Here is a 1,107,372-nt window from a genome sequence, read left to right as displayed (position 1 = left end):
ATGTTAAGCTGGTTTGTGTAAGATAATTATGTAGGTAGGCAGGAATAAGAAAAAATATAAAACAAGGTGGGTAAATGTTCATTTTATTTCACTAAATAAAAACACAGTCTAAACACAACTTTTTCCTCATTTGACTATAAGCAAAGAACATGATTATTAACATATAGAAAAAATAATCACAACGCATATTCGATTAGGTAAACACCTTATGTATCTATCTCTCAAAAACAGAATACAAAAGCAATAAGGCAACTAGAGCTAAATTTCCAGAAAATCATCATAAACATCATATAACAGTGTAGGTATCCAATGAAAGTTATTGCGACACGTAATTACGAACAGAAAAATAACAAGGCATTTGTGTGAATGAATAAGTAAGTAATATAATAACTAAATTGAAAAAAAAAGGTGATCAAATAGGTTGAAATAATCTAGAAACAGCTGATGGAGCAGCTGAAGGTTCTGACCTGATTTCCCGTCTATAGAATCGTGAAAAAGTATTTCCTGTTCTCCAGTTGCCGCGGGCCAAAATGTCATCTAGTGGAAAATTAAGTAGCCAGTCTTTGGACGCGACCGCCGACCGTGTACTGCCTGCAGATGCTTCGATCCCGGCGTTCTTCATGAGACTCTTCACCCAATTTGCGATAACTGTACGCGAAGCGGCTCTGGGCTCTCCACGAACTGTCAAAAATAAATTATTTATTTTACATGTGTCTCTTCTCGATTGCGACAACCTTAATAAAGTTTTAACCCAATAGACCGGACTAAGTGCGTTATTGTCAGGATGACTTAGTAAGCGCCAGCCTGACTGCCTATACTCAAAACAATCAGTTTTAGATCCATAAAGGGGCCAAAATATTATGTAATCATTAACAATAGAACAATAATTTGGATCTATCGACAATAATGTCAGATCATGTACCCTTCGACCAGAACAAAGAAGAAGAATGCATGCAGTTCTCTGTGAACATACATAAAGCGTATTTTCTAGACTAAAGTTATTTGCCAGCCAAGAAGATAACCTATCTACATCCCAAATAGGAGGTTTGGGTTGTTTAGGTTTTTGAATAGAAATTGCTTTGAGTATTCGTGAAACCATTGGGTGTGAACTTAAATTGGTTGAACTATTCGGATCACAAAGAGTAGCTACAACGGACTTATGAAGCAAAATACTGTTGTACGATAGATTTTCTTTTTGGCATAGGTCGGATAAAAACCTAGCTAAGCCCGATCCCGTGGGACGTCGAAATGGTACCTCATTATTCTTAGCCCAATTACACCACCTTTTCCAAGCTGGCAAATAAGTCTTTTTTGTGGAATTTCGCCAACTAGACAAAAGAAGTTTAACTTGATCAGGATTCCAGCCTTTCAAAGCCTGATCCCACCCCCACATTTCCATATTTCTAAGGTCAGCTCTTGTACCCTGGGGGGAGGACGGTGGGTCCTTGTGTCTATCAAAACTTTCTGCAGGTTGCGGACTGTGAACTGGGGGGCCACTGTCCGTTTCCTCAAGTCGGGGCGCCAAAATGCTTTTTCCCAACGGGGCACCACTAACAGAAAGAACCCTGTCGAGTTGTTCAGATGAGCTAGAACTTTGGGGATAAGAAAGGGGGGTGGGAACACCCACGCCAGACTGTAATGCCATTGTCTCGAGAACGCATCGACAAACAAAGCCTTGTGATCCGTCGCGTCTAGGGACACGTATTCGGGCACAACATGGGCACGATGGGATGCAAATAGATCTATAGTCGGCACTCCCAACTTCATGAAGACCTTCTCGGTCAAGTCTGGAAGCAAGTGCCACTCGGGGTGATGAGGATGCGAATCGCGAGATAGGTGGTCTGCTTCTATATTGTACCTGCCCGGGAGGTGGTGCAGTGAAAGATGAATATTGTGTTTTGTCAAAATGTGGTAGATTTGGTAAGTCAACCTCATTAATGGTTTCGAGCGGGTTCCTCCCTGATTGCGGAGGTAGGAGAGCGCAGTCCTGTTGTCCGACTGAATTGATACAGAGGTTTTCGCGAGAAGATGACAGTGTTCCTGGAGCACTTTTAGAATGGCCAGCATCTCTCTCTGATTCGAGTGGAGCTTTAGCTCTTGTGGACTCCACTGGCCGCTTAATCTTTTGTTGTCCAATTGAGCTCCCCACCCCGAACCTGAAGCATCTGTCGATAGGTAGTGCTCGACTGCCGGGGGATGCAAGATCGAATTCTTTGAATAGTGTTTTAGCCACCACTTTATGTTCAACATTGCATTCTCGGATATTGGGAAGCATGTGAGCGGGTCTTTGTTCAATAGGGTATGGCAGTGCTCGAGCAACTCCCTGAAATGAAGTCGCCCATGTGGGACTACCAGACTCGCAAAGTTGAGACTTCCTATTAGACTTTGTAATTCCCTTAAATTGCACTTTTTTCGGGTCAATACCCGAATGAGCTTTTGCTTTACAGAACTTTGCTTTTGATATGGTAAGGTCTTTGTGTTTGTGAACGTGTCCCATATTATCCCCAAGTACTGTATACGATTTTGGGGTTCTAGGATTGACTTCTTGTGATTTATTTGCCAGCCTAAGGATTCTAGTAAATGAATTGCCGTTCTTACCTGTGATTGAAGGACTATTCGATCCTGATTGGCCAGCAGGAAATCGTCCAGATAAATCAAGGCTCGAATGCCCCGACTCCTCAGCGTTTGCGTGACCCAGTTGGTGAAGGTTGCAAAGATCTTTGGTGCCGAAGCTAGACCAAAAGGCAAGCATGTCATCTGCAAGAGCTCGTTGTTGTATATTAGCCGCAGGAATGGCCTGTGACTGGGCGCAATCGGCAGGTGGAAATACGCGTTCGAGAGGTCTATTTTTACTAACCAATCGTTGGGTTGTAAAAAAGTGGGTATTCTGTGGTGGTTGATTAACCTGAACTTGCTGAGATAGACATACTCGTTTAGATTTTTCAAATTGAAAATAGGACGGTAGGTACCGTCGTCCTTTGTTATAAGGAACATGTTGGAAATGAAACTGGGCGACAGTTGTGCACTTTCCAGTATTCGCATATCCTTCATTTCTTGAATATGTGCCTCCATCTCCTCTGAGTAGCGTGTTTGCATGCTTGTTTCCATGTTTGGCATGTAAAGAGGGGGTTTCTTGTAAAAGGGTATGCGGTACCCTTCTGAAATAATTTTTAAAATTGTGGAAGGAGCATTTAAGTTTTTCCAAGCGCAATAAAAGTTTTGAAGCCGCCCAGCTTGAAAGGTTAAGTCAGTTTTTTCGGCCAGTTTGAGCCCTACGGCAAGGGCCCTGCTTGGTATCTCTAATGGTAGTGTTATGCGTCCCTGGGGCTCTTGCCCGAAAATTAGGCCCTGGCGCGGGAAACCTGATAAAATTGGGTAAAAACGATTGGCCGGGAAAAGGGTACATGCCTTGCGAAGGCATAAAATTATAAAACGGCGCTCCATGTCCTGGGGCCATATTGCGAATCCCCGTAGGAGCCGAGTAGTTTAGTATACCTTGCGCAGGTAACTTGCCCGATTTGGGTACTTTCTGACCAGCTTGCGCAGCTGAATATGATTTAGAACCACTGTTCTGCGATTTAACAGGCCAAAACACCTTATTTACACCTCCATATTTTTCTATAACTAAAGACAATGTTTCAGGTTTAAAAAGATTTTCGCAAGTTGGCGGTATTTTACGAATGCTCGTTCTTACGAACTTATCTTTAACCGACCGCAATATTGCGTCTCGGCGTTGCTGAACCAAATCAGCCCTATGGCCACACGCCATTTGTAAAACATCATTAGAAATTTTTTGGAAATCCCCTTGTGAGAAAATCTCCGTAATCTTTGACTCCACAGAGTTTATATCTACCAGGTCAGAGGTTCTGAGCCATGTAAGTAGCACTTTAAAACCATCCTCTGCTGCTTTATGCTGTTTTAACAAACCTTGTGTGATGGCAGCAAATCCCTTTTCTGTAAGTGACAGGTTAGAGAATCTATCGTACGGTTTGAGCTCATCATTGCAATCGAGATCTGTAAACCCGGGGGTAGAACAATATTTTTTCTGCACATCAGAGTAACGTACGTCTGACCAAGAATCAGAGTCGAAATGTTGAATAGAGTTCAATAAATCCAAACTTGCAGAATCAGATTTAAGAACCGCGGGTTCTTTTAAAACCGTGTTTACCGAAATAGTAAAATCACGTGGGGATTGTGAAGGTCCATCTTCATATAATTCTCCACTTACATTAAGAGACACGTCACTTTCATTACCGTCATTATTTTGATTTTGACCAACAAATTGCGACAAAAAGTTTTGAATACCACTTACTTGTTGCGCCAGTGAATTAATAACAGTATTAGAGTCATCTAGGCGACGACGCTTACCGTATCTTTTTGTTTTAGAGGAAACCCTTTTCCTACCAGCATCTGCAACTGCCTCTGGCGCCGCCCTGGACGGGCTTGTTTCCGACTTCGAACTGGAGGAGGATGAGCTATCACTATCCATCTAGCAAGAAAAAACACCAAATCAAAAATCTTTAGGGACAAAATAGCTGTTATTACTTTTTTTTTTTTTTTTTTTCGAACGGAAAACCGTTAGGAATAATTGTTAAATTATTAGAATATGAAGTTAACAGCACTCACCTCGGAGTTCTTTTACGACCTTTCAGTGCGAAAAACAAATCGCCAATGAAGCTCCTGAACTCTCAACACTCTCGAGTACACTGCCAGGTGGAGGGGAGAGAGAGAGAGACAAAGGGATGCGTAACAGGGACTGATATATATATGACCAATCAGGGGAAAACAGTGTTGCCACTCTCAAATAATATAGGCTTCGAATAGCGGTACAGTTGTTTAATGTGTGGCTTTTTGGAGGGAAACGGGAACGGGACAGTTGCTTTCTTCATTGAGTAATCTAAATAATTAATACGAAGTGGTGTTTTGTGGTTAATGATCGCATTAAGTTAGTCGGAAGACATTCGCGAGTGTTATTATATTGGAGTATTCAATAAACAAAGTGTATCTGCCTATTTTCGCTTCGTGTCAGGAAGCCGCTTCATAACTCAAAAGTTTATGCGGACTTTTGAGTTAATTCGTTTGGGGTTCGGAGTAGGAGTCTACTCCGAGGGTGGGGGCTTAGGTTTCATCATCATCACCTTTCATCATTTCATTAATCATCAAGAAAAAAAATACGTCAGACATGGCTGTATGGGCATAGTTCCCTTTGCCTTACCCTTCGGGGAAAACCAAAAAAAAAAAATTTCAAATTGTGTTTTTTTTGTAAATATTGCATGTTACACATGTGTCCATTATTAATATTAAAAAACGCAATGAATTTATAACCTCAAATTCGTGACGGATATGTTGATTTCAGAAAAATATAAATGAATTGTGCTAAAAAGAGATAATTAAATATGACAAAGCCTCGCCCTTGTGGTTGCAAAGGATGCAGAACTTGTTTGATTTGTGAAACACAATACGGTGCCGATAAAATAAAGCTACAATTAGAACTAGATAAATCTAAAGGTTATGTTTACTGCCCACTTTGTAATAAAGCTTATAAAGGTTGGGATATAGACTTAAACAAACAGCATCCTAACCATGAAGGAGATTCTATTGACTATCCCGGAGTGTACATACTACTAGATTTCTTGTCTGAAGAGGAGGAAGAAATTTTTATGAAAAACATTGATGATATGCCGTGGGATATTTCTCAAAGTGGTCGGCGCAAGCAAAACTTCGGCCCAAAAACAAATTTTAAAAAGAAGAAAGTAGTTTCAGGCAAGTTTGACGGTTTTCCCGCGTTTTCTAAGTTTATACAAAACAGATTTGATAATGTTCCCTTATTAAAAGATTATCAGGTGATAGAACAATGTTCCTTGGAATATGACCCGAGCAAGGGGGCATCTATAGACCCTCATATAGATGACTGCTGGATTTGGGGCGAGAGAATTGTCACAGTTAATTGCTTATCTGACTCTGTGCTGACTATGACACCGTTTGATGGTAGTCTTTCGAAATACAATCTCTTTTGTGCTGAACAGTATCCTCCTGTTGTCAACTCTGATGGAACTGTCAATACCCATGAAACTCTTAATTGTGTAAATGGTAGAATGACCATAGAAGCCACACAACCAGTGAACAAAATGGATGTTATTGTTAGGATACCCATGCCAAGGTAAGAATTGTTGTTTACCACAAAATACATTAATACATATTCGAACACAAAAATATAAATGTATAATGAAATATAATGTATGTATTTGAATGTCTCGAAGACTTGCTCCAGGATGGCAGCAAGACTTGACCATATTTTTTTATATGTAGTTGGTAAAATAACAATAAATAGCTAGATCCTCTACCAACTGTGTTTTTTTGTAACCCACAGAAGAATTGGTTGGACCAATTCGGATACATACATTATATTTAATTATACATTTATATTTTTGTGTTTGAATATGTATTGAACATTACTTAAAACTTTAAATATTATTTTATATGACCAAGCAAGGGGGCATCTATCTGTTTGTTTTCAGGCCAGGATTTATTATTTTTAATATTATTAAACTTACAAATAATTTTATGTAGTTTAACAATATATTGATTTACGTTTTCAGACGGTCCCTCCTAGTGATCTACGGAGAGCCAAGATACCATTGGGAACACTGTGTGCTCAGAGAAGACATTACATCTCGCCGAGTATGCATAGCATATAGAGAATTCACTCCACCTTACTTACAGGGTGGAGAATATGAAAAAATTGGAGATGATGTCAGAGAAAAAGCTATGCTGTTTTGGGATCACAAAACTAAGTTTGAGGATCATGAGAGACGCATAGAAGACAACTGAAGTGAGCCAGTGTTTTTTTTTTGTATATTTATTTATACTCAATACATTATATTGTAGATTTTATACACTTATTCATTTCTTAGTTCAGAAAAACTTAAAACATAATTAAGTTGTAATATTTTATTCCATATGTCAGTGACTTAATGTACATATTTATGAATGTTATGATCAATTTTTTTGTCTGTGAATTCTGTGATAGGTATGATAAGTAACTTTAATTCCTTTCCTATCAATAAATCTAAAAACATGTAAGAGGTGTATCTTTTATAGTTTCTGAATTAGTCATTAATTTATCTGCTAGGTGGAGGTACATTACCTTGTAGCATTACCTTGTGTTACCTCCTTCAATTGTGTATGAGTATTATACTAGTTACTGCATGGTATCAGTATGAATTCTAGAATATTCAATTAATAGTAGATATACCATTAAAATTGCAGCTTCGGTGTTGTTTTTATAGATAGGTAAGCAATTACGTCGTTTTGCTAATTGCAATGTAAGTTTTGTATTACAATGTAAGGCTAACAGAAGGCTAGGAGGAATGAGGATTCATACATACGTACATACATAAACTCACGCCTATTTCCCACCGGGGTAAGCAGAGACTTTAGTCTATTCCATTTACTTCAATCCTGACACACTTCTCTTGCTTCATTCACATTCATCTGACGATTCATAGGTCGTAATAAATCTCCCATTTTTATATATTTTTTATTTTTTTAACAATATGATAACATCTACAATAAACATACTTAGACAACATTAATATTCTTATTCTAAAATACTTCACTGCTCTTCTGCACACATATGTGATAGGAATATGACACTAGTATAAAACATTGGATGTTCACGCAATTTGAAACGAATAAATTGATTATGATTAAAATAGAACGCACGGGCACAGACAAGACGGCGATGCGGCGTGAGAAAATCAAATATTTCTAGTTAGTTACTCCATCCAATCCGAGCCCCTCAAATGACGGATCCGTCAAGTGGCCGTTAATCTATTTGCTCGTTGAACAGATATCTCATAGTAATTTTCTACTGTCCGGCATTTTCGGTCTCGGATCACATGTAGTGTGAAAACGCCCTTAGTATGGGATACCACCAACGCGTCAATACTCTATTAACTAAATACGTATACTAAAGCGCTGTTCCCGCACTCCCGATTTCCTTATAAATATGTTTTATGGCTGTTTCTTTTTTTAGGCAACGCTAGAGTCAGGTTTGCTAATATAGACAGAGTTGCCCTTCCCATCGGCCTGGCGAGCGAGGATCATCTGTTCCTTGACCTTCCAGTGCTGAAGCGCCTTCTCGCTTTTCATCTTGCGTATGCAGCGCGCCAGTAGGAGTGCGAATGTTATGCCCAGTATCTGGAATATTGTAATTGGACATTATATCGATTAACTTGACTTGGTTTCATCTCGTAAAACGAAGACTCAGTGGCCATATGGAACTTCTCAGGATCTTGGTAGATCCAGCCAGATTGCGACTATAAACATAGCCTAGAATATTCCAGATGGAGTATTGTAATTCGACATTATATCGATTTACTTGACTTGGTTAGGTTTTGTAAAAAGAAGACCCAGTAGCCATTGGAACAGTCCAGGATCTAAGTAGATCCAGGCAGAGGGCGACCATAAACACACAACACCTCCCTATCTTATATCCTCCAAAACATACACGAATAAAGACACGCGAAGCAGTCATAAAACATTGGCATTTTGGACAATTATGTTGACCAGAGCATTACTCAGTCCGTGATCCGAACCCTCCCACAGGAGTATCCTCCAGCCACGATGCAGCAGTGTGATAACATGAGGAGCACCAGCTCTCATCTCGCCGAAATATTGTGGGAAGAAGCTAAGCAGAAAAGCAGTGATCCTATAAGTCAATGGATTAATCTCCAAACATACCTGAATAAACATGACAGACACGCCAAGCACTCCTAAAACACTGGCGTTCTGGACAATCAAGTTGACCAGAGCATCTCTGCATCCCGTGGTCCGAACCCTGCCACATAAGTGTTCTCCAGGCGTGATGCAGCAGGACGCTGGTAACGTGATGGTCACCAGCTCACCATCGATATCCCTGGTGGTCACCACTGTAGACTGGTTGGCCGTGAACTCCATGTCCCGGTAGTCGATTAGCGAGGTACTGCCGCAGCAGTTTAACTGGAATATTTAAGTGGAGTTTAAATGGAGTTAGACCAACGTGGTAGATGGTCAGCCGTATAGCCGCCGATTAGGTACGAGTGCACTTACCGAAACCTGCAGTCGATCGATTTCGTCCTGAATTTCAGGATCACCGTACGACCGAATGGGGATGTTGATGTATTTCATGATCAGGTCCGCGTCGGTCGTAAACGCCAGGATTACCACCACCAGCTTGAAGATCAGGAGCACCGATAGGATTAAAGCATACTGAAATAAAAAAAAAGTATCTATGCAGTAGGTACATATACTACATATAGAGACTTATTTATGTAGTACGTTGAAGCTACATAACATCACGCCTGTATCCCCAAAGGGGTAGGCAGAAGTGTATAGTACACTCACTCCTCGCCAGCTATGTCTAAGTCCCATGTAATAAATAGGTGGCGAGCTTATTGCCATCAACCGGACATACATACATACATAAACAGCCTATAGTATACGTCACACTGCTGGGCACAGGCCTCCCCTCTATCAGCCGGAGGGGGCATACTCCACCACGCTGCTCCACTGCGGGTTGGTGGAGACAACAACCGGACATAAATCTTGGAAACCACGTGACATTAATTATGTATGATCCCAACATGAATTCAGACTCATAAACTCGAATTCAGTGTTGTCGAGCCCGAAACGGGATTTGAACCTGTGACACTAAGATGTAAGCCACGCGTTCTCCGAACTGGGCTATCACGGTTTCCAGCTTCAGGTCTGAAGATTCATTCACGCGTGTTAACTGCTAGGATGGGCAGAGTTATAAGTACAGAAAAGCAGTTTTGTTTAAAAATCGTATCTCGGGTTTGACGATAATGGGTCCCAGGAATGATAACTCTATTTGTGTCTGAATAGTGGTAAACTATTCTTAACCTATCTTGACGTAAACAAACCTTCGTTCTATCTGGGACCTCCAGATCGTGAGCCCAGTGGTCAACCACGGAATCACGAAGGCCGCAATATTATATCTTAATATTAGCATATTAAACATCAGTGTTATGTTAGACGGAATGTACTTACATAATATATGCTGTTTATATTATGTTATGTGTATATTGGCAAGCTTACCATATTAACCAAACAAGTGCTCTGCTTGAGGGTTCCGAAGAAGCCAAATGACGTGACAACCAACAGGCCCAACCCTAGAAGAACGCTGAGGACTGACGGCGTGAAGAATCTCCCACTCTTGGCACTCTCGTAGAAGTAGTTGAAGCTGTGATAATGCGAGTAGACGGAGATACCCAGGACTATCATCAGGCCGGCTATTATCTGCGAAAAAGGTTGGTGTCAATAACTACAGGTACATACATACATAACCTCACGCCCATAATCACTGATGGGGAGAGCAGAGCCACAAGTTCATCATAGCGTAACTTGCAGCCACTTTTTTTCGAGGTCGAGCTCTGACCTGGTCAGCGCGTGGAAAACGCAAAAGGGGGCAGCCCAGAGACCTGGCGACGCTCGGTTGCGAGTTAAAAAGTCAGCATGTCATGGGACCAAGCTACAGAGACTACAAAAGATCGCGAGGAGTGGAAATCTTGTGCGAGCCCCACATCCCTGGGGATAATAGGATTAGAAGAAGAAGAAGAGAGACTCTTTGATATGCCTTTTTGTACATTGGCGTTGGATGTCATTAACCTGGTACTTGTCCGAACAAATAGGGATCTCTGAGGGACCCACCCGGAACATAATGTAAGACGACATGCCTGAAGGTGGGCACGAACCTCGGCTCAGGTTTTCATCTCAGAGGATTATGTTTAATAGAAATATACACCAAAAACGTCCGGAAATTCATAATGTATTTGGGTACGATTTTAATTGTGTGGAAATCCGATATAAATATAACTTAAGCGTAGTTCTAGTCCTCTTTTTCTAGTTGTCATACTGATTTGTAATGGCTGGCATTACAGGCCGATCACCTTATTGTCCAAAAAGTAAAAAGATCCGTGCTTCGGAAGGCACGTTAAGCCGTTGGTCCCGGTTATTACTTACTGATGTAAGTACGTAGTCGTTACATGAGTCATGTCAGGGGCCTATGGCGACTCAGTAATAACCCTGACACCAGGTTTGATGGGGTTGGTAATTCACCTCACAATCCACACGATAGAGGAGGATGGCTGGCATACCCTCCAAGGAAGGCACTGCTTACATAGGTATCAGCTGTTAGTAAACACGGCGCCACCGATTGCGCAACAAAAGACACTTTGTTCTATACGCATAAAAACCAAAATGTACTTACTATAAACATCGTAGTAATTGTGAGCAGAAGAAATCTTATAGATTTCAAATTATACTCCGCTTCAGACTTCGAAAAATTCATTTTCTGCCTGCTTTGGAAATTGTTTTCCATCTTGAAACACTAACACGAATTAAACTCTAAAATGATAATGGTTAGATAGGTATTCATTCACTGATAACTTCGCGGTGAATCTGATAAGCAAGGAAGTATCGACATGTAGGTACGTACGTATCTAGTTATATTCATGCAAAACATACATTGTAGTTTACAGCATAGAGTGACGTGTGGCTGTTATTTTATGGTAGATTTTTAAACCGAGCGTTTTTTTTTTTTGCTTTTTGGAAGGCATTTGCATGGGTAGGACTTTGCAGGTTGATTAACCTGATGCGGAAAAGTAAGCTGATCCCATGCTTCGGAAGGCATAAGCTGTTGGTCCCGGTTATTTGCCGTAAAAACATCTCCACTAACCCGCAGTAGAGTTGATTTAGCTCCGGTTGCGGTTGTTTGAGGGGACGTGTGTGCCTAACAATGGGACTTATGACGTATTAGGCTGTTTAATGTTATTATAACCTTAAGATTTCTATAAACTCATTCCTATCGCGGTAAGTAGATGGTATACAACCTTCACTTGTTATCGATGTCATAAGACAGATTATGATGAAATGTAAAGTAATGGGCGGTTTTTAACTGTAGGCTATATACAAGATAAAAAACAAGATTTACACATTTGAGATCTCTTTCAGATCCAGCCAATACCTACATACTTAAACTCACGCATATTCCCACCGGGGTAAGCAGAGCGGGAGGAACGGGGCAGCGGGGTAATTCCATTCTTGCTTGTAAAAAAAGGTTACAAATGGGAAAGTACGCATTTTATTCCGTTCCTTTTGTTTGTTCTTTTTTTAAAGTGACTTATTCTTATTCTCTAAAGAAACTTGTGTAAGTATAATACACGTGTGTACGTGTGCATATAGTATTAACTACTTACCGGTTTGGTCTTTCTTGGAACGTTAGTGTACCTACATACATAAACAGCCTATATACGTCCCACTGCTGGGCACAGGCCTCCACTCAATCAACCGAGTCAATCTCAATCTCGTCCTTCGGAAAGCTCGTTATCCTGTCCCGGCTATTAGCCGTAAAACAGCTCCACCAACCCGCAGTTGAGCAGCGTGGTAGAGTATGCTCCATACACTCTGCTGTTGATTGAAGGGAGTCGCTCCATCTTAGGCCTCGTCAATGCCTTCGAGCAAGTCTGGGGCTAAGAGCAAACCCACCAAAGGTAAAAAAGTATACCTAGTAAAATTACCTAATGAGTTTTCTATTTTTCATCGTTCTGGGCGTCATAACTAGTCATAATTTACTTATCTAATCACATCCATATATGCTACTAGTTAAAACACATAATAACGGGTTCTTACCGCGGTTAAAGTAGGAATATGAGACTCCCGTTTCTCATCAGTCATCCCGTGATCATGGCACTTGCAACAGTGTCGAAATATCGGGAGTCTCATATTCCTACTTTAACCGCGGTAAGAACCCGTTATTATGTGTTTTAATTATGATAATAACCGCGTAAATTTAAAACAATGTATGCTACTAGTGCAATAACACCACAACAAAATATACCTATTATTATTTATCGACCAACCCGCAGTGGAGCAGCGTGGTGGAGTATGCTCCATACCACCTCCGGTTGATTGAGGGGAGGCCTGTGCCCAGCAGTGGGACGTATATAGGCAGTTTATGATTATTTATCGTAATTCGTACGTCAATGCCTAAGGTACTTGCCATGAGGTACTTGTGCTATGAGGTACTTTCCAGGCTACTTTCTCCAAAAATAATATAGATGGCGCTGTCGAGATTTAACGTGATAATTTCTCATTCCTCTAGTACATAATTATACAAAGATACAATAAATAATTGTTGCTTGAAAGGATCACATTATGTACGTATAGAATTATGTTGCTACCTATATTGCTTCCCTTTATTTTGATCAGAATAATAATGGGTGGAAAATATAATTGTGCCGGGGTGTAATAAAAAGGGTCATCATTTATACCCAATAATAAAAGATGCACATGACTGTAAGTTATCTATGAAATTAGAAGGTTAAACGAAGGAAACTTTACAGCGCCATCTGTATTGTATATGAGGAACGTTGCCGGGAAAGTCCTGTTATCAACAAAATATACGGAGCTACCGAAATCGAACCAAAACGTAGATACCTATTTTTGCAATGAAGTCATTCTACCTAGTCGCCTTATCGGCTTATAGATAACTTATCGTTATCTGGTTATTCATGCATAGAATATTTTCAACATATTTTCAACCTACCTTGCTTACCGCTTAGCTTAACCTGTATATATAAATCAACAACATGTTTAATGACAATAAATGATTTGGTATTGGTCATTATGCGTATTGTTAGTTTTGCTAATGCGTCATTATGCGTTTTGGACGTTTTGCGTGTATGTCTAAACTCGAATTTTCCGTTAGTCATTATACGTATACGTCTTTTCACGTACGCGTCATTTTGCGTTTTAGTAGAAATGCTAATAGGTCAATATGCGAATGTGTCATATTGCGAAAAAAACCATTGTATTATTGGTCATTGTGCGTCAAAAGGATCTAAACTATGTCTCTACGCTGAGGATCTTTATAAAAAGCAACTATAAAAATAAGTATTTTATCAATCTTTTCTTATTGTAGATTTGCCGCAAATGGCATTAACCAACCACTTGACCGAAGTTTCATATCAATCAAACACATACAGGATGTTTGTGACGTCGTAACGAAAACTTTGATTCACACCATGTTTCTGAGTAGTTATCAAGTGGAATGTTCCGTCGCGAAAGTATGGAACTGAAAATAATAAAAAAAAACACTAAAATTTTCAATTCCACTTGATATCAACTCGGAATCATGGTCTGAATTATCCCCCTCAGTATTCGTTACGTTGTCACTAACCAGGTATAGGTACTTTAAAAACTATTTTAATATAATTATTTATAATATACCTACTCATTCGTCACATACCTAGGTACCTCTTAATCGAAACCCATTTCTCGGGTAGGTATGTGGGTTTCCTTATAAAACGTTTTAAAGCATCTTGTAGGTATCATTCGTCCAAGAACAATTGATTACGAAATAAAACCACACCTTTTTTATACTTTTTATTACAGGTAAGTAATGACCTTATAAATATAAATACATACATATTATATGCATTGAATAACTAGTTTTATATACAAAATACATTTTTAGAACTAGAAATATTATCGATATTTTTAAAGAATGCTGCGATATAATTTTTGCGAATATACCATCATAGTTGCCATTTCTTTTCGATTTGTTTTAACATTGTAGAATTTATAAATAAATATATTTTGATAAAATTAAAACGAGTACGTATTTAAAAAAAAAAAGGATGTAAAACAATGGAACAATTACAAATACAGATAAATTCATAAACATTTTTTTTGTGTTGAATGATTTTTTGTACCACTTCTCACTGTAGCTGATTGCTCTTTAACTCTAATTAATAGGGTATGGTAAGGTTCGCTCGACTGTCGGTTTATGAACACGCCAATAGTGATGTGATCCAGCCGATTTCGGCTACGGCGACTGCTTCAAAATAGAGTTTATGAGCAGGACACTAAATAAGCATGCATATCTGTACCCTTAGGATTGTAGAACATAACTAAACTATTATATTAACAAGTATTTAATGTTCCATACTTAAAAATAAATGTCTTAGTCTGTGTTTATATATAATGACTCATTTAGTACATGTACGGAGTACAGTCATTACGGCATGTCGTATAAACAGGAAAAACTTACAGCAATGAGTTGGTCTTCGATTAAACCTTCAGACTAGTAGACTCATTATACGACCACAAATGAATATATTGCTACAAAAATAATATAGTTTTTAATGTTATTATTTAGGCCACAGTGGTGCTGATTCCTGCAGACATCATCTAATTTTATTATACTCGCTCCTTGTTCGAGACGGTTTTCAATGTAGTCTACGTCTTATGCTCCAGGATCGTCACAATTTTCAAAGCTTCGTTTCCCGCTTTCTGAACGCACCTGTCAACTAATGTCATTATGTTAGCATGTTTCATGGACAACTCTGTCACCTGTAGAGACTTTAGAGCGGAATATTAAAATTGTAGGGAGGGAGTCCCCATCTCGAACAAGGAGCTTCGTATAATTAAGATAGAACTTCTCATATAGGTAAGTTCGTTTAATCTCATAATTATAAGCTATATCTGTCACTTTTTTATCCGCCGAAAAGGAAAGAAGGGTAGGTAACCCCGTTAGGTGAAGTTATGTTCACAGCAAACCTAATTTTAATAAGTACCTACAAAACCTTTAAAAATATTGATAACATTGGTGATCTCACTTTTTATACTTAGTACATTTAATTAATTTAAGTTTATCTATCTTGACAGCATGTTTCTCATAATTAAAACACATAATAACGGGTTCTTACCGCGTTTAAAAATAGGGATATGAGACTCCCGATATTTCGACACTGTTGCAAGTGCCATGATCACGGGATGACTGATGAGATTGGAGTGGAGTAGGTAGATCCATAATTTTCAACGGGCAGACATATACACTCTTTCTTTAATATCGGGAGTCTCATATCTCTATTTTAAACGCGGTAAGAACCCGTTATTATGTGTTTTAATTATGATAATATACGCGTAAACTTAAAACATGTTTCTCATGTCTGTCCAAAATAAAACTGACGTAAAAGTTCCTGCTGAAAAGAAACCCAAGTGACGCTTGCTTGTTGCACACAGAACTAGAAATTGAGCCGCCGATGGGCGCGAAATTTTATCTTAAAGCGTTTATTACATTTGCCAATCCATCCTGCTCAAAGGTCAAGGTCGCGGGCGCGGTGACCAAGATCGTGTAATCTAATAGTAAATTGCGTAACCATGGTAACCTGACAGGGCAGCAGTAACAGTCAGTACTATCCAGAAGCGGAGAATAAGAGTCCTAGTACGGCTTTGAAATAGACTACTCTGGGCGCCATCCCACTCTCGTCAGACAGGGTACTGCGGGGCGGAAGGCAAGAGGGATTTAAAACAAACAATAATACTACGTAATTTTCTATGAAATTGCTGTTTCATACCAATCCCACGCAGCCTGCTTGTCCTGCTTTTCCGCCTATGTGTACATCAAGCTTTGATTTACTCATCGTGAAGAAAAATATTAGTCATAAGGGTAATAAGAGTTCCTTCACAGGCCGAGCGTTTGTTTTTCTTCTCTACAGGCACTTTTTTTTTATAACCAAATAGTCTTTATTTACTAAATACCTTAAAGTATGTTTAACGCACCTATCAAAAAAAATCTAGTCGTTTTAAAGGACTGGCAATGGCTTTAACATTGAGCCTCTTTAAGCGGTGGTCTGACCGTGGAACGGGACGTAAATGACGGGAGCCGCCTTCTCATTCTCAGGGTTCAAGGAGGTGTATGCGTTGATCATACGCTCCTGGATCTCCCACTTCCTGCGCGCGCGCTCCGACTTGGCCTTCCTGATAGAACTGGCCAGGGAGAACGAAAACACGATGCCGATAACCTGAAAAATTAACACAGGTAAGGTTTTTTAAAGTACTTGCAATTAAAGCACATAATAACGGGTTCTTATCGCGTTTAAATGGGGATATGAGACTTGCAGTTAAACGTTAATATAGTATGGGGAACTGTCAAAAATGACATCTGATGTGAGAAATTGGCAGTTATCCTCAGGATTAACAATCTTGTGGCCAAGTATGTTGCGTTGCAGTCCCAGAAGAGTACTACGAAAAGAGCCGAACCTGGATGAAAGCGATGGTCATAGCTCCGGCGCCAATGAGGCCAGCGCTCTGGTAGACGATGTAGATGACTCTAGGGAGGCACCCCTTGGCGTACAGCTTGGTGCACTCCTCCACAGCCAGCTCGCTGACGAACTGGGTCTCCGCGCAGCAGGAGTTGGGGACGGTGATGTTGTTAATGCTGATGCCCGTAATGCCGTTCGGGTGGCTCACGTCCCTCCAGTCTTCGTACTGGTCCACCCCGCAACAGTTCAGCTGGAATGGTACAAGTATAAGATGACACCAGTGCCCTGTTTATCAAAACTTACAAGCCCTGTACCTATTACAAGAATTTTCTTGTAAAAATTTTCATTATTAAGTACAAGAATTTGTTCATCAAATCTACACATGTAAATTACAAGTTACAAGTGTCAATATTTAAAAGTATATTTTACAATCCCTGAACTTTTTCGGCACAGTGCCGTGTTAATCAAAACTTACAAGTCTACATGTTCACAAGCTACAAGTTACTCACAAGTACGTGTAAATTACGTTTATAAAAAAAGTAGGAGGGACGCGTCGTCTGAGAGGATAATATTTGAAATAATTAATCGACCTTAGTAATCTGAATGACGCAAATAACCATGAAAACCTACATAAGATTACTTTCTAACTTGATAGGACTTCGTAACAAAAGTTCATGCAATCATCATCATCATCATCAGCCCATTAACGTCCCCACTGCTGGAGCACGGGCCTTCCCTATGGATGGATCGGGCCTTAAACCATCACGCGGGCCCAGTGTGGATTGATGGTTATTAACGACTGCTAATGCAGCCGGGACCAACGGCTTAACGTGCCTTCCGAAGCACGGAGGAGCTAAAGATGAAAACTTTTTTTTTTGTGGTCACCCATCCTATGACCGGCCTTTGCGAAAGTTGCTTTACTTCAACAATCGCAGGCCGAGCGCGTTAACCGCTGCGCCACCGAGCTCCTCAAACAAAAGTTCATGCAAGTTATCTTCTATTTACTTGTGGCTCTGCTCACCCCATTAGGAATTACATTGTGTTATGGGTACATTTTGCGCAGTAGACAAATAAGTAAAGCGTTTTCCGATATGATATCGTTATCGTTATCCATCAATACATATATGTATGACTGGCTATATTGATCTAAGTACACAAATCACATAATGTAACATCAGGTATCCCATAAGGGGCAGGTTAGTATATATACACCTACTTTTGCCAGCTATGTTTAAGTCACTTGTACGAGTCTATTGCCATTAACCGGGCACATAATCTTGGAAATCACATGGTAAAACCATCTGTGACCCAAACATGTAGTCGAATTACCTAAGTAGTTTAGGACCCGAGCACATATTCAAATCCGGGACACTACTATCACGAAAGTAAGTAGGCACCTAGTTAGGTACTTAAGTAAGTACCTAGATAATACGAAGAAATAAGAAATACGTGACTACAATAAAATCATGATAATATTACATTGAAACACTTATCTACAAATAAAATTGTTCCTACTTAATTTTTTTTTCTTTGTGGCTAAAGAAAGCCTGTTTATCTATACAAAGTATTATAGATTGATAAAAAAAATATCAACATTGTGCTAGATTGCAGGACTGTACCAAATCGTGTTTTTATAACTGATTCTTTTTCATTAAGAGATGACAATTTACTTAAATAAAGAACAAACATCGAATGACAAGAACAAAACGCGAGGAAGATGATGACGACGTTAAGAATCTTACCCTGCTCTGGATGAAGTCAAAGGCGGCTTCAATCTCGGGCTTCTCATAGTAGTAAGGCAGGGCAGTCCTCAGATTCTCATCCAGGATATCTTCGACCTGGGCCCGTAACACGTACGCGGTCACAGCGGCTGCTAACTCCAGCACCAGCACCAATGTCAGGATCACTGCAAACTGAAGAGAAAAGGGTTAAACTTGCAAATCGTCGCCTCATAGTAAAACTCGTCAATGCCATTTTTTTCAACAAAATCTCGATTTCTTTTAATTAAATTCAATTCCATGTAATAATTGAGTCCATATTTTTTTACCAGTGTTGAAACTAGGGGGCAACTCAAAGAAACCTGGCGACGCTCGGTGGGCCGAGAGTTGGAAACCCTCGGCATGCCATGGGAGCAAGCTACAGAAGCTGCATAAGATCGCGAGGAGCGGAAATTTGTTATTATAGCCCTACATCCCAATTAAAGAATTTGAGGAAGAAGAGAAACTAGCAAGGTTTTGTTAACAAAAATCACATCAAAAAAGGAGCTTAGGTACGTGGTTCTCCCTGTCAGGCAACGAAATATCTAGTAGTCCCTTAAGGCAAATTACGCTGGGACGGATAAACTCGTCCGCGGCAATTCTTCTACTTCTCTAGAATGGCTTATGATTGTGAGATCAATGACCACATCAACCCTGGTGTCAAGCTTGCTATTGAGTCTCCAGAAGCCCTGACATGGCCTGACAAATATGGCAGACACAGAAGAAGAGTAAGGCTTCATCTTATCGGTTGTGAGAAGCTGCAGTAGTTTTAGGCGGATGAGACGTTCGTTACGTAAAAATTGACGATTCAAAGGTGGAATTATCTATTTACGAAGTCTGAACAAAATAGTACGAATGTCTTCCGATAATCCAAAATAAAGCAATTGAAAAACGATATTCATTGCTAGTTTTAGAAAAAGGGGTGGATAAACTAAACCAGATACTTACAATATTAACCAAGCAGGTGCTCTCCTTTAGTGCGCCGACGCAGCCGAAGAGCGACACGAACAACATGATGATCCCGATGACGATGATGAAGGTTGCAGGCGAGAAGAACTTGTCGTCCAGGAACAGGGAGACATCGTAGTAGATGGCGTAGATCGTCGTGCCCACGGATATGATCAGTGCTGACGTCAGCTGGGGATAATATAGGTCGAGTTTAAACTTCATGCACTAAGACCCGTGAAAAGCACAATTGGAAACCCTGTTATCGGTTTTTACCCTACCTAAGACCTTCCATAAACTTATTCCGCTCAGGCATTTCTACCTGGGGACCACCAAACGTACGGCGGGCTATCACGCATGCCTGGTTGAGATACCCAAAATTCGCACCAAGCAAATTCGCTTCATCTTTTGTAATGCGTACGGCCAACGAGTGAAATGCACTTCTGCCATCGGTGTTCCCTTTTAAAACTTGTGTTCCTTCAAGGCAATGGCGGCAATAGCAAAATATTTAGGTGGTTCGAGACCTCAAAGTGGCACCCCTCAGCCCCTTAAAATACATTTTTTTTCCAGTAGTTTGCGGCCACCGAAATTTACCTAATTAAATCTATTAAAAATTTTGTTTACAGCCATCCAGTGAGTTTTATGTGGCCGCAATCTATCCCGATGTAGTTAGCGGCCAGGGTGGACCAGTCTTGGTGGCACACCTAGCACCAACTTAGAGCCGCCACTGCTTTAAGGCAAGACTGAATAGGCACCTTCTGGGTGAACTCGTTGCACCGTTGGCACTTTGGTAACTTCCTTATAAGGAGGAATGGCATTAAGAACAAACACATTTGATTTAAAAGAAAGTGGTGCAAATGAAATCCCACACTCCAAGGATCCACGCCTCTCTTGCCAGTCACAATACGATAGTTATGTCAACTTTATAAATGTTGGCAGGATTGAGGAAGTGTACTACGAATTGACCGCAGCTTCTAGCAGTATCTGCTTAGTAAGGAGGTGTCACCACTTACACGTTTCACAGGGATATCGTGTGCCCTTGAGATGAGGCATACGATCTATTTATTTGGGCGACACACCGGATACTATCCATCGCCCTTAATATCCTATCCATATTGTCTTCTGCCGAAATGTGGCGATAGGCTTTACGAGAGCGAGTATATTTTGTTTTTCTGTAATAAATCGAATGTTATCCTAATACAGCGGCGTCGTGTATTGATTTTACAATAATGCGAAGCCATTTCCGGATTAAAGGTATTACGATTAATGTGAATCCAATTTGCATAGTGTATGTTGGTATACCTACGGTATGCTAAACTTATAACGTTCTATGTAAGTCGCTATAGGGAATAATAATATGGTTCACAATTGTCTAGCACATAAATTCTTTTAATGAAGGCCTTTCCAGGCTACGTTCCACAAAAACAATATAGATGGCGCTGTAAAGATGGTTCTTTGTTTAACTTTCTAATTTTATGGATAACAGACATATTTTGCAACTTTCAGACACAAGGGCATAACACATCTTCCATCCATTATTCTTCTGATCACAATAAAGAGAAGCAAATTAGGCAGCAACATAACTCTATACATCGTACGTACGTACGTAAACAGCCTATATACGTCCCACTGCTGGGCACAGGCCTCCCCTCAATCAACCGGAGGGGGTATGGAGCATACTCCACCACGCTGCTCCAATCCGGGTTGGTGGAGGCGTTTTTTACGGCTAATAGCCGGGACCAACGGCTTAACGTGCCCTCCGAAGCACGGAATCATCTTACTTTTTCGGACAATCAGGTGATTCAAGCCTGAAAAGTCCTTACCAAACAAAGGACAGTCTCACAAAGTGATTTCGACAATGTCCCCATCGGGAATCGAACCCGGACCTCCAGATCGTGAGCCTTACGCTCTAACCACTAGACCACGGAGGCTGTTAACTCTATACATAATGTGATCGAAATATCAAGCAACAATTATTTTTATATATACTTCTGCTGTTATTTATTTATTTATTTTATTTTACAATGTAGTTTTGAATAATTTATCTAACCGAGTAATGAGTAGGTAAATGGGCAATAATTATCACGTTTTTGTACAGCGCCATAGTAGCGTAGCGCGTTTTTTTGCCCGTGCTACTCAAATTCAAATTCAAAAATATCTTTATTCAGTAGGTAACATAGTTACACTTTGAATCGTCAATTTTTACATAACGAACGTCTCATCCGCCTAAAACTACTGCAGCTTCTCACAACCTGTATAGCCGGGGAAAAGAAGCTGCAAGAAAAACGTCGGCACAGGGCCCTAGACGTTTTTCGTACTACCAGTAGTACCACGGGCAAATTTTTCTTCCCCTGGAAAGTAGTCTGGGAAAATCCCTAATTAATTTCATTCCGGAAAAAAATTGAGACCACGAATTTTCATCCGGATTGTAACTATCCTATTACGAGGTGTTTCAGAAAGGCGTTTTATTGTGGCTTGTATTTTATTACCTATTATGTAAACTCATCGCGTACATCACATGTGTCAAACCACTGTCAATCATTTTTGTTTTACCGTGATTTATTGTAAGTAGTTTAGCCTCAAACGTACTTTGCCGGAAGTATGTATAAACGGTAACGACACGTGCAAAGTACGTGAAACTACGTCTAAAACACGTGATAGGTTGAACAAAGGTATTTACTAAGTAAGTTGTTTTAACTGCCGTGTCAATTGATGGCAATCCATAAGGCTATATTTACTTACCCACCCGCTATTTTAGCAGTGAACCGCTACACGTAAAATCAATACTTTTTTTTGACGTAACTTATTGTAGATTTGCCGCAGATGCCATTAACAAAGGGGGAGCGCTGAAGGCTCTCACCCGGTACAACGTTTAAGACAACAGGCCTGAGGGTGCCCAGTTGGGCGCGAACCTCGGCTCAGGGCGTCGTCTGAGAGAAAAAATATTTGAAAGAATTAATCGACCCTAGAGGGTCGATAGCGATAAACGCTGATTAAGGGAAATCATGACCACGCCGGCGGGATCGGTATCGGGGTAGTAAAAAATCAATACTAATCTTTATAAAAAGGTATAGTAGGTTTGTGAGTTTATATTCTTTGTAACAGTATAAATAACAAAAAAAAAACCACAGAGTGCACTTGCAACAGCAAGTGTAGTGTGGTATGCAAAAGGAGGTCAGAACTTGCTAGATACATATTAATGAAGAACACTAAATACAGGGTGTTAGTGACATCGTAACGAATACTGAGGGGAATGCTTCAGCACAAGATTCTGAGTTAATATCAAGTAGAGACTTGCTTCCTATGTACGTAATGTAATATGTATTTACTTATAAGGATTTATACTACAAAAGTTCATTGTTCCTAAATAGAAGCGATCGAGAATCAAACCGGGCACTTTGGATATAAGCTGCTTTTATATAAGCTCAAGTCATACAGATACTGCGGGAAATGCGGTCCAAAATTAAAAAATTGGAAAGACGTGGCCAGAAAACCTTCCAGCACAGGGCCCTAGTCCTACTGTTTCATGCTTTCCTTTCTTTTCTTTCTTTTAAATCCAATTTCTATTACATAATTTATAGACTTCGGTAGTACTGTAGTTCAGTCCGGTAGCGAACATGAGGCCTGTGCCCAGCAGTGGGACGTATATAGGCAGATTATGTGTTTATGTAGCGAACATAAGGGAAGCGAATGCGTTTCGTGGTCTTAGCGAGAATCTATACAAAGTCTATACGGTGCGCTCTCGTTTCAGGAGCCTTGATATCGCATACCATCCCTTGGCCAACATTCAGTAACAGCCTTAGTCCATCTGGGGTCTGTTTAATAAAACTTACAATTGTAAATTACAATGACAATTTGATGTACATTGCGGAGTGTATGATCACGAATATTTTGCAGTTTCATATTAGCTACGCAATGAACATCAAATTGTCGTTGTAATTTACAATTGTGAGTTTTATTAAACAGGCCCCTGTTGTCTTCCCGTCTTTTCAAGTATCCTGCCCATCTCCACGTAAGCCTAGCGATTCGTATACCTACGGTCACGAGTACTAATATGTGTTCACTTTAAAACCACGTCACATTAACTTTTTTGACAAATTAAACCGTAAGTCTCATTAAATGTCAAATATGATAGTGCGACAGGGTTCTAAAGTGGGTACATGATATTGCTCATGACTGTACATGTTTGAGTTTAGTGCGTTGCCGAATTTCGTTTGGTATACGATCTACGAGGGGCCTGTTTCATAAAACTTACAATTGTAAATTACAACGACAATTTGGTGTTTATTACGTAGCTCATATGAAACTGCAAAATATTCGTGATCGCACACTCCGCAATGTACATCAAATTGTCATTGTAATTTACAATTGTAAGTTTTATTAAACAGGCCCCAGGTGGACGCCTAACATGGCGCGCTTCATAGCCCGTTGTGCCACTCTAATTTTATAAATGTGCTCGCATATTTGTCTCGCTTGAGCGCTATTTAAAATCGCAAATAGTATCTTCCGCGTACACCTGTGTGGTTCGAGCCTTAGTTATATTATAATAGCCGTAGCATTGCTTGTACTCGTTGGAGGGTGAAAAATCAATAATATTGATAAACCGCTCGCCGCAACACTGACCTTGCTTTGAATCGTTTAGTTTATTCAACAACTATGACTATATCAACTATAATAACATGCATTATCTTCTTCTTCTATCGTGTGGGTTGTGAGGTTTCTATTGTAAGATCTTACTGTTTTTTTTCTTCTTCTTATTTGTTTTTTGCTTGATTTTTGTGTGTGCAGTTTTGCAAAATAAACATTTCTCTCTCTCTCTCTCTCTCTCTCTCTCTGAATTACCAACCCCATCAACTATGGTGTCAGGGTTACTATTAAGCAGCCAAAGGCGCCAAAGGCTCGTGTAACGACTACTTACTTATATCAGTAAGTAGTAACCGGGACCAACGGCTTAACGTGCCTTCCGAAGCACGGATCATCTTACTTTTTGGACAATCAGGTGATCAGCCTGTAATGTCCTAACCAAATTAGGGAACACAAAGTGTTTTTGTGATTTTTCCCCACCGGGATTCGAACCCGGGACCTCCGGATCGTGAGCTTAACGCTCAGCCACTGGACCACGGAGGCCGTTACTACATGCATTATTATTACATAATATTCGCGCCCGATATCCCTAATGGGGTGGCAAGGTCACAATTAATTAGAAGACAACTTCTGTCGTGTCGGTTGTGAGACGGACGATCCATCTCAGAAAACCTGGTGTCAGGGTTATTAGTCAACCTCGAGAAGCCCTGACATGGCTCACGTACTTACATGAGTAACTAGTAACCGGAACCAACGGCTTAACGTGCCTTCCAAAGCACATAATCGTCTTATTTTTCGGAGATTTTTTTTTTTACATGTTATTTTTCATATAGGTATAGATATATCTATCAAAAAAGCACATGTGAAACATAACTGGCGAGGAATGGGAGTATATACTACTACTGTATTATACATCTCTGCCTACCCCTTTGGGAAAACAGGCGTGATGCTATGTAATATGTGTTATTACACAAAACCGCATAACACGCAGCCTCTCGTACTAGTTTATACGAAGAACCAATGTAAATACTTCAACGTTTATTGAACAAATGACTTATGAAACTAAATTACAAAGTACAATGTCCAAACAAATAAGTGTTCCTCAGATAGTAGCATGACTCATTTGGTACAGTTTGTTTTTACTTACTATTAGCATGTAATAAGGAATAATACTACGTATAGAGCGGCAACTCTCCGCTCCCCACCTGCGGATGAGCTAGGTTTACCTCACCCCCCTTCGAACACAGTTTAGTCCTGGGTCTAGACTTAATTCGTATGGCGTTAGACGTCACACACACAGATGCGTCTGTACGATAATGTCAATGTGTATTGTCTGTGTAAAACAAGGTTGTTTGTATGAAGTGTCCGGGGTGTGCTTAGGGTTAGGAACTTTGCTGCTCTACCAGAACCAGAATGAATAAAGCAGGCCGTACCAAATGAGTCATGTAACCTGAGTATGTTACTATTTTAGCTGCTCACGTGTTTAGTTTACTTGTTATTACAAATATTAAGCTCTCTTTACACAGATGCCCGCAATTGTTGCGAGCGGGGGAGCTATTTTATGGCAACGCAGTGAAATTCTGTGTGAACGCGTGAGAATCATCAAGTCATAAACAAGTCTTAGAATAAAGAGAAAAACCGCTTTATGCTTCAGATTGCAGTTTAGAAAAACCAAACTACAGGATTGTAAATTACAAAATAGGTATCTCCGGGCATATAGTGACTTATTGTAGATTTGCCGCAGATGGCATTAACTACTTGGCCGGAAAATTTAATGCCGCGATATGCGGCAAATATACAATAAGACACGTAAAAAAAATCATAAGCATCTATTTGATATAACCTACCACTGCATGAGACCGCCATGGTCATAATAATAAGGATAAAACGTTGTTATTCCGAAAAGTAACTAACTTTTTCCTCTTATATGTATTTCCCCCTTTATATCCTTTATACACGTGGGTATCCAGTATCCACGCTGATGCATATTTCAATTTCCATCCACACTATGCGACCACTGTACAGTATCTACATCATATCTATCTATACTATAATAAATCTGTAGAGAGGTCAATTCTGTACATTAAATATATTTTCAAAATAACTATCAGGGGGTGATTAGTGATCGATACTGATGCCAAAAATGCAATCAGTAAAATTTTTGTCTGTCTGTCTGTCTGTCTGTCTGTCTGTCTGTCTGTCTGTCTGTATGTTCCTTATAGAAACAAAAACTACTGGACGGATTTTAATGAAACTTGGTACAATTATTCTTCATACTCCTGGGCAGGTAATAGTATACTTTTCATCACGCTACAATCAATAGGAGCAGAGTAGTGAAGGGAAATTTTGGGAAAACGGGAGAAGTTACTCTATTTTTTAAGCTTCCGTCGCGTGAGCAGCCTTAATGGTTAAAGTTACATAGAAATCATGTATGACGGAAATATCTTCTAAATATGTAATCTAAATATATAAAAGGAGAAACTGACTGACTGACATATCAAAGCACAGCCTAAACGGCTAAACGTAGGCACTTGAAATTTGGAAGAGACGTAGCTTAGGTACCGTAGAGGTGCACTAAGAAAGGAATTCCCGGAAATTCCACGGGAACGGGAATTAGCGGGAAAATCCTTTTGTATGAAAAATCTAAAACACTCAAATTAGACGTTTGAAATTTGGCATGCAGGTACCTTAGGTACCGTAGAGGTGCACTAAGAAAGGAATTCCCGAAATTCCCACGGGAACGGGAATTAGCGGGAAAATCCTTTTGTATGAAAAATCTAAAACACTCAAATTAGACGTTTGAAATTTGGCATGCAGGTACCTTAGGTACCGTAGAGGTGCACTAAGAAAGGAATTCCCGGAAATCCCACGGGAACGGGAATTAGCGGGAAAATCCTTTTGTATGAAAAATCTAAACCACTCAAGTTAGACGTTTGAAATTTGACATGCAGGTACCTTAGGTACCGTAGAGGTGCCAAAGAAAGGAATTCCTGAAATTCCCACGGAAACGGGAATTAGCGGGAAAATCCTTTTGTATGAAAAATCTAAAACACTCAAATTAGACGTTTGAAATTTGGCATGCAGGTACCTTAGGTACCGTAGAGGTGCACTAAGAAAGAAATTCTCGAAATTCCCACGGGAACGGGAATTAGCGGGAAAATTCTTTTGTATGGAAAATCTAAACCACTCAAGTTAGACGTTTGAAATTTGGCATGCAGGTACCTTAGGTACCGTAGAGGTGCACTAAGAAAGGAATTCCCGAAATTCCCACGGGAACGGGAATTAGCGGGAAAATCCTTTTGTATGAGAAATCTAAAACACTCAAATTAGACGTTTGAAATTTGGCATGCAGGTACCTTAGGTACCTTAGAGGTGCACTAAGAAAAGAATTCTCGAAATTCCCACGGGAACGGGAATTAGCGGGAAAATCCTTTTGTATGAAAAATCTAAACCATTCAAGTTAGACGTTTGAAATTTGACATGCAGGTACCTTAGTAAACTTAAATTGCAAAATTCCTACGGGAACGGGTGTTAGCGGGAAAAAACATTTGTATAAAAAAATCTAATCTAATCTAAACTTCTAAATATATAAAAGGAGAAACTGACTGACTGACATATCAACGCACAGACTAAACGGCTAAACGTAGGCACTTGAAATTTGGAAGAGACCGCGTAGCTTAGGTACCGTAAAGGTGCACTAAGAAAGGAATTCCCGGAAATCCCATGGGAACGGGAATTAGCGGGGAAATCCTTTTGTATGAAAAATCTAAACCACTCAAGTTAGACGTTTGAAATTTGGCATGCAGGTACCTTAGTAAACTTAAAGCTTAGTTGCAACAAGGTATTGCAAAATTCCCACGGGAACGGGAGTTAGCGGGAAAAAACATTTGTATGAAAAAATCTAAACCGCGTAAGATACGAGTAGATGTTTTTAATCTAGCATGCATGCATACCTAAGTTTAGTTATGGCTGTATTTTGAAAAATGGGAGTTAGCGGGGAAAAAATGTCGTATGAAAAAATCTAAACTGCATTGACATACACTCCCACACACACAAAGATCTCTCTTTTATAACACGCTACGCGGACGAAGTCGCGGGCAAAAGCTAGTGCATCATATTATTATCAAATCTTTTAAGGGGCAATGTATACATTTTTACAATAAGATTCCCATTGACATTCAGAATTTGCCTTTCAACTGTTTTAAGACAGTAGTTAAACAAATCTTTACAAAAAAGGTTATTATAAAGTTAGTGATTATTTAGAAGATATGAATGCACGGTATTAACTGTCTGAGAACTGATATTAGGCAGCTAAATTACTCAATTGTATACCAATATTTTATGTTTATTTTTATTTTTTATAAAGAACGTCTAGGGCCCTGTGCCGAGGTTATTCTTGCAGCTTCTTTTGCCCGGCTATACAGGAATACAGGTTATGTAAAAATTGACGATTCAAAGTGTAACTATGTTACCTACTGAATAAAGATATTTTTGAATTTTGAATTTGAATTTTGCATCTTAAGACTGGTTAAGCTGCAAGTTGCCTTGAAATACTTGTGACTCTGCCCATCCCATTACGGATTTGGGTGGTGAGTTAACAGTATATTCTTCTCCTGTAGACCCCTGTCTCAGTCAAGTTGCAAACGAATACGAAAATCGACAGTGACAGTGATAAAAATGTATGAGATTCACATGTTACTTCATGTCAGTCCAATACATTTTTATGTGACCTTCAGAATGACTGGTCACTCTTATTCTGTCGGAGTATTTTAAGTTAAAATGATGCTCAATCATTCCTTCCCACTTAATGCCGCTTAGTGCCAATCACCAGACATTTGCTTCCAACGTATTTTAGAAATAAAATAACATTTAAAGGTGACTCGTTGTCGGGACCACTAGGCGTGGGAGCCGTGATAACCCAGTTGGCCTAAACCAATGATTATCGAATTTTCAAATTCATATTTGGATCATAAAGGATTATCACGTGCTTAGCGGTGAAGGAAAACATCGTGAGGAAACCCACATTCTCTTGAAATGCATTTTCGGAGATATGTGACCTAATCTGTATTGGGCTGGTCTTCCCTTCGCGGGTTGGAAGTTCAGACAGGCAATCGCTTCTGTAAAAAACCGGACCTGTCAAATCTTCAGGTTAGGTAAGCGGACCCTGTGGTAAACGGGATAATGCTAGGGAGATGATGAGAATAGGAGTGACAGGCCACCATTTTTATGACTGTCATTGTCGCTTTTCGAAATCGTTTGCAAGTTGGCTAACCTCCCTGTTCGTACATCGCATGCCTGCGCAGTGCCTAAAAATATTTCCACATCGTCATACGTATCAACTGCATTGCGACTACTTACCTTCGACAAACTACATAATAAAAGTACGTACCTATTCGAGTAGTTCCAGAGAATTGGCTCATTTGATACCAAACAATGCGATACCAGCTTATCTTACACTGTGAGTACAGACATTACTTTACCACTTGATCCTCTGATACTGTGGCAGGGAAAAAACCGGTCAAGTACGATTTCGAGGTGTACACCAATGGTTCCGTACCTACCTAACATTAGAAAGAAAGTAGAATATTTGAAAGAATTACTGCCTATATGGCTAGAGTAATAGGATCGTCGGGATCGTATATTACGTCCTTCGGACGCCGATACTTTTCAATATTAATTAGAAACGACTTGTTCATGATTATATCACAATAACATGAACATTTTACAAAAGTCTCAATAAGCAATAGGAATTCGAACTGTCAAAGTACATAAGCTAGTGTTGTTACGTTCATTTGCATAGTAATGTATCAGTCGATATTAGGGTAAACGATATACATTAACTAGAACGCAGGCATACCCCTGACATTCCATAAAAATGTGATTCTTACCGTGAGCCTTTACAGGAGTAAGGATAGCGGCTTACAGCTATGTAAACGAGACTCCCAGAGGATGTCACATCTGCTTTCTCGCTCACTTGCTTTAAAAGCAGACTCAAACGATGGCCTATCGAGCTCACATTCTACTCTTATGACGAGTTTGTTACTTTAAAAAATATAATTTATAAGTAATTACCTAAGTATATTATATTTTTTGTTAATACTAAATAAGAATTACTGTAATATGTATAATAGGTATATGTTACCTATTACTACGAAACTTTATTGGTAACAAATGTGTTACGTGTAATAATTCTTACCAAAAAATGATTATGATTACGATAAGACCCAGAGGGGGTGAGGTAAATCTAGCTCTGATACGAATTGGTGCGGGGCGTAGAGTTACCGTTCTATACGCAGTATTGTTCTTTATTCTATGACACAAGTTGACGTAATGCAAACAAAAAATATGAATAGATATTCATATTTTTTGTTTTTTTTATTATTTATTATTCAGTTTGAAAAAGACAATGCCCTTGTACAGAAAACGTTAACTAAGTCTGTTTGTAAACTGTTATTCAAGCATATTTTTTAATTTTTATTACTCACTATTTTGGAATTTTATCTTTACAAAATATAGATAAGGGGAGAATGACTGTCAAAATCGCGTAAAGATTCCTTTATCTTTAATTACCATTTCGGTCATCGTCAATCTAAGAAACACGCTCTTGTCATTGCAGCATTTTCCATGCTACTTTTTAGGGAAAAATAGGGCAGTGGTTTCCCTCTTGCCTTCCGCCCCGCAGTACTCTGTCTGACGCAAGTGGGATGGCGCCCAGAGTAGTCTATTTACAAAACCATACTAGGACTCCTGTCTTCCGCCTCTGAATAGTACTGACAGTTACTGATGCCCTCCGTCAGGTTCCAGGTTACAGTCCCTGTGACTTGCTCCTTCCGTCCTGCATTGTCGTACCGATGGCTCCCATCCATACCATTACCATTTCGGTACGGAACCCAAATATTTTGAGCGTTCAGGAAAAGTATTAGTTTATGGTGCTAATTTTAGATGTATGACCACTTGTGTTTTATTATGTTGAAGGACATGTAGGTTTTGTGATTAGGTAATTATTTCTTCGGGATATTATAGGTGGCCTTAATGCTTATTTAATAGTTTTATATTACGCTACGTAGTTACTATGCTCGTTGACAGTAAATATCTGTACATTTCAAACGATTTCAGATTTCAAGATGCTCCCTCTTGAAATTAAATTGCCTATAAATACAATTAGTACAAGTGCGAAAACAAGTACTGCAATATGGAACACAATTATTTAAGTGCTGGTTAAACTTGCGTTCGCGGTTGTACTTTTAATATCCGAGACTTAAAGGTATCGGATGACGCAAAAGCCAATATTTCACCATAAAATCGGAATAACAAAACACTGTTAGAAGTAAACTCACCACAAATATAGCCGTAACACAAAGCAGCATGTACTTTATGCACCGCATACCCACTTCCAGATTATTCTGGGTCATTTTGAACACTGAACTATTCAAGTCACTGTACTGAACTGAACAAGGAGTTAGAGCGATTTTCAGTACTCCTTATCAGTAGGTTGATAACATATCAGGTGGTTGACGCGCGAACACTCGGCGCTTCTAACAACGACTGTTTCAATTTCAATGCCATGAAAAACACGCTCGGTTTTCCTCAGTTACTTAATTAGCGTTTGAAACTCAGCGCTAAATGCCAACAAGGCGTCATCTTTATGTAACTACGGCTTTAAACTACTTGGATATTTAATATTTTATAATCAAATTATCCATTTTGAAACTACCTTTTGAACGCCGTGACCTTGAAATGAGGTTGTAGGTATAACAGGTGGAAAGCTAGTTATCGACCCGCATTAAATATGAACCATGATTTACGTGGTTGTACTAAGTCTATTTTAGTAGAAAAATACAAGAAATATTCGAGTAAGTAGATTCTTTTCGTTTACTAAACAAGGACGGCTAAAATAAAACAATAAAGTTGAGAAGAATGAGTATATTACCATAAAGCGCCTGTCAGTCCAGTGAAAAATAAAATGTACGTAAATAAAAAACTCGCTTCTGTAAAATATACGCGGATTGTCATCATCATCATCATCTCCCTAGCATTATCCAGTTTTTTACAGGGTCCGCTACCTAACCTGAAGATTTGACAGGTACGGTTTTTTACAGAAGCGACTGCCTGTTTGACCTTCCAACCCGCGAAGGTTGGGTCACATACCTCCGAAAATGCGTTTCTCGGGATTTCCTCACGATGTTTTCCTTCACCGCTGAGCACGTGATAATCAGTTGTGATCCAAACATGAATTCGAAAACAAATTCGACAATCATTGGTTTAGGCGTGTGCTGGATTCGAACCTGCGACCTCAAAGTGAGATGCAAGCGTTCTACCAACTGGGCTTCCACGGCATATTTTACGTGTCACGGATTGTAATGGAACTAATAATCCTCGTGCCATGGCCGGGACCTCTTTGATTCTTTCGTAGAACGGACTCTACATTAAGTACATATTGATGGCGGTTTTATTAGGTCGTATTGTACCGATATTAAACGTCATTCATAACCATTGCTATTAAAATATCATCAGTTACTTACTAACTACATAGAATCCTACACCATTCTTCACATCTGTCTTTTTACTAGCTAAGCGAATGATACTTGATGAAGCGGCTTCTTATTTCTTAGAGAAATGCAGATCATGGGAGTAAAACTCTTTAGGACCCCGATACCGACCCCGCCGGCGTGGTCGACGATTTCCCTCATTCAGCGCTTATCGCTATCGACCCACTAGGGTCGATTAATTCTTTCAAATATTTTTCCTCTCAGACGACGCCCTGAGCCGAGGTTCGCGCCCAACTGGGCACCCTCAGGCCTGTTGTCTTAAACGTTGTACCGGGTGAGAGCCTTCAGCGCTCCCCATTTGTCCGGCCAAGTAGTTAATGCCATCTGCGGCAAATGTACAATAAGTCACGTCAAAAAAAAAAAAGGGAGTAAAACCATACATATATACACAAATAAGCGCCTATTTTCTACCGGGAAAAGCAGGGACTATGGAATTCCATTTGCGTTGATCCTGACACACTTCTCTTGCTTCCTCCACATTCATTAATCATTTCATGCACGCCGTCAGAGTAGGACGTTCTAAACCCTTTCTAACGACATCCTCTACAATTTGGTCAATCTACAATAAGGTGTACAGTCATGAGCAATATCATATATCCACTTTAGAACCCTGTCGCACTATCATATTTGACCTTTAAGGACACTTAATGTTTAATTTGTCAAAAAGTTAATGTGACATGGTTTCAAAGTTTAAACATATTAGTACTCGTGACCGTAAGAGTCCAGTTTCTTACAAAGTAATAAATTAACTGGTCGCACTTAAGACCTCCTGGTTACATGTCGTTTCTGTAATAGACAAAAAACACCTACAAAAACGTGAAATTTTATAATTACGACATCTAATGGTTCATAATTTCAAGACTGTTTACAAATAATTCGCTGGGCTCAGTGACTGCACTTTTGCTCTTTGATTGTACGTCGAAGAAAATTGAGATTAGCCTGAAAATACAGGCATTCATGACATATCGTATCGATTCACTACTCGTCGTACTTCGTCTTGATCAAAATCCACTTCACCGGTTTATGACAATGACCATGGATTGTGCTGATTACTGGCAGGTACCTACGAAGCTACTACGAAATTGCTAGTAATTTTCTGCTTCGACAACTCTGCGTGTACCTGGCTTTGTTGTAGGCAGTAAGTAATTAGTTTTTTTATTCCTTTTCGAGAACAGTGTTTAGGTTCATTCAATTTTTTTTTGTAACAAGTATTTCAGATTAAAAAAAAACTTGTTGCATCTAACAAATTTTCAACACAGCATACAGACACACTAACTCCTACTAACGCTTAGAAGCGGCGTCCGTGGTCCAGTTTTGCGCGTTGGGCTTACGATCCGGAGGTCCCGGGTTTCGAATCCCGGTGGGGACATATCACAAAAATCACTTTGTGATTCCTAGTTTGGTTAGGACATTACAGGCTGATCATCTGATTGTCCGAAAGTAAGATGATCTGTGCTTGGAAAGGCACGTTAAGCCGTTGGTCCCGGTTACTGCTTACTGATGTAAGTAAGTAGTCGTTACATGAGCCTTGCCAGGGGCCTTTGGCGGCGCAATAAAAACCCTGACACCAGGGCTTGACGAGGTTGGTAATTCACCACACAAACCACAGGAAAGAAGATCGGTTTAGAATAAAAAAATACCTAATAATATGCTATAGGAGAGGGCAGATTTTGGTACAATTCACCAGAAGATTGAATTGTCCAGTTTCGAAGTAGATTTTTTTTTGACGTGACTTATTGTAGATTTGCCGCGGATGGCTTTAACTACTTGACCGGAAAAGTAAGTAGTTACAATCAAAGAGCAAAAGGGCAGTCAGTGAACCCAGCTAATTATTTGTAAACAGTGGTGAAATTATAAACCATTAGTTGTCATAATTATAAAATTTACGTTTTTGTAGGTATTTTAGATTTATTACAAAAACGACATGTAACCAGGAGGTCTAAATGCAACCAGTTAATTTATTACATTGCAAGAAACTGATTGGACTTGTGCACCTTATCGTACCTTCGGTCCTTTCTTTCTAACGTGAGTTATTGTTGATTTGCTGCATATGATAATCACTACTTGGCCGGAGGTAGGTCCTATCGATCTTAGAATTTCGTATAGAAAACGGCTGAACATTGTCTTTTGATTTTTTCTAGGTCTGCTCACCCCATTAGGGATCGTGATCGTTATTTATGTATAGGTACATTATGTTTAAAAATAAAGGAACACGTTTATCTTAAAAATATTTATTCCATAACGTAACAACCATAAATTATTTAATTTAAAACAAAATATTCGTATATTTGACAATAAGTGTTATGTGCAGTTATATTAATGTGCCATAGACTAGATATATTGTAGTTACATTATTGGTATAGGTACCTAACAGGTATTTAGAAACTATTGACTTTTATCATGCCTTTATCAATCAATAACGTAGGTTTTCACTAACACAGTTGGCTCGTAGCGGCGACGGCGCGGCTATGCGACTTACCAAGATCACGCTGGTCTAACAGAAAGCTCGGTGGCGCTTAGCTACCTAGTTCATCATGCGATGGACTTATCATACTAATTCAATCATCAATCAATCAATCTAACCCAATTTGAGAATTATTTTGTATAGAATTGTAATAAATAATTGTCATTGCAATGTTATACAGGCTGTTAGTGACATCGTAACAAATACTCAGAGGAATGATTCAGACCATGATTTTGAGTTATCAAGTGGAATTTTTCGTCGCAAAAATCATGATAAGTATATTTTTTCGTTTTATTAAATTATTTTCAATTCAATACTTTTGCGATGGAAAATTCCACTCGATATTAACTCAGAATAATGAGCTAAGTCAGCCCCCTCAGTATTCGTTACGATGTCACTTACACCCCTTACCAGTACGTACAGGTAGCCATACAAATAGGTATGGGTGTTAGTGACATCGTAACGAATACTGAGGGGGATGATTCAGACCATGATTCTGAGTTAATATATCTTTATATATGATCCGGAGCGGGGGTCGCCACCACGATCTCGCAGACGTCGCCCTAGTTCTTTAACGAACTTTTTAGCTTCCTCGCACCATGGTCCACCCTTCTCCACCGCAAAAGGGACAAACGAATATTGCTGCTGCAAGTCAGCGTACTTAATAAAGTGAAAGTTAGTAATAAGTTAGTTAGTTTATTAAGTGTGTTTATAATATAAAGTGAAATTTTCCGTCGCAAAATTCATGATATTCCTTTTTCGTTTTTTTAAATTAATTCCACACGATATCAACTCAGAATCATGGTCCGAATCATCCCTCAAAGTTTTCGTTACGATGTCACTAACACCCTGTATATATATTGCAATAAATAATTCAACAAAGATAATAATAGTCGCAAGCTTATTTTATATAGGTATGTCGTAATAAAAAGATTATCAATAGTATTCTAAATGTCCTCTTAACTCTTTTATAATATAAGTAAGTACCTTTAAAATATTTTATTATTTCCAATTGCTTCACATATACATATATTAAGTATCAACGTGTAAGCCACGACATTAATATACTTTAGGATTTTTATTAGAATTTTAAACATTGTTGACATTGTATAATTAAAACATGACATAATCATATTTTTATTATAATGTTAATCTATTGAATATTTAAGCATTGTCGCCTTGGGACCCTACCTGTAGACAATGTTTTTGTAAACTTTAGAAATAAATGAATTTGAATTTGAATTTGAATTAATTAAAATGGCAATAAATTACTTTTTTAGTTGTTGGCAACTTTCCTTCTTATTTTGCATCGAGTCATTAGTTTAAGCTATGTGCTAAGTTAATCCTAGTTAAATGCAGGTTACGGAATATAGGTGTCTTCTCGTGACTTCTTTGCTATCCAAACCGCCCCACCTACTGCTAAAGCCTGAAAATTTAAAAATAAAATATTTAGTCGACATAATGGCCCCGATTCTTGCAGACACATCCTAATTTTGAAGTTATACCTGTTACTTTCTTATCCGCCGAAAAGGAAAGGGACGGATGATTGACAACTGTTCATTTTAAAATGAATGTTGTACCTAGATTGAAATTAGTCTATTGTGAGGTTTTGGTAACAAAAATCTATTTTTGGCGTAACTTATTAAATATTAAATACTACTGGCATTAAATACTACTTAGAAAAAGTAGTAGACCTTTTCTTTTTTTCTACTTTTGGTACTTGGCCGAATGGAGAAAAATGTTTATACCTGTACAAGAACCACAAACACCCCAGCCGCACCTATCGACCCAGCATGACTCCTGGCCCAAGCGCCGAACGCGGGCCCGCACCCGAGGTTGACGGCAACCGTGGTGTTGCACGTGGCAGTGTTCACTGTGCCCGGCACCTGCCTGCAGCAGGACATCGGCACCCCCGTGGTGGCAGTAGTGCCCAGGGGAACCAGCCAGTCGCTCGCGTTGTCCACGCCGCAGCAGTCGAACTGGGGATGTTACACTTAACATAAAAAAACATAAAACATAAGCTCGCGACTATACAGGGTGTTAGTGACATCGTAACGAAGAAAAAAATGGAACGTCTATTTGATTGTACTAAAAACGATGGTGGGTGTTTTTCTTGTCGCAAATGTTTAATTAAGATTTTGAAATTTTACTGTGCCGCAATGTAAGTTGAACAACGCGCAACAGACGCTAAACCTGTGCTAATAATGTGTGGAAGATGTGTTGTGCCTGGGTGTAATAATAACTAAAAACAATGATAAAAGGTGCACTGTTTGTTATCCATGAAATTAGGTGGTTAAACGAAGGGAAATCTGTACAGCGCCATCTGTATTCTCATATGGGAAACGTCGACTGGAAAGTCAGTCATTCTAGTGTAACTATGTGTGGAAAGGACAACATCTACCAGATTCGCCATTATCAAATTAAAAAATATAAATGAATCCTTACGTCTCTCTGCACTTTGTCCCACATGGTGGTGACTTCCAGGCTCTTGTTGACCCCGTACAGCTCCATGGTGCTCCGCAGCTGGTCGTGGATGAGGACCACGGTGTTGCCCTTCAGCGCGTACCCTGCTATGCAAGCTGACAGTTGGAATACGAAGACTAAGATCATTGCTCCGGCGAACTGGAAAAAAAAACAATAATGTATGTAACACATAAACAACATAAACAGCCTATATACGTCCCACTGCTGGGCACAGGCCTCCCCTCAATCAACCGGGTGTATGGAGCATAATTCCACCACGCTGCTGCGGGTTGGTGAAGGTGTTTTAGCTAATAGCCCGGACCAACGTCTTAACGTGCCCTCCGAAACACGGAATCATCTTACTTTTTCAGACAACACATCTAATAAAATGGTTGGTAAAACACCATTAATTCATCATGTATAGGTGTACATACAGCATTCAAATAAGTGTGTATAAACTACTAATAGCTTATATCATTAAACTATCTATATGCTATATCCATCTAGACAGCATTATAATACCTAAATAAAACTTATCCGTTTTGGAAAAAAATACAAAGAGGAATAAGATCGTAACATTTGAAATCGCACGGGTTTCGAACCCTTGACTCCTATCGCGTTGCCGGAGTGCGTATGTTACTCATAATATTACATGTCAAAATCAAATCTAAAATGTGTTTATTATCAGAAACAACACAAAAAGAAAGAAGGCATATTTTTGAGGTAGGGTACAATATAAGTTTTACAAAATGATCAGAGGTTTTCAAACCAGGCGGACTGTATCTTGGGAAACCGTGGACAATACAACATACGTGGGATACAAGTAAGTTTGCCGCAAAATTTGCCAAACAAAAATAATAAACACAGGAATCTTAAAATATAAATATAAAATTGAATAAGAATAAGTTACATCATGTGTTGGTGCGTCTGTGTTTTGTTTTTTGCCTTTGATGGGTTTGCTCTTGGCCTCAGACTTGCCCGAAGGCATTGACGAGACCTAAGATGGAGCGAGCTCGCCCAGAAGGCGCCTGTTCACTCTGGCCTTGAAAGCACCCGGGTTATTTGCATTCGGAAATACAGAAGACGGCAAAGAATTCCACTCCCTAGCAGCGCGCATAATGAAGGACGATGCGAAGCGCTTTGTGCGAATAAGTAGTTGGTATATCCACCAAATAGGGATAGAACCCGGCCGTACGTCTGGAAGTCCGAAGATAAAAGGGGATGGTGGAATGAGCTCGTGTAGATCGCGAACACACACCCCGAAATGCATGTGTTACATGTGCTACCAACTACACAGTCGTTACATTTAGTTTGCCATCGACACGATAAGAAGAAGAAGAGAAAAGCGCGAATCACATAATCTGTGCCCGGGAATCTAACCTATTTACTGGTTTAAATCAATGAATAGGTTGCCTTTACATCCTGTATCATACCTAATTCAAATAATTTATCAATGTAGAAAGTGATAATAATTGAAAAACGCTTTATTGATAACTTCAATAATAAATACTTAGAACTGATATAAGTGGATTAAATTTTATGTTCTACATTTGTTTTTCAACATAGGTAGGTGTTTTATTAATTAAAATAATAATAAAAAAAATAAAAATATTTTATTTCAGACTAATATTGTCCATACGATGTTAGTAGTTACACAAACTTAGTATCTATGTTAGTGAGTAAATAAGACAATCAAACAAGTTTAGGCCCCTTTACCGATTTACGCGCTTATGAACATGTAAGTCGGTAAAGCGACGTAGAACAGCCGAGTCCATCCTCTCGGCAATCATCCTCAGGACTCCGTTATCGCTCCCCCGCATTCGCAACAACACCGAAGCAGTCTTTTTGCGCATGATTGTATAATGGTAAGGTGATGTGTACAAACGCGTCACGCCGGCCGGCGCCGGCGCCGCAACGAAAGTGAACGCAGCGCGGGCATACAAATAAATGAGAAACTTTCCATGCTACGTTTCCCAAAAACAATGTAGATGGCACTGTGAAGATTTTCTTTCCTTTAACCCAAGTTTAACCTAGTAATTTCATGGATACAACAGATATTGGGTACTTATAGATGATGACCCTTTTTATTACACCCAGGCACAATTACACCTTCCATCCATTATTATTCTGATCAAAATAATGAGAAGAAATATAGGTAGCAACATAATTCTATATATGATGTGATCCAAATATCAAGCAACAAGTATTTTTATAAATGCTTCTGCCATTACATTGTACTTTGGAATAATTATGTACCCGAGTAATGAGAAAATAGGTAAAAAATTATCACGATAAAGCCGGATAGAGCCATGTGTCTTCTTCTTCGGCCTCCGCGGTCCAGTGGCTGAGCGTTAGGCTCACGATCCGGAGGTCCTGGATTCGAATCTCGGTGGGGAAATCCCACAAATAATAATTTGTGATCCCTAGTTTCGTTAGGACATTACAGGCTGATCACCTGATTGTCCGAAAGTAAGATGATCCGTACTTCGAAAGGCACGCGTTAAGCCGTTGGTACCGCTGTAAGAAAGTAGTCGTTTCATGAGTCATGTCAATAGCCTTTGGCGGCTCAATAGTAACCTTGACACCAAAAACGACCACGACGACGAGGTGGATTACCAACCTGATCAACCCACACGAGAGAAGAGAAGAAGAACCATCCGTATTATTTTCTGTTGAACGTAGCCTGGAAAATCCCTCATTCGTTTTTTTTTGTTTGGCGTGATTTAGGTATCGTAGATTTATTGCTGAGGGCAAAATCCCGGTAAGTACATTTAAGACAATAGACCTAAAAGTGTCCCAGTTGGGCGCGTATCTCGTCTGACTACATACGTGAATTTATGTGTATATTAAGAAGAAAGGCAAGAGGGAAACCACTGCCCTATTTTTCCCTAAAAAAGTAGCATGGAAAATGTTGCACCGACAAGAGCGTGGCTCTTAAATTGATGGTGGTGGTGGTATATCGTAATAAAAGTCATTCACATCGATTTATAAAACATACTCAGGACATTCTAACCCTGTATTAATCTGGTATTTATTACTAGTTGAACGGAATTAGAATATGGTGTCTAATGCCGGCGCGCGCGCAGCCGCCGTGCCCTACTTCACTACGTCACCAACAAAATGTCAGTTCACAAACAGAGGCACATTAATTATGTTAATGTAACGCGGCGATCGTTCTTAGAAAATAGAACTGTGTCAAAGTTTGAGCAACAATGAAATCTTACGAGTTTAACTGTGATACTATGAATTTACAGGGTGTTAGTGACATCGTATAGAATACTGAAGGGGATGATTCTGAGTTGATAAAAAGTGGAATTTCCTCTCGGAAAATTCATGAATTTTTTGTGTTTTTTTTTATTATTTTCACTTCCATACTGTTGCGACGAAAAATTCCGCTTGATATCAACTCAGAATCATGGTCTGAATCACCCATCAAAGATTTTGTTACGATGTCACTAACACCCTGTGTAACCACTGGTTTTCTATTGGCAAACCCGAAAGACGTAATACATATACAATTCTGACGACCCGAAAACACTAGCTATAGAGGCCGCCGATTAGCTCCCGACAACACATAGTGTAGGACTCCGATGCCGACCACGACGGCGTGCTCGACGATTTGAGTCGGTTATTCTTGCAAACATTATCCTCTCAGGCGACGCCCTGAGCAGAGATTCGCGCCGAACTACTAGCACGCTCTGTCCTGTTGTTTTCAATTTTGTAGCCCTCAGCGCTCTCCATTTGTCTGGCCAAGTAGTTTAATACCATCTGAGGCAAACCTACAATAAGTCACGGCAGAAAACAAGGCCTAACTATAAGAAACTTGATTTCCTATTACGTTTTCCTTTGCCAATATGTACTACAACACAACAGTAAGTAATCATTCTACGCCACAATCTCAGTAACTAACTTTATAAGGTCAAGCTACTGCTAAACACTGACTCACCCTCTTATCGCTTCCATAAAAACCATCTGATTATCATCCATACGCAATCGACGTGAAACTGCCGACCAAAGAGAATATAATCACTACGTTCTACCGACTTACCGCCATATTCATCTGGTAGCTCTCCATGAAGGCTCCGTAGAAACCTGCCAGGGCGATGAGGAAGATGATGATGCCAGTCGCGATGCAGAAGGCAGGCAAGGAGAAGAATCTCTCAGACAAGAACTCATGGTAGACATTATACGCCCGCTGCACGGAACTGCCGACCGCCAGAATAATAATCCCAGTGATCTGCAACATATCACCGCGTAAACATTATTAAACACTTGTGTAAACCAACACACTACACTACACAACACTTCACCAAACACTCACTTACCAAGAACAGAAAATTTATAAACACTAAAGTGTATTTCACGGTGGTAAATATCTTTTGCCACATTTTGCCTTCGCAATGTGAATTGTAATCGCGCTGCGCCGGCTGCCGCGTGACAATGAGACCTACTCAACTATAGTTTTAGTCGGATATTTTTATCACTATAGTAGGTAAGGTAATCTTGATAAGGAAAACAAGCGGATTTATCTCACCACCTGCTTTTCCAACATTGAACACGTCAACGATTTTAGTCATAAAACTGTAACTTGTTTTAAGTTTTTTTTTTACTTCTATCGTTTTGGTTCACTCACTGAAGCTAAATACCGTTTTATAATGTTGCCTGTACGTGGAAAGATAATGTTATCGGCTTTTTTATGTAGATGAATAGGTAATAAATACGTTTTATCGCGGTTGTATAGGTGGATATGTTAACGAAGGAGGCGTCTGCGATTTTACACAGCCTGCAGTATATGATCGACGTACAGTAATTCATGCATCAGACAAAGATCTATTAATACCGCAGCTATTTTGGAATTTGATTTTAATTACGTTGTAACTCGCTCGTGTTGTAGACGTGTAAACGTAGAGGCGACAAACGTAAATGAGAACCTGTTTTCGGAATAATTTAAGTAAGTAAAGTGGAATGTATTTTTTTACTAATCTTCAGATCGTCACATGTTTTTCCTCCAATTTACATACTCGACAGCGTCTGTCTGTACTATTATTAGGTACTTGATATTATGTTAAATAATGCGTTACTTACTGGTTTCTTTCGTAACATCCATGCCCCCACAGAATACAAGGAAAATAGGAGAAAAAAATGAAAAAAGAATAAGTCTTAAATCTCATCGTATGAATTATGTGTCTGGACCGCTCTGGGCCATTAATACCCATAATAAAAGCAATAGAAATGCCTAATACAAAAGTAGATAAAGTCTTTAGACTTCACAAGTAGGTAAGTAACAAGAATAATCAACAAAAAAGTACATTTTAATAAATATATTGAATGAAACACTCTCATTAGGTTATTTAGCTTTATTTAGGATTCCAATTCAACTTCTTGATACTTTGCCCTGTAAGCCATCCAGGCAGCCAGAGCAGTCAACGGGACCTGAAAAATTAGGTTTAGCATCAATAGAAGTAAGTTTAACCGGGACGTACGTAGTAGGGAATGCAATCCCGACTCGAGATCGCAAATTCGAGATCCCGCGGGATTGGAAATGTCAATCCCGCGAGATTCCGAAATTTTCGGGATCACGTCTAGTTTATATTAAAAATCTAAAGTTAGTATGGCTGAAAACGATGAAAACTGCTTGTTTGTGATAGTGAGGTTAAATAAAAAAAAATATTTATTCTTTAATTTAATTTAAATTTAATTTAATTCTTTGAAAATGAGCATACTCAAAATAAAAAGTATCTCCACTGCTGCGCAGGTGGATGAAGCTCCATACCGACTGACAGACTGACTGACAGGACTGATTTGTGCATTATTTTATTTATTTATTTTTTTAGTTACTAACATTAGAGAGTAAGAAAATTGTTACTAACAAACTATGGACAAATGTCTGAAAATAAAATAGATAATAATAATAAGGTGTCACACCACATTTAGATTAAACTGTCTTAAGGGGCCTCTAAGTGTTGGCTTCGGCCCCACGCACGCCTTCCAAAAGTCCGGGCCTCCATAGGCCCGAGATATGAAAAAGACATACAATAATAATAATAACTCAAGGAGATTCGCCCAATCCCGTCAATCTCAAATGGGATCTCGTCATATTATGCTTCAGGATCGAAAAATTTTACGAGATCTTGTGAGATCGGGATTGTATTCCCTAGTACATAGGTATTACAAGCTCACGACAACATTGCCACTTGGGTTTAGGCACTCGGTGAAACATGGGTAGAGAGAAGGTAGTATTTAGTCTATCTACACGTTTCACCGGGCGAGCCTTATTAGACGCCAACTTGTACCTTGTATCAATAAAAAAACCAAACAGTGAGTAGGTATTTGGCAGGCAACCAAAACTAAATTGAATTATCAAATAACGATTGAACTTTGCTTGGCTGTCAAATACTTATTTATGCGTTTGCGTTTTGAAGGGAAACCAGAGTTAAAATACTTACCTATTTACATGTTCTTTATTTTTTATCAGCAACGCGGGTACAGTCATTAGTAATATCATGTACCCACTTTTTTTTTTTGACTTATTGTAGATTTGCCGCAGATGGCATTAACTACTTGGCCGGACAAATGGGGAGCGCTGAAGGCTCTCACCCGGTACAACGTTTAAGACAACAGGCCTGAGGGTGCCCAGTTGGGCGCGAACCTCGGTGTACCCACTTTAGAACCCTGTCACACTATCATATTTTAACATTTAATAAGACTTACGGTTTAATTTGTCAAAAAAGTTAATGTGACATGGTATCAAAGTGTACAATTTTACGGTGACATATACATATTAATAAAGAGTGTTGGTGACATCTTCGTAACGAATACTTAGGGGGCTGATTAAGACCATGCTTCCGAGTTAATATCAAGTGGAATTCCCCCAAAGTTTTCTGTATAGAGCATAGTAAAAAATAACATTGAGTAAGAATCCAAAAATGGACGGGATTTCTTTAAAAAATCCAGTGGCTTTTTATGAATTTTATACCCGATTTACTACCATCACAAGATGAATGTCCACAGTAAATAAGTATAATACCTAGAACCTGTTAGGCCACCCAGACTAGACAAACACGTTTATCGTCCCTGGCCTTTGCAAGTCTTTAATTTGTGGAATTGCGAAGACTATCATAGTTCGCATTAATCCAATTAACCACCTACGTTTGGTATTAATTACAATATGTTATATCACTTTCTTAGAAGTCTTAGTTTAAGACCAGTAGTACTAGCCTCATCAACCCTGGTGTCAGGGATACTATTGAGCCGCCAAAGGCCCCTGACATGGCTACGACTACTCCCCCTCAGCGCTCACCATTTTCCCGGCCTAGTAGAATGCCGTTTACGGAAAATCTACTATAAGTTACGTGAAAAAAAGGTCATTTGTACAAAGTATTCACTACGGACCTGAAGACTGGTAGCGACAACAGCGGAGACAGCGATGACGAACGCGTAGTAATTGAGTTCGTCGCCGAGTGCGCTGGCGCAGCCCAGCGTGTGCGCATTGGTGACGGTACAGGTGAAGTTGCCCACTTGTCCGTAGTCGATGTGACAGCAACTCACCGGGATCCGGTCGGACTGGAAGTCGAAGCGATTTCTCGCGCCACAGCACTCGAACTAAAACAAAATACATAAGTAAGTACATAATTATATGCATATATAAAGCCCAATGCCGAGCACCGGCTCAGGCGACAGAAAATTCCACTTGATATAAACTCAGAATCATGGTCTGAATCATCCCTCAAAGTTTTCATTACGATGTCACTAGCACCCTGTATATGCATATACGACCCACTGCTACAGGCTTTCCCTCAAGTCGGATGAGAGCTCTCAGCGTTCCCCATTTGTCCAGCCATGTAGTTATTACAAACGAACTGCAAGTTGTGAACGGCAGAGGCTACTTCAGTCGTCACCACCTGTCGACGGCTGCCGTCGACGCGATTACTCCCCCGACAAGAGCAGCGCAGCTCTTAAATAAAGAGAGGTTATGTGTATTTATGTATTTGTGCGTATATATGTATATTTTTATTTACGTTAGTGTAGTAGTATTTGTATTATAAGTGTATTTTATTTATGTTAGTAGGATTACGAGTATATCTCTATTTTGCTATTTTTTATTACTTTTTTTTCTTTTTATTGTATTGCACTATCCCGCGTAAACTTTTTTCACCCCAAGGTTTAGCAATAAGGCCGCCTATGGTGCTTGTTTTTATTCTTTTTATTATTTTAGGTTTTTGTGCAATAATGAACCGACAACGTTTTCTTGCCACTGGTTGTCTGGAAGAAATTTCTGCTTAGCAATAAGGCCGCCAGATTGTACTGTATCTTTCGTCAATGTGTGTAAAACTAGTTTTGTATGTTGTGTGCAATGAAGTATATATGTATTGTATTAATTCCGATTGCCGAAACTATGACCTGGATGCACCGGGGAGGATGGATTGGCTAGTCCAATAACCGGTTCAGAACCACTTGCCTCTCTGTGCAGATCGTCCCACATCCTGGCGACTTCTATGCGGGTGCTGTACTGTTGCAGGCTGCCCAGCATTGTACTCTGTATCTCGGAGGCCGAGTTGCCTTCCAGCCGGTAAGCCACAGTCACCATCGATATCTCAAACACCAGCACCACTAGCAGCATCACCACATACTGTAATGTAGAAAATACAATCATCACCATCTCCCTAGCATTACGCCGTCTTTTACAGAGTCCGCTTACCTAACCTGAACATTTGACATGTCCGGTTTTTACAGAAGCGACTGCCTGTCTGACCTTCCAACCCGCAAAGGGGAAACCCAGCCCAATACAGGTTAGGTCACACACCTGGGTGAATTTCAACAAGTCTCATTTTTTTATCATTTCGGTGAGATTTTTTATTTTAATACTTTTCTTCACATATTTGACGACAAATAAAACTTTAACCTATTTTGAATTATGTGCGTGAGTGGGCATCAAATACGATCGAAACTTACTGAGATATTTAAAATTGAATTTTTATGAGTCCACTGAAATGATAAGTACCCACTGAAATGATATAAATATACACCGAAATGATATAAATGTACACTGAAATGATAATGAGTCCACTGAAATGAAATTAACCCACGGAAATGATACAGTCAAGAAAAATTGTGCTGCTTAGCTAGGGTTCCGTACAAAGTGAAGTTCGATTTATACATAAATAGCCTATATACGTCCCACTGCTGGGCACAGGCCTACTCTCAATTAACCGGGGGTTATGGAGCATACTCCATCACGCTGCTCCACTGCGGGTTGGTGGAGATCGATTTATACATTCTTAGATAAATAGTTAAATACTTGCTAAATAAAAAATAGTTTAATACTATTTACTAATAAGTAGTAATAGATTGTTGTTCGTTTCTTTCATCCAGCAATAAAAAATGCATTTAGTTGTTGTCAATATGTGGAGCCGTGGTAGCTAATGGGTGGGTGGTAAGGTAATTCATGTTTAGATCAGAAATGATTGTCACATGCTCAGCGGTGAAGAAAAACATCGTGAGGAAACCCACATTCCCGAAAATTCCATTTTCGGAGGTATGTGACCTAATGTGTATTGGGCTGGTTTCCCCTTCGTGGGTTGGAAGGTGAGACAGGCAGTCGCTTCTGTAAAATACTGGACCTGTCAAATCTTCAAGTTAGGTAAGCGGACCCTGTGAAAAATCGGTATAATGCTAGGGGGATGATGCTTATTGTCAATATGTCTTTTTTGTGGCTATTGTCATTGCTTCTTTATTACTTACCTACATTTTTTTTAAATAATATAGGTTCACGTAGATCACACTTACCTAGCAAATGCCTATTCACCCTAGTCTTGAAGTCTCCTAGATTATAACGAGTTGGAAGTTATACCCATACCCAAGAGCTCGAGATGGTTGGTAATTCACTCCGGAAAGTCCCAGTCAGGAGGAAAGGACTCCGTTTTGCGGTGAACAGACACGCCTGGGTCATGGAAGCGTTGAGTCCAACCTACTTGTTGTCACCCCAGTCTGAGACGGACTTAAGGGGCAGTTTCACACGATTCACAAGATCCTCTCCGAGGGCACTATCATCTCTGGTGGTATCTCTCCGTCACTGTGCTATCGTCTGCATGCCTAAAGATACCGGGCATAATCAGCAGATCATTGATAGAAAAAACGTGGCGGAGAGAACAGATCCCTGAGGGAGTCCGGCATTAATAGCATGTAGATCAGACAAGCACCCATCAACTACTACCCGAATCAATCTATCCCTATCTATCCAATTACATAGGCTAGAATGGATCCTGAATATATCAAGGGACATAACAAGATCCTCGCCTTGATTCTAGATTACCTCACTCCATAAGCGTGTAGCATACACAAGAAGAACATCAGTTGACCTATCTCTGAGTAAATTGTTGGCTTCAAGGTACGCCAGGAGGCGGTTGTTCAGGATTAGCGGCGGTTGTACCGAGATGGGGCGGTAGTTAGCAGGGTTGGTACGAGTGCCTTTTTTGGGCATAAACTGCACATTGGCAAGGTTCCATGGTTTCGGGAATTGTCCTGAACCCAGAGAGAGCAGGTAAAGGCGTGTCAGAAGGAGACTATTCAGGTGCACAGTTCGGCAGTACTGGCTGGGATATCATCAGGACTACTGACCTTATTCACGTCTAGAGTGCGAAGCATTTTTATACGGCAGAAGTTTGCTTCGACCAATTTGACTAGCGGCTAAAAAGTTTTACTACCAGCTCAGTCAGTTTGGCATCAATTTGGCCAATATTGTCGAAACGTGCCTTGCGCATTGTCTTCTTGCAAGACTTTGCAGCGGTATTCAGGGAATTTTTCAGAGCCCGCATGTTAGGAGGCATATTAGAGCTTCTGCACTAGCATACTCCGCGATGTACCATGAGCGAGCGTTATCGTCAGATGATATGTCAGAAAATGGGATAGAGTATTCCATTGCCTGACAACTAATATGGCATCTCCGCAGCTCATCGAGTCTTCTGAAGAAAAGCAAACCTCACGCCAAGGATAGGATGCGAAGAAGTGCCGCATCTCATCCCAATCTGCTAGCGTGTGTCACCATATTTGCCTCGATCCTCTGGGGCTAGAATCAGGTGGGGAAAGACACATATCTCACCAGACAATGGTCGGATGTTCCCAAGGGGGAAGTCACTGATAGAGATTGATATTGGTCCGGATCAGTTATCAGCAAAAGGTCCAAGCAGTTGGCGCTATAGTTAGCAACGTCAGGTATCTTTGTAACGCAATTCACCAGATGTGAGAGATTTTGCCACACATGGCAAAAGCTTGCGCCTCTTTGCCAGCATGGTTGGTCTTCTGGAATGGGAACAACCACTCTTGCTGGTGGGCGTTGGAGTCCCGGAGAAGAACAAGTTGCGCTGAGAGATACCTCCGCCGTGCCAATTCTACTGTCCTACTGAGGTAGGTGAATAACCTGCTTGTCTCAGAGTTACCGCTGTGCGATCGGTAGACACTGGTGTAAACTATTTTATCCAGGCCAGTGTCCACCAGGATCTAAAGAATGGATAAGTCTGGGTATTCAAGGTTACCGAGAAAAGCAGAAAGAGGAGTTTGATAGAAGGTTATATGACGTTTTCCAATCACCCAAAATGGTTTTGGAAAACCATGAGATCATCTCGAGGAAAAATAAAATAGCTCCACAGAACTGTTAAAAAGGCCCTTAAATCAATACCTAATTCGAAACTAAAATTTAACACACGGATCTCTAAAACTTAACGGTTTTATCATTTCAGTGTTACTTATCATTCCCATGGACTGTTATTGGCATTTCAGTCCACCGAATCCACCGGAATGATAACACCGAGATGATAAAAAACAGGTTATTTTTGTATAAACCGTGAATTTAAATAACTATCGAAAAATCGACACTTCTCAAACAAAACAGTACTTGCAGCCGATTTAACACATCAATATGAAATAAATTGAACTAATCTAACACGAGTTATAATGGCTACCGAAATGATTTTTTACTGATTTTTTTTTGTCCCCCTATCACCGAAATGATAAATTTCTTTTTTTGGCGGGAAACCATTACACGCTGTGACGGGTATGTTCACGTCTAGCGGTCGAGCCGAACCAATGCGAGGTGTTGGCAGGTAAGGAGGTGTCATAGACGCAATGTTGACGGAGTTATTCTACCAAAACTTACTGTCCTCTGAAATGATAACTTTTTTTCGGACAAAATTTAACTGCCTGTCAAATGTATGAGAAGGAAGGTAAACAGACAGAAATAGTTTTTGTTGTTAGATTATTTAATAATTTAACAAAATTCTATCAATTTAAATCCCAATAATAGAAAATAATTGTAGAGCAAGACATTTTATAAGCGATAATGGGTTACGGACAAGCTACCGAAATGATAAAATGACACTTTAAAAATTTTTTTCAGCGTGTTACAGTTGCTGAAACTGAATGATTTTTTTGCCAAGGTAGAGGACTACTTACTTTACCCAGAAAAAATATTCAAAATCATTTAGCAGAACTTTGCACTACCGTTCTCAGCCAAGACAACTTTTTTTTTCGCTTTTGCAATTCACCCACCTCCGAAAATGCATTTCTCGGGAATGTGAGTTTCCTCACGATGTTTTCCTTTACCGCTGATTACGTGATAATTATGATCCAAACATAAATTCGAAAACAAATTCGACAATCATTGGTTTAGGCGTGTGCTGGATTCGAACCTGCGACCTCAAAGTGACAGGCAAGCGTTCTACCAACTGGGCTACCACGGCTTGTAGAAAACACGATCGCCGTCAGTAATAGTAGTCACCTTGGCATCCGCTGTCCAGTGGTTGAAAGTTAGGCTCACGATCCGAAGATCTTCGGTTCGATTCCCAGTGGGCACATGTCTAACAAAAAAAAACACTCTTGTATCTTGGTCTGAAACCACCTGATTTACTGAAAATAAGATGATTCCATGCTTTGGAGGGCATGTTCAGCAGTAATCGGTCCCGGCTAATAGTTACTTGAGCCTGAATAATTGAAACTAGCAATAGCGCTACCAAATACTTTGCGTTCATATTTTATGAGGCGTTGCACATAAACAATTAAACATAGCATAAGGCTTGTATCCCCGAATTGGTGGGCAGAAGTGTATAGTACATACACTCACTCCTCACCAGCTATTTTGAATAACTTTAAATTGTTCTAATGATTACTAATGAATACCTACTGACATAGTTAACTCGACCATTACTTATAAATATAGACGGCGATACGGCTTGCCACCTGTCACGTTGGTCTTACAGAAAGCTCGGTGAGATGCTTTTTTTTTTGCCGCAGATGGCATTAACTACTTATCCGGACAAATGGAGAGCGCTGAGGGCTCTCACCCGGTTCAAAATTTAAGACAACAGGCCTGAGGGTGCCCAGTTGGGCGCGAACCTCGGCTCAAGGCGTCGTGTGAGAGGAAGAATATTTGAAAGAATTAATCGACCCTAGTGGATCGATAGCGATAAGCGCTGAATGAGGGAAATCGTCGACCACGCCGGCGGGGTTGGTATCGGGGTTCTGAAGTGTTTGGTATCGCGAGCTGATTGGCCGCCTCTATTGCTGTAGTAATCAGGATCGTATATTACGTCCTTCAGACGCCGATACTTTTCAGTACCGTCCTTGAGCGGGATGTATTTGGAAGCCGCAAATACTAGGGGATTTAAGTGGTGCGGATCAGAATCGAAACGGTGACGGTACTTAGTTCATCTTGCGATAGGCTAGCCCAAGTGTACTTATTTTATGTTAATACTGACCCCAGCAATGAAGTAGAATTGTTCTGATATAGCTCCATAGAAGCCCAGAACAGACGTGACGAGTATGATGACGCCGGTGGCAATGACGAAACTTGGCAATGTGAAGAATTTATTGGTGATCAGACCCTCAAAACTTGAGTAGGTTACTAGAGCTACTATCCCGACGATCAGCAAGAGTACACCGGTTATCTGAAAATTCAAATACATACATACAAACACCTGGGAACGTCACACGTGTTTAGACGCCTACATTGACTAACATAAGTACATAAATATTGTGCAATTTCAACAATATTACATATACAGGGTGTTAGTGACATCGTAACAAAAACTTTGAGGGGTGATTGAGGCCATGATCCTGAGATGATATCAAGTGGAATTTTCCGTCGCAAAAGTATGGAATTGAAAATAATTAAAAAAAAAACACAAAAATTTTCAGGAATATTCAGACTGAAAATTCCACTTGATATCAACTCAGAATCATGGTCTGAACCATCCCCCTCAGTATTCGTTACGGTGTCACTAACACCCATACCTACTTGTATGGCTACCGTATATACTTGTGTGGGGTGTAAGTGACATCGTAACGAATACTGAGGGGGATGATTCAGCTGATTATTCTGAGTTAATATCAAGTAGAATTTTCCTTCGCAAAAGTATAGAATAGAAAATAATTTAAAAAAAAAATAAAAAAAAACATGAATTTTGCGACGAAAAATTCCACTTGATATTAACTCAGAATCATGGTCTGAATCATCCCCCTGAGTATTCGTTACGATGTTACTAGCACCCTGTATACATACGGGACATATAGATAATGTCCTTCTTTTTTGAAGTCAGTTAACAACTAAGTAGGTACAATACATCATCCGGTTTTTCAAAAGGTCCGCTTATTTAACCTGAAGATTTGACAGGTGCGGTTTTTTATAGACGCGACCTGTCTGACCCGCGAAGGGAAAACCAGCCTAATACACGTTAGGTCACATACCTCCGAAACTCATTTAAAAGATTTCTAAGTAAGTAGAATAATTATACATAATTAATTTTAAATATGTAGGTGCTGTTATAGGCTGATAGTTCCGCTACATATATATTTCTTAATAATTCATTTCTGTCACAATTGCTCTGTGTACGTCCAAAGTGAAATTGGGCGCCAGTTGATAATATGTAATTAAATAAAAATAAATTAATGTAAAACACAAGCAATAAGTACTCAAAATATTAGGTAAGCGTTTTTATGTTCCTTTGTTTTCTTTTCAACGTTATGTGAACAGATACAGACTGTAACTGTGAACAGAACTGTGACATATACTGTAAAAATTGAAAAAACAAGTCTAAATTCAAGATTGTATAAATCACGAGATTACTTAAGATCATATCAAAATTCACTTCCTGAACGCCTACGTACGTACCTACCTACCTGTTTATTACTTTATTATAGTTATGTTCTTTTACACAGATAAACAGTTCCACGACGGATAAAATCTAGTTTTCAAGATGTATCTCGCTAAGAAAAATGCGGAGTACCTTACCAAAAATATACTATTAATCCCAGTTAAAGTGTACTTAACAGATTTTAAAAACTTAGGCACAGGCACTTTCATATTATACTTCATTTTTGTAACACTAAAATCTTGTCGATGTACTGAAGTAGATAAGTAAACTGACTGTATTTTAAGATGATGTATTTATCAATCATTCTCTTATCTTGAATTATCCATCTAATCTATCTACTTGTTAGAGTAGATACTTATACTATAGATATATATCTTTAGAATAAACTGTTGTCGTATTGAGCTGTTCTAGTGCAACTATTGATTCCTTATGTAGGTATACTTTCATAATAGGTATAATGATGAGTGAACGTTACAATGAAATTAAGTTTCATTTTTGAAAAACCAAAATACACTAGTAAAATATTTTTATTAATTCCGAATTATCTAAACAGGCGCTAAACGAATATAAGACATCATAAGCTGGCACCGAGCTTTCTGTAAGACCCTAGTAAGACCAAGTTGATAGGGGGTGGGTGAGTACCTAGTATTTTGTTTTTTTTTTTACGAGGCCTGAGGGTGGACAGTTGGGCGCTAACCACGCCTCAGGGCGTCCTTTGAGAGTTAATTGACCCTAGTGAGTCGATAGCGATAAGCGCTGAATGGGGAAACCGTCGACCACGCTGAGGGGTCGATATCGGAGTATAATGGTCGAACTCATTGATACAAGTCCGGTAGGTACCGGGGTTCAAACGGGCGGCGGCGCTCCCCGTTTGAGAAGCAAGCTGGTAAACCACAGGACCACAGTGACTATAAGTACGATTATAAATAGGTATACTTGAAAATGTTTACTGTGATCGTCTTCTGACATATTAAAAATTTGAAGGCGAATTCTCTCGGGGTGGTGAAGGGACTTTATTGTTCAGAAGCTATGTATTGTATCTCCAACTATTAAATACAACTATGCATACACAACAGTACGTTATCATCTGTTTATCCCAAAAAGGTCGTATTGTGGAGACGTTTTCAGTGAAAAGGGTGGATTGCAAGACATCGGAAGTCAATGTTCTAGTAGAATCTATTGTCTTTTATTACCATCGTAATTAGATATCTAAGTTGTAATTTGATATTTGCAAAAACAAAAAATCAAGGAAATTTTAGCAGTGACACTAAGGACATTGACTTCCGGTGCACGGTAATTAAATCTATCGTATTGTTGAAAACTTGTTTTTCCATTACAACTTTTAATAAATATAAGATTAATTAAAATTTACTTGTAGTACGTAAATCATTAATTACAATACGTACGATATTACGCATAATTAAATAAAAAAATATTTTTGTATGCAAAAATCCACTAATTGGAGTCATTTCTGTAAAATGGCAACACTAAATTGTCAATCAATGTGTAATTGGTAGATTTGCCGACATTAAGCGCGGCAACACAGGCATTTGCTGTTTGACGGACGAGCGTGTCGCGATTGTTTTATTTATCGCAAAACAATATTTTGGCGGTAAGCACTTGTTTCCCTTAAGTGTTTATTTTAAAATTGCGTTTAACTGCATCTAACAGTGGTGTCTGAAGTAATTTTTAAGACAAATTAAGAAACCGCGACGCACCTGTGTTAACAACGCAAAATCGATGTTTACCACGGCTCGCATTCACCTTTGTGTTCATAGGGGATTTACAGTGTTGTTTTGTTGCAGATTCAAAAATTTTCCTTGGAAACCAGTGTAAAAAACCTTCAAAATGGCTCTCGGCGGTGGAATGTCATGTGTGAAGTACCTTCTCTTCTGTTTCAACCTTTTGTTTGCGGTAAGTTTTATATTTTTCTTCAGTTTATTTTTTTCGACTGTAATGGCCTTTTATAACATTTCTTTTGTGCTTTAGACCAAAGTTTAAAGGTACTATTCATAAAGACAACAACATCCTTATTTTTTTATCAGAAAGCAAACATTTTAAACAAAATTATTATTCTTACTGCCTACCTTCAACTTTGTTTAGTCTATTACTATTACCCGACCACTATTCCTTCGATATGCATTGACGTCCTCAATAACTGAGTGATACCTATGATTGCACAACATATTTGCAACTGTTGTTGGTTATATGGCTTGTACCTAACTAATAATAATGGGTAATTATGTGCCTACATGCTTATTATGATTTCTTATTTTCTTTATAAATTAGACAGAAATAGAGAAACTGAAAAAGGAGTAAAATAAAAAAGTATTTAGGCATGGTGTGATTCCATTTTCAAACACATTCAATAGGTAGTAATTTCCTTCTGTGATAGAGACCTTCCTGCTGTCTTAAATAGCATAATTAGTAGACAAATTTACTGAAGAATGAATCATGCATCAGTGTAGTTTGTCTCTTTGTGATTCATTGAAATAGGTACCTCTTCAAGTACTAAGTAGTAAAGTACTTGAGACATTACTTAATTATGAATTAGACGATTAGGTATACCTACCTACACCTACCGACTTTTATGAGTTACCTAATCAATTTAATGAAGATACTTACCTTACACTTTTTTTTTAATTCCAATTTCAAAAATTAGGTAGGCATACACAGTTCAAGTAAATACCTAACTATAATCCAATGTTGGTATAACATAGAATAGGTATTTAGGTATGTAAATATGTTATTTCAATTTCAGCTTTGAGATGAAGGTGATTGACTTAATTAATGTATGCATGCTGGTGTATGTAGGTAGATTGTTGTATGACCTTCACTTTCAGTAGAAAATCTGTCAGTAATCACACAGCTGATTTTGTGACTGACAACTTTGTAATGAAATTAATGAAAGGTATTGAAATTTATTATTGGTATAGGTATCTAGGCAGATACTTCTTCCTCTTACATAATAGTATACACTACTACTGAACTAGTTAGGGCAGAAAAATATTAAAAAAAGACTGACAATTCTAAAATTTTAATGTACAGCAAATTACTTTATTACTATATTTATTTACTGCAATAGAGGGTAGAGTAGGTTTCTAAATAAGTTTTTAAATAACAGCAAAGTAAAACAATGTAGGTTCTAGTAGGTTCAAGAACTGGTTGGGGGTGTAAAAAAGCCACAGAGCAGCAATTTATCTAGAAAGCAATATTGCAATTTGACATTTCACATATAAAAGTAAGTTTGTGCACAATGCCAACAAATTTCAAATAGCAATATTGCTTTTTTATGTGAATTGCTTCAATGTGACCCTTTAACCCCCCTTTTTTTACTTTCTAACTGTAAACATTTCTTGACATTTGCATACAGTTCTCGCTATTGCTGTGTGGCAAATAAAGTGGCTAAAACAGTTGTTTTTAAACCTTATTTTACAAAAAATGAGATATTTCCATACTATGTTCACCAAAAACAATATAGATGGCGTTGTACAGCTTTAACATGATAATTACCTATTTTCTCATTACTGCGGTACATCATTATTCCAAAATACAATGTAATGGCAGAAGCATAATATAAAAATAATTGTTGCTTGATATTTGGATTACATTACGTATGGAATTATGTTGCTACCTATATTGCTTCTCTCTTTATTTTGATTAGAATTATGGGTGGAATAGATGCGTTTTTTCTTTTTTTTTTTTTTTGACGTGACTTATTGTAGATTTGCCGCAGATGGCATTAACTACTTGGCCGGACAAATGGGGAGCGCTGAAGGCTCTCACCCGGTACAACGTTTAAGACGGAATAGATGCAATTGTGCCTGGGTATAATAAAAATGGTCATCATTTATACCCAAAAAGAAAGATAAAAGATGCATATGTCAGTTATCCAGGAAATTAAAAGGTTAAACAAAGCAAAATTTGTAAATCTGTACAGTGTACATACATACATAAACTCACGCCCGTAATCCCTAATGGGATGGGCAGAGCCACAAGTAATCAAAGACAACTTGCAGCCACTGTTGGTACGATGTCGTAAGCTGGATATGGTGAACCTTATGGTGATAAGGGATCAGCCTGTCGCCCATAACATTAGTCCATCATGCTTGAGGACACAAACCATCTGTCGGTTTTTACGACATGCTCGGGAAGACAAGCGACTGAACGTATTCTGTTTTTTATTTGCTCCCAGAACAGCATAGAAGCAACTGTACAGTGTATATATTGTTTTTGAGGAATGAAGCCTGGAGAGTCCCTCATTAACAAATTCTCATATCTGCGTCATTACTCATTACATTACATATCTATGACTGCTATGTATACAATGTTTTTGTTATAGTTTATTCCATGACATTATAGAAACAATTACTCGATGTGAAATCATAACTACCTATTGTAAGTTTGAACGAAATACCTAAACATATCGAAGTAATAGTGTTACCATCGACACGAAATACTATCGATAATTTGGCGACAATGAGGGACTTTCCAATCGACGTTCCCCAAACACACGATAGATGGCGTTGTTAAGTGTTTTCTACGTTTAAACTTCTAATTTCATGGATAACAGACATATCCATATGGGTTCGCAGAATCTTTCTGAACCCTAGTTTACTTACGTCATTGCAGGCTGATCACATGGATTAACTTGAGAATAGGTAATTATCATGAAGATAACCGAAATTGACGCGGATGAGTAATATTATAAATACTCGTATCACTGACCCGTGGTGGCCCAGTTGGAATAATGCTTGTCTCTCAATGTGAGCTTGCAAGTTCGAATCGCAACACGGGCCTAAACCATTGACTTTCGAATTCACGTTTGGATCATAAATGATTATCACGTGCTCAGCGGTGAAGGAAAACATCGTGAGGAAACCCACATTTTCGAAAATGCGTTTCAAAGGCATGAGACACGGATTAGAAGAAAGATTCTATTTCGATTTTCGAGGTATGTGACCTCATCTGTCTACCCTTCGGGTTGGATGGTCAGACAGGCAGTCGCTTCTGTAAAAAAAAACCGGACCTGTCGAATCTTCAGGTTAGGTAAACGGACCCTGTACAAATTGGATAACGCTATGGAGACTATGACTTGTATTTTTATTAACGATAATGTCTTCCACAACAGATCACGGGCCTGATCATCCTGATCGTGGGCATCAAGGCCGAAGTGAAGGCTCACCCGTACATCGACCTGACGGATGAAGCGTTCTACACGTCCGCGCCCATGGTGCTGATCATCATCGGCGTGATCGTCTTCATCGTCGCCTTCTTCGGCTGCTGCGGCGCTGTTAAGGAGAACCACTGCATGATCGTCACGGTGAGTCGCCATTATTTTTTCTGTGACTGTCTTTTGTTACTGAAGCTTTCACATCGTTGAACGGCGCTTGATACAAAAATGCGGCGAAACTTGACGTTTGTTTAGCTATACATTCGTACACAGCGGTATATACATTCAATAAAATCGTGTCAAATTAAGAAAGTACGCATCATCTGATTATATTACGTACCTATATTAGCGCGTGGTGCTTCGTAACGCGGTCGGGTTATACTGCGAGAATTAAAATATTTATTCTATGATAAGCATAATATCATTACTTATTAGAAATATGTTCCATCCTTCTTTTTTCGCTTCTATTTTTGCAAGTTTTTACCACGCACTTCCCCGTGTTGCCAGTCGGGCGCCTAATCGCGCACTGAGGTAAAGTACTGTCAACGTCACTATATTAACAGTAACTCTGTGTCCCACTTTTTGAGCGCTGATGTTAAATCTACGGTAGTAGTAAATCTGTGTTTGACATGTTTAGCATTAACTTTGGATAGAACGGTCTCATTTTATAAGATACGTTACTATGACGTAAATTACGTGACAGTCTTCTATGAAATCCTTACTAATATTATAAATGCGAAGGTAACTCTTGTCTGTTACCTCTCCACGCTTGAGCCGCCTAACCGATTTAGATGAAATTTGGTAAAGACATAGTTTGAGACTTAAGTACGAACATAGAGTAGCTTTAGAACAGAGTTTTCTTATTTGGATTGAAACTAACTTGTCTGTGAGGTTTTGTTGGATAATATCAGAATGTGATTTTGGACAAATGCGCTTACTTGGTGTTTACTACAAGACAACGATATATAGTCGTCCTTGTCTTCTCCGACAACGGCGATCTGAGGTTCCCCTATAGCGGTTATTACATTACCCTGTCCACCGGGCTAGATGCGTCAAGGTCACGGGTTTGCCGATCAGATCGTGTAGTCTAATAGCAATCGGCGGGGCGTAACCATGGTAACCACGATCTCGAGCGAGTTGGTGGGGAGTAACCATGGTAACCATCCTTGGCGCAACTAGCCCGATGGCCAGGGTAATGTAATAACCGCCTATCGTGGGCTCGCTCGAATGTGGCTAGTGTATGAGCCACAGGTTGTAGCCCATATATTTTAAAGTTAGGTAATTCGAAGTTAGTTTTCGAGTTCACAGAAGTTAAGAAAGTAAACAAACGTATTGTCGCTATGAAGTTTTATTGCACACTAATCATAGTTAATTTACAATATCGAGTGGCGCCTAAATGTAGGTCGCCGCCTCAGCATAAAGTTATAACGTGTCCTGTACAAATCCGAATGATTTGAAAATTGATCACATTGGATAAAAAAGCTGTCCTTCCTATTTATAATGTGTAATTAGAGGAGGTTTTGGGACGATTACGTCTGTGGCATTTTTCGTCCAGAAAATTGATAGTCAAGTTATCGACATAGGCTGTTTAGTGTTTACTACACTACATTCTCATTCAATAAAGACGACCGCCGACCTTCCTCCGACATTTGATCGCAATCGTCGACTGATAACATCAACAGACGATTACTAGCCTACAGCGCTAACACCCATATTCGGTCGTCTCGCCGCAACTGAGCATTTTGGTATTTTAAACGGACATTTACGTCCTCGACTTGAGGACTTTATTCACTGGAGTCGAGCTCGAGTTGTTTGGAAAGGGTAAAAGTAGCGATTTTGAATAAAAAGAAAAGCGCTTTTAATTTAAATAAACTTTATTTTATCGAATATTTATGATGTATCTTTCCATTACAGTGTCCGCTTATCGAATTGCCTAAGCATTATTAATGCGCACGAGTTATTTTTAGTAGTATTTAGATCGTAGTAGGTGCTTAGGGAACTAAAAATAAATCTTTAATTGAAACAGTAATCGATAGTCCGCCGAAGGCCTGTGTTGCTCTATGTTAAAAATGATAACAACTGAAATATGTTACTCAATTTATATATTTTGTAATACTTTTTTGTAGCTTTAGTTAGGTACTAACGGCCTCCGGGCTCCAGTGGTTGAGCGTTGGGCTCACGATCCTGAGGTCCCGGGTTCGAATACCTGTGGGGACATATCACAAAAATCACTATGTGATCCCTAGTTTGGTTAGGACATTACAGACTGATTATCTGATTGTCCAAAAAGTAAGATGTTCCGTGCTTCGGAAGGCACGTTAAGCCTTTGGTCCCGGTTACGTTGTTAAGTAGTCGTTACATGAGCCATGTCAGGGGCCTTTGGCGGCTCAGTAATAACCCTGACACCAGGTTGATGAAGTTGGTAATTCACCTCACAACCCACACGATAGAAGAAGGTACTAAAATAGTGCATTTAGTTTTTGTTTAATTTTTGTGTTGTTACTGTGAGTACGGAACGACTGACAGATGAACGGAAGAGGAATACAAGTTGTGCCTACCCCACTTAGAGTAGGATAAAGGCAGAAGGATGATGATGATGTTAAGGTAACATAATATATTTCGATCGGCTATACTTCTGTGAAAATTTATTATCTTACAATCAAAAACCTCACCCTGTAAGGTCGCAGGTGCGAATCCATCACGAGCCCAAACCTATGTCTTTCGAAATCGTTTTTCGAATTCATGTTTGGATCATACATGATTATAACGTGCTCATCGGTGAAGGAAAACACCGTAAGATAACCCACATACCCAAGAAATGCGTTTCGGTGATATGTGATCTAACCTGTCTTGGGCTGGTTTTCCCTTCGCGGGTTGGAAGGTTGTAAAAAACCGGTCAAATCTTCAGGTTAACGTTAGGGAGATGATGATGATGAGAATCAATCGTCAGAGAATCGAACTTGGAAACAAATATACACGGTGTTAGTGACAACGTAACGAATACTGAAGGGGATGATTCAGACCATCTGAGTTAAAATCAAGTGGAATTTTCCGTCGCAAAATTCATGTTTTTTATTATTTTATTAATTATTTTCAATTCTATCCTTTTGTGATCGAAAATTCCACTTGATATTAACTCAGAATAATGAGCTAAATGAGCCCCCTCAGTATTCGTTACCATGTCACTTACATCCCGTACAAGTACATACAGGTAGCCATACAAGTAGGTATCGGTGTTAGTGACAACGTAACGAAAACTTTGAGGGTTAATTCAGACCATGATTCTGAGTTGATATCAAGTGGAATTTCTCGTCGGAAAATTCATTTTTTTTTTGTATTTTTTATAATTAATTTCAATTCCATACTTTTGACTCAAAATCATGGCCTGAATCATCCCTCAAAGTTTTCGTTACGATGTCACTAACACCCTGTATAATAAATACAATACAATATACAAAAATTATGTTGGTGTTCCAAGTCGAATTTAGTGGGTTTGAGCCCGAGGCTGGAATCAAACCCGTGACAATACAATGTACGTCACGAACGCGTTCTCCGAAAGAATTTATTTACCCAACACTCTGCTTATCAACTTGCACTTTATTATTTATAACTATATCAGCTGTCTGTTGACTTGTTTATTGAACTTATATGTAAGGTTATTCATGAACGCAATATAATAATTACGCAAAAACATGGGTTATGTTTTACTTTTTTTTAGATTCTAAAGTTCTGAATAAGAAAATATACATACGTACATAAACTCACGCCTATTTCACACCGGGGTAAGCAGAGACTATGTAACTTCGAACAATTAGAAAAAGAAAAGCAGCCTACTACCTACGACTTACTATTAAAGAGTTTTTACAACAGGAACATTTCCACTCTGGGAACATTCCCGGGAACGGAACATCATTGACCCTGATTTATTTTGGAGTAAGGATAAGCAATAAAAAATAAGTACTGTAAGTAGCATTGAACACTGTATTGCATTAACAGTCATATTTAGGACCTGTTTAGGAAAGTGGTTACTATGTTAGGTCAATTACAGTAGAATAATGTCAAGATTAATTTGTGACCTGAAGCGACCTTTATTTACTCAGTAAAGAGTGAGGTCCATTTATTTATTTAGGATGTCCACCACCACTATACCATATTATTATTTTGTTTCTGTGACGTCATTCTGAAGTTTTTCTTATATTGTACTGTTGTTGAGTCGTCTAATGGGAGGTAATAAATAAATAATTTCTTTCTTTCAAATTACCTTCCAATACCTGTGGCGTGAATTGGATGAATTATTTTTGAAATCGGTGTCAAACATATCATATTTGACCTTATTGTTATCGGACATGATGTTATTATAATTAGTCATATTCATTATACAAATTTTTGTGATGCATATGACCGTCATATCAAAAGGAAAATAAAATTGGTTTTAATCTAACTGGCGTATTTTTAAATCAAAGTATTTTTTATTTTTTCATTATAATGAACATTGAAAGTCAAACAAGTGAATTCATATACACTCTACTGTAAGACGGAATAAAAAAATAAACATGTTTTGATTATAGATATGCAAGAAATAAGATTCATACATACATAACATCACGCCAATTTCCTAGTTGGGTTTGGCAGAGACTACGAAATTCCATTTACCACGATCGAGATCCTGACACACCACTTTCAAAGATTTAAGAAAAAAATATACGAATAAAATACCTACCGAATTATTATTATTTATTTATTTATAAAGGTACATACAACATTACAGTGTAACCCAATGCGCCGTATAACGAGAAAACAATATAAAAAATAATACAAAAAAATAAATAAGACTAAAATAAAAATAACATGAAAACAAAAAAAAAAAAAATTAGAAAAAAATCAAACAGTAAATCATTACTAAATCTTTTCGCAAAAAGCCAAACACTCTCTCCATACACTCCACCAATGATAGTTTTTCGGCAACTTTTCACCTCGCACGCTTTACACAAAGGGGTTCGTCGAACTATAATGAGTTTTAAAACAGTGTAGGTACGTTAGACAAACAAACGTGATACGATTCGAAATGTGTTTCGAAAACTAAAAATATCAGCTACACGAAATATTTCTTTCCAAAGCCCGCCATTCTTTAAAGTCGTTGTAACATAAACTATTTTATTTGTGGAAAGAACTGTCACCGCTGTGGAGATATAAAAGCATTGTATTTTATTTTATTATAAACAAGAACTCTGTTCTAAGTTCTTTTTTAAGAGTGTGACGATTATACATCAATTATGTAACATAACATAAACAGCCTATATACATCCCAGTACTAGGCACAGGCCTCCTCTCAATCAACCGGAGGGGGTATAGATAGAGCATACTCCACGACGCTGCTCTGCTGCGGGTTGGTGGAGATGTTCTTACGCCTAATAGCTAGGACCAACAGCATAACGTGCCCTCTGAAGCACGGAATCATCTTACTTTCTCGGACTATCAGCTGAGTCAAGCCTGCAATGTCCATACCAAACAAAGAACAGTCTCACAAAGTACTTTCGACAATGTCCCCATTGTGAATCGAACCCAGACCTCCAGATTGTGAACCTAACGCTATAACCACTAGACCACGGTGGCTGTTCAATGGTTTATCGTAGAGAAATTCAAGGCATGTCGCAAATCTTCCATCATTCTATCTATCTACTCAGCCTGTATCCACCCACTGCTGGGTATAGGCCTCCTCTCTTTTACGCCATCCTTTCAATCATTAAATAAATAGAACGACAGAACGTTTGCTTGACATTCGATATTTACTAATTATTAAACAAAAGATAACAGAAGCATGACCTTAATTAATACACAAAAACAGATCAAGACACAAGAACAGGTCATGAGTTTCACAATATACTTAATATCCCCTCATTTATCGCTTACGGCTATCGACCCACTAGAGTCGATTAATTTTATCAAATGTAACTCTCAGACGACACCCTGAGCAGAGGTTCGCGCCCTTCTGGGCACCCTTGGGCAAGTTGTTTTAAATTTTGTACCGGGTGAGAGCCCTCATTCCATTCGTCCGGCGAAATCAAGGAGGCCCGTCTTGCTCTATGAGGAAATCTACAATAAGTCACGTAAACAAAAAAAAATATTTAATGTTTAAAAAAAAAACCTCTGTCGTGCGGAGCAGCGTAGTGGAGCATGCTCCAGATCCGGTTGATTGAAGAAAGACTAGTGCCCAGCAGTGAAAAGTATATACGTTATTTTTGTTTATGTAATGCTGTTGTGTAGGGTGTGGTCAATGACCGATCTTAACATTCCTGGCAGGGTTGAAACACACATACATACATCAGAACCTACGCCGATTCCCCACCGGGGTAAACAGAGACTGGAATTTTCAGGGTTGAAAAACACTTTTTATTAAATGAATGTAGCGAGGGACAAACTCTCTGTGCAATCGATAAGGTTAACTGCATACGACACATCGGACGTCGAACTCAAACAGCAGACTTTGTTTTGAATTACAAGTTTTCGTAGCTAAACATTTTCATGTAAGTGAATCCTATCATATTGCTTCTGTACTCAGTATTATTAGAGAAAAATAAAATATTATGTATTTATCTTAAGCGCAGTTTTCATTTGGCTAGTTTTGAACTAATCAAATCAGTTACTTTTACTAAACGTCAAAACACGAAATTACTATGGAATTTGTATGAAAGAGCACACTGTGACGTCATAGAAAAACGTAATAAAATGTCGGGCTTGTTATTACTTTCTTCTTGATTAAAGTTCATAAATAAGTTAAATAGAAAAAAGGAAATGTTTTTCATTAGTTTTGGATTTGTCTTTAATACACGACCCAGTTGGCTCACCCATTATAGACGGCGATACGGCCTATCATATCCTATAACCTATCACGTTAGTCTAACGAAAAGCTCGATGAAGTGTGAGTACTTAGTTCATCTTGCGATAGATGTACCTGTTATAACATATGTTGCCTGTTGTTGTTACTAAAAAACTGCATCTACAAGAGTTAGTTCACCTTGGTCGTTTATTTATATTGGACGGAAATTCGTTTGTCACAGAATTTGCGTTCTAATATTTTATACAAGCTGTCCACTTATGCCACCATTCTTAAAAATATTATTTTCAAAAGAATCCGTTTACTGCGAAATGGTTTTTTTTATGAAATTTTATTACCATAAAAGATTTTATTACGTTCGTGCCGAACGGACCTTTTGAAACTACACTTTGACAAACGGTTAGACCACACCCCTGAAACTTCATACAAAAGCCTCGTTTTACACCGAACTACACACTGATGTTATCGTACGCGCGTATCTGTGTGTGTGACGTCTGCGCCAAACGATTAAAGACTATAGGCGTATACAGAAAGAATGCTGGAAACTTATAAGCGCTTACCAGCGCTTGACAGCGCTGGTGACCCGCGATATGCACTGAACGGTGCCGACAACTTGTCTTATAAGTTTCCAGCTTTCTTTCTGTATACACCCTAAAGCAAGACCGAGAAGGGAGTGAGGCAAACCTAGCTCGGCCGCTGGTGGGGAGCGGAGAGTTGCCGTTCTATACGTAGTAAGATTCCTTATTCTATGCGTAGACCAAAGTGGATTAACTCGTCTACAATACTATAGGAAAAATAAGTACGATTTCATTCGTCTTGTACGACTGTATTCCCAATCGGTGTAGTCAGAGCTCCATACATCGCATATAAAGTGAATCTTTGTTATTTATATGACGTCATTCATATTGTATTGGTGTAAATAAATGACAATACACAATAGCTCCAACTAGGACTTCCTGTGTCGTGCGTGTTTGACACGAAAACACAGCTAGAACAAATATCTTTGTTTAAAATACATAGAACTACAAGTTATCAGATAACAACTTGCAGTCATTACTGTTCTTGCGTGTCGTACAGTAGATATTATGAGCTGTTAAATTCTGTCAAACTGCTTTAGTAACAAGCTCACGAGTATATTAACAATCGAGCCAGTCAGAAGTATGTCAATCGCAAAATGAACTGTCAATTTCCTACAAATTGCTAATTTAATAAGTTGCACTTAAATTTCGATGTCTACACCATTTTACAAGTCGACTTTTATGTAAATCTGATAAAATTACTATAAAATATTTGTAGGATCTTATTATTCTCACTCCGAAAATAAGGAGTTGGCGGTTGGCGACGCTACTGTTGTGCACATCCAATGTGCCCTTGCTCGGAACGTTCCCAAAGTGGCATGTTCCTGTTGTAAAAACTCTTTAATAATAAGAACACTGGCTGCTTTTCTTTTACAAATTGTTCTTTTTTGTGCCTTGGTGTTTTCTGCCAAAAGGTTAGGTATTAAAGCTGTTTTGACATAAGTTTTGTGCCTTTTACACTGCCGGGAACGTTCTCAAAGCGGCTTAGATGATTTCTGCTACCATTAGTACGCTACTTTACCGCGTAATGCGACCGAGACAGTCTTTGCGCGGTTTCCCCTTCTTCTTAGCGGCCTACGGCACTAAAGTAAGACCAAGAGGGGGTGAGGTAAATCCAGCTCGGCGCCCGATAGGAATTGGCGCGGGGCGGAGGATTACAGTTCCGTAATTATTCTTTATTCTACGCTTCGAACTAGTCCTAGTCTGTAGCCATAACTAACCCCATCGCCGTCCAAAAAAAAAACAAAAAAGCATCGATATGTGTGGTCAAAACAATCTATTCACATGTTAAAACGTATACTGTCTTAAAAAAGCGATAGAAATGAATGCCCTTTAGGGATTAAGAATAGAGGATTTCTTTGTCCCATTGTGGATAGACCCTCAGTATCAACTTACGGCACGAACAAGGGGTGACTGACACGATGTCACGTCTGCGCCGTGTTTACCAACCTTCATCCATACAGTATTGTATGGCTTCCAACACGTAATCAGATTTGACTAACAAAATTACTATATAAACAACGTATTACTTTTCTCTGGATGTGAAACGTGGACCCTGACACATAAAGACAAAGAGAGACTCGAAGCCTTTGAAATGTGGTGTTGGAGGAGGATGGAAAGAATAAGTTGGTCTGAAAGAGTAACTAATGAGGAAGTGATAGTAAGAGTAAAGAAAAAGAGGCAAATATTGAGAGTTATTGAGGACTGAATACTGAGGGGGACATTAGGTACATTATTTATAATTTTATTCTATACATTATAACTGATACTTAACCTTGGTACTCAACGTATGAAATGACCGATAACGCATGCGTTGTATACGTGTATCGGACCACAGTTATACCCCTATTATTTGTAAAGTATTTGAAACGTATCTACCAGTCATAACTTCCTCTTATGTATGACTCCCCGCAACAAACGGAGGGTGCCAAATACACCACTACCAGTCATAGTCACCCTTCACTATTAGAGGGGTGCGACGGAAACTCACTTCATAAGTCCTCGAAACTAATGGAAAAAGAAAAATCACGAAATTTTATCTACTACGTATAGAACGGTAACTCTTCGCCCCGTACGAATTTGTATCGGACGACGACCTTACCCCCTTTGAGTCTTATCCACTACATAGTATAAAACAAAGTCGCTTTTTCTGTCCCTATATCCCTATGTACGCTTAAATCTTTAAAACTACCCAACGGATTTTGATGCGGTTATTTTTAATAGATAGAGCGATTCAAGAGGAAGGTTTATATTATATGTATAATAACATCCATTAAATACGTAGTGTAGAAATACTGTTATTTTTAAGGTTTTTAATGTGATGTCGTAAATAATTTCATATTTCCTCAGCATTGCACCCGGGGCGGGTCGCTAGTTATAACATAAATAAATATTATTAAGAAAAGATAAATAAATTAAATATTATCATTAAAATACTATTAATACTAGTGATGTGTGTATTCCTGGGAAAGTAGTAATGTTCCCGTTGTAAAAACTCTTTAATAGTAAGGACACTGGCTACTTTTCTTTTTCTAATTGTTCTTTCTTGTTAGATTCTAAAGTTCTGAATATAGATATCACTTTTCTGAATAAATAAAGGTTACGATGTGCTGTGGGAATGTTCCCAAAGTGAGCACGTCCCCGCTGTAAAGACTCTTCAACAGTAAGGGCAAATTGTTCTTTCTTGTTCTCTGGTCTTATCTGCCTAAAGGTTAAGATAAAGCTCTTTTGACATAAGCAAGTGACATAAGTTGCGCATTTTTACCGCCGGAAACGGATTAATGCGTGCTTATCATTGTATTCTTCAAAGAAACAAAGAACAAATGTGGACAGAAGACATTCCAGTAGTTGAGAAATAACCCGGTCAATCTGCCGTGGGCAATTGACAGTTGAACTTTTCTCGACGACCTCTGACTCCGACGGTGCTCATATTCACTAAATGGACATTTCCTCTCCCCGGCTAATAACTCGTAGATTGCCCGCTAGATTGACGAGTAGGAATCCTTAGACATGCTACATGACAGTGTTTGTATACGTAAGCTCACGTCTTTAATCGCCACGGGGGTAGGCAGAGATATGTCAAACCTGCAGGCAGGTATTTGGGTTTGAATCGTACTATAAAATAAATAACCTCGCTAGATAAACGACTAGCAGGGTTAACATGCGCAACGATAGATTCCATACATTTTGATGAAATCGATAAGTTTATTTTCCCCTAACATGCGTGCCACGTGATTTTGTTCGTATTTTGACAGAAAGACATGACTTATTTGCGTTCACATATTCGACAAAACGACAGCCTCCGTGGTCTAGTGGTTAGAGCGTTAGGCTCACGACTGACGACTGAAGGTCTGGGTTCGATTCCCGATGGGGACATGGTCGAAATCACTTTGTGAGACTGTCCTTTGTTTGGTAAGGACTTTTCAGGCTTGAATCACCTGATTGTCCGAAAAAGTAAGATGATTCCGTGCTTCGGAGGGCACGTTAAGCCGTTGGTCCCGGCTATTAGCCGTAAAAACACCTCCACCAACCCGCAGTGGAGCAGCGTGGTGGAGTATGCTCCATACCCCCCTCCGGTTGATTGAAGGGAGGCCTGTGCCCAGCAGTGGGACGTATATAGGCAGTTTATGAATAACGGGTTCTTACCGCGTTTAATATAGGGATAGGAGTCTCATATCCCGCAAACTTAAAATCGCGTAAACTTAAAATACGTTGCACATGTTAGCCCTATAGGAGTCCCTAGACAGGCTAAATGATGTTTTATGCTAAACAATAATATTTGTATACAGATATAGACTCACACCCGTGATCCCCACTGGGCCAGGTAGGTGTACTATAAGGAAATCTTGCAAAGTAATAAATTAACTGGTTGCACTTAAGACCTCCTGGTTACATGTCGTTTCTGTAATGGACCAAAAACACCTACAAAAATATTTTTATAATTATGACGACTAATGGTTCATAATTTCACCACTGTTTACAAATAATTCGCTTGGCTCAGTGACTGCACTTTTGCTCTTTGATTGTACATCATCGCCATAAAACTTAATGAGCGCCTTTTTGAAAATTCACATTCTGTCGTATACATACATACATAAACTCACGCCTATTTCCCACCGGGGTAAGCAGAGACTATAGAATTCCATTTGCTTCGATCCTGACACACTTCTCTTGCTTTCTCCACATTCATCAATCGCTTCATACACGCACGCACATTCTGTCCTGACTTTCGTAAATTTCGATTTCTTCTAAAAATTGAGACCATTTTTTACCTGGATTCATGGTATAAGAAGACCAGGTATGTTCAATCCTGTGACAAGCCGCCATTGCTAACCCATTGATGACGAAAGTGTTACCATTCAATTGGTATCTCCAACATTCCAAGGACGTCAATTTTATTATTGAAAATTAAGTGAATTACCGACTAATGTATTTGTCACATATATAAAAATTATTAAAACTGCCTGGATTGAAAGTAGATTGTGTTTTGCGAGGCTTTGTAAAAAAAATCACATCCGAATAAAGTTCCATCCTTTCGCATTATCGACGTCTAAAAATCAAGTTTATTTGCGGTAAAATCTCTATCGTTCTCATTTACTTTACGATACTACCAAACACGAGCCATGACAACTTGTTAAATGGCCAACAATGCTTGTTACACTTGAAGCTGATTCACCACACCAGTGATTCAACCATTTGGATGTATCAGAACAATGGAAGGTCGAGTTGCATAACCAAAACGATCCGTAGTTGGTAATTACACCCTGCTGGCACGGATATTGGGATTGTACCTGGGTCGTTCTTCTTTTTTATCGACAATAAAAAGACATTTTCTCGATTTATCGGATTTAACATCTTTAAAATTATAACGGCAAGAAATATTTTAAAACATCATATAAAGATGTGTCTGTAGAGGACTATTTAGTGGTTCTCTTTATCTTGGTAACATACTTTTCTTTGCAGGCGCATTCCAAAAAATATTGTGACAGAGTGGCCCTTTTCATCGGAGACAGCATTTCAATTTACCACTCTGTCACATAATTTTGTGAAAAACGATCAAGCTACGTTAATAACTAATTGAGGAACCGATTAGTATTTTGCTTGTATTTTGAGTATAATAAGATAACTACATTTTTGGACAATCAAAACATGAAATAAAATTCTAAAACATAACTTATCAGAAGCAGAACGAAGGACAGATCATTGTCGATAAACAAGAAGAACAACCCACCTACGCTATTTTTACGGATAATCTACGGACGGACGGTGATGCTTACAAAAAATAAAGGCTTTACATCGGACCCGATGCTTCGGGATCGAGCAATGTAATAAATAATAGAGAGGACATGAATCGACATGAAACAGAAGATAGAAATGCATGGGAATAACCGCCTGGGAACCAATATGAAGGAATCAAATTACTGAAACTGTATTGAATATTATTTTTTGTTTTTTAAGAACGTCTTAGAGCTCTCTGCCAAGGTTTTTCTTGAACTTTTTTTATCTACATATAGCCGATGAAAAGCCGAAGAGGGAGTAGCTACATATTATTATGATTTTAAAATCTGATAAATACTTAATGATTAACATGTGATGCTCCCTGGCCGGACCACTATTCACTACCCAATTTCTAATTAAATCAATAAAATCTACGTAATCTCTACCTTCACTGTTTTACACGAGAAATAAATAGTACATCAAAGCGTTAAGGTGCTGATAGACTTGAGCATTCACTTGTAATGAGCATTTGTGTGAATGTTACAATACGAGAACATTTTAGCGAGCATTCTATCGAGCGTTCTTGTTCATGAAAACGTTCATAGCAATGTTTGGCTCTATGCTTGGCTCGGCTCGTTGTTCAAATCGACAAATATAAAAACGGCGAATGCTCGAATGTTCTGTTACAAGTGAATGCTCAAGTATCAGAACCTTAAAAGAAAATAAATATTACAAGGGGGTGCATTTTAGTATTAGCCAGGGAGTATTTCTCTTCAGCCACGCCATCGTAAGACTCAAGTATGTAATCAAGCAATAAGTACATTATCCATGCAGTGAGAAGATACCAACCTGACCAACCAACGCCTTATTCTTCTATCGTGTGAGCTGTGAGGTGAATAACCAACCTCATCAACCATGATGTCAGGGGTATTACTGAGCCGCCAAAGACCCCTCACATGGCTCATGTAACGATTACTTACATCAAAATCCAAAAATACCTTTTATTCAGTAGGTAACATAGTTATACTTTGAATAGTCAATTTTTACATAACGAACGTCTTATCCGCCTAAAATTACTGCAGCTTCTCACAACATGTATAGTCATCATTAAGTAGTAACCGGAACCAGCGGCTTAACGTGCCTACCGAAGCACGGATCATCTATCATATTAGCCTGGCGCACATTTACTTAAGGGTTCAAAGCATTTCAGGCGTTCGCGAAAAGATCCCCTTACGTCATCTAGTGTGAAATACGCATAAACATGAACGTCATGTCCAATCAACTTTAGTGGTATAATGGCCGAAATACACATAAACGTGTAACGATTACTCACTTACATCAGTAGATAAGTAGTAACCGGGTCCAAAGCTCGGATCATTTTATTTTCGGACAATCAGATGATCAGCCTGTAATGTCCAAACTAAACTAAGGATCGCCTTATTATAATCTGTTATAGATTTAGATACCCGGCTAGAATGAGAACAAGTATCGATATATCTCTAAAAATAAATGAGTAATATCTGCCGTCGTTCCACTTTCCGTGCAAACAAGTGGAGTGTTTGTGAAATACTGGAATAATATCAAAACAAAGAGTTATCTCACAGCCATGCAGAAAAAACAAATGAGTCAGTTCGTTCTGTTATCTAGAATGTAAATGGAACGTAGATTCACTCAGCTCTAGTCGTAATGGCTGTAGATAAAGGGTAAAAGCTTTTGTTTGATAAAATTATGTAGCTATATACCAGCAACTTTGTTTAGGAGTCGTGTGGGATATATCGAGGGTAGTATAAAAACATATACTTTAACAGACATGTATCTCATGTTTGCTGTAGCCATTGGGGTAGGCAGAACGTCGTAAGAAGGCGCAAAATGAATACAATAAACCACAGTACATACTAATGAAATACGAAATATTTTCTATTTTTACCTGGTTAAACCTAGCGAGGATGTTAGTGACAACGAAAACTTTGATGGGTGATTCAGACCATAATTCTGAGTTGATATTAATTTTCCTTCGCAAGAGTAAACTGAATATAATTTTAAAAATACTCGAAAATATATCTTAAACTCTAAAAAGTATATACTATATATCCCTGCCTACGCCTTCGGAGATACAGCGTGATGTTATGTTATGTGTATTATGTCACATAAAGAACTTATGACTCATTCCCGGACAACGGATGGCAATGGTCACAACTGAGTCGTGTACTAGGTTCAAGATAAATTATGAAATTCTAATTACTAAATAAAGACAGGTCTAAAACTGACACAAAACATTTTCTTTTTTCTATTTAACTTATTTATGAATTACAATAAAAAAAAGTAATAATGAGTCTGTAATTTTGTTACGTTTTTCTATGACGTCATAGTTTGCTTTTTTATACAAATTCCATAGTAATTTCGTGTTTTGACGTTTAGTAAGTGTAACGGATTTGACTAGTTGGATACTAGCCTACTTTGTGGACAGAAGAGGCACAACACAACACGTACTTAGAACATACTCGTACATTAGAACGACACGGTTCGCACATTAGGAACTTTCATCTTAAAGAACATCGTCTTTTGTAAGAAACTAACGACGATCTACTACTCTTCTATCGTTCTTTCGTAGCTTTATCCAAGATAATTATAACGACACTAGTCCTATTAAACAGAAACATACCTCTTAATTAATAAAGCTAAAGGATATAAACTCACATAAATATTTTCCTGGAATAAGGTTTTGCTTTTGTAAGCAATTGGATAGTTAAAAACAAATTATGAAATTCTGTTTACTAAATGAAGACAGATCTAAAGGTGACCAAAAACGTTTTATTTTTTCTATTTAACCTATTTATGAATTTTAATAAAGAAAAATGTAATAATAAGTAGGACATTTTGTCACGTTTTTCTATGAAGTCACAGGTTGCTTTTTCATTCAATTCTATAGTCATTTCGTGTTGTGACGTTTAGTAAAAAGTAACTGATTTGACTAGTTGGAAACTACCCTATTCTCCGTAGTTACTAAGGTAGATTGAATAATAGTGCCGTCCTACTCTTACGACGAGTGCAAGACAGAGATAAAGCTAATTTTAGTTAAGGTGTCTACAACACCAATGTTACTAACTTATCGCAATAACAGGATAACTAAAGCTAGTAATATTTTCCTGCAGCTAATAACATTAAATAACCTATAATACGTCCCATTGCTGGGCACAGGCTTTACCATCAACTGGAGGGAATGTGCAACATACTTCACCCCGCTGCTCCAGTGAGAGTTGGCGGTGTTTGGGCCAATTGCTGTGACCAATATTTTATTTCTAATTCCTAGAACTTCTAGAACGAATTCGAATTGTTAATAGATAATGAAATGTCTGTCTAATCATAAAGACGGCCAATCAGCTCGCAACAACAAACACTTCATGACCCTGATCCTAACCCCGCCGGCGTGGTCGACAATTTCCCTCATTCCCACTGGAGTCGATTAACTAGTTCAAATATAACCTTCAGACGCCATACACCTGACCACGCACCCAACTAGCCACCCTCAGGTCTGTTGTCTTAAATTTTGTAGCCCTCTACACTTCCCATTTGTCCGGCCAAGTAGTTAATGTGTTTTGCGGCAAATCTACAATAAGTTACGTCAAAAAAAGGATAAATAAAAAGAAAAATAATGAATCTTCTGTTGCAGTTCTCAGCGTTCCTGCTGATCATCTTCGTGGCGGAGTTAGCTGTGGGCATCGCAGGCTACCTGAAGCGGGACGACCTAGAAGCGTCGGTGGTGCGCCACCTCAACGAGACCATCTCCAAGTACCCCACCGACAAGGACGTCCAGAATACCTTCGACATTCTGCAGACTGACGTGAGTACTATGCGCATTCATCAATATTATTTGCTATCGATAAGGAAGACCCTATCAAAGTATGCACGTCTAGAAGGATGCGCGTCTAGTCCGGCGGATATTAATAGAACTATATGACAAGCAAATGACGGCCTCCGTGGTTCAGTGGTTAGAGCGTTAGGCTCTCGACCCGGAGGACCCGCGTTCTATTCCCGATGGGGATATTGTTAAAATCTCTTTGTGAGACTATCCTTTGTTTCGCTTGAATCACCAGTCAGAGGTACATCAATCGCAAGATGAACTAAGTGCCTACACCTCACCGAGCTTTGTGTTTCTTTAAAAACTACTACAAATATTAATACTGTACTTGCGCTTACTTATCTAAAATGCGCCTCGTGACGTTGTAGTTAGAACATTAGTAAGACTGCACTTGTGACGCACATGTTACGTATATCTACTTGTGTTGAATGCTCTATAAAAGCGTAAACTGTAAGGAAGAGTGATATAATGCAGTTCTATTCAAGTGTCATTCAAGACACCATATCTAAGCTGTTTTTACTTCTCCATCGATTACATTTTGTCTGAGATATGAAACATGCAACCACTTTGTTTTTGTCATAAGTTCAGTTAGATACTAAGTATGCTAGACGTGCTGTAATCCAGTGGATTTAATGGATGTTTGAAGAGTTATAAAATTTGGTAACTACTGCTTAAATGTCAAGCTGTGTTATTCAGTAACTTTCCAATATTATAATCTGTGTCATTGTTGTTAACAAGCGCACGCCACGCTCCACGGATTCTGCAAGGTCAAACGCGTTACTAGAACCATTGCAATAAAATTATTTTAATTCCACGCAACCATGTTACACTTCACAATACAATGACTTGACTTAAAATTTCACCCAACTTCTCACAATCTGGGAATTTCAAAGCGTTAACACGTTTCTTTGGGTCTTGATGCTTTTAAAAGCAAGCTCTAATATAGAGCGTCTGTGTTAGAAGTTCGCGGCCTCTTGATTTTGTCCAGGTTCTTGGTAACGATGTCGTGCAGCACGCAGTAGCGGTTCCGCACCTCACACATGGTCAGCCACAGCGAGAGGTACTGCTTCTCGTCCAGCTCGCGCACCGCCCGCCGGTAGTCCTCGATGTGAGGATACTTCGCCACTTTCGACACTATCTTCGCCCGCGTCACGAAATAATCCGAAATCTGTTCAAGAAATTCCTCCGCCTTCGTCTCTGACTCCTGTATCTCCTTCAACGTTCTGCCCTGTATCGACACGCCGAAGTTGTTGCCGTCCTCGATCTTCGGTATCAAGTAGGAGATCCACATCTTGAGCAGGTTGGAGTCCTCCACCAGCTGCCGGATGTGCGGCTTGATGGTGCGGATCATGTCGCTGAGAGACTTGTTGCAGGGCGCAGGCCCGTTCGGCAAAGTGTACACCTTGGGCCACTCCACGTTGGCCGTCGCGAGCGACACCTCCAGCCGTCGTCGCTTCGCCCGCGGCTCATCGTACATCGACACAGGACGCGGCACCGGAATGTTCACGTCCTGGTGTATCTCGCCCAACTTTATATTCTGGAAATTCAACTTCCCCAAAACGTCGTTCAGCATAACAATTTTTACTGGAAAATCTTTCAACAGTAACGTCTCCGCCTTAGTTTTCAAAGAGTCTTTATAAACTTTGACCGCAGCTTCTGTCATAATTCCTGGATACTTATAAATAAGTAGAATTTTATAAAAATATGTATACAAATTATTACTTTGTGTATGATCTTTGTGCGTGTAAAATTAAAACAAAATACAACTGACAATTTTGTCCACCATATTTCTCAACGAATTTCCATAGACAGGTATTCACGTGTCTTTAATATCTTTGGTGTTATATTTGCGTTCTCCTTTGTTTGCGTACTCACTAGGGAGCTCGGCCAATGGCATCATTTTCCCGCCACCCCGTGATAAATGGGGTGCGGGTGGAGAAAGCCACAAGAGATCAGAAGACAACTTTTAGCCACTTTTGTTACTAAAACGTCTAAAACAATCGTTATTCCATTTCAGTTGAACTGCTGCGGCATCAACAACGCCTCGGACTGGCCCAACAACAACATCCCGTACCCCGCGTCCTGCTGCACTGGCCACGAGATCACCACGGGCGGAGTGCCGGTGGCCTGCAACACCAACGAGCCTACCTTCCACCACGACGCTTGCTTGCCGAAGCTGGTCAACTTCTTGAAAGACATCGCGCTGTGGCTCGGAGGCGTCGGCTTGGGCATTGCTATTGTTCAGGTTAGTCTCTGCTATAGACGTAAGGCCGGTTTAAAACCAATTAAAACGAAAAAAATCGTTTAAAACCGGTATAGCATGGTTTATTATACCGACGTTGTAATCTTGAAGTCAACGTTATCTTGACGTTGTCTCTTTCATGCGTAAGTAAAAAGGACGGTAATGTACTCTTGTAATGTAGTGTATGTAATATAATTGATAAGTATGGTTTAGTATATTTATAAACCGAAATACGTCAGATGACCAATGTTAAAAGGACATATTCACTTGATGCGGCATCTTGCGAGGGATAAAATTCAAAAATATCTTTTTTCAGTAGGTAACATAGTTACACTTTGAATCGTCAATTTTTACATAACGAACGTCTCATCCGCCTATAACTACTGCAGCTTCTCACAACCTGTATAGCCGGGGAAAAGAAGCTGCAAGAAAAACCTCGGCACAGGGCCCTAGACGTTCTTTAAAAAAATAAAAATAAACATAAAATATTGGTATACAATTGAGTAATTTAGCTGCCTAATATCAGTTCTCAGACAGTTAATCCCATGCTTTTTTATATAGCTATATCGGTTTAAATGATTCTCAACACAATTTAACTAGTGAATGGTGTTATTTTTTCCTTATTTCAGTTGCTGGGTGTGATATTCGCCTGCTGCCTGGCTCGCTCCATCCGCAGTCAGTACGAGACCGTCTAAGAGGATCCGAGCACTCCCCCTCTTACCTAACTGCGGGTTTCAACACTCCATATCTATTCACCATTGTGATAAGTTCTTATAAGTTTACAGTATCCATACATAATTTATTTTTGTACTAGAATTTATTTTCGTTACAACAGATTTATGTTTTATAGTACTTTGTAAAGGTTACAACGACGTATCTTCTGGTAAAATACGTCTTTTTATTTTATAAGTTTATAAATCATAATAGAACAATTAAGTAGTAGTACAATTGTAATTTGTTTGATATTACACTTAGACCAAGGTCTAAGATATTACGTTGAATTTCCATTTCGAATAAATATCATTAAGTGTGGTGCAGTTAGGTGTGCTTTTAATGTACTATCATGTCTATATTATATTGTCTTTTGAGTGGGAAGTATCAAGTGACTAGCACAATGCACTATCTCCTTGAATCTGTCGACTTTCCAAAGGGTTCCCTGGCCTGCGTGTGCTCAGCGTAGAAGACTGATTTTTCGAATAGAAGACGTAACGGTAAATGCCAAATTCTATCTTCTTTCTTACCTTTATATTGTACTTTTACGTAATGATTGGAATTTCCCTATATATTAGTCTTCGTGTTTCATGTTAGTCAAACTAGATGTGCACATATGTAACGAAGTTTTTAATTAGATGTATTCTTCAACTTGGTACACAACAACTGAATAAATATGTCAGTTTGAACAGTGTCTCTAGACATCCACGTCGCCGTACGTTGTTGATTGTTTGAATGCATCTAATTAAATACTAGATCAGTGTAACGTTTTAAAGACAATTTAGCGATGTATAATTATTATTAGTTTATAATAAAGTCCCTATTATCTTACTTACAACGGTAGTTTCAATCAAAGGATCGTCAATGAAACAGCAATTGATGTCCTGGTTCCACACAATTTTATTTTCCTATGTATACCATGATATAAATTGTAACAAAGGATGATTATCATAAGGGGTCAGAGTTCGTGAACATCGAGTTTGTTTGAGGAACATCAGTCGCGTTAATACAGGCTTGTCTGCAAGCAACACATTTCGAGTCATAGTATAAAATAATTAGAAAATCACATTGACAAAATATATGCAGTCCCAAATACATTTTAGTATTCATCTTTCTACAGTATGTCGCTAGCATTTGAATCTCACAGCACCAGTTACACCAGAAATGACATCACCGTTCAGTTCGTTAAGTGATGATTCTCATTACGGCTATCACCAAAACATTCACATACGCGCGACATACACTTCGCTAAAATATTACACTGCTAAAGTCCTATTCAACTAGGGTTAAGACATACATTATACATTACAGTAAAATAACTTATATCTATTAACTGTTTACATTCTAAACGGAATATTAAAGTTGGAGTAATTTCAGAGTGAGCGAGGGCCGAGGTGCTCGGATTTGGCACGAGCGAGCGAGCGCGGAGCCCGCAGGAACTATGACGCACGCGGCGCGGGGCGCGCGCGCTGGTGATATGTCTACTCAACAAACCTCTATCCCAACTGTTTGCATCGATAAACAATTGTCAATCACGTGACAAAACTTGACCGTATACAAGCTACACTAATACCGACACGGCCGTATTGTGAGCCTTCCCGCGACTTCCTTATAAAAATAAATAATTTTACATAGGTACACCCGACGCAAATAGCCTACAACATATTGAGTGTTTAAATTACCATAAGCACACATTTCCTAAGGCTGAACTTATTGCACATATAGAATGTGAATAAAATAACTTGCCAACGGAAATCATTGCTAAATTAAAAATAAGACTACCTAACAAAACAGCGCAAGTAAAAAAATCTTATTTAATAGTACAAATTCTTACTAATTTCATTCACTCATAAGGTCTAAATTGTTTGCTATAGTTTTGCTATAAATGCCACATCTTTCATGCGGAGACTGCACTGGTGAAACTTACAGAGAAGTCAGTGCCTTTAAAATTCTTGGTCTTATCCTTACCACATCACAGCCTACAGTTCTGAACCGGATGCCACTTGCCTTGCCAGCAATCTGCGAGCTTGTCGCTCATCAACTCCCAATATCCAAGCAACTCCTTGTAATTTTGGATAAAATTGAGCTCTTATTACAAATAATCACATAAGTTCCTCTTTCCGAGTGAATCATTTGAACAGTAGAGCTTGAAGTGAAGTTGGGAAATTTCCTTACAGTTAGAAATGGTACTGATGCAAGGTATCTAGTAATTCGGAAGGTTATTGAATACTTTATATATTAGTAACTTTGAAAAATGGTAATTATCGAATGTAAATGTCACTATGAGCATAGGATTTTTAAACTTATCTCATATTTATACATAATCGTTTTATAAGCAGTCAACATCTACGGCCAATAATAAGGGAGACTGAATTTCCAAGTAAACCAACCTAAATTGTACCCTGAAATCAAAAACATATTTGCTAGACAATGCGATTTATTCCAAAAATTATATCATAAATAGATGTCGCATTAGTCGTGACATGTATACTAAATAGTAACAGTTCAAGTGTTGAGATCATCGCACTTATTGCGGCAAAATTGACTCAATTCACTGGTTACACCTACATACTGCCAGTTCTGTTTACATGGTGTGTAAACTGAATTAGTCCATCACATTTTACAATCAAGATTGTCATCACCAATTCCTAAAATACATATTGTGTACTGGTAGCTTTACGCGAACAGTATATAACACCAAATATTAATAACTAAAAATAATATTTCTTACTGACTCAGTTTTCATACCACGAAACAACTAAAACATCAACAGAAGTCCATCAATTGATAACTAACTAAAACTCCCGTCCCATACCATCGTCATCTCAAGCGTGTTTACATCACATTAATTGCAACTAAATATTAATAAGCCATATAAACTATGTATGTGCACACCTTGCGACATAACATGTTCATACTTCATTACAGTGAGATAACTAGGACAACATCCATAAGCTATTATGTAGAAAGATATTATGTTGAATCACTCAATTTGTACTTGTCTACAAATCTAAACTCTGGCAGTGTCATCGCTATTTGGAAACACGTGATACAGGGGTCAGAGTAAGTCCTTAGCTAGTAGGAAGTATTTATCACTATTTAATTTAAAATTCTACTGTAATGAAGCAACATTTATGATGCAGAATGTGCACGACGGATACCTCGATAATATTGTAAGCTTATATTTACGTGAACAGGATGGATTTAGAACAGAATGGTACTGAGTATGATAGTTTATGTTGTTCCTTAGCAGTGAGCGGTGCGCGGGCGGACAGGGCAATCATGTCGCGTAGCGCTTGGTCCAGAGGCGCGCGATGCGGTCGTGCTCCTCTCTGTTCTGGAGGTACTGTGTCGCGATGCTGCCCACCAGGGGATCCGCTGGAAACACACAACAACATCATTAATAAAGGTCGATTGTATCTATCCTACCTTCAGAAGCGCCCTATTCCTAGGGAAAGCGCGCTAGTGACCTATTCAACCTATTTAACATTAATTATCATTAATTAAAGTTAACTGCTTTATTATTTTTACTGACACTGTCTTTTCCACCCTGCATGTTTCCCAGGATAGGCAGAGCCACCAATCATCTTTTCACAAAAAGTTACCTACCTATCTTTAATTAGATACCTTTTGTCTTCCTGTTGTTAATGATCTTCACGCATTTTCTTTACAATACAAATATACATTATTGCACACAAGATACAAAACAAGTTTTACACATATGGACGAAAAATACAGTACAATCTGGGGGTATTATTGCTAAGTAGCAACAAGCAGCTTTTTTCTGTGTAGTGTGACATTTTGTCTTAAATAAAAATCCATTAATTGATAATATCCTTTCTAAACAAATACAATGGATTATCTATATCTATGGTTATCCAACTTTTTTAACTAGGGGCCTCTTTCATTTCTTTTTTACTAGCAGGGACCAGAGAAAGGTTCAAACATAGATAAGAAAATTTAAGACAAAGTTATTGTGGTCAAACCACTAACCAGCTACATAGAGTCACTGACACAAAGGTCAGAAAACATATAATTACTGAGTCTTGTTCAGTTACCCACGCACCGCGCCCGCTTATATTGTATGACGCATTCGTTTAAAATGTGAAATTTTTCAGCCACACATAAGTTCTTAACTATATTCCCGATTGGGGTACTCCCAGTATATTAACTGTGCGATGAACCAAGTAATCACGCCAAATGAAGCTCGAATTGTTTTGCAGACTACTTCTTAACCCCACAGACCACTATTGATCCTCGGACACTCTTTAAAAACCTATATGGAGGAGAGAATCTATATATAGAAGCATGTAACCTGTTACTACATGGTGTGATGCATGGTATAAGAAGAGGGTGTGATGCAGGTACGCTCAAAAGTGACAGCTAACATTTCAAGGTTAACCCAGCTGACATCATCCCACCAAGTGTTGCCATTTCGTAAAAAATAAATTACCCACGACTAATGTTTTTATATTTACTTTACAGGAATTTTTTAACTTTTAGTAAACAATTTACTCACAGTTTTAATGCTTTCAAGAAATAGCAATAAAATATATTAGTCAGTAATTCACCTAACTTTCAATAATAAAATTTACATCCTTGGAATATTGGAGATACCAATTTAATGGTAACACAATGACATCACTTATGTCATCAAAGGGCTAGCAGTGGTGGTTTGTCATAAGATTGAGCATACCTGGGTTTTTTATACTATGGTGTGAAGTATTCAATGCAAGTGTGCAATTGTGTTATATTATTTTTACTAACCTGGATTGCAATCAGTCAACAAGGAACATATTGATAGTAGGACCTTAGATATTGTCAGTGCCGGTGACCAGTTGTCTTTCAGTATGTCTAGACAAATCACGCCCTGGCTGTTGATGTTACAGTGGTATATCCTAGTTCGGAATGTCACCTGTAAAGATAATAACATTTATTTGTTTGTGTCTCAGTTTTTGGATGCAAAAGTTATTTATGATTAAAATGTTACATGTGTTATGTATACTGATGTAAGTATATAGTCATTACATGAGCCTACTTGGGCCTTTGGCGGCTCAATAACAACCCTGACACCAGGGTTGATGTCAGGTAATCCACCTCAATCCACACAATAAGACCAAAATTGAAATGTTCAGAGAAATTTTTCAATTGTGATGTTATGGTTAAATAAAAGCTAATTTTATTGTAAATTATGAAAATAGGGTTATTTAATAGTTTTACTATGTATGCTTGCTACTCCTTTTTACTGCTTGGTACTTTAATACTTTTAAGAATCATGTGATTGATTGTGATTAGGTAATATAGGTAACATATTTACAGTGTGTGCCATTTTGTTTTCAATACATTTCAAAATTGTGTCATATAGGTACATAAAAATAAAAGTATTAACAATTACCTTAGGAGGTTTAAATGGATATTCTGGTGAGAAATGAATGTCCAGGAAGAACACTCCACCTTCATACACTGAGCCGGGAGGCCCGAGGATCGTTGACACCCACTCATACAAGTTGTCCCCTTTCGGCCCGGCACTGCAGTTGGGTGGTGGGTCCAGTGTAATCTCTGCCAGCTCTTTCTGAATCCTCTTAGCCGAAGTACCAAGTGCCTTCGACATTTTGGGGTTTGGTTTGTTCTCCTTAGATTCCGGCTTGTTGTCAGCTACTGCACCGCTCGATCCCGCACCGCCTCGTCCACGTCCTGTACCTCCTGACGAACCAGATGCACCGGACATTATCTAAAAGCACCACACAACTCATTCCGCTACAAAACATAGCTAGTGGTTAAAAAGCTTCTTGTGAAATGAAGTGTGAATGAAGCTTTATTATTTTTAACATATCTATTTGCATGCTTGATTGCCTCCCATGATCATGTCTAATGAACCGTGAGGTATAATATATGCAGGTGTTCTGTGAGGTATCATGTCTAAAAATAAAAATTTTGCAGCCACAGAATGTAAAGAATGAGCAAACAAACTCCAAGTGCAATGACATGACACAGATCAATATACTCCACACACAATGTGTATCTCTATTATGTAAACTTGCAACAATTTATAACAATCCAAAAAAAACAATTATTACTTTTAGTTTCATTTAGAACTAGACAACGAAAATGTTTTTTTGCAAACAAGAACACTAGATCACAAGAACAAAGACATCACTAAACACTCTGCAAAAACAGATATATCGAAGCCTAAAATACCACAAAATATAGGGGAATTTATTCAACATTTGCCAGACAAAACTAATTCAAAACAAATATGAGGAAATGCAAAGAAATAATGATTTATTTGTACCTTACGAATAACTGTCGGCCATCTTGTGGGCTGGCGTTATCCGATAATTTACAATTTTTTTATTTCCCAGCGATCGAACCCCAGAAAACGATGGCTCCTGATACACAATAAGAGGAAAGAAAAGATGTAGTCCAGAACTTAGCCCAATTCTGCACTACGTTATGAATGAATCTCGGTGCTAGGTGCTCCACACTGGAAAGCGCAAAGGCAGCCAGTTACTTTCCCATGAGTTCACACCAATGCTATTTGTGGCAGTTTGATTTGTAAGTAGTATGTAAATATTACCTTTTTGGAAATATAAACGTTTCTATTGCTGGTAGTCCTTGGAATATTTATTCACAGCTTCAATCCACTAGCACATTTTCTCCAATATTGTTCATCGCCCTCACCAACACAAACATCCACTGAAACCCACAGAATGCACACAGACTCACGATGAAAAGACTTTACTTATGTTGCAAAATTTTATATGAAGTACAATTTGATTACTTACAGATTAATGAAATTAAACTATACTAAAGGAAGCATAAGTGAAAATCGATCTACTTTACATAAAAATATAGAAATTCACTACACACGCACAACACAACCGCTAGCCGACATGTTTTAAAAAAAAACTTAGTAATTTATCATTGCTATCATATACACCAAAAATTCTACCAATAATTTTTTAACTAAGAATATTGTTTAAATATGAAAAATGATTATCTTTTTATTCAGGTCACGCATGTATCAAATGAATCTTTGTTTAAATTAATAAACATAGGTATTAAGTACAAAAATTTTAAATCCAATTTTCATGAAACACAGCTAAAAAACATACCATAGATCCTTTATTTAATCACAACTCTACCTAGATAAAAAAAAAGATCTATGGTTAATAATTTTGACATTCATGGAAACTGAAATTACAGCAATTTTTATTTGTTAATTGTTTATTTATTTACGAATTAAAAAGCAACAAAAATGGGTAAACGACAGCACCAGAAGGACAAAATGTATTTATATTTGTATATTATTATAATTTCGTTCTTTTTCATGTTTTGTTTCTGTATTGTTTCAACACAAAAATATTTTGTTGGTGTTCAGGTACTTAACGTACACAGAGTGGACTACCCTATACGGCGGTAAGAGGTCTGGTACTGCAGTGGAAGAAGACACTTCATTTAAACGGCTGCCGTTTGACCACTGCTGCTTGTGCCTTCAACCCTTTGATGACCCTTACATGGATGCAGATGGAAACATATTCGAGCTACAGGCTATTCTAGAATTCTTAAAGAAATTCAAAGTTAATCCTGTCACTGGAAAGGTTGGTAGATGTCTTAGGGTAGCTAGGGCAAGTTTTTTGTGGGTGCAATGCCAGCAGACAGAGTTTGTATGCTGTTTTAATTCTATCAATATAATAATACATATCAGTAGAAGGCTTTCTATCATATGCCATATCAAACTAGAAAAATCTATCTTGTGTTTACAGAAGTTTGATGTAAAGTCGCTTGTTAAGCTCAACTTTTTCAAGAACGCTCAAGATGACTACCACTGCCCGGTACTATTCAAACCGTTCACCAAAAACTCTCACATTGTGGCCATTCGGACAACTGGCAATGTCTTCTCCCATGAGGCTGTGGAGCAGCTCAATATCAAGGGAAAGAACTACAAAGATCTGGTCAATGATACTCCGTTCAACAGGAGTGACATCATTACTATACAAGACCCAAATAATTTGGCCAAACATAATATCTCAACTTTCCATCATATTAAAAATAATTTGAGAGTTGAGACAGAAGGTAAGTTGTTATATATTTTTTATTTTTTTTAGCTATGTTAGCCCTGTTGGAAGAATGCTTCCAACCTAAGGGTATAAATCTATGATTTTCGAAATTGTTTTTCAAATTCATGTTTGGATCATAAAGCATTGTGAGGAAACCCACATAGGTACCTGAGAAATCATTTTGTAGGTATGTGACCTAACCTGTAATGGTTTCCCTTTCATGGGATGGAAGGTCAGAAGGTTAGCAGACCTGGTTTTACCATATTCACATAGATCAAAACTGTACTGTGTCTCATAGGAATAAAAATCTCTAAGTAACATGCTGTAGTGTTGTAGTATTGATCATTTGTTATGTAAAGTAATGGTTTCTTTATGATTAAATGCTGTAAACTATGAGGCTGGCATGACCACCAATTACATTGAAAAAAGAAACATATTCAAGTATCCTCCAGTGTGAAATGTGAGATAAAATATTTGCAGAGGAAATAGCTTTGAGGAAGGACCCCCATGCCAGACTCAAGACAGTCTCTGCTGAAACGAAGGACATCCTACAAGAATTGGAGAGAGAATACAAGGCACCAGAAGCTAAAGAAACTAAGAAAGAGGTAATGAACTTAGTAGTAAAAGGAATAGTTAGTAGTAACTCCTTGCACCAGCTCCAGAGCGATCTGTTTGTGAGTGAGTGGATATATGTGTGTTGTGAGTGTCTGAAGTTTTGCGAGATGATGAATGTTGTGTGAAATATGTTTTGATATTGTTAACTCTTTGTTTAAATATACATAGTTAAGTTACCTAATTTGTACATAATGTTTCTCAAGTCTGCATATATTATTATGTTTCACGGCGCATTCGCGCTTCTGCACTGTAATGTCGTGAAATGTAAAAAAAATCTCCTATGGAGATGATGTAGAGAAGATTATTTTTCTGTGAGTTATGTCAGTAAACGTTTTTCCTCTGGGTTATATCTGCAATCAGTAAACATCCATTTGTGTTATCATTACGAGCAGTTGAGCTGAAAGATGTGAAGACTAATAAGAAGGAAATGTTAGTTAGGTGGTGAAGCAGATGAAGGATTTTGATGCTGTTGTTTAAGAGGTTTTCGGTAGGGCTAGCAAAGGAAGACCTGGAAGGACATACATTGTCAAATTTATAATAAAAAAAAATAGAATAAAAAAAAATAAAAAAAAAATTAAAAAAAAAATGATAATGTTTTTAGAAAAGGTTTAGTATGATCTATTCAGAACTGGAGTGCGTGTATGAAATGATTGACGAATGTAGTGGAACAAGAGAAATGTGTCAGAATGGAATTCCATAGTCTGCTTATCCCTGTGCCGGAAATAGGTGCGGTACAGTGCTTGTAGTCCCAATTTTTATTTATGTATTAGCCAAATATCAAATACATTATAATATTTTTTGTTGTATAAAAGATTAACTTTCATTAGTTGGCAGTAACATTTAGTTATTTGGGTGCCCATGTCCTTGCATACATACATAAATAAAAATATTTAAAAAAATAACCATTGACGCAAATGGAATTCTTCAGGGTGTTAGTGATACCATACCAAATATTGAGAGGGATGGTTAAGCTCATGATTCTTACTTAATATAAGTGGATTTTAAAGTCGCAAAAGTATGGAACACTAACATCCATAGTCTGTGCTTAAATTCTCGCGGGAAATAGACGTGCTATCAGACAGTACATGTTTGATTGTATTTAATTTGACACAGGTTGCCGATAAATTCAATGCAGCACATTACTCCACTGGTATGGTGGCTGCCAGTTTCACGTCCACAGCTATGGTGCCAGAAACTGTACACGAAGCAGCCATCATTTGTGAAGATGAAGTCAAATATGACAGAGTTAAGAAAAAAGGTATGTCTTCTTTTCTGGAATTGTAAAAATGAAACAAAAAAGCGTTAAAATTAAATCAAAGCACTATTTTACGACAAAGCTATTAAAACACACAACCACAAGAATTCGGTTCTTCTGCCGCTTACGCCAGTATAAAACAATAATCTCACGACTGTATCCCAATTGGGGTAGTCAGAGGCACGTTCATTGCAAGAGAAACTAAGTTCCCACACCTCACCAAGCTTTCTGTTAGGTGGTGAGCCGTATCGCCGTCTATAATGGTCGAGCCAAATGTGTTAGTGAAAACTGAACTTAAGATAAATTGATAACTCATTGATGCAAGTCCAGTACCGGGATTCGGACCAGTGCTCCGCGTTAAAAAATATTTAAAAAAAGAATGTTATTGGTATGTAATATTGTTATGTGAAACCGTTTTCTAACCGTTTTTCCCGAGTTAAATATTTTTACAGCTCTAATTTTTTTTTACAAATACTATTTTCCTCAGGATATGTGAGAATGATAACGAATTATGGGCCGCTGAATTTCGAGCTGTATTGTGACGTCACTCCGAAGGCCTGCGACAACTTCATCAAGCACTGCCACAACGGATACTATGTCGGCACCAAATTTCATAGATCTATACGCAACTTTATGGTATGTATCTCCACACACAACTCACTCATTCAAATGAAGTCCCCCTGGACAAACTGGTGCATACATTTTCGGGGAAAACATACACACATACATACATAAACTCACGCCCGTAATCCCTAATGGGGTGGGCTGAGCCACAAGTAATCAAAGACAACTTGCAGCCACTGTTGATACGTTGTCGTAAGCTGGATATGATAAACCTTATAGTGATAAGGGATCGGCCTATCGCCCATAAAAAAAAAACATTGTTTTTCGGGGAAAACATTAAAGATTTTAAACCAAGAGGTCATTTTGAGGTCGCAATTCGAATCCAGCACGGGCCTAAACCAACGATAGCCGAATTTGTTTTCGAATTCATGTTTGGATCATAAATGAATGTCACGTGCTCAGCGATGAAGGAAAACATCGCGAGGAAACCCACGTTCCCGAGAAATGCATTTTCGGAGGTATGTAGCCTAACCTGTATTGGGCTGGTTTTCCCTTCGCGGGTTGGAAGGTCAGACGGGCAGTCGCTTCTGTAAAAAACTGGACCTGTCAAATCTTCAGGTTAGGTAAGTGGACCCTGTGAAAAACGGGATAATGGTAGTGAGATGGAAGGCGAATTTAGTGGTCTAGAGCCCGTGACACTATTATGTAAGCCACGCATTCTCTGAATAGGGTTATCAGGCATTCATTCCTTTCTTTCTAGTATATGTTTATATGTCCTAGATACAAGGTGGAGATCCGACAGGAACCGGTCTCGGTGGGGAGTCGATATGGAAGAAGCCTTTCGAGGACGAGGTTAGACCGAACCTGCACCACACCGGCAGAGGAGTACTGGCTATGGCCAACTCTGGACCTAATACTAATGGCTCACAGTTGTAAGTTATAACATTTTATTTCATTTTACATTTCACTTCGAGTCTCGAGCTAGCTAGTGTTCCCACCTCTAAAATTTGGAAAACATGACAAGACGCGTGAAAACCCCGGATTTTAGAGTCCGAAAGCCAGACATGTCAACAAGATCTTTTAAACATATTCAGTAATAAAAACAGTTGAAAATGTCATAAATCACCTTTTTTATTAATTCATTATTTTAAGAAAACAGAATCATATTACAATTTGTTACAAATTGTTTATATAAATAGCTTTTTGAATTCTTGAAATAAGAAAACAAAACCTTATTAAAATATTAAACAAAAACATATAAATATACTTGGTTGTGATAGTTTATTCGTCTCGGTTGATCGTGGTGTGCGTGCGAGCATAGTGCGTGTCTCGCGGGCGGCCCAATTACTTTTTTAACCCCGGTTTACAAATGAAACCTTCCCCGGACGCTCCCTGGATACCCTCTAAACTAGGACAAATCCGAGGAAACCCGGACGGATGGCAACCCTAGAGCTAGCTATCAGATATTTAACACATAACCACATTATTAATTATCATTTATACCTACATTCATTGCAAGATGAACTGAGTACCCACGCTTCACCAAGCTTTCTATTAGACCAGCATATACCTACGTAACTTTTTGTTCCAGTTACGTAACATTCCGCTCTTGCAAGCAGTTGGACGGTAAGCACACGATCTTCGGCAAGCTAGTTGGAGGGCTAGACACACTGAATGTCATGGAACAAATAGAAGTAGACAATAAAGACAGGCCCGTACACGACATTATCATTGAAGCCACACAGGTGTTTGTGGATCCCTTCGCCGAGGCAGAGGAACAGGTATAAAATGTCTGGTATTGAATGTGTTCCTCTTGTTTATTAAATAACTTGTAATGTATACCCTCATTGGTTTTTAAAAGATGTGTTGCTGTTGCAGTTTCTTGTCATTTCTTCTCCTCAGCCATAACACCTTGCGAAATGACGTAAATTCAAAAATGTTATATTGACCTTTAACAAGTTTATCCATGATAATTACGTTGAATAAATTATTCTGATTTCTATAGTTCTGTTTAAGAGTATTTAGTAGACTCAGCAGAGAATGCAATGTGTTTACCAGTTTTTTTCTTTCTTTAACGTGTCTTGTAGATTTGCCGTAAATGGCTCTCACCTGGTACAAATTTAAGACAACAGGCCTGTTGGGCGCGAACCTCGGCTCAGGACGTTATCAGAGAGCATAATAATTGAAAGAACTAATCGACCCTAATAGGTGGATAGCGATAAGCGCAGGGGAAATAGTCAACCACGTCGGCGGGGTCGGTGTTCTGAAGTGTTTGTTGTCGCGAGCTGATTGGCAGCCTCTATGGTGTGTTTTCCGGTGCTCGCGACTAGCAGTTTTCCACAATAAGCCTATTGGCACACCATGGACACTCCATAGAAAATATCGCATTCTTACCGTGTACCGACTACCGTCTAACGTGTAAGAAAGAGGTAGACAGAGAGTCCACGCGCTCCCTCTTATTCCTTAGCCACAAAGAAGAACAGCCATATAAGGAGAAAGAAGGGTTGAGGTCGGCGCCCGATACGAATTGGTACGGGGGGGAGAATTACCGTTCATAGATACTATTCTTTATTCAATGCCAATAGCCCAATATAACTGATAATTTGAGTAAGAACAAAAGTGGAATATTTTTTTGATTTGCCATGATAGATTTTGTATTTTAATATCCACAAAATAATTACTTATAACCAAAATGGAGTCAAATATATAACAAGTATGACAACATAATTTAGTTAATGATGAAGATAGATTAAAATCAATTACATTTAATTTAATACACTAATTAACTGTATTTTTTATGTCAATAGTTGGTCATAGAAAGAGCAGAAGAATTGAAGAGGAAAGCAGAGGAAGAAGGACCAGGGGTGAAGCCTAAGAAGAGCAAACAACCCCTCAAGGTGTTCAGACAAGGAGTGGGAAAGTACCTAGACTTGCAAGAGGCGTCTACTGCTAGCAAACCTGCCAAACCTGATGAAACCGTTGCTAAAAAAGCGAAGAAGGATAAGAAGTATAACTTCGGTAGCTTTGACTCATGGTAGCATGATAAAAAAAGCCGTAGAGCCATAGCATAGCACTCGCATACCGCGCGTGGTGCGATAAAGATCCAATAGTATTGGTTTATTTATCGCGCCGCGCATGCTACGCTACATTACCAGCTAAATGTATTATAATAAGATTAATAAGTGTAAATAAAACATAGTATTCAATTTGCCCTGATTTATTTAAACCTTCTAGAATACTGATATAATATTCATGATTAGTGATTGCAGATACAATTGATTAAAATGTGATATACAAACTATGATTCGTGCTACTAGATTATTATTTTGAAATAATGTATTTGGCATATGTCTTAAAACTAATTGTTAATGTTGATTAGGTTGATTAAGTACATTATTATTAAAAAGGTTTCTGAATGCATTATGAATGCGTCATGCAATATTAGCATCAATACGAACAGACTGTCATGTCTGCATCATATAAATATTTAAATATACATTAATATTTCATTATTAACAGACCTTTTCATTACTGTCTTAAATCTAACAATAATCAACACACAAGACAATGTATGTTCGGATGCGTTTAACAGACTCTGGCAAAACAAATGCCATAAAAATCTTACAATAACAATAATCTAACATAAAAATTAACTACCTATCTTAAATTTGCCTTTTAACTGGCTTGGAAATATTTAATTGTAATTTTGACGTCGCCGGCCAGTCCTCTGCTTGTCAAATCTCATTTCCATCTCTTCCAATACTTTTGGAGTGTATCGCACCACCAGCTTCACCGACCCAACAGCTTGTTTCAGCAGGTCGACAGCTTTCTCGTGATTTTCTCCCTCCACAGACACACCATTTACTGAGAGCAGCTGATCGCCTCTCTTGAGACCACCGTGGCGGTCTGCCACGCCTCCTGGGATGATCCTGGATATATAAATGGGAGAATTCTGTTCCTTCCCGCCCATCACGTTGAATCCCAGGCCCTCCTCGGTCTTAGGTAGCTCGACGACGCGGGGATGTGCGTGGCCTTCCGCCGCGGCGAATGCTGCCACCGTGGCCTTTGCCGTGGCCGACGCCCTTATATCTGCGGATCCTTGGATATCCACTGTCTCGTATACATGCTCGTATACCTCTCGCACAGCGTTTAAAAAGTCGCTCTGCAATACCTTCTGCAGTGCTGCAAGCTTCGTAGCAGGTACTTCACCACTTTGCTGGAGTTTCTCCAGCAATTCTATAACTCTTTTTATGTCTCTGGCTAAAGTTAACTGCTCGCCTGTACTACTCATCTTGCCTACCTACTATAAAGTTAAAATCATTGAAAAGAAAGAAGGGCGTTTTATTATAAACACGATATTACTCAAACGAAACTCGTCTCGGGATTAGATCAATACTTTGAAAGTGCGTTCATAACACGTTTCATAAGTTAGTAAAGCTGCCAAAATAAATATTTTTCGCGATAAACCTCCTCAAATAAAGTTTTTTATTATTGCCTGTACAGTAATAGATAACAATGTAATTTGTGTAGTATTACTAAAGTAATAATACTTTTCAAGCCACTAAAATTATACGAGAATACAAAAATACATCTTAAAAGTTAACATTTAACATTTTGATCGAATCTCCGTGACTTATATTTTCGATGTGTTGGTACCACGTATGTTGTGTTTCTTTGACAGCTTTTTGCTTCATATTGTAATAACAGAAAGAAACAACAATATACGCATTTTTTTAACTTTACTGCATTCAACCTAAATAACAGTATATTGAATCAATGAAAATAAAATACAACAGTCAGATGTTTGTCAAAATTTGACATATCGGCAGTGGTGACAACATTGTAAATTTTACCATATTTGGTTTAGGATTTCTTATTTTCCTGCAGCTATAATCCAAGTATTTTACAGCTTATTTCAGTATTAAGTGGTTAAACAATAGTGGTACTTGTTCAGTTAAAGTGTAGTTATTCTATTGTATTGAAAATAAGCGGTTTGATCCTGTATCTACAGAGAAATCACAATGGATGACTTGGGTAAGTGCTAATTTCATTGCTGATATCATAACCTGTTTTACTTGCTCTGAATTGCAGTGACGTGTTTTTAAGACATTCTCGAACATTTATAAAGATCAGGACCGGGTGGGATGTATATTTTTATAAAATTCTTAGCTATATGATGCTAAATAGTAAACCAGTGGTAGAATGTTGTTTATATGCAGACTTTTTGATGTTATCAGCTGCCATATCCTGTGCCGCTCTTATTCATCAAATTTGATGTTTACATTGACCTTTATGTATAATTAAACAAGTACTTATATTACCTTGTATTTTGGGAAAGACATTATGTTTTACTGTCAACAAGGTTTAATGCTAATCAGTTTTGAATCTTAATGCAATACTATAAGAAAGAGTCTTGTATTTGTTGAACTTGAATAGGTGTGTATTTTTGGCAAGTGTATGTTTTACACACACATCCATTGAGAATTTTGATTATTTATTTATAGTACATTTTTAAATATAATAATTTAATACAAAGAAGATTAGAGGGTAGAGGAAATATTTCCTTTAAGATAGTAAAGCCCCGTTGCCTTAAATCCAGAACCTATTGTTTAACTATAATATCTGGAAATCCAGCCCTTACAAGGTTAAAACAAAATTACATGACTTCACTCTTCATTAAAGAATATGGATGTCAAATTTCAAATGATTTTTTACTATTACATCTGCGGGGCTTAAAAAGGCCACTTTGGGGCAATTAATCTGAAACAGAATATTGCTATTTGACATTTGTTGACATTGCACACCTACTTTTATATTTATTTATTTTCATAGGATAATAATAAACAATTATACATGATATGTTAACAATAGGTGTAGCATATTTTCACATAAGTACATGTACAATCAATCACATTATCCACATATTAATAAATTGTATATGCGCTAATGTCAAATGAATATAGTATTTTATATAAATTGCTTCAATTTGGCCTTTTTAGGCCCCCTACAGATTCAATTGATTTAGAATATGTACGAAAATATTCTAATTCTGTTAGAGAAATAATTATTTAGCCAAGCATGAATTCATACTGAGATGTGATTGAGAATTATCTCTTAAGCCTAGCAGCATGGTCACTTTTTGAGTCAAAACTCATTACATACATAAGATCACGCCTATTTCCCGTTGGGGTAGGCAGAGACAATGGAATTCCACTTACTACAATCCTGACACACCACTCAATGCAAAGCTAAATAAATAAGATTTAAAAAACCCACATTCATATGTCAGCCCTTAAGATACTGCATTATTAATACCATGGAGAATTTTTAATACTAAACTTTATGGATAGACATACACACATAAACTCACGCCTATTTCCCACTAGGGTAAGCAGAGACTGTGGAATTCCATTTGCGTCGATCCTGACACACTTCCTCCACATTCATCAATCGTTTCATACACGCTCGTCGGTTCAGAGTAGATCTTACTGAACCTTTTCTAAGGACATTTCCAATTTGGTCATTGTACGTCCGTCTAGGTCTTCCTCTGCCAGCCCTACCACGAACCTTGTGATGGATAGTCATACTCTCCTAATACGCCTTTATATGACGCCACTACTAAAATCTCAATAGCACTAAACATTTTTTTCTTTTTGTCAAACTGCCAAAACATTTTACAAAGGTCAAGTTGGTAAGTATATTTCTTATGTCTAAGTTGACTCGCCCTGCGGAAGGAATAACAAGGGATATTATAACATTAATACCATTAACAAGCCACTTTACGCCAATGCGTAACTCAGCGCATTAGGGGGCCAGGGAGTGAGCGGGTCGCGGGGCGGAACGATTAGCGGGTATCTAGTACTAGCACGCAATATCCTTGAGCAATTCGCATTCTTGACATCACATAGAATAGAATAGAATAGAAATCATTTATTTTAGATATAAGTATTGGTATAACAGTAGGAGTGAACATAGTAATTACAAACTTATTTCTAAAAAAGGATGTCAGCTCAGCAATATGTTGTGACACTCCGACATGGAGGGAGTGCCACAACGCCGATTTTCAGCTGTGCCCCAAAAAAAAAACACTAAAAAATAACATCACTTTACTTTTGATTTCACGTTTCTTTTTTATACTTTAGCTTGCGTCACATTACGCTGAAGTAAACGCGGGATTTTGAACAGAAAATTAATTTAAATAACATCCCATACTTTAATAACCCTTCTGGTGCAGTCAAGTAAAAATGTCCAAATCTTAAAGGCAGTTGCTATGTCGCTGCCACACTTGTCGTTGAAGCGCAATCGTGTACAGAATATCAATTTAAAAATCTCACTGCAAAATATTCGTTGCAGAACATACACTGTTTCTTTTTCCCTAACTAGCGGATTTAGCTTCGTACATACGAACATACGTAATCGTCTTCCTAGCATTATCCCGTTTTCTCAGGGTCCGCTTTCAGGTCCGATTTTTTACAGAATTATTATTTTATTATTTATTTATTTATTAAATCTTAATACTAAAAATACAATTATCAATGCCCTGCAAAACAGTTTGTCTGCAGGAAAGAGTCTCTACTAATAATATGAACTTATATCTAATAGTCAATTAATAACATAAGTTAACTAGGAATAATAAGTTAGCTAGGACACGAGTCTAGAAGGTGTCACGAGTTTAGAAGCGACTGCCTGTCTGATCTTCCAACCCGCGAAGGAAAAGCAGCCCAATACAGGCATACGAACATACGCACCGCATGTAAACACTATTTATAATGAAAATGTTGTTTCCTTTAATGACGGCGTACGTGACCGTGTGTTTACTTTCCATTGGCACTATTTGGCATTGGCACTTAACTCGTAAACACACGGATTATTTTTGTTAATTTTGTTACATTTTCTAGAGTATTCTGCAGAGGATAATGTGTTTATCCGTGCATAAACGTACACGTACCTAGAGCACTAGCTGTCAATAATTTCGAGTATATCGTAAGTTGCAACCACACAGTAGTGGTATTAACCCATATCACATATTAATAATATAATAATATTAGTGGGTGTCGTACGGCTGATGATGATGACATCGTAAAAGGTGACTGAATAATTATGTTCTCTCCAACTCGATAGTCTTCGCATCACCATATCGTCACTGAAAAGGCAAAATCACATAAGCACCAAAATGCCATTTCAAGAATTCGTTTTTTTTTATCAAAACTTTTTACCCATTTATCCTATTTAGATGACGTCAACGTAAGATTACATTGTTTTTCATTTTCTATGTATACATGTGACCTATAACATGGACTGCTATTTTAGGATTTAAGCGCTTAAGTAATTTTGCCTTTCCAGTGATATGGTTTAATACCACTACTGTGTGCTGCAAATTACGTTTCGGTGGCTGGTGGTGGCTCTGTCCACCGCAAACAGACAAAAATTGTGTATAGAGATAGAGTCACCACTATACACACCTTTTGCCTGTTTGTCCTTCTGTAGAAATATAGATATGCGCACCTGCCGGTTCTCTGGCCACAACGCCTCCGCCCTATGGCTCCCTGGTGTCGGAGTGATTAATGACCCCTGGCGGATCACCCGTCGTCCCCACCTTGCTATCATATCAGCTATGGTTAGGAAATGCATATACATGGCCTATATACGCACTGAGGTATTCCTTTATTGACTTCTGCTTTGTGAAACTTGGATACGAACCCAATTTCCGATGGTGACATTTAATATATGCGCTAGGTCTTTAATAGCGACAAAGTTGTGCTGAAAACAAAAAACATGAAACATCCTAGGCATTTCTTCATGACTTTTATTATTTACTTTTGCACATTAAAACTAGTTTCAGTTGACGAAACCAAGAGTATGAATTCTACCAAGAAAATTATGCGACTTAACCTAATATTTCGACAATGGCAAGGCAGCAAAGCGTTGAAATAGGACTTATGCACATAAAATACTATACTAGATATCGCCACATAACAGCATCATAAGTCACCGAGTTTCACAACTCGGGCCTTTCACAGAGCGACAGGAATGCAAAACGAGGAACGATTTACCGAAGCTGTCAGTGTCTATAAGCGTTCCTCTCCGACATTGACCACTCACATACATTCTGCCATGATCGATAAACAGAACAGACAGACGGTAAAATAAAAGCCTGTAGCTATCGGATCATAAATGATTATCACGTGCTCAGCGGTGTCGGAAAACATGGTGAGGAAACCCACATTCCCGAGAAATGCATTTTCAAAGGTATGTGACCTAATCTGTATTGAGCTGGTTTTCCCTTCAAGAGTTGGAAGGTCAGACAGACAGTCGCTTCTGTAAAAAACCGAACCTGTCAAATCTTCAGGTTGGGTAAGTGGACCTTGTGAGAAACGGGATAATGCTAAGGGGATGATGAACTATAGAGATACTGTTTATGAGAGAGGGGGCGCAAAAGAAGATGGAAATACGATCTGGATGTTTTTTATAGGGACTTGCATAACATCGACCTGAAAATGCCGATTATTCTAGCCATAGAGGCAGTCAATCAGCTCGCGACACCAAACACTTCAGGACCCCGATACCGACCCCGCCGGCGTGGTCGACGATTTCCCTCAATCAGCGCTTATCACTATATCGACCCACTAGGGTCGACTAATTCTTTCAAATATTTTTCCTCTCAGACGACACCCTGATCCGAAGTTCGCACCCAACCGGGCACCCTCAGGCCTGTTGTCTTAAATGTTCTACCACGTGAGAGCCTTCAGCGCTCCCCATTTTTCCGACCAAGTATTTAATGCCATCTGCAGCAAATCTACAATAAGTTACGTCAAAAAAAGGCCTGAAAATCTCAACGTGTATTAACGGTGTTGGTGTCACAATTATAACTTACCTTAAATCATAGAATAGGGATACTACATGTAGAACGGCAACTCTCCGCTCCCCGCCAGCGGCTGAGCTTTACCTCATCGCCCCTCGGTCTTACTTTAGTCGTCAATCGTATGGCTTCAAGCACACAGATGTGCGTGTACGATGACGTCAATGTGTAGTGTCTGTGTAAAATCCAAATCCCATACATAATAACATAAACAGCCTATATACGCCCTACTGCTGGACACAGGCCTCCCCTCAATCAACCGGAGGGGGTATGGAGCATACTCTACCACGCTGCTCCACTACGGGTTGGTGGAGGCGTTTTTACGGCTAATAGCCGGGACCAACGGCTTAACGTGCCCTCCGAAGCACGGAATCATCTTACTTTTTCGGACAATCAGGTGATTCAAGCCTGAAAAGTCCTTACCAAACAAAGGACAGTCTCACAAAGTGATTTCGACAATGTCCCCGTCGGGAATCGAACCCGGACCTCCAGATCGTGAGCCTAACGCTCTAACCACTAGATCACGGAGATTGTGAAATCCAAATCCCATTTGTAACTATTGTGTCTAGAAAACCGGGCCTTACGAGGTTAAGCCACATTCTCACTTGTTATCAGGGGAACCTATTCGCAGTAAAAAATAAAACATTTTTTTTTTCTGAAACTATCAGTGCCTCTGTCTGACAGTGGCCAGTCACATACCTTCTGTCTTGAGGGATCTCATGGATTAGATTGATGTGGGGAGATCGAGTGTTATGTATTTTTAGATGTTGTTAGTAGCCGGTGTTTGAGTGAGGTGCTCTTGATATTGTCGATTTATAAATATTAAATTCTGCTTTTTTCGAGGAAGACCGCGTAAGAGATTGTGTGACGACTTCAATGCTTATCGGAGGGATTGGCCCGAGATCGCTGACAGTCGAGAGGAGTAGAAAAATCAAGGGGAGGCCTCTGCCCAGCAGTGGGATCGGATAGGCTAAATAAGATAAGAAGAGAAATTCTGCTATAAACAGGAAAATACAAAACAAAAGAGAAATAGAATGAGTACATTTTTTTTTTTTGACATGACTTATTGTAGATTTGCCGCAGATGGCATTAACTACTTGGCCGGACAAATGGGGAGCGCTGAAGGCTCTCACCCGGTGTTGATGAGTACAGTAGGCGGCCTTATTGCTCAGTAGCAATCTCTTCCAGACAGGGGGGGGTGGGTTTCTTATAGGCTATGTATCTTTTCCAATTGAAGAATAGAGATGCTGGGTCGTACAGTCATGAGCAATATCATGCACTTTAGAACCCTGTCGCACTATCATATTTGACAGATAAAAGTTAATGTGACATGGTTTCAAAGTTTACTCGTGGCCGTACATTCTGCTAGGCATTATTTTTATATATAATAGGTAAAAGTTTTGTACGTAATTATTATTTCACCCCTTTTATATACCTCATTATAAAAAAAATGCTCTTTCATTTTTCCATACATGCTAGGAAGTTTTATAGATTCCGATGTCCTAAATATAATAATAACCTCCATCTTTTTAAGTCGGTTTATTATAATGTGAATTTGAGATCAAACAAGATAGCAGTTCATTCAGAAGTAATCGCCAATTTTGCATCCAAAACGGATCTTTAAAACTTTATTGGACATAAAACACGAGTCGATAACTTTTTTACTGTACATATTTGAATTTTAAATACTACGAGTTTATTGGAATGTGCGCGGTTTAATGGTACCTATATTCGCACATACATTAGTAAGGATCAAAACATTCAATACATTTACATAGGTAAACTAGCTATTGCGCACGGCTTCCCTCGCGTTTAATTCGGGGTAACACGGTTCCCCTTTCCTAATGTAAACAATTTAATTTAAAAAAGAATTCACCCCCTTTTTTAGCTTTCTACCCTGAAAATTGCGGGTTGCTATATATAAACTTGCACCCCCATTTTAGGGGTGTGGGGGGGGGGGGAGGGGGGTGAAAGAGACAAAAACTAGCCTACGTCACTATCCAGCCCTTCAACTCGCCGTGAAAGACGGACAAACAAACAGACACAGACAGATCTACAGGTGACAAAAATAATTATATTTTTTCTATTTAAACTTATTATTATTATTAATAGCCCTCAATGTCCCACTGTAGGGCAAAGGCCTCTCTTCCCTTCTTCCACTCCTATTTAACTTATTTATGAATTTTAATAAAGTACACTGTAATACACACACACACACACACACACACACACACACACACACTGTAACCGACAGAGGGATTGCGTCCTCTAACATAATGGACTAATGTTATGAGCGATAGGCTGATCCCTTATCACCATAAGGTTCATCATATCCATCTTAGAACTTCGTATCAACAGTGGCTGCAAGTTGTCTTTGATTACTTGTGGCTCTGCCCACCCCATTTGGGATTACGGGCGTGAGTTTATGTATGTACACTGTAATAAGTTCGACATTTTGCCACGTTTTACAATTTGCTTTTTCATACAAATTCCATAGTAATTTCGTAACTGATTTGACTAGTTGGAAGCTAGCCTATTCACGCTACCTTTATACCACACACATCCCGGGTTCTTTCCTCTACACACACGCCTTTCTTCCAATAAAGTTCGACTGTAGACATATGTATCTAAACTAACCCACGTTTTAATACCATTAAGGACACATTCCACGACGAATTATTACGAAATTATGAGGTTTTAACCTCTTAGCCGCATGGTATCACGGTGCATTATCGCATTTAGAACCGTCCGCGTCCACGCGGCTCTAAATTAATTAGCTTAATTATACAGGATGGGACAAGAATGACGTAACGTCACGTAACGGACACACCTAGTGTGGTGGTAATGGGTAACTAACTGGTATATGGTCCCTATGGGGTGTTTTGGGGACTCTTTATACGTTTTGAACTTCGAACTTTCTGAGGCCATGTAAAGTTGTCCTTCTCTTCTATCGTGTGGGTTGTGAGGTGAATTCTCCGCCAAAGGCCCCTGACATGGCTCATGTAACGACTACTTATCTGCTCTGCAAATTTTTCATAATTGTAAATTTAACTGTTTAATATCTGGAGGTGGAGTCCTGGTGTCCTATATGACACGTTTTACCTAGTTCAGGCACCAGCCTCTTCTCAAAAATTGTATACACAAACCAAATGTCTTTTGTTATGGATTCTTTTTTGTAGAGGAAATAAACTTTTTACTTACTTACTTACTTACATCAGTAAATAGTAGCCGGGATCAACGGGCTTAACGTGCCTTCCCAAGCTCGGATCATCTTACTTTTTGGACAATCAGGTGATTCAGGTTTGTTGTCCTGTTTTGCTATGTTACAGGACTTGACACCGATAGCTTAGTGGGCTAAGTAAGTAGTCGTTACATGAGCCATGTCAGGTGCCTTTGGCGGGTCAATAATAACCCTTACGCTAGGATTGATGAGGTTGACCATCCACCTCACAACCCACACGATAGAAGAAGATTCTTTATCTATGGTCCAATGCTTGAACCTACCTGCAATGAAGTCGCCTGATAAAGTACCTACGCAGCATAATATTCTTGTAGATGAAAACGCCTGTCTTCCAATATAATGAGATAAGTATAATTAAGTGCAACCCTATTTGAACAATTTCTATTTTTGGAATGTCCGTCTCTACAACTGTAATTCAGCTAAATATAACACTGGGATTGATGAAACATTCTCCGAATAAACCGAGGCCGTTCCAGGGCTCATTACACATTGTTACGGTCTTATGGTGACGTCATGACGTCATGGCGTCATGGTCTACTTTCGCCTGGAGTTGCGTCGCGATTACGCGCCCTGACATCTGTCAGTCGGACGCAAACGCCCGTAGGCGGAACGGTACGCGGGAATAAAAAAAAACTATTAAAAAAACTATAGAGTCAAAAAGTTAAATTACCGCGTTATTTTGGGATACGTTTATATTTTTTTCTACTCCTCTACTTTAATCTGGCATTTAAATAACCAAAAAGTCTAATATAAGTACATACATAATTAAACTCTTTGAAAAAGTGTACGCTCTATGGCCTATAAAAGCATTGTTTACAAAGTGTAACTGTACTATAATGTCGCCAAAAAAGCATTGTTATTGTTTTTTTTTTTTGACCTGGAAACTGGCACCTTTACTTTGTTTGGTGCCATAGATATACTATAAAAAAAAAGTATACATTTGCCGCCATTTTCCCGCGCGTTGGAAAATAAATTTATAAATAAAATTTTTCTTTGTATAATTTTTGTTTCATTTAAAATTACGTCGTCGTAGAAAAAGTATTGTATGCAACGTTGTATAACTAGGTCAAAAAATGCTCGTGGCGTCTCTTATTGCGATGTTCGCCAAGGCTCACATCGCAACTCACGCCACTCGCATTTTTTGACCCTTCTTATACAACTGTTGCATAAAATACTATAAACTGACTCTGTAAACGTTTTCAAAATTGGCTGTATGTTTAACATTGGATTTTAAAAAAGCAATAGATAAAGGTACAGTGAATAAAAAAAATAGATGTATCTCCTATACTTAAAGGTTGCCTGGAAGAGATTGCTACTTAGCAATAAGGCCGCCTATTGTACTAATTCTATTTCTCTTTTGTTTTGTATTTTGTTTTTTCCTGTTTGTGCAATAAAGTATTTGTTATGTTATGTTAATAGATGAATTATGTATACAAATTAATCTTTCTTTTAAAATCCTGACTAACCAGTATTCGGTAATTTAATGTACAAATATAGTAGTAGAGGCTGTATGTAATAAAAATATTGTTTCCTGTAAAACAAAAGAAGTGAGTAAGTAAACAGGTCGTGTGTTAGCCGCGCAAATATTCTGGTTACTTTACAGCCTTTTGCGTAAAACGAAGTGGCAGCATGTGAAGAACACAGTCAAATAAGAAATACTGTAAAAGTGTTTACAAAAAAATAACAAAGCTAACACTACATGACTATTACGTTTTCAATAACGAAACACACGCGTTAAACAAATATTATTCAAGTCAAATAGAAATATTTGTATACAATGTTTTGTAAACTATCTACGAGTGTGTAGGTTAACTAAATTCGTAGACATGTTAAACAAATTTAGGATAATTCAAATCTCTTAAAATGACAGCATCTATATAAGAGAACTTGTAAATGTTCCATGATAATAAAAAGTGATAAAAATATCTTCATTCAGTAGGTAAAATAGTACACTTTTAATCGTCAATTTTTACGTGACGAACGTCTCATCCGCATAAAACTACTGCAGCTTCTCACAACCTGTATAGCCGGGGAAAAAAGTTGCACTAAAAACCTCGACACTCGGAACGTCTAGTGCCACTAGACGTTAAACCTAAAATGTTGTTGTACAATTTAATTTGGCTGCCTAATATAAGTTCCCAGACAGTTAATCCCGTGCATTCATATCTTCTAAATAATCACTACCCTTATAACATAACTTCTTCACAAAGTTTCTGTTTAAATACTGTCTTAAAACTGTTGAAATGTAAATGGTTAACAGCATATCCCTTTTACATTTGTTAACGAAGGATTAGGGTGCATTACAAACGTGTCCTTTACCCCTCAAGTGTTACTATCAAACCAAAACCCATAACAAAAGCTACAAATTTGGCGTATTGTAATTTCTCTAAATAGAATAGAATAGAAATAGTTTATTATAAAAAAAACAAGACAATAACATCATATCAAATTCAAATCATCTCCTTATAGTGAGTACCTAAACGCCTCTTTGAAATATTTAAATCGGATGTGATTTTTTAAAATTAAACCTCGCAATGGACAGGCTAGTTTCAATCCAGGTAAAAAATGTGGTTTAAATTTTAACTCCAATTGAAATTAATTCAAACAAATCGAGGTGTTCTTGAAGAAAATCACGTGAATGTGATTTTTCAAAAAGGTACACGTTATTTTCGCCATAAAACGATGAAATGTCAATAATCTGTCAATAAATAAATAAATAAAGTTTAAAGAGGGACTATCCAGGCTACGTTCCTCAAAATCAATATAGATGGCGCTGTACAGAGTTTCTTCGTTTAATCTTCTAATTTCATGGATAACAGACATATGCATCTTTCATCCTTGTTTTTGGGTATAAATGATGACCCCTTTTTATTACACCCAGGCAAAATTTCACCTTCCGCCCATTATTATATTGATCATAATAAAGAGAAGCGATTTAGGTAACAACATAATTCTATACATAATGTGATCCAAATATTAACCAACAATTATTATTTTTATTTCGCAAAGGCCGGCCACAGGATGGGTGACCACAAAAAAAAAATGTTTTCATATCGAGCTCCTCCGTGCTTCGGAAGGCACGTTAAGCCATTGGTCCCGGCTGCATTAGCAGTCGTTAATAACCACCAATCCGCACTGGGCCCGCGTGGTGGTTTAAGGCCCGATCTCCCTATCCATCCATAGGGAAGGCCCGTGCCCCAGCAGTGGGGACGTTAATGGGCTGGTGATGATGATTATTTTTATGTTTCTGCCATTGCATTGTATTTTGGAATAATTATGTACCCGAGTAAATAGGTAGTTATCACGTTATAACTATAAATTAAAAAAAAAACCCCGATCAGATAAAAAGTACGCTAACAGCAGACAAGCTCAATGGTTCCAGAACACATTAGTATTTCAAATGTCAGGTCCCACATATGCTTGCAAGCAAACTGAGCGTGTAACGTTCCTATCACACCTAACAAACGACCTGATGACTTTGAAGACCTGAACCGATTTGCACCAGACATAGCTAAGAACACTCGACTGATATACTTTCAAACAAAAAAAAACCGCATTAAAATCGGATCATTCGTCTGGGAGCTACGATGCCATAGACAGACACATTCACACACACACACAGACACGTCAAACTTATAACACGTCGTTTTTGCGTCGGGGGTTAAAAACTAAACGCTATCTACTTATATTAGGCGGGCCTGGCAAATATTTAAATTAAATTTTGTTTTGTCACTACTAACATAGTTTTTAAGTTTTTGTAATACTAACAAATATGGGCATCTGTCTGAAATAAAATTATTATTTTTTTTTTTATATTGTTTTTGGTGAACGTCGGCTGGAAAGTCCCTGAGTAAAATATTTTGAAATGTTGTTGTGGTAGTAAACACGTGATGTTCGATGTATTGATGTAGTGTTCAGTTTCACCCTTGGCAGGCGGGTTGGTTGGTGTTGGCGGACGTTCAAACTAGAGTACAGTCTAGACATTTTGAGACCAAATTCAATGGCAGGTCAAGGGATTTATTCTCAGTGAAGCTGAAATTAGAACATATTTAATTTCTGGGTATTTTTATTTGGTCGTATTGTAAACATAGAAAATGCCTATAACATAGCAATACTTAATTGTTTTATTAATACTCAATTAATTAATTTAACAGCCTCCGTGGTCTAGTGGTTAGAGCGTTAAGCTCACGATCTGGAGGTCCGGGTTCGATTCCCGATGGGGACATTGTCGAAATCACTTTGTGGGACTGTCCTTTGTTTGGTAAGAACTTTTCAGGCTTGAATCACCTGATTGTCCGAAAAAGTAAGATGATTCTGTGCTTCGGAGGGCATGTTAAGCCGTTGGTCTCGGCTATTAGCCGTAGAAACACCTCCACCAACCCGCAGTGGAGCAGCTTGGTGGAGTATGCTCCATACCCCCTCCGGTTGATTGAGGGGAGGCCTGTGACCAGCAGTGGGACGTATACTGGTTATGTTATGTTATTATGTACTCAATTATTAATTGCATTCCGTGTAGTACATACACATTCCACATGCATGTGTATCATGTGTCAGCATCACGCCTGTATCCTTAAAGGTGTAGACAGAGGTGTATAGTATGTATTTACTTATTTTTACTTACTTACTATTTACACTCACTCCTCGCCAGTTACGTTTAAGTTCCATGTAATAGGGGGGGGGGGGGGGGGGGGGGTATTACATATGGCTTCTTGTGTGTTGCGTATTTTTAATTTAATACACAGAAAGCGGGTGTTCGAATCCCGGTGGGGAAATATTACAAAAATTTATTTGTAATCCCTAGTTTGGTTAGGACATTACAGGCTGATCACCTGATTGTCCGAAAGTAAGATGATCCGTGCTTCGGAAGGCACGTTAAGCCGTTGGTCCCGGTTACTACTTACTGATGTAAGTAAGTAGTCGTTACGTGAATCATGTCAGGGGCTTTTGGCGGCTCAATAGTAACCCTGACACCAGGGTTGATGAGGTTGGTGATCCACCTCACAGCCCACACGAGAGATGAAAACAAAGCCATACTAGTGTACAAACAAATAAAAACATCGTCCGGATAGGACAACTCTCGTTCTCATACCAAAACTGGAGATAGTGAAACCTCTAGTTTCTAAAAAGGTCGGAAAAACAGTTTCCTCTTGATTTGCATGTGATTTGAATACGGCAAGTTTTCTCAAGAAATTAGTATGCTGGTCAGTTATCGTGTCTATCTTTATCTCACTACTTAGGTTACTAAACCTATCTTTGTATACGATACATAAATATTGTACATTCGTAGAGTACTCGTAGAGATATCACAAAAATCAACCCGTGGTTTGGTTAGGACTTAGGACATTCCAGGCTGATCACCGGATTGTCCGAAAGTAAGACGATCCGTGCTTCGTAAGGCTCGTTGACCCATTGGTCCCGGTTACTACTTACTGATGTAATTATGTAGTACTTTGGCGGCTCAATAATAATCCCGAAGTGTTGATGAGGTTGGTAATCCAACTCACAACCCACACGATAGAAGAAGAAGTCTAGTCTTAAATAGTCCGAATAAATTGAACACTAAATTAATAAGTTTTCCCTCATCATCACTAATTTAAGAGCCACGCTTTTGTCGGTGTAGCATCCTCCATGCTATTTTTTAGGGAAAAATAGAGCAGTGGTTTCCCTCTTCCGCCCCGCAGTACTCTGTCTGACGCGAGTGGGATGGCGCTCAGAGTAGTCTATTTCAAAGCCGAACTAGGACTCCTGTCCTCCATTTCCAGGTTACAGTCCCTGTGACACACCTCTTCCGTCCTGCATTGCCGTACCAATGGCTCCCATCTCCGCCTCCGCAACCGTTGAGGTCTTCACCCTAAGGTTTTCCCTAGTTCACGCTAATTAATTAGTTATGTATACTTCAGTCGTTTGCATTTAATAACAAGCGCAGCCGATCTTTTAATTCAACTTTCTACTGCAGCGAACGTGTAATTTTTAATTTTCCGCTTAATAACAAGCCTCGTTCACATCGACTTCTACCACTGAATTCGACTTTGTAAGTTTGAATTCATATTTGATATCTGAGATATTTGATATCACTTGGTTTCCAGGATTTGCCTCTCCCTGGAGACGTATGCTATGTAGTGTATGTTATGTTTGTCACTGATACTACTAGGTAGTCTAGCAGATATGCTGTTGATGATCTTCTATCGCGTGGGTTGTGAGGTGGACTGCAAACCTCATCAACCCTGGTGTCAGGGTTATTATTGAGCCGCCAAAGGCCCCTGACATGTGTTATGTAACGTCTACTTACAGCATTAAGTAGTAACCGGGACCAACGGCTTGACGTGCCTACCGAAGGACGGATCATCGGCTGTTGTTGATGATGACGATATTAGCCTCGCGCACATTTACTTAAGGGTTCAAAGCATTTCAGGCCTTCGTGATAAGATTCCCTTGCGCCAGTGGATTCTAACCTTTTTAATGTCACACCCCTGTGAACAAGTATGGAAATTGAGTTTACCCCTAATTTAAAACAATTAAAACCACACAAATTCGAACGAATATATGTTTATTATGTAAGTAAGAAAATGCACGTTTAGGTAACTAGTAAAGTAATATATAAATCTTGGAGTTAATTAGTGTGAAGATTGAAATTGCTTTGCATTCGCAAATTTGACAATATTAGGTTCGGTTTCACTCAACGCGCATGTCCTGTCATGATCAACATTCAGACGGTTTCTGGATTTTGTTTTTAATGTAACAAGAGTTATAATACTATTTCGTGCCATCCCGTGTTACCCCCCTAGAATCTTCGTTTTACCCCTGAGGGGGTAATTACCCCCAGGTTAGGAACCACTGCCTTACGTCATCTAGTGTGAAATACGCATAAACATGAACGGCATGTCCAATCCCCTTTAGTGGTATAATGGCCGTGTGCAAGTGGGCTATGTTAGCTCGGCCAACTCAAATATTGACTTCCTTATTAGAGCCCGGGCCTGAACAATGAACAGTTAGGTACATCGTAAAATGCTAAACGGACATTTGTAAAACGCAATTTGTCGTTTTAATGATCGTTCAATGTTTTTTGAGCGATAACATTGCGAAGGTTCCGTGCTTTCGTTCCATTTTACGCTTTTCACCCCTGTTGACATGTATAACATATACAAATGATTGTCTCTACATATTGATTTCCTACCGGGGTAAGCAGGGGCTATGGAATTCCATTTGCTTCGATCCTGACATACTTCTCTTGCTTCCTCCATACTCATCAATCGTTTCATGCACGCACACCGGTTCAGAATACATCTGTACTCTATCTGACGCAAGTGGAATGGCGTGCAGAGTAGTCTAGCCATAGGTGTTAGTATGACAGAAAACTTAATACCTAGTATTAGCCTAATAATTTATAAGTAAGAGCTGGGTTTCGATATATGAGCTTTTGTCCAGTGCTCAAATATGGACTCTGGGCACAGGTTGCTACAATACTATTTTGTGTGACGTGTCCGAGATGATAACCAGCACTCTTTTGGCACACACTAGGATGAAACCCAAAACAAAGTTAATTAAAAGCTTTATCGTTCATTGAACCTATAGTGTCAACAAAACAGTTTAAAAAACTACGCAGTCCCTTAGATTTGGTATTACTTTCCACAACATTTCAGTTTCAAGAAGTTCTTATGACAGTATATTTAAGTGCAATTAGTGATTCGCAGAATCACATCTCTCCGCGCAGTCGTAACTGAATCCATTAGGGCTAACATGCGCAATGGCATAAAATTTTGACATTTCGGTCATTTTATCGATTCTGACGATATATTATGTCGTTTTGTCGATAACATGGCACACTAAAAAATTATGTTGTTCTGTTAAAATACCACAACGTGATAAATTACAGGATTACAGTCTTTTAGCTCAAACTGACGTGGATTTGACAAAGGACTCAAAACGAAAAGTATGCATGTTGTCAAATACAAAAACATTTTTTTTACAAAATGACTACATCGGTTCTTCGACGTGATGAACTTTTATCGTGACAATAATTTTATCTATCGTGACACGCATGTTAGGGAAAATTTATCGACTCGATCGATAATTTTATCTCGTTGCGCGTGTTAGCTCTGCAGGTTTACTCAAACTTTGCTGGACGTGGGAACATAGTCGTAAAGCTTAAAGGTGTTAACTGAACCTCCACGAAGTCTCCACAAACGCCTTTTCAAGAAAACAGGACATTCACTTAGTCCTACGAAACTACGAGTGTTTAACACGCTTTGACAGAAATACGGTTTATGATTCCTATAAAGTAAACCAATAAGGGCATAGGACACGAAACACACCTCTATTTAAACCAAGCTTCCGCACAAAATACGATAAACACAAATTCAGTAGCGATTCCAGTGAAGGGTTCGTTAAATGAGGTTCTTGAGAAACGCCGAACAGATCAAAGTGCGAGCTAGTTGTCATCTAATGACTATCGTAAACTTGAGAAGAATGTGATGGAGTGAGAATGATGGACCGGAAGCCGCCGTCAGGGGACTCACGCGCATCGCCGGATATGCCGGAATTTGGCGGGAACCAACAACAAAATTAGAATTTAGAATTTACCGCTAGAGAATGCGTGATTGATGCCCATTCGAATATCTTCCGTCAACTCGAGCTCGAGAATCTCGAGAATCCCATTTCAAGAATGATTGCTTCATTGTGGGATTGTATGTAAGCCCGCAGATTTATTGATATTCGGTTTTGTTTGGAGTACTTTAAACTATAAAGTAGATAGAGTTAGTGAAGCAGGAAGTTTTGAAAGTTAGCCCTTTACATTTGTAGGTATTGACATAATATTCTTGTGCACAAGTACTCTGAGAAAATCAGCTAAGTTAAAATTTTGAAATTGCTGTTAAAACGAAAGTTATTTGAAGAGCTTATTGTTAAAACGTATGGGCTTCGGCGTTCCTTTCTTCAATAAATCCGCTACTGCTGACGGAACAATTGTTGTATTTTGACGAATGCACTTGATTTGTGACTGCGTATAAATAATCCCCCAGCCGGTGTGCTGGAGTGCCTCTGCCGGTGCGGCGTGCGCCGGCGCCGGTTACGTGAGCGACTCTACGCCGCGTTAGTTGTGACTGGGCCGCGTTGACGAATACTCTACTCGCAGCGCGCGCGACCTCGCCCTCGTGACATTGCCTTATCACTTATCACCTTATCAGCAACTTTATCCGCACCAATAAAAATAACGATATGTCCACCAACGCCGACCAAACTGCCGTTCTATAGTGAAGAAAACTAGTGCCGCGTCCTTGAAATTTTCAAGTGTTGAAAACTTTACCCGAATGCACTTGCATGTGATTGACTGACTGTGATTGCAATACTTATGCATTTACGCGGCGCGTGGGCCGCTGTTTACTCTGCTACGGTGTAGGCTGTGATTATGGTGCGCTGTGCCTAGTGTCGGCTCCGTGGGTGTTTTATTTCTAAAAAACAGCTTCACGATTGGCCGAAGATGGATCGGACAATGTATGGCAAGGTGCTGCCAGGCACTTATTATCCATTCCGCTGCGCTATGAAGGAGAACGGAATATCGCCCGGCTGTGAGTATTATTTATTTTGTATTTATTTTCATCTAAGTTACACATCAATCGATCGGATAAATCTTCTTTATCGTGAGGTGTGCCCTCGTGTGTTTGTTTACAATCATAATGTACGGTAACAGTGCGTGCGTTAGTTACAAATGATTGCGTCTACGAAGTACTTGAACCATCCGGTTCATTTATTTTTATAAGGTGCGTCCGAGTGCAGTGCTTCCGATGTGCTCTTACAGTGGCTTTGATAGCGTGTTTATTTACTACAATATTGTCGGGAGTGTTAGTTTTATGAAAGGTACCCTCCTTTGTGTCTGGTGATGGTTGCCAGCTCGTTATTTTTGGAGTGTTTAGCCGACTGTTGTGTGATGTGTCAACACGTTTAAATTCGGTTTTCACGGGTCTGTCCCGAATAGATCTTCTTACAAATCATTAGACTGCACCAGTTACAGGACGTTGCCGGGTGAGGTCAGTGGTAATTGTTCAATAGGAGGTTAATTTGGTTCCATTAGCATCGGTTAGTAGTTTTTGCGGTTCTCTTCTGTTTCTTTCATGACGTCCGATTCTATTCCTGGAAGGCCTCGTGGGTGGGACCTAATAATATTCGGACTTTTACTGTCCCATTAACTGGTTTTATAGTCCATCTGAAGGAGCATTGCTGTAAACTGTTACTAAAATATTTACATTCTTTAATTCTACGGAGGTTTTACAAACTTTTCCGTGAATTTTGGTGGCCAAATTGTCGAGGTTTTGTTGTCCTGATTCATCATTACTGCTACATCCGTGAGGGGTATTTATTAATCCTTTCCAATGCTAATGCCGTTCAGGTTGGGTTAGGTCTAGGTTTGAGTAATGAATATGGATGTGTTATATCTAGCCTTCAATGCAAATCACGCGCCCGCGTCCCGTGGGTAGGAGCCAGTTCTACAGGGCTCCTAGCCTTTGCTAGTTATCCGACGCAATTCCACCTACAGGCCCTTAGCAAGGCTATTATAACCTAACTACTAAATATCTATACAGGTATTGATAACCGCTACCTTGTACGCAATAAGTTATGCATATGCATGGACATTTTGAACAGGTGCTTCAATGTGTTTGAATATTCCTGCCTGTACACCTAAAACATGAACTTGTGTCAATGTTTAGTAATTTTGTTGAAACGAACAATTTATCGATATCTTTAATCACAAATGATACTCGACAAGTATTTTGAGTATAGACGATAACAGCGATCACGTAATCAATCGCCAACACAACATAAATAACATATTCAAATCATTGCTACTTTGTAAAATCAACATTACGGATGTAAATAGCAGTGTTAAGACGATATATGAAGAGTGATATAATCTCATTTGATGCATTGTCGCCTTGACATACTCTGGTTCGCAAAACGACAGGAAACTCAAAGTTCACATGGATCTGTAAACCAGTTTCCATTGAGCTGGGTTTTATTAAAAGCCGACCTTTCCGAGGTCTTGTGATGTCACCACACATGGTGGTAGAGAGAATTCTTAATTCTTGTCAACTTGCAGACAAGGTCGGCTTTGATGTTCCTGATTGTTTGGGTTCTTGCTACGTTGGTTCTTGGTAAATACGGGGTGAAATTGAACGGATGTTTGATAGATGTAGATGATGTAGTTTGAATGTGGATTAAAGATTGAGGTTTTCTTAGCGCCTATGTCTTTTACGACACTGGTTCCTATATTGCGATCAATGTAAAGTACAGTTACTTGTACATTGTTAGGTCTTCTATTCGCACGCTCTTTTTCTACTTAAGGTTTCTATTAATCGATTTTCACTTATCACGTTGGTCTTACAGAAATCTTGGTGAGGTGTGGGTACTTAGTTCATCTTGCGATGGATGTACCTCTCACTACCACATTGGGATATACCTAGCTGTGAGATTATTTTATGTGTTGTTGTGTTGATTTTGCGTTTACTAAATCAAATCCATCGTTATGCCTAGTTTAGCGCTATTTACTACTAAATGGCGTTGTGCGATTATTTTGTAGTATCTAATTGTTGCTAATTAATTCCCAAGGCCGCAGTATAACATAATACAATGATCGCATTGGACATACTCGTGGTATGATGTGATCTATGTTGTGAAATACGTATGCTACGTTAGTTGGTACTGCGGTTGATTATGCAACAGCGCATGCAGAGGTACCAGTCGATTTATGGATAAATCTATACATATTTATATACAAATACATGGAATCGGTAATTCCGAATTGCTTGAGAAAAACAAAATGTAGTTCGAAGAAGACTTAATACATATAGTTAGTTACATTTAGTATAGTGACAAATATCAAACATTTAAATATTAACACAGAAAATGTATCTACTTTCCTGATAAGCTTTATAAAAGTTCTGTCTATTTATTTGATAGACATAGAATTAACAATGTACTGTAGGTGTTAACCTACTTGGTGCCCAATAGCGCAAGATCATGTCTGATTTATAATATTATATAACCTATATACTTACTTAGACGGTATTCCTTTGGAAATCCCAGCACCAGTAGGTAAGTGAGTAAACGTACGTTGGTGCCTACGTACGTATATTAGAAATAAATGAATTTAAACATATATGACATAAATATTCATACACATGCCTGCATAAGGGTCAAGAAGACCCAAATCGGAATCCTCATTAAAATGCCAATATTTATGATAATCATAGCCATTATAAATGAGCTTACTAAAATTGGATTTAGTGTGGCAACTTGTTGATAGATACTCAGTTCTATGACTGTTAAATTAATTTTATTTTTTCCGATGATTATTGATTGACTTTATGCTAACCAAAGATTGATGAAGTTATGAATGAATGTTTGGAAGCTACATTTACATCACCTTCACCTACCTAATACATTTTATCAAGCTGAAAACTGAGCATTTAATCGGATACATTTAACATCTATGTCGCATTAACTTATTTGACAAATTGAATTAGAAGTCTCAGTGAATGACAAATATATCTATTAACAAGACAGGGTTCCAAACTGTAGATACGTTATCGTTTACGTTATTGTATGATAGCTGTAGCGTCCTCTAATAATAAATCTTTTCTTTTCTTTTCTTTTCTTTTCTTTTCTTTTCTTTTCTTTTCTTTTCTTTTCTTTTCTTTTCTTTTCTTTTCTTTTCTTTTCTTTTCTTTTCTTTTCTTTTCTTTTCTTTTCTTTTCTTTTCTTTTCTTTTCTTTTCTTTTCTTTTCTTTTCTTTTCTTTTCTTTTCTTTTCTTTTCTTTTCTTTTCTTTTCTTTTCTTTTCTTTTCTTTTCTTTTCTTTTCTTTTTTTTCTTTTCTTTTCTTTTCTTTTACTTTCTTTTCTTTTCTTTCTTTTTCTATCTTAGAAGCTGTGTTTACAAGTTTCTTTTCTACTTGCGTTGTCACCGGCCCTATTAACCTACATGCGTGAATTATGTACGTGCATTGTACCTACGTAATAAATGATCCTTATTAAGTTAACATGATCAATTGAAATGTCATTGTAACTCTGAGTAATTTTCTTGTACCGCAATCATTGAAACATAATTATTATTATTGCCTCGCTCTATTTATTATTTAATAACTATTTATTAGTCAGTTATATCAATTATACTTAGTTTATTTTTAACTTAATATTCCGCTAAAACGTTAACAAAAACAGTTTTATATATGAGTAATAAGTTCGTCAACAGTATGACTTATACTATACCTACAGGGTGCCCCAAAGGTTGACGTTTACCTAAAAGCAAGATAGAGGGACTTATTGGAGAATTGTGCTAGTAATTATTTACAGTTTCGGAGATATGTACCATTTCCTAGCTTTTTCAAGATTTTCTGCCTTACTTCAGAAATCATTCATTGTTTTACAACAATCTGCACATAGAGCGGATTACCAAAGCGGTATATACCTAAGGCGAAAATTACATAATAATAATATAAATTTGTTTGCGTAGATAAGTCATACTTCTTCTTCTATCGTGTGGATTACCAACCTCATCAACCCTAGTGTCAAGTTTACTATTAAGCCGCCAAAGCCTCTGACATGACTCATGTAACGACTACGTACTTACATCAGTTAGTATAAACCGGGTCCAACGGCTTAACGTGCCTTCCGAAGCACGGATCGTCTTACTTTCGGACAATCAGGTGATCAGCTTGTAATGTCCTTACCAAACTAGGGATCACAAAGTGATTTTTGTGATGTCCCCACCGGGATTCGAACCCGGGCCCTCCGGATCGTGAGCCCAACGCTCACCCACTGGACCACGGCCACGGCCGTGATAAGTCGTAGATCAGATACAATTCACAGGTGGTAATGTAGAATTAAGTAAGGTTTATCTAACCTGCAAGCGGGCGGCGTGCAAATAATCTGTGCCCAGTAGTGGGACGTATATAGGCTGTTTATGTGTGTGTGTGTGTGTAAGTAACATTACACCTTTGGGCCACCCTGTATATTAATCACGAGAAAAGGTCGTATTCGTATGTGACTCACTGTGCCAGGAAGGTCAGAATAGAGCCTTAAATCGCCTTCTCCATTTAAGGAGTCACTTTAACCGCAGATAACTGTCTTATGGACCAACTGTGAACTGTCAATTTGCATCACCTTGGTACCATGAGCCTTGCGATATTTATAGTGCACGTGTGATTTGAAAGTTTCGTTTGCCTTTTGAATTTGTCGATTAAACATTGTTGGCTGTAGATTAGAGATGGTAGGAGTGTTAACGATGGGCTCCTTGGAACGATCTCTTTGGTATTTATATTATTCTTTTGTGATATGACATTTTATTATCTTTATCATTTTCTTTTTTTATTTTTTATTTTTATATGAAACTAACCTAATAAGGTTTTTGAATGAAAGATAAATAAATGATTTTGACATAAAATAAAAACATCGACTATAAACTTGTATTTTAACCCCTAGAATAGTTAAGGCTTCTGTCGGGTAAGCATTTTTCAGATTAAGCCATTGAAGAATTTAAAGGGTTTTTGTAAATTTTCTCCGTAATATACCCACAAGGTTAGTCTTTTTCTTTGCGAGTCGGTGGCGATCGATGCTATGTTTTTGCTGACCAATAGTTGGCGCTTACGGCATTGTCAGTGGCTTCGTGAAGATCTTTAATAGTGTAGGTGTTAGGTCATTTAGGACAGCACAAAAGGTGAGCCATAGTTTGTGGTGATACTCCACACTCGCACTCATTGCAACCATCATCCAGGTATCGACCAGCAGAGATTATCCAAGGTTAGTTGTCCAATAATAACATCGAAACATAAATAGTTTTATACTTATTCACTTTAATATGATTCATTCCGCTCCATTCATAAATCACTGATACAAGTACCTATTTACGTTCATGAATTACATTGGAGCTTGCGCATGATTCGATTCTGTATACATTTTCGAATGTAATTATTTTATTTTACAATCAAAGCAAAACTTTTGTAGCATTATGTCATTATTGTTTTGACATATTTTTTGTGACAAAAACAAGTCCATTTATTATTATTTTTTTTTAGTCGAAATGTAGTGAAGTAGGTATGTGACCATATGGCTCAGCGTACGCAGTCGACGATGCGTCATTCTTTATTCATAACATAACCAAAACATGGGATCTAGGTCATTTTTTGCCACCTCGCATCTTGCTGGTACCTTTTGAATATTCATCGCTGTTGTCACATAACATAAACTCACGCCCGTAATCCCTAATGGGGTGGGCAGAGCCACAAGTATTCAAAGACAACTTGCAGCCATAAAAGAAAAAATCAAAATCAAATAATCAAATTGATAAAAGGAGCATGCAATAGAAAATGAGAATTAAGGACCCCCCCTTTAGTTGATTGAGGGGGGGGGGGATGTTCTCAACACTATTTACGTTGTTTTCAAGGCTTTGAAATGAGAAAATCCTTTAGTTTCGACTTTATACAAAGTCTTAACTCGATCGTAACGTATTAACTCGTAGCCAGGATAAAAATACTTTTTTAGGAATTAGTATTTCTCTATAATTTATCTACTATGTCGATAAGTCAACTTATGATAGCCAAACAAGATCTGATCTGTACCACACAACATAACATCAGATAAATCAACCAACCTCAACATTCAAATAAAATTAACAAAACATGCCTCATAAAAGATCAAGGAACTCCAAATTAATTGGCGTTGCCTTAATTTATTGCCTTGCTAACAGACGGGTATAGTCTAAGAGCTGTGGCTCACAATGCGGCTATTTAGGTATTAATTAGAACATCTCTACCGGTAGTGAACCTAGCAAACCAGTAACCGCAACATGGAGCTCGCATATCGCGTCGCGCGCGACATTTGAGCCAAAATTAGTTTGTCTAATAGCTTCGGAAGGACATTTAGCCGTTGGTCCCGGTTACTATTTACTGGTATAAGTAAGTACTCGTTACGTGAGCCATGTCAGGTGACTTTGTCGGCTCAATAATAACCCTGACATCAGGGTTGATGAGGTTGGTAATCCACCTCACAACTGACACAATAGAAGATAGTCAATAGCATTAGTTCATTTATCGCGTGCGATTTTTGAACGAATATGATTGGTGTAACTGTCAGTACTATTCAGAGGCGGAGGACAGGAGTCCTAGTACGGCTTTGAAATAGACTACTCTGGGCGCCATTCGACTCGCGTCAGACAGAGTACTGCGGGGCGGAAGACAAGAGGGAAACCATTTTTCCCTAAAAAGTAGCATGGAGAATGCTACACCGACAAGAGCGTGGCTCTTAAATTAGTGATTTGATGATGATTGGTTTAGCTCTATCGCATATCCAAAAGAACTGGTTTATTTACCTACCTGACGTATTACATACGATTTTAGAGTTTATAGAATATTGGTTTATATATCGCCTAGTGAAGAAACTTGGTTCAGTTATCGTGTCGCGGGTGGTGCCATGCTGCGGCTATATAGCTATAATGCTTTATTTTCGGTATTGAGATTCCGCATTCATGTTGTCTTGATTGCTACAATAAGATTGAAAGCAATCTGCTCCGTCAAATAGCGGATTTGTGATTGGTTTGTGGCACTTTCCCGTGCTATTTATTAGAATCTATTAATAAATGTTGGAATTATCTGATAAGACGCTTCTGGCTCTTTTTTCGCTGCTTCGTAATTTGGTTTTTAAGAATTCACTCTGGGTTATACTTTCGTCACACCCTCCCACACACTTCGACACTTCATACAAAACACCTCGTTTACACAGACACTACACATTGACGTTATCGTACACTCGCATCTGTCTGTGTGATGTCTGACGACCATACGATTGAAGACTACGGCTCATTTGTACTGTTGCTAAATGTTTTATAAATGTGTGTATGTTTTGTTTCTGTGCTATTGCACAGAAACTCAAATCAAATATAATATACTTCCTATAATATAATCTTCAAATCAAATATACTTTATTAAGTATATTTGATTTGAAGACTGAAGGGTGGGGGGGAGGTAAACCTAGCTCAGCCGCTGGTGGGGAGCGGAGAGTTGCCGTTCTATACGTAGTATTATTCCTTATTCTATGTTTTCGTCTCAAATGGCACTAATCCGTGCGTGCGAACTGTGTCTCGCTCGCACTAACGCGTCAGGTGGCACACGGTAAGGATGACATTTTAATGTGGGGAGTCTGGGGTGTAGTAAAGTGTCCCACTGCTGGGAAAAGACTTCCCGCATACTTTTCCATGCGTCTCTGTCTCGAGCTACCTCTAAGGCACCTAATACCTTGCTATATTTATTGAATATTTTCAGTTTGATCATATTCTCTCTCTCTTTATTTAAGAGCTGCGCTCTTGTCGGTGGAGTAATCGCCATTGCTCCATAGATAGGGCGTGTAGAACGGTGGTTGCCCCAATCGCCTTCCGTTCCGCAGTACACTGACCAATTTCTCAATCGGTGATGTTTCCAGCTAGAGTCCTTCTAGAATCCATTTCTTCGGTCTCCAACCAGTACTGATACCGCTGCTGCCCAGCATTAGGGGTGCGCTTTTGAAATAGCGGCGCCTACTCGCTACGTCACAAGATCGTCGTAGAACCTAAGTAGCATTTTATAGGTTAGCCCGTCCCAGTGAGCACAACATTGCTTGATTACCATTTACATGTTCTACATGACGTTCTGTATAAGCTTACACGGTCTACACAAGTACACATGTCGGTAATAGTGGATATATATTTTCAATATCGCAACTTGTTCATGTTTAATTGGGAACCCCAGCAACCTTGTTTCCTATAGTAAACTGTGCAGTTACAGCCCTCTCCATTAAATGGAACACACATACATAAACTCGTAAATGGAACGTAGCCACCTAATGAGATGGCCCGAGCCACAACTTGTCTGGATACAAAGTTGCAGGAGCCTTGGAATTTGTGGTTTAAAATAAAATATAATATATGGCAGATAGTTTACCAATCCTGGTTATAAGTTGTAATACATATTGGTCAAACTTTCAACGTGTTCAAGAGATCACCAAATAAGCAGCATGGTACATATTTGCATAAAACGATGTTTGTTTTTAGAATACTTACAATCAAGTACATAAACAACCTATATACGTCCCACTGCTGGGTACAGGCCTCCCCTCAATCAACCGGAGGGGATTACTATCAAGTATTATGTGGCAATACATGTCAATTGTCATTGTCCTAAAACGTGGTCTAGAAAATGTCACTAATTGGTCCTTATCTGACTGTTTCTCATTATAAAATTAATCATATTTACTTTTGTGCAGAATTCCGCCGTGCGTGCGAGTAAGAAATACAGACTCTTTAAAACGGTATAGATAGATTTAAGTGGCCCCTATCGGAGGGAGCGGTGAGTGTCCCTTCTATAAGTGTAGGAATTATTGTGTATTCTATGTCAAAGTAAACGAAGCCAAAAGACGTCAAAAGAGTATTAAAAGACATTTTTCTAATAGAATACACAATAATACCTACACTTATACAGTGTGTAGTTTTTCGAACCCCACATATGGGGGTGTTTTCTCGATGAAATTACTCGTAGAATCCCTTAAAGTTTGTCGGGTCCGAAAAACTACACACTGTGGAAAGGACACTCCGCTCCCTCCGATTAAGGAGTCTGTCTCGGCGTAAGGCGGAACACGATAAGAGGAAGATTTTTGCATGGAATGTCTATTCTGTGACTTTAATAAAGATTAGAACCGTGGCTTTATGTTTGTATGATATTTCATGGAAGTATTTTGGAAGTAGATTGCAAAATTGAATTCCGTTTATATCGCGACCTGTTGTAATCTTTTGTTTGTTTCTTCAACATAAATACAAGAAAAACTAGGTCGGTCAATGGCATCCGATGTCTCCTGTTCGATTAATTGTCGCATATTGGATCTTTGCCAGATAATTTGAATTTGTCGTGTTTTTACAACCACGAATGCTAGCGGAAAATGGTTGCAAGTCGAGTTCAAGGCAATTATTTTGCGGAATCTATGTTGCTTGTCGGTAATGTTTTGGTTACAAGTGAGATTTGAATTTTGGAAACAGTCCTGGGGGGTTAAAAGGGGGTTGCCACATTGAAGCAATTCAAATAGCAATATTGCTAACCAATGTCAAATAGCAATATTACTTCTCTAAATGAAACCCACTGGGGATTAAAAAGGAAACATTGAAACAATTCATCTAAAAAATAATATTGCACTAAGTGCTCAATGTCAACTTTAAATATTACTTTCGCGTCCAAGTTTTCTATGGCTGATTCCTGGTAGTGGTTGCCTGGAAGAGATTGCTTCAGAGTAATAAAGTATATTCGATTTGATGAGTCCTGAGCAAAATGACGCAAGTTTTCACATGACTTTTAAAGTATTCAGACATTTACCTTTACAAATAAATGGTATAATTAATATTAATAAATAGGTACATATTATACAAACACATAACAAGTTTTCCAACTTGTCAGCGCTAATTTCATTTTAAACCATCCTAAAAACCTAATCATCCGATCCAAACGGTTGTTAAACCGTCATTTCAAACCCTAACATAAATAGCAACATCGTCTGAAAGTAAATACGTATGTTGACTTGTGTACAAGATACATTCCTGTTCTTTACAGCTTAGGTCCCCAACCTCGTGTCATAAACTTTTATAGTTGAAGAGTCAAGAGTGGTTTTTGCACTGTATAGAAAGTCTGGGAACGTTTACACAATATCTAAGTTTTTATCGCCGTATCGTGTTTGTAAACAATTTGTATGATCGCAGTAAGAGAAAACATATGAAAGCTTATAGACAATGGATGAATATATCCAATAATTTCTTTGATTTCCTTTTTGTTTTCAATTGGTTTCTCTTTTATTGCTTCCTTTCTTTTGTTTTGTTTAGTTCCTCGTGTGGGTAGGGTCGGTTCTGGCAAAGCAAAGGTGATTTTGCCGTTCCTTATGTGATTGCTATAGGGTTGCCAAAAACCTTCTATTCAAATCCATTGAGTTTTGACCGTTTACTCTAGCTAACACCGCGTAGCTTACCATGATATGCTATAGTGTTCAGAGCTGGTATCATCGGTTCTACTAATGGCCTTTTTTGTCCAGTGGTTGAGCGTTGGGTTCACGATATTTGAATCCCGGTAGGGGTGTCACAAAAAATCAATTTGTTATCCCTTATTTGATTAGGAAATTGCAGCCTGATCCTTCGATTGTCCGAAGGCCTGGATCATCCTATCCGTGTTTCAGAGGGCACGGTTAGCAGTTGGGCTCGGCTACTATTTAAGTTAAGTGAACCATGAACCATGTCTATGGCCGTTGAGGGCTTTATAGCTACCCTGACACTAACGTTAATCATCTCGTCATTGATCTCAGTTTTGATGGGATGATAGGTTGGTAGGTATATCTATTTATCACACGGGGTCCGGAAGACACGTTAAGCTGTTCGTCCCGGCTACTATTTACTTATGTTATGTAAGTACTCAGTCGTTACGTGAGCCTTGTTAAAGGCCTTTTCTATAATAACTCTAACACCAGGGTTGGTAAGGTCAGGCCTTGACTATACAACCGATACGAGGAGAAAGGAACAAGGGGTAATTGATGTGATTTGTCGCCTTCTGGTGACGTCTACTGCAGCTAAGGTATTTCTTTGAACACTTGTTCTCCTCAGGAACGTAATAAACAAAATTGACTGAACATAGGTAAGTTATGCGGTCGAGGTGTTGTGCAATGACGTTGCAATGTGTTTGCTTGGAATAAAATAGGGAAATTATTTGCTTTGCAGTGACCGTATAATTACTATGCTCAGGCTGGGGTCAGTTTACACATACATACATAAACTCACGCCTATTTCTGTCTTGCTTCCTCCACATTCATCAATCGTTTCATACACGCTCGCCGGTTCTGATAGTAATAAACTCCTTCTAAGGACATCTCCAATTTGATCAATGTACGTCCATCTAGGTTGGTAGAGACCAACGATTCTAACAACCTTCACCTTCTATGCCGCTTTCCAGTTTAGAATATTTTCATGATAGACCATGTCACCATAAAGTTCATCATATCCATCTCAGGACTTCGAATCAACAGTGGCTACAAGTTCTTTTTGAGTACTTTTTGAGTTTACGGATGGGAGTTTTATGTTTGTATGTATACATAACATAAACACATAAACAGCCTATATACGTCCCAATGCTGGGCACAGGCCTTCCCTCAATTAACCGGAGGGGGTATGGAGCATACTCCACCACGCTGCTCCACTGTACTGCACTGTGCTGTACTGTTTGTATGTATAATTTCAACGAATGTCTGGCTTGTCCTAGACTTTTTGCACTGCTAAGCAACGCAGCAGAGCAACTCAGCAGTCAAAGCCTTTAAACTTTGCGGGATCGTACTATTCTTACTAAGTATTCCATTATAACGGCTTATACAAATGGTTGCCAAATGGGTGTCAATCCTTTCAAGGGATTAGCATCCGGTTCATTATTCCACATCACGTATCTATTGATAAGCTGGAGGTGTATCTATTTATCTATCGGTATAGTAATTACGTATTGTTTGTTATTGATTAGATCCTAATTTTGTATTGTTTCTTTTTATTAGTCTTTCATAGTATATTATCTACTTAGCTTAGGTTTATAAATTGGATTGATTTGGCGTTTATTTGAGAAGTTATCATCAACGTACTCCTACATATTAGTTTGTACTTCATCAATAGATCTTGATTGAAGGTCTGTGTTCAGTAAAGGGCCTGATTTAAGTTTAATGTATAAGTGTCTTCTTTGAGTGTCCATCATTTATAAATATTTTGCTGTGAGTACTATAAGGTTTTTAATTGTTAATGTTCCTAAATCAAATTAAAAATTTGTGAACAAATTAAAAAATGTGTTTTGTTGAACCAAATTCGGAAGTGTTTATTTTTTTTTTTTGATGAGAAATATATTATTGATTAGGACACCGTAGTCTTTATTTCCATTTGTTTTTGTATGTTGCATTTCCTGTGAGTGCCATAAAGTATTTGTTATGTTATGTTTCTTCTTGTAGCTCGTGAAATCTGATAAGTTCTACGTACGTATTTGTCTCATTCAGCTGCAAGTAATAAGTAGACAGTAATACCTCATCCTTGACCTATTTTTCCACCCTCTCTGACATCACTACTATTCATTTCTTCCCTTACAAATCAAACAGCATTTATCCATTACGCAAACTCCATCACAGACTACCAACCAGAGCCGTATTTATAACCTAAAGGTGAAGTTTACGAATATGTTATTGAGCTTTTTGAAAAATCACATTTGGATTTGATATTTGTTAATAAAACCTCGCTAAAAGCTAGTTTCAATATTTAATAAATAAGCATGTGGGCGCTACTCGTCATCAAACTTCATAAGTTTGGCGGGGGATGATTTGTAAATCTACCGTTTAAATTTTTCATTTACATAAATTAAAAAAAAATATCTAGTTAAATGTTAATGATCGCAATTTTACAAAACCTTGATTCCGATTTGGGAAAAATAAGATCAGACTGTGATTGTCAAAAAGGCGCTACGTGGTTTTTGAAAAGAAATATCTACTGTTTTAGTTTCTGATATAAAACTTAATTGTTCTATTCTTCCAAAATCATTTAAGAGTTATAAACCCTGACTTAGATCTTGCACTTAATCCATAGCATTTGCAAACTTATCCTCTAATCAGAATGGACAATTGTAACGATCACTCCACGACCTCGGCGGCCCAAGGTCGATGGCAACCATACTATGTCATGTTTCAGCTGAATAGACAGGCTAATCCTTGTGTTGACAACCTCGCATTAGAGGCGTTCGCTTTCGTTTTTCGCGAAAGTAATGGCTGTTAATGGTGATAAATGTGTGTTAATATTCATTCGTTTATTAGGAAAGGAAATGTGACATCGGGATCACAATGTGTGTGTGTATATATCAGGTTCGAAGCAAATGGAATTCCATAGTCTGCTTACTCCGGGGGGAAATAGGTGTGAGTTTATGTATGTATTTATGAAATGTGATATGTATCAGTGGATTTGTAGTTTTATTTACGAACCTATAAGTACGAAATCAATAATTAAAGCTACTATAAATTATAAAAGTCTCAGAAGTAGAATCTTTCATAACTCAAAATTCTAGTCTGTTAGTCGATGTGTTTTGCCTTGAATCATCGAATTTTTCATGTCTATTTCTACTTTTTAATGATAATTAATGGTGGGAGTGGAATTCTCTACCGTCTTCTGTATTTCCGAATGCACATAACCCGGGTGCTTTCAAGGCCAGAATGAACAGGCACATTCTGGGCGAGCTCGCTTCATCTTAGGCCTCGTCAATGCTAGCGGGCAAGCAAAAAAAATACAATCTACGGAGCCCATGCCTACCTATCCACTTCTGAGTACCGGGGAAAGATAAACTTTCACACGTCATTTTTCATTATTTCCGAATTTGAATTCATATTTGGATCGTAGTAATTCGTCACGTGGTTTCCAGAAGTTGTGCCCGGTTAATGGCAATAACCTCGCCTCCTGTTACACAGGACTTCAACATAGATGCAAGGAGTGAGTGTAATATGCTATACACCTCTGCCTACCCTTTTGGTTGTGAGAAGCTGCAGTAGTTTTAGGCGGATGAGACGTTCGGTCGTTATTCAAAGTGTAACTATATTACTTACTGAATAAAGATATTTTTGAATTTGAATTTGGGGATATAGGCGTTATTCTGTCTTTTTTTGTGTTATGTTACCATTTTCTCCCAATGTGAGTTTTCTGAACCACTTACATTCCAGCTGCCACCACGAGACCCGCCATCATAATGGCTGGTGGTCTCATAACAGGCTGGTCACTAATTGCTTTACTTTATTTATACCAAGTACCATAAAATAAATTATCTAAAGCCGGTTTCCTGATTGTCTAACGAAATGTTTCTATTTCTTTCACGAGAGAAATTAGTGTCGCGGTAATCCGGTGAACGGCCTCATTAAGACTGCCTGTCAACCCAAATCGATTACATCACCCCTTTATTTCTGTGTGTCTTCTTAAATACCACAGATGTTGAGTGAATAGACAATATAGGGTCTGATTTTTGCCCGAAACACATCCCACTTCTTCTATCGTGTGGGTTGTGAGGTGGATTACCGACCTCATCAACCCTGGTGTCAGGGTTATTATTGAGCCGCCAAAGGCCCCTGACATGGCTCATGTAACGACTACTAACTTACATCAGTAAGTAGTAACCGGGACCACCGAATTAACGTGCCTTTCTAAGCACGGAACGTTTTACTTTCAGACAATCAGGTAATGTCCTAACCAAGCAAGGGATCACAAAGTGATTTTTGTGATATGTCCCCACCGGGATTCGGAACCCGGGACCTCCGGATTGTGAGCTCAACGCTCAACCACTGGACCACAGAGACCGGTCGTACTAATCAGTGTCCTACGGCCATTTAAGACTAAAGTAAGACCCAAAGGGGGTGAGGTCGGCGCCCGATACGAATTGGTACTAACATGATTCACCATTCGGTTCATCATATCTATCCTAGGACTTCGTAATGAAACTCCGGCCAAATAGTTAATGCCATTTGAAGTAAACCTTGAGGAGCTCGGTGGCGCAGCGGTAAACGCGCTTGGTCTGCGATTGTTGAAGTTAAGCAACTTTGGCAAAGGCCGGTCATAGGATGGGTGACCACAAAAAAAAAGTTTTCATCTCGAGCTCCTCCGTGCTTCGGAAGGCACGTTAAGCCGTTGGTCCCGGCTGCATTAGCAGTCGTTAATAACCACCAATCCGCACTGGGCCCGCGTGATGGTTTAAGGCCCGATCTCCCTATCCATCCATAGGGAAGGCCCGTGCCCCAGCAGTGGGGACGTTAATGGGCTGATGATGATGATGAAGTAAACCTACAAAGTCACATCAAAAAACATTACAAGTGCCTGCAAAAAGAAGTCTTCTGGCACTTTTTGTAACCTTTGAACACCTAACTTGTCAATCTTGCGAGTTCTACTACCTGCGTGTATCCTGGCCATAGGGCCAGGGTATAGTCTATTCAGGGTATTCTACAATTGGTCTAGTCAAGAAAAAAGGTAAAGCGTGGGTATTCTATTGACTTTTATATCTGTGTTCCAGTCCCACTTACGCGTATTATTAGATTTGTAAAAAGCACCATCTATCATTTTACACGAAGACGCCTCAGTTCATATTTTCCACCACAACATTTTATACGGCTGAATCACTTGTTTGTTCAGGAAATATGTGAAGGGCCATCAATTACTTAATTTTGTTGAGGACTTTTATATTTTTATTCCTGTTCGTTATTATTACGTAAAGTTGTGCTGTTTTATATATTTTATTATCTAATTTTATTATACTGTTTCATATGCTTACATAAAGATAATATGCAGTACCTATATTATATAGTAAACAGTGTTTTAATTGTATTTTTGTACTTCGATTTTCTTTCAATAATCTCTCTCTAGCCTCATTTATTTATATTACAGCGCCATCTATAATCGCAGCAGTAAATTAACGCGGAAAAACCTTGAGCGCTTTTCGTGCGAGCTTTGTCTGAACATTTCACTTCTCTAACAACTAAGTTCGTGAAGCGGCCACTAGATGGCGCGTGTTGAACTTTGAGCTTTTCATTCATGATTTTTACGAACTAAAGTTAGACGAGGAATCATATTTTTTATAGTTGTTTTCTGCTATAAAACATATAGTTTCGCCTAGATTGTGTATTCTGTCATTATTTTTTTTCTACTTTTTTTTACTGCTCTGTCATTCCCATGTTATCGATCGCGTTATCAGTGCACGGCGTGACGTCACGGGTGCATTAACCGCTGCAGCGGCAGCTCGCGTCGGGTTCCCCCGCCCCTCCCCCGGGAAATTGTTCAGTCTAATGTCACTCCGGTACCCTGACCTTTTGCTCTGTGTCTACTGTTTTTTGGCAACTGTACAGTGAGAGTGCAATGGTACCTAAAATAATTTAAATTAATTGCTGAATTCTGCCGTGGAAATGCATTTCGTTCCGAGTTCGCAGTCGTCAGGTGAGTTTCCAAAATATTACGCCGAATTATCGTAATCTGTGTTTAGATTTCCAGTTTTCGAGACGATTCGTTCAGGTTTAGATTGTTTGGGTACTGGCGTTGTGTTATTGTTTATACCTGGTTATTTTAGATCGCGAAGTCGGGTTTGTTTTAGAAATTCACCTATGTTGATATTTGCCAAAAATCTCACGGCTTTTATATTACATGGCCGCTGGCAGCTATGTACTACTGGCACGTGATACAGTGTTGTTTTCTACAAGTTGCACTTGTAATCTTGTTAATTACTTAGTGTGCTAATATAAATCTTAACAAGACAATGTGTCCTTTCTAACTTGATGGACAATTGTTATGGGCGATAGGCTGATCCCTTGTCACCATAAGTTTCATCATATCCAGCTTAGGACTTCATATCAACAGTGGCTGCATGTTGTCTTTGATTACTTGCGGCTCTGCCCACTCGATTAGGGATTACGGGCGTAAGTTTATGTATGTATCTATACGTAGCAAGCATAAATCTTGTGTGATGTTTTTTTATTTTTACGTTACCGTCCAATAAACTCAACCTCCTAAGTTATGAATAACCAAAGTATCAAGAAAATAAAAACAAGCATATACCAATCAACGTATTCCAGCAACCTTTAGTTTAATTGTTGCTTGAGGATCACGTAGATAATTTAATTTCGACAGCCAAAAACATCTGCACTAGTAATCTAATATAGTACTTTCCTGCAGGGCAATAGAATGTACACTTGTTCTCCCAATGTGAGCCATCTCAGATACCAGTAGCAATACTAATACAAAACATATGGCTGCAAACTTTCTGGAAGTCAGTGCTGTGCCGATTCCCGATGGATCACCCACGTTCGATGTTATTTCAATTTATATCCGAATTTTTGAATTTTTAATATTCGAAGTCGGTTTAAAGTGACACTTGTATCCGAATTTTCAAAATTCGCGTTCTAAAGTTGAACGTGGTAGCAGAACTCTGATGTGTGTGTCGCAGCCGGATTTAAAGGTGAAATGTCTGGTAAGTTCGTGTTAGTAGTAACTACATCCGTAAACTCACGCCTATGTAGTTCCAAATAGGGCAGGCTATCACTGGCCACATGACAAGTCGTAGATCTTAAAATATGGTCACCTTGGTATATCTTTTGTTTCTTCTAGTCCTTGGGGCCTTAGCTAAGGCCCCTAAACGTCTTAAATACACTTTTGGTATTTGTGCCATAGAATAAGGAGAGCCGTGGTAGCCCAGTTGGTAGAACGCTTGCCTCTCACTTTGAGGCCGCAGGTTCGAAACCAGCACAGGCCTAAAACAATGATTGTCGATTTTGTTTTCGAATTCATGTTTGGATCATAAATGATTACAACGTGCTCAGCGATGACAGAAAACGTCGTGAGGAAATCCATATTCCCGAGAAATGCATATTCGGAGGTATGTGCCTTAACATGTATTGGGCTGGTTTTCCCTTCGCGGCATGGAAGGTCAGACAGCCAGTCGCTTCTGTAAAAAACCGGACCTGTCAAATCTTCCGGTTAGGTAAGCAGACCATGTGAGAAACAGGATAATGCTAGGGGGATGATGATGAATAAGGAAGTCTCCATCAAAGCTTTAAATGATTTAGTTGATCATTTTAGAAGAAATATACCTAATTAGTATTAGAGAATACCAACCCGCAGTGGAGCAGCGTGGTGGAGTATGCTCCATACCCCCTCCGGTTGATTGAGGGGAGGCCTGTGCCCAGCAGTGGGACGTATATAGGCAGTTTATGAGTATTAGAGAATAGGATATACTTCTTCATGCTAAGCACAGATACGAAATGCCAATAGCATTATATCATGTTACGAGACTATTTCCATAGTTACCTATTTGGATTTTATTACTGGGTCGAGGAATGTTATGGTGGACTGGACCTTGGGTTTACGAGCTTCCAATGCCCATATAGCCGTCAACCATGTCATAAACCTATTTTATATTTCCATGGTTCGTTGTGCTGTGTGTAAGGAACTTTTGGGCTGGGTGAACTGAAAAAAACGGAGCATGCGTTCAGCTTCTTGAACATAAAAACATCATCATCTCCCTAGCATCATCCCGTTTTTCCTGCCTTCTCCAAGTTGCACGCGGTTGCGAAAAGCGACAGATGAGATTCATAATGTCAATCCTATTCATATTATTTGATTACTCTGTCGCGCGTGTTGTGTCTGAGAGTCTGAGTGTAGATTCGTTATTCTTCTTCTTCTTCTTATCGTGTGGGTTTTGAGGTGGAATACCAACGTTCAACCCTGGTGTCAGGGTTATTATTGAGCCGCCAAAGGCCCCTGGCATGACTCATATAACGACTACATACTTAAATCAGTAAATAGTAACCGGGACAACGGCTTAACGTGCCTTCCGAAGCACGGATCATCTTATTTTCGGACAATCAGGTGATCAGCCTGTAATGTCCTAACCAAACTAGGGATCACAAAGTGATTTTTGTGTCCCCACCGGGATTCTAACCCGGGGCCTCCGAATTGTGAGCCCAACGCTCAACCACTGGACCACGGAGGCCGATTCTTTATTTAAAGCCAGCCATAGAACACGCTTCCAAACAAGGGCATTTGAAAGTTCACATACATACATAAATTCACACCGATATCCTTACTTGGGTAGATAAATTCTCCTTTCACACCAAACACGACGGTTGGAAGTGATCTCGGGAATTCCCGTTTTGTTATACTTCAATACTATGTTTCTCTGTGTTCATACCACAGAACGGATAGCGTGGATTTAAAGTATGGTTCATATCATGGTATAAGAAAACCAGGTATGCTCAATCCTATGACAAGTCGCCATTGCTAGCCCATTGATGACGTAAGTGTTACCATTCAGTGTATTCCAACATTCCAAGGACGTAAATTTTATTATTGAATATTAAGTGAATTACTGACTAATATATTTAATTACTATTATTCGTCAAATATATAAAAATCATCAAAATTCTACGTAAATCTTTTACTAAGTTCATTATTTCCTTGCAAAGTAAATTAAAAACATAGGTTGTGGGTAATTTATTTTTTACGAAATGGCAACGCAGGGTCCGATGACGTCAGCTGGGCTAACCTTAAAATGCTAACTGTCAGTTTTGAGCATACCTGGTCTTCTTATACCATGGTTCATTTCTTCATATCATACCGTACAGCCACAAAATACCATGCAAAATACAGCTGCTTTTTGTACTAATTTGTATTTTAAGACAGTATGTTTTTCTTTTTTTTTTATAATAGACAACCTACCTATATTACACATACCTTCTGAATATCGCCTTATGCGGATAACCTCAAAAGCACCTTTTTAAAAAATTGCATTCTAGTGTGACTTAAGTTGCAACAGTCTCGCTAGTTTTGATCGACGATCCATTCGAGGAAAGAAATTTGCGTTACGTGTCGAAGTTTTGTTGCGCATGCGCCGTTTTTACTCTTACTTACAATACGACGATATTATATACTCTGCAAAATGATTCCTTTGTAGATTTCTGCTATAGCTAAGTACACGCAATCGTAAATAAAACAGTAGATACTAAGTAAATTCTAAGCTGATTTTGCACTCCCACAATATACTTAGCACAAAAACTTCACATGTTTGTATGTATTGAATAAATCAACACCCTTTTACTGATAATTAGGGTGAGTAAACAACCTAAAGTTATCCATAATTCTCGACCTAAACATACGGTTGTCGAGCGGTGAAATGCGATGTGAACAGTGGCGTATCTAGGTAACCAGAGATATAGTGGGGTGGAGCCCTGGGGCCAAAGGCTCAGGGCCAACTAATAAAATCACTACTATTCGCACAAAGCGCTTCGCATCGTCCATTATGCGCACTGCTAAGGAGTGGAATTCTTTGCCGTCTTCTGTATTTTCGAATGCATATAATATAACCCTGGTGCTTTCAAGGCCAGAGTGAGGCACCTTCTAGGCGAGCTCGCTCCATCTCGTCGTCAATGCCTTCGGGCAAGTCTGGGGCCAAGAGCTAACCCAAGGTAAAAAAAACTTTTTTTTATTATTTATTATTACCTATTACTTTTTTCTGAAGCATTTTGCAATACGAGCAGCCAGCAAGTTCCTAAAGATCTTTAACTTCCCATGCATAATCCAGAATCCCTGTTCTGTTGTTGTTGTGTTGTTGTTGATGTTGTGTTGTTGTGGAATCTCTGGTCATTACCTTTTTACGTCTAAACCGCTGAATCCTGGGTGGGGTATGATGATAGGTTTTGTTTTAAGAAAGGAGATAAGCTACAAAAACATATACTTTACACGTAATGAGCAGTATCATGTACCCACTTTGGTGTGGTAATGTTAAACCGTGTATATTGTTATAGGTAACCTGTATCTGACTAGATAGCCTAGTATTCAATGTCATATTCTATTTTGTCAACTACTCTCCAAGCAACTTGTGTTTCTAACCTAACAATGATAATGGAACGCTTTAAAGGCAAAAAAGACTGGAAATACGTATTATTATTGCGTATGGCAGAAAAAATAAAATATCCTGCGTGGACCATATATCCAGCTTAAGATCCTCTAGCCAAGTCTCTGCCGCATCCGTCACACAATGCAACTCGGCTATGCCACCTGGGAACCGGTGTAGAGGGCACTCTTTTACTATGTGAGATAGTGTTTGATCCGGGTGACCACATTCACAGTAATACGGAAATACGTGAAGAAAAGTCACGTGAAGTAAATGCCTGATTAAAGTTAAATTGCGCGATGTAGATTTTTTCGAAATTTAGTAATAAAAACGTAGAGAAGAGCGTTGAGACCACGAGAGATAAGCTGAATGAGATGCAGGCAGAGCATCCACAATGATTTAATATTTCCACATAGATGTGAATGTGTATGTGTGAATGTGTGTGGGTTCTAAAGAACCCTGTCGCATTAACACATTTGACATTTAGTGAGACTTACAATTTAATTCTTAAAAAAAGTTAATGTGACATGGTACCAAAGAAGGTACTTGCTTAGGTTCCTAAAATACAAATACCATCACTATTAGGTCAAATAGATTAATGAAATGCAGTCCCGAGTCCAGGCTTAGGCAGGTAGGTACCATATTTGACGCCTAGGATGGCAAGCACACGTCGAACAAATGGGAAGCGCTGAGGACTTACCCGGAGGGCCACGTACAGCCCTGGGTGTAAAGTACTAGTAATCGCAATGTCAGCTCGTCAAGACCACTGTCCCTCCAAATACGGCGGCGCGTAGGCATCTTGAGAAAAAGCCAATCATTAGGCGCGACGCCCGCGGCGGCTTTCCTCTGCGCGCGCATCGAGGTGACCCTAAGCAATAATATGCCTGTTATTATTACTTGTTTTCCAATGTACTAGTTTTGGAAGTGTTTATTGATGATAAAATATAGCGTTTGTAACTATTATACACCCACGAACGAAAGTGCCATGTAGGTTGGTTAAAAAAGATGATGGTGGCGATGAGGCGATGCTGTCGCGCGTTTTGTAAACGCCACTGACGCGCTTTAGTCGCATTTGCAATGCGTTACAGTAACGCTAACAACGCGCTACAGAATCGCGACTGTATCGATGCAAACGCGCGACCGTGTCCATCTTGCAACTGTAGCAATCGCAGGCATTTTTGTGCCGTTAATGAACTTGTTTGCATCGCGACGGTATCGTGATTATGGGGATGCGAACACACAGCTAGCGACTGCATCGCGAGTGTATCGATACGATCGCGCGACAGTGCAAAAAGTTGCTGTGGGCGAGGGGCCTAACACTGTGTATTTTTACTTGATTTTTACGAACACCTTTAACGCCTCTCTTCCGTAGGTAGTAATATGACAGAGGAAAAGTAATGATCTCCCTAATTGTTTTCTAGACAATAAGATTCCCACGTGTGTGTGGTCAGCTTGATGACGTTTGAAACTATCATTAATTCGTATCAAACAAAAAAGCGAATGAACTTTGAACTCTATATTCATTGTTAGAGTCACGAAGACAATCTTTTGTTGATTGCATGATTTGAATTAATATTATAGTCATACATACTGTTAGAAAAGAATCGATCGACCTAATATCGACTGATACATCACTATGCTAATAAACACCACAACACTAGCTTACGTACTTTGACAGATCTAATTGTTACCGCGCATTTGAGACGATTGTAAAATGTTATCTTATTTAAGTAAGATGATCCGTGCTTCGGAAGGCACTTTAAGCCATTAGTCCCGGTTATTACTTACTGATGTAAGAACGTAGTCTTAACACGAGTCATGTCAGGGGCCTATGGCGGCTCAGTAATAATCCTGACACCAGGGGTGATGGGGTTGGTAATCCACCTCACAATCCACACAATAGAAGAAGAAATATAATCACTAATTGTACTGAAGTGGTTGTTCTGTTTAATAATACATACATAACTCACGCCTATTTCCCAACAAGCTATAATTTGAGTGTTTAATATAAAAAAAACAAGTAGGTATCCCTCGTCATACTAGAAAAAGTGTCGCTAAAACGTGCGCAAACAGATCGCCGGTAGTTGGTAAATTTAAAATGTGTGTCTATTAATGTATGTATTTGTAATGTATGTATGAAGGGTCAAATGTCCCTACACTTGTATTGGACTAGGGATTTTGTTGATTTTCCATTCGTGTTGAAACGTCAGACTGGCAGTCGCTTCTGTAAAAAACCGGACTTGTCAAATCTTCAGATTAGGTAAGCGGACCCCGAGAAAAACGGAATAACGCAGAGAGATAGATATGGAACGGACAAGATATGCTAAAAGCACAACTTCTTACATTAAACTTAGCTGTTTAAACTTAACATCGTACTTGGTTAAACTAATGAATAAACAATTATCAGCTACTTACCCATAATTATCCACTAGCCACCCTGCAGGGGGCTCGGTGAGGCGTGATATCACAGCGCTGGCATTAAGGTCTAGTCAATTTGTTCACCGACACTGCTAATTGGGAAAAAAACTGATACGCACACGGTGTTCTTAAAAAATGCTAAGTGTAATAATGATCGGTGTATTACGGGTTCCGTATGGGATTTATTATTTCCTGCGAAGTAGGGTCACGAGCATTAATATGTATACACTTTGGTACCATGTCACATTAACTTTTTTGACAAATTGAACCGTAAGTCTCACTAAATGACAAATATATTAGTGCGACAGAGTCGTAAAGTGGATACATTATATTGCTCATGACTGTACTAGCGTAGAAAAACTTCTATGACTTCTTCTATAACTTCTTCTTTTTTCTGACTTATTGTAGGTTTGAGCTGTGGTAGCCCAGTTAGAAGAACGTTTGCTTCTCACTGGGATTCTCACCTATGATTTTCGAATTTGTTTTTAAATTTACATTTGGAACATAAATGATTATCACCTGCTCAGCGAGGAAGAAAAACAACGTCAAGAAACCTACATTCCAAAGATATGTGGTATTCCCTTCGCGGGTTAGGTCAGGCAAGCAGTCGCTTCTGTAAAAAACGGGGACTGCGAAATCTTCAGTTTAAATAAGCGGACCTGGTGGATACGGGATAACGTTAGGGAGATGATGATTGTAGGTTTGCCTTGATTACCTGCTTGGTCGGAATTTGCTTGATCTCAGACGACGCCCTGAGCCGAGGTTCGCGCCCAACTGGGCACCCTCAGGCCTGTTGTCTTAAACGTTGTACCGGGTGAGAGCCTTCAGCGCTGCCCATTTGTCCGGCCAAGTAGTTAATGCCATCTGCGGCAAATCTACAATAAGTCACGTCAAAAAAAAAAAAGGAATTTGCTTGAGTGGTAGTAAAAAGAACATGTATATTATAACATCGATACCTACTAAGTGTGGTGGCTAAAACTACCTATTTCTCTCATCAGGTGCCGCTACTGTTGATTGTCCTTAAATTTTGACTCTTTTGTTAGATTTTTTTTGTTTTTTATCAAAGACAACTTGCAGCCACTGTTGATACGAAGTCTTAACAATCCTCATATCCATCTTGGGACCTTATCATATAATATGTTATGTTGTTATGGTGTCAAGGGACCAGCCTATCACCCGTAACAGTTGTCCGTCGTGTTAGACAGGTTGGGAGAAGCTGCAGTAGTTTTAGGCGGACGAGACGTTCGTTATGTAAAAATTGAGAATAAATATATTTATGAATTGAATTTGAATTGGAAAGGACACAATCCCTCCATCGGAATTTCCATTTTGCCCAGGAAGACAAGGCCGCTGAACGTGTTTTGTTTTTCATGCGCTTCCAGTCCAGCGCAGAAGCTTCTCGATAAAAATATGAATTTTGCGCAAGTACCACTGAACCCTAAGCACCCTCACGAAGCGACTGTTGACGGATTCAAGCTGTTTCATTATCGTTTTTTAATAAAAATGGATCCTTGATCACTATCGGGCCGATGGAAAGCCGATGAAACAAATATGGCGTCTTATTAACATGCCTATCTCTCAGATCTAGTGATGTACCTAAACTCGAAGGTGGTATTCCCTAATGAGCGTTCAAGTACTAACACATAAAGGTATTAAGTGCAATTTGTAAACGGTATTCGACCATTTGCCTAGTATGTTATCGAGAAGATTGTGATCAGATCGATCTTTATCTTTGAAGGATTTAACATAACATAACAAATACTTTATTGCACAAACAGGAAAAAACAAAATACAAAACAAAAGAGAAATAGAATTACTACAATAGGCGGCCTTATTGCTAAGTAGCAATCTCTACTCGATTTATTCAGTTCTAATACCAAAAACTAATACCATTTGGTATTAGTTTATTTTCGAATTTATTTTCCATTCCCAACGAGTACCACGTTTTTTTTTTTTTTTAAATCTATTACTAACGAATACCAAAATGTTAGTGTTTGTACACTTAGCTTCACAAAGTTTTATTTTATTTTCACCCCAATACCAAGGATTTATAATACATATCCTGAAGCTGAACAGAATTTATTTATTAGATGTAAGATAGGTAAAATTGAGCTCTAGTTTATATTATTCTCATTTTTTTTATTTGATCTTTTTATACTTAATTCATTATTTTTCGTCAGCTTTATCGTCGTGCAGTGATGTGCGCTTCCCAAGAATCTTCCCAAAGGAATGTTCCCGTTGTAAAAACTCTTTAATAGTAAGAACGCTGGATGCTTTTGTTTTTCAAATTGTTCTTGTTGTACAGTCATGAGCAATATCATGTACCCACTTTAGGACTCTGTCGCACTAACATATCTGACATTTAGTGAGACTTACAGTTCAATTTGTCAAAAAAAATAATGTGACATGGTACCAAAGTGTAACATATTAATGCCCGTGACCGTACTCTGTTATTGTCTGACTAAAGGTTAGGTAATAAAGCTGTTTTACGCCATTTTCCTGCCGGGAACATTACCATAGTGGGAACATTCTCGCAAACGGCACATCAATACAATACAAAAACTCTTTATTGCAATTAACATACATACATACATAAACAGCCTATATACGTCCCACTGCTGGGCACAGGCCTCCCCTCAATCAACCGGAGGGGGTATGGAGCATACTCCACCACGCTGCTCCACTGCGGGTTGGTGGAGGTGTTTTTACGGCTAATAGCCGGGACCAACGGCTTAACGTGCCCTCCGAAGCACGGAATCATCTTACTTTTTCGGACAATCAGGTGATTCAAGCCTGAAAAGTCCTTACCAAACAAAGGACAGTCTCACAAAGTGATTTCGACAATGTCCCCATCGGGAATCGAACCCGGACCTCCAGATCGTGAGCCTAACGCTCTAACCACTAGACCACGGAGGCTGTTGCAACTAAAACACATTAAAAATAGGTTGGTATTATAAATAAAAAAAAATTTAATCACATCACTGATCGTCAGCACTGTTTCGCCAGCTTATTTCTTCATCTTCTTACAATTTAAACTTTAAGTACGTATCTCGTTGCCTTAATGACTTAATTTAGCATTGTGTATGATAAACCTAATTCTGTTTTAAACTATCAACATCCGGGACCAAAATGTATAATGGCTGTAATTATCTTTTTAAATAAGATAAATTTATTTATAACAACAAAAAAGGTCAATACAATTTCACAATACAATATATAACATAATCAAATTAATAACTACACTAAAATACGTCAAAACACATATAAACACAAATAAAGTAAACCATCATCATCATCATCATCAGCCCATTAACGTCCCCACTGCTTGGGCACGAGCCTTCCCTATGGATGGATAGGGAGATCGGGCCTTAAACCATCACGCGGGCCCAATGCGGATTGATGGTTATTAACGACTGCTAATGCAGCCGGGACCAACGGCTTAACGTGCCTTCCGAAGCACGGAGGAGCTCGAGATGAAAACTTTTTTTTGTGGTCACCCATCCTATGACCGGCCTTTGCGAAAGTTGCTTAACTTCAACAATCGCAGACCAAGCGCGTTAACCGCTGCGCTACCGAGCTCCTCAAGTAAACCATATCAGGCGTCAAAAAGCCCTCCAGAAAGCGAGCCCTGCCCGAACGTACTCACCCTCAGGCCTGTTGTCTTAAACGTTGTAACGGGTGAGAGCCTTCAGCGCTCCCCATTTGTCCGGCCAAGTAGTTAATGCCATCTGCAGCAAATCTACAATAAGTCACGTCAAAAAAAAAAATGCCGGAACGTGCCCATTATTCCATTATTTATATTACCTCTTTTAAAATTATATTTCATTAAAAAGATCATAGAAGGAAAGCTAGAAGGAAAGAGAGGAAGGGGAAGACCAAGAAGAGCTTACATGGAACAGATTAAAGAAAAGGTTAACGTCGTGTCTTATAGGGAAGTCAAGGAATTGGCCTTTGATAGACTGGAATGGAAAATGCTACACCGACAAGAGCGTGGCTCTTAAATTGATGATGATGAAATTATATTTGTTTCAATTGTTAGACCTGAGTGATTTTTATTGAATCTTCAGCGACATATACAATGCAACTACGTATAGTGATCACTGTTCTTCGTCAAGAGGTTTACACAAAATATAATTTAAAAAAAAACCGACTTGAAGTCGGCCTGTCAAATAAAAAGTGATAAATAATATTGGTGAATACAATGTTAAAATCTAGTTTCTGAAGTCATGCCCGGGAAGACAAGCATCTGAACATGTATGTATGTATGTATGTGTGTTATTTGCTCCCAGTCCAGCATTGAAGCTAAGTTTGCGAAGTAAACTAGCTTATTTTGTAACTTAGATATTATATCAGTATTCAGCCCAGCCGAGCCGTGATAGACCAGTTGGTAGAAAGCATGCCTAAACCAATGATTGTCCAATTTGTTTTCGAATTAATATTTGGATCATAAATGATTATCACGTGCTCAGCGGTGACGGAAAACATCGTGAGGAAGCCCACATTCCCGAGAAATGCATTTTCGGAGGTATGTGACCTAACCTGTATTGGGCTGGTTTTCCCTTCACGGGTTGGAAGGTCAGACAGGCAGTCGCTTCTGTAAAAAACCGGACCTTATTTTCGGAATAATATCAGTATTCACTGTTCATATTTTTCTTTGCGTAACTAGCATCCGTCATTCTATTCCAATTACGACCGTCCTACGTTCCGAACGAAACTCAAAGAAACCCCGAAATTAGCTGCAGATAAACCTGTACTTTTTTATAATAATTAAGGCGCCGATAGCGCCCTCATTACAGAGCATGGGAACAGAGCCAGTTCGACGCAATGTGGTCTGGCCAACCCACAACTGTGAGTTGCCTTATCATATTACGCTGATTGAAATGTTCTATTCGAAAGAATCTGGCTTAGAGATAATGTTTCTACTGCTATTGATGTGACATGACAACGGGATTAAACAAGTAATTGGTCACGGAGACACTTCGGTAGTCTGATAAAGATAATTCTTCGCGGTAGCCGACATCAAGTCAGGTTTGAGTTGTTATTTGTTGATAAGTAATCTATGTTATTTGAGTTTGATGGGCTTCGCTAGATGACAAATTGGTATGTGGTTAAAGCTTATCAATTTATAAGATCGAAGACATTGATTTACCACTACCGTAGATACAGCGCTTGATACAAAAACGCGGCGAAAACTTGGCGCTTGTTTAGCTATACATTCGTACACAGCGGTATATACACCATAAAATCGTGTCAAATTAAGAAAGTACGGCGGAATAGACTGGTAACTACTGGTAGTTGGTTGCATGTTAAGATAATTTTTGCTTTAAGCTATTACAATTTGTAACATTATAATATGTAACTGTTTGTTATCCCAAAAAAAAAAAACTACTTCGGTTAGAATTCATATCGACCACATCACATCCTCCACTAACCCGCAGTGGAACAGCGTGGTGGAGTATGCTCCATACCCCCTCCGGTTGATTGAGGGGAGGCCTGTGCCCAGCAGTGGGACGTATATAGGCAGTTTATGATATGACATCACATCTGTCTGATCCAATCAAAACGGGAAATATGACATTTTTGTCAACTTAATCAAACCAGTATGTTTTGTCGCACTCCGATGACATAGAATTTTCTGTTAATCATAAACTCATCATAAGCCCACGACTATATCCCAATTGTGCCAGGGGCAGTGATGTGGCGTTCCTGGGAATGTTCCCACTTTGGGAACGTTCCCGGAAGTAAAATAGCGCAAAACTTATGTAAAAAGAGCTTTATTACCTAACCTTTAGGCAGATGAGACCAGGATACAAAAGCAGCCAGTGTTGTTACTATTAAAGAGTTTTTACAACGGCTCTCGACTTTGGGAAAATTCCCGATAATGCCATATCACTAGTCAAGGGTATATCCATCGCAAAACACCCACGTTTCACCGAGCGTTCTGTTAAGACTAGCGTGATAGGTGAAAACAGTGGTGGTAATTTCTGTTAAATTTTGTCATTTGCAATAGGTTTTTCATCTTATTATTTTTACTGGTATTTTTAGTGTTAAATAAAGTCATAGATGAATAGAATTCAATAGCCGTGTAAAGCTTTTAATTATCCAGCGGAGCCGAAGGTTGGGCCAATCGTAGCCATTAGTGCACGACAGCTGATATGGTATAAATTGTGGACGTCCTCCATTCATTGTCTCCAACATATCGCTTGACAAGTAATTTATAGTCAATTGTTTAGACTTCTATGGGAATACCACGATCTTAACCTAAGGTTACCTCAAATTGGTCAAGTTAACGTGAGTCACCGTCTAAATGTGTGATTATTTTGAAGGTGTCGTTGCTCTGAATAAGTTGCAAGCATATATATACGTATATACCATTTCTTAGTTCATCAAATGCAAGGGACAAAGAGTGTAATTTTATAGTCGCCATAGAAATTATTTAAAAAAAAGTAAATAAGAACTTTTGGAAGAACTATCCTAAATCAGTGTTTACTTTCGAAGTTGTATTACGCCGATATTAAAAGCGTCTCATGTCAAATGAACTAAGTTGAATAATAGGCTAGTTTCCAACTAGTCAAATCAGTCACTTTTTACTAAACGTCAAAAGTCAAAACACGAAATTACTATGGAATTTGTATGAAAAAGCACACTGTGACGTCATAGAAAAACGGATTTATAAATGTTGGATTTATTGTTACGTTTTTTTTGATTAAAATTCATAAATAAGTTAAATAGTTAAAAGAAAATGTTTTTCGTTAGTTTTAGATATGTCTTTATTTAATCAGAATTTCATAATTTATCTAGAACCCAATTGAAATCGAAATATTAAAATTCTAAATTTAAAAATACTGTTGAAATATTATTTTTCAATCCTAAAAAAAATTTAAAATTATATTTATAAAATATTCTAAATTTAAAAATTTAGAATTTAAAAATAATATTGTTTCGTTTTCTAATATCTGGCTCACCTTTATCTTACCTAGCTAATACTTATCGTTCGATGAAATGTTTCTAATGTTTGACCAAACCCCAGAAAAAATGTTAATAGAATTTTATGGGCTTATGCTTTTAAGAATTTTACAGCTTTTTAATTTAGGTACGTTATCTATTGTGTACTAAGTGTATTAAGTGAGTAGATAATTTGTAAATGCAATTAAAAAGGTTGTAGGAGATAATTTGAGTAGTTTCTTTTTATATAATTTTGTATCTAGAGGTAGTCTAGAGGTAACAATATCAGTAATCTTAAAGCTATTATTGATCTTTTACCATTCGAGTTTACTTCTGCTTGAATCTAAAAATTATTTGCTAATAATTTATCCTTTTTTGCTCAAACAGATAAATCACATCTTGACATCTTGGTCTACTCTGAGCCCTATAATTTGCGTGTCCAACGAATGGCTCCTAACAAGCTTCCAAATACAGAGTCGCCCACAAGCGTCCAACCCGGAAGATAATCTAATTAAGTGTATAATAATAATAAATATTATTACAAAAAGCACTGGTCAGAAATGGTGTAATGATAATAAATATTATTATAAAAAATAAAAACCACATCATAAATAGTCCGTATATAATGTTCTACCGCTACGCTTAGCTGACCACGAGGCAACGGCCAACGACCATCGGGTAATTCGGATTTGTTACAGTTCGTTCTGCGCCATCTTCATTATGTGAACGCTTCTGGTTCGATGTAACGAGGGACTTTTAGAATAGAATAGAATAGAAATTGTTTATTATAAAAGGACGCCACACACAAAGACAAGACAATAACATCACTTATTTTTTTACAAAACAAGTACAAAAAGCATAGAAGGATGTTCATTACAATGATCATAAGGTGGTGGTGGACGTCCTGAGATAAAAGGGCCTCACTCAGCACAAGTCGCGGCGTGAACCACGACGCTGGTATTATGTGGACCCTGTTGGGTGAGGCACGAACGTCGTGTTACATAAATATATGTTAATATTCGTACATAGATTAAATATTACCAAATTACTTAAAATAGAATGTAGGTGTACATATAATATATTTTATATATTTATCACAAAAACGTATACATAAATACTTAATGTTAGTATTATAATAGTAATTAATGCAAGCGGATATAGTACTTTTCAGGCTACGTTCACCAAAAACAATATAGATGGCGCTGTACAGCTTTAACGTGATAATTGCCTATTTTCTCATTACTCGGGTATATAATTATTCCAAAATACAATGTAATGGCAGAAGCATATTAAAGTAATTGTTGCTTGATGTTTGGATCACAATATGTATAGAATTATCTTACTACCTATATTGCTTCTCTTTATTTTGATCAGAATAATAATGGGTGGAAGATGTAATTGTGCCTGGGTAATAAAAAGGGTCATCATTTATACCCAAAAGTAAAGATAAGAAAAGCGCAATATAATATACCTATTATTATGTCTGTTATTCATGAAATTAGAGGGTTAATACGATTTGTACAGTGCCATCTATATTGTTTTTGAGGAAAGTAGTCTGGAAAGTCCCTCATTCGATTGGCAGTGCCACTGTAAAGTCTATTGCACCATATAGTTGAAGTATGATTAGTGCGGTTGATTTCAATCAAGTTCATGAGGTCGACGTCTTCCCAACTAAAAAGAAATACGAAAACTACCTATCTATTATCCAAGTAGAAGTCTTAGTTGTTCCTTTACCTTGATACTCAGCGGTAATGTGGAAATTAATAACCGGCGAAAGCGCATAGCTCATCCACTTGACAGTTTGATGACAGTATGAACCGCCGAGATAGCAGATAAATACATCGGGAAGGGAAGTAGCGAGGCAGCGGCAACATTCCGTGGATGGCGGTCCGTGTCCCGCATTCCGGTGGCTTCCGAGAACGAGCGGATCCGCCGTGTTCCACGTCCGCGACCTTCCCGGGACACTAGTTACAACTAAAAGCCGATACGTTTATCGCCCACGCCCCCATTAGGCTGTAACTCTGCACAATGAGTCGAAGATCATTAGAAGCCGTCCCACAGATGGTGCGGTCTGCCGCCGCGGCAGTCAGTCGCAACGACGACACCAGCGGCGACGCTGCTCGCGCGCTAACCCTCCTCAGCCTCGCTTTCGGCACGCGTTCACAATCTAGTAAAATCCAGTGAGTGTCCGTGTTGAATCGATTGGAAACGGTCGCCGTGTGACAAGTGCGCGACGGATCCGGCGATTTGACTTCGTTAGCGTTTGTGCTGGGTGTCGGCTGGTTGACTGACTGTCCCTTTGATCGTGCAGTAATTAGAGCGTGCGCTCAAAAATAACTGGCACTGCAAATTGCACCCACTCGCGATGCGCACGCGACGTCAACAAACGTTATCGTGGACGTAACGACTTATTGTTGTGTATACGCGTGCTACCCGCCCGCTGTCTTCCACGCACGCGCACATGCTATTGTATTATAGTGTCATTGCCTCTATATTCTGGGAGATATTACGATTAAGTGAATTCGTGAAATTGACGAATGCTTCAAAGTTAACTTAAGAGCCGTACATTATTTACTTGTAGTTTCAAGAAATCAACTGCGATATATTACTTAGGTATATCCTCGTGTTCCATACGTTTGTCCTTTTAAGTGACATTGCCGGAGTTAAAAATGTAATTTATGATATGCATTGAAATATCAGCGGATGGCTGTAGCCTTCTGACGTAGAATGTTTAGTTTTTGTTACTAAACTTGACATCTGTCCGCATTGTTAGGAACGATTCGGGGCCTTTGTATCGACATGATGACGAAACTCCGGCGTCAAAATGTCAACAGTCAATCAAAAGAACATGAAGCCATCCCATCGCGCGCCGCAACACACCGTGTTAATTGCCTATAAATAAAACAAGGTTCACATTAACCATTGTCCGAAGACCCCTGGTAGTACCGCATCGGGAGGATTTGGTAGAAGATAATTAGGAGCCAAAGGGATCAGCTGAAAGTGGTTGTTTGATTAGCCATCCGAATTGCGTACAGGGTTTGATAGTTTCCGGGATTGTGATACACGGTCGTCATTAAATACCGAACCGAATCAAACCGAATTAAACCGTCGTAGCTAAGTTGGAAGAACGCTTGACTGTCACTGTGACGTCGCAGGTTCGAATCCCGGTACGCGCCTCAACCAATGACTTTCGAAATTGTTTTCGAATTCATTTTTGAATCATAATTTGTTATCACTCGCTTGGCGGTGAAGAAAAAATCTTGAGAAAATATACATAAATCCCGAGAAATGCGTTTCAGGGGCATGTGTCCTAAATTCCTAACCTATATTGGCGTGGTTTTGCCTTCGCGCGTTGGAAGGACAGATAGGTAGTTGCTTCTATAAAAACCGGACTTGTCAAATCTTCAGGTTAGGTAAGCGGACCACGTGAAAAACGGGATAACGCTAGTTAGATGATAATGTACTACTACTTCCATTGATCCTATATTTAAAATAACGGTCGCATATTCAAAAAAGGAACGTTCTATTTTTTTTTAATGATTCTGTTTGTCCAATAACGCAGCCATGTTACTGATTTTACATATTAGCATACCATAGCATCGTGATTCAAACCAAAATTACCTACCAGGATTTCATGAAATATTCATATTTCGAATCACTAGTTCGCCATAGATTTACGTCGTTACATATCAAAGAGCGTCCTCCGTATGGTGTGAAATTTTGACGTGGCCTGTCAGTTCTGCTCGTAATCATGTCCTATACCTATTGATGGGTTTGTCTATGCATTATTCATCAAGGTTACATAACACATAACGCATCACGACTATATCCCAATTGCGGTAGTCGGAGGTACAGTCATAAGAAATATAATGTACCCACTTTAGGACTCTGTCGCACTAACATATTTGACATTTAGTGAGACTTACAGTTCAATTTGTCAAAAAAGTTAATGTGACATGGTACCAAAGTGTATACATATTAATGCTCGTGACCGTACATCCATCGCAAGATGAACTAAGTACCCGCACGTCACGGAGCTTCCTGTTAAACCAACGGACAGACCAGACAGGAAAAGAAAAAGTTAGGTTTCATGCTGCTTATCATGCCATATCGTAATCAACTTCTCTCGTGTGGCTTGTGCACTAGTGATATCAATGACCAACATCATCATCAGGGTTATTCAGCTGTTCAAAGTCCCTATGGTCTTAAGTAACGTCTACGTAAAGTCATGAGCAATATAATGTACCCACTTTAGGACTCTGTCGCACTAACATATTTGACATTTAGTGAGACTTACAGTCCAATTTGTCTAAAAAGTTAATGTGACAAGGTACCAAAGTGTATACATATTAATGCTCGTGGCCGTACTTACTTAAGTAAGTAGTGGCCGGGACCGTCTGCTCAACGTTCCCTCCGAAGCACGTAATCATCTTTCAGACAATAAGGTGATTTCAGACTGTAATGCAAGACATTAGATTAGCACCAGGACCACACCAGGAACAGTTTCACAAAGTGATTTTTTATTTAACATGCCCCACCGGGAATCGAACCTGGGACCTCCGGATCGTGAGCCCACTGTTCTACCGCTGGGCGGTTATCAACAAAACAGTTATGTTACTTAGTTTAAACTTCAGTAGTCACTCTGTTATGTATCAAAGTTTTATCAAATATGTATGTTTTTGAGTCTATAATTTACGTTGTAGTAGATACATAGATAAACTGATGTATAATATGTTTACAGGTATCAGGCATTTGCAATAGGTAGGTAATATCAATAAATCACTCGTCGACACTAGATATGAGCACACATAAATAGGCTAACCTACCTACCTAGTCTAATGAGATACTTTTTACGAAACGTCAAAACGAAAGTTTTCTTTGGAGTTTGTGTGGACATACTGTCCTGTGACGTCATCAATAAAAGCGGTCAAACGTCGCACTCATTGTTATTTAATTCAAAAATAAAATTCGAAAATAAGTCGAAAAGTAAAATGAGATTGATTTTTAATCATCTTAGCATTTTATAATTTATCTTTGACCCGGTCAAATAAATTAATTTCAATGTCCAGGAACTAAGTCATACATACATTCATAAATCACAAAATTCGTCATGCTGTCACAAGTGTCTTAGACATGATGTGAAGATGGATTATGTTATGTATCTTTTAAATAAGAGTTCTTTTTACAATGTGATGATGTGGGCGGCGATCGGATTATGCCATTGGAATTGAAATCTATGAATTATATTACGGTACCGTTAAATAATGAATTACTTTGTTTATGACTCATATTACTAGGAATCGATTTTAAAGCATTGTGTAAGAAATGCATTCTATTATTACGAGCGCAAATATTATTTTTCTCCATCTAGGGCACATTCGTTATCCTTGTTAAGATTATAGATAAATAAAAGAACAGAGATTTATTTACTGTAATATGTACTTAAACGTTTTTTACATACATACATAAGCAGCCTAATACGTGCCACTGCTGGGCACAGGCCTCCCCGCAATCAACCGGAGGTGGTATGGAGCATATTCCACCACACTGCTCCACTGTAGGTTGGTGGAGGCATTTTTACGGCTAATAGCCGGGACGTCTTAACGTGCCCTCCGAAGCACGGAATCAACTTATTTCTTCAGACAATCAGGTGATTCAAGCCTGAAAAGTCCAGTCAGTAGTGACTTATAAATTAAAATTACAATTAATTAAAACACAACACAACATTTGTGTTTTGTTATACAGAATCTCTATCTATACATTGTAATAGCTCTATTAATTTGATCTAAAACAGCTGTATACCTAATATAGTATGTGCCGTTAATGTGATTTCTATCAGTCGATAAAACTGCGAATTATGTAATTAAAAAAAACCCTTCCTTAATTGGTTAATCGACTACCAAAATCAGTAGTCGACCTATGAAGAGTTTCCAACCAGATGTTTAAGTTATGGCAAAACTAACTGGCGTTACCATATCGGAAATTTATTAAAGACATATTTAAATACTTGAGTACCTCTTTTTACTTGAAGTAAAGTAAGCAAGAGATTTAGTGAGAGAAAAGATCTAAATCTGAATTCGTCTATCTGTAGGTATATATAAGTTATTTATTTGTTTGTTTCTTTATGATTTTTAAATTAAATGATCTTATAATTAAAGGGTTTAAAATAGACACATTGAGCATATTATCATTTTACAAATCAATACTGCCGTTTGACATTTGCATAGCATTAAGTAGTCATGTCAAACAAGTGTCAAATTTCAATATTGATTTTTTAGATGAAAACTCAATATGGCCTTTTTAGGCCCCCTGATTGAGAGATAAAAAATACTAATCGATAAGTAAATTAAACATGCTAAAAGTTGACTTTATCAATCATTTAAAATCGATGTCACAGCGGAGGTACGATAATAACTACGATTGAAAATATAAAATGAATGATACGCACGTGAACGTAAATTCTTACATCACAAACATATAAACTTAGTTCGCGTTTTATGTTATTTAGTTAAGTTTCGCGTCACAGCGCGACCTTCGGCTGTGCCCCGCCCACGCCCACTGCTGGGCGCCGCCCACGACTCGCTAAGAACAATGTGGTATAAAACTCAGATAAGATTTATATTATAACTAAACGGTAGTCTCAGTTGATCGATTGGGTCTTTATTTATAACATCATCGAACGAGCTGACGTTTGAAAGTATTAGGATATAGTTATTGTTTGAAAAGCTTTAAAATTCTAGAATTAGGATCTTTGGAATTCTTCGTAGTTTCGCCGTAAGATGGGGGCCTTGGTAATATTGTATCTAACTGGTAGTCTTACACGAGGCCAGACCACTACCAGAATGAGCAACCCCGACCCAATTTTTTGATGCTGGGTTTATTATCAAAGCAAGATTTTGAATCGTAATATTTAGATTATACGAGTCATGAATTTTACCTACTCTTTAACTCATAAATATTATCTTTAAACACGTTACTCTTCTACTGTTATCTTTTCGCCAATATCCGTCACAACGAATCTTAAGAAAATAAACACGAATTTCATCGCCGAATATCTTTTACCCTCTGCGTCCCTAACATTATTCTTTGTTTACGTAATTAACGGCTTATAATAACGGTGTTTGGCCCACATGGATGGTGATTTTATACTCGTTAACGTCTATACATCTCGAACAGACGCGTATACGTAATTAAGATTTAAGAATGCTCTCGAAATAAGATACGTTTTTTGTATGAAACGTTGTGTTGCGGTTCGTTGGTCTTGTGTGACGAATGCGAGACAATAGAGACCTTCCGCGCTCATTATCAAGTCGTCAAATTTCACCGAATACAATTCGAAAGCGTTTTGTTTCTCGCGACCACAAACCTGTTGATTACGTTTGTCGTGCACGTGAGTACGTACGTGTCAGTGCGCCGCCCGCCCGCCCACGCACGCACGCGTCTTATATAACTCGCAGGTGGCGGCCCTGCATTTTTTACAATATTTTTAGACTCTCCCTTCTAATGGAGTAAGGAGGTTAATGAAGTTTCGCGATTGTGAAACAGCGGCGGAAGTCCACCTGCCGGGAATAGCGCGTCGCGACGGCCAGTGCGACCGCGCTATCACCCGACGTCGCGCGCAGATAAACGATCTCGTTTGCAAAAATAACCAGTCTTCCCCCAGCCGCGGTGCAGCCACGACTGCCCGCTATTTCATCCGGCACCGGCTTATATACACCCTGGTAGAGGGATGGCGTCCGTGCGCACGCGCTCCGCATCCCCTAAGTCGGTCTCGTTCTCCCCTGTGCTCGAGCGCAAGTACAGCGCGGACCGCGGCCCGGCCCAGCCTCCCGAGCTGAAGTCCACGGACTGGAGGAAATACTTTACCGATTTCAGTGCTTACCTCGGTGAGTATAGACTATAGAAACATAGAGTACGAATGAGGAGTTGCAGTAGAGAATGAGTCAGCTGCTTTTATTGTCCGGCCTTGTGCTATATCGGTGGCGTGTTAGTGGAGCGATCGGGACCGCGCGCCGTAAACAAACCTTGCGCAATCGCTATTGGTTCTGATGGTCTCTGTTCGATTTGGTTGATATACCTATCTACTTGAAGCGCTTGAGTGGCGACGTCTGTGGCACTTATGACGTCACTGTGGATACATAATATCTTTCCAAGTAGCTTTCAATTAGCATGTAAAACTAGGCATGCAATGTATTATGCGAATAAAAAACGTAGAAGACGTTCAGCTACTTGTCTTCCCGGGCATTTTGTAAAATCCAACAGATGTATTGTGCTACTAACATAATGGACTAACGTTACGGGCGATAGGCTGATTCGTCGCTATAGGGTTGATAATATCCATGTTAAGACTTCGTATCAACAGTGGCTCTGCTCACCCAGGGATTGCGCTCGTTTGTTTGTTTTGTTCTGCAAGCCTGTCTACCTAAATAATCCTATAATTCTTCTTCTTATCGTGTGGATTGTGAGGTGGAATACCAGCCTCATCAACCCTGGTGTCAGGGTTATGATTGAGCCGCCAAAGGCCCCTGACATGGCTGATGTAACGATTACTCACTTACATCAGTAAATAGTAACCGGGACCAACGGCTTAACGTGCCTTCCGAAGCACGGAATATATCCTATGATGACAAATAGCTAAACTTATGTGTCTGTTTTTCATACCTATCAATATTTTTCCGTATCTCACTAAGTTGGAGGCCAATTGCCATTGTATTCGGCTGCTTAACACGTTCTCTGCCGCGTAGGTCATCGGTGACCTCAACTGAACTAGATCGAGACGCCGCGTAGGGCATCAGTGACCTCACGGTAGGACTAAGTTTGAAACTGATTTGTGAGCCGTAGGCCATGTTTACTGAACATTTCTCTATAGCAGGTGACCGGAATGGCGCTGTAGACCAGTCCTTTAGTATGGTATTTGAGTAATCGTAAAGATGAAAATTATATGGGTGAAATTGCAAAGCAATTAGGAAAAAACAAATGCATCCATTATAAATCATGTTTATTTGTATTAATTATTACACAGTTCGCTACTAAATTATTAAAAAAACAAACTACAAATAACGGTGAGATTTATTGAAGCATTGTAAGCAATAATATACTGTACCAGGACAGTTCTTACAGTATGTAACTACTTTTTTAGTTTTATTCCGAGCGACTTTTGACCCATGTATTTTAACATTTTCTTTGTAGCAACCGACGCAGAAACGTCTCAATTTAGCAACAGGTCCATCTTTTTTCAGCAATTCATGTTTCAATCTCTTAGGTGTGGGGTGACCGGAGGCGTGCACTACACGGCGCCTGCATAACGGATATTCACTTATAAGTATTACAGCGCCGCGTAGGTCAATTATGACCTCGCAACTTTTTTTTTAAATATCTATGGAATCCAGTGTCGAATCAAAACACTTCATATATATATATGTATATATTGATCTAGCGCTTATATTTCCACCAAAAAGTTTTTTTGTCTTTTTTATTTTTTATACTACCGGCAGAGAACGTGTTAATGTTGTTTCCCAAATGTTTGGACAACTGAAATTGAACACAGTATGTGGCTGGTGTATCGTTTGACCAACAGTGTCAGTTCACAGATAACCTTGCTCTGTGTGTTACCGCAAGACCTCTGCTTAGATACCCTTTGCTATATTTACAAATATTACATATCACAATAACATTGCTAATTTTAGTGCGATATTTTATCAAACTAAACATGTAAATTAAAAAAAATATATCATTATCACATTCATTTTATCGAAATTAACAAGTATTTTACATGTAATTTGGTGATCTTTATAACTTCTGTGCGTAATGGATAAAATATACTGAGTAGAGTTGTTTTCAAACAATTCGCCTCCTCGAAGTATAATATCAATGTTTACTTTTGACATAAAGGTATATTGCATACCTAGTTATCGTAATTACATTCCTCATATTTTTATATTTTTGCACTTTTTTTATATAATTAGTAGATTAATGTTCCACCATGGCTCTGTGGCCAACGATATAGATTACTACTGTATTTACCTTAAGAACACACTCCACACGTCACACAACACATTACATTCACTCACATACCATCATTTATGCTGTGTATTCTGCAAAAAAGCGTTCTTTACTGAATTTTCTGGCTTTACAAGAAGGCAGTCTATACTCTTCCAGTGCAAAGTTATCACCTTTTTATTAATTATTAATTTTGATAATGGTTGACCTAAATACTTTAAAGGATATCGACTCGTTAACTAAAGACTGTCATTCTGTAGTTTATCCAGAACTTTGTAGCCAATTTCTTACTGATAAATACAATTTTAAAATTTTAACATTTAATATTAGAAGTTTAAATGGTAATCTTAACGATTTTCTTGTAGTTTTTAATCGCTTGAATATTGGGCTTGATGTTTTAATCATGACTGAATGTTGGTTAAATGAGCATTCAATTATCCCTCAAATAAATGGATACACTTCTTATAGAACGATTAAGTTTATTAACAAAGCTGGTGGAGTTGTTGCCTACATAAGGAACTCTATTAATGCCCAGGTCTCGGAACCTGAATTTAATGATGCCAACTGTCTAAAGGTATCTATTGGAAATATATGTACTGTATTTGGTATATATAGGTCTCCATCTTTTGATGATCCCACTAGATTTTTGATGTCCCTAGAGCTGTTGAAATATTCTCTTAGTAATATGAATTGCATTATAATAGCAGGAGACATAAATTTAAATATTTTGGAAGACAATATCAAAACATCACAATACCTTTGCCTTTGTGCTGAACTAGGTTTAGAGAGTGTGATAAATATACCAACTCGTGGTGACTCTTGTTTAGATCACATTTTAGTATACAAAGGATTTGAAACGTCAGGGATTGTGTGTCAAAGCAGTATTACTGACCATAGTTTAGTAATAGCTGGAATTAACACAAATCTACCAAAATACAATTGTAATAAAAGGTTGGTGAAAAAAATGGACATTGAAAAAATTTGCACTGAACTTGCAAATATCGACTGGTCTTCTGTAACAGAAACAAGTTCATTAGTAGAAGCTGAGGAAACTTTTACATCAATTCTCACTAATATTATTGAAAACAATTCAAACCAAATTAAAATTTCTCGATCAAAGTACACGATACAGCCTTGGATGACACCAGGTCTTATTAAATGTTCAAAACATAGAGATAAACTACATGCCGAAACTAAACAGAATAAAAACGATGTTATTGCAAAGAGGGTGTACACTCGTTACCGCAATTATTATAAATCTTTACTACGCAATTTAAAAGAAAAGCACGATGCTGGAATATTAGAAGAACATAAGAATAACCCAAAGAAATTGTGGAAGAGCATTAAAGACATAACATATACACAGCGCTTAGCAAACCAACCCTCGGAGCTTCTAAACATCAAAGATACTGCTCAAGAGTCTCTGAATGCTTGCGGCAAATATTTTTCCACCGTAGGACAAAAATTAGCTGATGATATATTAAACAGAATCGGTGAGTCAGAAGAATCTCTTGCAGCTAGGGTATCATCACCTTCTCTTTCACCATCTGTATCTCTATTCCTCCGACCAACCAGTGAAACCGAAATAGATCTTATTATAACAAATCTCAAACTTGACAGTGCTCCAGGACTGGATGGAGTCACACATCATTTATTAAAATTAATCAAACCTCACATACTACAACCCCTAAGTCACATATGTAACCTAAGTCTATCCGAAGGGTTATTTCCTGAAAAATGGAAGCAAGCAGCAGTTATCCCTATACATAAAGGAGGTGATAAAGCCACTCCTTCTAACTACCGACCAATTTCGCTCATAAATGCTTTCGCTAAAATAATTGAGAAAATAGTTAGCAAACGTTTAGTAGGATTCATAGAGCATCATCAACTGATATCAGGGAGGCAGTTTGGATTTCGTCAAGGAAAGTCTACGGAGGATGCAGTTTCCCTCCTCACCAGCATTGTATCTAAACATCTAGACAGCGGTAAAGCCTGTGGAGGAATCTTTCTAGACCTCGCAAAGGCTTTCGATACTGTTTCTATTCCAATCCTGTTAAGAAAGCTAGACTTGCTGGGTGTAAGAGGATCTGCACTGGAATGGTTTAAGAGTTACCTAACCGGACGAACCCAGATAGTTAAAGTAGATAGTAGATATAGTGAACCTTATCCTGTAAAATTTGGAGTCCCACAGGGTAGTATATTAGGGCCTACATTGTTTCTCCTCTATATTAATGACATTTTCGCGCATAAGCCGTTGAATGCTGACATAATATGTTATGCTGATGACACTGTATTAATTTTTGATGAAGTTTCATGGGATAAGGTATTTCAAAATATGGAAGCCGGTATCTCTGTGGTGGCTGGTTGGTTACAAAATAACTTACTTACACTAAATGCATCTAAAAGTAAATTTTTATGTTTTCATAAAACTAAAGCCTCAAAGCCAAAAATCACACCTGATATAAAAGTTCATCTATGTAAGGCTCATCTGATAAACAGGACATCCAAATGCAGTTGCAATAGTATAAACAGAACGACCAATATCAAATACCTTGGTGTAGTTATGGACGAAAAGCTCACTTTTTGCGACCACATAGCAAAAACTTCCGATAGAGTCCGAAGACTTATTTATATTATGCGTCGCCTGAGGTCAGCTGCACCCAAGAAACTTCTCTTTACTGTGTATACTGCTCTTTGTGAGTCTATAATAACGTATTGTATACCAGTTTGGGGCGGGTCAGCGAATTCTGAACTACTCCATCTAGAAAGAGCCCAGCGCTCTATATTAAAAGTTATGCTTAGAAAGCGTTTCATGTTCCCCACTAACTTATTATACAAGGAATGTAAAGTTTTAAATGTTCGGCAATTATTTATTTTAAGGGCGTTGTCAATGACTCATAAGAGTATTATCAGATCTAATGAGTACACTGTCCTACTTGAAAAAAGGAGATTTAATATCCCTCTACCTATAGTCAGTACTAGTTTTGCCAGGCGTTTTCCTAATTTTCTACATCCGTACCTATACAATAAGATTAATAAAATTTGCTCTATTTGTAAATTGAAAACTAATCAAGCGCAAGAAACATTAAAGAAATGGCTATTATCTCTAAGCTATGAGGAGACGGAAGATCTTTTAAGGATCACAGCATAAATACTCTTAAATAACACTCTGTCTTACATACCTACATTACACCCGCAGACACGCATACACGCACACACGCACTTGTTAGATTTCAAAAATAAATGTGTTATTAAGATTACAAAGAAAAGCGAGCTTTCAATACGTAATAACTTTATTTAAAGGTAGATATATGGATTACCTGTAATCTTATTGGAAAATATGTAAGAAGGAGATGAAAAGTAAGTTCAATATAAATATGGTTGTAATATAATAGTTACAAACAACTACCAATCATGTAATTACGACATAGCCATGTAATAAATATTAAATAGCATATAAAAGATATTCGTATCCAAATAGATTTCCAATTTAAGGAACTACTAAAATTGTGGGTATTCATATATCAAAGAACTAATTCATTTGTAGGTATGAACCACCGTTTAATAAACCAATTCAATAACATGTGCTAGGTATAGAAAGTAGAATAAATTCATGTTTACGAATATTAAACATATTCGTAGATACATTGACAAAATAATAAAAATATTGTATTATCATTTAAGCATTATTTTATTACGAATTTACCGCCAGTTCGGAAGGTGTTATGGCTGTGTAGAAGAACGGCAAGAAACTCCACAGCAACACATCTTTTAAAGCACATAGTTACATTTTACAAAGCATATATGAAATATATATAAATATATTATAAGTAACTCGAAACACACATTTATGTACAGCAAGCTATAGCAATTCAATATAAAGAATACTTATCTTCTGTAATCTGGCTGCGGCACCGATCACTCCCAGACTGAGACTGAGGTAATCGGCGCCATGCTACGCCTTATAAAACCTTTACCCCACACTGCTAGCAAAATTCTATCACGTCATTATAGACCAATCAGAATCGCTCCAAGAGTAATGGCAACATTACAAAATAAGGAATAAATTGTCCTAATATATTAAAGTTAAACATCATCAAAAAGTACATAAATTATTGTAAAAAGAATAATACATTTTATATTTCAGTATTTTTAAAACGTTACATTAAAAGAACGGAAATTCGTAGCGTGTTGACATTCATATGACATTAGAGTGTTCGGATACATGTTTAGCATATTTAATTGAAAGTATCAACCAAAAACCTTATGAAATAATTTCCTACGCTATCACGGCCATACTGACAAGTACTTCGTCCCGAAGTAAATAGGATAGGATTTAAATATTAAATATACTTATTAATAGGGTGCCCAAAATAACTACTCCTAGTTAAAAAAAAATATGAATCTCATTCTTAACTTGCTGGAATAAACTGAAATATTTATTGTAACTTCCGACCAATATAATCTCTAAAATCTGTAAAAGTAATCTTCTAATAGTAATCTGCCACAAATTATCTGTCATAAATAATCAGTCAACTGTAATCAGTCAAAAGTCATGGGTCATGTATCTCACCCCTATAGTGTCATTCTAACACCTCTCCTACGCATAGTGTCATTCTAACACTTTCTGCGCCTATAGTGTCATTCTAACACCTCTCCTACGCATAGTGTCATTCTAACACTTTCTGCGCCTATAGTGTCATTCTAACACATATCCTACAGCTATAGTGTCATTCTAACACATATCCTACACCTATAGTGTCATTCTAACACTTATCCTACGCCTATGGTGTCATTCTAACACATATCCTACACCTATAGTGGCATTCTAACACACAAGAATATTGTAAAGAAAGATAATCATAGTAGCATTTCCTTTACAAATGCGTTGTAAAAGCAATGATGAAAAAATAGTAAAAATATATAATAATGTAAACGAATAGAATTATTCAAACTTGATTAAAAATATTGTAAAAATATGTAATAATGAAAACAAATAGAATTATTCAAACTTGATTAAAAAATAGTAAAAATATGTAATAATGAAAACAAATAGAATTATTCAAACTTGATTAAAAAATTGAAAAAAATATATAATAATGAAAGCAAATAGAATTATTCAAACTTGATTAAAAAATTGTAAAAAATATGTATATAATAATGAAAACAAATAGAATTTTTAAAACTTGATTTAAACGTAAAAAAAAATTATTCAGACTGATTCAAAATGGCATTTTCAACAACAGCATTTTCTTCAATCCATTCGCCTGGCCAGTATCTCAATTTTTTTTTGGCAATAGTCAAATTCCTCAAATTTCCTATTCCTCTAAGTAAGAACCGATCGTTAGGAAGTATTGTTGTGATTTCATAAGGTCCCTTAAATTTCACACTTAACTTTTCATTACGCCTGTGATCTTGATTACAGTAAACTATATTGCCAACTTCAAAGTTTTGATTGTTTCGTCTAAATTGATCAAATCGAGGCTTAAATTTTCTGCAACCCTAAGTAATCGTTCCTGAGCTACTTGTCGTTCAGATAACACATCAACATTTTGTTCAGTTGCGTCAATATCTCTTAAACGAGCCTGAACACACGGAATATTACCATCAACACCGATTAATAAGCGAAGCGGAGTGAACCCTGTCGATTTTTGAACAGTTGTATTTATTGTTTGTTGGACTTTAAATAAACCGTTTGGCCAGTCTGACTCACCATTACAGGCTGGATCAAAGGGCGGCAACGCGACATCATCATCATGGCGACTATTAGATGACACAGCATCTCGAATCGCCTTGAGCAGTCCTTTAAGCATCTCCATATCCATCCATTACAGGCTGAATCAAAGGGCGGCAACGCGACATCATCATCATGGCGACTATTAGATGACACAGCATCTCGAATCGCCTTGAGCAGTCCTTCAAGCATCTCCATATCCATCCTGAAATTGGTATAGGGCGAGGATTAATATTTGTTTAACGTATCCCACTTCTGATGTTAGATTTCAAAAATAAATGTGTTATTAAGATTACAAAGAAAAGCGAGCTTTCAATACGTAATAACTTTATTTAAAGGTAGATATATGGATTACCTGTAATCTTATTGGAAAATATGTAAGAAGGAGATGAAAAGTAAGTTCAATATAAATATGGTTGTAATATAATAGTTACAAACAACTACCAATCATGTAATTACGACATAGCCATGTAATAAATATTAAATAGCATATAAAAGATATTCGTATCCAAATAGATTTCCAATTTAAGGAACTACTAAAATTGTGGGTATTCATATATCAAAGAACTAATTCATTTGTAGGTATGAACCACCGTTTAATAAACCAATTCAATAACATGTGCTAGGTATAGAAAGTAGAATAAATTCATGTTTACGAATATTAAACATATTCGTAGATACATTGACAAAATAATAAAAATATTGTATTATCATTTAAGCATTATTTTATTACGAATTTACCGCCAGTTCGGAAGGTGTTATGGCTGTGTAGAAGAACGGCAAGAAACTCCACAGCAACACATCTTTTAAAGCACATAGTTACATTTTACAAAGCATATATGAAATATATATAAATATATTATAAGTAACTCGAAACACACATTTATGTACAGCAAGCTATAGCAATTCAATATAAAGAATACTTATCTTCTGTAATCTGGCTGCGGCACCGATCACTCCCAGACTGAGACTGAGGTAATCGGCGCCATGCTACGCCTTATAAAACCTTTACCCCACACTGCTAGCAAAATTCTATCACGTCATTATAGACCAATCAGAATCGCTCCAAGAGTAATGGCAACATTACAAAATAAGGAATAAATTGTCCTAATATATTAAAGTTAAACATCATCAAAAAGTACATAAATTATTGTAAAAAGAATAATACATTTTATATTTCAGTATTTTTAAAACGTTACATTAAAAGAACGGAAATTCGTAGCGTGTTGACATTCATATGACATTAGAGTGTTCGGATACATGTTTAGCATATTTAATTGAAAGTATCAACCAAAAACCTTATGAAATAATTTCCTACGCTATCACACTCATACACACACACTCACACACACATACACACACAGTCACTCATACCCTTTATTACACATAAACATAATACATATATTTAAATATACACTCACAGACATACATACAAATAAGATTCTTCTTTTTAACAATGATCTCATTTATTTTAAAGTCAAATATTATTGTTTGTTAGTGTAGTTGTTCAAATGTAACTATTAACAACTTATTTAGTGTATTATTATTATATTTTTTTTTTCTTTATAATGTTTTAGCAGAGTATAAGATAGTATGTTCTAACTATAATGGTAACGTTTGAACGTGACTTCTGCGATACGGGCTTTAGCCTAGTGCAGGAGTTACAGCTAATCTTGTATGAATGTTTAATAACAGTTAAAATATTATGTACCAATACTTTGTCTGAAGATGATTGTTTGTAAATAGTTATAAGTACTTAATGTTTTTTTTTTTCTGAATAAATTTTTATTATTATTATTATTACTTGCTGTTCTATTGCTCTGTTGAAATGAACAGGCGTTTACGGTCAAAGTTGTTTCATGTCATTCTGATTTTTTATGATATAGCTAATGATAATAATGAATGAAGAATAATAATTGTATTCTGTTTAATCTAATATTTGTATATTGGAACAAAATTGACATTATTCTATTATTTGTCTTGTAAAATACATACTATATTTTTGTAATAAGTGGAATTCCGCGGTCTCTGCTTATTATAGTTATTATCTAGTTGTTTTAAGTAAACATTTTTGTATTTCTTTCATTTTTTGCGATTAAATTGATTATTATAATATATTATTATTATGTACATAAGCGTATGTACATTAAATGCAAAATAAAACTAGGGTAAGGTATTATAAATATTAATTTTCCCTTAACGTATCTTACAAGGAAAACTACGTATAGTATTGGCCTACTTTAGTAACCTTTATGTAAAGCGCAGAAACTTAGTGCCTGTGTTTACTGCTGTGAATTCAAAATAGAACTGCTTACAATACAATACACTGCTGCACACACAGGACTTTATATCCACCTAGATCTTTATTGGAGATGTTCTTAGAAAAGGTTTAGTACGATCTACTCTGAACCGGCGTGCGTGTATGAAACGATTGATGAATGTAGAGGAAGCAAGAGAAGTGTGTCAGGATCGAAGCAAATGGAATTCCATAGTCTCTGATTACCCCGGTGTGAAATAGGCGTGAGTTTAAGTATGTATAGTGATTTTTATTTATGGTAAAAGTAGCAATGTCATCTGCTTGTTTAATTTTGGTAATTCTCTCATTTAAGGATTGAGCGACTACGATAAGACAATGCTGCTAGATTTTCAATCAGTTTTCTTTTATCATTACCAGCCCATTAACGTCCCCACTGCTGGGGCACGGGCCTTCCCTGTGGATGGATAGGGAGATTGGGCCTTAAACCACCATGCGGGGCCAGTGCGGATTGGTGGTTATTAACGACTGATAATGCAGCCGGGACCAACGGCTTAACGTTCCGAAGCACGGAGGAGCTCGAGATGAAAACTTTTTTTTGGTGGTCACCCATCCTATGACCAGCCTTTTTTGCGAAAGTTGCTTTACTTCAACAATCGCAGACCGAGCGCGTTAACCGCTGCGCCACCGATCTCCTAAAGCGAGCTTTCTTTTATATTAAGTAGCGTTAAAGCCTTGGATTTTTTTTCTTTGTACAGCCCGATAAATAGTGTTTTATCTTAAGTAGTCTTCTTTGTTATATTGAAATCCATTACGAGACTTTTTTCGTTTTAAATATCTTCATGTAATATCTGATAAAAATGTCCTAGTCTTCATATTTCCCTTTAGTGTTTGAGCGCCATTTGCCAACTACATATTATCTGTTATTTTGGTGCATAATTATTAGGATTTGAGTAATAAATAATGTCTTCAGACGATGCGATAAATTGTGCTTTTAATTTAACTATAAAATAAAAAAAATATATAAGTACCTGAAAATGGTTTGATTCTAGACACAAAAGCACCATGAACTTAGATTTTTAGGTAACCGTTTTTGAGACGACATTTGCATATAAGTATATATAGTTATACATATAATAATTACTTGTTTAATAGTATCATCAATTATTATGTCAGACGCTAAACATGGTTAACTATAAAACAGGTCTGACGCATGGTAAAAAAACTAAAATATTTCAAGAAACAGAACGTCAAACTATTAATAATTCTATTTTTAATTAACTAAAGCATTTTCAAGGCTACAGTTCTGAACACCACACTGTATCTTCTTTCAACTCTACCTATATTGGCAAATACAGGGTGTTAGTGACATCATCGTAACGAAACCTTTGAAGGATGATTCAGACAGTGTTTCTGAGTTGATATCAAGTGGAATTCAAGTCGAATTTCCGTCGGAATATTCATTATTTTTTGTGTCACATACATACATAAACTCACGCCCGTAATCCCTAATGGGGTGGGCAGAGCCACAAGTAATCAAAGACAACTTGCAGCCACTGTTGATGTTGTTTGTGTCATTTTAATTTATTTTCAATTCTATACTTTTACTTATTTAACACACTGTAAATTGGCAAATATATGTTATGTTATTTTTTATTGACAAAGTGACTAGTATTTTGGAATGTAGCGTAAATGTTTCGACATTCATGTATTGATAGAATCTTCTTTATCAAAGTATAATTATTATTCTACTAGAATATTAATCAAGCCGTTCGAAATAATCAATGTTCTTCCCCTTTCAATGACGATTTATAGCATTCATGTTTACTATAGTAAGTAAAGTTGCCTGGAAGAAATTTATATTTAGGAATAAGGCCGCCGATTGTGCTTCTCTTGTGATTTTTGTAATTCATTTTAATGTTGTGTCTATACTTATATACATAAACTACGCCCATTTCCCACCGGGGTAGGCAGAGACTACGGAATTCCATTTGCTTCGATCCTGACACATTTCTCTTGCTTCCTCCTCATTCATCAATCGTTTCATACACGCACGCCGGTTCAGAGTAGATCGTACTGAACCTTTTCTAAGGACATCTCTAATTTGGTCAATGTACGTCCTTCTAGGTCTTCCTCTGCCAGCCCTGCCACCAACCTTCGCTTCATATACTGCTTTCGTAATCCTATTATCCTTCATCTGCTCTCGTGTCCAAACCAACTTAACATTCCCTTCTCAATCTTAGTCACTACGTTGTGTTTATATGTGCAATAAAGCGTTTTTGTATTGTATTTTATTGCAAGTAACATTCGTAGCTTTACTGTTTGCTTCTCAGTCCCTATTGGTAAATAAAATACACTTAATTACCCGCATTTTTTCCACCCATAAGTACCTATATCTTTGTCAAGTTAGATGCAAGTCTTTCAAAATAAAATAAGTGTAAGAGCGAAGAGGCAAATTCCGTGGTGACTACGTCATCAAGTGACGCCTCAAGACTTTATCGAAGCGGCGTCAGCGCAACGTGTGTTCATTAGCGCAAGCATTTACAGCGCTAGATATATATTAAAGGAAATAATTGATAAACTAGACGGTTAGTGAAGGATATGTTAATTCGTTGTCTATTTCGAGATGAGACAATATATTCAACTGCTACAAATATTTATGAAATAGAATAGAATAGAAATTGTTTGTTGTAAAAGGACGCCACACACAAAGAAAGACATTAACATTAGTAAAAATATTCACAAAATAAATAAATTCAAACAATAAAACAAAAAAGAATTTAATTTATCATATTTGGCAGGCGTTTTTCTAAACAAAGATATATTTTGTACGTCAAAACAGGTGCATATTTCTCTCTAGGTGTGTAATGTAATTAAATAATATTCAATTTTGAATGTATGCGGATTCGGTCCTTTTTGCTGCGCTAAACAATGCAATGCTACAAACTCGCTCAACCGGAAAATCCGTCAAAGCGAATCTAATACCTATGTACATATTCTTATGATGTAACTTCCCGTCTGTGTGACAATGTGTCCATAGATAGACATAGCAATTATTGAGGATATTGATAGTCTTGTGAGTATTGTGTTTACGCTGTAGTCAGCAGCTGCACTATGGGTGTGGATAAATGTTTATGTGAACAATGTGTTAGGCTGTGCGCGATTTTTGCGGTCTGCGCGCCCGAGGTGAATCAGTACAGTATTAGTCCATAAGAGAGTCGCCCGCGCGTTCGAACCCAATAAGAAATTTAAATTTAGAAACCCTTTTGCCCTTGACTTTTTTTATTTACTTTATATGGCGATTCTCATCGCGTCGCGGTCGCCAGTTTCTTGTGAACCTTTCTAAGTGATACACAGTGGTGCAAAATGTCTAATCGTGGGTCTAACTATCATTATACAGTGAACGATGATATATATGGGAAAATATTAAAAAGCCATAATAATTTAAAGCCGCAAACTCAGTACGCTGAAGTGTATGAAGCTGTGGAAGGACTAGGTAAATATATTTCTGATGTACTTTTTAAACTTTTGACCTTAAAGACAATGACCTTAATACAGACAGATGGAGCCAACTTTTTCTATCAACGTCTTATTGTAGACATAAGACAGACACATTAAATTTTATTAGCAGTCACCTATAAGAGACGCTTTGTTCTCAGATAATGTGCTAGTTATCTTATTTGAGAGTCTATTAACGTATATTGACCGATAAGAATTTTATAATTATATTATAAAAAAAAATCTCAAATATCTTTTAAAAAAAGTAAATTTTGGTACGTTACCTGAAGGAAGCGGATTATCGAATGGCATTGAACCCCGAAAGCAAACTAGTTTTTGGCAAACACGTCGTCAAGGACTCGAGGAAAGACCACACTAAATATGCGCATACGCGTACTAAAGTTATACTTTAAAGTTCTGAATAAATTCCAATTACGATATCGTGGTCGATGGTAATAAATCTCTGGTAAAAAAGAATTAAGTTACTATCTTATTCATGTAGATGGCACATGATATCCTTTGATATTTGAATTGCAATCGTGATGAATGAATTGAGCAATGACCTAAACCAAATAACTAAATCACATGTCTTAAATTACGTTCATTTTGGTATTAGTAGGTATGCTGCTCAATGTGACTTCTTACTTATCTTAAAACATGATCTGTTTCGAGATTTTTCTATCGTTTGTAGGGCTAACCGTCCTAGTGCGCCTACACTAGCGGCCGATTTGACACAAAAAAGTACAGCAATTCGCTCCATCAATATACTTTTAACGGCCCCTGTGGTCCAGTGGTTGAGCGTTGGACTCACCATCCGCAGGCCCCGGGTTCTAATCCCGGTGGGGAGATATCACAACACATTGTGATCCCCAGTTTGGTTAGGACATTACAGGCTGATCACTTGACTGTCCGAAAGGAAGATGATCCGTGCTTCGGAAGGCACGTTAAGCCGTTGGTCCCGGTTACTATGAACACACACACACACACACACACACACACACACACACACACACACGCACGCACGCACACACACACATACAAGCATTTATAGATTTGATATTTTCTTTTTAAAAAATATTTTATGATTTAGTCTAACAATCTAAAAAAAAAAAATTTTTTATATTTTGTTATTTTTTCTTGACCATGACTTTTTGGGGGTGGAGGCCTGGAGTCCTAAAACACAGGGTATCCTAGTTTAGGCTCCAGCCTCTACAAATATTGTATTTTTGTATTTATTTATGTATCCATGTGTTATATTATTTGTAGAGGAAATAAAGATTTTACTTACTTACTTACTTACTGATGTATGTGCACAGAGTATCGTATTTAGTTTCAGTAACGCTCTCACTGTGCATGTGTTCTTGGAATATATAGTGTTAGTATTCCTTTAAACTGTTATCTTGCCTCAGTTCCGTGAAGTTTGACTCCCTGTAATGAATCTTGGAGGTTACAGTTCTCTTATTTAAGTACTTATATTTAACTGACTCCATCAAATATACTTTGTACAGTCATGAGCAATATGATGTACCCACTTTAGGACTCTGTCGCACTAACATATTTGGATCCGCCCATGGATGTGTTCGAAGAGCTACCCAATATTGCTTTTTTTTAAGTGAATCGTTTCAATGTGGTCTTTTTACCCCCCTGTACGGTCACGAGCAATAAGATGCACTTTGGTACCATGTCACATTAACTTTTTTGACAAATTGAACTGTAAGTCTCACTAAATGTCAAATATGTTAGTGCGACAGAGTCCTAAAGTGGGTACATTATATTGCTCATGACTGTACAGTTTCGTTCGAAGTGACACAGTTCGCGGCAAATGATTGAAATCAATTACAAGATCGCTATTTACTGCATCCATGATGTCATCAAAACGTTCTTGTTTATTTAGTGTAATTGAAGTAAATACACTTTAATTACTTGAGAGGACAGACGGTTGTGCCTGTTAGGTATTCACGTTTTAATTTTCGAATGTTTTTCCCTGCATTGTTCGAGAAACTACAGGAAAAATGTAACTTGCACTTACCGAAAGTTTAGTTTAGACTTATCCACAGTAATAATTATAAATTCTACCGCAACCGCCAGCCCAATTGTCTTATAAAGTTAAACATAAGGTAAACTCACGACTTCTTCTATCGTGATGGTTGTGAGGTGGATTAACAACCTCATCAACCCTGGTGTCAGGGTTATTATTGAGCCGCCAAAGGCCCCTGACATGGCTCATGTAACGATTACTCACTTGTATCGGTAAGTAGTACATAACCAACGGCATAACATGCCTTCCGAAACACGGATCATCTTACATTCGGACAATCAAGTGATCAGCCTGTAATGTCCTAACCAAACTAGGGATCACAAACTAGGGGTCCCCACCGGGATTTGAACTCTGGACCTCCGAATCGTGAGCCCAACGCTCAAAAATTACAGGCTGATCACCTGATTGTCCAAAAAGTAAGATGATCCGTGCTTCGGAAGGCATGTTAAGCCGTTGGTTATCTACTACTTACTGATACAAGTGATTATTCGTTACAGTCATGTCATGTCAGTGGCCTATGGCGGCTCAGTAATAACTCTAACACCAGGGTTGATGGGGTTGGTAATCCACCTCACAATCCACACGATAGAATAAGAATACAGTTAAACTTATACTATAATTACGTTTAGTAATAGTAGCTAGCTATTACTAAACGTAAGGAGGTCGGTGGCGCAGCGGTAAACGCGCTCGGTCTGCGATTGTTGAAGTTTTCATCTCAAGCTCCTCCGTGCTTCGGAAGGCACGTTAAGCCGTTGGTCCCGGCTGCATTAGCAGTCGTTAATAACCATCAATCCGCACTGGGCCCGCGTGATGGTTTAAGACCCGATCTCCCTATCCATCCATAGGGAAGGCCCGTGCCCCAGCAGCGGGGACGTTAATGGGCTGGTGATGAATAGTAGCTATATGAACACAGGAAAACTTCCGAATCGCGGAAATAATCCACACTTGTTTAGCGAGTTTGAAAAACAAACAATGTTCAAACGTTAATCCATTCGCAATGCTAAGAATAAACATCCTCTTACTGTTTCGACTCTAACCAAATAAACCTCGTTGTTCCAGATGCCTTGCTCGCTGATCTTCAGAACTCTATCAACCCTGGCGCCAGGGTCGGTAGCCCAGGAAGAACTAGTTCTCCCGGTGGTAGAACTAGTTCCCCAGGGAGAACTGGATCTCCCCTCGGCAGAGGCACCTCCCCTGGTCGCCTGAGCTCCCCGGGAGGGAGCCTCAGTTCTCCGACGTCCACTGGCTACGGCTCCATCAATGGATCGAGGAATATCAGTTCAGATTATAATAAACCTGGATCGGTGAGTTCAATTATCTATACTAATGTTATAAATGGGAAAGTGTATGTGTGTGTCTGTCCGTTTGTTTTGTCTGTCTTTCAGTGCAAATCGGAGCGACTAATTGTCGTGTTTTTTTAAGTGGCGATAGTTGAACGGATACAGAGTGGCATAGACTGCTTTTTGCCTCTTTCTAACCCCCCACTACCCAAAAATAGGGGGTGGAAGTTTGTATGTAACGTTCCGGAATTTTTAAGGAAGAAAACTAATTTGTTTGCGGACTATTTGTGACTAACAAAACAATCGTGCATCCTTTTTTTTTAAATCTGCCCCAACTACTTCATAGAGGGGTGAAATTTTAATGGGACTTTTCGCAGTTTTTAAGGTAGAAAACTAAAAATTGGTAAATTAGGAAAGGGGAACCGTGTTACCCCTAGTTTAACGCGAGCGAAGCCGCGGGCAAAAGGTATGCTATATTTATGAATTTAATGCATGCTCAGCGGTGAAGGAAAACATCGTGAGAAAACCCATATTCCCGAGAAATGCATTTTTCGCAGATATGTGATCTAACCTGTATTAAACTGGTTGGAAGGTCAGACAGGCAGTCGCTACTGTAAAAAAAAAACCAAAAAAAAAGTCAAATCTTCAGGTTAGGTAAACGGACCCTGTGAAAAACGGGATAATGCTAAGGAGATGATGATGTCGCGTCACAGCTTCATTGTCCTTATTCCATGAACTGCATATCCTTATTACACTCGCGATTGATCTGATTTATATCTCATTGGACTAACATCCTCGCTTCCTCCACCCACGTCGTCTCGACTTGTCATTACTGCAAATTTGTCTTTCAAGCATTGCTAGACGTTGTAACATAACATAAGCTCGCTACCTCCTACCGGCCTCCGTGGTCCAGTGGTTGAGCGTTGGGCTCATGATCCGGTGGTCCCGGGTTTGAATCCCGGTGGGGACATATCACAAAAATCACTTTGTGATCCCTAGTTTGGTTAGAACATTACAGGCTGATCACGTGATTGTCCAAAAAGTAAGATGATCCGTGCTTCGGAAGGCACGCTAAGCCGTTGGTCCCGGTTACTACTTACTGATGTAAGTAAGTAGTCGTTACATGAGCCATGTCAGGGGCCTTTGGCGGCTCAATAATAACCCTGACACCAGGGTTGATGAAGTTGGTAGTTCACCTTACAACCCACACTATATCCCAATTTGGCATAGGTACATCCATCGCAATTTGAACTAAGTACCCATACCTCACCGAACTTTCTGTTACATAAAACACAAAAGACACTTCTTACAAAAACACCTCGTTTTACACAGATACTACACATTGACGTTATCGTACACGCGCATCAGTGTGTGTTACGTCAGACGCCCATACAATTGAAGACTAAAGTAGGTCCGAGGGGGTGAGGTAAACCTAGCTCAGCCGCTGGTCGGGAGCGGGGAGTTGCCGTTCTATACGTAGTATACATAACATAAATATCTTATATACGTCCCACTGCTAGGCACAGACCTCTTCTCAAATCAACCTGGGGTATATGGGCTAGGTCAATACGCCCCATTTTTTCGGCCAAGTAGTTAAAGCTGTTTACGGCCAATCTACAATAAGTAAACAACAAAGTAGACATTTTAGTTATTGTTTTTGATTTCTAAGAAATACTTAATTGCTATATCTCATTAATTAATTATCAGATATAGTAGGCAGAAATATCTAAACGTGTTGTTCATCAAATTAAACTATCGCACAAAGATAAACTTACCGTTATTTTACCAGCGATAATAAGTATAAGCCGACACAGTAGACTCAAGTAATATAATAATTAGATATGGACGCAATCCTCATACATTATGCCATTTGTTGTAGTTATATTGTTTATGGTAAACTTGCCGTGTAGTTAATACAGGGTGTTAGTGGCATCGTAACGAAAACTTTGAGGGATGATTCAGACCATGATGCTGAGTTGAAATCAAATGGAATTTTTCGTAGTTATATGTTTGCAGGAGTACATAGTAGTAAAAGAGAGCGGGGTTGAAACGGCGGCAGCGGTTCTCATACAAAATACGTGTTAGGCCTTTCCATCTCTCAGACGACGCCCTGAGCCGAGGTTCGCGCCCAACTGGGCACCCTCAGGCCTGTTGTCTTAAACGTTGTAACGGGTGAGAGCCTTCAGCGCTCCCCATTTGTCCGGCCAAGTAGTTAATGCCATCTACGGCAAATCTACAATAAGTCACGTCAAAAAAAAAGCCTTCCATCCTCTTTCTTCTATTCTGTGCTACTATCTAATTGATTAGGATCTTTCATAATCGCTTCTAATAAAACATTTATATAAAGTACATGAAGCTACATTGCTATGCATAATCGTAGCGTCATCCAAGCCTAGCCTTATTTATCAATGGCTGTGCTAACAATACCAAGTGTAAACAGCGATGTCTCTACGCTGAGCAGGCGCATACGCACATCTAAGTACGTGACATTAATGAATATTCAATTATAACTACGATGAATCTCGTGTTCTTCGAAATTGAAGTTAATATTATTAGTCATTTAGTTTATTTATTTATTAATATTCAAATTGATGTTTCTCTATTTTTAAAACGTATAAAATCGCTACGTAAGCAATACTAATCCTCGATTATAATATATAAAAGATTACTTTGAATTATTAGACATAATAATTTAAATTTAGCTTGTATAATGTATGTTTTATAAGTACATAAGCTTAGTTTGATGCATTTACTTTATGTTTATGTTATCAACATTTGTTTATATTTGAGCAACCTTGATAAATTAATTCCCCTTATCTGTTATGTTCTTATTAAAATAGCTACCTATTTATGAACCTACTATGTATTACGTTACGACACACTAGAAGAACTGAGTATAGACAAAAATCTAAGTAAGAGCGATCTAATCTAATCTAGCCTACAAGATCCCACTGCTGGGCAAAGGCCTCCCCTTCCTCTTTCCATTTTTCGCGGTCCTGTGCGTACTCCGGCCAGTCCCTCCGGCAAGCGTCCAAGTCGTCACGCCACCTCTAGTAAAAACGTTAAGTAACGTCAAGTAAGAACGTTTTTTTTTATTTTTATTTTTATATTCTTTTTTTTTATTTTTATTTTTTGGCGTCATGCGACTTGCATATTTGCCATTAATGTAGATTTGAATGTAGAGGAAAGTGAGAACGTTACATTATTTATATTACCCCGATGGGGACCAGTGACTTGCCAAGGACCTGTCCAATATTCAGGTTAGATAAGCGGACTCTGTGACAAAAGGGATTACACTAGGGAGATAATGGTGCTGATTCCAGTACGCTCCATCTAATTTTATTTCAAGTTATACCTGTCATTTTCTCATCCGCCGAAAAGAAACGGGACGGATAATCGACAGGCATAAACTTTATGGAACACACGTAAATTTTTCGCAGAAAGTTAAATAACCCTCCCAAAACTTCAAATTGGCCAATAACCCGACAGAATTAGGTTGTGAACACACGTCAAACGGGTTGCATATCAGTGAGATGCCTATTTTATTCGCCCGGGTTAATCATTTATTTTAAAATTACCAATTGTCAATCATCCGTCCTTTTAATCATCATCCTTTCCTTTTTGGCGGATAACAAAATTATAGGTATAATTTAAAAAAAATAATAATAGGAGGGTCTCCAGGGGCCACTATTCGTATAGTTACGAGTAGTTACCACCTGTACATAAAATTATCAAGAAGATATTAAAATTCGTAACTTTCTCTTTAGTCGCAGATCATATTCTCATATCGCGTGCGTTTTCAACTTTATCGCAGTTTGTTTTGTCTGAGCTGAGAGTTATTTTTGTACTCAGAGATGAACTGTGAATCTGTTGTTTCCTAATGCAATGTGTGTCATCTCGTCGGCCTCAACAATGTCGAATGGTATGAGATTTTCCTCCTAACTAACATATAACAGAGGCAGTTTCCAGGCTACGTTCAAAACAATATAAATGGCGCTGTAAACATTTCTCTTCGTCCTTCTAATTTCATGAATAACAGACATAATGGCCCCGATTCCTGCAGACACCGCCTAATTTTATTTTAAGTTATATCCGTCATTTTCATATCCGTCGAAAAGGAAAGGGACGGATGATTCACAGCTCTTAATTTTAGGAAGAATGAGTAAATGAATGAATAACCCGGGCGAATCAAAAGGTACGTCGCTGGTATGCAATCCGTTTGACGTGCTGTCTACTTAACTGTGTCGGGTTATTGGCGGATGTAAAATTTTTAGACGGTTGGTTTAGATTTGTGCTTAAAATTGTCGTGTGTTCCATAAATTGTATGCTTGTCGATTACCCGTCCCTTTCCTTTTCGGCGGATAAGAAAATGACAGATATAACTTAAAATAAAATTAGATGGTGTTTACAGGAATTAGCACCATCATGCATATTTTATACCCCCTCCGGTTGATTGAGGGGAGGCCTGTGCCCAGCAGTGGGACGTATATAGGCAGTTTATGTTATGCATATTTTATCTTTGTTTTTGGGTATAAATTATGTCCCTTTTTATTACACTCAGGCACAATTACATCTTCCACCCATTATTATTCTAATCAAAATAAAGAGAAGCAATATAAGTAGCAACATAATTCTATACATATCTGATCCAAATACGAGTATCTAGCAACAATTATTTTTATATAATGCTTCTGCCATTACATTGTATTTTGGAATAATTATGTACCCGAGAAATGAGAAAATTGGTAATTACCACTTTAAAGCTGTAATACGACATAGCCTGGAATGTCCCTCTTTGGAGTCGATGAGGGAAGGTTGAATCATGCAGTTTTGTTAGGTAGTGGAGCTGAGGCAAATTTGGTCAAGGTCTATTCATCTTCAATTTATAATTTACTTCCAGTATGTGCTGATTTGGCCTTGGCCTTCCTTCCTAGAATAAAAATATGTTTTATGTATCATACATTTTTCTTTACGAATTGTCATAATAAGTACGGGTAGGTACCTCCTATGGCATATACCTTTTATTATAAAATAGGCTTGTGTCTGTCCGCAATCACATCTGATGGTAAGTGAAAATGTGGTCTTAGGTGGTACACGCTTACCTAGTAAGTGCCTATACACTATCTATTTTTAAAATAAAATCATATAGGAACCAAATTCCTTTTCGATTCTTGAAAGTCAAAACTATTTTCGCATTGTCATGTCTGTTATTGATTTCTGTTCATTGAAAATAATTTAACCCTTCTTGGCTTTTCGCCTCTTCGGCTATGAATTCTGTTATGTCTTCACATAGTCGGTATGTATTATTTTACTACTTATAATGTTGGTTTACTTCCTCTTGCTTATGGTGTTAGCATTATAAAGTCTCCCGCGCTGGCACAGAAGGAAATAATTGTTATCAAATGTTTCTATTTATTGTCTAACTAGTTGAATTTTATTATTACAAACCATATTTTCCATGTCAATGTAGGTTTTCTCTTTTTTTATTTCTCCTTTCTTGTCCTCCCTTTGGATGTGGAGGAAGCAAGAGAAGTGTGTCAGGATCGAAGCAAATTGAATTCCATAGTCTCTGCTTACCCCGGTGGGAAATAGGCGTGAGTTTATGTATGTATGTACTTTGTTTATATAATAGACCTCACTGTCTAGTTCTATATGGTTAAACTAAAATTGTAGCTCTACTAGGCCATATTACGCCGCCGCATCAAAATTTTCCTTTATATTTGTCTGTATTTTGAAAAGATTTTATAAAAAAAAATCTTACGGTCTAACAGTTACACAAGTATAAAGCAGCGCCATCTAGTTTCAGTATTCAATTACACTGTCCCTACCACTACACTATGTGGTTTTCATAGGAACTACTCGTTGGAATATGTCCAAGGAAATATTATGATTTTCACACAGATGGCGCTTGACGTCGTACTTAGTTTAGATACTAGCTAGTACTTTGCTAAGTTCATACTGCTAGTTGCTAGTAATAAAATGAAGACACTATCGAAAGACGAGTGTTTACGAGGTGTTTTTCAGTAACAGCTCGTCATATTTTTGAGCCATGGGCATCTGAGCCGATTAAATGCCTATAAGTATAGAATTCGTGACGACTCACACATACCCGACAGAAAAATTGGCTCCCTAGTCATTTTATTACATTTACGAAATTAATAGATAGAAAATTAAAGGCGTAATACCTACTTTAAATGCGCATGATCTATAGACAAGATAAAAATTGATTGCAAAAGTTTCCATGTTTCTGTAAAATTCAATCGAGTTGGTATTCTAAGTTTAAAAACAACAATTTTGTAAAAATAAACTTTGAAGAACAAAATTATTTTTATAGATTACTTACACACACGGTAGCTAATGTGTTTACCCACTGCCAGAGTTTAGCATGCGCTTAATATTGAAGCTTGGCGGTTTATTTACATAAGGCTACAACTCAAATAGACCTGCGTAAATTGAGCTAGATACGCTGCTTATGTCTGACTCACCAACATATACCTACCATCGGTTTTAGACTCTACCTACTAACTGTCTTAGTGAATAACGTAAACTAAGTACATATTTTGTACATTAGAGAGAGAGAGAGAGAGAGAGAGAGAAAACGTTTATTCAAACAAACAGCACACAAAATGAAAACACTTATAAGCTATAGACATATACACAAAAGAAAAAAAATTAACAAAAAAAAACCAACTTCAAACGCAAAACTAAAAAGCAATAAATAAATTTACTTCGCACAAAGTAATAAGTACGTATCTTCAATTAGTTAATTAATTTTATAATCCTGAAGTCGGTGCCGAACAAAAAAAGAATTATCAAAATCGGTTCATATACGACGAAATAATGCCCGAACAAACATAAAAAAAATATACGGTCGAATTGAGAACCTCCTCCTTTTTTGAAGTCGGTAAAAAGAAGTAAAATTAATGACAAAATTGTTGTGTGAGATAGTGTGCATTTATTTGAGAAGGTAAAGCGACTCAGCATATGTTTGAGTCAAAGGAAAATACTGCTGTAATAAGTACATTAATTAGTAGGTATATTATTATTCGTGTTGGTCTATGACAATAAAAGCAACTTAAAATGTACAGTCATGAGCAATATAATGTACCCACTTTAGGACTCTGTCGCACTAACATATTTGACATTTAGTGAGACTTACAGTTCAATTTGTCAAAAAAGTGAATGTGACATGGTACCAAAGTGTATACATATTAATGCTCGTGACCGTACAGTACTCGTCTGTAACCGTTAATGGCCTTTGAAGGGTTTATACGTTATAAATTGTATTTACGTGATTATCTGTATTAGGGATAGGCTCTACCCCGCGACTCGTTTGACCGTGATTTTTTTCCTGGTTTGATTTATATTGCAAATATTGATCAAGCTTCTAATGAGTAACAAGTTTTCATTTGAATCCGTTCAGATGTTTATGCGTGAAGCGCAAACAAACGCAGAGAAGCGACAGTTTTACTAGGAATATTATGTAGATATCTCACTCTCAGATTTCCTACTCTGGAATACTCTTGGTTTTATCCAAGAAGAATCCGCAGGTAAAGCTCCGGCAAGGTAGGCAACAGTCATTATTATTGTTTAGATAAAATGATAGATATTGATGACTGTATACTAAAATGATCATTATACAGTACATCGTGCCGTATTTGGAACACAATATTTATCTAATAGGCTTGTTGACTTTAATCCGCGCCACGAATTTTGACCAATAGCCATACGACCTCTATCTACTTAGATAGCATCCGCTATGTCTATTAGTTGAAACCCTCGATATAATAGTTTTTTTTCCTTGAATAGCTTCGCATTAGCATTTAGCCAATCATCAAAGTTAGGGAAACTTGGATATAAAATTAGCGCAAAGGACACGGAAAAGGATTAGTTTGGGAATAGGGTAGTTTCTAAGTAGTCAAATCACAAAACACGAAATTACTATGGAATTTGTATGGAAAAAGCAACCTGTGACGTCATAGAAAAGCGTGACAAAATGTCGCACTTATTATTACATTTTTGAAAAATAAAACGTTTTTTGTCACCAAGATCTGTCTTTATTTAGTAAACAGAATTTCATAATTTGTTTTTGACCTAGGAAACTAGCCATTTCCCGCGGCGCGCGGCGTAAGTGCCGTGCAGAGCCTGCTGGTGTCCTCTTTTTTTTTCTGCCTCACCGGACGTGATTACTATCTGTTAATCAATTAGTTTACTACCGCAACAGTAAACTTCATCCGCGACTATGATTTATGATACGAAACAAGTCATGTTTACAATTTCATATTTATCACTTTTCACGGCTGAGTGCGTGCCAGAAGCAATGTTTCCCTATTTACTCGAGGTCTCGGTTATTATTGTCAATTCTACATGGTGCCGTCTTCAAGGTGATGACAGGTGACCTTCAAGCCGTTCCGCCTTTTTTTTCATTGCTAGTTAAAATCGTTAATAATTAGCACGTGCTCAGCGGTGAAGGAAAACATCGTGAGGAAACCCATATTCCCGAGAAACGCATTTTCGGAGGTGACCTAACCTGTATTGGGCTGGTTTTCCCTTCGCGGGTTGGAAGATCAATCAGGCAGTCGCTTCTGTATAAAACCGAACCTTTCAAATCTTCAGGTTAGGTAAGCGGACTCTGTGAAAAACGCGATAATGCTAGGGAGTTGATGATGATGTTAGTTAAAATCGTTTGCCCTATCTACTAACCATTATTTATACACGTGTGTATCTATTATTAAGTTCCATGTGACCAACGTCACTTGCACTCAAGGATACAACGAACACCTTACATCTTTTATTCATATTGTAATTTGTTCCACCCTATGGTCTGAGGAAAATGAAATAGAAACAGCATGATTTGTCAAGCGTTCGAAAAAAAAGCTTTCTCAAATAATGTTCTGTACTAGTTGCTCTCATTTCTCTTTTCTTGTGTCAAAGAAACACAAACTGGCGCACCTCTTATTCATATACAGGGAGTTAGTGACATCGTAACGAATACTGAGGGGGATGATTCAGACCATGATTCTGAGTTAATTTCAAGTGAATTTTTCCGTCGGATTTTGTTTTGTTTTTTTTTTTAAATTATTTTATTTCTATAATTTTGCGACAGAAAATTCTACTTGTTATCAACTCAGAATCATGGTCCGAATCAGCCCTCAAAGTTTTCGTTACGATGTCACTAATATCCTGTAACTATACGCTAAAATCGCGCTCTAAAAAGTATGAAACAAGAAAATATGTCTTCGAAATTCTTCCGAAGAGTGATGTTTGGGTTTTAGAACATCAGTTTATCTCCTTTAGAATACGCCATATTCAATGACGTAAATCCAAATCTGGTTAATAAATAGGCACACGTGAAGGAACTTCTCGTACCCCTGAGGGTACGGTACACATACCATCTTAATAATAGCAGCATATTTGTAATGATTCAACTCAACCTCAATAAACCAACCTCAATATCCTTTGTCCACAGCCAACATACCAAAACACAAGCTCGTTAAATGAGAAGATAATCCCAGTCAAATACTCGAGCAGCACCGCCGGCTATGGTGGCCACACGCCCAATTACAACACGGGACAGCCCGGCTACGGGCGGACGACAGGTGGACGAGGAAACCTCTCCGAGTTGGACACCCTACTCGACGACCTCAGCAACGCAAGATATGGCAACTATGCCGACAAGTCTTTCAATGATCGAACTGGTAAGCATTGATTCCACTTTTGAACTAGTGTATTATGTCTTGCCAGATCTTAGAATTGATAATTTCATTATGTGTTCGACCATTTCATGATATGGTCATAATTCATGAAATAAACAATTTAAGTTGACCATAACGTTGAAACGTCAACGTTTAATGATATTTCAATTAACGTTTGGCCATATCATTGTAGGTGGTGTCCATGCTATCAGATTCTGGATTTGACGCAAAAATATATAAATAACTTACCTTGTCGCGAAGTTATCTGAAAACCTGTTGGGCTGGGTTTCCCTTTGGGTTGCAAAGTCAAATAGTAATAAAAAATCGGACCTGTCGTATCTTCAGGTTAGGTAAACGGACTATGTCAAAACGGGTCAACGCAATGGAGATAATGACTCAATAGCGAAGATTTGCGAAACCGAAAGTATGAAACCTGCTTAAAAATATTATGTAGCGGCTACATCTTCATCTCAACTGCGTAGTTCCAGTATCCGGTAACCGTATACATTATAAACTCAGTATTATGATAAACAACATATTGCCTTGCAACTATAGCAAACAAAACTAGTTAGTGTTGGCACGCAGCGTTTCCGACCCGCAGAAATAGATCACAGTGTCATGAACCGAACGAATCGTGCGCAATATTGCAATTTAAAAAAAATAGTAATAAAACTATATGCTGCGTACGCTGATGGGGATTCAGGCACAATGTTATGTTATTTTATGTTTTAAAAGAAGTAGTAATAGTTATTTTATATTGTACAAAACATAACATAAACAACCTACATACGTAATTAAAACACATAATAACGGGTTCTTACCGCGTTTAAAGCAGGGATATGAGACTCCCGATATTTCGACACTGTTGCAAGTGCCATGGTCACGGGATGCCTGATAATCACTATCGGGAGTCTCATATCCCTGCTTTAAACGCGGTAAGAACCCGATATGTGTTTTAATTATGATAATAATCGCGTAAACTTAAAACAATGTATAACCTACATACGTCCCACTGCTGGGCACAGGCCTCCCCTTAATAAATCGGAAAAATCGTACGTATTATTCCTTATTCTATGCTATAAGCAAAAGAAAATTTAATAGTTAACTGCGTAGCTTTTGAATATCAGACAAATTAGACAAAATCCTTGTTTATATCTTACTCGTTTAGCTTCCTCGGTCAGATGTGGGTACGGTCACGAGTACTAGGTAATATGTATTCACTTTGAAACCATGTCACATTAACTTTTTTGACAAATTAAACCGCAAGTCTCACTAAATATCAAATATGATAGTGCGACAGGGTTCTAAAGTGGGTACATCATATTGCTCATGACTGTACATAGTTCATTTTGCGATGGATGTACCTCTGACTACCCCAATTTGGATATAGTCGGGAGCTTATGTTATTTGTAAGCTATTAACCTTACTTTGTAAATCCTGAGAAAGTTTTGCTTTCTGTCTTGTATTTTTGTCATAACATAGTAGGTATATATTTCCCATCCGAGTAAGCAGAGATTATGGAATTCCATTTGCTTCGATCCTGACACGCTTCTCTTGTTTGCTCTTACGTATACATCGATCGTTTCATACACTCACGTCGGTACAGAGTAGATCGTACTGAGCGGTTAAAATGGCCACATCGAAGCAATTCATCTAAGAAAGCGATATTGCTATTGGACATTTGTTTGCATTGCGCACTTACTTTTATATGCGCAAATGTCAAATTGCAACATTGCTTTCTTAGATGAATTGCTTTGATGTGGTTATTTTAACCCATCAAAGACATCTCCAATTTGGTCAATGTACGTCCTTATAGATCTTCCTCTGCCAGCACTACCACCAACCACATAACATAGTAGGTGTAATTTCATTTGAATTTCAACCAATCTAAAATCGCTTTAGATATTTCTTTTAACACCTATCATCCGCTGTCGTTGTTTAAAACCGCCTGTTTCCCAATATTTCCCTACACTCAGTGAAATATAGTTATTTTATATAATAAACTAGTCAATATCATCATCTACGCACACAAATAGTATATAAACATGTCTTTCGATGTATATTTGTAACCCAGCTACCTTATCATACAGGGTGTTAGTGACATCGTAACGTATACTGAGGAGGATGAGTCAGACCGTGTTTCTGAGTCTATATAAAGTAGAATTTCCCGTCGGAAAATTCATGATATGTTTGTGTTTTTTTTTTAATTATTTTCAGTTGCCTTCTTTTGCGACTTAGAATCATGGTCTGAATCGTCCTCCAAAGTTTTCGTTACGATTTCACTAACAGCCTTCGACGAGTATTTCTAGTTGTCATTTCTTCTCCTCAGCCATAACACCTTGCGAAATGACGTAGATTCAATAATGTTAATTTGACCTTCAACAAGTTTATCCATAATAATTACGTTGATTCTGATTCTGTTTTCAAAATTGAGTACCAGAAATTCTTGACTTTGAACCGTCATGCGATACTAAATACTTAATAACATTGTATTTCATATAAATTTTACTGCAGTTACTAAAATTTTCGACATTGATCGTGAATATAGAATGTAGTGGTATTAAAATAAAACGGAGCGTAAACTAAAACAGTTTACAACTATTTTACTGGCTACGATGGCTAAAGCGAGGCCACATATTAAGAGAAGTATATTTATTTTATTATTTAAAATGTTAATATAATCAGCTTCACATCATCAGCCCATTAACGTCCCCACTGCTGGGACACGGGCCTTCCCTATGGATGGATAGGGAGATCGGGCCTGAAACCATCACGCGGGCCCAGTGCGGATTCATGGTTATTAACGACTGCTAATGCAGCCGGGACCAACGGCTTAACGTGCCTTCCGAAGCACGGAGGAGCTCGAGATGATTTTTTTTTTGTGGTCACCCATCCTATGACCGGCCTTTGCGAAAGTTGCTTAACTACAACAATCGCAGACCGAGCGCGTTTACCTCGTTTAGCTTACTCGTCACTAATTTAAGAGCCACGCTCTTGTCGGTGTAGCATTCTCCATGCCACTTTTTAGGGAAAAATAAGGCAGTGGTTTCCCTTGTAAAAATAAAAAATAGAGAAGCAAGCTGGTGTACCACAGGACCACAGTGACCTAAATAAGTAAGGCCAACCAGACGAGATAAAAAACGTAAACAAGCGGACCGTTACTGAGTTACATTGCGATAGCCAGGGATTATTACCTCTGTCCTTATCACTCTTACGCGCAGTTAGTTATGGCGTCAGTTGGTCAACGACAGCTGTCGTTGTGTGTTTCGTGGTACAGGAAAGCAGTCAGTACTGCAACTGTCAACATTTGGTCCGCCATTTTATGAACAAGTTCATTTCTATTGGGATTGCGTTCGAAGTGATACATATTTTATCGTCTCCGTATTTACTTAGTTTTTTGTTGTTATTATTCCGTTTCTGTTAGTTTTATTTTGATTTTTGCTGTTATTGTGTGTAGTTGTTGATTTAAACACAGTATTGACAACATGATTGATAGTTTTATCATAAACACAGCTAACTCGGACTCTTCCGATGAATCATCTTTGTCTAGTACAGACGACAGCATTAAAATTAGAACTTTATGATAATTTATTGAAATAAAAAAATATTGAACCCATGATACTTTGTTTACATTCTTAATCTCGTCTGGTTGGCCTTACTTTAGTAAGTTGTAATCCAGAACAGAAGATGTTGATTTATTATCAACGCGTATGACACACCTCATACGTTATGCTGTACAACTTTTGGCATGTATGAGTTTCTATAAATCATTTCGATTTCACTACCATTATGACTCCACTAATGACTGCTACCTAATAGGTGCTTGGCATTACTCTTAGGTAGTTGCTGATAGTGTCCATCTACGGGCCTAGCACGCTATGCAAGCGTACGGTCACGAGCATTAATATGTATACATTTTGGTACCATGTCACTTTAACTTTTTCGACAAATTGAACTGTAAGTCTCACTAAATGTCAAATATGTTAGTGCGACAGAGTCCTAAAGTGGGTACATTGTATTGCTCATGACTACTTACCTACTTGGTACACGTGACTACTGACTGAGACATCTGCGATTTTTTCAAGATGTCGCAATCCAAAGGAAATATCTTATTATTATATATTTCTTACAGAAGAGCCAGGAAAAAGAAAAAACAGACACCTATTGTCATTAGAAATGCGTAAATTGATATTTTTTAACATCATTTATGTGACACACTTATCATATTCAAGTCGCATTTTACAACTTTGTGTAGCTCAAAGCTTATGTTGTCTTATGTTTAGGTAAAATGGCAACCCTAGTTGTTGTGTGGCAACCCTATATGTCCATTACCATCTCTCACGTAATACTAACTACGTAAAGTTTCCTATAGTAGGTGGTAGGTACTATGGTCTTTCTCTATGCACTTGGCAAGATCCTTGGCTCCACCTGCTTCCGTCGCCACACCGGCGTCACGCTCACCACTTGGCCACAGGCCTAATTAGTGTAAACTCTATATTTTACACCTCGACTCGCCCGATGATAGCTTGATAGCAAGGTCTTCAAATGTTTTGAGATGTTTATGTTTTATACTTTTACTCTTGAATAAAGATGTGTTAATGTAAGGTTGGACGAGATTATTTCTAATTCTGTAAATAGTAGATCTGTTTGGATTATTTACACGATGTGACATATTATTTTAAGCGTAAAAAAGAGTGAAGCCATCATTTACATTTACAAATCGCCTTCTTATAATTAAAACGACGTAAGCGCCAATTTGAAAAATCACATTCTGATGTGTTTTGACATAACACGAAAATCACTTTGTGATCCCTAGTTTGGTTAGGGCATTACAGGCTGATCACCTGATTGTCCAAAAGTAAGATGATCCGTGCTTAGGAAGGCACGTTAAGCCGTTGCGTTGGTCCCGATGACTACTTACTGATGCAAGTTAGTAGTCGTTACATGAGCCATGTCAGGGGCCTTTGGCGGCTCAATAGTAACCCTGACACCAGGGTTGATGCGGTTGGTAATCCACCTCACAACCCACACGATAAGAAGAAGAAGATTCTTTATTTATGGTCCAATGCTTGAACCTACCTACAATGAAGCAGCTACCTAGATGAAAGCGCCTGTCTTCCAATCTACTACTTCTATCATAATCAGATAGAAGAAGTTTCGAATGTAACTTTTCAAAATGGCGCTAAAGTGGTTTCACAATAAAGCGATGAAATGAAGTTCTAATAATAAGTTCGGCGTCTTCTCTTCAAGAGTCGATTCTGATAAAGTTATGATAATGATCTAAATTCCAATATGTACCTATTGGTTGAATTAAAAACACAGATGATACGGAAATGAGTAATAACACAAAATCAATAAACGATTCTGAATATGAAATATTAGGTATTTTGGTAATTTTGAAGGCAAAAAAAACACGTTTTTACAACATAACTAAGCTCATGACAATAACCCAATTGGGGTAGCCGGAGGTACATCCATTGTAAGCTACCTACCACCGCACCGATACCTCACCAATGTGATAGGTGGTGAGCCGTAACGCCGTATATAATGGTCAAACCAACTGTTGAAAACTGCACTTAAGATACATAAATAACTCATTGGAAGAAGTAATAGCAAGCAACGTCTGTTTCGCTTTGTTCGTCTTGGCGGGGGCACTACCCCCAGATATCAAGTTAGATTGGCCGAAGTTCGCATAGAATTGACAAGAGTGGAAGGGTCAGGATTCTTTGCTTAACGTTGGGATCGCATAAGTTAGATAAGACGATAAAACAAGTTGATTTCAACCAAGCATGTCCTTGTTTCAGATGGGTACGCGCGCACCAACGGCGCCACGAGCCCAGCTTCCTCGCGCCCGACTGTGGACTCCTTGCTCGACCAGCTCAGCACCGACGTACCCAATGGGTGAGCTCACATTACACATCCCATCAAAAAAAAAATCGAAACACTTCCCAGTTTTAACTCAGCAATTAATTTTTAAATTTGAATTTGGAACATTTACATTAAGTATTAGAAAATTTGTAATACCCAATCTAAAATTATTTTTTTAATATAATATGTATCCATTCTATAAAAAATCGTCCTTGTGATGTGTCGCTTTACGCCGTGCGTGCGTACAAGTCACGAAATAGGAGAAAGATTTTGGAAGGGCCTTCTTCTTCTTCAGGTGCCATCAGCTCTGAAAATTTGTCCTTATCTCCCGCGAGGCGGAACAGTTCGACCGCACTCGTGAACCCGATCCACTCCCTGATGTTACGCAACCAGGACTTCCTCCTCCGACCCACTTTTCTTTTTCCTGCGACTTTGCCCATCATTATAAGTTGCAGCAGCTGGTACCTTTCGTGTCTTAGCACATGCCCTAAATATGCAACTTTTCTCTTTTTGACGGTCTGCAAAAGTTCGCGTTTTGGAAGGACCACGTGAGCGCAATACGCATATTTTTTTTTTCGAATATCGACGAATCATGCGAGAAGATCCCTTCTTATCACAGGAAAGCTGAAAACCTTATTATGATCGGCTATTTATCAAAAAAATACTTGAGTAACATAAAGGCTATGCAATATCTTATTATATTATTGCGTATGGCAGACAAAAATAAAATATCCTGCGTGGATCATATATATACAGCTGAAGCTCCCCTAACCAAGTCTCTGCCGCATCCGTCACACAATGCAGCTCGGCTATGCCACCTGGGAACCGGTGCAGAGGGCACTCGTTCGGATCACTATGTGAGATATGGTTTGATCCGGGAGACCACATTCACAGAATGGCGACTCTTTTAAGCGCCATAGTATCTTATGAAAAGAAATGATAAAATTGCAGCCTATCACATAAAATATACATTGCCGCCGAGAAGTAGTAGAGCTGTCGTAGTTATCTGTTTGCAGGAGTAGTAGTAAAAGAGAGTGGGATCGATCCGGCGACAGCGGTTCTCATACAAAATGAGCGTTTGGGCCTTTCCAACCTCTTTCTTCTATTCCGTGGTGCAAGCCAATAAATACTCCGTAGCTTCTTAACACAGCGCGCGCAGTAGTGAGGCACCTAAGTTCCCGAAAAGTCGCAATTATTACGGTTCGAATGCAATTGCATAAACCTTCGCCATTCATTTACAAACAATTGACAAATTTAGCTACACTCAGGTGCTACAGCTGTCATAAAATCCAAACCCATAAATAATTTTACAGGTATAATTTAACTCCAGTTTACCAACCAATGCGCCGTCCGTACTGCGCACTTAGCGAACATAACAACAGATTTAATAGTTCACTTTATAGGCGACAATATCGTAAAGTTGGTCTAAGCGTAGCGATATGGGAAATGAAGAATTTACGGACTGTTACTGACGAAGTTTTAATGTGGTTACGGTGTTGTAGATCCGTGGTAGTCCAGTTGGTAGAACGCTTGCCTCTCACTTTGAGGTCGCAGGTTCGAATCCAGCACAGGCCTAAACCAATGATTGTCGAATTTGTTTTCGAATTCATGTTTGGATCATAAATGATTATCACGTGCTCAGCGGTGAAGGAAAACGTCGTGAGGAAGCCCACATTCCGAGAAAGGTATGTGACCTAACCTGTATTGGGCTGGTTTTCCCTTCGCGGGTTGGAAGATCAGTCGCTTCTGTAAAAAACCGGACCTGTCAAATCTTCAGGTTAGGTAAGCGGATTACGTGAACACTGAATAACGCTAGGGAGAATGTGTATCTATTATGATGCCTTTATTTTTTAGTTTTAAAACTCACGTCAAGTACAGGTGATTATTACATTTGTTTACTAGTTTTACCTATATTAATAACTTTCTTTTTTATTCTAACCTTAAGTATTTACGTATACATCTTTGCGATAATATTTGTCTATGTACACTCTAATTCTATTAAAATAATTTGGTATATATTATAATGTATATTTTTGAATTGAATTTGAATATATACACCATTAACACATGTTTATGGAATACGATGTTCGTGCGTCACCTAACAGGGTCCACATAATACCAGCGTCGTGGTTCACGCCGCGACTTGTGCTGAGTGAGGCCCTTTTATCTCAGGACGTCCACCACCACCTCATGGTCATTTCGACAAACATCCGTCTTGCTTTTTTGTAATTGTTTTAATGGAAATTTGATATGATGTTGTTGACTTTTTTGTGTGTGGCGTCCTTTTATAATAAACTTTTTCTATTCTATTCTATTCTATAGGTGAAAAAATTAAAGTGACAGTATTTGTAAATTAGTAAACAAGTAGGTAATTTATTATTCAGTAACGACCACGTTCTAACACTTACTAAAATGATAGATACCACTTAGAACGTCAACATGCAATATTAATTATGTACAGTCATGAGCAATATAATGTACCCACTTTAGGACTCTGTCGCACTTACATATTTGACATTTAGTGAGACTTACAGTTCAATTTGTCAAAAAAGTTAATGAGACATGGTACCAAAGTGTATACATATTAATGCTCATGACCGTACCTATCAGTGATATGACCAATAGGTAACATACTTACACTTTGAATCGTCAATTTTTACATAACTAACGTCTCATCCGCCTAAAACTACTGCAGCGCCTAAACTATCTGCAGCAAAACCTCGATACGTTACAATTAATTTCAGTCCAGGTAAAATTGAGACTACAAATTACTGTACCCATCCCAATAGCGACTACAGGGCGTGACTATCTATCTGATTGACTTGTAGAATACTGTTATATGAACAAGGGGTCCATAAAAATCATGAGCGAGATCGTCCGTGTATCGGCGAGCGCTGGGCCGTGTGAAATGGCGTATTTCTAGCCACCCCGCAAATAGACGCCGCGTCACTATGCATTGGTTTTGTTCTAATAATCGACTATAGCTACTGTGCCAATGAACAACTAGAACTGTGGACTTTACTGCGAATATTTTTTCTCTACTCGTCTATAATAAACAAAAAAATCATATTTAAAACACATAATACCGGGTTCTTACCGCGTTTTTATCAGGGATATCAAACTCGTCCCGTGATCACGGCATTTGCAACATTGTTGAAATACCGGGAGTCTCATATCCCTGATAACAACGCGGTAAGAACCCGGTATTATGTGTTTTAATTATGATTATAACCGCGTAAACCTCAAACAATGTATAAAAAGTAATTCGCTTTGCGTAGTAGATTACAGAATACAGGATACTATAGTGCTGGCCCTACGCAAATAAATAAAGTAAATAATTGAATATAGTGCCGATTTAAATTAGTTTGCCAGTAGTTTACCAGTTCCAAAACTAGCTGTATCTCTTTTTTGCAGTTGTCGTAAGTAAAGGACAGCGCTATTTCTAAAACGATCAACCTAAATTAAAAAATAAGTATTGCGTTTGCCAGATTCAGTACCACTGTTATATAATTTTAAAAAACAAGATGACTATGAGTGGAATAGAATATCTTATTTTTTTGAGATGATGATTGTTTTTTTGGGATTCTGATAGGGCTCTAGCTAGAACATCACCGATTGAGAAATTGGTCGGTGTGCTGCGGAACGGAAGGCGATTGGGGCAACCACCGTTCTACACGCCCTATCTATGGAGTAATGAAGGCGATTACTCCACCGACAAGAGCGCAGCTCTTAAATAAAGAGAGAGAGAAATTGCTTTTATTTTTTGGAAAATCTTGACAAACTTATGCTTTTAAAAATATTATAAATTAATATAGTTTACTTACCGAATAACTTTTTCTAAAACTTTTTTTTTGACATATCTGCATTTGGCTCTCATCTCGACATGTGCCGCGTTTAGTGATGGGCAGGGAAAGAAAAAATTGGGTGGGAAAGAAAAAATATCGGGAAAATATGGGAAAATAAAATAAACACCCGAAAAATTCCCGAATCATGGGAAAATATTTTTTATTTAATTATTTTTAATCTTATTATTATTTGTATGTCGTTTCCATGTCTCTGGTCGGGTCTGTCATGGAGTCCCGGACTTTTGGAAGGCGTGCGTGGGGCCGAAGCCAACACGTAGAGGCCCCTTAAGACAATTTACTCAAAATGTGTTGTGACACCAACCGGCGATTATCCCTGTATGCACTTTGGGAGTGCACCCAAAGACAATCCCTGGTTCGTGTAGGACTATTGCAGATTATGGGAACAAAAGGAACTGGGCTATTGGGTTGGGGGTTAGTGAACCTATATACTGGGGCTATGGGGGACTATGACGCCTGCTCGACCAATGTTAATAACAGAGATACATTGGGCAGGCGGTGACTCGTCACTCACTGGTTGGGCCACCTATCTAGCCGACGCGACTGGACGGCAAGACAGCAACATGGTTGTGAGCATCTCAGGGTGTCAAGAGGTGTACACCGCTTTCTGCGAGGCGGTTTACCCGCCTTACCAACTCGCGACTTATGCATCTTTCACTTCCACCCTGCGAGCGTATAGCTCTAACGCCCCACTCTGGCTGGCCAATGAAGGCAAGCCAGAGGTGAGAGTCCTGCGGCCCCCGCTAAGGTCCACTCCGGCTAGCCAGTACTGTCACCATCTTTGTTGCTCTTCTTTAGACTCTCTCTAGTAGTGCAATGTCCTTCCGATAGTAAAGTCTCCATATTTGAAACCCATGTTCTAACAGCGGTCTGACGTAAGTAAGTTTTGTAAAGCCTAAGGAACAATTCCGTATCTATATGATAAAAAGCTTTTCTAATTATGTATAAAAGGGAGTTATCCTTCTTAGTGATTCCAATAATGTGTTCGTTCCACTTTAGATTATGTGTTATCGTTATGCCAAGGTCCTTTTGTTTTTTAACACGCTCGAGAGGTTTTGAGTCAGTGGTGTAACTCAACGTGGGGTGGTTACTGCCAACATGCAACACAGTGCATTTGTCTACGTTTAATGTGATTAGCCAATCTCGGGTCCAAGCAATTACTCTATCAAGATCATCTTGGATTATATTATGGCTAATAAGTGGATTCCCCGTTATTTTCGTGTCATCTGCAAAGAGTGATATATCAGACATGATACCATGTTTAAGATATGTAAGGTAGTTACTGAATAAAATAGGTCCTAACACCGATCCCTGCGGCACACCGCTGAGGACTTTTCTGGGAACAGAGTATGATTCTCCGATGCGCACAGAGAATGTGCGATTTGACAGGAAGTCTTCAATCCACTTCACGACATTGCCTCTGATTCCAAAGGGCTCTAATTTAGCAATCAATGGTGTGACAGGAACTCGATCAAAAGCTTTTTCATAGTCCAAGTAAATAATATCTGTAGGTATTCGTGCCTCCCAATTTCTTGCACAAAACCATGTTGCTCCTCGATGATGACATTCTCTCGTGCCAAAAGCATCCTATATAAAATCGAACATTCCATTCAAAATATATTACAAAGGAGATCATCGGCTTTCCATACTTTGGCCGGCCCAAATTTGAAAGTGCCGGTCAGAGAAAAAAAATGTGTCAAACCTTTCGAGTAGATTGTTCTGAACATTTTTTACTATGACACCAGACGTGTATGACCATTAGTTTGGCTTTAATTGGATTTTAAAAATCTCGACTTTTCATACATTTGTAAAAAATAATATTATTATGTCCGTTGGGAAAAAAAGGTATAAGTACAGGCGTATTACAAAGGACCGTTAGAACATTTATTAGTATGGCGCCAAACTTCTATGACCATTATTTGGACTTTCAGTTTTGGTTAATATGTTAAAATGCCGGCCATCGAAAAAAATACGTCGAATCTGTCTAATAGTTGCTTCTAAATATTTTTTAATAACACCAAACATCTATGACCATTATTTTGACATTATTTTTGGAATTTACGTTTTAGTTTAAATATGAAAAATGCCGACCAGCAAAAATATCATGTTGAGAGTATCGAGTAGATGTCTGTTAACATTTTTTTTTATAGCGCCAAACTTGTATGACCATTAGTTTGGCTTTTAGTGTATTTTAAAAATTTTGTTTCTTATTTATTTTGTATGAAAATAAAGTGCTTTGGGTAAAAAATGCGGTACGGCGGATTACAAAGGACCTTTAGAACATTTAATAATCTGGCGCAAAACATTTTTGACCGTTATCTTGACTTTTTATTCGTCTCTCTTTCCGTTTTGGTTCAAATGGGAAAATGTCAGCCAGCGAAACAAAATAAGTCAAATCTTTTGGTAAACGACTTGAACGACGTATTTTTACTATACTACCAAATGACGACTTTGGCTTTTATTGGACTTTTTAAAAAAACTTTTTTTTATACATTTTAACAATGACAACAAGTAGAGCTTTCCCAATGGCTAGTTATTAGTCAGATAAATACTTTGTGTTTTTGTTTTGTGTGTTGTTAGGTGAACTTCTATATTAATACTATCTGATTTTAGATATGACGTTGGCTGTAGTTTTTGCATTCGACTCAACGTTACGGCCTAAGTTTAGGTTGAATTATGGTATTGATTCACCTTGACCGTAAATGGTTACCACCCTCCAAAGATAAGCTTGCCATCTAGTGACGAAACTCGTATATTGGCATGACGTCTGAAGTATCTGTTAGGGAAAACAGGAGTCGGGTAGTTGTACTTTGCAAGTATGCCTATCACAATATCCTGGTGCTACTCGGCCGATAACATAGTAGGTACCTCTATCACCCCACTGTTTATTCCTTGTATACACTTTTCTTTAAAAAACGTAGTTTCTTAAGCGTGTATCACCATCAGGTAAGGTAGTGGTCAAACGCAAACCTATTTTTCAAAAGACGACCACCATATTACGCCTTTAGCAAGATAGTTCCATTATCACTAGATAAAACTTTTTTTTGATTTTTGGAAAATCGAATTAAGTTCAAAATATTGGTCATAGTCGTTTAATGCCATAGTAATAAACATTCTGACGATCCTTTAAATAACGCGCCTGTTATATTTTATTTTTATACAAAATGAATCAAAAATCAAGTTTTTTTTAAATCCAACAAAAGCCAAACTAATTAATGGTCATACACGTTTTTGTCATAGTGAATAATGTTTACAGGTATCTTCTCGATAGCTTTCACATGTGTTTTTTGCTGACCGGCACTTTTCACACAGAAACTATAACGTAAAGTCCAACAAAAGTCAAAATAATGGTCATAGACGTTTGGTGCCCTAATAATAAATGGTCAAATGGATAAGTTCTAACGGGATATACAAATATTGTTTCATGGCCGGCACTTTACATTTTCACCAAAAATGTATGAAAAATACAGTTTTTTAAAATCGAATAAAACCGAAGATATTGACCCTACAGCTTTGGTGCCATAGTAATAAATGCTCATATGGATAAGATCTAACGGAATATAGCAAAATTATTTTTTGGCCGGCACTTTGACTTCTGGGCGGAAATCCGATGATCTCTTTTAAGTTTTTTAAGAGTTCATACGACACTACGACAGAAGATAAATTGGGCATAAGTAGGCATACATTATATTTAAACGGTCTTTGTTAGAAATCCTTACTTTTAATACAAATATATGGGATAAAAAATATTTTCCCTTGAAATGGGAATTTTTCGGGTTTTTTCCCTCAGAATTGGGAAATTTCCCAAATCGCGGGAATTTTCCGGGTAAGAACCCAACACTAGCCGCGTTCAATTAGTTTAAAACATGTTTATTGTGAATCTAGTTGGCCTATTTATCGCACTATTAGTCTTTGTCAGACTTACTGACTTTGCGACCCATTACACTCATGTTCAAACGAAATTGTTAAGTTTTTAGCTAAAATTAATAGGCTACTTGATAACCTAGTCAAACGAAATACTTTCTACGAAACGCCTAAACGCAAGTTTTCTTTGGAATTTGTATGGAAGAACTCTGTGACGTCATCAACAATAGCGGTCAAACGTCGTATTCGTTACTTGATTCATAAATAAAATTCGAAAATAAGTCGATAAGATTGTTTTTTAAACATCTTAGACTGGATTCTATTTGTAGATTAGAATTTTATAATTTATCTTTGACTCAGTCAAATACCCAATTTTTTTTACATGAAATTATGTACCGGTTACTACGATTCACTCTGAATCGGCGGCGTGCATGTATAAAACAATTGATGAATGTGGAGGAAGCAAGAGAAGTGTGTCAGGATCGAAATAAATAAAATTATACAGTCTCTGCTTACCCCAGTGTGAAATAGGCGTGAAGTGAATACATACATAAGTATGTATTGTGTGTTTAGAACTAGTTAGAAATTAATACGTTTCCGCCTTTTTTTTGACTTACGTGACTTATTGTAGATTTGCCGCAAATGGCATTAACTACTTGGCCGGACAAATGGGGAGCGCTGAGAGCTCTCACCCGACACGTTTCCTTCAAAACCCAACTAATGATACCGTTTATAAGATTTAAAACAACAACCACAAAAGCGGACATTCAATCATCAACCGAACTGTTGATTTACGATTTCCTTTGCCCCAAATTCAACGGTATTCTGTCCAATTTTTCTTGCAATTTTTCGTGTAATAAAGTGTGTAGAGTAATAATAGCTGTAGTGTTCAATCTGCTCGTGTTGATAGCCGTATGCTGTGTTACGTCAGCGTATCGTATAAAAAAGTTAATATTTTGCGCACGGTGTAACTTTTACGATATTATCGATCACAATTTACGATGTAATTTGATCTTTTGTTATACATACATAAACTCAAGCCTATTTCCCACCAGGGTAAGCAGAGACTATGGAATTCCATTTGCTTCGATCCTGACACACTTGTCTTGCTTCCTCCACATTCATCAATCGTTTCATACACGCACGCAGGTTCAAGAGTATATTTTGTTAAATGATCTTTTTTGGGAGATGTCTAAAGTTCTCTTCTATCGTGTGGGTTGTGAGGATATGCTTATGCGTATGCGTTTTATCATTGTTTTTGGGTATAAATGATGACCCTTTTTAATACACTAAGGTACAATTACAATTTCTATGTTAAATAAAGAGAAGCAATATAGGTAGCAACATCATTCTATACATAATGTGATCCAAATATCAAGCAACTATTAGTTTTATATATGCTTCTGCCATTACATTACATTTTTGAATAATTATGTACCCCAGCAATGACAAAATAGGTAATTATCACTTTAAAAGTGAACAACGCCATCTATCGTGTGTTTGGGGAACGGCGATTGGAAAGTCAATCATAGGGAAAATAGTCGTTAGCTTATCTGAACAAAATACCAGTTTCAATTGTCAGATGTCGAAAATTCGATTAATAAAGAAAACTCAGGGCTCTTCAATACATACATACATAAACATAAACAGCCTATAAACGTCCCACTGCTGGGCACAAGCCTCCCCTCAATCAACCTGAGGGGGTATGGAGCATACTCCACCACGCTGCTCCAATGCGGGTTGGTGGAGGTGTTCAATACAATACAAATATACTTTATTGCACACAACGTACAAAACAAGTTTTACACAAAACATACACGAAATATACAGTACAATCTGGCGGCCTTATTGCTAAGCAGCAATTTCTTCCAGGCAACCAGTTGTCTGCTGTTCAACAAATTGTCGGACAATAATTAGTATTGAAGTTCACAAATCTCTAACACCTGTCCTGTTTATCTGACAGATATGTCAGCTGCATTATTTACTGGAGCGCATTCGCAGCAGACACACAAATTAATAACAAACATACCCAAAGATTTATCGCCCACAAATTTTCGTTCCAAATTGACTTGTTTAGGAAGTCGAAATCTATTGCGTTTTTGATTTATATGGCATTGAATGATTGTCGACGAATTGCATTGGCCGTGCTCCGTTGGATGTCGCCACTTATATGCTCTGCTTGCCACTAATTGGTCACGTGAGTGTAAAATGAATGGTTTCCCAGGGACTTGGCAAGCCAAGGGACATTAGTATTTAGTTTTAGATTATCTTCCAATTTTCCTTTAGTTTAGGGTTAGGGAAACTACACGGAATGTTTTAAGAATTTTGAGGATGAATAGCATAATAATAGAATGAAATATTTCAGTTAAAGTGGTTCTTAAAAGAAGGATAAGCACCAACAGTCTGTGTTAGTTAGTCACAGATTGTCATTCGATTATTTATTTTAATAGTTTAAGTGGTTGCATAAAATTACGTAGAATGTATTATGTTTCGGAGGTATGTCACCTGCATTGGGCTGGTTTTCCCGTCGCGGGTTGGAAGGTCAAAAAGGCTGGTACTTCGATAAGAAATCGGGGACCTGTTTAATCTTCAGGTTAGCTAAGCGGACTCTGTAAAAACGGGCATGAAGATTTAATTTGTTTAGCATGTTAACGATATACCGTAATAATGTTTACATCATTCGTTCTTATTTTGGTTATTTTTTGCATTATTTTTTAAATTATGTCTACATTTTTTTTATTCGATCGGAAACGTAATCCTAATACACAATTAGGTATCGCCGCGGAAAAAAATGCCATCGAAAATATGTAAAAAATAAAAATAAAACACACTTTCACTAATAATAAAAATTACGTAAAAAAAAACAAACTTTGAAGTATCACCCAAGTATATGAAAATAACGAAAATAATAATAGATTGTACTTTTCTCCACCAGCCGCGCATCAGTATCGCCAGTACCACCATCATCAGGCGGCACTTTACCACGGCCGGGTACTAAGCACGTGACGGTGACAGTCCAGGAGACGGTGGTGGAGCCGGCGCAGGCGCAGCCTCCCGCCACCACCGCCGTCGCACGCCACCATCATCACGCCTCCAACGCCACGAAGGAGCTCGATGATCTGATGGCCACGCTTTCTGACTTTAAGGTATTTTTTTTCTTCCTACTCTAAAGTGTTCCAATGTTTACATTCATCCAAGAAGTGCCCATTCTGTGACTGACTTCACCCACCTGGAAGCATTTTACCAGACCGATACTGAAGTCATTTACGTTTCCAGAATTCCTTGCCAAATATTAGGATGTTTACATTCTACTTCAAATGATCATGTCAAGACTGCAAAGAAGCTATGGAAGAAATGCCGATAGTTTTGATTGAAGACGCAACTGCGTTTCAGCAAATATACCAAGAGGTTCTTAAGCTAATAATTGAGAGATGATCTCCAAAATCTTAAGTCTTCGAGGCACCCTTATACTTTGAATGTTAGTTACTGCAGACTATTTTAGAAATGTGCAGGGCATACGCAAATACATTGTCCATCTTGCTTTCTATACTAATGACGCGTCAGCTATAAATCTTTGGTGTTAGACTGGGCAGTCTAGGCTTAATATTTCACAAACCTTGTTTCCTCGAAGATTTCTCAGAAATGGAACGCATTTAGTGAATTTAGGTCGCAGTTTCAAGGAGCAGTGATATAGCAGTCAGCTTGGAAGTCTTTATGATGGATAATATAAAGTAGAACGTTACAAGTGAAGTCAAAGCATGACAGCTTGCAGCTGGTCCGCAGATTGTTTACAGCGTCTGCGTACAGGCAACATATGACCACGTTACGCCACGTAACAAAAGCAAGGGCACAACAACTTGCCAAAATCACAACGATGATAAAATCGAGAAATCAACGTCTTCCACCTATGTTTACATTCCACGACCTATTTTAACCCAATTTTCATTCACAAGCCAGTACTTGCAAAATAAACTTTCGTATTTATAATCGCCGGTTGGTGTTCCTGCTCGATTTTACGAGTGGTGGATGCCGTAGTATCATAAGCAGCAGGCGTGAGTCACGCGCCCTAAGGTCCAGTATCGGCGGGCGGTTACAGTCACGGCCATCTCAACATCGGCACACTGCACTAAGCTTTTCCGTTTATTAAAATATTTACAACTCTCCTTTCTTGGTCCACGTCTATTTCCAGCCGCAGCGCAGGCGTCACTCCAGCGCTAGTGTCGTCTCGCTCGCACCCGTTGAAAGTCTCATATCTAAAGATAGTCCCGAGCGTTACATCACAACCGTGGAGGGGCCGCGAGCTTATAATATTAGAGTACATAGTCAAACATTTCACTCGGACCGCACTCGCTCCAGCACGCCACGACCGCGCGGTTACCTTCTGTACGTCTCCACGCGCGATCTTACACTTGGACTTTTTTAAAGTCCTAGTTGAAGACTTCGCCTGTTGATAGTTTTTGCGCTGCTACCGAAAGGGAATCTTTTCTCCTTTCAGCAGCAGTTCAGGTATTTCATATATTTCTTTTCCTACAGGTTAGCGGCACAGGAGGTGAGGGTGGAACACACGTGTACCGGGAGAAGCGCGCGTGGCAGGAGCACTACCGCAGCAGCCCGCGGCAACCGGAATCCGCCTCTCTCGAGCATATGCTCGGATCTCTCCGAGCAGACATGAGCCGCCAAGGAGTACAGACCCCCCAGAAGGGTTGCTGCAATGCCTGCGAGAAGCCCATCGTTGGACAGGTGCAGAACATTCACCGCTACAGAACTACAACTTGGATTTCTCAAAATGGATTTTATGGAAACAGTGAAAACCAAGTTTTGTTTCAAAGTGTTCTTAAAGTGACCTGAACTGTGATTGACGGGTTCTTCTGTGCAGGTGATCACCGCGTTGGGCAGGACGTGGCACCCGGAGCACTTCACGTGCGCACACTGCAACCAGGAGCTGGGCACGAGGAACTTCTTCGAGCGAGATGGCCGGCCGTACTGCGAGCCTGACTACCACAACCTGTTCTCGCCACGTTGTGCTTATTGCAACGGCCCCATTCTCGATGTTAGTGCTGGAAATTACTGGGATTTACCAAAATTTTATTGGATTTTCGTGATCAAAGTTTTCATGATGCTGAAGTAACCTTTTCTTCCAGAAATGCGTGACAGCGCTCGAGAAAACCTGGCATACAGAGCACTTCTTCTGCGCTCAATGCGGCCAGCAGTTCGGCGAAGATGGCTTCCACGAGCGGGATGGCAAGCCGTACTGCCGCAACGACTACTTCGACATGTTCGCGCCAAAGTGCGGGGGCTGCAACAAACCCATCATGGAGAATTACATCTCCGCGCTCAACACCCAGTGGCATCCCGACTGCTTCGTCTGCAAGGTCAGTATTCGGTCCTCCCGACACAGGTCCCCCGTAGCAGGCCAAGCAACCCGGTCAACGTCAAAGGTTTGATTTGATGCACCTTCGCAGAAAACCATACTCGAAAGAGCCAAGCACTTGTGCCAGGTTAAGTATATAAACACGACCGTTATACATTCAAATCCACAGCATTTTGGATGTACAAGGGTCCAATTTCTAATTGGATGTTTCAATCGCAGGACTGCTCAATGCCGGTTAAAGGCAAATCTTTCTATGCCATGGAAGGGAAGCCGGTATGCCCCAAATGCGTCGGAGTCGACGAGGATGAATAAAGGATGACCAGCGACCCAACAAACGGATGCCCTCTCCCTTTCTTTTACAGCTATGCTCGCAACGGCAAGATGTATGGAATGAATGCTAAACACAACACACTACACATATAACATTCAGTTCGGGACACAACAACTATCTAGGATAGCCTATTCGATAGGGAATGTAATGTAATATATTTTTGTAATATTATTGTAATGATAAGATTTTTAAAATAAAGAGAACAAGAATAAAAAAAAAACAATAACAAAACAAAAACAATTATAAACTGGAAACTGATGAGAGGTGGTCGGAGCGGGTGGCGCATGCGCTGCTCGCGGCCCGCTGCCGGTGTCAAGGCTGCGTGCACGCACGTGGCAATGACCTTTTATCAATCCATTGTTTTGTTACGGAAGGACGTGTATTAAAAAACGTAACGGAATAGTAAATGGGGTCAAGTTCTGGACAGATAGCAGATAGGGTTTCCCGAGACGGAGGCGCGGTATAAATAGCGCTGTGACGTCACAGCGTCTGCGCGGACGCAGCCACACCGGCTGCTGTAAATCAGGCCGCTTTGTTTATGGGCCATCCGATCAAACGCTATTTTTGACGCAATTTGCTATTTTTGTACCGTCGTCGACCGGTAAATAAAGCGGGCTGTTAATTGAGAAAGATTCGTGAATTGGTAAAAAAATGATTCCAAAATTAGCCTCATAAAGAAATAGACTTATAAGAAGATATTTCTGGCTTATCTTGACACGTGTTATAGGAGATTTCTTCATTCTGTTTATAATAAAGTGAGACTTGATCTTGACCCAAGTTCCAATTGGAAATCGTCTGTAACACTAAATCGCAGCTAACGTCTCATAACACGAGTGACCTATTTTACAACGTTGTGTGTTCGCTGCCAGAGTATATGTTTTATAAGGGTCATCTACACAAAGCAAGAAAAGCTAAAATCCCAACAGTTCCTTTATAAAAAAATATTTAAAAAAATTTAAGTTTATAACGGAATTGTCGTGAATTTTGTTTGTATAAGGGATTTTCCAGGCTAGGTTCCCGAAAAATAATATAGATGACGCTGTACAGATATCGTTTCGCCCTCGAATTTCCTGCATAACAGACATAAGCAACTTTTATCTTGATGATGGCCCTTGTTACATCCAGGCACAACACAACACATCTTCCACCCATATTTATTCTGATCCAAATATAAAAGAATAATTATTTTTATATATGCCTTTGCCAAATCAAATCAAATCAAAATCTTTATTTGTGAATACAGGTATACAGAAGGTGTTACATAAAGTTATTATAATGTCTGTATTCAGCCTGTTTGTAGGCATACAAATAGTGGCTTATTATTTAAATACTTAATATGTCAATTTAAAGCTAAAGATACATGTATATTATATAAGATTATTATCCGTTAGGTATTCATGGATGTTATAATAGGCTTTATTTGTCAATAGTGCATGTAACTCGTTCTTAAAATTTTCCAGATCTAAACATGTCATATGTTCAGGCAATTTATTGAAGATCTTACATTACATTATACTTTTGAATAATTATGTAGGTACCCAATCAATGAGAAAATAGGTAATTTTCAAGTTAATTCTGAACAGCGCCAGCGCAATATTGTTTTTGGAGAAAGTAGGCTGGAAATTCCCTCATTGGTTTTATCAGTTACCTGTTTTGGCACTGAAACAGTTTTATTATCGGTTTTGTTTTTTTGTCAAAGTCAAATTCACACAAAAAGTCTTAATAAGAGACATGGCATAAGTTCCCATAACTATTTCGTCAATACAGGCACAGTACACAGGTTTCGTTGGTACAGGCTCCCCTACTACTATTTCATGGGACTTAAACATAGCTGGCGAGGAGTGGATGTGTTATTATACTATACATCTCTGCCAACCCCTTCGAGGATACAGGCGTGATGCTATGCTGAGTTTACGAGCAATGGTATAAGAAAAGCAGGTATGCTCAAAACTGACAGCTAGCATTTCAAGGTTAGCCCAGCTGACGTCATCACACACTACGGTGCCATTTTGTAAAAAATAAATTACCCACGTCCAATGTTTTTTTTAATTTGCTTTGCAAGGAAATTTTGTACTTTTATAAAAGATTTACCTACCGTTTTTAATAATAGTAATTAAATACAATAGTCAGTGGTGCTAATTCCTGTAAATACACAATAATAATTATTATCATTTTTTTTCTAATTTTATTTTTATACCTATCTACCTGTCATTTTCTTATCCGCCGAAAAGGAAAGGGACGGGTAATCGACAAGCATAAAATTTATGGAACACACGTCAATTTTAAGCACAAATCTAAAACAACCGTCTAAAAATTTTACCTTGGTTAATAACCCGACAGAATTAAGTTGACAGAACACGTCAAACGGTTTGCATACCAGCGAGATATATTTTTGATTCGCCCGGGTTATTCATTGATTTACTCATTCTTCCTAAAATTAAGAGCTGTCAATCATCCGTCCCTTTCCTTTTCAGCGAATAAGAAAATGACAGGTATAACAAAGTAAAATCAGGAGGTGTCTGCAAGAATCGGGGCCAATAACGAACTTAATTTTCAATAATAAAAATTACGTCCTTGGAATGTTGGAGATACCAATTGATTGGTAACACTTCCTTCATCAATGGGCTAGCAATGGCGGCTTATCATAGGATTGAGCATACCTGGTCTTCTTATACCATGGCTACGAGTACGTATTATTATTGTTTTGTTCGTTATTTGTCGCGCACTGTCGTCATCAAACAAACGTTTGCGAAACACCTGAACACTTTATCATGAACATCACGTGTAGGTAAACATGCGCGTTAAAACCCACGACGGGAAGCGGGCGCTAAGCTGTAAAAATGAAATGTAATATGTATATTCGTAATATAATATTTCACCGAAGACACGGCAGCAATTATTTTGATAAACAGCTGGTAGGTGGCGCGAAGCCAACTACACGATACAAAGGGTACCTACTACAGTCTTACATGAAACTTTAAAAATAACAGTTACGTCAATTTGACGGGTGTTTACGCTTTCATGGTTTTACCAAAATTAAGAATACTGTGGAAACAGCTACTAGAGCACTACCCATTATGGCTAGATAACCTTTATATAATAAAATAAAAAGTAGGCTTTATCAAATCAATGTCCGGGTCAGAATTGTTTCTTTGTGGATTTACCTGAGCATGATATAATTATCAGGTTCTTTGTAATAAACGTGGATAATAAAAGTATGAAAATCAAATTAAGTTAGTGTCAGGGTTAGTGATGGGCAGGGAAAGAAAAAATTGGGTGGGAAAGAAAAAATATCGGGAAAATATGGGAAAATAAAATAAACACCCGAAAAATTCCCGAATCATGGGAAAATATTTTTTATTTAATTATTTTTAATCTTATTATTATTTGTATGTCGTTTCCATGTCTCGGGTCGGGTCTGTCATGGAGTCCCGGACTTTTGGAAGGCGTGCGTGGGGCCGAAGCCAACACGTAGAGGCCCCTTAAGACAATTTACTCTAAATGTGTTGTGACACCAACCGGCGATTATCCCTGTATGCACTTTGGGAGTGCACCCAAAGACAATCCCTGGTTCGTGTAGGACTATTGCAGATTATGGGAACAAAAGGAACTGGGCTATTGGGTTGGGGGTTAGTGAACCTATATACTGGGGCTACTGCGCCTGCTCGACCAATGTTAATAACAGAGATACATTGGGCAGGCGGTGACTCGTCACTCATTGGTTGGGCCACCTATCTAGCCGACGCGACTGGACGGCAAGACAGCAACATGGTTGTGAACATCTCAGGGTGTCAAGAGGTGAACACCGCTTTCTGCAAGGCGGTTTACCCGCCTTACCAACTCGCGACTTATGCATCTTTCACTTCCACCCTGCGAGCGTATAGCTCTAACGCCCCACTCTGGCTGGCCAATGAAGGCAAGCCAGAGGTGAGAGTCCTGCGGCCCCCGCCAAGGTCCACTCCGGCCAGCCAGTACTGTCACCATCTTTGTTGCTCTTCTTTGGACTCTCTCTAGTAGTGCAATGTCCTTCCGATAGTAAAGTCTCCATATTTGAAACCCATGTTCTAACAGCGGTCTGACGTAAGTAAGTTTTGTAAAGCCTAAGAAACAATTCCGTATCTATATGATAAAAAGCTTTTCTAATTATGTATAAAAGGGAGTTATCCTTCTTAGTGATTCCAATAATGTGTTCGTCCCACTTTAGATTATGTGTTATCGTTATGCCAAGGTCCTTTTGTTATTTAACACACTCGAGAGGTTTTGAGTCAATGGTGTAACTCAACGTGGGGTGGTTACTGCCAACATGCAACACAGTGCATTTGTCTGCGTTTAATGTGATTAGCCAATCTCGGGTCCAAGCAATTACTCTATCAAGATCATCTTGGATTATATTATGGCTAATAAGTGGATTCCCCGTTATTTTCGTGTCATCTGCAAAGAGTGATATATCAGACATGATACCATGTTTAAGATATGTAAGGTAGATACTGAATAAAATAGGTCCTAACACCGATCCCTGCGGCACACCGCTGAGGACTTTTCTGGGAACAGAGTATGATTCTCCGATGCGCACAGAGAATGTGCGATTTGACAGGAAGTCTTCAATCCACTTCACGACATTGCCTCTGATTCCAAAGGGCTCTAATTTAGCAATCAATGGTGTGACAGGAACTCGATCAAAAGCTTTTTCATAGTCCAAGTAAATAATATCTGTAGGTATTCGTGCTTCCCAATTTCTTGCACAAAACCATATTGCTCCTCGATGATGACATTCTCTCGTGCCAAAAGCATCCTATATATCCTATAATATGTAGATATCTTTGCATGGAATTATTAAAATCGAACATTCCATTCAAAATATATTACAAAGGAGATCATCGGCTTTCCATACTTTGGCCGGCCCAAATTTGAAAGTGCCGGTCAGAGAAAAAAAATGTGTCAAACCTTTTGAGTAGATTGTTCTGAACATTTTTTACTATGACACCAGACGTGTATGACCATTAGTTTGGCTTTAATTGGATTTTAAAAATCTCGACTTTTCATACATTTTGTAAAAAATAATATTATGTCCGTTGGGAAAAAAAGGTATACAGGCGTATTACAAAGGACCGTTAGAACATTTATTAGTATGGCGCCAAACTTCTATGACCATTATTTGGACTTTCAGTTTTGGTTAATATGTTAAAATGCCGGCCATCGAAAAAAATACGTCGAATCTGTCTAATAGTTGCTTCTCAATATTTTTAATAACACTAAACATCTATGACCATTATTTTGACATTATTTTTGGAATTTACGTTTTAGTTTAAATATGAAAAATGCCGTCCAGCAAAAATATCATGTTGAGAGTATCGAGTAGATGTCTGTTAACACTTTTTTCTATAGCACCAAACTTGTATGACCATTAGTTTGGCTTTTAGTGTATTTTAAAAATTTTGTTTCTTATTTATTTTGTATGAAAATAAAGTGCTTTGGGTAAAAAATGCGGTACGGCGGATTACAAAGGACCTTTAGAACATTTAATAATCTGGCGCAAAACATTTTTGACCGTTATCTTGACTTTTTATTCGTCTCTCTTTCCGTTTTGGTTCAAATGGGAAAATGTCAGCCAGCGAAACAAAATAAGTCAAATCTTTTGGTAAACGACTTGAACGACGTATTTTTACTATACTACCAAATGTCGACTTTGGCTTTTATTGGACTTTTTTAAAAACTTTTTTTTATACATTTTAACAATGACAACAAGCAGAGCTTTCCCAATGGCTAGTTATTAGACAGATAAATACTTTGTGTTTTTGTTTTGTGTGTTGTTAGGTGAACTTCTATATTAATACTATCTGATTTTAGATATGACGTTGGCTGTAGTTTTTGCATTCGACTCAACGTTACGGCCTAAGTTTAGGTTGAATTATGGTATTGATTCACCTTGACCGTAAATGGTTACCACCCTCCAAAGATAAGCTTGCCATCTAGTAACGAAACTCGTATATTGGCATGACGTCTGAAGTATCTGTTAGGGAAAACAGGAGTCGGGTAGTTGTACTTTGCAAGTATGCCTATCACAATATCCTGGTGCTACTCGGCCGATAACATAGTAGGTACCTCTATCACCCCACTGTTTATTCCTTGTATACACTTTTCTTTAAAAAAGTAGTTTCTTAAGCGTGTATCACCATCAGGTAAGGTAGTGGTCAAACGCAAACCTATTTTTCAAAAGACGACCACCATATTACGCCATTAGCAAGATAGTTCCATTATCACTAGATAAAACTTTTTTTTTATTTTTGGAAAATCGAACTAAGTTCAAAATATTGGTCATAGTCGTTTAATGCCATAGTAATAAACATTCTGACGATCCTGTAAATAACGCGCCTGTTATATTTTATTTATATACAAAATGAATCAAAAATCAAGTTTTTTTTAAATCCAACAAAAGCCAAACTAATTAATGGTCATACACGTTTTTGTCATAGTGAATAATGTTTACAGGTATCTTCTCGATAGCTTTGACATGTGTTTTTTGCTGACCGGCACTTTTCACACAGAAACTATAACGTAAAGTCCAACAAAAGTCAAAATAATGGTCATAGACGTTTGGTGCCCTAATAATAAATGGTCAAATGGATAAGTTCTAACGGGATATACAAATATTGTTTCATGGCCGGCACTTTACATTTTCACCAAAAATGTATGAAAAATACAGTTTTTACAACCGAAGATATTGACCCTACAGCTTTGGTGCCATAGTAATAAATGCTCATATGGATAAGATCTAACGGAATATAGCAAAATTATTTTTTGGCCGGCACTTTGACTTCTGGGCCGAAATCCGATGATCTCTTTTAAGTTTTTTAAGAGTTCATACGACACTACGACAGAAGATAAATTGGGCATAAGTAGGCATACATTATATTTAAATGGTCTTTGTTGGAAATCCTTACTTTTAATACAAATATATGCGATAAAAAATATTTTCCCTTGAAATGGGAATTTTTCGGGTTTTTTCCCTCAGAATTGGGAAAATTCCCAAATCGCGGGAATTTTCCGGGTAAGAACCCAACACTAGTCAGGGTTATTATTGAGCCGTCAACGGCCCCTGACATGGCCCACGCAACGATTACTCACTTACATCAGTAAGTAGTATCCGGGACCAACGGCTTAGCGTGCCTTCCGAAGCACTACTACTTTCGGACAATCAGGTGATGAGCCTGTAATGTCCTAACCAAATCACAAAGTGATTTTTGTGATATATCTCCACCGGGATTCGAACCCGGGGCCTCCGGATCGTGAGCCCAACGCTCAGCCACTGGACCACAGAGGCCGTTATTTATTTTATCTTAATGAAATATAATCAATAATTGTACTGAACTGTTCGTTCTGTTTAATACTTGTTACAGTTACATCACACGCTCACTTGCCTACCCTCAATAGCATCTTAAATGCGAAGCTCATGTATGTTCTCTTCATATCTCATAGCGTCCCCTTTTGTCTTACGCTCTATAGACGCTATGACGTTATCTTCTTCTTTGCGAGTCGATGGCGATCGATACTAAATTTTTGCTGACCAATAAATTTGGGCCAACAGTCACCAACTGTCAGGATGCTTAAGGAGTATAATAATATTAATGCTGGAATTGATGTGGACATATTTCATGACAAGTTACACAGTTTCAGGTCTAAAATTATTCGACACTTTTTGAGTTAATATTTTAAGTCTACCACCAAAGTTTATTTGTATGTTTTGATTTAGTTTAGTTTCATTAAGTTTAATTACCTTTCTGCTAATTAGTTTATAATTATATTAGTTTATGTAAATTAGTTTATACATTGTGAGTGCTATGTACACCGTTATTGTTACACATATCAGTCAGAATACCTAGTTAAGTTATGGAATAAGCTCAATATGTGTGATGTGGTTGTACTTTTTTAAATAAATAAATAAATAAATAATTGGCCACGCTTACGGCATTGTCAGTGGCTTCGTAAAGGTCTTTAACAGTGCAGGTGTTAGGGCACTTAGGACAGCACAAAAGGTGAGCCAAAGTTTGTGGTGATACTCCACACTCGCAATCATCGCAACCATCAACCAGATAATCGAATAATCTAAGCATAGGCTTTGTGGACCTTGTTTTTTAGGGTTCCGAACCTCAAAAGATAAAACGGAACCCTTATAGGATCACTTTCTTGTCCGTCCGTCTGTCTGTCAATCCCTTTTTTAATCACGAATCCGTGTTATTGAGGAGATTTTCGTCCTTTAACATCGAAGTAAGATAGAATCTCGACTTTCAACAAGCGTTTTATAAAAAATATTGATCAATCAATAAATATATATTAGATATTATAGATCATCAGAGGACGTTTACTGAAAGTCAAAATTTTATTTTAGTTTCAATATCTACACTACATTTTGATGGTTGATCAATCAACCGCACACGTGGTCATTCGCACAAGTGTTTTCAAAACGTTACTCAATCTGTTACAGGAATGCCGCGAGCCATTCCACGGCGGGTCGTTCTTCGAGCACGAGGGCCAGCCGTACTGTGAGACCCACTACCACGGCAAGCGAGGCTCCCTCTGCGCCGGCTGCCACAAACCCATCGCCGGCCGGTGTATCACAGCCATGTTCCGCAAGTTCCACCCGGAGCACTTCGTCTGCGCCTTCTGCCTCCGACAACTCAACAAAGGCACCTTCAAGGAACAAAACGACAAGCCCTATTGCCACACTTGCTTCGACAAACTCTTCGGTTAGGCGGCCATTACACGCTTACAGTCAGCCAATTGTATCAGTCATGCTCATGCATCGAACGAATCAGTGTCTGATGGAGTTTCAGCATCTTTTTAGATGGAATAATTTTCGTCAATCATAGTCTTGACTGTGGCAAAACTGACAGCAAAACCTTCCGAGTGAACTTTTTTAGAAGAAGTTCATTATTATGTAACTAGATGGCGCTGATCAAATTTGTGATTCGTAAAGTGAGCGATAGATAGCGCTATTAAGGATAACTAAATTGACCATAATGCAATACAATACTGCCGTCTAGAAAATCATACACTTCTCATCAAAAAAATCGAAACACCTTGCAAGTTTACGTTTTGTCAGGATTATCAGAAAAATGTGTACATTTAGGAATAAATGTTAAATGTCGTTTAATAGTGAGTAATATGAGCTTATCAAATCTTAATGTTAATGTTCTAAATTTAAATGAATTTTTCATAGCTTTCGTATTTTGTTAAATGAGTCATTTTTATTCCGTATGGAGTATAAAGGAAATGGATAAAACAACACACGTAAATGAAAAAAAAAGCTAAAAAACGTTTATTTAATAACTTGTATTCCCTCCCCGAGCTCTAATTACTGCTTCCATACGGTTCTTCATCGATCGGATGAGAGTCACGATCACATGCTGTGGTATATTGTCCCATTCCTCTTGGATTGCATCTTGCAGCTGGCTAAGTGTTTCTGGGGCAGGATCTCTTGCTCGAATTCGTCTCTTTAATTCATCCCACAGATGTTCAATGGGATTCATGTCCGGGCTTCTTGCTGGCCATTCCATAATAGAGATATCGACTTCGTTAAGATAATCTCGTACGACGCCCGCGGTGTGAGCCCTAGCATTGTCGTGCATGAATATGAAGCCGTTGCCAATAAAATGTGCATAGGGCATCACATGAGGCTCGAGACACTCTTCGGCGTACCGATGACAGTTAAGTGCAGGCAGACGTGGTCCAGACACGAAAGCAAGCTCTGTCTTACCGTCGGCGCTGATTCCTCCCCAAACCGTCCACGAACCGTCACCATAGCTGACCTTTTCTTCAATGCAGCATTGTGCATAGCGTTCTCCGTCTCTTCTGTAGACCTTGTTCCTTCCGTCGTTACCATACAGCATAATTTTACACTCATCAGAAAAGAGAACTTTGCTCCACTGTAGGTATGACCAATTTAGGTGCTCACGTGCAAAGTTAAGGCGCGCTCTTCGATGGTCTGCAGTTAATTTCGGCCCATTTGCTGGCTTATGCGGTACCAGTCCACGATCCTTCAACCTTCTTCTAATTGTAGAGTCACTTACAGCCACCCTTCGTACAACACGAAGCCGCTGCTGCAGTTGAAAAGCGTTAAGGCGTCGATTTCTTAAAGAAGTTGTTACAATAAATCGATCATCTCGCTCAGAAGTGACCCGATTCCTGCCAGATCCTGAACGGCGCGTGAACAAACCAGTCTCCCGATAACGTTTATAGACTCTATGAACAGATGACAGGCTTAGATGCAGTCTTGCAGCCACAACACGCTGACTAAGGCCAGAATCCAGCAATGCCACAACTTGGGCGGCTTCTGTGGGCGAAGTATCCATACGTTTTAGAAAAAAAACCTTTTTTCAGACGTCCCAAAGTCACAGTATTGAAATAAAAAACAAAAAGTTTAAGGATAGGCGCCAATTTTTAGTTTTTAAACGCTAAATGTACTCCAACCCTAAACACACATTTGTCTCAAAACAGTGATTCATTTCGTTTATAAGATAAACAAATGAAATTCTAATTTTGAATTTAGAATTTTCGCTTATTACTGTAATGGCCAAACTGCCAGCTATACATTTATGTATTTTTTTTCATCGTATGAATTCTTTTTTGTGTTAAATTCGGACAGAAACAGTGAAAACGGAAGTGTTTCGATTTTTTTGATGAGAAGTGTATAAAAGGTAGAGGATAAAATATATAGAAACTCTCCCAAAAGATTGTAATGGTAGATAATACTTTTCCCTTATAAAACGCCTGTCTTCCTTTCTTTTATGATTTGCTCTCGAACTTTTTGTGCCAGATAGAAAGAAATACGAAGACGGCAAAGTAACAGACGTCTAAACTGGAAGTCGTGTTATTTCATAAGTGTATGCTGACTATTAAGCAATATCCGACTGAATGGTCAATTGGTCATCTATATGTATTGTATACCTTTGTAATTATTATACAACTTTTTCTGCAAAAAATATGTAAGAAATAAGTTTAATAGAATTATTTCAAGTTATCACAACACATGTCTTCGTTACTAAAGCCATTATTAGAAAACACTCCATTTTCTAATTCTTTCGAATCGATTTCTCGCGCAAGGCCGTACATTTCTAGTTAATTATGAAAGACATAATTACTAACGTGTGTGGAACGGCGAAGTTATACTTATATTGTTTTGAAATTGTTCTATCTTATCTTTTAATACTAAGTTGTGCATGAGATAAGTAGGAAGACAATCAGACGATAAGCAGATTTCCGATTATAATTAATTAAATCAACGTAAAATACGATGTTTTGTACAAATTAATGGATCGAAAGTTATTATGATGAAACGATAGACCTTAAATATAAGCGTGTAAGGAGTATTTTGGTGATCTTTTACATAGAGTAGTTATTAAAAACTCTGTTTTCTCTGAAAAGGTACACAGACTGTTGTTCTCAAAAGAACGCAGAGATTTCCTTTTCACAGGGAAACAGCGAGTTGAGACTAACTGGTAATAATTCATTTTACTCTAGCTAGACCTTAGATGTCGATAGATTCGATAACGTCTAACTTGTGTATGTGATGTAAACTAATTCATAAGTTTTTGTACTAAAATTGTTCTACAATTAGATAGCATAAAATTGATCTGTGAGATGTGCAATTAATTCGTCGAAAATGTTACAAATCGGTCTATGATGTAGAGTATAATATTGTTAGAAATTTTTGAAATTAATACCTTAGTTGTAAGACTAAAGTGCGCGACGATTTTTTATATTCTTGTGCATTTTTATGTTACGCTTGTTCATAATCAATTGACTCAATCTACAGGTTAAGTTGTCGTATCTTCCATTAGCGTAAAGTGCTGTACAGTTATTTGCTACGTTGTTTATCGATTATGTATATTTTAGTGTTTCAATTACGTTATCGCATTGTTAACGAGTGCCAAACGCTTATCAGGCAGTTACGGTCGCTGTTGATTATAACCATTTACTTGTAAACTAATAGTCGTGAAGGATATCGGATGTATTAGTATGACTTTGAATATGTTTGTATTTGTACAGCTGGACCGCAAACAGCATTTGGTGCTGTATGTCGATAGTTAATCGATATGTTATCATTATTCTGGCAATCTACTTTGAAAACTATCGATTGCTATATTCACAGAATTAGTTGATAATTATTAATACTGTTTATCCAGTAATTTACCAACTTATCGACAACTAAGTGCAACACTAGCTGTCCCCATATTTCCCCGCTTCAGTTAGCTAATCAGCTTGGTAACACAGACGAGTGTGGGTTACATTAACCGCGCGTTACAGTTCTTCGTAGCCATAGTTATTTATGTAATCTAAGAAACATGATTTTATTGAATCTGTAATATTTTAACAAATATATTTAATGTTTTTCTATAAACGACTTTCCTTTTTTTAGTGCAGTTGAATGTGATTTTGTGTATTGGCAAACCTAATAAAGAAATAGAATGAAACCACAAAATATGCACATAACACTATTTATTTACGGCACTAGTTTGTACATCCCCTACACTTACAACTAAATTAAAAAAGGAAATTACACAACAATATATTATTATTATATATTAATTTGTCATTTAAGCTTATAAATAAACTTGACTCAATAACTTAAATCTACATAATTGTTTAGCTTACAAACTAGTCAGTCTTTGGTGGGAATGTCGCAGAACGACGCCCTGACCTAGGCCAGGCCAGGGAATAACTCTGAGAATGATTCGCACCAAAAATCTGACAGGTCCATAGATTCTGGCTCGCTGAGCGGCGAGGCCAACGACTCGTAGCCAAGGTCGGAGCTGAGGGTGTGCGCGGGAGACACGCCGAGAAGGTTCTCCTCCACCGACTTGGGAGACAGGCTCATGGGTGACAATAAGTTCATGTCGCACTCCAGAGTGACTCCGGATCCGCTGTCCATGAGCGTGCCGAAGTCCGTCTCCACCTTGATCGGCGTCACCTCCTCCACCACCTGGTCCTCGCAATCGACCTCTATCGTGACGCAGTCGTTGGTGTCGTCGTAACTCGCGAAGAACATATCGCCTTTGTCATTTCCATTTTCTTCTTTAATTTGTACTGTGTCTTGTGTGACGAGTATGTCGGGCGTGTAGGGATGCGCATACGAGTGCTGTGACAGTATCCTGTGCACGTCGTGCTTTAGGTCTACGACTGCACCTTCACTGGATTCCAGGTGCTCTGTTGCGGGCCCCACCACTTGAGCTCCTTGAGGGCACTCTCCAGTCTTCCCGACTGAGACCTGCAACAAATCAAAGAAAGTTGTTAAAATTTAATCAAGGTTTCTTTTAAAATTCCGTCATGTCTATGCGTCATCATTAAGATGTAGGTGTTTACGTCAGATCATGAAGCCATATCTTTCGAGATGAAACAACCATTTTAAAGTGTTGACCTTTGCTTTAAGGTGACTCATAGCCGTGGCTCCACTACAATTCAGAGACAATGTGAAGTAAAAGTACACAAACATTGCATCAGCCGCGGCGCGCGCCGGCGCGTGTCCCGCCCGCGCGTGGCGTCATGGGATTTCCTGTTTCACAACAAAACACCACCTACCATGTACCTGCTGCTGGGAGGTTTTCTGGCCACGTCTTTCCCTCAGCGTTACAGATTCCGATGTGGTAGTAGTTTTACAGCTAGTTACATAATATGTAATTTAATTATGTCTGACGTTCAAAAAGCGCTAACTTTGTAAGCCAATTTTGAAAAATAAATATTTTTTTGAATTTTTGACCTACTTATTGTCTCATTTTGATTGTATCAGGCCTATCATTGTAATCATAATGAGATCATTAGGAACTTTATACATTGAAGTGATCATGAAATTACCTATAAATCTAATGCAACATTATTAAAATTTAACTTACATCTTGAGCCTCTCCTGTAGAACTTGCATCAATTTCTTGGAGGAGGGAGTCTGCAAGTTGATGGAGGGTATCGAGGTACTCTTCAGAATCGAGATGTGCGAGGAGGTCTGCGATAGGAGACACATCGCCAGCAGCAGGCGCGCCGCGCGGAGCGCCGCCGGGGGCCCTTCCTTCTGCTGAGGAGTGGACTCTGCCGGTCCGGGGGCCCCCGCGACGTCCCGCGCCGCCGCCGCGCTGCGTAGCGCCGCGTTCTCGCTCACCAGCCTCTCGTTCAACGCCTTCAGGCTGGCCACCTCGCTCATCAACTTGTCGTTCCTGTCCATCAACTGCTTGATGTTGCCCTCCATCTCGTCCATTCTCGCCTTCTTCCGGTCTCGAGATGTCTGTGCCGCCACACGGTTCTTCAATTTCCTGAGAGGAAATTACGGTGTTAGAATAGTAGTAAAAGAAGGAAATAGGTAAAAAATATTAATGCAAGAAAACACCTCTCTTTGTTGCTAAAGGAAAATCATATGCTGATGTAATACAAGGAAATACACAGTAATAATTTATTATTTTTGAATATAATAAACTGGTACAAACTATTCCAAATTCCAAGCATAAAGTATCAGAAAAATCTATGCACCAGCAGTCAGGTCATTTAAAACTTGTCAGTAACAGATGTTACTCATAAAACCAACATTGATAGATCCGCGATCCCGTTACAATGGTTACTTGACACGCAATCAACTAGTGCACTTACTTTCTTTGCATCTTCTCTTCCCAAGAGAGGTGGTCGAGGCGCCGCTTCCTCGAGGGATGCGGCGCCACGTCCACCACCCCTTTAGATTCTACATCGTCCATCGCCAGGTAGTTGTTAGGCACCGTGATGATTATAGGAGCGCTCATCTTCATTGCTTGATATTGATAACAAACTTCAACTTAAACAAACAACACTCCACACCACTTTTCAACTGTTCTAAAGTCTTGACGATGACATGCTATCTCTGCTTAGAGATCTCGTGAACATTAGCGCACTTTTCTAAGATGATCCAAGTTCGCTCGCGGATAATAACTTGCGTCGTTCATTTCGGTCGAGCTCACGTCAAGTTGTGGTATTGCAGTTTCTCGAAAACTCGTATGTGGATGCATGCGATTGGTCGGACGATTATCAGTGGGCGGGTTGTTTGCTTATCAGAATTGGATTTCAGACAAAGATGGGAAATCCACTATCCAATACGAATGAAAGAGAGCGAAGGACAGATATCAAACAAATGAGAATAGGAATAGCGATAACATGAGTAAGAGTGAGAAAGAATTAGGCTCTTAGTAAGTGTGAGTGAGATAAACCATATTGTAAGTAGAAATTCCGTTCCGTTCCGATTACCGAGGCATTTGACGCTGCTGCGAGAAATGGAACGTAACATAGAAAAAAAATACTGTCAATGTCAAAGTCAAATCTATCTGGTCAAATCGGAAAGCGGCCATTGTTTTTGTTGGTTATATTTTTTCCCAGTGTTTCCTTTATAAGCGAACAATATTTAGAAAATATAAATTTTCAGTTCCAAAATGGCTTCAACAAGTCAAGATTCGCAGTCTACGATTGCGCAAAAAACATGGGTAATGGCAAACAATATTGAAAATGTGTCTAGCGTGGATGAAATCTATCGTTATGATAAAAAACAACAACAAGATATCCTTGCAGCCAAACCCTGGGAGAAAGAGTAAGTGTCAGCTATCCACATATATAAAGTTTTTAGTTACAATCTACCTTCCCTTTACATATAACATTACAGCGCGAGTAAATGGAGGGTAGAGGGTAATCTATAAGTGGCAGGATTTGAGTTTTACCCTGATTTGCACTCTGTTGTGATTTTCCACTTTTTGCAAAGTTATTTGTTCAATAGCTAAAAAAATGTTTATCTTTCAGTCCACACTTCTTCAAAGACATAAAAATCTCTGCTTTAGCATTATTGAAGATGGTTATGCATGCTCGTTCTGGAGGCACATTGGAAGTTATGGGACTGCTGTTAGGTAAGTGATTCTTATTTAATTTTATTTTTAAATTAAGACTAGAGAAGCTGGCACTTGTTTTTCTTTAACCATCCTTCATCTCTTCTTAATATAGTTAGGAATAAGGATGCCGTTTGTACTGCACTCCTTTTTGTGTATATTTAATTGTGTTTATTCCATCAGGTAAGGTGGATGCAAACACAATGATTGTGATGGACTCATTTGCTCTGCCAGTGGAGGGTACTGAGACCAGAGTCAACGCTCAAGCTCAAGCCTATGAGTACATGACTGCTTATATTGAAGCTGCAAAACAAGTGAGGACTATTCAGCTTTACCTTCAAATTATGAATAATCAAAGTCTGAGATAAATTTGAAACTTAAACCACCTTACAAATAAAAAATAAAGCAGGGATGAATGTGGGTTTAAATATTTGACAGCCAAGCAAAATTGAATCCAATTTACATACAATTTGACTAAACTTTGCTTGGGTTTTTACGTTCAACCCCGGTTTATTTTTTATTTGTAAGGTGGTAAGATATTATTAATTTATCTACTTTTTCTAGGTTTGTTTATTTGTCGCTGGTTTGTTGATGACATGACTTATTGGTTTCCTGCATATGGCAGTAACTAGTTGATGGACAAATGGCTCCTCATTTGAGTTCCCCATGTCAGCATGCCCTCCGGGGCAAAATTGTTTACCGTTATTCACATTCTGTCTCTAAATACAGCAACATTCACACTATATTTGTATTGTGATCACTGTTCTAATGTCTAACTACGACTATGCAGGTTGGCCGCCATGAGAATGCCATTGGTTGGTACCACAGTCACCCAGGCTACGGTTGCTGGTTGTCTGGCATTGATGTCTCCACACAAATGCTCAACCAGAACTTCCAGGAGCCATTCGTAGCCATCGTCATCGACCCCGTCAGAACTATCTCTGCTGGAAAAGTTTGTCTTGGAGCTTTTAGAACTTACCCTAAGGTGTGTATAGACATTATTTTGTGATTTTTGTACTTGTAGCAACAAGTTTTATTTTTAAAATGTTTCAGTTAATTAATGTAGAAACATTTATATATTTTGAGATTATAGAGGTCAACTTGTTTCCTGCACCTTGCTGATTGTTTCTCTAAATTCAATTCCTTGTTTTTACAACAGCCTTTAATTTATTTATTTTTTAAATTTTCCAGGGCTACAAACCAGCCAATGAGGAGCCTTCAGAGTATCAGACTATTCCCCTCAACAAGATAGAAGATTTCGGTGTCCATTGCAAACAGTACTACTCCCTAGAAGTGTCATATTTCAAGTCCTCACTAGACCGTAGACTGCTGGACTCACTGTGGAACAAATACTGGGTGAACACTCTTAGCAGCTCCAGTCTCATCACCAATGCCGATTACACTACTGGGCAGATATTTGACTTGTCCGATAAGTTGGAACAAAGTGAAGTGTGCTTAGGTGAGTTCTATTATTCTGATTTATTTGAAGTTTCTGGCTGATTCTTTTCAGTATGAGCCATGGCAGTGCCTCATTTTCTTCTGACTTAAAATAGCAATTGCTTTTGAGAAAGAGTCTGTTAGTGAGTTTTGAGTGAGAGATCACTCAGGACAGACAAGGATGGGAAAAGAAGGAAAGGAAGCTTTTGCGGAGCAGTGAGGCACTTAAAGCTAGAAATATGCTTTGTTTTGTAACCTTCTTTAAATTAAATCTGATAATAATTGTTCAGGCCGCGGCGGCTTTATCGTGGCAGGCGCCGATCCGCACGAGAAGCGGACTGAAGACAAACTCGGCAAGGCGACCAAAGATGCGTGTAAGACTACCATCGAGGTGATCCACGGCCTGATGGCGCAGATGATCAAAGACAGGCTGTTCAACAGTGTCAGCGGCCGCCCTGCCCCCGCCACGCCCATGATAGAGTAACTTTAATGTAAATATCTTGCTTCTTATAACTGTATTGTACTGTATTCTCTTATATAAGGTAATTAAATTGATACAAATAATGTAAAACTCCAGTTCGGTTTTCTTTTTCAAATCTATTGCGGGAATCACTACTCTACTTTATTAAAAAAAAAATATATAAAATCAAATTTATATTTTGTATAATTTATATTTAGTAAAAAATATTGTCCACTATTATCATCGTGAATTTTCATAACATGTTGTAATGTTTTATGTTGTGGGGTCATAGAAATATTGACAGGCAGAAAGAAAACAAAATATTTGATTATATAAACATTCTCAAATATTTATTAACCAATTTACATAAATCATTATGTACATCTTTCACATAGCTTTACACAAAATCATAACATCTCACGTCGTGGAGGGCCTTCTATTTAATCAGATACATATTAGAGTAAAATAAGCACCAAATTACGATATATTTGCCAAGCTCTCTTTACATAATGGAAAGAAAAAATATATACTCCATGATTACGCGAGCGGACTAAACTAACAGGTCGTGCTGCTACCGTCGTGGTTCACATCGTTAGGAATCTAATTTATACGACTACATAGTTCAATAATGCGGGTGGTTAGTGAATAAAACCTAAAATATAAATAGGACGAAAATAAAAGTAAAACTAAGTGCCTAAGTGTTAAAATATCCCAAAACATCAAAATCGGGAGTAAAAATGTTAGCATATTTATTTATATCTATTATTTCATTTTTAGAGACGTGTAATTCTTACTTATATACATTTTAGTCGAATATAAAATCCTCGAAGGCTTATGATAAAGGAACGGGACTAATTAACATAATAAATACCGCCTAGCACTGAACGAAGCGAGTAAGGAATCTCGTACACAAATAACTACTCTTAACACAAAATGCAATGGGAATAATGTTCTACGACCAAACTAGATTTACATCGCAAAAATAGACTATACTTTAATAAATAAAATACTTGATGTGGGCAGGAGCACAGCTCGATCCTTGCGGTCGACAACGTAATTTTAATATATAATACGATATACTTTATTTTCTCTTTGTAAAGGGATTTAATTATTATTGAAAGATTGTGTTAACTACAGAAACAAAAATGAAGACAACAGATAAATAGACTTTATTTCAAATTCAATAGAAATCGACCTCACACTCCAGCCCTTCTTCAAAAGTTGACTAAATTTTTACACCAAACTCCGAAGGAAATCTAGAGCTCCATTTATCACACGTAATAATTATAATAGTGATTTCCATATATTTATATTTTATTAAGTACACATTCCATACAACCCTTAACATCTCTCTATACATCGTTATGTTACAGTCCTCAATCTCAACCAAAACTGCGGTGTGATTGAAAGGTGATATTGTCACTTTAGGAAGCGTATCCAGAATTACTTAAACTGATGTCATTTTACTACGTGAAAAACGATTGTTAATAGGCGTAATGTAGGTAAAAAAATTATAGGAAGGTATAAAATGACACCTTTTTGTATGAAATAAGAACCTTATGTTAGTTATTTTCTAACGCAGGGATTTTCTGTTTGAATTTAACGGAATTAAATCGATATAGCAGTGTCTAACAGAGGCCCCAATGTTTTCAGACCTAAGGGTAGTCTATGCACTTACCTATAGTGGAATGTTAACAAATCTCACGCAGTACAAGTTGTAAAGCCACGAATATAATTTTTAGTTCTAGTGGCTTACGTAAATGAGCAAAAAAGGAAGTGAAGTACATAGGCTTATAATTATTAAGATAAAACTAAATTTAACCTATGGAGATGAACAAAATGTATTGACGTTTTTCTTAGAATATTCGTAGATCAGTAACAGTCAGACTATAGCGAGAAACCAAAGCTTCCGTCTTACAACAACAAAGACAGTTTACAAAATCTTACAATTCATAGTACAAGTAGAAAAAGTAATACAACATTGAATTTCCACTCTGCCAAGGAAACAAAGATGTTTATGCAGGAAAATTTCCAGAGCGAAATGAAAAATGAAATGAGTGAATATTTATATATGTTTATCGTAAATAAAACAGTTTACAGTTAGATGAACTTGACTAATTTCTTAGTTTTTCAGTAGTTTGGTGTCCCTGCGTGGTAGAGAACTGACCAATTATATATATTATAAGTTCAGGATTCAAACTAATGCAGGAATAACAAACTTCTGTGGGGTTATTGTCTTGTATTGGAAATAGACACGTAGCTTCGTGAATTACTCGATTAACTAACATTCTATTAAGATCAACACTGCTGGCACAACGGGACGTCCTGCGGCTTTTAAGATTCATACATTTTATACTCACGGAGTACACCAAGACGAAGACCAATCTCTTGAAAGTGCAGCCGCTGAAGTCGCGTCACTACAGAAAGTCCCATGCTTTGTGGTGTACGAGCCGACTAGCAGACACGCCTTCATGCGGGGCGTATCGCCGTTACCGCGGTAGACAGCCACCGTGCACCACCGATACACCACATAGTATGTCGACATAGTTGATTTTTATGCAAAAACTCACGCCTATTTCCCACCGGGGTAAGCAGAGACTAAAGAATTCCATTTGCTTCGATCCTAACACACTTCTCTTGCTTCCTCCACATTCATCAATCGCTTCATACACGCACGCCGGTTCAGAGTAGATCGTGTTAAACTTTTTCTAAGGACATCTCCAATTTGGTCAATGTAACTTACAAATGTAAGTCCTTCTAGGTCTTCCTCTGCCAGCCCTACCATCAACTTTCGCTTTATATACAGCTGTTGCAATTCTATATTGTATTTTGATTTTTATAATGTTAAATATAGACGGGCCTTTGTTACCTGACATAAATAAGTTAAATGAGACATTTAGTTAGATATAATGATAAAAAAATATACGGTCGAATTGAGAACCTCCTCCTTTTTTGAAGTCGGTAAAAAGATCGAAAAGTTCTAAAACCGACGCGTTAATCTTGACTCTTGTCAAGTTTTTCTGAAGAATTGTTAAATTTTTCGCTTCCCTTACAGACAATAACCCCATGTACAGTCATGAGCAATATAATGTACCCACTTTAGGACTCTGTCGCACTAACATATTTGACATTTAGTGAGACTTACAGTTCAATTTGTCAAAAAAGTTAATGTGACATGGTACCAAAGTGTATACATATTAATGCTCGTGCTCGTGACGGTACATACTCAACTTATACATATCAGTGTGTTCCGGTAGTGTCAGTGTCAGCCAGTGGTGGCTGGTCGTGATGAGTGAGTGACTACAGCGAGCCGCCGGGCGGGCTGGCCCCGCGTCAGTTGAATAGGTCGGCGGGGAAGCTGTTCACCTCCGCTTGTTCCAGGACTGGATTGCCGTCGATATTGTACGACACTCGTATCCTCAGTCGCAGCGGCGTCTGAATACGGAAACGTCAATGAATATATATCAGGCCGAGTCCATAGATCTGCTCGACTATCGTGTGGATTACTAACCTCAGCTACTCTGGTGTCAGGGTTATTATTGAGGCTTGTAACGACTACGTATTTACATCAGTTAGTAGTAACCGGGACTAACAGCTTAACGTGCCGTCCGAAGCACGGATCAACTTACTTTCGGACAATCAGGTGATCAGCCGGTAATGTGCTAACCAAACCAAGAATCACGAGGTGGCTTTTGTGATATGTCCCCACCGGAATTCGAACCGGGGGTGGTGTCACTAATACCCATACCTACTTATATCTACCTGTAAGTACTTATATGGGATGTAAGTGACATCGTAACGAATACTGAGAGGGATGATTCAGCTGATTATTTTGAGTCAATATCAAGTAGAATTTTCCATCGCAAAAGTATAGAATTGAAAATAATTAAAAAAACTAAAAAACATGATTTTTTTTCGACGGAAAATTCCACTTGATATTAACTCAGAATCATGGTCTGAATCATCCCCCTCAGTATTCGTTACGATGTCACTAACACCCTGTATTTATTTATTCTATGATTCAAGGTTCTGCAACAAACGTTTCGTAGACAGAAACAATCGCAACTTTCGAAGTTCTATGAAGCGCGCAAGGAGCACTCCTTGGAGGAGGATTTCTTATTCGAATTCGTACTAAAACACACCCAAAGAGCGATCGGCTTAGGTCAGTGGCAGAGTTATAAATTCTCAAAACAAGCAAGTGTGCTACTCACCTTGGATGGGTTGGTGATCTTGAGAACTTGCGTGATCTCTGTCTGCGGGGACAGCACCGTGCCCGACGGAGACATCATGTCCAACTGGAACGTCTGCGAATAATTTTACTTATAAAAAACTTGGTCTAGAAGCGAAGAATCGTTAGGAATAAAATTTTCCCCCAATATACTCGACCAAATAATTTAAGACCTCGCAACTCTACAAAAAAACACCACAGAAAAGTCCCTTCCCATTTAAAATTTGTAGACTCCGGCCCTCACTCTATGTCCGTTAGAATATACAATAAATTACCTAAATTCATAACTGAAATAGCATTCTATAGGCTGCAGGAGTTTTTTAACGAATCTTTTAGCTACTAATTATTGTAAATGTTACTATTTTTTTTAACCTTAATCTTTATTATTTTTATTCTTGGTTTTTTATTTTCATTGTTTATAATTTTAAGTTGTTATTGTAGTGCCCTCACAGGGTTCCTGTTTGTACTTTCTTCTACTTTTAAGAGCTCTGTAAAAACATCAGAAATGCAATAAATATCTTATCTTATAATAAAAAGATAGAGCGCGTTTGAACGCATATAAATGTAAATTTTCCCGGTCATATCGTAAAATAAATGTCATACATAACATAAGTTCGCGACTATATCCCAATTGGGTTAGTCAGAGGTACATTTATCGCACGATAAACTAAGTACCGACATCTTACAATGAGATAGGTGGTGAGCCGTATCGCCGTCTATCATGAATCATGATCTATTTTATTAGGACGACGTGTCCATTTAAGGATTTCGTATAGTTGTCTATGAATATATAGTCGCCTGGGACTAAAAAGGCTACAAGGAAGCTATTCATCTAAATAAGAACACGCAAAAATGTGGAATTGCAATATTGCTTGCGTAAGTGCGCAATGTCAACTAATGTCAAAAAGGTGAATAGCTTTAATGTGGCCTGATTGTGTCTGTATCAGTTCATCAGTATCTAGGCGGCAAGTCGTAAGGTATGTGAAAGCGTGCGCAGACCCTGGGCACGGCGGCCTGGAACAGGAAGTCGTGCAGCGTGTGCGCGAGCGTGCGCGCGCGCATGGTGAGCGTGGCGGTGCGGCCGCCGCGCGCCGCCTGCAGCACCACGCGCACGCCGCCGCGCTCCAGCGCCGTCAGCGGGGGGATGTCGCCGGCCGCTGGGGGTACTAACAATATGCATGACATAACAGCATCACCATCACATCAGCTGTGTCCAGTATACAGGGTGTTAGGGACATCGTAACGAATACTGAGAGGGTGATTCAGACTATGATTCCGAGTTAATATCAAGTGGAATTTAGTTACGATGTCACTAACACCCTGTATCCTCCCAATCCTCGCCAGTTAAGTTTAGGACGAGCCTATTGCCATCAACCGAGCACGAATCCTGGAAACTATGTGATATCAATAGGCTAGTTCCCAACCAGTCAAATCAGTTATTTTTTACTAAACGTCAAAATACGAAATTACCATGGAATTTGTATGAAAAAGCACACTGTGACGTCATGAAAACACGTGATAAAATGTCGGACTTATTATTACGTTTTCTTTGATTAGAGTTCATAAATAAGTTTAATAGAAAAAAGAGAATGTTTTCTGCCAATTTTACATCTGTCTTTATTTAATAATAAGAGTTTCATAATTACCAATGATTACCGAATTTGTTTTCGACTTCATGTTTGGATCATAAATGATTATCACGTGCTCAGCGGTGTAGGAAAACATCGTGAAAAAATCCACATTCCCGAGACATAATTTTTCGGAGGTATGTGACCTAACATCCTCTAACCTAACCTGTACTGGGCTGGTTTTCCCTTCGCGGGTTGGCAAGTCAAGACAGACAGTCGTTTCTGTGTAAAACCAGACCTATCCAATCTTCAGGTTAGGTTAGCGGACCATGTGAAAAACGGGATAATGCTAGCGGAATGATGATGATGTTTGACCTGGGACTACCCAACCTACGATCCAAACACGAATTCAAATGTCGAATATGCATGTTACTTTTTACACTTTTTGGAGGTTTTGGCCTGGTTGCAGAAACTTTATCCATCCAGTAACTAGGATAGCAATTCTTCTATCGTGTGGTTGTGAGGTGGATGATCAACCTCATCAAGCCTGATGTCAGAGTTATTATTGACCCGCCAAAGGCCCCTGCCGTGACTCAAGTAACGACTACGTAGTTACATCAGTAAGTTGTAACCGGGACCATCGGCAACAGGATAACAATTGTGACGCGATAAATGGCTGTAAAATACGGACTCCATGTTCATATTTTGTATCGACAAGTGGACGAGTTATAAGTACCAGGCGAGGTCTGCGTGTCCTGGGCGAGTGGCGCGGCGAACAGTCCGTCGAGCAGCGCGGCGGGCGGCGCGTTGTTGTTCACCACGCTGGCCGGCACCACCGGGGTGGACAACTCCAGACCGCTCAGCAGATCCAGGATGTCCTGTGTAATGGGAGCAAACATATTTATCTAGTAGTAATCGATAGATTGTGCACAAGATGGTGGTCGAGAACATACCGACAGGACCATCGTATGACGACGAACTTATGACAAGTAGTTTTCTTTTGTCCTAAATTAGAAATAGAACTCGAACTTTGAACGGGGGGTAAAATGGCCACATCGAATTTGTTTGCATTGCGCACTTACTTTTATATGCGCAAATGTCAAATTGCAATATTGCTTTCTTAGATGAATTGCTTCGATGTGGCCATTTTAGCCCCCCAGAAAGCTATATACGTATACGTAGCTATATACGTTATTATTAAGTAACGTTCAATTCCATTTTCTAATTAAGATAATTTTCTCTTTGTGAGCAGTGAATGCACCAACCCGCAGTGGAGCAGCGTGGTGGAGTATGCTCCATACCCCCCTCCGGTTGATTGAGGGGAGGCCTGTGCCCAGCAGTGGGACGTATATAGGCAGTTTATGAGCAGTGAATGCTATAAAAACAACAAAAGCACTGTATCTGTCTTGCAATAATAGTAAGTTAAGGACGGCAATATTTTTAGTGCTGTCATAGAATAAAGAGTAGAACGGCAACTCCGCACCCCACCAGCGGCTGAGCTAGGTTTACCTCACCCCCTCTCGGTCTTACTTTAGTCTTCAATCGTATGGGCGTCAGACGTCATACACACTGTTGCGCGTGTACGATAACGTCAATGTGTAGTGTCTGTGTAAAAGGAGGTGTTTTGAATGAAGTGTCCGGTGTGTAGTGGTGTCAAACTAAAATAGCGTGGTCGTGCTTACGTTGCTGGAGGTGTTGTTGTTGGCGGGCGCGGGCGGGGCGGGCGCGGGCGCGGGGTGCACGTCCCCGTTGGTCAGCGAGTCCGACCCGATGATCAGGTCCAGGAGCGCGTCCTGCAATAGAATACACATGTATTACTACGCCAGCTTTTAGTTAAATTCAGGATAAAAACACCCATTTCCTAATGTACCAAAATTTTGCTTCCTACCTTCAAAATTACGAAAATCTTTATATAAAGTTTCACCCCCTCTTTGAAGGGGATGGGGGCACATTTCCACAATGACGTGACTTTTTGCAGATTTGCCGCAAATCGCCTTAACTACTTGGCTGGACAAATGGGGAGTGTAGAGGGCGCTCACTCGGTACAAAAGTTAAGACAACAGGCCTGAGGCCCAGTTGGGCACGAAGCTAGGCTCAGGGCGTCGTCTGATAGGATTATATTTGAATTAAATGAAAGCGATAAACGCTGAATGAGGGAAAATTTCGACGACACCGGCGCGGTCGGTATCGGGGTCCAGAAGAGTTTATTGCCGGGAGCTGATTGGCCACCTCTATGGCTAGAATAATCAGATCGTCAGGATCGTATATCACGTCCTCGGGCAATTATTATACTATTGTATTATGTTTACTTATTATGACATATTACAAAAATCACTTTGTGATCCCTAGTTTGGTCCGGACATTACAGTACTACGTACGTACTGATGTAAGTGCGTAATCGTTGTCACTTTCATGGGAGCCTCAGGGGCCTTTGGCAGCTCAATAATAACCCTGACACCAGCGGGCTTAGCACCGTAAGCGTGCGACTCTTTCCCGCCTTGACATACGTCGCACGTCACTCTCTCACAGTACTGCACAGAAAGAGACAGATGATCTCTGTCGCGGCGAGAAACAGTCGCGTGCTTACGGTGCTAAGCCCGCGGGGTTGATGAGGTTGGTAATGCTGTGAGGTGGCAGTACCTGGTGGTGGTGGTCGTGCGCGGCGTCCGCGGGCGCGTCGGGCTCGGGCTCGGCGTCGTGAGCGGCGGCGCCGGCGGGCGGCTCCATGGGCGGCATGCGCTCCAGCAGCGCCGGCCGCAGGTGCGCGTAGTTCCTGGCGACGGACACACGTTACCCTCAATCGCCGACACACACACTATGTCTCAGTGGTAAACTTCACTGACCTAACTTTCATTGTTAAACAATAATACACAGGGTGTTATTGACACCGTAACGAAAACTTTGAGGGATGATTCAGACCATGATTCGGAGTTGATATCATGAATGAATGATATCAAATCATGAATTTTGCGACGAAAAATTCCACTTGATATTAACCCTGAATCATGGTCTGAATCATCCCCCTGAGTATTCGTTACGATGTCACTAACACCCTGTATAGTTTTCATATTTTTTTGTGTCTGGTAACTTTTTTATCCACCAACCCGCAGTGGAGCAGTTTGGCGGAGTATGCTCCTTACCCCCTCCGATTGATTGAGGTGAGGCCTGTGCTCAGCAGTATAACAAATATAGACTGTATATGTTTCGTTTTATTTTTTATCGGAAAGACAGGGCAATGACTTTCATATGGTCCGTAAAAAAATATAAAAGTCCGCATTACCTATAAAGCTGGGAGAGCTCGACGCCTCTCTGCTGCAGCTCGATGTGGATGTGAGACCCGAACGTGTCGATGATCACCCGGATTTTGCTGGAATACATGAAACGCACTCGTTATATATACGTGGTAGGTAACAGGTAGTAATAGCATAGGATAAGGAATAATATTACGTATAGAACGGCAACTTTCCGCTCCCTTGAGCTAGGTTTACCTGAACCGGTTGTCAGACGCCTTTGGCGGGTCAATAGTAACCCTGACAACAGGGTTGATGGGGTTGGTAATCCACCTCACAACCCACACGATAGAAGAAGACAACATATTACACGTACAATTTTACCTTCAATATAATATGACCAATTATTGCTGTAGATATGCGGCCATATTACGATTAACAAATTAAGATTTACATAATGGACACACGAATTGAATACAGAGCACTAAGAGTAGTATTATAACTATAACACGATACATAAAAATATTTAACAAAAATAAAACTTCTAGGTTTGGAGAAAGTATCAACATGGGTGTGTGTGTGTGTATGTATGTATGTTTATGTGTGAGAAGGATGTGTGCGTGTGCGTATGTTTATGTGTGAGAGGGGTGTGCGTGTGTGTGTGTGTGTTTATGTGTGAGAAGGGTGTGTGTGTGTGTGTGTTGTTATGTTATGTAACGTAAGGAAGCTACTCACTCCTGACTGGGCTGCGTGGTGAACCTGGTGGACAGTTTCGCAAGCGACAGCAGCAGGTACTCCTTAGTGGTGATGGACAACTGCGTCGACCACAACAACTTCTGGTACATGTCTATGACGTACTCCTCCGAAGGCTGCGTGAAGTCGTCTGAAACGTACGAGTCCTCTGTAACATATGGTGGGGGTTAGTATAAGGTGGTGGGGGGGTGTGCCGATACCAATTGTGCTTATGAGGTTGTTGATGTGTTGGTATCGACGTCTCTGAACACGAAAAGAGCTTCTATTTTCTTAGTGCCCCTCGGCAATAGGCTAGTTCCCAACTAGTCAAATCAGTTACTTTTTACTAAACGTCAAAATACGAAATTACTACGGAATTTCTATGAAAAGCACACTGTGGCGTCATAGAAACACTATGCAAGTTACTTTTTGAAGGTTTTGGCCTAGTTGCAGAAACTTTATCTATCCAGTAACTGCAGGATAGCAATTGTGACGCGATAAATAGTACGGATTCCATGTTCGTATTTTGTATTGACGAGTGGTAGAAAAACGTGTTAAAATTTCTGACCTATTATTACGGTTTTCTTGATTGAAATTCATAAATAAGTAAAATGGAAAAGAGAAAATGTTTTAGATCTGTCTTTATTTAGTAATCATAATTTCATAATTTATCTTGAACTAGACACGACACAATTATCGCATCCTCGAATACAAACTATAGAATTATTTTTATTGTGGCCGTGATAGCAGAGTTGGTAGAACGCTTGACTCGACAAACTTCTTACAGCGAAGTTGTTGAATCCCGGCCTAAACTAATCATCATGTCTGTATCATAAAATGATTATCGCGTGCCCAGTGGTCAAGGAAAACATCGCTAGGGAGATGAGGAATAAATCTATTTTCGTTTGCGAGTGTTCAAAGACGTCAGTCTGTTGACAATGTTAACCACCGCTTCCCGCACCATTCCTTGATTGATTGTTCGTTAATGCCTTCTAAAACAATTAGATTTTTAGCGTGCTATGTGCTAGTGTACTTTGAATATACTGTACAATCAAAGAGCAAAAGTGCAGTCAATGAGCCCAGAGTATTATTTGTAAACAGTGGTGAAATTATGAACCATTAGTTATAAAATTAATGTTTTTGTAGCTGTTTTTGTAACGACATGTAACCAGGAGGTTTTTAAGTGCAACCAGTTAATTACCAGTTAATACTTTGCAAGAAACTGACTGGATCTTTGCACCTTATCGTACAATAGGTAAGAGGACAACTTAGTCAAATGAGATACTTTTTACGAAACACCACACAATGCACTTTTATGGAATTTGTACAGAAACATACATGACGACATCAAGTGTAACTAACTGTACTGTAGACGACAGGTCGACATGGCAATTCTCTAGTGACGTGACGTTTTCAATATCGATATATTTTTATTATGTATGTAACAAAATGTGAATAAAATAATACCACGTTTTCATTTAAGTTAATATTTATTCATCTGAATATCTAACGTATCGCTACAAAAACTTAAAGAATCTTCGTCACTGGTATCTCCGACTTTTATAATAAAATCTTCCATTTCATTTTCCATTCCCATGTCTTTTTGAGAGTGAATTATTGGTTTTCTTGAGAGTGAATTATTGGTTTTTTTTGCTTGAACACGCGACGAAAATGCAACCGTAGCTATTTTTAAAACACAATAGTAATAAATTGTATGTGAGCGAGATTGTAATCGATAAACGCGGTCGATACGGACTCGTGCGACACTAAGACTAAGACGCCGCGGGGACTGCGCGGGTGCGCGGGGCGACCCCGCCTCCGCGGCTCACCTCATGCCCCGATTGCCATGTCGACCTGTCGTCAACAGTACTATGTACATTAATATTACTATTTTGTTAATAACTCGATTTAGATTACAATAATTGTGCTTTATGCCGTGAACTTTTATTTGTTTGTGGTAATATACTGCATGCATTGTGACTATATCTTTATAATGAAGAACAATGTGGGTGCAGTTTACACCATCATCATCAAAAACTTAAGAGCCACGCTCTTGACGGTGTAGCAATCTTCGACTCTTTATAAGACACGACCTTCCCCCTTTCTTTAATTTGTCCCATGTAAGTTCTTGGTTTTCCCCTTACTCTCTTTCCTTCTATTTTCCCTTCTATGATGTCTTTAATAAATTGGTTTTGTGTCTTATTATGTGATGAATCATCTAACCCTTTGAATATATAAAAAAAAACTAGTACTACTTACCGATACCATCCTCGTCGACCATAGATATATTGCTGCTAGCCTCCGACACCAGCAGATCTCCGTATTCACCAATCGTCCATGCTGCCACCTATAACATTACCGTTCATTTCTTCAGCTACGATAAATTGCGTCACTGTTTATAAAATAAAACATATTTAATTCAAACTTTCATCCATACACATGTGTTAGTAAAAGACTCTTAAACTTTGTTAGTATGATATCAAACAATTATTATTATTTTTTTCTCATTTAACAAATGTTGTAAAAAGCTTATTGTCTGTCACTTCCATCTTAGTATTCACTTTTATTGGCTTTGGTTATTAGCGACATCTATTAGGCTTTTTGGTTATTTCATTAAATTTTTAAATATCGTTGACATTTCTCAATGTATATAATACTTACATACATGCATGCTTACATAAGTATATAACTATATTGTCTGTTACTAAATATTATAAAGCATTATCCCCATGTCTGAACGCAATCAAAATTAACTGTTTTCACCATTGGATGAAGTGATTCAAGAGGAAGGTTTTAGTGTGTGGTTGTGTGTATGTTTAGTGCAGTATTTTGTTTAGTGTTCAACAGGGTTAACATGCGAACGTGATAAAATTATAGATCGATTTAACAAATTTGGTCGAAATCGATGTTTGATTTTTTTCCCTAATATGCGTGGCACGTGCTTTTTTGTTCGTATTTTAACAGAACGACATGGCTTATTTCGTTTCACATATTAGCACCAATCGACAAAATGACAAGTATATCGTCAGAATCGATAAAATTACCGTGACAAAACTTTATCACGTTGCGCATGAGCCCTACATGTGTCGCGAAAAATGAAGGGAGATAAAGAGCGAAATAACGTAAAGTAACGGTGACGGACTTGATTTTTATTGACGTGTCTTATTGTCGAGTTTTTTTTTGTGATTTGCCGCCGATGGCATTACCTACTTAGCCGGACAAATGGGGAGCGCTGAAGGCTCTCACCCGGAGTGACGGAGTTGAACCGCGTAGCTCTGTGCTCTGTACCGCGTATAACTCACGTGCTTTTTGTGTTAATTGGTTGAAATATGATGATGATTGTGTTGTGTGTGTGTGTCAGAAATTTGTCAGAAAATAAATTTAAAGTTCACGTGAAGCTTACTTTATGTAAAAAAGCTTCTTATAAGATTAATGACTACCTAAATGATAAAAATGTCTGGTATTGAATGTGTTCCTCTAGTCATTAAATAACTTGTAATGTATACCCTCATTGGTTTTTAAAAGATGTGTTGCTGTTGCAGTTTCTTGTCATTTCTTCTTTTCAGCCATAATACCTTACGAAATGACGTAAATTCAAAAATGTTACATTGACCTTCAACAAGTTTATCCATGATAATTACGTTGAATAAATGATTCTGATTTGTGTTACCTGCACTAGCGGCTGCTTCTCAGTGGCGTCGCCGCAGACGGCGCAGTGCTCGAGCGCGGACCACAGCCGCATGGCCGCGTACGCTTGCCGCTCCGCAGGCGCCGCCGACACTATCTGGATGGTGCTCGATACTGTGTCGTCGCGGAGGTAGTTGCCCGCCTAAGAAACGATACAGTTGGATTCATTATCATACACTACTTCGTTCATTTTTTAATTTTGAAATTGTATATTTTTTTGTGTTTTTCTTGTTATTTATAGTCTTATTTTTTTTTCATTCATTGTTTATTTTTGTTGTATTAGTTTTTTATATTGTTTTCTCGCTATACAACGCATTAGGTTACACTGTAATACCGCCCTGTAGTTCCGGGCGCAAGAATAGGGCTACGGTACCCCCTGCCTGTCGTAAGAGGCGACTGAAAGGGGACACTGGGGATCGTGAGTGGTAAGGGCGGGGGCCCGAACCACTCAACACACGATCTCCGGGATGGACGGCAATGCGATATGGCCTCGCATCGCCGTAAAACTGGGATGGCGTAGGGGTGGGGATCTACCCCGGGACGCGCTTTAGTGAAAGCAAGTGCGAGGGGAGCACCGGTGCGTTCAACAGAGATCCCGGAGCTCCCCGACATGCACAGCAGAGGGCCATCGGAGGGGTTTTAGTCGGTAGGAGTCCGACATAACCTCGTCGCTCCCCCGGGTGGCGAGGTATCCATGAGGATTTCCCCTTCGTTACAAAAAAAAAAAGGTTACACTGTAATAAAAAATAAATCATGTTGCTCGAATTGGTACCAATGTAATATTATTCTATGATATTACCTTCAGGAAGACACGGAACAGCGTGTCGAGGTGCCACTTGCTGGAGGGCGCGTATCTCTCCGCGGCCAGGACCATGGCGCTGGAACAGTGTGCCTTGAACTCGGCGTCGGAACGTTCTAGAAACACTAAGAGTTCCTTCATCATACTACGGATGTTGCTGCTGTTAACTAACGCGAAGGATAACTCCATCGCTCGTCTCCGGATTGACACGTCCGGGTCCTGAAAGGGACAGATGTGAAGTTAGTATCGAGGTTAAGATGCAGGAATAGCAGAGAATTGAGGGATATCGGCCAAAGTTTCCTTGCTGAATGCATTCCCGGTAGTAAAACGGCGAAAAGCATATGGCAAAACAGCTTTAATACCTTACCTTTAAGCAGATAAAACGAGAGTACAAGAAAGTGTAATTTGAACAAGAAAAGCAGCCTGTGCCCTGACTATTAAAGAGTTTTACGACGGGAATATTCCCGGGACCGACACATCACTGGTTGGCACCAACCGCTTAACAGCGGTTGTAAGCGACTTACAGTAAATATAAATAAGGAAACTAGCAAAGGATCGTGTCCCATTCAATTACTTGATCAAAGCCGCGTGGACTTTTAATTAGTGTTGGGGATCGACGCCTTTTCATATTTATTAATCCCGACAGGAAGAAGACGGATTGCCATTTTTATTTAATAGGCGCTAAGTTGACATTGTTCCTCCCCCCGCAACCCCTTTCACTTGTACTTTCACATTTCACTGAATTCAGTGAAGACGTTGATTTTATACTCCGATTTTACATTTTATTTCTAATACTTCCTGAAGTCGTAATTCCTCAAGAACAATTAGTGATCTGTCATTTTTAAAACTATGCAACGTTATCACTATACAATATATTGAGTAAAATTATTTATAATTATAATAAGTAAAACATATTCATAACATTAAAAAACCATGGTATAAACAAAACTAGGTATGCTCAATCCTATTAAAAGTGGCCATTGCTAACCGTTTGATGACGTAGCGTTACCACTGTGTTACCATTAAATTGATATATCTCCAACATTCCAAGGACGTAAATTATATTATTGAAAATTACTTGTCACATATATAAATATCATTAAAAGTGTAAGAAAATCTTTTACTAAAAGTTCAAAATTGCCTTAATTAAAGTAAATTAAAACCGTTGGTCGTGGGTAATTTATTTTTTATAAACTGGCAACGGCGCGGCGTCAGCTGGGCTAACATTGAAATGTTAGCTGTCACTTTTGAGCAAACCTGGTTTTTCATACCATGAAAATAAAAATATTACCTTCAAACACTCCAGAATAGTAGTCCTATGCCTTTGCACAGCAGACGTATCGACGTGCACAGTCCTAAGCAGAGTATTCAGGGCGACGTAACGGATATTCTTGTCATTATTCAGGAGGAACCGTCCTAGAATATTGACAGCGAGTACTCTGAGACTGGACTCCGATTTTATGTCCATGATGGATAAGACTGTCTCGTATAAGATGGTGTTGCCGACGTTCTTGGATGTTTCAGTGTTGGTGGCGACCTGGGCGAGGATGTCGTTCATCGCTTCCGACGCTTCGGCGTCGTTTTTGCCGAGTATCCGGAGTAGACGGAGGATTTTCACCTGAAATTTTCTTTTGTTTTAGTGGTGGTGTAAAGGTGGGAGCTGTTTCGGAGACAAAATTTTGAGCTTCAATTGAACTTCGCGAAGCATATTGTGGATATCTGTTACTTTACTGTAAAACTTAGGCATTTAAATCTACCTATAACTGATAATTCTGTGGTTACAACAGAAAAGGCTCCAAAGCAAAGATATACAAATATAATGCAGACTTTGAAAGGTCCATGCGACATTCTGTGTTTACTAGAATTTATTCAACAGTGATGACTTCCATGTAATATGAAATTTTGCTTTCAAAACTTCGTTTATATGCAAAACTGCCTATAGTCAAAATTCTATTTTTATTTTTTTAGTCTAATTCCTGATGTAACTTTTATTTTATTTAATGTTTTATTATATAAGCTGTTGGTGTACCTTTTTTATAAATAAATAAATTCTGAAGCAAAAGTAAATTACCTGAAGGAATGGATCCGACACCCCGCTGACGTCATGCTCGGGCGAGTAGCCGGCGAGAATGAGGTTCTTCAGTATCCTCACGAGGTTCGGCACGATCTACAACCAAACGGCGCATTACAACCACCAACATACACCGCACCATGCCCGTGGAATGCCAATGCACATCGACACATTACAACTTACAAAGCGGAAAAGAAAAGACTTTACAATCTCACTATATAATACTTCAGGCTTTGGACTAAATACTTTCGCATGACGCAGCCAATGATCTGATGACTTTACACGGACAACTTTACACTTTACAACAGCGACTAACAATGGGCATTTTGGAAAATAAAATAAAAAAGAACTTTATACACAAGAACATTCTTTGTAAATTAGTCACTCGTTGTGCTGAGTCAACTCGTGATTTAACTCAGTAAGTGAAAAGAACTGAAGAGTTCGACTAGAGGACTATCTACCCTGTTTTGAAATAGAGTCGTGATCTCCAAGTGAGATATACTGAAAGTGCGGTCCTCACACCAATTATTCTAACTACACTGATGATTCAACTGGATTTTTAGAGAATTTTGCCCCAAACATGTTATCGAAAGCTTTACAACGGATTTATAACTACAAAATGGCCCCGATTCCTGCAGACGCCTCCTAATTTAATTCTAAGATATACCCGTCATTTTCTTATCCGCCGAAAAGGAAAGGGACGGATGATTAACAAGTGTTAATTTTAAAATGAATGAATACCCCGAGCGAATAAAATAGGCATCTCGCTCATATGCAATCCTTTGACGTGTGCTGTCAACTTAATTCTTTTTTAAATTTCTGCATAAAATTGACGTGTGTTCTATAAATTTTATGCCAATCGATTACCCGATTCCTTTTCGGCGGATAAGAAAATGATAGGTATAATTTAAAATAACCTAAGATGGCGTGTACCTGAATCTACACCACTGCCTCTTTAAAGGCCTTTAAATTTTAAACCTCTGCTACTGGCTCACAGTCAAGCAAAGCCGTTGGTAATACATGCTCCTTCCGGATGATGGTAGGAAGGTTTATATCTATTAATAAGACAGGCTGTTTATAGTACAAACGCAAAACGGTAATATTTTCACAACTACACTCATACATTCCTTGTGTTTTGTATGAGTTTGTATGAGTTGTAAGGCTTTCGAAGAACAGCGTGTACAAATACAGTAATGTATCAACACAATACATTCATGCTCAATGCTCGGTCTGGCGACATTGTCTGTATTACGTCAATTAAACAACAATTTAATATTCTCGAACAAACGTCACTGTAAAAGTGACTATTAGGTATTAAGTAATACCATTGAAATTGGCAATTCTTTACCATTGTTATGTACTGTAATAAATATAATTTATATTTCTGTAAAGTACTTTGTTTGTCAAGAGTAAAATAGTAAAATACATTATGTAGATGCCACTGTAAGCTCGGTGAAGTGTGGGTACTTTCATCTTGTGATGAATGTACCTCTGACTACCCCAATTAGAATATAGTCGTGAGCTTATGTTAATTATATAACACAACATTTCTAAATGCCAATATCTATAATAATCTTCTTTCAGAAGTATTGAAAAGAGATACTAAAGATTTTAGAGATTAGTATGGTGATAAATTAGTGAGTAAAATAGTATTTAGTACAATGTCATCAGACGGTAGATAAAGTGCGGGTTCAGCGGTGAACATTACCTCGCGCTGCCCGCTCTCCTACAGGACAACACAAATATAACATTAGTCTGTGGACGTCTGTTTACTTATATATTTATAATATAATATACCTGTCTTAATATAATGGGGTTTCCTAGGTCAAACATAAATTGTGAAATTCTGATAACTAAATAGGTGAAAATTATAAAAAAAATATACGGTCGAATTGAAAACCTCCTCCTTTTTTAAGTCGATAAAAAGAAACAGAACTGTGATAAAATACATGTGCGTGTAGAATAAACGGTACGTCAAAGTAAGGAACAAAAACTCTAAATATGAAAATGGACTTTAAACTATAGTATTGTTAGAGTAAAAAAAGTCTGAAATTATTCTAAGTTATAATTAGAGTTTTTTTTTATGGATAAGTCAATGAACTTTGCTTTGCATAAACGAAACAGAGTAGCGATAAGAAACCACAATATCCGTAAAACTATTTTTTTCTGTTATGAATTGTCTATGTAAAAAAAAAACTTTATAAAAATGAGATTTTATTGTGTCAATGTGGCATGTTTATCTTTGTTTTAAAGCTATCTGTGTATGATATATGATAAGTGTACAATCTATGAAGAATCTTCGTAGAACAGGCTTGGTGTGCATATTTTTTTTGCAAACAGTGTTAATAAATTAGTGTGATTTTCCTTTATCGTTTATAGTTGTCGCATTGGGTCCCGTTCTATGAAGACTGGCTACTGTACTGTACTAAAAGCAGGGCCGGACTGAGACCCGAAACCGACCCGGGTATTTGAGACACCAGGAAACCATGTGACCCCGTGTGGGTTCCACCATGGTATGAGAAAACCAGCTATGCTCTATGCTATGAAAAGCCACCATTTTCTAGCAGTTTGATGACGTAAGTATTACCATTAAATTGGTATCTGATCTCCAACATTCCAAGGACTTAAAATTTAGCGAATTACTAACGTACTTAATTACTGTCACTTGTCGCGTGTATATTTTTTTTATATTAGTAAATTAAAAATATTAGTCGTGGATAATGTATTTTTTTTTTTACAAAATGCCAACCGAGGGTGAGATGACGTCAGCGCGGCTAACCTTGAAATGTTGGCTGTCAGTTTTGTGCATACCTGGTTTTGTTATACCATGGGTTCTACCACCGCTGGTGACGGTTGCACCTTTTTTTTTTTTGACGTGACTTATTGTAGATTTGCCGCAGATGGCATTAACTACTTGGCCGGAACGGTTGCACCACATGCGGGACTGCTCTATAGGCAGTCCGGGCCTGACTAGAAGTGAGACTTGAAGGCGTGTGACACTATTTACAACGTGTTTCCATATCTTAGTGCTCGTATGTGATCACATTAAATATAGCAATCAATTATTGTAAGGCAGATTTGGTGTGATTGCGATAGTTATTGTTCATTGCTACTACTCATTTTTTTGGTGTCATTGTCGATTTTTAGTTATTGGAAAATCATGAGACAACTTGTACGACATAATTATTGACGAAAAAAACAAATTTGTACCTATGTGGTACCTATTAATGACCCCGCCGGCGTGGTCGACGATTTCCCTCAATCAGCGCTTATCGCTATAGACGCAATAGGGTCGATTAATTCTTTTAAATATGTTTCCTCTCAGACGATTGATTTGATTTGATTTGACGACGCCCTGAGCCGATGTTCGCGCCCAACTGGGCACCCTCAGGCCTGTTGTCTTAAACGTTGTACCGGGTGAGAGATCTGTCCGGCCAAGTAGTTAATGCCATCTGCGGCAAATGCAATAAGTCACGTCAGTGAAAGAAACAAGAAAAAACGGTACCTATTAACAGTGTATGTACGAAATTATAAATTCTAAGCAAAATATATACTTGTGTAAATATATAAATGTATACTTGCTAGTCTGTCGTACACGGTACGACAATTTCACATGAAATCAAAACCAGTTCGGTCAGTCGAGGTGTAACGACCGATCAGTCGGCGATAGCACCAGTTATCGACAACCATTTTATATTAATAACTGTACAGTCATGAGCAATATAATGTACCCACTTTAGGACTCTGTCGCACTAACCATATTTGACATTTAGTGAGACTTACAGTTCAATTTTCCAAAAAAGTTAATGTGACATGGTACCAATAATGCTCGTGACCGTACACAACATGGCTTTAGCCATCATCCCCCTAGCGTTATCTACCGTTTTCACAGGATCCGTGTACCTAACGGGTTTTTTTACAGAAGCGACAGCCTGTCTGACTTTCCAACCCGCGACGGTAAAACCAGCCCAATACAGGTTAGGTCACATACCTCCGAAACGCATTTTTCGGGAACGTAGGTTTCCTCACATAGTGATAATCATTTATGATCCAAACATGAATTTGAAATATTAAAGAGTATCTATGACATTTATTCACGTTGTTATAAAATTTTAAATAATACTGGTGTGGGTACTTAGTCCATCTTGCGATGGATGTACCTCTGACTACCCCAATTGAGATATACTCGTGAGCTTATGTTTATTTATTTACTTATTTATTAACACAAATTACATATACATTACAGGCAGTCCCAATTCGACTATGTAATGCAATTATAAAATTAGTACCTAACTAAAGATTTTAATAACTAACTCCGTGAATTCCGTCAACGAACACGTAAATAGGTCAATGTCAGTACACTGCCGAGAAATATCGTTGGTGGTCCTAAGTGCGTACGCTACTGGAGCGTATCTGCTGATGTTGGTGCGCGCGGTGGGCAACACGAACATGCGCGGGGGCCGCCTGGTTTTGCGACTTTAATGACATTTATATGCTTCTATAAGAGCAAATACCAAAATATAAAAACCTGCCACTTAAGTTTGCATTAACAGTTGGCATTAACTACTTGGCCGGCAAATGGAAAGCGCTGTGGGCTGTGCATAGGGGGTTTTAAAATGTAATAGCGGTCTTAAGTAAAAAAAAAAAACTAATCCCAATAGACGTTAAGGAGCTAAAGCAATTTGATAATATAATATTTACAAGATGTAATTATGGTGTGTAATGGTCAATTTCGTGGTCAATTTGTATCACTAGGTATTGCGATGAGTCACCGGTTTACCTTCAGAAATTAAAATATGATGAAATATCGTGCAAGTTAGGTTTATATAGGTACGAAATGATTCGTGTTTGTGTGTACGTAGATAACCTTTTATTTTCAATACCTAGTATTGATATTCATATGTTTATTACTTTATTTTTAAATATAGAATACTCCACAGTATTCTATATTTAAAAATATAGAATGTGAATGTGTGGTGAACGTTAATTTACAGAAAATTTATTTTAAATATAGCTAACTATAAAATAATGATGTAACTGGTTTTTCTTTTTAATCGAAACAGGTTTAATTTTCTACGCACGGTAATTTCCATAATGACAAGTCGTCATTACGATCATTATAATAAACAGTACCATAATGATAGTGTAGTTATAAGATAAATATTTCTTCATGATTGTAAAACTTAAACTAAACGATCGATCAAGCTTAAAAACTATGTGCAAATCATATTGTCTGACGCACGGCGCTTATATTTACGAAAAGAATCAAAATTATACCTCATTAGCTACTTGACAGTTGGTTGGTACTCCACCCACCACCCACACGATAGAAGAAGACTTGACAGTTGTAACAATAAAATATGAAATATGCCGCATATGGTAGTTTATCATTTAACGATAATTATCCAATAGTATTTTTTATCAAGATATTTTTTTAATATTTTTTTTTTTTTTTAAATAAGAATGCGATTTTTTATCTGTGTATAACAAGACCCCAAACACAGGCGGCCATGATTCAGCTTCGTGTGACGTCACATTTAACAAAAAAACAAAGACTATCTGTCAGGTTTAAAGTTACTTTCTTTGTTCATTGAAATGAGGCGTCACTGAGTAAAATGTCACGTGATCAACCGTTTTCGCGCGAAATTTTAAATTTATGAAGAAAAATATGTTTTTTCTATTAATAATAATAATAAAAAAGTTTATTTAGGTAAAACCTACGCAGAGCATTGCTATTACATAAAGCTATTTCGAGAAAATAAAATATTTTAAGAGGTATAAAATAAGCGCTCGTAATTTTGAAAATACTTATCCGGAAACTGTCAACTAGCCAATTATCTATTGGCCGCCATAAATCGACAACGATATCATAACAATTTATTTTATCAATAGGGAGTTCGTGTAACTTTACTTCTATCTTGACAGACAGTATGATTGCCTAAAATGTAATTCATTACCATCATCAAATAACCAAAATTGTAGGGAAAGCTATAACGATTAGGTCTCAAAACAGTCTCGAAACTGATTAGCTTGTTAATCTTGTTATATGATGAAGTTAGGTTAGCCAAGTTGCCAACGACTATGACAATCGACGGTTTTTTTAAGTTTCTTTTTTAACTTTTTGGCCGAAACCATCGATAGTGACAGTAATAAAAATGTATAGGATTGACATATGGTGTTATGTCAATCTCATATAGACATATGTTCGCTAAGGCCTCTAGACCCAGCAGTGAGACATATAGACTGTTAGTTCTAAAGTCTTACCTTCTTGAAGTGGTTCAGGGTATCTGGGCTGTTCTCACACATCTCCGTGATGAGCGTCACACCCGTGATGAGCACACCTGTGGATGTTTACACTTATAAATACTCTGCTCGGTGCTTCTAATAAAGAACTAGCGACCCGCCCCGGCTTCGCTCGGGTGCAATGCCGAGGAAAAAATGAAATTATTTACGACATCACATTAAACACCTCAAAAATGACAGTATGTCTCCACGATTTAATGGATGTTATTATACATATAAACCTTCCTCTTGAATTCCTTCACTCTATCTATTAAAAAAAACCGCATCAAAATCCGTTGCGTAGTTTTAAAGATTTAAGCGTACATAGGGATAGAAAAAGCGACTTTGTTTTATACTAACTCCCCGCTCCGCACCAATTCGTATCGGGCGCAGACCTCACCCCCTCTGGGTCTTACTTTAGTCTTAAATGGCCGTAAGCCACTAAGGAGTAAGGCGTGCGCCTTCTAGTGACGTAATGTTCCCACTTTGGGAACGTACCCGGCAGTAAAGACACGAAAAACTTATGTAAAAAGAGCTTCATAATTTAGAGACCTTTAGGTAGATAAGACCAAAGTACAAGAAAGAACAATTTAAAAAAGGAAAGGCCACTGTTCTAACTATTAAAGAGTATTTACAACGGGAACAGCCTCCGTGGTCTAGTGGTTAGAGCGTTAGGCTCACGATCTGGAGGTCCGGGTTCGATTCCCGATGAGGACATGGTCGAAATCACTTCGTGAGACTGTCCTTTGTTTGGTAAGGACTTTCAGGTTTCAATCACCAGATTGTCCGAAAAAGTAAGATGATTCCGTGCTTCGGAGGGCACGTTAAGCCGTTGGTCCCGGCTATTAGCCGTAAAAACACCTCCACCAACCCGCATTGAAGCAGCGTGGTGGAGTATGCTCCATACCCCCTCCGGTTGATTGAGGGGAGGCCTGTGCCCAGCAGTGGGACGTATATAGGCAGTTTATGACAACGGCAACATTCAGACTTTAGGAATATTCTTGGAAACGGCACATAAGCGTTCGTATCATTACGAACACAATACAAATGCACACCACCGGCGCTCCCATGTAAGTCCGGCATCTTTTCCAGTACGTCGAGGGACCAATATGGTGGGGGACAGTATGGGTGAGAGATACAATTTTTTTATGTTAATCAATTACAACTGCGAGGTTGGCATATGTAATAGTGTCTTGGCCTCCCCTACTTCGGACGACGCTAAGGCACTTTATAAGTTATATAAGGTAGCGGAGAAACGTAGGTTAAACCTATAATATTGTAAGAACTATGAGGGTGGCATATTCTGTATAGATAAAACCCTGTATAAAAAAAAAGAAAAAAAAAGACAGTATGGGGGACTATGGTTTTACGTAGTATATTAATTTATAACTGACGTTCATCAAAATTCCTCTAAAATCGACTCACCATGATTCTTCTCGGTCAACAAGCTTCTGGTGGCAGGCAGGAACATCTCCATCAAATCTGGAACTCGCCTGATGATCCTGAAGGCGCACAGAGCAGCCTTCTTCTTGATATACGCGTTGGGCGACTTGATCAACCGTTCTACTTCCGAGGCCAGGTCGCGCGCCATCTCTGGAGAGGCTATGGCTCCCAGCGTGCATAGTGCGAGGCCCACGACGAACTGGGTGTTGCTGTTTAAGTCACTGTGGACGAAGAAGTAGGTTAATATTGGAGTATAAGAATTTGAAATTTTAAGAAATAAGGCTGTTATTTTTTTATTTGTTTATCTCAGGTAATAATGTTTCTATGCTGTTCTGGGAGCAAATAAAAAACATAGAACACGTTCAGCTGCTTGTCTTCCCGGGCATGTCGTAAAAACCGACAGAGGGATTGCGTCCTCTAACATAATGGACTAATGTTATGGGCGATAGGCTGATCCCTTATCACCATAAGGTTCATCATATCCATCTTAGGACTTCGTATCAACAGTGGCTGCAAGTTGTCTTTGATTACTTGTGGCTCTGCCCACCCATTTGGGATTACGGGCGTGAGTTTATGTATGTATGTATGTATGTCAGGTAATAATAATCCATAAAAATAATCAATAATAATATGAGGCAATGCTGCAGACCTGTTCGGCATCTTGCCTCGACGTGACGCATTGGAGGTGTTTTATTTATATGTGTTTGTTATTTATCCAATAAATCTGTTTTTAATTTTTGAATATTTATTATATTAATATTCAAAATCATAAAATTATTAATTAAATAAATAGGTAGATATATTTTTTTTTAAATTGTACATTTATTTGGTGTAGTCCGCGCGTGCTATACACAGTGGTTGATATACTCGCAGTCTAGCTTAGGAAGTCGAGTTAGGAAAGAGATCTTACGCAGATTGACGAACTTTTTCTTGTAAAAAAGATAAAACTTCTATTTACTCAAGTAGCGGCTCTGTAATAACCCTGACACCAGGGTTGATGAGGTCAGTAGATTTCAAAACTCACACAAAAGAAGAAAGAAACTACTACTTTATTGTATTACAAACGTTAACGTAACGTAAACGTTATGTCACAAACAGGAGTATAATCATTCGTAAGGGACGTATTTTGCGTAAAATGCTATGTCAGTGTGGAAATGGGTTAACTATTTGTTCCATCATCTTTAAGTCGACGTATTTAGATAGATTCCTCGCAATTAATTGGATCGAATTGCAAGACATATTTACAAATTAACGAAAGAAGAAAGTTAGAAACGTTTATTATATAGGGACACCACAGTAACAAATATAAAACAAAAAACTTACAATCAAAACACGTAATAAAAACATTACACAAAAGCGTAGTTCCGTGCTTCGGAAGGCAGGTTAAGCTGTTGGTCCCGGTTACTACTTACTGATGTAAGTAAGTAGTCGTTACATGAGCCATGTCAGGGGCTTTTGGCGGCTCACAGCCCACACGATAGAAGAAGACAAAAGAGTGCAAATAAATAGACAATAAACATTAAATCATTTCGAAACGTACACGTTTTCTTGCCTTACAAAGATCGACTTGACTTTTAAAACGCCATATTATCCTTTTAATTAGCAAACATTATCCCGCCTTAACAAAACTACAAGTTCCCCACACAAAAGGGCCAATAAAGTTCACGAACTCATTACGTCCCGGGTGACATTTAGCTCAGACGTGGCGCCTTCACTGCCTATTGTTGTTGGGCCATAAAAATCGACCAGCCGATCAATTTGTAGACGCCCAAGAGTAATGGTTTAAACATAATAGCGAGACTGACAGAACCATCGCACTCATGGTGATTTAATACGTAATTAAAAATAGAAAATAAATCAAAAAGAAAAATGAGATTGATTTTAGATCATCTTAGGGTGGTATTAATAAACTAATCTCAGCTTCAATCAATCAATCAATAATACTTTATTGCACAACGACATATACAAAGGACATAAACATACGAATAAAAACATAATTACAATAGGCGGCCTTATTGCTAAATAGCAATTTCTGCCAGGCAACTTTAGGGTGAAAGAAGTTAATGCATTGGAGCACGGGCTGGTGCAATAAACATATAATGACACGAACAAAAATAAAAAGAAAAAATAAGAAAATAGTAATAATAATAGTATTTTATGCAACAGTTGTATAAGAAGGGTCAAAAAATGCGAGTGGCGTGAGTTGCGATGTGAGCCTTGGCGAACATCGCAATAAGAGACGCCACGAGCATTTTTTGACCTAGTTATACAACGTTGCATACAATACTTTTTCTACGACGACGTAATTTTAAACGAAACACAAAAATTTTCCAATTTATTTTCCAACGCGCGGGAAAATGGCGGCAAATGTATACTTTTTTTTAAAAGTATATCTATGGCACCAAACAAAGTAAAGGTGCCAGTTTCCAGGTCAAAAAAAAAAACAACAACAATGCTTTTTTGGCGACATTATAGTACAGTTACACTTTGTAAACAATGCTTTTATAGGCCATAGAGCGTACACTTTTTCAAAGAGTTTAATTATGTATGTACTTATATTAGACTTTTTGGTTATTTAAATGCCAGATTAAAGTAGAGGAGTAGAAAAAATAATAAATAATACATTCAGCTTCGAGACTGCCCTCAAGATCATGTCAATGTGACAGTTCTTATATAGAAACAGAGACTTGAGCATGATCTTGAGGGCAGTCTCAGCTGAGATTAGTTTATTAATACCACCCTTAAGACTGGCTTCTATTTCTAATTTATCTTTGACCCAGTGACATACCATATTGGGAAAACCTTTCCTAATTAATTACATAAATCCCAATTAGCGATAAACTCGCGTATGCTTTACATAAAGCATACATATAAACAGTCTATATACGCCCCACTGCTGGGCACAGGCCTTCTCTTCAACCAACCGGGGAGGGGGTATGGAGCATACACCCCCACGCTGCTCCACTGCGGATTTTCTACACTATTCTAAAAGCTGATAAAGCCTTGATGGGTTAAGAATTCCAAAAATCGCTCTTACAAACATCAGTTCAAAGTCTATTAACATTTTAACACGCGAAAATACTGGGAATGAGTCACTTTGACCGCATTATGTATTATATACTGCAACGTATTAGCTGGAGGTAAATAAACTAATGTTAATTGTTTTTTTTTTCCTGACAAGGTCACAGCGATAGTATCTACGCGGCCAACGCTCTAAAATACAGTTGTGTTGCTAAAATCTACCACAATAGAACTATATAGGTTGTTAGTAACATCGTAACGAAAACTTTGAGGGATGATTCAGACCATGATTCTCAGTTGATATCAAGTGGGTTGTGAGGCGGATTACCAACCTCATCAACCCTGGGTTATTATTGAGCCAACGGCTTAACGTGCCTTCCGAAGGACGGATCGTCTTACTTTGGAACAATCAGGTTATCAGCCTGTAATGTCCTAACCAAACTAGGGATCACAAAAATTTTGTAATTTGTCCCAACCGGGATTCGAACCCGGGGCCTGCGGATCGTGAGCGCAACGCTCAAACCACTGGATCACGGAGGCCGTTAAACGTCTCGCATCTAAGTTCATCGATAAGGAATGAGAAAATATATCGATTCTGAGACATTACCACGTAATCAGTGTGAAATATGGGCGCCCTGAGCCTAGTAACACGATAGCCTTGGCCCGGAGACGTTGAGAATGAGGTCGAAGGTCCAACTGTATGTTGGCAAAACAATAGCGCCCTCACACACTCACAGGCATAAGTAGGCAATGATATTACGTATGCACTCATTTATATATCGACCGACATTTAGTTAAGATTTTATCTTAAGCACACAGCGGTGCTAATTCCTCCAGTCACCATCTAATTTTATTTAAAGTTATACCTGTCATTTTCTTATCCCACGAAATGGAAAGAGACAGATGATTGACAGCTGTTAATTTTAAAAAGAATGAGTGAAGGAATGTATAACGCGGGCAAATCAAATATCTATTTTCGTGTTCCAAGAGTGAATTCGCCAAAATAGCAATGAGTGTGATCTGTTATACTTAAGTAAATCGTATATTGTACTAGTAAAAAATAATTAATGATTAATTTTAAATATGTATAAATAAGTCCCCAACTCTGTCGCATTAGGTTAGCCTGTAAAGATCCCACCACCCGCCACTGTTCTACACGCCCTATCTATGGAGTATTGAAGGCGATTATTCCACCGACAAGAGCGCAAGCTCTTAAATAAAGAGAGAGAGAGAGAGATAAAGATAGTTGTTGTGAGTGAAATAAATAAATAAATTGGTATACCGCTGTGACTGACTGTAATTGAGCTAGCTCTTAATCTTTATTTTATTGTCTGTAACTTTGCATGTGCAGAGTGTAGCTTGTATGTTGTCCATAATAATAAATTATTTATTATTATTTATTTTAAACTTATACAAACTTATAAACTAAAAACAATAAATAAATAAATTATTATTTTCCGTTCAGTTACTTTTGCGATGGAAAATTCCACTTCAAATCAACTCAGAATCATGGTCTAAATCATCCCTCAAACTTTACGTTACGATGTCACTAAAACCCTGTATTACGTTCACTGAAGCAAAACTTAGAATGTATTTTACCGCTTATCTTCCCAAGTTTGTTGTATCTACTAATGAGATTACATTGTCATGGCATGTGTATCAAAGATGTTGAGGTGATAATCGGTCACTAAACCGTATATTATGTATAGATACGTAGATTATATTGTGCATTAGGATTAACACAACAAGAATAGACAAGTGAATATACCCGCGATTATTTATAAATATAAGAAAAATATGTTTTCCGAGAAAAACTTTATAAACTGTGTTTACATTTATCCACACACCGGACATTTCATACAATAATTGTATTGCGACAGTTCGAGCGTGCTACTCTTTACTACTTAGCGACTTACAGGCATAAGACTAAAGTAAGACCCAGAGGGACTGAAGTTGGCGCTCGATTCAAATTCGTGCATAGTGTACAGTTAGTACAAGACAACCAGCCAGGTTTGCATGACAAATGCGCGGTCGAAGGCCTCGATATAATTCGCGTACTGCGCGCGGCGCGGTTACCTTGCAGAGCCTAAAGGTATGCTCAAAGTGACAGCTAACATTTCAAGGTTAGCCCAGCTGACGTCATCCCACCCTGCGTTGCCATTTCGTAAAAAATAAATTACCCACGACCAATGTTTTTATATTTATTGTGCAAGGAAATTTTGGACTTTTAGTAAAAGATTTACTTACAGTTTTAATATTTTTTATTTATGTGACAAGTAATAGTAATTAAATACATTAGTCAGTAATTCGATTAAAATTTTCAATAATAAAATTTACGTCCTGCGAATGTTGGAGATACCAATTTAATGGTAACACTTACGTCATCAATGGACTAGCAATGGCGGCTTGTTATAGGATTGAGCATACCTGGTCTTAATATACTTGATTTAGTTAAGTGTTTCCTTAAAGTCAAATTATTATTGCATTATAATTGTAGATTTACACATAAGTGCCTACTTGCGTAAACGTCGTTGATTTCAATATAGCTTGACAACGTTAACAAGAAATGCAAACAATACGACAATTTGACACACGCGTCACCTCGCACATTGATAGAATAGGTAAATGGCCACTTTAGGTATTTACCTAAAGTGGCCATTTACCTATAATTAGTTTGCTATTATTAGTAAACTTGTGAGAAGGAAAAGCTTATTTATTACCCAAAAGTTAGCTCAGTTAGGGCTCCAAACCACTGAATTCGAGTTTATGACTTTGAATTCATATTTGGATCTTAGATAACTGATATCACGTGGTTTCCAGGATGTGTGCCCGGTTTATGGCAATAGATTCGCCCCATGTTACCCCATGTTGCCCCAGGGACTTAAACACAGTGACGATAAGTGGAGATATACTAAACACTTATGCCTACTCCTTCGGGGACACACTAGTTATGCTATCCAAGAGCTGTCATCTAGAATTAGGTTAAGTTAGGATCCGGTCGAATAGAAACCAATATCTATTCGCACGAAGCCTACTCTACTATGCTAGATAGCAAGATAACACCATAGCACGAAACTGGAGTCAATGACACGTACGCTAGTTAGCTCAAATTGCCGCGCGATAAACCGCCACATAGCGGACGATTATCAGGTAATTTATGCCAGCCTGCGAGCTCGCTTCCTACGGCTAGTAGGTTTTTAAAAAAGTTTTACAGCCGAATTTATGTTGTACTTTTAATCCAGCCTTTTCTTTGTCACTATGCAGGGTAAAGTAAAGCGAATATATAAGTGTGCAATGCGTCCATTTCCTCATGCGGTATTGACAAAATGACCGTTAATAAAATGTTGAATGCTTCGTTGGGATAAAAATCCCAGAAAATATTGTTAACAATAAAATTTAATTCTATTTATAATGGTGCTGATTCCTGTACAGTCATGCGCAATATAATCTACCCACTTTACCCACTGTCGCACTAACATATTTGACATTTAGTGAGACTTACAGTTCAATTTGTCAAAAAAGTTAATGTGATATGGTACCAAAGTGTGACCGTACGCACCCATCTAATTTTATTATACCTGTCATTTTCTTATCCGCTGAAAAAGGTCTTCAACCCACACACTATTATAATATTAGATCAGAATACGATTAAAATATATCAATCTATTACGGGCCTCCGTGGTCCAGTGGTTGAGCGTTGGTCTCACGATCCGGATGTCCCGGGTTCGAATCCCGAATTTTGGGACATATCACAAAAATCACTTTGTGGTCCCTAGTTTGGTTAGGACATTACAGGCTGATCACCTGATTGTCCAAAAAGTAAGATGATCCGTGCTTCGGAAGGCACATTAAGCCGTTGGTCCCGGTTACTACATACTGATGTAAGTAAGTAGTCGTTACATGAGCCATGTCAGGGGCCTTTGGCGGCTCAATAATAACCCTGACACAAGGGTTGATGAGGTTGGTAAATTCACCTGACAACCCACACGATAGAAGAAGAATCTATTACAAACACTTACTTCTTCAAGCTGTTGGTGATGAGTAGATGGACGTCCTGCCGCTCGTCTAGAAGCAGCATGGCGCCGAGGTAGCCGACCCGCTTGTCCGTGAACCGCGGGCTGGCGATCAGTTTCAGGCACTCCAATTGGCCGAAGTGAGCCGGGTACCCCAGCATGTGGATGTAGAGAAGCTTGGCGATGTTTCGACATCTGTTAGAGAGAGAGAGGGTGAGTTAGAAGAAGTCATACGTCTCACACACAGATCATAGAGACAAAGGAGATATGTTCGCAGGTATGATAATATCATAATTATGTTACTCGAGTCCTCATGTCGACGTACGAAGCGGCCGCACCAAGATTTCTGGACCGCTACATCGATTTACCCGCCGTACATTGCGTAGTGACACAAACGCTGTTTGTTGTAGCGCGATACCAAAGAAGCAGTGAACGATGAGGAATTACAAAAAGATCGTTGCCTCGTGTAATATGCTAGTTTTGTGCATATTTCGGTCCCACGAAATACGTTCCGGTATCTCTCTATAATAAGACTCTGTGGTCTTACTATTCACATGCCGCTTGTTTACATTGAGCAATCTGGAGAAGTGTCGAGGACTTTGTGGTCAATGGTCCCCCCCCCCCTGAATTTGCATGGCGGATGAAGAGCCTGTTTTCACATTTGTCTATCAATTTGTCTATTTTGGAAATAGTTGGACATACTCTTCCACGCTCCGTCACAGTTGATGGAGGGGAGGCCTTTGCCCAGCAATGGGACGTACATAGACTATTTATATTGTTTCATGTAAGAGTTGTGTATTGTTGCGTAAAGGTAAAATGTTGAGGAAGATAAAACGCATGATTCATTGCCCGTACCTACGTACACTACACAATATACTGTCTTGTTAAAATATAAGGAAAAATGAAAAAATTAACATTTTAAAAGACGCATACAACAAACGGACAAAGTCGTATTGTTTGGAAACATTTGGGCAAAATTGGTCTTTTTACCTACTTATATTGGTTATACAAGAACTTATTAGTGGGGTTATGTACCGATATAGACAGATGATACATTTCAGACACTTTTACCTACTAGAATCCGAAAATAGATAGAAACTTATTTAAAAATCCAATAAATGTGTTGTCTTTGACGTGCCCTGACGCAAAATCTATACTTACATTATAAACAGGGAAAGTGTGTGTGTATCCGTTTGTTTTTCCGTGTTTCACGGCAAAACGGAGCGACGAATTGATTTGGTTTTTAGTGGATATAGTTGAGGAGATGGAGAGTGGCATAGATTTTTGTCTCTTTCTATTTTATGATCCAAATATGAATTCCAAAACAATTTCGACACACATTGGTTTAGGCATGTGCTGGGATTCGAACTTGCGACCTTGAAGTGAGAGGCAAGCGTTCTACCAACTGGGTTACCACGGCTCCAAAAAACACACAATTTAAAAATAACTACAAACGATCATTGATTTTACTTTTTCCTTAGAAAGGATTTTTACTCCGATTTTGAGTGTAACAAAGATACTTAAATGCAAATGACAGAAAATGTAAGCGACAAAATGTCGTCATAAGCAATATTATTTACCAGTTAGGCTGCGGTTTTGTCGCGGTTTGTTGCAACCTTCAAACACCGCGAATGCCTCGATAATGTTAATACCAGATTGTTCTCTTATCAGATATCCGTCGTATTATTGTGATTTATACTTAAAATAATGTGGTAAATGGAAAAAGCTAGACTAGGCTGTCAAATTGGATATTGGAACCTGCAATTACCCCCATATTAAAGTATTTCATAAGTGCGCCTGATTCGATTCAACCATACAGTTTTAACGCATGCGTTTTCAATCTGGAGCGGAATGGGAAGTCTTACTGAGCGTCGCTATTTACGACTTGCTACCAAAGAACCGACCACGAGTTCCTGATTTGCCAATATTGTGAACGGAATTGTGTATAGAACACCAAATTGGTACATCGCAAGTTGATATGGAGCTAATAAAGTAAATGAACCAAGTACCCACGCTTCACCGCGCTATCTGTTAGGCCAACATGATAGCTGGTGAGCCGTATCACCGCCTATAATGGTCGACCTCATCAACCTCATCAACTGTTGACCCTCAACTGTTGAGCTGTTGAACCTATGTTGATGAGGTCGGTATTTCACCTCACAACCCACACGATAGAAGAAGAAGATGGTCGACCCATCTATGTTAGTAAAAACTGCACTAAACTGCAGATAAATTAATAACTCATTATTATTATTATAAGGCTTGATGAGGTTGGTCATCTCACAACCCACACGAGAGAAGAATAACTCATTGGTGCTAGTCTGGTATCGAGGTTCGAACCGGCACTCCCCGTTTGAGAAGGAAGCCGGTGAACCACAGCTACTAATCATCATCACCAGCTCATTAACGTTCCCACTGCTGGGGCACGGGCTTTCCCTATGGATGGACAGGGAGATCGGGCCTTAAACCACCACGCGGGCCCAGTGCGGATTGGTGGGTATTAACGACTGCTAATGCAGCCGGCACCAACGGCTTAACGTGCCTTCCGAAGCACGGAGGAGCTCGAGATGAAAACTTTTTTTTGTGGTCACCCATCCTATGACCGGCCTTTGCGAAAGTTGCTTAACTTCAACAATCGCAGACCGAGCGCTTTACCGCTGCGCCACCGAGCTCCTGAGCTACTAATACTTTTGTTTTTTAAGAACATAGCAAGAAATTCTCCGTCAAATTCTGCTCCAGTGGACGCCCATCTCAGGGCTCATTCGGCGTAAATGTCAGCAGCAACCAACTCACCTCCAAACACTATCCTCTTCTCTGAAGGTGGAGCGTATATAGGCGCATTCCTTGTTGACGACACTGCGCTCTTCGGCGGCCGTCCGGGCGGCTCGGATCTGCCGGATCAGGTCCCGGAGACGGGTCGGCGTGGGCATCCGCACTGAAACCGGCGCAACTGTTACGGACGACACACACACACAGAAAGCGTTCATCAGTGCATTTGTATTGTGCTGGACTTAGAAACTAAGTTATTAAAAGTGTATAACACCACATAAAAAGCATGCACGCAAAAAGCTCGGTGAAGTGTGGGTACATAGCTCATCTTGCGATGGATGTACCTCTGAGTACCCCAATTGGGTTATAGTCGTGAGTTTATGTAACACCAGGTAATTTAAGGGCTTTTGGAATAAAGTAGAAAGAAGAGTTTACACGGAGCTCATAGAAGTGAAGGCATGTGTTCTAAAGAAGTCAAAGAATTATATTTAGAATTCGGTCATGTACTAGGTTCAAGATAAATTATTAAATTCTGATTACTAAATAAAGACAGATCTAAAACTAACGAAAAACGTTTTCTTTATTCTATTTAACTTATTTATGAATTTTAATCAAGAAAACGTAATAAAGTCCGACATTTTATCACGTTTTGCTTTTGCACAGTGTGCTTTTTCGTACAAATTCCATAGTAATTTCGTGTTTTGACGTTTAGTAAAAAGTAACTGATTTCACTAGTTGGAAACTAGCCTATTTGGATATAGATAGATGGAGGCAAAGAAGAAATTAAGAGCAGTAAGGGAATAACATGCTGTGTACAAGCAACATCCACTTGCTAGAGCAGTGGTTCCCAAAGTTGTCTGGGCCACAATCCCTCTAATATAAGTTTACATACTCGGGACCCACCTCTTAAGTAATTTAACCGTTATCAATATATGAATAAAGGACTTTTTTACCGGCCGTTGGCTCGGTAGGTTGGTGTCCACTCCATATTCGCTCGCTACCCATTGGTGGGCCGCGATTCATAGTTTGGGAAACACTGCTCTAGACTTTACCAAACATTATGTAGTATTATACGCTTTTTGAATGATATTGTTAGAACTTCTATGAAGCGTTGATAAATAGACATTAGTGTGATAGATTATTTATTAGTGTACACATAGGAAAGCACACCTAAAAAGGATAAAAACTCTATCAGCAATGCATCCATTGAAGTTACAACAATACCTGGTTAATTCGAAGTTAGAACTACTGCTAAAACAGTTAGACATTTGCCTGTTATAATAAATACGCAGAACGAAAATATTACGAAATTAAAAATAAAAACACTAACTGAATTCAATCACTGAACTGAACTTAAAACTGAATGCAAATAATACAATGTGAAACTGTTGCTTTTTAGTTACATTATCGCTAATATGACGTTTCCAACATGTTTGATATACTCAGTTAAATGATAAATTGTATCTACATACATAACATAAACAGCTTATGTATATGTCCCACTGCTGGGCACCGGCCTCTCCTCAATCAACCGGAGGGGGTATGGAGCATACTCCACCACCCTGCTCCACCGCGGGTTGGTGAAGGTGTTTTTATGGCTAATAATAGCCGGGACTAACGGCTTTATGTAATTGACCAAAGTATTTATCGTATCAAAACAATAACAATTGGTTTCATATCTTTTTCTTGCAGCTTCTTTTCCCTGGCTATACAAGTTCTGAGAAGAATTTTAGTTTTTTATAAAATCTCAATTTATTAAAGCTTTCACTCAAATAGTTATAAAAGCTGAATTCTGTTTAGTATCATTTTATAGCTTTATTAGTCATTAAACGAAAAGCTGTCTATAATAGTTGTTTATAATTTGTTAGTGACAACTTTAAAAATCAAGTATATAAAATAGTAAATAGTGACTCTAGATGCACACAAGACATAATAGCCAGAATTGCAATAGCCAAACAAGCATTTAACAGGAAAAAATATATTTTGAAAACCAAAAACATATCATTAAAAATAAGGAAACGCTTTATTAAATCATATATTTGGAGCATTGCACTCTATGGAAGTGAAACGTGGACTATGACACAGAGAGACAGAGAGAGGTTGGAAGCGTTTGAGATGTGGTGTTGGCGAAGGATGGAGGGTATAAGCTGGACTGAAATGGTGTCAAATGAAAAAGTGCTGGAAATAGTTGAAGAAAAGAGAACCATATTGAAGACTATAGAGAACCGGAGAGGAAATATGATTGGCCACCTGATACGACACGATTCATTTATAACAAACATTATAGAAGGAAAAATTGAAGGGAAGAGAGGAAGGGGTAGACCTAGGATAACATTTATGAAACAAATAAAAGAGAAGGTGCAGGTCGTGTCGTATCGGGAGGTGAAGGTTTTGGCGGGAAGAAGAGAGGAATGGCGGTTACTCCACCGACAAGAGCGCAGCTCTTAAATAGAGAGAGAGAGATAAAATAAGTAGAAGCTACATCACAAATGGCTAATTACATTATGCCTTAATGCAGTGAATATTTTCAAATAAATTTTTACTTACTGTTACTACCTACCTATTCAACTAATGGTGCTGATTCCAGTAACCAAAATCTAATTTTATTTTAAATTATACCTATCATTGTCTTATCCGCTGAATATTGCCAAATAACCTGACAGAATTAAGTTGACAACACATGTCAAATAGGTCCCATATCAGTGAGTTGGATGCCTATTTGATTCGCCCGGGTTATACATTCATTTCTTTTAAAATTAACAGCTGTGCATCATCCGTCCGTTTCTTTTCGGTGGATAAGAAAATGATGGGTATAACTTAAAATAAAATTAGGAGATGACTGCAGGAATCAAGGCCATTGGTTATATACCTATATTGTATGCATTATTTAATATTACCATCTAAATGTGACTTTTATGTTACTCACCTCTTTCTATGGCCTCATTTACCACTTGCTTTATTGTGGCAATATTGAACGCCGGGTTAAACCTGAAACAAATACATTGAATGAGTTTGTTTCCAAGATATTTACTAGATTTCGGTGATAAAAACAATTTAGATTAGCTACAGAGTTTACCCCATAAAGCAAGTAACTATTTCTATTGATTTCGCATGTTATGATGTCTTAATAATGTGTACATTTATAATATTGTTGACAATGACCACAATATCCAAATCAACAGGAACCTCTGGACCTCCTGATCTCGATGAGACCTCCTGTTAATCATACAGAGAGGGGAGAATATGGAGTATTGATGTTGACATATTGGGACAATCATAATCTATCTAAGGACAGGTTATTGTCACTTAATAGATAATACCTAATAAATGTATTGAGAACAAAGATGCATAAACTCTTTTTTCAGAATGCTATTTGATTCTTTAGATATCACCTTCAACATATCTTTATCTATCTATATCTGTATCTATATATTTATCTCTCTCTGACCCATCTCAATGTCAAAGGCATGCAAATTACAAGTTGCGAGCCACTGATCAGACTCGATAACAGATTTAATGTCATTGTGCTCAATTAGGATCCATTACTCAATTTATATTATCAATGTAACTAGCATACTGATAGCATTCTAGTTTTGACCTAGTATATCCATGTATACACAAGGCTGTAGGTGGCATAAATCTGTTCTTTACAGTATAGTAAAATATTATACATCAATGTTTACAGATGTCATTGCATGGACTTTCATTATAGATATTATTATATTATATATTAATCATACAGCACACAAAGACATGATTGCTGTATTGTGTACACAATTGAGAATGGCTATGGTTCATATGTATAAATGGTCACTCAACTAATCAGCTAATAGTTAAAACAGCACAACAAACATATTTATGTGGCTACATGTCCCACAAACAGGTATACAAGTATCCGTCAAACAATGACATGCTAACTCAGAATGTGGAGTACACTATGAGTTATATTGTGTTTCATTTCCTTTGCTTTATTTTAAATGAATAGGACAGAGGTAGCGCCTTGTTAGCTATAACAATAGGTACCCACACAACTATGTACAGCATCTACAATCCCCGCCTTCAGGTGATTCTTTGATACAATCAAATGAAAGAATCCAGGATTTACTCTTTATTTACATAATGATACACAAGTTTCCATTATAATGAATGTAAATAAATGACGTAGCTTCACTCTCATACTGAATAAGTAAGTATAATATTCTTTAGTTGCAAATATTGAATCATTGGGGATAGTAAACAGAAACAATGTTTGACAACTGATGACACCAAAACTGATATTTATAAAGAAATAAATCGGGTAGGTACTAAAACTACACTACAAGCCACATGTCATACGTCAATAACATGTATGTGTAAGCAAATTCTTGGATATATTGTAGAGGGGTCACCTATAACCTAATTTTAGGATAATATGGAGAAAATTACCCGGATTCGGAGCCGTTCATCCTGTTCGTTTGTGTATACTCTCAACCGTGCTATCTAACACAACCAGATCCTCAGCGCAGACGTCAGGCACCAGGCAACCGCTTTGATGGACACAGGTGCAACTTATGACAAGGGGGCGAAAACCACACAAATAAACACTTGATTCCAAAGTTACCACTTCAACACTCAACAATCATAACGAAACAAACTAAAGGAATAATTTACAAGTATTTAGTCAGGCTAAACTCATTTTATCTCGTGACAAACCATATAAATGCAAGAGAAATCGCATGCCACCTTTGACTAATTTCTGTCATATTTTCACCTCAAATTGAACTAAAACATGATACTTCTGGAATACATTGTTCACTGGTGTATCACAGAAAATAACTTCCAGTAGATTTTTTCACAGTTTTTCCAAAGAAATAACACGGCAGCCGCCAGCTGACATTTCCCTTTGCGTTACAAGAAATTCAACATGGCCGACATGACTCGCATGACGTTTGCTCATTTTAGAAACAAATCAATCCTTTATAATTGAAATCTCAGTTTATATGTAATCTATATAATTGTATAGCAATATTTATATACAAATTGTATTGTAATGAATATTATTTTATATTAAAGTTTGTTAAAATGAAGGCAAGAATATAAAGTATTTGTTATGACTCCCGAAAAGTGACAACTTGTTGGTAAATGAATTTCTGAACGGATGCGACGTGGAAAAGTTTGGAAAATAGATAAAAAAGCCTACATTATTTTTTATTACAAAATTGCGTACTCTACATAGGCACAAAATACATAATTTAATGCCTCTTGCTTCTTCTTTCGTGTTGAATACGATGCTATCACAAATATAAATTTTATACTTGCCGTAACCGTTTATTACGATTTCACCTACCTTCTATTTTGTTCCGGCGGCAGGACACTCCAATCCACTTCATACATCGGATATGCCATCTTGAGGGGCTCGAAATAAACAAACAGAAACTATAAACTTCGTTCTGAGCACATTTCACAATCATCCACAGACCACGACAGTGCAAACGGTACTGTTATCAAAATGCTTTATCAGGTGCAGGCAGGTACTCCTCAAATATCCAGCAATTACGTATCTCTTATCAAAGGTATCACTTATCACTAAAAAAAGGACAGCAACACAGACATTTCTAGTACGTTTTATTTTATTGATACAGTATGTACAAAACAATGAGCGAGTCACATCATTATCTTAATAGGAATACTCATTATTATTCATCGCTGTCGCCTGCGCCGCGTGAATACGCGCGTGCTAACTGGCGTCTATATGCTGTCTTCTTGGTTGCGCGCGGGCCGATCTATACTGTTCCGCTTTATGCAATCCACTAGCCACCGGATGCCTTCGTCCACACCATCACTGTAATTAAACAAACGTTAATGTTACTTAAAAGTCGGTTGACAATAGGTATATTTAATGTATTTTTTATGACACCACATCACATGTTCCTTATCTAAAGATGCCAAATAAACTTGTGTACAATCCTTCACAGAACACGTAAGTGTGACTGAACGTGAAATACAAAATACCTTTAACATGCAAGTGTTATTCGTATATTATTACGCGTTAAAAATACATGAAATATTTATTTTATCTTCTCCAAATATTTTAAAATTCCATTGGAATAATAATATGTTCCTCTATGTTTTTTATTTTAGGACTTGAGTGATTGATTGTACACCTTATCGTTGTTGACTTAAACACGTCTATAAATATGCAAGTTTACTGTTGAACAATTTTATGAACACTAACTGGCATGCACTTAATAGGGTAGGCACCTAAACAATGGCGTAATAAATATTATATTCATTGTTCACACATGCATAATTTTAGATGCATGCAGAATACAATGTAGATGAGAAAAGAGTAGCATGACAGACAAAGATCGGATAAAAATGACGACTTTTTGTATCAACAAAACATCGTAATGAATAATAAGGAATGGGGGGGGGATGAATCAGACCATGATTCTGAGTCGATATCAAGTGGAATGTCCTATCGGAAAAGACATAAAAATTATAGTGTTTTTTTTATTATTATTCTCAGTTCTATACTTTTGCGACGGAATACTCCAGATATCAACTCAGAATCATGGTCTGAATCATCCCCCTTAGTATTCGTTACGACGTCACTAACATCCTGTAGATTTTTTTGATTTTATATTATTTAGGGTTTTGCAGCCTACCAAGATCGAATGCACCGTTCGTTTTAAATACGTAAATAAATACGCTTACAACCATTATAAGTTGCGCCTGCTTCGTACATGCGTCTATAGAACTGAGAGCTCAGATTAGGTTGGCGATAAAGGTAATAAGCCTGAGGTAGCCTATACTTGGTTAGTCTAGTTGTAAGTTTTCGCTTTTTTTTTCTATTCTGTGGGTTGTGAAATCGTTATTATTGAGCCACCATAAGCCCCAGACATGGCTCATGTAACGACTACGTACTTACTACAGTAAGTAGTAGCGGGAACCAAGTTAACGTGCCTTCCGAAGCACGGAATCATCTTATTTTTCGGACAATCAGGTGATGTCAGACTATGTCCTAACCAAACTGCGGACAATTACGTGTCACCACCGGGAATTAGCCCAGAACCTCCGAATCCTGTGCCTAACGCTAAGCCACTAGACCACAAAGGTCGTTGTAATGAGATAATGAGACATCGCCAGAATTAATTTATGGAAGCGATGTAATAACTGAACAGCGTCTGTGGTATGGTGATTAGAGTGCTGGGCTCACGATCTGGAGGTCCGGGTTCGAATCCCGATGGGGAAATTGTCGAAATCAGGCTTAAATCACCTGATTGTCCGAAAAAGTGATGATTCTATGCTTCGGAAAGCAAGTTAAGCCTTTGGTCCGGGCTATTAGCTGTGAAAACACCTCCACCTACCCACGGTGGGGCAGCGTGGTGGAGTATGCTCCATACCCCCTCCGGTTGTTTGAGGAGAGGAGGCCCATTTGCTTGGACGATAAAAGTGCAGGTAAATTAATAGTCCATATGAATTCCATCGTTTCGCAACTGTTAACTTTAATTTAGTTAATATTCATGTTAGATTATTTATTTATTTACTTTTTTTTTAATTCTAAAGTTTTGCGACGATAAATTCCACTTGATATTAACTCAGAATTATGTCCTGAATCATCCCCCTCAGTATTCGTTTATATGTTCTGGGGGGTTAAAAGGCCACATTGAAGCAATTCGTCTAAGAAAGCAATATTGTAATTTGACATTTGCGCATATAAAAGTAAGTGTGCAATGCAAACAAGTGTCAAATAGCAATATTGCTTTCTTAGACGGATTGCTTAGATGTGGCTTTTTTTACCCCTCTGGTTGACCAATACTTTGCCTAAGTGATAGGTACGCGAAAGCACCGATGAGGGTGTTCAAAAATCAAAAAATAGAAAAAGAATTAAAATAAATACTTAATTAGAATGACCACAGGACAGTGATAGCTTAGTATAACTTAGTGGGACATATCAGGAAAACATGCTATCTGGCAGTTGTCATTTGAATAAAGTCATATTTAATGAGGTGTAAACTGGCCAAGCAGTCAATGCCATCTGAGGTTAGCCTGCCAGACCAGCACATTTTCCTGGTATATCCCTGCCACAGTAAGCTATCGCTGTCCTGCAGTTATTTCGATCAAGTTATATTTATAGCATTTTTTTTTTCTAATTTTTGATGAGGCTTTGAATACCCTGAGTGGTCACATAAATAACAAATGTTGTAAACAGTGATTGGCTAAGGTAGTGCCATTTGCCAGATTTGTCTTAATATGGATATGCCTCCCAAATCTTGAATCTTGAGACATAATATTATTCTTATTTTTATTATTAATTAAACATTTAATTTTAGTTTGTGAATTATTTTAATAATTTATATGTTATGTATGTGTGTTGTTTTTTTGTTTATAATGTTGTACATACATACATACATAAACTCACGCCTATTTCCCACTGGGGTAAGCAGAGACTATAGAATTCCATTTGCTTCGATCCTGACACACTATAATGTTGTATCATGCTTTTATTTATGTATTGTTGTCTTTACTGTTTGTTTGGATCAATAAACTTTGCTTGTAGGTCTATACTTATGATATCTCAAACATTTTACTTTTATTTAATACAAGAAGAAGACAATATTATAATGTAACACAATCTCGAAAATTTCGTCGTCATATCCATAATAACCACAACATTCAGGGCTACTGACCCCAAATGGCACTACCAATCTTGATCATTGGTTATAAAGTTAAAATTACCCTGTAAGAGCGGATGTCGCCATCAGCATGATGTCTCTGGCCCCGATGAGGTGTGCGTTCTGGTTAAATATGGGTTTGACAGTGTGCACGCCCATGCAGTCTGGAATGTCTTGTTTATTCGCCAGCACCAGTAGTGGGACTCCAGACAGGTGTTCCGATGCTATCATTCTGTCTGAAACATATTTTTGCAATATTATAAGTCATTTTTTGAAAAATGAACAATGTGCAGTGGAAATCAGTCTGCTATATGCCTTCCATGGGACTTAGACAGCTGGCGAGGACTTTGCCAACCCCTTGGGTAAAGAGACTTAATGCTAAATTTATATTATACAAAATATGTAAATTATTACTTCATAAAGGGGTGGTCAGCCACAACTTGCAGTCACTTTTAAAACAAATTAAAACAATACACATTTAAATACACATCTCTACTCACCAAAAGTCTCTTTTGATTCTGATACTCTTTCTCTGTCTGAAGAATCTACTATGTAGATCACTGCATGACATTCAGCATAGTACTGTAATAAGAATAAATCCATAATTAACAAGGGTCTCAATGCAAACAAGTTTTACAAATACAAATATACTTTATTGCATCAAAATAAAAGCAAATATTTACAAAAGACTCTTAACTAGACAATTGGCAGCCTTATCGTTTAAAGCAATTTCTTCCAGACAACCATAAGGCGAGGAAATAAAGTAAAAATTAAAAGACTAAGTACAATTTTCTAATAAATACATAAAATACCATTTTTACCAAAGTCTTTAATTAATACTACACTTAAAATTGTTTCATTTACAACTTTTACATTTTAATATTGGTGGTAAGAATGAGAAAGTATAGGTAACTGCTACAAAAAAATATATATGTTCTTTTCTTCTATCTTGCCAAATTGCTGAATCTACACTGTATAATAAACATTATCTCAACTTTAGGCTGTCCCACTAATTATTAAAAAGAGTTCTTTTAATATGGTCCAGTGCTCTTGCAAATTAATTTTGGAGGAAACAAAAAAGTATAAAAAAATATTTACTTTATCCCACAGCGACTGCAGCTCCTGCTGTCCACCTAGATCCCAAAAGTTGAGTCTGACTCCATCGACGTCTATTTTCCCTATGTTTAGTCCAACCGTTGTTGTTATTCTACTAGGGTTCATAGCCTTGTACTTCTTCGTAAATTTAGTCTTAGTAGCTTCCAGATACGTCTAAAAGCAAAAATATTATTTATAAACAAAGGCCACGTAGTAAACCTAAATTTTAATGTAAAAACACATCACAACTTTTACCGTTTTCCCAGCATTGTCCAGCCCTAAAATTAATACACAGTACTCGTCTTTCTGCACTACATATTTGTAAAAACCGTGTAGTAAAGTATACATGTTTAAGGCATTGTATAAAACTTTATTTTAGAGTAATAAAACATCAAACTGCTGTATTGTGATTGCCTTGTATTCTACTTGTATTGCACGAAAGAAACGTCAAATTAACTCGTCTGACTGACAAACTGACATACATGTCACCTCTTTGTGTCACCTCGACATTATTTTTTTTAATTTTGCTTTTCGTATTTTTTGACGGGATTTCACATATATTTTGATGACTTATTGTTATTGATCTTAAATATGTTTACTTTCTTTATTATGTATTAAGTGAGAGTATTATTACTATATTACTGTTTTTAAGAGGGTTCAAGCAAAATAATTGTTCTTGAACGACTCTGGGACATAGAACAATATTATACTGGCGACCATGAGAGACCATGGAGAGACCGCACGGTGGCGGAAGTTCTCTATGCACGGTGGTCTCGATCTTGAAAAATGGAGATTTGGTAATGAAACTTCTTGGTAAACAATATAATTATTATTTTGTGTAATAACTGTCAATTCATAAGGCGATTTTTTAGATTTCACATTGTGAAGCAAGGAATATACTACTCTGTAACCGAGTGTGAAGTGCATTATATTGTATCTAAACAATAAAAAAATGGGTCCTAAAAGGCCTTCTAAAGATATACAAGTTGAAATGGAAAGTACTGCTGTGGAAGGAGAAGAATTGGGTGACCTTCCGTACCGGAGTATTGGCATGTACATGCAATTGTTGGGCGAGACTCCACCTCCTACGGAATGGAACCTTTTTATTCTATTCGATGGACATGTGGTGTTTGAAACAAAATGGCACCACGAGGAAGAGCTGGAAATTGATAGTTTACCGCTAATAGATTTACTTGACCCTGCTTATCAATCTCTAGTGTTGGATAGGCCGCTGATATTCCTACTGCGGTCTCATGGAGGAAAATCTTCAAAAGATCCTGATCCTTTGACACACGTTGATAACCGTGCCGGAGCAGCTCTTGATTTATTGCCTTTGTTGATCGGCACGGACGAGGTCGTTTGTAAGCTACGGTTGCTGGCACCCACTGGCGAGGAAACAGGTCATAAAATCAAGGTTCGGGTCACAGCTACGGGACCTCGGCCAGATACTGGACTAATGCCACTAGTGATCACGATGATATCAGCACATTGTTTGCCTGTTACTAAAGACGGCACGGTTTATATTGCAGCACTGGGGCTAGACGGGTTACTGGAGCACGTTTCATTACAATTCAATATGTCCCTCAGCACTGTTACGGCGAAGAAAGCCCTGTGGGCTGCTGCTAGCACGGCCCCGCTCATGATTCGCACGGGCTATCCTGCTATGAGACTGGATAGATACATACCTCCAGATTTAGAACCACAGGATACAAATTTATGTAATTCAGTGTACTGGCATGCCGTAAGAAGAATATTTGTAGATCCCGATGTGCTCCGGCAGAGGCTAGCATCGCCCTTCCTTATTGAAATCGCCGGAGTTCCGAGATTTGGGAAGGTAGACGTTCGTGGACGTTATATGGGCCATATTGACGCAGGTGCCTTATTAGAACCGTTGCAGTTTTCACTTACAACATGCGGAAAATTAACCTTTTTTGCGGAAACTGAATATCCTGAACATATGGGGCCTTTGTTAGAACTTCCTCCCGCCAGTGCTAAAAGTAGCGCTCGACAGCCGCTTGTTTTAACAGACATTCATGGACACTATCCATATATTGTTGTCAAATTCGATATACCAGAGATATTGTCAGAAAAGAGAAAACTTGGAACACTGTTTGACGTTATGGGGTTTCCCGAACCCGACGTTCGCATGCCTTTAGAAGAGTTGTATATCGAGCCACCGCCAGAGGATCCTTCAGTTGATGTGAGAAAAATACGTGTTGAAGAGGGTGCTTTGGCAGTCCATAAAGAATTAAGTACCTTGGCGTGTAGAGGAGCAGTGTCGATGAACCAGGGCATAAAACGTACAGCAGCCAATAAACTACTGACTCGTGTGAGAACTATGTTGAAGCAGTTTCCGCCGGGCGAGTGCTCGTACCTAGAGTGGCAGGACACAGTGACGGCCCAGCACGCGGCGTGCCGGCGCGCCGTCACCGCCTCCTTCAGGCCGCAGCCGCCGCCCGAGAAACCCACCAACCCCTACGCTGCCCCGCGAGCAGAGGCCGCCGGCGACACCAGGGTCGCTACCAGGCATATCGAACATAATTTGCGAGTCGCTGAAAAACACCCGAGAATGCTACTTGCTAAAATATTAAAATGTTTAGAAGCTAGAAACGACGGTGAAGCAAAAACCTACTTGCTCAGAGCGTTGAAGTCTCAGTGTCTAAATAAATATTTGTTGTGGATGTACGGGGCGCTAGAATTTGATAAAGGAGAGGAGGCCTGTGATGCTGCTAAGGCTGCATTTCGCATCGCCGTGAAGGGTGTATACTCTAACGGCACAGCGGGAGCTATCGGCTGGGGCGCGGTGCATACAGTGTGCCACATCGATGAAGACTACTATCGTGCTTTTATAGCGATGAGGAGAGTGAGGAAATCGCACGAGCTGAAGAAAGAGTGGAAGTTGTATTATCAGCGTTGGGTCGAAACTAGTGGCCAAGAGGAAATTTATTGGAGGCCAAAAGTGATAAACCAACAGAATCCTCTCATTGTTGTTGCCGCATTTTTTCTTTGCTTACGTTGTTATAAATTCAGCGAAAAAATTTTACAGTGCTTGGAAAGGGGATGTGCTACCAGAGGATCTCGTTTTGATGTAAAAACGATACTCACGGAAGATATTTACTATTTGCGTGCCGCGTCACTTTTATTAAGACGTCAAACTTTAGAGGCTTTAGAAATGACCGAACAAGGAATAAGAAGGTTCGGGCCGTCCCCTATGATGTCGCAGATGCGAACTACTTGTTTGATGGCTGTCCGGGGCTGGGACGAAGATTGTGCGGTTGCATTGAGCGAGTCTGAGAGCGCCGGTTCCAAACTATGTCCACGAATACTGATGGAGGCGGCAATTAGAGGGATGAAGGTGGATCCTGAGGAGGCGCTGCAGAGAGCTGCGCGTGCTCACAAGATTGCTCCTTCAGGGTATACAGCTTTGGTGATTGCACGTATTTATGCTAGGAAGGGCGAGTTTAGTTTGGCGGAGCGCTGGGCGGCGGGGGCGGTGAAGATGGAGCCACTGTTAGCTGATGGGTGGGCGGTGCTGGCATTGCTGGCGATGGGCGACAGAAACGTAGACAAGGCACGCACCATGCTGCGCACGGCGCACCAAGCGGGCCCCATCAGCGAAGTCATAGAGAAACAACTCAAGAGAATCAAGAAAATAGTCAAAGTCGACTCTTTAGCGGACTCCATGCTCAAAAACTTATGTTTCTGTGAATATCTTTCCGGTGATGATTCTAAATGATCATAATTTATTTATATTTCATGTTAGTATTATTTATTTATTTCATACTATTTCTAGTGTAGCATCTGCTGCTGGTTAACCTGTTACGATATTTTAAATGTTATTAAAATTGAATTTACGATGATTTTCCGTTTATTCTATGCGTTCCAAAGAATGAAGCAACTTCAACGAATTGGATACGTTTATCCAATTCGTTGAAGTGGCTCATCGGGGTAACTATTAGATTCTGATAGTGCTTTTCTTATTTAAGGCTAATCCTATTTAACGCAAATTGTAGGAAAAAAAATAATTATAAGCAGATAGGTATACCTACTGTCCTTTTACATTCTTTATCGCATTATTTAAATCTCTAGGGCCTTGATACTTACGAATCTTTCACTTTAACATACTTTGAAGTGAAAGTACCGGAGAATGTTCGTGTAGCGATGAGGAAATTGGTACCAAGAGACTGACGACGTACACCTCAAAAATAGAAATGTCACAGAGTTATTATTAGGCCTAGAGTTACGCTTCCCAGAGTAACGTTACAGATAGGTAGTTACCGCGACTACCAGCAGAAAGTAGGTTAGATTACAACGCCAACACACTCGCCATCCATCGCGCTTATCGTTTGATAAACTGATAACGCCAACAACATAGCACATGAATCATTTTCTTGAAAACATTCTACCTACTTATCTTCAAAATCATCAAAAGTATAGACGCGCCTTTCTTGTTTTAAACAAATCGCCGAGATAGGTTCGCCGATAACCCGGCTGGATGATAAATGCTGAATGTTTAATTCGTGGTGTGACTAGTGAGTTTGTGCCCGTGAGTCGCTGGCTGCGCCTGCGTTGTGCGTTGCATCACTCGCGGGTTGGGTTGCCGAGCGCCGCGCGCGCGACGTACACAACACTGTGCGAACCGGGCTCTTTGTTTTGAGACGAGTTTCGAGCAAAATTCCTCACAATAACATGTGAAACAGCCACAATGGCCCTCTCAACTAATTGTTGGAAGTACCTCGTCCTTACCTTCAACGTCTTATTCGCAGTGAGTATTTATCACAAACTTTTCTTATAGTTTTTGTCAACACAAGTCTATACCCACTTTCTTTGCAAGAAGTTTCCCGTTACTTTACACGGCTCTAGATATTCGGTTGTCATAACAACATTGTTATTAAAACAGTAAGAATCAAAATATGTTCCTTTTATCTCAAGAATTAGTCACTTAATAGAACATTTCGTAGAAAACTAGTTAGATGAGATGATGACACACATTTAATTCATCAGTTAACCAGAATAGAAGGAGAGCATTGTACGCACGAATTAGCTGAACGAAGACAAATTAAATTAATCACGATTAACACAATCAAGGCGCCACCTGCAATGGTAAATCTACAAAGTTATTGTGCAGCGCTGTAGCGGCGCTAGGAGCGAACGATTTGCTGAAATGTAATGTCAAACTGCTTAATGTCAGATTAGTTCTGAAATTCGCCACCCGCAGAATAAAGTAATGTCGCCACGTAAATAGTAGAGATGTCGCTAGAGTTGACTGAGAAATCCGATGTGATTTTAATTTGGCCGGATTATAGTGATAAAGTGTTTCTGTGTTCTGTCAACAGATGTCAGCAGTGGTACTGTTTGGGCTGAGCGGGTTCCTGATATACAGACTGTTCATCTATCGTCATTTCCTCGGAGTGGGGGTACAGTACCCTGCTGTACTGCTGCTTATGATGGCAATTATCACATGCTCCGTTGCCTGGATTGGATGGAGGACCGCCAAGTCCATGCACCAGATACATGTTATAGTGGTAGGCAGCATTCTATACTTTTGGATTTTTTAAGAAGAAGGGATGTGTAGTCATAAGCTCTATATCAATCTATCCCGATTGGAGTAGTCAGCGGTAAAACACTAGCGGCGGCGGTAACTTACTTTAGAAAATACAAAATACTGTATTTGCCTTCACTGACCACAAACCCTGTATATTTTCTAGTTTATCTGCGTGTGGTATTCTGTAATAAATAAATATACTTACCACCAGCCCGGTGGTCGGATGACATTGTGAGGTACGCCGGAAAGCAATGGATGAGACTTGCACAGGACCGGAAAGGATGGCGTGAAAAAGAGGAGGCCTATACCCAGTAGTGGGTGGACACAGGCTGAGTAGATAGAATAGTTAGACCATATTATCAATGCCGCGTTTTTTACCAATTTTGTTCATTTCACCTTTCAGACCGGCGTCCTGATAGCGCTGGTGGTGGTGATAGAGTTCGCAGTGTTCGTGTGGGCTATGGTGGAGTGGGACAACATCGAGATTGACGTCAAGACCACAATGACGTCGTACTTCATGGAAACCAACGTCAATAAGCAGCCTAATTCTGCTGATGCTGTCAGATGGGACAGGCTGCATGTTAGAGTGAGTTTAGAAAGTTTTTTACGTTCCTGGGTGCTTAATGGAGTTTTTGATACTAAGACATCATCCCCTCTTGGGATCATGTTACTTTATAAAGTAACACTCAAAACTATGGTTTTAAATGGCCACCGGCGTGAACATAATGCTTTACCACCGGACCACGGAGGCCGTGGCAGACTCTGTATTTACTTGTATATTTAAAAAAAAAATACAAGCCTCCTAGAGTCACTATTAACCTATACCGCTATTATTCTCCAGTTCGAATGCTGCGGCGTGACCGGCCCGAGCGATTACAGCTCATCAGGCCACATGCCGTTCTCATGCTGCGGCCAGGGTCCATTGGACTCCCTGCACAAACCGTACACTGCTGACTGCGCCACGCTGTATCAGCGAGGCTGTGCTAACCAGCTGCATCAGTACGCTCGCCAACAGCTGCTATGGGTGGCCTTGACTGCCCTCGCTGCTTCCATGCTGCAGGTAAAACACATAATACTAGGTTCTTACCGCGCTAAATCAGGGATATGGGACTCTCGATATTTTAACGCTGTTGCAAGTGCCATAACACAAAAAAAATATAAAAAAAATATCGTTGAAATATCGAGAGAAAGATCTCATATAAAAACCCGGTGTTATGTATTTTAATTATGATATTCAACGCGTTAATCTCAAACACATATGTAATGCTGTCCTCACTGTTTCCACGTATCATATGTGTGAACGTGGGACATATCACTAACGTGGCCACACGTTACCTGTGTCTGTGTCACGTTGGGGACATGTCAAATAAAAAAAAATTAAAACCATGTACTTATAAAATATTTATACTGTCATAGGTACTATAAACAAATAGACGCACAAATTTAATATGATAGGTATACAGTATAAGTTCGTTCACTCAAATTAAGATGTTATGGTTGTTCAAATAAAGAGCTATATCGGTAGGACAATTTAGTTTATTTATTTATTTCTGAACAATTTTTACATTGTGTCGAAAATTATACAAAAAAAAAAAAAAATAACAATATATCCGTACTTACTTAATAAAATAATATGAACGAGAACAGTAAAAAAAAAATAATAATAAAAACAATTAAATAAAGTTAATAAAGTCACAAAAGCGTACTATGTGAATAAAATTTATGACAAAAATTATTACCTAATTTCATTATGGCTACATGATATCAACAGCACTGATTAAAAACTACAAGAAAATACGAAAAGTACGCGACTAAAAGTGCCTATAATTTAAAAGTTATAACAAGAAGACTTAAATCGCATGCATCGTTTATTTATCATTCAAATATTCATCAATGGTATAATAGCGCTTATTAAGCAAATCGTACATGTGCAATGTCGTCATTACGCCCATTGCGACTAAAAACGATCTTGACACGTCAACGCTTAGACCCGCTTTTTTTACAGAGATTGATACCTAATTTATTTGCCTATATACAGGGTCAATTATAAAATCCTACGATAGTAATTTCTAACACTTTAAATCATGCTATCCCGCCCATGGTAGTCTATCTCACCTGAATAGAAAAAAATATGTTACTGTTACTGTAAATTACTGGTGCGCTATTGGCGCTAAAGTAACAAAAAGATTCCCTTTGCCTATCCTACGGACGAAATAACGAAAAAAAGCAATAAAAATCTTAATTTAGCAAATGGCTTAAAAACCTTTTATTACTAGTTCCGCTGCCAGCCAATCACTTAATTGAGTCGTGTACTAGATTCAAGATAAATTATGAAATTCTGATTAAGTACTAAATAAAGACAGATCTAAAACTGACGAAAATATTTTTTTTCTATTTATAGTATTTTATGCAACAGTTGTATAAGAAGGGTCAAAAAATGCGAGTGGCGTGAGTTGCGATGTGAGCCTTGGCGAACATCGCAATAAGAGACGCCACGAGCATTTTTTGACCTAGTTATACAACGTTGCATACAATACTTTTTCTACGACGACGTAATTTTAAATGAAACAAAAATTATACAAAGAAAAATTTTATTTATAAAAATTATTTTCCAACGCGCGGGAAAATGGCGGCAAATGTATACTTTTTTTTTATAGTATATCTATGGCACCAAACAAAGTAAAGGTGCCAGTTTCCAGGTCAAAAAAAAAACAACAACAATGCTTTTTTGGCGACATTATAGTACAGTTACACTTTGTAAACAATGCTTTTATAGGCCATAGAGCGTACACTTTTTCAAAGAGTTTAATTATGTATGTACTTATATTAGACTTTTTGGTTATTTAAATGCCAGATTAAAGTAGAGGAGTAGAAAAACTTATTTATGAATCAAGAAAAAAGTAATAAACGACTTTTTATCACGTTTTTCTATTACGTCACAGGTGTTTTTTCATTCAAATTCCATAGTAATTTCGTGTTTTGTCGTTTAGTAAGAAGTACTAGTTGGATACTAGCCTATTCTTTTGGTGAACTTAAATCACTAGGAAGTTTGGTTTTTAGAATTTAATTTCTTAGGTACAGTACCTACTGTTCTATTACTTAAATAGTTACCTAATTCCCCTAAGCTAAGAATGCACAGACGAGACGCGCCAAAAAGCGTCTAATTAATTAGTATTTCCCATATATTTCCAATATAACGTGTCAACAAGGTAACCCCATGGCTCACGGCGACAGGCGACCTTTGCTTCGTTAACAATACATCATTAGACGAGCTGAATATTAATTGTCAACCTCGGCATAAATACGATGCGGCACCATATTTGACATTATTAATTAATTCATTAATATGATAATCTCGCCTCTATTGTAGGTACCTATTGTGTTTTTGCAGTAGGTTATAATTTATAAAAAATAAATATAAAAGATTTTGAATAATGAGGATGTATAGCAAAATAGTAAATACATACTCATATTAAGTAAGTAAATACTGGCGCGTGGTAGGCGTGCCAACAAAAAAAAAAGTTTTTTTTTCATAATGAGCAAATGGCTGATAGAAACATATTTTTGAGGTTCCAGTTGCCAGTACTCGATGGTATAAACCCGAATTAAGCATGTAAGGAGGTAGGTTATTCTCATTTAAGCTCTTCCGACTTTAGGTACCATTTAAAAGCATGAAAGGTTCTTTATAATGCAATTTGCCGGATTTCTACGAAAATAATTTTCCAAGTTCCGTCGGTTCTATTTTGGGCGCGAAACGATCGTTCATCGCTGAAAACATCGCTGTGGGTGATTGGACTCATTTGGCTGAAGTGTAAACATTACTACGTGGTCGCTGATTGCCAATATCTAGCGATGTAAAATGAGTTTAATGGCGAATCCTTTTAGGATAAATCCACATTTTAAACAGCCTATTTAGTTACTGTGATCCTGTGGTTGTGGTGTGGTTGAGGAGCTCGGTGGCGCAGCGGTAAACGCGCTCGGTCTGCGATTGTTGAAGTTAAGGAACTTTCGCAATGACCGGTCATAGGATGGGTGACCACAAAAAAAAGTTGTCATCTCGAGCTCCTCCGTGCTTCGGAAGGCACGTTAAGCCGTTGGTCCCGGCTGCATTAGCAGTCGTTAATAACCATCAATCCGCACTAGGCCCGCGTGATGGTTTAAGGCCCGTTCTCCCTATCCATCCATAGGGAAGGCTCGTGCCCCAGCAGTGGGGACGTTAATGGGCTGATGATGATCCTGTGATTGACTGGCTTGCTTCTCGTAAGCGCCGGTTCGAACCCAGACTTGATGATTTATTTTAAGTGCAGTTTTCACACTGCTGGCTCAATCATTATAGACGGCGATACGGCTCACCTATCACGTTAGTCTTACAGAAAGGTCGGTGAGGTGTGTGTACTTAGTTCATCTTGCGATGGAGCACATTCCACGTTGCTGCTCCAATGCAGGTTGTTAGAGGTGTTTGGACTAGTAGCACAACTCGGACACTTCATACAAAACACCTCGTTTTACACAAACAATACACATTTACTTTATCGTATACGCGTATTATGTGTGTGTGACGTCAGACACAATACTATGTCCGAGGGGGGTGAGGTAAACCTAGCTCAGCCGCTGGTGGGGAGCGGAGAGTTACCGTTCTAACGTAGTATTATTCCTTATTCTATGCTAGTGGCCCGAGTAAACGTAAAATTATATTTACCACGTCGCGGGCAGAGCGTCAAGTAAGAGAGTGTAAAATCATTTCAAATTGACACATGAATTTTCCCGTACATTTTTTCTCCATAAATTTTTCACACCTTTCTCTCCACTATAGACGACGATTTATCACACCTATTACGTTGGTCTAACAGAAAGCTCGGCGAGGTGTGGGTACTTTGGAATGTACCTCTGACTACCCCAATTGGCATATAGTCGTGAGCTTATGTTAAAACACATACCTACAATCTCAGTTACAATTACAGTATTCAGTATTGTCGTTAGGCACGTTAAGCCGTTGGTCCCGGTTACTACTTACTGATGTAAGTATGTAATCGTTGTTACATGAGCCATGTCACGGGCCTTTAGCGGCTCAGTAATAACCCTGACACCTGGGTTAATAAGGCTGGTATTCCAGCTCACAACCCACACGATAAGAAGATGTCGTCAGTATTCTACGAACTGTCATGAGCTGATTAACTGACCTTAAACAAATTCGCAAGAAATATTGAGCGAATAGTCGTAAGTAGTTGTAGAATCACAGTGACCTTCCCCGTGGTGGCGTGACCTGACCTTAGTGCGCCCCAGTTACCGTCGAGCTAGAAACCTGACTGTAACCTAGAATAGTGGACAATTGGCAGGTAAAACTAACATCTTTCTGAAAAGTACCGACGTGACTACTACTATAACATAACAAAACAAATACTTTATTTCACAAACAGGAAAAAACAAAATACACAATAAAAGAGAAATAGAATGAGTACAATAGGCGGCTTTATTGCTAACTAGTAATCTCTTCCAGGCAACCAACTACCAGGCTATTAACTTTTTTTGTTAAACAAAATATAAGTACTTAGGTCCATTGATAAATTCCTTTTAGGTAGGTAGCTATCTCTCTAAAGCTCAACCAGCTACTAAATAATATGCAGTCTCCACATAGACACTTCATTGTTCCGGCAATGGTTGCATAACGGCTAAAAACCGGTTACAGTTAGAAATAAAAAAAAAGTTCCAAACATCTGACAGCTGGTAGGTAATGCAAACAGAATACCGAGTTGCGCAATGAAGCGAGCGGCTCAGCTGAGCCCACGCACCATAATGGACGGAGAGATTCTACACTTCCACATTCAAATTCTTTGACACTTTTAGGGTTAAGACATAAAGACAGTTTTATCTGTGTACGGTCACGAGTAGTAATATGCATACACTTTGAAACCATGTCACATTAACTTTTTTGACAAATTAACACGTAAGTCTCATTAAATGTCACATATGAGAATGCGACAGGGTTCTAAAGTGGGTACATAAATCGTGTCGTGCAGAGTCCTGTTTGTCTTAAAACACGAATACCAAAATGGGTGCAAGTTTTTATATAACGTGTTTTGGCTATTACAATCCTACGCTATTTCACACGCCTAGACGATCGTAGGCGTCAATCAGTGAAAGTTATTGTTTATTTGTATTTCTAAGGCGCCCGCGCCGTTCAAGTGCTTGCTGCATTCTAAAATGGCGATAGATTTCTTTTGTGTGAAGTAATTTACGAGCCAGTAATACAATAAAGACGACCGTACATTTCAAGTGGGAATCAAGAAATTTAAATTGGCTTGATATTTGAATTACATTATGCATTATGTTGCTACCTATATTGCTTCTCTTTATTGTGATTAGAATAATAATGGATGTATCAGAATCAGAATAATTTATTCAATGTAATTATCATGGATAAACTAGTTGAAGGTGAATGTAACATTTTTGAATTTACGTCATTTCGCAAGGTGTTATGGCTGAAGAGAAGAAATGACAAGAAACTGCAACAGCAACACATCTTTTAAATCAATCGATGGAAGATATAATCGTTGCTGGGTGTAATAAAAAGGTTTAACATTTATACCATTGATAAAAGATGCATATTATGTCTGTTACTCATGAAATTAGAAGGTTAAACTTAAATCTGTACAGCGCCATCTTCAACTTGAACTTTATGGTTGTACGGCAACCGGTCGTCATAGAGTAGAGACAACCATTACTGCCAATGTCAAGCACAGGAACCACATTTATCCATAGAGAATGTCCATATAAGTGCGCCCAAAAGTATCACTATTTCCTGAAACAGGGACAACACAACACCACATCAGCGCCATCTATATTGATTTTGAGACACGTAATCTGGAAAGTCTCACATTGCACGATTGTAATAACTAGTGCTGTCACGCACATGCATTGTTTGAACTTATCGAGAAATGTTATCGATACTCGACACGCCAAAGTTTCTCAGAACGCGAGATAACCTATAAGTAATACCTAATAATAAGCGTGATTATAAAGAGAAAACATAATTGTCATTTAGGTAAGTATATTAGAAGATTTAGAGAGCACGACGCCTGCTTCCCAAAGGGGTAGGCAGAGGTGTATAATATACATAATATAATACAATATACCCACTCCTCGCCAGCTATATAAATAAACAGAATGCACTTACTAATTTTGTCCGCGCCCAAAGCAAATATTTCCGGCAAGTTTACTAGACGTTTCGGGCAAATTAATTCGCGTCACGACACCAAAAAATAAATCAAACTAAATGATCTGCCCTCCTAAATTAAATTACATCAAATCAATTTGCTGCGTTTTCCTTGTTGTTTGTTGTTTTTCCTTTAGTTGCATTATATTTGGAAGCATTTCAGCATTGTTATAAAACATTACTGTTTCTGGGACAGAATATAGGTAACCTATAATATGAGTAATGTAGTCAGTACCTAACTTGTTGAATTATTAATTGAAACCTAAAAAAAATAAAAAATAAGTGGTTCAATGTTGTCTTTGATTTTGAGCACTGCCCACTATATTATACATCATGTCATGTAATGTGCATTAAATAAAAAAATATACCTCTACCAAGTTGATATAAATTACGACGACGCAATTTATGTTTTAAAAAATGCACCCTTTTCCTTTCTTAAACTTTTATCGATACCAAAACCTTTGATGCACGTCCCATTTCTGCCATATTATTTACGGCACTTCAGCTTGAGTATTTGACCTAAAAACGAATGTCTCTCGTATGTAAACAGTGCGTTGTGTTCACGTATCAATAGTCCTTTGTATGCTTAAAATAGGTGGAGTTGATAAATCTTTATTATTCATTGTTTTCTTAATACAAACAAAATGAAACCTAAGCTTGTAACAAGTAGGTAGCAATATGTAATACTTACCTACACACCAGTTTTGGGTAAGTACCTACCATTAATTATCACTTCTTTATATTTTATTTAATTATGAATAGTGAATTTCCGTTTTACAAAATAATACTGGTTTCCTAGGGGCAATATTTTTTAAAAGCCTTTAAAAGCAAAAATAATAAGTTTCTTACTTTTTAAAATGCATTTATTTAATGGTACTTATGGATTTTTTCTTCGGTTTTAATAGTGGCCTGTATACAATTTTGTACGTAAAAAGTTTTTAAATCTTAACTATACCCCCCCCCCCCCCCCCCCGACTAGGCCACATCTTATGGCCATTTTAACCCCCCAGTAAGTAGGTAGGTGTTTATTTAAATATAGTTAAGATTTAAAAACTTTTTACGCACATCTATATGGCCATTTTAACCCCCCCTGGTTTTTTATTTCTTTCTGGTCGTAGAGCACCACACCTACTTTGCATGCTCCTGTCGGGGAAAATTTAACAAAAAAAAATGTTTCTGGCAAATCAAAAAAAAAGTCAAATCATATGGGGGCCTTTATTTTTTGGGGACAAAGTTCTCGTTATAGTTATTAATATTTTTTTCCTCGTGGTTTTATCTTAACAAAATTTGGAATTTCACCTTGAATGTAACATAATTACGAGTTGGTATTCGTGTAGGATTCGCGCGGATGTATCAAGACGTTTTCCGAGGTCGTTCGCATCGCATAGTGGCTTGTGAGGTCACGCGCACCTTACGTAATATTTAAATTGACATCATTCTATTGTTGTTATACATAAACTAACGTTTGTATAAATCTAGATTTAGATAAGAAAAACTTTATAATTCTACTTAATCTGATGCATAATTGCACACTACTACATTACCTACATGACTGTTGTTATATTAATAACAGGATATAAATTACGTTAGGTGTTGTTATTTTCCTGTTAGTATTTGTAAAATAATTTCTAGATTATTAAATTGTTCTAAACAGTTTATCAGAGAAGTCGAAAGAGATCACGCAAAAAGTTTTTAAACTTTTGCAAAACTTTTTGTTTAACTTTTTGTTTTTTCACGTAAAACCGAATAACAAAAGTTGTTCTCATCCTTAGGACTCGTTCTAACCAAAATATAATATTGAAACAATATTTATATTTAATAGTGTAACTAATGATGGGTATGCAGATAAGAAGGCCGCTTCCTAGAATGGTATAAAATTATTGGAAATGACCTCCGCTCTCCAAAATTTGCTCCCACATCAAACAAACGCGTGTGATTATACTCAAATCATATATAGAGTAAACTTCCGTTACTGTAATCTATCAATTGATATTTATAGCTAATAATTGATATTATAATAAAAAACAACTTTTAGCTAGAAGTGTTATTTTTCGTTAATAATAAGTACTAAGAAATATTTTTGAAACACTTAAAAACTTTTTACTTACTTAAATGAATTTTTCATACTGAACATACTGGCCGTTTATGTCAAAAAAAAATATGCAAAAGCCTTAAATCGAATTAAAAATAAAGCTCATTTTTATTTCTTTAATATTATACGGCTATTTCAGGAAATTTTTGAACGAATGTTGCCAGTGATAATGATTTATGAAAAGGTAATTCGAAAAGAGATCCTATAGATAGAGAACTGAATCGTAAACTTATTTCTAAACGCAAAAAACTTTCTGCGCAAATATGACATAATACCTACCTACTTGTGATACCTAATGAGTTATAGTTCTGATAAATGGACTTAAACATGTTAATCATATTATAATTTTAACACCAATGAACAATCGTTTTATGAACAGATAGGTATTTACTCGAATAATCGATACTGACTAGATATTCAAGTTTTTTTGACTCGGTCCCTGAATTAATAAATTAGACTTTCTAAATTGTATCGGGTTTTGGGTTAAATTTTCAGACTGTATGGCGTAAAATATTTGCTTCTCAGAAATGGAAAAAAACATTTTAATTTGCCTTGTAAAAAAATACGTTTTATTTTTGTATTGCGCGAGAAGGCAAAAGCGCTAATGGCCGTAAAGCCATTGTGTAACAAAAATATACCGAATTACATTTCTCCAATTTTTTTTATTAAATAATCGTTTTCATTTCGTGTGACCGTGAACAACAATTGAGCAAGTGCTGTTTAAATAGAGCGATAAAATGCCACAACGGTAGCAGGTACAAATTGAGAGCAATCTTGCACACTGTTCTGAAGTGTAATTTGCCGTAATCGCCGTAATCAAATAATGACTTGATTCCAAACGGGTAAACGTCAAAAGATAGCTTTTACCCGATGGCATTTTGAAGGTATTCGTTTTTAATAATAAGTATAGTTTTTGATTTATGAAAATATTTAAATTAAAAAATGATTCTGCTGTATTTACTTCTATAAGTACATAAATTCACATCTATTCTCATTGGGGTTGACAGTGCTCACGGAACTTACCTACGATCCTTAAAATCCAGTCTTATCAAAATCTTCATACAGCAAATAGAATTCCTTAGTCTCTGCTTACCCCGGTGGGAAATAGGCGTAAGTCTTTGTATGTATAACTTAACTACTTACTAAGATAATAGAGCCCTTGATGCTCCAAAGAATTAATGTTCTAGGTCAAAGACAGTAAGGTCAAAAGTAAATACTTCCTGGCGTCAGATATGACATTGACAGAGGCCAGGGAACATCGTGACGTGACGTGGCTGACGATCTCTTGGTTTCCGATATCATACACACACATACATACGTAAACTCACGCCTATTTCCCACCGGGGTAAGCAGAGACTACAGAATTCCATTTGCTTCGATCCTGACATCTCCAGTTTGGTCAATGTAAGTCCGTCTAGGTCTTCCTCTGCCAGCCGTACTATCAACACACAATAAGTAGAATTTCCTGTCGGAAACTCATGACAATTTTAGTCTTTTTTTAAATTAATTTCAGTTCTATACTTTTTTAGTTAATGCCATCTGCGGCAAATCTACAATAAGTCACGTCAAAATTGCTGCACCGACAAGAGCGTGGCTCTTAAATAAGTGACGATCTGGTTCATACACAGTGAACGTGTTAAAGCTCCGAAATTAAATAAGGATAATAAAAACACGAACATATTTCACCTAAACATATTCAATTCCCATCTGAAAGAATTTGACGAGTTGTTTATTTAAAGTGTTCAATTTAAACACCTCACAGTCACAGGGGGAATTGAGCGGATTAACCGCAAGGCGAGCCGGGTGATGTAACTAGCGTAATTGGAGCGAGGTTCGTGGTGGTTTGCTTAGCACTACTGAAGAACGACTGTTTGATACAAAGTTGCTTTAGAAGATATAAGAAATACATAACTTAGTACCGTCAATTGTACAAGTCAAATAAAAGGTACCCTGCTACGTACAGAAGGGACAATCTTCGCCCCGCCCCGATACGAGATTGATTTACCTCACCCCCTGTTGGTTCGCTTTAGTCGAGCCGTAAGACGGTAAGGAATAAGGCAATATGACTCCTGCATGGGTTAGGCGTCACGAGGTTTTTAGCTACGTACAAAGGCTCACGCAAAGGATCCTTAATGTGGTTGATAGACCAATAAGTAATGAATAAGAAAGATGAAGACAAAATAACATAGATTACTTAGTATTTCATACTTTGGTTCCGAATAATACGTAAACACAAAAAAGTCAGCTAATACCCAAAATAACCTACAAAAACCGTTGCATAACGTTCCTGATTTTTAATCTACCAGCACAACTAGGGAACAATGCAATCCCGACTCGAAAACACAAATTCGAGATCCCGCGGGATTGGAAATATAAATCCCGCGAGATCTCGATATCTTCGGGATCTCGCCTAGTTCGTAAAAAAATGTAAAGTTAGAATGGCTGAATACGATGAAAACTGCTTGTTTATGATAGTGAGATAAATTAAAACAAAATATTATTTGAAAGTAAACAAAAACCTTTATTCTTCAATATTACTAACTAAATAATTAAGTTTTCTTTGGAAATCAGCGTAATCAAAACAAACTATAACTCAAGGAGAATCTCCCAATCCCGCCAATCTCGAATCTCGTTATATTATGCTTCGAGATTGATCCTGAAAAATTAGACATGTCCCCACCGGGATTGGAACACGGGACCTCCAGATTGTGAGCCCAACGCTCAACTACTGAACCACAGAGACCGTCACGGAGGCCTACTATTTTTTAATGTCTGTAGAAGTTTCATACAAACTTTTCCAGCCCTTTTCATCCCTTTAGGAGTTGAATTTTGCAAAATCCCGTCTTAGTGAGCACCTACGTCCTAAAAGGAACACCTATTCAAAATTTGAGAGTCCTAGCACTTGTAGTCTCTGAGATATTGCGATGAGTAAGTCAGTCAGTGATGAGTGAGTAGGTAATGAGTGAGTGTCGAGACCTGGAGACCTATAACACAGGGTATCCTAGTTTAGGCTCCAACCTATACCAATATTATTAATGTTCATGTTTTAAAATTATTGTAAATTAGTATAAGAACAATATTATTTGTAGAGGAAATAAATATTTTACTTACTTTACTTACTAAGTCAGTTTTATACCTTTCGCTTTTACATGTGTAAGATATGTATATAGATAGACCTCGTCATATCTCGTAGGAGCACATACTGTACACAAGGTTATCAACATCTGACGCAGAGTAATGCAAATAAGTATTATATAATCAAGTCATATAGTAAGAAATATAAGTTTTACATTTGCGAAATTACGCCAAAATGAATCATACATAAGTTGTTCTTATTACTTATTGGTTGTCAATATATATCGTGTTCATAGTTTATAGATACTTACCTAATATAATTTTTGCAGTCATAATGTAATGAAAAAACTATTTCATTTTCGCTTCGCTTCTGTGCTGTTCTGGCCGCGAATGAAAACAGAACACGTTCAGTTGCTTGTCTTTCCGATCATGTCCAAAAATGGACAGGTTGTAAACGTAACATAAAGATCATGTCAGATGGATTGTCTACTTCCTAACACGATGAGCAATAGTGTAGTTTCCAACTAGTCAAATCAGTTACTTTTTACTAAACACGAAATTACAATGGAGTTTGTATGAAAAATAAACCTATGACGGCACAGAAAAAAGAGACAAAAAGTCGAACTTATTATTACATTTTTCATTTTTTAAATTTAGAAATAAGTCAAATAGAAAAAAGAAAGCGTTTTTTGTCACCTTTAGATCTGTCTTTATTTAGTAATCAGAATTTCATAATATATCTTTGACATAGGAAACTACCCAGTTGTACCTCTATCTAACTTACCTCACCCCCTCTGGGTCATTTTTCTTAACCTAGGAAGCTACCCAATTCTCTGGGCGACAGGTCTGCTACCGTAACCGTCAGTATGTGCAGGGAGAAAAAATGGCAACCAACACTATCTACAACATGAAGTCACCAAAAATGCTTCAATTTAATCGTTAGGCGTTACTTAACAGTGATATCATCATCAAAAATTCTCAAAATATTCGTAGACAGAATTATTTATATCCCTACCTGCCCCCGCGGTACGGTTATCCGCGCGCCCTGCGTTTTATATCGAGGGATTCGACCAATAGCAGTACGATTTTTATCCAGTAGGGCTAACATGCGCAGCGTGATGAAATTTTGTCACAGTAATTTTATTGATTCCAAAGATATAATTATGTCGTTTTGTGCTAATATGTGAACCCAAATAAGTCAGGTCATTCTGTCTAAATACGAACAAAATCACGTGACACGCAAGTTAGAAAAAAAAAACAAACTTATAGATTTTGACATTTATTGAATCGATCGATAATTTTATCACGTTGAGCATGTTAGCCCTCTGCGTCTATCGATCGAACCCTCGATATAAGTCATGTCGCGCGCGTCGCGGAACCCGTGCCATGGGGGCTGGATCATCATATGACATTGAGGAATAAATGGTTAATGCGAAAATTGCCTGCGAGGCGTGGAACAGAGGATGTGCTGTAACGGAGAATGTGGTCTCTGTCTAACATATGTGAAGCGAGAGAGATAGCTTGATTGATCGAGATTTGTGATTAGGATGATGCATTTGTAGCTAAGAGTGTATTACGAGTGAGCTTGTAAACTATATACCTACCGTGATACGTATGTTACAGTCCTGAGGAATATAATGTACGCACTTTAGGACTCTGTCGCACTAACATATTTGACATTTAGTGAGACTTACAGTTCAATTTGTCTAAAAAGTTAATGTGACATAGTACCAAAGTGTATACATATTAATGCTCGTGACCGTACATGACCTAACCTAACCTGTAATTACAGCGGTTGTCCGTTCGAGTTGAAAGGTCAGATTGGCAGTCGCTTCTGCAAATAGCTGGACAATTACTTCAGTTGAATTAACTGTAGGTATTGCTAGATATCATCACACATCATGACGTCCAAGCCGTGTCCGGCGAAAGCGACTCCTAAATGTCTATCCCAGGTCGTTGTTATGATAGGTTCTAATGTGGTTTAATAGATAGAGTGATTCAAGGGGAAGGTTTATAAGTATAATAACATACATTAAATAGTGGAGAAATTCTGTTATTTTGAGGTTTTTAATGTGATGTCGTAAATAATTTCATTTTTTTTCCTCAGCATTGCACCCGAGCGAAGCCTGGGCGGGTCGCTAGTTGTATATAAATAAAATTATCGTGATTTATTTCACACCAAACAGCGTCTCTATTATGTTGTTCTTATGAATATAATGTTACAATAACATTTTCACAAAATTCAACTAAAGTTAGATAATATTTATAAAGTGTCAATTGCGTTTTCAATATTTCCTCAACTCCAATTTAAAATAAATGTTTTAAAATCAATGCTTAGAGAATTAATTAGCTTCCCACCTTCTAACATACATAAATAAACTCACGCCCATTTCCCACCGGGGTAAGCAGAGACTATGGAATTCCATTTGTTTAGATCCTGACATACTTCTCTGGCTTCCTCCACATCCATCACCTAACCCACCTTCTAAGTAGGTATTTAATAAAGGCTCCATGATGTGGCTCATGTAACGACTACGTTCCTACTTACATTAGTAAGTAGTAACCTGGGCTAATAGCTTCACATGCCTACCGAAGCACGTATCATCTTACTTTCGGACAGTCGTGTGATCAGCCTGCAATGTCCTTATCAAACCAGGGCTTACAAAGTGACTTTTGTGATACGTCCCCACCGGGATTCGAACCCGGGACCTCCGGATCTTGTGCCCAACGCTGCTATTAAAACTAATATAGAAGTTTCATCATCAGACTTTGTCAGTCCTTTCTTACCCTCTTAGGGGTTGAATTTCGCAAAATCCCGTCTTAGTGTGCTCACTAAGACGGGATTTTGCGCAACAACAGCTTTAGGGCATTACAGGTTCCTTTTAGGACGTAGGTGCTCCTAGTAAGTAGGACGTAGGTGCTCCTAGTAAGTAGGAAGTAGGTGCTCCTACGTCCTAAAAGGAACCTGTAATGCCCTAAAGCTGTTACACACTGCTAAAAACAATAAATTTGAAATTACATAATTATTATAAACCCAACACGAGTATTGGCACTGTCAGGCCTGTTGTCTTAAACGTTGTACCGGGTGAGAGCCTTCAGCGCTCCCCATTTGTCCGGCCAAGTAGTTAATGCCATCTGCGACAAATCAACAATAAGTCACGTCAAAACAATCCAATCCAGATCGAAATTGATTGAAAAAAAATCGGAAGTTTCGTTGAAGAAAATCACATCAGAATGTGGTTTTGCAAATAGGCGCTTATGTGTTTTTCAATGTAAGGCGACGGAGGAAGCCAAGGAGGAGGACGGAGGCGCAGGAGGTGTAGTAGCTTGTGAGTTTGTGAGACGAGGAAGTAATCTGGAGAGCTGAGTCACGCATTCAAACACAAACAATGAGCGCTTTGGATTCAATTGTCCGCGCGTGCTGCTCGTACTTAAGGCTCTGGCAGACAAGCGGGTTCTGAGCATAAAATATGCGTTGGCTATCATGTAGATCACACGTTTGGAATCAAAAAGAGAATCTTCGTTTTTGTTTGCGACTTCTATCAAAATAATACCCTCATGATTTCCTTTTTGTTTTTATAGCTTTTTTTTTTGACGTGACTTATTGTAGATTTGCCGCAGATGACATTAACTACTTGGCAGGACAAATGGAGAGCGCTGAAGGCTCTCACCCGGTACAACGTTTAAGACAACAGGCCTGAGGGTGCCCAGTTGGGCGCGAACTTCGGCTCAGGGCGTCGTCTGAGAAGAAAAATATTTGAAAGAATTAATCGACCCTAGTGGGTCGATAGCGATAAGCGCTGAATGAGGGAGTGTTTTTATAGCAAATTCACGGGTAATTGCTGTATTAGGGTAACTAGTAACGTTTGAGTCACAATTTTTCAAGCATTTCCCTTTGTAATATTTAGATTAATTCAAATTTGACAAACCGTTTCGTTTTATAATATGGTAAGCACATTACGTAGACAGTTATATACTTGCGTAGGTAAATGAAGCGGATGTCATCGTTATCGAGGTGACAGAAAGACAAATTGTTAGAAAAATGTCATGTTTCCAACCCACAGCCTATTATTATTTATTTACATTATAGATGTAGTAGGTAACCTACATCGAGAGATCGATATTCTGTGAATACATCCACCGCGGACTATCTAGGGAGTATTATCGTGATTTTTAATCAAATGAAATTGGCCCCGATTCCTGCAGGACCTCCTAATTTTACTTTAAGTTATACCTGTCATTTTCTTATCCGCCGAAAAGGAAAGGGACGGATGATTGACAGCTCTTAATTTTAGGAAGAATGAGTAAATTAATGAATAACCCGGGTGAATCAAAAGGTATCTCCTGGTATGCAAACCGTTTGACGTGTGCTGTGAACATAATTCTGACGGGTTATTGGCCAATGTAAATATTTTTAGACGGTTGTTTTAGATTTGTGCTTAAAATTGACGCGTGTTCCATAAATTTTATGCTTGTCGATTACCCGTCCCTTTCCTTTTAGGCGGATAATAAAATGACAGATATAACTTAAAATAAAATTACATGGTGTTTACAGGAATTAGCACCACTACCTACTTAAGTACTTACATCTATTTTATGTATGTGTACCATTTCTTTATTATGATTTATTATAGTTACAATGTTAATAAAATATATAACAGTCAAATCAACAACACACAACACAGCCACATTTCCGACGACCCGATTACTCTAGCCATAGAGGCAGCCAATCAGCTCGCGACACCAAACACTTCAGGACCCCGATACCGACCCCGCCGGCGTGGTCGACGATTTCCCTCATTCAGCGCTTATCGCTATCGACCCACTAGGGTCGATTAATTCTTTCAAATATTTTTCCTCTCAGACGACGCCCTGAGCCGAGGTTCGCGCCCAACTGGGCACCCTCAGGCCTGTTGTCTTAAACGTTGTACCGGGTGAGAGCCTTCAGCGCTCCCCATTTGTCCGGCCAAGTAGTTAATGCCATCTGCGGCAAATCTACAATAAGTCACGTCAAAAAAAAAAAAAAAAAAAAAAAAAAAAAAAAAAAAAAAAAAAAAACACAGCCACACACACACACACAGTCTAGTGTAACAGTCTATTTTATTATTTAAATCTACACAATAGAACAGAGAAAGAAACATACAAAAGAAAACAGACAGTATAGGTGAGCTTATCTCCAAGAAAGAGATCCATTTTTTTTTTGTTTTGGTTTTCCCCGAAGGGTAAGGCAAAGGGAACTATGCCCATGGGTGAATTTCAACAAGTCTCATTTTTTTATCATTTCGGTGAGATTTTTTATTTTAATACTTTTCTTCACATATTTGACGACAAATAAAACTTTAACCTATTTTGAATTATGTGCGTGAGTGGGCATCAAATACGATCGAAACTTACTGAGATATTTAAAATTGATTTTTTATGAGTCCACTGAAATGATAAGTACCCACTGAAATGATATAAATGTACACCGAAATGATATAAATGTACACTGAAATGATAATGAGTCCACTGAAATGAAATTAACCCACCGAAATGATACAGTCAAGAAAAATTGTGCTGCTTAGCTAGGGTTCCGTACAAAGTGAAGTTCGATTTATACATAAATAGCCTATATACGTCCCACTGCTGGGCACAGGCCTACTCTCAATTAACCGGGAGGGGGGGGGGGATGGGTATGGAGCATACTCCATCACGCTGCTCCACTGCGGGTTGGTGGAGATCGATTTATACATTCTTAGATAAATAGTTCAATACTTGCTAAATAAAAAATAGTTTAATACTATTTACTAATAGTAATAGATTGTTGTTCGTTTCTTTCATCGTACAATAAAAACGCACCCCCCGTGGAAAAACGCAGTAAGTGGACTAGCGACATTTTTTTTTATTGCACCATTCAATTCAGCGTACACGAATACACCTTCTCACAAATTTTCATTAAGATATCAGTAAAAATGAAGAAATTATTACAAAAACAATGAAATTGTGCAACATTGATAAAAATATTTTTCCCCCATAATAAGAAAGTAAGTATAAATACGTGATTTTTTTTTGGTATTTTCCCATATAGTAAAGTCATAATAACACTTACTTCGATTTTACACGAAAGTTTTTTAGGATGGTCGAGTCGTAAGTAAACGTACTGACATGTTTCACGACATTATACGACACGACAGTGGTTGTACGTCTAGTTACTTCGTTATTCCACGAATGTTTTAGCGTTACTATTTGTTGTAACTCCAGCTACTTGCCTATTCTGCGAATCTTTTAGTGTCACGGTTTGGTGTAAATATAATCACGTAGTTTTTTCCAAGCAAGGTTTGATATTACTATTACGTTATTTCATTTATCTTCATTTTTCGATGATATATTTTACACTATACTCTTCGTAAATATGAATACAACTCTTTTAAAGACAATAATTTGAATCATTTGTCGTGTTATTCTAATTACCTGCAAATATAGACTACTTATTAATGTCCTAAGTAAATATACTTACTTATCACTAGCGTAAATCCCTATGTTTTATTTGGTTACTGTACTTACGCCGTGCCAGCGGCGGCGGGCTGCACACTCAAAGAGAGGTATTAGAAAGATATTAGAGAGGTATTACATCTATCCACCAATTTTTCGTCAATCTCGACTTTTAATTCAACCAAAAATCGACCCTATTATTATTGCACTGTGATCGTTATTTGTAGAGTGAAAGCTGATTGTCTATTTGTGATCGTAGTTTTACCAAGGTATTCCGTCAGTCAGCATACGGCCCTACAAATAACGATCGCATTGTAGTAATAATAAGGTCGATTTTTGTTAGAATAAAAAGTCATGATTGACGAATGTTGGATAGATGTAATAATTATCTCTCTATTTAATTTGTTCATGGTGGCTACTCGAAGCGTGCATATCTTTGTGTGGAAGTAAAAAACCCAAGGATTATACGTATGCTCAACTTGGACAAAATCGAAGATGGTGAGTTATTTACTTATAAATAGACTAGCAGATTTTAGGTACCTATTACCTTACCTACTTAGTACATTACTATTTATTAGACTATTAATATTATAAATATTTTGTTTTGTAAGGTTTACACAGAAGCAGATCCTACCTACCTACCTACCCTACCTACCTACCTACCTGACGACCTACTTGACGTAAGTTGGTTTGGTTAATGCGTGATGATGATTGCACTGCTCTGTACTAATTATTAAAGTAAACTAAGCATGCCTATGTGCCTATTCGGTGCTTTTAATCTATAAACTAACTACCTATTTAAATTGGGGTGTGCCGTTTTTGTACATTCGCTATCACCTGGTATATGAATAAAATAAAGATATTTGAACAAAAAACTGTTACGTGATGAACTGTAGTATTTCGTCTTGGTTGTGAATTATCTACCTAGGTATATAAGTCAACTTTTGCAAAAACACCCTTGATTTTGTTGTTATTTGTGCGCTTGAGTTTGATATACATTTTATTATTAACGCATTGGTACTAACCTTCTATTTAATACCTAAATAACGATAAAATATCTAGGTTTGTGTCTAATTTTTAGGGTGATTTGGTAATGGGTCCTTTTTATTGCTTAACGTCTATTATGTACCTACCTACAAACAATGTATTTAAACCATTATGTTACAATTAACAGATTCCACTAATACTGCAACCCAATCCAGTACAACCCAGTGGAAGAATGACCAGAAATGCAAAAATATTTCAAGAAACTATGGGATATCTTCTCGTCGTAGTCAACATGAGACACATTCTCTTGAAGGTTCGTATGTACCTATCCGTATCCTACTAAAGTTCTTCTCTCGTGTGGGTTGAGACAATAATTGACTGACCTCATCAACCCTGGTATCAGGGTTACTACTGAGCCGCTATAGGTCCATGACATGCCTCATGTAACGACGACATACCTGCATACTTAATTAAGCCGCAACCGACTGCCTAACGTGCCCTCCGACGCACAGATCATCTTACTTTTGGGCAAAAAAAAAATAATATTAGTACCATTTCTGATTTACGACTTGGCCGGGAAGCTAAGCAGCTGAAAACGTTCCATGTTTTGTATGCCGAAATATCCTTTCAGTATTTGTATTCTAGATTGATATAGGTATTTACCTACTAACCTGGAAGCGGCGCGTGGTAAAGTTTCTCTGAAATAGTCAGTGCCTGTGTATTTATGGTATAATTATTCTGTCATTTTCCTCTTATCATAACAACCACAGATATATTTTTAATTTGCTTAATGTAGTTTTTTCTAGAGTTATCTCCTATGCAAACCAACTGGCTTTTATGGGGTTTTAGCCAAGTTGCAAACGATTAAGTACGTAAAACGACAGTGACAGACCTTATGTCAATCACATACATTTTTATCACTCACACTGTCGCTTTTCGGATACGTTGGAAAATTTGGCTCATCTCTAAGCTTACTATAATAGGTATTAATGGTTGTTTTTCTTTTTAGTAATTTATTAACATACTTAATAGTTTTTTATATTTTGTCATTTGCAGGTTCTACCGAAAAGCAAAATGTTCAAGAAAACACTTAATGACTAACTGTAATAACTGAAAATGAAGGTTTTTCTAATAAAGGCAAGTGCCATACCGTATTAATATATTTTGTGATTATGCATGTATTAATTAATAAACGTTTTAAAATTAAAAGTTGGATTTTAATTACAAATACGTAAGAAATAACTCCCTGAAAACTAAAAACCCATGCGGGTCAAACGGCTTTCGGCACAGCTAGTAAATAAATATTTTTTTTTTAATACAAATTAGAATAAACACTTAATTTAACACTGATTTTATTTGTTTCAATATACAGGGTGGCCCAAAAGTTCACGTTCAAAATGAAAAATTTGATAGAGGGGCTCATTAGCTACCAGAAACACCCCCGTGTATGTTCAGCGATTATTTACGGTTTAGGAGATATGACCCATTTTACACCTTTTTCTTGATTTTCTATCTTACTTCAGAAATCATCATTTTGTCGCTATCCCTTTCTTAATAATTCTATTTTTTCTTTCTAATTTCTAATTATTTTGCTTCATAACTATGCCTAAGTATGTGTATCGCTAGGTGAAAAAATAAAAACAATCGAATGAAAGATAAAAAAGTCATTGGAAGTTGGAAGTCAAAGTGAGAATTCGTCTAAAATTGTTACAGTTGTAAGTCTTCGACGAAGAATAATAAACACATGAGATTTTCATGAACCCTGAAAGTGTTTTTAAAAACTGCTCCATTTAATAGGCTTTTAGACACATCCAAAAAAGTACCCTTAATAGGGGCATAAAACTAAGTAATTAGCCCTCAAAGATTGCAAGACAGACAAGATTTTATTTTAGTATCTCATAGTATGAATCACCAACAATGTTTAGGGATAACTTTTTCCTTCATTACAATATGAATACCAAAAGTGACTGCAAGTTTTGTCTTCAAACTGTTGCTATGTCTACCCTGTTAGCGATTATGAGCGTGATTTTTTTTATTGAAAATGTGTCTTTGAGCACAAAGGTAGTTAAAGGTTGTTAAAGAACAACGTTAGAAAGAAGCAGCTACCTACATTGTATGAGAATGTAAATTTTTCCTTCAAATCTGTCTATCTTGCAATCTTTGAGGTCTAATTATTTAGTTTATTGCTTCTATTAAAGGTACTTTTTTTGGATGTGTCTAAAAGGCTATTAAATGGAGCAGTTTTTTAGAGATACCTACTTTCAGCGTCCATGCCAATCTCATGTGTTAATTATTCTTCGGCGAAGTTTTAACAACTGTGACAATTTTGGTCCAATTCTCACTTTGACTTCCAATAACTTTTTTTTTGTCTTTGATTTGACTGTTTTTATTTTTTTACCTAGCGGTATATATCTTTAGACATAGTTGTGAAGTAAAATAAAATAATTATTAAGAACGGGATAGCGACAAAATGATTATTTCTGAAGTAAGGTAGAAAATCTAGAAAAAGGTACAAAATAGGTCATATCTCCTAAACTATAAATAATGGCTGAACATACATGGGAGTGTTTCTAGTAGCTAATGAGCCACTCTATCTAATTTTTCATTTTGAACTTGAAGTTCTGGGCTACCCTGTATAATGTATGAGCATACATACTTCTACATTCTAGACTAACCCCTGCAACAAACAAGTATTTAAAGATACATACAATTATTTTGAGATATTTCCTTATTAAAAAAGCAATTTATATAGTTACACTATCAAAGATCATTTACTTTCACGTGGAACAAATAGGTTTCTCAACTTACGCAAAACATTTTGTTAAAATTTTTCGTGTAAGAACGAAGTAACTAATACTTACAACATCCGAGTAAGATGAAATCGGAAGGTGAACAACGTTGTAGGTAAAGTTACAACTGTCAATGTTGTTTGCACTACGTAATAATAAAGCAGTGTCTGTACTTACAACGGAACGTTTGATTATAGTTTCGTGGAATATCTACGCAACCGTGTTTTTTTAATTTTTTTTCAAATATACACAATTAATTAAAAATTAATAAATGTGGGTCAATCCGGGCTACTTTTTGCTATTATTTTCTCTTTGAAGGTTATTTCCAGGACTTATAACTAATTAGTAGGACAGTTTTTTTTAGCTCCTGAAAAGTTGATAAAATCAACTTACTGCGTTTTTCCACGAAGGGTGCGAAAAATGCATTTAGTTGTTGTCAATATGTGGAGCCGTGGTAGCCTAGTTGGTAGAACGCTTACCTCTCACTTTGAGGTTGCAGGTTCGAGTCCAGCACAGGCCTAAACCAGTGATTGTCGAATTTATTTTCAAATTCATGTTTAGATCAGAAATGATTGTTTTACAAACAATGGAGGTTACCGAGATGGGGCGGTAGTTAGCAGGGTTGGTACGAGTGCCTTTTTTGGGCATACACTGTACATTGGCAAGGTTCCATGGTTTCGGGAATTGTCCTGAACCCAGAGAGAGCAGGTAGAGGCGTGTCAGTAGGAGACTATTCAGGTGCACAGTTCCGCAGTACTATTGCTGGGATGTCATCAGGACTACTGACCTTATTCACGTCTAGAATGCTAAGCATTTTTATACGGCAAAAGTTTGCTTCGACCGATTTGACTAGCGGCTAAAAGGTTTTACTACCAGCTCAGTCAGTTTGGCATCAATTTGGCCAATATTGTCGAAACGTGCCCTGCGCATTGTCTTCTTGCAAGACTTTGCAGCGGTATTCAGGGAATTTTTCAGAGCCCGGATGTTAGGAGCTAACTTCAGCCCACATCCGGTATTCGGATTGATTAGAGCTTCTGCACTAGCATACTCCGCGATGTACCATGAGCGAGCCTTATCGTCAGATGATATGTCAGAAAATGGGATAGAGTATTCCATTGCCTGACAACTAATATGGCATCTCCACAGCTCGTCGAGTCTTCTAAAGAAAAGCAAACCTCACGCCAAGGATAGGATGCGAAGAAGTGCCGCATCTCATCCCAATCTGCTAGCGTGTGTCACCATATTTGCCTCGATCCTCTGGGGCTAGAATCAGGTGGGAAATAGACAGACACATATCTCACCAGACAATGGTCGGATGTTCCCAAGGGGGAAGTCACTGATAGAGATTGATATTGGTCCGGATCAGTTATCAGCAAAAGGTCCAAGCAGTTGACGCTATAGTTAGCAACGTCAGGTATCTTTGTAACGCAATTCACCAGATGTGAGAGATTTTGCCACACATGGCAAAAGCCTGTGCCTCTTTGCCAGCATGGTTGGTCTTCTGGAATGGGAACAACCACTCTTGCTGGTGGGCGTTGGAGTCCCGGAGAAGAACAAGTTGCGCTGAGAGATACCTCCGCCGTGCCAACTCCACTGTCCTACTGAGGTAGGTGAATAACCTGGTTGTCTCAGAGTTACCGCTGTGCGATCGGTAGACACTGGTGTAAACTATTTTATCCGGGCCAGTGTCCACCAGGACCTAAAGAATGGATAAGTCTGGGTATTCAAGGTTACCGAGAAAAGCAGAAAGAGGAGTTTGATAGAAGGTTATATGACGTTTTCCAATCACCCAAAATGGTTTTGGAAAACCATGAGATCATCTCGAGAAAAAATAAAATAGCTCCACAGAACTGTTAAAAAGGCCCTTAAAACAATACCTAATTCGAAACTAAAATTTAACACACGGATCTCTAAAACTTAATGGTTTTATCATTTCAGTGTTACTTATCATTCCCATGGACTGTTATTGGCATTTCAGTCCACCGAATCCACCGGAATGATAACACCGAGATGATAAAAAACAGGTTATTTTTGTATAAACTGTGAATTTAAATAACTATCGAAAAATCGACACTTCTCAAACAAAACAGTACTTGCAGCCGATTTAACACATCAATATGAAATAAATTGAACTAATCTAACACGAGTTATAATGGCTACCGAAATGATTTTTTACTGATTTTTTTTTGTCCCCCTATCACCGAAATGATAAATTTCTTTTTTTGGCGGGAAACCATTACACGCTGTGACGGGTATGTTCACGTCTAGCGGTCGAGCCGAACCAATGCGAGGTGTTGGCAGGTAAGGAGGTGTCATAGACGCAATGTTGACGGAGTTATTCTACCAAAACTTACTGTCCTCTGAAATGATAACTTTTTTTCGGACAAAATTTAACTGCCTGTCAAATGTATGAGAAGGAAGGTAAACAGACAGAAATAGTTTTTGTTGTTAGATTATTTAATAATTTAACGAAATTCTATCAATTTAAATCCCAATAATAGAAAATAATTGTAGAGCAAGACATTTTATAAGCGATAATGGGTTACGGACAAGCTACCGAAATGATAAAATGACACTTTAAAAATTTTTTTCAGCGTGTTACAGTTGCTGAAACTGAATGATTTTTTTTGCCAAGGTAGAGGACTACTTACTTTACCCAGAAAAAATATTCAAAATCATTTAGCAGAACTTTGCACTACCGTTCTCAGCCAAGACAAGTTTTTTTTTCACTTTTGCAATTCACCCCCATACAGCCATGTCTTACGTATTATTTATCTTGATGATTAATGAAATGATGAAAGGTGATGATGATGAAACCTAAGCCCCCACCCTCGGAGTAGACTCCTACTCCGAACCCCGAACGAATTCACTCAAAAGTCCGCATAAACTTTCGAGTTATGAAGCGACTTCCTGGCACGAAGCGAAAATAGGATACACTTTGTTTATTGAATACTCCGATATAATAACACTCGCGAATGTCTTCCGACTAACTTAATGCGATCGTTAACCACAAAACACCACTTCGTATTAATTATTTAGATTAAGTATTCAATGAAGAAAGCAACTGTCCCGTTCCCGTTTCCCGCCAAAAAGCCCAAAGAGATCCATTTATTGCACATTAACATACGTTATTGTTAAGTTTTGGGCTATAAAATAGTTTTTATTTGACGTGATTGTCAAATCACAAAGATACAGTAGAATCGGGCGGGGTTATTGCCCTAAAGCATTCTTCCAGGCAAGCTCTACCAGAAATCAACTATAAATAAAATTGGATGCGGGATTTTCTAGTCCTTGAAAACATATTCCTTCCATTAAAACAGAAAAATGGATTGAATTTTCTTTTGTCTGCCTTGTCCACAAACATCTTTGTTACTGTAGTCTAGTTATTACACGTCGCATACGAAAACAAAGCAATTTTCGTAGAACACTGTCGCAATCAATCTTGTAGGAGTACAACAAAGGTATGCTAATTTTATGTCTCGACTAACTCGTATGTACGTTCATATCACATTGTTCATACATACAATTCAGTTTAGTACAGGGATGAAGAACCTTTTAACATTTAAGTTGTGCTTTATTGCATTTCAGTTGGCGAAATCCAATGAAAAATTTATATTTTTTATTTGACTTATATTTGGCGTTTACTAATTAACCGGAGAAATCGATCCTCGCAGTAGGCTCTCACCCGACAGAACATTTATGAACCTTTGAAATCGATCATCATCATCAATTTAAGAGCCACGCTCTTGTCGGTGCAGCATTTTCCATGCTACTTTTTTAGGGAAAAATAGGGCAGTGGTTTCCCTCTTGCCTTCCGCCCAACCTAAAATTTGTTTCTATAATTATATTACCCCCCCTGGTTGATTGAGGGGAGGCCTGTGCCAGTGGGACGTATATAAGCTGTTTATGTTATGTTCTCTAATTCTATTATAAGTATCTGTTATCTTAAAATTCTAATACAAAAAGATAAGAGAAAGAAAATGAAAAACGACCCTTAAAAACTTCATCATTAATATTTGAAATGGTTATTTTATTATTTTTTTGTTACGATCTATATATTTATGTTACGTCTACAAACATACACCTGAGTAGTACAGAGGGGTTAAAATGGCCACATCGAAGCAATTCATCTAAGAATCATCAACATAGCATCTGAGAATTGCTTTTATGTGGCCTATTTAACCCCCATGTTAGGTATATACTTATATTATGAAGGTTTACAACCACTGACCTTACGCATACGCGGGACAAAGGGCGTTTATATCACTTTTCGTATGAGGAAACTGGAATCTGTCACTCAAACACTGTACTTTATAGTCTTTGAGGAATAAAATAATTAAAAATATAATTCTAAGCGTATGAAAGTGAAATTATGTTAGCTTCTTAATACAATAGAGATGCTGATATGTATATTAATGAATAAACAAGAATTCAGGGTTGTTACACCGAACGTCCTCCGTGGTCCAGTGGTTGAGTTCCATGAAAATAAAAATACTTAACTAAGGGTGGTATTAATAAACTAATCTCAGTTTCGAGACTGCCCTCAAGATCATGTCAAAGTGACAATTCTCATATAAAAACAGGGACTTGAGCATGATCTTGAGGGCAGTCTCAGCTGAGATTCGTTTATTAATACCACCCTTATATACAGTCTCTGTGCTCCCGTGGTACACAGGCTTGCTTCTCAAACGGGGAGCGCCGGTTCGAACCCTGGTAGCGGACTTGCACCAATGAGTTGTTAATTTAAGTGCAGTTTTCACTAGCACGATTGGCTCGACCGTTACAGACGGCGATACGGCTCACCACCTACCACGTTGATCTAACAGAAAGCTCGGTGAGGTGTGGGTACTAAGTTCATCTTGCGATGGACGTACCTTAACTGCCTAATGGCATCCATTCGTGAGTTTGTAGCAGAGTACAAACTCTGCACATTCTTTCTGACCGTCAGTCATTTTAAATTTCGAATTTCTCGTTCCATTCCGCATTTCCTTTCATTTTCCGCTGACTCATTGCATCCCCGACCTTCATAAGAACAACATATATTATTCTGCTTAGCTCTGGCCATGCCCTTTAATTTTGGATTTGGAAGCATCGTTATAATTTGTTTGTGAAGTTTTGTTAATAAAGTGGATATTCCTTTTGAATTTAAAACGTATTTTTACCAATCAATAATCATCCCACTACTCTGCCGGCACGTCAGGACTCCATCGCCACCCACCGTACCACAAGCTTATGTAGGTACTTATATAACAATACAGACAACAGTGTGAATACACCTACTCAATATTGGCATCATCAAAACAAGACACATCCAAATAGCTTCAGTCATGAGGCCATTTCTTTTTATACTCATGACATGCTTTACATACTCAATTTGAGCTAGATCGTGATTCACTTTTCAGGTCTTACGCATATTGACGGACATTCTCAATAAAGCTAGTAATACTCTGACATAGTCTGTAATTGTAGTTTCCTAGGTCAAAAAATATGGTTACTAAATAATAGAACTAAAGGCGACAAAAAGCGTTTTTCTATTTAACTTATAAGCTATGAATTCAGGCCATGCCAGGAGCCTTTGGCGGCTCAATAGTAACCCTGACACCAGGGTTGATGTGGTTGGTAATTTACCTCACAACCCACACAACAGAAGAAGATTTATGAATTTTAATAAAGAAAAACCCTACACCCTTAAGGTCGTTGTAGGGACCCGTACAGTTCCTATCCGTTACCTAGGCGTACGCATAGCGGATTCAGTTTAAAATGTAAAATAATTTAGTGTTTTTCTCATTTACCATTATATCTGAGGCTTCATTTTATGTTTGCCACAAGAGGTAAAATGATAATGTATTTTCTTTAAATGATTTATTAAATATACAATTATATTTATGAAATCTGATTACTAAATAAAGACAGCTCTAAAATTAACGAAGAACATTTTTTCTTTTCTATTTAACTTATTTATGAAAAAAATTGATTTGATTTGATTTTGATTTGAATTTTAAAAACTTTTTAAAAAATTTTAAAAACGTTTGTCTACGACGTCACAGTGTGGTTTTTCATGGAAATTTCATAGAAATATCGTGTTATGACATTTAGGCTTGCTAGGCGACAGGTGCACTTTCAACTCGCTCTGAGATTTTTATATAAATTATCGTGATTGTGTTGTTATTCTGTCCTATCCGTGTATGTTGATGAACAATAGAGGATACCCATCATAGTTCGGACTTTTATTTATAAAAGGAGGCCCATCTCCTCCTCAAGTACCTGATTTGACTAGTTGGAAATTACCCTATTAATTTCGGAAAAAATGATACCGACAGAGGGATTGTGTCCTCTAACATGATGGACTAATGTTATGGGCGATAGGCTGATCCCTTATCACCATAAGGTTCATCATATCCAGCTTACGACATCGTATCAACAGTGGCTGCAAGTTGTCTTTGATTACTTGTGGCTCTGCCCACCCCACTAGGGATTACGGGCGTGAGTTTATGTATGTATGTATGAGACAAAAATTCATTCATTAATTCCCATATAAAAGTACCATTCGAGGACATTTCATGATTATGAAATAAACAGGCGTCGAATAAATAATAATTAGCATTTACCTTATTCTCGCATATTCTGTATAGAAAAAAACCCTCTATAAAATTATAGAATAAAAAAAAGACTGATGCATTCAGAACCTCAAAGTTCTGTCATGGTCCACACAAGGACACGCGTATTCTTACCACCTACCTACCTAAGGCATAGAATGTCTATCTATAACAGAATACCCAGGTAACTTTGATGCGCTTGCGTCGCGTGCTCGCGTTTGTTATAATGACGTCATGATGTCATATAGCGCATGAAGAACGCGAATTGTCGTAAACACGATGATGTCATGCGCGGATTTGGACGTAAACTGTTTTGTCGCAATTTAGGTCAATCATAATATTTGACTTGTGATTATCAAAGTGATAATGGGATTGTTCTACCCAGACAGAGATGTGGTCTCTGTCTTATCACACTTTTTGTCACTCTATCACTCAGACACCGCAGATGCTACGCAAAGACCTCATTACTTCTACTATTTACCTACCTATTAAACCTACTACTACCCACCTACCTACCTACCTACTTATTAAACTTAAAATATTATAATGAATGACCCTTAATAAGTAATAAATAATTCAGAGAACGTTAAAAATACATAAAGTTACTCAAGTAGTTTCAATTGTTAACTGCTATTTGACCCTTAATATGGCGTGACGTGGCGTGCTTAGAGGACCTTAGTACTCTAAGCGTTCCCTTGACCAGTCTCGATAACCGTTTGACATTTTTGTCGTAAATGGAATGGAAATAGGTAAAACATACATAAGTACATAAACTCACGCCTATTTTCCACCGGGGTAGTAGAGGTTATGGAATTATATTTGCTTCGATCCTGACACACTTCTCTTGATTCCTCCACATTCATCAGTCGTTTCATATACGCACGTCAGTTCAGGCAATAAATAAGTAAAATACATAATACCGGGTCCTCCCCGCGGTATTATCAGGGATATGAGACTCCAGTTATTTCAACACTGTTGCAGGTACCACGATCACGGGACGATTGATGATCAGATGGTACCGAACATTCCGACATCAAATGTAGAAACAAGCGGCAAAGAAAAAATAGTTTTTTTCACCTTACGCTCATGTGATGGTGAAACGGCCACATATCCTGAGAATTTGGTTTATCTGGTATAATCCAAACCAGAGTTATTAGGGTTCAAAAAAACGACGAAACGAAGTGTCCCTGCCCTTGCGCTTTGCTTCGCCAGTCGATGTCCTGAGCCGAGAATCGCGCCCGAGGACCCTCAGGCCTGTCGTCCTAAATTTTGTACCGGGTGATAACCCTCAGTTCTCGCTCAGTTTTCATTTGTCTGGCCAAGTAATGCTATCTAAGGCAAACCTAGGCTACAGTAAAGTACGACATTCAGGGGAATTATTATTATTGCGTATGGCAGACAAAAATAAAATATCCTGCGTGGATCAAATATTCAGCTTAAGCTCCCTTAACCAAGTCTCTGCTGCATCCGTCACATAATGCAGCTCGGCTATACCACCAACCCTGGGCAACGGCTTAGCCGGCTAAACGTTCTCGACTGAAATGGCTCACCGGACTGTTCCTTGCGAATCTCCCGGTGCTTTATCCTGCGATTACATCATGGATCCCCAAAACAGTCCTTTTCAGGGGAATACAATTCGCTTACGTATGCTCTATGACTAACAAAAAGTAGGTATTACACTACGTATACGGTACGAATGAGTATTACCAGTGGCCAGCCAAAGACAGACTCACAGACACCCCGATCTGGCGATGACGATGACTATTGATGACCGATGACGCCATTGTATTGTGATGAAACGAAAGACAGCGCATATGCAACTTCAAGGAAATAAACAGTTTTCCTTATAAAAATCTTTATAATCGTACTATAACTTTGGAATGAATAATACATCTGTCATAATTCTCAGCCAGGGACCTTAGCCAAGTTGCAAACGATTACAAATAAACGACAGTGTAATCGAATAAAAATGTATGGGATTGACATGTCATATTACGTGAATCTCATACATCATACTCGTATTATATGATTTTGTGTATGGATGTGAAATAGGTATATTGAATGTTCGACGTAGGTATCTATTAACATGAAAGAATGAAACATTTTTGTAAACATGCGTTCAGGTAAGCTGAACGCACGAAACGGGAAAGAAAATTTTGTCTAAAGTGTAGAGTTTGTGAACTTATTGTTTGTGTATAGGGCGTGTAGAGCTTCTCTACCAGGGGGGTTAAAAAGGCCACATCACAACAATTCCTCTGAAAAAGCAATATTGCTATTTTGACATTTGTTTGCATTGCGCATTTACATTTATATTCGCAAATGTCAAATTGCAATATTGCTTTTTTAGATGAATTGCTTCGATGTGGCCTTTTAAACCCCCCCCCCCCCCCCCCCCTGATAACTTTTTGACATTACGATCGATATGATCTCGTCTTGGCTACGTTTTACATGAAAATGTTTGTGTTGGGATAGTTATACAGAACAACCTTGAGTGATTCAGCGAAAGAAATCAAGTAGGGGAATTACCTTATACTGTTTTTTAAAGTCCCTTTGCTCTGTGATAAATCATCTTACCGCATTATAAAGCGCTTTATAAACGCCATTCTGTAGTGATAACCTCGTAAGAGTTTTTTGAACGTATACTTGCAATTAAAAAAAAAGAAAATAAAAATTTAATTGTAGAAGGAAAGAGAGGAAGGGGAAGACCAAGAAGAGCTTACATGGAACAGATTAAAGAAAAGGCTAACGTCGTGTCTTATAGGGAAGTCAAGGAATTGGCCTTTGATAGACTGGAATGGAAAATGCTACACCGACAAGAGCGTGGCTCTTAAATTGATGATGATGACTTGCAATTAGGGATGCCATCTCTAAAATTTGGAAAACATGACAAGACGCGTGAAAACCCCGGATTTTAGAGTTCGAAAGCCGGACAAGTCAACAAGATCTTACGGGCGAGAATATATATAGTTGTTTTCTATGGCTTTTTTGACTTTGTCAGTCTGTCCGCCCAACCTCTAGCCAAAGGCAGGAAAGCGGTGGTTTCGCTATCGTTATCATACCGGTATAAAAAAAAAATACGGTAGGTATCGACTCGGCGATCGACGGACCAATAAGAAATTGGTTCTGTAAATGTAATTCATACCGGTAGCTTGACCTTAACCGCTTTCAAGCCCTGTCCATAACATGAACATCACATACGTGTAAAGGTTTATATTAATTCCTAGTACATACTATTATCTAGATGACCTTATATTGTTTACTAAGCAGTGAGTCAACTCACAAACAATAAGATTACACCACCACCGCCGTATTGAGGTACTGTGGTGAAATTATAAGTTATGGTGGCCGTGTCACCACATACTAATTTAATTGATAAATGACCTTTTGTTTTAGAGAAATATATGGATTGCAGATTAAACGGCTAGAGATTTTTGGACGTGACTTATTGTAGATTAGTGACTTATTTATAAGGCAGAACTACTTGGCTGGACTAATGGGGAGTGCTGAATGCTCTCACCTGGTAAGTAGTATTAAACAGAAAGACTAGTTCAGGATAATTATTGATTATATTTCAATAGATTATTATTATGCGCGGTAAGTATTAGATCTGTCAAAGTACGTAAGCTAGTGTTGTGACGTTTATTGACACAGTGACGTATCAGTCGATATTAGATTGAACGATTCTTTTTTATTTTATTTATTATGGACAAACTTACAAGGTACACGCACATGCAAAGTTTTCTATCTAACAGTAGTCTACAACTTCTTACGTTATTGAATAACTACAATACATAGTCTCGTATAAAAAGCAAATACCTCGTACAAAAATGTTTTTTTTTTTACGTAATATTAACATAATATAACATCACGCCTGTATCCCCGAAGGGATAGGCAGAGGTGTATAGTATTATTTATATTCATTAATTATATTACTCTTCGCTACAAATCCTGGAAATCACGTGATATCAATTATTTATATGATTCATACGTGAATGCAAACTCATAAAGTCGAATTTAGTGGTTTAGAGCTTGAGCACGGATCCAAACCTGAACCCCTGACACTATCATGTACAGTCATGAGCAATATAATGTACCCACTTTAGGACTCTGTCGCACTAACATATTTGACATTTAGTGAGACTTACAGTTCAATTTGTCAAAAAAGTTAATGTAACATGGTACCAAAGTGTATACATATTAATACTCGTGACCGTAAGTCACGCGTTCTTCGAATAGACCTATCATGGATTCAATAATTTTACACACAATCTGTTCAAACGTTCCAATAGGCTACTCGACAACCTAGTCAAATGAGATACTTTTTACGAAACGTCAAAACGAAAATTTTCTTTGGTGTTTGTATGGAAATACTGTCCCGTGACGTGATCAATAAAAGCGGTCAAACGTCGTACTCATTGTTACTTAATTCATAAATAAAATTCGAAAATAGGTCGGAAAGAAAAATGAGATTGATTTTTGATCATCTTAGACTGGCTTCTATAATTTCTAGATTAGTATTTTATAATTTATCTTTGACCCAGTCAAATACCCTATTGTAGGGAGGATATAACAGCATAACATATATTCTCTGTGGATTTTTTGGCTGGCTAATTTATGAGGAGTAGTAATACAAAAACAGTAATTGGGTGTTAAAAAGGCCACATCGAAGCAATTCGTCTAAAGCAATAGCAATATTGCTTTTTGAGATGATTTGCATTGATGTGGCATTTTTAACTCCGTAGATGAGTGATCTCATCAAAACAACGTACAGTCTTCTTATCAGTGACCCCTTATAAACTTTCTGATCTCATTATTATTATTACGTTTTTTTTATCTTCTTATGGAATACCAGCTTCTTCAACCCTGGTGTTAGAGTTATCATTGAGCCGCGAAAGGCTCCTGATATAGCTCATGTAACGACTACATACTTACATCAGTAAGTAGTAACCGGGACCAAAGGCTCAACGTGCCTTCCGAAGCACGGATCATCTTGCATTCGGACAATTAGGTGATCAGCCTATAATGTCCTAACCAAACTAGGGATCACAAAGTGATTTTGTGATATGTCCCCACCGGGATTCGAACCCGGGGTCTCCGGATCATGAGCCCAACGTTCAACGACTGGACCACGGAGGCCATTTTTTTTAATGTTTATCTCATATCTCATCAACACTTCTTTACAAACAAGTCAGAGAACTACAAAGACAAAGAGCTGACTGATTCACTAATTACACGGGTCTAATCTAATTACTGAAGTGAATCACTTCGCCGGACGTCTCTCGGTTCAGTCTTTTGTAGTCATGTGAAATATAAATAACCGGTTATTTACATCATTTAAGATTTATCAACGGCTATTTTAATATACAAAGTGTTAGTGACATCGTAACGAAAACTTTGAGAGATGATTCAGACCATGATTCTGAGTTCATATCAAGTGGAATTAAAAAAAACACTAACATTTTTATGAATTAACAATTTATACCTACGTGTATGTACTTTTATGAGATGTAAGTGACATCGTAACGAATACTGAGAGGGATGATTCAGCTGATTATTCTGAGTTAATATCAAGTGGAATTTTCCATCGCAAAAGTATAGAATCGAAAATTATTTAAAAAAACTAAAAAATAATAATGAATTTTGCGACGGAAAATTCCACTTGATATTAACTCAGAATCATGGTCTGAATCATCCCCCTCGGTATTCGTTACGATGTCACTAACACCCTGTATACTTTGAACCGGCGTGCGTGTATGAAACGATTGATGAATGTGGAGGAAGCAGGAAAAGTATGCAATATCAGGATTGAAGTAAATGGATATCCATAGTCTGCTTACTCCGGTGGGAAATGCGTGAGTTTATGTATGTATGTAGGTATTGTAGCAAATTTGCGTCGGGACTACTGTTGACAAACTATCGTTTTTTTATTGTAGATAGTTGACCTTGATAATCATTTATACTATTGATAGTATCGCTACTGTCCTATGTATAGTAGCGACCCGCCCCGGCTTCGCTCGAGTGCAATGCTGAGGAAAAAAATAAATTATTTACGACATCACATTAATAACCTCAAAAATAACAGTTATTCTCCACTATTTAATGGATGTTATTATACATTTAAACCTTCCTCTTAAATCACTCTATCTATTACAAAAAAAACGCATCAAAATCCGTTACGTAGTTTCAAAGATTTAAGCATACATAGGGATATAGGGACAGAAAAAGCGACTTTGTTTTATACTATGTAGGGATTAATGATTTTCAAGGTCATCTATAGTCAAACTACGATACTTGGGCAACAGTTATCCTGACAGTGATCATTTAGATCAATAATATCGTTACAAAGCAATACTATCGATGTTCGATATCGATTGTTCTTGCATTAGGTAATCAGAAGCATATCGATACTATCGAACTATCGATAGCGTATCGATACCGTTTTCTATCGAAAGACAACAGTAGTCGGGATTTATATCGCGGTTTGTAAACAATTTTGGAGGAAGGAAATGCATTTTGCTGTTCAATGCTAATTGGTACCTATAATGTATTTTAACGGCTTATATCGTACTGATATCGTCATTTGCAAAGGAAAAAAACATCATGAGGAAAGTAACAATTGAGGAAATCACGTGTCGAGGAATGTGTTTCTGAAGGTATATATGACCTAACCTGGGATGGGCTTTTCCCTTTTGGTTGAAATGTATTTTTTTTACAAGACTTGTTGTAGATTTCTAAGACAACAGGCCTGAGGGCACCCGGTTTGAGGTGGAGAGTCAGATTGCAGTCGTTTCTACTGTAAAAACCCACTATCAATAACAAATCAAAATCAAATCAAAATCAAATCTTAATCAAATTACTTAGGTTAGGTTAGCGTCTTTCGTGCAAAACGAGAAAAATGTATGGGTTATAAGTAAATGTAATAGGAATAAGTAGGTACCTAGTAATATACGATACTGATCCATAGACATGCTAATCAGCTCACTTTAAATCCCCTCCTCACCAGTGCGTTTGAAATTATAACCCAATATTATAGCCCATTTGTAGGTACTGTTGTTAAATGTTTTAAAAATGTTTGTATGTTTTGGTTGTGTGCAATTCAGTATATATTATTTGATTTGATTTTCCTGATCACAAAAATCCAAGATACTTAGGTATGGCACATAACTTAGGCACTTGAAACCTTAAGTACTTACTTCAAAATAATCCGAACTATTTAAGTTACAGTCTCTATGGAGCCGTCGGCCATTTTGTTATTTCAAATGTGGAACATTGGAACGCGGTGTTTGGGCGTACCGCACTCGCTATTCGGTGTCCAGTTACTGTTGTGCTTTGTTATATTTTGTAACCGAAACGTATTGTTTCCGAAACTAAAATATAACGAACCCTTTATTCACAACTTTAAACAATCTTTTAACATAGCTAACCATTATGGAGGATATCTTCGCCATATAGTGAAGACAAACAAAGCGACTTTATCAAAAATTCAACAGTCTGACGTAATTTTCTTTAACAAACCTCGGATTTCTTTCAATTAACACTTCTTAATTATATAAATGATAATTATTGGAAAAGTTTCTGTAACAATATTTGCATGCTATTGTTGATAGCTGATAAGGAGGGACTTTTATGAGCATCCATCTATTAATGTACCCTTTTCAAAAGCAAATAAAGAGTATTTCTATTTCTATTTCTATTTCTAACCTCATGATGGGTTGATGAGGTTGGTATTCCACCTCACAACCCACACGAGAAGAACACTTTTGTAACTAGCGTGTCAATTGCCAGATTTTGTTAATAAGAATCACATTCACAAATACCGGGTATTTACCGCATTATAATCAGGGATATGAGACTCCCGATATTTCAACACTGTTACAAGTGCCATGATCACGGGATGTCTGATGACCTTGGAGAAACCTCAAACAATGTATTCCTGATGACTTACTTACGTTTGTCCACAGAGCACGGGTATCTTCTGCACTTTCTTCCTGTCGCACGCCATCAAGGAGAAGCGACGAGCGTCCGTCCGTTCTACCCTCAGGGAGTCCACCTTCGCAGCACCAGACGACTCCCTGCTGGCCGCCCCAACGGCCCCCGCCCCCACCCTGCCCAAGTATTAGTAGATTTAGTTAGGAGCCATAAGTAAAGAAAAATTTAAAGTATGATTGAAAGAAAGACATAATTTCTTAGTCTTCGACAAAGATGGTCAAGATACCAGACAAGTGTGGTATCGCAACCAATGATGAGCCGTTCACGGGAATGTTCCCAGAGCGGGAATATTCCTGTTGTAAAAACTCTTTTATAGTAAGGACACTGGGTACTTTTCTTATTCAAATTGTTCTTTGTTCGACAGTCATGAGCAATGTACCCACTTTAGGACTCTGTCGCACTAACATATTTGACATTTAGTGAGACTTACAGTTCAATTTGTCAAAAAAGTTAATGTGACATGGTCCCAAAGTGTATACATATTAATGCTCGTTACCGTACAGTCATGAGAAATATCATGTACCCAGTTTAGAACCCTGTCACACTATCATATTTGACGTTTAATGAGACTTACGGTTTAATTTGTCAAAAAAGTTAATGTGACATGGTCCCAAAGTGTTTACATATTAGTACTCGTAACCGTACTCTGCCTAAAGATTAGGTTTTTTTTTACATAACTTTTGGGTCTTTTTACTGCCGGGAATATTCCCAAAGTAGAAATGTTCCCGGGAAAGACACATCACTGATCGTAATGCGGATATGTTGTCGCCCAATGATTAACTTTTCGAACGCCGGAACGCAGATCTCAACCAGACACAATGTAAAGTCTATTGTGTCTGGAATCTCGGCAGATGAGAGTTTAAGGCTAGCAACACCAAAATTATAAAGTCTAGATAAGTACGTAAAGACGAACACGAAATCTGACTGAAATTATACGTACTTATAACGTATTGTAAGTCGTTTGGGCCTAATTTTAGAATTAGTTCCGAAAGTGCCTTTGGAATTTCAAGACTTTTTAAGTACCTAGTACACGAAAAATGTGAAATACATTAAAATAATGAGTTTACCACATATTAGTTCCTGTACTGCAGAGAACATACTTTAATTTAAACCTGGCCCATTTTCCAAGAGCGATACAGTTGCCAAAATAGGACCTAGCTACTTACTAATGTATAATAGTCTGAATCTTTTATATTGAACGTTTTTCAAAAAAAAAATTAAATTTAGAACTTTTTATATTTCAAAATAAAAATTGGGTACATTTTAAGGTTACATGCTGAATCTTAAAAGTATAAAGATTATTTGCATGCAACATAATACTGTTGAGTTCGTTTCACTCAGTTATCTAATGAGTGTAGGTATTTATCTACTGTAAAGTGGCGCCTGAGTAGGTTTTTTATATAGTTGTCATTTTTGACCGTTATTTTATTGATACTGATACCTGTACCTTTAAATGAAAAATATTTGAGAAGTTTTATAAGAATTAATGCCGCGTTGATGCCTAGTTTGATGCATACAGAGCCAGGAAAGAGTTGCAGTTTCATCATAGAATAAAAAACAATACTGCGTATAGAACGGTAACTCCATCCCGTGCCAATTCCAATTCAAATTCAAACATATCTTTATTTAGTAGGTAACATAGTTACACTTTGAATCGTCATTTTTTCATGTCTCGTCCGCCTAAAACTACTACAGCTTCTCACCTGTATAGCCGGAGAAAAGAAGCTGCAAGAAAAACCTCGGCAAAGGGCCCTAGATATAACATAACATAAATAGCCTATATACGTCCCACTGCTGGGCACAGGCCTCCTCTCAATCAACCGGAGAGGGTATGGAGCATACTCCACCACGCTGCTCCACTGCGGGTTGGTGGAGGTGTTTTTACGGCTAATAGCCGGGATCAACGGCTTAACGTGCCCTCCGAAGCACGGAATCAACTTACTTTTTCGGACAATCAGGTGATTCAAGCCTGAAAAGTCCTTACCAAACAAAGGACAGTCTCACAAAGTGATTTCGACAATGTCCCCATCGGGAATCGAACCCGATAACCCGAGATACCCGAACCCGAGATATTCTTTAAAAAAAAAAATATCGGGCCCCGAGTTAGATTTACCTCACCGCCGTGGGTCTTACTTTAGTCTAAATGCCCGTAAGCCGTTATGGAGTAAGGGGGAGCGGGGACTGCCTGTCTCGCTCACACTTACGCGGTAAGGTGGCAGACGGTAAGAATAAGCATGAGATTTTTGTATGAAGTGTCCGGTGTGGCATCGTGCAAAATCCCGCGCCCCCTCATCCCGTTTTCCCAGCTGTCTGTCCAGCAAGCATTAATCATGGTTTTTTTTCAACTTGCCAAGACTTTCTAATAGCAGATAAAGACATTTAAACCCCTATAAACGTACGAGATCGTTTCAATAACAGTGCACAAGCCAGCTCCGTTACACTCAGTGCTTTTGATTGCACGTTATCAAGTTTTCCCACAATACAATTATGCGAGGGTTTTTCTAAGACCAATGATGAATCATGAAGACATGAGGCAAGAACAAGTTGTTAATGATTCAGGTTTTTGTTTGAACTGACGTTGTTGGCGTCATGTAGTGATAATGAGTAGGTATGTAGTGACCAATAGTGTTGAGTTTTTCGTCATTTTAATTATTCGCCGTAAACTCACGCGCATGAGCCACAGTTCGAAATCTAAATTATAAATATCGTAAATATCTGCGGTGTTAAAAAGGTCACATTGTAGTAATCTATTTTTTATTTTATTTTTAACTTGTTTATCCTCTTTGGGAAAGGCAAAGGCAAAACCGTGCAGCCATCAACATCTAAAAACCAATATTACTATTTGATATTTGTTGAGATTGCGCACTTACTTTTATATGTATCTACTAATCCGCAAAAGTCAAATTACAATATTGCGTTTTTAGATTAATTATTTGGCGTTCATCGTCTGAATAATGATTTAATATTTAATTAATTTACGTATTTCCTCGCTTCTTTACTAGAGCATTTTTTTAATTTCTTTATTTTAATTTTATACTTATGTTGCATTTTTATTATTGGTACTTAGTTGTCACAAAACCGCAAACTATTTAAATCTAGAATTTAATTAGGTAATTTATAAGTAATTTAGTTTTAAAAAATAGGTTGTGTTGGAGTGATTGTTACAATTTGTGTTGTGATTTTGTATTAAGATGTGAAACCTATATTTTATAGCGAATATTTAAATGCAAGTAGCTATTTTTAAACTTTTTTACCAATAAAGACCCCTTTTCATAAATTAAAAATGTGTTTTTATTTATACTTACAACGGCTTAACGTGCCCTCCGAAGCACGGAATCATTTTATTTTTTCAGACAATTAGGTGAAGCCTGTAAAGTGATTACCACACAAAGCACAGTTTCACAAGGTGATTTCGACAATGATCCCCATCGGGAATCGAACCCGGACCTCCAGATCGTGAGTCTAACGCTTTAACGCTTTAACCACTAAACCACAGAGGCTGTCTGAGCCGTTGGTCCCGGCTATTAGCCGTTAAAACACGTCCACCAACCCTCAGTGGAGCAGCATGGCGGAGTATGCTCCATACCCCCCCCCAGGTTGAAGAGGGAGGCCTGTGTTCAGCAGTGGGACGTATATAGGCTGTTTATGTTTTTATTTATTACAAAGGTCACGAGGTAGTTTGGGGTACATTCATCGCAAGATGAAGTAGGTACATAAGTAGTAAGTAAGCACACCTCACCGAGATTTCTGTTAGACCAACGTAGTAGGTGCTCAGCCGTTTCGTCGTTTATAATGTCAAATGTTATCTTAATGTGTTGGTAAAAACATTTTATTTTTTCTATTTAACTTATTTATGAATTTTAATGATGAAATATGTAATAATAAGTGCGACATTTTGTCACGTTTTTTATGACGTCATAGGTTTCTTTTTCATACAAATTCCATAGTAATTTCGTGTTTTGACGTTTAGTAAAAAGTAACTGATTTGGCTAGTTGGAAATTACCCTATTGATTGATGTGTTGGTATGGTATGTTTTCTCCAATCATTAATACACTTTTCACGAAGCCAGGGATGTAAAACAGCTAAACATGTTCACTGTGCAATGTTATTTTTTGATAAACACATTGGAATTTATGTACACTATGGCAAGCAAAGATGTGCTCCACATATGGGACATACACGTACGAGTTTCAAATTTAATGCCTCATATGTGGTTCATAGGTACTTCTTTTAGGACCCTATCTTATTTAACAAAACCAGGTGAGGTACCGTTTATACACATTACACAATATGGAAATAAATGCTTTTTCTTTCTTTCTTTCTTACATTTTGTTGGTCGCGCCATCAGTCCTATAGGCCTAAGTCCTATGAGGGCCCTAACTCAAGACTTAAATTATATCAGACTAAATACCTACGTAGTTTGGCGTCTCACTATCGTTCGACTGTGACAATTTACTGTCTAAGCAAAAAGTCTCCTTGAATCTTGAATGCATCGGAAACGCTGATTTTCCAGTGATTTTCCGCCTTCTCTGTTGAGAGGCCCGGAAGATATTAACAAATTAGATTTTACCTCAGGATGACTGTCTTACGGCAACATGGTTATGGCCTAGGCAAAACATCCGTTCGACGGGAATTAAAATGATTAAATTGTAGAAAGATAAAAGATGCATTATTCTGTTATCCATGAAATGAGAAGGTTAAACGAAGGAAAATCCACTAATGTATTTTTAATGTGATTTAAGTGCAATAAAGAGTTTTTGTATTGTATTGTTTGAAAATCTGTACAGCGCCATCTATATTGTTTTTGCGGAACGTAGCCTGGAAAGAGCCTCATTACCGAGACTTCTGTGAAATTTTAAAAAGAAATCAGAAGCAGAAGTCATTGACAAGCAGTTTATTTGTTCGGAGTACAACCCGGCCACAAAGGGCAGACCATTGCTGCATTGGAAAGTGGCCAACCAGTCGTCAGTGGTAGTGCCACGTCATAGTACACGTATAGCAGTAGGTACACTACTTAGCACCTTCTCTTCTTCTTATCGTCTGGGTTGTGAGGTGGAATACCAGCCTCATCAACCCTGGTGTCAGGGTTATGATTGAGCCACCAAACGCCCCTGACATGGCTCATGTAACGATTACTCACTTACACCAGGAAATAGTAACCGGGACCAACGGCTTAACGTGCCTTCCGAAGCACGGATCATCTTACTTTCGCACAATCAGGTGATCAGCCTGTAATGTCCTAACCAAACGAGGGATCACAAAGTAATTTTTGTGATATGTCCCCACCGGGATTCGACCCCGGGGCCTCCGGATCGTGAGTCCAAAAAAGCAATACTGAATTGGTTTGCCTCCGAGGGCATTAACTACTTGCCCAGACAAACGGAAAACGCTGAGGGCTTTCAACCTGCAACAGTACGTTAGAGAATCGCACTGCAGTACCAACAATATCTTAGGTATACCTAAGATTAGGTATACCTAATCCGTGCGAATTGCCAAGATCTGGGTTCGATAACCGGTCAAGTCAATTTAACTACTTAATTTCTGGAATGATCTTTCTCTCTCTCTAAAAATTTTCAGGATTTTTTTCTTGTGGTAGATCATGAATGAGAGGACGCCTGTGCCCCAGTAGCCTATGCCTATGCCTATGTAGTTAACCGTTTAGATCATGCTTGCGTAATGCATACCCAAACGGTTGTGTAGATGTCCCTACTGTTTTTTCTATACTATGACGAACTCCGAACCACATTGAACTTTCTCCCATCCCACTGCGAAACTGGTTATTCTTCGTGTGACGTCACGTACCTACGTATTAGTTTATTTTTATCTTGAGTTCGTTTTGTTTAGTATGCGTTTGACCACAGTGTCACGTCTAGTACAGCGTAAGGCCATACATAAAATCCATACAAAATTATAAATGCGAAAGTAACTACTTTGTCTGTTCCAAACTCGGCGAAATGCGGGTACTTAAGTACTTAGTTCTTCATGCAATAGCGTGTTTGTAGTAGCTTATGTAACTAGTACAGAATAAGAGTAGAATTTCCTAGGTCAAAGATAAATTCTGATTAGGTACTAATCAACAACAGATCTAAAGCTGACAAAAGACGCTTCCTTTCTCTATTTAACTTAAGTATTTATGAATTTTAATAAAGAAAAATGTAATAATAATTGCTACATTTTGTCAGGTTGCTTTTTCATACGAATTCCACAGTAATTTCGTGTTTTGACGTTTAGTAAAAAGTAACTGATTTGACTAGTTGGAAACTACCCTATTGCTTCGACATCTTGTCCCGATTGCAGGGCTTCCTCAGACGAATTTAATCTACATTCTACATACTAATCAAATCAAAATTATTCGTCCCCAATATCTATTTTTCTTTTTTGTTTTGGTTTTCCCCGAAGGCAAAGGGAACTATGCCCATACAGCCATGTCTTACGTATTTTTTTTCTTGATGATTAATGAAATGACGAAAGGTGATGATGATGAAACCTAAGCCCCCACCCTCGGAGTAGACTCCTACTCCGAACCCTAAACGAATTAACTCAAAAGTCCGCATAAACTTTCGAGTTATGAAGAGGCTTCTTGGCACGAAGCGAAAATAGGCAGATACGCTTTGTTTATTGAATATTCCGATATACTTAATAACACTCGCGAATGTCTTCCGACTAACTTAATGCGATCATTAACCACAAAACACCACTTCGTATAAATTATTTAGATTATTGTCCTGACCATGGTATAAGGGAACCAGGTATGCTACTATGCTCATTGGTTTTTCCCGAAGGGTAAGGCAAAGGGAACTATGCCCATACAGCCATGTCTTACTTTTTTTTTCTTGATGATTATTGAAATGATGAAAAGTGATGACGATGATTCATGAAACCTAAGTCCCCACCCTCGGAGCAGACTCCTACTCCGAACCCCAAACGAATTAATAACTCAAAAGTCCGCATAAATTTTCGAGTTATGAAGCGGCTTGTTGGCACGAAGCGAAAATACATAGATACACTATTCCGATATAATAACACTGTCGCGAATGTTTTCCGACTAACTTAATGAGATCATTAACCCCAAACACCACTTCGTATTAATTATTTATTTAATTTTAAGAAAAATCACGTCCGAATGTAATTTTTGAAATAGGCGCGTGCATGGTTTTCTTTATAAGGTAAAGTGTTATGCTTACTTTTTAAAAACCTGAGTGGTTGCTAAGCACACCAAGATACCATGCTTTCTCTTCAACCAATGTACTTACTGGGCAGGTTGACCAACCATGGTCAGGTCTCACCGAGACCACTTTTTGCTAATCGAAAGCGAAATGTTCCATAGTTACTTAATAGGTACTGCATTCTTAGAATTGAAGGGCTACTTTCAAAATATACCTACCTAACTATGTAGTTACTTGAAGTTTTAGGTTGTTTGTCCATAATATTATATAACACACGTCCAACATTTTTTTTGTGTGACGGATACAGTGAGGGATGAATGACAGCATCGAGTCAAACCATATCCTGGTTTTTACGATGCTGGTAGCATAAGAAAAGACCGCCGATTGCTAAAAACATAAAGGTAAACAAAAAGAATTAAGAATAGGTATTTTTAACATTTTTAAAAGGTCTTTTAATGTTGCACTTATTAAGATAATATTATTGTCAACTAACTGTAAGCATCAATTGATTGTTGTAGGGTGGGTCCTTCGTCATGGAAATAAACCTACTTAGTTAGGTACCTATAAATCTTGTATTTTACCTATTAGGTACCTATTGTTTCTCTATTTTACAAGTACCGATACCTAGCTACCTAATAGGTACATACTATTTATCTTCTGTGACCTATCTACGCTACGGAAGGTTACCATAGGTAGGTTATATGTAAGAATGAGTAGGTAGGTAGGTAAATTTCATATACCTAAAAAACTACCTACCTACCTATATGAGGTAAAATCTCATTCAAAACAAAACAACGAAAGACGTTCGTAATATGAAAATCCACAGACACTCATCGAAAAGTCCTACAAGATGAAACGTCTCGGCGTCAGATGCAAGCGAGCGAGAGAGAGAACGGTTTGTATGTTTAATCACTGCGAGGGAGAAAGGGACAGAGCAAAGGTGAATCATGCACGATTCAAGCATCAGGGGCGAGGGGGGCCATCGCCGCCGCCATCGCGATTTGCGATCCTGCGTTCATTTTATTCAGTCGCGTTTGATACCTTGCAATCGGTAGGCCGTGTCGCTCCGCCCTTCAAGTAAACAAGTTAAATCCGTGAGTGGAATAACTCGTGAAGTTCTGTGTGTGACTTGAAGTGCATACAAAATGGGGTGTGGTTCGAGTTTTGTGAAATATGTGCTGTTCTTCTTCAACCTGGTGGTCGCGGTGAGTTGAACTGCTATTGGAACCGGTTTGGTTTTGTTCCGGTGGCTGTGCTGTGCGTGTCCAAGAAAAGAACCCATGGTTTGCCCTTCGGTGGCCGCGCGGTTATAAAAAGTTCAAATCGGTCAGCCAGAGCGAGACTATTTAAATTTTCTCGGGAATAACGGATGGCATTCCAGCATGCTCACATTATTTTCAAAGTTATCTATAGATTTTATGTATTTTCTCTTATAAAATATTTAAGGATCAGAAGTGACCGCGAGGTATTTGGCGTGGTGTAAACAAAGAATAGGTTAGGTAGGTATTTACTACGACCTAGATACAAACGCTTTTTAGGTAGGTACAATTCTTAATTCCTAAACTTCTGTAATATAATCCTCCGCCCCTCCCTCTCATCTAAAGCCTACATTCATTTATTTCTTCTACTTATTTATTACGAAATACGTTCGAGCTTTTAAGTGCGAGTTATTCGTCAACTCGTCCCATATGCCTACGGCCCATTTGGGACGAGTTGCAGAAAATCAAAATAAACAAAAATTTCATTCTGCAACTCGGCCCACGTTAGTATCGACATGATAAAATGTACAATCAGAAGCAAAAGTGTAAGGATAGAAATAATAAACAACTATGTGTTTGTTACAAATTATTTAATCATACCGATTTGTCACTGAATGAACATAATAATAAAAAATTACAAAAGTAATAATTATAAAGCAATAAACAGTTAAAAAAGATTTTCATCACAGAGTTTACACCATTTAAACACACAGTAATCAAATTCAAATCAAAGTCCAAAATTCGAAGCCAGAGTCACAGATTTCACAAAGGGATCGGAGTCCAAATTCAAAGCAACGGTAATATTTTTGAAGATGTTCCACAGGCACTGAATAACGTAGCACTTCACTTTTCCTGTCGGGAAGTAGAAAGCATACTAACCCTGTTTTTAAATCAATCATATCTATGTAATATTCCCTCTCCAAGAGCGGCACGTGCAAAGATAAGAGAAGGATCAACAAAGTAATTTTATTACTTTATTGTCTATAAAACATCACTGGACAACAAAAAAACAAAAAAATATTTTGCGGTCTCATTTTTCTATTCATAGGCCACCTGCATCATTTACTTCAAAAGCAAGCGCCACAACCATTGTTTGTTTTCGGCAAGTAACCAAAAGCCATAAATATCTATTGTATTCACTTGTGCCTTTGATAAAATTTGTCCATACGTCGGTAAAATGAAACAATGAACTATTTTCGCAGAAAATCTTTAAATCTTTAAATTTTATAATATTAATATAATCAAAACAATGTTGATAAAAAAATTTTAAGAAGACAACAGTTTAAAGGAATACATTTTATATTAACACTTGTCTTGCTGACAGTACTCAACGTTGATAAGGTTTAAAGTTCCACACAGAAAATAAATGGGACGAGTTGCACAATAAAAATGACATTTTTTTCTGTTTTCTTCAACTCGTCCCAAATGGGCCGTAGGCATATGGGACGAGTTGACGAATAACTCTTAAGTGCGACCGAGACAGAAATAAGCGTCTGTTGTCGTAATCCAGACTAGAATAAGTAGGGTAAACGGTACATATATCGACAATTTGACACATTTCATCATTTGTAAGTAGATGGTATAGGAATTATAGATAAATACCTACCTAGCTTGTTTTATACGTAATGTACCTAGATAGGTAGGTAAGTGGATTAGGTACCTGACAAAAGCTTCGTTTTTTTTTCTTCAGCGTCACTCCTACCTACTTAATCGATATAACAATTAATATCTCGTTAATCAGTCAACGGTACCAGTTGTTACGAAATCACTAAGTAATTTCCATTCCGATTAGAAACGAAATAAAAAAAACTAAACTAGAAGTCTGTCTGCAATTTTTTTTGAACGGTTTTTAGGTACCTAGGTGGGTAATAGGAATTTCTTATTATTGTGTACCTACCTACATAAATTATATAAGTAGGTACCTACCTATAACATTTAATTACAGTTTTATAATTAATTTATGCACTTTGCTATGGAGGTAGAATGAAGTCATTACTTTATCTGGTGATGATGACTCAATTGCAAAAGTGATCATGGCTTGGAAAATCCAAGTGTTTAAAAGGCGTGTGTAGGTATTATGTGCCCCTTACTACATACCTAGGTATTGTTATTACGTAAGACTAGGGGTTCGTTTTTCCAGGAATTCCCGGAAATATCTCGAAAAAACCGGGATTTCCGGATCGGATCTTGAGAATGCAAGCCTACGTAGAACTGAACCAGATAATAAATTGATTAAACGTATCATGAACTCACGTCTGTTAAATACCAAAGGTTATCAAATCATATAGGTAGGTACCTACCTAGGTAACTTATAGGTACTTTAATGCACACATATGTAAGACCAACCCAAGTCTTATATTTAAATACCTAGGGTAGTTATAAATATTATCATATCACACAGGCAGGAAGTGAAAATCTGCAATTGCGCCTGATTACGACTTGACAAAGGTCGTGCGCATGATTTCTTATTTAATTTCTGTAGTCATCAGCTCAAACGAACCACATCGGGGGCGAGTGAAATTGATATGACCTCATTTGATAATGGTTTCTATTACCCTTGATGATAAGTGAATAGAACATAGAAGTCAAGAAGGGAGAGCTTGAATGATATGATCAGCAACAGTTTTTAGAACAGCAGCAAGGACTTTCTGAAGAAATCTTCACGTGATTGGTTGACTGGGTTAAAATTGAAACATATAATGGAGCATATTTTAAATTCTTCCTGTGCTGAACATTGGTACTTACCCTTTTTAAGTGCAGAAAACTTCTCAAACCACAAGAGAACAATACTTGCGTTTCGGTTGTACTTTAGGGGTAACAAATTTAGCACTTTAACTAATTAAGGGCCAACTAACCTCGCGTGGTGATTATTTCTGAGGTATCATTCCCTAAGGGTATAGGTACGTATTTTACTCGCCGAAGTAACAGGCGTGTCACTAATTCGCTATTCAAGCAAAATACCTGTTCTGCCTCATTGACTCTGCACCTAAAACTGGTTTCGAGAGTCGCTCGAGTTTGCGAAGCTGTTTAGATAAAACCTTAGCGGGCATAAAGTTCGTGGGCTTACCAAGAATTTGTATTGGGTAACTTCGTTTGCACAAGTGTTGACTGTTTGCAAATAATTTCAAGATTACCGTCTGTTATGAAGCTATCGATGGCGTATTGTATACTTTTCTTTCAAAGAAACACGTTATTCCATTTTATCCAACTGACCTGTGGCCATATAGCATTATAATATATTTTAATACCAAGTTTTGCTATAGGTTATCTTGCCTCGGCCTGCCGTTATATTGAAAATTTACAGCACAGAATGGAAAGAAACGCTTACGTGTCTCTTGTTTATTTTCGAACGAGTATTTTTTTTATTGACAGAAAATGTAATATGGACTAGAATGGACAGTCCGAAACAAAAACATCAGTATTCCACAAAGTAGGTCGAAGCTTGCGTGACAAAAGTTCCATTTGTTCGGCCCCCCTCCAGCAACAGGTGCATTGAATAATTAATGAATCACTGTGTCGTACATCCGGACAGTTATGAGGAACCTTAGCTTTGTGGTCATACATGGTCTGTTACTCTGATGTCTGATATCACTTGAGGAATTTGACCAAGACCTGTAAGTCGTGTCATGTTACTTGTAGCGATAACATCACGCAGTACCTACTGTCTTGACGTATCGTTTGCAGAATGATTCGTGAGCACAGCGGATATTTGTTTTCCAACGGATGTTCTCATTCCTTTTTATTTCTTAGAAGTTTGAGTATCGCATTGTTGCCTTATCAGGAAGTAAAGCAATCTAACATTACCTTTATAGCTGGCCGTTCATTATAGTGCACATTATGGCGTGTTTGTTCTGAACAAACGCTAGCTAGACCATAAACTACAAGGTCGAAGTTGGTAACAACTAACAATACCATTTAACTGGACTATCATTCGTCACATATGCGAAATAATACGTTTATATTTGTGATGTCCTCTGCTGTATCCGTCGATAGCAACGGTTAGGTGATGTCATCTTCAAAAACACTCGTTGCGTAAACAAAATGGCTCTTGGAACATTGATGGATACAAAGTTGACCATTTGAGTTAGGTATTCGAAAGATATAAGCGTGAGATAGGCCCATCACAATTCACTTTACGATGATGATAGTGAACACGTTAATTGCAGATCAGCCATAAAAGTTGGCGAGTCAAGGCTGATGGACGTAGTAATTGAACTTCAACTACAATAACTAAGATTTTAGTAACATTTTTACACGAATAAATAAAAGGAATTATTAGACGCAAGTAAGGGAAACGCAGTATTCTTTATTCCATGACTTAGGGGAATCAAAATCGCAGATGCGTCTGTACATGACAATAGGTTATTTGATAACGTAGGTACCTACTAAGAATAAGATAAATTTATTTGGAGTTTTGTGTCATCATCGATAAAATCTCACAAAATGTCGCAATTAAAATTATAAAATAAATCAAAAGGAAAAATGACATTTGAACCTGCATTCTATATGTATGGATTAGCATTCTATAATTTATCTTTGATCTAGTCAAACACTTTTAGGATGTCATGAAACATAAGCCAAATAAGGCTATTTATCTTACAAAACTTTGGCGAATATACAATCTTGCTAGGTCGTTCCGGCGGGATAAGTTTTATAAGATCGGATCGTGGCGAAGTGGGTCAAGGGAAAATCCTTAATGCTGAAGGAAAACAGCTCGGAGACGTGAGGTTATTCCAAGGTTAGAGGAATTTTCCGGGCCTTTATCCTTGTAACACTCTTAAAAGGACAGGTCACTTAGTACGCTATGAATAAGCTTGATCATAATGACGTCATAGCGCAAGCATGTATTGCAAATACTCAGAATTCCACTTCTGCGTTACAAGCAGGAAGTTATCGTTCCATTGAATGTTGAAGAATGCCACTTAAAAAGCCATCTTAGGCATATAGCCATTGAGTTGAATCAGAAAACTGTACGCCTTGAGATTTTGTTGTGCACGTGATCTCGCCTTAGGAATTACAATCTCAGCGGAAGACTGTCACGTTTTGTGCAGTTTGTCGCAGTAGGTATAGGGTAGGTTAGGCATGGCTTTGTCGTAGAGACAAGACACGCTCGTAATTCCTATCAAGCTGGGCAAAGCTTCAGTTATCAGAAGAATACCTACATTTGGTATTCAAATCTTAAGATGGACATGATGAACCTTGAACCAGAGAACACTAATAATCACGACTTTTACATACATACCAGGGCGGCGGTGGCTAAATTGAAATGGTTCGTTTAAAAAAGCAATATTGCAATTTGACATTTGTGCTTATAAAAGTAAGTGCGCAATGTGAAGAAATGCCAAATAGCAGTACAACTTTTGATACGATGAATGTGACCTGTTAGACCCCTAGAATGTATTCTTTTTTTCTTTCCAGAAAAACAGAAAAGTAACAAGATCGCTCAAACGAATAGACACTCTTTGGATACCTTTATTTTCATAAGTGTAGATTCTCAAAAATACAGATATGGTACAGTTGTATTTAACACACTTAACAAATTACATATACCTATGTAATAGTATTAAACAGAACGACCAATTCAGTACAATTACTTTATATTTTAATAGGTATAGAAAACATTTTACAATAGCTTCAATATGCGGTACGAATTAGATCTGTCAATGTACAGAAGCCAGTGTTGCGACGTTCTTTAGCATAGTGATATATCAGTCAAGATTAGGCCCATCGATTTTCTAACAATAGAGTACGTAAGATTCCTTAGTAAACAGCGTCGAGGATCGAAATTGGCATGACGCCGGTCTGGTCACGGCTCTGTAGCTCAATATACGAATATCCTGAGCCAGGAATGACATCATCTATTGGTCTCAGACGCCAAACTGGCGCCGATAATACTTAACATGCTTGTTCGAGATTGTAGACGCCATAGATCGTTTTATAGTCGACGTTAACTTGTAGGTGATTATGAATGATATACAAAATAAAAGTTTCGTACCGTAAGGACATACATAATCATACTTTCTAATATCTGTGTGTTGAGTAGTCTAGTCTAAACTGAAGAAATTGCACGCAGTTCAATATTACATTGCTGAAGAGATTTCTGAAGCGACGCTTAAAACCTTGATTGACAAATCAAAACTTCCGGGTTCGATACCCTGTTGAGATTTCTTTTTGCATAATAACTAACTCGTTGAAACTCTTTGCCGGGTCTATTTCTCTAACTCCCTGCAGTGGAGTAACGTGTTTTGTTTATTTGATTCAAGCCAAGAAATGGAATGTAGGTTATTTCAATTGTAACCAGGGGTATTTCATAAAACTTAATTCGATGTACATGGCGGTGTGTGTGCTTAGAAATATTTTGCAGCTTTATATTAGTTACGCAATGAACACCATATTGTCGTTATAACTAATTTACAATTGTAAGCTTTATGAATCAGGCCCAAGTTTTCCCGGCCAAGTATTAAACTCCGGAAGAGGGATTGTATCATTTCTTACGTGATAGATGATAGGCTGACCCTTTGGCCACCATAAGGTGCAACATATCCATCTAAGGATTTCGAAGAACAGTGGCTGCAAGTTGTCTTTGATTACTTCGGATCACGGGCGTAACTTTGTGATATATGTAACCAGGTTGTAAACGATAGTTGTATTGAATTCGGTTTGTTTCAAATCGGTCTCGAAAATACCGGTTTATGGAAACCGGTTTGGCATGAGACGGCTTCGCAAATAGCCGTTGATGCAACATTTTTGTAACTCGAAGTGTTTCGCGGACGTTGCACATTTGGACTTCGCTAATTCGTTTGCGTTTCACCTCGTTTTGTTATTTCGGTATCTTATTAGCAATCGGGTGTGCTTAGCTTACGCAACATATTAACTAATACATAAATAAACTATCCTTGAAAGTGGACACAAGTTGTTACTACCATAGAGTGACATAATCTTTCGCCTCTTAAGCTGCATACTTCTAATGCGAAAGAATATCTCTCGTCTCTTTCGCACTAGGTGATGTACTATGGGTACCTATATTACGATTTACAGGGTATAGTTTACCTTGCAACCGCTTGCTCTTACAATATGAATCCCACAAAGCAGCGATAGTTTACCAGTTTTAAATAATTAAAATGAAATATATTCTGTGCGTGGTATTTAGGTTGCAAACAGCTGTTACATTTCACCGAGTATCACCAAATTCTACCTTTTCAGGCATACACACAGATTATAAAAAAACAATAACAAATAATATCTATTTTACGAACATTCTACACACTTAATACATGCTTTCAATTATACACTTAAAATCTGTTATTTGTATTCTAAATATTATTTTACGTTGTAAAAGAAAATGTATTATCAACGCCACGATCTAAGCACCCTTCGAAGTCTTATTCCAGCGTTTTCTTTCCTCATCATATGTATTCGTACATAGCCCAAACAAACGTACGTAATAAACATTCCTTAGTACCTAAATGAAGTCACCAGAAGTCGAAGGGACGCCCGTCTGGCGCCAACATGGCACCCCAAATATTTTCCATTCGCTTGACCGAATTCTGTGCAAACAGCTACTTGTAATGTATTGCCTTTGCCGATCGTCTGCTACTTTGTTGGTGTTGCCATTAATTTGGATCAAATCGATAACTAGTACGCGTAAATTTGTGTTTACTACATATCCTACACAGCCTTTTTGGGGTATTCATGATGTACCTAATATGGAGGAATTCTAGCAAATTGCAGGATGCACCACACCCAACTTTCCGCTGTGCTCTGACTCGCACTGCTAGAATATTTTACAATAGGAGTTGAATTATGTTGTAACTACGAAGCAATCCAAGCCAAATAAAAAAACCGAGGATTTTTTTTACAGGGAAAACAGAGATCTTCCTTTTTTAAAGTCGTTAAAAAATATATTACCTTCAAGTTTGATACGATACCACAAACAAATATATTTATGCTGCAGTCGTAGAATTCAACTAAGGGATCGCTAACTTATGTAATACGAAGAGGCTTCGATCATCGAAGGGAGCAGGACATATATTCCAAATAAAGTAATCTGTAAAAAAACTAAATCCTGTTTTATTTATTACAATTCGAATACGAAAAGTATAACATCTATGTGACAAATTACTGGCCAAATATGGCTGGCTGGTATGTGGCAAATTAATGTAAAAAAATAATAATTTATCGCAACCTCCGTTCATCCCAAAAAGGCTTATAGGCGTGAGTTTATTCAATAATATCTGATGGAAAAATGAAACGAAGCATATTCGTGACACAGTACAAACACGTTTCAAAGTGTGTTCTATCTCTATACCGCCCTTGCAGCACGGCAATAGGCGGCGACACGAATTATATTAGAATAGAATAGAAATAGTTTGTTATAAAACGACGCCACACACAAAAACAACAAGACAATAATATCATTTAAAATTTTCACGAAACAATTTCAAAAAAAGCAAAACGGATATTCGGGGAAATTATCATAAACTCCACCAGGTGGACGTACTGAGATAAAAGGACCTCACTCAGCACAAGTCGCGGCGTGAACCACGACGCTGGTATTATGTGGACCCAGTTGGGTGAGGCACGAACATCGTGTTCCATAAATATTCGTTAATAGACGTAGATGATATAATACCAAATTACTTAAATAGAATTAGAGTGAGTATTATATCGAGGTCTTCGACTAACAGCCGTACGACGTTTATCCATGTAGTTAGCATTTATTGGTTGAAATTGAAACCCTCGATATAAATCGCGCCGCGCGCGGTGTGGTTGTCGTGCAGAGCCTGCTGGACAGTCTTTGATATCGACAAATATATTGTCGTGTTGAATAGTAATATCAGTCGTAAAGGTGTACGCACGTGATAAGTTTGTAATTAGATTAGCTTCCGGCTCTTTTCACCGGCAACTCAATAGAATAAGTAAATTATCATGCGATATGGTTGTTTCTATGCAGGACTGATTGAAAAATACAACGCGTTCAGATTGGTATCTTTTATGACACGACTATATCCCAATTAGGGTAGTCAGAGGTTCAATCGCACGGTGAAATAAGTGCCCACGCCTCATCGAGTTTTCTGTAAGACCAACGTGATAGGTGGTGAGCCGTATTGCCGTCGAGCCGACTATATTAGTGAAAACGTGTCATAAAACAGAGGGATTATCCTATCTACAATATTGGATGAATGATCGGCTGATCACCTGTAACCATACGTCTCATCATATCCATCTTAGGACTTCGTATCAAAATTGCCTGTATTTTGTCATCTTTTTACTCGTGGCTCTGCCCACCAAAGTAGGGATTGCGGGTGTGTGAGATTAATGTATGAGGAAAGAAAATCCTCTCTCTTCTTTCCTTTCCAATTTTTTTTTAAATCTTTGTTTTTTTGCAACTCTCAGCAGTTATCTAGGTACACAAATATAAAATTCCTCTCGTGTTCTGGGAAGCTTCCAAACCGAACGGATTTATAAATAACAAGTTTTTCATCTAGACTAAAAATTTTGTCATTGAATAAGCACTCTTATACGTAATATTAAACAAGGTCTAGGTCTATATGAAACAGCATAAAAAACTACCTAACTTAAAACTCGAAATAATAAAATATTAAGTACAATCCAATGTCAAGGATGTTACGCCAAGAATTCCATTGTTTATGTTTTTGCTGAACAATTGTTACTATAGTGGGAACGGAATGGTAGATCCGTGGTTCCGTACTATCCCCTCCCTTGCCCTTCCCCTCCATTGTCAGAGGTCGTTGCCCTCGCTTATGCAAGAGGGACACCTGGGCTTAGCCGGGTAATGTCCCGGTTATTTTCAATCTGTTTTGAGTTCTGTCACTCTGGTGATAAGCGTGAAATTAACGTCTAACTTTGATGGATTGTTTGAACTTGGTTGGGTTAATAAATCATTCTACAGTTCTGTCTACACTAGTTTTTATTTAACTAAGCCGGAAAGATTCAATTCTTACAAAAATATAAGTATTAATAATATATTCAAAACACCTACCCGCAGAATATTAGTCAAAATACGTATTTTCAAACTGATTAAACACATGTTTGTATCATATGTAGATATGTGTCCGGTTAATTGCAATAGGATCACCCCGTATTACATAGGGTTTAGACCAAGCTGGCGAGGAGTGGATATGTCTACTCTACACCTCTGCCGACCCATTCGGAAATACAGGCGCGATGCTATGCTATCAAACACATGGCGATCACCTCTAGGCTAAAAATATTTCATCATCTAAGAGGCACGCCCGTGTCGGTGTAGCGTTCTCCATTCTTGTCTATCAAAGGCCAATTCTTTGACATCCTTGCGAGTATATAAGACATGACGTTCGCCTTCTCTTTTTGTTCCATGTAAGCTCTTCTTGGTCTTCCCCTTCCTCGCTTTCCTTCTATCTTTACTTCTATGATGTTCGTTATAAATACGTCGTGTCTTATAAAATTATTTACGTTACGATATTCGGTTGATTGAGGGGAGGCTTGTGCCCAGTAGTGGGACGTGTATAGGCTGTTTATGTAACTATGTTTATGTAGGATATTCTTAAAACGTGCTACAATAACATATTTTCTTCTTAAACTATGACTCATATTCTGAAGGTTAATACTATACGTTCCTATATTATACGTCTGCAAAATAACAAGCGTTAACAATTTCTCAGTAATCGAATTAGCCTTTCATACAATCAATGGTACAGTGAACTTTGTTAAATGTAATCGTGTTTTAGTGAACGTAGAACGTGCCAAAATAATTTGTTTATCATTCACCTCGGAAGCTTCCCAGATTTCCAGATACAATTTGAATTCAAACAATACAATACTTAGTTCTAAATTCGAAATTTAATAATTTTATTTATGAACTTAAATAATTAATTAGCAATCGTTTGAATTCGGAAATGCGATGACGAGAAATACGATATTTGACTACGCTCGAACCTAGAAAGTATGTCTAATTTTTACGTGAGTTATTTAGATTCGACTACTATAATATTTCGAGGAATAAAGTTGTGTATGTAAACAGGCTATACAGAGTGCTAGTGACATCTTACCGAATACTGAGGGGGATGATTGAGACCATGATTTTGAGTTGCTATGAAGTAGAATTTCGTGTACGAAAATGAATGAAAATTTCAGTGTTTTTTTTAATTATTTTCATTTCCATACTTTTGCAACGGAAAATTTCACTTGATATCAACTCAGAATCATGGTCTGAATCATCGCTCAAAGTTTTCGTTACGATGTCACTATCACCCTGTATTAGGCTTTTTATCTTGATATTTTATATGGGCCGTGGCCTCATCACCTGGTTCATCATATCCATCTTAGGAGTTTGTATCAACTATCTACAAGTTGTCTTCTTGCTTGCGGCTCTGCCCACTCCATTAGTGATGACGGGCGTGAATTTAGGTACTTGCGTATGGATGGTATTTTGAGGTGTAGATGTCAATTAAGAGTCTGGAGTTCGTTGATGCCTGTTAGCGGGGTGAGCTTCATTAACGGAGTGATAAGTGCAGAGATCATTAACAGAGGTTGGTGACCGTTCGTACCTTCAATTTACAACTTTACACAACTGTAAATCAATATAGCTCACGCTTATGTTATATCTATCCTATAAAGCTCAACAGCACGAAATTATCTATTGACACTTACCTTTACCATACGCAACTCATTATTTTTCTTCCTCATATTGAAAACAAATAACAAAATCAAATTAAATATACTTTATTGCAAAGAACTAAAATTTCAACAATCAGACATAACACATGAATACAGTACAAGCCAACATAACAAATGAATATTAGGCATCCATAGTAATATTATAAATAATACTATACTGTAAAAAACCGGACCTGTCAAGTCTTCAGGTTAGGTAAGCGGACCCTGTGAAAAACGGGATAATGCGATGGTTGATGAGTATTCATCATCATCTCCCCAGCATTGTACCTATAATATTAATAATATTACAAATTCGAAAGTAACTCTGTATATTCTGTCTGTTACTGTTTACGCCTAAACCGCAAAACCGATTTAAATGAAATTTATGGCGATAATTTGAGATCCAGAAAAGAATATTAGATAGTTTTTTTATTGTTTATTTAAATATTTTAGCGTGTTTGACGACGATCTAATGCAGCGATGTGGTGTAAGGTGGAGCACTCAAATAGTCTTATTCACTCTTGCCTTGAAAACCCCGAAAAATGTATTATTCTCGAAATCATCCTTGAAGGGGACGAAAAAGGGGTGCAAAAGAAACCTATGTCGCGGGCGGAAACCTAAGTTAAGTATAAAAATAAGTGCAAAACAGATTGTTGTGAATTAACTCCTTCACGCCCGTAATCCTGTAGTAGAGTGGACAGAACCATTCTTATTCACTTAAATTGAGGAAAACATCTTTTAACGTCACGGTTTTTAATTGCAATTACTATTATGTTGACGATAAAACAAACCTTGTTGTGAAGTAGGTAACATAATGATAATGACTTTTTAATTATTTTGACGGTGTTTATCAATTCGGTGATTATGGATTGGGCGGTTTCTCTCGCTTACGAAACTTTAAAATATTGTGTACTCTTTGAAGTATGTAAAAACCAATAATCTTCTATCGTGTGGGTTAGCTTAGCAACCCTGGTGTCGGGGTTATTATTGAACTGCCAAAGGCCCTAACGTGATTCATGTAACGACTACATACTTACATCCGTAAGCAGTAACCTGGACCAACGGTTTAACGTGTAATTACGGATCATCTTACTTTCAGACAATCGGGTGATCAGCCGGTAATGTCCTAACTAAACTACGGATCACAAAGTCTTTTCTGTGATATGCCCCACCGGGATTCGAACCTGGGATCTCCAGATGTTGAGGACATTTCGCAACCACTGGACCACGGAGGTCGTTAAAAAAATACCTGCAATAAAAAGCATAATTTGGCTCCGACCACAAGTGAAAAAGTTGTCATTTGATACTTTATCAGCAAACCACATTACGACACAACCACCCAGTCTTAACTCGGCCTTTTTAAAACTGTTACGTCACTGTTACGCAACATGCGCAGGATTACTCAGCTGCCTACACGCATTACAGTACCTACATCATTGTAACATACTAGCTTAAGACCCGCCGCTTTGACTGCGGGTTGGTGGGTTGGTGCTTTGCTCTGGTTGATTAATGGGAGGCCTATGCGCAGCAGTGGGACGTATATACATATAGGCTGTTGTTGATAATTTAACTATTTTCTTATATATTTTCTATGTTGCAAGCTTCTACATTTCTGTTTTAACTTTTAACGCAAAGCTACTCGTCGTAAACTTAGAGACAGACACATAAAACTATGGAGTCGGTCTGAAAATAAATGATTTTTATTTTATTATAAAAATAAAACAGGGGAAGTCACATGGACTATAACCTGGAACCTGACAGAGGGCAGCAGTAACGGTCAGTACTATTCACGGAGGACAGGAGTCCTAGTACGGCTTTGAAATAGACTAATTTGGGTGCCATCCCACTCGCGTCAGACAGAGTACTGCGGGGCGGAAGGCAAGAGGGAAACCACTGCCCTATTTTCCTAAAAAGTAGTATGGAGAGGATTGCTACACCGACAAGAGCGTGGCTCTTAAATTAGTGATGATAAAAACAAAACTTTAATTAATTCAATCTACCCAAGAAAAGTATGGACATACATTTCTGCATTTTTGTTTTATCCTACAAAAAACTACATGGATTGGCTGTGCAATGCTTGTAGTAGATCATTGTGTGCGTAGCCTTATCACCATGAATAATTTACACCTTCAAAAGAAGCGTTTAGTGTTGCGATAAAAAAAGAGGTCGGTGACTGGTACGTTTGCATGGGTGATGAGGCGTGAAGAACAAACACACAAATACACGTCCGTAATCCCTTATGGGGTGGGCAGAGCAGACCCTCAAGTAATCAGAAGAAAACTTGCAGCCACTATTGATTATGGAGCCTTATGATCTGTACGGTGATATGTGATCGATCAGCCCATCGCTAATACAACAAGTTCCTGATGAAACTGGAAAGCACAATCCCTCTGTCGGTTTTCACGACATACCCAGGAAGATTTTTTTAAATAGTACAGGCTCGCGTTTGACCACAATCTCACCTGATGGTGACCATGTGAGCTAGAGTGGATTACGCTTACCTAGCAATTACCTATTCACTCTAGCCTTGAAGACTCCCAGATTATAACGAGTTGGAAAAACAGACGACGGCAGACATCTCCAATCCTTTGCTGTTCGCATCAAAAAGGATTGGTGGTATATCCACAACAATAATAAGAATAAGATAAAGCATTTGAGCTGAAATATGAAAATATAATTAAAATATTGTCAACCGAAAATGCTTGGATGCACATTTCTGCTTTTACATCTTTAAAAACGTCAAAAAATTAAGTTCCGACTTATTGTTGAAAAAACCACCATTGAATTCGAGTTTATGACTTTGAATTCATGTTAGGATCATAGCTAATTGATATCACGTGGTTTCCAGGGTCGCCCGCTAAACGCTATATATACCTACCTCCTACACGAGGAGTGGTTGTATATACTATACACCTTTGCCTACCGCTTAGGGAATACAGGCGTGATGGTGTTATGTTAGAGATACATCGGAACATGCTATGTGCAGACATGTCGGGGTCAGTTTGTCCGTTGTTCTCTTAATTAGTGATGATTGTCCGTAATTTGACCAATTAGCGGCTTGAGGTGAAGCACTTTATAGTCTGATAACATTATCATAGAATAAGGAGTGTATAGAACGGCAACTCTCCGCTCCCCACCAGCGGCTGGGCTAGGTTTGCCTCACCCCTCGGTCTTACTTTAGTCTTCAATCGTATGGCTGCAAACGTCACACACACAGATGCACGTGTACGATAACGTCAATGTGTAGTGTCTGTATAAAACGAGGTGTTTTCTATGAAGTGTCCGGGGTGAAGGGGGGGACATTAGCTATCCGTCAAATGAAGATAAGAATGGCTCCTTCAATTGGTTTACGAATTTCTTTGTCAATTAACAGAGAAAACAGAGAGAAATGCAAAAGTAGAGAGAGAGAGAGAGAGAAAACGTTTATTCAAACAAACAAAATGGAACAAACAAACAAACAAATTCAAACAAACAAAAAGTACAAAATGGAACCTGTGAAATGTGACTTCATAGTGTCCCTGGTTCGAATCCCGGCTTGGATTCTAAACCATAGAATTTGAGTGACTTTATGAGTTTGGATTCATGTTTGGATCATAGATACTTGATTTGTGCCGTGTTAGTGGCAAAGGGCTCGCCCCCTATTACGAGGGATTTAAACATAGCTGGCGACGAGTGGGTGTACTAGACATCTGCCTACCCCTAATGGGATACAGGCGTGAAGCTATTTTGATCGACTGCAAAAAAGGATATATTCAATCCGACGCGTTTAATTCTATTTTGGATTTGGGTTCCTAAACGTTAGAATGACAAGAGCTTTATTTTTTTTGTTTTTTACGATATGCTTGCGAGCGTTGTTTCTTTGTCAGTCCAGCAGAAAACTAGCAATATCTCCAATTGAAAATCTCGTCTATAACGATAGGTATGAAGTATAAAATAGATTGTCTGCCAGTGCATGTCTGGCTGTTGGCGTTACATTCGTTTTGCTGAAGTTCTATAATGCGTCTAGACGACAGGATCGCAGACGTCTAGGGATCCTATCTGGGGGGTTAAAATGGCCACATCTAAGAAAGCAATATTGCTATTTGACATTTGTTTGCATTGCGCACTTACTTATACATATATGCGCAAATCGTCCCTTAGCTTACAACACCGCTTAAGTCATTTTTACCAACTTTACAGGAGACGAAATAAAATATCTTATTTAAAATATCTGTAGATTTTTTTATTGCTACTTAATACATACTCTACTTAGCGGTTAATAAATAATTATTTATACTTATTTTGACGATTTACTTTATTTTAACCTTTATTTTCTTCATCCAATGGCATTAATATGTAAAAACCGCCAATTTTCGACTTGAGCGGTGTTGTAAGCTAAGGGACGAAATGTCAAATTGCAATTGCTTTCTTAGATGAATTGCTTCGATGTGGCCATTTTAACCCCCCTGAGCTCAGTACGGCTAACATGCGCAACGCGATATTCAAATTCAAATTCAAAAATATCTTTATTCAGTAGGTAACATAGTTACACTTTGAATCGTCAATTTTTACATAACGAACGTCTCATCCGCCTAAAACTACTGCAGCTTCTCACAACCTGTATAGCCGGGGAAAAGAAGCTGCAAGAAAAACCTCGGCACAGGGCCCTAGACGTTCTTTTAAAAAAAATAAAAATAAACATAAAATATTGATATACAATTGAGTAATTTAGCTGCCTAATATCAGTTCTCAGACAGTTAATCCCATGCATTCATATCTTCTAAATAATCACTAACTTTATAATAACCTTTTTTGTAAAGTTTTTGTTTAACTACTTTCTTAAAGCAGTTGAAAGGCAAATTCTGAATGTCAATGGGAATCTTATTGTAAAAACGTATACATTGCCCCTTAAAAGATAAAATTTTGTCACGGTAATTTTATCGATTCTGACGATATAATTTTGTCGATTGGTGCTAATATGTAAACCCAAATAAGTCATGTCGTTCTGACAAAATAAAAAAAAAAAAAATTTAAAAACCCCTGACTGAAAAAAAGTACTCAATTATTATGACAAAAGGTTAAAAATGTTAAATCCTATAAAAAGCAAAAAAATCACTTATCCCACATATGCTTGCAAGCAAACTGAGCGTGTAACATTCCTATCACATTTAACAAACGACCTGATGACCTTGAAGACCTGAACCGATTTCCACCAAACATAGCTAAAAACACTCTCGAATGATATACCTTTCAAACAAAAAAAAAACCGCATTAAAATCGGATCATCCGTTTGGGAGCTATGATGCCACAAACAGACACATACACATTTACACAGACACGTCAAACTTATAACACCCCGTCGCTTTGCGTCGGGGGTTCACAAACAGAATCACGTGACACGCATGTTAGGGAAAAAACAAACTTATCGATTTCGACAAAATTTATTAAATCGATCGATAATTTTATCACGTTGCGCATGTTAGCCCTGCTGATTGTTTACAGCTCCCATGTTGCATGTGGTCAAGTTATCATGAAACATGTTTCATGTGACAATAAACACGCTTCAGTCTGTAATAATCAACTGTTTTAAGACAGTAGTTAAACAAAAACTTTACAAAAAAGGTTATTATAAAGTTAGTGATTATTTAGAAGATATGAATGCATGGGATTAACTGTCTGAGAACTGATATTAGGCAGCTAAATTACTCAATTGTATACCAATATTTTATGTTTATTTTTATTTTTTTAAAGAACGTCTAGGGCCCTGTGCCGAGGTTTTTCTTGCAGCTTCTTTTCCCCGGCTATACAGGTTGTGAGAAGCTGCAGTAGTTTTAGGCGGATGAGACGTTCGTTATGTAAAAATTGACGATTGAAAGTGTAACTATGTTATCTACTGAATAAAGATATTTTTGAATTTTGAATATAACGACAATTAATTTGTTAATCTTTAACTATCTCCGCTGTTTATTCAACTTATGTTACGCTAGACAGTGATAAAATATCGCAAAACAAACTTGTAGTTACTGTAGAAACACACTTGTCAACTCCTTGTTCTACGTATAAGTAATCACTGTTTTATTATATATTATAATAAAATTAAATCAGCGGTTTTATTCTCTCGTGTGAGCGAGGTTGTGAGTTAAATGACAGACCTCATCAAACCTATTGTCAGGGTTACTATTGTGCCGCCAAAGGCCCCTGACATGGCTCATGTATCGACTAGATACTTACATCAGGAAATAATAACCGGGACCAATGGTTTAACGTGCCTTCCGAAGCACGGAATCATTTTATATTTCGGTCAATCAGGTAATTTTAGCCTTCACCTGACCAAACCAAAGACAGTCTCACAAAGATTTTTTTGTGTTTTGTAAAATGTAGACCAATTGTTTAATGCTGACTGTACCATTTTTATTGCAAATAAATGAATTATGACGTGTCCCCGCCAGGAACCGAACCCAGGACTTCATGTTAGTGAGCGCACAGTGAACCACTGGACCACGGAGGCCGTTATTGTAGTAAAACGAGGGCATAGTTTTTATGTTAATAATCCGTCCTCTTAATAACTAACATAAACTTACAATTTGTCATGCGTTTAACAAATAGACAACCAATCTTTGTAAAAAAAGTGATCGCGGCGCATCTTGTCACAAGACGGCGTGTAACGACACTGTGCCACGTCTTTTTTTTTTGACGACAACAGGCCTGAGGGTGCCCAGTTGCGCGCGAACCTCGGCTCAGGGCGTCGTCTGAGAGGAAGAATATTGAAAGGATTAATCGACCCTAGTGGGTCGATAGCCATAAGCGCTGAATGAGGGAAATCGTCGACCGCGCCGGCGGGGTCGGTATCGGGGTTCTGAAGTGTTTGGTGTCGCGAGCTGATTGGCTGCCTCTATGGCTAGAGTAATCGGGTCGTCGGGATCGTATATTACGTCCTTCGGACGCCGATACTTGTCAGTACTGTACAACTGATACAGCACTTTATTTTAATTAGAGCCATAATATCTTAATTAGAGGGAACGAACGTATACGTTTTTATTTACAACACGGTTAGGAGACTTTTGTAGAAATTTTAGCGAACGTAAATCTGTTTTTTTGTAGGATGCCAGTGTGAATATCACGTAACATCTAGTATCACGTAATAAAGCTGTAAATATGACCATCGGGTCTGGTTATAAATTGTCGCTCCCTATGCGATACCAGCGTATCATATAACCGTCTGGGAAGGTCAAATGTGTGCTATCGTATAGAACGTTCAGTGAATTAGGTCCATACAGACAGACGTTAACCGCCAGATAATCGCCCAACATGTCAAAGGTCGAGGTTTACGGTGAATGCCACTGGTTTTTACGATGTTTTCTGGCCAACACCTTAACTATAACTACACATAGTTTACAAAAGTGATCCCTAGTTTTGTTAAGACTTGCAGGCTTCCAATCATTCTGATTGTCTGGAGATGCTCCATACCCTTTCCGGTTGATTGACGGAACTTATAATAGGCTGTTTATGTTATCTGTGGTACGATAAGGCGCGAAAGTCCAATCAGTTTCTTGCAAAGTAATAAATTAATTGGTTGCACTTAAAGACCTCCTGGTTACATGTCGTTTCTGTAATAGACCCAAAATACTTACAAAAACATGAATTTTATAATTATGACAACTAATGCTTCATAATTTCACCACTGTTTACAAATAATTCACTAGGCTCAGTGAATGCACTTTTGCTCTTTGATTGTACATGTTTCTTACAAGTACAACCATACCAATATGTTTCAATTTTGTCACTAAAAGTTGAAATTACGAGGTAAATAGTTTTTTTTTCGCTGACCTCTTGAACAAAACGCGGTCGCTGTTATTCTTATAACGAGGAAAAATAATATATTACGTAACTAGTTTTTTTTTTAATTCTGTACTCCATGAAGTTGCGCTAAAAGTAGATGCTATTTATAAGCACATGAAGGAAAATCGCCTTCGTTATTGTGCTATGGGACAATAAAATGCATTGCAATCGTTAATTATTAGTTGGTAATTTGAATATTACTTATTTACTTAATTCATAGAAATCAACACCTTTCGTTAAACATTGCAAGAGAAAGCCAAGCCAACATGGTAGTTTCCAACTAGTGAAATAGTTTACATTTTACTGAACGTCAAATCACGAAATTACTATGGAATTTGTATGAAAAAGCAACCTGTGACGTCATAGAAAAATCGTGACAAAATGTCGCACTTATTATTACAGTTTTCTTTATTAAAATTCATAAATAAGTTAAATAGAAAAAAAAAAAGAAAACGTTTTTGTCACCTTTAGATCTGTTTTTATTTAGTAATCAAAATTTCAGAATTCATCTTTGACCTTGGAAACTACCCAATTATAGTACCTAGTAGGCAATAATTCGTGTAAAATAATATAAACAGTATTATACATAACTGGCTAAGAGTGTGTGTAGATACTATACAATACACTTCTCCTCACCCTTTCGGGATGCAGGCGTGAATCTATGACATGTTATTAAATAGTATTGCTTTAATAAAAAGGGACGCAATTAGATCATTCACTAATAAAATAGTGCGCTCCAATTACTTTAATAACGGTATCGATCCTGACCTTTGGATCTTGATACTTGATAATGACATTCCAGAATTCCAGCTATACTCGTTGAAACGTGTTTTACCATTATGCACTTTTTGACAAAGTTCTTTGTTTACAACAGAGCGAAAGCGAAGCGGGAATAATGCCTGACCTCAATAGCCAGCCATCTGCTTAGTTACGCAATACTTAGGACCACATCTGCACGCTATGGGCAATGACCATAGTAAAACGAGTACAGTGGGTAAACTCTAAACGAGCGTCAAGGGTACAGTGTATGAACGCTCAGACAAATCGTCGCCGACGTCGCTAACTGCCGCTACTGAATTTTTTTGGCGAATCTGATTTGCACTCTTTGTTATTGTCAATAAGACATAAATTATTCTACCAAAAAAGGCAGATGCGTTAGTTTGCAAAGTCACCTACGAATGTGATTCAATCTTCGCAGCAGTCTAGTCGTTTTTTTTTTTCAGTATTCGAGCTAGGCATCTCTCCAGACAGAAGTTGCCTTTGGGCTAGCTTTACACTAGATTGTTTTTGTAAATTTTTGTGGGAGGCGATGTATGTACGACACCCAATACAGGGTGTTAGTGACATCGTAACGAAAACTTTGAGGGATGATTCTGATCATACCATGTGGAATTTTCCGTCGCAAAATTCATTCACATGCTGTAAAAGTATACTCACTTTGAGCATGCGCACTTTGCAACTCCAAATTCAAGTCTCATGATCATACCATTATCTGTTTATCTACCTACGTAATCCCAAACTCTAGCGTGTAGTATATGAAGTGTATCAACTGTTCTCCACACACTACGCCATGGGCGTGGCACTTGCGCTCGCGCACCCAGTTATTCTTGTAAACGCACTCGCCTCCGTTTCACTGCGGTCTGCATCGCTCCGTCGTAAACGAGTACTTACCTCCATTTCCTTATTAAGCGAGCAATGTCTGTAAGGCGGGAACGAGATAGATAAACCAAAGCAAGGGTCGACTAATAGCCCCTTTATACAGTGACTGGCATTTATGTTACTAAGTAACAACGAAAGCGAGGTGTAAATGAATGTCACGCAACATAAGTTTCGTTAGTAACACTAGAGACATTTTAAACGTTGTAAAGCTAAGAATAGGTCGTGTCGGCACCTGGCTTCTCTTTTGAAATGTGCGTCTTTTTAAAACTCGTTTGATGAATTAAGAATCGAGGGTTAAGAACTACTTCTTCATCATCATCACAAAAAGAGCCACGTTCTTGTCGGTGTAGCATTCTCCATTCTTGTCTATCAAAGACCAATTCCTTCATCTTATAAGACACGACGTTCGCCTTCTTTTTAATCTGTTCCATGTAAGTTCTTCTTGGACATGACGAATTGATTAAAAACATCATAGAAGGGAAGCTACAAGGAAAGAGAGGAAGGGGAAGACCAAGAGCTTACTTCTTCATAACCTACGTATTTTATATTATTATATATTATAAAAAACTTGTTTTGATATAGGTATACACACTCACAACCGAATTACCTAATCGGATAGGTATAAAGTAAATTATGCAGCAAAAAACAGTTGCTCTTTTGGGTTTTACCGAACAATATTACTCGTTTTTTAAACACAATAGTTACCACAACAGAGATTAGATTTCTATAAAGAATAAGTTTTCCTGGTTATTCACGATTTATTTTAGTTAGGGTTATTATTGAGCCGCCATTGCTCCTGACTGATGAAACGACAACGTACAGTCATGAGCAATATCATGTACAGTACACACTTTAGAACCCTGTCGCACTATCATATTTAACATTTAATGAGACTTACGGTTTAATTCGTCAAAAAAGTTAATGTGACATGGTTTCAAAGTGTATACATATTAGTACTCGTGACCGTACTAACCATAAAAATATGTTTCTCGTTTTCCCCGTAGACTTTGTTTATTCAACCGAATTCGTGTATATCCAATTTGAGTATCCTTTTACCATTTAGCAGTCTTTCAGCTGAAAGCGCCAATAGACGAGGTAAACAAGTAGTTGAAACAAGAATAGAAACAACCTGTTGACACCAATTTCGCTTGCGGTTTATTTCTGCTCCGGAAATGTTGAATGTCTAGTGGTTAGAACCCTTCTGATCTTTAGGTTTTTAATTTGTTTTTATTTTCGTCATTTAATGGGCTGGATACATTTGTTCCATGTTTAAAATTTGAATGGGTTTAGTATTTATAGCTAAGATGTGTGCTTATTTAATAACTGACAGCTGCCATGTTATTTAAAAATATTTTCGAGCTTTTTGCAGTCGGTCGATGTCATTGACTGCTTCATTTGAATCGCAACAGGAAATCGATCAATCGATCTAAGATTTTAACATTGTTTATAGAGATTGGTTTCTTTTCACTTCGTTTCTATCCGATTTCCAGAATTTATTCGGCAGATAACTTCAGAAATTGCTTCAGAGCAATAAGGCTGCCCATTTGTATGCAATAAAGTATATTTGATAAGTACTGCTAGGAGATAGGCTATATGATGAAAGTTCGCGGCTTCTGAACAGTTTCGGGTCGACCAATAGCCGTAAGACAGCAATCGCCGCGTCTTATTTGTCGAAACGCGTAGTATATGTCGCGCCTCGCGGAATAGAGCACAACCCATATAGCCTCCGCAAGCCCTTTAACCTTATGTATACTTCAAATTTCGTACTAAACATGTCCGTTTCTTCCTCAGTTGTTCGGCCTCCTGGTGGTCGGTATCGGCGTGGCCGTGTTGCTCAAATGGACGGTGATCACCTCGGAACTGCAGAAGCAAGGTCACCTGTCCGTGGCTCCCTGGCTGTTCATCATCATCGGCTCCATCATGTTCGTCATCGCGTTCTTTGGCTGCTGCGGAGCTATCAGGGAAAGCCATTGCATGGTTGTCACGGTATGTTAAACTTGAATACTTTTTTGATCATTAGCTTACGACTCACGACTATCCCAAATGGCGCAGTCAGTCCATCCATCGCAAGATGAACTATGTACCCTCACCGAAAGTCGTAAGCTTTTGACAAATGTGTATTTAATTACCTATTTTATACGTATTTATATGTTAAGTTATTTAGCGTATGGAGCTGCTAACCTGAGATAAATAAAATAAAACAGAATGTCATAGGGTACAAAAACCTTTTAGCAGTCTTTAGTAGTAATTCTTAATTACATCTCTGCTTTAGTTCAGACTTCAGGCCTTTAAGATAAATGTGTACTAAAATAGTACCCTAAAGTATATCAAAGGAAGTGGGCCTGGGTAATGCTGTGAATTTGATAGGATTATTTCAAACACATTGCACATAATTGTCCACAAATATAAATGATTTGTGACATAGGTGGGACGTAGAGACTGAGCGGCTCCAAAGAACGAACCACAGAAGATAAGGTTGCATCATAGAATAAGGAATAATACTACGTATTGAACGGCAAACTCTCCGCTGTCCACCAGCGTCTGAGCTAGGTTTACCTCACCCCCCCCCCCCCCTCGAACATAGTTTAGACTTGAATCGCATGGCGTTAGACGTCACACACACAGATGCGCGTGTACGATAACGCCAATGTGTGGTGTCTGTGTAAAACGAGTTTGTATGAAGTGTCCGGGGTGTGGTTGCATTAAATTGATATACTTATAAAAAAAGTCTAGTATCCCGCGTCAACAGTGAAGAATACATCAATAAAGTACCTAGTTCTGAATTCAAATTCTGATACAATATAAATCTAATAATCGATGAACATGGAACATGGAAATCAGTATTCGTTTGTTTTCGGAAAACATTTTTTTTTATTGCCAAGGGACATTTGAAAATAGAAAAGCAATTTTACCTCGGCTCTGACTGAACACGCATTGAAGAAAAGGACTGGAAATATTTTCGTTGTTCACTACGCGTAGGAGGGTAAAGCGGTCCCGGCTGGTGACACAAATCGGTAGTCATTAAACCAATTTAGAAGACTCGAGCTCATAAATCTTCACTAACACATAGGCTGGTTAGAGGCGTCGTAATATGTGTTTCATACATCCTCTGTGATTAGTTAAAGGTTCTAATAATGCATTGTAAATGTTCTGCCGTTAGCCCTATTCACATGTCCGGTCAAGCTCGGAGGCAAATTTACAATTACTCACGTCAAAAAAGTAAATCTTTACTTATTTTCCATAAATACATAAACTCACGCCTATTTTCCACCGGAGTAAGCAAAGACAAAATTCCATTAAATTTGCTTCGATTTGTACTTATTTCCCAATTCTATGAAAAAATAAATCGTTATAATCTGGGAGTTTTCAAGGCTAGAGTGAATAGGCATTTGATACGTAAGCGTGATCTACCCTAGACTCTACGAGATTGTGGTCAAACGCGAGCCTATGTTATTAAAAAAAAGTTTCAATGGAATGAAATGGAATTAAAAAGAATCAATGGAGCAAAATATGCGCTTGATCAATACGACGCAGTTCGTCGTTAAAACAGACGCAAGCCTTGTACACTGGTTTACTATTGATTTTTTTTTGATCAGATAAGTGCCCATACGACGGATCGACTTCTGCAAAAAGTTGCTCGCCAACTTGATCATTAGTTGGCTCATTGATAATGACGACAACAAAAACTTCAAGGTTGAACACAAAACATTTCAATAGAACACACAAAGGCTAAGATAAACAATAAAATGAACATTTAAAACTTTAGGAGGGGCTCGATAACAGGTTTAGAAGCTGTGTTACTATGGAATTCGTTCGTGGAAGTCCAATTGTTAGCACGACAAAAGCCAAACACGACCAGTGATGTGTCGTGCCCGGGAATGTTCCTCATCATCACCAGCCCATGAAATGAAATGAAATGAAATGAAATTTATTGTCATAAATGTGGTAAGTATATCGATGGAAATAAAGCTTATAGCGCTCAGCACATTTAGTCATGTTGTGACATACAATAATAACTACTAAAAAATATTACAAAAACACTTATCTATATAAAAAAAAGAAAGAAAAGAAAAGAAAAAAAACCTATTTATAAACTGAAAAACTCACTTATGCTATAAAACTGCTCCCCTTTAACCACTTTTTGAGTTGGGATCTAAACTTTAGATGGGGTAGCTCTTTAATATAGGACGGAATGGCGTTATATGTTCTCACACACATAGAATGACAATTTTTATAATAAACTGTAGTTCTAGGAGTAAACTCTTGTCACTACTGCACGGGCCTTCCCTATGGATGGATAGGGAAATCGGGCCTTAAACCACCACGCGGGCCCAGTGCGGATTGATGGTTATTAACGACTGCTAATGCAGCCGAGACCAACGGCTTAACGTGCCTTCCGAAGCACGGAGCAGCTCGAGATGAAAACTTTTTTTTTGTGGTCACCCATCCTGTGACCGGCCTTTGCGAAAGTTGCTTAACTTCAACAATCGCAGACCAAGCGCGTTTACCGCTGCGCCACCGAGCTCCTAAAGTGGGAATATTCCTGTTGTAAAAACTCAGACAAAGGACACTGGGTAATTTCTTTTTCAAAGTGTTCTTTCTTGTACTTTGATTTTGGTGCTCATTCCTGTAGACACTATCTAATTTTATTTTAACTTATACCTGTCATTTTCTTATCCGCCGAAAAGGAAAGGGATGGGTAATCGATAGGCATAAAATTTATGGAACACACGTCAATTTTAGGCAGGAATGTTAAAAACCCTCCCAATTTTTTATATTCGCCGATAACCCGACAGAATTAAGTTGACACACGACAGACGGATTGCATACCAGCGAGATGTCTATTTTATTCGCCCGGGTTGTTCATTCATTTTAAAATTAACGGTTGTCAATTATCCATCCCTTTCCTATTCGGCGGATAAGAATCGGCATAACTTAAATAATGTGTCTGCAGGAATCGGGGCCTTTATCTGCCTAAAGGTTAGGTAATACACTACACTTACTTCAAAATTGTGGAATATGGAAGTAACACGGGATATTTTAAATGTCTTTACTCCTTTTATTGTACACACACCTTATATTAAAACAAAATCCTCTCACGGTCACCCGACCGTCATCGCACCAAAGACTCCTCCTTTACTTTTTAAAACTGCCTTACGTCATTTTACATAACTTTTGCTCCTTTTTTTACCGGGAACAATCTCTAAATGGGAATATTCTCGGGAACGGCACATCATTGGATACGACTCTCAAAACGCTTTCATCCGACTCGCGCGCACCTCACGCTCCGCAAACGTGTTTGTGAAACCAATTCGTTCGCTTCCTGCGCGAAACTGTGAGTTTCTCCTTTACGGACGTTTGAAAGTTAATGTACAATGGATGCTAGATACATTATTCAACTTTGTCCCTCGCTTTTCTTAAGAATCCCTGAATGAAACGGGACTATTTGGATGGCCTATTTCGGTCTTTCCTTTTTTATACTTTACTGTAGTGTTTTTTTTATTTAGGGGCTTTTAACAATCAATTTTTTATGTTATGGCTGCCCCATCGATCAAGACTGTGTAGAACTGAAAGAAAAAATCATATTTAGTAGTGCTGTTGGGAAACCATAGTGGAAAACCATAACCTGTGGTCGCGATCCTCAGAAGTGAGGGAACGACGAAGAAAAAGTTGGGAATGAAAGCAGTCAAATATGATTCTCAGCTCGTAGGCTCTGATAAAAGGCACTCCAAGATACCTATCACTACTCTGACTCCTAACTTTTAGTTGTTCAAATGAATACTGCCTAATGTCGTCTTAGAATAACGAACGACGTACAGAAGGGTAACTCCCTGCCCCGCACCAAATTGCATCGGGCACTGACCCCACTTCACCGCCTCTGGGGCAATTCAATGGACCCGATCTGGATCAGGAGACCACGATTTCACCATACATTTTATACCTGCACCTGACGCATCAGGTCCGTTGGACCGGGTACTGTAATAATCTATTTTTTTGACGTGACTTTTTGTAGACTTGCCGCGGATGGCATTAACTACTTGACTGGACAAATGGGGAGCGCTGAGGGCTCTCACCCGGTACAAAATTTAAGACAACATTTCTGAGGGGAAACTGTAGTAAGCTCTTTAATCAGCCGCTAAGGAGTAAGAGAGAGACCGCTTTGATTTTGTCTCGCTCGCTCGGAGGTGTCGTCTAGCGCAGTGTAGATAGATATAAACGTTTCCTGTGCTTATCTTTTACTAATTATCCCGGTTCGCTTACCCAAACCGAAGAAATTGACATCAGTTTTAAGTAGTAGTCGATACATGAGCCATGTCAGGGGCCTTAGGCGGCTCAATAGTAACCCTGACACCAGGGTTGATGAGGTTGGTACTCCGCCTCACAACCCATACGATAGAAGAAGAAGTAGCAATTAATTCCCTTCTTGTCAAGTTTATCGGTATTACCGACAAGAATGTTATAGGTAATTTAATTATGTTCGATCGTATACCTACTTTCATAGTTTTTTCAGAAAATTCTGTTATTTAAACAGTCCGTGTTAAAATCGATAGTATAAATGTCAACAATAAAATTGAATTCCAATATCGATTCGGTTATTGTAGAAGCTACCTCGTGCAGACTTCGTTTTTAATTTTATTTGTACTACTATAGAAGTAATATTATGTATTTTTTGATTGTACTGAATTCAATAGGCACTTAATTTTCTTTAGTTACGGATCATAGTGCGTGTATAACATTTAAGCAATGTACATTGTTTTCATTGTTTATAAGTAGTTAAATGTGAAAAAAAAAGTATTTTTTTTAAAGAAAAAAAAAACATTTAAGAAAAACGAGAAAAGCACTCACGACTTCAATTTAATTAATTGTTTTATGTTCCTTCATGTTTGTACCAAGATTTGCGAGGCCAATGCTCTTTTTAAAACTCATATTTTTTTTTGCTAATAAGACCCCTAGTTCTATTATTAAATTTTATAATTATTAATAATTATTGCTTACCGCCTGTGTCTCGGTCTGTGTGGATTTAGGTTATCGCGCGCGACATGATTATTCCACCATTAAATAATATAAAAACTATCCTACGTTCTTTCCTAAAGTCTAATCTATTTCTGTACCGACATTAAAATCGGTTTAGGAGTTTTGGCGTGAAAGCTTAAAGACAGACAGAGTTACATTCGCATTCATAATATTACTAGGGATTGTCCCGAGTTTAACGTTACTGATTACTAGTAAGGGAGCGATATTAAAATAAAATTATATATGTAACCCATAAAATAAGCTGACGACTATATCCCAAATAGACTCAGAGGTACATCAATCGCAAGATGAACTAAGTACCCACATCCCAACGAGCTTTCTGTTAGACCAACGTGAAAGCTGGTTAACCGTATTACCGTCTATTAAAAGAAAGCATCTAGTCTAATCTAGCCTACAAGATCCCACTGCTGGGCAAAGGCCTCCCCTTCGTCTTTCCATTTTTCTCGGTCCTGTGCGTACTCCGGCCAGTCCCTTCGGCTAGCATCCAAGTCGACACGCCATTTCTTTCGATGTCTACCTCGACGCCTGTACCCGTCATGAGGCACCCAATGCGTGACGATCCGTCTCCGCTCAGGGTGCAAAAAAGCATATAAAGTTAAAAAAAGTAATTTAAGTTAGTGTTTTTAAGGTTAATTAAGCTAACAAATCAATAATAACCCTGACACCAGGGTTGATGAAGTTGGTTATCCACCTCACAACCCACACGATAGAAGAAGTTAACAAATTCCGTTTTCTCCAACAGTACGCGATTTTCCTGCTGGTGATCATCATTGTGCAAGTCATCCTGGCGGTACTGATGTTCACATACGCCGACACCATTCAAGACGCGTTGGTGAAATCGGTCAATGGCATCTTCGACCAGCGCCAGGCCCCTAGCGACGCCGAACGCAAGGCCGCTGATGGACTCTTCAACAACATCCAGCAACAGGTAACATACAGGGTGTTAGTGATACCGTAACGAATACTGAGGGGGATGATTCAGACCATGATTCTGAGTTAATATCAAGTGGAATTTTCCGTCGCAAAATTCATGAGTTTTTAGTTTTGTTTTTTAATTATTTTCAATTCCATACTTTTGCGATGGAAAATTCCACTTGATGTCCTCAGGGGTCCCCAATCTTTTTCAACCTGCGGCGCAGTTACAAGCTTAGTATTTTGTAACGGCCCTGCTCTAGCTAAGTTGTTAGGTTAGGTTACTTTGAGAGAGTTAGGAAAACCCGCGCGACGATGGTAGGTACCTAAATGTAAAATCACGGTCGAAAAACAGTGACACGACGCTATATTATTTACCGATGCGAGCGCTCAAATAGGTACCCGCGAATATTTGTGGTCCTTACTTTCTGCGGCGCACCAGGGCGCCGCGCGCCGCGGCGCACACTTTAGGAACCCTTGTGCTAAACTGAGAATCCCCTGTAATTTCTAGCTGGAATGCTGCGGCAAGAACGGTCCGAGCGACTACGGCTTCAACATTGTGAACCTTCCGCCGTCCTGCTGCACGCACGGCTCCAGCGTGGTGGACAACGTGCTCGGAGGCACGTGCAGCCTCGCCAGCGCCAACAATGTGGGCTGCGCGCAGAAGACCGCTGACCTCTACCAGAAGTGGAACAAGACCATCGCTGGCGTCGCTATTGGCGTCGCTTGTATTGAGGTGAGGTTTTTTGACGTGATTTGGCACTACGTGGTCGGACATATGGGGTGCGTTGAGGGCTCTCATCCGGTGCACAATTTAAGACATGCCTGGCCGGTGTGAACATCGGCTCAGGGCGTTTTCTGAAGGTTAGTTGATACATGGGAGGATATCGACTTCCATTGCGGCGACAGATTAGCCAACTTTTGCGGCCCTCGCGCATACATAAACTCACCCGCACTTCTCAACGCACCGGAGGAAGGTAGATTGATACGTAATTCGCAGCCACTTCTGATACGAAATCCTGTGATAGATCCTGTCGGTATTAACGACATGCGCGAGAAAACAAACAGCTGAATGCGTTCCATGTTTTATGCTACCAGTTCAGTAATACCTTAAGAAGGATACTTCGAGAAGGTGACAACCAACTATGCAATTTTAAAATAGTATGACAATCATTACGTCATCAAATGTTAAATGTTTTTTATGTCTTTTTTCCACATTTCAGGTGGTCGGAGCCCTGTTCGCGCTGTGCCTCGCCAATTCCATAAGAAACATGGACAGAAGGTCTCGCTACTAATATTTTGTACATTAAAACTGGTACCTATGAACACATATTTTTTGGTTCTTTGCCTTTGAGCGGGCTACGTCCACTGCATGGCTGAATATTTATTTTTGTGGGTCTGTGGCGCTTCGACTTCGCTTGATACGACAATTTTCATAAAAAAACAAAAAAATATATTTTTTTTGGTCTTTTAAAAGCAGAATCATATATGATTGAAAACGTTACATTTTCAATCATATTGATTAACTTTAGACATTATAAAAGGCATACTCGTGTGACTAAGTTAATGAGACACTTTCCAGGCTAAGTTCGCCAAAAATTATAGATGGCGGCGTCGACCAGATTTAACGTAATAATTATCTATTTTCTCATTGTTCGGTTACATAATTATTAAAAAAAAAAACAACGCTGAGGCATATATAAAAATAATTGTTGCTCGATATTTGGATCTGATGTGTATAGAATTATGATGCAACCTACATTGCTTCTCTTTGTTTTGATCAGAATAATAATGAGTGGAAGTTGTGTAATGCCTGGGTGTATTACAAGGGTCATCATTTATACCTAAAAGCAAAGATAAAAGATGAAATTAGAAGTTTAAACGAAGGCAAATTTCTACAGCGCCATCTATATATTTTTTTGAAGAACGAAGCTTGGAAAGTCCTGCATTATAACTTTAAAAAAAATATTCGCGAAACGATTGATCGAAGATTATTCAGTTACTGAAATATCAAGTGAGGTTTGAATTCCATTACATTTTGTATGCATACTAATAATAAATATAGCAAACGTTTTGATAATAATATTTTACACAAGAGTTATGGCAATTAGCAGACATGATATGATATGGCATTGAAAACGACAATGCTATAAAAAGATAAAATTATTTGCGTATCCTGTTACCAACAAAACATATAAAGGTCATTTTAATGATAATAATATTTTTTTAAGTATTTTATTTGCTATCAAAAGCCCGAAACTTCGCGTGGGTAACTTTTAAAACAAATTTACTAAGTAAATTCGCACGTCCATTATTCGAACGAATTGTTATACCATAAGATTAATTATAGATACAGCTACGGCAGCGAGTATATTTCCGAATTTAGTTCTAAGATTCGCTTATGCGAATCAGATTAAAATGGAACTAAATTCACTATAAAGTGAAAACCTCTAAAGCGCTTTTAAAAAGATTATCATATGCTGGCTCAGAATAGGGAAGACTTTGCGGTGGTCACCGACGCCCGATAGGACATGGCAGTTTTAGAAGAAGATCATGTGCTCAGTGGTGAAGGAAAACATCGTGAGGAAACCCACATTCCCGAGAAATGCATTTTCAGAGGTATGTGACCTAACCTGTACTGGGTTGGTTGTCCCTTCGCGCAGTCGCTTCTGTAAAAAACCGGACCTGTCAAATCTTCAGGTTAGGTAGGTAGGCGGACCGTGTGAAAAACGGGATAATGCTAGGGAGATGATGATTGTCGTAATCGTTGCGACCTTGCTAAGCTAGTACGTCCCTTTTATAGCTGTCAAAGTAAAAAAGAAACCGGTATGTATGTATTCTATGGCACTATATAAAGCATACATCGTCTGCTTACATTCAGTATGTATTAGTGATAAATGCTTATGTCTGGGTGAAGCTTACATAACACGTTCGCGCGGCTAACATAGTTATTAAGTTATTTATCTTATTAACAATATTCGGGTTAGCAACAGTCAACAACGAAATCAAGAATAAAAAAGATTTTATAATACCCAATGTAAAACTGAAGCCGCAGATTTAAAAATAAATCCCCTATTCCCAGTAGTCTTACCGAGTAGTCTTACCAGTTGAACTACTGGGAAAAGCGAAGTCTTACTATTTAGTAAGTCTTTTGGGAAGGAAATTCCCAGTAGTTCAACTGGTAAGACTGCTGGGAATAGGGGAAATGATTAGTATTTTTTTCCGACTATAAAGTCGCCTTTATTTTTTATTTTAATTATGTCCAGGCAAAGACTACGCTATACATTCATTTTTGCCTATTGAATACGATTTTTGAATACGACAAATGTTTATCCAGTAGCTTTTGGCAAAAAACCCAAAGTAACAAAATAATTTTAGTTATTTCGTTGTTGACTAAAGGTACTAAAAAAAGGTAATGTGGTGATATGTAGATGAAATGAATAGCCTTAAAATTCGAATATGGAATTGATGTAATGATGTAGGGGATACCACAGACCTCGTATAACAAATAGACGACCAATCTCTGTAAAAAGTTACGGCGTGTAACGACACTGGCCCCGATTCCTGCAGACACGTCCTAATTTTATTTTAAGTTATACCCGTCATTTTCTTATCCGCCGAAAAGGAAAGGGACGGATGATAGTCAACAAGTTAAGTTTTAAAACGAATGAATAACCCGGGCGAATAAAATAGGCATCTCGCTGGTATGCAATCCGCTTGAAGTGCTGTCTACTTTATTCTGTCGGGTTATTGGCCGATGTAAAATTTTTAGATGGTTGTTGGATGGTTTGGTTGGTTGGTTAGATTTTTGCTTAAAATTGACATGTGTTCCATAAATTTTATGCCTGTCGATTATCCGTCCCTTTCTTTTTCAGCGAATAAGAAAATGACAGGTATAACTTAAAATAAAATTAGATGGCGTCTATAGGAATTAGCACCACTGTACAATCAATATTGCACGTTATCTGAACAACCGTAGCATCTTAATTTAAGGGAACGTAATTCTCTCTACATACATACACATACACACATACATAAACTCACGCCCGTAATCCCTAATGGGGTGGGCAGAGCCACAAGTAATCAAAGACAACTTACAGCCACTGTTGATACGATGTCGTAAGCTGGATATGATGAACCTTATGGTGATAAGGGATCAGCCTATCGCCCATAACATTAGTCCATCATGTTAGAGGACACAATCCCTTTGTCGGTTTTTACGACATGCCCGGGAAGATAAGCAGCTGAACGTTTTCTATGTTTTTTTTTGCTCCCAGAACAGCATAGATGCTCTCTCTACATAACTTAACGGTTCGGATGCTTTGTTTAGAAAAACCTTAGGGAATGTGAGTCTATTTGCTTATAGGATGTCAGTGGGATATACGAATTGTTTTTGTTGTAAATTTTCTTGACACATTCCGAGTACTATGACACTTGACATTTTACATTCTTTTAAGTTAACGCGGTAATTATCATAATTAAAAAACATAATAACGGGTTCTTACCGCGTTTAAAATAGGGATATGAGACTCCCGATATTTCCCCCTTAGGATGGAGCGCGAAGCCGAAGTGGTCGTTCGAAGAACTATTTGTATAGTAGTATAATGAAAACGCCCTAATGTGATATTAAAACAAAAACTCGGCTCAATTTGCAACAAAAACATATTCGTGTCTCTTAATATTAAATATGAATGTATGTTAATTATTTGTATTTATTGTGTATTCTAACTTGAGTGTTTAGATGTCTACTATTGTATTTAACACTACCTATCGAAATTAATAACTACATTCTACAGTATATGAATCTCATATTTTGATATAAATGTCTTTAATTGTGATAAGGTATATATGAATTACTTAAAATTATTCTTGTAGAAATTATATTAAATAAGTCTTATGTAACTTTTTGATGTCACATTTTTTAATATATGAATCTAAATATTCTTGATTTGTAATCGTATTTTTCAAAAGTACTTCTCAATTATATTTTAATAATGTTATAAAATTTAAAAGCACAAAGAATGTAGTTGCCTTTAAAAAAACTAAGACGTAGGGAGACGCCTGACAAAAAGTTAATACGATCAAAATTTGTGCCAAAACGGAACGAATGCTCATTCGTTAGTTGAAGGCATTTTATTTTGTTATACAATACGAGTAGTTTATCTAAATATAGCACCTGTTACTACTAAAAGTTTGCTATTTATGCCAATAAAGGGAGTGTGTAACAAATGTTGTTTTCTTGCACTTTCTTTATAGTTAGTTTATTTGATTTTTGTGTACATTTATAGAGTTAAAAAATATCTCACAATGTTAAAACAAATTACGGAAAACTTTTAACGTGTGTTCATTTTCATATTCATGTCATGTCGACCGGTAAACAAATAATAATTCATATAAACACCATGTTTTTGTAAATCTAGTAAAGTCATAGCATGTACAGACATTTAGGTAAGTCATTTTCTTGTAAATAAAAATACTAACGCATGAAATATCGGAACAAAAAAAAATGTACAGTAGTGCTGTAAATCAAACATATCGATTTACATTCAAATTGAATGGCATAATAACTGATTAATTTTGTTTTTGTTGTTGTATTTATCATTTCTATGGTACCAGTGTTTTTATTATTTATTAGTAAATAAGTCTGATGCATGATGACTCTTGTAATTATTTCTTTTCAACAATATTAGGAAGGGATAGACAAAAAGGAAAAATTGCTTAATTATTTTGGGACTAGAAAAGTGAATAAAAATATTGACTGAATTTTCTGATATTGCAGGTACGCCTAAACGAAGACATCACGAAAATAACATTCGAATGAGAAGCAGAGTATAATCGACGAAACACCACACTTTATATATGTACAAGTTAAATTAAGGTAGTTTGGTCTAGTATAAGCCCCCACCTTTGAGTAATAAGTTCAATTGTTTAAAAAATATACAACGATATTAATGAAAAATCTCAAATATCTACTTCTCAACATTCTTTTTGTTTAAGTAGTTTCCATGAGATCAATATTAGGATTATGGTGACAGCTCTGCGATGGTCTTGTGTAAACTAGCCTATGTGTATGTATGAAAACATGTTTTTAAAGCCACGATCGCCTTAATAGATAGGTATCAAATGAAGTACCTTTTATTATTAACCTCAGATAAAGTGTTATTTTACTTTTGTTAACTTAGGTATGTCTATAAGGTATCAACCGCCGTTGAAACTAACGATAGATATCAAAAGACGAACTGTACCATAATTTTACTTTTTAGTACATGATTTCAGTTTTAGTTATAAAACATTTTTTTAATGATAATTTCAAATCTGTATTGTTAAGTTAGTTAAGCGACTGTTTGTAATGTTACGAAACGGTAGAAATTATATAAAAAGTATTTTCTTAATTCAATGTTGTAATGGTTGTACGTCCATTTTACAATTTATATTATTAGAAGTGTTAAAATTATACGCATTTCTTTAAGATGTGATCTATTGCCTGTGTTTCAATGTTCAGTATGTAAATAGCAACTATCTCGGGAGCAAATGTCTGTTTATTGTATTTTGAATCTCTTGTGCATTTCAGATTGATCTGCTTTTGTGGATGATATACAAATTGTATGGCGATAAATAAATTTTCTACTATAAAAAATGTGTTTTTATTTTTTAATTTACTTAAGTAACCTGTCCATTGTCTAATCCTATGTTATATATAGTTGTATCAGGCTTGTAAGGATCTGGCTACCCCGATGGGAAATAGCCGTGATCTTACGTATGTATGTATGTATGTTATGCCAGTTGCCCTGTCTCTCCCACTAGGTGGGAGTCAGTAAGTTAATATTGAATGTCGAATTACTAAATCTCATCGATGGCTCGAGTCTCGTTCCTTCCGAGGGTCCGCAGAAGTCCGTGTTGCTCTATGGCTCCGAGCATCTAGTATAGTGTGAAAGAAAATCCTATATTTTCATTGTGTACAGCCCGTTATAATTTGGCCTGGTTTTCTAGTTACTAATTAAACAGCATTGCATTTTATTTGAATAGGATTACGTGTCTTTACAAGATTTTTACGTGAAAGAAAAGTAATCGTACATAAAAATTATAATCCATTCGCAATGAATTCCCATAAGATTCCTACCATGTTCCTACCTAGAGCCAGTAGCAACACTAATTATATTTTAAAATAGCAACACTAAAGGTACGGTTTTTATGTCACGATTTATAAGCTTAAAAGTAAATGGACAAGGAACCACTTATTTTATGAAACGTATGCTATCTCATTCTTTGCTAACGCAAGTGTACCGAATGTGTAAAATAAATTGCTTGTTTTGACGTTAGTTGCTGACTCGATTTTTGACATTTGTTGACATTTTGCTTTCAGACAGCAATTTTTTATCAATAGAGCGAAATGTGTGGACGGTCGTAAACGCACGTCGGCCTTTTTCTCTAGACCCCGATGTAAATTTTACTTTCACTTAATGTGAATCATAGTCAGTATACTAAATGTGTTGTGATATCATTCCGCGGACTCCGGATTTCATTTCGTAAAGCTAATGCCATGGCTAAGGTCGTATTCGAGATGGCATACAAAAATTACTGTGTTGTGTTTATAATTTTCGCCTTAGCGATAGTTCAAGCGGTTGGTTACGACACGGAATTATACGAAACAAAGCCTTGCGACAGCAATGTGTGTTTTGAGGCGCTCCACGGAGCCCTGGGCGACTGCTCGTGTAATGTTGACACTATCGACTACTTCAACAATGTCAAAATATTCCCCCGAATCCAGAGTCTTGTAAGCAAAGATTATTTCCGTTTCTACAAGGTCAATTTGAAGAAGGAATGTCCCTTTTGGGCTGATGATAGCAGATGTGCGATGAAGTACTGTCATATTAAGACATGCTCCAAGGAGAGTGTGCCAGGCATCGCCAATGGGTATGAAAATGACCATATTGATGAGTCTCCTGTTGAAAAGTATACTAAAGAGGGTCAATCTGGATGCAGTAAAGACCCTGACCATGATCCCCAGTTGGGATATTTGAATATGACCATCAGTGCAGCTAGCCAGTATGAGATTGCCAAATGGAAAGCTCATGATGATGCACTGGAAAACTTCTGTGAATGTGATGACAGAGATGCTGATGCTGAGTATGTAGACCTGTCTCTAAACCCTGAACGTTACACTGGCTACAAGGGTCCATCAGCCCATAGGATCTGGAGGAGCATTTATCAGGAGAACTGCTTCCGTCCTAAACTGAATCCATATGAGTCTTTTCCTTATGTCTTAAGTTCAGATTTGAGTAACATGTGTCTTGAAAAAAGGGTGTTCTACAGGGCTGTCTCTGGCTTGCATACAAGTATTAATATTCATTTGTGTTCCAAATACTTACTGTCTGAGAAATCAGTAGGATTTGCTGCCCCTCCTGACGGGGTGTGGGGCCCGAACCTAGAGGAGTTTCAGCGAAGATTTGATCCTTCACAAACAATGGGTGAAAGTCCTAATTGGCTAAAAAACCTGTACTTTGTATACTTATTGGAAATGAGAGCATTGATGAAAGCTGGACCTTACTTGGAAAAGGAGGAGTATTACACTGGGAACCCTACTGAGGATGAGGAGACTCGACAAGCAGTCCAAAATATGCTGAGTGTCATATACACCTTCCCAGATCATTTTAATGAATCATCAATGTTCAATGGAGGTATACACTCTGTTACTTTAAAGAATGAGTTCCGTGAGCACTTTTGGAATATATCCCGAATTATGGACTGTGTTGGCTGCGATAAATGCAAGCTTTGGGGCAAGCTGCAGACGCAAGGGCTGGGTACAGCTTTGAAGATATTGTTTTCTGGTCGGTGGGACAGTCCCGGGGACCCAGAACAGGGGAGGTTGCCTCTGAGACACAAAGCACAACGACTGCAGAGAACTGAGATAGTTGCGTTATTCAATGCCTTTGCCCGGCTATCAAATAGCATTAGGGAGCTGGAAAACTTCAGAATTATGCTCAGGTGAGAACCATTTTCCATTGCTTTTTCGGTTTTGGGGCTTTTTGGTTTTATTGGATAGTTTTTGCTTGACTGGATTCTGCACACATTAATGTAGCTTTAGCTAAGCCTATACTAATCAGTTAATTCTTTTAATCAGAACACATGTGTGGTTGTTCAAGGTTGTATGTTATTACATTGAGGTTCAAATAGGTGAGAAGACTCCAAAAGATAATTAAATTCTTAATTAACGGTGGTGTTAAACAGTCTGCCCTCAAGATCATGTCAATCTGAGAGTTTTTATATAAAAACAGGGACTTGAGCATGATCTTGAGGGCAGTCTCAGCTGAGATTAGTTTATTAATACCTCCCATAATATATGGAACCCTATTTGAATTCTCTGTAAGTTCTACAACTCCTTCATTGTTTGTGGTGATGTATTAGTAAAAATAAAAGATGACTGACAGAAACAAAAGAATTGGCAAAGTATTGAATATTTAAAATATAATGTTTTGCCATGGCTAATTGTAACATGCTCATTCTTATGCCTGACTATAAGCTGGAATGTTACTGAAATAATGTGACCAGCACATAGAATGGACACATTCTAGTGAATGCATTCCAGTACATGTATATTTTAATAATATGAATTATGGCATTACCTATGTCTTTTCATATACCTATCTACAGAAATAGAGAAAGTTTTTTTTAAGTGAAAGTGTTTTGTTGTCATCTTTTAACACTAGCACAATGCACAGGTGTTGCTTGAAATAATTTTCGTTTTTGCTTTTTATTGCGTAACATTCTTCTTTCTATCTAGACACGTCACCCTTAAAACTCTGTCTAAATCGAGAGTTATTTTACGTCATGTTACGTCACTACTTTGCATACTGTTATTGAAATGTTGTGGGCGTCGTTTTTCACTCTAGTGTCAATAGTTCGACAAATAGAGCATTTCATAAAGTCAAATCGGAAGGAAGGTAAAGTTGCGTTATTTTTCAAATTGTTTACATCTGTGTACAGTATAAAAGTCACGTAGGAAGCGTGGTCGTGAGTCAGACACCAGACACTTATCTCAGCCATGCGTGAAGTCAAACACCGACGTGGACCTTCTAACCAATAGCGTGGGTACAACAAAATTATATTTACATAATCGATGAAACTGGTTATTGATCATTTGAAATTTAATTCATGAACTGATATCGGACGCAGATAAAGCATCATCGGAAATACTAAGTGCATAAATAATGTTTTTATTTGGAGTTTCCCAGAGATAGCGAAGTGCCTGTTTTATTAACGCAATAGATAAGTTTTATTATGATTATGACGTAAAGTTCATTAAAGATAAGAACGTGGAATAGTATCACGTAGTACCGGTGTCAGAGAAGAATGGAGGGCTTTAGGTCATAAGTAGATCTACATTCATTGTTTGTCACACGCACAGCATGGACTTCTTGTTTTGATATCAAACAATGGTATGGTTAGACGTATTACACTTAAGAATTCATCCATCACTGCCCTGCACATCACTGTGTAAATATATTGTTTCAATGGGACGAAAGGTCTTACGTATTAGTAAGATTTCTATAGTTAAGAACATTGGGTATATTATCTTTTGTAGATATATTGTGTCCTTTGAATGGTGGGAGTGACGGGTATTTCAACATTAATCGTCAAACATGAAATGCCGCAGTCCGGTAATTTGGTTTGTATTGTTGGGCACATTGCTTAGATCACGTTTGCACTTAGCATGACCGCAGTAGATATGTAGTCTGCACCTGCGGTTTGAATCACGTAAGTTTCGAGTGACGCAATACCATTTGACTGCAAAACCTGTTTCTACTTAAATCTACTCTCTGGAGTCAAAATTTATGCTATTATTTCTTAAAACCAGGGGCCTTAGCTAAGTGGCAAACGATTGAACTCAGAACGGTATGTCGGAAAACCTTTTATCGATATAATAGATTTCCGAAAGTTCTATTCGTCGATATCATTCATGGTTGACCGTCAGCATTGTTTGCCGACTGCACGGTTTGCCAAAATAATTATTGACCGTTAGTACCATGGGCCTATTTACTATTCGCCGAGGGTATAGTTTGCCGAAAATTTGATTTGACGAATACTTTCGTCGATTATATAATTTTGTTTGAATAAGTGATATCGATAAAAGGTTGTCCGACATACCGTTCTGAGTTCCAAACGATTACGCAAAATGACAGTGACAGGGGTAAAAGTATATGGAATTAACATGTCAATCCCATATTTTTTATCACTGTCGCTTTTCGCAGTTGACGGGGTGAGAGCCCTCAGCGCTCCCCATTTGTCCGGCCAAGTAGTTATAGCCATTTGCGGCAAATCTACAATAAGTCGTGCAAAAAGGAAAAACTTTTCGCAATCGTTTGCAAGTAACTCTCTGTGCGCTGTTTATTGCAGCAATATCAGTTAGTATTTTTTTTTACGTTTTCGATTTACTTGCAGACATATTTCAGTTGTATTTTCAACTGAATATATTCCAAAATTAAGAAAACACTCGAATCGCTTCGCATGGCCCTGTCACTCCCAATCATTTTCAGAAGACAAAAGGTAGTAATGAACTCAATATTTCTATACAGCTCACAAACAGAGTCAAATTCGAGGGATAACTTTTTCGGGGGCGCCCAAAGCAACCTTCAGGCCAGGACGAAAAAGGAACACTGTTCATCAGGGGGCACCAAGCCGAGAATATGGAGTTAACTGCAGTAAAATAGTTAAATAATTGGCGTGAACTGAAATTCCTTGTGATTCACATATCAGTCTTGCTGATAACATGGTGAAACTGCGTGCACGCGCCGTTAAGCGAATAATCCACACTATAATACTACATAATACAAGTAACTTATGTTATAAGATTATACAATACAATATTCGTATTTGTTGTAATCAGTATGTTGATTGGTTGCCTTTTAACGGTTGAAATGATTTATGTCCATCACGAGCATTCGACTAAAACTCAGACCCAAAACGATAATTCGAATTACATTATCGGAAACAGACTTTTACGTTGTAGTATTGATTAAATTGTAATCAACAACAAAATATTTCCTGTCATTTCCTAATTCATAACATAGCATCGCGCCTGCATTCCCGAAGGGGTAGGCAGAGGTGTATAATACACCCACTCCTCGCCAGATATTTATTTATTTATTTATTGAGTACAACTACATCATATATACAAAACATTCACAAGTAATACAATTACTAAAATTAAGACTTATATACGACAATTACAGTGTACATAGCATCTACAAATTAGTAATAAAATTAACACAGCAGTCTCTACTTATTTAAATGTTTAAGTCACACGTAATAGGGGGTGAGGTAGGGGGGGGGGGGGGGCTTAATTGGGCACAAATCCTGGAAACCACGTGATGTCAATTATCTTTGACCCAAACATAAATTCATAAAGTCGATCTCAGTGGTTTAGAGCTCGAATCGGGATTGGAACCACCATGTAAGTTTGTGACACTACCATGTAAGTTTCGCCTTCTCCGAACCGGGTTATTAGGTGTTCAATTTATTCAGAAAACTCTCTACGGAATAATTATATTAAAATGCTCATTAAGAGATTATCTAGATAGATTTGGGACGTAGAGACAAAGTGTTGTTTGCACGTTTTAGTCTGCCTAGTTTATAGCAGACTGTAGCATAGTGTTGCCCATCAATATTATATCGATAGTTTAGAAACACCAATAGTATCGATGGCTATAGATAACGTAAATGATTTTCAAGGTCAACTATCGATAGTCTTGGCAACAATGCCGTAGAAGGTCTGAAATAAAATTATACGCTCCAAGTGGGCCGTTGCAATTCATTATGCCCACTTTTCCTTATTTACCAATCTAAACACATGGCAACACTGCGACTGCGTGTCCGTTACAATTCATACTTTTTATTCCGCTTTTCCTTATTTACCAATCTAACATGGCAACACTGACTGATACAGCTCCATATCTGTACGCAAAATGTATTTAGTGTGGATTTTTCGGTTAACGACAATTTTGATTGAGATTTCTTTACAATTTGTTGAAGGAATTCGTTGAAACCATCACAAGACTTAATGAAATCCAGTGAACTGTTGAGCTTAATGTGTTTTGTGCAAGGATGAGCTAAACATTGTTTTTTTTTTTATTAGAAAGATTTATATGAATTCGTCCAAAAGCAATATTGCTATTTGACATTTGTGTTCATTGCGCACTTATTTTTATATGCGTGTTGTCTCGTGGTATCGATGACCTGTCCGAGAGTGTACCGATATCTCAGATATCTCAAGTTCTTTTATAAATGTTTTTTATTTTTTTTAAACCTTACTTTTTTCAAGAAAATAAGCTAGCGTAATTAAAACACATAATACCGGGTTCTTACCGCGTTTATCAGGGATATGACACTCCCGATATTTCAACACTGTTGCAACTGCCATGATTACGGGACGTTAATTATGATAATAACCGCGTAAACCTCAAACAAAATAAGCTACCGTCTAGGAACTGCTTTTTGAACTTTTACCAGCAGAGTATTAATTTCCAGGACCTCCACTCTTCTGGAACCTAACTGATCAGATTCTTTAACCAACTTGTAAACTATTGCATTGAATACAGAAATTAGTGTTGTTAGCCAAAACAGGCAGTTTATTCCAGATTTTGATGACAATAGAAAGATACAGTTGTGTAAATGTTTGCTTAGGCGAAGCAGCGACGGATGCCGGTAGTGTGGGGACCATGACGATCTCAATATTGTTGTTAAACTGATCAATGTTTTGCTCTTCCTTGTAGTTTCTCTACAACACTATTGTTACAGGTACCGATCTAGCATAAACTATCACGAACTAATTTGTATTATACTACTTCAGGGCCGATAGCGACAGCGACTGCGTTATTCATGTACGGCGCATGAGTTCATTGATTTCCGATGATCCTACAGGCCTTTGTGTATGATGGAGTATTTTCAATATTACCTAAACCGTTATTTAGTACGCTGTATTTAAGAAGACTGTGTCAAATGAGATCGTGCCCTGTAATAAACTCAGTAGAATAAGGCTAGCGAATTTTAAGGTTTATTGTACAATGGCTGGTACCTGTTAGTTTGCGCGGAATTTTATTTTCATGCTGAATTTGAAAAGCAATTACTATATTAAAAAAAAACAATTAGTAAATAGAAATTGAGAAAATTGCCCGATATTTTTTATTGTTAGTGTTACTAACGTTGATAAAATTTTACTACCTACGAGAATTAATTTGAACTTCAATTTGACGGCATTCTTACTCTTAGCTTATTCGCGCGCAAACTAAAACCATAATTGCATTATAGATGTTTAGCACTAATATCGTGTTATAATTATGTACATAAACATAATAAACATAAAATAGCCTATATACGTCCCACTGCTGGGCACAGGCCTTCTCTCAATCAACCGGAGAGGGTAATTATGTACAATAATAATAAAATTACACTTAACATTTTGATTTTAGAAGCAATTGTTAGATATCGTTATTGAATTTAAGTTTTAGACTTAAAATTGTGTATTTGTTGTGTAAATTCATTAATTTTACGTTTTTTGATTGCCTTGATTGGTCATTGTGTTCTTTACGAACTGTATCTGTGGTCAGAATTAATATTACAGTTTTTCATACACTATGCAGGTCGTAAATGCTTAAGAAATTACTATTTCTAAGTCAATATTGTCCAGGGGTTTTGTTTTTGAACAGCTCGCTTACAACTCACGTGCGAAGGTATATATCCCTCTTATCTTGCAAATGACAAGTTCTGATATAGTACATGAAATGGATATATATTTTCGAACGTGGTATGGCTGGTATTGGATTATTAATTCTAAGTTAACTCCTGAGCGAACTGAATACTTTGGTAATCCTCTTATACAAGATGTATATATGTTTTATATAAACTTGTTTTCTAGTATTTTTGTATATTGTGAATATGTGGATGATTTTGTTCTATGTTCTTTCACTTGCCTTATATGTCGCCGGCGTTTCGGTCACAATTCTTATAAATATTTAAAACGTCAAGCAGTATTTTAAAGTGAGATGTACCGTTTCCGCGAACGTTCCCAAAATAGGAATGTTTCTCTTGTAAAAACTCTAGGCTTTTCTTTTTCAAATTGTTCATTTTTGTACTGTGATCTTATCTGCCTAAAGGTTAGGTAATGATTTTTTTTACATATATTTTGCGCCTTTTTTACTGCCGGGAAAGTGCCCAGAACCGGCACTTCACTGCGTATCGTGTCTTCTGTAACGACATTTGACCCGACTCACGACTCAACTTTCTAGTCAACTCCCGATCATGAACGAAGTGCAATAGTTCTTGAATTTTTATTGTATATTTTGTTATGTTTTAAATATATACTCTTTCCCAATTTATACATCGATGCAATTATGTCCATTAGTGCTCGTCGCAAGGTTATTAAAACGTTCCGTACTGGCGGTAGTCCAAAGCAAAATCATCCAAATGTATTTTTGGTTTATTGGCAATTTGGCAAGTCTTGGTGGTACTAGAAGTTAAACGGTTTTAAATATTGTGCGTATCTTACTTGCCTATGTTGGTACTACGAAATTAATTCTTTAAGTATTTCTCTTATGCCCAGCCATGGTATAAGAAAACCAGGTATGTTCAAAAGTCACAGCTAACATTTCAATGTTAGCCTAGCTGACGTCATTCCACCCTGCGTTGCTATTTCGTAAAAAAAATAATTCCCACGACCAATGTTTTTATATTTACTTTGCAAGGAAATTTTGAACTTTTAGTAAACGATTTACTTACAATTTTAATGATTTTTATATATGTGACAAGTAATAGTAATTTTTGTCATCATCAAGTAACATTAGTCAGTAAGTCGATTAATTTTCAATAATAAAATATACGTACTTGGAATGTTGGAGATACCTATTTAATGGTAACACAGTGGTAACACTTACGTCATCAAAGAGCTAGCAATGGCGGCTTGTCATAGGATTGAGCATACCTGGTTTTCTTATACCATGTGCCCAGCCAGCTATTTCATAAATCCTATCTTATGTTTTAGCCATACTGTTACCCTTATCCTCTACCCTAACGTAGCATGATTATCATGACAGCCGGATGGAGAATATAGTACATCGCCTAGCGCGAAAGGGAGGAGAGATATTATGTTACTTTCGCACTAACGGTATATAGCTAAATACGAAAGAGACGAGAGAAATGTCACTGTAATCATGTTTCCCGATTAACTTTAACATTGATGGTATGCAATTTCAATTCCAGCGATTAGTTATTTGATGACCAAGGCTCTGGGGGGTTAAACAAATGTCAAATAGCAGAATAGAATTGCTGCGATGTGGCCTTTTTAACCGCCCTGATCAGATAAAAACTTATATCACACACTAATTACAACATAACAGCCAAACGTCCATAATACCTATTCGTGTAAAGGTTTGCTTGTAATTTTCGGTCCAGTTACTTTTAATGATTTGCATAAGGTTTAAATTAAGGACTAATAATAAATCTTAATTTATCTAGGGTTTTCTTAAATTGTCTTTAGTGTATTTATTTGTAAAATTTAATGTTAAGGCTTAATATATTTTATTTATTGGCATAATTATAATGTGTGCTCAAGAATTTAGGTCACAAAACCAATGTACACTACAGATTAATATAATATTTAATATCAAGTATTACTATATATTAGTTCGTATTTATTCCAGATTTTCTCACTTTAAGGAAATAATTCCAAAAGCATCCAAGTATTATTTATTACGATTTTTATTATTGTGCAATACATTCAATCATGCCGTGGTAGCCCAGTTGGTAGAAAGCTTGCCTCTCATTTTGTGGTCACAGGTTCGAATCCAACACAGGCCTAAACCAATGATTGTCGAATTTGTTTTCGAGTTCATGTTTGGATCATAAATGATTATCACGTGCTCAGCGGTGAAGGAAAACATCGCGAGGAAACCCACATTTTCGAGAAATGCATTTTCGGAGGTATGTGACCTAACCTGTATTGAGATGGTTTTCCCTTCGCGGGTTGAAAGGTCAGACGGGATAATGCTAGAGATGATGATGAAATTCAATCATGTTATTAAATATTCTTTATTATGCAAATTTAGCTTCCTCTCAATCTGTTATTTATAATTTTCTGGCTAAAAGTACAATAATAGTTAGATTGGATACTAGTATATTATTTTATGACGCTATGTTGTTATTAATTAGCAAGCTAGTTAGTTAGTAGGTGTTTGTTGCTGTTTGCAGTTGAAGGAAAATTATGATAAATTAACCATCTTGATAATACATTATTTTAGGTACTTTCGCATTCTATTAGAAGTAGTTATACACACATACAGTCATGAGCAATATAATGTACCCACTTTAGGCCTCTGTCGCACTAACATATTTGACATTTAGTAAGACTTACAGTTTAATTTGTCAAAAAAGTTAGTGTGACATGGTACCGAAGTGTATACGTATACATATTATTGCTCGTGACCGTACATGGGTACATGACGACTCTTCGTCAGAAGACATATTGCAGCCACTCTGGGCATTGGCAGCAGTAGTCTTAGATTTACAATACATTTTACACTTTTTAAAAATGGGGGAATATAAAAATCATTTTTGCCATAATGTCCACAAGTTCAAATGCGAACAGCAGTAAATTAAATCAAGTCGACTTCCACATTCAATTTTCCCGTATCAATAGGTCATAAGTTGTTATCGTGAAACGCAATAAATACAGTTTGATGGTTTTTGGATTGAAACTTAATGGTTACTGACGTTTTATAACTATTTTAAAATAACATTGTTTACGACCTGTGAGATTTCAACGAGAATTACTTATACTAAAAAAAGAAATAAATTAAGCTCTATATAAATATGTAGTGCGGCTAGATTAACATTTTGAGGAACGATAAAATTATTAAAATATTGTCTGTGATTTTTTTAAGGTCTAGGTGACGATCATGACAAAATTTATTTATTTTTTAATTTTAAATAAATGTTTTATCTGTATATTTGTGTGTTTTATTACTTTGAAAGGAGGAGGGTAGTGTGTTGTGTGATGTTTGATGCTTGATATGAATACTTAACAACTGTCGCTACTAACGTTGCGTGTTTTTGATAACTAGAAATGTAGATGGATCGTGTCTATTATACAGAGAAATATACTGAAGGATTTAATATATTAACTTAAACAGACATAAAATAGTCTATTAAGTATAGTTTGATTAACTTGACAGAAACACGAAAAGATATTTCAAATAAGTTACTTTTTACTAATACGTGTTACTGATACGTCAAAACACGAAATTACTGTGGAACTTGTATGAAAGGAGACCCTGTGACGTCACAGAAAAACGTGATAAAATTACACACTTATTACATTTTTATTTATTAAAATTCATAAATAAGTTAAATAGCAAAATGGAAATGTTTTTTGTTACCTTTAGACCTGTCTTTATGTAGTAATCAGAATTTCATAATTAATCTTTGACCTAGGAAACTACCCAATTATGTTGGTACGTAAACAATAGGCATAATATAGGGTGAATAGGCATTTTCTGGGTAAGCTCGTTCCAACGTCGATCTCTTCTTCTTGTGGAAGAATGAAGTCAAGAGCAAACCCATCTTAATTAAAAAAAAAAAAACAGTCACGTAGTAACTATAATATACCTCTAAACACGTGGCCCGACTTCCCATCGGGCATAGTATAAGAAAACCAGGTACGCTCAAAACTGACAGCTAGCATTTCAAGGTTAGCCCAGCTGACGTCATACTACCCTGCGTTGCCATTTCGTAAAAAATAAATTACCCACGTCCAATGTTTTTAAATTACTTTGCAAGGAAATTTTGTACTTTTAGTAAAAGATTAACGTACAGTTTTAATGATTTTTGTTTATGTGACAAATAATATGCCGTGCCGAGGTTTTTTTGGCAGCTTCTTTTCCTTGGCTGTATAAGTTGCGAGAGGCTGCAGTAGTTTTAGGCGGATGAGGCGTTCGTTATGTCAAAATTGATGATTCGAAGTGTTAAGTTAACACTGTTAACTATGTTACCTACTGAATAAAGATATTTTTTAAATTTAATTTAAATCTATACGTATGCATATAAGTGATCGCCTTCACAAATGGACTCAAAACTTGAACCGAAAAGTGAGAATTTAATTTTCAACCAATATCTGCTGAAATTCGATTGGTAACAACATTGTAGCCATGGCTTTCGTTCTTCATTCTTTCTTTAAAATGAGGCCTCTGCCACGGGTGTAGCCTACAGACCCTAAATGCGGCGGTGTGTAGGTTAGGTATACATACACTGCATACTTCTATAGGTTGCAGGTATTGAAATATTACTCCTACGTACATGCGAGTGACAGTAAACACATAGGAACTAGAATCAAGACCCTACACATTAGGTAAAGAATCCTGTCGCTTTAAAATATTTGACATTTAGCGAAACGTCGATGGTTACAAACAGCGATACAGCTCACCGCCTATCACGTTGTTCTAATAGAAGTCTCACTGACGAGTGAGTACTCAGTTCATCTTGCGATGGATGTACTGACTAGCCCAATATGAGACGTTGGGTTCTATTTGACAAATAAGTTATAGCGACATGATGGTACTATAGTTTTGGCAGGGTTGCCAACCCGACAACTTGTTTTCTCGTACTGAAACAAAAACCGTTGTGTTATAAAATGTTGCCTGCGATAGAAAAACGCATTATAAAACTCTTTCAAACTCGTACATAATTGTACGAGGTTGATCGTGCCCTAGTACAGTCATGAGCAATATAATGTACCCACTTTAGGACTCTGTCGCACTAAAATATTTGACATTTAGTGAGACTTACAGTTCAATTTGTCAAAAAAGTTTATGTGACATGGTACCAAAGTGTATACATATTAATGCTCGTGACGGTACCTCGTAAGAGACCTCAGATTTTGAGAAATCTCGTACAGTTGGCAACCCTGTTTTGGTGACGTTTCTAGCGTTTTCGACACGATCTTCATCTTCAAATATGTAGGTAGGTTTATTTAATGCTACTAAGTCCATTTAATTTTCAGGTCCCATGGAGATACCGACGCGTACCCAACATGTACTAAGAGTGTTACGTGATGAATTAGAACATGAAAATATTTGACAATACAATTATGGTGTAGCTTTAGTGTTTTGGTATTTTCGCAATAAAGTTGAATTTTACATGTACAATACCAGTTCATTTATTTAAATTCAGACTATTTAGCCTTGGATATTTGTTTCGCTGTATAATTAAAGACAAAGGCAACTCGTTTCATGCCTCTATGTCATTGCATAAAAACAATTCAGTTTTCCTTATCTGCGAGACTAATGATGCTAAGTATATTTTCTAGTAATTAGGTTTTATAAAAGTTATAATACAACATCACGCCCGTATCCCCAAAGGAGTAGGCAGAGGTGTATAAGTAGTACGTTCACTTCTCGCCAGCTATAAGTCCCATGTGGGGAGACCATTGCCATTAACCGGGCAGAAATCCTGGAAACGGGAATTCAAACTTTCCAACAGCCGTTCCCCAAAAACACGATAGATGGCGTTGTTTTGCCTTCTATCGTAACTCTTTCTTCGTTTAAACTTCTAATTTCATGGATAACAGACATATGCATCTTTTATCTTTGTTTTTGGGTATAAATGATGACCCTTTTTATTACAACAAGGTACAATTACAACTTCCATCCATTATTATTCTGATAAAAATAAAGAGAAGCAATATGGGTAGCAACTTCATTCTATACCTACATTCTGTACAAAATGTGATCAAATATCAAGCAACAATTTTTTTTACATATGATTTAACCATTATATACTCACAGACACATTATATACGACCACCATATTGTATTTTGGAATAATTAGTTACCCGAGCAATAAGTAAATAGGTAATTGTCACGTTAAAACTGAACAACGCCATCTATCGTGTTTTTGGGGAACGCCGATTGGAAAGTCCTACTTACAGACCAGCAAAGGTCTGGCCTGGAGGGTACCGCCCCAATATCACATACCGTGAACATGGAAAAAACACAGTAAGTATTGGAAAATAGTATTTTATGTCCTCTCTAACATAATCTAGCTGGTAATAGAGAATTGGAAAGAAAGAGAAGCGTAGGGCCCAAAAGAGGGTAAGTAGAGTACGATCTAATGGTATAGAACCTGAGCGTATAGAGGTGTAACATGTTTGGTATGTAAGGTCCCTGTCCATCTTGTACAACAGGGGTACAAGAAAAAAAAAACATAGGTAATCTAGCTACATTTATAAAAAGATTGAAACATCTCTGAAGATTGTTTTATAAGGATTAAAAAAAAATTAAATACGAAAATAAAAAATAAATTAAAAATAAATGTTATTTTACAGTGGGTATTAAGAGTGCGTTTTAAAAGGTATTATTATAATGTTCCAAATTCAAATTTAATATTGAGTTTATCTCGTATTTTGTTGAATACTGGAAGCGTTTCGTTTCGTATTTTTGATGAGATGTTGTTGTGGGCGATGGGTAGAGAACCTGCTATTCTAAGGTTAATCATACCTACCAACCACTTTAGGGCCCGTATTAATAGATCGATCTCAAACGTCATCTTAAGTGCGTCTCAGCTGAGATTGACTTGAGACGTGAGCAACGTCTTAAGTCTGTCACTAATTAATAAACATGACTTAAGCTCAACTCAGCTGAGATTGATCTCAAGTAGCAGTTGGAGACGAACTCATGTTTTTTTTTTAATTTCTTGGCTTAGTTACCAAACTTTCAAGTCCATTTCAATGAGTTGCGCGTGAATAGATGACTTTTTTGTTATTATTTTTAACCAACAAAACGCAGATGTAAGTTACCTACGGAAGCTAAACGCAACTGTCATTATTTGACAGGCCAGACCGATTTGTTTGAATATTTGAATTTTGTAAAATGGATAAGCGCCAGAAATTTACTTTTTCCTCTGCCGAAAAACAATTATTATTATCAATATTAAAAAAACATAGCCATATAATAGAAAATAAGCAGACGGACGGGGCCACACTTCGTATAAAAAATGAGTCGTGGAACTCCGTAACCCGGGAATTCAATGCAAGCCCGCTTACTACGCAACACGTAAGTTCCCAATTTATTTTGGTCATGAACACAGCTATATGATCTAGTAAATGATTGCAATTGAAAGCTGTGAAAATCATCTAACAGTAGTATGCTTTATCAATTTTAAATATACAAGGAATTTTCAACATATGATAATTTATTATTAATACTTTTAGGTCAAGCATCAGCAACTCCGCAAGCTGTGGCAAAACCTCAAGCAGCGTCAAAGGGATGCCTTGACCAAAGAAAGGTATAATAATAAATAAACTTGTCCCTTTTTTCTATCTTTTAATTTAATAGAAAAATACATGTATTTTCTTTCTTCCAAAGGCAACATCGGTTCGCCACAGGAGGAGGTCCTGCCACAGAGGACGCTGACATCGACCCCGATATCAGCCAAATTACATCGGCATTAATTGTTGGTCTGGATGATGTAATCGACAGTGACACCCTAGAATTAGGTACAGTTTGCAATATTTATATTATATACTGTAATGTTGATTCTATTCTTTTGAAATAGTAGTGATATAATTAATATTTAAATAAATACAAACTTTATTCTTTGCAGAGTATTCAACACAGCTTGATTTAACGGACTCCGACCCAGACAAGACCCAGACCCAGACAACCAAAATCCGACCACCGACTCCACCGCATCCACCCCAGACACCGACTCCATCACAATCACTCCAGACACCAACACTACCAGAATCACTCCATATACCGACTCCATCACAATCACTCCAGACACCAACACTACCAGAATCACTCCATACACCGACTCCATCACAATCACTCCAGACACCAACACTACCAGAATCACTCCATACACAGACTCCATCACAATCACTCCAGACACCGACTCCACCACAAGTATCACAACCGCTCCAGGCTCCAAACAGATCTTCTGCTACCATTCGTGGATCAATAGACGTTCTGCGTATGGAGTTTGAAGACAGACGAAGACGGAGTAATGAGCTACATGAGATGCAGAAAGCACTGCTGGCGGAGCAAATTAGGGAAGCTCGAGCCAAAGCAGAGTTGGCTGAATTTATTTTAAAAAAACAGAAATCAGGTGACATTTGAGATCGAAAAAATTCAAAAATTCCTAGTTGTAAATAAGAAGCTGAAGTTGTTGATTTTTTTAATAATAAGTATTTTTCAATAATTTTCTTTTCAATGTATCATTTTTTCTTATTATTTTATGTATATTTGTACGCCTGCATGCAGGCCGAACACATCACAGCATTGTTATTTGAATTATTTTGCCACCTTTTTTGTATTCTGTGTTCTCGCAAATAAATTGATTTGATTTGAAGTTGTTGGGAGGAGGCCTGTGCCCAGCAGTGGGACGTATATAGGCTATTTATGTTAAGTATGTAAATAAGAATTAAAGTATACATTTCTCAATAAATATCTTTTATTTATAAGTCTACTATTATAATAATTACTAATATTATAATATTTTCTCTAAAAAATTATGTAAAATAATTTGCAATAATAGAATTCCTGAGAACGAAACCAGATTCTGTATTCTGTAATTCATTAATGGGGTCTGCATTTCCTTCCTCTAGTGTAGGTGTAGACTCGGTCTCTTCTATATCATCGTTCAAGTGAATAGAGAGGTTGTGGAGCACTGCACAAGCCACTATTATATTGCTCACTGTAGTCAGCTTGTTTCCCATGCCTCTTTGTAGACATGGGAATCGTCTTTTCCAGATCCCAAATGTTCTTTCTACAATATTACGAGTTTTAATTTGTGCTCTATTGTAGCGTACTGTTGGCGCATCTTCAGGAGCTGGTCTTACAGGGGTTAACATAAATGTTAATGAGGGATAGCCATTGTCACCCACTAGTCTGCCATTCAATAAGTTTTGCCTGTATTTTGTGTACACTGAAGACATTTGGAAAATCCTTGAATCATGCATGCTGCCAGCCCATCTAGCTACAATGTCCAAAAATTCCATTCTTGGGCCAACTACTGCCTGTAAATTAATGTTTTTTTAGTCATCAAGTTAGAATGCATAATAAACGTTCCACAAGTACTTACATACCTGAACATTAATAGAAAAGTAAGATTTTCTATTACGATACACCTCATGATGTTGGCATTTTGGAGTGGACACTATCTTTATATGGGTGCAATCGATAGCGCCATCTATTCCTGGTAGACCAGGCCAGCGCCCATGTCTCCCCATTTCTTGGAATAGTTCCCTGTTTGCCATAGCTTCAGCTCCTTGCGGAAACTTGACATATTGCCGGATGAGTTTGGCCAGGAGTTTTGATACTTTGGTTATTATATTTGACGCGGTTGATTGCGATATTAATAATAAATCGCCGCATACAGTCTGAAATAACAAATACTTGTAGTATACGGATTAGGTATATTTATTTCACATATTATTATAACATTGACATGATTACAAATTACTGACCTGAAATGAGGAAGTGGCGTAAAATCTTAAAGTTAGCAGGACAGCTATTTCGGGAGCAATCGGTAGGCCTCTATTATCTGGTTTTTGTAGATAGTTTTGTATGAGAGACACAATAAAGAACACAGATTCTTGTTGAAACCTGTATTTTTTCTTAAAATCACGGTCTTCGAATGGATTACTCGTATCTCTGATATACCGCTTAGGCAAACGATTCCGCGTAGGCCAAAATATATCGTCGTAATATTGGATATCAGCAATAACTTCGTTTATCGACATGCTCGACACACTGTTTTTTGCGTTGAAACTGCTACTCAAGTCGTGCTCGAGCCGCACTTGACTTTGACAGCTCAAAATACGCACTTGAGCTTCGTCTTGAGTGCCGAGTTTGGTTTATTAATATGAACGTTTTTGACAACTCTCAGCTGAGAGCGAGTGTGACATTAGTGAGTCAAGTCCAATTTATTAATAAGAACAGATACTTGAGATCAATCTTGAGTTGACACTCGGAACTTGAGATTGGTTTATTAATACGGGCCTAAGAGGAGCTCGGTGGCGCAGCAGTAAACGCGCTCGGTCTGCGATTGTTGAAGTTAAGCAACTTTCGCAAAGGCCGGTCATGGGATGGGTGACCACAAAAAAGTTTTCATCTCGAGCTCCTGCGTGCTTCGGAAGGCACGTTAAGCCGTTGGTCCCGGCTGCATTAGCAGTCGTTAATAACCACCAATCCGCACTGGGCCCGCGTGATGGTTTAAGGCCCGATCTCCCTATACATCCATAGGGAAGGCCCGTGCCCCAGCAGTGGGGACGGTAATGGGCTGATGATGATGTTATATAATCCGCGGCATATAAGTTCCCGACTCGGGCTTTAAACCACGGAATAGAAGAAAGAATGATAAGGCCCTAACGCGCATGTACGTGAACCGCTGTCGCCGGTTCAACCCCCTGAAGGACTTAATATACGATCCCGCCCGACGGCCCGATTACCCTAGCCATAGAGGCAGCCAATCAGCTCGCGACACCAAACACTTCAGGACCCCGGTACCGACCCCGCCGGCGTGGTCGACGATTTCCCTCAATCAGCGCTTATCGCTATCGACCCACTAATATGATTTTTCCGACGTTCGCGCCCAACTGGGCACCCTCAGGCCTGTTGTCTTAAACGTTGTACCGGATGAGAGACTTCAGCGCTCCCTATTTGTCCACCCAAGTAAAAAAATGGTTCAACCCCACTCTCTTTTACCACTAATTACTCCTGCAAACAGATAACTACGACAGCTCTACTGCTTCTCAAATTCCATATCCACTTTACTAGCAATGTACAATGTACATTTTATGTGATAGGCTGCAATTTTATCAGTACTTTTTGACAATTGCCAATCACACTAAGGTTTTTAGCTTTCCTTTGATAAGGAGGGATCTCATTGCATGATAGTCGATGTTTCACTTTTCTGCAGGTTATAATGCATAACATACATAAACATAAACAGCCTATATACGTCCCACTGCTGGGCACAGGCCTCCCCTCAATCAGCCGGAGGGGGTATGGAGCATACTCCACCACGCTGCTCCAATGGGGGTTGGTGGAGGTGTTTTTACGGCTAATAGCCGGGACCAACGGCTTATAATGCATAAGACGACCTTTTAATATACCTACTATCGCGGAGCTCCGTTGGTATTATTTGCTCATACTTGTATGGCGCGCGTTTTGCGCTCACTTGGCTCTTCCAACCTTTTTCTTCTATTCCGTGCCCTAAACCACTGAATTTGACTTGAGTTTAAATTCATTTTTAAATTCAATTCATCATAGATAATTGAAATCACTTGGTTTCCAGGATTTGTGCCCTGTTAATGGCATTGGGCTCCCCCCTATTACATGGGACTTAAATATAGCTGGCCTACCTCTTCGGTGATATAAGGATGCTGTGTTAGATATGACCGACCCCATCAACCTTGGCTGTGACCCTGGTGTCAGGGTTATTATTGAGCAACCAAAGCCCCCCCCAGCTCATGATATAATATCCATCTACAATATCAAGTGTGGCTGAAAACCAATCTTCTGATATGATCGGTTCTGCCCACCCTAATAGGCATTAAAAGCGTGAATTATATCTACCGTTAATGGCAGCGTGCACTACAATCATTTTTGTAATTAAACTCGCTTTATGAAAGCTGGAATCGATTAGAAATTAATGTTCCTGTAAAGGTCAGTCATAGTAGGTAGGTATTTGCTAGCTATAGGCGATAGGTACCTAAAAAGTGTCTGATGTACTTACAGATAATCCTATTATGGCTACCTAGGACACAATGGTGGCGCCACCACACACCACAGTCGCGCCACGCGTAGGCATATAACTGATTACTAACTTACTACTTTGGAAAATGCTACACCGACAAGAGCGTGGCTCTTAAATTAGTGATGATGAACTTACTACTCTTACTTGGAGTAAGCCCTCGCGGCACGTTAATCGCGCCGCATCCGACGCAATATGTCGAGGGCTTTTGACCAATAGGCGCACAACGTTTATCCACGTAGATAGCATTCCTTGCGTCTATTAGTCGAAACCCTCGATATAATTTACGCCGCGCGCGGCGGGGTTGCCGTGCAGAGGTCTACGTATTTTGAATAGCTCATTGTAGAATCGTGCGCGACGAATAATTACTAGGTATTTCCATCCAGTCTAGAACCAATTTTCCATTGTAACATGTGATTTGAACTCATTAGTATTATCTGTGTAAGTACCTATGTGTATATTTAAAAGACACAACTAGAGTTTACATAGATAAGCATACGCGGTCATTATAATGGAAGGAGAGGTTAAAAACATTTATTTTATGGATGTTTTGTGCAGAGCACTAAAAGTTATGGCTGATAGAAATGACAAGATACGGTTCTGAGCCAAAAAATAAACTGTTTATCATCCCGGATATAACATAGAAATAGTCAACGGATGTCGTGCAGTTATTTATTTACTTGCGCAGGCGCTTTTAAGTTTGTTGCTGGTGAGTGTCTTGTTCAGAATTTTGATGTAAGTAAGTATGCTACCTACCTTGTGTCAATTTACATTCAAATGGTTCTATCGGTTTAGGTTAACAGAGTGTTGGTGAGAAAACATTTGAGGTGGTGAGGAAATCGACGAAACTTTTCGAGAAAAGGTAAGCAGCGCCCTGCCCTTGCGCTTGGCTTTGCTCGTCTTGGAGGCAGATGAGCCAATTCTACCCGTTACGCGACAAATATACTACTTAATTCTGTTAATAATTCTCAATTATCGTGTCGCGCGTCATAATACGGGGGTTTTATTGTTGTTGGTTGTCAAGCCTAAATGTTCAGTTACACTACATGATTTATTTTGTCGAGGTAAAGGGTAAGAAGAGAATTTTATTGGCGTGCGAATCAGTTAGGTAAATGGCGGCGGCGTTACAAGAAGAGAAGGAATCTAAAAGAATGAATATTTAATGAACATCCAAATGAACGAATAAAATACACACAAAAACAAGACAATAAAATCACTTAAAATCTTCACAAAACAATTACAAAATAGGACAGAGGATGTTCATTGGAATGATCATAAGGTGGTGGTGGACGTCCTGAAATAGAAGGGCCTTACACAGCACAAGTCGCGGCGTGAACCACGCTGGTATTATGACTGTGTACAGTCTGTCTGGTTGCCAACAGTACCCGTATCACATTATACGGTGTACATTAACCATGAAGGCAAATCTGGCGTGGCCCCTATTCTATTCGAGATAACAGATTTGTGAATAGCATCCAGTGAATACCTCCCAACAGGATATTTATTGTAGTTGCCCGTAGTAACGGAAATATCTACAGCTGTTGATAGTCAATGACCTCATTAGTCAGGGTACCTACGGACTTAGGTACTTCAGATACGTCACACTCCAGACCAGAATAATAGAATAAATAAATAAAATAAAATTTCATTTTACAGTTTAGTAGGTACACGTTGCATAAAATCTAGTTGACCCGAGCCGCCTTGTAGGCTAAGAAAGTCCGTGTCAGGAGTCTCGGCTATAGATGTGAGGCCGGTTTAAAACCATTTAAACCAATCCGTTTAAAACGAAAAAAAAACCGTTTAAAACCGAAACCATTTATTTCGGTTTAAAGCGGCTGCTGTTGACGAAGATGTTTTTCTTAATTATAACTACATTTTCATGATTTCACCTTATTTTTGATTATGATTGTGTAAAGAATTTTTGAATGTTCAGAAGACTAAACTAAACATTAATGTTAGGAATTTAACGCTTCGTAGTTACTTACTAAGTTACATGTGAGTGTTTAGACTTTAGTTTTTCTTTTTTATTTTAGAATAAAGAATAACATTACGTATGGAACGGTAACACTCCGCCCCGCGCTAATTCGTATCGGGGGCCGACTTCACCCCCTCTGGGTTTTACTTTAGTTATAGGCCGTAAGCTAAGGAGTAAGGGGAGCGCTCGCAGTGCCTGTCCCGCGCGCGCATGCGCGTTACGCGACACGCAGTAAGAATGATATTTTTGTATGCATTTTCCGGGGTGTGCCAGAAAAAAAGTAAAAATTTATTTCTTAGCAGTCTTTCACACTAGCGTTTTTGCTCAGCGTTGCTCTTCGGGCGGACACAAACTCAACCTAATTTTAGTTTGACACATCCTTACTTAGTGCCGTCCTTCACTAACAATGCGTACTAGAAAGAGATAGAGCTAGTTTTAGTCCTGACAAATTAAGTAGGGGGTTGCTCTAATCGACACCATACTTTTAGAGGTATAATTCGCTGGTAAAACTCCTTCAATATTGGTGTAAAATGGTCAACGTACAGAAAGATTGGTAAGATATTGTATTATAATCCAGCTTAAATCGAGGAATAAGAAACGCTCCACCTACCTTTATGCCCCACAATGCTCCTGGACAGCTGATCAGCTCCACAAACTTAACAGCTCTACAGTTTTAAAGACAGTCACAAAGTCAAACAGTCACAGAGTTCACAATATTAGCACAGCACTACATAAGATGACCGTCGACGGTACGTAACGATCACTCACGCCAAAAGACGAACGATGCGCAAAAGAAAGTCAAGACGTTTGTCCTCGTACGCGGCCGGCAATGAACTGGCCGTCATACTGCAAGTGACGGTAGTTTGACAAAAAAATCGTGGAGAATTTTCGTCTAACCCACGAATATAAATAAGGCCAGCGAGTGTACCTACTTCTGCTTCTTTTTTTAAATGAAGGACTTTCCAGGTTATATTCCTTAAAAAAATATAGATGGAGCAGTCCAGACTTGCCTTGGTTTAACCTTCTAATTTCATGGATTATAGATATATGCAACTTTTATCTTTGTTTTTGGATACAAATCATGACCCTTGTTATTCCACATACTTAGGCATTTTCTACCCATTGTTATTGTGATCAAAATAAAGAGAAGCAATATAGGTAGCAACATAAGTGATTCTATACATAATCCTACATAATCTAATCCAAATATCAAGCAACAATTATTTTTATATTAAGTATGTCGCTGTCATTACTATTCGTCAATAGTAGTCGGTTATTGGCCAATATATACATTTGGGATGGTATTTAAAATTCGTCTCTAAAATTGACGTGTGTTCCATAAATTTTATGCCTGTCGATTATCTGTCCCTTTCCTTTTCGGCGGATAAGAAAATGACAGGTATAACTTAAAATAAAAGTAGATGGTGTCTATAGGAATCTGCACCATTGGGTCTTAAATTATCAGAAATTCAGGGACAAGGATTATAATTGAAACAAAGATGTATTTGGGAACGGAATCGTTTATTGAACCCATCTGTAATAGTAGATAAGTAAATTATATTGATACTCTACACGTTTGTACTGTTCAAAGTACCTACCTACCGCAATACTCTATCTTAGGTTACACGTACTAACAAATGCACCCAATTATCCATGAATTCATTTCATTCTCATTATTTTATTCCAATTGTGCTCCAAAATTTGGTAGTTACAAATCACAGTACCTTTTGGATACTACGAATATTTATAATGAATACAATATTTTATTTTTTTATTTTATGAGAAACAATAACATGCCAATTTGACTTTTTATTATAAATATTACGTACTTAATTTAAACACGAGAGTTCGGTGAAGGATGGACATGTGTGTAGTTCTTAAAACTGTTGAATTAAAGGCGTTCCATTTTTATTGGAAATTACGACCATTTAGTTTTCCTCTCTTAGATAAGTATGATACTAATACGTATGGAACGGCAACTCTCCGCTCCCCACCAGCGGCTGAGCTAGGTTTTACCTCACCCCCTTCGGTATTACTTTAGTCTTGTACGATAACGCCAATGTGCAGTGTCTGTGTAATTTGTATGAAGTCTCCGGGGTGTACCTAAACTCACGAATATAATATCCATAATAAACAATACTAAAAAGTGTAGTGTCTATGTAAAACGAGGTGTTTTGTATGAAATGTCTGGGGTCTGCTACTTATTAGCATATAATATTGATGTTATCGTACACGCGCATCTGTGTGTGTGACGTCTGACGCCATAAGATTCAAGTCTAAACTATGTTCGAGGGGGGGTGAGGTAAACCTAGCTCAGACGCTGGTGGGGAGCGGAGAGTTGCCGTTCTATACGTAGTATTATTCCTTATTTTATGCTATTAGGTAATATTGATAAATAGAGAAAATGTTTAAGTCGTAACCTCCAATAGCAACTCGATTTGTTCCGGATACGTCGTCTGCTTAATTGTTCGTGTTCCTAATTCGTTCCCAATTTCAGTTCCGTTGTAACTCCTAACTCGACGTGCTACAGTCATCATGATACCACGAGAACCACGTGAACGGATGTGATGTTACTTAACGAAACCTCTCAATAGACAACCCAACAACCCAGTTAATAGCCAGAAAACTCGGGACATGTTACATTCAAACGCATTTAGGCGATCAGATTGCAATGTCCTAACCAAACTGGGGATTTTTTTTGTGACGTGACTTATTGTAGATTTGCCACAGATGGCATTAACTACTTGGCCGGAAAAATAAACTGGGGATCACAAAGTGACCTACCCATTAGGATTCAAGACCATCAGATCAGGCCCAACGCTTAGGTACCCATTGAACCGCGGAGGCCGGTTTATGCTAGTAAATATATCTAAGAGATATTTTTCTGTAATACTTATTATTATTATTTGAAAATTGTGAGGTCCGGACTGAAATGTAATACCTATGCAGGAACATGAATATACTTAATAGGTACAGTTTAGGAAGTTTCCAATAAGTATGACGAATCGGAAACACAAACTAATTAGAAAAATAATCCGGAACAAATCGTCAGAACGACGGGTAATACAATTTAAAGCAGATGTTACACATTTAAAATTAAATTGTAACTGGTTTTCCATATCACCGTGCGCTTGCGCTTGGTAACTCGAAAGTCTTAAATCAATCACATGAAAGCTGGACGTGCTTTCCAGCAGAAACTAGGAAAACTTTAATCTAATTTAAGACAGGAGGGAAATTGTAGAGGCTGATATCCGCACCAACAAGAGCGCAGCTCTTAAATAAAGAGAGAAAGAGAGAGATATATATCCGCACTCGGAAATGGCGGGGGATTGGCCATGTTCTTAGAAGACCTGTGGGACACCCGTCCCGATGGGCTCTGACCTGGTGTGCGAGTGGAAAACGCAAAAGAGATCAGCTCAAAGAGACCTGGCGCTCGGTTGACCGGGAAATAAAAACTCGGCATGCCATGGGAGCAAGCTACAGAGTCTGTAATAGATCAGAGTAGAAATCTGTTACTCGAGCCCTACATTCCAACAGAGGAATGAAAAGATGTGGATACAAGGATTAGAAGAAGAGAGATAATAGAGGAAGAAAGGATATCCCCATTTAAACGCGGTAAGAACCCGTTATTATGTGTTTTAATTATGATAATAACCGCGTAAACTTAAAACAGTGGAATGAAAAGATGTGGATACAAGGAATAGAAGAAGAGAGATAATAGAGGAAGAAATAGTCGAAACAGTTATCTGTGTATACTTACTACTGTATACACAGATTGACGAATGATGTCGAATTCGTTTTCGAATTTAAATGGATCATAAATTATTATGACGTGCTCAGCGGTGAACGAATACATCGTGAGGAAACCCATATTGCCGAGAAATGAACTTTCAAAAATGAATCAATACATATTCTGTTCTTTCTTCTCTTGTTTCTTTTTTTGAAATGAAACTTCAGTTTCGTTAAGCGAACACTGTGAAAATGGGATAAATGCTAGAGATAATGCTATAGTAAACAACTGAATCTACGTAGTTATTCCAATTTTTGAGTTACCAAACGCACTAATATTGGGGACGTTTTTTACATATTCCAAAATATTGTAGCTAATTAGTAGATTACACTAAGTTAATATTTTAGACATCGATCGATTCGTCTCGTTATAATCATTAATTACAAGTATAAATCTTCCTTTTATTGTCTTCAATCTCATTCAAGCGAAGCCGGGGTAAAGTAAAACATTGATGTATTTCTTTCATTAGGTCGTTTTGAGTTTGTATTTGTGTCATAATTGTTTTCTTTTCATACAATTTATTGTGTACAATAATTTAAGGTAGTAAACAATTGTTCCAATGTTTTAGGATTAAAAATATTGTAAAGTTTCTTACATAAGACTTTTACAATACAATACAATACAAATACACTTTATTGCACCAAAACCCGTATTATCCGTATTTTAAGATGTTAACTCAAACTTTCCGTGACTCCGTTCTCAGTTCCTAAGGAAGACCCCGAACTCAGCTCTAAATCGGTATTCTTAGACAGCGCTTTAACCTTATCTCGAGTAAAAGGAACGCGATAAGATCCAAGCTTTTGAAATGTGGTGTTGGAGAAAGCTGCTACGCATTCCTTGGACAGCCATGAGAACCAACGTCTCCATTCTCAATGAGATCAAACGTCAAACATCTGCTTACCACATGCCAGGAGAGAGTCTTGAGTTTCTTTGGACACATAATGCGATCGCCATTGCACTGTTCACAGAAGTACATTATTCTAGGCCTGATTGAGGGTAAGCGTGCCAGATGACGAGCGCCGATCAGATGGGTGGACCAGGATAAGCAGGTAGCAGGGGGCCCAATACAAAGAGCTGCACATATGGCACGGGACCGAACCCAGTGGAGGAAGATCACATACAATCACGATCCTCAGCAGTGAGGGAACGACAAGAAAGATGATATTCTCGACTCCAGTGAGTAGTCTTTAAGTTGAGCACGTAAATGTCAATACCAAAATGCTCAGCTGAGGCCGAGTCGAGAGGAGGAAGTTTTGAGTTAACAACTTAGAATACGGGTGTTTGAATTGGAAGGCCAGACGCGCACTACGAGTTTTTCGCCGCGCGGCAGAAAAAGCAGCGGCATAATGTCGCACTGTAATTCTATACCAAATAGTTTTAAATTGTATTGCGCGCACTTGACGGCAGAGCCGCCGCAGCGGCGCAGTTTTCTCGTAGTGCGCGCCTGGCCTAAAGTCTATGAACAGTGTGCCTTTCTTTCAGAAAACGCTGCTTAATTCAGGCTACTCATATGAGTAGCACTTCTACTCATATAAGTACCATCAAAGACCGAAAATCAAAACGACCATAATTTTTAACAAAGTGTAGTGTCAACGAGTGGTGGCTGAGTGAATTCACTTTGGTTCCGCAATAAACTAAGCTTTAATACAATACAATAAAAATACTAAGAAACGCCAAGAAGCGTGGTTCAAAACCGACCAACCTTATACACAGTTCTATAGCAAAGTATATGGACAGGATATAAATGATCTCAAGTATTTATTTGAGTAGCAAGCATTTAAAATAAACAGGTAAGTAGGTACTTCCTTACCTATAGGATAATTATCAACTTTTTCAATACGCTTGAATCGGCGTTCTATGTGTGTGGAAAATTCGATTTTAAAGAAGTAATAGTTTGTTTTGTTAATGTGACATATTGAGTCCTCTCTCGCTCTTGTGTCCTGTGTGTCAAAGTCAGAAGTTCAAATTCGTACAACTTCGTGTTTTACCTCGGCATACGAATTGGTGCGGGGCGAAGAGGGTCCGTTCTATACGTAGTATTATTCCTTATTATAATGTGGTAGCATGCATCTATTTACATTACACATGTCATCACGCCTCCATAACAGAAGGTCATGAGTACATCACGGGGTAGTTAGAGTTACATCCAACGCAAGATGAACTTTTCTAAGCACACACACTTCACCGAGCTTTCTTGATTTGTGACTTATTGTAGATTTGCCGCAAATGGCATTTGGCCGAATGGCTGGACAAATGGGGAGCGCTGAGGGACACAATTTAAGACAACAGGCCTGAAAGTGCCCAGTTGGGCGCGAACCTCGACTCAGGGCGCCGTCTGAGAGGGTAACTTATCTATATTTGAAACAGTTATAAAGTGAAGTTACAGTGTAAATGCTTGTTACTCTAATAAATAAGCAAACATACAATTAGGTCCGTTAACATTAGGAAACAATACAATTCATGATATGTGCCTAAGTATACCACAAATGATCGACAATAAGCAAATAATACAAATCAATAAATAGCATTCAGTGACATCGCATTATATATACACTTAACATACTTTAGTACCCTTCATTTAATGGATTTTATATTGGTTATCAATTGTTACAGTGACTATGTTTACATTTAGTTACTAGTTCAATACGTCGTAGTCAATATTTACATAAGTACCTATGTATTACGATTAAGTAGGCTACGATCGTGAAACAACGCATTCTCTGTCTCTATCACTCTGTGTTACAGTGCGAATGATAGAAAGAGAGGCGATACAACCGTCCTATGAGAACACAAAAACTTTAACACCCTATACCCAACAATGCTTCGATCGGTTTGAAAGGAATCAATTTAAATGTATATGAAAATAAGTGGGCCTTACAGTATATACAAAAATATCACATTATTTCGAGGCCGCAGCTTTCATTACTTAGTCAATACTTATTTCCTTTTACCTAAGTTGTCGGTTAGAAGCGTAAGCTACACATTGAGAAGTTACCGTGTTCAGCTGGTCTTACACGTCTGCGAAAATCTTAACCAACTCGATATACACTGCTGTCATAGTTATACGACATCTCCTTGAACTCTTGTGCGATCAAGCAATGTATATTAAGTGATTAATTTTCGGACACATGTACGATCGCTTTTAGTATTAACACTATTGCCGTCGAAGCCATCACGTTCGCTGCAAGCTGTCGCAAATCACGTGTGATATTCCAGATTACGCAAGATATTGACGAGGAAATGTCACGAGCAAATCCAATTTATAACTAGAAAACGAATCCCTGACCAATTTATACAAATTAGCACATCAATGCCACGTCTTATCCACTTCTTCCTATATCTACTAATGGAACTCTAGGAAGCTAACATTAGGTGCTTTGTCATAAGTTTAAGAGTGAAAAGACTACGTCACCTACTGGATCTAATAGAAAGAGGCTTCCTCAAGCTGTCTAAATGTTAATAAAGCTGCAGCCTTGGGTCGTGCAGCCATCCTCCATACAACGCTACATAAGGCCCCCGTCCCGACGTCCGCTCACACGCTGTTTTCATAATTTCCAATCTGTTTTTCTCATTTCATCCACATCATTCCAAAAAAAAAACACAAAAACAGCGTAGAGAGTAACGGAACGAACACACCCTAAAATAAAACTATTAAATTTTGGCTTACCGTCAATTTACAGGCTACGCGAAAGCGAGACAACACTATCGATAACCAGTCAGTAATCGTCACTCCACTATCACGAAATAGAAAAATATATAATTTGGGGACGTGGTTTATTGCTAGTTTATACAGTCTTTGGTGGCGTCGGGGGAGGAGCCGCCGGAGAGGTCGTCGAGGAAGTCGAAGGTGGCGACGGCGGCGCGCTCGGTGTCGCCGTAGCGCACGAAGAACCCGTCGCGGCCGAGGATGGAGGGGCGGCGCGCGCGCGGCCAGCGCAGCACGCCCAGCCCGCGGCTGCGCAGCGCCGCCGCTGCGGCATCAACCACCTCGTTACCTCTCTACAAGCGAGCGCCCTCTGCGCAGACAAGTGCGTGAGCGCCCGCCACCACACCCGTCTGACGTCACGCTCGCGACTCAAGCACTCACGCGCATGGCGCGCCTAGACGCACCGCTCAAATTCTAGCTTTTTAAATTGTTATTAAAGCTTCATCTTTCAGGTTTTCTTTAATTGATAGGTACGTTGGTCGAATTATTGATTCTGATTTTAATAAACCTTTTTTTAAAAACAAATGTATTGTCTTGAAAGTTGAGCGGTGAGTCGTAATGAGGTCTACTCGAAATGGGGCGAGGGAGTGAGATGGTGCGAGTGAGTGAGAGCGGAAACGAGTGACGTGGCTGACGTGTGACAAAGACAGACAACATGACATGACAGGAAAATCCAAGCTTGACAAGTTACTACAGAATGTTCATTCATTGCATTATTTTTTTAGGGTTTAAAGTCTTAATATAATGTGTAGTAATTTTCCAAACTTTTGCGCAAAATGTCGATCAAGGAATCTAAATTCAAGGAAATAATAACTTCGGGTTATTATTCAGTGACATAAATACCCCTTCAACATTTAGCGCTTACAACGAACAGAGAAAGCAACCAAATGAAAATGAAAGTAATCTTATGAAAACATGTATTTTTCTGAAATTTTACAATTCCTTATAAACAAAACAGCAAAAATAAATTAAACAAAAGTTACACATTTCACAAAGCGTACACCAAGATGCAAATTTCACAAAAATACACAATGAAACAAGAAGGAGATACATCGAAATGAACGCTATTCCATGATTCCTTAACCTATTGTAAAGAATACAGCATAATTATGTACCTAATTGGCTAATAATATAATTATTTTTAAACATCAACTGGGATCAAGTAAGTTACATAAAATAATTTATAACCATTTCAAGAATAGTGATAATGAAATTCACACTCATTTACATGTGCTGTATTCTTGAAATATGTCCACACGTTCACAAAACTTAGGGTATCATAGTAACCACTTATGTCCTGCGGTATGACATCCGCCGAGGACTTCGACCAATAGCCGTACGATGTCTATCTAAATAGACAATTTTCGCTGCATCGTTAGGTCGAAGCCCTCGATACAATTCGCGACGCGGATGTCGTGCAGACCCCGCTGGCGGGTTAAAAGGCACATTGAAACAATTCTCCTCTAAGTAATATTGGTTTTCACATTTGCGCATATAAAAGTAAGTGCGCAATGTCAACAAAAGCAATATTGCTTTGATGTGGCCTTTTAACCCCCCCCCCCTGAAGGACAAGTAATTCTAATATCAATGGATTTATTAAATATATTGTGAATGTGTGGGTACTATTTTACTTAACATGAAGTATCTAACAGTTATTTAATATTCTGTTGACTGGATAATTATGGTTAAATGGCAACATCGAAGCAATTCATCTAAAAAGCAATGGTAAGTGCGCCATGTCACCAAATGTCAAATAGCAATATTGCTTTTTTAGGTGAAATGTTTCGATGTGGCCTTTTTAATTCCCCTCGGCACAATTGACATGCCAAACCAAGTCAACGTCAACTTGTGAGATCGAAGTTGAAAGACCCAAAAAAGTTCTCTTAAAAAATTCTATCTTCGATTTACTTCTATCCACAGTTCTTCACAGATTTAAAATTTTAAGAAACTAAAAATTCACCGATTGATGTCTTATTCATGTCAAACGTCATCGGAAATACTCTGTCTGTTCCATCATTTACTGATCATTGGTCATTGACCTCACGATCCATTTATGAGAGAAAAGACCATTTACCATCTTTGACAGATACGTATTTTTTGTGAAATTGTAGTGTCTGATAGTAGTAAACTCCTATCGGCAAAATAAGTCTTGGATTCGCTATAAGATACTAAAATCGAACTGGAGCAGCGAGGTGGAGAATGTTCCATATTAATTCCGTATGATTGAGGGGAGGCATGTGCCTAGCAGCAGGACGTATATACGCTGCTTACGTTTTCATGTAAGTGATGAAACATTATCCTTCAAAATTCAAAAGCCCTTTAAATTCAAACTCCTCTAAGGTCTTTCAACTTAGGTCACAGCTCATAAATTTACCGGTCTTCTGCCGCCGCGAACGGTGTAGGCGATGTAGGCGAGAGTATGGGGGCGGAGCCTCCGCTGGCGAAGACCCACAGGATGACGGGGACGAGTCTGATGACGCCAACATCACGTCCAGGAGGTTCGCCCTCGCCTGTAACGAAGAGCCCTGGGGTTTGATCAGATTGAAGTAACTACAGGCAAGTCTGCATATATGGTAGAATTTTGAGCTTTTTTGGAACATTGCAACCTCATTCCGGTGGCGCAATTTTTCGTGTTTTTTTTTAAGTGTTAGTTATAAGTAAGAGCCTCGAAGATAAAAAATTCCGCCAACTAAATTACGAACAGGCTCTTTCAAAGCTTTAACCAAAAAAATATAGCTTAGTTTATAGAGCCTATTGGATTCTATAATATATTGCATAATAGAGATTCCCTTTTCTTCGTGCCCAAGTTATGAAGCTTCTTTATTCTTTTAATAATTACACAAAAGTCTCCTCCCTACTTTTCACACCTAGGTCCCTACTATACACATCTTTTTCCTTTTTATAAAACATAGACAGTGATTAATAGGTAATTTAATTACCTTAGGATCGCTGAAGTCAATGTCTTTTTCAACGTGCACCCAGCCCGTAGGCGCCCATAGCGCGCCATCTTTGTGAGGATGTGTCTTATCGACTTCTTTCCCATCCGTCGTCGTCGCCGCACCTTCGCTTTGGCGGATCATCCTGTAATTATACATTGACATGTGATCATTTTGTTCAATAGAATATTAAATAAGTAGTTGTGATTCCAAGGATATACCTGTTAAGTTCTTCAATAACATCTTTGGATGTAGCGGCCTCATGGAAACTTAACGTGTGTTCCTGTTTGACAATGATGGGTTCTGGCGCCGACGTCGACTGCACCGCCCCCGGGCGATTCCTCTCAGCCACCGGGATCTTCGATCTGTTCCTACTCGGCGACGACGGTGGCCTTTTTCCGCCCATCAGCATCGGTATGCGACTCTTCTCATGCCTCCTAACCGGAGTCGCCTCATTCTTATTACTTACTATCACAGTTTCAGCAGTAGAAGTGCTCGTCGTGTTAGATTCAGTCATTTGAGGGGAGTTCGTCTCTGGTGACGAGGTCTCCTCCTCTTCTGGGACGGTAACTAAAGCTCCCGTGCTTCTCCTACAAGCACTCAACACCTCATCCACGAGGGACAGTTCAGTCTCACCGCTGGTGAACGGGAAGCTCGACGATTTCGACAAACAAGTATCAATCTCAGCTATCTCGCTTATTGCCACTTGTTTGTTTATAATTATATTGACTGTGTTCTCTTTCAGAGCAGAATTGTTTTCTAGGCTTCGACTAGATTCAATATCACACGGCCTCTCTTCTTTCGTTTGAGCTAACGGCTGATCGTCGAGATCTGTCAAATGACTCATGTCGATGCTCTTATTTATTTCATTCTTTCTCTGCACTTTGAGTAGATGATGATCATCTAAGTCATTTTCTGCGTTATTTCGTGCAAATTCGTCATAGTAATCTTCAGATTCAGCGTAAGGATCTTCTCTTTCGATAAATCTTGGCGTGGATCTTGGCTCAGATACAGAATCGCTGTATTGAATTCTCAGTTGTTCTGGATGGACGACATCACAAGAATCGTTTTCAGAGAAACTGCCAAAAGAGTCCGGCCTTTGCCTATCTTCGGACACTTCACTACGTGGACCAACGGAATCATCATCGAAATCTGCAGAAGCGTACGGAGGTGGTAGCTCTCTTATTTCTGATACTGGTCGCGATGAATGCGAGTCTGACTCCTCTCTGTCACGACAGTATTTTTGTTGCTCTGCAATAAAGTTCAAAACGTTTTGTAACGCTTGCTCCCGATCCTGAAGAGCCATTGCTTGAACGTCATGTATTCGTAGGTGATTGCTTGCATCTTGGGACGGTACACCCCTTGAAGAATTAGAGGCTAAGCTTTTTGTGCTTTCATATTTGACAAGGCGGTAGAAATCTCGAGTGAAATCAACACCCACGTTTCCACAATCACCATCCTCACTTAGTGCAGTACTGGACCTCTTGTCCGGCACATCTGAAGCATCTGACCACGATCCGCCAGGAGAATGAGTGCCTGTGCAGTCCCATCGTTTTTCCGAGGTAATTGGGTCATCTCCTATTCTACATTCGTCGATTTCAATAGTCGCAAAACCACAATCATTCCATAAACAATCACCAACATCTTCTTCTAACTCTAATGCGTCGTCTTCTCTAATACTGGGTAACGTTGATAATGATATTTGTCCCGGCGTCGTTATTTCAGCGAAGGGTGATTGTCGGTCTCTGAGATCTTCACAGGAGAGCGATAAACTCCAGTCTTCCAGTTCTGCTCTATCGTATTCTAAATCTGCAAGATCTCGATGTCTTTGTTGTAAAGCTGATCTGGCATCATCTAGTTCGAGCCAGTGTTGGACGTAATCAGCGTCATACTGTGAGCCATCAGCTCGGTCATCTGCTGTACTCCCCCATGAGACTCGCTCGGAACTCGTCGTTGATGCTATAGCTGGCCTTCTGAGTGGCCTCTCTGGCGCTGGTTTCAGATCCAATACTAATACACCTGAACTCGGCGTGGGGGTGTCAAGACAGCTTGTGGGGCAAGTTGTGCCAGCTAGGAACTTGAGACAGAGATGTGAATCGGAGAAGCTCCTCACGACATGTTGGAAAGGCAAGACTGGCCGAGATGGCGGGTAGCTACCCCTGACTCCTGCGAATGCTACTCCAATAGGGAAGTATATGTAATCCGCGTCTGATGTTAGGAGTCTGGCATGCCGTCTTTCTCTCGGATTGATGGAGACGATGGTTTGGTTGTCTGTTTCGTCGGAGGCCTCGTTGAGGTCGGGCAAGGCTCTGTCGGCGGCGTGGTCGCTCTGTCGAGAAGCATCTGCTTGGACGTCACTTGACATTGTGGAGTAACCCTCGTCTTTCGCCCCGCTTTCAGGAGATTCTGCACCAGCTTCCCCCACTTCGCCGCTTTCTTCTTCTGTCACTTTTTCTTCGCTTGTTCCTGGAATACAGAGATATTCATAACCAGTTAGATTATTTTAGAAAAATAGGTAGAGATTTTTAACTTTGTATTTCAAGATTCTTACCTCTAACAGGGTCAGGCTGCGGCATGCTGAGACTCAAGGTGGCGGGGCGCGTGGGCGGCGCCCACAACGTCGGGTCCACCGCTGATAGTGCACGAGCCAGGTTTGCTGGGGTCACTTCCAAACCCTGAAAACATATTTGTTTATCATTTAGAGATAGCGACTTGATCGTGATCGGATTCTATTCTAGTACTCTAAATAAAATATTGGGAGGAGTATTGCTCGTTCTTTCAAAAATGTATTGCTCTGAATGTTTCGTTTCAAATTTTTGTAATTAGAAAATCTATTAGCTAAGTAAGTAATCTAATATTTAAACGATAGATAAATAAGCTCTTTCTATATTATGTTCAACATTTGTTTATTCTATGAAGACATTCGTTCTCTACGGTACTGACAAGAATAAAGCCTCTTACACATTCTACAGTTATTCTCCATGTCGTCTATAAGAACGACGTTTACATACAATCAAAGAGCAAAAGTTCAGTCACGGAGCCCAGCGAATTATTTGTAAACAGTGGTGAAATTATGAACCATTACATGTTACATACATACATAAACGGCCTATATACGTCCCACTGCTGGGCACAGGCCTCCTCTCAATCAACCGGAGAGGATATGGAGCATACTCCACCACGCTGCTCCACTGCGGGTTGGTGGAGGTGTTTTTACGGCTAATAGCCGGGACCAACGGCTTAACGTGCCCTCCGAAGCACGGAATCAACTTACTTTTTCGGACAATCAGGTGATTCAAGCCTGAAAAGTCCTTACCAAACAAAGGACAGTCTCAAAAAGTGATTTCGACAATGTCCCCATCGGGAATCGAACCCGGACCTCCAGATCGTGAGCCTAACGCTCTTACCACTAGACCACGGAGGCTGTTCATTACATGTGTAATTACATGTTATAATTATAAAATTTATTTTTTGTAGATGTTTTAGGTCTATTACTGAAACGTCATGTAACCAGGAGGTCTTAAATGCAACCAGTTAATTTATAACTTTGCAAGAAACTGACTCGACTTTTGCAGTTTCGTACCTTCAACTCAGTCCAGATATCAGATAATATCTGGTGTCTCCGCTTGTCGTCGTGGCTGAGCGGGTGTGGCTGTGGTGCAGGGTGCGCGGGCGGCGGCGAGTCCCGGAACGAGACTAGCGAGCCGCACGACCCCACGTCCACTAGGTGCACTGGAAATTATGATCCGGATGCTTAGTTCCGTTCTGAATTAATTATAATTAATAAAAAATAGAAAAATAGTTCAAAAACAAAAAAATATGGCCTGGAAGAAATTGCTGCTTAGCTGACTAAGCTAAGTTAAATCCCACGCATTTATTTTACTTCTAAATAATATATTATAGGTGCAATAAAGTGTCATTGTATTAATTTACTTTGAGACCTATTAAGTTAAAATGTCTATCTAAAACAAAAAGTTTAAATGGACGCCACGAATGATGAGATTGGTCATTCGTCTTATATGTATTTAAGTAATGAAGTATTATAATTATGTTTGTATCACATACAGTTTGTAAGTTTGTACTTACTCCCATGACATGCCGAGTTTTTAATTCTCGGTCAACCGAGTGTCGCCAGGTTTCTTTGAGCCACCCACCTTTGCGTTCATCACGCGCACAAAACCATCCATGCTTACACTTATTTTTTTATAAGTAAGCAAATGTAATACCTTGTAGATCCCTGGGCGTGTGCGGCGTGTGTGGCGTGTGTGGCGTGTGCGGCGTGGCGGGCGAGGGCCGCGGCTGCGGGCGCAGCTGTCGCACCAACAGGGCGCTCAGCGCGCGGTTCTGCGCCTCCAGCTCGCGGACGCGGGCGCGTGCGCAACCCAGCTCTTCGCGCACGCTCTGTAAGAGGAGGGGGACATTTATTTCATTACATTACATTAGATGACCAAAAGAATCGTTCAGAATTGATTGTGAACAACATTTCTATGTCAAATCGGATAATTAAGAGAATCTCATTTTTTTACTTAAGTATTGTAGATTTGCTGCAGATGGCATTAATTACTTGGTCGGATATATGGGGAACGCTGAGGGGTCTCACCCGGTAGAGAACCTTATTAATATCAATGTGGGTGACAGTGGGTGTTAGCAATCAGACGACTCGACTGACAAACTAAAAGTCATGAATAGTTTCAAGCCATTCAAAAATACCGTATTGATATACGGTCGGGGTATTTTTGAATGGCTCGCCTTCAACTCACGTTCTAAAATAAATATACAGGGTTATTAAAATCAGAGCTGAGTATTTTCCGTAATAGCAACATTTACAATTACGTCTAAAATCTAAACGCAAGATTCATCAAATTACAACTGAAAATGCTCCCCTAGTCAGATGTCTTCGAAATAAACGCGTATATTTTAATTATGCTTCATTAGTTAAATTAAATTCAAGTAGAAGAAGTAATTGACGGGTGTAATCACGAGGGGAGATCCCAGATAGGATGGCAACATCGAAAGTGTTACCAACTTCAAGATACCAAGTCAATTTCAGTGTTGCTAACTTTTAACACCCGAGATACGACCAAAACAGGCAAGTTTGTTTATTAAAATACCCAACTTGACTGAATTAATTTTAAAGTAAATTTTAGGGTAAATAAAATTAATTAAGTCGGTTATGATTTTAAAGGATTTTCGAGTAACATTAAGTAAACGAAGCATAGAAGTTTGGTATTAAATTATGAGGATGTTAAGTAGAAGAGCGAGTCTTTAGACTAAGGTTCGTTGAGTTCATGAAAAGAAAAATGAGTCACAGTTTAAAACGTCGACCATATTAAAAAGGATCACACAGTTCTTATTATAATAGGCTAGTTTCCAACTAGTCAAATCAGCTACTTTTTACTAAACGTCAAAACACGAAATTACTATGGAATTTGCATGAAAAAGCTACCTGAGACGTCATAGAAAAACATGACAAAATGTCGCACTTATTATTAAATTTTTCTGTATTAAAATTCACAAATGAGTTAAATAGAAAAAAGGAAACGTTTTTTGACATCTTTAGATCTGTCTTTATTTAGTAATCAGAATTTCATAATTTATCTTTGACCTGGGAAACTACCCAATTTGTGGAAAGAACACAATCGTTCAATCAGTTTTTACTACATGGGAAAATAAGCAGCTGAACCTGTTAATTGTTTTTATTCGCTCCCAATAGCCGGCCTCTGTGGTCGAGCGTTGGGCTCACGCTCTTAAGGTCCTAGGTTCGATACCCAGTGAGGACACGTCTTATAAAAAACACTTTTTGAGTACAAAAAGGTCACGTTGATGCTTCAATTCATCTAAAAAGCAAAGAGTGATGTGCGCTATGTCAACAATGTCAAATAGCAATATTGCATTTTAAGATGAATTGCTTTAACAAAAGTGTTTCACAAAAGTGTGTGCAGCTAAAAAGAGCTGCTAGACCCATGTGACAAATATGAGCATTTGGAACCTCGAGGCGCGCGCTACGCACACGCGTAGCTATCGCGAAAGCTGCTTTTATTTACGAATTAAGTAACAATGAGTACGACCTTTGACCGCTTTTATTGATGACGTCACAGGACAGTATTTCCATACAAACTCCAAAGAAAACTTTCGTTTTGACGTTTCGTAAAAAGTATCTCATTTGACTAGGTCGTCAAGTAGCCTATTACCCTCATCTTCACATCCACGCGATCGATGTTAATCCCCTTTACACCGATATTACATAAGCAAAGTAAATAACATGATATGACGTCAACAGGAGGAATTATCTCTGAGGGTAATTAGAGATATCTTACCTACATTTGGGAGCGTCTTTCAAAGGATTATTGGGTTATGTTAATTTCCGTAAGAGGACATGCGTAGGAGGTAATGTATCATGTTTGATGGTAATTAAGCTGATTAATCTACTTTAGTTCTATATGAGTTTGTGAGTATGAAGTCTGACGATATGTTTCAGTCTGCAATCAGATATTAAAGACATATTTGTCATTTGAGTCGTGGTAGCTCAGTTGGAAGAACGCTTGACTCTCATTATGAGGTCGCAAGTTTGAATCCCAGCACGGGTCGATTTTATAAATGATTATCACGTGCTCAGCGGTGACGGAAAACATCCTGAGGAAATCCACATTCCGAAATTCGTTTCGAACGTATATGACCTAAGCTGTATTGGGCTTGCTTTCCCTTCGCGGGTTGGAAAGTCAGACAGGCAGTCGCTTCTGTAAAAAACTGGACCTGTCAAATCTTCAGGTTGAGTAAGCGGACCCTGTGAGAAACGGGATAACGCTAAGGGAGATGATGATTTGTCATTTCACTATTCCGAAGTCAGAAGAATAAAAATCTATTCAGTTTCATGTCCCTATTTCTTGTTTTCCTCGAACAATACAACGACATTGTAAAGATATTAACAGAGTTATGGACCGAGAAAATCACATTAAGGCGACAGTTTAAGTTACATTCACAAGTTTTCAATCACAAAACCTCTCATCTTACCCAAAACAATTTAACAAACAATAACATTTCACGACACGGGCATCTGACGCCATCTTTATTTGAAAACTTCGCGCCAAAACCAAAACAACATGGCGGACTGGATTTAAACACAAACGGTCGCATTATCGGCCAGATTAGGCCCAGATTATAGTGGACCAGGACTCTGTGGAAATTATTACGGTGGGGCTAAGGCCAAAGTGTCCCATTTCGGAGGATTTATGTGCGAATGTAGCACCGCGTAATCCGCGGCCACGGGACCCCGGCTATAATTATGAGAAAACAATTTCTGGGATGCATCTTAATGCCGCCACCAGATTAGGAGACACGTAATTTTGGATTTAAATGCAACATTTGGAAATTATACCTTTTTTAATTATTAGATTTGTATTTTTTTTATCAAAAAATTGTTTTAAAGTATTTTTTTTAAATTGTGTTAAAGTAAACACATGGTTATATTAGATCGATTGAAAGCCTGTATAATACTCAGGAATTAGTAAGCGTGTTTTATATTTAACCACATTATAATACATTTATATCGAACTACCTAAACAACTTCCTAGACAAACGAATTAGGTATCGACGATGGATAATGTAGGTATATTTTCATTTTTTAGATGGCTAACTTATATGGATATACCCTTATCTTAAAATAGATTCCTTACAGAGATGTCAGTTGGCTCAACGATATTTACCTACTGCAAGAGCCGCGCATGCACGACTTGCTGCGCGACATCGTCCAGTCGCCGCTTCTGCTCACCACGCAGATGGTTGTACTGTCACCTCACGCCCGCACAACTTGCGACATCGTCGGGTCGCCGCTTTTGCTCATCACGCAGACACTCACATTGTCACTTAACGCTGTCTTATGCTTACCTTCTGAGAGAGCAGCGCGCGCACAACTTGCTGCGCGACATCGTCCAGTCGCCGCTTCTGCTCACCACGCAGATGGGTCGTACTGTCACCTCACGCTCGCACAACTTGCGACATCGTCGGGTCGCCGATTTTACTCATCACGCGGACGGTCATATTGTCACTTAACGCTGTCTTATGCTTACCTTCTGAGAGAGCAGCGCGCGCACAACTTGCTGAGCGACATCGTCGAGTCGACGTTCCTGCTCGCCGCCCAGCCCGGCCGACAGCGCCGACAACTGACCACGCAGACGGTCGTTCTCCGCGCTCAGGGTCGTCAGCTGGCTTTGGTAGTGCGCTGCTGAAGCCTGAGGACAAAGAGAAGATAAAGTTAAATTTATATTAAGTTATTTAAAGTACAAAAGAGACAAAACATATTACTGATGGTACAAAAGGCCTTGCACCGCCTCAACATCGTGGTTTGTCAGATCGGTCGTTTGTTTTTTTCTGTATATTATTGTGTTAGTAACATCGTATCGAATACTATAGGGGAATGATTCAGACCATAATTCTGAGTAAATATCAAGTGAAATTTTCCGTCACAAAATTCAAGTTTTTTTACATTACTTTTAATTATATACTTTTGCGATTAATAATTCCACTTGATATTAACTCAGAATAATGAGCTGAATCATCCCCCTTAGTATTCGTTACGATGTCGCTTACACCTGTATATTATTGCTGCGATAAGTAAGAAATTATTTTTTTGAGTGCACATTAATAAATACCTACTTATTACAGTGCCCAATATAAAAGTATGTTAGCAAAGGACTAATAGTTATTATACCTTATTGTTATTTTAAAAAAGTCAGGTAAAGTAATATACAAGGCGAAGACAAACATGCTTTCTTTCCCTAATTATACTGCCAGCTGTTTTAAAAGAAATTAAAATGGTTTCAACCGTATTTTTCCGCCCAAAAATTCCTTTGTTCGTGCTTATCTATCACCGTGTTTTCACAGAGTCACTCATCAGCTCGTGACGTAGACACTCCTTCATAGCCGGTTTCGTTACAAAAACCCTTAAAAAAGGCCCATCATTCGCACTCTTAATTACACGACCACCCACATTCAGTCCAAAAAATAAACACACCAATATAATTTGAACTCTGACGACCCTCTTGACATTAATAACTAACGTACTTCCATATTCATAGTCGGAGGTCTTTTCAAATTTGATTCGAATCAAAACGACAAACTTATATTTGCTGCTATGATTTCCGCTTGTCTTCTGTGGTTTTTAGAATTGGGACATTTGGTGAGTGCAAATGTAAAGTTTGCAGTGGAGGTTTTCATTAGTCATCAAGTGAGGGCGTGTACAAAGCGTCGGTGTGTTTGTCTGTATGTCTGAAACAACACGAGCTTGATACGGCGTCAAAGGGGTGACGTATCAATGGACTGGGTGACTGCGTTTAATATAGACGTTGCTTTTACAACTGGATGGCGACGGGTGCTAGATACTTCATAGGTTTGTGTCTCTAGGTATGTTTTTTGTTCAGGATTTGATTCAAAATTATTGTTTTACGTTTACGCGGTCATTATCATAATCAAAACACATAGTAACGGGTTCTTACCGCGTTTAAAGTAGGGATATGAGACTCCCGATATTTCGACACTGTTGCAAGTGCCATAGTGTGTAATATCAAGTCTCATATCCCCACTTTAAACGCGGTAAGAACCCGTTATTATGTGTTTTAATTGGGAAAATTGTTTTCTAGTATACGGAACACAGTTCAGTAACATAACAGATTAGTTCAGTTCATCGTAGTAACATAGTTCTTAACACGTTCACTGTGTATAAACCACATATGGGTCAAATTTGAAACTCATACTTGCATACCCCATATGTGGGGCACATTTTTTCTTGCCATGGTGTGTCTGTGTCCATAAATTCCAATGTGTTTATAGAAAAATAACATTGGATGTACACACACGCACATTGCACGTTTACGTTGGTTGATATCAAATTTTCAGTTACACATTGAATGTGTTAAGTCATTGTTTTACTAACAAAATGAACCCTAAATTCATCTACTAAAACATCTTTATTTACATTATTTATTTTTATATTATAATATAAAGAAGAATGAATAAAAGCTCACAAATAAAAGGTTGGTACCTAGTTTTAAAGATGCTGATTGATTTTTGTTGGTTGTAATTTACATTCTCACTTTTGTAATTTGTTTTTCTTTTTTATGTACGATAAGGTGCAAAAGTACAATCAGTTGCTTGCAGCGTAATAAATTAACTGGTTGCATTTAAGACCTCCTGGTTACATGTCGTTTCTGTAATAGGTAGACCAAAAACACCTACAAAAACATAAATTTGTCGTAACAGTGGGGGTCGGTCGCGTAACATCATCATCAGAATGGAGGGTGGGCGTTAGAAGAGTGGGCGTTAGAAGACAATAATGGCCGTCATCAGTATCACAATCATTTTATTTACTTCCACATAGTTTTTGTATCACGATTAAATAAAGTCACAGCATAAGGTACACACTCACGGCAACGTCACGGTATTCGTAACGGTTACACAGTCTCTCGTTATCTAGCGCGCATAAGGACGTTAGCGCGAAGGGGCTACTCGCCCTCTACTTGCCCTCCACCACCCATGGTTCCTATATTCGGACCGAATCATCGGGACACGTGCTCTTTTCCGATCACACTTTCTTGACGTCCCTACAAGTTATAGGTGAGCGACTATAGCACTCCACTTTCCGATCGTAATTATTCGACACGTCCGTTCATGACGAAGGTTCGCGGCAGACTGCCCGACTAGAACGGCAGTGCAGTACACGTCCGCTCGACACGACGACTCTGTAGTGACTCTCCGACTTCACGCAGCTCTGGCCGTACGCCACCTTTCGTCGGAGCGTTGCAACTTCATAACGGAAGTGATGTAACTTCATTTTATTTTCCGATTTGATCAATTTCTCTTCTTAATTCATAACTAACGCCGACACGGCCATCCTGCGTGACACACGTCCTCGTGTGTTAATCTGAAACAATATACCACAGCACAGTATCCAAGTTCGCTCGGTCATTCCTGACCTGACATGAGACTCTATAAAGGACTCGTCCGAGCTCTATTTGTGACTCTACATGAGCTCTACTTGTGACTCTACATGAGCTCTACTTGTGACTCTACATGAGCTCTACTTGTGACTCTACATGAGCTCTACTTGTGACTCTACATGAGCTCTACTTGTGACTCTACATGAGCTCTACATGAGACTTCAGTACACATATCCATCAAGTGGATTTCCCGTGTGCATCACCACACAGAGTAAACAATTTGAAAGAATGCCTCAATCAACATCAACAACAACAATGATCAAAGAAACAAAAAATATCTTAGACTGTTCATTCTACACACACATACACGGGCACATAAATACTCGGTGATAAGTCAACATTGGCAACCATTTGCCACTTTCATGACAGACCACCATTGGTCAACTCAACAAGGTAATCATATACCACTAAAACCAGGTCCCCATGGACCTAAACAATCACCACACCTCCAGTCGCACACCGCGCCCTGAACAGCCTCTAACGGGACTGCAGTTACGACTACGCTGGAGCCACAGTTTGGCAACCATTTGCCACTTTCATAACAGACCATCATTGGTCATTTCCACAAGGTAATCATATACCACTAAAACCAGGTCCCCATGGACCTACACACTCACCACACCTCCAGTCGCACACCGCGCCCTGAACAGCCTCTAACGGGACTGCAGTTACGACTACGCTGGAAATGCAGCACAACAACAAAAGAGAAAATAACAATACCAAAGTATGTGTGCCGTGTAACATCTTATTCACTCTCTAAATCAGTAACATTTAACTCAGAAGGCAATTCGCTTCGAGGCATTTTTTCAAGTCTATTTCACTTAATCATAATCCAAATTATTTTACTTCGCAATGTTTACTTCACTTCATTGCGATTTCCAATTTAACTAAAGTGAACAAAAGAGAACTTTCTGCACTATATTCGTTTGTATCCTATAAAAACTTCCCACCTTTCAAATCAGGTAAAACAAATACGACTCACCAGGACTTATAAGAATTTCCAATAAAAGATCAACCACTGGTCTTGTGACATGGTTTAGGTCTTCAACAGCGCCAGTGCAGCAAGTCCGGCTGGTATACAACGCGCTGCCATAATGTCGTCACTTTACACGGCTACAGCTCAAGCCGCACCACTTACATCGCCGCTAGCAATCCACCAGTTGCCGAACCACGTGGCAAGTTATGACATGAAACAAAAGAATTCACTGTATTATCGTATTCCATGACTTTCTTTCAATCGGTTTAAAAAGATTACAAATAAAGAATATTGAATATTGAAACATTTGATGAATGACGGTAGATTACAAAACACGTTATTTAACGAGACTCAATTATCATGTCATGATTAATTTCTTTTTGCTTGGAGTGAGAAAATACAACTTTAACCACGCAGGTTAAGCGTGTCTAAACTGATTCGAAATATTTTTAGACCAAAATACAAAGATTTGACGATGATGAAAACAGATTGGAAAACGCGGTTATGATTGACACGGATTGACACAATATGTCTCGTCAATTTTCTTTTTAAACAAAGGGAAATAGTAATTTCCAAGTTAATTTTAAATCAATTTCCTCATTATTAGAAACGAAAATTCACATAGCAATGAAGTCAATAACAATAAGGTTCCAGTATGAAAACGACTCACCGTAATAACAGTTTCCAAGTCGAGGTACCATAATTTCCAAACACGACTGCACACATTATGGAAATATTGTGATGTTCACGCCATCATATCTTACGGCATGTAGTGATGCCGATCATTAACAAGGTCCAGGTCACTTCAAAGTCAGGTCCATCTCCAAATTCAGGCATGACACTACATCTTCATCACGTGGTCACACGAATGTGATAATCATCATAATCTTCTTCTGATTGTGATAATCGAAACTTGCATTGTCTTGTTGTGAACGTCGCATCACGTTGTCTTCACCCAAGTCCACTAATCCCGCTTCTGATGTCGTAACAGTGGGGGTCGGTCGCGTAACATCATCATCAGAATGGAGGGTGGGCGTTAGAAGAGTGGGCGTTAGAAGACAATAATGGCCGTCATCAGTATCACAATCATTTTATTTACTTCCACATAGTTTTTGTATCACGATTAAATAAAGTCACAGCATAAGGTACACACTCACGGCAACGTCACGGTATTCGTAACGGTTACACAGTCTCTCGTTATCTAGCGCGCATAAGGACGTTAGCGCGAAGGGGCTACTCGCCCTCTACTTGCCCTCCACCACCCATGGTTCCTATATTCGGACCGAATCATCGGGACACGTGCTCTTTTCCGATCACACTTTCTTGACGTCCCTACAAGTTATAGGTGAGCGACTATAGCACTCCACTTTCCGATCGTAATTATTCGACACGTCCGTTCATGACGAAGGTTCGCGGCAGACTGCCCGACTAGAACGGCAGTGCAGTACACGTCCGCTCGACACGACGACTCTGTAGTGACTCTCCGACTTCACGCAGCTCTGGCCGTACGCCACCTTTCGTCGGAGCGTTGCAACTTCATAACGGAAGTGATGTAACTTCATTTTATTTTCCGATTTGATCAATTTCTCTTCTTAATTCATAACTAACGCCGACAAATTTTATAATTATGACAACTAATGGTTCATAATTTCACCACTGTTTACAAATAATTCGCTGGGCTCACGGCACTTTTGCTCTTTGATTGTACTTTCTATATACTTATTCTGAACCCTGGCCTTTTTGGTGAACTGCGGCACCCATATACCTTTATGTTTTCCAACTAAATATTAATGTTAATGTGTGGATATTTTAATCTTGTAAATGTATATGTGTGTCGTAGATTTTACCTAAATAAACTTTTTTATTATTATATTATTATTATTAAGATGATTCCGTGCTTCGGAGGGCACGTTAAGCCGTTGGTCCCGGCTATTAGCCTTAAAAACCTTTACCAACCCGCATTGGAGCAGGGTGGTGGAGAATGCTCCATACCCCCTACGGTTGATTGAGGGGAGACCTGTGCCCAGCAGTGGGACGTATATAGGCTGTTTATGTTATGTATGTATTATTATTATATATTCTTTATTGTTTATTGTTTATAGTTTTATATTGTTCATTGTTTGTATAGTATATACTATATAGTTTCGGAGCATAATGCAGCACGCTGCTCCACTGTGAGTACTAAGTACATAAATAGTAATTACCTTAACTTGTACCGTAGCAATTTTAAAATAATTCAGTCGCTCTCTTATATACCACAATATATTTTAGACTTTGGACAATAACTATAACGGTTGTGAAATTCCCCAATGTTTTAATACTATTTTACTAATGTATTTTTTCAAAAAGTTTAAAGATAGTTCAGGTTTTAAGCTTTCATGGGATTTTCTCAACTTTGTGTGTTGTTTGAAATATTTACTTGACATTTAGATGTTTATGTTCTGATTGTGGCGAAAGAGGTTCTGTCTTGTGAGTATTCGTTGTTGTTTTTGTTTAAATTCGCCTTATATAAGGCAGGCAAAGATCTAAGCACCATGCAGCCTAGACTTTAGTAATTTAATTTTGGAAATTCACGATCAAAATAGGCCTAAGCCTTGTGTGTTTTTATCATAGAGTACGTATCAACGACCTCTGTGGTCCAGTGGTTGAGTGGTGTCAGTGCGGTAATTTGCTGTCGAGTTAATTTAGAAAATTTAATTTATATTCGGAATTCACAGATGTTCACGGAACCAGGTAATTAAACTCGGCGAATTGGTTTTCCATCAAACAACGGAAATGCGCTGCCATTTAATTTAGTTTCATATTTTAGTGCCACTTCTAGTTATAAATACAAAGTTATTTAGATTTATAATTACGTAAAAAATAGTAGATTTATAATTATGTACACACAGGACCGCGAAAAATGGAAAGAGGAAGAGGAGGCCTTAGAGGCCTAGATTAGATTCGATTAGATAATTACGTAAAAACTTACTATTTTTTACGTAATTATAAATCTAAATAACTTTGTATTTATAGCTAGAAATGGTATTAAAATATGAAACTGAATTTAAATGGCAGCGCATTGAAAATAGTTTTTTACGTAGATAATTATAAATCTAAATAACTTTGAATTTGGAGAAAAATTGGATATGTTTAGTACGATCTACTCTGAACTGGCGTGTTGTATGAAAGGATTGAATAATGAGGAGGAAGCGAGAGAAGTGTGTCAGGATCGAAGCAAATGGAATTCCATAGTTCCTGCTTACCCCTGACAGAAATAGGCGTGAGTTTATGTATGTATCTATGAAATAACATTATAAAAGTCAAAGTGATTTTATCTGTATCTGTGTTTTGAAACACCAATTAGAATTGCGAATAGATAGAACGATCACTTAGCACGTCGGTCTAACAGAAAGCTTAGGTGAAGCATAGATACTCGGTTCATCTTGTGATGTTCCCACGATGTACCTCTCACAAGCCCTAGGGATATATCTACATATAGTTATCAGCTTGTGTTATGTTAGATCGAAATTGTTGACGCATATCGTTGATAACGGAAAACTAGCTAGAAAGCTGAAGTCGCGGAGTAGCTAGAACCAAACCAGACAAGGATATAATTTAAACCAAAATGCGTTAGTGTTTACATTCATCATCATCGTTAATTTAAGAGCCCCGCTCTTGTCGACGTAGCATTCTCCATGCTACTTTTTTAGGGAAAAATAGGGCAGTGGTTTCCCTCTTGCCTTCCGCTCGCAGTATTCTAACGCGAAAGGGATGGCGCCCAGAGTAGTCTATTTCAAAGCTGTACAAGGACTCCTGACCTCCGCTTCTGAATAGTACTGACAGTTACTGCTGCCCTTTACACTATTTACTTACTTAATTTAAAATAAAAATAAAAGTACCTATTGAAACCTCACCCGGACGAAGTCTGCAATAAAAACGGAAAATGAAAAACCGCACACGTACAAGCCCTTGCAAAATAATGGGTAAACTAATAAAAAACTCTTTTATTAGTCATATCGGTGGCCGCTCGGCGCGTTTTGTAATTTGCATAACTACCCACATTATGTTTACGACGACAAGCCTCAACACATAGTAACATTTACTAAGTTTATGTATAAATCACAATCACGACCCCTTGCACAGGCCAATGATTTGTCAAACGTCAAAATCATACAGTGAGTCATTTTGTTTTTTCTGTTATTGTTATTAAAGTTGCCTATTTGTTACCACAATAGGGTGCAATTTAAAGCTATTTACCGGACTAGGGTTCATTTCAAAGTTTTTTTACTCATATTTTCAATGAATAACAGACGTTTTTTAATACGCATCAAGGCATATATTGGAATGACAAGTAATATTGCATAATATAACTTGTGAAGAGACTTTGATCTTAAGATCTGAAGGTTTTGTGTGGTATTTCTTTTAGGCATATACAATATCGCCTATCGAGATGGACAGAGATATAAGTAATCACCGAGAAAACTCGTATCCACTTCTAATATTATTTTGTTCTAAGATGGACGCATGTCATGGTATAAGAAAACCAGGTATGTTTAAAAGTGACAACTAACATTTCAAGGTTAGATCAGCTGACGTCATCCCACCCTGCATTGCCATTTCGTAAAAAATAAATTACCCACGAAGAATATTGTTATAATTGCAAGAAAATTTTGAACTTTTAGTAAAATATTTACTTACAGTTTTAATGATTTTTATATATGTGACAAGTAATAGTAATTAAATGCATTAGTCAGTAATTCACTTAAAGTTCAATAATAAAAATTACGTCCATGGAATGTTGGAGATACCAATTTAATAGTACAACAGTGGTAACACTTACGTCATCAAAGGTCTAGCAATGGTGGCTTGTCATAGGATTGAGCATACCTGATTTTCAACCGCATGGTGACAGAGGCCTAATCGTGAATCCTATCAGTGTGCAAGTGTGATTGATTGAAACTGTGAAATCCTGTAAATTCATTGATATTGTAGCCAATCACGGAATAGTACTCTATCTGTCAAGAGAGAAACTGAGTAACACGAGTACACCCGGTTATCCCATCGGTTAAATAAATATTCATAGTTCATAATTCAGGAATTCCAATGAACCAATTAATAAATAAACCACAACCAAGTAACAAGCAGATCATCTGACTAACAACAGTATTATTTTTTCCAAAACTTGCCCTATCAGAAGATTAATGATAGTTAATTCAAAAAGCACTAGATTGTTCTTGTTCGGCATGAAGCGTGAACAGCGCCCTTTCACAACGATTACACTTGCGTCCATAACTGGAATTAACCCGGTGTGCCATTAATCACGGCCGGCAGTGTACGTCATTACCTTTGTTCGGTCACGCGTCAGCTTTGGGGTGATGGGCGCACGCAGATTTTTGGAATTTCACAACGAAAATACATTTGTTGAAAATATTTTACAGGCAGACAGTTGAATTGTTTCAGTGCTGCGTATTTTATTATCTGTGCGACTAGATCTGAGTTCCCCAGGGTACATTTTATGTTGTGGGACTTAAAAATACCTGGCAAGGTGTCGGTGTATATTTATTATTCCACCTCATGTTATGTTTTGTAATTTTTGTTAGCTAAGGAATATAAATGATTATAAAAGAAAGTTCAAACAAATCTCGACTAGAATCTAGGCAACGAAGGTTGTACAAGAGAAATGGTGGCAATTTAAAAAATCTGTAGCTGAAAACATAAGTATACACTTCCCAAGTGGAGTTGATAATATTATTCTTTTCCGTAACATCTAGTATCAACTATACTTGGGCAGTGTATACTTGACGTAGTGCAGTTGGCTCAACCGTAGATAGCGATACGGCTCAACACGAGTCACTTTGTAGAAGGCTCGGTGAAGCGTGGGTACTCAGTTCATCTAGATGAACCTCTGATTAGCCCAATTGGTTGTATGATCTGTAGTTAGATATATTATTATTATTATTATTTATTTAATTTTAAGATAACATAGATCCAATTGGTTAGTAACATGAATAAAACTTAAAAGATAATGTTAGTAGCGTAGGTGGTAGTATATATAACGGCCTCCGTGGTCCAGTGGTCCAGTGCTCACGATCCGGAGGTCCTGGGTTCGAATCCCGTTAGGGACGTATCACAAAAATCACTTTGTGATCCCTAGTCTGGTTAGGACATTACTGGCTGATCACCTGATTGTCCGAAAGTAAGACGATCCATGCATCGGAAGGCACGTTAAGCCGTTGGTCCCGGTTACTACTTACTGATTTAAGTGCGTAGTCGTTACATGAGTCATGTTAGGGGCCTTTGGCGGCTCAATAGTAACCCTGACACAAGGGTTGATAAGGTTGGTAATCCAACTCACACGATAGAAGAAGATAGTTATATCATTTTATACCGTGAAGTGATTTATAACGAGCATATTCCATCTCTATGAAACAAAGACTAGACACTTGATATTCAGACGCTAATCAATATTACGATACTAATGAATACATCCCTCTCGACTCGACATCATTATATCAGTTCGACGTGCCATCCAATTTGGTCGGATTAAGACATCCAATCGCAGTTATTACAGGCGATAGACGGGAATATAATTAATATGTTATTAGATGCTCTTTATGTGTGTGTACATTTTGTAAGTAAATGTTGAAAGGAACATGATAATGAGATACTATTGGTCATGGTATTATAAATTATTTAATATTAATATTCGCACGCTGTATGGTTGAGTGATGGACTTTTATTGATATAATGGCCCTGATTCCTGCAGACACCGCCTAATTTTATTTTAAGTTATATCCGTCATTTTCATATCCGTCGAAAAGGAAAGGGACGGATGATTCACAGCTCTTAATTTTAGGAAGAATGAGTAAATGAATGAATAACCCGGGCGAATCAAAAGGTACGTCTGGTATGCAATCCGTTTGACGTGCTGTCTACTTAACTGTGTCGGGTTATTGACGGACGTAAAATTTTTAGACGGTTGGTTTAGATTTGTGCTTAAAATTGACGTGTGTTCCATAAATTTTATGCTTGTCGATTACCCGTCCCTTTTCTTTTCGGCGGATAAGAAAATGACAGATATAACTTAAAATAAAATTAGATGGTATTTACAGGAATTAGCACCAATGTATATTTAAGATATTTTGTACCACTGTAGAGCGAATAAATTTCATTTCATTTCATTGGTATAAGAAGACTGGAGAGGTTAAAAAGGCTACATCGAAGCAATTCATCTAAGAAATCAATGTTGCTGTTTGACATTTGTTTGTATTGCGCACTTACTTTCATATGCGCAAATGACGAATTGCAGTATGCATTTTTAGATGAATTGCTTCGATGTGGCTTTATTAACCCTCTGGTATGCTCAATCCTATGACAAGCCGCCATTGCTAGCCCTTTGATGACGTAAGTGTTACCACTGTGTTACCATTTAATTAGTATCTCCAACATTTAAAGGACGTAAATGTTATTATTGAAAATTAAATTAATTACTGACTAATGTATTTAATTACTATTACTCGTCACATAATATAGGTATAAAAATCATTAAAACTGTAAGTAAATCTTTTACTAACAGTTTAAAATTTCCTTGCAAAGTAAATATAAAAAAATTGGTCCTGGGTAATTTATTTTTCATAAAATGGCAACGCTGTCAGCTGATCTAACCTTGAAATGTTAGCTGTCACGTTTGAGCATACCAGGGGCCTGTTTAATAAAACTTACAATTGTAAATTACAATGACAATTTGATGTACATTGCGGAGTGTGTGATCACGAATATTTTGCAGTTTCATATTAGCTACGCAATAAACATCAAATTGTCGTTGTAATTTACAATTGTAAGTTTTATTAAACAGGCCCCTGGTTTTCTTATACCATGCTATTGGTTATAATATCCACTACAAATAGGTAGACTGCATTATCTTAAACGGCTTATTACACTACACACACACACACACACAAAAAATAACATACTTACGTAATATATCGGGCAACATAACAAAAATAAATGGATGTACCTCCGACTACCCCATTTGGGATATAGTCGTGAGCTTACGTCATGTGTCAATTCATCGGGCCCGATTCCTGATGTTAATGTTCAAATATTTAAAATGTAAAGAGATCAAACGAAAATATGAAACTTCCTAGGTCAAAGATAAAATACGAAATTCTGATTACTAAATAAAGACAGATCTAAAGGTGACAAAAATGTTTTAGTTTTTCTATTTAACGTATTTATGTATGTATTTTAATAATGGCAAATGTAATAATGAGTGCGAAATTTTTACACGTTATTCTATGACGTCACAGGATGCTTTCATACAAATTCCATAGTAATTTCGTGTTTTGACGTTTAGTACAAATTAACTGATTTGACTAGTTGGAAACTACCCTAGGAGTTTATAACAGACAGAGATGGTGGAAAGAGCGGGGGAGGCCTTTGCCCTGCAGTGGGACATATATTATGTACTTATAGTATAGTAAGTAAGATGATCCGTGCTTCGGAAGGCACGTTAAGCCGTTGGTCCCGGTTACTATTTACTGATGTAAATACGTAGTCGTTACAAGAGTCATGTCAGGGGCCTTTGATGGCGGCTCAATAATAACCCTGACACCAGGGTTGCTGAGGTTGGTAATCCACTTCACAATGCACGCGATAGAAGAAGAAGTAGAGTATAGTATCGGAGTCTAGAAATCGGAAAAACGTCGTTTGCGCAGGATATACATAAGGTACAATATAAGGTAGGTAAACACATACAAAGGATAGAGTAATTATCGCTCAGGCGCGTCTAACGAGACCGCTGTTTAATTTTCAAAACTTTGTAAAACTTTTCCCTTCGCAAACTTCTAAACTATTCCAGACAAAAAGGGAAGTAGTTACTGTATACAAGTTTGAAAACGGCCTCCGTGGACCAGTGTCTGAACTTTGGGCTCCCGATCCGGAGGTCCCGGGTTCGAATCCCGGTGGGGATTAATCATAAAAATCACGAGTCCTGGTTTGTTTAGGCCATTGCGGGCTGATCGCCCTATTGTCCGAAAGCAAGATGAGCTGTGCTTCGGAACTTACTTTCTACTTACTGATGTAAGTACGTAGTCGTTACATGAGCCATGTCAGGAGCCTTTGGCGGCTCAATAATAACCCTGATACCAAGGTTGATGAGATTGGTAATCCACCTCACAACCCACACGATAGAAGAAGAAGTATGACATAGTCTAGGGATGTATCTATGATATTTCGTAGGTCGGTAATTGGTTTCGTTATACAACTATGCGGGTGTTCCCGGCGTGGTAATACAATTATGAAGACCCGGATCCCCCAGCCGGAATGCTCTTTGGTAGGTATTAGTTTGTTAGCAACAGGGATGTTATGGATATGAAATTTCGGATACGGATTTAAGAACGATTGTTATACCGGATATGGTTACGGATACGGATAATAAATTGTTTCGGATTATCCGTTAGTTTCGGATATAATTTTTTTAAGGAATTTCAAACGTAAAATACAAATAGGTAAAGTGGTTTCATTTACAACGACAAGTTATATAATATGACGACAAGAGAAGAAAAAAACAAACAATGTGCTCGGCTTGTGTAGAACCTGCGACCTCAAAGTGAGGCAAGCGTTCTACCAGCTTGGCTACCACGGCTCACCAAATAGTCGAATGAAGTCAATAAAACATTTTCACCTTTGATTTGTGAGTGGATTTGTGAATGAAACTGATATGTTGAATTCATCATTGGCCTTATACATCTGTTTCAGACGATTAATGACGTCATTGCCTCGAAGAAATGCACTTTCTTTCATGGCTGTGCAAGCCAATCCTAGAGCGGCAAACTTTACCGCACACTCTGCAGGAGAAGTCTCCAACTGGTGGATATATGTTGAATTATAGTAATACATATATAGGATGTTAGTGACATGGTAACGAATGCTAAGGGGGATCACACAGACCATGTTTTTTTTTTTGATGTGACTTATTGTAGATTTGCCGCAGATAGCCGGACAAGATTCAGACCATGATTCTTAGTTAATATCTAGTGGAATTTTCCGTCGTAAAATTCATGACTTTTTTTAGTGTTTGTAAATTATTGTCAATTTATTTATTTATTTATTTATGGCATACATAACTAAAATTAATAATAATTTTTAATTCTTTTCTATTGAGAGAGAAAATTCACAAACCCATACCTACTTGTATGGCTACCTGTATGTACTTGTACAGGGTGTAAGTGAAATTGTAACGATTACTGACAGGGATGATTCGAGTGGAATTTCCTCATGGAAAATTCATGAACATTTAAGTGTTTTTTAAGATTATTTTCACGGACGGAAAATTCTACTTAAAAACTACTCAGAATCAAAGTCTAAATCACCCTCAAAGTTTTCGTTATGATGCCACTAACATCCTGTATACATCGATAGGTTGAATATGGTTGAATACAATGAATCGTTTGTCCGTTCATTGGAGCGTGTAGATTGACGTATTACGCAATAGTTATCAATAGTCATCATGTCAACTTTGAAAGAAGTAGAGCATGTGAAATGTTTGTTTGGATTGTGAAAGAAATATGCACTTAGCAGTTCAGATATTAAAGTTTAAATAACAGGCATACACACTTCAAATTATGTTATTAATTGATTGATGTACTATTGATTAATCTCGTATTAATTCGATAATTTTGCTATAGGGCTATCAGTTACATACACGAGAGAAAGAAGTCCCGAATTATTGTGACTATCAATTAGTTCCATTAAAATTCCGTAGACTTCTTTCGTGGCGTCGATTGTTATTTTAAACCCAGTTTATCTATAGTCTGTTTTTTTTTTAATAACACTGTATTTACAATGAATACATGCAGTTATTGCTCAAAAAAGCTTAAGGCCTACCCACACACACGCGCCCTAAATAACCGTTTACAAATAACATAACCGAATAACGGGCAAACACAATTAGCGCTCGGTGTAAATTTGACATGCGCGGGACGTAGTCTGGGGTCGGTATGGATAACGCGATGCACCCTAGCTATGACCGATGCACTAGGCATGGGCCTGTTTGTCGATGATTTTAATGTTTTGTCTAGAAGCCGCAAGGTGTGAGGTAAAACTATTCTTTGAAAAATCGTCCATAGCCATCGTCCATCCATAATAGTTTTTTTTATTTATTATCTATGCAGACATATATAATATATACAAACACACATAAACAAAAAAGTACAAACCAGAAAGGTGTGTACGTACACCTAAGGAATTGTTATATTATCTAATTTACAAATTATTTTATAATTTATTTATTATTAAGCCGTTGGTCTCGGCTATTGGCCGTTTAATCACCTCCACCAACCCGCAGTGAAGCAGCGTTGTGGAGTATGCTCCATACCCCCTCCGGTATATTGAGGGGAGGCCTGTGCCCAGCAGTGGGACGTATATAGGCTGTTTATGTTATGTATTTATTATTCTTTTATTTTAGTTGACTGTTCGTTGTCGACCAGACAAAGACAAAAGTGTTTACCAGCTTTCAAACAGGAGTCAAAATGGTTTTTATGAGCTTGAGAGCTCATAAGAGCTCAAATACTCGTACAATATAAATTCGTATTCTTCGTGCATAGAAAATTTGTTGTGACTACAAATTCTACTTCCTTTCATTTCTTACGTACTCATTAAGTAACTGTGCCTATCTTTCGGATATTATTTCTTTCGCTTATGAAAAGTCAGACTTTCAAAATTATTGTATTTAATTTAGCAGGTACCTACCTATTTCTTATTTTTTGTAATTTAACCATGTCTTAGTGAGACTCTGATCCTGCAGTCAAATTGCTTATGTAATTTTGCAGGACGTTGCATCTACACCAGCGATATTTAAGGCCTTAATAATATAAAAACCGCTAATAAATATATATGTCAGATGGTAAAAAAAAATATATAAGCACCTAATAAAAAGTAGTGCAATTATAATAATATAATAATAATAATAAATTGATTTATTTTATAAAATAGATTTGTACAATTTAGGTTTACAATTTGGGTTTACACAATACATGATTGCACAAATTAATTGTTAAACCCTGAGTCCCAAACTAAGCTTAAGCCTGTATCTTGGGAAGTGTCTTACATCAGCTAAAATAATTGAGACCTACTAGCGTCTAGCAGCAATATCATCTGGCAAACAGCGATTAAAAACCCTCGACTATCGATTCCTCGTCTCTACCTGCCCTTCTAACTGCGCCCTTGCACTTTGGAAGGGTGAAGCTGAATTATTGTCCAAGGGGCGCGGGGAGGCTTTTAAAACGGGAAACCCCAGCCATTGTGCATAGCCGATTTCCCGTTGCCCGTCGCGATGTCCTAACCGCGTCTGTGTGAGTGGGGGCTAAGCGACGAGATTTGCATGCTAACGGGATTAAGTTTTGAGTGTGGAAATTATGGTTGGTAATGGTGTGGACAAATTTGATGTTTTTTAAGGATGAAGTAACTTTAACTGCTTGTACGTTTATCAAGCAGGCCTTCTAGGTAAGCGTACGGTGAATAATCTACGGACAAATCAGTCTTCAAACTTCTTCTCGAAGGTTCTATGTTATAAATTAGACTTATTATTTATGGAAGTACTCATTCTACTACGAGGAATCATCTTAGAGAAAAGACTTTTATTGTGCTTTAAAAAATACAAGCATTATGAATAAAAAAATCTAATGAGGAAGTGCTAGTAAGAGTAAAGGAAAAGAGGCAAATATTGAGAGTTATTGAGAACAGAAGAGACAAGATGATTGGACACTTAATAAGACACGACGTATTTATTAAAAACATCATAGAAGGGAAGCTACAAGGAAAGAGAGGAAGGGGAAGACCAAGAAGAGCTTACATGGAACGGATTAAAGAGAAGGCGAACGTCGTGTCTTATAAGGAGGTGAAGGAATTCGTCTTTGATAGACAAGAATGGAGAATGCTACACCGACAAGAGCGTGGCTCTTAAATTAGTGATGATGATAAAATTTTTAATGTTTCAAATTTAATTAAAGTTATATTTTATTGTACTTTTCGGAGTGTTTGTGATACTATTTTTATGAGAAGTAGATATATTTACTTATTCCTTATATACGTACATCTCATTTGAAAAACAGCCAAAGATACTTTTTTCGCCCACATTTTTCGCCTTAGACCAAACTCAAAAATTTTCAAACATGGCCCCCGTTGTAGTGTGCGTGATTGTATCGTTGCTAGCTTTTATTACAGCTGTAAGTATTTTTCGTATTGTTGTCAGGTAGGGTAGTTAAAGGGCTCCGTAGGGTAGTAGGTTCGATGCTCTTTCGTGGAAATATTACTCGCTCCGTGAACACTAAGTAGGAAGCAGCCGGCGAAATTAGACCTTTCAAGGGTTTAAATCAGGGTTTTTTGTGTGTTTTTAAGGGTTGGGTTTAGTGTTGGTGTGTCCTTTGGTTCCTATACAAAGGGTAGACTGGCTGTTTTTCACAAGCATTAAATGCAAAAGCGAGAATGATGTTTTGATAATCACACCTTTACTTACAATGTCATCATCATCTCCCTAGCATTATCCCCTTTTTCACAGGGTCCGCTTACCTAACTTGAAGATTTGACAGGTCCAGTTTTTTTTACAAAAGCGACTGCCTATCTCAAATCATCATATATATAAACTACTAGTAATTTTGTAATTTTAATTTTATTGTATTTTAATTTTTATTTTGGTTTTAATTTTGATTTTAATTTAACTTAATTTTATTTATTTATTTATTATTTTTTTAAGTGTGTAATTAATTAATGTAATATGGACCATCATGTCTGAAATAAATGATTTTTGATTTGATTTTTGATTTGATATTCATTCATAAACTGCCTATATACGTCCCACTGCTGGGCACAGGCCTCCCCTCAATCAACCGGAGGGGGTGTGAAGCATACTCCACCACGCTGCTCCACTGCGGGTTGGTGGAGTCTCAAATCACATACCTCCAAATGTGGGTTTTCCTTCATCACTGAGCACGTGATATTCATTTATGATCCAAACATGAATTCGAAAACAAATTCGACAATCATTGGTTTAGGTCTGTGCTGGATTCGAACCTGCGACCTCAAAGTGAGAGGCAAGCATTCTACCAACTGGGCTATCACGGCTTAGTCACATTTATTTCAGTAAAATTTGCAATTATCTCATTTCTAGACGCAACAAAAGCGACTAGACTAAACGTTGACACAGCAGGTCGACTTTATCTATTAGTCTTCAGACGTAACATGAAACTTTCAAGTTGGGAATCTTTTTAAACTGTCGGCTGTATGCGAGCAAAGAAAGTTGTCTAGAAGAAACTACGGGGCTGATAGTTTGCCTGGTTTTACCTTTTTTTGCTTTTGAAATCCGCTGTGGTACTTTAGGGTTATTTATTTATTTTATAACCCTATAGGTCCTATAGGTCCCGAGTAGAACCTAGGTCCCTTTTGTGTTGTGCACACCGGGAATCGAACCCGCGACTCGTGCCGTAGCATTAAGTCGTAGTAGAGAGTAGTAGAAGTAGCAGTTCTTTTGCTTCTTTAACTTTTTTATGTTTTTTGTCTAGCCTATCGAGTCCTACTACTGAGCAAAGGAGTTCTTTCTCACTTCTTCTCTTCCACAGTTCCTTATTCAGGCAAATGTCTTGTCAGACCCCTTCAATACATTCAGATCGTCTTTCCATTTTCTCCTGCGTTTTTGTTAACATAACATAAGCTCACGACTATATCCCAATTGGGGTAGTCAGAGGTACATCCATCAGAAATCAGAAATCAGAATCATTTATTCAACGTAATTATCATGGATAAACTTGTTGAAGGTCAATGTAACATTTTTGAATTTACGTCATTTCGCACCAAAAAAGATGAATTTAATTTACTTAATCTAGAATTTTGAATAGCAATTTTATGTTTATTTCTTGTATTGTAAGTATGCCTTTCACAGTTTCTCGGAAGGAGAGATAAGTTTTTACGTACATACATAATGTTTTCATATATATATTGACTTGCGACCGTCAGTATATTTATTTCTTTAAACAGCTCCCTCAAAGAGTCCCGACAACGCAGCTTATAAATAGCGCGAACTGCTCTTTTTTGAATGATGAAAATAGTTTCTACATCAGCGGCTCGACCCCACAGCAAAATACCGTAAGACATTATGCTGTGGAAGTAGCTGAAGTAGACAAGTCTAGCAGTGGGTACATCTGTGAGTTGTCGGATCCTTCTGACGGCATATGCTGCTGAACTTAGCTTGCCCGCTAGTGATACAATATGTGGGCCCCATTGAAGTTTTGAATCTACAGTAATTCCTAAGAAAACTGTGTGTTCAACAAAATCTAGTTTCTCGTCGTTAATTTTAATGTTATTATTTACTTTCTTTACGTTTGGTAGAACAAATTTAATACACTTCGTTTTCTTAGCATTTAGAACTAGGTTATTTACTGTAAACCAACTTAGAACCTGCGACACAGCGCTGTTTGCTTCGTCAAATTCCTCTAACTTTCTGTCGATTTTAAATATAAGAGAAGTGTCATCCGCGAACAGCACAATGTCAGCTTGGTTCTGTACTACATAAGGTAAATCATTTATGTACACTAAAAAAAGAAACGGACCCAAAATGGATCCTTGAGGAACTCCCATTTGAACATGAGAGCCCGAAGAAGTTGTACTATTGATTTGTACCTTTTGTATCCTACCACCTAGATATGAATTTAACAAACTGAGAGCTCCATTATTTAGTCCATAGTGCCTCAATTTCAAAAGCAAGGTCTCGTGATCCACGCAGTCGAACGCCTTAGACAAGTCACAGAATACTCCTACGGCATTCTGCGACTTCTCCCAAGCATCGAAAATGTGTCGAACAAATGTCACACTCGCGTCTGTTGTAGACCGACCCTTAGTAAAACCAAACTGCTGGCTGTGGAGTAAGTTATTTAAATTAAAATGACATAGCAGTTGGTCGAGAATAATTTTCTCGAAAATTTTACTAAGTACTGGTAGAATAGAAACCGGTCTATAATTCGTGGGGTCTGATTTTGTGCCCGATTTAAAAAGAGGTATAACTTTACTGATTTTCATTAAATTTGGAAAAGTGCCATTTTCAACACTCATATTAAAAATGTAAGCTAGATATGGTGCTAAGATATCAATAACAGAGCTCATCAATTTGACAGACAATCCCCATAAATCTTTCGAGGTTTTAAGTTTCAGCTGTTTGAATACTTTAACAATACTACTCGGATCAACGCGTTTAAAATCAAATAATTCAGTGCAAGCAGTAACATTACTTTTTAATAATATATCAGCTTGAACAGGAGAGGACCTGAGAGATTCTGTAGTTTTTACAGGGATGTTCGTGAAGAATTTATCAAAAACTTCAGCTACATCTTTATCTTGTTTTACTAACCCAGTGCCCGATTCTATATTGTATTCTAATTCACGCGGTTTAGAAGCCTTTGTTTCACTATTTATTACTTGCCAAACTGCCTTTATTTTATTATCCGCGGTCTTTATTTTACTACTAATATGCATCTGTTTGGCTGTATAACACACTCTTCGAAATATTTTAGAATAATTTTTGACGTAGCTTTTGAAACTATCAGCGTGTGTATACGTTTTTATATACCAGCGTATATTTATAATTATAATTTACAATTATATATTATTTATCAGCGTGTGTATACGTTTTTATATACGTTCATCGCAAGATGAACTAAGTACCCACACTTCACCGAGATTTCTATTAGACTAAGGATAGAGGAGCTCGGTGGTACAGCGTTCAACGCGCTCGGTCTGCGATTGTTGAAGTTAAGCAACTTTCGCAAAGGCCGGTCATAGGATGGGTGACCACAAAAAAAAAAGTTTTCATCTCGAGCTCCTCCGTGCTTCGGAAGGCACGTTAAGCCGTTGGTCCCGGCTGCATTAGCAGTCGTTAATAACCATCAATCCGCACTGGGCCCGCGTGATGGTTTAAGGCCCGATCTCCCTATCCATCCATAGGGAAGGCCCGTGCCCCAGTAGTGGGGACGTTGATGGGCTGATGATGATGAAGGATAGGTGAGCCGAATCGCCGTCTGTAATGGTTATGGTAATGGTTACATAAACTCACGCTTATTTCCCACCGGGGTAAGCAGAGACTATGGAATTCCATTTATTTCGATCCTGACTCACTTATCTTGCTTCAGAAATATCCTATTTTTTTTTAAATAAATTACCAGCAGTCAATCTTCTTTCCCTTTCGCTTTTGGTGGATAAGAAAATAAAATTAGCAGAGCCAGGAATGAGAATAGATAGTTATTGTCATCATAATCATACACACATAAAACCACATAGCATGTCACGACTATTTGCCAATAGGGTAGTTAAGGTACACCTAATACCAACGTAAAATCTCCACCTAAAACTCTCAAAACCGAAACCTTTCATTCCCAATATAACAAACGGGCACAAACAAGCGATTATTCTCCATTCTCCTCTGGTCCCCGGTTCGATGCCCGGCTGGGCTGTTCGGTCATTTGCCGACATTAAACACCGTTTACGATGAGGGGGACATCCGATCATTTTTGGATTATGCCTGCCTGCGTAGATAGAGGTATTAATTGTGAAAGCTGCGGCCACCAGGGTAACTTGACCTCTTGGAGATGATAGGGAAACGTGGTAAGTGGTATTGACCAATTAAGTCTCCTTCTTTCGTGCGCGTTATGAGGTGAATTACCAACCTCATTAGCCCTGGTATATTATGTGGTGGGTTAATATTGAGCCGCCAAAGGCCCCTGACATGACCCATATAACGACTACGTAACATATATCAGTAAGTAGTAACCGGGACCAACGGCTTGATGTGCCTTCCGAAGCACGGAACTACCTTACTTATATTACTACAACTATTTACTTAATTAACAATCTTAACATTTTCCTCAAAAGTTGTCATTCATAACCGTAAATAAAAATAGTCGTTAGTAGGTAAGTAAGTATGTGTGAAATCAAAATATTCTTATTACAAGTTCTCGCTACCCACCCTGTAAAAGATTAGGCATGTGTGAGTTAAGTATGTATTTTTTTCTAACGGATACCTAACTAATGCATGGTTAAAATTAATTGATGAATCCAAGACCACTATGTCGCTATTTAATTGAATCAAAATTATTTATAACTTACACTTTAATTTTCATATTTCTGATTCAAAAATACTTATTATAATTTCTATTTAAGTAGTAGACTATTTTTCGATATTTTTTATGGTCGATTTGTGATGCGTAAAAGCGACTGTTCTAAACCAAGAAAAAAAAAATAAGCACAACAACACATCGTTCTTCATCTGTCCATCTCTAACGGTACTTATATTGTGTTGTGAGCAATAATAGGCTAATTTACAACCTAGTCAAATGAGATACTTTTTACGAAACGTCAAAATGAAAGTTTTCTTTGGAATTTGTTTGAAAATACTGTCCTGTGACGTCATGAATAAAAGCGGTCAAACGTCGTACTCATTGTTACTTAATTCATAAATAAAATTCGAAAATAAGTCGAAAAGTAAAATGAGCTTGATTTTTGATCATCTCAGATTGGCTTCTGTTTCTAGATTAGCATTTTATAATTTATCTTTGACCCGTTCAAATACCTTATTGCAACTGAATTGAAGAAACGTCACTCCAATTGCCAAGTCCTTCCAAAGTACATCATCTACCCTCCAAGGATCATACTACCCTGGTGGCGCGGTGGTTCTTTGAGGGTTTAAGTCCAAAGAGGGGTCGCAGTGTTTTTGCGTAATTAGTGGACGGGGTCCGGCTATAAGCGGGGTTTTGGTACTTGTGTGCTAACTGGTACATAGACTGAGGTACTTATATTAATCAAGTAAGTAAGTGATAAGTTTAGGGCGACCTCTAAAGAATATTTGTATACCTAGTAAACTATTTTTAAAGGGTCGATTACGTGATTAAATGTTAAATAAAACAATTGAAATTCAAATTCAAAAATATCTTTATTCAGTAGGTAACATAGTTACACTTTGAATCGTCAATTTTATATAACGAACGTCTCATCCGACTAAAACTACTGCAGCTTCTCACAACCTGTATAGCCGGGGAAAAGAAGCTGCAAGAAAAACCTCGGCACAGGGACCTAGACGTTCTTTAAAATAAATAAAAATAAACATAATATATTGGTATACAATTGAGTAATTTAGCTGCCTAATATCAGTTCTCAGACAGTTAATCCCATGCATTCATATCTTCTAAATAATACTACCTTTATAATAACCTTTTTTGTAAAGTTTTTGTTTAACTATTGTCTTAAAACAATTGGGTCGTGTACTAGGTTCAAGATAAATTATGAAATTCTGATTACTAAATATTTTTTTGAACATAAAGAAAAAGACTTGTGGTGTTGTGGCTTAACATAACATAAGCTCACGACTTATCCCAATTAGGGTAGTCAGAGGCACATACACGCACACACACACACACACACACACACACAAACACGCGCGCGCGCACGCACACATACACATACACTTACAAGCATTTATAGATTTGATATTTTCTTTTTAAGAAATATTTTATGATTTAGTCTAACAATTTAAAAAAAAAACTTTATTTTTTTATATTTTGTTATTTTTTCTTGACCATGACTTTTTGGGGGTGGAGGCCTGGAGTCCTAAAACACAGGGTATCCTAGTTTAGGCTCCAGCCTCTACAAATATTGTATTTTTGTATGTATTTATGTATCCATGTGTTTTATTATTTGTAGAGGAAATAAAGATTTTACTTTACTTTACATCCATCGCAAGATGAACTAAGTAAAAACAGCTCACCGAACTTTCTGTTAGACTAACGTGATAACTGGTGAGCATATGGTGGCTAAACATTTTAATATTAAATTCGTATTTCGATTTACGAGAACTTTTAACAACAGAATTTAAGTCTTTAACATAATGTAATGTTAGGTAGAATATTCGAGAGTATAATAAAACTCTTGAAGACGACTGACGTCACAAGACGAGAAGATATTAAAAGTGGGGCCCACACAATAGAGATCCCGGGAAGGTATCATGAATACTTTTACAAGTCAGTCAAAAACGTGCATCTGCGTATTTTAAAGTGAGGTTCCGTAGAGATATTACTTGTATCTATTTCTTTTCTTCTTCTATTGTGTGGGTTGTGGGTGGAGTACCAACCTCATCAACCCTAGTGTCCTGACACTACTGGGCCTTTGGCGGCTCACTAACTGGGACCAACGCTTTAACGTGCCTTCTGAAGCACGGATCATCTTACTTTCGGACAATCAGGTGATCAAACTAGGGACTAAACTAGGGATCAAACTAGGGGAAACTAGGGATTTTTGTGGTATGTCCCCACCGGGGATCGAACCCAGGACCTATCTATTAAACATAACAGACTTGATGTGGGAGATTTTAGGACTTCGTATTGTAGGAGGATATATTTGGCTTCTGGGTACTTGTGGCTTCCCATCCTATCAACCGGAGGGGGTATGGAGCATACTCCACCACGCTGCTCCAATGCGGGTTGGTTGGTTGAGTCTTTCAGCTTCGTATTAAAATTAAAAATCATACGGTGCAGTATGAAAATACCGATTTATGGTACCCGCATAACTGACAACTAGAACCATGGCATCCACAGACCAAGGAACCCTGAAGAGTGTGCGGAAATGGAAAAATCAAAATTCGCGTCCTCCATTCAGATTTCAGATTTGCTGATAAGTATGACAGTGGGGGAGGCACAATGAGTGACTGTCCGAGGGTACAAGTACATGATATACAAGCAGTACAGTCATGAGCAACATAATGTACCCACTTTAAGACTCTGCCGTACTAACACATTTGACATTTAGTGAGACTTACAGTTCAATTTGTCAAAAAAGTTAATGTGACATGGTACCAAAGTGTATACATATTAATGCTCGTGACCGTACCTCAGCTACGTAGGTTAGGTTATGTATCAATTTGGAAAAAAGTTACGTATTTCTAAAATAACGTCTAATATGTACTTAAGGTAAAAAAAGATATTTGTTGAGAACTTAAGATGTCTGTTTGGCCGAGAGTTGATGAATGTAATTAATTACTTACACAATGTGATCAAGGTGTGAGGTGTGGGTACATAGTAACACATGTAACAGAGTAGTAATAGCAAGCATTCTTTTTTATTCAAGGAATACATTTCATACATTTTTCGCCATAACTATAAGGGCTTGTTTTACGATTTTCTGATGACTAAGTGTTAGTGTGCGTATTATATTATCTGCCTCGGATATCGTCGGTTATCAACAAATTGTAAAACCATTTTTCACTTATAAATAGCTCTTTAGCAATTTTTCAGCTTTCCTCCTAATATTTTCCAAGACTAAGACGTATTTCAGAGTCAAGTATAATTTCCCTGTTGTGAAACAAACATGCTATCATACTGCTTCAGCAAATATACTATGATACATACTTGTACCTGCTGAATATTTCACTGTTACTTTTAGGTGATATTTGCTTCCGTAAGCAGGCTGTTTACATTCTATCGCGGGCCGGGGAAGTATATTTGATGGTCTGAAGTTTTACCTTGTTGAGTGTAGTAATTGAATTTTATGTCAATGGAAAACGCTTGATTTTCGCGTGGACACTTGTTGGTTGTACACTTGTTTATTTATTTTAATATCTTGTTTCATAAACTAAATTTCGAATCTAAGATTAAGTTTTATTTGGCATGTACACAAAAGGACTAACTAGCTAATTGCCGTACTTGTTTTCTATTCGAGTTTCATTAGTAAATTAAAAGTGCTACTCACACAAAGAGCTTACTATAGCGTTAAGGAGTTCATTGATGAATGAATAGTAAAGTTTTTCATAATTCATATTAACTACTTATTGTTATTTTAATTTATTTGTATGGATACACAAAATATTTTGAATTAAGTATAGAATTGAAATTGTTTATTAGGAAATGATAATGACGTTCAACTAAAATTAATGTCAATGATGTATGATAAATACAAATAAATATATGAATATGAACATAAATCAAATCAAAACAAATTATTTATGAAACAAAAAATGTCTCTTAAATTGATTTTTCAATGTTTTGCCAAATATTTACCTCTATCACAAATAGGTATCACGGATTCACGGTGCCTACGATGAATCACTTTGAAACCAATAGTAACGGACGGACAAACATGCAAACGTCAACAGGAAGTGAAGTAGACCCTTCGCAACAACAATAAAGGGCTGAAACTTAGTCATATAGGCCCCTACTGCCAGGGACAGACAAAGACCTAACGCTTAATGAAATATTTTGAATATTTCCGTTTGATTCCAAACGGTCGGCCACCAGAATATTCCGACCTAAGAAACAATAGGCAAATACATTAGAGCAAGGCTCCGTGAACATTGGTTTTGTAAAATGATACGCAAGTACTCTGTGAATTTTTAATTCAACAGCTTACAGAATATTTGGGCAGCAATTTGCGACTTAATATTGTATGAGCAACGAAGGTTTTTCGCTGAAACTTTTTTATGAGTTTCTTCAATAGCGAATTTTAGGGATAAAAAAAGTTTGCCACAGAATAGGGTGCTGCGGGAAGGATGATTTAATTGTTTTCCTTATTCTGTCGCCGTCATCTGAATTTGGTGTGGGCTTTAAGACGTTTGTCTTCAGACAACTTTAAAAGTTCTTGCTTCAAATGAAATAACTGTGAAGATATTAAACTTAAACTGGAAGAAACTTAAATACTACTTAGATAGTTTTTACGTATACAATAGGCGGATCATCTTACTTCTTGCACAATCAGGTAAAATCAGTCTGTATAATGTCCAAACCAAACTAGGGATCACAAAGTGATTTTTGTGATATGTCCCCACCGGGATTCGAACCCGGGACCTCCGGATCGTGAGCCCAACGCTTAACCACTGGACCACGGAGGCCGTTAACCAAAATTAAAAGATATCGATCAATTAATTTTAATCCGCGTAAAAATTGAGACCAGAATTTTTTTACCAGGTTTGAAACTAGCATGTCTATTGCAAGGTTTTGTTAACGCTAAAGGCGCTGACATGGTTTCCAATATAATCTCTTAAGGTCGAGATTTCTAGACGCAACAGTAAAACAATAGGGTTTGCATTATAGAAGGATATTTGGTCTTATGGCAACGATATACGTTTTCTAGAATTAATTCTTTCAAATATTCTTCCTCTCAGACGACGCCCTGAGCCGAGGTTCGCGCCCAACTGGGCACCCTCATACCTGTTGTCTTAAATTTTGTACCGGGTGGGAGCCCTCAGCGCTTTCCATTGTCCAGCCAAGTAGTTAATGCCATCTGCGGCAAATCTACAATAAGTCACGTCAAAAAAAAAGTTTTCAGTTGTATGGCTGGTACTGACCTCCAGGGCGGAAGACAAGGAAGCCTTCTCCTGCTTCAAGGTCTCCACGCGGGTCTTGTACTGCAGCAGCGACCGGACTGTCTCCTCCATCCTGAAACAAGGAGATATCATACATAAATACTACTTTCGTTAAGTACATTAATATTAGTGTAAGATCTAGAAGGACGTACATTGACCAAATTGGAGATGTCCTTAGAAAAGGTTAAGACAATCAACTCTAAACCGACGTGCGTGTATGAAACGATTGATGAATGTGAAGGAAGCAAGAGAAGTGTGTCAGGATCGAAGCAAATGGAAGTCTATAGCCTCTGCTCACCCCGGTGGGAATAGGCGTGAGTTTATTCATGTATGTATTAATATTAATATATTCCGCTGCTAAAGTGGAGGTCAGATCTAGGAGTCAATAAAATACTAGTTGCAGTCAGACTTGGTATTGAAGAGTTAGTGACATCGTTACGTAAACTTTGGGGGATGATTCGGACCACGATGCCGAGTTGATATCAAGTGGAATCTCCTGTCGGAAAATTCATGAAAATGTAAGTTTTCTTTTTTAAATATTTCCAGCCCCATATTGTGATTTAAAAAAAAATACAAATTATTCAATTTAAATCGAACATGTGTATGAGAATACGTTTACGTACGTGCGAATATTTGCGTCCCATATTGTTCGACGCAGCAAATCTCAAGGTTTAAATATATATTTCCGACAAGAATAACATCTACCATCGTTTATGCAATCAAGTAGACTAGAGGTTCTGATTTTGTTTCGTTATACCCGACCACGGAGGGTATATATTTCAATATGTATATTATTGAAGTAACTAGAATTTTGGCACACCAACAGTGGCTGCGAGTCATAACTCCATCCATATATTGTCCATAGACAAGTAGCGAAAGACGATTTGTCACAATCACTTTTTTAAAATTCACTTTGCTCTCAAATTATCTATTTCCGAGACCTCCCAAGAGCGTCTCCGTCGCGTAATAAACTTGTGGATGCACCACTTCATCCGCGTCGTTCATCATAACTTGGACATACCCGCCTCCTAGCTCTAATGTAAGTTGAGCCATCAGTTAGCCGCTAGTGAAGCGTGCACTGAATGCACATGAATTCCAGGACACTCTCAGGCAATTTCAGGTGATTTTGTAAATTATTTTCGAGGGATTGTTACAAGTTTCACTTTTTAAGCTATTAGACGCTAGACAGGTATTCATTTTTCGGAGTGGAAAATAACAGGTTCTCTATCGATTGGCTTTTTCGTTGTTAATCCCTATTATGTATCATTTAGGCACAAAAAACTTGGGTGATAGTAAAGCCGACAGTCGAAATTCAAATGTTCTATCTAGAAACAAAATGTCGCTATTTGACATTTCCGAACGTTGCGCATTTAATTTTATATGCGTAAATGTCAAATTGCAATATTGCTTTTTAGGTTATTTGCTTCAAATTGGCCTTTTAGACCCCACAGCATGTGTTAATTATTACAGCCTTTATTATGTACAAGTGTCATAAAATAAGCAAATAAATACTATTGGTTCATTTAAAAGTATCCTACACATAACACCCCGCGTTCTGTTGAAATCGTAGCTCTATTCATAGACATAAACACATGTAAGTAATTGCCCATCGTGGAACATAAATACATACAAACCACCCCTCGTAATTTGAGGGGCGCATACTTAGCCTGACAAAAAACAGAAGGTTTTTTATCATACAAAAGTTTATTCGCATTTTTTAAAACATTTCATTAAATATAAGCTCTACCTTACATAGTATATTCTGCTACTCAAGGATTAAAGCGCGGGATTCATCAACTTTAAATCATAAAGCCGACTTTTATTTTTCGTAGTCAATCCTAAGACAAAGGCAAGGGCATTGTAGTATGGTGCCATTATTCCTCTGACTCCGACAAACAAAGGCATCTTCAGCGCACTTCATTACGCGATGGATCAAACTCACCAACTGAGTAATCTCTGGAAGGATATTTGCATACTCTGTGCTCGGGGTTGCCATCTTAAGAAAATACATTTATTAATGTCACCTGGAGGCAGTACGGCGGTGACATCTTTGCTTATTTTTTTTAATAGATTATAACGGCAGTGAAATTTTGCCCATAAACAACAGCCGTATCTACTGGCACTCACTACATTAGAACAAAAATTACACTTTTATTAGGTATGTCCTGGTATGTCCATATGTCGCCGTGCTGTCGTTTTTTAACGAAACAGCTACTGTCATAACAGCGCCGGAATGTGTTAAAGTTTAAAATAATTGCCGATACAAAAATGCAAAACATATATAAGAATACAAAACCACATGACATGCCAGAAAATACAAGATAATGAATGATACTAGGTATTTTAGGTCTCTGAACCCAAAAAAAAAGTAAATACGTAGGTACCTGAAAAATCTATAACTCGCAAAATAATTCTCATTTTGTCAACCCTGCTATTGTTAGAATAAGACGGGACTGTCATTCATCAGGCTAGAAAGAGACAACCGAAGGAAACGCACTCGACGCCTTCGCCACTTCATTAGCGCGCGACTTTCCATTCGCGGCTTTTGGCGCGCTACCTGTCATTTGACAGTTCATTCATATTTCGAAGCTTCGTTTAGAAGTTCTAAATATGACTTGTTTTGACTTCGTTCCAATTCCAAATATGATTGGCAGTGACGGGTTCTAATTTCTAAACGTTTTAAATATGCTTTTCTTGTTAAATGCTAATGAGTGACTTTCGAGGCTACGTTTACCAAAAACAATATAGATGACATTGTACAGCTTTAACGTGATAATTACCTATTTTCTCATTTACTCGGGTACGTTCCAATTCAAAATACAATGTAATAGAAAAAAACATTATGAAAATAATAATTGTTACTTGATATTTGGATCATTGATGATGTATAGAATTATATTGCTACCTATATTGCTTCTCTTTATTTTGATCAGAATAATAATGGGTGGAAAATGTAATTGTGCCTCGGTGTAATAAAAAGGGTCATCATTTTTACCCAAAAACAAAGATAAATTCGGGGTTCGATGGACTGTCAATTTTAATTGACAAGCTTAATTTAACGACTGTTATATAAACAGTAAAACATTGACCAATCAAAATTGTATAATTATGTAGAATCAAATTGGGGTAATTAAGTTACCTAGCTAAAACTCGATACATTCTAAATGCCCCGGAAAATTAATCAAGCGGAGTACTTGTAATTTTAATTCTTAATTTACCAGGGTTGTATCGTGTTTTGCACAAGAGACTGCACCAGCTTAAAAGATAATTCTTAGGAAACCCAGTAGCGAATCATTTCTCCCTCTTTTAATTATTAAAACGCCGAGATTATGGTATTAGAGACGTAATGGGATATTTGAGTGCTCTAAATATTAAGTAAATGTTTTCCTCAATAATAACAAAAATCCACCCTTAACCGTAAGACAACTTTGTGGTATAACTGTGGATACGCAGATAATTTCAGTTGAATAAGAATTATGTCTTAAAGAAAGTTGTGGGTAGCGTATAAAAACATTTATTTATCACGAATGGATTTTTATAATTCATAATTATTTACTTACTTTTTCGGTTCTATTTTTTTATATTCTATGCATCCCATTGGTAAAAAAAAACTTTATAATTTGGAGGATGAACAGAGCACACTCCACCATACTGTTTCACTACAGGTTGATGTCGAAATATGAAGCGCCGAGACAATTTAGAAAAAAAAAAAACTATCACACTATAGTCATCAGCGTTTCCCATTTGTCCGGCCAAGTAGTTAATGCCATTTGTGGCAAATCCACAATAAGCTTTGTCAAAAAAAGAATCAAAACAAAAAACATTGATACAGTTTTAACCAGAAATGTGTAAAGACTCAATTCCCGGGGTCAGCGGCCATGTTGTCCCCGGAACATTGGCACCTCCTGATTGATAGCACTCCATCGATCACCTGCCCAGCCCGGGGAAACGATGAAGACAGTTTTGGAAGTTATTCGCTACCTGTGTATTGATCGTGTGATGTAGCATTTTGATGTAAACATAGTGCTAGGGCTCAGAGTCTTTTTATTCGCTAATCGAGGAAGACAGAATAAAGAAAAAAGTTTTTTTTTTATTATTAGAAAACATTATTAGAGTCTAGGCTGTGTCACATTGTCCTCTAATTTGAGAAAATGTTTTTTTTGACGTGACTTATTGTAGATTTGCCGCAAATGGCATTAACTAGTTGGCATGAAAAGAAATGAAAATACTACTACTTACTTTGAGTCTAGGCTAGTAAAATATTTTTGTCTCAAAAATCTAAATTAAACTGGACTGTTGAAGAATAGAAGCAGTAAGTGACATCTGAAGCAAATATTAAAAAATGTATTTTTTAATATTTTTTTATGTTGTACTTCGCACGGGCTTGTTTAGGTTAGGTAAGCGAATCCCGTAAAAACTACGAGAAAGCATAGAGTTTTCGGTTTAGTTTGGATAATAAACTGAACAACACGCAAACCAATGAATTTCGAATTTGTTATCGAATTTATGTTTGGATTTATTACTTATTATCATGTGCTCAGCGGTCAAGGAGAACATCGTGACCAAAGCCACTTATTCGAGATAGTGTTTTCCTATGTGACCTAACCTGTAATTGGACTGGTTTCCCTTCGGGTTGGGTGGGCAGACTGGCAGTCGCTTCTGTAAAAACCGGACCTGTCAAATCTTCAGGTTAGGTAAGCGGACCCCTCGAAAATGGAGTAACGCTGGGGAGTTGATATTGATAAGCAGAATTATAGACTAGATGGCACAATCCAAGTTAGATATCTCAGTTTCCAACCAAAACTGTGATTTTCGCGATTATGTTTAGCACTTGAAATAAAACATTACCTGAGCAGGTAATTTTCAGTTGAGAGTAAACCGTATTTTGAGCAAATTCGTCTCTATCATACGGCTAGGCAGCATTTCGCAAACATGGAATCTTTATAAACGGCCGAACGGGTTCATTCTTTGAAAAGAACGAATGAATGGAACTTTTTCAATAACTCTGAATAGAGTTGGCACGGAACGTTACACAGACATTTTTTATTATTCGTTTTTTCAATATTCAGCCCGATTCAACTTTTGATTAGAATACAGATATTCCAATTGAATATGAAAAGATTTTAATATTCCGAATTCGAAATTTTAATTTCTAAACGAAATGAAGAATAAGTATTTTTTTATCTTTTTCAATCAATTTAGATTTGGAATACTGATTATGGCCAAAGATTCAACAATAAACTTGGATTGATAATAATTTGACTTTAGAATAAGTAAATTAAAAACCAACGACTTTCTTTACTGGATAGCCGAAAAAGGTTTCGAAAAATATGCAATCAAAAAATTACCGGGCCGTAAACAACAAATTAACTCGCATTAATATCTCCGAAAAACCGGGTGGAATTTCGCGAATTTCCCGGGTGGAAAATCAAGGAATCGGGTTGGTGATTGCTGGGGTCGATCACCCGAACTTTCGTCCGGTAGTATTACTGTATAATTTAATGTTTTGTTTTTTCCTAGGGAGTTGTGCGGGTATGTTTTTTTACTGCGCGCAGTCACGGCAAGCTATCGACCGCGCCCGGTGCTACTTTTGTTTCTATTTTGATGTATAGGCCAAATTAGATTAGCTTGTTTTGGGCGCGTTGCATTTGCATTAAGCCTGGTCAGTCATTGTTGTTTGGACAGGTGGAAATGTTTCAGTATATTTTACGTTCTAACGTAGCTAGCCCGATAAGTAAATGTTTTAAGCTAGGAACGAATAGAAGAAAAGAGAATGTTCATGCCTGTATTATCGCGAACTCATACGGTCGTGAATTCACTTTAGTACTACGTCACATTAACTTTTTTGGCAAATTGAATTGTACGTCTAGTTAAATGTCAAATATGTTGAGTCAACGAGACTTCGATTTCTGTCAATTAATTAAAATCAAGGTTTTGTTAACAAAAATCATATCCAAATGTATTGTTTCAAAAACGCGCTTAGGTGGTTTTCACTATTACACGACGATATGTTTGCATTTATGGTTTTGAACCATAGGCTATTTGAGAACTTATTCAAATGTGATACTTTTCTCGAAACGTCAAAACTAAAATTATCTATGGATTTTTTATGGAAATACAGGCCTGTGACGTCATTAGTAAAAGCAGTAAAAGTCGTACTTATTTTTATTTAATTCATAACTAAATTTCGAAAAAAAGTTGAAAAGAAACATGACATTGATTTTTAATCATGTTGCCAGGCTTCTAAATAGAATTCGAATTTCAAATTCGAATCTTGAAATATAGAGTTGCATTTTAAAATTTAATATTCGACCCAGTCAAATACCCTATTATGCGATTCAGGTAATACTGGTAATATTTATTATGCTAACAGGTGTCCTGGCTAGATCCATATAAGACCTAGCTTAAGCTATCGATAGCACTATGACAAACGATTTTGCTTATAGAAGCTAATCATATCACGATCAGATTCAATCCGCATTAGCTTAAGCCGGGATGCAGGTGCATATTGGTTACAGTCAAGCCGGTTCGCAACAAGCCGAGGTTTAGGGTTGGCTTGGTCTCACGTATGGTTAATTTCGTGCAAGTGAAAAGCTGTTAGCGGGTGTCTGAAAAAACATCTATTGAATTTGTATGCGAAGAACATTATAAAAATAAAAAAAAATATTTCCACAAAAAGCCATTTTACAACAATTTTAAATTACAGTTGATGGTAGGGCTGGCAGAGGAAGACCCTTACATTGACCAAATTGGAGATGTCCTTAGAAAAGGTTTAGTACGATCTACTCTGAACTGACGTGCGTGTATGAAGTGATTGATGAATGTGGCGGAAGCAAGAGAAGTGTGTCAGGATCGAAGCAAATGGAATTCTATAGTCTCTGCTTACCCCGGTGGGAAATAGGCGTGAGTTTATGTATGTATGCATGTCTAAAATACAAAATAAGTAAGGTACATCATCATCACTAATTTAAGAGCCACGCTCTTGTCGATGTAGCATTCTCCATGCTACTTTTAACACGTTAACAGTCCGGTGTACCGTATGTGGCACACGGGGAGCGGTTCCGCCGAGTTCGTGTACCCTATGAGGTACACGAGACCAGTGCAGCTTTATGGGCTGTCAAATCACGGACTCGTAAAATTTGTTGATATTTTCATAAAGGACTTGTAGCCAAAGACCTTATAAATAGAAAAAGTCAAAAACATGTCACATTGAATAACAAACGAAAGCCAAAAAATATAATATCTCATTTGGACATATGGCATGTTTTGAAACGCTTGTATGGGGACTGTTAACGTGTTAAGGGAAAATTAGGGCAGCGATTTCCCTCTTGCCTTCCGCCTAAGTAAGGTACAAATTCCAAAAAAAAAAGTTTCAGCTGATGTACTCAAACCTGTAGTACTATTGGCGTCAGCTACCATCTTAGTGTGTACAATCATTCATAAATACACACAACAACATTTCCACTGCCATATACTGATATACTGTCCGAGTGACGTCATCAATAAAAACGGTCAACCATCACACTCATTGTTACTTAATCCGTAATTAAAATTCGAAAATAAGTCAAAAAGAAAATTCTAATTGATTTTTGTCCATCTTAGACTGCTTTCTATTTCTTGATAAGCATTTTATAATTTTATATCTTTGAACTAGTGATATACCATTTAAAAATGTTGTATTTTTTGCTTGTTATATTGGAGTTTTTTTAATAATAAAATGTTAACCTAACCCTAAAAACAACATTTTTAAATATAAAGATTTGAGTGCGTTTGACCACGATTCAGCCTGGTTTCAAGCAGCAATGTGGTCGAACCTAACCCTAAAAACATCATTTTTTAAAAATAAAAGATTTGACTGCGTTTGACCACGATCCCGCCTGGTTATAAGCAGCGATGTGGTCGAAGGTGGAGCACGCAAACGCAAGTAGTGCCTATTCACTCTTGCCTTGAAAATCCAGAAATCCCTCTCCTAACTCAGACAGCAGATAATGTATGGACACAGGTTTTAATAGAGAAGATTTACGATGCTCATCTGGGCAAGGGGTGAGCGCGCCTGTAATTTGTCGCCGGCCAGTGTTGCTAGCGGGAATAAATAAAAATAGCCATTCTATTTGTTTAGTGAATAACCCTGTCGGGCTTTAGAGGGGTCTAATATGACAAATAAAATGATGATATATATTTTTAAGAGTTAAAATTTTCGCAGACATTTTTGGTACCTATCAATAGGATATTTTGTGTTTAATAACTACCTTAAATATATTAAGCATACGTGGCCGCTTCCGTGGTCTAATGGTTGGATGTTGTGCTCACGATTCGGAGGTCCCGGGTTCGAATCCCGGTGGGGACAAATCACAAAAATCACATTGTGATCCTCTAATTTGGGTAGGACAATTCAGGCTGATCACCTGATTGTCCAAAAATAAGATGATCCGTGCTTCGGAAGGCACGTTAAGCCATTGGTGCCGGTAGGTACGTAGACGTTACATGATTCACGTCAGGGGCCTTTGGCGGCTCAATAATAACCCTGTCACCAGGGTTGATGAAGTTGGTAATCCACCTCACAATCCACACGATAGAAGAAAATTAAGTATATGTGGTTGTTCAAGGTTGTGTTTTAGATTTTGTGGAAACAATGACAAATAATCATTCTTCTTCTCTCGTGTGGGTTGTGAGGTCATTGACCTACCTCATCAGCAGTTAGGGTTTATTTATTTATTTATAAAGTACAACCACATTACATACATAAAAAACCATTTTTATATTTAGAAGTTTACGGTATTGTGACTAATGTATAGATAGATAGATAGATAGATAAAATACTTTATTGAGCACAATGGACACAAAATACAGAGATAAGGACAACATAATATATACAGAAAAGCACAAAAAACAAACAAGCAAGCATAATGACAATTACGGCGTACATAATTTTATACAATTAAAGGTTACTAGCATTGCATAATAAATTGCATAACAGAGTGCCCTTACTTTGAATGTTATAAGCACAATGCTTCTTTTGTCATACCCAGAGTTACTTCAAAAAAATATCTTGTCGTCTTCTCTGTCAAGCCCAAAAGACTAATTATATAATTTGTATATAAATATTTACAAAACCATATTTTTTATAACTGCATAAGCAAACTTTTTCAAACATCCGGAATCAAAAATAGAGGTCTTTTTTACTTTTTTTCACAGATAATAAACTGAGCCAAGTAAACGGTGGCTTTTTAATCATATTTCGACACCGTCCAATCAGCGTTCGCCGGCGAACATCGTAAAGGAGCTAATAAATTCGCTGCTTATAAAAAACAGGATAATATATCACGCGCCTGAAATGCCTATAAACACCTCCGCGGTGTATTATTTTATACTCTGTGCTATACCTTGTTAGGTAGAGTCGAGAAGATCGATATCAAACGTAGCTAATGCAATGCTTTTCATCTTAAGCATTGATAAGTGTACTTCTTCTTCTATCGTGTGGGTTGTGAGGTGGAGTACCAACCTCATCAACCCTGGTGTCAGGGTTACTATTGAGCCGCCAAAGGCCCCTGACATGGCTCATGTAACGACTACTTACTTACATCAGTAAGTAGTAACCGGGACCAACGGCTTCACCTGCCTTCCGAAGCATGGATCATCTTACTTTCGGACAATCAGGTGATCAGCCTGTAATGTCCTAACCAAACTAGGGACCACAAAGTATTTTTTGTGATATGTCCCCACCGGAAATCGAACCGAGGACCTCCGGATCATGAGCCCAACGGTCAACCACTGGACCACGGAGGTCGTTGAAAGTACTGTTCATTTTACGATTTGCTAAAGCCCTTATTACACTACCCAATCTACCAGGCTTCGGATAATCATTTATGACCAAACATGAATTCGAAAACAAATTCGACAATATCGTTGGTTTAGGCCTGGGGGGTTAAAATGGCCACATCGAAGCAATTCATCTAAGAAAGCAATATTGCAATTTGACATTTGCGCATATAAAAGTAAGTGCGCAAAGCAAACAACTGTCAAATAGCATAGAATTGCTTCGATGTGGCCATTTTAACTCCCCTGTACTGGATTCGAACCTGCGACCTCAAAGTGAGAAACAAGCGTTCTATCAACTGGGCTACCACGGCTCTCAATCTGATCATTATTATCCAGACTATATACCTAATCATGTTCTACCAACAAAACCTTCCATCATTTACACGTCTCTAAGCAACGACCGACGGCGCAGTATAGTACAGGAGTCGATACATTTTTAATGACATTAGCGAAGTAGGCCGGAGCGCACCTGTGCTCGGACTATGTCGTTTAGAATGTTCGACAGAGTAACGTCGTTACTTAGCACAGCATATTGTATTTTGTAGGGGATTTAGTAAGCCGTGTGGTAGCTCAGTTAGTAGAACGCTTGCCTCTCACTTTGAGGTCGCAGGATCGAATCCAGCACAGGCCTAAACCAAAGATTGCCGAATCTGTCTTAAAATGATTATAACGTGCTCAGCGGTGAAGGAAAATATCGTGAGGAAACCCACATTCCCGAGAAATGCATTTTCGGAGGTATGTGACCTAACTTGTGTTGGGCTGGTTTTCCCTTCGCGGGTTGGAAGGTCAGAAAGGCAGTCGCTTCTGTACAAAACCGGACCTGTCAAATCTTCAGATTAGGTAAGCGGACCCTGTGAAAAACTGGATAATTTCGAAAAATATTGGTGTGAGCACGTGCTGGATTTAAACTTGCGACCTATCAGTTGAATCCACAACAATCCCTTATCACTATTTCTTATCCTAACATAACAGTGATACCCGATGGAGACATTGACAAAATCACTTTGTGAGACTGTCCTTTGTTTGTCATGGACTTTGCAGGCTTGAATCACTTGATCGTCCGAAAAAGTAAGGTGATTCCGTGCTTCCGGGGGCACGTTAAGTTGGTTCCGACTGTTAGTCGTATAAAAACCTCCACCAACCTCCAATGGAGCAGCGTGGTAGAGAATGCTCTACACCGCCTTCCCCCTTCCGGTTGATTGAGGGGACGCCTGTGCCCAGCAGTGGGACATATATAGGCTGTTTATGATTCAAGTTATTTCTTAAAGCCTACAAGCTGGTCACGAGAAGGCTCTTTTATTATACTTCTCAGGGTCGTACCATTGCATCCCGAGGTCTGAAAAGAAAACCAAGTCAAGGCCACACGAGTTTTTAACGGTCGAGACCTTGAGGGCTAAAGGTCAGTTATGTAACCTCGTACGAGGTATCTAGGCATTGAGGGTAATGAATGTGTGGCGTGTTCGTAGATTATATGAAAGGGGTTTAATAGTCTACATGAAAACAGTTCATCAAAAGCAATTATTGCTGTTTGACATTTGTTGCATAAACTTTTTAAATGTGCAAGCAGACTACAATTAGTAGAAAAAACTCATCCCACATGTGTATCTAAATTTATAACAAATTACCTGATGAATTTAAATATTGACTGCAATATTGCCTCTTTATAAGTTTAGAACCGCATTAATGACGTGGCTACCCGATAAATGTTTTTATAGTGTAAAGGAATTTATGAATCTTAAAACACACTAAAGGAGAATGGGCGAATCTGGTCCAAGAACCTCCACTGATGAGACTTATATGTACTTAATGAAAGCTTATGCTTTCCATATGAATCTGGCAAAGTTTTATCAGATTCTGTCCCGGGGTTCTTTTTTTACGGCCATGTTTGTCCTGGCTAAAAATGTGATAAAATACAGTGGTAGCTAAAATCGGCTCAAGATTTGTTGCTGGATAACTAAGTCTACATAAATAAGTATGTATCATATTGTATATCATTTTAAAGAGGATCTTTTCCAGTTTGAACATTTGAATCTTGTGTGTTAGTGAGACTATGATATTGCTACTGTAACTGCTAGTATATTGTACCTAAATTTATACACAATAATATCTTATCATATCTAAATCTTATCTCACTTAGACTGCCCTCAAGATCATGCTCAAGTCCCTGTTTTTATATAAGAACTGTCACGTTGACATGATCTTGAGGGCAGTCTCGAAGATTAGTTTACTTTTATATACGCTTATGTCAAATTGCAATATTGCATTGGGCTTTACTTGGCTGGGCAAATGGGAAGCGCTGAGGGCTCTTATCCGGTACAAAATCTAAGAGAGCAGACATGGTGTAGCGAACTTCGGCTCAGAGCGTCGTTTAGCATTTTTTCTACTAACCATAACAATTTGAAGGGGATAAAACTAAAAATGTAATAGTATGAAACACTTATCCGTTACGTCAGTACCCGCGTCGAGTCAGCAGCGTGGAGGATGGTGAGGGCAAACTCCACTGCACTGGGTGTGTGGGGTAAGCGGGGGCGGATGGGAAATGTATCTTTATTGACAAATAGCCAGAATCTAACATAACAGAGCATCACGTCTGCACCCAAAGAAGTCTGTAGAAGTGTGTCAGGATCGAAGAAAATGGAATTCGACTGTATCTATTTACCCCGGTGGGAAATAGGCGTGAGATTGTGTATGTATGCACGTTTGCGTACCCGAAGTAGGCAGATAGACGTGTATAGTATACAAATCCACCTCGCCAGATATGAAAATTCAGTCCCATCAATTTATGTTCCATCTAATAAATAGGGGGCGAGATATCTTGGAAATCAAGTAAAACATCAGAATCAGAATCAAATCAGCTTCGGAAGGCACGTTAAGCCGTTGGTCCCGGTTACTATTTACTTACTGATGTAAGTGAGTAATCGTTACATGAGCCATGTCAGGGGCCGTTGGCGGCTTAATAATAACCCTAACACCAGGGTTGATGTAGTTGGTAATTCGCCTCACAACCCACACGATAGAAGAAGAATTTATTTATCTATGATCCAAACATTAATGTACACTCATAAAGTCTTATTCAGTGGTTTAATTCAAATTCAAATTCAGCCACCAGGATAGATGACCATAGCTTTCATTTCGGACTCTTCATTGCTTCGAAGGGCACGTTAATTCATCGATCCTGATGATAATAACCGCCAAGATGCTTGACGACTATTAAAATGAATGATGCGCCAAATACCTCCACTATTACAGTTTTAAAAGACATCAATTTGAACTCTCATACTTCTTAAACCTTAGACCACAGCCTAAAAAAAGAGCATACCCCACATTGGCAAGCACATGGCGTTAAAAGCGTCCTTAGAAGCGAGCCCTCTCACCCGACTATTGTTCCACGGCTTTTACGGCTCCGCTTTAAAACTATAAAATGGCTTAAGCTACTTTTTAAAAGTTTTACACAAAGTTTTGAAGGTTCATTCCACTGTAATTTACCTATGACGATTCATCATCATCACAAAATTTAAGAGCCACGCTCTTGTCGGTGTAGCGTTCTCTATTCTTGTCTATCAAACTCCAATTCTTTCACCTCCTTATAAGACACGACGTTCGCCTTCTCTTTAATCTGTTCCATGTAAGCTCTTCTTGGTCTTCCCCTTCCTCTGTTTCCTTGTAGCTTCCCTTCTATGATGTTTTTAATAAATTCGTCGTGTCTTATTAAGTGTCCAATCATCTTGCCTCTTCTGTTCTCAATAACTCTCAATATTTGCCTCTTTTCCCTTACTAGCACTTTCTCATTAGTAACCCTTTTAGTCCAACTTATTCTTTCCATCCTCCTCCAACACCACATTTCAAAAGTCTCGAGTCTCTCTCTGTCTTTCTGAGTCAGCGTCCATGTTTCAAATCCATAGACGATTCATTGCACTATTATTATTGTGAGCCGTTGGTCCCGGTTACTACTTACTGATGTAAGTATGTAGTCGTTACATGAGTCATGTCAGGGGCCTATGGCGGCTCAATACCGCCTCATCAACCCTGACACCAAGGTTGATGAGGCTGGTATTCCACCTCACAAGTATTGCTTTTTTAGATGAATTGTTACGATGTGGCCTTTTTAAACCCCCTGTGATTCATTCGGTCAAATATATAAAAGAAATAATAATTGGTAAGTACACTGGAACGAAAGTATAAATAAATATATAAAAAGTTTATAGACTTATACTTAACAACTAACCCGTTCAAGTATAACTTCTTTTATACAAGATCGAATAAAACGAACGTTTATCTCCAACTTGAAGCCTTTATCTAGACTTGCCAAGGAGCTCAACCAAGTGAGAAGTCCAACTAATACAGACACCTGACATTTCCACTTGTCTTCATATTTTCAATAGTTCTTTTAAAGAGGCATTCAACGTAGAGGTCTAGACAAGCTGGTAGATATTTTACTGTTCAATTAAAAGGGGTACAATGACGGTTTATACCCACGTCTGGGATGGATTATTCAGTAATTGCTTTGGAAAATATTTCAGGCGTTAATGTGTTTTTGTTTACTTAAAAAGTATAGACTTCAGGTAAAACTTACGCTGGCAAATCCGATCATTGTGTTTATACTAATACCAACCTTCAAAGGCCCTTGACATAGCTCATGAAACTATTAGTTATTACTGTTTTTTTTTTGACGTGACTTATTGTAGATTTGCCGCGGATGGCATTAACTACTTGGCCTGACAAATGGCTCTCACCCGGTACAACGTTTAAGACAACAGGCCTGAGGGTGCCCAGTTGGGCGCGTATCTCGGCTCAGGGCGTCGTCTGAGAGGAAGAATATTTGAAAGGATTAATCGACCCTAGCGGGTCGATAGCGATAAGCGCTGAATGAGGGAAAGTTATTACAGTAGTACTAGCTGGGACATACGGATAGTATAAGAGTAACAATTCTACTTATATGTCCCCGCCCCGGACCAATTCGTATAGGGCGCGCACCTCACCCCCTCTGGGTCTTACTTTGGTCTTAAATGACCATAAGCCGCTAAGTAGTAAGAGGACGAGCAATGTCTCGCTCGCACTTACGCTAATAGAATAGTTTCCAGCTAGTCATATCAGTTACATTTTACTAAACGTCAAAACACGAAATTACTACGGAATTTGTATGTAAAAGCACACTGTGGCGTCATAGAAAAATATAAATAATCGGACTTTTAAAATAAAAATAAAAATATGGGACTTATATAATTTTTTTCTCCATTCAATAAATAAATTCTATTGAAAAAAGAAAATGTTTTTTGTTAGTTTTATTTTCAAATTTAATTTAAATTTAAGATCTGTATTTATTTTCAAATTAACTTATATATTACTTATAATTCATTTATAAATTAATAAATATTTTTATTCAATAGGTAACATAGTTACACTTTGAATCGTTAATTTTTACATAACGAACGTCTCATCCGCGTAAAACTACTGCAGCTGAAAACTATTTAGAAATCAGAATTTCATAATTTATCTTTGACTTGGGATACTACGCAATGAGATTTTTGTACGGAGTGCCTATTAAAACACGTTACAATAGCCAAAACTAAAATTAATAGCTAAAACATCAATCACAAACTTACCGAACAGTAACGGAATCCTACCTGAAGCGATTAGTTCCATCTGCTCTCCTACCGGTAGTAACTAATGTCCGAAATACCCAGAATAGCCGGAATAGCGCAAATAGTCGAAATAGCCACTATTAGTCCGGTAATGGCTCCTGTAATAGTCGGCGAAATAGCCGATCTATGAAATCGTGGCTAATTTCGCCGGATCTGATGGAAATCCCGATTGGTGTCATAATTTTCTTGGTAATGACTTTTGGAATATATAGTTAATTATGTAGGTATAATAACATAATAATTGGTAGATGGTGCAATTCTAATGATATATTGTGGCACTCCCTCAATGTCGGAGTGTCACAATATCTTGCTGAGCTGACGTCCCTTTTTAGAGATAAGGTTTAAACCTTATTTTGTTCACTATTCTATTCTATGTACCTACCTACTTATTCCTAAAATAAATGATTTTCTTTCTTCTTTCTTTCTTTCTATTACATAATGAATGACACAGTACGGAAATAGGGGTTAATTTTATTTTCTTACGATATTTTTTCTATTGTGATGTACCAACATATGGGACTCAATATTATAATAATCTGATAAAAATAGATTAAGACTCGTTTTTTTTTCATATTTTCTATACATAGAATAAATAAGTGCGTAAGTAGTAGTATCTCTTATTTATGTATTTGTACACAATAGAACAGAGAAAGAATCATACAAAGAAAACAGACAGTACAGGTAAGCTTATCTCCAAGAAATATATTTCTATCAGCTGACCTACGTGACAAGGACACATGAAGTGCTCTTCTTCTTCTAATGCTATTATACTCTGCTCTGATGTATGACTTGAACAACAGATTAAGTAAGTAGTACAAAATAACGAAATATTTGAATTTTAAATCATTACCGAATCGAAGTTTTCTCTATTTATCTAAACGTAACATTTAATGCTAAAATACTCAATTTTCCGGTATTGATAAATTCTAAAATAGCACCTAAACACAAGGTTGCACTAAGCACTGGCCCCGAATCCTGCAGACACCTCCTAATTTTATTTTAGTTTATACCTGTCATGTTCTTATCCGCCGAAAAGGAAAGGAACGGATGTTTGAAAATTGTTAATTTTAAGAAGTATGAGTAAATGAATGAATAACCCGTTAAATAGGTATCTCGCTGGTATGCAAACCTTTGACGTGTATGTTAGACTGTCAACTTAATTATGTCCGGTTATTGGCCAATGTAATTTTTATAGGGTTGTTTTATATTTGTGTTTAAAATTAGCGAATGTTCCATAAATTTTATGCTTGTCGATTACCCGTCCCTTTCCTTTTTGGCGGATAAGAAAATACCAGGTATAACTCAATACAAAATTAGATGGCGTCTGCAGGAATTAGCACCATTATCCGGGTAAGTATAAACATTTAGTGCTGAAATACCCGGGTCTATATCCGGCAAGGCATACCCAGGGCCGAGATATTTCCATAAACGCCTGTGAGTTATGGCCTCTCGAGCTAAGGTCAGCTGATTTATATTCCCCGATTCAATATACTGAAGGCTAGGAAATGAAACGTTCTGTTTATAAACGAAACTGATAGGTCTATCTCTTTCTGTAATGTTTCACTTAATGGAGAGCTTAGAGAGAGTGACAGGGATGTAATAAGTTACATACATATACCTGTTAGTGACATTGTAACGAATACTAAAGGGGATACAGACCATGATTCTGAGTTAATATAAGGTGCAATTTTCCGCCGTAAAATTAATGTTTTTTTTTAGTTTGTTTAAGTTATTTTCCATGCGATACTTTTGCGATGGAAAATTCCATTTGATATCAACTCAGAATCATCCCTCAAAGTTTTCGTTACGATGTCACTAACTCCCTATATAAACTAACATCATCCTATTTACCACCGGGGTAGCAGATACCACAGATCATATAATAGACTAGTTCCCAACTAGTCAAATCAGTTACTGGTTACTAAACGTCAAAACACGAAATTAATATGGAATTTGTATGAAAAAACACACTGTGACGTCATAGAAAAACGTGATAAAAGTCGGACTCATTGTTACGCTTTTCTTGATTAAAATACATAAATAAGTTAAATAGAAAATAAAATGTTTTTCGTTAGTTTTAGATCTGTCTTTATTTAGTAATCAGAAGTAATTAGAAACTTAAAACTCGCTTTTCGATTCGTGACCACAAATGTCATCGGAATAAACATTTGAATCAAAAGGTTTATTTCTTTTATAAATAAAGGCAATTTCTTTTTATTAGCACGCATTACGAAGGCATTATTAGCGATTAGAGCGACCTTGTCACGAAAAACTTATAAACAGATGTAAATACCCCCTAATTACAATATGTGTGGTCAGGCAATCGTGTTGACGTATTAACTGTATTAGCTTCTAGAAACGGCCTCTGTGGTCCAGTGGTTGAGCATTAGGCCTAAGATGCGTAGATCCCGCGCTCGAACCTCGCGAAAACATATCACAAAAATCACTTTATGATCCCTAGATTGATTAGAACATTACAGGCTAATCACACGATTGTCCGAAATAAGATGATCCGGTCAGATCATGATAAGCACATGGTCCCAGTTACTACTTACTGATGTGAGTACGTAGTCGTTTGGTTTTTATAAAACTTTATAGTATTAAAAATAACTTAAAAACTTTTAAATTATTCTTAAAAACTTTAAAGTAATTTTAAAAACTTTTAAGTTATTTTTAATTATGGCATATATTTTCAAGGAAAGTAATAACTATTGCTTTTACAATTTCCATTATTTCACCCAGATTTCTAATTACATAGAAATAAAGCTTTGAAACGTGTAATCTCAAAGGCGCGATTAGGAGCAGGGTAACAGAAATAAGCAGGTAAGCACACGTACGTAGTATGACGCCGTAATCGTTGTTGGAGTGTTTTGGAGTGCTGGAGTGAACTTTGATCGTTTGGAGTTTAATTCTTCGTTTTGTCTCGCCTTTGTAACGACATCATTGCGCCGTGCGCGACTTATTAAATTTTGGGACCTGTGCTAGGGACGGATTAAGGGAATATGTAGAATTAATGAGCAAAAAATCTGGTGTATGCCATAACTAATTAATTATACATCATGCATAACACATAACATCATCTCTGACGTGTATAGTATATAACCCAATCCTCGCCAGCTAAGTTTAGTAATATGAGTCGAGCGTGTTGCCAACCACGCACAATGAACTTGTAACTTGAAGCAGATTATGATGTACCATTCGGTGACAGAATAGAAATTACTTAGTAGTTAGTAGACATCAGCAGGCCTAATACGCTATATAAGCGCGACGCGATTCGACGCGTTGAAAAATAAGGTCCATGGTACACGCGATACGATTTCTCAAGATATTATCGTTGTATATTGCCAAGAAAAGGAAAAAAAAACAGATACCTATTTTCATAAACGACGAATGAATTGATAGTTTTTAAAACAATTTGTGTGAATTTGTGTGACATATTTTTCATATTCAATTGCGAGCAAGTCGATGCGTGAAGGAACCTGTACCTTATCACTCAAATTTGACATCCCGCGCTTTGACATTTACTCGTTCTACTGTTTTTTTAATCTCAGCCCAACACGGAACCTTTTTTGCCATACAAAATGTCTAAATTCATACCTGTCCCTCATGTCGCGTCGACGCCTAATATGTTTTATTGCCGAGTTATTAGAAGGAATTAAAATAAAGACGCCATCTTGGAAAGTTCTAGAAGGATTTTACTAATGCACCTTAATAAGACGCTGGAGTTTTACTAAATTCCGGTTAAAAGGACTTTGACTAAATTCCGGTTACAGGGAGTTTCACTAAATGCCGGTTAAAAAGTTTTAGCTACATTTGCCTTCTAAATTTGTCTCTTAGAGAATGTACATGTGCATATATGATGATAATGAGTGAAGCGATTAACTCTTAATTGAAGGCTTGCTGTTTGACGATCTCATTATCTTGCTATTGGGAAAGAAAGAGGGTGTTTTATGTAAATGACTTTGTAAATTAAATCATTAGTAGGAGTATTGCACGTGCGTACATTAGGATAAGATTTAAAGAGGGTATTGCTCTTGAGACGCTAGTAAGATTTTTTTTGATTTGTCTTATTGTGGACCTGTTGCGTCTTACCTCTGTTTGATGATCATTTCTACCGTAAAAGGCATTCACTACTTGGCCGGATAAATGTACAACTCTTATGTTGGTCAACATCTTTTGTACAGTATTACCAGTACATTAGTTAAGCTATTACTTTATTGTATTGTAAATATTAAGAGAAAATAATATATATTTGATTTAACTAAATACAATGTTAATAAAATATATAACATAGTCAAATTAAAAAACCTACACTACAATACGTCAAAATACACACACACACATAAAATCCATATCAGGAAACCGAACCCCGCCCGATAGATTATTTGAATAGAGTTTTAGTTTTTTTTTTTAAACAAGGTCATTTTAAAAAGTAAAGTTGTGCTTTTGTTGTAATGAGACGTTACACACAGATGTTTTTGTTTTTTTTTTCTACACAAATAAGGGTGCTTACTTCAATGGGGGACTTTCTAGGCCACGTTCCCCAAAAATAATATAGATGGCGTTGTACAGATTTAACGCGATAACTACCTATTTTCTCATTACTCGGGTACATAATTATTCAGAAATACAATGCAATGGCAGAAGCATGTATAAAAATATCTCGCTACCTATATTGCTATGGGTGGAAGTTGTAATTGTGCCTGGGTGTAATAAAAAGGGTCATCATTTATACCCAAAAACAACGATAAAAGATGCATATATGTCTGTTATCTATAAAATTAGAAGGTTAAACGAAGGAAAATCTTTATTTATTATCTTTATTATTTTATTTTTATTTTTTTTTCTTTTGGCAGCGCCATCTATATTGTTTTTGAGGAACGTTGCCAGGAAAGTACCTCATTGAAAAAAAAACTGAAAATTCTGTGTATTTTATATAAAAAGAAAACCATAAAATGTCTGCAGTATTATATTATATTTATCTATAAATTTTCTTAAAGGCTGTATAAGAGAGTGAGCGGAAGTAGCGGCGACGCCGGAAACGAGTCGTCAGGACGTGACGTCAGCCGCCACGGCGCCGTAGATAGCAGCTTCTTAATTTGTTTACTTTTTCTTATTTATTTGGTACGTAAATATAAACAACAACAACAAAACACGACAAGACCAACAAGACAAACCAACAACAACGACAAGAGCCTGGCTCTTAAATTGATGATGATGAAATATAAACATCACATGATTATGTCATAAATTAAGTCTATAAATTATGTAATACAAACTGGATTTAAAAAAAAAGAAAGGAAAGGAAAACATGAAACAGTAGGACTAGGGCCCTGTGCTGGGAGGTTTTCTGGCCACGTCTTTCCCTCAGTGTTACAGATTCCGATGTGGTAGTAGTTTTACAGCTAGTTACATAATATGTAATTTAATTTTTTGACGTTCAAAAAGCGCTAACTTTGTAAGCCAATTTTGAAAAATAAATATTTTTTGAATTTTGAATGATATAAACTCACGACGATATCCTAATTGGCGTGTTATCAAGTGAAATTTTCCGTAGCAAAAGTATGGAACTGAAACATATAAAAAAAACCCACTAAAATTTCCATGAATTTTCCGACAGGATATTCTCCTTGATATCAACTCAGAATCATGGTCTGAATCATCCCCCTCGGTATTTGTTACGGTGTCAATAATACCATACTCACTTATATGGCTACCATAGAAGAATGATTCTGCTCATTATTCTGAGTTAATATCAAGTGGAAGTTTCCCTCGCAAAAGTATAGAATTGAAAATAATTAAAAAAAAAACCATGAAATTTGCGTCGAAAAATTCAACTTGATATCAACTCAGAATCATGGTTTGAACCATACCCCTTAATATTCCAAACGATGTGACTAATATCCTATAGTATTATGCACCAATGTGGTGAGCGGTATCGCCATCTAAAATGACTAAGATATCTGAAAAATATATTACAAATGGCAGCTGAAAATGTTGATGTAAGATGGTTAGAAGCACTTCGTCTCCAATTAAGGCACTCGACTTAAGTCATAGTAATTAGATCTTAGTTCGTCAACATCTTCATAATGCGCCGGAACAAGCCATTAGACGTCATTTATGAAAATTACCCCCTCCCCATCCCCTTCAGGTGTCTTCTGAAAACCTCTTTAAAGTGTTCTTGCCACTGTAAGCGATAAAATCGTGCGATCCGCTACTAGCTCGCTTTGAAAAAATGAATTCTTTAATTTTTGTTAGTGACATCGTAACGAAAACTTTGAGGGATGATTCAGGCCATGATTCTGAGTTGATATCAAGTGGAATTTTCCGTCGCAAAAGTATGGAACGGAAAATAATTAAAAAAATATACACATACATACATAAACTCACGCCCGTATTCCCCGAAGGGGTGGACAGAACTACAAATAATCAAGAAATTATTTGCAGCCACTTTTGATACATAGTTCTAAGGTGGATAATGATAACCCGTATGATGATAGGGGATCGCCTATCGCTCTTACAGATGATCCATCATGTTCGACAGGTAATTAAAAAAAAAACATGAATTTTGCGACGGAAAATTCCACTTGATATTAACTCAGAATCATGGTCTGAATCACCCCCCTTAGTATTCGTTACGATGTCATTAACATCCTGTATAGTAGATAGCTTTTCTTTATGTGACCTATTGTCTATTTGCTAAAGATGATATTAACTATTTGGCCGGACAAATGGGGAGCGCTGAGCTCTCACCCTCTACAAAATTTAAGACAACAGGCCTGAGGGTGACCAGTTGGGGTGAATCTCAGCTCAGGCCATGGTAGAGGGAATCGGCCTCTGATGGGCCGATAGCGAGAAGCGCTGAATGAGGGAAAATGTCGACCACGTCGGCGGAGTCAGTATAAGGGTTTCTAAACACCTACGTTGCCTGACTTTTGTTTACAATCAAACAATAACACGTTGTATATTTCGTAACAGATGAATAAAAGGAGCTGCATATAATATCTAGGGTCAATGGAATATACTTTATTTTTTTAATATCTTTCAAACGAATCAGTCGTTATTAAAAAATAACGGATTCAGTTTCACACTCAGAATTATCAGGAATATGGTTCTCGCCTCTCTTTATTCGCAGACACTGGAAGAACTTCCCTTAGTCTGCCCCCTCCCTGTGACGTCATTTATCATCACCTGAACGATGCGTCTACAATCTACATTGGATGCTGTGAAAGTTTTGATTGATGTCATTCTAAAAACCAAGCTGTGCATGTGTGCGTCAAGCTAGCGGCCTCAAAAAAAAAATGGGCACGAAAAAATAATTTGACCATACCAAAAAATAGTACTCTTATTGAAAAAAATAGTACCTGTTGTAAAAAAATTAGTACCATCACGGTTCTGGATTTATAGCCATGTTTTATTGCACTTGCTAGCTTGACGGTGAGCGAAATTTGGCGAGAGTTAACGACAAGGTCTTTCGCTTTGATTTAAACGCCAAAAAATAGTACCGAAATAGTACTCACCCCCTGCAAAATACCGAAATGAGTACTTCAACGGTTCCAAAGTTATAAAGGCAGTTCTTTGATCCCGCTAGCTTGACGTTTTGAAAATACCTATTATCTGGGGAACGCTTGCATACTTCAGTATGTAACTAATGTCAATAAACTCGTATGAAATATTACTTCCTACCATCATAATTTTGATCCGATTCTCTTTGTAGAAATATGACAAAAAGTCATTATAACCTATGTCATACATTTATCAAGACAGGTACAGTCGCGAACAAAATTAACACATGCTCAAGAAGAATGTTGTCAGATTTTAGTACTTTTTCCCCATTTTTGGGTAAAAATTGGTGAAGTGCCAGGGTTGTCAGATGAAAGTAATATCATTGTTGAAACTCTTTGAGTTATTCTACAAATACTGCAAATTGTTTATTAACAAACACTTCGATCCGTAACAAATTGAACATGAAGGTATAAATTATAAAATAAAACAGCAGATTAAAAATGTATTATGATGTATTAAAATCACAGATTGTTTTCAATAAGAACTAGACCCATGCAGCCATTTTTTATTAAAATTATTGCATATGGGTGTATGCAATAGCAATTTTTTGTAATAGCAACACTCTGAAGTGCAAAGAAATGGTAGGGTAGACCTTCAAAATGGCAATACTGGCAATGGCAATACTTACAAATAAATTGTGAGGTTATGTAATTGTCTACGTGACTGTATCAACAACAAATGTATGGTATAGGTTATGATGATTTTTTAACATATTTCTACAAAGGGAATCGGATCAAAATTATGATGTTAGGAAGTACTATTTCATACGAGTTTATTGACATTAGTTACATACTGAAGTATGCAAGCGTTCCCCAGATAATAGGTATTTTCAAAACGTCAAGCTAGCGGGATCAAAGAACTGCCTTTATAACTTTGGAACCGTTGAAGTACTCATTTCGGTATTTTGCAGGGGGTGAGTACTATTTCGGTACTATTTCGGTACTATTTTTTGGCGTTTAAATCAAAGCGAAAGACCTTGTCGTTAACTCTCGCCAAATTTCGCTCACCGTCAAGCTAGCAAGTGCAATAAAACATGGCTATAAATCCAGAACCGTGACGGTACTAATTTTTTTACAACAGGTACTATTTTTTTCAATGAGAGTACTATTTTTTGGTATGGTCAAATTATTTTTTCGTGCCCATTTTTTTTTTGAGGCCGCTAGCTTGACGCACACGCTGTGCATAGCTGTGCTCAGTACGTATGTAGATAGCGAGGTACGTAGGGAGCCTCTGAAGTTTGAATATGTATTAAGTATATGTTATAAAATAACACATTTGTTTTTGTTTTATATTCTTTTTAAAGGATTAAAAGAAATAAAGATAAAGAGAAAAACATTTAAAAGATTGGTCGAGTCGTAAAGAAAGCACACAAAACCAATTCGATTATCAACAATTTCTAGAATTCTAATTTCTAAAAGAAGATCTTTTCGGCATTCACTACCGCTTCAGAATAGCATACCAAACGTTAAATAACAAATACATTATTTCACACATAGGTAACACAGAATTACAACACAAAAGAGAATTCGAGACAGAACAATAGGCGACTTTATTGCTAAGAAGTGATTTCTTCCAGGCAACCTTTGGATTGTGTTTTTCTTTTACTGGGTAGTTACTACTGTTGCTACTGGTAGGCTGTATTATATGAAATACTTTTTTTTGAGCGTTAGGCTCACGTTCCGGAGGTCCAGGTTCGATTCCCGATGGGGACATTGTCGAAATCACTTTGTGAGACTATCCTTTGTTTGTTGAGGACTTTTCGGGCTTGAATCACCTGATTGTCTGAAAAAGTAAGATGATTGCGTGCTTTTGAGGGCAGCCTATATACGTCCCACTGCTGGGCACAGGCCTCCCCTCAATCAACCGGAAGGGGTATGGAGCATACTCCACCACGCTGCTCCACTGTGGGTTGGTGGAGGTGTTTTTTCTGCTAATAGCCGGGACCAACGGCTTAATTTTAATTAAAATACTGACTAAAACAGAAAAATTATATGACATACTCATTTTTATCTATTGAAATATTTTTCCGTCATTGTTTTTCTGTAACAAAGACATCTCCGATATTACTTGATATTTCATCTTCATTTTTGTCCACTTCTGAAATAAAAATAAGAATATCCATTGTCACCGCACAATAGATGAGGTCAAAAGGCTTCTCGGGTATAGGCTTTCAGGAAATATTGTTCGCTGCTCAAGAGGTCAACAAGTGGCGCTTGTGGGCGTAAAAATGATAAAATCATTGTTATCTTTTTTGTTGAGGTCATAAAAAAGAAAAGAAGGAATGTTTTTCTCGAGACAAAAATACAATCAAAGATACTTAGATGTTTATTTAAAAAAAACTATATTTTTGAAATAAATATAATGGAATATCTGTATACAAACTAAGAACCTCATTTAAATGTGGGTTAATAGAATCGTAGTGGCGTAGTAAAGTGCTACGAGTTCGTAGCGTTTTGCTACGCTTGTAGGCATCATACGAACGTCATCAATTTAATTTATTTACAGGGAGGTTAAAATGGCCACATCGAAGCAATTCAACTAAGAAAGCAATATTGCAATTTGACATTTGCGCATATAAAAGTAAGTGCGCAAATGCCCCCCCTATTGTACTAATTCTATTTCTCTTTTGTTTTGTTTTTTGTTTTTTCCTGTTTGTGCAATAAAGTATTTGTTATGTTATGTTATGTGCGCAATGCAAACAACTGTCAAATAGAAATATTGTTTTCTTAGATGAATTGCTACGATGTGGCCATTTTAACCCCCCTGTATTGTTATTTTGTTATTGGTGTCGATTCTATATGGCAACTTTTATACGTTCTAAAACTACCTCCATCTCTGTTTTGCATCCGTCGTCAGTGAAGGATGGCGCTACTTTTAGATTTGTCAGACTAAAATTGATTTATTAAAATGTATTTAGGGAAAAGTAATTCCAGCAAAAAAAAAAAAAACAAAAATAGCATACGTATGTGGCACGTTTTTTTCTTTAACAATTTCACTAAGTAGTTATAATTTATAAAATAATCGAAGAGGTCGATTTTTGTAATCAAAATATTGCATTTCACTAGATACAGAAAACATACATAGTTGAGTAACAAAGCAATCGCCCTGTCACAAAAAAAAAGAATTCTCGATTCATCTTCCATGATAAGTGTATCATACATTCCGCCCCTAGGCTTGGCAATATATCAGCCCATCATCTGCCAATCAGCAATAACAGATCATTAGGTATCCACCTGCCGCTTCACAGATAATATATCACTCACTCCAATATGGCGGCGGATGTCGGAAGATTTGAGAAGTGAGAGGTGGTATGGTCTTCAAATGTATTGTCTTCTAAGCGACGCTTGGGAAACAATTTACTTCTGTTACGAATAACTCTGTTTTGTTCTGTCTATTATGTAGCAGAACTATAACTATTTTTATAAAATATAACTTTGTTTTACAACTATTTCATAAGAGTGGAAAAATTGATATTGCAATCGTCTGAAAAAAATAAACGCCATAAGGGTTCCTTTTTCACCATTTCTAACTTACATTACGGTAATAAAATATGACAATTCCGGGAAATAATCTCTCGTATATTGTTGTCAACAGTTGTTCTTGATATTTTTTTACTTTACTTGAATTTTTTTTTAGAGTAAGTATTTATAATTGGGACGTGTGCTAGGTTCAAGATAAATTATGAAATTCTGATTACTAAATAAAAACAGATCTAAAACTAACGAAAAACTTTTTCTTATTTCTATTTAACTTATTTATGAATTTTAATCGAGAAAAACGTATTAATAAGTCCGATATTTTATCACGTTTTTCTATGACGAATAAGCACACTTGCTTAGTAATTTTGTGTTTTGACGTTTAGTAATAAGTAACTGATTTCACTAGTAGGAACTAGCCTATTTATAAAAAAAACAAAGAGTTCTAAACATAACTGTCTTTGTCATCAAAATAAAACTACCATATCAAAAATTCCCACATTCAGTGCCACAACCATACGTTCCCTGTGCAACGCGCACAATTGTGTAACCCCAAGACAGGTGAGACGTATATTTCAGAGGCAATAAATTATTTTGACGCGCTACTTTCGTCAGGCGCATAAACGCGTAAAATGCGCCTTAATTTGCGTCAAAATGCTGACAGGTTCTGCTTGGTAATAACCTATTTTAGTTCATGTAAGTATTATAGGAAAATAATGTAATGAAGGTTTAAAACCATTTTATTTTTTAATTCAAACAAATAAAGAAGACTGTGATACAACGGCTTGCTTCTCGAGCGACCAGACGTGCGCCAATGAGTTACAAATTTATCTTAAGTGCAGTGGTGGTCCAGTGGTTGAGCGTCTTGCTCACAATCCGGAGGTCCCGGGTTCGATTCCCGGTGGGGACATATCACAAAAATTACTTTGTAGTCCCTAGTTTGGTTAGGACATTACTGGCTGATCAGCAGATTGTCCGAAAGTAAGATGATCCGTGCTTCGGAAGGCACGTTAAGCCGTTAATCCCGGTTACTACTTACTGATGTAAGTACGTAGTCGTTACATGAGCCATGTCAGGGGCTTTTGGCGGCACAATAGTAACCTTGGTACCAGGGTTGATTAGGTTGGTACTCCACCTCACAACCCACACGATTGAAGAGAAGTGCAGCTTTCACTAACAAAGTTGGCTCGACCATTATAGACGCTGAAACGGTCCGCCAACTATCACGTTGGTTTAACAGTAACCTCGGTTAGGTGTGGGTATTTGGTTCATGTTGCGATGGATGTAACTCTGACTACCCCATTTGAAATATAATCGAGAGACTATGTTATGTCGTGCTGTTCTATTTAAATATATACAAAACTAGTTTGGTTAGGTAAGCGTGATCCACTCTAGACCACATCGGTACTTACCATCAGGTGAGATTGTGGGTAAACGCCAGCTTATGTTATTAAAAAAAAGTAAACAATCACAATAAAGACTTTTGTACATCAATCATGAATACAAACCCTGTAGACAATTCCTTTGTTCTCATTTCAAGAAACATCTGTGCTCGAAAACACTTCGTATCACAAAGGTACAGAGATGGTATTACAACACCAACGGCAACTGTTCGCTAGCAAAATATGGAAAAGATGACGTCACGGCTTAAACGTTTTGATGACGTCATAAACTTTGTCGTTATCAGTGCCCTATATATAAATCAACAGCTTCCATGATTTTTGCGAATGTCTGATCTACGTGTTTGATGGTAAAGGGTATTTTTGCCTGGAAAGGTTTGGGCGCAAATATAAAACGGGTTGAAACGTTGAAAGCCCACAGTTGTAAAATGTTTTATATGGGAATCACGACGGTGCGATGCATTAAGCTACGTATGCAAATTTAACAGCAATCTGTTACACGAATTTGGGAACATTAGCTACAAAAAGTTTGTATTCATTTAAATTTATGCTGAAAAAGGGTCAAATTGCTGAGTTTTTAAAGGCTCTGTAAATTACGAGGTAGGAACCGCCGTATGACCTTTTTTTTAAAAAAGGCTAGAATCTGAAATGCTCTAGGTTTTTAATTTATTACATTGCAAGAAACTGATTGGACTTTTGCACCTTATCGTACGCCTAACTACCCCAATTAGGATATAGACGTGAGCTTGTTATGTTAACATAACTCTCCTTTTTTCTACGCCGCGATTGGGTAAAAAGGATTACTTTCTACCTACACATAACCTCCAGAAGCGTTGGGTGTCCGTTGAGCAATAAATACAGTCACGAGCAATATAATGTACCCACTTTAGGACTCTGTCGCACTAACATATTTGACATTTAGTGAGACTTACAGTTCAATTTGTCAATAAAGTTAATGTGACATGGTACCAAAGTGTAAACATTTAATGCTCGTGTCCGTACATTATTTTCCTAAACTATGCATTATTCCATACAGTTCCATACAACGCAGTTTCCCTATAGGTTCCATACCTGGTAATGATGAGTGTATTTTCCTCCATACTTTATGCGGACATAAATCCGTGTCGTTTTCACGCCAGTAGCGAGCAGCGCCTTTCATAGCGTCTATTGATACACTGAGATTTATTGCTAGAGGAATTTGAATTATTAAGTAATGAGGTGTTTTACTTATTTATTTTTGTTTTTATTTATATTTTTTACACCTTAAACAAAACTGTTACTTTTTTCAAATCTTACAGTTAAAATATCAATTTTACAAATAAATAATAAAAATATTAAAAAACACAGCACAATAAAAAAATTCAAAATATATAATATTCAACGAATGGTCGTATTAACTATTTTAATCGACCTTAGTAAAATCGCTAATGTTTCGTTTTACTTAGTAAATATACCTACATTTAATACCAGATTTACTTAGAATGGCATTGAAATCGTAAACGTTTTAACGACCGCTGCAATTATGTTACACGGTTAAAATGTCTTGGCCCCTTTTTGGGCGCCAATTTCACCCGTTATATTTAGCTCGAATTGTAATATAAAAAAGCCTCTTTTTGTAAATTGGTTAATAACTATTAAAACTATATGATATTTTACTGTGTTTGCCCTAATTAGCTCAACAGAACACCGCTTTCACAGGAGCCACACCTCAATATTTATGTAAAAGCTTTATGAGTCAATCCCATGCGTTTCGTTTGATGTTATTATGCGTTCCGTTTTTATGTCGCTCAGTCGTCACGAATAAACTATTCTGGCGATCGCAGCGTGTGCCGTAAAACGGAACGTAGCCATACTTGGCGGCGCATTGAATTTTACGATAACATAAGTTACTTATATAAGCATTTGCTCATCCTTTTTCAGGGTTGAGGTATGCTTGTAAATGGGTTTTAGATAAAATGGTTTTTGGAGAGTATTTTGGTTTTTGATATTATATTTGTACATACATACATACATAAACTCACGCCTATTTCCCACCGGGGTAAGCAGAGACTATAGAATTCCATTTGCTTCGATCCTGACACACTTCTCTTGCCTCCTCCACACTCATCAATCGCTTCATACACGCACGCCGGTTCAGAGTAGATCGTATTGAACCTTTTCTAAGGACATCTCCAATTTGATCATCGTAAGTCCTTCTCGGTCTTCCTCTGCCAGCCCTACCATCAACTTTATTTTTGTAGTTTGACTTTATTCTTGAATTTACTAAACTAGAAGCATACCTATAATAAGTAATAATACTACGTATAAAACGGCAACTCTCCACTCCCCATCAGCGTCTAAGCTAGGTTTACCTTACCCCCTTCGAACATAGTCTTCAGACGTCACACACACAATTGCACGTGTTGATAATGTCAATGTGTAGGGTCTGTGTAAAACGAGGTTATTTTTATGAAGTGTCCAGGGTGTGCTAGAAGTCTAAAACCAATAATAATATATTACTACATAATATGTATATACATGTGCATGTGTTTGTACATGTGTATATTTTACTTTTTTCTATCTCAGTAATTTACTTAGTTTTTATTTATAATCTAGGAAAACGCAACAATAAGGTCGATAAGTTATCATTTGTTCTCTATTATAAAGTCCATTGTAATTTCTTGTTTCAACGTTTAATAAAAAGTAGTTTTCTTGACTGATTTGACTAAATGGAAACTACCCAATTGCCGCTAAATATTTTAGAACTTTAACGGACTTAGCTGTACTTATTAAAAAAAAAAAAATTCGACATGACGCCTACCAGCCCTGTTCGAGTGAGTATAAATATCGTGATCGCCTCTATAAAATATTCCCTATCCGTCAAAGTTCAAAGCGCGATTAACTCATAAACCGCGTTACGGTGGCGTTTCTTCCAGGCAAATTACGAGCCTTGTTTAGGGCCGATCGACACGCCAACCGACGTCATTTTCGTATTATTTTTATTTAAAGATAAGTTTAGGCGAACGTCATTTCTTATAAGGAAGTGAAGGAATTGAACTTTGATAGACAAGATTGGAGAAAGCTACACTGACAAGAGCGTGGCTCTTAAATTAGTGATGTGATGAAAGATAAGTTTGCGTTTGACCGCAATCTCTCATGATTATACATATGAACTATAAGCAGCTGATGCATTTTATCATTCTTCTTTACTCCTAGTCCAGCTAAAAGATCCCGGAGCAAACCCTGACAGCGTGGTCGACGATAACACTCATTCTCTTTTCGCTATCGGCCTGTTAGAGTCGATCAATTCTTGCTAATATCTTTTCAGACGATGACGCTCTGACCAGGCCTAATTGGGCACAGTCAGGCCCGTTATCTTCATTTGTCCGGCCAAGTAGTTAGCCAGCTATGAAGTTCACTTCTCTGCTAAGAAAACATAATGTTAATATCGTCCCAGTTTCGCACGAAGGAAGAGACAAATCGTAAGAGATAAGGTATCAAAGTCGTGTAAAAATGTGCGCGCCGAGCATTCTAATTAGGGTTGTACATCACTCGAGATGAGAACGAGACTGTTGGTGGTAACTAGTATTTTTATATTTATTTATTTAACTGATCATCATGTCCGGTTTTTTATAGAAGCAACTGCCTGTCTGACCTTCCAACTCGCGAAGGGAATACCAGGTTAGGTCACATACCGTCGAAAATGCATTTCTCGGGAATGTGGGTTTTCACAATGTGAATTACAAACTGTTGAGCGGATTTGAAAAGATTATTTTTTGTTCTAACCGCGTAACCCAGGAAAAGTACCAAAGCGACTAGGTCACTTTCAATACGTATATCTTACAGAAAGGCGAAGTGATTACTAACGCGAAGGTAGCAATGAACGCCGCACAGTCCCCAGTCGCAACGCCCGTCACACGAAGTGCAAGAGTCACAATCGGATCCGGTGTACTAAGGGTTCTTGGGTTCTATGATAATCACCTAGAGATAGGCAAGCTATGTAGAAGCCTGGGATGTGAGTACAATGACACAAATGTTTGGAATCTTATTAGAATCTAATACAATGTCGATACCGCGTTCTAATAGATTACTAACGTCATCTATTGGTGTGCCGCGCGTACTACTTTATTTGACATATTATTATCTGGTTATTTTCTTCCTAAAGTATGAAATAACACCTAGTATCTTCTAGTATACAACCATAACATCTCTAGCGGCAACTGCGACTTTATAGTCTCGGCTATAATTAATTTATGTAGTTAGAGAGCTTACGCTGAAGTTCACTCCTCTCCAAGTCGGTACATTGACAGATTTCATTATCCTATACTAATGTGGTTAAAGAAATAATTACCTTCTTCTATCGTTTTAAGCCGCCAAAAGCCCCTGACGTAACTCAAGTAACGACTACGTACTTACATCAGTATGTAGAAACCGGGACCAACGGCTTAACGTGCCTTCCGAAGCACGGATCATCTTACTTTTGGACAATCAGGTGATCAGCCTATAATGTCCTAACCAAACTAGGTGGAATACCAGCCTCATCAACCCACACGATAAGAAGATATTTTTGCGAATATTCAAAAAGAACTTACATAAGTTGGGGACATACTTGCTTTTTCAATTCTTCCCAAAGACCGTTAAGTTCCGAATCTATTCGCTTTTTAATTAATCCGTCAAGTCATCTACATAGAATGAAAATTAAAAAAAAAATGCCACCCTACTACTAATAAGGGTTTCTAACCCTTCGTCTCGAAAATTGATCGGAATCAAATAAAAAAAATCTGATTAATTTAAAACCATCCCTTGTGAGGAGTCTGAAGAATGTTAGAGATTTAATAAAAAAAAAATCGTAGTAAGATTGGTGCAGTTAAAGAGGAAACGAGAAAAGGAGCATTTCCTGTAGTAAATGAAAAATTGGTATCTTTGAAAGCGTAATTTGCTTCTACTAGGAATAATTTGAATCGTTTGTCTGTCTGTATAAAACTATTTGGCTTTATCTTTTGACACATAACATACGAGTAGCATAACGCCTGTATCTACGGTACATATATAAACATAAGTTCCATATAATAGAATGCGATTCATTTATAACAAACATCAAAGAAGGAAAAATTTAAGGGAAGAGAGGAAGGGGTAGACCTAGGAGAACATTTATGAATTAAATAAAAGAAAAGGTGCATGCAGGTCGTGTCGTATCGGGAGGTGAAGGGGTTTTGGCGGGAAGCAGAGAGGTATGGCGATTACTCCACCGACAAGAGCGCAGCTCTTAAATAAAGAGAGAGAGTAATAGAGGGGAAACATACTGAAATTAAGCGGGCACAGATCCTTTGATTGATGGGTTTCACGTGACATCAATTATGTATGATTCTTACATGAATGAGGATAAAAACTACAAGCTCAAATGTAGGTGGCAGCGTTGTTGAGTGTTCCCATATTTTGACAGTTCTCCATACTGTCCAGCTAAAATTCTGGAGTGATAAATTGCTATAAAATGTGGAGCAACGTGGAGTGAATCCCGTCTGAAGGATGGGTTAAACGAAAAAGAAAAGCAGCCAATTGGAAAAAGGATTGATTGAAAATAAGTTTTTTCTTCTTTTCGATGTTTAGGGAATAAATATAAGACTATGGTTTTGCAGTTAAAAACTATGCAAAGGGTTTTTTTTGTCTTAAAAAAAAAATAGTGTAAAATATAACCTAAACAATATACTCAAGTAGTATGAAGAAGTGTCATCATTTAAGAACACTCAACAGTAGCGACATCTGATGGGCGAAATAGGCAGTTTTTATCTTTATTCAAACTCATACAAAACGACGACTATTTAAAATAATAATGCGCGCCATGAAAGAAGTTGACGGATTTTATTGAAACTAATTGACAAGTCAATAATCCTATGCAGAATCTGCGACACTAGCGCCTTGGCCACGGGACTTCTTCGGTGACAGGGGCTGTATTTGAAACCTTGTTTATCTTTTAGTCTTCGTTGTAATCTAGAGGGTACCAATACAAAATCACTTGAAGTCTAGCTAATCAAATTAACTAACTGTTCATAGCGACAAACCACATTACCCCGTCTAATTCTCCACCCTTTGCCTACTCTGAAACCTTACCCTAAAACTTACCCCTCACAAGACACCTTACCACAGGCTTCTCTAATTAAATATTTCAACTGATTAACTACATAAAAGTGTACAGGACTCCTTTAAGGTCCTCGGGGGCAGAATTATTTTTAATTTCGTCAAACCAAGGGCCAAGATTTGCGACTGACGGGTAAAGGGGTGAAAAAAAAAAGATAATGGGCCTCAAAGGGGAGAAATGGATGTTCTCTGGGAGTATTACCTTAAATATTAATCGGTTTTGTCATTACCCGGGCAATTTCCTGATGTTAACTCCAGGTTTTGCTTTGGACTATTAATTTTGGCCATTGTACAAGTATAATGAACCGTTTGAAGTGTATTCAGTATTTTGTTCCATTGAGCAATTTATTTACGTTTATGTAGAAGATATTTTTCTTTTTAAATACCTAAATCATCATCATAATCAACAGCCTATATACGTCCCACTGCTGGGCACAGGCCTCCCCTCAATCAACCGGAGGGGGTATGGAGCATACTCCACCACGCTGCTCCAATGCGGGTTGGTGGAGGTGTTTTTACGGCTAATAGCCGGGACCAACGGCTTAACGTGCCCTCCGAAGCACGGAATCATCTTACTTTTTCGGACAATCAGGTGATTCAAGCCTGAAAAGTCCTTACCAAACAAAGGACAGTCTCAGAAAGTGATTTCGACAATGTCCCCATCGGGAATCGAACCCGGACCTCCAGATCGTGAGCCTAACGCTCTAACCACTAGACCACGGAGGCTGTCCCACTAGACCACGGAGGCTGTCACCTAAATAGCAGTCTAGTTTTATATTTCTATGGGTTAATTTTTAAATAAGCGGATTTATACACATATATTTTATTGCACCAAAATAAAAATAAATAATACAGAAGACTCTTAAATAGGTACATGGAAAATGTCGGCCTTATCGCTTAAAGCGATTTCTTCAAGACAACTATAAGAATTTATCCTTAGAATAGAAACTTTTTTATGAAAACATTCAAATTTGAGATACTGTCTTTTATTTTATCTGTCTAATGAGCAATTGACCCTTATTTTAAAAGTTTTAGTTACCTTACCACGTTAACACACACATGTTATAAATTTGATAAATCATGTATAAGGAAGTGCATAGTACTTCAAAAGAAAACTCGAATGACTTTTCTCTAAAATGCGTCCAATGTTTGGATATATAAAAATAAACCCTCTCTTTTGTTTAAAAGTTCGAAAACAAAAACAAAAACGGGACAATGGCGGACAAAACAATAGGAACATTTCATAGTAAACATTCGGGCTTTTGTTGGCATTCTGCGAATTTTCTCCGCAAGTCCCGAAGGCCCAAGTTTAATTACAAGACTTCTACGTAACAACTGTAGTATAGAAGTAGAACGACGCTGTCTCCGTTTCATCTCACTTGTTGTCTTGAAGTGAACTTGTTTCAATTGTTTTAGGCTTCACTCACAACACAAATTGTACAATTTTGAAGTTTCGAGTTGATTAAACAGTTTCCTGATGCTGGTATTTATTCCTGTTTTAAATTTCTTTTCAAAAACTAAATACTTAAGTTTCGTGTAAATTAACAAGTAATTTTACCATATAAGTTCAAACTAAAACTCAAAAATATCTTTATTCAATTGGTAATATTGTTACACTTTGTATTTTTTGTTGAATGTCTGATCCGCGAAAAATACTGCAGCTTCTCAACTTGTAGGTATAGCCGAGGAAAAGTAGCTGCAAGAAATCGGCATAGAGTCCCTACGTTCATGAAATAATGTTACAATACAATTTCAATTATGCCTAATTATTGTTTCCTAGACAGTTATTCCTAAGCGTTCCTGTATTCTTTTGTTTGGCACATAGTCATTAACTATATTCAGTCTCTTCTTATCGTGTGGGTTGTGAGGTGGAATACCAATCTCGTCAACCCTGGTGACAGGGTCATTACTTAGCCGCCAAAGGCCCCTGACATGGCTCATGTAACGACTACATACTTACATCAGTGAGTAGTAACCGGGACCAACGGCTTAACGTGACTTCCGAAGCACGGATCATCTTACTTTCGGACAATCAGGTGATCAGCCTGTAATGTCCTAACCAAACTAGGGATCACAAAGTGATTTTTGTGATTTGTCCCCACCGGGATTCGAACCCGGGGGAACAAATCACTGGGGGCTCTAGGGGACTATATTTAGTGATATTAAACAAAGTACGTAAGTACATCCAAATGGTATCCGACCAATTAGTGAATGCCATTTGCGGAAAATCTACAAAAAGTCACATCAACTGTTTGAAGCCTTACTTGGAGAGAGGAACTCTCCAACTTATTACAAAAAGTTCCTAGCCAAAGTGTTTGAGCAATTAAATCATTATACCTATACTACCTTCTAAGGTTTGCTCAACCTGGGAGCGAAATGAGGTAACATTTCCGGGGCGTCTTGAAGTCATTACTACAAGGTACTACTAGGGAGCGAGGGGGGAGATAATTTCTTACAGCCTATTCTACGGGGGGTGAGGGGGAAGCAGGGGAGAGAGGGCGTTTAATCATGGCTACGGACGCCGATAAATCCGCTCGTCAGGCGTTCTGGTATTAAATTATTTTATATAGGCGATAAACTATGGAGAATATTAGGCCTAGTAAGGGTTTTGTTTTGTTTTAGAGTAAGGTTGGATATTAAGTTCATGTGTGCCGAGAAGTTTGGGTGAGTTGACGGGTGTAAATGAAACTTTTCAAATCAAATTTGAAATCAGAATCAGAAATCAATCGGTTTTTTTCGTGGTTCTATTTTAAGTCACATCAAAAAAGGGAGACTTCTTTTATTTACTTATATATAGTGAAGAAGAGAGGAATGGCGATTACTCCACCGACAAGAGTCAAGAGAAATAAAGAGAGATATAGTCTATAGTCTTCACGCTCTTGTCGGTGTAGCATCCTCCATGTTACTTTTTAGAGAAAAGTAGAGCTGTGGTTTCCCCTTGCCTTCTACTTTTTAGTGACGATAATATTTGTCTTAACACTTTCAAGGATAGAACGTCTAATGACGTTCCGATGCCAAGGTGTCATACTGTCTATTATGAACCATCAATGTCCCATGGTCTCTGCCCGTGAAAGGGTTAAACACATCACACGATCATTTCGACTGGACACCATCTTTGTTTTCTTTTTAAATGTAATTTTGTTTAGTTTTTATTATGTTTTTTTTTAATCTACGTTGTGACTGTGTTTGGCATCCTCTTATAATACTTTAATAGTTTTTCTTCTTTTCTTGAATACAATCATTATCCTTTTTTACTAGTTCGCGTTAGACCGGTACTTAATCTTACCTCAATTGTGAATATAGTGTTATGTTTCCAGCAAATGTCGTCAGCATTTTTCACCAACATACCTGAAACAACACAAGGGAACCCTTAAATAATGTACAACTAGCGACCCGCCCCGGCTTCGCTCGGGTGCAATGACGAGGAAAAAATGAAATTATTTACGACATCACATTAAAAACCTCAAAAATAACAGTATTTCTTTACTATTTAATGGATGTTATTATACATATAAACCTTCCTCTTGAATCACTCTATCTATTAAAAAAACCGCATCAAAATACGTAGCGTAGTTTTAAAGATTAAGGCATACATAGGGATATATGGACAGAAAAAGCGACTTTGTTTTATACTATGTAGTGATAAGGTGCAAAAGTAAAATCAGTTTCTTGTAAAGTAATAAATTAACTGGTTCCACTTAAGACCTGGTTACATGTCGTTTCTGTAATAGACCAAATAGGTGTATTTGGTCTATTACGTAAATTTTATTATTATGAAAACTAATGGTTCAGAATTACACCACTGTTTACGAATAAATAATTCGCTGGGCTCAGTGAATTAACTTTTGCTCTCTGATTGTACATAAGTAGTTAATGTCATATGCGCTAATCTGCGACAAGTCAAGTTTAAAAAGAATAATATTCATTTTACACCAGAAAATCTTTCTCAATTATTTTGCTGGCAAAACTTTCTGCCGTTGGTTGTCTGGCAAAATTGCTGCAAAGAAATAAAGACGCATTTTGTATGGCACTGATTTTGTGGATATATAATTCTTTTACGTGCAATAAAGAATGTTTGCTTTGATTTGTTGGTTTAAAAAAGCTCGGTGAGGTGTGGGTACTTAGTTTATCTTGCGATGGATGAACCTGTGAGATTGTGTATATAATGCTATGTGATTAGATTAGACAATTTTCAATAAAATCTCGGCCATTCCACTCCGTTTTACCCAAAGTCGGTTCAAAGATTTTAATTTCCTGCCGTGATCGTAAGGCGACTTTGAATACGAAATTATTCCTGCAATGAAAGGAGCCAGCAGCTAATCAATATTACAATAACTTTTGCAGGTGATAGCTGAAGCTGAAAGGAATCTGGGGAAATTAATTTTCAGCTCACTGAGTATTCATTGGGATTGGGTTTAGACATTATTAGGCACTTTCGTAAAGGGTACATATACGGATTTTGATTTCACAAAATAGGAATCTACATGTGACCGAACCTGTATTGTCCTGACCTGTATTTTTGGAAGGTCAGACAGGCGCAGTCGCTTCTATAAAAAAAAACCAGACCTGTCAAATCTTCAGGTTAGGTAATCGGACCCTATGAGAAACGGGATAATGCTAGGGAGATGAGGTTCAGAGGCCTTTAGTGGCCTTTAGAAACCATGATACTACGGGTGCTAAGATCGGTTATTGATCACAACCTAAAGAAAAATTGAAAAGAAAAGAAAGAAAATATTTATTCGGCATACTTAACACTAATTAACAAAAAAAAAAAAAATATACATAGTGCCGAAACGGCTTCAGCTCAGCAAATGTCACGGCCTAGCTGTAGCAAGACTATGACGCTGATTGCGCCTTTGTACATCATAAATATTGTAATTTTTTTTTCCAACAAAACGTAATTGTTCTTTGTTGACCGTTATTTATTTGCGAACACTCAGAAATCTAATTTACTTCTTCCACTTCTATTTGCTTTCCAAGTTAAATCACCCGACAATACAATATATTTCAAATTAAGTCGGTAACGCTGACCTATTCATTACACGAGACGAAAAAAGCGCACATTTCCCCAAAGTCTAATTTAACGAACCATTTCATCCATTTAAACTTAATAAAGTATCGGAAAGCATCCTTATTAAATTTTGGAAGATGCAGCTTTTTATGTCGGGAAAAATTACCATCCCTTACTTAGGAACGCCTCATGGGAAAATAATTTGCTCGAACCAACTTTCCCGGCTTAAATTCAGTTTATTTTGCCATTAAGCTGTTTGACGAGATATAAATTTTGAATTTTGGCTTTAATATTTATATTCTTGTTTAATGCTTAAGATGATTTTGATTTGCTTGCGATGGTCCAAGGTTTTGGGATGGTGATAAAACCAACTTTGCCTGTATTGGGCTAGTTTTCCCTTCGCGGGTCGGAAGGTCAGACAGGCAGTCGCTTCTTTAAATAACCGGACCTATCAGACCGTCAGATTAGGTAAGCGGATCCTGTGAAAACCGAGATAATGCTAGGGAGATGGTGAATAGCGATTGTTCCATTATTATTTATCACATCAGGAATTCGTATACAAAAGTGGGGACAAGTTGATGTCTGTGGGATTAAAAAGGCCACATTAGGTAACGCTGCGTCAGCAGATGGCGTTACTTCTGCAGTTTTCGTATTTTTTTCCATTTATTCGTTTAGTGTTGAGTTCTGACCCAGTGAAATGTTAGGTGGCGAAATCTTACATACATTATATTTAAGTTAAGCTACAATTTTGAAGTATTTACTGCAGATATCATATTAAAACATTGCATCAAAAGTTGGTGTCATTTCAATTTGTGTACAAACACGAAGCTGTCACACACACATGCGAACTAGGTTAGCTATTAAAAGAGATGCATAATTTGAAGTCTGCTTCTAACTTCTAAATGGCGCATTTGGTAAAGCAGTCGCCGCCATTCTTAAGTTTCACGGTTCAAACCCAAGTGCATGTTTTAATTGTTTTTACTTTTTGTATTTATTTTTTTTACAATTGAATTTGGCGAACCCGTCTATTTGTTACGGAATTTTCAAAAAGTATCACTTTTACCAATAATATTATAATTATACAATAATGTACTTTGCACTAAAGTACCTTCCGTAATTTCCGTATTTTTTATTTTGTAAAATTCTAACAGGCATTAATCGCATCAGTGAACATGCGGCTAACTAAAAAACTACTGAACGGATTTTCATACGGTTTTCACCAATGAGTAGAGTGATTCATGGGCGTGCTTTAGGGTATATAATTTATACAAGTATTTTTTTTTTTGTATAAAATGGTTCAAAAATGATGATGAATGTCAAACATAATTATCGTTACAAATATAGCCGACTTGGAGCTTTCGGCGAAAACGCTGCCTGAGCCCATTGAGATATAACAAAACAACGTATGGTTGAATTGTTCCTTTTTTGTAGGTCTACCGAAAAGTCCACAATATGTCATAATAATTATATTGTGTATAAAGAATTGTGTATATGTATTGTATGATTTTACAAATAACGATCACAGTACAGTAATAATAAGGTAGATTTTTCCTAAATTGCGTCGGTTCAAACTTTGACGCATCGCGTTTGAAAGATGTAATAGCGCTTCAGGACGTCCCGCAAGCACGGCGCTGATGTCGCAGTATCCGCATATAATTATTATGACTTGTCATTTAGTTCCAATAAAATCCGCGGGACTTCATACGTATGTCAGTGACAGCTGGTGATAGCATGCGGGACACTTAGCAGCTAATCGAATTCTATGTTGTTTTCGCGCCCAGTCCAGACGACTTGCATTGCATTTCTGGACTTATATTTACGCGTGGTGTTTATTGTTAGGTTAGTTAGTTCAGGTTAGGACGTCTTTTTTTAACGAGGACGTTAAAAAAAGACGAGGCTGAGACGTATTGAAGTAGTATTTCCATATATACGCGGCCTGAAACGGGCTGTTTCGGGGACCTGAACTGGTTGCTGTCGAACTTATTATCACATTTTCTTGATTAAAATTCATAAATAAGTCAAATAGAAAAAAGAAAAAAGATTTTCGTTAGTTTTAGATCTGTCATGATGTCTGTGATGTTTGTTTATTATACATAAGAATTTCAAAATTTATCTTATTTTTTTTCCCAAAGGGCAAGGCAAAGGGAACTATGCCCATACAGCCATGTCTTGTGTTTTTTTTTCTTGATGATGATTAATAAAATGATGAAACCTAAGCCCCCACCATCGGAGCAGACTCCTACTCCGAACCCCAAACGAAGTAAGCGGCTTGTTGGCGCAAAGCGAAAATAGATAGGTACACTTTGTTTATTGAATATTCCGATTTAATAATACTATCGGGAATGTTTTCCGACTAACTTAATGTGATCATTAACCGCAAAACACCACTTCGTATTGATTATTTAGATTATTCAATGAAGAAAGCAACCTTCCCGTTCCCGGTCCCACCAAAAAGTCCGCGGCAAAGAGAATATAAATAAGTCTGTATGTTGGATGGAAAAACAATTCATTATAAATGACTACTATTTAGGCCGGCAAATGCAACAACTTTTTTTTTGATTTGGTTTTCCCCGAAGGGTAAGGCAAAGGGAACTATGCCCATACAGCCGTATCATTTTATGTATTGATTTTTATTATAATATATGTCCTCTTTTAAAACACGGTACTTACCCATTATTTAAAAATGTTTAAATAATATGCGTTAAAACAAAAATATTTTTCCAATATTCCTTTTCTCAGATTGTAGTATTTTTAGTTTTTTATTTATTCATACAAAATCTCTTTATAAATTGTCACTGACATTCTATTACACTTGTCAAGTAGTCAAAGCCTTTAGAGAAAAAAAAAAACTATCACGCACACAAACTAACATTGACACCACTACACGCTCAGCAAATACACTGTAATCTGCACCACTACAAATGTAGAATTGATCAAAATTGAGGGTCTGAAATATGGTACTTCTCGTATTCGGACCCTAAATTTTTGTTAGTTTGCGAAAATAATACACCAAAATATTACTATTTATCGGTTTTATAACAATATTCCTCTATCCGTTTTCCTGTAGCACTGCATCAACTTTTGTATGGAAAACGAATCACCTTAAAAAAGCAATATTGCAATTTGACATTTGTGCATATAAAAGTAAGTGCGCAATGCAAACAAATGACAAATAGCAATATTTCTTTCTTAGATGAATTGCTTCGATGTTGCTTTTTAACCCTCTAGGTTACCTGTGGCTCTGGTTACCCAATTGGGGATTACGGGAACGTGTTGATGTATGTACGTATGTGTTGTAGTTTATGATTAATTAGTTTACAGTAAGTAGTTAAATAACATGAACAGCCTCCGTGGTCTAGTGGTTAGAGCGTTAGGCTCATGATCTGGAGGTCCGGGTTCGATTCCCGATGGGGACATTGTCGAAATCACTTTGTGAGACTGTCCTTTGTTTGGTAAGGACTTTTCAGGCTTGAATAACCTGATTGTCCGAAAAAGTAAGATGATTCCGTGCTTCGGAGGGCACGTTAAGCCGTTGGTCCCGGCTTTTAGCCGTAAAAACACCTCCACCAACCCGCATTGGAGCAGCGTAGTGGAGTATGCTCCATACCCCCTCCGGCTGATTGAGAGGAGGCCTGTGCCCAGCAGTGGGACGTATATAGGCAGTTTATGTTTTATGTTAAGTAGTTAAATACTGTTACTAGCCTACCAGGTTTAAAGTACAGTCCGAGCCACAAAAGAAGTCCACTTGAATAGGATTAATTGACTATTCATAATAATTTTATGCACCTTTTGTAGCGTGGTTTTATATTTTTTTGTTTGGCAGGCACGTTAAGCTGTTGGTCCCGGTTACTACTTACTAATGCAAGTAAGTAGTCGTTACATGAGCCATGTTGGTAATCCACCTCACAACCCACACGATAGAAGAAGAAGTTTGTCATGCTTTAACTTGTACCATATTATTCAGACCCCTACAGATTAGCGACTTATTTAGCTCTCTATCAATATTCAAGGCCTGTTTAGACAAACTTCTTCGGCTTAGATTCTTTAAGCCGTCGCGTCGGCTTTGGAACTATATCGGCTTTAAGAAAGTTTTTAAGTACTTATTGACATTATGCTTAATGAATGCTTAATGGGACGGATTAGTTGTGGAAGATTTGGGTAAATTATAATATTAGTAAATATTTATGGTTTATTGAATTTCGAAATAAACTGAAATATTACAACTAAATTCATTTATAATAAGAATAGTAAAAACCGATCTAAAATTGTTTCTATTTTCTCTGTTCGTAAAAAGCAGAGGGATTTAAAAGTGTTTCTTTTTTTTAAATAAAATTGAAATAATAATTATGTTTTAGTAATTGTGTTTTTTCGTGTTGTTGTGTTTATTTGGTCGTCGGAAAATTCCACTTGATATCAACTCAGAATCATGGGCTGATGATTCACTAACACCCTCTATAAAGAAAGAAAAATATTTATAAATGGCTAAAAACTTGGTAAAATCATACTAATTGCGTCAATTTTATTTTAATTTATTACATTACTCTCACAATAAGAATTTCGGTTCTTTTTTATTAATAGACAAATTAAAACAAGTTTTTACTCTGTGAATTTTGGTGGGGAAAAGATATATCTATTACTTCCATAATCATATGATACTTTTTCCTTGGTATGAAAGTCACGTGGTAATTATAATTAATTCGCGTCGTGGGGTTGGGTAATGGTTGGTAATGGTGACAGACAGACACACGAAAGGGTTGACTAATTACATTATAAACGTCACTCCCGCTGATCACATAATTTCGTATTTTGCTTTTATATTTATTATATAACAGCCCGACTGAATTAAGTTGACAGCACGCGTCAAACGGATTGCATATGAGGGAGACGCCTATTTTATTCGCCCGGGTTATCAGTTGTCAATCATCTGTCCCTTTCCTTTTCGGCGGATAAGAAAATGAGAGGTATAACTTAGGAAAATTAGGAGATGTCTGCAGGAATCAGGGCCATTGTCGGAGCAAATTGCTGGAGGTAAGTACTTTATTATGTCAAGACCGCCATCATTACATGAATCATGTCTTTGGGGGCTCAAAAAGTTTCAGTTTGGTCATCCACCTCGCAACCCACACAATAGAAGAAGAGGATCAGTCAACTAGGGAATCTCGAAGAAGTGAAAATATTTTTTATAGCGTTCACAATTTACATTAATAAAAAAAAAACAATTTTACATTAATAAAAATACAGAAAACTATATTATGACCAATTACTCTAGATATGTGGCGGTCCCTGCACTATGCTCAGCTTGTATCGCAAGAGCCAGAGTACGATTTCCTATGTTAGGATTTACAAAATGGACACACTGACAGAGCACTTTGAAAAATTATAACTGCTTATATCAAAAGACACAATAATGAAACATAATAAAAATATTTAAAATTAACAAAAATAAAACTTCTAGGTATGGAGTAATATATGTGTGTATGTGTGTGTGTGTGCGCGTGTGTGTGTGTGTACGTACAAGTAGCTCTAGAAATTAAAATCAGTATTGAACACTGTGCGATGTGACTGTTACAGTAATAAATTGGTATAAAATGTTGATTGCATCCATTGTGAGGCGAAGGGATTGCGCCTGCGTCTACTACGCTTAGATCTCGTTAGTTCGCGTCAAATCCGATCGGAATGGATCAGAGGGGGATGTAATAGTATTACGTTTACTATTGCATAAATAAAAAATAGATTTTTATTTTTAGTTTTTACTCTTTTAGTGTACAGTCATGAGCAATATAATGTACCCACTTTAGGACTCTGTCGCACTAACATATTTGACATTTAGTGAGACTTACAGTTCAATTTGTCTAAATTATACTTATTTGTATACACTACTACTTACTTGTATAAATATTATTATTTTAGTATTATTATTATTGTTCTAGTTAAATAATAATAATTGTTATGTCTTATATGTGTTTGTTTCAGTCGAATTGGTTTTTACTGTAATGGCTGAATGTAAAACTCTAAAAATAAAATAAATAAATATAGAATAAGATCGTTAAAAGTAGGGATCGAGGATTGGCTGTATATACTGTACACCTCAGATTATCCCTTTAGGGATACAGGCTATATTAATCGGGGGTTATATTAAATTATAAGATAACCTTCATATTTTGTATATTATAAAAATCTACCTTAAAATTCATTTTTCTGGAAGGGATACACGTGAATAGGCTTAAAATTTCAAAGCGATTTCAAAAAGTTCCTTTTAAACGTCCCCTAACAATTTAGGGTCCCCTAAGCTTTATATCATGTTAGGCCGCTAATTATGCACCATATTTGCGATCTCAAGGGAGTTTAGAAAGCAAATAGCAATGGTCGTCCTCTCAAGAGCTAATTTCAATTAGGGAAACGTAAATATTGAGTGAGTATTTGGAATTTCGGCCCACGTTTTGATCTGTTGAGTTTCACATAATCTATATATTATTTACTTAAAAGCAAGAGGTCACTGACTGACACACTCATTACGAAACCTCAGAAATACAGTTCAGAAACTACTAGTGCTAGGGTTCCTTTTAGAACGTGGGTGCTCGGGTGTTAGATCGCAGAAGGTCGGGATTTTGCAAAATTCAACCCCTGAGGGGATCAATTTTAAATAAGAACAAAAAAAATATTAGTAGTATGTCGTTAGTAGTGTGTTTTCGCCTGTGCATGTCCTGAGTTTAGGTTGTTGTGCAATAAATAATTATTCATTGATTAGTAAGAACTTAAAAAAGAAATATTTTAAAATGGGAACACGTTATTATTTACCTAAATAATGTAATTGTTTCAAGGTTCAATCGACGAAAAACGATTTTGCGCAATTTTTAGAAAACGCTGGTATAAGGTAAAAAAATATATATGTAGGAAAGTGAGAATGCTATGTAATGATAATGAATGGGAATTTGATTGTCTATGGTGTGAAAGGAGGATGGTTAATGAATGGGACGTAAGGCAGTTTTTAAAAAGTAAGAGAGGGGAGTATTTGGTGCGATGTCGGTCGGGTGACAGGATTTTGTTATAAAAAATAAGGAGTGTGTAAAATAAAAGGAGTGAAATATATCCTGTGTTATTTCTATATCCCACATATATGTTCAGTCGCCTCTCACTTTCAGGTCAAATCCAGCACGGGCCTAAACTAATGATTGTCGAATTTGTTTTCGAATTCACGTTTGGACCATAAATGATTATCACGCGCTCTGCGGTGAAGAAAACATTGTAAGGAAGCCCACATTCCCGAGAAATGCATTTTCAAAGGTATGTGACCTAACCTGTATTGGGCTGGTTTTCCCTTCGCGGGTTGGGAGGTCAGATAGGCAGTCGCTTCTGTGAGAAACCGGACCTGTAAAAACTTCAGGTTAGGTAAGCGGGTCCTGTGAAAAATGGGATAATGCTAGTGAGATGATGAGGGTAAAAAGAAAAATATATATTTAGGCGCTATAGCGTCTTTTGTTATAACAAGAGATCGATAAGCGTAGGTAGTTATAATAATGCCTTTACGTAAGTACGTACAACATAACTCACTACACAGGCTTACAAGGGTCATGCAAACACTGCTACATAATAATCCTCTGAGAAGTAATACAGGCAAACATCGAGTCCAAATTAAATGGAATCTGTGTACATAGGACTACCCCACGGACAGACTGCCTTTTATTTCGGAGATCTGATTTTCCGTTTGATACTCCATTACGCTTTTGATTTGGTAATGTTGAATGTATTTGGAAAAGCTCCGGAGGACCGTTTACGGTATTTTAGGTGGGGCGGAAGAGTTCTGTTTATAATGGGAACGAGCAATGTCTCCTGATAAACGGCGCCTAACATAACATGAAGAGAATTCCAATACCATCCCACAATTCCATTAGAATAGTATATCTCATAATCGCCCCTTAGGATTACGGGCATGAGGTCAGTAAAATAGTGTATTTTAACAATGAATTGAATGATTTTTTTATTCTTTCAAAGAACGTCTAGGGCCCTGTGCCGAGGTTTTTCTTGCAGCTTCTTTTCCCCGGCTATACAGGTTGTGAGACGCTGCAGTAGTTTTAGGCGGGACGTTCGTTATGTAAAAATTGACGATTCAAAGTGTAACTATGTTACCTACTGAATGAAGATATTTTTAAATTTGAATTTGAATGGAAGCAGAGCTATTAAGAAATTATCTCTTCATATAAGCATACATAAACATATAAACATAAACAGCCTGTTTACATTTAACTGCTGGGCACAGACTCGCAATTAATCGGAGAGGGTATGGAGCATACTCTACCACGCTGCTTCACTGGAGGTGTTTCTACGGCTAATAGCCGGGACCAACGGCTTACCGTGCCCTCCGAACCACGGAATCATCTTAGTTTTTCGGACAATCAAACAAAAGACAGTCTCCAGTGATATCGACGATGTCCTCATCGGGTTTCGAACCCGGACTTCCAGATCGTGAGCGTAACGCTCTAACCACTAGACAACGGGAGCTGTTCATATAAGCATATTTACGTTATTATAGGGAGATTGTCCGCATTTCTCAGACACATTCCGTAGTACCGTGATTCCGGACGTTATGCTACGGTCCGGGTTTCCGAAACTATTCCCAAATTACTGTTTTATATCCTTCGCACAACTTTTTGGGTTTGGGTGAAAGGTTTTTGGAACTTGAGGATTGGAAGACTTTAATATGGAAAATAGTTGTTTTAGTTTCATTGAGTTTAGATAACATTTATAAAGTTTTAGTGGAATATGATATATATACATAAAACCATCATGTCATCATGATGATCATGATGATGATGATGATGACATAAAACCACGCCTATTTCCATGTAATATTGGCAACGTGGTGGAGTATACATACCCCACTCCGGTTAATTGAAGGGATGCCTGTGCCGAGCAGTGGGACGTATATAGGCTGTTTATGTTAAGTTTATGTAGAGACGAGCCTATTGCTCTTAATCCAAACATGAATTCAAAGTCATAAAGTCGAATTGAGTGATTCAGAGCCTGAGCCAGGATTCGACCCTTGACACTGCGATATAGACACGCGTTCTGCGAACAGGGTTATGACGGATTTAACATTTTTCCTCTATTATTGCTACCGCATATTTATTTTTATAATCTTCTTTTGTGAAACATAAACTCACCAGCAGATACGATATAATTAATACACGGCTAAGATATAAGAAAATACATCACAAATGGCACAAAGTATTCTTCTATCGTGTGGGTTGTAAGGTGTATTAGCAACCTCATCAACCTTGGTGTCAGGGTTATTATTGAGCTGCCAAAGGCCTCTGACATGGCTCATGTAACAATTACATCAAAAGTAGTAACCGGGACCAACGGCTTATCGTGCCTTCCGAAGCGACAAACAGGTGACCAGCCTGTAATATCCTAATCAAACTAGGGATCACAAAGTGATTTTTGTGATATGTCCCCACCGGGATCCGAACCCAGGACCTGTAGATTGTGAGCCAAAAGCTCAACCACTAGACGACAGAGGACATTACAAAATATTCAGGCTTGTAATACAAAGTAAGTATACAATACATACAAAGCTAGCAAACATAAACAATGAGCCAATATGATATCCGCAAACAGATCTAGTTAACCAAACAAAGGCCCAAAGAAATGTTTGCACCGGGAACCGAACTGCTACCGGCCATTGTTCTTCCAATGTTTTTAATTACGATTCCATGTCAATATGAAGACCCATACTGTACCTTTTATATTTTTTTTAAATGGCATTTTAATTACTTTTGTGAATTATTATTTGATGTACACCGAGGTAAACAGAGGGTATGGTATCCTATTGTGTCAATATGACACACTTCTCTTGCTTCCTCCTCGTTCATCATTAAGTATTTGATGCAGAAAATTAAAATTATTATATGAAATACAGTGACTAGGCTCGCCTTCGTCTGCATTTGATTTATATCATTATTGTCTTCTGAGATAATTGGGTCGTGTAACAGGTTCAAGATAAATTTAAAAAAATGTAATTACTAAATAAAGACAGATCTAAAACTAACGAAAAACATTTTCTTTTTTCTGGTTAACTTACTTACGAATTTTAATCAAGAAAAAAGAAAAAACGTAATAATGCGTCGGACATTTTATCACGTTTTCCTATTACGTCACATTGTGCTTTTCATACAAATTCCATAGTTATTTCGTGTTTTGACGTTAAGTAAAAAGTAACTAATTTGACAAGTTGGAAACCAGCCTATTAAAAAACTACCTACAACATGATCACCCATCCAAAAACATACCTAATCACCAAATGCTTAAGTTGTTAATCGTTTTTAATCGACTATCATAGAATTTCCTCGTTTAATACCAACACTAGAGCAGTATTTGCCCACGTGTGCAGGATATTACCTCGTGTTGCCTGGAGGCGGTTACTGCCCGCACAACGTGACTACGTTTTTGCTCTCATTGATAGTGTCGTAATTAGTTCTTGTAACGGTTTAGAGAGGAAGAGGAAAACCAAGAAGAGCTTACATGGAACAGATTAAAGAAAAGGTTAACGTCGTGTCTTATAGGGAAGTCAAGGAATTGGCCTTTGATAGACTGGAATGGAAAATGCTGCAACGACAAGAGCGTGGCTCTTAAATTGATGATCATGAATGGTTTAGATGGTATTTATTGCAGCGTTTTTGCAAATATCTATATATATATATTATATATTACGTACTATAATATTCCACTCCATCAACCCGCAGTGGAGCAGCGTGGTGGAGTATGCTCCATACCCCCTACGGTTGATTGAGGGGAGGCCTGTGCCCAGCAGTGGGACGTATATAGGCAGTTTATGTTTATGTTATGTATACTATAATATTATGTATCATTCCCCTAGTTAAGTTTACATATTAGTGTTACCTTTCTACACAAATATGTAATAATTGTTTCCAAAAACATGTACGACGGAAATCCAAGTTACAAGTTTTCCACTTAGTTTGGAAGTCAGTGGACCATGCTTTGTACCATGTTCCAGTTAAAAATAAGCTCAACGTACTAAACATTTTGATTTCTATAATTTTAATAGTACGGTTACATGCAAACGAAGTCGCGAGTAACAGCTACTTTATAACTATCAATTTAGTTTTATTTGTGTTATTAAATGTCCTGTAAATGTATGTGCCAATGTTCACTAAAAAAAACTAAAACACATCTAAACGTAAAGGGTACTTGTAGTCTAATCGTAGCAGGTGGACCGTAGCAAGCGTAGCAATCGTAGACGTATGCTACGATCAACCATACCTTATTATTATGATACTTTAATACCTATGATGTAGCAGCACGGTGGAGTATGCTTCATATGCTTGCTTGCTTACATATGATTATAATTATTATGCAATCTATATTATACTGTTCTGGGAGCAAATCAAAACAAAGAACACATGCAGCTGCTTGTCTTCCCGGGCATGTCGTACAATCCGACAGAGGGGTTGTGTTTCTCTAACATGATGGACATTAACGACGATAGGTTGATCCCTTGTCACCATAAGGTTCATCATTTCCATCTTAGGGCTTCGTATTAAGCTGCAAGTTGTCTTTGATCACTTGTGGCTTATGCAAGTTCATACAAAAAGTTGAAAGTGTTACATAAAGTAATTCCCGGGAATTCCGCGCCAATATTATGAAGCAGTAAACAAGTTCTTCATAATACGGATTAGGACAAAATTGCGTTGACGTTCGGGCCGACGATATTTTTTTAATTTTCTCAAACAAGATTTCGGGCAAAGGGATTCGATTACGCTGCCAGCGTCTTGGCATGTTATTAAATTTGTTCTGAAGAGCACAGTAGGGGGCGCGAGCTATGCACTTGTTTTTGGGGGTATTTTAAATTACGGGTTTAAAGGTCTACACACACAGGCTGTTCTGGGAGGGTCCTATTTTTACTACTTGTCAGATGGCATTAACTACTTGGCTGAATAAGTGAGGAGCGCTAAGGGCTCTCACACTAGGAGTGTTCCGGGAAGCAAAGTTTGTATAAATAGAAAATATTTTTTTTTATTTATTGTTAATTATAAGTTGGGATTAAAACATTAATAATGGGTACGAAAATTCGAATTAATTAATGGTTTTGATCTCAAAGAAATATTTCAAGCCAGCGTATTATGGTCATTGTGGCATCTGATACAAAAAACTTTGAATATTCATATCTTTCTTTTGTACTCTAAACTGAAGAAGAAGAACTGAGTAGAAGTGTGTCAGGATCGAAGCAAATGGAATTTTATAGTCTCTGCTTACCCCGGTGGGAAATAGGCGTGAGTTTATGTATGTATGTACTCTAAACTGGCGTGCGTGTATCGATAGATGAATATGGAGAAAGCCGAAGTATGTCGAAAATCGAAGCAAACGGAATTCTTATTTCCGGCCAAGTAGTTAATGCCATCTGCGGCAAGTCTACAATAAGTAACGTCAAAAAAAAAAAACGGAATTCTATAGTCTCTGCTTACGCCGGTGGGAAATATGTGTGTAATTATTTTCTCAATTTGGTCAGTATAAGGTTATATTGTATTGGGCTGGTTTCCCTTCGCGGCTTGTAAGTTCAGACAGGCTGTTAAAAAACAGGACCTGTCAAATCTTCAGGTTAGGTAAACGGACGGAGATGTGTGGTTACTATAAGGTTGTACTGATCATATCTTCATCTGCCAGTCTTTTTATATTTTTATATTTCATATTATAAGAATAATAATATTATATAAACTCCAGTAGAATACTTACATTTCCGTAAATTTCAAACCACCATTCGTAGAAAAAGAATCATTGTTTAAAAAAACCAAAATACATTTCCGAGTTTGAAACTTTTAACGATGAAACAGTGACGTCACAAAGAAACAGTGAACCTACAAAGCAGTTACAATCGTCGCTCCTTAACAAAGAACATTAATTTCTTCCTCCCTTTGTAAAGAATTTCTTTTTTAATTCTTCCCTCTTCGACTTTATGAAATAAGTTATTTCTATAACGAGATTACGTTTCATGAGCACGAAATTGGAGGATAACGAATACGGCTGTCGGGCTGCGGTGTCGCTACTATGGATTTGGGGATCCGCAAAAAAATACAAACCCCCAACTGTCATTTACGTCTTCCTTTAACTATTTGAAGGAATATTCAAAATACCTACATATACAACATAAATTCAACTTTAGAACAATAAATTATGTGGTTTTTTTTCTCCGATATTAAAGAGAAAATAACATAAATTATGTAAACTGAACAATTTTAAACGTAAAGTGCCTAGATTTATTTTTTTTCTCTCTCTCTCTCTCTCTCTCTCTCTCTCTCTATTTAAGAGCTGCGCTCTTATCGGTGGAGTAATCGCCATTCCTCTCTTCCCAAATCCATCACCTCCTGATACGACACAACCTGCACCTTCTCCTTTATTTGTTTCATAAATGTTCTCCTAGGTCTACCCCTTCCTCTCTTCCCTTCAATTTTTCCTTCTATAATTTTTGTTATAAATAAAATGGTGTCGTATCAGGTGGCCAACCATATTTCCTCTCCGGTTCTCTATAGTCTTCAATATGGTTCTCATTAACTTACTTATTTTAAAATTTGTAAATTACTATTGGCACGGAGTGGATACCTCTTGGACGCAGAGGCAGAAGCAGACCCAGGAAGCGATGGAGAGACGACCTGGACGCGTTTCAGACGGATTGGAGAGAGATCAGGACAGGCAGAAATGGAAGCTCAGAGGGGAGGCCTTTGCCCAGCAGTGGGACAATCCAGGCTAACTAAACAAAAATACTATTTAGTAATAAGGTCGCTGATTGTACTTGTTCTGTCTTCTATATATTTGACATATTTATCATTTTGCAATAAACTGTTTTGTATTTGTATTTTATGTTTGTCATCCAATCTTCCCTCAACACTCCCCATTTGTCAAGCCAAGTAGTTAATGTAAAACACGTAAAATAATTCAAAAAAGTCAATATGCTGTACTTACAAAAATTGCAATAAAAATAATTTTTATACGGAACTTTTGCGCTTATAATCTACTTTCTTTGACGTTATTACATCAAATGTATTTTTTTCTTTGAGGATTGTTTTAAATTCCCAAATAGGGAAGCTACTTAACGTTTCATATTTGTTTGTGAAGATATTAAGATTAGATTGATCTTGACAAAAAACAAATAAAATAAGGGGAGTTGTTGGCTTCATTTTAATATTGTTACTTTCTAACAATGTTTTCAAAGTCAAAATTTGATACCTACTTCGACGGAAAGTATTATATTATTTAATTAGGATTTATTTTATTAGAATTTTGTCTTTTCAGGTGCTGGTGGGGAGCGGAGAGTTGCCTTTCTATAAATAAATAAATAAAAAATAAAAATAATGTTTATTTCTCTCACTAGCTTAGAACTTGAGTACAATATCCAATGAATACGGGTACAAAATTAAAAAAGCAGGCGAGAGACTGGTGTCTGTGATAGGCGTGAGCCTGTGTTACAGATCACCAGGCCCCAACCTTCGGACATTACGGAATAGATAATATGCTTATACAGCGAGCTAATACTTTAAACGAGAAAGAACATTTTATACAAAAAAAATAAAATAGAAAAGAAGAAAAAATAAAATAAAATATAAGCTAATTATGTGGTGAATGTGTATGAGGTTTTATGTGAGTGTGTGAACATGTAAGTATGTGTGTGAGTGTGTAGCCCTACGATCAATGTCTTATAGTACTCTATAAGTAGTAATATTCCTTATTCCATGCTACTCCGTAACTAACACAGGCACCCTAACACAAAACACATTCCCCAGATTTCGGCAGCTTATTTTCAATTCGGTCGCCGTCAGATGTAAATTCGAACCCCGACCCTTCACTGCATTATTGCTCATATTCACTAAACTTCGCAATTTGCCTAAACTATTCGTATAAATCCGTCTAATACGATATTCTATATATTTATACAATCATGATACATATACTCGAATTATAATTTCCAAAATGGATCATCTTGGGCGGGGATAAAGTTGAGTTTGAATGTGAAGAGGTGTTAGGCCTGTACGCGTCTGACCCTGGAGGCAGACGGATTATCATATCACATGAATATTTTATAAGACCGTCTGATTCAATTACTCTGTGGTGTTGGCCAGATATTACGAGACTTAGTCTTTCACAGTTGCTGTAATTTAACTGTAACTCGATTATATTCAGACGAGACTGTTGTGGGCAATAATATGGTCTGGATGATACACATAATATGAAATGAAGACACTGATGACGGGGTTGCGGAAGGTTGGAGTTAATATACCTCTATTAGTAACATACGATGTAGTAATACGACTTATATCTCTCTCTTTATTTAAGAGTTGCGCTCTTGTCGGTGGAGTAATCGCCGTTCCTCTCTTCTTCCCGCCAAATCCTTCACCTCCTGATACGACACGACCTGCACCTTTTCTTTTATTAGACCAAACACGACAAGACTTATATACAATACAAAAACTCTTTATTGCATTTAAGTCATATTAAAAATACATCACATATTGTAATTAGATAGGTAGTAGGCGGCAGTCTTAGTTACTTCTTCTTCTTCATTGTGAGGTGAATGACATAACTCCTCAAATCGGCCTCAGCTGAGCAATTTGGAATTTTAAGTTGACATTTACATCCTCGACTTGAGGAATTGACTCACTGGAGTTATAATAAGAAAATAATGACATCATGCTTTACTGGAGTAAAATATGGTTGAGGCGCCGACTATGAATACCGATTTAACATTTTCAAGTCAAATTTTAAAATATCTTTATTCAGTAGGTGACATAGTTACACTTTGAATCGTCAATTTTTACATAACGAACCGCCTCAACCGCCTATAACTACTGCAGCTTCTCACAACCTGTATACTTGTATAGCCGGGGAAAAGAAGCTGAAAGAAAAACCTCGGCACAGGGCCCAAGACAAGCCTACACTAAACCTACCATTTCTACAAGGACAGAACGTCTACGGATGTTCCGATTCCAATGTGTCATACTACCTTTTATGAACCATCAATGACCGATGGTTTCTGTTCGTGAAAGGGTATAGCCTGAGATCGAGGAAGACCTGGAGGACGGGGTCGAGAGAGTTAACATCTTAGAATACGAGTGTCAGAGTCTTAAGTCTTAGCTATTCCATAAACCTTCCCTGCCCTAATTCCGTCAACCTACTTACGTGGAATCATTGTCTCCCAACATTATCTGACTGCAACAGTACTACCACTGTGACCCATTACCATTTCGACAATGTCGGGGTTCGTACTCGCTGTATATGTAGGCTTAGGTGACTGTGTGGTCTAAGGCACGGATAAAACAGGCGTGAGGAGGAAAAAAAATGAGGTAACATAGAGAGGGGAGGTAACGTTTATAAAATATCTTGAAAGTAACTGCGTGCGTGCGTGAGTGCGTGCGTGCGTGCGTGCGTGCGTGCGTGTGTGTGTGTGTGTGTGTGTGTGTGTGTGTGTGTGTGTGTGTGTGTTTTGGGTGTTTTGACTCTTCCTTTTTGATGCGAACAGCAAAGGACGAACTGTCTGCCGTCGTCTGTTTTTCCAACTCGTTATAATCTGGGAGTCTTCAAGGCTATGGACTACATCGTCACTTACCATCAGGTGAGATTATGGTCATTTTATTAAAATGTCTTCTTCGTCTTTTTCTACCAACCACAGCCACTATGGTGTCAGGGTTATTATTGAGCTGCCAAAGGCCCCGCTCCGCTCATGTAACGATTACTTACTTACATTAGTAAGTAGTAACCAGTAGCAACGGCTTAACGTGTTTTCCGAAGCACGGATCTTATATTCGGACAATCAAGTGATCAGCCTGTAATGTCCTAACCAAATTGGAGATCACAAAGTGATTTTTTTGTGTATATCCCCTCCAGGATTCGAACCCGAGAATTCCGGATTGTTAGTAGCCAACTAGCCAAGTAGTTTACAGCTCTCAATTTCAAATATAGCGGGAACTGTCAATTTCATGTCATAATCAAATATTCGCCACTTCCGCAGCTCATAACTTGCCCCACACGGCCGAAGCGAGCGAAGCGGCGCGCAGTAAATCAGAGCGCGGAAGAGCGCGACCTTCCGTTTTATTATGTTTATTCATGAAATGGCTCATCTAGCGAGAGCGAATCTTTGTTTACCCGCACTGTATAAAATGCCAGTGTAACGTAAACAATTGCCGATTGGGAGTCTCTACATGTGTGCCTACATTCATGCGATTGCGGTAAACTCCAGCGCGTTATAGGAAATTTAATTGCGTTTTTCGTCTCATTTTAACACAGGAAAGCAGATAGGGTCTACATTTTGCTTTTGATTTACACTAATAATCTTCTTAAATGGAAAATCAGCCGCGGCTAGTATTTTGCTGATCTAAATGGTGAGCCGTAATGGGAGTGAGCCCTGGTAGTCCATTTGGAGAAAGCTTGAAACCTGAAGTCGCAGGTTTGAATCCCATCACAGGTCTAAACGCATGATTCGAACTTGTTTCGGAATTCATGTTTTGATTATAAATAAAATTATTATTATGTGATCAAAGGTAAAGGAAAACATTGTGAGAAAACTCACATTCTCGACAAATGCGTTTCAGTAGTACATGACTTAACCTGTATTGGGCTGGTTTTCCCTTCGCGGGATGGAAGGTCAGACAGGCAGTCGCTTCTGTAAAAAACCGAACCTGTCAAATCTTCAGGTTAGGTAAGCGGACCCTATGAAAACGGGATAACGGTAGGGAAATATATAAATTCCAAATGTAATGGATATAGGTAGAGATAATAAATAAAGTAGTGCTTACTCTTTGAAATATTTATATTATTTATTTCGCGGTATTAAATCCGGCCAAGTAGTAAAAGTCATTTGCGACAAATCTACAATAAGTCACGTCAAAAAAGGGGCAAGTATTACATTCTAGAAAGCACGCCTCTTTCACCACTGTTCTGAATGTTTCATTAAAATGTGTCAAGTTCCAAAGCCCTTTTGCCCAAAGTGTCGACGCAAAAAAAAAACGAAAATTTAAAAGACTCGCCGCTTAAAAATGTATGCGTGTACTTAACCTATTTTCCCGAGTTGCGTTCGCGCTTGTAAGTAAAAAGTGCTCGTTTTGGTCGCTATAGAAGTATAGAGTCGACGAAAAATGCTTATGCAAAGTGTTATTATTTTTTTTTTCGTGGAGAGGCTGCGGCATTAGTGGGCGGATGTGAGTCGGCGGCTTTAGGCGCGGTCCGAGTGTTGGCGGTTTGTTACCAGCTTACAGTACTAGGTACAGTCATGAGCAATATCATGTACCCACTTTAGAACCCTATCGCACTATCATATTTTACATTTAATGAGACTTACGGTTTAATTTATCAAAAAAAAAAATAAGAAATTTCGTAATTGTTTACGAAACAGAGTGACTACATAGCGACCTGTCAATGCAGGCATTTCAATCTACAGGTATTTTCGTACACCATATCTCTGTCGGTTTTACAACTTGCCCGGGAAAATCTTTAATATGTTGCTTAAAAGACACTAGTTCCATAGGACTGGCTTCTAGCAAAGAGTGTTGAGATTGATAAATCCATATGCTCCTCATCCGACTGATGAAATGAAGGAACAGACCTGCTTAAGGTCCTCGGACCGATTGCAAGTGGTGACAAAATAAGAAAAATAAATACTTTGATCTTACTTCGGACAATCTGGTGATCAGCCAGTGATATCTTAACCAAACTAATTTTTGTGATTCAGAGTCATTACGTCCCCACCGGGAATCGAACCCGGGACCTCCGGACCGTGAGCCCAACGCTCAACCACTGGACCACGGAGGACACACACGCACGGTGATAAGTAAGTAGTCGTTACATGAGCCATGTCAAGGGCCTTTGGCGGCTCAATAGTAACTCTGACACAAGGGTTGATGAGGTTGGTACTCCACCTCATAACCCACACGATAGAAGAAGAAGAATACTTTGATATGTATTAATTCATGTCAAATTGCAGTATTGCTTCTTTGATGAATTGGTCTTTTAGACCTCCTGTTTATATTCTTTTCAAGTCCAGGAAATATATTTAGGTAAGTGTTTTATGATAACATAAGATAGCATCACGCTTTAAATCAATGATCAAAAATTCTAATTCATACAGTCGAAGCCGGTGGTTCATAGCCTGAGTCGAGATTCGAACCCATCTTCATCATTTATGTCAGTAACTCAAATTCAACCAATCGCCAGCAAACGAGCCTCACATCTACCGGAAGTGTGTTGAGCGGCATTAGGCGGATTGAGCGGAAATGGGTCAGGGCAGGATTTGTGCAGCGGTTATTGCTGACTGATTTAAATATAACCAGATGAAAGGATGACGACACAGACTCAACTGTATGGAAACAGTAGACGAAAAAAAAATAACGAATTTGTTTGAGGACGAAAATGCGGATGTTCAAAGCTGTCAATTAAAAAATATGTTTTTCAAAATGGCGTAATAACCAATAGGGTCGCCCTCTAAATGGGACTCAAACATAGCTGGTGAGGAGTTTTATTGATATATGATATTCGTCTAGTTGTCTTTTGACAATTGTGGCTGTGCCCGCTCTAGGATGAAGTGATTTAAGTAAGTCTATAGCATATATATATTTGATATGAAAACCGCTTTCAGATAATGAAATTCACATTTCAAAACCAATGAAAGCAAATGATTTCCCCGACCGTAGCATTTCATAACATTTCATTTAATATCAGTAGGTTTCAATGAAACCCCATCATAAATTCATTGAACAAAACAAAATTATTAGCATCGCTTCCTATCAACAACAAGTGATAAATCTTCCTTTTGTACCTCTAATGAATATTCATTCCGTAACGAAAATATTGTTTTTTGTTTTCCGAATTTTGTTGTTTTACAATACAATGTTGAATTCAAATTCTGAATTTCGAATCGTTTGTAATTCTAAATTTCGAATTTCGAATATCTGTTGTTCTTTTAGAATAATGGGAATGATATAATAATAGGGATTATCGTGAATAACGATGGTGATCTAAATTGCGCGATGTTCTCTTATTTAATTTTGAAGAGAAGGTGGTCTATTTCAAAGAATGGTTCGCATTACTATGATTAATCATTAATTTTGTGTTGTTTAACAGGCAAGAATGGAATAATAATTCATATTAAACAACGTGCTTAGGGTTCCGTAGCCTAACGGCAAAAAACGGAACCCTTATAGATTCGTCATGTTTGTCCGTCCGTCTGTATGTCCGTCCGTCCGTATGTCACAGCCACTTTTCTCCGAAACTATAATAGCTATACTGTTGAAACTTGATAAATATGTGTATTCTGTGAACCGCATTAAGATTTTTTTTAAATTCTAATTTTAATCAATAAGTAAATAAAACAATACAAAAACTAAGTATAAAACGTCATATATATTCATTACAATAACTTCTCTTCAACGATATGAAGAGATTACAATAACAACTTTTTGGGTTCTTACAAAATGACGTATCTATAAAAAACCTATGTTTTCAAAGACTTAATCTATAAACAAACAATCGAAACCAATTTAGGGGTCCGTATCGGATGAATCTTACAGTGGAAACCTTGAATCCTTTAGTTTGAATCCTTAAGTTGAATCCCTCAGTTTGCAATCAAAAGAATCGGGTAAAGAAGCGGCGATGGGCCCTTAGCCCTCGTTGGTAGTTCCAAAGGCTTTTTCACTGACCCTTTGTCTATTATAGGGCTTGGCCAAATAGGTTATTTAACCAGTGGGTAAATTGGTATTTTCCGTATCAACTTGGTGATAGTGGTTGAAAACTTGTAGATCGACATTGAGCAATAAATATTTACTAAAAAGATACTTTTTAAAGAAAAAGTATTTGCTTGAGTGATGTATGATTAGGCTTAAAGTTAGGTTATGACGTAATATTGGAAAAGTAAAAGTATTGTTACTGAATACTGAATATTGCACCTACTGGCAACAACAAGGAACTCACGAAATACCCTAAAAATGTAATAATAATTTAAAATCAAATAACATAAAAACTACATACTCAAATAAAATTGTGAACTGACAATAATTTAAAATTGGAGCGAATGAAATTCCAAACGTCAATCGATAATTAAAAAAATAAAACGCGGCAATGGCAAGCCCTACGATACAGCCAATGCCTCGGGCGGCGGGGATGCCGAAAGGCGAATGGCGAATGGCGACAATTTACGACAGGCTGACGACGTCTAATTCTGGACGCTCTCATTAAATGCGACTAAACGCGCACCTATATTCACTTAGAGCGCCGATTTTTTACCCTCTACTTCTTTTTCTGCGTTTTCCTTATATTTATGACATCTCTCCCTTTCTTTCGTGTTCCAGTTTGGTCTTTATGTTCGGAGCCGGCAGTTTTTTGGATTTGTTGTAATGGAATGCGTAATAGGCAGTTTGGAGGAGAATGGTCGGATTCCGGCGCTTTGAGTTTGAGTTTGTAGAAGTAGTTTATATCTATAAATGATGACCAGCAAACCTAGCACGCTATGTAAACGCGACGCGACACGAATCGCGATAAAATAAGGACCTTGGTACACGCGACTACCGGGATAACCGCGATTGGTCCAAAATGTCGCAGTCAAAAAAAAAAAAAACTTTAATATTGTATATTGCTTTTAGAAGATTTTTGTAAGAAATGAGGAAATTGATAGTTTTTAACATCATTTGTGTGACACACTTATCATATTCAAGTCGCGAGCAAGTCGATGCGTGAACGAGGCACCTTGACTCGTCTGTCAAATTTGACAACTCGCGCTTTGACATTTACTCGCTCTAATCTCGCCGATAGCGTGATAGGCCTGCTGTAAATCATTTCGTCATACTTTTAGATAAAATGCCGAGGTTTTCCTTACAGCTTCTTTAAGACGGATGAGACGTTCGTTATGTAAACAAATACGATTCAAAGTACTATTTTGAGAACTACGTTAGCTACTGAATAAAGATATTTTTGAATTTTAATTTGAACATGTAGATAAGTACTATAGTTTGTTGTGTTAAGACTTAGCTCCCATATTGCTTCGGTAAACGAGGCATAGAAGACTGTATATTATGGGTTTTAGTCTTATCTAACGCCATGGCCTAATTATATCGTAAGAATTGAGGGTAGGTAAATTTATATATACCTACGTGTAGAACATTTTAACGCCACCCACCTAGCCTGACCTATACAAACGCATAAACCTTTATGTGGCTCATTAAGTACCCAATGATTATTAAATAAAATCGCTTTTTAATCTATTTCTGACCTATATACAAAATACGATATATTCATTACACTGTGACTCGTAGACTGTGACTCATAAAAACGAAATATAAAGGACGCGATACTCTTTTATAATGCAAGTAATAGTTAACGCCTGTGAGCCCTTAATGGGGTGAGCAGAGGCACGAGTACCCACAATATAACTTGGATAATGAACCGTATTGTTAGAGAGGACCCAATCGCTTTTTTATTTTTACATACATATAAAAACTCACACCTTCAAGCCACGTGGGCAGACTCACAAGTAATCAGAAGACACCCTGCGTCCACTATTGATACGAAGCCCTAAGATGGATATCAACTTTATGGTGACAAGGGATCAGCCTATCGCCCATAACATTAGTCAAATCAAATCAAATCAAATATACTTTATTGCACAGAACTAAATTTCAATAATCAGACATAACACATGAATACAGTACAATTTGGGCGGCCTCCATCATGTTAGAAAGGACACCTTCTATCGAATTTTACGACATGCCTGGGAATACTAAATAATAAAATAAAAATATATAATTAAAAGTGAAAAATATTTGTAAAAAAAGTAAAATTGTTTGGTTGTTGATTGATTGATTGTTGAAATTGTAATACTTTTTTAAAAAACAATCAATTAAAAAAAAGAATGAAAATTGTTTAGTTGTTGTTGATTGATTGATTGAATTGATTGTTGAAATTGTATTCTTTTTTTTATAATCAGTCAATATTTATGTGTTTTTTAGGTACTTAAATTTTTATACTTTAAAAAAAAAAGAAATATATACGGCGTTAAGTCGTCGCTGATATCGCGAAACTGATTTGCATCTTTTTCAATTGTCAATAAGACACAAATCACTTTAGCAAAAAGAAAAAAAACAGATACGTTAGTTAGCAAAGTCAGTCACGAAGCTAATAGCCTCCGTGGTCTAGTGGTTAGAGCGTTAGGCTCACGATCTGGAGGTCCGGGTTCGATTCCCGATGGGGACATTGTCGAAATCACTTTGTGAGACTGTCCTTTGTTTGGTAAGGACTTTTCAGGCTTGAATCACCTGATTGTCCGAAAAAGTAAGATGATTCCGTGCTTCGGAGAGCACGTTAAGCCGTTGGTCCCGGCTATTAGCCGTAAAAACACCTCCACCAACCCGCATTGGAGCAGCGTGGTGGAGTATGCTCCGTACCCCCTAAGGGGAGGCCTGTGCCCAGCAGTGGGACGTATATAGGCCGTTTATGTATGTTTATGTGGAATATTTAGCTGGTGGTTTTATTAAAGTTGTATGTTTTTTTTTTCGCTCCCAATACGGCATAGAATCAACTCTTTTAACACGAGCAATAACCAACGAAAACACGACACAAAACAACGTTTGCTCTCTCTATAAACTTAACACTCTCACGATCATTCGGTAGATAAATTTCTAAATTAAATTCCTTCGTTCAAGCGATACTGTTCCATGTGGGTTGGGCAATATGATACAGTTTGTATTGTAGACTGGGTGAGCAGGCGCGCCTTAAAATAATGCTCCAAAACTGTGGGTCGTTGGGACCCAACTGGGTCAGATAGTGGTGACATTTTTCTGGGTCACCACTGAATTTCAGTGAGTGTTATTCTTACAAATGAACTGTGATCTTTCAGTTGCGTAACGAGCCAGTTCAGGGCGATTTATGGCCTTATCTTTAAGTAGCCGATGATGGATTGGCCGTTTTAAGGAGTTTCTGGAGTAACGGGTTTTATTTTGTCTTTTAATTTCTCTTTAGTAATTTTGCTATACATTGTATAATATGTTACTACCTATAGTAATAATGTTTTGTTGTCTGGGATATACTAGTAAATAAAGTTAGAGGATTCGTTTTTTTTTTAAGAAAAAAGGATTGTATGACCCTTCCTACAATCCCTAGAAAGGACAAAAGTTACAAGTTACTGATCCCGGAACGGTAGAATATTGGACAGCATATTTTTTTTAGATTTTGTGGCATTTCTTCATGATTTAGTTGAGATAACGAAAACGTATTTATAATTTAGAATAAAAAAGTATTTATGCTTTTTATTACATCTGGCGACATTATCTATTCGGCTAGAAACAAAATATTATAACCGTCTTAGTATTTATATACTTCCCTTTTTTCTAGCTGTTCACTATATGGCCGGATATTTCCTACAAATCCCTATCATGTACCACGAATTCATAACCACAGGTGAACACCGCACAATCTGCAATTGGATATGAATGCACATTCCTAACGACGTAATCTTAGCTAACATATAGGAAGATTCCGTTTAAGATTAGCTTAATATCGTCTTGGAATGTAACCAAAGTGTATAATCGGAGTACTAGGCGAACATAACGGTAAGAGAACTATACGTGATTCCGAGTTTCGGATGCAGGATAATTGTAGCAATAAGCTTTGTAGTAAACACAGACATTCCACATGGCTGTTTCAGCGTTAGTTGTATCTTCTTGTCCTCTGTAACTAGCACTATAGGTAAATTGGATTCCTTTTTTAGGGACAGAATTGTAGTGTTCTGTACTTCGATGCTAAAGACCGGTTCGCACTTCGGTACCGGACTGGCAGCAATGAGTTATTACTAACACGGTTGGCTCCACCATTAAAGATGGCGATATGGCTATCACGTTGACCACCTATCACGTTGGTCTAACAGAAAGCTCGGTGAGTTCATCTTGTGATGGATGATTCTCTGACTACCCTAATTAGGATATAGTCGTGAACTAATGTTATGATGTATTTTTTTAGGAATATTAATAATTAAGTACAATTTAGGTACATTTTATTGATATATAGGTTCGCGCTCAACTGGGCACCCTCAGGCCTGTTGTCTTAAATTTTGTACAGGGTGAGAGTCAGCGCTCCCCATTTGTCCGGCCAAATAGTTAATAAATACCATTTGTGACAAATCTACAATATGGTCACGTAAAAAAAATACTGGTATACATTAAAGTACATCTGCCATTTTGACTATGATGTTGTTTTTTTACTAATTTGTAAATAATAACGTAACGTAGACCAATCAAAGTACCAGGACATTATAAAGGCTGCAGAGCTATACACCGAGCACGATTCTAGAGTTTAACTGGAAACTAATAAGTAGCTAGTGTAAAGAGCCTTTGCCAGTTAAGTTTGTGGTCGGATTGTCTTGAACTGCATAGTTTAAGTTAGATTGCAGTGCTTGCGGCGACCAATCCACTTGAATGCGGATTTTTGTAAAGTGAATTTGTCTTAATTTTTTAATTTTCACATTCTTATTGTCGGTTGAATATGGCTAATATCTATCTATCTACAGATTAAGCCAAGTACTAAACTTTTTTTTACATGTATATTTAATTTTGACATTCGTGCCTCACCCAACAGGGTCCACATAATACCAGCGTCGTGGTTCACGCCGCGACTTGTGCTGAGTGAGGTCCTTTTATCTCAGGACGTCCACCACCACTTTATGATCATTTCGACAAACACCCGCTTTGTTTTTTTGTAATTGTTTCGTGAAAATGTTAAGTGATGTTATTGCCTTGTTTTTGTGTGTGGCGTCCTTTTATAGTTTTTTTTGACGTGACTTATTGTAGATTTGCCGCAGACGGCATTAACTACTTGGCCGGACAAATGGGAAGCGCTGAAGGCTCTCACCCGGTACAACGTTAAAGACAACAGGCCTGAGGGTGCCCAGTTGGGCGCGAACCTCAGCTCAGGGCGTCGTCTGAGAGGAAAAATATTTGAAAGAATTAATCGACCCTAGTGGGTTTATAATAAACAATTTCTACTCTAATCTATTTTATTTTTGAAAAGTTGAATCGAATTCTTTGTTCTTCAAAGCAATCCATTCTGATCGGGATGGTCACATTAATTAGAAGTTATTTGGCAAACAGACACGTTACAGTCTTTGTTATACGAACAATAATTCAAAAGATAATCCGTTGATTCGAAGCCACAACATTTCAAACTAATACTTGACTCGAGTCTAAGAGGCGAGTCTACAGTCTAGTCGAGTCTTTGAGCTAAGTTTGATAAGTTTGTGGTCGCGGAGAATGAACCAGAGTCGAGCGTTGAATAATACTGGCAATTCAAGAGACACTTTTATTACTTGTTCACTTTTGCATTTATACAACCTTCGCTTTATATACCGCTTTATTTCCTAAACTTCTGCTAAAGTTGTCAGTACCTAACAGTAGTGCCAACTATTTAAAAAAAAACAACGTCAGGGTGTCGCCCCGCAGTTGCGCTACTGTCCTTTGCATTCCAAGTTCTAAACTTCTCAGTCCGCATCGAAGTTAAATTGTTGCGCAACCAGTCACCAGCACTCTGAGGAATTCGCTTACAGACGTTTTAATCCTACTAGGCTAAGCCCGGGGACGAACACAGGCTATAGTAGTTTATGGGCTTTGGTTTACGAAGTAATATGTACCCACATACAGTGGAACATAGCTATTTGGATAAGGATTGAGAAAACAGGATGTTTTGATTTGAAACGGATCAGATAAACACCTACAATAGGAATACGTACATACATACATAAACTCACACCAGTAATCTGATGCTATGATGAACCTTATTTAGAAGAACATTAGTCCATCATGTTAAAAAGGACACAATCCATTGTTTTAAGTTTACGCGGTTATTATCATAATTAAAACACATAATAACGGGTTCTTACCGAGTTTAAAGTAGGGATATGAGACTCCCGATATTTCGACACTGTTGCAAGTGCCATGATCACGGGATGATGACGACGGACGACGTGTTTTAATTAGGACACAATACCTGTGTCGGTTTTTACGACATGACCGGGAAGACAAGCCGCTGAACGTGTTCTATGTTTTTTATTTACTCCCAGAACAGCATAGGAGAAACATAGGAATACGTAGTGTTAGATAGAACAGAATCGATCGACCTAATCTGGACTGATACATCACTATAATGAACGTCACAACACTGGCTTGTGTGCTTTGACAGATCTAATTAAAATTTATGCCGCGCATTGCAGCTATTGTAAAATTGTATCTAAGTACATGGAATTAAAAACACTAATTGTGCTGATGTAGTCAGCCTGTGTAAAATAGTAGGTACGCGTGATTTTTTACGCGTGAATAGTCTTCAATATTTTGTAACTAAACTAGCGGCATGCAATATTGCTTTTCTATATGAATTACTGCAATTTAGACTCATTACGTAGTGGTAGAAATTAAGGCTCAATAATGTAAATAAAGACAGAACAAAAAAGATCAATAGCAAACCAATAGCAAATACAAAAAACCAATTGGATGCCGCGATTCAAGATCCGAACTTTCTTAATAGCGATTCAGTATGCACATAAATTTGTCTGTCCCGCAAAAGTTCCGCCATAGTGGGGGAATGGAGTGGGGGGGACAAAGCTTTAAGACGTCGAAGAAATGATGTTACAGTTTCTTTGAAATATTTGACGGCTGATACAAAATTGATTGCAACTTTACGCCGTGTATAGGCTGCCGCCTCAACTTTCACGCCAAGAAACCTGGGTTCGATTCTCGGGCATATGGGAACTTTTTGATTATTAATTTGGACTCAGGTGTTTCTTGCAGTTTTTCTGGTGGAGCACCGTGGTGGAGAACGTTTCGTGCCTCCATCCGATCGATGAACCAGACGTGTCACATGGTTGAGAGCTCTAACCGCTCTCCATATGCGCTTAAATAACGCTTTTTAGAGCGTACTCTACCTCGCTCTACACGTGCAGCCTGTGGGCGAACTTCACTCAGAAAGCATACAGCGCCATCCGCGTCCAGTTCAACAACGCTTTTAGGGTGTTATTGCGGCTGCCTTCTGTAGCGCCTCGGGCATGTTTGCTGAAGCTCGCGTCGACTGCTTTTATACGACTATGAGGAAGCGATGCACGTCCCTGGTGCGCAGGGTGCGGGGCAGCAGCAACCCCGCCCTCTCGATGATAGGTGCGCGAACCGACTGCCCGTATCTACGTAGATGCTGTGACTTGCATGTCATAGCATCTAATATTAGATAAGGCTACTAACATCTAGAATAAGTTTAATAACACATATGAGACATGTTTCGTGAATTAAATAAAATTATTATTATTATGATATGTCCGGCTAAGTAGTGCCCGAAAATCTACAACAACTTACGTGAAAAAAAAAAAGATAATTCGTTTCACGAATATTATGTTATCCCTTGTTATCCTGATGCTACAAAGCTGTATTACTTTAGGATAAACCGTCTCAATTATACATCTATAAAAACAACCCTAATAAAAGGGCGTTTAGAATAATTTCAGCAATGAAAAACCACATAGCGTTTGGGGTCAAATTAAGGTATTTCAACGGCAACCGATAGTGCTAACTGCGGCTTTGGCCATTACCGTAACGAATAGTGCGGTGAAAGCAAAACGGTAAAAACCGAAATTCTACGATTGTTTGGCACGGCACTATTGGCATTTTTACAGCTCAAAGTTCACAGTTCGGTAACGCTACCAAGGTATAATTTACAGGAATTATTATTACTGTTTTACTGCCGAATAGTAATGGGGGTAATAATAATGAGACTGTTAAAGGGTTCTGTTGAGTTGAAGAGCTGGTGTAGGACTTTGAAAATTAGAATATATGTATATATAAATACACAAAAAAAGTAATTTAAGTAAATTTTACAAACACAAAAAATTACGTATTCTTAAACTTAACATTACAAATAATTAAAACTAAACTACTAAAACTAAAAAGAAACAAAGTTCCAGTTATGTACTTTTGTTTCTTTTTAGTTTTTTGTTTCTTGTAGTATGTACATAGTTATATAATATATTATATGTTGCTGCGAGGTCTACTACGTGATCGTAGTAAGTTAGTTGTTTTGCACCTAAATTGAACCTGTATTATTTAACATCATCTTCATCACTAATTTAAGAGCCATGCTCTTGTCGGTGTAGCATTCTCTATGCTATTTTTAGGGTAGTGGTTTAAGTACAGTCATGAGCAATATAATGTACCCACTTTAGGACTCTGTCGCACTAACATATTTGACATTTAGTGAGACTTACAGTTCAATTTGTCAAAAAAGTTAATGTGACATGGTACCAAAGTGTATACATATTAATGCTCGTGACCGAACTCTGTCTGACGCAAGTGGGATGACGCCCAGAGTAGTTAACATATTTTATAGCTAATATAATGTATACACCCTCTCTTCGTCAGATATGTTTAAGTCCCAAGTAATAGGGGGCGAGCCTATTGCCATTAATCGGGCAAAAATCCTGGATACCACGTGATATCAACTTAGGTATTAAAACACTTACTAATTTAAAACTAGGCATATTATTGCATAATTCAAAATAAATAAATAAATAATAAAACAAGTAATAAAATCTATTCAACAGAACTAATAGGCTAGTTTCCAACTAGTCAAATCAGTTACTTTTTCTAAACGTCAAAACACGAATTTACTATGGAGTTTCTATGAAAAAAGCACACTGTGACGTCATAGAAAAACGTGATAAAATGTCGGACTTATTATTACGTTTTTCTTGATTCAAATTTGTAAATAAGTTAAATAGAAAAAAAAAATCGTTTATTCATTAGTTTTAGAACAGTCTTTATTTAGGAATCAGAATTTCATAATTTATTTTAAATGACCCAATTGAGACCCGTCTGATATACCTATATCAGACGGGGACTCAACTTTTCAGTACCTACCTAACGGGACTAATACGGAACTCAACAAAAAGTATAATATATAATCTCGACAGTCCAGCTACAAAACGACGACAATTTCAGTAACAGTTTGAAGTACGTACTCGATATTTCCCTCAAAGGCATTCAAGAAACATTTCAAGTCGTAAGAAAATAGCTTTTTATGGCGCCAAACTTCACTGCAGCGTATCGAGTGTCATTTCAACTTTATACTTTTTAAATTCCATTTGGAAATCGAATTCCAACACGCGGGAAAAAGTTACTATAGGAATATTTTAAAAATGAAACATGGAACAGGAATATTCTAAATCTGAAAGGCGGAAAGTTGAAAAATAGAATTTAGTCTTTCTTAGTTTTCATTTTTATACCTACTATTACTTAGTTTGGATTCTCTATAGAATGTTTTGTGTTCCAATGATGGTGGCTGTGCATCGTGGTTTATTTTAAAAATAAAGTAAATTTAACTATTACTTACAAAATTTCCGTGCAAATTGTATTTTACTAACAACAATCATACCATTTTGAGTAAGTATTCAAAATGTAAAATTTAGAGCGGGCAACAACAAGAAATATTTAGCATAATATTCAAAATTTGAAATTCGCGAAATTATTTTCGCATTTGGAATTTGCGAAGGGTCGTTCGGAAACCGGCACCGGAAACAGGCGGGGCGGCCATTGTCTTCCGGAAACGAATGGCGCGTGAGGGTTGGCAGCACTGACCGAACGGAAATAGCGCGGGACGTGTCCCGCAGGTAAGTGATTTTCTGTCACTTTAGTTTCCATTCAGCCTTTCTGTGGATGGGTGCATTGTGCGGTGACGCGAAGGCACGTAGTGATATTGAGGAATATTAATATTAGGGTTGCTTCTATGTTGGAATACAGACGCGAACAAAGATATAGAATGCATTTAGCTGCTTCTTCTCAGGCAAATCGTAAAAACTGATCGAGGAATTGTTTTCTTTCTAGTATGATGGATATACCTTTCGACCTTTCACCATATGCTTCATATCCAGTGATGTGCCGATCCTGGGAATGCTTCCACTTTTCGTTCACACGAACGTTCCCGGCATTAAAAAGGCGCAAAACTTTTGTAAAAATAGCTTTATTACCTAACCTTTAGGCAGATAAGACCAGAGTACAAGAAGGAACAATTTGAAATTACTATTAAAGACTTCTTTACAACGGAACAACACTGATCATCATATCCATCTTAAGATTATCTGTGTTTTACAATTGTTTTTCATTTAATATCTTCCTTAACACTTTAATTTACGCTTGAAGCTTTAACAATGATTCCAACTCCAAATGACTCTTTTATAAATCCTAATCACTTTTTTTTACTATCGAACTTGGAGTAATTAGAGTAAATTGGTGTAGAGTAGGAGCATGTTGGGTAATAAAATACTTTCTTCATCAAGTAAATGGCGGGTGATTCGCGTTACGGTGCATTTTTTTTCCAAGTCACTGTGGACACGGATGTGTGGTCGTAAATGTGGTGTAATTTTGATACTATGAGGAGGGTAGTTTACACGCGAGTTATGTGGCTGAAGTTGGTAGTTTTGGATTTTTTTTCTGGTGTTCATTAAGAATTGTTATTTGATTTATACTTTATTGCACTTAAAACTAGTTACAACACAAACATGAAATGGACGTTTACAAGGGAGGACTTATCTCTAAGAGAGATCTCTTCCAGCAAGCCTCTGTAAATATATATAATATACTTAGACTAAGAATATTCTATAATTATATTTGCGGTAATCTAATCCCTTGTCATCGTAAAGTTCATCATATTATCATTTTTTGTCTGTGACTACTTGCGGCTCTGACTGTCCCATTAAGTATTACTAGTAACGGCCTCTGTGGTCCAGTGGTTGAGCACAAAAATTACTTTGTGATCCCTAGTTTGGTGATGTAAGTGAGTAGTCGTTACATACGCCATGTCAGGGGCCTTTGGCGGCTCAATAATAACTCTGACACCAGAGTTGCTGAGGTTGGTAATCCACCTCATAACCGTAGATTCAAAGACGAAATAATAAAGAAATGACGTAGATTAAAAAATGTTATATTTACGTTTATCCATGATATTTATTTGAATGAATAATTGTAGATAATGTTTGCAAACTTGTGCAACTTAGTATACTTATTCCAACTCTGCATGAAATCCGCAAAATTTGTCATAATATCCTCTGCAACTCGAGCTTGAAACTCTAACATGAGGAGCAATCCACAAACGGTAACGCTTCCATTTTTCCCCACGACCACTTTAGCCCCCTGCCCCTGCGCTTGCTATCTGCTAGTCCAGCGTGCCCCATTACCCCCGCGTGTAGATAATGGTCCCCTCCCCCCCAGATAGATGGGATGTCAGCACCAAGCTTCTTATAAACCTATATCTTTGGTTATGAGTGCTAAATGGTCCGTTAAACCTGATAGGGCTAAGGTTCAGCGAAAGTTGAAGATGTGACTTGCATTTGCGTTTTTAAGTTTTAATACGGGAACATTTTTTTCCGGCGGCAAACTTCTTGCCGATTATGGTTTTTTTTTAATAATATAATCTTGCGTTTGACCACAATCTCACCTGATGGTAAGTGACCATGTGGTCTAAGATGGTGGTTGCTTCTAATCTTGTCCGCGTAATTTTTTTTTTGCACTGCGATCTGCCATCGACTTGAAAGTCTTTATCAGATAGTTTGTGGTTGTATTTATTTATTTAGAGGGTGCAGTCCAGTAACTGCTATCCTCAAGGCTATGTTTGTCAATCCATAAAAATATTTTGTAGTTAGAGTGAAAAATTACACTTTAGTAAGTTTCTTTACTTGACGCTGAAAGCGTGGAATATAAGCTTACTTACCTTAAAAAAATGTGTTCTATAAAGACTTATAAACTCAAAATACTACTGACCAACTTACCCTGACAAAACCTATAAAAACGGCAACTGTATCACAGCATAACAACTCGAAATAACACCATGAAATACAAGTAACCTATTGCACCTTGGCACGCAAATGAACTAATCATTTTAGCGTTGTTTCCTACAGGCATATAACGCCTGTATTAGCATAGATACGCTTCTATAATACCCACGCGTACACAAAATGCAACTAAGCCTGCAATTATAGCCCGAATTAATTAACTGTTCTATTTTGGTACTTACATGTGTAAAATGTGAATTTTGGTACATGTGTAAAATGTGAATTAGGATGCGTGTGTAAAATGTGAAATTGTGGCTGTAAAGTTATGTTTTGGTCGGTAAACTAATGGTAATTGGACTGGGTGGAAATTCTATGATAGGTCGGTGGTGGTGAATGGCTATTGGGCTGTGCAAAAGGTGCGTTACAGTCCAATGCTAAATGATTTACAATTCTATGGTTTATAATAACGTGTCTGTATTTTGATGCACGGTTCTTGGTGGATTAGCTATGAACGTGTCAGTGTTAGGATCTTGTTCCTTAACAATCACTAACATACTATAACAATAGTATTTTTGGTATGATTCAAATTGATGAATAAAAATAATAAATTACTCAATTCATGGCAAAGGAAAAATACTAGATTATTTTCCAATAAATACCATTGCTGTTATAAAGCCCACACTCGAACTAGTCGTATTCCACAGAAACAGGCACACTGGCAGAATGACATAATTCGCAGTTGCCAATAAAACGCAGCGCATAAACAAAAATTGGCCAATAAAGACATTGACAGCACCGTTGGCGCCAAACGCGCGGAATGGCGATAGTGGAATGGCTTTCCCGCCACTTTAAGAGTTTTGTCTTTTGATAAAATGGTAAATAAATATTTACATTAAATTACCGATATGTTAAGTTTTTGAAATACACCTCATTTCGTGCATTTAAGGTACTTTTATTTTATATGAACATAATGTTTAACTTCAATTATTTTATATTTGGATTCTATTTTGCTTGGCTGTCAAACACTGAAACATATGTTTACCGCTTGTTTATTGTTGATGGGTAAGACCGGCATAATTTAGCTGACCTTATATATATTTTTCTCACATGATGGCTTGTTTGCTCTGATAGAAGATTTGTTACCTGAAACAAAATGAACACTCATTAAATAAATGTACAGGTTTAAATGGAAAACTTAAAATATTAGTGTACAAAGTCTCAGCGGCGTACTTGATACGTAACACTTTAAATGTCGAAGGTCCATTCTTCGCATAAAGCGGCAAGATGGTTTTCCAATAACAGAAGTATTACGTCGTTCTGGCATATTCGGAATAGAAGCTCTCATCATAAAACATCACCTACGATGGTGCGGTCACGTCATGCGAATGGATGACAGAAAGGTTTTCTATTTCGAGGTGTCTAGAAGGAACTGTAAACAAGGTGGACAATACCTGCGGTACAAAGACGTACTCAAGCGCAACCATGTGGCTTTCAACATGCCAACTGATAGTTGGGATGAGTGTGTCTGAACCTGGAATAGCGCGTGATATAGTCCTCGAAAATCTTAGTCCAAGACGCCTAATACGGAAAACTCAACGGAAACCTTCCTACAATTACACGGTAAACTCGGCTGGCCAGCTTGATTGTATGCCATGTGACCAGATCTTCAATTCGAAGTTCGGTTCCGCTAGCCACGTCAAAATCTACCACAACAACGACTTGGGATAGACACAAATAGAAGTCACCATCAACGGATACGGCTTGGGTGACATGATGACACGCACACTCCCGGTCTTCCCAATCGTAATTTTTAGCTGTGTGAACCGCCCAACCAGGACCTGCCCATACTTATTTTGATATGTTGAAGTGATGAGGGCACAAGGTTTCATACAAAATTGCGATGACTGAAATGTTAGCATTATTTCTTTTTTGTTTTGGAAAAACGTTTTAAGTCCTTTCAAAAGAAAATGATAGTTGTTTTATACGACAAAAAAATTAAAAAAATGTAGCATAAATAGCTGAAGTCAAATTCTATGAATATTTTCGGTAAAGGCAAAACAGTTCAAGTGCCAATTTTACTTTTAAACTGTTGAAGGCAAAACGGTTGAAGCGACAATATTTATAAAATCTGGATTAAAGCAAAAAGATTTAAGCGCCAAATCTATTTTCGTTTCGTCTAAGGACAAATGATTTAACCGACTTATCTATAACAAAACACTGTCAGGGAAAACGCTTTAACAGACTTCGAATCATGAAAATGAAAAGACATAACAGCTTATGTGACCGACTCATATCCCGGAATACGACTGATATGCCACCCGCCCAGAACTTTGTGCATTTTTTTGTCGGTTAAAACACGGGTTTTTAAAAATGTACCCAAAGTGCTAATTGGTTGAAGCGCCAAAAAGTAGCTTCGATTGATCTGAAACCAAGATCAGTCGACGCGGAAAAAATCGCTGATTCCGAATATATATATAAGTCAATTTCGCCCAAAATGTCGCTTAAACCCATTTGCCTTTCAACCCTCGATATATATATTTATTTTATTCTTTTTTGTTTTTTTTTCTTTATTGTACTCAGTAAGTACCTATAGAAATTGTACACAGGCGAAGGCAGGTGGGACAACTAGTTAAGTATAATGTAATTTGGAAACTAAGGCCTGCACATTTTAAATGTACAACAAACCTACATATGTATACAAAAATGCCCATAAAAGAATATGATCTTCAAAAAGTATATTATCTACTAAGTATACTAATAAAAACAACAATTTATTCCCAAACAATCCCTATATCTTCGTCACAACATAACAACACAATAATTGTCTTCTGACAAACACTTTTAACGAGTCAATGCCCGGAGCTATTTACAAAAAATCTTGAGAAAAAACAGGAATAACAGCCACGGGCCATATAATATTACATTTATCTAATTCCCATAATATGCGTTACATGTCAAAGTTTTAGATACCCGGGTTTTAAGGGCGTTTTCCCGGTTGTAACCCGGTTTTGCTTAGTCGGTTGCTTCGTATCTACAGTTTGCCTCAGGCAGTGGAATATTTGGAAATTTCGACTGCTCTCTTGTCGCGAGGGAGTGATATATTCGTGAGTGTATGGAAATTCTCGTTGGCACTTTTAGTACCTATGAGAAGACAAAAAGTGTAATTACCTAGGTATTTACATACATACATAAACTCACGCATATTTTTCACCGGGATACAGAGACTATAGAATTCAATTTTCTTCGATCCTGACACACTTCTCTTGCTTCCCCCACATTCATCAATGGTTTCATACACGCACGCCGATTCAGAGTAGATCGTACTGAAACTTTTCTAAAGACATCTGCAATTGGGACAATGTACGTACGTGCTTCTACGTATTTCTGTTTTTTAAAACGTTTAAGGCAGTTAATTGAACTTTATCTATAAGCATTATTGACGACAGAAGATGCCAACAAATCAAAATTCTTCCGCATCGTACTCGCTGTTAGAATTTTCAGTTTTATATTGATTTATTTATAATCAGTATCGCAACAGACCTCGTCGTTGAATTCAGTTTTGATAATTTTAAAAATTCCGATGGAAACAAAAAAAACGACCGTATCTGTTCTGAAATAATGATTATAATAGTGAAATATCTGAGAGCGCTTACGACGCAGATGAATTTTGTTTTGCTTTCAGCTTTAGTACCTACTTCTGTTCCAATAGTTGCTGTGTCTGTCTTTTGTATAGGAAACAAAATATATAGGTTACCTAACGAAATATCAGGCAATTCCTTTTGCTATGTAAATCCCATACATGTTCTTCTCTGTTCTACTGCCGTTAACGAATGCTAATACATTTCGGATAGGCCCTCTATGTATCATGTGTGTAACGTAAACTTTTACCTTAAATCTACCTTCACGCTATCTCCCTTGGGCGAGACAGGACAGAGTTGTAGCATTAATGTCTGGATACGTTTACTTTTATACAGCTGGTTAGGAGAAGCGCGCCTTTAAGACATGACAATGACTGGCTGAAAAACTTGAAGCAAAGAAGTCTTCGTCGTACTTTACCACCTCCTGAGGAGTTACGTTTTGTGTGCGAACGATGTCGCATGAAATGTTGCGCTGCTATAGGGCTCTATAGTCATCGGCGGCGCTGCCTTCCGGCCAAGTAGTTAATGCCATCTGCGGCAAATCTACAATAAGTCAAGTCATAAAACATACATACATAAATAGCCTATATACGTCCCACTGCTGGGCACAGGCCTCCTCTCAATCAACCGGAGAGGGTATGGAGCATACTCCACCACGCTGCTCCACTGCGGGTTGGTGGAGGTGTTTTTACGGCTAATAGCCGAGACCAACGGCTTAACGTGCCCTCCGAAGCACGGAATCAACTTACTTTTTCGGACAATCAGGTGATTCAAGCCTGAAAAAGTCCTTACCAAACAAAGGACAGTCTCACAAAGTGATTTCGACAATGTCCCCATCGGGAATCGAACGCGGACCTCCAGATCGTGAGCCTAACGCTCTTACAACTAGACCACGGAGGCTGTTAGTCAAGTCAAAAAAAAGAAAAAAAGGCCACGCTGCGGGAACCCGTAGACTCACAAGTGCTGCAACAATCATCTACTATAGATGCTGTGGCCAATGATGATTTACTTTCATACTCCACTATCACATATCACGGGATGACTGATGAGATTGGAGTGGAGTAGGTAGATCCATAATTTCTCCACTCCAATCTCATCAGTCATCCCGTGATCATGGCACTTGCAACAGTGTCGAAATATCGGGAATCTCATATCCCTATTTTAAACGCGGTAAGAACCCGTTATTATGTGTTTTAATTATGATAATGACCGCGTAAACTTAAAACAATGTATCATACCAACTTGATCATATCATTGGGTCTCGTAAAAACAAAGATTCTGAATTAAGTATATCGTCACCATCATTATGGCCCATCATCTATCCAGCTTTGGATAGTCGCATGTCTTACGCCCTTTGCATCGAATCGCAGCCTGCATGTCTTCATATGTCATTGACCCATCGTCTTGGGGATCTAAGTATACAGGTTCATATAAAACAGATACGTCATTATCTATAATACTGAAAGACGAGCAATCACTTATAAGTCTTGCATTATTACGAATCCTTCAAACTCAAGATAAAGCCTCAAATAATAAACGTATAAGATATTCATGTCTAACCATCTGCCAACATTCAGACGTTGAAAAACTCCATTGTAACAAACTTCCACTTATTCTTAAATTGCTAGAGGAACTGCAACCTTATTTGTTAGACAATAAGGAGGAGCGTATAAGATTTTAAAGGAGGTCTTTTTTGCTACCCCATCTTGTCTTTTACATGAAATTCTTAACGTTCCGCTAGACAGAGCCTTTTAGTGAATAACTCGTGAAATGTACTTGACGGATGCGTATTTTAATATTAAAATTGTTTTCTTCTACTTTTGTGATATTCTGTGATGTGAGGTCAATGACTTCGTCAGTCTCAGAATGTTATGGTTTGTTATAGAGTTCACTATCAGTGCATTTTTATTATTAATGCTATAAATCTGTTTAAATGTTACTAAAAACATAATTTGTATTGGGCTGGTTTTCCCTTCGCGGGTTGGAAGGTTAAACAAGCAGTCGCTTCTGTAAAAAACTGGATATGTCAAATCTTCAGGTTAGGTAAACGGTCTTTTTCAACGGTGGTGTGAAAAACTGGATAATGCTAGGAAGATGATGAATGTTACTGATAAAATTTGGACCATATTAAATGGTCCTATTTAAATGTGGTAGCTTGTAATTGGCCTTTACTTTGTAATATTGTGTGAATTAAGCTGTAAGCTCCCCAAACAAAATAAAATAAAAATAAAATAAATAAAATAAATTGAGCACAATCGTATTTAGGTTACTTACCTACTTACCCGTAATTGAGACTATTAATTGTCTCATATTTTACACATTTGGGTTTTTTAAACCAATAATGGATGGTTCTTTCATTCTCTTTTTAAAGCTGCATTGCATTGTGAAAAAATGAAAACTTATTCTAGACAATTCTGACTAAATAAAGAATGCAACAAACATGTGAAACATGCACATTACTCAGTATAGACAGACAACAGACTAAGTAGGGAAATTAGCTAATTTTTCAGACAAACCCCTGTTTTTCTGAAACGTTCTGGAACAGACCGAGACCGCAGACCGTAGTGGGACAGACAGAGGGCAGAATAATTAATGTCGCGAGTGGAGCCGGGGGAAGTAACGAACTGTGCTATGTCATAGTCGCTGCGTACATACATACATACATACATAAACTCACGCCTATTTCCCACCGGGGTAAGCAGACTATACAATTCAATTTGCTTCGATCCTGACACACTTCTCTTGCTTCCTCCACATTCATCAATCGCTTCATACACGCACGCCGCTTCAGAGTAGATCGTATTAAACCTTTTCTAAGGACATCTCCAATTTGGTCAATGTAAGTCCTTCTCGGTCTTCCTCTGCCAGCCCTACCTTTATATACCGCTTTTGCAATTCTATTATCATTCATCCGCTCTACGTGTCCAAACCAACCTAACATTCGCTCATGTTGAGTCGCTGCGTTTAGTCCTAAATTAAAGTTCTAGTGGTTAGTATATTGCATCGTTTCTCATTTAATCGATTACGGACACCCTAGATAACCTTAATATCGATTTGCTAATTGATAGTACCTTTCTATACGTTGTATTATTCTTTATTCTGTCTCAGCTAAAATCGCACAAATGGGAAAAGCTGTTACAAAAAGGCCCATTTCAATCATCCCTTAGCTCACACGAATTAAACTTAGACAATGGTATTATAAGAGAAGTGTACCGTAAACATTTCATTTGTCTACCCTTAACAGATTTATCCGGATAAGCGGAGTTCCAGCTATATGTGAAAAAGAGATAATTAGATCCCTTCCATTTAACAAGTCCTTTCAATTTTATTTTCAAACTGAATAGGGCTAATTTGGACAGCATTTCCTCGGTATAAAAGGTCAAATTTTTTATGAAAATATGAAGCGAGTTTTGTGAATTTCATTTCATTATGATTCTTGTTTGTAAATGTTGTTAGGAGAGAAAATGTATGTGAGTTATCAAATTAGACTGCATGAATCGTCTTTTTTGTATTTCGAACGTTAGACTAGTTATAACATTTTTTGTTCTATAATTCACACGTGTATTTTGTAAATAATGTAATAGTAATATTGATATTCTTAATTTGAAAAATAAAGTGAAATGGTAGTAATTGTTTGCAGGATTGAAGTACTTAAACAAAAATAAAATAAAATCTTGTCTTTGAAAAATACTACAATAGGTACTCCTCATCAAAAAAATTAAACACTTCGCGGTTATGTTTCGTAAGGATTGTCCGATAAATATTAAATATGAGTAAAATTAAAAATAAATGTCATTTTACAGTGAATACATTTTTTTTTAATTCTCAATGTTCCAAATTTAAATTTATTTGAACTTATGTTTTGTTCAACAAAAATTCGAATTTATTTTCAATTTATTAATCAGAAAATATGTATTATACAAAGTCAACATTTAATTATATTTCAGTTTAGATATAATAATAATACTGCACTTAATATTTTACAACGCCATTCGTTTTTCAAATTAAAAACGTCAATATAATAGGTAGATATATTATATGTCTCTGATGTTCCTACATTCATAATAAACTTTTCTTTTGCCGCGCTTTTTCATCTCCCTTAGACAAAACTCCTTGTAACCCCACACTATTTTAAGTCCCTTCACCCTTATCCTCTCCACGTTATTGTTTTCCAAAAACCCAAAGGTCCATCTAGCCACTTTAATGACTCCTGCCTTAACTCTTAAGAGGCTTCAAGACAATCCTCTATCTGAGATCATCCGTACATTAAGTACAGGCATGTTAAGCGTTTCACGGGGCATCTGAAAGGAAAAGGGAGGGTATTTAAGGTTTATAGAGGGGAAAAATTGATGTAAGCTTTTAGAATGTTGTTCTGGACGCGTATGTTGAGAGGTCAATGCACTTTGCTTAACGTCTTAATGTATATTTTGGTAAGTACTAAGAGTGTAAATAAAAGTATGCTTTTCTTAAGTAGTTTTTCGGCGAGGTGTGGGTGAGTTCACCTTGCGATGGATGTAACTCTGACTACCCCTTTGGGATATAATCATAAGCTTGTGTTTATGTTTTTTTTTTGTAAATATTAATATAATAATACGTCACAAATACAAACTTAAAAACTAGTCATTAAATAACCCGCCCCTCACTGTTCACAACACTAGCCGCATTACCGCGCTGAATGGCAATGGCCAGCCTTTGGACCAGGAACGAGCGGGAGCGGGAGTCACCTGATTGTTCTTAAGTACTTATTTGGTTTTCATTAGATACTTACTTACATAAAGCTTTTTTTGTATCCAAACCGCACAAATACTACAATTATACCTACTTTTTTACGGTAATACTAACACCACAAAAATCTACGTATCTACAGTATTCACAACTACATAACACAATAGTATTAATTATCTGGAACATACAATGAATTTTGTGTACTAACTTCATAGTCTGGGATCAGCCTTGGAATTGAATTAGGCAGATTTTGGCATGAACATGGAATAAAGAAAGAGATTCGAATTTCCTTGGCTTGTTTACCATTGTACATCTGCCAAGAATGAGAAGTTTGGCCAAGTTTTTAAATCGTGTACAGTTCTTAAACTGTACGATCAAATGTCGGGTCTTGCTTCGAAAGTTTTATTTAAATAAATGGGAATGCGGAAATAAACGGGTTGAATATTTGTGTCGTTTTGTTTTTGAAAATAGAACGTAACAAAAAATAAAATTGAAATTGAATTAATTTTAAAAACTTAATTCTAAAAAAACTCCAGCAGTGGATTCAATTCAAATAGAAATAGCAATTTTTTAAACTTTATTAAAACATTTTTAGTACGTAGATTCAAATATTTGTGATGGGTTATAATTACGATGTTACTTTTTAATTATTAGTATTAGACAGAACGACTGATTCAGTACAATTAGTGATTATATTTCAATATAGATAACATTTTACAATAGCTTCAAAGCGCTATATGAATTAGATCTGTCAAAGTACGGAAGCCAATGCTGTGACGTTTATTAGCATAGTGATGTAGGTATCAGTCGAGATTAAGTAGATCGATTATTTTCTATCTAACATACATTACTTTTGTCACAATAGCTTCGTGAATATCCGCTTCCAAATTGGCCACATCATCTGAGTATGTGAAAACGACTATTATCTCTAGAGTAATACAGTGGATGTGTATTTCCAAAATGTGCTCTACAATGTAGGTATTCTGTACATAAAACACCCTAAGAACCTACAGACAGGCTTTATGTATCGGCCTCTTCCATATGTACCTACAAACTAAGAAGATCACACTAAGACGAACGAAGATGCGGTCAGACCTCACCCGTTCTCGAAAGCTCTTCACATCGGCCACTGAACCAAGACCCCTGAATTCCTTCCAACACTCCTTGTAATTAACCTGCTGATAACACTAGGGGAGGTCACACCAAACTGGGCAAGACTGTAAGACATGACCACTTGAGAGAGGCTTATTTGAGTCTAGATGAAAAGACCAATTTAGTGAGATCCCTGTTTTGGTAAGCTTTAAGAGCTAGCGCGTGAGTTTCTATGTTGGTTATTCTGAGTCTTTAGTCTAATTTATTGAGACCTGTGTTTTGTAGAAGGGTGGGTTATAACAGGGGTCGTGATTTCTGGTTGTGGTGTAATGGATTGTAGTCAATAAATAAGTAGCATTAGCATTATGCCTGAATGATGGCGGAGATTCATTTGAGCCGATTTTGGTGGAATTTTGGTTGAATCTGAGTGCTGTGATTAATTAGTCATGTTTGTGTAGGGCTTGTGTTAATTAAAACAAATTTCCTTGGCGATACTGAATGAGGCGGTTGTCTTGGTCTTAATCACGTCTTAATAGAAATGGGAGTAGGCAAGAGGACAACCTAGTCAAATGAGATACTTTTTACGAAACGTCAAAACGATACATTTCTCTGGAATTTGTACAGAAATTCACACGTTCTTATGACGTCAACGATAAACACGGTAATATTCTTAATTCAAATTCATAAATCAGTAAAAAGAAAAATGAGATCATAGATTATCTTTTGTTTGTAAATAAGCATTTTATAATATATTTTTATTTTATCTTTGACACATTACATTTTATATTTTATTTCTCCTTCAATTCATATTATATACCCATGTTCTGAAGATAGAAATAAAGATAGTATTTCTTCTTTTTTTTCTCTGTTTTTCATCGGAATTCGCTTGCATTCATGTTGTTTTTTACTCGTATGAGGTATGGGTGTTACGAAAGCCGACGAAACTCCAGAATCACGTGAAACTCCAATGTATTCATGGCCGAGAGCATGGACAATATGAACATCACGCACTCTCCCCTTCTGGTCAGGAAATGAATTAATTCGCGCAGCACATGGATTTATACGACACGCTCAATTTATTGCTCTTTTTCCAATCTCGTCCTGTCTGTGATGCGACGGACTAAGTTTTAGGGGATGGGCTGAGAAATCGGAAATCAGAATCATTTATTCAACGTACTTAAACGTCATTTAGATAAATACCGAAAAAAAACCGTGTTAATATATAGATATATATTATCATGGATAAACTTGTTGAAGGTCAATTTAACATTTTTGAATCTACGTCTTTTCGCAAGGTGTTATGGCTGAGGAGAAGAAATGCCGAGAAACTGCAACAGCAACATATATTTTAAATCAATGTCATCATCACCCAGGTAGCACAAAATTGCTGCATAAGCGCTGAACAAGTGCTGGTTAAGAATATCAATGCTGTATGACGGTATTTAAATTGGCTGTATTAAAGCTGAAAAAGCGCTTTTTCAGCCAAAAAGGGCCCCAAATTAACCAGCCTTTGGTATTATAATGGCTGAAAATAGGCTGTGGTTTACGTTAATAAAGGCTTAATTAAAGCTGCAATAAACACTTTCGAAACGTTTCATTCTGTTTAAGATTACCATATCCAGCGCTTGCGCAGCTTTTCACGTACCCGGTATCCAATTGAAACGTTTTTTCAGCTTTCCATATAAAAATATTTAATATTTTTAAATTTTTAACGACAGAAGAATAAGTTTCTATTCAACAGCGACAGGGCATCCATTTTTAATTAAAATATTACTGCTTCGAGTTACGGTAACTTGAACCAGTGATTATTATAATAAGTTCAGATTGCGAGTGCAACTTTATCGTGTAGTATATACTAATTTATGACTAATAATTGATGCGCCCTTAGAATTATTTAATTATATTGAAAGAAATGTGTAGATAAGTTTTCGAGTGAAAAAGCTTTTGGTAAAATTTTACTTGTAATCATATATAATACCCTTTTATGAACGTACTTTAAGTTGAAACATAGTTATTATGTGAAATAAATGTGTAGTTTTGAAGAATTTAGGATTTAAAATTTGATACAAACTGTACTTTTGAGGTTAGTTATGGCGTCCATAAGGTTTCAGCTTAAGTCGTTGAAAAAATATCTTGTGATTCTATTTGCTGAAAAGAATACCAATAATCAGCCACAGGCTGCTTATGTTCTGCATAAGATACTTTCAATTACACTTTTAGTTTTTACAAGGTTTTGGGGTACGCAGTTCTAATGACTAATGAGGTATATCGTATTTCAGCAACTACTTTATGCAGCATATTAGGGCTCCTTTGGCAAATAATAAAAACCGTTAAACCGGTATTATCTATCTATATATATATGTATATATGTATAATCCTTTGTCCTGAATGGCGGATCACAGCCCAAACCTGAGTCATCAAGAACAACAAGTTCCATAAGGGTTTGCCGGAATGTGATAGTTTTTATAAAAGTACGCATAAATGACACTACGTTTCTACAAGAATTATAAGCCACTTATAAAATTACACTAAACAGCTTTGCAATCCAAGCTGTTAAAATATACGACTCGATACACTTTTACAGCTTCAGGAGTAATTAAATTATACTTTAACGTATTTTAAGCAGCTGCAGGCTGTTTAAAGTATTTATTTTACAGCTTTAACCAGAAGTCTGTTTATTGGTTTCAAAATAGACCACAAATAGTGTAAAAGCTTGATAAAAGATGCCTTCACCAGCTTTAAGCGTTAGAACACCACTGGGCCGTACCGTTAACCAGCTGCCGTTATAAAAGAATATTTTTCAGCCATTCAACAGCAAAAAACGTTATAAAACACTAACTATGAACTCGTATGCAGTCCACAGCTTAATTACGTATTTTAGATGTATCTTTTACCAACCATTGATTAACTAACTTATTTCACAGTTTCATAACAGCCTATGGAAGCTAAAAAAACCATTAAACATCTTATATAACACTTTTACACTTAAATAAGAGGCAGGTTCGACATTTAATCAGCCAGTGTGCTACCTGGGCATCTCAGGCCTTTACATCTTTATCAGATGATTCAAACAGCGTTTCTGTGGCAGCTTTTAAAATGGCTGTAAAGTCCAATGCTAGAGCGACAGTAGTTTCTGTGGCCGCACGACTGGCATTGTAGTTGAGGGTTAAATCAATGTAGGTATACATTAAAAGTCATTTATAACTAGAGAGACCTTTTCTTTGGTTCTTTTTAAAATAATAATTAATTAAATGTTCCTAGAGTTGCGATTTAGTCGTGAGCGACAAAAGCTATGTATACATGGATGAGTTAATTTTATACCCGTTTTTCAATGTCGTCGAAAGTGTTTTTTGTCTGTGCGTCAGTGAACATGTTGCGTTTTTTTTTGTATGCGCAGCTATTCGATTCGATTCAATACCTTGCGTTGGATATTTTCGTTTGTTTTTGGAAACGCTATGCGAATGTTGTTTGAAATTTTGTTTCTAGTTTTGGTGGCAGAATATTCTTTTTATTCAACTGCAAGGGAGGGTTACTCTCTTTCTAATGTTTTATCGATTGCATTTTGATTTCGTCTGCGTAGCTGTATCGCGTTTAGCAGTCCAATTCTTTCATGAAAAGTATCTGTTTGTCCCTGGGTTTCAGTCTATGTCATCTCCTAAGCGTTATCTCGCTTTAACAGAGCTCACTTACGTAACCTGAAGATTTGACAGGTCCGGTTTTTTATAGAAGCGACAGGCAGGCATGTCTGACCTACCAACCCGCGAAACAAAAACCAGCTAAATAAAGGTACCTCCGAAATATACCTCTGAAAGGCGCGGAATGTATGGATGGTTTCAGTTTATACACCATAGTAAATTTCATTGAAGTCTGTCCAACGCTTAAGAGTCGTAAGGTCCTATGTCCTTTTAAAATCCGAATATTAATGTTTACGTATTGTGTCTGGAAAGCTGGGCCTTACGAGGTTATGGCGGATACACATTGCGAGATTCATGCAGCGCACGCCGTAAAGTCGCGTCGCACGCTTTTTTATGCTTTACATGTGTTTAGGACATATCTACTATTAAACAGATGACCAGTTCAGTACAACAAGTTAATATATTTCAATCATCATCATCATCATCAGTCCATTAACGTAACGGCACAGGCTTTCCCTATGGATGGATAGGGAGATCGGGAGATCGGGCCTTAACCCATCACGCGGGTCCAGTGCGGATTGATGGTTATTAACGACTGCTAATGCAGCCGGGACCAACGGCTTAACGTGCCTTCCGAAGCACGGAGGAGCTCGAGATGAAAACTTTTTTTTTGTGGTCACCCATCCTATGACCGGCCTTTGCGAAAGTTGCTTAACTTCAACAATCGCAGACCGAGCGCATTTAAGCGACCGACCATTTGGCTGTATACCGAAAATCTCGTGTATTTCTCAACCTTGGCACTGGCTGAATTGTCAAAAATGACAGAAGCCATACTTCAAAAATGGAATTGAATTGAATAGTGATGTATCAGTCTATATTAGGTCGATCGATTCTTTTATATTAACACTACACATAAGTATTGTTACTCTGTCTTATATTAAGTGTTCTGCTAAAGTTTATCTCGTACAAAACTAGATACTTACAGTCTTACATATTTCATCATAAATTTGCATCTAACAGAAATAACTCCGTAACAAGCGTAACATGACCAACTTAAAATACTTGAATATAACGAGCAGACATAGCCATGATAAACGTACGGACGTACTAATGTAAGTACTAATTAACTGTTTACGCTACATGCTTGCTAATTGCTCTGTCGGGCGAGCGCGGTCGGGGCGCAGCGCTTGTATGTATGTAGGGTTGTGTCGGTTGAGTTTCATGATATTTTGAGAGTATTCTGTTGTAGTGAATTTTAGTCGGATGGTAATTTAGTTTTAGTAAACCTATGATTTTCGAAAACGTTTTTCGAATTCATATTTGGATCTGAAATAAAACTCTATTAATACACACGTCAGGATAAGTTTAATTGTAATAAAGTAAGTACATTGAAAAAAGACAGGCTAAATATGTATAATTTATAAGCATTAAGAATAAGGTTATAAGTATTTCACGATAAACCAAACTGTAGTAAAATTATTGGGTTCATAAAGTATTTACATAGCATAGTAACTTAAATAATTCGGCGACAAGGGGTCTTCCAGGCAAGTTATCTGATTGACGTCCCAGCCAAGAATGGCGAAGCTCAGCCGTTATTTCTGCCGCGTCGTCGTAGACCTCTAGTGGTGGTTTTGCGAACTATTTGTTCGACCAATCAGCAAACAACGGGATAGACTAGTGCCGTACTTCAGTGTTGCTAATTTAAAATGACGACAACAGATCATGAATGATTATCAAGTACACAGTGGTGAAGGGAAACATCGTGAAACCCACATATCCGTGGAATGCGTTTCGGAGGTATGTCATCTAACCTGTATTGGGCTGGTTTTTCACTTCGCGGGTTGGAAGGTGATCAACCGAATATTTGAAAAAAAAAAGGCGAAAAACTATTTATGAAAAAATAACTTTATTACCTGACCTTTAGGCAGATAAGACCAGAGTACAAGAAATAAAAATTTGACAAAAGAAAAGCAGCCAGTGTCCTTACTATTAAAAAGTTTTTACAACAAGAACATTCCCACTTTGGGAACTTTCCCGGGAATGGCACATCATTGTTCGCATGTATAATGTTACGAGTACTATGGATTTCATTATCAATTCCTTTTGCAATTAACCCACAATTTGCGAACCCTAATTGTAATATTAGCTCGTGTTTCATACAAATTATTCCTACTGTGGATCACTTCACGCAATGCAATACAAAACCACCCAAAATATAACATTCATAAGGTTTACATTACCTTAACATTATACGTAATAGTATGTCGACTATAGTCCCATCAGTTTTCATTGCAGAGCATGGAAACTGTCGCGCAACAGCTCGTAGACATTCCTCGACGATGACATGTTTGAATAAGTACCTACTTGAGGTCTTAAAATAACTTTTGATAATAACAACTAAAGTAAAGTAATAAGTAAACTAAGAATTTTAGTTATAATGAAAACCATCCAATGGTTTGACCATCTTAATTTATAAAATAAAAAAGTAAACGTTACCTATATAATTTATGTATTAATTGATTCAGTAGCTTTTTTGTGCGTGCAGAACTCACTCTACTGCACGTTGCTTACTAGTCAAGACTCAACACTTTGTTTTGTAACTAATTATCCTAGTTCTATTTGTGAGACCTTTGTTTGATTCTGAGGTTATTCCAGTTTATAATTTGTTTTTGATAACTTAACTTAAAAATAACATGTGTAATAACACAAATTCCAGCCTTGAAGTTAAGGAAAAAGACAGCTGATTTGACTGAATGTTAGTATGTGTCCTTATTATTACGGTTGTCACGTCGACTAAGATACCCAGTCTAATTTGGTTTCCGTGCTCTGTGTTTTCCATTACCAACCTGCGGCAGTTATTTTTAAATTAGCATGGAATGTGGTTTAAAAATAGAACGTTTAATTTATCCAGCTTTTTCTAGATTTTGCCCTTAATCATTAAAAAAATCGGAAATTCTTACCGTTGAAACCGAAATCCACGCGGACGAAGTCGCGGGCGGCCGCTAGTAAAATTATATAGTGCACCATTGTCTTGTCAATTACAAAGGTAGCTTAACAATGATCGTTGGCCAGATTGCTCTGTTTCTCAGATTTGCCCATCAGTCCTACAAAGCCTGATTTACGAGGAAACCAACTTTATAGTCCGTCTAAACGAGCCCAATAAAAAGTTGTGCTATAAACGGTAGCCGGCCAGGCAAGAAAGAACCCTGACATCACCTGATCAGTAGACCTAATTCAGTCAGAATTCCGTAGTTTCTGTCTAGCATCTTAACGGTAAATAGTCCATCTTAAGTATGTACCTATGTAAAGTAAATTTCGCTTAAAATTGTCGATAATTTCATGACAAAATAGGTACAAGTGGAAGAGTGAATGAAGCGAAAGTGAAGTCAGGATTTTAGTGAGTGGAATCCCGTGGTCTCTGAAAACCACAACGGGAAATAGGCGTGTTTTTATGTATGAAATATGTGTATTTTATCTATCTATCTGTCTATTTTATTAGCATCACAGATTTGTAAAGCTTCACAAGCTTCAGTGGAACCCAAATTGTCCAAGGTTCAGCAAATTTGGTCGCAAAGAACGACAAGTGAACCGTTCTAGCGTATACTTTTATTGGCCCACTGATATACATATTATTGCCAAGTCCTGAATTTAACTGGGTCGGAGGTGGAGGAAATATGGCCGACGTTCAATTTTTGTGCTACAAGGAAAGGGTTTTTGGAAAAAAATACGGGGAAAATGTCGTGTCATCAAGGAAGACTGCTTTTTTCTGACGATATAAGCTAAAATGTAATGTAATATATGCATATAAGTATGCCTCATTGCTTTTCTTTTTTAATTGACAATTTTTGAGTCTGATGTTTCTGATAAACAATTTCTTTCTTTGTCATCATATCCCTAGCATTATCTCGTTTTTCACAAGGTTCGTTTACCTGAAGATTTGACAGCGAAGCGACTGCGAAATGACAAGAAACTGCAACAGCAACAACACATCTTTTAAATCAATGTATGTACACATTACAAGTTATTTAATAGCTAGAGAAACACATTTAATACCAGCCATTTTTATCATTTAGGTAATCATTTATCGTATATTATGCTTTTTTACATAAAGTAAGCTTCAGATGAGCCTAAAAATTTATTTCCTGAAAAATTCAAAATAGTGTCCCGGTATTTTATTGTAAAAACGTATACATAACCTTAAGAAAGATGAATTTAATTTACTTGTTATGTGATAATACTTATTGTTATAAAGAAATATTAAAAAACCGGACGGTTCCTCAAAAATATTATTTATGATTTCATATCTTCTTAACTTTATTCTCCTCGAATTGGAGCGAAGTCTTGGTGTCGTAGCAATGGAATATTGTCACCAACCAACCTGAAAATACCTACTGGTAGGTTCTCTAGTAGGGAAGCAATCCCGCTGGAGATGCCTGAACGTTGAGGAAATTGCGATGTCTGCAGGGAAGTAAGGTCAAACGAACAATTACAAAAACTATATTAGATTTTGGTAAATATAATATATAAAGTGTGTTACTGACATTGTAACGAAAACCTTGAGGAATGATTCAGATATCAAGTGGAATTTTCCGTCGCAAAAATATGGAACGGAAAATAATTTAAAAAACACTAAATATTTTATGAATTTTCCCACGGAGTACGTGTGACTTACATTGTAGTGTAAAGGGTTTGAATCCGGCTCGGTCTTTAAATCAATGAATAAGTTTGAATTCATGTTTGGACCATAGATAATTAATATCACATTGTTTCTGGATTTGTGCCCGGTTAATGGCTCGCTCCTTATTGCATGTGACTTAATTAAAGCTGGCGAGAAGAATATTATAAATAAATTAAGTATTTGATAAAAAAAAAACTACTTTTTTTGTGAACGGTACATGAAGCAACACGTTATCGGCACGCGCGACTCGTCAGGTTTCCATAACTGGGAAGAAATGACGCGAAAACTTTCCATTATATTCCAAATTCCATTCCCGATCCCAGACAAAATACTTATGTAGTTCTTGCTCTCAAGACGTATGTCTCTACATAATAGTATAAGTTTCACCGGGTGGGAGATCTTAGAGCTCCCTGTTTAACCGGCCAAGAAAGGAAGGCCATCCCAGTCTAATTTACAATTTGTCACTCTGAAAAAAAGAAGTTTCAAACACTACATTTAAAAGTTCATACATTATGTATGTATGTATTATGTAATATCTAAGTTCTACTGTTGGTAGTGTGTTTTTTTAAATTTCCAACTTGTTAGTAGGAATTTTTCGACAGGAAATTCCACTTGATTGCAACTCAGAATTATGGTCTGAATCATCCCCCTCGGTATTCGTTACGAAGTCACTAACACCCTGTATGCTTTTGCCATATTATATTTTTGAACGATTATGTATAGTCATGAGCAATATAATGTACCCACTTTAGGACTCTGCCGCACTAACATATTTGACATTTAGTGAGACTTACAGTTCAAATTGTCAAAAAAGTTAATGTGACGTGGTACCAAAGTGTATACGTATACATATTAATGCTCGTGACCGTACCTAAGTAAAATTATAACGTTATCACGTTTTGTAAAATGGAAAGTCCCGCATTCAAAAATTGTATTTGTTGGTTAAAAATACAGAAAAGAATATCTCTGTTTGAATAACAACCTCATTAAACCGCTTAACCCGCATAAAATAATTTCACGGGACAATACTAACTCCCCCTTACAGTCCCCTTTGCTCTGCCTACCCTTTTACAAAAATCCGTAATCCCGAGCCAGTGACAAAGTTACGGACCAGCTAGTCCGTGCCGTAAATCTGAGGTCCTATCTGCCACAGATAAGAAATCCGAATGGGCCCGCATTGTGGTCTCGCCAGCCAGTGTTTCAGGCTTTGTGCCAGTGCTGATATGAGAGAAAGAAAAAAAGGTAAGAAAATGTTATTCGAAAAAAGAATTTAATAGGTATTCATCCGTTATAAAGGTATATTAATTTAGTGGAATAGGGTCGTACACTAAGTTCAAGTTAAATTATGAAATTCTGTTTACTAAATAAAGACTAAATAAAGATGTAAAACTAATGAAAAAATTTTTATTTTTTCTATTTAAGTTATTTATGAATTATATTCAAGACAAACGTAATAATGTCCGACATTTTATCATGTTTTTTATGACGTCACAGTGTGACCAAATTGGAGATGTCCTTAGAAAAGGTTTAATACGATTTACGCTGAACCGGAGTGCGTGTATGAAGCGATTGATGAATGTGGAGGAAGCAAGAGAAGTGTGTCAGGTTCGAAGCAAATGTAATTCTATAGTCTCTGCTTACCCCGGTGGGAAATAGGCGTTACTTTATGTATGTATGTATGTGTATTCCATAGTAAGATCGTGTTTTCACGTTTAGTAAAAAGTAACTGATTTGATTACTTAGTTGGAAACTAGCCTATTCGTGATAGTCCTGTTCGGAGCGTGACTTATAATATCAGAACCCGTGATTTACCTACGTCGCGGTGTCCCGGGTTCGAATCCCGGTACGGGCTTGATTTTGATTTTATGAATTTGGATTCATGTTTGTATCATTTATTGGTATTGTTATATTTCCTAGGTATCTAACAGCAATCTCTTATGAAAAACGCTCATATTTCCCTCCTTCGCAATATTCCGTAATCGAGCTAACCTATACCCGATAAACGGAGCGATCACAGGGCTCCCGTGGGGGCCGAGGCGCTCCATAGGGCTCCGCTGGCTTCCATAATCTCCCCATCGCCCTCAGGTCGTTAACTAACCGAGCGGGATTTGTTCTTAACAAATTATATGAAGCTTCGTTAGAGCTATGATTGGGTTTCATAGAAGTGCTGTCGGATTAATATTTTTAATAGCCTGAGTTTGGTTTTTAGGAGCTCAGTGGCGCAGCGGTAAACGCGCTCGGTCTGCGATTGTTGAAGTTAAGCAACTTTCGCAAAGGCTGGTCATAGGATGGGAGACCACAAAAAAAAAGTTTTCGTCTCGAGGTCCTCCGTGCTTCGGAAGGCACGTTAAGCCGTTGGTCCCGGCTGCATTAGCAGTCGTTAATAACCACCAATCCGCACTGGGCTCGCGTGGTGGTTTAAGGCCCGATCTCCCTGTTCCATCCATAGGAAAGGCCCGTGCCCCAGCAGTGGGGACGTTAATGGGCTGGTGATGATGGTGGTGGTTTTTACATGGTTACGTTAGACTAGGTGTTGATATAATTCCTCGGTTGTTTCCACTTAATTATTATAGGTACGTAGAGTCGTGTGATTTATCTTAGCATGCCACAGCCTATATGGCTAGCAACACGCCTGGTGCCACAGAGTAAATACAACGAGCATGTTTACTGAGAGGCGGTCAGGATTTGTGCATTTGTGTGTACTGCTGCGGTTTGGGAGAACCTGTGTTGCTGTGACACACGGGCGAGTAGAATGGCGAATCAAAAACATCATAGAAGGAAAGAGAGGAAGGGGAAGACCAAGAAGAGCTTACATGGAACAGATTAAAGAAAAGGTTAACGTCGTGTCTTATAGGGAAGTCAAGGAATTGGCTGACTGGAATGGAAAATGCTGCACCGACAAAAGCGTGGCTCTTAATTTGATGATGATGATGATGAGGATGGCGAATATATGGTGAAGATTCCAATACACACCGTCTAATTTTAAGTTATACCTCTCACTTTCTTATTCGAAAAGGAAAAAAAGAGACAGGTAATCAATAGGCATAAAATTTATGGAACACACGTCAATTCTAGGCAGAAGTTTCAGAGGGTTGTTTCTCTCCGGCCAATAACCTAACAGAATTAAGTTGACAGCACGCGTCAAACGGGTTGCATATAAGCGAGATGCTTATTTGATTCGCTTGGGTTATTCATTTTAAAATGAACAGCTGTCAAGCATCCATCTTTGTTTTGACAGGCGGTCGTTAAATCTTCAGGTTAGGAAATAATGATGGCATAAGGTCACATGTCAATTCCGTACATTTTTATCACTGTCACTTACTTATTTGCAACTTGGCGAAGGCACCAGCGCATATTATATTAAAATCCAGTTTACTGAACTGAGAGACAGTGTGTATGGCAAATGACAGTCAATATTTATCAGTGGGGATACCGACGCACCGCAGCCGTGTAGACGCAACATGTGTAGACATTTAGCATAGGCACTTCTAATACATACTCCACATAAAGCATAGGTACACAAGAGATTGATCTTTGCTATACTTAAGTGATAAACATCATCATCTCCCTAGCATTATCCCGTTTTTCACAGGGTTTTTAGGGAATCATCTGCCAGTCTGACCTTCCAATACAGGTTAGGACACATAACCTTCGAAAATGCATCGGGAATGTGAATGTAGCATCTCGGGAATGTAGGTTTCCGCGCGACGTTTTCCTTCACCGTCGAGCACTTTATAATCATTTATGATCCAAACATGAATTCGAAACTAAATTCGACAATCATTGGTTTAGGCCTGTGCTAGTTTCGTTTATGTGCTGGAGGCCTTAAAAACAACGCTTAAATCTCACTGCGAGGTTGTAGGTTTGAATCCCAGCACGGGCCTAAACCAATGACTTTCAAATTAATGTTGGGCCCATAAAAATGTTTATCACGTGCCGAAGGAGTAGAGATGAAGGAATAGAGAAAAACAGAGATGTATAGTAACAGGACGCGAGTAGACGGGCACAAATCCTGGAAACTATCTATGATGCAAACAAGAAAAAGCAGGGCCCGCAGGATACCTTATGCTGAGCGAGGTCCTTTTATTCCGGACGCCACCGCTGATTTAGGATTATTTTTGTGATTTTGGTTTGTTTTTCTTTTTGTTTTGGATTTTTTTTCTGTGTATTGATTTACGTGTGGTTTCTGTCCTGTATTGAATGTACTGTACCTGTCTGTCTGTGTCTGTGGTGTCCGGAAGTAATAAATGTTTCTTTCTTTCAAAAAAAGTGAAAATACAGAATTTACTCACCAAATTTATCCCCTATACCTCTCGGACATTAATTACTCTTACAAAGCACTCGGCGAGTTCTATACCTCACACAATCACACTATCACATCATCTGATAATCAAACATGACGCGACAGCCCTCACAATAGACCGTCAATTCACGTCATCAATTAATCAAGGGATGTCTGCAAATATACCAAACGTGTTTACACGTCGAATGCACATGTATCATTGATGATTTTGATGTTGATCGCATTGTCTCGTTGATGAGGATTCTACATATAATCATCGGAGATGGAATTGAGCCAAAATGGGCACCTTAAGGCCAAGCGCGCACTACGAGTTTTTCGCCGCGCGGTAGAAAAGCGGCATAATGTCACGGTGTCAATAATGTCAGCGGTGTAAGTCACGTTAAAAATACAAATAAACTTTATTGCGCCAAAATAAAAATAAATAATTACAAGAGACTCTTAACTAGGCACATGGCGAATGGCGTCCTTATCGCGTAAAGAGATTTGTTCCAAACAACCATAACTAAAAAAATTTCACCACTGTTTACAAATAATTCGCTAGGCTCAGTGGCTGAACTTTTGCTCTTTGATTGTACATGGGTGATAGCTCTCTTTTGAGATGTTAGTTAAACAGTACCTTTCCGGTAAAGTCTTGGATAAATAATACTGTACTTACGTATAATATTCTAATGAATATGTACAGTAGATGTATACTGTAGACACAACTTCAAATTCAGCTCGTTGACAACTTACCTGGAACAAAAAGTAAGATTCATTAGAAATCTTCTAATTAAACGACTATTACATTACTTCTTTTCAATCATGTGGATTATGAGGTGAACGACCAACCGCATCAGCCATGGTGTCAAGGTTATTAACCCGTCAAAGTTATATACAAACTTACATCAATAAGTAATAACCGGGACCAAAGGCTTAATTTTCTTTCGTGAGCGATTTTATTGAATATTTAAAAATATTATTTTGAATTAATTTATGTTTTAATTTATTTTGAGTTTTGTTTATTTGTTTTAGTTTTATTTAATTTTATTTTTGTTTTTATTTCATAATTTTGTTCTGTAACTGTTTTGTTTATGGTGTTACTCAGTTATTATTTTCCGTTTCTATTAATAAAACTGTAAAAATATTTAAAAAATATTACAAAATGATAACAAGAAAAGAAAACGAGGGATAGGGAATGTCTCTGTTGAACAATTTACAAAGATTTGCATTTTCAATTCAACTCTTTACAGTTAAAAGAATTCCTTTAGAATTTGCTACTCTTTTGTTTCTCTCGTCGATTTTAAAACTCTATCTCCGGTTTACGCGAGTTTTGAATGGATTTAAATTCTGTTTTTTTTTATATTTATCAGAGAGATAGCAAATCGCGCTTGATGAACATTTGATGTTGCAATTTATTCTAAAAAAGAAATTAACATGATACGGTTTGGCTTTGAAATAAGCTGGGTATCTAAATAATTTTCATCACCTGATTGTCCGAAAAAGTAAGATAATTCCGTGCTTCGGAGAGCACGTTAACCACTTGGTCCCGGATATTGGCCGTAAAAAACACCTCCACCAACCTCCGAGTATGCTCCATACCCCCTCCGGTTGATTGAGAGGGGAGGTGTGTGCCTAGCAGTGGGACGTATATAGGCTGTTCATGTAATGTTATCTAAATAATTTTAGATATTAAACCCCGTGCAGCATAAAAATTGAGTCAACTGTGTAAGTAAATTCATAACTCAATGAGTTTAGTCCGGTACTAGGGTTTGAACCAACGCACCCCATTTGAGAAGCAAGCCCGTGGCACACACAGATACCACCCCCCTCGACAAAAGTCACATGCAAAAGACCGGGCTAGGTAGACAGCTAGACGCAATTTTCTTCTATTACCGATAAACACTCAAGTCTAGAAAATCCACAGCCAGTTTTATGGTGCAGACAGACACAGATTTGCCGGCTTACTGAGATAGGAAAGCAATCGTCTACATAATATTTCCGAATGGTCACTCAATAAAAATAAAGCTCTCTAACATTCGGCTAAACGCGAGACAGTAGACTCCACTAGACCCAGAGATCAAAATTGCAGACAGATTCTAGTTGTGTTTGGCTTTTGATTTTCTTTCTTTTCTTATGATTGCATGTGTAGAGCCCTGTGTAGCCCAGTTGGTAGAACGCTTGCCTCTCACTTAGAGGTCGCAGGTTCGAATCCAGCACAGACCTAAACCAATGATTGTCGAATTTGTTTTCGAATTCATGTTTGGATCATAAATGTTTATCACGTGTTCAGCGGTGAAAGAAAACATCGTTAGGAAACCCATATTCACGAGAAATGCATTTCAATGATTGGACGAGTAAAGCGTTTCACCACATCCATCAAGAGTCAAAAGTAGAATATAATACTTCTCTTTACCAAAAGACAAACTTCTCAGCGTCATGAAACGTAACGGTTGGAAACAGTGAAACAAAGTAAAATCGCTATTAAAGTGTCTCGGATTACAAACACAGTATTATTGTTAATGTAGAAGATTACTTACACATCAAAATTAGTCTTTTTTCACCCAAAAACTATCTTTAAACCCAACCGCTGAGCAAGGACGAACGAAAGCAAAACAGTGAAATAAAGTAAAATCGCTTTTAAAGTGTCTCGGATTACAAACACAGTATTATTGTTAATGTAGATTATACATTAAAATTACAGTATATTTTAACCAAAAACCTCCTATCTTTAAACCCAAGCGCTGAGCTGAACGAAAGCAAAACCTCTTAACAGGTCCAATACGAAGTCTGAGCCAAACACATGTGTTTACCGGGATCGTGAGAGCGGACGTAATCGATTGAAGCTTCAATCCTGAGCTCTCTGTCTGTCCGCGCTACCCGCAAGCAACAGTTTCTGACGGACTGAGCAGGGCTTTAAGACCGGCGTGTAGTATTCCGCATCAATGATTGCGTTTCATACATCTGATTGGCCTTATGGCGTTCTAGCTTAGTTACCGAATTACGATAGTTGGACTATTCATAAGATAATATCATCTATGGTTTGGCGGCGAGGATGTGCTGCCGTCAAGGGATGTTTTCGGGGTAACGAAATGAGCATAGTACTATATTATTATTTATATATTATTAGTACTATTATTTATAGATTGAACACACAACTCAACCACTCACAAACGCTTCCTTTTCCGGAGCACGTTTAAAAATAAAAAATAATATACGAACAGGTGATACCTGTTAAATCAGTGTGTGTTGTCAACTGTGTACAAGAGGTGACCCTCCTGTACTATGTGCCTCTTGTGCTATGACTAGCGCGCGCAATTGTTTTGACTTCTCAAATATCACCAATTGAACTATAAAATACATAACGCAAAACGCAAATATAAACGGCAAAAGTGCTGTGTAAAGAGAGTGCAGTGCAATTTTTGCAATTCGCTCTTGTTGGACAAGTTACCAAGGAGAAACAACCAGCGACCTAAAACTTAAAATTCTAAGTAAAATTAGATCTTAAAATAAAATTAGATGGCGTCTGCAGGAATTAGCAGCAATGTATAATTTAGCATCATCGATAAACTGATCATTCTTAGAAGGACTAAGAAACACTTTTAAGGCAACTAACTCGCCAATGTTGTAGCCATTCATGGGCAGACTTTTCACCACAGCACGAACGCTTCAGATAAGGGCCGTTCAATGTTTCGCACAAAGCTGCCAGCTGCAAGTGGTCAAATGGTGTTGCTGAAACTCTCGTCTTCTACCGAGTAAGAACATAACTGTAATAACAAGGGTTAACATTTATACCCAAACACAATGATAAAAGATGCATATTATGGTGCTAATTCCTGTAAACACCATCTAATTTTATTTTAAGTTATATCTGTCATTTTCGTATCCGTCGAAAAGGAAAGGGACGGGTAATCGACAAGCATTAAATTTATGGAACACACGTCAATTGTAAGCACAAATCTAAAACAACCGTCTAAAAATTTTACATTGGCCAATAACCCGACAGAATTAAGTTGACAGCACATGTCAAACGGTTCGCATACCAGCCAGATACTTTTTTGATTCGCCCGGGTTATTCATTCATTTACTCATTTTTCCTAAAATTAAGACCTGTCGATCATCCGTCCCTTTCCTTTTCGGTGGATAAGAAAATGACAGATATAACTTAAAGTAAAATTAGGAGGTGTCTGCAGGAATCGGGGCCTATGTCTGTTGTCCATGAAATTAGAAGGTCAAACGAAGGGAAAAATGTAAAGCGTCATCTGTTTTTTTTACGTCGTCTGGAAAGTCCCTCATTGGTGATTAGTCGTGAACTTATGTTATGTTGGATCCTTACAAAATTACAATTATCTCACGCGTAACAATCCGGTTCCCACAGATTTCAAACCATGTCACCGCATTTCAACATTCGCTAATTGACAAAAGCTGTCGATGCATCGATTGGCCTGACATCCGCGTTTATTCAAAGGCTAATGGTTATCGTATTCATATCCCATCTATCATGTGCGATCATATTGTTTACGGCAGCGGTTCCCAACCCGTGGTTCGCGGACCACCACAGTCGGTCACAAATGTGTGTGCGGCGGGGTGAAAACCACCAACCATAAAGCATGGTCACAAATAAAATGTCTAAAAATCTATCACTGTCAGCTTCAACATACTTATCCATCTTATAACGAATATCAGGAGTGGTTGGTTATCTCAGGTTATCATATGCATAAATGTCTTATGGCTCTGTTCAGCCCATTAATGTTCATCATCATCTCCCTAGCATTATCCCGTTTTTGCATTGGTCCGCTTACCTAACCTGAAGATTTGACAAGTCCGGTTTTTTACAGAAGCAACTGCCTGTCTGACCTTCCAACCCGCGAAGGGAAACCAGCCCAATACAGGTTAGGTCACATACCTTCGGAAATGAATTTCTCGAGGGAAGTGGGTTTCTTTACGATGTTAACCCCATTCATGTTATTTTATCTAATGTGACAATATGCGTAAGTTTAATATTTGACTATGATGACAAGAATTAAGTTGAGTTTATTTCAAAAAGGGGTTTCTCGACCAAACAATGGCTCCGAGGCGCGAGGGGGCCCTGGTCAAAAAATATTGAGAACCACTGGTATGAGGGTGGATGCTGTATCGGTTTGCTGGGTGATTAAATTATCGGCTTGAACAGCTGGTGTCATGTTTAAACTATGGGTTATCGGTTAATAAATAATACTTTTTGCACAATGAGAGTGTGGAAATTGTACTAAATATCATTTTCAACTTTCGGCCTTACAAATAAACCTGGTGTAACTTTTTATACCAAGCATAAACTAAGAATAAATAATCCCTCAAATCTAAACAAAAGGTTATATGGGTTTACTTACGATGTTTTCCTTCACTGCTGAGCACGTGATAATCATTTATGGTCCAAATATGAATTCGAAAACAATTCGATATTCATTGGTTTATGCCTGTGCTGGATTCGAAACAGCGACGTCAAAGTGAGAGGCAAGCGTTCTACCAACAGGGTTACCTACCACGGCGCTTGTTATATACTTATATGAAAAGGTACTTCACAAAAGTTTGTATCTATACAAAATCCAATCTATATGTACATGACATGACAAGCTACCAAAAACAATTCGCGCTCAGAGCGTGTCATTTAAAAACAATAGGCGCCGGCGTCGACGGCGCTGACATTTGTCAAACAATGTGTGACCGGAGGCGACCGGTCTTCCATTTATTACTCTGTGTCGTGGCTACAGCGAATATCAGACGGAGTTTTTGGTAGGAGATTGGTTTTAAAACCGGGAAAATGTTGTCAAGCCCTGTCTTCTTCCATCGTGTGGGTTGTGAGGTGGATTACCAACCTCATCCACTCTGGCGTCAGGGTCATTACTGAGCCGCCAAACGCCCCTGACATGACTCATGTAACGACTACGTACTTAAATCGGTAAGTAGTAACCGGGACCAACGGCTTAATATGCCTTTCGAAGTATCATCTTACTTTCGAACAATCAGGTGATCAGCCTGCAATATCCTAACCAAACTAGGGATCACAAAGTAATTTTTGTGATATTTCTCCACAGGGATTCAAACCCGGGACCTCCGGATCGTCCTATTATATTATACGATACATCGGTCGCAAAGAGCTTTTTCTTACGTAATTTGTTGTAGATTTGCCACAAACGGCATGACATTAACTACCTACTTGGCCGGACAAATGGGGAACTGTTATATATTAAATTACAGGGTAATCATATAAAATAAAAACTGCATACTCAATTCCTATTGCATTGACGTCAATGCAATAGGACTCCGGAACCATCAAGTTTCATTTCAATGGGAAATCGTTAGTTCGGGTTTGGAATTCGGATAGCAACTACGTTTTGTGTAATTCTAATACATTTTCTTTAAATAAATCTTTTTAGCGTAAATAAAATTGTTTTTTAAAAAGCATCACCTGACCCACCCCGTAATAGTGGTGTCAGAAGTGGGATACCAGTGAATTTTTGCCGTTTCTTCGTCGATTCCTGGTATTCCATAACGCGTTCGCGTAAACGAATCTCATAAAAATTGTGTGGAACATTGGTGATGTGTCTGTGAAATTACAAACTTATAAACTAACACGCTATTCCTGTCCGCTCGTCGTCGCCAACCCGACTCCGGAGTGACTTCCAAGTTCTCAAGTTATTTTCGTCACTTCGTCAAACTCCTCAAAATCTTCTAACTCACCGTCGAATTAATAAGTACGGTTAAACGGCGACAGTCTACCTTCCCCGCATCAGCTCGCCGATACTCGCCGTCTATCTGGAGGTCTAACCACGACAGTAAGCCTTACTTCGAGAAGCCTGCTGGTGGACCACCGAGACTGCATCCTGGGGTCAACAACAAAACTGTCAGAGTAAGCCTGCCAGTCGATCGCCGTCATATATTTTTCCTGCCGCTGCGCTGCCGCCGCCGTCACCTCGCTGCCGCTTTCCTGCACGTATCCTGATTTCGCTGGAAATGAAGATTTACAACGTGGTGTTCGCGCTGGTGTTAATGTGAGTAAAATATTTGATTCACTGTAATTGCTTCGCCACTCTCTTTTAATTAATCTTAACATTCTAAATTTTATATCACTTAGTCGATTCCTAAATATCTCCTATTATATTACCTGTCTTAATAATCCAAAATCTAAAATAATAATCTAACCCTAATACTTACCTAAATCCTATTTACATACTTACGTACTTACTTACCTCTTATAATGGCGGAAAGCAAACCTCCATCAACTCCTTCAGCTTCGAAGAAGGTTCCTGAAATTTTCATATCTGAACCTTGTCCTCTTCAGGTTCTCTGTAATTTCATTAATCCATATAAGGGTGATCGAGAAACCCTAACCGCATTTCTGACAAATTGTCAAAATGCTCTTGATCTGGCTTCACCTTGCCAGAAAATAATATTATTAAAATATATTATAGCTAAATTAGAAGGCAAAGCACAGGTAGCATGTTCTAACAAAGTGTTTGAAACATTTGACGAATTAAAGTTATTCTTAAACCAAAACTTTGGAGAAAGGAAGCATTATAATCATCTGTTGTTAGATCTTCAATCATGTAAACAACAATTTAATGAAACTGTTGCACAATTCGCTTTGCGTATCGAAAGCTGCTTAACATCCTTGCAATCGGAGATACACAATTCAGCTTCCCTAAAAAAGGAGCTCGTCGGTCGACTCGCTATGACCGAAGACCTTGCCTTGTTTACGTTCAATTTAGGATTATCACCACGATTGAGCACAATCGTTCGATGCCGAGAACCGAGGTCATTGAACGATGCCATCAACATAGCTCTCGAAGAAGAGAAGCTTGAAAACCTCGTGTACAAGGTTAATCGTAACAAGCAAGCTCATTCTCATTCGGAAGGTATCTCCAAACCAAAACGCAACTTTCAAAATTCTATATCATCGCAACAAAATTCGATATCACAAAAAAATTGTAGATATTGTAAAAAACCGGGCCATGATATTTCGGAATGTTTTAAACGAAAACATAATAATTCCAAACGAAATTCTAATTATCAAAACAACAATCCCACGGCTCCTATAAATCATGTTGCGGACGAAGCGCAATCGGAGCCGGAGTCGTATAACAACTCGGATGGCCCGTGCGAACTATGTGATAACGATAATTTAAACTAGTAAACAGAATTACGGACACGTGTCGACGTAATTCTGCTCGTTTAGACACAAAAGTAAATGCTAAATCCTCTCGTGTCACTGCTTCCTTAAGTTATGCTAAAGCCTGTGCTCAAAACTCTCCAAAGAGAGTCACTGTATCCAAGAGCCAATCTAATTCAAAATCTCTATCTCAACCCTCTCGTACGAGAGACTCTGTATCGTTGAGTCGCAATAAAAATATTGCACCCCTTAAACCTCAACCCTCTCATACGAGAGACTCTGTATCGTTGAGTCGCAATAAAAATATTGCACCCCTTAAATCTCAACCCTCTCATACGAGAGACTCTGTATCGTTGAGTCGCAATAAAAATATTGCACCCCTTAAACCTCAACCCTCTCATACGAGAGACTCTGTATCGTTGAGTCGCAATAAAAATATTGCACCCCTTAAATCTCAACCCTCTCATATTACGAGAGACACTGTTTCGTTGAGTCGCAATAAAAATATTGCACCCCTTAAATCTCAACCCTCTCATATTACGAGAGACACTGTTTCGTTGAGTCGCAATAAAAATATTGCATCCCTTAAATCTCAACCCTCTCATATTACGAGAGACACTGTTTCGTTGAGTCGCAATAAAAATATTGCATCCCTTAAATCTCAACCCTCTCATATTACGAGAGACACTGTTTCGTTGAGTCAAAATAGTCATCCATTGCTAAATCCTGAAAACCCTCAAAATAGTGAAGGTCCTGTAAGTTCTATCTCTACTTCGTCGGAAAACAATACTATATATAAAGTAAACACAATTTCACATAAAATTTCATTACCGCATATATTATTAAAAACAAATTATGCGGAACACCCTTTATGTTTCTTAATCGACACCGGTTCAACCGTCAGCATAGCTAAACTAGCAAACTTTACGAATAAACCTTCACTATCCAACGAAAAAATTAAATTAAAGGGACTTAGCGATGATGACTCATATTGTGAAACCTTAGGGTCATTCCAAATCAATTTCAATTGCATTACGTCATCCGAAAATCCTTCCACTATAACTTTCGATTTCAAGTTTCATGCTATTAGTGACAATGTTCAATTAAATTACGATGGCATATTAGGCAACGACTTTCTTAAAACTTTAGATGTCGATATTAGATATTCTCGCAACTGTTTGTATATGCGAGGTCATTCTCTACCAATCCGCTTCAATCGGCCCACATATGCCATTCCTCCGCGATCAGAAGCCATAATCGAATGCTCAATTTCTAATGATCTAAAGGAGTACGAAAATCTTAAAGAAAGTTTAGTCCTTGACCATTTTATTTCGGACGGCGTATATATTGCAAATTGTATCGTTCTTCTCAAGCCCAATGGTCGAGTTAACTTATCTGTTCTAAATACTACTGAATCAGAGATCATCATTCGAGATTACCGCGTGAATCTCACTCCATATGATAAGCAGTCTTCAACACAAATATCATCTCAAGATGATTTTAAAGACATTTACAATGTCCACGTTTTACATTCCGATAGGAATCAACAAGTCCTCGATCTTATACGAGCAAATCATCTTAATAACGAGGAATCCAAATGTCTACTTGAATGTTGTTCTCAGTACACAGATATCTTTCATCTGGAGGGAGAACCATTATCTTTCACTAGTGCACTGGAACATTCAATCAATACAAAGGACTCTGCTCCTGTCCATGTAAAATCCTATCGTTTTCCCGAATGCCATAAGGATGAAGTTGAAGGCCAAATCAAAACAATGTTAGAACAAAATATCATTCGTCCTTCAATGTCACCTTGGAGTGCTCCAGTTTGGGTAGTCCCTAAAAAGAAGGACGCGTCAGGGAAACAAAAGTGGAGGATAGTCATTGACTATCGGAAGCTTAATGACGCAACCGTTACCGAGATCTATCCACTTCCGTTAATAACGGACATCCTCGATCAATTAGGTCACTCCAAGTATTTTACGACACTTGATCTCGTCAGCGGCTTCCATCAAATAAAACTTAAAAAGGAAGACGCTGAGAAAACCGGCTTCACCGTCATCACAAATGGCACTTCAGGACATTATGAATTCACCCGTATGCCCTTCGGGCTGAAAAATGCCCCTTCAACATTTCAAAGATTGATGAACACTGTTCTAACAGGGCTCCAGGGTTTACATTGTTATATTTATCTCGATGACTGCATAATCTATTCTCATGATCTCGATTCACACATTCAAAAACTAAAACTCGTGTTCGACCGACTTCGTCAATTTAATTTAAAACTACAGCCAGATAAATGCGAATTCTTACGTCGCGAGGTCGCTTATCTAGGCCATATAATCACGGATAAAGGTGTATCACCTAATCCCGATAAAATCAAGGCAGTCACAGACTTCCCTATTCCAAGGAATGCCAAAGACATTAAATCTTTTCTTGGCCTCGTTGGTTACTACCGACGATTTATCGAGAACTTCTCCAAAATCACCAAACCCTTAACTTCCCTTCTTAAAAAGGACGCAGAATTTAAATGGTCATACGACCAACAACAATCTTTCGATATTCTAAAAAATAAACTAACATCTGCGCCCCTCCTCCAATATCCGAATTTTAACGAACCATTTATTCTCACTACCGACGCTTCCAACTACGCTGTCGGAGCCGTGTTATCGCAAGGCGACATAGGTAAGGATAAACCCATTGCCTATGCGTCTCGAACACTCAACAAGGCCGAAGGTAATTACTCCACAATAGAAAAGGAGCTTCTAGCTATCCTTTTCGGCGTGAAGACTTTCCGACCTTACTTATATGGTCGAAAATTTAAAATCGTCACCGATCATAGGCCACTTGTATGGCTTTTTAATGTCAAGGACCCTGGTTCTAGATTAATAAGGTGGCGCCTAAAATTGGAGGAGTACGACTACGAAATAATTTATAAACAAGGGAAACTTAATTGTAATGCAGACGCTTTATCTCGTTGCCCTGTCAACGCTCTAAATGATTTTGGAGATCCCGATTCAACTCGTAATCCTTCTAATTCTAATTCTAATTCTACTAATTCATCACCTCGCGTGTCCGATGACCCGAGTCCTTCTATTTCCGAAACTTATGAACAATTCTTACAAATAAACCGTCAGCCAGACGTATCTTATAATACAATCATTGAAGAACACAATCAATCTCTACTTAAAGCTAAGTGTAAACTGATAGCTTATCCAACGTCAATTGACTTAGATGAATCTGTCCCATACTGTACAGAAATCATCAATTCCTCCACAAGCGAACCAAATATCCGAGACATCGATCGTGTACTTAACACTTATTATTCCACAAGTAATGATAAACATGTCTTTACTCATCTATTCATTCGTCTCAATCACTATGACGAAATGTCTTATAAGGATATATTCAATGTCTTACGCGAATACAGAGATATGATCAAATACTGGTATTTGGAGGAAAAGGAATTCGCAATCTCAGATTTTTCCGATCCTTTTAACAAAATAGTTTACACTAAAATTTACAACATTCTATCTTTTCTATTCCATGATACGGGAATCAAAGTAAATATCTATCGAAATTCAATACTATATCCTACTCCTAGTGAAGTCAAAAACATTTTAAAAGAAAATCACGATTCTGTCTCAGCCGGACACCCCGGCGTATCTCGCATGTTTGATCGAATCAAATCTCAATACAGGTGGAAAAACATGCGCCAAGATATTGATGATTATGTAAAAAATTGTCGCTCGTGTCAAATAAATAAGCTTTTGCGCCAAGTGAATCGTGCGCCGATGATAATAACATCGACTGCCACAAGGCCTAACGAAAAGGTCTTCCTAGATTTAGTCGGTCCTCTTCCTGAAACTCATGAACATAAGTTCAAATTCATTCTTACACTGCAAGACGACCTGACTAAATATTCACAGGCTTATCCATTGCAAACATGCTCGGCCGAGGAAACGGCCAGATTATTCGTTCGGTATATATCTCACATAGGTATTCCCAAAATGATAGTCACAGATCAGGGAACTAACTTTTGCTCTGATGTATTTAAGCAATTAGAAAAGTTGTTCGGTATAAAGCATATATATGCATCTCCTTATCACCCTCAAACATGTGGTGCTCTAGAGAGGAGCCACTCGACTCTTAAAGAGTATTTAAGATCTTACATTGGAGAAAACCAGCATACGTGGAATCTGTATTTACCTACCGCTATGATTGCGTATAACACAAACGTCCATAGCACCACAGGATTCTCGCCTATGGAACTTTTGCTGGGTTTTAAACCTTATATCCCGAGTAGTATTGACTCGCTAGATAATAATACATATACCGACTACATCAGAGCCCTTAATTATCGCTTATGTTACAGCCGACAAAAAGCTAAAGAAAACATTATATCTTCAAAAGAACGCTCAAAAAACTATTATGATTCACGTACTAAACCTACAACTTATAAAATTGGCGATATGGTATACGTTAAATGCCATCACAAACAAAATAAAGCCTTATCACCGGTGTGGAAAGGTCCTTTTCAAATCATTAAGCTAAATGGACACCACACCGTTACATTACTTATAAATAGAAAACATGTACGTCATCACTATGACGAAATAAAACTCGCAGCTGATCAAACGTTATCACCGTAACATAACGCGCGTCTCTATCTATTCCAGGGCCGCACCACCGGTTATTTGTGAATTCGTTTCACAAATCCGAGATAGTCCTGGACTTTTCTTCGACAAACTTCTAGATGTCAAATTCACTAACGGCGAATGGAATGTCGTTACGTATTTAGATATAAGTCATATTAAACCTAATTTAGATAAAGCGGAGTTCTTATTCGAAAGAGTAAATTTATTTTGCAATTCGTTTTCATCGTCAAAGCTAAAAACAGACTGTACTAACTCTCTGTCTGCTTTACATAATCAACATATAACTAATGTCAATAAATTTTCTTCTATATCATACTTACTTGTCGATGAACAACCCCGACGTCAAAAACGAGGTCTCATTGATTTTGGGGGCTCCATCCTAAAAACCTTTTTCGGCACTTTAGACAATGAAGATGCGATTAAATTCACTGACGCAATTGAACAGGTACAGACAGACGAAAAACAGTTGTCTTACCTGATGAAAGACAATATACATGTAATTAAGTCAACTATTTCAAATTTTAATAACTCTATGTCTAAGGTCAATGAAAACGAACAAAATTTACTTAAGAATATGGACACCGTGAATAATATGCTAAATAAGATTAGTAACTCTAACGATAAGCTAGAAATAAAATCTCAATTAAGTTCTTTATTCAATTCTTTAGAAGCTATAATTTTAACATTATCTTTCGATATAGATGATGTAAATAATGCTATCCTTTTTGCAAAGCTAAATATATTACATCCTACTGTGCTTAGCCCTTATCAATTGTATAACGAGTTAGATAAGCATAGGAATGCTCTTCCTAAAAACCATGAGTTGGCAGTATCACTAACTCTACAAAACATTCATCAGCTATTAGACATTTCTAAACTCGTTTGTTATTATCACCTTAACAGAATAGTTATGTTAATCAAGATACCGCTCGTCTTACCTCAAACCTATAATCTATTTAATATAATCCCTTTACCCGTTCCTTACGACGTTTCAAAACCAGATACTTTTGTACTTATTGCACCTACAAGTTCTTATGTAGCAATTACAGCTGATCATATGTTTTATTCACCGATAAAAGATATTGAGAAGTGTAAAGTGATCAGTGGCAAGTGTTACGTGTGCGTGTTAACGAACGTATATTCGACAATTGCGAATCCTACGTGTGAAACAACCTTAATCACCGAAGTAGTACAAAATTTACCCGATTCTTGTGAAGTTAAATTGTTACATGGACATGTAGATATTTTTCATAAGATAAGTAATAATAGGTGGCTCTTTGCCCAATCCGAACCAGGCAAATGCCATATCACTTGTAAGAACAACCCTATCAGTTACGATGAAATTTTGTTTTCTATTGGTATTTTAAAATTGCCAAAAAACTGTAAAGCTTTTTACAAAACTTTACAATTTGATCCTATTACTGAAAACTACATTTCCAATGTAACAAACTCAATTTCTGACTTTAACATAATACTCGATGATTGTTGTGAAAGGACTAAACTGAACAAAACATTGTCAAAATTACCTTATAATAAGCTTATAAATATTGATAACTTAGATTCACTGTTACATGCTAGTGTGCATTTAGATTACCTGGAAAAGGAATTAAATAGTATCGAAAGTCCAACTCATATGCAAAAGTATGGCATTCATTATATATCGTTAAGCTATGTCCTAGGAATAATATTTTTGTTATATTTACTTTATAGATGTAGAAAACGTCTGTGTCGAAATAATCCTTCCACATGCTTAGTCCAGATATTTAACCAATGTCACAATAAAAAGAGTTCTAACAAACCAGTAGCACAGACCGTAGTGATGTCAAATGTGCAGGAATCTTTCTCAGACACGGAAGATGAGATAAGGACACCAGTCAAAAGGAATATAATCCTTGCATCTCAAAAACACTCACCTTAACTTCAAATTCATACTTATTATTTTCGTCGATAAGAACTTATTATTAATATAGTAATTTTTAATATAATGTAACCGAAATCCAAGTTCGATCTGATTTTAATCTCACATCATTTTAAGGGTGATGTTCGATCTTATTCGGGGGGTTGTTATATATTAAATTACAGGGTAATCATATAAAATAAAAACTGCATACTCAATTCCTATTGCATTGACGTCAATGCAATAGGACTCCGGAACCATCAAGTTTCATTTCAATGGGAAATCGTTAGTTCGGGTTTGGAATTCGGATAGCAACTACGTTTTGTGTAATTCTAATACATTTTCTTTAAATAAATCTTTTTAGCGTAAATAAAATTGTTTTTTAAAAAGCATCACCTGACCCACCCCGTAATAGAACGCTGAGGGTTCTCACTCGGTATAAAATGGCCGCAAAGCATCGGGATAGATAGGTGTAATAATTATATCGGGAGGGCGTCGCCCCGCCTCCACCAATCCGCATTGGAGCAGCGTGGTGGAGTATGCTCCATACCCCCTCCGGTTGATTGAGGAGAGGCCTGTGCCCAGCAGTGGGACGTATATAGGCTGTTTATGTATGTATGGCGTCGCCCCGATTTCACCATACACTTAATATACCCGAGAAATCGCGGCCTAAGAATCGCCTAATGTTATAAAGTCTTAACACACATAACGTTTTCCCGATTATAGGGCCTTTAGTCAACTGTTAAAGTCTTCCAACTATGCGACTTAAGCTTTCTTTATATTGCATTTATCTAACCACAGATTCTATTTTGTTGCGAAGAATCATCATTCTAAAATCAATTAAAGAAGCGTAGATTAATGAATAATAAACAAGACAATGAAAGAAATATCAGCGCAATAGCCATGCTGACATTTTGTCGATCGGGCTGCAAGTGGTGACGGCGAGTGGCGCCGAATTTACGAGCTAGCTTATCGATGTTCCGAGGGACCATGAGTTTCGATGTTAGTGGATAAGTCTGCCGGAAAATGAGAGCTAAATTATATAAGTAAAGAACAATACCAGATTGGAACGTCGTGAATTTCGGTAGCATTTTCCTATGTAATACACATGTATTTTCCTATGTAATACACATGTATTTTCCTATGTAATACACATGTATAACATACATATGTTAAAATAGTTTGGTCACATTAATTATTATTGTAACATACTTAATTTGTGTACTGATTCATAGACTGTACGTCTTCGATACTTGATTTCCGTAAAAATATATGTAGAGTATAATAAACGGGTTTCAAAAACTAAAATAGTCTAAAGTGAAAAACGTAAAAGCTGTCACTGAAAAGTAAGAAAAAAAATAACGGTGTTCCAGATGGGGTAAATGAAAAAATATTTTGATCAGTTATTCTTTTCATTTTACAGCTATCATGTTGATTAAAAAATATCTTGAATAATGCATTGATTAATGGTTTATTATTAAAAATCAGTTAATTTAGGAGCTACGGTGACTAAACTACTTTTGGATTTGCCGTTTTCTAGTAAAAAATCCGAAATTCTTGGGATCTCGTCTAGTTCATAAAGTTAAGATGGCTGAAAAGGATGAAAACTGCTATGCTGCGATGATGTGATAGTAAGGTTAATTAAAACAAAATATTTCTTGAAAGAAAACAAAAACCTTTATTCTTCAATATTACTAACTAAATAATTAAGTTTTGGAAATTAGCATAATCAAAACAAAAAATATAACTCAAGGAGATTCGCCCAATCCCCTCAATCTCGATTGGGATCTCGTCATTTATGCTTCGGGATTGATCCTGAAAAATTAGACGAGATTTCGCGAGATCGCGAGGATTGCATTGCCTAATTACGAGGTAATATTTCTCACGTGAGTGGGAATATTTGCAGTCAAAGAAAGCGATTTATAACCAATAAACATCTAGCCTAGAAAATCCGTCTAAAAAGAACATGGGGACCCTAGCGTAACCGTTCGTAATTCGCCGATTCCAATTTTACGGCGCACGCATTGGGCGCCGATGAATAAAGCTTCAGTTTTATTCCAAGTAATGGAATCCAGCCGTTTCCAAAGATTCCAAGTTACTTAGCATTTTGTAAGCCTTTCCAAGGTTCCAATTTTGTAAGAAGATGAGGAAAATGCCGGCTCGGGCCTTGTTTTAAAAGGGTTTGATGGAAATTGGTTCATTTAGTTTTTGTTATACTCGATAAGAATGTTTGTAAAGATATCTCGAGGCTCTTCATCAGTGAGCTGAGTTCTGTGTAGTTATTAAAAACTCACGCTCTCCTTAAGTTATCCTTAATGGGGTGGGCAGAGCCACAAGTAAAAAGAAAGCTACTGTTGATACGAAGTTCTAAGATCTACATGACAGGGGTATTAATATGTATCAGTCATGAATGTCATTGCAAACAAAGATATATAAACAAGAAAGAAATTAAAACATCACTCAATAAATAACTTGATACCGCAAGGTCACATAAATGCCTCGACTGTCGACTTGCAGGAAATTATGATACTTGTATCTCTTTTTTTCTCCCTCATATCATATCCTGCATCTCTTTCTCGCCAATGGAAGTGAGCGAGGGAAAAATTGTGTTTATGGTTATTGGGAGGAGGAAAATATCTTGAGACGTTTTTTATGCTGAGCCAGTAGGGTGGATGGCGGTAGATGTCCTTTGAGTCTTCAAGTTGAGTGTTATTTGCTAGCTGTGGCGTATGAGGTAGTTAATTAAAGTATCGGAGATAGTTTATTGCAGAGAAAAACATAAAAAAAAGTACCATGTAATACTGAAAGCAAATACAACTTCTATCGAATCGTACGCGCTGTCAGAAGTTTCAGTTTCGTATGCAATTTTAATATTTATTTATTTAATTATTTAAGATACACCATCGGTATATGAAATTGATATAATACTCTTAATATTTTTCCTATAAAATTATAGGAAATTGAATTATATAATACTCTTAATCACTATCATAGAATATAGAAGGTCGATGTTTGTTTTGTTAATTTGAAAAATTGTAATGACGTCATCAAAAGAGTGTCACACTTGATGGCATCAGAATTTTTCAAATAATAGTCGACCTTCTCTTTTCTGTAATGGTTCTATATAAGACTGAAAATTTTGACAGCGCGTGCGATGCTAAAGAGTTTTGGTCTGCTTTCCACACGTTACAAATACGAAAACTTCAAAAATACGAATACTACGAAGGTCGACTTCTGTACGCGATATTTGACATGACTTATGTGCTCTGTAATAATAGATAATTTCATACAAAACTAAAAATTTTGACATCGCGTACGATTCGGAATCCTGATAGGCTTTTAGCTTAAGGTATGGTAATTTTGAGACGTGATTTCGCTGGGAGTTTGTTCAAAATCCCAAGAATCAAAGTAGTGATTACGATGCCTCTTATTTATGCATACCTATTTGTTTTTTTCCTATCTGTCCAAATGTCAATGGTAACTTTAATTTAAGATTTTTCTTTGAAAATATCCCTCTAATGTGTAAGTTATTAAGTTGTAAATTATCTATGCAATAAGGTATTTATTAATTAATTGCTTTTTTGATCTACATTTTTGGCTCATAATTTATTATAAAAGTTTTGACTACAGAATTCAGTTTTAATAACAAATTAACAGCATTACCCATGTGTCTGGCCTGCCATTGAAGTTTAAAATTTAAATACTATCGAAAAATAATGAATACGTTAATCTCAAAGGAATAATCCGATATTATCGGACAAAGGGATGCGAGAGGGCAATATACGATCGACCACAATTGTACATTAATGTTATTCATAAGCACGCCTCGCTGACACGGAGTTTGTTGGCTTCACACTTAAAAAGCTTTGTTCGTATTTTGTTAATACGCAGCCTCATTATTATGGACTGTGTTTTAGTAAATATCAGTGAAATAATCTAACACATTTTTATGAAATAAAACTAATGTTGTTGTCGATGTTCTGTTAGGTACCTACTTTAGTTATTAAATAACGAATAATAAAATAAAAAAAAAGCTCAAAATAAAACAGTTCACAAATACCATCCCACCTTTTCCAAAATTAAAATTCTCCCAAATAAAATATACTTACGTAATTTTAGCAGATTCGGAAGGTAGAAGCAAAAGCTGACATAATAATTATCTCGGCGGGCCGAGGTGGCCCATTTTCGCAGTTTCTTTGCGAGGTCACGTGCCCACGATTATGTAGTCGAAATTTTTGCAAATACCTGCAAAACTGGTGATAACGAGACGCCTTTTTGGGACTTTTTGTTTGTTCAGGGATCTGTTTTAGTTTGATTTTGGAAGAGGTCTATTACCTATTATTCTTCTTCTATCGTGTGGGTTGTGAGGTGGATTACCAACCCCATAGAGCCGCCAAAGGCCCCTGACACGGCTTATGTAACGACTACTTACTTACATCAGTAAGTAGTAACCGGGACCAACAGCTTAACATGCCTTCCGAAGCACGCATCATTTTACTTTTGGACAATTAGATGATCAGCCTGTAATGTCCTAACCAAACTAGGGATCACAAAGTGATTTTCGTGATGTGTCCCCACCGGGATTCGATCCCGGGACCTCCGGATCATGAGCCCAACGCTCAACTACTGGACCACGGAGGCCGTTAAAGGTCGTTCGCCGGCCGGCCGTTGCAGATAGCGCCATACGTGTTGCCAAGTTTTGGGCCGATACTATTTAGTTTGCCATCGACACGATAAGGAGGAGTAACTTTTTTTAGCTAGGACTCTAGCACTCCTAATGGGAAATGAGCGTAATCTTATGGACGTATGTATATATCAGTGTGTTTGTACTGTTAACATAAACATTGCCTATATACACGCAGCCTCACGTGGCTTCGTCTAATGACAGAAATGATAACAGTGGCCTACTTACGCCCACGTGTGCAGGATTGTGGTGTAAAATTCAAGAGGTAGCGTCTAAATAAATGTAGAGTAAATAAATAGTAATAAATGGTATTGAAAACAAGCAGAAAGGGAATTGGTTGAGTATTTTCTTTTAGAAAACATCGTTGATAATGTTAAACAGGACGACCAGTTCAGTACTATTAGCGATTATATTTCAATAAAGATAACATTTCACAATCGTCTCAATGCGCGGTAACAATCAAATCTGTCAAAGTACGTAAGCTAGTGTTGTGACGTTCATTAGCATAGTGACGTATCAGTCGATATTAGGTCGAACTAAATTTTCTATCTAACAATAATGAGCACGAAAATGGGTGAGCGAGCAGACTATCAAGCCGAAACTATGAATAAATAAATAGAAAACCTGGGGCCTCTTTCATAAAACTTACAATTGTAAATTACAACGACAATTTGGTTCATTACGTAGCTAATATGAAACTGCAAAATATTTGTGATCACAAACTCCGCAATGTACATCAAATTGTCATTGTAATTTACAATTGTAAGTTTTATTAAACAGACCCCTGGTTGTCAACAAAACCTTTTCCAACAAAACGGTGAAGAACCAAGATGACAACTATATTAGCATTAAAGATTTTTTTTCGATGTAACTTAAGGTTGATTTGCCTCGGATAGCATTTACTACGTGGCCAGTTTGTCTGGCTTCAATCATGACGAAGACAATAAGAATTTAATAAAACTCCTTCAGCTCATGAATTGCGACAGTAGTAGCGAATGCGATGGTAATGAAGGCGGCTGATACGATCCCGCTACGCACCGTTACGACGCTGAGAAGTCACTCAGATTAAGATATCATACTTTACACACATGAGCTTTTAAAGAAATGAAGTGTGTACCAAGAACAGACGAAACTTGATGAAGAAAAATTTTGATGAAATACACATTTTTTTTTTTAATAAAACCTCTTTTATCTATGTATATAGCTGCTCTCAGGTGTGGAGGTGTTCGTCCTAATCAAAAAAATCTGTTGAATAATGTTATAATTTTCATAAACAATGTTAACTCTCCAACTCTTCACAGCAGAATACCGCAACCGAACAAAATTCCCGCCACAGTCTTTCAAAAAGGCGGGAAAACGGTCCCGTTTGAAAAAGAAGAAATCAAAAGTAAAAACAAATGAAATTATATGCCAGTGTCAAATTAGAAATAATAAAGTTGTGCACGTTAGGCTAGATAAGAAGAAAGTTGTGACACAGATTCACGACTTTATTCGGTCTGTTATTAATTACATAATATATAATCATAAAATAGACATAACGATCCCTAACACTTATAAAACGTACTTCTACATTGTAATAGAAAATAAACCTACATATAGAAATACCAAGAGCTCAAAACACTAAACAGACAGCTCCAACCATTATAGAGTTACATTTTGATAGATCAAACCAGCTTGTAAAGGTAAAGGAAATATGCAAAATCCTCCGATGGGATCCTGTGAAGCAAAAGAGGGATTAAGTCCTCCTCTCTTCTTTTCAAGTGCATGATAGCGAAAAGATGGAATCTTTATTTGGGGAGACCTGTCGATCAGAAAATAAGATCTTTCAGCTCAGTCAGTAAAGTTATTTAATTTTATCATCACTAATTTAAGAACCAGCCGCGCTTTTGTAAGTGTAGCTTTCTCCATGCTACTTTTAAGTACACGCTTGCCTGCTTTTATTACTTTGATATAATTGTTTACATTTAGTATATTTTGACTAATAATATTAGGCTGCTGGGCTCCAAACCATTCACTTTGAATTCATTTTTAGATCATAGATAATTGATATTACGTGGTTTCCAGGATTTGTGCCTGGTTTATGACAATAGGTCCATTGTACTTATGTTTTTATTCGTATGTTTATGTCCTTTGTATATGTCGTTGTGCAATAAAGTATTATTGATTGATTGATTGAATTTTCAAAATAAAATGAGTGTTATTATTTCATAAAATATGGCAATATTTTACAGAATCGTCCTAATTGAAATTTTGAATCAGAATCATTTATTCAACTTAATACATGGGGTAAGCAGAGACTATAGAATTCCATTTGCTTCGATCCTGACATACTTCTTTTGCTTCCTCCACATTCATCAATCGTTTCATACACGCACGCCGGTTCAGAGTAGATCTTACTGAACCTTCCAATCATGGATAAACTTGTTAGGTCACTCTACAGTCTACGTCATTTCGCAAGGCGTTATTGCTGCGAAGAAGATATTAGAAGAAACTGCAACAGCAACACATCTTTTAAATCATAGGTGGTGATATAGAAGTGGAGGAGCTCGGTGGCGCAGCGGTAAACGCGCTCGGTCTGCGATTGTTGAAGTTAAGCAACTTTCGCGGCCGGTCATAGGATGGGTGACCACAAAAAAAAAGTTTTCATCTCGAGCTCCTCCGTGCTTCGGAAGGCACGTTAAGCCGTTGGTCCCGGCTGCATTAGCAATCGTTAATAACCACCAATCCGCACTGGGCCCGCGTGGTGGTTTAAGGCCCGATCTCCCTATCCATCCATAGGGAAGGCCCGTGCCCCAGCAGTGGGGACGTTAATGGGCTGGTGATGATGATGATATAGAAGTACCTTGTCTGTACGCATGAACCTACATTCACCTGTGCAGATATTAGCCACCCATAGATACCACCAGAATACATGGACATTGATTACCTCCGGTCAACATTCACTGTCGCTGACTGTACCTAGATGAAATCTGATCGTCTCCAGTAATTACTGTATGTGACGTCACTAAGGCTGTTAGTTATCAGGTAACTAAATGGAGTGTATGGTAATAGTTGTCTTCGGGTTATAGATAGACGTACGGTGATTCAGTTTTGTGTAGGAGGCTTCGCCCAGTAGTGCGAGAAATTCGGGCTGGGCAATTGGGCCGTGTATTATTAGGTCCAAGATAAATTATGACTAAAATTAATATTTATTATTATTAATTATGACTTCATAAGTTTGGCGGGGATGATCTGTAAATCTACCGTTTAAGTTTTTCATTTAAATAAATTAAAAAAAAAATGAAATTCTGATTTCTAAATAAAGACAGATCTAAAACTAACGAAAAACATTTTCTTTTTTTTAATTAACTTATTTATTGAATCAAGAAAAACAATAATAAGTTCGATATTTTATCACGTTTCTCTATGACGTCATAGAGTGCTTTTTCATACAAATTTTATAGTAATTTCGTGAGCAATTGATTTGACTAGTCCTTTTTACTAAACTTCAAAACACCAAAATTACTACCTATGGAATTAGTATGAAAAAGCTTGTGACCTCATAGAAAAAATCATAAAATGTCCGACTTATTGCGTTTATCTTTATTAAAATTCATAAATAAGTTAAATAGAAAAAAAAAATGTTTTCAATCAGAATTTCATAATCTTGAACCTAGTACATGACCCAATTACCAATAAGCTTATAAAAGACAAATGCTGCTATTCAAAAATAGCGCAACGTAGGTAACTTAATACAAAAACATACTTAATATATCGTTCATACTACGTATTTACCATTACCGTTTAATCAAAAGCTACCCGCTTAATGAATATCAACACGAATAACAAATTCAATCACTTCAGCAACTCGTGTTAAACACACCCTGAGGGCTCAGGAAACAATACACAATATACAACGCGTCAGATTATGTATCGAAGCCTATGTCCTGTCGACAGTGTTATCGCCCAGTGGTGCGTACACGCAAACACAGGGACGTATCAATTAATAACCCGAGTAGCGGCACGAAGAGCGGTTCGTAAATACGCTTCCGATTCCATTGTTTGATGTTTGGATGGTTTTATTATGCATACCTGTTTGTGAAGTTGTGTAAGGTAAATGTGTAATGAATCTAGATTTTGGACAAATAATATTTATGAAAAAAGATTTCTAGCTTTGTAAAAGACGTGACATTTGTCGAAATAAACACATTTTTTATAAGGTAGCTATTGTAACGTAGAAGTGAAAAATATTTTATAAAATATTTATTAACGGGAATTAAAACCGACTTTACAAATTAAAATAATAATTTTGCATCACCTTTTCAATGTTCATAATGTCACATCCAGTAGCCCTGTACATAATATTTTGAACGAACCTTTCTGCACTAAAAATCGGATCATATTTTCTTATCCATTTATCGCAAACTCCTTCCCCGTCGTTGTGGAGCCAGGCTGAATAAATCACGTTGCTTTTGCCATAAAACATAAAACACACTACTTCTCAAGTTTATCCATTACATAGTTATAACAATCTCGAGTTTTTCTCGCTACTCTTGTGGGGTATATTATTGTTTGTTTTGGGAAAGTATTTTGATGTTTTTGTGGGAAAGTTTTTAAGTAGATATTTAGGTTAGGTTTTATAATGTAACAAAATACAAGTCCCTATGCGGGTAGACACAAACTTAACCGATCTTTAGTTTGACAGCTCTTTTTTCTTTAAAAAAAAAAGAGTACAACCGCATCACACATATTGAGCTTATTCCACAACTTAACTAGGTATTCTGACTGATATGTGTAACAATATCGGTGTACATACAATAAACTAATTTACAAATTCACAAACAGCTCTTACACAGTTGTCGTCCTTCACTTCAAATACATACAAGAAAGAGATGCAACTAGTTTTAGACCTGTCAATTTAAATTACAATTAAGAAGGTGGTCGCCCAAATCCACACGAATGTGAAACTAATTACTAGATCAATAGTGTGAAGATTAGTTTAACGGGCAGGTTTATAAAAGAAACACACTTGAAAAATTGTTTGCTTATAAAATTATTTTTGACATCCGAATACAGTCTGAAATCTACCTATTTTGATATTCCAAAGAAGCATTACATAGTTGTATGTACATTTGAAGTTTTTTTCTGACATCCACCGCAATAAGCGCAAGAGATTTTAAACCGACTTCCTGTTTTCCGAGAAACTTCAACCTAATGTGGATTTAGTGGTAAAAATAAAGCGGGTAGATGGAGAAATATTAATTCGCCCGGTTCTGGTTGTGACAGCAAAGATTTCGGTATAAACACGGTATAAATCTGGGGTGGGGGGACATTAAAAATAAATAAGAGGATAAGGGAGGCAAAGAAATATGTTTATTCAGCTTTTAGTGTCGTTTACTATCTGCCGATGACAGTTCCGAAGTAACAGCAACTGGGACTTTGGGCATGTTCCGGTTCATTTGCAAGGCTGAATGAATTTTGAAGATGACAATAATGATAATTAGAATCAAGATTTACTATATCTTTGCGTTTGTTTACTTGGCTGCTAGTACACCAGATTAGTTCAATATTTCTACATAAATACGCGACCAAATAAAACCATTTTGAAATGTTCCTCAAAAACGGCTCCCGCCTAGGGTTGTCTTATGGCCGGGAAATGCGGTATTTTTAGGCCAATAATTTTAGATTACAGACTCGAATATCTGCTAGTTTTTTTTTCACAATGTTACGACTTCACGACGGCTAAGAGCTTGAGTCTAAAGTGCAAAAGGCTCTAGCTACCTCCATTGATGACCAGTCCATACACTTTATTACAATTTGCCTTAATGTTTATTGTCTATTTATTTATTTGTATTCACTTGTGTACTAAATTGCTTTTTACGCATTTTAATTGTGTTATTCTATTGTTTTATATTTGTTTCTTTGGTGTATGTAATAATAAACGTTTCTTTCTTTGTTTCTTTCTTTACCTACCGATTGATTTTTATTTCAGCTTCGCTGAAATTTGGGTATCAATTGTGTACCTAATCCAAGAAATCTTTAAGGGCACTATTCGCTAAGGTACTGCGGTCATCGTTGGCAAACTTAATTAAGTACTTTAACATACTTATACAAGATTTCAACGATCAATTATTTCAAGATGTCAACGATACCTCGTCAATGGTTTACTGTACGAAGCTGATGGACAACAAGAGTATATATCTAGTCTAATATAATCTAGCCTACAAGATCCCACTGCTGGACAAAGGCCTTCCCTTCCTCTTTCTAGTTTTCGCGGTCCTGTGCGTACTCCGGCCAAGAGTATAACAAAGCAGAAAATGTTAAGCTTGTATCTGTATGTGGTAACCCTAGCGTCACATCTCCCTTATAACCAATATTTGCATGTAGATGGCGCCACTCTGGCTCACTTCACGCCGCCATAACCGAAACTCGGCTAAACTGATTTAAATTTTCACCATCACAATGACTTTTAAAATAGCTTCGGTAAGTCCTTTCGCTACTATAGCCGTTTAAAGTTTTGTTTGTTGGCAGCTTTCTGTAAGCAAAAGGAATATTATAGTGATTTTTATATGCGGCTTTCGTTGTAATTGCTAAAGAAGAATTATTTAAACGCCAGGTACTTTTTTATGCTCTAAACTCCCTCCGGTTAGTTGGGCGTCTATAGAATGTGTATCTGTTACTGTATCTTTGTCTGTTCCTCTTTACCTGATACTACTACTTCATCTGTTTCTCTTTTTTAGTTCATTTTTTCCCCTCATCATCATCAACAGTGGCTGCAAGTTGTCTTTGATTACTTGTGGCTCTGCCCACCCCATTAGGGATTACGGGCGTGAGTTTATGTATGTATGTATGTGTTTTTCCCCTCTTAAAAGTAGCCTGTCCTGTTCTGACAGCGTGTATGCTTTCAATATTTATTATTATATACTCTCTCCAGTGCACAAAAAACTATTAAATAAATATAAAAGTACAAGAAACATTATAAAGGATCTCGTTAACAAATCGCAAGTAGTTATACCCAAGACACGGATTAACAGCTCGCTCGCTTGAAGTAGATATCTCACGAGACAGTCTGTAAGCTTCCCAGCGCTTGCTTTAATAAAGCGATTTTGAAATCTTTACGCTGGAGAGTGTCTTTCGAAGGATTTTGTAAAAGAGCTTTACGAAGTACTAATAGTACTTGAGTATCTTATATCTACGTCATTTGAGGGCTTAGTAGTTAGTAGCATTTGCTAATACAAATTAGTTGAGTATAAATTTGTAGATTACACGTATCAAAGTAATTTTAGGTTACACCAGAAGTGTTACACAATTTTTATTTCTTATTTGAAATGGTTCGTTCGTTCGAAAATTAAATCAGACATTTCTGATTTACATCAATCCATTACAACTACCACAACATTTATTAATTCTTAATATAAAAAGTGTCGAACTTTCTGACGTCATTCCTTAACATCCAATAATAAAACGCTCAAAATGATTTCAAGAAAAAGCCACTTAAAAATCTTGCTTCCGCAATGTGTCGACGTAGCAAAATCCGGCAAGTCCATATTTTCGCAATATGTCAAACAGAACATTTCCCGGTTTGGTAGTCGGTCTAGAGGCGTATTTCCATCAAATATTTATTTTTCCCGTCTGTAATGGGCACATTAATCTTACGGCGAGAGTTGCTCGAGCGGTGTTTGACATTACGCCTCCTTGCCTGCCTTGCAGGATTACTGTTTTTCTACTTATTTGGATTTTTAGAATGGTTTTGTTTAGCTAGACATTATGATGCCATCATAAAGTCGACGTGTTTTATCAAAAATTACTTACCACAGCAGCTTATGTTTAGGTATTTGTTTTCACCGTGAACTTGAACTTTTTCTTACCTGTAACAAAGATAAAGTAAAATTAGCGCATCTAAAATTGTAGATATTTCATACAATTCTACTTAAGTGTAACCATTTTTGATTAAATTCGTTTTATAATTCACTCTTACCGATATTCCAAAATTGACTTTACAAGTACACGAATAAGGGTCTATTTCAGTCATCATCCTCACTAAATTAAGATTCACGCTCTTGTCGGTGTAGCATTATCTCCATGCTACTTTTTAGGGATAAAATAGGGCAGTGGTTTCCTTGCCTTTCGTCCACCTATTTGAACGGTATTCGCTGATAATTGACTGATAACCTGATATTAGTCATTTTATCTGACGGATAAGTTCTTGATAGTTATTAGCAAGTATATTGAAACAGTAGGCTCACTTTTTATCAACTTCAACTTTATAGTTGTATGGCAACCGGTCGTCATAGAGGTTTTTTTTTTGGTTAAATTTGTCCCGAGAAGGAGCAGGCAAAGGAACATAGCCATACAGCCTGATCAAATGAAATTCTTCTTCATGTGATTTCTTGAATGTTTTCTGTCTTCGAAGAGATAGCCATTACTGCCAATGTCACACTCTTTATCAATCTCGTAAAGAAGATTCTAAGTAAAGTCACATTGACGGGAAACAATGAATTGTTCTCCACGTGTCGATATACGCAGTGTTAACACGGGGTCACAGTGTTGCCAATGTCCACATGTGTAAATCACAGATATCGCGGCACACGGTGCGTTTGCGACGATTTATTGGACCAATGGAGTGTGAGGGGGCATAAACTTGCAATCACTTATCGAATTTATTGACTTTTAAAGTACATTTGTTTACTTCCTTTTTTTACTTACCTACCTACAGTGTCTATAAAAGAGAGAAAAAAAACTTAGGTTCTGCTTGTAAATTAAAAAAAAAAACATTATAATATTTTCAGCTACATTATATACCGGAATTAGTCAAAGCCAATTCATCGACATGAATTCGACTTGACAGAAAAAATAGCCATATAAAAGTAAAAAGCCAAAGCATTTACTCAACAAACACCCTTTTAAAAAGTAACGGCATTGCGAGTTCGCCAATCAGAGCGTCGCGTCATTCAAATTGTTCTGGCGTTCGAAACTTAAAATCGGCTGTCAAAGGCAACTAGCGCTAACTGGTAGTAACTAGTTAAACCTTGTTAAAACCGGCCGGGTATGTCGGATGTCCGGATCTTGTTTGGACAAGGTAGAATAAGGTTGGTGATTCAGGTGTCCGGTTTTACCCTTCTAATTGTTAATTTTACCTACACTAATTCTCGTTTTGCTTATATTTAATGTATATAGGTAATTTCTGCGATAAGAAGAAATCCTCTAGACATCGTGTCTTCATAAGACCTCGTTTTTCAGTCACAACAGGTAAACGTAGAGGCCCTCGTTTTGTGGTCTCGCCAGCCAGTGTTTTCGGCTTTAAGCCAGTGATATGAGAAAAAAATAAGTAAGCAAATGTAGTTTGAAAAACGATTTTATAAACCAGCCGTTATAAAGGCATATATCTAGTGAATCCGAGATAGTTTTGTTCATATAGCCCTAGGTTCAAATCCTGTCTCCGACTCTAAACAACTGGATTTGACTTTATGAGTTTGATAATTATTGATATCACGTGGTGGCCAGGATATGTGTCAAGTTAATGACAATAGACTCGCCCTGGCTGGCGATACCTCTGCGTACCCCTTCTAGAACACGCTACGGTATGCAAATTTTTTGTTATCGATTTTTATCTCTTTTCATCCTCCTAAGAATTCACAGCCTTATAATGATTCTTAAAGGCTTTCAGTCCTCACAAAATCCTCAACGACAACATACAGCATGTAACAAAGGAACAGCCTCCCTTTCAAATCATGGTCCCATGTATTCATTAACCTTTACAATCTCCCACACAAGTATACTTACATGACTCTCAGCTCCTTATCTTAGTACAGTCACCCTCTGTGTGGGAGGAGACATGGGAGTCGGCTTAATTGAAGGCAAAAGCTATGTGGAGCGCTGTACGTGCTATCGGTTTTTGGTATTGATTTTCGTGTGGTAAAGACCAATTAAATATTTGGGTTTCTAGTTCAGATAATGTCAGTTGAATTATTTGGTAAGGCATTAAAAAAACACAATGTTGTACACAGATGTTTTGTCATTGTAGACGGTGATACGGCTCACCACCTACCACGTTGGTCTAATAGAAAGCTCGGTGACGCGTAGGTACTTAGTTCATCTTGCGAAGGGTCCCACTGCTGGGCACAGGCCTCGTCTCAATCAACCGGAGGAAGTAGGGAGCATATTACTCCACGCTGCTCTACTGCGGGTTGGTAAAGGTGTTTTTACGGCTAATAGCCGTGACCAACGGCTTAACGTGCCCTGCGAAGCAAGAAATCATCTTACTTTTTTGGATAACTATCCAAAGGACAGTCTCACAAAGCGATTTCGACAACGTCCCCATCGGGTACCGAACTTGGACCTCCAGATCGTGAGCCTAACGCTCTAACCACTAGACCACGAAAGCTGTTTGGCCAAGGTAAAACAATGGTCAAGCGATCATGTTCAGAGTCGCCATATTTCATCCGGGGTAAAATAGTAGCTTATTATCGAAACACCCAACACTTACGGGCGAAACACTTCAAATTTGATTTATGATGGTAAGAGCGGAGAATTGAGGAATTTCTGGAAAATGATTTTGGTAAGAAATAAATATTACTTATGTTTTATCAAAGAAAAGTTTTGATAACGTAGAATACGTACAGCTACAATACAATACAACACAACGCAACGCAACACAACACAACACATCACAACACAACACATCACAACACAACACAATACAACACAATACAATACAATACAATACAATACAAATACACTTTACAACGCTACTTACAACCACACACACGCACTCACTCTATTATCAACGTCTTCCGTGGTTCAGGGGTTGACAGTTGGGCTCAAGATCCGGCGGTTCCGGATTCGAATTCCGGTCGGACCAGATTACAAAAATCACTTTCTGCTCCCTAGTTTGATTAGGACATTACATTACTTTCCTTTAGTAATAATCCAAGACCGAACCAGACTCATTTCACACTAATTGACTTCGAAAAGCTTAAGACGTTGTTGTTAATACGTTCTTTGCTGTCCAAATATACGGAAAATAGGAAGGAAGATAGTCCAAGAACTACTTTGTTTGGAAAGCCCGCATAATAAGCGTGATAAGATACCTGAAAAATTTAAAAACGGACGTAATAAAATAATGACTTGTAAATTACGCGAATAGCTAATTAAGTACTAATAGTTATTATACAACAGAATAGAACAGCCTCCGTGGTCTAGTGGTTAGAGCGTTTGGCCCACGATCTGGAGGTCCGGGTTCGATTTCCGATGGGGACATTGTCGAAATCACTTTGTGAGACTGTCCTTTGTTTGGTAAGGACTTTTCAGGCTTGAATCACCTGATTGTCCAAAAAAGTAAGATGATTCCGTGCTTCGGAGGGCACGTTAAGCCGTTGGTCCCGGCTATTAGCCGTAAAAAACACCTCCACCAACCCGCAGTGGAGCAGCGTGGTGGAGTATGCTCCATACCCCCTCCGGTTGATTGTGGGGAGGCCTGTGCCCAGCAGTGGGACGTATATAGGCAGTTTATGAGTTTATTATAGACCGTCGTGATCGTCGTGGAGATCATAGATCAGAGATAAATAATGACAATGTATGATAAATACAAATAAATATATGAATATGAATATATGAATATGAATATCCTTGGGGGAGGCCTATACCCAGCAGTGGGCGTCGTTACGGCTGATGATGATGATGAGTTTATTATAGTATTAGTGAATTTTTGAACTTGTAATATTTGCATGCTAGTAATAATTAGCAGGATAGAGATTCTGTGATTCTTACTACACCGACATGAGCGTGGCTCTTAAATTGATGATGATGAGAGATTCTGTAACACTGACTTATACCATATTTGTGACTCTGTACCATAAGTACTTATACTTAAGAAGTTATTTGTACTCGAGTCGTATTTGGCACTAAAGTTTCCTATTCTTAGAAGTAGGTATTTTGCTATCTTCTAGATTTGACTTTTTATAGGGTTGTTTTAGATTTGCGCCTAAAATTGACGAATGTTCCATAAATTTTATGCATGTCGATGACCTATCCCTTTCCTTTTCGGCGGATAAGAAAATGACAGGTATAACTTAAAATAAAAGTAGATGGTGTGTACAGGAATCAGCACCAATAATAATGTAATGTCATGTAGTTATTTATAATAATAGTGTATGTAAGAATGTATGTATGTGTGTAATGTAAAAATATATCAAAAATCTCCATAAGTAAAAGTCACGAGAATAAAGAATAATTACAAAACAGATTGGCACCGACAGTTACTTTGTACCTATCACCATTTGTCTCACCACTGTAACAGTGGACGTGCTAAATAGGAAAGAGATAGATATTTACCATCTAATCTTTATATTGATAGTTGTCGTCTAGACGACCTAAGTGCAGGCTAGACGATATTGACATGTACATCAGACGAGATTTTATCGCGATTTAATGATGGAAAAATGGCGAGGAATGTAAATTGGTTCTTTATGAGTTCTTTTTCTAAGTTGCTTGTGATGTCTAATGAAATGTGCAGGTACAGTCACCTCTAAAAATATATATTTATTAGACACATACAAAAATATATTAAAAAATACATAAAAAATAATATATGTATCACAGAACCCTGTCGCATAATATATTTAAATAGTGAGACTTGGCTTCAACTTGGCTTTAATTATACTTGGCTTCGATTTTACAAATATTTTTTTTGTTGTTGATTTCACCCTAGCTAGTAGCTACGCTAGACGTGTTTAGGTACAATTTCAAACAGCTTTTATTTTTTTTGCACTCGGATATTTTAGAAGTTGTTACTGTTTGCTTCTATGCTGTTCTGGGAGCATATAAAAAACATAGAACACGTTCAGCTGCTTCTCTTCCCGGGCATGTCGTAAAAACCGACAGAGGGATTGTGTCCTCTAACATGATGGACTAATTTTATGGGCGATAGGTTGATCCCTTATCACCAAAAGGTTCATCATATCCATCTTTGGACTTCGTATCAACAGTGGCTGCAAGTTGTCTTTGATTACTTGTGGCTCTGCCCACCCCATTAGGGATTACGGGCGTGAGTTTATGTATGTATGTATGTATATTTTTAAACGAAATTAAAAACAAACAAAATAAAAACGGCTTTGTACTGCTGTATAAAAATGCTTTAGAATGCAATTTAACTTGTTTTGTAAATACTTCTAATAACTTTATGAGCTTCACGTAACTTCATACTGACAGCACATTACATTTTCATGCCTCCAATTACTTGTAATGGAGGACAAATTTGTTATTCAAATACCGAACGATTCCCAAATTTTCACGTCGTCGCAATGAATAACAAATAACAAAAGGATGATGTATCGTCAGTGTGAGCACACCCTTATTTGAACTGCTGTTATTAAAGTCGTCACGCGACGGTGTGAGGGGGCCCTTATGAGCGAAGATTAAGAATAATGGTCTTTTTAGTCATTTCGTAATTTAGAATTTTAGTTAAAACAAAGTGTAATTGGATAGGCTATTTATGTAACGAGACTAATGAAAGTGCTGTGGTGTGTATTTATTTATGTTTTCTATTTAGCAACGTCAAAAGATCCAGAAGTGTAGGTACCTAAAGACAGTGATCAACTGTTGGATAGGCTATTCATGTAATGCGACTAATTAATGTGCTGTGGTGTGTATGTCTTTATATTTTCTATTTAGCAACGCCAAAAGTACCAGGAGTGTACCTAGTCTAAGTCATTGCTCTACTGCAAGTTGTTGAAATCTTTAACTTGTCAGAAGCTTAAGCACTACTGGCAGTCGACACTAGCCAGTTGGGGCAGTTATAACATAACGTCATAACATTCCAGGCAACCATTAAGTATAGGAGATATTTTATATTACATAATATAGCGGGATGGTGCAGCATAGGAAGACTTGTACATACAAAAATAATTATACAAATACAGATACACTAACAACATAAACATTACATTAGATGTTTAACGGTTTAACGTGCCCTTTGACCCACGGAATCTTCTTTCCGGACAATCAGATGATGATGCCTTTGCCCACCTTAGAATAAGTTTATCCTGTAAATGTTTTGTGTATTTGTGTGCAATAAAGTGTTTTTATTATTATTATTATTATGATTCAAGCCCTCAAAGTCCTAACCATACAAAGAACAGTCTCACAAAGTGCCTCCCCAAACCCGGGCCTCCAGATCGTGAACCTAACGTTCAACCCCTAGATCACGGAGATAAATTACACATATCTAAACTAAACATAAACTTAAGTTTCCAAAAAACATAACCTTACAGCGCTGCAAACCAAAACCAGTAGATCAAGTCGCTTGAATCAACTGTCTTATTTATCTATATACCACCTACCGAAATATAATAATGTGTATGACATGAGGAAGTGGGAATACTCACTACAAGATATTCTAAATAAATTGTCTACCGGGCTACACACAGACTTGTGTGTAGGAACTAAACAATCGCTTAAAGAAGTATTATCTTGGCGCATGTTAAACTGTGTAGTACTTATCTACTAACGAAGTGTAGCGAGTTAAGCGCATTCATTCGCTCTTCGCATAAACCTTTACGAGTTTTGTATGTTTAAAAGGGCGTCTTATTTTAAAAAAATAATTGTTTTTCTGATATTGAATAAAAAAAATAAAAATGTGTTTCTGTTTTTTTACGTAACCTAATCGAACACAAAATATGTGCGCAAATACCGACTTTATAATATCACCTGTAATCTCATTGTCAAATCGGCAATCTTTCACCGATTCCGTCAACCATACTATCCACTTTTCAAAGATAAAGGTGACATGCCTTCATATACAGTCTGGTCACGTGTTTTAGAGATTACTTCGCGCGCTCGGGTGCGTTCGGCGGTTCCGAGCACGCACGAACGGTAGCCATTTTAATTTGGAACTGTCGAAAACTTATGTTGGCGGGTTAGTGAATGTTAGCGAATGATGTCGGGTCTGTTTGAGCGTTATTCTTTGCCTAGTTTTCGGGTGTATAAACATAATAAGTTTTCGGGTATGAATCCTTTCTTATTAATCCATTGTTAGGACTTATTTATTGAATGTCATCTTTAATCATTTGCGATTATAATTGAGTTTATTTTTCTTTTCAACTGTTTGTTACTATGTAACAGAATCAGAATTTAGAGTTCACGTGGTTTTAAAAACTTGGTTAAGAGTGGTTCTACTTGTCAAAGCGCGTTGTGAGAGGAAATGTTAGTTTGTATAACGTAAATAAAAAACGCATCTATATCGCATTACTTTTATTACCTGTCATATTTTTTTCCCACTTGTTGATCAGGGGGGTTAAAATGGACACATCGAAGCAATTCATCAAAAAAGCAATATTGTTATTTGAAAGTTGTTTGCCTTGCACACTTACTTTTATATGCGCAAATGTCAAATTGCAATATTGCTTTCTTAGATGAATTGCTTCGATGTGGCCATTTTAACCCCCCAGATATAAGATATACAAGCAATATTACGTGTACAGTTTGTTTTGTTTTACAAACCACAATATAAAATCTCACAGGAAGATTATACGACTGCAAGCTACAGTAATCTTCTTCTATCGTGTGAGTTATGAGGTGAATGATCAACCTCATCGCCCCTGGTATCAGGGTTATTATTGAGCTGCCAAAGGCCCCTGCCATGCGTCACCAATAATAATAAACAATCATACTTATAATCACACTGCACCTTCTCAGGTTTTACTAATCACAAAGGACAAAGCTTCTCAACGAATAGTATAATATCTTCTACACACACTCGTACCTATTAATCACGGAACTCCATTTAAAAAAAAAAACGTGTTCCTTCAGCATTAATTACCACACCTAATTTAGATCGCATTTCGATTCAAAAGTTAATGTTTTTCGACAATGGGGGTAGTTCCCATAAATGTTTTGATGTGATAAATGTCTTGGTAGGGGAACTATCATGCTAATGAACTGGATGGACGGACTTCAAGCCTCGTTTATATGTAGCTAGTTGATAGGCGAGCAACTTGACCAAATGTAAACACGACTGTGATGTGTAAGTTTCTGATAGTAAAGGATTAGGTATGCTAATTTGTTGGTGAATTTGCAGAACTTTAGTAAAACTTACATACGGTCACGAGCATTAATATGTATACACTTTGGTACCGTGTCACATTAACTTTTTTGACAAATTGAACTGTAAGTCTCACTAAGTGTCAAGAATATACTTTATTGCACTTAACAACTAGTTACATCACAAACAAGAAATGGACGTTTACAAGGGTGGACTTATCTCTAAGAGAGATCTCTATAAAAAATATGAAATATGTTAGAGCGACAGAGTCCTAAATTGGGTACATTATATTGCTCATGACTGTACACATAAAGACTGTATACCTAGTATATAACTCTTTACTAATATTATAAATGCGAAAGTGTATGTGTGTCTGTCTGTTTGTCCGCCTTTCACGGCAAAACGGAGCGACGAATTGACGTGATTTTTTAAGTGGAGATAGTTGAAGGGATGGAGAGTGACAAAGACTGCTTTTTGTCTCTTTCTAACTCCCCACTTCCCTAAAATGGGAGGTGGAAGTTTGTATGGAGCATTCCGCAATTTTCAAGGTAGAAAGCTAAAAATTGGTAAGCGGACTATTTGTGACTCACAAAAAAAATCGTGCATCATTTTTTTTTAGAAATCTGCCTCCAACCCTTTTGAAGAGGGGGTGAAATTTTATATGGGACTTTTCGTAGTTTTCATGGTAGGAACCTAAAAAAATAGAACATAGAAGGGGGAACCGTGTTACTCCGATTTTAACGCGAGTGACGCCGCGGGCGAAAGCTAGTATTACATAATTACTTCTAGTAAATATTTTACAGCTATTTTCTTTAATTAAACTCGTTTAATTTACTCTATGTAACTAACAATAGGGGGTGGAAGGCAAGAGGGCAATCACTGCCCTATTTTTCTCTAAAAAGTACCGACAAGAGCGTGGTTCTTAAATTAGTGGATGATCTAACAATACAATACAATAGAAAAACTCTTTATTGTACACAAAAAAAAAACATTACATGAACAGTTACAAACAACTATGTGGTGCGTGGTACAAATAGCGGCCTTATTGCTGAGGTAGCAATTTCTTCCAGGCAACTTTTAAACCTAACTGGTTACTGTAAAGTGAAAGCGACGTTAAAGTCAGAAGTTGGCAACATTTAGCCAGACTAGCCGTCAGTCAGACCCAACTAACAAGGCAACTCTGCAAATTGCTCCACCGGGATTGCTAAGCGAATTTCACTCTAATTGTGTTCGCTAGAGCGTGCACTGTCGCCTGCATTGTGTGCAGTCGCATGCATTTTGTTGGGGCTTAGAATCGAGACGGGTTTTTGATGAAAATATTTAAATTTTTGTTCAAAATTTTCGTGTTTGGATATATGGGTTTTGGGGATTGAAATTCGTAAAACTATTTTGTAGATGTAAATTAAAATTCTTATCCTACATAATATTTATTTTATGTATGTGTTCCGTTACTTTATATTGCCATTAAATAAATAAAATGTGCACGAAAAGAGTTTCAATCACAATTTGATCTCCTCCGCCTAAAAAACAACGATCAATTCCTATAAACAACAAAAAAAACAATTCCTCTAAGTAATTCAAAATTCAAATTGCGAACGCGTAAAACAAAACAAAGGCGGTAACCCACAACGCCGTATCGGAAACTCGAGAAGGAAACTTTCCTCACGGCACGACCGCATGGTTATGCGATTTTAGCTTAAGTTAGCAAGTATTAGACGAAATTAAAAGTTACGAAACCATAATAAGATAAGGTTAATGACTATTTAAGTAGATTCTAAATTCTAGAAGATAGAAATGCATGTGAATAACCACCGAATATTTGGCAGCCAAATTACAGAAATTATATACGTATAATTATCTTATCTTTTTTTTTTAAAAAAAACGTCTACGGCCCCTTCTTTTCCTCGGCTACAGAGAAGCTGCAGTAGTTTTAGGCGGATGAGACGTCCCACAAAAAATATATTTGCGTAAAAATTGGTGATTAAAAGTGAAACTAAGTATGTTACCTAATGAATAAAGATATAGCTCAACTGGTAAGACTACTCGCTAAAACTGGGAACCCTAGATATATTTGAGTTTGTTATAAGTATTAGGCCCTTGGTCTTGGTTCCATACAAGACCATTAACCCGGCCCCAGGGGGGACAGAGTCATCTTCTCTGCCCTCCACTGGGGCAATTCCTGTTCGGCGCGTCCTTGCCGCGGGGGTGGGCGCCTCTTACTTCAGTAGGCCGGAGTAAGATGGTGGCTGAGTTCGAATAGGGACCCAGACCTACGGGGTATAACGTAGAACCCTTGCCCAGGGATACGGGTGAAGACCTCAACGGCTGCAGAGGCGGAGATGGGAGCCATCGGTACGGCAATGCAGGACGGAAGGGGCATGTCACAGGGACTGTAACCTGGAACCTGACAGAGGGCAGCAGTAACTGTCAGTACTATTCAGAGGCAGAGGACAGGAGTCCTAGTATGGCTTTGTAATAGTCTACTCTGGGCGCCATCCCACTCGCGTCAGACAGAGTACTGCGGGGCGGAAGGCAAGAGGGAAACCACTGCCCTATTTTTCCCTAAAAAAGTAGCATGGAGAGTATAATACAGAAATGCTGCACCGACAAGAGCGTGGCTCTTAAATTGATGATGATGATAAGTATTAGAAAAAGTGATAGACACATTTCGGCAATTAGTAAAATGTCGCTAAGTACTTATTTCTAGGTTATCATCCACTCTGTACTCAAATCGTAACAGCGTGAGGAGACTAGAGGAGCCCGCATTTTTCGTCTCGTTTCCTTTCGGTGCCTCGGAAGCCTCGCCTCGGTGCGTCGCCTCGCATTCAAGTCACGTGGCGCGACTGCTCTGATTTCCGCAAAGTAAATAACACTCCACCAAACAGCCACTTACAGACAGATTTCAATTGTTTATGTTAGGACAACGATGCTCGCTTGGCGAGGTGTAAAATTGGGCGTCGTGTGCAAATAGAAAGTTTATGGATGAATAGATGTTACCTTCGTCTACTTGTGTAAGTATTTAAATACTACTTTGTGGGTTTGGAAACATTAATATCTTACTTTTTATGTTGAGGAACTTTCCAGGCTACGTTCCCTAAAAGAAATGTAGATGGCGCTGAAATATAGTCTAACACGGCACGCTTATTGAAATAGAATAATGGTTTTAAATGATTAATAAAAATCATTACAATGTAAATATAATTTAAGGGTTTTCAAGGCAAGACATTGCATTGTACATTAATTTCTTTGACATTATTTTGTTAATAACGGCCTTCGTGGTTCAGTGGTTGAGCGTTGGGCTCACGATCTGGAGGTCCTGGGTTCGATTCCCGGTGGGGACATATCACAAAAATTACTTTGTGGTCCCTAGTTTGGTTAGGACGTAACAGGCTGATCACCTGTTTGTCCGAAAGTAAGACGATCCGTGCTTCGGAAGGCACGTTAAGCCGTTGGTCCCGGTTACTACTTACTGGTGTAAGTACGTAATCGTTATATGAGTCATGTCAGGGGCCTTTGGCGGCTCATTAGTAACCCTGACACCAGGGTTGATGAGGTTGGTAATTCACCTCACAACCCACACGATAGAAGAAGAAGAAGATTTTGTTAATTATGACTTTCATTGTAATAATTATTGTAATTATTTATGATTATCTCATTTCTTGTAAGTTTTTACATGTCATGCACTTGGTGGATCATGAGATCCTTATACATAAAATTGTGACCATCCTGTAACAACCATGTATCCAAGCAAATAAAAATTATTCTATTCTATTCTATTCTAAGAGTGAATAGGATAGAATAGAATACTATAGGATAGAATAGTACTGAAAGTTGGCGCTATTTGAGTTTGCGTGCTCTATCTTAGACCACATCGCTGCTTAAGACCACACTAGATCGTGGTCAAACGCACTCAAATTTGAATGACATGTTAAAAAAAATAGAGTCACGTTTTATTTGTGTGACAAGCGGCAAAAGGTGTGTTGCTATTTGCTTGATAAGTCACAAGAGATCCTGCAGCAAAACGTAACATCTGTTAAGATTTTGTGGCCAATGATGAAGAGGTAGTAAATAAAAAATACTAAACAAACTGATTTACTCACTGAGTGAAACACTATAATCATCATACAAGCTTTACTACGTTGTACAAACATATAGCATCTTCAGTTTTGTCGAGAAAAGCTATATGACAAAAATTCATGAAACACGATGAAAATTCAAATCCAGGTTTTGATGAAACCTTTGGGAAATTTAGTATGTACTATAAATAAGAATAAAAAACCCTGTTCATCATCTTTCTTTACAAAATCTTCAACAATGTCTCAAACCAAACTTTGAAAGTATTATGTACTTAAAACTATTACTTTTATGAAAGTACTAAAAGTTGGTCCGAGAGTCGCGCACAACTGTGTTCATAATTGAACTGTTTCATTCAATTTGTAAAATTGTTCTCAACTACATTTTACGTTTCACTATAATCGTTTTAAATTTCACCGCAAGTCATTTCAGAAGTCTTATTTTTCTTCTCAAGTTTTTGGATAAAGTTTATTTTATTTCTATGAGAAAATTAAATAAGTTTTGTACTTACATTTTGCAGATAATAATATAAAATAATATTTCTTCTCTTTTTATTAATTAATGAATTACTTTCAAAGAAAAATATTATTTTTCAATTTTATCTGTGGTTACTTATTATTGAAAATCTTATGAACGTTCGAAATTCAAAGTGGTACAGCTGTTTATGTATAATAATAATAATATTATGTTATTACGTAGAGTATTGATATTGATAGTAATTTTTTACCTATGCATTTATTTATTTATTTTTTCTGCACTTTATATACTTATTTTCTACTACTCCACGATAATTGCGTTTCCATATTTAAAAACCTAAAATAATTGAACATCCATTTTTAATGTCACTGTCAATCAAAACTTCACTAAATAGCACCTAACAACTCCCAGCTTCAAACCTAGCGAATCAATATTTCAAGCCGAAATTCAAATTTCAAGCCTTCCTGTTAACAAGACCTCAAGCCAATTATTTCTTCCGAATCTCTAAGGGTTAATAATAATGAGGTACAAGCACCTACCTTCTAATACGAAAAGCAAACATTTGTTCAAATTCTGCGGGGTAACCAGCTAACTTCGACCTCTGCTTTCAGCTTCTAATAGAGGCTTTAAAGGTCTACGTTTTGCACATGAACCAAATAATTTAGACCCTTGACGGTTATTTTCTGTAATGAATAGAAAGGTCTAAGTACATTGGTTAGTTAGTAAAGGTGCGTTTCTGTCTAGTCGGCTCATTGTCGCTTGCGCAAATACAAAGATTTGTTTTAGGGGAGTCTTGTAATTGTTGTCTTTAAAGTAAGTAGACGAGAATTTGAGACGATCAGAAATTGGAATCAATTTTGGAGTTTGATTCATTCAAATCCGTTATTGTTTCAATGAAAACACACTCTTGAAAATGACAATTTTTACAAAAACAGTTGGCTTGTTCCGTTGTCGACGGCGTTATGGCTCACCCAACACTTATCGCGTTGGTGTGACAGAAAGCTCAGTGAGGCTTAGTTCGTCTTGCGATGGATGTACTTACATTTCAAAGAATGTGTCTATCTATTGTCGGTAAATAAGCAAAATGATCAAGAGTACCCTCTGGATTAATTGAAAATATATTCTGAACTGCTGTAGCAAGGCACTAGTACGAATCTGGTAAATGAAAATGAAACGCACTGCTATCAGGGTGGTTTAAACCCGACATCACAGCCATTCATCCATTATGGTATAGAATTATGTTGCTACCAATATTGCTTCTCTTTATTTTGATCAGAATAATAATGGGTGGAAGATGTAATTGTGTCTGTGTGTAATAAAAAGGGACATCATTTATACCCAAAAACAAAGATGAAAGATGAACAACGAAGAAAAAACTGTACAGCGCCGTCTATATTGATTTTGAGGAACTCACCCTAGAAAGATCATTGGCCGGATTTTAATGCCATCTATAATAAAAAAGAAGGAAGGGTAGGACTATATTTTAAAACTTGGTATTATGTTTTCTCGTCGCTTTGTACACCCAGCCGGGTCTGCCTGACAACTGCGCCGCTCGGCAAATTATATTGAGCGCTTCGACCAATAAACGATACGAATGCTATCTACGTAGATGGACGTCAAACGGCTATTGGTCGAAAGCCTCGATATAATTCGTGCCGCGCGCGGCGCGGTCACCGTGCGGTGCCGACGTACAGGTCAAGATGTGAAGAAGAAGCGAAAGTGGTGTGTCAGGATAGTATGAAGTGGAATTCCGAAGTCTCTGTTTACGCCATCGCTTGAATAGGCATGAATGCATCTACTAATAATTCACAGGCAATAAAACTGCTGGACCAAAAATGAAAACGTTCCTAGCAATCGAGTCGTTGGTTAATGAAACCGTATATCTTTCTGGGCGTAATTCAATTATACGGACCAATCACACTGGGCCACTATAACAGGTGCATTTTATACAGCCGCCAAAGGAACCCTAACGTCGCTTACATGTGGTCCAAGGGATAGGAGATGTGCCAATACTGGCCCCGATTCCTGCAGACACCTCCTAATTTTATATTAAGTTATACCCGTCATTTTCTTATCCGCCGAAAAGGAAAGGGACGGATTTAGGCCTATCGATTGGGTAATCGACAGGCATAAATTTTATGGAACACACTTCAATTTTAATCTTTCGAACGCCGGAACGCGGATCTCGACCAGACACAATGTAAAATCTATTGTGTCTGGTATCTCGGCATATGAGAGGTTAAGCAGATATCCAAAACAACCGTCTAAAAATTTTACATCGGCCAATAACCCGACAGAGTTAAGTATACAGCACGTCAACAAGCACGGCTTGCATACCAGCGAGATGCCTATTTTATTCGCCCGGGTAATTATAATGGATAAGACAATGACAGGTATAAATTAAAATAAAACAAGATGGCGTCTGCAGGAATTAGCGCCATTGGATGATTATTGAAATTCTAATAATGATATTTAAAGTTTTTCCACCTTAATGCGAAACGAACATATATACGTACATACATAAGTTCACGTGTAATAAAAAAAAATAAGCATTTTAATTTTACATGATGTAAAAAAAACATGAAGTATAAAACTGAATTATTTATCAATGGAATAGTAAAATTTTGTATGGAAAAATTTAAACTATTCTTAATTCTACATTCAAAAAGATTTTTTATTGGCTTGGATTCTCTCACTGCCGGGCAAAGGCCTCTCTTCCGAGCTTCCACTTTTCCCTGTCAAGAGCAGAGTCTTCAAACTCCTCTACATAACCAACTCAGTTCCCATCCGCTGCCCGCTCTCGCTCCCTCCTGTCCCATAGCCCACCCTTGGACATAAATCCTGGGACCCTCCAGACTTCACCACCACCATTAACACGCCAGAGTTAGATTTTATGCCGCCGAGAATAGAGCAAACAAACATGGAATCCGGTAACCAACATCTTTGCTTCATTTTTGGTGTCGACTTTTAGACTTGCTTTCATGATATGAAGAAATTCACATTATTTTTTCTTCCCAGTAGTTAGCCGTTTGCGGAAAATCTACACTTCGAAAAGTAGTTCTTTTTTTATTTCCAAATAACTACGTTATAAAAAGTTAAATTATATTTTTTTGTATGTCAAACAGTTCAGTATAGGTATGCAGGATAGATCATACCGATTTTGTAAAATTTCTACTTAGGGCCATATCTCGTTCCCTACGGCATTGTGCCGAGACGGTTGTTGCAGCTTTAAAAACTATTAGTAATTAGCCATTCGCGTATTTACAAGTCATTATTTTAGTGTGTCCGTTTTTTAAATTTTTCTTTATTCAGTAGGTAACATAGTTACACTTTGAATCGTCAATTTTTACATAACGAACGTCTCATCCGCCTAAAACTACTGCAGCTTCTTACAACCCGTATAGCCGGGGAAAAGTAGCTGCACAGGTTATGCGGACTTTCCAAATACTATGTAGTTCTTGGACAGTAGTTCCTTGCCAGTTCGTGTGGTAGCCATGTCGTAGGATTAATATCAGCTGCCATCTTAAACAAATGTCCATGCTTCTTTATATATTTAAATACTTTTAATATCTACGTATATACGAGACTATACAGGAGACATTATGCATGAAGTTTCCATATCTCGGGCCTGTGGAGTCCCGGACTTTTGGAAGGCTTGCGTGGGGCCGAAGCCAACACGTAGAGGCCCCTTAAGACAGTTTAATCCAAATGTTATTATTTTTATTATGTTAAAAACCGTTAACTGACTCCCCTCTTCCATAGCCCCACAGCAGTAGTTCCACAAAATCACTGTACATAAAAAAAAAAACAAAACATGCGTCGCAACGCTGTGGCCCTGACTCGAGGACACCTGATGCTGGATTTATAGATGGGGCCCCATGATTAAGGGCCTTAGGGACCCAGTTGACTGTAGATGTCGCGTTTTAATTTGCAATAAACAAAAGAGCGGGGTTACCGTCGATTTGAATGAATATGGATGGTAGTAAGAACATTTGTATGTAAAACTATTAATGTCCAAATGTTTGTTGTTGTACTTGTAACACAAACATAAACAGTGTATAAACGTCCCACATCAGTGGGACGTCATCAGTCGTCCATCAGGTTACAGGCGTCCCGTCAATAAAACGGAGGTGATGTGGAGTATGCTCCACCACGCTGGATCACTGCGGGTTGGTAAAGGACTGATATCAAGGATCTTTGTTGTTATAGAACTCACTCGTGTTTTGGAAAACTCACAAAGAGAAAATAGAAAGAGAGACTTGAACTTGCAGCTCTTAGAAAGCCGGAACGAGCGAGCGAGAGTGTTAACCATCAAATGATATAGATCGAAAATATCGCATGGAAATTACGTAGGTAACTACCGAAATGCTCATCAAAAGCGGGAAGGTTATCTCTGTAAGGTCTTTTCACGGAAATCGAGAGGTCCAAAGAAGTATTAAAGCACAAGAAAAGAGATAAATAACAGCTATTAAAAACGATCAATATCACGACAAGACAATACCTTAGTTCTTTAAACTTCAAGCCGTAAGTTGTATGCCGAGAAATCCAATATAACGAACTGGTAAGCCGGGCTGTTTGTTCAGTTAAAGATATTTCAGCTTGGAATGAACGAAACATTTGCACAATAGGCCATAAAATGTCATCAAAGAGTGCAATCTCTGGATATAAAATATAGTGTTTATGTACTGTTCCTAAGATCGCCTCGGGTGATAATATTACATTATGATACAAGGGAATTAAGCTAGTCATTTCAGCCCGAGCAGTACGCGAGGCCTAATGAAGCTGAGAGTGTATTGAACTAATGACCGATACTCCCGCATTTAATACGTCGTTTTTCAACACATTTGGAACAAATCAAATCTAAAAGCGGTACATTAACAGCTACTTTGCGAAGTAATGTGTTGCAAAATGCATTATGATATTTAGCTTTAACTTATGAGGTTTGACTTTACAATGTAATGCTATTACTGGTACTGAAACTTAATGTCAGGTAAAGTCAACTTACGCGTAAGAGAACTGTCAGTATTTTTTTTGTTATATTTCTATTTAGTCAAGTTGACAGTGATACTGTTAAAATATATGGAATTGCCGTGTCAACTTATGTCACCAAATGTTTTTATCGGTGTCACTGTCGCTTTTTGAAATCGTTTGCTACATGGCTAACCCTTCTGGATTTGATCTAAAAATCATTAAGTATGTATTATTTACATAATTTGATTTGTAAATAAATATATAGGGTCTAAGTACCTAACATCGTAACCAAAACTTTAAGAGAAGATTCAGGTCAGGATTCTGAGTTGATATCAAGTGGAATGTTCTATCGCAAAAGTATAGAATTGAATTTTGCGACGCAAAATTCCACTATAACTCACTAACTTTATTGACTCAGAATCAAGGTCTGAATCATCTCCCTCAGTATTCGTAGCGAATATACAAACCACACTCAATTTCCAAGATGAAGGTACAAAATTAATAACATTAAATGTAAAATATTTCCACCTCATATTAGAAAAGGCATCCCTGTTAGCACAACCTTTGGTAGCAGAAAGACACGCGTAAACAGCAATATTTATGCTAAGGGTTCACCTCTTGGTACGATAACCCTAATCTGTGTACCTTGTACCTTGCCTGAACAAACGGAGGCTATCGTTCAGGAATTGGCTGCATTGTGCTCTTTGTTACCATCGTCTAGGACGCTATTAACGTCTAAGGGTTATTGCCCTTTGGACTCGGTTTTTGGCGGTAGCCGGGATGAATTTAAACTCGCGACGCGTCGATAGGGTTAGGAGTTGATTCTTTAGAGTACCCATCAAGGCGGACCCAAGTTTTCTGTCTTACAAGGGCCAAATTTTAGACATGAAGATTTTGACCAGCTAAATCTATGTGATAATCTGGTCCAGGGAAAGGATATTGACTTTTTTATTTTTATTGCCTCTAGGTATATAGCTAAGGTCTGAACGAAAACCACGCCGCGCGGCGCGTATTATATTGAGCGCTTCGACCAATCGCTGTTTGACGTCCATCTCTGTGAAACCATGAATGAATAATTATTTTACGTAGGTGTTATTTGAATCAATTACGAAATTCTGCGGAACCGTAAGTAACGAAGGGTATACAGTCCACCCTGTAGAGGGGCAGGCTTATTTATTTTGTACATCACACGTTTAAGCCTTTGAAATTCCTTTGAAGAAGTATCATTTAAATGGAAATGTAATACGTTTGGATCCTTATGTTTAGTTTGGAACTGTTTCGTTTTTACCTGGTTTATTATACGACAGTACTATTCAGAGGCGCAGGACAGAAGTCCTAGTAAGGCTTTGAAATAGACTACTCTGGGCGCCATCCCACTCGCGTCAGACAGAGTACTGCGGGGCGAAAGGCGAGAGGGAAACCACTGCCCTATTTTTCTTTAAAAAAGTAGCCTGGAGAATGCTACACCGACAACATCGTGGCTCTTAAATGTGTGATGTCCTTAGCAAAAAGAACAGTCTTTTAAAGTGATTTCGACAATGTCGCCATCGGGAATCGAACCCGCACCTCCAGATCGTGACCCCAACGCTCGAACCACTAAACCACGAAGGCTGTTTAACCCTAGTACACATCTTACGAAATCCCTGATAAATTGTCAACAAAGTATTATTTCAGTACCGACATCTCGTGTCCCATAACTTTAAAGCCTTCAATATTTGAACAGTGGATTCCTGCCCAAATAATTACCCAAATTAAAGGGAGAGACTTTTACGCACGCGTAAATAATAGATGAGGCAACTTACCAGGTATAAAGTCGGGAAGATATGCATAGACGAGCGGGAAAATAACCGCAGCGGACAAAGAAATTATACCTATGTTTTTTAAGTCTTCTATCGTGTAGGTTGTGAGGTGAATTACCAACCTCATCAATCCCGGTGTTAGGGTTATTATTGAACCGCCAAAGGCCCCGACAAGGCTCATGTAACGACTACTTACTTACGTCAGTAAGTAGTAACCGGGGCCAAAGGCATAACGTGCCTTCCGAAGCATGGATCATCTTAGTTTTGGACAATCATTTGATCAGCCTACTACCAATACTTACGCTAATTTGTTTCAGCGAAAGAGTAGTCAAACAAACATATTTGATCTGACTTGTATCTTTTTGCAGACATTGGGTATTCACTGCTTGTCTAAATAACAAAAAAATTATCAAAATATTTCGGTTTATTTTCAGGCGTATCTGTTGGATATTTAAAGCGTGTATTTAAACGCGTGGTTATTAACCGCTCGGCTATCCAACCCGCTACTTTAAGTCAGGTATAAGACGGAAGCTCATCCCTTACTTATTCATACGCCCGAGGTTGTAAACTGTATGGGGCGAGGGATATGTTTACTTGCATTAAGGTGTCTTATATTTGCTGCCATTAATAAGGACGTAAATTATGGAATAATAGCTCAGACGTGACTTTGATAACGGGGGAATAGAACTGCTAATTAGTAGAATTGTTAATATAAGTTTTATGTAGCTTAAGAAGAGATAAGAAAAGTAAAGAGATTTAAATACTACTTCTTTTTCAATTATCCTGTGTAAATTAGGATTTTCTAATCTTCAACGGCATTAGAAAGACTCATTTTAGTATAAATATCTTAATTTGTACTACATTTCTCATCTCACGACGATATTAGCACGGTTTTATCAGTTTTTTGACGCTTCTTTTTGATTTGCAAATTATCATCAATCACATAAAACAAATCAAGTTATATATCGCCCACTAGATCGCGACTAGCAGGCCTGGTAGAGGAAGTCCTAGAAGGAGGTAAATTGACCAAATTGGAGATGTTCTTAGAAAAGGTTTAATACGATCTACTCTGAACCGGCGTGCGTGTATGAAGCGATTGATGAATGTGGAGGAAGCAAGAGAAGTGTGTCAGGATCGAAGCAAATGGAATTCCATAGTCTCTGCTTACCTTCGTGGGAAATAGGCGTGAGTTTATGTATGTATATATATGTAGATCCCGGCTATACATTTTTCTCTTCCATCAATTTCAGACCCCTAAAAATATCACTTCCGTAGTAGGTATCTAAATAAATTGCATCTTCCTAAATGCGTTACGGTAAAACAGAGGGGCTTCCGGCTAATCTGCATACGATAATCGCGGGGAGAGCCGGCACGACATCTGTCTCGCATCTGCATAAGTTTGGATTTCGCCCAATTTGAACGCAGCCTTTTGAATTTATATCCTTTAGTTTTATACACAGGATGGTTTAGATTTTTTTTAGAGATTATTTATAAAAATGCACGGTTTGCGTATGAAACTAAACGTATTGCTTTATCAGTTACCAAGTGTGCATACCACGAATTATATGTGCTGATGAATGTATGAACCTATGAAATGAAATGAAATTTATTGCAGTAAATGTGGTCATACATAGTGATGGAAGTAAATGTTATGGTTCAGCACATTCAGTCATATTCTGACATACAATAGGTAATTATTATATTATTAACCTAATCTTACTCTAATCCTATTCTTAATCTAATCTATTGTGGCTTCAATCAATCAATTAATAATTCTTCATTGCACAAGGCTTCCTATTTCTCGTATTTGAGTTTTATAATATTATGTACTTATGTTTATCCTGTTCAATATTTGTTTTTATTATAACTTATTTTCTTGACATCGTCTAATGTTATGATAATACTTAAGTTCATTATATATTATAAATGACAATGGGCACTTTTGTATGAAACTTGGTCCAAGAACCTCCACTGATGAGACTTATATGTAATGAAAGCTTATGCTTTTCCTATGATTCTGGCAAAGTTCTATCAGATTCTGTCCCGGGGTTCTTTTTTTACGGCCATGTTTGTCCTGGCTAAAAATGTGATAAAATACAGTGGGAGCTAAAATCGACTCAAGATTTGTTGCTGGATAACTAAGTCTACATAAATAATTATGTATCATATTGCATATCATTTTAAAGAGAATCTTTTCCAGAATCCAAAACATAAAAAAAAAAACAAAAAAAGTCTTTATGTAAGCGAATTATAGTCAATTTATATCTGCAGCGCCTTTGTTTCTCAGTAGCTAAGTTCAAGTGTCATGCCTTTTACCCCTTCCAAAAGTATCTTACCGATTTTTTTTTATATTGCTTCCGGAATTTGATCTGAGTGATAATAACAAGAAAAATAAATCGACACCTCTCCGATAGAGACCGCCTAAGCTATTGCCTATTGCAAGAAATCGTCATCATTAGCAAGTCATTACGGTATTGCATATAAGCTTATCAGCAACTTGGAACTTGGTCCAAGAACCTCCACTGGTGAGACTTGCATGTAGCTTATACTTGTCCTATGATTCTGGCAAAGTTCTATCAAACTCTGTCCTAGGGTTTTTTTACGGCCATGTTTGTCCTGAGTGTACAGTAGTGGACTGCAAAATCACCTCAGGATTTGTTGTCGAAAAACTATTTAACTAAGTCTATATACATAATTATATATCATAATGTATATCAATTTTAAAGGGGAAGGTTATCAGAATTTTCAGAATTTCCGTCCTGCCGCATTCTAATCATGTTACGTCTGTTGGATTATAATGACTAGCCTTTGAGTACGTTATCTTGCAATAGGTCCATAGCTTACGCGGCCTCTATCGGAATGGTATCTATTTTATTTCTTGTTGTTGTCACTTGTCAGGTTAAGAATGCAATATCAGAAGAAGGAAAAAAATGATTGGTCTCCTTTGGAAAGGTTGGAAGGCGCGAAACTCGTACGTAGCTGCTGAGAAAAATGGTGCTACGGACGTGAGTTGGCTAAAAGTCGTTTACATAATGCATTTTTTTTATTTGTGTTTCTGATTCTGATAACCTTCCCCTTTAAAATTGATATACATTATGATATATAATTATGTAAGTATATAGACTTAGTTAAATAGTTTTTCGACAACAAATCCTGAGGTGATTTTGCAGTCCACTACTGTACACTCAGGACAAACATGGCCGTAAAAAAACCCTAGGACAGAGTTTGATAGAACTTTGCCAGAATCATAGGACAAGTATAAGCTATCATTACATGCAAGTCTCACCAGTGGAGGTTCTTGGACCAAGTTCCAAGTTGCTGATAAGCTTATATGCAGTACCGTAATGACTTGCTAATGATGACGATTTCTTGCAATATGCAATAGCTTAGGCGGTCTCTATCGGAGAGATGTCTATTTATTTTTCTTGTTATTATCACTCAGATCAAATTCAGGAAGCAACATAAAAAAAATCGGTAAGATACTTTTGGAAGGGGTAAAAGGCATGAAACTTGAACTTAGCTACCGAGAAACAATGGCGCTGCAGATGTAAATTGACTATAATTCGCTTACATAAAGACTTTTTTGTTTTTTTTTTATGTTTCGGATTCTGGAAAAGATCCTCTTTAAAATAATATGCAATATGATACATAATTATTTATGTAGACTTAGTTATCCAGCAACAAATCTTGAGCCGATTTTAGCTCCCACTGTATTTTATCACATTTTTAGCCAGGACAAACATGGCCGTAAAAAAAGAACCCCGGGACAGAATCTGATAGAACTTTGCCAGATTCATAGGGAAAGCATAAGCTTTCATTACATATAAGTTTCATCAGTGGAGGTTCTTGGACCAGATTCGCCCATTCTCCTTTATCAAGTAGGTATATTAATTTTGTGACGAATTCTGGCGTGTCTGTTCGAATTACAAGTCGTCGTTCGTCATAATTTGTATTTAAGTACATGTAAGTATTTGCGTACGTTCTTTATTTGATTTTTTGTAACTGGATTTTTAAATCTTCTTTTTGGTGTAACAATTCAAATCGCTGCTTGTGACTCTCCAAAACAGTTGAGATTTAAACCATCCTGTACGGAAGGGTCCCCTATTATTATGAGTTTTCCCAATTTCCCCTCAGGTCGGGGGATGCGTTTAGTGACTAAACAAGGGAAGGGTGCGAAACGAGGTGCATGCTGCAATTTGAACGAGGCACAGTTTTCATTTAAATTTACAGTTTTTGTTACTGTTCCGTGTTTTTTTTTTTATTTTTCTTACGTACGTTGTAAATCCGATTCCGATCCGATCCATCCGATTTTGCTGTTGATTTAGAGTATAGAATTTTCGTCATGTTATCTGTGAGTTAAAACTTTTTATAAAGTTGTTTAAAGTATTTCGAAAATTAAATTAATTTAAAAATAAAGGTGGCGTTGCAATAGAGTACAGTTGAAGTAATAAAGCATGGTTTGGTCCTGATGATTTTGTGCTGTCCTAAGTGCCCTAACACCTGCACTATTAAAGACCTTTACGAAGCCACTGATAATGCCGTAAGCGTGGCCAATTATTGGTCAGCAAAAATTTAGTATCGATCGCCATCGACTCGCAAAGAAGAAGAAGAAATAAAGCATCACGCCTGATTCCCCGAAGGAGAAGGCAGAGGTATATACCTCATACATATGTAACACATCCATTCGTCGCCAGCTATATTTAAGTCCCGTATAACAGGGAGCGAGCGTATTACCGTTAACGGGAAAGATGAGACGCGAAGTCTCATATATAAAGAAACTATTTGATGATGACGTAATTTATTTCCCAAAAAAAAAAAAAAACATATGGGTTGATAATGCATTAAATGAATAATCCTTTCTTATGTATTTTATCTGTATTTTAAATTTTAATACAAATTATATTTGTATAATTTAGTTATCTACTAAACGATTACGTTGTCTTAAATTGCAAATGTTGTGTGCACCTATAATTGGCTTATGTAACAGTCTAATTCCTGATGTAACTTTTATTTTATTTAATGTTTTATTATATAAGCTGTTGGTGTACCTTTTTATACATAAACAAATAAATAATCCTGACGCACTGTCGACTAATCAACATTGAAGAATATGGATGGACTTGTTTAAGTAGCAATATAATCTTGAATTGAAGTGGTGGACGATGTTTATGAAATTTGGCATGACAATATCCCACAACATTTAAAAAAAAACATCATAGAAGGGAAGCTACAGGGAAAGAGAGGAAGGGGAAGACCAAGAAGAGCTTACGTGCAACAGATTAAAGAGAAGGTGAATGTCGTGTCTTATAAGGAAGTGAAAGAATTGGCCATGATAGACAAGAATGGAGAATGCTACACCGACAAGATCGTGGCTTTTAAATTAGTGATGATGTTTCTTTTCTATCCAACAATAGCATGGTTCTAACAGCCTTGTACAGTAAGAGGTTCCCAACGGCTGAAAACTTTCAGTTTCACAGCACCTGAAGAGTCTAGACTTGTGACAGTGCTGCTGTAAAACTTTTTAAGTGCTCGTTATTTGCGACGTAAACTTAAGGAGACGTGGTACGTTTGGCAGAATGCGCATTATTGCGAGAAAACTGCATTATTGCTGTTTTCCTTTGCGTCTCTGCAAGTTTTTTCGTTTAATAATTACGTTGACTTCTGGAGGGGCTTGTGATTGGAGTTGTCCTGTGATAACTATTGTGGAATTAGCCACTTTTAAAGATTCACGTGCAAGGTAATTGTTTTTACATTATTTAACATTTAGTGACGTATCACCCGTTACAAATAGTTTACTATTGTGAAATTGTGTACTTAAGGGTTATTAACGGCCTCCGCGGTCCAGTGGTTGAGCGTTGTGCTCACGGTCCGGGTCCCGGGTTCGAATCCCGGTGGGGACAAATCACAAAAATCACTTTGTGATCCCTAGTTTGGTTAGGAAATTACAGGCTGATCACCTGATTGTCCAAAAAGTAAAAAGATCCGTGCTTCGGAAGGCACGTTAAGCCGTTGGTCCCGGTTATTACTTACTGATGTAAGTACGTAGTCGTTTCATGAGTCATGAACCCTGACACCAGGGTTGATGGGGTTGGTGATTCGCCTCACAATCCACACGATAGAAGAAGAAGAAGGGTAATTTAAAAAAATGTGCGTGTGCCGCGTGCTTTCGTGTGTGAAGTGTGTCAGGATCGAAGCAAATGGAATTCCATAGTCCCAGCTCAGCTCAGCTTACCCTGGGAAATAGGCGTGAGTTTATGTATGTATGTCTAAAAAACAAACTTAACAATGAGGTAAGATTAGGTTGTGTTGGATTTATTTAAATAAATACTACACAACCTAATAATGTACGATCGAGACGCACTATCACTCTTGTTTACTCTGTGCTAGGAGTCAGACATTGTGGCTTCCTTGTGAATATTAATTTAGTAGGATTATACGAACATATTCGCCCTTAATACTAAATCGTTGTTTTCTTTTGGCCCATATCCAATAGGTTGGATATAGAGGAAGCAAAACCGCTGGAAGTGGAGAGCAGGAGAAGCCTACATACAGAAGTGGAGCAATCTTCTTCTTCTTCTTATCGTGTGGGTTGTGAGGTGGAATACCAGCCTCATCAACCCTTGTGTCAGGGTTACTATTGAGCCGCCAAAGGCCCCTGACATGGCTCATATTACGACCACTTACCTACATCAGTAAGTAGTAACCGGGACCAACGGCTTAACGTGCCTTCCGAAGCACGGATCATCTTACTTTCGGACAATCAGGTGATCAGCCTGTAATGTCCTAACCAAACTAGGGATCACAAAGTGATTTTTGTGATATGTCCCCACCGGGATTCGAACCCGGGGCCTCCGGAACGTGAGTCCAACGCTCAACCACTGGACCACAGAGGCTGTTAAGTGGAGCAATGACAAGCCACAATGATGATGATGCCGAAAATGCTCTCTTAAAAAAAACGAAAATGTTCTCGATGCCGAGTGGGCTGAAAAAATCTGAATGCCATCGAAACGACAAGAAGAATAAAAAGAAATGGCGGATCTGTAAAATGGTCTTCTTCTTATCGTGTGGGTTGTGAGGCGGAAAACCAGCCTCATCAACCCTGGTGTCAAGGTAAAAATGGTGGTGTAAAATGGTGTCTTAAGTTGTTAAAGCTGTTCAAATCTATCGCCTTATGTTTGTAGAGGAAATACGTCATATTCTTAAAAAAAAACCATTGTTTTAGTTTACCGTAAGAACTCACCACATCCTTGGTATACTTCAATAATTTGATATTTACCTGCGAACAAAAAAAAAAGAAATTAATAGGTAAGTACATTAAAATATAAAAAAAGAATAATCATGTAGGTAATTGACAGATTAACAACCAGCCTATCGCCATTATGGTCTTTATTTTTTTTGATTTATTTTAGATTTGCCGCAGATGGCATTAACTATTTGGCCGGAACCATTATGGTCAATGCCCTAAGGCAATTAACCATTTGCCCTAATAATGCCCTAAATGCCTGCATTTGAATACACTCATCATCATCATCATGTTCCGAGGGTCCACTTACCTAACCTGAAGAATTAACAGGTCCGGTTTTTTACGGACGCGAATGCCTGTCTGACCCGGTGGTAACATACCTCCGATGTCTTTTGTGTGGGTTTCCTCACGATGTTTTCTTTCGTCGCTGAACACGTGATTATCATTTAAACTCCAAAATGACAATTGAAAAAAGAAAGCCCAAAATCATTCGTTTGGGTCTGCGACCTGCGCCTGCGCCTGCGACTTCACAGTGCTACCATGGTTCTTCCACTAATTGCACATTATTAGGTATTTTGTGTGTATACTATTTATATATCTCTTTCTCTTTATTTAAGAGCTGCGCTCTTGTCGGTGGAGTAATCGCCATTACTCCATAGATAGGGCGTGTAGAACGGTGCCCCAATCGCCTTCCGTTCAGAGAGAGAGAGAGAGAGAGAGAGAGAGAGGTATATTTTATATACATGTGTATGTATGTTATATATTTATTTGCATGTATTGATTGGTAAGTTGTACTTATAGTTTGTACCAGCAATCTTTTAATTTCAATTTATTAAATGTTTCCCTCCCCTTATGGTTGTCTGGAAGACATCGCTTCAAGCGATAAGGCCGCCATTTGCCATCTTTTAATTTCAATTTATTAAATGTTTCCCTCCCCTTATGGTTGTCTGGAAGACATCGCTTCAAGCGATAAGGCCGCCATTTGCCATGTACCTAGTTAAGAGTATTTTTGTAATTATTTCTTTTTATTTTGGTGCAATAAAGTATATTTGTATTTGCACTGATTGTACGTAAAAAGAACGTGATCTTTCGGTAGGTTCAGGACATCCCTACAACGATTATCAGCATAGAACCATACGCAAATTATCTAACTGACGATAAATACAGGAATGAACGACAATTTTCAAAATTACTTATCAATTATTCTTTAAGGCCGCACTTAAGTGGTCCGATTATCCTGGTGATTCCGATAATTCTCATGACAGGAAACGGACTATGGCAAGGGATGGACGACAATAAGCGTTAAAGTGGGCAATTGCCTCCACGGGTGGTCTTATGGTCTCATTGAGGGAATATTGTCAACGGACGAGTGTGAAGGGACCTTAACTACGGAAGTCGGTTGATTATTTGGTTAGTGTGAAAGTGCTTGAACGATAATTGAAATTGTGTTTTTTCTACACTCTCTGTGTGATGGACTGGGAAAGTAGAGAACGGAATAGAGGGGGTATGCGGTCAATGAACTTTGTTTTGTTTATGCATGGCAATTTGATATCGCAGAACTTGGATAGGCTAAGAAAGTACCTTTTTAATTTTTTGTACTTTACTAACCAAGACCAACTTTTATCACACTGGAAATTCATTGTACATTCTCACAAGCCACACGAGAGAACACTAAAAATAATAATTTGGAAAAAGGCTAATATACTGCTCAATTTCGTAATTTTCTGCACCCATTCATATATTACAAGGTAAATAAAATTTGTTGTAATTCTAAATGTAAAATCCTTCAGGCACTCGCATTGCTAAAGAATTGGCTACAGTCCTTAACCTATGAAGAAACAGAGGAGGTTCTAAAAATTGTTACGTGAATAATACAGATAACTCACACTCACACACACACACACTCACATACACATATCCCCACTTACCCTCACTCACTCACAGACTTACTTCATCACATGTTTACTTATTCCTTTACATTTCTATTATGATCTCATAATTAATTAGCGATCTCTTAATTGTAAGCCTTTGTTATTCGTAATTGTAGTTTTGTTTAACATTTAAATTTTATTTTTTCAACATTTCTAGTTACTTTCGTTCTAAGTAGAGTCTTACAGAGTGTATTTTATCTTTTGTTACCTTTTTTTTAGTATATTTTGTTCATTTCAAGTTAGTTTTAACGTTTTCATTAGTTCTCCATTTTTTGTCCTAAACGGAGACTTAGATGTACTGTTGTTAATAAACGAATCGAACATGATTCTTACGATACAGGCTTTGCTTAGTGTAAGAATCATAGATATTGCCTCTGAAAAACGTAAACTCAGTAAAAATTGTAAACTTACACTAAAAATGTAATGCTGATTTTGTAAAAATTTTACCTTTTTTTTCTGAATAAATAAATATTAAATATTATTATTATTTGCACTTTTCAAGACTCTTTACTGCAGTTCTAAAAAAATGTGATTCGAATTTTAAACATTCCAATTCCAGAATTTCCTTTTTTGAAATTATCGAAATGTATAAAACAGCTAAAACCTTATAATTCGCTTCGGGTTCTGCGGGTTATAGTCGTCGCGTCGTTGTCAAATGTAAATCTGCGGGCCTTCTTTTGCAGGGGTGCTGAATTCTGAAATATTACCGTAATAAACAGCAATACGGTGCGGGGAGCAGTTGAGCACACCTGACGCGTTTGGTCACTGAAGGGATGTGAATTAGTAGGGGACGTGCTTATTCATGGGGATGAACCTTTACTTTTTTGATAATCGGTTGGACTTATAAGTTGATACCTATTGATTTGTGTTAATCTTGGTACGTACTTACTAACCTTTTATGATTCTCGCCCGATTCAAAAAGACCCAATCCTTTGTAATATTGTGCGATATATGTAAGTAAGTAGGTAATGTTTTTTTGAGATTAAAATGTTGACTTTAAATATTTGTCTGTTTGTTAGCTTTTTATTTCACTATTTTTATATAAATCAAACAATATCAAATGCATCACTACATACATAGTAAATGCAGTGTAGTCATATCAACATATTACGATAAATATTTCTGATATATCTTTACCAGCCTTTACTTAAAATGAAACAAATTGACAAAATTTTCTCAAAAAAAAAAATGGCGGATGTACCCAGTATTTCTAGGGAAAAGTAATAGCTCACAATCACACCTGACGGGGCTCTATTACTGGTTTAATTTAGCGCCCCTGCTTGATTAATTCCACTGTTAATCAAACGGGCTGCACTCGAAATGAAAATAAAAAAAAAGAATAAAGTACTTCACAAGGACGAGGAAAGGAAAATTGTCGGTGTTGATTTATAAAAGTCTGACGCGATTTTCGAACAAAATAATTATATTTATTACGTGCAATAAAAATATCTAATCAAAATTAAAAAAAAAAGAATACATCTGTAAATGTTTTCTTGCAGAAAATAGGGCTATATTTTTTGTATTACGAACACAACACAGACTTTTTGCTGTCACAACTTCAACGACGAATAAGAATAAAAAATAAAGTTCTATTTTCAAATTCAAAAGAAACAGAAACTGAAAGAACGAATGTAAAAGTTGGTACCTAACTATAGGTACATATCTGAAACTAGGGACCGTAACAACGATAAAATTAAAAACAAAAAAAACCCTAACGAAAGAGCGTTTAATTTTCCAATTAAAATCTGAAATACTCCGAACGGAACGCTTAATTGGATCAAAGTTTTTCAAAAAAGTCTTTTGTAAATATCGCCTCGGGCGGAATTATGCAATATAACGCATCCCCTGTATGAAGTTCGTATGAGTTTTGCAATTATGGCGCTGGCGGCGTTTCGATGAATGTTTTCCTCAATGTACTACATATTGAATGGGCTCGTTTGCGTGATGGATTAAAAAAAGTTGGTTTTGTTTACTCTATGGTTTTGTGAATATTAAAAGATGTCAACGGGCAGTGAAGGTTCTGTTTATGTATCTATGTCCGACATAGAATACTCGAAAAGTTTCTGTAGGTACTTACTTGAAAATTATATTACTATAATTATTATTATACCTAATAATCCGATCGACGCCATACTACAGTCAAAAATCCAGGTATTTCTACAAAAATAAATAGCGATATTCACATGTAATATTTTTTTACATACTCACGCATATTTTTCCCCGGGGTAAGCAGTGATTATGGAATTCCATTTGCTTCGATACTGTCATTCCTCTCTTGCATCATCTGTTTTGAAATAAGTATACTTAAGTATATATTTTTTAGAACATAATCGTGAGCTTAGTATGTGCGGTTATGTTGTGATTTTGTTTTTTTCTTCGCCTTATGTTACACGACAAGAAATGGCATTCGCAAACAAATACTTACCATAAAATCCGAACTAAGTATTCAAAATTAAGCGTCCCATACAAATTACGTTTAAAATGTCGTTTCAACATCCCAAAATTAATTACTCCACCTACGCATTGCCTTTCATAGCAACAATAAAAGGGGACTGTTTAAATTTAATTGCAGTTCCTCAGGTTTTAAGGATCGCAAAAGCTGTAAAAGCTGCAACTTCGGCCGGAAGCGAGGCGATTAATTCTGAAATTTGCATCACAATTGCATTAAAAGGAGTTGCTTGCGGCACCGAGCCTGCACTGTATTCTGCCACTTCCGAGTTTACTATTCGGCGGTAATAAAGAGACATCGTTTTTGGATTTAAATAGGCGTCTAGAGAGGTAATTTTTGTTTTTTTTTTTATTGCTTAAATGATACTGGTCGATGGAGATCGGTAAGTGCGAGTACTTAGCACAAAAATCTCACTGCAAAATTACTTAATGCACTTTGCTTTTGTTTTACTTTATATCATAATATTACTGAAGAGAACCCTGCGCCAAGGATTGTGCTTTAAGGTTAACTGAATTAATTTTATGAGCTCGAAAGACGATTCCATCTACGGACAACGAGGCCTGAATAGGCATTTGCTAGGTAAGCGTGATTCACCCTAGACCACATCGTCACTTAACATCAGGTAAGATTGTGGTTAAACGCGAGCCTATATTATTAAAAAAAGACGATGTTAAATTATACAAATAAAGTATAATTGATAAGAAAATAATTAAACCAATTGTTAACAAAAACATAATTTACATACATCAGTGGATTTTATACCCTATGTTCACGCCAAAAACCACTGCCGGTAAAAAGAAAAATAAACCTCTAACTAAATCAATATTTTCTAACGGCCCAAACGCATGTTCATTCAAATTTCGAATCCCCTTTTGTGACAAATTACGACCCCATGCAGTTTTTAAGCCGGAGGCAGTTTGCGCTAACAAATTCGGTTTCCGTCGATACCCGTTTGTGGTCGAATGTGACCGCTAATGTGCAGTTTATAAACGTTACGTTGAGTTACAGTATTGTGTGGTTTTATTTGATCAGACTCGAGAATGGATGGCCACGCATTTATGTCAAAGTTTACGTCAGTTAACAAATATGCGCGAAGACCATTGGTACTTAAATGATCATAAATGTTTTTATGTCATCTGATGGTAAGTTTTGATGCGGTTAAAGGCCTCAGCCAAGAGACGCTTGGGTTTGTCTGAAAGTTGATGAGGTAATAAAAAATTACCGGATCGATAGTAACTATAAAATCTACAACAAATTACAAAAACTCTGAGAAACTTATTATATTGTCGATTATGTCGTAATTCAAAGTAAAAAGAACAAGAGTACTCAAATCCAGCGAGTCCTTGATAAGAGTGAAGGAAGAGAAGGTGGTGTCAGGGCCCTAGTAAGTGGAATTCCGTGATCTCTGCCCATCCCAACGGGAAATTGGCGTGCTCTTGTGTGTGTATGTAATATTATCATTTGGACCGTATAAACTTCAACAGCATCTAAAGTCTCGTTAGTATAAATCTCTTAAACACAACATTTCTCCCGGAGGTGATTTAAGCAAGATTTTTCGGTTTATTACAGTTCGTTCGTCTAACAGGAAGCTCGGTGAGGTGTGGGTACATAGTTCTCTTACGACCCGATTACTCTAGCCATAGAGGCGGCCAATCAGCTCGCGACAACAAACACTTCAAAACTCCGATAACGATTCCACCGGCGTGGTCGACGATTTCCCTCATTCAGCGCTTATCGCTATCGACACACTAGGGCCGATTGTTTTTTTTGAAATATTTACCTCTCAGACGACGTCCTGAGCCGAGGTTCGCTCCCAACTGGGCACCCTCAGGCCTTAAAATAAATTTTGTACCGAGTGAGAGCTCTCAGCGCTCCCTATTTGTCCGGCCAAGTAGTCAATGCCATTTGCGGCAAATATACAATAAGTCACGTCAAAAATAATATTTATGATTTAATGTCTCCTCAACTTTATTCTCCTCGCATTGGAGCGAAGTCTTGGTGTCTTAGCAATGGAATATTGTCACCAACCAACCTGAAAATATTTACTGGTAGGTTCTCTAGTAGGGAAGCATAACATAAATAGCCTATATACGTCCCACTGCTGGGCATAGGCCTCCTCTCATTCAACCGGAGGGGGTATGGAGCATACTCCACCACGCTGCTCCACTGAGGGCAGTGGAGCAATTTTTACGGCTAATAGCCGGGACTCACGGCTTAACGTGCCCTCCAAAGCAGGGAATCAACTTATTTTTTCAGACAATCAGATGATTCAAGCCTGTAAAGTCGTTGCCATACATAGGACAGTCTCACAAAGTGATTTCAACAATGTCTCCATCGGGAATCGAACCCGGACCTCTAGATCGTGAGCCTAACGCTCTAACTACTAGGCCACAGACGCTGTAGTAGGGGAGCAATTTTGAGTTTATGTTACGTGTTGTTATGTTATTAGAGTTCATTGAGTTTAGCGAGATCTAATGTATGTATTATGTTGCGTATGATACTCAGCAGTGAAACACGCTTACATGGTTTGATTTATGTTATATGCTGAAGAATCTCCCGCCCTCTACCGTATTTACCACATCCAATCTCATAACTTCTAAGACTACCCTCAACACAGTGATTGTCTCACTCTAATTGAGTTAGCACTACAAATGATTGCTCTAGCCTCCGTACAGACAGACGCTAAACTAGTTAGTTTGTCCTTGTCTCCGTACTAATTTCATAACACCCGCATGCTTGTAACCAGAACACTACTGCAATTTACTATGCGGTTATTATTCGTCAACCAAGGTTTTACGTTGTTTAGTCTAGGACGTAAAACTGCTTGTCGTCCTGTGAATGTGAGTTTTTGATACTTGTATCATTATTATAGTCTTATCTTGTGTCAGTGGAATAATAATAGAATAGGCTAGTTTTCCAATTAGTCAAATCAGTTACTTTTTACTGAACGTCAAAACATGAAAAACTGTCGCACTTATTATTACTTTTTTTTATTATACATGAATTTGTTTATATACATATACATTGTTTATATACATGAATATATATATATTCATGTATTTAAACAGCCTATATACGTCCCACTGCTGGGCACAGGCCTCCCCTCAATCAACCGGAGGGGGTATGGAGCATACTCCACCACGCTGCTCCAATGCGGGGTTTTCTTTATTAAAATTCATAAATAAGTTAAATAGCAAAAAAAAGACAACGTTTTTCATCATCTTTATTCTCTCTCTCTTTGTTTAAGACCTGCGCTCTTGTCGGTGGAGTAATCGCCTTCAAAACTCCATAGATAGGGCGTGTAGAACGGTGGTTGCCCCTATCGCGTTCCGTCCGTATAAGTAATCAGATTTTGAATTTTGAATTTAAATTTTACCTAGGAAACTACCCAATTGCCGATATACATAATTGTTTGTAATCTAAGATACCGGCTCCGCCTAGTTTAGGAACCTCTGTTCATTTACAAAACCTAATATAAATACATACAACCTAAAGAAATAAGCATTTCAGGTACTGCAATATTCAGCATAGTAACAATGCGAAGCTCTTACAAATTTTAATGTTTTTAGAGGAATTAAAAAGCGTTGCAAATGTTGAAATTACGTCAACTTATTTTGCGCTGTGCAACTGTCGTATGAACCGTTATACTCATCATCATCATCATCAGCCGTATGACTCCCACTGCTGGGCATAGGCCTCCCCCAAGGATCTCCACGACGATCGGTCCTGCGCTGCCCGCATCCAGCGGCTTCCCGCGACCTTCACCAGATCGTCGGTCCACCTTGTAGCGGGCCTACCCACTGAGCGTCGTCCGACACGTGGTCGCCACTCCAGAACCTTTCCGCCCCATCGGCCATCGGACCGTTATACTATAGTTGCTTTTTACGACAAAACGCTGTCATTTCGCAGCGTTTCTTGCTGAATACACATTGCAGGCTTTTAAAAGTATTTTTACAACGGACAAATACACGGTGAAATTAATGTTTGGTGTAGCTAGACATTTAATTAGACTTGTCGCGGTGTCTGCTTTGTGCCACGCTACAAATGGAGGAAAAAGAGAACCTGCCAGAGTAGCTTGTTCTGTGAAAATTTAATATAATTTTCGTAATAAATATAGCGGACAACGATGTTTCAGCGGGGAAGAATCCAGTATTTTTAAAATGGAACACGAAAAATATAATGTACTTAGTAAAATATTTCGTAGATATAGATTTCATGAAATAAAAGTAAGTTGAATATCGTAAAAGCATTAAGTTTACTTAGATAATAAACATAAACAGCTTATATTACATCCCACTGCTGGGCACAGGCCTCCCCTCAATCAACTAGAGGAGGTATGGAGCATACTCCACCACGCTGCTCTAATGCGGGTTGGTGGAGGTGTCTTTACGGCTAATAGCCGGGACCAACGGCTTAACGTGCCCTCCGAAGCACGGAATCATCTTACATTTTTGTATAAGATAATAATCTAAGAAAAGATAAATCTTTCAGTAAGTACTTTTTTGCACGCCATACATTTGGTGGAGGCCTATAAAATTATTTTGACCATCTTGTGACAACCATGTATCCAAGCAAATAAAATATTATATTCTTACCTAACTAAGAAGATTGTTATTATAATTTCTAATTAGTAAGTGGGTACTAAACGTTATAACAATAGAACCAGAAGTATCCAGTACTAGACTTATATCTGCAAAGTGTTGCTGATTCAAGTAAAGTTTAACATTTACCGTCTGTCTATAGTCTGATCAAATAGTTTTGACCCGTCATCCAAGCGTTGTACCAAAGTTGCTTGACACGAAACTCTCTGTACTGACACCACGAAACTAATATCGGGCATCAAGGAAACACCTGGGTGCCTCGTTTATTAACAAACCGCTGCAGCATTTGCAATCCCAATAACGTCTTGTCATTCACGCGGTTTTTGACGCCATCTTGCGCCGCCATCTTGCCACCGCCATTTTGAAACGCTTGACATGAGATTAACGCGCGCTATTAATTGGGATGTTATACCTTCCTTCACTACCGGCTTGTAGTTTTCATATCATTACAGATATTTGTTGCTGGATATTTATTAATGTTTGATGTTGTAAAACATAAAATTATTTTGTCGATACAAATAGATGGTTGCTTATGTTTTCCATATTAAATTTACTTTAAGAGTTGTTTAATGGTTCAGTGACTACTTTAATGGTCTTATAAGATGACTGACTTGTTTTAAAAATAGAATACTTAAAGAAAACAACCAATGTTGAACGAAAATAAAGCATAATAATTATAAGTACCTACACCAGAAGTACAGCTTCCGGGGATTACAAGGACTTCTTAAGTACCTACCTCCAGAGTGAAATAAAAATAATTTGCCAACTAGAAAAGGTTCTTTGAATACAAAAAGGAGGCGGCATATATCAAGTGGCCCTCACAAATGAAATAGCTCGGGGACAATTTCTCAAGACAGACAGGACTCTCAGAGGGACATTCGAGTTGGGAGGCCCTCCTTACTGTAATCTTGGCGATTATTAAAATCATATATCTTGGCACAAACAGGGGTATGCACCCTGATTTCTTGAGGGCCGAGGGTGCATTCTGAAGGATACCGAATTGGTTTATGCATGGATGCTGTATTGTCTATTTATCAGGAAGACAGATGGCTGAAACATGAGCTATTACGATGGTTGCTGTACGCACATAGCAAAGTTGTGTTTGGATATCCAAATAATACTTTTTATAGTGTATAGCATCATAACATAAGTTCTCGACTAGATATATTTCAATTGGGGTAGTCAGAGGTACTTACATCAATTGCAAGATGAACTAAGTACCCACACCTCATCGAGTTTTTTGTTAGACCAACGTGATAGGTGGTGAGCCGTATCTCCGTGTATAATGGTCGAGCCAACTGTGTTTTGGAATTAAGATAATTTTAGTAACTCATTGGTGCAAGTCCGAAACCGTGGTTTGAAACTTTTTATGTAATATATTCCAAAGAAGATATAAGTATATAAGGAAAACAAAAAGTTTTGAAATTAGACTCGATGAACCGTTTATCGTAGGTTATTTTTTAAGTTTTTTTCCATATCTGTTGTCATCAAAAAGATCACTATCTTTTTTCACACTATCACCTACCTTTCATGAACAACAGCACCCTTTTATGAACGAAACAAAAAGCCATAATAGCTAGGTAAACAGTGCCTACGTACAGGTGAAACTGAACATCAGATGAACAAGAGTGTCACATCATAGAATAAAGAAAACAGTCGGTCGAGGTCGGGAGTAAAGACAAAATATAGAATTCGTTCAGCAGCTTGTCGCAGACATTAGCTTAAAAGTTTAACATGTAGGCAATGGGCAGGTAACGCGTTAGCATATGGCTTATAATATACAGATATTATGGGATTTCAGTGCTAAAGACAGCTTTAACACTGAAATTCCATAAACCTGGCCTTAACTTTCTTTCAAGTAGTTAATACATAGGTGTGCGTTGAAATTGCGTGCGCTATAGGAAACATAATTTTAAATATGTACCTACTGTTATATTTTTACTATGGCACGCAGAAATCGAGACGAAGGCGCGTAGGGCAATATTATTCTTAGCGCCTTTCATTCCTTCACTCTCATGTCACTCCCGCCATTATCATTCACTCTCCATTCATTCAACGTTCATTCACCATTTATTCCAGAATAGAGCTACGGGTGCTGTTATGAATTTGCGCTGAATTTCAATTTCATTCAAAATGCAACGAATGAATTGTTATGGTGGAGGTTTATTTAATTGAAGGTAATAATAAATGATAATGTTTTGGGTTTTACATTCGGAATCATAATGGTTGATTGAAATATTGTTGGTTTCGATAAGTGACTTCGTACTATCTATCTTCATGCAAAACAAATTAATGTTTAACGAGTATAAATTAAAAACATATACTTGAAAGACACTTTGGATACGTCCTAAGATAGATATGATGATTATGGTGACAAGGGAAGCCTATCGCCCATAACAACTGTCCATCGAGTTCATCTTGTAATAGATATGCCTCTGACTATCCCAATGTTTTATTTTATTTTGAGTTTTGTTTATTTGTTTTATTTTTATTTTTTTTTTGTTTGACATTTTTGTTCTGTAAGTAACTGTTTTGTTTATGGAGTAAATAAAGTTTTTATAAGTGAAAAAAAATAGGATATAGTAGTGAGCTAATGACTGTGTCATCGTGTTCGAAAGGACACAATCCTTTTTAGATTTTACGAAATGCCTGGGAAGGCAAACAGCTTGTCTGTATGTATCATTCTCCTATGCACACAGAAGTGTATTCACCCCTACAATACGTGATCCGTGCACATTGCATTGAAAGTGAAGATACTCCGTGATATATGACCATCCCCTGCGTTGCTCATCCCAAGCACGTTCGCAACCTCACCACGGTTATTGTTATGTCATGAAATCGATCTTCAGCTGTTTTTCTGTTTTATTTTTTGTAAAGTTCTACCTAAGGTTTGATGCTGGTTGACCTTCAAGATTCTGTTAAGGCTCTAATATCTGGTGCGACAGTGATTGAGCTACCAACACTATCGTCGCCTTAAAGAGAAAACCACAGAAGCGTCTTTTAAAAACATAATACACTGACATGACGTCATAATTTGACTCAATGTAGCGTTTTAAATCCCCCAAATGTCAACGAACATTGTGATAGTGGCGCAACTTGTACCGAATCAAAAATGTATTTATTTCATACACACATACATACATAAACTCACGCCCGTAATCCCTAATGGGGTGGGCAGAGCCACAAGTAATCAAAGACAACTTGCAGCCACTGTTGATACGAATTCCAAAGATGGATATGATGAACCTTATGGTGATAAGGGATCAGCCTATCGCCCATAACATTAGTCCATCATGTTAGAGGACACAATCCCTCTGTCGGTTTTTACGACATGCCCGGGAAGAGAAGCAGCTGAACGTGTTTGTGTTTTTTGTATTTATTTCATAGAGCTGATAACAACCCCCTTCCACACAACAGAACAGCCTCCGTGTTCTAGTGGTTAGATCTGGAGGTCCGGGTTCGATTCCCGATGGGGACATTGTCGAACATTGTGAGACTGTCCTTTGTTTGGAAAGGACATTACAGGCTTGAATCACCTGATTGTCTGAAAAAATAAGTTGGTTCCGTGCTTCGGAGGGCACGTTAAGGCGTTGGTCACGGCTATTAGCCGTAAAAATACTCTATTACAGTTATTAGAGTATGCTCCATACCCTCTCCGGCTGATTGAGGGCAGGCCTGTGCCCAGCAGTGGGACGTATATATAGGCTATTTATGTTTTATGTTGTGTTTATGTTAGAGCTGTAGTAGTTAGCTGTAGTATGTAGGAGCTCGGTGGCGCAGCGGTAAACGCGCTCGGTCTGCGATTGTTGAAATTAAGCAACTTTCGCAAAGGCCGGTCATAGGATGGGTGACCACAATAAAAAGTTTTCATCTCGAGCTCCTCCGTACTTCGGAAGGCACGTTAAGCCGTTGGTCCCGGCTACATTAGCAGTCGTTAATAACCATCAATCCGCACTGGGCCCGCGTGATGGTTTAAGGCCCGATCTCCCTATCCATCCATAGGGAAGGCCCCAGCTGTGGGGACATTAATGGGCTGATGATGATGATGTTAGAGCTGATAAATCAAGAGCGGATATACTGATCAGCGTAGGTAAGTGACCAGGAAGAAAATTGGAATGCAGTTGCGAAGTATATTTCTGACAAAATATTAACACTTAATATTCATAGGAAGCGTAGCCGGGTGCCAACCGTTCGTGATACAGATGGGATTTCCCAGAATATCCACTACACCAGTTGGATCAACCTTATTTTACTACGGATTAAATCTCGAAAATAAACTAGTCAAATCCCGGAGTTTCCAGCAATTTCTAAATCGAGCGAACTGTATTTATTTCACTGGTTTTGAGAATAACCGGTATTAAAATCGTGAAATATTTGTAATAAAATTTAATTCATATATTATATTATTATGTCGTAATTTAGTTTTATCTAAATTGATTATTTACAGAACTCGTAAAAGAGATTTTAGTAAGAAGTAAAAGGAAAAGGAAGCATAATTTTTTTATAATAGATATATACAATAAAAAATATGTTTTGTATTGTATAGGAACATTTTGTAAATGTTTATAAAAATAAATTCTATTTTTTACAAAAATAGATATATACGTACTTGTCTGGCCAGTCGACTTTTTGATCACTTCTTCTTCTATCGTGTGGGTTGTGAGGCGGATTATCAACCTCATCAACACTGGTGTCAGGGTTACTATTGAGCCGCCAAAGGGCTGTGACATGCCTCATGTGTCGACTACTTACTTACATCAGTAAGTAGTAACCGGGACCAACGGCTTAACGTGCCTTCCGAAGCACGGATCATCTTACTTTCGGACAATCAGGTGATCAGCCTGTAATGTCAATGACTATCTATGTATCTACCAAACAACTTAGTACATCATTTTCTTTGCAGTCTTTTAATTTTAAAACCATCTTATCGATGAATGAATCTCCAAACAAAATCCTTGGAGTCAAACGTCTCTGGCACCAATAAAGCTTGTACAGTTAATCCCTAAGGTTTGTCGGCGAAAGGTATTAGTTCGGAAGCGAGCACAGATATTACTTAGGTGGTGTGGGGATCCTGCGGAGACGCAAAGCCTGTGGATTCTATGAGCTTATTTGCTTCAGTGTTGGTGGTATATTCGGCACGGTCTAGCATGGTCAACTTATGCATAATCTGGTATAGAAACAAGCTAGAACTAGATAGATACTATAGTAAGTATTCGCTCAAGAATAATCCTGACACCAGGGTTACTGAGATTGATCAACGATCTCACAATCTACATGGTAGAAGAAGAATAAGAAGATTTGATAGCTAAAGCTAGATTGATAAGGGAATGTTAAAATGATTTGGACGTAGAGCAGATGAAGGATGATATGATTATGAAAGAGGTATGTAAAGCGAAGGTTGGTAAGCTGGCAGAGTGAGATCTAGAAGGACGCATAATGACCGAATTGGAGATGTCCATAAAAAAAAAATGTACGATGCGAGCGCGTGTATGAAATGATTGATGAATGTGGCGGAAGCAAAAGAAGTGTCAGGATCGAAGCAAATGGAAATAGGCGTGAGGTCATATATGTAGAAACCATCTTAAATTGTGTTATGATTCGCCTAAGTTTTGTCATAGAAGATAAAAGGTAGTATTTAAGGTCGTTTACGATATTTGTTGATGTTAAGTTTGTAACGTTTTAATTTAGCCAGTATAACCATATCTAAACACATCAAAGATGTAATAAGTAAGCAAACATCTCTTTCTTCCAGATCGAAGATACAACAATAAAAATGTGTCTGCTATAAAACAAAACAAAAACATTTAACAAGGAAAGAAGTTTTATGTAAAACACTAAACAAGACCTAAAGATAAGTACAGATAATCGGGTTTAGTATAAAACACAACAATGTATGCAACATCCGAGCTCTCATTAAGTCTAGATCGAAACTAGTTTCCAAAACCGTAACTAACAAAGTTGCCGCGAGTTTTTTATGCAAACAGCTTTCAATCTAGAACCAAATTTGTTTTTTATGCGAAACTAAATGTTTTAAATTCAAACCCTGATCACAGTGTATGCAAATTCTTCTACTTCTCCCAGGCAGCTGTAAAATAGGGGATGTTTTATAGCTGCAGTTGTTTACGCTATGTCCTTTGTTATACCTAGTACCGTTTCTCGTCGAATACTTAGTTTACAGAATAGTTGATTTATTTGCTGAAATAAGAAGATTCATTTTCGAATCAACATTGAATCCCTGTAAAAAGCGAATTTACGAGTGGATTTCGTGTGAAATAGCAAAAATAAATCTGAGACATCGAAAACATACACAATCTTATATTTTCCCAAGATTTGTATAGAAGTTTTCTATTCAAAGATAATGTGATTTTTTTGGAGACGTCTTGCTTACTTGGCCGGACAAATAGGATTCGATGAAGGCTTCCTCCCAGTATTATTTTAAGACACCATGTTTAAAGGTGGGAGGAAGAGAGATTGTCTAGATGGAGGTGATCCGAAACCAGGCATCCAGAGATTAATTAAATGTTTATAATTATTATCCCAGTCTAAAAATAGCCGAAAATCAGTCATCAATAAAGCTTTATTTATATAACATACAACGGACGTTACTAACGGTCAAAACAGATCCAATAGATGGCCTTATTCCTAAGCAGCAATTACTGTCAGGCATCCTTTAGGGTGAAAAAGCACAATGTATTGAAGCGTGGGATGGTAGAATGCAAAGTAAATCTTAGCGGTCATTCAACGTGCTTTAATATTATAATATAATAAATTACACCAACTGATAATTATCTAAACAATCTATCTCGTAAGAATACACATGACGGAACATACATTCCATTCCTAAGAGCTAATTGCAACATGTTACTACAAACAGAGAAATGAGAGTGCCACTGTACAGATGAATGACAACTTTACAATTGCCATTGACAAACTTAAGCTACAAATACCTGAGTCTTTATTACAAAGGTATAAGTTAGGAAATGACACTGAAAATGGTTAGATGGAAGATAATAGTAGAATGGTAGACCGTTGTGACGACAACTTTACATTTGCCATCGGCGCACCCAATCTGCAAACTGAAAGGTCTAAAACAAAGGGAATAAAGTACAGAATGAGATGGTAGGATATTTGGAGAGATGCAAGCGGAATGATGGAGACATGTGACAAAGATGAGGGGTTGCGCGTTCCGTTTAATTTTCATTGACGTGAGCGTGCGAGGGCGTTTATAGTATACTATACGGTGTATTTTGATAAACAGCACGAAATTTGTAACTGGCATAACATTTACTTATAAATAACGTATCTATTGACCAGTGATCGAGATCGAATAACATTTTGGGTCAATAACCCTGAATGTTGTGATGAATATGGATAATAATATGACCACGAGATTTTCGAGATAGCTAAATTGCTAAATTGCGATACATTACAATTACATCTTCTTCTCGTATTAAGTAAAAATAAACTATTTTGAGGTTTGTGATATCATAAATACAATCTTACTGATATCAGTAATAATAATAATAAAATAATAAAAATAATATTATCAATGTGAAAATTTATTAAACAAAACTACACAAATAAATAAATTAAAAACGTGATAATGCAATATCAACAAAAAAAACACAAATAGGAGTGTATGTACATGTTACAATGTATGATAATTTGTATGTTACAAATAATTATTTATTTATTTATTTATTTACTTATATCTAATAGTACAAACACATCACCATTACAGGCAAACCCAATGCGATGATGGAAAAACAAGGTTCCTTTGAGAAACCAAATAAACATTAATATAAAATTAACAAAAATGAATAAAAAATATATGACAGAAAATAACAACTTTACAAACAATATTAATAAAAAAAATACAATTAACTATTATTTAAAATTATTTAAAGTAGAATTAAGAAAGGTCAAAGTGGTACGGTCTAAAATCTTAATAACAGCAGTAATTCCACCATTATAAAATTAATTAAAATAATCCACAAAATAACGAGATTCAAGATTTGGGAGGATTATCAATGTTAAGACAAATCTGAAAACCATTGGGCATGCTTCATAAATCGATAACAAGAAAATAATTCTGGAGGTATATCATTTCTTTTTCTTTACTTAAGAAAAACAACTTTACTAAAAAAGATTTACAGCTGTAAATGCAACATGCTGTCGATCATCTTTACCCTGCCCCTCGCCTTCTACGAGACATGTCGCAGGTGCATAGATATTGATGTCCCGTGATATCTTTGTCATGTGAACAGCATTATTGTATGCATAGGTTCATAATTTTGTTTTGGTAAAGTGTTTCTTCCTAATTTTATATTTTTCGTTACCGAGAATATTCTTAATCTATAATTAAGCAAGCGTGCAAGCAAGCAGCTTGCATTTTGATGGACAAGGTGTTATGTACTAAAAGGTTTACTTTAAGTTACCTCAAACACTTTTTTTACTAAACAACGTTTTCTCGAAATCAATAAGTTTGTCATTTTCTCTAACATGCGTGTCACGCTCGATTAAATTGCCGTCTCGATAAACGTTTATCACGTCGAGAAACGGATGTAGATAGCAATTTTGTGAAACAAAAATATTTTTGTATTTGGCAATATGCATGCTTTTCGTGTTAAATCCTTTGTTAAATTCAAGTCAATTTAAGCTAAAAGAGAGCAATCCAAGCTTATTTTTGTCATTTAAATATAAGTGACAGTATGAACATATTCCTCCACCAACCCGCAGTGGAGCAGCGTGGTGGAGTATGCTCCATACCCCCTCCGGTTGATTGAGGGGAGGCCTGTGCCCAGCAGTGGGACGTATAGAGGCAGTTTAAGATGAACATATTGACGTAGATATATCAAAAGTCCATAGAATCTGATATTGATATGGTGTCATGTTGGCGTTCATCGACAACATATCACACTAATCACAGTATTTTGATAGAACGACATGACTTTTTGGTTAGCACTAATCGACAAAACGACATTATTATATCGTCAAAATCGATAAAATGACCGTAGCAAAATTTTATCACGTTGCGCATGGTATAATGGTATAATTGTCCGCTGCATATTATTTTTTAAAAAACGAATTTAATAAAAACATCATAGAAGGGAAGATACAAAGAAAGAGAGGAAGACCAAGAAGAGCTTATATAACAGATTCAGAATCAGAATCAGAATCATTTATTCAACGTAATTATCATGGATAAACTTGTTGAAGGTCAATGTAACATTTTTGAATTTACGTCATTTCGCAAGGTGTTATGGCTGAGGAGAAGAAATGACAAGAAACTGCAACAGCAACACATCTTTTAAATCAATGAGGGTACATTACAAGTTATTTAATAACTAGAGGAACACATTCAATACCAGACATTTTTATCATTTAGGTAATCATTAATCTTATAATAGGCTTTTTTACATAAAGTAAGCTTCACGTGTGCTTTAAATTTGTTCTCTGACAAATTTAAAATATTATCTGGTATTTTATTGTAAAAACGTATACATACCCCCAAAAAAGATGAATTTAATTTACTTAATCTAGAATTTTGAACAACAATTTTATTTTTATTCCTTGTATTGTAAGTATGCCTTTCACAGTTTCTCGGAAGGAGAGATACATTTTTACGCACATACATAATGTTTTCATAAATATATTGACTTGCGTGAAAGAGGGAGTCGTGTCTTATAAGGAAGTAAAAGAATTGGCATTTGATAGACAATAATGGAGAATGCTACACCGACAAGAGCGTGGCTCTTAAATAAGTGATCTTATTTTTATATAATTTTCTATCTATATACCGATGGTGAATCTTAAAATAGATAAATGATAAGATGAAAAAAGCAAACAAAGGAGTGACAAAACCCATGACAAATAACTGCAGCAGTCCAGCTGGACAGACAGAGTAGATTCAACATTGAAAACGCAAGCTGCATGCTGCAATAGGCTGCATAATAAACAAAATCCCCAAGGTTCTGCATACAATTTCAAACCACCTTCTATCGATTATTTCACCATCCCAGCACCCACCATACCATCACGTTATCGTGGCGAGCATTCTTGCCTATAACACCACGGTTTATTATTTATAAGTTTTATGACCAAGGGCGGGAAGGGAAGATGCCATAAATAGACGTGGATTAGGTCGGGAACGCTATGAAGTTCATGGTTAGGTTAGGGTTTTTTGTTTTTGTTTTGCTGTATTCTTTGGTAAAGTAGATATTATAATAACAGGGAACGACTGCATTATATCTGTAAGTACAATTAAATTTCATTATCAATTATGTGCAGACTGAGACATAATTCAGGCTCTTTTTAATCTGTATAATAGGGTTCGCACCAACGGGGTTAAAAATAAACTATAAAATGCTAATCTAAAAGAAAGAGAATGCTGGAAGAAACGGAGGGAGGTCTTTGCCCAGCAGAAGGACACCTCAAACTAGACAAGATATGATATTATATATATAAAATGCTAATCTAGAAATAGAAAACAGTCTAAGATCACGGAATAGAAGAAAGGGGTTCAAAAGGCCCTAACCCGCATTTTGTATGAGAACCGCTGTCGCCGGTTCAACCTTACTCTCTTGTAAACAGATAACTACTTTACCGCTTTTCAAATTCCATAGCGCAATCACTACTTTTTGTAAAATACTGCATACAAAATATCTCGTGAAGAACTAAGTACCCACACCAAACCGAGCTATATTACTGACTGCATTTATTACCTAAGTAATATACCTAGCTAACTCCCAAGTTCAGGGTGCACAAACTATCCGATTCCACTCGATATCGAGACAAATCGATTCTCGATTAGCTCTTATGAATATTGATGTTGAACGTGAATCGGGTACATGTGGTCGCACGTGCGATGTAACTCGATTCCTCTCGATTTTATCAGGGAAATATATCGCCACAGATTTTGGGGAATAGGTATATCTATTGTTGAAACGGATCTTTAGTGCTTGAACTTATTTACGAGACCTAAAATATTGCGTGTGTCTGCTGAGAGTTGTAAAGTAGTGTAGGTACTTGATGCTAGTTATGGTATAATAAAACAAGGTATGCTAAATCATATGAAAAGCCAGCATTGCTAGCCGTTTGGAGAAGTAAGTGTTACGTGAGTGTTACCATTAAATTAGTATCTTCAACGTTCCAAGGACTCAAATTTTATTATTGAAAATTAATCGAATTCCTGATTAACATACATACATACATAAACTCACGCCCGTAATCCCAACTGGGGTGGGCAGAGCCACAAGTAATCAAAGACAACTTGCAGCCACTGTTGATACGAAGTCCTAAGATGGATATGATGAACCTTATGGTGATAAGGGATCAGCCTATCGCCCATAACATTAGTCCATCATGTTAGAGGACGCAATCCCTCTGTCGGTTTTTACGACATGCCCGGGAAGACAAGCAGCTGAACGTGTTCTATGTTTTTTATTTGCTCCCAGAACAGCATAGAAGCAATCCTGATTAACGCACTTAATTATACTATCACTTGACACATATAAAAAGCTATAAGTAAATCTTTTACTAAAATATCAAAATGGCCCTGCAAAGTAGAGCATAAGCAGCTTTTATTTTAATATACCATAATGTATGCTATAACACGGCTTGAAATGCAAAGAATTGTCAGAAGACGCTTTCAAAAATTCTTTTGACGTCATCAGAAGAAATGTCACTCGGATGTTTGCCGAATGCACCCGGATAAGTGGGCCAAAATGCTTATACAATGGGTGTCTTCATGTGTGTCTACATGGATAGACGTCGCAGCAGAGTCAGGCCTAAAAGAAGACGAAAAGACGGTATGAATACCTTTCAAGGGGACTGGAAAGACATCTGTCTGGATAAGGAACTGTAGAAAAGGAGAGGGGAGGTCTTTGCTCAGGAGTGGAACATGATAGGCAAAGAGAATAAAAATGACACTTACAATATTTCAAATTAACGAAACAAAAATCGGGAATCTAAGTTCTGAAATAGTGATTATAATTTCATATAAAACTGAAAATTTTGACAGCGCATACGATGCAGTAGAATTTTGATCTGTTTCCACCATTAATTACCTACACATAATTAAACCGAAAAAGGCACTACAGAAATAGCTTAATAGCCAATGCCAACACACACCATCTAAATCAAATTGTACTAAAATGGAATATTCTAAAACACATGTTAACCATCATATCCCACCATAAAACTGGGAGGGGCGGTCTTAAGTGGAAATTTAATGTACTGATCATCATAATTATAAATCATTTGCTTATTATCTTTATGAATATGGATGTTCTGGCCAATTAAATCGTGGCTTGAGTTTAGGAATAGCTCGGAATCCATCCAATTTTATTTTAAGTTATACCTGACATTTTCTTATCCGCCAGCTACTAACACATTTGGCTCGAACATTATAGACGACGATACGGCTCGCCTATCACGTTAGCCTAACAGAAAGCTCGGTGAAGCGCGGGTACTTAGTTCACCTTGTGATGGATGTACCTTTGACTACCCCAATTAGTCGTAAACTTATATTATGCTATGTTTTCTTATCCGCCCATAAGGAAAGAGACGGATGATTGACAGCTGTTAAAATTACTGAGTCGTCATCTCCTTAGCGTTACCCCGTTTTTCACAGGGTCCGCTTACCTAACCTGAAAATTTAACAGGTCCGGTTTTTTGCAGAAGCAAATGCCTGTCTGAGCGTTTAAACCGTGAAAAATAAAGACTGAATGAATACCCCAAAACCAAAGAACTTAATATTTAAAACAGACTGTATTTTATGAACAGTGAAGTAGAAAGTACTTATTTATTTTAATAAACACTTGTGTTATTTAACCAGCTGTGCCGGGGGCGCCACGGTCGCACTTGAGTAAAAATAATAAGACATCCGATGCACCCCTTCGTACCCTACTTTGGAATTTAATACTATGAAGTGTGAAGATGTTTGATTTTTAATAAAGATATTTTTATTGGTAGCTTTATTACACACTCGTGCTTAGGGAAATTCGCAATGAAAATGTTAAATCGAAAAAGTTTGACTCGACCAGCTCATGTCAAGACAAGCTAAGGACTTCGACCAGCTCATGTCAAGCCGGGACGAGCTTTAGAGCATGATACCACCACTCTCACTCTGTGTCCTCGTCCTCATGAAATTTTCGATCTGTTCTGTCGCTCTGACTACCCCGAATAGGATTACGGACGTGGGTCTGTTTGTCTGTCATAAACCCCGTATATTTCCAAATTTAATGAATACGCGCTAAAATTGAGAATGTCATTGAAACTCGATATGTTAACATAACGACACCTCCCCTCCAAGTCGCGGTGTGGTATTCTGTAATTGTCTGTGTTATTTGTAACGAGACACTAAGGACTCCCCTTGTTATTTTTCTTGACTAAAATAATTTCCATGTCATCATCAGCCGTATGACGCCCACTGCTGGGCATAGGCCTCCCCCAAGGATCTCCACGACGATCGGTCCTGCGCTGCCCGCATCCAGCGGCTTCCCGCGACCTTCACCAGATCGTCGGTCCACCTTGTAGCGGGCCTACCCACTGAGCGTCGTCCGACACGTGGTCGCCACTCCAGAACCTTTCCGCCCCATCGGCCATCGGTTCTCCTCGCTATGTGTCCTGCCCACTGCCACTTCAGCTTTGCAATTCTCCGAGCTATGTCGGTGACTTTAGTTCTCCTGCGGATCTCCTCATTTCTGATTCGATCCAGCAGGGAAATACCGAGCATAGCTCTCTCCATTGCCCGCTGAGCGACACCGAGCCTCCTCACGAGACCCATAGTAAGCGGCCACGTCTCACTGCCGTAGGTCATCACTGGCAACACGCACTGGTCAAAGACTTTCGTCTTGAGACACTGAGGTATTCTGGACGAGAAGATATTCCGCAGCTTCCCGAACGCTGCCCATCCGAGTTGGATCCGACGAGAGATCTCTTTCTCGAAGTTGGACTTACCTAACTGGATTATTTGTCCTAGGTAAATGTACTGGTCTACAACTTCGAGTGTAACGTTCCCAACCTGAACTGGAGTGGGTGCGACATGGTCGTTGGACATAATTTTTGTCTTTGCCATGTTCATGCTAAGACCCACTCGTTGGGATGCGTTACTGAGATGCTCGAGCATGGTGTTCAGGTCTTCCAGGGTCTCAGCCAGTAGGACTATATCATCGGCAAATCGAAGGTGCGTCAGGTACTCGCCGTTGATGTTGATGCCAAATCCTTTCCAGTCCAGAAGCTTAAAAATATCCTCCAATGCAGCAGTGAACAGTTTCGGAGAGATGACATCTCCCTGTCTCACTCCTCGCTGCAGTTGGATCGGATTAGAGCTCTGGTTCTGTACTCGAACTGACATAGTGGCATTTTGGTAGAGGTCCCTTAGCACTTCGATGTACCTATGGTCCACTTGGCACCTCTGAAGAGACTGCAACACAGCCCAGGTCTCGATCGAATCAAAGGCTTTCTCATAGTCCACAAACGCCAAGCAAAGTGGCAAATTATACTCTTCGGTCTTCTGTATAACCTGCCGCAGCGTATGGATGTGGTCTATGGTGCTAAAGCCTTTTCGGAAACCGGCTTGTTCGGGAGGCTGGAAGTCGTCAAACCTGCAAGCGAGACGATTCGTAATGACCCTCGAAAACAACTTGTAGACATGGCTCAGAAGCGAGATAGGTCTGTAGTTCTTCAGTAGGGCTTTATCCCCTTTCTTGAAGAACAAGATCACCTCGCTTCCGCTCCATGCCCTCGGCGTTTTGCCCTGAAATATGACGGAATTGAAGAGCCTCTGGAGGACTTTAAGTATTGGCGTTCCGCCCGCTCTCAGAAGTTCTGCTGTGATTCCGTCATCTCCTGCCGCTTTGTTGTTTTTGAGTTGTTTGAGGGCCATCCTAATCTCGTACAGGCTGACGTCCGGGATATCCTCAGTGTAGTGTCGGGTAAGCTTGGCTCGAGGGTCTCGAGCCATGCTTTCGCCTGATGTTTTCGTGGAATATAGCTGTCTATAGAAACTCTCAATCTCTCTCAGGATTTCGGGAGTCGACGAAATGATTCTGCCGTCCTCAGTTTTCAGTCTCGCTAGTTGACTTTGCCCAATAGACAGATCTTTTGCGAACACCTTGGAGCCCTTGTTCCGCTCTATAGCCTCTTTAATACGTTTAGTATTAAATTGGCGAAGGTCGCTCGTCAAAGACTTCGAGATCTGTCTATTAAGTTGTCTATAACGTACGACATCCGCTGAGTCCTGCAGCCTCATTTCGTGTCTCTTATCCATGAGTTCGAGTGTGTGTGCGGAGAGTTTCTGCGTTTTGGTACGGCGGGTTCTAAAGTGTTTAGAACCTACCGTACGGACAGCATCCACCATCAGGTCGTTTATATCGTCCACGTCTGCGCAGTTCTCAAGGTACTCGAAGCGGTTTTGAAGCTCGAGCTGAAAGCGCTCGGGGTTTTGGATCTGGGCTGGCGCCGGTCGGAGCGTGGATTTTATCAGTCGCGATCTTTCTAGCTTGATATTGATATTCAATGTGCCTCTTACCATGCGGTGATCGCTTCCCGTCTTAACGGCATTGATCACAGAGACATCATTGAATATGTGCTTTTTCGTCGACATGATAAAATCGATCTCATTTTTATACCTGCCATTGGGACTTATCCAGGTCCATTTGCGGGTCGCGGGCTTCCTGAAGAAGGAGTTCATCATATAGAGGTTCTCCTTCTCCATAAAGTCCGCAAGCATCCCGCCTCTGGTGTTCCGGACCCCAAATCCAAATTGCCCCACTCTCAGCTCGTCACCGCAACGTTTCCCCAACTGTGCATTAAAGTCCCCCATCACAATCGTGTAGTGGCTTTTATGGCTATGCATGGCTTTAGAAATCTCCTCATACATAGTCTCCACTTCGTCATCATGGTGTCCCGAGGTCGGAGCGTATACCTGGATGACAGTCAGCGAATATCGCGATGATATTCTGAGTACCAGGTACGCTACCCTGCTCGAAACACTACCGATGGTCAACACGTTGTTGACTAGGGACTTGTGGACGATAAACCCGACACCACCCATGGACAGTTGTTCGCCCTCCCGGAAGTACAGCAAGTTACCGGAGCCCAGAGTTATCGTGTCCTCGCCCTTTCTTCGGACTTCAGACAACCCGATGACATCCCAGTGTAACCTGCTGATAGATTCTTCCAACTCGGTAAGCTTCTCGTCGGTCCTCAGTGTGCACGTGTTGTATGTTGCCAGGTACAGTCGTCGTTGGTGGTAGCCGAATCCAGCCCGGAGATTCTTCGCACCCCCTGCCCCGCCGTTACCGTAGCCGCTACCGTAGCCACGGACAACGGGGCTGCCGGGGACTGGGGGCCGTTTTTTATGTGTTGAGGTCATATTGGGGGGGGTTTGGACCATAAGCCCACCGCGCTGGTCCAGTGCGTGTTGGTGGGTCGCCAGAGCCTCTTTCGTTGAATAGCAGGATGTACCGCGTGCAGGCGAGGTTGGCTTGGGCTCCGAAAGGTGTCGTTTAGAGCCCCTTACATTCCAATTTCCATGTAATACTAAACTTTTAACGATCGATGTGTACTTATAAACTTGAGCTGGGGTGTTGAAGAATATAGAAGAGATGGCTATTTTTGAAGCTGAGGTAGATCTTTGGGTATTTAATACGTTAACGAATCGACATATCTGAGGACACTGGGTATCAACTGTCGAATGAGAATAAAAACTAGAAGCTCAAATCATGAGTGACGTCAGGGGCCTTTGGCGGCTCTATAATAAGCCTGACACCAGGGTTGATGAGGTTGGTAATCCACCAAGCCAAATGTAAATTTTAATAGTTCTCCATACTGCCCAGCTAAAATTGGTGATAAATTGCTATAAAATGTGGAGCACCGTGTAGTGTATCTTACCGGGTGAGAGCCTTCAGCGCTCCCCATTTGTCCGGCCAAGTAGTTAATGCCATCTGCGGCAAATCTACAATAAGTCACGTCAAAAAAAAAAAAAAAAAAAAAAGTGTAGTGTATCCCGTCTGAAGGATGAGTTACGAAAAAACAAAAGTCATCAGTTTTGTGTGATTGAAAATAATCTCTTCTGTTTCATATGAGTTGTGAAATCTGAGACTGACCTGGATTAGCCAATCCTGGTGGACATGGATGGGTTATTATCGAGACTCTTGCAACGACTACTTACTTAATTCGGCAAGTAGCCGGGACGAAATGGCTTCGGTTTAATTTATTCAATAGAACATAATATATTTTTTTTGTTTAATTTTATTTACATAACATGTTTTGCCAAAGACAACTCACAGCTTTGTTTTAGATTTGCCGCAACTGGCATTAACTACATGGCCGGACAAATGGGGAACGCTGTGGGCTCTCACTCGGTTAAACTGGTAGCATAGCGAAAAATTGCTACTAATTGGGTATGACTTTAGACAAGGTAGGTATTGAATTCCATAATCTCTGCTTACCACGGTGGGAAAAAGGCCAGATTTTTTGTAAGTGTGCTATCCTATTTTGACCACACAAATCTACCAGAAACACCAAGCGTTGATGCTCAGTTTATCTTGCGATGGATGTACGACTGTGCCACTGACTTCTTCAATTGGAATATGTTAGAATACCAAGAACTATACCTTCAAACTATACACCTTCTCAATTACACGAGCACAACGCACTTTCCTTTAATAAATCGATGCCGGTACGCCACCCACATACAAATTGCTCGCCCTTCTTCACACCCGGGAATCGAACTCGGGCCTACCGCACTCAGGCGACGTGACTCGAGTGCAAAGAGAGTTTGACGTAAGATTGCATAAGTTAGTAGTTTAAACTGCGTTTGGGGGAGGAACTGAATCTATGACCTTCGGTCGGCTCGGAATCTTGGATGTTACATTATCTTTGTGACAAGTTTTGGTGAGTATTTCAATGTTCTTATCTTTTTCGGGTTAATAATTTCTATTAAAACTGCGTATCTTTGCAAAATTAACTTACTCAGTAGTGAAGGAATAGATTGTGAGGAGACCCACATTTCTTAGAAATATATTCCCGAGGTATGTATTGCGCTGGTTTTCTCTTCTGTCAGGCAGTCGCTAATATACGTATTTATATCCGGATCTGTCAAATCGATGACAAAAATGCTAGAGAGATGTACTGCAAAACATCACGAAAAAATAATTTTAATGCGATTGATAATACTGAATTTAATATAAAAAAATGTAGACCCTTACCAAAAACAAAAATTGTGAGTTGATGGTTTTTGTTTTAGTGGTTCAAGTTGTATTTGATTATTTTTATTCCAAAAAAATACATAGACATACCTTTCCAACGGCAGGAAGTATTTCTGTCGATCTGAATATTTCATCCACGAACCCTTTTCACTCAACATACTAAAAACCTTTCACAAAAAAAATGTCTACCTAAACAGTATCAGTATTTTTTAGACCGCAATAATCGCTTTATCTCACCCCAAATACTTTGACGAATTGAATTTGTTTTTCTACTTTTCCTGCCCTCAAAACATGAACTCGATAAAACCTCCGACCCTCAGGCTCCAGATGCGAACATTCCCACAGGCTTGTGATTGACACTGGATCCATTTGAAGCCTCATGGTCCAACGGACAAATGCTCGCATTATTTTCCTATCATCGAAATCAAATTCCAGACGCTGAAAGATTAGAGTCTTTCAGCAAATCTGGAAATTCAGAAAGTATTGTCATTTAGCGTTGAGCTGACTCGTAATACGAATATTCTACCCAATAAATAGCCAATAGCCGAAAAAAAATCCGATTTCAATTCAACCCGGGCAAATTGGGTCAAATCCATAACGGTCTCGGGGCCGTAAATCCCAAAGTTCGTATTTCGAACAAAGTTACGGCCCATCGACCAATCGGACGCGCGCTTATCGCCATCCAATGACACCGGCCCGATTACACCGGTAACGTAAATTCTAAATTCGAAGCTAACTTCGTTAATTACCGAAGTGGTGCGATATCATGCGACGATCGCCAAGTTCCGCTTCTAATTCCAAAGATCAAATGCTGATTAATTTTGAAATTGGAATTTGAAGGCAGGCGTGAAATTCTAATGTACATCAAAAAAGTACAAAATATCAACCGTTAACCATGTATTGTGTCAATTCAGTCCTTATTCACGACATTCACGTATAAGCAGATAAGGAATACTGAATAAACCAACCGCCTAATGGAGCGTTGATATCAGAGTATCATTACACATTACGCGGTGGTTAAACCGATTGTAGTTCGCGATTTTAACGGTTCATTAATTTAAATGCCGCCATAACTGTCCGTTGTCGATGCGGCATTGATACGTAAATTTGAAATTGGAATGGCTTCATTTATTTACGCGGTGGAGGAAGCTTCTGACGATACTGATTACACGACTTGTTATTTCGATTTAACGAACCTAATATGCGAATGCCGATGCAATTTGAACCGGTATTCGAATTCCGATGTCCGATTGTTTGTAAAGGGCAATATTTTAAATTGGTCTCGTCTGTTTCGGTTTTATTAATAACGTCACTTGTTCGTCCACAATCTCGTTATTGCTGTATTGCAAATTTGTTTTCAGTTTTGAAACTATTCGATACAAAGCGATGTTTGCCTTGAACGTAATTTTGTTGCAGAATTTTAGTTGAAGTTTGTTTTAGATTGTGGGCGTGTTGTAATTAGTTCTTTGTTTGTTCATAAGCGATGCAGTATTTTAGACAACATCTATTATCAAAGTAAAACATACAGTCGAGAAGTTTAAGGATTTGTATAATAGCGTAGAAGAGGATAAATTCTGTTGTATCTAGGTTTTAATCATAATTAATAATCTTGATGGAAACACAATAACCGATGTAATGCAAAAAGAAAATAGGTAAAGGTAAATAGGTCTTTTAAAGTATACTCGAACACGAGTCCATTAACTAAGGATGTCTTGTCCATTCCCTCAAGGACACTTCTGTATCACTACTACTGCTATCATCGACATCATCATCATCTTGTAAAAGCGACTCACCTGACAATCTCCCGCTGCGCCGCGTGCAGTTTGCTGGCGAGCCGTGCGGCGTCGGCCTCGGCTGCGCGCGCACGCGCCTCCCAATCCCCGCGCGCGCGCCGCTCGCGCTCCGCATCGCTGCGAGCAGCTCCCTCGCGCTGTAGACAAGACAATTATTATGCTTTATTTGCTAAAAACGTACAGAAAAATTAGTATCACTACATGAACTTCGTTAACCTCATGTAGAATGGTTTTGACTAACGTTTTGATGACTCTCTGGAAGTAACCAATGTCACAATGTTTTATTGCATATCTATCACAAAACTTTTATTTTGTTATTTTTCAGTCTATATCCCATTCAGATTATTCAATTTAGAAAATTTTACATGACGTGGTGCTCCAACAAAGAATCCAAACTTCGACAGCTTCACAACTTCACAGGGTTTCACATCGTCAAGAGCGGATATTACAAAAGACTAGACGAATAGCGTTACATACGTCTCAACTCCAAATAAGCCGTCCTCTAAAGGACAAAGACATATTCATGCAATTTAAATTGAATCAAAGTAGTTTCAAATAAATCTCTTTGCCAATTTGAAAACTTGGGAAGAAATTGGTCTTGCAGCTGCTATCAAACTCTATAGTCTGCTCATTTATCTTCCGAGCAACGACGAAGAACTAAACTAAGCGAGGAAAGCTGTCAATGAACGCAAAGAGCCTTCTGAAATGCTTTGTAACTAAGTTCTACAGAAACTGCAGTAACAATTTCCTTATACTTGCAGCTAAAACAGCTTTTTAAAAGTGAAAAAGAACGAGCAAAGAAAACCAAAAAGTAAGCTTCCGCTACTCGTAGAATGCCAGTGATAAGGAATTGCAATGAATGTTCAATATTTTCCGTGGTTAGTGTTTAATTACACTTAAAGGTATTTTAGAATCGTTTCAAGTTTGATTCGTATTGAATCTTTGATCTTTATATTAATTTTCTTTGGTTCAAATTTTACTTTTGAAAAGTGCTTGTATTGTCTATCATTAAAATATTTACATGAGTTATGGATAATTTTGAGGGTCCGTACCTAAAAGACAAAAATAATACCTTAAATTTTTAGTGTTTTATACCCATATCGTACCCTAATACGCGAAGTAAAAGCAATAACACTGGCCCCAGCATACCTCCCTCTGGAACTATCGAAGCGTTTTCCCATAAGATTAGTCCAGGCATTATCTGTAGAGGACTGGGGGGTTGGAACTGACGTGCTTTATCGTAACATCGGATAAAAATCCAATTTCACGTCCAATGCGACGTCACATGCGTCGACATGGTGGATCAGAGTCTGTCGCTAGCATATGTTGCGTCTACAGACTTGGAAATTGCTTGTAAAAGAAAATGTTCAAAGACTGTTTGTACTTATGTTGTGGAGTTATGAGACTTGGCTTTAAGATTGTGGGCTCCAGTGTGGGAAAAAAGTAATTATTTCCTGTACTTACGTACTCTAAAGAATTTCTAGTTAGCTCTATGTAGAATTAAAGTATATTGTTAACTAGTTACAGGCAAAACATACTTTCGATGAAGAGTGAAGAGAAAAAAACCTCTCGTGGTACCTATTCGAATTGTTACAAAAATAAATTGCCTAAGTAAACGCGAGTATGAACCACAAACGCTATTTTCAAGTTACCTAAAGAAAGTTAGTTTAGCAAAGATCTTATCATTGCCTTCCGGGGTTCAAGTTACAAGCTTAAATACACACCCAAATTTTAGTTTCAAAACGTACACACACCTTGCTATCTAGAAAATCTTTAAAATTTCGCTGCTCTGGTTTGAATATCATTTTAAACAGTCTTATTTCAAGAACACTTAAAAAAAAATAGGAGAAAGAGGTTGTAGGCTATTTTCAGTTTGAAATTTTTTATGTTAGTTTTTAATTATTTTTAACCCCCGACGCAAAAACGTCGGGGTGTTATAAGTTTGACGTGTCTGTGTAAATGTGTATGTGTCTGTCTGTGGCATTGTAAGTCTCAAACGGATAATCCGATTTTATTACGGTTTTTTTATGTTTGAAAGGTATATCAGTTGAGAGACCTTTACGAAGCCACTGATAATGCCGTAAGCGTGGCCAATTATTGGTCAGCAAAAATTTAGTATCGATCGCCATCGACTCGCAAAGAAGAAGAAGTTGAGAGTGTTCTTAGCTATGTTTGGTGGAAATCGGTTCAGGTCTTCAAGGTCATCAGGTCGTTTGTTAAGTGTGATAGGAATGTTACTTGCTTGCAAACATATGTGGGATAAGTTATTTTTTTGCTTTTTATAGGGTTTAGCATTTTTAACCTTTTGTCATAATAATTGAGTACTTTTTTTGGTCGGAGGTTTTTTTTAAATTTTTAATTTAATTTTTCTCCGTAATGAATTATCATTCCAAAAGCCCGATGTGGAGTTTTAAAGGCTTAACAAATTTCCAGCTTTCCTTTCACGCTTCAACGATCAAAGACCGCTTTAGAATCTTTCGAAACGCTTCCTTTTATAAACCATTGTAAGGTTCCTGCCACCTTATCGCTTGCATCTCAAGCCACCGTCTCCTGAGTTTGTTCCTAGCTTAAGTTTGATGAAGTTTTAATTGAAAATTAGTCGTGGCCGTATCTTACCGGCTTCAGTTCATTTGGCCAGGCAGGCCGGTAAATGAAGTAAATTTCCGACTTACCGTAAGCCTTCAAAGTTTGGTAACTTCCGTGTTTCCTGATGTGAGTCAACGTGAACAGTAAATAGACTTAAAAATAAGTGGATGTGCTTCAGATACAAAAGAGATGTGTTCAAGTATATTTTTTTTTGCATAAGTACATGCTAGGTTTTCTAAGCACCTAACCTAGTTTTGGCATGGGCTTCAAGTCTCCATTAATCATTGACTATTTTTAATTCATATACACGGCACGCAGGATATGGCTGAATGTCGATAGCTCAAGATCGTCGGAAGTGGAAAAACATGGAAGAGGCCTACGTCCAAAATTGGATATGAATTTAGGCTGATATACATAAATAGATAAATTGCACAGTCATATTACAAAGAGAATTATGTAAATTTAGACACAATTATCATGCGCAATTAATTCCACAGATTCAACTAAAAAGCATGTAGTTGTTACATTGGTCATGTCAGGAGCCTAAGGCCGCTCAATAATTACCCTGGCACCAAAGTTGATGAGGTTGGTAATTCACCTTACAATAAACAAAAACAACCCTAGACTATACAATAACACTGCGTGTCTTAGCTGTAATTGTATAAATGCCATTTGAGACGTAATACAACTGACCAGTCCAAAAAAGTTCAAATCCAATTAAATCCATTTACATTCAAAGAATCCTCAACAACATATTTTTAACTTGTCTTCAATAATTGAAGCTTCACAATTTACAACATGTATTAGAAGGCATATTTTATGCGTACACGCATGTTTACAGAAATCAACGCTAACGCAGTTTGCTTCCCGCGCGGGTTATTTTGAGCCATATTCCAGTCACATTTACCGTGGAATCAGTTCAGGAATAGTCCAACTTGCATTAAACAGCCTCTCAAATGTTATGCGTTGGAGTGTTCACTTGTGTCGTACGAAGCTTGAGTTATTGCTGTGTAATTTCGTGGGTAATTTGATGATTGCTTGAATAAAGAAAGATAAAATAAAATAATGTTAAGAATACGTGCTTGTTCCTTTTACACGTAAAATATAAATTATGAAAAATGTGTCTTTGTTTTGTGGGGGGTCAAAAGGCCATATTAATTAATTAATTCAAAAAGCAATATTGCTATTTGACATTAATTGTTGACATTGCGCATTTAATTTTATGTGCGCAAATGTCAAATTGCAATTGCAGTTTTAACTTTGATTTTGATGAAACAATACAAATGAACTGAACAGTATGCTATGAGAAAACCAACTCACCTTGCACTTAGAATGGTTCACAAAAACTAATTTTAAATAATTAAGACATTAAATCTTCCATGCAAGTTCAAATGGACGTTCCATTCTAATTTTAAAAGTGAATAAAAAAGTAAAAAAGGCAAAGGAAACGGTTGGCTTCGGTTATTTTCGTCAATTTCCGCCCGCGGCACCTAGCAGATTATCTGTGACGGGTCTCAACTGAAAATGTGAGAACGAACACATTTCAGGATTGTAGCAGCGGTAGTGGCATATATTGAATGGATTTATATGACAAAAGTTTGTAAATTCGAGTAAAAAAATCTAATTAGTTTATTTAAGTAGTTCTTGATGATAAAAGAGAAAATTTAAGTAGGTCCACCATATAAAGCATGCCATCACATCGAATATCTTTCAACCATAAGTAATCTAGGAGTAATATTTTGTCCTGTTAATATTAGACGTACCTAATACAGATATAAAATCCAATTCTAACGATGTCTATTTCATTATGATAATAATTATGTAAACGCTGTACAACTTGAGTAAACTTCAAAGCAAAATGAAGCTCTCGTTTTATTAAGTGAAGGAAAAACTGCTCAAGATTTTCTATTTTCGTTTATTTTTTTTTACAAACATTATTTTCACTCTGGCAACCCCAAACGTCAAAACTATAAGGGAGGGACCGCACCGCTTACACCTGTCATCTTGTCAGCTGTCAAGTTGACAGCGCGCGTAACATGTGACGCCCCCTTAAGCTAACTTTGGTGTTTGCACTTTGTAAGTACATACTTGTTTAGCACCTCTGTCGTTGCAGATTTGTTAGTAAAAGCTTTTTGGTGGCTTGGGGATTTAAGAAAACATACCAAAGGAATCTGTCATAGTGTATTTAAAAAAAAATAGGCAAGGATAAAATAGCTACATTACATTATTGAAGTGATTAGGATCGAACTTGGGCCGTGATTTGCTAAGAACACCGTCATGGGTATTTTCATGGTCTATGTATGATCTGTCAAATGGTCCGTGTCTTAGATAATTTCACTACTGGATATGACAAATTCTTGAAGAATTGCCGATATCTGTACATATATTTGCTCTGAAGAAGCGACAATTCACATCTAAAAACCGTGTCGCTGCCAAAAACTTTAACCGCGATTTCTTCGTGAAACATCTCAATTTGGCGCGGAAGTTAGTAATTTAAAGCTCGTTTCTGACTGCGATCAATCAACGGCAGCCTGCGACAGTCGTAACGACTCGCCAATGTACAGCTATACAGTTAACCCAGTTCTCAACTTTATCACTTTGAAATAGGAGAGAAAAGTCGACGTAGAGAAGTAGTATGTTCGGAATGAGGAAGCCGAAGTCAGCTTTCTTTGAGAAAATCCTTGGAAACTGTCGACCTTGTTTTTTTTAACGAAATCTTGGTTTTGTTTATGCTGTTATTTTTGTTAGAAGGAAAGTAGAACTACAGTAATTTGTTCGTATATAAATTAAATGTTTTCAATAATGCTATGTATCTCTGTGGTTGTCGTCACTGTAGTGTGTTGATATTGCTATCCTTGTCTCGGGCGCATACGTCATCTAAATACAGAGCAAGACAAACTGTGAGTCAATGCAGGACGGTCTGCCTGTACAGAGTGATGGTGTGTTGGCAAGCTAAATAATGGCACCATACAAAAGGTGTACTCTATAGTCACCTTCATAGAAAAATAAATAAAAAAGCTTGCAGGGACTTGTAAGGATGCACTATAACCCTTTTACATATTTCACAAACGTATTTATGTGGTTTAAGGGGTTTTGAATGACTTGGGTAGGTGTGAAAACAATAAGTAACGCCATAAGTGTACAGATTTAATACAAAAGTAAAGTGGCGAACAACGATAAATGTAAGTAATTATCATGGAAGATTTTTTCAAATCGCAGAAAGAAGCTCATCTGATTCGAAAACGTAGAAACATTTCGACCTTAATCACTTGAGTAACTTCAAAAATAATAATACTAACGTTTTTAAATTAAGACGGGAAAAATAAGTATGAAAAATACTCGCCAAGGGCGTGTCGAACAGGTTCTGTAAATATAATGAAACTTTAGCAGATAGAAGTTAATTTGTACTTTGATATTTTGAGTTTTTTATTATCTCCTGTTCATCCATATTCATCTATCCATGCGTATAGGCTACCACTGTACTATCTATTTATTTTTATATATTTTTTTCTATTATAAAACTATTCCCTCGTCTATATCTATTCTATTCATCTTCTACATGTACACAATATAATATACTTTGTTGAAAATAATTAAGAACATCTAGTATTTTGTGATCACATTTATAACTCGTATTGAATGTACCAATTAGAAGAATTATAATTCAAAAATTATTATTTGAATTTCAAAAACTCCAGACAAACACGAACGTAGGTAACCGCGATTAAATTTCAAATTTATTTTCACACTTTTGTCCAAGGAACTCTAAATAAGACGTTAAAAATAAAGTCGAGACGTCAGCGGGTGCCTGCTGAGCGACATTGATGGATTGCGTCTTCTGTTATGAAATGAAACACTCCATTTTTTAATGTACAAAAATATCAAGAGAAATGGTCCTAAACTGTATTCTTCACGGACATATCTTCATTTAGTTCTTTTATGAGAATCGTGAATGTTTTAGAAACAAAATTAATAACTTCAAAATAATTAATTATGTTGAAAACAACTTAGACAATAACACATTACGATTGTTGTTGGGCAGGTTAAAAAGTTCTTTATGTTTAACCACCTCATCTGAATGACATCAGAGACTTCTTGATCATTTTCCGAAGATAGAATATAATTAATTATAGTCACTTACTGTGATCGCACCTAACTGAAAATATTTAGATTATAAAAAGAAAATAAATGGCGGCCTTATCGCCTTGGCAGGAATATTAGTATATGTTTTTGGTACCAAAAATACAGTTCTCTTTTGAATAATCTCAATAAAGTGCTCGAAGCAAAGCAAAGATCTCCTCGTGATCAAGATACGACACATCAACGGCGACAAACCAGACATCAAAAACTTACCTCTCAACCAAAACTAAACCTTAAGAACTCCCCTAAACTTCTGTGTAAGACCCTATAAGTTCTTAATTCGTCTCCAAACATCCTTTATTGACAGCCTGTTAGCTTTGCACAGCTAGGTATAAGCCAAGGGTGGGAGGGACTCGCAAATAACTACTGTTGTCAAATATTGACCCTATTTTGCAAATCAGTGCGTAAAGTTTGCCCGCTACTGCATGTTGGTTCTACTGTTTTGCATTGCAAGTAGGCATAAAGTTAATATTGATTTGGTGCCAATATTAAATTTATTGGTGTGTTTAGTCAAATATAACCTATACAACAGAACATCTATGTGCGACTTTGCTCTTAAATTAAAGATATAAATGTCGTTTGTAGTTAAGTATACTAATATGAAAGGTGAATGAAATAGCGAAGACAAATGTATTTATTGCAAAATATATATTAAGGTACTTATATAGACCTTTGAAGAGAGTTTTGCTGAAGATGTTGCTATTAAAACTGTAAATAGTAGCACTACTTATAAATTTTGAACATATGTTCTATTGAACGAATATATTTTGTATATTATCAATGTTCCAATTCAAAAATGACAGACAGAAAACTCTGAAACCTTTTGAATAGAAACTACTTTCAACACAGAGATAAACAGCGCATCTTTTCAACGTACAGTCGCCCCCAAAAACGGGGCCACCTTGTAATATATCATTTCCCAGGCTCAACCCCTTGGTCTATGGCGATAACGTCACTGACAAAACAATGACTGGCGATTGGTCGAAACGATGCCACGTGGCGGCCACGCGTCGACTCTTTTGCCAGCAAATTAGGTGGAGGGAACATTTTACTAAAAATTCGCACCCAATTTTACTTTTCGGATAGGGAAGGACTTTATTCGCGCACAGTGTACTTTAGGATTAGCCGTAATTATGAAGGATGTTTGAGTAGGCTTTTGTGATGTAAGAGATTTAGTAGTAGATTAGCTTGTACTAAATGAAGTCGACGACATTTTAGGCATATCTTAAAAAGCTTTCAGACGTATGCTATAATGTTTTTGGAAATGAAAATGAAAAAATAAAAAACAAAAGACACCATGTCAAGTTAATAATAATCGCACCTTATAAAATAACTTGTTAAAAAAATATTTTAGACAAAAAATGCAAGTTCAAAGTAGATGCTAATACTTTAATAGAAATAAATTCCTTACAGGAATCAATCAATGCAGAATCCAAATTATACCTCCATGTTTAATCCTGGCCACCCTAAAAAGTGAGTCATAGGCGCACCCTCTAAAAAGATCCCACTATACCTCTGAATTTCAACCTTATCGTGTCTTCCTCAGGGTCGCATTCTAGGACCCTTACCGTAAAGTAGTGATCAGTAGTTTCATAATTCTCTTTATTATAGTGATTTCAGATTCCCCATAAGGATTATTGGTATAAATAATTCAATAAACAATTATGTCGGTCCTGTACAAAAACGTATAATCTCCTTTACTTTAATCCAATATAGACAGGAATTCGTGTGGACGTAAGGATCTGAAGCCATAACAATCTAAGGATAATATTATAAGTTTGGTTGGAAGTGGATTGAAGACTAAAATGGAACAAGTGAAAAAAGAAACAGAATTTTCACCTACATCATTTAGTTGTAACTATATTTAGATTATATAAGAAATTAAGATGACCAAATCTAAGTTAACAGAAAGATATGTAAGTAAATAGTTTGGATTTTTATCAGCAGCTGATAAAATATTATCTAATTAAATAGCGTCAATGTGAAACAAATTATTTTTGCTTAATCTGCGCGTCATTATTAAGTTGCATCTTTTACAACCTCCATCACAAGTTAACTTATTTCGCTATCAAAATTTGAAATAAAACTCAATTATGACGGATATTCTAACTATACCAAACCTTCCAAATGTAATTTAACACCGGGAAGTCTTTGAATTTGGGTCGGTTCTCCTAATTCGTAACGGATCCGGCCTTACGGAACGGACGACGGGGCTTGTACCAATTCATCCGGACGAACGAACTGGACGGTCCTTGATTGAATTGACGACGGACTAATTATGGTATCGTAGGATCGGAAACTGCTGGTGGCTACGAACGCATTTGGCAGTAACAGCAACAAAGACGGAGATGAACATTGTTCGTATTTCTGTTGTGACGCTAAATAAGAATTTGCACGTTACGACAATATGCTGGATGTTGACGTGTGTGTTATTTTACTTATCTTCATGCAAAGCAAAGAAAGTCATGTACAACAAATATTGTTATATAGAATAAGTATTAGTGGTATTCGTTCAAAGTCCCTTGTTATGTTTATTATTAGCAGTATGTTTAAAAGAAGAGTATATTTTGCGACGTCTTTCTAGTAAGACTGGTTCGTAGGGTCTCGATTCTTTTTTAAATCACTTTCTGAGACTACCTTTGTTAGGTAAGGACTCTGCAGGTTTGAATTACTTGATATTCCGAAAAAAATAAAATTATTCCGTGAGGGCACGTTATTTTTTTTTTATTTTTTTTTTATTTATGTTATGACGTTGGTTCCGGCTTCTAGCTGTAAAAACCCCAACCCCCAGTGTAACAGCGTGGTAGAGTATGCTCCATGCCCCTTCCCGTTGCAGTGGGACGTATATAGGCTGTTTATGTTAAGGAATTCTTTCATAAGATATTTTAGCTAGAAGCCCACGCTAAGTGCTCATACATCTCTCACATCACTAATTTAAGAGCCGCGCTCTTATCTCCATTCTTGTCTATCAATGGCCAATTCTATCGCTTCCTTATAAGACACGACGTTCACTTTATCTTTAATCTGTTCCATGTAAGCTCTTCTTGGTCTTTCCCTTCCTCCTTCGTAGTAGCTTTCCTTCTATGATGTTGTTTATTAAATTCGACATGTCTTGTCAAAGAGTTCTACACAACTAAGTGCAGCACTGCTATTACACCACTAAACCCTTTGATAACCAAAAGCAAGTTAACATAACAGACAATAGCACAGCGTGTCCGTCCGAAGATAATGGACGTTGGCATTGGGTTTCACTTTATAGCTCAAAGCCTTGTAACTTACTCCATCTGCATAGAGGTAAGACGGTCAGGTCTATAACACCGTGTCCGTACTTCAATTACGCGTTCCATTGGTGATATCAAATCCAATGAGATATACACTGTTGCCTAACAACAGAACACACAAAATTACAACACATGAACATAGTACATATGGGGTCTTGTAGCTCTAAAGTGACTTCTACTAATATAAAAGCAATATTTCAGTTTGATTTGCGCATATAAAAGTAAGTGCGCTATGTCAACAAAATGTCACCATTAATAAATGTACTATTATAGACGGAGATACGGTTTAACTATCACGTTGTTCTAACAGAAAGCTCGGTGAGGCGTGAGTACTGAATTCATCTGAATTGTAGCGTTGACAGCGACTGCCCGAACGGCGAGTCTGTTTACGGCGAGTGGCTTGACGTAAAATGTAAGTATATAATAAAAAAATATATAATAGTAGCTTTGTATCACATATTTAATTCCATAAAATTACTGCATTTATAAAATAGCCTGGAATGTTTCCAAAAATATTATGAAACGAAAATGAACCAAAAATGCAATTATTTTAATGGAAAATATTGTAAGTATGAAGCGTGATTAAAATTGTGTTTTGAATTGCGTGATGAAAATAAATACAATACAAAAAGTGTAAGAGAGAAAAGACTGATACAACCTAAAACAAGTAATTATTATGGAGAAAGAATGTCGTCATATTTAGTGCCAAAAATATTTAATAAAATAAGCTTGTTAAGACAAAATAATAAGTTAAGTAAAAATCTGTTAAAATTAAAACTAAGAAGTGTATTGCTCGATAGCTGTAAGTAATATATTATTTGTATTAACAATTACTGTCGGTAGGTAAATTAAGATATAAACATATGAGCGCTACTCGCCATCAAACTTCATAAGTTTGGCGGGGATGATCTGTAAATCTACCGTTTAAGTTTTTCATTTAAATAAATTAAAAAAAAAAATGGTACATGCAGATGACAGACAAGATGTCAAGCCACTTGCCGTAAACAGACTCGCCGTAACGGGAATCGCCGTTCGGGGAGTCGTTGTCAACGCAACAATTCATTCATCTGGCGATGGATGCACTACCCAATACCTTTTGTTATGTCATCAAATATCAAATAGCAATATTGCTTTTTCAGATGAATTGCTTCAACGAGAGCTTTTAACCCCTGTAAATCATTTCAGTTCTAGACGAGACTCCATTCGAAGGAGGAGGTCAGAGAGGTTACAAAGGCCACATCAAAGCAATTCACCTAAAAAAGCAATTATGCTGTTTGACATTTGTTTGTATTGCGTACTTACTCTTACATGCGCAAATGTCCAATTGCAATATTGCTGTTTTAGATGAAGTGCTTCGATTTGCCTTTACTAACCCCTCTTTTCACTAAACTAAAACGATAGGTCTTCCTAAAACAAAAACAGAGATTATATCTCTTTTTCGTTCTTATTTATTTCGATGTTGTCAATGCAGTACAACACAAAACAATTTGTTCTAACTCACCACTAAGCACCAGTGTCCTATTTTTCCCTAAAAAGTAGCATGGAAATGCTGCACCGACAATAGCGTGGCTCTTAAATTGATGAAGCAACACTCGCGTACAAACATACAAACACGGTCGACTTTTATATGTGCAAATGACAAATAGCAATATTGCTTTTTTAGATGAATTCCTTCGATGTGGCCTTTTTAACCCCCCAGATCTTGAAAGAATTTTCATAAATTTAATACCGATAACGAATACAATAACTTGAAAGCAGAATAACAAAGTGAAGTTACCGTAAGACCTTTTCGGAAAAAGGGAGATCCATTTACAAAAATTCAAAAATACTTTGGTAAACCAACAAATGAAGGTAAAATACAGAGCAAAGTATCAATTAGATTAACCAAACAGAAGCATTGTCTCTGCGTACCGTCTCGTTAAAAACGGGCATCGAACCGTGAACTTCTTGTTTAAGCCACTTCGAGAGAAACTTTAGCTACTGTACCGTTCGCAAAAAGATTGTCTTTTGAGGAGGGACTGTAGAAAAAAATACGCTCTATGGTTTTATAATAATAATTGCGTTTTAAAAGCATTTTTAATTTATCACAACATTGAGGTCCAGTGGTTCACCGGCTCGCTTTTCAAATGGAAGTACGGGTTCGATCCCCGGTAAGCAACTTTTTTTGACTTGACTAAGGCATCTATGTGAGCTACCTGTTAATGTATGAGTGAGTCATAATCAAGGTGAAAAAAAAAATGTATCCAGTAGCGGTAAAGGTCTGAGATTTCGATACGTTTGTGCGTTGGGACTAAGTTTCATATCTTTACTTCTTCTTCTTCTTATCGTGTGTCAGGTCCTGGTGACATGGCTCATGTAACGAGTACATACTTACAGTCAGTAAGTAATAACCAGGACCAACGTGCCTTCCGAAGCACGGATCATCTTACTTTCGGACACTTAGGTGATCAGCCTGTAATGTCCTAACCAAACTAGTGATAACGAAGTGATTTTTGTGATATGTCCCCACCGGGATTCGAACCCGGGGCGTCCGGATCATGAGCCCAACGCTCAACTACTGGACCAGGGAGACCGTTATATATCTTTACTAGAAAAAAATAACGTCTTTGAACGTTCTGCGTTATAACTGACATTTTATTTTGCAGTACTCAACTACTGATTTCTAACTATGAACGCTGCTTGTACGTGAACGTGTTAACAATACCATCCGTTTATACAATAACGACATTTGCCAAACAATGCCAAATGTACCCCTATTTGCGTCATTATACAGAATCATCGTAAACCAAAACATGGAAACTGCATTATGCACCGCTGTAACCGTCAAAATACTATCATTTCTGTATTGCAATCCGTACCCCAGGGATTATAACCCCAGAAGTAGAGACTTAGTAAATAGTGTTGCTTAGTTCCCCTTCAAATGTATTGAAGACACGGAATAGACGAAAGAGTGGAAAGGCCTAACGCGAATTTTGTATGAGAACCCCTGTCGCCGGTTTAATCCCACTCTCTTTTTTTTGCAAACAGATAACTACGATAGCTCTACTGCTTCCCAAATTCCATAGCCACTTTACCTGAAATGTATATTTTATGTGATAGGCTGCAATTTTATCATTACGTTTTGCAAGATACTGCATATAGAAGTATTTTGTTGATAAATAGCCGATCATACTTAGGTTTTTAGCTTTCCTGTGATAAGGAGGAATCTCCTTGCATGATAGGTCACCCGGTTGTTCGAAATATAAGTTAAGAAGTAAAGTAAGAAGGACTATTTACTTGAGCCATGTCAGGGGCCTTTGATGGTTCATAAGTAACCCTGTCACCAGGGTTGATGAGGTTGGTCATTGACTTCACAACTCATACGAGAGAAGAATTTATCAAGTGTAACGTTGTCTGTACGGTGACGAGTACTAATATATATACACTTTGAAACCATGTCACATTAACTTTTTTGACAAATTAAACCGTCATCATCATCATCATCATCAGCCCATTAACGTCCCCACTGCAGGGGCACGGGCCTTCCCTATGGATAGATAGGGAGATCGGGCCTTAAACCACCACGCGGGCCCAGTGCGGATTGGTGGTTACTAACGACTGTTAATGCAGCCGGGACCAACAGCTTAACGTGCCTTCCGAAGCACGGAGGAGCTCGAGATGAAAACTTCTTTTTTGTGGTCACCCATCCTATGACCGGCCTTTGCGAAAGTTGCTTAACTTCAACAATCGCAGACCGAGCGCGTTTACCGCTGCGCCACCGAGCTCCTCAATTAAACCGTAAGTCTCATTAAATGTCAAATATGATAGTGCGACAGAGTTATAAAGTGGATACATGATATTGCTCAAGACTGTACAACTTGACTCTACTGGATAAAAAATACGGGTGAATAATTATTGTCTAAAGATGCCTCAGTGTTAGTCATTAAGTTTACTTTTGTCTATTTCCACCAAAAATCTCATCTCGACTCGCTTGCGATACGCCTTAATCCTCCAGCAATCTTACAAGAGGATTAAGTCAAGCACTGACGAATAAATAACTTGGGTTCTTTTGCTGTTTTAAGCCGGAGTACGGAGCAATTCATTTAAAAACGTAATGTTGCTTTGTAATTTGTGAACATTACGCAATTATTTTTTAATGCGCAAACATCAAAAATGCAATATTGCTTCGTTAATTGATAAATTGCTTCAATATGGCCGCTTTTTAACCCCCGTGGGTCAACTGCATACTTTTTCCTGGTCGACCAACCATTGTCGCGCGGTATATTTCAATAGATAAATACTTAAAGTAGTAATACTAGTACTCACCATAAAATACATCTAAACTAAGCTTTTTTAGCAACCCTTCCACGTTATTCACATAAATCTTCACGCCATCGTGACAGCAGGGTGGCCAGCGATCTAAATACAACACGGCCATAAAGCTGTCACGTATATATCTATGTGACGTATGGACAGAAAGGTTTTTGTTTCAGTATATTTTTTGCAGTGCTGTATCAATTTGTTCGTCATAGCTTTTTATGTGAATTTTGTCTTTCCTGGGATGGCATTTTCCCTACTTAGCCAGAGTACACCGTATTCGCAATTTAAAACACATCCATTAAAAATCTTAAAAGGAAAATATAAAACAAGTACCAACGAAATGGAAAACCGAAAAAGGGACAATTTCAAGCATTTGGAAAGGTTTGTTTGAAGAAAGATATTTCTTTGCATTATTTATTACAACAGCCGTTTAATAAAATAAAAGAAAAAAATATTTTCTCCGTTTTCCGCAGTATTAAGTAATATTTGAATATACAAACATGTTTTTGGACTCAAATCCTGAAAGCGTGTTTATGTTTGGCAACGAAAAACGATCTGCTTTTATTTAAAATGTTTTTCTCTTTTCGTTATTAAAAACATATTTTCCTGAATTGTTTTCCGGAAGCTTTGACATTCGACAAACAAGGTTTTTAATAAAAAGCAAAGTGATTTGCTTCGAAAGGGGGCTGATTAAATAATTTTCACGTAAACAGTTCAAACTCGACAGTTGTCGAGTATTGCTTTCCACTACCCTCTATTTGTGGTTTGGTACAAGTTATAGGAGCAGTAATTCACGAAGCAATGCGATTGTAAAGTAGAAGTGACCGTTTAGTTTTGTTTCGCCATTGAACTCGTTTCTGATGCAAATTACATGCCGCAAGATGATCCGTGTTACGTTAAGCCGCTGATGCAAGTTACTACATACATACATAAACTCACGCCCGTAATCCCTAATGCGGTGGGCAGAGACACAAGTAATCAAAGACAACTTGCAACCACTGTTGATATGATATAAACACGCACACACACAGGTTACTTCCTGATGTAAGTAAGTAGTTGTTAAATGAGCTATGTCAGGGGCCTTTGGCTCAATACCGGATGAGAGCCTTCAGCGCTCCCCATTTGTCCGGCGAAGTAGTTAATGCCATCTGCGGCAAATCTACAAATAGTCACGTCAAAAAAAAAAAATTGCTCAATAATAAGCGGACACCATGGTTGATGGGGTTGGTAATCTACCTCATAACCCACACAATAGAATATTATACATACTTAAAAGGTTTAATTCTAGAGGTATAATGTTGTAAGAGATCGGACGACTACCAAAAGACATATAAAACCTGAACCAACTTCGATGTGTAACATCTATTTATAACTCACACCACACAAAACAGCACCCCACATAAACAAGGGGTGGATTTGCAGAATTAAATAAAAAAAAAATGCACCTTACTGGACATCGAAGTGGCATCAAATCTATTGGATTTTTGGGATACAGCATTTTTCCTAATAGCGTTCGAAGGAATTGTCATAAAGGAGGGGAAGTGACGATCAAAGACTAAACCATAATAAAAATGGCGACTTTTTGCGTCTGATTCGATTGAGATGGAGACAATATGACGTAAGTGACATAGTCTGTTGTGTTGGATTTCGCATTTTTTGTGGAAATGGTCTTATACAGGGTGTATGTGACATCGTAACGAAAACTGAGGGGAATGATTTAGACCATGATTCTGCGTTAATATCAAGTGGAACTTTCCTGAAAATTTTAGAGTTTTTAAAATTATTTTCAGTTCCATACTCTTGCGATGGAAAATTCCACTTGATATTAACTCACAATAATAAGCTGATATCAACTCAGAATTATTGTCTGATGATTCCTCAAAGCTTTCGTAATGACGTCACTAACACACTATATAGTATTAGGAGGTATTTTTTTTAAGAAATTGATTCGTTTGGCTTGAATTATGTACTTTGGGTTAGAAGAGGATGATATCTGAAATAGATGAAATCGTACGCAAGCTTATAGACAATAAATTACAAATTGGTGTAAATAATAATGATTGGTATAAAATATAAATGCGAAAGTATGTCTACCTGTCTGTTGCCTTTTTGGCTTATAATTATTGCCCCTTAGAGGGACGAAAAGGGGATGGAAAAATGTCATAAAAATAAGCGTCAGATTTTTTTCAACAACCTGAAATTATACATTGTTTTAAGTTTACGCGGTTATTATCATAATTAAAGCACATAATAACGAGTCTCATATCCCCATTTAAACGCGGTAAGAATCCGTTATTATGTGCTTTAACCTGAAATTATACTTTTATAATATATAGTGTTCGTTATTTTACTTTTATTCAGCATGGTACTTAACTACTGTTATCTCTCCCAACACACCAGTACGTAGAAGTAATAAATCTAACTCAAATAAATCGATATTTGCAATGTGCAGTCAAAAGCCACCCTTCGCTTTAACTGGACTAGTGAAATGCAATTCATTCACTAATACATGATGCATGGGTACCTTTATATCGACGGTAGTTTCAGTATATATTAGCGGATTACATTGGAAACTTGGAAATAGGTAATGAATAAATGATATTGGTAGGTATCTATACTATTTTTTTATTATGAAAAGTTTCTAGAGATGGTAAGTCATACTTGCTTCTAAATAGTCTTTACTAATGAAGAAAGTGGGTGACTGACATCTTCAGTGCACGACCCAAACCGTTGTTGGCATACATACATAAGACCACGCCTATTTCCCGTTGGGGTAGGCAGAGACCACGGAATTTCACTTACTATGATCCTAAAATTAAAAAAAAATATATTTTTTATATTATATGTATTTTCTAAGTCGCGGATAATAGCTATAGGCAGGTAATTGCAGCACTGGGATCAAAAGGCCACAATAGTACAATATTACTAAGTTGAGAATGCGAAACATTTATTACATAAATTCTTTCCTTCATGTTTACCAATTCACAAAAACATTTCCTACACTATACTAATGAACGAAAAAAAAAACAACAGCCCTAATCCGCGAGTGACGTCACTGACGCTCCGTGACATATTATTGGACGCGCGACGCTTTGATCTACCCGCCACGTCTACTATTACCAATTAGAAACAGCGTACGCTAACGCAGGGCTGTCAGTCAATGTGGAATTAAATATTTATAAAACTGCTCTTTATGGACAGACATAACATTGTCTTTTGGTGTTATTGGAAAAGTGATAATGTTACCATAGATGTATATCAATGTTATGCAAACTGAATACGATGGATTACAATGTTATGTTATAACGAGTATGTTTAGTTCATAATAGTTTTGTATTGTCAACCGACTGCTACTATAACATTATTAAACATAGCTCTCTTTTACATTACAAAGACTTTGAAAAACTATTTTGATGTTATTTTTTTAAAATATCAAGATGTTTTTGTTATATATCATCATAACATTCTGCAACATTGACATTTTTTTTGATCAATTATAATCCTTTGTTGTGAATGTGAATACAGAATGCCTATTCTGTATTTACTACTTGGCTGGAAATGATAAATCGAGACTTAAATGATACCTGCTAACACTATTCGTCCCGAAGTTAATCAAATTAGACAGAATTTAAAACAAACAAAAAGAAAACAAATTTCAATAACATATTCACCGCAACATTATCAAGTTACATCCAGAAATAAACACGTCACTACACATCCCAAGTTTAAAACTCCTGAAAGACACGTTTAAAAGTTGTAACTTTTTAAATCGAGAATCGGTAGAATAATCCCGAGCAGTAATCGTGTAATCGAATATCGCAGTTGGACGGATATTGAATTCTGCCGCTCTCTTGGCGGAAGTCGTCGCGGCCATTCCTTTGGAGTGTGGTGCTAGTGTAAGCGAATTTTCGTAAATAAATATTTTCTTTTTTTTTTCGGATTGACGGCATATTATGTCATATTATGTGCCCAGCATTTTGCCAATCCGACAGTTTTTCCTCTGTTTTGGTGTCAGGCCACGCAGAAACAAAAGGCGTACGCATATAGTTTATGCCGCACACAAACATTTGTCGCGAGTTCTTTTGCTATAAACTAGACAGGCATTTTTGACAGTCTTGCCCGTTCTAGTTTCTCAAGAGATTCCGGTTACTCGCACGCAGTGGGGCCACACCCCACTCCATCGGCAGGTCCTGGCGGCGCCACGGTTTTTATCTTGTTTATGTTGTAACTCGGTAGATTGAGTAAACAAACTATTCCTCCAACCGACTTCTACTTAGTAGAACATATTTGCTGATACACGAAACTTTCAGTTTTGTTTTGGATATAAACAACGACGAGTTATCTTTGTTTTATTCAGTTGTTTTGTTTCTGAAGACTGACATTTTTAGATAGTAATGCTATTTAAGGTATTTAGTGCACACTATTAGGCACAAGTTATATTATCGGGCAAAATCTTGGGTTGTAGATGCATGGGAAGGCCGATGTTGACAGGATTTGGTCAGCGTCAAGAAGTGGACGAAGGTGGCGACGATCGAAGAGTCATGGCATGGCCAGGGACAGGAACACATTCCTTGAGGTGATCGTCAACCTCCAGTAATGGAAAGCCACGACAAGAAGAAAAAGAATGATATTAATTTATCATCTTAACACAGCGAGAAGAGTTCAAGTTCAGATTAGGGCATTACAACAGTACTATCATAGAATTCTTGGTGAGGACATATTACAAGAATCACTTTGAAATCCCTGGTTTCGTCAGGACATTGCAAGCTGATTGCCCGATTCTCCGAAAGTAAGATGATCCGTCTTTGGAAGGCACGTTTAGCCGTTCCTCCCAATACTACTTACTGATGTAAGTACGTAGTCGTTACATAAGTCATGTCAGGGGCCATTGGCAGCTCAATAATAACCTTGACACCAGAGTTGATGAGGTTGGTAATCCACACGATAGAAGATCACAAATGTCCTAGCCAAACAAAGGACAGCCTCACAAAGTGATTTTCGACAGTGTCCCCATCGGGCATCGAACCCGGACCTCCAGATTGCGAGCCCAATGCTAACCATAAGGCCACGTAGGCTGTTAAGTGTGTGTTGGTAAGCTTGAAAATAATGACAAATTAGGTTATAACCGAATTTAAAATTACATTACAGATTCGCGCGATACGTCAAGACCACGTGCCTGATGATGATAAATGATCTTTCTCATGACGTATATGCTATTATGACGCATGATACATCTGCCATCGAAACATCTGATGGCTGATGACGTACCAATTTCGGTAAGTGTTTGATTAGTGATAAATGGTTGCGTCAAACGTCACGATAGGTTTGTTGGGGTAGTAACAATATAACAATCGATATAGGGACAGGGCGACTGTTATTTGTGCAAATATTCAGAGGGTATTGTTAGAAAAATATATTTCACAGATGTTATAAAACTCGCAACTTTAATAATAATAATAAAAACACTTTATTGCACACAAATTCACAAAACATTTACAGGATAAACTTATTCTAAGGTGGGCAAAGGCGGCCTTGTGAGACAGTCCTTTGTTTGGTAAGGACGTTCCAGGCTTGAATCACCTGATTGTCCGAAATGTAAGATGATTCCGTGCTTCGGACTTACTTAAGTAAATAGTAGCCGACACCGACTGCTTACTTCGGACAATCCAGTGATCAGCCTGAAAGGTCCTAACCGAATAGGGATCTCAAAGCCATTTTCGTGATATTTCCCCACTTTGTGAGCAGGACAAAGGACAGCCTGCAATAGGCTGATGTTACCTGATGGTCCGAAAAATACGATGATTCCGTGCTTCTGATGGCTTGTTGAACCGTTAATCCCGGCTACAACTACTTTTAATTACATGCATGATCCTTGTGAGGGGTCTTTGAGCTGAATCTGACTCCAGGGTGGCTGAGGTTGATAAGCGATTAACACAGTAGAAGATAGGACATACATACATACATACATAAACTCACGCCCATAATCCCAAATGGGGTGGGCAGAGCCACAAGTAATCAAAGACAACTTGCAGCCACTGTTGATACGAAGTCCATAAGATCGAACATAATGAGTCGAAGATAGGACATAATGTATTATTTGTAATTTATTTTATATTAGGTACATAAAAACAATTATTCATAAAATGCTGTTTATTGAATTGCATCATTTTTTGTGTAGGTATATTTAAATTGTTCTATGATCAATAAATAATATTTGATTTTGATTTGATTTATTTAGTTAGAAAGCCATTTACGGCTTTTTATTTAAAAAACAAAAAGCTGAGTGAAGTGTTATCGATGACTGACTATTCCATTAATTTTAAATATTATAGTCGTGATCTTAAGTTTGTTATTTTAAAAACAAGTTCGATCAACTCTTTGCTACGGTTGGGAAAATTGCGCAATTTCGTCCGCATAATATGCACCGACTTCGTAAATAAAGTATTAGAAACTCTGGCATTGGGCCAACTACGTCCAATGGACTAAGCCAGGCTTGCATTTTTAATCTGTGGGGCCAAACTGTGTTGCCAGTTCAAATAAACAAACATTACTTCAAGGACTGTGTTATTATGTTAATGTTGCGGGCGGTTCAAGGGTGCACGTGAAATATGAAATACGGTTTTTGTTTTTCTTGGATAACACAAGTGATTTAAAAGTGATTTGATATTTTATCAAGGTAGGCAGTGAAAGAAGATGGCAGAAATAAAACATGACGTTCGTCAAAAAATTCGGCGATTAGAATTTTACAAACATGCACACTTAATCCCTAATGGAGTGGGCAGAGCCATAAGTAATCAAAGACAAACTAAAGAAGAAGAAGCTTGAGAAGTGATGATGATGAAGTCGTGATTTTAAGCGTGAAGCAATTTCCAGTCGCCATAATTCCTTGTCACTACTTATAGTGACAAGGAATTATGGCGACTACTTATAATGACAAGGAATTATGGCGACTGGAAATTGCTCTTCTCACGGAAAGACAGGGTCACCCAAAAAAGGATCGAGCTGGGTAGACTCACGCGCCTGGCGCTCTGCTAAAATAGAAGCGCTTCCGATGTTTGGGGTTTGTTTGGGGTATATGCACCATAAACCTGCAGGCTCGGCACGCGCGGCGCCATCCTATCGAGGGTAGCATTTGCCTTGTACCTAGTTAGGAGTCTTTTGTAAATATTTCCTTTTATGTTATCTCAAAAATCACTTTGTGATCCCTAGTTTGGTTAGGACATTGCTGGCTGATCACCTGATTGTCCGAAAGTAAGATGATCCGTGCTTCGGAAGGCACGTTAAGCCGTTGGTCCCGGTTACTACTTACTGATGTAAGTTAGTAGTCGTTACATGAGTCATGTCAGAGACCTATGACGGCTTAATAATAACCATGACACCGTTGGAAGAAGATAAATATGTTTCATAATATGAACGTACGTTGCAGGTACATTGCTTTCGTATATATAACATAACAAAACATAAATAGCCTATATACGTCCCACTGCTGGGCACAAGCCTCCCCTCAATTAACCGGAGGAGGTATGGAGCATACTCCACCACGCTGCTCCAATGCGGGTTGGTCGTATATATAAGATATTCATATTTGCAACAGTATATGCGCCATTATTACCCACACCAATAACAGACTACGAGCGCATTGTGTCTTAGTTATAAGTATTTTTATAAAAACAGCCATCTTTTCCCCGGCTGCAAAGGCGTCAAGAACATTCACTGCAAGTAGCATAGAAGTGTTCCCAGCTGCAGCCTTAATTCACCCATTACGTCATAATTCAGTTAGTTGGCAACACCGTCGCCAGGCGCTAATCGGGTTGCCATGCTTAACGACAAAAATGGCCGAGGGAAATTATGAGTTACGGCCTCCTTGTTTTACTTAGAGCCACGTGTTTGGCTTGTGAAAGTGAAATGGATTCCTTTTCGTAAAAAATGCTTGTCTATCTATTTCTCTCGTGCGGGTTGTGGGATAAATGACCGACTTCATGAAACCTGGTATCGGGGTTACTTCTTCTTCTTTGCGAGTCGATGGCGATCGAAACTAAATTTTTGCTGACCAATAATTGGCCACGCTTACGGCATTGTCAGTGACTTCGTAAAGGTCTTTAATAGTGCAGGTGTTAGGGCACTTAGGACAGCACAAAAGGTGAGCCATAGTTTGGGGGTTACTATTGAGCCACCATAGGCTCCTGACATGGGTCATGGTAACGACTACATTCATGGTCCAGTGGTTGAGCGTTACGACCCAGTGGTCTCGGGTTCGAATCTCGATGGGGAGATATCACAAAAATCACTTTGTGATCACTAGTTTGGTAAGGACATTACAGGCTGATCACCTGATTGTCCGAAAGTAAGACGATCCGTGCTTCGGAAGGCACGTTAAGCCGTTGGTCCCGGTTAAAACACTGTGATGTAAGTACGTAGTCGTTACATGAGTCATGTCAGGGGCCTTTGGCAGCTCAATAGTAACCCTGACACCAGGGTTGATGAGGTTGGTAATCCACCTCACAACCCACACGAGACAAGATAGGAATTACTTTGGTAAATGGTAGCGATCAGCCTGCAATGTTCTAACCTAACCTAACTAGAGATCATAATTTGAATTAATTGCGATTGTTACGCAGTGTCCGATGTTTAAGATTACTTGAACGTCAAATTGTCCAAAGTAAACAAAAGGAAATTCGATACATATAAAAGTAAGTGCCCAATGCACACAAATGTCAAATAGCAATATTGCTTTCTTTTATTTATTGAATTGCTTCGTTATGGCTGTTTTAAGCCCCCTGTTCTGTGATAGTGATTATAATTCAATTAAATTTTTGAAGTATGGCTTCTTTAATTTTTGACAATTCTTCCAGTGTCAAGGTGATTATGATTTCGTACGAAACTGAGAATTCTGACAGCGCTCACAATTACAAACAACACACATAACACAAGCTCGAGCCTATGTCCCAATTGGATAAGTCAGAGGTACATCGATCGCAAGATGAACTAAGTACAAACCTCACCGGGCTTTCTGTTGGACTACCACCTAGTAGGCCGTATCGCCGTCTATAACGGCCGAGCCAACTGTGTTAGTGAAAACAATACAATTCGCGTACAATTCGGAGGATTCTATATTTGCTTCCAGCGACAGACATAAAGAACCTATTATAAAGGCTTCAATTTATGTAATAACTAGCGAAAAAAGAAATTATTCCGACAAATAAAGCTGATTTACAAGATGTTTGCCACAAATATGCGATTCAAGTTAATGGCGTGTGTATCAGCAAAGCGGAAGGACTTGCAATAAAATCTGGATTTATTCCTCTTAGGGATATTGTCATAACGCTTTCAGAATATATCGCTGCAGTAATTGTCAGTTTCGGTGGTGGGAAAAGCGGAAAATGTTACGTGGAAAAAATACGTAGATATGTTATTAAAACGTCTGCACGGTGCGTAGTTCTAAAATACGTGTAGACAAAGCTGATTTCAACAACTAATCATGATCTCAAGCGTTATCCCGTTTCTCATAGAGTCCGCTTACTTTGCTTTTTAATTGCTGTTTAGCAATAAGGCCGCCTATTGTACTTATGTTTTATTCGTATGTTTATGTCCTTTGTATATGTTGTTGTGCAATAAAGTATTATTGATTGATTGATTGATTGATTGGTTTACCTGAAGATTTGACAGGTTCGGAGGTTTCACTGTAGCATAGACCTACATACATAAACTCACGCCTATTTCCCACCGGGGTAAGCAGAGACTATAGAATTATATTTGCTTCCAGAGGTACAGTCAAAGAGCAAAAGTACAGTCACTGAGCCCAGCGAATTATTTGTAAACAGTGGTGAAATTATGAATCATTAGTTGTCATAAGTATAAAATGTATGTTTTTGTAGCTGTTTTTGGTCTATTACAGAAACGACATGTAACCAGGAGGTCTTAAGTGCAAGCAGTTAATATATTACTTATTTTGCGCCTTACCGTACATCCATCGCAAGATGAACACATTCTATTTTTTCTTTACACCTAGTCCACAGATAATATTATATGCTTAAAAGACAAGACGTGTGAATTTACGTTTATCTTTTAAGCATATTCCTCATATCCAGAGATTAAAAAGATTTGTGTACATAATTACATAATAATATATAATAAGCAAGCACAACACAATGGCATCTAACTACACATTTACACACAAAGTTCCTTTTAATTTTAAGTAAATAAAAGATACTAACATGATTTACACCGGAGACTCTTGTCTTGTTCAATTTAGATAGGTTGGTGCCCATCCGTAGCCATCAATGACCTTCAGTCTTAACTACATACACATAAGAGTTCAAAATACTCCTTCGAAAAGTTCCAAATTGGCACAAGAAACACGGTAAAAAAAGTTCCTTTCCTTTTACACTATCACTATAATTGTCTTTCCTTACTTTTTATCTTTGAACACAGTCTTTTAAGTCTTTTTTTAAGAGCCACTCGTTACGTAAGTCAGTTATTGGAAGAGCTGAAACCAAAACGATGCTTTTTTAATAATTATTTCAATTATTTAAATTAATGCAATTTATTATTAAAATTTGTAAATAAATAAAAACAAAAGTAAATATAGATCGAGGCGCACCCAAAATATATAATATTTTTTTAAATATTAAACATTAATAATTAATAGATTTTTTATTAAAGTTATGTCCATAACTCTACCTACGCGGAGTTTTTTTACGACATAAATCGGCCTATTTAACACCGTATTACTGCAGATATCCATATTTTTTGGAATAACCATCAACATAAAATACATTTTATAAATCAACCTAAAGTGCCTATCAGACATCCCACACACACAGCACCAACCACAACGAATAAATTTATTGAAAAAGATTAAAAGAAATGACTTCAAAAAGCGTGTCCGGGCCGCATCGAAGTTTATTTACGGATTGAGATTACGAAATGGTCTTAAAAAGGGCAAAACGCACCATAATGGTACCATCTTACTTCATTCATTTCGCCTACGGAGTGGGCAGAGAGCGTGGGAGCACTAGTTTTACAGTCAGCTTCGAAAGCGTGCGAAAGCAAGCAGCTTTTGTGTGAAGTATGCTTTTAGGCCAGTTTCCAACTAGTCAAATCAGTTACTTTTTACTAAACGTCATAACACGAAAAAAGCACACTGTGTCATAGAGAAACGTGATAAAATGTTTGACTTATTATTACGTTTTTATTTATTAAAATAAGTTAAAAAATTCATAAATAAGTTAAATAGAAAAAATAAAATGTTTTTCGTTAGTTTTAGATATGTCTTTAATTAGAAATCAGAATTTCATATTTTTTTAACCTAGTACACGACTCAATTGTTCTTTCAGTAAGAATATATCTATTTCTCTTTTGTTTTGTATTTTGTTTTTTCCTGTTTGTGCAATAAAGTATATGTTATGTTATGTATTGTGTTCCAGTTCGCGGCGCGGTAGCCGCCTCTTACTTCAGTAGACCGGAGTGCTATGGCGGCCGAATTCGCCTAGGGACTCAGACTTAAAAGGGTATAACGCAGGACCCTTGCCCAGGGATACTGGTGAAGACCTCAACGGTTGTAGAGGCGGCGATGGGAGCCATCGTTACGGTAATACAAGACGGAAGGGGCAAGTTACAGGGGCTGTAACCTGGAAACTGACAGAGGACAGCAGTAACTATCAGTACTATTCGGAGGCGGAAAACAGGAGTTCTAGTACGGCTTTGCAATAGACTAGTGGGCGCCATCCCTCTCGCGTCAGACAGAGTAATGCGGGGCGGAAGGCAAGAGGGAAACCACTGTTCTATTTTTCCATAAAAAAAGCCTGGCACTTGAATTAGTGAGTGATGTATTGTGCAGGTATTTAGATATATTATACAATAATAACGTAACTTACTTAAATATGGGTCCTCTGTCTCCATTTTATTACTTGTTATATGTTATTTTAGTGGGCTCAGGGGCTCATTTCATTAATTTAAAATGACTTATATTACGGATCGTTGGTAAAACTAGTTATTTTATTTCTTTACTCTGTTTACTTTTAATTAATACGCCGTTGAGATATTTTTTCGTAGAAGTCTTTAAGTATAATAATCTTTTCTTTTGACCAAACAAATTTCGATGTTTCACCTTCTCCATTTTCATTCATACTCTCTTGTTGTGACTGGGATCTAGGACCTTCCATCTTATAATACCTATCTTAAGACTCATGAAATGAGGCTTTTCATAATGAAATAAAACGTTTGTGTACTGAACTGTACAATGAATCAGTGCAATCTTGAATGGTATCGTTCTCACTTCCAGCAGTAAGGGCTACAGATTTGTAAGTGCGACACTAAATGCCAATATATTTTAAACACCTACGTTTATTGCATGTCTGCACTTTCATATTTTGGTGTTGATAATACAAAATCTGTGAATTATCGAGAATTTAATTTTGTTATTTTGTGACTAAATATGTTTATTAATTTAATTTGGTGTTTTGTTTATTAAGATATTATTCTAAATAAAAATAGCCGTTATTTTAAACAACACGATTTAATTTGTTTAATAAGTAAATTTAATAATTTTCACCGCGGATTTTTAAGTTCTTCTTTGAATTTATAATTAATTTATTCTATTTTACGATAAATGATTTTGTTTTAAAAATGAAGTCTAAAATAATATACAAAATAATTGTTAAATTTATATCCCTAAACACAAATTCTACACTATTACTTACTATAGTTATCTGTATGTAATCTATGGGGTTCCGTTGTCGTGTAAAACCAATGACTCACGGTTTGCCGTAGTGCATACCAAATAAGTGTACCATTTAGACAATTTATTGCCAATAAAATACATTTTATTTTTTTGTGAATTAAATAAAATTGACTAAAAACTTTTATGTCTTAATAAGTACCTTTTTGATGGAAGTTAGATTATTATGAAAAAGTAGTATTTTGAATGTCTAATTTGTGTGTGATAATTAGTGATAAAGCTAAAACTGTTTATTGTCAAAAGCAAGTAATATTATTTTTTACAGTTGTTTATTTTTTTGATAATATTTAATATATTACGTCGATATTTCTTTAAGAAGAATCAATTATCTTTTAGTTTTGTATATTAATTTATTATTAACTTTATTTTATTATGTACTTGAAAGCAGAGAAAAGAAACGTGCGCATGATTTTTGTTTTGCTTTATATTTAGAACTAAATGCCATGCAAATGTAAGTAAAGTGTATGAGTAAGGGCATTCACTATGCAATGTGGCGATCGATATGAGTTAGTTTTAAATATGCCAAACGAAGGGTTGTGGCCCTCCGCAAACAGATACCCGCTCTGATATACGATGTAGAGTAGTTTAGAGAAACAGAGGCAATATTAAAAAAAGTCTGCTTTTCAAAATTGAAGAAAATGTACTAATATTTTTTAAATCTGCTTTTAATCACAATCTCATCTTATCGTAACTAACGATGTAATACAATCAGGTGCAACACGATTTTCGTATAGATCTTAGTAATTAACTGCATAAATTATTTTGTCATAAATAAATATAATTTTGAATAAAATCCTCAAAATTTGTTTTTATAATGCTGTGTTTTTAATACATAACAAAGGCAAAGTTCAGCCTGAATTTGCTAAACATAAAACTAATATGAGTTGTTGAGAAAATATTATCAATTATTGAACTTAAATATATCTTTATTCTTATAAATGATTGCAAATAGGGAAATTAAAAATGAAATATAATTACCAACTGCGGCATAATAGCAATATTATACGATCGTAATTGAATTTAGAACGTTATTGAAGTATTCATTAATTAATGTGAATGAGTGAGTATGAAAGCTGTTCATTACTCTATATTCGATTTAATTATCATTCGGAATCATGCATACATGTGGGTGGCCAGCGACATGGACATTTGCGCGAATAATTAAATCAAAACGAAAACAATTATAATAGTAAATAAAACATGAATTCGAAAATGAAAATAAATTCATAAAATTCACCTTGAAAAACTGATACAAAATAATTTTTACTCCTTTCACGGTCCTTCAGCGAGAAAAACACACGCGATTTTATAGAAAAGAAAAACACGTTTTTAAGACTAGTTCATTTCACATATTATATAATAATGACACTTTTTAAAACGTCGATCAAAACATGCCGTCTATTTGTAAACACGAGAGTTCATCAACCTTTGCGTCACAGTCTATAGTCAAGGTCACTTTTTTGCAATCACTTTAGAAAAATGGTAGAAAACGTTCGAATTTTGAATTATTTTGTATATTATTTTTAAATACAAAGCGTTCCACACACGATCCAACCAGCGCTGTTCCTGCGGCGTGCGACCAAACGCACGACCGATCCGTTCGCGGTCCGACCCCTTACTGAGGACTTCGGGTCTCTCCGGCCCGCTCCCTCAGTGAGAGGGCGCAACTTATTTGGCCTCTTTGTTGTGTCCCTAAGAGGGGTAAATTATTACGGTTTTGCGATAACATAATAGAATGGTGCACTAAATAATCGAAAGGATAACGCTTTTTACTGCCCCCGTTTAAATATTGAATTTTCGCGCCTAATACTTTATGGAGGTCCAAAAATATTTGCGACTCGCTTTAATACGTGTTGGGCTTCGTTACGTTATCTTTGGGCACGTGCGATGCATAAAATTTGGAAATCGGCCGTGATTTACCTACATGGAAACCAATATATTTCGTATTTTTACGGGACTTCGCGTTTCTGTAAGTAAATAAAACTGTCACTCATTAATTACAAATGAAAATGAAATAAATGTACCAGTAATAATACATTTTCCAAAATAATAAAAGTATTCTTCTTCTATCGTGTGGGTTGTGAGGTGGATGACAAACCTTATCAACCATAAAAGCATTAAATGAATCTGTTTAGCTGCTTGTCTTCCCGGGTATGTCTGGGTAAATCTGACAAAGGAATTGTAATTGTATTTTAATAACGTGATGGTCAATTGTTATGGGTAACAAGTGATCCCTTGTCATCATAAGGTTTATCATAATCTATTTGAGGACTTCGCATCAACAATCGCTGCAAGTTGTGTTTTGATTACTTGTGCTTCTGCCTACCCCATTTGGGTTTTCGGGCGTGAGTTTATGTTTGTATGTGAATGTAATGAAACTGAATGAAAATAAAGCTATTCATACACGTCCTTTTATGTATTATTATGGATGAAATGATTTTGGACTCTACGGACTTGACTTACCTTACTTCAACTTTTGTTGCAGATATATATAACACACCTATTTCCCACCGGGGTAAGCAGAGACTATGGAATTCCGTTTGCTTCTACCCCGGACACTTCTCTTGCTTCCTCTATATTCAGCAATTGTTTCACATATGCACGCCAGTTCAGAGTAGATCGTATTGAAAACCTTTTCTAAGGACATCTCCAAACTGGTCAATGTACGTCCATGTTGATGATGATTGATGAGTGAGAGAAGTGTGTCAGGATCGAAGCAAATGGAATTCCATAGTCTCTGCTTACCCCGGTGGGAAATACGCAACGACGATTCAAATATTTTTTTAACTTACCAACTTTTAAATTAACTGCATGACATACCTGGCGACAAAAGAAAAAAACTATTAATAATATGCACTTTGTAGGCTAGTTCCCAACTAGTCAAATCAGTTACTTTTTACTAAACGTCAAAACACGCGAAATTACTATGGAATTTGTATAAAAAAGCAACATGTGACGTCATAAAAAAACGTAACAAAATGTCGCACTTATTATTACATTTTTCTTTATCTTCTCCTATCGTGTGGGTTATGAGGTGGAGTACCAACCTTTGAGCCGCCAAAGGCCGATGACATGGCTCATATAACGACTACTTACTTACATCAGTAAGTAGTAACTGGGACCAACGGCTTAACGTGTTTTGTGCCTTTTATTTTTCTTTATTAAAATTCAGAAATAAGTTAAAGGGAAAAAGAGAACTTTTTGTCACCTATAGATCTATTTTATTTAGTGCTCAGAGTTTCGTAATTTATCCTTAACCTAGGAAATTACCCTCCCGAATAGCACATACTACTTGGCTGGAGACCCATCTCATTACACAATGTAATGAATGAAGAGATGCATACATAAACAAAATAATAAAACTAGGTAAGCGAAGCATGTGTGAAAATAAAAAGACCAAACCGAAATAGATGGGACTGAATTTAAGCGTGGGACCCCCGCATAGTATGGTCGGCAACGTTACATTGCCAAACACAAACTTACAGACAACACTAATATACGTAATAGCCTAACAGGGCTGGCAAAGCCCAGGGTGTTAAAACACAACTTGAAGCCTAAATGGCATACTTCGTAAGTATTAATGTTCTAAAATAAGTAATACTGTGTCGCACATAATATTAAAAGACGGGCGATTGTTTTAAAACTGATCAATCTAATTATTTTGGATTTCGGATGATTCCAAACATAATAATCAAAAGATCATTCGTCATTCGAATGGAAATTAACCGTTTGAATAATAATTCGATATTCGAATATTTATTAATCGAAAACAATTCAAAATACCTAAAAAAAATTTCACAGAATTGTGTGAAATAATATTATTTATTCTTTTTTTTTTTATTTTATTAAAAAAATATGCAATACTGTAATGGCGGATTTTGAGGTAGGTATTCTTAATTTAAAATGTGAACTACTTTAGTTGCTAGCTGTACAAACTATAAACATGTCTCCATTGTCTGTCTGAACACATGTGGTGATTTGTCTACTTAATGATTGGGACATTTCCTTTTAAAATTTCTCTTTAGTAATGAGGTTAAAGAGAGTAAAATGTACGTCGCATCGTTCTGTGTATAATAAATAAGTGTATGTTTATTGTTGACGAGTTTCGGAGGTGTGTGAATTTTAGGGGGTTAGCCGGTTTGTGTACTGCGGAACGGAAGGCGATTGGGGCAACCACCGTTCTACACGCCCTATCTATGGAGTAATGGCAATTACTCCACCGACAAGAGCGCAGCTCTTAAATAAAGAGAGAGAGAGCCAATTAGGGATTACGAGCGTAAATAGAAGCAAAATTTATGAAACCTTTTTAACTAAAAAACCGTCCTTCGAAACGCACGTAAAGCCGTTGGTCTCGGTTATTACTTATTAATGTAAGTAAGTAGTCGTTACATGAGCCATGTCAGGGACTTTTGTCGATCAATATAACCCTGAAACCAGGTTTGATAAGGTTGGTAATCCACTCACACGCTGGAAGAACCAAAAAAAAGGAAACACAAAATGGACCAGTTACAAATTAGCACCTAGTTAGCCCATCGACTTCGATCCGGACACATTACGCTAAATAGTTTCGGATTTTTGATGAGATCTTTGCCCATTGTCGGTCATGCCAAGATGCTATATAAATATTTAAAAATGTGTTAGACCGATTACCTAGGTTAGACCGATGAGGGTGGTCAATTTTCGAAACAACCCTCCTTGTTAACACTCTTAAGGACAGAACGTCTAATGACGTTCCGACCCCAAGGTGTCATATTACCTATTATGAACCATCAATGACCCATGATCTCTGTCCATGAAAGGGTTAAATAAAGATTAAAAAAAACACAAACTCAACATAAAGTCAGCTGCAATTTAACTGCAGCATCTAATCTAATCTAGCCTACAAGACCCCACTGCTGGGCAAAGGCCTCTCCTTCCTCTTTCCATTTTTCGCAGTGCTGTGCGTACTCCGGCCAGTCCCTCCGGCAAGCGTCCAAGTCGACAACTGCATATGCATTGTAAAATAGTTAGCTTTCTAAATTTAACTCCCCTTGTCGCTCGACGTAACCTTGAAACAGCGACCCCTAGCTTATATGCTCACATTGATAAAATGTAATTAACGTTATAAATAATTGGCAATAAGTACGCTATTGTAGTGCAAAATGTTTGACCGTAGCGTGGGAAATCGATACATACATACACATACAAAAACTCACTATTTCTTTCTTTCTTTAGTAAGCAGATACTATGGAATTCACACACACAGACACTTTCCTTGCTTCCTCCACATTGCAAGCCGGTTCAGAGTAGATCGTACTAAACCGTTTCTAACGAAGGATGATACGTCAAAACTGTATATTTAAAGTTGTATTAATAGAATAAATTATTTTAAAAATATCTTAGATAACAGACATCTTAGATCTCATGATATCAGGTCAAAAAAAGCCGGTGAAAAAAAAAACATTATTTCCGTAGAATATAAGTCACAAATTTATGTTAAGTAAGTGCAGTTTTTACAAACACATGTGGCTCGACCATTATAGACGGCGATACGGTTCACCACCTATCACGTTGGACTAATAGAAAGGTCGGTGAGGTGTGGGTACTTAGTTCATCTTGCGTTGAATGGTAACTACCCGTGTAAGTATGTTACCTACTGAATAAAGATATTTTTGAAATTGGAATATGACATAGAGCGTATTTTTTTAAATTAAATCGAGACTGCTTTTTTTCTTCAGGAACCTACGGTCTCATACATAGAGTTCTATCTAGTACATTGCGTCAACACGAACGTACCGAAATTGCGTCAACACGAACGTACCGAAAGCAACATCGCGTCAAATTGCTCCGTGTATTTAATTCAATAATTGTGGTTTAAAGTTACCAATCTGTAAATAAAACTATATCATTCTAAAGCTTACATTACAAGGATTGCAGTGGTGTAATTAGTTTGTGGTAATTCAACAATTCAAGTGAGTAATATCGAAAAACATACCTAAAATTTACTAACAATTCGCGGCGGCGCGAGCGCGACGTTGCCACTCTGCACCGCTCGCTCACTTACCTACCTCTTGCTCGGACTTGTGTGTACGACTTCTCAGCGCTTTTATAGCTGTAAAATTGGGACTTTGCTCTGGACGATTAGCGCTTTATTTTTGATTATATTGCAAAACCCACCGAAAATTAACCCGATACAATGCCACCAAAAAAAAGTAAATGTGCAGGATGTTTGAAATTTATTACAATAGAGTCCCTCGAATGCATGATTTGCAAAAAGAAATATGATATTGACTGTGCAAAAATAAGTGTGCAACGTTTTAACAGCTTCTATGCACCTGACCAGAATAGAAGGTATAATTGGAAATGTTCTAAATGCAATTGCAAGGCTTCCGATACCGATAATCTAAAAACTCCGAAACAACCTACTACTTCTCGTGATGAAGCAAGCAGTGGTACCTCAACTGAAACCAGGGGCGCCTCGCCAAACTATATGGGCGGAGAAGCATGTGAATATTCCTCGCCAGGACCTCATGCTACTGGTACAACGAGTCCTGCACCCGCTAACTACTTAACAGAAGGAAGACTTCGAATAATACTATCTGAATTAGTAACGGGACAATTGAAATCGCTACATGACCAAATAAATGAGATGCGTGATTCCATGATATTCTTTAACGAAAAGTACGAAATATTAAAGACAACTCTCGATGAAAAAACAACAATGATAAATGACCTTCAACGCGACAATGATAAATTGAAGACCACAGTCACAGATTTATCTAACCGCGTAAACCTAATGGAGCAGAATATGAGAGAGAGTAACCTGGAAATTAATGGGATCCCTGAGCATAAAACGGAGAATTTATCAAAGACTATTGAACAACTCGCAAATGTTGTTAAGGCACCAATCACCACAGAAGACATTTTACATGTAACTCGCGTTGCGAAGCTGAACAAAGAAAACGATAAACCCCGATCTATAGTTGCCAAGCTACGTACCCCGCGCCACCGAGATGAAGTTCTTGCAGCGGTTACTAAGTATAACAAGGATCATCCTAATGAGAAGCTTGCGTCGCACCATATCGGTATAAGTGGAGTGCGCAGACCAATTTACGTCAGTGAACATCTATCACCCGCCAACAAATCCCTACATGCGGCTGCGCGGCAAAAGGCAAAAGAACTCAGCTACAAATTCACGTGGGTGCGCAACGGACGAATCTTTGTTCGAAAGGACGAATCCAGTGAATTTCTCTTTATCCGCAATAAGGATTGTCTGCGTTTAATTTGTTAAGTTTTGTATTCTAATTAAGTTAGCGATATGGTGTATTGTTGTAACATTCGATATATATTACCAAAATGTAAGAGGTATTAGAACTAAAACGAATGATTTACTAAAAAATATCCTACTTACCGACTATAAAATCATAGTTCTCACGGAAACATGGTTAAATGCAAATATTGCTGATAGTGAATTTATAGACTCTAGGTATAAAGTATATAGACGAGATCGAGTCTGTTCAAAGAATACCAAACTGGATGGTGGCGGTGTATTAATTGCTGTATCCCGAGAATTGCTTTCATCACGTGTCGAAATCTGGGAATCGGAATGCGAGGACTTATGGGTAAACATAAAAATGCGGATTGCAGGCCAACAAAGAAATATTTCCATTTGCGCTGTGTATTTACCGTCACCTGCCAGACTGGAGACTCAACAAACTTTCTTAGACAATGTAGATAGAGTGATGAACCATACGGAAACTGTTGTAATCTTAGGTGATTTTAATCTTCAGTTTATAAAATGGACGCGTGTAAGTGACAAACCTTACTTGATACCATCAAATTACGAAGGTAAGGCACTGGGATACTCATTTGTGGATTTTATTACTTTAAATAATTTGTCTCAAGCAAACCATATTCTCAATGACGAGGATAGGATTCTTGATTTAGTTTTATGCAATACAGATAATTGTTACGTTTCGGAACCCCTTGACTTGTTAACCAAATTAGATATTCGCCACCCTCAGATATTATTCACAATACCATTTTCGCAAGATACAAGAAATCTTGTGTTAAACAAACGAACAGACTACAATTTTTATAAAGCTGATTATGATTCAATTATAACTAAGCTTAATAGTTTGAATTGGCAAGAGATGTTTAACGAATATAAAGACGTTAATGAAATGGTTTTAAAGTTTTATGACATACTAAGAAAAATAATAGAAGAATTTGTTCCTAAACGCATAACTAGGTCCATAAAATATCCTAATTGGTTCAGTAACAATTTAATAAAACTATTGAAAGAGAAAGATCGAATTAGAAAGAGATATCGTAAGTTTCGTAACCCTCGAGACAAAATCGAATACGACTTGCTTCGCGATCGGTGTCATAAACTATATGAAACTTGTGGAAGGCAGTATAAACATAGAATTGAATCTAGTATATGTACTAACCCTAAATTATTCTTCAGATATGTAAAAGACAAACGTAAAGGTCTTTCATCACTTCCCGCTGTGATGAAAATGGATGATACCGTTGCTTCTACGGGAGGTGAAATTGCTAATCTTTTCGCGTCACAATTTTCTTCAGTTTTCGTTACTATGAATATTAATATTTCGGACACTAATAATATTTCAAGTCTAGATAACATAAATAAAGTAAAAATATTAGAAAGTGAAGTTAATAAGGCTATTAAAGATATTAACATACAAAAAGGTTCTGGGCCGGATAATTTACCTCCTTTGTTTATTAAACGCTGTGGACCTGCAATAACACTCCCCTTGACGATTATATTTAACAGTTCCCTTAGCAGTGGTATCTTTCCAGAAGAATGGAAAAAAGCAAGAATAGTGCCGGTGTATAAGAAAGGTGATTTATCAGACGTTAAAAATTACCGACCCATTTCAATTTTATCATGTCTTTCTAAATTATTTGAAACCCTCATATATCCGCACCTATATATACAAGTTAGAAGTGAGTTATCAATGTACCAACATGGCTTTATAAAGGGCCGTTCAGTTGACACAAATCTGGTCTCGCTAATATCTACACTGTCACACGAAGTAGATAAAGGTCACCAGGTTGACACAATATATACCGACCTCAGTAGTGCATTTGATAGAGTGAGTCACTCAGCTTTACTGATTAAACTCAAAAGATTTGGAATCAATGGTTCACTACTAGACTGGTTTGGCTCATATCTGTCAGACAGGCCACAGGTAGTTGCAGTTGCTGGCTATGAATCACGAACCTACTTAGCTCAATCTGGAGTGCCACAGGGTTCTCATCTGGGACCTGTTCTCTTTTTAATTTTTATAAATGACATAATTAACGTAATACACCATAGCAAAGTCTCTCTGTTTGCCGACGACCTCAAAATTTATAAAACGATAAATAATTTAGATGATATTCAACTTTTACAATCTGACCTGAATAATATCAAAGTCTGGTGCGATACTAATGGTATGAGACTAAACGCGCAAAAATGTTTTCATATAAGTTTCACCAAGAAATACTTGCCTATTAGATCTAGCTACTTATTGAATGGCACCGTGCTAACCGAAGTGAATGAAATGAAAGACCTGGGAGTTACTTTGGATAGGAAACTTAAATTTACCAATCATATTGATACGATAGTCAAAAAAGCCGCACGTATGTTAGGTTTTATAAAACGGAATTCACGTGGGTTCAGAAAATTTCAAACGCGGTTGATTTTATATAATAGTTTAGTGCGCTGTCAGCTAGAATTTGCCTCTGTAGCTTGGAATCCCGTTTACAGTGATCCATCTCAAAGAATTGAGACAATCCAGCGTGCTTTTACAAGACATTTAGCCTACGTATCGCCTAACATACCAAATAATCTAACATATTATCAAAGACTAAATTTATTTAAAATCACCACCTTAAAAAATCGCCGCACAATTGCAGACCTTATATTTTTACACAAAATTTTAAATAATAAATTGAAATGTACTGAACTTGTTAACGCTATCAACATAACTGTCCCCTATAGATATCCCCGACATCCCGTTACAAAAACGTTCACATTACCACGATGTAGAACTAACTTAGGATTACATCAACCCTTATCCAGAGCATGTGCATCCTATAACGATTTGAACGCGAAATCTCTTCAACTAGATATATTTTCTGATTCACAGCGAGCTCTGAAGAGCAAACTGACAAGACACTATCTCCATCAAAAATTTGTTAAATTAGTATAGTTTATTTGTTTTTTGTACCATCTAGTGCAATAATATCATATATTAGTGTTATTAATAGTGAGATTTTAGCTGTTGAGAAGTTAGTCTCAACAGACTAGATGTTGTTTTCTTTTTATGGTGAATGTTGTGTTCACTTGTAATAGGCTTACACATAAGTACTGTTTTACTTTGTTTAATTATGTTCTAACTAAATGTTATAATGTGCATAGCTGTAAGTGATCCATAAATAAATAAATAAATAAATACATTTATACCATAAATTCAACTCCACGTGATATTGGTTTTCTTATAAAATTCTACCTACTAGGTACATTTTACATTTATTGGTCAGTCTTCAAAGTGTTAAAAAGTACTTTTCGTCGCGTCGAATTGAAAATTCCGCACCTTACCGCAGTCGCACTTTGCTTTTAGTGTGGCAACACTTACGTGTTTCAAAATACGCTCCGTTGAATTGACTAATAGAGACGTAAAATTCCATTACACATAACTATGTATACAGGGCTTTAGTGACATCGCAACGAATACTCAGAGGGATGATTCAGACCATGATTCTGAGTTAATATCAAGTGGAATTTTCCGTCGCAAAATTCATGTTATTTTTTTAGTTTTTTTTTTAATTATTTTCAATTCTGTACTTTTGCGATGGAAAATTCCTCCACTTGATATTAACTCAGAATAATCAGCTGAATCATCCCTCTCAGTATTCGTTACGATGTCACTTACACCCCATACAAGTACATACAGTAGCCATACAAGTAGGTATGGGTGTAAGTGACACTGTAACGAATACTGAAGGGGATTATTCAGACCATGATTCTGAGTCGATATCAAGTGGAATTTCCTGTCGGAGAAGTCATGAAAATTTTAGAGCTTATTTAAATTATTTTCCGTTCCATACTTTTGCGACGGAAAATTCCACTTGATATCAACTCAGTATTATGGCCTGAATCATCCCTCAAAGTTTTCGTTACGATGTCACTAACACCCTGTATATACAATACAATACAAAAATATTTATTCAAAAGACACGGTATAACAATGCTTATTACACTGCGATATCCACACTAGGCATGCCTGTGTCGTGGGTATCACTTCAGAAAAACTGTTTACTAGGACTATACCTGTCACAGAACTACATACAAATAAATAAACGAAAAGAATAAACAAGAGAGAAAAAAAAACTAAAAACTAAACTAAATAAATCGTAGACACAAAACTAGAACAAAAAATTGTGTGTGTGTGTGTATTTGAGTGTGCGTGTGTTTTGCGCACAGCAAAACAGCATTTATATAAAATGTTTAGAGGGTAGGCAGTGCCAAAAATCGTAAAAAAACCATTTGCAGTTCGCTTTTCTTGGCATTAAAATAAGCTTAAGAGGAGCTCGGTGGCGCAGCGGTTAACGCGCTCGGTCTGCGATTGTTGAAGTAAAGCAACTTTCGCAAAGGCCGGTCATAGGATGGGTGACCACAAAAAAAAGTTTTCATCTCGAGCTCCTCCGTGTTTCGGAAGGCACGTTAAGCCGTTGGTCCCGGCTGCATTAGCAGTCGTTAATAACCATCAATCCGCACTGGGCCCGCGTGATGGTTTAAGGCCCGATCTCCCTATCCATCCATAGGGAAGGCCCGTGCCCCAGCAGTGGGGGCGTTAATGGGCTGATGATGAAGATAAGCTTACCTGTACTTACTATCTGTTTTCTTTGTATGTTCCTTGTGTCTGTTTTATTGTGTACAAATAAATAAATAAGAGAAAAAACCGCGTACGAAGTTAGACTCGCGTACGAAGTGTTCCGTACTGTTAACTAGGTAAACAACTGTAGGTACACAAATTTCGTATTGTAACCTTTTTGATCATCATAGAAGGGAAGCTACAAGGAAAGAGAGGAAGGGGAAGACCAAGAAGAGCTTACATGGAATAGATTAAAGAGAAGGCGAACGTCGTGTGTTATAAGGAAGTGAAGGCATACTGCCATTATTGATATACAGCAAAAGAGCTCCCATGAGCTTCCCTTAAATATTTATTTTGTTTTTAGTATTTCTTCTTATAGCAGGGGCAACAGAAATACATAATTTGGGAAAATTTCAACTGTCTAGTTATGGCGATTCTTGAGATAGTAACCTAGGTCACATCACTAATTTAAGAGCCACGCTCTTGTCGGTGTAGCATTTTCCATGCTACTTTTAGGCCAGTGGTTTCCCTCTTACCTTCCGCCCTTAGGGCCTTTCCATCTTCTTTTTTCTATTCCGTGGTAAAGACTCAGACTCTATACTCTATATCTCTAAAAATAGTATAAAAAATATGTCTATAAACAAATAAATTACAAAGAACTTATTTCCAATGAAAATCCAGTTCTAATTACAAAAGTTTGTATAATTAAATAAATTCGCAAAATTGTTACTCTATAAACAACCCTAAGGGAATAATAATAAGTTTGTAGCGAATTACTGTATTAGTCTAGACCGAGGGACGTGGGTTCAAGGTTATGTCGGACAACGCAAGGGGAATTTAAATTAACACTGATGGCCGTTTTCTGATTCAATCGATAATGCACTGGCTTGTTCCCACTTCTTCTATCGTGTGGGTTGTGAGGTGGAGTACCAACCACATCAACCCTGGTGTGGTTACTATTGAGCCGTCAAAAGCCCCTGACATGGCTCATATAACGACTACTTACTTACATCAGTAAGTAGTAACCGAGACCAACGGCTTAACGTACCTTCCGAAGCACGGATCATCTTACTTTCGGACAATCTTTGTGATCTCTAGTTTGGTTAGAACATTACTGTATGATCACCCCATTATTCAAAAGTAAAATGATCCGTGCTTCGGACGGGACGGTAAGCAGTCGGTCCTGGTTTCTATCGACTTTAGTACATAACTTTGTAGTCGTTACATGACCTAGGACCTTTAGCGGCTCAATAGTAACCCTAAGACCAGGGTTGACAAGGTCGGTTATTTATCTTCATAACCCACAAGAAAAAAAAAAGTTCTTTCTCTACCACTTCATCCAACTGGGAGTCAACCCGGATCGTTTATTTATTTATTTATAAAATACAGCCACATCACATACATTAATTACGTATATGTAAATTGTGTATAAATAAATAAATAAATTAAAACATTATTACATTTAGAAGGTTACGGTATTGTGACTAATATATATGACAATTACGGCGTACATAACTTATACAATTAAGGGCAAGTATTTAAAAATAAAGTGAAATTTAAATTACACAGCAAATTTAAAATTAGAACTTTAAAAATATTAGGTAATTATAAGTATAAGCAAATATAATTAATTAACGTCTATTGAGCTTTATATAAAAAGAAAGCCAAAAAAGCTAGAAGGAAAGAGAGGAAGGGGAAGACCAAGAAGAGCTTACATGGAACAGATTAAAGAGAAGGTTAACGTCGTGTCTTATAGGGAAGTCAAGGAATTGGCCTTTGATAGACTGGAATGGAAAATGCTACACCGACAAGAGCGTGGCTCTTAAATTGATGATTATGAAGCTTTATATAATCTAGAATTTTTCTCATAATATATGTATATATTCAGCGGATCATGGAAAACATCCTCCTTATACCCTTACTATCCTGTGGTATGATGGCCAAATCTATCTGTTGGTATACCACAAAGTCCCAGGGTCCATTAATTAAGCCGACCAGGAATCGAACCTTCTAGCTTGGTGGTTGGCCTATTTCCTACCCATTACACTCTATTACAAATTGCTAAACAAAAAAAAACCCAAGAAAATCCTCGGTACATTTCTCGTTTGTACATTCCTCGAATTTTCCCTTCATCTGCAGGCGGGCAGTAAGTCAGCAGTTTGACGGATCGGCCAGTTTACTGCCGGCAGTAATGAGCCTGGTAATCGCTGGTTTTATCTTGCAGTCACTGCCTTGATGGATGCCTGCCTCTAGTCGGAGGTATACAAGCAGTTTGGTAGCTAGAGAGAAGTAATCTGGAAAGATGCTTATCACCAGAAGACTGGTTCTGGCCAATTTTAATATCTTCTTCTATAGTGTGGGTTGTGCGGTGTATTGCCAATCTCATCAGCCCTGTTGTCAGGGTAATTATTGAGCCGCCAAAGTCCCCTGACATGGCTCATGTAACAACTACATACGTACATTGGTAAGTAGTAACCGGGACCAACGGCTTAACGTGCCTTCCGAAGCACGGATCATTTTACTTTTTGGACAATTAGGTGATCAGCCTGTGATGTCCTAACCAAAGTAGGCATTTACAAACTAGACATTTTAGAGTAGTATTAGTAATATTTTCCATTCCAGTCTATCAAAGGCCAATTCCTACACCGACAAGAGCGTGGCTCTTAAATTGATGATGATGATGATGATTAGTAATATGGGGGTTGGGATGATCACCTGTAACCAAACGTTACATCATATCTCTTTTACGAATTAAGAGTGGCTAAAAGTTTGGTTTTGACATACAAAGCTCACTACTACTTAGCCGGATATCAGAGTTACGCCACTGGTTGTATATCGTTTGCTCTGTTCTAGTTTCATAATAATATGTTTGCCAGTTACTATAGTTGGTTGTGGTTTATTATAGTTGTACATAGTTGTACAACTTTCTTGTACGTATGTGATAAGATTTTGTTAGAAGCTGTGAAGGATAATGAGACTGAGCTGTTTCGGATTATTTATTTTATTGTAAGCAGCTTACGACAGCCTCCGTGGTCTAGTGGTTAGAGCGTTAGGCTCACGATCTGGAGGTCCGGGTTCGATTCCCGATGGGGACATTGTCGAAATCACTTTGTGAGACTGTCCTTTGTTTGGTAAGGACTTTTCAGCTTTAATCACCTGTGTGTGTGTGGGACGTATATCCTCTAAGACCGAGATTTCCAGACACAATAGTAAAACAATGGGGTTTGGATTTATAAAGAACATTCGATCGTAGGAGGATAAAGGCTGTTTATGTAAGCAGCTTACATCCTCATTTACCAATAAATACATTCTATGTGATTTTTGAGAGTAGATTGCTATCTATTCGGGCGTACCTAACTGAATTAACCGACTTTAAAAAAGAAGGAGGATATTTTAGTGGTGTAATTTATCGTAAATTTCTTCAGGTACATGTTAAGTAAAATATGTGGCTTGGCCGTTTTGCTACCATATGAGCGTAAGGTGAAAAAAACTATTTTATGCCGTCACCATGCGCAACTTTAGTGACTGTTCATTGCCATTCTGTTATTACAGTTCTTGTAGGAACGAAACACACAAGCTCCATAACCTAACATGTAGAATTTGTAAACATTGGGTATAGTATCAGGGTCTGGGTGCAGGTTATTTTTTCTTGCCTTTTGCTGTAGAAACGTTGGGCCCATGGGGTCAAGAAGCACGACAGTTTTTAAAGACAATTTCTGCTCGCCTCATCGAGGCAACTTCCGACCCTAGAGCAGGCAGTTATTTTGCCCAAAGGGTCAGTTTGGCGGTGCAGAGGGGCAACGTGGCCAGTATTCTGGGGACTTTGCCTCGATGTGGTGAGCTGGAGGACATTTTGTTTTTATTTATAGCTTTTTATCCCTTTTTTATGTTTTGTTTTTAATAATATGTGTGTTGTTACAATTGTAGTTGGATGGAATGTACTTGTTTATGTATTTTTATTTAATAAATAATTATATTTGGGTATATATATAGTTAGCCCGTGTAGAGTTAGAAGCTTGGCTCTACATGAGATCTGATACTTTTTGACATTATGTTTGATATGATCTCGTCATATTTTACATGAAAATGTTTTTATATTGGGATTAATCTAACACTGAGCTTCTCGGACATAGCTTGGAGAATTGCAAAGCTGAAGTGGTAGTGGGCAGGACACATAGCGAGGAGGACCGATGGCCGCTGGGGCGGAAATGTTCTAGAATGGCGACCACTTGTCGGACGACGCTCAGTGGGTAGGCTCGCTACAAGGTGGACCGACGATCTGGTGAAGGACGCGGGAAGCCGCTGGATGCGGGCAGCGCAGGACCGATCGTCGTGGAGAACCTTGGGGGAGGCCTATGCCCAGCAGTGGGCGTCATACGGCTGATGATGATGATACCACAAATCTTTTACTAACTATAAGAAACCCGTCAGTATGACAAGACAACGGGAACAGTACAAAATGTGAACAAATACATCTCGCCATACATCGGGTTTAATTAAACGCCGGCAGTCAAGAGGGTTCAATTTACACTGTCACTTCACTCGAGATGGCATGTCACTGAGGAGAGGAATACTACGAGATCTCGATACGACGTGTGTGAGTTACGAGTGAGATTCTTAAAAGAATATTCAAATTCAAATACAATAATTTTATTCAGTAGGTAACATAGTTACACTTTGAATCGTATTTTTTACATAACAAACGTCTTATACGCCTAAAACTACTACTGCTGTATAGTAGGGGAAAAGAAGCTGCAAGAAAAATCTCGGCACAGGGCCCCAGAAGTTCTTTAAAAAACAGATAAAATATTGTTATACAATTTAGTAATTTGGCTGTCTAATATCAGTGCTTAGTATCAACACATTTTATCTATTTACATACTCTTAGAAATATCAGAATCGATCAGCCTAATCTCGACTGATGCATCACTATGCTAATGAACGTCACAACACTAGCTTACGTACTTTGACAGAACTAATTCTTACCGCGTATTTAAGCTATTGTGACATTTTATCCTTATTTGTTAGACCAACGTGATAGTTGATGGGCCGTATCGCCATCTATAATGGTCGAGTCAACTGAGTTAGTGAAAACTGCACTTAAGATAAATTAATAATTGACAATCATTGGTGCAAGTCCGGTACCGGAGTTCGAACCGGTGCTTCCCGTTTGAGAAGCAAGCTGGTGAACCACAAGACCAGAGTCATCATCCCCCTAGCATTATTCCGTTTTTCACAGAGTCCGCTTACCTAACCTGAAGGCTTGACAGGTCCGGTTTTTTACAGAAGCGACTGCCTGTCTGACCTTCTAACCCGAGAAGGTCAAGATACCTCCGAAAACGAATTTTTCGGGAATGTGGGTTTCCTCACGATAATCATTTATGATCCAAACACCACAGTGACTAATGAAAATGAATAAAAAGTGAGAATCCAGTGGTAACGCTCCACTTTCAGAGGTTTCAAATATCTGTCCCGGATGACACGCCGTATGTTTGTCTTGAGCTTCCTAGAAGGTACCCTTATAGAACCAAGTGGAAGTTACTACATTTACTTATTTTGTCAAGTTTAGTCGTACCGCAAGCGTAGTCGTTGGGCGGAAGGCAAGAGGGAAACCACTGCCCTATTTTTCCCTAAAAACGCAGCATGGAAATGCTCACCGACAAGAGCGTGGCTCTTAAATTGATGATAAAAATAGCATCAGTAGTGGAAAAAATCTGATCTCAAAATCTTTAAATAGATTCCGAACACAGGTTGGCAGAAGGAAAGAACCTATCTAGGTGGGGTTTTGTGAACGGAGCGGACCTGAGTTGCGAGTGTGGTGTCTCCACAGATGATGGTTCACCTGATGTCCTGCCCCACGTGCCTTGACACCTGTACGCGTGAGAGACTTATGGATGGTACCGAAAATACCATGCGGATGGCACACCGCTACTGGACTGAAAAAAACTGGATATCATCGAAACGACGAGAAGAGAAAATGGAACTATTTTACAAGTAATTCAGTATCTTGTCTGTTTTTGAATTACTTAAGTCTTAGGGGCCTATCTTAATAGGACATTTGGCACTCCATGATGGCGCTACCAATATGCACGAGAACCACACCGCGGGCTTCGACCAATAAACGCAACGAATGCTATCTACATAGACAGACATTGAACGGCTATTGGCTGAAGACCTCGTGCCGCGAGGAAAGTTGTTGTGTTGATTGCGCAAGGAACCTGTTAAAATGTCAAAAGATGTTTTTTTTAAAGTCAATTCAAATATACCTTATTGCAAACAGAATATACAAATATTTATAAAACAAAATAAATAAGAACAGCACAAATAGGCGACCTTATTGCACATATATTTTTTTAGTATCAGTCTAACAAATAAAGTAAAACACATAAAATCAATGGCTCTACGTTTCTGGAAACCAGATCCCTTTATTCCGGCGGACCACGAATTGAAAGCTCCAAACAACGTTAGCACAATGAAATCACGTAACAAAACCGCTAAGTAACAACACGTAAAACAATTTGAGCACTTCGTGCATTTCGTGCGCACCAGCACGAAGTCCGGCCATTTTCGGTTCGTGGTGCGATAGTTTTCAAACTCAGAGACGTATCTAGTTATACTGTACGGGTTGTAAATATAAAAGTTCTATTCGTGCAACTAGGGATCTTCACAAATTGCCGTAAATTGACTAAGATAATTAAACGGAGGCTTTGACTGCCGTTAAAAAACTTTTATTAACATTTCCATCGATATAGGTCGCAATTAATTTACTTACCAACTGCAAATAAGCTTATATTCGCAAGAATATAATGTATATTTTGCCGTTGAAAATATGATGTCTCCATGCATAGACATAGGTCGCGATTAGTTTTCCAACTGCAAATAAGTTTGGATTGCGTTGATTTAGAAGCATCATTTTTGACAGTTTCAAGAGACCCTAGACATAAAAATAAAAATGAAAAGATGGAAATTTAAATGTAAATTTAGATGTAAATTTATTACATACCTCCACGCGTTTCCTAGAAAAAAGGTTTTGACAGACAGACAGACGGACGGACAACAAAGTGATGGTATAAAGGTCTGGTTTGACCTCCGTGGTCCACTGTTTGAGCGTTAGGCTCAAGATCCACAGGTCCCGGGTTCGAATCCCGGCGGGGACGCACCACAAAAATTACTTTGTGATCCCTAGTTTGGTTAGGACATTACAGGCTGATCACCCGATTGTCTGAAAGTAAGATGATCCGAGCTTCGGAAGGCACATTAAGCCGTTGGTGCCGGTTACTACTTACTAATATAAGTACGTAGTCGTTACATGAGCCATGCCAGGGGCCTTTGGCGGCTTAATAATAACCCTGACACCAAGGTTTATAAAGTTGGTAAATAGAAGAAGAAGAGAATGGTTCCGTTTTTCTTTTTGAAGTTTGGAACCCTAAAAACTATTATCGACCCTCATGTACCTTGAGACGTCTCTGTATACTCTCTGCACCTCTGCTAACAACGTTATCCGATTGACAAGATCTATTGTGTTATTTTAAACACAGTTACACAAAACATCATGATGAAAACTACATTCATCGTCTCTCTAGCTTTGTCCCGTTTTAACGGGATCCGCTTACTGACTGACATTATCAGTGCAACACACAGGCCGCTGGGTTTAAAAACTTGAAATTTTGTATTATGGTGGCTTTAACAATGTCCCCACATAGCCCACACACTCCCACAGCACCCACAAACCCACACTCACATAGCTGATAAATGCGTTTCGGAGGTAGGTGAGGTAACTTATATTGTGCTGGTTTTCCCTTAGCGAGTTGGAATGACAGACAGGCAGTCGCTTCTGTAAAATCGGACCTGTCAAATCTCCAGGTTAGGTAGGTCAGGTAAGTGGACCCTGTGAAAACGGGATAAGGCTAGCGTTATCCCTATGCCTAGGGAAATGATGGTTGCGTAGACAAACACTAAGAAGAGGATTTTTGCAAATCAATTCCGCGAAAAACAGCTACATAGTTACATTATTAAAGCCTATAATTGAATCATCATCACCAGCCCATTAACGTCCCCACTGCTGGGGCACGGGCCTTCCCTATGGATGGATAGGGAGATCAGGCCTTAAACCACCACGCGGGCCCAGTACGGATTGGTGGTTACTAACGACTGCTAATGCAGCCAGGACCAACGGCTTAACTTGCCTTCCGAAGCACGGATGAGCTGGAGATAAAAACTTTTTTTTGTGGTCACTCATCCTATGACCGGCCTTTCCGAAAGTTGCTTAACTAATAAGTTGCTTATAATTGAATATCTACTAATATTTTTTCCTCTTTTCAATGTCGTGAAGCAGTTGTTTGTCGCTATAACTAATATTTTGTTGTGTTTTGTTTTGTTTGGTTTTTAGGTTTTGGCGAGAAGAAGAGAGGAATGGCGGTTACTCCACCGACAAAAGCGCAGCTCTTAAATAGAGAGAGATTTTGTCATATCGTGTACATTATTGTGAATCTTAGACTTTCTGTGTGTTGTTTATTGTCTGTTTGTATACTTCCTTCTATCGTGTGGGTTGTGAGGTGGATAACCAACCTCATCAACCCTGGTGTTAGGATTATTATTGAGCCACTAAACGCTCCTGACATGGCTCATGTAACAATTACGTACTTAATATTGTATCAGTGAGTAGTAAACCTTATAAATAACAAAATAAAGATGTTCAAAGTCAATAAAGTCATAACAAAAGCCATTTTATACATCTAGACTAGATATTAACAAAGAACAATTCATTAGAAGTATGTCTGCAATTAAGTCTAGACGCAGCCTACAGCCTAGAGCATATAAGGTGCATAAACCCCTCCCCCCATTATGCTAGGCAGACGGGCAACGTCCTTCCTTTCATCATGCTATACTTCATACAACCTGCACTATAATGAACTGGGAAAAGAAAACCTATTGATCATTTTAATCTATATACATATAACTGCGAAAGGTCACTGACTGACTCACTTACTCATCACGATATCTCAGGAACTACAAGTGCTAGGAGTTTAAAATTTTGCATGGGAATTCCTTTTAGGATATAGGTGCTCACTAAGAATTTTTGAAAAGTTTCAATGGCTTTTGCGAAATTCCATCCAAAGGGGATAAAAGGGGTGGAAAAGTTGTGAGCAGTGGCCCAGTTGGAAGAACGCTTGACTCTCATTATGAGGTCGTAGGTTCGAATCCTACCACGGGCCTAAACTAATGATTTTTAAGAATTTGTTTAAAAAATTGTGTTTGGATTATAAATTATTATCATGTGATGCGGTGAAAGAAAACATCGTGAGGAAACCCACATTCCCGAGAAATGAGTTTCGAAGGTATGTGAGGTATTCCCTTCGCGGGTTTAACGGTCAGACAGGCAGTCGCTTCTGTAAAAACTGGACCTCAAATCGGACGGCTAGGTAAGCGGACCCTGTGAGAAATGGGAAAACGCTAGGAAGATGATGAAGGAGGGTACAAAAACTAAAAAATAACCAAAATTGTTCAGTTACTTGTCTATCGGTGAACTATAATGCCTAAGTTTCAAAGAGGGACTTTCCAAGCTACTATATAGATTTTGTCTTTGTTTTTAGGTATAAATGATGACCCTTTTTATAACACCCAGACACAATTACATCTTCCACCCATTATTATTCTGATTAGAATAAAGAGAAGCAATATAGGTAGCAATGTAATTCTACATCATCATCATCAGCCGTACGACGCCCACTGCTGAGCATACGCCTCCCCCAAGGATCTTCACGACGATCGGTCGATCGATCGATATTTGCTTCTCCTCAGCCATAACACCTTGCGAAATGACGTAAATCAAAAATGTTACATTGACCTTCAACAAGTTTATCCATGATAATTACGTTGAATAAATGATTCTGATTTCTGATTACTACGTTGTATTTTGGAAAAATGATGTACCAGAGTAATGAGAAAACAGATAATTACCACGTTAAACAGTGGCGGATTTACAAATTTGCCGCCAGTAGGCTATTCAATTTTTGCCGCCCCTACTGACCTCTAAAATTCAATACGCTAGTTTAGTTCACAACCAAATTAATTACATTTATTCTGTTAATAAAATTGCAACTTTCGGATTTGTATTCTATCGTCCTCATTACATCGGTTTTTCCCCGTTATTAATATGATTGTGAAGTAAGGGGTAGTTGTGTCAGTTTCTAGATTTTTTTACAGCAGTTGATTTAGTGAAGTGTATACTGCTGAGCTAAAACAGCAGCATGTAAGTACTAATTATCATAATTTATGTCGTCCAAACCGTATCCGGCGACGGTGACTCCTGAATATCTATCCTGGATCGATGTTGTGGTGGGTTCTGATGTGGCTGGCGAAACCCAACTTCGACTTGAAGATCCGGCATACGGCACACAATAAAGCTGGCCTGACGAATTGAGTGTGTGGGTTTTGGTCGAGTCTTCCACATTAAAATTTGGCGCTTTGCGTCGAGATCTTGTAAACACTTCTTTTCAAATAAACGCTCTTGTGAACGGCGCGGCGTCATTCCGGTCTAAGACAAACACAATCCACCCAACTAACTGTTGGTATCTCACATGCCACGAGATTGCGCTTAAGCACGTCTTTGTAACGCAATTCCACTAGAGAGCTCGGAATAGAAAACTGCTTTCGGTAATCTGCTGTCATCCATTCGCAAGACGTAACCGCACCATCTCAGTCGATGCTTTATGATGAGCGCTTCTATCCCGGATAGACCAGCACGACGCAAAACTTCTGTGTTAAGGCCGTTTATACACTCGTTCACAGTGTCGTGCATGAGTTGATTGCCGATGCAGCTTGGATGTCAGGTAAACTGAGAACCGTGTTTATGTATGATGACCATAAGAGTCGTCCATTCTCATACCGGCTACGAAAGATGTCCCAGCACGAGTCGTAATTGTCAGCGCTGATATTCAAATGCTGTACGAGCTTTTCTGGTTCACCTCTCAGTTTAGATTTCAGTAGCTGCACTTTTTACGACTTCGTTAGCATATAAAAATCGCAAAAAGACACCCACTTGTTATAGTTTCCGTTAAACTCGGGTAAGTATATCAATTTTAGGCGTTGTTTTCTGGCGATTAGTGTCTCGACGTTAATTTTAGAAGCCGATTTTCAAAAGCACTTAAGTTAATTCTTGTCCTTAGATGAACTTGCCGTTTAGTTATCTTTCATTTGGACATCAGTTGTAGGGCGTGGTGACATGAGAGATATAGATAGTTTTTCCTTGAACATCTTCTGTCGTGTTTTGTCGTATAAAGCTACCGTTTTCTTGAATGACGTAGTCCATGTCAGGCGTCACGAGTGGTGCAAGTTTCCCGTGATTCATGCTAAACTCAGCCCAGTGAGCCGCCAAAGCCTCTAGACGTTTTTCTAGATAACTGAAATTCTTCCGTTGAACAGTAAACCTTGGCGTAGTTAGAGGTGATTTGCTTGATGTTATCGTAGTTCACCTTCTGTTTCTCGAGGAGTTGATCTATGTTAGTTGCCATCGTGGTGTCAGTTGTTAAAGCTTTGCTGGAAGAAGAACGTGCTAGTTACACAGTGATATGTGCGCTTTCTCAATGCAGTTGGTGAGACCCGCTTGCGGCAGGCCAAAAGCACCGATTCGCTATCACAGTCACTAACACAACATTTCACTATAGTAGCTCGAAGGACCAAACGTTATAAGGGCCAATGCTGGGTTCCGGCTTCAGCGCTCCACCTTCAGTTGTAGTTGTAGGATTTGATCGTTAACTCAAAGATTCGTTTAAGTAGGTTTATTTCTTTATTTGCGCTCGTGGCTAGTACGTATCGTTTACGTTGAGTGACCGTTTCACCAGCGGCGTAGCGTGGGTGTCGGTCGTCCTGGGCGGAAGACAATTTTGCCGCCCTCTTATTTAGATATTTCAATTTACAAATGACCACAGATTTTTTGTTTTAAATTTAATGATGTCTATATTCGTTACGCGCGTTTATTAAAATATGCAAAATTAAATGTATATTTTTCAATTTTTCTGAGAGATTTTCTTAATATTTTTTCCGTAAGAACCTTGTACAGATTATTATTAGAAAACTACAGAAAAAAACATTGCTAAATCGGTCAAGCCGTTTCTATGTTATGTCGTGACAACGGAAAACGGGTTTCATTTTTATATACGGGTTTTTTTTGGGTTGATGAGGTTGGTAATCCACCTCACAACCCACACGATAGAAGAAGATTTTTATATAGATTATAAATTGTGAAATTTTGCCGCCCCCTAAAAACCCGCCCGGGGCGGGCCGCCCCTGCCGCCTCCACTACGCTACGCCGCCGCTGCGTTTCACACTAATAATAATCGAGTGCACAGCGCTACCAAAAGCAGGGCGTAATGTTAGCAAAATATGTTGGGTTGAAGCCCGTACAGACGTATGAATGTACACTGTCCATATACTAAAATATTAAAATTCTTGTCACTTGTTTCTTTATGTACTTACTTATATAATAAGTAATGTCTTTTTTATTTCTGTAAGACAAAAAAAAATTTTGGGCCAAATTTGCCGCCCCCTAAAATCTGCCGCCCTAGGCTTCAGCCTACTCAGCCTACTGGTAAATCCGCCACTGACGTTAAAACAAAACAACGCCATCTATGTGGGATATTGAAATAACACGGGATATTTTAAATATATTTACTCCTTATATTTTAACAAAATCCTCCAACCCGACCGACATTGCACCATCGACTCGCCTTTCTTACTTTTTAAAACTGCCTTACGTCCCATTCATTAACCATCCTCCTTTCATACCATAAACAATCAAATCCCCATTCATTATTCTTCCATAGTATTCTCACTTTCCTACATCTACTTATACGGTCGCTGTTGTAAACAATACGTAGGTAAAGTTTTCGCAAACATTGTAGTTTGTGTATGCCTCCGATGTTAATATTTATTTATTATTATACCGTTTCGGTCTTTTTTGTTTTTAATAATATTTTTTCTATTTATTTTATTATTATTTTTTATATGTTATTGCACTAAGTAATTGTGAGTGGATCATAGCGCCGAGACAAACCCGTGAGGGGTTTAGCGGTGTTATTTTATTCTTTTTTGTTAATTTTTCGTTGTATTCAATAATTAAAAAAAAATATATTGTTTTTTGTGAAAGTAGTTAGGAAAATCCCTCTTTATTTTTATAATAATCCTAGTGAAAATAAATTGTTTCCAATATACTGACGACAAAATGATTCAGTGCTGTAGCTGTAGGTATGTTTATGTATTGAACGAAACTATGTAGACAAATAGTGAAGAATTTTTATAGTGCTATCAAAATCGGTGCTTAGGACGATTTATACTTCAGTCAGAAAATATTACTTGCTGTTTATTGCGAATATCTAGACTCTGGTTTTATTAGACCTTAAAGGATTTTACTGTTTATTAATATTTGTGAAAAGCAAAGTATTTGTAAGAACGTAGAGCCAGGTAGAGATATTCCCTTTTGAATCAAACTAAGTTAGAACCAACTTACCACCCCAAACCTGTATTGGGGTGGATTTCCCTTCGCGGGTTGGAAAGTCAGACAGGCAGTCGCTTCTGTAAAACACCGGACCTGTCAAATTTTCAGGTTAGGTAAGCGGACTTTGTGAAAAACGGGATAATGCTAGGGAGATGATGCCGATGATGATGATGATGATGCTTTCCCCTTGCGACTTTGTCTGCGTGGCCTTCAGTTACCCCGCGAAGCGCGTTTTTCGATACCCTTTTCATCCATCCCCTTAGGGGGCGATTTGTAAATAAAAAGTCCTATATTCTTTCCTAGGTCTCAAACTATCTTATAACTAATTTCATCCAAATCAGTTTAGCGCTTTGAACTTGGTAAGACAGAGACAAAAAAAAAACAAATAAATAAAAAAAAATATTTTAATAAATATTTTTTTTCCTTTCTTTCTTTCTTACAAAGAACTTTTTAATTCGTAATTATTAATAGGGATAGTTCTACTTCCGGCCAAATATTAATACCATCTGCGGCAAATCTACAATAAGTGACGTCAAAAAAAAAAAAGGATAGTTCTATACTAAATTATGCTATTTAATTACTTATCATTGAACTTATCACAAAAGCGCTTACGTGGTTTTCACTAAGCAAGGCGACATAACGCATCTAAACGCAAGTGGAAAGCAACTTATCTTTTTTCAAATGTAACTAAACGCAATCTTCCCTACTTGTACTTTGAGCCAGACAGAACAGACAGTTATTCCACTACTTAGAATACTTCCTAACAACATATCCTAGACATCTCATTCACAAATAGCCCAACCTTGCAATAGAAACGGCACTATGATATGGTAGCATTGCCTCTTTGCTTGTTTAAAACGACAATTGGCTGGCGAGAGCGTCTTGAGTGCGCTTCTTGATTTCAACATGACATGTTATTTGATATTGTCTCTGTTTATTGCTTCAGATAGATAGGATCGTCTGTGAAACGTCTGTAAAGCTGTAATGGGACTGTAAGTGACGGAAGAGACGTATTGCGAAGCTTAAGGCGTCGCGGAAAAAATAGATAGAGTTCTTCTTCTTCTTTGCGAGTCGATGGCGATCGATACTAAATTTTTGCAGACCAATAATTGGCCACACTTACGGCATTGTCAGTGGCTTCGTAAAGGTCTTTAATAGTGCAGGTGTTAGCGCACTTAGGACAGCACAAAAGGTGAGCCATTTCCCTGCATAGGGTCTTTTGTTTGGTCCCGATGAGTTAGAGTTTATAGTTGCGTATTAGGGGTACTTTTTGAGTGCCAATCAAAAATGGTTGGTGGTGGTGAAAAAATTGATTATTTATCATCTTCTTCTTTGCTTATTCCTAGTTTAAATTGGGCCGGCTCTTATAATTTGATGGCGCCAAGACAGTATGTCCTGGGTAGTCGGGTCGGGTGGGTAGACTACGATAACCATTAGCTTGGACATTAAAAAACATTACAAAGCATTAAATTGATTATTAATGCACGGGAAAAAATTATTTCCGAGTTATATATTTTTTACAAATAGTTTCCGTTTGACCACATTCTCACGCGATGGTAACGATGTAGCCTAAAGGTGGTACATATCGTCACAGAAAAGGCAAAATTACGTAAGCGCCAAAATGCAATTTCAAGTCAAAGCAGTTTAAAGTATTTTTGCGATTTTTTATCATAACTTTTTACCCATCTATCCAATTTAGATGACGTGAACGTACATTACATTGTTTTTCATTCTCTATATCTAGCAATACATATTATAATATGGACTGCTATTTTAGGATATATTGGCGTTTATGTAATTTTGCCTTTCCAGTGACGATATGTATTTACTAAAGGATTGTAATAAGGGGAAAAAGTAAACGCGGGGGGAGGGGTCTCTAATAAAGCCACATTGAAATACTTAACGCAAATGTCAAATTGCTATATTGCTTTGATGTGGCCTTTTGAGATCCTCTTATCTAAACAAAGAATATCGATCGAAGTTTGGGCCAATCTCCTAACTTGCGAAAATAAAAGAAGTCTTCCTGTTAAAATATTCATGGGACAATAAGTGGTGTTAGTAAATGCTGTTTAATGGCTCGAGAGGAACATTAAGTATTTTTACTATGGCTATATAAGCCTTCGCTATCTGTTTTATTCGATCGGAAACAGAATTGCTTTTTCAATGGCCTAACCTAATTTTCCTTTTAATGTTATGAATGTAAAACATCGGGGAAGTCATAAAGTAAACAGGATCGGCTATTTTTAGATCAGCAAGAGTTTAAGTAGGAAATAAAATCCTAGAATATTTTATACACCTCTGTCCAACCTTTTGGGGATACAGGCGTGATGAGGCTATCATATGACCCCCCGCTGGGCACAGGTTGAGTCATGGGTGGCCACCGATATATTACAGCAACATATAACTGCTACAATATATTACGTAATACTTTTATCTCTAAAGTAAGATGTGTCGCTGTTTTACTGAAGTATACTTTCGTACGTATTTACTTATACAGACAAAGAATAATCAAAAACATGAGTAGAAATTCGCAAACGCGGTTCCATAATGAAAGGTTAGTGAAAATAATATTTATAAGCTCGGATATTACCTCCTAATTCTTCATACTACTTTTATCAGCTCATAAAATTCTGGTTCTCCCAATTTATCTGAGACGCGGAATCGTTTTATCGCACGCAACCGCAAAGGGCCTGTTCTGAAAAATGATTCACATCATCTACGTACATTATTTTTCGCTTTTGTTTACACTATCCCTTCTTCGCTTTTTTCATAATTTATGTGGACATTTTTAACCTTTGACAAGGAGGAGAATGGTCGTTTTGAGCCGGGATGGGTAGTAATGGAAATTTTATGGCGGTTTTTTATACAGTTTCTTCGTTGTTGGAAGGTGAACGGTTGAATGGAAGCCTGAATGTGTAAGTAGGTGGCGAAAATGAGATGTATTGTTGATGGTATAACATAAAACATCAACGTTTGAATAAGGGTTTTGGGTGGTGTCACATACTACTCAACCAGTCATATACTAAAGAGAACTTCGCGAAGAAATATATTGATAATTAATTTATCGAAATCAGTGGTTGAAATACAAATACTTATAGCTTTGTATTTCAACAAAATATTTATAAACTTTTTATTAACTATAATTAAACAGAACGACCAGTTCAGTGCAATCAGTGATTATATTTCAATAAAATATCATTTTACAATCGTCTCAATGCGCGGTAACAATTATATCTGTCAAAGTACGTAAGCTAGTGTTGTGACCTTCATTAGCATAGTGATGTACCTATCGGTCGATATTAGGTCGATCGATTCTTTTCTATCTAACAGTAGGTATGTTCTGTGTGTTTATTTCTGTATAATTGTACTTCATCTTCTTCTATCGTGAGGGTTGTGAGGTAAATTACCAACCCCATAAACCCTGGTCATTATTGAGCCGCCAAAGGACCCTGACATGGCTCATGTAACGACTACTACATACATCAGTAAGTAATAACCGGGACCAACCGCTACTGAACCACTGATGAGCGACTGTTCACCACTGAAGATTGTCTAGAGACAGATTCTTGAATGAATGTAGCATACTCCGTCATTGCGGTGTAGTCGCTTTTGGGCTAAGAGCCAACACTGTTCCCAAACTTTTCAACGGCTTAAAGGCATTCAAAGACTGCTGACTTGCACCAAGTCGAGATCGATAGCTCTGCGTCAGTGAATGATATCAAACGCTTACGTTGAGTAGGTAATCTAATCATGGAACCTGTTTGTTTTATCATAAGTGACAATCCACGCGTTGCAGAATCTCCTTGGGTATTTCCTCCTTTTTTGACCTAACTCATTGCAGAGTTGGATGGCATTAAATACTTGGTCGGACAAATGGAATAGTTTCGGCGTCTGGAGATAGGTCACTTAATTATGAGTTCAACAAGCTTTAGTTTAAGTACCTTGGTATAGATAATTTTTGATGCGACTTTTTTATCTGGATTTAAGTAAGTAGTCGTTACATGAGCCATGTTAGGGGCCTTTGGCGGCTCAGTAGTAACCCTGACACCAGGGTTGACGGGGTTGGTAATCCACCTCACAACCCACACGATAGAAGAAGATGTTTATAAATAGATTGCAGTATAACCAGTCAGAGCCCCTCCACTAAACAGTCCCTACACCTCAACTAATCGATACAACACTTCTACTTAAGCAATTTGTGTATTCAGAACCCATATCTCCAAAACTGATTGACAAGTGAAAGGTTGCTATTGGCAACTATGCTCGGCTCATTTGCTAGGTATTTCATTACCTCTGTCTGGCGCAGAATCTCTTGACGAAGGCCCGACCCGAAACTGGGCAAGTTACCCTACCACGTTAAGGAACAAAATTCAACCGTATTCCAAAGCGAGTAGGGTAAATGTGCCAGTTGTCGACTTTTACTGCGTAAATTTGAAACTTGTACTCCTGATTCGGAGTTCAATCGCGCGAATTTCAGTCATACGGGTTATATTATAAGGGATGTGGTAAGTGAGATGGTAAGTTTGCAGGCTTGAGAAGATATCAGGTAGTGTTTACGTTAAAACGTTTGGGGTATGTTCCCGATATGACCTCTATTAAACTGGCGTTTAAATTCAAAGTGTAGATTAATGGGTGAGTTTTAGTTTATGACGTTTTAAACGAAGGCCGCGAAGCTGTCACTTTGCTTATCTTTATTATGGCAACACTGTATTATGAATTTATGATGGTAAGTGGGCAAATATTTGATACGTAGTCATTTATGTCCAATCTGGTGTTATCCGTGTAGTTTATTTATGTAATTCGTTAGAAGTTCGTTCATTTGTTATTATTCACATTTTGATAAGTTCAGCCATTCAACGATTACGTAGAACACGTAGAAAGTGTAATTAATGATGTTGTAATTAGTAACTACCAAATTTGTTTACGAAATAATTATAATTACCCGCCTCAGTAAGTTATGTATTTATATAATCGTCTTAATTCTTGGAAACACCATCTCATTTTCTCATCCGCCAAAAAAGAAAGGAACGGATGATTGAATTAATGAATAATCTGGGCTAATCAGAGAGGCAACTCAGTGATATGCAACCCATTTGGATGTTATGTCATCTTAATTCTGTTGGGTGATTGGCCAATGTAAAATTTTGAGAGGGCTGTTTTTTATGCCAAAAATTGATGTGTGTGTTTGTTCCATACATTTTATACCTGTCGATTACGCGTTCCTTCTTTTTCAGCTTTTTAAAAGAATCAATACCAATGTATATATACCAGTATGTATACGAAGTAGGGAATACAATCCCGATCTCGCGGGATCCCGACCGGGATCAATCCCGAAGCATAATATGACGAGATCTCATTCGACATTGACGTGAGTTATATTTTTTGTTTTGATTAGGCTGATTTCCAAAGAAAACTTAATTCCTTAGTAATATTGAAGAATAAAGGTTATTTTTTTCTTTCAAAAAATATTTTGTTTTAATTAACCTTACTATCATCACAAAGAAGCAGTTTTCATCGTTTTCAGCCATCCTAACTTTACATATTTTTATGAACTAGACGAGATCCCGAAAATTTTCGGGATCTCGCGGGATTGATATTTCATATTCCATGGGATCTTGAATTTGCGATCTCGAGTCGGGATTGCATTCCCTAATACGAAGTCTATGAAGAAAAAATCACATAATAACAACCCCCAAACACATTCCCATCCTCATATATTATTCTCTATTACAAGGCTACAATCTTTTCACACATGACATGCTTCTTTCAAATCAGTAGGTACATGACGTCGGAGGTAATCAGTTGGAAACTATTTCTATTCAGACGCTTCAAATTTTACACAAAAAAACGTCCAGGGAAGGCTTTCGGGCCCTGACCAGTTAACACAGACCTCTGGCACTCTATGAAGGATCTCTTCAAAGTATTAGGATTTAAGGTACAGAGGGGAGGTGAAAAGGTCAGGTTATGATGGTTTGCGACACAACGGTGCCCATTCAACCATTCTTTCCACGTGATTTGACATGTCATTGGCAAGTCTACGTATGGATAAGTTGGAAAAAATAGACAAAATAGAAGATTGATTCTGAATTATGAATGTTATTTTCCTTATTATGGTTCGATGTTGTAAGATATTGAACTCACAAAGAGAAAATTAAATTAAAAAAAATCTGACTCAGACGGGACTTGAACCCGCAGTTCTTGGTTACATAGACAGGAAGAGGACCCGGTGGTGTAATGGTTAACACGCTTGTTCCGGCTTGACAAATTTGCAAGAGCTGCCGGTCCCATCCGAGTCAGTTTCTTTTTTTCGATTTAATTTTCTCTTTGTGAGTTTCTTCCTTAACCACGGGTGAATGCTATAAAAAGAAAAAAACTTTTAACTTTTGACTAGTGAGAAACTATTAGAGTGAATACCATAGTATATCGCTTCTGATATACTTACTTTTAATGTAAATAGCGGCGGAAGGCAAGAAGGAACCCACTGTGGGTTTCCTCACAATGTTTTCCTTCAACGCTGAGCACAATACAAATACACTTTATTGCACCAAAATAAAATAAAAAAATACAAAAAAGACTCTTAACTAATTACAAAAAGTAGTAGTCATAATCATTTACGTATATGATCCAAACATGAATTCGAAACAAATTCGCCAATAAATTGGTTTAGGCCTGTGCTGGATTCGAACCTGCGACCTCGAACTGCGAGGCAAGCAAGTTCTATCAACTGGGCTACCACGGCTGTGATGTGAATGTAAATAACGAACATAATTAATTTCTTCTGCAATTGGCAAACTCTAGAATTTCCTGAACATTCTAGAATGATTATTTCAAGACCGTGGTAGCGGCGAACGGAACCGGTCTAGACTGTTATCATACACCGTCTGAGGATAAATTTCACAGCAATATGTCTGCTCTGGAGGAAATTGATCAGTAAGAGTACCCAATACTACACTATACAGAGTGTAAGTGACATCGTAACGAAAACATTGAGGGATCATTCAGACTACGATTGAGTTGATCAAAAGTAAAGAATTGAAAATAATTTAAAAAACTGAAAACAAAAAAAAACATGAATTTTGCGACGGAAAACCACTTGATATTAACTCAGAATCATGTTCTGAATCATCCCGCTCAGTATTTGTTACGGTGTCACTAAAACCCATACTTACTACTATGGCCACCTGTATATGTACTTGCACGGGGTGTTAGTGATATCGTAACGATTACTGAGAGGGATGATTCAGCTCATTATTCTGAGTTAATTATCAAGTGGAATTTTCTATCGAAAAAGTATAGAATTGAAAATAATTAAAAAAAAAAACTAAAAAAGTAGAGAGAATTTTGCGACGGACAATTCCACTTAATATTAAGTCATGGTCTGAACCATCCCCCGTAGTATACGTTATGATGTCACTCTTCTTCTTCTATCGTGTGGATTGTGAGGTGAATGACCAACCCCATCAACCCCATTGCGGACCCACCATACCACTAGCCCTACCCCTGGTAGTAGGGTGGGTCCCAAACCATACCACCATCATGCCATCAAGTAATAGTGTTGTTATTAAAAATTAAAACATTATTAAAACAAAAGTTTTGACAGGGTTAGGGTTATTACAGGGTTATTACTGAGCCGCCAAAGGCCCCTGACATGACTCATGTAACGACTACGTACTTACATCAGTAAGTAATAACCGGCACCAACGGCTTAACGTGCCTTCCGAAGCACGGATCATCTTACTTTTTGGACAATCAGGTGATCAGCCTGTAATGTCCTAACCAAACTAGGGATCAAAAAGTGATTTTTGTGATTTGTCCCCACCGGGATTCGAACCCGGGACCTCCGGATCGTGAGCACAACGCTCAACCACTGAACTATGGAGGCCGTTGATGTCACTGACACCCTGTATACATAGATAGGCAGGGCTTAGAGGTGAACTAAATAAATAAATAAATTATTGTAGCATAAAGCGGCGACCACAATGGATCTTACAGGTTACAGTGATATAGTGCATAATAATATTAAATACCTAAATAAACTGACCATAAATTAAAAAAAAATAAAATAAACGAAATCATCATTAACTTAGCTAAACTAAAACAATTTCAAAGTAACTTCTTATAACTTTTTATAAAAAAAAAAAAACATTTTTGCACGGTACCTATTTATCTCAAAAGTGATAACTTTACGGAAACAATTTCTTTTTCAACGTCAAACGTATACCAATTCAATTTATCACACCTCTTTTATTACAGTTTTCTTTCTCATCTAAACTACTACTAGGGAGTGGAATTCTCTGCCGTCTTCTGTATTTACGAATGCATATACCCGGGTGCTTTCAAAGCCAGAGTGAACAGGCACCTTCTGGGCGAGCTCGCTCCATCTTAGGCCTCGTCAATGCCTTCGGGCAAGTCTGGGGTCAAGAGCAAAGTCATCAAAGGTAAAAAAACAAGTAGTAGGTACCTCAAATCGACGTCAACATCTATATCATACCACATAGAGGTAAAGTAATGCGATAAAAACATAAATCTGTCAGTTTCAGAAGTGCTGATTCACGCTAATAAATTTTAGGAAACTGAATGACACCCCTCTATTGGCACGTTCAACGGAGCAATAGGAATATTGAGGGGATCACAAATTTGAGATAAACCCCTGTCCCTTAAGGTGGCACCATCGATTATTGAGTGTGTATTCGTTTAGTCAGCGTCTGTGATTTTCTGTTTTAATACAATAGGATGTGGATAAGCTGGTTGTGATCATATTTCCGGAATTCGATTCCGACTATCCTTCTTCTATCGTGTGAGTTGTGAGGTGGATTACCAACCTCATCAACTCTAGTTTTAGGGTTATTATTGAGTTGTCAAATGCCCCTGACGTGACGTACATCAAGTAAGTAGTATCCGGGACCAACGGCTTACCGTGCCTTCCGAAGCACGGATCATCTTACTTCTGGACGATCAGGTGATTCAAGCCTGTAAAGTCCTTACCAAACAAAGGACAGTCTCACAAAGTGATCACACACTCACGCACACAGTGGATGAGAACAGAAATCATATTTGTCTTATATGACACTAATAGTACTTAATTTGTAGCTATCGACTCGGCGGTCATGAACCTATGTTTAGGTACCTAAATAATAAAAAATGGGTCATTTGACTCGGCCTTGTTGGTTGTGTTATCAATAAAAGATAAAACTACAATCATTATAAATATTTATATTTAATAGTCCTAATTGGCTTCTTAGTATACAAAACTGTAAACAATACTTATTATATACGAATACAAACAGATTTTGTTATCCGATTTAACAATTCTATGGCATTGGATGCTTCTTCAAAAATTTCTAAAGATTTTGCATTTAAATTGGCACACATGTCTATTAAGTGTGGCTTGAAGTTTAAGAATTTAATTTTGACATCTTTTTTATGTACATCTTGTACCACTGACATTAAGTTAGATGCTACAGTAGTGTCCATACTTCTTAGATTTGTGCCATCAACTACTATAAGAGTATTAGTGTCAGCATCATTAGACGCTTTTAAAATTGCTCGCCGAACATGTTCAGCTGCGCAATAAGATACAGAATCAGACAACATTATTACTATCACGTCACCTTTATCGCTTTTAACTAAATCAGCATCAACCTTAGGTCTTGACGTTGTGAACAACAACATAGCAGCTTCCACAGCGATTCCTGTTACAATACCATATTCTAAACCTAAATATAAACAAATACCTATAGTTATAACTATTACTACTAATTCTTTTTTACTGTCCTTCCATAACCTTCCGAAAATAGTGTAATTTATCATTGAAAACATAGCTGTGATTATCAGGCCGGCTAATGTTGCTTTTGGTATAAAATAGAATGTTGATGTTAACAAACTTAGAGCCAAAATAATAAGCAAACCAGTGACTATACCTCCAGCTGTGGTTTGTACACCTGATGCATGATTCAAAGCAGTTCGAGTGAATGAGCCTGTTACAGGCATGCTACTTGCAAAGGAGCCAATGATATTACAAAAACCTAGGGCAATCATTTCTTGTGTCGCGTCAACAATCACTCCTCCAGCAAACGCTTTCGCTATCGCAACAGATTCTAAAATAGCAACTAATGGGAGCACTACTGATTGTAGTCCTAATACAGACAACATATCATTAAATGTGTACGTTTCATTTCCTACAACAGTAGTAAAAGGTGGAGGTTTGATTGTAGGCAAACCGCTGCCAATTTCACCAATCAATGTCAATGGCTCGCTGTCTAAATTTAATTTTAGAATGTAAGCAATAATTATGCCTATTATCACTACCACGGCATTACGAGCTAGAGAGACGAACCATCTTAACTGTTTCAATAACCCATCAGTACGACCGCAACCTTTCCCAAGCCGTTGCAGTAGAAATAGTACAATGATGGTACTGAAACCTAGAAAAGAGTCCCACAATTTAGCAGTCTTTATGTTCACAACGAAATTTGTAATAGATTCAGCGAAATAATTTCCTGATGATCCAGCAAGTCCAAGTAAAGACTTCAGTTGAGCGGATGCAATTTGAAGAGCTGCTGCTGTTGTGAATCCCGTGATAACAGGTTGGGATATGAATTCCAGTAAAAATCCAAGGTGAAGAATGCCCATGGCCAGTGCGACTACGCCAGATAGGAATGCAGCTAGAACGGCGAAATCTGATGAATATCCTGACACGTACTTCGCTGTAAGAGCTGACATAATAGCTGTAGGTCCAACTGTTACATCTTTACAACTTCCGAAGATCAAATAGATGAATCCTCCCATGAGACCAGCGTATAGTCCATACTCAGGGGACAAACCAGCAACAACAGCATATGCAATTCCTTGTGGTATGGCTGTAAGTCCAACCGTTACACCAGCTATTATATCTTGGATCAAAAACGTGAAGTTGTATTTCGGCAGCCATTGCACTATTGGAAGTCTCTTCTTCACTGTTTTGACACTGCAAGTACTTCGAGTGCACTTTTTTATTTTTTTCCAAACAGTATCGTGATCACTCACTTGATTTGCAATATTCATTTTTGTATGCAATAACTACACTGTGTCAATTAAGTTCCGAAATGAATACGTTGTTTTTAATGATTTACGACATCCTTGTAGACGTCAGTATAGAAAGACAGATGTGTAGTGACTGGCTCAAACCTCTCACGAAACCTATTATAAGTAAGCACGTGATTTAAGAGTTATCTTCTAACGTTATCGATACAAGTAGTAAATGTCAAGATTTTATGAATGTTGTGTAAGGCCCGTTAAGTCACGTTGAAACCATTACCTACTAAACAAAACATTAATAATGTAAACGTACTGGCTAGTATTTGTTTTTGTATTGACAACACCGTTAATATTGTTACAAAATATAAACAACTTTAATATTAAGTATTTTACTGTATTTTAAATAAAAAAAGATATAATTTGCTTAAACATGCGCTGTTATGCTATCTGGGACTTTAGACTATTTTAAAATATAAAGATTGGTGAATATAAAAAAATGAAAACTGAAAACCTTATTCTTAAAGTACAGTTCATCTAGTACATAAACTCGTTGATATAATTATAAACATTGTTATCTCACTCAGTCAATTTATTCAGATCAATCAAATTCTTATCGTCTACCCTTTGTCTCTTATTGTGAATCAAATCTGAATAACGTAATCCACAGTTCAATCCATTTTTATCACTTAAAGATTTTTTATCATTGAAACTTGTCACTATTATAAAACTAATCTTACACAATCTTACAATACGTTTTACTTAGAGAATATAAAACTTATAGTTGTGTTTTTGAAATACATTCAATTGATAACGTCAGGTCTGTTGTAGGTATTAATTTATTAAATAATTCTTCTGAATCTAAAACTGCTACAAATTTATCTTTAAATTCAAACCCTATATCTAAACACATGCTCTTTAAATTATGGTTAAAATTTGAAAATAAAATATTACAATGTTTCTTTTCTAGATCTTTACACACTGACGTTATTTGATCTGCTACAGTGTAGTCCATTCTCTTGAGATGAGTTCCTTCAAGGACAAGTAGTGAATTATTAGATGCAAAATTGGAGGCTCGCAAAATTACACGCCTCACATGATCACCTGCACAATAAGATAACGAGCCTGATAATTGCACTACTATCACATCTCCCTTTGGACATCGAACCGTCGTCACTTCAACTGAAGGTTTAGAATTGCTGTATAAAAGCATTAAAGCTTGAGTCAAAACACCAGCTACTATGCCAAATTCCAAACCTGACCACAAACAGACAATCATAGTCACTAACACAACAAATAATTCTGCTTTACTCTTACGCCATAATTTGCCGAATATTGTAAAGTTCATCATTGAATACATTGCGGTCATTATCATACCTGCTAAAGTTGCTTTAGGTATAAAATAAAATGTAGAAGTCAATAAACTTAAAGCTAAAATAATGAGGCACCCAGTAACTGTGCCTCCAGCCGTGGTCTGTGCGCCTGAGGCACGATTTAATGCACCTCTAGAGAATGAACTAGTAATTGGCATACTACATGTAAATGAACCAACTATATTACAAAGACCTAGAGCAATCATTTCTTGTGAAGCATCTATAGGTGCCCCGCCAGAGAAAGCACTAGCAATAGCTACTAATTCAAGTATAGATACAACTGGAATTGTAAGAGAATGCGGTCCCAATGTTTGTAACATGTCCACAAACGTGTAGGTTTCATTACCTACAACGGTAGTAAAAGGAGGTATTTTAATGTTAGGTAAACCACTTTTGATCTCACCTATTACTGTCAAAGGTTCGCCAACGTCGGTCACTTTTAAAATAAAAGCTAAAATTAAACCCACTATCACAACTACCGCATTTCTTGATAATGAGATGTACCAACGAATTTGGTTGAATAAAGATTCACATTTAGCACGCCCTCCGCCGATTTTCTGCATCATAATGAGTATAAAAATAGTAAATAAACCAAGGACAGCGTCCCAAATATTGGAGGTGGATACATAAATAACAAAACTTTTCATAGATTCCGCAAAATAGTTTCCTGATGGTCCGCTGTGACCCAATAAGGTCTTTATCTGCGAAGATATAATTTGCAGAGCTGCAGCGTTTGTGAATCCGACGATCACAGGCTTTGATATGTATTGCACTAGAAATCCAAGATGAAGCAATCCCATGGTCAGTTCTATTATGCCGGCCAAGAAAGCTGCTAGCACTGCAAAGTCAGAGTTGTATCCTGATATATATCTTGCGACTAAAGCAGATATTATAGCTGTAGGGCCGATCGATACATCCTTGCAGCCACCGAAGATCATATAGACGAGACCTCCCGTCAGTCCAGCGTAAAGTCCATATTCTGGTGGAAGACCTGCAACGGTAGCGTAGGCCATGCCTTGTGGTATTGCTGTTAGTCCAACTGTTACTCCAGCTATCAAATCCTGCATTAAAGTGGCAAATGTGTAAGTCGGAAGCCATTGCAATATTGGTAGGCGTTTCTTCAAAGTTTTGGTGCTACACATTTTTTGCACGAATTTCTTCATTTTCCCAACGTTTTTCTGTACTGTGCCAGGGTCATCAAATCTAGTTGTCATTGTTCTTGTTAGATGTTTTGGTGCGATAGATTTGCGCGACGATTCATGTTACACTGATGTTGTATGTTATAGAAACAAGTGGTCAAATCTAGACAATGTTTATCTTCTAATCATGGATAGATAGAGATAAATCTGTTTGAAATTTGATTTGTCTGTTTGTCTTGGCGGTTCGTGATTAGATTTGTAGATATTACACATTTTCCTCGTACTTATTGTATTTTCCTTATATTTGACACATTTAGATTACTGACACATTTAAATTGATTTAGATTTGACTGTTTGACAGGTTTGTCAAAGAGACACTAGATGAAGCCACTGACGACGACTACATATATTTCTTTTGCATCTCCATTATCATCTGATCTTATCGGATAATAACCCTCATCATGTGATTGTCCGTCCAGCTCTTTTTCATTACAATGTCATTGTTTTTAAAATGTTTTGTTTTTGTTCTTTTACACGAGATAATCAAACCATGATCATTCACGTGTTTTGCTAGAATATACACTGTATTTGTTTGACTGTAAAAACTTTTACTGTTGGTTTCATTCCGGAGTTTGTGCTTATTATTACACATGTGTGTTTATTATTTATTATATACTTGCTAATAAAATTATTATACCAATCAATATTACAAATTCTTCTTCCACTTATCTTTTATCGATACTTATTTAAGTATTATCTACTTATGAAACTCTATGCCACTTCGGTTTTTCTTCTGATATCGATTTGAATGACAATCGATATACTCAAACGATAATGTCAGATACAATTAACATCGTTCTAAATTAAAATATGACTTAGGATAGTAAACTCAATTTTATAACGATCAATTCGCGGACGATAATGATGATAGTAAAGTACATTTATAAAAAAAAAAATAACCTACCGCTAATGTGTTGTTTATTGTCCATAATAAAATAAAAAAATGAAAAAGATTACATTAATTATTTCGATTTACAAAATAATGATTATAATATTAAGTTCAAGATGATTTAAGATCGATCATGCGTCATTCCAAGAATTGTGTCCATTTTAGGACTATAATACAGATTAATAATGCAAGGTGTCTCATCTGTAGTCATACTACTTGCCTCATGCTGAACACATTCTTCCGAATCATACTCAACGTGGTCAGTATTTTCAATTTTGAACAGGATTATTAAAATTATAACTACTATCACAGAATAGTTAAGATCGACTTTTGTGTTTCTACCCAGTGTCTTGTGTTTGACAGAATTCAACTCACCAAAATTTTCTAATTTTTGTTTTTGTTTTTAAATGTTCTTTATTTCATCATTAGTACAACTTAATTTGATAACATGACACTGTCTTGTTAGCAAAAATCTTAAATAATTAACAACGTTTGTCAGGCTAATAACACCTATTAAAACTATGAATGTTATGAATACATTTACGAAGTTGTGGTTTTCTTAATTTAAGGAAGACAAATTGAGGGATTTGCTAACATAAACATTTCAGATAATGTTTATACATACTAATGTTAAACTTAAATGTAACAGAATCTAACATACGATCTAACATGGTGTAACTTTATAAAGGATCAAATTAATTTAAATTACTTAAATTGAATTTTTCAAGTAAAACAGGTAAGACCCTACCTGTTCTGTAATAGAGATAATAATTGTATACAAAAGTGAATATGCTGACAGCACGTGCTATTCGGAAGAACCTTTACCATGAGTTATGTCATTTTTATTTTCTTAACCCTAAACCTTCCTTCGATTTTTTTGTACAATAAAAACCTTCAACATGGTACTTTTAATTCACGACATGCCTCGCAATAAGTCGTGATGGTATCGACATTTCAGCTCGAGCGATAGTGCGGGTTTGAGTCCGGGCTGTGCAAGATAAGCGTGATGGAGGGGAGCGTGGCCACGCATATGGCTGTAGCATTAGAGGGAGGGACATAGGGAAGAGGGACTTGAGCTATAGTCACCTATAGTTTGTATGAGTATTAGTTAGATGTCAAAAAATTGGTAATATTTTTAGGCTAGTTTAGTAACACGCACTTAAAATTACCACACATGTCCGATATTTTGATATTGGGTTAGACAGAGCCACAAGTTATCAGAGAATTAACTATTTATTCTATGGTGTTAGTTCGTGAAGATTAATATCAAACTATGGTCGTAATCATAATCTTTTAGTCGCTTTTCTGATATGACTCTTGTTTTGTCGTAACTTATTAAATGAGCCTCGGATGAGTTTTTACCGACTTCAACAAAGGAGGAGGGAGGAGGCAATTCGACCGTATATTTTTCTTTTTTTTTTCTTTTTTTATGTTTGTTCGGGCATAACTTCGTCGTATATGAACCGATTTTGATAATTCTTTTTTTGTTCGAAAGGAGATATACCCAAGGGGGTCCCATGTCAAGGAAGTCAGGATCTGACGATGGAAGACCAGAGAAATCGAGGGGAATTTTCTATATTTATGTACTTTAACTGCTTGGCCGGATGGAATAGGTAGCAATGAACGAATCATTCTACGTAACAGTTCTTTATTATGACAGTAACAACAGTGTCATTAAGATCATTCACAGTTCATTCCCCCAAAAATTAAACTGCGTTCACTTTGTTTTAATGGTGATTGATCACTGTAATTATCACTTTATTGACTCTTAAAGACCCTTGCTGTTAAAAACTGTTTTCAAATAGGGTCGCTGACGGGACTATGATTTATTAGGATTTTAAAGTTTTAAAACATATTTTGTTTCTAATATGCATGTGGCCGAATGAATGATAGGTAAGTTGAGATGATTGTGTGAAAAGTAGACGAGTGACATGGGTAGTACAGAAGATATAGAGTATAGAAGGAATGCATAGACAAATGATAGATTGAGTGAAGGAGTGTGAATGAGTGAGAAGGGAAGGAGAGGGAGAGAGATAGACGACGGCGGACGATAGGCAATGGTGGTGTAAATTGTTGTACTGGGAGAAAATAATAAAAATCCCACATGGATTAAAAACTGAAGCCCGACAAACTGTTATCCGACAAGATTTTACTTCGGCAATACGAAAATCCGACACTTTTTCATTCCGACAATACATAATTACGACATGTCTTAACATGGATACTACTCTACTCCGACAAAAGGTTTTTCCGACATGACTTTACTGATATCCAGCTTACGACATCGTATCAACAGTGGCTGCAAGTTGTCTTTGATTACTTGTGGCTCTGCCCACCCCATTAGGGATTACGGGCGTGAGTTTATGTATGTATGTACTTTACTGAGAAACGATGCGAATACGATGACATTCTACCTCGACAGTAATGCTTCACTGACATGAAACTATTTCGACATACTCTAATCAGACATAATTCACTACGACAGTATCGTAGATCGACGTGTACTTAGCCACTGAGGTCCTGTGTGTCACGGCTTGCACTTAACAACCTCCGTGGTCTAGTGGTTAGAGCATTAGGCTCGCGATCTGGAGGTCCGGGTTCGATTCCCGATGGGGACATTGTCGAAATCACTTTGTGAGACTGTCCTTTGTTTGGTAAGGACTTTTCAGGCTTGAATCACCTGATTGTCCGAAAAAGTAAGATGATTCCGTGTTTCGGAGGGCACGTTAAGCCGTTGGTCCCGGCTATTAGCCGTAAAAACACCTCCACCAACCCGCAGTGGAGCAGCGTGGTGGAGTATGCTCCATACCCCCTCCGGTTGATTGAGGGGAGGCCTGTGCCCAGCAATGGGACGGATATAGGCTGTTTATGTAAGTAAAGTTTTCACTAACACAGTTGGCTCGACCTTTATAGACGGCGATACGGTTCACCACCTATCACGTTGGTCTAACAAAAAGCTCTATGAAACGTGGGTAAACAGTTCATCTTGCTATGGATGTACCTCAGACTACACCAATTACCTAACGTTACAAGCAATCTTTATAATTAAGTGTTTAAAGGTGCCTAGGGTCTGTTAGTTCCTGCCAAATCTTGTACCGGTTGAGAGCCGTCAGCGATCCCTATTTGTCCGGCCAAGTAGCTAATCCATACGAAAAAACTCTACCTACAATTAATTGTCATGTAAAACCGTCATTTTTGAGGCTAAGCGACAACAAATACATTGATTTATTATTTCCCGATAAATATTAATTTTATGAAATCAAAGTGATCAATTTTGTACAATTATTTTCTATTGGCCCGTCGATATGAATCGACACGAAACCGTAATCAAATTGTCATTTCGTTTTTTAATATTATAATTACTTTTAATAGACAAATAAATATTGTGTACTTAATGAATAAAATTTTATTTTATTAACATCTTTTAATTTTTATTGTTCTTATTTACGTCATTTAACGAATCATGTATTCTTTATAATACGACTTCCAACTACCCCGTAAGGGATTAAAGGCGTGCATATACGTATCTGTGAAATCAGAACACCCCTTAATAATTCTTCTCATAATAAATAAATCATGGACGATTAAATATCTGTTCGTTCGAAAACGATTCTGAGTTAACCCTTCGCTAGCCGGGGGGGCTCTAAGACCCTTGGCTAAAACTTTGTCTTATTTGATATATAGTGGTATTAATAGCTATTCAGAATTAAATCTCATGTTGGATCTATTGTGGTACTTGTTGAAAGTTTTGGTACAATGGAGTGACAAACACGGGCTTAGGACGGGTTTAGAGTTCTCTCCGGTTTGATTCCAATTTATGTTTTGTTGAAATGTAATAAGGGACTTGGCAGGCTACGTTCAACAAAAACAATACAGATGGCGTTGTACAGCTTCAACTTGATAATTACCTATTTTCTCATTACTCCAGAATACAATGTAACGACAGAAGCATATTTTTATATAAAACTAATTGTTGTTTGATATTTGGATCACATTATGTATAGAATTATGTTGCTACCTATATTGCTTCTCTTTATTAACCCCTGACGCAAAAACGACGGGTGTTATAAGTTTGACGTGTCTGTGTAAATGTGTATGTGTCTGTCTGTGGCATTGTAGCTCCCAAACGGATGATCCGATTTTAATGCGGTTTTTTTATTTGAAAGGTATATCAGTCGAGAGTGTTCTTAGCTATATTTGGTGGAAATCGGTTCAGGTCTTCAAGGTCGTCAGGTCGTTTGTCAAGTGTGATAGGAATGTTACAAGCTCAGTTTGCTTGCAAGCATATGTGGGATAAGTTATTTTTTGCGTTTTATAGGGTTTAGCATTTTTAACCTTTTGTTATGACAAAAATATGAGTTTTTTGGTCGGCGGTTTATTAAATTTTTAATATATTTTTTTTAATCAGTATAATAATGGACGGAACATGTAATTGTGCTTAGGTGTAATAAAAAGGGTCATCATTTATACCCAAAAACAATGATAAAAAAATCATATATGTCTGTTATCCATGAAATTAGAAGGTGAAACGAAGGAAAATCTGTACAGCGCCATCTATATTGTTTTTGGGGAACGTAGCCTGGAAAGTCCCGCATTAGGTTAGATGTGGTTTAATCCTTTGTTTTATTGGTTAAAGCGATAGGCATAGTGCAATTGCAAGCGAGGAGAACCGATGGCCGCTGGGGCGGAAGGGTTCTGGAATGGCGACCACGTGCCGGACGACGCTCAGTGGGTAGGCCCGCTACAAGGTGGACCGACGATCTGGTGAAGGTCGCGGGAAGCCGTTGGATGCGGGCAGCGCGGGACCGATCGTCGTGGAGATCCTTGGGGGAGGCCTATGCCCAGCAGTGGGCGTCGTACGGCTGATGATGATGATGATGATGAGTGCAATTGCTAATAGGTGTGACAGCCCTCTGATATTGGACCTCATAAAGCGTGTCAAATCCCCTCTAGTTATAAGGTACGAACATAAGTTAAGTGAATTGTACTAACAAATAAATGGATCTGTGTTGTCTTTAATAAATAAATAAATAATTATTATTATAGTCACAATGGTGCTAATTCCTGTAAATACCATCTAATTTTATTTTAAGTTACATCTGTCATCTTCTTATCCGCCGAAAAGGAAAGGGACGGGTAATCGACAAGCATAAAATTTATGGAACACACGTCAATTTTAAGCACAAATCTAAAACAGCCGTCTAAAAATTTTACATCAGTCAATAACCCGACACAGTTAAATAGACAGCACGTCAAACGGATTGCATACCAGGGACGTACCTTTTTGATTCGCCCGGGTTACTCATTCACAAATAACATGATTATTATATAGAAGTTATATACTATTTTGATGAATTCTATCTCTCTTACCCTTTTGATGAAGTTAGGAGATTTTGTATCTTCTCTGTAAATGTTTTCTTTTACCTGTAAATAAAAAGAATGCTATTAAAAAGTGTTATTACCAAAACACTTAAATAAAAAAGTTTCAAAATGTTTTGCGCTAAGCTGTCTTCTACAATATAAAAAGTCAAAGTAAGTATAGATAAATAACCATGTAGGTCTAACAGAAAGTTTGGTAAGGCGTCGCGAGTTAGTTCATATTACGGTCACGAGTACTAATATGTATACACTTTAAAACCATGTCACATTAGCTTTTTTGACAAATTAAACCATCAGTCGCATTCAATGTCAAATATGATAGTGCGACAGGATTCTAAAGTGGGTACATGATATTGCTCATGACTGTACCTTTGACTACCCTATTGGGACATAGTCGTGAGCTTATGTTAATGTATAGATAAATATATATCAATATATCAATAAATATATCAGAATTTGCCTTTCAACTGTTTTAAGACAGTAGTTAAACTTTACAAAAAAGGTTATTATAAAGTTAGTGATTATTTAGAAGATATGAATGCATGGGATTATCTGTGTGAGAACTGATATTAGGCAGCTAAATTACTCAATTGTATCAATATTTTATGTTTATCTTATTTTTTTAAAGAACGTCTAGGGCCCTATGCCGAAGTTTTTCTTGCAGCTTCTTTTCCCCGGCTATACAGGTTGTGAGAAGCTGCAGTAGTTTTAAGCGGATGAGTCGTTCGTTATGTAAAATTGACGATTCAAAGTGTAACTATGTTACCTATTGAATAAAGATATTTTTCAATTTGAATTATTATTATGTATATTTCTTTGCTTTTTTATTATTATTTTAGCATTTTCATTTTTTTTGTAAACTATTATGATATAATGAAGCAGCAAGTACGAAGCAAAAGTGGTATCTAATATATATTTTTTTCATAATGTTTACGTTTACATTTCTCTTGTTCTATCAAAATAGCTTAACCATCATATTCGAGGAAGTTTACCACGTAATATCTCATGTTCGACTCATTAACCCATCGGTAACAGAACTAATTCGTGGGCAATAACGCGAAGGATTAATATGTTCGGTCCTAATAATACCGTCAGAAGCAGTAGCTTGGACTAAAAACATACCATCATGCCTGTATCCCCAAAGGGGTAGGCAGTGGTTTCTCATATATCACTACAATACAATGTAATACACAAACTATTTATTGCACTCAAAATAAATATTAAAAATAGAGAAAAAAAAATGGAATTTTAGTATTGTATTGTAATTGTAATCAGATAGTACAACAGGCGGCCTCATTGCTAAGGTAGCAATAATTATACACCATTCCTCGAAAACTATAAGTCCAGTATCGGACTGTGAACCACTGAATTTGACTTTATAAGTTTGAATTTAAGTACATTTATAATTCACGTTCGGATCATAGATAATTATATCACGTGGTTTTCAGTACTTGCATGGGACTCAGTGTACACATTATATACCTTGACCTCTGGCTCTGGCTGAGGAGCTCGGTGGCGCAGCGGTAAACGCGCTCGGTCTGCGATTGTTGAAGTTAAGCAACTTTCGCAAAGGCCGGTCATAGGATGGGTTACCAAAAAAAAAAGTTTTCATCTCGAGCTCCTCCGTGCTTTGGAAGGCACGTTAAGCCGTTGGTCCCGGCTGCATTAGCAGTCGTTAATAACCACCAATCCGCACTGGGCCCGCGTGGTGGTTTAAGGGCCGATCTCCCTATCCATCCATAGGGAAGGCCCGTGCCCCAGCAGTGGGGACGTTAATGGGCTGGTGATGATGATGATGACCTCTGGCTACCCCTTCGGAAATACAAGCGTGATGTTATGTTATCAATTTAAGTAACATTTTGAGTTGCTGACGCATTCTGTAATGTCTGGGATCGCCGGTGTGCAATCAACTGGAACCACCCTACAGGCGACGGGTTAACGGATATCGTACCACCACTACAGATGTACGCAACGCTCGTATAACTGCAAGGTTCGTAGAATCCTTTATATAGCTAAATTATAAAAGTATAAAGTGTAAGTTCAGGAGCATAATGTGTAAATGGTATTAATTTAATTTAATTAAGTACATTGACTAACCACTAGAGGGAAACCACTGCCCTATTTTTCCCTAAAAAGTAGCATGGAGAGTATTCGGAAAATACTACACCGACAAGAGCGTGGCTCTTAAATTGATGATGATGACATTGACTAAATTGGAGAAGTCCTTAGAAAAGGTTCACTGCGATCAACTCTGAATCGGCGTGCGTGTACGAAACGATTGATGAATGTGGAGGAAACAAGAGAAGTGTGTCAGGATCGAAGCAAATGGAATTCCGTAATCTCTGCTTACCTCGGTGGGAAAATAATACGCGTGATTTTATGTATGTATGTATGTTGTAAGGACGTTAAAATAATGGAAATTTATTGATTCTTGAAAAATAACAATACGTCACAAATACAAACTTAAAAAGTAGTCATTAAATAACCCGCCCCTCACTATTCCCGGAACAAAGGTGCCCACAACACTAGCCGCATTACCGCGCTGAATGGAAATGGCAATGTTGTAAGTAAAAAATATGTTATTCCTACGCCAATACTGGCAAAGCGTACTATGATAAAACACTGGCTTGTGGCAGTATCTTGTGTGTACACATGAAAGTTGAATTGAGAATATGAAATTCCCGCAAATTATACGAAACAGATTCTGACGGTTTGCGAGCTTATTGTAAAATCTTATTGCGAAAATATAATTCAGCAAATTAAAAAAGCTTTTACTTTTATTGAAAAGTTGATGTATTCTCTACGCTTCTAGATTTCCGGCTGTTCCGACAAACGCTGACCGTATGACATAATCGCACTCACGGCGCGTTATCGTAAAACCGTTATCTATCGTAAAATATAAAAATCCTCATAAACTCTCCCCGTGACTGGAACGGAACAGATTTTTACCATGAAGTATAGAAAACGCTCGGAATTTTGTACTAGATTTGGTCCAGGGTAAAAAAAATACAGTTTTTTGCCTTTTTTGTATATCTACGGCATGGGAAGCTGAAACACACACTAACTGTTTTGTTTATGGTGTAAATAAAGTTTCTTACTGCAGTTTATACCCGTTCCTGTTGCACAGTCCAGCATCCAAGTTTCTCATGGCTGATTCCCGGTAGTGGTAGCCTGGAAGAAATTGCTTCAAAGCAATAACGCCGCCCACTTGTGCTGTTGCTGAATGTTTTAAAAATGTTTGCATGTTTTGTATAATAAAATATATCTAGAGGAAAACCTAGCACACCCACTAGCGGAGAGTTGCCGTTCTATACGTATTATTATTCCTTATGATAGTTCATTGATGAATAAATAGTGAAGTGTTCTGATCTAATTCATATTAAATACATAAATAGCCTATACACGTCCCACTGCTGGGCACAGGCCTCCCCTCAATCAACTGGAAGTGTCATATTAAATATTAACTACTTATTGTTACATAAAATCTTGAATTAAGTAATATAATTTAAATTGTTTATTATAAAATAATAATGATGTTCAACTAAAATTAATGTTAATAATGTATGATAAATACAAATGAAAGAGAAGGTAAGAAGGTGCAGGTCGTGTCGTATCGAGAGGTGAAGGTTTTGGCGGGAAGAAGAGAGGTATGGTGGTTACTCCACCGACAAGAGCGCAGCTCTTAAATAGAGAGAGAGAAATACAAATGAATATATGAATATAACAGCCTCCGTAGTCTAGTGGTTAGAGCGTTAGGCTCACGATCTGGAGGTCCGGGTTCGATTCCCGATGGGGACATGGTCGAAATCACTTTGTGAGACTGTCCTTTGTTTGGTAAGGACTTTTCAGGCTTGAATCACCTGATTGTCTGAAAAAGTAAGATGATTCCGTGCTTCGGAGGCCACGTTAAGCCGCTGGTCCCGGCTATTAGCCGTAAAATCACCTCCACCAACCCGCAGTGGAGCAGCGTGGTGGAGTATGCTCCATACCCCCTCCGGTTGATTGAGGGGAGGCCTGTGCCCAGCAGTGGGACGTACATAGGCAGTTTATGATTATATATGAATATAGAAGTGTTAGATTTGACAAGGAGACGACATACAGACGTAACTAAAAGCAGATTCAAAATTCAACACGTTATATTGCATAAAAGAGCACTTCCAGCATCTCAATTGTATTCCTTACCCTCTCATTTTATAGCTATACCTACCACATAACTTGACTCGCAAAATCGAACTGCATACCTGTCTTTACGACTACCGTTAAATTTAACATCTGAACGTTTCGCTAGGATTTTATCACGGGTGATGTTATTATGAAAATTTTAATTAAAAGTACCGGCTTTTATGACCCGGAGAAACGCTGGAATGATTATTAAAGTAAGTATGTTTATTTTACGGGTTGAAATGTTTTTGCGTAATTGAATATGAAACTTAAGAATATTGATGGCAAAACTCAATTAAGTAATACATTTATAATGAAATCATAAAATGAGTTATTAATTTATCTTAAGTGGGGTTTTTACTGCTACAGTTGTCTCGGTCATTATAGACGGCAATACGGCTCACCACCTATCACGTTGGTCTAACATGAACCCTGCTCCTTAAACTAGGTTAGCCTGTATCTTAAGGAGCAGTGATCGGTGCATGCGAGATAACAGTACAGTACCAGTGTTATAACAGCTTGTTCGGATTTAAAATACATACTTAATATTAGTGTTTATATTTGTTAGAGTGTATGTGTGTGTGTGTTTGTGTGTGTGAGTGTGAGTGTGTGTGTTTGTGGGGTGAATGGTGTGAGTGTGTATGGAAACATCAGGAACAAACTAAAAATAAAAAAGTAAGTAAGTAAAGTTGTCAGGGTTATTAATAAGTTCAATATAAATAATAACCCTGACTGAGGTTGGTCATTCACCTCACAAACCACACGATAGAAGAGGTATTCCACTTCATCTTCTTTCTTTTACTTCTTTTGTCGTGTGGGTAGTGAGGCTGGCTTGCTTCGGAAGGCACGTTAACCCGCGCTACTATCACAAACGTCTGCATGACAGACACTGAATTGGAGATTGAATTTATTTTACTACTGTTATTCTAATCTTTCACATTACTATTATTGACTAATTACTACTTTGTTGACGTTGCTTTGTTTAATATTAATATTTTATAAATGTGTTTCCAATTTATTTTAATGTATTTTGTTATTATTGATATTTTTTATTTGCATCTAAATAGACATTTTGTGCTAAATATTTGTATACCGATCAGGACATGTTGAAACTCAAAATATAAATTGTAAGATCATTGTTATGTTACACATGTTTCACAAATAAATGATTATGATTACTAATCCGCTCTGCAGCAGCTAAGCTACACTCCTTAGCACATTGGCGAAAAGTCGCCAGTATGTCGATATTCTACAGACTGCACTTCGGGGAGTGTGCCTGCGATCTACACGAGCTCATTCCACCATCCCCCTTTTATCTTCGGACTTCCAGACGTACGGCCGGGTTCCATCCCTATTTGGTGGTTATTCCAACTATTCGCACAAAGCGCTTCGCATCGTCCTTCATTATACGCACTGCTAAGGAGTGGAATTCTCTGCCGTCTTCTGTACTTCCGAATACATATAACCCGGGCGCTTTCAAGGCCAGAGTAAACAGGCACCTTCTGGGCGAGCTCGCTCCATCTTAGGCCTCGTTAATGCCTTCGGGTAAGTCTGGGGCCAAGGGAAAAACTATCAAAAGTAAACAAAAAGAATACTTTTTGGAATATGCTCCATACCCATTCCGGTTGATTGAGGGGAAGCCTGTGCCTACTTTTTATGTTTTTATATATCCAAGAAAGTTCTCTATACCGAATCATGACATTCCGAATACACACATACCAGCAACACTACGCCGCGCTGTAGTAATGCAAAAATTCACACACTATTAAACCTGTGTTGAAAAGTTGAATCAATCATGCGGGATCTGCAGCCGACACGCAGGCGGATTGAAACCGAAATATTGTTGAAGTTAAACACACTATACACATATAATATAATAATATGTTACAATAAAAATAATGGAATAATACAGGTTGTAAGTGACATCGTAACAAATACTGAGGGGGATGATTGATTCTGAGTCTGAGTTAATATCTGGATTTGTACTTGGCTGGATTAATAACGCGCGCTAAAGGCTCTCATCCAGTAAAACGTTTCTTACTCCTGAGGATGTCCGATCCGAAGACAATTTGCTACTTGTTAGCGCCGAATGTAAGCAACACTGCCTCCCCCTACCAGTGGATGTCAGCGCCCCGCGCTTACAACGCTCTCTCCACCGCGCCACACCGAACCGTGACAACGTCCCCAACCTAGAATCTAATTTAAATTTAACTACAACCTTTTGTAATTCAAATAATTGAACAATTAAACGACTTCATACAAGTAAATAAACATTTTATTGAATTTCTCACATGAACCATCAACCAGCGCGTTTACTACTGATAAAATGGACATTCATCATACTATGGTCAGTCATTTTAAGAGGACTCTGTCTACCTCACTAGCGTTTATAGGCATGATGAATATTATGCCTATCACTAAGTAATAGACAAAACATGTGTTCCAGCTTCCAAATTTAAAATAATATTCACGGAAAAACAACTGAATAATTGCAAGTGAAAAAATTAAAATTCTTTTCAATAAATCATTCCAAGTTTATCACTGTGCGACTGTGCGGTTGCCAAAATAACAGGCCAACCCATGGGGCAAGACTAGTGTTATGCGGAACACTATAAAATGAGATATGTATGTCCAACTGTGAGTTGTTGTTTGGAAGGGAACCAAGATAGGAAGCATTTTTATTTGTCAGTCTTATCTTCATAATAAAGAAAACGGCGGCGCTGAGCTGCCTCACAATCCGAAGGTCCCGGATTCGAATTCCAGTGGAGACATACCACGAAAGTCACTTTGTGATCCCTAGTTTGGTTATTACAGGCTGATCACCTGATTGCTCGAATGTAAGCTGATCCGTGCTTCAGAAAGCACGTTAACCCGTAGGTCCCGGTTAGTACTTACTGATGTAAGTATGTAGTCGTTACATGAGCCATGTCAGGGGGATTTGGCAACTCAATAATGACCCTGACACCAGAGTTGATGAGGTTGGTAATCCACCTCACAACCCATACGATAAAATAACGCTTTTTAGAGCGTACTGTACTTCGCTCTACACGTGCAGCCTGTGGGCGAATTTCACTCAGAAAGCATACAACGCTATTCGCGTCCAGTTCAACAACGCTTTTAGGGTGTTATTGCGGCTGCCTCGCTTCTGTAGCGCCTCGGGCATGTTCGCTGAAGCTCGCGTCGACTGCTTTTATACGACTATGAGGAAGCGATGCACGTCTCTGGTGCGCAGGGTGCGGGGCAGCGGCAACCCCGCCCTCTCGATGATAGGTGCCCGACTCGACTGCCCGTATCTGCGTAGATGCTGTGACTTGCATGTCATAGCATCTAATATTAGATAAAGCTACTAACATCTAGAATAAGTTTACTAACACATATGACACATGTTTCGTGAAATAAATAAATTATTATTATTTTATTATACGATAGAAGATAAAAAGGAAAGACCGTATGTCGTGAAAGATGTACATAAATGATGAAATGTGAAAAGCAACATCTTTTTTCGGCTTTTCTTTTCCCCAGTTCCTCTGGGGTCGGACCTCCTCATACTTTGGCGTCAAGTTGTTCTATCCTGGGTTGTCTATTTTGTTATGTTTTTTACATATAAAAAGTTAACATAATATCCTAAGATATCCTAATGTTTCATACGCACAGTGCAGGACTACTAACACGCATACAGTCAGTCAGTGTACTATCAACAGGCATTGGATGCCATACGAATAAAACAAAAAATAAAATAAAATAGAAAACATGCGAAATTTCACAATCCTCTCTCTACCAACAGAATATCACTGTATTCTCACTCTTTTGGTTTCACAGTCACAGATACAAGATCTTTACATTATACCTTAGTGTAAACTAGACCTTAAAAATATTCTTGATACTTTTTTCAACTTTTGCCTACTATATCCATTGAGGCCACACACAATAGCACATCCATCGTGAAATTAATTCCATCGCCAGAACGACTGTACTCCGTAGTAGCCTTGACTTTGCCAAAAATCGGCGTCTAGACGACCAAACGACCTCTACTCATGTATAAATTATTTAAATTCCAGAATATTTAGCAAAAATACGACCAGCGTATGAAAAAGAACTTGTTACGACGAAAAATCTGACGTCGACATTCAGTTTGCTACAATAGAAATGAAATGATTTATTATGGTGCGCAGCTTGACGACGCAACGTCGATGCGACGGCAGCGGTCAGCAGACTGTCAGGTTTTTTACAGAAGCGAATGCCTGTCTGACCTTCCAACCCGCGAAGGGAAAACCAGTACAGGTTACGTTAGGTCACATATCTCTGAAAATGCATTTCTCGGGAACGTGGGCTTCCTCACGATACTTTCCTTCACCGCTGAGCACGTAATAATCATTTATGATCCAAAAATGAATTCGAAAACAAATTCGACAACGGCCTGTGCTGGATTTGAGCCTGCGATCTAAAAGTGAGAGGCAAGTGATGGGGTTGATTTCTACCAACTGGGCTACCACGGGTCTTATCAAAATTAAACAGTAACAGATTTAATATCAAATACTAAAGCTCGAACAACATTTACGACAAACAAAATAATGTGAGCATCTATCGTAACACTATCACAGTTTCCACCACACGCTTCACTAAATCACAACCCCTCTGTTTCGGTGTGGCCAGATAAAAATAACTGCCTTCACGTAGATATATTTCAACTTTTACAAATAATAATAAAATTGTTTTGAACATAAAATTAGGCTTGAAAAATAGACTAACTTTTATTCGAAGTAAGTAATCTTGTAAACTGATGCGTCAGAAGACAATGAGAATCAAAACTGCCTCTTTCTCCCGTCAGGTGTCGCTACTGTTGAGTGTTCTTAAATTTTGACAGTTCCCCATACTATTTGAGTAAACAAATCTATTGTTTTTGTTAGATTTTTATTCAATAATAAGGAATTTGTATGAAAAAGCATATTCTGACGTCATAGAAAAACGTGATAAAATGTCGGAATTATTATTATGTTTTTCTTATTTAAAACTAATAAATAAGTTAAATAGAAAAAAGAAAATGTTTTTCGACAGTTTTAGATCTGACTTTATTTAGTAATCAGAATTTCATATTTTATATAGAACCTAGTACACGGACCAATTATACCGTAAATTGTGCTTTTTTTTAAAATAGGTATTATTTATATTATAGGTATATATTTCTCTAATTTTATCATAGCTGAATCACTTATATAATTATATTGTGTCGTCAGCTTTAGAAATTAAAGTAACATTTTGCACTACAAATCATAACATTTCCAACACACCCCTACTTGTAACATACAAGACATCAAACGAATTCCGGAATAGCAGAATGTCACCCTTGTGGGTGTCACACGGATAAAGCAGGCGACGCCGCGTGGAGCGCTTGTATCGGCGACATGTCAATCAATGTTTCCGTTCAAGTATTGAATGAGAATGCAGGGGATTTGGATGCGGTAGTTGCTACGCTGCTACGTTTCGTAGCTGTTTGGATCTTGCTACGAGGTTTGGGAGCTGGGTCCAGTTTTAGTGATGACTGTATTTTTTTAGTGATGACCTAAGCACACCTTCAAATATCGACTCTACCTTGTTACCCGTCTGCGGCGAATTTAAAAGGAGGGTTAATTTAGTTAAGTTCGTATATATATTTTTCGATACGTATTATTAAGTTTAAGAATATTCAGTGGAATTAGCTTGAAGTAAACTATTTCATTATTTTTGTCAGATGTTTACTAAATTATTTTTCGAAATAATAAAGATAAAATTCGATAATAATATCTCTAGTGTAGTTTATATATTTAATACTTTTTTATTGACAAACATTTTCTAATCAACTGAGGTGTGCGTCAAGCTAGCGGCCTCAAAAAAAAAATGGGCACGAAAAAATAATTTGACCATACCAAAAAATAGTACTCTTAGTGAAAAAAATAGTACCTGTTGTAAAAAAAATAGTACCATCACGGTTCTGGATTTATAGCCATGTTTCCGTCAAGCTAGCAAGTGCAATTGCTAGCGTCAAGCTAGCGGCCTCAAAAAAAAAATGGGCACGAAAAAATAATTTGACCATACCAAAAAATAGTACTCTTAGTGAAAAAAATAGTACCTGTTGTAAAAAAAATAGTACCATCACGGTTCTGGATTTATAGCCATGTTTCCGTCAAGCTAGCAAGTGCAATAAAACATGGCTATAAATCCAGAACCGTGATGGTACTAATTTTTTTACAACAGGTACTATTTTTTTCACTAAGAGTACTATTTTTTGGTATGGTCAAATTATTTTTTCGTGCCCATTTTTTTTTTGAGGCCGCTAGCTTGACGCACACTCAAATGAGTGACAAGTAGAGATGCTGCAAATTGATTAGATCATGAAAATGAGTATGTCTGTCTTTTAACTCCTGCCAAAATCCTGTCAAATTTTAAAATAATTAAAGTATAATATTGACTGAAATTCATTAAACGTTGACGTTTCATCGATATAGTTAACTTAAGTTGACAATAAAACATGACCATTACATGAAATTATCAATTCTTAGATCTGGCCACGACATATATACATAATTCTACTCACTAACTCGCAATGTTTGTATGTAACTTTTTAAGTTACAAGTTCCAAAACAAAACACCTATTCTATTTACTACGTTTAGTAACTCAATGGCCATAATTTTCCCGCCGAACCGGCGCCGATACGGGAAAATTGTGAAGGTTTCGTAGGCTTTTCTGTTTGCTGTGTCGTTTTCGATTAACTTCGCCAAACAATACAATACATGAGCTTTGAAGGCTTCAGCTTTTGTGTTAATCTCGAATAGAGAGGTAGTTTTCAAAACGGATATTATTTTTATACATAGCTAGGAAACTAGGGAGTAGGAAAAGCACTTACGTACTTTTGTATATATGTATTTAAGACCTCGCCGATTTCACTGTCAAATAAATCATGTTTTCCGTAACGAAATATTAAATGCTAACTGTTGGATAAGTTGTGGATAGCCACTCGGTTACCAGGAAAGTTAGCGTTCTTTTTTAATTTCATATCTATTCTTGGTTTTCTGTTTTCAGTGTATTAAATTAAAAAAGAAATGTATTTATTTAATTGTATTATTATATTTAATTTATTTCATTATAATTTAATTTATTATTATTGTAATTGATATGGACACTGTCCGGAATAAAGAATTTTTATGTTTTATTTATTTTTATTTATTTATTGTGTATAATTTTTTGTTGCTGTTGTAGTGTCCTTACAGGGTTCCTCTTTGTACTTTCCTCTACTTTTAAGACTTCTGTAAAAACATCAGGAATGCAATAAATATCTTATCTTAAAATATACTGAAAATATTATTTTACAAGCCGCCACAAACTGACGTTCGCAAATATTGTTTTTTTGTGCCAGACAATTGAAAGCCAGACGCGTTGGCGACGGCCCATTGCCAAGGCTATTACCACGTATTACGCACGATATACTTGTCTCTTTCGCACCTACGTAATGAGTGGGAAGAATGAAAGGGGTGAAGGTCGGACGAAAGTGTTCGTGGACGCTTCTCTGGTATATTGGAAGTAGTACTTACCAATAATTTCCTAGACTCTTCATAGACTACTAGTAAAATTAGTTCATTAATTAGTTCTTTCTGTCGTTCAAGATTAGGTCATCTCCCTAGCGCTATCCCGTTTTCACAGTGTCCACTTACCTAACCTTAAGATTAGGCTCGTTTCCAACTAGTCAAATCAGTTACTTACGAAATGAATATAGAATTTCTATCAAAAAACACGCTGACGTCATAAAAAAATGTGATAAAATGTGGGACATATTATTAAGTTTTTTCTTAATTAATATTCATACATAAGGCAATAAAAAAAAATGTTTTTCATTAGTTTTAGATCCCTCTTTATTTAGTAATCAGAAGTGTTTAGTGTCTTTGTTTAGTAGTAAGTAGTCGTTAGATGAGTTATGTCAGGGGCCTTTGGCAGCTCAATAGTAACCCTGACTCCAATACCAACCCACACGAGAGAAGAAGTAATCAGAATTTTATAATTTATCTTGAACCTAGCACACTACTCATTTGATAAGTTCACCTTTTCCAGAAGCGACTGATGCTAAGGTAGCTTTTCTACCAGACAACCTTTAGGTTTTCATTGCTGGATTTAAAAAAAAATAGTGCGGTCACGAGTACTAATATGTAAACACTTTGAAACCATGTCACATTAACTTTTTTAACAAATTAAACCGCAAGTCTCATTATATTTCAAATGTGATAGTGTGACAGGGTTTTAAAGTGGGTACATTACATTGGTCATGACTGTACTTTGTTTTCTCATTCTTCTACCACTTCTAATGATTGGAGGATCAACTCATCTTGATATCCCATATGGAAAAGCATTTCTTTTAGTTTGTGAGATATGTTCAAAGACTTTTTTATAAATCAATGGATTTGTGAGTTATCTACATCTCTCTCACACTTACGTAATGAGAAGGAGAGAACGAGGTGAAGGTCAGACGAAAGCGTTTGTTGTGATGAGACTGACAGACACGTGACAGTTGTTTACGTTACGTCGTCTTGGGAATTTTCCTCTGTATTTCGAAGACTAATTCATTATAGAATTTTGAACATATATAATCTTTACTGGAATGAAGTGTGAACTGAATGAACTTAAAAAGGAAACGAGACATTTTCTATTAGGACAGTCAGGCCTTTATTGGTCCCTAGTTTGGTTAGGACATTACAGACTGATCACCTAATTGTCCGAAAGAAAGATGATCCGTGCTTCGGAAGGCACGTTAAGCCGTTCAATCTAAACAATTTTCCAGACTTTACCAACCATCCATTATAGTGTAACAAAAGCACACACAAGATATTTCATACAAAACGCCCCCAAAGACTTTTTGATCATTTGCCAAGACAGTGGAATGAACTTAACAGTCTGACCTTGGTATTAACGATAAGTTTTACCAGATGATGTATCGCTGTGACCAGACTTTCAGGCGCCGACGGTCCACTTTCGCTTATGAAGCTTATAAAAGTAAAAGTCAATGTTCTAGACAACAACATAGTAAAGATGTCCAAATTGAATTGTAGGTCCACTTTTCAAGCGGGGAGCACCAGTTCGAATCCCGGTACCGGACTTGCAACAATGAGTTATTAATTTATCTTAAGTGCAGTGTTCTCTAGTACAGCTGGACCATTATAAACGATGATTTGACTCATCACCTATCACATTGGTCTAACAGAAAGCTCGTTGAAGTGTGAGTACCTAGTTCATCTTGCGATGAATGTACGTCTGACTACAGCACTTCGGATAATTATAGTCGTGAGCATAATATGTTATGTAATAAATGGTTTACAAGTACTGCTGAAAAGTATTTTTTGGTTAATTTAAAATATATTATTTATTAAAAATATATGAATATATGCTAGCTAAATTAATGACAGCAATTTAATTTAAGCGTTCGGTATTAAGCACCTAATTATACAGTACTTAATAATAATATAATAACATTTAATGTTAAATAGCAACTAATTTGAATATAACTAAGTTGTTTAATTTAAAATATATTATTTACTAAAAATATATGTATATATGCTTACTAAATTAATTAAAGCAATTTAATTTAAGCGTTCGGTATTAAGCACCTAATTATACAGTACTTAATAATAATATAATAACATTTAAAGCAACTAATTTGAATATAAAGTATTGTGTTGGAATTGCCTTTATTGCTAGTCCTTCCTGGGTAAGAAATTTCCGTTTCCTGTAGCAAGCTGAAAATATCTTAACTTCGTTTTTTCCTTTGCCTACAATAGAAGCATCTGACGACATTCTATTCACATATACATACATATACATATATATTAGGTATCTTTTTTACATACATACAAACAGCCTATATACGTCCCACTGCTGGGCACAGGCCTCCCCTCAATCAACCGGAGGGGGTACATACTCCACCACGCTGCTCCAATGCAGGTAGGTGGAGGTGTTTTTACGGCTAATAGCCGGGACCAACGGCTTAACGTGCCCTCCGAAGCACGGAATCATCTTACTTTTTCGGAGAATGAGGTGATTCAAGCCTCAAAAGTCCTTACCAAACAAAGGACAGTCTCACAAAGTGATTTCGATAATGTCCCCATCGGGAATCGAACCCGGACCTCCAGATCGTGAGCCTAACGCTCTAACCACTAGATCACGGAGGCTCTTTTTTAATAATAACAATATGTATAAGGTCCCAAATTCCGGAGGCAAACATCACAGAATCAGAATCATTTATTCAACGTCATCATAGATAAACTTGTTGCAGGTCAATTAACCATTTTTGAATCTACGGTATTTCGCAAGGTGTTATGGCTGAGGAGAAGAAATGACAAGAAACTGCAACAGCAACACATCTAAGCTATTAAATCAATATAGGTATACATCACAAGATATTTAATAACTAGAGAAACTCAATGAATCACAGACATGTTAGGTCACTTGATGGATTAAGTACTTTATTTTTTATAAAATATTCAATTTCATAATATTTTAATTATGTTATGCTACAAAATTATTGATCTGGTAGTAGGCCAATGCACAGAACACATAATGATATACATTATAATACCTATATGAAGCCATGACACAAAACGTCCTCCGTGGTGTAGTAGTTAGAGAGTTGAGCTCACAACCTGGAGGGCCAGGTTCAATTCCCGATGGGGATATTGGTTGAAATCACTTTGTGAGACTGTCCTTTATTTGGCTAGAACGTTTTAGGCGGACTTGATTGTCCGAAAGTAAGATGATGTTTTGTAAAATCAATATCGATACAAACCTTTATGCGGACTAACCTCTCTTTGTTACCATCTAACAAAACAGTGTATATTTTACCGACCTCACCCGGCTATGACGTGTGGGCGTCATATCCGGCCGATGAAAAATGGCGTCGGCTGCATTTCCTGTGCAAGTGGGTGCACTGATAATGGGTTTACCTTGCGTTTTATGGCGTTTCGCTATTTTATGGCGTTTTGCGACGCATTGTTTTTCGCTTTATGCCATTAGCTGACGGCTTTCGAGGATTACGTAATCACTTTTCATGCGTTTTTCGGCTGAAAGGGTTTTCCAGGGTAATGTAATTAAAGAGGCTTTTCGGCAGTTTTTGTGGAGGTAGAGAAGAGCTTTTGTGAATGTGAACTTTATTATATTCAAAGGAGATGAATGAAGAACCAGGATACCACATATATACATACATGAACTGACGCCTATTTCCCACCGGGGTAAGCAGAGACTATGGAGTTACCTTCGATCCTGACACACTTCTCTTGCTTCCTCCACATTCATCAATCGTTTCACACACGCACGCCGGTTCAGAGTAGATCGTACTAAACATATAGATACAGAAAGGCACAACAGGCGGCCTTAATGCTCATGCAGCAATGTCTCCCAGGCAACATTGAAAATAAAACAAACAATCAAACAAAAAAAATAATTTCTAGCAACCATTGAAATTCCATTTCCAAACATTTTACAGACTAAATAATATTTAAACCTAAAAAATGTTAGCCACGTCCCCAAACGTGTATGACCAAATGTGCCCCTCATGTCAATCATAAGTACAAATAAAGTACTAATTAAACGAAGCCCTTGTACTGAACAGCCTCTTTCTGATGAGGGTCAGGCGGACGAGGGGATGATAATTATCATGTTTTATCTGTGATAGGTATACGGCGCGCGTGTATGTAGCAATCGATGAAAGGAGGAATCCTATAGGAAAATGATTCCGTTTTCTATATTTTTAATATTAGGCTGCTTGGCGCCTTGTTGATGTCTCTTGTTCTAACTTCTATCTGCGCGCGCACTGCTAACCAGAGATACGGATACGTGGGAAATCTACTATTACCGCTTTCGTTTCGCATACCTATATTTATTTACTTACAATTGTGTAATTTCCTAGGTCAAAGATAAATTCTTAAATTCTGATTACTAGATAAAGACAGATCTAAAGGTGTCAAAAAACGTTTTCTTTTTTCTATTTAACTTATTTTTGAATTTTAATAAAGAGAAAGTCATAATCGCGATATTTTGTCACGTTTTCCTGTGACGTCCTATAGGTTGCTTTATCATACAAATTTCATAGTAATTTCGTGTTTTGACGCTTAGTAAAAAGTAACTGATTTGACTAGTTAGAACTCCCCTACTGTTTTTCTTTTTCTCACTAGTACGTTCACGAGCATTAATATGTATACACTTTGGTACCATGTCACGTTAACTTTTTTGACAAATTGAACTGTAAGTATCACTAAATGTCAAACATGTTAGTGCGACAAGGTCCTAAAGTGGGTGCATTATTTTGTTCATGACTGTAGCTTAAAAAACGTTGTATGGCTGTAACGACCAACGTAACTCACTTGTGTCACATCATAATGTAGGTTAAGTACTTTTGTATTTTTTCTGTAAAAACCAAAACAATACAACATGATGTTACCACAACAAAAACTTATTGAAACACATCACCCGAAACTTTGCTCTAATTTCGCCGCGATTTCGAACCCATGACCATTCATTCTACGACCAACCACCCCAAGTTAATAGATGCCCGCCGCGGCGGCGCCGCTTGTAATCTCGCGAGTGCTGTGACTTATCGACATAGGACCTCCTCCATCAATCCTACTCATGTCGAAACATGTATTTATTTATTGTGGGGACAAGCATTATTTATTTATTTATATAAAGTAATAATAAAAAGTACTGCCACATGTGTGTGTGTGTGTGCGTGTGCGTGTGTGTGTGTGTGTGTGTGTGTGTGTGTGTGTGTTTGTGCATGTGCTTTAATTACTGCCAAATGGTTTACATTAAGCATTTACTTATCGCATATCTCTAAACTTAAAATTATAAAAAGGTTTGATGTACAGTCATGAACAATATCATGTACTCTCTTTAGAACCCTGTCGCACTATGATATTTGATATTTAATGAGACTTACGGTTTAATTTGTCAAAAAAGTTAATGTGACATGGTTTCAAAGTGTATACATATTAGTACTCATGACCGTACCTCACAGTAAAGCTCTATCTATAAGTTTAAGTGTTAAACTTTGTAACGATCAAGATTTTATAATGAAATACATACATAAACTCATGCCTATTTCCCATCGGGGTAAGCAGAGACTATGGAATTCCATTTGCTTCGATCCTGGCACACTTCTCTTGCAAATAATTAAATATTAATATGATAATATCTGAGGAGTAGTAACATAGCTGGTGAAGAGTGGGTGTATATAAGAACACCTCTTTCTATGTCTTCGGGGATACGGGCGTGGTGCTGTGTGTGTGACAAGTAGCCCTGGATGTTTTGGTCAGTTTGTTTTTTATATGTTGCGAGCCCACATTTTGGTACCATGTCACATTAACTTTTTTGACAAATTGAACTGTAAGTCTCGCTGAATGTCAAATATGTTAGTGCGACAGAGTCCCAAAGTGGGTACATTATATTGCTCATGACTGTACGCAACTTATTACCATAGAATAAGGAATAGAACTAGGCCAACCCTTAGTTAGCAGTTTAGTATTAAGTGAATTTTATTATAATGTAATTGATGATTCAATAAACAACCATCTTGGACTACACACGTATTTTGATTTATCTATATTTCCTACATCATAACATATTAATACTACGTATAGACCGGCAACTCTCCGCTCCCCACCAGCTTCTGAGCTAGGTATACCTCACGCCCCTCGAACATAGTTTAGACTTGAATCGTGAAGGCAGCGCGCGGACCGTTGTTTTTTTTTTTATCAGTTTAGTTTAATGTTCGAATTTTGAAATTGGACGTCGAACTTCTTCCGTCAGATTCGAATAATTGATCTCATAGTAATTGGCCGCGCTGACTCGCCTGCACGGCGCCTATAAATATGTATTGTTCATGATGATTATTCATCAAAACATGCTAATAATTTGCAAAAAAATTAATCCTAGGCTATGCTTAATATAAAAATAATGTGAATGCAATTGCTTAGTTCAGTGTTTTTTATGTCAAGTATAAAGCCAAATTATTTATATTGTGAACCTTCATTGTTCAAAATTTCTCGTTTGTGATTTGTGCGGTAAATAAATAAATTTTAAGTTTACGCGGTTATTAACATAATTAAAACACATAATAACGGGTTCTTACCGCGTTTAAAGCAGGGATATGAGGGTTCAGATGGTTCCGAACATTCCGACATCAAACACATAAACAAGCGGCAAAGAAAGAGTGTAGACAGATATGTCTGCCCGTAGAAAATTATGGATCTACCTTCTCCACTCCAATCTCATCAGTCATCCCGCGATCATGGCACTTGCAACAGTGTCGAAATATCGGGAGTTTCATATTTCTGCTTTAAACGCGGTAAAAACCCGTTATTATGTGTTTCAAATATTAAGTGATTATAATAAAGGCATTTTTCGTAAGTAGTACGTTACCTACCTAAATAATGACGGTTAAATTAGATATTGTAATTGGCAGCCCTCAGACGTCACACACACAATATTATATGGAATATTTATGGAGTCAATAAATCTAATTTTATTTGAAATCGTACAGTAAATATCTGTTATTAAGAACATGAAAAAGCAACCTAAAAACACCCTTTAGCAATTGGCGCCTTGAAGTCGTGGATGGCAGCAATTTTTTATGCACCCCATGCACATCGCAGCTTGATCCACATTACCCCATGCTATGAAGGGGAGGCGGGGGATGTTGGTCGGAAAATTGGAAGTCAATTTTCTATAAAGTTGGAACACTGGCGCATTGAATTTGAGCGAAGAGTGTATTGAGAGATACTTTGTTGCTTTTTAAAATAAGAAAATAAAATTAACTTTTCTTTTTTCCTTTGTTTATAAAAAGCAACTGACTATTAGTTATTAGTATATCTTAAGTGCAGTTTTCACTAACGCAGTTGGCTCGACCTTTATACTTAGACGGCGATACGGCTCACCACTTAACACGTTGGTCTAACAGGTAGCTCGGTGAGGTGTGGACACTTACTTCATCTTACGATGGTTGTACCTCTGAATTCAAATTCAAATTTAAATTCAAAAATATCTTTATTCAGTAGGTAACATAGTTACACTTTGAATCGTCAATTTTACATAACGAACGTCTCATCCGCCTTAAACTACTGAAGCTTCTCACAACCTGTATAGCCGGGGAAAAGAAGCTGCAAGAAAAACCTCGGCACAGAGCCCTAGACGTTCTTTAAAAAATAACATAAAATATTGGTATACAATTGAGTAATTTAGCTGCCTAATATCAGTTCTCAGACAGTTAATCCCATGCATTCATATCTTCTAAATAATCACAGACTACCCCTTATGTTATTATAACACCGACAGAGGGATTGTGTCCTCTAACATGATGGACTAATGTTATGGGCGATAGGCTGATCCCTTATCACCATAAGGTTCATCATATCCAGCTTACGACATCGTATCAACAGTGGAGTGTCTTTGATTACTTGTGGCTCTGCCCACCCCATTAGGGATTACGGGCGTAAGTGTATGTATGTTTTTATAACATCCATCGTGACAAAATCATACGCAATTCCCACATAAGTAAAATTAATCTGTTGAATGGCTAAAAGCCTCATTCGTTCACAAAGGACGCCATCTTAATTCACACAGGCCGGATTTCCGTTGTGACCGGAACCGGCTACGGCTGTTGAGGCCCTGCGTGGGCCCAACATGAGTCCAAAATGTTTCCGCATGCATTTGCATGTATTGTGCAGGGGTGAAATATGCATGCATGGTGGTTGCTTTCAATTTGTCCTTCGTGAGTGAATGTTGTTATGGTAATATTAGTAATTCAATGGGGTTTTATTAGGAGGAATTCTATGCGGGTTCGATGGGATAAAGGATGAAGGTAGTTTTGAATTTAAGATCAATAGTCCAGAATCTGGAAGCACGGAAGTGCCCCGTTTCGGTACCATCACATGAGCGTAAGGTGAAAATAACTATTTTATGCCGTCACCAACTTTATTCACTGTTCATTGCCATTCTGTTATTATAGTTCTTGCCGAGTGCGTGCGCCTGCGTTTTGCGGGAACGTCTGCGCACCTTAATATATCCTGCGTACCTGACCGCTTCATCATCATCATCTTGTAGAAGCGAAACGGACAAGTTTTACACGGACATTTATCATAGAGTTTGTAAACATTGGGTTTGTATATAGTCAGCCCGTGTAGAGTTAGAAGCTTGGCTCTACATCAGATGTGATAACTTTTTGACATTGTGATCGATATGATCTCGATTTGGCACATTTTACATGAAAATTTTTTTGTTGGGATAGAATATAACATAAAACAAAAGCTCTTTAATAGAGATTTATCGAGTAAAACAATAGTTTGGAAATAGTACCAAAGAAGTAAGCAAAAACCATGGAATTCCATTTGTGATTCTGACACACTTCTCTTGCTTCCTACACATTCATCAATCGTTTCATACACGTACACCGGTATGAAGTATTCCTTACGAAGTCACTTACACCCCGTATTTATGGACATTAAAAGACAGGTTTTTTTTAATTTGAAACTTACAAGTTGAAGACTTCCAACTTTCTCTTCTAAATAACATACCTGAAACAAAAAGAGTTATCAATTACTAAAATGTTGCCATTGCTGTAATTTATCAAAAGATTTTAACAAAACTGTATCGGCGCACTAAAGTTGTAACGCACTAAAATTTATGTTTTGTATTATGGCAACACCGCAATTTTTCTTCCTTCTACCCTTTTAACATCAAAAAGACACAAAACTTCAATAATAGCAATTGAATGGAAGAAATTTCTATTTAGCAATAAGGCCGCCGATTGTACTTCTCTTGTCACATGTGTAATTGTATTTAGTGTTGTGTTTATATGTGCAATAAGTAAAGCGTTTTTGTATTGTATTGTAACATCATGGCGAACGGTTTTTTTTTCCTTTTGTTAAATTATTCAATTAAAAATATTACAGTCCCTTTCTAAATTCGTGTTTTTATTTTCATTTATAATCAGAGACGCACAGTAACTCAAACCGCTTTTTAATTTATGCGTGTGCGGGCTTAACTGCGTAAGTGCAAGCAAGACAAACAGTCTTCGCGTGTTCTCCCTTACTCCTTAGTGACTATTTAGACTAATGTAACATCAGAGGGGGTGAGGTAAATCAAACTCGGCGCCGGTTATGAATCGGTGCGGGGCGGAGCGTTACCGTCCTATACGTAGTACAGACATGAGCAACATAATATACCCACTTTAGGACTCTGTCGCACTAACATATTTGACATTTAGTGAGACTTGCAGTTCAATTTGTCAAAAAAGTTAATGTGACATGGTACCAAAGTGTATACATATTAATGCTCGTGACCGTACGTAGTGTTTTTTTTATTCTATGACTAGGTATGATAGATACATGTTAATGGTAGCAGTCTGTGATCATCAATTCCTCAGCCATGTTATCTCTCACGGTTCATTACTCATCGCACACCTTGCGTAGTCGACGCGTTATACGTATCAATTATAATTATCTCTAATGATTAACCGACCTCCTTCTTTCAGGGATGCATCAATATAAAGATGTACTAGGTTTCTTTATATTTTATTTTTTCGCTTTTTTACTCACGCTTATTTCCGATGGGTGTAAACAGACACTATGTTTTTTTTTTTTAATTATTTAGCTTTCGCGACATGGCCATCAGCTTAAAAAGAAACATTAGTAACAAACTCATAATCAATGCATTACAGACACTATGACATTCCATTTGCTTAAATCCTAACATACTTCTCCTGCATCTTTAAAATTTTTGCTTTTTTATTAGGTATAATAAAAAAAACTTGTTTTTTAATTTGTTGCGGCTCAAGGACCATTTGCCGAAAAGAAAAAAAAAACTAAGTTTGTCTGCTTTTGTGGACTACTCAATAATTAATAAAATTTTTCGTAAGTTGTTAAATATATACCAAATGTATCCATTTCGAGATATTGCTGAAGAAAATCAAATTTCAAAAAGGCGCTTAAGTGGTATTCAATATAGTACTTAGGTACTCAGTAGGTATTTACTAAGTTTTCATAGTGAATTCAAGTTCCCTCCTGTCTCGTTCTGAGACAATATGAAAATAACAAAGAATGAAAATTAATTAAAGACAAAATGAAACAGCAACTCATTTTAGCACCAGTGTGAATTAAGTGAAAGTTTGTTGGTGTAACTACGAATAGTACGAAAATTCTAAATTTCAGACGGCGTTGCAAATGAGTTTCAGAGCGCCCCTTTGACTGGCTGTCTATGTAACTGGCTTTAGGAGAATTTTATGTAAAAAAAAGATATTTCAAACTTTCGAACAGGAATGGAAGCCGCTTTTGACTTTAAAATGTACGCTCTCGTGTAAGTAGGTTGGAGATCTTTATGTTTTAAAATGTAATTCCATTTTTGAAAATGTATTTTAAATATTTTTTATCGTTTTTGTCGAGCCGCCAAATTCCCTTGACATAGAGCTCAACGACTACTACTATTACATCAGTAAATACTAACTGTAACCAACTGCTTAACGAGCCTAACGGATAATCTTTTTACCAGCCTGTAATATCCTAACCAAATTAGGGATACCAAAGTAATTTATGTAATATGTGATACACCGGGATTTGAAGCCGAGACCTCCGGATTATGAGCCCATCGCACAACCACTGGACGGCCGTTAATGATACAAGTAAGTTTCTCGTGCTAATAATTTCAACTACGGGTTTAAAAAATCCACATTAAAACAAATCATCTAAAAATGCAATATTGCAATTTGACATTTGCGCATATAAAAGTACGCGCAATATGAATGAAAGTTAAATAGCAATATTGCTTTTCAGGTGAATTGTTTCAATGTAGTCAATTTAACTCCTCTCTTTAAAATTCCACCATTTTCAAACTTTAACGACAAGTATTTTGTTTCAAATAGGGGTACCTAGAGACGTCCCCTAGCCCGCACCAGCTAGACAACTAGTCACAACTTGCACATTAACTGTAGGAATGGCTCTCAAATACTTTGATGCTTTGTGAATTGAACTCTATGGTTCTGCGAATTGAAGCCTGGGTCTCTGTGAATTAAAGTCTGGGGCTGTTTTGTTAACGAGTCTGTGAAAGTTGTTGCTACTTTTAGTATTATACACAAGCGGCCACTCGCGACTTCGTCTGCATATATATATCTTTATAAAGCCCATGTATTATTATGAGGAAGGGGTAGACCTAGGTGAACATTTATGAAACAAATAAAAGAGAAGGTGCATGTCGTGTCGTATCGGGAAGTGAAGGTTTTGGTGGGAAGAAGAGAGGAATGGCGATTACTCCACCGACAAGAGCGCAGCTCTTAAATAGAGAGAGGTATTATTATGATGTATAAACTATACTAATGTAACAGGTCTTCAAAATCTGTCCAGCGGTTTTTGTGTGAAAGAGAAATAAACGTCCACCACACATTTTGGTAAACTGTCGCATTTATAATATGTAGTAGTAGGATTTACATTTAAAACGTTTTAATAAATATTGTTTTTAACTGTAAAACCTATACCTCTACATTAAACGCAAACCTATATGTATAATTATTTATTTAAACCTATATTATTATTTAATATTTTTTTTGTTTTTATGGCCTCTCGCACGTGGTTAGGGAAACTCACAAAAAACCTGGTCATCATCCCGCTAGCATTATCCCGTTTTTCACAGGGTCCGCTAACCTAACCTAAAGATTTGACAAGTCCAGTTTTTTTATAAAAGCGACTGCCTTCCAACCCGCGAAGGGAAAACCAGCCCAATGCAGGTTAGGTCACACCTCCGAAAATGCATTTCTAGGGAATGTGAGTTTCCTCACGATGTTTTTGTAGTGAAAACCGGGTAAGCGTCTATTCTTCTTCTTCTTCTATCATGTGGATTGTGAGGTGAATTAATATAATAAGAGGGTAAGCGTCTATTTGTAGTGTCTATTTAAAAAATAACATCCTAAAATCGTCGATTTCTTTCAATTAATTTCATTATGGGTAAAAATTGAGACCGCTAATTTTTACTTACCTTGAAACGAGTTTGTTTATTGCGGAGTTTAGATAACAAAAATCTTATTACTGATTTTCATGGACTAGTTTCTACATATTATTATGGTGACAAAAACCGTGAATCAGACCCCATAGCTGCGTATATCAAGCATAACCATTTATTAAGTTATTTAATCCCTTGCCTACGAAGGGCGTGCCCTGAATCACGCTTCTTGGAAGTCGCACCCTTAAATATTATCATGGTTTGAAGTTCTGGGAACGACGTAATGGTTAGTGGTCGAGTGAATTTTTCGGTGAACATAAAGTAATGTTGGCATTTTTTCTATAAAAATAAGTGATCATAAACACATGACACATTATTTTTTTGACACGTGACTTATTGTAAATTTGTCGCAGATGGCATTAACTACTTGGCCGGACAAATAAAAAGACCCGGTACAACGTTAAGACAATAGGCCTGAGGGTGCCCATTTGGGCTCGAATCTCGGCTCAGGGCGTCGTCTGAGAGGAAAAATATTTGAAAGAATTAATCGACCCTAGTGGGTCGATAGCGATAAGCGTTGATAGAGGGAAATATGACACGAGTGTTATATAAAATGTAAAAGAGTGTGTACGGCTACCAGAAGTTTTAGGGTGCGAAAGAAACGACCTTAGGTACTTATTCGGCTGTGTACTCATCCAGCACATTTTCAATGTAAATAACATAGTTTTTGCAACAACATCGGGTTGCCAAGCAGCTGAACACATTCTGCCTATTCTTTAATCACAGTCTGGCAGAAAATAAAAAAAAATAATTGTTTTTGAAACACCAAAATCCAGTTAAGCCACCGTTAAGCTAAAAGTAATAACATGTCCAGTGTGTGTGTATGACACTTCATTTAACGAGTTGAAAGTTCATGCAGTTGGTGCAAGTTGTTGAATTATGTCCGTGGTTTCACACGAGATGGCGCTACAGAGTTTTCTCATTAGCACACTGTGGTCAAAGAAGAAAATGTAATGCATATTTCTCTTCAAAAAAAACAAAACACTTCCGAATTTTCGCTCAACAAAATACGAGTTTATTTAAATTTTAAATTTGAATTTGGAACAATAAATATTAAGAATTAAAAACGTTATAATACTGACTGTAAAACAACAACACTCAAAAGAATTTAAATTTAAAATTTGAATTTGGAACATTAAATATTAAAAATTAAAAACGTTTTAATACTGACTGTAAAATAAAAATATTTTTTTTATTCTAAATAACTCATATTTAATATTTTTGTGATAATCCTTACGAAACATTTTGCGAGGTGTTTATGTTTGATGAGAAGTGTGGGTATATTTTGCTGCATTTTGGTGGGACGTAAAACGCAAACCCATCAGATATTAAGGCACAATACTATGTTATCTTATTAAACAAATTCTTACATTTAAAATGTAATAAGTACATAGAGAGATACCCACAAACAAAGGTCTCCCAGGATACGAAGCGAGACAACTAGACAAATGTCTGGTCGGGACAACTGTTGTTTGTCCGCTTTCATATTCAAATAGAAAATGTCCCGGATAAAATGCTAGGGGATTTGCTGGAACTTTCGAGAACTTTTTAGGTGTTGACGTGGAAAGCGTTGGTGTAAAGCGTAAACGCTGGATTTGTTGTAGAAGGACTTTTACGATTTTTATCTGTTTTGGGTTGTCGTGCTACGAGCTACGCTTGCTACGGCGTAGCAAACCTGTGCAAAGGCTTTGTTATTTGACTAACATTTTATTTTAAAACAAATACTTCTCGGACTGCTTGTTTTACTGACAGTAACGAAAATAAACTTCGGAGTAAAATGTGCTTATTGTTAGATCTTTTTAAATAATTATTTTATAAATGATGTCCTTTATAAAATAAAATAAAACAGTGAACGTGTATAAGTATTAACCAGCCAAATACAACGAATTATTTTATTTCATTCATTTTTTTATGGTAAGTAAGGCTTAAAATTAAAAAAAACTACACAAACTTATAAAATCTGCAATAGGTTATTATACCTTTTTGGAGACACAAGCTACCAAAACGCAATATTAGCAAAAACTTTCGCTTCACACTTTAAAACGTTCAGACATAATTCAGGCATGAATAAATAATTGGAAAATAAATTAATGCGTGTTGCCGCTTGTTAACGAGTTTCGGAGTCATTGTTTATTAACAATACACAGCGCGATTACAGCAAGGTGTGGGGTTGGGTCAGAGAACTAGCGGAGAGCGGAAGCGGCAGCGGCTTTTATAGCTAAGTCACTTGGTCATGAAGTTCTCTGTCTTTCTGAAGATTAAGACCTAGTATCAAGCTCTACAGACAAAGTAACAAAAACTAACATAATTCATAAGCGAGCTTTCTCAAGATATGACGCAATTCTCGCAATATCCCGTTTCTTCACAGGTATCGCTTACCTAACCTAAAAATTTGACAGCTCCGGTTTTTAACAAAAACGACTGCCTCTGTATGATCCAACCCGCGAAGGGAAATCCAGCCCTATACAGGTTAACTCACATACCACCTAAATACATTTCTCAGTAATGTGGGTTTCCCTTCACCGCTGAGCATGTTACAATTATTTATGATCTAAACATGACTCCGAAAATAAATTCGAAAATCATTGCTACAAGGCCCGTGCTGAGATTCGAACCTGCGACCTCAAAGTGAGAGTCTAGCGTTCTTCCAACCACACCTCGTATATATCTATTTAGCTAGTCGAATAGGCGCCCAGTAGGCACAGCACGGTAACCGCGCCGCGCGCGGCGCGAATTATATCAAGGGCTTCGACCAATAGCCGTTTGACGTCCTAGATAGCATAGATAGCATTTGTATCGTTTATTGGTTGTCATGCAGACCCGGCTTGACCCGGAAATCGATTCAAACAAACCATCGCACCCAAAGTTCCGCTTTCGCACACCTTTCTTCCGCTACCTTCTAACTTCACGGCCATACTCCACCACAGTGAGGGGTGACGTAGTGAATAAAACATTCACCGGTTACAGGTGACAGGGAAATTGAGCTTTGATGTGGTAAGCGACGAAAATTGCAACTGTCGTACGTATTTAGTTATAGTATATTTTGTATGATTGGTGGGTAAACAATTAATTTAACAGTTACTGTGAAGGGTGGGGGGATAGATAAATTGGAGTGTATTCGTTATTGGTTTGAAATTAATTTCAGGAATGTTCCTCTAGATTAAGTGAATACCACTGAGATTCGATATAATTTAGGTTTTTTCTGGAACTGAGAAATAACCCAATTATTAGGTCTTGGGTTCGAATCCCGGCGGGGACAAATCACGAAATTCGCTGTGATCCCTAGTTTAGTTACGTCATTACACAGGTTAATCACCTGATTGTCCGAAAGTAAGATCATCCGTGCTTCGGATGATGGCACGCTAAGACGTTGGTTACTACTTATTGCTGTAAGTACGTAATCGTTACATGACACCAGGGTTGATGGGATTGGTAATCCACCTCACAACCCAAACGATAGAAGAAGAAGGCGGGATATTAATCATATATGATCCAAACATGGATTCCAAGTCATAAAGTCGAATTCAGTGGTTTAGATCTGGATCCAGGATTCGATACAACATTGTAAGTCAGATGTTCTCTGAATAGGGCTCCCGCGGATTTTTGCTTTAGAAATAACATTACTCGCGTTTGTTTACGGATATTTCCAGATAGTTCGTACATACATACATTAAATCACGCTTATTTCATTTTGGGGTAGGCAGAGACCACGGGATTCCACTTATTACGATCCTTACATACTTCATCAGAAATCCTTACTCTCACTAGGGGGCAGGTTAGGATTTTAATAGGGGCCCTCACGGGGCATTGCAGACTCAATAAGCACCTACACAGAATGGAGCTGACCGAGTCTCCTTTATGCAGATTCTGCTTAGGGGAAGATGAGACGCCACTACATCTTATGTGCAGCTGTGAGGCTCTCATACATAGTAGAAGCCGTACACTTAAGGCCCACATAATGGACCCGCAGGAAGTCATGGAACTTTCTTCCAAAAAGACGTTGGATCTCTTCGAACGGATCGGTGTAGAGGATTTTTAAATGTAGGGATTTAGGTCACAATAGATCTGACAAGGTCGCAGTGGTCTCGCGGGCTGTATTCAGTCCGGCCCTCACAATTCTCAAATAATAATAATAATAATATAATGCACCCTCGCTGATTAAGAGCACTCTTGGCCAGACCCTTGTTTAAAAATCCTGGATCTGATCGCGGCAGTTCATACATCATATGACGCAAGTCTGAAAGTGGGTCACTATTCCCAAACTGACAAACTTACTCAGATCGAGCCAGCCAGGCTGACGCCTGTAACGTCACGATGTTATTCTGAACCAACTAGGTTATGGGAAAAACTATTTTTCGAATCTGGATAGGACGTAAAAAAACACTCACATTTTGTTTTTATTTAGCTGTGTTATAGACGTGTCGAATCAAATTCGCGTTGAAAGGTTTTCTTTAGCACGACAGTCGGGGATGACTAAGAGCTCATTATATGGTACATCATCATCACCCTAGCATTATCTCATTTTTCACAGGGTCCGCTTACTTAACCTGAAGATTTGACAGATCCGGTTTTTTACAGAAACGACTGCCTGTCTGACCTACCAACCGGGAAAGTCAACCCAATATACGTATAGGTTAGGTTACATACCTACGAAAATGCATTCCTCGGGAATGTGGGTTTCCTCCCGATGTTTTCATTTTCATGAGCACGTGATAATCATTTATGATCTAAATATGAATACCAAAACAAATCGATAATCATTGGTTTAGGCCTGTGCTGGATTAGCCTTAAACTGAGAGGCAAGCGTTCTACCAACTGGGATACCACGGTTGATTATATGGTACAAAATTCTTTAAGGAGTTTTTGTATTGTTATGTACAAGTATATTTTTAGACTGCCTATTTCTCTATTATTATATAGAAAAACCTGCGTAGATCATATAGTCTAGTTTAAGCTCCCTCAACCAAGTCTCTGCCGTATCCGTCACATAATGCAGCTCGGCTATACCACCTGGGAACTGGTGTAGAGGGCACTCGTTCTCTATAAAGAAGAGTCGCCATTCTGTGAATGTGGTCACCCGGATCAAACCCTATCTCACTATTTCTCTGATTTTCTTCTTTCATTTCATATTAATATTATACTTAGAGAGGAGAGGACCTCGGTGGCGCAGCGGTAAACGCGCTCGGCCTGCGATTGTTGAAATAAGCAACTTTCGCAAAGGCCGGTCATAGGATGGGTGACCACAAAAAAGTTTTCATCTCGAGCTCCTCCGTGCTTCGGAAGGCACGTTAAGCCGTTGGTCCCGGCTGCATTAGCAGTCGTTAATAACCACCAATCCGCACTGGGCCCGCGTGGTGGTTTAAGGCCCGATCTCCCTATCCATCCATAGGGAAGGCCCGTGCCCCAGCAGTGGGGACGTTAATGGGCTGGTGATGATGATTATACTTAGAATAGCTTGCAGAAGCGTAGCGAATCACGCAAATGCAGTCTTATTGCAGTCGCAGTAAGTGTAAATTTATTTTCATACTTTTCACCTGTCGAATCTATTAACCATCAAGCATTGGATTTGAAACCTTATTATTTAGGTAACAGGATAACTTTTTGCTAAGCTTGAACTTCATGTCTTGTACGAACTTCCCATTAATGGAGGACTGAATGCAGTTTTATGGGAGTTTTGTAAAGCAGTTGCACCTTTGCTAGCTACACAAGCCATGTGTGATTTTTTGGGTTATTCTGTAATATTCAATAAACGTACAATGTCCATTCAACACCATCTTAGCCTAAGTGTCTTATCGCACCGAGACACTTTTTGTTGGCAATTTCACACAACTGCATGTACAATAAGGTGCAAAAGTCCAATCAGTTTCTTGCAAAGTAATAAATTAACTGGTTGCACTTAAGACCGCCTGGTTACATGTCGTTTCTGTGATAGACCAAAGACACCTACAAAAACATAATTTTATAATTATGACAACTGTGGAGCAGCGTGGTAAGGTATGCTCCATACCCCCTCCGGTTGATTGAGGGGAGGCCTGTGCCCAGCAGTGGGACGTATATAGGCAGTTTATGTTTATGTTATGTTATGACAACTAATGCTTCATAATTTCACCACTGTTTACAAATAATTCGCTGGGCTCAGTGAGTGCACTTTTGATCTTTGATTGTACATCATAGTGTCCTTGCGAACTACGATTAGGACTTATGTAAGTTAGTAACGTATAAAAGTCTCAATCAGCAATTTTCAAAGAGACAAAAGATTCTATGATACTTTGGCGGCGACACGAACGATACTGAGTTGACTCTGAAATTCACCGTAAAACAACATACTTAGCTTTGTCGTAGTCTGGTCGACAAATGGCTCAGAGGGGTTGTAGAGAGCGTGTGAGGGAGGGGAGACCTAAGCGATTCTTTTAGAAGACAGGTCTAAAGGTCACAAAAAACATTTTCTTTTTCTATTAAACTTTATTTATTTTATGAATTTTAATAAGGAAAAATGTAATATTAAGTGCGACATACTGTCACATTTTTCTATGACATCACAAATTACTTTTTCATACAAAATCCAAAGTAATTTCGTGTTTTGACGTTAAGTAAAAAGTTATTGATTTTACTAGTTGGAAACTACCCTATTACGTCGGATAAATGATTCTGATTTCTTAGTGTCTGTGTCAAACGAGGTTTTTTGTATGTAGTGTAGTGTGATAAAGCAAAGCGCTATATAGCTGCTCACTCATGGCTACCAGTGGAACAAACATCTCAGGGAGGTAGAAAATGGCTTACACCGCAAGATTAGCAGTGCCGTCAAAATGTATGAGCCGGAGCCAATTTCCATACATTCAGTATGCAGTCGAATCACGTCGTTAGTAGCTGGTTTAAGATGTTACTACGTCTCACTTTGAACTTGTGTGTACTTCTCAATCTGAATGCAAATGTTTTCTGTCTGAATGTTCAGAATGTGCTCAAGAATTTGTCGTCTCGATAAAAAAATAAGTAGCCAGCCTCCAGGGTCTAATGGGTAGAGCTTTTGGCTCACGATCTAAAGATCCAGCTTCGATCATCTTTGTTTGGCTGGGATATTGCAGGCTGATTCATTTGATTATCCAAAAAGGTAAAATGATTCCGTGATTCGGAAGACATGTTAAGCCGTTGTTCCAATCCGCACTTGCAGCGTGATGCAGTATGCTCCAAACCCCTTCCGGTTAATTTCCGCAACATTCAAGCATTAAACACACATCTTTTAATTTTTTACTTACTACAAGTTTTAAACTTCAAGCGGGCGCGCGTAGTCGAATCGACCGCGCTTAGTACATTTTCGTTCATATTATTATTATTATCTATTAAATTTATTTGTCACTTTTAGTAGCCTGTCGCTATGTCATTGGGAGTAAAACAAAGAATAAACCGTGTCTCGGGGCGCTCCCACCACTCCACAGATCGCAATTGTTTTAGTCCCGGTGCAGACAGATGCGGTGGAAATCCAAGCACTTTTCGAATTATTATACATAGCGGGATCCTTGAAGACATCACACGCCAATTTTAATTAGGTTACTAATTTTTTTTTTTCATAATTTTAATTACTTTTTTTGACAAATTATACTTTAAGGACAATGATAATATATGTAAGTACAAATAAATAAATAACTAGTGCTTTATTTCCTTTATACATCCCAAACGTCTTTTCGGTTACGCGCGCCCGCTCCCGTTACAAAAGACCACACGCCCGCTTGAAGGTTAATTAAACTCACGGCATGCTAAAATGGCCGTTCGTTCCGTCGATAAAGTTATAAATATTATTTAATATGAAACATGGTGAACACAATAAAGTACATCTTTGTGCTCCCTTAAACTAGTTATTAATTAATACGAAACTTGATAAGCGGAACAAACGTCAAAAATGTTAATAAAATATTTTATTATTTATTTATTTATTTTGAGGAAGAATTACGGCCATATACATTTTCTAAAATAATAACCAGACAATAACTAAAGGCTAATTAAAAAAATAATAATAATAAAAAAAAATATAAAGTATTTTATCTATCTATCTATCTAATTACAAGTCTCCACCTAATAGTGGCTAAGTTATTTACCCTTTTACAATCATAAAAATCAAGAATTAAGTAAAGTAGGTTAAAGCAGGTTAAGTAAGGTAGGTACAAACTATATGTCATCATCATCAACGCTAGTTGTCCCGTTTTTCACAGGGTCCGCTTACCTAATCTGAAGATTTGACAGGTTAACAAAATGTATCTCCTCTCATATCGTGTGGGTTGTGAGGTGGATCACCAACCTCATCAACTCTGGTGTCAGGGCTGACACCTTGGTGTCAGGGTGTCAGCCGTTGGTCCCGATTACTACTTACTGATGTAAGTACGTAGTCGTTACTTGAGTCAATTCAGGGGCCTTTGGCGGTTTAACAAAATGTATGTAACAACGAATTACTTTCGTAACCCGATTATCAAGCAACGAAATAACATTCTACTTAGCGTAGTAAAATGTGCACAAAACGTAGAGTTACATATTTCAGGAGCTAATTCACCATTATTAGAATATGTAAGAGCTTCTGTGTAACCACAAAATGTGCCGTTTAAAACGCTGCTTCGGGTTTGGTGCAAAATATAAAACATCGGCGATAATCATAAGTATCTTTTCAGGTATCACAGCCTAAACTTTAACTTCTACACTCACGAGTATATTAACAACTGTGAAGGGCCCACGTTGGAAGCCAATTGTGAAGGGAGGTTTGACGACACATATGTATGTAATCTTCTTATTAGAATCAAATTGTCGATACCGCGTTCTAATAGACTACTAACGCCATCTATTGGCATGTCGCACGAACTATTTTACATAGTTGTGTTAAAGTCCTCCCCCCACCCTTCAGTTTCTGAAAGTCGTCCCGACGAAGAAACTGCAGAATCTAATTTATATTGTTGTGTTACACTACATAACAATTTATAATACACGTATAATTGTTATAATAAATGAATACATAACATAACATGAACAGCCTATATACGTCCCACTGCTGGGCACAGGCCTCCCCTCAATCAACCGGAGGGGGTATGGAACATACTCCACCACGCTGCTGCCAATGCGGGTTGGTGGAGGTGTTTTTTACGGCTAATAGCCGGGACCAACGGCTTAGTGCCCTCTGAAGCACGGATTCATCTTACTTTTTCGGACAATCAGGTGATTCAAGCCTGAAAAGTCCTTACGAAACAAAGGACAGTCTTACAAAGTGATTTCGACAATGTCCCCATCGGGAATCGAACCCGGCCCTCCAGTTCGTGAGCCTAACGCTCAAACCACTAGACCACGTAGGGTGTTAAAAACGCACCGCTTCCGCTTCTAACTCGGCCGCAAAAATAAAATTTACGCAAAATTAAATTCTCGCCATAGCCCGGGACATTAAAATTATATAACGGATATCATTTCGGAACATTCTCGTGTGGTTGAGCCGATTCCGGGTTTGAATCCGGTTTTCCACCGGACTATTTTAGTATTTCAGGCATTTCATAAGGTGGAAAATTGTATTTAAATTGTAGGGTGGTCACGTGACCCATGACCCCAGTTTTAGGTCAGACAGGCAGTCGCTTCTGTAAAAAAAACCAAATCTTCAGCTTAGGTAAGCGAACCCTGTGAAAAACGGGATAATGCTAGGGAAATGATGATAATCAGAAAAAAAAATACGTACAGTATCTATTAAAAAAAAGTGAAGGAATGGAGAATGCTACACCGACTACAAGAGCGTGGCTCTTAAATTAGTGAGGATGATGATGTATTGTCATTATCCAATCAAGCTATGTAGTGATTTTACGACCAAGTAAATTTGTGTCGAAGTCAATATAAGTAGAATCAAGGTGATATTATATATTATCTAGTCGTTTTGCGATAATGCCTTTAATGTAGATTATCATATTGCTATCTAGACTACCTGAGACCAACAGGCCTCTTAAGGTAGTTCTTAACTTTTCGGTCACCGTGACCAAAAACAAAATGATTGTACCAACTTGTCTTCTGTATCTCTAAATCCCGTAGTTACTATTAATCCCTATAGGTACCAAACAATGCAGACCCCAGGGTGACCGCCCAGGTCACTTGTCATTCAGTTGACAGGGGTCATTTTGTGTCATTGTTTGCACCTGCGCTTCATAGCCACCGCTAGTATTACAGGTGGCATGATGGTATAAATTAATTTTGGGATTAAGTACCTACGCGGTTTTTGGAGCGGTAAGATGGCGCATTTAGTACGATAGTCTTTTTAAAACATAACAAAAAACATCATGCATTTTCGGAGGTATGTGTGAGGGAAGCTCAGGTTTATTTATTTATTTCAAAATGCCTTTAATGTAGATTATCATATTGCTATCTAGACTACCTGAGACCAACAGGCCTCTTAAGGTAGTTCTTAACTTTTCGGTCACCGTGACCAAAAACAAAATGATTGTACCAACTTGTCTTCTGTATCTCTAAATCCCGTAGTTACTATTAATCCCTATAGGTACCAAACAATGCAGACCCCAGGGTGACCGCCCAGGTCACTTGTCATTCAGTTGACAGGGGTCATTTTGTGTCATTGTTTGCACCTGCGCTTCATAGCCACCGCTAGTATTACAGGTGGCATGATGGTATAAATTAATTTTGGGATTAAGTACCTACGCGGTTTTTGGAGCGGTAAGATGGCGCATTTAGTACGATAGTCTTTTTAAAACATAACAAAAAACATCATGCATTTTCGGAGGTATGTGTGAGGGAAGCTCAGGTTTATTTATTTATTTCAAAATCCAAAAATTCAAGAATATTTATTTTTCAAAATTGGCTTACAAAGTTAGCGCTTTTTGAACGTCAAAAAATTAAATTACATATTATGTAACTAGCTGTAAAACTACTACCACATCGGAATCTGTAACGCTGAGGGAAAGACGTGGCCAGAAAACCTCCCAGCACAGGGCCCTAGTCCTACTGTTTCATGTTTTCCTTTCTTTTCTTTTTTTTTAAATCCAGTTTGTATTACAAAATTTACAGACTTAAATACAATGGTATTCCAATTACAGTCGCTGGAAGGAAATTGAAAAATAAAGAGTTTATGTGACTTTATCACAGAAACAGTGTTTTATGAGCTCCCTGCCCACATACGCAGCACCTGATCACGAGTTGACGCGAAAGCCAGCCATCGCTCCCTTCGCACATTTATGAGGGAACCGCGTACACGAACATTTCGACGCGAGCATGCACCACTTATATAAAGAGAGATTTTGTCTATCTTCACTCCTTTTATTTTCTCGTTTTAACAGTTAATATTTATTTTTATCTTAAGAATGTTTTCAAACAAAATTATTAACTATTTATTTAGAATATTTTTTTCACTACTACTAATTCAAGCTATTCAAAAGCGTCATTTTACACCACCAGAATCACCCTAAACGCTCGATCGGTCAACGCACCTCACACTCCTCAGATCTCCCTCGATTTGACTGGAGCCACATTTTATGTCACATTTGCATCATAAAAACCTTGTTATGCCAATATTATTATAATTTTGGGGCATTTATGCTGAACGTACGGTGGGCCAAAATTGGCCAAAATGACGTTGGGGCAAAAATTTAAACTTCTCTCGTAGGTTGTGAGGGCAATGGCCGACCTCATCAACCGTGATCAAACCAAGACTATGCTGGACACTCTGAACGAGGAGCACCAGACATGACGCATGTAACGACTACTCACTTACAATCAGTAAGTAGTAACCGGGACGGGACCACCGCTTAACGTGCCTTCTGAAGCAAGGATTATCTCACTTTCGGACAATCAGGTGATCAGCCTGCAATGTCCTAATCAAACTAGGGATCACAAAATGTTTTTTGTGATATGTCCCCTATGATTTTTGTGATATGTTCGAACCCGGGACCTCCGGGACCGCTGGACCACGCACCTGAAACTTATACCACGTCCGTCCACAGTCTTTGGAACTTGATCATATATAGCATCACGCCTTTATCCCCGAAGAGGTAGGCAGAGGTGCATTTAGTGTAAACAGCCACTCCTCGCCAGCTATTTTTACCGACTTCAAAAAAGGAGAAAGTTCCCAATTCGACCGTATATTTTTTTAAATACTAAACTTGATTAACGTCAACATTCGAACATAATGAAACCACTTACTTAACTAACCCCTTATCACCTGCACAACAAAATACCTTAACAAACATTAATTAGCACGCCAATGCATGTACAATGACGAGTCTATGATTAAACTGGTGGGTCATGTGACACCCCTTAATTTAGGCAGTACCATCGACAGGGGAGCCTTAACTGAATAAAAGATACACGCGCATGACCCGGCTTAACCTGGTTCGACGCCACAGAGCAAGGAAGCTAATTATACTCGGCCGAGATAGAGGCGGCAGTCAAAATAGTTACAGGTGAAATTTTAAAAATGCCTTTGCTATTCTACACCTGTTTAGTGGCGCATTTTTATAACGATGAAGCAACACCGTTTAGTTATTTTTTATTGTTTTAGAAAACAAATGGTCTATAAACCCTTATTAGTAATTATATAGCGAATGCTTGAGAGAAACGGTCTTTTTCAAAAGGTACAGTAAATTATTAATAAAGGTTGAATTCACGATTGGTAAATCAGAAATAGGTTTTGTGGAATTTGTGAGAGATAATTTATGGTTGGTGCTTGGTATTTAATGTCTTGTAGTAGTTTAGATAATAAAGGAAGTACCTACTGATATTTGCCATGTCTAGTAGCGGTAGAACGAGTTGCTATTCCATGATCTGTGGTTGAGTTTGAAGCCATCATAATATGTATGTGTGCATAGGTATGAGTATTTATGGATAATAGAATATATAATGGCAGGTAAGCTAAGGTGTGTCGGAAGGATTTGTTTTTAATATTAAAAGGCGGCAATGATGGAGTTGTGATGTTGGGAGAAGAGTTAACGATTAATGTGATTTTATAATGTTATCTAACAGAAATAAAATGGAATATAATCTATATCCTCCCTTACATAATACAGGGTGTTAGTGACATCGTAACGAATACTGAGGGGGATGATTCGGACAATGATTCTGAGTTAATATCAAGTGGAATTTTCTGTCGCAAAATATTTTTTTTTTTTTAGTTTTTTTACATGATTTTCAATTCTATACTTTTGCGATGGAAAATTCCACTTGATATTAACTCAGAATAATGAGCTGAGTCATCCCTCTCAGTATTCATTACGATGTCACTAACACCCCGGTCAAGTATACTGGTTGCCATACTACTGCTGTACCAACAATTAAGTCATCCAATTTACCGACCCATTCTTATACAATATCATGCGGATTTACTCCTGAAAAATGTGCACCACCGAAATAATTCCGAGTGCCGCCATATTCGTCCTTTCATAAAATTAATTAGCAGATTTAGCGGCGTATGACAAACGTATGTAGGCTGTTTATTGCGAAGCTGATGTACGTTATTTCGCTTTCTCTTGTGGGGTGACATAGTGTAGAAATATGAGTAGGCCTAGACAAACTTGTAATATTGTGATAGTGGAATGTTAGTTGAGGAGCTCGGTGGCGCAGCGGTAAACGTGCTCGGTCTGCGATTGTTGAAGTTAAGCAACTTTCGCCAAGGCCGGTCATAAGATGGGTGACCACAAAAAAAGTTTTCATCTCGAGCTCCTTCGTGCTACGGAAGGCACGTTAAGCCGTTGGTCCCGGCTGCATTAGCAGTCGTTAATAACCATCAATCCGCACTGGGCCCGATGATGGTTTAAGGCCCGATCTCCCTATCCATCCATAGGGAAGGCCCGTGCCCCAGCAGTGGGGACGTTAATGGGCTGATGATGATGAATGTTAGTCTGTTTTTTATGTTGTGACTGAGATGTCCAGAATTATAATTATTGGCATGTTTTAATTTAGAATTTTTAATATTATTAACTAATTATTATTTCTATGTTAATAAATATTGTACGCCTGAAAAGGTGAACTTTAGAGAATGTCATACTATTAGCATCAGGCTTGCTATTTGTTTACCTATAGGTATTATATGATCTGTGCCTATAGTTATACATTAAATGCATTTTAGTTGATTTAAAAATGATATCTATACATTGTTTTAAGTTTACGCGGTTATTATCATAATTAAAACACATAATATCGGGAGTCTCATATCCCCATTTAAACGCGGTAAGAACCCGTTATTATGTGTTTTAAATGATATCTATGAGTAATAAAATATGTACTTACTGTTCTAATCAAGGTTTTATAATCTTTAATAAAGGCGAATTATAACAACTTTAACGTGATAAGCTCACGTAAATGTTGAAATATTTAACATAAGCTATCTTACAATGCGACACGAACTCCATCGCAAAATGAACTAATTATCCACAGCTCACCAGGTTACTGAAATATTTATTACAATGAAATTGATACAATCAATTGAATTGAAAGACCAAAATAAATAAAAAGTTGGGTTGGTTTACAAAACAGACCAAAAAAATAGTAACATTGTGCTAAAGTGTAGTTATGTATATAATATATTCAAATTATCTTGTTATATTGAGTGCGCTTCTGTTATGTTTTGTTATACTAATTATATTTTAGGCTGTGACAATGCGTTGTGACGTTAGGGACCAAACGACGGCATTTGTATCTGACAATTAATTACAGAGATAACACACGTTATTTTGTTTTCAAAATAAATAGAAGGTACGAAAGTAGTCTAGGTGCTAATCGTATCTCCAGCGTAGAATAAGATATAATACTACGTATAGAACGGCAACTCTCCGCACCCCACCTGCGGCTGAGCTAGGTTTACCTCACCCCCCTCGGTCTTACTTTAGTCTTCAGTCGTACGGGCGGCAATCCTCACACACACAGATGTGCGTGTACGATAACGTCAATGTGTAGTTTCTGAGTAAAACGAGGTGTTTTGTATGAAGTGTCCGGGGTGTATCTTCAGTCAAGTGGTTTCACGTGAGAATGGCAAATTCTTCTATTCTAATGATAGTGAGTGATAAAAAAATAAACATTATCCTCATATTGACGTGTATAGAAGGCGTGATATCCTATTGTGAAAATGTTGAGATTTTCTTATCAGGTAACTATTTGTTATCTTTAAAATAGTTTGACACTTATCGTAGTTGTCATCTGTTTCATGTCTTGACAGACCAATAGACAAATGGATATAATTTAGGTATTCGTAATACAAAACAGCCTCCGTGGTCTAGTGGTTAGAGCCTTAGGCTCAAGATCTGGAGGTCCGGGTGCGATTCTCGATGGGGACATAGTCGAAATCACTTTATGAGACCGTCCTTTGTTTGGTAAGGACTTTTCAGGTTTGAATCACCTGATTATCCGAAAAAGTAAGATGATTCCGTGCTGCAGAGGGAACGTTAAGCCGTTGGTACCGGCTGTTAGCCGTAAAAACACCTCCACCAACACGCATTGGAGCAGCGTGGTGAAGTATGCTACATATCCGATCCGGTTGATTGAGGGGAGGCCTGTGCCCAGTAGTGGGACGTATATAGGCTGTTTATGTATCCGTAATAAGTATTTATCGAGGCATAACGACAAGCATATCCCGGAGAACACAGTATCAAGTCTGCAGCCTCGAAGGGGGTTGAGGTTTTTTTGACGTGACGTATTGTAGACTTTCCGGATAGAGGAAGAAGATGGCGCATTTAGTACGATAGACTTTAAAAAAAAAAACAAAATACCATGCATTTTCGGAGGTATGTGTGAGGATGTTGAGGAGACCAGTGGCGCAGCGGTAAACGCGCTCGGTCTGCGATTGTAGAAGTTAAGCAACTTTCGCAAAGGCCGGTCATAGGATGGGTGACCACAAAAAAAAGTTTTCATCTCGAGCTCCTCCGTGCTTCGGAAGGCACGTTAAGCCGTTGGTCCCGGCTGCATTAGCAGTCGTTAATAACCATCAATCCGCACTGGGTCCGCGTGGTGGTTTAAGGCCCGATCTCCCTATCCATCCATAGGGAACGCCCGTGCCCCAGCAGTGGGGACGTTAATGGGCTGATGATGATGAGGCAGAACGACAAGCATATCCTGGAGAACAAAGTATCACGTCTGTAGCCTCGAAGGGGATTGAGGTTTTATTTTTGACGTGACTGTAGACTTTCCGGATAGATTGGGAGCGGTGAGGGCTCTCACCCGGTAAAAAATTAAAACAACTGGCCTGAGGGTGCCCAGTTGAGCCCAAACCTCGACTGAGAGGATTATATTTGAAAGATTTAATCGACCCTAGTTGCCACTAGGCCATCGTATCCAATAGCGATAAGAGCTGAATGAAGGTAGAAGTGTAGAATACAGGGTGTTAGTTACATCGTAACCAAAACTTTGAGGGATGATTCAGACCATGATTCTGAGTTGATATCAAGTAGAATTTTCCGTCGCAAAAGTATGTAACTGAAAATATTTTAAAAACTCTCTAAAATTTCCATGAATTTTTCGAAAGGAAATTCCACTTGATATCAACTCAGAATCATGGTCTGAATCATCCCTCTCAGTATTGTACGTACTTGTAAGCCGTGTAAGTGATATCGTAACGAATACTGAAGAGGGTGATGTAGCTCATTATTCTGAGCTAATATCAAGTGGAATTTACATCGCAAAACTGTAGAATTGAAAATAATTTAAAGAATACTATCTCATGATTCTCTCTTTTATCTGTCTCATTATTTTCGGTATGTTTGCTACACCTATATCACCATTCACTTTTGTACTAAAAACTTGTAATACTTGCCTTCAGAAAATGTACATATTTGCTTATTCAAAACTACATAAACCCCGGTACAAAGGACGACAATGACCAAAATTGCTAAGAATTTCGTCGCAGAGAACGAAACAAAAGTAAAGGTATTAAAGTGTAGAGTTGTAAACCCAGGATCGTTTGCACTTTCAAATGCAAATGAATGCACCGTCGCATTCAGTTTACCTGCATTTCGTACTTAACGCTTCTTCTGAATAGAGTGCTTATTTACAGTCGTCTAAAGACAGGTGTTTAAGCACAAAAGAAGAGAATTATAAGTAAGTACTTCGTTGTGTCGATCATATACAGGGTTAACACCCTGTCTCATGGTCCATGGACCATGATTCTGAAACGATATAAAGTGGAATTCCCGTCAGAAAATTCATGATTTTTTTTTTCAATGGAATTGCGACTTTTGCGACAGAAAATTCCACTTGATAACTGCTCAGAATCATAGTCTGAATCATCCCTCAAAGTTTTCGTTCATCACTAAACCCTGTATATAGATAGGGTAGGACTAAGGGGTGTAGCTTAAGACGGCGATCACAATAAACCTTACAGATAACGACTTGTAATACAGTGCATGAAATAGAGGCAGCTTAAAAAAGTAGGTTCCAATAATTAAATTGAAATATTTTACGCTACAAATCGTAGTTAATGTTCGCAATGAATGTATCCTAATTAATACTTCCTTTTACTTCTGCATTCAAAGCAAAAGTTCTTCATTTAAGCGAGTTCAAAATACCAAAACACCTTTAGAGACGGTATTACACAAGACCAACTTCCTTTGACTGTAGGTTTAGACTTTATTCTGAAGACGGAAGCGTGATTTTAGATGATTTTGGGCGCAAATGGTCTATGAGGAAGGGTTGGGCGAAATATTAGATGTGTCCCGTCATTTGAAATCAAAACATTACCGAGTTTGATGCGGGGGTACAGAAGTTGGTCAGAGTGGGGAAAGGGTATGTGACATTTTAGAATAGAATATATTTGTGGTAATCAGGGCGTCAAAACGTAAGTTTTCTTTGGAGTTTGTATGGAAATACTGTCCTGTGACATGATCAATAAAAACAATCAAACGTCGTACTCATCGTTACTAAATTTGTAATTTAAATTCGAAAAAGATCCGATAAGTCAAATGAGATTGATTTTTGATCATCATAGACTGGCTTCTATTTCTAAACAAGCATTTTATAATTTATCTTTGACCCAGACAAATACCCTATTCTCGCCACTTCATTCGACACTCCCATAATGATAGATACTATTCGCCTTCACTTTCCACCATATTTTCACCTTTTTACATAATACTGTCATTTTTTTAATCTTTATTTAAGAGCTTAGTCACAAACAGAAACTATGTCGCTCTATAAGGCAACAAAAATGAGTACTAAAAACAAATTACATTACTTATCTTAAGTTTACGTCTATATTGACCAATTTATAAAGTGCTTTGGCCTTTTTCGATAATGGGTTTGCCAAAGAAATGTTACATCCTCCAATATATCTTAAATCATCAAAAGTATTGTACAAATTGAACCTCGCGGATTCATTTCGAGTACACTCCATACATAATATTGTCATTTACCAAGTTCTTCAATTTAACGTATAAGAAATACTGAAGTCATGCCAAAGTGTTAGCGAAGCATAATTACGAGGTAAATGAGCGTGACCGGCTCTGTGCTCTCCGAAGCACAGGTTACTGCTGGCGATATAGCGGCGAGGTAACGGCGATTTTATATTTAAAACGTCAGTCAAATTATGACAGTTCTAAAAAAACGATGTTTGTCAATTTACTAGGTCATTAATTTATGGTGTAGGTTTCAAAATGGCCCTTTAATGATATATTTTATAAAAATAATAAATAAATAAATAAAAATAAAATGAAAACTTACCTCACCAGGGAACTTAGCCAAGTCGCCATAATCGTTTACAAATTGGCTAACCCTATCAATATGTTACCGGCAACCAAAATGGCTACTTGACAGTTGTAGCAATAAAATATGAAATTATATCGAATATGACTGTTTATCATTCAACGATAATTATGCAATATTTTATTTATTTTGAAGTCATTATTAAATATTTTATTTTTTTCAAAATAAGAATGCGATTTTTTATCTGTGTTTAACAAGACCCGAAACACGGGCGGCCATGATTGAGCCCCGTGTGACGTCACATTTCACAAAATAAATAAAAGCTATCTATCAGGTTGCAAATACCGTTTGTCAGTTTCTTTGTTTGTTGAAATGTGACGTCACTGGGCGAAATGTCACGTGACCAACCGTTTCCGAGCGAAATTTTAATGAAGAAAAGTAAGTTGTTTCTAGTATAAAAAGCTTTTTCGAGAAAATAAAACATTTAAAGCGGTATAAAATAATATAAGCGTTTTTAATTTTTAAACTACTTATCTGAAAACTGGAGTGAGTTTATGAATGTTTGTATGTTGAGATAACTCACTTCTCGCTCACAGTCGAACACGCATTTCGAGGAAGGAAGGACCCCTTCCATTCCATTTATTGTCCAACATAAATTAAAGACATTTCTGAGGTATAAGAAACACAAGAAGTTTTCGGCTTTGATATTGAAATGAAATTGAAATTAACTTGAGGGCGTGGATATAATATTTTGTTTTCATTTACAGATACGTTTTGAGACGTCTTAGTAAATGTTAACGGCCTCCGTGGTGCAGTGGTTGAGCATTGGGCTCACGATCCGAAGGTCCCGGGTTCGAATCCCGATGGGAATATCACAAAAATCACTTTGTGATCCCTAGTTTGGTTAGGACATTACAGGCTGATCACCTGATAGTCCAAAAAAGTAAGATGATTCGTGATTCGGATGGTACGTTAAGCCGTTTATACAAGCAAAGGACTATTAGGTAAACTGTAGAACATTATAGACATGATGTATACGGTCCTAAATGTATTGCGTCTATGAAAGCACATCCTGAAACTAATGGCGGCCATTTTTCACACTGATTATTGGTACCTCCGACCATACGTCAACTGTAAGGGGATCACGGTGTGTTAGTAAAGTTATTACTATATTTTTATACTACCCTCTTCTATATACAGGGTGTTAGTGACGTCGTAACGAATACTGAGGGGGATGATTCAGACCATGATTGTTAGTTAATATCAAGTGGAATTTTTCATCGCAAAATTCATGTTTTTTTTTTAATTATTTTTATAAATATATTGTTTTTACTTTCATTTATGAAAAGACAAATAAACCCATACTAATATATTATAAATGGGAAAATGTGTGTCTTTCTGTTTGTTTTTTGTCTCTTTCTAAGCCCCACATACCTAAAATGGGGGGGGTGGAAGTTTATATGGAGCATTCCGCAATTTTCCAGGTGGTTAGCTAAAAATTGGTATGTGGAATATGTAAAAATAAAGTGCTTCTTTTTTGGAAATCTGCCCCCAACCTCTTTAAAGAGGGGGTGAAATTTTAAATGAAACTTTTCGCAGTTTCCATAGTAGTAAGCTAAAACTGGTACATAAGGAAGGTAGAACTGTGTTACCGTGAATTTAACGCGAGTGCAGCCGCGGGGAAAAACTAGTTATGCATATTCCGTTAGCATATATCTAAGTAGGCATCAGCAGTCCTACTACTGGGAGTTTAAAGACCGCATATTACATATGTATGTAATATGTGTGTATGTTATGTACATGCATATTACATGTACATGTCTACTTCCCAAAAAATAATATGTAAGTAAATATGGCTCTCGTGGTCTCTGCCTTGCCCAATGGGAATTAGGCGTGATCTTATGTATATATGTACAGTCATGAGCAATATAATGTGACTTTAGGACTCTGTCGCACTAACATATTTGACATTTAGTGAGACATTGGTATATATGCATGCGCCGCCTCGCCGCCGTACCGATCAGCTGTACGCAGTAATAAACTAGCCTACTATTCAAACGGTCGTTTCATTCTAATACATAACAATTGACGACGAGGTGTTAAACGAATACCCACATTATTAAAGTAAAAGATGGCTTATGTCGGATTATTGCCTATTTTCGATTATAAAACATGTGAATGGGCGTTGTTTAAAGGCCGTTTAACGCAGTATTTAAAAGTGAATAACGTGAATGAAGAAAATAAGTGCGCGATCTTGATAACACACTTGTCCGATGACTCGTATAGGTTGGTGCGTAACCTTGCCTACCCAGATTCTGTGGATGAATATACTTATAAAAAGCTAGTCTTATTACTCGACAATCACTTCAAGCCCAAGAAGTGTACGTACGCGGATAGGGCGAAATTCTATGGAGCATCTAGGCATCCAGGCGAAAATCTAGGAGACTGGGCGGCACGACTTCGTGGTCTAGCAAGCTACTGCGAATTTGGATCTGCTCTGGATACGGTTTTGACCGATCGATTCATCCTCGGCTTGGGGCCAGGTCCCGAACGTGACAAGCTCTTTGAGCAAGGTCCTTCCATTCTCAAGATTGGGCAGGCATTAGAGATGGCAGAGCAGGCCGCCAGCGCGAGGGAGGCGAAGACGATGGTACTACCTAAGTTGGATTACAAAGAGGAGCCCATCTATCGAGCGTCGATGGGAACTGGTGGTGGGCGCGGCCTGAGCGCAGGCCAGGCGGGCGGCGGAACACACGCGCCACTTCGCGACCAGCGCACCGCTACTGGGGAGGGCTCACGATGTGCCGTATGCGGTTTGAAGAACCACTCGTCCAAGAATTGCCGATACAAAAACTATAAATGTCAAAATTGTGGTGTAAAGGGCCACTTAAAAAAGGTTTGCGGAAACAAAAATTCACGCGTTAATAACATAACGTGTGATGAACAAAGTGAAAGTGAGAATGAGGTTTTGTGTTGCCAGGAATGTCAAAATTTCAATTTAAGGTACGTTACGAATAAACCTTTAGAACTTAATCTTGTACTGGGAAAACGTGATATTACGATGGAGTTAGACTCGGGGTCGGGTACGTCAGTAATTTCAGAGCAGATGTATAGGGAATTATTTTCAGACTATAAGTTACAGTATTGTAACATTAGGATGTGTTTGTACAACGGACATAAAATCTCTCCGGAAGGGTATTTTAATATTGAGGCCACATTTAACAAGCAAAGTAAGAGGTTAAAAATCTTCGTCGTTAAAAATGGAGGCCCACCACTTCTTGGCCGCGATTTTATGTCCGCGTTTAATTTGGTCTTAACAACTAAAATAAATAGCATAAGTGATGTACATGATACTATAGATACATTATTGGAACAATATTCTGAATTGTGGTCTGACGAACTTGGCACATTTAATAGTTTTAAAATTAAATTACAGTTAAAAGAGGATGCTTATCCAAAGTTTTACAAGCCACGTAATGTACCTTTTGCTTTAAAAGATAAAGTGACAGCGGAATTGGATAGACTGGTAGGATTAGGTATATTGGTCCCAGTTAATCACTCTGATTATGCAACACCGATAGTTCCAGTTCTCAAAGAAAATGGGAAGGTAAGAATCGCTGGAGATTACTCAATTACACTAAATAAAGATTTAGTTATAGATAAATACCCCCTACCGAGGATCGAAGAAGTTTTTGCAAAACTTGGGGGCGGAAAATATTTTACTAAAATTGACTTAAAGAATGCGTACAATCAGTTTGTATTGGATGACTCATCACAAGATCTGACAACTATAAACACAATGAAGGGACTGTTCAAGTATACTCGTTTAGTATACGGTCTAGCTAACGCGCCAGCAATCTTTCAAAAATCAATGGAAACTATTTTAGCGGGACTCGAGGGTGTTAGTTGTTGGTTAGACGATATTTGCATTACAGGACCTGATGATGTTACCCATATGTCTCGGTTACGTGAAGTTTTACGCAGGTTGAGTGGGGCCGGATTACGGTTACGAAAGGAAAAATGCGAATTTTTCAAGAAAAGTGTAACTTATCTCGGTTACGTAATCGACGAAGCAGGGCTACATACTTGTCCCGACAAGGTAAGGGCTATTATCGACGCGCCGGAGCCAACAAACGTAACGGAGATAAAAAGATTTGTCGGTGTAGTTAATTACTACAGGAATTTCATTCCAAACGCGTCGGTTATAATGAGTCCGTTGTATGACTTACTTCGCGCCGACGTTAATTGGGAGTGGGGTGAGCGCCAGCGGAGCGCGGTGGCGGCCGTGAAGCGCGAGTTGTCATCGGAGCGCGTGCTGACTCATTTCACGCCGGGCGCGCAGCTGGTGCTGGAAGTGGATGCGGGGCCGGCCGGCCTCGGCGCAGTACTCTCGCAGCAGGCACCTGACGGTATCTTGCGTCCGCTGGCATTCGCGTCCAGGTCGTTGACGGCGAGCGAACGAAATTATAGCCAGATCCATAAAGAAGCCACGGCCGTTATATTTGGCGTTAAACGCTTTCATCAATATTTATTTGGAGTGCAAACACCTTTTATACTAAAAACAGATCATAGGCCATTGTTGACTATTTTCGGGAAAAAGAACGGAATTTCTGTAACTGCCGCTTTACGTTTACAAAGATACGCAATTATTCTTTCTGCGTATAATTATACGGTTCAATATATAACCAGTAAAAACAACGTGATTGCAGATTATTTTTCCAGAGCGCCGCTGCCGTCAATGGACAACGAGAGCGAACGAGATAGTGGTCATTCTTTTCTTTTCCTTGACGCAAATATTAAACCAGTTTCCTATGACGACATAAAACAGGCTACCGCTAGCGATAAGGTGTTATGTACGGTGATTAAATATATGAGTCACGGTTGGCCGCGCAAAATAAGTTGCGCTTCAATAAAATCTTACTATCATTGTAAATTAGATTTAGAATTTCATGAGGGTTGTTTGTTTAGAGGGCATAGGGTGGTAATCCCGGAAATTTTCAGGGAGCGTATGTTAGAGGAGTTGCACTCGGCACATTTTGGCATCGTTAAGACCAAAAGCGCGGCACGCGGACGTATGTGGTGGCCGGGCATCGACGGCGACATCGAGCGCTGGGTGGCATCGTGCGGCGCCTGCGCAGCCTTGCGGGCCGCGCCGCCTCGCGCTTCCCCCGCGCCCTGGCCGCGCCCGCCGCGCGCATGGTACCGACTGCATATTGATTACCTATCTATTGGGTCGAGCGTATACCTAATCATTATCGATGCTTATAGCAAATGGTTAGAATGTCTGTATATGGATCGAGGCACGAGTACGCAAGCTTTAATTACACAACTAAAAAAAGTATTCTCAAGTTTTGGTATACCAATTCAAATTGTCTCAGATAATGACATTAAAATTTGTTCCTCCGAATTCCATGAATTTTGTTCCAATAATGGTATACAATATTTAAACTCGCCAATCTATCACCCATCGAGCAACGGCCAAGCAGAAAATTCAGTAAAAACGTGTAAGAAAATGATCAAATGCATTATGTCGGGTGATAATTGTAATACTATTTCACAACAGAAACGAGACGAACTTTTACTGGGTTTCCTGTTTGATTATAGGAATAACGTCCATTGCACCACTGGCTGTACACCGGCTAAATTAATGTTTGGGAGGGATTTGAGATCCCGATTAGATTTAATTTTACCGATTAAAATAAATAAAACAGGTGTGCAGCAGGGGGAGCAAGGGACGAGTGATAGGTGCTTTGATGTTGGTGACGTTGTATGGGCAAAATGGTTTGTGGCAAGAAAGGGTAACTGGTCTAAGGGTAAGATTGTAAAAAAAATAGGCAATCGAATGTATGAAATATATTTCATTGATCATAATGTTATCAAAGTAAGGCATATAGACCAAATAATTAGAAAGGCTGAAATGGTGGATAATAGCTTGAACAAAACAAGACCAAGCACTTCTTTGAGCCAGCCGCCTATGTCAACACCGTCAATGTCAACCACTACGACCTCAGAGGTGTCACAACCTATCATTGCCGAAAATGAGGGTCAAGTGTCTGAGGACCAAAGAAACGCGAGAGAGGTTTTTGAGGATGCGGTAGAAGATACAGTAGAGGATGACTGCAATGAGGTATTATCAAATAATCCAGGAAGTTTGCGGGAGGCTACGCCTGTCGTTGCTTCACGTGACGTACAACCAATTACTGACAGTGTCGGGACACCCAAACGTTTTTTAAGGCCAAGAAATGTTATAGACTATAAGAAATACTTTTAATTTGCATTAGTGTAATGTATCTAAACTGTTGTCGACAGGTTTACAAATTAATGCGGGAGGAATGGTATATATGCATGCGCCGCCTCGCCGCCGTACCGATCAGCTGTACGCAGTAATAAACTAGCCTACTATTCAAACGGTCGTTTCATTCTAATACATAACAGACATACAGTTAAATTGGTCAAAAAAGTTAATGTGACATGGTACCAAAGTATATACAAATAATGCTCGTGACCTTATGTGAGGAGCTCGGTGGCGCAGCGGTAAACGCGCTCGGTCTACGATTGTTGAAGTTAAGCAACTTTCGCAAAGGCCGGTCATAGGATGGGTGACCACAAAAAAAAGTTTTCATCTCGAGCTCCTCCGTGCTTCGGAAGGCACGTTAAGCCGTTGGTCCCGGCTGCATTAGCAGTCGTTAATAACCATCAATCCGCACTGGGCCCGCGTGATGGTTTAAGGCCCGATCTCCCTATCCATCCATAGGGAAGGCCCGTGCCCCAGCAGTGGGGACGTTAATGGGCTGATGATAATGATGACCTTATGTAAATTTTAAATAGTCAAACACAATACGTGGCTGTTTCTATATTCTATTTATTTATCTTATCATAAACTAGACATATTTTGTCATACATTTTTGCATTGAAAATCATAACAAGATCTTATCATAGTCTCAAAAATCAATTTTCAAGAGCCACTCCAAACAGTGATTTCTTTGCGATAAGGATAACAAATAACTATGCACGAGTACTTTTCTAGAATTAGAAGTACTGAGATTGAGGTGCGTTTTTTTATGAAGATAAAAACTAGAAGCTAAAAAGTACGCAGCATTGTTGAGTGTCTCGACAGTTCTCCATACTGTCAAGCTAACATTCGTGAGAAAATACTATAAAATGTAGAGCTTAACGTGCCTTCCGAAGCACGGATTTGCTTACTTTTTGGACAATCAGGTGATCAGCCTGTAATGTCCTAACCAAACTAGGGATCACACTGTGATTTTTGTGATATGTCTCCACCGGGATTCGAACCCGGGATCTGCGGGTCATGAGCCCAACGCTCAACCACTGGACTACGGAGGCCGTCCGCGTAAGTGCAAGCGAGACAGATAGTCCGCGTGCGCTGCCCGTTACTCCTTAGTAGCTTACAGCCTTTAAACTAAAGTAAGACCCAGAGGGGGTGAGGTAAATCTAGCTTGGCGCTCTATACGAATTGGTGCGGGGCAGAGAATTACTATTGAACACGCAGTCCGTTACTTTTTTATTAAAGTAGTTACTTACAATGTAGGTATTATTATGTCGCGAAAATTGTGCGTGTTTACTACTTATATGTAGGTATATTTACTATTAATTTTCTTTTATATTTATTTATTTTTTATTCATGTAGGTTTTTTTGTAGGTGTTTTTTTTATTTTTTTTGTAGGTAACTTTATGCTGCTTGAAAACAAGAAATAAACACTTTTTTTATATTTAGAAATATAAACACACTTCTTTTCTATTGTGTGTATGTCTAAAACCCTCTTTCCTCCTTTCAACTTCAATTCTCGTTTTTTTTCTCGAAACAGCATAAAAATTGTATTTATTAAATGCTGAGAGCGTCCACAGCTAGAATTCCATATTCAAGGCGTACATTGCTGGTTGCAGACTGTTTATGATGTCGTCCATTACTGCACTTTTGTTTTTTATGCGTAAATAACTTTTGAGTGCATTTTGTTGGGTAAAGGGTGAAGTTCGCTTTTCGCACGACCTAGTAGTTTTACCTGCACAACAAACGTAATGTAGCATCTTGCTGTATACCCGAAAGGATAGGAGCCTGTTGTACTACCAATTTAATTGTAAGTAATACTAATGTAATGTGATTTAAGTGCAATAAAGAGTTATTGTATTGTATTGTATAGGAGGTGTATAGCACAGCTACTCCTAGCCAGTTATGTTTAAGTCCCATGTGATAGTGGCCGAGCCTATTGCACAAACTCCGTAAAAAACACCATTAATCCCCAAATAGCAGACCAGTTAGAAAAACCGCGTCTTCTCAGAACTCCAGCGAACAGGTGGCGACATACCACACTTGACTGTTGTACAAGTTACAGCTTAGAACCACTTTGATGCGGGCCGAAAATAGGACGGTGACGGTACTCTGTTGCGGTTTGGGATGTCTTGGGTTTGTAATTAAGGACTGAATCATCCGGGAACAATCTCGGTTTGTTTTTTGGAGGTGGTCAAGCGTTTGAGAATAATCTACAAGTGGAATATTAGTATGTAGTACTAAGTAGGTAAATGAACTATTTTCTTAATGTCCATCGGGAATCATCGTATTTCCAAACACACACGAATGCTAGTTTCCATGTTCATCAATAGGTTACTTTACGACCTAGTCAAATGAGATACTTTTTACGAAACGTCAAAACGAAAGTTTTTTTGGAGTTGAATGGAATCACTGTCCTGTTACGTCATCAATAATAGCTGTCAAACGTCGTACTCAAATTTATTTAATTCATAAATTAAATTCGGAAATAAATCGAAAAGTAAAATGAGATTGATTTTTGATTTGACTGGCTTCTATTTCTAGATTAGCATTTTATAATCTATATTTTCCCGAGTCCTTAACCTTACCAATATTAATGTTACCTTACGATGTTACCTATTAGATTTATCGTGTATCAGAATTTGAATTTAGAATTAAGTCCTTCATTGTTGAATTGTTTACGCGGGAAACAAAAAAAAACGCGGGGAAAAAACAACATTAGGGTCGTGTAATAGTCATAAGTCATAAACTGCCTATATACGTCCCCCTGCTGGGCACAGGCCTCCCCTCAATCAACCGGAGGGGGTATGGAGCATACTCCACCACGCTGCTCCACTGCGGGTTGGTGGAGGTGTTTTTTACGGCTAATAGCCGGGACCAACGGCTTAACGTGCCCTCCGAAGCACGGAATCATCTTACTTTTTCGGACAATCAGGTGATTCAAGCCTGAAAAGTCCTTACCAAACAAGGGACAGTCTCACAAAGTGATTTCGACAACTTAACCTTACCAATATTAATGTTACCCTACGATGTTACCTATTAGATTTATCGTGTATCAGAATTTGAATTTAGAATTAAGTCCTTCATTGTTGAATTGTTTACGCGGGAAACAAAAAAAAACGCGGGGAAAAAACAACATTTGGGTCGTGTAATAGGTTCAAAATAATTTATGAAATTCTGATTTCTAAATAAAGACACGAAAAAGTAATGAAAATCATTTTCTTTTTTCTATTTAACTTAGTTATGAATTTTAATCAAGATAAACGTAATAATAAGTCCGAAATTTTGTCACGCTTTTCTATGACGTCACAGTGTGCTTTTTCATACAAATTCCATAGTAATTACGTGATTTGACGTTTAGTAAAAAGTAACTGATTTGACTAGATGTACATAATTCCATGTACATAATTCTGAATTCAAATTCTGATACACGATCATAGAATAAGGCATAATACTACGAACGACAACTCATTTTGACCTTGCTCAATAATTTAGTTTTGTTCCATAGTATGATTACTTTTGTAAGTTTTTAAAACCATTACAGAAGCGAAGCGATAAGGCCGCCATTTGCCATTTACTTAGTTAAGAGTCTTTTTGTAATTATTTCTTTTTATTTTGGTGCAATAAAGTGCATTTGTATTGTATTGTTGACAATTAGCTTTTTTTTTTCAAAAACTTATGAATCCTAACGTTAGCCTGTAATCAATTCAGTTTAACGTAAATACCATAATAGTACCAATTAGTTACATTTCGAGAGATGTCGTCGGTAATACAAATAAGAAACAATTACAAGATATAGACGCGAACGTGTTCAAGATAACAACTGACAAGGGACTCCTACGCACTGCCCCAAGCAAACGGTGCGGTAACCGCCGCGGTTTTCTTAGGTAAGTAAGTCATCATCATTAATTTAAGAGCCACGCTCTTGTCGGTGTAGCATTCTCGGTGCTACTTTTTTAGGGAAAAATTAGGCAGTGGTTTCCCTCTTGCCTTCCGCCTTGCAGTACTCTGTCTGACGCGAGGGGGATGGCGCCCAGAGTAGTCATTTCAGAGCCGTACTAGGACTCCTGTTCTCCGACTTTGAATAGTACTGACAGTTACTGCCAAGTAAGTTTCAAAATGGTTTTTTTTAAGTGACTTATCTTAGATTTGCCTCGCGGACTGTCTGTCTCGCTTGCCGGTACGAATGAGATTTTTGTATTCAATTCAAATTAAAAAATATCTTTATTCAGTAGGTAACTATGTTACACTTTGAATCGTCAATTTTTACATAACGAACATCTCATCCGTCTAAAACTACTGCAGCTTCTCACAACTTGTATAGCCGGGGAAGAAAAACCTCGGCACAGGGCCCTAGACGTTCTTTAAAAAAAAGTATAGTGTCCGGGATGTAGTATTACTATAATTTTCATTTCTCAAACTAACCGTTCAGTGATGAATCAACCGAATGAACTAGCAAATATCAAGCAAAATTACTTACCCAATATGCATGCAATCATATCTACACATTCAACGCCAAACGCTTACCTGAAACAAAGAAGATTTTCTATTATCTACATTTATAAACAATACCTGTACCGTATATAAATCTAACGCGAATCTAACATGGCCATATGCTTCTATCCTTTTCTGTCATTCTAAACCGCCATTAGCTAGAGCGAGAGAGAAGTCTGGCGCGCGCAATTATGATTATATCTTTCAAAAAGTATACGTCGTCAAAAACACCCTCAAATAATGTTAGCCTAGGCCCTTGCATAGGTGCAAGAATTTACATAGTGAGCAAACTAAATACCATATGAACGCAATAGCACGCTGCAGCACGGAACAAAAGCGGTTTAGTTGCCAGATGTGATTAAACCCCATAGAATTTTGAACATCAGCGCTCAAAAAGTGAGACGCAAAGTCACTGTCAATATAGCAACGTTGACAGTACTTTACCTCAGTGCGCGATTAGGCGCCGAACTGACAACACGGGGAAGTGTGTGGTAAAAACTTGCAAAAATTGAAGGATGGAACTTCATATTTCTAATAATTAATGATAGTATAAACATTTTAATTTTCGCAGTAAAACTCACCAAAATTATTATTTTTGGTAAGTACTCCCGGTCAATTTGAGTTGCAGTATAAAGCACTACGCGCTAATATACGTAATAAGACGATGCGTTCTTTCTTAACCCTTTCACGGACAGATACCATGGGTCATTGATGGTTCATAATAGGTAGTATAATATCTTGGTATCGGAACGTCTGTAGACGTTCCGTCCTTTAAAGTGTTAATTTGATACGATTTTATTGAAAGTATATACCGCTGTGTACGAATGTATAGCTAAACAAGCACCAAGATTTCGCCGCATTTTTGTATCAAACGCTGTATCTACGGTAGTGGTAAATCAATGTTCAACTCTTATAAGACGACATGATTTAAAAATATCAAAACTAAAAACCGCTGCGTCACTCCGGCCAAGTGCGTGACCCAAACAGAAGGGCAGACGGCTATAAAGATCCTTGTCTCCGTAATAAGGGGGTCGGGTCATCATGTGTAATTGAATACCCCAAGTTTGATTAGTCCGGATACGTCACGGACGCTGCTCACTTGATGTGTGTTTAGTCACGTCTTAGTTTTTAGGAATTAGGACCATTTTAATTTGTCACACTGCATATTTGTTTTTAATATCATTTTCCTGACAATTTTATTTTTCCACATTGACGTGAACGAGGCATGGAGGCAATAAGAGATCAAATTAATATTTTAATTTGTATCTGTTCTGAGTTTGAATTTAATTGACATTCAAAAAATTAACACATTGTATTTGTTGTTCAGCACGCCAAATATTTCGCAATAAGTCCAGAGTAAAAATACAAATTACGAATAAGCAACTCGTTATTACAAAACATTCTGTAATATGACATAAAAACATAGTGATTAACGAACGCAGGTGTGTCGTCTCAGATCAAAACAAATCGGACGCTGCAAATATTTAGTTGAGGAATTACTGGATCTCATCCAACTTTATTGCATTTCTCAACCATTCACACAAAATTCTACTTTACCCTCTCTTAAACACAAGTGAAACCTCTCTAATAAACTATAACACTTACGATCTTTTAAAATCAAATAGTATTGAAGCAATAAATATCCAAAATTGACATCTAAATTCAACGCCGCAAGACACAAATGTACTTTCACGAAATGGAACACTTGTTCCTTTTTTCTCGTCGCCAAACAAGTAACGCAAAGCATCCGGCTCGAAGGACCAGTTAATTGCAACGGGCTCACGCATTCCCGCGCGCGCATCGCTTTGGGCACTGCGCACGCGCTCGGCTTCGCGGTTAATTAGCAACGAGATTGATTCATTAGTCAGTTTCCTTGCCGATTTGTTATGTGTTCCATCAAAGATGGCGGTGAAAGGACGAAGGATGTAAATTGTTGGTTTTAATTGTTAGTTATGAGTGCTGTTTGTCAAAGAACGGTTGATTGGACAAATAATGAGGCATGCAATAAAGCTTGAAGACACCTTGTATCTTCAAAGTGAAAGTCTGGACGCGGTTGGGAATGATCAACAAAGTTTAATAATTTTCAATGCACTTATTGAATGGGTAGGCGACTGTTGATCTTTTTTTAGCAGGGACAATTTTAAGTAAAGAACAGAGAGACTGAATAACCACAATTGCATTATGATTCATTCGTACATAAACTCAGGCCCGGAATACATGATGGGGTAGGTAGAACCACACTTTTGATATAAGTCTTAATGATAATGAAAACCGAAGGATGATCAGCCTATCTCAATACATCGCATATTACAATGCTTTCTTCTTCGTGTTCGTAAGGAAACAATTCAATATCGGTTTGTAAGACACGTCATAGCGACAGAACGCGATCTTTATTAAAAATCAAATTCGAAAAATATTTTGATTCAGTCGGTGAAATAGTTACACTTTGAAACGTAATTCTTTGCATAACTACTGCAGCTTTTCACAACCTGTATAGCCGGGGAAAAAAAGCTGCAAGAAAAACCTCGGCATAGGGCCGTAGACGTTTTTCTTCGTCTTCAACCCAGCATATTTAATCAATTTCTCATTAGAAATATCTACAATCCAAAACTGTATTGTCACGTCCTCCACTGCCAAATCTTCTACACCTCTATGCGCCATTCTTTCGCGCCACATTCCGAGGTCGCGTCCGGCATGACAAACATGTTAATGTCTAGGACATCTATAAACCGACTTCCAATCATTTGTTTTTCATTGCTCGTTGTAAACAATGCAACGCCGACAGTGTTCGCTGCAGACGATGCTTGGAACTTTAATTACATTAGTTCATTCTATGCCGGTATTTTATCGGCTAGAGATTGTATATAGATATGTGTCCATATTGCAAGTCAGAAGTGATAAACATTGAAGTTGTTAATATTATCATATTCCATTAAACACACAGACACAACCAGTGCTATGCCGTCCTCGGGAAAATTCCCAAAGTAGAAATGTTTTTTTTTGTAAACTCATTAATTAAGGACACTGGCTGATTTATTTTTCAAATTATTTTTTGTTGTACTCTGATCCTATCTGCCTTAACGGCCTCTGTGGTCCAGTGGTTGAGCGTTGGGCTCACGATCCGGAGGTCCCGAGTTTGAATCCCGGTGGGGATATATCACAAAAATCACTTTGTGATCCCTAGTTTGGTTAGGACATTACAGACTGATCACCTGATTGTCCGAAAGTAAGATGATCCGTGCTTCGGAATTTCGCTTAAGTAAGCAATTGTTACATGAGCCATGTCAGGCGCCTTTGGCGGCTAAATAATAACTCTGACACCAGGGTTGCTGAGATTGGTAATCCACCTCACAACCCACACGATAGAAGAAGAAGAAGATCTGCCTTAAGGCTAGGTAATAAAACTCATTTTAAATACATTTTGCGCCTTTTTAGTCCCGGGAGTGGCACAGCACACCCATGGACACAACCAGCGTAATGAGAACTTTAGGCTCTTCCTTCAAAATTGACTACTACAGCTCTATTCTAGTAATCAATTAACAGATTATGTCTTCACGTGGCATGCTAGCTGCGCTTCTAGGAACTCATAATAACTTAATCTGTTCCCACACTAAGCAACACAACCACACACCTCAAAATTCCACACACATAATCTCTGTACGTTGAATCTGTAACAACTCAAGTTTCAGGCGTTCGTGCAAATGGGTGGAAATTTAAACTTTGCCTCATATATCGTCTGGAACATTTCCCTGGTATATGTTGTACGAGACGTGCCGCGAAATATGTTCTGAATCAGTTTGGCAGCTTTACAAATCCGCTGGTGTCTGCCGATTTTTTTCGACTTAATTTTTCTCTTTGTGAGTTTCCCTAAGCACGGGTAAGTACTATAAAAACATAAATTATTTAAAAGTAGCTAAGGTGTCATCTTTACGATAAGTGCAAATCTACATGTAACTGTAGGATTGTCGATCTAAGGTAATATTAGAAAGTACTCAATATTCTAGATAGATGGCGCCGGTTTCGCATGGACAGGAGGTGGACCAGGTGGTGTAATGGTTAACACGCTCGCCCCGGCTTGGCAAGAGCTGCGGGTTAAAGTCCCATCCGAGACAGATTTTTTTCAATTTAACTTTTCTCTTTGTATGTAAGGAGGTGAGCTAGTAAGGGAAGTGGAAATGGGATACAGGAACAGGAAAAGATGCGGTTTCTTGGCCAATGGTTTTCAGAGTCACATATACAATATTCAAATTAGAGAAAATGAAAAAATCCTTCAGCGACGCGCACCACGTCGACCTTCACTCCTCTTCTGTCCTTTTCTCTGTTCAACCGAATACGTCTTCCCTCATATATTTTCTCTTTCACACACATATCTTGCATCTCTGTCTCACGTACCTGTCTCTCTTACTCGTTCATCTTATATTATCTTACTCTTTTACCTACACTTTCATACACCCCACATTAATTAGATAATGTTAGTGTTACGTTACCAGCCCAGTCTAGTTACTTCCTAGAGGCTACTAAACTGCTAATATATTCATAGTATTTGTACTTCAATACTTGAGAGCAAAGAGGTAGTTGCCTGGAGTTATGTTCCGCCTCTGTGGAGGTGAATATTTTGCTGGTGCCAATAAATAAATCATGAACCTTCAATGCTAAATGGCGTGTTTATTAGCGTCACAAATAGGAGAACTAAGAGATCGACTTAAAAGTATTCTTCAGTATAGACTAGGGCCAATAGACTGGTGTGTGAGATGTTCAGAAAATGCGTGATTTTCATCCTAGTGTCTATATTTTATTTTGCATAACTTGTGCACAGCCTCCGTGGTCTAGTGGTAAGAGCGTTAAGCTCACGATCTGGAGGCAAGGGTTCCATTCCCGATGGAGACATTTTCAAAATCACTTTGTGAGACTGTCCTTTGTTTAGTAAGGACTTGTCTGAAAAAATAAGATAATTCTTTGCTTCGGAAGGTACGTTAAACCGTTGGTTCCGGCTATTAGCCGTAAAAAAGCAGTGAGCAGCGTGGTGGAGTATGTTCCATACCCCCTCCGGTTGATTGAGGGGAGGCATAGGCCCAGCATTGGGACGTATATAGGCTGTTTATGTAAGTGTCAAGATCGTATTAGATGGTAATAGGGTAGTACAGGGGCCTGTTTTATAAAACTTACAATTGTAAATTACAATGACAATTTGATGTACATTGCGGAGTACGTGATCACAGTGATCACAAATATTTTGCAATTTCAAATTAGCTACGTAATGAACACCAAATTGTCGTTGTAATTTACAATTGTAATTTTTATGAAACAGGCCCCAGATCTTTGCATTGAATGAAATAAATTGAAACAGAGAGAGAGAGGTTTTGTTGAAGAAGAGCTCATTTAAATGTGGAACGAGGTGTTCAATATGTATGCGATTTTTGTGTAGATTAGTATTAATCAGTTTCCTTCCCGTCTGCCTTAGTAGATAGTTTGAAGACGCCGAGATGAAGTTCAGAGCGACTTGTCACGTCCGTCGGCAAACAGTCGCCGGACGTTTGCTGTCCGTCTGTGTTTGAACTTCTGCTTATACTGTGACCAGAGGCTGTATACCCCGCCTGCAGTGTTTAGAGATATACCAAATACCAACTCAGATCAACATATGGACAACATCTTGTGAAAGCATACCTTGTACAGAAAGGTACGATGGAAAGCATTCCAGGAGCTAAACTCTGTTTTAAATTCACTCCCAGCATAGCAGCTTAGTAAATACATAATATAACGGCCTCCGCGGTCCAGTGGTTGAGCGTTGGGCTCACGATCCGGAGGTCCTGGGTTCGAATCCCGGTGGGGACATATCACAAAAATCACTTTATGATCCCTAGTTTGGTTAGGACATTACATGCTGATCACCTGATTGTTCGAAAGTAAGACGATTCGTGTTTCGGAACGCACGTTAAGCATGAGCCATGACAGAGGCCTTAAGCGGCTCAATAGTAACCCTGACACCAGGGTTGATGAGGTTGGTAATCCACCTCACAACCCACACGATAGAAGAAGAAAAATACATAACTTATAACGCCTATTTCCTGTTGTAATAGACAGAGACCACGGAATTCCACTTACTACGATTCTGACACCCCATTTCAATACAAAAGAGCAGAAAAAAGAAGAAGAAAAGTGAACGTTGCATATCAGTCGTAGCTTCTGCGTGAACGCTGTTATACATCGCCATGTGTTTGTTTTCGCCACACGACACGCCGCTGAATGTATCCCCACAAGACGTCGCGTCTAAAACGACGCCTAATTATAACGCAAAAATCAATAACCCGACAAAAGAAAGACCCAACAATGTACAGACAAATCACCCCCTCATTATACACATAGAATGCCAATCAATTCACAAATCAAAGAGACCCATTAAACGCAGACGGGCCCAAAGGAATAAGCCCAGACGAACGGTCCATAATCGAGGTAACTTCACAAACAATGAAAAATCCCAATCGATAAATTTTACGTAGCCAAAGAATTCTGGAGAGTAAATATACATACAATTCAGAAATCAGAATCATTTATTCAACGTAATTATCATGGATAAACTTGTAGAAGGTCAATGTAACATTTTTGAATTTACGTCATTTCGCAAGGTGTTATGGCTGAGGAGAAGAAATGTCAAGAAACTGCAACAGCAACACATCTTTTAAATCAATGAGGGTATACATTACAAGTTATTTAATAACCAGAGGAACACATTCAATACCAGACATTTTTATCATTTAGTAAGTAATCATTAATCTTATAATAAGCTTTTTACATAAAGTAAGCTTCACGTGAGCTTTAAATTTATTTTGTGACAAATTTAAAATGTTATCGGGTATTTCATTGTAAAAACGTATACATAACCCCAAAAAAGATGAATTTAATTTACTTAAAGTCATATCTGATGTCATAGAGGAATTATCGGAAAGGCTAGAGACCGCTGTAGTTTATTTATGAGGTTAAATCAGCTTGACCGCTGGTGGCGGGGGGTGTTACCATTCTATACGTATAGCTGTACTCCTTATTCTATATCAGAGGTACTTCCACCGCGATACAGACTAAAAATGAAGTGAAGGTGTCAGGAGGAACTCCCCACTCCCCAGGCCACGTTTCCAAAAAAATACAGATTAAAAAAGATTAAGAAATACAGAGAAAGTTTAACCTTCTAATTTCATGTCTTCTAACAGACATATGCAGCTGTTATCTTTGATCTTGTGTATAAATGATGACCCTTTTACACTCAGGCGTAACACATCTTCCATTATTATTCTGATCAAAATAAAGAGAAGCAATATAGTTAACAAGCAATACAATTGTATACATATCTGATCCAAATATCAAGCAACAATTATTTTATAAATGCCTCTGCAATTATATTATATTTTTGAATAATTGTGTACCCGAGCCATGGAAAATAGGTAATTCTCCCGTTACAGAATACAGTGTCATCATTTTTTTTTTGGGACGTGGTCTAGAAAGTTCCTTAGTGTAATTAAATTATTACCATTTCCAACAATAGAAGGGTAGTCAAATGATAACAAAGATGCTAAAAATAAACTTAGTCTAACCGTCTAGACCTCTAAATCAACTCTTACCCAATTCCATCCCAAAACGACACACCTTTTTCACTTTTTTTAACACTTTACCTACCGAAGCTTTCATTTCCAATTTGAGTAGCCATCCAACGATGATACCGTAAAAGATTAACAAAAACTTCCAATAACAGTTTGCAAGTATTCCCTTTATTGGTACGGTACCGCGCGTGCTTGCCCAAGCAAAAAATGTATTTCGCTGAATTTTACAAATACGCCGATAATTAAAGTCTATAGGGAGATCTCATAGAGTAACGTGGAAGAGGAGTAGATATGCAAAAAGGTAGAAACTGATAACACTTTTTACCTACTTTACGTGAAAAATTCATACAAATATAAACTCACGTTCGTAATCTTTAAACGGGTGGGCAGAGCCACAAGTAAGTAATGAATAAAAAAGTGTCGTTTTAAATGAATTGCTATCGCTATTGAATAACTCAATAGCCTATTATTCTGTCATTGTCTAACGACAAAACTCAAAGTGTTAACCAATTTCATAACCAGTTGTATTTTAGTAGCAGCATTCGTCGTCGTAAGACCAAGAAGAGCTTACATGGAACAGATTAAAGAAAAGGTTAACGTCGTGTCTTATAGGGAAGTCAAGGAATTGGCCTTTGGTAGATTGGAATGGAAAATGCTACACCGACAAGAGCGTGGCTTTAAAATTATTCGTAAGATGATTCGTCATCTTACGGCTGCTTACCCCGAAAAGGAGACGGGTGAGAGTCACATTTGTCTGTTTCTGTATTTTCATTTGCATGTTGGTACCTATGGATATGCTGTAAGTAAACAACCGGTTTGTAATTTATCAGTAATTAGATCCACACGAAACAGTTTACCGACAGACTATTTATCTCTATCTAAGAATTCAAGAGGAAGAAGATGCCTTGCAGCAGTAGAATCTTGTAGGCGAGATTAGATTAGCTGGTTTCAATTACAGACACAAAAACATGCCGTAAACAGTCTATCTATCGCAGTAAAAACATTATATTCACAATATGATCATAACATGGCAACAGTCTAGTAATATGATCATTAAACTAGATTAAGTTTAGTGAAATGATTATAAAGCTATGTACGTTATAAAACTAGATTAAGTTTAGTGAAATAATTATAAAATTATGTCGCAGTGGCTGTTCAATCTACTCACACAGAGGGGTTTGGGGCTACGCTGCCACACCGCTGGGTTCAATTCGTAATGAACATAGGCAGATACAAACTTTTGAAATCAATATCCTGTCCATTCCAAAATAAATGAAAGTGATCTATCTTTGAAATGGAATTTCATAGTGTATTTAAGGCGGAGAATTCGACATAAGTTCCGGAGAGGGTTTAATTAATAGAAGCCAAATATTGACTAGTGTTGGATTGTTAAGGGCAAGACCGTTGGTTTAATTTTGACCGTCTTTTATTCGTATTTAAATCTATTGTTGTATCCGTTAGTATTGGGTGAGAGCCCTCAGCAGTCCCCACCCTAGTATTATCCCGTTCTTCCCGGGGTCCGCTTACCTAACCTGAAGATTTGACAGGTCCGATTTTTTACAGAAGGGACTGCATGTCTGAACTTTCAACTCGTGAAAGGAAAACCAGCCCAATACAGACAAGGTTTGTCCAGCCAAGTAGTCAATGCTATCTGCGACAAAATAACAATAAGACACGAAAAAAAAACTTAGTATCAGAAGATACTAGAATACATACGGACCAAGAAGTTTGTTATTAATTAATGTTCTCGGTTGATCATTCACAATAAATATAATTAATCTCCTTACTACTTCAACAACGGCGTTGTTGAGATGTGTGTACTTAAGTTTTTTATTTGTTTTTTTTTACGTCACTGTTTTGATTTGTCGCCAATGGCTGCTTGGCGAGATATAATTATTTTTGTAGCCTGATATTACCTACTCAGTCATACTCCCGTAGGGTCAGTACCTTAAATAGAGTCAGAGAAAAATAGTTACAAAGAGAATAGATCCAGAAATGTTAACCTAGAGCTTTTACCGCATTACAAGTGACAAACGTGTTAACCACTGTACCATCGCATTCTTTACGACCAGTCATCATCAGCCCATTAACGTCCCCACTGCTGGGGCACGGGCCTTCCTTATGGATGGATAGGGAGATCGGGCCTTAAACCATCACGCGGGCCCAGTGCGGATTGGTGGTTATTAACGACTGCTAATGCAGCCAGGACCAACGGCTTAACGTGCCTTCATGAAAACTTTTTGTTTGTGGTCACCCATCCTATGACCGGCCTTTGCGAAAGTAGCTTTACTTCAACAATCGCAGACCGAGCGCGTTAACAACCGCTGCGCCACCGAGCTCCTCGACGACGACCAGTAACCAACAATATTATTAATAAAACAGCTGAAAATCAGCGTTACACGTCCCCTTAACCCCCCTCCGCCCAGGTACCCACGGAAGCCCAACACCGTATTGTTCATCGCGTCAATGTAATTGCTCCAATCGAAGAGGTAATATTTAACGTTGACGTAAGGATTACCAACCCTTGAGATTGGAGGGAAGGAAACGAAAAACTCAATCAGGTTCCTTTGTTTTGTAGGCATAGACAACGAAAGACAATTACTTATAGACATCGCACGCACTTTTGAAAGATTTTTTTTTTGTGTTATTCTCCCATAATCCTCGATTGACCTGTAGAATTATGCAATAGGCGAACTTCATAACGATACATATCGGTGTTCGTAATTTGTATAATCAATTTGTGATTTGTGTGTAAGGTTCATCATATCCATCTTTGGAATTCGTATCAACAGTGGCTGCAAGTTGTCTTTGATTACTTGTGGCTCTACCCACCCCATTAGGGATTACGGGCGTGAGTTTATGTATGTATGTGTAATTTGTGAAGTTTTCACATAACAATTTTGTCTTAAACTTACCTTAATCAATTTGTTCTGCAGCTTGGTGACTGCCATCCTCTCTCTTTGTGTCTTCCTCTTCTCTTCTTCAAGCTGGTCTTCCAACTGCTTGATGCGTTTCTCCAGCAGTTCCTGAAACAACGGATAATTTAGTTCATTATTGCTTTGAATTCGTAAAACCGAATCATCATCTCCCTAGCATTATCCCGTTTTTCACAAGGTCCTCTTACCTAACCTGAAGATTTGACAGGTCCGGTTTTTATACTGCCTGTCTGACCTTCTTACCCGCGAAGGGAAAACCAGCCCAATACAGGTTAGGCCACATACCCCCGAAAATGAATTTCTCGGAAATGTGTGTTTCCTTACGATGTTTTAATAAACATTTCTGATAATCATTTATGATCATTCGAAAACAAATTCGACAATCAAGGTTTAGGCCCGTGCCTGCGACCCAACCTGCGACCTCAAAGTGAGAGGCAAGCGTTCTACCAATTGGGCTACTAAGTACGTAAAACCGAATATCCTTTTAAAATCCAAACTCCAATGTTTAGCTATTGTGTCTGGAAATCACGGCTTTAGGAGTGTAACGATAGGAATACAGACCCCTCCAGTCAATTTCGTCTTGCTTAAATTTAACAACATGACATAACATCGCACCTGTAACCCCGAAGGGGTAGGCAGGCTTAAATACGTGCTGTAAATCAAGAATCTCTGTTTCGGTATTCAGGGGCCTATTACACTTCTGAATTATTTATTTCATTTTTGTCTGACCGCTAAGCTCTCAACCCTATCGATTTACAAGTCTAAATACCTATCCATCAATTTAAAATCGTTCTAAAAGTGTCCTTTGCCAATAATCACTGAGCTTAATACGAAGTGTAAGAAACACAATAAAAACAAAAGAAAAGCGGCAACTCCGACCATTTCGCGCGTAAACGTCCTGAAGCGGCCATTAAAGACGCCATTTTGTTTTTTTAATTATTTTTTCCCGCCGGCCGTAAGTCAAGGGAATTTCCCCGATTTCCAGTTAAAATTAACGTCCTGACTATAATTAGGAGTTTGAAAGACCATTTTCCCTGGGTTTAATGTCTTTCTTACGTTTGCGAGTCAATCCATTGTTTTCTCGCCTATTTTGAACCGACTTCAAAAAAGGAGGAAGTCTCCAATACCGTTGTATTTCTTTAACAATTGTGATGGCAACACATTTGTTTTAGTACTTACCTAAGTTAGTCTGTAGGTAAATGGATTGCCCGAAAATAAGATTGTGTTTGTGTGCTTCGGAAGGCATGTTAAGCTTCCGATCGTTCTGGCTATTTCTTATACTGAAGTGAATATGTAGTCGGTACGTGATTCTTGTCAGGGGAAGTGAGAGCTCTCAGCGCTCCCCATTAGTCCGGCCAAGTAGTATTTAAGGCAAATAAGTCAAAAATTGGCCTACGTGGCTAAATATTGTCCCTTACAACATAAAATAAGTTCACGACTATGTCTCAATTGGGGTAATCCCAGTGACATATCCATCGCAAGAGAACTAACCCGAGCTTTCTGTTAGACCTACGTGATATGTGATGCCAATCAAATCAAATCAATATACTTTATTGCACACAAACAAAACATACAAACATTTATAAAACACAGAGCAACAGCACAAATGGGCTGCCTTATGCTCTGAAGCAATTTCTTCCTGGCAACTACTATCAGAAATCAGTCACAAAAAAAAACTTGGATGCGGGACCAACCGGATTTTCTAACAATCTTTCAAACTAAGCACTTCTACTGAAATATAAGTAGGTAGTACAATAAATTAAAACGTTTTCAGCAAACAACTCTTCTATTTAACTTGTCTAAGTTAACAGCGAGGAAATGGCGCGATCGAGCACAAAGCTAACCGGATGTGACGTCGTTTATCCAGTGTCATTAGCCGGAAGTACCCCCGTTCGTATTTCAAATTCCACGTAGGGTCCGTCTGCATAGTATATCTTGTTTGACATTGCTTTTTGTGATGTACCTACTAGAATGTTCGAGATTTTATCAACTTGAAGTTTCCATGTTATATGTTATTAGGAAGAATTATTTTCCATTTATTTTATTATTTAACAAGAGCATACGGCTTAAATCCTATCACGTTGGTCTTAACAGAAACCTCGGTGAGGTCTGGGTACTTAGTTCATCTTGCGATGAATGTACCTCTGACTCCAATTGGGATTTAATCCTGAGCCTATGTTGTGTATCATTATAATTTCAGACGTCGTGGTAGTCTTCCAAAGAGATGGCGCGACGACTTGGAAGCTTCCCGGAGGGACTGGCCGGAGTACGCACAGGATCGCGGAAAATGAAAAGAGGAAAGGGAGGCCTTCGCCCAGCAGTGGGACTTTGTAGGTATAAGATTAGATTTCAATTTGTTCGAACCAACTGTGTTAGGTAGTAAAACCTGAACTTAAGATAAAATAAAATAAAGAAAGATTTGGTAAGATAAAGGTTGGTGGTAGGGCTGGCAGAGGAAGACCTAGAAGGACTAAATTGGAGATGTCTTAGGAAACGTTCAATACGATCTACTCTGAACCGGCATGCGTATGTGGAACGATTGATGAATGTGGAGGAAGCAAGAGAAGTATGTCATGATCGAAACAGGAATTCCATAGTCTCTGCTTACCTTAGTGGGAAATAGGCGTGAGTTTATGTATGTATGAAAGATAAAATATTAATAACAACCCATAGGTGCACGTCGGGTACCTAACAGGGTGTGAATTGGCGTTCCTTCTGTTAGAAGCAAGCCGGTGACACACAGGACCATATTTACAGTAAAGGGAGTGAGAAAAGAGAACTCTACACTTTATTAGGTATATATGTACATTATAATACATATACCTACTGACCTACCTTATACTACTAAACTGTAGCTAATAATATATTATATAATATATAGTGACCCCGTAACGAATACTGGGGGGGAGGATTCAGACTATGATTCTGAGTTGATATCAAGTGTTTCCTGTCGGAAAATTCATAAAACTTTTAGTGTTTATTTTTTTAGGTCCATACTTTTGCGACGGACAATAGCACTTGATATCAACTCAGAATCATGGTCTGAATCATCCCTCAAAGTATTCGTTACGATGTCACTATCACCCTGTATAATAACTAATAACAATTCCTAATTGAGAAAAGTTTTTAAACACTGCAAGAGTTTTTCTTACATGATAAATAGACTGTAAGTGATGTAGATTTTGTTGTTATTAATAGTTTTTTAAGATTTTCACAGTTATTTTTAGATTAAGTTTGTTTAATGTTAAGTAGTTATTATTATTATTATTTTTGTATTTCTGGCCTAATGCAGTTTCTTGATATTTTTGTTTATTTTTGCTATACCCTCCCGGGTCCATATGTGGTAATATAATATTTATAACAACTGTTTACCATATGGTGTGCAATAAATACTTTGACTTTGACAATAATATTACCAGAATGGATTATAAATTCAAAATATAATGGTCTTTGTAATAAACTCATTATCTTTGGATCACTTATTAACCTTATTTCCTTTGTTTAAAGTAAAAGTATAGCAACGGTTACTTTAACAAAGCCATTATCTGGCATCACATAAATAATACTAAAAATATTACAAAAGCAAATACTTCCGCACCAACGGGTCATTACCAAAGGGAGTGCGCAGGAAACTTTGAAAATTATAAAACAAAAAATATTATAAGCAAAATTAAAGCTTACTGCTTTCATATTAAAAGTGATAGATGATCATTTGTAAGTAAGAAAGAGGACAATGAAAGTGCGTTTGATTTTGGGATTGAACAAAGAATAAAGTATGTTAGCGTAAGGATGGCAATACCGGAAAAAAAATATGGAGACCAATACAAATTCACTTCAATCCAGCTTAAATAAATGATTTAAGTTATAAATTATTTAAGCTCAGCTAAGCTAAACGACAAGGGATTTTTCGTACAAAAGTTGATAAAATCTTCACTAAAATGTCAATCTGATTTTCAACATCTGTTGAACAGCAAGTCTGCAATTTAGTTTTTAATTTTAACGCCATGATTCGAGTCCTAAAGACACAATACTCCTTTTTACTCGGGCTTAGCACCGTAAGCACGCGACTCTTTCTCGCCGCGACAGAGATCATCTGTCTCTTTCTGTGCAGTACTGTGAGAGAGTGACGGGTGACGTATGTCGGGGCGAGAAAGAGTCGCGCGCTTACGGTGCTAAGCCCGCATAGCTAATATTTTCATAATCGTATTCCGAATATAAATGAATGCAAAATATTCACGCACAAATCAAAACAAAACAATAATAAAATAAGTACTTAATTCTATATTCAAATTCTGATACACGATAAATCTAATAATTGATGAACATGAAAGTTGACATTTTGTATTTCGAATTAAGAAAATAAGAACGCTGAATAAAATTCAGCAATTTTTATTCCTTTTTTAAAAATTCGGAATTCGAAATCCTTATCGCTCTCCCACTGAATACTATGACTCCTCTACCACTACATACTCTCTAGAGAACCCATGGCGCCTACAATCCCATGCATTACATAGATATAAATAACCCCTGGAATGAGGGGGTGAAATCTTTCGGAATGATCGCCAAATTAATGGGTGTCGTCATAGCACGTTCATACCAGATACGTTTAGCATTGACGACGTTGTATTGTCATATTTTGGGGAAACCATCCGTGGCTTTATAGCTTTGGGGCGCTTTAGTTTAGTTTTAAAAAGGAATAAATATATTATCTGAGCCGCCAAAGGCCCCTGACAGGGTTCATGTAACAACTACTTACTTACATGACCAGGACCACCGGCTTAACGTGCCTTCCGAAACACGGATCATTTTACTTACTAGGGACCACAAAGTAATTTTTGTGATATGTCCCCAGCGGGAATCGAACCCGGGACCTCCGAATCGCGAGCCCAACGCTCAACCACTCAAGTCAATAGTAGGTAGTGAACTATACTCCTCAGATGTTATCGGTGTGAGTGATTCTGTCGTCATTTGTTACGCCCTTCGGCGCCCTGTCTCACTAACGACTGACAGGTCGGTGGGGTGACGTCATACATACTACATACATAAACTCACGCCTATTTCCCACCGGGGTAAGCAGAAACTATATAATTCCATTTGCTTCGAACCTGACACACTTCCCTTGCTTCGTCCACATTAATCAATCGCTTTATACACGCACGCCGGTTCAGAGTAGATCGTACTAAACCTTTTCTAAGGACATCTTCAATTTGGTCAATGTACTTACATAGACCACCTTCTCGGTCTTTCTCTGACAGCCCTACCATGTCACGTCATAGAAATCTAAAATACCGGCGATCTATTTGTTTTGGTCAAAGGATAAACAAGAATGACCCTGTATGCGGGCGAAAGAGGATTCGTCGAATATTAACGATTGGGAATATTATATTGATAACACCTAGGTTTCATCATCTCCCTAGCATTATCCCGTTAGAATCATGCCCTAGAATCATCCCCCTTAGTATTCGTTACGATGATTAAAATCTGCACATTGACCTAGGTCTGCCAACCATTGTCCAATGTCTCAAATTAGCGTCAAAACGTTTTTTCAATTCTGCTCCGCACCACCCAAAACCTCTGAAAAGTATCGGCACGCGTCCGAAGGACGTAATTACGATCCCGACGATCCGATTACTCTAGCAATAGATGCAGCTAATCAGCTCACGATACCAAACACTTCAGGACCCCGATACCGACCCCGCCGGCGTCGCTAGGGTCGATTAATTCTGTCAAATACTTTTCCTCTCAGACGACGCCCTGAGCCGAGGTTCGCGCCCAACTGGGCACCCTCAGGCCTTTTGTCTTAAACGTTGTACCGGGTGAGAGCCTTCAGCTTAGTTAATGCCATCTGCGGCAAATCTACAATAAGTCACGTCAAAAAAAAAGTTACGATGATAAACATCAATAGCTATAAATATATACGCCCCACTTCTGGCCACAAGACTCGCCTCTATCAACCAGAGGGGGTATGGAACACTCTACACCACGCAAAATAAAAAATAATATCCATCAGCCAAGAAACCAAAACCTGTCACCAACTCTATTAAACTTAAGTTGAAAACACGCCTATCCAATTAGAGCGCAGTAAATTAGTTTTAATTTTAATTTAACTTTCTTTCGGTGGAAATAAATTGCAACCGCAAGCTAAGCGATTCTCGAGTGAAGAAAAAGTGTGAAAATAGAATGAAAAAGAAGTGGAAATGAAAATAAAAGTGTGCAAAACCTAGCTCGGGTCTGTTAAACGTAAGAAGAAATATGCAATCGACTTTCTGCATGGATTCAAAGCTTGCTAATGTGAAAAGTATAGACTCACTGACTTGCGAAACGGTTTTTCCTGACTAAAAGCTTTTTATTAAGTAAATTTCTTTGCAATTGCTAATTAGACTTTTTAGGTGGACTATAAGTAAAAGGAAACACACACACACGAGGGCCTAAACCAATGATTGTCGAATCTGTTTTCGAATTCATGTTTAAGTAGATCATAAATGTCACATTCCCGGAGGTATGTGACTTAACCTGTATTGTGCTGGTTTTCCCTTCGCGGGTTGGAAGGTCAGACAGACAGTCGCTTCTGTGAAAAACCGGACCTGTCAAATCTTTCAGGTTAGGTAAGCGGACCCTGTGAAAAACGGGGTAATGCTAGGGAGCTGAAGATGACAATGAGTAAAAGGAATATACTTAGAATACTTTTTGATGGTCCTAATCTAATGGAGAAAAAAAGCGCCTTTTGGAAAAAGAACAATCCGGGTAAAAATTGAAACCACTTTTTTTTACCTGCAGGGCTAACATGCGCAACGTGTTTCAAGTTTACGCGGTTATTATCATAATTAAAGCACATAATAACGGGTTCTTACCGTGTTTAAATGGAGACACAACACACACACAACACGCACCACACATGCCCGCATGGCACTTGCAACAGTGTCGAAATATCGGGAGTCTCATATCCCCATTTAATCGCGGTAAGAACCCGTTATTATGTGCTTTAATTATGCACAACGTGATAAAATTATCGACCGATCAATACATTTTATCGAAAACGACAACTTTGTCTTTTTCCTTAACATGCGTGCCACGTAATTTTGATCGTATTTTGACAGAACATGACTTATTTGGGTTCACACATTAACACCAATCGACAAAACGACCAAGGAAAAATATATTTTTATAATAACAAGCCTTGTGAAGATGTGATGAAAACTACCTATACATCGTACTAATACTATACATATATCGTACCAATATCTCTTGCTAAATATCTTGATCTCCTGGGCTGATGAAGTGGCCCTACACGTTAGATTAACCATTGTCCGGTAATGATGGATGAAAGAGGGCGGTGGAGTATGTGGTAGGTAAGTTAGGGGAGCAAGCGTTAGCGGGGGTAGGTAAAGTTAAAGTTGGTTTTGTAACGCATACGAATGTGTTGACCAATAAATGTAAGTATGCGTAGAAATAAGGAATAATACTACGTAAATAAATAAAATAAATTAATAAAAATAAAAAAATATTATTCCGGACAGTGTCCATGCCCATATCAATTACAGTAACAATCAATTAAATAAATTAAATATAATACAATTAAATAAATACAATTATTTTTTTATTTAATACAATTGATCACACACACAATGCAAACACACTTGTTCACCGGCCCCTTACACAATATAAGTAAAGAACGGGAACTCTCCGCTCCCCACCAGCGGCTGAGTTAAGTTTACCTCACCCCGGTCTTACTTTAGTCTTCAATCGTATGGGCGTCACGCGTCACACAAACAGATGCCTGTTGATGTCTGTGTAAAACGAGGTTTTTGTATGAAGTATCCGAAGAGTGGTGAACAACCAAATACCAACAGTGTTATTATTTATATTTTCTCATACCTTATGCAGGGCAGTATACGTTTAGCGTATGGAGATTTGATACAAAGCCCTCAGTGTTCTACTTTCGTCCGGTCATAGAATTTATATAGACGACAGAATAAGGAATAATTACTAAGTACGTACAGAACGGCAACTCTACGCTCCCCACCAGCGGCTCAGCTAGATTTACCTTACCTATCTAAATTGGTTCGTGTTTACTAAGTTCCTAAATTATGACAAAATATTCACTTTAAACTGTTAGCAATGTGTGTCCTGATTTTAAATACATTTATAAGATCTCATGCATTTAGTACAGCAGAGTAGAACAGAGTAGTTTATTAGAATCCAAAATACCGTTAGTCGGCCGTTTATTCGGTTAGCGTATTTTTTTCTGTAATGTTATAAACTATTCGGCCTACTACTACTAATTTGCTTATGCCTTATCCCACACTAGTTGTAAGGTATCCCGGGTCCTGTTTAATTCGTCCGGGTTAATCTCGCGTCATTGTCCGGGCCGAGTCGAGTGCGGTCGCACCACTTCTGGGCTTTGTCAACAAATTCATACCACTCTGGGATGTTTTAATTTAATACGTCTGGATAGCACTGGGGTATGTCCAGGACTTTTAATTAAAAATTTGGATTTGATGAAGATTGATGGGGTCTGATTTGTTTTTTGATTGCCAGGGTTATCTTTAGTGAAGTTAGTTAAAAAGATCCTGTCCTATACGTTAATAGGGGCCTTAGTCAAGTTACAATGTATGGAATTAACGACCCTATGTCAATCCCATGCATGATTTTATCACTGTCACTCTGGATTGTTATTATCATGTGCAACTTGGGTTAGACCCCAGTTTATATAAAGGAGCCACGACTTTAGGTACTTATCTATCCCAGCGCGCCTTCAAAAGAGAATTTGTCTTTTCTGAATTTAATTTAAAGATAATGGCTCCCATTTCCTGCACACCTCTTAATTTTATTTTAAGTTATACTCGTCATTTACTTAGGTATCCGCCGAAAAGGAAAGGAGCTGGATATTGACAACAGCTGATTTTAAAATGATAGAATAACCATTTGTACCTGATTTTGTAATTGATTTTGGACTATAGTAAGTAAATACAGTACAAAGTACCAAAGTAATCATTACCTTACTATCTAACTTTGCTGAAAATTCCCTTCAACGTCATAAAACTCTATAACTGTTTACCCGTCAGCTTTTAAGACGTACCCACATCAAGAAGGACATTAATTGATACCTCAGAAAATAATTAGGGAGAAGCACAATGGAATGAGACAAATGGATGCCTAGACAATGGGGACGGCTCGATACAATTGTACAATAGACATTTGTGGGGTACGGTGACAACCAAGGGATGGCGTACATACTTGATGTACACGGCAGTTAGTATTTAAGGCATACCCCGGAGGCGTCCGTGGTCCAGTGGGTGAGCGTTGTGCTCACGATCCGGAGGTCCCGGGTTCGAATCCCGGTGGGGACAAATCACAAAAATCACTTTGTGATCCCTATTTGGTTAGGACATTACAGGCTGATCACCTGATTGTACAAAAAAGTAAAAAGATCACGTTAAGCCGTTCGTCCCGGTTATTACTTACTGATGTAAGTACGTAGTCGTTACATGAGTCATGTCAGGGGCCTAAGGCGGCTCAGTCATAACTCTGACACCAGGGTTGATGGGGTTGGTAATTCACCTCACAATCCACACGACAGAAGAATACACCGGACACTTCATACAAACAACCTTGTTTCACACAGACACCACACATTGACATTATCAACACGCGCGACTGTGTGTGTGATGTTTGAGGGCTGACAATTATAATATCTAATTTTTCCGTCATTATTTACTAAGGTAGTAAAATAGTAAGTACTAACACGCTTTTATAATAATCAGTAATATGCTAAAATACACTTCTCATCAAAAAAATCGAAACACTTCCGTTTTCATTGTTTCTGTCCGAATTTAACACAAAAAAGAATTCATACGATGAAAAAAAATACATAAATGTATAGCTGGCAGTTTGGCCATTACAGTAATAAGCGAAAATTCTAAATTCAAAATTAGAATTTCATTTGTTTATCTTATAAACGAAATGAATCACTGTTTTGAGACAAATGTGTGTTTAGGGTTGGAGTACATTTAGCGTTTAAAAACTAAAAATTATTTCAATACTGTGACTTTGGGACGTCTGAAAAAAGGTTTTTTTTCTAAAACGTATGGATACTTCGCCCACAGAAGCCGCCCAAGTTGTGGCATTGCTGGATTCTGGCCTTAGTCAGCGTGTTGTGGCTGCAAGACTGCATCTAAGCCTGTCATCTGTTCATAGAGTCTATAAACGTTATCGGGAGACTGGTTTGTTCACGCGCCGTTCAGGATCTGGCTGGAATCGGGTCACTTCTGAGCGAGATGATCGATTTATTGTAACAACTTCTTTAAGAAATCGACGCCTTAACGCTTTTCAACTGCAGCAGCGGCTTCGTGTTGTACGAAGGGTGGCTGTAAGTGACTCTACAATTAGAAGAAGGTTGAAGGATCGTGGACTGGTACCGCATAAGCCAGCAAATGGGCCGAAATTAACTGCAGACCATCGAAGAGCGCGCCTTAACTTTGCACGTGAGCACCTAAATTGGTCATACCTACAGTGGAGCAAAGTTCTCTTTTCTGATGAGTGTAAAATTATGCTGTATGGTAACGACGGAAGGAACAAGGTCTACAGAAGAGACGGAGAACGCTATGCACAATGCTGCATTGAAGAAAAGGTCAGCTATGGTGGCGGTTCGTGGACGGTTTGGGGAGGAATCAGCGCCGACGGTAAGACAGAGCTTGCTTTCGTGTCTGGGCCACGTCTGCCTGCACTAAACTGTCATCGGTACGTCGAAGAGTGTCTCGAGCCTCATGTGATGCCCTATGCACATTTTATTGGCAACGGCTTCATATTCATGCACGACAATGCTAGGGCTCACACCGCGGGCGTCGTACGAGATTATCTTAACGAAGTCGATATCTCTATTATGGAATGGCCAGCAAGAAGCCCCGACATGAATCCCATTGAACATCTGTGGGATGAATTAAAGAGACGAATTCGAGCAAGAGATCCTGCCCCAGAAACACTTAGCCAGCTGCAAGATGCAATCCAAGAGGAATGGGACAATATACCACAGCATGTGATCGTGACTCTCATCCGATCGATGAAGAACCGTATGGAAGCAGTAATTAGAGCTCGGGGAGGGAATACAAGTTATTAAATAAACGTTTTTTAGCTTTTTTTTTCATTTACGTGTGTTGTTTTATCCATTTCCTTTATACTCCATACGGAATAAAAATGACTCATTTAACAAAATACGAAACCTATGAAAAATTCATTTAAATTTAGAACATTAACATTAAGATTTGATAAGCTCATATTACTCACTATTAAACGACATTTAACATTTATTCCTAAATGTACACATTTTTCTGATAATCCTGACAAAACGTAAACTTGCAAGGTGTTTCGATTTTTTTGATGAGAAGTGTATAATGTGCTTAAACTTTATACTGGGTGAGAGCTCTCAGCACACCTCCTTTGACCGACCAGATAGTTAATGCCATTTGAAGCAAACCTACAGGAAATTTCTTCAAAAAAAGATAGAATTTTTGAATATTTACACCATAATATAACTTCACGAATTTAGGTAATAAATTCTCGTCGTATAACCTTAATTTGTCTTATATTATTTAATTTACTTTATATAATTTTGTTGTAAAAGTACAAGTCTTACCCAATAGAACCGAGATTATGATGACCTATTCGAAATGGTGGACTCTTAATTTACTTACTTACCTATTTGTGGGTAACTTTTCACCATGTCGTTTCGATTGTCCTAAACACTTCATCAATCTTAACAAGGGGAAATTATCTTGACCGATAATGACAAATGAACGTAATTTTAAAACACAAATTCGAACTACACTTAAAAATATACTTACATAAACGACAAAAGCACTGAATTCGCACAATTATTATTTTTTAAAAACTATGCGCGCGACGCAGTGGCGCCTGAGGCTGGCGCCGGCCGATTCGGAAAGAAACTGACATCTGATGCGTTTTATTTGTATGAAGTTGACGCAAGACGATAGTGCGTTTTGTTGCCATTTTTTATTTATTTATTGCATATTATTTAAAAATGTTAACAGGAATAGTTAAGTTGTTATTTAATCCGCAACCCGGTTCATCCTATCCACATTTTATACAGCACAATTAGATCTTTAGTACAATTAAAATGTAATTAGGTTTAGATAAGTTTTTTCTCGGTTTTCTGTTTTTTTTTTTAGGTTTTATATATTTTTTAATAACTCCTCATCATAAACACTGGTTTTAAACATCGCAAAGGCTCTGTTTGTCCAACTATGTACAATCACGGAATGAAGCGATTCTTTCGTTGACATCTCGAGAGGGCAGGAATTTATCGACTTGGTGAAAAATGATACAAACCCACCCTCCGGCCGAGGACAATGTTTACGAATACCAAACGACCACCGAATCCGAATAAAGAGGTTTCTTTTGCATTTGAAAAATGTGTAGAAGTTAGTTTTTCAATCATAAGGAACTACTTATGATCTATGCCGAAGGAGTATCTATACCATTTTATTAAATATGGCTTCATTGAATGATAGCTGTTGAAATACAATAAGTACAATCAAAGAGCTAAGGCTCAGTCGCTGAACCTAGCGAATTATTTGTAAACAGTGGTGAAATTATGAAACATTAGTTGTCGTAATTATAAAATGTATGTTTTTGTAGGTGTTTTTGGTATATTACAGAAACGACATGTAACCAGGAGGTCTTCAGTGCAACCATTTAATTTATTACTTTGCAAGAAACAATTTGGACTTTGGCAGCTTATCGTACATTTTCCTGTTTTACTTATGTCTCTTTCACACTATATTGTAAATTACATCATCATCATCAATTTAAGAGCCACGCTCTTGTCGGTGCAGCATTTTCCATGTTACTTTTTAGGGAAAAATAGGGCAGTGGTTACCCTCTTGCCTTCCGCCCCGTAGTACTCTAAAAAAATAAATAACTCACACACATACTATATGTCACTACATTTTTAATACTTGTTTAGTCTGCTCCTCTTAAAGTATTAAATGTCTGTGGTACAATACCTTCCTGTCTTGTTTTCATTCTCATAAAGCTACAATATCACGCATTTACATAATTTTGCTTATCACGCTCAGAATTTTTATGGCATACATTCATAGTGACGTAACTAGATGTCATATTGATTCAACGAATTGATTGATTGGTTAATATGTTTTGTTTAATTCTAACGAATTATTCCTTATTTGAAAGATATTTTTTAAATATTCTTCGTCTATTTTAAATAGTTGGTGATTTAGCCTCAGAATAATAATTTTAATTCAAATTTAGAATTTACTTTCATAAACAATTCGAAACGGGAACGAAGTGGCTATTTGAAAAAGCTATTTAGGTTTTTTTCTTTTTAATTTTGAATGTTGGTCAGTATTTTTCCTAGCTCTGACTTTACACTTTCCTAAACATCCCTTTGTCCCTTTCCCATTCGGCCTCGGTGACAGGCCCTGATTGATTGAGATCTCATTCAACCCTTTCAGGAGACCTCTTGAAAAGAAATAAACAAGCCCCTTAATGCCTTTTTCATGTAAATAGAGGTAAATCTACGTTCTAATGTGCCCGAGTCTAGTATGCGTCTAGTTTTCACTAACACAGTTGGCTCGACCATTGTAGATGGCGATACAAATTCAAATTCAAATTCAAAAATATCTTTATTCAGTAGGTAACATAGTTACACTTTGAATCGTCAATTTTTACATAGCGAACGTCTCATCCGCCTTAAACTACTGCAGCTTCTCACAACCTGCTACAGTTCACTACCTATCACGTTGCTGTAACAAAGAGCACGGTGCAGTGCGGGTACTTAGTTCATCTTGCGATGGATGTACCTCTGACTATCCCAATTGGGATATAGTCTTAAGCTTATATCATCATCATCAATTTGTCGGTGCAGCATTTTTCATGCTACTTTTTTTAGGGGAAAACAGGGCAGTGGTTTCCCTCTTGCCTTCCGCCCCGCAGTACTCTGTCTGGCGCAAGTAGGATGCCTTATATACATATTACTAGCTTTTGCCCGCGACTTCGTCCGCGTGGCGTGTTATAAAAGAGAGATCTTTGTGTGTGTGGGAGAAAGGTTAAAAAATGCTTAAAGTGCCTACGTTTAGCCGTTTAGGCTGTGCGTTGATATGTCAGTCAGTCAGTTTCTTCTTTTATACATTTATTTAATAAGAAGATGTAAATACGCCCAGAGCCAAAGTTCGCGTCCAACTGGGCACCTGTTGTCTTAAATTTTGTACCGGGAGATAGCCTCAGCGCACCTCTAGTACCACTAGAGTTCCTGGATGGATGTAACACTGACTGACCCTAGGGAATATACCTAGTCGTGTGTAGTCATGGTCACAGAACATATATTACTAACTTTTTTTTGACGTGACTTATTGTAGATTTGCCGTAGATGGCATTAACTACTCGGCCGGACGTAGTACTAACCAACATAGTCGTGAGCTTAACATAAATATAATATTAAAAACAGCCTAAAATATGTCCCGCTCCTAGGCACAGGCCTCCCCTCAATCAACCGGAGGGGGTATGGAGCATACTCCACCACGCTGTTCCACTGCGAGGGGAGGCCTGTGCCCAGCAGTGGGACGTATTAGGCTGTTAATGTTATGTTTGTATGTACAATAAAAACTAGTAATACCAAAGAGCACTGTTTAGAAAGCACCAAACAATAAGAATACGCGTTGTACGTTGTAGTAACAGGTAAGTGCAGCTATTACCTCCACCCCCATACAACCACAGCGTGATGGAGCACCATTACTCAGCTCACCACACCTGGGTACAAGACTGATTACGCCTTATATCTGTGTGTACACTACTTTATTTCACAAGGTGATTTTTATACAGCGCGTTAAAGTTCAGCGTATTGAAAGCCCTCAGCGTTCGGCATTTGTCCGCCCAAGTAGTGAACGCCATATGCGGCAAATCTAGAATAAGTCACGTCAAAAATAAAGCGTGTTTTAAGTTCCTTTTCCAGCAGGCACCTCCTAATTTTATTTTAAACACGGAGTTTCTAATGTAGAGAGATGCCGGGGGAGCGTAGTGGGACCGAAATATGCACAAAACGATAATGTTACATGAAGCAACGATCGTATTATAAAACTTTCTACGTCATTCATTGCTTCTTTTCCCCGGCTATACAGGTTGTGAGAAGCTGCAGTAGTTTAAGGCGGATGAGACGTTCGCTATGTAAAAATTGACGATTCAAAGTGTAACTATGTTACCTACTGAATAAAGATATTTTTGAATTTGAATTTGTTATTGCGCAACGCAATGGCGGGTAAATCCATGTTGAAAAAGGCCGTATTGAAACAAACGATCTACAAAAGGCCAAATTGCAATATGACATTTGCGTAAGTATATAAAAGTATGTGCGCATTGTCACAAAATTATAGAAAAAAATGTCTTTTACATTAATGAGGGACTTTCAGGCTATATTCCCTAAAAATAATACAGATGACGTTGTCCAGATTTAAATCGAATCAAATCAAATATACTTTATTGCACAGAACTAAATATTTAACATGATAGTTACCTATTTTCTCGTTACTCGAGTATTAATCAAAAATATAATGTAATGGCAGAAGCATAATATTACATAAAAATAGCTTGATATATATAGTATCCTGATATTTGGATTAGATAATGTATAGAATTATGTTGCTACCTAAACTACCTATATTGCGTCTCTTTATTTTGATCAGAATAATAATGGGTGGAAGATGTTTTGTGCCTGGAAATGGCCTTTTTATCCCTCCAGATAGATGCAGTTACGAGGGGAGGTCAAAAAGTTCGCGGAATGAGGGGGAAGGGGGTCGAAATTAAACACGAAACTATTTTTCCTTTTCAATATATTCTCCCTTAACCTTAACACATTTTCCGGATCTATCAAATAATTTGTTTATTCCATCATAAAAAAAAGATTTCTCTTTGCTGTCAAAATAGGCCGAAATTGCAGACTTGACTTCTTCATCATCGCCAAATTTTCGTCCACGCAGTTCCTTTTTCATTTTTGGGAACAAATAATAATCGCTGGGGGCCAAGTCTGGACTGTAAGGCGGGTGGTTTAATTTTTCGAACCCGCATCGGTGAATGGCAGCCGTCGCAACATGGCACGTGTGGACGGGTGCGTTGTCGTGCAAAAGGAGCACACCTCTTGACAGCTTTCCTCTTCTTTTTTCCTTGATAGCCTCTTTCAATCTATCCAGTAAAGAAGCGTAGTAATGTCCCGTTATAGTCACACCACGATCTTTATAATCAATCAGCAAAATACCTTCTGTATCCCAAAAAATAGTGGCCATGATCTTTCCGGCCGATTGTGACACCTTAAACTTCTTTGGAGGAGGTGAGCCTTTTTTATGCCACTGCGTCGACTCTTGCTTCGACTCAGGTTCATAGTGGTGAACCCAGGTTTCATCTCCAGTAACAATCCGGGCCATAACTTCTTCCTTATTCTCTCCACAGAGCTCTAAAAACTGGCGAGAACACTCGACACGCTCGCTTTTTTGAAGTGGCGTGAGCATTCTTGGAACCCATCTTGCGCTGACCTTAGTCATCCCAAGATGTTGATGTAGGATATTTAAAATACTTGTTTCGGATACACCGACCATTGCTGCAAGCTGCTTCTTCTTCAAGCGGGTATCTTCTAATACAAGTTTCTCTACTTTTTCGATGATTTCCGGTGTGGTGGCCTCAATGGGCCGTCCGGAGCGGGGGTCATCTTCAATCGACTCTCTTCCTTGCTTGAAAAGACTATGCCACTTGTAAACCATGGTTTTACCAGGGGCAGAGTCCGCGTAAACTGTTAACAGCTCTTGAAAAATCGTCTGAGCGGATTTTCCTTGCTTGGTGAGGAACTTAATGACGGCGCGGTGTTCAATTTTCTCCATATTCGCTGAGTTCTTCCCGATTCACTTGTTTGCTGGTCGATAGTTCAAACGTTAATGACCCGATTTGCTTCAAACTTGGTACATATACTGTTAATGAGGTGTGCAACTAGCGGCTACCTGTACGAGCAAACCAACCCCCTCCAACCCCTCCATTCCGCGAACTTTTTGACCTCCCCTCGTAGCGATCTCGTAAAACTGTCAAGCAACCAGTTAGTGGCAATGACACCAATTTGGTCTAAATGATACTTATGCCAACCATAGCGGTTTTAGTGATGTATGTTGGGGTCTTAGCACTCCTAACACGAATGACAAAAGTACGAATTTCCTTTCCTCTGGTTAATAGAGGATGAAGTTGATTATGTTGTCTAAAATACTAGATGTTATAAATAGGCTTCGATGCCATCGTGCGAAAGCGAATAGCCTCACTGGTGCGGCGGGTGCGGGGCAGCGGCAGCGTCCTCCTGAATAGCATTACGGATAGGGTTGACTGCCCTATAGTTAGGCACTGGATGAAGGCACTAATAATGCCTGATTCTGGTGCCTATGATAAATAATGATAGTGTGTTATATATAGGTGTTGTACTACTAACATAGAATTAAGTTTCATTGTTACTAACACTTTAATATTTAATATTTTTTCTACTCCTCTACTTTAATCTGGCATTTAAATAACCAAAAAGTCTAATATAAGTACATACATAATTAAACTCTTTGAAAAAGTGTACGCTCTATGGCCTATAAAAGCATTGTTTACAAAGTGTAACTGTACTATAATGTCGCCAAAAAAGCATTGTTGTTGTTTTTTTTTTGACCTGGAAACTGGCACCTTTACTTTGTTTGGTGCCATAGATATACTATAAAAAAAAGTATACATTTGCCGCCATTTTCCCGCGCGTTGGAAAATATTTTTTATAAATAAAATTTTTCTTTGTATAATTTTTGTTTCATTTAAAATTACGTCGTCGTAGAAAAAGTATTGTATGCAACGTTGTATAACTAGGTCAAAAAATGCTCGTGGCGTCTCTTATTGCGATGTTCGCCAAGGCTCACATCGCAACTCACGCCACTCGCATTTTTTGACCCTTCTTATACAACTGTTGCATAAAATACTATAATATGATTGTTAACTAACCTAGTAAGTAAGTGCATTGTTACTAAAAAATTATGGATGTATACGTATTATCCGAAATAAATTGTTTTGAATTGAATTGAAAAAAAATGAAAAAACAAAATTCAAAAGCCACCTGCAGATCAATTTAGATTCCAGACTTATTCCAGATTCCAGAGTAAATAAACTAGTATGGAAATCGAACCACCTTAATACAGAACATCTTTTTTTTTACATCAGTAAATAGTAACCGGGGCTAACGGCTTGACGTGCCTTCCGTAGCACAGATCATCTTACTTTCGGACAATTGGGTGATGACCTGTAATATCCTAACCAAACTAGGGATCGGGAAGAGATTTTTGTGAACACTGCGATTTGAACCCGAGACTTCCCGATCATGAGCTCAACGCTCAACCGCTGAACCACGCGCCACAAAAACCGTTATCAGTATAATAATATACGGTATAGTTAAAATTACATTCTCAGAAAAAGCAAAAAAAAATAACGAACATAACAGGGGGACATAAAATGAAATTGTCAAGGTTCAGGTTGCAAGAAAAGGTTGTAAGAAATTGTTATATAGCAATAGGGGCAAGTTTTAGATCTGTCTTTATTTAGTAATTGTATTTAGTAATTTACACAACCCAATTTTCTAACACTCACCTTAATACATCCACCATTATTGTACTTATAATTTGAATAATTATAATTATTATACATATCACTCGAACACAATACGTAACTTTCACAAAACACACATTATCATATACAAAAACTACAAAAACATCCTAATTCCCTAAACATTAGTAAATTGTTTTTACGTTAGAGAATGTTATAGGTACTGTAGAATAATTTGAATGAATAACAATAATAGTTATTGCAATAAAACGATACGCCAGCGACAAGTTTTCAAAACGCACTGTGTAGCCGATGTGAGTTCATTATTCAACGCAGATCAGTTTACAAAACAGAGACCACCTTGACATAATAAACCTATTCATAAAGATAGAGCACTTATTATTAAACGTGATCCTAGAAATAGGTGATACTATTTCTTTTTTTTTGTAATAATGGTCCTAACTCTCTTTGACACCATCTAATTTTATTTTAGGTCATACCTTTCATTTTCTTATCCGCCAAAAAAAAGGACAAATGATTGAAAGCTGTTAATTTTAAAATGAATGAGTGAATCAAATAGATATCTCACTGGTACGCAATCCGTTTGACGTGTGCTGTCAACTTAATTCTGTCGGGTTATTGCCAAATGTAAAATTTTAGAGGGTTGTTGTAGATTTCTGCCTAAATTTGACGTGTGTTACTAAAAAAAATATACCTGTCGATTACCCGTCTCTTTCTTTTTCGGCGGATAAGAAAATGACAGGTATAACTTAAATAAAATTAGATAGTGCCTACAGGAATTAGCACCATCATTAAACGGTATATTATTCAATACAATACAAAACTCTTTATCGCACTTATATCAAACAAACATTATTCCGTGGCTTTTTACCTTTCGTTTTACGATGAATCTTTATCATTGGGAATTGTTTTACAATAAAAAAACGACTATTTTAAGGCGATACTAAACTTTTGCAAATGCCGAAACACCATGTTTTTTTGTATATTTTATCTTCAATTCTACTTAATTAAATTGAATTTCTCACTAACATGTGTCATTTATTTATTTATTTATTTATTTCCTTTATTCAGGTAGTCAACAGCTTACAATTATAAATGAGGTGTTATTCAAAGTATATAACGCTTATCAATTTGTTTAAAGCTATACTCACTCAAATTCATTGTTTCCTTAAATCCAAAGCACAGCACAATAAGTATAACAACAATACAATGTTGTTGTATCGAGAAAATTCAATGAAACATAACTATAAACTAATATTTTCAAGTTTCTGTTTTTGTGGTTATTTTACTCATAGCTCACATAAAATGTTTCGCCATGTCACAACAATGTAACAAAATTTTCCTTAGTTTAATACCGTTGAAAATATTTAACGAATTGTAACAAATTCTAACATAAAGACAATGTTCAACCTTTTTAAACAATATGTAACAGCAGTGGAGCAGTACCATAAAAATATTTCAGCAGCACATTGCAGTCTCGTTCATTCTTTACTCTGCATTAATTTAAACGATACTCGCACAACGTCCGTTGATTCTATACAATCAAAGAGAGCTTGTTGAATTCTCTGTTGATGAATATTACTCTGTGTGCGTTAGACTCTAGTTATATTGTGTGTAATACGAATAGTTATTGTTACATTGGAGTCAGGAGAGAGTTAAACAAGTGATGTATGAGGAAAGACGAAAGAAGGCTTTCTGAGCAAGAGTGAAGACGTCTTTCCTCCAGGCATGGCTTTGGATTTATTTATTTTAGTTTTTTTATTCTCCTTATACTTATGTATTGTATATATTATAAGTTATTGTATAAGTTATGTATTTATATGTATATATTTATGGATATATATTGTATTGCACCATCCCGCACTCCAATATATAAAGTTCATTACTGTAGGTAATCTATTTTGTCAAAACGGCTATTATAGAAGAGCCGTGGTATCCCAGTTGGTAGAACGCTTTACTCTCACTTTGAGGTCGCAGGTTCGATATTGCATAGGTCTACACCAATGATTTTGAAATTTGTTTTGGAATTCATGTTTGGATCATAAATGATTATCACGTGCTCAGCGGTGAAGGAAAACATCCTGAGGAAACCCACATTCCCGAGAAATGCATTTTGGAGGTATGTGTCCTAACCTATATTGGACTGGTTTTCCTTTCGCGGGTAGGAGTGTCAGACAGGAAGTTGCTTCTGTGAAACACCAGCAAGCGGACTCTGTAAAAAACGAGATGACGCTAGGAAGATGATGATGAAAACGGCCATCATGGATAGTTTAAGACGGCAAATTATTTTCTGATACTACCATAATGTTCCAAGGTCGTATCTTTACATGTTTGGTTATGCTCCAAGATAATTCTATAGCAAACTACCCCGTAATAACAGCACTTCCAACACTATATTACGAAAGCCAAAAAACTAGCCGTTGGCTTCCCGCCAATACAAGGCTGTAGTAATTAATTCATGTGCCAACAGATGGCGTTATGCAGGTGGCGCCACTATATCACTACCAATATGAAAGTCAGTTACGTTCGAATTTATAACCTAGCAAGTCAACTCCGGTTGGTAGATATTTTGTAGATAACTCTACTAGGTTAGATTTGCTTGTGTTTCTCCATCAACCATAATACATGTACGGAATAACAGTTAATAGACCATATATGTAATACCCGTAATTCCTATGAGGGTAGACAGAGCCACAAATCATAATCTGTAATGTATTGGGTTGATTACTTGCGGAGGTGTCAAATAAATAGACTTCACTCAGCGTAAGCCGCAGCGCCAGCCATTTACACGAAATAATAAAAGTTTTCATTTTGTTTCAGAACATACCTACCTAAGTTGATTACAAAAATGCAACTTTTTGCAACCTACGCAACAAGCCAATGAAAAATATAGACCAAGTGCTTCTAGTTTTACATGGATTAAACAAATCAGACAGCCTTTGAGTTTAAAAAAATCAAAAAAAAACTTTCAAACAAAAAATTGGCCATTCTTCAGGTTTGGCAACCAAACGCACTTATCCTAAGTACTTCTCCCTACGAACTCAATTTGGGTAATGGAAAAACAAATTTGGCAAATGGGAGCCCTTTGATGGTTGCCTTTGTGATACATTTGTCTGGTCATAGATACTGCGAAGATGCAATTAGACAGGACTTTGCAAAAGCTAAAATAGCTTTGATCCAAATTACCAACAACATTTGAGGGGGGGATCGTGAAAAGTTTTTAATTACTTACTTAGGTATATCCCCTTAATCCTGAACAACAAAAAAGTTATATCCAGTAAAATAAATTAAAATTTTAACTTCTTTTTGTCTTTCGTTTTCATGTGTTTTAGGTTATATATTCTTTTTAAGTTTAAGCAAATATTTTTTTGTAAAAAATTAGTCGGCAATTGTTTGTTTAAGTAACCTAATAATAAATAAACAAATTTTATCTTCCGATTAGTATTGCCTGACCTGACAACGTAATAAATATTTTTAATCAATATCAAATGAATTTATACCAAACTCTCGTAAGTGATTTATCATAACAATTCATATTTATTCATGCAATCTTTATCTGATTCCAACTGGCTGTATTTTATCAATTACATTGACATGCATTGTTCCATTGCACATTATTGGAGGCTGTTCTCTATAGATACATAAAGTTACGACTGTATTCCTACCGGTGTAGACAGAATCACAAGACATCAATTAGGACACTATCTCACAAGGACACTTTGGATAACAAAATGTATACATACATGTAGTTTCCTACATGTCTAAAAGTTGGAAGGGTAATGAATGAGAATTTGATTGTTTATGGTATGAAAGGAGGATGGTTAATGAATAGAACGTAAGGCAGTTTTAAAAAGTAAGAAAGGCGAGTCGATGGTGTAATGTCGGTCAGGTTAGAGGATTTTGTTCAAATATAAGTAGTAAAGATATTTAAAATATCCCGTGTTATTTCTATATCCCACATACATGTATGTAGTTATATAAAAAAATGGTCACCATCTCCTCACAAACCACCTTATGGTGGTGTCACCATGGTGTCCTAATGAATTTTGGCCCATAGATTATTGTAACAAAATAGGTAAGTAATTCCTAAAATTTTAAAAAGAACAGAGTTTTACGATTCAAAAGATTTTTTGATTGAAGATAACTCCTGCTGCTCTTGATAGCTCTTGTGTGTATGTAATATTGTATTGTATTTTAACTAAATTGTATAATAATATTTTATTTTTATTTTTTTATGAAAAAGAACGTCTAGGGCGCTGTGCAGAGGTTTTTCTTGCAGCTTCTTTTCTCCGGTTATACAGGTTGTGAGAAGCTGCAGTAGTTTTAGGCGGATGAGACGTTCGTTATGTAAAAAATGACGATACATAGTGTAACTATGTTACCTACTGAATAAAGATATTTTTGAATTTGAATTTGACCTCAAGCCTCGGTACAAGACATTTACTTTGCTTAATTTTTATCATTACAATCGCCAGTTGCAAGGCTAACTAATAATATCATCAAAAAGCTACGATTCAAATTTCTGTTCATAAATTAATATCTATTTTTACTACGCCTATGAACAAAATGCGGCGCCTCTGGCAAATGGCTATAAAAACGGGCATCCAAGCCAAAAAAAGCTAAATTAAAAAAGTGCGTGATGACAAAGTGCGCATGCATCGGGCCAGGCAATCTGTTAAATGACAGTTGTCTGCGTGATTGATTGCGTTTGCATGTAAAATGCGGCGAAAATCTATCAATATATTGTGACAGAAAAGGGGGAGTACAGTTTATGGGCTTTAACGGACCTTTCCTTTCACAAATAACATCTCTTTGATAACCTTTGCATTGATTATGATTCCCGGTACATAATTATTCATCAATGCCCGAAAGGGCAATTTAAAAAATTAACTTTTAACGAACTTCTTATTTCACTTTTTTTCTATAATCGATGATATCTAGTAACATGAGATTTAATTCATCTGAAGTGCAGTTTTCAGTAACACAGTTGGCTCGACTCGGTGACGTATGGGCACACAGTTCATCTCGGGGTGGATGTACCTCTGACTACCCCAGTCGAGATATAGTCGTCTTCTTCTATCGTGTGGTCTGTGAGGTAGTTTACCAACCCCATCAACATCAGGGTTACTATTGAGCCGCCAAAGGCCCCTGACTGATCAGCCTTTAATGTCCTAATCAAACTAGGGTTCACAAAGTAATTTTTGTGATATGTCCCCACCGAGATTCGAACCCGGGACCTCCGCATCTTGAGCCCAATACTCAACCACTGGATCACGGAAGCCGTTGGAGTTTGCATACCACGGTGGAGTTTGCACCGTAACTATCTTTTTATTTTAGTTACCTACCGATTTAATTCACACAAATAATTGTCACCCTACCATTTCACTCTCAATCGACTAATACAACATGAACTCTGCACTCACTCCGCCCCCTTCGAATCACGAAGCACATTACTTGTTACCAATATCACTATAAAATGGACATGAGTTCCTCGTAAAAAATATTCATAGAACAATTTGCATCATTGATGAGAAGTGATCAAGTTTTATTTTGTTTTGTTTATGAAGGTTATGTGTGTGAAAGGTGTGATACTGAGATGACGACTGACAGAGATGGATAGAAGAGGAAAACATGTTTTACCGACCCCACTTAGATTGGGGTAAGGGCAGAAAGATGATGATGTTTATGTTATTAGAACGGGGGATCACATGAAATCACAGCACACGGAAATTAGGCGTCAAAGGTCGCAAAGGCCGGTCATAGGATGGGTGACCACAAAAAATAAAGTTTTCATCTCGAGCTCTTCCGTGCTTCGGAAGGCACGTTAAGCCGTTGGTCCCGGCTGCATTAGCAGTCGTTAATAACCATCAATCCGCACTAGGCCCGCGTGATGGTTAAGGCCCGATCTCCCTATCCACCCATAGGGAAGGCCCGTGCCCCAGCAGTGGGGACGTTAATGGGCTGGTGATGAATTTTGTAACTAATAGTTCTCTACTGGACTGCCAGTAAAGAGACCCAAAGAATATTTCAAGCTTCATAACAATCAACTTCTATTGATCATCATCAATTTAAGAGCCACGCTCTTGTCGGTGCAGCATTTTCCATGCTACTTTTTAGGGAAAAATAGGGCAGTGGTTTCCCTCTTGCCTTCCACCCCGTTGTACTCTGTCTGACGCAAGTGGGATGTCGCCCAGAGTTGTCTATTACAAAGCCATACTAGGACAGGAGTCCTCCGCCTCCTTCCAACTTCTATTATCAAGTATAAAAGAAACATAAAAGAAAGAGATAGTTCCTAACATTCCGACAACAAATGTAAAAACAAGTGGCAAAGAAAAACGAGAGACAGGTTTGCCCTTAGAAACTTATGGATCTACCTACTCCACTCCAATTACATCAGCAATTTCATGATCATGGCACTTGCAACAGTGTTGAAATATCGAAAGTGTCATCTGGTATTGTGTTTAAATTAAGAAGAAAGAAAACTTTATTTAAACACATAACACCCATTAGGGTAATGTCGTTTGGAATCTTTGACATATTGTGCATTATCATCATCTCCCTAGCATTATTCCGTTATTCACAGGGTCCGCTCACCTCACAACACACACACAGACACACACACACACACACACATATTACACATTACATAACAAACATAAACAGCCTATACAGGGTGTTAGTGACTTCGTAACGAAAACTTTGAGGGATGATTGAGACCATGATTCTGAGATGATATCAAGTGGAATTTTCCGTCGCAAAAGTATGGAACAGAAAATAACTTAAAAAAAAACAAAAATTTTCTTGAATTTTCCGACTGAAAATTCCACTTGATATCAACTCAGAATCACGGTCTGAATCATCCCCCTCAGTATTCGTTACGGTGTCACTAACACCCATACCTACTTGTATGACTACAGTATGTACTTGTGCGGGGTGTAAGTGACATCGTAACGAATACTGAGGGGGATGATTCAGCTGATTATTCTGAGTTTATATCAAGTGGAATTTTTCATCGCAAAAGTAAAGAATTGAAAATAATTTAAAAAAACTAAAAAAAAACCATGAATTTTGCGACGGAAAATTCCACTTAATATCAACTCAGAATCATGGTCTGAATCATCCCCCTCAGTATTCGTTACGATGTCACTAACACCCTATATACGTCCCATGGCTGGGCACAGGCCTCCCCTCAATCAACCGGACGGGGTATGGAGCATACTCCACCACGCTGCTCCAATGCGGGTTGGTGGAGGTGTTTTTACGGCTAATAGCCGGGACCAACGGCTTAACGTGCCCTCAGAAGCACGGAATCATCTTACTTTTTCGGTCAGTCGGGTGAGTCAAGCCTGAAAAGTCCTTACCAAATAAAGGACAGTCTCACAAAGTGATTTCGACAATGTCCCCATCGGGAATCGAACCCGGACCTCCAGATTGTGAGCCTACCGCTCTTACCACTAGACCATAGAGGCTGTATATGTGTGTGTGTGTGTGTGTGTGTATATATATTACACATTATGAATTATAAAATGGATAAAACAAGAATACCACGCAGGATACTTTTACAATTCCAACGCCGTGAAAGTCCAACACATAGCGATAGAACGTGCATTCGAAACCAAAAATTTCGCAAATGGCTTCTCTGCCCAGGTGCTTCAAGAATGTCTCGGACATACCGACCGCCAGACAGTATTATTAGACAGCCAGCTCCTATCGCAGACTATCCTGTAATCCACAGTCTAGCTTAGGTCCTACGCAACCTAGCTTTGAAATTAACGCCTTTAATTCCGATCGCTCTCAAGACTAAGGTCTGATTCTGTTTCCCTTGTATTTAATTTTAAAGAAAGTTTTGATTTATTCATTGTAACGTGATTCAATATTCCTTATTAGCATACTATAAAATTATTAGCATAATATAATTCTTCTTCTATCGTGTGGGTTGTGAGGTGAATTACCAATCTCATCAACCCTGGTGTCAGGGTTATTATTGAGCCGCCAAAGGCCCCTGATATGGCTCATGTAACGACTACTAACAAACATCAGTAAATAGTAACCGGGACCAACGGCTTAACGTGCCTTCCGAAGCACAGATCTTACTTTTTGGACAATCAGGTGATCAGCCTGTAATGTCCTAACCAAACTAGGGATCGCAAAGTGATTTTTTGTGATATGTCCCCACCAGGATTCGAACCCGCGACCTCCAGATCGTGAACACAACGCTCAACCACTAGACCACGGAGGCCGTTAATGGCTAAAGGATACCTTATCAAAGTAAATTTTGAGGTTTTTAAAAGTAGATTTATAGTAGAAGGGAAGGCTATTGCCAGTAAATTTTGAGGTTTTTAAAAGTAGATTTATAGTAGAAGGGAAGGCTATTGCCATTAATCAGGCACAAATCCTGGAAACCAGGTGATATCTATATCCCTTTGTTCCAAACTTTCAGTGGTTTAGATCCCGAAACGAGATTTGAACCTGTGACACTGCGATGTAAGTCACGCGATCTCCGGACTGACCAATTCAGATTCAAACTCAATAACTCTCAATAACCTCTGGTTAGTAACAACAGAGCTCTAAACACGCCCAATGTACAATACCAATGAATACAAATACCATCTCCACGGTACATTAAGACAATATGGAGTAGTATAGGGGCGCAAAATAATATATGCCCCACTTAAGCTAATGTCTATGGGACAGACAAGCTCCACCGGTTTAATGGGGTATCGTTATTACCAGCATTATGGCGGAATATGTGGAATTGGTAGCGGTATTGGGTTTGGGATGAATTTGTTACAAGGTTTGCGAGTGCTGGTTGGCATTGGGCCAACATTGGTGGGAAGTCTGCTAATAAATTAGTGAGATAAATAAATAAGTAAATTACAATAATTACTGCGCTCGTAGGGCGCTTCCAACTAGGCAGCCAAAGGCCTGTTGGTGTTGTCGTCAATGGTTGGTCCGGCTGAAAGCCTTCAGCGCTCCCCATTTGTCTGGCCAAGAACTTAATTTGATTTGATTTGTTATTTATATTTTTAATGAATGAGATTTGAGGCAAACCTACAACTTACTGACATTCTGACCACAGGAAGCAGATGGAGGAGGCATAGTCAAGGAGAGACAAAAGACCGGCGACGACGGTGTGGTGTCCCACTCCAGAAAGGGGAGAAAGGAAGTCCAGGGGACAGAACGAGAATTTGTAGGATGTCAAGAAGTGTGGGTGGGAAAAAGCCCCGAGCAAGCACCACTCACATCACCCGTGATTAGGTCCTTAGGTCCGAATGACAGAGTGGTAGGACCATGGGAAGTTGGTGGGTTATGACCACTGGAAATAACTGGTTAAAACCTAAAGCCGCTAACGAAACTTGTGGCTACCACTTCAAAGGATGTTTTAAAGTTCTAACGCAGAATACACTTTTAAAATCAGTTCTCTTTGTTTAATTGTCTTCAGAAGTCGATCTTGCGAATTTAAGATAATATTATGATAAAACAGTCTTATCTAAAATCTACAATAATCAATGGATCTAGAACAAATCCTATTCATAAAACTTAAACCTCAAACGAACCTTAGGACAATAGTCTCCTTGGATACGAATGTCACTTCTGACAAGACATTTGGTAATCAAAACACGAAGCCGATACACGATTTGGTCGCTAAATTCAAATGCAAGGGCACAATAGGGAGGATCCAAAATCTCATGTTAAACCTAACGAAGACCGGTCATACATCATGAACCTCGCGTCATACATAATCTGGAAGATGGAGGACCATTACCAGGTGGTTTTTCTAGTGGTGGTAATGCTGTTTGTCTTCTTCGTGATCCTCGACGCAAAGGAGAGGAGCTTCAGGGTCGATCAGGCAGAGGAGCTGGTGAAGTCAATCAACGAAACGGAATCGAAGAAAAGCTGCAAAGCATTCGTAGACGAGGTGAAATCTATAGAGACTCAAGGGAAGTTGTTGAAATCGGAATAAAAATTTGGTTTGATGTCTTCGTTTTATTTGTTATATTTCTCCAGATTTATTATTAGTCTATTTTACTGGCTTTTACATTAATAATGATGGTGATGTTTTGAATTATTCAAAAAAATCTAGAAATCCATGATAGGTCTTGTGGAAATCTATGATAGGTCTTGTGGAAATCTATGATAGGTCTTGTGGAAATCCATGATAGGTCTTGTAGAAATCTATGATAGGCCCTGTGGAAATCCATGATAGCCTTGTTCGGAAAACGCGTAAATTACATCGTAATGTCACAGGTTGAAATCCTAGCTCGGACTTTAAACCACTGAATTTAACTATAAGAGTTTGAATTAAAGTATAGCTGTCATACTATACACCTCTGCCTACCCCTTTGGGGATATAGGCGTGGTGCTACGTTGTATTTAAGTATTTGTAATTATTTGTGATAGATGAATACGTTCAGTAAGAATTAACAACTTTGGCTTGAAATATAAATAAAACATATTATAAGATATTAATTTCCTTAAATAGGCATGTCGTAAAAACCAATCAAGGGATTGTATCCTTTCAAACATTATAGTAAGAGTTTTATATTTGCAATGTGCTGATCATCTTTCACTAATAATCAATTTTCATCATAGGATTTAGTATGAAAAGTGGCTGCAAGTTGAAAGCGTGAATTTGAGGATATAGAAAATTTGTATTAGTACGGTCACAAGCATTAATATGTATACACTTTGGTACCATGTCACATTAATTTTTTTGACAAATTGAACTGTAAGTCTCACTAAATGTCAAATATGTTAGTGCGACAGAGTCATAAAGTGGGTACATTATATTGCTCATGAATGTACTCTTCTCTTCTGAAATAATTACTTACTTATTCCTCTCACACCCTTTCCAATACTGAAAGTGTACAGAATCTAGTCTAGACCATTAATATTAATAAAGGATTCTTTGATCCTGTAGAAATCTGCAGATGTACCCGTATAATGGGAAACCGATTTGCATGGCTAATGTATAACACCAGTATATTATAGGAAACTTTCTTCTTCTCTCGTGTGGGTTGTGAGGTGAATGACCAACCTCATCAACCTTGGTGTCAAGGCTAACTATTAATCCGCCAAAGAATCACTGTCCATTGTCATAATGATTTGCAACTTGGCTATACGGCCCTAGGACATTTTTTTTTAATTTTGACGTGACTTATTGTAGATTTGCCGCAGATGGCATTAACTACTTGGCCGGACAAATGGGGAGCGCTGAATGCTCTCACCCGGTACAATATTTAAGACAACAGGCCTGAGGGTGCCCAGTTGGGCGCGAACCTCGGCTCAGGGCGTCGTCTGAGAGGGAAAATAATTGAAAAAATTAATCGACCCTAGTGGGTCGATAGCGATAAGCGCTGATTGAGGGAAATCGTCGACTACGCCGGCGGGGTCGGTATCGGGGTCCTGAAGTGTTTGGTGTCGCGAGCTGATTGGCTGCCTCTATGGCTAGAGTAATCGGGTCATCGGGATCGTACATTACGTCCTTTGGACGCCGATACTTTTTAGTACCGTCGTCCTAGGACAGATGCCTACCACCCCTAAAAACACTCCACTGAGAATTCCCCAATTTTCAGACCATTTCCCAATTTACATTTGAGCGCCAGAGAACTTAAAATCTAGGAATTTATGAGACTTGAACCCCATCTTTCAGGACTGTGGTAATTAATTCACTTAACGCTCACCATCTAATTTGCATTGAATTTCAAGACCAGTTTATACACGATTCAGTGTTTTGAAAATGTATGTGCACTATAATAGTTTCCCGATATTTTGTAAGACTGTATTTTCCGACGAGCTTTTGCCTCGTCTAACTATTTAATTATAACAATAACTTCATTTTGGTTAAACGTCAAAAAGTGGATTTATAGAAATTCGACTATATTGCATACGTTTTAAGGGTTACTGTGCACTCGCAAGTACTTCATGTCATTATACATTTTCTAAGTTCACGTCACTTGAGAACCGTTTCGTTTCACCCGTGAATTTATTCTTACATACATAGGCTTTTTGGCGGGAAACGGGAACGGGACAGTTGCTTTCTTCATTGAATAGTCTAAATAATTAATACGAAGTGGTGTTTTGTGGTTAATGATCGCATTAAGTTAGTCGGAAGACATTTGCGAGTGTTATTATATCGGAGTATTCAATAAACAAAGTGTATCTGCCTATTTTCGCTTCGTGGCAAGAAGCCGCTTCATAACTCGAAAGTTTATGCAGACTTTTGAGTTAATTCGTTTGGGGTTCGGAGTAGGAGTCTACTCCGAGGGTGGGGGCTTAGGTTCCATCATCATCACCTTTCATCAATCATCAAAAAAAAATACGTAATACATGGCTGTATGGGCATAGTTCCCTTTGCCTTACCCTTCGGGGAAAACCAAAACAAAAAAAAATCTTACATACATACATCAACTCACACCTATTCCCCACCGGGGTAAGCTGACTATGGAATTCCATGTGTTTCGATCCTAACATGCTTCTCTTGCTTTCTCCACATTCATCAGTCATTTCATACGCGCACGCGGGTTCAGAGTAGATCGTACTGAGCCTTTTCTAAGGACATCTCCAATTTGGTCAATGTACGTCCTTCTATGTCTTCCTCTGCCAGCCCTACCACCAACCTTCGCTTTATATCCTATTATCCTTCATCCGTTCTATGTGTCCAAACCAACTTATATCGTCTTCTTTCTTCTTTTGAATTCATTCTTTATTTATACAAATTATTTAAAGGTCCGGATTTGGATTTATGGATTTTTTGAATAAGTTAACGAAAAAAAATCTGATATAATTCAAGAAGACAAAACAATGTAATTTATATTAGAAATAAGTTGTGCCTTTTGTCTCTCCTCATGTTTCTGTGTTATCCTGTGTACAGTAAATTAATAAATAAATAAAAGTGAAGTATTAAGTAATTTCTATACCTCCTCGTTTCACACCACACCAAACATGGAAAGAAAAAAATAATTTTCCCGCCTTTCCATTCTATGTCAAAAATTTACACACAGATGTATAAGGAAACCGATTTGACGAGATTTTCTTCCGAAACAATCATTGGTTTTCCCTTGAGCCTATTTATAGATTACTGGAAAGATGTAGTAAGTAAAGAAGGCTTTACTTGATCAAAACCTCCCCCGTCGCAAAGAGGACGAAGATGAAGGTTTTCAAAAACAATTTAGAGATGACTAAAGACGCATTAAGGTGTATGAAAGCAATTACTGTTCACCCTCCATGGATCATGTGGGATGACGGGGTGTAAGTGGTTTGAGGTGGGGTGAGAGGGAGTGAAATAATATATTTTTATAAAAAAAAATACTTTTCTCATAATGGTTATTAGTTTGAGAATTGATTAGAGAGTGCGCCTGGCATTTTTTCAATATAGTTTCTACGTAACACTCTAAGTCTATGGTTTGTACTATATCGAATACGAAATTTGATCCATTCTCAGCTCATTGCTGATAATTATCCGCATTACATCATCAAGGACACAATATAAAAAGGACAAATATCGAGTATGCGGTGTGAATTATTTCGTGGCTATTCAAATAATTGTTATCGTGAATACTTACCTAATCTTCAAAAGACAAACAAGAAGTATATTATAGAATTTATATTTCGTCAAATTGATTCAGATTCAGATGCATATAACACGTAAGTTCACGGCTATATTCCCGATCGGCCTAGTCAGAGGTACATCCATAGATCAGATTCACAAAACGGGAAAATATTTATAAGGGGCAAACTCACAATTTCAAAACATCTTACAGTACAAATTTTACGGGTTAAAACTTTCTGGAAACCAGTTAAAAGTTTCTGAATTTTGACAAGGGTTGTTGTACTAAAGTTTCTTTTTTTGTTAGAATTGAATAAAGGATGAAACCGAGGACTGAGAAAAAAGGTAATAATTGTTATACTTTTTTACTAAAAGTATTTTTGTTTTTATATAAAAAATGTGCGTATGTTTTTTATTACTTTATTTACACTTACTGATATTTTAGGAAGACTTTAATTAGATGCTTGTAACATAATTACGTAAATTATCTAAGTATCTACTTTTTGTTACCTTTACAACCATTTTTCTTTTTATTGTAAAATAAACAAATAGAGGTACGTACAGTACAGTGCGATAAATGCGTTACGAATCTTATTAATTTCTGTATTTTTAAACTACTGTTACTGTTATTTTGCTATATCTGCAGTAGTTTTATGTTATTGTTCCTTTTGGTGAGATAAAATAATTTTATACTATTGTGACTGCATACAGCGCCACCTACCTTGTCACCGTCAAACTTCTCGGCCGGCTCGTCATAGATACGGGCTTCGCGCTTCTCTCTGCTGCCACGGCGCTGCAGTAGCGGCGTCTGTGGTGGCGAGGCCAACGCCAAACTGTTCCGCGCACTCCCTGGCGGCGACTTTATGAACTCAATCTTTCCTCCTTCAACACAAATGTTCGGCGTCAGCGGATACGGCGAGTTGACCACATTTGTATTCGCTAGATGGTTGTAATGATTCTCCTCTATAGGCAAAGTTTTCGGTTTGTTTTTCTTACGAAAACTAGAATCATATGCCACGACTTGCGTTTTCTCTTCCGGGTGGACCTGACGGACCTTCCCGGGCGGTCTGTCAGGAGGTTCCGGGGAGACACTGCCGTCTGTCTCAGGACTCTCATTTCTTTCGTTGTTTGATACCCTGTAACAAATAAAAAAAAAACATATTATTATTTCAAGTCTACAATATACTCAGAATAACCCTCCGAACAAACGGTAGGAGCAACTGCAAAAAGTTCAACCGTTACTCGCTAGATGGCGATGACGTCGCATTTATGCATTAGAAATTCAGTTTTTAATGCAAATGGTACCTTAATACTGAAGTTTTTTAAAGTATAACATTAGAGTCTAATTTCTAATTTTATTATCTATCATTGTTTCAAAGACACAAACATAATCCCAACATAAACTTAGCCTGTAGATTGCAAAAACCTACAACGCGCTATTGACATTTTCTTGTCGCTCTCTATATATACGTTCAGCGAATGACTGTAACTTGGAAGTGTATTCTTTAGTGTGATGCCACTACTGTTCATAGATCGCTAGCTCTAGTTAGAGGGTCTCATACAGCACGTGACGTCACGCGCTCGTTGTCAGGCTACGCACCTTGTAATGTGCGCTGCAGACGATCGCCCGCGCGGTTGCGACGGACTCGCGGCGCACATTCCTTGGGCGGCCTTTCCTGAACCTTACGCGGTTTTGTTAACTCGTTAGCTTAGCTCCGGTTAAATTGTCAGCACTTCTATACCATGGCGGCGAGAACACTCGATTGCCAGTTTTTTGAAATTAGAACAGTCATGAGTACAAACTTTTGTACCTACTTTTGTTTTATTAAATGTGGTGTCATTTAATTAAGTTACCTTATTAATTAATGTAGGTAAGAAAAAAAAGAAGATAACGTAGGTGTAAGATGACGAGAAGGTAACATTACCATGCTCTCCAAAGCACGAAAATACACTAAATCTTATAAGTTGAAAAGTAAACTGTTAAAATAATGGAAACGAAGGTGATATTTTTCGTTAGTACCTATAGGTACCTACTAGGTAGTTAGATCATCAGCAGATAAGATCAGTGTAAAAAAGGACAATTTGAAAAAATCAGTGAGTGTCCTTTATTAAAGAGTTTTTTACAACGGGAACATTCACTTGCTTCTTTTCCTTTTCAACTTGTTCTTCCTTGAACAGTCATGACTAATATCATGTACCCAGTTTAGAACCCTGTCACACTATCATATATTTTGACATTTAACGAGACTTACGGTTTAATGTATCAAAAAAGTTAATGTGACATGGTATCAAAGTGCATACATATTAGAACCTACTCGTGACATTACTCAGGTCTTATCTGCATTAAGGTTAGGTAGCGCATTGCCTCATTAAGTAAATTAATTACTACGGGAATAGCATTCACACAATATGAAATTTACCATTTTATAAAATGAGTACCTAATTAAAACGCAAGTCCCTGATGCACTCCCAAGGGCTTCAAAATTAATATGAATTTAGTAAAAATGGCGCCTTCTGTCCTTGAAATATCATTAACTTAATAACGCAAAAATATTCTTATACCTACCTACCCTACCCTGGGGAATTGTCTTTATGTTACTTCAATTATTACGTGCGTACCTACCTACTGTTACTGGCAACACAAGTTTAAAATTAGACAATTAAGAATATTTATATAATTATATAATTATGAGTTAATAAATCATGTTTTTCAGGCTTGGAAGGAGTCCAAAGATGCTATTGGTGTCTTTTGCGACCTTTCCAAAGCCTTCGATTGCGTTTGTCATGATATCTTGATCGCGAAACTTCGTCACTATGGAATAACTGATAATGCCATCGCTCTTTTGGAGTCGTACCTTAGTGGCCGCGTTCAGAGGGTTGATGTGCATGGCTCCAGATCGTGTGGATCTAACGTCACTATAGGCGTCCCGCAGGGCTCAATTCTAGGTCCATTTCTATTCCTAGTTTACATAAACGACCTACCTAGTCTTGTAAAACATGAGGAGGTGCTGTTTGCAGATGATACCTCCTTACTTTTTAAAGTAAAGAGACGACAAGATTCCTTTGACGATGTAAACAACGCCATTTCAGAGGTAGTGGATTGGTTTACTGTAAACAACCTGCTACTTAATGAAAATAAAACAAAATATGTTTATTTTACGTTATCGAATGTTAGTAGGCCGCTCGATTCTATTATTGTAAAAAATAAGGAATTGGACCTCACGGATACTGCTGTATTTTTGGGAATTACTTTGGATGCTAAGTTGCAATGGAGTCCTCATATTGATAAGTTGTCCAAAAGGCTCAGCTCAGCAGCATTCGCGGTCAAAAAAATTCGTTTAATAACCGATGTAGAAACCGCGCGATTAGTTTATTTTGCCTACTTCCACAGTCTAATGTCGTACGGCATCTTGCTGTGGGGTCATGCTGCAGATATGAACAGCATTTTTGTTCTGCAAAAGCGAGCCATTCGGGCGATTTACAAATTGGGACCCAAGATGTCACTTAGAAATAAATTTAAAGAAATTAATATTTTAACTTTGGCATCACAATATATCTATGAAAACTTAATATATGTAAAAAAACATATAGGATTATTTGCAAAAAATAGCGATCGGCACATTGTTAATACCAGGAATAAAAATAAACTTGCTTTACAAGTCAGTCGATTACATAAGATTACTAAATCTTTTAAGGGGCAATGTATACGTTTTTACAATAAGATTCCCATTGACATTCAGAATTTGCCTTTCAACTGTTTTAAGACAGTAGTTAAACAAAAACTTTACAAAAAAGGTTATTATAAAGTTAGTGATTATTTAGAAGATATGAATGCATGGGATTAACTGTCTGAGAACTGATATTAGGCAGCTAAATTACTCAATTGTATACCAATATTTTATGTTTATTTTATTTTTTTAAAGAACGTCTAGGGCCCTGTGCCGAGGTTTTTCTTGCAGCTTCTTTTCCCCGGCTATACAGGTTGTGAGAAGCTGCAGTAGTTTTAGGCGGATAAGACGTTCGTTATGTAAAATTGACGAATCAAAGTGTAACTATGTTACCTACTGAATAAAGATATTTTTGAATTTGAATTTGAATTTGAATATGGCAATATTATACCAAACTTGAATGGCCGACGCATCCCGCGAAAGTGTAATTTTGTGTTTATAATTTAAATAAATAAATAACTAGTGACAAAGAACAAACTGGTGTTTACACTTGAAGTTCCGGACAAGTACCTAGTTAATGCTATCTGCGGGAAATCTACAATAAGTCACGTCAAAAAAAAAACACTTGAAGTAAGAACCCTCGACCTCTCACCATCTACTACACCATACAGTCCACAAAAGAAGATCCGAATACCTACTTAACTAAATAGGAACCGTGACCGACTACTTAACACTTAGCACATACCTGCCTACTAGATACCAACTTACATAATACCTTAATCAAGTCACCAACATCAAGGATCCGAAAAACCTCAGTTTGCTTGTTACCTTATTTGAGTGCTATAAAATAGCAATAGCCCTTATTTGTATGTTGTATGTTTCAATCTGACTACTAAACAGGTGTGTTTTAAATAATAAGCACATACCTAGGTATTTTTCTTTATTGAGAACACAACAACAGCTAGCAACCAAGGCATGGGGTTCGTGACCTCCATGTGGCGACAGGTTGGGTCATAAAATAATATTAAAAATATTCAAATAAGTAATGTAATATTTAAGACATAATTTAATATTTAAAATATTCAAATTAAGTAAAAAAAAACATGACAAAGTAAATTAATTATACTTAAAACTGTTTTCTAACATGTGTAAGTAAGTTATCTAACCTACGACAACACCAAAAGCCTAAACTTGACACCTACCGCAACCACAAAAAAGCTAGTCACATATAAATATTACGTGTTTTTCTAGCTATAAAAACATTAAGTATCCAGTAGCTATAAAGTCCTAATCTCTTGTTAATCTTGGCTACCAATGTTATCGTGCTTATCATCGTGTTTCCTTCACAAAAACGCGTAAAACCTCTTCACGATATCACTGGTAAGTACTTTAAGGATACGTGCTTTTTCACTATTATTCTTTTTATTAGTAGGTATATACATTTGTGTTTGGGCACGTTAAGCCTTTAGTCCGGGCTATTAGCCGTAAAAAAAATACCTCCACGAAACCGCAGTGGTGCGTCGTGGAGTGGGATACCCCCTCCGGTTGATTGAGGGGAGGCCTGTGCCCAGCAGTGGGATGTACGGTCACGAGCATTAATATGTATACACTTTGATACCATGCCACATTAACATTTTTGAAAATTGAACTGTAAGTCTCACTAAATGTCAAATATGTTAGTGCGACAGAGTCTTAGTGTGTACATTATATTGCTCATGACTGTATATAGGCTGTTTATGTTTGTATACATTTGTGATAGCACTGTTCCGAGAATTAAGTTTATAATCAGGCTCGGACTCTTAACAACTGAATTCGACTTTATGAGTTTAAAGAGATCGTAGATAGTTTATATAAGTAACGTGTTTTCCAAGATTTTTGCCCGATTAGTGGGAATAACCTCGTTCCCTATCACATTGGATTGAAACAGTTGGCGAGGATTGGGTATATATAGGCACTATCTTTACCCCTACGGCTATACAAGCGTCATGCAATGTTAAATGTTGTAAAATCTAGCGCTTAATGAGACTGAGAAGGACTTACATTGACCAAATTGGAGATGTCCTTAGAAAAGGTTTAATACGATCTACTCTGAACCGGCGTGAGTGTATGAAGCTATTGATGAATGTGGAGGAAGCAAGAGAAGTGTGTCAGGATCGAAGCAAATGGAATTCTATAGTCTCTGCTTACCCCGGTGGGAAATAGGCGTGAGTTTATGTATGTGTATGTTAATAATGAGCATGTTTGTGTATGTGTATGTGTATGTGGGGCCTATAGCGGCTCAACACACCTTGACACTAGGGTTGATGGGGTTGGTAATTCACCTCACAATCCACACGATAGAAGAAGAATAATGAGTGCCTAAAACACGCGCGGTGACATCATTTAAACACTTAATAACCCAGTTACTCCTGAAACTATTTATGGTCTCCGGATTTCGTAATTTTTCAATATGTGTTTTATTGTGGTGCCAAAGTCTTCGGAAAAATAGTGAATAAAATCTATCTCTTCTGGGAAAGCGGGAAAATCATGGCCGTTTAAACGCCCAGTAGGAATATCCACTACTAACATACACAAGGAAATATAGCTGTATTAAAATACAATTTAAGCTTTCTTGCGCACTTTTATTTGCAACATAAACATTTTAACTGTAATATGATAATATTTCTACTATTCGGCAGTGTGATGTGTAAGAAAACATGCTTTGGGGTGCAGAGAAACAGTACATTTTTTACAAAAATAATTAGTTTTTTTCTTGCATACAGCACACCTCAGCTGATTTTCTTTATATTCCACCAGATGCGCTCCATTCTGTCATAACGGGACGTTTCACGGTAGTTTCTTGACGTTGGACGTGGACCACGCTTTTCCGTTTTTTGATACGTCACCAGAGTTCTCCAGTAAGCTTCTTGCTACCGCCCTGCGATAAGTCAGATGATAATATTCGCCACTATCAGCCTTGTACAACTGCCAAGCATTGTGAACAGCCATGTCGAGGCAATGACACAGCAATGGAAAATACCATTTTCCCCCCTGATGCTGGTCCTATATTTTGGTCAGCTCAATCTCGATTTTTTGCCCCTCTAGGAATCTATGTGCATTGTGACGATTCCTTCACTGATATTTTTGATTACGTGGCACTGTCACGGCTATAAGAGGTGTATCACATTCGGTAGGTGCAGTGACATTTGATATAGTCTGTTCCGGGGGATCCGCAGCTTCATCAATAGATACAATGCCTGTACATCTTCTTTTGGCTATCGTAGACAAAGGCAATTCATGTTCAATGTCAAAAGATTCGTCGTCTGAATAGATCAGGTCCGCTTGAGCTTTCAGCTGAGAACCTGAAAAACCCAACAATTTGAATCAATATATAAAAACTAATAAATAACTGTGTAATGGTAATAAATGTATTATGAACAAATGTATAACTATTTCGCTTACTAGCTTACCTAGAAGATTATGCCAAGTTACAACTTCTTCGCCTCCAGAATCCTCATCAGTTACATCAGCGTTCGCATTTTCAGGTGGTAAAATAGCTACGCCACTTGGTAATTGATCGTTATCGTCAATACACTCCAGCTCTTCGATAATTTCAATCAATCTCAACGGTTTCATATAGCGCGGCCTGAAAAACATAACAGACGTTGATTCTCCTACTGGGCGTTTAAACGACCATAAACTTTCAAGATCAAAATTGATATAAAAAACTCTTGTAAGATACTTTATTTTCCATTTCTTGACTAATATGTACTTACGTCTCAATAAAGCTATAAGTAATAAACAATAATATCTCGAAAAACTAATAAAAACTTACCTCTTAGAAGCCATATTTCGAAATATTTTATTAACTGTCACTTAAAACCGCAAAATTAATTGAAAATAGGCACACAAATAGCATTAACAAGTTACTGTCATGAAGTTTAATTAACACTAAGGAGAATAACGCAGAGATAACTAGGGTAGAAAACATTAATTCTACAAATAATCGAGGGTAGATTTGATAAGTATTGGCGGGCGTTTAAAAGGCCAGTAGGGGAATCTGGGATAAACACAAAGGGCTGCGACTGTTTAACTGGCAATTAAACAAAAATATTGTCCAAGGATTAGTGTCCCCGCAGGATGCGTTTGTTCAGGATTAACTTGTTCTGACATCCGTAAGCCTTTCTTATACGCTGTGATGAGCGGAGCGGAGAACTTTATATATTACAATTTCCGTAACACATATTGTGATGGGGTAAAACCATAATTTACCAGAAGACTTGGTGGAAGATTTCCGGCTAAGTAGTTAATGCCATCTGCGGCAAATCCACAATAAATCACGTCAAAAAAAGGTGGAAAATTGCTTGATAATAACTCTTTGTGACCATATTAAAAAGTGCACAGATTTGTGCAAATCCAAACTTTCGATTTTGTGCATATAACGTTCATAACTACGCAGTACTGCGGGGCGGAAGGCAAGAGGGAAACCACTGCCCTATATTCCCCTAAAAAGGAGCACGGACAATGCTACATCGACAAGGGCGTGGCTTTTAAATTAGTGATGAACGTTCATAAATGGCAACATTCTGCTGCACTAACTCTTTGGTTTGTCCACCCAGAGATGTGACTTTGTCAATGCCAATCTGTCACACAATAGGTATAAAGGTAGGTATAGGTATAACACAAGTGGATAATTATTTTTATCCAATTCAACATGAAAAACAACAAAAGATTAATTTACTGGACACTGAAACCCTGAGTTTTATTATACCTGTCACAGATAAAACGGATTACATAAAGAATACTGTATGCTCCACTGCTAGACCCTCATGGAAAAGTATGGTGTAGACAATTTATCATCACCACTAATTTAAGAGCCACGCTCTTGTCGGTGTAGCATGATTGCTACTTTTTTAGGGAAAAATAGGGCAGTGGTTTCCCTCTTGCCTTCCGCCCCGCAGTACTCTGTCTGACGCAAGTGCTATGGCGCCCAGAGTAGTAGAATTTATAAAAGACAGTTTTTTAATTTGTCCAGGAACCGCCAGGTTGGTTGTCAACCTTCATGCCATTATAACTACCTCAGAGATCGACAAACGCATAAGCAAGATAATTCCGCTATCGCTTATCACCATAAATATCTCCTGAATTATAACGCCTGCGCAGGGTTGTTATGTTACAGTCCTGTCTACACATTTTATGATAACAATAAATATTTTATTCGACATCTTCTGTAATATGATAGTACCACGTTTAATATTATTGTAATGAAATGTTATATCAGGAGTCGCGAGATGGTATCTTTTTCAGGTTTATATTTGAAGTTTATTGCTGTTAAATAAAATGACGTTTCGACGATAAGCTTTGTGGCTTCTTTGGAAGGACGAGACATTGAATTATACTCACTTCTTTATCATCTATCAGACAATTGGCTACTTGACAGCTGTAACAATAACATATGAAATATGTCGGATATGGTAGTTTATCATTTGGAGATAATTATCCAATAGATTATTTTTATTAAGATCATTTTCTAATATTTTATTTTTACAAAATAAGAATGCTGTTTTTTTCTCTTCTTCTTCTTCTATCGCGTGGGTTGCGAGGTGCAATTATTACCAACTCCATCAACCCTGGTGTCAGGGTTATTACTGAGCCGCCATAGACTCCTGACGCGACTCATGTAACGACTACGTACTTACATCTGGAAGCAATAACCGGGACCAACTGCTTAACGTGCCTTCCGAAGCACGGATCTTTTTACTTTTTGGACAATCAGGTGATCAGCCTGTAATGTCCTAAGCACACTAGGGATCACCAAGTGATTTTTGTGATATGTCCGGGATTCAAGACCGGGACTTCCGGATCGTGAGCACAACGCTCAACCACTGGACCACGGAAACCGTTATCGTCTATGAAATTAGAAGGTTAAAAAAGCAACATCGTACAGCGCCATCTGTATTTTTGGAAAGAAAGAAAAAAGGTATTAGGTATGCCACGCGTTCTTCGAACAAAACTTCTACGGATTCACTCTCCAAATGAAGACGAGGCACAAGCGAAATTAAATCAGTTTCCATTACTATTTTAATTGGGGAAAGTCCGCGGTTACACACAGGAGAAGCGGCAGTGGAACAGCGTGTAATTATTTTGTACGTAATTAATAATAATAAGTGTAAGTATCGTGTTGATGAAATGATAATTTTTATGGGTGTATCTGCTAATTGGCGCTGCTAAGTTTTAGAAACAATTACATACAACTTTAATTAGATAGGTTATTGACCTCGTATAACAAAATAGACAATCAATCTGTGTAAAATGTCCGCGGCGCATCTTGTTAATATACGATCCCGACGATCCGATTACTCTAGCCATAGAGGCAACCAATCAGCTCGCGACACCAAACACATCAGGACCCCGATAGCGACCCCGCCGACGTGGTCGACGATTTCCCTCAATCAGCGCTTATCGCTAGCTTATTTTTGCTCAGTAGCAATAATGGCAACAGGCTGGTAGTAGGTATTGAATTTGTGTACGCTTTGGTACCTACTATGTCACATGATGATTTTTGACAAATTGCGCTGTAAGTCTCACTAAATGTCAAATATGTTAGTGCGACAGAGTACTAAAGTTGGTACATTTTATTGCTCATGACTGTACCTACCGTTGTTTATCCAGTCAATGGTACGAAACCATTCATGCGCGAGTCCAAATTTCATTTATTTTATAAATTATTAAATTAAAATTAAAATTTATTTATATAAAAATTAAAAGTAATTATTTATTAAATTGCACTTGACTGGTTTTATTTTAGGTATTGATCGCCAGACTATCAATCCGCACTGGGCCCGCGTGATGGTTTAAGGCTCGATCTTATCCATCCATAGGGAAGGCCCGTGCCCCAGCAGTGGGGACGTTAATGGGCTGATGATGATGATTGATCGCCAAAGTACCACCCCAGTGAGTAAGTATATTCCCAATTCGCATTTGCGAAATTTTCTTGGATACATCCAATAGCACAGCTAACTGTGTTTGGCAATAACAAATGTTCAGGACCTCTGCGATACAGGGTTTCCCTAGTGATACATGTTTAAGTTTTTTGATAAATAAACATATTCTATTCTATTCTATACTGTGCTCGTTATATTAAACACCCACATTGTTAAACTTAATGTAACCCATTAGTTTTATTCCCTTTATCTTTAAACACGAGTTAAACGTAGGTTTATTTGCATATCTTTTGTTGTGTGGTTTTACCTTCTACAATAGGTATAACTATAGAGAGCCATGGTAGCCCAATTGGTAGAAAGCTTGCCTGTTTTTGAGGTCGCAGGTTCGAATCCAACACAGGCCTAAACCAATACGATGATCCGTGCTTCGGTTCGAATCCCGGTGGGGACAACTCACAAAAATCACTTACAACGATCCCTAGTTTAGTTAGGACATTACAGGCTGATCACCTGATTGTCCAAAAAGTAAAAGGAGCCGTGCTTCGGAAGGCACGTTAAGCCGTTGGTCCCGGTTACTATTTACTGATGTTAGTAAGTAGTCGTTACATGAGTCATGTCAGGGGCCTTTGGCGGCTCAGTAATAACCCTGACACTAGGGTTGATGAGGTTGGTATTCCACCTCACAATCCACACGATAAGAAGGGAGACCAATGATTATCGAATTTGTTTTCGAATTCATGTTTGGATCACAAATTATTATCACGTGCTCAGCGGTGAAGAAAAACATCGTGAGGAATTGGGACAGAACATACTGTGGCTTGGCGGAAAAATGCTTCAACCCAAATCACCTCACAAACGCCGGTAGGGACATGTCACAAAAACAATACCTACTTGAGTTAGAACATTACAAGTTGATCACCCGATTGTCCAAAAGTAAGATGATCTGTGCATCCGGAAGACACATTAAGCCGTTGGACCCGATAACCACGTATTTATTGATGTAAATACGTAGTCGTTATATGACCCATGTCAGGGGCCGGCTCAAGGTCATCCATCTCACAACCCAGACGATAGAAGAAGAATTTTCTCCTTAATATTAAAGAAAAAGCGGAAGTGAAGTACCAGTATTTTAAGTAGTGTTAAGTGCAGTGTCAAGTGCAGTGCTAAGCGCAGTGTTAGTGCAGTCGTGAAATGAAGTAAAGTGACGGTAACGGGGTTTATACCACGTTGCCCTTTGCGGAAGCTGTACTGTGTGTATAGTGAATAAATTCGTTTCTTGGTGAATTTCCTTCCAATTCCGAAACCAAGTCCCGTAATACCATTTTGACGTTTGTCCCGCTCATAAAGTTTTGTATTAATTAACGACTACGTTAAATGATAAAATACCTGTACTTTATTGTGTTAAAACTGTTTTCCTAAATTAACCCGAATGGGAATCATTAGTTTGATGGCACACTACAGAGGGCGTTAGGGAGCATTTCACTGTTCTGACGTTCTTAATAACGTGTTTAAGCTAATTAGCCAATGTATTCTTCCGTGAACCCGTCATCTGGAACGCGGAACCCATCCTCATCATCATCTCCGGAAGCCACCGTCCCGAGCCACTCAATTTGCAGCTTTGATGTCACTGTCCACCACTTTATCCGTCATCCGTGTAGCCGCTAGGCATTGCCACTACTTATAGTGTGAACTTGAGATTTAAGTATGTTTATTTTTGTGCAAGATAGGCAAGCACTTGACTACGAGCTCACCTAAGTAACTGATGATGTAGTCGACGTTAGGGCATGCTTACCTAGTAAGTGCCAATTCAGTCTTGCCTTCAAGAGGCCCAGATTGTACTTAACGGGAAACAGATTCGCGGGCCGAGAAAAAGAGTAATTTGCGCAAGCGACTTGAATGCGTTAGCCTAATAAAGAATGGGTATGAAACGATTGATGAACGTGGAAGCAAGAGAAGTATGTCAGGATCGAAGCGAATGGAATTCCATAGTCTCTGCTTACCCCGGTAGGAAATAGGCGTGAATTTATGTATGTATGTAGATTGTTATAATTGTTTGCAACTAAGATCCCTTTTCATTCTATATTTAAATTCCGTCTATAAATGACGTGATTCTTAAATTTTCAGGCAAATGACCGAAGGGATGCGAAGTCTATTAATATTTGGCATGTATTTAACGAGGCGACAAATTAATTGGATTTAGGGATGTAAAAATAATGAAAGCAGGTAGCAAAAATAATAGGTTGGCAGCAACGGTGAAGAGTAATTTTTAGTAGAAAGTGGCGGCAAAAAAATCAGTTATAAGCTTTGTTTTAATTTAAACTGGCATCGATTTATTGTTGTGGCAACTGAATTTATTGTTAAGCCAACGCCTTGACGGCGACTAAAAAATAGAAAATAGGCTCTCTTAAATTATACATTGGGGTTGTAAATATAGTTAACCTAGGTGAGAAAAAAATATGAACAAGGTTATAAAAAATATACTTTGAGCGACATTTTATGAGCTCTAAATAAAGCAAATATTGGCATGCAAAAAATATTATTGGTTTATAATAATACTTGATAATACTTGTATCTTAAGTTTTTTCTGCCGAATTTCATTAAACAGAAAACTTTTCGACTATTTTCGTTTCGGTTTTTTTCACTTCGCTGAAATCACGTTTGCCTAAGTTTCGTTTGACTTAATAACAATTCGTTCTTTTCGTTACTCCGACGTTTCATTTGTGGGAAAAACTATTTTCCGAAGTTAGGGTTGGCCGAAATACATTTTGTCCCAAATATCGTCACTGGAAAGGCAAAATTACGTAAGCGCCAAAAGGCCATTTCGAGAAGAAGCCGTTTAAAGTTTCATTTTTTCGTTTTTTTATCATAACTTTTTACCCAATTATCCAATTTAGATGATGTCAAAGTAAGGTTACATTGTTTTTTAATTTTCTATGTCCAGCAATACATATAATAACTGTTGGATTGCTATTTTAGGATATAGTGGCGCTTACGTAAAAATGACTTCAGTTTACAGTAAAGCAAATTTACTTAACCGCCATCTGGTTAAAATATTATTTGGAAGCAAAATTACTTACAGCTCTTACGACAATGCATACGAGAACGACAATATGTCTTTAAATATAATAATACTGTAATGTTAGCGGAGTAAAAGTTACTGTAACGACTTTTACACATCTGCTCTCATTATGTAAATATTGCCTACAAAGTGGTCGATTATATTGTATTGACATCGGAATTAAAGGTCAGTTCACCAAAAATTCTTTAAAGTAAGTTTTTGTAATATCTTACATGGGTAAAAAGACGTAAGAGACAAATAATTATTCTTAATACCTCTTTAAACTACTTATTACTTCAATTGATTTATAAAAATGGCTATTAAAATACTGAAGTGCCAGAAATAAAGTTTCATAAAATATAAATAATAGCGTACAACCCGTTATCTGTTTGTAAAAGTTTCTTTTTAACACTTTCAAAGACAGAACGTATACGGACGTTCCGATTCCAAGGTGCCATACTACCTATTATGAACCACCAATGACCCATGGTCTCTGTCCGTGAAAGGGTTAAACGGTTTTATTTAGCTAAACCCGTACGGTATATTTGTATCAAAATTAGATATTGCAATTTAAGTACCTTCCTGTTGTCAGATTGATCTGAAATTTGGTACGCACCTTTAATTCCGATGTCAATACAATATAATAATAGTATTTTATGCAACAGTTGTATAAGAAGGGTCAAAAAATGCGAGTGGCGTGAGTTGCGATGTGAGCCTTGGCGAACATCGCAATAAGAGACGCCACGAGCATTTTTTGACCTAGTTATACAACGTTGCATACAATACTTTTTCTACGACGACGTAATTTTAAATGAAACAAAAATTATACAAAGAAAAATTTTATTTATAAAAATGAAGATGTAAATTTTGAATGGTATTGTGTGATATGGTAATATTGGGTACATTGGTAGGTTTTACTGCAGTGTTGATATTATATTTTATACTTTTTAGTGTTTTGAAACGAAACACAAAAATTTTCCAATTTATTTTCCAACGCGCGGGAAAATGGCGGCAAATGTATACTTTTTTTTTATAGTATATCTTTGGCACCAAACAAAGTAAAGGTGCCAGTTTCCAGGTCAAAAAAAAAAAACAACAACAATGCTTTTTTGGCGACATTATAGTACAGTTACACTTTGTAAACAATGCTTTTATAGGCCATAGAGCGTACACTTTTTCAAAGAGTTTAATTATGTATGTACTTATATTAGACTTTTTGGTTATTTAAATGCCAGATTAAAGTAGAGGAGTAGAAAAAATCAATAACATTATAAATCTAAGATGGCAGCCGGTACATAATGGGGGATTACATATTTTTCCACAACCCCGTCAATATGGGTATCAAAGATAGGACTACACTAGTAGAATACTGTCATTATGTCAAAATTTCAAATCCAAGATGGACGATATTACAAAATGACTGAAAGAAGCATGTTGCCCTTAATTTTGTCATTGTCATCCACCGTCCATAATATGCAGGGCAGCACAGTGGATCGCTGGGTGGGGTCGCTCCGCGAAGCCTGTGAAATCCCCAGGAGGCTTCTGAGCTTCTGGAAGGAGATAGGTTGGCTTACGTAGTCAACAATTACACGCATAATGGGCCACCTTAGAGTCTAAATGCAGAAAACAGAGCCCACTAACATAACATAACATATGCAGGGCAGCACAGTCGACCATGCAGTAGTATATTTGGGCTCAAAATTGTTTGAATTAGGACAAGCATACGTGGCTCTAAGTCGAGTCAAGTCTCTGGAAGCGTCAAGTCTTTTTAATTCCTCAATAATTCCCCTTATTGTTTTTAAGAGTATTTACCACGAAGTTTAATACACTTTTCCATTCGCTCGAACCAGGTATTATTTAACATTTATTCCACTCCAAAGTAGAAGTGTTCAAAATGGCTGACTTGAAAGCGTTGGCCGCTTCTTCACCGCACTGGAACCTTTGACCGCGAAGAGTTTCTTTTTTAATTTTAGGAAATGTAAAGAAATCATTGGAGCTTAGGTCAGGACTGTATGGAGGATGGTCAAGAATTTTTACGTTTTCCTGCTTCAAATAATCGTTTGACGAGCGGTGTGTGAGCTTGCGTTGTCATGGTGCAGCATCCTGCACTCCTGCGCATCATCATGCGTCGCTTTGGGTTAGATTTTCGAAGTTCGGCGATGACTTGTGGTAAACAAATTGTGGTATACCAATCTGCATTAACCGTCCTACGATCTTCAAGTGCAATTGTCGCAACATGACCGATTTTCTCCACGAAGGTAGCCACCATCTTCTTTGAAGTGCTTCGAGGGCGAACAACTTTAGTCGGCTTTGACTCGTTTTGGAAGACCCAAACTGTGGATTGTTGTTTGGAATCAGGATAATAGCATAAATCCAAGATTCGTCACCACTGATGATATCGTACACGTGATTTGACTCTCCTCGGTTGAACCTCTGAAGAGTTTTCTTACACCATCTGACGCGGGCTACCTTATGATCGTCAGAAAATGCGGGATGCAACGGCAAACTAGTTTTCTCACACCAAGTGCCTCATTCAATATCGTTTAAATGGTTGTCCCTGAAATGCCTAATAACGCCTTCTCGGTATGTCACATAACGATTTTTGAGGATTAGTTGTCTCACAGCAACGATATTATCTTCAGTGAAGGCGGATATCCACGCTCGAATTCTAAATACCAGCGTTCGATGACTCGCAGACATGGCACTTCATCGTGGAATAGAGATTTTAACTGTTTGAAACGCTGAAGTCGCAGTAGGCCTCTTCGAAAGTTATAGAAAATTTTTCTTTGTAAGATTCATTTTCGGACATGATCTGACAGATTCAAACCAACGCTGTGACTAAACAATTGCATTAATCCTAATGCTTTCAATTGTTTTGATATTCGAAATTCCAACAAATTTGAATTTAGAGTTCTCAATTCAAAATTGGCGCTAAATATGCAAACGACAGAACTTAAAAAGTATAACAAAGTCGATTTTTCTGTCCCTATATCCCTATGTACGCTTAAATCTTTAAAATTGCGCAACAGATTTTGATGCAATTTTTTTTAGTAGGTAGAGTGATTCAAGAGGAAAGTTTATAGGTATGTATAATAACATCTAATAAATAGTGTAGAAATACTGTTATTTTTGAGGATTTTAATGTGATGTCGTAAATAATTTCATTTTTCCTCAGCATTGCATCCGAGCGAAGCCGGGTCGCTAATAAATTATAAAATCAATTCTAAAATAGTTTTACTTTTAGATCTATTGTTAAAAAATAACTTCCTGGGAAACTTACTGCTAGCCCACAAACTTGCTTAATAACAGCATAAAAATGCGAAGGCAAATTTACGTACACGCCTTACTTATTCTAAATACTGTAAGTCAAAATTACTTATTCGCCATTCACTGCATAAACATGCTAAGACATTTTTTTCTTATACGCCTTACTTATTTTAAAAGCTGTAAATAAAAATGACTTATACATAGTCTATTTTTTATTTTTAGTAGTCCAAAATTACTAATAAAATGATACTTTTCAAACTATAGAATGCCAAATTTACTTAAAGTTAATATGTAGTTATTATATAGGACCACAATATTACTTATACACCAGTCACGAAAAAAACACCAAAATCTTGTCGTTTAAGAAACTGGAATTGAAAAAAGTCAACTATTTTCAAATTTACGTAAGCGCCAAAAAAGTGCTCATATCGCAATGCTACCCAGACAGATCGACGCAGAATGAAACGCTGATTCCGAATATATAAAAAACCCAAAATACCTATTTTGGCGCTTACGTAATTTTGCCTTTCCAGTGACGATATCATGATGCCGAACATTCATTACACTACTGTTAATAAACCTTCAAAATCTGTGACCTTAAAACACACACACAACTAACCAAAATATGTCAAATAGATCATATAGGGAATGAAAAAACTTCAAAAGAGACTTCGGCTAATAGTAAAAATTGTTTTCAAAAATTGTGAAAATATTACAAGTAAACAATAACAGGCAATCGTATCATCTCGTGATAACCGCCCGCCGCTTGTCATTGGCTAATAACGCCCTACATCACCCTCCGCACCGCGGCCCGCACTCTGCTAAGCGTGCGCGCTTGGCGCCGTTTTCATTAAATTTTGATTCCCAAACAAAAATATTAGAATCCTAATACTTAATTACAGTACCCGTTTTATTTTTTTAGGTGCTTGCAAATCGCAGCCCGAAAGTGTATTTTTATATGGAAGCCTATATTTGCCAATAAAATATTTTTAATTCTCCTGTCTTAATATTAGTCGCCAAGTCATTATTTATAATACCTCACCTATAATTTCATTGGCCCTGTTAAATATTTTTGCTACCTTAAAGTAGCAGCCATTATTGAGTTTTTATAAATCCTTGCATTTCGAAGCTCATCTAATATAATTGTCGCAATAATATTTAATCGCTGCCAAGTAATTATTTGTAACAAAACAATTAGTCGCCCTTTAAGTTTTTAGTCGCCGCGAAAATAATATGCCTTAATATTTTTATTTTAACGATCGATTGGAAAATAATCTTTGTCAGAATCGACACCAATAATATCAACATCATTCAAATTCAAATTCAAAAATATCTTTATTCAGTAGGTAACATAGTTACACTTTGAATCGTCAATTTTACATAACGAACGTCTCATCCGCCTAAAACTACTGCAGCTTCTCACAACCTGTATTATCATTACACCTATCCTATCGCTTCTTACAAAATATAAACACGCGATTATATCCCAATTGGGCTAGTCAGAGGTACACCGAGCTTTCCGTTAGACCAACATGATAGGTGGTGAGCCCTATCGCTTCTTAACACATAAAACTAAAATTACATATAAAATTCTAAAAATCTATTGAACGTGATTTTATCCTAATTTCACAAGTATAGTAGTCAAACCAAACGAGCCAAAAAGAAATAAACACTTCGGAGCTTCGAGTGACGAAAATATTACCATGAAATCAAACCTAATTCGACTACCTATCCCTTCAAACACCACATCTATTCCTTCTCTCTAAGACTTACTTTGCTTTGTATAAAATAAAAACATGGGCCGCATTAAGGGCCGAAGTGGAACGCTTCCTTCCCGTTCCAGAGACGTATTTAGAAATAGACTAAATAAAGTTACAGACAAACAAATGTCTGCTGATGATCTCTTAACAATAAGTTATTTAGTTATTTGGTAATAGAGCGCTTTATCGAGCGTTTTGTTTATGTTATGTTTCTTTTTATGTGTCAATGAGAATATGGTAGAAGCGTTGAATTTTTTTATATCTGGGCATTATTTGGACTTATGATTTCTTTTTATCGAATAAATGTTCTTAATTTTGTAGCAACTATCGGAACATGATACACATAGGACAGTCACGACCAATATTATGTACGTATTTTAGAACCCCGTCCCAGTTAAATTAGCAATTTTGTAATTTTAGTTTTGAGTCTGATGTTTTTGTATTGTTTCGAGTATTGTGTGTGTCGTCTTTTATAATAATTTTTTTTTCTTTAAATAAAACAAAGTAATGGTATTAAAATGAAATAGAACAAATCTTAAAAATGAAAAAAGGTAAAGGAAATTCTAATCAAAACATTTTAGTTAAAGCACAACCTAGCGCGTTGGTATAGCAGAAAGCTCAACGTGCAGGTACTTACTTCATCTTGCGATAGATGTAGGTACTTCTGACTACCCCAATTGGGATATAATCGTGAACTTATGTCATGTTATGCAATTTTAGATAATTGGGCCGTGTACTAGGTTTAAGATAAATTATGAAATTCTGATTAGTAAATAAGGACAGATGTAAAACTAACGAAAAATGTTTTCTTTTTTCTATTTAACTTATTCATGAATTTTAATAATGAAAGAGAAATAATAAGTCCAAAATGTTATCACGTTTTTCTACGACGTCACAGGTTGCTTTTTCATACAAATTCCATAGTAATTTCGTGTTTTGACGTTTAGTAAAAAGTAACTGATTTGGCTAGTTGGAAACTAGCCTAATAGGTGAACGATCTCCATTATTCAAATTCAAATTCAAAAATATCTTTATTCAGTAGGTAACAAAGTTACACTTTGAATCGTCAATTTTTACATAACGAACGTCTCATCCGCCTAAAACTACTGCAGCTTCTCACAACCTGTATAGCCGGGGAAAAGAAGCTGCAAGAAAAACCTCGGCACAGGGCCCTAGACGTTCTTTAAAAAAATAAAAATAAACATAAAATATTGGTATACAATTGAGTAATTTAGCTGCCTAATATCAGACACCGATATTTGCGAGACATCCTGTATATCTCCGATCACTTGCACTACTTTGTAACTGCCTAACCAGTTACCTCAGCCGATCATACTAAGAATGGCACTTGTCGACACTTACGGTCATTGGTAATGACAATCATTACCATCATTACGTCATTACGTCACTCCCGCAAGGGTGCGATCCAGGAGCCTAATGATTATAGGAGGTATTTTTAGCGCCTACCTACCTATAATGGGATGATGTCTACTCGGGCTAGGGGTTTATGAGTTACAGTCTTATTTTAGCGGCAACATTGCATTTTAAATTTGGATTCTATGCAGCTTAAGTGTGTAGGCACCCTAGTCTAGTTGAAATCTGTTACCTAGATGGCGTACAGTCATGAGCAATATAATGTACCCCAGGACTGTCGCACTAACATATTTGACATTTAGTGAGACTTACAGTTCAATTTGTCAAAAAAGTTAATGTGTCATGGTACCAAAGTACATACATGTTAATGCTCGTGACCGTACGTACGTTTAGTGGATTCAGTGTAAAACGTAAATGAATAGGTCCTTTTCTCAGTTATCATTCTTTCTGAGGCTTCATTTTATTTGTGCCACAAATAAAAAATAAAACAATAATATATTTTCTTTAAATTATTAATTAATTATATCTTCCCATAATACAAAAGTATTTGCTTAAGTTACAAATACGTGTTACGTGTATTTTATGTTATAAATATAAATAATTTTTACAATTTTTTTTAATGTGTAGTTTCTAACATAATAAGTAATAAAAAAATAATTATATAAGAATAACCAAAAATATAGAATAAGAATAATCTAATAGTCTAAGAAATATAAAGAAGATTTAAATAGCAAGTTTTCAATGGCTTCTTGACACAAAATAACCCCGCAAATTTTTCGTTACTTTGTCACTAACAACTTGTATTGTATTGAACTTTATTGTTGGCGGCTCGTGATGGTAATAAAAACAAAATATGAAAAGCACAGAGAGAAGCCAAAACAGAAGACAAACATAATCTTCCCGTTCTTTAAAGGGTCCGTTCACCTAACCTGAAGAATTGACAGGTCCGGTTTTTTACAGAAACGACTGCCTGTCTGACCTTCCATCCCGGGAAAGGAAAACCAGCCCAATACAGGTTAGGTCACCTCGTGATTTTTTCCTTCGCCGCTGAGCACGTGATAATAATTTATGATCCAAACATGGATTCGAAAACAAATTCGCCAATCATTGACAATCATTAAAAACAAATAATAAGTAAGTCTGAGGTAAGGGAGTAGTCGTTACATGAGCCATGTTAGGGGCCTTTAGCGGCTCAGTAATAACCCTGACACCAGCGTTGATGAGGTTGGTATTCCACCTCACTACCCACACGATAAGAAGATTGAAATCAAAAGACAAGCAAACGTATAAAAATTAAGACGGAACTGTCATTCCCTGACAGGCCGGAGACCGAACAGTCTTCAATATAATTTAAATGTAACCTACCGACTATTTTTTTTTATTAATAATTTTTTCTTCGGTACCTTGACGTTGGCAGAATCATCGTTTCTAAACGATGTAGCCATAAATTTTTAAAAAGTGAAGTGAAGACAAGCCGAAGTCAAATCTTCATTGAATAATCTAAATAATTAATACGAAGTGGTGTTTTGTGGTTAATGTTTGCATTGAGTTAGTCGGAAAACATTCGCGACAGTGTTATTATATCGGAATATTCAATAAACAAAGTGTATCTATCTATTTTCGTGCCAACAAGCCGCTTCATAACTCGAAAGTTTATGCGGACTTTTGAGTTAATTCGTTTGGGGTTCGGAGTCTGCGCCGAGGGTGGGGTGGCTTAGGTTTCGTCATTCATCGTCATCACCTTTCTTCATTTCATTAATCATCAAGAAAATAAAATCGTAAGACATGGTTGCCTTACCCTTCGGGGAAAACCAAAAAAAAAACCAATCGCTGCCCTATTAAAGAGTCTGCGACAGAGGTTTTTATGTATATTATACAGTGGTGACTGACCCAGCAGCACAAAGAGTGCTAGCTATGGTCTTTGCAGCATAAGAGCATCTTGCATAACACTTATCAGAAACTCACATCATTCATCTGATCCGATATAAAGCGCATCAAAATCCAAGTGAGTACGTAATTTTCGATTCATGACGCGTAGGGTCTTAGAGTCACGAACCTGTCAGAAGGGATACAATGGGCATTTCGTACCTTAGGGTCATTTGGCTGTAACTGTATGCGCATTTTCGAGTATTGTTCGACTTGGTTTGCGTAATATTTATGTACTAAGGCGGGCATGGAGAATATAATGATTGGTGGAGGTTGGATCTAACATCCAACCTCCACCAACCCGCATTGGAGCAGCGTGGTGGAGTATGCTCTTATGAACGGAAGCCTGTGCCCGGCAGTGGGATGTACACATTATAGTCTTCTATCGTATGGGTTGTGATGAAGAGTACCAACCTCATCAACCCTGGTGTCAGGGTTATTATTGAGCCGCCAAAGGCCCCTGACATGGCTCATGTAACGACTACTCACTTACATCAGTAAGTAGTAACCGGGACCAACGGCTTAACGTGCCTTCCGAAGCACGGATCATCTTACTTTCGGACAATCAGGTGATCAGCCTGTAATGTCCTAACCAAACTAGGGACCACAAAGTAATTTTTGTGATATGTCCCCACCGGGAATCGAACCAGGGACCTCCGGATCGTGAGCCCAACGCTTAACCACTGGACCACGGAGATCGTTAATCTACCTACCTTCTGATACCTTCCGATTACAATTTAGTAACAAGTTTTGTTACAAATAGCACTAAACAATCTAAATAGATATTAAATTTAGATCTAAGTGATTTACAATAATTCATTGAAATCTAAATCACAAATAGCGCTATAAATTCAGCACTCAACGAAACAAAGCCGCCGAGTTCTGTCTAATTATAAATCAGGATTCAAGACGCGATTCATAAGATCTAGGTTATGCTATTTTAGACCTGCTAGACCTAGGTTTAAGTGGTACCAATTAAGCTGGTCGCATATCGGGAGCTTCCGCTTGTAACTTGTGGTCGATCATTGATCTTACAACTCACTCTTCGTGATTCACTCACACGAAGAGTGAGTTGTAAGATCAATGATCGAACACAAGGGTTACTACAAAGCCGCCATGGCTTGTACTTCATCATCATCTCCCTAGCATTATCCCGTTTTTCACAGGGTCTGCTTACCTAACCCGAAGATTTGACAAGTCCGGTTGTTTACAGAAGCGACTGCCTGCCTGACCTTCCAACCCGCGAAGGGAAAACCAACGCAATGCAGGTTAGATCACATACCTCCTCAAAATGCATTTCTCGGGAATTCCTCACGAGTTTTTCCTTCACCGCTGAGCACATGATAATAATTTATGACACAGACGTGAATTCGAAAACAAATTCGACAAAAATTGGTTTAGGCCTGTGCTGGATTCGAACCTGCGACATAAAAGTGAGAGGCAAGCGTTCTAACAACTCCTTACATCTTCATCTCATAACAAGCACAGGATATGGTTAACCGCTAAATTATTTTACCATGAGTTAATCATTACTGGACCATTTCCGCCGGCCATCTTGCGACTCAGTTATAAATTATAGATAAAGGATAGACTAGACACACGCTTGATTTATAACAGTATATGCAGAAAAGTGTCCGGTCTGTTAATTATTGCTCTTTGGTGCAAAAGGCTTAGGCAATTTTAATCATTTTGTAAGATTTATTTATCTCTTTTAGATCGTTTTAGATGATTTAATTTTATAACATGACATTAATAGTCTGAGGAGCTCGGTGGCGCAGCGGTTAACGCGCTCGGTCTGCGATTGTTGTTGAAGTTAAGCAACTTTCGCAAAGGCCGGTCATAGGATGGGTGACCACAAAAAAAAGTTTTCATCTCGAGCTCCTCCGTGCTTCGGAAGGCACGTTAAGCCGTTGGTCCCGGCTGCATTAGCAGTCGTTAATAACCATCAATCCGCACTGGGCCCGCGTGATGGTTTAAGGTCCGATCTCCCTATCCATCCATAGGGAAGGCCCGTGCCCCTGCAGTGGGGACGGTAATGGGCTGATGATGAATGATGATGAATAGTCTAAATACATCCTACTGTTGGGCACTGTGTCTCTGTTATATTTAGAAAGATATTTTTTTATTTTTTATAGCATTTACAACTTGTGTTTTTAGAAATAATTAATAATATGCATTGCTTTTCTTATAGATGATAATTATAATCATTGTATAAAATACATTAAAACAATAACGTACGTTAGGTACATTAAACGTTGGTCTAACAGTAAGCTCTAGTTTAGTTTAATGAAGTTTAATTACCTTTCTGCTACTGTTGAATTTGTAAATTAGTTTATTGATTGCGAATGCTATGTACACCGTTATTGTTACACATATCAGTCAGAATAGTACCTAGTTAAGTTGTGGAATAAGCTCAATAATATGTGTGATATGGTTGTACTCTTTTTTTTAAAAAAAAAGCTCGGTGAGGTGTGGGTACTAAGTTCATCTTGCGATGGATACCTCTGACTATCCCAATTGGGATATAGTCGTAAGCTTAAGTTCTGTAATTAAATAGCAAATTAGAACCAAGCAATGTAATAAACACAAGCGAAGTCAAAGCAGCAAGTTAGTTACTTATGCGTACGCGCACGGTGCAGAGACATTCTTAATTTACATAATTATGCGCAAAATGTCCTGTCTGTTTATCTGGCGGTGATTATTGGGTATAAACAGAAACCCGTTAAAACTGGTTTAGTTATTAACTATTTTTAGATTTATCTTTTTATAACTTCGATGGTAGAAAGAGCCTGGGACGGGGAACAAGGAATAAGGAATAACTACGTATAGAAACGCCAACTCTCCGCTCCCCACCAGCGGCTGAGCTAGGTTCATGTTCATAGGTTCATTTCCGGAGGTATGTGACCTAACTTATATTAGGCTGGTTATCCCTTCGCGGGTTGGAAGGTCAGGCAGTCGCTTCTATAAAAAACCGGACCTGTCAAATCTTCAGATCAGGTAAGCGGACCCTGTGAAAAACGAGATAATGCTAAGGAGATGATGATCTATGTTTATTGTTTCTGGTGTAAGTGGTAGATTGGAAGAGGAAGGCCTAGGCGTATACCGCACACATATTTGGCATTAACACTTGGCCGGACAAATGTGCGCTTACCCTGTCAAACATGATGAACTAAAACATAAGGTAAAAAACACTATTAACTCTTAATTATACAGTTCATCATGAATACCAAGACAAGAGAAGAGAGTGGCTCAATTGCAACCCTGACACCAGGGTTCATGAGGTCGTCATGATCTCACAGACCACAGGTGAGAACAAGAGTGTCTTTATGGGCATTATCGGTCCCAATCAATATGTTACTTGCATGATTATACAGGGTGTTAGTGACATCAGAAATCAGAATCATTTATTCAACGTAATTATCATAGATAAACTTGTTGAAGGTCAATGTAACATTATTGAATTTACGTCATTTCGCAAGGTGTTATGGCTGAGGAGAAGAAATGACAAGAAACTGCAACAGCAACACGTCTTTTAAAAACCAATGAGGATATACATTAAAAGTTATTTAATAACTAGAGGAACATATTCAATACCAGACATTTTTATCATTTAGGTAGTCATTAATCTTATAATAAGCTTTTTTACATAAAGTAAGCTTCACATGAGCTTTAAATTTATTTTCTGACAAATTTAAAATATTATCTGGTATTTTATTATAAAAACGTATACATAACCCCAAAAAGGATGAATTTAATTTACTTAATCTAGAATTTTGAATAGCAATTTTATGTTTATTTCTTGTATTGTAAGTAGGCCTTTCACAGTTTCTCGGAAGGAGAGATACATTTTTACGTACATACATAATGTTTTCATATACAGGGTGGCCCAGAAGTTCAGGTTCAAAATGAAAAATTAGAAAGAGGGGCTCATTAGCTACCAGAAACACCCCCATGTATGTTCAGCAATTATTTACGGTTTAGGAGATATGACCCATTTTGTACCTTTTTCTAGATTTTCTACCTTACTTCAGAAATAATCATTTTGTCGCTATCCCTTTCTTAATAATTAATTTATTTTACTTCACAACTATGCCTAAGTCTGTGTAGCGCTCAATCAATTATAAATCAAAGTGAAATCAAAGATAAAAAAAAAGTTATCGGAAGTCAAAGTGAGAATTCGACCAAAATTGTTACAGTTGTTAAAACTTCGCCGAAGAATAATAAACACATGAGATTGTCATAGACACTGAAAGTATTTCTAAAAAACTGCTCCATTTAATAGGCTTTTAGAAACATTAAAAAAAAGTACCCTTAATACGGGCAAAAAACTAAGTAATTAGCCCTCAAAGATTGCAAGACAGACAGATTTGAAGGAAAATTTGACATTCTCATACAATGTAACTGCTACACTCTAACGTTGTTAAAGGTGCTCAAAGACACATTTTCAATTAAAAGTAAATAAAAATCACGCTTATAATCGCTAACAGGGTAGACATAGCAACAATCCGAAGACAAAACTTGCAGTCACTTTTGGTATTCGTATTTTAATGAAGGTACATAGATTTCAAGGAAAAAGTTATCCCCAAACACTGTTGGTGATTCATAGTATCCAATAGTATGAATCACCAACAGTGTCTGTCTTGAAAATGTGTCTTTGAGCACCTTTAACAACGTTAGAAAGTAGCAGCTACATTGTATGAGAATGTAGTAGTAGTACTACATTGTAACTCAAACAACATCGTATACTTTTTCTACCGTAAAGTAAATCAGTTAACATTGAGTGCCAATCACGAGGTATCAACCAATCAGATGCCAGTCTGCGCGGCTGCGCACTGCGCCGCGAACTATGCCGGTTGATTACGCGCAGCTATGCAGTTCAACGCACGCTGGCATGGAGACTGACGGGAATTTCAAGATTAAATTCAATTTATTTCAGAAAAGAAGAAGTCATATTTTAAATCAAGCACTATTTTTGATTTCAAAAATACTATTTGGTTTACTTACAATTTTTTTAGAAAATTGTTTCTTTCGTTACCTGGAACAAAATGAATGAATAAATTGAGTTAATTGAACAAAAATTTACAAGGAACTCTACAGTACACAGCCCCATCGCTAATAATGTAGCACAAACTAAATAAATAGATTATATATCTAGTTATTATAGATAGATAGACTAATACTTATGACATACTTGATGATGACATACTTTTGACAAATTTTGTAGCATCCTCCAGCTACATACGAAAGAAAATAAACATAACCATCCTCGTACGTTCACCTGCAGCTATCTCTCAGCAATTGGATGAAAAGGTGTGCGATGATACTCGTGAAATTGGTTGAATAAACACCTACGCTGGCTGAATAAGCATATAGTTAATTTAGGGTTAACGGACAGCCCACTTTGTAGAGGCTGTCTGGATTCAGAAGAAACTGCCCCCCATGTAATCCTGAAATGCACGGGAGTGTCAGCACAACGTGTAAAAATCCTCAAAGGAATGGGGTCGCTCCGCGAAGCTTATGAAAACCTCAAGAGGCTTCTGAACTTCTGGAAGGAGTTAGGTTGGCTCACGTAGTAGACTCTAAGATAATGGGCCATCTTAGAGTCTAAATGCGGAAAACAGAGCCCACTTACTAACTAACTAAACACCTACGCTGAACTAGTGAACCTATGATTTGGTAGTTAAGGTATCAAAATACCAAAACACATGATAGTATAAAATTATATTTGTTTTTATTTGAGGTATGGAAACTCATAAGAGCTGCGGGTTCAAATCCCGAAATTGAAGCAAAATGTAACAACCACCACAAAGAACAAAAAGATTTTAAAAATAGTACATCCTTAGAAGCGCTAAGTAATAAAATATCAACCTACATCGACTAATTGCACGTGCACAGCTATGCAAGCAGTTCAACGCACGCGCAGCCGAGGTGAATGGTGTTATTTTTATTAATCACCATTTAGTTCTTCACGGTAATCGTATCGGCGCCGGAGTTCCGCGATAGATACCGCAATTACATCCACTCTTGAGTTTGAGAGGGTTATTTGTAGGAGCTCAGAATTTCTTTTCTTATCACGCCGATTGCATTTGTTTTGAGATAAGCGAAGTTTAGATAATGTTAATAAACAATTTGGACTACTGTGTGTGTTTTAATACATAAGTGCTATGAAAAAAAAATATATATTTACTTATTATAAAAAGACGCCACACAGTTACATTATAAAAACATCCGACAACATCACCTTACAAAATGACAATCCAAAAGACAATGACGATGGTCGAAATAATCAAATGACGGTCCTTGAGGACATTGTCCTTGGAGATTTATTGATAAATGGACCTCACTCAGTACCTATAAGCCGCGTCGTGAGCCACGACCATGATATTCTGTGGGCCCAACCGAGTATATGCACCTTTAGTGGTCTCCAAAATTTTACCCACTTCAAAATTGGATTGAACGGAGACATTGGATGACCAATCGAAACTAATTTTAAAAGCCTCCTGAACGTCTTGGCTTTAGCTTCACAAATACAGATTTTAGGTATCAGCACGGTTTTAAAGTTGTTTTTGTAGTAACAATTATTTAAACAGAATACTCACGGATGCCCACTAGGTGAAAAAAGTATTAAAAAACATGATGCAGAAATAATGCAAAATTTTCTCATTACCGCAAACCGATTGCTAGACCACCCCAAAGAAACTCACGGTGGTCCGGATTGCAAATTACAATATCCAATGACTTTTAAAATTAAAGGAAATTGCGCGGCCATATTTTAAAATCCGAGAGTAAGCGAGCATTGAAATAAAAGAACGTGAGAAATATTGCACAATGATTTATGTGAAGGCAAAGAAAAGGAAAGAACGAACTCAATTATGACGATCAGGATGATAATTTGCTTGAAGTAGTATTTAGCATGAAGGGTGATGAAGATGAGACAATACGAATGGAATTTGATAAAATTACGAAGTCAAATAATTACAAGACAAAGTAGCCAAGAAAATAACAGCTATAATTACAACATCCAACATAAGATAACTGGCTAGGGGCTCCAGTCCAGGCTGATCCAACAACAAGACAATAACACACAACAACACACATGAATATTACAACACATTGATCATTATTTAGATGTTCAATAATAATAACTAAAACGATAGAAGACACGATACTAATATTGTAATAATTCTAAAAGAGGATATCAATTTATATAACATTATTAAAGCATTTACTATTAGTCCATACTAATACTTCATCCAAGGAAAGCTCAAACTGATGCGAAAATTGAAATTATTCTCTCTTTCATAATGTAAATCACAAAGGCAAAAACATATAGCAGCTTTTGAAATATAACTCTTAAAAAGAAAAAAAAAAGAAACATCAGTTCCTACCTAACTCAGAAAGAAATTCTTCTTCTTCTATCGTGTAGATTGTCAGGTGAATTACCAACCCCATCAACCCTGGTGTCAGGGTTATTACTGAGCCGCCATAGGTCCCTGACATGACTCATGTAACGACGACGTACTTACATCAGTAAGTAATAACCGGGACCAACGGCTTAACGGCCTTCCGAAGCATGGTTCTTTTTACTTTTTAGACAATCAGGTGATCAGCCTGTAATGTCCTAACCAAACTGGGGATCACAAAGTGATTTTTGTGATTTGTCCCCACCGGGATTTGAACCCGGGACCTCCGGATCGTGAGCACAACGCTCAACCACTGGACCACGGAGGCCGTTACGAAAGAAAAGAAAAATAAAGAAATTATTTATTACAAAAGGACGCCACACACAATGACATCAGACTTAAAACTTACAAAAAATTACATCGGAGTAATTTAAAAAAGCCTTAAAAATAATTAGGTAGTCACTTATCTATCAGCAACATGGACAATATTATCACACACGTATAGAAGTAATATTTTTCCCACTCAACCTGTGAACACGGAACCAGAAAGATATAATAAGACCGCGGTCGGCCCCTGACCTACACGCGGTTCACGCAACTTTCCGTAGATGGGTGCGCGCGCGCAGGTTCCTTAGCCAATGTTATATAAACTAAAACTCAGATGTGACAGGTTTGTGACATGAAATTTTATTGGTGAGATTAAAGTCGATGATTTAGTACTATAGTTTCGTTTATGTATATATTGTTGTATCAATACCATTTTTTCATTTTTTTTACTGTATCTAGGTTACGACTGTTTTAACTAAGCGCAGCTCAATTGTTGGTTAAGAACTCTTAAAAAAATCACAAGCTAAGTAAATCATGAACTCTGTAATGAGATGTTTTCAGATTATTATGTCAAATGTCCTCTGAGAGGCACCACCAAATTAGGCACATTCTCTCCAACCTATATCTTGATCTGTGTCCACACTAACAGTCAAGCAGTCTGATGTGTATTGTGTAAACTGTTTTCATTTCGCATTCGACCGGTGCATCTTGATGCAAGTGTTTATATAACTGCAGGTGCATTTGGATGTCTTGACACTTGATTGTATAATGACTCCGTTTCCGTAATAGAGTTGGTACAGTTACTCTAAAATATTTCTCTGATATCTATGGTTTCTTTCTTTTACTTATTTGAGACACTTTTGATTTAAGTAGGTAATTTGATAAAATGTTCAAGCGTTTATAATTGAGTGGAATACAACCAGCCAGGAATATATACTTACGCCTATTTACCACCGGGGTAAGCAGAGTCACTGACTTACGTCTCCTGCATCCTCTTTTTTCTCTTATTTTATTTTTTTATGATTATTTTATTTATTTCGGAAATTTACAGCGTCTTAATAGTATTAATAAAACTAAAGTATATAAATTGGAAGGCCATTATAAAATTCCACATACAATTATAAATGTAAACAGTTTTAGCAAAGAACGGAAGTTGCGCCGTATATCGATGACTAGATTGCATTTTCTCTTGTTTCATACATGAACCTTTTCTAAAGATATCTCTAATTTGGTTACGTCCTTCTAGATCTTCCTCTGCCATCTCTACCACCAATCTTCACTTTTTTATATACTGCTGTTATCCTATTATTCTTCATCTGCTCTACGTGTCCAAACCAACTTAACATTTCCTTCTCAATCTTAGTCACTATTTCGTCTTTTACACCACATCTCTGTCACACTGTTTCTCAATGAGAATAAAAATAATCAGGTATGAAAATAATTAGACCAAAACCACAGACTAAGCTAACTTAGTTACAAAGTAACGAATTATTTGTAGACCAATGACTAAACAATAGTTCTGCGAAAAGGGGACTAGGTACAAATTTAGTTCAGTGCACCTATTATGCTGATTGAGAAACACATCCACCAACCCGCAGTGGAGCAGCGTGGTGGTGTATGCTCCGTCCCCCCAACTGGACACCCTCAGGCCTGTTGTCTTAAACGTTGTACCGGGTGAGAGCCTTCAGCGCTCCCCATTTGTCCGGCCAAGTAGTTAATGCCATCTGCGGCAAATCTACACAAAAAAAAGCCCCGTCCCCCTCCGGTTGATTAAGAGGAGGTCTGTGCCCAGCAGTGGGACGTGACAAGATGCACCGGTCGAATGCTGTTTATGTATTTACGTAAAAATAACTTAAGTTGTGTTGTGTTATGCATGTTCCTGTAGGTTCCTTATTTGTTTTACAACTGCAATCAAGGCTATCGAATTTACACTCAGAAATTCATTTAAAGAATCTCCGATTACACAGATAACGCGACTCAGAAGTAATTACAAGCGGTAAAACCGACTCATTAGGCCTGATGTCGGCTTTAAAAGGTTATTTATTTTTTAAAGATTACATTTTTCAAATAACCTTTTTTAAAGGCCTCGCGAAAGACGCGCGGAATCTCGACATCGTCTCGAAAACTTTCGAGCAAGCAATTTAAATAATTTAATGCTGCAACGGCCTCTGTGGTTCAGTGGTTGAGCGTTGGTCTCACGATCCGGAGGCCCCGGGGTCGTGTCCCGGTGGGGACATATCACAAAAATCACTTTTTGATCCCTAGTTTGGTTAGGACATTACACAGCCTGTAATCATCTGATTGTCCGACAGTAAAATTATCAGTGCTTCAGAAGGCACGTTAAGCTATTGGTCCCGGTTAATACGTGCTGATGTAAGTATGTAGTCATTACATGAGCCATATCAGGGGCCTTTGGCGGCTCAATAATAACCCTGACACCAGGGTTAATAAGGTTAGTAATCCACCTCATAACCTACACGATAAGAAGAACACGAGCCGTGGTAGCCCAGTTGGTAGAACGCTTGCCTCTCACTTTGAGGTCGCATGTTCGAATCCATGTTGCAGTTGTTTTGAATCGCATGTTGACTTAAAAAAATAATCCCGAAAATCCCGGGATTCATTAAATGTAATCCCGAAAATTCCGGGATCCCGGGTTCGAGTTCTCTAACCGAGACCGATAACCGTCTAATCGCAAGTCGCGAGTACATGTTCGTCCAATGTGCAACCAACCCTTTGCCGATAAAAACGCCATTACCAACGCACAATTTATCTTTCCGCGAGAAATTGTGATAAAAACCGAACACGCATGCGGGAACGTTGTTGTTTTGCACCTTTCAACCTCTCACTGGTTAGATATGATGTAAACACGTTTGTAGATTAGTTAGACGTGCTATAGGCTTTTTATGTGTGTATGTGCTGAGTATCCTCTTGTAAGTATATTTAAGAGCCACGTCGGTGTAGCATTTTCCATTCCAGTCTATCAAAGGCCAATTCCTTGACACGTTAACCTTTTCTTTAATCTGTTCCATGTAAACTCTTCTTGGTCTTCCCCTTCATCTCTTTCCTTCTATGATGTTTTTAATAAATTCGTCGTGTCTTATTAGGTGTCCAATCATCTTGCCTCGTCTGTCCTCAATAATTCTCAGTATTTGTCTCTTTTCCCTTACTCTTACTAGCACTTCCTCATTCTTTCATTTTTTGTATATTTGTCGATAAAACACACCATACAAGATGTGTTGGAATGCAGAAATACGTATATATTTGTTAACGTGACTTATTGTAGACTTCGAAAGAGATGGCGTGACGACTTGGACGCTTGTTGGAGGGACTGGTCGGAGTACGCACAGGACCGCGAAAAATGGAAAGAGGAAGGGGAGGCTTTTGCCCAGCAGTGGGATCTTCTAGGCTAGATTAGATTCGATTATTGTAGATTTGCCGCAAATGGCAATAACTGCTTGGCCGGACAAATGGGGCTCCCCATTTGTCGGACAAATGTATAGCTATACAAGCGCCAAGTTTTCGCCGCATTTTTGTATCAAGCGCTGTATCTATGGTAGTGGTAAATCAATGCGCGAAAGGCATAAATAAATAAAAATCGAAAACAAACATTCATAAAAACTGAAGCAAGTAATAATAGTTATTTAAAGTCATGTAAGATCCGTCCGATGTGAGCGTTACAGTGTAAAAATATCAAAATTCTGTCTAAAAATAATTTGGAACGCATTTGCTTCCCGCGACAACGAACTGAGAAAAATGACAGTCTATCTCATGCTTTCACTGGAGAAGACTTTATAGACACATGATAAATGTTTTTACTTTACAAATGTACGGGAATAAACGCTTAAAAAGAGAATATACCACAAGTTTTTTTGTATTAAATGCCTACTTGCTTACATTAATTTTGAGGCTAGCTTGCTTAGGCCTTGAGGAAAACGCATTGGGTCACAAAATAAAATATATACATTGTTGATAGGAAAATAATATAGGTTTTTTTTTAAATTTTGATGTGTTTGCTCTTGGCCCCAGACTTGCCTGAAGGCATTGACGAAGCCTAAGATGGAGCTCGCCCAGAAGGTGTTCACTCTGGCCTTGAAAGCACCCGGGTTATATGCATTCGGAAAAACAGAAGATGGAAGGGAATTCCACTCCCTTCCACAGATATATTTATTCATGAGTATTAAGGTTAGTTTATCTATGATAAAAATAATAATAATATCGATTACCGCTACACTTTTCTTCTTATCGTGTGGGTTGTGAGGTGGAATACCAACCTCATCAACCCTGGTGTCAGGATTATTACTGAGCCGCCAAAGGCCCCCGACATGGCTCATGTAACGACTACATACTTACATCAGTAAGTAGTAACCGGGACCAACGGCTTAACGTGCCTTCCGAAGCACGGATCGTCTTACTTTCGGACAATCAGGTGATCAGCCTATAATGTCCTAACCAAACTAGGGATCACAATTGATTTTTGTGATATGTCCCCACCGGGATTCGAACCCGGGGCCTCCGGATCGTGAGCCCAACGCTCAACCACTGGACCACGGAGGCCGCTATTGTCACGCCATCTATTGTTGCTGAGCAAGTGTCCCAACACTCTTAATTAGGTTAGGTTATCCATATCGTGGAGCTCGGTGGCGCAGCGGTAAACGCGCTCGGTCTGCGATTGTTGAAGTTAAGCAACTTTCGCAAAGGCCGGTCATAGGATGGGTGACCACAAAAAAAAAAGTTTTCATCTCGAGCTCTTCCGTGCTTCGGAAGGCACGTTAAGCCGTTGGTCCCGGCTGCATTAGCAGTCGTTAATAACCACCAATCCGCACTGGGCCCGCGTGGTGGTTTAAGGCCCGATCTCCCTATCCATCCATAGGGAAGGCCCGTGCCCCAGCAGTGGGGACGTTAATGGGCTGGTGATGATGATGATCCATATCATGACCAATGATGTGCGGTTTCCGAGAATGTTCCCAAAGTTGGAATGTTGAAACTTTTTAATGTTAAGGACACTGGCTGCTTTTTTCAACTTGTTCTTTCTTGTACTCTGATCTTATTTGCTTAAAAGTTAGGTAATATAGGTCTTTTTACATGACTTTTGCGTCTTTTTACTGCCGGGAACGTTCCCAAAGTGGGAGGGACATTCCCGAGAACGGCACATCACTGTTAATTTGAAAAAAAAAAAAAAACATACCTAAATTGCGATAAAACTTAGTAAAGTAATTTGAAGAAAAAAAGACGTTTAAAATGGGATATGTTTATTTTTTTTCCCATTCATTCTGACATCATACAATTGCACAACCTCCCTTTGAAAAGATCTGTAAAAAATAAGCAGTGAAGACTAGACAACAATATTATCGTTAATCTTCGAGATGCGCTTGCGCCGAACGCGTCACACTTCACAGGCGTCACTCGATAGTATCGCAAAGGTACTTGAATGCTTGCATTGTGTTTGGAATACTTTATTAAAAGGTCTGCAGTATTTAACTGCGGCCAAATAATGAAAGCAATTTTCAATAAATAAAGAAAAAATAGAGCAGTGGTTTCCCTCTTGCCTTCCGTCTATTTTCCCTAAAAAAGTAGCATGGAGAATGCTACACCGACAAGAGCGTGGCTCATAAATTGATGATGATGATGAAAGAAAAAATGCAGAATTTATTTATTAGATTAGAACTGTAAGGAAAAATCCCGCCATATCCCGTTTGATTTTGTAAGATTTGACAGATCCGGTCTTATACAGAAACACCGCCTATCTGACCTTCCAACCTGAAGGAAAAACCAGCGCAATACAGTTTAGGTCACTTACCTCCCAAACGCATATCTCACTGCTGCAGCGAAAATTATAATAGGTACACTTCTCATCAAAAAAATCGAAACACTTCCGTTTTCATTGTTTCTGTCCGAATTTAACACAAAAAAGAATTCATACGATGAAAAAAAATACATAAATGTATAGCTGGCAGTTTGGCCATTACAGTAATAAGCGAAAATTCTAAATTCAAAATTAGAATTTCATTTGTTTATCTTATAAACGAAATGAATCACTGTTTTGAGACAAATGTGTGTTTAGGGTTGGAGTACATTTAGCGTTTAAAAACTAAAAATTGGCGCCTATCCTTAAACTTTTTGTTTTTTATTTCAATACTGTGACTTTGGGACGTCTGAAAAAAGGTTTTTTTCTAAAACGTATGGATACTTCGCCCACAGAAGCCGCCCAAGTTGTGGCATTGCTGGATTCTGGCCTTAGTCAGCGTGTTGTGGCTGCAAGACTGCATCTAAGCCTGTCATCTGTTCATAGAGTCTATAAACGTTATCGGGAGACTGGTTTGTTCACGCGCCGTTCAGGATCTGGCAGGAATCGGGTCACTTCTGAGCGAGATGATCGATTTATTGTAACAACTTCTTTAAGAAATCGACGCCTTAACGCTTTTCAACTGCAGCAGCGGCTTCGTGTTGTACGAAGGGTGGCTGTAAGTGACTCTACAATTAGAAGAAGGTTGAAGGATCGTGGACTGGTACCGCATAAGCCAGCAAATGGGCCGAAATTAACTGCAGACCATCGAAGAGCGCGCCTTAACTTTGCACGTGAGCACCTAAATTGGCCATACCTACCTACAGAACCGCCACCATAGCTGACCTTTTCTTCAATGCAGCATTGTGCATAGCGTTCTCCGTCTCTTCTGTAGACCTTGTTCCTTCCGTCGTTACCATACAGCATAATTTTACACTCATCAGAAAAGAGAACTTTGCTCCACTGTAGGTATGACCAATTTAGGTGCTCACGTGCAAAGTTAAGGCGCGCTCTTCGATGGTCTGCAGTTAATTTCGGCCCATTTGCTGGCTTATGCGGTACCAGTCCACGATCCTTCAACCTTCTTCTAATTGTAGAGTCACTTACAGCCACCCTTCGTACAACACGAAGCCGCTGCTGCAGTTGAAAAGCGTTAAGGCGTCGATTTCTTAAAGAAGTTGTTACAATAAATCGATCATCTCGCTCAGAAGTGACCCGATTCCTGCCAGATCCTGAACGGCGCGTGAACAAACCAGTCTCCCGATAACGTTTATAGACTCTATGAACAGATGACAGGCTTAGATGCAGTCTTGCAGCCACAACACGCTGACTAAGGCCAGAATCCAGCAATGCCACAACTTGGGCGGCTTCTGTGGGCGAAGTATCCATACGTTTTAGAAAAAAAACCTTTTTTCAGACGTCCCAAAGTCACAGTATTGAAATAAAAAACAAAAAGTTTAAGGATAGGCGCCAATTTTTAGTTTTTAAACGCTAAATGTACTCCAACCCTAAACACACATTTGTCTCAAAACAGTGATTCATTTCGTTTATAAGATAAACAAATGAAATTCTAATTTTGAATTTAGAATTTTCGCTTATTACTGTAATGGCCAAACTGCCAGCTATACATTTATGTATTTTTTTTCATCGTATGAATTCTTTTTTGTGTTAAATTCGGACAGAAACAATGAAAACGGAAGTGTTTCGATTTTTTTGATGAGAAGTGTATATATTTTTGTTTTTAAAAAACGTCTAGAGCCCTGTGCTGAGGCTTTTCTTGCAGCTTCTTTTCCCCGGCTATACAGGTTGTGAGAAGCTGACGATTCAAAGTGTAACTATGTTATCTACTGAATAAAGATATTTTTGACTTTGAATTTTAATGAATCAATCTTTATCCGAAAATCATTGGTATCCGTTAGTAATCATTGTTTTGGTAACAATTTGTCTATAGATAAAAAATATTAACTGCAAACTAGCCTTTAACAACTATTACCTTCCTTGTCTTTGTGTATTTTATTTAGTCATTTTGTATTCTGTTCAAGTAGTTTTTGGTATCTCTCTTCTTTTTTCTTTCTTCTCTTATTGTTAGTGTTCGTGACATCGTAACGAAAACATAGAGGGATGATTCAGACCTTGATTCGAGCAGGGGAATTTTCCATTCGAAAAGTATAGAATTGAAACTAATTAAAAAACAAAAAGAAACATGAATTTTGCGACAGAAAATTCCACTTGATGTTAACTCAGAATCATGGTCTGAAACATCCTCCTCAGTATTCGTTATGATATCACTAACACCCTGTATCTAAAGGTTAACACTCGTTAATTGTGTTAGATCTGTCAGTCACAACAGAACCGGATCTGTCCATGTATTACAGATCAATTAACTGTCGTAAAATTCCCGTTGTTTATAAACAAGAAAGCAGGAAATGTGATTGGATTCACGTGTCGATATATCTTCCCTATGCAAGCAAAGGTACAATTCTACATACATACATGAATTCACGGCTATTTCCCACCAGGGTTAGCAGAGACAATGGAAAAAAACGGACAAACCTCATATTTTACCTAACGAGTAGAAGCTTGACTCTATATGAGATCTGATAACTTTTTGTCAATGCGATTGATATGATCTTGTTTTGGCAACCTTTGACATGAAACTGTTTTTGAAGGGATCAATCTAAAAAGCCATTTAATGACCTTGCACACTTACTTTCATATGCGCAAATGTCAAATTACAATTGGCTACTTGACAGTTTTCGTATAAGTATTTTAAAAATAACAAACGCTTATTTTATACCTCTTAAAATATTTTATTTACTCGAAAAAGCTTTATATTATTGAAAAAAAACGTATTTTTCCTCATCAATTTAAAATTTCGCGCGTAAACGGTTGATCACGTGACATTTTGCCCAGTGACGTCACATTTTAATAAACTGAAACTGTCAAACAGTATAACTTGAAACTTGACAGATGTTTGTTCATTTTGTGAAATGTGACGTAACAATCAATCATGGCCGTCCGTGTTTCGAGTCTTGTTAAACAGATAAAAAATCGCATTCTTATTTTGTAAATAAAAAATATTTAAAAATGGTCTTAATAAAAAAAACTATTAGATAATTATTATTAAATGATAAACTAGTTAATTGTTACAACAGTCAAGTAGCCAATTTTGCTTGAAAAATGTGTTCTTTTAGACCCCCAGCTGATTCAGCCTGCAAACAAAAGACTTTCTCACATGTTCTTATACTCATATTGACATTTTGTGTTCACGTCCTAAAGTGGATCGTAATAACTGTCATGGCGGCTTTCCTCGTGACTTTATGACTGCCTACTCCGATAAAGGTTACGTGCCTGTTCGTAAAAGCTATATTGTTTGTATTTTTTTCTTCTCATGACAAACTTTCAATCAGAACACGCAAATCGTGGCGCGTATACCTCGTCCGCATAGGAATCGCTTAATCTTTCCGACTGCGCACGTTTCGATAAAAAATACGACCATATTTTGCCAATTCGAAATGTCGACTGGCGTAAAGATGGAGTCGTAGATTTAACTCGTGCCATTTCGAAAGGCCAAAGCGGATTTATTGGAAAGTACGATAAGAAGTTTGACTTTGTTTTTTTCTGTTCTTATTTTTACAAATATAAAGACACTCATAACCATGTTCCGTTTCCGGGAATGTGCCGTAAGTAGAACGTTCCCGAGAGGACTAAAGCACAAAATTAAGTTAAAAAGATCTTTATTACATAACCTTTAAGCAGATAAGACCAGAGTACGGTCACGAGCATTAATATGTACCTATACACATTGGTACCATGTCACATTAACTTTTTTGACAAATTAAACCGTAAGTCTCATTGAATGTCAAATATGATAGTGCGACAGGGTTCTAAAGTGGGTACATGATATTGCTCATGACTGTACAAAAAAGAAAAAAATGAAAAAGTAAAGCTGCCAGTGTCTTTCTTATTGAAGAGTTTTTACAACGGGAACATTCCCACTTTGGGAACATTCCCGGGAACGTCGTATCCACTACTCATCACCCGTAATCCATTCTTCTCCCGTGCAGGAGATAAATGACCGACCTCATCAGCCCTGGTGTCAGGGTTACTGTTGAACCGCCAAAAGCCCCTGACATGGCTCATGTAACGACTACACACTTACATAAATAAATAGTAGCCGGGACCAACTATTCCACGTGCTCTCCGACGGATTATAATAATTTTGGACAATTGGGTGATCAGCCTGCAATATCCTAACCCAAACTAAGCATCACAGTGTTTTATGTGATATGTCCCCAGCGGGTTTCGAACCCGGGACCTCGAAATCTTGAGGCCATCGGTGAACCACTGGAGTAGTAATCGGAAACCAACTTGAAGTTCTTTAAAATAGATAATTATAAATCGTATTGAAAAAAAATAAACCTATTTTCCTCTATCTACAGTACCTTTCGTAAATCGTATTGAAAAAAAATAAACCTATTTTCCTCTATCTACAGTACCTTTGAACACCATGTTTCTATGTCCCATTTTGACAACATTTTGAGTGTTACGTGACAGCAGTAAAGATAAATGATAACATTGTAAATAATGCTGGCGCCAACAGTATCACCCTCGACCTATATGGTAACTTAGTAACTGGCTTGTGATAATAGTAAGTTTGTGGTACCAGAGGCACTTTATACACGGAGATTTACACTCATTCTTACCGTGTGCGAACGAGACAGACTGTCTGTGCGATCCCTCTTACTCCTTAGCTTACGGCAATTTACGACTAAAACTTTTTTTTTACTTGACTTATTGTAGATTTGCCGCAGATGACATTAACTACTTGGCCGGACAAATGGGGAGAGCTGAGGGCTCTCACCCGGTACAAAATTTAAGACAACAGGTTCATAGCGATAAGCGCTGAATGAGGGAAATCGTCGACTACGCCAGCGGGGTTGGTATCGGTGTTCTGAAGTGTTTGGTGACGCGAGCTGATTGGCCGCCTCTATGGCTAGAGTAATCGGGTCGTCGGGATCGTAAATTACGTCTTCATAAGACCAAAACACACACCGGACACTTCGTTTTAACTACACAGACAAAACCCAGGGGGGGTGAGGTAGGAGCCCGATACAAATGGGTGTAAATACTCCCAAGTATTATAACGTAGTGATCTCACTAGCATTATCCCGTTTTCACAGGGTCCACTTACCTAACCTGAAGATTTGACAGGTCCAGTTTTTTACAGAAGCGACTGCCTGTCTGAACCCGCGAAGGGAAATCCGTCACATATGAAAATGCATTTCTCGGGAATGTGGGTTGCCTCACGATGTTTTCCTTTACCGCTGAGCTGGTGATCATTTATGATCCAAACATAAATTCGATAATAAATTCGACAATCATTGGTTTATTGGTTGGAGTATTATTACGTCATCATCATCAGCCCATTAACGTCCCCACTGCTGGGGCACGAGCCTTCCCTATAGATGGATAGGGAGATCGGGCCTTAAACCATCACGCGGCTCCAGTGCGGATTGATAGTTATTAACGACTGCTAATGCAGCTGGGACCAACGGCTTAACGTGCCTTCCGAAGCACGGAGGAGCTCGAGATGAAAACATTTTTTTTGTGGTCACCCATCCTATGACCGGCCTTTGCGAAAGTTGCTTAACTTCAACAATCGCAGACCGAGCGCGTTTACCGCTGCGCCACCGAGCTCCTCATTATTACTCATATTATTACGTAGTTAAGTGTTCTTTTTTATTCTATGTTCTAAAGTAAGTCCGTATACAGAAAAACAATAAAGAAACCGTTTGTCAATTTTCACTAACGTCAACCTACCGCAGCGGCGTTAGGCAAAACATCTTCATAATGCATGTCACTTCACTCCACAGTAAAATGGCTTCTGAATTTTAATTAGGTTTAAAAATGTTGTTTGTACTCAGTCAGCGTTACTTCAGATTATTCACTGTAATTGTTTTACTAGTCTAGACTAGTTTTCTAAACGTTTGTATTTCATTCTTGGCATCTTCGGAAAGTCGTCTAAGGAATTAACATGTATCTCAGTTATTAATTTCTTCGTTACATTCTTTATTAAAAGTTTTCTTCGTAATTATGAGTGATGTATCGCTGTTCAGCCTCGATACAGATTAGGTACCAAAATAATACACACTCTGGAAACATTTTTCAACTCAGATATCATCATTCTCTCAGAAGCTTAGATAATATAGATTCAAGCAATTGATTAAATTATTATTTTTCTAGGTCAATGAAGATCGGTTTTCGCAATAGGTAACTTTAAGTTTTTTTTTAATCCTTATAAGCCAGCCGAAGAAACTCAGCACGTCTACAGACGCGGTCTCATATTATGCGCGTGCTCAAGGGTCGACGTCGCGACAGGTCAAGTGCGCTCCGTACAGGCAATCCAGGACGTTGAGAATGCGTCACTGGATGTATAGGTAATGAATGAGTGTATTTTTTTCTTAGCCTAAATTGTTTGTTTTTTACCTTTGAAGTTTGAGTTTTTTTTTCTTCCTGTCCGGAGCGTTATTTTTTTCATTCGCCATTCGCTAACTCAGTGCTTTAACTTTTATTTAAATATATTTTTTTTAATAACGCGTACCCGTAGTCGACACCTCTTGATAAATCCCTAAGTCACCATCGTCATTTTCTATCAGGTGAGAATGCGAGAATATTTCTTGGCGGTCACCACTCATCCTGACGTCAGGATGGCCGGTCACCTTCAAATGTTATTTTATATCTAAAATAAGTTGGAAGCAAATGTCTGGTGACAGGGACTAAGGGGCACTAATAGGAAAGCAATAATTGAGCACCATTTCAACTTAAAAAATGCCGAATTATCGGCCATTGTGACGCTCGCAATATTCCTGTACAAAAAGAGGTACTTACCTACCAACACACAGCAACTAATATCTGTCATTGGTCAAAAAGCACCCGTTATCAACCGAGCGTCGTTGGTCTGTTACCGCCTTTATAACATAGGATTTTGCCCGCACCAACAAAAGCGGTTGTTATTAATTTTAGAGTTCTTGTTTCAATTTTCATTCCACACTTTAACCGTTTCTTAGCTATCACAGATATATTATAATTAGATGCGTTATCTAGTAATTCTCTTTATATCCGTGTAGTCTCTATTGTCACAAACTCTTGCTTTTATTTCCTTCCAGTGAAGTCTGCACGCATCTATTAGCAGCAGTAACTTTGTTATTTTAACGAACGCGTTGATGCAAAACAGTTATGCTAATCTCATGTTGTACTGAAAATGTTGTTTACAGAAAATGCGAAGGTATACATAACTAGTCAAGACCGCGGTTTCCCTCGCGTTGAATTGAATTTACATAGGTACTTACTTAATATATAGACAAATTATTATGTTCAACCCCAATGTTGCCCCGATACCGACCCCACCGGCGAGGTCGACGATTTCCCTCATGCAGCACTAATCGCTTTCGGCCCCTAGGGCCGATTAATTCTTTCAAATATGATCCTCTCAAACAACGCTCTGAGCCGAGGATCGCGCCCAACTGGGCACCCGCAGACCTGTTGTCTTAAATTTTGTACCGAGTGAGAAACCTCAGCGCTCCCTGTTTGTCCGGCCAAGTAGTTAAAAAGCCATATGTGGGAATTGTAAAATAAGTCGGCTGAAAATACCCGAAGGCCATATTGGCCAAAAAAAAATTGAAAATAGATTTTCCTCGGAGAAGACCTCCGCATAATGCAGTCCAGTACCGGAGAACGAACCGGCGCTCGCCATTTGAAAAACTAGCTGGTGAACCAGGGGACTACAGTGGCTTATTTAATTATATTCCTAATTTCTACTATAATAAACCGCACCCAGTATATGCAGATAGAATAATCAGGACTTTACTACCTATTAGCACACACCAGACACTTCATACAAAACACCTCGTTTTACACAGACCCTACACATTGACGTTATTGTATACGCGCATCGTGTGTGTTTGTCGTCTGACGCTATACGATTGAAGACTAATGTAAGACCGAACGGGGTGAGCGGGGTGAGGTAAACCTAGCTCAGCCGCTAGTGGGGAGCGGAGAGTTGCCGTTCTATACGTAGTATTATTCCTTAAAATTCCTTATTCTATGCTATTAGGTTACAAGAAAGGGTAGACTATGGAATAGTGTTGTAACTTCAAATATCTATAGTTTACATAATCCGGTTATTACTTACCATTAGAGTCGTTAAGCATAATTTAAAGATTATAAAATTTCAATTATCATAAATTGAACTAGGCCACTTTACAAGACTTAAAATCGTAACGCCTACGTATTAAAACTAATCTGTAGCCAAAGGGCACGTAAGTGGCCATGATTTATCTATAATGGTTCCGTAGAAAAATGATTTTCTTTTTCGGTTTATTTAGTAGCTTAAATTTGGATTGCACTCTTATTTTATGTCATAAATACATAACATCAAGCCTATTTCCCGTTGGATTAGGCAGAGGCCACGGAATACCACCTACTACGATCATGACCACCACCTTCACTATACTTATATAAGTATAAGTATAACAAAATATAAATGAAAATTAGTCCAATCCAAAGCGGTAAGTGGAGCTAAAGATTTTATCGCAAAATTGTAATGCACCTATTAGTTAAATGGTCATAACCATATCGCCATAACTTATCTCATGCATAATTCAAGCAAACGTATCAATTTTACGACTTGTACAATGATAAAAGCTACCTGACCGATTACCTACAAACTACAAATCGCCTTCAAATTGCGGGTAGTAATAAATCTGAAGCCGATACACCGTTAGTCATACATTTTAATTAATTAGCCGAGCCCGCTATACACCTGTCGATCTTTTGACTTTCAATCAAACTTGAATGACAGGAAGAAACACAATGGTACATTTGAGATTGTAGAGATGCGTCGATTAGTCGACTATGCGACTAGTCGGAAGACGTAGGTGTTTACTCAGTACTGTAAAACGGGGTTACATTGATTAATTTTGAAATTAAAGTTGAAATGACTGTTTAAATATTACATTAACAATTGTGAAAAAAAAATCAGTAATAGCGACTTATGTAACTGATTTATTTTGTTGAGGGAAAAAATAAAAAAACCTTTTTAAAATTACGCCGTTTTACGGTATTCACAGAGTGGTTAAACGTTAGTCTCACATGCTGGAGGCCCCGGATTCGAATACTCGATAGGGAAATAATCACAAAAATTACTTTACAAAAATTACTTTGTGATTTCTAGTTTGGTTAAGACTTTTAGGGTAATCACAGTAAGGCAATCTTTGCCTCGGAGAGCACGTTAAGCAGTTCGGTCGCTATTTACGTAAAAGGAATCCCCACGATTTAAGTCAACCGATGAAAATAGATAACTTCCAAAAATGTTGAGTATAATTTCTAAACAATGTCACTTATTTCTTTCTTTGTTGTTGTTTTGGTATGATGGTCACTACACCATACGTATAGACATTTTTATTTTTTTATTTATATCGATTTGTTTCTATATCCGACTAACCGACTATCGATGCAACCCTATTAAGAAGCAACCCTAACAAAAACTGAATTCCGTAACCAACGCAGGTTTAAAACAAAAACTTCGTATGAAACGACTTAAAAGCAGCAATGGGCGTGCATTTTTGAAAAGGAACGCTTGTAAAAAGTGTAATTTGCTTTTGGATTGCATCTTGCGGGTTTCGTATAAAAAATAATGTTTTCTTTTAATAAGTGTAATAAGTTACAAGGCTAGTTCTATGATATGTTTTGTAAATGATAGATAATATATAAAGGTGAATGGTCAATACCTTTACCATGAAATTGTCATCAAAAAATCTGTGCTCTTTTTAAAGGTAATAAAGTTACAGATAAAACAAATTTTATTTAATTGTACGAATGTAGGTAAAAATATATCTGGGAAACATCAGTCGAAATATTTGATAAGATAAATTAATTGTAATATATTAAACTACATTGTGATATTTTCATGTCATATAAAAGAGCTTTAAAATAAATAATACTTAACTACTATTTTTATTGTTATAGTTATACTACAATCTTTAAATACAGCAATGATTACCTGCAATTGACTGCACATTACCTACCTTGATTTTAATAAAGAGATAACGTAATTTATATTACTCTAACCTTCAAGAAAGCTACGCTAGCACAGTTATGATTGCAAACCCAGGTAGATAGACATCGTCTAGATACCGCAACTCGCCCCGGATTTTTTATCCCGACAAGGAACCCTAACAAAAGCTCCGTTAAGCATGCACCGGCGCACGAGCCCGCGGCAGCTGCGCGCTGATTGGCGGGTTTTTATTCCAAATTCGAAATAAATCGAACGTCTGACGGTTGGCACTCGACGGTAGTCAATAAAGGTCCTGTCAAACACCTGCTGTTTGGCGATGTTTCCTGTTCATTGGTTTTGTTTAAGTTTTTAAGTGTAATTTTCGAAATACCTTAACGCTATTTAAATAAATGGTGTTTAAACTTTAAAGAAATTAAATATTTCGCTGCGCACGTTATTAGCTTTTTTGTTGTTGAAAGCGGTGTTCGGCTTTTTCTTACCTTGTTGGTCCCAAAGAAGTACCTAATAATAATAGTTGTGAGTTGTTTTAAAAACTTGCTATTTGCGGTGGTTGTAAAAAAATAATCCAAGCCTAGAACTATGAAGTTTTTGAAGTCCTTCGACATATATTAAATATAAATACTGGGTGTTTTTGACATCGTAACGAAAATTTTGAGGCACGATTTGATATCAAGTGAAATTTTCCGTCGCGAAGTATGCAACTGAAAATAATTTTAAAAAACAAAAAAATTCGTGTATCCGACATGAAATTCCACTTAAATCAACTCAGAATCATGGTCTGAATCATCCCCCTCGGTATTCTTTACGTCACTAACACCTTATATCTTCTGTGTATTCAGTTTGTGCCCACATACTCCTTAACATAAGATTCTCTTCTGAATAGTAACCCTGACACCAGGGTTGTTGAAGTCGGTCACCGAACTCACAACCGACATGAAAGAAAAGGAGGAACGTATTACCTATCTCATTACGAAGTTATTTAAAGTGAAACTAATGAACAATTCAAAACAAAGGTCTTTAGAAAGTCCGGCCAGAAAGCCTTAAGTTTTAAGGTCCATAGCTGGAAAATACCAGTGGTTCAAACAATGCACAAGAGGCGATACATCTTAGTTCCTATCCATTGTCTTAATAAGTTTGACCCTAGGGTCAACTTCGGGCACTAATGACCTTAGACTGCAAGGACCATTGCGAGCGTGTGTTCTGCCTAGGTTGTTGATTAATATGGCTTAAGGCCATTAGTATAAAGAGCCATAAATTCACTTATGTCTTGGTAAATAAATTCTTCTAATATACGATCCCGACGACCCGATTACTCTAACCATAGAGGCGACCAATCAGCTCGCGACACCAAATATTTCAGAACCCAGATACCGACCCCGCCCGCGTGGTCGACGATTTCCCTTATTCAGCACTTATCGCTATCGAACCACTAGGGTAGATTCTTACTGATGTAAGTATGTAGTCTTCTGATGGCGGGGGCCTTTGGCGGCTCAATAATAACCCTGACACCAGGGTTGATGAGGTCGATATTCCACCTCGCAACCCACACGATAAGAAGAAGAACGCAAACTTAAATCTTTAATAAACAAAAATGCGTTTAGCTATTTAACCGTGAAAATATGGACAGATGGACAGACAAATAGTTATTTCTGTCATCGTCGAATTGATACATTTGTCAGCCATATTTGTTTAGTAATAATGCTGCAAGACATGTATGTAGTTTATACTTATATAAACTCACGCCTATTTCCCACCGGGGTAGGCAGAGACTATGGAATTCCCTTTGCTTCGATCCTGACACACTTCTCTTACTTCCTCCACATACCTCAATCGCTTCATACACGCACGCCACCGGTTCAGAGTAGATCGTACTAAACCTTTCCTAAGGACATCTCCAAAAACGACAAACTCCTCCCATTAAATACCTCTCGAGTTATTTATTTACGTGACTTATCGTATATTTGCCGCAGATGGCATTAACTACTTGACCGGACAAATGGGGAGCGCTGAAGGCTCTTACCCGGTACAACGTTTAAGATAACAGGCCTGAGGGTGTCCAGTTAGGCGCGAACGTCGGCTCAGGGCGTCGTCTGAGAGGAAGAATATTTGAAAGGATTAATCGAGCCTAGTGGGTCGATAGCGATAAGCGCTGATTGAGGGAAATCGTCGACCACGCCGGCGGGGTCGGTATCGGGGTCCTGAAGTGTTTGGTGTCGCGAACATTATACATATTATGGAATAATTGATTCTACAAATGAAAAAAAACCGTTGTCATGTCTCTAGCCCTGTTAAAACAACAATGAATGTATCTGTGTTTCCATCTATGTGCCCTGTTGATTTCATACGAGCATTATACCATTCAATGTTACCATGCAGGTTGTTCTGTCTAGCCCTATTGTATAAATATTGTACTGTTTTGTTATTGTAGTTCATTGATAATATAATATTTCATGCACTAATTATGTTATTCACCAGATTTTTTTTTCTTTTATGATGTCTCCGTCCACACACACGGCCTCCGTGGTCTAGTGGTTAGACCGTTAGGCTCACGATCTGGAGGTCCGGGTTCGATTCCCGATGGGGACATTGTCGATATCACTTTGTTTAAATCACCTGATTGTCTGAAAAATAAGTTGATTCCGTGCTTCGGAGGGCACGGTTAAGCCGTTGAGCCCGACTATTAGCCGTAAAAATACCTCCACCTACCTACAACCCGCAGAGGAGCAGCCTGGTGGAGTATGTTCCATTCCCCCTCCGGTTGATTGAGAGGAGGCCTGTGCCCAGCAGTGGGACGTATATGGGCTATTTATGTTTATGTATGTTTTTAATGTGACTTGTTGTAGAATTGCCGTATATTAACTACTTGGCCGGAACCATTACATTAGTTAAAATGGCCACATCGAAGCAATTCATCTAAAAAAAAAACAATATTGCAATTTCACATTTGCGCTTATAAAAGTAAGTGTGCAATGCAAACAAATGTCAAATAGAAATATTGCTTTTTTTTATGTTACCGGGTGAGAGCCTTCAGCGCTCCCCATTTGTCCGGCCAAGTAGTTAATGCCATCTGCGGCAAATATACAATAAGTCACGTCAAAAAAAAAATTTTTTTTTGATGAATTGCTTCTATGTGGCCTTTTAACCTCCCAGACCTCAAAATTTGGTTTGTGTTATTGAATTTGATATAAAAGTGAGAGTATCATTGGTTTAGGTCTGTGGATTCGAACCTGCAACCTCACAATGAGAGTGAAGTTCTTTCAACTGGCTACCACGGCTATAGCCTTTCATCATCATCATCAGCCCATTAACGTCCCCACTGCTGGGGCACGGGCCTTCCCTATGGATGGATAGGGAGATCGGACCTGATATTGATGGTTATTAACGACTGCTAATGCAGCCGGGACCAACGGCTTAACGTGCCTCCCGAAGCACGGAGGAGCTCGAGATGGAAACTTTTTTGTTTTTTGTGGTCACCCATCCTATGAGCGGCCTTTGTGAAAGTTGCTTAACTTCAACAATCGCAGACCGAGCGCGTTTACCGCTGCGCCAGCGAGCTCCTCATAGCCTTTATATCTACTTAAATATTGTAAAAATATGACCTTTTACAACTATAAGGTACAAAAACCTTATCAAGCATCGTTGTTATTTTTTCAACCCTATCGTTATGCATTTAGGCTGCCAAATCATGTTCCAAAAACCATCTAGCAAACCTTGACACGAACACGCCATCCTTTACCTGAAACAAAAAGACATTTCATAAAATATAACTTCTTAAAAACACAACATAAAAACCGTATAGTCATAAAAACAATAAAAATGTTATGCGAAAATAAAATGTTATAAATAAAAATAAGTCGACATCCACACCCATTGTGGAGCACGCGCGGTCTTCATCGGAACCCATTCAATTTCTTTCTTTCACCTTTTTTTTCCAATATTTTATATCCAAGGAACAAAAAACTTACGCTTTTGTTCGCTTGTCACATAAATTATGATATAAACTCGACTCCGATACATCACGTGGGATAAGGGGTCAATGGCCGATGTTTATCTATCTGTTTATCTACCGTTGACAGTTCATCGATGGGGTTTAAATGTATCGATTTTCTTCCGTATCGTTATGTACGTAGATAAGGTGTCCTATTTTTGGGTGCACTTGAGTAATAGTTATTAAATATATTTGTGTTTTTATAGGAACAACATTAGATATACATATAGTAGGGATTTGGCAGCCTAAATGCATCAGGAGGAGCTCGGTGGCGCAGCGGTAAACGCTCTCGGTCTGCGATTGTTGAAATTAAGCAACTTTCGCAAAGGCCGGTCATAGGATGGGCGACCACAAAAAAAAAAGTTTTCATCTCGAGCTCCTCCATGCATCGGAAGGCACGTTAAGCCGTTGTTGGTTCGCTGCGTTAGCAGTCGTTAATACACATCAATCCGCACTGGGCCCGCGTGGTGGTTTAAGGCCCGATCTCCCTATCCATCCATAGGGAAGGCCCGTGTCCCAGCAGTGGGGACGTTAATGGGCTGATGATGATGATAGTAGGAATTATTCTTCACTCGTGGGGATTGTGAGGTTGTACAAATGACCTTAACGTGGCTCATTTAATAACTACATACTTACCTGCTTAAGTAAAATAAATAATTAGTAGCCAGAACCGACTGCAGTATGTTACCCTCCAAAGCACGGATCGTCTTCCTTTCGTACAATTGGGTAATCAGCCTGTAATGCCCTAATCAAATTAGGGATCACAAAGTGATTTTTCTGATCATGTCCCCACAATTTAGCACATTTTTCCACTACTGCCTTCAACTTGGACCTCAGGGTGCGACAAAGGTTCCCCATTTTGTGGCATAAAATTTTATGTCATAAATTTGCATGGCATATATTTACTATTCCTAATAATCGTTACGCATAAAAGGCATTAGGCATAGCTATTTACACATAAGATAATAAAGCATAAACACTTTAAGCATAAATCCATACCTATTTAAATAAACATGTTGGAACACCCTAACACCCTAATCTACTATTATTATTTATTTACACTATGGTATCCAAGTTAAATGTAATAAACCTACAAGAATAGGGCAAACATCATTAGGCTTAACAAGCATTATGCTAAGTAAAACAGTATAAGTAACCATTATGCCAAAAGACGATTATGACTAAAAAAAATATGCCATAACCGGTTATGGCTAATTAAAATAGGACAAACAACATTATGCAAAAAAAAGGGTCCCTCCGACAAAAGGGAATAGACGCAGTTTCTAGATGCATGGTCTTCTCCAGTAATGCCAGCATCATTGATGATTAGTCTCCCCTTGATGACGTTCTAAATTGCCTTACTCTAAGACATAACAAAGCAACACGCTTGTATCCCCAAAGGGGCTGGCAGAGGTGTATGGTATTATGCACCCACACCTCGCTAGCTACGTTTAAGTTCCATGTAATAGTAGGCGAGCCTCTTGCCATAAATCGGGCAAAAACTCTGGAAATCACGTGATTATCTATTTTTTTTTCTGTAGCCTAATTAATGTCCCACTGCTGGGCAAAGGCCTTCCTCTTCTCTTTCTAACCCAAACAATATATATATTTTTTTATTATCTATTATCCAAACAATATTTATTCAACGACCGCTTGTCAATGTGCCTTCTATACAGTGGTAACAGATGCTCCCGAGAAAGTTATAAAACATTTTTTTCCCAAACAGACGACTCCCACTTGCAAAGTCAACCATGCACTTACCCGACAACTCAAGGCGAGTCACTGTCATAAATAAAATTTGACATGGCAAAAAGGGAACGAGAAAACCTGACCTAGGGTCAAAGTGACCCGCGCAGCAGGGCGCCGTATCAGATGGCGATATATTTGAAAAAGATCGGGATAAAATTATAACTTTCGATGATAAACGCGAGGATCACGACGCCATAAAGTTTTGAGAGGACAGTCTGGACTTTTTCGAGTTAAGTTGTTGTTATATAAACAAAACTATAAACTCATAATCAGGGACTCTCCAAGCCACATTCCCCAAAAAAAAAGTCGATGGTGCTGTATAACTCCTACGGAATAATTTGGTAGAGTCCAAGGTCAAAGATAAATTATAAAATTCTGATTAAATAATAAATACAGATCTAAACGTGACAAAAAACGTTTTCTTTTTTCTATTTAAGTAACTTATTTATGAATTTGAATAAAGAAAAATGAAACAATAAGTGTGACATTTTGTCACATTTTTCTATGACGTCACAAGTTGCTTTTTCAAAAAGTAACAGATTTAGCTAGTTGGAAAATTAGCCTTTTACCAATTTTCTCATTGAACGTGTTATAAAAACAAAGATAAAATATGCATTAGGTCTCGAATCCATGATTCGTACACAGCGTATATAGGTAGTTCTGAAAATTTATTTAATTACTTTGAACGATAAACAGACAGGCAGATGAAGAGTGTAGCGAAGTAAAGAACAAATGGAGTGGCCATGTTGTCCTTCAGCTCATCATCATCAATTTAAGAGCCACGCTCTTGTCGGTGCAGCATTTTCCATGCTACTTTTTTAGGGGAAAAAAGGGCAGTGGTTTCCCTCTTGCCTTCCGCCCCAGAACTCTAAAATCTCGCAGAGAGACAGATTCACGACATCCACCTTTTACAGATAATGTAACCCACAGATCATGGAAACAACGGAGATATGCCTGAGCACTACATAGCACGAGTCTGCATGTCGCTTGTTAACTCACGTTGGCATTTGAAGCTGTCGCAACAAGAGATTTCTGGCTGGACTGCTACATCGATTTACCCGCCGTTCATTGCGTAGTAACACAGGCACTAATTGTGGTTATGCGATACCAAAGAAGTAATGAATGCTGTGAAAAGTTTTATAACACGATCGTTGCCGAATGTGATCGTTTTGTGCATATTTCGGTGCCACCGGCTATGCTCCCGCGGCATCTCTCTACAACAAGAACTCAGTGGCGTGTCCCGTTGAATAAGCTAGTAATCTGCGATCTAGGCCCGTCTAGATTACTGACATTTATCAACAGTCAAGGTAACTGTTGGCGATAAATCCGAGAAATTGGCTCCACCAGACTTGTGAACCCAGGGGGTCCTTTAAATAATAGGTTATGGGGCAAGAATGTAGCGATATGTGTTCTAGATTTTAGGTTTACTTCTTGTTGGATTATTAGTTGTAACGCGATTTGTAGGGCTAACATGCACACATAACATACATACATAACTGCCTATATACGTACCACTGCTGGGCACAGGCCTCCCCTCAATCAACCGGAGGGGATATGGAGCATACTCCACCACGCTGCTCCACTGCGGGTTGGTGGAGGTGTTTTTACGGCTAATAGCCGGGACCAACGGCTTAACGTGCCCTCCGAAGCACGAAATCATCTTAATTTTTCGGACAACGTCATAAAAGGGTATAGCGAGGTAAGGAAGACGAAATGGCCCCCATGGCCCATGACGGAATTATCATTTGTATTGGTATTGGCACTCTAAAAGAATACGAAATGTAAGGTCGTTGACCCCTGACCTTGACCTGTCTTTGAGATATTCGAGAAAGTTCGTACGCGCGCCGAGTTTTTTCAAAATTTTTTTTCCGAAAAACTATAAAAGCTAGAAGGATGGGACCAATTGCGTATAATTAGGGATACTTTGAAAAATATTCTGTATTTTTTTCAGAGTTCTGGTGAAATGACAACTGTGCAAAATAATTAAACAAAATATAAATATATTTCTTTAGTACTGTTCTATTATGTTTACCGCACCAAAAAAAATATATAATACTCTTTGATTTATATACTTACACCACACAAAAACTGATCAAAATCAAAGAGGCGCTTCTTGAGTAATTATGAATTTACTTAGTGTGCGTACGGCTGGTAGGAACTAATTAAAGAGGTCGTTTTTAGATTAATTATTATAATTACATGTTAAACAGAATTTTAATCATCATCATCACTATTTTCATTTATTACAACATTGATTGCATCATTTGAAAATATTTTCGACAGAATTTCAGCAGGACGTAAAATGCGAGATAGATATCTCGCATGAGCTAAATAATATAATTATTACACTTGCGATATATGAAAATCGACTTGCGAAAATCGTATTTTGGGCAAAAGAAAACCCATTTATGCAAACTGTTTACAATCTGTACTACGAACGGGTTTATAGTTGATTTTGCTGGGCCAATTTATGGTACGGAAAATGATGCCACTATTATGAAGAAAGTGCTACAGGATGCTAAACTTAAAACTCTAGTTCGTAGTACAAATTGTAAACGGTTTGCATAAATGGGTTTTCTTTTGCCCAAAATACGATTTTCGCAAGTCGATTTTCATATGCCGCAAGTGTAATAATTATATTACTTAGCTCATGCGAGATATCTATCTCGCATTTTACGTCCTGCTGAAATTCTGTCGAAAATATTTTCAAATGATGCAGTCAATGTTGTAATAAATGAAAACAGTGATGATGATGATTAAAATTATGTTTAACATGTAATTATAATAATTAATCTAAAAACGACCTCTTTAATTAGTTCCTACCAGCCGTACGCACACTAAGTAAATTCATAATTACTCAAGAAGCGCCTCTTTGATTTTAATCAGTTTTTGTGTGGTGTAAGTATATAAATCAAAGAGTATTATATATTTTTTTTGGCGCGGTAAACATAATAGAACAGTACTAAAAAAATATATTTATATTTTGTTTAATTATTTTGCACAGTTGTCATTTCACCAGAACTCTGAAAAAAATTCAGAATATTTTTCAAAGTATCCCTAATTATACGCAATTGGTCCCATCCTTCTAGCTTTTATAGTTTTTCGGAAAAAAAATTTTGAAAAAACTCGGCGCGCGTACGAACTTTCTCGAATATCTCAAAGACAGGTCAAGGTCAGGGGTCAACGACCTTACATTTCGTATTCTTTTAGAGTGCCAATACCAGTACAAATGATAATTCCGTCATGGGCCATGGGGGCCATTTCGTCTTCCTTACCTCGCTATACCCTTTTGTCACGGTTACTTTATCGATTCTGACGATATAGTTATGTCGTTTTGTCGATTGGTGCTAATATGTAAACCCGAATAAGTGTTTTCGTTCTGTCAAAATACGAACAAAATCACGTGACACGCATGTTAGGGCAAAAACAAACTTATTGATTTCGACAAAATTTATTGAATCGATCGATAGTTTTATGACGTTGCGCACGTTAGCCCTGCTGGACCTGTTTAAAATGAAATGAAATGAAATATATTTATTGTGGATCATAGGTACAGGCGTTCATGTCAATTATAAGTTGTTTCATCCAGCTATATGTTTTTGTTCTAAAGTTTCCATGATGCGACAAAAAATTGCGAATTTTTTTGTGGCACAAGTGACTTATTAGCCCTAGTTTGGTAATATCAAATGTTTGTAGGTACTTTACTCACTTTTACGACTGTAAAAGTGATAATAACTCTCTGCTGATGTTGCTCTCTGATGTTGATAAATGTCTGCTGATTATTTTAGGAAATGTACATATATGGCCGAAAGTCATCCTCAAAAAAAATATTGTAAGATTTACCTATTTATTGTGTTGATGGTCACAATAAATATTGAAAAGAATTGCACTAACTTACATGAAAAAAAAACAAAAAATAAAAAAAAAACACCAAAAATGCCGACCTGTCTACGTTGAATAAGTTAGCTTCAGCATGCACAAAATGCTTGCAATAAAAACATAAACAATTTAACATAAATCACACCAATTAACACGAAAGTATATATTAAATGTAATATTTGTTGCCATACGTGACGAAAACCACTAAAATAAACTAATGTATTATGTTCTTCGTTAAACGCCTCCACCAACTCGCAGTGGAGCAGCGTGGTGGAGTACGCTCCATACCCCCTCCAGCTGATTGAGAGGAGACCTATGCGCAGCAGTGGGACGTATATAGGCTGTTTATGTTTTATGTTCTTCATAGTTTTGTGTATATTTTTAACTTTAGAAACAGTATTTTCCTACTCAGTAGTAGTCGAACAATTGGCTGACGAGTCGGCTTTCAGGGGCCGACTACTTATAATCTGCCAGTCGACTAAACCTGTAGTCGGCTCCTCTCTAGTTATTAACCAGCGCACGGTCTTTTTTATAACTTTTTCTTCACCAACTTTTAACCATAGAATAAGTTAAATATCTTTTCTTTGAACTGAATACGGAACTAAATATATCTGTTAAAAGACCCATCAATCTATCCCGCATTGAAATCAAAATTGACCAATTACACGAGCCATCAATGTTTCAATCTCAATGATTGACTATTTATATGTAAATAACCGTGAAACGATGAATTGAAAGCTTCAATAGTGTTGAATATTTGCAGAGATTAAATAAACACGATTTCAGTTGAGTTTGTTTTTATTATATACATAATTCACGCCTATTTCCCGCCAATTTAAGCAAAGACTTAGATTCTGACACACTTATCTTGCTTCCTCTATATTCAACAATCGTTTCGAACACTCACGCCGGTTCACAGTTTGTCTTCCCTCAATCATTTAAACTTTGACTCTTTTTAGTTTGGTTTGTTCCACTGAATGCGACTTCAATTTGGCCTTTTAGCCCAACAGGTGTCAACAGAATATTTTTTTTTGGTTATCCGACCGTGGTGGTGTCACATACTGAGGTATGACCCTTACAGCCAACCCAAGAAGGAATGTAGTAAATATATGACATAACATAAGCTCACGACTATATTCCAATGGGGGTGGTCAGAGGTACATACATCGCAAGGTGAACTAATTACCCACACCTTAGACTAACGTGATGAGTCTATAATGATCGAGCCAACTGTGTTAGTGAGATACATTTAAGACAAATTAATAACTCCATAGTGCAAGTCCGGTACCAGGGTTCGAACCGGCGCTGCTCGTTTGAGAAGCATACCGGTGGACCACAAGATTACAGTGACTATCCACAGGATCACAGTGGCTATCCACAAAACTATCAGTATTACCACAGGACTACGGTGACTGTCCACAGAACCACAGTGACTATCCGCGAGACCGCAGTGACTATCCACAGGACCACAATGACTATCAAGACTACAGTGACTATCCACAGGACCACAATGACTATCAGGACTACAGTGACTATCCACAGGACCAAAATGACTATCAGGACTACAGTGACTATCTACAGGACTACAGTGACTATCCACAGGACCACAATGACTATCAGGACTACAGTGACTATCCACAGCACTACAGTGACTATCCACAGGACCACAATGACTATCAGGACTACAGTGACTATCCACAGGACTACAGTGACTATCCACATGACTACAGTGACTATCCACGATACCACAGTGACTATATACAGAGTCGCAGTGACCAGGGTAGTATATACATGGATATTTCATACAGTTTCTTCCACAGTTACATACATTTCCCGGTCAGTATTAAGTACTTTAGCACAGCTACTTCACTGAACGGTCGCCATTCATCGTATCAAGTGATTCGATACGGGTGGTAGTAAATCTTCTACTGCCCTATAATTCTCTTATAATGGACGGCGCAAAGTAACCTAGTAACTGCAAGTAATCGGATTTTAAATCTATTAATCTGTTGCATACATTTGTACATAAACTCACGCCCGTAATGTGTAATGGAGTGGGCAGACAACAAGTAATCAAATACAAATTGCAGTCAGTCTTAATACGAGGTCCTAAGATGGATTATGATGAAGCTTATGCTGACAAGGTACCAGGCTATCACACATACCAATTGTCCATAATGTTAGAAAGACACAACCTCTAATATACATATCATGAACATAGTCATAGCCCTGTGCCGAGGTTTTTCTAGTAGCTTCTATTCCCCGACTATACAGGTAGTGAGAATCTGCAGAAGTTTTAGACGTTTTAGACGGTTCAAAGTGTAACTTTCTTACCAGTAGGTAAGAAAGTTACATTCAGTAGAATAAAGATATTTTTGTCTCTCTATCTAGTTAGTAGTCGTCACATGAGCCATGTCAGGGGCTTTTGGCGACTCAATAGTAACCCTGACACCAGGGTTGATGGGGTTGGTAATCCACCTCATAACCCACACGATAGAAGAAGAAGAGTCTCTCAATCGGATTTCTCGACATGCCCTGGTAGACAAGCAGCTAAACGTGTTTTATTCACCTTTTGTTACCAAGTGTAAAATAATTGTGCATAAACAGATATACTGTTGACGACAGGTCGACATGGCAATCGGGGCATGAGGTGAGCCGCGGAGGCGGGGTCGCCCCGCACACCCGCACAGTCCCCGCGGCGTCTTAGTCTTAGTGTCGCACGAGTCCGTATCGACCGCGTTTATCGATTATAATCTCGCTCACATAATTTATTACTAAGTATTGTGTTTTAAAAATGGCTACGGTTGCATCTTCGTCGCGTGTTCAAGCAAAAAAACCAATAATTCACTCTCAAGCTCGAGATCTAGCTAGAAAAGTGTTAGAAAATTGTGACATTGAACGGAAAAATAATTGTTACAAAATTTCTGTCAATCGGACGTTAGATGATTGAGATGAATAAATATTAACTTAAATGAAAACGTGGTATTATTTTATTCACATTTTGTTACATACATAATAAAAATATATCGATATTGAAAACGTCACGTCACTAGAGAATTGCCATGTCGACCTGTCGTCTACATTAGGTACTAAGTATAATGCATAAATAACTAAACAATGACCTATAAAGTTCTAAATACTAATGTGTTTACAAAGCTTAGCATATAAATTGCATTTCACAGTTACAATATACGTGGCGCCACGTAAATATCAAGGTCTTGTAGATAATTAAACCAAAATACTCATTAAATACAAGTATAGTGTCACCTTTGTCCAACATTTGAAAGTTGTGACATTTGGACCCTGTCTCATTAGACGTTAAGAAAACTACGGTTGCGCCACCAGTGGGAATTTATTGGAGAAATTATTGCCAGCAACAAATTGGCAACCAAGGTGCAAACGATTATGACAATTGACAATGACAGTGATAAAATGTATGGGATTTACGTAAAACACATCAACCCCATTCTATTTTAATTACTGTCACTAAAAAATGATTCTTATAAATTGCTTGCAATAGGCTAGTTTCCAACTAGTCAAATCAGTTACTTTTTAATAAACGTCAAAACACAAAATTACTTTGGAATTTGTATGAAAAAGCACACTGTGACGTCATAGAAAAACGTGATAAAATAACTTACGTTTTGCCGTGTTGTCTGACTTACGTTTTACTACAATTCACAAATAAGTTAATAAATAGAAAAAAGTAAATGATTTTCGTTAGTTTTAGATTTGTCTTTATTTAGTAAACAGAATTCACATAATTTATCTTGAAAGTACACGACCCAATTTGGCTAAGACCCCGGGTGAGGTTACCCTTTATAACATAAGCTCACGACAGTATCCCAATTGGGGTAGTCAGAGGCACATCAAACAAGACGAACCAAGTATTCACACCTCACCGAAATTTCTGTTAGACCCACGCAATACGCGCTGAGCCGAATCGCCGTGCGAAAGGCATGGCCCCACTGCATCGTATCATACTAGGACTGTGTTAGGACGGTATCAGGCAAGGACCGGCACGGCCTGGACGCTATGTCCACTGCTACGGAGCAACCCTACTCTATCCCTGTATGTACCGGGAATTCTGGCCGGTGCATGGCTCACTACGGTGTTGTTCGGTGACGGAACGGTTTAGCGGGCGTTGCGCCATAGAAATTCATAAAAAGAATATTATTTTGCCATTGCCGGGACGTATTCTGTCCTAATATGATACGGTGTCGTGGGCAAGGATCGTAATGTCCCACAGATGTACGGTCACGAGCATTAATATGTATACACTTTGGTACCATGTCACATTAACTTTTTTGACAAATTGAACTGTAAGTCTCACTAAATGTCAAATATGTTAGTGCGACAGAGTCCTAAAGTGGGTACATTATATTGGTCATGACTGTACTCAAGTCGACCCAATGGTTGTGTATGAAGTAGGTAACTCGCGGTACTCTTACAACAATTGTAAGTTGAAACGAATGCTCTAAGTTGACGGTAACTGGAGTAAGCTACAGAAACTAGAGTAACTTGTTGATTGCTTTATAATAGTCGGCAAGTCAGCCTTTGTACTAGTAAGCTGAATAGGTAATAAAAGCAACTGAGAATGCCTTCCAAGTGTCATTTGAAATTGCAAATGTACCTACATTCAAAGTAAAGCATGCTTAATTCCAAACTAACTGATCTTCTTTTATCGTGTGGATTGGGAGGTGGAGTAGCTCATCAACCCTGGTGTCAGGGTTACTATTGAGCCGCCAAAGGCCCCTGACATGGCTCAAGTAACGACTACTTACTTACATCAGTAAGTAATACCCGTGACCAACGGCTTGTGCCTTCCGAAGCACGGATCATCTTATTTTCCTATTACTGCAATGTTCTAACCAAACTAGGGATCACAAAGTGTTTTTTTTATATGTCACCACCGGGATTCGAACCCGGAGCCTGCGGATCGTGAGCCCAACGTTCAACCACTGGACCACAGAGGTAGTTATATTATTTGATGATCATTGTTTTTGACAGCTTTTCAACCATAGTTGAAAACCTGGTTGCAATCATGGCACAAGAAGACAGGTATGCTCAAAAGTGACAGCTGACATTTCAAGGTTAGCCCAGCTGACGTCATCACGCCCTGCGTTGCCATTTTGTAAATAATAAATTACCCTTTTGCAAGGAAGCTCAGGGGCCTTTGGCGGCTCAATAGCAACCCTGACACCAGGGTTGATGAGGTTGGTACTCCATCTCACAACCCACACGATAGAAGATCAAATAATATATACAAATCTACACATTTTTATTAATAAACAGTATGAAAAGCAAAGTCAACAAGAGTTGCGTATAGAAAATAGAAGGTAAACTTTCAAACTCTACATAGTAACACACATTGCATCAACTCTCATTGACGGTTTCAACAGGTCTTGGTTGCTAAATGTGAACTGTAGGTTACCCTATGAGATACTTCATTCATCATTGACAAAGATTCATATTTACAGCCACATTTACTAATGTGGACTCTTTGCAGTAGATACGGTCACGATCATTAATATATGTATACACTTTGGTACCATGTCACATTAACTTTTTTGACGAATTGAACTGCAAGTCTCACTAAATGTCAAATATGTTAGTGCGACAGAGTCCTAAAGTGGGTACATTATATTGGTCATGACTGTACTCAAGTCGACCCAATGGTTCTGTATGAAGTAGGTAACTCGCGGTACTCTTACAACAATTGCAAGTTGAAACGAATGCTCTAAGTTGACGGTAACTGGAGTAAGCTACAGAAACTAGAGTAACTTGTTGATTGCTTTATAATAGTCGGCAAGTCAGCCTTTGTACTAGTAAGCTGAATAGGTAATAAAAGCGTATATTGCTCATGACTGTACTCAGGATGTTGGTGACATTCGTAACGAATACTGAGGCGGACGATTCCGCTCATTATTCTAAGTTGATATCAAGTGGAATTTTGCGTCGCAAAAATTGTCTTTTTTTTGTTTAATTTTTTTATTATTTTCAATTCTATACATTTGCGATGACATTTTTTTATTTATTTACAGATTTTTTAATTATTTACAGTTTCATACTTATAAGGCCGGTCATAGGATGGGTGACCACAAAAAAAAAGTTTTCATCTCGAGCTCCTCCGTGCTTCGGAAGGCACGTTAAGCCGTAGGTCCCGGCTGCATTAGCAGTCGTTAATAACCATCAATCCGCACTGGGCCCGCATGGTGGTTTAAGGCCCGATCTCCCTATCCATCCATAGGGAAGGCCCGTGCCCCAGCAGTGGGGACGTTAATGGGCTGATGATGACTTATATAACCGAAAATTCCACTTGATATCAACTCAGAATCGTGGTCTGAATTATGTCTCAAGTTTTTGTTACGGTGTCCCAAACAACCTTTATACCTAAGTGAAACCCTACTTACTATTAATACTGTAGAAGTTTCATATACAAACTTTGCCAACCCCTTTTTATCCCCTTGGGGGTTGAATTTCACAAAATTCCGGCTCAGTGAGCACCTACGTCCTAAAAAGAACATCCATGCAAAATTTAAGACTCCTAGCACTTGATAATTGATATCACGTGGTTTTCAGGATTTGTGCCCGGTTAATGGCAAATAGGGTGGACCTCTATTACATTGGACATAGACAAAGTGGGGAGTAGGTGTATTTATTTATTTAGGTACACATACAGCAATACATATTAAACTTTTACAGACAACATTATAAATAGAAAGAAATACTTGGTATATATGCTTGCCAATTACATGCGTACACAGCATTCACCGTAAATGGAAACAAACAAACTATACTAATACTAAACTATATAAATTATAAACTATATATATATATATATTAACACATTTTTTTAACAAAATATTAATGTACTTAAGTACTGTTTAACGCTTATAGCGCCAACCAAAGTGATTTAGCACTTTACTTTTGTAGCATCGAGGGGAATCATTAAAAATATCGATGTTTGGCAATTCATCATTAACTTCGTTGAACGTCGCACACATCCTGGCAATAGGATAGTGTAGGCCCAGATTAGTACGGTAACGGGCTATATTAAATAATTTAGATATGGGCTTCCGAGGATAGTTATATGGTACGGTGAGATTTATTGAACTTAACAGATTTGGGCATGCTACGAGTATTTTAGTGTTGATGATTTTGTAAAGGAACACAAGATCTTGTAGTTTCCGTCGAGTTCTCAGAGTGTTGATTTTGAAGAAAGACAGCCTTTGGTCATAGGTCCTCTTGTGAGAAATACCGGGTGTTACAAATGCCAAGTGTCTAGTGAATGCACGCTAAAGGCTTTCTATTCTTTGAGAAGGCTCAGTATAAACAGGGTTCCACGCAACAGATGCAAATTCTAACCTGCTTCGGATTAAACTATTGAACATTATTATACACCTCTGCCTACCCCTTCGGGGATGCTGGCATGATACTATGTTGTGTTTGATGTTATATTGTCATTTTTCTTTTAGATATTCAATTCAAGTTGTCTTCTATGGTGACAAGTTCTATTCACCCCATAGTAATGAACTGTAGCATAGAATCTTGATACAATCCAAGTCTAATATATAAAGTTAAATTACTTACCCTACAAACACACAATCTAGGAAACAATCTCAGAACGAAATCCAGTTAAATTGGCAAAGCACTAACTGCTCACGATTCAGGTAATCGATATCCAGCAATCGATGTTACACGAATCGATTCGCGCCGATTCCCAGGGACGCGCAAGAGTATTCCCACGAACGTTAATCATGTGCTAACGATAGATCAGTTGATGATGTAAAGTGTGAGATAATGTAATGAATATTCAATATTATGTTTGCTAATGCGCTGGCGCCTGCGATCTACGCTACTTTACAACGTATACTTTATCTTTACGTGACGGTAGCAAGTAATGTGTCAATGAAGTAAAAACATGTTTCTCACGAGAAAATGTTAGAAGAGAAATTGCAACTACAGTTATGACTCCAATCTTTCTCAACTTAGGTTTTTATAGGCAATGAAATCTAGTTATCAAACGCACAAGATTTATCAGCTTCATCGAGGTAAAGTTACAACTGGCAATGAGTTAAATAATCTACTAGACATGGAAGTGAGTACAATAAAAATGCCAGGAACAAAAAACAAGCTAGAATCGCTTCAAGTTTATGACTCTATAAATAGCCAGGTCCCTGGATACTACACGTGTCAGACAATACGACAGGAATCCCATTCCTCATACCAATTATGTTCTTACTCGAAACGGTCGTACATCTATCAAGCTATGAAGTGATTATCTAACGACAAATCGTGGTAGCGTGCCTGACCTACGAGATCCAGTGCGAGTGAACTCTAACAACCTGCCTTAAAAGGAACACGGCAAAGCGTTCTCGTTTTAGAAAAATGTTAATGCCACATAGAACAGGTAGTACTATACTGAAGGTTATGTGATCTTATCTAAGTCTATGTTTTTCTGTTTCTTTGTTACATTCTTTACAAGACGACAAAACAATGAAGTATTAGATTCGGTTTTGTTAAGCGTTCCGCAAGGTGCAACGCTTGGGCCATTGTTATTTAATGTATTCAAATAAACTTATCGGATAGTGAATTTACTTTTAAAAGCTTCGACCTCCGCTCTGCCTTTTACGGGATAAAAATTGTGACCTTCAATAAGTCTTGGACGCTATTAATTTTAATATTTATCGGTATCTCTGTATTTATGAGGCGATACTGTAGGTTCAGGATGTGCTTGATGTCAGCAAACAAGCGCTGGTAATAACGAATTAGCCTCAAGATACGGTGAGTCATGCACGGAGCAGGGTGGCCATAAAAAGATAAAGTTCTGATATCAAAATGATGAATACGTTTATTCGTGGGAAACTGTAATTGAATGGCGGCTTTACCGTGAAAGAAATTCGAAGCCAGTATATTATTTCCTTTATAAAATGACACTGCGTAGCTTGCGAAATTGCAAAAGAGCTTACCGGCAGGTGTCTGACTCATTATCACTTCTTTTATCGATTTTAACTAATCCTCTATTTTTATTTTTTATACCGATGAATACAAACATAATCCTGCCTTGGTTGAAAGACATGTACATTCTAGTGCTTTTAAGACTACAGAGAAAACGCCATATAACAAAAATAGAGATTATTCTTTACGACAGCTATAAAAAGATACAGCGTCATAAACAGCTCCTATAAATGAAGACGATTGTAACGTAATCCCCACGGCAATGAACATGTAGTTAGGTCTCTAGTAATCCTATTAAAAGCGATACTTCTTGAAAAACGGGCTCAAGCCCTTCTTATCCTTTATACTACTTGACGTGTTGTCACAACATCGTCTTGCGAGATATTAAACTGTCCACCACACTCCTGTTTACATACGACTACTCAGGATTAATAATCATGTTACTTTTAATCCTTTTTTTTCTACCGGCGCCATACCGGAGTTTTTGCTGGCTGGTTTCTTTTTAATAAAGACTTTTTGGACGTTTTAATTAAAAAAGTGAAAACGTACGTAAAGTACGCGGAAAAGTGGCAGTCGATTGAATTGTTAACAGTCAAGCAATCAATCTTTACAATGCCGAATATGGCTGCACCAAGCAGGTTTTGATCAGCTGGCGAGTGCATTGGCTTATTGAAACTTTGAAGGACGGTCAATGGCTGGTTTTAAGTGCTACCTCGTGTACCGGTATTTCAGGATGCAACACGCAATTACCATCTTAGTGTCTTTAGTGAAGGTGTGCTTCAGGTATGTCCATTTTCTCACTGGTTCGCGATCTCTCTGTGAGATTATTCACCTTGATAGTCGTCTTAAGTGGTTTTCGGTTCAGCGTTTGGCGCGAACCCGAATTAGCCGTGTTGCTGTCACATGACCAATACATTTTCATCATGTATTTTTACCAATTTGATTAGTTAATTTAGTAAACTTTTTCTTATAGAGTGGAGGTGGAATACCAACCTCATTAACCCTGGTGTCAGGGTTATCATTGAGCCGCCAAAGGCCCCTGACATGACACATGCAACGATTACATACTTACATCAGTAAGTAGTAACTAGAACCAACGGCTTAACGTGCTTTCCGAAGCACGGATAATCTAACTTTCGGACAATCAGGTGATCAGCCTGTAATGTCCTCACCAAACTAGGGATCACAAAGTGATTTTTGTTACATGTCCCCCCGGGATTCGAACCCGGGGCCTCCGGGTCGTGAGCTCAACGCTCAACCACTGGGCCACTGAGGCCGCCCACAGAGTAAACTCAATTTTGGAAATTAATTGCTTACTACCCTTCGCTCTTCCTCCCCTAAAACCTTTTGAGGTATGCGTAATGTTAACGTACCCATTCCCCGTAGATTGATGTAAACAATAAAAAATATACCTGATATTTAACCAAGCAAATAAAAAAAAAACAGATTTTTTGGTTGATGAAGCAAGACCAGCAACCGTGCCGTACGCAGAGCGAACAGGGCAGTTTCCAACTAGTCAAATCAGTTAATTTTTACATAACGTCAAAACACAAAATTACTATAAACTTGTATGTAAAAGCAACTGTGACGTCATAGAAAAACGTGATAAAATGTCGCACTTATTTATTGAAATGAATAAATAAGTCAAATAGAAAAAGAAAATTCAAATTCAAATTCAAAAATATCTTTATTCAGTAGGTAACATAGTTACACTTTGAATCGTCAATTTTTACATAACGAACGTCTCATCCGCCTAAAACTACTGCAGTAATAAACTAAAATGTTTCTCATTGGTTCTAGATCTGTCTTTATGTAGCAATCAGAATTTCATAATTTATCTTGAACGTAGTACACGACCCAATTATATCGAAGGCTTCGACCGATAGACGTAGGACTTCTGTCAACCGAAGAAAGCATTCGCAGCGTCTATTGGCCAAAAGCCTTTACGCGCCTCGCGCGGCGCGGTTGCTATGTCGCGGGAGTTGAACGCCGTAATAGGACATAAAAATAAGTTATTTACGTAAACAGCCTATTTATGTCTACGCGTAGATACCATTTTTTCCTCAGTTACGGAAGACTAATGACACAAATAGGAAGACGTGGGTTGACTAAAGAAAACCTTCGAGATGTCGTGAATTGCCATAGTTTAATGTAAATACCTCTGGAGGTCCGGGTTCGATTCCCGATGGGGACATTGTCGAAATCACTTTTTGAGACTGTCCTTTGTTTGGTAAGGACTTTTCAGGCCTGAATCACCTGATTTTCCGAAAAAGTAAGATGATTCCGTGTTTCGGAGGGCACTTTAAGCCGTTGGTCCCGGCTTTTAGCCGTAAAAACACCTCCACCAACCCGCATTGGAGCAGCGTGGTGGAATATGCTCCATACCCCCTCCGGTTGATTGAGGGGAGGCCTGTGCCCAGCAGTGGAACGTATATAGGCTATTTATGATATGAATGTAAATACCTCTAAATTCATCTAATGGAACCGTGGTAGCGCAGTTGGTAGAACGCTTGCCTCTCACTTTAAGGTCGCAGGTTCGAATCCAGCACAGGCCTAAACCAATGATTGGCGAATTTGTTTTCGAATTCATGTATGGATCATAAATGATTATCACATGCTCAGCGGTGAAGGAAAACATCGTGAGGAAACCTATATTCCAGAGAAATCATCATAATTTCTAAGCTGTGTTGGGCTGGTTTCCTTCGCGGGTTGGAAGGTCAGACAGGCAGTCGCTACTGTAAAAAACCGGACCTGTCAAGTCTTCAGGTTAGGTAAGCGGACCCTGTGATAAACGGGATAATGCTAGGGAGATGGTGGCACATAAGGTATATTTTTTGTTTATTATAGATTTGCCTTACCTTCAGCCTATTTACACCCCACTGCTGGGTACAGGCCTCCCCTCCATCAATCGGCGTATGGAGCTTACCTCACCATGCTGCTCTACTGCGGGTTCGGTGCGGGCATCCAATACACATACATAATATGACCTTTTCATCTACCTAATGTATAAAGGTTTTTTCCAATATTAAATGTACTTAGATAAATGATTCGCGGTTGAATTAGTAGTTCCCTTTGACTTCACTCCTTTCTCCTTTGATAATAAGACTGATATTTCTTAGTTACGACTGATAAACTCTCGCTCTTAATCCATAATGGGGCGAGCAGAGCTAAAAGTTACAATTGTTGCTTTGACGAAGCTTGTGCGGATTTTATTATGTATGATTTGAATATGCTTTCCCTTATTTTTTTTATTTTTTTTTAATATGAATGTTGGTACTGACGATGCCTGTGGTGGATTTACATTCTGTTTTTTATTATTATTATTTCTGAATAAATTATCGTTTTTATTGTAAATTAAAATTACATTTCGATGTTTTCGATTTCTTTTCTGGAAAGCTAGTTAATTCTACTACGCGTTGTTCAAATATAAGTCTTAAATAAACATCAACAATTATTAAATAGAAGCTGATAAGCATTATTTATTACAAGAATAAACTCATTATCAAAGAAAGTGTAACTATGATGTCACAAAACCGTTGCGATACAACCATTACTTTGTCTTAAAATTCTGAATACACTCCATCAACCAAGTAACTACGACCTCTCCCAACATTCTTCACACCCATTCCTAGAGCTCTTAATAAAATGGACGATATAGCCAGTATAACTTGACCTATAATTGCTAAGGTATTGTTTGACGATGGAGGTCTTTTAAAAAAAGGTGCGTAGGAGTCTCGTAGTCAAATCTAGGCCGCAGTGCCTAAACAAACACGTTAACTATGTATGTGTATTTACTTACAAAACGTTTTGGTGTTGGAAAAGTTGGAGATTTACCGTCAGTTGCATCATTGAGGCTAAGATGACAATCTTTCTGTACTATACGAGGCCATAATTGGATTAGAAAGTGGTGGCAATGATTTTACTATTTGTATGGATGAATGTTTGGAAATTGTGACATACCTTTCATTCTTTTAACACATTTGCTGCCCGCTCGGATCCGAGTGGGGTGGGGGCTATTGTAGCGGCGCCTACCGCTCGGATCCGAGCGAGCGACCGGTTCAACCTTCAAAATTTTTAGATTTGTTCCACAATTCTAAAACTAGCGACATCTCTTACAGTAAGCATTAGTAAAAGATGGCTTTGTTCGAGCTATCAAACTAAAACTGTTACACAGGTAATTGATATCTCGCGGTTTCCAAGATTTATGCCCAGTTATATAGCAATATTTGATAGCAAACCGAATACAGAAGAAAATAAACGACTTTATAAACACCATCAAGTCAATTCGCCTATAAAATTGCTATAAAATCGCAAAGTGCATAGTGACACGTATTGTGCATTACATTCATTGACACAGACAGACGCATTTTGTTCGTGTATACTAACATTATCTCATGCTTCACAGACATACAATATACCTGGAAACGATTGTGCCATAAACTTATAACGATTTACACAGACAGCATAACAAACATGCTCACGACTATATCCCAATCGGGGAAGTCAGATTTACTAAATACAATACAATACAATACAAAAACTCTTTACTGCACTTAAATCACATTGAAAATACATTACTATTATAATTAAATTGGTAGTACAACAGGCGGCCTTATTGCTAAGGTAGCAATCTCTTCCAAGCTACCTTTAGGTATAGGATATGAATTAAATGAAAAGTGTAGCGGGATAGACAGTGCAAAATAAAAAATAAAATATTAGAAAATATAAGTACTTACTTATAACTAGATAAACTATATTATGAACAATATCTACATAGAAAACAATGATTATAATAATATATAAATACGCAAATATATACATACATTACTATGGAAGAAAGGAAACCATGGCAGTACCACCTACCTTATAGAAGAAGATGTAAGAAGAATGGAGTAGAAAATAAAAACGTTATAAAGAGGAGAGAGAGTTCAGAAGGTGCTGCTTGACTTGCCCTTCGAAAGCATCCAACGACGGTGCCCTTCTCTAAATACCCACATCGAACTAAGCTTTCTGTTAGACCAACGCGATAGGTGGTGAGTCGTATCGCAGTCTATAATGGTCGAGCCAATTGTGTTAGTGAAAATTGCACTTGAGATAATAAATTAAAGTCATTAGTGCTAGTCAGGTACCGGTGATCAAACCGTCGCCACACCCCGGACACTTCATACAAAACACCTCGTTTTACACATACACTAAACATTGACGTTATCGTACACGCGCATCTGTGTGTATGACGTCTGACGCTCATGCGATTGAAGACTAAAGTAAGACCGAGAGGGGGTGAGGTAAACCTAGCTCAGCCGCTGGTGGGGAGCGGAGAGTTGCCGTTCTGTACGTAATATTATTCTTTATCCTATGCCGATGATCCCAGATACAGACAGAGAGAAGTGAAATCGGGCTTTAAACCCCTGAATTAACTAAGTTTGAATTCGTATTTGATTGGATCGTATATAATGGTTGCCTGGCAGAAATTGCTGTTTAGCAATAAGGCCGCCTATTGTGCTTATGTTTTATTCGTATGTGTATGTCCTTTGTATATGTTGTTGTGCAATAAAGTATTATTGATTGATTGATTGATAATGGACACCACGAGTTTCCAGTATAAATATCCCTGACACCAGGGTTGATGGGGTTGGTAATCGACCTCACAACCCACACGACAGAAGAAGTATGTCTCCCTGGCAAAAGAAAATCAACCGCTGCCTCTTATAACTCAGCCCGCACCCCAAGAGGTATTCCGAGAAGACTTTCTCATAAAACAGCACACATCTAATCCGTCGTTCTATTCGTACGCATCGCATGTGAGATGTGGCGCATGCGCGGCGCAATCCACCTGCGTCGTATGTTCGTTACATACTGATGTCAACAGAGATACCAGTTTTAGTTTTTCTTTAAAAGCGTAACTTCTAAGGGCCTGTTCACTCGCTGATAGCTGATGTGTCCAAGTGAGATGCTCTAAGGTATGAGAAGTACGATCACGGTTACTAATATGTATACACTTTGAAACCATGTCACATTAAGTTTTTTTGACAAATTAAACCGTAAGTCTCATTAAATGTCAAATATAATAGTGCGACAGGGTTCTAAAGTGGGTACATGATAATGCTCATGACTGTACTGGAGTCATAAGGCCATAACCCACTTACACGGCTCTGCTAATGCTCTGTTAACGGCCTCCGTGGTCCAGTGGTTGGGCATTGGGCTCACGATCCGGAGGACCTAGGTTCGAATCCCGGGGATATATCACAAAAAATCACTTTGTAATCCCTCGTTTGGTAAGGACATTACAGGCTGATCACCTGATTGTCCAAAAGAAAACCATAATATAGTAGTCGTTATATGATATATGACTCATGTTAGGGGCTTTTGGCGGCTCAATAGTAACCCTGACACCAGAATTGATGAGGTTGGTAATTCACCTCACAACCCACACGATAGAAGAAGAAGACCTGATGTGTTTCGGGAACGACTATTGGAAAGTACCTCATTTTATTTAAAGTATACTTGTCATCTTATCCGCCGAAAAGAAAAGAGACGGGTAATCGCCCGGCATAAAACGTATGGAATACACGTCAGTTTTATGCAGAAATTTAAACGAACCTCTTAAAATTTTACGTCGGCCAATAACCCGACAGGATTAAGACAGCATACGTCAGACGGTTTGCATACTAGCGAGATACCTATTTAATTTCGCCCGGGAATAAAGTCACTGTGGTCCTGTGGTACATCGGTTTGCTTCTTAATCTGGAAGCGCCGGTACGGAATTTGCACCATTGAAAAAGTGCAGTTTTTCACTAACACAGTTGGCACGACCATTATAGACGGCGATACGAGTTACCACCTATCACGTTGGTCTAACAGAAAGCTCGGTGAGGTGTGGGTATTTAGTTTATCTTGCGATGGATGTAACTCTGGCTGCCCCTATATAGTTATGTGTTAAAGGCAATGCTTTCCCAAGGAGTAACTTCAGTACAGACACGGGTATGTATATGTAGTATTTTTTATATTGTTATGTATCCTATACGTAAGTCGTAAAGGAACTTGCACAAAGTTTGATGAAAGTGAAGGTTTTGTTTCTTTCGTAACTAAGAAGAAAACGTCTAAATGTTCTAAGTTGTACGTTTTATGGAATAGACAGTTAAAAGTTTTATAGAGGTAGTACTGTCGAGGAAAAAGACTTTTAAAGTAACTAACGAAGGTACTTTTAGGGTTCCGTGTCAAAATGGTGAAAAGGAACGCGGCAAGCTATATAAGTAGTGTACCTAGTTTTTAATACCGATGTTGATATCACTACATTATGTCTTATTGCCTATATATTAACCTGTGGTCACTCCATAAACAAAAAACGTTTCTTTACTTCTTTTTCTTCTTATCGTGTAGGTTGTGAGGTGGAGTACCAACCTCATCAACCCTCGTGTCAGGGTTATGATTGAGCCGCCTTCCCTGACATGGCTCATGTAACGATTACTCACTTACATCAGTAAATAGTAACCGGGACCAACGGCTTAACGTGCCTTCCGTTACTTTCGGGCAATTAGGTGAGCAGGGGGAACTAGGGATCACATTTTTGTGATTCGAACCCGGGGTCTCCGGATTGTGAGTCCAGCGCTCAACCGTTGGACCACAGAGGCTGTTATTTACTTTCCAAATATGTTTCTATTTAATAACGAACCCAACGATACAGAGTAATAACAAGATTGTTGTGTGAGAGAAAGAAGACACGATTTTGTTTATCTCGAGAAAATTCCTAACAGTTCAGTACCTACTAGTACAGTACAGAGCATTTAAATGGCAATTTTAGCTTAAACAGGTTTGATAGGATTAATTTAATTATACTCAGACTTGGTTTTATGGCAACTTGTGTCTAACCATTAGACTCAAATGAGTCTATAATTAAATCACATTTGGATGGGTTTACCGATTTGGAATGAAGTCAATTAGTACCAGAGGAATAACAATTTTATTGATCTGCTAAACTTGGTGTGGTCAAAGTCATCCCAACATAAACGTTTTCATGTAAAATGTTGCCAAGAGAAGACCATATCGATCGCAATTTCAAAAAGTTATCAGGGGGGTTAAAATGGCCGCATCGAATTCAATTCAATTCTTGATGAATGGCTTCTGTGTGGTCACAATTCTGGGCCGCATCGAAGCAATTCATCTAAGAAAGCAATATTGCTATTTGACATTTGTTTGCATTGCGCACTTACTTTTATAAGCGCAATTATCAAATTGCAATATTGCTTTCGTAGATAAATTGCTTCGATGTGGCCATTTTAACCCCCCTGATGTCAGGCAGAGCCAAGCTTCTAACTCTAAACGGGCTAACTCTACAAAGCCTAAGTTTACAAACTTTACACGTTAAGCAAAATATGGGGCTCAGTTAGACCAACGTGATAGGCGGTGAACCGTATCGCCGTCTATATAATGGTCGACCAACTGTGTTAGTGAAAACTGCACTTAAGATAAATTAATAACTCATTGGTGCAAGTTCGGTACTGGTGTACTTCTAAACATCCTCATCATCAATTTAAGAACCAAGTTCTTGTCAGTGTAACGTTATCCATTCTTGTCTATCAAAGGCCAATTCTTTGACTTCCTTCTCATCACAAATGTATATGTTTTGTTTGTTATTTATTTATTTTATATGTTCCATGTGTCAGTTTTATAGTGTACAAATAAATAAATAATTTAAGAGCCACGTTTTGGCTGGTGTAACATTATCCTTGCTACTTTTTAGGGAAAAATAGGGCAGTGGGTTGGTGGGTGACTTCCTTTTAACACGGAATTCCCATAGAAATACATTAACGGCACATCAAAAATCATCATCATCAATTTAAGAGCTATGCTCTTGTCAGTGTAGCATTCTCCATTCTTGTCTATCAAGGCCCAATTCTTTGACTTCTTTATAAGACACGACGTTCGCCTTCTCTGTAATTTGTTCCTTGTAAGCCCTTCTTGGTCTTCCCCTTCCTCTGCTTTCTTCTATATTCCCTTCTATGATGTTTTCAATAAATTCGTCATGTCCAATGCTCTTTACATAAAGATTACTCTAATACCGGCCCACTTATTTTGCAGTAGTAATTGGCAAGGTCTTACCCTTGACTTTGTAATTAATTAACCTTTGGATTATTTTTTCACGATTAGCGGGTTCGTAAAGTACATGCGACCCATAGATGGATAGACAGACACAAATCATGCCCACAATCCTTAGACTGTGTCCTCAGGACTCTATGGGAATATTTTAAGTAATGAAATTATTTTAGTTATGTATGAACTGTAATTGCTTTCTGAATCAATTTATTTTCATCGCTAATTAAATGCGCTAGAATAGGTATAAAAACAGGGTGTTAGTGCCAACGTAACGAAAACTTTGAAGGATGGTTCAGACCACGATTCTGAGTTGATATCAAGAGGAATTTTCCGTCACAAAAGTAACCCACTAAAATTTATTAATTTTCCAACAGAAAATTCCACATGATATTAATTCAGAATCATGCTCTGAATTATCACCCAAAGTTTTCGTTACGTCGTCACTAACCCCCTGAATATTTGAAAATGTTAGAATAGTTGTGTTCTAATAGGGAACATGTACGTCATGAGCAATATCATGTACCCACTTTAGAACCCTGTCGCACTATCATATTTGACATTTAATGAGACTCACGGTTTAATTTATCAAAAAAGTTAATGTGACACGGTTTCAAAGTGTATACATATTAGTGCTCGTGACCTTACAATACTTCTCCAGTATTATGTATTTTAGATCTTAAGCTAGTACATGTGGCACAATAATTAATAACTAAATAAATATCGCGTCGCATAACGATCGTATATCGCCGCGAAATCGCACAGATACGCTACCATGCAACCGAAGACAATACCGTGTTTGCTACTCAAGTACCCAAGGTATTTTTCCATCTAATATTTTTCGTCCTTTCTTTGTTTTTCGAAGTTACTTAGAGCAGATAAAAGAAACAGCTGCCGACGTCTCGTCATGCGGGGAGGTCAAGGAACTTAGAAAGGATCGACAAAGGAAGGATCTCCAACAAGAGCCTAGCTCTTCAATTTTGAATGAATAAACCTTTCTAGGTATCTATTCTACCTGTTAGTTAACATCAGGTTACAAGCAGCCGACCTGAACGGCAAGCAGGAAGCGACCTAGCCGGTGTCGGGTTGCCGAAACACAACCCGACGCAACCCGATGGTTGCCGCACCGTTAGCACAACCCGCATCTACTCACTGTGATGTAGCACAGCTTTACAGTGACAGTTAGTAGGCTATTATGAGCATTAAACTCAAGACACACAGTACCGGCATAGAATAAACAATACCTAAATAGCTCCCTTACTTACACGATTCAGGTACCAACCGATTAATAAAATACTAACTAAATAATAAAATACGGCCTCCGTGGTCCAGTGGTTGAGCGTTGGACTCACGATTCGGGTTCGAATCACGGTGGGGACATATCACAAAAATCACTTTGTGATCCTTAGTTTGGTTCGGACATTACAGGCTGATCACCTGACTGTCCGAAAGTAAGATTATCCGTGTTTCGGAAGGCACGTTAAGCCGTTGGTCCCGGTTACTATTTACTGATGGAAGTGAGTAATTGTTACAAGGTTGATGAGGCTGGTATTCCACCTCACAACCCACACGATAAGAAGACTTACGCGGACGCTTCCGGACGTTCCCACCGCCTGTGTGTACATCGATCTTTATAGTGACAGCTAGTAGGCTATTACAGCATTAAGTCTGGTTTAATTTGTTTACTGCCACTGTTACGCGTCCTGTTTGTGGAAAGAGTAATTGGGGACATTATCTCTAAACTTAGCCTCCTTAATACAGCACAAAGACTAAAGATAATACCAGGGGGAAAGTTGCAAGCGATTATAACTGCTGCTGCTTTTTGGCGGGAACGGAAACGGGATGATTGAATAATCTAAATACTCAATACGAAGTGGTGCTTCGTGGTTAATGATCGCATCAATTTAGTCGGAAAACATTCGCGATAGTGTTATTATATCAGAATATTCAATAAACAAAGTGTAGCTATCTATTTTCGCTTCGCGCCAACAAGCCGCTTCATAACTCGAAAGTTTATGCGGACTTTTGAGTTAATTCGTTTGGCGTTCGGAGTAGGAGCCTGCTCCGAGGGTAGGGGCTTCGGTGTCATCATTCATCGTCATCACCTTTCACCATTTAAAAAAAAAGGAAATGGCTGTATGGGCATAATTACCTTTGACTTGCCCTTCGGGGAAAACCAAAACAAAAAAAAACGTTTGTGATTATGCGACAGTGATAAAAATATAATGACTGACATGTCAACTTTATTATGTCAATCGCATAACATTTTTATTACTGTCACTGTCGATTGTCATAATAGGATAGTTTCCAACTAGTCAAATCAGTTACTTTTTACTCAACGTCGAAACACGAAATTACTATGGAAAAGCACACTGTGACGTGATAAAATATCGGACTTATTATTACGTTTTTCTTGATTAAAATTTATACCTAAATAAGTTAAATAGAAAAACATTTTTCTTGATTAAAATTCATGCCTTAATAAGTTAAATAGAAAAAAGAATATACTTCTCGTTAGTTTTAGATCTGTCTTTATTTAGTAATCAAAATTTCATAATTTATCTTGAACCCAGTACACGACCCGATTGTTTGCAACTTGGCTAAGGCCCTAGCCCTCACGGCACGGCAACTGCGCTGTATTGAGAGCTTCGACCAATAGCTGGACGACGTCTATCTATGTAGATAGCATTTGCTGAGTTTAGGTTCGAAACCCTCGATAGAATTCGCACCGCGCGCGGTGCGGTTCCTGTGCAGGTTTAAAATCCGCGACACAAAAGAAATCGACGGATTTTAATGGAACTCATTGACAAGACAATGGTTCCTACTCCACTTCGTAAGTTCCGAAAGGTACTACGCTTGGTAAACCCCGGTCAGTGCCACCTTTACCTTTGACATTGTAAACGTAATAACAAACAAGTAAATGTCATTCCTCAAATATCTACGCAACATAATTCCCTTATCTCGATTTATCGTCTCACTCACAACTCATCAACTTTTACGACATACGCGTGTGCGCGTATTAAATGAGTTTTTTTACAATAAAGTTTTTTTACGATTATTGTATGGACACGTGAAACGGCTTTCGAAATGAGGATACTCACTCACTGACTGACTCACTCATTTGTGTCAACTTACAACTCTACCCCTTTACGTATTACGAACATGACTTTATGCATATATGTGTATATATGTACTCGCACGATAGTATGTGAGTAAGTAGGTAAGCATAAATAACATCAGACGAACGAACTTACTAACAATATCACATTTCTCTTCACATAATAGATCAATTTCTATGCTAAGGGCACTCGTTTTAATCGATACCCTGATTCCAATTACCTCACAGAGCCATCGACACATGGGGGCTTGAGTCGATTCATTGAAGTGGTACAGTTTGCCACATAAATTGAGGCATAAGGCGAGAGAAATTATGGAGAAAACTCTTATAGGGGCTGTGTAAAGTATATAGTTTATAGAAATTGTTTATTATAAAAGGGCGCCACATAAAAAAAAGACAATAACGTCATATCAAATTTCCACTAAACAATTACAAAAAAAGCAAGACGATTGTTTGATTTTGGAAATGATCAAGGTGGTGGTGGATGACCTGAAATTTCCCCCTATTCCCAGTAGTCTTACCGAGTAATCTTACCAGTTGAACTACTGGGAATTTCCTTCCCAATAGACTTACTGGTAGTACCTACCTGACATAGTAAAACTAATGGGAAAAGCGAAGTCTTACCATTCAGGAAATGCTACTGGGAATAGGGGAAAATTTCGAGATTGGGGTCTATTATTTATTTGGATTAGGATCTAAGAAAAATCAGGATGCATTCAGCTGTTTTGTTCTTGTTTTTTTTTGTTTTTTTTTTGTAGCCGGGGTGACAAATGACGTCACACGAACAGAATACGCGAAGGACTGTACTGTATACTACACAATACAATATACAGTGCACTATTGTCAGTCGGCCCATGGAAGAGGGATGCTCCATTGTACCGGTCCCTATCTACAGGGTCCACGAAATATAATAGAGACTATCTGGACACGTGTGCTTGTGAGTGGTGAAAGATAATTGGCAGATTAGTGTTTTGTTGGGAAAATTGTTAGGTCGCTAGCGTGTGAGGTCCTTTAAGCCTCAGCTGTGTTAGGGCCCAGTGAAGATCAGTGTCTGATGCGGTGACGCCCCTTAATCTTTAACTAGGTAGGTATAGAGTTTTTTTTTGAAGTGAGTTATTGTAGGTTTGCCGCAGATGGCATTACCTACTTGGCCAGACAAATGAGGAGCTCTGGGGGCTCTCACCCGGCACAAAATTTAAGACAACAGGCCTGAGGAAGAATATTTGAATTAATAAGAATTAACCGACCCTAGTGGGTCTATAAGCGCTGAATGAGGGAAGTAGGTATAGAGGGACACCTCGTTTTACACAGACACTACACATTGGTGTTATCGTACACGCGCACCTGTGTGTCTGAAGCCCTTACGATTGAAGACTAAAGTAAGACCGAGGGGGTGGGGCAAACCTAGCTCAACCGGTGGTTGAGAGCGGGGAGTTGCCGTTCTATGCGTAGTATACTGTAATATTGTATATTAGAAGAATACAGGCATATAAAAGCCCATGTTTGATCAGAATATGTAAAATGATTCATATGGCTTAACAATAAAATGAAAATTTGGTATAACAAAAGAAACACGATCTATGCCAAAGTAGGCCGTTATAAGGCATAATCATAAAACAAATGTTTAAACTACCAGCCTAGCCCTTTTGCGTTGGAAGAAAAGAAAGCAGCATACTTACTTAAACATCTTTGCGTAGGAAGATAAGACATTGATGTAGGTAACTCCAGTATATCAAACGTGATTCCCGTTGGGGACATATCATAAAAATTACTGTGTTGTACCTAGTTTGGTTAGGACATTACTGGCTGATCACCAGAAGAGAGATACTTAGTATATTAGTTACTCCATAATAGCACATAATACTCGAATTCAAATTCAAATTCAAAAATATCTTTATTCATAGTTACACTTTGAATCGTCAATTTTTACATAACGAACGTCTCATCCGCCTAAAACTACTGCAGCTTCTCACAACCTGTATAGCCGGGGAAAAGAAGCTGCAAGAAAAACCTCGGCACAGGGCCCTAGACGTTCTTTAAAAAAATAAAAATAAACATAAAATATTGGTATACAATTGAGTAATTTAGCTGCCTAATATCAGTTCTCAGACAGTTAATCCCATGCATTCATATCTTCTAAATAATCACTAACTTTATAATAACCTTTTTTGTAAAGTTTTTGTTTAACTACTGTCTTAAAACAGTTGAAAGGCAAATTCTGAATGTCAATGGGAATCTTATTGTAAAAACGTATACATTGCCCCTTAAAAGATTTAGTAATCTTATGTAATCGACTGACTTGTACAGCAAGTTTATTTTTATTCCTGGTATTACTCTCTCTATTTCTCTCTAAAGTTATTTATTATGTTATATTATAATATACTGTAACTGGAGTGCTTTCATAACTCTATAACTCAGTATATAAATGCAAACTTGAGTCAATACGAGGACTCTTATAAAGCCACTTACCTTGTGTATGTATTTATGTATGTGTGTATGCCATTACTCTCGTTATCAGCGTGACATTATAATTCTGTGTTGACGTACAGGTCATTGGCTGCAGTGCAGTGAGGTATGCAACCGTCGCGTTTTTTGTATAGAATTACTATTTCATAGTAGTTTCATAAGTACAGCGTGACAGAACATAGGCTTTTTGTGATGTATTGTGCAGGCGAACATACATACATACGTACATCAATTCACGCTTTTTTCCCACCGGGGTAACTATGGAATTTCACTTGCTTCGAAAGATACAAAAAAAAGAAAATGCGTAAAGAAAGATCCAAAAACATGTCAAAAGAAAGAAGAAAAGTAAAGAGGAGAAGACAAAGATGTAATTAATTGAAATACGCATGCGTAATTATGAATTTATTTTATACAAAATATGTGCATATCTCTGTATGTAGCAATTTATGTGTAGATTATGAAATATGAAACGAAACATGCATTAATAAAAAAGTAATTTGAGCAAAAATTTTGCAAAATATTCCAAAATCGAAAGATATCCACAATTTGCTTAGACTGCACGCACGTACGCACAATATTATATAACTTAAAATAAGAAACTTTATATATTATTATTTTTTCACAAAAGGTGTACTGTCACTAACATTATGCTAACTTAATTGACCTTAATGTCTTCAAACCAAGCCCAAAACAATAAGAAACCACGTGACACGGTTTAGAACGGCAGACATTTCTATTTACAAAAACGCATCGTTTTAAAGTTACAAGAAAAAAGCTATTGAATATTCAATTATGCTTTCTAAAATAGAATAGTGTGAACTGTTGTTTCGAAACGAACGTATTGGGTGTCAATTAGTATGATAATGTAGCTGTTATGTTTCTATAATCTTTAGGTGACAGATAAAATGTGGTAGGCCGGGAAATGGCTCGAAAATAGAGCATTAGGCTGGTTTCCAACTAGTCAAATCAGTTACTTTTTACTAAACGTCAAAACAGGAAATTATTAAGGAAATTGTATGAAAAACCACACTGTGACGTCAAAGAAAAACGTGATAAAATGTCGGACTTATTATTACGTTTTCCTTGATTAAAATTTTTAAATAAAGTTAATTAGAAAAGCCAAAATGTTTTTCTTAGCTTTAGATCTGTCTTTATTTAGTAATCAGAATTTTACATTTTATCTTAAACCTAGTACACGACAACATTTCTGGCGTTTCGTAAAGATAAGTGAGATTTATAGTGACAACTATTACGAAAATGTGTTTAGGATTAGAATAAAGTCCATTTGATATCAATAATCTTTTTAAATATCTAGCGGTTACGCCTTAAGGGCCATATTACACACACACACACTATTACTAGTCACAGGGACTCTAACCTGGAACCTGACAGAGGGCAGCGGTAGCTGTCAGTACTATTCAGAGACGGAGGACAGGAGTCCTAGTACGGCTTTGTAATAGACTACTCTGGGCGCCAACCCACTTGCGTCAGACAGAGTACTGCGGTGCGGAAGGCAAGAGGGAAACCACTGCCCTATTTTTCCCTAAAAAGTAGCAATGAAATTGCTGCACCGACAAGAGCGTGGCTCTTAAATTGATGATCACGATGAAGGGCCGTATTGCACTGGGATATGTATCCTGTTAACATCAGCACTAATCAGAGAACGTATTACGTACTACGTAGTGTGACGGCGGCGCACGGGTTTGAATCCTGGCTCAGCCTCAAAACTGATTTCTCCTTATGAGTTTGAATTCATGTTTAGATCATAGATAATTAATAGCCGTGGTAGCTCAGTTGGTAGAACGCTTGCCTCTCACTTTGAGGTCGCAGGTTCGAATCCAGCACACGCCTAAACCAATGATTGTCGAATTTGTCTTCGAATTCATGTTTGGATCATAAAAGATTTTCAAGTGCTCAACGGTGGAGGAAAACATCGGAAAGAAATCCACATTCCCGAGAAATGCACTTTCGGAGGTATGTGACCTAACCTGTATTGGGCTGGTTTTCCCTTCGCGGGTTAGTAGTCGCGTCTGTAAAAAACGGGAGCTGTCAAATCATCAGGTTAGGTTAGAAGCCTCGCATTGCCGTAAAACTGGGATGGCGTAGGGGTGGGTATCTACCCCGGGACGCGCTTTTAATAGCAAGCGCGAGGGAAGCACCGGTGCGTTCGTCAGAGATCCCGGAGCTTCCCGGCATGCGCAGCAGAGGGCCATCGGAGGGGTTTTAGTCGGTAAGAGTCCGACATAACCTCGGCGCTCCCCGAGGTATTCATGAGGATTTCCCCTTCGTCGACAAAAAAAAGGTTAGGTTAGAAAAACGGCATAATGCTAGGATGATGATCACAGATAATTAATATCGTGTGGTCTTCAGGATTTGAGTTAGGTTAATGGCAACACGGTGGAGGAGCTCGGTGGCGCAGTGAGGAGCTCGGTGGCGCAGCGGTAAACGCGCTCGGTCTGCGATTGTTGAAGTTAAGCAACTTTCGCAAAGGCCGGTCATAGGATGGGTGACCACAAAAAAAAAAGTCGAGCTCCTCCGTGCTTCGGAAGGCACGTTAAGCCGTTGGTCCCGGTTGCATTAGCAGTCGTTAATAACCATCAATCTGCACTGGGCCCGCGTTATGGTTTAAGGCCCGATCTCCCTATCCATCTATAGGGAAGGCCCGTGCCCCAGCAGTGGGGACGTTAATGGGCTGATGATGATGAATGGCAACACGCTCGCCTATTACATGGAACTTAAACATAGCTGGCGAGGAAAGGGGGTATTAAACACCTCTGCTTATCCCTTCAGGCGTGTTCCCGTGGCGGAGTGCGGAATTGACGTATGCTATTATTACTTTGGAAGAGATTTCAAGCGAAAAGGACTATCTATATTCTCTCAGACGACGCCCTGAGCCAAGGTTAGCCAAGGTTCACGCCCGACTGGGCACCCTCAGGCCTGTTGTCTTAAACGTTGTACCGGTTGAGAGCCTTCAGCGCTCCCCATTTGACCGGCCAAGTAGTTAATGCCATCTGCGGCAAATCTACAATAAGTCACGTCAAAAAAAAACTATCTATAGGCTACCGATAACCTAGTCAAATAAGTTACTTTTTACGAAATGGCAAAACATAAGTTTCCTTTGGAGTGGAAATACTGTCCTGTGACGTCATCAATATAAGCGGTCAAATGTCGTACTCCTTACTGGCAATAAATTTATTTTATTCTTATTCTTTGTTACTTAATTCGAAAATGAGTCGAAAAGTAAAATGAGATTGATTTTTGATAATCTTAGATGGGCTTCTGTTTTTAGATTAGCATTTTATAATTTATCTTTGACCCAGTCAAATACTCTATTGTATCCTTACTTAAACTAGGACTTAAACTGGCAAGGAGTGGGTGTAGGTAAAGTCATGACCAATATAATGTACCCACTGTAGGACTCTGTCGCACTAACATATTTGACATTTAGTGAGACTTACAGTTCACTTTGTCAAAAGTTAATGTGACATGGTACCAAAGTGTATACATATTAATGCTCATGACCGTACAGGCATGATGCTAATGTTATATGTATTATTATAAACCTGCCATACTTTTGCAATTTCAGATTAAAAAAAACGATACGTCGTAGTGATGCCCTGTAGGCTCTGCACCGAGGCCTTCGACCAATAGTCGTTTGACGTCCATCTACGTAGATAGCATTCGTATCGTTTATTGGTCGAAGCGCTCAATATAATTCGCGCCGCGCGCGGTGCGGCTGTCATGCAGACCCGGCTGATTTGCTTCTCTCGTCGATAAAAACTCCTATAGAGGTCTAGTGAAGCGTGCAATCGATACGCGATCCGATAACGTATAATAACTATAAAATATCGACTTTGCTGAATAACACTTCCCTGTTAGGGTCGACATATTTTATTGCCTATTAATCTTAACGCCTACACTAGAACATAAACCATTTTCATTGGATAGCAAAGTAAATAATGGTCACGTGATGGCTTATTTTAATTTTATGGTTTCATTATATGTGTCAATGAGATAAGGAGTTCTAAAACGCCCATATATTGAAGCTATTTTTAACAACAACAAAAAATATAACATAAGCGACTTTATACCAAATACATCACCCTATATCGACTATATTTCATCTTGCGATGGATGTACCTCTGACTACCCCAATTGGGATATAGTCGTTAAGCAATTCTTCTACAAAAGTAATAATGCTATTTGACATTTTGCACATATAATTTCTGTCCATTGTTTGGTAAGGACAATACAGGCTTGAATCACCTGATTCTCTGAAAAAATAAGTTGATTCCGTGCATCGGAGGGCACGTTAAGCCGTTGGTCCTGGCTATTAGCCATAAAAATACCTCTACCAACCCGCAGTGGAGCAGTGTGGTGGAGTATGCTCCATACCCCTCCGGTTGATTGAGGGGAGGCCTGTGCCCAGCGGTGGGACATATATAGGCTATTTATGTTATGTTATGTACTATTATTAATTTATTATAGAAGCCAAAATCTCATAAGATTCGTAGTTCCAATTTTGATGTAGGTAAATATCGATTGTCCAAATAATTTAGGAAGGTTAATGCTTCCGCCATTAGGTACTGTCTCTTGTGGAATTTACCTCAGATGGCATGCACTTGGCCAGACAAATGGAGAGCGAGGAAACTAAAAATACCTAACAATTTACATCATAAACCAGCAAGTAGAAAGTTCCTGTAGTGCCATCACAACGCGGATATCCTACTAAATACCTCTTTGTCTACCCCGGTTTCCCATTGGCGTGAACAATAGACTATTTTAACAATGCTTATTTTTTGTGTCTTCCACCCAACAATGACACTTTCTCAGTAATGCCCTTCGTAACGTCGTGTCTTTAGCGGGTTAAGTGGTTAAAAAGAGTATCTTCATAAAAATAAGTGCGTATTGTTGTAGCCAAGTTATTTGATGGTGTTGCCTGAAAAGTTTGCCAGGCGTTATAAAAAGTAATAACATTTTTATAGATTTTGACCTATTTTTTGCGAATTTCAACTTCCTCTTAATTCCGCTCGCGCCGCGCCGCCATATTGCAAAAATGGCGCCCAAAAACAGTTTTTTTGACAATATCTCTTTGGCTTTAATCTAACTCGCCTTGACGTGAATAAGAAAGTCGTAGAGAAGTAAATTTTCAATAAATTTGGTTTGAAGAACTATTTGATTCGGTGCTTCGGAAGCCACGTTAACCCGTTGGTCGGCTACTAGCCCAAATGCCTCTATCAACCAGTAGTGGAACAGCGTGTTGGAGTATGATCCATACACCCTCCGGTTGATTGAGCCTGTGACCAGCAGTAGGACATAATACTGAAGTATGTGACCTAACCTGTATTCGGCTGATTTTCCCTTCGCGGGTTGGAAGGTCAAACAGGCAGTCGCTTCTGTAAAAAACCGGACCTATCAAATCTTCAGGTTAGGTAAGCAGACCCTGTGAGAAACAGGACAATGCTAGGGAGATGATGAATTTGATTTTCAGTCATAGTGACCATAAAACACAACGATCTAACGAGATCGATCATGCATGGTCCCTCTGCCCACCCATTTAGTTACAACTAACTTCTACGCCTTAATGCAGATGACAGTAACTGTTGAGTAGATTAGAAGGAGTAATGCGAGGGGAGCGGTACAGTTATCCGCGATATTTACTATTACGTCGGTGCGCCTACGCACTGTGTGGCAGTCCTCATGCGTTGCGCGTGAGAGGGTTTTGATACTTGTTCATTAACATTGATGTAGTGTGATTTTTGCTCACAATGGAGACAAATGGAGTTCTCTGCTAGTGTGGAATAAAAAAAAATACTTCTAATTTAACTAGTATTAATATAACAGAACAAAAACAGTATGTATTTGTTACAAAGGGAATATAAAATAAAAGAGAAATAGAAAAAGTGTTATGGGAGTACTACTTATAGAAGTGACACTTTCTGCCCCGCACCAATTGGTATAGGTGCCATGCTAGATTTACCTCACCCCCGCTGGGTCTCACTTTAATCTAAATGGCCGTACGCCGTTACCTAGTAACGAGTACGTACTTACAGCAGTAAGAGGAAGTTTAAGATCACCTAAAAGAGTATTTTAAAACATTGAATTCTAAAAACGAGACAAGACAGACGGGTTTCCAACTAATCGTTTTCCTTTTCAATCAAGGAAAGGACAAATGGAATGGAAATTTAGATACTTATAGAATGCAAGGACCAATATTACATCATCCCAGCATTGTAACCGCGCCGGTAAGTCTAGGGAACCGAGTTGCTTTAATGCAGTTTATGTCACAAGTACCTATAAGATATAACATAAGTAACTTGTTTCTTGAACAAAGTACCTAGGTATATTTTTTACCACGAGAGGAAGAAATTATTGCAGCTTTAGTTTGACGTAATTAATCACTACCTGCTTTAGAATACTAAAGCTATGGTCTGGCGATACGCAGATCGCTACAAACTCATCACGTCGACTACCTATCTCTGTCGCTCTCGCGAAAATTATAATTATAATTGCGTCTCACTTGTACAGTCTCTGTGCGAGCTAACGAACGATAGCTTAACGATATTTTTATGTGTCAATTACAGTAACAGTATTGTAGCAGAGTACAAACTCTGCACATACTGGCCTTTTGTTCTGACCATCATCATTTTAAATTACGAAATTCTCATTCCATTCCATTCGCATTTCCTTTCATTTTACTCTCTTTTGACTCACTGCATCCCCGACCTTCATAAAAACAACAAGTGTATTATACTGTTTAGGGCCGTGCCCTCTAATTCCTAAGTCTTGATTCTTTTGTGAAGTGTGTATATTGTGAACTATGTATTACTATGTACATTCCTATCCTGTTTGTGAAGTGTTTTTAATAAACTGTATATATTCCTGCTTGCTGCTTGCTTCTAATTTATCACCGTCATCACCAATCATTCCCCTTCTCTGCCGGCACGTCGGGATACCATATCCTCACCACCCAGCGTGCCGCAGTATTACTTAATGCCCATCCCTAGTTCTGTCAATCTGTTAAATGTCAAATGCGCATTCTCTCGACGGCAGGAGTTTAGACTCGAATGCATTTACAACTTGGCAGGAACCATTTGATATTAAAGAGAAAGTTTCAAAAATTGACATATCTAAAATGTATATTATAGATATATTTAAATTTGGAATTTTTCTTCATTACCAATGACCGAAATCTTAAATAACTCTTGCACTTCCACCAGTAATCTTTACCTTCACTCGCACACATAAATTTCAATTCAGTCAATAATTTATTTCGGATTATTCACAAATCCATCGTCACCCTAGTTATCCCGTTTTTCACGGGGTCCGCTTACCTAACCTGAAGACTAAACAGGTCTGGTTTTTTTACAGAAGCGACTGCCAGTCTGACCTTCCAACACGCGGATGGAAAACTAACCCAGTACAGGTTTAGATCACACATACCTCCGAAAAGCGTACAACAAAATCACAAATCTTTAATTCATCATCATCATCATCAGCCCATTAACGTCCCCACTGCTGGGGCACGGGCCTTCCCTATGGATGGATAGGGAGATCGGGCCTTAAACCACCACGCGGGCCCAGTGCGGATTGGTGGTTATTAACGACTGCTAATGCAGCCGGGACCAACGGCTTAACGTGCCTTCCGAAGCACGGAGGAGCTCGAGATGAAAACTTTTTTTTTGTGGTCACCCATCCTATGACCGGCCTTTGCGAAAGTTGCTTAACTTCAACAATCGCAGACCGAGCGCGTTTACCGCTGCGCCACCGAGCTCCTCAATCTTTAATTATAAAATCTTAATTAAATAAAAAAAAAAACAAAATAATTTATTTGCATCAAATGTGGTACATAAAGGTTAGGTTAGATTAATAAACAATTAATTACAACATTGAAAGTAAACAAACAAATAAATGAAATTAAATAAGTTAAAATATAATTTTCCAACACACTACCTGCTTTATTAACAAAAATAAATCAACATAACACACTTCTAACACACTTCCACCAATGTATTCATCTATTGCTTCATTCATTCAATGAACGGGTTACATAATACTGTTACCACAAAGATACAATGTGTGTTAACTATAAACCTGCAGTGGGGCAGGTTCGGTTAGACTACAGAGATGATTAGAAGTTGAATGTATAACAATGCAAAACAAATTTTGTCGAAGAAAAACGTGGACCCTGTTAGTTTTTAAGCCACCCAAATACTCTGACTAACTTGTAGCAGGTAGCAAAAACTTGTAGTAGTAGTAACTTGTAGAAGGTAGCAAGATACTCTGTCCTATATAGTTCTTGTAGCAACGAAACGGGCAAACCCCATATTCTGCCTAATGTGTAGAGTTTGTGAACTTGGGGTTTGTATAATTAGGGAGTGTGGTGTTAGAAGCATGGCTCTAAATAAGATCTGATAACTTTTTGATATTGCGATCGATATGACATCGTCTTGGGAATATTTTACATGAAAATGATTTAGATGGGATAAAGTATTTTTGATTTGATTTGATTAGAGATGGGCCGACTATATGTTTGTTTACTCGGCCCTAGGCAGCCGACTAGTAGATGAAACTAATATGAACATATTACATAAAAATCATCAATAGCAATGATGATTGCGCCACTATGGTGTCCTGGTAAGATAGCTCTAAAAAAAGTAAATTGCGGCATATATGTATGTGAGTACCTGTTTAATAACACCGTATAATAAGTAACTCTCTCTCTCGGTCTTACTTTAGTCTTCAGTCATATGGCTGCAGACGTCACACACACACAGATGCGCGTGTACGATAACGCCAATGTGTAGTGTCTGTGTAATACGAGAATTTTTTTACGAAGTGTCCTGGATGTGGTAATACATTCTGCTCTAACCTACAATACTGCAGCATTTCCGTGGTGAAAACACAGTTCGGATTCAGATATTGAATTCGGTATTCGTCGGTGTAGCGAATTGAATGGACGGCTTCAAATTGGTTTCCGTGGCTTGCATACAGACCTGATTGGATTTTTCAGCCCGACTTTAGCGTTCCGTATAATATTCGAAACTTCAGTTAGTGTTTGTTTTGTAATTCGAAAATCAAATGTGGTTTGCGGTTTTTAAATTCTGAATGTTCTGGATTTACAATTAATTTATTTGAGTGGTATTTTGCACCCAACGGATTACCATACCTTTCAAAGCACAGATCAATTAAATAAATAAAACTTTATTTACACCATAAACAAAACAAAAATAAAATCACAGATAATTTTACTTTTCTATCTTCACTTTCTTACGTATCATCATCGATTTAAGAGCCACACTCTTGTCGATGTAGCATTCTTCATAAAAAACCTACATAAAAACAAAATGAAGTCATTGGACTTGCCCTGAGTGCTCTGACAATCACTAGATATAAGTACCTGTAACAAAAAATACATGTAAGTAAGTAAATAATATGTGTATGGTCCAGGGTTCAAATCCCGGTGGGGACATATCACAAAAATCACTTTGTGATCCCTAGTTTGTTTAAGACATTACAGACTGATCACCTGATTGGCCAAAAGTAAGATGATCCGTACTTCGGAAGGCATGTTAAGCCTTTGGCCCGGTCGTTACATGAGCCATGTCAGGGGCCTTTGGCGGCTCAATAGTAACCCTGACACCAGGGATGATGGGGTGGCCACCTCACAACCCACACGATAGAAGAAGAATAATAATAATATGTATTAAATAACAAATCCGACACCGACAGAGGGATTGCGTCCTCTAACATGATGGACTAATGTTATGGGCGATAGGCTGATCCCTTATCACCATAAGGTTCATCATATCCATCTTAGGACTAAGCTTCGTATCAACAGTGGCTGCAAGTTGTCTTTAATTACTTGTGGCTCTGCCCACCCCATTTGGGATTACGGGCGTGAGTTTATGTATGTTTGTCTGTAAATAACAAATAAAACTAAAACTTTAAATAGCAACCCTAAAGTCCAAATTCAAAGTTAATAAGGAAGTCATCATAGATCAAATGGTCACTAATTGAACTGTCTCAATTACCTACTTGTCATCGCCCTCGTGCTGGCCTACTGAACCATAGACTAAAGACTTATACTCTCTACAAACGTTGACTCTAAAATGAAGGACTTTCCTGGCTGCGGTATCACGGAGTATAAAAATAATGATTGATTCATCCCCCTATCATTATCCCGTTTTTCACAGCCGTAAGGGTGATGTTTTCACTATCCAAATAAGTTCATAAATAAATATTAAATAGTGACCTTGAAATAGTGACGGGACAGCCTCCGTGGTCTAGTGGTTAGAGCGTTAGGCTCACGATCTGGAGGTCCGGGTTCGATTCCCGATGGGGACATTGTCGAAATCACTTTGTGAGACTGTCCTTTGTTTGGTAAGGACTTTTCAGGCTTGAATCACCTGATTGTCCGAAAAAGTAAGATGATTCCGTGCTTCGGAGGGCACGTTAAGCCGTTGGTCCCGGCTATTAGCCGTAAAAACACCTCCACCAACCCGCAGTGGAGCAGCGTGGTGGAGTATGCTCCATACCCCCTCCGGTTGATTGAGGGGAGGCCTGTGCCCAGCAGTGGGACGTATATAGGCAGCTTATTAGTGACCTTGACAACGGGATAAGGTCGGTCATTGACCTCATAACTCACACGAGACACGATGATAAAGTTGAGGAACCTCATACATACATAAACGAACGCCTATTTCCCACCGGGGTAAGCAGAGACTATGGAATTCCATTTGCTTCGATTCTGACACACTTCTCTTGGTTCGTCCACAATCATCAATCGTTTCATACACGCACGTTGGTTCAGAGTAGATCGTACTAAACCTTTTCTAAGGAACTTCAACCGACAGTATCATCATGTCCCGGCATTATCCCGTTTCTCACAGGGTCCGCTCACCAGACCTGAAGATTTGACAGGTCCGGTTTTTTACAGAAGCGACTGCCTGTCTGACCTTCCAACCCGCGAAGGGAAAGCCAGCCCAATACAGTTCATGTCACATACCTTCGAAAATGCTTTTCTCGGGTGAGTTTCCTCACGATGTTTTCCTTCACCGCTGAGCACGTGATAATCATGTATGACCCAAACATGAATTCGAAAACAAATTCGACATTCATTGGCTTAAGCCTGTGCGGGATTGGAAACCGCGACCTCAAAGTGAGAGGCAAGCGTTCTACCAACTAGGCTACCACAGGTCATCATTATTAAAAATAATGATTAAATTATGCAAAATTCTAGCTAGCAAATATTTTGAACATAATTACGCAGAAGTGGCAATGTTTACAAAGTAGCAATAAATAACAATTTATTAAATTAACATAATGTTGACGAAAAGTCAATTATTACGTTGTATTAAATAAAGTCGTTAACCTTGCTTATAAGAAAAAAAGGAAATACAAAAAATATTTCTACAATTTTAAAAAAGTTCACGGAATTGAGAAGACTACATAATAATTATATAATCAATAGAAAAACATAAAACAAAACTAAAAAGTACAAACAAAACATAAGCAAACCTAAACAAAATGAATATACTCGTACCTAAACAATAGAGCAATTGGCAACAACATTTTGTATCAAAATTTGAATTCTGTATTGATGTAGATAAGACCAGAATAATAATAAATTCCGTGCTTCGGAGGGCACGTTAAGCCGTTGGTCCCGGCTATTAGCCGTAAAAACACCTCCACCAACCCGCATTGGAGCAGCGTGGAGGAGTATGCTCCATACCCCCTCCGGTTGATTGAGAGGAGGCCTGTGCCCAGCAGTGGGACGTATATAGGCTGTTTATGTAAGTATACTTTTAGTTTAATTGTAATTCATAGTTATCAATTCATTTATTACGTGATGACACCGGTCCACTGAGTTACTTTCAGGCTGTACAAGGTTAGCTGGAAGAAATCCCAATTAGGGATAAGCTCGCCTATGCCCACAATCCACACTCGTGTCTTCTTAAGTGTCCAATCATCTTGCCACTTCTGGGGGGTTAAAATGGCCACATACTCGTAGAAGCAATTTATCTAACATTTGTTTGCATTACGCACTTACTTTCAATTTCCAATTGCTTTCTTAGATAAATTGCTTCGATGTGGCCATTTTAACCCCCCTGTTCTCAATAACACTACTCAACACTATTTGCCTCTTTTCCCTTACTCTTATTAGCACTTCCTCATTAGGAACCCCTTCTTTTTTTCTTTTTTTTTTTCATTTATTTTGGCACAAAACAGTCATTTATACAAATAAGTAAAGAAAAACAATACATAACATAAAGACAAAGAGTGCCCAAAAAGTGCTTACAGATAAAATGCAATTAAGAGCTTATTGAGACAGACTCAGTTATGCTAAGAGGTAGAATATACATGAAACAAATTATTAGTAGGTACCTACTAATAAGATGGTCACTTAATCTATAAAAATAAAAAGTGGATTATTCTTATACAAAATGAAAATTTAGGATACAATATAAAAGCAAACCAGATTTAAGTAAATAAAGAAAGATAAAGATAAAAAGCAGACAAGAGTGAAATTAAGTAATATTAAAGTAGTATTTATAATAATTATACACTAAGTTTTAAGAATATTTTATTTTTTCTGTCCAAGTTGTCCAACTTATTCTTTCCATACCTCCAACACCACATTCAATAACCTCGAGTCTCTCTCTTATCTTTCTAAATATAATAGAATAGAAATCGTTTATTATAAAAGGACGCCACATACAAAGCCAAGACAATCACTTGCCGAAACAATGCAAGTCAAAGTTCTGAATCCAAGATTCATATCCATAGAGGGCTATATTCCATAGGAAAGTTTTGATGCATCGTTTACTGACTACTTTGGCTATCTTAACCTTGAACCGCCAATGATGCATCACTTAAATTATTTATCAAGTAACACAGAACAGCTGATTCCGAAACGACCTCCAAGATAATGATAAACTTGACCGAATGACCTTTCGGCTCCAAACATACTGACTTTGTTTATACATAATAATTTATTTATTGGCCAATTTAGGTTTATTAAAAATTGGGTGTTTCAAATGTCACAGTTGGATAATAATCAACAAATCTTGGTACTTATATTCATATATACCCCCGTGTTTCGGAAGGCACGTTAAGTCGTTGGTCCCGGCTGCATTAGCAGTCGTTAATAACCACCAATCCGCACTGGGCCCGCGTAGTGGTTTAAGGCCCGATCTCCCTATCCATCCGTAGGGAAGGCCCGTGTCCCAGCAGTGGGGACGTTAATGGGCTGGTGATGATGATGATATTCATATATAAACACACGCCTATTTCCCACCGGGGTAAGCAGAGACTATGGAATACCATTTGGAATGTCCTGTAGCATCATAGTGTCCTTCTTCGTATTCTTCTTCTTATCGTGTAGGTTGTAAGGAATACCAACCTCATCAACTCTGGTGTCACGGTTATGATTCAGCCGCCAAAGGCCCCTGACATGGCTCGTGTAACTACTACATACATAATACGAAGAAGGCACGTTAAGCCGTTAGTCCCGGTTACTACTTACTGATGTAAGTAAGTAGTCGTTACATGAGCCATGTCAGGAGCCTTTGGCGGCTCAATAGTAACCCTGACACCACGGTTGATGAGGTTGATACTCCACCTCACAACCCACACGATAGAAGAAGACAGAAACAGACTCTATCAACACATAATAAGGGTCTGTAACGTTATCCTCTGAAGTTGTGAAACGCAATCGATAAATGTTCGTGACATTAATTTTGTTAATGTTGCTCTACGTCTTTAAATAGATATGAATGGCTTCCATTGACAACACGCCACTCTTGCGCATCGTTACATAAACAGAACACAGAACCAATATAGATGAGCTGTAAATCAAATTGGAACCCGTAACCTAATTGTATTGATGATAAACGGTAGACAAGTTAAGCAACCACTGCAAAGGTTTGTAATTGGATGGGTGACCGTTAAGTGTAGTTGGTAAGCCGTCGCGTCGCTTCTTCTTCTCGGCTATAAAATGTTCCTAAGCGGTAGATAGACTAGGATTATACATACATACATAAATATATAGATACATATGTCGTGCATAATGCATATAACCCGGGTAACCCGGGGGGGCTTTCAAGGCCAGAGTGAACAGGGGGGTTAAAATGGCCACATCGAAGCAATTCATCTAAGAAAGCAATATTGCAATTTAATATTTGCGCAAACAAATATCAAATAGCAATATTGCTTTGAATTTGTACAGCATGTTACTTTGGCGTATTTCACTGAAGCTTTTAAAATTCTTATAGGTAAAAATACTTCTCTTGAATACGCAAAATCGTCCAATACAAATCGGTTCGTAAGTGAAATTAAAAGTTTAAGTGTTCCAATTATCATTAAGTATCTGTCGCGACTCACGACCCACTTAGCCGCAATCTCGTTAAAAGTATTAAAAAAAAACATTTAAAAATCTACTTATCGGTATCAAATTTCACTGGTTTACGAAAGGGAAATCATCCCAAAGCCGTACTGACTGGTTTTTTGTACGGTTTTTGCTGTTTCAATGTAGATTACCATCAAGATGACTTTTTATGCGAATGCCAATTGAATTTCTTTTAAATTCTGCGGATCACTATAAAAACAATCTGGTTTAAAATGAAACAAAGTACCTAGGTAAACGTTGGATTCTTTAGTACGCTCTAGACTGTAGGAATAGAATAAAAATACAACAGCCTCCGTGGTCTAGTGGTTAGAGCGTTAGGCTCACGATCTGGAGGTCCGGGTTCGATTCCCGATGGGGACATTGTCGAAATCACTTTGTGAGACTGTCCTTTGTTTGGTAAGGACTTTTCAGGCTTGAATCACCTGATTGTCCGAAAAAGTAAGATGATTCCGTGCTTCGGAGGGCACGTTAAGCCGTTGGTCCCGGCTATTAGCCGTAAAAACACCTCCACCAACCCGCAGTGGAGCAGCGTGGTGGAGTATGCTCCATACCCTCTCCGGTTGATTGAGGGAAGGCCTGTGCCCAGCAGTGGGACGTATATAGGCAGTTTATATTTTTTTTATATTATTAGGATCTAGTTTAACCGCGGGGTGCTTTGTCTCACGATAAGCGGTTATTACATTATCCTGTTCAACGGGCTAGATGCATCAAGGTCACATCGAAATTGGGAAAATCGACGCTATTACACTATCTCGGAACGTGGTTACCGTGGTTGCTCCCCATCAGCTCGTCGTGGTTACCATGGTTACGGCCCGCCGATTTGCTATTAGATACCACGATCTGATCGGGAAACCCGTAACCTTGACTCATCTAGTCCGGTGTACAGGATAATGCTTTAGTCTACTTTAGTCTAAATTGCAGTAAGTCGCTAAGGAGCCGTGGTGACCCGCTTGCCTCTCACCTTGAGGTCGCAGATTCGAATCCAGCACAGGCCTAAACCAATGATTGTTGAATTTTGGATGATAAATGATTATCACGTGCTCAGCAGTGAAGTAAACATCGTGAGGAAACTCACATCCCCGAGAAATGCGTACGGAGGTATGTGACCTGTATTGGGCTGGTTTTCCCTTCGCGGGTTGGAAGGTCAGACGGGCAGTCGCTTCTGTAAAAAACCGCACCTGTCTAATCTTCAGGTTAGGTAAGCGGTTCCTGTGGGAAACGGGATAACGCTAGGGAGATGACGATACACTAGATACTAGATAAATCCTACATCCCAGATTAACTACAATTCCTATAAACAACCTATAAACAACCCGCCTAGTTCGCGGAGTCTGGGTTATGTGAGTCTAATTTTGCCAGCAGTTTAAGTGCATCATTGGTGCATCGAATTGCACAACACGGACAGGCAGCTCGTGTGATGTTGTTGTTTATCGTCTGTAAATCTCTTGTGAAATCCCCTACGTATTTCAGGATGACGAGGGCGCGTTCGCGTTGTCGTCCGATGTCGACGAATGACGGATGACGTCATTTTGCGATCTTACAAATACAAATACACTTTATTGCACCAAAATAAAAAGAAATAAAACTAAGTAAATGGCAAATGATCTTTGTGCTTTAAAAAAATATATTTGCATAGACATTTAGAACTAGTAGCTGGAGTTTCATTTTAAGCATAGTAATGCCTGTGCCCGGAAACTCCGCTCCTTCATAGCAGAGGTTACACAAATAACTTTTGGTCCTGAACCTTTTATTTCTCGTGTTTATTTGTGGTTGCGATAATGAAAAGGTTCGAAAATTATATCATAAAGACACAGTATAATAAATATACACAAATAAAAGAGAAGGTGCAACAAATAAAAGAGAAGGTGCAGGTCGTGTCGTATCGGGAGGTGAAGGTTTTGGCGGGAAGAAGAGAGGAATGGCGATTACTCCACCGACAAGACCGCAGCTCTTAAATAGAGACAGATAATAAATATAAGATTCTAGCTTAGCTTTGTAGTCTTTCACATTAGGCAGGATGTGATCCGTTTTACATGTGTTATTAGAGGTTGATAGACGGAGCATTTTTATTAAAATACGTTAGCTCATTTACGTACGAAAGTTTTATTTCGACAGTAAAACATTGACATACTCCAATATTTAAAAACCATAAAGAAAAAACCGGCGTGCGTGTATGAAGCGATTGATGAATGTGGAGGAAGCAAGAGAAGTGTGTCAGGATCGAAGCAAATGGAGTTCTATAGTCTCTGCTTACCCCGGTGGGAAATAGGCGTGAGTTTATGTATGTATCAATCAATCAATAATACTTTATTGCACAACAACATATATAAAGGACATAAACATACGAATAAAACTTAAGCACAATAGGCGGCCTTATTGCGAAACATGTATACAATGTATGTATAAAGAAAGAACACATTTAAATCTTCTTTCTTTTAAATTTTTAGTTTTGATTTATATTTATTCCCTTGATTTATTTATGCAATGATACTATGGAAACAAACTCCGGAAAACTCCTTCTCGTCACGTACCATTTCGTTTTACAACTTTTTAATTTATGTCAGTTTAGGTCACTTCACGTTTTAATTTATTATTTGGCCGAACAGTCACTTAACAACTTTATGGTCCTATTCTGTATGTGGTGGTATAAAATACTGTTTTTTATAGTCTCGAGAAGAGCCTTGGCTTCTTCAGGTCAGCTGAGGTATATAATTGTCATTTTAATAAGAGTGTATCCCTTAAACATTATTCCATACGCCCGATCTTCTTCTATCGTGTGGGTTGTGAGGTGGATTACCAACCCCATCAACCCTGGTGTCAGGGTTATTATTGAGTCGCCATAGGCCCTTGATATGACTCATGTAACGACTAAAACTTACATCAGTTCAGTAAGTAGTAACCGGGACCAACGGCTTAACGTGACTTCGGAAGCACGAATCATCTAACTTTTGGACAATCAGGTGATCAGCCTGTAATGTCCTAAGCATACGCCCGATAAGGTATGTAGATAAGATAAGGTCTCTAGTTATTAAATAACGTCTCATATTTTAAGTTTATCTAGATAGAATATACTATATAAACTGATTAATAGATAAAATCCACGTGGCATTCTCAGACGGATAGATATACTTAAGTGATATTAATGACATCGCTTGAACGTCGCGTATGTGCAGAGGCAGCCAACTCGTGTGCGTGAAATATGTAAATGATCTTAGAAAGAAATTAAGATATAAATAACATCAACATCAATAGCCTTATACGTCTGTTTCAGACGATTTATGACGTCATTGTCTCGAAGAAATGCACTTTCTTTCATGGCTGTGCAAGCCAATCCTAGAGCGGCAAACTCTACCACAGTCTCTCTGGTGGATTGTTGTCGGTTTGATGGCGCTCGCCAGTGTGTCAAACTAGTGTGTAATAACATAATTACACACATAAATATACATAATTCTACGGTCACTAGTATTAATATGTCTCCACTTTGAAACAATGTCGCATTAACTTTTTTGACAAATTAAACCGTAAATCTCGTTAAATGTCAAATATGATAGTGCGACAGGGTTCTGTAGTGGGTACATGATATTGCTCATGACTGTGCGGGTGAGAGCCTTCAGCGCTCCCCATTTGTCCGGCCAAGTAGTTAATGCCATCTGCGGCAAACCTACAATAAGTCACGTCAAAAAAAAAAAAAAGCTCATGACTGTACACCTTAAAGCTTCCATTGTGCTAGCCCAGTTGGACGAACGCTTGACTCTCATTATGAGGTCGCATGTTCGAATCCTGGGATTTAATCAATGATCTTCGGATCATAAACGGTTATCACATGCCCAGAGATGAAAGAAAACATCCTAAAGAAACCGACATTCCCGAGAAATGCGTTTCGGGGGTATGTGACTTGTTTTTTGGGTTGAAAGCTCTGTCAGGCAGTCGCTTATATACAATACCCAATACAGGTTAGGTCACATACCTCCGAAATGCGGGAATATGGGGCTCACAATGTTTTCGTTTGCCAATGAACACGTGATAAACATTTATAAGATCCAAACCTAAATTCGAAAATCATTGGTTTAGGCCCGCGTGTGGGATTCAAACCTGCGACCTCACAGTCAGATTCAAGTGTTCTTCCAGCTAAGCTACCACCGTTCAAAAACTAAAAGTTATCCAAACAAATTGCAATAGTATGACACTGTAATGTGTACAAAAGTATGTAAGTAGTGTATGAGTGAGTGTTACTAAAGTTCTTTTGTTTGTAATTCCATTGATTCAGTAATAAATCAGCCTTTCCGCGAGACAGTTGTTTCTTGTCACCCCACAGGGTCCACATAATATCAGCGTCGTGGTTCACGCCGCGACTTGTGCTGAGTGAGGCCCTTTTATCTCAGGACGTCCACCACCATCTTATGATCATTTCGACAAACATCTGTCTTGCTTTTTTGCAATTGTTTTAGTGGAAATTTCATATGATGTTGTTGTCTTTTTTTTTGTGTGTGGCGTCCTTTTATAATAAAGTTTTTCTATTCTATTCTTTTCAATATTATATTTCCCGTCACTACAAAACGAAACCAGGTACAAACTTCATTCCACAGCATAGCGGGCTGGTGGAGCGTAAAAATCGTACCAAATTTAGAATATCGTGAAGATTATCCGATGGGAAATCACGTGAATATTTGGCCTTAGTTCCGATTTCCCGTTCCACGAGTGCTGCGTGCTTGGCGCGTTGCGATGTAGCCAGGAAAACAGCGAAAGCAATACGCTTGTCAATGAGAATAGAAACTAGAAGCTCAAATGTAGGCAGCACTGCTAAGTGTTCCTAAATTTTGACAGTTCTTCATACTGTCCAGCTAAGGCGATTCTCACACTGTCCCGCATGATGCAGCGTAGCGCGTGGATGCGTGTTCTTCCGTTGCTTTTAAGTATCTCCGTTTGTATAGAAAACACGCACAGTCTAACACACAGAAAATGCATCCGCATGATGCGCGTGGATCATGGGGGCAGTGTGAGAATCGCCTTAAAGTCATTAGAAAAAAAACACTTTTTCTTTTAATATTAATACAATAATATTGTCGTAAGGTCCGGATTTCCAGACACAATAGTTAAACAATGGGATTAGTACGATTGCCGTGGGCCTTAGGAGGATATAACATAGGCCCACGACTGTATTCCAATTGGGGTAGTCAGAGGTACATACATCGTAAGTTGAACTAAGTACCCACACCTTAGCGAGCCATAGAATATGGAATAATACTACGTATAGAACGGCAACTCTCCGCTCCCCACCAGCGGCTGAGCTAGATAAACCCCCCCTCCACCCTGAAGTGTTTAGTTTAGACTTGAATCGCATTGCGTCAAACGTCATACACACAGTTGCGCGTGTACGATAAAGTAAATGTGTGTTGTCTGTGTGAAACGAGGTTTTTTGTATGAAGTGTCCGGGGTGTGACTGAGCTTTCTATTAGACTAACATGACAGGTCGTGAGCCATGTAATGGTCGAGCCAACTATGTTAGTGAAAACTGCACTTCAGATAAATTCATCATCATCATCAGCCCATTAACGTCCCCACTGCTGGGGCACGGGCCTTCCCTATGGATGGATAGGGAGATCGGGCCTTAAACCATCACGCGGGCCCAGTGCGGATTGATGGTTATTAACGACTGCTAATGCACCCGGGACCAACGGCTTAACGTGCTTTCCGAAGCACGGAGGAGCTCGAGATGAAAACTTTTTTTGTGGTCACCCATCCTATGACCGGCCTTTGCGGAAGTTGCTTAACTTAACAATCGCAGACCGAGCGCGTTTACCACTGCGCCAGCGAGCTCCTCAATTTAATTAACTCATTGATATTAATGGGTTAAAAAAGCGCTTTTGAGCATACAAAGAAAGAGCAGAGCATAATCTCCAATGATACTTTCATCATCATCCATTTAAGAGCAACGCTCTTGTCGGTGTAGCATTTAAAATACTCTCCATGCTACTTTTTTTAGGGAAAAATAGGGCAGTGGTTTCCCTCTTGCCTTCCGCCCCGCAGTACTCTGTCTGACGCAAGTGGGATGGCGCCCAGAGTAGTCTATTACAAAGCCATACTAGATACGAAAACATTATGTATGTACGTAAAAATGTATCTCTCCTTCCGAGAAACTGTGAAAGGCATACTTACAATACAAGAAATAAACATAAAATTGCTATTCAAAATTCTAGATTAACTAAATTAAATTCATCTTTTTTGGGGTTATGTATACGTTTTTACAATAAAATACCAGATAATATTTTAAATTTGTCAGAAAATAAATTTAAAGCTCATGTGAAGCTTACTTTATGTAAAAAAGCTTATTATAAGATTAATGACTACCTAAATGATAAAAATGTCTGGTATTGAATGTGTTGCTCTAGTTATTAAATAACTTGTAATGTATATCCTCATTGGTTTTTAAAAGATGTGTTGCTGTTGCAGTTTCTTGTCATTTCTTCTCCTCAGCCATAACACCTTGCGAAATGACGTAAATTCAAAAATGTTACATTGACCTTCAACAAGTTTATCCATGATAATTACGTTGAATAAATGATTCTGATTTCTGATTTCTGATTTCTAGGACTGCTGTCCTCCGCCTCTGAATAGTACTGACAGTTACTGCTGCCCTCTGTCAGGTTCCAGGTTACAGTCCCTGTGACTTGATACTTTACTCATCGAAAAAAAAACTGTTGCAAAGAACCCGCGCATTTAGTAGCCCCGGCCTCATTGTTCGTGATTTGGCATCTCGCCGCAATGGGTTCAAGTTCGATCCCAGCTCAGACAATGCCAAGGTTGCCAAACAATGGCGGCTTACGAACAGTAATACCCACAATCAAAGTGTAATGACCCCTTTCTGTCAATTAGACTGAAGACCGGAGATCCAAACTCTTGGGTTAGATGATTTACGACAATGTCCCCATCGGGAATCAAACCCGGACCTCCAATCGGATTGTGAGCCCACTGCTCTGACCACTAGACCACAGAGGCTGTTGTGTATATGCAAAGACCGATAGAACTGGGTTAGATTATGTCTGCACTACTCCATTCTAGTTCGTTAGGTAACCTCTCACAACTCACAACCCGTTATTATGCAGATGTAATTGAATATTACATTTAGATATTTTATTAGATTAGTTTAGATTTGTATTGGGATAGGATACAATTTAGGAATGTTTCCCCTATCGCGTCCTTCAACTGATCAATTAATGCAGTAAGATATCTTTTTACCCGACTGCAACGAAGCAAAAAGGAGGGTTATATGTTTGACCGCTATGTATATGTCGTGGTCAGATCTTAGAATTTATCATTTGATGACGTGCAAAAAGAAAGCAAAGATTTAAAACCCGGTAAAAACTAATCAAAGTAATAAATAAGAAAAAATCAACGACCTCCGTTGTCCCGTGGTTGAGCGTTGGGCTCACGATCTGAAGGTCCCGGACTTATCAGAAAAATTACTTTGTGGTCCCTAGCTTGGTTAAGACATTACATGCTGACCACCTGATTGTCCGAAAGTAAGATGATCCGTGCTTCAGAAGGCAAGTTAAGCCGTTGGTCCCGGTTACTGGCTACTGATGTAAGTAAGTAGTCGTTACATGAGCCATGTCAGGGGTCTATGGCGGCTCAATAGTGACCCTGACACCATTAATGTCCATACAATAGAAGAAGAAAAAACCATTCATATTATTAGAAGAGAAGAATGCATCGCAAGTAGCAACTACTAATTAACTTTTGTTACAATTATATAATTAAATAATGATAAGCTAATAAATGACATACACATTCAATCATTAAACGTCTTATTATTAACTAGCGACCCGCCCCGGCTTCGCTCGGGTGCAATGCTGACGAAAAAATTAAATTATTTTCGACATCACATTAAAAACCTCAAAAATAACAGTATTTCTCCACTATTTAATGGATGTTGTTACAAATACATATAAACGTTCCACTTGAATCACTCTATTTAAAAAACCGCATCAAAATCCGTTGCGTAGTTTTAAAGATTTAATCGTACTGGGATATAGGGACAGAAAAAGCGACTTTGTTTTATACTATGTAGTGATAATAACAAATTACTGCAATAACAAATCAATCCGAAAATGATTTATTACAAGTACAGAACAGTTATCATATTTATTGTAATATCTCTCGGTCTGCAATTATTCGAATCAGGTATGTTTCCACTGAGCGATAAAGCGACGCCAACATTTTCCCGCTCAAATAAACTTTGAAATTCGAACGGATTCGAATTATTCCTTATATTCTTCACACTAATACTAATATTACAGCAAGCAATAGGCTAGTTCCCAACTAGTCAAATCAGTTACTTTTTACTAAATGTGAAAACAAAATTACTATGGAATTTAGAAGCAAACTAGGACGTCACAGAAATACGTGAGAAAATGACGGACTTTTTTCTTGATGAAAATTCATAAATAAGTTGAATAGAAAAAAGAAAATAACTAATACTTAGTTCTAAAAGAAAAAAGTTTTAGAACTATTAGTATTTATTTAATAAGAATTTCTCAAATTATCTTGAACCTAGTACAGTCATGAGTAATATCATGTACCCAATTTAGAACCCTGTCGCACTATCATAATTTGACATTTAATGAGACTTACGGTTTAATTTGTCAAAAAAGTTAATGTGACATGGTATCAAAGTGTATACATATTAGTACTCGTGACTGTACACGACTTAATTTTGTTATTTTAGAAGCTAATTTTTCGCCAATAGTGTTTCAAATGCCTTAGAAGCCATGACCTCTTGATACAGCAATATCACGCCACGGAATAAAACGTCAATAATTACCAATGACATTCGATAATACGTAGATATACGTCATATTATTGATTTGTTTATAGAAAAACTGATTTTTTTCTTTTCACGTGCTTACATTGATAAATTGGCTGTTATCTTGTTAATGACCTCTGTGGTCCAGTGGTTGAGCGCTGGGCTCACGATCCGGTGGTCCCGGGTTCGATTCCCGGTGGGGACATATCACAAAAATGACTTTGTGGTCCCTAGTTTGGTTAGGACATTACAGGCTGATCACCTGATTGTCCGAAAGTAAGATTCGTGCTTCGGAAGGCACGTTAAGCCGTTAGGTTAGGTTAAAACCATGTCAGAGGCCTTTGGCGGGTTAAAAGTAACCCTGACACCAGGGTTGATGAGGTTGGTACTCCACCTCACAACCCACACGATTGAAGAGAAGAATGACCTAATCAACTTTGACACGTGTGTGGTTTATTCTCGTTGTTTCGTTATATTCTTTCTGTAATGTTTGTCTTTGAAATCATATAAGTTCAGTATAAAAAAATGGAATGGAATTCTATAGTCTCTGCTTACCCCGGTGGGAAATAGGCGTGAGTTTATGTATGTATGTATGTTCAGTACGATCTACTCTGAACCGGTGTGTGTGTGTGTGAAACGATTGATTCAGTGGTGGAAGCAAGAGATGTGTGTCAGGATCGAAGCGAATGTAATTCCACAGTCTCTGCTTACGCCGGTGGGAAATATATATTTACCTGATATTTTTCTAATTTTTAAGTTTCCTGTTTAATTTTAATTTTACTTTATTTTCAAATTTTTTACCCTTAATTATATAAGTTATGTACGCCGTAATTTTCATAATATATAATAGTATACGTAATTGTCACAATACCGTAATCTTCTAAATGTAAAAATGTTTTAATGTATGTGATATTATGTGGCTGTACTTTATAAATAAATAAATAGGCTCGAGTTTATGTGTTTATGTATGTATGTATGTATATATTTTGATTGTCATAATCGTTTGCAACTTGGCTGAGATCCCTTGTCATTCTATATTTAAATTCCACCTATAAATGACGTGATTCCTTCTTCAGGCAAACGACCGAAGAGACAGGAAGTCTGTTCATATTATATAATTTATATATATATATATATATATATATATATATATATATATATATATATATATATATATATATATATATTTATATATCAATATATATATATGGACATGTGTATGTTGTGCACATGTATTGTTTATCTTGCTTGTCTTTGACACAAGCACGGCATAGTGCACTAGAAAGTTGCTTTTAAATCTAATTATAATAATTATAATGGACAATACCAAGCTTCAGCAAACCGCCAGCCTACATAAACTTCACACCAGATTTCTCTACAACACACAACATAATGTCCTAGTGTTGTCTATTGATAGGCCACTGCCGACAGTATATCGATAGTTTAAAAAAAAGAAATTAACACAACAAGTGGCTGCAAGTTGTCTTTGATTACTTGTGGGTCAGCTCACCCCATTAGGGATTACGGGCGTGTGTTTATGTATGTATGTAGAAAAATAACAGTAGGATCGATAGCTCATTTAGATCAATAGTATCGTCGTGGTCGATACTGTATATGATTTTCAACGTCAACTATCGATAGTTTAAATTATCGATACTTTGGCAACACTATCATGTTCATTTGACCGAAGTTGATCATGTGAGAACAACGCGTCTACGAGACAATGATACGAATGGAGTTGAAATACCTTGGGAGGTATCTTGTCTACGTTTATCTTCTTTCGCGCAGTTCTGAAGTCAATGACCAACCTGATCAATTTACGTTTGAAGGCATGACCTTTGTGTTATAAAGTTTATATGTAGAGACTGTCTGTTACTTTATGTTTCTTTTATTATCATCTTTATGTCGGTGATGAGGTTCGAAGCCGTGATAGCCCAGTTGGTTTCTACCAACTGGGCTTGCCTCTCACTTCGAAGTCGCAGGTTCAAATTCAGCACAGCGCTAAACCAATGAAAGTCGAATTTGTTTTCGAATTCATGTTTGGATCATAAATGATTATCACGTGCTCAGCGGTAGAAGAAAACATCGTGAGGAAACGCAAATTCCCGAAAAATGCATTTTCGGAGGTATGTAACCTAACCTATATTGGGCTGGTTTTCCCTTCGCGGGTTGGAAGGTCAGACAGGCAGTTGCTTCTGTAAAAAACCGGACTGTCAAATCTTTAAGTTAGGTAAGCGGACCCTGTGAGAAACGGGATAATGTTAGGGAGATGATGATAATGTCGGTTGAAGTTCCTTAGAAAAGGTTTAGGACGATCTACTCTGAACCGACGTGTTCCGAACCGAAATTTTCAAGATGTCGTCTAGTTCTTAAAAAAATGTGAAGTTTGCATAGCTGAAAACGATGATAACTGCTTTTTTATGATAGTGAGATTAATAAACTGCCTATATACGTCCCACTGCTGGGCACAGGCCTCCCCTCAATCAACCGGAGGGGGTATGGAGCATACTCCACCACGCTGCTCCACTGCGGGTTGGTGGAGGTGTTTTTACGGCTAATAGCCGGGACCAACGGCTTAACGTGCCCTCCGAAGCACGGAATCATCTTACTTTTTCGGACAATCAGGTGATTCAAGCCTGAAAAGTCCTTACCAAACAAAGGACAGTCTCACAAAGTGATTTCGACAATGTCCCCATCGGGAATCGAACCCGGACCTCCAGATCGTGAGCCTAACGCTCTAACCACTAGACCACAGAGGCTGTTAGTGATAGTGAGATTAATTACAACAAAATATTTTTTGAAAGAAAACAAAATCCTTTATACTTTAAAATTACTAACTAAATATTTTTTTTCTTTGGAAATCAGCATGATCAAACCAAAAAGTATAACTCAAGGAGATTCGTCCAATCCCGTCAATCTCGAATGGGATCTCGTCATATTATTTTTCGAGATTGATCCCGAAAACTTAGACAAGATCTCGCAAGATCGGGATCCCGCGAGATCGGGATTGCATTCCTAGCTGTGACATTACTCAACATAATGCCCACGCGCAAGAGTAATTTAAATCTGTCCCTGTTACTAAATCATTTTCCATTTAATAATAGAAAAATCCTGTTATATATCATTTACTGCTTCACAAATAGACATTTCAGACAATGTTGCAACACTAAATAAATATACTCTGGCGCAACGTATGTTCTCTTTGAATTTAGCACGAAAACAACCATATTACGATGACCTATATCTCTTTCTAAAACCAAGTTGAAATAGTTGAACTTTGATAAAATTTAAAGACCAATTTACACTGGTGAATGCAGTACATTGATGGCTAATCTTGGCTTAAATCCAAAATGATGGTTCCTCCGACGCTATCTTTATTATTGTTCAGTTTATGAGTTTAGCTTAAGAAACTAGTAATTAGTACTAAATCAGGTATACGATGTTGTAAACAAACGCTTGCAGTTCTATAAAGTCTCTATTATGGTTCTTTTTTCTTCAACTCTTTCCAGCACATTTCTATTCAAACCCACATTCCCGAGAAATGCATTTTCGGAGGTATGTACCTAACCTGTATTGGGCGGACCCTGGTGTCAGGATTATTATTGAGCCGCCAAATTCCCCTGACGTGACTCAAGTAACGGCTACGTACTTACATCAGTAAGTAATAACCGGGACCAACGGCTTAGCGTGCCTTCCGACGCACGGATCATCTTACTTCTGGACAATCAGGTGTTCAGCCTGCAATGTCCGAACGAAACTAGGGATCACATAGAGATTTTTGTGATTTGCCCCACCGGGATTCGAACCCGGGACCTCCGGATCGTGAGCACAACGCTCAACCACTGGACCACAGATAATAAATTTAAAATTAAAAAAACCCCGACCAGAAAAAAGTACGCTATCAGCAGACCAGCTCAGTGGTTCCAGAAGACATTAGTGTTTCAAATTTTACACCCCACATATGCTTGCAAACAAACTGAGCGTGTAAGATTCCTATCACACCTAACAAACGACCTGATGATCTTGAAGCCCTGAACCGATTTCCACCAAACATAGCTAAGAACACTCGACTGATATACCTTTAAAACAAAAAAAACCGCATTAGAATCGGATCATCCGTTTGGGAGCTACGATGCCACAGACAGTCACACGACACGTCAAACTTATAACACCCCGTCGTTTTTGCGTCGGGGGTTAAAAAAGGGACCCTGTGAAAAACGGAATAATGCTAGGGAGTTGAGTAGTTTCCTGGATTTGTGCCCGGTTAATGGCAACTGGTTCCAACCCCGATGGAACGAGGACTGGATACTATGTTATTTTTTCGGTTATTCATGCCCTCCTCAGCCCTCCAAGTATGCTTTTGTGCAGCTGATGATTTGTTGGCAAGTGTCCACACTACACAGTTAAGAATTTATAGCTTCCGAAGGTACAAAATATAAATCAATGAGTCGCATTCACAAAGAACATGAATTGGTAGCCGTTTCCTCTCAAGGAGCATAACGTACTTATTTGCATAACTTCCGCTCGTATCAGGGTAGGCAGAGAACTTAAACAACGACACTTCAGTAGTTAGAGTACATCTAATCTAGTCCGGGAGATTTTAAGGCTTGATTAAATAGGCATTTGCTAGGTAAGCGTAATCCACCCTATCGTCACTTACCATCAGGTGAGATTGTGGTCAAACGCGAGCATATATTATTAAAAAAAAAACACTAACACAATTAAAACACATAATAACGGGTTCTTACCGCGTTTAAAACAGGGATATGAGACTCCCGACATTTCGATACTGTTGCAAACGCGGTAGGAACCCGTTATTATGTTTTAATTATGATAATAACCGCGTAAACTTAAAACAATGTATAAATACTAACACAATACAAAGCCTTTGATTTTTTTTTATTGTCCCTCAGTTTAAGCCCTCTAGAGAGCGCCTCAATAAATTTAGCATGACGGCAAATGGCCTGTAACCATCAGACAATCAAGACGCTTCTAGTGACATCTCATTTGTTAAGTTCTGACCAATGGTTTAGAAGTTAGGAGGGAACAGACGTGCATACATACAGGAGTGAAACACCATGAAACTTTTTTTTGACGTTACTTATTGAAGATTTGTCGCAATCGCATTAACTACTTAGCCGGACAAATGGAGAGCTCTGAGGGCTCTCACGCGGTACACAATTTAAGACAACAGGCCTGAGGGTGCTTAGTTGGACGCGAACCTCGACTAAGGACGTCGTCTGAGAGGATGATAATAATATATAAACGCACACTTTTATGCGCGACCGATCGTTGATATTCTTCGGCAGAAAGGAACGTGTGCGCTACTCCAGTCTAATGTCTCTCTTCTTCTTCTTTTTCTATCGTGTAGGTTGTGAGGTCGATGACCAATTTCAGCAACCCTGGTGTCAAGGTTGTTTTTGAGCCGCCAAAGTCCCCTGACATGGCTCACGTAACGACTACGTACTTACATCAGTAAGTAGTAACCGGGACCAAACGGCTTAACGTGCCTTCCGAAACACGGATTATCTTACTTTCGGACAATCAGGATCAGGTGAGCAGCTTGTAATGTCCTCATCAAACCAGAGCTAACAAACTGATTTTGTGATATGTTCCCACCGGGATTCGAACTTGGGACCTCCGGATCGTAAGCCCAAAGCTTGACCACAGGACTACGGAGGCCGTTTCTAATTTGTCTGAGGTAGAGGATTCGAATGTAATCAATTTTTAATTACTCAGGTACTTAGTAAGTTTTACGTCGTTTTTAGCTACCTAAATGTACTTATCTACAGTATTTTAATAAAGTTACTTTTTCAGTTTCCGCGTAACAAGAAAAAATCTTCATGCTTCATAATTTATTATAACAAGATAAAAAACTTTACTCGCCTGTCAGTCGAAGTACAGACTTTATTACAAGTTTTTGCGTTATTTTTCTTGTCCACAAAGTATGTTAAAAGAACGCTGGAATAATTCGAAAAGACTCAATTTACAGCCCTCATTAAAAAGGCGAATCGTTAAAAAACAAAGCTTACTTTTTTAAAAAATCTTCGTAACTTTCACAGTGATAAAATAACGCTAAATAACGTTCACAAATGGGTCAAACATTGGTACGACAAGCGAATACTCTACTTTAGAGATCTGCTAAGCTTCGGACTACCGTTTTAACAGCCGTATCGCGAAATGAAGAAATAACTGTTACAAATAACGGTTATTTTTCAACGCGTAATTAACCTGCGATTTTCGCACGGGCTTTCCTACAAACCATTGTTGAAAGAGCCGTCGAAACTTTAAAGTCTTATTAGATTATAGGTCATCATAAAGTGGCCGTAATCGTGACTCATCTCGAAGAAAAAATAAACACTGGTTATTATTTTTTTTATAACGATACGATGAAGAATGACTGCCATTCATGGTTTGACATGGCCCAAATCGGCGCTAAATCGACGTGTGGAACAAAAAATGTGTAGCAAAAAACGTAAGTACTTAATTGCATTTCGTGTATTACGTTTGATGACATGATCTTGGTGTTATAAAGTTTTAATATAGAGGCTATCTTTTTTTGTGGTGTCTGCAAGAATTAGCACCAGTATCGATAGTGTTGCTGTGTAAGGATAGTGCCCCCGATTCCTGCAGACATACCTACATAAACTGCCTATATACGTCCCACTGCTGGGCACAGGCCTCCCTTCAGTCAACAGGAGGGGGTATGCTGCTCCACTGCAGGTTGGTGGAGGTGTTTTTACGGCTAATAGCCGAGACCAACGGCTTAACGTGCCCTCCGAAGCACGGAATCATCTTACTTTATCGGACAATCAGGTGATTCAAGCCTGAAAAGTCCTTACCAAACAAAGGACAGTCTCACAAATTGATTTCGACAATGTCCCCATCGGGAATCCAACCCGGACCTCCAGATCATAAATAACGCTCTAACCACTAGACCACGGAGGCTGTTATATTATGCATAACGTGTCCTCCTCACGGATCATCTCTTTCGGACAATGGGGTGATCAGCCTGCAATGTCCTAACCAAACTAAGGATCATAAAGGTGGCCGATGATGGGCTGAATATTTGTCCCGTCTGTATACAGTAGGTGACATATACATCCCAGGACTTGGTATCAAAAGTGGCTGCAAATTGTAATCAGAAGAATACTTATTGCTATACCCACTTCTTAGGAATACGGGAGTTTATATATGTACGGAACATTACCTACTTTGTACATGCAAAAAGTGTTAAAATTCGCAGTTTCCGAGTAAGAAGTTAGTGTTAATTAACATTGGAGCGTAGTTAACGAGAATAACGAGCTATTTTGCATAGCTATAATGAAGGTCGCGTCGTATACACAGGGTGTTAATGACATCTTAACGAATACTGAAGAGGATCGCAAAAGTATAGAATTGAAAATAATTTTAAAGTCGTAAAAAAAAACATAAATTTTGCGACGGAAAATTCCACTTGATATTAACTCAGAATTATATGCTGTTCGCCCTCAGTATTCGTTACGATGTCACTTACCTACACTCCGTACAAGTACGTACAAGTAGCCATACGAATACGTAGGGATGTTAGTGACACCGCAACGAATACTTCAGGGAATTATGTCTGAATCTAATGAATTCTATGCCTTCTGTATTTCCGAATGCATATTTTTTTTGTCCTTTTTATCTGCCATCAGTCGCTAGACTATTATCAGATTTGATCTGTTATTTTCACCGTCTTGAACTATACAGCCAGCGCTGAATTGTCCATTAGTCCGTAAGTATATTCGCACGTTTCAGTCTTTTTATGTCCCAAAAGGATAGGAGGGAGTTGGCTAAAGGATTAGGATGGTGGACCACATGTTCCTTGTGTACTGCTTTACGCTGCTGTGCTTCTTCAGCGACAGTAGGCATTTCTAGGTAGCTGTGCAATTCATCCATTCTGGTGAACCAAGGGCGAATTGCAAATTGTTTTAAATATCTTTTAATTAATTATTATATATTAAATAATTAAATTCATCTTTTTTGGGGTTATGTATACGTTTTTACAATAAAATACCAGATAATATTTTAAATTTGTCAGAGAACAAATTTAAAGCTCACGTGAAGCTTACTTTATGTAAAAAAGCCTATTATAAGATTAATGATTACCTAAATGATAAAAATGTCTGGTATTAAATGTGTTCCTCTAGTTATTAAATAACTTGTAATGTACCCTCATTGATTTAAAAGATGTGTTGCTGTTGCAGTTTCTTGTCATTTCTTCTCCTCAGCCATAACACCTTGCGAAATGACGTAAATTCAAAAATGTTAAATTGACCTTCAACAAGTTTATCCATGATAATTACGTTGAATAAATGATTCTGATTCTGATTCTGAATATGTTATTTTATACACGTTGGATGCGTTGAATGTTGTTTTTGGTAGCAGTTGACCAAATTTCTTTACCGTATAACCAGATAGGTTTTAAGATACGTAGCACAGTAAATCATGACTTTGTTGCGAAGCGACAAGGTTGACTGTCTGCCAAAGCAAGTTCCGGAATCGGTTGTTAATGGTGTTTCTTTTATGGGTGATATGTTTACTTCAGTTCAACAGTCGATCGAGGTGGAATCCCAAGTATTTAACGCAGTTTTTCCGAGGGAGCGAATGCATATAACCCGGGTGCTTTCAAGGCCAGAGTGAAGAGGCACCTTCTGGGCGAGCTCGCTCCTTGAGTCGAACCCGTAGCATTACGAAAACATAACACTATCTGCCCCAACCTTGATGCACATGCCACGATCACTCGCTGTCTCCGAAAATGACAGATGATTTCATTTCCTTACCATTGTGCTGTATTTAAAACTAGTTGGCTGGTCGCCAACTTATTTATTGCTAGTCATTCTGTTGAAATCACTGATATACTATAAACAAATAGACTCACAATCGTTAAGGAGTTAATTCTTAAAATAGCGTCCAAACCGTGTTATAAATTCATATACATTAAGTTATGTAAATAGTATAAGTTCGTCCCTCAAACTAGGATGTTATTGTTGTTAAAATAAAAAAAACAATATCGGTTACACAGTAGGATAGTTTCCAACTAGTTAAATCAGTTACTTTTTACTAAACGTCAAAACATCAAATAACTAAGGAATTTGTATGAAAAAGCAACCTATGGCGTCATAGAAAAACGTGATAAAATGTCGCACTTATTATTACATTTTTATAATAGAAAAAAATTGAAAAAGGAAAACGTTTTTGTCACTAGATCTGTCTCTATTTAGTAGGTAATCAAAATTTCATAAATTATCTTTGACCTAGGAAACTACCCATTTACGCCCATTGCAACTAAATTCGATCTTGACACACCATCGCTAAGTGACAAGATGCGCCGCGGGTGCTTTTTTACAGAGATTGGTAGTCTATTTGTTTATATACGAGGTCAATGGTTGCAATGCTGTAACATCTAGTACTAACACCAGGCGACTAAGGCGGTAATCACACGATGCGGACGCGGTCGCGAATGTCGGTAATCAGAAATCAGAAACATTTATTCAACGTAATTATCATGGATAAACTTGTTGAAGGTCAATGTAACATTTTTGAATTTACGTCATTTCGCAAGGTGTTATGGCTGAGGAGAAGAAATGACAAGAAACTGCAACAGCAACACACATCTCTTAAATCAATGAGGGTATACATTACAAGTTATTGAATAACTAGAGGAACACATTCAATACCAGACATTTTTATCAGTTAGGTAATCGTTAATCTTATAAGCTTCACATGAGCTTTAAATTTATTTTCTGACAAATTTAAAATATACTTGGAAGAATATGGGGGAGGCCTTTGCTCAGCAGTGGGATCATATAGGCTAATAATAATAATAATAATAATCAGGTATTTTATTGTAAAAACGTATACATAACCCCAAAAACAAAAAAAAAACTGTCGGTAAACTGTCGATAAGGTAGTATTGACTTGTATCATAGAATAAGGAGTAATACTACGTACAGAACGGCAACTCTGCTGTCCACTCACCCAATCGGTATTACTTTAGTCTTCAATCGTTTGGCGTCAGACGTCACACACACAGATGCGCGTGAACGATAACGTCAACGTGTAGTGTCTGTGTAAAACGAGGTTTTTGTATGAAGTGTCCGGTGTGTTTGTATGTAAATCGTCGATTTTTAACACACGACCACCGCCTTAACGTACGGACGACCGCACATCAGACCGCGTCGTGTGATAACCGCCTAAGATATCATCGCGCTATGTCGCAGTGAAGGTGACAGGGATGATTGATCACCAATTAACTAGGTCCCATATTATGACGTAACAATTGCAACGAATCTGATCCATATTAGCGAAAGTCGCAAAAAGATGATAATTATCCTAAACAGGAAGTAACGCCTAATGATTACAACGAAACGTTATCAAATCAACAGTACTATACAGTGGAGTATGTCGCAAAACATTCAACATAACCTAACCTAACCTGAAGATTTGAGATATTTTTACACAAGCAACTGCCTAATCCCGAAAATTTCGGAATCTCGCGAGATTGATATTACCAATCCCGAGGGATCTCGAATTTGCAATCTCGAGTCGGGATTGCATTCCATAGTCTTATGAGTGAGTCTATTTTGATTTACTTTTAGTACTTACTGAAGTACTTTTGAAGTACCTACTCAACGCCAGAGCTCGTCACAACAAAATCATCACAGAAACAATGAAAGCAATACACAATTTATGTCAGCAATAACATTACGGTTTATAAAGCCGCTATTTAGGTTGCGTCCGATTGCTGACGACTAGCGGAGAATAAGTCTATGAGCGGGAAACAATAGCATAGAATATACGCACAGAACGGTAAAACTCTTCAGCGAATACAAACTTACTTTATAGCACACTAACAAAACATAAATATTATACAGGGTGTAAAGTGACATCGTAACGAAAACTTAGAGGGATGATTCAGATTATGATTCTAACACACGCGATCTTGAAGTCAGTGGAAGAAACAAACATGCTGTGTGGTGACAGTTTTAGGTAAGTGGAATTTCGTAGTCGTTTTGTATCTGCAAGATTTCCTACATGTTTAGACATGGTTAGACAGATACCACGTATTTCACTTAAGACCCTAACACACCACCTTCGCCTTCACTCTCGTCAAAGACTTCATACAAGCTTGCCGGCTTAGAGTGTTCTTCACCTGGTCTTTCTTTAAAAAATCCTAGATCTTATCGCTATACAAACCTAGGCCAATATTAACATGTAAGTTACTTGGATTAATGTGACGACTAAACAGTTTAACACCGTTCGCCTTCTCGCTAGCACTTGTTACAGAACCCACGTTATGAATCACAAAAGTAACAGCGGTTACATTAACCCGAGTAACTATTACTAAAGAAGTTATGGGACCACACACACAGTCATGATCATACGGGTTTCGGTTTTATAACCAAAATCTTTGGCAAGAATTTGATACATGTGCACGATTTGGTAACTTGTCTTGCGTGACTTTGGTAGAGCCTTGAATAAATTTTAAATGCAACTGACTTAGGCATTGAATAATAATGAAATACGCCTAAAGGAGTGAGATAAAAGCAAATAAAAAATGTAGAACGCATTGAGATCTTTGTGCGTACACATACATACATACATAAACTCAAGCAGAGACTATGTGACATCGTAACGAAAATTTTGAGGGATGATTCTGACCATGATTCTGTCAAAAGTATGGAATTGAAAATAATTTAAAAGGACACTAAAAATTTCATGAATTGTTCTTCAGGAAAGTCCACTTGGTACCAACTCAGAATCATGGTCCGAATCATTCCCGGCAGTATTCGCTACGATGTCACAAACACATTGTGATATTTGAGAGGTACAAAGTTGATTTGAAGATAAGGAATAAAACGTTATCAAAGGATCAAGAATAATGGGTACCAAAAAAGATCGATCTTATTTTGTTAATTTCGACAGAATAATCAAATTAATTAATAAATCTTGTGAGTTAAGGGCCACAACCGGGTCCGTCATAAACAACACTTCGAACATAAAGTGTCAAATTATAAAAGTAACAGCACTCATTTCAGGGCTTATCGATAACATGTAATTGAGTTGGAATCGCGACGAATCGGTAATTAGAATCTGCATATCGATTTTGATAATAACGTATAATCTTCTCGGAATTCTATGAATAGGTAATATCAAACATCATGCGTATCAGAATATATAATTTATTAAAGTTTGTACGGAATTTAAAACAGGTGTATTTGGACTCTTCGACAGGTATGCAAATTGAAGGATGTGTGATGAAGACAAATTTAACGTTCTACTTGAAACCTATCTTGATGGAAATAGTTTAGTTGGTTTGTTGACTATGTACAAAGTTGAGCCCAACCACATTTATACACTCTACAAATTGGCACGTTTTTTGGTGCTAAAATTAAGAGCATTGCCTCTATTGTATACACAATTGCCCCGACTCTTGTAGACACCCCCTAAAGTAAGTTATATCTGTGATTTTCTTATACGCCGAACAGGAAAAGGACAGATAATTGACTGATGTTAATTTTAAAATGAATGAGTGAATCGATAGAAGAAAAAATAGAAGAGAGGAAGGGGTAGACCTAGGATAACATTTATGAAACAAATAAAAGAGAAGGTGCAGGTCGTGTCGTATCGGGAGGTGAAGGTTTTGGCGGGAAGAAGAGAGCAATGGCGATTACTTCACCGACAAGAGCGCAGCTCTTAAACAGAGAGAGAAAGAGAGAGTGAATCAATGAATAACCCGGGCGAAACAAAAAGGCATCTCGCTGATGTGCAACCCTTTTAACGTGTGCTTTCAACTTAATTCTATTGGCCTATAAATTTTTGAAGTTTTTTTTTTTAATTTCGGCATAAAATCACGTGTTCTATATCCCAATTGTAGTAGTCAGATGTAAATCCATTACAGGATGAACTAAAGAACTACCAACTAGAACTAGTTTTACTAGAGAACTTAAAAATTGAAAATAAGGAACCAGAACCGAATTCATATCTATAGTAGTTACTACTTAATATATTGAACAAAGAGGACCTAGATAGTATCATAAATCTAAAACGCTTCACGAAAGCTAAAACTTTGCCACAAAAAGAAACGTAGCAAAAAAAGAGAATTGTGACGATGCACGCATACCGTCGCATGCACCACATTGCATTCACTTACATAGCAACGACAAAAAATGGAAGAGTTGCGAAATTATAGCAGTACCGTACACATTTTAAGTATACATATCTTCTTACGTTCGTAAGTTCAAATTCTTTAGTCGTTCTAATTCAACTTGATACTTTTGTTCAATAATTCTTAGATACTTAATATGTTTTTTAAATGTGCAATGAAAACTCAACCTGACATCACATCACATTAGAAATACTTTATTGCACACACAGGAACAGAAAGTTACAGAAATAAAAGAGATTACAATAAATATATTTTCCTTTTTTTTTTGTTGTTACTAATATCGTCGATTAATAGTTACAGACTAATTTAAAAAGGACTGCATTTAGGTAATTCTTTTCACACTACAACTGTGGGGTATGAGGGGATACTTTGATATTGACTGATGAGCACGTTAAAAAAGTTTTCATCTCGAGCTCCTCCGTGCTTCGGAAGGCACGTTAAGCCGTTGGTCCCGGCTGCATTAGCAGTCGTTAATAACCATCAATCCGCACTGGGCCCGCGTGATGGTTTAAGCCCCGATCTCCCTATTCGTCCATAGGGAAGGCCCGTGCCCCAGCAGTGGGCACGTTAATGGGCTGATGATGATGATGATGATGAGTACGTTTCAATCGATTATGAGAATCGACAGTGACAGTGGTAAAAATCTATTGGCTAAGGCCCTAGAAATGAAAATCTTTGACAAAACACAAAGCTATGGAAGCCTGGATCGAATAATGTTAACTATTATTAAGTAGCTTAGTATAACGCTTTGTACTTATAACTGCCATTCTAAGATAATTAGTATCGTTGAGAGTTCCGCAAAAAAAAATAACAAAAATTTTTAGCTCATTCGCACTCATGAGTGCAACTAAAGTGGGTGAGAATTACTATCATCAGTTTAAATTACCAATTTGGACTGAACGTAAAGAAACCGACCATAATGTGAACATGGAATGAAAAGAGTCATTTATATTTATTGAATATGTTTTATATGTATGGTTTTAACAAAGAAACATAAATATGTAGTAAATGTACCGCTGCAGCAAAAATTAGCGCCATAATCTAGCTACAGCTAGGCTGTCTATGGCTTTTGTTGAGCTGCAACCATTTCGATATTACTTACTTATAATTCAATTTTCAATGTGTAAATTTGTAATTTGCCGAATAAATATTCTTCTTTCTTTCTTTGTTAACAGTAATACTTTGTAAAATCCATTGTAAGTAGGTAAATTTTCAAGATTTACTATTTTGCATATGGCGTGACACAAGATCTTTGCAAATTCTTTCAAAATGTTTCCTTCTATTGTGTTCAACCATTTTAGTTGACCTGTGTTTGTAGATTTTAGTGTTGTTGTGACACTATTTTAATATTATTTCGTCGAGTTTCTTGAAAATATTCTGACGAGTGAAACAAAATTCAATTTTTGAAACATCGTTTTAACTTTTTACTTTAATCCTACTTTTAACATCCACTTGAAATGGTTTAAAAATTGACAAATTACTACAGCGGGTCTAAAAACGCATATTGAAACGATTCATCAAAAATTGCGCATATAAAAGTAAGTGAGCAATGTTAATATAATAATTATGTCAAATAGCAATATTGCTTTTTGCAATGTGGCCTTTTTTACCCCCTAGTTATTTAGCTTGTTACTGTAAATATTGTTGCAATATTATCTTTCTAGTTTTTTTTTAATTTGCTGCAATCTGTAGCAAGTTCTTATTTCCAGGAAGTTTTAAAATTTCCTGTTCAACAGTTGCTTGTCTATTTTCTCGTCAGTTTCGAATACGCATGCAATCAGGTCATCTCCACCGAACTATCGTAACGGAGCGTAATTACAATTCAATGGCACGAGTGTAGGGTCGAGTTCCAACGACAAAACATTTATTCTGGAGCCAAACTGGTAAAGTTCAGTTACTTACTGGAAATTAAATTGTAAATGGAGAAGAGAAGAAAGTAATGATTAAGTAGATAATACAAAAAGTATTATCTATCATTTCGTTAATAATTGCAACGATCTAGCCAATATTTAGTTGTGTAATTTTACAGTTTCCTTTCTCTCTTAAAATATAGGTAGGTACTCAGTAAGAAACCTCAATTTCGTTTATTCAATTATATTGCAATTTTTTTTATTCAATCAATGTTCCAATGTTGTTTAATTTAGCATGAGAAATCATCATTTTAATTTTGCCCGCCGATTTTATTGTCCCTTTCACTAGACGAAAGGTCAGACTGATGGTTTCCGTAACTGCTGGTTTACGGCCCACCCACATGCTAACTCTTGAGGCCTGTTTCATCACTTGTTGGCTTATAAAGAACAGCAGTTATCAGACAGTAATCCGGTAGCTATCACATACATAGTTCATCAGAAGCAGGGCTTTGGTGATGATGAAGAGAAATGTAATCGAAAACGTACTGCAGAAAAAGTCATATCACTTAAAACGACTCCATACTTATTATCTGCTTACAGTTATATCATTAACTTGCATTAGACTGTCGTACTCACAACACACGTTTATAGTATTTTATCTGCTTTCTGTTCAAAAGATTTACTTTCTCCTGGATGAAATTTCTTATAAAAATAAGCTGCTGTCTGTTAATTCTCCAATGTATGTGTTTTTATGTCAAGTCATGTCATGATGCAATAAAACTATTGAAGAATGAGGAAACACGCACACGTCAGAATGTTTTCTTGCTTCTTTGGAATTCAAAACCTTTAGGAACTTATCAGCTCTCGCTAAGGTCTTTGCGTACTACTAGAATTGCATAAGGAAAACAATAATTATCAATCGATTCTTTGTTTTTAACAAGTGGCTTATTGTAATATTTATAAGTTCTACTTTCCATTGTTTACTACGTGTGCATATTGACAACAAATACCTCACTGTGTGTCAAGCTTGCATCATATTAGAATCTTGGCAGAATTCTGTGTTGCTTCTGACACTTTAAAGTTGTTTAGTTTACAAACTCTTGCACCTGTTTGTACAGGTGAGTAGAGTAACGTACATCAACAATGATGTTATTCTCCTAAAATTGGTGATATTCTCCTAAAATTAGACGAATGTTATTTTGTGCTTATAAATAATATGATACAGGTCTTTCCTATTCTAAAGGTAATGTTTAGATTAAAGATACTGTGTACGTACTGTACTGTGTGTGTGATGATTTATATTTGTGACATCTATCAGTATCTGTGATTTAAGCAACTGTTCTATAAAAGTTACAAATAGCCCCAAAATTTTAATAGAATTGAATAGAAAACAAACAAAATCGTAGGTATACTTACAGAATTTAATTATTTGTTCATAATTTTAGGACTATTTTAACTTGTATGAAAAAGTACATACATACATAAACTCACGCCCGTAATCCCTAATGGGGTGGGCAGAGCCACAAGTAATCAAAGACAACTTGCAGCCACTGTTGATACGAAGTCCAAAGATGGATATGATGAACCTTATGGTGTATGAAAAAGTAAACGTTACCAATCCGGCGTTTAATGAGTTTTTCTTCCTTTTTTGTACGAAATAAGTAGGTTTTGATTAAAAGTGACGATGCAATAGGAGATGGAGTAGGCATACCTATAAAATGCTTATTCACTCTGACCTTGTAGACCGGTTGTAATTGTTAGGGAACACAAACTAGGAACTCTACACCTTAGCCGACAGCTTATTACTGCAACAGTTAACTACGCATTTCCTACGCAATATAGAATTTTGACCTATATAATGCAGTTGACGGTGTGTTGTGTGTTACAACACGATTATGGCTCTCATCTACTAACGGTTTCACTTCATTTGCTTGTACGTGTTAAATGGTCACTGCGTAGGATTCTGTGTACTTACCTTTAAGTACTTACCTATCTGATGTAGTACGTACACTATAAGGTAAATGATTTCGTGTGCCTACGTTAGGTGCAGTTAGCGTTGGTTATCTAACTAGTATTTCAGCTGTGATTTCGTCTACAACCTTAACATCAACATCTCTACGTTGATGCGTCTTGTTCTCATTTAAGACGCCAGCTTTCTGGTTAACTAAACCATATAAGGAAAGTAAATAGATACGAAAACGGCAACTTCTAAAGGTATCTTCCGAAATATAGAACAAACCTTTTAGGTTTCCACCTTCTAATGAAAACTCCAAACATGTTGATTGAATCAAACTTCATACATCACTAACACAATCACGACCACCTCTTTCACTAGCAATTCACAACACTACACGAACATTTACACTAGTTCTCGAATTAACAGGTCTTTCACAAAGTGCATGATCAGCAAATGTTTGGTTCAAACTTCAAACATTCTCGTAATCACGGTCGAAAATAAACACTCTTTCACAATCAGCCGTCTGTTTACCAACAAACGCTTTCGTTAAATCAAAAATAGAACGACGTTAGTTGATAAAGTTGAAACGGGATAGGATCGATTCGATCGATTTGCGACGGAAGGAGTCGGCAATCGAGAACCGAGGTTTAGTAGACACGCCACACGCGTGCGCTCGTGTCAAGCGCTCGGAGGCGACTGACTGGCTCGTTCGCTGCATTGCAATATGCAGCTGTGTTCGGTATTAATAAATTTTAGATGTCAACCACTTCGCGTGGTGTTCGCTACTTGTGGACCTGAATGGAACCGTCACCGGCTTTGTTCAAGGGGTCATTTATTTCGCAGCGCAATCGATTAGCTAACATTTCCTACGCAATATACCTAGGTAGGTATCCTGAATTATGAAGTTGTTCCAATTTAACAACAGGTTTGGTTCAAAGTTCAGTCGTAAATTTGCAAGCTTAGAACGTTCCTACTTTGTCTTTACCAGTATCCGTAAGATTCAAGAAACTGTTAGACTTAATTATTTTGTTTTCAACGAAAATTTCGCGTTATTTATTATGAAGTATTCTTTCTGTTCATATTTCATATACAATAAACACGACTTAAAGTCATATATTAAATAATGAGGAAATTGCACATTTCTCTTAAAAACGTAAAAAAACAACGGTATATTGATATAATTATTTTTTAATAATAACGTAAAACTACAATTGTTACTGTATAATTTTACCACAAACCAAACAAGAGAAGATCAATTTATTTAAGAAACGGGACAATGACATTCTCGGTGATAGAATAGTTTGCAGAACCTTAACATGATGAACAGAATTAGTTCACGAAAACTGGCTCTATGGTTTTTTGTGAAGTTAGAAAGTTTCAATCAGTAAATATCGTGATATTTATGAGCATTGCAGTGATTATTCGCAATAAAATATTGCTAAATAGAAACAGATATTCAATGTATGATCTGAAATTCAACAAATACTTAGCTATTTGTACATTACGATAAGAATATATTATATAGAATTGTATAAATTTTGTAAATTTAGTTATGATTAGATAATGTTACCCATTACTCTATAAGATACTTCTTATATTTCAAATATGTTTTAATACACAACAAAAAGGACAGCGAATAAATTAAGAATTTGTTTCGAATGTAAAAATATTTTTTTCTAAAACCTTTATCGCAATTGCCTTTTGAATATTCATCATAAATTGAAGCGGAAGGATCCTCACGATAAAAATACGTTGATCCTCCCCTGCTCTAGTTTAACACCTGGATCTGATACCAACATCCCGGGAGGATCACTGACCCAGTTTTGGGATTCAGAAGGGATTGGGAATTCGCTGAAATAACTCTGATTGAACCCGCCAGTAAACTTACCAATCCCGGGATTGGTCTCTAAGTCCCTTTCGATTGCGAATTTTAAATTACCATTTGCGAGATATGCTTTGTTTCCAAACTTCTTCAGCGGTTTGTTACTTTGTTTTGCAAATACTTGAATTTTATTGTTTTTTGAATGAGACTGAAACAATTGTTTCATAACGCAATGGTGTATTACTTTTATTGACGTTATTGTTGCTTAGTCATCATCATCATCAATTTAAGAGCCACGCTCTTGTCGGTGCAGCATTATCCATGTTACTTAGTAATCTTCTTAAAATCCAAATGGGTACGTCTAAGGAAAATATTTTCTTCACTCTTTCACCCGAAATTCTACACAATTTATTGTAGAATGCAGAAATATTCGCTTACAAAGCATTCACATTTCATTCAGAATTCACATTGCGCCAAACTAGGAACGGCTTGAACATATCAAAGGGATCCTTACTGGAAAAATTGGCGAAACCCTCGTGCCATTGATCTCGGATGTAGGTAAAGCACCACTCAGAACCAGGACGCCGTCACGTATTGAATACGTACCTGAAAGAGAGGAAATATCGGTTATTGAAGTACGTATTGCAGGAAAGGTGAAATTCTAGGTTAAAAGGAAACACGAGTATATTTTGCGATACCTATTGAAAAAAAAATAAAAGCATTTACTAGAAAAGAGATAAATAAAGTATATTATATCGAGGTACCGAGACTCTTAATTTTACTTTCATTAACCCCCGACGCAAAAACGACGGGGTGTCATAACTTTGACGTGTCTGTGTGTGTAAATGTGTATGTGTCTGTCTGTGGCATCCTCTAAAACGGATGATCCGATTTTAATACGGTTTTTGTTTTTTGTTTAAAAGGTATATCAGTCGAGAGTGTTCTTAGCTATGTTTGGTGGAAATCAGTTCAGGTCTTCAAGGTCATCAGGTCGTTTGTTAGATATGATAGGAATGTTACACGCCCAGTTTGCTTGCAAGCATATATGGGATCTGACATTTGAAACACTAATGTCTTCCGGAAGCACTGAGCTGGTCTGCTGTTAGCGTACTTTTTTCTGGTCGGGGGTTTTTTAAATTTTATTTTTTTGTTGTTGATCATAAAAAAGTTATTGTTATATTACTTGTACATTTAATGTTATTTCATTGCCTGTGTGATTTCACACCTGCCAGCTTGCAAAGGAAAAAATTAAAGAGACGTAATTTCCAGCTATTACTGCAACTATTATTTATAACTGTACCTTAATTTATACACAATAAAACTTTTTATCTCAATACCATACTTCTGCGACGGAAATTCCACTTGATATTAACTCAGAGTAATACCGAATCATCCCCCTCAGTATTCGTTACGATGTCACTTACACCCCGTGCAAGTATATACAAGTTCGCATGGGTGTTTGAACTTAGAATCATGGTTTGAATCATCCCTTAAAGTTTTCCTTACATTGTCACTAACACCCTGTATAAATCCCCAGCAGACATGTTCTTGCAACCATATACGGCCTGCATTATCGTGTTTTGCATAGTTGCTAACAATTTTCTATGATTTCCTTGTGAAATGGGCTCTCAGAGCGAACACGAGAGTACCCTTTGTTTGAGCGTCTTCACCTTTTGACAGACAGGTCACGTTGTATGAAAATAGCTTGTAAATGGTGCTAAATGTATAGCATTATAGATACAGGTTAGTATTTATACATAAGCGGCCTCTGTGGTCCAGTGGTTAAGAGTTGGGCTCACGATATGGAGGTCCCGGGTCCGAAAATAATAATAAAACAAAAATCACTTTGTGATCCCTAGTTTGCTTAGGATATCTCAGGATCATCACCTGATTGTTCGTAAGTTAGATGTCCCGTGCTTCTTGGGCACCTACTTAAGTATGTAGTCGTTACATGAGCCACGTCAGGACGCTTTGGCGGCTCAGTTAGTAATCCTGACACCAGGTTGATAAGGTCGGTCGTTGACCTCACAGCCCACGTGAGAGAAGATTAAGATTAGGAGAATATTGTTATCATAGGTTAAATTTTTTTTTTACATTAATTTTGTATTAAAATTTGACCTAATTTAATCTCAACTCTTTATATTACTAATAGCCGTTAATACCTTAAACAAAGACTAGAATAAAGACATGCATATACTTAACAGTCAAACACATAACCCTCATTTTTGCTTTGCCGCAGTTGGATAAAAAGTCATCGTGGCGTCTTTGTTCTCTCTCAATGTGATATAAATAGTTTGAGAATCTCTCGGTATGACATCTCAGTCGGAACTTCCAAGAAACTCTTGCTACCAGATATTTTCCGTCCCGTGCACGTCCCCAGGAATATTCCTGGCAGTAAAAAGTCGCAAAGATAATGTAAAAAAAAAATAAAAAACCCCCGACCAAAAAAAAGCACTCAATTATTATGACAAAAGGTTAAAAATGCTAAACCCAATGAAAAGCAAAAAATAACTTATCCCACATATTATGCTTGCAAGCAAACTGAGCATAACATTCCTATCACACCTAACAAACGACCTGATGACCTTGAAGACCTGAACCGATTTCCACCAAACATAGCTAAGAACACTCTCGACTGATATACCTTTCAAACAAAAAAAACCGCATCAAAATCGGATCATCCGTTTGGGAGCTACGACGCCACAGACAGGCACACATTTACACACACACGCAGCCACGTCAAACTTAAAACTTATTATAACACCCCGTCGTTTATGCGTCGGGGGTTGAAAAGAGCTTTATTACTTAACCTTTAAACAGATGAAACCAGAGTACAAGAAAGAACAATTTGAAAAAGAAAACCAGCCTGTGCCCGGAATATTAAAGTTTTACGACGGGGACATTCCCACTTTGGGAATATCACTGTTCATAACCGTTCTCATCATCATCATCACCAGCCCATTAACGTCCCCACTGCTGGGGCACGGGCCTTCCCTATGGATGGAGATCGGGCCTTAAACCATCACGCGGGCCCAGTGCGGATTGATGGTTATTAACGACTGCTAATGCAGCCGGAACCAACGGCTTAACGTGCCTTCCGAAGCACGGAGTAGCTCGAGATGAAAACTTTGTTTTTGTGGTCACCCATTCTACGACCGGCCTTTGCGAAAGTTGCTTAACTTCAACAATCGCAGACCGAGCGCGTTTACCGCTGCGCCACCGAGCTCCTCGGTAAGGTAAAGGAACATTTCATCCGAAATGACTGTCTATCCCTCAGAGAAACAACTTGAAGTAGACGTACGAAATTATATTAAGTATACCTGTTTCATACATAATGCCGCTGGAGAATTTCTTCCCTATTCTCAAAGGCAAAGTATAACCTATGTTCCCGGAAACTGTAGAGTACATCTGACATTCTAGGCCCCCCGGGCTGAGAAGAGGGCCAGGTTCGCTATTACACAGAGCAGTTAAGGCAACTGGCTTTTGAGGCCCGGGCACTCATCATCCCGATTTTCATAGGGTCTGCTGAAGATTTGACAGGTCCGGTTTTTTCAGAAGCGACTGCCTGACCTTCCAACCCATCACCTACCTCCGAAAATAAATTGCTCGGCAATGTGGGTTTACTCACGATGTTTTCCTTCATCTCTGAGCACGTGATAATAATTTATGATCCAGACATGAATTTGAAAACAAATTCCACAATCTTTGGTTTAGGCCTGTGCTGGATTCGAACCTGCGACCTCAAAGTGAGAGGCAAGCGTTCTACCAACTGGGCTACCACGGCTTCACGGTTTGTGTGTGTGGGTGTGTGTGTTTACATAGTCCGGTTACTCGAAATATTGAAGGTTATTTGACGGATCAGGGGGGTTAAAAAGGCCACATCGAAGCAATAGGCTAGTTTCCAACTAGTCAAATCAGTTACTTTTTACTAAACGTCAAAACACGAAATTACTATGGAATTTGTATGAAAAAGCACTCTGTGACGTCATAGAAAAACGTGACAAAATGTCGCACTTATTATTACGTTTTTCTTGATTAAAATTCATAAATAAGTTTAATAGAAAAAAGAAAATGTTTTTCGTTAGTTTTAGATGTGTCTTTATTTAGTAATCAGAATTTCATAATTTATCTTGAACCTAGTACACGACCCAATTCATATAAAAAACATTTGTTTGCATTGCGCACTTACTCTTATATACGCAAATTTCAAATTGCAATCTTGCTTTTTAGATGAATTGCTTCGATGTGGCCCTTTTAACTCCCCAGAAATGTAGCATCAAGGGGCCTCAAGCGAACCTTAATCCCCCACTGATATTATGACGATTTTCATGTTAGCAAATTGTAAACCACGGTGGGAACGATGGTTGAGTACTGTCAGCCATCTTGGAACGATTTGCCGCGACGTGTGTTGTTGGATGTGAGATTTTATTTTCACTGCTCTAAGGTTGTAAATCACTGCCATGATTTTCATTTTTTTCTTCTTTTTTTCAAGAATTTTTTCTGCAGTTCTTTAAGTAGCAATAGGTTGTATTATGTGTCTTGTGTCCTTATGACGAATAAAGAGAAACAAACATATTTTGTCAGAGGCCTTTGGCGGCTCAATAATAACCCTGACACCAGGTGGTCACACACGATAGAAGAAGAAGAATCGAAATCATCGACAATTAGAAAACCAAAAAACAAAGGCCAATCGCAATAGATCACACGAAGATTGAAAACTTTTCAAATACGTACTACAAAAGATCACACACAAGAATAAAGTTAAAGAAACGAACGTGGGAATGCAGTGAGACTGCAGTGTCTGTATTACTGCACTCGACGCTTGATGGGACTTTCTACAGGACAAAAAGTCAAAGGTAATTGTAGCTCGCTCCAAGCCACAGATCATAGAGACGAAGATATGCTCTTAACCACACCCCGGACACTTCATACAAACAACCTCGTTTTACACACACACCACACATTGACATTATCGTACACGCGCATCTGTGTGTGTGACGTCTGACGCCAAACGATTCAAGTCTTAACTATGCTCGAGGGGGGGTGAGGTAAACCTAGCTTAGACGTTGGCGGGGAGCGGAGAGTTGCCGTTCTATACGTAGTATTATTCCTTATTCTATGCCTCAATACTAAATTACACGAGTCCGCATGTCGCCTGTCGACTCACGTCGACGTCCGGAGCAATCGCAGCGAGACATAGCCCTCTTGCCACATATATCGAGGGCAACCAATAGCCGTTCGATGTCTATCTACGTAGATAGCATTCGCTGCGTTTATTGGTCGAAGCCCTCGATATATTTCGCGCCGCGCGCGGCACGGTTGTCATGCAGACCCTGGTGTTTGGACTGTTGTCTATATTTCATTTATAGCGTAGTAACACAAGCACATGATGTAGTTGCGCGATACTAAACAAGAAATTAATGACATAGAAAGTTTTATAATTTAAAGAAAAGAAAGAAAGAAATGATTTATTGTAAAGAACACACACAATAACAATTCAAAAACGGCAGACTTCAAACTGCCACAAGAAACGACTAACAATTAAGTAGCTGTCTCACTAAACATTTCGTTTTGTGCATATTTCGGTGCCACCAACTATGCTCCCGCGGCATCTCAATAAGAACTCGTAATCAAACGTTTGGAACGATGGATGGGAGTGACTTGCGAACGCATGAACTTGGCTTTTACACACGATGTACAACTTATCCCTAAGTGCCTGAAGGATCGTTTATCGAACTTGATTTAGTAGATTAGACAGCCTCCGTGGTCCAGTGGTTGAGCGTTGGGCTCACGAACCGGAATCCCGGTGGGGACATATCACAAAAATCACTTTGTGATCCCTAGTTTGGTGAGGACATTACAGGCTGATCACCTGATTATCCGAAAGTACGATGATCCGTGCGTCAGAAGGCACGTTAAGTCGTTGATCCCGGTTACTACTTACTGATGTAGTATGTAGTCGTTACATGAGTCATGTCAGGGGTCTTTGGCGGTTCAGTAATAACCCTGACACCAGGGTTGATGAGGTTGGTATTCCACCTCATAATCCACACGATAACAAAGAAGAAGATCACTGATTTAAGAGCTACGCTCTTGTCGGTGTGGCGTTCTTCGTTATTGTCTATCAAAGGCAAATTTTTTACTTCCTTATAAGATACGACGTACACCTTCTCTTTAATCTGTTCCATGTAAGCTCTTCTTGGTCTTTCCCTTCTTTTCTTTCCTTCTTCTCTTTCCCAGTACACTTAATAAGACACGACGCATTTACCATACTAATCATAAACAGCCTATACCCATATGTCCCACTGCTGGGCACAGACCTTTCCTCAATCAGACGGAGGGGGTATGGAGCATTATCTATTTTTAATTATTTATAATTCTAGTTTAATAATACCATCAATATTAAAAAAAAACATAATGTAATGACTTATTTTTCTCTAAGTATTTAATTTTAACAACAACCCTCACTTTCACTTTTTTAACCTATACGTATCAAGCACATACCTAATGAATGCCACCCAGCCATTGGCCACAAAAGGTGTATCCAAACTAAAAGAAAAGTTATATCGTTACCAGCATTCCTCCTGCGACTTCGTATTTCACCCCTAAATAATATCAAACTAGCCTATATTATTTCCCAAAGTCTAATCTATATCTGTGCCAAATTTCGTCAAAGTTGATTTAGTAGATTTGGCGTAATTGTCAGACAGACAAAGTTACTTCGCATTTATAACATTGGAGATATCGAACTCATAATTCTAAACTAGAATTATAAAAATGTGTTGCGATTTTGATAAAAACTTACGCATGCATAAACTCACGCCTATTTTCCACCGGAGTAAGCAGAGACTATGGAATTCCATTTGCTTCGATCTTGACATACTTTTATTACTTCTTCCACATTCATCAATCGCTTCATACACGCACGCCGGTTCGGGTAGATGGTACTGAACCTTTTCAAGGACATCAATTTAGTCAATGTACGTTTTACTAGGTCTTCCTCTGCCAGCCCTATCACCTTTTCGCTTCATCAATTCACCAATTTCGCTTTAAATACCGCTTTCGTAACCCTATTATCTCTCATCCGCTCTGTGTGTCCAAACCAACTTAACATTCCCATTATAACATAACATAACATAACAAATACTTTATTGCATAAACAGGAAAAAACAAAAGAGAAATAACATGAGTACAATAGGCGGCCTTATTGCTTAGTAGCAATCTCTTCCAGGCAACCTTTAAGTATAGGAGATATTGAATGTGTATGATGTATTGTTTGTTCTAAATTCTCTCCTTTCTTCTGTGATGCCATGCTGTGTACACTCTGCATTCGATACTAGATCTAAACCTGTTACTAATTATGCTGTAAGTACTTGTGTTCTCTACGATATACATATGTAAATAGAATAAAATAAAAACATGACATTTACAAGAACTTTCCAGAAGACTCGGAAAGCCCAGAAACATGATGTTTAGGTACACGAAGTTTCCAGAATATTCGAAAAGCCCAGAAACCAGGTCGCGGCACAATTTTGAACTTACGGAGCCTGTTACGTAACAAGAGCCCAATCAAACCCACTTGGGATGCACGTCGCACCCCCATAACACAATTTCGGAAGCCCCCGCCTGCCTACTCCATAGCATTGTTACAGAAACGTACTATTGAAAGGATTGCTGTATTGTATCTATATTATATTTTTTTAAATCTTTATTTAACGAGCTTTGTCTCAAAAGTGACGAGAAAGTGAGTGATGTCGGTAGTCATACAGCGTTGAGTTGCATCTGTCTGACTCATAATGAACTAAGTGCCGCAATGTCTGATATAGACCTATTTTTCAATTCTCTTAGGCAGTATAAGGATAAAATTTATAAATATTTATGTCCTCCAGCATAATATATATTTTACTTTTTTATGTATTTTTTTAATTATCTGTTTTTTTAAATTTTAATACAAATTATATTTGTATAATTTAGTTATCTACTAAACGATTACGTTGTCTTAAATTGCAAATGTTGTCTGCACCAGTAATTGGCTTCTGTAATAGTCTAATTCCTGATGTAACTTTTATTTTATTTAATGTTTTATTAGGTATATAAGCTGTTGGTGTACCTTTTTATAAATAAATGAAGTGACAATACCGCTCAATACCGCCTCATAGAAAAACATAATTCTTCTCTTCTATCGTGTGGGTTGTCAGGTGGATTACCAACCCCATCAACCCTGGTGTCAGGATTATTATTGAGCCGCCATAGGCCCCTGACATGACTCATGTAACGACTACGTACCCCGAACCCGACCCGTACGGTCACGAGCATTAATATGTATACACTTTGGTACCATATCACATTAACTTTTTTGACAAATTGAACTGTCATCATCATCATCAGCCCATTAACGTCCCCACTGCTGGGGCACGGGCCTTCCCTATGGATGGATAGGGAGATCGGGCCTTAAACCATCACGCGGGCCCAGTGCGGATTGATGGTTATTAACGACTGCTAATGCAGCCGGGACCAACGGCTTAACGTGCCTTCCGAAGCACGCAGGAGCTCGAGATGAAAACTTTTTTTTTGTGGTCACCCATCCTATGACCGGCCTTTGCGAAAGTTGCTTTACTTCAACAATCGCAGACCGAGCGCGTTAACCGCTGCGCCACCGAGCTCCACTTGAACTGTAACTGTAAGTCTCACTAAATGTCAAATATGTTAGTGCGACAGAGTCCTAAAGTGGGTACATTTTATTGCTCATGACTGTACGTAAAACTAATTAATAAAACAAGTCTTGAAACCCAGACGCAGGTATTCACTCACATCTCATTATTATTATATTATTATACCCTGCCCGTGGATCTACGTATTGCCTTCCCAAACAATTCAAAATGTGTGGTCGAACGCTGAACTCCACGATACAGGCCTTTAAGCTTAGTTTGGGAATCAGAGTTTAACAATTAATTTGTACATATTTGTCTTCTGTTTAATCCACTACACACTTGTACAGTGTGTGCGTGTGTGTGTGTGCATGTGCGTGCGTGCGTGCGTGCGTGCGTGCGTGCGTGCGTGCACGTGCGCGTGTGCGTGTGTGTCTGTTTATAGGGTTTGTTCGCGTGTTTGTGTTTGAATGAATGTGTTTGTGTTCGTGTTAAAGACTGTACCTACTTCATTCATACTGGCACTAAACTAAGAACCGTACCTGTTAGCAAATAGCGCAATACATACTAGTCCATAATAAAACGTAACTAATGCATCAACATTTAGCAACGGGCTTCAAAAACTAGGTCAATTCGAAGTACCGAGCGGATTATATAGGGCCGCACACTTTGCAAATTCATTCTGACATTTTATACTCACTAGAACTCACAAAATCTTGATACCATCCGAATAAATATATAGATATAATTAAAACACATAATAACGGGTTCTTACCGCGTTTAAATGGGGATATGAGACTCCCGATATTTCGACACTGTTGCAAGTGCCATGATCACGGGATGACGGGATGGAGTCTCATATCCCGCATTTAAACGCGGTAAGAACCCGTTATTATGTGTTTTAATTATGATAATAACCGCGTAAACATAAAACAATGTATATAGATATAGTTTATATAGATACAGGAAAATAATGAGCCGTGGGCCTAGTTGGTATAACGCTTGCCTCTCACTTTGAGGTAACAGGTTCGAATCCAGCACATGCCTAAACCAATGATTGTCGAATTTGTTTTCGAATGCATGTTTGGATCACAAATGATTATCACGTGCTCAGCGGCGAGGGAAAACATCGTGAGGAAACCCACATTCCCGTGAAATGAATTTTCGGAGGTATGTGACCTATATTGGGCTGGTTTTCCCTTCGCGGCTTGGAAGGCCAGACTAGCGGACCCTGTGAGAAACGGGATAATGCTAGGAGATGATGACACACGAAAAATAAAAAATAGTACCTACTGGGTGACAGCCCAGCACCGGGTGAGACCCCTCAGAGCTCCCCTTTGTTCGGCCAAGTGGTTAATGTTATTTGCGGCAAACTACAAAAAGTGACGTCAAAAAAGAAGGGGTACAGACGGACGGACAAGAAAGTGATCCTATAAGGCTTCCGGTTTTCCTTTTAAAGTTCGGAACCCTAAAAATAAAAAATCATCTCCCTAGCGATATCTCGTTTTTCACGGGGTCCGCTTACCTAACCTGAAGCATAGATCTTATATAAAATTTGACAGGTCCGGTTACTAATAGAAGCGACTGCCTGTCTGATCTTTCAACCCGCGAAAGGAAAACCAACCCAATCAGGTTAGGTAACATAGGTAACTCTGAAAAGCATTTCTCGGGAATGTGGGTTTCCTCACAATGTTTATACACAAATAAAATTATGGCCGTAAATTCCTTACGGGTTGGGCAGAACCACAAGAACCTATAATCAAAAAAAACTTCCAATCACTTTTGGTATACAGAGTCCTAAGATGAATGCTGATAGGTGATCGGCCCTTCGCCCATAATTTTCGAACGGATACGGTTGTCGTGTCGTCTGTCGGTTTTGACGACAAGCTCGGGAAGATAATTCAATTGAAATAAAAAACATATCTTATGTCATCCCGTGATGCAACAAACACTGTCGAAATATCGGGAGTCTCATGTCCCTGCTTTAAACGCGGTAAGAACCCGTTATTATGTGTCTTAATTATGATAAATAACCGCGTAAACTTAAAAAATATATATATTTAAGTTGAAATGTTTTGCGTTAGCAACCCTAACAGAATGTTTCAGAGGCTTCGTGGAGCTCTTGAGTGTAATGCACTTTAGGGGTAGAGCCACTCACTTTGCTTGCAACACCGTGCATTTTAATTTTATTTGAAAACCGGATATTTGAGATGGCTACCACAAACATAACTGCCTATATCTTCAACCAGATATTTATGTGCGACGAAGTCATGTAAAAAAAATATCATCGAAATCCAATTGTGCCATACAGTACTCTATACACTTACATAGCGGTCAAACACATAACCCTCCTTTTTGTTTCGGCGCAGTCGGGTAAAAAGTGGCTAAACGCAGTATTATTCCACGAAACACTTCTAGGAACAATTAACCACCTTTCTTCACTTCCGTTTTCCAACCACAATTTCAACTCACGTAATAGCCTGTTACAGACTAAAGGCACACAATTAGGTGTGTTAGCGTGACGTCTCAGGTTCGATGCTCGGCTAGTCACGAGAGCTCGTTACAGACAATTCCCCGGGATCACGACTGTGCGCTGATTAAAAATTAAATACGAAATCAGTGCTGTCTGTATCCTGTTCTGGGGGGTTAAAAAGGCCACATTGAAGCAATTCATTTAGATGAATTAAAAAATATAAAAGTAAGTACGCAATGCACACAAATGTCAAATAGCAATATTGCTTTCTTAGATGAATTGCTTCGATGTGGCCTTTTTAACCCCCCTAGCCATAAAGCTGTTTAGATGTTTTCTTTTTTATCAAAAAAGATAAGTAAGTAAGTATATTAATTGAAAAAAATCGAACCCGTTCCGATTTTTTATTTATAACAATATTCAAGTTTAATAATTTATAATTAACCACGAATATTTAAATTTGAATTTGGAACATTAACAATAAAATTAAAAACCTTATAGGTAACAAAAATAATATCTACTAGTAAAATGTATTTTTTTATTCCTAGTTACTCGTACTCATTTAATATTTTTCTGATATTTTTTTCGAAACATAAACTTGCGAGGTGCCTACTTTGGGTAATTAGATATTTAATTTGTTTTTAAATTAATCACGTACTACCACTACGCGGCGCACTACGTATCTAGTACGTACGTTTATAAAAATGCTATAAATGACGTCAAGATAAATTGAGAAAGGAGATCCACTCTAACAGTCTGAATAAAAACGTATTTTCGTCAATCGGATATAAGCATCGGTGGTTCAGTGGTAGAATGCTCGCCTGCCACGCGGGCGGCCCGGGTTCGATTCCCGGCCGATGCAACTTTTTTTATCTTGTTTTTTTTTATTTTATTCCGTTCTATCGACACCTTGACAGCTGCAAGTATTTGTTCAAATAATCATTTACGACACATCATTAATCAATAAAATCATCAATGTAAAGGTTATAGAACTTATAGATGAAATGAGTTCATATTACAAGCAGGTTTGTAAATGATTTACAAAAATGATATTCTACTAAAGTATCGAATAATATTTTGGCGTGTTTAATTTATTATCTATAGGTGTGTGTGCGGCTCAATAATATAATAACTGACTCCAGGATTTGTAAGGTTTTATTGACCTTAACAACCTGTAGTTTTGTTTGTCAGTTACGCTAGAAAATAACATACGTTCACGCCCATATCCCAATTGGGGTAGTCAGAGGTACATCCATCGCAAGATGACCTAAGTATCCACACCTCACCGAGCTTCCTGTTAGAACAACGTGATAGGTGGTGAGCGAACTGTATTAGTGGGAACTGCACTTAAGAGAAATTAGTCAGGTACATATGTAGGCCCCGATTCCTGCAGACACCTCCTAATTTTACTTTAAGTTATACCTGTACATACATACATAAACTCACGCCTATTTCCCACCGGGGTAAGCAGAGACTATAGAATTCCATTTGCTTCGATCCTGACACACTTCTCTTGCTTCCTCCACATTCATCAATCGCTTCATACACGCACGCCGGTTCAGAGTAGATCGAATTGAACCTTTTCTAAGGACATCTCCAATTTGGTCATCATAAGTCCTTCTCGGTCTTCCTCTGCCAGCCCTACCATCAACTTTCGCTTTATATACCGCTTCGCTTTATATAAGTTATACCTGTCATTTTCTTATATTATATGTCCACCGAAAAGGAAAGGGACGGATGATTGACAGCTCTTAATTTTAGAAAAAATGAGTAAATGAATGAATAACCCGGGCGAATCCAAAAGGAGCTCCCTGATACGCAAACCGTTTGACGTGTGCTGTCAACATAATTCTGTCGGGTTATTGGCCAATGTAAAATTTTTAGACGGTTGTTTTAGATTTGTGCTTACAATGGACGTGTGTTCCATAAATTTTATGCTTGTCGATTACCCGTCCCTTTCCTTTTCGGCGGAAAAGGAAATGACAGATAGAACTTAAAATAAAATTAGATGGTGTTTACAGGAATTAGCACCATAGTTACACTTAAATATTGAAATAACTTCTGCACACGATCATGGCATCATGGGTAAATCTATATCCGTGTTAATGCCACCTCATTTGGGTCACTAGAATATATAATTGCTACTAGGCCACTCAAAATTAGCCAAATGACACATGCAGATTACTGTTTGGTATTTTAATTGCCTGCGTAAACGATACTTCTCAGCAGCCAAGTAGGGGCCATCCAAATTGTATACTATACTATATTATATTAAATAATATATTTTTTTTATATTTATATAAGGAGCTCGGTAGCGCAGCGGTAAACGCGCCCGGTCTGCAATTGTTGAAGTTAAGCAACTTTAGCAAAGGCCGGTCATAGGATGGAGGACCACAAAAAAGTTTTCATCTCGAACTCCTCCGTGCTTCGGAAGGCACGTTAAGCCGTTGGTCCCGGCTGCATTAGCAGTCGTTAACCACCACTCCGCACTGGGCCCGCGTGGTGGTTTAAGGCCCGATCTACCTATCCATCCATAGGGAAGGCCCGTGACCCAGCAGTGGGGACGTTAATATGGGCTGATGATGATAATATGTTATATATTGTATTGTATAACTACATATTTATCTAAAACATATCCGAATCAGAATTACTTATTCAACGGAATTGTCATAGTTAAAATTGTTGAAGTTCAATTTAACATTTTTGAATCTACGTCATTTCGCAAGGTGTTATGGCTTAGGAGAAGAAATGACAACATACTGCAACAGCAACATCTTTTAACTCAATGTAGGTTAGGTATACATTACAAGTTATTTGATAACAAGATAAACACATTTAATACAAAACACAATTTAATATAAAACACTTTATAACCGACTACCGTCCGATATAAAACGTATTGATTCAGATCGATCATTTAAGGCCAAACTTTCCCATTATATAATACAAAATATTTCTATTTAGAGCATTCTATAACTTTGTTTCTGTATAGCATCGTAAGCATGATTATTATTAAGTAAGTATTTCTTATGTAAGTGACTGTAAGTCTTTAATAAGAAATAAAGATTCTATAAACCTAATACAAGGCATTTTTATCACGTAGGTAAACATTAATCTTATTTTCATAAAGCTAGCTTCACATGAGCTTTAAATTTATTTTCTGACAAATTCTAAATACTGTTTGATATTAAATTGTAAAAACGTATTATCATAACCCCAAAAAAGGTGAATTTAATTTAATTTATTTATATCACCATAGAATAAAAAATACCCGCTAAAGACTAAAGGGGAGGGCGCGGTCTATCTGTCTCCCCTGGTAGTTGCGGCTTCCGAGTACATTCCGCTTAGGGACGGTACTGAAAAGTATCGGCGCCCGAAGGACGTAATATACGATCCCGACGACCCGATTACTCTAGCCATAGAGGCAGCCAATCAGCTCGCGACACCTAACACTTCAGGACCCCGATACCGACCCCGCCGGCGTGGTCGACGATTTCCCTCATTCAGCGCTTATCGCTATCGACCCCCTAGAGTCGATTAATTCTTTCAAATATTTTTCCTCTCAGACGACGCCCTGAGCCGAGGTTCGCGCCCAACTGGGCACCCTCAGGCCTGTTGTCTTAAACGTTGTACCGGGTGAGAGCCTTCAGCGCTCCCCATTTGTCCGGCCAAGTAGTTAATGCCATCTGCAGCAAATCTACAATAAGTCACGTCAAAAAAAGTTTTTCATGAAAAAAATATTATTTTTCGTAAAATAAAATATCTTATTTTTTCATACCATTATACAAAATGAGAATAGCTATTTCGCGAGCACTAGCAATATCCGATATGGTCTAGTGGCTAGGATACCTGGCTCTCACCCAGGAGGCTCGGGTTCGATTCCCGGTATCGGAATATCTTTTTGAGTTGTTTGATTTTATCCTCGACTTTTTTTTGCTTTTTTCACTTATTTTTTGAAAAAAAAGGACATTCTAATTGCCGAAAAATAAAACGTACATTTTACCTACTCATTTTAAGATCAGTTTTTGATCATTTGTATGAAATGTACCCTAAATGAAAAAATAATGGATTTAAATATAGTTTTTAGTCTTCTATACTTTTATGACTTGAGACTCTGTCCACCCCGATAGCAATTACGAGCGTGATTTTATGTAATCAAAATCCACCATACTAGTTTCTCCAGTGAACCACAAACCATCACTTTATTCGAGTAGGGTAGCTGAGCTTGTAACTGACCACCCGACATGCAGGGTAACTTCCCGGTCGACCAGTCGAGCGCATCCGACCATGCTAACAACTGAGCTATAACGTGCATCGCTCAGTGATTGTTTTATAGTTTTACTGTTTCCTTTGATAAATATCTTGCATTTGCATTTTACTACGCGGTTTCTTTAGGGTTAAAATCTCCGATTAACTCTGCCAAGCTTTATTTATTTATTATATTCTCGTGTGGGCCGTGAGAGCAATAACCGACCTTATCAACCCTGGTGTCATGGTTACTGAGCTGCCATAGGCCCCAAACATTGCTGATGTAACGACTTATACTGTTTAATAAAATAAATCATAAATCTCGACGGATGCTCGTCACTGGCCCCGATTCCTGCAGACATCTCTTAATTTTACTTTAAATTATACCTGTCATTTTCTTATCCGCCGAAAAGGAAAGGGACGGATGATTGACAGCTCTTAATTTTAGGAAGAATGAGTAAATAAATGAATAACCCGGGCGAATTTTTAGACGGTTGTTTTAGATTTGTGCTTAAAATTGACGTGTGTTCCATAAATTTTATGCTTGTCGATTACCCGTCCCTTTCCTTTTCGGCGGATAAGAAAATGACAGATATAACCTAAAATAAAATTAGATGGTGTTTACAGGAATTAGCACCACTATGCTTATAAAAAGTCAGAACACTAGTTTTTGAACTTTGTCTGATCTAACCAATACCGGGCATTGAAGCTGTTTTAAAATTTAATCCATATTGAAATCATATCCCTAGCATTATCCCGTTTTTCACAAGGACCGCTCACCTAACCTGAAGATTTGACATTTGTTCCGATTTTCATAGAAGCGACTGTCTGTCTTACCTTCCAATCTGCGAAGGGATTGCTGCCCCATATAGGTTAGACATACCTCCGAAAATGCATTTCTCGGGAATGTGGGTTTCCTCACGATTTTTTCCTTCAACGCTGGACTTCTGAGCACGTGATAATCATTTATAATCCAAACATGAATTCGAAAATAAATTCAACAATGAATCATTGTTTTAGGCCTCTGCTTGATTTGAACCTGCGTCCTCAAAGTGAGAGGCAAGTATTCTACGAACTGGGCTACCACGGTTCCATATTAAAATATAATCACTAAAATGTACTTACTGAACTGCTTAGGTACTCGTAAATAGTAGACGGGATTGCTTAACGTCTTCCGAGGCACGGATCATCTTACTTTCGGACAAACAGCTGATCAGTCTGAAATGCCCTAACCTAACTAAGGATCACAAAGCGATTTTTGTGACATGTCCCATCGGGATTCGAACCCAGGTAGATTGCTTTGAACGGCATTCACTACTCAGACATACTCTACACCGCCGAAGTCACATTTTCTAGTGCAAATTATAATGTTGAAAGATGTGAGATACAAACATTGTATGCTCTGATTCTCTACGAGTACGTGAGATGTGTACAAAGAAACTTCGTCATGTTTCGGCGCGTGCGCACTTTAAAGCGGTTCCGCACTGGATTAACTCCCAAAGAAAAAACTCCTGTTGTGGCTTTCTGTACCTGTTGTCCTTATTTCTGTATCTTGGGTCCATTGTGCTCAATAAAGTATTTTATAATATCTAATTACAAGCGAATATTCCTGTGAAGGACTGCCTTTGCATTTGTGTTACCTACCACTAAGTATGATTCTGCATAGTTTCTGTTTTTTTTTTTTTAATGTTGAGGAGGTATTTTTTTAACGTGACATATTGCTCATTTGCCTCAGAGGCGAGCGGAAATGATGAGTATACGCTTAAATGTTTAAGTAGGTTAAGTTTACACTATACAACCTCCTTTTTCAAAGTCGGCTAAAAACCAAGTTGACATGCTTTTTGCATGATTGGCTAATTTAATGCGAATTAGTAGAATCACAAAGTTGACTGTTTGCACTAAAAATATAGCTTTATATTATAGTGATCAGCCTGTAATGTCTTAACCAATCTACTAATCACAAAGTGATTTTTGTGATATGTCCTCACCGGGATTCGAACTCGTGATCCCCAGATCGTGAGCCCAGCGCTCAACCACTGCACCACGGAGGCCGTTAGGGAGATGATGATGTGTTTTATATTTCCACGCTAGACTGGAAGCGAATACCTACAAAGGTAAAAAAGAATAAAAAAATATATAAAGAATTAATTGTATTGTATTGAATACATAAAAAAATCAAGATACGAGTAAATATCCCATCCCAACATCTTTCTTAACCCGCTCGTCCGATTCCACTCCCGCGCAAGCAATTCTCGTTCATTTTTCTAGTGCCCTCTGGCGGTCTCCTGTGGAGATTTTAATTGGAAATTGGCCCTCTATTTGTAATGCTCACAGCCAACAGCATATAAGACTTCACGCTGGGTGGTCACCCTAACGTATTTTTTGCTTGTTTAGCCACTAAAATAATATAGTAATAATTCGTGTTACGCCCTCGATCATAATTGAACTAGCGGCACAGTTGTATCTTTGTAGGGATAGTTATTGTATTTTAATTTTATTTTAAATTTAGAATTAGTTTAATACGAGTATTTAAGTGCTATCTAACGGCCTCCGTGGTCCAGTGGTTGAGCGTTAGGCTCACGAGAAGGTCCCGGGTTTGAATCCCATTGGGGAAATATCACAAAATTACCTTGTGAACCCTAGTTTGGTCAGGACATTACAGGTTGATCACCTGATTGTCCGAAAGTAAGATTATCCGGATTGTGCTTCGGAAGGCACGTTAAGCCGTTGGTCCCGGTTAATACTTACCGATGTAAGTAAGTAGTTTTACATGAGTCATGTCAGAGGCCTGTGGCGGCTCAATAGCCCTGGCACTAGGGTTGATGAGATTGGTAAGCCACCTCTCAACCCACACGAGACAGAAAGAGTAGTATTATATTTAAATCATAATGCAGTTTACAACGTACCTTTACACAAACTAGACAAATCGCTATGTACCTAGACATTTTGTGACGAGTTTAATGTAAAGTCTAGGTGAGATGATATTATAGTCGTTATAATGTCAAAGTATACCTGCTATGTACATATATTCCTATTATTAATTTGTGGATAACTTCGCACAGCTAAACTTGTCAGTACTATTCCGTCCCAATGAAACAATTAGTTATCACGCAAGAATCAATATGTTTGAAACAAACACCTACCTAAGTGTATAGTTGCTTATCGTAACAAAAATACCTTTTTTAGAGAGCTCTTGTATATAATGATCTACATCCCATAATGGTTCGAATCTTAGCTCGGTATCTAAACCACTGAATGACTTTGTCAGTTGAAAATCTATATAATATATTAGATAAGCTGCAACATTATCATTACCTTTTGTAAGATAGTGTATACAAAAGTATTTAGCTTTCCTGTGATAAGAAGGAATCTGCTTGCTTGATAGTCGATATTTGATTTTTGTCCTGCAGGCTATTGTACACAAGACTACCTATTAATATACTATTGCGAAGCTCTGTGTGTCCTAAATATGCGGACGAGTGGAGTAAAGTTCAACTATTGAAGTACGATTTCTGGTCATACTTGTACGGCGCGTCTGTCGCGCTCACTTGGTGCTTCCAACCTCTTTCTTTTATTCGACGGCTGAACATATTCCTTACACAACTGACTAGGATAATAGAGCTTTGCAACACGGAAAGATAATATCTATTTACTCAAGCCAGGACTTAGAGTAAACAATTTTTAACTCATAACAAGAAAGGTACAAGACTAAAAGTCGTATCTTGTTAATGCCCGAAGGCGCTAAGCCAGGACTGTGTTTTTAGCGGCCGACAAGAGAGAAAGATTGCTCAGTCCATACCCTGCGGGTTATAGGCAAAAACAGGGCTGAATCAAGGATAGTAACCGGCCCTTTCTTTAGGATAATAGGCTAGTTTTCAACTAGTCAAATTAGTTACTTTTTACTGAACGTCAAAACACGAAATTTGTAGAACAACGTGATAAAATGTCGCACTTATTATTACGTTTTCTTGATTAAAATTCATAAGTTAAATAGAAAAAATAAAAAGTTTTCGTTAGTTTAATTCTGTCTTTATTTAGTAATCAGAATTTCATAATTTATCTTGAATCTAGTACCTGACCCAATTATTAACGGCCCGTAATATCTATATAAAATCAATCGTTGTTCGTTTGTGTGGCTAAAACTTAAGAATGACTGGGCCGATTTGGCTGATTTTCGTTTTGAAATTTTTGTCTTAGTCCAAGGAAGGTTTTAAATGGTAAAAAAATAGGGGGGAAAAATGGTTAATGTCCTTAGGGTAGGAGGTATGAAGTTCACTGGATCATCTAGTTCATCATAATCTTGAGTGTCGACCCCAAATATGCCATAAATTACTTATAAAATAGGTAAGTAGATCATGTCGGAAATACGACACTCCCTCAGATGACATACCACCTTACAAATAAAAAATAAACCTGGGATGAACGTGGGTTTAAGTATTTGACAGCCAAGCAAACTTGAATCCAATTATTATACAATTCAACTTAACTTCATCCCTGGTTTATTTTTTATTTGTAAGGTGGTTAGTGTGTCGCGATCAGCTAACACAGTTTATAAGATTTTGACTAACACAATTATGGAAATAAAAATATTTGAATTTGAATTTTACGCCTTCTATGATGTTTCGAGGGTATGTTTGAAGCCCAATGCTTAGAGGCAGAGTAAAGGCGGATGCCACACATGCTTTACCACAAATATTACCCCGATACCGACCCCGCCGGCGTGCTCAACGATTTACCTCAATCAGCGCCTATCGCTATCGACCAACTAGGGTCGATTAATTCTTTCAAATATTTTTCCTCTCAGACGACGCTCTGAGCCGAGGTTCGCGCCCAACTGGGCACCCTCAGGTCTGTTGTCTTAAGCGTTGTACCGGGCGAGAGCCTCCAGTGCTCCCCATTTGTCCGGCCAAGTAGTTAATACAATAAGTCACGTCAAAAAAAAAACACAAATATCAAAATACACAACGCGTACATATTGTTACTAACATCCTGGGTCCAAGTTACCCGTAATAAAAATTATTTAATTTAATTTAATTTAATTAAGAAGCGTGCGGCGTTCTGCGGCAAATCTACAATAAGTCACGTCAAAAAAAAAGCGTGGGACGCATGGTGTGCGGAGCATATGCATCGCAAAGTTACGCCTTAAGGCGACATCAGACAGGTATAAGTACCTACTGGAGTCGTGTGGGTAACTTGTTTAATAGCTCGCGTAAGTTGAATACTTCAAAAATCAGGGCCCCAAAACTTTACAACGTCTCTGCCTACGGTTATTCTCGTTGCACAAATTGCAATCACTCTAGTGCAATTTAATCAATAGTTCATTTGCAACCCTTCGTTTAGTATAATGGAATGTCAATTAATGATGATGTATAGCTCAGACGGTGATCTAAAGAAGGCAAATACTTAATAGTTAAATAAAGAAATAATCATTTCTTTCTTGCTTCTATGCTTCTGGGAGCAAATAAAAAACATAGAACACGTTCAGCTGCTTATCTTCCCGGGCATGTCGTAAAAACTGACAGAGGAATTGTGTCCTCGAACATGATGGACTAATGTTATGGGCGATAGACTGACGCTTACCATAAGGTTCATCATATCCAGCTTACGACATCGTATCATCAGAGGCTGCAAGTTGTCTTTGATTACTTGTGGCTCTGCCCACCCCATTAGGGATTACGGGTGTGATTTTATGTATGTATGTATTTGTCTTGTGGTTCACCGGCTTGCTTCTCAATCGGGGCGCGCCGGTTCGAACCCAGGTAGGTACCGGATTTTTTGTAATTTATCTTAAATGCGAGGAAGAGGGGGAGGAGAATGTGAGGAGCTCGGTGGTGCAGCGGTAAACGCGCTCGGTCTGCGATTGTTGAAGTTAAGCAACTTTCGCAAAGGCCAGTCATAGGAAGGGTGACCACAATAAAAAAAGTTTTCATCTCGAGCTCCTCCGTGCTTCGGAAGGCACGTTAAGACATTGGTCCCGGCTGCATGGTTGTGTGCAATTGCGATCCCGTATCCCCGCCACACGGCGGCAAGGAGGAACACCGTTGGGTTTTAGTGGGTATACCGGGTGGCGACACCCGGGGAGTCCCACATAACCACGTCGTCCCCCCGGGCGGCGTGTTATGCGTAACGCATTTCTTAACGTTAAAAAAAAGGCCTGTCATAGGATGGGTGACCACAAAAAAAAAGTTTTCATCTCGAGCTCCTCCGTGCTTCGAAAAGCACGTTAAGACATTAGTCCCGGCTGCATTAGCAGTGGGGACGTTAATGGGCTGATGATGATACAAAAGTATTTTATACATTAAGGTTTAAGCTTTGATATTGACATAATTATCGACTGTCATGCTATGTTTTTTTGCCCTGCAGGTTATAATACACAAGACGACTTTTTAATGTAACTATTTCGGCGTCAATTTTGGAGATGAGTGGAGTACAAAGTTGAAGTATAAACGAACTATTTGCTTAATACTTGTATGGGGCGCGTTTCGCGCTCACTTGGCCTTTTTTTTTGACGTGACTTATTGTAGATTTGCCGCAGATGGCATTAACTACTTGGCCGGACAAATGGGGAGCGCTGAAGGCTCTCACCCGATACAACGTTTAAGACAACAGACCTGAGGGTGCCCAGTTGGGCGCGAACCTCGGCTCAGGGCGTCGTCTGAGAGGAAAAATATTTGAAAGAATTAATCGACCCTAGTGGGTCGATAGCGATAAGCGCTGAATGAGGGAAATCGTCGACCACGCCGGCGGGGTCGGTATCGACTCACTTGACCCTTCCTATCTTTTTCTTCTATTCCGTGGTAGCAACAATAAAAAGTAACAAAATAAATAGACAATTACTAAGGCCTCTATAGATTCTAGTCACAAAGAACGAAAATAAACAAGATAGGGTTCAAGGTAAGCCAGTAGACACTTCAAGTGTCACTCCGATTACATCACAGTTAAATATAATCCATTAGTAATTGATTATTACGATCCAATGACTTTAGGCTTAAAACTTGAAATGTACAATTAAATCCATTAAAATGTGTGTAAACAAACTCGAAATGATTTTTCCGAAATTATCCCGTTTTTAAAGAAGTCCGCACTTACCTAACAAAGATTTTTGACAGGTCCAGTATTTTAAAGACACGACTGCCTATCTGACCTTCGAACCCGAAGACAAAACCAGGTTATTTTTTTTTTACGTGTCTTATTTTAAGCCGTAAAAGCCCAGTCGATAGAACGCTTGCCTCTCACTTTGAGGTCGCAAGTTCGAATCCAAACCAATGGGTTTAAGGCTGTGCTGGACAATCATTATTGTCGAATTTGTTTTCGAATTCATGTTTGGATCATAAATGATTATTACGTGCTCAGCGGTGAAGGAAAACATCGCGAGGATCCCACATTCCCGCGAAATGCACTTTCGGTGGTTTGTGACCTAACCTGTATAGGCAGTCGCTTCTGTAAAAAACCGGACCTGTTAAATCTTCAGGTTAGGTAAGCGGACCCCGTGAAAAACGGGACAATGCTAGGGGGATGATAGTGAGTAGACTCTACTCACTCTGACTGCTCTACTCAGTAGAGCCACAAGTTGAAGTCACGCTTATTTCCCATTAGGGTGAGCAGAGACTACCTCTAACTCCCATTCTCATCAAACCCTTCATGGCTAAACCGCAAGGTTAAGCATGGCTTAAGTGTACAGTATTTTTTTAATATAAATCAAGTTATTATCAAAGAGTTTCTATTTGAGACTTCGCGCCACTACGCTTCTCGCTTTTTCTGAGGCTCCACAAAGATGATGTTCAACTGGTAACATGTTACTCAGTAATGTAATAAACTTTCTCTAACCATGGCGTGCTCATCTCAGTAAATACTGTCACGACAGATCAAAACCACTGCTCATCTTGAAACAAAACAGCAGTGCACCTTCAGCGCTCTTCAACTGTTCTCTCAATGCCTGTTATCTCAATACCAAGCTGTCCAGAAGTCGCTCCTGGTCCTTGTTTTTAACAAGACAACACAGTCTGATCACTTGATTGTCCAAAAGCACGGCTTAACAAGCTTTCGGTCAAACATGTGATTCAAGCCTGCAAGTCCTTACCAAACAAAGGACAGTTTTACAAAGTGATTTCAACAATGTCCCCATCAGGAATGGAACCCGGAGCTTCGCTTCGTGAGGCCAACTTTGTATTCGCTATACCACTAGGCTGTAAATACATACATACATACATATACTCACGCTTATTTCCGAACGGACTAAGCAGAGACTATGGAATTCCATGTGCTTCGATCCTAACATATTTCTCTTGCTTAATCCACGTTTCATACAAGGACGCCGGTTCAGAGTAGATCGTATTAAATCTTTTCTAATGACATCTCCAATTTGGTCAATGCTACGTACTTCTGGATCTTTCTAGATTTCTTTGGTCTTACTCATCATCATCACTAATTTAAGAGCCACACTCTTGTCGGTGTACCATTCTCCATGCTACTTTTTAGGGAAAAATAGGGCAGTGGTTTCCCTCTTGCCTTCAACCCAACTTACAAAGAAAAAAATATAATCTAAAATGGGCCTTGGGGGCCTTGAACCGCCTATTTATTATTTATAGCCTAGTAAGAATTCTGCTTACCGGTAAACGCAAACTTTATTAATGAGAATAACAATGGAATGTAAATCGTAAAATGTACATAATAAACCGCATAATAAGGAAAATAATATTATAAAGTACTTGTAGGAAGGAATTATACTATACAATTTAAATTAATCTGCTTACAAAATGTAGGTAATGCGCATAATACTAAGGTTAAAAGAATAATATTATGGAATCAGCATAGCATAAGGAATACTACGTACCAGATAGAAAGCACAGCAAAGAATAAATAATAATAAGGAACGGTAAATCTCCGCCCCGCACCAATCCGGGTGAGAGCCTTCAGCGCTCCCCATTTTGTCCGGCCAAGTAGTTAATGCCATCTGCGGCAAATCTACAATAAGTCACGTCAAAAGAAAAGCCCCCCGCCGATGTCACCCCTTCTGGGTCTTACAAGCCGCGAAAGAGGACTATCTATAGTGTGTCCCGGTGGGAATTTCATCATCAGTGGACTGATGATGTAATTTCTTAACTTTATCAGTTTATAAGTGGCGTTTACTTAACTTTTTCAGGCTACATACGTCAAGTATACTTATATTTATCAGGTTACCAGACCATCATTTACTTAAAGCCAAAATAATGTATTTTTTTTAATAATTACTTAGTCTGACTCAAACTCATTACTGCCGGTCTGACAATGATTTGACTAAATAAATGTCTTAAGACAACAATGGAGGTTACCCAAAATGCAAAATGGGTGGAAAAAATTGTGCCCTCATTTTCAGTGCAAAAACTTTGCACAATATTTAAATTACATCTGTCTACATCTTAGAGGTACAAGGAATGTTTTTTGCATGTCATATTTTTAATTAACTTCGTCCTTTAGTATGGAGGTCCGGGTTCGATTCCCTATTGGGACATTGACAAAATTACTTTGTGTGGCTGTACTTTGTTTGTAAGTACATTGTAAGGAAAAGTAAGGGCAGTAAGGACATGGTAGGCTGAATCACCAGATACTGTACTTCTAGTACTACTAAGACACGTTAAGCTGTTTATCGTGGGCTAACAGCTCCACCAAACCACAGCGGAGCAGCGTAGTGGAATATGCTCCATACTTCCTCCGCCCGGTTGATTGACGGGGAGACGAGAAAAAACTAAAATATCTCTTAGCTGTAAGTTAACTTTAAGTATCTTAAACATAATAACATTAAGCGAACTCCACTCCCACAGACAAACCGAGGAATTGGTTTTGTGGGGTTTTTATTGTACCAATATTTTCTGTATTTCTTATGAAAAATAAACATTTTACTTACTTACTATGTACAGGCTAATCAGCCCCATATCGGAAATATCGTGAGGAAACAAATATTCCCGAGAAATGCATTAAATAACCTGTATTGGGCTGGTTTTCCCTTCGGGGGTTGGAAGGTTACAGGCAGTTGCTTCTGTAAAAACCGGACCTGTCAAATCTTCAGGTTAGGGAAGTGGACCCTGTCAAAAACGGAATAGGTAATGCTAGGACGATGTGTGTGTATGTGTGTATTGTACTCTTAACAGCATCATCACTACATAGTATAAAACAGTCACTTTTTCTGTCCCTATATCCCTATGTACGCTTAAATATTTAAAACTTCGCAACGGATTTTAATGCAGTTTTTTTTAATATAGTGATTTAAGAGGAAGGTTTATATGTATAATAATATGCATTAAATAGTGGAGAAACACTGTTATTTTTGAGGTTTTTAATGTGATGTCGTAAATAATTACATTTTATCCTCAGCATTGCACCCGAGCGAAGCCGGAGTGGGTCGCTAGTGTTATACATGTATATTATTCTATGTACAGTCATGAGCAATATAATGTACCCACTTTAGGACTCTGTCGCACTAACATATTTGATATTTAGTGAGACTTACAGTTCAATTTGTCAAAAAAGTTAATGTGACATAGTACCAAAGTGTATACATATTAATGCTCGTGACCGTACGTACCAAGCAATCTGCAGTGCATATACACACGGTGCATTTTTTGCTAACGTCTGACTCAGCTAATGCAAGGTATCGGATTCGACTCCAGGCAAAAACGTTAATGCAAGTCATACGAATAAAAACAAATTATGTCCGGATCATATTGCATGCAGTGCGCATGTATGCAATCAGAACGGAGCGCAATGCAGCACAAGTTACATACTTGCTAGGTATAAACATGTTCTGAAGCGGCATATGAGAAGATGCACCATTGAGCCTTCTCAATGGGAGGGTTTGGCAGCACAGCGCCCAGAATGGCGCAGGCTGGTGATGAGGCGAGTACACGAGTTCGAGCAACAGCGCACGGCAGACCTCGACGCTAAACGTGATGAGTTGAAGGCCTGTCCTCCTGCCGCTATTCATTATAATTACCAAAACGGTGTGCTCACGTGCCCTCACTGTGCGCGGGAGTTCACTGTAAAGATAGGCTACATAAGCCATCTTCGGGCTCATCAGCGTCGTGCCGACTAGGAGTCGAAATCGGTCGGAGAAATCGTCATCATTTACTAAACGTCAAAATAATAAAAATACTATGTACTTATTTCGTCAGAGAAAAATCGCGCATAGTCAGTCTTCTTCTACCGTGTGGGTTGTGAGGTGGAGTACCAACCTCATCAACCCTGGTGTCAGGGTTACTATTGAGCCGCCAAAGGCCCCTGACATGGCTCTTATAACGACTGCTTACTGACATCGGTAAGTAGTAACCGGGACCAACGGCTTAACGTGCCTTCCGAAGCACGGATCATCTTACTTTTTGGACAATCAGGTGATCAGCCTGTAATGTCCTAACCAAACTAGGGATCACAATATATGATTTTTGTGATACATGTCAAAAAATAAAAGATGACTTTGTGTCGGTTATCCGTGAAATTAGAAAGTTTAACGAAGGCAAATCTGTACAGCGCCATCTGTATTTTTTGCGTGGAACTTCCTGAATGGTCCCTAATGGTAATTACCATCCGACGCAAGTATTAATACCTAGACATCATAGCATAACATCATCACCCCTGTATCCCCGAAGTATGAATTAATTACATTTATCAGATAACAATGACAACAAGTAGATATCTAACAAATCTGATACGATAACAGTCCTTAGAAACAATCAAGTTCATTATCTATGACAAGAGTTTCTCAGAAATTTACCGGATGATAATTTTTGTACATCACATTGTCAAAGTATAACACCTGTCACTTTCTACACACACATACATAAACAGCCTATATACGTCCCACTGCTGGGCACAGGCCTCCCCTCAATCAACCAGAGGGGGCACGGAGCATACTCCACCACGTTGCTCCACTGCGGGAGGTGTTTGGGCTAGTAGCCCGGGACCAACGGCTTATCGTGCCTTCCGAAGCACGGAATCATCTTACTTTTTCGGACAATCAGGTGATTCAAGCCAGCAATGTCTTTACCAAACAAAGGACAGTCTCACAAAGTGATTTAAAATGTCCCCACCGGGAATCGAACCCGGACCTCCAGATCGTGAGCCCAATGCTCGAACCACTAGACCACGAAAGCTGTTACACACACATACATAAATTCACGCCGACTTCCCACCGGGGTAAGCAGAGACTATGGGATTCTTTGATCCTGACACACTTCTCTTGCTTCCTCCACATCACAGTTTCACACACGCACGCCGGTTCAGAGTAGATCGTACTGAACCATTTCTAAGGACATATCCAGTTTGGTCAATGTACGTCCTAGGTCAGCTTCTAATCTAGTAAACTGCTTTACAACAAAGCATCACGCCTATATCCCCAAAGAGGTAGGCAGAGGTGTATCGTATACACCTACTCGTTACCAGCTATGTTTATTTCCCATATAATCGGGGGCGAGCCTATTCTGATTGTTCTTCGGGCACAAATCCTGGTAAGCACGTGATATCAATCTTGAATTCAAAGTCGAATACAGTGGTTTAGAGACCGAGATGGTATCGAACCCACTGCATACAGCACTTTTGTACATTTTTAGGACAAGTAGATAGGAACTAGTCGCGCCTCCAACAAAATGTATGCAGTCATACAAAAGCTACCGCATCAACTATCATGGATCCTGCAATCGTACTTCATACATAATACCCACATAAACAGCCGTTAACATACAGGGTAAACGTCCCATTGCTGGGTACAGACCTCCCTTCAATCAACCAAACAAGCGATCGAACTTATGAAAAGCTTCGTTCTGTGTAAAACCAAGTTTGCAGCTTCAAAAGTCCTGTGCCAATGCTGCGTTTTAGCTTAAAATTTATAAAAAGTTCATTCTATGCAAAATTCATGTAGGTGGGTCAGTACCTACCCAGTGGTAGGTATCTATAAATTGTAAAAAATGTTTGGATTCTATGCAAATAAACTTTTTTTTACTAGGTAATCAAGGCGATGATTTATTGCAGGGTAATCGAGAACATTATGATCAGTAGTAACTTATTAACAACTCAAGTAAGTCCTTAATGGCTGCGAAAAAATAGTACCTAAAAAAACAGTTTTTTTTAAAGAAAAAATACAATTTTCTACTCACCGCAACGGCAACGTTGCTAGCATAGGTACTACAACATTTATCGTTAGATTTATTCTGTTATCATAACGAAACATTAGATTATTATCTTATCAATAACCATAAGTAGTAACATACCTTTTGGGTTTCAATCTCTTCATAAAAACTCCAAACATTTTAATGTTTTCACTCACAAGACACAAAACACCACTTAAATTATCAGCACTTAATGTAAATACAAGCTATTTTGTAAGTATTACACTATTTTCATCTAAAACTATCATTTATTTAAGTTCAATCTAAACTATCGTAGTCATTGACAATGAATTTCACTTGATTGACATAAGATCACATAACTAATTGCACTGAAAAGTTGAGATGAACTGACTCCGTCGGATCACATCGAAATATGAGTGACCTAGACACACTGAACGCTCTACATTTCAAGAAGTTCGCTAATCGATAACTCTCGAGAGGACAGTTGGCGCGCAATACGTCATCGACCATAAATTGTACATTCCATTTTTAGTAGTTTTTCATTTTTACTGTCATTCGTTCGGAATCATTTTATTTTTGGCTCATAAAATAAGCGAGGACACAACGCGTTCGTTTGTCCATCTACGCGGGACTGAGTCATAGCTTTATCACAATCGCTCGACTCGCAAAGCGACGGGTCGCGCGGCAGGTGCGCGGTCGATCAGCTGTGCAGTGCGGCGCCATCTTGTATTTGTTACAGCGCCATCTAGCGGTGACCTTTGGTAACGTTTCTCGCTCGTGTTTAGGGTTAGTCCTTGGAGCTATGTTTTTTTATTTACCTATTGTTTTTGTTTTGTTTGTGAGTCAGTCCGCTTCCGAAATAATTTTATGGACTGAGTTCTAGTGTTTCTCTACAACGTAAATAGTTAGAAGGGTAGGTAGTATGTACCTACGTGTGTATTTAATTAAGTAAATATTCTAAATTAGGTAGGTACCTAGGTTATTTCTTCACAAATTCAGAAATGAGAAGTTGAACGAACCCCTTTATTGACATAATCCAAATTCCATAAAATATTTGCACTTGTGTCAACAAAGAGATGCCTTAACATCTTCGCTTTATCTATTACAGTCGTTTGAAGAAGAGACATTATTTGAATAGTTTTCTTCTCCCCACACCTGTTTAAATGAATTTTGTAAACAACTAAATTCCGTACAATAACCTCTTTCATCATTTCAACTAGACACCTAAATGTCGCTCTTAGTAAAAGAAGGTATATGATAATCGACATTTTGATGAACAATTCAGTTAGTGTAACTGTTTCATAATTTCAACAACCAATTATAAGCATCGGTGGTTCAGTGGTAGAATGCTCGCCTGCCACGCGGGCGGCCCGGGTTCGATTCCCGGCCGATGCATGATTCTTTTTGATAAAATTTTAAAATTGTTTATTTTGTTTCGTACTTTATTACTTTTTTCTTATATTTATTGCATTTTTTATTTTAACTCGAGTAGGTAATTGAAAATATTTTTCGCTTAAAACGAGTTACTACGTATATATGTATTAGTATAGTAGAAATGCAAGACTTTTTAACTTCTTTTATCGTAAGATAAAAACTACAAAACCGAATTTGATGAAATTTTATTATGCACTATTCCCTAAGTTTAAAGATACTTAATCCAGTAAAGAATTACTGCTATACATACCTACCTACAATTAAATGTTTAATGTCTAAAGTTAGTCTAACAGAAAGTTCGGTGAGGTGTGGTGTGGGTACTTAGTTCATCTTGCGATGAATATACCTCTGACTAACCCCTATGAACGAATATTGATATTGTGATGTGTATAACTTTTAAATGACCTCAAACGGCTTCATGTTACCTCCTAACATAAAGGCTTCCTCTGATAAAGGCTTCCTTCATACAAAAGACATCAACGAGTTCATTGTTTTTGTTCTAAAATAACAGTTATGTTTTTTGACCATAACTTTAAAACTACTTAGCCGATTTTGATGAAACTTGCAATATTACCTAAACTGCTGGATAATATTTAATACATAAGGGTGAAATTTATAAAAATATGTACTCATGAAAATGAATGAAGAATCCATTATAGTCTTATGCTGACGTCATTTAAATTAGATAAATGGATAAAATATAACATAGCATCACGCCTGTATTCCCGAAAGGGTAGGCAAAGGTATATATTATAAGGGGTGTTAGTGACATCGTACCAAATACTAAGGGGATGATTCCGACCATGATTCTGAGGTGATGCTTATCAAGGGGAATTTTCCTTCGCAAAAGTCACATGACTAATTTATGAGCCACGCTCTTGTCGGCGTAGCATTCTCCATGCTACTTTTTAGGGAAAAATAGGGTAGTAGTTTCCCTCTTGCCTTCCGCCCCGCACTACTCTGTCTGTCGTGAGTGGGATAGCACCCAGAGTATTCTAAAAGTATGGAACTGAAAACAATTTAAAAAATCATGAATTTTCCGAGAGGAATTTCACTTGTTATCAACTCAGAATCATGGTCTGAAATTCCAGGGTGATAATACACCTACTCCTCGCCAGCTATGGGTAAAAAAGTAAGTCTTGTAATTAAAAATACAATATTATTACATTCTTTTGCCCTTCCAGTGACGATATTATGAATATAATTAATATAAATATTATGCACCCTCATAGGGTATTAAATAAAGACTGACCTTGAATCGTTCCGCTCTGCCGCGTGGGGTGAACGAGGGTGAAGGATTGACCTTGAACTTGATATAGAGCAGCAGAAGGGTGATAGTGAAAGTTCACCGTTGTTATAACGTGCAATAGGTTTAATATAGACAAATATAAGTTTAATAAAAGACTACGGAAAATTACGCTCTAAAAAGTATATAAGAAAATATGATTATTTCTCTGAAATTCTTCCGAATAGTGATGTTTAGAAGATCGGCTATCTTCTATATCGTTGTAAGCAAAGTTTTAGAACAGGGGGGTTAAAAATAGCCACATCGAAGCAATTCATCTAAGAAAGCAATATTGCAATTTGACAGTTGCGCATATAAAAGTAAGTGCACAATGCAAACAAATGTCAAATAGATAGAAAAATAAATTAGAATATACTTTATTGAGCACAATGGACACAAAATATAAAGAATATAAAATAATAATAAAGAATAATATAGCTTTCTTAGATGAATTGCTTCGGTGTGGCCAAATTTGTGATAAACAGAGCAATGAATGTTTACATCATAATTGCTCATTGTAGTTGACTAGGTGCTTCCACAATTGTTTTCTATGAATAATAAAAACGATAACTTCTAAGGAGGTTTTTCTTGCAGATTCTTTTCCCGGGCTATACAGGTTATAAGAAACTGTATTTTTAGGGGGATGAGACGTTAGTTATATAAAAATTACGATACATTTTAGAACAGCGCGGTAAGAATTAGATCTGTTTCGTCATATCTATAGAAACAATAAACAGCAATAAGTCCGCTATTTACCATGTACCTAGTTAAGAGTCTTTTGTGATTCTTTCTTTTTATTTTGGTGCAATAAAGTATATTTGTATTTATAACCAATGTAATTACTTATAAAACAAGTGTGTTAATAAAAAAAATATTTCAGAAAGACTCGACGTAGTTCTTATTTCAAAACAAAACTCCATTGTGTCTTTAAGAAGACATTATACGTAAGCTAGTGTTGTGACCGTCATTAGCATAGTGATGTATCAGTCGATATTAAGTCGATCGATTCTTTTCCATCTAACAGTATGTACTAAATGAAAAGCGCAGTTCTTCAATGATTACTTTATTTTAATAAAGAGATTATTGGACTACCCTTTAGGACAATTTTCAAGCAAAGGCTTAAACTCATCGACTGTGTATTTCAAAGGATCATTATCTGGTGGACCGGTACCCTTTTCAAGGGTTTCATAATCAGATATATAAGCCGGAGTGGTCTTCTCAAGTTCTTGAAAGAATGCAACCACTTGATTCAATTCCCCACTGTTGAGTCTTTCCATCTTCCTCACCCAGTAATTGCAATCTGGAAGCTGGCATTTTTCCATACATTCAATTTCTGTTACAAATATATTTTCTGTTGTGCAACCCTTCCACATTTTCTTCTCGCAAGTTTGGTTGACATGGTTGTATGTGTAAACTAATAGAGGGGTAGCTTCGCAGTCGTTCTCGTTGAAAGGACTTCTGCAATGCTCACCTGCAAACAGATAAAGTTCAAAAGTGGTGTATCAGGATCGTATTAGGTGGAATTCTGTGGTCATCCTTTCTAGCATTATCCTATTTTCACTGGGTCCACTTACCTAACCTGAAGATTTGACAGGTCCGGTATTTTACAGAAGCAACTGCCTGTCTGACCTTCTAACCCGCGAAGAGAAATAATAATTAAAGTTTTTAAATATTTTTTTTATTTTCTTTAATTACTGAGAATTATTGAGGACAGAAGAGGCAAGATGATTGGACACCTAATAAGACACGACGAATTTATTAAAAAATCATAGAAGGAAAGCTAGAAGGAAAGAGAGGACGGGGAAGACCAAGAAGAGCTTACATGGAACAGATTAAAGAAAAGGTTAACGTCTTGTCTTATAGGGAAGTCAAGACATTGGCCTTTGATAGACTGGAATGGAGAATGCTACACCAACAAGAGCGTGGCTCTTAAATTGATGATGATGAAATTATTTTTAGTTCCATACTTTTGCGACGGAAAATTCCACTTGATATCAACTCAGAATCATGGTCTGAATCATCCTTCAAAGGTTTCGGTACGATGTCACTAACTGTATATAGTTATATAGAACTTACGCTGCTGCTCCTCGGGAGTCAGAGGTCTTCCTGGTCGGTTGCCTTGACCGTTCAAATCACCGTTTCCATCATCAGCCCCATCACCGTGCGGGATCTCATTTAACTTTGAATCTTTCAAACTTCCAATGCAGAAGTGTGAACATGTCGCTTCATTGTCAAACTTATTACGGGTACGACAACCTTTCCATATTTTAATCTCACAACGAGACCCAGGCAAGTAATAGTGGAATACTGGCGTGGGGTCGCCCCCACAATCATCTGTGTTTATCGGTTGGAGGCAGTAGGGATCCGGCACTGAAATGGACAAAGAACAGGAAAAGAAAAGGTCATGCATATACAAAGCTGCAACAGCCTCCGTGGTCTAGTGATTAGAGCGTTAGGCTCACGATCTGGAGGTCCGGGTTCGATTCCCGATGGGGACATTGTCGAAATCACTTTGTGAGACTGTCCTTTGTTTGGTAAGGACTTTTCAGGCCTGAATCACCTGATTGTCCGAAAAAGTAAGATGATTCCGTGCTTCGGAGGGCACGTTAAGCCGTTGGTCCCGGCTATTAGCCGTAAAAACACCTCCACCAACCCGCAGTGGAGCAGCGTTGTGGAGTATGCTCCATACCCCCTCCGGTTGATTGAGGGGAGGCCTGTAGTTTACGTAGACACAAGCTCACGACTACAGAAGTGTATACCAATTAGGATAGTCAGAGGTACATCAACGCAAGGTGAGCTAAGTACCCACATCTCACCGAGCTTTCTGTTAGACCAAATTGATAGGTGGTGAGCCGTATCGCCACGTATAATGGTCGAGCCAACCACAGATCATAATAAATATAATACTAACGTAACGACTGAATATAAAAATAGAAAAGAAACTTGATTTAATGCCAATTTCTTTGATTGACTTTTGGTAGGAGTACAACTTTTCAATTATAAAACATAATATTTCTAGTGCCTAATTATCTATTATTGGCTTTTACAGAAACTTTAATTACAAATCGGTACTCTTAGCGTCATCTATTGAAAATTTTTAGAACAATTTTATTTTCCTAATGGTCGCGATGGGAACCCATGGTAAAAACTGAAAAAAAAATGTTTTCCAAAGAAAACCTTACCTATTATTTAGAAATATTAAACAATAAAGGATTTTCTTTTTTTTAAAAGTATTTTGTTATTTAACCTCAGTATCACAAACAATCAGTTTTCATCGCTTTCAGCCATCCTAACTTTATTTTTTTAAGAACTAGACGAGATCTCGAAAATTTCGGGATCTCGAATTTGCGATCTCGCGTCGGAATTGCATTCCCTAAATGCTATTAATAGAAATATGTGATACTTACCTCCATTTGAATAGTGAATAGATCCAAAAGTCACAAGTATTGCATAAAAAGTATTTTTTACAGCATTACTTGGCGACATTGTATGTCGTATCCGAAGATTTAGTCCCTAATGATTGTTATTAGTCATAAAATTGGCTATAATCTGTACTTATAGGTAATAACCGTTTTATTAGGAACTCAAATTTGGTATTACTTTGAAATAACTTAGGATCGCAATCAAGAGGTTATTGTGGCTGTATACGATAAGCATAACGACTGTATCCCAATCGGGGTAGTCAGAGATACATCCCACGCAAGATTATTATTATGGCGTATGGCAAAAATAAATAAATATTCGGCGTGGATCATATATATCTACTCGTAGCTTAAGCTCCCTTAACCAAGTCTCTGCCGCATCCGTCACACAATGCAGCTCGGCTATGCCAACTGGGAACCGGTGTAGAGGGCACTCGTTCACTATGTAACATTAACAGTATGGCGACTCATTTATGTAGGTGATGGTTCGACTTTACGTGGGTGGTGCACCGGTTCAGTCGGATCCAGATCCGGGGTCCTACGCGGATGGTCCCTGGTTTTAACACCAAAGGAAAATGAACTAAGATGCACGCAAGATGAACTAAGTACCCACAGTTCACCGAGCTTTCTATTGGACCAACGTGATAGGTAGCCGTATCGCCATCCATAATGGTCGAGCCAACTGTGTTAGTGAAAACTGCGCTTAATTAAATTAATAACTTATCGGTGCAAGTCCGGTTCTCGGGTTCGAACCGTCGCCGCCCATTTGAGAAGCAAGTCAATAGACCACAATGAGACAGTTATTCAATTATCAAAATTAAATACAAATCTGTATTAAAAAAATAAAAATATACTTTATATTATATGGCCGCGTAAAGGGCTTTAGATGCTGACGTATTTTGACGCAGGATGTAGGAGTCATCATCATCGCCGGAGACCCGAATACCGCCGGAATCTAAATTGACAATAACAACATAGTATTAATTAGTTTTTTTGCCAGTAAAAAGAAAATCGTTATAGCAAATAAATTCGGTTTCCTTTACCGCGGACAGGAGGGATACACAGGATGTTAGTGGCATCGTAATGAAAACTTTAAGGGAGGATTCAGACCGTGATTCTGAGTTGATATCAAGTGGAATGTTCCGTCGCAGAAGTACGGAAATGAAAATAATTAAAGAAAACATTAAAATTTCCATGAATCATGACGGAAAATTCCACTTGATATTAACTCAGAATCATGGTCTGAATCATTCCCCTCAGAAATTGTTACGATGTTACTTACACCCCGTACAAGTAGTTATACGGATGCGTATTTACAAAAAAACTTACTTATACATTGACGACGTTAAGGTACACGCGCTGTGTGACGTCAGACTTCGTACGATTGAAGACTAAAGTAAGACCGAGGGGGGGGGGGAGGGGGGGGTTACCTAGCATATGCATACAAAATTTCACGCCTTTGGAACGCCTTTCACGCCTTTTTGTCCTTAGGCACATAGTTAGTTTTCGTTTTCGTCTGAATGGACCGCGGTCTTTTCGATGTGGTCCATTCCGATTAAAAACCTCTATTTCCATAGAAAACTGTCAAACTGGTAGTAGTTTTAGCTCACGCCGCCTCGAGCGCTAGTGTCGATTTCATGTACACTGCAATTTACATAGTACCTATTGTGTTTTGCAGTTTCGTCACACCCCGGACACTTCATACAAACAACTTCGTTTTACACAGACACTAGACATTGATTTTATCGACTCGTGCATCTGTGTGTGTAACGTCTGACACCATACGCTTCAAGTCTAAACTATGAGTTGTGAGGTAAACCTAGCTCAGCCGCTGATGGGGAGCAGAGAGTTGCCGTTCTATACGTAGTATTATTCCTTATTCTATGGTTTCGTTGACAAATGAACAACGCATCGGCGGCGCAGTTGCCCGTGCGTTGTCGCCATTGTTGGTAACCCGAAAGAGATGACCAACTGATTATGATTATTTCCAAATAACGAATCACCGTGTTAATTATATGATACCTAAGGTTTAATACAAAATAAATAAGCGAATAAGATTTCGGAAATACATACGGAATGCATTGGTTGAAAGATCGCCTGGGGCGTAAGCATCCGGTATATATTCGTCTGATTCAAGAGGTGGATATTCATCATCGTAGTTAGGAGTCGAATTTGCTGTCTCCTGAGCTTCATGTCCCAAATCGAGCTTCATAACTTTCTGAATGTATTTTTGTTCTTGGCCTGTTAAATTGTTCAATTTATCGACCCACCAATCACGATCGTTTCCTACGCACATATCCATACATTGTATTTCATCTTTGAACATGTTCTGATTTTCAGTCGTGCAGCCTTTCCATATCCGTTGTACACATCTGTTGGATTGTTGGTCATACATGTATACTTCCAGAGGAGATGAGGAACAGTCTCCAGCATTGAAGGTTCCTTTGCATGGATTTTTAACTGAAATTAAAAATTATATGTACATTTGACGGAGAAGTGACGCACATACGTTGCAACGGTACCACAAGTGACCACAACCCATCGAGTGAAGTGACAGTTATGGATAGAATTTCCTTTTTATGTCTATACGGCTTGCAGCTGTGTCAAGTTCAAATGCTGGTTCAAGGCCCCCAAGGCCCATTTTCGATTATATTTTTTTCTTTGTAAGTTGGGTTGAAGGCAAGAGGGAAACCACTGCCCTATTTTTCCCTAAAAAGTAGCATGGAGAATGGTGCACCGACAAGAGCGCGGCTCTTAAATTAGTGATGTGATGATGAGTTTACCTAACAACGGCAGTGCTATAAAAACAAAAACCACGGCAAGAGTAAGACCTCTACGCACTCTCAGATGGCATCTTTTTTAGCGCTCGTTAGAGGCAAATCCCTGAGCTACGAAGATTTTTCATGTAGTAAAGTAACAATTGCCATCCAAATCTACAATAAGACGTAAATTTAAAAACTAATTTACGCGGTTTGTCATGTATTTCGTTCTCCTCGCTATTATATCTCAATCTTCCGATGCAGAAGTGAAAGCACTTAGCTTCACTGTCAAATCGGTTGCGGGTGGGGCAGCCCTTCCAGACTTCTATTTCGCACCGCGACCCTTCTCTGTGGTAGGTGAAGACGTGTGTGGGTGTCCCCCCACAGTTAGTCTTATTTAAACTCTTGAAACAGTAGTCAGAGGGTACTGCAAATAAATAAAATATAAAAAAACCAGTTACACCTCTATTGGACGAGAAATAATAGAAACGTAGAAAGCATTCAGTCGCGAATACGTATAATTAGACCGGCTTCTTGATTGGATCATCGATATATCTCGAAATGAAGCAATCTTAGGCGTAGTTTTTAGTAACTTGTGACAGACGAATCACATTTTATTGATGACGTAACTAGTTGCTACCGTAATCTCCATATCTGGACTGCCCAAAAGATTCCAACCGAATTAATAAGTAAGTACTAAAAATGAACTGTAAACCCGCAGAAAATATCTATCAATTTTTCTCTATTATATAAATATCCTGAACCACGGACCGAAAAAGAAACGAAATTAATTAAGCCGATATTACGTATATAGCAAAGCCTTCAGAATAACTCTATTTTTTTAAGCTATCGCATTTATTACTTTTCTGGACAAATGAGGACTGCTGAGGGCTCTCACCCATCATTGGTATCTCCTTAGCGTTATCCCGCTTTCACAGGGTCCGCTCACTTAACCTGATGATTTGACAGGTCCGGTTTTTTACAGAAGCCAGCCCAATCAACGAGTATATTTTAAAAAAGGAAAATAAATCAATGTATATATGTATTTTACTTACACTCGGACGAAATATGTATAAAGTTCAATAATAAAAACAAAATAAATATCCACTGAAAAATGTGTACCATAGTAGAATGAGTAAATTGCAGAAGAAATGAGATTGAATTGATCTTACTGTTGTATTATTTTTTCTATTTAATTTATCAGCAATAAAATTTGAACTAATTAATTTGGACTTGATGCTTTATACCAGTTTATGAGGTATGACTTCTTGAACCGCATCAAAAACTTTCAAACCGTTTTTTTAAATAACTTAGCTTAGTTCTGTGTGTCAACGCAAAGGCATCAAAGAAATTGGTCCAATGCCAAATCCTCAAAAAAAAGGAATGGTTTTTTAATAATATAATTTTAGTTAATCATATTTCTATAACCATTCTATTGTGGATATACATTGCAGAAGAAATTAATCGCAGCTAGCCTTCGTGTGATATTTATTTATCTATATTTCCATAAAAGTGTTAAACTTCAGCTGTTACTTACATAATACAAAATGATAATGTATGACAGTTTAAACAATCTTACAAAATGTCACGAAAGCGCACACATTCTGACTAGGTCCTTTAGGGTACGCATATTGTGAAAATCGCCTTCTACATTTCTTCCAGGATTCTCTCTCCAGTGCTTGCTCTGGCCAGCCTTGCAGGAAGGCGTCTAAGTCGTCACGCCATCGCGATCTAAGTCTGCTACGCCTGCATATCTGTCTCTACTCGGAGACCTTTCTGTGGTGAGCTTACCCCACAAGTTGTTAGACGTCCAACAGACGTGACCTGCCAAATCCCACTTTTGACGCGTGTGGCTTTTAGATTTAAACCATTATAGGAACACTTTTTTGGACTACTTTAGTTTGGGCCTTAGAACGCAGTACGATGTTTCTGACACGATCACTCCGCAAGGCACACGCTAAGAATGAAGTATCCAGGGTCACCATATGGTACACCATGCAAACTTGGCATTCACCAAATTTGGATGCAACATTATCTTCAAGTGGCTTGCAGGTCAGGTCACCCATATAATGAATGACGGGTATGAAAGGGTTAAAAAGGAGACATCAAAGCAATTCATGGGGTATAAATGGGATTTGGATTTTAAAAGAACATTCGGTCTTATGACTTGAAGATAGCGACATCTTAGCTATTGCAATTTGACATTTGCGCAGACCGAAATGTTCTTTTATTCATTTCTATTGTCTCCGGAAATCTCGGCCTCACGAGGTTATTTTTTTTTATTATTTTTCCTGGTCAAGAAAGGTGTGAAATAGAAAGCAACTATATTCCACTTATTTTAATATCTACCCCATTAGGACTTATGAGCTGATTATGAACGATAACAAAATGTTATTAAACAGCAGATAGGGCGTCAGGTGCTGACGCATTTTGTCGTCGACGGTGGCTGTCGTCAGACTCTTCAGGCATAACTGGTTCTTCCTCGCTTTCACTTTTCACATATTCTGAAAAAAAAAAATGAAATGAGGCTACGTTGCTCAAAATCACTATATGGCGCTGTAAAGATTTCCCTTGGTTTAACCTTCAAATTTAATGTACTCACTACATTTTTTATCTTTGTTTTTGGGCGTAAATGATTACCATACAATTACATCTTCCACCTATTATTATTCTGATCAAAATAAAAAAAACCAATATACTCGTAGTTATCAACACAATTCTATACACAATGTGATCCAAATACCAATCAACTGTTATATTTATATATATTATGCTTCTGCCATTACATTGTATTTCTTTATAATTATGTACCCGAGTAATGAGAAAATATGTAATTATACAACGCCATCTATTAAAATTTTTGGAGAACGTAGTCTGGAAAGACCCTCAGTAGTATCTTCGACGATTATTATTCAGATTGCCAGTAGTGAATTAAGTATGGAAAATAATGATTAATATGTTCCGTTATATCTCGGGCCTATGGAAGACTTTTGGAAGGCATGCGTTGGGCCGACGCCAACACGTAGAGGCCCCTTAAGACAATTTAATCTAAATATGGTGTGACACCAACCGGCGATTATCCCTGTATGCACTATGTAAGTGCACCCAAAGACAATCCTCGATTCGTGTAGGACTATTGCAGATTATGGGAACAAAGGGAACTGGGCTATTGAGTTGAGGGTTAGTGGACCGGGATACTGGGGCTATGGGGGACTATGGCGCCTGACGACCAATGTTGATAACATGGATACAATGAGCAGGCGGTGACTCGCCACTCACTGGATGGGCCACCTATCGCCGTCGCGTCTGGACGGGAAGTCAGCAACATGGTTGTGAGCAGTTCAGATTTTTTTTTCTAATCCTTTTATTTCCCCCCACCCTCCCCCTCCCCCTGTTGGCTCTAATAACAGATTTCCACTCCTCGCGATCTTTTGCAGACTCTGTACCTTGATCCCATAACATTATTATTATTATTAGAGAAGTGTATTTCAAACCAAAACAAAAGACACAAACGTCTTCGCCATACAATAACACTGGAGTTGTCGACGTATGACTTAAGTAGTAAGTTACATAGCGCGATAACTAATTGCAGTGCAAGAGGGTTTATTGTAACCAGTCGTATCATGAGCCTTTAGCGGTACAATGATAACCAGGGTTGCTGCGGTTGATCACTGAGGATAATTGTGAATTTATGTTTGTGTTAATATAATAAGCATGGGTGTATGGATAATAGGTTAGCAAGGTACGTAATGAGGAGGAATGAAAGGCATATAACGAGGTGTTGACAACTGCAACATAAAAATACCTTTTAAGAAAAAGGTTACTTATAAAAATACAAATTCAAAATTCGTTTGTACATGTCCTTACTTATGTCTTAGTGCAACAAAGAATTATTGATTGATTCGTTAATTCTTTACTTTTAAATTAATTTGATATTCATCAATCCATCTCTTATTGCAGTGGGATTGTGTCCTCTAGCATGATGGACTAATGTTATGGGCGATAGGCTAATCCCCTATCACCATAAGGTGCATCATATCCAGCTAAGACATCATATCAACAGTGGCTGCAAGTTGTCTTTGATTATATTTGTGGCTCTGCCCACCCTATTAGGGGTTATGGGCGTGAGTTTATGTATGTATCTTTTATTGTAGGACGTGTTTGTAACCTTTGTAATTACTTACTTAAAGTGAATTATATCAAAGTATTTTACTACAGTCTACGAGTGGTGAAACTAATCAATCCACACAAAATACACCACGAGGAAAGTCAGGAGTATGAATGTGGATCGACATAGGGGTAGGGGACGGTCCAAAAAAGTGGGGATGGATTGTGTGAAGAAGGATATTTGCGTGAAAGGCGTGAGTACTGAGATGACGACTGATCGAAATGGATGGATTGCTCTAGAGCAATAAGGCCGCCCAAATTGTACTGTATTCATGTGTTTTGTCTGATTGTTGAAATTATAGTTCTGTGCAATAAAGTATATTTGATTTGATTTGATTTGATGGAAGAGAAATACATATTGTGCCAACCCCACCTGGAGTGAGATAAGGGCAGGAGGAGAGATGATGGATGGTTGTGGTTCATCTTGCGATGCATGTACATACTACCACAATGTATGTTACGTGTATTACTGACACGACACGATTCATAACAGACATCATAGAAGGAAAAATTGAAGGGAAGAGAGGAAGGGGTCGGAGAATATTTATGAAACAAAGAGAGAAGGTGCAGGTCGTGTCGTATTGAGAGGTGAAGGATTTGGTGGGAAGAAGAGAGGAATGGCGATTACTCCACCGACAAGAGCACAGCTCTCAAATAAAGAGAGAGAGACGTGTATTACTACAATAATCCTCACCCGGTTCCGGATCTGTGAAACAAAATAAAAAAAAAATGTTTTTTATTATATGTATAGCTAAGTATACACTATAATATAATTATTAAAACATTACTTTGTGATATGATCCTCAAAGCCAGTAAAATAATGTTGTTATATCGGAAGGTTCTCTTCTTGTTACAAGAAAAAAACGGACATACCGTGTTCCAATTTTTTCATTTTTTTCATGTGTGGGTCATTTAGAGCGCTGATTTCTGGTAACTCTTCGTCGTCATTTTCAACATAGTCTTCGTCGTAATTAGGAATTGTGGTTGTAGGCTCCTGAGGTCCCTCAGTCATTGATTCCTCAGTGGTAGACCCCTCAGTGGTAGACTCCTCAGTCGTAGACTCCGCAGTTACGACCTCCAAAACTTTGTCAATATCATGTTGTTCTTTACTTGTTAAATTGTTCAATTTATCAACCCACCATTCACGATCGATTCCTACGCATATATCCATACATTGTATTTCATCTTTGAACATGTTCTGATTATCAGTCGTGCAGCCTTTCCATATGCGTTGTACACATCTGTTGGATTGTTGGTCATACGTGTATACTTCCAGAGGAGATGAGGAACAGTCTCCACCATTGAAGGTTCCTTTGCATGGATTTTTAACTGAAATTAAATGTTATAAGTACATTTGAAAATGTTCACACCTTTGCATCGAGTAGAGCGACATCTATGGATATACTCAAAACAAAAAACATGAATGTTGTGACGGAAAATTTCACTTGACATTAACTCTGAATCACGGTCTGAATCATCCCCCTGAGTATTCGGTACGATGTCACTCACATCCCGTATAAGTTACGTGAAAAAGAAAAGCTAAGCTAATTTACCCGGTTCATCAGGAATTTTGTTCTCCTCGCTATTATATCTCAATCTTCCGATGCAGAAGTGGGAGCACGTAGCTTCATTGTCGAATCTGTTGCGAGTGGGGCAACCCTTCCAGATTTGGATTTCGCACCGTGACCCTTCTCTGTAGTGGGTAAAGACGTGTGTGGGTTTCCCCCCACAGTCGGTCCTGTTTAGTCTCTTGAAACAGTAGTCAGGGGGCACTGCAAAGAAATAAAAGGTTAGACTTTTATCCAGTATCAGAATTTTTGGAAAACAAAGATGCAGATCGACGGAATCGGTTACAAAACTGGTTTTTATTTTGAGGATTTTTTTTGGTTTTAGATATTCGCTTTTAAAGTATCTAACAATTGGCGTTTAAGTTATGTGATCAAATAAGATAATAAATACGGCTATTGAACGAAGCCCTCGATATAATTCGCGCAAAACTGAGGTACAAAATAAAGTTATTCAAATATACCTATTAATCCACTAAAACATTTTCAGTATATTTTAAAAAGGGACAGCGAAAAGGCCTATTTATAGGCTAATAAAGAATAGGCTAATTCTAACTAGTCAAATCGGTAACTTTTTACTAAACGTCAAAACAAAAAATGCAATTTGTATGGAAAAGCTACCAGTGTTAAAAGTTAATAAAGTAAATAGAAAAAAGATTACGTTTTAGTCAGTGTGTTTGTTTAGATCTGTCTTTAATTATTAATCAGAATTTCATAATTTTTCTTTGACCTAGGTAATTACGCAATTATAGCATTAACAGCGACTCCCTGAACGGCGATTCCCGCTACGGCGAGTCGTGCAAAATCTAAAAAATAAGTACCTACTAACAAAAGGCGTCATATATAATCGACTGAAACATTTTGTACCATAATTGATACTGTAAATTTCAGCGGAAGGAATCTTAATTGACCTGCATGTGACATTAATTTTCTATATCAAATCAAATATACTTTCTTGCACAGAAGTAAATTCACAAGAAACAATGAGCTAAGTGATACACTATACATCGTGTAAAATTTAAAACCGCCATCATATTTAATCGATTAGAGCGATGGGCTCGCGACCTGAAAGCAGTAAGTAGGGTTTAATAAATTTGGAAATCGATATTTTAAATTAACAGAGTTCTGCAATTTATAATTTTGGACATTAAGAGGTGTAAAAGAAGTAGTCAAATGCTGAAAATTAAAAACCGTAAAGCGAAAAATCTAGTTTCTATACATTTTACTTACATCCGTTCGTAAATTCTATGTATATCAATAATAGAAATATAAATATCCACTGAAAAATATGAACCATGGTTGGTTATGTCAATTGCAGTAGTAATTAATTAGACATATTAACCTCACATGCTGGCCATGTGAGATTAAACTTTTATCTATTTTTTCGGTAATAAAATTGAGCTATTTAATTTGGGCTTGAAGCTTCATATCACTTTATGAGGTATAACTTCTAGAGCCGCCTCAGTGATGTAGCCTTTAGAACAATCGGCTTGCGATCTAGATATTATGTCCCGTTTTCATCACCTTTCAATGCCTTGTTTAGTTCAGACTTCTGACATTCAGGCAAAATTACCTGAAACGTAGACGAATCCGTACTTCAAGACTCTTTTACTAATGAGGACCTTTCCAGGCTATTATTATTCCTCAAATACAATGTAGATGGCGCTGTAAAGATTTTCCTTCGTATAACCTTCTAATTTCATGAATAACAGACATATGCATCTTTTATCTTTGTTTTTGGGTATAAATGTTGACCCTTTTTTATTACACCCAGGCACAATTACATCTTCCACTCTGTTATTGTGATCAAAATGAAAAGAAGCAAAATATGTAGTATCATAATTCTATACATAATGTGAACCAAATGTCATGCAAAAAATATATAATGTATAGGTGCTTCTGCTATTCATCATCATCACCAGCCCATTAACGTCCCCACTGCTGGGGCACGGGCCTTCCCTATGGATGGATAGATCGGGCCTTAAACCACCACGCGGGCCCAGTGCGGATTGGTGGTTATTAACGACTGCTAATGCAGCCGGGACCAACGGCTTAACGTGCCTTCCGAAGCACGGAGGAGCTCGAGATGAAAACTTTTTTTTTGTGGTCACCCATCCTATGACCGGCCTCTGCGAAAGTTACTTTACTTCAACAATCGCAGATCGAGCGTGTTTACCGCTGCGCCACCGAGCTCCTCAACGCGTACCTAACCAAACCTAACCTAAGTTGCTTCTGCTATTACATTGTATTTTTGTATAATTATGTACCCGAGTAATGAGAAAATAGGTAATTATCACGTTAAATCAATCTTGACAGCTCCATCTATATTATTTTTGGGGAACGTAGCCTGAAAAGTCCCTCATTGGAGCAATATTTATTTCAGTCCAATTTTTGGATAGTGCCTCTTTGCGCAATAGACAAATACAAATACAATACAAATACAAAATAATTTATTTGTGTACATACGTCAAGAAGATCTTATTAAACATTACATAACATTAAACATGTATCAGTATGCACTGCCATGAGACTGGCATACAAATATCTGAAGAGTTCATGCATTGAGTGAATACGCAGTGAAGCTGGCAAAGAAGCAGTGGCCGGCAGACCCTTGTTGTTTTAAGCTGAATGTTTCTGAGCGCCATGTCTCCAACATAAGTAGCAACTAGCAATGCGATGATCTCTGATTCTGTAAAAGCAACTCTAATTTTGTAAAGTTCTCTTTTCTACCAACCACATCCCCCTAGCTTTATCCCGTTATTCACAGGGTCCGCACACCTAACCTGGCAATTTGACAGGTCCGGTTTTTTACAGAAGCGACTGCCTGTCTGACCAGCCCAATACAGATTAGGTCACATACCTCCGACAATGCATTCTGTGAATGTAGGTTTCTTCACGATGTTTTCGTTCACCGCTGCGCACGTGATAATCATTTTCGCAACGGGCTCTTCTCTATGTTATCAAATAAAATTGTTAAACTACTTCTAAATATTTAATCCATTTGATTAATGTATAATAAATCATTCATCCATATAGGTTAGGTATGCGTCGACAGTTCTTCAAGAACGTTCGATCGTCGGCAAGTTGCTTTTAGAGGATTGCGTAGCTGCAAATATGAAGTTTCTATCATCGTAAATTAAACAGATGAGAGACAAGATAATCTCCATCTAATACACCTTATTAGAACAACGACATAGTATGACATCCGGACTATTGCTATTATCCGGGCACAAATCCCCGAATCCGCATGATATCAATTAATCAATCTAATAGAATTGTAGCGTTGACAGCGACTCTCCGAACGGCGACCCTCGCTACGGCGAGTCTCTTTACGGCGAGTGGCTTTATTTTCTCTAATGTTTGGCTGCGAGGGTGTGCTGCCACCAAAGCATGTGTTCGGGGTACCGGAGCATACTACCCCGCTAGCCACAAGTTGGTAGTGTGACTAGGGATCGACGATCCAACCGTTGAAGTTGTATGTGCGTCACGCTGTATAATATTCGATAGCGCGTTTCAGGACTGCATTATTGAATGGTGGCGCCATCCGTTGCATGTGGGCGAAACTAGCTGGTCAATTAGTTAGGTTCGCCACAAATGTAATAATAATCTAAGCTTTTATAGAACATTAATTAATTTAATATAATATAGATTCTGTCCGTCACTTTAATGATAATGGGCATAATATTAAGAATGTGAACAAAACATTATTTGGCTTTGAAGTCACCATCAGGCGTTGCCGAATTTTGACGTCGACGGTGGCTATCACGTCATCTGCCGGCAGCTCGGGTCATCGTTTTGGTTTCTAATGACCTAAACCAGAACAAAAATTGGTTATTGGCGACATTTAATAAATCTCACATCATTAGAAACAATCTTTATCTTTTCTGTTTTCCTAATCTTAAAATTTGACAGGTCCTTTTTTACAGAAGCAACTGCCTTACTTCAAACTCGATGGGAAAAGTGGTCCACGTAGTGGTTACACGTAAAGGTCCTACACCTCAGAAAACACATTGACCTATGTCTCCCGACCGTTGCTCAATGTCCGGCCAAGTAGTTAATATCATCTGAGAGGAACCTACAATAAGCCACTTACGTAATTGACAAAAAAAAAACTCGCAGTTCTGTTGAGCCCGTTCCGGATCGACGAACCGCTATTGTTTTTGCGCTGTATCCACTCTATACCATTATTTTTAGACACAAATTATGGAGAATAAGATTTGCAGATCTGTTTCCTTTAGGTGCTGATAAACTTAAGCATTCACTTGTAATGAGCATTTGTGCGAATGTTACAATACGAGAAAAATACGAGAACATTTTAGCGAGCATTCTATCGAGTGTTCTTGCTTATGAAAACGTTCATAGCAATGTTTGGCTCTATGCTTCGCTCGGCTCGTTGTTCAGTTCGACAAATATATAAGCGGCGAATGTTCGATGTTATGTTACAAGTGAATGCTCTAGTCTATCAGCATCTTTTGAGTGCGAACAGTCGAATGAATGTGACCCCTTAATTCGACTATAATTTAACACAATCGGTATAATCAGAGGTACATCCACCATTCCACTTTATCAAGCTTCTGTTAGACCAAAGTGATATGTGGTGCATTTAATTTTTAATAATTATGCCTTTAAAAGATAACTTACGGTGTGAAAAAACACGGCGTCTTTCTTGTTGCCCATCATTTGGAGTGTCAGATTCTTTTACTACCTCATCTGAAGGAGGAGGCACATAACTATCGTCATATTGATCAATAGTTGTAGTCTCCTGAGTAGTAATTTCCTCAGTCGTGGATTCCTCAGTTGTGGATTCCTCAGTCGTGGATTCCTTAGTCGTGGACGCTTCGGCCGTGGTTGCCTCAGTGGTAAATTCCTCAGTCGTAGATTCCTCAGGTACAAACTCCAAAAGTTTGTCAATATCATGTTGTTCTTTACTTGTTAAATTGTTCAATTTATCAACCCACCAATTACGATCGATTCCTACACACATATCCATACATTGTATTTCATCTTTGAACATGTTCTGATTATCAGTCGTGCAGCCTTTCCATATGCGTTGTACACATCTGTTGGATTGTTGGTCATACGTGTATACTTCCAGAGGAGATGAGGAACAGTCCCCAGCATTGAAGGTTCCTTCACATGGATTTTTAACTGAAATTGAAAGATCAGCGTACATTTTCCCTAGTATGAACTTGGTGGTCATGATGTAACGGCAGGTCGATTAGTTTATTCCAATATTCTCTCAGACGACGCCAGGTTCGCGCCCAACTAAGCCTTAGGCCCTTGCGCTCCCCATTTATCTGGCCAAGTAGTTAATGCCATTTGCAGCAAACCTACAATAAGTCATGTCAAAAAAAATTAATGGAGCGGCGAGGGAAGCGTGAAAAGCAGATCTTGGCTTCCTCAGGAATGACACAGTAAGTATTATTGTGGATTTAATTTTCTAATGACGATCTGGAGGTCCGGATTTCATTCTCAGTGAGAACATTGTCGTAATCACTTTGCCAGATTGTTCTTCGTTTGGTAAATACATTACACACCTCAGTGTCCAAAAAGTAAGATGATTTTCTGGTTTGGAGGACACGGTAAGCCATCAGTCCCGGCTACATGAGGGGAGGCCTGTGCCTAGCAGTGGGACGTACTTGTATGAACTGGTTATATTGTGTTATTATGAATACCTATAATAGTATGACCGTAAATTGAATAACATCAAAGTTTTTTGACATTTGTGGAGTTAGATTCAGGTGATTTTGAAGGGTTTGAGCCCATCTGGATCCGCTAACAGCTCCACATACGTCCAGCCAAATAGAAAATGTCACCTCAAGCAAAAATTGACAATACGGCAAGTCAAGAAAATTTAATTCACCCGGTTCATCAGGAATTTTGTTCTCCTCGCTATTATATCTCAATCTTCCGATGCAGAAGTGAGAGCACGTAGCTTCACTGTCAAATCGGTTGCGGGTGGGGCAGCCCTTCCAGACTTCTATTTCGCACCGCGACCCTTCTCTGTAGTGGGTGAAGACGTGTGTGGGTTTTCCCCCACAGTCGGTCCTGTTTAGTCTCTTGAAACAGTAGTCAGGGGGCACTGTAACCAAAAAAATAAGAATTAAAAAAAGAAAAGAAACAAAAGAGAAAGAACCTATTAAGTACATGTAAAGAGCCACATTTGCGTACCTCAACCCACTTATATGACTCTGCTACCACCTGACTAACAAAATTCATTCAAATATGGGCTTTAAGTCGTGGTCTTGAGACAGTTCGCTGTCAGCCAGCTTCCCACCATCAGACTGCTCGTTAGTTGACCGCCAGCAGACGATTTAAATAGTTTTTACGTGTTACGTGCTACGTTTATGTTTTAGTCAAAGCAGAGTCGTATAAGTGTGCTACAAAGAATGTACTGTAAAAAATAAAGTAGCTTATAGGTCCTGCTCTTTGGATCATCAATAGAAAACCTAGACGTAACTTAGCGGTTATCACACGTCGCGGTAAGCCACGCAGTCATGTCACTTGTACCACTGCTGCTACATGGCCTACATAATAACAAATTACTGAAAGAGGTATAAAAAGTAGTCCAATACCTACAATAGTTGAATAAAAATTAAAAAAAACAGGGTTCATACATAATTTCTTAGTATAAGTAACGCATTATAAACTTAGTCTAGAGTTCACTAGTATCTGAACTAGGCCGAGCCTGTATCTCAGATACTAGTATATGTATGTATACGGTAACCATCATTGAACCAGTTCTTTCATTAGACCATTTTCTACCGGGTGAGAACCCTCAGTACATTTGTCCACCCAAATGTTCAATACTATTTGAAGCAAACCTGACAATAAGTGACGTCTATAAAAGGACCAGCTCTTTAACTGGACCATCGATGTTTCTAGAAATTGCGCTTAGAAGTAAAAGTTCTGCCGTGGCATTTTTGAGATACCAGTGCCAACGTTCAGTGTTCCAATGCTAAAACGTCCAATCAGTTGGCTGTAAGAAGAATAGCGTTAAAATATAATTTTTATACATTTTACTCACATTCGTACGAAAATTCGATAAATTTCAATATTATCATGATACATATCCACTGATAAATGTGCACCATGGTTGATACGTGTAATTTGCAGAAGAAACTAATTGGAATTGACGTGTATGTGATGTGATATTAATGTTTCATAAAAAAATTCTGCAATTAAATTTGAGCGAATTAATTTCGGTTGTTTCGTATGACTTAATGAGATATCGTATTAGAACTGCCGCGGTCAGTTATTTTAAACTATTGTTTTATTGTATAAAGTTGAAATGGTGCTCAATCATAACGATAATCATTGCTGTCCTTTTAATAGCGCTTAGTGCCCATCACAGTTTAGAAATAAAAACACATAGAGGTGACGGGCCATCGGGTCAGGATGTCGAAGCTATTGGTGCCTTTGAAAGTTTTTTCTGTCTGGCATATTGTCACGATACGGCAAAATCATGCAATTTGGTATTCGCCAATGTGTCTGAAATTTATCTTCATGAGCCCTTTTGTTAGATGATCAGATTTCGTTTGTAGATATGCCGGAAAGTAATGGATGACACTTGTATAGGTCAGGAAACAGAAGCGACGCCTGTCTGACCTTCCAAGTTCCAACCCGCGAAGGGAAAACCAGCCCAATATAGGCTAGGTCTTATATCAAATACGTCAGATACAAATGTCGTGCATGTGGCTTCCCTCACGATGTTCTCCTTCAATATATATGTTTCAAACATGAATTCGAAAACAATTTCGAAAATAATTGGTGTGAGCGCGAGCTGGCTTCGAGCCCTGTGACCTCACAGGTCTGTTTTTCTTAAATGATTTAATTTTCCTCGACAAGATAGGTGATACATATAATAGAAGCAACTTATGGACCATTCAGTTTAATATTAAGTACTAATTACAACACAAACAAAATGGCTACGAATATAAAGTATATATTTTATATGACCGCGGAAAGCCTAAGAGGCGCTGATGCATTTTGCCGTCCGCGGAAGCGGAAGGAGTCATCTGGGTCTGCCAGTGTAGGTTGGTGGACATCTGTGTCTGCCGGCGTTGGTGATTGGGTCTCTGTGTCTGCCGGCGTTGGTGATTGGGTTTCTGTGTCTGCCGGCGTTGGTGATGGGGTTTCTGTGTCTGCCGGCGTTGGTGATTGGGTTTCTGAGTCAGCCGGCTTCGGTGATTGGGTTGTTGAGACAGCCGGCTTCGATGATTGGGTTTGTAAATCTGCCGGCTTTGGTGATTGTTTATTTGAGTTTGCTGGCTTCGCTGGGCCTTCATCTTCGTATACCAAAACTATAAAAAAAACAACAAAATTACGAAATAGAATTACAATAAATACATTTCAGGTCATCAAAACTCTTAGAATGCTTAGAATGTTCGGCTCAATATAATTATCAATGGGGACATTATCAAAATTCCTTCGTGAGATTAACATATTTGGTTGTTAGGTACCATGGTGAAACGATATCTAGTCGCCTTGCGATATAATCTTTAATGTATTTAGCCATATTCCGTGACTCTGCAGGAAAGTGGTGCTGGCTACAATTTGCGTAACTGCATAACGTAGTATACAGGGGTCTAAAAATGCAAAACTGAAGCAATTCATCCAAAAAAACAATTTCGCATCTCAACATTTGCATATATAAAAATAAGTGCGCAATGCCAACTACGAGATAGTCTGGTCTTAAGCAGTGATGGTATTTAACCTCTGCCAAGATTTCCAGACACAAATTTCGGTCTTAGGACTATAGTTACATCAATATTATAAGCCGGCCTTTGTGGCCCTATAATAAACGTAAAGGATGGGTGCAGTCGGTGCAATCTACGATTGATCATAATCTAAGCGTGAATTAATATTCGTGGATTAAAAATGTGCCTTACCGTCATCACCTGTGAAACAAGACATGATCAAAGTTGTATTTTTATAATTAACAGATCATAAAATCAAGAGAATATGCCCAGAAACCTCAGAAACGCATCGGCATGTGAAGCGGTTGCACTAAGATTTTTGTGGCTGGTCTGCTACATCGGTTTTAGTACCTTACATAAGCTCTAATTGTGGTTGTACGATACAAAAAAAGCTATGGATGATGTGAAAAGTTTTATAATCTAGTGAGTGTTATACATATGGAGCTGAAAAAGGCTGACATTGCATCGAAGCAACGTAACGACAACCTCCGTGTGGTCTCTCTCTGAATAGAGCTCACATAGCAATGCTAGTACTTACCTACCGCTAGCACCTGCTAGCGTACCTATGACAAGGCCCCTGATATTGCATCGACGCAATGTAATGACAACCTCCGTGTGGTCTCTCTCTGAATGGAGCTCACATCGCAATGCTAGTATTTACCTACCGCTAGCACCTGCCAGCGTACGTCCGGCAAGGCCCCTGGCAAAGTATTGACGCAACGTAACGTCAACCTCCATGTGGTCTCTCTCTGAATGGAGCTCACATCGCAATGCTAGTACTTACCTACCGCTAGCACCTGCCAGCGTACGTCTGGAAAGGCCCCTGGCAAAGTATTGACGCAACGTAACGTCCACCTCCGTGTGGTCTCTCTCTGAATGGAGCTCACATCGCATTGCTAGTACTTACCTACCGCTAGCACCTGCTAACGGACCTATGACAAGGCCCCTGATATTGCATTGACGCATTGTAAAGACAACCTCCGTGTGGTCTTTCTCTGAATAGAGCTCTCGCATCGCAATACTAGTATTGTAATACTAGTATTTACCTACCGCTAGCGTACCTACGGCAAATGTACCGACATAAGTGACGAAAGGTCTATTCTGTTTTTCTACCTTGTCATTAGATAAATACCACAGAATCAAAATCTTCAGGCGGAGAGCCCAGTGCATAAAAAACATTAGGTTCTAGTTTCTATTTACTAAAGTAAAGACAGCCGCCTCAGGAGCCTGTGGCGGATATATATAAGAAACCTGACATCGAGGTAGGTGCGCTTGGTCATCGACACGGTTATAAATGATATCAGTTTTCGTGATTTACAATAAATGATCTGCCTTACCTTTAATTTCTGTAAAATAAAATTAAGCAAGTTGTACTTTTTTATTCCAACCCCCTCGGCACAGTAAATCAAGGGCTTCAACCAATAGCCGTACGACGTTTATCTATGTAGATAGCATTCACTACGCGCGTCTATTGGACGAAGCAGTCGATACAATTCGAAACGCACGCGGCGCGTTTGCTGTGCCGCGGGGACTGTATAATATTATAAAAAAGTAGGCAAGCGAGTCCTGGAGCTACTTAGTGGAAGGTGGTCATCGTACCATGTATACTAGTGTAGCATACATCTCCAGTACCAGCAGGGTAAAGAAGGAATTAATACAATATAGGTACCAACCCATAATTTTCTCTAGTAGTATACAAAACATGCTTTACTATTTTGTACCGGATGAGAGCCCCCAATGCTTTTCATTTGTCTAGCCAATTATTTAATGCCATTTAAAGCAAACCTGCGATAAAGCATTTAAAAAAGAGCCTACTTACTATTAGAGAAAATTATCTGACGTAGGTTGAGGAGGTATTTAGATGATGTTTAAATTGTTTAACCACCATACTTCAAAACATGATGAGACATGATTTACAGACAAAAAAATACATACTGTGTGACAGCGTATGGAGCTTTTTCTTCTGCGTAAAATCATTTGGAGCGTTCGCATCGTCTAATGTCTCGTTGGACACGTCATATATAAAATTTTCGTCGTCGTATTCATCGAGAGTTGTAGTCGGTATCTCTGTAGCATCTTCAATCATGGATTCACCCATAGAATCTTCAGTCGTCGATCCGTCAGTCGTAGACTCCTCAGTTATAACCTCCAAAACTTTATCAATATCATGTTGTTCTTTACTTGTTAAATTATTTAATTTATCTACCCACCAATCACGATCGATTCCTACGCACATATCCATACATTGTATTTCATCTTTGAACATGTTCTGATTACTACCCGTGCAGCCTTTCCATATGCGTTTTACACATCTGTTGGATTGTTGGTCATATGTGTATACTTCCAGAGGAGATGAGGAACAGTCTCCGCCATTGAAGGTTCCTTTGCATGGATTTTTAACTGAAATGTAAAAGTAAATATTTCTTTGCCTGAACATAGAGATTTCCTGCCGCAAACTATCCTGCAGCGCACAGCACTGCTAATTCTTTAAATGCATTTGGCACCTATCTATACAGTGTGTTAGTGATACCGTGACAAAAAAGCTTGCTTTTTCCAAAAACATTGATTAGTTAGGTTGTTATTGCAGGAAATGTTTAATTGCAAGCCGCAATGGAAATGTGGGACAATATCAAGATATTAACAACTGCACACCATCTGATTTATACCCAGATGCTTTTGATGGACTCAAGACCCTTGGTTCTTCTCTTATCCGCTACTGATGCTTTCTATTAGACCAGCTAAGTAAGGAATGTCATCCGATACAAATCACAAGCTAAGTTGAAAAGCGTAAAGCTAATTTACTCGGTTCATCTGGAATTTCGTTCTCCTCGTATCTCAATCTTCCGATGCAGAAATGAGAGCACGTAGCTTCACTGTCGAATCTGTTGCGGGTGGGGCAGCCCTTCCATACTTCTATTTCACACCGGGACCCTTCCCTGTAGTAGGTGAAGACGTGTGTGGGTTTCCCCCCACAGTCGGTTCTGTTTAGATTCTTGAAACAGTATTCAGGGGGCACTGTAAAGAAATAAAAAAAATAAAAATGTACCTCACTTCTCTGTTACAAAAAAAGTTTGTAAATAAGCCATCACTGAACCGGTTAAGGTTCCTTAATTGGACCATTTTGAACCGGGTGAGAGTTCTCAGTGCTCCCGATTTGTCCACCCAAGTTGTCAATACCATTCAAGGCAAATTTACAGGAAATTACGTCTCAAAAAGCACTGAGTTGGCTCTTTAATTGGACCATCGATGTTTCTCGAAATGGGTCAAACGTAGACATACAAATTCTGCCATTGCATTTTTTGAACTAACAGTGTTCGAATTCTAAAATTTCGATTCTGTTGTAAAAACGTAAAGCGATAAATCAAGATTTTATACATTTGACTTACATTCGTATGAAAAGTTTATGAATTTCAATAAAAGCAAAGTAATTATCCAATGAAAAATATATACCATGGTTGATACTTTTAAATTGCAGAAGAAACTAATCGGATGTGATCAAGTGACCGGTGTGTGATACTTATTATTTTTTATTGGATTTATGGGCAATAAAATTTGATACTAATTAATTTGGACTTGATGCTTCATATCACTTTATGACGCAGGTACCTAATAAATTCTAGAACGCCTCTATTGTCTCATGACCTAGAGGTCCCGAGTTTGATTTCCCGTGAAGTGATTTTAAGTCAACTGTAATCCCTGGTCTAATTAAAGCATTATAGGTGAAATCTCTGGCATTGATTTCAGGTGTTTTGAAGGCATTGATTTGAATTCGTCTTTATGAGTTTGAATTCAAGTTTGGATCAAAAAAAATTACATCATGTTGTTTCCAAGATTTGTATCCGATTAATGACAATACGCTCACCCCCTATTACTACAAGCGTGAGGCTGTGTTAGGTAATGATCTCGTGGCTTCAAAAGTATCGTTAAGCAGTTCTTCTCGAATTTATTTAATCGTTATAAATGATGACCTACGAGTTACAAAGGGCCTTTAAGCATAAAATTCAAATTCAAAAATATCTTTGTTCAAAAGATAACATAGTTACACTTTGAATCGTCATTTTTTACATAACGAACGCCTCATCCGCCTAAAACTACTGCAGCTTCTCACAAACATACGGTTTGTATCCCCTCGGATATAGGTACATCCGGGGAAAATAAGCTGCAAGAAAAACCTCGCACAGGGCCCTAGACGTTCTTTTAAAATCATCGTATTAACCCGTACCTTACATATTTCATTTACATCTCAACTTATCGTCCTCTCGTCACTAATATCTCTTTCTGCGATAAGATTTTTCTTTGTACAGTCCAGGTTACAGTCTAAGAAATGAAATACAAGTCACAAGTCTTTTAAGTAGTTTATTTTAACCTACTACAAGACCTTGGGATTCCATTTTGAGTGCCAATGGAAAGGTGACCATCATGGAAGAAACATTGTGGACAATTCGACAAAACTAAATACTGTTTTCGTTGTCTGTTTTTGTTTTTCAATTTGAGTACTAAGTAAGTCTAGTCGGACTCGTAATCAGAGTCGTCTTCTGTTTCAATTGGTTCCAATGCTGATTCCATTTCATCATCATAATCGGATTCTAGCGAACTCATTCCGTTTGTTTCAGTACTGTTTTCGTTGTCTGTTTTCGTTGTATTATTGTCAGTAAGAGGAGAGATTCTATAATATTCACCGGTACGTTTGATTAGCAAGCATTGTTCTTCACATTTCTGTTCCCTGCGAAACATGTTTGTAGAGGGACATCCTCTCCATACACTCGGGATGCACGACTTGGTTCGTCGGTCAAACGTGTAAACTTTCTCTCGTTCGAGACCACAATCTGTTGAGTTCAATTGGCCATCACAGTAACTTGTATGATCTGAAAAATAAAGACAGGATTAATCGTACTTTTCGGACAATTGGATAGTTTCCTAAGTCAAAAATAAATTATTAAAATTCTGATTACTAAATGAAGACAGATCTAAAGGTGACAAAACGTTTTCTTTTTTCTATTTAAGTAACTTATTTATGAATTGTCATGTACTTAATAACAAGTGCGGTATTTAATCACGTTTTTCTATGACGTCACAGGTTGCTTTTTCAAACAAATTCCATTGTAATTTCGTGTTTTGACGTTTAGTAAAAAGTAACTGATTTTAATAGCAGTCAGCAGATGCTTTTGACAGGCTTAAGTCCCTTCGTTCCCTACTGAATCCACCACTGGCACTCTCTGTCCATCCAAGTAATCATCTTCTTCTTATCGTGTGGGTTGTGACGTGGAATACCAACCTCATCAACCCTGGTGTCAGGGTTATTATTGAGCTGCCAAAGGCCCCTGACATACCTCATGTAACGACTACATACATCAGTAAGTAGTAACCGAGACCAACGGCTTAACGTGCCTTCCGAAACACGGATCATCTTACTTTCGAACAATCAGGTGATAAGCCCTAACCAAACTAGGGATCACAAAGTGATTTTTATGATATGTCACCACCGGGATTCGATCCCGGGTCCTCCGGGTCGTGGGCCCAACGCTCAACCACTGGACTACGGAGGCCGTTATCCAAGTAATGATCCATCTACAATAAGGTAAACCAGAAAAATAAACCAATTTACTCTGTTCTTCAGAAATTTCGTTTTCCACGCTATTGTATCTTAGTCTTCCGATGCAGAAGTGAGAGCATATAGCTTCATTGTCAAATCGGTTCCGTGAAGGGCAGCCCTTCCAGATATCTATTTCGCAGCGGGACCCTTCTTGGTAGTAGGTGAAGACGTATGTAGGGGGACCCCCACAGTTTGTCTTGTTTAGTCTCTCGTAACAGAAGTTATGGGGCACTGGAAAAAAGAAAAAAGAAGAGTTACTACTTCTCTCTTAGACAGGGAGTACTAACAACACAGAATGCCGTTTATTAGATGTAATTTAAGCTAAGCCGACATGACGTCACATTTTAATTTAGGTATAAGCTTCTGTGTTCGTTTTCCATGTTTCTATATAGAAAATATTTCGTGTGTGCGTTGACTTTTGATGTGACGTCAGCGTCATTGTAATGTATATTATGTAATTCATATCTGTGGTGTCCTAAATAATACATTTTTCTTTCTTTCTTTTCTTTCTAGATGTTACGAGAACGGACTATGTAGGGTTGTATTTATTTAAGTACATATTTTGCATGTCACATGATATTATGAAGACCTTTCAGATATAAATGTGTATTATGTGTGAAAAAAACGGGATAACGCTAGGGAGATGATGATGAGTCTGCAAAGAATATTTCTTTTTTCAATAATATCTAGAGTTCTTTTTTGAGGAGCCGTGACGTGAGGTCGCAGGTTCGAATCCAGCACAGAGTTTGAATCATAATTGGGTCGTTCTTCTTTTTTATCGACAATAAAAAGACATTTTCCTAATTAATCGGACTTAACATCTTTAAAATTATAACGGCAATAAATATTTTAAAACATCATATAAAGATCTGTCCGTAAAGGACTATTTAGTGGTTCTCTTTATCTTGGTAACATACTTTTCTTTGCAGGCGCATTCCAAAAAATATTGTGACAGAGTGGCCCTTTTCATCGGAGACAGCATTTCAATATACCACTCTGTCACAAAATTTTGTGAAAAACAATGAAGCTACATTAATAACTAATTGAGGAACCGATTAGTATTTTGCTTGTATTTTGAGTATAATTTAGATAACTATATTTTTGGACAATGGAAACATGAAATAAAATTCTAAAACATAACTTATTAAAAGCAGTACGTAGGACAGATCATTGTCGATAAAAAAGAAGAACGACCCAATTATGATTACCACGTACTCAGCGGTGAAAGAAAACATCGTGAGGAAACCCACATTCCCGAGATATGCATTTTAGGATGTATGTGACCTAATCTGTATTGGACTGGTTTTCCCTTCGCGGGTTAGACAGTGGCTTCTGTAAAAAACCGGACCTGTCAAATCTTCAGGTTAGGTAAGCGGACCCTATGAAAAACGGGATAATGCTAGGGAGTGATCTAGAGTACTTTTGAAGATGACAGATGCAAAAATATGGTCCAAAGCAAATAAGTACTATTATGAAAACAAAACGCGAATAATCTATTTTTTTTTTATATTGTGCAGGTGTTACTTTACTTACACTTGGCCGGATTAACTACTTGGCCGGTTAGTTTTTCCGGCCAAGTAGTTAATGCCATTTGCGGCAAATCTACAATAAGTCACGTTAGAAAAAAAAGCTTTACTTACATTCGTATGAAAATTGTATAAATTTCAATAATAGCAAAGTGAATATCCAATGAAAAATGTGTGCCATGGTCGATACGTGTGAATTATGGAGGAAATTAATCGGAATGGGCCTCCATGTTCTATTAATTTGCTGTTTAATCTGTCGGCAATAAAACTTGAGCTAATTAATTTGGGCTTGATGCTTCATATCACTTTATGAGGTATATCTTCTAGAAGCGCCGTCGTAGCACAACCGGGACACTTCATACAAACAACCTCGTTTTACACAGACACTACACATTGACATTATCAACACGCGCAACTGTGTGACAGCCACTTACAATACCTAATTCAACCGTCATTCAAACTTACTTAGGTAGGTACGATTCAAGTTTAAACTATGTTCGAGGGTAGGGGGGGGGGGGGGGGGGGGGAATCTAGTTCAGACGCTGGTGGAGAGCTTTTGGACGTGACTTATTGTAGATTTGGCGCAGATGGCATTAACTACTTGGCCGGACTAATGGGGAGCGCTGAGGGCTCTCACCCGGTACAAAATTTAAGACAACAGGCCTGAGGCTGCTAAGTTGGGCGCGAACTTCGGCTCAGGGCGTCGTGGGTCGATAGCGATAAGCGCTGAATGAGGGCAATCGTCGACCACGCCGGCAGGGTCGGTGTCGTGGTTCTGAAGTGTTTAGTGTCGCGAGCTGATTGGCCGCCTCTATGGCTAGTAATCGGGTCGTCGGGATCGTATATTACGTCCTTCGTTTGGTGGAGAGCGGAGAATTGCTGTTCTATTCGTAGTATTATTCCTTATTCTATGGTCATAGTCCAGCGGTCGACTCACGACATTGATCATCTAAGTATTGTTTTTTTAACTTTCTTACTCTTAGTATCCAAATTTTACGCGCCTTGCCTCCAAAATCTTTCTTATGAACTAGCAACAGACAGAAATCTGTCCCATTTATCGCTAAATGCCACATTCCACTGCAATATGCAAGGTGTGTAAGTGACGTCGTATCGTAACGAATACTGAGGGGTTGATTCAGACCATGATTCTAAATTAATATCAAGTGTTTTCCGTCGAAAAAATCAAGTTTATTTTTTTATGGCATCAAATTTCCCGGGATTTTGACTTTTTTCTGCCAAAAGATAATTTATAAAAAATATTGCAAACACAAAAAAAGAATGCATCGGCCGGGAATCGAACCCGGGCCGCCCGCGTGGCAGGCGAGCATTCTACCACTGAACCACCGATGCTCATGTTTGATTGCGCAAATTTAGTGTACAATATCATTTCTATTCCTATTAATTGTGTAAAACAAAAAAATTACAAATATTGCTCAAAAATAGAACAAAGTTGAAATTAAATAATATTTAATTTCACAACTAAGCAACGCCATAGTAAATGTTTTATCAGTTTTACTGTTGTAGTATGCCATCTTGGCCGATGATGATAATGCCATCTAGCGGTACCACCTCATAACAATATACTGAACTCGGCATGCGTCGTAACCTAGTTCTTACCTACATTCTAATCCACATAGTTCCCAACAAAACTTATAGATGGCGCTGCTTTTGAAATAAATAATACCAATAGGTGGCGCTGTTAAAAAAAACGAAATAAATTGTCTCATTGTCATTTTACTTCTATAAAAGCGATTTCTACAAAATATGCTGTTTAATAAATAATAAATAAATATATGAAATTGTTTTCTATAACAACTTCACGCTAAAGAGATCGGGCTTAGGTTTGGCACAGTTGGCTTGACTTGATCGCGTTTCTTCATCTTCACTTGATGAAGTTATCAAGTATATCAGGGCTTCTGTGATGGCTTGTTGACGGCGGGTGTTTTTATTTTAGCTGGCTCTGTCTCGTCGGGAGACTTAACTTTTGCAGCAGTTACTTTTGACTTGGTTTGATCACTGTCTTCCTTTTGTCTTTTTGGCTTTTCTGGTGCTCCTTCCTCGGCTCCTTTAAGGCTAGCCACCTTATTGGTTTGCTCTCGCGATATGAAGGAACCCAATACTGCTTCCATAATCTGAAAAAAAAAACATTAAGTTTATCACTAAGTGGGTATAAGTGTGTGCTCCGTACCTATTTCTAAAATAAACATAGATTTTTCCATTTTATCTCACATACTTATTTTGTTAAAAGACTTTTGCTGGTAGTTTTAGCTCGCCTCGTATTACAAACATAGCTGGCGAGGAGTGGTATGGAGGTGGAGATGGAAAGTACACATCTCTACCTCTCAGAAGCAAATGTCGTGAGGAAACCATATTTTCGGAGGTATGTGACCTAACATGTAAAGGGCTGGTTTTCCCTTCGCAGGTTGAAAGGTCAGACAGGCAGTCGCTTCTGTAAAAAACCGGACTTATCAAATCTTCAGGTTAAGTAAGCGGACCCTGTGGAAAACGGGATAATGCTGGGGGGATGATGAGGTACGTAAGTCACAATAATGTGACCTAACCTATAGTTAGGCTGGTTTTCCCTTAGGTTAGAAAGTCAGAGATATCAAAAACTGGACCTGTCAAAGATAAAGTGGCTCTAGATAATCGGACTTGTGAAAAAGCGGGATAACAATCATCATCTATCTATTATTGTCTTTTTTTTCTCGTCATACAGCGCATTGGATAACACTGTAATGTTGTATGTACCTCTATAAATAAATAAATAATAATCATCATCATCAGCCGTAAGACGCCCTGAAGTACTTGATAACAATATCACTCAATATATTTTGTTAAAATTGTTCATAAAAAATGTGTTATATATAAACTATACATATATATATACTATATAAACTATATAAACTATATACATACTATAAACTATATATATACTATATAAACTATAAGTATAGTATATAGTTTATAATTTATATAGTTTAGTATTAATATAGTTTAATTGTTTTCATTTACGGTTAAATGCTGTGTACGCATGTAATTGGCAAGCATATATACCAAGTCTTTCTTTTTATAATGCTGTCTGTAATAGTTTCATATGTATTTCTGTATGTGTACCTAAATAAATAAATCACTAGTATTAGACAGAACTACTACTTACTTAGTTCAGTATAAATAGTGAGTACAATCCAATAAAGATAACATATTAAATTTCGCAACAGGTTCAAATGCGCGGTATGAATTATCTGTCAAAGTACGGAAGCCAGTGTTGTGACTTTCATTAGCGTAGTGATGTGTCAATCGAGATTATGCAGATCGATTCTTTCCTCTGACACTAGGGAGCTGATGATCTAAACATACCTCAAAAAGCATCAGAGTAATGCAGATGCTGAGTACGACAGTGGCTGTCTCCCTGAAGCAGTCGAGGACCAAGCTCTTGCAGCCGACATTGTAGTACTCCCGTTTTGACTTGCAGAGCTCGCGACTCCTCTCCTGGACGAGCTCGGAGCGGTCTGGCTCGTAGCTGGGACAGCAGGAGATTGGGACGTCAGGGGAGAAGTACGTGGGGAGGCGGGGGGGTCGGTAGTCTTCCGGTCCGAACACTCCGCAGCAGCTCAGCTGATGAATATAATAGAACATTTAAAAATAAAAATAAAAACTAAGTTGGAGAAAAATGCACTAAGTTCTAGAACTAACGCATTGACAGCCAGGGGAGTTAAAAGGCCACATTCAAGCAAAGTATCTAAGAGAGCAATATAGCTATTTGACATTAAAATTTGTTGACACTCACTTCAAGCCAATGTTTTATACGCGCAAATGTCAAATTGCAATATTGCTTTTTAGGTGAATCGTTTCAAAGTGGCGTTTTTTAACTCTCCAGGACTAAAACAAAAGGAACGTCTCGAAATTGATAGAATATGAATAATTATACCCTCTCCGGTTGATTGAGAAGAGGCCTGTGCCCAGCAGTGGGACGTAATAGGCTATTTATGTATGAATAATTATATTTGGTTATGTACACCAGTCCTCACGGCACGGTAACCACACCGCGCGCTGCGCAATTTGTATCGACGGCTTCGACTTTCGAAACTGCAGCCTAAGGTCATAGAATAAGGAACAATACTACGTATAGAACGGCAACTCTCCGCTCCCCACCAGCAGCTGAGCTAGGTTTACCTCACCCCCTCTCGGTCTTACTTTAGTCTTCAATCGTATGGGCATCAGACGTCACATACACAGATGCGCGTGTACGTACAGTCATGAACAATATCATGGACTCACTTTAGAACCATGTCGCACTATCATATTTGACATATAATGAGGTAAGTATACGATTTAAATTTTCAAAAAAGTTAATGTGACATGATTGTGCAAAGTGTATACATATTAGTACTCGTGACTGTACGATAACGTCAATGTGTAGTGTCTGTGCAAAACGAGGTGTTTTGTATGAAGCGTCCGGTGTGCTAAGGTACATTTTTACCTAGTAAAAAGTTATAAGTAGGTACTTACATCATACTGTGTGGTAGCCCAGATCCTGACATGCCGGGGGCTGTCTTCCTTGGACAAGTGGAAGGACTCCGTGAGGGACCGCGTGAGGTTAAATTCGTCCTCAGCCGTCACTCTCACGGACACCCCGCATATAACCGCCTGGATGATCGCTATGATGACTAATGCAACTGCTGCCTGCAACGATATTACGAGAATGATGAAGTAAATATAATATCCTTAAATCTGATACACGTAAATTTTCATTTTGATTATCACGTGCTCTGCGGTGAAGGAAAACATCGTGAGGAAACCCACATTTCCGAGAAATTGCTTTTTCGGAGGTAAGTGACCTAACCTGTATTGGGCTGGTTTTCCCTTCGCTTGGAAAGTCAGACAGGCAGTCGCTTTTGTAAAAAACCGGACCTGTCAAATATTCAGGTTAGGTAAATGGACCCTGTGAAAACCGAGATAATGCTAAGGAGATGATGATGATGTCAATTTTCATTCTCTTCCAACATTTTTTGGGTTCCATAAAAACGAAAGGTGACTGACTCACTCATCGCGAAATCTCAGAAAGTACACAAGTGCTAGGAGTCTCAAATTTTGCATGGGGGTTCCTTTTAGAACGTAAGTCCTTAATAAGCAATACAACCCCTAAGGGGCTTAAATGGGGTGACAAAGTTTGTATGAAACTTCTAAGTTATTACAACGGGGTTTCACGCGAACGAAGTCGCGGGTAACATCTTCCATCTACCTAGCGAGTAGCTAGTAGATATACCCCTCCCCCAGGTTGATTGAGGGGGACCTGTGCTCAGCAGTGGGACTTATATAGGCGGTTTTTATATATTACTATTACTTTTCACGAAAGTTACAGAAATATAACTTTAAAAACTAAAAGCCGACTACGGAAAAATCACGCTCTAAAAAGTTTGAAACAAGAAAATACGTATTTCTCTGAAATTCATTCGAATAATGATGTTCAGGCTGTTTAGGAGATAGTCTTGGTAAGCAAATTATTGGGACAGATTGGCATAAAATAAAGACTGGACTGTTAATAAGTAAGTACTTACCTCGAACTAATTTACTTATTATCGTTTCCAATTGAAGTTTTCTGTTCAATTCTACTATAATCCTTATACACGCTTATTCTAGGAACTGAATCTAATTTATTTTAACAAGGTACTTCACAATTTTCAAACGGTATTATAATCGGTTGTCTGGCCACCTAAACTGGCGGTATCGCGTGATATGCCACCTCCTGCTCCATTCAACCTGAATACATTACTCTTTCAGGCACCCAAGGTCACAAGTAAATAACCTTGTTTCTAGATTAGCACTATAAAATTACAATTTAGTATGCCATAATTTTGTACCATAAAAATTGCTGAGTTACAATAATTGTTTAGAATGACAACGGAACAGACTCCCGATACCGACCCCGCCGCCGTGGTCGATGATATCCTCATTCTGCGCTGCGGCTTCCGAATACATCCCGCTTAGCGACGTTATAAGGCCTCCGTGGTTGAGTGTCGTGCTCACGATCCGAAGATCGAATCCCCGTGGGGACATATCGTAAAACTCACTTTATGATCCCTAGTTCCGTTGCAGATCACCCAAGGCTGATCACCTGATTGTCCAAAAGTAAGATGATCCGTGCTTCGGAAGGCACGTTAATCCGTCGATCCCGGTTATTACTTACTGATGTAAGTACGTAGTCGTTACATGAGTCATATCAGTGGCCTAGGCTCAGTAATAACCCTGACACCATGGTTGATAATCCACCTCACAACCCACACGATAGAAGAAGAAAAAGAAGGGACATTACCTAACGTAACCTAACCTAACCATAGAGGCAGCCAATCAGCTCGCGACAAGAAGCACTTCAGAACCCCAACTCTCACTCCGCCGGCATGGTCGACGACTTCCCTCATTCAGCGCTTATCGCTTTCGGCCCACTAGGGTCGATTAATTCTTTCAAATATAACCATCTCAGTCGACGCCCTGAGCCGAGGTTGGCGCCTAACTGGGCATCCTCAGGCCTGTTGTCTTATTTGTACCGAGTGAGAGCTTCATATCAAAAGTGGCTGCAAGTTTTCATCTATTTACTTGTAGCTCTGCTCACTCCATTAGGGATTAAGAGCGTGAATTTATGTAGCATTATGTGTTATAAAACTACGTGAAATTCGTTTAATATAACCCGTTGTTTAAGTGGGTAGTTATGAATTTTATGTCTTATTGTTATCGTCAAATCATAACGAGTTATGGTTTTATGTGATTTATGACTTGTTATTGTATTTTTTATTGATGAAAAGCTGATTTTATGTGAGCAGGTATAATACTATTATGCAATATTAGATTATATTAACCTTGATAGTTAAGTACTAATGACTTTGCAATCAAGCAAGTTTAATTCTTAACTATGTTCCCGGACTTATCGTAAATATAGCAGCAAGTTATATTCTGATTGCTTAAGAATCTGCCTACCTCCTTACGGATTACGGGTGTGAGTTTATGTTTAGAGTATAGTGTTGTTAGATAGAGTAAAATCGATTGATTAGGCACATCACTAATTTTAGCCGCGATAACGTAAAGTCACACCTCTTTCCACGTTTGTCCGTTTAAAAGAGACTTCACTCGCAAATGGCGGCCTTATCGATTAAAGCGATTTTTTCCAGACAACCATAAGGTGAGGAATTATGTAAAAGTTCAAACATATAAGTTCACAATTAAAACACATAATAACGGGTTCTTACCGCGTTTAAATGGGGATATGAGACTCCCTCATGAGTCTCATATCCCCATTTAATAACCGCGTAAACTTAAAACAATGTATATAAGTTCACAATTCGTCATCTGGTGAATAACATAACATAAGCTCACGACTATATCTCAATTGGGGTAGTCAGAGGTACATCCATCGCAAGATGAACTATGTACCCACACCTGAGCTTTCTGTTAGACCAATGTGTTGATGACCAACTTCTTCTTCTTGTCGTTTCGATGGCATTCAGGTTTTTTCAACCCAGTATTTTGCCACTCGGACAGCATTTTCGGTGACATTCATCAGCTCCTCTCGCGTACAGGTATCAGGGCACGCGGGGCAGGATGTCAGATAAGCCATAGTCTGTGGCGTAACACCACACGCAACTCAGGTCCGATCCGTTGAGAAAACCCCACCAACTTATTAATGAGAAAAAGTACATACATAAACTCACGCCCGTAATCCCTAATGGGGTGGGCAGAGCCACAAGTAATCAAAGACAACTTGCAGCCACTGTTGATACGATGTCGTAAGCTGGATATGATGAACCTTATGGTGATAAGGGATCAGCCTATCGCCCATAACATTAGTCCATCATGTTAGAGGACACAATCCCTCTGTCAGTTTTTACGACATGCCCGGGAAGGCAAGCAGCTGAACGTTTTCTATGTTTTTTATTTGCTCCCAGAACAGCATAGAAGCAATGAGAAAAAGTAGGTACACAAAATTATAGTACTTACTTAATATAAAAAACCTTACTTTACCCCGTTGCTATGCACCATATAATCAACAAAACTAGGCAATGGGGGCTGCCAGATCTGACGTCAACAACTGTGCTTCAGATAAATTAATGACTGATTGGTGCACGTCCGGTACCGGGACTCGAACCGGCGCTCCCCGTTTGAGAAGCAAGCCAGTGAATCACAGGACCACAGTGACTAACAGTCAGTGGTGAGATTATGGCGATTCTCACACTGCGCCGCATCATGCTGCATGTTGCGTGTAGCCGCACCTACGCGCATACCTGCGGAAGTGCTGATCTGCATCATCGTGCGGGTTTTTACGCACTCACGCGCGTAGCGGCGTTTTGTAGATTAAGGCACGGCGGCTTTCATTTCAAAGCCGTTCCAAAATCACGCGCAGCACTGCGGGATTCGGCGTGCTATACCTTGCGTCGCGCCCCGCACCTACGCGCGGGGGTGCATGTTTCTCCGCTTGTATGCGCGTGATCCGCATGAACACGCGTGGATACATTTTCTGTGTGTTACACTGTGCGTGTTTTCTATACAAACGGAGATACTTACAAACAACGGAAGAACACGCATCCACGCGCTACGCTGCATCATGCGAGGCACTGTGAGAATCGCCTATCTATGTAGAAAAAGTACTCACTACATGAACAGGCCGACTTTGTTTCCTGAAGATAGCTATTGAGGAGTAGATGGTGACGCAAAGGGTGATGGCTGCCGTCACAGCCAGAAGGATCATGGCGACTAGGCGCCCAGACATGTCGCTGCTGTAGATCTTGGTCGCGACGCCTGTCGCCACGGTCACTGCTATCGTCGCTATTGACAGGAGCTGAAAAAAAAAGAGTTTTGAAAGAACGAGACAATAAAAATAGATTTTCTGCACAAAGGAATATAAATAAGGTCGCCTATTTAAAGTACTCTATCTAGAATAAGAATTAAAATAAATGTAAAATGCAACACACATGTCGCATAATTTACGCCTGAAATTACCCTTGATCAGAAACACCCTTTGGATCTGGCCACATTTTTTAAAAACTATTGGTTTAACGAAACGACCACAAAATGGATCTTATACCAACGGTTCTATATGGCTAAATATGTGCAAGTGCATGCTTACCGCGGTAATGAGTCGCAGCGTTACAAAGAGAATTTTCTGCCTGGCGATGGCGTTTAGAAGAGGCTTCGGCTTCGGTCCGTGTCCTCGACCAAATCCTCTTCTCCAGCAAATCTGTGTCCTGGACCTCAACAGGTTTGACTCAGTGACTCAGTTCACAAATACATACCGCGAAATATCGCCAGAAAGATTTGAGCAGCATCTCGGGAACCACAACACGAATTTCTTTGTGGCAGTTTCATTAAACCAATACGCATTGTGAGTATTGAAAAGGTCCATATTCCGTAACACGAATTTCTCGTTGTGGTTGAATCCAGCTCAACGCGTTGTGACCGGATTTGTTCTCTTATCGGTGAATAGACGAAACGCACGTTGCAAAATAGCAGCAAAAGCAAGAATGCATACCAATCTTTGATAATTAATTGAACGCTATTCAACTCTTCAGTAGTGGTTCTCAGTTAAAGTCGTGAGGCAAAGTGCTTAATCAGCCGGACTTACTAAATCCCTACTCATAAATTTTCTTAAGCTTTTCTCATCCTGACTAACCCCGATACCAACCCTGCCGGCGTGGGTGGTCGACAATTTTCCTCATTTATCGCTTATCGCTATCGACCCACTAGGGTCGTTTTGGGTAAGTTGGGCTTGAACATCGGTTCAAGACCAACTCCCCGCAGGCCTGTTGTCTTAAATTTTGTACTGGGTGAGAACCAATCAGTGCTCCCCGTTTGTCCGACCAAGTAGTTAACGCCATTTGCGGCAAATCTACAATAAATCACGTCAAAAAACATCACATCCTGACTAAATAGCCATACAGAAATCTGTAGTTTGAGTTTGAACGACCGGTACTCAGGAAAAACGAAATGAAAACCATTTCTTTATAGTATTTAGTTCAAAGTTCAAAGTAGTGCAAAAATATATTTAAAATATGAATACTTACAATTGTGATGATCCCCAGCGCTATGTAGAGGAACTTTATGCAGATGGTGGCGCATGATTGCTTTTTCTTCATGTCTTTTTTATCTTTCAGTTTATCTTTATCTGACTCCTCCCTATTTCCGGAACGGAATATTTTTTTGAAGTAGTCCTTGTTTTCTGTTCCTTCTTCGCCTGGTTGAGAAGTGTTGACTTCTGTAATGAATAGATTTTGTTAAGATTCCCGGCCAAAATCCCCTCTACCCCAAACTTTTAAAAAAGTAATAAGTTCAGTGGAGGTACCGCCATAGCGCGCCAAGTTTCAAAAACGTTAAATCCAAATAATCTCGACTAAAACCGATTGTAAACTACATCACCAGCTACTTGGGATAACATTTAATATATGATTAAATATTTTTAGCCATTCTACTTCTAATTGTTACCTATTTTATGTGATTTTATTTTATTGGGGACAAAAGCAACAGTACATTAAATGTTTACACAGTAGTAGATTGTTAACAATTTTTACCTATAATATGTATCTGACTAATTACTACTATTAATGGCCCATTATACTTTACGTAGAACAATGTAGTCACTCTCGTAGATTCGGATACTACAACAGGGCACAGGTGATTCAAAACCGCAGCTTGGTAAGGTTTGATAGATGACCTCCTTAGCGTTATTTGAAGATTTGTCAGGTCCGGTTTTTTACAGAAGCGACTGTCTGACCTTGCAACCCGAAGGGAAAACCAGTTCAATTACAGGTTCATATACCTCCGAAACATTTCTTGGAGTCGCACGTGATTATCATTACTTTATACACTCATGCCGGTTTAGAGAATATATCCAAGAATAATTTTGTTTTTTTGCAGTTATTAAGTAAATACCTAATTAATAATAATATATTGGCGATATACTTTAGTTCTAACTTGATATTTTTAGGGTTTAGGGAAAACGGAACCCTTATAGTTTTTTTTTTAATAATACGTATAAGCTCGCGTTTGGCCATAATTTCACCTGATGGTAAGTGACGATTTGGTCTAGGGTGGATCACGCTTCAAATGCCTATTCACTTTAGCCTTGAAGACTCCAAGATTTTTCGCAAAAAGACCAAAGATTCTTAGGATATTTTTGCGTTAATAACAGTAATTACATTGACAGCCGGTGTTCCAAGATTTGTTTTTTAAATAGATTTTAGCAAGACACTTACCTCCCTGTTCGGGCTGGACGCCCGCGGTGTTACCCATGTCTTGCCGGGCCCCTCCTGGGACAAAGTGGCCTGAATACAGCAGCCACCTGGGTTATGTACGAGGCAACAATGTGCCACGGCCCATGGTCCAACGCTTGGCCGCGAATAATGGCAGCATTGTTGCGTACCAACTATGCGCCTGGGCAAGTATGGGTTTGGCCAATGACTGACTACGTTTTTATTCGTTATTTTATTCGTTTGTACATGTCCTATACTTATGTCTTTGTGCAATAAAGAATTATTGATTGATTGTTTTTTTCTAAGTTCTGAATATTTTTACTACAACCAGTAATAGTAATGTAGTGGTGTAATAAATAGTAGTGAGTAGAATTCCTACCCCAACAGGAAGTCATCATCATCACTACATCTGGACAGATGATGGTAAGAGTGTCTGTGTACGGTCACGAGCATTAATATATATACACTTTGGTACCATGTCACTAACTTTTTTGACAATTGAACTGTAAGTCTCACTAAATGTCAAATATGTTAGTGCGACAGAGTCATAAAGTGGCTACATTTTATTGCTCATGACTGTAGCTGTTACGTTTTGCTGCATGGCCGCAGATAGTCGGGCCTTAGGTTGGGCCGCAAACGGTACATAGGTTTGTTATAGTAAGCTCCTCAAGTAGATCTACTCTAAACCGGCGTGCGTGTATGAAACGATTGATGTATGTGGAGGAAGCAAGAGAAGTGTGTCAGGATTGAAGCAAATGGAATTCCATAGTCTCTGCTTACCACATAATGCCTAAAAAGAGCCAGCAAAAATATTTACTTACTTTTTTTCTTTATTCCCAGACCCCCAGCCCAGTACAATCATGAGCAAAATCACGTACTGTTTTAGAACCCTGTCGTTTTAACATATTTGACATTTAGTGAGAATTGGAGTTCGATTTGTCAAAATAATTAATGCGACATAGTAATAAAGTGTATGCTTGTGACGCGGGTTAAGTCACCAATTTCCTAAAGTTCTATTATACCAGCCACAATCTACAATGAATAACAATGCACATTGGGTATTTACTACTGATATTATTGTGAATTAAGATAGCACGCTCTATACCTATTAATACTATCAAATAACCGTGACTCTCCTTCCAATAATATTTCACAGGTAAATTCATTAAAATATGTCACGCCTTTTTGACCACAATCTAACCATAGACACAACCCGGACAGTTAAGTGCGAACGAGATAGACAGTCCATGCGCGCTCTCTTTCACTCCTTAGCAGCTTACGGCCATTTGACTAAAGTAAGACCCAGAGGGGGTGAGGTCGGCGGCCAATATGAATTGGTGCGGGGGGGAAGGTTCTACGGTTCTCTTTATTCTATGGAATATACACTCCGACCATGGCAATTACGTGGATAGTGAACTATTATTTGTATAGTGGCCAAGTACACTAATTTACGTCAAAAAAGAATAGAAATCATTTATTAATATGTAAGGACGCGACAAATGAAAAAGTGCTGGAAAGAGTTGAAGAAAAGAGAACCATATTGAAGACTACACAGAACCGGAGAGGAAATATGATTGGCCACCTGATACGACACGATTCATTAACTTATAACAAACATTATAGAAGGAAAAATTGAAGGGAAGAGAGGAAGGGGTAGACCTAGGATAACATTTATGAAACAAATAAAAGAGAAGGTGCAGGTCGTGTCGTATCGGGAGGTGAAGGTTTTGGCGGGAAGAAGAGAGGAATGGCGGTTACTCCACCGACAATAGCGCAGCTCTTAAATAGAGAGTGAATAGGACGCGACACACAAAAACAAGACAATAACATCACTTAAAATGTTCACAGAACAATTACAAAAAAGCGTAGAGGAGAATCTTGTCAAAGTTGTGGGGCCTTTGGCGGCTTAATAGTAACCCTGACACCAGGGTTGATGAGGCTGGTATTCCACCTCACAACCCACACGATAAAAAGAAGAGTTGTCAAAGTTCAGTTTCCGTATTTTGAATTCTTTGAGGGGGATTTTTTTTTTTGGTGGCAATTCCAAGGCTTCGACGCCCGAGCCTCACACACAATTCCACTTTTCGGACTATCGTCTCGTCTTCTCCAGTCCGCCAGACCTATAGAAGAACTTTGTTCCCTTTGCTTTCATTTTCCCCTCATAAAAAATGATTGCAATGTATTTCTAATATATAAAACATAAATAGCCTATATACGTCCCACTGCTGGACACAGGCCTCCCCTCAATCAACCGGAGGGGGTATGGAGCATACTCCACCACGCTGCTCCACTGCGGGTTGATAGAAGTATTTCTAATAATTGTAATTTTATAATGTTTCTTATTCTTAATTCTTACCTGTGTCCCATTCCATCTAAGAACCTCCAAGTAAGTATAATAAATTCTTTGGTAGGTTTAGTACGTAAATCTTTACACACAACACTCCCATACGACAAAGTTTACGAATGTTATTTTATATTTAAACCTATTTAATTAGTTAATTTATATAAAATAATAAATAATATCTTCTTAGTTTAAAAACACATAATATAAAAAAGCATAATCAAGGATTTCATGAGATATAAATTATTTTAGAAGAAAAAAAGTATCTGGTAACGTAACAATATAATGAGTACTGAAATATATCGCAATAAAACAGTTTTATAGCAAGAAAATATATAAAAATGAAATAATACTTATTAAGTACGCTTGTTGAAAATTCACAACAAAATATTTCGGCCTAGTATTGAAGGCAAATCTACAAAAGTCACGTAAAATAAAATGAAATCACTTCAATGCTCGAATTGTAATAGAATACTGAATCATAAGCAAGACAACGATTCGCATCACAGTTTACGTGAAATTTCTTATAGACTTACTTGCTACGTTTACAGTGATTCCTAAATCCAAACATAATTCCTGACGGGTAACACACATAAAAAAATTTACACAGAAAAGTTAAACAACCCTTTCATCATTTTACGTTTGGGAATATAAGCGTATAATCCGACAGAATTAAGTTGACAACACATGTCAAATGTGGACATTCGAAGTCACTTTCTCACTGTCCCTTTTTAGACTGTCCTTTGTTTAGTAAGGAAATTAAAGGCTTGAATAAGTGATATGATGAAAAGTAAGATGATTCTGTGCTGCGGAGGGAATGTTAAGCCGTTGATGCCGGCTATTAGCGGCAGTGGAGCAGCGTGGTGGAGTATCCTCCACTTGATTCCTCTCCAGTTGATTGAGGGAAGGCCTGTGCCCAGCAGTGGGACGTATATAGGCTGTTTATGTAATGTATTATATTCTACAAAAGTTTCGAGTAAGTCAGCCGCGCAATGCACATCAAAGTTACGTTTTCGTCGCGTTTCGCGTGAACATTTACTAGAATTAGCACTTTTTTGCAAAACTAACAGACAAGTTAATTTGTAAGTTTATAACCTTCGCTCATATTTTATAACCATTAGCACTCATCTGCGAAACAAAATGTAACGTAATGAAAATTCCGGCCAAGTATGACTTGGATTATTGCTATTACGGTTCCGTATCACATTACCAAAGAGAAAATAAAGATTATGGGTTATTCATTATTATACTTTTACCTATCGAAGTTATGGTATGAAAGTAATTCTAATTAGAAAAATATTTGATACTTAAGAGGACTCTTTTTTATGGAAAGATATAAGTATGAACCTTCACAATATTTTTAAGCAACAAATTCCAATCTTAACGTACCTGAGCGGGTGTAACAATTATTATAACAGCTTTAGAAACTTAGAGATTTCCCTGTTCGAATCCCGGCTAAGGGTCTAAACCACTGAATTCGATTTTATGACTTTGACTTCATGTATGGATCATAATTGTGTTTCCAAGATTTGTCCCGGTTAATGACAATGGGGTCGCCCATACATACAGAACATAGCGTGATGCTAAATTTAGACACTTATTGGAGCATGGGAAAATATAATACGTTTTTTTTTTATGATATAGTACGAATCCCTAAACATGAAGTTGCATCATTGTGTTGAGTTGCGTTGTCTCACCGTCATGTGTTTAAAGTCGTAATTTGTGACATTTTCATACAGCCGATGTGGTAATGAAATAGTGGAATTCTTGTGTTTTATGAATCATCGGGAGCTAGGTGTAAAACAAATCAATAGGAAATATTGACAGAGACAACCACGCCCACCGCTGTGCGCAGACGCAATACGAAATCGTTCATACAAAATCCAAATAGTTCATACTTCAACTTTGAACACCACTCGCCCGCAAACTTTACAACGCACGGAGCTCCGCGGTAGTATAAGTATACATACATACACATACATAAACTCACGCCTATTTCCCACCGGGGTAAGCAGAGACTATAGAATTCCATTTGCTTCAATCCAAGTATAAGTATACGTATTAAAAGGTCGTCTTGTTCATTATAATCTGCTGGGTAGAAAATTAACTATCATACAAGAAGATCCATCCTTATCACAGGAAAGCTAAAAACCTTCGTATGATTGGCTATTTATCAGAATCGTATGTAAGTAGTATCTTATTAGCCGTGGTAGCCCAGTTGGTAGAACGCTTGCCTTTCACTTTGAGATCGCAGGTTCGAATCCAGCAGAGGCCTTAACCAATGATTGTCGAATTTGTTAACGATTTCATGTTTGTATCATAAATGATTATCACGGCGAAGCCGATCAGCGGTGAAGGAAAACATCGCGAGGAAACCCACAATCTCGAGAAATGCATTTTCGGAGGTATGTGACCTAATCTGTATTGGGCTGGTTTTCCCTTCGCGGGTTGGAAGGTCAGACAGGCAGTCGCTTCTGTAAAAAACCGCATCTATCAAATCCTCAGGATTCACGCTAGAAGAATTTCAACTTTATCTAGCGATGGAAGTCCTGATGACTTGTGGCTTATTCTTTGTCTATCCCAATGCAGTTATACTAACCTTTCTATTTTAATAACATGAAAATCCATTTAATTTCCAGTAAGATCTGATGGTTCACATGATAGATTCTCATTTTAGTCCATGAAAGAAAAGCTTTCTTTAAACCATTAATATTTGGCTATTTATGATCCAGCCTTCATTTGTTACTTAAAGTATTGTTCGAGAGTACTGTTGAGAACAAAATACTATAATTTATAGTTATTAAAATGGCCCCTACTACTTCTACTTAAGGAGCTCGGTGGCGCAGCGGTTAACGCGCTCGGTCTGCGATTGTTGAAGTAAAGAAACTTTCGCAAAGGCCGGTCATAGGATGGGTGACCACAAAAAAAAAGTTTTCATCTCGAGCTCCTCCGAGCTTCGGAAGGCACGTTAAGCTGTTGGTCCCGGCTGCATTAGCAGTCGTTAATAACCATTAATCCGCACTGGGCCCGCGTGATGGTTTAAGGCCCGATTTCCCTATCCATTCATAGGGAAGACCCGTGCCCCAGCAGTGGGGACGTTAATGGGCTGATAATGATGATGACTTCTACTTACTGCTGCAAGTTAGTAGTCGTTACATAAGCCAAATCAGGGGCCTTTGGCGGTTCAATAGTAACCCTGACACTAGGGTTGATGGGGTTGGTAATCCACCTCACAACCCACACGATACAAGAAGAAGAATGGCCCCGATACCTGCAGACACCTCCTAATTTTATTTTAAGCTGTACCCGTCATTTTCTTATTCGCCAAAAAGGAAAGCGACGGATGATTGACAACTGTTAATTTTGAAATGAAAGAATAACCCGGGCGAATAAAATAGGCATCTAGCTCATATGCAATCCGTTTGACGTGTGCTGTCAACTTAATTCTGTAGGGTTATTGGCCAATATCAAATTTTAAAAGGGTTTTTTTTAATTTCTGTCTAAAATTGACGTGTGTTTCATAAGTTTTATGCCAGTCGTTTACCCGTCCCTTTCCTTTTCGGCGGATAAGAAATTGAGAGGTATAACTTTAAATACACTTAGATGATATGTAATGGAGATGGTGCAGTGGAGCAGCGTGGTGGAGTATGCTCCATACCCTATCCGGTTGATAGACAAGCCCCCCCGGCTTGTGCCAAGGGGGGTTAAAATGGCCACAACGAAGCAATTCATCTAAGAAATTAATATTGCAATTTGACATTTGCGCATATAAAGTAAGTGCGCAATGCAAACAAATGTCAAATAGGAATATTACTTTCTTAGATGAATTGCTTCGAAGTCGCCATTTTAACCCCCCTGCACCAATAAGTAGGTAAGGTTTCAAAAACTTATCTAAATAAGTATATACTCTTCTCTGCTAAGGTGGAGCACACCGTGGACACTAAGCATCCCCCTCAGTATTCGTTGCGGTGTCACTGAGCCATACATACTTGTATGGCTCATCATCATCAGCCGTATGACGCCCACTGCTGGGCATAGGCCTCCCCCAAGGATCTCCACGACGATCGGTCCTGCGCTGCCCGCATCCAGCGGCTTCCCGCGACCTTCACCAGATCGTCGGTCCACCTTGTAGCGGGCCTACCCACTGAGCGTCGTCCGACATGTGGTCGCCATTCTTTGTATGGCTACCTGTAATTATTCTTATACGGAATGTAAGTGACATCGTAACGAATCCTGAGGGAGATGATTCAGTTAATTTTTCGAAGTGGCACTAACACCCTTTATACGTCCCACTGCTGGGCACAGGCGTCCCCTCAGTCTACCGGAGGGTGAACTACAACTTACTTTGATTTAAAACCGAATCGTCCTATCTTTAACCTACATCGATTTACTTAGTAGTAATTGCCTATAATACAAATCGACCCACCACTTCTGGCACCGACCGTCCACAGGTCATACCATCGATGGTGGTACCTGCCACTCACAGGGCGATCACCATGGCAACGGTACCACAACACCACGCACAATGACTGGTCACCACCCCATACCATACCTAAAGCACTTCCCAAGGACGAAGGCCAAAGAAATTTTGCGATTGTCAGAAAGCATAATTTTATTTCGAGGTCTATATTGAATAGTAGGAAAAATCAATGGAAAACACGTCATCCTAATTAATTTCAGTACTTACCTACTTACTTAAAGCCGTGGTAGCCCAGTTGGTAAAACGCTTGCCTCTCACTTTGAGGTCGTAGGTTCGAATCCAGCACATGCCTAAACCAATGATTGTCGAATTTGTTTTCGAATTCATGTTCGGATCACAAATGATTATCACGTGTTCAGCGGTGAAAGAAAACATCGCGAGGAAACCCACATTCCCGAGAAATGCAAAAATTACCTAACCTGTATTGGGCTGGTTTTCCCTTCTAGGGTTGGAAGGTCAGAAAGGGTCGCTTCTGTAAAAACCCGGACCTGTCAAATCTTCAGGTTAGGTAAGTAGACCCTGAGAAAAACGCTAGGGGGACCATGATTCTTATATCCATAGAGTAATTATATCCATATGAATTTTGCGATGAAAATTCCACTTGATTACTACTCAGACTTCTGGTCTGAATCATCCCCCTCAGTATTCGTTACGATGTCACTAACATCCTGTATGTAGTATTTATCCTTATTCTTAGGTACTACTCATGGTAGCACTACACAGGTAGGTAAGGTTTAGAATTATGGATTAGTCAATACTTTATGACCAACCTACCGGTAATAAAATGACTGAGTCTTGAGTCATCTCTTGACGCCATTGCGTTACATACTATTATCTACCTCAGATAAAAAGTTATACAATACAATACAAATATACTTTAGTCCACCAAAATAAAAGAGAATGGTTACAAAAGAGACTTAACTAGGTACATAGCAAATGGCGGCCTTATAGCTTAAAGCGATAAAATGTCATGTGGATATTAAGCGTAAAAATGGAAAACGAACATAATCCAGCTAAATGCAATATTTGGTGCTTAAGGTGATACGTTTCAGTCAGCTAGGTAACGCTGCGTCAGCAGATGGCGTTACTTCTGCAGTTTTCGTATTTTTTTCCATTTATTCGTTTAGTGTTGAGTTCTGACCCAGTGAAATGTTAGGTGGCGAAATCTTACATACATTATCTTTAAGTTAAGCTACAATTTTGAAGTATTTACTGCAGATATCATATTGAAACATTGCATCAAAAGTTGGTGTCATTTCAATTTGTGTACAAACACGAAGCTGTCACACACACATGCGAACTAGGTTAGCTATTAAAAGAGATGCATAATTTGAAGTCTACTTCTAACTTCTAAATGGCGCATTTGGTAAAGCAGTCGCCGCCATTCTTAAGTTTCACGGTTCAAACCCAAGTGCATGTTTAAATTGTTTTTACTTTTTGTATTTTTTTTACAATTGAATTTGGCGAACCCGTCTATTTGTTACGGAATTTTCAAAAAGTATCACTTTTACCAATAATATTATAATTATACAATAATGTACTTTGCACTAAAGTACCTTCCGTAATTTCCGTATTTTTTTATTTTGTAAAATTCTAACAGGCATTAATCGCATCCGTGAACATGCGGCTAACTAAAAAACTACTGAACGGATTTTCATACGGTTTTCACCAATGAGTAGAGTGATTCATGGGCGTGCTTTAGGGTATATAATTTATACAAGTATTTTTTTTTGTATAAATGGTTCAAAAATGATGATGAATGTCAAACATAATTATCGTTACAAATATAGCCGACTTGGAGCTTTCGGCGAAAATTTTACCTGAGCCCATTGAGATATAACAAAACAACGTATGGTTGTATTGTTCCTTTTTTTGTAAGTCTACCGAAAAGTCCACAATATGTCATAATAATTATATTGTGTATAAAGAATTGTGTATATGTATTGTATGATTTTACAAATAACGATCACAGTACAGTAATAATAAGGTAGATTTTTCCTAAATTGCGTCGGTTCAAACTTTGTCGCATCGCGTTTGAAAGATGTAATAGCGCTTCAGGACGTCCCGCAAGCACGGCGCTGATGTCGCAGTATCCGCATATAATTATTATGACTTGTCATTTAGTTCCAATAAAATCCGCGGGACTTCATACGTATGTCAGTGACAGCTGGTGATAGCATGCGGGACACTTAGCAGCTAATCGAATTCTATGTTGTTTTCGCGCCCAGTCCAGACGACTTGCAGCGCATTTCTGGAATTATATTTACGCGTGGTGTTTATTGGTAGGTTAGTTAGTTCAGGTTAGGAGGCTGGGACGTATTGAAGTAGTATTTCCATATATACGCGGCCTGAAATGGGCTGTTTCGGGGACCTGAACTGGTTGCTGGCAAACTTATTATCACGTTTTCTTGATTAAAATTCATAAATAAGTCAAATAGAAAAAAGATAAAAGATTTTCGTTAGTTTTAGATCTGTCATGATGTCTGTGATGTTTGTTTATTATACATAAGAATTTCAAAATTTAACTTATTTTTTTCCCAAAGGGCAAGGCAAAGAGAACTATGCCTATACAGCCATGTCTTGTGTTTTTTTTCTTGATGATGATTAATGAAATGATGAAACCTAAGCCCCCACTCTCGGAGCAGACTCCTACTCCGAACCCCAAACGAAGTAAGCGGCTTGTTGGCGCAAAGCGAAATAGATAGGTACACTTTGTTTATTGAATATTCCGAATGTTTTCCGACTAACTTAATGTGATCATTAACCACAAAACACCACTTCGTATTGATTATTTAGATTATTCAACGAAGAAATCAACCTTCCCGTTTCCGTTTCCACCAAAAAGTCCGCGGCAATGTTGCAAAAATATGTTGGATGGAAAAACAATTAATTAAAAATGACTACTATTTAGGCCGGCAAATGCAACAACTTTTTTTTTGATTTGGTTTTCCCCGAAGGGTAAGGCAAAGGGAACTATGCCCATACAGCCATTTCATTTTATGTATTGATTTTTTATTATAATATATGTCCTCTTTTAAAACACGGTACTTACCCATTATTTAAAAATGTTTAAATAATATGCGTTAAAACAGAAATATTTTTCCAATATTCCTTTTCTCAGATTGTAGTATTTTTAGTTTTTTATTTATATTTATTCTCTTCATACAAAATCTCTTTATAAATTGTCACTGACATTCTATTACACTTGTCAAGTAGTCAAAGCCTTTAGAGAAAAAAAAACTATCACGCACACAAACTAACATTGACACCTCTACACGCTCAGCAAATACACTGTAATCTGCACCACTACAAATGTAGAATTGATCAAAATTGAGGGTCTGAAATATGGTACTTCTCGTATTCGGACCCTAAATTTTTGTTAGTTTGCGAAAATAATACACCAAAATATTACTATTTATCGGTTTTATAACAATATTCCTCTATCCGTTTTCCTGTAGCACTGCATCAACTTTTGTATGGAAAACGAATCACCTTAAGGTCCTATCTCTAGCAAGGTCGCGTGGCCAACAAAATGTATATAACTACTTGTATAACGGACTCCGTGGTCCAGTGGTTGAGCGTTGGGCTCACGATCCGGAGGTCCCGGGTTCGAATCCCGATGGGGACATATCACAAAATCACTTAGTGATCCTTAGTTTGGTTAGGACATTACAGGCTGATCACCTGATTGTCCAAAAAGTTAGAAGATCCTTCGGAAGGCACGTTAAGCCGTTGGTCCCGGTTGCTACTTACTGATGTATGTAGTCGTTACATGAGCCATGTCAGGGGCCTTTGGCGGCTCAATAATGACCCTGACACCAGGTTGATGAGGTTGGTAATTGACCTGACAACCCACACGATAGAAGAAGAACTAGTTGTATACACGCTACCTTACCTAGTATCTTGTTGGTTGCGAAACCAACTGTATACATTTTGTTGGTGACGCGATCGTGGTGACGCCACCATGGTGTCTTGTTAAGATAGAGCTCCTATTGCGAAGATTTTGTGGGATGTTCCGAGCGACTTGAAATCTCTGGCGAGTTAAAAGTGAAACCCTTCATTGACCCAACTATTATGCCAAACAAGTCAATGCCCCACACCAGGGGTGTTTGGGAGCTCCGTAACCGTAACCTAAACTATCGGCTACCCGATATAAAAAATCATCCGTAACCGTACCCGAATCCGATATAAAAGTTTCGGATAGTATCGGATAAGGGCGGAGTCTAATTTTTTGTTCTTTTTTATCGTTTGTTTCATTGTTTTTTTTTTATTGTTTGTTTATAAATAAAACCATTTCTATCTACTTACTTTCGAAATTCCTTAAACAATTAATATCCATAACCGAAATTATCCGAAACCGACGGATAATTCGAAATAATTAAATAACCGTATCCGTAACCGTATCCGGTATAATAATCATTCCTAAATCCGTATCCAATATGTACCCGAAATGTCATGTCTATAACATCCCTACGCCACACTTCGGTAGGTAAAATTAATGTGGTAACATTCTAAATTTTGGACATGGAAACTTACCATAAAATAGTAATTTTCTACGTAGGTAGTGGAAATCCGACCAACAAAAACAGGAGGGTGTCAACCCCATTTCGTAGAACATCAATCATCGGATGTGCTACGGCGTAGCGCACTACATACTTTTAAAGTAGTTCACAGTAAATAGCTAGTGAACCCACTGTTGCTTTGCATGTTATTTTCTTTTTTCTCAATTACATTTCAATGTCCGTTAAAAAAGCTCGGTGGAGCGTGAGTCATGTGATGATTATTTATTTATTTATTTATTATGATGTGACGTTTTCTTCTTCTAATCGTTATTCTAAAAGTTAAGCCGTTGGTCTCGGTTACTACTTACTGATTTAAGTTCGTAGTCGTTACATGAGCCATGTTAGGGACCTTTGGCAGCTCAATAATAACCCTGACACCTGGCTTGATGAGCTTGGTAATTCACCTCACAAAACCACGCACACAGACGATGGAAGAACATTTAAAGCAATTACAGACAGACATTAAAACTTTGCTATTGCACGTCTAAATGAGGAAGTACTTCTTTTACATTAAGCTTGACGATGCTTATCGATTGATTGCTATGCATTATTGAAGAACAGCCAACGTAAACATGTCGCATATTTGATTCTGTTAATTTGCTGGGAATCATTAGGTGCCTATTCTCTAAAAGCCACAACAGATAATTGGTACTTAACCAAAATGTTGCTATTTTTTTCTCAATCAACGGATAGCTGTTTGATTTAATACCAACAAGTCGAACAGATGTAAATTTATGATGACTTCTTGTAGATTTGCCGCAAATGGCACTAACTACTTAACTGGACGCCTATAGTACCTTTTTATATTAGGTATATCAGGGTATTTTATATCTATAGTACAAGTAATAAATCTACATCTATAAGTAGATGATATTTTCTGCGCATGTCCATGAATCAGACCGTTTACTGAATGTACAATTTATAAATAGATAAAGTGACTTAAATTCATAGTAATAGAATCATCATCACCAGCCCATTAACGTCCCCACTGCAGGGGCACGGCCCACGGGCCTTCCCTATGGATGGATAGGGAGATCGGGCCTCACACCACCACGCGGGCCCAGTGCGGATTGGTGGTCATTAACGACATAGAGTAATAGAATAGGTAAATTAAAATCATTGCATGACGAATAACTAAGTGAAGGGGTTCCAAGTTCTACGACACGGTATAGTAAAAAGATACCCAAAATCAAAGACATCTTTATTAATTAGGTAACAAAGTTATAATTTGTATCAATTTATACATAAATATATTTTTCGTCGAAAGTCTAATCAGCCTAAAACTACTGCAGCTTCTAACTATGCGAGTCTGTGTACTTTGCCATCAACTCGGAGTAGAGCAGCTTGGTAAATAATGCCCGGAATCTGAGAAAGTCTCAGGTTCGATGAAGGGAGGCCTGTGCCTAGAATTGAGAAGTATATGAGCTGTTCATCGTTACTGTAGCGGACGCCGCCGCTAGAGCGAGACGGCGCCGCTGAAAAGAGACAGCATGAGGAAGCGGCGTCGGAACGAGACGAAATAAACACGTTCGTTTTTACGATTTGGAATTCGATCGAGCTTTTAATTTCAAGACCCTGATCCTGAACATACAGTCCACAACAGTTACCTTACAGTGGGAATCTCGTAAGCGCTTTTTGGAAAAAAATGATTCTAACGAGACTTTCTTCAACATTTACAAACTCGATTTTAGTCAATTAATTTAATCTGACACCAGGGTTGGTGGGGTTGGTAATCCACCTCACAACCCATACGATAGAAGAAGAAGAATTAATTTAATTCCGGGTAAAAATAAAAGGACTATTTCCAATTTTGTTGCTGGATCCATCTGTCTTTTTTATGATTACAGTTCAAAATAATTATGCGTAGAATTGGTAATGAAAAGTACTTCCTAAATAAATCAGATAACCGCAAAGGAACCGTGTCACTGTGTCAATGGCTCCAATGTTCTATAGAAACGAAAGAATCAGGACATTCATAAATAGCATACCTTAAAACAGAAAAAGAAAACTATTCCGTGAAGACCCAGAAAGTCTTTACAACTTGTATCCAGTCTAACACATTATTAAATCTATATCAAAAGAAGCGTATCAAATATGTATCGGGTACAAGAAGGGCTAACCTCATTCGGTACCCATAATATTGACCCTCAAAGAAACATTAGGAAGGCAGTGTGTAATTTTCCACCACTTATTTAGGACAACGCTCAGCTAATGTACACTTAGCTAAACTAAGTACATACGTATACATAGTTTATAATGTATCTGTAGTTAGAGGCTATTTACACGAATCACGAATGTACCTGTATTCCACTTCGTGATTCCACTTTTCTTTGGATTTTTTAATTTTATTTAGCCATTGGCCCCGATTCCTTGTAATGTTTAAAAAATTTATGAAGAATGATGATGAAGAAGAAAAAGAAAAAGAATGGTTGTATGGAATAAAATGTATGCATGGGTTTACTCAAATTTATTAATCACTAAGAAAACCAAAGTTACACAAAAATATAAGTAGGTATTTGGAACTTTTAAATCCTAAGGGTACATTCCAGGTATTCAAGGCCACTGGTCATTCGTTAAGCATTATTAAATAATAAGAAAGGTATTATAAAAACCTCCCTAGCTCGTTTGCCCTCGGCGGCGGGAAGGAAGCCGAGCCGACTAGAAGCAGCTACCAATAAGCTGTAGCTGTAGCAGTAGCAGAACAGATGTACAAAACACCCGTCATAGACCAGAACATCCTTCGTAAAACAGCCGTCACAAAACACCTTCGCAAAACACCTCCTGTGGACAAAACGCACAGGGGTAAATCAAACCTCTAGGGGCGGAGGCACAACCTAACTAACTCCCCAAAATCGTATAAAAAGACTCACCTGTCGGAGGTCGAGAAGCCACGTATGCGGCCAACGTACGATGACGTCGATGCCACGACGCTGGGACAAAATGGCGGAGCAACGTGTCCACGCCACGGACACCAAAACCACACCTAATCGGAACAAATCGCACATTAGAATTCTGACCGCAAACACTAACACTCACGAGTCACGACAGATGACAGAAATGTATAACTTACTTACCAGAATAAAAATTTACGAAGATTTGGCGGCGCGTGCGACGGAGTTGCGGGCCACCGGTCACACGCTTATAAACCGCCTAAAAGAAAAACAATGACAACATATATCGACACTGATAATTACGATTAAAATGCTATAACGCATTATAAAGACAAATTCTCACCCGAAATTCACACTAAAAATCGAAGGTGTGGACACACCCGCTCGGCGGAGCGCTGTCTGGGGAATGCAGCAGCTCGCAGGCGCAGGACTATATAAATCGCCCAATTCAACGCATACGTCACGGACAAAGCTAGTACGACCTCAATCGTCCGTTAGATGACGCCGCCGTCGCACACTCAAAATGCAAGTTATTAACAAGTCCAAGGACAGGAGACAGACCGAAAATTCCCAAATATAATTTTGTATTAAATATTGACACCAACATTCTTCAGCAGCTACTTGACAAGGGACTCCAAGATATAGCCTTCCGCATAATATCGGCACACGCCATCTTCCGGTTACTGGTGGAAAGTCGTCGACTGCGGAGCCCAACGATAGCAAGTCGATGCTCACGGACCTTCCATCGAACAAGGCGAGATGGCGCTGTGTTCAATACTACACAAAAAAGCTATAAAACGGGTCCCCTGTAACTAATCCGGAGGCTGAAAGAAACGGCACTACAATACCTCCCCACCCAAAAGGATTTCCGAGTGAAAAAAAAAAAAATAATTAAAAAATAAAACAAACGAGGAAATCCCAGCTGGCCCTCAGCTGATCCCTCAAACAAACCAAAACTCAAACCTCAACAAAAAATATTCAATTTTAACTTGAAAGAGAAATAATTTTAAAAATTAAAAAAAAACAGACACAAATGCTATTCAAGATAAAGTCGACGAAAAAAAACAATAATCCAAAAAAAAAAAAAAAAATAAAAAAAGTAAAACTATAGCAATGAAAATAAATAAAGGCAAAAAATGCCATTCCGTACAAACAGTAAAAAGCAAATCCTAGAAATACAAAGACAAACTTAAAAACTTGCCGAGAAGGCACATAAACCACCTGTGCTCACCATGAGCACAACAACATCAGATAGCATCCAAGAAATTCTTCGCATCCAAAAATACTTCGCATCCCAAAAATACTTCGCATCCAAGAAATACTTCGCATCCAAGAAATACTTCGCATCCAAGAAATACTTCGCATTCAAGAAATACATCAATAGCGCGCATACGAGCGCCAAAAACATGTCGGTAAGCAAGTCGCAATGACTCATTACAACAATAATACGTGTCCGTAGCAATAACTACGTCCACCAACGAACACTAACGGCTTCAAAAGCCATCAGTCACAACCACCACTCCCTCAACATCTTAAAATGGTGGGGAAGTGACCTCACCTTACAATTGGCGAGTGCTCGACCCCAACCATCAACAAACACTAATGACTTCAACAGCCATCAGTCACAACTACCACTCTCTCGACATCTCAAAATGGTGGAGAAGTGACCTCACCTTACAATTGGCGAGTGCTCGACCCCAACCATCAATAAACACTAATGACTTCAACAGCCATCAGTCACAACTACCACTCCCTCAACATCCTAAAACGGCGGGGAAGTGACCTCACCTTACTATTGGTGAGTGCTCGACCCCAACCATCAACAAACCACACGATTAGGTACTAATCCCTACCTAACGCGAAACAAAAAAATAATAAAAAAAGATATAAAAAAAAAACGACCCAACTTGTTGATGGCGGCGCGGCGTGCCGCCGGTGTGGCCGCGCGTCCACCCGCAAGCTGCTCGGGAATAAAGTTATAAAGAAGAAAAAAAAAAAAAAAAAAAATAAAAATAACTGGATATGTCGACAGTGGCAGTGTGGGGAACCTAGGGAATACCCACACGTTCACCGTCAACAATATAATAGGCCACAATTCGCCAGTGGCGGCGCGGCGAGCCCCACAGCGGCCGCGCGTCCACCAGTAAATCGGCTCCTACAACAACTAACCTAAAAGACAACTAACCTAAATGATTCCCCAACGCTGCCGGTGTACCCACACCTTCAAAATGTGAAGATGTATAGTACAAGTGGTGGCCCTGCACCACGAAATAATACCTCGTAAATTATTTCATCTTTACGTAATAGACGAAATTTAATTAGACGTCCTTCCAATCCCATGATTAAAAAAAAATGAATGACCAATGTACTTTAACAAAGATTTAACTAAGTACTAAGTTTTAAAGAAAAAAATAATCAAAGAATATTTTCATTAACTAAATACCTACTTGAAAAGTAAAAATAAATGCAAATAAACAAAATGCAAATGTAAAAAAAATATAGTTATTTGTAAAACTAACAATGTATAAATGTTGTATATGTAACGTAATTAATCCAATTCAAAAGATTTACTTATTAGAATTTATCCGGTAATAGAATACAAAACTATTAAGCACACAATAGCTCAACAATAAAAGATTGTACCACGTAATACTAACGAGCGTGTAAAAAAAAAACAAAACCAGTTTATTTGCTATAAGCTCAAAAGGAATGCAAGATAGATAACAAGCATGTAGGTACTTATGTATAGCCGTGGTTATACAACCAAGAACTATAATTTCACTAGACAGCAAGTTAAATGTTTAATTGAAATTAGGCCGAAATGCTTTTATAAATTGTTGCATAATTTGAAAGAATTTACAAATTGTAAATAAACCTTGAGGGTATAAAACAAAAATATAATTCTAAACTCACGCCAAGTTTCATAAAATTTTGAAGAAAAAAGCCGTATAGCAAAGCTAAGCAGTAAACTAGCAACAATAATAATTTTACTGAAGAATGTTAAAAATTTAAAGTTACATTAAAAAAAAAACCTTCGTAGGGTATATAATGTTTTGTTTTATAAAAGCAAATTTGTGATAAAAACAAAAAAGTAAGCTCAAAATTTTAAGAAACAATTAAAGAAGTTTAATAATACGGAAAAATAGCTGCAACGCAGTATAATTTTTTTTAACAATGTGATGTTATAAAATGCTATACGAGTTCAAAGTCCAAACTTTAAAAGTATGCAAAGCAAAAGAAATAATATATAATGCAAATGTAAATTTAAAAACACAGTTATACAAAATAGTTTGTAGGTATTTGTAAATTAACTTGTTTCGTTTAAAGCACACATCAATATGAATACGATAAATCTTATCCACTAGGGGGTAAATGAAGAAACACCACCACCACACAATTTGTTCTTTTTACACGTTACAAAAAAAATACACAACGAATGACCAGCCGATCCTCGAGCGAAAGACCGAAGACCGGGGGCGTCCCCTGAACCTTTAGACCTCAGTAATCGGGCGCCATGTAATGTTTTAAAATTTAAGATAGATGATGAAGAAGAAAGTGGAGGTGAAGAAATAAGAAATAAGCAAATGGGTTTACTCGAATTTATTAATCACTAAGAAAACCAAAGTTACACAAAAATATAAGTAGGTATTTGGAACTTTTAAATCCTAAGGGTACATTCCAGGTATTCAAGGCCACTGGTCATTCGTTAAGCATTATTAAATAATAAGAAAGGTATTATAAAAACCTCCCTAGCTCGTTTGCCCTCGGCGGCGGGAAGGAAGCCGAGCCGACTAGAAGCAGCTACCAATAAGCTGTAGCTGTAGCAGTAGCAGAACAGCTGTACAAAACACCCGTCATAGAACAGAACAGCCTTCGTAAAACAGCCGTCACAAAACACCTTCGCAAAACACCTCCTGTGGACAAAACGCACAGGGGTAAATCAAACCTCTAGGGGCGGAGGCACAACCTAACTAACTCCCCAAAATCGTATAAAAAGACTCACCTGTCGGAGGTCGAGAAGCCACGTATGCGGCCAACGTACGATGACGTCGATGCCACGACGCTGGGACAAAATGGCGGAGCAACGTGTCCACGCCACGGACACCAAAACCACACCTATTCGGAACAAATCGCACATTAGAATTCTGACCGCAAACACTAACACTCACGAGTCACGACAGATGACAGAAATGTATAACTTACTTACCAGAATAAAAATTTACGAAGATTTGGCGGCGCGTGCGACGGAGTTGCGGGCCACCGGTCACACGCTTATAAACCGCCTAAAAGAAAAACAATGACAACATATATCGACACTGATAATTACGATTAAAATGCTATAACGCATTATAAAGACAAATTCTCACCCGAAATTCACACTAAAAAATCGAAGGTGTGGACACACCCGCTCGGCGGAGCGCTGTCTGGGGAATGCGGCAGCTCGCAGGCGCAGGACTATATAAATCGCCCAATTCAACGCCTACGTCACGGACAAAGCTAGTACGACCTCAATCGTCCGTTAGATGACGCCGCCGTCGCACACTCAAAATGCAAGTTATTAACAAGTCCAAGGACAGGAGACAGACCGAAAATTCCCAAATATAATTTTGTATTAAATATTGACACCAACATTCTTCAGCAGCTACTTGACAAGGGACTCCAAGATATAGCCTTCCGCATAATATCGGCACACGCCATCTTCCGGTTACTGGTGGAAAGTCGTCGACTGCGGAGCCCAACGATAGCAAGTCGATGCTCACGGACCTTCCATCGATCAAGGCGAGATGGCGCTGTGTTCAATACTACACAAAAAAGCTATAAAACGGGTCCCCTGTAACTAATCCGGAGGCTGAAAGAAACGGCACTACATCCTGCAGACACCTCTTAATTTTATTTGAAGTTATACCCGTCATTTTCTTATCCACCGAATAGGAAAGGGACAGACGATTGAGACAGAAAATGCATTTCTCGGGAATATGGGTTTCCTCATGATATTTTCCTTCACCGCTGAGCACGTGATAAACATTTATGATCCAAACATGGATTCGATAACAAATTCTAAAACCATAGTTTTATGCAAAGAAATAAACTCATTCCGTGTTAGGTCCGTTATCGCCGAGGTCAGGTATTGACCTTAGGTTTAGACCTAGGTCCGATAAACTTGACATTAAAACGGCTGCCATCAATTTACTGCCGGAAACAATGCTTTCGAATAAAGTACTTGAAATAATATATTAAGGCATTAATTTTAGGGTTCCTTATAATTTATAAAATGGAGTTCCATTCCATGCTTACCTCAATAGGACATAGGCACGAGTTTATGTATGTATGTATATTTTATATTTATTTATAGCCAGACAAAGTGGTCGACAAATACTTCAGGATCCTGATACCGACCCCGCCGACGTGGTCGACGTTTTCCCTCATTCGGAGCTTATCGCTATCGGCCTACTTAGGTCGATCGATTCTTTCAAATATAATCCTCACTGACCAACTCCTGAGCCGAGGTTCGCTCCCAAAAGGGCACCCTCAGGTATGTTGTCTTAAACGTTGTACCGGGTGAGAGCCTTCAGCGCTCCCATTTGTCCGGCCAAGTAGTTAATGCCACCTGCGGCAAATCTACAATAAGTCACGTCAAAAAAAAGATTGATTCTTTCAAATATAATCCTGTCCGACGAAGTCCTGAGCTGAGGTTCCCGCCCAACTGGGCACCCTCGGGCCTGTTGTCTTTTTAGTACCAGGTGAGAGTCTTCAGCGCTCCATGTCCTTTGGCAGTATCCAGCCTAGTAGTGAATACCATCTACGCGGCAAATCTGTCATCTTGGTAGCGTTAGCCAGTCTGACCTTCCAACTGTCGAAAGGAACCCAGCCCAATACAGGTTAGGTCACATACCTCCGAAACGCATTCGATAATGTTGGTTTCCTCACGATGTTTTCCTATACCGCTGAACACGTGATAATCACTTACGATCCAAACATGGATTCGATAACAAATTCGAAATTGGTTTAAGCCCGTGCTAGGATTCGAACCTGCGACGTCAAAGTGAGAGTCAAGTTCTTCCAACTGGGCTTCCACGGCTGCAGTGTCAAATCCTTTGGCAAATCCTTTGTGCCTTTGGCGGCTCAATAGTAACCTTGACACCAGGGTTGATGAGGTTGGCAATCCTCAACCCACACGAGAAGAGAGAGAGAGATGAGTGTCAAATCCATATTTTTTTAACGTGACTTATTGTAGATTTGCCGCAGATGGCATTAACTACTTGCCGGACAAATGGGGAGCGTAGGGCTCTCACCCGGAGTCAAATCCATAGTAAATCTTAGTAGGTAAAAGGACCTTATGAAAACGGGATAACGCTAGGTAGATGATGAACAAAGACGTGTAAAATAAAATATTTAGTAACTTTTAAGTCATGCTCAATGACAACACTAATTTTTATTTATTACTATGGCAACATTGTACGTCATTTCCTCTTCTTTTTTCTACTCCATGTTTGCTGTAACGGTTGCGAGTAATTATTTTAAAATAAACCAAAAGTGCTTAATTTCAAACTGGTTTTTATTTCAACATACCATTTAGTTGTACATAAGTTAACGACTATATACAAATGGGGTAGGGAGGTACATCCGTTTCTAGATGATGCTAGATGTTTCTAGAGATAGATGAACTAAGTACCCACACCTCGCCCAACTTTGAATAAAGAAGCTTTTGTTTTTAATACAATTAAATGCAGAACCTTTTTTTTTTAATAAATATATTATAGTTTATTTATGCTGTACAACAGACGTTGAACCTAGACTCACTGAAGTGTAAGACTTAAGTTATTGACCCTATATGGGGTTAAACACCCCACAGTGGTTTTAAACTTGGTTTCCATGACAACCTTTTTTTCTTTGTGGTATTTATTTGTCGACTTTCACGATGTACCTGGGATTGTATGTTTTTTTTTACTACCAAGTCCTGAAGAGAATATCTACAATCATGAACTGTCTCAAAATCATGTTTGTATCATAGATAATTGATATCACGTAGTTTCCAGGATTTGTGGCCGGTTTTTAAATGATTCATTTGGACTCAAATTCAAAAATATCTTTATTCAGTAGGTAACATAGTTACACTTTGAATCGTCATGTTTTACATAACGAACGTCTCATCCGCCTAAAACTACTGCAGCTTGTCACAACCTGTATAGCCGGGGACAAGAAGCTGCAAGAAAAACCTCGGCACAGGGCCCTAGACGTTCTTTTTTTAAAAAAAAATAAAGAAAAGGACTAAAACATAGCTGGCGAGGAATGGGTGTATGTACTAGGATACCTATCTCTCTACATGCTCGAACCGTCTATAGATACATAAGTACATATGTATATAAACTCACGCCTATTTCCCACCGAGGTAAGCAGAGGCTATGGAAATACATTTGCTTCGATCCTGACACACTTCTCTTGTTTCCTCTACATTCATCAATCGTTTCATACACGTACACCGGTTCAGAGTAGATCGTATAAAACTTTTAGCCTTCTAGGTCTTCCTCTATATATACTTATAAGCATTATCTTTCCCAATTCTCAATATTTATAAAGATACTTATATATACTTATATTTTTAACTCTATGTAGATATGGCGACGATGCGACGATTACTCCACCGACAAGAGCGCAGCTCTTAAATAAAGAGAGAGATAAAGTTATAGTGTGGAGTTGTATAAAATAAAATCTTGATTATTTATTTAAATAAAAAAGATATGCTTAGATAACTCGTGCATTTCTTTGTAATAATTGTAATACATTTTTATTGTCACCACTGAGTTTCTGCCTCTTATCTCGTGCCGTGGCTTATAACGACTACCTACTTAAGTAAATAGTAACCGGAACTAACTGATAAACACGACCTCCAAGGCACGGATCATCTTACTTTCGGATCAGCCTGCAGTGACCTAACCAAGTTAGTGATCACTTGATTTTGTACTATTATGTCACCACTGGGATTCTAACTCTCACTTGAGCTAATTATCATTGTTAGTTGTACCTATCCATCAAGTTTCGCCTTCACAAGCTACCTAATTCCTAATTCCGCGTTTCAGCCCGCTTTTCTCGCATTAAGATTTATAATCATGTTTTCCCAACAAAAAATATCCCCTATGTAATTAACAACAGGTACGCGTTATATTAATTACTAACGGATTGTTATCGGAAAAGCACCTGTGATAATAATAATTACGTCCAGTTTACCGACCAATAACCTCAAGCAAGCTTCGAACTGAGGACCAATACCCGATCGCTTGTAAACCTCCCAATTAAAGAAGATCTCTATCGAGGTTTTACGGTAGTTCTACTTAAGGTCATACTAATTTGGTAGAGTAGTTAGTATGCGTGACTTCAACCCTAGCACGCGACTTCACGCCACCGAAATTCTAGGGTACTAAATGGGCCACAAATCAAGCTCTACCACATTCAGCCTACACCTCTGATACTGGCTGGATGTAAACGCCATAACGAGACGCGCCGCCTTGCCGTTCGAACGCGTCGGAAAAATAAATTCAAATATCCGAACTTTTGTTACGTCTATTCGAGGTATTTTATCATTCAAGTTTTAATTGATAAAGTGAGTGAAGTTGGAACTTTGCAAAAATGGAGGGCTGCGGAATGAATTGTATAAAATACCTGTTGGTTGTCTTCAACGGGATTTTTTTGGTGAGTTTTGTTGTTTTTAATTTGTAGGTTAGAATGTTTTCGCGCCTACGATACGAGTAAAGTCGAGTGTTGTTATAAATGTATTGGAGCTGAGATAGAATGTGGTGTGATGTCCGTTTCGAAGAAAGCTATTTTTGACAATGAGTTTTATTAGTTTTGTTGGCGCTTTGACCCAATTGTGTATATTTACGGATATTTTATGAAGTAGGTACTTACCTACCTCTACAAAATTGGTAAGTACGTAGGTTGAGCTCTTAGGATAAAAGTTTACTTTGTAGTTATGTAGGTAAGTATATGATTTAGATTTGAAAATTAACAATCAGTCGTAAAGATTGTAATGAGTAAATACGTGCTTACCTAACACAAAATGTAAATTAAAACGGAAAAGTATTTTTTGGCGGGAACTCGGAAGTTTACATTTACTTCTTCTATTTTCAAAATGTTAATCTTGATAAAATTATCGCTTACATCAAAGATTTTTTTATAAATTTTCCCTGACATAAATTACTTTAATTTTAATTTATTTTTCCGTGAAGGAAGTAATAACCAAGTAAAGTGGTTGGTTTCCTTTAAATGTTTATCTAATGTATTTATAAGGTATACCTAAATTAACATAAGTAACAATTAGAAGTAGGTGAGTACTTATGATACTTATTGGAAATGCCAATAAATAATACAATCTTGTACCTAATTGTTATATACCTATAGGTTACCTATATTCGTAGGTATTCTTAAACGAATATAATGATTGTGATTCTGAGTTGTGATCAAGTGGAATTTACTGTCAGAAAATTCATGAAAATTTTAGTGTTTATTTTTTCATTATTTTCAGTTCCACCAGTACACTTTTGCGACGGATAATTTCACTTGACATCATCTCAGAATCATGGTCTCAAATAGTCTGAAACATCCCTCAAAGTTTTCGTTACGATGTCACTAACACCTGTATAAAACAGCTTACTTATTTATACTTACTTATACATTTTCTTACACTAATAATGAGATCGATAAGTATATATGTATTTTGTATGTGTATTTGTTGTTATTATTATACCTACTTGTCTATCTACTTGGTATTAAAGGTTCCTGTGTATATATTTATTGTAAGTACCTAAGTATCGTGAGAACAAAATATATCCCTCAACAATAAAATAACCCGCAGCCACTCCTGATGATTATCCCAAAACTGATGATGATGAATTATATGGTAATTGATGATGATGATGATTTGGGTTGTACCAGTTTGTGAATATTTCGTCGCAAAAGTATGGAATTGGAAATAATAAAAAAAATATGAATACTGCGACGGGAAATTCCACTTAATATTAACTTAGAATTATGAGTTGAATCATACCCCACAGTATTCGGTACGGTGCTACTAACACTCTGTATATGTAATTAAATGGAATGTATAACAAGATAATTATCGTCATAAATGACATCAATATTCAAATTTAGTGATAATAACCGTAACGGACTTCGTAAACACGTTTATTAGATTCAAATTAAAAAGTTTGACGATAACATTACTTTTCAAAACGCATTCTTAATTTAAATTCTTTTGATGACGACATTCTTTAATTATCATAAATCATATTTTTTATAATTATTAATGTAGTCTGCGTCTATTATTTTTTTATGCCTATTACTATTATCATTGGCGTAAAATGTTAATAAAATCATGTTTAAAAGTAGGCCGACGGGTCGATGTTACTTATTCCTTATGGCATTCAAGGCTCGACACCTTTGCACCCAGTATGGGTATAGTCAGGCATAATTTATTAGGTTACCAAATACGTGCAGGTCTTGTTTTTAGGCCTACTGTGATTGACAATTGGTTGGTAATTTATTGCTTAGGGTTTTTTGTTTAGGTAAATTATACATACTATAAGTACTACTATGGGGCTGGAAAAAAGATTATTTCTCGGTTTAGTGATATCTAGGAACTTATAAGATTAGTTATCATTATTTTTTTACCTAGCGTTATCCCATTTTTCACAGGGTCCGCTTACCTAACCTGAAGATTTGACAGGTCCGATTTCTTATAGAAGACTGACATGAACTGACACTTCCAATGGGAATCGGCTTTAGACGCCGGACTTGGATTACTTAGCCAGTACCGATGAAGTGATAAAAGTTCTCAATTCATTCGTTCAATCGGCTTGCCGAACTTCATGTGACGTCAAGAATCGGGTATCGCCATCTTGGCTGACAGAATCAAATCGATCTTCGATTTGCTCTAATCTGAATCAGCTTCGTCTTACCCGGAAGGGCCCCTGAAGGGAAAATCAGCCCAATACAAGTTCGGACACATACCTCCGAAACGCATTTCTCGGAAATGTGAACTTTATAAGCTAGTAAAATACGTAATTAAGGTCTTACCGAAAGTCAGTTTAGGTCCTCGTACTTTCGCCATTATAAACACTTAAATAAGTAAGTACTTTAAAAAAGTTCACTTAACGTTCTGTTTATTAAACAACACTGTTTTTCGAAAGGCAAACTATCCAATTCTTTAAACAAACGATTTTGAGACATACTCAAACGAATAGAATCGATTTTCATCACTTCCCTAAAGTCTTTATCAAGCAGACTGAATATTATACTCTCGTAACCTTAACACTGGAATATGAACTTGAAATAAATAAAAATGGACTTAAAATTAATGTTTTTAATCCAAAATTAATATTTTTTTACAAACAATTTATGTTTTTACGCGAAATTAAGTATTTCTTTTATATAAAATTAATGTTTTTACGCGAAAAACAAGCGTAAAGCACAGTTTTCTATCAACATTTCCGTGTTTATGTGGACGGATGGCAGTTTTAATGGACACTTGATTCATTGCCAATGGTACCGGTTTTCCCTTCTGGGTTGTGGCTATGACGTGTTGACAACCAAAACCATGTGATGTGAAGCCATACACGTATCTCTGTGGTTTTTAGGGTTCTGAGTTCCAAGCTAAAGTAAAATTAAAGGTTACAACCTAGTAAGTGCATCGCGGACTAAAGTCTAACCTAAAGGAATACGAAATTAATTCTGTCTGTTAAGCCGAATTGAACCGATTGAGATGGAATTTGGTATGGAGAGGGAGCTGTAAGGGAACCGTGGTAGTCCAGTTGGTAGAACGCTTGCCTCTCTCTTTGAGGTCGCACGTTCGAATCCACAGGCCTAAACCAATAATTGTCGATTTTTTTTTTTGAGTTTTGTTTTTAATTATCGAATATATTATTGTCGAATTTGTTTTCGAATTCATGTTTGGATCATAAATGATTATCACGTGCACAGCGGTGAAGGAAAACATTGTGATGAAACCAACATTCCCGAGAAATGCATTTTTGGAGGTAAGTGACCTAACATGTATTGGGCTGGTTTGGGTTTTCCCTTGGCGGGTTGGAAGGTCAGACAGGCAGTCGCTTTTGTAAAAAACCAAACCTGTCAATAAATTTTCAGGTTAGATAAGCGGACCCTGTGGAAACAGGTATAAAGCTAGAAAGATGATAGCCGGGGAAAAGTAACTGCGGGAAATAATCTCTTCTACTTTTTTCTTTAATTAACGACCTCCGTGGTCCAGTGGTTGATCGTTGGGCTCACGGTCCGGAGGTCCCGGGTTCGAATCCTGGTGGGGACAATATCACAAAAATCACTTTGTGATCCCTAGTTTGGTAAGGACATTACAGGCTAATCACCTGATTGTCCACAAAGTAAGATGATCCGTGCTTCGGAAGGCACGTTAAGCCGTTGGTCCCGGTTACTACTTACGTAAGTAAGTAGTCGTTAAGTAGGTAGGCGGCTCAATAATAACCCTGACACCAGGGTTGATGAGGTTGGTAATTCACCTCACAACCCACACGATAGAAGAAGAAGAAGAACTACTTTCATATTATATTTAATATTTTTTTACCTTTGATGGGTTTGCTCTTGACCCCAGACTTGCCCGAAGGCATTGACGAGGCCTAAGATGGAGCGAGCTCGCCCAGAAGGTGCCTGTTCACTGTGGCCTTGAAAGCACCCGGGTTATATGTTTTTTTTTTTATTTACGGGTTTCGGGTTATTTACTTTAACTCATTTTTAATTTTCTTTAAGTAAGTATCACTTTCCAAATTATTATTCGGGACTGTCAATACAAAAGTCCAAATCACACTTAGCCAGTTTTTTTTTAATTATCAAGGCATCGGTACTTTCCTGAGGCAAAATAGATATTACTTCAGTTTTGTGTACCTACTCCTGACAAGTCACTTACGGGAAAAACTCAATGATTAGTATACCTACTTGGATTATAGAGGGAAAATGAAGTTAGGTTACTAACGAAGATACAAACTTTGAATCAACAGGAAGCATAAGTGGTAAGCCCCGTTTCTTCAAACTAAAACCATAGAATAATGGAATAATACGTATAGAATGACAACTCTCAACTCCCCACCAGCAGCTTGAGTTCATTAAATAATTGATCAAATAGGTACCTACTTTTATAAGTTGAGTCATAATATTCCGCACAGGCTAAAGCAGACGAACTGCATTTGAACTGCAAGGCTGATGCAAAATAGTTAAACAATTTTCAGACTTTCCAGGCTACGTTCACCAGAAACAATATAGATGACGGTGTATGTAATGGCAGAAGCATTAGAAAAATAATAATTGCTTGATATTTGGATCACACATAGAATTATGTTGCTTCCTATAGGTAGCAATCTAAATAAAATAAAGATAAAATATAGAAGTAATACTGGGTGGAAGATACATCTGCCCGGGCGTAATTAAACGGGTCATCATTTATACCCAAAGACAAACATAAACAATGGCCCCGATTCCTGCAGACACCTCCTAATTTTACTTTAAGTTATACCTGTCATTTTCTTATCCGCCGAAAAGGAAAGGGACGGATGATTGACAGCTCTTAATTTTAGGAAGAATGAGTAAATAAATGAATAACCCGGGCGAATTTTTAGACGGTTGTTTTAGATTTGTGCTTAAAATTGACGTGTGTTCCATAAATTTTATGCTTGTCGATTACCCGTCCCTTTCCTTTTCGGCGGATAAGAAAATGACAGATATAACCTAAAATAAAATTAGATGGTATTTACAGGAATTAGCACCAATGTATATGTCTGTTATCCATGACATTAAAAGGTTAAACGAAGGAAAATCTGTACAACGCCATCTATATATTTACAAGAGGAACATATCAAATATGTGTATAGTTATATATAATAAACTTCCCACCGTATTTAAGAACATGACCAAAGCTGCTTTAAAAGTTAATTTGACAAAATGGTTGCTACAACATTGCTTTTATAGTATTAAGGAATTTCTAGATAAAAAAACTAAATTTTGACATTGTTAATTAGAGTTTTATTATTATTTTATTTTATGATTGATTTGTATTATATAATTATTATTTAATTGTAGATGAATGTGTAGCAACAACATAAATTTGCATGCTTACTTGTAAGCTGAAAACACGGACTACTTTATACAATTACATCTGTAAATACTGTTTTCTGGCAAATAAATTATCGACGGATCGCAGCGGCGCTGCGGCTGGGGTGCAACATATGCGAGCCACATCGATGTGTTTGTGGCAGCATGGTCGAGGCGAATGGACACCATGGCTTGGCATGCAATAAATGCGCAGGTAGAATGTCTCGTCACCAGACAATCAATGCCATATTAAAACGAGCCGTGGCGTCAGCGGGTGTGCCGTGCGTTCTGGAGCCGCCAGGTTTGTCCCGTTCTGACGGTAAGCGGCCGGACGGTCTCACGTTGATTCCGTGGAAAAAAGGGCGATGTCTTGTGTGGGACGCCACATGCGTTAGCACGTATGCGGCTTCTCATATAAGAGGAACCAAACGTGCTGCTGGCTCAGCAGCCGAGGCAGCGGCCGGTCTCAAGCACGGTAAGTACGCCAACCTGGAATCGACGTATGACTTTGTGCCGTTTGCCGTCGGAACGGCGGGGACTTGGGGTTCTGAAGCGAAGTGCTTTATCAGAGAGGTGGGTAAGCGGCTAAGGGAGCAGGGGGGCGACTCCCGGTCCGGGCATTACTTAGCGCAGCATATTTCTCTCGCCATCCAACGGGGCAACGCTGCGAGCGTGATGGGCACATTCGGTCGAGAGGTGATAAAAGGGAGCATTTTTAATTGAGCTTTTTAATTTAGTTTTAGTAGTATAGTTTTAATCCTTATTTTTGCGTTTATTACCTATTCTTATTTTTAGTATAGATATATTTCAATAAACACAAACTTTTAATAAATTATTCTTATTCTTATTCTTTTGGTTTTGAGGAACGTATCCTGGAAAGTCCCTCATTGGTGCTAATTCCTCCACCTCCTAACTTTATTTTAAGTCATACTTCTCTCTCTCTCTCTCTCTAATTAAGAGCTGCGCTCTTGTCGGTGGAGTAATCGCCATTCCTCTTCCCGCCAAAACCTTCACCTGATACGACACGACCTGCACTTTCTCTTTTATTTGGTTCATAAATGTTCTCCTAGGTCTACCCTTTCCTGTCTTCTCTTCAATTTTTCGAAAAAAAAAACAATTTTTTCAATTTTTTTATTTTTTCCAAAAGTGCTGGAAAGAGTTGAAGAAAAGAGAACCATTTTGAAGACTATAGAGAACTGGAGAGGAAATATGATTGGCCACCTGATACCTGATTCATTTATAACAAACATTATAGAAGTCATACTTATATCAGTCATTTTCTTATCCGCCGTAAAGGACAGGGACGGTTATTTTTACGTATTACCATAAATATGACCATAGGCTAACACTATGTAATATATTGTATGTTCGTTTCGTGTTGTTTCTCAGTAATTTGTACACAGGTACTTAGTTACATAATAATTACTTACCTACAACTATTACAATGTCACGACAGTTTGCAAATCTGCAGATGTATGGAAAGATCCAGAATAAGTATTTAAATTATACATATTCAATAAATATTTTACGTTCGGCCGTCGCTTTTGTAAAAAACCGGGCCTGTCAAATCTTCAAGTTAGGTAAGCGGATCCTGTGAAAACGGGATAACGCTAGGGAGATGGCTCACGATCTGGAGGTCCGGGTTCGATTCCTGATGGGGACGCTGGTGAAAAACACTTTGTGAAACCTTTGTTTGGCTAGAAGATTGCAGGCTGAATCACCTGGATATCCGAAAAAGTAAGATGATTCCGTGCTTCGGAAAGCCGGGCTGCTAGACTACTACTACAAATGCCTCCACAGTGGAACAGCGTGGTGGAGTATGCTCTATACTCCCTCCGATTGATTGAGGGGAGGCCTGTGCCCAGCATTAGGACGTATATAGGCAGTTTATGTTATGTTTTTATGCAAAGAAATAATGTACAAGAAAGTGTGAAAAAAAACACAGAATGGTTTGTAGTTATAATTGTACTATTATACATTTTTTTGGCAATATTACTCGATATAAATACTTAAGAACCCGGATGAGAGCCCTCAGCGCTCCCCATTTGTCCGGCCACGTAGTTAATGCCATATGCGGCAAATCTACAATAAGTCACAAAAAAATCCTTATCCCTAGTAAATTATAAAATAGTCGATGGACTGACGTAATGTTGGTCACGGCCTGATTCCAAATATAAATACTACGTCATACCCAATGGGGCTGGACAGCAGAAACACAAACGAATTATACATTCAATAATTATCATAGTTCAGATATAGAACAGTCTTTCCATTGAATAAAATGTTTTAATGACTTCTTTGTACGGAGTAGGAAAGTTTTAGAAATATTTAATTATTCATTGCACCTTAGATGTTAGAAACAGGAGCAATTCAGCTCCTGTCACGTCACAAATAAGCTTACGTCACTGAATGGTTTGCACGGGAGGAAAAATAATTTGAACGGATAACGTCAGCGGTTTGATACGTCACTTTTAGCGCACCCCGGACACTTCATACAAACAACTTCGTTTTACACAGACGCTAAACATTGACATTATCGTACGGTCACAAGTACTAATATGTATACATACACTTTGCAACCATGTCACATTAACTTTTCTGACAAATTAAACCATAAGCCTCATTAAATGTCAAATATGATAGTGCGACAGGGTTTTAAAATGGGTACATGATATTGCTCATGACTGTACACGCGCATCTGTGTGTGTGACGTCTGACACCATACGATTCAACTTAATACGACCAATAGCTTAACGTGCCTTCCGAAGCACGGAATCATCTTACTTTTCCGGACAATCAGCTAATTCAAGCCGGCAATGTCCTACCCAAACAAACTACCCAAAAAGACAGCCTCATATAGTGATTTCGACAATATATTTTATGAGGTATTTATATACTTATTAATTATAATTATAACTATGACGTTGCTTTTTGTTCCAACAATAAAATGTTATAAAATCTCCTTAAACGATTATTTATTTAAATATTCAATGACGTAATACTTGAGTCACGCTCAACGTAACAAGCGTTCAACATGGGAATTAATATTTTCAAAGTAAACAAGTCTTTACATACGATTTGTTAAATTATATAGTCAAGCCACAACAGAGGTGAAAACGTGAATTTTACAATAAGTAATAACAGCCTTTGAATGATGTTTAGATGCTTTCAACAACATAATCATAAACTGCTTATACAGGGTGTTAGTGACATCGTAACGAAAACTTTGAGGAATGATTCAGGCCATTATTCTGAGTTGATATCAAGTGGAATTTTCCGTCGCAAAATTATGGAACGGAAAATAATTTAAATAAGCTCTAAAATTTTCATGACTTCTCCGACAGGAAATTCCACTTGATATCGACTCATAATCATGGTCTGAATCATCCCCTTCAGTATTCGTTACAGTGTCACTAACACCCATACCTACTTGTATGGCTACTGTATGTACTTGTGTGGGGTATAAGTGACATCGTAACGAATACTGAGAGGGATGATTCAGCTGATTATTCTGAGTTAATATCAAGTGGAATTTTCCATCGCAAAAGTATAGAATTGAAAATAAATTTAAAAAACTAAAAAAATAACATGAATTTTGCGACGGAAAATTCCACTTGATATTAACTCAGAATCATGGCCTGAATCATCCCTCTGAGTATTCGTTACGATGTCACTAACACCCTGTATACGTCCCACTGCTGGGCACAGGCCTCCCCTCAATCAACCGGAGGGGGTATGGAGCGTACTCCACCACGCTGCTCCACTGCGGGTTGGTGGAGGTGTTTTTTACCGCGTTACGTCATCCGACACTGCATTGCCATTTCGTAAAAAAAAATTACCCACGTCCAATGTTTTCAATTTACTTGCAAGGAAATTTTGTACTTTTAGTAAAAGATTTACGTACGGTTGTAATGATTTTTATATATGTGACAATGTGTACATTAGTCAATAATTCACTTAATTTTCAAGAATAAAATTTACAGCCTTGAAATGTTGGAGATACCAATTGAATGGTAACACTTACGTCATCAATAGGCTAGCAATGGCGGCTTGTCATAGGATTGAGCATACCTGGTCTTCTTATACCATGAGCTTCGTTACATCAGCCGCTGGGCGTCCTCGGCGCTTCTCCTTAATTTGTCTCCGTTCTTACGGTCATGTCCAATATGAAGTATGGATAAACTTTAGCACCATGTCACATTAACTTTTTTGATAAATGAAACGTAAGTCTTACTAAATATCAAATATCTTAATGCGACAGGGTGCTAACGTAGGTACACATGTGTTCAGAAACAGCTGAACAATTAAAATAGCTGACTTAAAAGGATCACAGAAAGGAAATGGCGAGGCAGTTACGAATTTTTGCCCAAAAAATGGGGTATATTTGAGTAAATCTCGCTTTATAATAGCCCCACTAGGCTTGTGGTCACGCAATGGCTCAATCAAGCCACCTTTATGGAGAAAATTCTCAGAAACTACTTGGTAATAAATGTTGAACTGAAATGAAATACGCAACTGGTTTATACCTCAGTGGTGCTGTTGTAGGGGTCAACATATAATGGTGCCTATTCGGATGCGCACAAACTTAACCTAATTTTAGTTTCAGATCTGAAGCTAGTGTCGTCCTTCACTTACAATAAGTGCAAGAATGAGATAGAGCTAATTCTACTCCTGTCAAATTGAGCTAGTGGTTGCCCGAATCCGCTGCAATGTCTTTCTTCGTGAACGGAACTGTGAATAAGGGTAGTTTCCAATTTATGAATTAAGTAACAATCAGTACGACGACGTTTGACGGCTTTTATTGATGACGTCACAGGACAGTATTTCCATACAAACTCCGAAGAAAACTTTCGTTTTGACGTTTCGAAAAAAGTATCTCATGTGACTAGGTTGTCAAGTAGCCTATTTAATAATTATCGAACCAATTAAAAAGTCTGCAAATATACAAATCAAATAATGTTCTGTTTCACATTCGATTCGACAATTCGTGAAGGCTAACTTTTTGTGCTTAAAAAGTTAAAATATGCTACAAAAGACGCCGCCGTCGCCTGTTAGGGTTGCCCCGTTAAAATTAAATGTGACAATAATTGAATGGAAAATGTTTGTCGAACGCTCACAAAGAGTCTTTTCATTTAATTTGATGAGTCAAACGTCAATAAAGACTAATGATATTAACATTAAAGAGGTCGTTGTTAGAGGAGTGGGTACGGGCTCGTCAAAAATATGTTTACGTCAGCATAATTTCATAAACATAAGCATAAACATGTACCCCGCTATGATTGATTTAATTTTGATTCGATTTTTGAAATCATAATTACAAATAGAGTTGTCATAATATAACTAAAGCTTGTCTATAAAGTCTGTGCTGACGTGTCATATTTATATACGTTCCTGTACACACATAATGTTACATAGAATAGAATCGATCGATCTAATCTTCACTGATACATCACTATGGTAATGAACGTTACAACACTAGCTTACGTACTTTGACAAATTTTATTTTTACCGCGCATTGAGGCTATTGTACTTTACATTTAGAGGATAAACTTATTCTAAGGTGGGCAAAGGCGGCTTTATCGCTAAGAGCGATCTCTTCCAGACAAACACCTCTCTCTTCGGCAGAGGATACTTACTGACAGATCCACTTTTATCTTTTTTCTGTTGTGTAAAATATCTGTACATTTGACTGTTGACCAAGGTTCACAATATCGATTATTTAATCATATGCTTATGGTGAGTGCTAGGCTAGCGCACTTAAATGCCTAGGTCGAATGGTACTACATACCTAAGTAATTATATACGAGTCAAATGGGACGCTCAATGCAAAGGTGAAGATTTGTTTAGTAAACATGTCAAAGTAGTCTGCAAAAAGGAATTACTCGCATAATAGTTTCATTAAGATCCCGCAATCATTTTTGTCTCATGGTTGTCTGGAAGGAATCACTCTAAGCGATAAGGCCGCCATTTGCCATGTACCTAGTTAAGTCTCTAAAGCATATTTGTATTTGTATGGTTTAAAATTACTGCTGTTTTTAAACAGTTGACATTAGATTCATTTTAATCAGTAGATAATATTTTTCCAAAAAATTAAAACTTACGCTATCAATTTATTCGTATTCTTCACATGAAATTACACCTATCTCAACAAGCATTACGCATGCGTATGACGATCATTGAATCTTTTTACTAAGTACCTAATATATTTACAACTGTTTATAAGTAAGTACTTACCTAGTACTTAGTTATAAACAGATTTGTAACGTTATAAAATAATAGGTACCTACTTATAAGGAAACATTAGCATTCGTTGTAAGTTGTATTATAAAAACCGAACTAAGAATAAAGAAAAGAATTTGAGTCACGATAATACCAAGCCCCTTTTGTACCAACAAACAATCACATCACAAATAAATGCTCAACCTGACCCTGAGAAAGATGACATCTGACGAATTCCAATCCGCTATTAATAATTCAATACAAATATTCTCGTATTTTGTCAACCCTGAACGATTAGATCAGAGGCAGTTGTGTAACCAAAATTATCGTGCCCACAAAACTCTTTGAGGCGCCTCTGAGTCATGCATAACCCAGCCAATTCAAATACACAATGTAATCATTCAGATCTTAAGACAATAACGCCTTCTTAAATTATCAAATTAGAGCACGCGTAAAAATCCTACCAAGTTTAATATACACCACTATCAATGAAAATACGAACTGTAAGAGTTTCCGATTTCGCGTCGTTATACAAAAATATTATAATACGGCGGAAATAAAATGTTACACGTTGCGATTGCGAAACTCAATAAGCTTAGGTCATATTGTTTTAGGCGTGTTCTACCGGCGCAAAATCTTTTAATCTTCGTCCATGTGGACTTTTGATTAGCTTTAGACACGCGTGATGGCGTTTTTAAATCTGGAACGGAGTTCATTTGTTTTTATGTCATGCGTTCATGTGGTTTGGCGTTTGCTCGACGAATTTTGAATATGGAATAGGTAATTTATTTCTTTTTTGGGTATTTTTTCTTTTCTATTGTTTAATCTATTATTATAAGGCCTTACAATAGTAACCCTGACACCAGGGTTGATGAGGTTGGTAATTCACCTCACAACCCACACGATAGAAGAAGAAGAAGGCCTTACACATAAGGAATTTTGAGCCGGGGGTTAAAAGGTACACCAATATTAAACCATGCCTATCTTGACCTTTCGTACTTTAAAGAACAATTATATTATTAATAGTTTATATGGAATCGGACTCAAACCTGTAATTAAAGGACATATACACCTACCAGCTTAGGATGGAACTAGAAACTTCTTACTTGATACCACATAGCCCATTATTAAAGAACATCTGCTACCTCTCCCGTCATTTATTTTTTATATCTATTACTCAACTCATACGTATTTATAGTACTTATTAAAAGATATAAGTATTAGTTCATACACATTTATATTGACATCCAACATTCATTATACACTTACATTTGATTCGATTATCTACCAATTACCAGCATTTATTCAATTACGACTACTATAATCAAATATTTGTAGTTTAACCATGACTAATCCTTTTCGCTCCCATCAACATTCTTTCTTGTTTTCTTCTTAAAAATAAAAAAACGGAACACGTTCAGCTGCTTATCTTCCCGGCCATCATCATCTCCTTAGGAACATCCCGTTTTTTACAGGGTCCGCTTACCTAACCTGAAGATTTGACAGGTTCGGTTTTGTAGCGACTGTCTATCTCACCTTTCTGTCTTCCCGGGCATAATTGTAAAAACAAACAGGGGAATTGTGTCCTTTTTCACATGATTGACTTTAGGTCAATTCCCTTTGTCATTATAACGTTCGTCTTATCCATCTTAGGACTTCGTATAGTTCGTATCAACAGTGGCTGCAAGTAATTAGTGCTATATGTTTGTTATGTATGTACGTATATGTTATATTCTAAGAATTTCCACTATTCAACAGTTGTTATAGTAGTCATAAGTCTGAAAATAAAGCTCGAGCGCCCGTCATAGAGACTACAACCGGGTCACAGATCTGGGTCGCCGTATGACAGCACCCGGTCGATACCATCGTTTATTGAACACTCAATTATTTCTGTACACTACCAGTCATACAAAATTTTATTACCGTTGTAAACTTCTCATTATCCTTCTCATCAAAAAATGAAAACATTACCGAATTATTGTTGCACAAAACACGAGTTCCATTCAAATTTTATTTTGAATTTGGAACATTAAGAATGAAATACCTCATAATTGTTAAATTTATTATTTATTCTTTAAATTTGAATTTGGAACATCTACATTTAGAATGAAAAACCTTTTAATTGTAATTTGAAATTCATTATTTAGGTATTTATTCCTTTTTTTCTGATAATCGTTACAAAATATTTATATTTTGCGAATGGTTTATGTTCTTTTATGAGAAATGTATATTTACTAGAAGCGCTTCTACGGTGGTCTGAAACCGATAAGAATTAAATCCTCCTCCTTTTCAACGCATCTCGTAAAAAGCTGGCAGATGGTATTTCTAGCATTCAATTGTTACACTCTCGAACCCTAAAATAACAAAATGAAAACTATATCGAACTAGCGGTGATGTCATACGATCATTCCCACTTTAGATTCTAGATTGCAGTCAATTAGAACAATTTACGCAAATATTCCGGCCACAGCGACAGATTCGCGACCTTATGCTCAAGAGTCACGGTCAAGATGTTTGTAATTTAACCGTATCAATCTTTTTTTGTTCTCTGAGTAAGTAGAACTAAGTGTTTTCGTATAAATGTTAAAAGATGTCTTATATCTAAGACTTCAAAGTTTTTTATTAATTCATGGAAAGAGAAAGCTCAAGATCGGGAAGAGTACCTAGTTGTATGCGTGCGTGCTCTTACCGTGGCTGATTTTGCTAACTGACGTATTCGTATTTTTTTGCTAAAGTGATTTGTATCTTATTGACAATTGTAAAAGGTGCAAATCGGCGACGTTATGATCCTTTGTACTAGCGACCCGTCCCGGCCTCACACGGGTACTATATCATGTAAGTTTAAAGCCGATAGCTTTAATAATAAGATATTTTCCATACAAACTTACATGCCCTATTATATGGGTTGTTGTCATCCCTTATTGTATGGGTTGTTTAAAAAATAACTACATGCATTTTAGTTTCTTAAATAGTGAGTAAATTCTATAGACTCTTTGCGACCCTTTTTTACTCCATCTTAGTGAACACCTACATCCTAAAAAAACCCCTATGCAAAATTTTAGACTCTTGGGACTTGTAGTTTCTAATATGTCGTGATGAGTGAGTCAGTCAGTTAGTGAGTGATCTATAGTATAGAATATAGATATAGGTAAATGTAGGTAGATACTGTAGGTCCTGCTTAATAACAAATAACGATGTATACAATTACAACTGCATTCTTACATTAATTAAGTAGATGTGTTGCCAAGATAAAATAATAAGTACTTCACATCATATCTCACACGAATCATCATACTTGTATGTTGTTAATGTTTTAATAGGAACTGGCCAGACAGATGCGCCATGATATCAGTCCACAGAGCTTGGAATAAAATCTAACATGGCGGCTACCAGACACGCCTTAGGTCTTATAGAGGAGAACTATACGCGGGGTAGAGGCGCCGCAAGCCGATATTTGGTAGGGAAAAGATTGCACTCTATGAGAATGAAAATCAAATTATTTCGCTGCGCTGATTAAATAAATAATCTGCGTTGACCCATATATTAATTTATTTTTAAACGGTACACCAATAGCATAATAAAACATTAAATAAAATAAAAGTTACATCAGGAATTGGACTGTTACATAAGCCAATTATATGTGCACACAACATTTGCAACGTAAGACAACGTAATCGTATAGATAAATTACTAAATTACACAAATTGTAATTGTAATTATACAAATAAACTGAAAATTGAAAATCAGCTGGAGGACATAAATATTTATTTATCTTTGTACTGCCTAAGAGAATTGAAAAATAAGTCTAGATCAGACATAGCGGTACTTAGTCATATAGAAAGAAAAGAAAGAATCTCAAGGGGCTACAAGAAATCAATTTACGCTAGTGTCCATAATTTGTGTACACAAAAAGGACTAAGAGTTTTTACTTAATTAGTGAAATTCTCTAAAATACCTATATACTTATAGGCACCTATATAGGGACTAAGTATATTATGCTAATATTCTTATAAATAAATAATAAATAAATAAAAATCGTTTATTTCGGACAAAGTCCATAGAATGTTAGTATACAAACGACTTATAAACTAGTACACTAGGACTTATAGTCGTCGTGCCGTCATTTCGACGATAATTCTCCACTTTCGCCTCTAGTAACCGCCAAGCGTAATTTACATTGTTCTATGGACTGCACTAGCAGAGGTGACTATGATATCACCCCGATGGTCAACAAAGCGTGAAGGTCACGATGATTCATTGTCAATGTCATCATCATTGACAATAAATGACATTTGTGCATTTAACTCAGCTGTTATCCGTCATTTTATAAATTGCATACCTACTTATGACATACCTATTGTTAGATAGAAAATAATACACATACATACATAAACTCACGCCTATTTCCCGCCGCGGTAAGCAGAGGCTATAGAATTCCATTAGGTTCGATCCTGACACAAAAAACAGACAGAAGAATCAAGAAGAGTCAACAGCCAGGACACTTAATACGACCCGACGAATTTATTAAAAACATCATAGAACAGTGAGCCGTGGTCTAGTGGTTAGAGTGTTAAGCTCACGATCTGGAGGTCCGGGTTCGATTCCCGATGGGGACATTGTCGAAATCCCTTTGTGAGACTGATGAAAAGTAAGATGATTCCGTGCTTCGGAGGGCACGTTAAGCCGTTGGTCCCAGCTATTAGCCGTAAAAAAAACACCTCCACCAACCCGCAGTGGAGCAGCGTGGTGGAGTATGCTCCATACCCCCTCCGGTTGATTGAGGGGAGGCCTGTGCCCAGCAGTGGGACGTATATAAGCTGTTTATGTTATGTTATCTATCATAGAAGGGAAGATACAAGGAAAGAGAGGAAGGGAAATACCAAGAAGAGCTTACATGGATCAGATTAAAGAGAAGGCGAACGTCGTGTCTTATAAGGAAGTGAATTGGCCTTTGATAGACAAGAATGGATAATGCTACGAGTACACCGCCAATAGCGTGGCTCTTAAATTAATGATGATGTTACTAAGACATGATATTGGTCGCAGTATTCATCATCATCACCTCCCTAGCATTATCCGGTTTTTCACAGGGTCCGCTACCTAACCTGAAGATTTGACAGGTCCGGTTTTTTACAGAAGTGACTGTCTCTCTGACCTTCCAACCCGCACACCCGTCTGGTCACTATTACGGTGCATTGAAAAAATAATTAATTATTCCCAGTTTTAAGGACTATCGGGACTTTATTCTCTTGTAAGTCCAAAGAAGGCAAGAAGGAAACCACTTCCCTATTTTTCCCTAAACAGTAGCTTGGAGAATGCTACACCGACAAGAGCGTGGCTCTTAAATTAGTGATGACGATGTAAGTCCAAACCAAAAATTCAATCTTGAAACCACCACAAAGACATTTTAGTTAATTTACTAGAGTAGAAATAAAATACAGCACGTACATGCGCAAGATTCGATCCGTATGTAACTTAGAGACAGGAAGTGGCGCCTGACATTGCTATAGTGATTTACAACGCAGCGACAAGGTTACAGCGTTATAGCAAATCGTAACATGTTACATATACCGCCATAATATGATAATGAGGCATCAGATACGCCCACCGAACGTGCGCCTACACATATAATTGGTGATCTTGGGTTACTATCAGAAGCTGAATAATTTAACAGCATAATATCATATTATAGACGGTGATACGGCTGACCACCTATCACATTAGTCTAACAGAAAGCTCGGTGAGTTGTGGGTACTTAGTTCATCTTGGGATGAATGTACCTCTGACTAGCCCAATTGGGATACAGTTCTTAGCTTATTGAGCGTTTATGTTGGATTATCATATCAAAAGCCTCCGACCTCAATTTAGACATAGGAGTGGGTGTGTACTATACACCTCTACCTACCCCTTTTGGGATACAGGCGTGATGCTATATTATGTTATAACTTATACCCGTCGCTTGGTAAAGCCGGGTAAAAAGCCTTTGAAAGCTCGAGGCGGTCTCTACTTTCCAATTAACATTAACTTATGAACTTTCTAGTAAAAGCTAATTTACATCTCCATAGATCTAGAAATTTCCTTTAAATGCTTTGACGAACTCAAGTATGAGTAGGTACGCATATTTACGATAAAGTAATGAAATAATAGAAAGATTTAAAAAACAAGATACAAACAAAACCATAAAGCGTTATTTAAATAACGAACAGGCAATAAAAACATAAAACCTACCGATACGTTCTAAATACAAATTACGAGTAATAATAACAATAAAAAAAACCGATAGTTATAATCAACGATTTCAATTCAATAAACCGTTGATGTTCATGTAATAAATAGCCGTTTTTATGCATCACTAGTTTCGGAAACGAAATGTTAACCTATTTCGATGTAACACCTCGGAGGGCGTTGACACCAGGTGTAGGGTAACCAGAAATAACTTTTATGAGGGATATCCATTTCCCGGATTTTGGGTTTCATTTAATATAGACTTTTTTTGTGATATCGTTATATGAAGTTTAATGGCATTTCGCTTTAAATGTTACCTCGATTAATTCAATTAATAGCATTCAAAATCATCTTATATTCCATATTTCTATTTTGTTTTTAATTTTAAGAAATAGTCATAAACTATAAAACTGTATAGATGTAACGAGTTTATGATAAAAAAATTACGTTTCGATTTCTCAACCTCACAGTTCCGCAGTAAATCAATGTCTACGATGACGTTTGCGTAGGAGTGGTCGAATTAGAGAGATGGTACTAATTGGTAAATGCATCCACCCATGCATAGATGCAGTGGGTGTGGAGTTTTCTATCGGAGCCATTGTTCAATTCTACTTCATTGTCGATGCAATTTATTTTACGGATTTTCGAAATCGAGGTCCAAACAGTTTCAATGCCCAATAAGCTAATTGACAACCTAGTCAAATAAGATACTATTTACGAAACGTCAAAACGAAAGTTTTTTCCGAGTTTGTATGGAAATACTGTCCTGTGACGTCATCAATAAAAGCGGCCTCCGTGGTCCAGTGGTTGAGCGTTGGGCTCACGATCCGGAGGTCTTGGGTTGGAATCCCGGCGGCTAGTTTGGTTAGGACATTACAGGCTGATCACCTGATTGTCCAAAAAGTAAGATGGTCCGTGCTTTGGAAGGCACGATAAGCCTTTGGTCCCGGTTACTACTTACGGATGTAAGTAAGTAATCATTACTTGAGCCGTGTCAGGGGCCTTTGGCGGCTAAATAATAACCCTGACAAGACCGGGTTGATAAAGTGGGTAATTCACCTCACAGCCCACACGATAGAAGATTGTCTCAAGACTCAGCAATCAAAAGACGTTGAATGATTTATCAGTAGAATTACTTATAAACATAAGACATAAACAGCTTATTTACTTCCCACTGCTGGGCACTGGCCTCTCCTCAATCAACCGGAGGGGGTATGGAGCATACTCCACTACGCTGCTTCATTGTGGGTTGGTGGAGGTGTTTTAACGGCTAATAGGGACCAACGGCTTAACGTACCCTCCGAATCACGGAATCATCTTATTTTTTCCGACAATCAGTGATTCAACCCTGTAAAGTCCTTACCAAACAAAGGACAGTCTCACAACGTGATTTCGACAATGTCGGGATCGGAAATCGAACCCGGACCTGCAGATCGTGAGTCTAACGCTCTAACCACTAGACCACAGAGGCTGTATAAGTAGGTAAATATTTCTAAAAGTCATAGCCTAAAATTGCGGTAAAATTAGGCCACAAACGACACGTGTGGCGTATGCACCATAATGACCATTCGGCTCTATGGTCATTCAAAGGTTGATGGTTTCTCAAATAATGACCATAAGGCCTTGGAAGGAACGTAACGGTTCCGTTTAAATTGCCTCGTGTATTTGTCGAACAGTCAACTTAAGTAACAAAATAATGTGCCCTTGGCAATTCTCATGGTTTGGAAACTAATTGTGTTGTAACAATAAATTACCACATGAATCTACAATCTACAATAAATCTTTAGAAGACGTGAATAGGTTAGGTTAATTGTACTTAAATAAAATCACTGAAAATTTACGATCTTCAAGGACATCTGAAACAATTAATAATACAAAATGAGTTTTTTTTTTTAAATTAGTTAACATCAAATTATTTATTATGTTATTACAAGTAATAAATGTTTATATTGTAATGAATTTTAGCAAGCTAATATTTTTTTAAAAGAAATCATTCGTTCCAAGCACCCTTACAGTGGGCTCATTCACATCAGTAAAAAAATAAAAAATAAAAATAAAAATATTTTATTACCGAACAACTAGATCAGTCACACAAACTACATTTTAATATTTTTTTGTCTTCAGATCTTCGGCATCGTGATCATTGCAGCAGCATGTGTGGACATGGGCATGATCAAGGGCTTCTCCGGGATGGAGGCGTCAGGTCACGAGACTGACGCCGTCCTGATCGCCATTGGCGTTCTGATCATCGTTGTTGCCGCTTTCGGCTGCTTCGGAGCTTGGAAGGAGAGTCCGAAGCTGCTTTATATTGTGAGTATTTTGTTTTAATTCTTCATTTAAACATCCACTTTTTTATGCTAACACAAAATAATGATTGAATGACATTCAAGAAGAAGAAGAAAAAAGTTATAATCGTGTTCGATTTTTAAACGAAATTTTGGGTGTGTAATCCTCACTAACTAAACCTAAAATAGGATAGTATCAAAGTAATCAAATCAGTTACTTTTTACTAAACGTCAAAACACAAAATTACTATGGAGGGGAATTTGCATGAAAAAGCAACCCGTGACGTCATAGAAAAACGTGACAAAATGTCGCTCTTATTATCACATTTTTCCTTATTAAAATTCATAAATAATTTACTTAAATAGAAAAAAGAAAACGTTTTTTGACACCTCTAGCTGTCTTTATATAGTATTAAAAAAATCATAACTTCAAAATTTATATATGACCTAGAAAACTATCCAATTGAGATGGTACCCTCTTGGGTTACACGGCCAAGCTATTGATGCTTCTGTAAAAACCAGACCTGTTGACCTTTGGGAATAAAGCAGGAATACACGCTAGGGAGTTGGTAATGATTTTATCTCTCATTCAATGTTCTGTCAATTCCTTCTCAGTTAAAACGTCAACTATACAGGGTGTTAGTGACATCGTAACGAAAAAAAAAATGGAACGCCTATTTTATTGTACTAAAAACGATGGTGGGTGTTTTTCTTGTCGCAAATGTTTAATTAAGATTTTCAATTTTTACTGTGCCGCAATGTAAGTCGAACAACGCGCCACACAGACGCTAAACTTACGCGCGGCCACGTTACGCGTGCGTGATACGATGTTGATATCTAGGTAGGAGTTTTCATTCTCTTGTATTTAGATGCTTAGTGGTTCAACGTTTAAAAATGTTGTTTGTTGAAGTAGAACACCTACTGCCACGATTTTTTACGCACGGTACCTACCTACCAGTTATTAAAACGTTCCTAACTTATTAACAATAAAAACCCTACTCTTGCCTTACCTTAATTGTTATTCCTTCGGATGAAGTACCTAGGTAGGTACCCTAGAACATGTCACGTCACGTAGGTATGCAACATCGCGTTTCTTCCGCGGTAGGTAGGTATCACACGCACTCACAAACACAACACCTTGCTCTTTAATAAACATCAACAATCTTCCATACTTTTGCGCAGTAAATGGTCTATGATCTATCATCATAGTCGACACTATTCATTTACAGAATGAAACAAACACTCACAAACACGAAAAAACCTCGAAAAACATCACGCGATTCCGGTCAAGCTTAGTATTCGACTGAGCGGAAGCGCGCGGCGGCGTTAGCGCAAAGCATCAAAGGCGCCGACTAAGGGCGCCGACGACGCACCGGCCGCGGCCGAGTCGAGCCGACGACTAGAGAGAGAGAGAGAAGTATGTTTATGGTGCAAGTGACAGAGAAAGAAATAGTATCTGTTCGTATGCCTACTTTATTGGCGAGCGTTGCCCTTGACCCGTGCGCCGGCTATTCACCTGCGCATAGCTGAAGTTGTAGATACGTTATTATTATTATTGATGACATTGATAAAATTTAATAATTAGTAATTTTTATTTGTTTATTTTAAATGTGCGTTCTATGCAGCTTAAAACACAATATGGGACTGAAAAAAATCTAATTTTTTTATGAATTTGGCGACAGGAAACTTCACTTGATACCTATCAACTCAAAGAAATACCTAGTATCTGTTCGTAATGCCTACTTTAGTCTCCGTGATCCGTGAGGCTATTCACGTCCGAGTATCCATCAAGACAGATCAAACAAGCCCTAACTCGGAGGTCTTGCGTCCCAGGATCCTTTAATCATGTCTTAGAACCTTCTTGGCCTATGTGGTCCAGTGGTTGAGCGATGGGATGCGGAGGGTCCGGGTTCGTATTCCGGTGGGGACATATCACAAAAATCTGTTTATAAGGCCTTTGGTTGGGACGTTACAGGCTGATCACCTGATTGTCCGAAAGTAAAATGATCCGTGCTTCGGAAGGTACGTTAAGTCGTTGCTCCCGTCTACTAGGTACTTATGTAAGCACGTAGCCGTTACATGAATATTGTACACAGAACAGGATAGGTTTAATTAGTTCTTTACTGATGATTTAACAATGAGATTTAAAACCACGAATAACTTAGTACTTAGTACCTCGGTACCAACATGTAACAAGAAAAATAAGATCACTCCTCTCGGACAATTTTTTTCTTTGAACATGCCGACATTGCCTACGCGGCGGAGTTGCCGAACTATCGATAGGTAGATTATCAATTGTTGAACTTGAAAATTGTCTAAACTATCGAAAGTAGTGATAGTACATTTAGATCGATACTAGCGATAGTACCGATAGGTCTTGCTTTGTAACAATAATGGGTATTGATCTAAAAGATCTATCGATAGGTACCTACTATTGGTTTTTTTTTTAACTAGGTATCGATAGAATATCGATAGGCAACACTCTGGCGGTGTGTCCGCCCAATTCTAGACGCGATCTCGCTCGATTTTTGTGTAGCGAGGTTTTGCGTAGGTACTTACATACTAAGTTGGTGGATGGTTGACATAGTAGGTAACTAATTACCCATTGCGGACCCACCATAACCTAATCTGTGGTGGTTGTGTTAGTTGGTTGTTAGTTATTCTAATGACAACAAAGAATACAATTATTTACTGTTTCAATTGTTTTAGGTAGATAATGGCCCCGATTCCTATGAGTAAATGAATGAATAACCCGGTCGAATCAAAAAGGTATCTCGCTGGTATGCAAACCGTTTCACGTGTGCTGTCAACTTAATTCTGTCAGTTGTTTTAGATTTCTGCTTAAAATTGACGTGTATTCCATTTTTATGCCTGTTGATTATCCGTCCATTTAAGAATAAGAATAAAATAAATTTATAATTTACGATAGACAGAGAAAGAAATAGGATCGGTTCGTAGTGCCTACTTTGTAGGCCGCGCCGCCGCCGCCGGCGTGCGGCGCGGGGCGCGCGGAGCGGGGCGTGCGGAGCGGGGCGCGCGGCGCGGTGCGTGTGGCCGTTGACCCGTTCGAGCAGCTGTTGTCTCCATTACATCGAAAATTTTCGATAATTTGTCATTATTGTTTTTTTTATTGAAATTTGGGTTCTATGCAGCTAAAAGCACAATATGGAATTGAAAATAATTAAAAACAAAACTCAAAATTTCATGAATTTTGCGACGGAAAATTCCACTAGATATTAACTCAGAATCATGGTCTGAATCATCCCTCTCAGTATTCGTTACGATGTCACTAACACCCAGTATAAAGGTCAAAACTGTATTATTTTAATACCAAGCACTGGCTAAGTGTATACTATTTGTGACTAGCATGTTACTAAACTCGTCGTTGGCAAAGTTATAATAATGCAATTACTTAATATGAACCTCTATCTCATAAGTCATAATATACTGCCCCAGCAGCTAAGGTGATATATAAAAGGAGATATTTGCAAGAGACAAAACAATGACGGACAGATTCTTATCCTTTTTCTAAATAAAGCTTTATTATGCTGTCACTGCAAGCTTTTGTTTCATAAACTAGTCAAGCTGAGCCTTTGAGGCGTCTTTTGTCAGAAGTAACGGCTTCATAAGCCGCTTTGTTGTGCAACAAATTTTGAGACACCGTCTGTTAGAATAAATAAATAATGATATAATAGTCCTATGTCAGAATGGATACTCCTATGTGGAAATGGATTCTGGTCGAGCTCTAGCTAGAACATCACCGATTGAGAAATTGGTCTGTGTACTGCGGAACGGAAGGCGATTGGGGTAACGACTTATGGACCATCTATGGAGTAATGAAAATGGAGGCGATTACTCCACCGACAAGAGCGCAGCTCTTAAATAAAGAGAGAGACTCCTATGTCTAAGCAAAATCGACATATAATACTATTTTTATGCCTTTAAGTCTTAGATAGAGGAAAAAAAATCAGATTAACTCGCTGGGTTGAGGGACTTTCTAGGCTACGTTCCCTACAAGAATTTAGATGGCGCTGTTCAGATTTAATGTGATAATTACCTATTTTTTTCATTGTTCGGGGTAAATACTAATTCAAAAATATAATATAAAGGCAAAGAGATAGAGAGAGAGAATGTTTATTCAACAAATTGTGACACATTACATACAAAGTGTGGCATATAATAAAAATACTACCTATAGATCAGAATAATAATGGTTGGTTGGAAGATGTTTTGTGCCTGGATGTACTAACATACATACACACATAAACTCACGCCTATTTCCCACCGGGGTAAGCAGAGACTATAGAATTCCATTTGCTTCGATCCTGACACACTTCTCTTGCTTCCTTCACATTCATCAATCGCTTCATACACGCACGCCGGTTCAGAGTAGATCGTATTAAACCTTTTCTAAGGACATCTCCAATTTGGTCATCGTGAGTCCTTCTCGGTCTTCCTCTGCTAGCCCTACCATCAACTTTCGCTTTATATACCGCTTTTGCAATTCTATTATCCTTCAACTGTGTACTGTGTACTAACAAGGGTCATCATTTATACCCAAAAACAAAGATAAAAGTTGTATATGTCTGTTAGCCATAAAATTATAAAGTTAAATGATGGCAAATCTGTACATCGTCATCTCTATTTTTTTTGGGGAACGTAGCCTAGAAATTCTCTCATTACTAACGTATCAATTGCTTTTTTTTTGTAGATTTAGCTCGGATGGTATTCCTAACGTTACCAGGGTTGCTACTGTTGCTAGATTTTCTTCCCAATTTAAGACTCAGTAAACATTTCAACCACCACAACCACCCACCAACCACACAACCACCGTTCTACACGCCCTATCTGTGGAGTAATGAAGGCGATTACTCCACCGACAAGCGCAGCTCTTAAATAAAGAGAGAGAAACATTTCAAACAGGAATGTATGAACATTGAAAAAATAAAAAAGGATCAAGATATCAAAATAGAACTGCCTGTTGACGTTTTTTTGTATACGACGCGTTTCCGAGTCACGACTAAGAAATGCGTAAACGCAAAGAATTGGGTCACTCGACCTATTAATGAGAACAGTAAAACAGCTGTTGATATGAAAACGTTTCGTTATTGCTGTGGATCTGTGAATACGATCGTTGTTGTTAAATTTGAACAGGCTATTTGACAACTCAGTTTTTTTTTTATCTTGTTTATCCCCTTGGAGAAAGGCAAAGGCAGCCATCGTCTTAATGTTATTTTTTTGTTTTGTCCAAAACCTAAAAAGGCCGAAGCCAAGTCTTGAGTGAATATTTATCAATGTTCTTTAATTCAAGTCCTTTATAAAAGCATCTCATCCGAAATTTTCAAAGCTTATTCTAACGAAATATTTTTTCGAAACGTCAAAACGTACTTATTGTTACTTAATTAAATTTCGAAATAAGTCAAAGATATTGTTAATGATTATGATATTACATGATGAGGAGCTCGGTGGCGCAGCGGTTAACGCGCTCGGTCTGCGATTGTTGAAGTTAAGCAACTTTCGCAAAGGCCGGTCATAGGATAGGTGACCACAAAAAAAAAAGTTTTCATCTCGAGCTCCTCCGTGCTTCGGAAGGCACGTTAAGCCGTTGGTCCCGGTTGCATTAGCAGTCGTTAATAACCACCAATCCGCACTGGGCCCGCGTGATGGTTTAAGGCCCGATCTCCCTATCCATCCATAGGGAAGGCCCGTGCCCCTGCAGTGGGGACGTTAATGGGCTGGTGATGATGATGATATTACAATGAAACATTCATATCCGGAAAGTACGCAAATAAAGCAGCACTTTTGTAACGCCTGCCGCGTTTTACTACTGAGTGTAATTGCTCTTGTTTTTCTGTTAGGAACTATCAAAAAGTTATCATTGAAAACACTTAAAAACTACTGCTTAAAACTAAAATATTATTACATAAATAAACATATACTAATTAATTTAACAAAACATATCTATTTACAAAATAATTCCGTTAATATTGTACGACTTTAATAATTATCACATTGCGTAGGTAGCCGTACCTACATTCCACAGCCGAGCCGTTACTCTTCCGGTCGGATGTTCGACACAATCCTTCTGCCTTTGTAGCGAGAACACCTCGATTACTCGTATATTTTTTAAATACTTTTTTTTACTAATTTTGTCTACGATATAATAATTCATAGTGTTGTGTTATCCCCATTAATTGGGTAAGTGTAGCAATTACCATTTTTATTAGTTTAAATATTAACGTAGACTAGTACATGCTTTCTTTGTTCATTGCATGACTGTCATTTTTCATAATCATCGTGTAAATGTATTTTCACGCTTTAGTGCTTATTTTATATCATAATTAGCAATCTTTTATGTTCAAAACAACATTTAAATTGTCAATTTTTCTAAATTAATTCTACTTAACCAACTTAAAGTTATCTTTGTACCTAAGTACTTTCCTTGTTTAAATAATTCTTAAATGGAACAATAATAATGTACAAAATACGTTTAATGTCGTTACTATTAAAATTATTCAGCTTAAAATATTCAATTTTACTATTTTGTTAGATAGTTTTTTAAAACAACTACCTACCATAAATTTATCTTGTTCTTTGTTCTTTTTCTAAATTTATTTTGCTAAATTCACTTTTATTGTGTGTAATTTGCTGACAGCCACATCTTAGATTGCTAAGCTTGCTTGCTATCCACTTCCCATCTTCAATCAAGCTAAGGAATCGGCATGTGGCAGTCAGACTGGGAATTCGGACAATTCTTGAAATGACTAATTCCGGGTTCCAGGGTTCACCCTTCGAGTTCTACAACCGCAGGACCCACTACCGGTCCTGTACTTACCTCTACCGCTTCACCTTTCGGGTTCTACAACCCGCTGGATCCACTTTCGGTCCTGTACTTACCCCACCGTTTCTGCTGCCCTGCTGCGCGCGCCGGTGTACCCCGTGTCGTCGTGGGAAGAGTTACAGGGAAGTGGTAGTTTTCCTACTGCACCAAGGGTGCTCAGCCAGTATCAAATTACCTGCGACCCAGAGATCCGATCTATGTACTTGCTAGGGATTTAATGTCAATAAACTTGGTTTTATTTCTATATACCGTTTTATTTACCCTAGTAAGTACAACCTATTTGATTCGCGTGATAAGAACGTGACAATGGCGCCCAACTAAGGAAATACTGAGCTGAGTATCCTTTTTGCTGGTTTTAGCATTTTTGGTCATCTTTGGTGTTGGTCTGATTATTTTGTCTAGCTTTAAGTGAATTGTAACTGCAACTTTTGTGTGCTGTGGTTGCTTTGTGGGAATACCTAACTAATTCTCTTTCAAGGTGATTGCATACAATTAAAAACTCAAAATCGAACCTACCACATCGCACAGAAGGAAATATTTGATTTTGCACTGCCAACCTCTGTCTATCCCTGTGTTTTAATTGTTGTGTACTTTTGATAGTAGCATTTGTTTTCTTGTTATTTTCCTTCTGCCGTTTCCTGTGTTTTAGTTATTAAGACTTCAGGTACTTGCAACACTTACTCAAAAAATAACTATAAAACTAAACTAATTACAATTTAAACATAAAGTAATAGAGATGTCTCGTCCAATTAAATATTTATCGCTTCAGAAAGATGAACTCCTTTATGAAGTTCAATTGCGCGGTAAGAGTGGCAGTTCGGTTGTTGAACTTCGCAGGCTAATCGTGGATTTGGCGAAGGAGCAGGCCGCCGAAGACATTTTGGAGTCTCATTTGGAAGCTCCAGAGGATTTGGCTGGTGTCAAGGCTTCTATGATAAAGTCGCAGACGTATTTGGCTAATCTGAAAGCTAAAATGGATAAAACATTATACCTACGAACAGAAAATCTGCTCAATCATATCTACCACCGTCTTAATAGAATTCAAAATGTGCCTGATGAAGTCGATAAAATATATAAATTATGTCACTCAAACCTTTTGGTCCAGTACTCGGAATTTAAAACTCTCGCATCTGCAACTACATCCGATGTATCTGAAATTAAATCCACATCTAGTGCAGTTGTGGTCACTTGTGATAAAACCACAAATGCAGAATTAGCAAATCTAAAATACTCTGGAAAAACCTGTGTCCGCTCCTTCATTCAAAAGGTTAACGAATTTATTCAGGTCAGAAATATTAGCAAAGAAAAATTACTGACATTTGCCTACGAGATTTTTACTGGAGATGCACTGCACTGGTTTCGTTGCGTAAAAGACCGTGTTGAGTCATGGGACGAACTTGTAGTTCTATTGAAAAATGACTTTGGTCAAAAAGATTACGATTACCGTCTTCTTGCTGAAATACGTGCTCGTACGCAAGGCGAACATGAAAATATCACAATTTACTTATCAATAATGCATGGATTATTCGCTAGATTGGATAAAGCGTTATCTCAACAGGACCAATTAGAAATAATTCGCCATAACATTCGTCCCTGTTACGCTAGCACGCTTGCTGCAGTTTCCAATATAACTGATTTGGAGACGTTAAAACAATGTTGTCGCAACTACGAAGACGTTCAATCTTGTTTGAAACAATTTCGTGAACCACCAAAACCAAATTCAAATACTTTAGCACCTGAGTTTGCTTATAATCAGCCTAATACTTCACCTGGGAGCTACATAAGGAATAATTATAATAATCAAAATAGGTACAATAATCAAAATCCACCAACAAACAACAACTACTATCGCAACTGTTATGCTACAAATAATAATAAACACGAAATAAACAAGCACAATGCAGTATCGGTTAACGCAGTTTCTATCGATGTTGACGCGGTGTCTCCCCGCAACGTGTTCTGTCCCAGGTGCCGTAAATCAACTCATAGTCTACGTCAATGTAAGGAACCGCATTTTCCAGTATGTTTTAAATGCGGCAAGAAAGATGTTAGATATCCCGAATGCCCTGTTTGCCACAAATATACCGGAAATTCAAAAAACTAAATACTTGGGATCGTAGTGACCGCGGAGCAACTTCGAAACAATCTAAAGAAGATTGGGATAAATGGTTGGACTACATTTCCAAATATTTTTCCTTCTGCACTGTCACTTCGATCCGAAATATGAATATCAACTCACGGCCTTATGCGACTTATATTTATATGCACTTACATTTTCAGAAATTGGGCTTCAAATTAACTTTACACAATAATCCCTTACATTTCATCTCAGCAAGTGGACATAAACTGAATGCTATTGGCACCATGTATCTTCCTATTACTTTTCAAAACCAACTTCATACACTGCAAATCTACGTCGTTCCAAGCATTCAAAACACGCTTATTCTTGGAATGGACTTCTGGACTGTGTTCGGAATCTTCCCCAAACATCTGCATTCTGTCATTCTATCTAAAGAATTGGACTTGACTTCAGCAAATGTGGCCGCTAACCAGGCACACATCTGCCCCTATGATAGTCTCACAGGCGCCCAGAGGGTTACTGCTGATAACATCATCTCTCAGTTTCAGAACATATCTTACGAGGAACGAGGACTAGGTCGTACTTCTTTAATTTGTCATACTATTGATACTGGGGATGCTGCCCCCATTCGTCAAAGATATTACCGTATGTCACCTGAGAAGCAAAAGCTCTTAACAGAGCAACTTGATGAAATGCTGAGGGAGGATGTTGTCGAGCCTTGTGAGAGCCCTTGGTCGTCTCCCGTTTTACTGACTCCTAAAAAGAATGGAGAGCTGCGTTTCTGTCTCGACAGTAGGAAATTAAACGCTGTCACCAAGAAAGACGCTTACAGACTTCCCTACATCTCCGAAATTTTGGACAACCTGCGTGATGCGAAGTATCTTACTAGTTTAGATTTGTCCAAGAGCTTTTGGCAAATTTTAATAAAGGAGGAAGATAGGTGCAAGACGGCATTCTACATACCATCCAGGGGAACCTTTCAATTTAAATCTATGCCATTCGGCCTAACAAATGCACCAGCTACCCAACAACGTTTGGTGGACGTACTCTTCTATGGCCCTGAATTTGAAAATATGGTCTTCGTTTTTGTAGATGACATCATTATTGTCTCACCAACCTTTGAGAAGCATATCTCTCTTCTGCTAAGAGTTCTCGAGAAACTTAAGTCAGCTAATCTGACGATAAATTTTAAGAAAAGCCAATTTTTCAGGAGCCAACTTAAGTACTTGGGCTACGTAGTGGACTCTAACGGCCTTCATCCTGACCCAGAAAAGGTCGAAGCCATTGTGAACCATCCAACACCTACTAATCGCAAGGAAGTTCGGCGATTTATAGGTGCTTCTTCTTGGTACAGGAGGTTCATCCCTGATTTCAGCACTCTCGCAGCCCCTCTTAATAAATTGACTTCGCAGGGAAAGAATGTCCCGCCCTTTGTTTGGTCTTCGGAGGCCAATACAGCTTTCACAAAACTAAAGGGTAGTTTAGTATCTGCCCCTATACTTACCTGCCCTGACTACTCCAAGCCATTCGAGGTCCATACTGACGCAAGCGACTTCGGCATTGGTGCTGTCTTGACTCAGAGACAAGATGGTGAGGAGAAAGTCATAGCTTATATGAGCAAATCCTTATCTAACCAGGAGCGCAACTATAGCGCGACTGAAAGAGAAGCGCTCGCTGTCTTGATAGCCATAGAACATTGGCGATGCTATCTGGAAAACGGAATGAAGTTTACTGTTTTCACAGACCATTCCGCCCTAAAATGGTTTTTAAATCTAAATAACCCTACCGGTAGACTAGCTCGCTGGGGCGTACGTTTATCGGCCTATAATTTTGAAATAAAGCATCGACGTGGCAAGGACAATGTCGTTCCAGATTTTCTTTCCCGTGCTGTACCCATTTCGGCGGTAACAACGGATCCTTCCAGCTCCAACGATCTTGTTCCTGCCACATCGGACAGTTGGTACTTAAATATCTTCAACGGTTGCATAAATACACCATCTTCTTATCTAAATTACAGAGTAACTGATAACAAGCTGTTTCGATTTGTCAAGAGTTTAAACCCTTTGACTAGAGAATTCGAGTGGAAGGAGGTTATTCCTCTGGAACAGCGTAAGGACATCATTAAAAAAAATCATAGCGAACCCACATCTGGACATTTCGGTATCTTCAAGACTAACAAACGTCTCTCGTTAAACTATTTCTGGCCAAATATGCACCGCGACGTCACCAACTTCGTTAACATGTGCGATACATGCAATTCTCACAAACATGCAAATCACGCAACCCTTGGTGTCATGGGTCGACCCAAAGAGTGTTCCAGACCTTTTCAGATGATCAGCATGGATCTCGTTGGACCCCTACCCCCAACAAGACGTCAAAACTCTTACTTGTTTGTGGTAACGTGCTGCTTCTCTAAATATACACTCATTTTCCCCATACGTCGTGCTACTGCTGATATTATAACACGGATTCTCGAGGAGCAGGTCTTTCTGGTTCACGGAGTTCCAAGTACTGTCCTTATGGATAATGGTAAACAGTTTGTTAGCAATACTTTGAAACAACTGTTTACTAATTACAAGATACCAAATGTACAGTACTGCCCTAAGTATACTGCTCAAGTTAATTCTGTCGAGCGATACAATAAAACGATTATGGTTGCCGTATCAAGCTTTATTGAAAACGACCATCGACATTGGGACCTAAATATTGCAAAAATACAATTTGCCCTAAATAGTTCTGTGAATGAAGTTACCAGATTCACACCAGCATTTCTGATATACGGGCGAGAACTCGTCACTTGCGGGTCTCATTACTTGGACACAGTCGTTGCGGAAGATCTGATTTTCAGCCCCAGAGACGAGTATGCCGAAAACATAGGTGCGCTTCGTAAAATATTTGAAAAAGTGCAAGCCTCTCTAATAAAAGCACACTCAAGAAATAGTGGCTACTATAATTTACGTCGTAAAAACGTAGAATTCAATGTGGGAGACACAGTATGGAAACGCACCTATTACCAGAGCGACAAGGACAATAGATTTTCCAAAAAACTAGCACCTAAATTCATAAAATGCAAAGTTGTTGCTAAAAGATCTCCGTTGGTCTATGATTTAGAGGACGAACGAGGAGTAAGTTTGGGTACATGGCATGTCAAGGATATTAAACTTACAAACTATTCTAAATAATTATATCTAAACTTTTACCTAACTAAAATAAAACTTTCTATATTTACAAAACTTCCTTGCTGGGATGGAAGTGAGAGAAAAACATAGAATCCTCCAGCTGCTTACTAATTCTCGAGCAGACTGTAAGAGTCAGTCAAGAGATTGATGTGTAATACCATCTAACGCCTTAGGCCTGCCAAGAACTTAAATCTTGAGCATGGCATGCGTCTTCTAATATCTTCTAATATTCTCTAAAAATACCTTAAATACTACTTTATAAAAAAAAAAAACAAAAACTACACTTACTAAAACTACCAAAACTTATACTAAAAAATCCAAAACTAGCCTAAAACAATGTCTTACTTACTAAAACTACCTACCGTCTTAAATATATTTACTTATATATAGTATTTCTAATTTTTCTTTTTTACAAAAAAAAATATTGAATCTCCAGGCCCTACCCCTAGGACATTCTAATTATTTTATCTTCGGCCCTACCCCGAAGATAAGAAAATTATACTATAAAAAGAAAAAAACGGTTACCTTAAATCTCCTATTGATTACGTGTGAGTACTAAGCTGCGGTTAAAAGTCTAGTACTCTTTTTGAAAAGGACGCAGTCACTTAAAACTAAATAAGATAACTGTTTGTGTGTGAAAGGGATGAAAGAAAGTAGGGGGTGAATGGAAGGGTTGAAATGAATGTGTACCACGTAATTTTTAGAATGGTCAATAGTAAGAAGGACAGACTAGGTTACATTTTAGTCAGCGGATTTTCTTAGCGAAAATCCTACCCAAAAAAGGGGGGTATGTAACGCCTGCCGCGTTTTACTACTGAGTGTAATTGCTCTTGTTTTTCTGTTAGGAACTATCAAAAAGTTATCATTGAAAACACTTAAAAACTACTGCTTAAAACTAAAATATTATTACATAAATAAACATATACTAATTAATTTAACAAAACATATCTATTTACAAAATAATTCCGTTAATATTGTACGACTTTAATAATTATCACATTGCGTAGGTAGCCGTACCTACATTCCACAGCCGAGCCGTTACTCTTCCGGTCGGATGTTCGACACAATCCTTCTGCCTTTGTAGCGAGAACACCTCGATTACTCGTATATTTTTTAAATACTTTTTTTTACTAATTTTGTCTACGATATAATAATTCATAGTGTTGTGTTATCCCCATTAATTGGGTAAGTGTAGCAATTACCATTTTTATTAGTTTAAATATTAACGTAGACTAGTACATGCTTTCTTTGTTCATTGCATGACTGTCATTTTTCATAATCATCGTGTAAATGTATTTTCACGCTTTAGTGCTTATTTTATATCATAATTAGCAATCTTTTATGTTCAAAACAACATTTAAATTGTCAATTTTTCTAAATTAATTCTACTTAACCAACTTAAAGTTATCTTTGTACCTAAGTACTTTCCTTGTTTAAATAATTCTTAAATGGAACAATAATAATGTACAAAATACGTTTAATGTCGTTACTATTAAAATTATTCAGCTTAAAATATTCAATTTTACTATTTTGTTAGATAGTTTTTTAAAACAACTACCTACCATAAATTTATCTTGTTCTTTGTTCTTTTTCTAAATTTATTTTGCTAAATTCACTTTTATTGTGTGTAATTTGCTGACAGCCACATCTTAGATTGCTAAGCTTGCTTGCTATCCACTTCCCATCTTCAATCAAGCTAAGGAATCGGCATGTGGCAGTCAGACTGGGAATTCGGACAATTCTTGAAATGACTAATTCCGGGTTCCAGGGTTCACCCTTCGAGTTCTACAACCGCAGGACCCACTACCGGTCCTGTACTTACCTCTACCGCTTCACCTTTCGGGTTCTACAACCCGCTGGATCCACTTTCGGTCCTGTACTTACCCCACCGTTTCTGCTGCCCTGCTGCGCGCGCCGGTGTACCCCGTGTCGTCGTGGGAAGAGTTACAGGGAAGTGGTAGTTTTCCTACTGCACCAAGGGTGCTCAGCCAGTATCAAATTACCTGCGACCCAGAGATCCGATCTATGTACTTGCTAGGGATTTAATGTCAATAAACTTGGTTTTATTTCTATATACCGTTTTATTTACCCTAGTAAGTACAACCTATTTGATTCGCGTGATAAGAACGTGACACTTTAAAAGTTCAAAACAAGCAAATAAAAGCTTATTCAAACTATAAATAGAACTAAGTAACTAACTAATAAGAATAACAAATTATAAATAATTGTAATAGTGAACTAAGTAAGCATATCATTTTGTATAACATGAAAAAATGAAATGAAAAATGTGTTTATTATTAGAAATTATACAGTAATTAAGGTAAGTAAAATAGGGAGGGTACATTATAAATATGACGACATTAACCCCAAAACTAGGCGGAACCTGTATCTTGGGAGCTCGTAAAAAATAGGGTATTTACAAGTAATGTTGGCGCATAGCTTTTTAAAGGAATGTAAATATCAAGTAGGAAACTTAAAGTTAAACTTACATATAAGTGTTAGTGTGAAAGGTGCGTAAGTTATATTAATGTGTGAGCGTGCGAGTTAGTGTGTTCGAGTATAATAGTAGAAGTAATCATAATAATGTAAAACAATAAATATTAAATGCATTTGTAACGGCTTCTGTGGCGCTGTGGTTGAGCGTTGGGCTCACGATCCGAAGGTCTTGCGTTCGAATCCCGGTGGGGACATATCACAAAAATCACTATGTAATCCCTAGTTTGGTTAGGACTAATGTCCTGTACAGGCTGATCACCTGATTGTCCGAAAGTAAGAAGATCCATGCTTCGGAAGGCACGTTAAGCCGTTGGTCCCGGTTACTGCTTACTGATGTAAGTAAGTAGTCGTTACATGAGCTATGTCAGGGGCCTTTGGCGGCTCAATAATAACCCTGACACCAGGGTTGATGAGGTTGGTAATCCACCTCACAACCCATACGATAGAAGAAGAATGCATGTGTATGTATAAATGTGAGCATGTACAGTCATGAGCAATATAATGTACCCACTTCAGGACTCTGTCGCACTAACATATTTGACATTTAGTGAGACTTACAGTTCAATTTGTCAAAAAAGTTAATGTGACATGGTACCAAAGTGTATACATATTAATGCTCGTGACCGTATGTGTGGGGGAGTGAGTTAGGATGTATTTATATGTGATACATGTAAGTGCGTGTCAAGTTATATATAGAAGCGACAATAAATCCAGCTAATTACAAAGCGTGTATCTTAGTCGTGACTACACCCCATAATTCAACAGTGACCTGAATTCGAATTGGTCACACCACCGCTATTAGGTCAACAAACTGGGTGAGATACGTGTCCAAAATTCTGAGGGTGTAGAAAATATATATGTGAATTAGATAGAACATATAGGTACTGTATGAGGTTAAAAAGAAAAGATTATTACCTGAACAAGTCGAAAGAAGGATTTATGACGATACATAGATCTAAAGAATTTGTATGCACAGGAGGAAGACCCGGTGGTGTATTGGTTTGACAAGAGCTTTCAAGTTCCGTCCGAGTCGGATTTTTTTTCGATTGAATTTTCTCTTTGTGAGTGCTATAAAAAAAAATCGATTAGGATTATTTATTTTGAAACAGCATTCTTATTACAGAATTCAAATCAACTAAAAAATTAAGCTGGCATAACAGGCGAATTTAAAATTAGAACTATTTGTCTTTTGAAACCCATCAAAAGGGCTAAAAAGGATACTTTTATTAGATCACCACGGTGTTCGGGTTCATAGTATTAGTTTTCATAGAAAGCCGGAAAAAGCGCACATATGCCGGTCAAATAGCGTACGCGTTTTTTTTTTCATGAAAAGTTTTTGATTGTACTTCTGCTGTTATTTTGCAATTGTCCTTTATAATTAAATCCCATAATACCGGATTCTTACCGCGTTCGAATCAGGGATATTAGGGAGTCTCATATATCAAAGAACCCGGTATTATGTGTATTAATTATGATAATAACCGCGTAAACCTCAAACAATATATATTGTCCTTTATGTTGGGTTTATGTGCAATAAAGTCTTTTAAATTGAGTTGAATGTCACGTCAACCCAAACACAATTCAAATGACAAGAAGTAACCCGATATTAATTTTATACTTTCCTGACACTCAGTTTGCCGGCTGCCTGATCATCATCATTCTCCTGGAGCTCTCCGTGGGCATTGCTGCTGCCGCCCTCCGTCCACAGATCGAAGGCACCATGAAGACCCAGCTCCGAGCGTCCTTCATCAAGAACAAGTCAACTCGCGAGGAGGATTCTTCTTATAGGGAATTCTGGGATCGCATTCAGTCTACTGTGAGTTGATTTTGACTTCAGTCAACCATTTTACAAAGAGAAATCGTTTGTTTAGTTCTGTTTTTCGGCTGAGATGTAAATTCTTTCCGAGGAAAATCTACAATATAGATACTACGACAAAAAAAAATATCACTGTACCTTAAAATTTTATTGGACCAAATATTGGTGTTCTGAGAAAATAATAATTTTGGTACAAACCCCAAGTTTCTACAGAGCTACTTCCATTTTAGCAGAACAGAAATAAAGCTGAGTACTTATAAAAATTGGGTTGCATATTTTTTGTCTTGATTTGGACCTGCCTTGTGGAGTCAACTCCAATATCCTAATCTACCGAAAACCTTTCCAGCTGGAATGCTGCGGCGTCACCGGCCCAGACAACTACGCCAACTCGGAGCCCCGCCTCAACCCCTCGTTCAGCTGCTGTCCCCCCGCCCAGGGCTCCGATAGTACTTCCCCCGAGATCTACCGGTCCGACTGCATCTCCTCACAGAAGTACTACACGGAAGGATGCGAAGATAAAGTCCTCACGACTGTACACAGCGCCGGGATGACTGTTATTGTGTGTGGCATCCTGTTTTGCTTCTTGGAGGTGAGTTTCATGATATCCAGTTCCAGAAAACTACATAAAACGGTTAAAACAATAATAAAAAATCTTTATGCCAAGTAACCATTGACTCATATGTGTTAGTAAATGACATATTTCTAGTGTTAGTATAAAATAAAAATAACACACAATAGGTAGCAAAAGCTTATAATACATTTAGGAGCGTGCAGCCCACTTGAAAAGTATCGGCGTCCGAAGGACGTAATATACGATCCCGACGACCCGATTACTCTAGCCATAGAGGCAGCCAATCAGCTCGCGACACCAAACACTTCAGGTCCCCGATACCGACCCCGCCGGCGTGGTCGACGATTTCCCTCATTCAGCGCTTATCGCTATTGACCCACTAGGGTCGATTAATTCTTTCAAATATTTTTCCTCTCAGACGACGCCCTGAGCCGAGGTTTGCGCCCAACTGGGCACCCTCAGGCCTGTTGTCTTAAACGTTGTACCGGGTGAGAGCCTTCAGCGCTCCCCATTTGTCCGGCCAAGTAGTTAATGCCATCTGCGGCAAATCTACAATAAGTCACGTCAAAAAAAAAAAATGTGCAGCCCACTGCAGCAACGCAAATAGGGGCTATCCCCAATCGAACAGAGAGCAAGGTTGAACTATTCAACCTGAAATATTTCTAGATTTTTACATAGACTGGATATTGTAGCTTTGTAGCACGTTTTTTAAATCTATTACCGAACCCAAACTCGCTCTTTAGTGCAGGGCCCGAAATGAATGTTAAAGTCATCAAGTCCAAAACTTTATGATACTAAAACAGTGAATCGTAAGTTAGGACAGTTTGTTAGTAATTGCATAAGTATATTATGTATTCATTTGCTATCTAGAATTTTAAAGATCCCTAATATATCGAAACTTTTTCTACCAATTTCCAAACTTCTTCACAAAATAAGTATAGTAAAAATTGCTTTTTTTATAGCATCCAGCAGTCTCGTTTGTTCAGGGAATTTATTTATGAACTAATCCCCATAAAACATGGTAGCAAGATATCATAAATAACGCGTGCATGTCACAACACCATTGCTTGGCGTGAAAATAGCATTGATTCCAGATATGGCCATACCAAGGGTTCTCATTTGAATTTCACCTTAAATATGACCTGGTACTTTGTCGTGGTTTTACAAAGTTATTTCGACTACATACATAACATTTTGTATTTGAAACAATTTCTTCAAAAATAGTCTTTACCTATGATCATTCAAGTTATAAATCATAAAAAAAGATTTATAAGATATTAATAATGTATGGATGATACGGCAGGAACGATATTTATTCATGTGGGTAGGTTGAGACAAAAATGCTCTTGTCTATTTTATGAGCTTTTACTGATTGATTTATATAAAAAATGCTTCTAAACTTCAACTTAAGAATCTCTATACTTGTATCTTGGTTGAACTTGGTTATTTTTCTGCGAGCTTACTAAAAAAAAAACATATATCTAAGTATCAAAAAAACAACATCGTATCGTTCGCATACAGATGATAACCGAGTGATGTAATTTACGCTCGTCACAGCTCGTCGATTGCTGCTGGTTCAAATCCCGTTCGAGTGCAACTATGAATAATCCGTTTTGACGCCACAAAAATACATTCGTCAACCGATCGAGTTTCAATAGTAGGACCTGACGAGTTGGCATCACGTCACACATAACACGCTATTTCGGTATCGGATCTGTTGATCTTTACCTAGGTCAAATTTACCCTAGCTGAGGTCATAATTAGCCTGTCTTCACGCCATAGTGTTTCTCTATGTGCCATAGTAACTAGCTGTCCTAGTGCTATATTGAGTTCCAAATATGATCTCCAGTAAAAGAACTAAGTATTTATCGTAAAAAAAATCGAAACACCTTGCAAGTTTACGTTTTGTCAGGATTATCAGAAAAATGTGTACATTTAGGAATAAATGTTAAATGTCGTTTAATAGTGAGTAATATGAGCTTATCAAATCTTAATGTTAATGTTCTAAATTTAAATGAATTTTTCATAGGTTTCGTATTTTGTTAAATGAGTCATTTTTATTCCGTATGGAGTATAAAGGAAATGGATAAAACAACACACGTAAATGAAAAAAAAAGCTAAAAAACGTTTATTTAATAACTTGTATTCCCTCCCCGAGCTCTAATTACTGCTTCCATACGGTTCTTCATCGATCGGATGAGAGTCACGATCACATGCTGTGGTATATTGTCCCATTCCTCTTGGATTGCATCTTGCAGCTGGCTAAGTGTTTCTGGGGCAGGATCTCTTGCTCGAATTCGTCTCTTTAATTCATCCCACAGATGTTCAATGGGATTCATGTCCGGGCTTCTTGCTGGCCATTCCATAATAGAGATATCGACTTCGTTAAGATAATCTCGTACGACGCCCGCCGTGTGAGCCCTAGCATTGTCGTGCATGAATATGAAGCCGTTGCCAATAAAATGTGCATAGGGCATCACATGAGGCTCGAGACACTCTTCGACGTACCGATGACAGTTTAGTGCAGGCAGACGTGGCCCAGACACGAAAGCAAGCTCTGTCTTACCGTCGGCGCTGATTCCTCCCCAAACCGTCCACGAACCGCCACCATAGCTGACCTTTTCTTCAATGCAGCATTGTGCATAGCGTTCTCCGTCTCTTCTGTAGACCTTGTTCCTTCCGTCGTTACCATACAGCATAATTTTACACTCATCAGAAAAGAGAACTTTGCTCCACTGTAGGTATGACCAATTTAGGTGCTCACGTGCAAAGTTAAGGCGCGCTCTTCGATGGTCTGCAGTTAATTTCGGCCCATTTGCTGGCTTATGCGGTACCAGTCCACGATCCTTCAACCTTCTTCTAATTGTAGAGTCACTTACAGCCACCCTTCGTACAACACGAAGCCGCTGCTGCAGTTGAAAAGCGTTAAGGCGTCGATTTCTTAAAGAAGTTGTTACAATAAATCGATCATCTCGCTCAGAAGTGACCCGATTCCTGCCAGATCCTGAACGGCGCGTGAACAAACCAGTCTCCCGATAACGTTTATAGACTCTATGAACAGATGACAGGCTTAGATGCAGTCTTGCAGCCACAACACGCTGACTAAGGCCAGAATCCAGCAATGCCACAACTTGGCGGCTTCTGTGGGTGAAGTATCCATACGTTTTAGAAAAAAAACCTTTTTTCAGACGTCCCAAAGTCACAGTATTGAAATAAAAAACAAAAAGTTTAAGGATAGGCGCCAATTTTTAGTTTTTAAACGCTAAATGTACTCCAACCCTAAACACACATTTGTCTCAAAACAGTGATTCATTTCGTTTATAAGATAAACAAATGAAATTCTAATTTTGAATTTTGAATTTTCGCTTATTACTGTAATGGCCAAACTGCCAGCTATACATTTATGTATTTTTTTTCATCGTATGAATTCTTTTTTGTGTTAAATTCGGACAGAAACAATGAAAACGGAAGTGTTTCGATTTTTTTGATGAGAAGTGTATATATTTTTTAATTGACGTGACTTATTGTAGATTTGTCGCAGATGGCATTAACTACTTGGCCGGACAAATGGGGAGCGCTGAGGGCTCTCACCCGGTACAAAATTTAAGACAACAAGCCTGAGGGTGCCCAGTTGAGCGCGAACCTCGGCTCAGGGCGTTGTCTGAGGCGCATACTTTTATAAATTTCATAATTATAATACAAAAGGTGTAGTATCGTACTATCGATCACTGCAAGTTTTTCTGGGGCCTAACTATAAGACTTAAAAATCTCACGGTATGTTTTGGAATTCGAAGCAAAAATATATTTTTTATTAAATAAATATAATTTTTCAACTATTTACGATATGGACGCTAACCTATGTAATTTTAACACGACCTTTGCAAGAACACGAACAAGAAGACCCCGTGGTCCGGCTAGGCGATAAAATAAAGCAATTTTATTGGATTCGTTTTCCAAACGGCCTCTGCAGTCCAGTGGTTGAGCGTTGGGCTCACGATCCGGATGTCCCAGGTTCAAATTCTGGTCGGGTCATATCACAAATAATACTTTGTGATCCCTAGTTTGCTTAGGATATTACAGATTAATCACCTGATTGTCCGAAAGTAAGATGATCCGAGCTTCGGAAGGAACGTTAAGCCGTTGGTCCTGGCTACTCACTTTCTGATGTAAGTGTGTAATCGTTACATGAGTCATGTCAGCGCCTTTGGTGGTTCAATAATAGCCCTCACACCAGGGTTCACGAGGTTGGTAGTTCACCTTACAACCCACACGACAGAAGAAGATTGGTTTCGTTCAAATATCGCGTCTCGTCTGTTGCGATACGGTTGCATGCTACAGCGATTGGTAGATGGGATTCTAATAAGAACTATTTTATTTTTTCAGGTTGCCGGAATCATCCTTGCATTATGGCTGGCGCATGCTATAAAGACCCAGGGAAAAAGCCGGGAAACAGCTTAGATATTCTTCTAAGACAAAATCTAGATTTTAGACATAGCAAGTTGCTATACTTTGTAAGCTGCACTCTACTTGTAAGTTACGTTAGGTATTTATTTTTAATTTATACAGGGAGCTACAATCACATTTCACAAATTATGAAAAAAATAGCTTATAAAAATCGTCGCTGGTAGTCAGTTTTGTCTTATGAAAAAATATATATTCATATTTTTTTCTGAATAGGTGAATTAGTACCGCAAAAAATTGATTTTGTTGACATCAAATTAAGACTTCATACGAAAAATATTATTAGGTGTAAGTACATTTTTTATAATTTACTTGTCTGCCGACATCACATATTTTCCATAAATAAAACAAATAATGTTATTAAAAAAACGTCCAGTTCAACACGCACTTTCAATTTGATATGATTCAAAAAATATTGTCACCCTAATGAATGAGTTGAGTCAGTCAGTATTATTTTCTGAGTGTGCATTAAATGTAGAAAGAGGCAAATCTTATTTTATCTCCATAATATTTGATAAAGTATTAAAAATAGATTAATGTTAACAATTATCGCGAAAATGCACTGAATTTGTTATTGGTGCTCTGTCTATATTTGAGACATAATAATAATAATTTATTTTACAAAAATGTATTATCACAATTATTATAATTACGTAATTTTTTTACGCATTTAGTTTTATAATTATTTAAATAGATGAAGTGAAATTAAGACAATGAAAAATACCATGTACCTAGTCTAAGAAATAACAGATAGAATGTAACCAAAAATCCACTAAACACCATTAATATTGTCTTGGTACAAACAAAACCAAAGCTACATTCTGTTTCTGAGTTATTTTAAATTATACCATAGCTTTAGTGTTGCTAGCTGTAGTGGTATTATAAGTGTAAATAAAATACGCTTGTCTTTTAAATGAATGAGGATAAAACTAGAAGCTCAAATGTAGGTGACAGCACTGTTGTATCTCCCTAATTTTTGACAGTTCTCCGTACTGTTACTGTCTAGATAACATTCGTGATAAATTACTATAAAATGTGGACCAACGTGGAGTGTATCCCGTCTGAAGGTTGAGTTACGAAAAAGAAAAGCAGTTTCGATTGAAAATATTATTTCTAAGCTTTCTTTTTTCCGAACTTTAGGGAATAAACATTAATACAATTATTTTGCAGCAAAGGTTAAAAGGTTATAGTATAAAAATATAACCAAAACAACTTTTCTTTTAATTAAAGCACATAATAACGGGTTCTTACCGCGTTTGAATGGGGATATGAGCATGCAACAGCACTTGCAGTAGTGTCGAAATATCGGGAGTCTCATATCCCCATTTAAAAGCGGTAAGAACCCGTTATTATGTGCTTTAATTATGATAATAACCGCGTAAACTTAAAACAACTTTTCTTTTTATTTAAATAATATGGGGAACTGACAAAATTTTAGGACAATCAACAGTAGCGACACCTGATGAGAGAAATAGGTAGTTTTTATCCTCATTCACATCAATATAAAAACTGCGTTACGGAAAACATAATCCACATATGTCTCTGATCTTTCGTACGTAGTTGTCGTCCTGTGTATTATTGTTGATGTGGACTTGGCTTTAGATTTGTCCCATTTAATGTTACCAGTATGATTGCCATACTTTGGCATTTCCTAGTCACTAATTTTTATTAACTAAATAACTTTTAAAGCCGTTACTTATCTCTGTTAAAAATAATATTACTTACCTATTTTTTTTTATATATAAGAAATATGTAAATTTTCTATCGTATTTACATTTTACGTTTACTATCATTCATAAATATAATAATTTATAATATTGAATATAACATTAAAATATCTCTATATTTCTTTATCTATGTATATGAAAGAATTGTAACTAAATACTAAATTAATTAGGTATTTCATCCCACCTAGATGTTTTTATATTTGTTATTGAGTTTTTCACAAATGAGATTCATTAATTGCATTCAATGCATAAAATTTATCTACTATTGTAATTTAAAACTTCCTCTCAAACTACCTGTTTAATGTCTAATAAATTTTGTTAGTGTTAAATGTTGAAATAGATTTTCTTAAATAAATATCAGTGTTCAATAAAAATGTCTTGCATTTTATCACACCCCGGACACTTCATACAAAACACCTGGTTTTACACAGACACAACACATTGACGTTATCGTACACGCCCATCTGTGTGTTACGTCCATACGGTTGAAGATTAAAGTGAGACCGAGGGGGTGGGGACTGAGGTAAACCTAGCTGGTGGGGAGCGGAGGTTATTCCTTATTCCATGATTTTATGCTACAGTGTCCCATCTCCCACACCCCTCGCTCATCGTCCTTTGTCGTAACTATCTACTAATCGTTCATGTTTTAAATCGTATCACTTATGTGTTGGTTACATTGAAGCAATTCCCCCAAAAAAGCAATATTACTTTTTGACATTGCGCACTTTTATATGTGAAAATGTCAAATTTCAATAGTGTGTTTTGATGAATTGCTTTGATGTAGCCTTTTTAGACCCTCTGAAGGAAGTATACACAGAGTACTTTTGGGTCTGCGTACCATAATAGGCATAAACATAACGTTGTAATTTTAATTTTCAATATGTTAGCCTTGCGTGCACGAAACAAATGACTATCATTAATAAGCGTGTCACAGTGAGTATTTTTACACTTTTTTTTGTTTATTCTAATGAGTACGTAATGAAATATGAATTATGCCTTAATTTATTAAATTAATAAATAGAAAACTGGATATAAAATGGTAATGGTTGGTAGGACATCGATAGTAAAAAGAAATAATATTTTACAAAGAAGATAATTAAACTAATAATCTGAAGGTGACATTAAACTATGGAAATGCTGTAAATTAAAACAACAATGCGATAATAGCCAGTTTATTCAACAGTAATGAAACATAGAAACATACATTTATGCGATCATATAATTTAACAGTTACCATTCAGTGTTTATAGCTAAAAGCTGACATTTATAGAGATTCAGAAAATACATTTGCATACGTATAAATCATGCTACACAAACAAACTCATTGTACTTAGTATGTGACGAATCATCTTTGCAATGTGACTTACACATAGACAAAATTTCATATCCCCTCCACCGAATCCAATGGCATTAAAAATACAAAACCAAGTTTCGGTTTTGTATTCACTAGCCAAAGAGAAATCAATATTAGGCACTTTTTTTTAAATGGACAGTTGGTTATGATAGGTTTAAAAAAATATAGCACAATTGCACGATTTTTTCTAATAGCACAATTATTAGAAAAAAATAGCGCAAGATAGGGGCGATATTTGGTACCAAAATTCAACCATCAGGTACAATATATTCTTTAATTAAACTTAATTCTACAAAAGAGTATTCGATGTTTGTTTAATAGTCGTATTCGTCAAACATACATTAACTTATTATACTGTTAAGTTATATAAAAAAAATATATAAAAAAATCTTATTTTTTTTATTTCTTTTTTTATTTTATAATCGGTATTTATTTATTTCGTTCAAAAGTGAATCAATACATTCATTTAATAATGAATACCTAGTTATGTAGGCGTCCGGATTTATCCTAAAATGAGTGTCAACCTACATTAGTGACGTGCGATGCGATGATTTAGAAAATACGTACTATTTTGCCATGTAAACGTGATCAATATAAAATGCTTATTAACTAACTACCTCTAATTTTATTACACTTAAATATTTTGTTATCATACAGCCAAACACTCCTAAAATATCTTTTTTTTTCTATTTAGAAAACGTAAAATACTCCTCTGATGAAAATACATCTATAAATTGTATGTATGTTTAAGTAGGTACGATTTTATAAAAAGACCATTTTTTATTCCCTTTTTTATTACCATTTATAATTAGTCATGTTTTTTTTAAAAGTTGATCGTTACAATGATTCGGAACAGACGAAAAGTAAATGAATTGTGATTTTCGTGTTATTTTTATTACTTATATTGCAATTTTTATTTGAAAAATTGAGTCAGAATTGTCTTCTCCGTAGCATTATCCCGTTTTTCACAGGGTCTGCTTACCTAATCTGAAGATTTGGCAGGTCCGGTTTTTATAGAAGCTACTGCCTGTCTGACATTCCAACCCGCGAAGGAAAACCAGCCTAATACAGGTTAGGTCACATACTTCCGAAAAAGCATTTCCCAGTAATATGGGTTTCCTCAGGATGTTTTCCATCACCGCTAAGCACGTGATAATCATTTATGATCCAAACATAAATTCAAAAACAAATTCGACAAAAAAATGTGTCAGAATACGATCCCTAAAACATATGGTCCCACTTGGCCAGTTTAGGCCTCAGCTGTTTACAAAAAAAATACATAATCTACCCATTATCACAGTATTTAGCTACATTGAATTAACTTTAGACTATTGTGAAGAAATATAAAATTATTTGTGGCTTTGTAGAGTGAAATATTTCAAAAATGGTAGGCTTAGATCTAAATCGAAATTAGAGAAATTAGTTACAAAAAGGCCACATTAAACTTATTCCAACTTTATCCACAATGAAATTACCAAGTATTTTGAAAATGCCTAAAATGGCTTCAAGAAAGGGTTGGTATGGTCGTTGTTTTTGCTCGACTTGGCGGGGACACTGCCGTGCCCCTAGATTCCTCTAATAAATAAAGCAAAACAGTTAGGTATATTTTTATATGCGAAAATGTCAAATTGCAACATTGCTTTGTAGATGAATTGCATCAATGTAGCCCTCAGACCAAAAATCCGAGAATTTACTTTTAGTTTAGATCATTCTCTTTCGATTTAAATCTTCATGGGTGAAATTAAATATGTTAGGTATTTGGTGCGATACGACGACGAGAAACCCCTCCCCCCACCGCTGCTTACCCCGGTGGGAAATAGGCGTGAGTTTATGTATGTATGTATGTACGACGAGAAACGTCAACGTCAAAACAGTTGATTCTGACATTGGTACTAATTCCTGTACACACAATCTAATTTTGTTTTAAGTTATACCTGTCATTTTCTTATCCGCCGAAAAAGAAAGGGACGTGCAATCGACAGGCTTTAAATTTATGGAACACACGTCAATTTTAGGAAGAAATCCAAAACAACCCTCTAAAAATTTTACTTCGGCCATGGAATTAAGTTGACAGCATACGTCAAACGGGTTGCACACCAGCGAGATACCTTTTTGATTTGCCCGGGTTATACATTCATTAACTCATGCGTTTTAAAATTAACAGTTGTCCGTCCCTTTCCTTTTCGACGGATAAGAAAATGACGGGTATAACTCAAAATAAAATTAAGAGGTGTCTACAGGAATCGGGGCCATTATGTTCCGACTTAGGTCTCAAAGTGTGCTTGTAGGTTCTGCTGCAGTTTCCGACGCTCCGATCTGATGGTTCTGGCCATCCACAGGGCCAAGACGATGCAGAATATCTGAAACATTAAATATAACGCCTTGTAAAAAGTGATAAGCAATTTCGCATGTCTTTACAAATGCTCGGATTTTGTATGCGTTGATATGACAGAATAAAGAATAATACCTTGTACGAGTATATATATCGGTAATTCTCCGCCCCGCACCTATTTGTATCGGGCGCCAGCGGCACCCCTCAGGGCCTTAGATAGTAAGCTGCTAAGGAGTGAGAGGGAGGAAGCGGTATCTGCCTCACTCGCACTTACGCGTTAGGTGTTCCATAGTAAGAATGGTATTTTTGTATGGAGAGTAAGAGAGAAATATTAATCTCTATTCAGTCATCAATTTTATAGTCAAACGTCTCATCCGCCTAAAACTACTGCAGCTTCTCACAGCCGATATAGCAGAGGAAAAGTGCAAGAAACACATTGGAAAGAAGGTATTGAAGTAGCATCATTGTTAACGACGGCCTCCTTGGTCGTCCTAAGTTTTGTTTTTTTAAATATACGTGTCATGTTCTGTTGTTTTTTTTTTATAAAATGTCAGTTTTCGTTCAATATTAAAATCAGCTTATAATGTTTTGCTTTCTCAATCTTTTCATATCATGCGCTCAACAATCATCATTAATCAACCTACCTCCAACAAAGCGAATATGACGCCAGTAGAAATAAAGATGTTCCCTTTCAAGGCCTTCTTCTGCCGCAATGCTTCTTCACACCCGATGACGTAATAAGAGCGGTCAGTGAGGCAGGTCTGGTGCAGGTGACTGCGCGCGCCACCCTCACGCAGCGGGTGTGCGCGCGCGCAACACGCGGGCGGGATTGGCCGGTTGAGGATCGCGTAGTCTTGGGGACCGTCCACACCGCAACATTGGTTCTGAGAATAAGTTTTGTTGTTAAAGAAAATAGCCACTGTGGTCTTGTGGCTTCTCAAACGGGGAGCGCCAGTTCGAACCCCGGTACGGGACTTGCACCAATGATTGTCAATTATTAATTTATCATAAGTGCAGTTTTCACTAACACAGTTGGCTCGACCATTATAGACGGCGATCACCACCTATCACGTCGGTCTAACGGCGATGGATCTACCTCTGACTACCCTTGGGATATACTGTTAAGTTAAAGGAAAAAGTATTTCTGGGGCATTCATTAAGCTGATATTTCCTTTTGATAGGAAGGCGCAGTAAGATTTTTGCAAAAAACAGATGATACCAATATAATTTCAAGTTAGAGACGCTCATCCTTCTGCATAGCGAACGTATCTAATAGCAATGATTGGGATTCTGAAGTAAGTTAAGTAGGCACCCAATTAATAAGTCTTTTAGCCTTCAAAGACGATTTGACTTGACGTAAAGTTTTTCTCGGCTGTAAACAAACTAAGTAAGTAAATATTTACTTGCTATAATGACCCTATCGGTAAGTATCCCTCAAGGACTGAATGGCATGCAATCTATGACTTATTGATCCAAGGTACCTCCTACTAATGGCATTATAATCAAGCTTGGTCCTTGCCTCGATAAGTACTTCCTTCGTCGCCTGAAGTTTTTATGTCAATCTTTATTGATTTCGACATGAAGTATCCATAAGGCAGCCAGAAACGCTTTGACGCTAGTAGAAATCAAGATAGTCGCAACATACAAGGTCCTTAATTCTGATAGCAAGAAAAACTCGCCACAGAGACACTTCAGCGGCGAGGGTGTTCTGCCATCAGGTGTTCTGCCATCAGTTGTTTGTTTCAAACAACAAGGTTGTTTTTGGAGTACCGAATAGACCATAGTATCCAACTAGCCACAAGTTAATAGTGCCACAAGTTGTCATGTTAGAAGGTGAATATATGCGTCACGCTGTGCAAACTTCGTTAGCGCGTACTACGCCACCTGTCAACGCCATCTGTTGCATGTGGGCGGAACTAGCGCCACAGGTGCAAGAGCTTTTAGTGGCGCTAGAATTCTTTACCATCGACGTCGCAAAAGAACGGCTGATGAAGAAAGAACCTTCAATCGACAGTTTTCTCCGCTAACAGTGCTCACCTCAGCCTGCAGCTGGTCCCAGAACTCCTGGTGGCGGTGGTCGTCGTCTACGGTGGCGTTCCTGTAGAACTGCACGCGCAGCTCGCTGCCCGCGCCCACCCACGCGCTCAGCACCGCGCCCCCCACACCCACTATCAGCTCCACCGACACCAGGAATATGAAGAAGCACGCGTGCTGGGGAGAATAACGAGGGTCTTAAACCACGTTAAGGATTTCAAGAAAGAAAGACAACTACATGAAAATATGAAAACATAAACTTTTATAACAGAATAAAAACATAATTATATAATGTTGGCCGAAATAGTAGTCGTTGGAATGGTATGGCAGATTTAAGGATTATCTATTTATAAACATCAAAAATAAACAGTCTCTTTATATGCATCCTGCTGCTCATCACAAGCATCCCCTCAATCAACGGAGGGGATATAAATCATACTCAACCACGCTGCTCCGCTGCGGGTCGATTGAGGTATTTTCGCTCACTCAATTGTCTGAGTTTTATGCCGCGTAAAGCCCTCTTGCTTGCTTTACAACTATTCATGTGTCAACGTTAACGGTCAATAATCAGGGCCGACGATTTTACAAGATCGTAATGAAAGCTACTCAACAGTCACTAATCCAGTGACTAATCCTGACCAAAAGTAAAAGCAAGCCAATCTCACTACTTACTCAAAATTGAGCTCAGAAGAGATACCCCTCTAGTCCAAACAACTTACCACATAAAGTATCTTAACATGCTCCCTCAAGGCTCCGATACATCCCAGTACTGCAGTCACCACGAGAGCCAACCCCAGGGTCAGGAGGAATGCCAGGACGCCCCTGGACAGAGCTGATTGCTGCTCCGGCCGGGACTTTCGTTCGCGCATGTTCATCGCGCATATCGCCATGAGGATTAGGCCGAAGAGCTGATGGAATAGTGCCCCAGTCACATTTTTTAGAGTACGTATTAGGAACAAAAATATTTGTTGCGAAAAAACAATACTTAAATGACAAAAAAAGAAGCTCAATTTGCGACTCTACTGCAAATTAAAAGAAAAAAATCTTTAGAATTATACAACGTGAGAAAATGCGTATGTGTAGATTATTACTATTTGAAAATTTAAAACTGAAAAATTGATTCTAGATTTATTCATGTAAGTAAGTAGAAAAATAATACGTTGTTAAATTATGTAACCACTAGATGGCTCTGAGACTTATAACAAGTGCGCAGATTTGGCGCGAAAGTTTTGCATAAGTAACTAGCTTGACTTTTGCTTACTTCCACCAACAAGTAAAAAATATTTACAAGACAACACACATTGAATTCTCAATAATTATGGTCTATTCTAAATTATTTTAATGAATTTTAAGTTCCAGTTCATTCAAATTTAATAAGCAATATCAAATTGCTTATTAAATTTGAATGAACTGGAACTAATGCGAATCATCGCATTCGCGACCATAACAAACTTTTCTTTCGCACTGCCCACTAGTTATTTATATTCCATACGAACAAACTTCAGAACGAAAACAAAACAATCGATATTTCTATGGAACAAAGGCTGGGGGTTTATGCGTGAACAGTAATAAAGGCTTCACATAAAACTTATAAATTCCAGTACTCACAATACAAACGATGTTGAAAAGAGTGAGAAAGAACTTCATACAGCGAATGCTTCGGGGTTTCATCTTGGGACCACTGGTTTAAGTAGTTCACAAGTAAATAAACTGAGTTAACAAATGTCCGATGGTAAGGACGCGGACAGGGGAAGTGAAGCAGGCTTCGGTTGTATCGATCATTGCATTTGACAAGCCACTGGTGATTATTGGGAGTCGGGGCGTTGTGGTGAGCGGAGCGGTGGTGACAGAGCTTTGGGATTGTCAAGGTTAGATTACATCACTAGCTTTTGAGCTGTTAATTCTCTGGTATAAAACATTACTTACTTAATCAAGATGAAAAGACTTCTGATTTTTTAAAGGTTTTGCTTTACAAACAACAAAAGAAAAATTACTTTTGTGATCACGTCTAAAATGTTATAAGGGTCATTCTTCTTTTTTATCGACAATAAGAAGTCATTTTCTCGTTATATCGGATTTAACATCTTTCATTATAACGGCAATAAATATTTAAAAAAACATCATATAGAGATGTGTCTGTAGAGGAGTATTTAGTGTTTCTCTTTATCTTGGTAATATACTGTTCCTTGCAGGCGCATTGCAAAATATATTGTGACAGAGTGGCCCTTTTCATCGGAGACAGCATTTCGATTTACCACTCTGTCACAGAATTTTGTGAAAAACAACCAAGCTACGTTAATCACTAATCGAGGAACCGATTAGTATTTCGCTAGTATTTTAAGTATAATAAGATAACTATATTTTTGGACAATGGAAAGATTAACCCCCCCCGCCGCCTTTGCCCACCTTAGAATAAGTTTATCCTGTAAATGTTTTGTGAATTTGTGTGCAATAAAGTGTTTTTATTATTATTATTATTAAATAAAATTCTAAAACATGCTATGTTATAGCAGAGCGAAGGACAGATCATTGTCGATAAAAAAGAAGAACGACCCATAAACGTAATCTTGGTAGTATTTCATTTCTTAACTGTTTCTTTCGTACTGTCTCGTGGCTCTACAACATCATTTATTTATATATTATATATATATATATTATATATATTGATTTACCAAGTGCTGAGGGCTCTCACCCGGTACAACATTTAAGACAGCAGGCCTAAGGGTGCCCAGTTGGACGCGAACCTCGGCTCAGGGCGTCGTGTGAGAGGATAATATTTGGAAGAATGAATCGACCCTAGTGCGGGAAATCGTTGACCACACCGGCGTGGTCGGTATCGGGGTTCTGAAATTGCGTTCATCAATATTCTTCTATGTAAAGTCAATTTGTTTTCTACTTCGTTCATCGCTTGCCGCTCCATTTTAAGCTTCACTACTCGCTTTTCTAATCACTGTACGACAATATATAGAGCGTGAGAACCCAGATGTCCACTTCCCCACACGCCAGGGTCTTCTACCACATTCGATTTCTTTGTCTGAACCCATTGTTCTATCCGTCCTGTACTAGCCCTTACGGCTTCGTACTGAAGGTTCATAACAGATTCAGATTTATCGACGTCTGTTGCATTCATTGTAAAATTATGACTGAAATGGGGTGACACAGGTTGGTTACAATGACATTTTAATATGCAAAATTCGAAATGTTTGATTGTGTGAAGTTTGCTATGTATGACTTATAATTCTTATATTTAGTTATATTTTTATTTATTTAGTTATATTTAGTTATATTAATTTACTTGAAATAGTTTAACCATACAGACATAAATAGTTCTAGTTTTTGTTTGACGTGACTTATTGTAGATTTGCCGCAGATGGCATTAACTGCTTGGCCGGACAAAATGAGCAGAGCTGTGGGCTCTCACCCGATACAAAATTTAAGACAATAGGCAGGTGCCCAGTTGGGCGCGAACCTCGGCTCAGGGCGTCGTCTGAGGAGATTACCTATATTGTAAGAATTAATCGACCCTAGTGTGTCGATAGCGACAAGCGCTGAATGTGGGAAATCGTCAACCACGTCGGGATTTGTTGTCGCGAGCTGATTAGCCACCTCTAAGGCTAGAATAATCGGTTACATCCAGTAGTGAGATGTTATATTTATTTACTCATATAGCAAACCTACATGCAAAGCTAGTCTCGTATAAATGTGTCACAGACATTGCAATTAATTGACTACGGTATATCGACCCATCGCATCGCTAGTAGACATAATTTGATATGAATTATGTATTGTATTGCTTCTGCTTTCTGGGGAATTGCTACTTCAATCACATCATCTCTATCAGAGCGAGCAGTGGCACAAGACGCCAGAAGCAAATTGCTGACACATGCTATTAAACTCCTAAGATTGATATGAGGAACGATTATTACGGGGACAGCCACAGGTGACAGCCCATATGGTGGTAACATTTCCTTAGCCGGTTTTGATGATTTGTCTTCTCTTCTATCGTGTGGGTTGGGAGGTGGAGTACCAACCACGCCATGATTTGTAACAGATGGTGGTAACAGATGTTTGATGTATGTTCTTTATTGTAGGGCCAATACATATAGAAGTTTTGGAGAAATAATCTGAGTCCTTGTGAATGTTAATGACTCTCATTTTCAAACTTTCATAATTAACAAGTCAATTAAACTCCACTTTAAACTACTACCCTTGAATAAGATCTACAATTATAGGTACCTTAGGTAGATAGGTGGTGTTTTAAACAAGTCTACAAAATGAAACAAGAAAAACTTTATGAAAACACCACCTGGTGTTTTAAACAAGTCTACAAAATGAAACAAGAAAAAGGATTAAATCAATTATATATTTTGAGAAGGAAAGTAATTAAAACAAAGAATCGTGCTTATAATGAAAATGTTAGTTAAGCTTACAAGATAATTAAATTCCTAACAACTATTAATTAACATGAGTGATGAACGATTCGAAAAAGAAATTGCATGTTAAAGAAAATACACACTTCATAAAACCTAAATTGACTTGCTTAGAATTGACATTGATAGAAAACTAACAACTAGAGATAATAGAATACAAAATGACCAAAGCTGGAAAAGTTATTAAAAAACTAACATAGACTAGAATGAAATTACGACCGTTAACATTAGAACAGAAATTTAAAGAAAAAAATATCCTAATCCCTAAAAAGTGGCATGGAGAATGTTACACCGACAAGAGCGTGGCTCTTAAATAAGTGATGATGAATATCCTAATACTTAACTGTGTCTTGGTAAACAGTGACCCGGTTCTTCAAGTGATTGGCAACAGAAACGGCTAGCACCATACAAGCGGCCTGAAATCGATAAGCATTAATAATATAATTGATAGACAATCTGCTCCGACGGTATACCTAGCCACTACACTAGGGGAGGAAATATACAATATGAAACATTAAGCTGAAAAGGTTCAAATAAGTTTACGTCAAGTTTTGATATAAGTAAATGCAAAAATAATCCCACCAGATACCACACAATTAGGAACCCATATTTACATTACCAATTATAAAACTACAAAATTAAAATCGTGATACAGATGCAACAATTCGATTACATAATAATGTCCCACTGCTGGGCACAGACCTCCCCTCAATCTACTGGAGAAGCGCTGTGGGAAACCAACAACAGTAGGTACATGAAACTCAAATCAGAAGCAACAAGTTTTAAAGTATTGTAAAGTGTTTTATTGTCTTGAAGTGTACTGTTCATATTTTTTTGAAAATACTTAACAAAAATGTTAAATATAAGTACAGGATTTTAATGATATCGTAACGAAAACTGAGGGGGATGATTCACACCATGATTCTGTGTTATATCAAGTGGATTTAATTATCGGAAAATACATGAAATTTTTAGTGTTTTTTTAATTATTTTCCGTTCCATACTTTTGCGACGGAACATCCATCTGATATCAACTCAGAATCATCCCTCAAAGTTTTCGTTACGATGTTAACATAAAATAATGTATATAATGTCGAAAAACAAGACATAGGCCTCGGACCCCTTTTTTGACGGGACGTGTTGCAGATTTGCCGCAGATGGCATTAACTATTTGGCCCGACTAATGGGGAGCGCTGAGCTCTCACCCGGTACAACATTTAAACTTAAGACACCAGGGTTGGTGAGGTCCACACGAAAAAAAGAAGTAAGAGTTTTGAAAGTAACAGTAGGGTGTATAGTTCATCTTTTATGTAATATACGTCCCACTGCTTGGCACAGGCCTCCTCTCTTTCAACCGGAGGGGGTATGGAGCATATTCCACCATGCTGCTCCACTGCGAGTTAGTGGAAGCGTATTTTTACGGCTAATAGCTGAGACCAATGGCTTAACGTGCCCTCCGAAGGAATCATCATACTTTTTTGGCCAATCAGGTGATTCAAACCTGCAATGTCCTTACCAAACAAAGGACAGTCTCACAAAGTGATTGAAGTATCTTTTATTGGTATTACCTCGAACCAGAAGCTGATGACAGCCATCCCCAGCAACCAATCAGCATCAGATTGCACGTAGTCAATAACTACTTCCTCACAACCTCTATAGAAGTGGTTCTCTCCACTAGAACAATCAATGTATTTATAAGGGACTTTTCAGGCTACTTTCCCAGAAATCAGAAATCAGAATCATTTATTCAACATAATTATCATGGATAAACTTGTTGAAGGTCAATGTAACATTTTTGAATTTACGTCATTTCGCAAGGTGTTATGGCTGAGGAGAAGAAATGACAAGAAACTGCAACAGCAACACATCTTTTAAAAACCAATGAGGATATACATTACAAGTTATTTAATAACTAGAGGAACACATTCAATACCAGACATTTTTATCATTTAGGTAGTCATTAATCTTATAATAAGCTTTTTTACATAAAGTAAGCTTCACATGAGCTTTAAATTTATTTTCTGACAAATTTAAAATATTATCTGGTATTTTATTGTAAAAACGTATACATAACCCCAAAAAAGATGAATTTAATTTACTTAATCTAGAATTTTGAATAGCAATTTTATGTTTATTTCTTGTATTGTAAGTATGCCTTTCACAGTTTCTCGGAAGGAGAGATACATCCCTAAACACAATATAGATGGCGCTGTATTAGATTTAACATGATAATAAAGTATCTATTTCATCATTGCTCGGGTACATAGTTATTCAATCTAATGGCAAAGGCATACATAAAAATAATGGTTGCTTGATAATTGGATCATATACCTATGGTATAGAATTATGTTGCTACTCAAAGAGGAATTTATACCACATATGGATGGAATCGCTCCCTCCACTCTGTCTTCCGATGGTGGAAAGATTAAAAGTACAATCCACATAGACGTCCAGGCAGCTAAACGAGTTCTGTGCTTTTTTTTTGCTTCCAGTCCTGCACAGAAGTTTTTTTTTTGACGTGACTTATTGTACATTTGCCGCAGATGGCATTAACTACTTAGCCGGCAAATGGGGAGCGCTGAGAGCTCTCATCCGGTACAAAATTTAAGACAACAGGCCTGAGGGTGCCCAGTTGGGCGCGAACCTCGTCTCAGAGCGTCGTCTGAGAGAAAGAATATTTGAAAGAATTAATCGACCCTAGCGGGTCGATAGCGATAAGAATGAGGGAAATCGACGATCACGCCGGCGGGGTCGGTATCGTGGTTCTGAAGTGTTTGGTGTCGCGAGCTGATTGGCCGCCTCTATGGCTAGAGTAATCGGGTAGTCGAGATCGCATATTACGTCCTTCGGACGCCGATGCTTTTCAGTACCGCACAGTCTGCACCAGCTACCCTTACTCCTTTGCGGCTTAAGGCAGTTATGATCATTAAATACTAAAGCACACCTCGGACACTCCATACAAAAACCTCGTACACGGGTTTCACCCGCACAGAAGCAGTTACTGTACTTACTTGAGACAAGCTTTGTACAACATTTGTTTCGCATGCTCCGACTGGGCGCGGTGGGCTCGTGGACAGCATGCCATGCTGATATCTTGATGCATCGCTTTGTAGTCCTCAGGACCGTTGAGTCCGCAACATTCATACTGAAATTTTCATAGAAATCGATCCAATTAAAGAAACTTTACAAGTAAATGAAATCAAAATCAAAAAATCAAATCAAATCAATTTATTTGCGAGAACACATAAAATACAAAAAGGTGGTAAAATGATTCGGATAACAATGTGAAATGATACTGAACATCGACTGCAGACGCAACAGTAACAGTGGAACACCCTCTCTCTACGATACAGACCCCGCCGACGGAGTTGATCTTTACCTTCCTTGCGTGCGTTTAACAGCTCTATCGGGTAACTTCGTCCCGCTTCTTCTCTCGACATAGTTCTTCGGACAAATCTCTAACCAGTTGTAAGAATCACGGAATAAGAGAAAGAGCTTGGAAGGGTCAAGTGAGCCCGTAACGCGCGCCATACAAGTATGTGCAAATAGTTCATACTACAATCCCTCCTTATCACAAGAAAGCTAAAACACCTTAGTATGATCGACTAATTATCAAAAAGTTACTTTTGTATGCAGTCATCAATAATTTAAGAGCCACGCTCTTGTCGGTGTAGCATTCGCCATGCTACTTTTTAGGGAAAAATAGGACAGAGGCAGTCAATTATTATAAGACAATAATTATTATAAGACGATAATTATTATCGTCTTATGCCTTGCACAGCTAGATTTAATTCAAATAGAGAATGTCACTTGACTTAAAAAATAAATAAAAAAAAAGAATCTTTTTGAACGTCTAAAATTAAATTACGTATTATACTAATATTACACGCTCAGTTTGCTTGCAAGCATATGTGGGATCAAACACTAATGTCTTCTGAAACCACTGAGCTGGTCTGCTGATAGCGTACTTTTTCAATTTTAAATTTATTATCTGTGGTCCAGTGGTAGAGCATTGTGCTCACGAGCCGGAAGTCCCAAGTTCGAATCCCAGTGGGACAAATCACAAAAATCTCTATGTGATCCCTAGTTTCGTTAGGACATTGCAGGCTGAACACCTGATTGTCCAGAAGTAAGATGATCCGTGCGTCGGAAGGCACGCTAAGCCGTTGGTCCTGGTTACTACTTAATGATATTAGTACTATAACTGCCTTCAAAACAATAAACCACGTTAACAGTGCCAAAACCTGGGAGTATTTAAAACAGACCACTTACATTGATTTGTATCTTGTCCCATTTTTTGTTATGCTCTATAAGTTCTTCACCAGTGACATTCATGAAGAAGTCTTCCCTCATCCAGTCCCTGATGTCGAGCTGCAGACCGCAGCGCTGGACTGCCACGAAGATTCCCGACATAACTGAGAGTACTACTATGATCATCAGGAACCCTGCATACTGAAATAAGTAATAAATTTCGTTATTATAGTATAACAGCCTCCGTGGTCTAGTGGCTAGAGCGTTAGGCTCACGATCTGGAGGTCCGGGTTCGATTCCCGATGCGGACATTGTCGAAATCACTTTGTAACACACACATATATACACACAAACATACACACACTTACTCACACTTACTTTATAGTCTATTTTACTTAAACTCAGATTTTTTTTTATTAATATTCTTTTTTCTTTCTTTTCGCGTTTATTGCTCAGTTTGCTAAACATAATTATTCTATGCAGAAACATACTCCCTAGTATCCATAATCCATATTTATTCTGGAGGTGGTGGCCTGGAGCCTATATTACAGGGTAACCTAGTTTACGCTCCAGCCTCCACAAACATATGTAAAATAAGTCAAAATGTAACTTATTACTATTATGTTGTGGAGTTAATAAACGATTTTTTATTTTTATTTATTTATTTTTATTTAAAACTGTCCTTTGTTTGGTAAGGACTTTACAGGCTTGAATCACCTGATTGTCCGAAAAAGTAAGATGATTCCGTGCTTTAGAGGGCACGTTAAGCTGTTGGTCCCGGCTATTAGCCGTAAAAACACCTCGACCAACCCGCAGTGGAGAAGCGTGGTGGAGTATGCTCCATACCCCCTCCGGTTGATTGAGGGTACGCCTGTGCCCAGCAGTGGGACGTTTATAGGCTATTTATGTAATTTTCTCTTTACTTACCACATACAAGAGTTTGGGTTTCTCCTTAACGACTCCAATGCAGCCCAGTAGAGCGACAGCAATGAGTAGCAGACTGACTACTATGACGGCGATGTTGCCTGCCAAGGTTCCAGTTTCTTGCACCTCCCCATGCTTCATGATACGAATGTCCACCACAGCTGCTGCGAATGTGATGATTGCTAGAAGCTGGAATTGGAGTTTGTGTAATTATAATTGTGTAATAATTGTTTTTGTTGTTATAGCAGCAACAGAAATACATAATTGCTATTGCAATTCTTGAGATACAGCCTGGTAACAGACGAACGGACAGACAGACAGCCAAGTCTTAGTAATAGGGTCCTATTTTTCCCCTGTGGGTACGGGACCCTAGAAATAGACAATAATATAATTATAATCATGGTATAGGAAGACGGTATGCTCAAAAAGACAGCTATCATTTCGAGGTTAGCCCTGCTGACGTCATGGCAACAAGTAGGCTTTGTGTACTCATCAACTGTTATTTACTTAGTCAATGGTACGGAACCCTTCGTGCGCGAGTTCGACTCGCACTTGACCGCTTTTGATTTTATTTCGTTGTTTGATATTATGTTACTTTTATCTGCGCAAATGTCAAATTGCAACATTGCTTTTTAGATGAATGAAGGAATTTCTAGGCTAGGTTCCCCAAAAATACTATAGATGGCGCTGTACAGATTCGTCTTCGTTTAACCTTCTAATTTCTTGGAATATAATGATAGAAGATGTGTTGTGCCTGTGTGTAATAAAAAAGGCTCATAATTAATACCCAAAAACAAAGATTTTCTGTTATTAAAGCCATGAAATTAGAAGGTTAATCGAAGATTTTTTTTATCCTTAGTTTCTGTCCTTTTTACTATTTTGTCATGCTGTGTACAGTATTTTTTTTTGGATTGCAGACTAGTTCTAAACCTGTTTCAAGTTATCTTCTTCTTCTATCGTGTGGATTGTGAGGTGAATTACCAACCCCATCAACCCTGACACTAGGGTTATTACTGAGCCGCCATAAGCCCTGACATGACTCATGATATATATTACTTACATCAGTAAATAATAACCGGGACCAACGGCTTAACGTGCCTTCCGAAGCACGGATCTTTTTACTTTTTGGACAGTCAGATGATCAGCCTGTAATGTCCTAACCAAACTAGGGATCACAAAGTGATTTTTGTGATTTGTCCCCACCGTAATTCGAACCCGGGACCTCCGGATCATGAGCACAACGCTCAACCACTGGTTCACGGAGGCCGTTTCGAGTTGTCATGTGTATATTGTTTACAATCTGTCTGTGTACAGTCATGAGCAATATAATTTACCCACTTTAGGACTCTGTCGCACTAACATATTTGACATTTACTGAGACTTACAGTTCAATTTGTCAAAAAAGTTAATGTGACATGGTACCAAAGTGTATACGTATTAATGCTCGTGACCGTACCTTTTTAATAAAATAAAATAAATTAAGTACCTCCATTTATATTTGTTTTTGGACAACGTAGCCTGGCAAGTCCTCATTTGATATTGACTTAAAGAAATAATCAATTACTACTTACGATACATAATGAGTTGAGTATCAGCAACAGTCCACTGGCGCATCCTCTGATGACTTCCAAGATGTTCACCCTCATTTTCCACAAGTAGTCGTATAAGGTCAAGGCACGAATAACAACTGGGCTACAGTACCATTTGCTATGAAGAAATGCTGGGAATCAGCAGGTGTATGAATGAATGATTCATCGGAATGAAACAATCAATCCTCGTCCAGCTGTGATGCAAATACTTAGTTCTCATGCCTCATTAAATTCAAATTCAAAACACTTAGGGGTAAGCAGATAATATGGAATTCCATTCGCTTCGATCCTGAAATACTTCTCTTACTTCCTCCACATTCATCAATCGTTGTCATCAATGTGCTGAATCGGCATTCAGAGTAGTTCATACTAACTATAACCTTTTCTAAAGGCCACCAACCTTAGCTATACATATACTCTTTTCGTAATCCTATTATCCTTCATCAGCTCTACGTGTTCACACCAACTTAACATTCCCTTCTCAATCTTAGTCACTATGTCGCCTATTTCACTACATCTCTCTCTTATGAATCAGCCCAATACAGATTAGGTCGTATACCTCCGAAAATGCATGTTTTCCTTCATTGCAACCGCACATAAAGGACATAGTTTAAAATGACAGCAGAATTGTATATTTATCTATACTTATAATAAATCTGTAGAGAGGTCAATTCTGTACATTAAATATTTTTTCAAAATAACTATCAGGCGGTGATAAGTGATCGATACTGATGCCAAAAATGCAATCAGTAAAATTTTTGTCTGTCTGTCTGTCTGTCTGTATGTTCCTTATAGAAACAAAAACTACTGGACGGATTTTAATGAAACTTGGTACAATTATTCTTCACACTCCTGGACAGGTTATAGTATACTTTTCATCACGCTACAATCAATAGGAGCAGAGTAGTGAAGGGAAATCCTTTTGTATGAAAAATCTAAACCACTCAAGTTAGACGTTTGAAATTTGGCATGCAGGTAGGTACCTTAGATACCGTAGAGGTGCACTAAGAAAGGAATTCCCGAAATTCCTACGGGAACGGGAATTAGCGGGAAAATCCTTTTGTATGAAAAATCTAAACCACTCAAGTTAGACGTTTGAAATTTGGCATGCAGGTACCTTAGATACCGTAGAGGTGTACTAAGAAAGGAATTCCCGAAATTCCCACGGGAACGGGAATTAGCGGAAAATCCTTTTGTATGAAAAATCTAAACCATTCAAGTTAGATGTTTGAAATTTGTCATGCAGGTACCTTAGATACCGTAGAGGTGTACTAAGAAAGGAATTCCCGAAATTCCCACGGGAACGGGAATTAGCGGGAAAATCCTTTTGTATGAAAAATCTAAACCACTCAAGTTAGACGTTTGAAATTTGGCATGCAGGTACCATAGGTACCGTAGAGGTGCACTAAGAAAGGATTCCCAAAATTCTCACGGGAACGGGAATTAGCGGGAAAATCCTTTTGTATGAAAAATCTAAACCACTCAAGTTAGACGTTTGAAATTTGGCATGCAGGTACTTTAGTAAACTTAAAGCTTAGTTGCAACAGGATATTACAAAATTCCCACGGGAACGGTAGTTAGCGGGAAAAAACATTTGTATGAAAAAATCAAATCTAAATAAAAGGAGAAACTGACTGACTCAGTGACTGACATATCAACGCATAGCCTGAACGGCTAAACGTAGGCATTTGAAATTTGGAAGAGACATAGCTTAGGTACCGTAGAGGTGCACTAAGAAAGGAATTCCCGGAATTCCCACGGGAACGGAAATTAGCGGGAAAATCCTTTTGTATGAAAAATCTAAACCGCTTAAGTTAGACGCTTGAAATTTGGCATGCAGGTACCTTAGTTAACTTAAAGCTTAGTTGCAACAGGATATTGCAAAATTCCCACGGAAACGGGAGTTAGCGGGAAAAAAACATTTGTATGAAAAAATCGAAACCGCGTAAGATAGATGTTTTAAATTCAATTCAATTAAATTATTTATTGCATTCCATGTAGTACAATGGGGTGTTACATAGGCATAGGAACTAAAACATGGACCCTGTGGGGCACAGCAACGTTGAAGGGAAGAGAGGAAGTGTGTATTAAAATTAAAACCAATGAACAATCAATTAAAAAAAAATCAATTCAATTAATTGATTCAATCTAGCATGCATGCATACCTTAGTAAATATAAAGTTTATTTTTGGCTGTATTTTGAAAAATGGGAGTTATTGGGAAAAAAATTGTATGAAAAAATCTAAACTGCATAAGTTAGATGCTTGAAATTTGATATGCACACAAAGATCTCTCTCTTATATAACACGCCACGTGGACGAAGTCGCGGGCAAAAGCTAGTAGAAAATATATCATTCTCCTCTACTAAACTACATGAACAATAGGTTCTCGTTTTGCAATTTCTCTCTTCTACTCCGTGGGTATTAAGTCATAGAAACAACCAGTTACAATGTATTACAACTTTTTATTTAAAAGGTTTTGAACAATATAACTTTAATTAAGTACTTTTTAACTTAGTAATGGTGCTAATTCCTGTAAATACCATCTAATTTTATTTTAAGTTATATCTGTCATTTTCTTATCCGCCGAAAAGGAAAGGGACGAGTACTCGACAAGCATAAAATTTATAGTCAATTTTAAGCACAAATCTGAAACAACCCTATATTTTTTTGCATTGGCTAATAACCCGACAGAATTAAGTTTAGCAGCGACCTTTTTGAGCAGCGAGATACCTTTTTGATTTGCCCGGGTTATTCATTCATTTACTCATTCTTCCTAAAATTAAGAGCTGTCAATCATCCGTCCCTTTCTTTTTCGACGGATAAGAAAATATCAGGTATAACTTAAAGTAAAATTAGGAGGTGTCTGCAGGAATCGGAGCCAATATTATATGGTCAATAACATCGTATAATTCAGATCAATACTTTAATCACTGTTTATAAACTTCTAATACAAAAAAATAAGCTCGGTCATATCTTAGAAATGCAAGTAAGTACATAATATTATTAACATTCAACTTATAACTATAAAAGTACATAAAACAAAAAATACTTTATGTGTTCTTATTGAACAATACAATCAGAATTATTGGTAGCAAATTGATAGCGAACTTTGATGTGGTGATGGCAGCGCTGTTACTCCAATTGCCATAGACGGGATCCCTGCAAGAAAGGCAAAATAATTACCCACAATAAATAATCAGAAATAAGTACCTATTTATTCTAAATTTAACGATGTAGACATTTTCCACCTTAACTTTTAGAAATTTGCTTCCTTTATCAAAAGAAGAAAAAAATAAAATAAAAAAAAAACTTAATAGGTAGAAAAAACAATATAAAAAAATAGATAAGTAATTTAAGAAGAAATTGTAAAACGTTAGAGCACTATACGCTTGTCATAAATTTTCGGTTTTTTTTTTTCCTCTAATTACTTATGTGAGTTGCTTTTCTTTGAATACCCAATAGCAGGTATTATTCTTTGATGAAAACTTGATTGGCTATTGTACTACATATATGTGTTATATTTATAATGTGTTATAAAAGCTGTATGTTTTCCTTAAATAAATAAAAATAAAATGAAAAATAATCCGCGCCATCTGTCGGTGAAGTATGGAACTATGAGAACGTATATGAAACTATGGAATTAAAATACTTAGGCTACAAAATAGGGCTAGCCATTGATGGAGGTAAACGACGGACTTTTCAGGCAACGTTCCCAACAAAAGCGAAAGATGGCGCTGTAAAAAATTGCCTTCGTTTGACTTTCTAATTTCATAGGTAACGGCGGACATATTATGCATCTTTTGTCTTTGTTTTTAGGTATAAATGACGACCCTTGTTATTACAACCAGGCACAACATATCTTAGCTTCTATGCTGTTCTGGGAGCAAATAAAAAACATAGAAAACGTTCAGCTGCTTGTCTTCCCGGGCATGTCGTAAAAACCGACAGAGGGATTGTGTCATCTAACATGATGGACTAATGTTATGGGCGATAGGCTGATCCCTTATCACCATATTCACCATAAGGTTCATCATATCCAGCTTACGACATCGTATCTACAGTGGCTGCCAGTTGTCTTTGATTACTTGTGGCTCTGCCCACCCCATTAGGGATTACGGGCGTGAGTTTATGTATGTATGTACAACATATCTTCTACCCATTATTATTCTGATCAAACTAAAGAGAAGAAATAAAGTTAGTACAGTACGTAATTCTATACATAAAATGTAATCCAAATATTAAGCAACAATGTTTATATATACTTTTTTGCCATTACCTTGTATTTTTGAATAATTATTTAAATACCCGAGTAATGAGAAAATAGGTAATTATCGCGTTAAATCTGTACAACGCCATCTAGTATATTGCTTTTGGGGAACGTAGCCTGGCAAGTCAATAGATCGACTTGACATTATGTGCGAATGACTAAGATACGCCATATTTTTCCTCATTAGCTCATCTACTCTAATAACCTGATCACCAGTGACTTTTATGATGTTTCCTCATGTTTATTAGAAGTAACGATTACGGATTATATTGTTGAGATAGGTTATGGTTACCTAACCATAACATAACCTAACCTAGTCGGTGTCGATGACCCTATCGACACCGACTGGTTTGAGAACAGGGGGGGATTAAAAAGGCCATATTAAAGCTATTTAAAAAGTAAATATTGCTACTCGACATTATTTTGTTGACGTACATACATACATACATACATAAACTCACGCCCGTAATCCCTAATGGGGTGGGCAGAGCCACAAGTAATCAAAGACAACTTGCAGCCACTGTTGATACGAAGTCCAAAGATGGACGACGACTTGTTGACGTTCGATGTGAAATTTTTAGACCCTCTGATTTATTTACTTATATAAAATATTGATTTGGTTATTAGTCATCATCATCTCCCTAGCATTATCCCGGGAATATGACAGGTTCTGTTTTTTACAGAAGCGACTGTCTGTCTGACCTGTTTGCTTTTATTGGCATCTTTTTATAATAAACTATTTCTATCTAAATTTCTATTCAATTATATTCTGTAAAAAGGAGTAAGGAAAAGGGATAAGAGGAAAATTTTGCAGTTAGTGTTATATCTATATCGTACCTGGTTATAAACAAGTTTCTGTCTTGTATTATTGCTTATTCTATGCATGTAGGCTTATTACTCGAAGATTAATCTTCCTGTCGTGATAGGCATATTTATTGCTAACCTTGGCATCATACTAGAGTTATATTCAATATATATACTGAGCTGCTTTATGAATAACTGCCTAGAGACTAACTGGGTATGGTCGATAGTTAAATTAGCTTGTTTTTGGGATATATTTCTGCTTAATATTCACTCCTAATACCTATAATATGTTCATATTATATTTTTTTAACTGTGTTAACTATTATGTACTATATCTGTTCTGTACCCCTACCACCTCTTTCTCTTTTTATTTCTTGTTGCTTCTATGTAGTTCTGGGAGCAAATAAAAATATACAAAACGTTCAGCTGCCTGTCTTCCCGGGCTTTCGTAAAAACCGACAGAGGGATTGTGTCCTCTAACATGATGGACGACATCGTATCAACAGTGGCTGCAAGTTGTCTTTGATTACTTGTGGCTCTGCCCCATTAGGGATTACGGGCGTGAGTTTATGTATGCATGTACCTCTACTTTTATATATATGTTATTGAACACAATCTTCGAGTTTTTCATATTCTTTCATTATGTTTATGAGATTTCTTTCATTCAATAGACGTTTCATTACAATGTTTTATAGTTTTATGACTGAGTACCTAGTCATTTAGTTATTTTTATTATTATGCATTCTTTTATTTCCTACATATAAAATTGCCTTAATTTTAAAATTATTGTGTTCCTTATCTACTAGACCCATAAGGATATAAGATAACATCGTAAATTATTATATCAATTATTATCTGCAACCTTTTAAAAACCTACTTGTAAAAAAGGTAAGAAAACCAAGCATTATTATGGATAATTTATTCATATAGTACATTCTACGTGTATGGATAGTTGGGTGCGGGTTAGTGAGACCCATTAAGAAATCGGTTTTGAAATAACCAGTCCGTAAATGTAAACAGATCAGTCATATTGGAGACCGGTTCAACAAGTTATTGAATGGGGGACTCTTAATAAAAAAATGTCGCAATCTTCAGTGAAGTAATCTTATTTCAAACCAACATTGAAATATCTATAGGTAATGCTATGGGAACGCAGAGAGACATAACCATGAAACATAAAAGACCAATATAAGAAGGTACGATGTAATAATTCATGTAAAAAATATATCTAAACCTTTTACTAAAGAGTTATAGGAGCAACATTGTTTTACCTTCTTAAAATTTAAATGATAAGAATAGAATAGAATTTAAAACAATGAATTTTCTATTCGCAAAATATCAGGCTGATAACAATCAATATATTTATCAAGCCAATTGAGATAAAAAAATAACAAGAGAATCGACCTGTGCAGTCATACAGGTCCTATTAAAAAAGTAAAACATTGTTATCAAAAAGCGAAACTCAAAAAAAATGACAATCGTTCTAGGTACGGTTCCCTTTGGATAGTAGAGAAAAAACATTTTTGAAATTAACAACTTTCAACGAATCGAAAAACTCGTCATCATAGACAAAAACTAACGAACGATGGTCACAATGCTCGAGCTGATCAAGACGCCAGATGCCTACAAGATTCCGATGACGCCGCAAGCGACTCTGCCACCAGCGTTGCCCGTCTTCCTCGAGTCAGGATGGCTACTCCTTCCGAAGTCATCAGACTTCTCGTGGAGTACCAAGCCGCGGCCCAGGATGCCATGAGGCCCGATGAGGCTGATCTTGCTGTCCGTGAAGTCAATGTGACAGGCCCTGTTGTCATCAAAGTCAACGTTGCCTAAGTCTCCGACGTGGCGGTTCTCGTCATTAGGGTGGCCGTGGTCTTTCTAAAATTGAAAAGTTTGGTTTAGAGTTAGGTAGTCTTATTGAAGGGAAAAATTAATGCATTGGTAAAAGCTTATATCGGACAACGGAGTGGATTCTATTTGTAATTTAAGTGGCAAAGGGTTTTAATTTGCACAATTTTCATAATGATGCAATATATATAAAGAAACATCTTGATACTTATTAGGCCATCTAGGTCAATATATTTACCAGATAGCATACATTAATTGCACAAGTACTGATCAATTCAATCTATCTAGTACCAAAACTTACATGTTCAGGATTGAAATGTGAGCCAGTGGAGAGACATCCTCCAGTGATGTCTCCTTTCTCATGCACGTGGAAGCCATATTGGCCTTTAGGGAGGCCATAGAGGGACCCTTCTACGTGGACTTTGCCATCTTCTAGCTGGGTGAAGGTCACATTACCCTGAATCTCATTGCCGGCAGGGCTCGCAATGCGGGCGATGGCTCGCATCGGCACTAGCTGTAACACATACAGGATATTTTATTTATTCTAATTGTTTATTTTACACAGGACACCACATACAAGTTGATTACACACTAGATACACGAAAAATAGAAAACTCTATGACTGACGAATTATAACAAGTACATATAACCGGATTAATCAAAAAGTTTGTCCCCAGGTTTTATTTCGTTTTTTCATAAAAAATCACCAAACAGCCCGCCACTGATGCACTCTCAGCGGCACCTTGCCACGGTCGGGGCGGTAGAGTGCCGGTGAAAGACGTATCGTTTTATGTTAGTAACCTTATCTGGCAACGTAGGCTTTATAAAATAAGATCGGTGGTTCAGTATGTACCACGGGTTCACTGTTGAATACTTCACTCTACTAACAATTATTTATCGATTTGCCTAAAGCTTTTGATTTCATCTGGCGTGAAGTTTTGGAACATAATTATCTATTGTTTAGATAATTTTCTATTTAAAACACAGGAAACAGATAGTCGTCTTAGGCTAAGTATAAATTGTAAAGTGACTTATATTTTCTTTAGAATACAAGGTACAAACTGAATATGTAGTCCCACAAGGTAGTATTTCGGGTCCACTCTTATTCCTTATTTATGTAACTTAACGCATGTATATGCATTAGAAAATGTATTATCAATAAATTGTATTTTAATGTTATTACGAAATTGCAATTGAAATGAACGATATTTATATAAAATGCATTTTCAATACTTATCTAAATTACTGTTCTTAACCTTAAAGTTGACATTGATAATGAAATCACAATATATAAAGTACAATGTCGTTATCTGACATTTGATACCTACATTTTAACGCTTTCTACTGCAACAACACAATACCAAATGCAATAACAAATGCATCAGTGCAATTAGTCTAGTGACTAGATCAAGAAAAAGGCTACACTTAATAAGTAAGTACATTCTCGTCGATTCGGCATGTCTAATTTGTATAATATCTTTTGTAAAAAGAGCTTTATTACCCAACCATTAGGCAGGTAAGACCAGAGTACAAGAAAGAACAATTTTAAAATGTAAAGCAGCCAGTGTCCTTACTATTAAAGAGTTTTTACAACGGGAAGATTCCCACTTTAGGATTAGGATTCACAAGTATACAGGGTGCTAGTGACATCGTAACGAATACTAAGGACGATTCAGACCATGATTCTGAGTTAAGATCAAGTGGATTTTCCTGTCGGAAAATTCATGCCAATTTTAGTGTTTTTTTTTAATTATATTCAGTTCCATACTTTTGCGACGGAAAATTCTACTTGATATCAACTCAGAATCATGGTCTGAATGTGAACCATCCCTCAAATTTTTCGTTACGATGTCACTAATACTCTGTAATATGTATGTTCTTTTTTTATAGGCCTTATTGTAGATTTGCCTCAGACGGCATTAACTACTTGACTGGACAAAAGGGGACCACTGCTCACCGGTACAGGTGTAGTATTTTACTATCTACATTATACGTACAATTTGAAAACATCGACAGATAACAATGGTGAAACCAATGAGTTACAATCACAGTATGACACAGCGCACTGTTTTGTGAAATTCGATTTGTGTGGGAATGTTTGATACTTGCAAAAGTATCCACTTGTAAACATCTACGCGGTAGGATTGTCTATAAATATTCTAATATTTTATGAATATAAGAACTGCAAATTAGTGGAAATAAGTAGGTACTATGTAACTAGAAGATTATTATAATTTTAATACCCGCGCTTGCTGCTGAGGGAAAGCAAGAAAAATAAGATCGAGATTGGGAAAATCGACGCTATTACACTCGGAATCGCGGTTACCATGGTTACTGCCCACCAACCAGCTCGAGATCGTGGTTACCATGGTTACGCCCCGCCGATTTGCTATTAGACTACACGATCTGATCGGGAAACCCGTGTTCTTGACGAAACGGACCAGATGGATAGGGAATGTAATAACCGCTTACGTCCTCCGGGACGACAAGGGAGCAGGGCCTCAGGCAAGTGGGGTTTTATCACAACCCTGAGACTCCACAAATCTCATTCTTATCGGCAGTCTGCGTGTAAAAATATGATCGTTTTTGTATTTAATTTTACGAATTCATAATTGAATCTAGTGTGATAAAAATAAAATGGAAATGAAATAAAATTTGAAGCATTTAGAAATTGGATGAGTGAACTTACGTTTTCATGATGAGCCGAAACAAACACGGCTGCCGTGGCTATGAATACGAGGTGCTTCATCATCTTGCTAGTTCTGGAACCAAAATTATAATCATATATTTAAGTACCCACCTATAACATGATATAGGTACTCGTAGATACCACATTTTCACACACCGGTGCAGTGCTGTTACGAAGTGTTCCATAGGAAAATCTAATAATTTATTTAATAATAATTTAAGAGCCATGCTCTTGTCGGTGTAGCATTCTCCATGCTACTTTTGTAGGGAAAACGACCTCCAGTTGTCCAGTGGTTGTCCAGTCGACTCCAACGTGGTCCAGTGGTTGAGCGTTGGGCTCACGATCCGGAGGTCCCGGGTTCGAATCCCGGTGGGGACATATCACAAAAATCACTTTGTGATTCCTAGTTTGGTTAGCACATTACAGGCTGATCACCTGATTATCTAAAAAGTAAGATGATCCGTGCTTCGGAAAGCACGTTAAGCCGTTGGTCCCGGTTACTACTTACTGATGTAAGTAAGTAGTCGTTACAAGAGCCATACTAGGGGCCTTTGGCGGCTCAGTAATAACCCTGACACCAGGGTTGATGAGGTTGGTAATTCACCTCACAACCGACACGATAGAAGAAGAAGAGGGAAAAAGAGGCAGTGGCAGTGGAGGAAAATCTATCTACTCATTATTTGTAAGTTATAATCAGTAGTGGCCCTAGCAAAATATTTAGGTGGTGCGAGACCTGAAAGTGGCACCCCTCAGCCCCTCAAAATACAAAACCCAGTTGCTCCCCTCTAGATACGGGGCTGCTGGCCAGGGTGGACCAGTCTTGTTGCTTTAAGCCCCCTCGCCCCTATTCCCCCCTATTTAGGCGCGGTGCCCTGTGCGGTCGTACCGCTCACACCGCCCTAGGTGGTGCGAGACCTGAAAGTGGCACCCCTCAGCCCTGCAAATTACAAAACCCAGTTGCTCCCCTCTAGATACGGGGCTGCTGGCCAGGGTGGACCAGACTTGTTGATTTAAGCCCCCCCATTGGATATAACTAATGAAGTGTGTTTCACATGAAGAAAAAACTTAATTGTGCATGCAGTTGAAATATAAATAGAAACGTAAATAGAGAACTTTTACTACCTCCGGATGCACTCAGAACCTAAAAAGGCCTGACATGGTCCCCAATGGAACACACATGATATAAATACACGGTCGTGGAGAAATGCCGCAATACCTATAATATATTTGAAATCAAACAAACTAAAAGGAAATTTGTTACGCCCCTGGCTTATTTATTTTTTTATTTTTTTACTACGCAGTGTCACGTAGCAACATTAATTTTGACAGCGGATAAAGCTAATGGCCATGTCGTCAACGCTAAATAAATAAAAAAGTGTCAATTACCGAGAATACTCGTTTTGTAAACATTATTTAAGAAATACATAGTATCAAGACCCAAAAGGATCATTATTTCAAAACTTTTAAATGTCCCCTAAGCTATATATAATATAGACGTAACGCCGACAGTCCTATTAAAATCCAAACTCTATTGTTTTACTATTGTGTCTGGAAACCTCGGCTTTACGAGGATATAAAGTGGCGACCGTGTGTTACATGAGATTGTTGACAACATGTGGCAGAAAATTTGATGGTAATATTACTACTTTATGACTGCTTTATACTACACACACTCGTAATGTAAATAAAAATATTAATGAAGTAAATAACGTATTTTTTAACTTACAAATTAAATGCACATACTAAACTGGCTCGAAAATATTTGGCAAGATATTATAATAGAAAATATTTTTTTAATATTCAACATTATAGATACTTATGCGTACCCATAATATTATTATGCATTGAAACATCTTAATTTGAAATAAGAACAGTTTTTTTAAATGGAAGTTTCGAACAAATGGCTTATGTAATTAATTATCAAAAATATAAAAGAAAACAAATGATTGCGCAATGTAGTTCATTTCACAAAACCAGTCGCCCTTTGCGTATTATATTAAAATATTAAATAAAAATAAACTTAAAATGTATTTATAAGCATAAAAGTAAATTACTCATTCAAATCACAAAAACACAGTTTACAAAAAAAAAGCAGATCAGATCGCCTTTTTGTTATTGTTTTTTTAAAGATAACCTTGACGTAAAAGATAATGTGTGAAACACGACTCACCTTCGCAACTTCTGCTCTCGAATGGTCCAAATGAGTACGATCCGCCACTTTATGTGGTAACAAAACGGCCAACATAATCAGACCTCTCACTTCCCTTTAAAGTTTTCCTCTTGAGTCTGAATTCTGTTCATAATGAGAGGTAGTTGAGGTCTTATTGAAATGGACGGACAGACCGGTTTTCAAGCTTGGTACCTATAGGTACAATAATAGGTAAATCGGGTCTACGCTGTTATCGCCCCTATAGTACGTAGTTGTTTGATGAATTTGCATCTAGGTACATTTTGTACAGTAGTGAATGTTGGGTATGGCAGAAGAAACATGAAAGTAGGATTAATGCCGTAGAAATTAGGGCATTGCGTAGCATCTGCGGTCTTAAATTGAGTGATAGAGTGAGGAACAGTGTGATAAGATAGAGATGTGGTGTAAAAGACGATATAACGACTAAGATTGAGAAGGGAAGGGAAGGGAAGGGAAGGGAATTTATTTTATTCTTATTCTTATTCTTCTTAAGTTGGTTTGGACACGTAGAGCGGATGATGGATAATAGGATTACGAAAGCAATATATAAAGCGAAAGTTGGTGGAAGGACTGGCAGAGGAAAGCCTAGAGGGACGTACATTGACCAAAATTACAGATGTCCTTAGACAGTTCATAACTCTGAACCGGCGTGTGAATATGAAACGATTGATGAATGTGGAGGAAGCAAGAGAAGTATGTCAGGATCGTAGCAAATAGAATTCCATAGTCTCTGGCTTACCGGTGGGAAATAGGCGTGAAATTATGTATGTATGTATATTTTGTACCGGGTAAGAGTCTTGTCAGAAGTGGGTTTCGTTTTTGAAAGGAAACTCACTGAATCCAAGAAGAAACGAATTTATTCACTACACACATGGTACGGTCACGAGCATTAATATGTATACACGTTGGAACCATGTCACAAAAACTTTTTTACAAATTGAACTGTAAGTCTCACTAAATGTCAAATATGATAGTGCGACAGAGTCCTAAAGTGGGTATTAGTATTAGTGGGTGGGTGGGTCAGTATTGCATGACAGTACAGTTTCCGCACAGGGCTTCGCGATATAACTCCGTCACTTCACTTTATTTCGCGACAAACACATCAGAATATGATTTTTCGAAAATGGGGGTTTTAAAAAGTATTACAATCCGCACTGAACCGGCGTGCGTGTGGAAACTTTTGATGAATGTTAAGGAAGCAAGAAAAGTATGTCAGGTTTGAAGCAATTAGCTTTCATAGTTTCTGCTTACATTTTGGAAACAGCTGCGTGTATTTTTCGAGCGTGTATAAAACTATGAACAGAACATTAAAAACAATTACAAAAGTGACAAGAAAAGCACAATCGACGGTCTTATTGCTAAATAGCAATTTCTTCCAGACAACCTTAGGGTGAAAGGACTTGCTAAAATATAGGAGTTGGGGACGGTGCAATACGGGTATACAAGTAAATAATGCAATATAAATTGACACAAACATGGTGTACTCACATAAAACATAATTAATTATACTATTAACAGACCTAGCAGACCTACTTACTTAAAATACAACATACATAAACAGCCTATATACGTCCCACTGCTGGGCACAGGCCTCCCCTCAATCAACCGGAGGGTGTATGGAGCATACTCCACCACGCTGCTCCAATGCGGGTTGGTGGAGGTGTTTTTACGGCTAATAGCCGGGACTAACGGCTTAACGTGCCCTCCGAAGCACGGAATCATCTTACTTTTTCGGACAATCAGGTGATTCAAGCCTGAAAAGTCCTTACCAAACAAAGGACAGTCTCACAAAATGATTTCGACAATGTCCCCATCGGGAATCGAACCCGGATCGTGAGCCTTACGCTCATTTTACATCGGCCAATAACCTGACAGAGTTAAGTAGAGAGCACGTCAACCGGATTGCATACCAGCGAGATACCTATTTTATTCGCCCGGGTTACTCATTATTTTTAAAATGATTCATTCTTTCCTTTTCAGTGGATAAGAAAATGACGGGTATAACTTAAAGTAAAGTTAGGAGGTGTCTGCAGGAATTGGGGCCTATATATAACTAATCATCCATCATACATTAACACATACATAAGTACATAAAGTACTGCCTATCCTTGCCATCGGCAGTGTAACTCTAGTTTTATATACGGTTGTTGAACTTGACACAAATATGCTTTATGTGTGGCAGACACGACTTGCCAACGATATATACTATATACGTATACCACACGCCTATTAGTCCAAATCGAGGCGGGCAGAAGTCAAAAGACTTTTTGATGTGACTTATTGTACGATAAATGAGGAGCGCCGAGAACTCTCTCCAGGTACATTTTTTTAAAAAGAGTTTTTAAATGAATAAAGCCAACTTCAAAATAAAATTGTATTGAATACAATGTTACAATCTAAATTCTGAAGTCCCTCAAATAGCAACATTCGTTACCTGCAAACCCTAGAAATGTTTACTTTAGGTACCTATGACAATGAGTGGAATATGCAGTTCGGCATTCTTTCTATATGTCGCTGTTGTTTATGTAAGAATATATTATTATACAGGTACTTTCTTAAGTAAGTACAGAGAGGGTCCAAGGTTGATGAGGTTGGTAATCCACCTCACATCCCACACGATAGAAGAAGAGAGTACACGATACGATAGAAGATAGTAAGTGTATCTTTAAATGTCAAATTGCAATAAGTATTGCTTTTTTAGAAGAATTGCCTCAAGTCCATCATTTTTAGACCATCCAGAACGCGTTAAATCAGGAATATGAGACTCCCGATATCAACTCACCTGCGTGCATGCGTTCGTGCGTGCGTGCAGGCGTACGTACGTGCGTGCATGCGTGCGTGCGTGTGTACCTACGTGCGTACATGCGTGCGTGCGTATGTGCGCGCATGCGTTCGTGCGTGTGTATGTGTGTGTGGGATGACATCAAGACACTTGCAACAGCGTCAAAATATCGGGAGTCTCATATCCCCGATTTTAACGCGGTAATAACCCGGTTTTAACGATAATTATAACCACACAAATCTCAAACAATGTATACCAGACAACTTCCTACAGTTTTTAAAAGTTTTGAAAACGTTCCCATGTTTAGTTAAGTACAACGATTTGCTTTCACATAGGTCAGTGCAAACTGATACGTTTCTTCTTACAACAATGTGTCATAAAACCTAACGAGTTGTTACTCCGTAGTCTCGGTACTACCAAGTACAGTCATGAGCACTATCATGTACCCACTTTAGAACCCTTTCACACTATCATATTTGACATTTAATGTGACTTACGGTTCAATTTGTCAAAAAAGTTCATGTGACATGGTTTCAAAGTGTATATACATACGAGTATTAGTACTCCTGACCGTACATATAGGCCATAGCATAGAATAAGGAATAATACTACGCTATAGGCTAACGATAACGTAGGCTGGACAAATGGAGAGCGCTGAGGGCTCTCATCCCGTACAAAACTTAAGACAACAGGCCTGAGGGTGCCCAGTTGGGCGCGAACCTCGCCTCCGTGGTCCAGTGGTTGAGCGTTGTGCTCACGATCCGGAAGTTTCAGGTACGAAGTCCAGTAGGGATACATCACAAATATCACTTTGTTATACCTAACTTTAACCCCCAAACTTTAATAGCCAAACAAGCATTTAACAGGAAAAAATACATTTTGAAAACCAAAAACATATCATTAAAAATAAGGAAACGGTTTATTAAATCATATATTTGGGAGGGAGCATTGCACTCCATGGAAGTGAAACGTGGACTATGACACAGAGAGACAGAGAGAGGTTGGAAGCATTTGAGATGTGGTGTTGGCGAAGGATGGAGGGTATAAGCTGGACTGAAATGGTGTCAAACGAAAAAGTGCTGGAAAGAGTTGAAGAAAAGAGAACCATATTGAAGACTATAGAGAACCGGAGAGGAAATATGATTGGCCACCTGATACGACACGATTCATTTATCACAAACATTATAGAAGGAAAAATTTAAGGGAAGAGAGGAAGGGGTAGACCTAGGATAACATTTATGAAACAAATAAAAGAGAAGGTGCAGGTCGTGTCGTATCGGGAGGTGAAGGTTTTGGCGGGAAGAAGAGAGGAATGGCGGTTACTCCACCGACAAGAGCGCAGCTCTTAAATAGAGAGAGAGAGAGAAACCTTTGGTAAGAAGGACAGACTGATCACCCGATTGTCCGAAACGAAGATTATCAGTGTTTCAGAATTTGCACCTGAAGTTCTCGGTCCCGATTATAAGGTTTTTACTGATGTAATCACGTAGTCGTTACACCCTAATACAAGGGTTGATGTGGTTGGTAACCATACAACCCACACGATATATGAATTAGCAGCCCATCGGCCATATGGACTCTTATACAAGCAACAAAAGTACTTGCAGTAAAATACAGTTTCTATGTCAACTCATTTTCTTAAGAAAGTAGGTACGTAAACAATAAATTTCGGTTATCAACTTAGCAAACATTACACATCGTTTCGAAAGCCGCAACAACCCATAGCAGGCACCTACAGAATACATTTCTCTTCAACAAACAACGTAGAGAGAAAATTTTCAATCGTAAAGTAACAAGAAAATACTTATAAACAAATTTCAATTAAAAAATAATTATGGTACCTAAAACAGTAATGGTAAATATAAAGACTTTAACGCGTAGATTTTGCAGAATTTCGAATATTTTTTTCCCTTAATCCTTTAAAATGACTCACCATGTGTTGAAAACACCAAAATGTCACTAAAGCACTTTTCACAAACACAAACTAATATTATACTTCTGATAATGTTCAAAGCGCGGGAAGAAATGCCTTCAATGAGAGCTTGCGTACTCTACGACCGGTTTCCGAACTGCGCATGCGCGAATGAATGTTAGGCAACCTGCGCAAGAGACGCCACGCCTCAGCAGGTACTCTAAGTACGTACTTATAAGTGGTAAGTACTTTCTTCAATTCGTGCGGCGTACGACATAATTTATTCCGATAAGCACAAGGTTTGAAACGCTCGTGTAATTAGTAATTAAGTCTATACTTAATTAGTAGGTATATACCTAGCCGGTCATTTTTAACCTAAACAAAACAACCACAGTTTAAATTAATCATTTACAGCTAGCGGAAAATATCTTCTTACGCGCCTGAAACAACTTTCAGAGCAATCACTTTATACGCTTGCGTTGCTATAAAAACTTTACCAGGCGCTTTACACAAAGACACCATAAATACTTTTTCGACGCGACCAACGAAACCATCGATACGTGTCAAGTAAACGTCAAAACCAAGATATGACGGGGCTTGAGGAATGAACTGGAATTTCATGTTCGCTGGTCGCCAGGATGAGCCCAACGGATGGACACGGGCCAGCAATACGTTGAACAAGTGGCTATGGGGGGCTTTGTGTTGTGGCTTGCCAGGAGTCCCTTGTTACTTCTGCAGCTGCTGTGAGAGGCGAGACGCGACCGGCGAGAGGGAACGGCCCAGTGTTAACCGTTAGTACTGTGATATTAACTTCTTGACATTTTCTTTGACTGCGAAAACAAATAGTTTCAAGCAATTGGCTTCAAACAACCTTCGAATTGCAAAGTGGGTCTACCTGTGAACTTATTATTTAGGTAATGAGTGTAACGTTAACATTATGATCAGAATATTTTGATTAAGTTATCATAATGGTTGATGACTGCAAGTTGTCTTTGATTACTTGTGGCTCTGCCTACCCCATTAGGGATTAGGGGCGTGAGTTTATGTATGTAAGTATCATGATAATGGTTTACTCCGCTCAAGAATACATCATCATCATCGTCATCAGCCCATTTCAGTCCACTACTGGACATAGGCCTCTCCCAAGGCGCGCCACAAAACCCTATCGTCAGCCTTACGTATCCAAGCGCTTCCAGCCACCTTCTGCAAGTCGTCCCGCCATCTTGCCAGATTTCGTCCCACTCTGTTTTCAAGAAAAACAAAATCCGACATTTTATCACGTTTTTCTACGAGGTTACAGTGTGCTTTCTCATACAAATTCCATAGTCATTTCGTGTTTTGACGTTTAGTAAAAAGTGACTGATTTCACTAGTTGGAAACTACCCTATTGATGGTATTGTTTCTCATTGACAGAGGCCACGGCAACAGCGGAGCGGATGATGCGCCCTCACCGCCCCCATGCGCCGACGGGGCGCAAATGCACTCCAGAGACGCTCTCAGCTGTCCGTTGCGCCCTATCTCAGCTACAAGGCGAGCCAGCGCCCCCAAAACTAACCGCCGTCGCACAGCCACAACATATACAAGTTCAACCCGGCTAGGGCACACTAAACGAGGCCTAACGCCGCTCTATACAAGGCCTAACGCCGCTCTATACAAGGCCTAACGCCGCTCTATACAAGGCCTATCGCCGCTTTATACAAGGCCTAACGCCACTCTAGGCCTCAGTCACCTTGAAATATGGGTTGAGGATGGACTTCCTATTGATATTTGGGAACCTTTTAAAGGGATGGATTGGCACATAACATAAGCTTACGACTTTATCCCAATTGGGGTAGTCAAAGATACATCCTTTGCAAGATGAACTAAGTAACAACACCTCACCGAGCTTTCTGTGGACACTGACATTTGGGAGAATTCCTATGGAACATAATTCCGCTTCCAATTAAATGCTTTGGGATGTAATGGTGCCAATTCCTGTAAACACCATCTAATTTTATTTTTAAGTTATATCTGTCGTTTTCTTATCCGCCGAAAAAGAAAGGGACGGATAATCGACAAGCATAAAATTTCTGACAGAATTAAGTTGACAGCACATGTCAAACGGTTTGCATACCAGCGAGATACCTTTTTGATTCGCCCGGGTTATTCATTAATTTACTCATTCTTCCTAAAATTAAGAACTGTCAATCATCCGTCCCTTTCCTTTTCGGCGGATAAGAAAATGACAGGTATAACTTAAAGTAAAATTAGGAGATGTCTGCAGGAATCGAGGGCATTGTTGACTTCCCGTTGACTAACCAGAATTATCATTCGCGTAAATGAGTATTTCAGTTTACAGTTTACTTTGTAAGTACTTACATTTCTTCCAAAACTCGGCTATTCTTCGAACAAGCAGGTAATACAAAAAAACACAAGAAAGTAGCTTACAGAATACAAGTTAAGTACGCCTTCATGTCGTTTAGTGACCTATGATGAGTGGAACTCTTGAAATCTTTATAAGAAAGCAAAGTTTTCTACGGTTTTATTACATTTTTTTACAGTAATTGTTGTATGGTATATATACAATTGGCGTTAATAGGAAGGCCATCCAAACCCAAAGATAGGGTAACCCAGTCACGGAGTAGAAGAAAGAAGTTGGAAAGGCGCGCATTTTGCATGAGAACCGCCGTCTCCGGCTCAACCCCACTCTCTTTTACTACTACTCTTGCAAACAGATAACTACGATAGCTCTACTGCTTCTCAAATTCCATAACCACTTTACCGGCAATGTATATTTTATGCGATAGGCTGCAATTTTATCACTACATTTTGTAAGATACTAACATACAAATTTTTTTTTAAATAAATATATCCGTCCGTGCTAAGGTTTTTAGCTTTCCTGTGATAAGGATGGATCTCTTTGCATGAAAGTCGATATTTGAATTTCTTCCCTGCAGGTTATAATACACAAGACGACTTTTTAATAACTATCGTGGAACTCCGTGTGTCGTAAGGTTTGCGGACGAGTGGAGTGCAAAGTTGGAATATGAACTATTTGCTCATACTTGTATGGCGCGCGTTTCGCACTCAATTGGCCCTTCCAACTTCTTTCTTCTATTCCGTGAACCCAGCCATTCTGGTAGATAATCTGTGTACAGTGTGTAAATACGCGTTACTTATTTTATAGTGTTATACTTATTGCTTATTGAATAAATGTACTTTACTTTTATATTTTTCCGCTTTGCCAATAAAAAATCAAAAACGGTGAACGAATGTACTCGTTTACAAAAGCAACGTACGTAGACGTCGAAAAGCAGTCTGTGATCTGGAACTTTTTCGTATCACGTCGAAATAAAATGTCAGTTATAAATAAAAACGTACAAGAACGTTACATTTCCATAGTAAAGGTGACTCTAAGATATAGCGCCACAACGATCAAAATCTCAGACCTTTACCGCCACTAGATATAATTTTTTCACACTTTGATTACGAGTCTGCTTACCCCGGTGAGAGATAGCCATGAGTTTATGTATGTATGTTGATTACGAGTCGCAGACACATTAACGCGCAACGTCATTACACGTCGACGTTACGTATTTCATAGAATAATCCGCGATGTTTTTTGACACAACTTATGTACATTAACGTTTTACCATTGGTCTAACATGCATAGGTTAAATATTCGTCGCTTGTTTCGGAACGAATATAGACGTTGCCGGACGTGTTATGTCGTTGTTCTAAAATATCTATCAAAATCGTTCAATCTTAAAACGTGTGGTTCAACGTATTATGTACATGACGACTTCCGTTGCTTGCCTTCTTCTTCTTCTCTCGTGTGGGTTGTGTGGTCAATAACCGACATTGAGCTGCCAGGGGCCCCTGATATAGTTCATATTACTCATATAACAACTACATACTAAGTAAATAGTATCCGGGACCGACTGGTTCACATGCCCCCCGAAGCAGGGATCATCTTATTTTTGGACAATCGAGTGATTTGATCTACCTGCAGTGTCTAAACCTGATATTATATTGTTATGTCCTCTAATTTTTATGAACAGACCAAATGTGTTAGCGGTTAGTTAGTATTGTCAGTTCTATACTTTTGTGACAGAATATTCCACTTGATATCCCTATACCTCCGAATCATGGTCTGAACCATCCCTCAAAGTTTTCGTTACGATGTCACTAACACATTATCTGTGCCTAAAGGTTCGTAGTTAGCAGTTTTACGACCACCACGCTTACCTTCGTTACGGATATCAACGATTGACGTAGGTACAAAAATTAAAACAATATTTTTCAACAAAAAGTTAATTGAAATCGTTTCCGTTAATATTTATCAAATAATTTGAGGTCGCAAACATACATTGGACGAGTCATTCGAATAAAAAAATAATTCAAAATAGTGTTGGTACTCACGATTGTAATTAATGATTTACACACTAAGTTAGCCAGATGTAAATAAACTAAAAAATATTTGAAATTAATGCTTGCGTTATACTTAATTTGTACTAAGTATGCACACTTATTGGGCTAATTGGGTCCCAGTATAAGATATAGAAAGAGGATAGAGGGTCTGCATCAAATAGCGTAACGTGATTTACGACTATATCCCAATTGAGGTAGTCAGAGGTACATCAACCAAAATGGTCCAGTGGTATGTGCGTTGGGCTCACGGTCCGGAGGTCCCGGGTTAAAATCCCGATGGGGACACAAAAATCACTTTGTGACCCCTAGTTTGGTTAGGACATTACATGCTGATCACCTAATTGTCCGAAAGTAAGATGATCCGTGCTTCGGAAGGCACGTTAAGCCGTTGGTCCCGGTTACTACTTACTGATGTAAGTTAGTAGTGGTAACATGAGCTATGTCAGGGGCCTTTGGGGACTCAATAGCAACCCTGACACCAGGTTTGATGGATTTGGTAATCCACCTCACAACCCACACGATAGAAGAAGATCAATCGCAAGATGTACTAAGTACCCAGACCTTACCAAGCTTTCTGTTAGACCAACTTGATAGGTGGTATCACCGTCCATAATGGTCGAGCGAACTGCAACCCTCTTTTTTAAGTAATTGAAAACACATGGGTACATACGTACATAAAGTCAAGCCCACAATGCCTACTAGGGTGGGTAGTGACACAAGTAACCTACTTATTCCTCAAATGTCATTATTTTTCATTAAATTGCACTAACAGTGCATCCATCTGTGAAATGTATTCGTCTAACAACTTGTTCTTATAAATGAAGCAGAAAATATTCGGATTCAATTACGTAAGTACAGGTAAATACAATGATTTCCACAATGACTACCGAGTGACTAATTACACACGATGTGAGAATGATAAAAGATAATAGTCATATATAAACAAGCCTTCACAATTACGCGTTTAGCAGCAATTTATTAAGCCGAGGTAGTTCCTACATCGAACAACTCCCGGCTGGCACAATGCCGTGTCTAACACATCATTACGTCACGCCTCTCGATCACAGAGCCTTGGCACCAAGCTCACGAAGATCAGTAATGACAAACCCGCGGATGCCTTAGCCCTCTCAACTACTCATTATAAACACACGCAAAAACAGGAAAAAATAATTCGGGCTCGCTTCGAAAACCATTGGTACTACGCCAGTCGCGTCGTCCACACGCATTCTATTTTTGAATTTTCATAAACCGCGCGAAATTTTATTTTTTTATTTACTTTAATTAATTATAAATTTTTAAAATGAACCTAAGGCTGCATGTGTTTTTCTGCCAATTCATATGGCTGATCGCGGTGTTGAACGGCAAAAGTTTCCAAGGGGTCCCTGGCTACGGTAGAAACCTTATTATCAAAGCTTTGCCCGCGATCGAAGACTACCAAAGTAATGTTTATGAAGTGTTTATGGAGCCTTACCTCTATGTAAGTATTATTTTCAAAACCATTAAATTCTTTATTGCACGTAAACAGTTACAAACTAATTACAAAATAAGCACAACTGCAATAAGGCCGCCTAAAGTTAAAGTTTACTTTTCTTTCCAAATATTTACTTTTCAATAAGGGACTCTCCAGGCTATTGTTCATCAAAAACCATATATATGGCGTTGTACAGCTTTAAAGTGATAATTACCTATTTTCTAATTACTCTGGTAAGTACATAATTATTCCAAAATACAATGTAATCGCAGAAGCATATCGACGGTAAAAAGCAATCCTGCTGTAACCCACAAAATGCAAAATGTTCACCAGAGCCCAAAAACTTTTGAAAAAATTGAAAAAAAATCATATCTCCTAAACTATTACGCCTATAAATGTGATTTTTAGAACCAAAATGTATTTTTTGATTATCTATCAAGTCAAATAGCTAAAACTTACTAGAAGTTAATTTAAGCCTATGTTTGTGTGGGTTACAGCAATCACACTTTTTTTTCTGTTACACAAAGTTGCTGTAAATGAAGCAGGTAAATGTATGGGCCACTGAAAATCAAGTACTTTATTTATACGCAAAATTGTTGTAATTCACTTATAATAACTATTCCTATATAGCAATTTTGATGTAAATGACATAAGTCTGTGTTAGCTGGTGCACTTAATTGTCTTAACTAACAGAAGTTGTGAAATGATAATAAAATTAAAATGATGTAAGTATGGAATGACATTTATATGAAGTCATTTTAAAATGTTAAAGAACATAAACCCACTAATAAATAGCTAAATTATGAAATTAAAAATTGCCATCTTGCATACACCTAAACAACAATAGTGTACTCCGACTGCTTAAAGCACGGGAAATACTACCTGTAGCGTGCTATACTATTTAACAGGTAAATTCGCACCCTTCGTGGAAAAACGCAGTAAGTTGATTTTATCGACTTTTCAGGAGCTAAAAAAAACTGTCCTACTAATTAGTTATAAGTCCTGGAAATAACCTTCAAAGAGAAAATAATAGCAAAATGTAGCCCGGATTGACCCACATTTATTATTTTTTAATTAATTGTGTATATTTGAAAAAAAAATAAAAAAACACGATTGCGTAGATATTCCACGAAACTATAATCAAACGTTCCGTTTTAAGTACAGACACTGCTTTATTATTACGTAGTGCAAACAACATTGACAGTTGTAACTTTACCTACAACGTTGTTCACCTTCCGATTTTATCGTACTCGGATGTTGTAAGTATTAGTTACTTCGTTCTTACACGAAAAATTTTAACAAAATGTTTTGCGTAAGTTGAGAAACCTATTTGTTCCACGTGAAAGTAAATGATCTTTGATAGTGTAACTATAGAAATTGCTTTTTTAATAAGGAAATATCTCAAAATAATTGTATGTATCTTTAAATACTTGTTTGTTGCAGGGGTTAGTCTAGAATATAGAAGTATGTATGCTCATACATTATACGGGGTGGCCCAGAACTTCAAGTTCAAAATGAAAAATTAGATAGAGTGGCTCATTGGCTACTAGAAACACCCCCATGTATGTTCAGCCATTATTTATTATTATTTATAGTTTAGGAGATATGACCTATTTTGTACCTTTTTTCTAGATTTTCTAGCTTACTGCAGTAATCATCATTTTGTCGCTATCCCTTACTTCATAATTATCTTATTATACTTCATAACTATGTCTAAAGACATATACCGCTAGGTAAAAAAATAAAAACAGTCAAATCAAAGATAAAAAAAAAGTTATTGGAAGTCAAAGTGAGAATCGGACCAAAATTGTCACAGTTGTTAAAACTTCGCCGAAGAATAATTAACACATGAGATTGGCATGGACGCTGAAAGTAAGTATCTCTGAAAAACTGCTCCATTTAATAGGCTTTTAGACACATCCAAAAAAAGTACCCTTAATAGGAGCAAAAAACTAAGTAATTAGACCTCAAAGATTGCAAGATAGACAGATTTGAAGGAAAAATTACATTCTCATACAATGTAGGTAGCTGCTTCTTTCTAACGTTGTTAAAGGTGCTCAAAGACACATTTTCAATAAAAAAATCACGCTCATAATCGCTAACAGGGTAGACACAGCAACAGTCTGAAGACAAAACTTGCAGTCACTTTTGGTATTCATATTGTAATGAAGGAAAAAGTTTGGGTATCCCAAAACCGTTACTACATACATACTATGAGATACTAAAATAAAATCTTTCTGTCTTAAAATCTTTGAGGGCTAATTACTTAGTTTTATGCCCAGGAGGTCGCGGGAAGCCGCTGGATGCGGGCAGCGCAGGACCGATCGTCGTGGAGATCCTTGGGAGAGGCCTATGCCCAGCAGTGGGCGTCATACGGCTGATGATGATGACCCTATTAAGGGTACTTTTTTGGATGTGTCTAAAAGCCTATTAAATGGAACAGTTTTTAAAAACACTTTCAGGGTTCATGACAATCTCATGTGTTTATTATTCTTCGGCGAAGTTTTAACAACTGTAACAATTTAGACGAATTCTCACTTTGAATTCCAACTTCCAATGACTTTTTATCTTTCATTCGACGGTTTTTATTTTTTCACCTAGCGATACACATCCAGGTATAGTTATGAAGCAAAATAATTAGAAATTAGAAAGAAAAAAATTGAATTATTAAGAAAGGGATAGCGACAAAATGATTATTTCTGAAGTAAGATAGAAAATCAAGAAAAAGGTGTAAAATGGGTCAGATCTCCTAAACCGTAAATAAACGCTAAACATACATGGGGGTGTTTCTGGTGGCTAATGAGCCCCTCTATCAAATTTTTCATTTTGAACGTGAACTTTTGGGCCTGTATATTGAAATAAATAAAATCAGTGTTAAATTAAGTGTTTATTCTAATTTGTTTTAAAAAAATGAATATTTATTTACTAGCTGTGCCGAAAGCCGTTTGACCCGCATGGGTTTTCAGTTTTCAGGGAGTTATTTATATTTGTAATTAAAATCTAACTTTGAATTTTAAAACGTTTATTAATTATTACATGCATAATCACAAAATATATTTATACGGTACATTTTGGCACTTGCCTTTATTAGAAAAACCTTCATTTTTAGTTAGTCATTAAGAGTTTTCTTGAACATTTTGCTCCTTTCCGATCACCCCCTCTTTGCTTTTCGGTAGAACCTGCAAATGACAAAATATAAAAAACTATTAAGTATGATAATAAATTACTAAAAAGAAAAATAACCATTAATACCTATTATAGTAAGCTTAGAGATGAGCCAATTTTCCAACGTATCCAAAAAAGCGACAGTGTCAGTGATAAAAATGTATGTGATTACATGTCAATCTCTCAAATCATTGTCACTGTCGTTTTACGTACTTAATAGTTTGCAACTTGGCTAAAACCCCATAAAAGCCAGTTGGTTTGCATAAGAGATAACTCTAGAAAAAACTACATTAAGCAAATCAAAAATATTTGTGGTTGTTATGATAAGAGGAAAATAACAGAATAATTATACCACAAATACACAGGCACTGACTATTTCAGAGAAACTTTACCACGCGCCGCTTCCAGGTTAGTAGGTAAATACCTATATCAATCTAGAATACAAATACTGAAAGGATATTCCGGCATACAAAACATGGAACGTTTTCAGCTGCTTATCTTACCGGCCAAGTCGTAAATCAGAAATGGTACTAAAATTAATTTTAATATTAGTACTATTTCTTAATTACCGACATACATAAGTACTCAAAGTGACACCCATATCGCAGCCGAGCGGCGAGATCACTAGGACATTGCAGTCTGCTTACCGGATTGCCCAAAAGTAAGATGATCTGTGCGTCGGAGGGCATGTTAGGCAGTCGGTTGCGGCTTAAATAAGTATGCAGGTGTGTCGTCGTTACATGAGGCATGTCAAGGACCTATGACGGCTCCGTAGTAACCCTGATACCAGGGTAGATGAGGTCAGTCAATTGTCTCAACCCACACGAGAGAAGGAGAAGTTTACTCGACTTTAGTAGGATACGGATAGGTACATACGAACCTTGAAGAGAATGTGTCTCATGTTGACTACGACGAGAAAATATCCCATAGTTTCTTGAAATATTTTTGCATTTCTGGTCATTCTTCCACTGGGTTGTACTGGATTGGGTTGCAGTATTAGTGGAATCTGTTAATTGTAACAATGGTTTAAATACATTGTTTGTAGGTAGGTACATAATGGACGTTAAGAAATAAAAAGGACCCATTACCAAATCACCCTAATAATTAGACACAAACCTAGATATTTTATCGTTATTTAGGTATTAAATAGAAGGTTAGTACCAATGCGTTAATAATAAAATGCATATCAAACTCAAGCGAACAAATAACAACAAAATCAAGGGTGTTTTTGCAAAAGTTAACTTATATAACTAGGTAGATTATTCACAACCACGCCGAAATACTACAGTTGATACTTCTGTGTAAACTTTACAAAACAAAATATTTATAATATTAATAGTCTAATAAATAGTAATATACTAAGTAGGTAAGGTAATAGGTACTTACCTAAAATCTAGCTAGTCTATTTATAAGTAAATAATTACTCACCATCTTTGATTTTGTCCAAGTTGAGCATACGTATAATCCTTGGGTTTTTTACTTCCACACAAAGATATACACGCTTCGAGTAGCCACCATGAACAAATTAAATAGAGAGATAATTATTACATCTATCCAACATTCGTCAATCATGACTTTTTATTCTAACAAAAATCGACCTTATTATTACTACAATGCGATCGTTATTTGTAGGGTCGTATGCTGACTGACGGAATACCGTGGTAAAACCACGATCACAAATAGACAATCAGCTTTCACTCTACAAATAACGATCACAGTGAAATATTAATAAGGTCGTTTTTTTATAAACTTCGTCGGCAATAATTTTGTCTATGGGTGATCTTTGTTTTACCGTGGTAAAACCACGATCAGCATACGACCCTACAAATAAAGATCACAGTACAGTAATAATAGGGTCGATTTTTGGTTGAATAAAAAGTCGAGATTGACAAAAAATTGGTGGATAGATGTAATACCTCTCTAATATCGCCGGCGCGGCGTAAGTACAGTAACCAAATAAAACGTAGGGATTTACGCTAGTGATAACTAAGTATATTAAATTTATTTAGGACATTAATAAGTAGTATATATTTGTAGGTAATTAGAATAACACGACAAATGATTCAAATTATTGCCTTTAAAAGAATTGTATTCATATTTACGAAGAGTATAGTGTAAAATATGTCATCGAAAAATGAAGTTAAATGAAATAACGTAATAGTAATATCAAACCTTGCTTGGAAAAAACTACGTATTTATATTTACACCAAACCGTTACGCTAAAAGATTCGCAGAATAGGCAAGTAGCTGGAGTTACACCAAAAAGTAACGCTACAAGATTCGTGAAAGAACGAAGTAACTAGACGTACAACCATTGTCGTGTCGTATAATGTCGTGAAACATGTCAGTACGTTTACTTACGACTCGACCATCCTAAAAAACTTTCGTGTAAAATCGACGTAAGTGTTATTATGACTTTACTATATGGGAAAATTAGAAAAAAAAATCATGTATTTATACTTACTTTCTTATTATGGGGGAAAAATATTTTTATCAATGTTGCACAATTTCATTATTTTTGTAATATTTTCTTCATTTTTACTGATATCGTAATGAAAATTTGTGAGAAGGTGTATTCGTGTACGCTGAATTGAATGGTGCAATAAAAAAAAAATGTCGCTAGTCCACTTACTGCGTTTTTCCACGGGGGGTGCGAATTGTGAGATCAAAAACATTATACACTACTCCTACCTAGGCATCTAATGAAGAAAATACTTCTGTTGATTTGCCGCAAATGGCATTATTTACTTGGCTAGACAAATGGGGGGCGCTGAGGGCTCGTACCCGGTACAAAATATAAGACAACAGGGTTGAGGGTGCCCAGTTAGGCAGATTAGCCGCTGTACTTAAAGCTTTGAAGGTACTCGGAGCCAACCTTTTTCTGCGGCTACCCACTCTGCGCCCTGAGGCGTGAAGTAGGAGGTGTATTTTAAAGTACTCTCTTGCGCGGTGACAAACGATACCACCGTTAACGCTCCTAAACCAGCTAGTCTCACCGGGAAGGGAGTGGTAGCTAGTGCTCTGTGGGACGGCCCGCTAGGCTTCGTAATAGTACAGTCCTGCCACGCCTAGGCCGTTAAGGTCGAAGCATGGCTCTCCCAATGGCAGGCGTGACAAAGGAACGAACGCGCACATTTGTTCGCTCGCGCATCCCTATGGCGCCAGCTGCTGTCTCGAGCCGCAACTCGCCGCACACCAAATACGACGCCCACGCCATACTTCGCTGGCGGAGATCTTCGGTCATATCCTTTTCCAGTGCCCCTACCCCAACTCCCTAGAGCAGAACACGTCGGGAATAAGAGGATAACAACACCGCCAGAACGGTAGCCAACGCACCAAAACCTATACCGATCTCCGGTTTCTCCATGCCCTCCTTGGACATGGAGACGACACCACCGCGCTCATACGCGGCGGTTTACACTACCCCTGGCTCACCCCCACATGCGCCTCCATGTCCATCCCTGCGGATGACGCCCACGCCTGCGCCCGCTGAGTTTGCAACCACTGCTCACATTTGCGAGCAAGAAGGTTCCGCCCACAGTGGTGGATCATCTGCCCAATTGGACGCACCAATTCCGACAGGTGTGGGATAAGTTAGGCCATGTCCCCAATGCGCGTCCGTACGGCAAAAGAGTACCCTTCCTGGCGAAAACCAATGAGGAGTTCAGGCTTTACCAGCGTTACGTCACCAACCTGGAGAAAGACACTGGTCTCTTTTGGTTCACGTACACACCCCCTATGGAACATTCGCTGAAACTGGCGACCCGCGGATTACCGGTGGATACCGACATCGCAAAACTCGAGGAGGAGCTGAAGAACCGAGGCTACGAACAGGTGTATATCCGCCCCATCCAGGCCCGCACAGGCAAGCCTGGTTGCATTTTCTTCGTGGAGATCCGGCAAACACTGGGGCCTGGTATAAAAGTCAAAGCATAGAGAAGACCCAAGCGCCACAGTGCCACCACTGCCAATAATTCCGGCACTGCAGCCACAACTGTCATCGTCCCATAGCCTGCGTGCGATGCGGTAAAAGCCATGCGGCGAAAGACTGCATGCCTCCCCGTGAGGAACCGGCTACCTGTTGCAACTGCAGCGGACTTTACCCGGCTAACAGCTCATCCTGCCCGGTAAAGGTGCGCGAGCTGGCAACACGAATGGAGGGCACTACGCCATCAACGAGTGCAAGAGCCTCGAAACCCACAGCAGCAGCTACCGTCACGAAGCATCCCAGCGAACTGACAGCCCAGAATTCGCACATGGCAGCGGCAACCGTCCAGATGGGCATAAACCGCACAGGTCGAAGCCCTCACGCAAGAAGGCAAAACCTGCCCTGTCTGCCGCTGTGGATTCCGAACCACCACGACCAACACCAACCGCAACAATAACAGCGGTCGCCGCCCCTCCATAGGAGAAGAAGGCCAGGCGGAGACATTACTTCCTACACTGAATAATCTGGAGATGCTGGAGCAGACTATTCAGCTACTCTACGATATCCTGGACGCCATCCGAAGCAAGATAGACTCGGTGCCCATTATAGTGAGAGGCTTTACCTCACTACTAATCCAGTTCAGTGGCGGTATTGAACATCTCCATTGGACTGCCAACGACTGGACTGGCTGTCCACATCTACTACTCTTCGCAGAATAGTTAGTATTGTGGTCACCTTCGACGGTGAGTGACGTTTCCAAATGGTAGTTAACAGTCGTCGCCCCAAAGCGTCTACCTTCTTCAGACCGAGCAATATGACGGAGCAGCCCTCCAACACCGGACTCGACCATCGCCACAAGTTGACGTGCGCTCACCGGGCCTACCCCAACGGGTAACCACCCGGTGGGCTCGACCTCACAGTGGTAGAAATAAGGATTAGACCAACTCCAAATGGACAATCCCGTGACCCATTCGTATAAGTAATAATAAATAATTAAAAAAATGACTCCATATTGCTAGCGAAACATAGTTACAGCAAATATGTCACTCCTTCCCGACTGTCGCGGAGTAACTGAGCGACGCGGTAACCCGCGGTCATATACGCGCGAGCGCGTATTATAATGGCGGTAAATGCGCATGACCAGTAAATAACGATGTTTTTAAATTGGTGTAAGTTGTCATTGTCTGTAAAATCATACTTGTTTAAAATGTAGTAAACAACGCCGATCAACAGATTATTGTCTAATAAATGTAGTAAACACAGTACGTTACTTAAATGTGTTATGCAATTATGCTGTAACCCGCACTGTTCACCATTTAATAGTGCTGTAACTACAAAGATCAAATTATTTGCAAAAACAAAATTGGTGTAAAAGACATATCACAGAAAAATGCTGTTTTTAATGCTATTTACAGCAAATATTCAGTTGTCTTTTTGGAAAAATAAGCAAAATCCCAACGCTGTACAGAAATTTCTAGAGGTCGTAGAGCCATGGGAATAGGACCATTCGACGCAGAATTTTTTTCTGATTCTAAATCAAAAATAAAAAATTTTTGGCCAGGGTGTGGTTTACAGCAGGATTGCTTTTTACCGTCGATATATAAAAATAGTTGTTGCTTTATATTTGGATCACATTATGCATATTGCTACCTATATTGCTTCTCTTTATTTTGATCAGAATAATAATGGGTGGAAGTTGTAATTGTGCCTGGGTGTAATAAAAAGGGTCATCATTATGCCCAAATACAAAGATAAAAGATGCGTATGTCTGTTATCCACGAAATTAGATAGTTAAACGAAAAAAAATCTCTGCAACGCCATCTATATATTGTTTTTGAGGAACATAGCCTGAAATGTCTTCATTGCCTCTATTGTTGACTCTACATTGTACGTAATTGTAAAAAAATGAACTTAACCGGGGTTACTGTTATTTCATCTTCAAACTGAATCATTACTTAGTAGCTATTTTTTCTGAAACCTAGGAACTAAATAAGTATAGCTGCCTAACTTTTTATGAAAGTTTTTTGAACTGAGTCCAGTAACCGTATCAACAGCAGAATTTACTCAAATTCTAAATTTTTTGCTAAGGTTTCTGAACTCTTAAAATTGGACAATTTGCGGAGTTTTGCTTATGGTCACAATAAAATTATGTATATGGTTTTCTAATATACTTAGTTTAAATTGTCACGCAATTACTAGCATAACGGGGGTAAATTTTCCATAATTTGAAAATGTAGACCTTTCTTGTACCTTTTTAGGATTCTGAATTTCTTAGGTCATCCTACTAATTTAAAATGTTTTCATCACCTACAATCTTTCTTTGTCATTAGCACATTTCTCTTTTATCATTGCTTTACCTACTCACGCCTATTTCCCACCGGGGTAAGCGGAGACTATATGGATTTTCATTTGTTTCAGCATAAGTACTTCTCTTGCTTTCTCCGTTGTCAGCAGTCGTTTCACAAACGCGCGCCGGTTCAGCATATAAATTTGCTATATTTTCATTAAGTATCTAAAACAAATTTCGTATGTTGAACCTTCGATCATACAAGGGTATTTTGTTTAATTTTGCATGATACAATGCATCTATCAATATATACCTATATGATCGAATTGTTGAATGTTGAACACGCATTAGATACTTGCACTTCTTTCCTACTCGCCCATTGTCAATGATTGTTCCCTTTTCATATCTCACTTCTAGAATATTCTCTTACTCTTCCTCGTTACGGCTAAGATTTTGTCATCATCTTCCTTCTACTTCGTCATCTCTATTTTCATATTTTGTTAAAATTAATTTTCTCATGTCAAACACACATTCTGCACTTCTTCTCATCATAATTCTAGAAGATTCTATTTCTGTTTCCACTCTTTATGAGCACAAATTCTTCTCTCTGCATTTTTATTTTATCCATCTTCTCTAATTCGGTTTCTTCTCTAGTCTCCTGCCGTTTTCTTGTCTTCTCTCAAAGACCACGTAGAATGTCCACGAATGGGTTTCTTTTTCAGGACCTCTCCAGACCAGTGTATCCAGTATCTGGGGAACGTAATCAGAAACAAATCGATTTGGCTTTGGTAAGTTACGTTGGGTAAGGTTATTTAGTTCACATAGATTAATCCGTAACAGCTGTGGTCTAGTCGTTAGAGCGTTGGGATCACGATCAGCAGGGCTAACATACACAACGTGATAAAAATGATCGATCGAGTCAATAAACTTTGTCGAAAAGTTTGCTTTTTCCCCTAAAGAGCGTTCACTTGTAAGGAGCATTTGTGCGAATGTTACAATACGAGAAAAATACGAGAACTTTTAGCGAGCATTCTATAGTGTTCTTGCTTATGAAAACGTTCATAGCAATGTTTGGCTCTATGCTTCGCTCGGCTCGTTGTTCAGTTCGACAAATATATAAGCGGCGAATGCTCGATGTTCTGTAACAAGTGAATGCTCAAGTCTGTCAGCACCTTAAGGCTGCGTTTCCATTGACACGGAGCTGTGCAGAGATGAGCGGAGATGTGCAGGGATCGACCAATCACCGTGAGGGAGAGAGTGACAGAGCGTCTTCGTTTTTCGCCCTCTCGAACGCTGTGATTGGTCAAATCCGCACACCTCCGCTCTTCTCCGCCCATCTCCGCGTCAGTGGAAACCCGGCCTTACATGCGTGCCACCTGATTTTGTTCGTATTTTGACAGAACAACGTGACTTATTTGGGTTCACATATTAGCACCAATAGACGAAACGACATAATTATATCGTCAGAATCGATAAAATGACCGTGACAAAATTTAATCACGTTGCGCATATTAGCCCTACTGGAGGTCCGTGTTCGATTCTTTGTGAGACTGTCCTTTGTTTGAAGTAAATATATATATAAATAGATATATTAATTTATTTACGTAAAAATGTAAGTATTCAATAAAAATTTACATAAGCACATAGCTGTCCGAATTACTCGCAACAAAAAACAACATAACATTACCCTAGCAGCAATCCTAATTTCCATAAAGTTTTACTACAAAGTTTATATTACAAGTATTCATTGGCGTGTAAATTACACAGTTAACAATGTTTACACGATATCGTGACTGGACTGGCAATAACATTGAATATTTGGACAAAATCAGCGCTGCATCATCGCGGCTCAATGGATACGCTGGTCACGAGCCTGTTACGTCATCTGTGCCGTTTCCTTCCAAAGATTTTTCCTGGGCCTTGTATAGTTACAGTGGGGTTAAAAAGGCCACATCACAGCAATTCATCATATAAAAAAGCAATGTTACTATTTGCCATTTGCTTACACTCAAATTCCAAATTGCAATATTGTTTTTTTAGATGAATTGCCTCGATGTGGCCTTTTTAACTTCCGGCCAAGTAGTTAATGCCATCTCCGGCAAATCTACAATAAGTCACGTCAAAAAAAAGGCCTTTTAACCCCCCAGGACAAAATACGTACAGTGGCTTATCTTTATTTTATCAAGACTATTTGATCGCACTACTTGAGCAAAGGCTCATGACTCTTTCATTCCTCTCGACTTTGTGCTATCTCCGGCCAATCCCTCCGAATAGCGTTGAAAACATAGGTATAATATGAGGTAAAAGTACTTACTTACATATTTGGCCCCGGTTCCTGTAGACACCTCCTAATTTTATTTTAAGTTATACCCGTCTTTTTCTTATCCGCCGAAAAGGAAAGGGATGGACAACTGTTTATTTTAAAATTAATGAATAACCCAAGCGAATAAAATAGGCATCCCGCTGATATACATCCTGTTTGACATGACATGTGCTATCAACTTAATTCTTTCGGGCGTTTATTGGCCAATATAAAATTTTGGAAGGGGTTTTTTTCTGCCTAAAATTAACGTGTGTTCCATAAATGTTATGCCTGTCGATTGCCCGTCTCTTTCCTTTTCGGCGGATAAGAAAATGACAGATATAACTAAAATAAAGTTAGATGGCGTGGCGAATGAATACCGGACTTATCAAATTTTCAGGTTCGGTATGCGAACCCCATGCCAACGGGATAATGCTAGGGAGATGGTGATGTAGATAAAATCCCAACAAAAACATTTTCATGTAAAATGTTGCCGAGATCCTATCGATCACAATGTCAAAAAGTCATCAAATCTCATGTAGCTCCGTTTCTAACTCTACATGTCCTAATTATTATAAACTATAAGTTCACAAACTCTACACGTTAGGCAAAATATGGGGCTTGGCCTTCTAAGACATCTGGAAGTATGTCGGTGAGTGTCAAAAACGGGGTTTTTTACATATCAATAAAATTTTAAAGTATAATAGCTATGCACTTGAAACTTTATAGGTTTAATAAGTCTACATCTGGCAACATATCCTAAGAGTATAGTTTATCTACTGTAATCCAAACTTGAGTTACGAGGGTCCAAAAAATCGGCGAAACGTTTCGAGAAAAGGTAGGTAGTGCCTGCCCTTGCGCTTCGCTTTGCTCGTCTACTACCGTACCCCCAGATTACTGAAGCAACAAGTCCAAACCTCATGCAGGTACCTACCTACCGGTTACGACGTATAATGGTCACGGCTTTTTTATCTTTATTGAATTAGAGGCGTCCACGGTTATGGCTTCCCCGATTCTTTTTCTGTCGAGGGTTGCAACGTGGATGACCAACCCCAGCAACCCTGGCGTCCGGGTTAAAAATTGAGCCGCCATAGGCCCCTGACATGGGTCATGTAACTCAACAAAAGCTCAACACTCTTCAGTGGTAACGAAGGTATCATTACATTACTTCTTCTATAACGGCCTCCGTGGTCCAGTGGTTGAGCGTTGTGCTCACAATCCGGAGGCCCCGGGTTCGAATCCCGGTGGGGACAAATCACAAAATTTAAATTATTTGTGATCCCTAGTTTGGTTACGACATTACAGGCTGATCACCTGATTGTCCAAAAAGCAAAAAGATCCGTGCTTCGGAAGGCATGTTAAACCGTTGGTCCCGGTTATTACTTACTGATGTAAGTATGTAGTCGTTACATGAGTCATGTCAGGGGCCTATGGCGGCTCAATAATAACCCTGACACCAGGATTGATGGGGTTGGTAATTCACCTCACAATCCACACGATAGATAGCAGATTACATTACTCTAATCACAGCATCCTGTGCCGTAAGGTTACCTCAAGGCACTCAGCATGTCTAATTTGCAGACAAAGCCTAATTTAATTAAGCCTTTGCCTAATTACATAATTAGGAACTACGAACTCATAAGCAACGTTTTGAAACGCCGGTAAATGTGCAATGGAATTTGAATAAAATGTGCATTTATTGCGATTAGATCGTTTTACTAGCAGTTTTATTTATATTTATGTTGAACAATTTTTAGTTTAAATATAATATAATAGTTTATTTGCCAGAAAACAGTAGATACAATAAGATGTTGTTACAATATTATGACCAGTGTTTTCAGCTTACACGTAAGCATGCAAAAATAAAATTGACGTTAATATAAGTTGCAACCAGTCAAATCAAATGATCAAATCATTGTTATTAAACTATATTTCACTTCTACCACACCCCAGACACTTCATACAAAACATCTCGTTTTACACAGACACAACACATTGACGCTATCGTACACGCGCGTCTGTGTGTGTGACGTCTGACACCATACGATTGAATATTAAGCTATGACCGAGGGGGTGAGGTAAACCTAGCTCAGACGCTGGTGGGGAGCGGAGAGTTGCCGTTCTATACGTATTCCTTATTCTATGCTTCTAGTTCCAGCGTCGGACTAACCATATACTCTCTGGCCCTGCTGCCTTGCTGTGTTTTGAGTTTGTCTTACCAGTGTCGCATGATACCAATATCTCAAGGAAAACGACAGGATACAATAATTGCATAATTATGTAAATTAGATTTAAGTCTATCATTATACCTAACGTGTTATTAAAATTACATATATACATAAACTCACGCCTATTTCCCACCGGGGTAAGCAGAGACTACGGAATTTCATTTGCTTCGATCACACAGTTCTCTTGCTTCCTCCACATTCATAATCGCTTCATACACGCGCGCCGGTTCAGAGTAGATCGTACTGAACCTTTTCTAGGGACATCTCCAATGTGGCTGTACGGTCACGAGCATTAATATGTATACACTTGGGTACCATGTCACATTAACTTTTGTCACATTAACTCATGTCACATTAAGTGTTTGTGTGGGGAAATAAATATTTTTCTTTCTTTCTAACTTTTTTGACAAATTGAACTGTAAGTCTCACTAAATGTCAAATATGTTAGTGCGACAGAGTCCTAAAGTGGGTACATTATATTGCTCATGACTGTACGTCCTTCTAGGTCTTCCTCTGCCAGCCCTACCACCAACCTTCGCTTTTTAAAAAGATATATCAAAAATAAAACCCAGTAAAACATGTGGTAAATTTAGAATTCGAAGAAAATTTAAATTTAGAAGATATAACACACTTGCTCACCAACGAAACATCTCAAAAAGCATTATTTACCTCCATTTAAATGATAGCATTATACCACAGATTAGTGATCGTAATAGACACTAATTGACATGTTATTTTTTACTGGCGACGCGACATCGCGTGCGTATAATAACCGACTCGTGTCTAGAGATGCTGCTCTATGCCAAGGACCCTTGATTGGCTTGCTTTGGTGTATGAAGACGATTGGTGTAACTTAGTTTTAAGGTTGGAATATTGATCTTCTTCTTCTTCTATCGCTTGGGTTGTGAGGTGAATTACCAACCTCATCAACCCTGGTGTCAGGGTTATTATTGAGCCGCCAAAGGCCCCCATACATACACGCCTGTATCCCAGAAAAGGGAGGCAAAGGTGTATGGTTTGGTGCAATGTTCGCAAGATGAGTAAATAAAATACACTGCTCACTCAACGCACCCTCTTCTTCTTCTTCTTATCGTGTGGGTTGTGAGGTGGAATACCAACGTCATCAACCCTGGTGTCAGGATTATCCCTGATACCAGGGTTGATGAAGTTGGTATTAATAATATTGAGCCCCCAAAGGCCCCTGACATGACTCATGTAACGATTGCATACTTTTTTACATCAGTAAGTATGTAACCGGGACCAACGGCTTAACGTGCCTTGTGCACGTAACGTTGTGGACGTAATGTCCTAACCAAACTAGGGATCACAAAGTGATTTTTGTGACATGTCCCCACCGGTATTCGAATTCGGGACCTCCGGTTCGTGAGCCCAACGCTCAACCACTGGACCACGGAGGCCGTTGCACCCCCTGAAGCACGGATCATCCTACTTTCGAATACTAAGTAGGTATCATATTGTTTTATCTTTTTATTATGATTTCCTGGTGGATATTATACCAGAACATATCACAATAATACACAAAGGTAGGTAGTATTAAACAGAACCACCAGTTCAGTACGGTCACGTCACGAGCATTAATATGTATACACTTTGGTACCACGTCACATTAACTTTTTTGACAAATTGAACTGTATGTAAGTCTCACTAAATGTCACATATTATGTTAGTGCGACAGAGTCCTAAAGTGGGTACATTATATTGCTCATGCATGACTGCACAATTATTGATTATATTTTAATAAGATAACATTTTGCAATCGTATTTATGCGCGGTAAGAATTATATCTGTCAAAGTACGTAAGCTAGTGTTGTGACCTTCATTAGTATATTGATGCATCAGTCGTTATTAGGTCGAACGACTATTTTCTATCTAACAGTAGGTACTGCGTTAGAATAATATATTATTATATTATCATAACCACATAATATTATCACACAAACAAACATACATACACACATGAATACAAACACCCATCCAAACACACCTTCCAAACATTTTAACCCAACAAGAGCATAAACTTGTAAGTTAATAACAAGCTCACGGATGAACACTGCCTCCTAAGACACACGTTCCCCTAGTTTAGAAGGCAGGAAAGCATTGACTATGTATAACTTCAACTTATATTGTTTCTTTGTGTAACTTGTTAAAAATGTTTTTGGTAAATAAATATATTTTATTATTATTATTTTATAACACATACAATAATATCATAAAACATATTTAATTATATTGCCAAAAACAAGCTCCAATTACACCTTTGTTATAGATTACTATTTATTATACTTTACAGCGCTTCCTCAATCAATCTGATGTTTATGGACAAAAAACATTTTTTGTCAATAAAAAAACCGATTGTAACGAGGATACTGTAATTAGATGAGTCATAATTAAACTTTATTATTAATATTTTTATAATATCGGCAAAAACTTGCAATAGGCAGAAGTAAACAAAAAACTAGGGTACCTACATAAACAGCGTGAAGTTCCTACGAAATTATTTAACGAATGTCAGACAAACATGTATTAGTTTTCACTTTTTATCAGGCGCAAATAATTACATTGACATGAAACGCGTGTCTTCAATTCTTTGTGGCCGTGTTTTAATCTTCTTATCGTATGGGTTGTGAGGTAGAATACCAGCTTCATCAACCCTGGTGTCAGGGTTATGATTGAGCCGCCAAAGGCCCCTGACATGGCTCACGTAACGCACACACGTATTGTTTATATGTTTTATTTTTAAACTATTTCAACTCAATCAGATAATAACTCAAGTATTATCTAACTTTCTTTACAGGCCCCGCGGTCAGTCCCTGGCCTTCAAGCAACAGTCAACCTTATAGCAGACGACGGCTCAGGAGTCGGTGGCGAGCTGGTGTTCACACAAATAGTGCCCAATGGCCCCGTGACCATAGAGGGCAACATCACAGGCCTGACCCCAGGCTTGCATGGGCTGCATGTGCACCAGACAGGCGCGATTAAGGATACCTGCAAAGATATCGGCCCGCATTTTATTGCTTATTATGTAAGTATGAAAGTGTAATTGTGTGGATCTCTTTTATTTTTTGACGTGGCTACTTGGCCGAACAAATGGGAACGCAAAGGTCTTACCTCAACTGCGGTTCTGTTTTTGCACATAAGGCAGATTTTGATATAAGGTCGATTGATTCTTTCAAATTACTGCGCTGTGATTCGCGGCACCCTCAACGCTCCCCATTTGTCCGGCCAAGTGGTAAGTGCCATCTGTGGCAAACCTATAAGTCACGTCAAAAACAAGAGCTATAAAGTTAACGTCCATTTACTATAAAATGCTTTTGTCTTATTAATACTCACCTACCTAATAAGGGACTTTCTAGGCTTAGTTCCTGGAATAAAATATATAGATGACGCTCTAAAGATTTTCCTTCGTTTAACCCTCTAATTTCATGGATAACAGACGTATGCATCTTTTAACTTCGTTTTTGGGTATAAATGTGTTATTACACCCAGGCACAACACATCTTCCAAACGGTATGATTCTAAACAAAATTAAGTGAAGCAATTTAGGTAGCAACATAATTCTATACATAATCTGTTCCAATTATCAAGCAATATAAGCTTCTGCCATTACATGATATTTTTGAATAATTATATAAGTACCGTCGTTAAATATGTATGTACAACGCCATTTATATTGTCTTTGGAGAACGTAGCCTGGAAAGTACCTCATTAAAAATATACATACATAACATAAATAGCCTATATACGTCCCACTGCTGGGCACAGGTGTGCGTTACCCCAACAAGAAAGTATCTCCTAGAGTTATATGAGTAGAACGTATAGTTGGTGCCTTATCTGCTGTAAATGTGCCCCCACATAAAAAATGTGTGCCCCCTGTCGTTTCGAAAAAAAATCGAAAAAACGATTCTTGCTGGGGTAACGTTTTTCTAGCAGGAAAATTCTAAACGAATGATCGGAGAGAGAAAAACTGTGCATGGCCAGATAGCTTATATGTGTGCCAAAATGTGCCCCCAAAAATAAAATCTGTGCCCCTTCAGATTTTCGAGATATTGCATTTCCTGCTGGAGTAACGTTTTGATGAATAGTATATCTCTAAAACCATTGCATGTGCCCCTGTAGAATAAACATACGCGAGTAGCTCTTAATGTGTGCCCCTTTGTGCCCCAATTAGATTTTAGAAAATATTTATAGTTTTCAAGTTATCGCGGTTTTATGAAAACCCGAAAAAACATCGCAGCGCCTAAATGAGACAAGGCATAACTTCGCTGAAAACTGTATTCGGTCTTTCTTGACGCTAATAATAACCATACAAAGTTTCAAAAATGTTCATGCATGCGTTTTTGAATAATCTTGCTAAAAGTAAAAACGATGGTGTCATAACTTTGACGGCAAAATACAAGGAACTGGCACAATCCCAGATGTGTAGGTGTAAACCAAAATCTTGTGCCTTTAGTCAAAAATATATGGTGAAAATATTGAGCTTCAAATGTTACGCATTAAGTAAATATAAACAAAAAACCAAAATATGTAAACAACGGCTGGTTATCCGACCAAATCTGAATGACTACTAAAAAGCGACGGATTCATACTTAACGAGGACCTTCTTTATTGGACGTATTATACCTAAGCTGTTGTCCTTACAGTCGCGTTCAAAAGTTTTGAGGGCTAATTAAAAAATATATTAAATGCACCTTGTGACTATATAAATGAAACAGCTTGTTGATGTGGAAATTATTATTTTTATTCCCTTAATTTTAATTCTTAAAGTAATTATTGCATCAAATCACAGATGAAATTTCCTACCTATAAATATTATAAATTATTTGCACGTTGTGTAGTCATTATTATTTAAATCACAGATCAGTTTTTCATAGCCTAACATAATTATAATTAGTAAACATCACAAAAAATCACAGATCAATATTAAGTATAAGAATAATATTGTGTAAAAAAATATTAAATTTTATCTCCATACAAAACGTTTCACTAATAAATAAATCCGACATTTACGGAAAATAGATATAAAAGAGTTTTAGTGTAATTTTTTAAAATAATAATTTGGAGGTTTCGAATAAATGCTAAATTTGATCATTAAACCTGCATTTTAGCTCCCTGCCGGACCCTGCTCAATTTGAGCAGTAGGACATAGTTTTAACTCTGCTTTACAATAAATGTGACTTACATTAGTATAAAAATACAGGTATGTCACAAAACAGTTTGGTCACGATTTTGAGCATGTTAGTCACATGTACATTTTATTTGAAAATGGCTCTTATAAAATGTACTGTATCATGTGTAAGGTCATAGAAACAGCTATTAAAATATAATCCAATAACAACTTTATTTTATTAGTTATTACTTTTCTACTTCAGTGTACTCAGGCACAACACGTGTGAACCGGTTAGTGAGTAAAGTAAAGAAGGTCATCGATATGTATGAATCCGTCGCTTTTTAGTAGTCATTCAGATTTGGTCGGATAACCAGCCGTTGTTTACATATTTTGGTTTTTTGTTTATATTTACTTAATGCGTAACATTTGAAGCTCAATATTTTCACCATATATTTTTGACTAAAGGCACAAGATTTTGGTTTACACCTACACATCTGGGATTGTGCCAGTTCCTTGTATTTTGCCGTCAAAGTTATGACACCATCGTTTTTACTTTTAGCAAGATTATTCAAAAACGCATGCATGAACATTTTTGAAACTTTGTATGGTTATTATTAGCGTCAAGAAAGACCGAATACAGTTTTCAGCGAAGTTATGCCTTGTCTCATTTAGGCGCTGCGATGTTTTTTCGGGTTTTCATAAAACCGCGATAACTTGAAAACTATAAATATTTTCTAAAATCTAATTGGGGCACAAAGGGGCACACATTAAGAGCTACTCGCGTATGTTTATTCTACAGGGGCACATGCAATGGTTTTAGAGATATACTATTCATCAAAACGTTACTCCAGCAGGAAATGCAATATCTCGAAAATCTGAAGGGGCACAGATTTTATTTTTGGGGGCACATTTTGGCACACATATAAGCTATCTGGCCATGCACAGTTTTTCTCTCTCCGATCATTCGTTTAGAATTTTCCTGCTAGAAAAACGTTACCCCAGCAAGAATCGTTTTTTCGATTTTTTTTCGAAACGACAGGGGGCACACATTTTTTATGTGGGGGCACATTTACAGCAGATAAGGCACCAACTATACGTTCTACTCATATAACTCTAGGAGATACTTTCTTGTTGGGGTAACGCACACTGGGCACAGGCCTCCCCTCAATCAACCGGAGGGGGTATGGAGCATACTCTACCACGCTGCTCCACTGCGGAGCTAGGTAGAGGTATTTTTACGGCTAATAGCCGGGACCCACGGCACGGCATTAAAAATATAACATAAAACATAAACTGCCTATATACGTCCCACTGCTGGGCACAGGCCTCACCTCAATCAACCGGAGGGGGTATGGAGCATACTCCACCACGCTGCTCCACTGCGGGTTGGTGGAGGTGTTTTTACAGCTAATAGCCGGGACCAACGGCTTAACGTGCCCTTCGAAGCACGGAATCATCTTACTTTTTCGGACAATCAGGTGATTCAAGCCTGAAAAGTCCTTACCAAACAAAGGACAGTTCACAAAGTGATTTCGACAATGTCCCCATCGGGAATCGAACCCGGACCTCCAGATCGTGAGCCTAACGCTCTAACCACTAGACCACGGAGGCTGTCAACATATAAAAATATATTACTATAATATTAGAATTACTTTTTATTCGTTTTATGAGCTCATTAACGCATTACGAGTGATATAACAATACCACAGATTACTAAAAACTTACATAGGTAATAATATAATGCCTACTTCAAAACTATTAAGTTCAAGTCATGATTCCCGCCAATAAAAAGTCACTTACGAGACAATGACACAGGAACTTCCTCATTCAGCCTGTGAACTTATATTTTCAGGGTCGCCACGGCGGGCCTCGCGATCACATCCGCCATGTTGGTGACCTCGGGAACATTAAAGCGGAAGAGGGCGCCACTCTCAACGTGAAAATAGTCGACCATCTCATCTCTTTGGCGGGACCACGGTCGATCGTAGGACGATCATTGGCTATTTCTCAAGGTGAAGACGATTACGGCAGATCTAGTACCGAAGACAGTGCCTTAACTGGTACCTCAGGACCGGCAGTCGCTTGTGGCATCATCGGCTATTTGAACTAACCAGTTTTAGAATTATCTTTTTTTATATTTGAATATTTCTGAACTGTATGACAGATTTATCGCTTTTGTAAAATATATCCGAACTCTTTTCTACTTTCTTTTTAATAATTCCTTCGCGTAAAAACTGGTTTGAATTGCTGGAAAAAATTAAGTGATTGCCTTAAAAGTGGATGAAAAACAAAATGGTTTATTTATTTTTTGTGTTTAATGGTGATAAAAAATATTTTTTGAGCTATTCAAACCAGGAACATTTATTTGTGTCCCTATCGTATAGGATGTATAAAAACCTCTTTGTTTTAATTTTTTTGGCATATCTAGCGACGAATCATACTATCGCATATTATAATAATAAATACAAAATGCAATGTGACAGTACCCAACTGGTTTAATCAGTATAATACAAAATATTTTTAAACAAAAAATGCAACATCGAAAAACAATAAATAAGCTTGATTTTGGAGCACCAGATTTGTGTAGAAAAAAAGGAATAAAAACTTATTCTTACATTATTATGTGATGTTTTACACCTGTATATAACCTAACAGCCTATACCGAAAAATAAATACTAGATTTTTTTAATGAGACGGACGGCCATAATTATTTTGACAGTGACATAAACTGTTCACAGTGCATAGATAATAAATATAGTCTTCACAACCCTATCACATATTTGTATTTGTACGCAATCCGCTCATTAAAAAACAAATCAGTGTATTTGTTGTACGTAATGTAAATTGTCTAAAACAATTTATGTTAAGTCAAACAAACTACACTGTTGAAATAAACGTGCTGTAAAGAAAGACTACCCATTGGTCGAGATACGTCGACAACTTATCAACCTATCACATCGTCTCCTGATCACGTCATGAAGTAACGCGATTGGCTAATGGTATCGACGTTAGGAAGAGTGGCCAATGGGGTAGGAGGAGTTCTTTACGAGCGGTCTGTACTGAGTCGTCTACTGGAGGCCGATGGACGCGATGAGGCTCTCTGCCTTCGCGATGTAGGCCTTCTGGGCGTCCTCCTTGGAAGTCCCCTTCTTCTTCTCCCACGCGGCGTACTTCGCCTTGCCTTTCAGGTCTAGCATACCGGGCTTATCTGAAAAAAGAGAAAAAATACAATTAGTCATCACATTTTTTTTGATGATTGGTCTAACAGAAAGTTCGGTGAGGTGTGGGTACTTAGTTACGTTACATCTTCCGTTGGATGTGCCTTTGACTACCCCATTGGGATATCTCAAAAGACTATATAGTCGTGAGCGTTATGATTTTCTACTTGGGCGTATGGACATAATTAAAAAGATCACTTTAGGATATAGTTTGATTAAGACATTACAAGCTGATCACCCGATTGTCCGAAACTGACATGATCCGTGCTTTTGGGAAGGCACGTGAAGCCGTTGGTCCCAGTTACTACGTAGTTGTTATATGAGTCATCTCGGGGGCCTTTGGCGCTTATTATTAACCCACCAGGGTTGATGAGGTTGGTGATTCACCTCATAACCCATACCATAGAAGGGGAATGGCAAGTGTGTATCCACGAAGGGGTAGGCAGAGGTGTATTGTATCGTATAGTATACCACGATCTATTAGAAACAACAATATTTCCAGTATTCCGCAAACAAGCAATATAGCTATTTGACATTTGTTGACACTGCGCGTTTACTTACGTGCGCGTGTACTTAGTTAAGAGACTTTTTGTAATTATTTCTTTTTATTTTGGTGCAATAAAGTGTATTGTATTGTAGTGTATTGTATTGTATTGTTTACTTTTTATAGGCGCAAATGTCAAATTAACTCTTTGTTAATTACGTGTCAGCGCTTTTGTTGTAGAATTACATTCTAAGGTGGTTTTCTTCGATTTCTTTCAATGAGGGACATTACAGGTTACGATTCCAAAAAACAAATGTAGATGGCGGATTTTGAAAAAAAAAAAGTCAAGGCCACAATGAACAGGCACCTTCTGGGCGAGCTCGCTCCATCTTAGGCCTCGTCAATGCCTTCGGGCAAGTCTGGGGCCAAAAAAACTTCGAGCAAACCCATCAAAGGTAAAAAATGGAGTTAACGTGGTTTTCACTTTAAGGCGACGTTATGGCGATAATATTGTGCAGGTAGTCTAGAAAGGACTGGAAATTTTATCAATTTACATAACTTTCATGTATTTTTTTGGGTTAGTCAGAGATATATTCATCGCATGGCGAACCAAGTACCTATGCCTCGGCGATATAAATCGATTCGCCGCAAACATTCGGACCTCGCGTGTTAGCGATTATAATCTAAATATCGATAAGCTTGGCATTAGGTACCACGGTCTAATACATATCGGACAACATACCTACATACACATAGGTAAGTAGTTAAAGCGTAAATAATGATCAGCATAAAATAAAAAAGTAACCAAGTTTTAAAGAAAGGCCAGGTTAGGAGTACTGGAGACTGGGGGATAACGGGATCCAATATAAACTCCGATCTTCTCTTCTTCTATCGTGTGGGTTGTGAAGTGAATTATCAACCTCACCAACCCTGGTGTCAGGGTTATTATTGAGCCGCCAAAGGCCCCTGACATGGCTCGTGTAACGACTACTTACTTACATCTGTAAGTAGTAACCGGGACCAACGGCTTAGCGTGCCTTCCGAAGCACGGATCATCTTACTTTTTGGACATCAGAGGAATCAGGTGATCAGCCTGTAATGTCCTAACCAAACTAGGGATCACAAAGTGATTTTTGTGACATGTCCCTACCGGGATTCGAACCCGGGACCTCCGATAAAGCTGCTTTAACACGTTTATTATTCATAAAAAATATGATAAGCTCACAACTATATCCCATTTGGGGTAATCAGAGGTACATGTTGGAGGTCCCGCGTACGAATCCCGGTGGGGACATATCACAAGAATAATTTTGTGATCCCTAGTTAGTTAGGACGTTACAGGCTGATCACCTGATTGTCGGAAAGTAAGATGATCCTTGCTTCGGCACGTGAAGCCGTTCGTCCCGGTTACTATTTACTGATAAGTGAGTAATCTTTACATTGGTCATGTCAGGGGCCCCTGGCGGCCGGGTCTGCATGACAACCGCGCCGCGCGCGCCGCCAATTATATTGAGTGGTTCGACCAATAAACGATACGAATGCTATCTACGTAGATGAATGTCAAACGGCTATTGGATGTAGGCCTCGATATAATTCGCGCCGCGCGCGGCGCGGTTATCGTGCAGAGCCTACAGGGTTGATAAGGTTGACAATTCATCTCACAACCCACACGATAGAAGAACATACATACATAAACTCACGCCCGTAATCCCTAATGGGGTGGGCAGACCCACAAGTAATCAAAGACAACTTGCAGCCACTGTTGATACGATATCGTAAGCTGGATATGATGAACCTTATGGTGATAAAGGATCAGCCTATCGCCCATTTGTACTTAAAATATAGAATGGAAGATAGGAACAAGAAACAGAATAAATTAACGTATAAAATGTATAACAGGACTTTACAAAGGTGTTTATGGATGTCACAGAGACTCTGTAATACTAAATATATCACAAATCATAAAAACAAATGTAAAGCAACGTGGGACGCGATTTCATCCTCCGTGGCAACTGTAGAAAATTATGACAATATAGATTCAATATATTTTAATAATGACACTTATTATGAAGCCAAGATATATGCGAAATTTTCAATAATTATTTTATTAATGTAACTAATAATCAAAATTCGACTAATAATATTAACGCAAAATACCGCCTTTTCAACAGACATACCATTTTTCTGAAACCAACTAGCAGGGACGAAGTTTTGAAAATTATCATGTCTTTGAAAAATAGTCGCTCTAGTGGATACGATGACATAAATACAACACTTTTAAAACTCTGTGCTAGAGACATCAGTGACCCTCTGTCGCATGTAATTAATTTATCGTTCAGTCAGGGCATTTTTCCAAAAATTCTAAAGGTCTCTATAGTGAAGCCACTACATAAAAAAGGAAGTAAGACAGATTTAAATAATTATAGGCCTATCACTATTGTGCCAATTTTGTCAAAAATCCTAGAGAAATGTATGTGTAATCGATTGAACGATTTCATAACAAAGCATAACGTATTAAACGTCCAACAATTTGGCTTTCGGAAAGGAAGTTCTACCACATTAGCTTGTTTTAATTTTATTAAGATAGTCACAGAGTTTATTAATACAAAAACGCCTATAATGTCAGTATTCCTAGATATGAGCAAAGCGTTCGATTTTGTTAATAATTCTAAACTGTTGCATAAAGTTGAACTTTTGGGAATAAGAGGAAAAGCGAGAGATTGGCTAGAGTCATTTTTAGTCGATAGAGCACAATGTACGGAAATATCTAAGATTGTTAAAGTTGGCAAGTCACTAGTTAAACAAAAGTTTAGATCTACATTAAAGGTTAATAATACAGGAGTTCCACAGGGAAGTATTATAGGGCCATTAATGTTCTTGCTCTACATAAATGAGCTTCCACAAGTTTTATCACATAAATGTGTACTTTATGCTGACGACACCACTTTGTCAATAAAGTCTAATGACAGCAGTACATGGGAAGTGGAAATTAATAGTGCTCTAAAAGACACGATAGACTGGCTTATTGCTAATAACCTACAGGTAAATATAAATAAAACTAAATTGATGCAGTTTCACTCATATAACACCAAAAAAAGGAATCTACGTATAATTCAGGACAATGTGCAACTAGAGGAAGTCAACAATTTTCAGTTTTTAGGCATCACAATTGATGAAAACTTAAACTGGAAACAGCATATAGACAATGTTTGCAGTAGACTTAATCGGTTTGTCTTCGCTCTTAAAAAACTAAGAAATACGGTATCCAAAGAAGCAGCGTTAAACGCATACCACGGCTACGTCTCGTCCGTTCTTAGTTACGGAATAATAATTTGGGGAATTCGACAGATTTCGATAAAGCCTTTAAATTACAAAAGAAGTGCATTCGAGCAATATGTAATGCGTGGTACATGGACTCTTGCAAACCTTTATTTAAACAATTAAAAGTACTTCCACTGCCTTGTACATATATTAAAGAGATATGCACCTTTGTTAAATTGCATCCAAAGTACTTTAAAAGTCGTAATGAAGTGATGCTAAGGCAACAGAGAACTATGTATAGTAAGTTGATTTACCAACCACGTTGTTGCTCAAATATGTACAAGAACAATGTTTATAATATGTGTATCGTAGTTTATAATAATTTACCTGATGATATTAAGGAAACACAAGTTAATAAATTTAAAATGAAATTGCACTATTGGTTAATGGATCATTGTTTTTATAGCATTAAGGAATACATGCAATGGAAAAATGTAAATTCATGATATTTAAAATATTGACTGATTGACTGTATTTTTTTTTTTTTTTTTTTGTAATTGTGATTTTTATCTTTTATTAATGTTAGTAATATAATGACATGAATTGTATTAATAATATTACTTAGACGCTAAATATAAAAAAAAATACATTTGCATGCTTGCTTGTAAGCCGAATACTGTACTGGACTATGTAACTAATATCTAATTTATATCATGTATTCTCGCAAATAAACGATTATCTTATCTATCTTATCTTATCTTATCTTATAACATTAGTCCATCATGTTAGAGGACACGATCCCTCTGTCGGATTTTACGACATGCCCGGGAAGACAAGCAGCTGAACGTGTTTTATGTTTTTTATTTGCTCCCAGAACAGTATAGAAGCAACACGATAAAAGAAGATTAGTGGAAAGGTGTTTTACAGGTCACCGGTCCATCACACAGTATACATAATTGAGTCATACATAAAACATGCACGAATGACTTCAGTATCGTACGTGTTTGTGTCGATAGAAATCGATAACTTTGAATATTTTAACTAGTACTGCGGCCGCTTATAAATTGACATTAATGAGCGACTTTCCAGGCTACGTTCACCAAAAACTATATATATAGATGGCGTTGTACAGATTTAATGAAATGAAATGAAATTTATTGTCATAAATGTGGTAAGTATATCGATGGAAGTAAAGCTTATAGCGCTCAGCACATTTAGTCATGTTGTGACATACAATAATAATTACTAAAAAATATTACAAAAACATTTATCTATATAAAAAAAAGAAAGAAAAGAAAAAAAAACCTATTTATAAACTGAAAAACTCACTTATGCTATAAAACTGCTTCCCCTTTAACCACTTTTTGAGTTGGGATCTAAACTTTAGATGGGGTAGCTCTTTAATATAGGACGGAATGGCGTTATATGTTCTCACACACATAGAATGTCAATTTTTATAATAAACTGTAGTTCTAGGAGTAAACTCCTGTCTTAGTTTATTTGGATTTCTAAGATTTGACTTACTTTCTCATTGCTCAGTAAGGTTAATCCCAACAAAAACATTTTCATGTAAAAATGTTGCCACGACGAGATCATATCGATCACCAGGGGCCTGCTTAATAAAACTTACAATTGTAAATTACAATGACAATTTGATGTACATTGCGGAGTGTGTGATCACGAATATTTTGCAGTTTCATATTAGCTACGTAATGAACATCAAATTGTCGTTGTAATTTACAATTGTAAGTTTTATTAAACAGACCCCAGGTCATCAGATCTCATGTAGCGCCAAGTTTCTAACTCTACACGTCCTAATTATACAAACTATAAGTTCACAAACTCTACAGACGTTAGGCAAAATATGGGGCTTGGCCGTTTCGTTACTATAAGAAGCACGTTATAACAGAATGGTGGCGATAGCGAAATAGTTTTTTCACCTTAAGTTCATGTGATGGTAGCGAAACAGCCAAGCCACATACGTTACGCATGTTAGGCCATCTGGTCCATAATCGTTCAAAAATATAATGTAATAGCAGAGGCAATATATAAATAATTGTTGCTTGATATTTGAATCAGATAGTAAAGAATTAAATGATAAATCGATTAATAAGTATTTATCCAAGTGATCCATATCATAGTGCCGTATCGAAGTCGTTTTTACAGATTAGGGAAAGATTTAATAGTAGATATCACTAAACTGCTAACATGTACTAATTACGTGATATTTTAGAGATGTTTATTTTTTAAAATCTGTGGTAAGGAATGTCTTACATTTTAGTATCATGGCTTCCAATCCCGACTCTGGCTATAAACCACTGAAATCGACTTTATGAGTTTGATTTCTATTTGGATCAAAGATAATGCTGCTGATGGAAGTAAGTAGTCGTTACATGAGACATGTCAGGGGCCTTCGGCGGCTGAATAGTAACTAGTGATGTGCCGGATCGTTAAAAATGTATATCCGCGGATACGGATCTGAATACGGATATTTAGTGTAAAGATCCGCGGATACGGATACGGATACGGATCTTTATTTTCTTAAACAAAAAGTTTTAGTTATTTCATTGTTATAAAAGTGATATTATATCTTGCTTTCATTATAAAGATCTATCTATCTAAATGTTTGCAATATAAAGGAGCCATATATTTGATTTTAAGAAATAAAAAGAATCTGAATGGAATTTTATAGTTTTTTATTTAATAATTCTACTTAATCACCTGAAAAAGATCCGCGTGAAAAGTAACGGACACGGATACGAATACGGATTTTTATTTTATCTCGGATATCCGCGGATACGGATACGGATATTCGGAACATCACTGATAGTAACCTTGACACCAGGGTTGATGAGGTTGGTAATCCACCATACAACTCACAAGAGAGAAGATAGATAATTGATATAACGTGGTTTACGGGATTTGTGCCCGGTTATTGGCAATAGGCTCTCCCCCTGTGACATGGGACTTAGACATAGCTGGCGAGAAGTGGGTGTATATTAAACACCTCGTGACTACCCCTTTCGGAGTTATAGGCGTGAAGCTGTGTTATGCCTCTTTAACGAATGGACATGTGTCTCATCCCAAATAAATAATAATAATACTCATTTATTTCAGCCAATAAACCCATAGTTATAGAAAATTTACAAAAAAATAAATATACAGAATAAATAAAAATAAAAAGTAAAAAATAAAATATACAATAAAATAAAATATTAACTTACATAGAATGAGAGTTAACCTACGGATTTTATGTTTTTTTTAAGAACGTCTAGAGCCCTTCACAGAGGTTTTTCTTGCAGCTTCTTTTCCCCGGCTATACAGGTTGTGAGAAACTGTAGTTTTAGGCGGATGAGACGTTCTTTACGTAAAAATTGACGATTCAAAATGTGACTATGTTACCTAATGAATAGATATTTGAAATTTAATTTCTAAATTTGAATTTATGAATTTTGGGCCAGCATGATCTGAAGGAATTCTTAGTCTTCCTCTATCGTGTGGGTTGTGAGATGGAGTACCAACCAACCCTGGTGTCAGGGTTACTATTAAGCCGCCAGGCCCCTGACATGGCTCATGTAACGACTACTTACTTACATCAGTAAATGTAAATGTTTTGTGAATTTGTGTGCAATAAAGTGTTTTATTATTATTATTATTAGTAACCAAAAGTAAGTACTTAACCAAAGTAAGTAGTAACCAAAGTAAGTAGTAACCAAAAGTAAGTAGTAACCAAAAGTTAAAAGTAGGAATTCTTAGTTACGTATGATGATGATGTCAACTTACTGGCAGGGTCGGCGTCACCAACGGTGGCCTGTTTGAAGAGAGCGTACAGCTCCAGCAGGTCGTTGTCGCTGGGCAGCGACTTGAGGTTCTTGACATCGGCGGCAGCCTTGTCGAATTGCTGGAAACGAGAAGATAAAACGTTAAAAAACTAAGAAAAAAGGAAACAGAACACGATCTGGAATAAATTAAGAGGGGGGGGATGCGTTTTTAGCATTTTGGTTCGGTACGGAACCCTAAAAACTCTCAATCCATGACCAGTTACACTAAGCCGTTGGTCCCGGCTACACTAGCTGATGTAAGTACGTAGTAGTTACATGAGTCATGTCAGGGGCCTTCAGTTGATGATGTTGGCAATCCACCATAACTCATAACCCAGTCGAAGGAAGAAAAGAAAAGAATCCATGGCCAATAGTAAGACGATACTTTGCACGACTATTAGAAGTCTTCGAAGTTATCATATGTATACCCAAAAACAAATATAAAAGTTGCTTATATGCCTGTTATCCATAAAATTAGAAGATTAAACGAAGGCAAATCTGTACAGCGCCATCCATATTTTTTTTGAGGAACGTAGCATAGAAAGTCTCTCATTGGCGGGACATAAGAGCACGCGCACGCAAGCATTCGTCCGTGTGCAAGACATCATCTCTCTGGTTAACCCGTTTTCACAGGCTCCGCTCACATAACCTAACAAATCGACAGGTCCGGTTTTTCACAGAAGCGACAGCCTGTCCGACCTTCCAACCCGCGAAGAGAAAACCAGTCCAATACATGTTATGTCACGTTATATAATATTACTAGCGACCCGCCCCGGCTCCGTTCGGGTGCTGAAGAAAAAATTAAATTATTTACGACATCACATTAAAATCCTCAAAAATAACAGTACTTCTCCACTATTTAAAGGATGTTATTATACATATAAACCTTCCTCTTGAATCACTCTATCTATTAAAAAAACCGCATCAAAATCCGTTGCGTAGTTTTGAAGATTTAAGCGTACATAGAGATATAGGGACAGAAAAAGTGACTTTGTTTTATACTATGTAGTGATGATACTATAAGTGACTTGCGTACCCCCGCAACGCATTTCTCGGGAAGGTTCCCGACGTTTTCCTTCACTGCAATTTGTCTTCTAATTATACGATATTAAAATTGAGTTTTTAATTTTCTTTAACATTCAAGACTTTAATAATTAATATCGCTATCATGTTTCTCATGTATAGTTTAAACAATTATTCGCACTTAAGTGTGACGAAACAGCTATTCAAATTGCTTTATGAGTATTACTTGTTTTTATCACTTAATAGCATAGAATAAACAATTATTATATTGCGTACAGAAGAGACACGTATAGGGGGAAGAAGATTGTCTATCTTTTGACCGAAACTCACAACTAAGAGATCGGTAGGCGAATCCAATTAGGACAAGGCGCATTTGGGAAACTGCAGGATGTTATCGCATCAAAACTTCCGCAATGCCTGAAATCCATGGTATTTAACCATGGTGTGCTGCCCATACTCACTTATAGTGCCGAAACATGGCCGCTCACGAAAGAGCACATTTATGAAATTAGAGTGGCACAACGGGCTGTGGAGCGCGCCAATATGTTAGGCATCCACCTGGTAGATCGCTTTAAGCGATGAGGCCACCATTTGCCATGTACCTAGTTAAAGAGTATTTTTGGTGCAATAAAGTATATTTGTATATTCGCTTCTATGCTGTTCTGGGAGCAAATAAAAAACATAGAACACGTTCAGTTGCTTGTCTTCCCGGGCATGTCGTAAAAACCGACAGAGGGATTGCGTCCTCTAACATGATGGACTAATGTTATGGGCGATAGGCTGATCCCTTATCACCATGAGGTTCATCATATCCATCTTAGGACTTCGTATCAACAGTGGCTGCACTGCAAGTTGTCTTTGATTACTTGTGGCTCTGCCCACCCCATTTGGGATTACGGGCGTGAGTTTATGTATGTATGTATGTAAGTATATTTGTATTCTTCTTCTATTGTGTGGGTTGTGAGGTGGATGACCAACCTCATCATCCCTGGTGTCAGGATTATTATTGAGCCGCCAAAGGCCCCTGACGTGACTCAAGTAACGACAACGTACTTACATCAGTCAGTAGTACTGCTTAATGTGCCTTCAGGTGATCAGTACAATCAAGTGATCAGCCTGTAATGTCCTAACCAAACTAGGGATCGCAAAGTGATTTTTGTGATATGTCCCCACCGGGATTCGAACTCGGGGCCTCCCGGGCCATCCGGGGACGGATCGTGAGCCCAACGCTCAACGTTACGTACGTATAAACTTTTTATCGACTTTCCGTTTACCAAATTGTAATAGGTATATACCTACCAGACGATGGTTTCTAAATGACGCAGCAAATTATGCCTTGCAGTACATTTAAATAGTCTACGCATTTAAAGCAGAATGCTATGGAGGCAAAACTTTGAACTGTTGTCAGGGTCAAGTTCAATGCAAATTCAAATAATGACATAACATTTTGTATTCACTACACCAGGCTGAATTTGTAGTGGAATAGATGCTTACAGTTTTAATACCTTAACTTCTTTAATGTATTGGAATAAAGAAAAAGTTAAGAAAATTTTCAGCTGTTTATAGGCCCTAGAATTTTGATTTGAATCATAATATTTTTGCCATCTAAAATCGTAACTAATATATTTAAAAAAAATCCGCCTTAAGTACAAATAAAAAATAAGAAAAACAGTGAACATGTTTATAATGCTTCTGCAATTACATTGTATTTTGGAATAATTATGTACCCGAGTAATGAGAAAATAGGTAGTTATCATGTTAAAGCTGTACAACGCCATTTATATTTATTTTGACGAACATACTCTGGAAAGTCTCTCACATAATTCTATTGAAATTTACTTGGCTGTCAAATACTGATACACACATATAAATAAATAAATACTGCTTGTTTATATTCTATAAGTAAGGATGTTAGTCAATAAACTTATTAAGTAAAAGGTGTTCCAAAGCATATGGGAAATGAAGACGAAGGTTTAATAACTTCATCTTCATCACTTTGAAACCATGTCACATTAACTTTTTTGCAAATGAAACCTGTAACTCTCATTAAATGTCAAATATGATAGTTCGACAAGGTTCTAAAGTGGGTACATGATATTGCTCATGACTGTACACCATCAATTTAATAGAAACCGGTAGCCATCACAGTGAGGCTATGTAATTGCCGTCAGCAATTAGCGTAGATTTCTCGTTGCAACCCAACAGCACAATCTAATAACATCACTTGTTTGCATTATTCATTGTAACGTCACAAGTCAAGGCAAAAGGCATCTTTGTTCCGTCAATTAGCATTCACCTTTATGTTACTTAATTTTAGCATTGAACAAATACAAATTAATTGAGCGGAGGCCTGTGCCCAGCAGTGGGACGTATACAGGCTGTTTATGTTATGTTTATGTACAATTACTGATGGTTTTTTTTTTATAATTAACTCATAATACAGATGTAGAACATAGTGCTAGTGTAATAAAATAATTTTAAATTTTTAAAATTATTAGTCTTTAAAAATCCGGACCTGTCAAATCTTCAGGTTAGGTAGGTGGACGTCTTTGAAAAACGGTTAAGTGCTAATGATAACCAAAAAATTATGAATTAATTGATAAATGCAGTCATTAATCAAGACACAGTTAGATATAATTTTCTTATAAGAACCCTGTTGCTACGCAATTATTGATAAAAAATTTATTACCTATTAGGAATACATTTTGAAGATAATAGCTATGAAGTGGGTATTTGATGACAAGTTCTACATTTAGAAATGTTAGTAAGGTACAAAACACAAATGACTTGTTTCAATGAGGCTCATTGAAAGTAATAATAGGTATATAATCATTAGACCGAAAAAAGTAGGTTTGCTTTCTTCATTACTGTTCGTTTATAGAAAAATATACATATTTTTTTCATATATTTAGTGTTATGTAGGTATAGGTATTATCACATGTATGGTATCAATATTGTGTAGAGGTCAATTGGATACCCTCTAAGTAAATAAAATACATAACATAATAAAATACATAGAGTGAGTATACAGGCGACAGTCATAATTTAATAACCAGAGAAAAACTAAACACATTATAAATAGCACTTTGAGTCTTAACAGTTATAACAAGGAAAAATCCACTTACCTCTTGGAGAGACATGTTGTGTGATTGACTGGACTAGCTAACCTAAAAACACACCAAAAATACTAAATTCTACACGTAAATACACTATAATTACAAATATTATACAATCTACGTGAGCGGTTTCGTCGAATTAATTTATCATTGAACTCTTACAGGTCAAAACCCGGTTTGCAGGTTGCTTCTACAATCAAATTTAGCTAAAATTACACTTCAAAAATAACCTATCAAGTAATTACTGCAATTTCATGGCGATTATCAAGTGTGAAATACTATTTTAATCAAGTGAATAAGCAAATTGAAGAACAGGAAAACGTCACAAACTTACTTCGTACTAAAGTGGGACTGACCGCTTGGCACGAATGCTCGTAACAAACTGAATGAAGAAAGTCAGGAAACCGTACAGCAAGCGATGTATGACGGGTTATCGGCGGATCAAACTTTGCACATCTACACCCGCTATCGAAAATTAATATTTGATTATTTTGATTGCGAAAAACTAGAGAAATAAATGGTACGTAAGAAAATTACAGAGATACAATGGAAATTATGGAAAATTTAATTTGACAATTTTGACAACTGACGTCTTGTTTTTTTAAATAAAAGCACTGAACTCATTTTTACAGCCAAACATTTTCTTGGTTATTTCTGCATCTGTGATATTCTTGGGATATAAATAGAAACTAAAGTAGAACTACAAATAGTAATCCAGTAGCATCAAGCAGGCGTTTTAAGTTTTATTTCACTTATTAACCGACTTCAAAAAAGGAGGACCTTTTGCGTTGGGGCGCAAAATAACCTTTTATAGGTACTTACCTATTATAGGAACTAATTAGGTAGATATTAGTTTCGGTTTTTAGGTACACTTTATACCTATTTTACATTTATTACATTTACAGCTTACTAGCTAATAGGCAAGGTATATTAAAAACTGGCCAAGTGCGAGTCGGGCTCGCGCATGAAGGGTTCCGTATCATTGACTAGGAAAACAACATCAGGTAGGTACCTACACAAATATATTGTAACCTTTTTGATATCAAGCAAAAATAAGCAAAAAATGCCATTTTTGTATAATACATAATTAAGTGGGTCTCGTTAATATATTTTATTGTTTATTATTAAAGTAAAAACAACTGACTATTTTGTAAGTTGGTATCTCAATTTCTTGATATCAAGCAAAAAATTCACTTTGTTGTATGGTGGGTGGGTGTCCCCTTAAATATTTAAGTAAGTACTTTATTTTTTTTGTATTATTTTCTTGTTATAGCGGCAATACATATTTGGTGAATATTAAACTGTCTAGCTATCGAAGTTCTTGAGATACAGCCTGGTGACAGATGGACGGACGAACGAACAGCGGAGTCTTAGTAATAGGAATAGGGTCCCATTTTTTACCCTTTGGGCACGGAACTCTAAAAATACCTAAAATATATTTTACATCGCGTTGCGTTAGTCTTTTAATTTAATTTTCGATAATATATTTTTTTTATAAGTTAATAAAATGTAAATAATAATTCTTTGTTTTTTTCTTAGATTCACGTCATAAGTACTAGAGTTAACACTTGTGTTGAAGTTGTATCTACTAATATTATAAATGTGTGCAAGTGTGTGTCTGTTTGCTTGCCCGTCTTTCACGGCAAAGCGGAGCTACGAATTGACGTGATTTTTTAAGTGGAGACAGGTAGTTGGAGGGATGGAGAAGACATAGGCTACTTTTTGTCTCTTTCTAACCAACCTCCAACTTCCCTACAATGGGGGGTGTAAGTTTGTATGGAGCATTCCGCAATTTTCAAGGTATTAGAAAGCTAAAAATTGGTATGCAGGCGTTGTGACTAACAAAAAATCGTGCATCATTTTTTTTTTAATTTGGCCCGCGAATCCTGCAAAGAGTGGGTCATATTTTATATGGGACTTTTCACAATTTTCAATAAGGTAGGAAGCTAACAATTGGTAGATTAGCAAAAGGGGGTTTCACCGAATTTAACGCGAGCGAAGCCGCGGGCAAAAGCTAGTCATACATAAATCACAAATTCATAATAACATGAATCATGGACAGATGGGGTAAAGTCTACCACATAGTCATGTTTCTATATTTACCTACTGTTAATACGTGTACCAATGAGTATGAAACATTCTTGTGATGATGAAATGCCTGATAATTTGTAGAAACCTGCAAAAAATACACGTCATAGGTCCATACATCAGTAGGTACCGAATCGGCCTCTTACTTCAGTAGGCCGGAGTACGAGTAAGATAGTGGCTGAGTTCGGATAGGGACCCAGACCTACGGGGTATAATGTAGAACCCTTGCCCGGGATACGGATGAAGACCTCAACGGTTGCAGAGGCGAAGATGGGAGCCATCGGTACGGCATTGCAGGATGGAAGAGGCGAGTCACGGGGACTGTAACCTGGAAACTGACAGAGGGCAGCAGTAACTGTCAGTACTATTTAGGCCGGAGCCTGTCCTCCAGGAGTCCTAGTACGGCTTTGAAATAGACTAATCTGGGCGCAATTCCACTCGCGTCAGACAGAGTACTGCGGGGCAGTAGGCAAGAGGGATCACTGCTCTATTTTTCCCTAAAAAGTAACATGGAGGATGCTACACCGACAAGAGCGTGGCTCTTTAATTAGTGATGAGGTTCATACACACACGCGCGCCGCTAGCAATCCCTAATGGGCCATCCCACAAGTGGCTAATCAGTAGTCAAACTGCAGGGGTTTTTAATACTTACAGTGCGCGGTGTCTAGGGAATAAGTGGATATAATGAGCCCTGGGTATAGTGATAACCACGTAGGGCTTTATTGATAAATTACATTCTAATGTGATTTTTGTCAGCAAAACCTTACAAGTCACAACAGACTCGCTACCTACCTCGCTACAGATAAAAAATTGAGATCTCTATAACTATAGGTAACTTACGTATTTAATGTATAAGTTCTAACTGGATATTTGCAAAAAGACAAAAAATATCTAAAATATTTTAGCGTTTACGGTAAATAACACATAAACAGCCTCTATGCGTCCCACTGCTGGGCACAGGCCTCCCCTCAATCAACCGGAGGGGTTATGGAGCATACTCCACCACGCTGCTTCACTGCGGTTTGCTGGAGGTGTTTTAACGGCTAATAGCCGGGACCAAGGCTTAACGTGCCCTCCGAAGCACAGAATCATCTTATTTTTTACTTAAAATAAAATTAGGAGGGATCTGCAGGAATCGGGGCCAGCGACTTCCGGTGTTCGAAAAACTACCCATAAACTACATTTTCTCGTCCGGCTATAACAACCTGCTTTTCAAAGCATAAGTACTTTGTTAGCACTCTAAAATAAAATGACAAGATTTAGCTTAACATATTTTTATTTGAGATACTAATTACAAATATGAGAAATCCACTCATAATTTGAAAAAAATTGCGGTGATCGAAATATCGAGTGGATCAATTTAATTTTCAAGTTGATTGGTAGATATATTACATTTTTTAAAATAAAATAATAACTATAGATTAAATAGTTAACCTAAGGGTAATTTATGCGTATTTGGCTTGGAGTTTCTGTGCGATTTCGATGTACTGCTTCTTGGCCTCATCGGGAGACATACCCTTGCGGTTTGTCCACGCCTTGAACTTCGCCTTCTCCACCAGACCACTGGGTTCACCTGGAGACAAAAAAAACATTTACTACAAATTCAAATTAAAAAATATATTTATTCAGTAGGTAACACAGTAACATAGTTACACTGTGAATCGTCAACTTTTACATAACGAACGTCTCATCCGCCTAAAACTACTGCAGCTTCTGACAACCTGTATAGCCGGGGAAAAGAAGCTGCAAGAAAACCCTCGGCACAAGGCCCTAGACGTTCTTTAAAAAAATAAACTTAAAATAGTTTTATACAATTGAGTAACTTAGTTAAGTTTGCCTGCCGGAATCGGCACCAATATCAGTTCTCAGACAGTAAATCTCATGCATTCATATCTTCTAAATAATCACTAACTTTTACATAGTTGCATCCTGGCATCATCATAGAATAAGGTATAATACTACGTATAGAACGGCAACTTTCCGCTCCCCACCAGCGTCTGAGATAGGTTTACCTCACCTCCCCTCGGACAGTTTAGACTTTAATCGTAGAGCATCAGACGTCACACACACAGATGCGCGTGTACGATAACGACAATGTGTGGTGTCTGTGTAAAACAGTGGTTGTTTGTATGAAGTGTCCGGGGTGTGGTATCATCTTGCGGATGTGTGCGATCGCGGCAGTAAAAAAGCCTTAAAAAGAACTTTATTACCTAACCTCTACGAACATAAGACCAGAGTACACGAAAGAAAAATTTAAAAAATAATTTGCTTCAATCCTGACACACTTTTCTTGCTTCGTCCACATTCAACAAACGCTTCATACGCGCACGACGACGGTTCAGATCGTAGGTACTGATATTTTTCTAGGGAAATCTCAAATTTGGTCAATGTACGTCCGACTAGGTCTTCCTCTGCCAGCCCTACCATCAACCTTCGCTTTATATACTGGCTTTCGTAATCCTATTATCCTAATTAAAACACATAATAACGGGTTCTTACCACGTTACTATCAAGGATATCAGACTCCCGTACATATCCCTGATAATAACGTGGTAACAACTCAGTATTATGTGTTTTAATTATGATAATAACCGGGTAAACCTTAAACAATCCTATAATCCTTCGTTTGCTCTACGTGTCCAAACCAACTTAAAACATTCCCTTCTCACTCTATAAGGTAAAAAATTATAAGGTAAAAACGAGACTAAAACATGAGTTCGAAAAAGTCCATTATTACGTCTGCAGTCTGTAGGTATATATATGAGCATCTTATAACAACTAAGGTAAGTACAAAAAACGTCATAAACTTGCTGCGACTACTTATACAATTATCTTATGACCATGAACGTTAAAATTACGCAATATTTTGACGTGAATGCACCTATTTTGTGGCGTAGACGTCTGCTCGCAGTAACCGCAAATTGTACCTTTGCTGAATCGCACTTAAACTGACCACCTGACTTCTATTTTAGGGTTCTGAACCTTAAAATGAAAAACGGATCACTCTGTTGTCCGCCCGTCTGTCTGTCAAGACCATTTTCTCGGAAACGCGTGTGTATCAAGTTGATTAAACATCCAAAAATCGTTTTGTTGTTCCATCACAAAAAAAAGTTTTTGCGATTAGGTACAAACTCGCGCAGTTGATAAGCTAATCACGGCCTATGTCGATGTATAAGCAGTTTTTCACCCGAAAAAATAATATTTTTGCAATTACAAACTTTAGAAGTTATTTTGAGTTGTTGTTGCAGTGCTTTCCTCTACTTTTAAGACCTCTGTAAAAACATCAGGAATGCAATAAATATATTATCTTATCCAATCGCGATCTATTTTTATGTAAGGAACCCTCGGTGCGCGAGTCGCACTTGACTGGCTTTTTTCTTTTAACTCTTGAGGTTAAGGTTATTATTATCTCTGAATTGTTTAGGCCACATTTCTCGACAGCTCGAATACTGCATACGAAACACTGCCTTACCCCGTGCGCGCTCACTTACTCCTTAACGACTTAAGGCGTAAATAGACTAAACTAATGACCCCATCGGAGGTGAGGTGAATTAACCTCGTTCAATTAATGTCGATTTACCCCGGGTGACATTCAAATTTAAATTCACAAAATATCTTTATTGAGTCTCACTATCCGGGAAAAGAAGCTGCAAGAAAAACGTCGGCACAATGCCTTAGACGTACTTTAAAAAACCCGTAAAATATTGTAAGTAAGTAGGTACGTATTTAGTAATTTGGCTGCCTAATATCAGTTCCCAGACAATGAATCCCATGCATGCATTCACTATTCGCCACTACACTATTCTGCTAACCACCCAATGGCTCAAATTATCTTCAAAACGTTTTTACCAAATCCCCTGGTAGTTGCGGCTTCCGAAAACATCCCGCTCAGGGACGGTACTGAAAAGTATCGGCGTCCGAAGGACATAATATACGATCCCGACGCGACCCGATTACCTAGCAATAGAGGCGGTCAATCAGTTCGCGACACCAAACACTTCAGAACCCCGATACCGACCCCGCCGGCGATTTCCCTCATTCAGCGCTTATTAGGGTCGGTTATTTTTTTCGTATATTCTCCGTCTCAGACGACGCCCTGAGCCGAGGTTCGCGCCCAACTGGGCACCCTCAGACCTGTTGTCTAAATTTTGTACCGGGTGAGAGCCGCGCTCAGCGCTCCCCATTTGCCCGGCCAAACCAGGCCACGTCAAAAAAATCAATAAGTAATTAACATCAATACCGTGACTCATAAAATCATACTCATTCAACCTGATTATTTTTTATTAGTCACCCCATTGTGTTGTGACTTGTCCCCTTTGTTCGAACAATCGGGTAAATCGTCGTGTCTAATGTAAATAGTTATTGCATATCGAAACGATAAGTTTTGACTCATAATTGAAGGATATATGCTTATCACTAATATACCATGCTTACTATCTCTAGTCTAGACATAGACATAGATATGATTTAAAGCAGTTATCATAACACCTGGGAATTTAAAAAAGGCCACTTTGAAACTCTTCATCTGATAAAAAGCAATATTGCAATTTTACATTTGCGCATATAAAAGTAAATGCGCAGCGCAAAATGTCGACAATGTTAAATACCAATATCTACTTGTTTTAGATGCAAACATTTTTGGTAATTTCATCTTCTTATGACTTATTTAATATCTGTTATTCAATACTTACTGATGTTGACATCTCCGAAGTTGGCCTGTTTGAAGAGGGAGTAGAGAGCCAGGTTCTCATCGTCTGAGGGCTTGGTCTTCCAGTTCCTCACGGAGTCGGAGACTTGCTTGAATTGCTACAACAAAACCAGTTCTTGAGAATCTTGGAAGTAACGGAAAATTGAAAGTTTCTTAGAAAAGTACTGCGTGAGGAAAAAGTTATATCTACTTACATAATGTAACTAAGTAGATGTCTGTATCAAGTTACAATATTAACATCTTGTACAGTCATGAACAATATATGTACTCACTTTAGGACGCTGCGCTGTCGCACTAACATATTTGACATTTAGTGAGACTTACAGTTAAATTTGCCAAAAAAGTTAATGTGACATGGTACCAAAGTCATAATGATTTTATCTTTTGAGTGAATGTGTAATAGAATTAGCTCTGTGATACTTTTAAAATCATATATAGAAGTTAGATGAGTAGGTAGGAAACTCATAGGTAGGTAGGTACCTCCTTAGTAGTTTTTATAAGTAGAACTACTTATAATTAATTTTGTATAACATACTTTCTTTCCTATGTAACAAATTATTGTTTGCACATTGCAGCTCTCAAATAAATCATTTGATTTGATTTAGTCTTTAGGTTAGTAGCTAAAGTAAATAAAAATAATATTCAGGTCTTGGTACTGTTTAACTCACCTCATCCAGAGACATGGTTGGTGTTTATTTGATTGAGATCTGTAACAAAACATATTCAAAGTTATAACAGAATTTCTGAGGAATAGGTATGCCTATTTTCTTCTTTCATACTTTTTAGATCGTAATTTTTCCGTGGGCGGGTTTTAGTTTTTAAACTTAAGTATATTTTTATTTATTTTAGTTTCTTTGGGAAACAAACAGTTTTATTTTATGGACAATGAGTCAAAACGTCCCCCTCCACCAACGGAATCCAGACATATCTCATTTGAAGCGTCTTAGCGAGTTGATATTTTTCTTCTATGGCGACTTTCGGGTTTTTAATTATGATTTTGGATACCTCCTGGTACATCAGTGTTTTATTTGATTCCTAAACCCCATGGATGTGGAAGCTAAAATCAATTGGTAGTCTTTTTATAGACACTAATGAAACTACTTACACGTATAAAGTATCTGTTGGAAGAGGGGGACGGGTCTCATATAGTTACGGTCATTATCCTTTAAATAAATAAGTAAGTACGTAGTTATTTATTTAAGGAAAAGCAGGTTACTATTGAGCCGCCACAGGCCCTGACAAACATTGCTCATGTAGCGACTACTCGTGATAGTTCTACTGTTGGGAGTACGCGTGTCTTACATCGTAGTAGGGTTCGAATCCCGACTTGGTCTCTAAAACACTGCATTTAAATTTGAGTTTGAATTAAGTACAGACTCCCGTACTTGTGCCCGGTTAACAGCAATAACATGGGACTTAAACATAGCTGGCAAGGTGTGGGTGTATCAGGTGTACGTTACATCTATAAAAGTCTGCTTACCCCTATGGGACTACAGACGTGATGCTACAGCGTACGTATGTCAGAAAAATCACAAACAAGACACATCTTTGTTCACAATCTGAAGAATTCGCAAGGAATTGCAGTGTTACCTACTTATAAAATGAAATGTAGGTAACGTATTTGGTTTGCGGGCCCGTTGCGCACGCGCCGCTTTTAACATTCCGCGGGTTCGATGACCGGGTTGGCAGCGGAAACTGGAGCCATTACTGCTTTCCAACGCGTTGACACCAGTTTTAACAATAATGTATACTATGGTAAGTGTATAGGGATGTATTTTGCTCTTATTTATGTGCGTGGTCGATGTTAGGTAAACTTAGAAAGCATGTCGTAAAAGTTGCCTGAGATCACCCAGTGTCTTTTGGATGACTGGATCAAACAGAAATTGTAAAATCTAATCTAATCTAGCCTACAAGATCCCACTGCTGGGCAAAGGCCTCCCCTTCCTCTTTCCATTTTTCGCGGTCCTGTGCGTACTCCGGCCAGTCTCTCCGGCAAGCATCCAAGTCGTCACGCCATCTCTTTCGAGGTCTACCACGACGCCTGTACTCGTCATTAGGCACCAAATGCGTGACGATCCGTGCCCACCGCTCAGGGTGCATGCGACAAACATGTCCGGCCCAATCCCACTTAAGGCTGGCGGCTTTTCGTCCCACATCAGCGAGTCCCGTTTTTGAACACAATGTTGTGTTTCGGACTCGATCAATTCGTTTGACACCTAACACACTACGCAAAATTCGCGAAATTGTAAAATTTTTGGTCCTTGAATCTGATCGATTGCCAAACATATTAACTACGACTACGTATCAGTTAGATATTATTGTTTCATCAACATCATTAATCATTAGTAAGCCTGAAACGTCGAAATAGAGATAATACGTCAATATTCCATTTACAAACAGTTGTACCTGCCTGATTAGACTGCCATTTTACAAAATAACAGGCTCGATTAGCAAATACGCAGTTTAATTATACGTATTTTTGTTTAGAACTAAATAACTTAAAAAGTCTACAACACACATAACTCACGTCTACTTCCCACTGTGATAAGCAGAGACTATAGAATTCTATTAGCATTTTATCATTTCCATTTACAAAGTCCACAGTTATTCATAAATCTCAAAGATTTGCTATATAAACTGTTTTTTTTCTGGGTTAAATCAATGCAAAGAATTCACATCAGAAACACAATTAGTATGTAGGTGTTACAGAAAGTCGTTTACCATCAAATAACTACGTAGTAGGTACGTAAACAAAAAACTAAGTGAAATTATGGTAAAAAACTTAGGCAGCAAAATATTTGTTAGGTACCTATGTTATTTGGAAAACTAACAACAGTTACCTAAGGTTTTTTTTTGTTTACTTAATGCACCTTTGAATTACAGTTCTGACACGTAGCATCGCTAAACCACGACTGGTTTGTCTCGATGGCAAATAAGTACAAAATAAGTAATCAGGAACTATGCTGGAAAGTAATAAAAAGAGAAAAAAACTTTTGAAAAACGAACAACTCACCTAAGTTAAAGAGAAGCTGGTGCGAGCTCGGCACAATGACTGAAAAACTTCGCATCAGCTCTCGCGTTAAATTCCCGCGATTCGGTCCTGAAAATCCGACGAGGCCCAGGGCTGTCACACTTTAATTTTAAATATTTGAAATTCATATTTAAGTACTATATAATTACATCTTGTGTTGGGTGGTATGGGTGCTGCAAAAACATCAAATATGGAAATACTACAACGCTTCCAAAACGGAGTGCTCAAATCAATAGCGCGAGCACCTTGGTTCACTCGCATGGACGAACTTCACGAGTACCTTGGAATGAGGACAGTTAAGCAAGAAATTGCCACCATCACAAGGCTATACAGAGATCGAATTACTCATCACCAAAACAAACTGGCCCGGAGTTTAAGTGACAACCACTATATGAGACGCCTCAAAAGGACGCACATATGGGATAACATACAGTAGCACCTTAATGAAGGCAGCCTTCTAATGAGGGGGCCTGTCTTGCACGTTACTAAAACCAAACCATCAAAACTGCTTATGGTCAGTCGACCAATCGCATGTTTGGGCACAAAAATGAAAAAAAATAACATCTTGTGTTTTCAGAGAAATTATAAATGGGTGTTGCGAAGCGCACGCATTAGGTAACCATCTGCCGATAAGTACTTAGTACATGAACGATCGTTCGTTTTTTGTTTTTTGTGTGACTGTTTTGTTTTGATACGCGTTTTAGAGACGTTTATGATTTTATCTAAGAAAGCAATATTGTTAGGTATTTGACATTTGTCTGCATTGCATACTTACTTTTATATGCGCAAATGTCAAATTGCAATATTGCTTTCTTAGATGAATTGCTATGATGTGGCCATTTTAACCCCCCAGGTTCATTTTCCATCCATATTGCGCTTTTATTCACCTGTCCATTACGAAAATAAATGTCAACCCTACCAGGATAAGCACGTCATAAATATAAATAAAACATATCGTATCGGCCAATAAAAAATATAGCGAGTTTATCAATGGTAATCTAAAACACACAGATAGGTATTACCCCTCACAACTTAACAGTGTAAGTAAGCACCTATATTCAACATCATTATCATTTCATTAGGCACAAAAAAAATACGTTTTGTCTTTTAAAACATGAAAAACGCTAATGAGTAAGTACAATGGCCTGATAAAATATATAAGTATAACGATATTCTCACGCATAGCGTTAATAATCCTCAATCGAAACAATCTAAATAGATTATTTATAACCAGAATCTAAGTAGTACGGCCAATAACATGAAGAAAGCCAGACCCACTATTGTAGGCACCCAATACAAAATATAAAAGTTTAAATTACTTACTGCCTCCGTGGTCTAGTGGTTGAGCGTTGTGCTCACTATCCGGAAGTTCCGGGTTCGAATCCCGGTGGGGACACAAAAACCAGTTTGTGATCCCTAGTTTGGTAAGGTCATTACAGGCTGATCACCTGATTGTCCGAAAAGTAAGATGATCCGTGGTTTGGAAGACACGTCAAGTTGGTCTCTGTTACTATACTTAATGGTGTAAGAAAGTAGTCGTTATATGAGTCATGTCAGGGGCCTTCGGCGGCTCAATAATAACACTGACTCCCTGGTTGATGAGGTTGGTAGTCCATCTCACAACAAAAACTCATACTAGAAGAAGAAGACTTAATATTTTTTTATTATTTGAATCACTGTTGAAAACATAATAAATAATTTAAGAGCATTTTTTGAATATGGAAACATTTTTGTTAAAACATTCGTTCGCGGATTTCCGCTTTTTCTCTTGTCTAAATACACAACAATCATGACGCTGTTGCTTTATTTTATCATCACAAAATCACCACCCAAGGATTTCTTCAATCACCCAAACTACTAAGTCGATACATACATACATACATAAACTCACGCCCGTAATCCCAAATGGGGTGGGCAGAGCCACAAGTAATCAAAGACAACTTGCAGCCACTGTTGATACGAAGTCCTAAGATGGATATGATGAACCTTATGGTGATAAGGGATCAGCCTATCGCCCATAACATTAGTCCATCATGTTAGAGGACGCAATCCCTCTGTCGGTTTTTACGACATGCCCGGGAAGACAAGCAGCTGAACGTGTTCTATGTTTTTTATTTGCTCCCAGAACAGCATAGAAGCAACTACTAAGTCGATACATAAATATTAAATCAATTTTTAAATGTAACGGGTTTTTAGTATACCTAGTTCAAAAAACATCGCCTATACAGGGTGTTAGTGACATCGTAACGAATACTCAGAGGGATGATTCAGACCATGATTCTGAGTTAATATCAAGTGGAATTTTCCGTCGCAAAATTCATGTTATTTTTTAGTTTTTTTTTATTATTTTCAATTCTATACTTTTGCGATGGAAAATTCCACTTGATATTAACTCAGAATAATCAGCTGAATCATCTCTCTCAGTATTCGTTACGATGTCACTTACACCCCATACAAGTACATACAGTAGCCATACAAGTAGGTATGGGTGTTAGTGACACTGTAACGAATACTGAAGGGGATGATTCAGACCATGATTCTGAGACGATATCAAGTGGAATTTCCTGTCGGAGAAGTCATGAAAATTTTAGAGCTTATTTAAATTATTTTCCGTTACATACTTTTGCGACGGAAAATTCCACTTGATATCAACTCAGAATTATGGCCTGAATCATCCCTCAAAGTTTTCGTTACGATGTCACTAACACCCTGTATAATCTCTACTAGGGTCGCAAACCCCCAAGTTGCTAAATCCTGGGGGGTTAAATGGCCACAACGAAGCAATTCATCTAAGAAAGCAATATTGTAATTTGACATTTGCGCATTATATAAAAGTAAGTGCGCAATGCAAACAAATGACAAATTGCAATATTGCTTTCTTAGATGAATTGTATGACGACCGGTTGCCATACAACCATAAAGTTGAAGTTAGATGAATTGCTTCGATGTGGCCATTTTAACCTCCCAGGATCCCGCGAGATCGGAATTGCATTCCCTGCAATAAGAAAATGACAGGTATGACTTAAAATAAAATTAGATGGTCTGCTGACCTGGAATCCAATCCGCACTGGGCCCGCGTGGTGGTTTAAAGCCCGATCTCCCTATCCATCCATAGGGAAGGCCCGTGCCCCAGCAGTGGGGACGTTAATGGGCTGATGATGATGATGATGATGACCTGGAATCTGCATCATTGACAACATGTATAATGAACGACATAGAATAATAATCAAAGAGCATGGTCTGTGTTGCTCTTTGTAGGTACCTACTTAGGTACTTTTATTCATAGCTGGGCACCGTTAACCGCATAGTTAACTTCGTTAATCGTTAATCCGCTACAAAAAAAGTTAGCTTCGTTAAACGTTAAAGCGTTAACGGAAGAATTAACGCAAGTTAACGTTAATCGTTAATCCGTTAAAAGTATGTGTAAAATTGCATATTTATTGCGTTCCATTAGTGAACTTATAAAACTTGTTAGTTTAGGTTCTGGAAGTTTACAGGTTAGAAATAAAACATTATAATAATAAACAGCCTATATACGTACCACTGCTGGGCACAGGCCTCCCCTCAATCAACTGGAGGGGGTATGGAGCATACTCCACCACGCTGCTCCAATGCGGGTTGGTGGAGGTGTTTTTACGGCTAATAGCCGGGACCAACGGTATAACGTGCCCTCCGAAGCACGGAATCATCTTACTTTTTCGGACAATCAGGTGATTCAAGCCTGAAAAGTCCTTACCAAACAAAGGACAGTCTCACAAAGTGATTTCGACAATGTCCCCATCGGGAATCGAACCCGGACCAGATCGTGAGCCTAACGCTCTAACCACTAGACCACGGAGGCTGTTGAAAACTAAATAAATAACAGAAATATACACTTTCATTAGGTAGGTACTTATGTAATTTATCATAACAGATTATCAAAAATGAGAATTAGGTCACAAATTCAAGTGGGCCAGGCCTCTTTCTACGTAATTCGATAAGACAAACTTTCCTATAAGTACCCCATGTCGCGCCTAAACCGCTCCCACATCCAAGGTTGCCAATCGTAAGAGGAAAAAAAAAAGATACTGATTGCAGATATAGCCAGGAAAAAAAATCTTAGGAGGATCTTCCTACTAATACGTGATTGGAACAAGGGTACAATCAGGTTCGTACGTTCGAGATTGTAATAATGTTTCCTATCCACTGGTTGCCTGGAAGAAATTGCTGTTTAGCAATAAGGCCGCCCGATTGTACTGTATCTATCATCATCTGTGTTAACACTTTCGGCTGAGCAACGTCATTATACGTCAAAATAAAAACACCCAAATTGACGCAACGTATATTCCCGTCAAAGAAAAATATGATTTTATTCCCACTACGTGATAGCGCGCTGACAGCCGATACTAAATTCTATTAGCTACGTCATTGCGCCACAACACATCAGATTCCCAAATCTCTAGCGCCGCGCTGCATTCGTTTTTACCGTCATTTTATAGAGGTCACTCACACATACACATTTATTACGCATACAATCACAACGTTGATGGACGTCATCCTGTAAGCTCTACGCCATTGTAGACGTCTTATGTGTCAATTTTACGTGATATCGTAATAAGCGGATACTTCATCAACAGATGTATTGGGGACTCGTCCTGGGTCCCTGCTGCGTGCAGGGGTGGAAGTCTGCTCAGCGTCTCGCGTGTCACCGCCGCTTGCAGATATCGAGGGTCCCTCATAAATGCCTACGTTACCACTTTCAGCAGCAACAGACTTTTTGACAACTGTTACATCACCTCTGTACCTGCTATATTGCTCGCGCCTGCGGAGGGCCACTCGACGCTTCCTGCGTCACCGCAACTTGTAGATATTGTGGATAATTCTTCGTCATCGTCCTGCATCGCCACCACTTGTAGGCATAGAGAGTGACCCGACATCTCTTGTATCGCCACTGTTTGCTGATATATAGAGGATAATTCAGCACCTCGTCAATCTCGAAGTTATTCAAGAGATGCTGAAGTGAATGGGAGGCGGCTGGCGGGACGCGGAACGGTTCCTCCAGTGGGAACGTTGCCCGTCTCGTGGCCGTTCTCGAAACGTATAATCAAGCGACAGACAACGACCAGGACGTCGAACATCATCCTCAGTTACGGGTGCTCGGTAAGAAGTCTACAACGTGTGAGGGAAACATTTAATTGAATTTGAATTCGTTATAACAGAAGTAGACGGATCAAATTCAAATTGAGCACCTGTAGAAACATTATCAAAATACAATGTTGGTACTATATCTAATGTGGTTTTTCTCAATCACATGTAGCTCGAGGCGGTGTTCAGCGCCTTGGTCCTCGCTGCCTGCTGGTTTGTATGTCGCGGGAGCGGCTTCGAAATGGGCGATGTTCTTATGAACTGTTTAGGTTCTTACTGAATATAATGTTCTGCGTTTTTCTGGGTGAGAGCCTTCAGCGCTCCCCATTTGTCCGGCCAAGTAATTAATGCCATCTGCAGCAAATCTACAATAAGTCACGTCAAAAAAAAAGTGTTCTGCGTCTTGCTGGCTGCCTCTCGTTTGCTTGAACACTGTTCAGAGCTCTGGAATGACTGCGAAATTGTCGAGATGCTAGACTATTATCTATATCTGCAGATGTTGACGACGCAGAGGGTCCTGGGTTGCCCTCTGTATCAGCAAGCGATGGTCAGGCAGGAGATGCTGAATTAGTCTCTATATCTGCAGCAACGTAGAAGGTATTGGATAGTCCGCAGTGTATGCAGGTTGCGCTGACGCGGCAGGTGTTGGGTGGTTTTCTGCAGGCGCCAACAATCCAGAAGGCAGAGGGTGGTCCACGGCAGGTTCAGGTTAAGTGTTAACTGCAGTAACGTGCCTATTTCTACCTTAGGAACCTTTCTATTTTTGCAGGCGGCGTTGTCGCGCGGGATGTTGAGTGGACTCCCACTCCATCACTGTATGCAGCGGTGCTCCGCGATGACCTTCTATTATATCTGCTGATAGAGTTGCATTATATCTCTGAGAAGTAGAACCATCCGATACACGTATATTGAAAAAGTCGACTTATTCTCTTGTTGCAAATAATATTTTTACTTACTCAGTGATCAAAATATAACTTTTTTTATTGATTTTTATAATAAATATTTAGAAAAGCGTCTATTGACGACGACGTTTATAAACGTTGTCAAAATAATAAATAATGATATTTGAGTATTGCGTGACAGAACGTATTCAAACGTCCGCGTCATTAGATGTTGTTAGTTAAACTGTAAACATTATGTTACCCGCATGTGACGCAACTTCTATAAACGATGACGTTGTTAGACGTTGTTCCTTTTACTAATGATCGTAGTATAACGGTTATGATAGAACGCTTATATACGACGACGTTTAGTAACGTTTGTGTCATATTTCACATTATTCTTGATTATAACAAAATCAGAACGTCCTTCAGCGTCTCTTAATTTTGTATGGAAAATTAATGTGTCATAATACATTTTTTTAAATAGCCGTCCGGTCAGCCGAAAGTGTTAATTTGTTTTGTATGTTGTGTGCAATAAAGTATATTTGATTTGATTTTGATTTGATAAGGAGATTAAATACCCATGAATCATGTTTAAGAGCAGGCAACCTGAAAACGGGAATATTGCCAGGAAGATGACGAACGTTTTGTAGCACGTTATTTTTTACTTTACTTTTGTCACACCACGCAATACATACTTAGGTACTTCTGCCAACCATTGCCCAATGGCTCAAATTAGCTTCAAAACGGTTTTTCGATTCTGCCCCGCACCACCCAAATCCCCTGGTACTTGCGGCTTCCAAATACATCCCGCGTAGGGACGGTACTGAAAAGTATCGGCGTCCGAAGGCCGTAATATACGATCCCGATGACCCGATTACTCTAGCCATAGAGGCGGCCAATCAGCTCGCGACACCAAACACCAAATTTCCCTCATTCAGCGCTTATCACTATCGACCCGCTAGGGTCGATTAATTCTTTCAAATATTCTTCCCCTCAGACGACGCCCTGAGAGGAGGTTCGCGCCCAACTGAGCACCCTCAGGCCTGTTGTCTTAAACGTTGTACCGGGTGAGAGCCTTCAGCGCTCCCCATTTGTCCGGCTAAGTAGTTAATGCTATCTGCGGCAAATCTACAATAAGTCACGTCAAAAAAAAAAAACTTAGGTCGACCAGTCTAACAAATGGCTATTAAATTCACAGAATTCATAAGTACTCATTTGATAGGTAGATAGGGTAAAGTACCTACGCCATGTTTAGTTTTTTTATTTTAACGAACGTACGAGGTTTCAAATTGGTTTTAAACCCAATTTACGAGATTTTCATCGTTGGCAACCCTGCCAGTATACCACAGTACCATGTTGTCATAATTTTCGCAAACTTCAAGTGTCCCGATAGCTTAGTAGATAAGTATCTACCTACATCGCGGGGGATATAAGTATTATTGTAGACGACACACCCGAAATATTCAGTTAGGTACCTAGTGATAAGTAATATCTGTTACCTACATACCTATAGGTACATAAATTCACGCCTATAATTGCTAATGGGTTGGACAGAACCGCAAGTATTCAAAAATAACTGCAGCCACGGTTACAAAGTCTAAACATGAACCTTGTGAGGTTCATAAGTATTTTGGGCCTCAATTATTGAATATATTTCATATTTAAAAAAAGAGATAAATTTAATAAAAGAGAGTGGGGTTGAACCGGCGACAGCGGTTCTCATACAAAATGCGCGTTAGGGTCTTTCTATCGAAAAGTATCGGCGTCCGAAGGACGTAATATGCGATCCCGACGACCCGATTACTCTAGCCATAGAGGCGACACCAAACACTTCAGGACCCCGATACCGACCCCGTTGGCGTGGTCGACGATTTCCCCCAAACAGCGCTTATCGCTATCGACCCGCTAGGGTCGATTAATTCTTTCAAATTTTCCTCTCAGACGACGCCCTAAGCCGAGGTTCGCGCCCAACTGGGCACCCTCAGGCCTGTTGTCTTAAACGTTGTACCGGGTGAGAGCCTTCAGCGCTCCCTATTTGTCCGGCCAAATAGTTAATGCCATCTGCGGCAAATCTACAATAAGTCACGTCAAAAAAAAGGCCTTTCCATCGTCTTTCTTCTATTCCGTACTGTCCAGCTACTACTTGGAACTAATAAAATAAGTACTGTTTATATGTTACTGATTGTGTTTTCTAATGCCGACTAGTTGACCGTTTTCCCGACTAATCACTGACTAGGAAAATATAGGGGGTAGGTAGATAGGGGACTTTGATCACCCCCTGCAGGTATTACCGACGTGACTTGATATATTATGTAGATACCTATTCGTACTTGTCATACCTACTTACACCTATAAGTAGTTGTAGAAGAATATCAATCTTCCTTTCAAAATGTTGTAGGTAATCCCAACAGCAAAGCGTCGCAAATCAACGATAAAACAGTATTATCAACATCCTTGTCATATCTTTATTATCTTATTGTCGTTAGCGGTGATATAATTTATTTTACGGACATATAAATAAGTAGATATCAGTAATACGTAGGTATAAACATTACAAAACTTTTATCGCATATTACTAAGTATCTATTACCTATTTTGGAGGGAACTCTATGACCTAAATAATAACTTGGAGAGGTACTTAAACAGAAGGTGCATCAATCGCAAGACGAATTTGAAATGCACAGTGCGGCGCATAAGTATATACCTACCCGTTGAATCGTTGATCCCTAGTCACACTACCAACTTGTGGCTAGCGGGGTACTATGCTCCTTTGGCACCGAGGGTGTGCTGCCAGGGCCAGATGTTAGAGTAAGAGTGGCAGAAATTAAAATGTCTACTTAATAATTAAAATAACGATAACAGCCTCCGTGGTCCAGTGGTTGAGCGTTCTGTTCATGATCCGGAGGTCCCGAGTTCGAATCCCGGTGGGGACTAATCACTTTATGATCCCTAGTTTGGTTAGAACTGGCTGGTCACCTGATTGTCCAGAAGTAAGGTCCGTGGTGCTTCGAAAGGCACGTTAAACCGTTGGTTCCGGTTACTACTTACTGATGTAAGTACGTAGTCGTTACTTGAGTCACGTCAGGGGCCTTTGGCGGCTATATAATTTCCCTGACACCAGGCTTGATGAGGTTGGTCCTCCACCTCACAACCCACACGATAGTAGAAGATAATAAGAATGATATAAGATCTTTTAGAAAATTGTGTCCATTACCAATTTCATATCTTAAGTAATTTAAAACTCTAACTTTAAACTAAACCTTTGTAACTTTTATGTAGGTGTATAATACTGCATGTGTATTAGTCTCTATTACCATTTATTTTGTAGTTTGCTTATTGTGGCTCTGGCCCTACTATGTTTAATAATTTAATTAAACATAAACTTCATATTGTTTCCATTAAAGGAATTAAGGTTCTTTATGATTTTATGTCTATATATTTCGTTTTTTGTCTTTGGTTTAGAATGACACTTTTTTACTTTTTCGCTGTATCGAACGGTTGAATACAATACAGTTCATAAAATCTGCTTTTTATTTAACATGCAGAGTAGTTAGCGGTTGCCGGGATGGGTACCCCCCACCATAATATGAGCAAAGTATTCTTGCACTTGGGAGAGAAGAACTAGCATTGACCTACAAGTTTTCAAAGTTATCTCATTGACATTGAATTTATTCATCCTTTATCCTTATCGAAGTTTGTGATAATAAATTGATGAAATCTTATAAAAAATATACTTAATACTTATCTATCATTGAACTATTTTAGTCTGCTAGTACTATACACTCAATTCGTCAGGCCAGCTTTACTATGTGCCATGTGACCGCAACTCCAGGTCGAAGTTCGGTTTCGCTAGCCTTCAGGACCCCGATACTGACCCCGCCGGCGTGATCGACGATTTCCCTCAATCAGCGCTTATCGCTATCGACCCACTAGGGTTGATTAATTCTTTCAAATATTTTTCCTCTCAGACGACGCAGAGCCGAGGTTCGCGCCCAACTGGGCACCCTCAGGCCTGTCTTAAACGTTGTACCAGGTGAGAGCCTTCAGCGCTCCCCATATGTCCGGCCAAGTAGTTAATGCCATCTGTGGCAAATCTACAATAAGTCACGGCAAAAAAAAGGTTTCGCTAGCCACATCGGAGCCTACCACAACGACCCGGGAGAGCTATTTAGGAGTCGCCGTCGCCGGATACGGTTTGTGGGGCATGATGATGATGATGATTTTAGTCTGTGGCCATGACGTTGGACGACACAAAGAGAATAGAATTAAGGATGACGGGTTTCTATTCTTCGTATAAAACTTAAGTAGGTCCTACTCAGGAAACAGAAGAATGAGCTTGGAAAGGCCCTAAGGCACTTTGTATGAGAACCGCTGTCGCCGGTTCAACCCCACTCTTTTTCTACTACTCCTGCAAACAGATAGCTACGACAGCTCTAAGTAGGTACTGATTCTCAAATTCTATAGCCACTTTGCCGACAATGTATATTTTATATAATAGGCTACAATTTT

General features: G+C 37.9%; 34 protein-coding genes, 3 long non-coding RNA genes and 4 other non-coding genes across 70 annotated transcripts; 19 read left to right on the top strand and 22 right to left on the bottom strand.

The window, feature by feature from the left end:
* Nucleotides 1-5,294: 5,294 nt before the first annotated feature.
* LOC126367353 (alpha-ketoglutarate-dependent dioxygenase alkB homolog 4) lies at nt 5,295-7,747 on the top strand. The gene is made up of 2 exons (XM_050010845.1): nt 5,295-6,160; nt 6,600-7,747. Exons 1-2 carry the CDS (start codon nt 5,397-5,399, stop codon nt 6,829-6,831), a joined length of 996 nt encoding a protein of 331 aa, XP_049866802.1. The 5' UTR covers nt 5,295-5,396; the 3' UTR covers nt 6,832-7,747.
* LOC126367359 (CD63 antigen-like) lies at nt 7,021-11,488 on the bottom strand. Its single transcript, XM_050010854.1, has 5 exons — nt 11,273-11,488; nt 10,102-10,302; nt 9,094-9,252; nt 8,746-9,003; nt 7,021-8,202 (listed from the first exon to the last, which is right to left on the bottom strand). The coding sequence occupies exons 1-5, from the start codon at nt 11,381-11,383 to the stop codon at nt 8,035-8,037; spliced, it is 897 nt and encodes a 298-aa protein (XP_049866811.1). The 5' UTR covers nt 11,384-11,488; the 3' UTR covers nt 7,021-8,034.
* Nucleotides 11,489-14,633: 3,145 nt separating this feature from the next.
* LOC126367364 (CD63 antigen-like) lies at nt 14,634-31,949 on the bottom strand. Its single transcript, XM_050010861.1, has 5 exons — nt 31,735-31,949; nt 19,817-20,005; nt 18,854-19,024; nt 17,110-17,361; nt 14,634-16,871 (listed from the first exon to the last, which is right to left on the bottom strand). Exons 1-5 carry the CDS (start codon nt 31,807-31,809, stop codon nt 16,689-16,691), a joined length of 870 nt encoding a protein of 289 aa, XP_049866818.1. The 5' UTR covers nt 31,810-31,949; the 3' UTR covers nt 14,634-16,688.
* Nucleotides 31,950-35,161: 3,212 nt separating this feature from the next.
* Nucleotides 35,162-42,791, bottom strand: LOC126367375 (CD63 antigen-like). The gene is made up of 5 exons (XM_050010879.1): nt 42,199-42,791; nt 41,922-42,110; nt 37,856-38,032; nt 37,159-37,389; nt 35,162-36,836 (listed from the first exon to the last, which is right to left on the bottom strand). The coding sequence occupies exons 1-5, from the start codon at nt 42,259-42,261 to the stop codon at nt 36,771-36,773; spliced, it is 726 nt and encodes a 241-aa protein (XP_049866836.1). The 5' UTR covers nt 42,262-42,791; the 3' UTR covers nt 35,162-36,770.
* Nucleotides 42,792-43,215: 424 nt separating this feature from the next.
* On the bottom strand, nt 43,216-72,181 carry LOC126367396 (CD63 antigen-like). Its single transcript, XM_050010905.1, has 5 exons — nt 72,157-72,181; nt 51,622-51,810; nt 46,332-46,502; nt 45,266-45,475; nt 43,216-43,306 (listed from the first exon to the last, which is right to left on the bottom strand). The coding sequence occupies exons 3-5, from the start codon at nt 46,491-46,493 to the stop codon at nt 43,235-43,237; spliced, it is 444 nt and encodes a 147-aa protein (XP_049866862.1). The 5' UTR covers nt 46,494-46,502; nt 51,622-51,810; nt 72,157-72,181; the 3' UTR covers nt 43,216-43,234.
* Nucleotides 46,357-196,993, top strand: LOC126367377 (CD63 antigen-like). Of its 3 annotated transcripts, XR_007566474.1 has the most exons (7): nt 54,499-54,628; nt 54,822-54,930; nt 58,148-58,339; nt 74,490-74,660; nt 76,696-76,923; nt 77,550-77,706; nt 196,973-196,993. XR_007566474.1 is itself a non-coding variant. In XM_050010882.1 (6 exons), the coding sequence occupies exons 2-6, from the start codon at nt 54,865-54,867 to the stop codon at nt 77,613-77,615; spliced, it is 723 nt and encodes a 240-aa protein (XP_049866839.1). In that variant the 5' UTR covers nt 46,357-46,442; nt 54,822-54,864; the 3' UTR covers nt 77,616-78,469. The 3 variants fall into 3 exon arrangements, 2 of the variants coding, with proteins under 2 accessions (XP_049866839.1, XP_049866838.1); XM_050010882.1 differs by lacking the exons at nt 54,499-54,628; nt 196,973-196,993 and adding an exon at nt 46,357-46,442 and having other exon boundaries at nt 77,550-78,469; XM_050010881.1 differs by lacking the exon at nt 196,973-196,993 and having other exon boundaries at nt 77,550-78,469.
* Nucleotides 75,616-76,341, bottom strand: LOC126367376 (proteasome activator complex subunit 3-like). Its single transcript, XM_050010880.1, has one exon. It carries the CDS (start codon nt 76,339-76,341, stop codon nt 75,616-75,618), a length of 726 nt encoding a protein of 241 aa, XP_049866837.1.
* On the bottom strand, nt 78,508-84,534 carry LOC126367392 (ubiquitin-conjugating enzyme E2-24 kDa). Of its 5 annotated transcripts, none has more exons than XM_050010898.1 (5): nt 84,417-84,534; nt 84,209-84,327; nt 83,027-83,362; nt 82,399-82,546; nt 78,508-81,009 (listed from the first exon to the last, which is right to left on the bottom strand). In XM_050010898.1, exons 3-5 carry the CDS (start codon nt 83,357-83,359, stop codon nt 80,912-80,914), a joined length of 579 nt encoding a protein of 192 aa, XP_049866855.1. In that variant the 5' UTR covers nt 83,360-83,362; nt 84,209-84,327; nt 84,417-84,534; the 3' UTR covers nt 78,508-80,911. The 5 variants fall into 5 exon arrangements, with proteins under 5 accessions (XP_049866855.1, XP_049866857.1, XP_049866859.1 ...); XM_050010900.1 differs by having other exon boundaries at nt 83,027-83,334; XM_050010902.1 differs by having other exon boundaries at nt 83,027-83,334; nt 84,209-84,534.
* Nucleotides 83,970-91,331, top strand: LOC126367328 (RING-type E3 ubiquitin-protein ligase PPIL2). Of its 2 annotated transcripts, none has more exons than XM_050010807.1 (9): nt 83,970-84,186; nt 85,013-85,232; nt 85,398-85,707; nt 86,172-86,296; nt 87,420-87,564; nt 88,049-88,197; nt 88,906-89,057; nt 89,717-89,906; nt 90,933-91,331. In XM_050010807.1, exons 1-9 carry the CDS (start codon nt 84,089-84,091, stop codon nt 91,161-91,163), a joined length of 1,620 nt encoding a protein of 539 aa, XP_049866764.1. In that variant the 5' UTR covers nt 83,970-84,088; the 3' UTR covers nt 91,164-91,331. The 2 variants fall into 2 exon arrangements, with proteins under 2 accessions (XP_049866764.1, XP_049866765.1); XM_050010808.1 differs by lacking the exon at nt 83,970-84,186 and adding an exon at nt 84,792-84,921.
* Nucleotides 91,327-92,532, bottom strand: LOC126367390 (protein lin-7 homolog C). The gene has a single exon (XM_050010896.1). It carries the CDS (start codon nt 92,414-92,416, stop codon nt 91,820-91,822), a length of 597 nt encoding a protein of 198 aa, XP_049866853.1. The 5' UTR covers nt 92,417-92,532; the 3' UTR covers nt 91,327-91,819.
* Nucleotides 93,010-203,871, top strand: LOC126367322 (paxillin). 6 transcript variants are annotated; one of them, XM_050010797.1, is made up of 9 exons: nt 93,010-93,159; nt 165,629-165,873; nt 175,319-175,547; nt 181,349-181,445; nt 192,075-192,285; nt 193,673-193,879; nt 194,016-194,189; nt 194,281-194,511; nt 203,324-203,869. In XM_050010797.1, the coding sequence occupies exons 1-9, from the start codon at nt 93,147-93,149 to the stop codon at nt 203,588-203,590; spliced, it is 1,674 nt and encodes a 557-aa protein (XP_049866754.1). In that variant the 5' UTR covers nt 93,010-93,146; the 3' UTR covers nt 203,591-203,869. The 6 variants fall into 6 exon arrangements, with proteins under 6 accessions (XP_049866754.1, XP_049866753.1, XP_049866755.1 ...); XM_050010796.1 differs by lacking the exon at nt 93,010-93,159 and adding an exon at nt 110,698-110,788 and having other exon boundaries at nt 203,324-203,870; XM_050010798.1 differs by lacking the exon at nt 93,010-93,159 and adding an exon at nt 128,242-128,263.
* A 4,003-nt stretch (nt 203,872-207,874) lies between these two features.
* Nucleotides 207,875-209,839, bottom strand: LOC126367384 (X-box-binding protein 1). The gene is made up of 3 exons (XM_050010890.1): nt 209,470-209,839; nt 208,728-209,138; nt 207,875-208,105 (listed from the first exon to the last, which is right to left on the bottom strand). The coding sequence occupies exons 1-3, from the start codon at nt 209,619-209,621 to the stop codon at nt 208,012-208,014; spliced, it is 657 nt and encodes a 218-aa protein (XP_049866847.1). The 5' UTR covers nt 209,622-209,839; the 3' UTR covers nt 207,875-208,011.
* A 320-nt stretch (nt 209,840-210,159) lies between these two features.
* On the top strand, nt 210,160-212,732 carry LOC126367351 (COP9 signalosome complex subunit 5). The gene is made up of 6 exons (XM_050010842.1): nt 210,160-210,430; nt 210,637-210,740; nt 210,903-211,033; nt 211,510-211,704; nt 211,911-212,178; nt 212,447-212,732. Exons 1-6 carry the CDS (start codon nt 210,276-210,278, stop codon nt 212,638-212,640), a joined length of 1,047 nt encoding a protein of 348 aa, XP_049866799.1. The 5' UTR covers nt 210,160-210,275; the 3' UTR covers nt 212,641-212,732.
* Nucleotides 212,733-212,939: 207 nt separating this feature from the next.
* LOC126367305 (AP-1 complex subunit gamma-1) lies at nt 212,940-251,925 on the bottom strand. Of its 6 annotated transcripts, none has more exons than XM_050010760.1 (19): nt 251,786-251,925; nt 249,386-249,447; nt 246,484-246,640; nt 243,697-243,885; nt 236,639-236,877; nt 235,196-235,272; nt 228,932-229,027; nt 228,152-228,478; nt 226,861-227,079; nt 226,045-226,203; nt 224,634-224,721; nt 222,378-222,543; nt 221,693-221,779; nt 221,053-221,185; nt 220,095-220,205; nt 219,149-219,290; nt 217,844-218,001; nt 216,828-216,920; nt 212,940-216,051 (listed from the first exon to the last, which is right to left on the bottom strand). In XM_050010760.1, exons 1-19 carry the CDS (start codon nt 251,842-251,844, stop codon nt 215,950-215,952), a joined length of 2,664 nt encoding a protein of 887 aa, XP_049866717.1. In that variant the 5' UTR covers nt 251,845-251,925; the 3' UTR covers nt 212,940-215,949. The 6 variants fall into 6 exon arrangements, with proteins under 6 accessions (XP_049866717.1, XP_049866719.1, XP_049866718.1 ...); XM_050010762.1 differs by having other exon boundaries at nt 222,378-222,525; XM_050010761.1 differs by having other exon boundaries at nt 246,484-246,625.
* Nucleotides 251,926-252,046: 121 nt separating this feature from the next.
* Nucleotides 252,047-256,676, bottom strand: LOC126367388 (ADP-ribosylation factor-related protein 1). The gene is made up of 5 exons (XM_050010893.1): nt 256,467-256,676; nt 256,215-256,385; nt 255,617-255,698; nt 255,181-255,352; nt 252,047-252,280 (listed from the first exon to the last, which is right to left on the bottom strand). Exons 1-5 carry the CDS (start codon nt 256,557-256,559, stop codon nt 252,187-252,189), a joined length of 612 nt encoding a protein of 203 aa, XP_049866850.1. The 5' UTR covers nt 256,560-256,676; the 3' UTR covers nt 252,047-252,186.
* A 487-nt stretch (nt 256,677-257,163) lies between these two features.
* LOC126367627 (uncharacterized) lies at nt 257,164-259,947 on the top strand. Its single transcript, XM_050011243.1, has one exon. It carries the CDS (start codon nt 257,164-257,166, stop codon nt 259,945-259,947), a length of 2,784 nt encoding a protein of 927 aa, XP_049867200.1.
* A 502-nt stretch (nt 259,948-260,449) lies between these two features.
* LOC126367360 (23 kDa integral membrane protein-like) lies at nt 260,450-302,246 on the top strand. Of its 3 annotated transcripts, none has more exons than XM_050010856.1 (7): nt 260,450-260,976; nt 261,548-261,736; nt 262,160-262,336; nt 262,598-262,816; nt 281,219-281,287; nt 281,782-281,907; nt 282,651-282,742. In XM_050010856.1, exons 1-7 carry the CDS (start codon nt 260,917-260,919, stop codon nt 282,693-282,695), a joined length of 885 nt encoding a protein of 294 aa, XP_049866813.1. In that variant the 5' UTR covers nt 260,450-260,916; the 3' UTR covers nt 282,696-282,742. The 3 variants fall into 3 exon arrangements, with proteins under 3 accessions (XP_049866813.1, XP_049866812.1, XP_049866814.1); XM_050010855.1 differs by having other exon boundaries at nt 260,453-260,976; nt 262,160-262,342; XM_050010857.1 differs by lacking the exons at nt 281,219-281,287; nt 281,782-281,907; nt 282,651-282,742 and adding an exon at nt 298,941-302,246 and having other exon boundaries at nt 260,456-260,976; nt 262,160-262,342.
* A 4,890-nt stretch (nt 302,247-307,136) lies between these two features.
* LOC126367372 (CD63 antigen-like) lies at nt 307,137-342,395 on the top strand. Of its 2 annotated transcripts, none has more exons than XM_050010874.1 (6): nt 307,137-307,340; nt 330,321-330,515; nt 336,307-336,492; nt 336,988-337,212; nt 337,700-337,795; nt 342,260-342,393. In XM_050010874.1, the coding sequence occupies exons 1-5, from the start codon at nt 307,281-307,283 to the stop codon at nt 337,769-337,771; spliced, it is 738 nt and encodes a 245-aa protein (XP_049866831.1). In that variant the 5' UTR covers nt 307,137-307,280; the 3' UTR covers nt 337,772-337,795; nt 342,260-342,393. The 2 variants fall into 2 exon arrangements, with proteins under 2 accessions (XP_049866831.1, XP_049866832.1); XM_050010875.1 differs by having other exon boundaries at nt 307,139-307,340; nt 337,700-337,758; nt 342,256-342,395.
* A 1,438-nt stretch (nt 342,396-343,833) lies between these two features.
* Nucleotides 343,834-356,665, top strand: LOC126367331 (ero1-like protein). Of its 2 annotated transcripts, none has more exons than XM_050010812.1 (2): nt 343,834-345,461; nt 356,521-356,665. In XM_050010812.1, the coding sequence occupies exons 1-2, from the start codon at nt 344,017-344,019 to the stop codon at nt 356,570-356,572; spliced, it is 1,497 nt and encodes a 498-aa protein (XP_049866769.1). In that variant the 5' UTR covers nt 343,834-344,016; the 3' UTR covers nt 356,573-356,665. The 2 variants fall into 2 exon arrangements, with proteins under 2 accessions (XP_049866769.1, XP_049866768.1); XM_050010811.1 differs by lacking the exon at nt 356,521-356,665 and adding an exon at nt 348,050-354,472.
* Nucleotides 356,666-358,034: 1,369 nt separating this feature from the next.
* LOC126367358 (myb-related transcription factor, partner of profilin-like) lies at nt 358,035-359,966 on the top strand. The gene is made up of 4 exons (XM_050010853.1): nt 358,035-358,570; nt 358,729-358,802; nt 358,883-359,013; nt 359,121-359,966. The coding sequence occupies exons 1-4, from the start codon at nt 358,388-358,390 to the stop codon at nt 359,636-359,638; spliced, it is 906 nt and encodes a 301-aa protein (XP_049866810.1). The 5' UTR covers nt 358,035-358,387; the 3' UTR covers nt 359,639-359,966.
* On the bottom strand, nt 359,721-361,523 carry LOC126367350 (putative nuclease HARBI1). Its single transcript, XM_050010841.1, has 3 exons — nt 360,988-361,523; nt 360,607-360,900; nt 359,721-360,537 (listed from the first exon to the last, which is right to left on the bottom strand). Exons 1-3 carry the CDS (start codon nt 361,261-361,263, stop codon nt 360,031-360,033), a joined length of 1,077 nt encoding a protein of 358 aa, XP_049866798.1. The 5' UTR covers nt 361,264-361,523; the 3' UTR covers nt 359,721-360,030.
* Nucleotides 361,524-369,497: 7,974 nt separating this feature from the next.
* On the bottom strand, nt 369,498-906,500 carry LOC126367294 (uncharacterized). 4 transcript variants are annotated; one of them, XM_050010741.1, is made up of 13 exons: nt 905,958-906,500; nt 757,227-757,641; nt 724,291-724,401; nt 587,891-588,027; nt 411,003-411,093; nt 383,752-383,913; nt 379,912-380,086; nt 379,269-379,417; nt 378,237-378,360; nt 375,907-378,151; nt 375,689-375,830; nt 375,124-375,259; nt 369,498-373,014 (listed from the first exon to the last, which is right to left on the bottom strand). In XM_050010741.1, the coding sequence occupies exons 1-13, from the start codon at nt 905,993-905,995 to the stop codon at nt 372,824-372,826; spliced, it is 4,116 nt and encodes a 1,371-aa protein (XP_049866698.1). In that variant the 5' UTR covers nt 905,996-906,500; the 3' UTR covers nt 369,498-372,823. The 4 variants fall into 4 exon arrangements, with proteins under 4 accessions (XP_049866698.1, XP_049866697.1, XP_049866700.1 ...); XM_050010740.1 differs by lacking the exon at nt 905,958-906,500 and adding an exon at nt 875,817-876,216; XM_050010743.1 differs by lacking the exon at nt 905,958-906,500 and adding an exon at nt 875,817-876,216 and having other exon boundaries at nt 372,946-373,059.
* Nucleotides 649,498-651,794, bottom strand: LOC126367324 (sodium-independent sulfate anion transporter-like). Its single transcript, XM_050010800.1, has one exon. It carries the CDS (start codon nt 651,338-651,340, stop codon nt 649,565-649,567), a length of 1,776 nt encoding a protein of 591 aa, XP_049866757.1. The 5' UTR covers nt 651,341-651,794; the 3' UTR covers nt 649,498-649,564.
* LOC126367397 (piggyBac transposable element-derived protein 3-like) lies at nt 762,992-764,216 on the bottom strand. The gene is made up of 2 exons (XM_050010906.1): nt 763,623-764,216; nt 762,992-763,514 (listed from the first exon to the last, which is right to left on the bottom strand). The coding sequence occupies exons 1-2, from the start codon at nt 763,807-763,809 to the stop codon at nt 763,285-763,287; spliced, it is 417 nt and encodes a 138-aa protein (XP_049866863.1). The 5' UTR covers nt 763,810-764,216; the 3' UTR covers nt 762,992-763,284.
* On the top strand, nt 851,599-949,248 carry LOC126367414 (uncharacterized). Its single transcript, XR_007566485.1, has 3 exons — nt 851,599-851,627; nt 871,127-871,199; nt 949,152-949,248. It is a non-coding gene; the product is annotated as an uncharacterized LOC126367414 (long non-coding RNA).
* On the top strand, nt 889,266-889,336 carry Trnag-gcc (transfer RNA glycine (anticodon GCC)). Its single transcript has one exon. It is a non-coding gene; the product is annotated as a tRNA-Gly (tRNA).
* Trnae-cuc (transfer RNA glutamic acid (anticodon CUC)) lies at nt 892,297-892,368 on the top strand. Its single transcript has one exon. It is a non-coding gene; the product is annotated as a tRNA-Glu (tRNA).
* On the top strand, nt 907,141-907,211 carry Trnag-gcc (transfer RNA glycine (anticodon GCC)). The gene has a single exon. It is a non-coding gene; the product is annotated as a tRNA-Gly (tRNA).
* Nucleotides 930,874-973,152, bottom strand: LOC126367346 (uncharacterized). 3 transcript variants are annotated; one of them, XM_050010836.1, is made up of 6 exons: nt 972,845-973,152; nt 946,316-946,506; nt 944,908-945,093; nt 940,776-940,949; nt 939,624-939,881; nt 937,995-938,398 (listed from the first exon to the last, which is right to left on the bottom strand). In XM_050010836.1, the coding sequence occupies exons 1-6, from the start codon at nt 972,876-972,878 to the stop codon at nt 938,174-938,176; spliced, it is 1,068 nt and encodes a 355-aa protein (XP_049866793.1). In that variant the 5' UTR covers nt 972,879-973,152; the 3' UTR covers nt 937,995-938,173. The 3 variants fall into 3 exon arrangements, with proteins under 3 accessions (XP_049866791.1, XP_049866793.1, XP_049866792.1); XM_050010835.1 differs by lacking the exon at nt 972,845-973,152 and adding an exon at nt 947,504-947,694; XM_050010834.1 differs by lacking the exons at nt 937,995-938,398; nt 939,624-939,881; nt 940,776-940,949; nt 944,908-945,093; nt 972,845-973,152 and adding exons at nt 930,874-931,547; nt 931,950-932,162; nt 933,827-934,012; nt 934,753-934,971 and having other exon boundaries at nt 946,316-946,500.
* Trnag-gcc (transfer RNA glycine (anticodon GCC)) lies at nt 937,546-937,616 on the bottom strand. The gene has a single exon. It is a non-coding gene; the product is annotated as a tRNA-Gly (tRNA).
* Nucleotides 970,237-1,014,016, top strand: LOC126367371 (23 kDa integral membrane protein-like). Its single transcript, XM_050010872.1, has 5 exons — nt 970,237-970,462; nt 990,449-990,634; nt 1,006,839-1,007,021; nt 1,007,368-1,007,610; nt 1,011,976-1,014,016. Exons 1-5 carry the CDS (start codon nt 970,400-970,402, stop codon nt 1,012,048-1,012,050), a joined length of 750 nt encoding a protein of 249 aa, XP_049866829.1. The 5' UTR covers nt 970,237-970,399; the 3' UTR covers nt 1,012,051-1,014,016.
* Nucleotides 996,431-999,684, top strand: LOC126367339 (uncharacterized). Its single transcript, XM_050010827.1, has 2 exons — nt 996,431-996,807; nt 997,391-999,684. Exon 2 carries the CDS (start codon nt 998,187-998,189, stop codon nt 999,552-999,554), a length of 1,368 nt encoding a protein of 455 aa, XP_049866784.1. The 5' UTR covers nt 996,431-996,807; nt 997,391-998,186; the 3' UTR covers nt 999,555-999,684.
* Nucleotides 1,014,017-1,015,989: 1,973 nt separating the features above from the next.
* Nucleotides 1,015,990-1,021,278, bottom strand: LOC126367368 (23 kDa integral membrane protein-like). Its single transcript, XM_050010867.1, has 5 exons — nt 1,021,109-1,021,278; nt 1,020,220-1,020,408; nt 1,019,504-1,019,677; nt 1,018,111-1,018,350; nt 1,015,990-1,017,494 (listed from the first exon to the last, which is right to left on the bottom strand). The coding sequence occupies exons 1-5, from the start codon at nt 1,021,169-1,021,171 to the stop codon at nt 1,017,399-1,017,401; spliced, it is 762 nt and encodes a 253-aa protein (XP_049866824.1). The 5' UTR covers nt 1,021,172-1,021,278; the 3' UTR covers nt 1,015,990-1,017,398.
* Nucleotides 1,021,279-1,024,045: 2,767 nt separating this feature from the next.
* LOC126367367 (23 kDa integral membrane protein-like) lies at nt 1,024,046-1,047,308 on the bottom strand. Of its 3 annotated transcripts, none has more exons than XM_050010865.1 (6): nt 1,047,208-1,047,308; nt 1,029,109-1,029,294; nt 1,028,203-1,028,382; nt 1,026,942-1,027,075; nt 1,025,499-1,025,604; nt 1,024,046-1,024,346 (listed from the first exon to the last, which is right to left on the bottom strand). In XM_050010865.1, the coding sequence occupies exons 1-6, from the start codon at nt 1,047,208-1,047,210 to the stop codon at nt 1,024,263-1,024,265; spliced, it is 693 nt and encodes a 230-aa protein (XP_049866822.1). In that variant the 5' UTR covers nt 1,047,211-1,047,308; the 3' UTR covers nt 1,024,046-1,024,262. The 3 variants fall into 3 exon arrangements, with proteins under 3 accessions (XP_049866822.1, XP_049866821.1, XP_049866823.1); XM_050010864.1 differs by lacking the exon at nt 1,047,208-1,047,308 and adding an exon at nt 1,030,677-1,030,768; XM_050010866.1 differs by lacking the exons at nt 1,025,499-1,025,604; nt 1,047,208-1,047,308 and adding an exon at nt 1,030,677-1,030,768 and having other exon boundaries at nt 1,024,276-1,024,346.
* On the bottom strand, nt 1,036,672-1,042,552 carry LOC126367393 (uncharacterized). Its single transcript, XM_050010903.1, has 4 exons — nt 1,042,475-1,042,552; nt 1,040,305-1,040,377; nt 1,037,917-1,038,129; nt 1,036,672-1,037,645 (listed from the first exon to the last, which is right to left on the bottom strand). The coding sequence occupies exons 2-4, from the start codon at nt 1,040,365-1,040,367 to the stop codon at nt 1,037,391-1,037,393; spliced, it is 531 nt and encodes a 176-aa protein (XP_049866860.1). The 5' UTR covers nt 1,040,368-1,040,377; nt 1,042,475-1,042,552; the 3' UTR covers nt 1,036,672-1,037,390.
* An 86-nt stretch (nt 1,047,309-1,047,394) lies between the features above and the next one.
* Nucleotides 1,047,395-1,049,597, top strand: LOC126367399 (uncharacterized). The gene is made up of 2 exons (XM_050010909.1): nt 1,047,395-1,047,977; nt 1,048,600-1,049,597. The coding sequence occupies exons 1-2, from the start codon at nt 1,047,791-1,047,793 to the stop codon at nt 1,048,782-1,048,784; spliced, it is 372 nt and encodes a 123-aa protein (XP_049866866.1). The 5' UTR covers nt 1,047,395-1,047,790; the 3' UTR covers nt 1,048,785-1,049,597.
* Nucleotides 1,049,598-1,052,655: 3,058 nt separating this feature from the next.
* On the top strand, nt 1,052,656-1,074,886 carry LOC126367374 (superoxide dismutase [Cu-Zn]-like). 2 transcript variants are annotated; one of them, XM_050010877.1, is made up of 4 exons: nt 1,052,671-1,053,073; nt 1,063,170-1,063,235; nt 1,069,793-1,070,020; nt 1,073,958-1,074,886. In XM_050010877.1, the coding sequence occupies exons 1-4, from the start codon at nt 1,052,897-1,052,899 to the stop codon at nt 1,074,213-1,074,215; spliced, it is 729 nt and encodes a 242-aa protein (XP_049866834.1). In that variant the 5' UTR covers nt 1,052,671-1,052,896; the 3' UTR covers nt 1,074,216-1,074,886. The 2 variants fall into 2 exon arrangements, with proteins under 2 accessions (XP_049866835.1, XP_049866834.1); XM_050010878.1 differs by lacking the exon at nt 1,063,170-1,063,235 and having other exon boundaries at nt 1,052,656-1,053,073.
* LOC126367406 (uncharacterized) lies at nt 1,056,073-1,057,740 on the bottom strand. Its single transcript, XR_007566475.1, has 3 exons — nt 1,057,661-1,057,740; nt 1,057,113-1,057,238; nt 1,056,073-1,056,246 (listed from the first exon to the last, which is right to left on the bottom strand). It is a non-coding gene; the product is annotated as an uncharacterized LOC126367406 (long non-coding RNA).
* Nucleotides 1,074,583-1,087,560, bottom strand: LOC126367402 (acyl-CoA-binding protein homolog). The gene is made up of 4 exons (XM_050010912.1): nt 1,087,363-1,087,560; nt 1,087,038-1,087,079; nt 1,082,852-1,082,969; nt 1,074,583-1,075,313 (listed from the first exon to the last, which is right to left on the bottom strand). Exons 2-4 carry the CDS (start codon nt 1,087,050-1,087,052, stop codon nt 1,075,174-1,075,176), a joined length of 273 nt encoding a protein of 90 aa, XP_049866869.1. The 5' UTR covers nt 1,087,053-1,087,079; nt 1,087,363-1,087,560; the 3' UTR covers nt 1,074,583-1,075,173.
* Nucleotides 1,086,981-1,087,304, top strand: LOC126367415 (uncharacterized). Its single transcript, XR_007566486.1, has 2 exons — nt 1,086,981-1,087,112; nt 1,087,193-1,087,304. It is a non-coding gene; the product is annotated as an uncharacterized LOC126367415 (long non-coding RNA).
* A 2,814-nt stretch (nt 1,087,561-1,090,374) lies between the features above and the next one.
* On the bottom strand, nt 1,090,375-1,096,932 carry LOC126367403 (putative acyl-CoA-binding protein). The gene is made up of 4 exons (XM_050010913.1): nt 1,096,838-1,096,932; nt 1,094,493-1,094,531; nt 1,093,808-1,093,922; nt 1,090,375-1,090,689 (listed from the first exon to the last, which is right to left on the bottom strand). Exons 2-4 carry the CDS (start codon nt 1,094,505-1,094,507, stop codon nt 1,090,562-1,090,564), a joined length of 258 nt encoding a protein of 85 aa, XP_049866870.1. The 5' UTR covers nt 1,094,508-1,094,531; nt 1,096,838-1,096,932; the 3' UTR covers nt 1,090,375-1,090,561.
* Nucleotides 1,096,933-1,107,372: the final 10,440 nt, after the last annotated feature.

Source organism: Pectinophora gossypiella, chromosome 6 (genome assembly GCF_024362695.1).
Source record: "Pectinophora gossypiella chromosome 6, ilPecGoss1.1, whole genome shotgun sequence".
NCBI classification, from domain to species: Eukaryota; Metazoa; Arthropoda; class Insecta; order Lepidoptera; family Gelechiidae; genus Pectinophora; species Pectinophora gossypiella.
The sequence above is the reverse complement of the archived record's forward strand: the minus strand, read 5'-3'. Positions and strand labels throughout refer to the sequence as shown.

Coding starts and splice junctions, on each gene's coding strand:
- LOC126367353 (XM_050010845.1), top strand. CDS start 5,397: ATGACAAAGCCTCGCCCTTGTGGTTGCAAAGGATGCAGAACTTGTTTG. Junction 6,161..6,599: donor GTTAGGATACCCATGCCAAG/GTAAGAATTGTT, acceptor TTACGTTTTCAG/ACGGTCCCTCCTAGTGATCT.
- LOC126367359 (XM_050010854.1), bottom strand. CDS start 11,383: ATGGAAAACAATTTCCAAAGCAGGCAGAAAATGAATTTTTCGAAGTCT. Junction 10,303..11,272: donor CAATTACTACGATGTTTATA/GTAAGTACATTT, acceptor CCTTTTTCGCAG/ATAATAGCCGGCCTGATGAT. Junction 9,004..9,093: donor TCGATCGACTGCAGGTTTCG/GTAAGTGCACTC, acceptor TAAATATTCCAG/TTAAACTGCTGCGGCAGTAC.
- LOC126367364 (XM_050010861.1), bottom strand. CDS start 31,809: ATGACCCAGAATAATCTGGAAGTGGGTATGCGGTGCATAAAGTACATG. Junction 19,025..19,816: donor GCACCTGCTTGGTTAATATT/GTAAGTATCTGG, acceptor TTTTCTCTTCAG/TTTGCAGTGATCCTGACATT. Junction 17,362..18,853: donor TTGACTTCATCCAGAGCAGG/GTAAGATTCTTA, acceptor GTACCATTCCAG/CTGAACTGTTGCGGGGTGGA.
- LOC126367375 (XM_050010879.1), bottom strand. CDS start 42,261: ATGTGGCAAAAGATATTTACCACCGTGAAATACACTTTAGTGTTTATA. Junction 42,111..42,198: donor TTATAAATTTTCTGTTCTTG/GTAAGTGAGTGT, acceptor GATATGTTGCAG/ATCACTGGGATTATTATTCT. Junction 38,033..41,921: donor GCTACCAGATGAATATGGCG/GTAAGTCGGTAG, acceptor TTTTTTTTCCAG/TTCGCCGGAGCAATGATCTT.
- LOC126367396 (XM_050010905.1), bottom strand. CDS start 46,493: ATGCTGCTAGTGGTGCTGGTGTTTGAGATATCGATGGTGACTGTGGCT. Junction 45,476..46,331: donor GGGACGATCTGCACAGAGAG/GCAAGTGGTTCT, acceptor ATTTTGTTTTAG/TTCGAGTGCTGTGGCGCGAG. Junction 43,307..45,265: donor TTGTCGCTACCAGTCTTCAG/GTCCGTAGTGAA, acceptor CTAATTTTTCAG/GTCCCGTTGACTGCTCTGGC.
- LOC126367377 (XM_050010882.1), top strand. CDS start 54,865: ATGGCTCTCGGCGGTGGAATGTCATGTGTGAAGTACCTTCTCTTCTGT. Junction 54,931..58,147: donor GTTTCAACCTTTTGTTTGCG/GTAAGTTTTATA, acceptor CTTCCACAACAG/ATCACGGGCCTGATCATCCT. Junction 76,924..77,549: donor TGGGCATTGCTATTGTTCAG/GTTAGTCTCTGC, acceptor TCCTTATTTCAG/TTGCTGGGTGTGATATTCGC.
- LOC126367376 (XM_050010880.1), bottom strand. CDS start 76,341: ATGACAGAAGCTGCGGTCAAAGTTTATAAAGACTCTTTGAAAACTAAG.
- LOC126367392 (XM_050010898.1), bottom strand. CDS start 83,359: ATGTCCGGTGCATCTGGTTCGTCAGGAGGTACAGGACGTGGACGAGGC. Junction 82,547..83,026: donor ATCCATTTAAACCTCCTAAG/GTAATTGTTAAT, acceptor TTATCTTTACAG/GTGACATTCCGAACTAGGAT. Junction 81,010..82,398: donor GTTGACTGATTGCAATCCAG/GTTAGTAAAAAT, acceptor GTGTGTTTCCAG/CGGATCCCCTGGTGGGCAGC.
- LOC126367328 (XM_050010807.1), top strand. CDS start 84,089: ATGAATCTCGGTGCTAGGTGCTCCACACTGGAAAGCGCAAAGGCAGCC. Junction 85,233..85,397: donor TTAATCCTGTCACTGGAAAG/GTTGGTAGATGT, acceptor TTGTGTTTACAG/AAGTTTGATGTAAAGTCGCT. Junction 88,198..88,905: donor GATCTATACGCAACTTTATG/GTATGTATCTCC, acceptor TATATGTCCTAG/ATACAAGGTGGAGATCCGAC.
- LOC126367390 (XM_050010896.1), bottom strand. CDS start 92,416: ATGAGTAGTACAGGCGAGCAGTTAACTTTAGCCAGAGACATAAAAAGA.
- LOC126367322 (XM_050010794.1), top strand. CDS start 148,776: ATGGCGTCCGTGCGCACGCGCTCCGCATCCCCTAAGTCGGTCTCGTTC. Junction 175,548..181,348: donor GTCTTTCAATGATCGAACTG/GTAAGCATTGAT, acceptor TCCTTGTTTCAG/ATGGGTACGCGCGCACCAAC. Junction 194,190..194,280: donor GCAACGGCCCCATTCTCGAT/GTTAGTGCTGGA, acceptor CTTTTCTTCCAG/AAATGCGTGACAGCGCTCGA.
- LOC126367384 (XM_050010890.1), bottom strand. CDS start 209,621: ATGAAGATGAGCGCTCCTATAATCATCACGGTGCCTAACAACTACCTG. Junction 209,139..209,469: donor GAAGAGAAGATGCAAAGAAA/GTAAGTGCACTA, acceptor ATTTCCTCTCAG/GAAATTGAAGAACCGTGTGG. Junction 208,106..208,727: donor CTACAGGAGAGGCTCAAGAT/GTAAGTTAAATT, acceptor GATTTGTTGCAG/GTCTCAGTCGGGAAGACTGG.
- LOC126367351 (XM_050010842.1), top strand. CDS start 210,276: ATGGCTTCAACAAGTCAAGATTCGCAGTCTACGATTGCGCAAAAAACA. Junction 211,705..211,910: donor CTTTTAGAACTTACCCTAAG/GTGTGTATAGAC, acceptor TAAATTTTCCAG/GGCTACAAACCAGCCAATGA. Junction 212,179..212,446: donor ACAAAGTGAAGTGTGCTTAG/GTGAGTTCTATT, acceptor ATAATTGTTCAG/GCCGCGGCGGCTTTATCGTG.
- LOC126367305 (XM_050010760.1), bottom strand. CDS start 251,844: ATGGCATATCCGATGTATGAAGTGGATTGGAGTGTCCTGCCGCCGGAA. Junction 249,448..251,785: donor CCGCCGGAACAAAATAGAAG/GTAGGTGAAATC, acceptor TATTTGTTTCAG/GTTTAACCCGGCGTTCAATA. Junction 221,780..222,377: donor ACCACGCAGCCCAGTCAGGA/GTGAGTAGCTTC, acceptor CATGTATTCCAG/CAAAATCCGGGTGATCATCG.
- LOC126367388 (XM_050010893.1), bottom strand. CDS start 256,559: ATGTATACTTTACTACACGGTTTTTACAAATATGTAGTGCAGAAAGAC. Junction 256,386..256,466: donor TGGACAATGCTGGGAAAACG/GTAAAAGTTGTG, acceptor TTTTGCTTTTAG/ACGTATCTGGAAGCTACTAA. Junction 255,699..256,214: donor TGCAGTCGCTGTGGGATAAA/GTAAATATTTTT, acceptor TTCTTATTACAG/TACTATGCTGAATGTCATGC.
- LOC126367627 (XM_050011243.1), top strand. CDS start 257,164: ATGGGTCCTAAAAGGCCTTCTAAAGATATACAAGTTGAAATGGAAAGT.
- LOC126367360 (XM_050010855.1), top strand. CDS start 260,917: ATGGCCCTCTCAACTAATTGTTGGAAGTACCTCGTCCTTACCTTCAAC. Junction 260,977..261,547: donor CCTTCAACGTCTTATTCGCA/GTGAGTATTTAT, acceptor TTCTGTCAACAG/ATGTCAGCAGTGGTACTGTT. Junction 261,737..262,159: donor ACCAGATACATGTTATAGTG/GTAGGCAGCATT, acceptor TTCACCTTTCAG/ACCGGCGTCCTGATAGCGCT.
- LOC126367372 (XM_050010874.1), top strand. CDS start 307,281: ATGGGGTGTGGTTCGAGTTTTGTGAAATATGTGCTGTTCTTCTTCAAC. Junction 307,341..330,320: donor TCTTCAACCTGGTGGTCGCG/GTGAGTTGAACT, acceptor TTTCTTCCTCAG/TTGTTCGGCCTCCTGGTGGT. Junction 336,493..336,987: donor TCAACAACATCCAGCAACAG/GTAACATACAGG, acceptor TGTAATTTCTAG/CTGGAATGCTGCGGCAAGAA.
- LOC126367331 (XM_050010811.1), top strand. CDS start 344,017: ATGGCTAAGGTCGTATTCGAGATGGCATACAAAAATTACTGTGTTGTG. Junction 345,462..348,049: donor AACTTCAGAATTATGCTCAG/GTGAGAACCATT, acceptor ATTTCTATACAG/CTCACAAACAGAGTCAAATT.
- LOC126367358 (XM_050010853.1), top strand. CDS start 358,388: ATGGATAAGCGCCAGAAATTTACTTTTTCCTCTGCCGAAAAACAATTA. Junction 358,571..358,728: donor GCCCGCTTACTACGCAACAC/GTAAGTTCCCAA, acceptor TAATACTTTTAG/GTCAAGCATCAGCAACTCCG. Junction 359,014..359,120: donor CAGTGACACCCTAGAATTAG/GTACAGTTTGCA, acceptor TATTCTTTGCAG/AGTATTCAACACAGCTTGAT.
- LOC126367350 (XM_050010841.1), bottom strand. CDS start 361,263: ATGTCGATAAACGAAGTTATTGCTGATATCCAATATTACGACGATATA. Junction 360,901..360,987: donor ACGCCACTTCCTCATTTCAG/GTCAGTAATTTG, acceptor TTGTTATTTCAG/ACTGTATGCGGCGATTTATT. Junction 360,538..360,606: donor ACTTTTCTATTAATGTTCAG/GTATGTAAGTAC, acceptor ATTAATTTACAG/GCAGTAGTTGGCCCAAGAAT.
- LOC126367324 (XM_050010800.1), bottom strand. CDS start 651,340: ATGAATATTGCAAATCAAGTGAGTGATCACGATACTGTTTGGAAAAAA.
- LOC126367397 (XM_050010906.1), bottom strand. CDS start 763,809: ATGTTTTTCAGGCCGCGCTATATGAAACCGTTGAGATTGATTGAAATT. Junction 763,515..763,622: donor AACTTGGCATAATCTTCTAG/GTAAGCTAGTAA, acceptor TGGGTTTTTCAG/GTTCTCAGCTGAAAGCTCAA.
- LOC126367294 (XM_050010740.1), bottom strand. CDS start 875,875: ATGAAGTTTGATTCAATCAACATGTTTGGAGTTTTCATTAGAAGGTGG. Junction 411,094..587,890: donor GCGCAGCGGGAGATTGTCAG/GTGAGTCGCTTT, acceptor TCCTTGTTTCAG/GATGGAGGAGACAGTCCGGT. Junction 373,015..375,123: donor TTCGCGGCGGCAGAAGACCG/GTAAATTTATGA, acceptor TTGATGCCGCAG/CGGCGGCGCTGCGCAGCCGC.
- LOC126367346 (XM_050010834.1), bottom strand. CDS start 946,370: ATGCGCCACCATCTGCATAAAGTTCCTCTACATAGCGCTGGGGATCAT. Junction 934,972..946,315: donor CGCTGGGGATCATCACAATT/GTAAGTATTCAT, acceptor TCTTTTTTCCAG/TGCCCCATAACTTCTGTTAC. Junction 934,013..934,752: donor CGAAATTTCTGAAGAACAGA/GTAAATTGGTTT, acceptor TTTATTTTTCAG/ATCATACAAGTTACTGTGAT.
- LOC126367371 (XM_050010872.1), top strand. CDS start 970,400: ATGGAGGGCTGCGGAATGAATTGTATAAAATACCTGTTGGTTGTCTTC. Junction 970,463..990,448: donor TCTTCAACGGGATTTTTTTG/GTGAGTTTTGTT, acceptor TTTTGTCTTCAG/ATCTTCGGCATCGTGATCAT. Junction 1,007,022..1,007,367: donor GGGATCGCATTCAGTCTACT/GTGAGTTGATTT, acceptor AAACCTTTCCAG/CTGGAATGCTGCGGCGTCAC.
- LOC126367339 (XM_050010827.1), top strand. CDS start 998,187: ATGTCTCGTCCAATTAAATATTTATCGCTTCAGAAAGATGAACTCCTT.
- LOC126367368 (XM_050010867.1), bottom strand. CDS start 1,021,171: ATGAAACCCCGAAGCATTCGCTGTATGAAGTTCTTTCTCACTCTTTTC. Junction 1,020,409..1,021,108: donor TTTTCAACATCGTTTGTATT/GTGAGTACTGGA, acceptor CTATTCCATCAG/CTCTTCGGCCTAATCCTCAT. Junction 1,017,495..1,018,110: donor TCATATTCGCTTTGTTGGAG/GTAGGTTGATTA, acceptor TTAATGTTTCAG/ATATTCTGCATCGTCTTGGC.
- LOC126367367 (XM_050010864.1), bottom strand. CDS start 1,030,751: ATGAGGGTGAACATCTTGGAAGTCATCAGAGGATGCGCCAGTGGACTG. Junction 1,027,076..1,028,202: donor GGGACAAGATACAAATCAAT/GTAAGTGGTCTG, acceptor TGAAAATTTCAG/TATGAATGTTGCGGACTCAA. Junction 1,024,347..1,025,498: donor TCATCAGCTTCTGGTTCGAG/GTAATACCAATA, acceptor TATCGATTTCAG/GCCGCTTGTATGGTGCTAGC.
- LOC126367393 (XM_050010903.1), bottom strand. CDS start 1,040,367: ATGATGAAGCACCTCGTATTCATAGCCACGGCAGCCGTGTTTGTTTCG. Junction 1,038,130..1,040,304: donor TTTCGGCTCATCATGAAAAC/GTAAGTTCACTC, acceptor TATGTGTTACAG/CTAGTGCCGATGCGAGCCAT. Junction 1,037,646..1,037,916: donor CACATTTCAATCCTGAACAT/GTAAGTTTTGGT, acceptor TTTCAATTTTAG/AAAGACCACGGCCACCCTAA.
- LOC126367399 (XM_050010909.1), top strand. CDS start 1,047,791: ATGAACTGGAATTTCATGTTCGCTGGTCGCCAGGATGAGCCCAACGGA. Junction 1,047,978..1,048,599: donor GGAACGGCCCAGTGTTAACC/GTTAGTACTGTG, acceptor TCTCATTGACAG/AGGCCACGGCAACAGCGGAG.
- LOC126367374 (XM_050010877.1), top strand. CDS start 1,052,897: ATGAACCTAAGGCTGCATGTGTTTTTCTGCCAATTCATATGGCTGATC. Junction 1,053,074..1,063,169: donor TTATGGAGCCTTACCTCTAT/GTAAGTATTATT, acceptor TTTCTTTTTCAG/GACCTCTCCAGACCAGTGTA. Junction 1,070,021..1,073,957: donor CGCATTTTATTGCTTATTAT/GTAAGTATGAAA, acceptor TTATATTTTCAG/GGTCGCCACGGCGGGCCTCG.
- LOC126367402 (XM_050010912.1), bottom strand. Junction 1,075,314..1,082,851: donor TGGTGACGCCGACCCTGCCA/GTAAGTTGACAT, acceptor CTCTTTTTTCAG/ATAAGCCCGGTATGCTAGAC.
- LOC126367403 (XM_050010913.1), bottom strand. Junction 1,090,690..1,093,807: donor CTTCGGAGATGTCAACATCA/GTAAGTATTGAA, acceptor TTTTGTCTCCAG/GTGAACCCAGTGGTCTGGTG.